Below are 1,137,392 nucleotides of genomic sequence, written 5' to 3'. Positions count from 1 at the left end.
CGGATTCATTCTCCCCTTAAAGAGTATTTATGGTGAACATACAGGTAACCCACATAGTAACTTTCCCTGGAAGAATCCTTCATAACAGGAGGTAGGCTTGGTTGATGAAAAATGTGTCAATTTCAGTATTAAATTTCATCTTGCACTGATCATGGGCATTGCCGTGGAGAGATCACTTACATGGAACGTACTGAGCAGGAGGTTAGTGCTTGTCTGCTTTAAGTGCTCTAAACAATTGATTATGTGGGTTTGGGGGGTTCGTTTGTTTTAGGCAGCTCACTTTATTAAGAACTTTACATATATGTGTTTAGAAGGAAGGAGCAGGGGTGAGAACCAACCTTGTAAAAATAACATGTATATTTACAATGGGTAACCTGTGCAGCAGGTGTTTACCAGGTGCTGTTCCCCAGTTCACGCTGCGTCTCCACGGGCTGTAATACACTCCTTCACACTGACAGCCCTCTAGCTGCTTGTAGATTTTAATAACTGTACAAGAAGCCACGCCGCCGTCCCCAGCAGGCTCCGTTTGGGCTCGGCGCTAAGTGTCGCCTCACGCCCGGCCGTGAGGGAGGAGACGAGGAAGCTCCCACGCGCCGTCAGGTGACCTGGCGTCGATGGGCGGGGGGGCAGCGCGCGGCTGGCGCAGGCGCCAGGCCCGCCAATCAGGCGCTCGAGCGCCCCCCGGTCGCAGCCAATGGGGTGGAGGCGCGGGCGGGGAGCGGCGGCGGGCTGCTGTTGAGCGCGTGGTCCGCGGAGCCGTTGTCGCTCGTCGGAGGCGGCGGGTGCGGGTAAGCGGGGCGGGGGGGGGCTCGGCTGTGGGACGGAGGCGTTACGGGACGGGGGGGGCTCGGCTGTGGGACGGAGGCGTTACGGGACGGGGGGGGGTCGGCTGTGGGACGGAGGCGTTACGGGACGGGGGGGGCTCGGCTGTGGGACGGAGGCGTTACGGGACGGGGGGGGCTCGGCTGTGGGACGGAGGCGTTACGGGACGGGGGGGGCTCGGCTGTGGGACGGAGGCGTTATGGGACGGGGGGGCTTTGGGCAGCGGGAAGGTTGCTCAGCCTTCCATGGAGCTGGGGTGAGCGCTGTGAGCGGCGGTTCCCTGCCTGGGGGTTCCTCCTGGGGCGAGGGGGGGCACCGACCTGCTCTGAGGGCTCCCCGCTGCCTCCCCGGGGGCTCAGCTGGGGCTCTCCGTGCTGCAGGGTTGGTTTCTAACCGACCTGGCTGATAAGCGTCTAGCTGCGTCATTAGTAGTAACAGCAAAGTTGTTATTTATCTAGGACGTACCTAGAGCTATTGTGGTTCTTGTTTCTTGTTCTTAAGGGAAAAGGGTGGGGGAAAAGTCGCATGTCTGTGATAATATGTTGTGACTTATGTATAGGCATCCGAGATGTGCTTTGGCAGCAATAGGAGATGAAGGTAAAGTTAGTGTAATAAGAAAGCTAACATGAAACAAAAGCAACCGTGGAAGCACATAATGAAATTATCGTAAGGTTTTTTTTGGAGGGTGACTGACTTCTGTTGATGACTTCTGTTAAATCACAGAATAATTGAATCATTTAGGTTGGAAAAGACTCTTAAGATCATCGAGTCCATCCATTAACCTAACACTACCAAGTCCACCAAATGATTTAAATTATTTTTATTAAGTGATTTTAAATGATGTAATTTTAATGCTGATCCTTAATGGAGGAGAATCAGTGGATGCAGATTTGAGAGACAAGCCATTTTTCCCTGTGAGGAAGGGCTACCATGAAGTTAGCTTTTAGGGGTCCACTCTGCAAACTGTGCAGATACGAGGCCTGGGTCACACTGTTTATATTGGGAGTGGACCCCTACACCCCCTACAAAAGCTCGCGTAACTTGTGTGTTAATCCAAGAGCAGTGGCCAAGAAACAGGTCTAAGTTTCCAGTCTCCCCTCATGCTCTACCAGCAGCCCACGTCTCGCTTCAGTACTTCACTCAGTTCCTCACGGACTGTGTTTCACCACACTGGAAACCTCCTCTGGAGGATGAACCCCTGACTTGTCTCTTTAGAAGCATGTGAAACCCATGGTTGATCCACATGCCCTCGCAGCGGTAAAAGTTACAGACAGGACTGTATTTTGCTGTGCTTTACATAAGAGTATAGTTGGGTTAGAGACCTATGACTGTGATATAAGATCATGATGTTTCATCTCAGAAGCTTGAAAAGCATACCTAACTGAGAAATGTCTAACATTTGCATGTATCCCTCTCTTCATTATAAGCTTTGGGGGGAAGGCGGAGACGACTTGACAACCATTTATAAGAAATAAGCTTCACAAAGAGCGTCTTCCATCCCTATAAGCTTTTTCTCTGCTTTTTGTTCATATTTGCTATAAAACTAGGTTTGTTGCATGTCCAGAGCAGGGAAAAGTTTTGATGTATTGTCCAGCTTGCTTCTGTCGCTAAAAGAAGCGCTCTGATCCAATAAACTATCTTCCTGTTTTCCCTGATGTCTTACACTTGGTTGTAAAGATTCCCAGGTTTTTTTCCAGTTCTGTGTTATTTTTGTTTCCCCAGAATTAAAAGGAATATGCTTCTGTTTCCCCCTTGTCCGACATCTGAAGGGTTTTTAGTTCTCAGAAGGCATAGAGCTCTTAAGTTCACCTTTTCACTCGTTTAAGTAGTTTTAAAAATTTTTATAGCTCCTGGACTGGAGGATGTTCTCTACAGTAAATACACTGGTCACGGATCAAGAAGCTGTAAGCTTTCTGTGGCAAGGAGTGCTTACGATGTGAGGTCAGTTTGTGGTCACTGAATCCAGGATAACGTCAGCATCCTGAGTCGGAGTCAGTACATGCATCGAAGCACCTTGTGCACTGTCATGAAGTTAGCGTACGATGTAAATAGCTCACTGTGTATCAACAGGGATTCTGATGATTCAGCCAAGAAATGATGCAGCGGTCAGACGATGGAAACTTTGCCCAAGAGTGTGACAAGAATAGGACTGATTGGTCTCTGAGGGTGCTTTTACTCAATTGAAATCACACAAGCAAGAACAGCAAATTCTTTTAACAGCCTTCCGTGATCTCTTAGGATTTCTTTGGGAACGTACCGTATAATTCCTGGCTTCTGTACTAGCATGCAGTAGGTAAAAATAAGGTGGTTACTTTAACATTTTTTTAAACAATAATGTCCTCTTGTATACCACGGAGTATCTCAAACTTCTCTTAATTTTTATTAAGGTGATAAACTGATAGGAAGAGACAAGCCGATGACTTTTGAGAGGTTGCAGTGTAAGGGAGTTGTGTGGATTACTTCTGAGGAGGAGGACCTAAGTGTTTGTACCATGGAATTTGAAAAGAACAGCGATGTTAAAAGCAAAAGGAGATGCTTCAACCAGACCTCCCATCCTTTTTCTTACGCTGAGGAAGCTGAGCACATGCTCATCAGAGACGTTGCCACAGGAGCTAACCACTCTGTTTTTGGCCAGGCATGTTCTGTCAATGTTTCAGAATTAAAGTTGTCAGAGGAAAGCTTATGTTGCTTAAGTTCATCTTTAGATGCAGATATTGACATGTATAATAAAAAGAGAATGGGAATTTGCTGTGCACAGGTAGATGAAAGCAAGAAAGAAGCTGATATGTCAGGAAGGGCATGTGACAATACACACTTCAGTTGCGGGGGGTGTGATGATTGCAGACAAAGCTGTTTAGGTGAAGATTCACAGCTGGAGTATCTCAGTGCTCACGAGCAAGATTTTGATGATAGTAATAGATCAAGTGAATTTTCTGAGCAAAGGGAAACTATAGGAATCGAAACCTTGAAGCTGATAGATCCAGTTCATGAAGTTCCAGGCAGTGGAGTCGGAAAGGGACGAAATCTCATTGACGTGTCAGAAGATTGTTCTTCTGCTTCTGAGTATGGTGTAGGTGACCAGACCTGCCCAGAAGCAGCTATGCCAGAGCTTCTCCACCTGCTTTGGGACTCTCTGTCTCTGCCAGATTGCAATAGCATGACTTGTGAACATCAGGAAGAGCAAACAGAGTGTTACAGTGGTGTTCATGAAAGTATACTTGAAAGTCGTTCTTGTGGGAGTAAAGAAAGGGTCTATCCAAATCTGCTTGTATGTGACACTTTAGAAAACGGAGAGGTGAAAGACATCCCACTGATGGACGGCACAAGTGAATGAGTGTCTGAAGAGAATGACAGACACATTCACAGCATCTCAGTGAAGCAAGAGAATCCTTCACTGTCGCCACGGGAGGGGGCCCCTGCAGCAGCCGTGCAATTTTGCGAACGCGTAGGGGCCTCCGATTTCTACAGTTGTGAAGAATCTGGTGTGTGCGTACATGGTGCCAGCTTCATTGACTACACTGCAAAGGATGCTGAAGCCCAATTTCCAGTCTCTGAGATTCTCACTGCTGAGAATCCCTGTTTTGAGGTGGAAGTTGCAGATAAATCCTCCCATGGAAATACCAGCTGTCTGACCTCGGAGTTAGAGTGTTGTGAAGGCTTAAAAAACGTTACCAGTGACTCTACGATTAACCAGGCTGTTGATGCGAGCTCTGATTTTAGAGCTTGCTTTACAACAAGCAGAAGTACCAGTGCTCAGGTTTGTCTCTCGACCAGGGCTATTAATACAGAGATAACAATGATGAACAAATCTCGACCTGTGGGATGGTGCTGTGAAACCCGTGCAGACATTGCTTGCAATACAGACTGGTCATGTGGAGCCGGTAATACAGAGGAGATTTGGTCACAGCTGACTGACATCCTGGAAGAACACTCAGATAGCAATACTGCAACAGCTGAAAGTAGTTCACAAATTCAGGTAATTTTAAAAAAAAACCCAAACAGTTTTGATATATAGAACTTTTTTTAACTTAAAGTTGCTCAGAACTTGTCTATACAAATGTTAATCTGTAACTTTTTTGAAATGTTTTTTGTTTAGGAACAGCAGGAATCAAAAAATGAGCTTGGTAGCAGCAATTTAAAGATAAGCACTGACAGGTGAGTCATGAATTATTCTTGGTTTGGATTTCTAGATGCTGCATAAGATTTTTTTCAGGATTGAAAGGTTGTCCATGGCTTAACAAAACTGATGGTATTAAAAGATTGCTGGGCAGCAGCTCCTATGCTGGAGGGTAGGGCTGCCTTTCAGAGGGACCTGGACAAGTGAGAAGAATGAGCTGAAGACCTCCTGAAGCTGAACAAAGACCAGAGCAGCCTTGGTCTGTGGTTGCAGACTGTCCAAGAACAAGTCGAGTGTAAGTCAGCAGTGCTCCCGTATGGTGAAGAAGGGAAATGACATCCTGGGGCTGCATTAGCAAGAGTGCAGCCAGGGGATGGAGGGAAGTGTTGGTTCTTCTCAGTTTGGTGCCTGTGAGATTGCATCTGGAAAGGTATCTCCAACTGTGGGCCTTGTAGTGCAAGAGAGAGACTGGCAGACTGGGGAAAGCCCACCAGAGGACCATGGAGGTGGTGATGGGAGCTGGTGGAGCACCTGATGTGTGGGGAGAGCTGAGGGAACTGGGTTTGGGCAGCCCAGAGAAGGGAAGGCTGGGGAGGTGGGGAACCTCCTTACAGTTCTTGGCAATCTGGTGCTGGGTTGCCGAGAAGATGGAGTTAAATTCTTCGCAGAGGTGTGTTTTGAAAGGGCAAGAGGCAGCAGTTACAGTGAGCGGAATTCTAAGTGGGTGTAAGTTTTTTACAGTGAGAGTAGTATTGGAACAGCATTGGAGAGGTGGTACTGTCTCCTTTCTTGGAGATTTAAAGCAAACAAACCAACCCCAAACCCAACAACAAAGCTGGACTAGATAAGACCCTGAGCTAATTTTGAAGTTAGCCCTGCTTTGAGCAGAGGTTTGTATTGTAGACCTCCAGAGACCCTTTCCAACCTAAATTATTCTGTGACTGTGGAAGCAAAGTAAGTGCATCTGTAGATCAACAGAGTTGCGAAGTTTTTTTGTTCTTACGACCACACTTTTGGACAGAAATTATGGTGCTTGTGCAGTTTCCGCCTCTCATTTAAAGCTGATTATAATGTGAAAGCTACTGGAAGACATCGTTTTTTTCAGTGCAGTAAATGGGAGGAACTGATTACATTTTTCTTTTTTTTTTTTTCCCCTTAAATCATATCAGAAATAGCTTCTGAAACCTACTTGTTTCAAAATCAAACGTAAAGAATGTAAATATTGATTCAAGGGCTTCAAATTTTTGATTATTATTATTTTAAAGGCCAGTGCACCTTGACAAACAAGCTGTGAGGAGTTCTGCATCAAGCTACCTTCAAAAAATAATGCAGAGAGCGACTGAAGCAGAATTGCAGATTCTAAACACTCATTATCAGATGTGTTATCAGCACTGCTTGAAGATTTACAAACTGGCTTTGGAGGAAAACATGTGTTTTAGCAGGCATGTACTTTAATGTCGTTTTAAATGAAATAGATAACCTGGTTAAAAGGCATTAATTGCTAAATATTACTGATGTAGTCTATGCATAGCTTGAAATAATGTTTATAGTTAGTAGTGTTGTCCAAAAGAGTTTACATTCTCATAACTGACAAGTCTTGTTTTCAGCCTAAAATTTTCTGTAGCACTCACAGACCCAGCAAAAACCAGTTTGTTTCCAGGAATTTCTTTCTGTACAGAAGAAAAAGTACAGAAGGAATAGTACAGAGAAGCTGTTCAGGAGTGGATGAGATTAATAGAGGGGAGGAAGTGGTAAAGGAGAAAGAGAGAGGAGGTGCAGGATTGTTAAGAGATGAGGCAGGAAGGGCATGGTGGTTGCAGAGCCTCTGGCTCATAAAGCATATGACCTGTAAGGAACCTGGAATTCACCACGGTCCTGCCTCACCACTGTGCCACGGACAGCTATAAAACCTCATTACTACAGCAGTAGTGTCTGCTCCATAGCGTAGGAGGGGGTTCAAGAGAGCTCCTAGTAAATGCTGTGAAACAGAGTACGGCGCCATAGAGCTACTGAGCTCCTGTTCTTGTGGGATGCGGAGGAGTCTTTAAACACTGTCAAATGTTGGGGCAGTTCTGGAAGCAGTAAAATAAATATGTCCGTCTAAGTTGATCTTATTTTTTTATACATATTTTAACAGATGTCATGGAAATACTGAATTAGGTTCATTTCTCATGTTGGTTTTGGAAGAGCTAAAAAAGAATTACAACAGTATGAGAAAGCAAATAGAAAAGGGCATACCTTTAGGTGCACTTCCACCGCTATCAGTTGAGGTGAAGTTGTTCCCAATCTCCTCTTCTTATGTCCCCTACAAGGTAATTTCTTAATGGCTTTTTTGTTTTTAATATAAATTGTTTTCTTCATAAAATTAAGACAAATATTTTCTTTTTTGACAGTTGCTCAGAGAGGATCTTTGCTATGAGTAAGTAGTCTTCATTTGTGGTATTTATTAAAGCTCAAAATAAATGCGAAGTGAGTTTAAAAGATGCTAAACTTAGAATTTATTTATTTCAGGATGTATCTTGTTGCTCCAGATTGTTTAGCTGAAAGACTAGCATAGCAGTTTGGGTACAGTGATTTTATTTTAAGGAAGTTTTTACTTTGTAGTGTTCTAATATGCAAACTATGGAGTTGTATTTTTACTATCTTTATAGCAAAAGTTTTCAATTTACAGGTAATTTTCCTGGTTCCCTACTTTCACTACTAAAATCTTTGTCTCTAATCTTAATGCTATCTGTCTTTAAAAAAGAATAAATGAACAAAACAAGAAAAACACCCAAAAAACCCAAACCAAAACAAAGAGACTTTTCTGCCAACGCAGATAATATTAGGCATATAAGCAGGTCTTCTGCTAAGATTATAATTCAGTTATGAAGAATGATAGAAAAATAACTTCATATTTTAGGCAGACATAGGGTACTGCATGTTCAAGAACCATGTCCAGTTACTTTCTGTAAGTGGAGATTAAAATAAATTTGGCAATAAGCTTGTACTGCATCAGGTAAACAACTAGAGATCTTTTTCAAATTTCTTGTTAAGCATTAATAAAATTAAGCAAAAATTGCATAGAGATTTCAAATGGTAAAGACATACATCAAAACATCACACAGAAAGCCATCTAGGTATAAAGGAAAAACAGCCTAACATAAACCTAGAACATAGCTTTATGTTTCAGGTTGCAAACAATGCTTTTATAAAATGCAGGTATCAAAAAATGTTGATTCTCATTTCTAAGATTTATTAAGCACATCTTACTTATTTTACTGTGAGCTTTTGGAAGTATTAATATTTCAGAGTACTCGGTATCATTGTAGAATTTTAAATTGTTGTGCTGTATTTTGTATGAAACTCTTGAATCTGTTTTAGTTCTGTTTCAGGTGCAAGAAAAGCTGACTTCGAAGCACCAAAACTGCAAGGAAGGAAAATTTCTGTCAAGATGGTAGGGATTTCTTCATTACTGAGTTTCATAGGCGTTAATGTTGTGAAGCATAGTCTCATTTTAGGTATATGCAAATACAGTCACTGTCTTCAGGGTTCAAGCTGGGATTCTCTGCCAGTAATCACAAATGCAGCTGATGTGACCAGAATTTTGATCATCCTTTCAAAATAAAATATGTTAGGGGTTCTTGAAGGTGATCAGTAGGTTAATTTTTTAAAGTTTACCTGTTTAATCGATTAAGATTCTGAAGCTCAGAAAAATAGCATATAATCAGGTGCAAGTGCTATAGCATAACTGAAACATGTTTGTAGGACAATCCACAGACTGCGTGTTTAACTGATGGCAGTCAGCCAAATGACTCTGCTTCCTCCGAGACACCTGAAGAACAACATGTGGATGTGGAACGTGGTAAGCAATCTGCTTCTAGTACAAATACTACATTATTTGTTAGTTAAGTTGTTGGGGAAAAAAACAAACCCTGTGTGAAACATATGGATACTCAGCTGTCCTTTCTGTGATGGAATGCTTAAAATTCTATCATCTCTTTATTATACTTCACATCTTGAGAAAAAATTTTGCTACTGAAGTGAAAAAAAAAAAGAATCTTGCTTTTAGAAGTGAAAACTAGTATATATCACCTCTTCTTAATGTGGTACCAAGTCATGTAGGTAGCTGGAATCCTCTTAAGCTCACAGAAATTTGGTACTCATTCATATGACACCACAGTCTGAATTTTAACACACTGAAATTTATTTCAACTGTCAAGGCTGTGTGAAAAAGGAAGAAGGGAATGAATGTTGGTTTGATGCTAAAGAGGTCTTGACAGGAGCAGATTTTTCAGCAATATCTGAAGAAACAAAAAAGCAACAGGAAAAACAAGACACAGCTGATTTAAGAGGTGAGGTCGTGCGCTTTAAGCTGCCGTACCTACTAATGGTGTTTAGTTATGATTTGAGTATTCTGTTCCTTCTACAAACATAAGTAAACATGGAAAAAATGCTATCTGGGTTTTAGGACATTTTTTCATTGACTTGCAGTGAATGCTTGTACAGATATTCAGCTCTTTTCATCCACATTTTTCCTTGAAAACTTTACCTACTGTGGTTAAACTCAATTTAGTAAATGTCCAGCCAGTCATGTAGCTGGAAATCTTTCTTTTTTTCTCTTCCTCCTCTTTCTGCTTCCTTCCCCATACTGGCTTCTTAAGAGTTAGCTGGGAATGGTCTGTGTTTGGAGACTTGGGTCCCATTGACAGGCATGGTTAGAAGTCCCAGTGTGTTGAAAGCAGGGAGCTTGTGTGCTCTGTGGTTGGGGACTCAGTACACTACCCATGCTTTAGCACTGGTACCAGTTACTTCAGACCATTTTTTTCGCTCATTGTACCTCTTCTGCCCCTTCAAACCTCAGAAAATACTCAGGGAAAAGAGATTTTACAAACTGAACTGTTCTGCTTCTCAGGACACTCACTTTCTGTTAGAAGATACTCTTCATTCTTTTAGGGTTTTTAAAGGTTTTCTAGCTATGCTTTCTGACATCTGCAGAGATGTCAGCTTGAAGTGAAACAGGAATAGTTAGTAACACTTTGCTTTCTTACGTTTATTATTAGAAGTGAAGATAATGGAGAGTGAAAATGAGTGTGCTTTTATTCGTGTCGGTGGCCTAAGCTCCTCAGTGTCAGAGGTATGCCTGTTCTTATTTACATAGTAGTAGTACTGTCTTGCCTCTTTTCTGAATTCTTTCGTACTATACATTTGCAACAAAATATGCTTCTATTTTGTAGGGTGATTTAAGATCACATTTCCAGAAGTATCAGATTTCTGACACACTTATCTCTGTGGATTCTAGCAACTACAGGTATATTAATATGTTTTACTTGTTGCAGATTTTTTTTCCTGTCAAAGTAAGCGAATCATGGGAGAGAGGAGGGATTTGTTCATTAATTTGTTTCAGTAATTAATGTAGATGCAGATAGGTTGACAAAAACTTGTCATTCTAGACAGCTCCTCATCTTATGAGAAGTTGAGGAGTCTGAAATTTTCTGTTGAGTTTAATGGAGATACAGTTAATATTCAAAAGATGAGAACCATCGTGTTCTTACTGATAGTAATTTAATATGTGTTTTACTTAGTTTCCTTTCTTTTTTTTTTTTAATTTTATGCCTTAGGTATGCATTTCTTTCCCTCAGAGACACTAATAAAGCAAAGTTAGCTGTAGAGGAAATGAACCAAAAAAAAATAAAAGGAAAACCAGTAAGTGTTGAACTTGTAGATGCTTCATCAGAGAGTAAGTATCTGGTTTCCCAAGTGCTTACAAATAAGCTTTGGCATGAAATCCAACCTGTTGATAACAGTCAAAGAAACAATCAAGATAAAACACTCACTTCACCCTCCAATTCTGTGAAAGCACCTGACACCACCTCTGCTTCTGAGAAAATGCATCTCCTTCCCCTAACTTCTTCAAAAATTTCTTGCTCAACACAAGTACCTTCAGAAACAAAGTGCCCTGATGTGAGATCATCTACTGAAGATTTGGTACATTGTTTGCTTGGAGTTAATCAAAAGGTAAATAATTATTACTAAGGCTCCTTTATATGGCAGATTAAGAGCCTTCAAATTTCTGTCCCATAACCTGTTACATTTAATATATATAGAATGATGGTAGGATAGGAAAACATGTTATGTGTCAGTAATAAATTCCTGGCATGCTGCATAAGAGTGAGAGCACCATTCATTTGCCTCTGCATTAAATTGTGATACTTCATCTTTTTTTTCTTAACCCTAAGCCAGTTAGGAATCTAGCCATTTGCACTAGGTTTTTCATCTTGCCTTTCTCCTCTTTTGAGTTTCCACTTGTAACGCTTTTTTTATGTGAATGTCTTGTGATTTTATACAGGAAAGATTTTGGGATACTGGAGGGGAAACTCTTGGATTTTTTTAATATAAATCAAAGAAACATCTGTGTATAAATACAGTATTTTGTATTTGCTCAGGCTGGTCCTTGGAGGATAAGGCAAAGTTAGTAATTACTGGTGTTGCTCTCATAAACTATATAGATATGCTGCCTTCAGGGATTTAACTTTAAACATACTAGTCCTCTGGGAAATACAGAATCATAGAATCATTTTGGTTGGAAAGGACCTTTAAGATAATCAAGTCCAACCATTAACCTAACACTGCCAAGTCCACCCCTAAGCCGTGTCCCTAAGCACCACATCTACACATCTTATAAATACCTCCAGGGTATTTAAAGGGTATATAAATTGGATCTAATTTAAAGTAGCAGGAATATCACACAAATGCATATAGTAGTTTTATTTCTGAATTACAGACTGAATAATATGACTGATTGTATTAGAATAACTTATTGATCTGAATCTGTATCTGTCATTTTCTTTTTCCATGAGAGGAATATTTATTAGTAGTAAAGGTATGTTGTATTACTTGTACAGACTTAACCCATTCACTTTTTGCTGATTTTGATGCAATTCTAGGATACTGGAGAAAATTTCCCGCGGAAAACATCTGCTCCTTTCTGCACTAATTCATATGATGCCTTTATTTCTCCTGATACGTTGAACTTGAGCACCTTTACCAAATTAATGAAGAAACTTGAAGAAATTCACCCAGAGGCTAGCAGGTGAGAGTATTTGGATTCATTTCTGCCCCGATGCGTAATAGATCCAATATCCGTGGTAACTAAGTGCTAAATGTATTGCATAAAATGTGATGTAAACAGTTATTTATTTTATTCATATAGAGACAAAATTGTGGATGCTCTGCTGGAGGTGAGGAAAAACAACAAAGGTATCCTAAGTGGCTTGCCCATCAGTTCTATTGTGGAAAGGACTTCTGTCATTCTAAGGAAATCAACCCCCAGCTGTGGGCAGGAAAAGCAATGGAAATAAGTGAGTATTCTAGCCTACATAAATATATTGAAATAAAACCACTTGAATTTGTGTAGCTGTACAGCCTGACCAGATTAGTAAGTAATTTAGCATAAAGCTCTGCAAGAAGTACCTGCATGAATCCACTGAAACAATGGTTTCTAAGGATTGTTAGCTGTTTTTCTGTAAACAGATTAGCTTACTAGCTCTATGCGCTCTATAAAACTTGGTATATTGGGGTTTTTATTATGCAAACTGTTTTATTGATTAACTTAGTGGAGAACATCATCATCCATATTCTGGACAAAGGTGACACCTAATGGCTAGTCCTTGTGTAGCAGTGCATAAAGACATTCCAGCATAGGCTCAACTTTGGTTTAAAAATTGATGATTTCTGTCTGATGTATGAGATTCAGTTCTGGACTAGAAATCTAACAGAGTAAGATTGTACATCTGTTAGTTTTTCCATGTTAAAGGACATCGTACATGATGACACAGCAGTGGATGCTGCAGGAAGCTGCAGCAAGTTGAACATGCTAAAACCGCAAGGGGGTATATGTGTGTATATATATATATATACAAGTTCCGTAGCAGACATCCTTGGGTTGGCGCTTGTTTCGCTCTCCTACTAAGCTTAGTGTTCTGCTTGCTTTAGGGCTGCTAGGAGTGCCACTACCAGGTTTCCCGCACTGTCCCATACATTCTTAGCAGTGCTTCAGCTTCACTTTTGCCCACAAACACCATCTGTCTAGTTGTATGATATTTATTCTTCCGTAGCATTTCTTCCTGTAACTGCACTGAATTCTTAAGGCTCTGAATTTGGTCTCAAAGCTACTGTTTCAAGGATGTCAAGGAGTTAGTTTGGTTTTAGTCAATACCACTTCTTCCAAGATGAGTAGTATCTGTGCTGATAGTTTTATGTACCCAGGTATACATAAATGTACCCATTGAATGTTGCTTATCAGACTGAATTCTCCTGGTCAGGTGCCTATGCACGTGTTACTGTAGTGCACCAGGAAACCCTAACACAGCCTTAACTTGAACAGAACTGCTGTGTGTTACATAGTGGTACTGTAATAGAAGTAGAGCGATTCTGCCCAGTAAGATGAAGCAGAAGCCTGGGCTAGAAAAGCTTCCCTAGATGCATTAAATATACAAATAAATGCTTATAGGTCATTCGTCTCAGTCCTTGTTCTGGGAAGTAGTGTCAGTGACCAGAAAAGTCCTTCAGGAAGACTGAATATAGATTGTGTTAAATACACAGAGACATAGGATAGGATTTTACATAGAGCATAATGTATTATCCCTCCCATAGTGATGAAGAGCATGAAAGAATCTCAACCAATATGTGTATTTGGCAGAGTTCCTTTTGAAAGGATTAGTGTAACATAAGTTTGTTTGTTAGTTTGGCATTTGACTGCCCTGTGAGCTTTTACTGATGCTTCTCTGAATCAAAATAAAATTAAAAAAAAAAAAGTCTTCATATTAATCTACTGACTGACTTCCACAGGACTGCAGATACAGACATGAACTCATAAAAAAAAAAATCTTACACTTAAAACCTTAGTAATTGAAAACACTTTTAACAGCCTCAAATGTGTTGTGCTTTCCTTGTCAGGTGATAAATGTTTTTAACTGGTGTGTGGGCTTTACATTCATATTTGTTCCTATGATAGTATTTTTTTCTGTTGCTTTGCTGAAGAGATGATGACCTATAACTATTTTTACTTTCATCATGAGGGAGCTGTGAAATAGCCAAGTCATTAGTAAGTAATGGGGAAAAAGAATTCTTTTTTTCCATAGTAAGAAACAAGTATGTAATGTGTTTAAGAAAAGATGATTCTGATCAAAGCTCATCTATGCTAATTATGGTATGTGTATAGCTTCAGACTTTCCTGAAGGGTTAAGTGTCCACTGAGAAATACAACCTCAGAGCCTTATGTTCTTGTAAGCTGTTGAAACGTCCAGAGTTGTACAGATACTACTTTTATGTCAAGCTGTATTACATAGTATTTAATGTGGAACAACTTAAATTCAGCTTTAAAGTAAAGCACCATATAATCTTGCTTTTTTCTTTGGCTGACTTAACCCAGAGTTGGACATCTGAATGTTTATAGATCTTGTATATTTGTTAATTTTGAAGGAGTAACTTCATTAGAAATGGGAAGTTAGGTTTTGGATTGGAGAGTCCTTTTATTCTCCTTAGTGAACAGCTGTCATATTTACCTGAACAGCATGCTTAACCTTTTTCTCTGATCTAAACCTAATGGTAGGTAGCAGTTAACAGGCATCGTGATGCTAGAAAACTTACTGAGTGCAGCATTAAAAATGGCTGTTTCCTTAAATTTTATCAGTACCAAATGTCCATGCTTGGAAGCTTCCTGTGAAATGAATAATCTGCACAGGAAAAATTTAAAAGCAGACCAATGGAGAGGGGTCTTGCTAAAGCATAACTGAAACAGTGCTTTGAGGAACATAAAGAAATGCCTAGAGTCTATGGACTCCTAAATGATGATTTGATAACTTCATTTTGAATTAATAAAAAATTGACCACCAGATACGATTTGTTGCACAAAGATGATATGTTTTATTTTGTTGTAGTCATTTCTTTCATGTAGTTTGAAGCTAGGAACCCTCACTCTTCTGTGTACTTCTGCAGTATGTAGCAAAATTATTATAGCTTCTAGTGGTTTGCTGGGGTATTGAAACTGCTGATGTTCCTTTTATTTCAGTTTGAGCGTGTACATGCAAAATTTACCTCCTGCTTTTCTTTTTCTCTGTTTAAGTAGATGGCTTTCCAGTTGAGAAGAACTGATCATCTCCCTTTGGAAGATTTTTGCAAGTTCTATATTCCAGCTTGTTCCAGGATCGAACTGTATTTCTTGTTTGATTTATTTCAGCAGATCTTAATGAAAACTCACGTAGCATCACTGTATGACGTGCACTCTTATCCAAGAGAATATAACCTGGCAGTCAGTTTGGGGTGTTTTTCTGTTTATGCAGATGTTAAATGATTCTTCCCAGTTTTGTTGTTCCCTGTAGTTGGTTCAAGTGTTTCAGCAGGTTTCTCTAAGGTAGAAAGATCACACTTCAGTGAAGCAGGACTTCTCTAATACCAGCAGAGCTTTTCTAGGCTGAAGTGCACAACCCCCAGTTCTTGCGTGCCACTTAATTTTAGGCGTGGTGGTAGCTGCTAAGATGTTAATAAATAGCCAACACGCTTGTGCTTTCCAGATAATCTGATTCTGAATAGTCTGTAGAAATTCCATGTATCCTTTGAATACCAGGGAGGCAGCAAGGGCTTTATTTTAGAAACCCAGGCTTCGGAGCTGGCAGCACTGGGGGACATGGTTACATCATCCCGGGCTGCAGCAGAGTTATCTCATCTCCTTTTTGACTCAAGCGTGTTGCAGACCGCAGAGCACTGATGTGGCCAAATGGTTCCTTCAGGATGAAGCCTAGATTTTAATTTTTTTTTTTTCAGAACATGGCATTTTGTTGTCTCATATTGTTCTTCTGTTGCTGCAAGCAGAGGATGGGCTTCTAAAGGTTGGGTGTTTTTTTTTTTGTGTCCTGTGGCCTCGTATAGTGGGAAGCACAAACTCCCTGAGACTTTTGTTTTGAGTTGATACAGGGGGGAGGAGGAAAGCTGGGAGTATCCAGGCTTTCATGTTTGCATGTTGTTACTGTACAGAGGAGGTCTAGATTTTAAATCCTCTTCTGGTAAACTAAGGAAAGGCAGCTTAGGTGTACGTGTCTGGCCGGGCTGAGGAGAATTATCCTTGATTGACATGGACAGGCTCATGCTGTGATATTGCACGACAAGACCATACGTTGCTGTTGTTCATCTCTGTCTCTTTGTTGTACTTTGTTCTAGATCCCAGCTGCATTTGCTGCTGAAAATAGCAGCCTTACTTACCTATGAATAAAGGTTGGAATTCCTTCTTCAAAAAGTTGTGCAGGTGTTCTGCTGTTTTCAGATCTCATCCATTCCCTCTCCTCTTGGCAGAACCACTGTAGGTAATGCTTTCAGAGCCCCAGCCTTGTCTTTGACAGCCAGTACTGTAAACTTGGTCCTGAAGCTGCAGGTGAGGCCTCCACTTCAGTTCCTTCCCTGTTCATATCAAGATGAAAGCAGCTGAAAGCTGAAAGCAGATGAAAGCTTTGCTCTGCCACATTATTAATAGCAAATGCTGCCCTTTGTGTTCCCCGGACTTGGTTCTGTAATTAGGCGGGTGTTATTAATAGTTAGGATAAAACAGCTTGCATGCCAGAAAGCCAGTTCTGTTTCTGTTGGGGAACGCAGAAAGGGGTATGATATGAAACACTAACGTTAGCACGCTGTGGTGTTCATACGACTTTTCCTGTTTCTTGTGCTTCTCCCATTAAAAGGGAGAGATAACTTAAAATGTGAGAGAGCCAGTTTGTGGGGTGATGACCTCCCTGCAGCTGGAGCCTTTGCCCACTGGGATGATAGGTTTATCCTAAGGGCATATCCTAATCCCAAATGTGCTCCTGAAGAGCCCAAGCAAGCGATCTCATGTTCGGGCAAGGCAAACATGCAGTTATCAGCTGTAGGTGGAGCTGTACTAGCTTAGTAATGATTTTACACTCGGTTAAAAAATAAAAAAAAAAAAAAAACAAACAAAAAAACCCCAACAAACCCAAAACATTTATTTTCCTCCTAAAATTGCATTCCATCCTCTCTGTTCCCATTCAGCACTGTAAAAAGAAAGAGAAGGTATGGGTTTGAGCGAAATGCCTTCGGTGGAGATGGAAGGGGAGGGCTAAAGAAGAGGCGTGAGAGAAGATGATTTCTGTGTCTCCCCTTTCCCGTGCCTGGGCTCCCACCTGCCTGCTCCCCGTTGAGGAGAGGGAGATGCCGCTGCCTTCCCTGGCCGGGACAGCCTCCGCTAACGCCTAACATCACCACACAGCTTTGCTGCCTTCCCTCCTGCCTTCTGCCGCGACGAAAGGCGGCGGCTGCCCACAGCCCAGCCCTGCGAGGGGCCGACAGCCCGGAGCCGGCTGCGGAGCGGATCCCGGGACCCCCCCAGCCCGCCCCGGAGCTGCGGCCGGGCGGGGGGAAGATCCTCCCCGGGGCCGGAGCGCTCCGCGGGCGGCCGCGATGGCCCTGCTCCCCCGGCGCTTCCTCTGCTTCGTCCTGGGTAAGTGCGGGACCCTCCCGGCCCCCGGGGCAAACCTCCCCGGCTGCAGCGGGTGCCTGGGGGCGCCGGTGGCCGGATGGGACTTGGGAGGCAGCGTTCGTGGCTACGGGAGAAGCTGCGCTGGAAGCCCCCGGGGGCGGCTGCGGGGTGGTTGCGGGGAGTCTCTCGGCTTTCTGAGCGGGGCTGGGAGCTGTGCGCTGCCTCTGCGCTGGGAACGGGTGCGCGGCACCGGCCGCCTCCTCCCTGACTTTCCCAGCGCCCGCTGGCCTCTTTATTCCTCAAATCTCTGAGATCTCCAGCTGGGCTTTGCTGGCAACACAGAAAGCAGGTGGAAATTAAAAGGAAAAATCATTCCGGAGCACTAGGACATCATAAAATGTCTAACTTGGCTTCTAAGCATGTCAGATAACGATGCTATCGGACACAGCCTGTTTTGTGGGGTATTTCCTCTTTGGTAGGTGAGATTTACTGAAGCATGCTCGTGCTGGAAGATGTCCTCTGCCATTTGTATCAAAAGTAGAAATTGATTCCTAAGAGACTGCTTTAGGAGTCTCTATTTTCCTATTTCTGAGCCACAAGGAGAGGACGCAGGCAGAAGTGGTCGTTCAAGCGTTTCTAAGCTGAGGTCGGATGTTCTGGGGTTTGCAGATGATCGGCTTACAACCGGGTTGGCAATTCTTGTATTGCCTGATTATTGTCCCCGGGTGCAGCCTGCCCTGGCTGCAGGAAACTCCAGGTTTCCTGGATGTCCCTAGCATTTCAGCTGCAACAGGTAGAGGCTTGTGCAGTGCTTGTAACCTGTGTATCCTCAGCAGAGAGCTCACAAGGGTCATGTATTGGGACTCTGTATAAGAAGTAGTGTGTTTATTTAAGGTTACTTAAAAGGGAAACCGCATATCCTCATCCTAACACTGATCTTCCATGAAATCAAAGCACTCTTTGAGGAAGATTGGATTTCTCCTTCTTCCCTTTTGTTCTCTGGTACAGGTTTTCTCCTCCGAACCCTGGTGAATAATGCATTGAGCTGTGCTGTGCGTAGTGGTCTTATCTGTACCATGTAATTAACTATTTACTACTCTTTAGCTGGCTGTTACTCCTGGGGAGGAGAAGGCCGTGCCGTTAGACAAAGCACATTCCCTGTGCTCGGTTGCAGGGAAAGGCTCCAAGTGCCTGGCTGAGGAGGCAGCAGTCCTACGCAGAAACCTGTGGCTGATATTGCTGCCAGGGAGCACTGATTCTGGCTTAGTTAGGATTTCTCTCTGTTGTGTTTTCCCAGTCCCTTTCCCCTTTTCCTGCCCCTTCCTTCTCTTGGTTTGGGCACTGTAACTTTTGCACGTGAGGAGAGCGGGAGCTGGTGATGCTCCAGGCTGCTCTTTTCCATCTCCAGTAGGCTCGGTCGCAGCAGGACGTCTGCCTCCGTGCAAGCCGCTTAACTGTGATAGATGACAGCTAATCGTGGTGTCGAGTGGTGGATGTCTTTCACTGCATCCTCCCGCAATATTTTGGTTTTGGAGTATGTTCTGCACTATTTAAAAAAAAAAAAAACAAACCAACAAAAAGCCCTATTCGCGTCTTTCTGCTTTACAGCCCCGCACACAGACAGGGCTGCACTAAACCTGCAGATCACAACTGAGAGAGCCTAGAAGTCAGGGTGGAGTCATGAATTTTGAGGTTGCTGATGCTTCTGAGGAAGCAGGTGTTTTAAAATGAACATTTTTTTTTTTTAAAAAGGAAAGATAAAAGGGGGGGAAAAAAGCTCTGCTAATAGATGTGCCAGGATCTTGCTAACGTGAGTGCCGAGATGGCAGACAAACCCCGAGTGCCTCTGCTCAGCACCAGGTCTCGTGTGGGGAGCATCGTCTCTGTTCCCGTCAGTCGTGCCACGCACCGTTGCAGAGTGTCTTTGGCCGGGCAGCAGGTAAGGAGGACGAGTTTTGAGGCTGTGTGTTGGCATTTTCACTGCTGGCTCGTGAGCCCTGCCACTGCCTTGGGACACGCTCTCGGGCAGCTGTCTTTGTCACTAAAGCACCTTCCCTTGAAAACTGTTGAGAGCTTTGTGAACGAGGGGTGTTGAGTGGTGGTTTATGATGATCTTCTCCCCAGAGCTGTATTTCTGGAGACATGTCCGCCTCTGTAGGCAGCTCAGGGGCCTTTGCCCCAAGCCTGGTCCTGCCCCAGCTCCTTCTCACTGCGTTTAGCTGCGATCTGCTGCTGCAGCCCACGACAGGATGCAGAAATGGTCTGGGGAGCCTGTCTTTCTGTTTCAAAAGAAACAGATACTCTTTGAGACACCTGGATGTCATCCAGAATAAAGCAAGGGGAGCAAGGTTAAGGCTGATACTGCTTCATAGTGCCTCTGAGTTGCTTATTTCTGCATCAAGTCAGAGTGCAGCAACTTCTGCTGCTGATTGGAAGCATCTTCCCTGCCTTGTGACCAGAGCCTCTGCAGGACTTCTTGGTGTGGGGACCGAGCCCCTGGCCTAAAGCTGAGAGCTGTACTGCCCAGCTGGAGAGCTTCCCCCTGGCACCTCAGGGCTGTTGACTCCCAAATTTGCATGTGGTCAGGGCCATGAGAGGATGACACAGACCCTCTCCCTTCCACAGTAACCCCCTCAACTGTACCAAAGCTGGGGTCCAGATCCTGGCAGGATCAGCTGAGCTTTCCTGCTGTACAAGAAAAGCCTTTCTCTTAAGGCTGAAGCCTTTCTCTTAAAGCTCAAGCTTTAAGCAACTTTGCAACCGGCCGCGGAGTTCTTAAAAAGCAGCGATGGTCAGGGTATAGACTGCCTAAAAAAGGCCCGGGTCTCATGCAGCAGGCCTGAGATCCAGCTTTATCCCAAGGTAACCACTTCCATAGAGGCAGAATTAGTTTTGTTCTGGTTTTGGCTGCAGTTCCCTGCAGAGGCTGCTCAGAGAGGAGGAGACGAGCCATGCTCTCGCTCATCGGTACCAGGAGCGGTGACGATTAGCACCACGCTCTGCTCTGCAGCCTTATTTTGGTGTTTAAGGTCTGGGTTTCACAAGGAGACTCGTTATTGCTGGTGACGATGGATGAAGCAGGATTAGGGCTCAGGAGTCAGGTCAAGGTCGTGCAGCTGAGAGTTAACAGGCAAACCCCGTTATTTCTGCTAAAACCCACGTGGATTTGCAGAGAGATGGGCCCACATCGGTGGCACCGCTGCTGCACCGCAGTGCGGGGATGTACCAGTAGCATCCGTGTGCGTGCCCGGGGGTGCTGGCTGGCGTGAGAGGGGCCGGGTGATGCTCAGTGCCTCTCCCAGCTGTGCTGGCGGGTGGCTGGAGATCCTGCGGGACGGACGTTCCCCACGCCAGCATTTGCTGTCGCTTCCTGTGCCTGTTTCTGGTTGCACGCAGCGCTGTGCTGCTTTGTTGTCTGTCTTTCGGGCTTAGATAGCTGCATTATAGAAAGAGTTAAGAGGAAGTTGCGAATAAGGCAAGTAAAACATTAATATCATATTGACTCCCTGCAGCTCTAGTATATACTGTACAGCGTTGTGTTGCATATTCTACAGAAAATGATGCTTTCCTAAAAAACAAAACAGTTTTTGGCACTATTTACGATCTCTCCTGGAAAATAGGAAATTACAAATGCCTTTATATACTCTGTTCAGCTGCTGGGACCCTTGGAGTCAGGAGAAAAGGTAGCAACTTAACACTTTTGCAGTTCTTCGGAGTGGCTTAAACTGTCTTAACTGTATGTATAAATGTCGTGACTTTGGTTCAAGATGCCTCTGGGAAAGGAGGTGGCACTGAGGAGATATTCTGGGTTTTCTGTATGTACCTGGGTGCCTGTATATTCTGTTTTCTCTGGAACCAGCCTTAAACCATTACACCTTATACCTTGATACCATCAATCAAGCTTTGCAAGCTGCACTCAGCTGATCACTCGAATTTCCTGGACTCAAAAATAATAGTACTAAGAAAAGATTAACGCTAAAAGTACCAAGAAAGGGAAACATCTGCCTGTCAGCGGGTGCAGCTTTGCGAGACAGGCAGCTGCACCACTCCTGCAAAATTTTGCGGTGGATTAGGGTTATTTGTGTCTTCCTTCACCCCAAAACACACTCAGTAATGTCTGTGTGTTACATGAGCTTGAGCATCTCTTTTAGAAAAATACTTAGTCTTGCTTTAAAGGCTAATTGAAGGCTACTGTGTCTCTGGGAAAATCCTCCTAAATATTTAGAGTGTCTGGTGTTATAAATCCCTAACAATAAAGTAAAACATTCCTCCTCCCTTTCAGAGCATCTGTGAGATGGAGAGGACTCAAGGCTTCCTATACATTAAAAGAAAAGCGTGTGAGTAGTGCAAAAGAAATTAGTCCCACCGTATAATTTCGCGTACCGCTCCCACATGTGCCAGCTCTGTTCCTGTAGGAAGCAGTGGCGTACGCGTTTGGCTGGGTGCAGGCTGTGTTATCCGGTCAAGGAGCCACTTGGCTTTGAGAAATTAAATTGCATTTACTAACTCTGAGATGCTGTTGAATTAAACAGCTGTTAAGCACCGACACTGTAATCTCGTATTTGTAATGACCCTGGAGCTTATGGGTAATGAAAAAATCAATGCCATGACCTGGAATGAAATTAGAGACCTTATAATTGCTAAAAATTGGTTTGACATCCTTCATGTTTTCGAAGGGCTGGAAATCAATATCGGGTCATTACAGAGTTGAGGGAGATCTCGGAAACCTGCGGGTGGAAATCTGGAGTTATTGCTCTGCGCTAGTGAGTTTCCTTCTGCCTCCTTAACGGGCTGCAAAGGCTGGCTCGGGCGGTGTTAGCGGACATGGTTGGTGGAGGTTTTGGCCCCAAAGCGATGGTTGTGGTCGCAGCCCTTGCCGGCACAGACCCCGCACCGAGCGAGGACTGAAGACACCACGGGGCAGCACTGGGTGTGAGGGAGAGGAGCATTATAGGGTTATGCAGCGTGTTTCGACTCGGTCAGATAGCTAAATGCCTTTTTTTCTTCTAAAAGAAAATTATGGCTAGGGTTTGCTGAGCAAATTCCCACTGTGGATAGGTGAGTACCAGGGAATCCCGAGCCTGGGGTGCCATTGCTCCACCGTGGTGCTGCTGAGGATGCTGCCTGCTAGCTCAATGCTTTTAATTGGCAAATCCAGTAATGAACCTGCTTAAGGGTTTCAATCCCTTGTCTCTGCACTTCTGCAACTTCAGGGTTTAAAACCACAGCCTGACACCCCAGGAAAGCATTCCAGTGGGGCTCTGTGCTAGGAAACAGGCAGCAGCCTGGGTGAAAACCTCCGGCAGCGCTGGATTTCAGCCAAGGGCAGGCGGGATGCGATCCATACGGGCTTCCCCGTATCTTTTAGTAACGTTTGTTGGGAAAACCACAGTGCTCTGGGTGGGTGAGTTGCAGGGAAGTGCCATCTCTGCCCATTATTTAGCTGGAAGGAAAGACAACTGCATCAAGAAACCTCTGTTTAAAAGGAAAATAAATTATTCCCAGGCTGCTCACGTGGCTCAGTGACAGATTTTAGTCTGGAAACTGTATATTGAAAGTATTCAGTCAAGCTGCTGTTCTTTGCAGCCTGTGATGAATGCACCAACAAGACAGTGCAGCTATTTATTTTGGTTTTGTCTCTAATGAATTTTTATATTTATTTATTTATTACGTGCTTCTTTATAGGCAATCTGTTTGAGTGAATAATATTTGCCCAGGAACTGATCTCAAAGGTAGTTCAGTAAAATGGTTCATAGTCCCACGTACCAGAATAATCCATGTTTAACACACACAAACCCGTTGAAACCTGAACCAAGGATTGAAGCGTGTTGTCTCCAAACTGATGCCGAGCACTTTTAGCCTTGGTGTTAGTTTCCCTGTTCTTATTATAGCCTCAATCAACTGAAATAGCTGAAGGAGAAAATACTCTGGGGGCAGGGGGAGGAGAACACTTTTGCCTTTAGCACATTCTTGAGATCTTGAGCGTGGTGGCCACTCATTTCTCCTTGGCTTTCTGCAACAAGACCAGCCTGGCTTTGAGACCAAGACATCTGGCCTCTTTTGGCATCCTATGCTTTGTTGATGTTTTTAAAAATAACTCTAAAGCACGGGTCTAACGCCAGGTTAAGGCATCGGGAGGACGATGCTGGAAACCACTGTCCCCCCCTGGTAGGCAGGAGAGATGTGGGTGGTTCCCGGGGGTGGCATCCCTTCAGCCCCTGGAAGCTGCTGCCAACCACGCAGGCTGTGTTGGATGTGCAGAATGAAATGAGGATCCCTGGTTCAGCTCATCTAGGGCAGCGAGTGGGTATTTGATGGTTGTCATGGCCAGACCCCATTTGTACTAGGAATGGGTGAAACCGGTGAAGTCAGGGCTGTACCATCCTGCGTCTCCAGCACGTGTCTAAAACCTGTGTTTTTCCTCCATTAATTTAATCAAGGAGAATTATTTTTAAAAAGTCCCCACTATTCATTAAGGATATAATTATCTTTATAACTAACTGCTGGTGGCATATTTTTCCCTCTCCTGATTTGCAGTCAGCCAGCCCTTGGTTTTCAGCACACTCAAGTTTTGATTCCCATTCTTCTTCCTCCCTTCTCAGCCGGTTTTGATTTTATTTTACTTACTGAATGAATTTTTTTGGGAGGAAATAAAAGTATTTGTCATTCTGCCTTCTGCAGAATCAAGTCTAGGGACATGTAAGGTAAGTCCTGGTCCTGGAGATGTGCTTGGCAGCTGCTAATGGGTAACGAGGACATCCTATAACTCGTGGTGATGCATCTGGGAGAAACTAAGGTGAGAAACTGGACCAGGGTCCCAGCTCTTTGAACAGCCTATTTCAGTGTATTTAGTAATTAATATTATTTAACAGCAATATTATATGGCAAAAAGTGAAGACCCTTGTGACCCAGCTAAGCAGGACTGTCCCGCACTGGGCGATGTGTTGCAGAGTACCAGTGTTGATTTTGCATTTTAATTTTAATTTTAATCAAATATTCTGCATTTTACAGGAGCTGTTATGTGGAAACCTGGATCAGAACATTATCCTTTGTTTGGGGAGGTCTCGGCTGTTACATTGTAGGTGCGGGAAAGCTGCTTTCTGAGATGCTCAGTAGGATATTGAACTTGGAAGAGGAATAACATGGACAGCAGCAGTACCTGTGCTACCTGAGCTTCGCCCGCGCATGGCAGGGATCCCGCCGGAGGGGCTGGGGAAACTGTTTTCCGTGGGCTCGTTGAGGCAATCACTTGGTACTTTTGTGAGTTGCTGTATCTTGCAGTAGTTTAGTGCTTTGGAAGCCTTGCACCATCCCAAAGCACTTCCATGTTTCTTAAATCCCTCAAATCCTCTGACAACTAATCACTTTCATATTTAGGAGAACTGGAGTTGTCCTCTCCACACAGAACTTAGATGCCTTTAATCTGATTTATTAACTCGGTGTAGAAAAGCGGGACTTCATCCAGTGGGACCCTGCTCCTGGAATGGTTATTCCCCTTTGTTTTATTACACAAAGCAAAATAAATAGCTTTTTTTTTTTTCCCAGCCAGCACTAATGAGATGTTTTGCATACAGCTGAACATAATCATGAAACCCAAAAGGATATCTGAGGTTTTAATTTGGGCATCCTGTGGTGCCTGTGAAGGAACATAGTGATGTACCTATCAAGCTGACACTTTGATGATTTGTAGTCATTTCAGTTTTGCTAGGATGGAGGTGTTTGAGTTTTTGCTATCATTTTGCAGTTATCTCGGTCATTACAAGAGGGCACAAAATAAACTGCGTAAAAGTAACTGCCGGTGAATTATTTGTTGAAGTTGAGGTAGGTGCCGGCTGCCTGAAAGCAATGCCTGTTTGGGGGCTTTTTTTCATTTTTTTCATTTTTTTTCATTTTTTTGAGCAAGTGCTTTATCAAGCTGATGAGGCAGGATGCTTTCAACCAGCGGATTTGATAGTATTTTTGTTAATCGGTGGTCGGGGTTCCTGCTCAGGCCGGGCTGTGAGTTGGGGGGAGCAGGGGCAGGGCAGCATGGGTCGCCCATGGGCAGGGGTGATGGCAAGGCAGGAGCTCTGCCATGGCGATGTCGGGCAGGAGGCAGGCAGCGTTATCGGCAGAGGCAGGCAGATGAAATCCCGCGTGGGCAAGCTGAAGGCCGTCGTGGTTTCCATTTCAGTCTCCCAAATGATTTTCTTCCCTGCAGAGCTGCCACCCTGTGTGGGGTGACCCCGTCTCCGGCAGCAGGACCCCCTGATGCCCAGGGAGAAGCGTGGGCATCTCCGAAAGGCGCTTCAGGCCGGGTCCCTTGTCTCATGGGAAAGCAGCGGTCGGCAGGCAGGGCAGGCACAGGTCCCCGCGGGATGGGCAGGGAAATCTCCGTTATTATGCGGTCCCTTTGGCAGGGGATGAGAGCCAGGATGTGGCAAGGAGGTGTCGTACTGGGAAGGGAGATGGGAGTGAAGGACTCCCAACCTGTGTACTGGCAGCTTCGTTAGCCCACCGCTGACAAAGCAGCCCTAATTAGGGACCTCACTACGGAGCTGATTGCTGGGCTCAGCGGAGTGTACTGCAGCCCCGTTCCTTGTGGGGTCACGGAGGTGGGACGGGGCGGCGGGGCCTGGGCGCTGGTTCCAGCGAGCGGGGACCGGAGCTGCTCCACTTGCCTCTCGCCGCGGCCGGGGGAAAGTGATCGCAGCGCTCGGGTGCAATGTGCTTTAGTAAAAATATGGTGCCCGGTATTGCTTCAGAGTGAGTCGTAGAGGCTGTGTTTATTGAATGAACATCAGGCTGCCAAAAAAGTAGGGAGGGATGTAGCCCTGGGCAGAAGTGGCTGGGCTTTGGTGCTGCGTGCCCCGTTTGCAGGTACGAGGAGGGGAATGGGAAAGGCAGCGTGCGGGTACGGGGCTGCTGTGGTTCCTGGGCCAGCATTTGTGCCGAGAGCCATGTTTGGCTGCCGGTGCGCAGCTGAGCTGGAGCTGATGCCTATTCATGATCCACTTGTTTCCGTTTGACCTTCTCCTGTTACTGCCTTTTACTGTAAATAAGCCTTCATGCCTGGTGGTGTTTATCCCCAGAAGTGTTTCTGGAGCATCACGTCGCTGCCTCCAGCCGGGCCTTTGCAAGGTGCAGCCCTCGCACTGGCCCCGCTCCTGCACTCATCCAGGCCACATCCCCCCAGAAACGGGGGGATGCTGCTCTGGAAGCAGCAGTGGGATGGCGCTGGCAGGACCGCAGCGGGCTCTTTGGACCCACCACGTGTTGTGCTTCGTTCCCGAAGGTGTGGAAGTTTTTGGCCTTTTTGGAGGGCATCTGCTGCCTGAGCCTTCCGTGTGGTCAGGTCCCTAACAGAGGACTGGCCCCAGCCTGGCCAAGCAAGGACTGGCTTTCTTTACCAATTCTGCATTCAGGTGCCTGATGTCTCCAGAGCCAGCAAGGTTTTACACGCACCCTGGCACAGCATTGATGCCATGGCACCTCCTGCCATGGTACATATTTGGCACAGAGGTCTTGTTTGCACGAACAAAGCCACAATCACATGTGTGTTTTTCAGGGAAATACCTGATTTCCTAAAGTTGAGCTTTCCTAGCCCTCTCTCTTTTCATTTAACATTTATTTCACTGCCATGAGGCTTTTTTTTCCCCCCAGCCTGAGCAACTTCTCCCCCTCCCAAGTTTCTTGAGCCCTCGAGTCCTTTGAAAGCTTCTGTGACTTTGCAGCAGTGAAGCTGTCGGACAGGTAAAATACAGGGTGAGCCCTCCATCCGCAGACCTTGCTGGGGAGCTACGGCCGTGCTTTGTAACCATGTCCGTGCGGTGCTATCAGACCGCTCCATTCAAGTTGGAGCTGGGTAGTTTCCTTCTGCTGCTCCATCTGCAGCCCCCCGGGGCGGAGGGGAGGCAGGGAGGGGGGGTTGCTCCTTCTCTTCTCGAAAGCAAGTAGTAGCAGTATGTCCTGGGTGCTGGAAGACAGGCAGATGTTTCCCCCACCTCCCGGCATCTGCTCTGCCTCTGAAATCCTCACTGCGCAGTGACTCAGTGGCGTGTTGAAAAATCCCTGCTCCCTTTCAGCACATGAAAACCCCTGAATCACATGAATTCCGTCTTAATTTACATCCCTAATGGCTATGCTGGGAAGGAAAATCCCATGGATTAAGGGATAGTGTCACAACACACCGAGTGAACAAGCATGCAGCAGGCAGGGGAGGGAGAGGCTGCCTGGTTTTGGGACCTGAGGATGCTCCAGAAGCAGCACAGAGCAGGATTAGGGCAGAGCAGCTCTCTGAATTAATGCTGCTGGTCTGAGAAATGCCCTTCTCACATTAAACAAGATGGTGGGTGACTGCTATGGAGGGCCAATGCGTCCCTCCTTGTCCTGACATCCCCCAGCGTGAATCTGGTTGTGTGTCTGTGGGTTGCCAGTGCAGGGGACAGGCTCTTTCCAGGGGCTCGCCCACCACCTGCCAAGCACCTGCATCCCTACAGAGATCGGGAAATAGGAGCATCTCCACAAGGACTTCGAACACCTCCCTGTGTTTTTGAGGTCCATAAACTGGCTGTGGGGATCCTGGTGCTTTGCTGTGATGAAAGCAGCAGCAGCTCATCCAGTCATGCATTGATAAAATAAGTTTCTGAGATGCTTGAAGTGCTGCATATCATCCATTTTTCTTGGCCAAATTTTACTTGGTCGGAGGTGGTGGCAGGGTAGCTCTGGCAGCTGCAGGCCTGGTGGGTAGGTGGCTGCAAGCTCCTTTTCTGCCTGTTCAATAACAATTATGGCTTTTCTGCATCTCCAAGTGCTTTACAGAAGAGGCCAAGATGATGGTCCTCACCTGCAGTTGAGGAAAGGGATGTGGGGACTGGAAGAGCTGCCGGGGGAGAAGCTGGGCTCAGCCTTCACAGGAAGGGGTGGGGATGGGATGATCCTGTGCTGGGAGTCTGATGGGGCTCGGGCAGGCTGCTTGAGAAGGGGACAGGTCTCTGTCTCCCCCACCATCGCCTGCAGAGTTTGGGTGCCTCCATCCATCTCACTGTTCCCAAGCCACTGCAGAGCCCCGACAGCCCCAGGAGCCACTGCTGGACCCCAGCAGCTTGGGGCCTGACCCAGCCGGGCAGGGAGGAGAGGCTTTAAAAATACATTCCCTGTACAAAACCGGGACAGAAATAGCAACCCCTGCCAGGGCTCGGAGGTTTCGTTTGACTGCGGGGGCACATCCCAGGCCGTCAGCAAGCAGAGGTGTTAGCATATGGCTCCTGATAGAGAAATAAATACTGTTGTGCCAGCCACCCTGACGTTCCCCGACACCAACATCTGCGTTTATCTGCCCAGCCGAAGAGTGTCACACATTTGCTTCATTTTTCCCTGGTGAAGCAGGGGAGTGTTTGCAAGCTCTGAAGCCTCTGCTGAGCTACCCAAAACAGCACCGACGGGAGATATATTTTTAAGCAGAGGGTGCTGGACCCTTCCCTTATAGGCTGCGGATGCTGGAAGGAGTGGTTGTGCCTTTCTTCCTCTTTCTCCCCAGCTGGTGTGGGTGACTTCCCCTCTCTCTCATGTTTGTTGGCATGAGGTTTCTTGCACAAGACCTAAGCTTCCTGCTAGGTTACGCAGTGGTTTGGTTTTTAAGCCCTATCTGGAGCTGTACCCCGGGGCGGGGGTCTTCAGGGCCTGGTGCAGAAGGTGCTCCTCAGATGGGTGAGGTGCAACGGAGGTTGGTCCCCAGTGCTGGGCTCGTATCTCTGTTGGGGCTCAGCCTGCTTTTTGGAGAAAACATCTGACTTTCTAGTACCACCATGGGGGCCAGAGGCTACGTACAAAGCGGCAGGCTGGAAATGCCCACCATTCCAACTCTGGCTCTGGCTGGGGAGCACAAAAGCAGGCTTAGGAGGAGGTGTGGGTAGGTACAGGGCAGAGAGGTCCCCAGGGCAGGTTTGCAGCCACGCTGCCAGTCCCCACGTCGGCAGCTTGGCGGCATCAGCCGGAGCCCCGCCCAGCCCTTTACGTGCGAGCGTGGCTGGGGGCAGTGGGTTTATTTTGAGTCCCGCGAGCACTTGCTCCGTCCCGCACGGAACCATCTGCTGCCTCCAGTGGGGCTGGTTTGTTGGCTTGGAATCAACAAACCCACCCCCCCACCCCTCAAAGTTTTCCATTTTTTGGCCACAAACCGGGATGTTTTTCACAGTCATCTTCTGCCTCCTGCCCCCATGTCCTCTCACAAGTGTTTTGGATGAGAAGTTTTGGGCTGGGTCTGATCCTTCCCTCAGCTTCGTGCTTCAATCTGGGCAGAGCATCAGGGTGCTGGGAGGTGAATCGCTCCAATGCGACCTGGGGATGCTCCCAACGGTACCCAAGCCCCTTTTGGGGGGGGTACGAGATGCTCACCAGGCTTAAGATGAAAACTGAAGCTTTGTTACATTGAGTTACTAATTAGCAGTGGACGTGGTGGCTCTGCTGAGTGAAAGTGAAGCTGCTGAGAAATGCACTTGGTGAGGACTGGCTCAGCTGGTCTGTAAGTGTGGGTCCCAACACAAAGGGAAGGGTTGAAGAGCAAAACATGGCAGCCTGAAAGTGATGAAGGTGTGCTCCCCAGGTATGGAGCAGCTTGCAAGGCTTCCCAGGGCTGTGCCTGCACAATCCCCTCGCTCAAAGCCTGCTCTCCCGGAGCCATGTGGTACCTCCAGTGGGGACACGGGGCTGTGGCCACTGCACGTCGTCTTTGTCACCAGGGCAAGTGGTGCATCCTGGCAGGGATGGTTTAGCCACAAGTGACTGTCTCCTTCCCAGCATTGGTCCCAGCTGGTGAGTACTCGGTCTGGAAGCATGTAGCATGTCTGTCCAGCTGGGCTTCACCTCGTTTAATCTCACAGGTTCATATGTGGCGGAGCAGGATTCGTCCTGCTGGATGGGGACGTGGCAAAGGCAGGGCTCAAAGCATGCTCAGCAAGTGAGTTCTGGATTTCCAGCTCTTGTTGGGTTTTGTTTTGCAACTGGGTCTGAACCACGAGGCTTGTTCTCAATGAAATGGAGCAAGCAACCACGCACCAAAAAGGAGGGGAAACCAGACTGCGTTCATCTCGGGCTTGTTGAGAGGGCTAATCATTTCATGGGGCAGGTCACAGCATTCGGGAGAAGCCCAGGAGAAGACACCGGGTTGTGTGTTCTTTGCGTTTAGAGCCTTGCTGGTGCTTGGGTTTAGCTACGTATTGCTTGTTCATTTCCAGTCCTGCTGTGAATGTCGCTTTGCGATTATCTGCGATCTTTTTGGGTTTAATCAGCCCTCTAAGCTTTTAGGTGAATAACTGGCTGTTTTCTGCTCTTTGCTATGAAGTCATGAATGGTTTCCACCAAAAAAACCTGCTGATCCAGCCATAGTCAGGATGATCTGGTGACTGCTCTGCACATGTAGTCACATAGTTTCATCCTTCATCCAGCACCATCAAGGGGTGTTGTGGGCTGGAGGGAGTCAAGCTCCCGCATTTGCGGAATAGCAGTGAGCTACAGCCGTGCTGGGTGGGTCTGGCACCCCCCCAACAGCACCCAGTGGGTGCCACTGAAAGGGTTCACAAATTAGGGTGTCTCCAGTTCCCATCCTATATAAGAGCCTCCATCAAGGGCTTCCTTCTTGGATGAGACTGCAAACGGGGCGCTGGGTGAGGCACTTTCATCTGCAGGAGCCACGTGGCTGCTGGCTCGGGGCTGTCCTGGCTGTGTCTGGAGAAACCCAGCAAGCCCAGAAGGACATGGTATATGAGGCCACTTTGGTGAGATCTCCCCAAAAATGAGACTGCTTCACTTGGGACTTGCTGCCTCAAACTCTCCATATATTCCCAGCATGCACGTGTCATGGGCAGCATCCAGAGGTCGAATGGCAGCGGGCCGGGTGGCGAGGCTTGTAAAAAATGCTGACAGGCTCCATCGTGACGCCTGGGAACTGAGTCCGTCAGCGCTGGCATCACTTTGACCTCCTGTGCCATGCCAGCCTGAAATGCTCATGTGTTCTCAGGCTCCCTGGTCCTCCCTGCCTCCGCCTCCCCCTGGGGTTGGCTGCACGTCCCAGCAAGACGAGCCCAAGAAGTCCCAGAAAACTGAGGAGAAAATGGCCGGAGACCAAAGAGTTATGCAGGCGGGACGGTGATGTGAAATGCAAAGCTTTTCTTGCAGAGAAAGCTCAGGGCTTTCTGCTGGGGAACTGTCACCGTGGCAAGTGTGCAGGCTCTGCAACGGTGGCAGGAGGAGAAGGGGGAGGTGGTGTCCGCCATGTTGTTGTCTGGAGCCGTGAGCCCAGAGCTCTTGGCCCAGACTCCAACTATAAGAAGTGCAATGGAAGAAAGCCCAGTTATTTTTCTGAAATTTTTGTAACAATTTAGGACCAATGCTTTTTCTGCTGAAAGGCATGAGCCACTTGGGTTTTTTTGCAGCTAACCCTTGGTAAGCTGAACCCTGGTAGACGTTTGCTGGGACTCTCCAGGACATCAATCCCAGGGCAATCACGAGGATCTGGGATGCCTAAAAAAGCACTTTCCTCCAATCACTTCCTCACCACCCATCTCCAGATGTTCCCTGTGGAAGGGAAAAATTTACCCTGAGGAGGTAAATTAAGGATCCTTAAAGTGACGTCATTTGACAGGCAATCGGTGCTGTTCGGCGTTTGTCCTCGCGCTAAGATAAACACTGCGTTGGGTGGTGCCTCTGTCCAGCAGAAAACATCTTTGCACGCAGAAGGCAGCATGCACACATGCTGCAGGGATGAATTTTGGACATCTTGCAGTGGTATCACCTATATGGATGCACAGGCTGGGGAGACATGGGAAGACGGAGATAACCCCCTGCTCTGTGTCCAGGTGGCACCTAAAGACCAAGCAGGGCTTTGGAGGTACCGCATGGCTGCGGTAGGATGTTCCCAGAGGACCACTGCGTTCCCGCAGCTCCCGATGCAAGAAGGGAGCTCTTGAAGGCAGTTTGACCTCGGTGTAGTTGAGTTTTGGAGCTCATTTATTCAGCAGCTACTTATAGCCTTCACAAATGGACACTGCTAAGTACAGAGATGTGACGGTGTCACAGCTCAGTTATTTACAGCTCACTGCAGCTGACTTATGCCGCCTCCATCAGCAGGGCTGAGGGGGAAGGAAAGCCTTCTGGAATGAGAGCCAGGAGATACAGAAATCCCTCCCTGTTTTTTTTCCCCTGTTGTTACAAACCCTGAGCTCGTCCCAGCCTGACGTGTCGATATATGTGGGTTTGGGGGCAATCTGGGAAGCAGCAGGGAAATATCCGTGGGTATAGGTGGGGACCACGTGGAAACATGGCAAGAGCTTCTCCTCAGTTTGACCTTAAAATGTCCATTTAAAGCTAAAGCAAATTCTCCCCAGCCAGCTGAAAACAAAAGAGCTTTTCGGCCTCACCGTGCCCAGCTCCGTCCTCGCAGCATTTACACAACAGGCTCTGTTGAGCCTTGCTCCTCGGATGTGTGAAACAAAAGAGCCTTTCACGATGTTAAAAAAGCAAATGTCCTCATGAAATGTCTCAGTCACTGGCTGATGGGTCTGGTTTCCCCAATCCCCCGGGGAAAAGGATTTGCCGACAGACCCCCACATGGAGGTATGGGAGATGCAGTGGGAGCAATGTCTTCCATGAGCACGCTCTCTGCACTGCTCTGTGGGGTTTCCAAGCCAAGCCTTGCCTGTTGGCATCTGCAGTGTTCACTGCTGCTGGAGGCAAGTCCTCATGGGGAAGGCAGAGCTCCTGGAGAACATTGTGAAGAGCTGCTGGGGGAAGAAAGAAAGCTGGTGCCATGCCTGCGAAGGACCTTCAGAGCTGAGACCAGAGGCAGGCTAAGTGCAAGCGTACAAGTCACACACTCAGGGATGACGAAGCCCATGCACTGGCTCTCCTGGCTGCCCACACGGACCCAGCCCACAGCCACTCAACCCAGCAGCATCTTTTGAGCTGTTTTGGTTGGCAAGTGCTTACAGCTCCCCGGGGTTTTGTTCTCACTTGGTTTGGTTTCTTTTTTTCTTTTACCAATAGGGCTTGTTTTCATGTTGACTACCAGATACGTGTGGCTTGTAGCTACTCAAGCAGGCATTGCGGCCAGTTGGCGGTTCTCAGCTGCTTCGTCCCCATGGTTTATTTAGCATTTCTCCTCCTCCCACCCAAGGTGGAGCTGCCTATTCAGGTGTTTTCCTAGGTCCATTCTGCAGGAGCAGATGCACGGTCATCAGAAGATCTTTGGGCATCTCTGAAGACTTGTTTTTACGGTACAAGTGATGACTTGTCTCTAGGCTCATCTGTGCTAATTGGGAGCAGGGAGGAGCGAAGCCAGGCAGGGGACAGCCTGGCCGTGCTTGGTTAACTTCTGCTTCTCATGCTGTATCGCTCTTGAATTTCTTAAAGCGGCTTTGTCTTCCTCAATTTCTCTCCACACTTTACGTGTCTCACTCATTTCCGCCTGGCTCTATTTCCTCCTTTGCTCCCCAATCCCCTCAGCCACTCATCTGGCTGCTTTTTAATCTGTTCGCCTCCCCTGCTCTCGTTTCTCCCCTTAGGCATCTCTCTTGTTCCGCACTCAATGCGTTCACCGGTGGCATTTTCTCTGCAAGCTGTTTGTCCGGTCATGTGATGGGTGTAATGTTTACAGGCCGCTTGTCCGGTGCACAGTCTTCACCAAGGGGTGACCCCTCGGGGTGGCACCTGAACCTCCCTTGGATGCTGTTGCTCGCTCAGCCGGGTCACTGGTTCACTTGCCTTCATCGAGATTTGAAGGGATGGGAAGGGGAGGAAAGCCTCCCAGCCATCAATCGTCCCTGAGCCTGCCCGGACTGAGCTTTGCACTCCAGCTCTCATATACAATTATTACACCTTCCCTCCTCCACCTCCTTGCTCAGCGTTTTGCTTCAGCATCCCAAACCTTCCCATTTCAGAGCAGGGCTCGACTCTGGCTGAGGTGGTGTTGTGTGGGTGCTGTAGGGTCAGCTCCTGGGTGGTATCAGCTGGGGAGAGCTTTAAATGACGATAAACTCTGTTTTATTACTGCAAGAGTGAGGATTTGATGCTCCTTAACTCCCTCCCTTTGGCTCAATAACTCACGTTGCCTCATCTCAAGTTGGACCGAAATGGCTGCCGTGGTGGGAGGCAGCGTGGGAGGGCTGCAGCCATCCAGAAACCTCTCCTGAGGGTCGGGGGGACCCCTCGCCACCCAAATAGCCCAGCGGGTCCCGAGTGCCCACCCATTGCAGTAGGATGCTGGTACCTAAGGGCTCCAAGGGGCTGCAGAGGGACCGCTCAAGGAGGGCATCCCCCCCGGGAAGGAGCTAGCAGTGACGTCCAGTGGCTTTCACATGCAGACTGCTAAATAAATAGCTAAATTCTGTTTTGTTAGAAAATAAGATGAAAATAAAAATAAAGCCCCACTCTTTTGCTCAGAGTTATTCACAGAGAGCAAAAAATAGCGCTGGTATGCGATGCCTGCCTGCAATGTGCTCCAGGAGCTGCAAAGGCACTAGCTGGCACTTTGGGACCAAGGGGAAGGTATTATTTATATCCAGGCACCGTAAATCATTCCTCCAAAGGTTTTTTTTCCTTCGAGCCTGCTCCCTCTTTCCTTCGTAGCGTTACTGTCCTTTTCCCTTCCCATTTGCTAGCAACATGGCACTAATCGTGCACAAACTTGTAGCAAAGTCAGCAGCATCTCCCTGTTCCTTCTCTGGTCCCCGTGCAGCAGGGACGGGTACCCAGAGGTGAATTAAATCAGCGCCACGCAGCCAGAGGTGACTTTCACCGTGCTTGTCCCTGCACTCCATCAGAGATGGATATTTCTTTCCAAGCGTGGCAGCGTGCAGGTGATTTTTAAGGAGGCCTTTGCTCAGCAGCAGCAGGGATCTGGCTGGGAGCCGTGGGGTTATTCGCCAGCTTCCCCCACGCCCTTACTCTTTGTGTAAACCAAAAAAACTGGGAATTTGAAGTCCAAAGATGTGTGCCAAGTGATCAGCAGCAAATAAATCTGTGTCCTTACTTATTTATGACTTACCTGGTGTATTTTGAATAATTGATTTATCTAGCATCAGGTGCCTGGGAGGGTAACGGAGGGTGATGCTGCAGGATCAGGGGGATGTGGAGAACTAAAACCTGAGAAGGAGGTTTTGAAGCAGCTGGTTGAGAGTGGGGTTGCTTTTACATCCAGCTTAGCTTTGGCAGATGCCCTCCATGTGAAAAGCCGCAGGGGGACCACGTGGAGGCTAATCCTGCTCGCCCCTCTCTTGTCTTCCAGCCCATCACTTCATCGCGGCGACGGCGTGCCAGGAGGCGGACTATGGCTGGATGATCCGGCACTACTGCCTGAAGCAGTTCCAGCTCAGCATGGAGGGCATTGGGCAGCAGCTCTGGTGCGACTGGGACGAGACCCTGGGGTAAGTGAGGTCCCTTTCCCTTCCTGGTGGCCTGGGACTGCCTGCACCCGTCTTTTTTGGGGTTTAAGGACATCAACTGTGGGTTTTATTTCGTGAGGGGGAACAAATGTGCCATTTCACTCCTCTTTGCAAGTGTTGATGATGCCCTGGCTCCGTCCCTGCTGGGCCCAGCTGAAGGGGCTTCCCCATCACAGTGCTTGTGGAGGGGCCACAGTGTGGGCTTGGAGGGTACAGCAGTGGACATCATTGTCTACCTGGATCTCAGTGAGGCTTTTGACACCGTCTCCCATAAGATCCTCACAGAGAAGCTGGCGAAGTCTGGGCTGGATGAGTAGACAGTGAGGTGGGTTGAAAACTGGCTGACCAGAGGGTGGTGATCATTGGACAAAGACTAGTTGGAGGCCAGCAACTAGTGGTATACCCCAGATGTCAGTGCTGGGTCCAGTCCTGCTTAACCTCTTCATTAATGGTCTGGGTGATGGGACAGAGCATACCCTTAGTAAGTTCACTGATGACCCCAGACTGGGAGGAGTGGGTGACACACCAGAGGGTCGTGCTGCCATCCAGAGTGACCTCAACAGGCTGGAGAAATGGGCTGACAGGAATGTCATGAAGTTCAACAAGGAGAAATGCAAAGTCCTGCACGTGGGAAGGAACAACCCCAGGCACCAGGACATGCTGAGGACCACCCAGCTGGAAAGCAGCTTCGCAGAAGGGGCCCTGGGTGTCCTGTTGAACACCAGGCTGACCATGAGCCAGAAACGTGCCATTGTGGCAAAGAAGGTGAATGGCATCTGGAGCTGTATTAGGAGGAGCATTTCCAGCAGGTCAAGGAAGATGGCCCTTCCGCTCTAGTCAGCACTGGTGTGGCCAGCCTGGAGCGCTGGGTCCAGTTCTGGGCTCCACAGTGTGAGAGACACATGGACATACTGGAGAGAGTCCAACAAAGGGCTATGAAGATGATGAAAGGGGATTGAGGCATCTCTCCTGTAAGGAAAAGCTGAGAAAGCTGGGACTGTTCAGCCTGGAGAAGAGAAGGCTCAAGGGGATCTTACTATGGTATACAAATATCTGAAGGGAGGGTGCAAAGACAGCACAGCCAGGCTCTTTTCAGCAGTGCCCAGTGACAGGACCAGAGGCCATGGACACTGAAGCACAGGAGGGTCCCCCTGAACATCAGAAAATGTTTTTTCACCATGAGGGTGACTGAGCACTGGCACAAGTTGCCCAGAGAGGCTGTAGAGTCTCTGTCCTTGGAGATACTCAAAAGCAGTCTGGACGTGGTCCTGGGCAACCAACTCTAGGAGGTTCTGCTTGAGCAGGGGGTTGCACAAGATGAGATGGACCTCCAGAGGTCCCTTCCAACCTTACCCATTCAGATTAAATGGGTTTTCAAGGAGCCCAACCTAAGCAGTGTTTGGAAATCAGGATGGTGGTCTTGCTCAGTACAGTTATGTACATGTGGAGAAACCACATGCCCCAGTGGGGGAGCTTCAACAGGAGAAGACCACTCTTCTCACTGTCTGCTATATGCTGGGTATTGATGTGTTAATAAGGCGGTAGTTTGGGATCCTTGTCACGGCTCCATTACTTCTTCTGGTTACTCACTTCTTGATGGACATACTTTCCATGAGATTTTTTTTTTTTTTTCATCCCAGCACTCAGGTTCTCCAGGCAGTGCAAAATGCCCCAACTCAGCTTGAAAAACCCCACAACCCACTGAGATGCTCTCAGACTCTATTGGAAAATCCCAGGCCATCCCACCACACCTGCTGGCTCACCCACTGCTTCCAAAAGTTGCGTGTTGATATTTCTTAGCAACTAGAGGGAGAGGCTGGCATGGGGCGGCATGGCAGCCTTCTGCTAAGCCTCCTGTTTGTGATCAGTGTCAGGGAATTAGCGGTGATTTATGACTTAGGACAAGCGGAGATGCAGTCTGCTTTCCTGGTGGAGCGCTCAGCTGCATCCTTGGGGGGATAATGAGAGTGATAAGGGAACCCTACTTAATGCAGCAGCATCAGGGAGAGCGGGGGTGTTGCATTTGGGGACCGTGCTGCTCTGTGGGTTTGGTTTTGGCTTTTTTGGCATTTCTTTTGGGTTCTTTTTATTGCAAACCACCTGAATGATGCTTTCTTTGGATTAGCTCTTTCCTATTTATAAACGGCAGAGCTGAATTTGTCGGTAACACCGTGGTGTAAATCATTCTCCTGGCCCGATGGTTTTGATTAAAGTTGCAAAGACTGGTCAGGGGTGTCCGTGTGTTGGCATGAGGGCCTGAAAAGTGAAAATAAAAACCCATTCTGCACTCTGAGCTGGCTTTCCGCATTGTACAGCGTTGCTGTGCCATCGCCTTTCTCCAGGAAGACAAAGCGGTGGACGAAAATGAGCTCTTATGACACAAGGCGGGGATTGAGGTCAGTTGGAAATGGCAAGCAGATGTTGCCATATGCCATGAGTGTTTTGCACAAAAATTAAGAGGTTTTTTTGTAAGATTCTGGTTGATTTCCTGTTTCATGTCCCTTTCTTCTGTGCCAAATTAAAAAATATATATATATATGTGTGTGTATGTAAACAGACACACACGCACACACACACACACATACATCTTTTGAAAAGGACAGCTTGGATTTTCCTCCCCCTGTATCAGTGACAAAATGGACGGGAAGAAAAGAGAGTGGGAAGACTGTGGGAGGTTTTCTGGTTCTGAGAAACCTCATCTGGTCCTCAAAAATGTCCAGGGCTGCCGCCGTCGCTCCAGTCCCCGACTGCCTTGGGGGTCTCCATGGGACCTGTCCTCCTCTGTCGACACCTTTGGAGGCAGCATCCAGATGTGGTCCAGATGTGGTGAGTGGCAGGAGAAGGGGATAACCACCTCCCTGGGTCTCCTGGCTGCACCGGTGTTTAGCTTCCACCCCTGGGGTCACCTCAGCAGAGCTGTCCCCAACCCAGTCTGTCCTCATGCAGGGGCTGACTTGGCTTTTGATCCTGGTTTGGTGCAAGCTTGATGAGATGCAATCCATCTCCTTCTCCAGACCTTCTGCGAAGCCATTGCACAGGAAGCAGAGGTGTATTAAAGAGCTTGTTCTTTATCTGCGACATCCTGTTTTTCTTCTAAATAGCTTCTACTAAACTTGTTATCCTTGAGGTGCTTGGAGGAAATGTTGATAAACTTGCAGTGTTTAATTTGATTGCGTGAGTCCATTTGCTCCGTGCAAACACAAGGCTCAGGTTATTTAAGAGATGACATTCCTCTGATCCTCCTGTGCCCACAGGACACTGGGAAAATCAGGTGGAAATAGCTCAGCTACTGCTGTAAATAAGCTACTCTGCAAGGGTATGGGTTTCATGTGGGTGCCTCACTTGACACCCCTGCTCCCTGGGTGTGCATGGGACTCACCATCCCCTTCTAGGAGAAAAAGTACTGTTAGGACATGTCCTAGCCACAGTGGGAGGCGTGGCATAGGCTGGCTGGTCACCCCTCCAACTTTAGGGGGAAGGACTTGACTTCCACCAGGCATGAGACAAAGAAATAGAAATAAAACACCTGCCTAGAGCCTTGTCTCCTCTCCACATCTTCCCCCAAACCAAGGAATTTTGGTGCTTGAAACCTGCCCAAAATGAGAATGAGAGAGAGAGTTTTGCCTCTGACAGGTCCTGACCCATCATCAGCATCAGGTTTGGAGCTGTGATTTCTTGTATGCGGCATTTAGCGAAGAAATGCCCGTTAGGCCCATCATTTACTGCTCAGTTGAGACTGACATGATGGGAACAGCTGGATAAATGAATTGTCTCAGCAGAGTTTGTAATGGTGGTTTATTGGTCCTATTTATGGGCTGTAGATTATTCTCCCATCTTACCCTCAGAAGCATTAACTGAGCTCTTGCATCGCTGGTACTGATGTGTTCAGATGTAACGGAGGGGGTCACTCTGGACTGGGGTGTTTGCTGAGGTTGTGCTTGAACCACATGAACAAGCACCGACGCTCTGAGAAGGGTTGTCCAACGCTGTTGAGCTCTGCTGGCTTTCTCAGCTGAGCTTATCTAGGGAAAGTTGATGTTTTTTGATATGCAAAATCACGTACCAGGGGAGCTTGTGTTACACACTTCAGGAATGGGATGCCAGGTGGTTTTTAATAAAATAATTACTTCCAGAAGTTGGCCACGAATGCTGTCTCCTGGGAAGGAAGAAGGACTGCTCTGAGAGGTGTTTTCCCTTGGGTCATCTGCTTTCCTTCCCTCTCTTCCTCCCCAAAGGCTGAGCGATACGGTGTGGCCACGGATGCTCCCACTAGAGCCATGCGTGCTGGTGCCTCCAGGTCAGCTGCCCACCCACCCACTCCTGTGCTGCGAGCTGGTCTCTCCAGCCCCTGCGTGGCCTTGCCCCATGGATCTCTGGCCCGCGAGCAATTTAGCCCAAGCACCCCGGTGTTTTGTTTTCCAGGGCTTGCAGCTGCCCTGTTATTTAAAGCTGGAGCTGCATCATGGTCTCCTCTGCTTCGTGGTGGTGGAGCTGCTTTGACCAGGAGCTCAGCTGTGCATGACTAATGATCCCGAATATCAACTTGGCCATTTTGATTCCAGGTCCAGATTCATCGGTGCAGCGATTGAGCCGGGGGATCAGCTGTGGTGTCCCTCGGGGCAGCTATTTTGGGGAGGTGGAGCACTGCGGGCAGGGCCGGAGCTGCTGGAGGGGCCGGGCTGTCGGCCGCTCACCCACGAATGCATCAGCAGGAGCTGATGACTTGGAGATGTTTTTCCTGCGGGGTTTTAGCTTGCCAGTGGGCCGTGGCTGGGGGACGGCTTGGCACGGTGTTATTTTCTGCATGGTGTTGGTGCATTGGGCAGCAGCGAGCAGGACGGGAGGGTGCTGGCCGTGCTGAGCGGTGCCGCAGCTGCGGGGGTCACTCCAGCCAAGCCAGGCGCCTTCAGCCGGAGTATATCTGCCCCGTGACACGCGTGAACATCCCTGGGGAACGCTGCCCCATGGCCGCAGGCATCCTGCGGGCAAGGAGCTCACCGGCGTGGTGTTTCGCCTGCCCGTCTGACGGCTGCGGCCGGCCCAGTGTGCCGATGCTGCCAGCTCCCGGCACTGGTACCTGCCCCGCTCCGGCCCCCGCTGCGGGGCTGCTCTCACCACTGTGCACACACTCACAGTGTGTCTTCTGGTTATTTGTCCATTATCTTACAGACAACAGGTTGATCCATTATCTTATTATCTCATTATCTACATATTTATCATCAGGTTGCCAGGTCCCTCCTGGCTACCCTTTTACCATGTCTCCAGGCTCACCCTGCAGCCTTGCAGAGGAAGAAATCAAATTTTTCTTTTAATTTACAAAGCAAAATGAAAGCCTCGTGGTATTTTTTTTTCCCTTCTGAAGCAAGGGATTTGGGGAGAATAGGAAAAAAATCCTGAACTCCTGGCAAAAGGGAGAGCTGGCGATCCTTTGCACCCTAATGGTATCCGTAGCGTAACACCGTCCGCACTAAGGCGTGGAGTAAATGGCAGATCGAATTCCAGGCTCGGTTGCAGTGGCAGAAAAAACAAAACAAAACAAAAACCAAACCAGAGGCATTGCTTAGGCTTTACAGCGGTGTAAGCATTTGGATCCTGTTAAACCGTAAATCAGTCCTCGATCGCTTCCCACCAGCAGCCCAGCCCTGTCCCCACTCTGCCCGCGGGCACCCATCCCCACGTGGTCCCCGCGCTGCTCGGCCTCCTCCTGCTGCAGCATCCTTTAAACCCAAACCATTTCCGTGGCAACAAGGAGAACAGGTGTAATCGCAGTTCACATCGGGTAGGGGAAAAAAAATATTTAGAACTAAGCAAAACCAGACTTCTCAGGGCAGGCTGCCCGTCTCCCTGCCTGCAGCCTGTGGTGATGGGATGGCTTGGGAGAACCGGCCCTCTTCCTGGTGCCATCCTACATCAGCTTAATAATTGCAGTTTTTAAATTTTTTTTTTTTTTTAGTAATTAAAGCTAATCTTTTAAGGCATTTTAAAGGATTTTAAATTAAGATGCTGGTAAGGCAAAACTGAGGGGGGGGCCAGGAGAAGGAGGTGAGGTGGGCGCAGACTGCTTCTCCTTCCCTCTCCCCAACACGTCTAGTGGTCTCTGGGGACACGCTGGCCATCACGGGGAGCTAAGGATGGCCTCCACCCTCAGCACTCCTCGGGCAGAGGCCACAGCCAGTTTCATCCCTCCATCTCACGGCGCAGGCGAGCTCCTGAGAGCTGCCGTTCCCAGGGGAGCCCTCGGTGGGCTGCAGGCGATTGTTGGCACTGGGGAAGATCCTGGGGATGCCCAAGCTCTGCTGGGAAAAGACAGCATGACTTGGGAATCCTTTTCCTCCAAGCTTTCCTTGAGGGTTTGCAAAGTGGGACCAGCCCAACTGCTCTGACTGGCTTGTTCCCGCAGACACACCTGGACGGTCCTTGTGAGAGACAAGGAGAGACATCAAATATCTTCCTGTGGGGGCAGAGGCACCTGGTGGAAAGGCTTTTGTTGCATCCTCTAATTCCAAATATCATTTTACTCATGTTGAAAGGAAAGGCTTTAACAACTCCTCCGTTGCCAGCCAGGTTTTGCAGCCTGGCTTTCTAACCCAGCCCCACGCCCGAAGCTCTGTGCCGGCTATTCATAGCCCCTGGCAAATGGCATTAAAAACACCCGCTGCCTTGGTCACCTCTTGCTCCCAGGCAGGTTGAGAAGTCGGGGACAACCGTCCTTAGGTGGCGCATCCTTAGATCCTCTGGCTGCTCTGCAGAGCCGTGGGGATGTGCCACGGTGCAGGTCCGTGGCCCTGTGGCTTCTCTACTCCTTATTTACCCTGACGGAACGGAGTCATTGCGGAGGTTGTTGGAAGCCCTGCCAGGTGGTTAATCTCCCTTAACCAGATGGTTAAGCCCAGTGGTTAATCTCCCTGCTTTCAGCAGTGGCCATAAGGCCCAGCTCAGGTGGTTTTTAGAGGGCAGCCAGCCCCTGATCTGTGGGGTGAGGGAGGAGAGGATGCAGGGTGCAGGTATTACTCTGCACACCCCTGCCTTGGATCTGATTTGGGGTCAGTGGCGTTCAGGTCTCTTAGGTCCTCCCCAAAAAAATTGCTGGGGTGTTTTGCCAGGCATTACACCTCTTTCTGGCCACCAGAAATAGTGTGATCATCCCTGCAGCTCCTGGAGATTGAGCTTGCTTTGCCTGGCTGAGTGTGGTGGGAGGACCTCACCCTCTCAGGCTGGGCTGTGGAGTTGGAGGGCAGAGCAGCCACGCTGGGCAGGAAAACAACCACCCCCTTGAGATGTTTCACCATCAGCACAGCTGAATTTCCCAGTGGGACCATGCTGGCGTGGTGCTAATGTAATAAGACAGCTCTGCTTGCAGAGAGAAAGCGAACCAGATGCCGCTTTGGAGATGGAACAGGATGAGTGCTCACCACGGCTGTGGCAGGGAAGAGCATGCTCAGCCCCAGGCGTCAACACTGCTGCTCTCCATTGGGAACGTGATCCCTTCTGACAATGCATTGCAGCAGCCTGTGTCTGCCCGCTCTGGTTTATCCCAGCAAATGGATCCCTTTGGTGTCCCTCTATGGTAGCTGTGGTGCACGTGCAGTAAGGTCCTCGATGCCACGTGTCTTGGTGCTCTGCATGTGAGGACAGAAGATGAATCTCCAAGGAGCCACTCTCCAAACACCATGAGACACAGCAGCTCAGGACCTGAGGAGCTGGGGGGGATGGACTTGGCTGGTGGTTGGTAGCTCGTGTCTACGGATGGCCAAGGGACTGTGAGATAAAGTGGAAGAAATCAAAAGCACTCGGCTACAGTTCAGAGTTTGGCTTTGCTATTAGCTGTCTGTTCATAAAACCATCATGGTCAAGTAGTGCTTTGTGTAAGCAAAGGGCAGAAAATTGTCTGTTGAAGAGCATCCAGACTTACTTTCCCTTGGCCAAGAGCTCAGCAGCCCTCGGTGTCACTTCTACACTCCTAGCTGTTGCTGAAAATGTTTTCTTTTCCCTCCAGGGCCCTCCTGCTCGCTCCCTGCTGGGCTCGGGGCGGGGGGGCTGGTGGGTGGCAGTGCCCGTGGTGCCACCCTGCTCCTGCTGAGGACGTGATCCCATCCAGAGCAGGGTAGCTTTAACGAAGGCAGGGGACATGAAAATAAAAGGGAAGAGAGAGACTTAGGGTATCTTAAGCCACAGGTGCAGACGTGTCCCCATCACGATGGAAGGACCTCCTCCCACGCCTGGACTGATGGTCGTAGCCCCATGGCCACCTCCTCGCCTCTCTACGCTACTCGGCTTCTCTCCTCGGCTCCATCCTCTCCCTCATCCGTCTGAGCGCTGAAATACAGATGCTGCCTCAGTACAATGTGTAATTACAATTTATCCTTTCATTTGCTGCCACCATTTTGCTTTGGTGCCTTGCACATCTTCACGTCTAATGATGGGAGCAGCTGTTTATCAGCACAAAAACACGGGGAAGGGCTAAGGCAGCTGCTGCACGGCCCTTCAGGTTTAAAAATAGTTTTTATTCGCTTCTCTGTTAACTCCCTCTGGTTCCTGAAGATGCTTCAGCTCCTGAGAGCTCCTAAGGATGCTGATCAACGGGAAACGGTAATTTCGCACATTGGGATGCTGAGCAGAAGCTGCTTTTAGTTCCTCCAGGCGCCCCATTAATTAAATCATGGCACTCCGCAGGGGCTCCCTCCGGCGCTGCCGTGTACCCACAGGCACGGCAAGGCAACCGCAGCCTGCCCCAAACCCCAGCTGATGAGATACAGAGAGGCTGCAGTGAGGAGCTGGGAAGCTGCTTATAAAATATTTCTTCCCCTGGGCAGGTTTTTAATTGAACGGTTGGGTTTTGATTAGCTCTGCTTCTCTAGGATTAGATGTGAGTAATTGGGGTCGGGTGGGAATTATCTATTTTTTTTATGCATAGCTAATTTTAAAGCAGGTAGGATTTGAAACCCATGGTAATGTCTGTCCTTTGGGTGGCTGGTTGGACCAGGACAGGGGCTGTCCTCTCACTCCCCACTGCTTCTCACTCAGGGCTGTGCCTCATTTTCCAAATATTTGGAAAAAACCCAACCCCAACCCTCAAAAAAAGGATTTGCTGGCTGTTGAGAGGTGGGATGGGGCGTGGTCCTGCAGACCTGGAGAGCAGGTTACTGTGAATTACAGAAAGACGAGCTTCAAAAGCATGCTGTTGGTTCCAAAAAGCCTTGGTTTTTAGGGAATTAAATGGAGAATTTTAAGTAGAGTCAAGTCCTGATTTCTGTTCCCTTTTGGCTGGACCTGCGGAAGCTAAAGGATGGTGCCCCAAAGGTCGGCAGCTGGGCGAGCTGCTCTGCGGCTTAGGATGGGGTCCCTGAAGGTCTTTGCCTAAAGGTGCCAGAGGTTTATGTGGATCCAACCGGTATTTTCTAATAGCACCGATCTGGTAATGAAATCCTGTAAAAATTAACACAAACCAAATGAAAAAAAACACCTTGCTTCTAGTTATTTCTGTAAATATTATTTCTGTTTTCATTTACTTCTGTAAATGAAAACTCCTTGTGCTTTTTGTCTGTGGGTAAGCACTTAAAAGTGTGATCAAAGTAGCAAAACCTGGGAATTAAAAAAAACAAAACAAAACACCCAAACATATTTTTATACACATCTACCTGCAATCTCAAAAAAGTACTTAAAAAATTCAAACAACAAACTCAAATACAATCTCAAATAGCAAACACACACATCTATAATAGAAAGTACATAATATTTTATATTATACGGGGTGGGGGGAGGAGAGTGATGTGCTGGTGTCTGGGTGCTGTTCCCCGGTGCCACCCTGGTGCCACCTCGGTGTCCTTGTCTGTGTTGCAGCACTTACGGGGAGCTGACGAACTGCACGGCACTGATCGCCGAGAGGCTCAACTGCTACTGGCCCAACCGGCTGGTGGACGAGTTCTTTGTGGCCGTCCACAAGCAGTACTTCAGGAACTGCTCCCTCTCTGGCCGGGCGCTGCACGACCCTCCCAACAGCGTCCTCTGCCCCTTCATCCTGCTGCCCGTCCTCGTCACCCTGCTGATGACCGCGCTGGTGGTGTGGAGGAGCAAACGCAGTGAGGGCATTGTGTAGGGATGCCCCGCTGCTGGGCAAGGGAGGGACAAGGGGACCCCCCACCCGAGTGTGCACGTTTTTTGGGAAGACCCTGGCAGAGGAGCATCACGGGGGGTACCAAGCCGCGGAGGCAGAGACAGCAACGCCACCACTCCTCCCTCGCCGGTACCCTCTGCACCACGCACGTGCCGCTTGCCCGGTGGTTTCGAAATAAATACATCATTTAAGACATGGTCGTTTGGCGATACGGGATGCTGGTGGCCAGCGAGGCGTCATGGGCTGCCCCGGCAGCAGGGAGCCCTCTCAGGGTACTGGGGAGCATGGCTCGCCCCAGGCATTGGTACTGCCGTGGCTCCGCTCAGCCTCTCCCAGCCGCTTCCCTCCCGGCCCCCCCAGCATCGCATGCCAGAAGAGGAAAATTTTTAAAGAAAAAAAAAAAATAAAAGGGGGTGGTGGGGGTTGAAATCCTGCCAGCCCCACAGTGCCGGGAGGTGCCGGCGGGTCTGGGTGCCACCACAGCTTCCTCTTTTTGTCCTTTTTTTTTCCCCACACCAGGAAAGGCATCTTCTCCCCCGGCCCCCAGCACAAGGAGGAGGCCTGCACCCTGCACTGGGTGGGTTTTGCTGGGGAACAATTGGTGAAAGTCGGCAGTAGGAGCTGGTGGCCTTGGCGGTGCCTTGGGGCTAACAAGCAATGTGAATAAGGTGCTTTTCCTACCTAAATAAATACCTACATAAACCAGCTCCTGTCTCTGGTACGAATCCTCAGCGCTCGCCCCCTCAGTGAAGGCTGGAGTCCAAGTGGATCAATGGGCCCCCCCGGACACCCCCCTCACTACCCCAAAGGAGCCTCTGTGATCCCAGAGGACACCCCCCCCAATAGTGTTGACCTCCACCTGATGGGCACCCTTTGGGGTGGCACTGGGGGTCCCTGGGTGTGGGTGGGCAGGTCAGGGGTCCTTCCCTTCAGCAGGGTCCAGGAGTGGGGTCGGCTCCCTTGGTGGGAGACTGGGCAGCATCAGGGATGGGGGGGGGGAACCCCCAACCCTGCCATCCCCGATGGCTCCAGACCACTCCAGACCCCCCTCAGTGCCTTGCTGGCTCAGGAAGGTCTGCCCTGCAGAGACCCAACCACTCTCCCCCCCGCCTGCCCTCACGTTTCAAAAAAAAAAAAGAAAAAAATCCAAAACCCAAAATTGCACGTGGCGGGCAGCGGGCTACCCAGCCATCTGCCTGGCCCACCCCAGCCTGCCCCGTCCCGACTCCTCTTCCAAGGTGCTGCAGCATTTTTTTTAATTTGCCATTTGATACCTGGGGCTCTTTTTCAGGGATGGTTGAACAATTAAGAAAAAAAATAAATCAACATTATTTGATGGGGAGCAGCCAGAGCTCTGGAGACTATAGTCCCTGCAGCCAGGAAGAGCTGCAGAGGCTTTCTGGAAGACGGCTGCCTGCCTAGGATAAAAATCAATCACTAAAACCCCCAAGAAAAAAGCAGGAGGCTGTTCCAAAAGCCACATGGGAGTTAGAGAAGCCAACTCCTGCACAAGCACTATTTTCTTACGAGCCCCCATCCACTGAGCAGCGACGAGGGAAGGTGACACTTTGGGGACAGACAGGGTAGTTTGCTTTCTGCCATCGCAGGGGCTCCACAGGGATGCAGGATAGCGGTGAGCTCCTGTGAAATTGCTGTTGGAGTATTTTGGCCATGTGCAGTGAATGATGCTGCCCAGAAATTGAGGGTGGCTGGATGGAGTAGTTGCATCTATACAAATATATATGTAAATATATACATAAATACATATAAAAATAAATATACATGTATAAAAACACCCAGCTCCTTGTGTTCATGAAAAAATGATTCAGTTTATTTTCCTGGACTGTGAGCTGATGGGCTCTTCTAGGATGAGGAGACACTGTAACATTTTCCCTCCCCCCTCTATTCTGGATGGGAAAAAACTGATGCTGAAGCCTTCTTGCACATATTTAATAGTATCCCAGCTTGAACATGCTGCTCATCTCCTGTAGGTAAGCAAAAACAGGGTGAAGGGATTATAGAACAGGACGGTGTGGGGAGGCAGGGAGGGGCTGTGATGACTGCAGCTCTAGCTCGGTGCTCACAGGGGCTGCTGGTACCCCAAGCCTGCCGTGCTCCGACACTACTCTTCCTGGCTCTCTGGAGCAGCACCCTGCATTTGTTCTGCCCTGGGTGCATCTGCAGTGGCTTCCAGGCAAGAGCAGGGAGCCAGGCATGGGTGGCAGCCGAGGAAACAGGGACTTTTACCCCTTTTGCTGAAGGATGGGAGGTGATAACAGTACCAGGGTGCCACTAGAGCAAGGAGCACTCAGCTTTCTGCCGGCAAACTGATTCAGCGTTTTCAGCTTGAAAACAACAGAATCGTTCTGATTCAATATGCAAAAACTGGACATATTTTGAAACTTTTCTGTTTCTTTGAGTGATTTATTCCTTACCTTCCCTGACATTACCATTTTGGCAGCAACAATCTCTGACTGCAGTTGCCTGCTTAAAATAATGTGATCCATGTTGCATTTTAAATGGACGCAGTGGCAATAGTATCCGAAGATGAAGCTCACGATAAGGCTCTCCTCCTGCACGCCGATCTCTGCATTTCATTTCCCTGCCTTCCTAGACCTCCAGTAACGCGTACGGGAGCCTTTGAAGCTGTAAGGGAAAAGGCACAGGGAAAACTTAACAAACAAGGCTGCACCATGCTTAAAAATTGCAACCCAGCTCTGCCACGTTAATGATGGAGACAATTTTGGTTTCTGTCAGTGTCTACAGAGGAAAGAAGGAAATATGATCATTTGGGGGGATAAAAACCCAACAGTCAATGCCCAAGCGTCACACACACACTTGCTCCGTATGAAACCACACAAACATTTATTTCTATGGTTTATCTATTTATAAAAGCTTGAATCTGTTCCATTGCACCTCCTCTGCATGATCCCACGAGCGAAATGCGTTTCAGTCTCTGAGGCCAGGCCAATTGCCCCCCGGCATCGCCTGGAGCAGCGGGGAGCTCCGGCAGCGCCAGGCAGCAGCCTTCTCACAGCATTTACTCTGAAGTGATTCCTGAGGCACACGCTACTCTCTTCTGAAGGATCTCTGCTTGCACGTACTACGTGTTTGATATACAGCTACTTACAGAAAAGGCAATTAGAGCATCATATCCTTTCAAATTACCCAAAAAGCCAGGCGCGCACGGGTGTTTAAAAGAGGGTGCAGTGCGTTATTATTCTCAGCTGCGTTATTAGTCCTTCACTTTCAGTGCAGAAGTTTGAAGAACACAATTAGGTGTTCTCCAGGTAACGATGCTTGAATTTACTTTCATCAGATCGAACAGTGTCTGATGCTCCCTCACCACATCCAGATCAGAGAGCCAAAGGCAGATTTCTTAAAAAAAATTCTCCCTTTCATTAATTTTTCACAGAAATATATAATATATATAATATATATAATTTTACTAATACTACACATTTACTTAAGTTACAGATTAGCCTGTATTTCTTTTAACGACTTCACACAACAAATAGAAACAAAAAAAAAACTGTAGCCCAAACAGGAGCTGAAAATAACAATGTAAAATTTCCAAATGTGTGACAAAAACATACTTACATTAAACATCATCAAGAATTTCAATACCAGAAGTAGCATTTCATTTAGCACTTGCATTCCGGCAAGCTCTAAGCCTTAGTTGAATGACTCTTGGAAAAAGCTTGTATTGTTTCTGCTCATCAAAGGCAACAGTATTGTGATTTGGTTCACAGGAGACCATTTTATTGCCAACTTGAAGCGTTCCAAAAAACATGCCCCCTTTTCTGTTTGTGTGGTTTTTTTTTTTCCTTCCCCCCTCCAAACTAGGCAAGAGTTAAAAAAAGTGTAATTACAATTTCAATAGTGATTTAACTTCTCAAGCATATCTCATCAACAGGATATACAGTACAGTTCCGAAGAGTAAACATTTTTAAAAGTAAGCAAACAACTTTTTTCAACCAACATACACAATTTCTTGCTGTATTTATGCTGAACTCTCCTTTTAACATGGACAAGTTATGAAGTTAGTTTTCTTCTTCAGTACAACATGGACACAGGACTAGTACAATCCGGGCTGGTTTTGTTGTTGTTGTTGAAGTTAAGGACAACTCTAGTGTGGAAGTCAGGGTCCTGCCATCCATCTCCCTTCATCATCTCGCATAGCGTTTAATGTAATCTTCAACTTTATTCCGAAAGTCCTCCTAGAGGAAAGCACAATCAGAATTACCCCGAGCACGTCAGAGAGGGACTCACGTAGGACTACAGTGGTGGTGGATTCCCACATAAGCACCCGCAGGATCAAGTTTGCATCAAGCAAAAGGCGCACCGCTCTCCCCGAGACCCAGCACCTGATCCTGACGTGCTGTATGAGAACTGAGGCGACCGCGCGAGCCCTTGCAATCATGTCCGTGCTCCGCCCGGGATCTCCTCTGGGGACTGAACTGAACAAAGAGTTTGCCATCGCCAGCTAGCACCGTAGGAACAAAGAGACTGCGTCTGACCGGTCGCCGGTGCCAGGAGGCCGGGTCCCAGCTAGCGGCACAGCCAAGATCTGGCCATGGTTTCAGAGAAGGAAGGGAAGCTGTCCTTACCGGATCGAAGAGGCGAGGCTATGGCAGGAGCTGTTACAAAAGCTGCGTGCCCTGTGGCAGCTCTGGCCAAATACTCATTCCTGCCTCCCCTGGGTAACTGCACAATATTGCAGCTAGCACATAATTAAGCACATAATCAATCACTGCTTTTTTTTTTTTTCCAGTCCTTTATTATAGCCTAGAGAATTAAAAATTCATCATCCAAGTCACTCATTTGTTAAAGTGGTTCAGAGGGAACACGCTTACACCTGTAGCCCTCTACAGAAAACCTATGGGACTATGTAACCTCTGCATCTACAGAAAAGTACACACTTCTGGTACTTTATAAGGCATGGAGATGCCAAGCGAAATTCTGACATACTTTCCTCACTTGATACTTGTCCAAGCCGGGATGTCAGACAGATGCTACATTCCTGTAATGTTATTCTGAGTCTGAACCTTGCCTCACACGCTTACAGCCTGTTATTAAATATGTTCAACACAATCACACCGAGTGGCCTGTGCTGCAGATTCAAGCGTGTAGGGGGGTTCACAGAAAAGTGCTTCTGGCTGGATTTCCAGCTCCCAGTTTCACGTGCTGGCTAGAATATAAAAAACCAATGCACACAACAGACAAAGAGGTTTTGAATGCAGTGTCCCAGTGCGTAGGAGCTGCCTGGAGAGCACTGGCCACAGAAGCACTGGCATCCTCTGCCCGCCAAGTCAAGCTCTGCTTTTACTCAAGAGGGTACAAAGCCTCACTGCCATGACCTGACGTACTGCAGCAAGGCACACTCCTGCTTTAAACAACACACCTTGTCAAAGAGAGCAGCTCCAGGTTTGCCAGTAAACAAAACAAGCGTGCCTTTGAAGGGCATGAGTGTGCTGGTACAGTCCACTCAGCAAAGAGCTACATAAAATGAAGTTTCCAGCAGAGCAGCAGTTCATGAATTTAATGCCCCATGTAAATAAAGGTCGTTCACTGTTCAAGGACTTTAATATTGAGTCTTTTTTAGTTTTTTGTTAACAGTAGGTGAAAGCTGAGCACCACAATATGCACCATGACTTTGCACTAATACTGCTAAGAAGGTCTGAAAAGTAGCGAGTAGTTTCTTTTAACTGTGAAGCTTGTTTTAAAAATGGGGAGAGAGCTGTTTTTCCTTGCAGGGGCATGTAGCAACCCATTCTGAAATTTGAAATACATGGTAAGATACTTAAAATGGAAACACAAATCATCAAAGCTTACATGTCCCCTCCTCAAGCTACCTGTGCCTGCTTCTAGCTTGACTATGTCAGCTGCATGTCTCCCTTTTTTAAGAAAATTTGGATTTTGTCCCATGTCTTGATCAACATTTAGCTATACCCTGCCACTAAAACTTTTGCTGGACATCACATCACACCAGAATAAAGCAGTAACACAGCCTTTGTGCTATAGCTAGCCTTGGAATGCATCGATATTTCCTTGGCCCCAGCACCATGCTTCCAACACTTCACAGAATCAGTCAGGTTGGAAGAGACCTCAGGGATCATCGAGTCCAACCGTTGCCCTTACACCACCCTGTCAACTAGACCATGGCACTAAGTGCCATGTCCAGTCTTTTCTTAAACACATCCAGAGACGGTGACTCCACCACCTCCCTGGGCAGCCCATTCCAATGTCTAATAACCCTTTCTGTAAAGAAATTCTTCCTGATGTCCAACCTGAACCTCCCCTGGCGAAGCTTGAGGCTGTGTCCTCTTGTCCTATCGCTAGTTGCCTGGGAGAAGAGGCCAACTCCCACTTCACTACAACCTCCCTTCAGGTAGTTGTAGACTTCCTGATTGGATGGCCTGGTTTTCTGCCAGTGAGTTTTTCTATCAGCAAAAGGATAAAGGTTATCTCATGGTTCAAGCCCCAAATCAAAGGATCAAAGCAGCACTATGACCCATCAGCAATATCATCCGTGTTTTTGTTTTCGAACTGATAAAGTGCATCACAGAGATGTTCATGAACTACATGCAAAGTGCTCTGAATCTCAAAGAAGTCTGAAACACAGTTTAAGGCCAAAAAAATCATAGCTGTGGAAACAAAAATATAAATGCACTTTGGGGAACAAATACCCACCACTAATGGCTCTTCTCAAGAGAGGTACAGATCTGTGCTTTGGAAGAAATAGAGAGCATAAATTACAAGCATCCATTACAAGAGATCCCTGTAAGATGCTTGACACCTTGGCATTGGGCAGTAGGAGCCAGGTGCGGAGAGGAACCCTGCAAGGACTGACTGCTAAAAGAAACCAGCTCTTTAGGGCTGCAGAAATCCCTTTCCTCCTTAGAGACAGGCTGCCTGCACTTCTTAGGGGAAAGGAGCAGCTATTTTGGTACAATACAGCACCTGCTAAAGGCAATATTCTGTGTAGTGACTTTTAACTCTGCTGCAAGCACACCCGTTTCCATGCTTGTACAACCATAGAATCGTTTTGGTTGGAAGAGAACTTTAAGATCATCAAGTCCAACCATTAACCTAACACTGACAAGTCCACCACTAAACCATGCACCTGATACATGAAGCCTCTCGGACTTTCCTACTCTTGTGATTCTCCAGGAGACAGGTCACTAAAAGAAATTGGGTGAAGAAATACCACTGGACATGCAATAGGGCCAACTGCATCTTCGCTCTATCTACAGTATCTAAGAACAGTACAGGCAGCTTAGAGCATCCTCCGCTTTTTCACCCGTACCTTTATGAAGTTTTTAAGTGGGAAGACAAGCTCTCAGAACTGACTTAACAGAAGCAGGACCTCAGCGGAAAAGGAACGGTCCAGAAATCCACGCCACCACTTAGGCTGACTTGCCAGATGACGGAACTGACAGTGTTGGCAAGAATATATTAACACAGTACTCACTCCATGTGAACCTGGTTGCTGAACAGGAGGTTCTCACACCCCATAGCTGTAATATTCCATCCTCACACGCCATATGGCTTAACAGTTCCTGACTAACAGGGGGCACTTCTCTACACGCACATCTGTTTATGCGCAGTACTGAATGATCAGAAGTAAAAAAATTAATCAGAGCAGCACATATTCTGCATTATAAAGAGGCGCATACAAAATCCTGCTAGGAATGCTAAGGGAAAGAAGAGGGACTCGTTTCACTGGAAGTGGAGCTGGAGATGCCTTGTTCACCTGGCACATGGATGCTGCATGTTCAAGTGCCCATCGCCATGCAGTACATACCTGCCCTGATACTCTCTACGATACAAAGTAGTGCATTTACCCTCTCTGAACTTCCCTTCAAGGACAGATCCTAAGTGTAGGAGTACTAGAAAGATGGGCTAAAAGGCAGGTTGTGCAAAACACCAACTCTTATGAAAAAAACAAAGCCTACCCACTTGAATGGAGCTTCTTTCTCTGACTCTTTCTGCAGGAGACTCCAGGAACTATACTCAACCACAAGTCTGCATTAGTGCCCTGAACCCCAAGCATCCTTTGATGCCAAGGCATCGACACTGATGAGAAAAAGCACACCACATCCCATGGTCTTGCTGCTGAGAGGGAGAAGAGACAAGAGATTTGCTGCTGGAAATCCCCCACCATCAAAGCAGTTCACGTCAATGATGGTTGATGTGCCTACCAGAACGCCCATCTAGCTAATGGTTGTGGTTGTTTTGCCTGGTGGGGCTCCTGCCACATCCCTCTGGACCTGGATCATGTCCCACTGCTAGCTTGGCCAGAGGCACAGCTGCCTGCCTCTATGCTGAAGTAGTGTCCCATGCCATCAGAGTTGTCAGGCCAAAGACTGATGAAGGGGGAGAGGGCTGACTGCTACTGTGACGTTTTACTACAGAAGCACTGATGCTATAGCACATGAAACATCATCAGAAACAACCCAGCCAGCCATTAAGCCCTGACAGGCCATCAGTGAGTGCTGGAAATACCACCCGGAAGAGCTATTCAAACGGGAAATCTAATTGGAAACTGCTGTCATTTGCCCTTCACCAATCTCACTGTACAGTATTACCTTCACAGATTTCAAGACAGAAGATACACAGAGTAAGAGGCGGCCAAAACTGCCCTTGGGTTCTCTGGAGGTGTGCTGCGTGGTAGGAAGGAAAGAGGCTTGGGTTTCTATCCTGGAGCAGTACCTGCCGCCTTGCCTTGTCTAGGGTGGAAGGACACACAGAGGCGACCGGATAGGTCCGTGCCTGGTGCTAAGCCAGGAGATAGACCTTCTCTGTGCAAAACGGAGTGACGTGATTCAGGGACCCAAATTGGGCACTGGCCTTGTAGGAAGTATGGGAAATTGAAGCTCAGACAATGCCAGTATCCCCTTGGCACAATGGCCATCCCATCACACAGCACAGTAACGGGATGGACAGTACAAGTATCAGAGTATATGATGCAACAAATGCCTTCCCCACACCTTTCAAAGGACAAAAAGGTATATGATGATCAGCTGGGAATAGGACACTAATAAAAATGTAAACAAAACAAACCATCGTAACTCTAAGCGTACTCCAAAAGAGCACAGCAGGTCCTCCCCCAGCTCCAGCTGGATGCTAAGAGGTACAGATGAGCCCAGACACAGATCCGCAGGGACCGAGGGCCTCACCGCCCTGCCCCACATGCCACCCCTACAGCTCCCAGGCACCGGGCTGCAGCGTGTCCCCCCTGCCCCACCTCCAGGTCCCTGTCCTCACCCTGGATAAGCAAGACTGTGGTGGAAGTCCAGCTCTGAAGGTGCTCAGTTCTCAAATCCATGTATGAGAAGAAACCATCTAAAACGGGAGACTTTATACAATTTTCGAGCAGACCCAAAGCAGCTTTGCCCTGAGCTGCAGGGAGGTGAGAGGGAGAAAAGAGTGATATGTGAGTAGCCCTGTGGGAAGTATTCGCTGCATCAGTAATGCTGGCCAAATCGCTGCTTCATTTGATGAAAATCATACGGGGACAATCAATCGAAGGGAAATTCAAAATCCATCAGTGGATGAAGAGTACGGGATATAAGCCACGACATACTTCATAGTATCACTACCTGAAAACTGGGTTACAGCACAGACCAGAAAGTTAAAACATACATCCCACTGAACTTCTCCTGGGTGTAGCTTTGTACTTAAACAAAGAAGTTTATACAAAGAAGTTTAACAAATAAAGCAGATAAAGATATATACATGTATTAGTACGAACTCTGGCCATAGACATAAATTTCAAACAACCTACCTGATTTCATGATTTTCATTTGCACTGTATGTTCTTACCAGACAGCATGATACATGCAATGATTTGCATTAAGAAAATATTAAAAAGCAAATCCTTATCTAATTAGCTTTAGATCTAAAAGAATACTGACTGATGTAACACTAAAACAATTCACTTAAGTCTCAACTGATGAGCTGCTTGTCTTAAAAACACAGCACACTGAAATGAGATTAAAAAAACATGGCAGACTATAAAATGTTGTTACTACAAGATATTTTACACTGAAGGCATAAACAACCCCAGTATCTGGCTAGAGTGGTAATTTATCACAAATTACGTGTCTTTGAGGAGCACTTGGGAGAGGATATATAGACAATTATGGAAACAAAAGGAAAACAGCCACCCCAAAACCCCAGAAGAGAATCACGGTCTACAATTTGTAAAAACATATTGAAGCACACACTCAAGAACTTGGTTCCCTTTCAAAAACTGGGGTTTGACCTCATTTGACACCTCTGAGAGAGGAGACTTTATTTTTTCAAGAATTTATACTGCAGTGAGTTGTACTGGTTAACTGCTTGTCTCTCATTAAGCTTTTAATTTGAAAAAGGAAGATCTGCTCAGTTACCCAAAGCAAACACAATACTTCTCTGGGACAGCTACCAGAGAAGTTGTAATCGAAACTTTATCTCAAGAATCTTTTTTATTATTATTATTATTTAAAACAATTGTATACAAAAGAATTACACAATTAAAAAACCCAAAACAAAGCAGATTTAGCTCATTAACCTTCATATACCCACTACTGATAGCACTTCACACACTGCAGTACTTGGCAAAATTTTTCTTCTTCCTACTCACAATATTGACCTCAGTTTCTGCCCTCAAGTGCGTTAGAGACTAGAGCCTATTCCCCCCTCCTTCAGCCTGCGTTCACAAGGTTGAAAGCCATACTGGCCAGTTCCTGCAGGAAAACACACAGCATACCGTATCCATCCCTCAATCGTGACTGCAACTACCCAGATACTGTGACAAACTCTTTCTGATCCACCTTCACATCGTTTAGATTTACAATTCTGTAAAATTCAACTGGCGACCAAAAAAGAACACAAAAATACTCACTCCTGTCACTCCCTCCTTTGTGTTAAAGGAAACAATAAAATAATAATTAAAAAAGCACTATTTTTACAGAACACTATTTTAATCCAAAGCTTATCACCAAGGTTAAATGCCAAACAATTTCTGCCAGGACCTTACTTGTAGTTTTACTTAAAAGTGTTTAGTAAAGGGGTCTTCTGAGCACCAGGCGCCAAGCAACAATCAGATGACATTACTTAGCTCCAGCCAAAGATTTAGGAGGAGGATATAATAACCAGGTAGATTTACCCATTAGCCCATGAATTATATTTAAAGCAACCTTTTCTGTCTTCTCCATCTTGCAGGAAATAATGAGTATTCACCCCCATCAACCCCCACACACCCACTCCCATTTAAACAGGAGCTGAATGAAACCTTTGAGTAATACAAAAATCTCAAGTATGAGGTGTTTTTGCAATTCACGTTCCTACCTTGCTATCATTTCCCTGTCATTGTTTTATTTAGCTCAGCCTCTACGCCATTTGAAGAATTTTCCAAGCTCTGTAATTAAATTTTAGTTCTATGAAGAAAGAGGCGGGTGGGGGGTGAAAAACCTATACATAGGTATCTCCCACAGGCTCCCGTGCCTAGCAGGTGCAGTTGAAACCACATTGACTTTCACAGCCCATGTTCTCTACTTCAGATTTCAAACACTGTTTCTAGACATCAAGCAATTCTGATTTTGCAAAATGATGAGAAAATGCTCTTTGGTAGCTAAGTCCTAAGGGGAAAAAATGGTGAAATTTTTACTGGGGGGAAAAAAACACTGAAAAACCACTGCTCTGTTCTTACTGCAACTATTTGGAAAAAAGCAGCATTGCAGGGAAGAGAAACACTAAGTTTTGGATCTTTTTTTCAGAAGTATCTGTACCTACAGGTAGGTTACAGAATTGATATGAAAAGTAGTGACCTGTGTGCCAGGACAGGGGAAGAGTCGGAGACATGTTGCAATAGAGTGAAGCATTAGCATGCTGAACGTGAAGCAGCACATGCATTTGTTTGAGATGCTCAGACCTTAAGGAGGAACCATTTCCCTCCTGCTTACACAAACTTTCTGTTGTTTGCCAGTAAAGCACAGATAAAGGAAAAAAAGGTACTCTCTGAAGTTATCAGAAGAGGAAAGGGCTATGGATCAGGAGGCCAGGTATGAAAGCTGCCAGGGATAACTACATCTAAATCCCATTTGTGCAAAGGCGAGGGAACTGAGCCAGCTGAAGAGGGCAAAGCAGCTTCCCAAAGAAAATCATTCCCTGGATCAAATGCGATGCGGGTCCTGACACTCTTGCCAAAGTTGCCCTTTGGCTTACGGAGCAGCTTGGCTGGAGGCAGACGGTGGAGACTTTTGTGAGTCCTCTGGTCCTACGGCCACAGTGCCAAATGACTCGAGTTTTGCCCTGCCCATGACCGATTTTCTTATTACCGTTTATGATTTGCCCAGGTTGCTGAAAACAAAGAAAACCTCCTGGTTTTTAAACCAGGGAGCACAGAGATTCCTCTGTCACTCAATGCCTGATGTCAGGCACTTGTCTCCTCGCTCCTCCAACGCTACTGGGGTCAGCCTGAGGCTGGCCATCTTGTCGATACAGTTGTTGGAAAGGGTTATAGAGAGAAGAAAATTACCTGAATCATCCCAATTACACTGATGTTAACCTCCCCTGTGCTGCAAACACACTTCCACCCATGAGGATGCCACTCATTTCCCCAAGAGAGGATATGTCCTCGGGATCTGAGCTCTTAATGGATAAATTACATGCACAGAGGAAATGGGAGCTGCCTGGGTCTGGTGAGAGGGTTTTTGCAAGTCATACGCTACTCAAGTCAAACCATGTTCAAACAAACCTGATGGGGCAGGTGAGGTACCTGGGGAACTCAGCTGAAAGAGGTCAGACTCCTTGTTTGCATTCAACAACCCTCCTGTATGTTTCCGTTTCAAAGCCATGCATTTTTCTAAAGAACGCAAAGCAAAAGCTTTCTTTTTAACCCACTTATTTGCCTAAAGCACGTAAACCAACAGCTTTAAAACATCTGCATTTCTTCCACATTTCTATCATTACCTCAGCAAGTCAAACCATCTGCAAGAGCTTATCAACTTTGCTGCACCTGAAAGAGGCTCCATCCATAATCAAAGTGTTATGAAAGATGGATAATGGTTTCTATAAATACTTTCAGCATTAGAAAGTAACATTTTTCCTATTTACATCTGTTAGCACAATTAGCAGCTGTGCTGTTGCTCATTTCCACGTGCCATTTAATGTACTTTATGCTCACTGGGAAAAAAGGCTTCTAAGCCTGTAACATGGACACGGAACATAAAATTGGGAGGCAATCCAAGAAAAACCCCAGCGCAGTTCTCTAAATGCAAGAATACTGCAAAAAAAACAAAATATGTATTATATTGCGTCTGCCACAACTTCAGTGGGAACAACAAACACCAAACAGGGTGGCTGGGTGTTCAGAGGAAGTGAAGGATTTACTGCAATAAATATGGAGATAAATAAATGCAATGACTCACAGGGCAAATTCTTATGAAAAGATGTTTTTGGACTGGGATGATACTGTTGTTCTTAATAAGACAGTTAAACTGTAATCAGAGAGCAATAAAAACCTCACAACAAAAATTAAACAGCTTCCAAAAAAACCACATTGAGTTTAAAATTCTTTTAGGGCTAAATTCTTTTCCAGTGTGGTAAAAGCTTGAAAAGCTAAGGTTAGCCTAGATCAAGTTCTTCCCTCAAGAAGCCCCTTCTGCTGCTTACCAACTCATAAACCATAAATGGGGCATCCACAGGCACTCGTACCGGCTGGAGACCCGTGGTCTGAAACAAACGGCTTAAAGAGAATTTCAGGACAATGAAGATGCTGGGGCTCTACCTCTGATTTCTTCCCTAGCCCTACACATCCAGAGATCTGGAGGGATAGGGAAGGCAACAGCAATGGCACACACACTGACTGTCAGCTGTTGCCCTGCTGAAGTCTTCAGGTGTCACAGCGATACGCGCACATCCCCATCATCGGCATAAAATCGAATCGGTGTGTGGAGCAGCTGACGTCTGAGCGGTGGCAGCGTACGTCAGGAAAGCGAGGCTGCAAGTTCTGTATCAGTTACAGGTACTGTGGGATCCATTACAAGTAAGGGAAAAAAAGAGTTTGCTTACACAGAGATGACAGGTTTGTCTGGCCAAAGGTGAATATATACTTCAATTCCTCAGATACACTTTGTGGGTGCATTTAATTAGAACAATTCTTCAATGTTTTGTAACCCCTTTTAGAAGGAATCAGGAAGTAGAGACTCGATTCAGTATCCAGGAATAAATGTGAGATTCTTATTTTACTTGAAGAAGGTTAAAAAACTCCTCACACTTTCATCACGTCAAAGTTTTGTACTGTTTGAAAGAAAAGCAATGTTCTTGAAGAAAATGTTCAGAACCAGCTACTTCCTATTAGGAAGAAAGACTTCAGAATGTCAAGGGCTGGTGCAGGGCTATCAATTTAAACAAGGGAATGAAGTTAAGTAGAAAACCTCATACTACACAATGGACAAAGACAGATCTCAGTCCATGAGAAATTCAAACATGAGTAAGTAAACCAGCACAGCATGGATGAGACTACACTAATTTAAGCTCAAATACTCCACAAAGCAAACAACCTAAAAAATGAGGGCCTGACAAAGCCAGCCTGAAGCAAAGATGAGAGCAAGATCTAGCCATGCCTCCCCTTGTCAGCTCTAACTATATCCCTGTCTTGACAAGTACTGAACAGTCTTTCTGTTGCCTACCCTTCCTTGACCTAAAAACCAACTCCACCAGCCGAGCTGTTGACAAAGTCCAGCACTGAACAAGTTGAAGATGAAAACAAATTTGCATCCTAAATTCTTGGACCCAGATCACAAATCAAAAGCCTGGGGAGCTCCTGGAGGCTCAGATCTATCCTGGTAGCTCTTTGAGTCTCTCTGGAAGGTCAGTCAGAGAAAACACACACAGATTAGGTCAAAGGAATAGAGATGGCTGTCCTGGCTGGAGAAATCTGCTGCATGTTTGATGTACAAAGGGTAGCACTGAAAAGAAAGGTGAGGTTGGCACTCCAGTCTGGAATGCTGCAAGTCTTACAGAGACCGTTTGTAACAATGACCTCACAAAGCAATTACTTGGACTTTTGAGTATGATGTATTAGTGTTACAAGCTCTGGGACAACAAGCTGAGATCCCTGGTAAAATAAACAGACACCAAGAAGAAACAAAACAGTAAAGAAGAGAGGAAGATAGTAAATAGGTCAAGTTATAGCTTAAGTATGTCTTTATGCATTTCTTTTGCAAAGATTAATTGGATCATCCCATAGAAAGAACTGTCGGGAGAGCTGTCCTGAAATCTCCTGACATACCACAACTGACCAAGGGATTCCTGAAGTACTGTAGCAATCACCACATTTGGCAAAACGTTTCTTATGCTAGTAAGTTTTAAAAACAATACCTTCTTACTGCTTCTGTGGGTACAGAAGTAGCTGTAGCGCCTCAAACTCTTTTCTGCCATAGCCCTGGATCCCACAGCAAACTCTTGGAAAATTTCTTCTTCACTATAATTTCTTGCCAAGACAGACTGCGACCTCACAAACTTCACATCAGAATAATGTCAAGATCATGTGGAAGAGTGAAAGTAAAGAAGGAGAAATCCTGTTTACAGAAGAACTGAACATAAGTAAAAATGGTAAGAGGTAAACCAATGAGATGTTCAGACATTACGAAAAGCAAGCAGAGCAGCAAGTATGATACGGTACACAATTTTAGTGGCATTGTAAAAGCCATTGTGTTTCTGTAAACCTTGAGAATTAATAATGCAAGATGAAGAAGCAGTAGCTTCAAAGCCTTAACCTCAATTTCTTCTTAAGCCATCTTAATAGCATATATATTTCTGTTGTTGGAGTAAGAGCCAGCAGTATTGAAAATGAAAAAATGCGAATTGTGCAAAAATCCCCTAAAAATTAATGCATACAGTAGTCTGATTACTAATTACTTCAAACGTGGCTAAATACAGAAGAGGAAAAAAGACAAACGCAAGTAAAAATACGCAGATCTCGTGATCAGTATGAAGTAATGGGACTCTCCGCAGTGTTGGAATAGCTTGCTGGTACTTTCTCCTTGCTTAGTGTGCAAGACTCTATTTGCAACCCACACAGTTTTACCCATACAGCTAGGGAATATCTAGCACAATTGAGAAAGGGCTTTAAAAGACACATTTGGCAAGCAAAGATAGCAAAATCTGACTGCCTACAGATTTGCAGACTATCATTACTACTCTCCTCCCCGCCAAAATACAGCTTTTCCTTGATACTCTTTACAACCTCCTGTTCCCCAGCAAGAACTGCAGTTCCCTCACCCTCCTGCAGCCCTCTTGGGTTGCATCCAGGTCTTCTTGCCACCAGTTGAGGGAAAGACAAAGTGCATGATCTGCTCTGAGCTGTACGTGCCCTCACGGCAGCCCACCAGGAGCAAGTCCTGGCTGAGCTTACATGGGAGACTTTCCTGGTGGCTCCCTCACAGACTGTCCTCTCTTGCTGCTGCTGACAGACTTTGTGACAGGTATGGGAACTGGATGTAAAGACTCTGCTGCTCCGGTAAACTTGACGGAAATTGAAGCGTGTGTTCAAAAGCTGCGGGGATTGAGGGGGAGACTGGGATGAGGGAAGGGGACAGATGGATGGCATCACTGCCTAAGCCTTATTCCTTTACAAAAGAAGACTAAAAATCAAAGTAATTGCTAAGGGTTCACTTCAGTGGAGCTCCAAGGCAAACAGATTAAGTATAGACTAGATAAATGGACAGTGAGGTGGACTGAACCAGCTGAACTGCTGGGCTCAGGGGCTTGTGATCAGTGGCACAAAGTCCTAGTGGAGTACTCAAGGGGTTGATGCTGGGGCCAATTCTGTTTAACCTCTTCATTAATGACCTGGATGAAGGGGCAGAGTTTGCTTATGATATAAAACTGCGAGGAGTGGCTAATACACCAAATAGGCATGCTGCCATTCAGAAGGACCTCAACAGGCTGGAGAATTGGACAGAGAGGAACCTCATGAAGTTCAGCAAGGGGAAATGCAAAGTCTTGCCCATGAATAACACCATCCATCAGTACATGCTGCGTGCTGGCTGGGTGGCAAGCAGCTTTGCAAAGAAAGACCTTGGGGTCCTGGTGGTCACCAAGCTGACCATGAACCACCAAAGACGATCACTAGCATCCTGGGCTGTCCTATGAAGAGCACTGGTAGCAGATCAAGGGAGGTGATCCTTTCACTCCACTAAGGCCTGATGAGACGATCACTAGCCAACCATGAGCACGGGGGCTGGACTAGAGGGTCTCCAGAGGTCCCTGCCAACCTCAGCAACTCTGATTCTGTGAAATACCTTCTGAAAACGTCTCAAGGATGAAGTGCTGGAAAACCCATGGTTACAAAACAAACAGCCTTTCTAATATAATTCAGAATCATTGTTTACTTGGTTACGTTGTGCATAAGCAAGAAAGAACAAATAAATGTTTCTCTTAAGACCTTTAACTTGCGGTTACATTAAAAACAGAAGCTTATTTTCATGTAATCTGTCAGCTGCCTAGCCAAGTTTTCCAGTGTCTCCTTACTCAATTTCATCATTATCCATCATTTTACATTTCTTCAAATTATTCTGCTGCTGTTACAAGAATATTAGACTGACAGACTCCAAAACAATATCCAACTTTTATCAGAGAAGTGAAAGGACAGAGAACAGAAATCCTTCAAAAACGATAGTGGCACTGAGGTTGACACATTTATCCATCCATACCAGAGTGACGCACCAAACATATGAACATTTTGTTAAAAGTATAATTTTTAGTCTTGAGGAATGGAGGAGGAAAGCGTTGGGCTTGTCAACTCAGTAATTCCTTTACTCTCAGCTCCACAGAAACTCTTTTGTTCTACACCTAATTACTGTTATCTCATATTCCAATACGTTCAAGACCAGATCGTTTAGCTTATAATATATGGATGGATTCCCCTCCTTCCCCTACCCAATTACAGTTTTACAGTCTAGGAAACTTTAATCATAAAATTACATTAAACCTGAAGTGCCCTGCAGTTCTGTATCTCTCTCCACGTACAATAATTTACATTAATCATGTTAAATTGATTGCTTCTAATGATCAAGGCAAAAACATTCTTTTCCTTTTCACCTATTTTAATAGCTATATGTATGGTACTGCCTTGATCAGAAAATTATCCTCCTGATGGCAGCTTTTATTTTTATTTTTAAAAAGATGGCCACCAACTTTAATCACACACAAGACAGAATTTCCTTCCAGCCAAGGAATTATAGCTGGGACTGCCTGTAGAATATAGTAGTTATATCATGGATGAGTAACCAGAATATAGTAGTTATATCATGGATGAGTAACCACTCATCACAAGGATGAGTGAATGGTGTGGAGCCACTGCCAAGCCATTAATAGCAACTCTCAGCAGCACAAGAATGGTTTCAAAAACCCAGGTGAAGCCTCGTTTTGTCAGTGTTATGCAGTGCCAAAGGGGGGCTCCTCAAGGGAGAATGGCTATCTGAACGAATTCAGACATGAGTTACTTACTGGGAGGGACTCAGTCTTAAGACTCACACTGATTTCCTTGCCAAATATCCTCTACTCTGTTTATCACAATCATGGGCTGATTACAGGGTTGAAGTTTCTAAGATGTAAGAAAGAAAACCCCTAGGACAAGAGTCTCAACTGTGACTGCAGCCAGTGCAGCGCAGTGCTGATTTAAACCACAGTCCATTCTCAGTTCTGAAACACACGAAAAGGATTTATTTTGCAGGCAGATAAAAAAAAGCAGAATGTCAAGCTTAGATTACAAAATTGGTTGCTTCTTCCTTTGTGCATTTTAGCTTTTGATAGAATGTGAACCTTTGGCACCTACAAGTAAGAGCAGCAGCACAGCAGAGAAAAGTGGTCTGTCTTTAATCCTTCAAAACTGAACTTGTCACAGCAGAAACAAAATAGGTGAGAAAGGTTGTCTGTGTAGGAACATTACAGCAAGACTGAGACACATTAAAGTCATAATTAAGGAAAGGATAAGAAACAATGCAATTTAAATGCCAGGTTATTAGTCCAGGACTAAGAGGATTCAAATAATGCCCACACCCCCCATTGCTTTATTGTCCTACCCAGGGTGAATAATCTCCCTCTCTACATCACTACATTCCCACCTGCAAAGCAGCAAAAATGCAATGAGCTCTCCATCAGCCTGCTTTGTTTCCACTGATGAAATGCTCTAAGTAAGATCTAGGCATTAGATCTCAAATTTAACAGTGACTTAGAGTGAACTGAGAATGCCTGAGCATCTATGGCCCCTTGCTACCTAGGCAGTGAGAGGATAGTAACTACGTCCTCATACATGAAAACGTGTCCTCATCTGCCTCAGGGCTGCAGCCATTTGTATAACTTTAAGTCCCATCTACAAGAAGCTAAGATCAAAACTGCCACGCTGGATGATCAAACTAAATTCGTACTATCATTCGTAAAATCAGATCCTACTCTATTCACACAAAAATAAGTATCAAACAGATCTACAAATTCTACTGTAAACCAAAATTAATCAGCTTCATCATACTGAAAGTAAAAAGCCCCCTATTTTTCTTTAAATCTATTTCTTCAGTTTATTATTAAAGATATCAAAATGAAATCACTTACAATTACAACTAATCATATAAGAAAAATTAAAAATCAAGACAAGGTGAAAAGCTTGGCTTGACTGCAGCCGGTGGAGCAAAAAAAAAAAAAAAACAAATTTGCAGTGGTGAAGCATTAATTTCCATTCCTGATGAAGCAAGTAAGAATCTTAAACCAAAGGATCATCTTTGCTGATGTCTGTTAAATCTTTTGGGGTTATCTACCTATTTAAGCTTTGCAGATGGACATCTGTGAATTTTCAGACAATATGAAATAACAGAATATTCAAAATATGTCCAAACCTGATTTACTGGCTCTTCCTCCTATTAAATGTAATTCCTATTTATTTTTCAAGAAGGATTTCAGCTCACGGGCTCATATGCTCAATGATACTAAAGAATCAAAAGCAGCTGTTGTTTTCTACAACAAGCACTGTAAGTACTTTGGAAGTTATAAAGGACTTATTTTTAGTTGAGTGATATGCTAATACCCCAGCAGTGTGAAATCAGCACTTCAATGCGGTAATGCAAGAAACCCAGCTACCTACAGCTACAGCAATTGTTAGGTATCCTGTCCCTATAGATTTCACTGCTGGTGAGTATGTACCTCATCAGGTTCTTTTGGCCAGCAACACCACTAAAAGCTGCTTCTGTTGTCACAGCAAAATAAAACACAGTAAAAGCAATTACCCAATCCTCCAGGATAAAAGTCTGTAATCTAAGCACAAAATTGCCTGGCCATAAGATGACATAGTGGAGAGCACTACCTAATCAGAGAAGTAGTCATGTAATAACCAGTGTCCTTACGATATCCTCAATGAGAAAATCCAGTGGGATCCTTGATTAACGGGCTCTGGACAGACATGGCTGTTGAACTGTTCCTATGACGCTCAAAGAAAGCCTGATTTTTTTCCCAGTGCTAAAAAAACAGTACAAAATCTGCTCAAATTGATGTCGATGTTAACAACTGTTGACTCCAACGGACAGGGCTGGCAACACGACCGCATATGTGTACAAATGGCAGCTATGGTCAATCCACACACTCAACAGAAGGCCATGGGCTCAAAAGTAATAACTTGCAGGTTCTGCTGAGTAATAAAATATATTACAGGGAAAGTAATTTGCAGATTACATGGTAAATGTTTTACTACTGAAATAAAGCTCTTTTTAGACACCAGAAAAAAATATTCTGGCTTTATAGATTTTGTTACTGAATATTCACACTACTGACAAGGTAGTCAGTACACGATGACAAGCTGAAGTTTTCAGATAGTTTCCTCCTAAGTTTGCCAGCACAGGGCTGGAATCCATAGAAAAGACCCACTCCCTGACAACACTTCATTTGGCAGCTGTAACCAACCCAATTCTCTCCAGTTACTTTGCCAAAAGGAACGCAAGGCTAAACAAGGTAATATTGTCAGGCATGGTGCTGGAAAGAGATTACAGAAAAATTTGTTTATTGCTGAACTATCACTTTCTTATGCCACGTTCAACAGGTCATCAACTGAAATTTCAGACTATTTTGACAAATATTCAGTGTGATATCTTCCCTTGACTGACATGTATGCAAACTTCATTTTGTAGCTAAGAAAACAACAAGCAAGATGCTGTCAGACATTATCCCTTCACGCTGTGTCGAATGAGCCATCAGGCACCATACCTTAAAGCGCTGGCAGAGGCTCATGTTCTGGATGCAGAAGAGGATTAGTAAGGAAACTCTGCCTTTAATCAGGAAACAGACAGCACCACCAGGTACTCTACACAAGGTGGAAGATGTTCCTTGACTCCATTTTTTGACAATTTCATAGCAAAATTCACAGAATCACAGAATGTTAGGGATTGGAAGGGACCTTGAAAGATCATCTAGTCCAATCCCCCTGCCGGAGCAGGATTACCTAGACCATATCACACAGGAACGCGTCCAGGCGGGTTTTGAATGTCTCCAGAGAAGGAGACTCCACAACCTCTCTGGGCAGCCTGTTCCAGTGTTCGGTCACCCTCACTGTAAAGAAGTTTTTCCTCATATTTATGTGGAACCTCCTGTGTTCCAGCTTGCACCCATTGCCCCTTGTCCTGTCAAGGGATGTCACTGAGAAGAGCCTGGCTCCATCCTCATGACACTTGCCCTTTACATATTTATAAACATTAATGAGGTCACCTCTCAGTCTCCTCTTCTCCAAGCTAAAGAGACCCAGCTCCCTCAGCCTCTCCTCATAAGGGAGATGTTCCACTCCCTTAATCATCTTCGTAGCTCTGCGCTGGAAAATTCTCTGGCGTTGCTTCTGCGTGACAGGTGTGCCTGCATCTGTCGCTCTTTGAGTTGTTTTTGAGCAGGAAGCTACTCTGTCTCAATAAATTACAAAATAAGTGGGATGAAAGCAGAAATTTAAGCAAGCAGCGCAGAGCTGTCAGTCATGAATTTGAGGTTACTGACAAGCACACAGCGGGAAACAGGCTGGTAACATGACATGTCAGATATCATAACTCTCTGTACAATTAACAAAATACCAGGCTACCTACATCACCTTGGAGCTGGATATTATATTACATCCTTCCAGTAACAGCAAAGTTACATTTTGTTTTTATCTCCATTCATTTATGCAAGATTATATTAGGGTATGTTAACCCAGCATGTCACTAACAGCTTGTGATGCCTCTCCATACTGCGATCAGCCTTTTTTCTTGCATACAGGAAGCAGGATTGAAAGGCAGGTAATCTGTATTCACACTTCATTGCACCCCTGGGTCTTGTAGGAATAGTTAATACACTTTCATGTGCCATGCTAAAATGGAGGAAGGACAGTTAGCTAACGGTATTTTGTGGCACAGCTGCTACAAGATCAATGCAAAACTAAAGACCCATCCTGAAAAACTCTGAATGTCCTCAATTCTTTTTTAATTGAAGGAGAAACCGAGGACATCCAGCACTTTGCACATTTAGATGCACAGTATGACTTGTGTTTTCCAAGCTACCACGAAGTGTCAAACTCCAATCTGATCCTTCTGCCCTGCCAACAATTGATAAAGATGCTTTCCCAATATTCCGAAGAGGCCATCAAATAATGCTTTGATCATCTACATTCTCCATTTGGTTGGCTTGACAGATGAAAGCAGGGGTTCATTATTACACTTCAAAGCATTTAACAGTTGGATGTTTTCAGTGAGGGACTACAGGACAGAGCCTGGCATTCAACTAAGAGAAAGACATGAAAGACGCCATCTGGAAAGATGGATTCCAATGTATTCTGACCCGCATAGGTAAGCCTGGAAAGCTGGGAGGAGGATCACAAAACCATACTGACCTTTTAAATCCCCACTTCTGTCCCACAAGTAGGAAAAAGCCTGCGCAGTACTAGATGAGGCAATAGTTGTGAACTCTGAACTCACAGAGCCCTCCACTTGCAAACATTCATGCCGTAGTGATGATTTGCAGATTGGACACAGGGTCATTGTACATGCTTTCTTCTAAACATCAGCACCTATAGCCAGATGTTTCCACAACACCTAGGGGGCTTCACATGGATTGTGTATGCAGGAAACGCTACTTAGTGAAAAAGCAGAGAGCGCAACACAGGAGAGCTACCAAGAAACATGACTGCCTCTTTAGCCAAGCTGCAGACTCAAAAATTTCCACTTTAATCAAAAGCATTTCCGTCCAATAGAACTGTCAAGCTTATTACAATGAAGTGTAAAAGACAGTTTAGTGAGAAGGCTATTCAGCAAAATCTGGTAGAAGGCACTGAAGGAGCCTCCCACATCAAACAGAAAGAACCACCATGATGTCTAGTTAGATCTACTGCTTCTCTGTGGCAACTCTTCCAGTTGCTGCAGCAGGGGAAGAGTACTGCCAGCTCTAGGAAAACCATGATTCAGAGGAGCATCTCTTCTCCCTGTCACTTGAAGCCTCAAGGAAGCGATGCAAAGAAAAACCAGTCAGTCAGACTCCAGTACGCTACCTTCAGGAACAGGCAAAACAAAAGTTTTCCCTCTATACTGTGTTACTATTGTGACAATGAAAGTCACTTTTGCATGCTCCATCACTTCTCCCCACTACATCCTGTGTTAACCAGGCAGGATGCAGCTGAGAAACTGCTCCTCATCACTTATGAGCATCTAGCACAACCAACCTCATGCATGGCTGCTCCTCTAGCACCAGCTCAAACACATTAATAATAATAATTTTTTTTAAAGACCACTTGAAACAAACTTCAAGTAAATGTTTTCAAAATAATTCCTCTGTTCTAAGGCTAATTATCCAGTTGTCTTGAGCCATCACTAAACTTTAGGCATCTGAGCTTAAAAAATGAAAACAGTAATAATCAGAATTCTTCAAATATCATTGTTTGTGTACAAAATTTCATAGGAATATGCTTGGGAAACTGGAAAAGTTTATCAAAGTGCATGGCCATGGTGGGAAATTGTTAGCAAGTGTGACAAGTTTGACACAAAGAATTTGGCTGAAAATAATGCACTAGTGAATTAAATTAGCATTTATTTTTTAAAAATTCCTTGGGGAAGGCATTAGAAAAAACAGCTTGCCAGTGAAAACCTTTGGAGTGCATTGCCCAGACCCAGTCCAATAAAGAAACTAGCATTCAGATAGAAACAGGACATAAACTTGGGTAATACAGAGCTGGTATTTGACTTTTGACCTACCTGTATGCTTTTGGTTACTCTACAAAATAAAACCATTTCAACTGTTTTCAGTTTCTTCAAGGAACACAACACCATCAAATGAACACAGCTACCTCACATAATTAATAATTATCTGGAAAATAAAATGCTTGTTTAGAGCTACTTCTAGTGCTTTTCACCACAAATAATCTCTCATCTGAAACGTACAGTGACAAGAGGCAGCATCCGTGGACCATGAAATTGTATTCACATTTTATACAGTCTAAATGTTTTATATTGAAATGTCTTTTACAGAATCTTGGGACAATTTTGGTGAGTACTATCCAAACAAACTCTTTTGCACCCAAATTTCCTAACAGTCACTATAGATCAGTGGATAATATTTCTAATTCTCAGACAGATTTACTTTAAGATATTTAACTAACTAACCATTAAATCTAGCAAGCGGAAAACCCAGTGAGGAACATCTGCAGGAAAGCTTTTGCTGCCAGCCACACAAACCCAACTAACTTAAAGCTACAAGAAATGTTCTTGCAGGTCATTCAGTCTCCCCTTTATGAAGGGATGAACCAACCCAAACGCTTCAAAGAACAAAAGTTAATGCCCTAAATGATGCGTTCCCTACAATGGTCACAGTACTCTGCTCTTGGGCTCTGCAGCCTAAGTCTCAAAGAATTAAGCCACCCTGTCCTTGTTTTACATAAAGCCAAAGGTAAAAACCAAAAAAGCAGAGTCTAAGCAGTTTGGAGGTAAGGAAAAAAAAATAAGTTAGTTATTAGAATCCTTCTGCAGATGCTTCAGTCATTTCCATCACGGATGTTAGCTCATGTCTCAACTGAAGGGCAACAGTTACATGACTCAGTTGTTTCAATAAGCAAAGGTGCTGATCTGCATTGAAGATGCCAATCTGTGAAGGAGCCTGTGCTAGCTGGCAGTCACTGCCGGCTGCTGTTTCTGTTTCTGTGAAGTTTGGGATGGTTCTGGAGACGTGGCAAGGGAAAAGACCTGGTCTCTTCTGGACAGGAAGAATCACTGCAGGAGCTAAGCGAGCTAAGTACTCAAATGTATACTCAAATGCCCTTGATATAAAAATGATAACAAAAAAAGAGGTGTGACAGAGAAACAGAGAAGTTGCTGTAAGAGGAGTTAAATGAAAAGACCTGAGGAAGAAATACAGATAATGAATAGTTTTTCCCGAAGTTTTAGTTTTATTTTGTGTTACTGTTTGTCTGCTTAGAAGATCCAACATGCCTGTGACATGCTAGCATTTATATCGTGCTTTTCATTCAGATGCATCAAATAACATTTCAAGCAGACTAATCTTCTGATATATGAAATTACATTAATAGAAGAAAACTAACTTCAAAGTGATCAATAGTAAGAGATCAAGAAGAATCCAAATTTGAAGACACTGTTTCATGTCTTCAAATGCATAAGAAATGCATTTCTTCAGCTACACAGAAAAATAGATTTTCAAGGTAGTCTTAAATCTAAATGTAATTATGCCCTTATTATGTGTAAGCACAGAAATAAAAAGCCAGGAGGATAAAAGTACAGCTGTCCATGACATTATTTTGGAAGAGTCTTTAGAAGGATCAAATCTGAAATGATACAGAGGCAGTGAGCTCTGGGACTTTTTAACTGTCTGAAGGCATTATCAGTCTGAAGACAAAATTACTCTATAAACTTCAGCAGAGATGAAAGGTCCTAAATCTGCCAGCTTTTATATTTAGCACCCCGCAGGATAGCTCAGAAAGGAAAGCACAGGGCTCCCAGTCTGCGTGGCAGATTGGTTTACAGTGTTTGATAAAACCTGAGGTGAGACAGAAGAACAGTAACCCCTTTCCCACTTTGAGAACATGCTTCACAAGCCAGACTTAGTGTACTGTTTCTGATGTGGAAAAAAAAACAAACTCACAAGCAAAAAAACCCAAACAAACAAACAAAAAACCCAAACCCACAAAACAAAACAGCAGGGATGAAATCACTCTTGGTGAAAAAGAAGTTTTACAATTTCAAGATGCTGATGGTTGTCGGTGGCTCCAGAACTAAGAGGCCATGCTGGGCAACAAGAGTTTCTGATGCAGAGTTTTTAAGCTTCTTACTTATGATTGTTATTTACAGGCAGACCTCTTGCTGACAACTTTCTCTTTCAATAACTTCCCTGTTTTCAAAAGATACATTAATGTCCTCTCCAGAATCTGGCCTGGCACTGGCATTTTGTCAGGTGATGCTGGTTCTTACCCAGTTGCCCGAGGAAGGGTTTGAGAAATTAAGATTGTTCTATAAAAATTCTAAACTGTTTGCTATTTAAGACCTCAAAAAAAATTCATACAATTATGAAAGGTTATAAAAGCTCTTCAGTGAAATACGTAGTCGGCAACTGTTCCTAATTATCAATGGAATTTCTAATGGAATTAGATTAGTGTTCTCACTTGTAAAGACAAGAAGACAGTCCTCAAGTAATTCAAAGAAAATGTTCATCCCAGAAGACTCATTAGAACCACCTCAAAAGACTGCAAGCAATTGAGAGATTGTTTTTTTTTAAGCCTAAGTTCCTAAGGAACTGCGGCTATGTAGGGCAACTAAAATCCTAAGAGGAAATCTTAAGAGGCAGCTTCAGACTCCATAACAACATGAACATTATAAATCCATCGCCACAGAAACAATCCTGAAATAAAAACTTTATTTTATTAGCAAGAGAAGCCCTTAATTAAAAAAAATGGCAAAAGCCAAGCAGTAATATATTTTCTTGTGTAAAAAAAAAAAAGAAAAAAGATTCACTAGCTGTCACAGCAGCATGCAAGTGACCCAAGGAAAAGTCTGCCCCAACACTCCTCTTCCACAATGACACAACAGGACGCATTTCCATGCACTGAATACTGACAGATGAGTTTCACGGAGAAGATGGATAGATAGTGCAGGAAAATAACACAGGGTGATAATGTGACTCAGCTTCTCCTCTTAAAACAACTCAAAAGCGCATGGATGAACAAGAAAATGAGTGTTTGCAAATCTGCAGGATGGCAGAAATTGCTTTAGCCTTTTAAATTGCATCGAATACAACAGGCGAATACAATTAAAATAGGACACAGCATTAGCATTCTCGATATGGCAAGCCTAGGTGAGCAAGAAAGCTAAGGAGCATTTGGAAAAACGTTTCTATGTTAAGCCACATGAACAGTGTAATGAATTTTCTTGTTGTGTATTGCACATACAGTTTGGAAATGTTTTTTTTTGGCAAAGGCAAACACTACAAGGAAATAGAAGGGCTTTTAAGGAACCCAGTGAATTGCAATGTCCTGAGGTAGTCTCTCAAAACAACCATGATGGATGTACGTATGGAAAGTATTTTCCAGGTTTTCAGCTAACAAAAAGCAGGACGCGTGCCCACAGCACTCTGGCTAAGGAATACACAAGTCCTGAAGTGTTAAGCTGATTTGGTTTTGTATTACCAAGGAAATATCCCTCTTCTTTCAGTATTCAGCCTACCTCGCTGCACAGAAAGCAAATCAATAGAGCTCTATTTCTTCACTGTACAAAACAGCAAATCCTACAATTTTTAACATATAATAATTTTAAGTGAGTAGACAGTAAAACTTAAAACACTTGCTCATTGCTTAGAAATCCGTGGAATTGATTCGATTGACAATTAATGGCTTTGGTCATCCACGTCATTACTGACAGCACGACTTCTCTGCTAAATCCAAAGCAGTCTCAGTAACTAACTAGTAAGTGGTTCTTTAAATTCAACAAGAAAACTCGTACCACCAAACTGATGGGATTGTATCAGTGTGCGAAGACTGAACGTTGGAAAACACCTTTCTTAGTTTACATAGCAACATTAATCATCTTTTTATTCTGATTTTTGAGCTCTAAACCAAGTGAGGAAGGTTGCTTACCTTCCAGTGGATCATAACCTAACTGCAGTGCAATGTGGGCACCAGGAATGTTCCAAAAAGTAACACTACAAAAATGACCAATGCAAACTTTACCTAAGCTGGAAACAATTATGAGTTAAATGAAGGCAGAGGGGAAAAAAAAGAAGAGTGAAGGGAAACTACAATTATATCTGAATGCTTTATTAAATGCTGAAAGTCAACAAGCTTGCAAGAAGGTTTGAATTTAAAACCCGAGTGTGGAAATTGGCAGCAGGACTACAGGAATAGTCACTAAAGAGGATGTAGCCAACATGCCAGAGGGCAAATCCACCCTCCAGAGGAACCTGCGTGGGCTGGAGGAAGGGCTGACAGCAACCTCGGGAGGCTCAGCAAGGCCAAATGCAAAGCCCTGTCCCTGGGACACACTCAGCCCCTGCATGGGGACGGCCCTAGACATCAGGCTGGGGACAGCTCTGCCGGAAGGGCCTCAGGGCAAGGAGAGCCTAAGGGCACAGGGCTTGTTGGTAGAGAAGAGAAGGCTTGGGGGGGGGATGTAAAAGCAGCCCCTCAATACTGCTGAGGAGATTACCGAGAGGACAGAGCCTTCACAGGAGTGTGCTGCAAGAGAACATGAGATTGTGCTCACAAGCTGAAAGGGGGAACTTCTGACTGTGTGTATGGAAAAAAAATGACCATGTGGGTAACTCAGCTTTGGAGGATCCAACATCACTTGATGATAACTGTAAGATAAAACCACGATTGGCGAAACTGAAGCCTTACAAAATTGATCGCAATGATGATGAAATCACTTAACAGTACCATTTAATGCAAATATGGGGTCCTGTCTCTGAAAAATTAAAGGTGGCAGACAGCATCCTCTGTCACTGAAAAGGTCTTTTGATGAAAACAACCAATTACAACAGAGGTCTCCAGATCAATTCTGTAGCTGATAAGAAGGTAGGTTTTGGATACATAAGGAGAGGGCTAGCAAGCCTGAATATTGAGATAACCTCTTTATCTAGCATTTGTGAAAATGGATGTTTGATGCCTCTACCCAAATTTATTGGACAACCTTCCAAGAAGTTACTCCCATCTTGCAACATGTGTGGGGAAGAACTGTAAAATTACTTAAGCTGCATAAAGTATTTTATGTACTTTAAAAAATAATTAATTTAAAAGTGACTTGATGATCACTGGCTGAAGGAAGCCACAAGGAAGGGGTTCAGTAGGTGACAGCTCCTTCCTGGAGCTGAAGGAGTCCCCAGAGGGCTGGAAGCTGAAGCTGCACTAACCCAGATCTCAGATAAGACACAGTTTTTTAAAGCAATTAATTGAACAACTTGAGCTCTGAATTTTGTATCATTTTCACATCCTAGAACTAGGCTGCTTTCCCAAAATCTACAACTACGTGCTCAGGTATAAGCCATAGATCTGATGCAAAAATTAAGAGGTTCCTTATGCAGGAAGAGATCATAACTGTCCCTCACAGCCTGATCTGTAACACAGTCACAGCACAACTGTTTTCCAAGAATCAATAATAAGGATCTGATATCTACAGTGTGACTTCCAGCATCTGCAAGGCAGCAGTCATTTTTGCTGACTTAATACCACAAACTCCAGTTTCACATTTTCAATAACCAGAGGCAGGCTTCAGATTAGCCATTAACCTCACAGGCAGCCACATTTAGCCTGGAATATCAGCAAAGGGATCCCAGGATTTGAAATCTGAAATGACATCAGTGAAATGACATCAGTGAACCCGCCTGGACACGTTCCTGTGTGATATGGTCTAGGTAATCCTGCTCCGGCAGGGGGATTGGACTAGATGATCTTTCAAGGTCCCTTCCAATCCTTAACATTCTGTGATTCTGTGAAATACTGAGTCATCTCCTAAAGGAGAACCACAGAAGACAGCTCAACATACATTTGGTTTGGCTGTTACAAGCCATATACTTCCACGCTGTCAAATGACCAAAGACATTCTCTCACAGTATCTGTTAGACACAGATGTTTGTATATAGATACATTTGCACATAGATACATTTGCACATCTGTTTGCACATAGGCTGAGCATGTGGGCATATACATTACACATACACTATTTGTATAATTGTATTACACACAGAAAAATGTCTCAGGGAAAATTCACGAGTATTCCCATATTAATAATATTGTGCATTGCAAGTATTTTCTTAAGAGACAGGGCAGGACCACAGCAGTTTCACTTCACAACAAAGTGCTTATACCTCTGTCCTGGTTTGCCTAAACCAGGCCGATTTTCCTTTCAGTGATTTTTCCTTTTAGCTAAGTCTCCTCTAAGTAACTGCACTTTCTGAAACTAACTGCATGTTTTTGCAGACAGTGTCTGCTTCCAGGACTGATAACGCTCGAAGTTTGTAGTTATCACTGAGGCACCGGTAGGGATGTTGTGCAGAAAGGCTCTTGCTGTACTTATTCTTGAGAGAAACCAAGGTCACTGCTGAATTCCTCACTGCTTACGAGTGAAGAGCCGAAGGGGGGTCGCAGCTGCAGGGGGAAGCGGACAGGGCAGGTGACCCAAAATTGACCAACGAGGGTATGGTATTCCATCCCATACACGTCATTCTCAGTATAAAGCGGGGGGATCACGAGGGTCTCGCTCTCTTTCTGCTATGGCCGGTGTCCAGGGAGGACTCCGTCTGTTTTCCTGCTGCCCCCGATCCCGATCCGTGCGTTCCTGAATCCAGCTCTCGACCGTCGCTAGGCCCAGCCTGGGCCTTCCCGGAGCCTGCCCTGCAGTGCCGGGGGTGACGTGGTTGACTTCAGGGGAGCTCAATCTTGGTTTTGTATATATATTTGTATATATTTGATTATTTCTATTATTATTATTATACTTTTTTTCATTATTATAGTTTATTAAAACTGTTTTAATTTTCCAACCCAGAAGTCTCTCTCCCTTTTCCCTTTCCCTTTCCCTCTGGGGGGAGGGGGGGGGGATAACAGAGGGCATCTGCCGCAGGTTTAATAGCCAGCCCAGCTTTAAACCGTGACAACCTCACATGACATCTATGCCTGAGAGAGACATAAACTAACTCATGCTGCAATTGCATACTTTGGGGCTAATTGTAAAAGCAGCCATTTCTCTCCCTTGCATAATTTTTCTCTCCAGACAAACATTATTGTTTTTGTCTTGATGTAAGACATACTATGGAAAATCTAGCACTACCTGGCGCTGTCACTACCAATGAAATACCTAAACGAAATTCAGATAAGCTCCAAAAAAAAGTTAACATGGCAGAACATGAATTTTACAGACACCTGTGGAGACTACTTAGTGTCTACTAAATAAAAAATGTTTGTTCCAAAAATGTTTTTAATTTAGAAGACTGTCAAAAAACCCACTCAATTCCCTTTCACTTCTTCACAGCTGCTTTTGTCTGGAAAAAAAAAAAAAAGAAACTAAACTTTCATGCTATTAGTGTAGCAGTAAGTATTTTGAGTGCTCACTTCTCAATTTTTGAGGGAGGTGTATTTCTGAAAGCAGGCAACATTCTTCCTTTCTGCGGATTCTCAAGATTTCCAATTTCTGAATGAGGCTGAGAGATGCAGGACAGTGATTTCTTAGCATTGCATCACTCTTTGGGAAGAGGACATTACTGTCTGGCTGGTCCAAGGTCTAATTCACTCACAGCACTGGTAAGGCTCACCTACCACAGCCTCAGCACATCTGACACAAGACTGTACTAGTACTATGGGAGCCTCACTCCTTACAAAAATCCACCCAGACACCAGACAAACCGCTTTTCCTCTGGCAGTTAGAAGAAATCAAGTGCCAAATTTGACACTCAGCAATAGGTGTGTAGCCTCACCATTCCCAAAGAGCTACAAATCTCCCTGGCATTGGAGAATAATTCAGTCTAACAACGCAAACAGAGAAAATTATTCAGCCTGCTACCTTCACCATGCTGGTTTTGTTTCTTGGGCTGTATCCCCTCCGTGACTACTTTCAATGTTTTATGGGTTGGAAGGCTTCCTGGCACTCTTTGCCAAAATGATACAACAAAACCATAAAAAAAAAACCCCTCTTCCAGAGTAGGTTTCTGCTAAATTTTTCCCAACTTAGGCTTACGGTCTCATCCCAGCCCTCCAAACACTGATAAATACCAGAATAGCTACAAGTTTTCATTAAACAAAAAACAGCTGGAAAGATGAACTTGTAATCCTTATACTTCCTCTTGAAAAAATGAGATAAAATTAGGTGCTCTGCCTGACTGCATTTTCAATGGAACTCTTCAAATCAACATTTACCTGTAAACTTTCTTCAATCTCTAAGGTTAACTTCAACAAAAGTATTGGAAGAGTTTAATTAAAACAAGAGATCTTGAACATGCCAAGAGTAACTTTGATATGCTTGAGGTATGCACCTATATAATGTAACGTGACACAACTTCAGAGATTCTTACAAGGGGGAAGTTAGTACTTTGTCCACCTCTACCTCCATGCTCAGCCTCAGTTGAGGGGTACATCTCAAAGATGTTCATCAGGCCACTAATCAATACCATGTTTTGCTTTGCCCAGTCTATAATATACACAGAACAAAGAGGATCAGTAAAATGAAAATAAAGTTTCCACTCCTGTCTTTCAAACACACACAGATTTCTCCTGGCTTAATAAAAGCATGCAATATGTAAGAGTTGTGAAGAAAAAGAGGATCAGTAAAATGAAAATAAAGTTTCCACTCCTGTCTTTCAAACACACACAGATTTCTCCTGGCTTAATAAAAGCATGCAATATGTAAGAGTTGTGAAGAAAAAGTTGCATTCTGAGAGACAGAGAAGGATGAGATCTTTTTGCAGGCCTTTTAAGATAAAGGCTACTGATGTAACTGCGCCAAACCAATTCACTATCGTTTGCTGCACAGAACATGTACAACTTCAGGGAAAATCTCAGAAACAAGAAGGAAAAGATCGTCTATTTTGGGGCTATGACTACATCATGGTCAACAATTCTAGCATATGGTGAATAATACTACTGGGTCGAGTTTACTTTCCCAGATAAAGTACATTTTGTTTGAATAACTGGGTGCTGATACAATGAGTCACTCAACTGCCTGAAGTACCACCTCGAATGCTTTGAAGGACTGACTGGGAATCGCCCAGTACAGTATGTGTATTTGTTTAGGAACAACATGCTTTAAATAAACCGCTGACTCACCTTGTCACGCAAATGATGCTCTGCAGCCTCAATATTCAAGGGATCGTCAAAATTCAAAAGATCCTGGAAAAGAAACAGAGAACGTTATAGGGTTCCCACTCACTGTGTCATACAAGGAATCCAAAGCCCTAATGAAAAAGATAATGGAACAAAGCAAACAAGACCAGCAAGGGTAGTGTCGTTTTCTCACTCCCTTGATAGGTATCCCTGCCAAAGGTAGACGCAAATGAGTTTGATGATTGCAAACCAAATCACAAGTCACAGGACAAGAGCAGCAAGGCATTTGACCCCATCTGGTGGCATGCCACACGCAGCGCCGTGACACTTCTGACAGTGACGCATTTCTATTTGAAAACTGAGGCAGTTTTAAATCAAATTTTGAAGGAACATTCAAAGTTTCAGAAGACACAATTCCTGTTGATTTTTGTTCGAGGATAAAGTAAACCCTAAAAATACCCCTGCAAACCACCTGGTGATAAAGCAGGAAGAGCTTCCTTAATACCATCTCCATACCAAAGCAATTTAATTCCCTCTGTGAAAAAACTACATAACCTGGAGCCTGACAGACAGGAAAGTTTTAGTGCAATGGGAAAAACAGGGCTGAGAGGAAAGGGAGTGCAAAGACTCCAAGAGCTAAGGGCATATGGGGCCAGGGAGCAGAAATAATCAAAATAAATCTCAGGTCTGTCAGTTTAATCTCAATAAATATTAACTTTGGAAGGAGAAAGGGTCTAGGGTTAAACCCAAAGGAAACCAAGATGCGGTAGAAGAGGAATTATCATTAAACAAATAACATTGAATCACAAAACCCCCTATTCTGCCTGCAGCCCAGATCACTTTCCCCTGTTTACGGTTAGCCTGTGACAGCAGTGAAATGACATCATTTCACAAGTGTGAAAGGCTTGTGTCACTCTCCGACTCATTTTCAAGCAGCAAGCCTCCCATTTCATCCAAACCAGGACACCAATCCACCTCACCTTCACTCACTTTCTTTAAGAAAACCCCAAAAGAATCTGCAAGGCCAGTACAATCCAATGCCAGCTTTTCAAAGTCTAATTATTTATGAGAAGCTGGGTGTGAGGGAAATACAAGAAGCAAACTGGGAAGCACAGCTCTTACCGGCCATGACAAATCCCTGTGGTCTCCAATGCGTGACCATCGCTCTTTGCAGCTGTTTGCCCAACAGATTATTTTTATGTGCAGTTCTGCCTCTGAAGGCACTTCTTTGTACCTCCAGTGGATTTCGCATTCTTCTAGTTACTTAGCATGCAGTGGGAGACTAACTGCAAAATGCAATTACTCTCTGTTGCAAAGGCAAATGCTCTCCAATCTTCTAAATCAATTTACCAAAGGAGTTGTTGAAACAAATCAAGCCTTTGGATGCCAGGAAAGCTTAGGAGATTGTAGCCAGTCACTGGCTTGGTCTATCCCAAAGGTTTTAGAAACACACCATGATCCTGGTGATAAGTGCTAGGAGCACAGTCACTGCTCTGCCCTTCCTCCTCCAGGTAGGAATTCCTCTCTCCAAAACCAGGCTGGGGCTAGCAAAGCCCACAGAGATGCTCCTCATCCAAAGCTTTTCACAGCCTCCTCTGTACACCCTGGAGTGGCTGCAGTAGCTTTCTACGCAGCCAACGACAAGCGTGGTGACCAAGTTAGTGCCTTTGTTTTCTCCTGACCTTCCTACCCAGCAGCAATGGCTCTGGAGGGGATCATAATCCTGGACTCCCTAAAAAACGCAGCCTTTGTACAGTGAAGACTTAGCCTCTCTCCTCTTTTAGGGCAAAAGTAGATGTTGCATCCTGCCTGCCTCTTGTAGCTTCCTGCCCTTTCCTCCATTTTCAAGTTGCTCCTGTAATTATGAGGCATAGGTTTCTTGCTCCCGTCAATCTAAGAAAAAGAGGGAAAATGGGATCCCTGAACAAAATAATATTATTTCTGTAACAAGTCAGGGTTTATGCAAATTCTGTAGGTGGGTACTGAGGCCCTCAGACAGGAATATAAGTGTTCAAAACAGGAATGAGACTGCAGGGCAGTCATTAATTCCTAAACATCATTTTTAAAAAACATAACACCAACACAATTCCTTCTCAGAGCAATATGAATTTCTACTTCCTGCAAACCAGCGGAAGGAATTTCACACTGCGTGGAAGATCCCAAGTAACCTGTTACCAAAATATCCCATAATAGATTTGTAACCAAAAGTAAAAACAATGTACGAAAAGGCTGGCATTTCAGACCGTCTGTATGACTCCTGCAGTTATACAAACAAAAGCACAAACTGATTTCATACTTGTACAACACCCACTGAAGCCAAAGGAAATAATGACCTTAAGTTTAAGAGGCAACAGATGGGGTTCACATTAGGTGATGCTGAAACCAAACCAGGCAGGAAAAAGGAAAGTGGATATGCAAAATATTCATTTACTTACAGTAAATAAAGAGTTTAACCCCCAGACAACATCCTGCAAAGGAAAAGCACAGTCAGTTAGGCATGCATTTCAGGTGTTTTAAACATGTTCACATACTTAGCTTTTCTATTACTCCATGAAATTACTGGAAATCAAATCTAGAATAAGGATAATGTTTTATTAATTTAAATCAAAATATTGAAAAAGCTTTCCCATTTCATGGATGCTTGACATTTAGAAGTCACCAAAAAACAAATATTGCGTATTCAAATACAAGTTCAGATCCTTCTGTGTGTATAGGAGCCTTATTCCTGTTGCTTCTCTGCTCAAGGAGAGGAATAATACCTTAGTGTACGCCACCAACTGACTGCACTGCTTAGTTCAAAGTGTGTGGTATGAGTACGGAGAAATACCATTCTTATATGAGTATATGCCTCAAATCATTTTACTGCCTTTAGGTATCTATTTAAACACAGCTGAACACAGAGCGTTTGCAATTCCCGCAAACAGGAAGCTTCAGGGGAATCTGCCTCCAAATGGTGTCACCAAACACAGCTTATTTTGGGGTGGGCATCTCCAAAAGGGTTCCACTAGCACTGACCTAAGAGTCCATGTCCTCAGTTACAACCTTCAGAGAATAAGAAAATGCACAAGATCCAAATATTACAGAAAGAGACTTAAAAGCATCACCTACCACCAACTCTCAGGCTAAGCTTTTCTACCTAGAGGAAAGACTATTTTCTTTAGTAGCAGCAAAACTAAGCTACCCTACTGCAAAATCCCACTGAGCACTGGAGCTCACACCTACCAGACAATTAAGATTAGCATTGCACCTCCTGCCCTTATAGCTTGCTAGCAATTGACTGCCTGCTCATGAAAACTACACTGCCTGATTTCTAGTAGCAGGAAAAACACTGCATGTTAGAAAAACACTGCATGTTAATCATTTCATGGCTAAAATGTACCTTTTCACCATAAAGATAAAGCCTCAAAGTAAAAACTTCCTATCCACAGCAAAGAACTTCAATAAACGAGCATATTTCAGTGTGTTTCCTGTTCCAGGCCCGCTGCTGAGAGTGCTGGACCACAGATATCCATATCCCTTAAGAACACTATCCAATTATGCCCAAATGAAAAAGACACGATGTCAGCATTATCCGGACAACAGCCTCTCACGATCCAATTTTCCTTTGATCTTGCGCAAACAACCTACTCAGTTTATCTGCTTTTAATAACACGAATGTGCTCAGCAAAGCCAATATTGTCAGACACAATTTTCAGTTTCAGCATCTTCTCCTAATGGAGCTTCTGAAATCATCAGGTACAGCAAAGACAGTAACTCTTTCAAATGTACTCATCATCTTCAGTGGCAGCACAGACACGTAAACTACAAAAAAGGGTGTCCTTTTTAGGGACAGCTAAGGATTAGTTATCCGTACATTTTAAGACTATCGTGCTGAGCAGTCATCCCCACTCCCAAACAACCATACTGTCAGTTCCTTGGCAAGTACGAGAAAATGGACTATTTCAAATAATGGATGAATGCCATCATTTTATCCTTTATTTCAGTTCTGTGCTGCTTGCTCAACTACAACTACCACCACAGAAACAGGGCACAGCAGAGCTTAGTAAAACGTGGTATTAAGGAAACCTGTGCTACACAATGCCAGGGATAAACTATTTGCACAGTGCAGTGGTGCTAGAGAAAAAATAAGCCAAAGTTCATTGATTAAAGGAGGATTTCCAGGGAGTGGAGAACATGGAGAGTAGGAATAGGCATGAAGGTCTCAGCCTCCACTTCGCTCTCCTGCGTTCAGGCATGAGAGGGTGTGCAGCATGGCACAGGCTGCCGCGGTGCCACCGCTCTTGGGGTCTGCTCTGCTCCCTGCCCCTACGTATGCTGCCCCGGGCATGGATGCAGCCCGAGGGCTGACGGGTGCAGGTTGTGTAACCAGGGATGGCTGAGAGTGCCTCTGTCTCCAGCTAGCCACTCTGACCCCTGAAGGTCAGGAGCCCCTTCCACTACTGCCCTCAAAGGCCGCGGTGTCCTTCAGGGAGGCAGAGTAAATGTCTTGGGGGTGTTAAGAATTTCTTGCATCCGATTTTAACCCACTGTGTGTTTCCCACAACCTTTGATAATGGGACCTTACTAAAGCATGGTAATTTGCTTTCTTCCACTTGAAGAAGCAGGAATAAATTAACTTTTTAAGGGTCATCTTTCATCTACACCATGCGACAGTAGATTGTGGCTGGAGAATGTGATGCTGAATTACAATACTGAGCATCAAAAAACATCATACAGAGGTATGAGGAACTCACACTAGCACGCTGGGGTCTGCCCATTTCCAAATCCTGCCTGAACACCAAAACGGCATTAACGGGGTTGCAACCTGTTCACAACTGTTCAATCACTTACCAGCATGGCTAAAAAGAAACAAACAGAAGAACAACTCGGTCATATTGATTCTGAAATCCTGACGAACAAACCTTCTCTTTATATTTAAGAGTGCTGAAGCCCCCGGTCTCCCAGAGCCTCCCCACCAGGACACGTGCAGAGCGTCTCTCCAGACAAAAGAGATTCTGCCGCAATACAAGCTGTGACGAGCCATACCTTATGCAAGTAAATGTTGCAACTCAAAACAGAAATGTAAATTATATCAGACTATTTTCCCACATAATTCTGTAAACACCTCCTTTTGAAGTTCACCTAAATTGCTCACAAATTCTCACTTGTTGAACCCCAGTTTTAAGACTTTGGGACACTTGACTCCTTGTTTAATTCAGGCTGGCTCTGCACAGAGTTCTAGCAAAATAACCCCACAAAAAAACCCGCAGCAAACACCTCCATAAGGCTGTGAGTTTTCAGAGTGCTGTACACTTTCATAGCCATTCTAGACACCAAAGAGCATGAAAGGATTATTATTATTACTGAATAACTTATGTGTGAAACTCTTAATACTGTTTCTGATCTGTTTCCACCTATTCAAGTTTTATGATTTGCTGGATTCATTTTATACCCTTGCATGGCTCCATAAAAAATAATGCGAAATTACTACCAGAGGGCAACACTTTTTGTAATGAGTTTGAGGCTAGCCTGGATTTAAATCTAGGATATTGAGAAAGGGAAGTGGGATGGAACAGATGAGCAAGAGTGAAGCAAGTATTTCATATTTGAAAAACCTGACACTGTTGCATTGCAAAAATAATCACTTTGCATTATTGACTTCAGCAGAGCTGCTTGCTGCATGCAGATAAGCACTTGCCTGAACACTTGCTTCACATTTTCCTGCCTAACTAAAAGGATTTGCAAGCCTTCGAAGAACAGATCCTGTCAGATTTAACAGTTCAAAAACTTCATTTTTCTTTTAATTTAACAAAGCATCATTCTTGGCTACAAACATTTACTGAACTTCTGGCTTACATACTCCGAAAGCAGAAAGTTAACCCTATGTCCAAGAATTTTAAAAGTTATCTTCACACGTAAGAGCAGGGCAGATGTCACTTTAAAATGCTCCTCCTCTTCAATGAGAGAATCTACTTGCAAAAGGAGAATCAGACATAGGGATGTGCCTGTTCACATGGCAAATACCTGACAAGGCTGCTTCTTTTAAAATGCTTCTTTTTGTCTGCTTTCTTCTACACGCTTAACATCAAAGTCACAGGGTACAACGTTGTGAGCCAAGTGCAGGTCTCAGGGATGCAAGTGTTTTTAATTCCATTCTACTATGTTAGTTCAGAGGATTCAAGTATGACACTTGAACTAAAGAGCCGGGGTTCCCAAGCAGAGCAGTACCCGGTTAAATCCACAGTGGGTAAGTGGAAGAGGGTATAATGAAGGGAACACACTCTGCCCCATGGCACTGTCACCATTTTGAGCTCAAGCATGGGGAAGTCAACGCAAGTCAGAAGATTCAGCAGACTGTTATAAATAACCCTTTATAATCGCCCCTTTTCATTCTTGAGTATTTTTGTGTTGCATTTGAGTGAAAAGTTACATTAAACCTCTGTCAACAGATTTATTTATGGCATGCCAAATAAGGAAAAAAAAATCTGCCACTGCAACAACATTTAAAGTTCAAGAGCAATGAATCAAAATCCTAAATACAGCTTTTGGAATAGCCTCTCCTGAGGCCAGAGAGTCTCAAAGCATTGCATTGGAGGAGGTCCTAATTCAGTTAGTCACCAGATCTTCCCAAGCGGCAGTTCTCACAACCACTTCACAAAAGCGATGACATTGAAAACACGTAACAGACAAGTGTTTAGCTATGCTTGCCAGTGTTTGGAAATACGACCACACAGCACTTCTGAAGAGAGAATAAACATGTAAATTGTAAATCAAGATTTTCCTTTAATAGGCAAAGTATATTTAATACGTTAATTTAAGTGGAGAACCAGCCAGACAAAAGCAGCTAATGAACTTCCAATCACAGAAACTTCTTTAGAGACCCAAGGAGCATTTCACATCTAATAGACTGATTAAAGCTTGTTGCTAAACCATTTTTTATACACAAACAATTGAACCCATTCAGATCAATGAAAGGAGCAGCAGTCATCTATACAAGCAGATGTCTGGTGCAAATTTTTTTTTTTTTTTTTTTTTTTTTTTAACAAACTGAAGCAGTAACTCCAACAAAACAAGTGCCAAGCTTTGTACATCACAGTTTGGAAAAGGGCTTGAAATTACACCCAAAACCTCAGCATGCTAAAAGTCAGGCCACTGCATGGCTGTCTGCTGGGGCAGCTCTCTGCTGTCCTGTCTGCCTGCGTACCAGCTCAAGATGGTTTTCCACTTCCATCTTCTTTCTCTCTTCATTGCAGCCTAGAAAACTAAGCATCTTCATCCCACCGAGCCCCACCTTCCCCAGGCTCTGTTGGACTTCTCTGTCTGCCTCCTCAACACGCCTCCACACACATCTCCGATTTCTCCCCATGGACTAACCACCTGTTTGCAACCACTACAACGTAACTGACTGCACAAAACTTATCACTGGTCCAAAGGGTTAAAAAAAAAAAAAGTATGTTTGCATGCCAGGCACTTTTTAGCTTAGGAAAAAACTCTCTCCCCCCTAAGCAGTCTTCTCCCAAATAAAATGTTCTCTTTTACATTTCCTCTCTGTGTCGTTCTCCGCTCTATTCTTGCATATAACACTGCTACAGTATCTTGCAAAATTCTTGTAGCAGGTAAGACACCATTTCCACCTGGAAAAAGGCGATGAAGAGAACATCAGCTTTCTTTCATCAGCCACAAAGGGCATCTCAATTCTCATGTGCCTGCAATCCCAGCTCGTGCTTCCCACCCAAACACAACAACAGTAGCTTACTTAGAGGGCTTTGCGTAACTTAAATGGCATGAACTGCTCCAGTTAGCAAACACAAAAAAAGGAGGAAGGCTGGAAAACGATTTCTTCTGTGCTAGTAAAGAGAAGAAAATGGGAACAATTATAGTCTGTTCCTCTCCCAGACCAAGACAGTTGTGAATTGCCAAGTATGCAGGAGCACTCATCTAAAATCCCTTACTTTTGTTACTGACTCCTTGACATTTATCCCTAAGGTTACTTAAGAGCAAGCCGATAATCTTTTATAAATTGTTCCCAGGGGAATTCTGTGAGAGCTTCTTAATGAACTACACTACAGTGATTACAAACACTAAAGCGATCGCCCTCTGGAGACAAGTCTACTCAACTGATTAAAGTTGACACAAATTGCATACTCAGAAATCAGCAATTTGGGGAAAACAAGCATGGTTTAATTAGACTTACTAATGTACTGCACTGTTCTACTGAATCATGCTTTAAAAATACACTTCTAAAATAAAAAATAAAAACGTAAAATGTAAATGTAAAAATACACAGCTACTGTATTTAAAACAAGTATTTGGCTTTGCCAGAAGCCATTCAAGAGAGAAAGAAATTTTCTGCAAATCTTTTATGAAGCAAAGGTTATTACAAGACATTGATTTGTGTATTTTCACTAGCCTGGGCATGTACAGAGGGGAAAAAAATAAATAGCTTCTTACAAAACTGATAAAGCTGATTTATAAAAATCAAAATACAACACAATACATCCCTGCAGAAAAATTTCCTGAAGCTTATTTTAAAAAAACAGAACGATGTCAGATCCACATAGAGCTCTATTCAGTGGCTTATAGCTTCTCTTTACCAAATACTGGGTGTGAAGTTTTTTTGTCTGCTGCTTATTCAATTTTTAGAGTTGGAAAAGTAAGGCAAAGAAATGAAAGAGGTAACAATAGACATTTTAAGCACTTCAGAGAGCAAAGGTATTGAAGAATGAGAAATCTTTTGCACTGCACTTTTCTTTAGATGACTTCCTCTACAGAGGGAGTCTTGAACTATTGAAAGGTACCTTGTGTTAAAGCTGTGCCTTTTGCAAAAGCTACAAATATCCATCTACGTTGTGATCAACAGGGACACTCGGAAACCCCATCAACTGCAACAACTGGTCTCCCTCGCACTTTGGTTTTCACCAAACACGCACAGGCCCTCCCCAGTCCTGATCAGAGCCACGAGGGACGGTCCAGCCCTTGTGAGAACCACCCTGGGACACCCGCTTGCACAGTGAGCAGGGCACCGATGACCAGGTCCATGTTGGGTTCAGAGTGGCAGGGCCATCTTGAAGCAGGGTCTCCACCTGTCCCCACTGTCCATGGGGTCAGAGCAGTTCTGGTGTGTGCATGAAGTTAACTTCTGGATAAAGTTAGGCCAGACATCCCGCTGCAGATGCATATCACATGGGCTCCAGCACCAGGCAGGCATGTACAGATCTGGACCAACAAAGAGGACACCACCCTCCAAATGACACCAAAAAGAAGGCTCTGAACCACTCGGAACTCCTAATACACCCTTAAGTACTTCTTACATTATGGAAAAAGAGAAATGGTGCACATCCTTTCACGTTTGCTGACAATCAACAGCTCTGAAATGGTTGTCATTCTTTTGTCCTTCTTCATCTACTGGTTCAAAACCTCTCTTCTGTAGCTGCCTCTACCTTCTGCTGCCACTCCCTGCCCTCTTGCAAAATGACTGTTTCTCCTGTATTTATCCCCTTGTGTTTCACTGCTTCCCTTGAGCTGTCTTCTGCAATGCTGATATCCCCTTCAGTATCCCAGAAGGCATGTAGCTTAGGCACTGCGAAAGGGGACACTAAATCTGAGCTGCAGGATGGTCCAAAGCTTCTTGAGCACCAGGACCCAGTGGCAGTAACAGGCAGCGGGTGATCTCATGACTGCCAAGAAGAATCAGAGGACATAATCACGGCAGATGAAAGAGGAAGCCCCTGCTCTCAAGCCTCAGGACAACTGCGGTTTGGGGAGGGTTACACAAACCACTTCATTATAGAGGATCTGAAACAGATCTTGGGAGTGCATGATAAAGCTTCTTGTTCATTAATTAGCCATGCCCTAAGATCACTACACAGGAGAATCTGGAGAAGAGGATACCTTAAGCATACTCCTTCTGTCCTGCAGAAAATCCCTTCAAGGACACATCCAGGGATACCCCATCAGCCTGCTCTTCATCCCAGCCAGCATCAGCAACCCCCTTGCACTTCTCACTTCAAAAGCATACCACTTTTCTGTATGTGTCTTTAGGGTGGCCAGGGAGTAAGGCTTTCAGCAGGAATAGGTTAGAAAGATTATATACATACATCTTGAAGGGATACACCATCCCCCAACTAATATATCTGGCCAATCAAGCCGATGTGAAAACTACATACCTTGAAAACCTCGACCTGACCATAAGATCAGCAGGCAAGGAATGGCTACATGTACCCTTGAGCACCTGCGACTCCATCATATGCTCCAGCACGAGAGATGGAGGCCTGGGGCTAGAGTGATGGGACTAATCCCCAGTATACAAGCATGAAGGTTGCACAGACTAGCACAATCTTCGGATGAAACGATCAGAACTATTGTAAAAGATGAGAACATTGAGAAAACTTTAAACGATTATGGGTAACAGCTGGTGGAGATAAGGAGAAAATACCATCTGTATGGGACCCCAGGACAAGTGTGGTGCTGCAAGCCGACATCAGCATGGAAGGAGATCTGTCGGAATGGGAACTATCTACACCTAAAACAGTATATCCGAGACCTTGTAACTGGCGCAAACAAGAATTCAGTAACTGGATCCAACTACAGTCCCAGGGCCGTGGTATTTCCAACTTTGAAAGGGACAAACCCAGTAATAACTGGATAGAAAATTACAGGGGCATTCCTCACAGAAAGCTGCTCATGGCACTACAACTAAGGGCTAACGTATATCCTACGAGAGAGTTTCTTGCAAGGGGCAGGCAAGATTCTCAAATCAAATCCTGCCAACATTGTCAGGTGGAAAATAAGTCTAGTGCACATGCAATTGACTACTGCCCGGCAGTACAAGATGCGAGAATAAAGAGACATAACTAAATATGCGACCTATTAATTGGAGAAGTGAAAAAGAAAGGTTAGCTAACCTTCCAAGAACCCTTAATAAGGGATGATAAAGGAGAATTATTTAAACCTGATATAATACTTGGCAAAGAGAAAGAGGCATATGTAGTCGATGTCACAATTCGGTATGAAAGTAAACTAACATCCCTGAAAGATGCCGTGGCAGAAAAAGTTAATAAGTACAAACATTTGACTGAACAAATACAAGAGTTAACTAATGCGAGCGTAATAAAGTATGTGGGTTTCCCACTGGGAACGCGTGGGAAATGGAACGAAGGCAATTATGAATTACTTTAAAACCTTGGGCTTTTGAAATCCCAACAGGACAAGGTCACGCGGCACCTGTCAAACCGGGCATTATTTACCTCGGTGGATATTGTCCATGTGTTTGCAGGAAAGGCACGTGTTTTAACTTAAGTTATCTAGCACTGTTATTTATATAGTTATTGCATGCTTGACTGTTGCACTTCTGTTGTATTTATGTTCTAAGTTAATAAATGGGACGAAATGGGACGAATGATTACAAATATCATGACGCTGTCACATTTAACCGATTATGGTGATAGGTGGATGGGCCACCTTTACTTAACCCGGAACAGGTGCATGTACCCTGTAGGTGCTCAGTAAATATACATATGTATGTATGTATTAGAGAGGGAGAATGGTCTTGCTCTCTCCAGCAGCAGCACTTGGTGCAGCAGCACTGCAGGTTCTGCTCCTGCTGTGCTGGCAAGAACAGAGTATAGCTTTGAAGGAGTTTTGAAGTTATTTGTGACATAAAGCAGTTTGCAGCAGATCAGCAACCATACCTTCAGGGACATCCAGAGGCCAACAGGCTTGCTTTTCTCTCCTTCACAGATTCCTTTGATCAAGACCTACAGCGCTCACTTCACACTCTTTGCCATTGCCACGAAGCCTTCAGCTTTCTTCTTTTGATGACCTCCTCCTTACTTTACCAGTATGGGGGACAAACACATTCCATCCAGGAAGGCAGCTTTTACAAGCACATGCTTTGACATTTCTACATACAGTACAAAGGCCCATTCCAAAACAGGATTTGAAGAAATCAATAGCAGAACAACATTACCATAATGCTGGCTGAGAAAAAGTAGTATCAACAGCAAGAATTAATGAGAACAACAGAGAACATACAGGTTTACTTTTTTCCTTTCATCTTGAAGACAGTGACAGTTACTGCCTGTTTAAAATACCCCTCTACCCTAATTACACATAACTTTGACAGCAAACCACTTGTTTTCATTAAGACAATGAATGTAAGTTTTGTGCTTTGTCCTGGTTTGGCTCAAACCAGGCCAAATAGCCTTAGAGAACCCAAGGTCACTGCTTACGAGTAAAGAGCCGAAGGGGGTTGTACCTGCAGGGAGGAGTGGACGGGGCAGGTGACCCAGGATTGACCAGCAAGGTATTCCATCCCATACATGTCATTCTCACTTTCCTGTTTATCACTAACCCACTGCCTCCTGGAGGTGGGGCCCAGGAGGGAGGGGCCCTCCTGTCTCCCACTGATTGGTACCAGCTTTGCCAAATCTCCAGTTAAAAGCCTGCAGGTGTGATGGCAGGAGCTTCTGCATTTTGCTCTCTGTCTGTGCTGGGGGGAGGTACTGCCTTTTCCCCTCTGCCTGTACTGGGGGGAGCAATTCTGCCTGAGGAGGATTTCCAAGCTCTTGATCTTGGTTTTGTACATATTTGTATATATTTGGTTATTTCTATTATTATTGTTATTATATTCTTTTTCATTATTATAGTTTATTAAAACTGTTTTAACTTTCCAACCCATAAGTCTCTCTCCCTTTTCCCTTTCCCTTTCCCTTGGGGGGGAGGGGGGAGAGGGTTAACAGAGAGCATCTGCCACCTGGTTAATAGCTGGCCCAGCTTTAAACCGTGACATGCTTATATTGAAGTTTTTTTAAAACCACTAAGGTTTATGCTTAAATGTTGAGGTAAAGATAACTGGAAAAATTAAGTCAAGATCCTCTGATTTATTTCTCCAAGAGATTACAGTTTGACATCTGCATGATTTCAAATAAAGTAATTTTACTGTCTGAAGACAACAGCAGAATCAAGGCAACAACTAAGTCATATTTTCCCATTTAGTATTAAATGCTAATTAAATAAGCAAGTCTCTTATGGATAAACTCCAAATAGCAACAGTTTATTGTAAACAAGTCTTAACTCCTTTTAGATTAGATTATCTAATAACAGATAATATCTAATATACAGATAATATCTAATAACTATTTCTTAACCTAGTATCTGAAGTTATGGAAAGGAATTCCTGAAAAAATATTGTTTTCCTACAGGTGGCTATAAAAAGCTGTCTGCATATCTGTAGTTTAAGACTATCTCAATGTTTTCCATCCCTGCTCCTGTCTCTCCTGACAGCAGTAACATGAAAACGACAAAAACCAGCTCTCTAAAGTATCTCAGTGAAGAATGGAAATGCATATATACCTTACCAGTAAACATGAATATCCTACAGAAAATAGGTCTCTAATCATCTGAAACCCAGTGTAGCTCCATCAGAACAGGGTTTAAAAAAAGGATCAAATATTCCTTGTGAACATTCATCATACATTTTAAAATACTGGTTTTAAGGTCACTATGCTCAGCCCTCCAGAGTCAGAGTTGCACAAGTGTGCTTTCATTATTTTTATGGTTCATAAATCAGTCACTGACCAATTTCCAGTTGTAGTTTGTTAGAGATAATTGCAGAAGGAATAGCTTGACTTTTAGAACCAATTAAGCAATCACAATACACAGATCCACTTCATTTATTTTTTAAAATCAATCACCGAAGATAATTCTATAACAAACTGAAAACAAGCATTTGAGAGAAAGCTGCTGAATACTAGGGAGGCCTATCGCAACTAGGCAGATGATACTCATGGTGAATAAGGTACAAGAAAGTGCATGTTGAGGACTAAGAGGAGCTACTGAAGCACTTTTGAGTTTGAAATTGGAATTATTGAGGGGGAAGCAGCAGAGTATCAGAGCAACAGCGTTATTTCATACTAGGTATTTAAAAGCTGGTATCTTCAGTGACATAAAAATCTGAGAACAGAATGGAATTAAAACCACCTATTTGCTTTCTGCCTGGAAAATTTCAGTTTTGATCATCAGACCTAAAAGCAGGAGAAAAGCAAGCTCAGACAGTCTGAGCAGAGGCCCAAAATAACTTCAGCAGTTCTTCGCTTTATGAATACTCTGTTTTAAGAGAGGAAAGAACTATGCAACAAAATGATGCAGAACATAATAGAATGGAGACAGAATGGTAAACAGGCTCCTGTTGCTAACTCATAGCTAACTACAAAGAACCAAAAGATTACACAAAGATCAGTTAGAAAGCATTGCATCAGATTTTACACAATCCATAAGCAAACTGCTACCAGAAATTACCTAAGAATTTAGGATTCAGATGTGTTTCTATGGATAAAGGAAACATTAACAACCACATCAACAGTGATTAAAAAAGTATATATAGATTGCTTTAAAACATTAATCTACCAATGATCTGTTTCAGGGTTAAAGCCCAACCTTCTTCATAACCTGATTTTAAGAGTATCTAATACAGGAAGTCAGAAATAGCACATTCTTTAGTGCCTTCAGTAGTACACAGGCTGCTGTTCACAGTGGTCTATGGAAATACATTCAGTAGCAGGAAGAAGTAAAGTGGAAAAAAAGGTAACACTCAACACTTAGTAACTTAAAGATAATTCAATCACGGATGAGGTGACATTGAGTGCAATAAAATGCTAGAAAATAAAATTGAGTTAGTTCTCCCCCCCAAGAATTCTCTACACCGTTAAAACACATTTTATCAGATACTTTTAAAAGACTATTTAGGAGATTTTATTATTTCAGAAAATTCAAAGGCATAATTTAAATGCCTCTTCAAGTTTCTACCCATTTGACACTAAAGAAAGTGTTAAAAAGGTCACAGCAGTTTGTTTTGAAGATTTTTCATTTAAGAGCTCTGCTGCCACCACAAGGATACAGAAGATGAAACAATCTAAAACTTCTAAAACTTAACCCTTCTAAAAGGCTAAGCACAACTTGAATGCATGCAGTAGCATACAGCAGAGCTGTTTTCTGCACATGGCTTTTCAGGTTTTGTGTTATCTATTTGACTGGTTTTACTAATGCACTCAGAATGGCTGCATTAATAATGCCTGTCAGTTTTTGTCACAGAAGTACATCCCTATTCTCAAATATTTTAGCAGTGTTTTGGAGTGCTTTATTAGACAAATTTTGGTACTATTCCTCCAGAAAACCAGGCTGCCTTCACATTACCGATGAGTGGTATATGAAATATTGACTTTCAAGTCTATCATTGGCCAAGACCAGACACTATCCATAGCGCTACTGTGCGAATTCACACAATATTCCACATGTGGAGATGAGCAGGTCTCCAAACCATGGTGCTCAAGTGTTGGAAACAAAGGATTCAGGAAGGTTGGATTAGTGGGTGCAGGCAGCATGTTAAGAGATAAAAGTAACCTGGGTCACATCTCATGGCTCTGATTTGCTATCAGTCACTCACTGTTTCATGTCATTTCTGTGGTCTATAGTTAACGCGTACCCACCACAACTATTAATACACACTGACAAATAACCTGACTGGGTGGCCATGCTGTCAATAAAGCAGCACAATTCCATATTTTCCATCTCAGAAGCCTTTGCAGCCTGCAATCTAAGCACTTGAACCCTAATCAAGCTTCAAAACACATAGGAAGGCACCTGTGAAGCTTCACAGGTGACAGTCAGCCAAAGATCTGAAAGAGCACCTGATAGAGCAACCATCAGGAACCCTGGCTCTGACCAACACCCACCTTTCCCATGTTTATTACTCCTTTCAAAGAGTGCACTTGGAGTGGATGAAGAACATCTTTGACAAAGAACAGACTCATTCCAGAAGCTAGTCACCATCTAATTACAACCCGTATCCCAAACAAAAACACTGTTTGGGGAATAGTGCTTGCAGCTTACCAACCTCCACAAGGCTATTTCTGCTCAATTTGTTTTAAGCTCCTTTTATACTACAGGCACAGTGTAACAATGGAATTTCTACAGAGGCACAACTTGGAGGTTAGGACCAACACGTGGTACTTATTTTTTGTGATGACACTTCAAATCGTGTGAAGTGACAACATGACAAGTGAGAGAACACTTACTGAAACTACACATTTATTTAAAGTGGAGACTCTGAAGACAAAAAGTAAGGAATGAAAACTTCGCAATTTGGGGTGTTTTTTTTAAAAACTATAAAATGGGAGCTTGCAATAGTGGTGCTTCAATGCTCATGGGGAAAAAAAAAATCCAAGGGGAATGCCGGATTTTATTTTTTTCTTTTTAAAGTTAATCTACTATCTCCTTTTCTCTTGCTGAATCTTTCATTTCAACACCCGTAGACAAAGTTCCTGGGTTTTTTTCTTTGGGGTTGTGCAAGTTTTTTCCTCTAGCTTATTGAAGGTAAAAACACCCTAAAATGCTTCATCATATTCAGTCATTTGAGTCTCCTGGTAGTTGAGATTCCAGGATGTTTAATCTAGGAAATTAATCACATGCAATTAGCAACCTGATGCAAGAATAAAATGGAAAAGAAGATTAACATACATATTCCATCATCACTGAGGATAAATTAAGGATGCATAATGTCAACAGTTATTCCCACCCATAATCTTAACATGCAGCAGTATTTTAATCTCTGTAAGAAAGATACCATGAACAAAGCTAGGAGAGTAGATAAAAATATATGTACATTCTTGTCCAGTTGCAATATTTGTGTACTAACTTTCTAATGGCTGAAGCTTAAAACTTGTAGTCCAAAAACTTTCTCTGGGAATGAAATACAGGGACAGGAATAAAACCAGTTTAAGTTAATTACCCAGTCAGTGCCTTGATTTAACCTAATATGAAAAGAGAAACACAAGGGCAAAACAAAATCATACTATTTGATGAAAAAAAATAGGGAAAGGGTGTTTAAGAAAACCCACAAAACAACACACACAGTGATTCTACTTCGCTTTCCAAAAAGTCATATGCTCATGAAGAGATTTCACAGATTAAGAAAGTCCCAGATCTCATTCATGGTGCCAAAAAGGAAATCAAGTATTAGATAAAACTCATTTTCAATTTGCCTTTTGAAAAGAAACAAACACCTGACACATGTACCCTTTATCTATCTAACGTAGCTAACGTTCTGTAAGAGGCAGTTCTGGCAGGGTTCCTAAAAGGGAGATTATTGCTCAGTGCTTGCAAGACTCTTCTGGCAGCAAGGCCATGTAACAGTAAACGGACAACCAACCGCTTCGCGTAGCAAGGCAAGAGCAGTCACTGCACTGGAGCATGTGTCCTTTGTGACAATCTGTCGAAGAGTATTTCATACACGAAGCATGACTGAATCTGTTAACGCTGCCCTCTGAAGTCATTCTGCAATCACAGTGGTACAACTACCAGCAATTTTACAGAGGCCAGATTTCATTTACATTTTAGTGACTCAGGGAAAATGACATTTGAGGCAAGGTTAAAGAGAAGCAGTTAGTTCTCTACTGGAGTGACTAAAACAGCCAACAGTGCCCTGCTTTATGCAATACCTACGCGCAGACGCGCTGCTCCCCCCTTTGAACATTGGGGATGAAACAGAATTCAAGACAGTGCAGTAACTACACCCTCATTCTGTTTCACATGGTGTTTCTCCCAAATGCAACTTGGCTTTCACTTTTCCAAGTTCCTCTACTCAGAGGAACCTGGGAGGGGAAAGACAGATTACTGATTTCTCAGGGATGTCAGTACAATGGAAATTACAAGGATTATGGATTACTGTTAGTCGTGCTCACCTTATGCTCTTGTATGTGTTGCCTGGGTTAAAAAAAAAAAAGAAAAAAGCAGACCAACCCTACCAAGCATGATTTCTCAGGGTCACCTACAGTCAGACCATCCTACAAAACCTTTTGTCAGTCAAAGCGGTATTTGTGCAGCTATGCTAAAACTAGCAAACATTTCTATAATCAGTTAGCACTGTAATTGTTGTTTCAGTATCGCCACTGACACTTGTTGAAAGGCAAAATTTAGCTGTTTCTAGAGAAAACTGCATTATCTAAGTCCATAAAAGTATTTTAAAAGATAGAACTAGTTTGACGTATGTATCTAAAAGGAAATGGTACCTTTAATGTTCTAGTTGGAGCCCAGCCAGTGCCATCAATTGAATGTTCTCTCAATAAACTGAAAAAAAAGACACACATATTATACAGTGCAACTTCTAGTTAAACAAACTTTTGTCAGTAATCCTCTCAGCAAACATTAAGAACTTGGGTAGTAATTGCAACATAGGAATTACAGACCTCTTGCACTATACCTGGTACTGGGATTTTAAAGCACACAAATTGGTATGCCTTCCTAGAATTACATTCTACACAGTGTCATTACAGGTTTCCCAATCTGAGCTTGACCTCTGTAAAAAAATTGAGTTATTTTCATCAAGCAAAATAAGCATGACAGAAATCCTTGTGACACAGTCTCAACATTGAACCTTTATTTTCCCCTGAGCACACAGACACATGTGTGTTCCAGTTTAGAACATGTTCATCTTCGGTGAAGAGACAGGCTTACAGAATGACCCATCTCACCAAATCTGGCACAATTCAATCCAAAAGAAGGGTATTTTTGGTGGGATATCTAAATAGCAAGAAAGATCCTCTCTTCTGTGAAAAGACTTCAGCTTCTTAGAGGCAGGGATAGGAAAGGGAAATAGTTTTGGTCTGCCTGCTCAGGAAGGTTCTGCAACAGCCATAACATCTCAAGCCATTGCAACAGACACATCTCAAGCCCCCAGGGGCACAGCGCAGAGAAGTCTAAAGGCAGGGTCTTACAGTTCTCTTCCAGCTGGTGAGCTATGTTGCACGCAGAACATTTTAAGGCTTTACAGGCAAACTCAACATCATACATTCCCAACTGGAAACCATGATCAAGACTACTCTGGGCAAGACAGATTGCTTAGAGGAGGAAAAAGTTCCTTATAGACTATAATACACGTTCCTGAACTTTAATATAAATAAATATTCATGTTAATATAAATAATTAAGATACAGACTTTCCTATATACACACATACTGTATAGAAATTTTATGTGACCTGCAAGTTGAAATCATTGAGGCATATTCAGTTGGTTAGGGATTCCTGGACCTTTCAGGTCAAAACATCAGCAGTAATGAGAAGTAAAAATATTGGAGACCAGAGTATAATTGAGAAATGAGCTGGAATCTCTCTCACATTCATGAAAGCAAAACTAATAAACTGAATTAGAAAGAAAGAGTCTGGAAAACTCCTTGAAGCATCATTTCACAATCACGACTTCCTCTGTTAAGAAATAATCCAAAACTGAAAACTCATAAAGCAAAGTAGCAAAGCATGAAAATTCATCACCATCAGCAGCTTCTACTACTGAAATGGTAAGGTGAAAGTGAAACAGTCTTAAAATATTATGATTTAGCAACTTTCAGAATGACATGTATTAAGTAATTTTTAAATTACAGTACATGACCAGACCATATAGGCTATCCATATATTTATTTATTGAATGCACAGAGTTTTTAATCCAAGGAAATACTCTACGACTAGCATTACTCCTTGTTCAGTATAGAGAGGCTAGGAATTGGATGATCATATGGACAAGACTATTCCATCTTAACTGTGCTGCTAATCTCATTTCTGTGCCTTTACAAAGATAAAATATGCCATTACCACTAGTGCAGCTCAAAACTAATTTCAAGAACATTAAAAATAGCATCTTGTGGCTGCGATTTTTGCTCATATTACAAAAGTAAAAGCAAAAATGCTGCTGAACAGGCAAGAGCCAGGATTTTCAGGTTTTGAGCAAATAATGGACTTTTCAGCTTTCTGTCTGTTCCTCGTAAAATTATGCTACAATACTCCCCTTTGCCTCTTCATATACCTCACTGTGAACTTGAGTGAGGAATAAGTTAATACACACCAAAAAAGCATAAAAATGTCCACTGATACAGCACAAAGTGCCTGAGCATATCAGCTAAGCCTCATTAACACCCTTTTCAGCTTCCCAAAGCCTCAGAGTTCTCTCGGCACATCTCCAGCTGGAGACATCAGCAGCCAGGACTTGAGATGCAACACTCAATCCTCCCATAGAGCTCTGGCAGAAAAGCAATGAAGATAAGTGTACCTTTGCCTCATATTTCTCATTTGCTGATGTAATTCATTTTTAGAGTTTTCTTCTTCCTACAGATTGAGAATGATCATTAGGCCCCTAATGAAAACCTTTTCCCAGCACAGGGTGTCTAGAGAAACTGCATCTCACGTCCTCCATGGGGATGACCTAGATATAGCTGCCAGACGTGTTGGAGATCTGAATGGTGATCTGCTCTCAGAGCATCATACGCACAGCAGAATGAACACCTAAGCGAGTAGAAATACACTAAATACATCAGGAACTAGTTCAGTGGATGAACAAGCATCTGCATGTAGCTTCTGTCAGAGACCTGCCATCCACAGGTCCTGCTGCCATAGAGGAGTTGGGCTACTAGGAAGTTCTCAAATGGCACAACCAGCAGAGTTTTTCTCACCCACTCAATGCTTCAAGAGGCTGCCTTTGACGAGCTGCCAGATATACCACAAAAAACACCCATTCTACAAGGGTTTCAGTACACCTGATGGACAGGAAAACCTGTTTACTTGAAGTCCTAAAATTGCCAGGACTTTGCTGTCTCATACAGACGTGCCAGAAAACTCATCATGTATTATTTAGATTGAATAAACATTCAGAAGCTTCCCTTGTTATGCTCCAGAATAAATCTGCAAAAGTGAAGAGAGGGATAAACCAACGGTACAATTTCTGCAGCATTTCAGATTACTAAAGCTGGTTAGTGAGTGCATGGAAGAAGCGGCAGGGCTGACAGAAGGGTGAGTGCTGTGGCACGAGCAGGAGTTTGTCAGGCAGGGAACTTCACCAGGAACGGAGAAGGACAGTAAAACACTATTTTTCCATTTGCTTTGTCTTCAGCTGTAGTAGGATCTGAGAAAAGCCAAGCATGTCGTCAGTCATGGGGGGACTAGAACTGATAACCACACCTTAACATCTGGTGTTTGTATCTAAGGAAAACCCCTAGTACATGATTTCATATCCTTATATCCAAGTTCCTATGGGAAGATTGCAAAATCACTATTTTTGAAGCTATAGTAACCAAAACAGCCACTTGATGTGACCAGCAGCTGCTCAGCTTTCATTTCCACAAATATCTTCTCATTCTGTGAGTAATTCCTGCAGGGAGAAAAGCTTTGAGGAATTTTCTCTTTTTAAATAAACAGCCTGCTAAAAAGACCTTGCAAAAACATCTACTGAACTGGGAACTGTGTGGATCTAGCAAGCTTAAAACTTTCTGAAACTGGAGCTGACATGATTTACAGCTTAAGTGATTAAAAATTACTGTACTGGGAAGACCAGTCCTGGAGAAAATCTGCTTTATGTAAAGATCTCTGATGAACACATTTATCATCATAAAATATCAGGCCAACAAAACTTTTGCCTTCCTTTTGCCAACAGAAAGTATCACTTAAAGTAAGTTTGAATTAAAAAGCTGTAAATCCACTTCAGAAACCCTCCACTGGCAGGGACACGTTATAGAGGTTATTCTCTTGCTCACCTCCTGCTGCCCACCTCCCTGCTCAACCCAGCACCGCCACTGCAACCATTCTGGAGGCCACGCTACAGACTGGATGAGTGGAGCAATTGGTGTAGAAAGTCTGTCTAAAGAGCTTTTTGTTTCCACATTGGCACAGCTGAGGAGACTGGGAAGAGCACTGGGGAACAGAAACAAGCAACTTTATCAGCTTTTATAACTGGAAAAATTGCAACACTGAGCTATACTAGACAATGTAATTAGTCAGTCTTCAAACACTTCTCCATTCAGCACCCTTTAATATATTGCACCATGAAGTGACCAAACCTGAACACTGCCTATTGCCGAAAAAGACACATTCAACAACACTGACCACCTCACCACATAGCAGAAAAGCAGTGAAATTTCTGAGTGATTAAACTAGCAAGCATATCCTCTCTAGGTATCCTGATGTTTTCTATCCACATGTGCAGTGGAGGCAATATCCACAAGCACGGTCCAGATCTAATTAATACTGTCCATTATGCAACCCATAAAGCACAGAGAAACAACACTTTTCCTGCCCAAACCTATTACACTTGACCACAAGTTTAATCATTTGATATGTTTTAATTCAGTGATGATTATCAAACCAACACATACCACAGCGTGAGGTATGTTCAGTAAAAGACAGTTCGAAGAATACTGATAAGGAATTTTTTTCTGCTTTCAAAAATAACTGAAGCTATTTTAATGTAAAGGCTCTTGTATAAGTTGATTGCAGGTTCTATAGATAGAGTGCATTCTCCATTATAACAGGCATAAGGCAATCTAAGTTATTTTAGTTTTTCCATCTAAATGGTAAAGCACTTCAAAGGTTTGATATGTTAAAAGTAACTGACAATCAAATAAAGCTGACGTTTCAGTGCAGATGCTGAAAAAAATGACTTCACTTCATTAAGCAGAATTATGATGTTTTAACACTATGTTCATCATTCATAATTAAAACCATTTAAAGACAAGAAACAGTGAAACATCCTCAGGAATGTGAGCAGACTTTATTTAACCTCAGAATATGTAGCACTGTAGTCAGAGCTTAAAATTTAGCTATCGTTTGGCATCTAGTATTTCTTGTTCCCCGGTTCCAAACAGCTCACCCATTCCTTTCTTGCACTATTTGACTCAAAGCATCTAAGCTTTCTCCACTGACTGAGCCACTAGGACTCTGATGGAATTTAAACAGTAAAAACATGATCCTTACATCAGTCTTCCCTACTGTCAAAAGACAAGTTCAGCTGTGTAAAATGCAACAGTCCTAGGAGGCACTGAGAAACACCACAGGTCTGGCAAATTTGCTAAAAGCAGCAATATGTATTTGCCTAAACAATCTTCCTGTATCGCCAGCACACAGCTCCAAAAAACTGCAGACAATCAGATTTTTAGGTAATCTCAGAAGACTGAGTACATTTTTCACCACTTTTAAATCCTCCAATCCCAGAGTAAGGTACAGTCTACAGACAGCCGCCGCTGTCTGGAATGCTGCTGCAGTCTAGCACTATCGAGCACCAGGAACATCCTACAGCCTCCCCAGGCTGGTTTCTATCAGCCTTCGATGATACGAGCTTCTCGGAAGCATGGAGCAGACCACTGTGGCTAAAAACACTGATATCAGCTCTTCAGCAGTTATCAGCTGATGAGCCTGACCTGCTTATGAAGTGTGACAGATTACCCTGTGAAAACTTCATTTTCACCAGGACCTTGAACATGGCATTAAAATGATTTTTAAATCTAAAGAAAAAATTTGCCTTTTTTTTAAGCACCGATTTGCTACACATGGTGGCAACTGTTTTGGATTTTCAGAACTTTTTTCTCACTTATATTCATTGCTTCTGCTTCATCTACTTTTTCTTTTATGCCCCATTAACTTGAAAAATGACAGTCATGCTTCTCACTTCTGTTTATGTTTGGTTTCTGGCCAATTTCACCATCAGGTAACTCATGATGAAATACTGAAATTGCAAACTTTCAGAAACTGATTCTGCAGAGGAAACATTTACTATTAAGCAAAATTACTCAGCGACATAAGCCCCTCACTTTGGTAAAGTAAAGCTTTTGGGCTTTGTATTTTGACTTACAACAAAAGAGTTGGGCGAGTGTAACTGGCACATGTGTCTTACAGTGACTATTAAATGTTAAAATGAACAAATGGCAAATATAGAATAGTTACTGTCAAAGTTTAAGGAACACTTTTTCCTTCCTTTTTGAAATATAAATGGTTTTCCAGCACTTAACACATTAAGGCATTAAACAGGTAAAGCCTTAAGCCCTCTCAGGGCCTAAGGACTATTCATTTATGAAGGGAGGAAAAAAACCTATTAAGTTTTGTTTAGGTTGGAGTTTACATTTTTATCCTAAGTAGAACAAAACCACTAAGTCTTAACCTGAATAGTCAGGCTCTACATGGTCTCTAACACACAGCAAGAACAATACTTCCAGTAGATTTCTAAGTTCCTAAGGGTTATGTGTCACTGATTTGTAGAATCTGTTGGAAAAAAAAATACTGATATGAAAATTACGTACAATGTTTTATCACACAGAAAAACCTCCAAGGTTAAATAAACAGAATGCCATTGCTACCTTAAACAGATTTCTCCCGTCTCTGTAATGTTCGGATGCCAGATTCTTGTCAAGCATTTTACCTTTGGAGGCTGCCAGGAGAGAAAATAAATTACAACGTTACCCTTTAAAATAAAATCGTACCACTGTTACAAGCCATAGAACTGGAAAAGTCAAATATATTTGATATTCACAGCCTAGGTTTGTATGTTAAAGACACTGATAATATTATCTACAGGAGTTAGCTTTCTCTGCCCTTTTAGCTTCTCTCAACTCTTTACAAAAGCTGGGCTGGTATTAGGCTTTTTCCTAGAAAAATATAACTTCAAAGAAAGCCAAGAAAATTTACTCTCTTCCCCTGTCTCCTTCATGGGAAAGAAAACATTCCATGTCATTCAGTTTCTTAACACTTAACTAGTAAGACAACAATTTAAACTGGAAAACTACTAAGTGTTTTCCCCCGAGGCTTATCCAAGTCAGGGCTTTGTTAAAAACCAGCAGAGGATGCAATGATAATAACTACGTCAAAAGAACAGCTTCTTTTAAATTCAGCCTTCCTGTTCACAATTGAATAGGAAGTATCACAAGAAGCATGAAGAAGGCACGTCATATCCAAACTTAAGACACTAACATAAAAAGCCAAACTTATTTTCAGGCAAGATCACTAGATTTCTGAATTCCACAGTGGGTTTCGAAATACAGATTCTTAAAATACATTCTTATTTACTCTAGTTTTGCAAAGTAAATAAAGAGTGGGTCATAAAAACTCTGGTAGCTTAGCAACAGCACATTGTTTCATCCGTGCTCTCCAAATTACAGTTTGCAGCTTTCAATCAAGCAGATGATTTCTTACAGTAAGTGTACTGGAATATATCAGCACAGATCAGTACTTTTCATAACTCCAATTAAATCACATATTATAGATGTGGAGCTATTTTCCTCCACTGCTTCCCATGAAGTCTTCAGTCAAGAGACAGAATAGCTCAAATAGCTGTATTTGCATAGCGGCATGATGCGTTTTGTCTCTTCGCTTTGCTTTCCACTTCCCAATTATCTTTCTAGTGAAATATTTTTTTAACTAAGACTCCTTGGAGAAGAGATAAGAAAATATGCATCATACTGAACTACCAATAACGTACCTGTCCGGCACTAGAAGAAGAAACACTTATCACCACAGCGAATCTGCAATTTATAGTGTAGACACTGACTCTTCTCCACTCTTATTTCATGTTTGTCCAATAACTCAAGGGACACTGACTGCCCCAGTGCTGGATCACGGCATTATTGAAAATTAAGTGGCATGCAGAAAACAGCCTCTAACCTTCTACCTTCAAAACAAATGTTCTTCTAAGAAGTTTTCTAACAGCATAGCTTTTCATTAGCTACACCTTCACGTTGTTTTGAAAGATTATTTCTAGTTCTCAAGAAAGGGAAAGCAGCAGTATTTATTCCATCATCGTAGATGAAGATAAAAAGAGTACATTTCTACCATATGCAACTTCAAGCGGGGAATGTACTGATAAGTAGGAAAAAAGTAAGCTTTATACAACTAAATCTTTAAAAAAAAATAATCCCCAAATCCTCACAGTCAGAGTGGCGTCTCATTTTTTGTATCGTGGAAACAAAAGAATCCCTTTACCCTGTCATCAAAGTGTTTTGCATTGCTAAAAATTAGAAAAACCCACTCCTGACAGTAAGACAAAGGTTTTCTCTTTCTCTCTCCTTCTTCCTCTGTTAAACAGACAACTGCAGCACTATCATAAAATTTATCTTGAGACAAAACTGCTTCTTCGAGCTTGTTCCAAGTCATCTTTGAGTCTTCCTTAGACCAACAAATCCACACAAGATTTCCGTGAGATGATGTTTCACTTGAGTATCTCCAACCATCTCCAAGTCATACCTGTGACACTTTGCACAACAAAGCTTACAAATTCCATTCATTTAATTGCTCATAAACTCATCCTTTGCCTTGAATACTGAAAGCTGCACAGGTAGATCCAACCCCAGTTGGGGGTCACAATAGCAAACAGACTGATTTTCTCCTCCATTTCTAAGCAGCCACTTATCTTTAAGGATCTCTCATTACTTTTGATAATGGAAACTGTCTGACTTTCACATCCACTCTCACTCTACTTCAACATATCGGTGACTATGTCCAGATGGTACAAGGAAGCATTGCAAGCATTTGAGAACTACACATACACTGACTTCAGTTTTAGTAGTCATTTTGCAGAACAAGCTTCAGATCAAGTTTGTCTCATTTCTTTAAAAAATGTAGCAAATAATCTCTCTCCTCCATTATTCTCATCAAATGAGAGACTGGATATAAAGTGATAATCAATAAATGAACTTAATTAACAGATTCCGATCTTGATCAATTTGGCAAGCCAGTCACTCTAATGTGACAGGTGTACTAATACAGATATGTTTAATCTGTTCTGTAACTGTAGGTTTTCACTTCACAACCTTTTCCTAGAGAAGGGATGGGGTTCCCAGCAGAAATTTGGAATCAATGTTAGGCGCAACGTTTTCTCTAGACCCTAGACAGTTCCAAAGCATTCCTGTGAACTGTCCTGCAATTATGACTTCAGTTTTTTTTCTTTATAGTTTCTACAAAACATATTTCTCCAGAAGAGGCATTAACAGGAATACAGATTCCAGAGGCTGAGCTACAAGCTAGCCCTAAGGTATTTCTTGTCACTCTTCCCTACCAGGTCCTGAAGAACTTCTTTATGTCGGCTGACACCAAACACCAAAGACCTGTATAAAGTAGGGTCACCAAAGAGGTAGATGAAAGCCCCTTAACTATGACATCTGATCCGTCAGGAACCAAACCCATTCCAATTGTTTGCTGTTTCCACAACTAACACACTGGCCAGAACAAGGGCCAAGATTAGCAGCTCTGCTGTTAAATTCCCAGCTTTTGACCACTGCCTCAGGCACCTCATGTCATAAAAACCTTGGTAAACTGAGGAGTCTCTCAGACTGTCTACTCCAATAACACAATACATCAGAACCATGGGAGCTGCAAACAAGGCCTGGCTTTCGGTGGCAGGCAGTTTAGTTTTAAATGAATGTTAAACTAGATCTGTACTATTAATCAGGTTCCATTCCTTCAAGCACCAGGTCCCTAGTCTTATAGAACCCATTATTTCATTAGCTGCACCTCGAGGTAGAGGAGTTTATTTGTTTTTTTAAAATCAATTAATCCCTCAGTCACTGGGGGTTTGGTGTTTTGTGGTTTTTTTGTTTGTTTGTTTTGGTTTTTTTGGTTAAACATTTGCTCCTGTCTCCCACTGACCTCTATTTCTGGGCAGCTGGTCAACCAAAAAGCAGGCCAAAGAGGTCAGGGAGCAGACTTGGTGCTAAAGGCATTTGCTGTGTACACCATTAAATGTTTTGCTTGCTTTTTCACAGCTTCCTCTGACATCTGTATGGACAGCAACATTGCCAGCAGGTTTTCTAAGCACAAACACTAACACACTTCTGTTTGTTTTACAGAAAAGCTCATGAATGTGCAGCCTGTTTCCCAACAAGAATAATACTTTAAAATGCCAAGTGTCAGGTTTACCAACAGATTTTAATATTTCTAATGGCATGGTAGTTTAAGGAGATACTACAGAATTAACTAACCCTGCTACAGTTTTCTTCTCATGATCCCTCTGCAACATCTGTATCAGTACCACTTGCTTTCTGTTCTGAAACAACATCCCATCACCATCAAAAAAAAAAAGAGTCCACAAGCTATCTGGTAAATAATATATTGCTTTGCTAAAGAAGTCTTTCCTTCACTCTGTACATCTGCTAAGGATATAAAGAACAGTACATTGGGAAAGCATGCAATGTACTGAGGGCAGTTTCATGCACATACGGATATGCAAGCAAGGATCAGCCATTTTTCTTCCCAAATATGATGATATATGAAGTGTTTAGAACTGTGGAGCAGGTACATCCCACAGTCCCTGCCTGGGGCAGGAAGGAGCCCTCATATACTAGTAGAGACTGACATTTCTTTTAGTACTTAGCAGTTATCTTTACAGAAGAATTGAGGAAAAAAAAATTGAAACTTAAAAGCAGTTCAGAACAGATGAAATTAAGTGTTGATCTTCCAAATACTTTTAATGCCCTAAAATAACTTTAAAGTTTAATATCAATACCCTTACTTTTCTTACTGTAGTATCTTTCCACATAGATTAGCTTCAACTTTAGAGGGAGAGAGGCCTCTCAAGATTAATTATTTTTTTTCTTTTTGTACTCAGAACATGGACAGTACTTATGGGAAGAACTACACTGAGTTCAGAAAACATCAAAAGCTCAAGCCTACTGGTTCCATGCCCCTAAAACAGGGCTATATAAAAAAAAAAACACCAAGAGAATTTTATCTGTGAAAGAGTCTGGAAGTGAGCAGAGGATTCTGCAGATGCAATGCCAGGTTTTCCCAAGGCTCCAAAAAGCAGCCAGCCCGAATCAGTTGCTTGCAGAAGGAACGGATCCAAGGTGCACAAATTCCTTTTGGAACACATTTTTGGGGCATGTATGGGATGAAGCCCTCCTTTCAGGATGTTTTTCACTCCAACTGTCCCTGGAAAGCAGAGGCCTTTCCATTCAGGAATATGGTTAATGCTTGTACCCTTGGGAGCATGACCAACTACTTCCTTCATTAGGGCTGCAGGAAGCATCACCTGACTGCTCGCTCAGAGGCCACAGAAAAAGCATGAACAGAATTCCTCATTCTGGCCCCATTTCCAATACAGGAGTTTAAATGGTGAGCAATAACTTTTAACATTAAGAATTCTTTGTAGTAGTTTCACACTAACACCGAAAAAGAAAAAAAAAGATAAAGATCCCAGGTCTGCCTTAATCAAGCAGAAAGAAATTTAAATGAGAACAATAAAGAGAGAGTAAATATTAAAACACTAAGCCAACAGTAGTCAAGTGCTCATTAGTTTACTAACTGAACCAACCCAAAAAGACTACTGAGGCATGTGACTTCTTGAGTGTTACCTTTGCAGAGCCACAGTGTAGGAGAAAGATCCCTTACAGACCACAGATAGCATCAGGTCCGTTCCATTTGATTATTGCTTGTTTCAGGACCAATCAACACCAATACTTGCTCGATTACAGGATTAAATCGGCAACAATGAAAACAATCACAGGGACTAGCCAACATGACAATGCACAACTGCAGCATTTGGAAGAGTTCCCCTCTTTGGGAAATGCACTGCTTTAGAAAAGGCCCGTGGTGAGCTCTCTTACCTCTCCTCAGCCTTCCTGTACAGCACAGTGAAACAGCCCATCGGTTTGTAGGTGTGGGGTGATGCAAATCACTACTAGCACTGTAGCACAAATCTATCTGAACCACCCTCGTGCCTTCAATAACTGATTAAAGATAAGAACCCTTTCCAGTTCTCAAGCTCAGGTGCTTCTAAAATGATCCACATCTCCAACAGGTTAAATAGATTCAGTTAATTATGGATACAGTGGAAGAACCCTTATAATATTTTATTGCCTTACAGAAAATCATAATAAACATTTCCAATAGTCAGTACACCAGTCCAATGGTACAGGAGCCTGATTAAACCCTAACCAGGTGTCTGCTGTAGTCACAAATAACAGGCAGCTCTTCATAGCAGCACTTGCTCCAAAGCATTCATGCTGCAAAGCATCCCTCCCACATTTCAGGCTCTCGAATCTTTGCACTAAGGGAGTTTAGCCCAGGTACCAAAAGTCAGTGTACATCCTAGTCAGCCACACCTAAAGCACAAGGATACCTTACTTCCCTGTATTCACAGACCCACTGCTTTCCAAATCAGCCTCCAGTGCTTTACTCCCTGGGCAGAGCAGTATGCCATGGCTGCAGTCCACCACACACAATCTTCCAAGTTTTTCCTCTTTAATGATATACTCTTATACTCTTCCACTACACCACCGTTCTACACATCCGCTTCCTTTCCCAGTGCGGAAGCTGAATACTTGCTTATGAGGAATGAAGGGAAAAAAAGAGGAATTCCCCAGAGAAGCAGCAAACACGCAAGATTTTGGCAACAGCGTGCTACGGAAATTTAAGGATGCCGTTACAGAAACTACACTATAAATTATGCGTTTTGTAGCTTTAAAAACAGATGTTATTTTTTTTCTGTAGGCTAAAAAGATTAGTTAGAAAATTGATTCAGGCTCTTCGGCAGGGCTATAATGGCTTGCCAGTCTTGTCCCGTATTTTTACTCTCAACACAAACATGTTCAGCGCTAGTGCAAGGAGCTTGATGCAGATGTGCAGTATCCCAGCCTTGTTTATGGCCTCAAAGAGCACTGGCTGGTCTGAAGAGCTCTATTAGAAACACTGCTGTCACTTGTTTCAGTCTTATTCCGCCTGGCAGAAAACAAACCGTGGCCTCAGCATAATTATCTCCGTATTTGTGAACATACACATTTTCATTAATAACCTGACCATAATCCAACATTCAACCAACTGCATTTTTTTCTAAATTACAAAAAGGCAAACTTTTTACTTTTGTATTGAACTAGAGTTGCTCAGAATTTAAAAATCTTTAATTAACATTTGATATAGATTTTCTGCTGGTGCTGAGCAGGGAACCATAACAAACCAGAAGATTCTTTTAATTATAGCAATTGAAAATAAAAAAAACCCAGATCAAAATTAACATTCCGCTCTCCTGTTAACACATAGCAAATATCTTCCCTGCAGCAGTGTTGTTTTGGCAAACACCTTAAGCACAAAATTTAAGAAATTAAAATAAGTATATATATTGTGCGTGTTCCCCTGTGCCCAGCATTGCCACAGTGGTTAAGCTGCTGTTACTGAAGATAACCAAAAAATTAGACAGCTGAGAACATGCGAGGGTTTCCCCCTTTATACTGAAGACCACATTTCTCAGGTATGTGATGGCACAAATTATTCAAGGATGTAGTCAACCTTAAATGACCACCTCTGTATTTATAGTGTGTGCGTAACCACACGCAAGCTAGTAAGGGTGGCCTGTGTGACAGTATGAAATTCTTCGCTGAGGTTAAAGGGAACTTAAAAAAAAAAAACACAACCAAAACCATACAACTGCAAACACTATTAGTACTTGCAAGTGTTTCAGATATCAATAGCATATCAACGAAGACAGCCAGGATCATAAACACTTTAAAAAAAAAAAAAATAGCTTGAGCAGATAATCCTTGACCAATATTACTATGAAAGGAGAGCACAGCGATCAAAAAAAAAGGAGGGAGAAGGAAAATTCAAATCTTTTAGAACTGCTATGGTCCTCTACAAGCATGAACTTTGTATAAGATATAGTGCATGTCCCCTGTACTTGTAGACTATAAAGGAATATGAGGAAACTTGCGAAGGCATCTTCTGCAGTGCAGACCCAACTCCTCTGATTTCAGAAACATGACCTTTCTACTCTACTAGCAGTGTTAATGCACTGTTCTGCAAGCTCAGTCTGGGAATTCAAGCTATTACATTCCTTCATATTTGTGTATAAACAACGCTGCGATTGCAACTATTACATACATATAATGCTGAATTTAGGCTTGGTGCATCTGAACACGAGCCAAAGGTCTTCCCAGAAACATTTCCCTAGTATCCTCCCCTATACATTCTTCAGCCTCTCTGAAAGAAGAGTGCTGAACTATCAACACCAAAAGTAAGAAAACAGAAAGCAGAAGGATGGGAAAAAGTTCCCAAAGCAAGCAAAATTATCAATACCATTCAAACTAAAAGAAAATGAGGCTTTCTTCTTCCTGCAACTCATGTACCTAAATGCAAATACTTCAACTCAAATGCTCAAATGATTCTAGTTTCCTTATATATCAAACTATCAGAACACAGAAAGGCAGGCGTAATTCCTGAGAACCAGACGTGTTCCCCAACTGTTTTCCATTTTTGGAATCAATCTTGTTCTTTTGACAGTTAAAACTCTGAAAACAATGTCTGAAGTTATTTTTATTGTAATTGCATCTCCCCTGCCTTGCAAGGTTCTGCAATTTTAGTACAGTAATGAAATACCAACATTTCTCATGTATGAAAAGGCCAAGTTGTCTGGAATTTTCTGTTTATCTACAATTAAGATACCACAATCATTTGTAGGTCCTCGAGAAAGCGGTTTGCTTAATAACCATTGGAATTGTTATTTTTTTAAACATACTTAAACAGCCTGGGAGACAACCAGTAGAATTGGTAGACTGCACTAAAGGAGGCCAGTTGTCACCATCTGTGCTTTCCATGTCCTCCACTGCATGCTCTCAAAAGGGATTAAGCACCTAAGTCCAGTATCAGAACTCTAAGCACCAGTTTGAAGGCCCCCGAGAAACAAAAAAGAAACCCACACCTTTTCTTTTCTGTTCACCTATTTCATTCTTTCTCTTACAGATAGACCATTTTTTGTGAGAATAATAATGAAGTGCAGGTCTCAAGAATAATTAACAGAAGAGAACAGAGAGTGGAACCTCAGCCAGAAGGGAGACTCTCAGGTTTGACTCATCTGCGCTTCTGAGCAGCCTCTGCCAGACAGTTGCAATTTCTTTTTTTTTTTTCTTTAAGGAATAATACTATTGAGGTAATAAAAGCCTCAAGGCTGGCTTGGTTGCAAACACTGGACTGCAAAAGCAAAGCCAGAGAAATGATTAATCCCACTCCCTGGGAATCATGACACTGCATCTAGATTCTGTGTCCCATTTTGAACTCCCCTGTACCAGATATATTATGAACTGGAGTGAGCCCAGCACACAGCCACGAAGATGGTGATGAGACTGGAGCACACACAGTACAAAGAGAGTTGAGGGACCTGGATTTGTTTAGCCTTCAGAAGAGAAGGCTGAAGGTGGGGACCCTGTTGCTGTCTACAGCTGCCTAATGGGAGGGTATAGAGGAGATGGAGTCAGGTTCTTCTTAGAGGTGCACAGTGATAAAGCAAGAGGCAACAGACAAGCTGCAAAAAGGGAAATTCTGACCTGATATAGGAAAAAAATTCACAAAGGTAATTAAACATTGGAACAGAGGCCCAGAGAGGCAGTGGAATCTCCATCATAAGAGATTTTGAAATGCCAACTGTCCCAGGCCTTGAGCAACCAAACCCACTTTAGCACTACCCCAGCTTTGAGCAGGAGTTAGGTGACCTCCAAAAATTCCAGGCAACCAAGATTTTTCTACAACGCATGATACTTTAGTAACAGCCAGAAGATCCTTTCTTAGACTCAATGCTAAGTTCCCTCTGAATTCCTATTACCTGGAAAGGAAATCTAAAGTGGCAACTACTAGATTAATGACAAATACTCACCACCATATTGTAGGCATCAGGAACTTCAATTTCAAACTGAAACTTTCCACCTTGGTAATAGCCCTCATCTAGCAAAGAAAAAAAAAAGTTAAATAAGATAAAATAATGGATGTCATATAATACTAAATATCTGTCTTACACAGATTAAAATAACAGCACATGGTTATCATCAAATACTTAACCTAGTTACACCATAACATAGCTGTGTCCTAGCCCAAAGAGTGTGAACAGTGTTTTCCCTCACTCCCAAAACCTCTACAGCAGAAAGTGATTTAAGTCAGAAGAGTCAACAGTCTCAGAGTGACCCTGGCAAAACTACCTTCCTGATAGAGTACCAGGCAATACCCAGCTAGAGGAACTTTGATTGAACTTTTCATGTCTGTATGAACAAAATTCTGTCACGCAACGGCCGTATGGCATGTGGTACCACAGCACTGACCCTTGGAATGAGCTGGATACATACTTCACTTGCTAATGCATGCTAAATCCTCCTCCAGGGTTTAGCACATTTTCCCAGATTTGCGCTAGCAATCACATATCATGAGTAGTATGAATAATGGTGTGCAAGAGTATGCTTCAGAGTGTACTACAATAAAAGAGCAAGTTAGCTCTTTTATTGTAATTATCTTAGCATGATATATCAGTTAGGAAAATCTGCCCGCCTCCGACAACCTCAGATTCAATACTGAATTATTAAAATGGATACATTTTCAAATATGAAATCTGAAAATATCTAGTTGCATTTAACCAGAGATAATATAATAGGAAAATAGTCAGCCTGCAACTCTTGAGATGGCTGCGCTTGGAAGGTGAAATGCTTCCAAGTGATGTGAGATGTGTCTGTCTGGCATTGCCATTATCGAGTTTTTCATTAGCAAAGGGAAACAGACATGTACCCAGCCCACACTGGGGTTTTGGGACTCCTGAGCAATACTCAAACTACCTTGAGCACTCTAGCTCTCTGTATCCCATGGTACAGCCATGAGGGTCAGGAAGGCTGGTTATTGTTGTATGACAGTATTTTTTTTTATATTATTTTTAAAACCAGCATTGCAAAGGTAAGTTCTGTAAAGCAATCCACAGTTTACAGAAAGATTTTAAAAGTTTTCTTATTACCTAGCTTGTTCTAAAACACAAAAAAAGTTCTAGCTCCTCTACCATGTCTCATTAAAATCTTCTTTCAGGATGGTGTCTTTTGGACCTGCCCCCTTCCCAGTCCCTACACAGACCCAGCAGGACCTTCTCTTTTCTCCTACCAACCAATGCACCACATCCACCTGCTCAGGTTTCACACTACAATCTCACCACTGTCAGCACACGCCTGTAGCTTCCACACTGTAATTCCCCCAATCACAAGAGAGCGATCAGCTCCTACCCTCCTCCTCTTCGCAATCTCTTTATCAGCCGACTTACTGAAGAGGAGAGGGCATCACCCTGTTAAATAACACAAACCCTCAGCTGTAGAAGAAAGTGAACCAGTAAAAGCTGATGCTGCCAAAGATGAGACTCAACTGTACACTACGCCCAGCACGCCACTCCAAAAGACCCATGCCTGCAGAACAGCGGAAGAGTTGCTGGGAAGTACATCATGGTCTGGCTTCTCCCAGGAGCCTCTATGTAGACCACTGACAGGTTCAGCACATGAACAGCATCAGAAATTTTGTACTGCAACAGCAGCACAGGCACAGAGCATGAAAACAGAACATGGCTGGTCTTCCCCACCCCACGCAGTAATGTTTACAGCTGCCTCCACACTGAATTGTGCAGCACACAGCCCAAGCCTTAGCCATTGCAAATCTCACTTTAATAACCTGTCCAGAACATAAGCTTTTCAAATACATTCTGAATTTCCACTCTAATTCAATTTTGAAGTGTGCTTGATTTATTAAGCAGTCTTCTCAGGCACGCTATGCTTTACCAGAAAGTAATTGCGCATGCACTAATTTTTATGCAAAACAAAAGCAAGATAAAAGCATTTATCTATTTTTTTTTCCCAAATACACTGAGATAAAAATCAGAAAAGCAAGCCATTTCTAAAGAACGAGATGTACAAGGTGAGTTATACCAATACCCATTTGATGAAACTGCTCCCTGTCAAATGTGCAAAACCCTCAAAGCAAGACACTGACTGTTCCAGGAAGGAATGATTAGGGAAATGGTCCAATATCCCCCTGGGAGTTCAAACAGCTCAAGCACTACCGAGGGACCCTACAGGACACAGCTAATTGCACTTTGTCCACCATCTAGCACATTGTAAGAGCTTTTTAAGCAAGTGTCAGGAATCCTCACTATTTCCAAGTATGATGCCGTTCCTTGTAAGAATCACAGTTGAAAATCTCAGGTCTTTTAGTGATCGTACTAAAACAAATAAGCGACACCACACAGGAATTCAGCGTTTGTTACAGTGCAAGCCATGTACCTCAAAGCCTTCCACAGGCCTCCCCACTGCCCTTTGGCTCATAAGCACCTACCAAGCTATCACTTCCCAATATAAGCAATCACATGAAACACCCACGTGTGTTTGTGCAGGGAGAAGTACAGCAAGGTAAAGGAGAAACACCACCACTATTAAGGTTGCTCAGGAAGTCCAGCAGCTGAAAGTTATTTTCCTTGGCTTAATTTCAATAGTTCCTTGATTTTGTGGACTTGGAGTGAAGTGCGCAGCAGGTCTTCATATTCTACCTCTGCTAATGTGAAATAGATGCCTGTTGATGGATGTATGTACATGTGCCTTATGTCAAAGAAAATCCTCAGATTTCATGAATACTCTCTGTAATACAATTGTCCAAAACAAACATTCAAGAATGGCTCCAAGGGAGGAGAGCTTGCTGAAAGACTGTCAGATTCCTGCGGGTCAAGCAGCAAGAGAAAAGACACACTCCACATCTCTCTGCACACTGAAAACACCAGGCCCACAGCCTCTGCAGCGTGCAGGAACATTAAGGTAGATCCTTGACTCCAAGTACCGACAGCAAGATCACTCTGACCTTGCTCAAGAGATGCATGGGGTGGGGAAAAAAAAAACTGAACAGTTAATTCTTAGTTTTCTCTGTTCTTCCCCACCACGTAGACCTAGCTCAGGCCAGCTCCACTTCCACCCAGCCACAGAAGAAACTCCCAGTGTCCACGTCCAGGATGAAATCAGACAAGGCAAGTTCAGCTGAAGGGGACAAGCTCAGCTGAGCCTCTCTCAATGTATAAAACCATCACTGCAAGAAGAGTGCTAAGTTTCCTACACGATTACTGAGATGAACTGGCGTGCAGAGGGGTTAAATTATCACCAGTGTCAGAAGAGAAGCAGCAGGACCAGATGGTGAAAGAACACCCCTTTTCCTTACCAAAACATGTTTTAGATTAGCTCAAACACTTTCTAACTGCCTATTAACACCTCCACAGGATGTAAGAGATACCTTATGCATTAATTCCATTTTCTCTTATTTTTCTGTGTTCTGCATAAGGCTGAGAAATCTCTGGAAGACTTAGAGCACTTTAGACATTGTACCTCACACTGCAGGTCACTTCCATGACTGAGTCTCCCTTACAGACAAACCAATACTCATCGCTGTCTTGCATTACAGCTTCTCATTTTATGTTTCAGGTTTACCTTGGCATCAGTCCATGCTAGCACTAATCAAAAAGTGCACTGAGTGTCCTACTGGTTCTGTTATAAAATAAACAAGGATACATTTACCAAATCAGAAGAGTAAAGTATCTCTCCTCCCTCTTTTTTCACAATTCTCCCTGTACTGGGAGACAATAAAGCAAGCTACTCATTATCAATCACTCAAGTGTATACTAAAAATTGCTCTCTCTGGAGGGTCTCAGTACCCAGCCAGAAATCTTGCAATGCATTAACAAGATAAGCCTTCACAATGAAGTCATCTTATGGCATTTCAAGTAAATAGGTTCTCCCACGTGATGATTTCCTTCCTTGTGTCCCACAACACCCACACAGACTGGGACAAAGACTCTCAATTTTTTAGGCATGTAACCGTGGTGGGAAAAACCGAAATTCTGGCAAAGTTAATAGTGAGGAAAGTGCTATAAATAAAACAGTCAAATAAAATAGCTTTAGCACGTCATTTAGGAAGTTGGCCACTGACAAGACTTTTGCAAAAAGGGAATATGTCTGAGCTCCAGTGTTTTCCCTACTGCTTAAATTTATGTCTTCAAGCTGTACTAACAAAGCAAGCATCCGTCCCACTTCAGTCTCGAGTTTATCAACAACCTGACTCTAATCTTAGTTTGCATTTGTAAGGTGTTTTGATGGCTAAAAGTGCTGTTAAAATACTACTCTAAATTGTTTTATTGCTCTAAAAAGAAAATGTGAGATAATCAGGACCGGCCACAAAGGATGCGCTTTTGATAGTAGCTCCTTGAATCAGCAGTGTTGAAATGCTCAGCCATGCTCACCGACATTTGTCATTTTATGGCATGCAAAACAGAAAACAGGCTCTTTATTAATTCCCTGGAGAATGGAACTCTAAAATAACCACACTAAACCCAAACTACCCCAAATGTCTTGGAACTGCAGGAAATTTGCATTAACTTTACATATTCCTCTACTTTTCTTCATGTGCAAGCGACCTAAACTCAACTTTTTTTTTTTCTAGGTCATTACCATGTTTCAGTCTCCGCTTCCAATATTGTGCTCCAAGTATCAGTGCAGCAGGCAGGACTCTGCCCGCGTTGTAAGCGCCTATCTCCTTATTTTTCCTAGCTTTTGATCCAAAAAGGTACTGGCACAAAAATAAGAACAGAGGCAAGTGGTGGCATAAGGGCATTTTTCAATGACAGAATGATTGTTTCAGATGACAAAAGGAAAAAGAAGCTTCAGACAGCAGAGAAAGCCAGCAGTATCTGCCTCAGGAACACAGTTTGTCCATTGTGGCAGTAAAATTTAAGTCTTACCCATTTTCTAGTGTGTGCTACTATATATCTACTCATGGTACACTGCAGAAAGCTATGACTTAAAGGAACTGGAATTTCTTGAAGACAAGTAACTTTTGATGTGAAATACGCAGTCACCCTCATCAAGATTTTCTACAAATTCATTTTAATTTAAAACTCACTGTCACTAGAATAATTTTGTCACATTAAATACTTACTAGGAAAGGTTATTGTGGGAAGTGCAGAGTAAGGGAGATGAAAGTACTTCTGCTTAGTGGTAAAGTTTATTTTCTTATTCAAATTAGCCTTTTTGTGAGAACCTAAAGAAGCTTCTTTCACTGTCCTTTCAAGACCAGCCACCTTCGAAATGACTGCATAAAACAAAGCACCCAAGAACAGGCTTTGTCAATAACATAAGGCTACAATGTTGAATGCAAAAGGTATTTCTAGCGTTAAAAAACACGTTCAGTCAGTATCTGGCATCTGCATGGTACCCTGACAGCCAGCTACTTTCAGGAACTGTCTTGGTGTAAGATTCCTTACAAAACGTGGTTACAAAATTCAAGCTCTATGTTAAACACAATAAGAGAATTTAAACACAAAATATGAATATAAAATAATCGGTACCCCTTTAACAGATCAGTCACAGAAGGGTGCCATCTCTGTAACTGCAGATAAGCAAATTGAGAACCCTAAGAAGTGAGCCAGCAAGAACCTCTTTGCTGTGCAGACTACCAGCCCTGGCTTACACACACTTATTACACAGATCCTAACAGTACCAACTGCAAAGCAGCATTAGACACTCCCTGGCACCCGCAGCTGCACTGAGCCCAGCTCTTGTTCCACAACTGGAAAGCTGCTGAGATATTTGCAAAGCACTCCCTTAAGAGCCAGATGTACGAGCAGGATTTCTAGAAGTAACTCAGCTCCTCAATGCAAGAGACAGTTCCAGGCAGGAGGAAGAAAACTGGCTCTTCCTCCTGACTGTCAAGATTCATGCAACATTGTTTATACACTACAAAAGTAGTTGCCTCAAGCAAAGCTTTTGTGGCATTTGAGCCAGTAAAATTGTGACAACCACTTCAGCTGCCTCTCTGCTATCCCAGAGAAAACTAAGATTTAGCACACTCTAAAGAAAAACCTCAATAATTAAGTGAATAAGAAAGCTACAAAGACTTTCTTGGTATGTGTTATGTTCTGCCTTTAGAGAGCTGCACTAAGCTGTAGCTGATCACAAGATTCTGTACCTGAATTACGCACAGCTGAAAATAGATGTTTACTTCGGTCAGACTGCAACTGCAGAGACTTCAGCTGTGCAGCTATATTTAGAGTAACAGAATGTTAATTAAGATCATCTCATTCCCAAGATCATTTCAGCAACTAAGCTAGCACAAAACCCATGCTCTGCGCTCAACAACTCTCTTCTGACTGCAACATCTCCCTGCACAGCAGTTAGCAGGCAAAAAAATGATTATGTATTTAGACACTTTAGAACTAGTATGAAGAAGCTATCATTGCTTTACATTCAAGACATCCCTAACTCGTATGGTGATGATCTTGTAAAGTCAATTCATTTGCAAAATATAATAAAGCAGCATCATATCAGCTGAAGGACATTTGGTGCACGCAGACTAATGCTCACCAAGAAAACGTGAATACATCTCCTACACAGTATGAGAGGTTAAGAGTTCTGTAACAGCACTTGCATTTATTTTTGATTACGCTGACTAGGGCAGTCTTACTCATTTTTCCATCACAAAAAGGAGTCACATGAATGGACATGTTAACAAGGACCACCCAAGATTTCTAGCGCCGAGGAAATGCCAGTCGATTTCGGCTAATCAGCAGCAACAGTGACATCTAGTGCCCGTGTGACTTCAAGGTACCGGATTATCAGACACATTCCTACCACCCTATTAAGTGTAAACCATTATTTCTCTAGGTGAGACACCAGGATGACTGCCACACCACATCTGAATTCTGTGGTCAATAAGCATCTACAGAAAATGTGCATCCACAAGAATGAGTTGGTAGGGAAATACTGATCCCAGCAAATCTAACTCAAACAATTCAGTGTACTGAACACATCAATGTTCTCATTTAAATACTTAAATACTCAAAGACAGACTCCTACTTGTTAAGCATCTTCAGACATGCATAGATTTGAAGTTTTCCATAGTCTTACGTTTTCATCTACCTTTTCAACTCCGCAGACTCAAGCAATCAGTAGAAAGAATAAATACGCAACAGGGCTGTAATAGAGTAGTTTCTCTAGACATAGTCCAAGATTTTTCTTAGCAAATAAAACAAGGTAGTTTGAAATTGACTGAGGAAAAAAAATGTTTTCAATCAAAGTAAGCAAACAAGACCTGAATGCTTCCTAAACCTGCTCAATTTTGATGGCCTTTTTATTGGAATTGAGTTCCCAAAATCCAGCCCAATTTCTCCATTGCCTCTATAAAATAATCACTGTATTACAGCCAGTCTTTGACTAGAAAGTTTACTGGATTCTTGAGCAAACTCATGGAATTATGTTTCCTAAACATCAACACACAGAAAAAGAAGTAACAGGTTTAAAAAAATTACCTGGGATTACAGTTAGCTGAAAGTAATGAAGCTTGTTTGGGTCAGGAAAATTCACTTTACATGTACCTGTGAAGCAAAAAAATAATTTACATCAGACAATTGGGTTTCCACTGTTGGGAAAGCAAGTATATCATCTTTCATACTCTCCCAATTCACTCCCTGATTAATCCCTACCTTCCAGTCAAGTGATTTCCTCCTATACTTTGTTTCTAAGCGCCTCTTCCCTATACAGTTACAGGTCACCTGCAGTAACGGAACTTCACTACTTCAAGCTGCGAGGAAGACGCTTATTTCCTTTCAGGAAACCACACTGTCTCAAAGACCTTAAAATGCCAAAGCAATTGGTCTTCCGCATAGATAGTAGCTACATGTTAAGATGACAGCATACAGAATAAGCATCTCTTCCTTGCAAGTTCTTTAACAGTAACGTGTGTCTTAACATTTGTTCATACACTGCACTCTGCAAGAAGTCACGCCACCAAGCCCTGTGCTAACAAAGGATTATTATACCTGTAAGGTATAGTGAGATACAAGCTTTACTGAAAGCCTCATCCAAAAGCCAGTGAAGTCTCTGTTCAGCTGTCACACTGAACAAGTTTCTTCTGCATAACCAACTACACGTGTTAACAAACAAAGGTTATGGAGCATTATTACAAACCAAACACTCAGACTAAATTCTCACACTAAATGAATTTAAGAATAGCAAGAATGAAGAACAAGTGTGGGGAAAAAAAGATAAAACATTAAACTGATGAAACTAGTCATTGGTTTCTGTTCAACAGATGCAAGTTCACAGGATAACAGCCCTTTGTTCGCACCTGATGACACAAACTAAGTTGACTTCCCATGCACAAAACTAGCCTTTCTTGCAGAGACAAGCTGTCAAGCTGGCACTAGAAGACGTGTATATCCATGGATACATTATTCTCCATATTATGCAGCCTTTAACTTCTTAACCCACCAAGCTGACTGTTCTTTTTCTGCAGTCAAGGAGCTAAACAGTATCAGAGAAACAGACCCTATTTGCCTGAAAAAATAACTAGAACTGTACACAAACTCTAGTAATGCATTTGCATCGTAGTAACTACAAACCCTGATATAGGTTTCTCAAGTGTTTGTTATCCTGTAGAACACTCCACACAAAAAAGTTTAACAACAGGCAAAATTACTCTGTGTAAAAATCTCTATAATTGCCTTAAAGAAGAGCATACAGAAAGGAAGAGTTAAATAATGCCTCTTCCTGCCCTCCCTTTTTGCTGCTTCTGCCTGTTTTTTCTCCCCCCGCCCCTTGAAATTCCTCCCATCAGGCAGTCTGTACACTGAAAAGCCTGATTTTTGAGATCTGAGCATTCATCTGGGTTTAGAATCATTAGCAAATAGAAGATGCTCATCAGAAGCAGGACTCAGAAGTTTAACCTGGAGAGAAAAAAATACAGCCAAAGCTTCCCTTAGATGCAGAAAGACGAGAAACATCAGGAGCTACCTGCCAGCATAATCAGAGAGAGTATTCACTGTTTTTCTTTGCAAGATAAGCATATGGGTAAGACAGTGTGAATGCACAGCACGGTAATAACCTGTATGTACACTCTGTCTGCTGCAAGCAGCTCATGCCTCTTTCCCTGCGGGAGATACATCTTAAATTACTCTGAAACAGGAATGTGCACCACAGGAAGTTATGTAGAGTGAGAGACGGGTTCTGAATGCGCCTCTGAGCTTACTAGGCAATAACTTGTTGTGATTCCCTGTATTCCAGGAACTCATGGCAGAACAATGCTGTTCTGGTCAACGCTTGAAGGAAAAGAGCTCAGCAACAACTCAGCCTCACCATCAACACCCAATCTTAGTAACAAATACAGAGCAGTAGGAACTTAACTTCCCTTTACAAAAGGGCTTTGTGTTTTGCTGTCCATTACAGAACTAGGCTTTCTAAAGCTAAGGAACAGAAAACATTTGATTTTTAACTATCCTCAGCTTTAGAGGCAATGAGTCATTTACCCTGTGCTCTTAAAAGCCTATTTTGAAGTGGCCAATAACAGTTTCAGCTTTTAGCATAACACACATTACAAATAAGATGCCAGGGCTAAAACCACAATATCTTGCCTTTTTTTTTTTTTTTTTGAGGAATATGGATCGCTTTTTTAAAAAACTAGTTTTCATGAGTATTTTCACTATTAACAAACAGATCAGGTTACAGCTTGCATGTGAAGTGAAAAAGCACTACGTTGACTTAATATTTTCCTGAGAACAGAGCTATCTGCTCTGCCCCTAAAACAGCATCTCCTGTTTTGAAAATGAGAGAATGGAGGAAAAACAGGAGTGAGGCAGTAAATGTTTTCTTCAGTTCCAGGTACCTTCTGGGTGTTCTATGAGAAGGAAGGTCCCACTCCAGCAATCAAATTCTGGAGCCAAATGATCAATACTGCTTCCAAAGGACACTAATAAGGGTCCATCTCTCTCCAATCCTTTAAGAGGGAGCAATAAACTCTGAATAGCAGAGTTTTGCACAGCTTTCCCTACAGTTAACAAATATCATTAGCATTCATGCTTCAGTCAAAACATTCAGTTCCATGGTCCTTTTCCCCTTAAAATGCATGCCATTAAATGCTATACTTACAAGGTAAATTAGCTTCAAGTTCTGCAACCTCTGTTGAAAGAAAAAAAAAACCTGTTATTTATGCAAGCATAAAGCCATTCTTGAAGTCCAAATTGGCAGATCTAATTTAAACCACGCTGTAAATCAAATTTCACTTAAAAATATAATTAAGCTGCACTGGAGGTTTACCTTGAAATTTCTCTTTAAGCCATGCAAAGTCATTACTAAAAACGCTCACCTGCCCTACAGACAATGCAAACGTATCCTGCTGTGATTACAAGGTTCAGCTCTGCCAAGACTGAAGTGTCAGGGCTTCTAATACACAGAGCACTGGCATTTCAAAAGGTGGCATTATCCAAACCTCCAAACTTGTCTACATAAGGCACTAAAATACAGAAGGCCAGACCTCCACAGCCTGCAAAACACAAGAGCAGAAAAACCTCGAAAATCAAGGTGCCAGTCCAACGATGAATCCAAGCACAGGAGGTTCACAGCCTGCATAAGCATCACCCCTCTCCAGCATCCAACTGCCAACGCTTTTCCACCACCAGATACAGACTGCTTCAGGTTAGGCGCTGCTTTTGTAGGGAAGCCTCCAAGCATGATACCACGTACTGTATGCTTGAAAACAGCTACTGAAACCCTGATTCGAGGGCACTGTCATACTAGATGTGGTCCCACCTCCAGAAACCAGCATTAAAAGCACCGGAAGAACAGAGAAAGACAACCCTTCACTTCAAGCACCTGGCACAGCAACATGCACTGGTCGGTGATAAAAACTGCATCCATCGCACAACTTCCCCCAAACCTCTGCAGTGTTGAATAAACTCAGGAGTGTTAAGATTTTTTTTCCTCCTGTCTGTTGGATATTTGCCCTGAGAGCAGTTTGCTATAGATATGCACTCCTGTTCGACTAAAAGTTCTTTTTATTTATTAAATATCCCATGCATAAAAGTTGGAAGTTCATAAAAGAAAGGAAGTAACCCAATTCAGTTGCATAGCTCCTAGGAAGGGAAGGTTATTCCTAAACCCTTTCTCTGCCATGCTACTTTCTCTGGAAGACCCCCCACTTTCTCCCTCTTTTGTGTATTTTATTGAAGTCTTACTTTCATCTACCTGTATTTCACAGAAGTATGAATGAGATGCAACAAGATACCTCCCACTTTTACTTCTAAAGTTCTAGGAAACCTAATCAAATATATTTTTGCATTTCCTGTAGTCTTTTTTTCCACTAGATTTCTAACTCACTTTCTGGTCTGCACAGACAAAACCAATTTATCTGGGCTAACAACAACATGTAAGAGATTTCAACAGCAACTCTCAAAAACATATATCTAAAGAAAACTGTAATCTAGTTAATGATACAGGGAGCAATTTCTTGGCACAGAATCCAACCTGATCTCATCACAATTAAGAGCTCACTGATTTCCCCAGGACTTTTCTTGCATCCATGCTTACCAAACCTGGCTGGTCTCTGCAACGAACACGATGCTTATTTGACTCCCACTTCCCATCTGCTTGGCACAGCCCTGGTATCCCTGCATCTGCAGCCTACTATACCAAGAGAGGAAACCCCACCAAAACAGAAGCACTATGTTTCACACTTACCTAAAAACTTCACAATGGCACTCTTTAAAATCCCACACTCTGCAGCACTCAAGCAGCCACAGCTGATTTAACCAAAGCTGTGCACTGAAAGACACACTACACTGGGGGCATACTTCTGCTAAAAGTTTTCAAAGAGTACTGTCATTACAACATGCCAAAAATTTAATTTCAGCTGTAATCAAGGACTTGATTTTTACCTTCCCTTTCTGGTTAAAAAAAAAAAAAAGATAAGACATAACCAACTACTGAAGGCTACAGCTATACAAATCCATCATAAGAGCATTCTCCCATCCCTTTCTGTTTGAACTCAACAGCCTTTCATAGTGGGAAGCACTATGAATCTTCACTAGACGGTCGAGTTTAGGTCCTGGCTCTTATTTTAAGGTGTTGACTGCTTCCCTTACTGCTTTCTGTGCTTGTGTGTTGTTCGGCTTAATGAATCCTGTCTGCCCTTTGCTTCAATTCTGAAAAAAGGGAGAAACCAGGACAGAGCATGTTCAAACCCAGCAATGGCCAGGCTGCAGCAGCTCTGCTGAGCTGGGGCCTCACTTCTGCCTCCTGCAAGGTTCAGTAGAGAGTTTACTGATCACCATAGCTCCTTTGAAGTGTGGAAAAATTCCTGTAACGCATTCACGCTTCTGCATTTCCCTTTGTCTTGGCACAAGAATGAGTGGGTTTTCTTGTGAAAACATGAAGATGAAGGTGCTCACACCCATGAGTACAGTGCAAACACATGGGAAGGCTATGGTAACTAATCCACACAACAGCTTTGTGAACAAAGGCAAGTTCCCCAAAATTAATGTTTCTAATCAACTCTGCAACAAACCACTGAAACTAAGAACGAAAGAACTTTATAAAGATAAAAAAGGAGGTAAAGATCTGCTTTAATAATCTAAGCTTTTAAAGTAACATCAAGTAAGGAAACATGTTACTATCAACTGTGCCATATAAAAACTGGTGATTAACAATAATCAGCACACTTAATGGGCCAAATCTACAGTGTTTAGAATTCAGAAAACTCCTATGACTCTTTGGTAGTGACAAGTCTTGCCATTGAAATAATTTTCGTATTTTGCTGCTCAGAAAGCAAACATTTTGACCACATCATTCAAGTTCCATAAGGATTCTGATGTTTTACATTATGTATTTTCTACATAAAGCAATACCACTGACAAGAATATTCTCCATAAGAGAATGCCCCTTGTGCAGTCTGCCAACTTACTGGCATGGTTTAACAGATTTGCAAATAAGCTAAACGTAGAAGCAACAATTAGAGCTCCAATGTGCTGAACTTCCAAGAGCTCCAAAAGCCTCACTAAAGAACAAATAATCTCACAATCTTTCTGACTTCACCTTTCAAAAAATGACTGTAACTACAGTTGAACACTGAAGAAAATAAATTTGACTGCTTTCCATAACGTTTTGTGAATAATCAGTATCTGTGTCTTAATTCACAGCCAGGCACCTCACCGTTCCTTAAGATGCCGAGACAAACAACTGGATAACCCAAGTCTTGGGAAATACTGTGTGAAAGCACTCCAGAACTTCCATGGGAAAACGCGCTCGTCAATGCCCACTCAGCGCTAGCTTAGCAGAGGTGCAGAAATGCTGCAGAGCATCTGAATTCCTCTTGCAGTCAAGAGGGTTTATTGCCAAGAAGCAGAAAACCTGGGAGCACCACAAGGGCCTGCACCCTCTCTGATAAGCCATCCTGGGTAGGTCTGAAAGGCTGCAAGTGCAGACACATGCCAGAACTTCTGCAGGCAAAAAACCCTCAGGTGCAGGCAGCCCAGACACAGACTAGCTCCTGACCAGCCAGCCTGGTGCTCCTGAAACCTTATGTGTTCTGGTGCAGGAGCACACCCAAGTGGCAGGTATACTTGCAGAGTCCTGCTTGTGACCCAGGACAGACACACTTGAACAGTTTCAAATGCTATTTTAAACCCTAAAAAGAATAAAAAGCCAAGGGTTAAACTTAAACCTACTACAGACTTTGGAAGAGTTGAATGCAAACTTATTATGTCTCAGAAGCAGCTTAGGAACTTTATAAAACAGGGGAAAGCAAAGCCTAACACAAGCAACCAGAGCTATTTATAAGTGATTTCACAAACAATAACTCTCCCTACCCATGACAATTCTCAGTACAGAAATAGGAACACACACTCCTGACGTGTGTACACGCATATGGTTTATGAGAGACCCACGTGAACGTTATATTCAGTAACGCACAGACCATAATCACATTGTTCTGCTCCCTCCCCTTCCCCCACCCCAATGCAACAAGTCAGAATATAGAAGTGCTTTGTTTACTACCCTTGCCACAAAGAGTCAGGCCATACGCTTCCCACTGGAGTTTGTTTTTAAGTACACAAAATGAAAGCATTATTTCCTCAACTGAAATGAATGTTCCCATCCACAGCAGTACTGACTTCTCTCTGGTTTTGTCCAAAAAGCCTCCCTCTCCTGTTTAGGTCCCCCATTTAACATGCATCATTAAGACTGCTAGAGATTAAGATAAATACCTTGACACTCTAACAAAAACTTCATTTTCTAAGTATTAATTCTAGCAGTATAATGCTGTTTGCCTCCTAATTCTATCCATCTGTCTTTATAGCTTTCCTACTTAGCTCCTCTGAGCTGTACAACCCTACATACCGGTATTAGAAATCAAACACGCTGCCTAATACTGCCAGTTTTTTGATATACATCTTATTCTATCTTCCTTCCATTTACAAATGTTTATTTTAAACAAGATACTACCAAATCCCATGCTTCAGCTTCTATGCAGAGTTACAAAACTTATTATCCTGACATCAAAAACTAGAAAAAGCCACTGTGGTTGGCAATCTAACACTCCAATGTATCAGTTCATACTTCAGGTATGCTGAAAATCAGAGACATAAGAAGCGAAGCAATCCATTGAACCAGGCCTCCCTTTGTCAGTGAAATCCTAGAAAAAGTCTCAGTAATAATTTTTCAAATTAGCTTCAATTCTTGTTGTGTCTTTTTGGCTTTACAGTATCTGTCACAGGCTGCAAGCATTTTAGCATAAACTACTCATTTCCTCTTTAATAAATATACTTACAATGCACATTTCCCTCATTTTTATGATCAGTTTCCCACTTGCTTCTACAAATGTAGACCTGAAACATTTTCCAGTTACATAAATCTGGTTGTAAAACCCAAAAATGTTGAAGACAACTGAGGAATAAACCATGCTAACTCATTTTCTTAGATATTAAGTTATTTCAAGCTGTCACTTAGAATCAAACTAAGCAGCACTGGTAATATAAAACCAAACTATGTTTAGGTGCACTATGGAAAAAAGCATTTCAAGGGATAACCCTTGCGATCAATAAGCATATACATCACTGCTACTACTGACAGCCTGGTATGTTCTTTATCTTTAATTCCATTTAGTAGTCAATGTTCATTATACAACATTAAACTTAATAGTACTTTGACAACTTGCCCTCAGCCCCTTTCAAGTTTTCAGAAAGAATCTGCCTTTCAAGTCCAGCACTGCATGGCTCAGAGCATCCTGCAGGACCAGTCATGCGGCCCCTATTCCCAACTTAATGAAGTTCCCCCTTAGAGATGAACTCGACATCAAAAATTGCCTCTGCAGCACAGAACAAATTGAAAGCTGCTACAGTAAGTATACTGCTGGCTCTATTTTAACTTGAATACTAGGTCTACAGAATTAGGGCCTTACTCTTCAACTGAGCCTACACTGAAAATCCAGTGAAAACAGAGATGCAAAAGTAAGTCATGCTGAACTTTTAACAAAGTTGTGCTTTATTAGAGCCTCTCTCCCTGCCAGAGATGCAGCAGAGCCCCTTCAAGCACCATTTCTGTCTGCTCCTCCTCCCCACATTAGAATTTGCTTTCTACCTTCTCCAGCTATTCGCATTTCCTCAATTTGTTTTTCTTGAAACACGTTAGTCACTGCTTGGTCTCTCTCCAGTCCACCCCTCCTTGGCCAGAAAGCCTCTCTCCAAGAATTGTCAGCCTGAATTACTAATCCTCACCCTACCACACCCTCAGACACTTCTGCCCTCAGTGATTTCAAAGTGTTGGATGTTTTCCTGCGACTTCCCAGGATTTCAGATCAGAACCACCACCATGCTCCTCACCCCAGATATATGTGCCCTGCTAAACCTCCCAAATGTGCTCCATTAGATGCCGAGATGATCACCAGGGACAGGCTGCTACCAAATTCTGTTTAGCAGCCATGACTACCACCCTAGCGGAAAAACAGCTGGAAGAGAATATCCAGCTGTCTCAGAATTATGTCCCTACATAAAACTTTAGAGATAAAGATTTTTCCTAATATGTCCATGAAATAACCCAACAAAACAGTGTCCTGAGCCATGACTGATGTTTGAATATGTTAACAATACTGGACATGTAAGCCATCAAAGGAACAACTTAGAAAAACTAACAGAGGGCACCAGTATTTTAAGCGTAGCTTTGTCAAAGAAATGGAAAAAAAAAGCCTGTTTAACTGCACCCATCACTAAAGCCAAGGACAGCACCTGACAACACTCTGCTGATAGCTCACATACTTTCAGTTTTAGTAAAATTATTTCAAATGCCGATTGTGAATTTTCTTCTCATCCATATTTTGCAAATATTTAACATCATACCTAAATTATCACTTATTTTTCCTACTTTAAGGCAGTATCAGTTAGCAGATGCATGTAGTTGGTCTATGCCAAATTTTTAAAAGTTTGTAAGCACCATCTACACTTATCAGTTGCTCGGGTCACAGCATCTAGCCCATAATCAAAATGGCACTGATCCACTTACCAGTCAGTGTACACAATACATTTGAGGACTGCAGGGTTATCAGTGTGACAACACATCCTTCAAAGAGATCCTGTAATGCCTTCCTGGACTGGACTCTCTACCAACACAAACAAGGCTGTCTTTAATTTACCTCCAGATAAAAACCAGACACACTCTGTGTATGGGTGATACCCCCAGTAAAACTGGCAGACATCTGTCTGCAGAATTTATTAGCCTATCACCGATTTACTGTGGATCAGGAATAGGAGAGTATCTCTCCAGCACATCATTACTCAGGCAGGCAAACAGCTATCTGACCTTGGTTCATACACTATCACCAGCTCCCAGGGCCAGGCGGGATTTAGGGTACCGTGCCAAAAATCACCCTCAGCTAAGCTTCCAGGACAGCCCACCGTGTGTTTATGCTGCTGTGGAGGACGCTGCACAAACCAGTTGTCTGCTGTTCTCCTATTGACTCAGAAGCTATAGACTTATTTGAGGCCAAAATGGATCAAAGTGTGCTACAGAAAGAGCATAGCTATCACTGAGCTTTCTAACATACATGACCACAGTCTCTTGTTCTTTCAACTTGGAGGCTTTATACAGTAGAATAAAACCACCAGTACTAACACCCGTTAAGAGGTACAAGTGAACCAGCACTAAACTCAGCACAACTGCTGGGGCAAACAAGGTCAGAGCATGCTGGGTCTTTTCTCATCTCCTTTTCCTCCCTCACTGAGGGCCAGCAGTCCTTTTCTTTTTTGTAGAACAGGTTATTTTTTAATTCGCAGTTGCCAGGAGATTGACCCTTTCACCCATTCTGCAAGTATCATCTGTTTGTTTGATAACTCCAGCCGAAACAAACATCAGTAAGAACTTCTACTTACAACTACTCTTACAGGCTCCCACCAACTTTTTTTTCAAGTATAATACAACAGCCTGTTAAAGTTTCATATAATCAAGCAGTAAAAGGCATCCTCACTGTATGCACACCTTTAGCAGGCAGCTCATCACTCCCTATCAAACTCATTCCTGCAGATCTAGACAAAGTGACCTACAAACACTATCAACATCAGAAATTCATCTTCACTCAGGCTCTCATCATTGTAGATGTCACTTCAGTTGATCTACCTTAAAGAGCTGGAGCAAGTTCTAGAAACTTTTGTAACTGAACAGCCTACATTTAGTTTAGAGTCTAGCTTAAAAGAAAATAGCCCCAACAAGTCTTTTTCACACAAGTTACTGGATTTTCCTCTCACTTTCAGTGTAGTGATCGATTTCTACTGTCAGTTCCCATTTTGGTCCAGAAACCATCCTAACCAGACTGACAGCCACTCCCACAGCTCTTTTTGGAGAGTCACATGATACAACTTTCACATACAATCAGATCATGATCCAGCACTCACACTTGTCAGAAGGATGCTGGCAGTGACCTGCTTTTAACATTTGTCAGTTTGGGATTCAACTCGTTCAATACTTTAGTCTGTGCTAGTTTGCTAATGGTAGCCATGGCAATTACAATGTCAATACTAATTTTCTATAGCTTACATTCGTTTCTTCCTCTGCAGAGATAGGCATGGTTTTAGTCATAAAAGTGAAAAACAATTGCTCTTACTAAGGGTACAGTAAAATTTCTTATGGCACTTCACACTCTACCAGACACTGTAGTTGAAGTGTATTTATATTACACTGCTATTTTCCCCTCAAGTCTACACTTGTAGGTTAATGAAAATCTCAGATTATATATATTTAGTAATTTGGCTTTATAGCTTAGCCTGGTTAAAGAGCTTATTCCTCCTGCCTGGTATCTTTCCCTCTCAGAATTGGAGTTAACTTAGGATTTCCAAACTGGAAGTCTAAAGCAAGCTCTTTGCAAGAGTTATCACATCAGGATTTAAAGTGTATTAAAACTCGCTGTCCTTGGAACAATGCAAAGAGAGAAAATTGTGAACATAATGTTCCTGCAGTCTAGTTAAGGCACTTCCCAGTGCACTGAGGCAGCAGCATTCGCGGTGGAACCTTGCTCCAGCATACAGCTATGTGGCAGAATCTACCCTAATCAGAAAAAAAGCCATATGTAACACTAAAGTTAGGCAGTATCATTCAGGCAAATATACCAGTGTCAGTCTCAAGTCATTCTGAAATAAGACCAGGAAATGAGTGCATTTCATTTGACTGGCATGAATCCTAACCGTGACAGCTTACACATCAACAGCAGTATACTCACTATTGATCACTTTTAGCAGAAACATCAACCTAAACAACATATTCCTTGCCACTAGATCAAGCTGCACAGCTCAAGCATCGAAACACTCAACTATCACCAGAGGGAGTAAAACAGAGTTTAAGTGTACAGTAACCGCAAAGTGCCAGCACCTATGGATTTTTAAATATAAGATTATCTGTGCTACAGAAAAACTGAAAAGCAAGTAAGAGCTGTCTCCAGTTTTACTATAAAACAGCTTAATTACTGTCTCACAAACTACCTCATTTACCCAGAACTGCCACAAAGTAAAAGTTGGGGTTTTTTTTCCCACCAATGGAGAACCAGCTAGTAACAACCTAGAGTAGCTTTTCTAGAACAGACCACATGGTGCTACAAAAACGAGTGTGTTTTATTCACTACTTTATACTCAACTTCCAGTGAGTCCAGGCCTAAGAAAAATATCTCTTCGCATTGCTTTTTTAAGCTTTTTAAAGTTTATTGCCTCTGATCTATACCATTAGAGACCATCAGGACACTGATACTACTTTTCGGACTTACTTTCTTGACACAGGCAGTTATGTTTTTGCTCAAAAAATACCTTTCTATCAAGTCAGATCTGATGCTGTTCTCCTATACATTTAGTGACACTTGTGACAATTTTTTATCATAACATTTTAATCGATGACAGTTCCCAACAATGGATTAATTTTTCAACAGAGTAAGGAGGAGGCTTTTTATATTTTGCATTATTCAATGAAAATAAGTGTCCTACATGCAAAGAGGTGTTGGAGATGCAATGTCCTCCAATATACATCCTACAGTATAAATCACAAGGTAGGTCACAAGCAATTTAAGAAACACTTCTGGAAATAATTTTATACACAATTTAATAGTGAGTACTGCCAACACACCTGCAAACTGTAAAACCCAAAATATTTAAATATAAGTTCATTTCACCTTTAACAAGTAACTTATCTCGCACAGACACCCTCCGAGTTGAATCAGAAGCTGGATTGGATGCACGGGGTCCTCTGACACCATCATCCCGCTTTAACTTGCTTGCCAGAGTTAGCATTACTGCTGTCTTCAATCTAGAAAACATATATTAGAACAAAGTAAATTACCAAAACTAAAGCACTGGCAGGGGGGAAGTACAAAAACAAGTTACAGTTAGTTCCTATTCTTAACAGTCAAACAAAGAATTATATAAATAGTTAATATGACTGCGATTAAAGATGAGGATGCCTAGAGTACTTGAAGAATGACAGTTTGTTTCGGTGTGAATACTGAGTTACAGTACGTTAGGCCAAGACAAGTTCAGTTTTGCTGGAGAAAGGTCAGACTTTCATCATTGTTTACAATCCAATTTCACTGCACCGTCTACCGCAGTATACCACTGCTTGACATCGCTCCTTCGAAAGAATTGCTGTGAAAACACCCCTGCCAGATCCCTGCCCAGACAACTTGCTACAACCACTCTCATCCACACTTCATGTGACAATATTCAGAGCTACTTTTTGGCTGGACAAAAAGAAAAAAAGAGAAAGGGGAGGGGTTACTGGAACAATTCTCTAACACTAGGACGTGAGCTTTTAATCAGCTACCAGGACACAGGAAAGGAAACTGATTTAAACTGCAAATAGTGCAATCATCTGTGCAGCTGCACAACAGTAACTCTTCACGGTGCAAAGCAACAGTGGAGAAAGTTACATACGGAGATTTGGTAACTGAAACAAAGAGATTTTTTGCTGTGTCAGTCCTCCACTATAGAAGATAACTGCACTGATAAATATATGACAATAAAAGGTGGACAGAATGCTAAAGTCGTAAAAACAAAACATTCAGTTTGTCATGGCTTAATACATTTTGACACTACTCCTAGTTGAAGGCAACTCATTCTTCTTAACAGTTTGGCCAAAACCAACATAATGCTGACAAGATCCATACTCTTTAGGCCCCACCACCATTACAATGGTAGGAGAAATGTTTATCCTTTAGTCATATGAGTTAATTCAAAAAAATAAAGGGAAAAAAACTCGTAAAAAGTCAGCCTATAGTCTTTACATGAACTAGTTTGCATACAAGACCAGGCAGGTATGATGCAGCAGTTAGCAAGACATGAAACTGATGCTCAGGTAACATCAGCTCTCAGAGTATAAAATGGAGAATCAGCAGAGATATTCATAAGGCAAATGATAAAGTCCAGCAAACCACTGAGATGAAGACAATCACGCTGTAAAATGACAAGACTCGATACAAGATTTATCTTTGTCAGCATCAGCTCTATGTGTCTAGATGTTCCTTTCCTTCTTGTAAGCAAGCCCTGAAGTCAAGTTTAACAGGTCCATTGCAACAGCAGTTACTTCGCTTGTTTGTTTCGTTTGTTCTTGCCCCAGAGAAAACAGGAGGTAAAGGCTCCGGCCTGCCAATCCAGTCACTACATCTGTAAAGGCAGTCCTATTGCTTTGCCAAGGTTTTGAGAAAGCTGACAGATTTATACCAAACATCAAGCCAACACCAAAATACCAGTGAAGGGACAAGAAGGAGAAATGGAACAACTGACATGACACTTGGATGTTGTGAAGAATGTAACAGATAAATGAGTAACAAGGTTTAAAAAAAAAAAAAAAAAAAAAAAAAAGGAAAGCATATATTTCACAATAGTACCTAACAGTATGAAACTCTGGTAAGGTCTACAGGAAGGTCAAGCTCTCTGAAGTTGACAAGTATGTGTGTTAGCTTCAAGATCCAGATTTAAAAAAAAAAAAAAAAAAGTAAAATTCATGGCAAACATAAATCCCACTTGCTCAACCAAAACATTCAGTAGGTTCTTTTCCTCCTACTACCCCTGAGAAAGAAAGAATAAGCAGAAAAAAACAGCCCTTTTTTCCTTGGAAAAGAAAAAGACAACAGCTGGTTTAAAAAAAAACTAAAAAAGGAGGAGGGGGACTAGGGGAATCTGGGAAGTAGTGACACAGGGTCCTAAGAGAAAAAAAAAAAAAAAACAGAAAATAAAAACCGTAAATCGCAGGCACGTGTCCCCTCCCCCCCCCCAGAAAAAAACTTCTAGGTGCCAAGTCCAAATGAAACCAACTTCAATGGGAATGAAATGCCTAAATACCTTTATAGGTCTGTTTCCTCGCTGCTTGTTCTAGAAAACTAGGAAACCGAAGAGAAGTGTGACCAGTGGGGAAAACAGATGACTGGCCCCAGCTACACCCCAAATCTCATCACTGGAGCACAGCGAGGAAGCACCCAAAACTTACGAACCGGACGGGGAAAGTGAGGCTTTACCACTGCACGGCACCGGAGGAGCAGGGGAGGGAGAGGGGCTGTGCTTATCTACAGGGAAGGGCAAGAGAGCCCCGGGATTTCTCCAGCTCCTTTAGGAGCGGAGGCAGCAGGGCCGGTAGCGGGGGGCCGCCCTGCCCCGCACCGCCGGTACCGGGAAGCCCCTCCGCAGGAGTCAGGAAGGATCCCTGGGCCGCTGCGGTAGGGGTACGACCCTGCCAGGCCGGGGACGGTCCCGGGGAACCAGGGGGATCCGCCCCGCGCCGGCGTCGCTAGGGCCTTGAGGCCTGGCGGGCCGGGGCCGCCCCGGGAGATGTGGGGGCACCGGGTGAGGAGAGGGAAGGGGCCGGGCCTGAGCCGAGGGGGCTAACCCCGGCCCAGGGAGAAACGGGGGCGGCCCGCACTTACCTGAGCGCGGCGTCAGGGCCCGGCTCCCGCGGCCAACACCATCCCCGGGGCTGGCCCGGGGCAGCGGGCGGCGCCGGCGCAGCTGCTGCTCCTCCTCCCCCCGGCCCGCCCTCACCTCAGCGCCGCCGCCGGAAGTGGGCAGCGCCGGGGGCGGGGCCACTGCCACCGCAGGGCGCGCGCGCGTCCTTCGACAGCAGCTTTACCGTCAGCGCGCGGGGATCTCGCGAGAGTTGGGGGCGTGGGAAATGGAAGGTGTCCATCGAGTTCTCGCGAGAGTAGGAGGCATCGGCAGCGGGAGGCGGGGAGGCCGTTCGCTCCCGGCAGGGCGGCGCCATATTGGGGCGCAGAGGGTCTGTAAGCCGGGGGGCCGGCCGTGCCTTCGGGGCGAGGGGTCTCCTCGCAGCGCCTGAGGAAAACCAGCCCCCTGCCAGCAGGGAGGGCCAAGCCCCGTCCCAGAGGGCGGCCTTCCCCCAGCGCCAGTGTCATCTTCTGCTGTCCTCTTCCCGGGCCACGAAAATGCGGATTGATTCGGCTACAGTGTCAATCACAGAGTCACCGGGGAGATGTGGTAAATGGCAGCATCACTAGCGGGGAAAAAACAACAGTCAGGGTGATTTCAGAAGGGGAGCTTAAACACCTGGCTTGCTATAGTGTTTGCATTAGTGCTTGCTTAAATGAACTCAATCTGTACATTCCAGCACCAGATCAGTGGAAGCAATGGTCAATCAGATTAAATGAGTGTAAAAAACTGATCGTAAGAGTGCAATTAATATTGGAGAGTAAATGACTTGGATATCATGACTAACTTGACCAGTTGAATCTTTAGAAACTGTTTCATGGTCAGATTAGATCGGACCCTCAACCTGTAAAACTTACATAGCTGCATAACTTTTTAGTCCTACCATTCTTTAGCTTCCAATGAATAAGGGAACCAAAATTAGCAATTAGAGAAGCATCCAGGTTAGAAGGTTTGATAGAGCAAAGCTAGAGACCAGACACAGAGACCAGACACAAGGAAGGTTTGGCAGACAGCTATTGAAATACTCGCTCCATCCTAAACAGAATCACAGAATCACAGAATCAACCAGGTTGGAAGAGACCTCAGGGATCATCGAGTCCAACCGTTGCCCTTATACCACCCTGTCAACTAGACCATGGCACTAAGTGCCATGTCCAGTCTTTTCTTAAACACATCCAGAGATGGTGACTCCACCACCTCCCTGGGCAGCCCATTCCAATGTCTAATAACCCTTTCTGAAAAGAAATTCTTCCTAATGTCCAACCTGAACCTCCCCTGGCGAAGCTTGAGGCTGTGTCCTCTTGTCCTATCGCTAGTTGCCCGGGAGAAGAGGCCAACTCCCACTTCACTACAACCTCCCTTCAGGTAGTTGTAGACTGCAATAAGGTCACCTCTGAGCCTCCTCTTCTCCAAGCTAAACAACCCCAGCTCCCTCAGCCATTCCTCGTAGGTCAGACCCTCTAGACCCTTCACCAGCTTGGTCGCCCTCCTCTGGACTCGCTCCAACACCTCAACATCTTTCTTGAAGTGCAGGGCCCAGAACTGTTCATTGCAACAATACTGCTTCCCCTTCACTAAAAATACTGGAATTTAGCTTAGCCAAATCCAGTTAAACCAGTGCAGAACCACAAGTCAGAGACCTTAAATTGTCTTAACCCTTTCAGAAGCTTAACTCAATAGGCAAACAGCCAGTTGAATTGGCTTTTCCACGGTTCTTTTTAGTAACAGCTTGTCCACTTCCAGTTGCTCACGCTTTGGTCTTCAGCTGGAAAAAAGGGTAACCGAAAGATGAAGAAAGAAAGTACATGTTTAGGAAAAACCTGCTCTCCACTTTCTGGCTTCAGCAGGATAGAGGGCAAGAGGGGTTAAAAAACAAACCCAATGTGTGTATATATGCCAGCAATGGGTGGAAACAGTGAACATGGCAGTCCTCCTTTTCCTACCCTTGCTCCCTGTCTGTGCCACACAGACACACCAGCTGGCATGTTTAAAAATTGCCAACATTAAGAGGGAAATAATCTCAAAAATTATCCGAAACACTAAACCTAGGGTCTTTTTTCTGATTACAGATAAATCCAAGTACAAATTGATCCAAAATGAGCCCATCAGCTAGCTGTAGACATGCAGGAGATGGCCAGGACCCTGCCGGAGCACCTTGCATCAGAGGTATGTCTGTTCATACCTCGCCACCTGCCTCCTTCCCGGCTGTGCCACGGCAGCAGGTCCATTCTCCTTTGCCAGGAAGCTGGGCGTTGCCAAGTGTCTTAGAAAAACCTCTGTCTGATTCTGCTTCCAGATTCCCATGCCAGTGCAGCTAGGAACCGAGAAGATGGCCTGTGGATAGCTGTACTTTCAACAGCAATAAACTGAAGCTGTTTCACACTCTGCAGCAACTATGGACCCTACAACACAATTTCATGATCTCATCATGAAGCCTGCTGGGGCATACAGGGGCAAACAAAGGTTGCAAAGTCAACCTCAGCACTGGTATTTCCCAGCTCATTTGCCTTTTAATGGCAACATCCTGGAAATACAAGTTTGAGTATTCAAGATACTGATGTATCTTCTGCTTTTGATGATATTTTTTCTCTCTCCTGAAGGGCACTGCCCACTACCAAAGTCTGAAATTCAATGAGCAGGCCAGAGTCACAACAGCATTATTATTAGTTAGGCTTAAAAGACCCTACCTTAACAACAGCTAAGCTGCGCTTTAGAAAAGCCAAGGAACCTGCTTCTACTTTATCTTGAGGTATCGCCAGTTGTCCTTCCTTTTTCTGCAGTACAGCAGTTCAGTTAATATCTGGTCACTCTGACCTGTGCTGGGATTAATAAAATGTTTTTATGAGCCAATTCATAAAGGTGCTGTCAACAAACTGCTGCCTTCTCTAAAGACGAATTAAAGCCGAGCCAATACTGTCCAGCGCAGGCTGTAACGATGTCAAGTCTGCCTGTACCCTCTGTGAGTTCCTCTTATTAGCGATGAGCGAAGTTCAGGATCTGGTGTTCGTGACCTTCTGGGACTACTTAACAATTTCAATTTACAACGGTGTGAAGAAAAGTCTTTGAAAATCAGATTAATCTAAGCCCGTGGCCCGGTTATTCTTTTTCTTCAGACAGCGTTGTTGTAAGTCTAGACAGAGAGACGTCAGTGCTGTTTACTGGAAGCAAGAGTCTCCTGTTTTTACTGTGATCCCTCTCTACCCACACAACACCTGGTCTGGGAAAAATGAAATGAACGTGTTGTGTATACACAAAATATGTATTGTAAGGGATATATGGCGCATGCGCACACATCCCACTGCCACGTTGTCTCAGTTCATGTTTATTCATTCTTTTGTTTCGTGTTTGACAAGATTTTTTCCTCGTTCTCACCTCCCTTTTTATCACTCACACTCGAGAGGTGTAGTGTAAGCTGCTCCTGAAGCTGATCACCCAAGAGTGAGGAGACCAGGATCTTGAGAAATACTATTCGCTTGCAGAGAGCCTTGGTTTTCACAAGCACCAGCTGATCTGGGGCAAATTGAGTCCAGCTGCTCTGGTGAAAACTTTCCTGGTGGATACCCCACATCAGGCACTGCTCTGCATATTTGAGGCATCAAACCAAGATATTTCCAGAGGTGCTGCTGAAGAGGTGCTGCAAGGATCTCAAAGGTTCAGCACCTAAGGAAGTAACCACTGGCGAGAGTCATTTATAAAGTGATTTGTAATGTTTTATCTATACCTCTATATCAGTTAGTACTTAAAAACACTAATGACTGGTTGAAAATGGTTCATAGTTAAAACCCACTTCCAGCTGATGCACACATGATGGAGTATTTTGGTTTCCCATCACTGTGTCTGCAAGTATTTTGTGTTTCATATAGCAAGAATTTGAGCAGTTGCAGACATCACCTGGTGCGGCAAACAAACCCAAGATTTCTCCTCTGTTGGGTTTCAGGCCATTACCCAGCGGTGACTGTTTTTAAAGCTAGAGAAGATGAAACAAGCATCTTTCATTTAAGCTATGACACAATTTAAAGAGTATTTATGTCTTCTTGTGCCCTTTTCTCATGCTTTTCTTTAACATGGACATCTCTGTGCTGGGGATGAAGCAGAGGAAGTCTGCTTATTGTTAAAGTATCAGCTCCTGCCTTAAGGAGCAATTGTGGAAGTTCTCATATTGTCAGGAACAAAAGAACTAACTGTTACCCTAACTCCCTTGTGGCTTTTCTAAACACAGCTTTTCTATGCTCTTGCTTTAAAAATGCTAGCTCTATATCCAGACTGTTCCAACTGCTGAAAAATAAAAGTGGAAGTCCCTGCTGCTCACGTTTCAGTCCCAGAGTTTGTGATCTCCAAAGAGGTGCTAGTTCTGCACTTGTACTCAAGTGCTCAGCAACCCAGGACAGCTGGGGTCACACATTTTTGTCTACAGAAAAGCAAGAGAGTAGACCTTAATGGAGAAGGCCACATGGTTTTAGGCCTTAAAACAAGGCAGGTTAAGGATGTATCTGGTTTTTAAGACTCTTTTTAGATAAGGGATCTGATTTTAACTACAAAGATAAAAGCAACGTGGTATGGCACAATTTGCAGTGTTTAAACAGTGAAGGAAGCCAGTGAGCAAGCAGGACAGATCTCTAGTGTGGCAGAAAACGTGCTCACTAATAGTCTTAGCTTTCCACCACCTTGTTTGCTTCTTTGGGTTTAACCCATGTTGGCTTTTTCCCCTCCCTCCCTTAAACAAGTGCATTCCACTTTTCAACTGAAATCATTACAGACTGACCTGTCACACCAGACCTGAAGCTGGCTTTGGCGTATGGGAAGGACGAGGATGTTGTGTGACAGTAACTATGGCAATGCCACTTGCAGTATTCCAGCTGCTAGTTCATATCCATGTAGCCAAGAAAAAATAAATATCGCTGATGTGAGGTACGTGAGATCATTGCCACGTGTAACACTTTGCCTCCCGCACATGTCGACTTGCGTCTGCTGCAAGCCGTTTGGAAGAAGAGCAGATCACTGTAATTTTGTTGTGGTCGTGAAGGCAATATTGGAGCGGTTTTCAACACATACGGCTTTATTAAAGTCATATGAAAAGAGGCTGTCAAGAGTTCTTGCAGTAATAACTGGCTTCACGTTAGTCGATAATTGTGCAGGACTCTGGAGAGTTTGTAAGCAGAGCACTGAAGGAGAAACATGCACAGAGAAGAGCAAAACAACCCCATGGGCTCAGCCCCATGATGATTACCAAGTGGCTGAGGTTTGATGTATACTTAAACAATCACACAACCCTCTGATTAAAATCAATGTACATGTGTGACTGCTAATACCTATCAGAGACTGCATTGACCTGGAATTCGGCTGCTGCTTCCCCTGGGCACTGCTAAAGCCAGAGAACACACCACCAGAGCAAGGTTCAAAATCAGATTAGAAAGCCAGGTTTTGCCTGCAGGTCTAGGAAAAAAAAAAAACAAAGCCAAAAGCTCCACAATGATTTTATTTGGTTTTTGAAGGTTTGAGTTTCTTGCCTAGACAGTCCTAATCTTGACCTTTTTTCTTGAACAGAGTAATCTTCTCTTTCCATCTCCTCAAGCATAATCTGCCTGCAGGACTTCACATCCATGGTGGTCACAGCCCCCAGTGACCCCCAGCTGGTCTTTGGAGCTGGGGTTAAACTATGGAGGAGCCAGCCCCAGCACCATGAGAGGGTGTTAACGTTTTTTAGCTTTTGTCTTTCCTAATGATTAACGCAGAACCTTTTTCCTCCTTTACAAAGGGATTCTGGTTTGTTTTTAGCAGGGCATGCCTGCTCCTAGTGCTGCCAGAGCCTGGGCACCCGCTCCTCCATGAAGCAGACCTTAAGGTTTTTAGTCCATCCTCTAATGTGTTAGCCCATAACCATCCTAATGGCTCATATCTACGTGCCAACATGGCACAACATATTGCCTACAGCTGTGATTCAGTTAAGATGGTCAAACAGGTGACTAGCATCACAGCCTATTGAGATGACAGTAACCAAGGCAAGTTTTAGGCAGCGTTTTGCAGGGATGGAAAGCCAAGCAGTTTGAGACTACAGGCATAGCTGGTAGCGCTAGTGTGCAAACAGGGTGATTGGGATTAACCCTGACTCTTTCTTGCACCTACAAAGCTACTCCACAACAGACAGTAATCTGGGAAGCCCACAGCTCACCTGCTTTTGGGGGCAAAACAGCCTTTAAAAATTTTAAGGAGCAATGGACAGCACAGGGACTGAGAACTCCTTTGCTCCAATGGGTTGTGGACCTCTCTTGCTATGTGAAATGATTCCTTGTGGAAGTAGCACTTGAAGCAACATCAAGAATGCACAGTCATGGTCTTCCACTTCAACCCAGACACGTCCTCTCAGACAAGAGACCATGGGGCAAATGAGGAACCAGGAATGACATGGAGAAATATTTATGAAGCATATCTGAACTTTTCTCCTTCATCTGTTTTGATTCCAGCATTTAGGGACGGGACTGTTATCTTGGACCTGTGAAGGCCAATGCCTTTTGTCAGAGCTTTCCCATAAACCAGCTGGAATTCCCTATTACTTTGGCGGCTCACAGTCATATTCTAGCAGATGCAAGAGGCTGTTTCTTAAAACCTGAGCCTTTAAATGCCTGCACCAGAGGTATTTCAGTTACTACATTTTCCCAACACACCCTCTCCCATTTCTGCCAGGTTTGGCATAAATCGCAGCCTTCCGTTTTGTAAATCTACATTTTTTTTTTCCTTCTCAAAGGCTATTACATTTATCTGTCAAGTCTATCAGTTCTGGGCCCAAAGATTTCTGGCTTTTATCTGAAGCTACTGGAAACAGAGGGGTTTGTGCAGTTGTGCACAGAGAATCGCGCTGTTGGGGCAGTAAGTCCTTTCTGAGGAGAACATAGAAAACAGATTTCTTTAATGAAAATGAAGCATACCCTAGGAGAGGGGCACCTTCCCTGGAGCCAGAAAGCCATCCTGACCCCATCCACGAGCACTTCTGTGGGAGCACAAGTGCAAGGGGAGAGTTGGGGGACGTGGCTTGCTGGAGGAAGTTCTCCTGAGACAGAGGAAACGGTTCAATCGTGGCTACAGAGGTGACAGACAAAAGGAGACTTCTGGAATGCAGAGGAGGCTGGGAAGCAAATCAATACTAATTCAGGCACCAGTCTGGAGTCCCAGGAGCCTTCAGTAGCTATCTTTCAGCCTGCTCCTGTAGTCCAAAGTGCTCATTTTTGCATGAAAATGAGTAACCCATCAACCACTCATACACTGCAGTTGAAGTCATCCACAGTTCAAAGCGAAGGTTAATTTTCAAATACCCTTTTGTGTTAAAGCCAATTAAAAGCAGTCAGATCTTACTGAACGCTGCCTTCCTGGAAGGCAACATGGGAACATCACAAAATGATTCCCAGTGTGATTGCTGATAGACAATAATTACTATTTTGAATTATGAACAGCAACCAACAGGAGGAGAAATGACAAGATCAAGAGCACCAGTACCTAGTGTATTAGAAAACTGTATGTTCCTGTAACACCAGCAGCAACTCGTTTTCTTGTTCCTCAGAGTGCTGAGCGTCCCCAAAAACTGCTCCCACTAACAGGTGAGAGCACATTTATTCCTTCCATATTATCAGCCTGGATTCTGGTCAGAGGGTTTGGAGCAGAAGTTTTTTACCACCCAGGAGCAGAGAACATGATCCATCAATAAGATGCAGCTGTCGGCTTTCTTGAGTTGCCTGCAGAAATGTCACCTGCAACACTCCCAGCAAAGCTGCAGAGCTTTTGCCACTCAGGACCAGTGCACAGAAGGCTGAACTGAAAAACTCCCAAGCTCCACTGCCTGTTCTGTAATTTGGTAGGCCTTTGTTCTGCTTATTCGATAAAAGCACAAAATTGTGTCTATACATGAAATAAAAACAACCCTACCAAAATAAAACTCCACTGCGTAAACAGTTCTTGGAGGGAGCAAACAAAATGGATCTAGACAGTACATCTTAGCCACATTGCTCATCACAGGACCAGGATATTTAGATGCTGTTGAAAGTGGCACAAAAACCTCAGCAGAAAAGAGCAGCAATCAGGTAGTTTGTTACTGCCTTACCTTAGCCCGACATCTGCCAAATCCCGGAGGACCTTATCCTGTTTTATTTACACCCTGAAGGATTCCAGGAGGGCTCCTAAGCCACTGTAGGTGCCCAGGCTGGAGGCCACAAGGGCAGAGTTTAACGCAAACAAGGTTTTGACAGCTTCTGCCCATCGATTGCTAGAGGGGAGCCACGATCACTGCTGCCACAAGGTGTTTTGTGCTCTTGGACCACAGAGCTGTCTTCTCACGATGGCCTTTGTGTTTCACCCTCCAACAGTTCAGTCCCTTCCACAACACCAGTATTTGCTCTATGATGCTACAAATCACAAGCAAGCAGCTGGCTCGGAGCGACCTTTCCAGGAGTCGAAGCCTTGCCCTCATCTTCCTTTTCCAACTACTTGGTTTACCTCGATGCTTTCCTGATTGTTTTCTGGCAGAATTTCATACAGAAAGCTCCCCTCCGCTGCAGGTTAAATGTGCATCCATCTACCCACCCCTTTGGGTTTCTTTCTGGTAAATTTTGCTTTTGGGGCCAGAGATTGGAGTCCATGTAGGAACTACAGTAAGTGCCTCTCAAATGCCGGGGCCATGCAGAGACACAGCAAAACCAAGGGCTTTCTGCCTGTCCTTCTGCCGGTCCTGTGTCTGAACTGAAACTAGCACAGGGAAGAGCGCACCTCTTGCCTTTTCCCTGGGGACTCTGGGAAACTGCCATTAACATCTCTCTGCGTTAACAAGCCAAGTGCTCAGCGACGCGCTCAGCGACGCTCTCAGCATCACCCGCCCAGCACCCTTCCCCTGAGCCTGCAGGGAAAGCTAAAGCACATCTTGCCCACCTGCAGGAACCCTCCAGGAGAAACAGAGGGGCTGGTCCTGAGCTACAAAAACCTGGCGGGGGCGTTAGGCTAACGCTGGCCAGCTGTGGCACTTGTAGTTCTGTCCACATCAGCCCTGCTCCCAGCAAACCAAGGAGTCTGGCCACCCCATTGCTGAAGCCTGGCCCATTTGGCAATGGAACAAAAACAGTCTCCCCACCCTTAATTTGCAGTGAAATTGCTTTGCATGGGAGATACCGGGAAGTTAACCTGCCAAAGGCAGCTGTGCCGGGGGAGCAGAGCAGGTATCAGCACATCATTTATTTCCTGCCCTTGCAGGACATGCGGAGTGAGGAGCACCACGATGAAATGATGCCTCATGAACCCGGCAGAGAGAGAAAGAAGGGCTGCTGTTCCCCAGGAGTGATTTCTGCCTCACCTTCTGCTCTGGAGAGCTGTGCTGTGACCCTGCTGCTGCTGAGGGGATAGAGCTGCTTTTCTTCCCCGCAGGTGAATACACGGGCAGCCCTGCGCCTTCCTCCTGGGCACCTGCAGTGGCATCACCTATCGTTTTGTGGCAGATACCTTAATGAGAGCAGGATAATCTAGATGCATCTATTTTGGGGGATGAATAAACACCTTCTGCCCTCGTTAGGCTTTCCTCGCCAGATCTGTATCTCGTTTGGATATGGCAGTGTATCGCTTTTGGCCAGAAATGTTTTAAAAACAACCTCCCCCCATAGATGTTGGCTATATGTCGGCCCCATAGAGAAGGATCTCTTGTAAGACTTCAAAACCGAAGGATGAAACTGTGAGTGGGACTGAGAGAGGGGACACTGGGGTGGACCTCTCCAAAGCAGGTACCAATGGCATCTGTCTTTTCCTGGGAGCATGTGGCCAGACAGGCAGAGTATTGCTACAGCCTGTTTTTTGAGAGATGAGCTGTGCCTCATTTTATCCAAGAACAGGGGCCAACGTGCAGGACCAGACACACTGCCGGGGCTCTCTGGCTTCTCCCTGTCCCGGCAAAGCTGCTCCACAGAGCATGGAAACACCTCTTGCTCGGGGTTTCTGGTTTTGGGGTCGTGTGTGTTCACGTGCTTGCAGCAGGACGGGCTTCCTTCTCCCATTGGGATGTGCTTTCCTCCCCGCTTGAAGTCGACACGGCCCAAGCGTGCTGGTGTCTGCTTGAAGGTGCCTGCTTGGGGGTGTCCCAACCGGCCAGGGTCCATCACTCCAGCAGAAGCAGGTTGAGGCCACCTGCGAAAGACAGAGGAGCATCAGCCTTTCACCACCTTTGTGGCCGGCTACCTTAGTAGGACGCACAATTTGGAAACAGAAGGGAAAATAAAGCTTTTTCCCCTTCCCATCAGCAACGAGGCTTTGTTTTGATAGCAAAGCCTGAGCAGAACGAGCAGGTGGTGCCTGGGACACGGTTCATGATGAGCGCTTCTGGCTCATGTCCCCAGCTGTCTCTGTGGGAAGCCGTGACCATGCTGCAGCTCGGCCACTGGCAGCTCAGTCCCCAACCCTGCAGCCTAAAAGCAGCAACCTTAAAATTACCCCAGCCTCAAGCGCCCAATGGCTCCTCTGCGCTCCTCTCCTTCCTGCCACCAAAACCTGCGCCTTTTGGGTCCCCAGACTGTGGATGGTCCCCAGGTTCAGGTGATCGCCCACCCCAGGTGTAGCCATCACACATACACATGGCCATTGTTGCCAGCATCCCGCCCATGGTGACCTATCTCCAACGAAACATCTCCCTGACCTGAAAAAATAGAGATTGAATGAGGTTTGGGTCTGCTCACCGCCCCTTTTCCTCCTCTCCCTGCTGGGTGCCTGCCTTCCCTGGCTTCTTGCTCATCCTGACCTCTGGTTTGGTGGTTAAATCATTCAGGGATCCTCTGAGAGCCCTCAGGATGGCCAACCCTAGAGGCTTGCCCAGCCTGTAGCAGGATGTAAGTGTCACCTTAGGCTGTGGGCTCCTCCAGGCTTCGTGCCCTGGTGTGCACCACCCAACACCAGCTTCCGTCCTACAAACGGGTGGCTGGCCAGCTCCTGTCCCCAAGCAGGCAGGGACAGCCCTGGCCACAACAGCATCCATCTGTCCCAAAAACAGACCCCGGATTGGACGGTCAGGGTGCACCCCCAGGCAGCTGGAGGTGAACATGAGTGCCAAAGGTTTGCTGATTTTCAAATGCTCAAAATTCACCTCGATGGCCTCCCTCAGCCTGCCCCAGTAACTCACTTTTCTGACAGGATGGCGTTATAACAAAACGTGGTAAAAACACATGATGGCAGCTTGTCTGTTTATGGTATCTATTTTATTTTTCATATTAAATAGCATTTAAAAAAATAATTTATTCAGGCAAATAACATAATATCCTCTGTAATAAATAGCAGGTAAACAAATAGATTTCCTTAAAAACAGTGTTTTGAAAACCAGCAAAACACAGATATCCGATAAATACATTCATCCCCATCAAACAGCATCTTTCAGGAATGGCATTTCTTTACCTCCTCCTGAGCCACTTATAAATACACAATAAACCCCAATAATTTAAAAAGACTGTGAAAAAAAAATTGCTCCCTGAGCTCACATAAATAAGAAAAATTCTTAAATAGGAAATACAGTCCAGTGATGCAATAAAAATAATTTTTCCCAGTCCTCGGGGCATCCTTCGGGGCCGGTGAGCGCCTTGCCGTGTCGTGCCGTGCCAGCCACGCTGCCGGCAAGGGCTACGTGCATTGCTCCTGCAGGGCCGCGCACCGCAGGTCGCTCAGCACTTGGAAGACGTGGAGGATGGCGGAGGCTTCCAGGCAGCCGGCGGGCTCCTGCGGCGGGGAGAAGGGGCGGTTAGCACTGAAGATGGGGTGCGGTGGGCCCCATGCAGCCGTGCGGCCGCTAACACCCCAAAACCCCCTCGTCCTGCTGGCCTGACTTACTGTTTCCTTGGCCATCTGCAGCTTCTGCAGCCAGTGCCTCAGTTTCCCTGAGGGCTGATGTGACGGAGCTGGCATCTGCAAGGACAGTGGCCAGGTAAGGACCGGCAATGCCCTGCAGCACTGCCACCAGCACCAGGGCAGCTGAGCCGGCGTAGGGCCAGGGGTTTTGGGTCTGGGGGCACTCACGCAGCGTCGCATGTCCTCCTGGGCTTGGGTGAGGAAGGCCAGGGGCCGCTGGTGCGTCTCAGCGAACCTGGAGTTGGCGGGGAGCCCCGGCATGGCGGTGGTGAGGTTCAGCTCAGCTTCCACCAGCATCACTCGGTCGGGCACCTGCGGGCAGGAGCATCCCAGTTAGGGACCCAAAGCGCCAGGGCTGGCCGTGGGCTGGAGGCCGGGGGTCTCGAAGACCTGCCAGGGGTGTGGGTGGAGGTGGGACCGGCTAATGGGAGGTCCTGGCTGGAGGGGGGGGTGTACCCTGTGACCTCATTCTTACCGACAGCTCCGCTGTGTTCCACTTACGATGGAAGAGCCTGCTGTTGCATCCGCGGTCCGACGGCAGCATGGTGTTCTGCAGGCAGGAACCAAGAGAGACACTGAAAAACTGTCCTCTTGACTTTTGGCGTTGTACAACCCCGGTCAGCTTTGAGGAGTTTGAAACCGTGACAAAATTTGGCCCAGCATCCTTCTTGTCCCCAAACTCCCTTGGAAAATATCCACCTCTTCCCCAAACTGCTGCCGAAAACATCCACCTTGTCACTCAGGGTCTCGAATTCGGCATCCCCTCTGCCTTGCCCCCCTGCCAGCCCACAGCCCCCTGTTGCCAGCGGTACTCACAAACTGCTCCTTCATCTTCAGCACAGCCTTCAGCTCGTGGGGCACAAGGAACTGGTACTTGGACAGGCTGCAGCTCTTCCTCAGGGCGTTGTGGGGGAAGGCGGCCCCGAGGCTGGCCCCCAGCACCAGCATGAGCAGCGGCGTGAAGCTGAGGCACAACATTCTGCCGAGAAGAGCCCGACGGTGAGTGGGTTACGATGGGGCGACGGGGCTGTGGTGGAAGAAGCCAGAAAGGACAAACCGGATCCGCTAAATCCCCGGTGCAGAGATGCCTGACGGTGCTGCCGTGGGTGGCTCGCTCGGCTGCGGGTCTGGCGGCTGCTCCCGGGGAGCTGCTTCACCTCCCTCGCCGTGGCTGCCTCGCTGCCACATCTCCCTGGCTTTTATGCCGCCTGCCCGGCGTTATCATGCTTTCTGGTCAGCGGGAAAATCCGTGGCCTGGCAGCCCTGGAAAGAGGAAAGAGGAAAGTGAAAGCGGCGCAGGAGGGAATCCCGCTGCCGCAGGTGTGGGCAGCACCCACCTCCCGCTGCTTGCCCCGCTGCCTGCTGTGCCGCCTGCTCCGCCGCTGGTCCTGCCACCACCTCGACGGGGCGAGCGCACTCAGAGCCCCAGGGATGCAGGGGGATGCTCGGGCTGCCTTCGGCTGCAGCTCTCCAAGGGAGCCAGATGGGGAGACGCTGCTGCCACGGTGAGCGGCACAGAAGTGCTGGCGAGTACAGAGGAGCCTGGGCATGACCCGGCTCAGCATCGCGCCGAAAGCTGCCGGAGACCCCCAGGCACGCGGCCCCACAGGGACAGTGGGCTCGGGATGGCTGGGAGGGTTTTGGTGCCTCCTGAGTGGCAGCAGTTCGTGCCTCAGTTTCCCTATGGGAAGCGCAGTGCAACGGCCACGGCAGGGAGGGGGTGAAAGCAGCAGCCGGGTGCAGGCACTGCTTAGCGCAGGCTGCGGGCATGATCGTTATGTACGTGTTACCCTCAGGGACCAGGCTCGCTACAAGAGCAGGGAAAAGGGTGAAAGCAGAGGCACTTCCACCTAGTGTTCTCCAGGTGGGATGTAGGGTTGTGCAGGGAGGCTGCTGGAGACAAGCGGGGCTGCCACCCCCACCAGCCGCTGGAGCTGGCTGGGCTGTCCTCCCTGTTTAGCATGGAGATGCAAATATTGTGCATTGATGTCTCTCTGCTGACAGCTGGAAGGGTGCCCCCGTTCAGCCAAACCCATCCTTCCCCCCAGGTAACCTCCTGCGATGTGAAGCCATCATTGCTGTGCTTGTAGTTTCATGCATTCGTCAAGCATTAAGTACAGAAAATTAGGGCAAAAACTGTATCTAAAAAACAAATACACAGTAATGCAGCAACAGGCATAAACGCACGTTGTGGTGCCTCATGTGGTGGCCATAGAAGAGCACTGCTCCAGAAGGACCCCATTTTTAACATTCATAATTGTAAATGACCTGTTGACTTTAAGGAGTCCAAGCAAACAAGAAAAGTTCTTGCACAGGGTTGTGGACCTATGGGTGGGCAGACCAGCATGGACATGCTGTGCCAAGTCGTGGAGGTGGGCTGGGACCTCCGGACATCATCCAGTCCAACCATTGCTCTAGCAGGGTCAGCTGGTACTGGTTGCCCAGGATGTTGTCCAGTTCTGACTGTCTCCAAGAATGGAGACTCCACAGCCTCTCTGGGCAACCTGTACCAGTGTTTGACCACCCTCATAGCAAAAAAATGTTTTCTGGTGGTCAGATGGACTTTCAGGTGTTTCAGGTTGTGCCCATTGTCTGCTGTCCTGTCAGTCCACCAAGAGCCATCTCTTCTCCAGGCTGAACAGCCCTGACTCTCTCAGCCTTTCCTCTTAGGAGAGATGCTTCATCATCTTCAGTATGTCCGTGTCTCTCTCACACTGGGGAGCCCAGCACTCCAGGGGTGGCCTCACCAGTGCTGAGTAGAGGGGAAAGGATCATCCTTGAGCCCTTCCCCTGCCCCAGCATCATCTCAGAGAGCTCAGGTCTTTCCTGGAAAACCACAGTCATTCCCTTCTCTCCCCTTCAAGAAACACACTGATTTAGAAAAACATGTTTTTATTCACTACAACTTGTTCACTCTTGACACAACTACAAAATAAAGCCCAAACCAGCATAACGAACTTCACCATGACACCAAGTGAGGCACAGCTCAGCTGAAACAGACAGCACAGTAGAAAAAGCACCCTGCAGGTGTAAAAATGAACATGGCCCCCATGAAGGAGGGGGGTCCTAGCACTGCCTTGAACTCTCCAGGTTACAGCGGAGTGGTTGGAGAGCAATGGTGGCTCAAGGTCCCATGTGGTGGAGCCCAGCTGGCTCGTGGGACAAGCATCGCAGAGTGTTTCCTCCTCCAGATCCAGGTACAAGCAAGGCTGGGGTGTTTTGGCACCTGGGTTGGGATCTCTAGTGTCTGCCAGCAGGGCTGGAGGAAGATCCCCAGCACCCAGACAGTGATGTCCAGCACCAAGCTGGTGATGTCCAGTGCCTGCTGTGCTGGGATGGCCTCGTCCGCAGCCCCATGGACCCAGAGCAGGGCTGGAAGATGACCCTGGCATGCGCACAGGTCCACCGTGAACAGCTGCCCCATGCCACAAGCCCCCACCGAGGACAGCGCTGGGGACACTCTCAGGTCACCTAGCAGGTCCTGAAGCAGCATCACATCCCTGCAGGACCCAGTTTCTTTGGTTCCTCCTCCCCGTCTGTGCTTATCTCCCAGTTGTCATTTCTGGTTGGAGAAGAAAAGTGAAACCTCGTCTCTTCGTGCAGGCAAAAGGAGATCCGGCAACACCAAAGGAAAAGTGAAAGCTGAGCAGGGAAGCCGGGGCTGTGAGCACAGCCCACCGGTGCTTAGGGTGGCTGTGATGAAGGGCTGAAGATCTCCTGGGCACCTCACCCTCAGCCATAGCTGAGCCCACCGGTGCCTGGCTGAGCAGCAGCAAGGGCTTTTCCCTGGTGGGATGTGGTCTTGCCCTCCTGGGCATCAGCACATCAGCAAAAGTCTCGCACAACGATGCCACGCTCCGCCATAGGCGGGTCCCCAGCCTGGCCAGCAAAGCCTGGCTGCATTTAGTATGACTCCTCCAAACCATGCTGGTGCTGGCTCCTGCCACAACAGAAGAGGGTCCCCCAAAGCTGGCATGAACTGGGACATCGTGCTGTGCCTCGCAGGGTCTACAGGGTGTTGGGGACCTGCAGCAGCCCCGGCAAGCCCCAGCCCCAACTGCAAACGGCACCATGCTGGGAACATGGCACAGATTATGATAATGGAGGCCCATCCTCAGGATTCATGCAGCCCAGCGGGCTGGAGCCCCTTAAACTTCCTCAGAGCAAGAAATCCCGGGTGCATGGGATGTCCCGGGTGCAAGAAGGAAAGCGAAAAGAGGCAGGGCTGGCACTGGGTGAGGCAACTGCCCCGTGACTCATCAGCCGCCGTGCAGTGCAAGCGTGGAAAAGCCTTGGCCACAAGCCACGCCGCTGGAGCGGGGCAGCAAGGATGCACCTGGATTGCTCCTTCCCAACCACTTTTGGAGCTGGGTGGCTCGTTTGGGAGGAACCAGTTCATGCTCAAGTCACTGGTCTTGGAAAAGAAACAGGAAAAAAAAAAACAACAAACCAAAAAAACCAAACAAAACCAAAGTGCCCCAAAAAGCCAGCTTTAAAAAAAGTCCCAAACCCACACACAACCAACCTGGGTGAGGTGCAGGACCCCTGCCCATGGCCCAGTGGCACCAGGGCAGGGGACATCAGGTGGCCTCTGCTTGGCAGCCATCGCTGGACCCACCCCCACCAGGCTGGGATGTCAGTGCCACCGAAGCACTGCCAGCCCTGCTATGCACCCCACAACCCTTCACTGCCTCTCAGGTGTGTGATCTGCAGCAGCCGCCGTGATGTCAGGCTGGTTTGGGCCAGCCCACGTGCCTCATGCTGCCGGCACCGTGCCAAGCACAGTGGTGATGCAATCCCTGGTGTTACATCATGCCCGGTCACCTGCTGCATCATCCCAGGGGACGCACTGCGTGTCCTGCTAACACTGGGGAGAGAAGGGCTGTTAATTGCAAAGTTAATTAGTGAGCAGATTTAAACAAAGAATTTTAAATTTAAAGTGAGGAAAAAAACTCAAACAAGCACTTTTCCCCCAGAGCCTTTGTGCCAGCACTGTAGGGACATGGGATGTCCCCTCCCTAAGGACATCTCCCTGCCCAGGGCACCACTGCAGGGATGCCCCTCACCAGGGCAAGCCCTGCCAGCCAAGCTGGGCCTTCACTGGCCAAGGCAGCTGTACATGCCACCCACCTCCCAGTAGCTGTGTCATCTGGTGCAGCCCCAGGCAAGGAGAGGCCTCTAGTGCTTCTTCAGAAGCGAACAAGCCACCAGCCCCATCCTCACCCAGCAATGGAGGTTCTTATGGGTGCTGCTCACCCAACCACAACCCATGCCCCATGCAGCCCCTTCACCAGTGACCTGCAGCAGGGTTTGATCCAGCATCACTCCTCGATGTTCTTGTCCAACACATGGACACAGAGACCAGCCTCACATCAGCACTGTGCTTTTCTCCTCATAGCTGTCCTCCTAGGAGCCACCAAGCAGGGTCAAAGCCTTTGCTCCCCACCCTGGGCAAGCTGAGCCAGCACTTAGTGACCCCAGTGGAGATACGCCCAGGGTCAAGCACCTTCACCAGGTCAAGGAGGCTCAGTCTCTGCACCCACAGCAGGGCCATACCCAAGAGTCCCAGGACCACAGCTGAAGCACCTCCAATCCCTGTAAGCCTCCCTCCAGGTGCCTCTGCTCCTGCATAGAGAGAGCATCACTTCCATCGTCCTTAATAATGCATCAAGGTGTAACAGCAAGGCCACAGCCTTCCCCATGGCATCAGGGCAGCCTTCTTGCCAGGGGCAGGAATTACAGGAAAGGGAAAGGTCCCTGCAGAGGCTGTGCCTGTACTTAAAATAGCCAGAAAGCAAACAGGAGGGGACCTGCGCTGTGCCCACCTTTGAGCCCCATTGCCTCCAACTGCCCCTCCCCAAAACACAGCCTCCAGTCTTCCCTTTGCAGCATGGGTGAGCAATAGCTGGCAAGGACCAAAGTGAACCCAAACCTGCTCCCTGGTGGCAGTGATCTCAGAGAGGCCCCTGAGCTGTGCTGAGGGCCAGTAACCTTCTCAGGGCCCAAGCAGCACTGCTGGCACAGCACTAGGCAAACCTAGGGTAGATAAGCTGCTGACACACCCACACCAGCAAGCAAAGCACCAGGGATGGGGTCCCACAGTAAGCGAGAACAGCCCCTTTCCAGCTTGGCCTTCAAAGATAGCCCACAGCTCCCAGCTTAGCCTGAGCATGGAAAGGGGCAAATGGCCCTTTCCACTGAGAAACCAGGTATCCCACAGAACGGAAGGCTCCTCAGGGCCTAGGTAAGCAACGTCCATGAAGTGTGGTTATTCCCACCCCAGCAGGTGCTCCACAGCTTCTCTTAAGAAGAGAAACCACATGCAACTTTTTCTCAGCTTTTATTAATTGTGTAATAAATACAGCACATTTCTCAGCTGTTACTGTGATTCTCATCCCCATCTGCAATCCAACCACCACCAGTCTGAAACTGGACCCTTCCAGTGCTGAGGGCACAGCACTGGGCAGACTGAGGGACCAACATGGACAGGAACCCAAGAGCAGGCATAAACCCATCTGCTTTCCACAGAAGATCAAAATTTTAATCATTGAAATCAGCATCAGTCTTCAAGGAGTAAGAGTGGTTACAAGTGGTGTGTTAGGAGACAACCCATTTTTTCCTTCCCTTCCAGCACCAGATCAGAAGGTTTTTCCTCTCACCATCACTTACACCCCAGCACACAGACATGCCTCACCCAGAACTCCACTGGGGTTTCAGGAGAAGAAATTCCCATGGTCTCCAGCATCCTGAAACAAGAAGCAGAGGAAGGGTCTCACTCTGTCCACCCAGCTCCCACCCAACATGGTGTGACATCCCCAACCAGACAGGTCTCTTCCACCCAAAGCACCAAGGTCTTGATGGTAGATGGAGTCAACGATGCATCCCACAACACACAGACAAGGGTTGTTCTGGTCAGTAAGTGAGGCACATGGATGCATGCCCTTCCCTTCCCCACATTGCAGCGGGCCCTTGCTGCAAGCCAAAATAGCACCACACATCATTAAGATGCAACTATCAATATTTTCACCCCTCCCCACCTCTGCTAATCAAGAGCAAGGCAGAGAAATCTCAAGAGACCTCTGACATAAGACTTCAAGGATACATCAGTGCAAGAACACCACACAGCTCCATGGATGTAAAGTTCAAGCCAACTGACTCAAACAGAGGTCAATTGTGCTGTGAGCAGCTGTGGATCTGCCGTTTAACCTCTCTGACAAGTATGAAGCCACACACTCCAGGGGAAGGAAGAAGCATATCGCTGCACAGCTCACTTCTAGCTTTGAAAGGGTCTCCTACAACCTCACTCTTCATTCACAGTATAGGAGGCATCTTCCATGTCCTGTTTGTTTCCCCAAGCATTTTTTCCTCACCTCTTCTCAGTCTCTTGGAGGACAGATTTTGCAGCTTTGGGGTCATTCTTCAAAAAGACTTGATATGGAGAGGCAGACTCCATGTAACCAACCACACCAGCAACTGTCATGGGAATTTTGTCAAAGATATCAGTGATTCTAGAAGGGAAAGAGGAAAGAAAGGAGCATTGGCAAACTAAATCTCAAAGGCAGTGGAACAAAGACAACAGCAGATGAGATGGTGGTGAATAAAATACCCAACAAAGGTCCAACAGATGGAAAAAAAAAAAATGCCAGAATCTGATGTTATGTCAGGAGCTATAGTTTATGAAATACTGGAGAAGCCGACATGGTCCCAGGGACCATCTAAAATAGCCTGTGAATTCAACAACCCTTTTGATACAGATCTACTCATAGAGCCTGTTGCCCTCCAGCAGCCAGAACACCAACACCTCCACAACACTGCTATCAACATGTCCTTTTTGCCTCTGGAGCCAGCCCCTGTCCCATGCCTCGGTGGGGAGGCAGGCACTGGCTCCCCAGAGGTCTGGGGCAGGTTCTTTCTCTCACTCCATTTTTTCCCCTTCATCCATTAAGTACATCTGCCCAAAAGCCTCAAATTATCATAAACCACCAACTAAAAAAATCTGACCTAATACTGTCTTGAGCAGGAAGCATCCCCTGCAGCCCTTGGAGCACACTTGCTGGCCCAGCACAGAGCCACATTAAATCCAACAGGACTGGAAATGCAGCCACATGGCTCTGCCACGATGCAAAGGCATTTGCTGAAACCCAGCAGCTACCTGCTCCAGCAAACCCAGCTCCCTGGTGTCCTCGCTGGGCCAGTGGCAGAACAGCCCTGTATACGAGCAGAGACACCACCTCTATCCATTCCCAGTGCTGCGCCAAGGAGTTTCTGCTCACCTCTTCTTGTCTGGAAATGGCAAGGCCTCAAAGATCTCTTTGTAGTCTTCCAAGACATGTTTTATTCTACTATGTGAGTATTTTAAAAGCATGTCCCAGGTCTGTAAAGACAGGAGATTAAAAAACAAACACAAAACCACTTGAAGCTCTCAGTTTCCATTTAACTCAGGCTTGCTTGGCCCTAGATCTGATGCATTCATACATTTACTGGTTTTTGTTTGGTTTTTTGTTTGTTTTTTTTTTTTAATTACTCCTAGCATTAAAATTCACCAAAATCTTGGTCAGTGTCAAGAATTCCAAGATCCTATTTTATTACAGAGATAAGGGTCCTATCCTCTCTCTACACTGCTGTTACTAAAAGGAGACTTTCTGCTCAGAGTTGTTAAAACACTCTTTGTCAAGAAACATCACTAAGAATCTCTTTTCAACAGCTTCTACTTCCCACTCTTTTCACTGTCATCAGGGCAACAGAAGTAGTCTCCACAACAACACCAGCCCCTAAATCTGCTCCACAGCCCTCCTCTCCACACCAGAAGTCTGCTCTTTTGCCATCAGTCCCGATCTCCCTCTTCTCCTCCTCGAGACAGCCCCAGCACTGCATGGGAGCCCCTAAACCCCATGTCAATGTTGCCCCTGTCTTCAACCATCCCTCTGCCCTGTCCTCCAACAGGAGTCCCTCTAGCTGTACCCCCAAGCCCATTGCTTTCCTCTCTGCACCCAAGTACTACCCATTTCCCCCCACTGCCCAGACCAGGAGGGGAAGCTCCCAGGTTTAGGTTTCATCACCTCACCTCCCTGAAGACTTTGGTCAGCTTTTCAGAGCAGTTGCCGTAGCGCAGACTCATGTCCACGGTGTAGGTGCTGAGGACCACACAACCACCTGGCTTCATCACCCGGTTTGCTTCTCTCATGAAGTTCTCGATGTCAAACCAGTGCGCGGCCGTAAATGAAGTCAAGACATCCACAGAGGCATCCTCAAATGGCAGCTCCTCCGCAGGGCACGCGCTGGAGGTGGGGAAGGAAAAAAGACTGTGTGTAATATGGGAATTGAAGAGTATGACATCAAGTCGTGGGTATTTTTTGGAGTCGATGATGACCGTTTAGGATGCAAGACCACGGCTACTGTAAGGCTCAGATAATGCCCGTTCACACCAGGAATCCCATCATATGGGACTTTCTTTTGTGCCAGCTGGCTCTTACAACAACCATAATCACAAAACACCACCTCTGTGTAAGGACTCGAATTTTGCCTTTAGCTGAGTTCAGTCCCCAACACTCACAGATAGGAGACATTGGGTGGGGGGTGGGAGTCCTTGGCCTCCTGGATCTGCGCTTCACTGATGTCCGTTCCCACCACCTTCTTGAAGTGCTCCGCAAGGAAGCGGGTGCCTTGTCCGGTCCCACAGCCAACATCCACCACCAGCTCAGCAGGGTTTGTCCTCTGCAGGGAGGAGCAGATGCATCTCAGCAGATGAACACCCACTTCCTGTGCTTCTACCCCATTCCTTCGCCTGGCATCCACACAGGAGCAGCCTCGGCATGGCACAATGCACAGAACCACTCTTCTGTGCCCACACCTTGCCCCAAACCCTATTGATTTATTCTTCCCTGTGGCACCAATGTGGCACACAGCAGCACAGCTACTACTGCCCACAGCTACTACTGCCCAGTTTTTCCCTCCAGCCTGGCCATACCCCACTCACCTTCTCTTGCAGGTAGGTGAGGATGGTTTGCTGCAGCTCTTTGCCCGGTTCAAACCTGTATTTCTGGTAGACAGCAGCATGCCCTTTCCCCTCGAACATCTGGGTGGCCATGCTTGGGTGACCTGGCACCTGGGAGAAGGCAGCAAGCCAGGTTTGTCACCATGGGATCAAACTCCTCCTCAGCCTCTGACCGCAGGCACTAAAGTCTCCAGCTCCTGGCAGGTGCCCAGGGAGGACTTTGCCCATGAGGCTCCAGCAAGGGAGCGTGAACCTGCTCTCCAAGCATCCCTCCTCCCAAAGGTATAAGCAAATCGCAGAAGCAAACCAGCAGCGTCTCGCAAGGAAAGTCTTTCTAGGTTTTTAAACCCTTCTTCTCCTTACTCCTTTGCTTACTCCTTACTCTCCACCCACCAGGGTGTCTTCTGAAATCACCTGGAGTAGCTGTGAACTGGGGGGGGACTGAGCAGAAAAACTAACAGCAGAAAAGTTTTAAAGGAAATCCACGTTTTAGTATTAGCAACACAATCACAGCAACTCCACCCTGCGCATCCCACACCGTGCAGTATTTTTTTTTTTTGTCTCTTCCTGCCCCAGAAGGGCCCAAAGTCTCCTGTAAACCCGGAGCCCCGTTAAACCCATCGCCCGAAGGAACCACAGGCGAGGCGGGCCCGGCCGGGCCGTGGGGCCCTCGGGCCTCCCCCAGCTCGGCCCCGTCCTCCCGGCCGCTCCACAGCACCCAGCGTCCCCCTGCCCGCCCATCCCTTTCACCCCCCAGCTGCCATCCACCAGCCGCTCCCCGGGCCCACCTCGCCGGGTGCCGTGAGCCGAGGCCCGGTGGCCGCCGGTTCGCCGCTCCCCGCCCACGGCGCCGCACCGGAAGGCTCCGGGCCGCGTCCTGTTTATCCGGGTGCCCGAGCAGGCGCTGGCCGAGGCAGCGGCGGCTCCGGGGACAGACCTCAAGAGCCTGCCCGAGGGACACCCCGTCTCCTTTGGCGAGCACCCGCACCCTCATGGCGAGCCGAAGAGGGCAGAAGGATGCAGCAGCAGCCGCCAGTTTCTCGAGCGACACACAGACGCCCGACCCCGGGCAATAAAGGGTTATCGCATCTCGCGATGCGCGCAGAGACGCTGAGCTGCACAGCGGCTGCGCCCGCTCCCAGCCCTGACAAAGCCCTTTGCGGAGCGGAGTCCCCCCAGGTGCACCCCCGTGTGCCCGGAAAAGCCCGCTCCCACCGCCGAGCCCCCCCCGGGCACCTTCCCCCCGCCGCTTACCGCCTGCGGCCACCGCCCGCAGCTGCTCCCAGCACCAGCAGCTCCCACTACCTCCCAGTTCGGAGCTGTGAGGCGCTCGGGAAGTCCAAGGCAAAGGGGAAGGGAGGCACCGCCCGCCCCCGCCTGCTCCCCCTGCTGCCCGGTGTGGGGCGGGGGGGAGGGCCGGGAGGCAAAAACGGGAAGGCAGTTTCCAGAATCTGCATCCCACCAAGATCCTGGAGCCCGAGGGCCTTCGCCTTTACCCCGTGTCTGTGGTTATTAATCAAAGACAGCTTTCAAAATGCCCACAAATGGTCGGGGGGCGCTCAGCAGCCCTACGCAGCTCACCCAGCCCACGCGAAGGCCAGCAGACGCTGCAAGGTAGCGGGAGGAGAGGATTCAAACACTACAGGCACCCAAAGCCATACTCACAGGGGTCTGGCAGCGCTGAAGTCCCCTCCTCTTGTCGAGCAGAAAGAGAAACAACATAAACAGAGCCCATATAACCCCAGTACCAGCTTTAAGAGCCCAGGGCGTTGATATTTAAGGACTAGCCAAAGCCCCTCCCCTGATTTGGGGCAGGGTTTTACCCCTTCGCACCCTGGAGCAATGCTTATTGCACCCAGCTGAAGCCAGCAGAGCCGTGGTTCACTTGAAGCACATTCACTTCAGTTTGTATTTTGCACAGCGCTTGTGAATCTCTGCTAATTAGCACGGCCTTTAAGCCCAGCCTAATTTCAAGAGAAATCAGTGGAATTGTACCCGTGTGTGTCTCTGCACCAAGAGAAGATACAACACAAACACCAAAGGCCCCTGTGTTTTCATAAGCCACAGTGACCTGCAGCAGCTAGCAAGAGTCTGGCCTATTTGGGGTTCAGATACCCTAATTTTGCCTGTACTTTGCTGTATCTGACTATCCTCTGGCTACAGCTGAGACCAAACGCCTACAGTAAAAGAAGATACGAGCCAGGCACAGGCTGCAAATGGCACCAGTCCTTTTCTACGCTCTCCCAGCCATTGGCACACTGGGTTCAGCTGCCTTTGACTCCCCGACCCCAGCTCTAGACCTATTTATATTCCCCAAGTGACAGCTAATCTCTGGTGGCCCTGCACCATACGGCAATAAATTGGTCTCCTCAACCTTTGGATTGCTGAGCCTTAGCCCAAACGTGAGTTATACCCCAGGCATAGAATATCAGATGCTGTCCATCATCCCTACCAGCCCACTTAAATCCATAGGCTTTCAGGGATACACAAGCACCCTGGCGTCTCCCTGACTTGTTCCCCAAACCTACAGGCCCTGCGAATTTAAATTATATAGTGGGGTCCCGAATGAATAGACCTCCAAACCCTAACCTTAATGCAGAAAAGGAGAACGTAAGATACCGGCATCCCTCCACACCTGCTCTCCTGAAGTCTTCTCTCCTCCCCACCTTTGTGCCTCTGCAGAACGCAGTGGCAAACCGGTTCCCAGAGATTTGCTTTTCCAAACAGCATCAGCAAGCTAAGCCCTAACCTCATCTATGGCCAGGAGATCAATTCTTGTCCTTGGAACACAGAGAGGGACTCACCTGAGTGCTTCTGACACCTCCCCATGCTCCTCCGTCACTGGCAGTCCCTGCACCGTGTCCTCACCTTCCTTCCCACAGTGTGCCAGGTACACAGCCATCCTCCCTGCTTGGCCATTCGGCTTTCGCTGCAGCCACTCACACCATTTCCAGAGAGGTGTTTGGGGGTTTTTTTTCCCACTGGGAATGCATCTCACTCTGAAATTTATTTAAAAAAAAAAATCAATCTATTTTGGGGAAAAAAGCCCAAATGAGACTCCTGTCAGTCTTCCCGCGTCACTTGTCGGTGTTTTTCACCAACAACGCTCTCATTTCTGCAGCGCTGAATTGTCTGATCCTGATATGGAAAAAGCCATTTTGTTTGTATCATTGTGGTTTATTTCATTGCACGTCAGTAAATATTAGACTTTTTCTCAGTGCAATGGCCTGACATCCAAGGGAAACAGTGCTGCCTCATGAAAACAAAACATCTGGCATCATCTCATCCACATGCTTCGATATTTCTGAAGATTTCCTTTCGCTTCCTCTCTTGTTTTGGTGCCGGTGGGGAAAAGCTGCTCCGTTTTATCCAGAATACCAATGTCACTCTTGGACCAAGCCTGGCTCTGTAATTGCATTCGCACTGTCCCCAGCAATAACTTTCTGGCAGAAAAATCTTCCGTAATTTCACTTAGAGAACTCTTAACCGTCTTCTTTTCCTGCAGCCACAAAACATGTGTTACAAAACTCATAAACACCTTCTAATTAATTACACCTATTTCTCAAATGGAAAATGAATTCTCTTTTATTTTCTTCATGACTGTATTTTAAGCCCAGCTACCGCAGCTCTGGGGCCTTTGGTTTTCTACCTGGGCCGCTTTAAAAATCATAATGAGTTTCTCTTTTCCCTAACGATGTCGTTTAACCCTCCTTCCACCCTCCTCTGCAATGAAGCCAGTGTCCCACCTGCCTCCAGTTGACACCACTCCTACGCCAGCCTCTGCCCATATGATCCCGCCCATGGAGCTCAAACGCTGCCAGATACACCGAGCTACATCTTTCAGAGGCTCTCCCAATTTTGGAGGCTCTGAGTACTAAAATAATTACAAAATGTCTTGCTCAGAGGGTTCAATTCTCCACCTTCCCCGTGGATAACCTGCTACCTGGGAAACACTCCAGGTCACCTTCCCACACCTGCCTAAAGGAACTTGAGGGAAAACCCCAGCTCTGGCCAGCTGCATCCTCATGAGTGGATTTTGCTGTAGTTGCTACTAGGTAGGGATAGAGAGGAACACCACTTAACCACATCTAGCTAAACTCAAGGTGCCCAGAAGACATGTGGCACCTGAAGGGGTCTGGGATACCCATTGTTTTCTTGTTCCCCTCCTTTCCTCAGGCTGAACGTCTCTGCCCACTACTGCTGGCAGCTGTGTAGAGGTGATGCTGCAGGACTCAGCCTCTCATAGACTGAGTTCTGAATCCTTTTTCCCTGGTAGTAGAGGTGCCTCTTTGGCCAGGTCATTAAACACAGACCTTAAAATCACAGCAATTCTGTAGCCCACGGCCAAGTCACGGGCTCGCTGCTTTTAATTCGGCACCAGCACTGCGTCCTGCCCCTGCCCGTGGGAGGAAGACTAAGGAGGGGACACACTGACCTTCAGATCTGGGCAAAGCAGCGCTGTGGCATGAAATAAGTGGCCTCATTGTTAGAGATTTTGAACACTGGGTGATTCCCCAAGAGCAACTGGGACAAGTAGGGTCCCAATGCACGTGCTGGCACCATCGTTACTGCTTGCAATGAGCTCCAAGATGTTATACTGGGAAAAGAAATCTGGACCCAGTGTGTGTATCGAGGAATGTGCTGTGCCTGCCTTGGTGATGTCCAGGGCTGAATTTCACCCGACTTTGCTGTGGCTCCTCAGCACGACCTGTGGAAGATGCCCAGCCCCACCCTACGCAGTGCTGGCCTGGTGGCACTGAACCCTGCAAATGGATCATGTGCAGCATGAAGCTAAAGGAAGAGAAGGCAAATCGCCCCATCATGGTGCTGCATTCATTTTACAAATTTAATTGTTTTAAATTTCATTTCAGCTTTGATTGACTCAGAAGCTCTTTGCTGGACCGCGCTGGAGGGAGGATACCCAGAGGGTGGGCAGAAAGGGTGAGGGGAAGGCTGGGACCAACCTCCCCATCAGCAGGATACTGATCTGGGGGGTCTGAGGCTGTCCTCCTTCCTACCTGACAGCCTTGGAGCTTGGGGGACATGTATTTAGGTGCTAACTGTGCCAAGGAGTCTGTAACCAGCAGGCTGTTGCTCACTAGGAACATCGTGTTTATACACGATGCCAATGTCTCCACCCCAGAGTCCCTCCTCACCAAGAAGGTAATGGTGATATGACAATTTCATGGGACCACAGCGCCCAAGGGGGAATGGGTGGAAAGCTCAGGGCACGCTACGCCCCGGAGCATCGCTTCTGGCTCCATTGCCCGAGTTACTGACAGCACTGTGGAGGAGCCAGCAATATTTATCCTACCTTGTGAAGAAAATTGATTTTCTTTTAACACCCCGGTAAGGCTTCAGCTCTCAGGAGACTTTTCACTGTTTATTTGTTCTCTGATGGAAAAGGAACAAGATTTATTATCACAACAGGGAATAAAGGGGTTGGAAAATACTTGGTATTTCTACACAGCTCTTTTAAACCTAGAGGGCTCAGACTTTAAATTAATGAAGAACATAATTCTCTTGGCTTACGAGCAGTGGGGCACGGGATAAAACCTCCTTGCAGGGAAGGGAGTTAGCTGCAAATCAAGGATGTCTCAGCTGATGGCGTGGTTGTGTGTGTTACAGCTGTGCCTCGAGGGCTCGGTTGGTATTGGGGCTGTCCCTGCCCGCTCCCTGGCATCTGCAACCCAGAAAAGAATCAGTGCTCGTGTGAAAGCGAGAGCAGAGATGAAAGGGAGACCCAGCAGATCAACCAGCAAGGGAGAGGGGAGGGAGAAGGGAATCCCTGCAGACATGACTGTTTTGGGGAACGTGCATCCACGCCCACACAAGTAACTGTCATGGCCAATTGCTGGATCCTTTTAATAGCCAGCACGTCGTCTGGTTATTCTTGTGCTCCAACACACAAAAGGTTGGAGATGAAATAAAGGCAGGCAGGGGCAAGCTGAAGGGCAGAGGAGGAAGCCTGCGGAGGCAGGTCTTGATTTTGAAATCCTGCCTCCCCCCTTGGCTCATCCTGCCGTAAATATTTCCATATGAATGACAGATTCACAGTGCGTGGCGGAGCTGAAAGCCCTGACTGGGAGCAAAGCCCCAGCACCCAGATCTTCTGGCAACAGTAAGAAACAAGCCCTTCTCCCATAATTTCACCTTTTAATTAAGGAAGATGGGAATACTGATTGTGGGGCTGATTAATGAAATTAAATTAAGAAGTCAGGTGAGAATCTGTGGCAGAGCACGCTGAGATCTCCTGTTCCCTGTGCAGGGACCAGAGGCTCCTCCGTGCTTCCTCACTCATCTTATGTCTTTACTTGCTGGCAAAAGTTTATCATTGTCTCCGATTCATTTGTAACTGTAGAGCTACTCATCTCTCGTTACCCAATGGCTGTAAACAGACCCAAATATCCTAACTCATCTTGGTGGCACCACAATCCAGCACTGCAGCCCTCTTGGCCCAGTGGATTGCCAAGGTGGCCGATGCAAAAGTACCAGCTGGTGGTTTTGGTGTTTGTGGGCACAGCCAGTTCCCGATGGGAACCCGTCAGTCCCATCAGATTTGCAGACCTGTTGGCTTTTGCTATCAAAATTCGTTGCCATCTGCCGTTCCCAATGTAGCAGCTGGGAGAGAGGGCTGGACCTGGGTGGGAGAAGCAGCCCACCCAGATATTGGCAGTGGCGTTTCTCCATGTACCTCTACCTTCAGCTTCAGCCCCTGCATTTCAGGTGCCCAGAGGTTTCCCAGTTCCTGTCTCCTGTGGTGGATACAGAGTTGGAGAGGGGAGGTGAGTCCACAGGGGAAGCCACCACTTTCCAGGGCTCTCAGTCACTCAAGGGACCATAAATTCACTGATGATGAATTAACAAGCCCTGGAATTAAAAAGAGGGGGAGAAACGTGAGTGCAAATTGATTTTATTTCAGCTTTCCTTGTGTACATGTGCTGGGCATGAGGATATAGTAGATTATGTTGTTATATCTGCTGAGATAAGCAGAAAATTCAGTGGTGTCAGGAAGCTGCTGTACTAAAATTAAATGACTCTTTGGGATGCACGCGGCCAACCACACTTAGAGCAATCGCTTCAGGGAATGGCTGATGCTTGATGGTCTGTTCTGCAATGTGATTAAACGAGATCCAGGACCATCTTAATTCAGTGTTTAAGCTTTTCTCTTCTTCCTAGGGGTCTGAGCTAGGCACGTGAAAGGAATATTCATTGTAAGAAAAGGAGAAATAAAGGGGAAGGGAGCGATCTTTTAGGCTTTTCTCTCCTTCCTCCAAAAACCCCTGTGCTGGCAGACAGCCGAGTCCATCACCCCCTGCCCAATTCCCATTGAAGTTCCCAGGATCACAGCCCTGTGTCCCGAAAGCCAAGCAGGAACAAGCCTGGAAGAGTAGTTGTGCAGGGGATTTCTGGTTTGTGGCCATGCTGTGATGGCCAGTGGTGGCCCGTTTCAGTGGGGGCGTGTTGCATTCGCGGCCTCCGGCCCTCGCACCCCCCGCTGAAACGGGCATTGAGGAGGATGCAGGATGGTGCGTGAGGGTGCAGCAGGATGCAAGAGGGTGAAGGAGGATGCAGGAAGATGTGGGAGGGTGCAAGAGGATGTGGGAGAGTGCATGAGGATGCAAGAGGGTGCAGCAGGATGTGGGAGAGTGCAGGGGGAGTGCAGGAGGGTGCAGAGGGTTGCAGGAGGATGCAAGAGGGTATGCGAGGGTGCATGAGGATGCAGCAGAGAGCAGGAGGGTGCAAGAGTGTACAGAAGGGTGCAGGACAATGCAGGAGAGTGCAGGGAGCTGCAGGAGGATGCAGGGGACTGCAGAGGGGTGCAGGAGAGTGTGGGAGGATGCAGCAGAGGGCAGGAGGGTGCAGGAGTGTACAGAAGGGTGCAGGAGAGTGCAGAGGGGTGCAGGAGGGCTGAGGAGGGCGCAGGGGGTCCGGCCTTGAGTTAACCCGCCCAGAGCAGCCGTGGGAGCGGCTGCTGCAGGCGGGGAAGAGCGGCGGGGGCGGTGCGGAGCCCGGCACTACCTCGCTCCTTCGGCGGCGGCGCTGCGGGGCCGGGGCAGCGCCGGGGGCGGGCCGGGGCCGGGGGCGGGCCGGGGGAGAGCCGGGGGCGGGCCGGGGCCGGGGGAGGGCCGTGGCCGGCCCGGCTCTCCGGCGGCGCCGATGGGGCTGGGGGCCTGGCTGCGCTCGCTGGGCGGCTGCTGCGGGTGCTGCGGCGGGGAGGCGGCGGCGCCCGAGAAGGAGCCGTTGCTCAGGTGAGAGACACCCCGGCCCCTTCCCTAGCCCCCAGCCCCGTGCGCGGGAGGAGGGATGCTCCGGGTCGGTCCCCGGCTCCACGGCCACGCGTGAGCCCCTCTTCGCCCCCACGCCGGCACCGTCCGGGCCCCTCAGCCCTTTCCCGCAGGGTGGCTGCCCCGGCACGTCAAGCCGAGCCCCATTTCCCAGTGGCTGTACAGCCGCTACTCCCCGTGGGGAGCGGGCCGTGCCCTGCGAGAGCCGGCCGAGGCTCCGAGGGGATTCTGTCCCAGCGGTACCGAGCTGCTTTCGGGTCCCTTCCCGGCCGGGTTGCCTCGCCGTGAGGCCGGTTGTTTCTGACACCCCGCAGCGCGATGCCGCCGCACCGGGGAAGTTTTAACAAAGCAAACCCAGAGCATCATCCCTTCGGTGTTTCCCCTGCACCCCTCGCCATTGGAACCCTTCGGCTTTTGGCTTGCCACGGTGGGGTTTCAACGGACAAGGCCGAGGTGCTGAACAAAAAGGGGGTTCCCACATCACCGCACAGGGGTCAGGTCCCACCATCGGAGAGCTCTGTGCTGCACAGAGCTGTTCCCGGGCCAGGGATGCTGGAAAGGAGGTGACGACACTTTATGTGACAGCTGCACGCCTGCCGATCTCTAAAAAGATTTTTCTCTCCCGCTGTTGGTCGCATCCATCTTGTGCACAGAGCCATGAGGTTGAGGGGTGCTGTATGAAAAGATGAAGCCCCGAGTCGAGGAGAAAAGCTGTGAGCTGGGCAAGCACGTAAGGGGGTTTTGCACGTTGCAAAACATCTGTGCGTGGGGTTTGCGGCACCTCTCCCTTCTTCCCCAGCTGCCGCCTGGGATCCTGGCTGCTGCCGAAGCCCGCAGTGGGTACCCCAGCCCTGGGATGGGGCAGGGCCTGTGCCCTCCCTGCAGCATTGGTGGGACAGGGACATTTCAAGAAGGAGGGTGGGTTGCTTCCAATGTGGCCTACATAGTTATCAGGTAATAGCAGAGCTGGCAACATGGCTTGAAACATCCTGATTTCATGCTGTTAAAGCAGTTACCTAAATAATAACCAGATAATCCTGAGCATGGGGCCTCCAGCATTAACCTAACAAGAGCCAAGCACACGAGCGGAGAGGCTCCTTCCTGCTGCCTTGCCGGCCGGGGCATCTCTCCCTCGCCAGGCACCTTTCTCTAGTGCCTGCGTTCTGTCGGCGATCCCATTACTGCTGGCTGTAAGTAGGAAAGCCTGTATAAATGCTGGGCGTTCGAAAGGCACCCGCTCTTGCACAAGTGTGCCAGCATAATTAATCTAGCAGCCTAATTGCTGGCTTGTCCCTCTTCAGGAGGCTTTGGGGTTTTCTTTCAAAGCAGGGATCTTGCAAGAGCACACTTTTTATTTTTCTTTTTATCGCAGCATTGTTTAAAATGAATGACTTGCCTGAGATTTCAGATCTTTGAGCTGAGTTTTACTTTTTGAGAGCTGGTGTTGCTACCGAAATGTTGCCTTTGTGACTTTTCACCTTGTTTTCTCCAAGCAGAGCGGCTGCGGCCTTGTATACCCAGCGTGTCAAAGAACGAAGCAGTGAGGAGGAGGTAATATATGTATCACGAGGTGCATATATTACCTGAGTGTATACAAGGCTAGCTGTAACCCGTGATGAGGCCAGTGAGAGCAGCCAGTGCTGTACGTGGAGGTGGGGATGGAGCACGGCTGTAGGTACAGCGCTTAGTGCGGCGCTGGGAAAAGAAACCCCGGCCAAAGCCAGCAAGCCAGGCTGATGCAGCAAAGCATCCAGGCTGCCTGGCTGTCTCTCGATGCGCGAAGGTGGGATTTGGCTCAGGTGGTGTCCTCAGGATGCAAAGAATTTGGGCTCTTAATCCCAAAACGAGTTTAATCTGAACTGAAAGCCCTCTGGAGCAGAAATTTGTTGATGAAGCATTAGCGCTCACCATTTTCTGGATAAAGCCCAGAGTGTGAAACAGTCTGAGTCCCCTCTGGTCCCACGGAGACTCCTGTCACCTGCAAAGCAGGCTGCCGTTCATGTGCTCCTTTTTTTCCTCCCGTTTCTTCATTTTAAATGTTGCTTGGAAGTCCAGCGTGCTCTGGGGGTGCTCGCTGTTGGCAGAGCTCTCCGTGCTTGTATGGATTTGCTGCTTCCTGGGTGCTGCCTGCATCCCTTACAGGCTGCTGGCTGCTCCGTGCCGCTGTTTGGAAAGAGGTGTGTTGGGAAGCGCAGTGCAAGCTGTGCGGGAGTGGCTCGTAAAAGCTAAGGCCTGTTAGTGTTATTGCCAAATATTGGTTTTTAAAGTAAGCCAGATGTTAAGGGTACTGGTAAGTCACTGAGTGGGAAGCAGCCTGTCGAAGGCAGGATGGGAGCGAACTCATGCTGATAGCACGGCTGGCTCTGGAGTGATCCCTTCCAGGCTGGGATCCTGGCTGCTCCACATTTGAAAAATGGTTTGAGCGAACCCATGCTGGCTGCGGTGTAGGAACAGCTGAGTTATGCCATCCACACCCTCCAAGTTACACTCGTTTGCTTGTCTTTAATGAGAGATTATGAGAGATTATCTTTTCCCTTATTACCTGTTGCTCAGGTTTTTGGTGTGTTGAAAGTCTAATTAACCTTCCTGCAGGAATGCTGATGTGAATGATTTTTTTTTCTGTTTTATCTGTGTGCTGGAGCTCCTCTTAGCATCTTTTTTATGGCTTGGCATCATGGCTAAAATGCCTGCAGTGTTATCTGAGGTTGCGCTGGATGGGTTCCTTGCGAAAGGAATGGGGTTTGGGTAGCAAATAGAATAAGCAGTGGGCTGTTCTAACAAGTGAGCAGGGATTGCTACAGGATGGCTGATGAGACTGTTGGGTAAGGCCGAATATATTTCTCCATTTGTTGTGTTCTGCTCAAGTGTCTGGACATCTTGATTAGAAACACTACAGAAATCCTTTGCTAAAAGTTCTCCTGTCAGAGTTAAATAACCCTATAAAAAAATGCACATCCCAGTAGCAACATAAAGCCATAAAACACAGAACTGCCGTGACTGCAGAGAAAAGCTGCTTGCCTCAGTGGCGAAAGCCTTCCCAGAAGATGATGCTCTGCTTTGCTGACTGTTGAGCAAATAAAGCCTGGAGTTCACAAGCAAGCTGAGGACATTTCCATCCCCAAAATAAAGATGGGGCTACATGCCCTTTCTGCGCCTTGGCACAGGTCCTTGAGCAGCTCAGTGCATCGCTGTACCTCTCAGGTAGGAGCTGCCAGGGTTTGCCTGCTTGATTTGCTGGGGTTTGGGCTGCTGGGGAGAAAACAGAGCTGTGGGGTGACACAGAAACGTGATTGTGGAGGTGGGACCTCTGGAGAGCACCCAGTCAACCCCTCCTCAAGCAGGGTCAGCTGGAACAGCTTGCCCAGGACCATGTCCCATTGGGTTTTGAGTGTCTCCAAGGGTGGAGAGTCCACAGCCACTCTGGGCAACCTGTGCCAGTGTTCACCCACCCTTGCAGTAGAACATTTTTTTCCTATGACTGAACAGATTTCCCTGTATTTCAATGTGTGTCCTATCATGGGCCACCACTGAGAAGAGTCTAGCTCTGTCTCCTTTGCTCCCTCCCATCAGGTACTTACACACATGGATAAGATCCCCTTGAGCCATCTCCTCTCCGGACTAACCAGTCCCAGCTCCCTCAGCAGAGGTGGCACGTGTTTTGTCCAAAATAAAACCATGCCCGACAGCACTGCCTTTGAGGAGAAGATGGCTAGAAGCTGGTTCTTTGGCCAAGAGGCAAGGGAGGGGCTTTGCACGCAGCCGTCCCCTTGCCCACTGCTCAAGGTGTACCCCTCTGCGCACAAAGTCTCCATGGGGACGGATCTTGGCACGGATGCAGGGTTAGCCGGGCAGAGAGAAAATACCCTCTGGAGCCGCTGGGTTTTTTGAGTCTAAGTTAATTAGAACTGTTCCCATGTTAAGCTCAGAGAGGCTGGGGGTGCTTGCACGGGGTTTGGGGTGGGAAGGCATGATGGGGAGCAGAGCAGGGGGAGCAATGGGGAGATGCCGCCTTTCATCCTTGCACACAGATGCTCACAGTTCCTCCATCCTAGCTGCTTGAATAATATCTGGTGTCTTTAGCAAATTCATGTGTCTGATGTCTTTGGTTTCACGGCAGTACTGCCTGGTTTGAACCATGGATTGCATGGTCAAGATGCTTGTTAAGGTAAAACACTCCGACTGCCTTCCCATTCCCCCCTCCTCCTCTTCCTCGCCTCTCCCGGGCAAGACACTGGGCCGTGACAGGAGGTGCTGCAGCAATGGGCACTTTACCCTGGGAAGATACGAGAGGCAGGGTGATGCTGCTGTAGCTAACGCCGCCTTGCCTCTCCCCCTCTCTGCAGTAACAACAACCCCTACGCCTCCTTCGGAGCCACACTGGCGCGGGACGAGGAGCAGAACCTGTGGAGCACCCCACACGACGTGACCCACACGGAGGCGGATGATGACCGGGTGCTGTACAACATGATCGTGGTCAGGAACCAGCTGGACAAGGACTCAGAGGTGAGGCAGTACCATTCCTCGCGCTCGGTTTCACCATGGACCAAGGCTCAGTGCTTTTACAGAATCACAGAATTACAGGATCATCTAGGTTGGAAGAGACCTCTGGGATCATTGAATCCAACCTTTGACCTAACACCACTGTGTCAACTAGACCATGTCACTAAGTGCCACATCCAGTCTTTTCTTAAACACCTCCAGGGATGGTAACTCCACCACCTCCCTGGGCAGCCCGTTCCAATGCCTAATAACCCTTTCTGTGAATAAATTTTTCCTAATGTCTAACCTGAACCTCCCCTGGCACAGCTTGAGGCTATGTCCTCTAGTCCTGTTGCTAGTTGCCTGGGAGAAGAGGCCGACCCCCACCCCGCTACAACCTCCTTTCAGGTAGTTGTAGAGAGCAATAAGGTCTCCCCTTCATTGGATGCTTTGGCAGTGCCTTTATTTAAGCACCCATTAAGCTGCTGTAAAGACCCCCAAGTCCCCCAGCGTGGCTCACATAGGCATCAGGTCCTCCCATCTGCTCCATCACCCTCCAGATATTCTCCTGTATCTGGTGTGGATGCATCTGTAGCCATCTCATCCCGGGGAAGCTGAGGGATGTCTCCAGCGGCTGAGCCACCCTGAGCTGGGGTGCACAATGCCCTGCAAGCACCTCTACCACCACCACCCACAAATGTGTACTGGTAGCACTGGGACCCCCAGCTCAATTTCTTAGCTACACAGGCTGCTTTTTTTGTCCCATATTCCCTTGGCTTGGCTGTCCTGTGATCAAACTTGGCGTTTGCCCTTCCTGCAGTGGCGCTCGCCCGGCAGTGGCAGTGCCTGGAGCTGAGCTGCCGCTCCAGTGACACGTCAAGTTAAATACTCCTCTAGTGGGTTACACAGCAATTATTGAGAAGCGGAGAACTGGCACAGCTCTTAGCGCAGAAGGGAAAAATCGTCGCTGTTACATAAAGGCTGTTTTGCAGCCCCGATTTCCTGCGCTAAAGCACTGCGACGCAAAGGAGATTTCAGTGGCCTGATTAGGAGCAGGCTGTAGCAAATAGTGACACGTTTCCCTCTCTCTGATTGCTTTTAAGACTTCAGAATGTTTGCAGGAAAGCCTGGAGGCTTCACGTTTAATTTCAACGTGATCCCACTTTATCCAAGAGACGGCAAGACTGTAGCTCTTCCTCCTGTGATAGTCCCCTTAAACCAAAAGCTAGCTCAGCTTTCATGAGAAGCCTTAAACTCCAGAGGTATAGCTGAGATCCAAATTACAATTTTTAAAACTTAAAATGAGATCATGCAATCCTTGTATACAGTTGGCCGGAATCCCCATTGGATGGTTTGGGGTTTTTTTTGGTGGGGATTGAATTAATCATGGTGTTTACAATAGATGGTTTTGTAACGATGTTTTCATGGCTGCACGTAACCTTTACAGATATAACTGAAGATATCCTCTACCCTCCCCACCGCTGTTTTCTCTACCTTGCGATTCCTTGTCTTGGAGAAGACAGGGAGCTTCATCCAGCCCAAACTGGCTGAAGGAAACAAGCACAAATCCATTTAGGGGGCTGCGCCAGCCCTGGTTGCTGCAGAGCTGGCTGTACTTCAGGGCAGCGCTGAAGCTCCTGATTTCAGCCCACACCCATTCGAGCGGCCTTTTAGCTTAATTTAGGGCTCATTATGAGGCAGGCCTCCTAAAAGCTGTTATTATTTACAAAACGGTATCATAAGTGAACAGGCTGCTAAAAAGACATCTCCCCTGGGCAAAGGAGAGCTGTGCATCAGCCTTGCTCAGGTTGCAGAGGAGAGCATTGGTTATGGGTGAGCAGGAGAGCGCTCCTGTGCCTGCGTGTCCTAAACCCGGTGCGCCTGCCTGTCCTAAACCCAGTGCACCTGCGTGTCCTAAACCCGGTGTGCCTGCGTGTCCTAAACCCAATGTGCCTGCCTGTCCTAAACCCAGCATGCTTGCCCGTCCTAAACCCAGCGTGCCTGCCTGTCCTAAACCCAGCGTGCCTGCCTGTCCTAAACCCAGCGTGCCTGCCTGTCCTAAACCCAGCGTGCCTGCCTGTCCTAAACCCAGCGTGCCTGCCTGTCCTAAATCCAACATTTTCTCCCTGCCTTCAGCATGTCTGTAGGGTTTTTAGCAGGTCTGAGCAGTCGCTGTGCCTGCCAGTGAAAAAGGAAAGTACAAAGAGCACGGGGCTTCCTCTCCACAAGAAATGTAAGATCACATACCATAAATTGCCGTGCAATTAACAAAAAGCCTGAGGAGTACAACGTCAGGCCAACTTTGAAGAAAGCCAACGCACGATACGCTTGACTGGGATTCTGGCTCAGTGCCCTTTGCAGCTAGTGATTGCCGACCTCTCTGCTGTCTCTTTTACAGCTAGGGAAACTGAGGCACAATATATAAGCTCGGCAGGCTGCTGCAGTTTCCAGCTGCAGCTTTTTCTGGGTGGCAGAGCAGGGAGGGACTTCGCCGGCAAAGCCAATATTCCTGCGTTCGGCCATGAGTGCCGAAATCTCTCCTTACTCAAGTGAGCATTTTAAAACTAGGGCAGATTGTGTTGCCCTCCCCTCTCAGCCCTGAGAGAGAGAAAAAAAGTCTCACTGCAGAACAACACTGGGCTGCAAAAGCCATAATCTGCTTTGGGAGCTGCTCAGCTTCCAGAGTCCCCGGGGAGAGCGTGTAGATGCTGCAGGACAGGGGATGGAGGAACTGGAGGAACGGTTTCTTGTTTGTGCAGTGCACAAGCATTACAAAACCACAGGTCCTTTTTTTCTCTTGGTTAAAATCAGACTGAAAGGAGAAGTAGGCCCTGTGTTTCTGCTCCTTCACTTAACACAGAAATTTCTGTATTTCTTACTGTACGCTTTGCCATTCCCCACCTTTATCTTAGTGATTTCCTAGCACAGGACTTTGGAAGGATCCCAAAGAGCAGGTTGCTCTGCTTCATGTGTGCTCCATCTGTGTGGCACCACTTTGGCCTCAAAACAGTATTGAATTTTTCTTAATCTAGCTAATCTACTTCTGCTTTCCTGGGTATTTCCTTTTGTTTAAAAATGGTTGTTCCCATAGTGACAAGGTGCTGTGAGGTAGGACAGGAGAAGCGGTGGGACAGGATGCAGTGGTGACATGGGCGCAGTGCTGGAGGTCAGTGGGCATGATCCAGGACAGCTCTTTCCTGGCTTGGGCACCTCTGCATTGTGGATCACTGGAAATAAATAAACCAAACTGTGTATGCAAAGGGCCAGGTGCTCCAACATTGAGTGCACCCTGTAGCTCAGTCAATTTTCTGCGTGTTAGATCATTCATGGTGGGGCTGCCAGCAACTCTCAGCGCTGGTGTCCTCCTTCGAGGTCAGTTCCTTGCTTCCACCATGGGGCTGGACCCACACCCCATCCATGCAGAGCCATTTCTTCTCCCTACCCCTCCTGATGGCCCTGCTCCAGGAAATTTGGCAGCTCCAGCCCAAACTCGGTGCGACCTTAGCTTGCGTAGGGATGGCAGGGCTGCTCCACCCTGCTCCTCGCTGAACCAGGGCAGCAAGCTCTTCAAAGCAAGCACCCTCATGTCCCAGGTGCACCCTGTTTCACACCCACTTGCTCATCCTGCTTGATGCTGTGTGCTGGGAGTGATGGCTCATGGGGCTGTTGGCCGTGGTGGAGCCAGCTGGAGCACCCAGCGGTTGCCAAACCCACCGTGCAATAGGTACATGAGGCCAGATTCGCTGGAGTTGCCTAAAATCATAAGGACTGGCAACTTGCAGCTTTGTCTTTCTCTCTGCTTGAGGCTGATGAGCACGATGTGCTTGGATGTGCTTTCGGAAGCAAAGTGTGGGTAAGGGAGGGTGTGCACGGAGAAAACCAGAAAAGCCGTAGCTGAAGGGCTGGCTTAAGGGGGCTGGTAAAGCTGACACAGCCTTTGGAGATCAAAGCTGTTGTCAAAGCTTTTGAAGGCTGGGGTCAACGTTTCAAATATGGAAAAAAATGGTTTTTTCCTCTTCCTGCCCTGCAGCATCGTCAAACCTGTTGTAGCATAATGTAAAACCCTGAATCTGGAGGTGAAATGAGGATCTCTAGGAGAAGAGGATGTTATTTAAGATGCTGCATAGATACAGGCCAAGTCACTGTTGCAGCACGTACCCTGCTAGTGAGGATAAAAGTGTTTTATGGGAGAGGGGGACTACTGTGGCTCTGGGAAGGCTCCAGCATTAACAGCAAGAGCTGCACTGGCCTCATTGCTGGGCTTATGTACCTGATGTGGCAGATAGCCCCCTCCACAAGGTCCAGTTTGTGGTGGCCCTGGTGCCTCAGTGTCCTCTGATGGGGTGCATGGAGTTACCCAGTTGTGGGCAGAAAGCCTGAGCTGTTGCACTAGCACTGGCTTCAGAGAAGGAGCCAGGTTTAGGGCAGCTGCACCGCGGGTCTGTGAACAGAAACTAAAGGTGGGTTTTTGCATAATGACCAAGGAAAAAACACTGTTCTTATGGCTTGTTGTAAATGCAGCATTTCTTTCTTCTTTTGGCTTATTCCCTTGGGGAAGGGGGGATCATAAACCCCACTAGCAAAGGCAGTTCCTCTACCTGCATCTCTGCTGGGGGCCTGGCTAGCAGAGTTGTGCTGGCACAATCCTCCTGGCAAGCCCGTTAACAAGCTGACAAGGCCTATTTTTCTCCTTCCTCCTGCTCTCCCACAGGATTATTCTTTTTTAAACAGGTTACAGAGAAGGTCAGTATTGAGACATGCTGATGCTGGGGCATACAGAGGTGATGGGATTTGCCCAGGATTGTGAATGTCAGTCAGGGAGCCCAGAACTGACCTTCTTACTGCCTGTGAAAAATTATTTATGAACTCTTGCATTCCTCTTAAAACTGAATCTAATTCAAGCTGCTTCTAAGCCGAGATGTCCGTCAATGGTTCAGTGTGCGAACTTGGATCTAGAGTTTGTATTTACTCAACTACTTCCAGTGGGGCCAGTTGCAGAGCCAGTGTAGGAGCATCCCGGGATGTGGCGTGGTACCTGCCTGGACTGGTATTTTGCAGGCTTTCCCTGATAATTCTGTTTTGACCTCATTTCTCAAACAGCTCTTGAACAGAACGGTGACACCAATTGCTTTTAAGGGAATAAAGGAGAAGGCTTTGGTAGAGGATTGCTTTGGCAACATGAGGAAAGCTACCTACTAATTAGGAAATTTCCATACGAGCAGGGGTGAAAAGTTGGACAGTGCTTGCCTGTTCTCTTGGCTCTCAGTTATGTACCAACCTGGCTTATATTTCATGCCCAGCATCTCCTCACTTCCCTTTTGCATTTTCAGATTTAGCATAGCACACTAGAGAGCCTGGGGAAGTTTTCCAGGTAAGTACTTGAAGGGCTGAGCGCTCAGAGGAGAGAGGTGGTGGGGTTTCCCTGCTGCTCCTGGGACATTCTTGACTCATGCACAAAGGGTTTTCCTCAAGCCCCTGCTGGTATATGTTGTGCCCTGGCATGTAGGTTTAAAAGGGCAAAACTGGTTGCAAAAAAACAGGGCCAGGAACTGCAACCTGCTTTGGCTTCCTGTGGTTAATTCAGATTTTGGCAAAAGGGTATTTTTCTTAAAGGATTGATTTTGAATGCATCGCTGGGATGTCCCAGACCGGTAGAAACATCAAGGGGGTTGGTGCAGACCAGTCTCCCGCTGTACTTTCCCAGTACTGTGTGCAAGAAGCCTCCTCACCACTCCAGAAGTGACATCTAACTTTGCAAGAGGCAATACAGGGAACGGAGGTGCACAGAAGATGCAAAAAGAAGCTAAGTTCTGGAGAGAGCTGCTTGTCCCCTGCCTGCATACAGGCTCGGACACCTCGCTGGAAGGGGCTCCGGCAGGGAGCCAGCCTGGGATGCGGCACGGAGGGCAGCCTGCTCCGGCCTCGCTCTGCCCAGGGCTGCCCCAAGGACTGGCGTGCCCTGTCCTGCATCTCGCAGTGCCCTGGCACACACAACCATCCTTGTCACAGAGGCAGCGAGCGCGGAGGGAGAGCGGGGGTTTGGCACGGAGCCCTGGCTGCCTGCCCTGGGGCTGCCCGGCAGCATGTGCTGAGCAGCCTCAGCCTTGTGATGCTGCCCGGCCCTGACCAAACGCCCCCTCCGCAGGTCACGTCTTCGTGACTCATGGGATGTGCACGGGGAACACCTTCCCCAAAGTCTCTGATGTTGCCCATTCCTGTGCGGAGACACGGGCAGGACAAGCTTTGCTCTTCCTCTATTGTGTCATTAAAGAGAGATGCTTTTTAGATTCATTGTGGGGATGGAAGTTTTTGGGAGAAGCTGTGGATGCCCCCTCCCTGGCAGTGTTCAAGGCTAGGCTGGATGGGGCTTTGAGCAACCTGGTCTAGTGGAAGGTGTCCCTGCCCATGGCAGGGGGGTTGGAACTAGATGATCTTTAAGGTCCCTTCCAACCCAAACTATGGGGCAGAATCTATGATTCTATGGAAAGATGCTCTTAACTTTACTTCCCTCATTAAAGCAACCCGGAGGACAACCCCCTGCCCGCAGCATTTAGGATGTCTCTGCTACGAGGAATTGCCTCAGAAAACTCGGTGGTTTCTGAGGCTGATAGAGAACAGGGCATGCGTCCCTTTGAGAGCTCAGCTCATCCTCACCCTGATAATCTCTAGTTTCTTTTCAATGACTGGCACCATGTGCACCCTCCTCCTCCCAGCTTTTTCTGGGGAAACATAAACACATTCAGCTCCACACTCAGGCAAAAGAAATACCACCAAAACAAGATGTCCCCCCCAAGGCACTACTGTTAAGCATCATTTTCTGTACTGAAACTGCTCCTTTGCACACTCACGAAATTCTTCATCGATAGGGCACTGTTAGAGGTCCCCTGAGAGGAAATTTGCACCGTATTCACTTCCATAGAGCAACTCAGTAACTACGATGTACAAAAAAGCTATAACCTAGATTCCCTTAAAACAAAAATAGTCAAGGGAAAACCACACTGCTGTTAATCCAGAGAAAATCAGGAGCAGCTTCTCCTCGTGCTAAGCACTGCTTGCATTTTAGCTTAGCGAGGAGTCTGGTTTGCTACCACGGAGGGTAAATCCCCGCAGCCTTGAAAGCTGCTGCCTGGTGCCAGCAAGCCACATTTCGGGGAGAGGAGCATCTTTCCCACCCACCCCCAGCTCACTAACTCAGCAGTGTGAAGCACTCCTGGAATCACAGCGGCTGTGTTGATCAATCGTGTGCATTAAAACACTTGTTTATCTCTGCGGGAGGGCAAAGACATGCAGTTTATTTCCCCCCCAGCATGCCCAGACTGGTTTGCTCTCCTTTCTGCTTATACCCTGGGGTCAGGAGCAGGCTGAGATGTTTCCAAGGATCCCTGCCAGTGGGGAGCAAGGCATCGTGCAGCCTTTATTCTTTTTTTTTTTTTTTAAACTTTCAAGTTTGCAATAAACTTCCCACAAAGCTTTAATACAATAAACCCTCTCTTTGCTTTTTCACTGAGAGGAGCTCAGTTCCCAGCTACGAGCTGGTGTCAAGGGGGAGAGGAGTCTTGTCCTTGCCTCCTTTCTCTAGCAAAGGGCCGAAGAGGCATTTCAATGCCTTGCACTGGCAGCCATATGCCCTCCTCTGCAAATACTAAAGCTGTTTTCAAGTACTGCTGCAGTCAAGAGAGAAATGGAGCTCTGATCAGCCAAGCTAGCTCGTTGCAATTAGCAACACAAAGCTAAAAATGAAGTGGATTTTGCTCTCTGGGAGGATAAGCAGTGCAGAGCAAGTGGCTGCAGGCAGAGCTGCTTTTCCCCTGCTCTCCTGACCTGAATTCACCACTATCTGAACGCCACCATCTGTATCTTCCCAAGTGTAATCTCCCAGGGGTTCCTGCAGCTATCACTGAACAACAAGAAAAAAAGGCTTATAATTTGATTCTCTGCAGTTGTGGCATGTCAGATGGGTTCGGGAAAAAACCACTAAGAAATCTCCAACTTTTTATCAAATCAAGTCAACTCTTTAAGGCACAGGTATCAGAAAACCAGTAGGATTTCAAAAGCACAGCCTACCTTCCTGAGTATTATTTAACCCCTTTAAACCCAGCGTGTCACAGAGGAAAATCCCAGGGAGACGGCACAGATTAACACCCTTTTATTCTACAAGAGTCCATCTATGTAATCTCTCCATATCTTGCTGAGAAATGAGATTAATTAAGGTTGTTAGTGGATGCTTCTGTAAATGCAGCTTTTGCAGTGTGTGCATTGATTGAACTCAGCTAGGAAAAGTACTCCGGGTTTTCTTGCAGAACACATGCATTTCCACAGGAATGCATACTTGTATAGATGTGTTTAATTACGCTGGTATAACTTTAATAAATAACCTCAAAACCTTCCCCTTTAGACGGTGTCCCATTATGCAGATGTAAAGCCTGAGGTCAAGTGCAAGGATTTAAGCTGTGTAGTTAAATGAGGCATGAACTGCAGCAACTGGCAGCCACTAACAGTTACTATGTCAAATGACTCCAGCTCAGCCCTCAGCCATCCATGTGCATCCCTCCTCTCTTCTATTTAAAAAAGGGTACCCCAGCCTTTAAAAAACCTCTATTTTTCTGGTTTTCCAGTACTTTTGCAAACCTGCCTTCTCCAGTTAAATGCCAAACAGAGGGCTGAGCAGTTTGGAGATGCCGCTGTATGCGTGACCATGTTGAGAGCAGTAACTTGTTTTCAAACTTTTATTTCCCATGAGCTATCATCAGCCATAAGAAAATGTGCCGTGCCAGTTTAACTGCAAGGGTAGGAAAACAAGGTGTTGCAATAGTTTATAGAAGGTAATTATTAATATGTGGTTGTGATTTCTCAAGCAGTAAAGGCTGAATAAGGTATTTTCACAACCTCAGGTTTTGATAGTAGCTGAGTTGTCAAGGTTTGGGGTAAAGGGCTTCGGACCAAAGAGCCTGAAGTCTCTCAGATGAGCTACATTTGGAAGTTCATGTTGCTCTCCAGCTTAGGACAGTGTTATAATTTCCAGCACAGAGCTGGAATTACATTCTCCCTGTCTGACTGAGGATACCACTTTGGTCATCAGTAACGCCTAAGCTAAATTCCATAATCCCGTTTCAAGGTAACTGGAAGCCTGTTTTGTACATGCAGAGAAGTTACAGAGATGCTGTACTGAATGTCAAGCTAAAATATTCTATGCTGGTCAGTTTAATTTCTTCCAGGGACAATGGCAGCCTGGCCATTGACCTTCATACCGATCCCTCAGTGCCAACATCAACAGTTCAACTCTGGCTCCGTTTCTAAAAGCTGAAATACCTAGAAAAGCAGCAGAGACCTCCCCACATGCAAATCACTGAGTGTCTCTTATACTTTTGCTTTGCAGGAATGGCAAAAGCTCAACTATGATATTTATACCTTACGGCAGACCCGAAAAGAAGTGAGAAGCAGGTGGAAACACATTTTGGAGGATTTAGGTAAGCTAGAGGACAAAACGATGTCATTTCTGTGGTACCAAATGAGAGGTCCCACGATGGTTGAGGATGGGAACGGCTCCACAAAATCAATCTGGTAGAGGAGAAAGGGAAGAAAATAAAACCAGGCTGGTGAGCAATGCCATCAGGTATCCCACACTCAGGCACGGCTGGGAGGAGATGGGGCCAGTGTGTCTGCAAGCATGTCAAAAAGCCCATGAACCATGATCCACGGGAGAACCTTTCAAGCCCACAATAGCATGCACAGTCATCCATTTCAAGCTTCCTTGTGGAAACTTGCAGGGATACCTGGGAGTTCACCCTGAGTTTTTCTAAACAAGATAAGCAAGGAGAAATGAATATTCCTTTCAGATTTGAACACAGATACGTCTATTTTTCTTCCTTAGCCCACGACAGCTGATCAGAGCCAAACCACCCACTTTGTTTACTCCTAAGTGAATTTGAAATATTCTTTCACCAAATGAAATTGCTCAACAGTGGCCCTCCTATTCCTGCTATTTCCTGGCCTGCAAACAGCGAACTGCACCCACCTGTCCTGTGTGCTCAGCTGCTGCTCCTCTGGAGAAGGCAGTGGCGGCTGTCACCCAGTTTTCCCAATCACATTGCACACAGCATGTGACGCTCGGGCCAAGGAGATGTGCCGTGCCAACACCTCAGCTTGGTGACTTGCATCATGCTCTGGAGGTGGTTGGCAGCTAACGAGAGGAGGATGTGCAAGTCGAGCGCACTTGTTGGGCCGTTCAAGGGGCTGGGAGCAAAAGAGACAGGTATCTCAGCCGCTCCTGCCCTACCTGCCGTTCTGGCATCTGGATGGGAGAAACATTATAAATTCATAACTAGGTATCAGCGTTCACCTTCATCAAGGTACTCACACAGCCTGTACAGACCAACCATGGGAGGGGTCACTGGACATCCTTACATCTGTTACTGCACATTGACAAAGGCTCTCCCACATCTCCCTTACATCCTCAATGGCTCCAGAGTTGTTTTGCAAAGGGTGGGGAAGCTCAACACCAGGGATCATTTGGCCTTAGCGAAGCTAGATGTGAAACCTGCTATCTTTTGTTATCTAGACCTGTGCTTTAATCATAAGACCACCACTCTTTCCCCTGTAAGTGTTTTCAGGTGAGATGCATCACCACCAGCTCCCTGGAGCTGAACAAAGAGTTAAGGGTAGCAATTACATTTAAAGATCCCTGCATTCATTCTCCTCCCCCTTTCCTTCCCTGGCTACCTTTCTTATAAGAGATGCTGACTGCTACAGGAACAATTACCCATGCATCCATTAATGTCACAGGTTTCTCATCACTGTTCCCTCCCAACTACATATAGGCGTAGTCACTGGGGTGCTCAGGAAGCCCCACCAGCCCCGAAAGCTCTGGCAGCATCAGGAATGTGCAAGAGCTGAATCAGCAGCCTGGGTGTGGGTGTTTGTACACTTTCTCTGGAAAGCTAGCAGCAAACTTGCTCTGAATGGATTTATGTTTTTTTTCCTCCCATCAGCAAGCTCATACCTGCCCCAAGTGCAGCCACAGAGCATGCCTCAGGGAAACACTAGTTTGTTTTACTAAGTAGGGAATGTGACAGCCCAAGGTGGAGGGGGAGTAAGGAACCTTGCAAGAGCCTGGAGGGCTCAGGGATGACCCTGCCTGCATGTTTGACTCCTTTCTGTAATGTGTCTCTTTCCCAGGTTTCCAGAAGGAAGCAGACTCCCTCTTGTCAGTGACGAAACTCAGCACCATCAGTGACTCCCAGAACATGGGCAAAGCCCGGGACATCCTGTTAAAGCTGTCTGAAGAGACAAACATCTTCCCGACCAGCTGGGAGCTTTCTGAGCGCTACCTCTTTGTGGTGGTGAGTAGCTCCGAGCATGCCTTCTGCCCCACGGCCCCCATCTCTGCAAGTGAGCTCGAATGAAGGGGAGCGGATAGGTGCACTGCACCAGAGGATGCTCAAATACATGGTGGCATCTGGGGTGTCCCCATCAGATGTTGCACTTGTAGCTTGGCTGTTCAGCTTCCTTAGAAATGTCAGTGCTGTAGCACCATAAATTTGCCCCCCCAAGTTCCTTTAAGCCTGTGCAACTGGGTGCTCTTGCAGCCTGTTGACAGAATGGGAGAAGATCAGACCTAATGCCTGGCTTAACCTGAGAGCAGCCGTGGAGGGATGACCCTGACCAGGGAGCTGCCCAAAGCAGCCCATAGCAACTAAAACTCTGTTGTTTTGGCAGGATCGGCTCATAGCTCTGGATGCTGCGGATGAGTTCTTCAAGATGGCCAGCATGGTATATCCGAAGAGACCCAGTGGGGAAAGAGTGGACGATAGCCAGAAGGCCCTGCAGCACATCTCTGTCGTGATGCCCTGAGGAATGTGCCTTGCTGGCATGAGATGGACAGCGGGTTTCTTTCCCTCTGGGACCAGACTCCTCTGCCAAAGGAGTGCCACTCCTTGTTGTCCTGCAGAGAAGCAAGTGGGCCACCGGAGCAGAGCGAGGAGGTCAGCAAGTCGTGCCCCTTCAGGAGGGCACAGGAAGGTGGATGCTGGCCCTGAGGTGTTCCCAAGCAGAAGGGAGCAAGAACTGCCATAGCATAGCCCCAGTGGGAGACCGCTAGCCTATTAGTGTATGCGATAGGCCGAGGGAAGCCTGCCGCACAAGGCATTGCTACCTGTAGCTGCGAAAGTTGAGAAGCCTCTAGTTACAATCGCTGCAAGGAGATCCATAATTCCACCTTCTGCTGGTACCTGCCACTGTCCCCTCCGTTGACCCTGCTAGCTGGGAGGACCAACGGGGAAGGAAAAATACCTCAGTTGCCTAGAACTCCGTGACATTTCTCTGTGCACTGGTCCTCTTCCTCATCCCCAGCCCACAGCAGCCCCACCGGGCAGGCCCCAGTGGGTTCAGCAAAGAGGCAGGAGCAGCGCGTAGCCAGGAGAGGAGTTAGCGCCGGGCGGCAAAGCCTTGGGGCGGTGTCGCAGTTGGGTGCTCTGTCCCCAGCCACTAGTGGTTTGGAGGTGTTCATGTCAGGGGTGCTCAGCCCAACATCTTAAGAGAAGGTAGATTTTAGGAAGGTGCCAAGGTCAGACCTGCTAAGAATTTGGCTCCTGTAATATCCTCAGATTGGTTTAACATCTTAATTAATTTCTGAAAGTTTTGGTCTTAATTGCATAAAAAAAAACCCCAACTATAAAGTTGCATGTACTGTCAATATATACCATCCCTGCTGTTAATGAAGTTTTTTAATGAACACCCTTGATATCTTGGGTTTTTATCTGGTAATGAGCAGTAATTTTAAAACACTGGATTTGATCTTTTAAAAACAATTGCAAGTTTTTCACTGGTTAACACATGTGCTGCTAATGGGCCAGTTGAAAATGCTGGCTACACAGGACCTCCCAAACCAGCAAAACAGAGCTTTTATTTGTTTATGTCTACAGTGTTTGAGATACATCTATATTTATGAATTGTTTCTGTTTGTCAGTCTTCCTGAGAAATATTTATGTCAACTCAGGACATCAGTGAAAACTGAGTTTAATAAACAAAACACATTACAAAACTAACATTTCTTACTCTCTCTGTAATCCTGTTCAGGCAACATTTATCTTTACTGTTGATAGCAAAAGGCTTGGGGTATTTGTAGAGCATACACCTCTGCAACCAGTTCTCCACACGCTTACGATTGCCTGTTGACTTGCAAGAGTAGGGTCATTTGCTGGCCTAAAATCAAAGTCTTCATAGGAGATGATGGGGATTAAATTTAATTTCAGTGGGATTTGGAGTTAGGTGCCCAGTTCCCATTGATTTTTTTTTTTTTTGGCAGAAGTTCAGCTGCACTTTGGAAAACCTCACGTGTTTTTAGAGAAAATAAACTTTAGTGCATGGCAGCTCCAGGGTTTGATTTGAACAAACTGTTGCAGAACAGAGATCCAGTGGTCCAAGGAACCCTGTGCCAAAGTACAGGACACCACCCAAAAGTCAGCCCTTGGGATGTTATCACTTTACAGTACTACATGTTATGTAAAACGACCTGATGAGTTTCTAAATCTCGTGGGCGAGAAGAAGAGATACCTTGTTAGCTGTGGTGCTGCTTGTTTGGGCAATGGAGGTTGCCGTTAAGCGGTGCCTTTGCAGAAACACCCCTTGCTGTCACTTGTAGCTGTGAAACAGGTTCTGATGTCAACAACATGCAATTTGTTGTAACTTAATAGGACAGAAACTATCTAAGAGATAATAATTAAGATCTCTGAATGAGTGTAGCTACGGAAGTAAGGCCCTGTGCAGGGGAAGCGCTGAGTTTCTGAGCACAGCCATGGGGAGGAGCAGGAATTAAGAGCAGCATCGGATCAGAGCGGAGCCAGTCACTCCTGCGCGGCACGGAGGAGTGACCAGCTTTGGGGACTTGTGCATCAAATTATGTACCCATCACAACATGAACAGAAAAAGGTCTACCAGGCCCAGCACTCAGGTAAAACTGGTCGAGGGGGAACCTGCAAATATTGCAAAACAGCCTTTGGTTAAGTGTAAGGCTGCAGAACTTCTAAAAATATGCCACTTGAAAAAGTACAGAAACCAGCAGAAATTGTTTCCATAGAGGTCCAAGCACAAGTTTATCATTCTGTTCATCTCAGTAGGAAATCCCCTGTCTTTCATACACTTGAGGTAGAAGACCGACAAACTGTATTTCAGTTAGTAAAATGCGGAAAGTAATTTGCCTTTTCTAATTTGCATAGAAATTACCAGGGAAATGCACAACTCTAACTTTTGTTTGCTTAGATTTGGGCTTCCTTTCCTGCCAGAAGAAGGAAACACAGCTTAGTTTGCCTCCAAGCAAGCCTTTGGCTGTGTCTCAGGGACCAGCAGTAGAGGACCCTCCACCTGGAACCCAGATATGGCACACACTCACCATAAGATGCAGATAGTGCCCAGTTGCCTATTGGCACTGGCCTGGCAGAGGTGTTTAAAACACATACTTAGGATCTATGTCAGGAAAAGTTACCGATGTAACAGTAGATATGATGGGACTATGTGTTTAAAGGCAAGAACCAAGACGGGGAAAGAAGCGCAAACAAACATCTCCCAGTGAAACTCATTCCAGATTTTGGGCAAATCAAAAATCCCTAGCAGGGGAAAGGCTCCTGGGCAGCACTTGCATTTTGGGTCTCAAATTGAAAATGTGAGATTAAACTGAGGAGATGTTCAGATGGTAGAAGCAAGTCAGACACACGCAGTTGAGCACCACCCCCTGGAGCTGTTGCAGCACAGCCTGAGCATCATAGGCATCTGGGTGGACAGGCTGCCTCACAAAATGGACCAGGGCACCTTGTTAGGCAGCAAATTCCTCTCCCTCAACAAAGATGGAATAAAGATCTCATAAAATACATAAACCTCAAACAGCATTCAAGTCAGAGGCTCCCTGGTGATGCTGCATCACGACCACAGTCCTGGGTGGGGGGAATTCACCCCCCAACAAGAACAATTACCTTCTTCACTGGAAGCAGGTTTGGATTTCTCTCATTTGACACACCATCCAGAGGTCTAGCTGCCATTCAGATGGGCTTGAGTCTCCCATATGGCCTGTATTGCGCCTGGACGCTTGTACAGATGTCTTTGACTTCCTACAGGTCTCAGGTGCCACTAGATACCTGCATATGGAGAGCCAAATCCTGCCCATGCCCAGCGAAGCCTGCCAGCACCCACCTGGGAAGCAGTGGCTGTAAGAGAGCTCAGCGAACACCAGATGCCACTGTTCCCTTAGCCATGCTGTGGGAAATCATGGTTACAACGCAGAGGAAATCTTTCCAGCCTTTTCTTGCATGCATCAAGTCTCTCAAGCTTGCAAGAACTGGCTTTCTGTTAAAGGCTGGGTTTTGGATAGTTAATAATTGCTCCAGCGCTTTCTGGGAGACAGTGGTGAGCCCATCTCTCTTTCAAAGGTTCACAGGGCTGGGGCCAGGGACTCTGCTCCTGCTTGGAAGTGCCACTCGTTGTGGTGCGGGCTGCTGCAGGAATTAGCATGTTCACAAACAACATTTATTTTCCTAAACAGAGGGTGCCTTTGGCATCCCTCCTTAGCCAGGAAAGGAAAAATACCAAGAATTCTTTTAAATGAGCAACGTGAGAGGGTTTAAAGTACATCTGTGTTCACTTAGCTTTCAGATACTTTTCTTTTTCTTAAATCGACTTTGTATTTAACTAATATTTCAACTGGAAAGAAAGAAAGAAAAAAAAAAAGGACATTTTTCATCCATCCATAAGCCATAGACATGCACCACTTGGGTTTCCTTTGCCACAGTAGAAGCAGACACAACTAGCACAGTTCATGGGTTAACTTGAAACAGATAACCACTGGATATGAATCAGGGTAGCTTCTCCAAAGTCAGGTAAGGAATCCTGATTTATACCAACTTATGGTCTAAGCTTTATCTTCTACCAGTGCCCATTTGGTTATTTCAGATGCTGCCTGTATCAACCAGACTGTCGAGCAAACTTGTCAAAATGCTTATGGCTGATCACTGGCCATTGTGTTGGCTTAACAGTGGCTGAATGAAGTATTTTGGGTCATGGGGAGCAATGCTGTAGGGTTCCCTTCCTCTAAATCCAAGCTGGAATTATGTATAGGGCAGTCGCCATCTGTAATAGAGACCAGCTAGAAACACAAATCAATTTACAGACCATCTCGACTGTGCATATGCACACATGGTTTCTTCTTTGTAGTCCAAGTTTTCCTAGGACATACAGCATGAATTAGGCAGGATGAGGGAAAAAAAAAATCATGGTGGAAATTCAGCTGTGATCTGAAAGACAGGCAGAAGGTGGCAGTGCAGGTGTTTGGTAAAGGCTGGAACAGCAGCAGGAGAAGGAGATGGGAGGCAGTGGCCTGAAAGGAGTCAGGCTTTCCATTTTACTTGCTATGGATGTAAATCTGATAAATAATGAGAATGGACATGGGAAAGAAAACTGTCATCTTTTAAATGTCGGCTATAGGAAAAATTACCATTTCAAACCACTCAATTTCAATCATTTCTAATGTTAGAAATCCCAACACTTACATACTCCTCCTGGAGGGAAAGCATGTACTTTTCTAATCTAATGAGGATCAGTAACACTGAGTGACTTACCACAAAATAGCTCTCCAAAAGCATTTCTTTGAAGACAAACAACCATTTTTTGCATGGGGAGTCCTTGTTAGGCAAGTGATGGATTATCAAAAGCATTTCTTTGGCTTACAAATTGCAGCCCTTGCGGACACATCCATAGGGGAGCTGCCCTTGCACAAGGGAGGCCATGGAGAAATCTGCTCACTGGCCGCTTCTAAATGCCCCAAGCAAAGACTTGCATGGGCAAAAGCTTGTCTGTTTTTTCTATCAGTTGGTCTAATTAAACATACCACCTCTCCCCATAAGCTTTATCCTTACCCTTTAAGTAGAACAGTCACTTTTCAAAGTGGTAATAAATTCAGGTGACTATTTTGTCTTACTTGGATTAGGAAAGGAAGACGCCAAAGAGGCTGTGGGCACCCTTGACATGATAGGATCCCAGCAGCATTAAAATAAACAGATTTAGGCAGCCAAATTAGCAAACAGCCAAAGAGGTAGAGCCATATCAAAGCAAAGACAAGGAAGCAGCAAATGGAAGCAAACAGGCACAGCCCAGCCACTGCCCAAGAAAAGGAAAGACTGTTTGGCAGGTGGAGAAGGTTGTGTGCAATGAGTACGGCGTCGATGCCAAAATGTGTTGTGATGGTGCGGCAGAGTGCGTCATCTGGGTAGCACCAGCAGGATGAAGCTGAAATGTGTTTGTGTATGCCTGAATAACCATCATTACAAACCCTGTTTGATGAAGGTCACCAGCAGATCAGAAAGAAGAAATATTTATGAAACTATTCGTTACCAAAAGTTTATCCTTTCAAGAGTGGCAGCTTTATATCTGTTAAGCTGCTGGGATTCTTTCCATTGGCTTGAACAAGGTTTGAGTCAGACTTTGGAGACACAAACACCAGGGCAAGTCCAGACACCACTGAAGTCAAAAACAAAACTTCTGCCAGCTGCCCATCTATTCCTCTTCTGCATCAAAGTCTCAGAAATAACTAGTATGGTTTCTGAAAAGATTTCTACAAGTGATGGAGGATCTACCTGTACTTGTCTGGAGGAAGAAAATAAAGCCCAAACCATTTCTCATGGCTAAGGGATCATGGGGGAAGTTCAGATTGGAAGGGACCTAGGGAGGCCATCTCAGCCAACCTCCTTCTTGCTTGAAATAATCTCTCCCCTTTTGAAAATGGCGCAAGTAATTTGTATGGAAAATATTATTGGCATACACAATATTTTATCTTCTTCAAAGATGTAGTGGTTGGTACAAAAGAAATATATTAAACTATTTTTCATTAAAAAAGTGAAATAGAAGATTTGTGAAACTCAACTGGAGGGCAAGTTTGGAATGAATGAATCCCTCTGTGAAATACTCCTTTGATACCTGTAACTCAGGTGACCAGGGTTAGCTTTAAACGTGCATTTCCATTCTTCCTTAGGTGAAGGAGCCAGATAGAGGAGTGATGGGAGCCCGGAGCCATGCGAGGTGATTCACCCTGCCTGAGACGTGCCCAGCGGGGTGATCTGGTTAGCGGGGAGCCAGCAGCACCTGCAGAGTCAGCAGTTTCCAGTGAGCCATTTGGGGATGAAAGGGGAGGGAGGGAAGGGAGCAGTGTTATCTTGGTGATAGGGAGTTGCTCTAGGATTTGGAAACTCAATTTCCATTCCCAGAGCCGCCCCATCTCTGCCCTTCAGGTCATCCAAGTGCAAGATGGGGAGGTTGTAGCTACTAGAGCTGATGGCAAAATGGTCTTCCTGCGCTGAAGGGATTGTCAAGGTCTTGACAGTTCTGCATCTGTCTTCAAGCAGAACTTTGTATCTCTAAAACATTCAAGCCTATTATCCAAAAGACTCTGCTATAATAATTTCAAGATGTTTTGCTTCAATTTAGACTTTTTTTTTTAAATGCTCTCCAGCTTTTTAGTATGGGCCGAATAAAGCATTGTTTCTATCCAGAATATAAAACTTCAAATTTAGATCACAGCAGTGTCTTTTAAAGCAATGCTAAAACACTTTTTTTTTTTTTTTAATTCAGGGGAATACCTATTCCCACAAAGAGTCTCAGTTCTGATAAATCAGTGTTTCCAGACAGAAAATCGGTTAGCTTAGTTTTGTTTTAAATCCTAACTCTGCCTGATACTTAACTCCTTGTTGTGAACTGCTTTGAGATCTACTAACAGAGTGTGCTGCATGGCAGTCAGTAGCATTGTGATGATTTTTCAAGTGAAAATTACTTTTCAAAACATAAGGGAAGGGCATCTTTTAATCATTTTGACTGTGTTTAAGTGAGATCACCAAGAAAGACTATAGTTCTGCAAAGGACATGTGCAGTCATGCCTAGGAATTTGGCTTCCTGCAGTTTATCTGTCCCAATTAAAGGCAGATGCAGCCTTTCACTTCCATGAACGTTTATGAACTGGCAGATCTGCTGAACAGGGACATAGTTAATATATAGCAACTGGTCCTGAACTAATCAGACACACACTTTTACAGTGTTGTTTGGCTTTAGCTTGCCCAATAATTGCATGAAGATTTTCAGTTTTCCTTTCTACCTCCTTGGACAAGATGCAGCACAGAAATTACCCAAGTTTGGGTAATCACGTAGTTCGCAGTTTGTGTCACTTCTCTGAAGTCTGTGACAAAAGAGGGGAATTACAGGACGCGCAAAGTATCAAAGTGCCTTATGCTCTAATTCTGCTTTACCGAAGAGAAGGAGCTTCCCCAAAGTACATGCAAACATACCAGGAATGGCAAATGGTTTGGAAAGCCGAACAGGTACTTCAGTCTGCCTCTTGCTTAGATACCTGAGGAGTCGCACCGGACCCGCACAACCCATTCCTGTGCTGAGACACTTAGTGCTATCCTACTGATGAACACATCAGATGCATGGCGAAGCTGCAGCCCAGTCTTCACCAGGGCAGCTCCAATGAAACAAGTGTACCTACGTACCGGGGTCATTGCACACCAGGAGAAAGCGAGACCTCAGTCAACTCCCCTGTAGCCCTGATGTGTCCCATAAGCTCAATTCAGCCCGGACACACTTCAGAGGTCAAATACGGCCAGACACGCAGCATCCTCTCACTATTATTTGGTCCTTGTATGGCAGCAGCACACAGAAAACTTGGTTTCAAAAGGCTGTGGGGGCAATCAGACCAGCTGCATGGATCTGGCCCCCCCGTCTGCAAGCCAACGCAAACCCTGCTAGACAGACAATGGAAAAGCAGGATGTTCAAAGGTAAGCTCCGTGCAGTTTTCACTCCTATGCTCATAAATATCACTCGCTAATACTGATTTCTCTTTAAATTACTTGTATGTGCTAGCTAAGGTCTTAAGAAGTTTAACAGTAACGCACATGCCTCATGCTACTGCAGAGCATCTGCAGACCGGAGCAGCAGTTTCTTTCCTCCCCAGCCTTTATTTTTCTTAACACTGACAATTTATATTACTAGTTATAAAGACCAGGGCTCATTTTTCAACCCATTGCCTCTTTTCAGATTCTTTCCTCACATTTTATTATTCTTATTTCATGTTAGGTTTGCCATTACATGCTTCCTACCTTTAAGCCTTACCTTTCACACCTCCCTATTTCCTAGTTTTTATTATTGTAAACCTGCACTTTTTGAAAGTTAATGAGGTGGTAGGGGGCTGACTGGCAACAGGACCACCTGACGTCAGCGATCACCAGGCTTTCCCTATATTTAGAGCAAGATGTAACCATGAAACTATGTGAACTGACAGTCGGCAAACCTACAGCTATACTGTGAAATATGCGGTGCAGACGTAACCACCAGCCTGGGACTGAGTCTCCCACCCACCGCACTAAGCAGAAAGACTTGCTAGAGATAACAAAACTCTTTCATTTTTTTAATGATTCATGCAAATATAGCCCTTGACTTCAGCGGCAAGAACTCAAGACTTAAATTTGGAAGGGCTGGTAGTCACCACGCAGTTTCTAGGTAAAAAAACCCCACGTTTCTCAGCACTGAAGAAGGATCATCCAGAAAAGGAGAGTGGTCCACAGCTCCCAGCTTTTCATTCCTGTATTTGCAGCTTCTTTTGGAGATGCTATTCTCCATTTTCCCTCTTTCTTTTACATTAAAGACTAGTTGCACTTGGTGAACTAGCATTGGATAAAAAGGTAGCCTTCAAGGAGGGGAAAAATGAAGATGAGCAAGCTGGAGAGAGATGGCAATGATCCTGATGTTGTGAACATTTTAACATTGGGTTTTCCCTTGCTAAGCTACAAATATGAGAACTAGCCCTGCAGGTCAGTCTCCTCCAAATACACAAAAGGACATAATACATCCATTTAATCTTACAATCTTGCATGGAAAGGGGGTTTTACATGCAGGGAACAGCAAATTGTGGGTAAAGAAGAGGTCAGCACAGACGTCTGTGACTAAATTTTAAACATGCCTGATTGAAACAGTTTATCTTCTTGCTTTAAGTGCACCAAATGCTATTTTTCACTTGGATTCCTTTCTCCAACCCCTCCCCAGTTCAGCGGGATGTCAGCCTGCATCCCCCAGGCCAACGGAGCACTGTCACTCACAGCAGGCAGCACCCTCATGATGTTTCTGTAGCTTCGAAGTTTGGTGAGCAGCAAAGGAGTGTGAGGTTACCCAAGCCTTCACGTAACAGGGTTCCCAGGTTGCCATCCCATCAGCCTCCTTCCTATCTTGCAGTGAAGATGGATGTTGCTCAGGACACAGCCCTCTCTCGATGGCTTTGGCAAGCTCTCCTGGGCAAGATCAACTCTCCAAATGATACATAAGTGGAGAGTTCCATGCCCTGGAATATGCTTACATAAATCACTGCAGCTCTGCTGATTCCAAGTGTCTCACGACCTGGCCCTAAACACTGTATTTGCACAATTTCTTCTGTCCCCAACTACCTTTGAATGATTTGTGTCTTTTGAAGATGCAGAACTGACTTTATCCTGAGGCAGGGCAGTGGCTCCCTCTGAGAGCTGGTGACCTGTTGCCTGGGTTGATACGTGATATATGACAGTGAGGAGCGAAGGGCATTTTCTCTGACTCTCGGATATGAGTCTTCAGTAAACAAGGGGGTGGAAGCAAACACATGCTTTCCTAGCTATTAACTTTTCAGTTTGAATTTACAGCACTTGTTACAGCTTTTTTGAATGATTTGCTACCCCAGGGAAAGGCAGATGTGATGTTTTCACAGGCTGCATGTACTTTTTGCTTGCTTTGCACTGTGCAGGTCAGCACCTTGCTCAACCAGAGCACATGTGGCTGGAGAACATCAGTGCGTACAACCAGTTTCTGCCATTGCAATCAAGGTTTTTATTTAGTTTTAGTCGTCTTTTGTCTCACACACCTGCTCTGAGAGGAAAGAAGGATTCCTTGCCAGGCAGAGGTGAGCATTTAGGCAACATAGTTTGATGGGAGAGCTGAAAAAAACCCCCAGGATCCTACATTTGCCCACCCTGGAGCACAGCAGTCTCTCCATAAAAGACTTTGGGAAGAGGAGGAGGTAGCAGGCAGCTGTCTCCTTCTACCCTTACAGGCACTGGACCCTCCTGAGCTGATATTATTCTCTGTGAAAGACCCTATAAAAGATTAAATTCAGGCTATCTATTCCTATTTGTATTCCTCCTGTGTACTCCTTTGAAGCATATTTTAATTCTCCCAGTTCCCCAACCTCATTTCAGCTGGTGGTGCTGGAAGGTATTTAAAGTTACAGCCATACTCCCATGGGTCACCATGAAAGAAACAGGAAAAAAAAAGAAAAAGGAAAAAACCCAGAAAGAAAGCCTGAGTCTGTCTGATGCACAGCAATGCTTATATTTCAATTACAGAGAGCAAGGGGCCAGACTCAACAGAGTCTGAGACAGGGAAAGGAAGAATTATGTTGGAAAACCAGACACCGAAGCCATAAAAGAGTGACTGCCTGTAACTGGCTAATCCAGTTAACAAAGCAGGCAGGTGGCAGCCATGCTTTCGATCTGAATCGAGCGCCAGCACGGCAGGGCATGCTTATTTACACCGCCCGAGGGCCTGACCTGCAGCTGTGCTGCTCCTGCAGCGCAGGAATTAGCCACAGGCCCATGTGTGATGGTATTAAAAAAAAATACACCAAAAAAACCCCTGCTCAGCCCTCCCTTCTCCATCTCACAGAGAGCTGATTCAGAGCAGGCAGCTTCCCAGCTCCCCGACACCATTTCCTTGCTCCTTCCTTCCTCGAGACTTTGGTAGCGGGGGATTTCGGTCCTACCTGCTGGCGGTCGGTGCTTGCCTCCTGCAAACGGCATTTATGGCAGGCCTGACCCCACTGCTGCCAGACCTTGCACACACACACACAGCAAGGGCAGAGGAAGGCACCCCCCAGCTGAGCCGGCCTGCATCCTCGCAGGAGGGATAAAGGAGCTCTCTGTGCTTTCACACCGGGCACAGCCCCGCGCTGATAAGGGCTCCCTTCACAAATATAAGGCTTTTGTGGGATTTTATGAATGAGGCTGGGCAGGGATTTGCGTGACGGAGGTGACACGGTGCAGCTGCCTCCCTAGGGGAGGCTGAAGGCAAGATAAACAGCCTAACTGACTCCCTGAGGCCACTTCTCCGATTACCCAATATTTTCCTCTGGGCTCTGGTCTCCATGTCTCATAAATCCCCTTGCTGTTTGGCCCCCAAGCAGCGATGGGGGCTGTGAACGTGCGTCCAAGCGATGCGCCCTGTTCCTGGGCTAACAAGGGACTGTTTGAAAGGAACTCTGAGCAGGATGATGTCAAGCCAGAAACCTCTCGGAGGATGTTGCAAGCCAGGCTTTGAAGGCAGGGTTTGTTTAGGGACATCAGGTTTCAGCTGGATCCACTGATACTGGACATGCCAATAAGAAATCCCAATTACCAGGCAAAATTGAGTAAGAGGCTTTCAGGCTGTGTGTACCTTTAGCTGAGCAGTACACAAACATCCTGCCCTCCTTGGCAGGGAGGGAAGGAGAAGCCACTCTGCCTTGTGTGCTCTGTCTGAATGAAATCAGAGCTCTCAGCCTTCCCCATGAGCACAGCCATCAGCACCTCTTCCTTTACCATGCACCCAGAAATAACAAACCAGGGGTAGCAGAAAGCTGGCAGAGGCTCAGAATAGATGGTATGTGTTAAGGAAGGCTTTGCCATACCCCCCATAAGCCCCTGCATACACAGATCCTCTTCAGCAACAGCATAAGCCTCATCCTTATCTGCTCCAATCCACATGCAGAAGCTTTTCTTGAAAAGGAATAACCCCTTGATATCTTACGCATCTTTCTTTAGAAATGCCGTGCAAATAGATGGTCTAAGTTTTGAGAGGGGACTAGAAGCTTTTGTTGGATTTGTGAAGGGCTACAAGGAGACAGGAGGGGAGAGACAGCTGTTTCACACTCCTAATCCTCAGGCACTACTGAGGTTTCTGGGGTTTGGGACCCAGCATATCTCTGTAGGACATTTAGGGGCAGGGTGTTATAGTGACACTGTGCTACACTGTTCCAAATCAGTGCAAAGGAGAATTACACCTGAGACTACAGCTGAGATATGTTAGATTGCCCTGTGATCCTACAGAGATGTCAGTCCAGGCCTATTGAAGTCACCAGGAGAGCTGTAACCATACAGTGCTTCATCTTTATAAATAAATAAAATAGTAAGAAATCCTGCTTGACATCAGGGACAACCAGAGAATGGGACATGGCTTTCTGAATTCCCAAATTGTGGCTTGGATACAATCCTATTAAAAATGGGGTTTCAATAGGAGTTTAATTCTTTCTGCTCCTGCCTGCCTTTGGCCAAGCTTTTCCAATAGGAGATGGGGCCACTTTGGTCATCAGAAGTCCCAAGTCCTGGAAGCCATATCAAATGGCTTGGTGCTTTTAGGAGATGCAACAGATGCAGTCAGGCTTTTATCTTCCAGGGCCTCCAAATTGCTGGATCTGTATTTTATTTCAATGATCTCTAAATTGCTAGTAGTTACATAGAGCAAGAGAATAGATCCATTTGGATAACTTTTTGCTTGGTCGAAGCCTATGTTTAACTACAATTCCTGGCTCCCTTTCCAACAGTCCACGATAGGGCTTATTTTCCAGCCTGCACCTGAACACCCAGAAAGCCTCAAGAAATCAACAAGTAAAGCTGGAAACGATCCATACCACCCTACCTGCCAAGAGCCGAGACAGTGCTTGTAATTGCTGTGAGCTTCCTTTACCCATCAGTGAATCACCAACCTGTGAAAGGGAAAACAGAGACTCCCGTGCCTGGCTCTCTACGAGAACGAATGGTGCCAGCTGCTGACAGCCTCTCCAAACAGTTTCATTTCATACCATAGCTATCCATCTGCAGCTGTATTCCACCAAGTCACTCTTTGGGAGCTTGCTGACCTTATAAAGCATGATTTGGTTTTGTTTAAAGAAACAAAACCAACCGCCTGCAGGATACTTTGATCCTAAACAGTATTTTTAAGTAATGGGGCTGGGTGAGGCTATGAAATGATCTGCTGGTGAGTCACGACACCGCTTTCCGCAGCGATCCACTTTGTCAAACAGCATACCTGATTTTCTTGCTTCGAGTCAAATATTTGCTGTCTGTCTGAGTAGAAAGGATATTTCACAGCACAACCAAGTGTCTGTCTTTGGTGCATCCTTTTACTGCTGGCTGTTCTCTCTCACACACGCATACACACACTCACTTGTGTAGAGGAGCCAGACATAAAGCCAAGGTAAAAAAGCAATAATCAAAGTTGCACACAAAGCAAAAGAGATGCCCCCAAAATGCCATTAGCTTCCAGGAAACAGCAAGCTTTCGGAGTCCAAGTCACCCTTGGGGAGAGCAAGGCCAGCTCCATTAAACTCAACAGACGCCGTTACACTTCACTGAAGTAGGTCTTTCAGAGTTTATTTGAGGTTAACTGCCCAAATCCCTGGCTTACAGACCTCTTTATGTCTAAGATAACAAATGCAAAGTCAAATAGGAGCTAAGAAAGAAGCAGTGCTAGCGGCTGGTTCCCTGCCCTCTGGCTCGCTGTGTTTGCTGACAGCACAACTATGCAAAGCATTTGGCTCCATGTACGTTGTGGCCGTCCTGCTTTCATTTCAGCGGTTCCTGATACAGCCCTGTTCTCCTCTGTTTTCTCTCTGGGGACTTTGCATAACAGCCAGGTAGGGATACCCACATAAATTAAACAAGTCCTACCTGCACTTTTCCTTGATTATTCACAGTGAGAGTCAATTATAAACAGGAACTGGCCACCCCAGAGCACAAAAGCTGGGCTTTGGCCGCACTTGGAAGATGTTGCAGTGAGAAAAGCCCAGCACTGGTCAAACTGGGACAAACCCCTCTGTATCCCATGGGCTGCAGGTGCTGTTTGCTGGTGCTCTGCCAAACCGAGATGCTGTCTGGGGCTGATGGAGGTGAGGGGTAGGACTCTGACACCCACCCTGAGTGCTCCCCTGTGTGCAGGGGTACCCTTGGGAGCAGCTTGGCCACTGCCCTGCCTAGAAAGCGGGTGGAGAGATGAACCAGGTCTTAAATAAGGAGCATGTGTTCGAGCGTAGCTGTCTGCGCTTGGATAACACAACCCTGGCCTCTGTCTCATCTCTAAATGGGGTTGACAGTGCTGAGGAACACTGTTATACCCAGCTCCCAAAGGCAGTGAGGTGTCCTACGCCAAGGGCATAAAATGGTGCCTTTTCTATCTCCACTGCACCAGCACTATGCACAAAAGAAAAAAAAACAAAGAGCCACCAAAACCAGACCCCCTCCCCCTTTGCTTTTTCACACTTATCTTTCAGTAAGTATGATGCTCCTAACAGAAATAAGAGAACATTTAAAAACGCACATTTCTAGAAGTGAAGCTATGGAGTAACCTAACCTATTAGCCCAGCAATGGGGAAAAGAGCTTACTCTTTATCTTGGTATTTTTTTCTCAAAGCACACACCTTAGCCGAGTCAGCCTTACACTGCAAGAGGCAAGAGCTGCTGGTGTCAGAGAGCTGCCATGTAGGACTCATACTCCCAGAGCAAGGACAGTGGGACAACTGGCCATGCCTCTGCTGCACCATGGTGGAGTTTTCCACCATTGCTCAGCTCCTTGCAAAGTAAATACAGATCAGCTTCAGGCAAGTGTCTCTGTATCATGCTGTTTTCTCATGCACGAGCAACTCTGTCCTCTATATGCAAGTCCAGCAATTAAGCTTATGTTAAATGTCTGTGTGATCCAGACTTTAGATCCGTTAACCATACAGTGAAACATCAAAACAGTCTTTCTTTAATGCATACCTATCTCACAGATCAATAATGAACAGATAAGGTTGGGGAGGAAGAAGGAAAATGCCATTAAGGACTAGGAGCTGGACAAAATGGTGCTATGATTTTATTAGTCATACTCTTGGAGCAGCAATAAAACATCTGATCTCAAAAGAATACACACATTGGGTACAAGCTGTTATGAAGCAGAAATCGTGTGTCAAGACGACAGGGATGTCAGCACACATGCAAACTAATCAAGAGGCACATGCAAACTAATTCAGACAGCACCTCCCTCCTGGGACTTCTGCTCTCCGTATCAACAACCAACATCCCCAGACCCAGCACTGGTCAACATACAAATAACGTGCGAGCAATTGCTCGCACACCCTTTCTTGATACTTTCTTTTTCCAAGAGGCGAATTTACATACCACTGTTCCCACACTCGCCTCAGGTAACCCCAGACCTTCACTTTTACCCAGCAGATTCACAAATGCAGGCTGTGATTTCACATCAAAGAGGAAGCCGGGAACACGGTGACAAGACCCAGGCACTGAGCTCTTGGAGATGTGAGTTAACTGTAGAAAGTCCAAAAGGGAACAGCAAGAAAGGCCAGAAGACACAATTTATGAGAAAAGAGTGAAAGAATGAGGGTTGTTTAGAAGACAGATGATTATAACCTTCAAATACATGCAGGACAAAGAGGAATGGATTAATCCTTTTGCAGCAGTTGTGGTGGACAGTAGAAGTAGTAATGGGCTTAAGTTGCATCAAGGATGGTTTTGGTTATATATTAAGCAATACTTTCATACTTTTCTATGCTTGCTCTCCAGGCTTGCCTGGGGAGTCTTCCTCCCTGTTTTTTTTTTTAAGAACAAGGTAAATTTTTTTTTTGGTTGATTTGCACCTAGTAGGGGTGAGGGTCCTTAGTCTCTCCTTTTCATGATTTTTTTTTTTTTAAATAGAACTAGTGCAACCCTCACTTACCAATCTGCTTGTTCTTATGGAAAGAGTCCCCATGTGGCAAGGAGCTGGGGGTCAGAACCTATTATTATCTTGAAGCAAAATAAGGTCCTTCATGAGATAAGAAAAAGCCCCACACTTCCAGACACCTCAGGAGAGATGCTGTGGTGCCTTTCCCAGAGACACAGCAAAGACGCAGCTGTGATAAGGGCTCAAGCACCATTTCTTTCACTATAAGGAACACTACTGTCTCCCCAGGCCTCTGCAGAGCTTCAGGAAGGATCTGAGCAGTGGTGCTTGTACCTGGGTATTCCCAGCATTTTTCTAATTTCTCTGTTTTGGGACCATCTGCCTTCATCATCCAGTTCCTCTCGTTGCCCTCAGAGCCTCTTGCAGCTATTTACACTTTCCAGAGAAGCAAAACTACCAACAGGTACTGGCAGCAGCTCAGTCTTTCCAGCATGAGGCACGGAACACCATCCAATTTACTCACTGCAAATACGTGCTCTTTCTCTGTAACACCCAGAAACGTGCAGGGGTGCAGAGCCAGACTTGCTGGTCTTGCTCACTGTGCCTGGGGATACCTGAGAGGTGGGTGGTGTGGGAGAAATGCGCGATTCCTTACAACCACTCGTGTCCGCAGCCTTGGGGAGCTGTGGTGTTGTGGCAATTAAAGACAACCACTTATTTCCTAGCTGCTGCTTCCTCTCCCACAGCCTCTGTGGCCACAGCCCACAGGTTGGGACATGCTCCACTGACTGTTTTATTCAGGACAGAAGGGCCTCAGTGAAGATGCCCCATCTCCACCTATCACACAGCTTGTAGAATGAAGCTTGTTAGCAATTGTAATTGGACTTGGCATTGGCACACGCTTGCAGCAAATTGCTCCAGTTGCTGCCTTGTGTCTTAGCTTTGCTGATGCATTTAATCAACCACCAATGCTCCATTGATGTCTTTGGTACCCAGTAATAACCAATGGGATCCGAGCGGCACTACAGCTAGTGTGAATTAGCAAAGCTTTGCTCTCACACCTCCACCAAGCAACACCCCCAAAGTTGCCTTGAGTGATTACAGTCAAAGTGCCCTATTGGATTTTTTTTTTTTGTTTAATTGCAACATGTCACCAGCTTTCATATCAATTTATGATCATCACATCTACACCCCCATATACCATACTAGCATTGCCTGGGACTCATGAGACCCTGTTACCTTTTCTTCCTCTCCTAGGGGCAAGGCTCAGTGATTTGGGGTCATTTTTTCTTTTGGCAAATAGATTTTCCCCCCTCCCTGCCACACCAGAGACACCCTCATTTTCTGCTCCTCCCATTTTAACCACTGGTCACAACAGTTCACAAATACAAATCCTGTCCAAGCCTCCGATGCCGAAGAAGATATCTGTTATACCAGGTACTATATAAAAATAGCTACTGATGTGAAATGCTGACAAGAGAAAGCTTTCACAGGGTGAGATCATGGGATCATATTTAAGTGTAAAACAGAGGAGTTCAGTGGCCATTATTTCCCAGTGGCATCCAAAGAGTTTGCTTGCCCCCGTGCAGCACACCAACAGCTGAACCCCATTATCCTGACAGCATCTGATCCCCAAATTAATATCATCTCACTCTCTCTGGCTCAGATACTGGCAACACTCAGAAACGGACCAATTCAAAGCATCAGCTCTACAAGTGACCTTGCGACCTCTGCAAGTTGCTTCAACCCAGGTGCCAGTACTGGTAACTGTAGTCCCTCTAACTCTAGGTTTTTAAAAAAAGTCCATAAACTCTCCTGAGAGTTGATAGAAAAATCATCCACCTGCACCAGAGTCTCACCTTTTCTAACCAGGCTGTTGTCACTCGCTTGCAACAGAGTTTAAAGCCAAGAAGTCTAATGCAGGCTGCAGTCCCATCTGGGACCACCATGTTGTTATCCATGGGCTGCAGCAGCCCTTGAAACCAAATCAGCATTTTGCTGATTTGGACTGGTTTCTAGAGCCCTGGACATGGAAGCAAGGATATAGCAAGTGCTGCCCTTGTGCCTCAGCAGGAGGAGATGGTGGGATGTGTTATCTCTGGACTGCCGGCACAGCTGGGAGGGAGGAGTTCCCAAGGGATGCTCTGGTCAAAGGAAGGCAGCTGGGAAGATGGTGGGAAGGGAAGGAGGCAGGGGGGAAGGCAGAACAATAGTTATTTATTTTTATTTTAAAACCCAAAATTTCTAGTTTGTTTATTCTGTGATCTAGAGAGAGAGCATAGATTCCCAGAAAAAGTTTCTGGGAAAAAGAGTCTCCCATGTTCTCCCGTCAAAGCATAGGGCCACAATGTTTATTTGAATAGAAAAAATAAAACAAAACCAAGCAACATCCCCACAACATCAATGCCCCCAATCATACATGTGCACAGGCACACATGGATGCTCATACATGCTTGCCCAGATTGCCACCTTGGTGTTCTCTAAGCCTCCTTTGGTCCCAGAGCAGGTCTGCTTAAGTGGGTTTTATGCTCTGAACAGGCATCTCCATCCCCCACTGCATTGGTCCCTTCGTCTTACATTCACCACCGTAAGATTTTGGAGGAAGGATGTACGAGAGAGCAGGGAAACAAATGAAGAAGTATCTTAACTGACAATCACAGTGGTTCAGTTCACATAAATCCGCAATTTAGGAGTTAAAGAGGACACCTCTCCTCAGCCACTCAATCACTTCTGTCACTTATATGAATTCTTTCCATTTTCAGGACAGCTCACTCTCACCCCAAGGCTGACAGCCTGTCTCAGGATATGATTACACACCTGAAGCACACACCAGGACTTGCTATTTTCCTACCCACCTTTTTGCCAGCTGCAAAGCACTACAAGTAATCCTGAAGCAAATCTTGAGAGATGAGGCAAGTGGCTTACCTAAGAGTAATACTTGCGTTCTTTTGATCTCAGTTAGTCAGACAGTAGGGTTGTACTTTCAGGCTTTGAATCTACAATTATGGTGGCTAGGGTTTTATTAACTTTTTTCACCTCTTCGTTTTTTCTCAAGGACCTCAAGCACAAAATAACACAAGAATTGCAAGAGCTGGTGACACTGCCAGAGAGCAAATTTTGCATCCCACTGGCCTCTGCTCTTAGAATTGCAAAGGGACATGCATTCAAAACAACCAGAGCATCTTGCAGTCTGAATCCCTGCTCCTTTTGCGAGAAAACTCTTGCCTCTGCCTGCTGCATGACATGAGATGAAGCTGCTCTGCAAGAGCAGACACAGTAGGCTGCAGTGGATCTTGATAGAGCAGAGAAAGGGCTTTGCAGTCCCCAAAAGCACAGCTGTGTCAGAAAGAGAAGAGCACCAGATTCCCAGGATGGTAAAGTGGGGAAGACCATTAAAAAAAAAAATCTCACAACTATTAGAATTAGATGTAAGAAAATGCACCACACATGTTTGTACTTACTGCAAATAATTCAAAATGTAAAGCAGACATCAGTCTGGATGAACACCGACTGGCTGCACAGCACAATACCTCATGCCGTTAGACCTATCATAGAGTCCAGATATAGCAGAATTAAATTTATTGTCTTTCTCCTGGATAGGTTTTAGCCAAAGCAACAGCTTAACTCTTTGGTGCCCTGTAGCAGGCATTATGAAATATTACACATCAGTCTGATGTGTGAGCTAAAAGACAAAGAGCTTTTTTTTTTGCTTAGACCTCAGACTGAAGAAGTCTGATCTGGCAGTGCTTCAGTAGGAGAAGAGAGCTCACATTCAGCAGAAAAACACACTTGAAAGGCTTATTACAAATGTTGGAGAAGGAACCTTGCCTGCAATTATTTGTGTGCAGATATCTGGCACATCAAGCTCATGGGTACGAAAAGTGGATCCGTAAGCTCACCTGGGGACAATAGTTCACATCTTGGTGGAGCAGAAGCTGAAATGCCTAGCTGCTGCCCAGGAGAGGTGTTTCCACAGAGAATGATGGCAGGGAGCCAAGGCAGCCACCGCACATGGTCCAGGTCCTCACTGGATTTGGGATAACCCAGGCAAACTAGTCAGGGTGAGATCAGAAAGTCCACAGCTTTGCACAGGGAATGGGAGAGATACAAGAGATGATGTCCCAGCTGCGGGAGAGGCATGCAGAAGAAAGTCTGGCACTGAAGAGACCTGGCATGGAAAATATGTCAGTGAAAAGACTTGGTGGAAAACCACCTCAAATATGTCTTGGGGACTGCATAGTTAAGTCCTGAAGCAGCAAGGGGGTTGAAAGCACATCTATATGCCTGGCTGGAATCAGCTCAGGAGCCATTTTCACTAAATTGTGAGAATTAGAGACAGACGGTGAGGCCTGAGTTTCTCTCATCCATCACAAGTACTGCAGGCATATTCCCCAGACATGTTTTGCAATATTCACTTGCTGCAATATTCCCTGGATGTGGTTTATCCCCACACTTCAGAGAGACTTCCTGGACTCCCACTTCACCTACACGGCAGGCAGATGACTGCAATTCCCTGTCACTTCTTCCACTCCTCTGCAAAACATACTTTGAATTTAACGCCCTTGGCGGACGTTGGAGATCTTGGTGATGCTTTGCCACGCACAGCTACTAACCAACTCTGTCATGACTTTGCTCTTCTCACTGTTTCTCTGACATATTTGCAGGCTTCAGAGTTACTGGAGCTCAAGGGGTGTCTGTTGACATTAGAACCTTGTTCCCAGTCCCCCTTTGTGGTAGGCAAGACAGTATTGTGACAAATTTTGGTTGTCACCAGAGGCTGAAGGAAAACATGGAATTGCACACCAAAAGGTACAAAAGGCTATTTTTATCCTGTCTGGGTTTACACCCACATATGTGGGTTTGTTGTATGAGCTGATTCTCAGCTGGTATGTTGTTGAGAAAAGCAAGGAACAACTCATAATTCTGAATGGAAACACCCTGATTGAAAACAATGAGTGATCTGGCCTCTAAGATCTACTGTAATAATCAAAGTATGCATTTCTTGCTAGTAAGTTGTGGAGAAAATAAACGGACAATGAACTCATTTCAGTGTTATTAATGTCTAAATATACTTAACCTCACAAAAGGAGGCTGTTGAAAGAATTTCTGGTATGTAAAATGCTGTTAAGTAGAAAAGGAACATTCTAAAATTTGGTATCTGGTACTCATCTCCAAATACACGAGAGAGTAAATCAGACCAAAGATGTAGACACAGCCTTTGGGCTCCAGAGGTTCCCAGGCTGGACTGGTGGATAGGGTTGGGTGGGTAAGTCCATGGACACTTCACTCTGTATTGTGTTATTCTTTCATTCTTCCCCTCTGCACCCAAGACTAGTCACTTGTGGAAGAAGGATGCTGGGAAAAAAGAACCTTTGCTCTGAACCACTAAAGATGTCCCTACATTTGGTAAACAACAAGGGTTAGGCTGAGCTTTTATTCCCTTCCTGTAAATTTCCATGTTTTCTTTCTAATAAAGTAACCATTACAGAAATGACTTTAGGAAATAAAGTGCAAGGAGCAGCCTTGTCTTGTTTTCTGGCAGCAAAAACATAGAACAAAGCATAAGGAAGTTCTCTTGCTTTGCAATTCTGTGTATCTTTTAAAATGCTTGTCCCACTGCAAGCAGTCCTTGAGATTGACCGTAAGTGCTTCCCAGCCCATGGAAGTGTTGCAGCAAGCAGGGTTTACCCTATGAACTTTCCCTTTCTTCTTCCTCACCCCAACACACCTACATGCTGATGCCTACCTACATCCAGATCTCTGTGGAAGCAGAAGCTAGCAGCTTCTCCTTTGGGGAAAGTGGGGATTGTTTTCTTTTTTAATGCTGAACTTCTTACCCCTTCTCTATCAGAGGCATTTCACATCCTGCTAACTAGACCCTTCGTACACCAGTTCAAGCCAAAGCAACATCCCTGACCACATCTGAACAATGACAGCACAAATTCAAGACTGTGTATATATTTTTCCCCCCACCCAAAGTTTCTATCCATTGCAATTAATCAAATATTTGCTTTTCTCAAAGCAGATAACATTTGTAAGCTTACAAACTTCAGCCACAAACCCTTATCCCCCTGTGCTATTTATCTCAAGAGTACAAAGGCCAATTGATTTCTTCCATGACAGCCAGACCCAGGCTCTCAGCTTTCATCCCTGCTGCAGTCCCTGGTTTTAGTCTTTGGTTTGGACTCATTTGATTTAGAGAACAAGGGTGAATAATAGGGAGAGGAGGGTCAGCAAGGAACAAAAGTAAACCTAAACCAGAGTTAACCAGCCATCTGAGTACAAAGGAACCATTCAGCTCCTCTCCACAGTGAAGGACTAATTTAACCCATAGTCCTTTAAGGCAATCACACCAATTTCTGGCATTCTGCATGAAGGCTGACACTTGCAAAAGGCAGCTCCAGCCTCCTAAATGAGTTGGAGAAACTACACAGCTAGCTTCCAGTGGCTAAAGTTACTCAAGTAGAGTCTTCAGGCAGGGAGTGAATGCCACCATGCCAGGTGCTCTACAGACCCGGAGATATCAAATATGGTTATGGTGTCTCAGGATTAACTTCTGAACCTTGAAACATGAGGTCAAATCTCCATCTTCAATTGAGAATCAGAAGAAACATGCTAGTCTGCAAGCCCCAAAGCACAGAAGGAGATAGCTGGAGATACTGGCAACAATAAGAAAAGCACAGCTTGGCACAGGGACAAGCTATCACTGCTTCTTAGTTTCCCTAACAATTTTCAGATGCAGGCCCACCGGGCTAGGGAGGCTGCTGGAAGAGCGATACCACGAGTGTCCACAGCCTTAGGATGACCTTGAGAAATGGAATTGCTTCAGGAAACAGAGCTATGAGAAAAAGATCCATTTTTAAAAAAAATAGGTTGGAAAAAAATGCATCACTTGGCTTAGTTTTGAAAGTAGGGGAAAAGCCTTAAATTTCTCACTCCTGCATTTTGTTTTTCTTAAGCCTTCGCTGCAGAGAAAAGATCAGTTCTGCCTGTGACTTGTGGCTGTTGTCTGAATGCATGGGGAGCTGCATCCACCATTAGTGGGGGTCTCCCTTATTACTCCAGAGGGCTTGAGAGCCAGTCCTTTAACTCCACATTACATCTGGCTTTAAAGTGGCAGGAAACTACTCCTCAGGTTTCCTTGCTGCCCTTGTAACAACCCTTTTTACTCTTCGGCTGAACTACCTAGCAGGACAGTTGGACACCTCAACTGTTCAGTTCAAAGAAGGCCTAATGGCAAGCTCCTCTCCCCTTTAGCCCATTTGAAAGTGTCCTTTCTTGGGCACTGATACTGTGAATGGAAAGAAGACAATAAGAATTAATCCTTTCCAGGAGTGCCATGAGCAGGAGTCAGAGCCAGGGCTGGACAAACTAGGGAGCATGCAGAGAGCTGATGTATAAAATCAGGTGGGCTGGAGAAGTTGGCAGAAAGAGTCAGAGGGCAGAGAAGCAGCCTCCATATTCATAAACAGGCAGGGAAACTCCTCTGGGGAAAGCAGACCTCTTGCCAGCAGCCTTTTGTGCTATTAAATTTGGTACCCTGAAGCTTTGGGTTTCCCCTTCAGGTTCAGCATACCCAGGACCTCCCTTTCCTCCCCCACATACCCCTCTGCCTTTCCATCATGCTTTGGAAAAGACTTCTTTAAACCAGTGGTCTAATTCAGGTTTCTCTTGTTTCAGAGAAAGATGCTGGGGAAGAGAATATACAACTGGGAAGATGTTTTTGCTTTTGGGCCACACTGATGAATCCTATATCCATAACATGAACGTTTGAGATGTTCTTGAGCAGCTCTTCAGCCAATTTTCCCCCACTACATCCATTCCTAGAATGAGTCATCGTTGGAATAACAGTAAGAGTGGGTATTGTTGGAAGCCAGTTTCAGCCTTGAGGACCATGAAATAACTTGATCCAAAAGCTCACTAAGACCTGCCTGGCATTGAGGGGGAGACACATGATTTCCTACTCAGCTGACTAAGTTGTTCCTTGTATTCTCATTTAATCGCAAATAACGTCATCTGCATAGCATAGATACAAGAGAAAAAAACACAAAGCAAGAGCTGCATGCTGGAAACAGAACATGAGAATCAGCCAAGAACAATAATTTATGATAAGACTTCTCACTTGAGACTTCTTACCCAATTGTTTGAAAAGCATGGTGGAAAAGAGACCTTATATTTTTTCCCTCCTACAACATCCCTTAGTTTTGCAAAGAGCACTGAGAATCCTGGGTGGAGGTAGATGTGTCCTGTAGAAAGCTTCCACTATCCTCAACAGGGAAACCTACTGTTTGCAGCTTGGTTTTCTGTCTTCCAAAAGACAGAAATAGAGCAAATACTGCCAGCCACTACTGTCCTGAGGGTTACCTAGGTATGCTGGCAAGGCATGAGTTGCTTCACCACTTCTTCCAGAAGCATAGCTGCTGTTCTAACTTCCCTCAGCCAGACATGCCCTTGAACATCTCACAAGATTGAATGAGAACATTAGATGCAAAGAACATAGTTCAAAGCCTGTCCTCCAGATTTTTTGCTTTTTGTTGTATATTCCACCCCCCACCCAATATGTCAAAGGATGCCATAACATGTTATTTCTTCACAAACCAGAGGTGTTCTTCATTGTTCTCCGCTAGATATACAGGACATTTACTTTCCTTAAGGAATCTGATAGAAAGAGGGGGTAACAAGATACTCTAGAAACAGACACAGCTCTGTTGAAATTCCCATAGTTAAATCGACATAAAGAAAGGCAAAGTCAGGAGCAATCCCATTAATTTCAGTTTACATCAGTTCAGAACTTGCCCCTCAAAGTTTTAGGGTCACTTAACCTAGCTTTAAGGAGCTATGTATTATGGAATCTCATTCACTTTATCACCACGAAATAACATATCTGGAATTTGGGTTGTTTGTACATGAACTCAATAGGAAAGATAAATGAAGTGGGAACTGCCCACATCTCTTGCATATGGAAATCTGTGTTTAAAAACAAGAACACCCCCACAGCTAATCATCATGAGATGAGTTTCTTGTTGTTTTGTGGTTGTGCTCACAATAGAAACACTGTTCTGTGATACAGTATTTTCAGCCTCAGTTCTTGTGATTCTCATGGCACTTTTATTTGCATGTCCACTCTCACTGAAGCCTGAAAAGTCAATATCAAATAAATATTAACAGATTACTGATTCACATTAGAGTTCTTGATGACTCCCTCATCTGAACTGAGAGTCATATATGGGGAAGGAGAAAGTACCTAGGCTTTAGAGGATGTAAGAAGAGCCCTGTGTCCGATCCACATTGAACCAGTGGCAGAACGGAGTGGTTGTTTTTAATCTAACCTCCCTCATCCAGAAAGGTTGCTTATCCCCATTTTACCTCCTCATTTTAAGAGCTTGCTAGAAGCTGCCTAGAAGCTAAGCCCATTCCTTGTGTGAATTTTGTCAGATGAACCTCACACTGAGTCTAAAGGCTCCACAAGCGTGGCAGCCAGTCATGCCCTGCTTCCCAGGTCAGTGCCATTTCTTGTTCCACTTGGGTCAGGCTGGAACAAGATTCTTTGATTAGGGACCTGTCACCACATGCAGCAGCTGATTGTCACAGCCCCTCATTACCAGTAGCATCTACTGGCACGGACTCTTACAGTCTCTGCAGGAGTTAAAGGTTTTATCATTCCTCACATTTTATAGAGGAAGCAAAATTGAGCAGGTTTACCCAGGAAATCTGTGATAAAGAAGGAAAAAAAAAAAAATCAGCATGATGCCCCCAGTTTCTGCTGTTCCTAAACCAAGAGTCAAGCCTAGGAATACTGCATGAGGCCAGGTTCCTAGAAAGGATTTCACATTAAAAGAAGGTTTCAAGAAGGATTTCATAAGCTATTTCTTCATTTGCTCTTACATACTGCAGTACCACATGAGGAAATATAAGGTCTCACCTATTAGTGGCTGTGGACTGTAATGCAAGTCTCCCATCTCCACTGCCTCTTTGATTACAAGTGCCTACAGGGAAGGCATCAGTGAACATGGTCAGTGTCTCCTAAATGGTTGTACCTTTAGCTTAGCGTGCATGCTTGGACCAGAGTCACTTAGAAGGGGGCTCTCCAAGACAACATTATTAGAAACAGATTCACCATCAGCCCGGCAGTCGCTCACGTGCGTTCAGCTGTGCTCAGCTAAGACCAGTGAGCTCCATGGAGCTCCAAGGAAGCAAGGCATTGCTCTTGAAGGCGGGCTGAGGCAATAACGTTTCACAACTGGGTTGGATAAAGGGGGAGCAACCACATTTCCTCCCCAGCCACACAGTTAGCCAGTTCAGCAGAACATGAGAATAAGGCCTATCCTCACGGTCTTCTTTGTCCAAACTCAAGCCCTGCCCACAGCCACACTTCTCCACAGGAGGAAAAGGGTGGTAATATCAGCATTCGTACTTGTCGACAGCTTTCCCTGGAGAGCAGCGAAATATTGCTTTCAGGAAGCAAAACATATTTTTTTCTGCAGTGATGAGCAGGAGAGGTTCTTCCCAGCCAACCATGAGAACAACCCCTCCAAGTCCCCATAGCATGCATATGCCCCTCACGCAGCTCGAGAGGATTGCAGCAGGTTGCAGCTGGCTGGATTAGTGCTGCCCACAACGGACAGCAGTCTTGGGTCAGCATGAAACCCTGAACATCACCTGGGACTCCCTATAGAACTCCTTATGTCCCAGATAAACTACTGGGAAGCTTGCATTAGACACAAGCAGATAGGTGAGGATATGTTTTTCATGCCCTCTTGATTGGGGAATAAGGGATCTGCTCTCACCAGACCAAACCACACAGTAGCAAGCATCAACCCCAATGATCACTGTTTCAGCTGATCCAAAGCATCACGTAGAGACCACTGTGGTGCCTGTGACTGGGACCAAAAGGCTCCTATCATCAGGGCCTTGGGAAGAGCAGGGAACACACATCATGCCACAGGGCTGGTTTCATTAATATTCACTGCTGGTTCATGGCCTCAGGCTGGTTTCTCCAGAGCAAAGAGAGGGTGTGAGTGGGAGGAGGAAAAAGCTGCAGCTGAGAAAGGGTGTTGGTAGCTGCTGCACAGCTCCCAGGACTTCTCCTGCATTCAAGGGCTCATAATCAGAGGTTGAGTCCATGTTGACTCCTGGCAACATGCACACCTCTTACAGAGGACAGCTAGGTCACAACCTCTGCTCGAGTGGCTGAGTACATCTGCCAAGAGACCAGCGAGACAGCAGCAGAAAAAACACCCCAAACACACAGCTCTTCAGTTCCCTCAAATACTCCTCCATCCCACACACAGAGGAGAGTCAGTGGCCTTTGGATCTCTGGGGCTGTAGAAGCTCTCCATAATGCTTTCAATGCCTTGACCCTTTTGGCTAGCATGATCCACACCCAGGTAGCGAAGCCAGCATTAACATTTCACAGGGTGGGTTTAAAGCCAGGAGGAAGACAGAGATGCTGACATAGCTTGCTAAGCCCACGGGGAGCTCTGAGTCAAATGAACTAGAAGGAGCTAAACAGAGCAGAGGCGTCTTTTTGTTTTGAGAATCGTGACAGTTGCCAGCTCTCCCTTACCTGCTAAACACATCTCAACCATATGGAAAAGCATTTGGGAATGAGATCATGACATCACTGATGCTGGTGTAATCTTCTTGCCTAAAGGGTCAAGCTGCAATCAGCTCCCTCCGGAGCAGAGCGTGCTTGGGGCCATGAGCAGGAAAGAGGACTCACGCCTGCAGGGAAGCTGACCTCGGGCAGGATGGCTTGATAGCCACCTATCAGCAAGATTTCCATAGCTCGTAGTTGGCAGAGACTCAAATTTGCTTGGATTGCTGCCCCACTCAGCCCCGCAGTCCCTCCTTGCTAACCAAAACTTCCTCTGGTCCCAGCCACCTCTTAGCGCTCCCCTGCCGCAGCCCTACTGGGCACTGTCCCAGGAGCAGCCTCCTCGCTGATCCCATCTAAACATCTCTGGAGGACTGTATGCCCTGGTGCGAGGGCTGGATCTTTCTGTGGGAGGTATGAGGGAGGGAGGACTTCACTCCTTGAGCTCCCTACAGTCCCACCAAGCACCACACAAATCATACATGGTGACAACCAGCCACGTCTCACTTCTTCCAGCCTGTCAGTTCTTGGACCATATATAAAAAAAGTTACCCCAAAACCCCTACAACAGAAAAGTCCCAGTGGAAATCTGTGCAACTAAGTGCTTGGTACGTCTCAGCTGGCTGCCAGTGTGGGGCATGCACCACATATTGCAAAGCATCCAAAGATCTGTGGGCCAGGGGAGACACACTAGAAGCAGGATGGAAGGAGGGTTTTTTCCTGTTTGCACTGGATGGATTTGTCTGACATGCAATACACCTGGGCCTAACACATCCTTCAGAGACTGGCAGCAAGTGAGAAGGGAGCTCTGTTTTAAGCCCCTCACCTTCAGCACTAGAATCAGATCACACTTAGTCATGTAGAAAGGAAAAAACCCAAATAAAACACACCCCACAAACACACATCACAAAACAAAACAACCCACCACATTTCTTCAGTATAACAACAAACAAAAAGGGGCCATGAAGGTCCAAGACAGACAAGAGGAGCCAGGCAGGGAGGTTTGGAGCAGGGCTCTGGAAGAAGCCATGGGTGGAAATCAGGATCCCCGCTTCCTCTCCATCTGATTTCCTCCCTTTCACTGCCCTCATGCTACCACCCCTTCATAACATGAGCAGCAGCCCAACACACCCCACATCCCCCATCCTTATGCAGGGAACCACACCAGTATGGACCAGATGTGCCCCTGGACCCAAAGCTTGTCATGGCCACAGGAACACTGTGTGATGCTCCGTGAAGAGCAAGCCACACTCATAGGACTAAAATACTCAAGCCCTGACCAATGCTGGTGACACAAGCGGGATTTTGACAAGTCTCTATGGCCTGCTGAATCTTGAAGTACCACAGCTTAAAACACAAAATCAAGTAGGTCTGAAAACAGAGCCTAAAGTCAGGAAAGAACCTCAAATACTTCCACTTCAGAGACAGCAGGAGAAAGGAGAGGTTAATCCAAAGGGGAAATTTAAAAAGTTTTTAATATCTATTTCTCAGCCTGGACTTATCTAAGGGAAATAGTTCTTGTGTTGTAGGAAAAAGTTGACAAGGGCTGAAACAAAACAAACACCACAAACAAAAACCAACACATTACCCTCGAATACCAGAAATCCTGTTGCTACAGGACATCACCTGCAGTCAAGCACTCACGAGATCTCCACTGCGCATTGCTATGAGACATGAGAGCACCCAGCGCTGTTACGCAGCATTTTAAGAGGTTGCAGATCTCCTACTTAAGAGCAGAAGCCAGGCTGAGGGGTTGGGAATTAGTCTCATCTATGAGCAGCTCATCATTTATAGTCTGTGTTTTACCATGCTACCCAGAGGCAGCCAAAGAAACCTGCCAAAGTCTCTCACTCATGTCCAGCTAAGATTAGTAGCACTGTGGGTTTTAATGTCACCCAGCAGAGATGCTGCCACCCCCACAGAGTGGTCACAGGGAAAAATATTGGATGTGCAATCCCTAGAACAGGCTGCTACTGCCTGTTCTCACTGGTACCCCTTTTGGGGATCGTCAGAGTACTTGGTGCTAAATCTATGGCTCCTCCTGCTGTTAGGGTATGGGGGATGCACATTTCCCCAGGAGACATAACATAACAAGGCAGTAGCTCCTTGTTTCTTGGCTGCATGACACCGTGGTGGTTAATGTCTCTGCCAGGACAGGGCCCTGCTTGGCCTGGATCCACCTGCCCATCTACCAAAGGTAGCTTTGGAAGACTTTGGTGGAAATTGAACCAGGCCCACATGGAAGGAAGAAGGACAGTGAAAGAACAACAGGGATCTGTTGAAAATCTGATAAAGTCACATTTTTTAAAATAGATGTCTGAACTTCCCTGAGCTGCCCAGCTACCCTGGTCAGGCTGAACACATTACACATGCTCACTATTGGCCCAGACTGGCCAAGAGTTTCACAAAAATGACAAGCAGTTGTCCCCAAAATACACAGAGCAATTTGCAATTACTGAGGCAGTTTTACCACTTCGACAAAGGAAGCCAACAGATTTTTTTTTTTCCCCCCTTTGAATTTGTCAGGTTTCCATTTGGGTGTGGGGGGAGGGGGTGCATTTTTAATGTGTTGTGATAAAGGCATAACGGGTGAGCTACTAAGAGATGCTATGAAGCATGGAATCGGTTTTTAGTTTCGCTCTGCTTCAGCACTGGTCTTCTCTATTACAAGTTTGGTGAAGGGATCTGGCAGAGGGATACGTTCCTGGAAGTTACTACGCTTGCCTGTGCGGCATGTCTCATTCATTGCTGCTACAGAGTTACTAAAAGTTTGTTCAAAGGACAAACCATGGCACCTGATTCAGGGCACGTGTGAACGTGACACCTGCTATTGAGGGGAACGGCAAGAGCCAAGCACAAGGATCCCAAGCTAAGCACTAAATTGGCTTCCCAAAAAGAGGACAGGCACTCCCAGGCATGCTTGGCTTTTGTTTCTTCCCTGCTTGTTTACCAGGAGTATCTCCATCAATGAATAAGGTCTATTTTATCTGAGGACATATGAAGGGTCCTCTTTTAGCAGCTTGAAATATGCACATAAACTTTTCACAATAAACTGTACACAGCCCCATCAGCAAGATCTTCTCAATAATAAATTGGACAAATGATTTATTTAGCCATGCCATATGATGAAGCAATTGTCAAAAGTTTCAGGCCATAAACTCAGCATTGACTTTCCCATCCCAAGATAATAGCGTGGCTCTCAGTGAGCAGGGCAGGCAGGGATTGAACCTTCAAGAAGAAACAAGGCACCCTTTTGTGAACCCTTCTCTTTGTTATACAAGAGTAATTATTTTACAGATGTCATCCCTGGGTAAGCTTGATGGTTGCATTTCATTACATCACAGGCCCAGGTGTTGTACCAGGCTTTAAGGAGAGCTGATCCTGAGGGGGAAAAGGGAGAAGTGAATATTGAGAGGCTATTAATACAAATGCACTACTAGAAAGGACATAATAGATAAAACAAATATGGCCTGTTTAATTATGCACAGGCAGTAATTAATTCATGTTATTAACTAATTAATGACTCACTCCAAGGACAAGGGAAAATAGTCTGTTTATAGCTTAAAATGATGTTATTGCTGCTTAGAAAACAAAAACAAAACATCAATTGAAGATCAAAGAGCTCTGTCAAGGCCTGAATTCGTTTCCAGGAAATCCTGTGTTCTTCTCACCAAGGAGCAGTGATTCATAGTTGTGTCTTGCTAAATAGACTCAAGCTGGGTGCTCTCATTTGCTCCGCATTGACAAGTTTTTACATTTTTTGTCCAAATTCGCAGATTTCCAGAGCCAAAATAAGCTGTGGGGTGTCAGACAATAAAAATTTTAGATTTATTACAGGGTTAGTATTATTTTAGCACTTCGGAGACCTGGTAGAGGGCCAAGATGCCCTTCTCTTTCCTCTTTGCCAAGTACTGTATGAAACGGAACAAACCAATATGGTGCTTGCCCTCAAACACTCTTGTCCCAGCACGAGTGGACAAACACAGGCAGATGGCAAATGCTCCAGGTCATATGTTTCTACTCTCTCTCAGTCCATTTCGGTGTCCCATAAAGCTGGCTTGCTTAAAATGGTTATAAGAAGCCACTTGTTTTGTACAGAGAGAGCCCAAGCTCATATGGCTGCTCCTTGTCTGAAAGAGTAGTACCATCTTAAACTAAACAAGTGTGTGGTTTCCCATGCAAGATGAATGCTGAAGGAGTTGGTTGGTTGTTGCTGCTCTAGAAATGAGAGATCTGGGGCCAGAATCTCAACTACCCAAACCTGCATGAACTGCAATAACTCTGCTGATTAGTTTACAGATGATGACGTTGTAAACTGCAGTTCTGGCCTACTTGGTTTTTCTTCCAAATTTCTCACAAGAAGCCTGTCTGAGACAAGGCAGAAGATACAGTGGCAGTCGATTGCTTCTTGCTGATTCTCCTTCTTTCTATTAGGATGTGAATTTAGTTACCAAGCTAAGCAGAAGCAGATGGGGAAAAAAGCCAAGCAGGCCTACAGCATTGCAAATCTCAACTACCACATGAAAAAAAAAAACTCAAAAAACTCCTAATCCCCCCCCCCCACCCCCTTAAACTCACCCCACCCTCATTACTGCAGTTGCACTAAGAGACAAATTTGTCTATACTGAGTATCCTACAAGAAATAAAACCACTCCCTGGATATCCTATAATTCCCAGGTCATAATGAAAGGACCATTTCAGGAAAAGAAGAGGGGCAAATTATAGCATCAAGGAGCACACGTGAACATTTGCAACAGGTTTGTCAGTAGATATGACAGTACTTGACTCCCCAGAATGCTATGGAGAGCGTCACTATCCTCTTTTCAGCTGAATTCATGGACTCATCACACTTCTAAGAGAAGAAACCCACAATAGTCAAGTGAGCAAGCAGAGGTCTGAGTTGAACAGACTGTTTACTGGATTTACACGGTCTCTAAACATTATTAGAAGAAAATATGTGAAGGATTTTTATTGGCAACACCAGGCTTTAAAGACATTGATTATTCAGCCTAATCACACAACCAAGTATATCTAATTTGCTTTTTGCATTTGTCATTACTTTCTCTGCAACATCAAGGACAAAGCTTTTCTTTTGTTAAAAGAAAAGAAAAAACCTTAGAATCTCAAGTAGTTACATGACTCTGAGCTAGCAAAGAGAAGGGGAAACTCAAAAGTATGGCTAGCTATACAACAGATACAGAAAAACTTAGTAACAGTATGAGAATGGCCAACACTTATTCACATTTGACCTGCTATTCCTGGGAAAAACATAGGATTATATCCTCCTCCAAATCCCAATACACATTATGCTTTTAACTCAGCTCTCTGAACTAGTCACTACAATCGCAAAAGCCAAAATTACTCAGATGGTCTGTCATTCTGATTATGAAAATAATAATTGCTGTTATTATAACAATACTCACAGTGCCAACAACAATGAACTGAAAAAGGGTTTTTAAAGGGGGTGGTGGGGGGAAATCAACTTAAAACTGTCTTAAGTATCAGATGCTAAGCAACAACAAGGTGAAGAGTAAGAATGACTCCTAAAAACGGCAAAGTAATCATGGTAAAATTATAAAGGTAAGTTAAGCATTATTTTGGCTCAGGTTTTTTTTTAGATTTTTTTTTTTAAAACAGTCCCTCAAACGTTACTAATGTTACATGTTTAAGGGTCCCCCACCACCACTTATCCACCCTGCTCCTTCTCAGCAGAGATGCTTGAGGCCACCAAGTCAGACGGGGACTTTCTGACTGCTGAGGTGTTTGCTATTTTGGAAACAGCAGTCAATAGCTAGAATAGATGTTGAAGGCCAGGCTGAAAAGAGATGACGGATATGAGGACTCTGGAAACACAACTTGGTTCTGAAACTCTTTTCTGCCCTGAGCAAACTATGTTCCAAGGATGCTCAAAGCACTTTCCACATTAGCTTGCACTGAGAAGAACAAAGGAAAAAAAATAATCTTTCAATGGGGAAAAATATCAGAGGTCTTGATTTGGTAACTGTTAGAATAGATTAGCCTTCATCTTACAAACACATCGCAAGTAAAAACATCAGTTCAACAGGAAAAAACCACTCCAAAAGAGTATTGTTTAGGAAAAACAGCAACTGAATATTTTAAATTGTATTGTTTTCCAGAAAGCTTTGAAATTAAATTAGTTTTGAAACATTCATAATTCTCACCCTAACTCTTTTCAGGTAGCTTTACAGGAGTAATTTGTGAAGAAACATTCGGGTCTGCCTTGCATGTGGCTAGATGTGTGCAAGACAACAGCACACAGGCAGCTAGAGATACCATAGCATTTTTTCCAGCCCCACTGGCATGCTTCTCTGTAACCTTCCATCTGTTCCCAATAGGATCAGGGGAGACAAAACACTGCCTTCAAGAAGCTATACTCTTTCGGATGTAGTTTGAGTATTTAAAAAAAAAAAAGAAAAAGAAAAAGAAAAAATAATCAGAAAATTGCTGTCAAGGAAAAAAAATGCCAGGGGTGGAGGGTGGAAAGGAAGGGGATTGTCAAGAGGGCTACAGTTTCCAGAGAGCAGAGCATGAGTCAGCAGAGAGAATGATTTTTTTTTTTTATATATATATATATTACAGAGCACAGTGATGCCCTGAACACCACAACAGATGAAACTACTTTACTCCAAGCCTGTGTGTGTTTTATCAATCAGGCAGCAAGATCTCATTACTTCCTGACAGAGAAACTCCCTGCAAAAACAGCTGTGATGGTTTGGTTTTTTTTTTAAAAAAAAGCTTATTTATTTTTTTAAAGAGAGCTTAGGCAATCTACGTGCCCTTGAAGGGCTTGCCAGTATGAGCAACTTCTTCCATCTCCTTATACCTGATTTGTCACCACAATGTATGTGAACTTGCTTTTCTCTCACTGAACTTACAGCTTTGTAGGACTTGGGAGTTCTCAACGGCTCCTTTTATGTGCTTTTACATCCTGCTGAAAACTTACCCTTTCAGAAAATATTCCCATCCCCTGGTGGTTGGCTATCATGAACATCTACCACAGCAGCCAGCCCCTTTTGCTAGTGTTTATTCCACTCCATTGGCACTTACATACCACCTTTGCACCTACATTTGACCAACACTGCACCTCTGCACAGAGGACACATGAAAGCTGCACCATACAAAGTCACATACCAACTTTCTCTTACTGCAGAGACCAAAAGAGGCACAAACTGAGACAAAACTCCAGAAGCAGTCCTACATGTCTGCACACCTCCATCTTACTACTCAAGCCTTCTTTGGTGTCAGATCCAGGTGCTTCAAGACCCTTTAGTGCCCCAAACACCTCTGAGCTCTCATGCAACCTACCAAAATATCTTCTTTTGCTTCCAGTAACGTTATAATTTCCAGTCCTCCATCACATAACTTCCTGAGCAGCCTCATTATACAACCCAAGTGCCCTCTTAGGACATGTGCCATTTGGTTACCAACAACTCGCTGTCAGACTAAAGTCTCTGGCTGGCAAACCCCTGAAAGAAGGATGGCAGAAAAAGAAGGTGCAATACCTACGTATCAACTGCTGAGCTCCAGCACACCAGAAGGAAAATCAACATCATAAAATAATAAATACTTGTTATAAATTGCAGCTCCTGGAGTGTCCCAGTGACAGCTGTGCAATTGCTAATGGTTGTGTCACTAGAGACTGTTATTTCCTCCCTCTAATCCTGGGAACAGGCAGGATCCAAGGGTGAAGACTGCAGATCACAGAATCACAGAATCAACCAGGTTGGAAGAGACCTCAGGGATCATCGAGTCCAAACGTTGCCCTGACACACCCTGTCGACTGGACCATGGCACTAAGTGCCATGTCCAGTCTTTTCTTAAACACATCCAGAGATGGTGACTCCACCACCTCCCTGGGCAGCCCAGGGAGATCGCCCTATAAGAAGAGCTGCATATTTGGGTGGTGGAGCAGGGGTGCTGGGGGCAGCTGGACCTGACACATCTGAATCAACTACACATTTAGCAGCCAGGGCAGGTGTCCTCAATCAGATTCCTGTTCTTCACAGCTTTGGCCCGAAGTGCAAAAGCACTTTTCCCAAGCTACCTCAGAAAGCATCTCAGGAGTGTTGTGTTTGTGCCATCTGCCTCTCCAGGACCATCCCAGGCCCTTACTTGCCTTCAGGGCTGGACCAGGGCAATCACAAACACATTGCCCACAGAGACGGACACTTTTTGGGCAGCTTGACTCAGAGCTTGGGTCAGGGTGACCCTGAACTTTCTACATGTTGCAGTCTGATGGTCCTTCCCATTGCTGGAAGGGATAATTAGAGCTCTTCAAATGCAACCAGGCTATCATCAAAATGACCCCAAACTGTGAACCTCCAGAAAATGTAAAAGTGGCCATGTCTTGTAGGCAATTTCCCTAGACCACCAACAGCAGCTGCCAGCACTACCCAGGCCGGGAGCACCTCTGAGTTGGTTATTCCTAGGTGTTAGGAGCAAGCTCATCACTTCTTAGCTTTGCAGGTCCCAGCTGCACAGGCCAAGGAAGAGCGTTATCACGCTTGAGACTTGATAACACAGGCAGGCTTTAGGAGAAGTGGCTTGTTTCCCTGTCCCTTCTGCATGAGCACATGGCTTTCTCAGGAGAGCTGGGCTTTTATTCTGAAGCGAGAGCTGTAACAGCTCATCCAGCCCGGGCTGCGCCTTTCGTCTCACGAAGCATTCCTCCCTGTGTCTGTGAAACATCAGACGCTTTCTGTTCAAGCACATGTGGGCCCTTGACCAGCTCATCCTCTCCTCTCCCTTGTCTCTGAGTAGGGCCAAATACTTTTCTGCTCTATTTCCCCTGACTGAAATGAGTTTTGACCTCAGTGCTTTCAGACCTGGGGGCCTGAACATGTGACCTCACCACTCATTTGTATGCAAGCAGGCTGTGATATCACAGATAGAAGAGCGAGGAGATCCAGCATTGACCCAAAACCTGTAGGGGTCAGTGGAAACGCACTCAGGGATGTCATCAGGCTTTGCATACAGCTGTGGATGCTAAGTCCAGGAGCTAAAGCACTGAGCTCAAAAGAAGGCACTTGGCTGCTGGGTCCCTCTGTATTTCACCGTACTGCTTCCATAAAACATCTCCATCATGATACAGGCCCCTGTAAAACATCCTCATCATGATACAGACCCCCTTAAACCTTTGGATGGAGAGAGTTGAGTCATTAGAAAAACAGCCCACTTTTCAGATATCAGAAGGCCGAAATGTCTTCAGCAAATTTGTGTCATCAGCTCTGGAGAGCAGCTCTGCAGAGAAGGACCTGGGTGTTCTGGTGGACAACAAGTTCACCATGAGCCAGCAGTGTGCCCTTGTGGCCAGGAAGGCCAATGGTATCCTGGGGTGCATTAGGAAGAGTGTGGCCAACAGGTCAAGGGAGGCTATCCTGCCCCTCTACACGGCCCTGGTGAGGCCACATCTGGAGTACTGTGTCCAGTTCTGGGCCCCCCCAGTTCAAGAAAGATAAGGAATTACTGGAGAGACTACAGCGAAGGGCTACAAAGATGATCAAAGGACTGGAGCACTTTTCTTATGAGGAGAGGCTGAGAGCTGGGTCTGTTCAGCTTGGAGAAGAGAAGACTGAGAGGGGATCTTATCAACACTTACAAATACCTTAGGGGTGGGTGTAAAGAGAAGGGGACCAGACTCTTCTCAGTGGTGCCCAGTGAGAGGACAAGGGGCAATGGGCACAAGCTGAAACAGGGAAGTTCCATCTGAATATGAAGAGGAACTTCTTTACTTTGAGGGTGGCAGAGCACTGGAACAGGAACAGGCTGCCCAGGGAGGTTGTGGAGTCTCCTTCTCTGGAGATATTCAAAACCCACCTGGACACAACCCTGTGCAACATGCTCTAGGTGCACCTGCTTTGGCAGGGGGTTGGACTAGATGATCTCCAGAGGTCCCTTCCAACCCTTAACCATTCTGTGATTCTGTGAAATGGAACCTTCTCAAATGAGCTGTGCCACTGAAATTAGTTACCAAGTAGTTCTGAATTATGAATGTATCAGGGAAAGTCAAGGTCAATTTGCAAACAGACTGAATGGGAGGAAATCCGATGCATAAATAATCTGTCATGAACTATTCACCCGTTGCTATTCCTATTACATCCTCAATAAGCTAATAAGCAGCACTGTTGCTCAATGAAAGATTGACAGTATATTTGCCTTCTGTGGTGTGATGTGATCACTCCTAATTGATTTTGGCCACTGACTCGTAGTGCGTGGTGGATATCTGGGAAGAGCAATAACTTTAACATGCAATCATCCTGGTCAGTGACCAAGACAAGCTATTCTCCAAACATCACTGGATACTGTCCTGCATGCAGCTTCAGTGTTCCAGCTTAGCTCATCATTTGGGTGTCTTTCCTTTGGAGCCCTGAAGCACTTGCTTTCTGGAAACTAGGCCCCTCACTCCTGGCCATTTAACCTTGTATTTCAGGACTTTGGTCATTTATGGTGAAATTTTATATGTTTTTCTTTGGAAAAGCTAAACTCCTCTGTTAAAAGGACTAGAAAATCTCTGTAAAATAGTACCTGTGTGACAGACTTTGAAAGTATGTAGGGACACATCCGAGCTGCTGTGAACATTGGTGTGGGTGACACAGCACAAAAATATCTCGAATCCTAGCAGAAAGATAGCCCTCTCCTCAGGTACTGTGTTTCATTAGTATTTCCACCCCCATTACAGCCCCAAACCTCTCCCTCATCATCAAATACTCTTTTGTCTGGCCAGCTCTCCTTTCAAGATCTACTGCCTGCCTTGTCAGACTTTCACAGTGAGATTGGTCACAAGAGATGTTTCATTTATTGCTCTGAAAACAAACACCCTCAGTTCATGGCATAGGTTCATCTGCCACCAGATTTTAGGACTTCCCAGGAAAAGTTTCCCACCAAGATCTCAGACCAGAGTTTAAACTGTTGCAGTTAAGAACAAGGGTAGATAACCTTGCCTAGCTTGAAGGGATTTTTGTTTTGTTAACCAAAAGTAAGTACTGACTGGGCACACATTTAAATAAACCCCAAACTTCTTTACCAGAATGGGAGCTGCCAGCCAAGCGGGGGATTTGCTTTATAAACCAGGGCAGGTTCATACACCTGCTCCTGGGAAGTCTCTTCCATCCTGTAGCTGTGCATAAAAAGGCATCAGTGCCCTTAGCTTCTCACCACCTTCCTTTTAGCAGAGGTTGCTTGCTGATTCCCAAAAGCATTTCAGGGCAAGCTTGGCCGTTTAGCTTAAGCATTTTAAATAAAGAGACTTCACTAACACATACGGCTTCGACTGAGAAGGATCAAGGGCAATCTGTGCTGCAGAAGCAGGGGACTATCTTTAGGAGGTGGTCATGGCAAGCTGCTGGAGCAGGCTAGCATTGTAAAGTCTTCAGCTAGAAAAGAGCGTATGAATAGACAATAGACCCGAATGGCAGCTAAAGATACGGCATAGGGTAGAAAGCATCATAGGAACAGCTCTTTTTGAGGTCAAATCAAAGGCCCATCAGACCTAGTATGCTGGCCATAGCTAGGAAGTGAGGGCAAGGAGAGAGGAGCCTGCAGGGATCCTTCCCTTCGCATGCCCTCCTCCTTGCAGCTGCCAGCAGGTCAGGGACCACCAGTGGCATGGATGGACAACTCCTCCTTGAACCTGACCTGTGCTGTGCTGAATCCTTTTACATTTTCAGTCCCTGACAAGGAGTTTCTATGTTGTATTCTCCATGCCATGTGTGATTGAAAGCCCTCTCTCATAACCCTTCAAGGCACTCTCATTCCTTTACTTGTTTTCCTCCTCTGTGTCTTTCCACTATATCCTTCATGAGACAAGATGAATAGGACTGCACACAGAATCCATACACCAGGGATTTATATAATCACAAAGAGTGTTTTCTGTGCTGTTTGCTATTTGTCTGTGGTAAGTCCTACCTTCTGGTCTCTAGTGAACACTAAGCTGATGTTTGGACAGGCCAATCCATAGTAAACTTTCTGGAGCAGTGATAACTGTGTGCGCTTGTCATTGGGGTCCCTTTCTCCTGTGTGCTTTACTTTGCATTTGGCAAAATCAGATCTCATCTGTCATTTTACTGAATATCCTCCCAGTACCGGAAGATCCTTCTGCATCTCTTTGCAGTCAGCTTTAGTTTCAAATCATTATGTATTATTAGCAAACATGATCCCTGCCACACTGCTGAGTGTTTGTAAAACACTTCGCTGAAAAATCTGAAGATTTTGTCCTGTCCTTTGTTTGTTATTATTACAGGTTTGTAATTGATGACAAGTCTTTCCCTCTCAGTGAGCGGTCTTGTTAAAAGCCTCTGACTCTGTCAGCCAGCTCAGCCTTAGCTAAAGGTTGCTTGACACTTCAAATAGTTGCAATGGATTTGCGAAGTGGGATTTCTTCCTACAAATGCCACACTAACTCCTCCCCAGTCTATCAGTTTTATCCAAGTACCTACTAATTCTAAAATTTCTGCCCGTTTGTCTGACACAGAAGTCAGGCTTCCTGGTATATGGGTCCCGGGAGATGTTTTAAGAACTGGTGACGTATTTACCATGCTCCAAACTTCAGGCAGAGAGATTGATTTCAGCAAGAGGCTTCACACTACAGCAAGTGGTGCTGTAGTTTCTGATCTAAGCAACACCAGAGCTTCTGGGAGAAATGCATCTCGCTCTAGCAATTTATTGCCATTCATTCTCTCAGCTTGGTCTGATCAAGTTATCAGGGGTTAATAAGCCATCAGCCACTGGGCAAGCTGACTGCATTCATGTTCCGTTACAAAGATGGGGGATTTTAAGCTATTGCATTTTACTTCACAACACAATTGGATGCAGAAGACACATTTATTCCAGCTTTTCCTATAGGCAGTAACTAATAAGGTAGGACAATTCCACTGCTTGTAATTGCAAAACACTGCCCTTGGCACACACGATGTTCATATTCAAACTAGCTGGAAACTGCCCCAAAATATCCAGCGGTTCTATAGGCCACCAAGGGATTTTCAGCCCAAGGACAGGACAGGCACAGGGTGCAGGTGTTTTCTGAGGACAGAGGAGCTCTGTGCAAACCCTTGTCTTTACTGTAGAGCCTGGATTCCAAGCTTACAACCCCAGTCACTCCAAGAAAATTGTGTCGTGGTAGGATAAGCTGGGAGTGAGGCCGCAGGGGTTAGAGGTTAAACAACTCTTGAGTTACACACTAGCTGAAAATACATGAAGAGAACTGTTGCCAGGTTAACTCCTAGAAAAATCAGCCTCAGCCCAAAGGGCAGATAATAAATCGGTGTATAAGCTAAACAAAGTGCTGACGCAGCGTTCGCTGCAGCAGCACTCCCAGCGCCGCTGTAATACTGGGCCAGGATGAAATTCCACTGTGATTGACACTCTGCCATCACATCATTTGTTACAGATCCCATTTTTCCTCCCTTCCTCTGCTTTTCACTTCAAGGGACAGGACCTGCAGCAGCACAGCCTGCAGAGCCCTCCTTCGATCTGTTTTCCATTTGAGCATCCTCCTCTGAGGATTGACTCATGCTTCTTGACATAAAGCACTGCCTCTTTGGCCTCTTGCAAAGAAACAGCATGAGAGAATTGTCTAATTCAGACTTTTTGGCAGACTTCATATACTGTTGCATTGTAGTGTACATTTCTGGCCAATGTCTTTGCCCTTTTGTGGTCATTTCAGAACAAACCGAGCTGTCCCCCTCAACATTTTGGGTACTTTTGCAAACTTGCGATGCCTTAGACCAAACAGAAATACTTCAGGGTTTGGAGTAACTCAAACTTTGGTGGAATTATTTTAACATATGAACCATAAACACTCCTCTTGTAGTTCTGCTTTGCTACTAATTCACGGCACCGTTACTCAAAGATTTTGCTACAGGGAAATATATTTCAGCATCAGATACGACAAATGAGATGCACAACTATTATCATGGCTATTGCCTGTGTTTACGGGAGCCCTGTATCTGTCCCACACTCAGGTCTTTAAAACTTGAGCTGTAAAAAAATGCCTGTAGTGAAACATGAAACCAAATGAGACTGACCTGGACTGGGATTTGGGTGTAGATGGGAAAGTCAGGCTAAGTTCACCTAGAGAGTTGTGAAGGTTCATGAACCTTGTGAGTGAGCAAAGGTCCCATTCTGAACAAGCCTAGCCAAACATTTTCCAGCAATTTTAAACAACTGTGTGTTTGGGAACAGAGAGATCCTGTAAAATAAATAGTTTTGATAGGAAATCCATTGGAGAGAGACCTGGTGGCTTCAACAATGTTTAGCATTAATGTGTGGAATTAATTGAAAGTTTAAGCTCACATAGAAGCTGAGAAGTGTTAAACGAGTAGGACTGAACCACAAACCCCTTGTTGCTGGGGCTCCAGTTATAAATGTGTCATTTGGAGCTCTAGACTTAAGGAGAGTTGTATTTTGCTTTACTGGATAGCTGAACTATGTCTGAAATACGGATGTCTCTAGCTGGCTGAGACCTTCGCATATTGAAAGCATCTCCTCATTTTCTCCTGAAAATCCTCTCAGGAAAAATTTTTTACTGTAAACTACCAATCTGCCATTTATGCCCCTCCTTCTGGCCATGCTCAGCAAAATACTTCACAAACAGGGATGCAAGCTAACTGAAGGTTCAGTAAGCACTATTGTTAACAGAGAAGGTATTCTGCCAAAAATCACAAATATTTCAGTGGAACAGATCCTTAGAGACAGGTCCTCTGATTATAAGTATTATGAGACCCTAAAATAACGTCTGGGAATTCACCAATGTAACAGAGTTTCCCTGAGGCAAAGAACTATGCCAGCAACTTGACAGCGGCTGGGGATTTTGCTTTGGGTCACAACTCCAGCTTTTCTTTTTCCAGATTTGGCCAGAGGAAATGGAAAAAGATTTACAGTACAGCTAACAACCAGCCACCACATCTCTTGACTTATAGTCTGGTATCTAATCTATAAATTAGAAAGGAACCAAAGCCATGGCTTCAGACTTTCATTACCACTACCAGGTTCCTAGAGCTGGGGGAAAAAATACGATAATGCTTTTAAATGCCAGATTGCTAATCCATAGCCTTATTAACGTGCTGCCATGTGGCAGACAAGCTGGTCTCAAAGTGACTCTTTTGTCCCTTACTCTGTGGGTCTGGGCAGCAGTGGTGATGCACAAAACCATTTTTATTCTGCCCTGAGCTCCAAACAGGGGGCACGTTAGTGGTATTAGCCTCATGACCATGCAGTACTGTCAGCCAAAGAGGAACGTGAGTGTCAGTGGATCGAGCTATTTTGGTGATGAACCTGCCCTTGATACATCTGGCTCAAGCCCCACCTGACATGCTCACTCCAGAAGTGAACAGCAACAGGCAGGGCAGCGCAGTCAGCTCATCTGGCAGCTCAAAAAAGGGAAGGAGGAAAACTTCACAGACAGACTTTTTTTTTTTCTGCACAGTAAACCTAGAAATTAACCTTGGTTTCCCCTAAGAGAACTCCCCAACCATACCGTGATGGGCAAAGGATTAAGAATTAAGAGACAGAACGGTGGTGCGAATGCCATAAACATTACTTCCGTGTGTGCTCTGTTGCCAGAGCACACATAATAAAGCTTAATTTCCTGGTGCTGTGCCCTGACTGTAATACGCTGCCCAGATCTTCCTCCTGCTCTCAGCTGAGAGCCAAGTCATTCTATAGGATTATTTTGTTAAGAGCAAAGCTATTTGATGTGAAGAGTTTTAGCACCAGATTATGGCCACAGCTTTTTCCAGATCAGCGGCTGCAGAGGAAGAGGGCAGGAGTTGTCTGGTGATTTGAGTCAGAGCCTGGAGTTTGGGAGACCCAGGTTCAGTCCTTAGAGCAAGTTCCCCATATGTCCGGAGATAAGATACCTTCCACTGCTGTTTCCACACTGAAATATAGGGTTTGAGGAAGGTGATTATGTTAAAGACAGCAAGACGCTCACCTATTACGACAGGGATGGACAAAAGGTTTGATGCCCAACATACTCAAACCTTCTGGAAGCCAGAAGCCACATGCCTTTACAACACTCTTGAACTCCCTTGCCCTGGCCCAGTGCCCCATCTCATGGCCTGGCACCTCCACCCTGAAATCAGCTCTAGTGCTGTATGGGCTAGCAGAGACAACCAGCTCCATGCCAAGCTTCAAAATGAACTGCGGTTTCTTTTCTGCCTGATTGGAGGTGCACATGCCACTGATAGGGCCTCACCTCCCACCTCTCCTCCCCCAGAAATGCCCTTCTGCCACACCAGCAGCTCTAGAGGGAAGAATGTCTGTCTCAGGGCTCTCAGTTGGGTTGACACCAACATAACCATCATTGATACCACCATGAAGTCTTTCAGTAGTAAGTACAAGTTATTTTATAGAGGGAAGATCTTTTCAGAATTTCAGATTAGCTCCACAGTGGGGGAAATTCAAGGTATCACACATCCCTTCCACCCCACAGGCTGAAATCACACCTGTAGTCCCCATCCCACCCACCGCCATTTCCCCAGCCTGTCTCTATTTCACACACCAAAACCAGGACTTTTCTAATTTTATGCACCTGGAACAAGCTGTGACTCAAAGAACAGCAACGGAAACCATAATCATAACTCCCATAACCCAAAGCAGCCATCACAGGATGCTCTGAATCTCTTCCAACTTCATAAAACAATGGCAAAACCTCCTTTGATTGCTATGGGAGCAGGTTTTAGCTCTTTCTGAACCAATTAAATACTACTTTCTCCAGGGCCATGCCTTAGGGTTAATTCTATGTAAAATACTGACAAAGCCATATCCCTTTGAGAGCAAGAATGTAGTAGGTTAGTGGTTCCCAAATCTGTTTTAATTTTTGTGTGTGTGGAACTACTAAGCAGCAACAGAGCCCACCACATACTGGGGTACACATCTAATATGCCAAGCTCTGTGGCAGTGGGACATAAAGCTTCATGTCAGCTAGCAGGGAGCCTCTTTGAATCTCCAGCTTGGTGCAACCCATGGACCAGCTCTGGGACAGTCAGCCTGCAGGATTCTGTGGGCCTTAGTTTAGAAACCACAGGACTACATCATAAAAATAACATAGCAACATCACTTAGACTGGAGAAGAAAAAAAGTTAATTTAAATAAAACATCATGGAATATAACTATAATTACAACATTACCAACTGTGTCTCTACTTACACAGCCCTACCAGTTACTGGAAATACTGATCAACATAAAAATCTGAAAAAAAATAGTCTTAGAATTGGATACACTAGTGAATCTTTCTTCCCAGCTCCATGATGAATCCCTGGATGGCTAAATGAGAAATGAGTATTGGACACTGCACATACTATAGGTACAAATTACTAACGGTCAGAAACAAAATGATGGTAAGTGATGGAGATGGTTTTAAGCCTTGGTTAAAGGCACCCTATTAATTCGATGACTTGCTAATAGCTTGTGCCAATTGATTCCATTTTTACTGTTAATTGGATTAGCTCTTTATATTCCACTTACACATTAACTTCATTGATGTAAGGATGACCCCAGGTCTTCAGCTTCCCTACTGCAAGAACAAAACTGAAGAGAAATGCAGGCTGGCCAATGCAATAGTTGCAAGGTTTGATAATTCGAGAAACATGGCGCAGAGAAACATGGTCACAGAGATATTGAAGAACAAGTTTCAAAATATTACTCCTGAGACATATAAGAAGGCATAGACTAGTGGTCCTGAGCCTCCACCAGCCCTTGGGAAGAGGTGGTACTGAAAAGACAGTGTGTAGGAGCCATCACAGCAGCCCTTCCCATCCACTCTGCTGCAGAAGTCGTGACCTCTTCAGACTACAAGCAATGCTACAGGGATTGTGGGCATCATGTTGCTTAAAAGCTTGATGCTGAAGACTCTAGCTGAGGCAATGTATTACCTTTCACAGAGGAAATGCGGACAAATTTGGCTAAGGACATAAATAAATATAGGATCATTTTTTTAGTGCTGACTTATGTGATGAATGATTCGTGTCTAACTGTTTCCACTGTATGTTGTTCAAAACCTGGAGGTAGGGTCCTCCTTCTGAAATCAACAGGAGCTGCAGATGCTCTTGACCTCAGAAAAACAGGTTTCCTGGAGCCAAAATAAGCACCAGGCACTTTTCAACTCTCTCTTCCAGGATTTTGTATTTGCAGCATCTGTTACCAAAAAATCAAACTAATCATTGTTAAAGCCATGAGACAAATCATGACTTGTATTTTTCACATTTCCATCTAGGCCATTTTTTACATTTACTCATTCTAAAACACTCACCAAGTCTCAGTGTTTTGCAGCAGATTTTGTTTCATGCATCTATATATTGAAAGAAACCTTTAAATGTAACACTTTGTAGAAGAGATGTCAGTGTGATTTCCAACTGTTTGAGATTCTGATTATTCAAAATTTTATCCCAATGCCCAGATCCCAATATTCAGCCTCATGTGTGGACTTCTGACTGAAAGGATCTGACTTTAGTGGCACAATTATGCACACATCATTAATAAAATGTAGAACATGGCTATATATACTGCTATAAAACAGAGTTTGTGCTGGTACGCAATTAAGCACTCCGAGTACAAAGTTTGGTTTCTACCATCAAAGCTTTGTGAGCAATAGGAGTTTGCACTGAAATAGCTACATGTTTGTATCGTCAGATGGAGGGAAGATGTGATCGCCTGCGGGGAGACTGAAAGGAGGAAAGCTCTGAGCTCCCACAGATTTGCTTTTGTCAGAGGAAACACAAAGTTTAGCATAAATCTGTGCAGCATCCTTCATGCAACTTAAGACACATTACAAACAACCTTTTGAGCTAGAGACAATGTCACAAGCCATGAAGGGAAAATTTTCCAGGTCAAAAAACTATAGGTTTGACTGCCCTGGGAATAGCTGCAGTAGCGTTATAAGCTAGAGGAAATGTGTGCTGTTTTAAAAGATGTGGGCTTCTATGTTCTCAAGGTGAGATATACCATGTAATCAACCCCGGCAACAGTATCTTGGTCATTTGAGTGTTTAACTTGAAGTTTCAGTTCATCAAGTCATGTACCAAAGACCTGCAGAAGGCAGAGAAGGGTTCAGTGGAGCATTTTAAAGGTCCTTCATGCTGCCAGACAGCTCCTGTGGCTCTGGCCAGGGATGCTCTCATGCGGATGCTACCTGCCTTGGGTCCTGTGCACCAGGAGGTTAAAAGAGAACAGCTTCCACTCTTGATCCAGCTCTTGGTCAAATCTGCTTCCCATACCAGTCTCTGAATTTCTAGGAATAATCTACATGTACTCTGACAGCAGCTAAGGGAATCACAGACTATTCCTGCATTCATCTGTGGTGCTTGTTCCACCAGCCTTTGAGAATTGATGTCCCCAGAGAAAACTCAGGTAAAACAGGCCAAGCAGAACATCATACCTGGTTATCCCATGGTGCTCTCCTGAGATGATCCTGTTCTGCTTCATGTCTCTTTAGCCCTGATTGCAGCCAACTTGACTAAACCATGAAGAGCTGTGAGCCGTCTCTGCTAGTACTGTAGGGCCATTGGACTCTGGAGCATAATGTGTTTCTTGCAAGTGGCTCTCTGTGCAGACAGTCCTGGGAAGAAAAACAGACCTAGCAATGGTTACCCCCCATCCTCCTAACGTCTGTCTAGACTCAGGTCTTTAAAAAAACGATGTTGTTGCTACAAGCACCTTGCTGACAATAAATCCTTTCTAATACACCCCTTCAATGCTAGCACCTTCAGGTAACGTTGAATAGAAAGAGTAAGGTTTCAGGCTCTGTACCAAGGAATTCCTGTTTTCAAAAGGCCAGACATAACAGCTGGGAAATTTTTGGTTATTGCTGCTTTGTGTCAGCTCTTACCCATTCCTGGAGGGGTGTATAATTTCTGAAGCCTAACAGCATTTGAACCAGGCCGAGAAATCTTTGAATTATTTTTTGGCTGACATTTCACAGAGGCGGGAGTGTGTGTACTAACACATAGCTATATGTGTATTTTATATCTGTATATATATACACATGCCTTAGAGGAAGGAAGGCGGGTAACTCAGCATGTCTAGCCTTCAAAATGCTGATTCAGGAGACTGAAAGCTGCTCCCAAGTTGCTGCTCGACCAGACCCTGCCCAGCTTTCAGCAACAATGAGGCCAGGGGTGCCTGAGATATCTGTTTAGGGTTAGAGTCTAGCCTGAAAAGCAGCGGCTGCTAGCAGCACTGCTGGGCTGTAATTATTAACAGATTTGGTTTTGTGGTATTCACGTTCCCAATGCTTCCCCTGCCTTACCCACTTTCAGGGAGCTGTCTCCTCCTCCTCCTCACACATATGCTGAGCCCCTGCAGGGACACACATTGCCGTGGGCTGCAGCAGTGGAGAAACCGTAGTGCCAGCCCAGTCGTCTCCTGGAAGTTGCCCCTTGCTTTCTTGGTCACCACATTTCCATTACAGCGTGAGGCGGCTGTCCTCTCACAGGTGCCTTTGCCCTTGGATCCTGCCAGGAGCAACAGAAAGGTGTCATTTTTGCTGGTGCCTACAGTGGTAGCGTGGCTGCCCCCACACATACACACATGCCCACAATCATTTCTTTCCCCAGACTCCTTTTTGAGACACACACGTGCACAGAAGATGAGGGAATCTCCTCATTTCCAGGAAAGGCAAACAAAGCTGTCTGAGATTTAGCCCCAGAAACTTCTGGACAGGAGGTGAGACCTTCAACACGCAGGACAGAGCAGTACTGGAGACTTGAGACTAATCAGACCGAGCTCTGAGTGTTTGATCAGTCCTTTGCTGCCCTCCTGTACATATATGCCATTGGGGGCTTTGTCCTGGGTTTGCCATCCCACGCATGCTCTGCCACGGGCAGGAAGTATCCATCTGCATCAGCAGCATCGAATAGGGGAACAGACCCTCTAACCCTTAAGACTCATCTCCTGATAAAAAGTCTGAGGCATTTCGAAGCTATGGCCACCTTTTCTAGCAAAGATTTTATGCCCTGAATATTTTGCTTTCACAAGTTCTTTGGGCCTGAGCCCAAGGAGGAATATCTCCTCCTCTTCCTCCCACAAATGCAGGCAGTGGGGGCATTTCTCAGTGCTTGCCTGCAGGATCTTGAACGGGCTCTGCAGCAAGTCACCATTGCTAGGTCTGCCGGTCTGCCTGTCTGTCTGCCTCTCTCATGTGGGGATCAGGACTCTGCTGAGAAAAAGCAGATAGGGTTTCACACAATCCAAAGCACATGTACAGTAACTAAAGCTGCGTAAGCACTTTTCTTTCCTAGGGAAATTTTCCAACCTATGTTTCAAAAGAATGTGAAAATATTCCCCTCCTTTCTTGCCTGCTTCTTAAAAATACAGCCTGATGTAGACAATTCCCTCGGATGCTCTTCTCCAAGAGGGATTTAAGGCTTGGGGAGGGGCAGGGATGACAATGCTGGGAATTCATGCCCTGAGCAGCCAGTGCAGAGCAGGCCCTTAGGAAAGGACTTATCAGTCATGGAAACCACCTGAGGTTAATCATACATTATTGCCATGAGAAAACACACTCAAGCCCAGTGAAAATGGACATGTTTGGGGTTATTTTCCTCTGTTTAAGCATCGTCAGGTGTTTGCATCCTCCACAGGCAATTCAGCATTTTGGGCATCCCCTCCTCCTCCAGGAACGTCCATGCAAAAGGAAATTTCTCCATGGGAAGTAGTTTGTCTAAAAGTAATTTTTCATGGGGGAGGAGAAAAGCCTTGACCAAAGATTTCTGCCCAGCTGCTTTGCACACATATAGGCTGCAGCGACCGGCTGCTGCAGACAGTTGCCAAAAACAGAGCTCAAGGGGGAGAAGGCAAAGATAACGTCTGATAGGCAATGCCTACTGCCTACAGTCAGCCTTCTCGTGGCCAGCAACTCCATTTGCAGGAGCCAAGCTGAGGAATGAGCCTTCGGGATGGTGCCCCATGGACATGGGGCCAATGTGCTCTGCTGATCCCATGATGGCTGACCCCAGGTCATATGTCCTTCACTTGCTATGTGAGAAAAACAGATCTGCCTGTGCTGAAGCGGGTACATCCATGTGTACTAACACGTGAGCATGTACACGGCTCCTACAGACTCCTGCTTCTCTCGAGGGCTAAGCATGGAGCCTCGCCCAGGGTGGAGGGATGCCAGCTGTGAGCAAGGACCCGCGGGGCTGTGTGGGAAGAAGCTATCCCTCGAGAAATGGCTGAGAAACACATTCATATCCTCGTTTCTGCACTGCAGTTCCCCAATGCAGAGCTGAGTCATTCCAGACAGACTTATGGGAGATGATTTCCCCTTTAACTCCAAAAGCATTTGCTGGGGTATAATTATTCTTCTTTAAAAAAAAAAAACAAACCCAGAAAAATCCTCCTCCTCCAAACACTGTATACATAAAGTCATGGAGAAGGAATGATAAACTTCCAGTGTTTCTGGTGGGTCACCACATTAATTTGTAGACTTTTTATTCTTGCAAATTGTCATGTAAAAATGCCATCAAAGGTCTGCCAACAGTTCCTGTTATGGCCATTTTATTTCAAATAAAGTTTTAACCAATAAACCTACAGATCAATTTATGCAGTAGAAGGAAAGCTATAGGTTTTGGAGGAGATTAAGTTCCAAAAACCTCTCCAGTGTCTCTGTCCATACAAGTGTGCGTGCGGGTATGTGTGTGTGTCTGCGTTTGAAAGACAGACAAGCAGAGGTGAAGAGAAGCAATAAATGTTTGGGCCTTATTCCCAGTTAATGTCACTCAGCATAACTGCATTGTGTATTTGTGTCTATTTATACCCGCCGAGGATCTAAAATTACAGCTTTAAGCAGGAAGCTAAACCTAGAGTTTTTAACAAGTCTAAGCATTGAATTTAATGCTCAGGAGCAGGGGGACAGTTCTGGTACTAACTGGGAGGAGGGCTAGACTTAAGAAATTGTAATAGGAGACAATTTTCACCTTATTATCCACCTTATGAAAACCAAGCCTTTTAAAATATGCCTCAGGATAGAAGCCACAAAATCTTATTAATGTTGGAAAAGCCTTTCTGGGACTCACAGCAGCTTTCAGTCATGGAAAGGCAAAAATACCCCCAGATCCTCTTTTCTTGGAGACAGCTCCAGACCAGAAACTCCTGACACCAAACCTGCCAAAATTGTCCAGACTTGCTCAAAATCGCAAACAGAAATGGACTGCAGTCCCAGAAATGGGGAAGGTCGGAAGCCACTAACGAGGAATCAAGTTTTGTAACTGGGACCTTTCTTTGATCTCTTTTACAGGTAACTTAGTCCCTGGATAGACTTTGTGCTCAGTATCCCTTAGAGACGGGTGAGAGAGAGGCACAAGATAACTAACCCTGAAAAATTCACTGCATGGGGGAAACTAAGGCAGGCAGCTGTGAAATGACTTCTTACAATCACACCGTGGGCCAGGAATGGGACTGAAAAGGAAATCTGTGTCTCCTGGATCCCAAGGGCACACAAATGCTGAAACTGAGGTTACACATGGCCTGCAGGAAAGACCGTGAGCTGGAGTGAGGTAAAAGGCCTGACCTGTCATCGGCTTTCCCTCCCACGCCCCATCACAGAGCAGCAAAAAGCAGATGATAGGACAGTTACCCAATCCTTCCCATCCCTCCTGACTGCGGCTGGGGCTGACGTCCCCTCTCATCAGCCTGCAAAGCCCATTGCCCAGCTGTGCTGGCCACCACTCTGAAGCTCAGGTGCAGGGTGGAGCAGGTGAAGACAGGACTTCTGCAACTCCAGACAATGAGGCAGCTTCCACTTTAAAGGGAAAACAGCATGGAGGGAGTTACATGGTCCCGTCCCCAGCAGCCACTGCATCAGCTGGAGCTGCTTCCCACTGTAGCATCATTTTTATAGTCATGTTTTTAGCTGGAAAAAGTCTTCCCTCTGTTCCAGCTCTGTCCCTCCAAGCTTGTTCCAGGGGACTCTGGTAAGGGTTTGTCTGAATCTGAATTCAGCATATGACCCGCTGGCACAGAGGAAAAAAAAGTTTCTTCGGTAGCTCACAACCAGATCTCAGTCTCAGTTTAGTTATTATTCACAACAGCTCTGCCTGGAAATGACCACAAACACAAGCAAGAAGTACCAGACTGTGGGGATGACCATGCAAGCAAACGTCCAAAGCAGAACGAAATTTCTGTCTGTCCTGCTGGTTTTGGGAGAGGCTGAAAAAGCACAGAAGTCCTTTTCTCACTGTGGTCCAACAGTGTGATCCTAAAGCACCCAGGACCTAGCGCAACTCTCAGGCATGAGATTTCCTTTAATATGTGGCCTCTTACATTTTCCTTTTCAGCAGTCTCTGCAGCAATGGAGTACACTTCACAGTGCAGTCTGATTTCTAAGTGATGCACAGAGTTCATAAATGGTCAATAGAGCTCCTTGAGCACATTACAGACAGGAAAATTATACGCTACCGACAGCAAGCTGCTGGGTGCTACCCGTTGATTACTCATTTATTAAAACACAAGCCCCTTTCCAACCACTTATAAATAAAAGACTTGCTATAAAATGCAACTCTTGAAAGCACAGAAGTGCACAGAGATGAAATTCCTTCCCAGACATGGAGGTGACCTGTGTTTACTGTAAACATTATCCCACATTTAAATTTGGAAATGAAACAAGGGTGAGGCAAGGAGTCCGGATTCCGGTCAGAACTTCCCTGCAGTCGGAGGTGAGCTCTGCTGCCAAGGCTTGCTGAAGTCCTCCTGCCTGCCTGCTTTCACAGAAAACCTCTACTTTCTTTGGATCACTTTGTATGTGTTTCAGACTGGGTGGGGGAAAGGTTCATTTGCACAAACGTCTGATGAGGCTTACTCACAAGTGTTACTCACCAGCCACTTGCTTGTGGGGAAGGAGAAGTTCAAGCCCCATTCTTCGCTCAGACCCAAGAAACAGCTGCAAATTACCTTAAAGCGAAAGGGCTGGGTTTGATTCAAGATCATGTACCCTGCGGTTTGTATAAAAATGCAACGGTAGTTGGAAGGGATTTCTCTCAGCTGAAAAATCAGGAAAAACATTTATGACTATTGAATGGTCTGGGTATTTCTTGAATGCCAGAGCACAAAGATAGAGTGAGGAGCAGGGGGAATCCTTCCTCGCTGTCAGTTGTTGTCTATATGGCCAGCAAGCCCTGTTCAGCAAACCACCTCGACGATGCACTCAACCCCAGACAACCGCGTAACCACTCTGTAGCAGCACAAGGCTAAGCAATGCCTCAGTGAATTAGGACCCTAGCCAGTAAATTCTCTGTGAAGGAGTTACTAAGGAGCTGCTACCTATGGTTTGCTATAGATGTTGTTCTGACTGGTTTTTCACCCGTGTAAATGGGGAAGGGAGGCATTTGGCATTTGCAATGGAGTTATGGAAACCCCTTTTTCAGGAATGGCCCTACCTTTCTGCCTGCCTTTTCTGATACTCAGCATAAGTGAGGAGTCAGAAGTCTGCCTTGTAGATTTAACCAGCATCGCATTCCCTTTATGCGTGCTTGAAATTCCCAGTCAGGCTTTTGCATCCTACACTCATATTCTAGACGAACAAAACCAGACACTGACAACTTGAAGTTTGAAGCTTGTCCCTATTCTGAGAGGGGCTCAACAGGAAACTCAGAGTGCTTCAACCTGAAGTTTAAGAGGTCCTGCTGACGTTGAAAAATGCCTGGACATAGATTCAGCTCAAAGTCCTATCTATACAAGAACATCCGCAAACACAAAGCTGAAGCCTGACAGCACTCATATGACAGCCTGTTCTCCTGGGCTTCCCAGCCCCGCTCTGCAACTTTGAGAGGACTGGAGTGAGGATCCAGTTAGGCTGTAGAGTAGAACAGGTTGTCCTTGTTGACTGTCATGCCTTACCACAGCTCTTTCTTGAATCCAGCAGTATAGAGAGATCAGTAAATTAAAAATTATGTAAAATCAGCTTGAATTTAAAAAAAAAGAGGGAAAGAATATTTTTAAATATTCCTCCACCGCTGCATAGACTCTGTTTCCTATTAAAGGCAACTGTGTGCAGCATTTCTATGAAGATTCTGCTTCCTGTTGTGTAATATGGAATGTTAAAAATCCCAATATCGCTTAAGACGTTATTACAAACTCCAGAGAGTTTTCTATTCCCAAGAAATCTCTCCCAGTGGGAAGCTGGAAAAGATCCTGTTGAATTTACAGTAAATGCCTCAGACTCTATGTAATATTTATGGTGTCCCTCTCATCTTATCCAGGCTGGTTTGCTGTTTTGCTGCTGTGAAAGAAAAGCCTGTTTCAATGGTTAAGGGCTGTGACATTCACTTTGAAGGATATTGAAGTGGATACGATAGCCACAGGAAATGTTCCAGTCTCGCTGAGATACCTCAGAGAGGTATTCAGTCAAATGAGAATTCACTAATCTGATTCCCAGGAAAAAATCACAGTAACTTAATGAAGAAAGAGAAAGAAATGTGACAGATCTGCATTCATGGCTTGCCAGATCTGGATTCCATGAAAGCCAGAGGAAAAATTCCCATTTGCTTTCATGGGAATAGGATTTTGACCCCAAAGAACTTCCATTCAAACGGAATTATGCTGCATTTTTAAACGTTGTGAGAATTTGGTGGTGTCCATTTGCATTAAAAGGAAGTCACTGTATGATACGATGTGGATGTATATTTACATGGCCACGGACTACAGATACTACAGCCCTTCTTATTAGCAGATCTCAGAAATGTCTAATAGGGGCAGCAAAACAACCTAGGTAGTGTCGTCCACCACTTCAGTTACTGAGTCAAGAGCGGAGATAGCACCTCCAAAGTGCCAGTCCAATATTGCTCCACATATAAAAGTGCCTGGACTGTAACAACTGCAGAATAAATGTCTTCACAAAAGCTGTTCTGACCTTGCTGCCTGCCGAAGAAATGAACACAGAGTGGAAATAGTTGTGTATTCAAACCTGTCGGAGAGAGTGGAGATAAAGGGAGGATGCCTCTTTTGGGTTGAGCTTGGTACAACATATGCATGATAAATAGATGATGTATGCATACTGACAACTTCAGTGAATCCTTTTGCAGTCCTACATTACAGCCTAAATTTTCAGAACTAGAGGTTAGGGCTTAAAGTCCATGTTTAAGCATCTAGAATCAACTATGATTCACATGTGCTAAGCCCTCAACAGCTTCCACTGGTCCTTAGGGAAGACACTGGGTGCACAATATTTTTTAAAATATGGGCATTTTCTGAGGAGACGTGAAGCTTGTAACCAGAGACAGCTTGTCCAAGAGGTGCTGGAGGCATCAGACAAGTTGAAGGGTGAGGAAACAGGATGTGGCACCTGGATGAAGGGGACAAAATGAGCAAAGAAGCAGCCAGGGGCTGAAAATGAATCCTGGCTGTGGGATCTGCTATATGGTAGCATCGGCTCTCAACGGGAACAGCCTGAGCTTGAGTCATTGCAAGGTGGTCTGAGCAAAGTCCTGGAAAACATTACCAAGATCAACCTGCCTTGTTCTCTATGAATGGGCGACACAACCCTTCAGGTCAGCCCATGTCTCCCACTGTCTCCATAAACAGAGAGATTATGTGGGAAGGAGGAACCTGCATTGGCTGTATCCTTGAGGGCAAGTTATAGTTCAGGAGACAAGCAGTACTATGAGCAAGAAACAGAAAGGGTGCTAAGCCTATATCTTCATTTTTAGTCTCCTTTGTGTATTCACCCATACACAGGAAGAGAACTCATCACACCAAATAAACCACAACCCTGGTTTAGACATGGACAAATACTCCCGAATGAATGGAAGGTGACGCTGCAGTGAAAGGAATAAAACTTTTAGTACAGTGTCTCAAGAGACATTTAGAGTGGAGAAGATGTGAAACCCTTCATCCAGAGAGCAAACTGATAGAAGAACCATAGAACAAGAAGAAATAGTAGCTGTTCCATACTGAAAAGCAGAGATACTGAGGGGAGCGGTAAAAAGATTAAAGTTGGTGTCTGGTTTTATTTAACAACCTCATTAATTCCTGAGAATAAAAAGGAATGAGTCCACTCACATCTGAAATGACTTTGAAACACGCAGCCAACATCCGTGTTGCAGCAAGAACTTAGAAATATGAGGAGGAAACAGTGAAACAAGACTCAGTTTAGGATAGTGAATGCCAGGGAGGAAGAGTGATCCAAAATGCAGATATTCAGTGGAAGAAATACAATTTGAAAGTGAGGATCAGGGTGGAGGTTATCATTGGAGACACAGATTTATAAAACAGTAAGGCAAGCTGGCTATAATCAATTTGTACGTAACTGCTGTGTGCATTAGAGATGGCGCATCTCTGGCAAAGGGATCGCTAGCGAGACTAAGTGGAAATTACTGGTGATTCCAACCCTAAATAGAAAAAAGAAGAAAACTCAGGCAAGAATAACAGGAATGATTAAGAAATAAATGAGTATAATTTTAAGACACATTGAAATAGTTAAATTTAGAAAACCCTTAAGAGAAGATAAAGTTACCCTTCAAGAGCTGTGATAGCACTACTCCAAAAACACCTACAAGACCCCAGTAGGTACTAGGTATTTGTTCAGAACAATGCTCAAAATATGTTCAAAATCTCAGACTTTCATAAACCTAGGAAGAGACCTAGGATGTGGGACAAGTCAACTAATCTGTCTGTGAAATGGCAGCAACCACAGTGCAGAGATACAGTTGTCTAGGTACTGAAGACATGTATCAGCTCTCTGGTATGCAAAACTAATCTCTAGGCAGGATATATGCCTGTTTACCTATTAACTAGATTTTAAGATTGCATCTGTGAATTTACTGTTTAGCAGATGTGGGGAGAAGCTGAGTTTAAGGAGACATATCTCTGCATATGAGATCTACTCCTACCCTGTTTATATTTTTCTTTCCTGGGGTGATTTCAAATGAGTTTTCCTCATGCCTGTCAGTTACAGTGGGAGCGTGCAATGAGGAGGAACTGATGAAAATGCCATTTGGGATATTCATGCTAAATATCAGAGCACTCCCCCTTCAGTCTAGCAGCCCTATTAGACTAGACGAGGCACTTGAAGAACAAAAGTTTAACGCAGAGAGAAAGTCTGTGTTGAAGAAGGCAAAGACAGGCCTGGTTCACATCACCGGCAAATCCTGCACCCCCAGGAATCCTGGATTTCTCCAAGCCTCTCTGCGGTAGCAGGAGCTGGGCTTGGGTCTGGGCTCAATCGGCAGCAGACACCACGTGGTTGAGGCCGTTTAGACAACATGGTGTAAGGGAGCCTATCTTTCATGCACAATGATTGGGAATTTCTTGTGGGGCTAATGGCTTGATAGTTAGCCAGAGAAGTGCTGAATTCAACATACATACCTCTCACCACCTCATTACCTCCCAGCCATTCCCCTGTCTGTGTCTGTTTAAATGGAGCTCCTTAAGACAGAGGTTGCTCGTTAGGAGCCTGGTATGATAAACATGGCACTTGTGCACTTGCCTAATTTGATACATCTGATGAGCCAGAACTTAATAAATGCAAACTGCTACCCAAATTACTTAGATTTGTTCAGTCGCTTTCTGTTTTCCTCAGCATATTCTGTGGGCTGATCTCATGACATTCTCCTTCATGCCAGGTTTTTTTGTCTATCCAAACTTTCTTTTTCCACTAGGAGCCTCCAAGCTGGGCTCCTCTCAGGCACTTTGTGCATATTATTTCACTGCTTCAGTAGAATGGTTCAAATTATAATTTTCCAGCTGAGATACAAAGACTAATTCATTCAATACCACTTTTTTGTGTGTGACAATGTGAGTTCTTCTGTGGCCCTTGAGGAGATAAAATGCACCCAAAGTGCTGTGGGAAAACCAGCATGCTAGGAGCAAGCATTTGGACAGAGGAACCAATTTGTGCTCTGTAGGTAGAGCGAAGTTGTATGCTTTCAAGTGTATCCCATCTACTCTTTGGGACAAGTTGATTGTCATCTTGGGATGATGGGAGAGAACACAAGATACTAGACACTGAGTAGGAACAACGAATGACAGATACAAATCTGAGATGAAATCCTCTGCTGATGCTAATCAAAAGAAGCCCACAGCAGTAGTCAACGCTGAGAGATTGGCTGCTAATTTTTGTGGCTAACCTGCATGGCTGTCCTCAAGGCTTCTCTGGCTATGACAATCAGTGCTACGACAGGAAGCCCAGGAAGTGATGTGCATCCTTTGCCTTGAAAACCAGCCACCTATGTCCCTTGCCATTGTTGATACCAGTGGCTCAGGACCTGGGTTAACATGGATCTCCTACCTTCAGCTGTCTGCCATGGAGGAAATGTGGAGTGGGTGGCTCTGCCTCCTGCTCAGGATGGGATGCACTTGGGAGAGGGGAGATTGAAACAGCAGCTTTCCTGGGCCAGCCAGCCCAAAACAGGGCTGGGAGCCTGTGGCTTTGAGAAAGGCAGGAGGTCTCTGCTCTGGTGTTTTTGCCAGGGATGATCTCACCTCCAGCTCATAGGAAAACAGGCTTAGGTGCTTCAGAGCTTTCCTGGGACAGTCAAGCTGGACAGAGGGGCTAGTGACATGCCAGGAGACTTCTGGATGCAGCACAGTGTGTCATCATCTGTGCGTCAGCATGCAGGGTTTACAGCTCCAGAGACTGTTTCATGGCCATAATCCTGGAGAAGGAGTTTGGGGCAACCGAGAGATGCACCAGGTAGATGCCTAAAATTAAATGCAGTGAATGCAGGCCCTAATGACAGCCTAGCAGTGCAAAAGCAAGGATCTGGGTCTCTGAGCAATGCACAACCCTTTCCTGCTGGCAAAGCATAGCCAATGCTCAGGGCTGCCTCCCAACGCTGACCTGCGTGTCTTAATGAATGCCCATGCATAATTCTCCTGGTATGCTGATGCAATGATCATCATGGCCCCACAATCGCAGTGAGGAAAACAGGCTGCCCAGGACCTGGCCCAGGAGGACACCAGAGAGATCATCCACAAAAGCGTTTTTGGCAAATAACAAATCAGTGTGGGCAGTGGGACGTCACGGCACAAGGGGAAATACATGGGAAAGGCTGAATCCAGGTTTATTTCCACCACTTGTGAAAGAAAAAAAGGACAGTTTCACGGCTGTAATCCTGATATTTGACAAGTAGCTTAAATTCACTTACAAAGTAATCTTAGAAGGTAAATAGCTTTTATTCAGTGTATTTAATTTAAAGCACTTGATGTTTAATTTATTCTTTTACTGTGAGGAACAGATTGCACTTTCTTTAATAACAACTAAGAAATACAAGTTTCCAGTCCCCACACGGAGGAAAATTCATACCAGCAATAGAACTGTGAAAACTGATTTCCTTGAACCTGTTCTCATGGAGAAGAAACAATTCCTGTGCCTTAGGAACTGATGCGACCATGTATCGAATTGCAGTGCGCCAAATACCTGGATGAATATTTTGAAAATTAACTCATGGGTGATTCAAGAAGTTGATAAGTGCTCAGTCGCAGCAAAGTACAGATGTGATAATAAAAATCATGGATCTGCCCTGGACAATTTATTAAGGGCCTCAAGAAAAAAGAAAAAAAAGACAAGAAGGAATCAGTTTGCAAAATATGATTGTTTTTGAAATGTTTGCCTAGCAACACACCAACAAATGCTCCAGCTATGGCTTCATTTAATATTCTCACAGCAATACCACATAGCATTTCGACACAAGCCAGCTCTCACTCTGAAATCCACCCTGGTGACCTCAGCTGCCCCACTCTGATGCTCGGGCATCTCACGGCTCCCACTGCACACCCTTCCCAAGCCGTGGCCGATAGCAGCACTGGCCGGCCGCGGCAGAGCAGAGTGCATCTGTTTCCGCTTTCCTACGTTGCAACAACCTATTCCCCCCAATTGCTCTCACTTGGCACGAAAGAAGAAAACAACTTGATGTGCCAATTTCCTTCTCTCTGCTTCTGGTGTCGTGCCGGTACTGCCCACCTCTGCACACTCAGTGCCACTTGACCTCACTTTCCCAATATGCTGTCTGAGCTTGCTCATGGAAAAGTCAAAGTTAGGTCAAGTTCCTATGTCCTTTCTTGTTGGACACAGAAAAGAAGTCAAAGCCCAGGTAAAATCTCTTCCTCTCAGAGCTCTGTTTACTTTTCCCATCATCTCACACATGCCAGTCCCCGGGCTTTGGGAATACAGCTTTGCTTTTCAGAGCAGACTCAAAAATTTGGGTCCAACAGCAGAAACAAATCAGGGAATTTAAACAAAGTCCACTGGAGCTGCTGGGAAAAGAAAGGTGTCCGTGTTTCAGAAATTTAGCCTGAAATAAGTTTCAGATCCATTTGTATCCCTGTTTTGCCATGAAGCTCAGATCTAAGAGGGGGCGGAGTTGGCAGCATAACTGGTGGCCACGCTGTGAGAAGCAGTCTCATGTGTGCATGGTGGAGAGGTATGGGATGGCACACCACTTCCCCAACTTCGCTGTTGAGATAGGTATGCCACCAGTTACAAAAACGGTAGATTCACACGTCCCTGCCTCTCACAGAAGCATTTTGTGGGTCATCTCCAAATGTGCCCCATCAGCAAAGAAGAGGCATGTGCCCAGGGAATGGCTGGTGCAACTGGAGCGAAAGCTCAGCAAGGTGGATGTGAGCACAAGCTTGTTGCATTAACTTACATACGCACACACCCTGCTGAAATCAGATCTCGGTGACATTGTGAATTGGGCTGTGCTGGCCAAAGACATCCTCATCCCCAGCACAACTTCACCATCCTGTAAATTAACATAAGCACATATTGTCTTCTGCTAACATTGCTCTGGATAGGCAACCTCTGGCAGAGTGATAAGGCAAAAAGCCAGGCAGGTATAGCTTTAACTGGGCCCAGTTTTGAGGCAAAATTCGTTCATTGCATCACTTTTCATTATAGGTTAATCAACATTGTGTCCCTTTGCAATCTGGGCAGGCTTCGAGCACACATGTAGGCAGTAAGTGCTAACCCTCATCAGCTCTGCTGCATTGAGTAGTGCACCTGAGCCCTTATTTCAGCTGGAGATCGTTTGCCAGTGTAAATTTTGTCCACAGCGGGAGGGTTGGCGAGTACAATTAGACCAGTTAACCTTTAAAACACAGACAAAGCCAAAGTCAAGGCCACCCAGGAGCAATTTTGAAGCAAGAGGCTCAGCAGCTGTCCTTGGGTGGCCCCAAACCTACTTTTATGAGTCAGGAGTCAGGACTGCAAATCATCACCTCTGTTCTCCAGGTCTGGGTCCTGCAGGCCTTGGTTCCACAGTAACTGGAACCAGATCTATGTACTTGCACAGTGGATGTAACCCTCATCACACCAGCTCACACAATCGCATTTTTGACAAATTATCCAGAGTATACGAGATGGAATTTAGCCTGGCTTCATGCTTTTATATTAGCTTTGGTCTGGCTGTCAGAAATCAGACAATTCCTAATTTAGTGTAGCGTAACACTTGCCAACGCAGAGTTCACCCAGCTGCATTTTTTAGAACCCCTTTGAGGTAGAAAAGTGACTTTACACTGGATCGTCTTGTTTTGCATCACTATGCCATCTTGTTTTGATCTAGTGCTAGGAACCAGAGAGCTGGATTTACTGTACCACTGAATCATGGTATTCATATCCCTATCACGAGTCAGAGGCAGAGGGGTCAATGGCTAATTAATTGCTGTCTGCAAAGCACTCTGAGGCCCACAGAGAAAGGCATGGCAGTAAGTGCAAGTGTTACTTACTATTCTCTGAGTTAATAGTCTTTTACTTCCTACCTCCCCACTCCAAACCACAGAGGGTTACAGTACAGAATACATCTGTTTCCTGTTTCATAAATTGCAATTGCACATTTCCAACAGCCACTCTCATCTGAGATTTAGAGGCAAGCAATTTTATTTGCAAGTAGTATGTGATCCTGAACCTGTCTGGCTCCTTTAATTGCACTGCCTGCTGAAGACGAAGAATAGCCAAATATAGTAGAAACTACTTTCTTGTTATTTGGAGAAGTTTGCATCATCCCCCTTTTCTCTTACTACTATTAAAGTAAATCGGTATCTCAGCTATTCTGATACATTTAACAGAAATGAATAATTTAAACAACACACACACAGAAAAGATGCAACAATTACTTAAACTTGTCATAAATATTCCTTAATAAGTTATTAATATTGTTCTTGTTTTGTCATGAGAACCTGTGGGCCAAGTAAGAGTATGTGCTGGCTTCACTACTTCACTGAAGTGAGGCCAATGGGTAAAATCCTGGCCAAAAGAAATTAGTGGTTAGAAGGACCCAGTGACTTGGCTACAGGCCACATCACACGTTTCTGCAGAAATCTCTTGTGAGCATCATCTTTCACCTATCTAGAAGCAAAATGAAACCTAAAAACCAAATACCCTTTACGTATTCTGTTGTGCATTATGCCTTCAGAGACTTCGGGATGAGACTTGGGGCTGGACTGTACCAGCGTAACAAGTCACCACTGTCGTCTGCTGAGCCACAGCAATTTACTGTCGAGTGGGGAAGCAGCATGGTCCCATTCCTGGAGATTTTGGCCCAGATCCTTTCCCTCCCAGGTAGGGAGGTTGCAAGCACACCCTGCCAGTATCTGGCACCTCAGCTGATGAGTGGTAACTTATTCAACTGCTGAAAATCAGTTGTGTACCTGGGCTCGTAAACTGTCATATGCTTGACGAGGTTACCCTGACTGAGAGAACCAGCCAACACAGCAGGATCCAGGCAACACCTCCAGGAAAGGGCACGCTTTGTAACACACTGCATACCGAGGCAGGGGCTGCTCTCAGCAGTGTTAGAAATGAAAGGGTTTGTGCAACACAGCTATTTGGGTCCATCCAAGATGCTTTGGCATAAAGCCTGGCCATCCCACAATTTAGGCTTTCTATCACCTTCTGCTGACAGTTTGGATGCAGACTGGAAGCTCTCTCTCCTGCCGTGATGGTATCCACTGAGGCTGAGAAATGCAGCCATTTGAGCACTCCTCTCCCTCTGCCTTTTCTATGCTCTGGTGCTGTTTACAGGAAGGCTCCCTCCAAACCAAGCATAGCTCCCTGATGTTTCAAGTTAAGCAGCTTGAAACTAATGGGCCCAGCCATGTGCTGAGGGATAAACATTTGTGCAAATATTTGCAGACGTAGGACCCTAATCTAGAGAACAATGTCGATTACAGATATCATTTTGTTTATGAGTGTCAATCCTGTGGCATTAGTGAGAGCCCAAGGGAAAAGTCTGTGTTTCAAGATGCTTACAGTACCAAGGTCTTATCCCATAGCCTCTCTCAAGCAAGCAGTCTTTACTTGCCGGAACAACCAGTATTTACTACACAACTAACATCACAGGCTGATGTAATGATGGATACATTTTGAAAACAGAGTTGGAAGTCAAAAACATGCGGACATGCAAAAGCATTGTCTCTTTGCAGGACAAGAATTTGCAAATGGATTGGCCAGCGTTAAGTCCATCCAAGGTAAAAGCTTGTGTGGACTGGCTCTGTATGGAGAGAGAAAACAAAAGAATGGCCATGCAGGCCTCCTGTTGCCTGAGAACGAAAAATATCAGTCTCATTAACTTCATGCTTGTTACTTGGCGTATTCCCTTGTCCTTGTTGATGCACGAAATGCAAACAGCTCGATCACTCAGAGGCTCCCTGTTGCATTGATCTGCAGGCTATCAGCTCTCTGCTCCAAGTTCTTGCTTCTCCAGTTCTTTTCTCTAGCTCCTGAGCTGCAATAAGGTCATCCAAAAGAGTTGCTGCTGCTCAAATGTGAAATAGGAACCAAACCTCTGAACCTCAGGTGCACACTGTATATAAACCCTCCTTTTTCCTCTCCAGTGAATCCACAGAGCAATTCCTCTTTGTGCACTAATTCTGCGCCAAACATAAGCTACGGCGCCTTAGTTTTTAGCTTGGAAAATAGCAGCCTGGGCTTTCAGTTTGACTTAAACCTCAGCATGCAGATCAATGCGATGGCCAGCACGCATAGCTTCATGCTATGGTCTTTCCCGGGACAGAAACCAGTGCTTGGGAGCTACAAAGCTGGCTTCACGTGTTTACAAGAAGACCTGCTGCACACACACTTTGCTGATGTTTCCCAGGCAGCTTCGCAGATGTGATGGGGATAAGGATAGGCCCCTCGAGACCCAACTCGCTTATAAACAACGCTCGTATTTGCAGTGGCTCTTTTCCTGTGAGATCTGAACCCAGCTTGTCTAAAAGGTTTTTTTTGCAGAGAGCAAATCAATTAATGCCCTTAAATCAGTGAACATCATCTAGCATATATCACTTTTCTGTAGTGAGAAGGTACACTGTGCTGACATTGCGATGCCCTCTTACAGTGATGTGCCAGCTTCTGAAGAAACTTTTGGACAAGATCTCTGCTAGATATGTAGCTGTAAATATGATTTTACAACAAGCAATGGGCTCTTTTTCTTGGACCATTGCTTGATGTGGTGGCAATGATTTTGCAAGAGAATAATATTTTTATTTAGCTCTTTTTTTTCCCTAAACATAACAGACTTTTGTTGTTGTTATTTCTTCTTTTTTTAGCCTAAATTTCCTCTCAAAGGAAGCTTTGATTCCCCTGTGTACGCAGCCCCCAGTCACTGGTAGATGATGGAGGCTGGAGCACTGTAAAGATCCTACTTTTATAGACTACTCAAATTCTAAGCTGTATTTCAAGAGGCCATACCAGATTTAGGGGGAAGGAAAGAGAAAATATTGTGTCAGATTAGCATTAATTTCAAGAGAAGAAAGGGGGGAATCCTTATGTGTGTTTTGTCTACCACAATCAGGAAATGCAGCAGACACATCTCTTCAGCATCATCTGCTGTCCTTATTCCTTCTTCTAGGTTGAGGCATGCTGGAAATAAAAGATTTTGCAGCCCCAGCAGAAATGTTTGTGAAATGTTTATCTGATCAGCTAAAGACTTTGAAGGCTTGCTTTGGGAAAGAGTTCTAACACTTCATAATTCAGATGCAACTGAGAGGCTTGGTGTCTCCTTTTTTGCAAGAGAGGCTTTTTTTTTTAGGGCAGCAAATTGGTGTTTTGTACCAACAGCAAGAGCTAGGATGAAGTCAGGGTGCCACAGTTCACTGAATATATATATATATATTTTTTTTTTCCTGGCCAAAGCTAGAGATGAGCTTACGTGCTGTTTCATGTTATCAGACACGCTGTACTGTTCACCACATAAGCCATCCCTAGAGGGAAGAAAACCCCCAAAACCCAGGTATTGCTGCTAACTGCAGAAACCATCTGCAAATGCAGTGAGATGTGTGTTTTCTCCCTCTGCTCTGCATGGAAAGAAAATCTGATACTAGCCCTGATTATTCCTTTCTATGTCAAGGAGACTGCACAGTAGGGAAAAAGCACTGTATGCATCTCTGTGCTAACAGTAAGAGTACTGGCTTTTGGACATGGAAAAAATGATACGACTGTCAGAGACACATAAGCAGCTTGGGAAGAGATAGTTCTTTACTGACCTGCTCCAAAGCTTATCACAATCCTGGGCAGCCAGGCTCTGCTTCCTGCTCCGTTGCATGTGATAAGGGTGAAGCTTAGAAAAAGCAGCCCCTGTTATCATCTTTTTACACTACCCAGCACATCCTAAATTGAAGGTCAGGTTACCAGAAAGATATATGGGAAGGTTTGGTGTGACTAGTCTCCAAGCTAGACAGTCATGGCTTACATCAAGCAGAACTGTGTGGGTCAACACAGTAATGTTCTGGGGTCAGGGTTACATTTACAACCATATTGTTCAGTCTTTTCTCTGCCTTGATTTCAGGTGTTTCTAGCAGCTTGACTGCTTGATGCATTTCAACAGACAAACACTTCCAGATGATGTCCAGCATGGACAATTCAAGACATCTTCAATGGTAGCTGTACCAAGATCATCTTTCTGACTACTGTTTCAGACGTTTTCAGCTTCCTCCTCAAGCTAAATCTTTGATTACAAGGTCTCTCTTTGCCTGCAGGTGCTATGTATTCATTCATGTCATCTCAAAAGACCATGAGCTCAGACACATGTCAGTCTGAATTTCCAGCTTCAAAGGAAAACCAGAAAAAATCCCATTGGAAAGACTGTAATGTGCCGATCCTACTTCTGACCACTTGGAGAAATACCATTTTGTCATAAGACATCAACTCACCATGCGATTCTTGAGCTGCATCAGATTCACTTGTAAAGTACATCTACCCTTCAGTCCATTTTTGTCCAGTAAACATAGCCTGTTTGGAGCTCGGCATTGCGCTGGTGGGGCCATGCCAATACTTCAGGTAGTAGTTTAAAGTTTCAGCTCCTTTTAAAGCTACGTATTGGAGTACTAGGACTGCAGCAGAGACTTAATCTAGGCTGAGTCCAACCTAGTAATGCCTGAGTTGTCAGCAAAGAAATGCATACCAAGCATACTCGAGACTCAGGGTGGGAAAGTCTCCCAAGAATGAGTGACAATCCCTGTAAGTTCCATTAGCAGTAACTTACTTAAATACAATTAATTCCTGCAAATCTCCTGATGATACCAGTTATCCCCTACAGACACTGCTGTAATCTTCTATAATCTTCCTCAACTGCAGAAAAAATTCTTTCTTTATAACTTTCCTTTTCTCTATGGATAATGTTATAATTTCTGCTTTCTTACTTTTCAGTGTCACAGAGCTGTTTTGGACAGTCTCCCAGTTCTCTTTCCCTTCACATTGCCTTTTAACATTTTTTTTTTCTTTTTTTTTCCTTTTTTTTCCCTCTTTTTTTTTTCCTTTTTTTTCCCTCCTTTTTTTTTTCTTCCTTCAGAAATGGCCTGTAATTTGATTGTATTGTTCCTGGTATTGCTTCATTTATGCAACTTTCATTGCTGAAGCAAATGGAACTGGAGCTTGAGCAATGTAAGTTAAGAGCAACAAATGAGATAACTGAGGCAGGAATGAGACAATATGATGCCTTGCTCTTGCGAAAGAGAAATATAAATTGCTGAGGTTGTAAACAAGCGCTTCCTGGTGGATCAAAAACACAGCATTACACGCAGCAGCAAAGGATGGTTTCAACATTTTCAGGGCTGTGGTATTTAGGATTAATTTAGCATATTTTGCTTTTGCCATGATTTTAAATCTTCCATATCTCCACAAGGCAATGAGCAACAAGCACTGTGTATTTTAATCTTTGCAGTTCCTCAAAAACTTTGAAATATCTGAAACTTGTTGCACTCCATGGGATGCTTGAAAATATTCCTTCAAAAGGAAATTATAGTTGAGATATCAGTTTTGTAAGTTCCACTAGCTACAAAGAAAACATTTACTTCGATGTTTCCCTTCCATGATTCTTTGAATGTACTGAGCACTATAAATGTTTCTAGCAAAAGTTACTGTTTATTTACAAGTCTTATTAGCACTATACTAGATGACTGGATGTTAATGAGTAGGTTGGTGTAAATATTATTGTGACTATCACATTCACACCCAAAGGGAAAAAGAATTATAAAGAGGCAAAAACATCCTGCTTTGAGAAGAATAATATATAAATGGATAAATCAAGAAAACTATAACTGGACGATGAGCTAAGACACAGAGAAATGGAGGGACCTGCCCAAGGTCACCTAAGAAAGTCACACAGACCCAGATGATCCTACATTTCCTCGTTCTTACTTTGACTTACATCTATTGCATATAAGGGTGAAGCTTAGAAAAAGGGTGAGAACCGTAGATATTTCACAAAGAATACTTTGGCCCCTATTAGCTGCTTCTAGAGCTGTATCATTATTCATGTCCCTTTTTTTCTTGTGAGCCCCAATCCCAGCTGGGGTTAATTCAGGACACTGCAGCTGGGCACTGCAGTGCCATGTCTACAGCAAGCTAACAACAATTAAATCCCACCCTAAATTTGACTCAATTAAAGTCAACAAAATATGTTGTAAGGTGTCCGACCCATCTGCACTGATTTTCTTCAGCAATGCTTCAGGCTTCCTCCTGCATTCATCTATTCCCAGTTTGTATTTGGGGAGATCGAGCTTGCAACTGAGGCAGAGGAATTCACTTGATCCTATATACTAGGAAGAAGTAGAAAATAAATAGCTTCCTGGGGCAATATCAGCAGAAGACTGACAGAGGTTTTGGAACTTAATATCAGAGAGTTTAGAAAATCTCAGGCTACAATAACTAATTAATTGCTTCTGTGGAATTACATCCAATACAGGACGTGCTGATAGGCTGTTGTTTCCCTAATGAAAAGCCATTAAAATTAACACAGTCTAGATGTCTGTTCTTTGGTTGTGTGCTTGCAGTGCCTCTCAGAAACAGTACAGAAGAGGAGTATCTCCTGCTTTCTAGTTTTGTGCTGGGCTGCATCTGTCTCTGCTCCAAGGTGTAACAAGAGAATGAAATCCATGCTGGCATTGCATTCCTTCACCATTGTTTTCCCTTGTGACCACAATGCAGGAATTAATATATGACTATGAACTTTCCACATTGACTTACAATCTGGATTTCTGCTAAGCAGATCCCTACAGATAATGGTTTCTTCTTAAAAACTAAGTTCCAAGTTTCCTAACAAAAAAGTTTCAAGGAAATCCACAACCAAAATAATAAAAAAATGTTTTTAACTTCTATCAAGTTTTATTTTGAATTTACACATTGAGTTTTAGACAGCTGAATAGCTTTGTTCTGTTCAGTACAATTTTCCATTTGATTTGAGTAAAAGGCCTTTCTGTCCTATACCCTGTGTCCTTGTGTCTTAATTTCCTTTACTTCAAAGGAAAATAAAAATAAATATAAATCATAGAATCATTTTGGTTGGAAAGTACCTTTAAGATCATCAAGTCCAACCGTCCAATATTTCTACCCCTTTTGCACTGGTATGGGTGAACATCCAAATGTGTAACACAGCTATGGAGAATGTGTTTGCCCTGTAAGGAGCTGCTTGGGAAGGAAATAGAGAACAACCAGCACTTGTACATGGGTGATCTGAACTCGAGTGAAATACAGCATCCTTTTCTTATCTATACCCTCTGCTATGTTCACTTGGGCTTCAACCACCCCCACTGAGGCTTCTCTGTGTGGAGAGGCTGAAGTCAGGGTTCAAGCTCAGGCTAAGAGTGCAGTGGAAACTCATCCTGTATCAAGGAAGAGTTCCAAAACTTTACAGTTTTGGTGTCCATGTTTCTCAGATGTCATAAGCTATCCCAGTCTTGCTGAAGGGAAAAAAAAAAAATTATATTGCCAGTACTGGAGACCAAGTAGAAAATAATTTTTTCTGATGGAAGAAAAACACTTGGTTGCATTGTTTTCAGAGAAAATACTATTTTCTGTTGTTGGGAGGGAAAGAGAGTGTATTTTGGTCCACCATACCACAGCCTGTTTCCTCTAGCCTCAAAGCAAGCTTTCCACAAAGTATCCTGACAGACCTACAGGTAGAAGGATGAGCCTCATCCTCCTACACAAGCATCTTTGCACTGAGAGTATCCCACACAGGATTAGTGAACGGCTCACAGCTTGCCTGCAAACAGAAAAGATACTCAAGACTTTCATTTCAAGCAGGTAATCACCACTGATCTGAGGAACCAACCCCTTGCCTCATTTTTTCCATGCAGTGCACAGCTAGTCCCTGCCACTGCAGAACATGAGCCTGACAGTTTAGCAGGGACATAAAGAAATTATGGATGACAACTATATCCAGAGTTACCTAAATCAGAGGCACTTGGAGAAGTTATAATATATATTTCAGGTCGAAGCTGACCTTTAACTACTGCAGGCTGAACCATTTTTCTGAAGCAGAAGATCTTGAGAACTGGTTCATAAAGGTCTTTCTACACATTCCTCTGAAGCACTGAGCAACAACCACTCTTGTAAACAAGAAACCAGCTATGTGAACTGTTGGTCTAATCTGGGCTTGCAATCCCTGGTTCTCAAAGGTTTCAGGTATGTATAAATACATGCATATGCACGTGTGTGTGTGTAGTTCAGCAGAGAAAATGAAGGACAGATGCTTCTAAAGACTTATAGGCAATCAGGGCATCATTACCAGAGTTGTACTCAAGCTAAACTGTTACTATTCTCATTTTTGTTTGGATTTTACTTTAATCCTGAAGAACCCCGTAAAATATACCTTCCTGGAAAATATAATACGAAAGGATCCTTTTGAAGCACCCACTGTCCTTGCCAATGAGCTGTAAAAGAGGGAAAGACATTTGGAAACTAATGTTCAGAGACTGGGCAGGAGGACTGGAAACTTTGCAGAGATGCTGTTCTGTTGTCCTGTCCTGTTTATCTTCTTTTCCTCTTCTTGCTCAGCTGGCCAGTGGTTAAGAAGAAGTATTTTGACTCTTGTGAATCATACTTACCAGAAACATTTTGCTTTGGTCATTTCCTTGTTGCCACGATCCTAGTCCCCCCATTCTTTCTGTCTTTCCCATTTAAATGGAAAGACATCAACTACTATGTGGAAATACTACATGTTCTTGTATGAAGAGCACTGCACTGGTCGTGTTCAAATCTTTCCATTACAGCAATCCAGGAACAACTGCAAATAACATTTGTGATCAGAGTAGGAGCCATACGATGAGCCACTGATGTCTGAGAGGTTCCTGTCTATGGCTTAAGCAGCTCCCAATTCATGGGAAGGGGTGGTTAAAAAGCAGGAGAAAACAAGGTTTGGCTCTGGTCCAGACTCATATCTGTACTGGAAGTGTGGAAGAATAAAAATTTTCCAAAAACACCACATGGAAAAACACCCATTGTTTCCTCCAATCATTTTTGTTATCCTATGGAGTAGTGCAGCTCATTCACAAGAGGAACTCTCACCATGTACAAGCAGCTTCTCTGGAGGTTTCTAAGAGGGTGCAAAGATTACGCTTCCAGTGAAATGTTGTGGAGAGGGAAGCAATGGTCACATTGCCCTGTCTCTGCACTGCAGCACCTTCTCGAGCAGGGTGTGCCCTGCCTCTTGCTTCGGGTGCTGAAATCAGCAGAAAGTCCCTCAGGACTTCAAGTAACAGTGAATCACAGTCCCTTTTCAATTTTGAATCACAAAGAAAACAACCTCAGTTTGAAGGAGTTAGCCACAGGCCTGCTCTGTACAGGAGGTTCAGAGAGCCCCGGTCCCATCTGATGAAAGCCATGGGCCTGCACCAATCATCAGAGAAGAGGCATCAGCTTTCAGCTAATGAAAGCCATGGCCAAAATAGCTAGCAGAGCTTTCACGCCTGTCTCTGTCCTCTCCTGGATGCATGGCAAAAAGTGTGGCATCCCTCCAGACAGGTCTTTCAGTTTCAGATTTTTGTTATAAACAAGGATTTCTCATTTTTGTTGTTAAATACCAAGAACTGCATTATAGTCAATGGAGAACCACTGAATAGCCATGGTGAGAACAGCCCCAAGTAACCTCTGATCCACCAATATAAACATTTTGTCAGTTACCCTGACTATCTGAAGTTCTGATATTCAGAGTGATTGCCTAGCTCAGAAATGGGTGAACCTTCAGCAGCCATCTCCTGAGTTTCTATGGTGTTCCTTATCCTTCAAGGTACCATGTCCTTTACCGAGGCAACCACATCCTTCTTGGTGTCTACTGTTTGACAGTGTTACAGCTGAGCGGATCTCAAACATCTCTGAGGAAAGAGCCCCTCCCTGTCCTCAACATTGCTCATTTTTTAAAAGATGTGTAAGTGAAGGACGGTGTCTCGAAGGTCACTCTATAGGGCCTAGCAGACAGCCAGCAATCTTCAAAGAATATCTGGAACCACTGTGCAAGTGGAAAGTACTAATAGGTATGTCACAAATCCACATGACTCCACCCAAAAACTCAGTGGGGTTATCCTTCCTTTCTCCAACAGCCTACCTCAACCTCTGAGCTATGGTAAGTATTGGAAAGAGCTGGAGATCTGGATCATAACTGCTGCTTTTTGCAGGGCACATTATAAGTTATAATAATATGGTAGAAAATCAACCCTTTCCCTGGCTTCTGATTCCTGTAATAACTTCTCTCACCCTGACACACAATCATGTATTGTCTGTTGTGCTGCCAATGCTCTGGCTGCTCAGATGGCCTAGCTGCTCCAGTAAGATCCTAAAGCTTTCTGGCCCTCAGAGGCTTATCTTGGTCCATGGAGTCCAGCAGAGGATCTCTGCACCAGAAATTTTCCTGTTTTTGCTCATCTTGTGCTGAATATCCATCCTCCTACCTCCTGAAATTAATAAAGAAGTCATTCCTGCATTATTCCTTTCTAGCAGCAATCAATCTAAGACATGCAGACCTGTTCTCATCCTCATTTTAATTTGTCTGGACCAGGATGTGAAGTTCAGACCTCTATTCAGACTTGACTCTGCTATATTTAACTTCACATCTGATTTAACCCTCTGATTATTTTCCAGAAGGAACCCAGATGAGATTTTTCAACTACACACCATTCACAACCGAGGTCAGTGGACCAACTCACACTCCTTTAAACACCGAGATATGCAACAATATTTCCAAGACAACTCAGCATCCTGTACTTTGACACCCAGCTGAAGCCAGACTTGGTTTAAGAGACAATAATTCTCACCCAGGAGAGCTGGGTGTGTTTCCCTGTTAGAATAGGAAACAAGTTTTTGTAACGCTCAGTGGACTCACACCTGGCTTGAGTGTATGAGTCTGGTCTAAGTCCTGGAGCCAGTCCCTGGCCATCTTTGGTACAAATTTAAACCAAACCTCAGGCTGCTTTTATTTATGCTAAGAGCCAGGATAGATCCAAGCCAACTCATGATGCAGAGATTCAAAAAGTGACTTAGTCATATTCTCTCCTTTATTCTTGTAAGGATGAATCCACTGCTGCAGGTCTGAGCTACAGAATGAATACTACAGGAAGCCAGCAGAAAGTGAAATCATCTTGTGACACGCCTTAATAACTCACCTGCCATTTCAGCAACATGCTTAGTGACAATTTAAATGTTGGGGCAGAAATCTGTCAACTTGACTAATTCAGCTACAACTAAAATCATTGCACTCAGGGAAACTTTTGCAGTGCAGAACCTCTGGTTTGGCTGATGACCATCATTTGCCATTATCTTCTGTAAGCAAAGTGCCTCCCATGGTACAGCAGTGCCCTACCACAAGAAAAGACATGATGGGAAGGCATCCTGGGAAACGCTGCACAGCTGAGGAAGCCCAGTGCTATAAGGCATCTGTGCTAGAGCTTCCATGAATTAGCACAGCATCATTTCCAGAACAAAAAGAAATGCGGTTTGGGGTGTAAATCAGAAGCATCTCTGGATTTCTTGAGTGCTCATCTTAAAGATAAAAGTTTTCCATGGATATTTTTCCATAGTTCACAATCTTTTAATTAAAAAAAGCAACATTTACTTTTTAAAAAGTCTGATTCCTTGACAAAATCTAATTGGCCAGAGCATTTCTGAACAACTACACATGCTACAAAGTTATCCAAGTTATCACTGATGGGTCCTTAGCAGCAGATGAAAACTGATGTTCCACCTCAGCTAAGCAAATGGTGCTTTGGGGAGGTGCAGGCATAAGGTACAGCAAAAGGGAAGTGGAGGGAATGAATGTTTAGCAGCTCTACTCTCACTTTTCTCATGCAGCTCTGTGGGAGGCATTTCTGTGGGACATGTGGGATGTTTTTCCACCCATTTTTTTTTAGTACTTTCTTTGCTTTTGCTGTAGATCCCAGAGACCAGATGTCTCATATTAAAGAAAGACTAACTTACTTAACTTCTCCTTAGGGACATATTTGGGGAAGGAAGGGAGAAAAAGTTTGTTCTTTTCGAAATGAGAGTTAAATTGACACACAATGGATAAATGGCAGGCAGAGGCCAGGCACGTTGTTGATGGAAAAGAGGAGAACCCTGAACAGCAAGGCTGATCACCACAGGAGCTGAAGGTATTTTCTGAAAATAACTTTCATCAGGACAAACTTCTCTGTAATGCCTACAACAAAGTACTTACGCTCAGAAATTCCCTTCAAACAGCTCCCACTTGACATCTACTATTAAAATATGCTCTCAGCTTACCTAGCCAATTCAGGAGATTTTTATATATCTTTCAAGTTTCCTCTTAGTATATTGAATTAAAACCCATCCCATGTACTGCAGTCAACTGGTGAGGAGAGCTGGAGAGCCAGAAGGGCAACGCTACCTTGACCTCACCCTGAGAGCAGCTAGGCACCATGCAGCTGAAAAATCACACTTCCACTCATTGCCCTGTGGCTCCTACCTACCCTGGCCTTCAGGCTGCTTCTGTATCACCCAGCTCTGGTATGCATGAACCAAAACAGCCAGCCTGACGAAGCCCCATGAAATTCCTTTGGCCATCCTATACCTAAGAGTGACCTGAGCACTTGGTCATTGTGAGGACCTTGTCTCACAGGGGATCTTTCCCACCTCCTCCATTTAGGCAGATCCTGCTCCAGCAAAGCCTTGCATCAAGCAGGGCAAGGCTGTGAGGGATGACATAACTTCTTCATTTATGCAGCTGCCTCAGCTCCAACAGCTATGAACGATGGCAGTGTGCTGCGGTGCCTGCTGATTACAGACATGTTAGTCATCCTCCCACTGTTATTTGGGCTTCTGTGTCTGGCTGGGTTCATCTGCTAGTCCTTGTAACACACTGACAGCATAAGCTATCTCCTTGCACAATGAATCCCTATGCTTAGCAAATTGGGACCCCTATCCCCCGTTTTGAGCTTCTCACCGATACTTTATGCAAATGTCATCATTAATGAAAGAAGTTGCACTCAGTAAATCATTCCCTTGACAGTGCTTTGAGAATGCGATATGGACATCACTTATCTCCACTGGACTGGAGACCAGCTGGGGCACTGAGATCACTCCCCACAAATCCCAGAGAAGCACAGCAGAGATGTTTAGTCCACAGCACACCCATTCCACACTTGCCACAACCATAAGACTATAATATGTTACTGGAAGGGAGTGAGAGTTCACAGGCATTTTGGTGTCCTGAGGTCTTGCAGTGCCAGAGCACTAGCACATCCTTAAGAAACAGACTACAGCTCATTTCTGCCAAGGCAAATGCAAGGGCATTTCAATGTCAGGTGGCACAAACGCATGGTAAAGCAGATAGAGATTGCTTCAGTGTCTCCAGATACAGATGTGTAGCACAGCTGAAGGACCACCACGTGCTCCTCAACACTTCCAAGCGTCTTTCGGTCTTCTGACTTGTGTCCTCTGTCAACCAAGAGTCTCAAAGGAGCTCATTTCCTCCATCCTTCCTAGAGCTATAAAGTGGCAGCTACTCTGTTAGGATTTGTTAGCTCCCACTGGGAGAGAGGAACAGAGATTCACATGAGTCATTAAGTTTAAGTCCTGCCGGCAGGATGACTATGAAAAATGATATTTTAGAAGGGTTTTCATTGGCACTGCCTACCCAGTTAAATGCTTATAGCATAATTACTAAGGGAAAAAGGATGTTTTCAGAAAAAAAACACAACCCAAACACAAAAATACTCCACAGAACCCAAACAAGCTACACACATTTCTGCAAATTATTTAGGGTGGAATTGGCTGTCTGCTCAAACAAGTTACAGGGATCAGGTTGTCTGTGTCCATAGAAGCAAGATCCTGCCCAGGAGCTTGATTTTAATTTGATGGTGAACGACAGAAAGAACTACTATCTGCTACAGAGGTCATTAGCATAAAAATAGACCAAATTAGAAATTATTCTAGGAATATCTTTTTTTTTGTGTGTGGTGTAAAAGGACAAACGCAAAAGGATGCTTGAGCTCAAGCTTGCTTTTTCCTTTCAGTTGATGCTAGGAAACCTGAAACTTTTAGCCAAAAAGCATTCATGCCATCCATGCAAGTATCTGAACGATTTTTTTTCTTTCTGGTGTTTTGACTAGATTTAATGAAAATATATCCTAACTATATATAATTATTAGCAAAAATCTCTATCAGCAAGCTCTTTAAATCTTTCATTCTCTCCCCTCAACAGAATTTTCTCCTCCTACAACTTTGGTATTACCCCCATAACTAGCCCAGCTTCCCAAAATACTGTAAATTGGATTATCTGGCTGCCTCTGCACTGACTCACAGAGAAGCTGTGGACAGCATCTTACAGGCAATACTTTCCATCTGTCCATAACATCTCTGTCACTGAACATGACACAACCCTGGTGCAACACGATGACACCTACATGTTATACCTGCAAGGTGAGCTGGTCAGATCAAGACATGGCTGCTTTCTCACTCTGCTCTCCTTGTGTTTGACAGTGCACTTCTTTCTCTGCCTAGTCCTCTAGCAAGGCTCCTTTCTCCCTCTCTTGCACTCTTCAGTCCTTTCTTACCAGCTTAGCAAAGGCTACTGACACAGCGGTGGGGAGCACCTGAGCCCACTGCTACCGTACAGCATGCAGCTAAAAACCACTCTGCCATACAAGCACTGCTTTGTAACATATTGAGAAATACAGGTTCCTTGGAATTTAGCTCAGCCAGAACCACCAGCTCCTGATGACCGTCTAAGTGATCCCACCAGGGCAACAGGAGGGATTGATTGTATTGAGAAAACATGCTATAATTAGAAGTGGGTTAAAACAGATGGACAAACCTCATCACTTGTTTTTTGTTTGCTTTTGCAAAACCAATACCAAGAATGGTTTGGCTGCAGGCCTTATTTCTGAGCTCATAATATTCATGGGTGGATCTGGGGATCAGAGAAATGGTTTCTGTCAAAAGCTGTTGGCAGAAAAAGAGAAAACTATTATCCATTTCAGCATGCTCCCACATTTGTATAGCTGAACCCACTCTGACCATCACCACATCTGTCACCATGGGTTTGGAAATTAAATGATTGAATGAATCTGTGAAGCTGCTTCTCTGCACTTCAGTGCTGGTGTATCCCCTCTGTATTCAGACCAGGACTCCGCAGAAGATGCACCCGTTCCTCAGCCAAGGATCATCAGCTCTGTAAGGTGTTCATATAGTGGCCCAGTGCAAACTAATATGGTAGGCTGTAGACTCTGCTCGGGCATGAACAGGGGGCTTTGGTTATGCAGGAGAGAGTCCCCTCCCTATTCAGGTAGCTCCCGAAGTCCCAGAGCTTGGGACTTACAGATACTGTAATATCTCTAGAGGGATACTGCCAGAAACATCTAACTTCCCAGAAGCGAGACAGGACAACAGGAAAAAAAAAAAGCTAGGGGCACTGCTAATTCCCCTTCTGACTCCCTCTCTCCTTCCTGCCACTCACATCTACACAAGCCCACATACACAATGGTATCTAACCAATGTCTTGTGAGGTGTTACCCAAAGGTAATACTATCAAGTTCAACAGTATTGTTTGAGCCCTAGCTACATGACCTGACAATTGCATAAGCCCCTGCCTTTTAGGAGCCTAATAAGTCTCTAGTTAATGTGGAATAAGACAGGTTTAAGTGCTATTACAGCTCCAGAATTTCTTATGGGTCCTACAATCTCAACCTAATCCAGAAAAACACTTAAACAAAATTTATCTTCCCCACCATTCACATCCATTGGATACATCTGCAACAACACACTGCTTTGTAAAGCATTAATCAGTAGAAACCCCCTTATTTTTGGTGTATTAACTTTTATGGAAAAAAACTTCTCAGCTGTTTGCCATTTTACCATTCCAGTATCAAGTGATAGAATATAATTATAAAATGTGTTTCCCTAGGCCTTATCACTCTCACATTCCCACATCAGCTGCCTTTTTTGAATAGTTTGTTGGTTTTTTTTTTTTTGTAAGGAAACATTAAAGACTTACTGCACAAAAGGTCTCCTTCTTAGTCATTTGTTGTTCTTCCCAAGCATTAAAGTTCTCCAGCTAAAGGATCTTCTGCTCCCTACAATGCACTACATGGGCTGATCTACAGACAGAAATACTCTATCAGAACAGCTACTGCTGCAGAGGAGTATCAGCACAAACCTCTGTACATATTTCAGTCATCAAGACTGAATCTAGTTCTGCAAGGACTGTGCCTGGGTATGAGAAGGTATTCAAGCCTCCAAGCTAATCATTCTTATGTGGTACTTCCAGCCAGGGTGTGAATTTGTGCCAAATGAAGTGACTTGCCATCCGACGTCCTGTCCACAGCATTGCAGCAAACCAACTTACTTTGCACAGATGTCTGAACAGGCTGCTGTAGGATCACTGGCTTCGGTAAAGATGGGAGATCCACGGCCAGTCAACTACTCTTTGCATGAAACAAAACATTTCAACCTTGGCAGGAAAGAGAGAGCTGAAACTCATTCAAGCAGTGACTGTTATCAATATTCTGCTCATTTTTGCCTCACTGTTCACAACACATTTTACTTGGATTTTAGAAGTAATAGTGATCTTTTTGTAACTATAGCAAGCAAGCAGGTCTTCAGCTCTCCTTCTCTCCTCCCATTTAATCAGCAGACATGTGCTATTAATGCTGTTAGACCAATCGTTTGCAGTTGCAATTCAGCCAGAGTTATACTGATTTTTACTAACCAAGGATCTGATCTAATATCTCTGAATTCCTCTGCTTGCTCAAGCAAAGCTACAAAGCCTTTGCTGTGATTCTGCCAGCTTTCGTCAGCTAAGCTGGTCAAGCCTGAACTCTTCCTGGATGTGAGTTTTCCAAGAAAAATGCAGTGAAAAGCCAGCCCTCCAGCCCCATGTTTATGGGCACTGTGCTGTCAGAGGAGCCATATTTCAGATGTGGTCATACTCAGGCATGGATTCAGGACTGACTCAAAGGGAAGAATACCACCCCCTGAATCACCAGCACAGCTTCCTGCAAACCTTGAGGTTTCCTGGCCATACATCAGAAGAGGTTTCTGTTCCTTTTGACATTTTTGTTTACCCTCAGTAATTTTCCACTATGCCAGACTTCTGTGGATTTTTCTCATTGGAGCAAGACATACAGTGACCCAATCGGTTGACTTGGTTTATGATATGCCAAAGACCTAGCATCCCACCACCACACCCTCATGAGAGGAGCTGGGGCTTTGCAGCAGCTCTGTTCAGCCATGCCAAGGCAGGCATTCTCACCAAGAGTCTCACGTGGGAGCTTGGTCCCCCTGACTGATCTTCTCTAGAGCTTCTCCAAGGCTACTGAGAAGAAAATGAAGGAAAAAAGGGAAAATGCAGAGGGAAAAGGAACAAAACTACCACTCCCAACTATTTCTTATCTCCTCCAGAGACTGTGCCTGGCCCAGTATCATTCACCAGGAGGTTCTTGTGCAGCAAAACCTCTGCATCCAGCCTGCCATCTTGCCAGAAACACTCTACAAGACCAAAAGCAAAGCTTCCTCCTCCTAGACCCTCACAGGGAGCTCAGATACAGATCTATGCTTTCTCTCGGACTACTCCCCAGTTCAATGCTGGGCTTTGCAGTTCTATGCTTGTGGGTGGCATGAAATTACTTCAATTGATAATAGCTCACTTCTCCCTGTGATATAGAAACAACTTCGACAAATTGCTGAGACTGAGGGTTTCAAATGTACCTGCTGAGGCTGAGCACAGGCCCAACAGCAAGAAGCTGTGCTCTCTGGCTCTTTGCAAAGGTCTTCTCTGCAGTTTCTTTCCACTACAGTTTAATAAAATATCTTCCCACATCAAAAAACCCAATGAAGATACTCAAAACCTGACTGGACATGGTCATGGATGACCTGCTCTAGCCAATCCTGCTTAGACAGGGGGTTTGGACTAGATGATCTCCAGAGGATCCTTCTAACACGATGATTCTGAGTTTCTTAAGCTCACAAACCAATTGACACTTGATGACAGAGAGAGATGTATGAGATCTTCCACTTACCATATTTCATCCTAGAAATAAACATACATGGGTAAACATTGCTTTTCTCCTGCCCTGGGAAAACAGTTGATACCTCTTTTGAGGTTGTGGGCTTTTTGGTGGGTTGTCAGGGGACTCAGGAGAAGAGGAGGTACTTATAATTAAGGAAAAATATGTAGGCTTCCATAAATTCAGAGTGTGAGAGAATCTGCATTCATTCATTGCACTCCCTGTTGTTCTTTTCCATTCAAAGTGAGGCTGGAACAGCCCCAGAGTCCCAGAAGCCTAACAGCATTCAGAGAAGGTCCTGAAGAGACATAAAATCCCTCTAGAAGCCTGAAGCTGAGATCAAAAAGCCCCCACATCTTTCTACACATGCCCTCAACTTAATAATTATGTTCAAGGGAATAAACTAAGCTCCTTTATTAATCTCCTTTACATGAAACTGATGCTTCCCCTAACCATACAGTTGAAATACAGGTTCTAACCTTTATTCCAGGACATAGTTTTGAGCTCAGATTTGGTGGGCTCCTAGGAGTCTGGATATTTACTCAAGGCTGTGCAAATTCCTTCCACCCAGAGGCCAGTAACAGAGGCCTCTTTAGCCAGTTCTAGCACTGGATGTTTATGACTCAAGGCTGACTTGTCAAGTCTCTTGCCAATGCTGATGCTGCAAGACAATTTATGTGTGACCTGACTATGCTGTGCTGTTTGTCCTCTTCTTGCAGGAAGAGCGAGGATGGAGGGAGACGCCTCTTCTGCATATAGCTAGAGAAGGACTGGCCTTTAGAGAAACCCAAAGGAAGCAATTTCTAGGTGTCCTAACTTCAGGCAGAAAGCGTAAAAGGATCAAAATCAGAAACTGTGTCTGATCTGCACAGTGCCCAAGAACACAAACCAGCTAGCCAGCCCTATGAAAAGGGCAGTGCCAAACACTCACGGTATAGCTGATAAAGCAGGGAAGAGTTTAGCAGGGGGGGGAAAGTGGAAATTAGATGGGAAGGCACCTTAATAGAAAAGTTCCCAGCCTTGATAACACTCAAAGGAAAAGCAGATGCAATGTTTTTGAACCTGTTTGCCTGTTCTGGGTGCTTAGTATTGGAAAATACCAAATAAAGAAAAAAGTGCCAGTGCCAGCAAAGGCAAAGGAATGGCAAAAGACAATTGTCCTAAATCTAGTAAAGGAGGAGAGTTTCTTCTTGTAGAAATTAAGACTTCTCAAGAGAATTCCTCTGCTGATTTTAGAAGTAGATCCTTTCACTAAATATTTTGTTAAGGAAGGCATGCCTTCACATATGCCTTTAGTTAGCTTAAAAGAACACACACTGGCAAACCTATTGTGTTTCTCTGCCTAAAAATACTACTTTAAAGGGAGTAGAAGCACACTGACATGGCTTTAATTAAAGAGATCACCTGGCAAGGTAGCAAATCTGGTCTGCTGGCCAGCTGAACTGTTCCCATGCTGGAGAGCTTTATAAGCCTAGGCCATATTTAATCATTTTCCTTTCATGCTATTTCTTACTGCATCTACTTACTACAAAAGATACTGCAGCCAACTTTTGCATGCTTCAGCTCTTCCTCAGTTCAGCAAGAGCTTTGCTCAAGTCAGAGGAAATTTGTGGATTCATACATTTTGCTAAGGTCAGAAGGGACCCCTTTGCTCATACATCTTCACCTCTTCCATCACCCAGGCCAGGGATCCTCTGTTATAACTTCTCTGTGGGTGGGAAGTACCTTTCTTTTCTACCTAAGCCACCGCTAACAAGCCCAATAGCTTGTGACTGACTTGGGACATATTTTTCAAGAACACATTCTTGAGGTAAAGGAGGAACATAAACCCTGATGTAGATTGTTGTACTTGAACATGCATGTTTCTTCTGCAGCCTTTCTGCTCCATCTCTTTGTTTTAACAGCAAAATAATGTGATGTCACCATGATTTCTGTCGAGGTTTAAAGCTGGGCTGGCTAGTAAACAAATGGCAGGTGCTCTCTATTAATGCTTTCCTCCCCTCAGAAGGAGAAAGAAAAGAGAAAAGGGAGAGATACTTAGGGGCTGGGAAGTTAAAACAGTTTTAATAAACAATAACAATGAAAAAGAGTATAAAATAATAATGGAAATAATTAAATATATACAAATATATACAAAACCAAGACAGAGCTCCTCCGATGATGATCACATCACCACTGGCACTACAGGGGAGGCTATGGGAAGTCCAAGACTGGACTCAGCAGCAGATGGCAACTGGATTCAGGAACACACAGACTGGGACCAAAGGCAGGAGGAAAATGGACAGAGTCCTTTTTGGACGTTGGCCACAGAAAAAGAGAGCCTGACCCTTGTGATCCCTCAGCTTTAAACTGGAATGACGTGTATGGGATGGAATACCTCTTTGGTCAATTTTGGGTCACATGTCCTGTCCGCTTCTCCCCAGAGGTGTGACCCTTCTATGGCTTTTCACTTGTGGACCAGGAGGAATTTAGCAGTAACCCCATGTATGAGTACAAGTTGGGGACAGACCTGTTGGAGAGCAGCGTAGGGGAAAGGGACCTGGGGGTCCTAGTGGACAGCAGGATGACCATGAGCCAGCAGTGTGCCCTTGTGGCCAAGAAGGCCAATGGCATCCTGGGGTGTATTAGAAGGGGTGTGGTCAGCAGGTCGAGAGAGGTTCTCCTCCCCCTCTACTCTGCCCTGGTGAGGCCACATCTGGAATATTGTGTCCAGTTCTGGGCCCCTCAGTTCAAGAAGGACAGGGAACTGCTAGAGAGAGTCCAGCGCAGAGCCACAAAGATGATTAAGGGGGTGGAACATCTCCCTTATGAGGAGAGGCTGAGGGAGCTGGGTCTCTTTAGCTTAGAGAAGAGGAGACTGAGGGATGACCTCATTAATGTTTATAAATATGTAAAGGGCAAGTGTCATGAGGATGGAGCCAGGCTCTTCTCAGTGACATCCCTTGACAGGACAAGGGGCAATGGGTGCAAGCTGAAACACAGGAAGTTCCACATAAATATGAGGAAAAACTTCTTTACGGTGAGGGTGACTGAACACTGGAACAGGCTGCCCAGAGAGGTTGTGGAGTCTCCTTCTCTGGAGACATTCAAAACCCGCCTGGACGGGTTCCTGTGTGATATGGTCTAGGCAATCCTGCTCCAGCAGGGGGATTGGACTAGATGATCTTTCGAGGTCCCTTCCAATCCGTAACATTCTGTGATTCTGTGATTCTGTAACCTTGGTTTCTATAAGTACAAGCAAGAGCCTTCCTGCATACCATTCCTACCTTTACTTCAGTAACAACTATAAACTTCAAGTGTTATCAATCCTAGAAGCAGACACTGCCTTAAAAGCATGCAGTTAGTTTCAGAAAGTGCAGTTACTTAGAAGAAACTTAGCTGAAAGGTAAAATCTCTGAAAGGAAAATTGGTTCTGTTCTAGTCCAAACCAGGACAATTTCCAACAAAATGGTATTTGATGTCATCAGTGCAGAAGGAATGCGACAACATGATTCCTCCCCTGTGTTCTCACCATGCAAAATTCACAGATCATTCAGATAAAGAGGCAGACTCAGATTCCTGTTCAAACGGTTAGGTCTACTGTACCTGGATTTTCTGAAGAAGAGACTTCTGCATACAAGTATCAGCTTGGCTGGTTTATGATTTTTTCCTTACATTTAATGCCTGCTCAGCTAGCATCGACCTGAGGCACTTCTGATGAAAAGAAAAATGCCCTCCATTTGCTCCATCCAGTGGAAAGTGAGCCAAGACATTTATTAGATTCAGGTGCTTGTTTGGTTTTCCCTGATCATAAACTCCCGAGAACAGTCAGAAGTGTTTCCTATTACTTCACCAACCTCCACACGGGTCTCCACATTTGCACAGAAATCCTGTATGGAGAGAAGCACAGGCGAAAAGCCCAGCTCCTGAGCATCAGGGTGGATGCTCAGACACAAGTACACTCAAGACACAAAGCAGAGCTTTGTGCTTGAGGAAGCCTCGCTACTTTGTGCTTCTGGCAGCAACATAGCACACGGCTTCTGCAGCTTACCCAGCTCTGCCATCAAAGCTAAACCTTTTCAGAGAGCAGGCAGGGTAGGGAGGCATTCAGCAGCTGCTGGGGAGATTGGCCTCCACAGCAAAGGTGCCCTCCTCTCCCTGACCACAGTTTAATCATGACACCCAAAGAGACTTCTCCCTATCCGCTCACGCCTGCTATGCTTCCAGACATTACTATATTTAAAAGGAAAATTAATAGAGTCTCCTACTTTTTATTCCTTGCATAAAACACAAATATGTAGAAGCTAAGTAGGTATAAAGTTACTCATGGGAAAACAAAATCACTGCTGGAAAACAGGAACACAGATATGGGGACCCTCAGACAACCACAGCTGTACCCACAGATCCTCACAGTGTTGTGCAAGAGAAATGCGCCCAAATAACGGAGGCGGCTGCCCTTAATCCCTGTGTGTTTCTGGCTAAGCCAGGGTCTTCCTGGGACTGGTGCCGACCCTGTACCAGGCACAGCAGAGCCATGTCTCATGAAGGGGACTCCTGGGCTGGCCAGCAGCTCCAACTAAAAACACTTGCCCGGGCAGTGGTGTCTGGGCATCTCTCAAACTGTGTTGATTTATTTGCCTCACAGCATTGCGAGGTGAGAAAACACTGCTGTCTGCACTTTCCACACAGGAAAATTCAAGCATCGAAAGGTCACTGGGTAGCTTTGTACATCCCAGACAAGCCACTTACGCGGGAGGACTTCCTTGCTCTTTCACTAGGGGCATTTTGCCCTGGTTATAGCTGACCTGGGAAAAAAGGTTACTGCCCCAGCCCTTCCCCACCAGTCCGGCGGCACTCCAGCATCAGAGCTTACTGGCTCTTTAGTCTTGCTAGCGACAGTGCTGTTTCCCAACAGCTCCAGGCAACATGATCCTGCTTAGCTTTACTCAATTCTTCTCTTCCCTCCCCACCCCAGGTCATCATTCTGAGGAGGGACTATATGAGAAAAAGGAACTGAAGCACTCAAATGTGGCTCTAGCTTCTGAAAGCAGTTTGGGGGATTTTTTTAAAAATGCCAAAAGAATTAAGGGCACACTGAAGCCAAGAGATCTACTCCAGTCATCCTCAGGAGGCATTAGGTCAGGCAGCCAAGTCCTGCTTCTACATCATTTGTGCTTACAAATGTTGCATCAAAAATCTCAAAGACAGCACAACGAGGACGTAAATGCACTTTTCTCCCTTCTCCGACTCCCCTTTTAGGGCCTCCTGTTTCTTTTGCAAAGCCTTGAATGGCTGATGTGATTTTGACTGGAGGCTTTGCGGAGCCTGACAGGTCTGGTGCAGACATTAGTAATCCTAGACCCTCTGCATCCTACAGCAGGCAGGAGCTGGTAGGTACTGAAAAGATGTAAAGAAACTTTGCTAAACATCAGAGTGCTGTTTTTTCACAGAGCTCTAGCTTTTCAGACTTCCCCTCCTCTTCTCTTGGCTGACATTTGTCTCTGCAGAGTGATGCGTGTCACTATTTGGGGGAGCTGGGTGAACAAGGAGGAGGTTTGGGGGAACAGACATGTATGGACAGGGAGACACAACCAACAACTTCTACAAAGTCACCAAATGAGAGCCAGCCTTAAGTGCAAGTGCTTATTTAATGTAACTGTATGTATATAGTCAAGCATATGCACATGCATTTGTATATACTACATTTTCCAGCATCTATATCCAACAAAGGCATATAAAGCTGCCTTTTCACACACCTCTGCTATATCCTTTCATGTACTTAGAGCATTGCCAAATTTTATATGCTAAAGAACAGGGCAAGTCTCAATGCTGGAGACTGCTTTAAAAAACATAGCCTACAAACACAACTAATTTTGTATTTCTAGTGCTTTAGAGGTGCCAGAACATGAAAATGAGCTCACAGACTCGTACCCAACTGAGCATTCAGACATGTCCAGCTGATTCTGGTAATTCTGCACTGCTCCAGCATATAATCAGCCTTGTCCATAGGCCATAAAGAAAGAAATTCTGCATTTGTTTCCCCCCTAAGAGTATGACACTGAAATTGCCTTTTTTTTCCCAGCAGCTTCTGCATCTGTTAAACAAAATATTTTATAAGGATGCAGAAACAAAATGAAATTAATCAGTGCCCTCCCAGTTTAGCATAACTAGTTACTGCTTGCAGAACTGCATAATAATAAGCACTAAAAGAAACCCTCACTAAAAATGGTAGTTTTTCATAAAGCCCCTTTACTTTTCTTCTGTGGAAACTCATTTAAACTTGATTTATTGCACCTTGGAATTTAAAGATTCAGATGAGATTAATGGGCTGTTTTCTGGTTACATCATCTTCATGGATTGTCAAGACAAGCCTACACTGAAATCACAAAGGAAAGTTTGGTTATAGTCCCCTGTTAAACCACTGGAGTGACCGCTGTTTCTAAGTAACTCAGTCGGATAACATAGCAGATAGACTTCATGAGAAATAAATATGGACTTTCCACTGTATTAGAACAATGTTTTACATTACAGGAACAGGCCATATATTTTTAAATACATCAGACGTGACTCATTCTTTAATCCATGCTCTGATTGGCCGAGAGAACATTTTTTTTTTCTCCTTTGGACTGTATTTTTTGTGAGTTTGAGCACTATACTTACAACCTAACTGTACTAGAAAGGGTAAGTCAATAGCAATAGTGGACAGGCTGGAGGAAGTGGCAGAATGGCAGAAAGTGGCAGAAAAAATTGTTACATATCCTGCTGCTGTGATCTAAAGCCAAAGTGTAGGGACAAGCAGCACTTGCTAACGCGTTTATTTATATTGCAGTGGCACCTACAGACACCTTGGAGTTTGGATCACAAAGGTTCAAAGCCAGCATACAAACCCGTGTTCCTACCCTGCAAGTGAAACAGAGTTCTCAATTGCTGTTGTGAAAAAAAGTGAAGGTTTAGTCCATAACTATGTTCCTAGAAGAAAGGTGAAAGTTGTCCAGCACTCCAACTTTGACACATTCTGTTGTCGTTCTGAGATGTCTTTAAGGCTAGACAAAGATTTCCATTAGACTTCCATATTGGCACGTAAAGAACAGTGAAAACCAACTGCAAGTCCCACCGTCACCCAGCAAAGCCTTAGGACCAGATCACAAGCAGCACATGAGGGCTCAAGGGCCCACCCAGAATGGCTGGGAGGAGGAAGGACAGCAGATGGGATTCGCCCCTGCACCAGCCTGCAAAGAGAAATTCCCTAGGGGGTATGAGACATGTCCTTGCAAAAAGCCACGTCTGCTCCTCAACTGGTAACACAGCTGCCTGTTTTAAGGTGGGAACCTCTCCCATAGCTCTCTGACAGGCTCCATGCGTTTTAGCAGCTTGACAGGCTTCCAGGAATGCAGCCTGAGGCCAAAAAATAAAGAGCTTAGTAAATAAAAGATGCAAAGAATGATACTGTTTGTTAACATACATCCAACCAATACAGATAGCCAAGCAATTGGATTTGGCTTAGTTTCCATACAATTTCAATCCCTAGAGGTATCTAGTTTAGAAAGCAAATTTCTTTACAATGAAATGGATTTGGCAGCCCTACTGCAAGTGAAGTTCATCTTCAGGGCAAAGAAAAAAACCAACCCCATCACCCTCCAAACCCTGCTAAACAGTTGCTGTGCAATTTATGTCAAATTATTGGTTGCTAGGAGCCATAGATTCAGATTTGCCCACATTTACTACTGAAAAGGGATTATAGATCTTTCATTCAGCCCATCAGAAGCATTATCAGAGCTGCTACTTATTCTGCTAAACGACCTTGGGGGGTTTTGTCCTTAGAGGTTTCATTTCTTTAACAGCCGTGTTTGAACCATGGAGAAGAACATCAGCCGACTCTAAGGTTGAGCCATACATGGAGTTCTTGAAGGACCAATAAAATCAGACTATTTGAAGCTATAAACATCTCAGATTTTTAGATCTCCAGAGGGGAAGGTGTGAGAAAGTGCAATAAAACCAGAAAAGTAGGTATTTCTCAAAGACACAAACCAAACAGGAAAAAAAAAAAAAGGAAATGAAAACGGACTTTAAAATACACACTTCCCTAAAAAAAAAATATTACTTTTTCAGACTTCTTTTGGGGTTTATGGTGAACCAGCTTTACTTCCTATCCTGCTATAAAGACCTCACATTCACGCAGGAGTCAGGATCAATCAGAAATTAGCAGCACTGCAATTTTCTTCACAAATTCACATCTACAGAAGTGCTCGCACTTTGCTTGGTCTCAGATTTGATCTCAAGGAATTATAGGGTCCTACCAAATAAATGAAAGCCAGCTATCAACACAAGCCTGTCTGTTCAGAACTACTAAATACATATATTTTTCCAAAAGGATGAATCTTTGTAACACATGAGCAGCTGTTACGTCTAGCGCTAATGTATTTTCTTTGCACAGGTTAGAAGTACATAGTAAAGCAGCACGCAGAGTAATTAAGACTGAGACTAAAAGCCAGAACATTTATGGGCCCTTGTATTGGAGAGCAGGTGACCTTTTATGCTTGGGTGGTGGAGGCAGCTGCCCAGGCCCCTGTACTGATAAATGCAGATGCAAATCCCAATAGTAGACATTTCTCAGTAGTTCAGGGGACTTACCATAAATTTATGTGTCTGTTTAACTGAGACTATTTGCTGGATGGTTTTTTTTTTCTGCTTTTATAGATAATTTTTCTAATGTAAGAAAATATAATTCATGCAAAACCAACATGCCACAGCATAGGATTCTGCAGCTCTGCTCTCGCAGAAGTGCTGCGATGGGCAGAAATTAAATTTAGCTACCTAGTGCTGTTGACCAAAGATTTCTAGATTGTTGCCCATGACTTGACCCATGGTTTGCAAAAGAGTAGCCTGTGGTCTGGGCACAGGTGAGCAGCAACAGGGTCCTCATTCTTCTCCTTTCTGTTCACCTGTTCACTTCCATTAAACTGAGGTTCAAATTGTGCTCAGTCCAAAGGTGCTTATTGGCCCTTACAATGGGAAGACCAAAGGCCATTGCTCCAGTTGTTGAAAAGTGGCTACCTAATCACCAGCAGGAGCAGAGGTGGTCCTTACCTTGTGAATTTACCTTGGAGTCATCTATGATTGTGGATGAGACTTGTCATGGACTGAAGATACGCCTGTTCAGGATGAAAGCTGAAGTTCTGCAACATCAACTGGCATAATTGTGTGATTCACCTCACACTGGCTGTCTCCCTTCCTCTCTAGAGCAAGATGCCCTTGCAAGTTCAACCTGCTGACATGCCTGCTTTGTGATCGCCCACCAGGCTCAAGCTGGGCTCTCGGTCATTGCAAGCACTGAAGCTACCAGAGTAGAAGCATGGCAGAGCTCTCAGGGTGCAAGACAGCTCTGATCCAGATGCAGCAACACCACCTTTGCAAGACTTAATTTGTGCACTGTATGGTACAAAACACAGTAGCATGGCTTCTGAGTTAAAGCAAGTGCATCCACATATGCTGCAGGTATGGGGTTCTCTGCAATCAGGGGGAATCAGTGTTACAGTATGGAAATTTTCTTAGTCTTAGGGCCTCCTAGAAAATCTAATCAGCTTGGTAGGTGCTGAGAAATGCCAAGGGGATTTGCATCTGCATTTATCAGTACAGGGGCCTGGGCAGCTGCCTCCACCACCCAAGCATAAAAGGTCACCTGCTCTACAATACAAGTGGACAACAGGACAATGTCCCATTGAGCAGGTGTAAGTTTGCTTTTGGGTAACCATTAACAGGAGCTCAATGTACAGACAAACAACTCCTCTTTTACCCACTCCTCTAAACCCCATACAGGGGCAAGCCCCAGCAGTGAGTGTAGTTACAGTGGGGTGTGTGCCTGGTGAGCCTTTCAGTCTTCCCTTTGACCTTTGTTTTACCCAGGGTACAGCCTTGTTCAGTAGCGTTACTTAATACTCCTGACACCACCCCTCTTCTCGTGGGGAGACACAGCCCTGTGAGAATAAGCATGAAGCTGGCTTTTGCTTTGCCATAATTCCTCAGTAGATTTTCCTTTGACTTGGGAAATCACATGTATTTGATTACAAGACTATGGAGGCTGTATAGACTAAGGATGTATTTGGGACCAACATATCTGATGAAAACACTGAGTGAACTTGAGAGCCCTATTCTGGACTCTGATCATTTCTCTATTGACTTTGTTTCATCAATAGATGTATTTGCAAAGAAATGTAGATGTATTTGCAAAGAAACCAGGAGATTTCATTGTACCTGTTAACTGCACCTGAGCGAGATGCATTTTAAAAGTACCATGGAGAAATAATCCCTTTTCTGTTCTATATATTCAGAGACCTTGTTTACAGGGGCTTTTCTTCAACAAAACACCATCATGAATCACAGGCACTGGCTTTTTTCTGTTAATCATAAGATTTTATCTTAGTGATCACTGCAAATTCGCTAATATGAATGAAAACACAATCAAGAAAACTTCATACTAGCCCACTACCAACTCCTTGATAACCGTTTCAGCACACATACATGTGACTAGTTATGTCACTTGCTGTTCGCAGTGTTCCATAGTAACCAAGAGAATTTTGGGGGATGAATCACCTCAATACAAGTTCTGTTACAAGTCAGCAAAGGAAGGGGAGGGAAAAGCCAACCTAAACAGCACAGGTAATTGATCTCAAATTCTTCTGTTTATACACCCAGTGCCCTGAAGGCATATTGTGAGTCCCTCCAGATTGCAAGAAACGTCATCTCTTCCCCACATTTCCTTAGAGACAGGGGTGAATCAGCCTGGAGAAAAGCAGCTGGAGCCAATAAAAATTCCAGAGGGATAATCTGGCCCCTCCACCTCTTTGCCTAAGACTTCCAGAGCAGGATTCTGCTTTCTCCTGTTACTTCAACCTCAGGGACTTCTGTTTTGAGGGAGGAATGCAACACCATCACACTAAAACTGCAAGGATCTCAGGGGGGTTCCTCTTTCTCACTGACATTTCAGCTGTTCCCTGTTTTCCCATGCTCTGTTTATCCTCCAGTATCTGTTGTTAAGCAAGTGGTTCAGGCAGTCCTGTCTGTCTGTTCCTGCAGCTTCATTAATGTACAATTTGAGCTCCTCAATTAATTAATTCATTTCCTCTGTCCCTATGACATACAGAATTATTAATATCCTGGCAAGGCGCTTAGGGACCAAAGATTACAGGCATCATTTGCAGCCCACTGGATCAGAGGCAAGCCCTCATTGTGCTGGATCAGGACCAGGAACTGTGCAGCAGAGCTGAAATTTTATTCCCCAGCACAGCCTCTTCGCCTTCAGCACATCTCCCCTCTAGCTGTAACTTTGGGGTTACTTAGGTGATAAAAGATAGTCCTGTCCAGATCTTCTTCCTTCCAAGCTCATAATTTCTGAGGAGATGCTCTGCTTGGTGTAAAATGCTCTGAATCAGCAATGAGGGACACAAGACGTGGCCTCTAAGCTACTACTACATAGCTCCAGATGTTGCAGCTGTATATTTAACATGCTAATGTGTAACAGCTTTCATTCATAGGCCTCTATATATTCTGTAGTGTAACGGGGCCAGAGTCAGATCTGGGGTAATTAACTGAGAGGCTGCATTCAGGCAGAATGAAACTCAGCCTTCTTGCGAGTGTCTCTTTCTGGGGAAAGCCTTTGAAATCCACAGCAGACCAGAAAAAAACCCCTAGAAGTTCCCTCCTACCCCTTCCAATTTCAACAAGTTGCTTTTTTTTTTTTTTCATTCATGAGCATAGAAGCTATTAACAAAATTGCTGAATGAGAATGGTTAACCCCAAAAAGTGACACATACCTTATGCTTTGCAAGCCAACATGACAACAGTCAAAATAGAAATCAGCCTTTCAATACCTCAGCACATAACGCTGTCTGCAGTTTAAAAAAAAAAAATATATCAGACATCATATCAGTTGCAGACAGATGAGTCACTAGAAAGCTCGAGACAAGCAGACCTAGAGTCACCTCCAGCCTGCAAAACACTTCCCATCTTTAATAAAAAGCGCTGGAGGATTCCGTGAATGAAGCGAAATGCCTGGCAGACAGATGCGTGGGGCGAGAGCCCTGCGATTCCTGTCCCCTCCCAGGGAAGGGGGGACTGCAGGCAGAGGACCAGTAAGGGAGAATGAGTTTCCCCCTGGCAGGCCCGCAGTTGGTAGAGTAACAAGATTTGCCCCTGAGCAAAGGAATGTGAAAACAGCCCTCAAAGGAAAAATGTGGGATAAGGCACAGACATTTTGGGCTGGAAGGTAACAAAAGCTTTGTCTGGTTGGATTCTTACTCCTGTTTCCTCAAGCAAACCTGACATTTTGCTTTTCTCCCTCCTAAAAGCACTCCTCCATTGCAAGGTTTTGTGCCAGCAAGCACTAGTATCTATCAATTGACCAGGTGTGTTACAGCAACCAGTGCTAGAGGGCTCGCAGCAAGATTTGGGCATCTGTTTAGAGGTCTCTCTGCCCTTAGCAGGGTCCATCTATGAAAGCAAACACCTTCTCTCTCCCTCAGCCTCTCTGTTAATAAACCAGCAAAAGACCCAATTACCAGGTCCCATTGTGTCTCTCATTGAGAGCAGTGCAAAGAAGGAATGTTGGTCTCCTCAGCTAAAGGGATCCCCCTTTCCTGGTGCTGGAGACCTCCCACGTTGGATCCACATCACAGCCTTCCTAAGGCAGCATGGGTCTGCCTACAGCACAAATGGCTTGGGTTAAAACCTACTCCTCTCTTGACTCATCAGCTTTATTTACATGGTTCCCCTGTTGACAAAATCTTTACCAGTCCTCCCCTTCCAGATTTTCAGCAAAGAAGAAATACAGAGAAAAATTCTGCAACCGAACTTCTCTTAGTTCTCAAAAATATCAGAAAAACGACTCCCATCACTAACTCCTCTTGTACTTCTCAGACCTCTCTTATAGCTTGTAAAGAAAAAGGGGTTGCACAACCTCAGACATGTCCTTTGCTATCAAGGCTGTTAGGCCCCAGGCCCTCTTTGTGTCCTGCCCTTTGCTACCACCTTCCCTCAGCCGCTCTGCCCCACAGCAGCCAGCCTGCCACAAGATGCTTTCAGGGTGGAGCAGGTAGGACACAGCTCCCAACCCCTGGAAAAACATCTCCAAAGGTTTGGCTTGCTAGTTTTCCAATAGATCCACACCCATCACAAAGCAGCACTTGAGGGCAACCAAGTGCTCAGGACCAGGAGGGAGGGGGAAAGGGGTGGCTGGGCTTAAACTGGGGCAGTTTACTGGGTAAGAAGAGAAATGAAGCACCTGCACTGCAGCCTGGTGAGCCCCTCAGAGAATCATCTGTGCAATTCTCATACACAGCCATGCAGCTGGGGTCTAAGCTTGAATTTCTGTTGGGCATTCGACATGAAAGTTATTTCTTTTGGACAGCTTGCTGCGGTCAGAAACAGCATTTACTGCCTTCGCTACCAGGGCAGCTGCAGAAGGAAGATGGTCAGTCTAAGAGTGCCTCTGTCTTCAGAGGCCAGTTGAGGTGCTGGACACAGGCTACAGCATGTCTGGGTGGGGGAAAAAACACCCAGGCAGGTGAGGAGCAATACGCTGAGCCAGAGTGGCCTTGCCAGCCACATTAGGTGGGTGAGAGGGAGAGCAGAGGTGAGTAGCCTGAGCAAGCAACTTTTCAGCCTGGGGAAGGAGGAGAGGGAGAAGTTACATACAGAAAGAGGACTGTGTGTTACCTTTCATTTAAAGCTAGAGACACAGGGAGGCATTTTTCTTACCCAGGGATGATTCCGAGTTCAAAAAAAGCAAGATGCAACCACTGGATTAAAAAAAAAAAAATAAAACTCTGAGCCCAAGCACAGGACGTCTTCCGATAAATAATGCATCAAAGGTGGTTCAGCCCTAGCTCAGGCAGGGCCCCTTATCTGACCCTGAGCAAGTCTCTAATTGCCTTATGTTTCTCCTATATGAAAAATAAAGAAAGCTTCTTTATCACGCAGAGGTGAGGGGACAAGAGGAACAAAATGCAAATAAGTGACAGTGAAGGATGGAGAAGAGGGTCAGATACTTCGGAAGAATAATACACTATCCATTTGCTCTCAATGGGACAAATAAAATCACAGAATCACAGAATGTTAGGGATTGGAAGGGACCTCGAAAGATCATCTAGTCCAATCCCCCTGCCGGGGCAGGATTACCTAGACCATATCACACAGGAACGTGTCCAGGCGGGTTTTGAATGTCTCCAGAGAAGGAGACTCCACAACCTCTCTGGGCAGCGTGTTCCAGTGTTCAGTCACCCTTACAGTAAAGAAGTTTTTCCTCAAATTTAAGTGGAACCTCCTGTGCTCCAGCTTGCACCCATTGCCCCTTGTCCTGTCAAGGGATGTCACTGAGAAGAGCCTGGCTCCATCCTCATGACACTTGCCCTTAACATATTTATAAACATTAATGAGGTCACCCCTCAGTCTCCTCTTCTCTAAGCTAAAGAGACCCAGCTCCCTCAGCCTCTCCTCATAAGGGAGATGTTCCACTCCCTTAATCATCTTCGTGGCTCTGCGCTGGACTCTCTCTAGCAGTTCCCTGTCCTTCTTGAACTGAGGGGCCCAGAACTGGACACAATACTCCAGATGCGGCCTCACCAGGGCAGAGTAGAGGGGGAGGAGAACCTCTCTCGACCTGCTAACCACACCCCTTCTAATATACCCCAGGATGCCATTGGCCTTCTTGGCCACAAGGGCACACTGCTGGCTCATGGTCATCCTGCTGTCCACTAGGACCCCCAGGTCCCTTTCCCCTACGCTGGTCTCCAACAGCTCTGTCCCCAACTTGTACTGGTACATGGGGTTGTTCTTGCCCAGATGCAGGACTCTACACCTGCCCTTGTTATATTTCATTAAATTTCTCCACGCCCAACTCTCCAGCCTGTCCAGGTCTCTCTGAATGGCTGCGCAGCCTTCCGGCACATCAGCCACTCCTCCCAGTTTTGTGTCACCAGCGAACTTGCTGACAGCGCACTCTAATCCCTCATCCAAGTCATTAATGAATATATTGAATAGAACTGGTCCCTGAACCGACCCTTGCGGAACTCCGCTAGACACAGACCTCCAACTGGACTCTGTCCCGCTGACCACCACTCTCTGGCTTCTTTCCTTCACCCAGTTCACAATCCACCTCACTACCCGATCATCCAGACCACACTTCCCCAATTTAGCTGCGAGGATGCTGTGGGAGACCGTGTCAAACGCTTTACTGAAATCGAGATAGACCACATCCACAGCTTTACCATCATCTATCCACCGGGTAACATCCTCATAAAAGGCTATCAAGTTGGTTGAGCAAGACTTCCCGTTGGTGAAGCCATGCTGAGTGCCCCTAATGATCCCCCTATCCTTGATGTGCCTAGAGACAGCACCAAGAACAAGTTGCTCCATCACCTTTCCAGGGATGGAGGTGAGGCTGACCGGTCTATAGTTACCCGGGTCCTCCTTCCTGCCCTTTTTGAAGACTGGAGTGACATTCGCTTTCCTCCAGTCCTCAGGCACCTCTCCCATTGCCCACGACTTAGCAAAGATGATGGAGAGTGGCCTAGCAATGACTTCCGCCAACTCCCTCAGCACCCGCGGGTGCATCCCATCAGGGCCCATGGATTTATGGACGTCCAGGTTGCTTAATTGGTCCCTGACCCAGCCCTCATCAACCAAGACAGATTTCTCCTCTATCCTGACTTCTTCTGAGGCCTCAGGGGTCCGGGGCTCCTCAGGACAGCCTCCAACAGTATAGACAGAGGCAAAGAAGGCATTCAGTAACTCCGCCTTCTTTTTATCCTCTGTCTCCAGGACCCCCACCTCATTCATCAGTGGGCCTACATTGCCTCTAGTGTTGTCTTTACCTGCAATGTATTTGAAGAAGCCCTTTCTGTTGTCCTTGACCTCTCTTGCAAGGTTTAATTCCATGGAGGCCTTAGCTTTCCTAGTTGCCTCCCTACATCCTCTGACAACAGACTTATATTCCTCCCAAGTGGCCAGCCCCTCCTTCCATGATCTGTACACCCTCTTCTTCCACTTGAGTTTGCCCAGCAGTTCCCTGTTCAACCTTGCAGGTCTCCTGGTACCCTTCCTTGACTTCCTACCTGTTGGGATGCTCTGATCTTGAGCTCGGAAGAAGCAGTCCTTGAATGCTAACCAACTATCTTGGGCCCCCTTACCTTCTAGTACCCTGTCCCATGGGATTTCCCCTAGCAATTGCCTGAAAAGGCCAAAGTTGGCCCTCCTGAAGTTCAGGGTTGTGATTCTGCTAGCTATTCTGTTCCTGCCACATGAGATCCTGAACTCTACCATCTCATGGTCACTACAACCAAGGCTGCCCTCAACCTTCACCTCTTCAACCAGACCCTCCTTGTTAGTGAGGATCAGATCCAGCAGCGCTCCTCTCCTAGTTGGCTCATCCACCATTTGCATCAGAAAGTTATCATCAACGCACTGGAGGAACCTCCTGGACTGGGGATGGCTGGCTGAGTAGGCCTCCCAGCAAATATCAGGGTAGTTGAAATCCCCCACAACAACCAGGCCCTGTAATTGCGAGACTGCTCTCAGCTGCCTGTAGAAGGCCTCATCACCCTCCTCATCCTGATCCGGTGGCCTGTAATAGACACCCACAACAGTATCACCCCTGCCAGCCTGCCCCTTAATTCGCACCCAAATAGCTCAGCTCTGGGCAACCGTAATGCTTTAAACCCAAATATTTATGAGCCCTACTTTGTTATTTGTTGCCCCCCCCTCCTTATATGCACCAATATACTACAGAAAGCCTACGAGTTTTCCAACGCCATGTAACTGGAAAGCATTCGTCCGGGAAAATACCTGCCTCAGACACTGTATGGTCAATGTGTCCTTTTTTCAAGTCCTATGAACAGGAGTGAATGTCTAATGGCTGTATCAATGTAGCGAAGGAATTCGCATCTATCTGTTGCTAATTGTAGAAACAGCATTCAAATTCAGGTGACCAGGCTTGAGAACTTGCATCCTTTAAAGTTTTTCATGTTTTAAAACATCTGTTGAAATTTTACTGTCACTGCCAGTTTTGTATGTTAGCTGAGCAGCTATCCAGGCTCCTGTTATTCAGCACATCACCCTATCTTCAAGCCAGCCCAGTGCAGGCACTTTCTTTCAGTCCAAGGAAAACAGGACTCTCTGACCCTCACAGTTATCGCTGATTAGCCTGACAGCCTGCTCTCAACTGACTTTCCCACAGAGGACTTGTGCTTCACCACCCCCTGACCTGTCAAGTGTTCCCATCTCAGGGGTGAGAAATTCTCATTAAACCTGGAAACAGCCTCCTAAGCTACATCACAATTAGTTATTTTTTGGTCACCAAACTATACCCTGGCTAAAAGTTTCTAATAAGAAAACACAGCTTCCTAACCCTTTTCAGCTACATGGGATAAAGCAGCCCAAATCAATTTCCTTTATGGACATCTGTAAAATATTTCCTTTTTTTTAGGACAGGGTAGGTGGCTTTTTGCCATTGTTTGAGTGGAACTGGGGAGGCTTTCCATCCCCAGCGAGGCTTCCTGACCACTGGCTAACCATTTCCCTGCCATCTTCCAGCAGTTTGGGCTCTCACTGGAGCTAGAAACAAAATTTAACATGCATTCAAAGCACTTTGTAGATACTAGTTTCAGCATGTAAAGTGGAGTTATTATTGTTCTGCTCTTGGCTGAAGGGATTTCCCCACAAAGCTCAGGTCCCAAATTAATGAGTAAGGAGTGGAGTACCCAGTGCAGTTCCCCTGGGGACGCCTGGCCATGCAGCACCACAGGGAATAGCTCTGGCTACACTCTACTCTGCAGCAGAAGATGGAGCAAAAAATTACCGTGTTATCTCCTATATGCACCACTGACCCCCCTCACAAGTTCAAGCATCCCCCTTTCCAACTGTTAAGTTCAAAAGAAAAAAAAAAAAAATCCTTTTTTTCCTGTGAAAAGCATCACCTCCTAAAACATGGTGTTTAGTCATAATCTCCTAGTTTCTAGAAAAAAAAAAGCAAATGCTGATTTTTTTTTTTTATCCCTAGGTGAAAAGGGAAAAAGATTCTTCATCTTAACTGAGTCCTTTGCTTTCCTTTGCAAAGGACTGAGTTAAGACAGGGAATCTTCTTTGCACAGCAAAGGATCAGCCCCTCCAAAATATTAGCAGTGGTGATACATGCACTACCCAACACCTCTACTGTCTAATAACAAAAATGCCTTGAGAGCTCTAATGGTCATCTCTGTTTAATTTCAATAGCATCTGAAGAAAAACGATACAGAGAAGGAGAAGTGGGGAATGCTAATGGTGTGAAGTTTTAAGTGTGGATGCAAATGCTTTATTAAATATTGTCCACCAGATGCTCTAATGCTGAAGGAACTTTGCCAAGCAGGAATTTGTCTCTGTGCACTCCTTTGTCCATTTATCGGGGTTCTTTAAGCCTTGTTCCAGCCCTTGTTTCAAGGTATTCTGGATGCATAAGTAGGTCTAAGATAATGATACCTCTATTAAATACTTCTAAAGTAAGGCCATTAGGGTTTGAAGAAATTCACACGCTGGGCCCGGTCCAGCAAAGCACTCCAGCAGAATTTAACTTTTCAGTAAACAGGTAGTCCCAGCTACTCTACGCAATGGTTACACTTATGCCTGTGCTAAAGATTTTACAGGGTTGTTGCAGAGATACTCTGCAAGTCCCAATTTCATTTTCTGACAATCATGAATATAAAAATCATTACTTCTTCCTTCATCCATTGAGTGCTATTTACATTAGCTGATTCCTTCCTTTCTATAACTCAAAACCATTAAATCTCCTCGTTTGACTAGATAATGAGCTACCAGCAAGTGATGTTTATTTAAAGCATCTTCAAGAACCCTCTCAGTCAACAGGACCCAAAGCTACTCTATACAATCTGCTTGCCTGTTTATGAAACTGCAAAGCAAGCCAGTGTTTTTATGTGCCTATTCAAGATAAAACTCATGTTGAAAAAGACCAATCTGATAGCTCAGGTATTTTGAATGCCATATATAACGATAACAGTAACAGATATCTTGATTAAAATGAAAAGACAGTTCAGAGTTGTCCCTGCTGGGACTGGCTGGCAGAGATGCTGCCTGCATACAGAGACTGACACAAGCAGACCATGGGTAACTATAGCCAAAGAAAAAGAAGGGGGGGATTAGAGAATGAACGGCTCAGCCATGAAAAGGCCTCCTATCTGTTAAAAGCAAAATAGCTGTGTTAGATGAAATCCAGCCGTTTGGCTAGAAGGTCAGATCCAACAAGATAGTTAGGGCAGTTTAGCCCTGAGAGGGGTCTTAGACACACACATGGCCATGCTCAGTGGGGAGAAGGTACCAATTAGCTGCATCTACAGGCTTCTCACTTGCCAATTCACTCACTAGCAAAGATGTCACACAGAAGTTGGAACGAGCTTTGAGTCTTTTCACACATGGGCTGCTCCTGTTTGCCACTGGAGTTAAGGACTGATGCTAAATGTATGAAGTCATTAGTATCCTTTATAGGCCTTTCATGCCAAAGCCCTTGGATCCCCTCTTGTTTTTCCTCCCAGGCAATAAGTAAGGCCATCACTGACTGTTTGCTACAAGCCAGGCATGATTCTCAAAGTGGTTTTCAACAGTAAATTTCAAGAAGTTGTAGAAATGCTTCAGGATCAAAAAGACCTTTCTGGAGCAGGAGGATCAATCACACACAGGCCAGTTGCTCTGAGCATAATTGAAGGCTGGCATTTCTTATAATTAATAGCATATATTTAAGACTTTAATCACCCCTCACTAACCTGAGGTACAGAGCTGGAGTGCTGTTTCACCTACCGAAACTCAAGTATCCAAGTTAGATGCACTGTGAAGTGTATGGGCAGATTTACTGCCTCAGAACAGGAATTGCCCTGCACTGGGAACTGTGCCATAGTAGTTCCTAAATCCCATCTTCTTCTCACAACTTTGGCACCTGACCTTAAATTGCAAGTAGTTCCTTCCACTTGTTATTCCCAGCCCAAAAGCTTTCCTGGGAGCTTATCTTTTAAAGGCTGAAGGAGCAGTTGTATAGTCCCCTGCTTCATTTGGCAGCTCAGTGCTTGGTGGCAATCGCAAAGGGGTTCAGCTCATTGCTAGAGGGACTTAAACCTGCAGATCCTGCTTTGCTCAGCATAGCTCATCCTTTGAGTGTGCTGTAACCATAATTTCTTGGGTAGGGGCTAATGCCACTGTTACCCTGAGCTGTGCTAGGCATCCAGCCTGCCTCCGCATGGTCCGAGAAGGTGCACTAGTTTGAACCCTGTGCATAAGACAAACCAGACCATAGCTAATTTATAGACAAAGGATTAAGAAAGTACTGACATGCCTGGCTCTGTCCAGACCACAGGCATACCTAACTACAAGCAGGATTTTAGGTGGTTGGTGAAGTCAGCCCGTGTTAGTCTCAGCAGTTATGCCAGCTCAAAGAGCTCCCACCTTTGCCTGTCTCCCATCAATCATCCCCTCTGCTTTGACAGCCCAGTTGATCTCAGGGCTGCCCAGGACACAGCATTAGTGAATAGATCCAGGTTAGGCTTTTCTTCTAGGATTATTTTGGAGCCATTCACTGATCCAATTTACCATGCTGATTTACCAAACTTGCATGCCAGGCACTGGGTCAGAAACAAGCATGTAAGGGGAGGGGACATAAGGGATGCTTTAGGCTACTATTGCTACTGAGGCAAGGACCGGTGTATCCACCTCTGCGATCAGGCAGCAGCTGACTGAGGATGTTGGGATCCCTTTCTGGATTCAGGTGCTTTCAGCTTCTTCCAGGACAATTCCCTCATTTTGAACTAGGGACTCACTGGCAGACAGACTCTTTAGTGTTGCTCAGTTAAGTTACTCGTAATCAATGTTTAAACCTTTCCCGTGACAATACCTCTGTGCCAGCCTTCTAGATGCACTATTCCCTAAAATCCCACTAATTTGCCAGTATCACACTGTTGACGAGTTGCTCAAAACTGAACACATGTTGCTAAGGGCCATAAACACAGACCCTGTTACCTCCTTGTTTCAGAAACCAGTGCTTCAGGGCACTGAGCCTACCATTTAATTAACAGTTATCAGTGATGGGAATTGTATACATTGCAGAAGCAGCCAGTGTAGAAACACCATCTGGGCAGATGTGTCAGAAAAGAGGCTCTCTCTCATCCCTGCAGCCTGTGTAGCATACAGGTCTCTGGGACAGATCTCTGTTGCTGTTTTAACCAGCACAATTGTAAATTCAAGGCTAATTCCCGGACGCAAAATATTTGTGGTTTAAGGCTACGACACAGCTCCAGGTAAGCCACAAATGTTTGTGTCCCAGAGCAAGCATTTCCAGGGTGTCCAGACAATCCAGGAGAATGAATTTGATTGAGCTGTCAGGCAGATGCACAGATTCCTGTCTAGACGTACAATGGTATGATGGTAATAGATGATGGTAAAGCTGTGGATGTGGTCTATCTCGATTTCAGGAAAGCGTTTGACACAGTCTCCCACAGCATCCTCGCAGCTAAACTGGGGAAGTGTGGTCTGGATGATCGGGTAGTGAGGTGGATTGTGAACTGGGTGAAGGAAAGAAGCCAGAGAGTGGTGGTCAGCGGGACAGAGTCCAGTTGGAGGTCTGTGTCTAGCGGAGTCCCGCAAGGGTCGGTTCTGGGACCAGTTCTATTCAATATATTCATTAATGACTTGGATGAGGGATTAGAGTGCGCTGTCAGCAGGTTCGCTGGTGACACAAAACTGGGAGGAGTGGCTGAGATGCCGGAAGGCTGTGCAGCCATTCAGAGAGACCTGGACAGGCTGGAGAGTTGGGCGGGGAGAAATTTAATGAAATATAACAAGGGCAAGTGTAGAGTCCTGCATCTGGGCAAGAACAACCCCATGTACCAGTACAAGTTGGGGACAGACCTGTTGGAGAGCAGCGTAGGGGAAAGGGACCTGGGGGTCCTAGTGGACAACAGGATGACCATGAGCCAGCAGTGTGCCCTTGTGGCCAAGAAGGCCAATGGCATCCTGGGGTGTATTAGAAGGGGTGTGGTCAGCAGGTCGAGAGAGGTTCTCCTCCCCCTCTACTCTGCCCTGGTGAGGCCGCATCTGGAGTATTGTGTCCAGTTCTGGGCCCCTCAGTTCAAGAAGGACAGGGAACTGCTAGAGAGAGTCCAGCGCAGAGCCACGAAGATGATTAAGGGAGTGGAACATCTCCCTTATGAGGAGAGGCTGAGGGAGCTCGGTCTCTTTAGCTTAGAGAAGAGGAGACTGAGGGGTGACCTCATTAATGTTTATAAATATGTAAAGGGCAAGTGTCAAGAGGATGGAGCCAGGCTCTTCTCAGTGACATCCCTTGACAGGACAAGGGGCAATGGGTGCAAGCTGGAGCACAGGAGGTTCCACTTAAATTTGAGGAAAAACTTCTTTACTGTAAGGGTGACTGAACACTGGAACAGGCTGCCCAGAGAGGTTGTGGAGTCTCCTTCTCTGGAGACATTCAAAACCCGCCTGGACGCGTTCCTGTGTGATATGGTCTAGGCAATCCTGCCCTGGCAGGGGGATTGGACTAGATGATCTTTCGAGGTCCCTTCCAATCCCTAACATTCTGTGATTCTGTGATACAAAGCACACGTCAGGACAGGGCAGGTGGACAGGACACATATGAGGAGAACGTGGGTGGCAGCAGGAGATAGCGAAGGGAGCAGTGTTCGACAGCATAGCAGATGTCTCGGCTTTCCGTTTGTCTAAGCAATGCCAGACAGCCTTGCAGGGATTTTATTTGGCAGGCAGACCTCCTCCTTGGTCTTCCTTAAGGCCACTTCCTGTCACAAGCCTGCGTGCGATTTGGTTATTTGCTATCGTGCTTAAGAATGCAGCAATACAAATATGGGCACATAAAACCAAACGGACTCTAGCAGAGAAGATAGTTTGGGCATAAATGCAGCCTTTAAACATTTGCCCCCAAACTTTAACTTGTTTCCTTGAAGGAAAACCTATGGACACTTAACTCTTCTAAAAACTGGAGACTCAGCCCCTTGTTGAGGATTCGTCTTTGTCTCTTTGGGAACTAAAGTGGAAAGAGGCTACAGACACAGGGAGCCAGGTCATGGCAGGTTGGTTGCTCATCTACCTCTATCTCCCAGTGGATGTGGCACTATTGGATTTCTCAAAGGAATTAACACCAACTCGGGTCTTTCATCACAGATAGAGAAAGAAGATAGCACTTAGGCTGCAACACAAGAGCACCTTTCACTCACGCCCCAGATTTAAGTAGGACAAAACCAGTCCCAAGCAATGCTAAAAGCTCAGGCTAGGTAGATCCCAAACCACTGCTGGGCAGGATTTGCCAGTCAGGATAGAACTTAGCAAGAAAACTTGCCTGGATCATTCCAGCAAAGTATCGATACATCCAGCTGGACATCTTCCCAGACCACAGAGTTGTTCAAACAGCTTTGCTGGAGAAGTAAGTGTCCCAGAAATCTCATCTTCTTTAACAAACTTTTGCAAAAGCTGGAGTCTCCCAAAAGCTTTAATAAAAAAGTATCTCTTCACCCAATCATTAAAAAGAGGCAATACCAAAGGAAATGGCAGGTCCTTCACTAGTTAAAAGAGTAATTACATACCTTGTTTGTAAAAATGTTCCCCTGCCAATGGAAACATAATTTTTAATAATTTTTAAGAGGCTGTTTTTTTAATAACTGCTCTATAAAGCAAGCTAGGAATAAATACCCATTAAAATCAGATATAGAACTCAATATTAAAGAAAAAAAAAAAAACCAAACACAATGGGTTTAACTTGGTAAACTTTCTCTTCATGTTCCCAGACCCCGCAAGAGCTGCCTCGCTGCGCTGCACTCTTTACAATCCTTTCAATAATTCTCCCATCTCCACTAAAACCCAGTTGCAGGCATAAACTGGACAGGCCAAGCTCTCCAGTGATATTGAACCATGTGGCTTTTTGCCAGATTATCTGGACCTTTGGCCTCCATCCTCTTTTCCTTATTTTTCCCAGTCCCCTCCTTTCTTATTTTCATCTGAAAGGAACATAACAAAACAGGCCTTATATACAAACTCCAGAGGAAACAGGTACCATCCATCACAGCACTTTGGGCAGAACAGACTATGACAGAACTGCAAAGAGGAAAAATGTCTAAAAAAAAAAAAAGTGTATTTTTGCACTCTGTCAAGCAATTCTCTAAGCATTAGCACTAAAACACAGCCTGCACTTGAGAGTTCTTTTAAATAAAGATGATTAGGTCCAGACAGAATAGAAGAAAATTCCACCTTGCCACATGAGCAGTGCTCTCCCAAGACTGCCCACATCCCTTGGGACACTGGCTCAAACTGGAGCTACGAGGAAGCTAAAGGGACAAACTGGTTAAATTATATAAACTTATTTTGCTGGTATAAAAATAAATAGAATTTTAAATTTTTTGTTCTGAAAGCACTTAAAGCAGATGTCGTTTTTTCAAACCATCCCAAGGTTTTTAAGAAGGTTCCCAAAGTTTTTAATGCATATATCAAGAGTACATTCTGACTACCAGCAAACAAAAATGTTTTGATAAACAATTTTGCTGGAAGTTTTATAACTTTTAAAAAAATGTTGTCATAAAAAAATACTTTGAGGTACCTTTCTGTGGAAAATTTTGTTTTAAAAAGCCCATTGATTTTCACACAATTTTTTGGACTGCTGCTAACAGGATGAAAGCTGCTCCTTTTTATTTATAAACAGGAATGTGTAGGCAGAAGTTTTGGGGCCCATGCAGGTGTGCACGCGTAAGTGCGGCCTCACTCTTGTCTTCAGCCTCACACAGCCTTGTCTGGCTGCACGCTGATGTCAGATTTTTTTTTAACAGGGAAGAGGATTATGTTGACAGAGTTGTAAGGACAAGGTCAGCATCACATTAACACAGCACAGCAGCCCATAGCAAAGGAGGAATTACATTTGCTGATGAAATAGTGCAGACATACCTTCAGTTTCCTACTGTAAAATGCAACCCGTTAGCTGGGATGCTACAGTGGTCAATGAAATACTAGAACAGTGGTCCTGCATTTCCATGGATGCAGAGAGGGACGCAAGAGCTCATGGCAGGGCTGGAGTGCCCCCTCCGTGCACCTGGGGCTCCAGGAGGAATCATGTCTCCTTTAAAGTATGATTACAGCTGTGCAAATAATTACATTTTGGTTCCCTGGCTGAACTTGAAAACATGGTATTTTGTTTCAGATCCATCCAAAGTGATTTAAAAATTTTGAGTGTACTGAAAAATAGAAATCATCCATCCCCCACCTGGGGTCAAATGAAACATTGCATTCAGACCAGAAGAAAAAGCATAAAATATTATTTTAAATGTGCATATTTAGTCAGCGAAACTACCCTCAGCACACTACAAGTCTATGCAACAGAAATGAAACAGCTTCATGTGAAGGGCTTGCAAATTAGCACTGCAAATCATAGCATCTTTCAGAAGGCACAAAGGGTTGACACAGGGCCACCTCAGCACAGACAAGACAGGCAGCAGGGTAAAACAAAATGGCTGTAGGTCTCAAGCCTACTTTGCCCAGGTGCCACCCTGATGCTCTACTGTACCTTCCTTCCCTTTCCCCATGCCCCTTCCTATAGCAGCCCCAGCCCCTGACAATTAGAGGTCAAGACTACTTGAGGTGCCCATCTGAGAAGCCCTGAGCCAGCTTAGGAAAGGCACATTTCCTAACCCAAACACTTGAGCTCATACCTTGCTGGTGTGCTTGCCAGCTCCACAGCTCGAGCACCCCAGGGCAGACCCCCCCATTCCAGCCTAATTCAGCCATGACCTGTGTTCAGTAAATGGGTTCCACATTTACACATAGGATAAAGCATATGAAAAATATATGGTCCTTGAAGAAGTCAGTCCTGCTGGAACTGGAGTACATATCCCCTTTTGGAGAAGGGCATGGGCAAACACAGAGCTAGTGATCTCTTTCCAGAAAGGCAATGCATTTATGCACTAACAGGAAGGTGTGAAAACCTCTCAAACACACTTTATTCCCAGCTGTAAGATCCATAGCTACCTCCACATTTCCCCTATAGTAGGAGAGGATCTGGACCAGTCAAACACATGCCCATTCCCCCATCCCAGCTGAGGGCGGAGGACAACTGCAGCTTGTTCACCCACTGGGAGGGTTCAGCATATGTAGAAGCTGCTCCAGGGCCAAGGAGGATCCTGGCTGCACATAAGCTTGCTTTCCCTTGGGAGCCCAAAAACTGCTGATTTCAGTGTCTCCTGCCCTTTTTTTTTTTTTCCCTAGAACATAAGAGCTGGGATGAGTGGTGCAGAGGAACATGCCTATCACCCTCCCCTCATCTGGGATTACTCTCAGACTACTAAAACCGCTCCATCCACATGCTGACTCCGTCACCACAGGCAATAGCTATGAAGTCTTTTTTCACCTAGCGTTGCCCTGTGGTTCCTCCTCTCCTTCACAGAAAGGATTTGCAAAGGAGTCTATATCAAGCCCCTGAAGTTTGTGGAGATGGAAAGGCACACATAAGCCACGTGAATGCTAAACAGCAAAATATTAGACCCTAGAAGGCCAAATTCAGCAAGTCTGACAGTACTATGCAAAGGGGAGTACTGATCTCAACCATACAGTATTTCCAAACATGTTTGGAAAACAAAGTTTGCTACTTATGTATTTGCTACCAGTATCATCTTAAAATTGCCTGGAAAGTGATTCTGGCTTATTAAAATGAACTAAGAAGTTAGCATTTATCCCTCCCATAAAGGTAGAAGAAGCCATCAACAGCATTGCCATCACTTGCTCTATCAACCACACATGAAACACCAGATAGGACTCCCACAGAACAGGGCAGCCAGTGCACTGAAAGCTCTGTTTGGAGAAGCCCCTCCATGCCAGAAAAGCCCCACAGAAGTCAGCGGGAGCCCATAGGACAGATTTTGTGGCCAGATCTGGGCTTACATAGATGGGGTGGATGAAAGATGACAGAAATAAGAAGCACTTGTGTTTACATTGCCTGACACAGCAAATGCCAGTTCTCATCCACTGGGGACCATTATCCTGGCCTGACTGTGGCAATGCAGCTTCTGCTATTATCATGAATATAAGTCTGCACACAATTCTCCTTAAAATAGTTTGCATATAAAGTGAAACTGGCATACTTTGGCATATAAAACTGTATTTAATGAAGGACTGGTTTAAAAATGCTTGGTAGTTGCCAAGAATATTTCACCAAATAAGAACAGGCACTTGGCCAGGCTCTTGCTGTTCCAGATGCATTAACATTAGGCTCCTATGCTGAGAGGCTGGATGACTCAACTGCAAAAATGCACTCCAGCCCCATGCTCAGAGTGGAGGAAACAGTCTGGTTCAGTAAGAAGACACAGAGTCAGTGAGAGCTTGTGCATTGCCTTTAGTGGCCTTGGATCTGGACCTGGGTGTGTGCATATTCCCAGCACGCGTTTCTTTTTCCTACCAATATCCCAGCTCTGCATGAGCAGCCTGGAACACCTTCCCCAAATCGTCCTCTGCCATCTCCTCAAATTTTAGTTTGGTGATCAGAAGTCAAACGCCTCCTGTGTTTTTTCCGCATTCATTTTCTCTTTCATAGCCCAGAATAACCCCAAAAGGCACATCCAATGTTCTTCAGTCCCTGCAGACTTAATTCCAACTGTAAAAAAGAAACAGTTTAATAACTTGTCTTTTATTTAAGTCAAAGCTGCAATATTATATTGGGAAGCACTTTTCCTCTATTGTTAAATCAGACTTATAACAGGCTTCAGCTAATTGATATTTACCTACATTGCATATACAACAGAATGAAAAAGTGACATCATAAAAGTCCATAATAAAAGTCTTAGGGGAAAAATTGACTGGAAATTTGTGATTTAAGGTCTAGATCTGACATCCAACTCCTGACTGCATCTGAGGATTGAACAGAAATGGTCTCATATTCAACAGCTTTAACAAGATAGCAGAAAAGAGCCCAAGGCAAAGATGACAGATTGGAGAAGTAGTACAAGGCACAAGATGGAGGTTCAGTCACAGCGGAAAGGGGTCCTCTGTGTTTGAAGACTGCTTGCACCCAATCTAATTCAAACTCAAATAGATTCCCTGTCCTCAGCTACCAGATTGAAGGTAAATAACAATGAAGACACAGCATGAACTGCTTAGTTCAGGTCCTCAGTTAACACATGTAAGTTCATTCCTGGTCTGACACAATAGTGTAGCAGTAAATTATTTCAGACAGGAGTTCAGTCATTCTTTGGGCTGGAGTTGTCCTGGTTTACAATGCCAGCAGACCCCTGGCCAGCAGCCACTCTGAGGCTGAACCCTGCACTGCTGAAGCGGTGCAAGTAGGTACATTCAGTAGGTTTCCAGCCTTACAGACCATGTATTACAGATTGATCGTGCCACAATCACAATATGCTACTGGATACTTCACTCCTTCTACTGATACTCCAGTCAAAGTTTCACTGCAATGCACACACCCCAAAAAAGTAAGTGTGCCTGCAGCTCTTGGAAGCCTAAAGTTAAACTTCTTAATAGCATAACAAAAACAACTGAGAGATTATTCAAGTGCATCATCCATGGCATTTATTAATATTAGATCATCCATGCTCATTGGCTGCTTTTCTCTTCTGAGTAGCCATCAGTAGAGATTTCTTTCCTTCCTAATGATTTCTCCCTTCTTGAGTCAGAAGGGACCTATGTGAAAAAGTCATCTTTTGGAAAAATACAGTAAAAGAAAAAAATCTATCCCTAAATTGCCCCTTTTCAACACAGTCTGAATTACAGTAGCTTTTAACAGACTAGCAGAATAGCTCAACACACAAGGCTTCCTTTCTGTCGCAGAAGAGGCTAAGACAGAAAGTTAAGCTTAATGTTTACAACCTTTTCTAGACAGACGGTTGTTTTTCTTCTCTAACCAAATATGTATATCTGGCCTGACTCCAGTGCCCCCGGTGGTGATGCTGTCATACTTTACCCTGTCTCCTGAAAAAAAAAAATCCATCCTTTTCCTAACATACCAAGCTAGACATGGTATTTTCCAAGCCCACCACTTGAGCAGTCCTTGCTTACCCTTTCAAAATCCTGAAAATGCAAATGACAGCATCTGAGCACTCATTACTAGCACTATTGCATCTTCTCATGGTTCAAATGTCTTCAGAAGTGAAACTGCTGCAGATTAATCTTCTGCAGCTCCTTCTGCTAGACAGGGCGAAAGGTGTAAACTGCCCATTTACAGCTTTCTCCATAAATCTTGTTTCTCTCAGGGCTCAGAACCTTGCTGATGAAGAACTCAAGCAAAGGGCTTTCCATTGACACCAGCAAGAGTTGGATCAGGCCTGAAACAGCTATAAACATAAGCTTTCTTTGCCTCTAACAAAACTTGTGAGCTTCTGTGCTTGGAATTTTGCACTTTTCAATCCAAGCTCATCAGATTCTCACTCTATTTCTGGAAGCTTTCAAAAACATTCCAGGGAGCGACTTTCTTGGGCTTGCAATCATATAATGTATCTTTACATCCAGCCACTAAAGAAGTGAAAGTAATAAATAAATAAACCTGCAAATTCTACCTTTCTTCAGCATGTCATTCATTTTTAAGTGACTCAGATAGCAGAAGGCTATAATCACAATTAAGCTGTACTTTCCTGAACTGAGAGATTGAAGTTCTGATTTTCATTAAGTTGACTGGCCATTTGAAAGCGATTTCATCTTAAGTCAGAAAATCTGCCAGCACAGATCTAGGTTCACATTCAGCCAAAGCAGCATGCCCGTGTGAGCATGTCCTAAGGTTGATAAAGTACAAAAAGGAGCCTTTCCAAAGACTTCATGGATTTTGAGTTAGGCAAAAAATACTAACATTAATGTTGCTCTTGGAACATGTCTTTTCCTTCATATCAGTCACAGAGAAACAGTTATTTGGCCCATGCCATCTGCAGTTCTCTAGTTGAGGTTCATCACTGCCTTCCTGACAGCTTCGTTCTAAACTACTGGCAATTACATGAACATAATTAAGACATAATCCTCTAAAGTTTAATTAACACCTCTCAAAGCAACAGTTCCACCACAAATCCCAAATCGGTTCCACCACAAATCCCAAATCAGTTCCACCACAAATCCCAAATCAAGGGGAACTTCATTTCAAGCACCTAAGTGAGTTTGGGCTGGTGTCCAAAGAGATGATCCATGCACAGCATAATCTATTTCCATTAGGCAAGAATAAACTGAAGTTATGGCTAATTCAATGTTTTTCTAGGGAATCCCCTATGTCCTTTCCGCACCACCACAAAAGATGAATCACTTTGTAAAATGAGATAATATAGACAGGAAGCTTTTTTTGAAGATGAATGGAAGGGTCATATATACATTGCACAGATAAAATTAGTGTGTACTATTCAGAGAGATATTTACTTTTCACAGGCAGCCAATTTCACCTTGCTGTAATATAAAAGCCTGGTAAACTTCATGTGAAGAGTGGGCATGTCTCTTGAGGTAAATATTGGTAGAACATGATCCTACATTTAGTATTTACATTAATTAGGGCTATTTCAAAGTGTGATTTTTCTCCATTTGAAATTATCATTAATAAATCCCACCACAAGTTCAAAAATCAGAACTCCCCAAATACTGAAATTGTGACTCTCACCTTCATTTAAACAGTAATCATGCAAGTCTAAGCAAGCAGAAGGATAAATAGAGCTGTCACCCCTCCTTCCTCTTTTCTTTATAGCTCAAAGCGTGGAAAAAGCAGCAGAACTGGGAAACCATCTACAGGGATTAAGTCCAGCCACCTCTAGATTCAAAAACACAGTTGTTCTGCTATGTTGAAGCACAGGTCCTGATCAGCTTTGGATGGGGACATGGTCATGAACGTAGAGGGCAACAAGAGGCCACAGACTCACTCACAGTTGGCTTTATAGGCAAGTTGTCTACAGGTTTCTGTATTAAACACTGTGAGGGCTGCTACAACAAGCAAAGCTGAAGCAAGATTTCAGATGCCTCCACTAAATCTTAAAGTGTGAGAGCTAAGAATAAGCAGATCATACCCTTTATGCTATGCCATGGGAAGGACTCAGCATGGAGTTGCATCAACCCCTCTGCGACGGGAATGTCAAGACAGTCCTTTGTACTGATGTACATTGGGAAACCAATGTCAGCTCATTTTCAAGCATTTACACAGCTGTCCCCATGTCGCTTGGTAGGTTCATGAAGACACTATCAAACTATCTGTAAAACAGCAGAAGCTCCCAATCCTTTTGGATCAGCAAGCCATGGTTTCATGCTGTGTCTCAGGAACCTCTGTGTATTTTTACCATTAAGCTTTAAATAGAAAATGCCAGAAAGTTGATGTAGTTCCATGGAGGTGAAGATAAACTTTTCCCATCGACCAGATATTGTTATTTTCCCCTCATCAAGACCTCTGGGGCCAACCCTTCCCCAGTTCTCATAACAGCAGTGGTCTGGATTCACAGTTAATAATTTTCATTGATCCCTGAAGCAGATTATAGAACTCGGGATTATGCAGGATCTTAGTGCACATATTTATGTTAAAAGACTGTTAATTCACAAGCAGCAGCTGATTCAAACATCTTTAGGCAGCTACTAGATAGGGACAAAGCATGCGGTAATGTACACATGCTCTGTTAATCAGGACAACCCAAATGATATATTGCCTTGATGATTGACTATGAGGGTCTCAAGAGCTCTTTTTAATCTACAGATTCACAGACCTGCAGAAACAGTGTGTCCCCACTTCCATAAGAGACATATCTTGAAAGTGTTGCATGTCAGGATATCTTGATAGGCAGGAGGGAATATTTTTGGGCAGGAATCATAATTCTTTCCTGACTGCTAACATCTGTTTGCTAAAGCCTACAGAACTTCCCTGGAGTTTTGAGGTTTAAAAACATTGCTTGAAGATGACATACTAAATATTATGAAAGTGTGCCTCATGATCCACACCCAAAACCCCCCAAAGAACATTTCATACTTTCAGACTTTGGTCAACAAAACCTTTTTGGACTGTTTTTAGTTCCTTAAATGATGGGTGTTTAATTAAAAATGAGCCCATGTACCAGAATTGAGAGGGAACTAGACAACCATAAACCCACAAGGCCAGCTTTGAACTAGACTATGATGGGGAAATAGTGGTTATATACAACATCATCTTATTGGGAACTGGGATCATTTGCAAACACACTCACTGAGCCACAATGTATAGGTAAACAAATGGTAGACAGATATTTCCCATCTTGGACACCCTTGAAAGTCTGCAATGGTGTAGCATACTCCAGTAAACTGTTACCATTCAGAAGGATGCCTAATTCATCTTTCAGCATGGCTGTGATTTGATAGCACATTGCTGACCGTCTGAAGCCATCTCTCCTCTTCCTAGGGTGATATTCATTGACACTGTTCTCCCACAGTCTGCTTTTTCTGCACCAAATTTATTAAGCTTTTCGTCATTCTTCCCCTTCTGCTAAAAACCAATCCTGTCCACATTTGTGACTTAGGAAGCTTCTCCCCTCATCCTTCATTTGCTTTGTGTCACTGAATGACTTGCTCAGTTGGATGGGCCAACTATTTTTAAGTTCATTAGTAGAAACCGACACATCTACAAATCCAGTAAAGGGCAAAGCCTGGTAAAGAAAGGGGCCTTTGCTCATGCAAATAGCTAGAGAAAGGTACTCCGTTCTGCTAATAAAATAGAGCATAAGATATCTAAATAGGCTTGTATGCCAAGTGACTTTTTTTTTTTGAAAGATCCATAAGGTTATTTATTTCTCCTTAAATACACAGCAGTAAGATGCTCAAGCATCTTTCAAGATGTACTCCTCACTGCCTTTGGGGGGGGGGGGGGGGCGCAGGGGGAGGGTGTGGGGAGAAAAAAAAAAAAATATCAAGCCCAGAACATTAGCTTCTCAAAGGAAAGAGGATAGAAATCCATATGGTGGCTCAGGGGATATAACATCTCTTAGGTGAGTTCTGCAACACTGCAGCCAGCCTTCCAGCTTCAGCCTATTGAATCAGGAAATTTTTACCTGTCTTGGAGGACTTGCATACCATGGATTAGACTACAAGACCATCAAATCCAACGACCCTCTAACTGTTGCAGCCAGCTACATAAGAAAGCATATGAGGACAGGCATTTAGCAACACCTCCCATTATTCTCTCAGTTTTTGGCAATGCTGCTTCTTGAGACAGAGTCTGTATGCTTAAACAGACTTTGTGTTTAATAACCCCCAAGAAGTCTTCTTTCCGGTAATTTCTCCAAAGCCTTTTTTTGGATTCAGTAGTTGCTCAGCAACTTTTGGCCATGACTTCCACACCTGATTCATATGTTGTATGACAGAGTACCTCTTCTCATTCGTTTTGAAGAATCTAGCTAGTAATTTAATTTGATGCCTCCAATTCTTAAACCATGAGTGACTAAGGCTTCCTTGCTGGCCTTCATCATAACCTGGTCGTGAAGATAAAGAGAGGTTTCTCATTCATCTCTTCCATGCTGAAACAAGTCACCTCTTGTACAAAAGCCATTCCATACCCTTTTGTCCTTCTCTGTATACTTTATCCTTTTATTTTCGAGTATCAAATACCGCATGCAGTTCTTAAGGGAAGGATGTGCTGAGGATCTATACATTGCCACAAATTTGGTTTATTCTTTTTCCTGTCCTGGTAGTTCTTAGCATCATTCAATACCCCACAGTGAGTTGCTATTTTCATATAATCACCTATTACATCTTTTACTGAAGAATGTGGGTTTCAAACATTCCTGCTCACTAGAAGTTAGATTTGCATATGCATGATGAAATGCCAGCCTGGTCACAGAGGGAATAGGAGCCATATTAACCAAGGCAATATGGTACTCTAAAGTGACAGTCCCTCTTCAAGCTCAGGAACTAGCAGAGCATCTTAACACTGCTGTCAGGCAAACCTAACTTGTCACCTCAAGACCTGGATGTGAGCATAGTTCCTGCAATCAGACACTGTCCACCGGCAAAGGACAGAGCAGGACTTCAACCTTTAAGCAGGCAATGAGCAAACATCAGCTTGGCTGTAATTTGTGTTTATATATGTATAAATATATATGTTTATATAAGTATACGTATAGAGAGATTTTTAATAAAGTCACTTTGAACTTTATTTCAGGCCAGCAGAAAGCCACAGATGAGGAGGCCTGCTCTTTGGCAGTGATCCAGTTGTGTGCATTTTCAGCATCTGGAATGTTAATGAGTCCAGCTCTATTAAAATGAGCTCCTTACCACTTTGCTTGTGCCAGCTCCCTGAAACAGCAGCCAAAGAGCACTTAGCGTAACACTCTTCATAAAAGATGAAAGGACAGCTCTAATACCTGTTAAAGCTTCTCTCTAAGGTCACTTTCAGGATCAGATACACTTGGAGCTAAAGTATCTGAAACTGGCAGTAGGGAGTTACTAAAATTTCTAGCCAGTGAAGAGAGATCAGAACCAGACCGTTAACAAAGTCAGCTCACACTCCGGTATGGCTCAGCATCGTCTCTAGTACTCTGCTGGGTTTCTCTTACAATGATGTCTCGGTGATCTTCATACTAGACTTAAGTACAGGCTACCTAGAAAGAGCATCCAATTAAGTATTGGACTGAGATTCTCGTTTAGCTCTCAACTCTGCTGCAGCCATGCATGCCCCTTCAGCATTGATCTCTGCAGGTATTTTGCACCCCTTGTTCTCTTCCAATTTAAGAGTTGGAGACTACGAATCTGGATCTTAGATTTGCCTGGGGTTTTCCTTCTGCTAAAAGGATCTAATTTCTCCTATTCTCAACCTTACCTGTTAAAAGCAAAAACATTTGAAGTGGGAAGTGTACGCAGGTGTCCCTAACTCAGACATCAATACTGGCTGGGTTGCAAAAGGTAAATGACTGTCTAATATGTTCAGAAGTTAATTAATACAGCAAGAGATAGCACTAAGCACTAAGTTAATACCATGTTTTATATTACGAGCTGTGCTAGTTCATGAGTAAATAGCCACAACCATTCTCTTACTCCTTTCTTTTGAAAGCCCTGAAATTCACCCTATTAAGTGCAACATCAGGAGATAAGTTTCTTATTGCCATATCATTTTTCCTAAAAATATTCATTTAGTAAATGCCACCATAAGCCATCATGCTTCTTTATTCACCTGTAAAGTCTGAGCACAAAGCCTGAGTATCTTCAGTCTGTTTGGGTTCTTCACATTTTGCCCAGCAGTATAATAGATATTACAAGAAGTTAAAAAATGAGAACAAAAGCTGAAAACAGAAACTGAACAGCTTGTCAACAGTTTGACTTGTTCTGGAATGTGAAATTTCAAGGAAAAATTCTTACCATTTTGGCCAAATAATTCAAGGGAAAAATAGGAAAAGCCGTAAAAGTGAACTCCCTTTCTTCAACATGAGTCAAAGTTTTGACAATATCAAACTTATCTATTTCTCATGCTCTTTTCCCTTGAATCTGTTAGAGTCTATCAAAACACATCGGACTGGTTCAAATCAGGGTCTTCAGCTCTGATGACCCATGTGTAAGGGATGGGACCAATCATCGGCCCCCTTTAAAAATTGCTTAGCACACAGCCAGCTCTGTGGTTCCTCATCAATAATGAGAAATCACTTTGCAACCACAGTAACAGATGGAAGGGGAAAAAGAAATCATTTGCCTTGCCTAGGCATGCACTGAGTAAGTGAACAGCTTCACCATCATCATACAATGTAAAGCCTGGGGCCCAGGTTACATGGGTCACCTTCTGCCTTTATAGTTTTAAACAAGCTATGCTATCCCCAAGTTATAAAAGTCTTCCAGGTACAAATTGATGTGTTTTCCTTTCTCCATACATCTGTTACCTTTGACAGCCTTGCTTTTGTTCAGGTTTGTGTCATGACCTCATGTGATGCAATATTTCTTGCTTATAGGCAAATGGAACAAGATTTTCCCAAATATGCCAGCCTAGAATACGCCAAGTGCATTCACTGTAATCGAACTCTGAAAAGAAGGCAGAGGGATGTTCCTTCTCTTTTATATCCCCATGAAGAAGAGCATGTTTCTTCCACTAAGCTACAGCAAAAGGTAAGACCATCTTACTAATACTTTCCCAACCTTCATTTCCAATCCTATTGACAGTAATTTGTGAAACCCCACCCCAGCACTAAGACAGCCATCAAACATGATAAGTATTAACTTCTTAAATGAAATCTAAAAACTAGGTCTGTCTAGACAGGAAAGGATGAATAATAAAGCTCTCCAATCAATCCAGCTGCACAGGTTTGTAAGGATGTCTGGTTTAGCCAGCATTTCACTTCTTACCAGCAAGTTCTACCTTATGCTAATACTCCTATTATGCTACAGCTTAATTTTCTAACCCCAGGCTTATGAGGCCTCAGATGAGAGGGCCCCCTTAACTTCCAACTGGCAATGCCTTCCAGCTTTGCACAGCTCCTGTTTCACCTGGACTAGAGAACAGAGAAAACTCTTTTATACATAGTTAAACTCTAATCTTGTGAGTTACTTAAACGTATGCCTAACACACAAGTAACCTCAGTGAAGTCAATAGGGCAGTCACATGCATAAGGCTAAGTATGTATTTAAATAATTTAGCTGCAAGTCTAAGATATAACTATGAAGGACACTTAAAAATAGTGATCTTTAACTGCCATCTACACAAGTGAAAAGATCAGTGTCAGGGAGTTGTGGTGGTAGAAGTCACTAGTAAGTTCACAAGATCAGTAAATTGGTGAGGCTGGTCTGAAGTGGCAAATTCAGCTGTTTTGGATAAATGGTGATCAAAGGTCCCCGTCTGCTGACTGAATGGCAAAGGCTTGTCAGCTAACACCAGCTCATTATCAAGGTGATCCCAATTTAAGAGAGTCTATTGACTTTTGTTGAACACTAATTAGTATCTTCATTATGTTATAACCTAAAAGCCATACTTTAAATAGACAAAGCAAAAAAAAAAAAAGTGTCTTTTGTCAGAGGTAGCCATATTATATTAGGATTGTACAACACAGCTGTGCTCTCCCTTCCCCACTAGTTCAAATTCTTTAGGGCTTTCACTACAACCATTAAAATATAACAGAGAAACAGACTGAGTAAAAACCGGGAGCCAAGTGAATATAGAAGATACAATGGCTTGCTCTTTGTAATGAAAACAAGAATTTTAGTTACTGAATGCCTCGAACTACATTTACTGCTGCAGTCAGGAACTCTCTCCAGGGGGAATCCCATGGGAGTCAATTCTGCAGATAGGACTCCACATCTGACATCAGCCAGTTCACCCAGCATTATTAGCTGCTCTTCTTTTTGGATGTGGTGTGCTCTGATTTTTTAAATTGCAGCAAAACGTAATAATATTCTCTGGAGGAGAGGGGAACCTCAGCCTGCAAAATGCTTAAACTCCAGATATTCTCATAGTCATGAGATTTTGATCCTTCCTTTGCTTTCCAATGTAACAGAACATCAGGCAAAGGTTTTCAGAGGCTGTTCAAACCTTGAGATAATTGGTGGCTTCAGGAATTTTAAGAGAGCTTAGCACTAACTACTGCTCTCAAGGCATACAATGCACTAGAGGTTTCAATCTGCTGCGCACTGTTTCATCTTCAGCTACTTACAGATTGACCCATCTCTACTGTCCTCATTCACAACCCTGGATTTCAGAGGTGACCCCATTTGTGGCCAATCTTTGTTGGCTCCCTCCAGATACAGACAGAAGCCATTGGTCTGAAAGAAGTAGGTCATGTTTCCAAGACTGCTACAATTGCTCCCAAGAACAAAAGACACAGCTTTCAAGAGCTTTGGTTCCCAGAAATGGACTGGCTCAGAGTGGGTAGCCACTTGGTAGAACTACTCAAAATGTAAAACCACCATGATTTTTTCCATATAAGTATGTGCATGTATGTGTATTCTAGAAGAGTACCTGTATTATAGAAGAGTTCCAGAATTTTTCTTGTATTATTTGTAGAACCAGAGTATTCAGTATCTTCAGATATTGGACAACAGCCCAATTCTCTAAAGTTTCACTACAACAGACCTTTTGTCTGAGAACTCATTACAAAGTTTATTATTAATTGTTCAATGCTCTTGCTCAGAGGTCTCAGTCATTTAGCTGAGGTGTAGACACAATTCCCAATGGCAGAGGTTGCTAATTACAGCTCCCTCCCCTCTCTCACCTCCAAACTGTCTGAAGAGAAGCAAGAACAGCCCACAAGCAAACTCACATTTGCCCACCTATCTGCCCGGTGGGTGGGCTTCAGCACACTATGTGATATTTTACTTGCCCATGCCAATGGCAAAAACCTACACGTTTGTGCAGAACCAGCCAAGAATCCATATTCTCCTTTTAGTTCCTTTGGATCAGTTCAACTTGTTCGAAAAGGTCTTTTGGCTCTGATAAGCAGAGGAAATGGAAAAGCCCAGCTCTGCCTTTATCCAAGACTCACTTGTCTCAATCTGTGGTAGGTTTGAAACTAGTGAGTTGTTTTGGATAGCAGAGTGGTTGGCTTTTTCAGCTATGGCAGGTTTAGCCTCAACTTGAGTGGGATTCAAGATGAGAACAGCTAGTAGAAATGAATGGTCAGATAAAAAGCTTTCTCTGGAGAGCCTTGAATATTGCCACCTATGCAAACTGAACTCTGGCACAAAATCTGGAAAAGCAGTTGGCTTGGATTTGTCGTATGTTTCCTTAGTACTGTAGGAAGCCTATAACTATAGCAAGTACTATTATCATCTCTGCTTTAAATATAGCATCTAGCCCAGCTTAGTTTTGTCTACAGTTATAAATGACAGCTCAAAATGTATGTTCATACACCAACTTTGGCAAGGACATCTGTGTTCGATGTAAAGGATCCTATGTCATATCATACACATGCTCATGAGCAATACTAGCACCAACACTCAGCTGGCATCCCTATCACAGTCAGCAGCTCCCAAAGCTAACGAAGTCATGACATACATTAGCCAAAGCTAACAAAGTCATGACATATATTAGCCTATAGACCTCTCCACTTCTGATGTCTTCCCAGACAAATCAAGTCATTTTGCCCATTGATCCTGACACTCAGTTGCATTTTCTTAAGAACCATTGCTACATCTAATACTGTTTCTCCTCATTTTTCCCCATATATACATCCTTGTGCAGCCTCCTTTCAGGAGATCCTCTTCAAAAAAACAGTTGGCAATATGGGAAGCAGCTTATTCCTTCCCTGGTCACAGGAGGGGGCTTGCTCGATAAACACTGTACCAGCTAGTCTCTGGTTTGATTTTTTTTTTGGCAGTTCCAGTGGTTTCTCAGGCAGAGGCTGCCTCATGCAATGTATCCATGTAACACTGACATTAAAGTATGACTGACACCCTGCCTACTATAAGAAATAGATAGAGATTGTCCCCTTTGCTGCTTTGAGCATCTTATTCATGGTCTCCTGTGAGCATAAGCTTTGTTACTTTAACATAAGAGCTACAGTAATACAAAAGAAATTTTCAAGGTAAAAGAACTAAAAGGGCCCACGTTGGGAATGGGACATGGGGCTCTTCTGGGCTCTGTTGAGCGCACCAAGCTTTAAGTAGCAGAAAACACTTATCTGCTTTTCCCAGGGAAACAGCAACAGAACAGGTAGTTATATGAACAAGTAAATTAATGAGTGCTGTGTGCATGACAGTATGGATAAATGTGAAATAATATTTAAAAGCGGTGCTGAAGTGTTCGAACACAGCATTAGAGAGCAATACCACTGTGCTGCCCCTGCTGGACCACCACTGTGGCCTGAAGATGAGCTGGAGAAAGGAGAATACAAAGCCATCCTCCCCTTAACACTCTGAATATAAGCACCATCAATATTATTTTATTAAGAGACTAGCCTGGGAACTATGGAAAATGTCTAGAACAGGCACAATTTCCATCCCTTAAACCACACATTTCAAAATGCATTTAAAATAGGCAGTTTGTACCCACACAAATCTAGCTCCAGTGTTAGATGAGTTGGACACAGGGGAAGTTGGAGCTAGGTTTTCAGTTCAGTCAGTCCCCTGTAACTTAGGGTATGTATGTATCTAGGTGGATTTTGAGGCTATTGAGAAAGCAAGATACTATTTACACAAAGAGGTTTGGTGCAAACACTCCCACCTCAAGTTTAAATGTGAAGAACTAAATGCCACCTTAGACTAACAGCTCTTTGCATGGCACTGGTAGCATAAAATGGATCTGTTCAATAATCTTCCCCAGAATCATGCAGAAAGACTTTATATATAATTAAACCTCAAAAGGTTCCTGGTTTCAACATGTGCATGATAGTAACATATTGATAAATTAAGACTTTTACCAAGTATTTCAGTTTTCCCCAAAAATACACCACGAAAGTGATTACACACTACAAAATGCTCCCATCACCTTTTCAACAGCACAGTCATAGCCAATATTTTTATCCATCCTGTGTCTGAATACACAGAGCAAAGCTCACTAGCAGATTCTGGTGACTTAGTGCTGCTCTGGCACTGCAGGGCTGTTAATAGCACTGTTATAGCACCTCTTTATTACTGGAGAAGAGAAAACAGCCAAAGTACACTAGTAAACTCCTTGCTGAGATTATATTGAAAATACCAAACCTTGCTGAATAATGAAAAAATATTCATGATTAACAAAAAAGCAATCAAGAATGAATGATTAGACAGGCAATTGAATCAACTACAGAACAGTTCTGGTTCTAGATAAATCAATAATTATTTATCCACAATAGAAAAAAATAACAATAGCATAAACTTCTGGAGATTATCAGTTGGGCAACTATCATTTCTACTATGGCATCTGGCTAAAAGATTATGTTTTAGTAAGCACCATTTGATTTAGGACCCTAAGTCTCATTTTTCTAGACTGCATTAGGCACCTGAAGGCAAGGTTAGACACCTAAACACCTTAAAGATCTGGGGCACAGGACAAAGTTAAGAGCTACTCTAGGCACTTAAAAATGCAGGCTGACACCAATTTTAAAAGGCATTTTTTTGTTTTGTTTTTAAGTTCTTACTGAAAGTAAATGCAATTTTTAAAGGATCTCAGTGACTTGGAGGACTAAGTGATTCTTAGCACATCCAATGTATTTTAGCTTATGTATTGCATGCATAAAGAGAAAAATGCTTAATTCATTCAGCTCATCAGTATTTTGTGGTTTTCCTCCAAAGAAAATGAACAGTTTTGAATTCCCTGTCTGTTCTAGTTTAAACTTCAGGGAATGTTAGGTGTAACTGTAGCTAAAAACTTATTCTAAACATTGTCTGCAGCTTGTAAAATTTAACAGCCCCACTTACAAATTCAATTCCTACCAGAATTTATCAATACCTCAAAAAACTCCAGACAGAAGGCAGGAGAGAGAACAAGCCCTACATGCACAGCACTAGCTACATGCAGAGACAGGGCATGATGCTACAAAGGTGGAAAGCTAGAGAGTCTGCAGCTTGTCTTCTTTCCCACCACCAATGCAGACAGAGCTGCCTACTTCCACACACCCATCTGCATCCTTTCCTAAGTAAGGACAAACACAAGATAACAAAAATTGATCGATTCTTAGCTAACAAGACCTTGCAGCTGCTCACAACCAGTATCTTGCAGCACCCCATGTGCATTACAGCAGACGCAGACCACGAGTGGAGATAATGTCTGTTACACCTACAGCAAAAGAAACCAAGGCCATTTCCATTTACTGGCTCCTGCTTCACTCTCCAGTATGAACTGGCTATTCATCTCATATGTTACTGGTCATCAGGATTCACAGAGATTTTACAAATCTTTAAGTTTTAAAAAGCTCGGTGAGATGTGAAATGAGTCAACGATGTATCAACTACTTATATGGTAACCTTTCATCAGCCTCTCAACTTCACAGCTATTTTTATATATGTACATGTACTTGGCTTGCAGCAAAACAGGTCATGTTCAGTAAAAGGCATGTTCTGAAATATTTTTGCCAAGTCAGCCATTATATAGATTTCCACCCAAGATCTAGTTCCCATACTACTGTTCACTTTGAATAGGATCTCAGCGAGGAGACAATCCTGTTGATTACATATGGTGACCTCTATGCTTCACTACCCGAGGCATTTAGAAAGAGTGCTCAGCTAGACAGGAAAGAGGAGCACCACCACACCACCAGGCTGCTCTGGGCAGAGAAACCAGAGGATACAACAGGCCACACTGAAATGCCTTAAATTCCATTAGAGTTATTGTCTGACAAAAAGGCCAGCGTCAACATTGATGGATGACACTGACCCCAGCCCTACACACTACCAGAGGTGTTAAAAACTCCCAGTTCCCCTTGACATCTTCTGCAGGTTTTTGCACTGTTACTTATCTTTCAAGACCCCATTCCCCATCTGAGCCCAGGCAGGTACATGGGGCACAGGAAAGGGCAAGGTCCAAGATGCTGGCTGTGTCCTACACCAGTCAGTCAGACAGGGAGTGGTGGCAGAGTTTGTCCCCTTGGGCATCCACACAAATGCAGCCACATCACCGTCTGCAGCAGAGGGAGGAAGTGGCTGGAGCCTCTGGACTGAGACATGGGGCATTTCTGCCTGGTCTACAGTGGCAGCGCTTTCACAGGAGTCAGTTATTCAGCCTGTGTATTTAAAGACTCAGTAAATAACTACTTAGGGGATGGTTTTTTCAAACTAATGATATTTTCATCAAAAGACCCTTTTTACAGAAATAGACGAAGGAGAAAAAATATTTATTCAGAGTGTTTTATGGAAGCTCCATTGGCTGGTGTTTTATGGTAAATGATTACAGTGTTCTGGGGACAAACAGACCTGGTGGGCCAAACTTATTCCTGTTCTTGAACTAGCACAGGTGCAAGAGAAATAGCTTGTACCTTGTCTACTCAGACTCTGCTAAAGAAGGGATTTTTCCCCTCCAGTCTGCTTTAGAATAGCCCTTTAGTGCACAGATCCACTGGAGCATAACATTGAACCCATCATCATGCCTCTTCCTTCTCCATCTCTTACTGAAGCTTGTCGAAGAGACAGATGGGGAAGTGGTGGCTTCACCCCCGCACCCTCCAGGCTTTCTGAGCTGCTCAATCACACAAGTATTCAGCCCCCCTTTTGGAAGAATAGTTTGGAGAAGATCCTGCAGACACATCTGCCTCCAGTCTTTTGCATACATATTCTAGTACCTCTTACCAGCACGACCAAGAAAAAAAGTTTCCAAAAAAAGGATGAGAATAAGGTTGTTTTAAGCAGCAGTAAGACATAACCTTTCTTCTCATCTACAGAAGGGTTCATCCCTAATTGCCTTTCCTATCTTTGGGCAGGAATTTTGGGTGGTCTCTCTTTTAGGAGCACTTTGGAAATTTCCCTCTAGCTCTGCAGTCAGCTGCTCTTAAGTCTGTCTGCAACAGCAGACAAAAGGAAACAGCATGAAAAGATGGATCCAGTCGGGCTAGTGCTCAGAAAATTCTTCATACTGGGATCTTTCTCACAGTCTCTCAGACAGCTTGGAATATTACTATTCTTCAGTGACTCATATGGTGGTGTATTGACAGTAAGGCAGTGGCCTTTTGTACAGAGCCACAACTCCATGTTGTGTCTCTGTCCAAAGCGGGGAGAGATGCCACAACTGTTCCACATCTAACAAGCAAGCAGAGACATGCTGCCAATTGTGCAAAAAGGGACATTTGAACTGGCCAGAAATTCAGTCTGTTCTGAGAAAGATATGCAGTCAAACAGCCTGATACTTGCAACAAGTTCTGAAAGCTGCAGAATGGAAGGAATTCCTCCCCAACTCAACATTTTTTGTGGATCCAAACACCTGAATTTTGAGCTGTGCTTTAGGATTGGAGACAAGACTCCTGCACTGTAATCCCCTATAAAATAGGGGCTCCAAGGAAGTCATATACCTATAGAAGTTTGTATGCACTGGAGCTCACATGCTGCTTGCAACCCATTCATTTTGGAATGGGGATGCAGGTTTAACCTCCTGCAATTCCCCTTGTTACTCCAAGGACAGATGTGCTCTTCCTTCACTGCGACTCAGTCCAAGTGGGTCACCTTATTCAGTGACTAGCACTCCATCCTGTAATGAGCCACAGGAGTCCCACCAAGGAGAAATACTGGCTTGAGGAAAGTACAATAACACAGGCTTGGCTTCATGGTTTGGCTGATCACACATGGCTGACTGCTCAGAGCTGGCGAAGTTGCATGACTTTACAATGAAGGACTGAAAATGTTTATACCATGCAGATATCCCAGCACTTGTGGATTAAAGTTGCCAGCATAGCAAGACTTCTCTGCTTTGCAAGTGTCCAACAAAAGCAATACCTCATGCAAGTCCCTCCCAGCTGACCTTTTTATGTTGATTTAGACACAAAGATGCCTCCAAAGTGTCCATAACAAATTGATACTTTTCCCATAAGATGCATCAGTGTCCTGAAATCACTGATACCAGCAACAGATACCAGCCACAAAAAACACAGAAGCCGGTGGGCCTTGTAGTTCACCCTACTTATTACATGACATGATCTTTATAATAGATTTATAAGTATATCATAGCTGAGCTGAAGTCAGATGCTGTACAATGAGCACCTGCTTTTTTCTTCAGCTCATTCATTATGGGCCAGATTCAGCCTCACTACATCCAAGTGGGAAATCCTTTGACTACTTGATTTGGTCTGGTCCTGTGATATGCATGAAGTTGTTTTATGTACTTAAAAGTTGCAGAGGGAAAAGAGACACACATTCATGTGACAGATAAATGACTAACAGATCCTTATAACTAGATGAAGATGGAAGAGTTACTATTGACTGTTTCATGCACTATAAACCTGTTAAAGGAATTGAACATGAGGTAGTCTTCACTCCCATATATACACTTTGCCATGTGGTTCTTGCATTTACAAACTTGCCTGGATGAATACGTTAAGCGGAGTTAGTATTCCTCTGGGAAACAATGCAAATCTGTTCAGAAAAGCATTTCTGAGAAACATAGACAAACAGCGGACCAAGGTCTCTGCTGGCCCAACTCCACTGAAATCAGTGCAAGAGCAGATAATTCAGCCATACATTCTTAGAGCATTACTGCTTAAAAAAAAAATCTCTCCCAGAGGGGAACAAAAAACAAATAGAAACATTCTCATTAACAAGACATTAGAGAAATTTATTTAATCAGAGGTAGAAACAGTCCACTCCTACCTCTCTATACAAAGTTTCCCAAATGACCGTCTCTTCAGACTATGAAACCTCTGAACTTCAGAGGAACTAGGAAAGAGAAACAAACAGCAATGGAAGGAAGGTGCTGTTAAGGGGAAAGTAATTTATTATTTTCCTCAAAGCTAATGTTTCTGTTTAGGAGACCAAAGTGATCATTGCTTCATTCAGCTTAAGCAAACAAAGCACCAGATCTAAACAAAGGATTTTAGCAGTAAGTAAAGTTCCATTAAGAAATTGCTTAACACACTCAAATTGGCACAACTAGATAACTGAAAGAAACAAAATGCTTTAAAATCAGTGCTGCCAATTAGAACACAACACCCTCTTAGTCAAACTACAACAAATGACCGTGTCAGTCCCACTAGTCTCTTTTGATACAAATCAATGGGGGCATGAATTCATCTCCCCTGCTCCAGCAGAGAAAATGGTGTCATTCCCAGACAGGAAAGCAGGACATTCCCAGCACTACCATAAGCATTTCCAATGGTTGGCTCATACCTCGAATGATACCACAATATTGTAGCTAATCTACTCTTCTGTATTTAAGTCACGATATATCTCCTAGAGGAGAAAGTGCATAGTATTCAACCAGGTAAGATTCCCCCAAGACCTGTAAACTACTCATGTCCCTTTCAAATCCACTGGAGTAAATGTTCACAGCATCTAGTAGAAGCCAACCTGCCATTTCTCTAACAAAAAAGTAGGGGTGAGAAATAGGAAGTATTCCAGTACCATTTCCTTCCTCTGTCCACACAGAGGCTGTCCACTGCCACCCCAGTATCCACAAAACATCCAGCACCCTCTGAAAACATTCTTTACATTAAAGAAAATTAATACCATTAGTATACTTCTAAGATGCTAGTAGCAACGAGAAGAATTAGGATGCTTTAGTATGCCCAAGAGGGCTAAAAGATACACTGAAGTTTGGTTAATTCTTATGTTTGCTGTCTCACCAGTACCCAGAATATTCTCTCCCCTGGTGCAATCCACCAGATGTGCACAAACTGTGCATTGCTTCCACTTAAATAGCATCACACCCACACTTTGTGAGATATTTAACAGAGCAGAGAACATATCTGAGGCTTTAGGTGTCCTGAGGCATCTCACTTTCCAAGCTGCACAACGGCTGCTGGCTGTAGCCATCTACAATGTTGTAGCCTCAAGGTTTTGCTGGAAGACCCATGGATTATGACACCTCGTTCTTCAAATCTGTGATATCTTTCAAAGGAAAGAGCTCCAGACACAGATGCAACTGGAAACAGAATGTCATCACAGGGAAGATATGTAGACTGAGAGTATCCAAGCCAAAAGATTTGAGCTAATTTCAGTCTAAATTAATTCTGAATCCTTAGGTGCCTTTCAAAGCTTTTGCAACAGTGACCTAAGTTTTTGGTACTGATGGATTTGGGTTTTTTTCTACCAGTTTTTTCAGTGCCCAAATGCAGTTCCAGTTAGGATATTACACCTCTGAAAATCCCTCTTCCTTCAAGGTGATGCAAATTAATTACTCAAAAAAACCCACAGACATCTAAAAAACTATGGGAGGTCTCATCAGCTTTAGTCGTAGCTCAGCACTGCAAGAGATAGTGGAACTTGCCTTTCTGTGGCTTCAAACAAGCACCTGACACTCACACCAGAGATTTTTGCCTCCCCCTCCATATTTGATGGGAAAGATTTCCCTTTTTTTTTTTTTTCCCCCCACAGAATCCCTGCCATAGAAAATAAATCAGTCTCACAGTGGTTATCAAGTTTATATATAAAGAGATGACGGAACTCAAACAGTTCCCAACACCTACTATTCATTTTATTATCCTCCTTCTGATTTAATGAGCATTTGTAATGACTCAGTCAGCTCGTACTGAGACACATGCATTGTTTCTCATTTTATTCAACAGCTCTTGTGAGGCAGGAAAGAAGTTTGACATGGAAAAATATCCACTCATCAATCCTTGCATTTTTCAAGTGCTGTGTAGGTTTTCATTATACACCTTGGAGGTAATTAGAAGTAGAGATTTGGCAAATTAATTAAATGTGTTCTACATAAGCAGTTCACTCTCTCTTGAAAATTGTTCCTAAGCTCATATATTTTTCCATCGAGATACCTGTGGAGGGCAAGTAGGGCAATCTATTCTGCTGGAATTATGAAGAAAAATAGTTCCATTTGTACCTAAGATGAGGGAGGGAAGAGGTATCAAAATAAACCAAATGTTCTTATGGGTTAAGACTTTTATTGCTAAGTATGTTTGTTCTCATCCCAGTTGTGGGAAACAACAATTTGCCTCTTCTAGCATGCAGTAAATTTCCAGCCACAGAAGCGAAAAGTAGTAGATGATTTCAAGCTAAGCCATCACTCCCCAAAGCTATTTTTGCTCCACATCTGTCCAGATTTCTTGAGGAAGTCTCTCACTCCACAATACCCACCTCTGCAATGTATCCAATACAATCCAATAGCTTTCCTCTCCATTTCAAAATTGGGCACACTTGTATTGGAACAGAGGCTAAGCAGGATAAGATTGATTCCTTGATGCAGAGTTAAGCTCTTCTGATGAAACTATCATGTATTTTTTTCAGATTCAAAATACTCCCTATATCCTCTACCAGATGGGCAAATCACTTTCATCTGCTACAGCATCTTTTACTCCTGAGGAGCAACATTCTGTGTAAAATAAAGGCAGAACTGAGCAATAAAATTGATTCACTGACTGTTCTCCTGGCCAGCTGGGATTTATTTTTTTTAAATTTTTTTGTGTTGTTTTACACAAAGTAAAGCTTTCCTGGAGAGGTGTTTCCCAAAGTTTCACCCACTTGAATTCTTCTGTTCTGGCATGCAAACTGGAGACACCAAGATCTCCCAAGTAAAATTTTATTCCAAGCCCATCCTATCTAGCAATGCAAGGTTTTAGGTTTTAGCAGTTCTGCTTTCTCCACAGAAGTGGAATTCAGCTCAAAACCTGAAAAATAAGGAAAGTTAAAATCCCAAGCCTTACCTTTAATCTGGTACTGCAGTCAGCGGGTATGGCATTTGACATTACTAAGAACTGTCAAGCTAAACTCTGACCTCTTGGCCACATTGTATTACAGCTGAAATTAAAGCTGAAACTGAGAGCTGATGCCAGTCTGGAAATTTTTCCCAATAAAGTTGATGTGGTTTCAGAGGCTCTAGCAATGGCTCTTCAAATTTTTTTTTTTATTATTTCCTATTGATCGCTTTGTTTCTCACATATGAAGCCAGATCATAGCCTGGGGCACCCTGCAGTTTGGTATTTTTTAATAATCCTTACCCAAGAGTTTTGCAAGCAGATGGGCTAGAGAGACACGGGTTCCTGACAGCCAGATGAGATCATCCTATATCATGTGTGAGCTCTCACCCTCCCAGATTCAGACCAACTGGAAGGCAGCTATCAGATAATACCCTATAGACTTTGAATGTACCCATGTTATGCAAGTGTACTATCACAACAGTTCTCAGAAATGTGGGAATCTGGAACGTTTACTCTTTTCTTGCACTCAGACTGTTGATATCTTGTTGAAAAAGGACATGGTGAGAAGAGACACACTGCTCTGAGAAGAGGGGGTATAACAGCTGGATGGTATCCCTGCAAATCCAAACATTTAGGAACAGCTTAATCCAAAGCCAGAAAAAGTCATGATCACCAGTGCATTTAGAAACCCCCAAGGCAGAGCTGTCTGGATGGTACAGAAATCTCTGCCCCATCTCTGTTTCATCAAGATCTGATGCAACTTGATTTCAACTGTTAAGCTGCCTGTGCCGTGATGGTATAGAAAACTACTCTGTGGCACTACTGGTACCTTTTAGTGTTCCAGGCAGCAGAGCAACTTGAAAGACAGAAGAGCAAAACAGAGCTATTTAGCCCACCCACCCACTGTCAAAGCTTTCTTTGCATGAAGTATAGCTAGGCAGCCACTCTGACAGCATTTACTGAAAAAGAATGCTATTTTCCTTCTTCATTAAGAGTTAAGCATCAACCAGGGATTTATTGGTACAGAGCTGCTGTAAATAAAGACTACAGGCTTCAAATATGGCAAGAGAGCACAATTTGTCTACCACAAGTGCTACAAAAAAAAGGACGCCTGGCTGTAACATACTGGTTAAATACAACACAAATATTAATACAAAAAGCGTAGTGCAGAAGAGGTGGACTCAAGGAGCCAGCACAGCTACCAGTAGCAGTGAGAGTGCAGAAGCACAGACTTTAGCGCAGGGAAATAACCCACTAGGTGCCCCAGGGGTTTTGCATCATCCTTCTTGAAGTATGATCTATAGTCCTTCCCTGATTATTTCTATATTAGCTAGGTGGACACTAGTTTGGACATACCCATATTAGTGACCACAGTATGGAACTGACCTTCTTAATATTTAGAAGAGCAAACCAAGTGTTTCGAAGAGCATTCAAAAGATAGTGAAGCCAGATTGTCATGTAGCACGAACAACAACTTCACCAGCTCTCCCCAGGTGTGTTCAGGAGCATCCTCACACCTGATTAGCTTTGAAATCTAAAAATCAAAAGAGCAAGTTTCAGCTTCAACTGCAGCTTTTCCTCAGCTTGGACCATTTACAAAAAGCTCTCCCTGGTGGGGATTCCCAAATATCCTCTGAGTAGGAGGTTACAGTTCATAGCTCAGTTGCTCCACATATGTTGAGTAATACTCAAAACTCAAATTTAGAGTAAGAACACTCAGATATCAGTGACTTGATTATTTGATAATTATACAAAGTTTTAGAACTGAGATTTCTTTAATGATTTAAGCACCCATTAAAAGAGACAGTGTACTTAACATCTAGGTTAAAGAGAAAAAACATTTGGAGACTGGGGAAGAAAACCAAGAAGCTTAGAAATAGGACAAGGAGGGCTTTCTACAGAAAATGAAAGTATTCAAGGGAAACACTGGCTGGCGGAAAGCAAAGAGAAATGCCTAAAAGAGATGAAACTACATGTGGATTTACCAGTCTCTTAAGACCATCCCTACTGGAAATTCACTGCTCATCTGCAAGAACAAGGGGTTATTTGACCATAGCTGGACAGAAATCAAAATCCTCAGGAAGACATTCTAAAAAGCAAGACAACCTAGTTCTTGGTATTTTTCTATTTTGCTCCTTACATAATGATAACAGAATGACTGGATCCACTGTGTCTCTGGACTACCTATTGAAAACAGACTATTCTGTAATTGCTTGGAGCCACGGAAATGCTTGAAACAACAGCTGGAATCATATTTAATGATAAATTAGGGAATGAACACCCTGATATATAAAATAAAGAGGAGAGCAGCATCCATGCGACATGCAGCAACAGCACAAGATCTCAGGCAAGGTCACTTAAAGGCTTGTAAGATAGGACAAAAGGGAAGATCTCATGACAGATGCACAGGTCAAAGTATAACCCTGGAAGCACAGGGGGAAGCAGGAGCTGGCTGTATTTGAAGAGACAGGGCTAGGAGAGGCTGGAAGCGGTGTGAGGCTTGCCTTACTTCAGCAAGTTGCTCGCTGCTGCAGGGGAAACAGGAGAAACCCAGAATTAAGTGTGTCTCACTGGTCGTTTTGTGAGGACCGTATGCTTTGTTAGAAAAAGACAATCAGAATTTGTGGACTTTTCTTTGTACCACAGCAATAGTAAAAGCCTTTATACAGAAATGTTTAGATAAAAGTTTGTTAGTCTTACAGTCGTAAGCGATGACTAAACCCAGATGAGAAGTTTTGGCAGAAAGAAGCAGCAAGGACCTAAGGAAGGTTTTTACCAAAAAGACAATAAGTGTTCTTGTTTGCTTTAGTTAAGTGGATAAGGCATTCAGGGATACTTGAAATCTTTATTCACATCCTCCTCTACTTTGCTGTGCCCCATATGCCAGTCTCAACTACAGGATTGTTGATTCTGATATAGATCTTGCTATAAACTTTTAAAGCAGAACCTTAATTGAGGTGGTTTAGGATAAAGTTTTCATCAAAATAGGTATGTTCACAGGGAAGTTTTCTGTAGGGCAGACTTCCTCCCAATAATACAGATTATCCTACTGAAACAATTAGTCTCTGCAATGATGGTCACCCAGGAGGAAAAAAAATAATTCTGTGCAAAGTGTGAATCATCTCATCTGAGAAATCCTAGGAGATGATCTTCCCGGTCATACAAATCCAGATAACTCACTTTTCTCTATTTTAAACCATTGCTTCAAAGTAGAAAATAATGATTATCTGAAACACAGCAGAAGCAGCAAGAATGGCTGTGAACTGTGTGGTTATGTTTGCTGTGTCTTAGAGTGCATCATGTCTGCAACTCAGGACAGTTATGTTTCCGTTTACTACTTTCAGATAGTATTTCCAAAGTGTTCTTTTCTGGCAGAAAATTCGTGATTTTCAACTAGAGCTTGAGAAATGTTTTCCTGAGAAGCTGAAGAAAAGTTCTCCTAATTCTTTTAGTTATAAAACTGTATTATGCCTGATCTGAACAAAACCCTGGCAAAGAAAATTCTTAATTTGGAATGCATATAGATATAAATCTGTAGTGTCCATCGTGGCCTATTTGGGGGAAGAATATGCTGCTGTTATACATGATTTTTGCACGTGCATATTTGTTAGTTACATTTAGAAGACATTCCATCGTATTATCCACTCATTTGAAGTCACTGTACAATTACAACCTCCTCAGTGATGCTGCAGGGCCAGGCTCTGACAATGCTCTTTTAGAGACTAACACCTTGCACTGTTTACCATAGTCGCCAAATTAAGCATAATCCCCAATAATAAGCATACAGTTCTCCATGCTAAAGAAACATCCCTGCATAGATGGTCTTCCCTCCATTTCCTTACATGCATGGTTTACAGTTGTTCTGACAACCCCCATTCACAGCTGAATATATTAATATTCTTACACTATCAACAATTTTACCTATTTCTCTACACCTTTGATAAGCCACTAAAATAATTCACATTTGTTGGTTTTTGGACATGTTGAGGATATAAGAGCAATCATATTAGATCTAACAGTGTATCTACCCTCTAACCACAGCTAACAGCAGATTTGGGGGCACAGGGGAAGGCTGGGGAGAAGAGAAGGGCCACAGAACTATCTCCCACTATACCCTCCCTGCTTTTGGAGATCAGCGGTTTACAAACCCTTTATCACACTTGCATCTGTGTTTAATGCACCTTGGTAAATTGAATTACACAGGTAACATACCTTAAAATATTGCATACATTTTGTAACCAGAAATACCCAGCATTAACTCCATGGCTTTTCACAGGCCACATAAGCCAATTCTTACTTGTACTTGTGGATGGGGTGGGACAAAGGGGACCATTCTCTCTAACTTCAATCATCCCATTAATCAAATTCAGCATATGGGCTCTCTGCTTCCCAAGGAAGCCTCCCTCTTCCTCCAGAGGACATTTGTACGTTGCACAGTTTAATGCTTACATGCTCCTTCCAGACTTAACCAGATCAAGTGTGCATGCAGAAATGCAGAGCCACCCCATTCGTGGGCACACCTTTGCCCACAGAAGGACATACACGTGGGCACACAGCACACATCGCTCTCATCCACACTCACTTTGTTATACTAACATTTGTCCTTTTACCTTCAGTTTTCACATCATTTTCTTGAGAGCTCCTCTTCCACCCCCCAAGTTTTCAAGGTTTTGTGTTTTTAATGCTTTTATTTTTTAAAAAAAGTATAGGGATTTCAAAGCACCAAGTATTTCCACATGAAAAGCCCTCACTGTTGAGTACCAAGATCTAACACTGAAGCACACAAAACCCAGATAAAAGCCATGTTACAGATAACACAACATCCCCACCCAGCCCTTAGGACTGTATTACTTGAAAAACTACAGCCTACAATGCATCTAAAGACATTGAGGCAGGTGGCTTTTTATTGTGCATTTGAGACTTAAAATAACTTCTGCTTATGTTTATTTCTAGTGACATTCATAAGAACAGCATTGTGGATGTGAATAAATACAACACTGTCATAGCTGAAATAGTATCCAAGATCAGATAATAAAATCTGAGATATGGTTTTGAACATACAGAGTTGATTTACAGTTGCACAGCTCTGCAGTCGCACCATTTTCTGAGGCATGTATTAAGTGTGCAGCTCTACAAACCCAATTTGTCATTGCCTTAAGTGCAGAGTCTTAATTATGCTCCTGTCCAAAAATCTTACTTACTATTGTTCTGTGAAATATGTGTACTGCAAATGAAAAAAAAAAAGAGTTCATTTGGTTTTTCATTTAATGTAGCTTTCTTATGAATAGTTAAATGGACTGTATTTACTTTGCTTTGCTGTTTGTGTTTTTCTCTTAGCAACAAGGAGAAAACACTCTAACTATAGGAAGCCATAACAGTAAGATCATAAAAATTGGCATAGAAAATAGGATATTTGAAACTACCTATAACAAATCATTTGCACTGTTTAAGCTACAAATTGGAGGCATTCCTTTAACTTTGTAGGAATGTAGTTTGTAGGAATGTAGTTTTGTGCAAATACAAACAAACATTTAGAATTGTGTTTTATGCAGAAGCTTTCTTCCCAAAGAGCTGTACATGTGGAACTGATTCAAATCCTAGGAAACCCCTGAGGTCTTTTGTTCACAGGAATATTCCCAACTCACTGAGATTATTCATTTATTTAAAATTAGTCACCAGTTTATGTATTTGCAGAAGTGAGCCCGCATGAAAGATTTCTTATATACCACCAAAATACATACACTTCTAAATCAAGATAAAGTTGTTCAGCAGCTCTATACCACAGAAAGTACCAAGAAATAAAGCCACCACATTTGAATAAGGGTTCAAGGAAGAGACAGAAAGGCAGAATGTAATAGACTAAGTTAAAACTTGACCAGGACTGGACTTTACAAAATTTCTCCACACAAAAAGCATACCACAATGTATTTAGCAATATGTTCACAAGTCAAAACCTTGCCTCTGCATCTTGTGAAAAATCTACCTTCTGCCAGAAATGGTTTATCCTAATTTAGCAGACCCTAGAGGAGAGTGCCACTGGTTTGAGCTCTATTAGCATCACCTGCAAGAGATGAGCTATTGCACAGCAAAGCTCAAAGAGAGATAAAGAGGAACATACTCCAAAATTTCACAGCCTGGAGGTTGTAGAATTTCTGCTGAGTAACTGGAGGGGATAAGTTTTACTAAAGGAAAAGTATTAGCATACAGCTGACAAAAAAACCCCTCAGAATCTGTTATCATCCTGTAAATCTTAGGCTGAGAATGACTGCCACGGCCTGTGAGGCATGTCCCATGCAGCCTTCAGGTCCTCACCGCAGCTTGGTGTGATGAGCAGCTCCAAGCCAGTGAGCAGCCCTGCTCTCTGCTTTTCACAAAAATATTCCAAACACAAATATTTGTTGTCAGTAAAATACTAAGAAAAACATGCTCAACTTTGCACCTTTCAGCATGGTTTGGAAATTAACGACCTATGAGTTGGCAGCACACCTCCTTCCTTGGTTTTGGAATAACCCAAGTAAACTACGATAGCAAAGTGCAAAACAGGGTTTAAACAAGAGAATTCCCAGAGTGTTGAGGTCTTCAGCAAATTCCTTTTTCTTAATCTCCATTACTGTATAACTAGCTGCTGTTTGTGAGTTTTCTGTGGGAGAAGGAAGCTAGCTCTTATCAGGTGGGGGAAATCAAGGGTCAGAAAAAGAGCTGGGCACTGCTTAAGCCTCCCTCAGGTTCTCTTTCCTCCATCATCATGCTAATCTCAGCCTGAATATTGCCCACAGGTAAAAACCAAGCCTCCCTGCAGTTAGGAGAACAAAAAAGCAAGAGAGATTATGATCTTAAAACAAGATGGGGGAAGCAGGTGTTATTTGCTGCTATGCTTTTGAGGGTCAGCACAGCTCTAGCAGGACTAGTCACATGCTAAGTGATTTAGCTGACAGCAGGGACGGTGTCATCCCTCTCCCTTTCTCTGTACAATACGAGGTATAGTGGGCAGTGTCAACCTTCAACAGGCTCTTTGAACCTATATGATCAGTACTTGTGTTGCTCTTAAGTACCTACATTGATCAAGACCTAAGGCTGCAAGCTAGTTCTGTACACTCAGCATTAAACTGCCCAAGGCAAGTCCTCCAGCATTTAAAGGTATACCTGCAGTAGCTATTTGTAGAGCCAGAAAGGCTGAGACAAGCAGGTGCACCTGTACTGGCCCAGGCTTGGTAGTCAGATGTGTCTAACTACTTGTGCACAGTGTAACACACTGGCTGTGTCCACCAAGTGTTATTCACACTGACAACTGCTTACTCTGGGAGCTAAGCTCAAGCTAATTGCCTTGCAGATTTTGATCCACTCAATAAGCTAAAACTGCATCTGATATACCACAGATTTTCCCCAGGACTCCCTGCAAACCCACAGCACACCCTCCGAAGGCACAGTTGTGGCTCACCACATTGCATTCCCACCTGAGCTGCCACACAATGATCTGGCGACACACAAAGATGCAAACACTGCTCCTGGGTAGCATCTTATCAAAAAGACACCTTTTTGGTGGTAATTGTTGAACAATAACTTCCTCCCACAGCATATGGCATCTTTATGTAAGCAGTTCTGCAGACTGAACTATACCAGCAGTCTTGGTGGAGAGACATTACTGTAGAAATATGTTTCCTTTTAGCAAACTCAATGTCTCTTGTCCAATTTCAAAGTGGAATCCGTTGCTTTCATTCTGGATTTTCATTTTAACTCGAGCCCACAATTAAAGTATATGTAAATTTGAGCTGTACACAGTTATTGGAAGTGGCAGGCTCTGAATGACTGGCATGCCTCCAAGCTTGTGAAATAATTATGCTCACTGCAGTTCTGCTACATCCAGGGGAGCTTGAAACCAAGTCTCACCAGTTCCTATGACCTAAAGTACACTCACACTGTGTTTGGGCAAGACCAAAGCAGTCAGTGGTACCTGTGAAGATCAAGGGGACATCAGTAGACAGGATCAGCTGATCCAGAATGCTGGAGTTTACACCATTTACTGGAGGGGTTTTGAACAACAACCTGACTGCATCTTTTGTTTATACAAAATAAAGACTAGATCCTTGTTAATATACTGCTGCCCATGGTACACTCCCACCAAGCAGCTGCAGCAGCTGGGTATAGTCACTTTGGAAATCAGATCTACCTCATCCCCTCTAATGCATCCTGGAAATGATCCCATCAAGGAAGAATTCAAGACAGGGAGGCAAAGAGGTGGCTGCATGAGAACAGGCTCTGCAGGCTTCAGCCACAATCTCTTTGGGGTCAGTTTTGTGACCTACAGAATAGGAAGAATGTGGTGGAAATCCTGAATGCCCTATGAAAGCATCACCACTTGCTATAATGGAAAATGATACAAGACAGCCTCACGGGTGCTGGGGCTCCCACCATTCAAAGCTTTGCCTGCAGTACGACTGTATGTACAAACCTTTGTGTCAACAGGAATATAGTTAAATTAGTCTTTAAATCAGTTAAATAGTCTGAGGTCCTTACATAGTAAAGCCAAAAGCAGTTTAAGGATAAGTTCTGAGCAGAAAGCATTATGTTTAGACAGACTGACAAAGCACCAATATAAACACACTGGTGCCAATTAAACCTCTTCATTACAAAAATTGAGGCTGTACGTACATGCAGGAGCACCCTTTTTAGCATGAAAAATGAAACTTTAAAAATAAACTGTTCACATATACATATTAGATATCTGAAAGAAAACTGGCAGGATGAATCAGAGAGGTGGTTTGAAAAATGCTTCCAGGACTTGCTCTTAACAAGGCTGACAGCATTTAGCTTCTTAAATGATTGCACGGAGAGCTTTGAAGAAATAAAGAACACTATAAAAACACTTCACAGAGCAAAGTAAACACTCCACCCTAATAAGAAGTCTCTCTCCCCCACTTTGGATCAGACATTTTGTTATGTTTTCAAGCCTGAATTTCAGATCCAGCCTCAGAAGAAGTCCCAGTCTGACAGCTATTGGACAAAACCCCTGTACCATGCAGTGAGGCACCTTATTCCAGGCAGTGTCCTCACAAAAAAAAAATCTGCACAAGAAAAAAAAACACAACCCAGTACTCTGGACTTCCTGCGCTACATATCTTGGTGTAAGGTACACAGGAAAATTCAGACTCTTAAGCTAATTACAAACAGCAACCTAAAAGCCATTAAGAACTCCAAACCAAAAACAAAGCTTCAAAAGTCAGCACCAGACTTCAAGTGATTTTAATCCTTTGGGTTTTGTGACAAACTCAAGCCAATACCATACATGATCAGCTGCTTTTAGTGTCTGATGCAGAACACATCAATTCTAATTGACAAAGTCCCATCAACTTACTCCAGCCCCTTTGGATTACTCTTTATTTTGTTTTAAAAGGAATTTATGCTTGATGTGACATATTTCTTTTCCCTGAGTGCCTGCTGAAATGCCACTGAAGCTTTTTGCATCCATCCCATTGATCATTTTCCAGTGCTGTTTAACCCCTTTTGCACACTTATGCCTAGCATTCTACCTACCATTTACTTTCACTGTAAGGCTTGCATCAGGTCTCATGGCTCACTGTGTGTTGGAACCCAGAATTAACTGCACTAAAGTGAGAGGTGAGGACCCAGGTACAAGTACAATAGCATAGATATTTTTCCCCCAGAAGTGGTCAAGAGAAATCACTTGAGGATAAATACTGAGGTGAAAAGGAACAACACACTTGCAATAGTCAGATAGCTTCTGCACCTCATATATTAGCCATGTCTAGAGCAGAACAGGAGCCAAACCATTTGGAGGTTCAAAAAGCACTGAATTTGAATGTTTTTCCATTTGAAATAGGCAAGATTACTTTTGGCTTGTAGACCGCGAGAAAGTTTCTTCTCAAAGCTCTCCCAAAAAAGAATAGGAGCAAAAAGTACTTTCACTCAAAAGATACATTTCCAGAATGTTACAGCAATAGTTTGTAGAGGCTGTGAAATGCTGGATGAGCATTAGCTCTCCTACAAGCAGGATCACACTCTGGGTTTTCTGAACTGAGTCCATCCTCAATCATTAGCAAAATTGGGTTTTGCCCAATGGGTTATTTTACACTTTCAGTAACCAGCTCCATACATGCTTGAAAATACAATCCTGAAAGTTTCAGAAACTTAAAAAGAAAGTAGGAAGAAGTGGCTTTCCACTATTTTAGCTAGTAGAGCAGTACGAGTTGCCTGAATGTTAGGATAACAAACCACCGTTACACCACTTAGAAATAATATTTATCTACTGAAGTTGTGTCTGCTGCAACAAAGTCATCAATTTGAAGCAGTTTAAAAAAGGCACTTAAATTATAGAGTGGAAGTGCTTAAACACACAGCTTTATCTGCAAGGAATTTGCATGACAGTTTTGCTCTTTTATCAAGAGCTGGCAAATGAGGATTTAGCATGGTTTTATGATCCTGGCATAGAGTGGATCGTGGCTGATGTGACCATTTAAGGCCTGATCCAAACGCTTACAAACTTTTGCCATTTACTGACTCCATTCAGTACACTCAGACATTTACATCCAGTCTTGCAATAGTGGCCCCATCAGCCCTGGTCCCAGTAGGACTGATTTGTTTTGGTGACCTAAACTCCACCCAGAGGCAGCCAAGTACCAATACTTTGGATGTGGGGAAACATTTCCTTGCAGGACTGGCATCAGTACCTACTCCACCCTCTTTGGAGCACACAGAGTACAGGGCATAGCCAGGGCAAAATGAGGTAGAAAATGCTGCTTCTAGGAGAGTATCACTAGGAGTATTGGAGGGCAACCAGGTCTTACTTTCTTAGCCCAAAACCAACACAAACTTCTATGGCAGATAGAGAGGACGCTGACTCATAAAGCAAGATTTCCGAGGTCTGTTCCTGGTCTGTCACCTACCTTGTGATCCAGGATAATTATATTTTTTCCCTCTGCCTCGAGAGGTTTCTTATATATTTCAGGCTCCTTTGGAGAAGCCAAGGACAGGGAAGGGAGGATACAGCTCATAGTTTATTCATATGATCCAGAGGTATAAGATTCCTCCCAAATGTGACTGATAAAACATCAGTAACATGTATTAGTGTTGCTATCCAGTTATGTTTGAAAAGTCCAACAACATCAAGAAAGCAATACTCATCTCCTGCTTTAGGTGATAAACACCTCAGGTAACATATATTCCTCTCAACATGTGCCATTCCCTGTGCATCGCAGAGCTCTGATATTAACTTGGCTTTCTGGGAACTACAGTGGAGAGCAAGAACATTCCCAGAAGTCCTCTAATTTGCGCTAGCAACCGAGCTGCCTCATCTACTACTGCATCTTCTGTGATGTCTGACATAAGGACATCATAACTCAGAGGGCTGAGACCTTTTTATTCAACACAGAAAATCTCTTCTGCCTTTACTTTTCCAATCTGTTCATTTTTCTGTCACTACTATTAAGCAACTGTTTCTTGTCTGGGGGGAGTTGAAAGATCCAGCCTGCTGCAAAAGCATCCTGCCTATATAGGCTTTATTCCCTCAAAGAAAATAGTCGTTATTTGGGAACCAGCAAAGGCCCTTGCTCCCCTAACTATCAAACCCTACAGCTGACCCCTTGGAGAAAGCTGTCCAAAGGGGAAGTCTTTTCACTCGAGACAAGCCAAGACCAGGGCAGACAGCTGGCCGAGGAGACAGATATATATTACAGAATATTTTAAGTAAGGGAATTATCTCCTTAGCACTGACTCATAATACATAGATGGCAGCAGGAGGCTGGTTTGCAATGCCAGGCTCCCACTTCTCCTTCGACACTGTGGTGATGAGTCAGCAGTCTGACTTTTAGTCAACACAGCTGAAGTGTTTCTTCTTTGCTGCCCCCCATGATGCTCTGGAACAGAGTCAGAGTCAGCTGCTCTGGGATGAGGCAAGAGCCAGCACCTTCATCCTGCAGCTGGAGAAGGAAGAAGCCACACAGCATCAGCTTCAGTTAGTGACATTCTTAACAGGCAGGTTTGGCCATGCCTCAGGGAGGACTACTGGTTTGATAGCACAGCTCCTGGGGCAACAGGCTACAGACACAAGTGGTAGATAAGGAAAGGGCCACAGGGAGCTATGCTCAACCATCCTTGAGAGCAGTGGAGGTTTCCGGCCTGGAGGTTTCTCACTTCAGGTGTCTGCCCTTTTTGTTCACCTTTGTGGCCTCCCTCATAGCTTCCACAGAGGTAGACTTGGCTAAAAAAGGTCAGCCGCATGGGACTTCCTACCTTCATAACCACGTGCCAGCAGTATCTTAAATTGTTTCTTTCTATAGCTGTTTTCTTCACAGTCTCCTTTCAACAATTAAATAAGCAACCAGCTTCAGCCATGCAGGAGCTCAACTGTAGGACTAACTCATGTCCATAGCATTGACACTCAGTAATTTGAGGAGTGCTTGAACTAGTCTCCACACTGACTTCCCTAGCACAGTGGGTCCTCAGCCCACTCCTATGGTAAGCAAACCACTTTCTCTGTACTCCACTCTCCCCCCCATCATTTTCACAGCCACTTAATTCTCCACTTCAGTTTGCAAATGCAGCCTGAAGGCAGTTAATAAGTTAGAATAAGCTTTAAAGATTCAAATCAATATGTCACCTTATCAGGTATGGACCTGAGGATCTCCAAAAGGAGCAGACTGCAGATCCTCTTCCAGTACCAACTTCTAATGAGGTTCTGAGAACTCCTCCCAACATTATGGTACAGTCATTGAATACTCAGGAATTAGTTCATGAAAGTCACATTCTTGGAGGTATACATTTAAACCAGAGTTTGCAATTTCCCCTACCCTGCTATTCAAAGTTTCCTTTTGGACATACTCAGAACTCCCAATTAGAGACACAGGAACTGACATTTCAATTTTACTGAAAACCTCCAAGTCAGTTTTCATCCCAAATTAGAGAAGTTTCATGTTTCAACAATTAAATTACCATCTCAGGAAAGTGCCTGCTGGAGTCCAAAAAAAAAAAAATCATTCTATTTCAATAAAATTGAAAAGTCTTGTTCAAACAATGGTGTTTTGAAGTTTGATAATACTATAACTCAACATATTTTCAGTGAAAACGTTGTTCTGAAATGAAATCCTTCTTCTTCATTTGCTTATGACAGAGCTACACTGATGCCAGCATTTTACCATAAAAGTTTTGAATTTGTTAAAACCAATTTTCTTTGTGTGGAAACTTGCTGTCAGAAGGCTTCCTACCACATCTGCTCTCAAGAGTCTGCCTCCCTAGCCATCATCACAAGCCTCTGTTGAGCAATGCACCCTCTGAAGAGGAGTCAGTCAATTACAGACATGACTCCTAGTGATCAGCATCTCCATACTGCTAAGAGAGCACTGTTTACATGTCAACAAACATTCAGCAATACATGTTTCATATTCCTTAAAACTGACCCTAGATTCTCTTCCTTGCCTATTGCTTCAGCCCTATTTTTGCATGGTTTCCCCATCTCATAATAATTTTAGATGAACAAATGAATGTAAAAAAAACCTTAAGACTGTAAATCATTTATAAAGCTTCCAATCTCACTTTCTACTGGCCATACTTCAGGGTGGTAATTGTCCAGGCAACACTTCCACTAAAGCCACCAATTGCTGCCCTGGGGGTTTCAGCCAGGTGAGGAATACTCTCTCCATGTATCCATGAATCATATTTCCACCAGCCTTTTGAGAGAGATACTTAACATTTATTAAATGGTTGACTTTTTGTAATTTAGGACTAGGACCTGCAAAAGGTTCACTCATATAAGTAGTTCCCACTTAGTAAACCATTGTTACTATTCACATGAATAATAACAGCTCCTGTAACCAATGCTCTTCCACACAGAGCCAGGGAATCCGTGGTAAAATGTATTTGCATGAGCGCAGGCACAAACCCCACACCCTGTGACGAGTCCTTAAAATAACTATGTTCAGAGAAGTTATGGCAGATACCACTATTCTACTCTCCTGTATTTATAGGGAATGAAATGCTTCCAAGAGGTAGATTTCAGAAACATGGACCAAAGAAATTAATTGCACTGGTAACTTTCCAGGGAGTGGAATTTGTTATGTTTGTTCAAAAGTAGCAATCCAGTGGAGAAAATGTAGCCTTGATATTTTACTTGCATAATCAGCAAATGAGCCAGAAAGAATGTCAATGCAAAAACACAAAGGGCTGGCCAGGAGCAAAGAAATACAAAGATTTAGTGACAGTAATGTTAAAATTGGGATAATCTGAAAAGTGGAAGGAAAACGAGGAATATTGGGCCACAGTCTCCAGTCCTTTCTCCCTGTGCTGTTGATGTGGTGCAAGGATGATGGATTTCAGCCACTGCTTGGCAAATGAGATATCCACTGTATGGGTGTAAAGCCAGAGGCAGGAGTACGGAGATGGGATAATATGGTGGATCACGAAGGCCAAATCTCCCAATTACCTACTGGTAGGAAGATTTTACAGTTTGCCATCACTGCAGAAATAGTGCAAGCTCTAGTTTGGCCTGTTATTCTAGCCAACTACTGTCTGCACTCAAGATACTCTAAACTGACTCTCAGCGCAGACTGGGCTCTCAGCTAGTTAAAAAAAAAAAACAACTTAATTATGTCAAGCTTGTAACATCCCCAAGCTGCAAGCTGAATGCTGCTTTAGATAGCATAAACCTGATAGATAACCCACCACCACCATCCTTAGCAGCAGGTCAAAGGATTCATTTTATGACAGGAGAGAACTGCAGAGTGAAGCCCAAAGTCATTGATAGTTGCAGTTGACTAAAGTGCAAGAATGTGGATTTGCACATGCTCTAATAAAAGTGCCAGTTTCATATTTCAGTTTAAATAGATGGAAACTCAACATGACAATGGTTCACACTTCGCTGCTTGAGCCCTCAACAGCCAGCCTTGCCAGAGTTGTAGAATCCAGGAGCAAGGCAGGGGCACGCCAGAAGTCTCCAGGAGGGATCCTACACCTTTGTGGTAGACAGCAGGCATCTGAGCTGATGGTTTTAGGTTGGACTATAGCACTTCCCCAAAAATCTATTAATTCTGGGGTAAAATTCCCATCAGCTTATATGACCACAAACATAGGCAAATATAGCACCAGAAAACAGTCATTAACTTGGACAAAACTTTGCACCAGAGCTCCTTGTTCACAGATACTCCAGACGGAGATTAGCCAGTTCATCCCATACTCAAAACACGCCTTGTAGGCTGACAACATACCTTAGAGGACCCATGCTCCTCTTTCACCAGGAAAAGTGGGATGGACAAGGGGTGGGAGTACCAGATGCATGGGGAAAGGATACATTGCCTTTACACTCTTCTCTCACACTTAAAGGAGAATGGCTGTTTCTGACAATTGGCCAAGCACCATTTGTTTCAAAGGCTAAGGAACAGGCTTGCCTCAAACGAACATCTGTTTCTAACAAAAGCTGAAAGAAGTTCACTGACAGAAATCCAAGCACCCTCAAGACTAAAGTAGTACCTGGCTTTTAGAAGCTGGCACGCAGAAGAGAACACATTTTGTAAGGAACACCGAGAGCACCAGAAAGCCTTCATTCTTTCCTTGGTTGTAAAACTATTCAAAAAAGGAGAGGAACTTTTAAGGGCTTTGGGGGAATTAGTACCACCAGCATTATCCACATTTTTAAGAGTCTATTCTCAAGTATTGCCTTCCCAGAACATTATCTATTTAAGTTTAACATATACTGTTCCCAAAATAGATTGTTAACAACAGGAATAAGAAGAAGTAGTGTTTTACAGCATTACCTTACTCTGCCAGTTCCCCAGGGACTAGGAGTGTAAGAAAAGGGTGGGTCTGTGTGGGGAAGACAGCAGCTATGAAAGGATTCCTCTAATCCTTAATTGCTTGCAGCTGCTATCTGTGCTATATTCCATAAACAAGCCAGGCTTTATCTTAGGCTGTGTTTCTGTGCATTGCTCAGCAAAGAGGGAAATATCACTCTGTCTAGACCTCCTTACAAAACACTTCCAATATTTTCTGCAGAAATATTTGCACTTCCCCAAATAAGAAAACATGACTTCCACCATTTTCATGTAACAACAAAGAAGTGGTTTTAAAATGAAAAAAACACTAGAATTGGGAAATTTGACAAAATACAGTAAACTCCTATTTACACCCTACACATTTTCTTCTTAAAAGAAATTTATATCCTTGTCAAAGGCCACAAAATTGAAGCAACATTTATTTTTCAGAACAAAAAGTAGGGTTTTTTTCTTCTGTTTGCCAATAGAAAGTTTTCAAACACTGTCTGAAGTGTGCAGAGAGAAAACTACTCCATTACCTTGGCCAGGGAAAAGGCAAGAAAAAAACCCAGTATTCGTGATGCTATTTCTCACAAAATTTCATATTTCGTGAGAAATATTTCATGGGCAACATCTCAGGTAAATGAGTATCTCTTCATCATGGTCAACCATTCACTGTCCATTTGCTCATTTCCCACACACATGAAGAGATGCTATCTTTAAGCTTCTGTACTATGAATGGCCTCAATCTTCTCCACATGGCAGTCTGGAGAGCTATTTCAGAATACCTGTATTTCTACTGCTACATCTTCTTTTTCACTCATTTTCACATCAGCACCAAGAATAGTTGTCTTACTTGTAAAACTCAGTGAACCAGACTGAAAAAAAAACCCACAAGGAATACCCACAACTTGGTAAATGAAAGGCATTACCTGCTGCAGACATTGAAGCTGTTCTCTCCGCTCAGTCACAGAGCTGCAGCAGACAACTCACTGGCATTAAAGGTAAGTTCATTCACAGGAAAGCACAATGCTGAAAGAGAGCACACAAAACACTTTGTCATCTTTATGCTTGGTCTTTCATGGGTTTTCTAGCCAGTCTCACACTTTAGAGCTACTCAAAGCACACAGTAGAAAAAGGAATACAAGGGTTTATTCCAGTCACCATTGCTTAGTAGGAGCAGAAAGCACAAGCAGCACAGCACTGACTATTCCTCATTTTAACCATCTTCCTGTGCAAAGGGGAGGTTTAAGATAGCTCAACTGTCCATAAGGCTTTTTAACTTTTAAGGCTAGTGGGGTATAATTAGAGTGGAACAAAGCTGTCAGCATCTAGAAACCCCCCTTCCCTCACAAACACAGCACGCTTCTAACAGAAGATTTCTTCTACAGAAGAGGACAGTCCAATATAACAAATCTTCACCCTTTTAAGCTTGGTGGAAGCTTCATTCAAAGGTGGGTCAAACAATAGAAAACTAAGTAGAAACAACAACATAGCATAACCCAGACATACCTCTTCCAAGCAGCAAAGAGCTAATACCCCCTGCAAACTTCACACCTTCGGAGATACCTAGTAGAGAGTCTCCCTTGTAAAGCACCACCCAAAGAGCTTCTACTCCAGTTAAAGGGTTACAAGCATCAACCACTTGGTGCATACCATGGAACCCCCCTACAGTCCTTCCCCTCCCTCTCCTCTAGTTACTACCCCAGTAACGAGCTTGCTTTGCTAATGAGCATCAGCTTTCTGCTACAGCTGGTCACAAATGCTGGGCTGATGGTAACTCTGAGGTTACTTTGTTTTTCCCCTTCCTTCTCAAACAACTAAAAAGATCCTGTAAATTCAAAGCTTAATTTGGTTCAAATTTTGCTAAGTACATGCTAAAATGATGTATTCCAGAGGAAAGGAGTCAGTCCCTCTTGCACTGCCCCCGCTTCGGCTCTGCTCCCTAAGCCCCTTGCCATGCACAGAGCGCCCTGCCTCACTGCTGCACAGGGGTTTGTCCACCTAAATCGTACAATGTGAGCTTGAGAAAAATCAGCATTTTCCATCAAAACTCTGCTTTGACCAGAAATTTCCAGCCAGTTTTCCTTTACCTTGAATATATTAGAGGCAAACGATCATAACAGGAAGGGGCTTTCAGTTTCAAATCACACTCCTCATCCAATTCAACAATTATGTTTACCAAACCATCCTATTTATTTTTAATCCAAATTATTTATTTATTTCTAATCCAACCCTTTAGAAACACCAGTGTTTCTCTTATTTCTATGACAATCCATTTTAAATCTGATTTTAATTATTACTCTGTTACAGGAAGGGTGTAGCCAAATGAAATTGTAATTTGTGAACAGACATCCCTCATTTAAGAAACAAAACAGTCATACAGCCAGATTTTTCACTATACCCCTACTAAGAAAAGCTGGACGAGAGAAATCCACAAGGAAAATGTACAACAAACAGCTTTATTAGTTCTCCTGCACACTTCTAACCATCACTCTTTAAGCAGCATGTCCTGCTCCCAGGGAGGTGAATGGCAAAACTCTCCCTGGTTCAGTGGAGTGAAGGGTGATTACAAAGCTGGAAGGGAACCATGGACAATATTTCCAGGTTACTAGTCCAGGAGCATCCCACATCATCTGCTACACAGATGTGTCCAGATGTGGCAGTGGCAGGTTTCTGTTTGAGGGCAGTCACATCTCACACAAAGACAGCTCCCAGGCAGGGCAGGGTATGGCAGCAAACCCTAGCTCCTGATCCTGGGAACACCAAACAAGGACCACTCTCTCCTCCGTTAGCAGCTATATTACGAGCTTTTTTTGCACAGCCTCAGAGGGAAGTATTAGCAATTCAACCAAAGCAGCTACCTTTGAAGAGCAATAGCTCAAGAGAACCCACACAATCCATGACTGTGGCCTCGGTGGCAGCAAAGGTATCGACGCCTCACCTCTTTCTTGTGTAACCCCCAAAGTATCCCGTTGCCATAAGGAAAGGGTCAGATGGTGGGGCACAGAGGAGGTAAAGCCTAAGTATCTGGAGATTTTCCAGGGTCAATGGATCATGGAAACTGTAGAGGGGTTTTTTTTGTTTGTTTTCAATCTACAGGCAAAAATAATGCTTTACCAGAATGTGCTATAAGAATGGCCAAACGAAGGTTGCGCACAGCACCCATCCTGTGCCCGCATATACAAAAGGGCTTTGAAAGAAAAATGTATCCGCAGATCTGCAGTAATGATTATTCCCAGAAGAACGTAGGAAATCCTCACCAGAGGGAGGGCTGAGGCCAGTGACTCATTTGGTGCAAGGCAAAATGACTATTTCACCATCAATTAAATTGTGCTGATTTACAGAAGGTGATGCTTTGTGTCTAATGAAGTTGCACAGACAAGTTTTCTTAGTCAGCATTTTTCCTCACAGTCACCAAGAGCTTGCATGTGTCCTCTCCACCCTGTCCCCCCTCGTTTTGGTTGGAGGGTATATTATTTTAGTAACATCCCCCACCATCCCATGTAAGAGAATTGAAGTTTATCTTGGAAATAGGCATTTAGTCTCAGTTATAATTAAAACATCAGAGGCCCTGGTCAGGCAAAAGGAAACTCTGGAGCCCAATTTGTCACATTTCTCACAGACGGTCATGATCAGCAAAATAGAGAATCAAATGCCTACAAAAAACCCCGTGTTACCATTTCGTGCCATTTTTAATGGGTCTTTCAACATTTGGTTACTTTTCTTAACGCCCCAGCTTCTGCATAACATTTCCAGACTCACTGACAATACTTGGGAAGTTCCTACCTGTGTTGGTAAAATACTGGTCTTGTTGTTAAATTCCTGTTCCTGTTGTGAAGACACACAATAAAACTTGAGTCTGATGTGACATCTTTAAAGACATCACCTAAAAACACCTGGTAGGGGGAAAGAACAGGAGTTGTTGTGTTCAAAAATCTCATGACAGCTAAGCCAGCTTCATGGTTTGAGAGTGCCTGATTCATGAGTCAGTTGGCCAAGAAGCACAACTCCTTGAACTCTCTGACTTCTTCTAGGACCTATCTCTTTTCTAATTTTCTCTTTATGGGCCTTGTTTAAATTTTCAGGATAAAAAAAAGAGGGATTTGTGTAAGAAACACTTGTGGGAAGCTTCCAGGTCTCGTTTTTTCCCTGGGAAACTTGAAAAGCTTGGTTTCATATCCATGTAGAACAAGGGAATAAAACATGGTCGGAGAGGAAAAGGCCTGCTGTTACTACAGACTCTTGCCTCCTGCAAAAGCCAAACCCTGAGTATCCCCATCTCCCCTTCAGCAGAAATAACAGACTGAGCTGTTCACTTTTCAGGATACTGAAAAGAGGTGAGTAGCAGGACCGTGATCTTTTTTTGGCACCTCCAGCAGCCTTCTGCCTGCAGCAACTTTGCCTGCACCCAGACTGAGATCTGGAGGAACTTGTTGGCCTCAGTTTCCCTCAAGCTCTCTAAGTCTTCTAGATACAGGGCATCAGGTGCCTGCAAGTCAGATTGCATACATCAGCTCAATTCTTCAGCCTTATTTCTGCTTGTCTTTCAACAGATTGACACGGAGCAGAAAAAAAGAGGATCCTCAATACTGGACTGCTTTGCCAGTAGTAGTTGACTTTAGATTCGATGACTGGATATCTTACAAACATCTTCAAAGGGTGTTCCACAATGAGCCAGCAATGTCGCAAGAGTCGTACCATCAGACTCACAGGCCGTTATGGGTTGGAAGGGTCTTCTGGAGGTCATCTGGTGCAACCTGCCCCCTCTTCAGAGGAGGGACAACTTTGATTAGGCTGTTCAAGGCCTTGTCTAGGCAAGATTTTAATATCTCTAAGCCCCTTGAGCTATTTCAGGAAGCACAAAGGGACCGCAGAGCTAATCCAGGGAGTCAGCGGAATAAGTCAGTTGATGGAAATGGAGTGAAGTGTATATATGGAAGCATTTTTTTTCTATCAGTCCTACCCAGCATAATGGCCACGAAATTGTTTCCTGAGAGTTCATAGATCCATGGAGTTTCTGTGGCACATCATCTCTGGGCCTCTATACCGTTATAATCCAGGATTCTCCAAAGACCTCTGCTGTGCCATCAACACTGTTCATTTTACCATTAATCTCAATTTATTCAGTATTTTTCTTAACAGCTCAGCTTCTAGTGATGTAGAGTGGTAGAACAATATCGACTTCCATGGTAAAAAAAAACTCTGCTAGATTGTAGACGAAAGCAGAACAGAGAACCTTACAAATTCAAAGGCCACAAGTCAAAAGCACCCCCAATTAATTTTACTAGTTCAACACGCAGTGAAAGCTGGTTTGCTACTGAGCCACATCGGATGCGTGGATTCTCAATCATTTCCCCATTAGCAGACCTTTCATAACGTCTCTCCTGGGCACATTCAGACCTACTCACGCCTGAACTCACACTTTAATCTTTCCTTTTAGTCACAAGGTCTCTCTCCTACTCAACAATTTATTGCCGACACTTACAGAAACAAAATTATCTTTGACATTTCTACCCTTCTGGTGAAGTTGGTTGACATTAGTCAGTCGGTTCAGAAGTTGAGGGCAGAGGAGTATGATCATGTAAGGAAACAAAGTGCTGGCAACACAGCTAAAACGATCTCACAGTTTGTAAACCAACTTCAGCTTTCTCAGGGATATGACTCCCTCTTTAAATGCCTGTCCTTGCAATGTAGAAAGACTCAAAGCAAGGCTAAAGCTGAGAGCAGAATTTATCACAAGGAGGCTGAAATGTGAAATGTGTTATGTTTTACTATTATGGTATGGGTATATAGACAGATAATATCATGTTTTATTCTAGGAAGTGGAAGGCATGGAAAACAGCTGCTGCTTGACCACTTATTTAATACATTAAATACAGACATACTATAAAAGCAGATCACCCCATGTATTACTGAATTAAAAAATAAATATTGCAGTGATTTATATACTGGTTTCCTGTTGCTGAAGAGACACTTGTGACTAGCTTTCCAAGGAAGCAGTGTTTCACAAGCAGCTGTCTAATTCTAGCTGGTGTGTCATGTTTTAAAACAATACTTTTTTCAGAGCATTGGGCTCACCCCCCATTTGTCTCAACAGAATTCCCTACAAATCTCTCCCTTCTTTTTTTCTCTCTGCTGCCAATACTGCCCTTTGTGTCTGAATGATGTTTCTTTATGCAGTCCTTTCTCTGATCACCTCACTCTTTCTCTAATAAAACCCTACTTGCTTCTATTGATCACAATTACCTAATTAAGCACTCTGTTTAATGTCCTGTGGTTGAAAAGCAAGACATTATTGCCTGGGGTTTTTTTCCTTCCAGCAATTTTGCCCATCTTCACCTATGGAAAGTGTTTAGCATTTGTCCATATCTTTCCCCTGCCTTTTGAAATAATTTCTACCTTGTAAAAGACAAATTCCCAAATCCTTGCTCTCAGAAACTTGTAAGGATCCCAAATCCACAAACAGAACAATCTCTTGTTGCAAGAAGTGGGAGTAAATCTCCCCCATTTTCAGACACATTGACTGGTTTTATACTTCTAACCATTCATCCAGCATTTAATCCTATTAAGAATCACTCCCTGGATTTTAAAGATCTGCAATGTACTCATCTCATCCTACCACTCTGATCTCATGTTAACTTGGTCCCCCTGAGACACATCTTATCACTTTCATTTGTACATCTGCTCTGCCTAATTCACCCCAGTGGAGGATTGTTGTTTCATTTGTGTGGGTCCATATCTCCAGCATTCTTTCCCCTGTTATTAAATCACTTCCTCTACAACAAACACTTTTTTAAAAATTAGGCTATGTAAGAACTGATGGTGAAGTATTATACAACATGCTCTTAAAAAGACCCACAGGGGAAAAAAAGGTTTTATGTCAGTGTTTCTGCATGTGAGTTGCTTGTGAGCTTTTCAGCAAGGGCTTCATTTAGAAATCATGTTAATGAAACCACCCTACTTCATAAAGCTGTTTTTTGAGGAATTAAGTAGATCTTTGGTGGTCAAGACCAGCTGAATGGTTTCCAGCCTTAGAACAGTGAGTAGGCTGTGTTAATGGCCTCTGAGCTGCTAAATTATATGGCATTGTTTTTACTGAATGATTAAAACACTCCAACACCCACAAAGAACTTCCAAAACAGCTGAGCAAATGCTTTCAGAGGGTGTCACACTTTTTCCTTTCCATATTTGAGACATGCTCTTTTCCATGAATATACTGTTGTAAATAAAAATGGTTTGACAGATGTTTGCAGAAAACAAAGAAAAGGGATCACAAAACCCATCAAAGCAAAATCAGCCCTGTTTTGAGCTGGAGAAATGGCTCACAGTTTCTCTTAAAAAACAAACAATTCATCCGTCTTTATCAGCGAGTCACAACCTGTGTTCTTTGTACACTGTCTTCTGAGCAGAGTGAAGACCGACGTAATAACCATGCAACATCGAGCCATCGCCCAGAGAAGGAAGAGTACAGAGAAAAGAATAACACCAGAATAGAAAGGCCAGAAATCCTTCTAAAAACAAAGCACATCATTAAAGGAGAAAAAAAGTTCCATTAAACATACATTCTCTAATATCTGAGACAGCAATGTTTGCTTTTATCTTATGTTAGCACCACAAGACCCAAAATGATGATCAAGAATTCTAACGCGTGATGTTTTGTAAAACAAACTAGGACAGAGCCCTTGCCTTGAAGTATTTACTGTTTCAGCATGGAAGGCAAGAGACAGAGAAAAGAAAATCAAGGCACCAAAGATTTGTAGCAGAGGGAATGGGAACAGCACACTGATTCCTCTGATACCAGTTAAATGTTCAGTGAAACGACTCCCTAGTCTATTATTTTCCTGGGGGAAGGAAAATATCTGTCACTTAAGAACTGTTCATAATTTAAAACTGGTTTTACTGTGAAGTCTGAAGTGCTGTTTTGTAAAACAGCCCAGTCTCTCACCAGTGATTTCTTTGTATCAACAAGGACAGTAAGAATGGTAGCAGGAAAGGAGAGGCTTTCGCAGTGCACAGGAGTGGCCTGATAAAGCTGCATTCCTGTGGTCACAGGGACTTAAGGTCTTCTAAAATGATCAGGCCCACGGATCAGGACAAGATTGCCACCTGAGCTATCCTGAGATGGGAATCAGTGCCAAGATGAAATGACCTTGGTCATGCCCAACACAGCTGCAGTTCTCAGCTATCTTTAATCACCGTTTACAACTTGACATCAGGGCAGGGCTTTCCATACTGCATGTTACTGGAAACACTTTGCATTCATGCAGGACTCAAAATAGGGCTACGGAGGAGAGTGAGGACATTTCAGAAAAAAAAAATCAAGTTTCAAGTCACTCCAGGACATGATATATTCCTCAACATAGGATACCCAAACAGTCTTCTTCCCTACCTCAACCAGAGGATATAAATAATCATCTGTCACAGCACTGCATCACATTGTTGTGATACTTGTTGGGCAATAAGACACCCATGTAAAAGGAACCTTTCAAAGTTACGATGCCAGCTTTCAGCAGGGTCAGTCTAGGGGGTGAACAAAGATCATTTCAGAGAAGGCAGGTCCAGGCTGAAAACAGGAAAATTTAATTCATAGTGTCAGTCATCTCCATCAACTCCAGCTGGTGTCCACCAGAATAGCTCTGTGAAAGAGAACTTGCACCAGTTGAATATCTTGACACTAAATATGTGACTTCAAAGAAATAGAAGTGAAGGGAATTTTGGTATTCACATGCCAAGCATGAAAATAACCCCGCTTTGTACCTATACACAGCAACAATGCTCCACTCTAACAACCAGGGCCAACACTGTGTTGTGTCAACATATGACTAAGAAGAGGAGGAGGAGAAGATGGAAAAACAGGGCAAAGAAAGGCAAGACTGCTGGAAGAAAAGCAAACAAAAACCAGCAGTCAAAGCAGCTGTGTTCTGGGGGGAGAGTGCCCAACTCGGAAATATGTTAAATTAATGGGAAATTCACCATTCATACTTCCTAATATTTATAACAAGCCCGTCTCACATTCTCAGATGGGGCAGGGGGATGAAAGACATACTTTGGGATAACTAAGCAAACATGGGATGATTAAGAAGGTAAAGTTGCTCTCCCTTCGATCCAAACCACCATTACCACCACCCCAGCTCAGAGCACATTCCATCCTTATTTTTCAAATCAGCCCACTCCTGAACTGCCAGCTGCTCCCCTACACAGGGAATATAGCAGGTTTTGAAAGCGAGTGGGACAGAAGTCCAACCATGTACAAATACATCAGGAGCTGATAAACCCCATATAGGTATTTACAACAAAAATATTTCAAGGGAAGCAGTCCTATCCTACATGTTGTAACTCCTATTTAATAGAGCAGGGCATGAAATCTCAGAGGACCTCATGTTTGTGCCACTCTGAAGATCCTGAAAAAACAGAGGGAAGAGGCTTTGATCTGGCGGCCTCGCCAAGACTGTAACACAGAAGCAGCGTTTAGCAGACATTAGGGACATACCTGTGCAGAAAGGCGAAGATAGCCCTAACTCATAGGAGTTTCTTGCGTATCAGTGAGGCTTAGTACAGACCTGTGTTTGAGCTAATAAACCAGCCATCTGAATTCCCAATTAGAGCAGACTTGCATCCAAGGCATTTCAGCAGTCCTGCGATTTCAGCATTTATTTTCATACCAGATTAAACAGGAATATTACTTTTCAAGATTCTGAGCAAAATAGAAGTAATCTGACCCATGTTTCACTTTTATACCAGCTTTTAAAGAAAATGTTCTTTAAAATTTTGAAATCAGTGTAAAATTTAAAAAATCGAATTTTCTGCAATGTTGGGGGTACTTGATATTACCATAAATGCTGGATCTGATTGTTTATCAATTTTGTGGACATTTTGTTTTGCATTTCCAAAGTTTTGACTTTGAGGATATAGTACTTTCCAACAGAAAAATGTTCCATCAGGGCATTTGAGTCCCACAGATTCTCATCCAGGAGTGCACTCAAAACCCAAATGCACTTGGATCATGAAATAATTCAAAGTAATAGATATTAAGTTAAAGAAAAACAAAGATACAGATTCCTAAGCAACATACAAGACATTGCACAGCACTTTCGATGACCATCACCTAATGACAAGGACATAGGATAAAGTCCACTGAGGAGGTAGCAAGTGTCAGTGGAAGGGGATCCTCCTGCTTTTCACAGGAGGCATCACTCTACATCATTGACTGTATCTCATCATTAAAAACCCGATTGCACTTGCCACAAGAGTAGGAGTGATAGCCCACAGCTCTGGCTCAGTTTCAAATGGGGTTTTGCCTGCTTATAATTACATTTGTGGTTTCAACCAGGAAAGTTGCTGTTTCCCTCTTGTTCTTGTAAATGCTGTTATGCACGGATGGTGTGTGGATATGCTGCTTCATTCCTCCCGATCATGACTTCTTTCTCCTGAGCAATTACTTCCCTTGAATAAGTATTTCCACTGAATAATTATTCTAGTGAATAATTAAAAGTACTTTAGGATCTTATAGGAAGGAGCTGTCTCTGATCAAAATATATTGCAGAGGACATCTCCCATCCCAACTGTGGGACAGCTGAAATAGCTGTACCCTGGCCTCTCTCCTGAACCCTTCATTTCGAGCCTGTTTCAGAGCTGTCTATGGTAAAAATAAAGCTCTGTAACAGACAGCTTATGAACAGCTAGGTCCTTGGCGCAAGACTTTCTGAGGATTTCCACCCACACTGTGTCAGGGAGAGCGGCTCCTCTGGAATCAATTAAATTACACCAAACTGTACCAGCTCAAGATCTACTCGGGTTATTGTCGTTCCCCCCTCTCGCCCCAGCTCTGCAGCAAGAGGAGTTCATGCCTCCACAAATGCCCTTTATCACACTCTCTGCAAAGTACGTCTTTTTGACTGTTTTGCCCTGCTTTGTCTACACAACATGCTGGCTGCTGTAATATCGAGGTATTTGTATTACCAGGAAAAGTCTTGGGTGTGAAAGGAAATTTTAATTTCCTCTTTAGCTGAGCACTTTACAATATGTGTTTTAATAAAACAGAGAGAGTCAAATTATTTGCTTGTAAATGCCAATGCGCAAGAGAATTAATTAGGGCAGCAGCAGCATGGCTGTAGAGCCTCTCTTGAGGGGTTTCACGTGCTTAGGACAGCCAAAGCATGGATTCCCTGAATAAATGTCTTCTGAAATTGCAAGCTTACACATTTAATCTCTGCGTAAAAATTGCTGCTTTTGAAATCAGACTCATAACACACTGAAGAGCAAGTTTATCTCTGTTCCTACAGTATCATCCATCAGCCCTGAAGTCAATGAAGGTCCTGATATCAGGGAGGTGTGACTGCCGATGTGTCCAACACATTCTGTAACCTGAAGGAGATTACACTATATATTTTATAACTCGCAGCGGGAGTAAATCTTGAGGGATATTAGGCAAAATGGCATAATAGTCCTGCTAATCTGCTCCTCCAGAGCCTGGGTTTAGGCCAGTAAGTAATGGTTTATTAAAAAAAAAAATAAAAAAAGGACAATCAGCTGCTATAAACTTAGACCCAATAAATACCCTGGGTGTTTAATCGTGCATCATTTTACATGCTGTAATTCCTCCACCGACACTTCTATGCAGCTCAAAATGCTGTCAGTCACCTTAAGCTTTCACAAATCCTTCAGCCAACTGTAGGAGTGAGACATACTTTCTTTGTCTCTCAGAACTCAGTATAACCTCTGGCACAGCCTCCGAAATGGAAACTGAGGATACAAATTTAGGAGAGAGTGTGGGACGTTGTGATAGGCAGGATGAGCGTGGCTCCAGAGAAGGGAACAGGAGCAAGCAGGACCTCATGTTCAAAGGTGGCTGGAGTGGGTCAGAGGATGGAGGATGTATCCCTGGAGGCAGCCTGGGTGCATGAGAAGAACCCACAGGGTTCCTAGAGCCTGAGCGTGCTCATCAGAAAAAGCACCATCACTACAAAACCTGCAATTTCCATCGCACCAGGGTAGCAAAAAACTGAGCAAATGAGGCAGTAGTTTCACCCCATGAAAACCCTCTCTGAGTCACCTTTTCTACCAAAGGCAGGCCTGAGTGTTTCTCTTGCAGCAGTCTCCTGTCCCATGAGTGCAACAGTCTTGGCAATATCTTGCTTTTTGCCGATATTAATTCCCTGCAAAGTCATTAGAAGAAATCGCATACTCGGTGTTATCGGTGGCTGTGGTTACTGGGGCAGTCTAGTTTCTATACTGGAGAAGACCGGTACAAATACTCACAAGTGAATGTAGTTACCCCACTGAATACCTACCAAATAATCCTTCATTTTTCATGGGCTGCAATCTGGAGAGTGCAGTTAAACCAGCAACGCGGCTGGATCTATGTTTAAAAGCCTGTTGACGAAAGAACAGCATCAGTCCTCAGTATGCTGATAGGAATGCACAAACAGACACAACTGGTTAGGAATACAAAGCAAAGGGGAAAAAAAACCTCCTTCTGATTCATGCAAGCGAGAAAACAATTGCCGTCCCTACCTGCCTGCTGGCCACGGATTTTTCTGTGAGACTGCTATTCTAGGCTCTGCCAACAACACGAGTCTGTGAAGCTCTTCCAATATGATTCACCCCAGTTTGTTTTCAAAAGACGCACATATACACAAACACATGTACATGAGGCACGTAAACTGCAGCTTGTGTTAGGAGCAGAATTGCTGTTTTTATACAGCTCAGCCAGAAAGAAAGGAATTTTTGTTGAAAGTTGTTCCATCTGTTACTCTGTATGTAAACTTTACGTATTTATTTGGATTTTACATCCACAGCAAGTAATCAGAATGCATGGAAAAAGAAACTTTTGCCACTTAATCCAGTTTCCATTTCTTTTTTGCTGTTGCACATTATTAGCACATTGAACGTAACTGCTAGTGCTCACTTATAAAGACTACGAATAAATCACTTCTTTGATCTCTTTCAAAAATCAAAAGAAAGAAGAGATAAGGTAGGATAAGGACTGCATTAAATATGATTATGTTTAGATTTTCTTCAGTTCTGAATGCTCTTTTTTCAGGGACTGACTTTAAGCTAAAAATTCAAATTATTCCAAGTAAAACATGGTTCCCTATTCCAGCTGTCAAGAATAAATAGAATGTAACTAGGACATTTGTGTGTGGCCAAAAGCCACCAAAACTTCCAAGAATTTCAAGGACAGTGTCAGAATATAAAATGACCTTGACATCACCTCTAAACTCAACATGAAATCTGATAGACACAAGTGGAGATTGCCCAGCGATAATAGGAGTTTATGTGGTTCAGCAGCAGAACTCTAGAAAAGAATGAAGGGATAAGAAAAACTTCAGATTATTAAAAAATCAGTGAGATGCTGTTGCCAAAAATTACAATTCTCATTTGGGGCTGTAGAAATGTAGAAAAGCAGTAGAATAGTATAGGCAAGACTCTGAGGATGATTCCTATGCTCTGCCTGATCAGCTGTGATGCCACTCCTGTTATTTTGGTGCTCCAACCTCTCAACAAGTTGGCTAGGGACAAATTGGAAATAGTCTAGAAGGGAGCATTAGGAAAGCTGTAAAAGGTGATCAGACATGAACTATGAACTGGGTTTTACCTGGGGAAAAAAAAGAAAGAGAGAAAGAGAGAGAGAGAGAAAGGAAGGAAGGAAGGAAGGAAGGAAGGAAGGAAGGAAGGAAGGAAGGAAGGAAAGAAGGAAGGAAGGAAGGAAGGAAGGAAGGAAGGAAGGAAGGAAGGAAGGAAGGAAGGAAGGAAAAAAGGAAGGAAAGAAAGAAAGAAGGAAAGAAGAAAAGAAAAAGAAAGAAAGAAAGAAAGAGAAAGAAAGAAGGAAGGAAAGAGAATCACCAAGCCAGTGCCCTAAAGCATGTACACAGACATGTTTAAGAAAAGGCTGCTGAGGAACATCAACAAGGAGAAGAATTTAATGCAGTTTTCATCTGCAGTCGTTTAAGAAAAACTTTCTGACCTAGGAAGGTGCAGCCCTGAGAAGGGTTATTGAAGCAATCTCCTTTACAGAAGGGGCTAGAGTCAAGGTCTGCTGGAATAGTCTACACCTACACCTCTGCCATATTCAAGCCCAGGACTGGAGCATGCCATCTTTTGAGTCCTGTAACCTTACTTTCCAACAACTATAAGTGCCCACAGCAAACAAGTCTACATCCAATTCCTCTCTGCAGTCAAAATGATTAATAGATGAAGTCTTGATCTTCTTAGAACTGATGGGGTTCTGCCACAGACTTGAAAGTAGCCCAGATCTCAAACTTCGAATCCTAACATCTTCAATGTGAAGTTGAAGGACAATAACCACTGAAATTCATGGGCTTAAGTTTTCTCTGCTACAGCCGTGCAAAGTACTTAGGTCCATCACACCGCAGGTCAGTTGTACTTTTCAGATATGGTTCGCCAATATACAGGGCTGGTACGAAATAACAAGCTGTGACTCTTGTCTGCCTATGCATGCCTGCATTTCACCAGCAAAGCCCAGTGCATGTTTAACTGGAGACAGAAATGACAATTCTTGAAAAATAGTATATTTTTTTTTGGAAATGCAGTGAATTATTTTGAAGACTCAATTCACCTTCTGTGTTTGTTCTCAGGGTAATTTGTTTATAACTCTAAATACACTAGAGACACTGAATGTTCTTTATCTTCTGTACAGTAATACCTTCAAAACAAACTAGCATGCATTTGCATACACACAGACACATTATCAGTCTAAGTGGTTGATATTAGGATCCGCAGAGCAGAGATCTCCATCTTTTCTTTTGTTTATCGTACCTTATGTCTTTTCCACTTACAACATCCAAAATAGACAGCTGGTTTTATGGCCCTTTAATATACTTTGCAGGAAACAATCCTTGCATTAACATCTTTCCTTCTTGAATTCCCTCACTATTGCTTTTCAAGTCAGTATCAGGATGACTAGAAAGATTAACGGACATCAAACTGGTTTATTTTTTAATTTATTATTAGAATTTGCCATGACATTTAAGTTGAAACATTTCTCTGACTTCTTTCTTTACATAAATGATACATTTAGTTTGTTCAAAATAAAGACATTTTTCCCTACAAAGATGAACTTGAAAACTGATTTTCTCCCTGTAAACTTTTGTTTTTTCAAAGGGGAGGACTCACAAAGTTTTCTGACTTGAAAAGAATTTGAGAATAAAAAAAGAGCAGAGTTCACATCATGCTATTCCACGTAGCACCTGACCTTAGGAAACCCTAGGGAAAAGCAGTCAGTGATTATTTGAGATACATTTGTTTCAGAAAGGGAAACAGGTTTTCAGAAGCCTCTGGCCGCATGTGAATTCCTTTTGCACACAGGGGAACCAGTTCTTGCAATCAGAATATTTCAGTCTTTTAAAAAAAAGAAACATATTTCTTAGTATTGCAGTTAGGTTGGGGATAGTATGCGCGTACCAGAGATGTGGTTAAGGGAGGATTCCTGGAAGAGGTATTTGTGCACAGGGATGACTGACAATACAAAATACACAAGAAGTCAAGGTATTTTACCATAGTGGTAGTGGAGATGATTTAAGACAGATTTGTGCAAGCCAAGGTTTGCACATAAAGGCCTTTGGTCTTTTAAACAAAATGAAAACAGGCTGTGATACCAGCATAAAAGATGGTTATTACTGTAGTCATAATAGACCCACTATAAATTCACTTTTGTCTAGCTTGGTTCTCTGCCATAATGTGTCCCAAACCATCACAATGATGCCCCATAGCATTCCTTGACATAGCACCCAAAAATGTTTTCATTTGGAAGTATGCTTCCAAATTTCCATGTGTATACTGTTATTTTAATTCCTCAGGTCATCTTGACACCCTATAGTATCTTTCAGATGTCATGTAGCTGCATATAGGTAAGTATACCCTATATCAGGAGAAATCAGACTTGTTCTCACAAAATAGTTTTTCCAAGATCTAGTTGTCTACAAATATTAGATACAAGCCCTGTTAGAAACTGTCCACCAGAGCACCACAAAGCAATAATACCACTGTTAGAAGATAAGAATAAACACCTTCTGTCTGTGTTTCACCATCATAAAATCTACTGCTTCCTGCTCTGAGTCCACTGCAGTGAAAGGGAACATTTGCTAAAAATGTCACAACCTTCATTTTAAAAGAAGTTTTGCAATCCAGTATAGCAGCAATTTTATTTCAAGAAGCATCTGGATTTTATTAGATGCAAACACAGTTGGTAGAATTCTGGAAGAGGAGAGAGATAAAAAATGTTCTCTCTGGAATATTTTAAACCAGAAGCATTCATCATGCTCAGCATACCCTTATAAAACACGGGGGTTTAGGGTGACTGTGCAGTTCACTGCAAAGCTATTGCTCACACAGTGAGTTATTGTATTTATACTTTCATTGCCTCTTGCAACTTGCAAATAGTGACAGGTGAAAACTTTCCTTCCTTCTTTGCAGGATTCGGCAGTTTCTTGCAGCCTCACTCAGATTCTCTTGCAGCAGGAAAGACTGAAGACTGATTTCTAGTCATTTGCAGGCAGTTACGGGCATTTGCTGATTCTTTTCCCTACAAAAAACTTTTACTTTTGGGAAGTCATTGCCCACATGTGATGCTTGAGATGCTGCCCCTGTTGTTGGCTTTTCCAGCACCAGTTTAACAAGGTCAGGTCTTCTAGTTCCCACCCAATGATCATTACATAATTTGTTCATTTACACAGAACTTATACAACATAAATATCTGGTAGCCATGTGAATGTAAATTTGAATGTGAATCTAAATTTAAAAGTCCCAGATCAAAGCACCCTGAAGCCATGCTTGGATTTAAAATCAACATCAAGACTTCAGTTTTATAAACGAAGTCTCTTCTTTCAATGAGGCAAAACAAATCAGTGACTGATATCTAGTGTGGCATTTGAATGTCAGAAAGTGTTCCCTTCCCTGGAGATGAATCTCCTATTTAAACACATAACTCACCGGAATTATATATGCAAACAAGAACATGCTTGTTTAAGAACTACATAATAGCAGCCCATAGTCACATACATCATGACATAATTTGCACTGGCAATGACATCAGCTGCATGGCAGGAGGGTTAGGTGCTGATCAGCTGGTACGGCTGGCTGTGTTCACACGCAGGTGCTAAAAAGGCACCTCAGAGATCTAGCGGATAATTTTTATGGGGCAGGAGGTGCACAGGGCCACTTTCTCAGCCCTACTCTGTGATCCAGGAAGCATGTCAGATCAAATGGGCAAGAAAGCAACATGGGGAAAGTCACGTTCATTACAGCAGCCTACAGCAGGTCTAAAGCTCTCCTTCTTATACTTGGAAAATTTTCTCATCAGGGAGGCGTGTAGATTGACAGTTTACAAAGCTTCTCCTTGCCTTAAACTCTGTAGTAGAAGAATGGATAAAAGGACACTAATCAATTATGAGCATCAAATCAACTAGCTTGTTTGAGATGTACCAGTTTCTTTTCCACTTTCTAAACCTCGCATAGCAAGCAATGCAAACTTCAGTGTATTGCAGCACCCATGAAGGAAACCCTGAGCACCCACTCCAGCCCTGGGGACCTTATTCTGACAGCCAGCTTTCTACCCTGGGGCTCCCATTCATCTAACACACCCCCACCACCTCCAAACGTGAACTCAACATTCTCACCCCATCCTGTCCCCAGTATGGATAATTTATCTAGGGAATAAGGTGAGCGTAGCTCACCATTTTATTTATGTTCTGTCTACCATTTAGGAGAGAATTTGACATAATAGGACTTAGAGATGTAAGCAGTCACCCTTAGCTGAGGCATGTTTGCAGTGCCTCTGTGCATTCATAAAAAGAAATTGTGTGCGTAGCACTGGACACACTATGGCGCATGTTTTTTAAATTAATTTTATCTGCGTACGATTTCTAATTTAAAATGCTATGATTTGGGAACTTTTTCAAGTGTGTGCCCCACTAGTGAGGCAGTGAAGTGTGCCCTGAATGCACTGGCATATTCTTCCATCCCTAAAAAAATGCAACAACGTATGTAGCAGAAATAAATGAGCAGATTTCTGTAAAAACTCAGTAGCAGTGAAAGCTGCTGTGTGGCATTCGAGGACAACCGCAAATTAATCATTTTAAGATTGTCGTGAGGATGTATTAAGCTCAGGCCATTTCCTATTGCCTTCAGCAACTTGGATATAAGCAGCATTGTCAGAAAGCACATTTTGTGTATCTGAGGACCAGACCTAAAAAGCCATTTAGTATCACTCATAAAAGCCAGCTAAGAGCAGAAGCACACAAATATTAACTCATGAAGTCTCACTGATTCATGGTATAAGCCTACGCAGACAACAGCAGCTCTCCAGGGAGGGGACTTTGGCCAGTATGCTTAAATGATGGGAGTGATTTTTACAGATGCCAAAAGGATTAGGACGCTCCATTTTCATTATTAATCAGGCGTCACGCAAGGACCCACAATGTCTTTGAAAACTGCTCTCCACGTGTTCGGTTCAATATGAAATCATCCGATGGGCTGCATCCTCCAGTGGGTGCGTATCTGTTTCTTTCTTTTGGAAAACTTCACTGCCTCCAGGAATAAGCTCTTACTAATGGGGTAAGACTAAATCAGTATATTCAGATCATAACCACTACAGCATTATGTTTTTTTACTTCCTGTTTTGTGTTGATTTTTAATTAACGTTGACATTTATATATAAGACTTGGTTTTCAAAAGGCCAACTGGAAACCCTCTTGTGGATTACCTCATCTAAGCACAGATATTTTTGTGTGCATATTTGTAATTGTTTGAAGTTCTTCCAAACGTGTCTTAAAGTCACATTACAGTTTTCAAACATTTCTAAGAATGTTATAAGGTTATGAAACTTCAAAGGAAAAAAATTAATTTTACACAGTAATGGTGTTTAGACTTAGCGATAGACATTAGACGTGGAAAGAATATTTAGGCCTGTATCCCACGAAGGCTGACACACAAATTTAAGGATATATCTGCAGTTCATGGATTTAGAGATAGGCATGCACAGTATATATGCTTTTGTGTGATTGCTCCAGCCTGCTTAAAAATCGGTTGCACTTTATGGGTTTGATTTTGGCTTTTCTATAAAGAAGACAGAATTTCAAACGGTCTTAAAGCATCAATTCTTCTCTGAGAGGTTAGACAAAAAGAAAAACATTAAACAGAAATTAGGACACCAAGCCTGCTCCCAAAGAAACCAAGGTCAGAAATGGTTTCCTTTCAATGGAACAGTCTAGTAGTAAAATTTCTGCCTTCCTCTTAAATATTAGTCTTCCTTTACTTTTCTACTCATGTGTCTGCCATTGCTCTCATCTCTTCAGCAGCTATGATCTGCTGCCAAGATTTGTTCTACTCTCCATGTAATTTATGACCCTGTCATGCAGCTTATTCATACATGCTTTCCCAGTGGCGAGGCTGATGATACTGATGTATTTAAACGCTGCTCTCAGGAGTGCAGGGAGCAGGCTCCGGAGAGACAAAGCACATGCTTAGCGCTATTCAGGTGACAGGCAAGGTTAATCAAATAGTGGAATTACTGCAATAGGTAAAGCTAGATGCTTTAATTAATCTTTGCAGGGTGAGGATCTGAGCCTCACCTTAGAGATCTCGCAGATCTCTAAGCTGTGAGCCAAAACCAGCAATGAATTCAGTGCACTGGCTTGCCTCTAGCCTAATGCTGGTTCCCCCAGCTGACCAACCTTCCCCTTGGCAATGTTTCTACCAGACATTACGTGCCTACAAGAGCCAGGGGCCTAAATGACATGTCTGTAGACTTAGGTAGTAAGAAACCTAAATCGTACTGTCTTTCAGTGAGACTTAGGCTCACAAGTCTCATGAACCTGGCCTGTCAAACAATCTTAGGTCTCAAACACGTGGGAGGTAGATGTCCATATGCCAACCTGAGCCCCAGCCATTTCAGAGTTGCTTAAACACCAGTGCTCCAGAGCACAAAGCTCTGCCACATATAGTCATCTTACAACAGTGGTAAAATACTACTGATTTTCCTGTGATGCTTAGAATTTTGCTGTCTTTCTTAGATATTTCTTTCCCATGCACAGATGCTCCATCTTCTATTAAAAAATCCTATTAAAGGTATGTTTCTCTCTTCCCCTTTTTGTTTTCTCCTTCAAGACTCTCCATATAAGAAATGTTTCAGGCTGTTCTATTTGCCAGAGGAAAAAAGAGTGATTTTTAGAAGGTACGTTTCCGAAGAGATTGCGCAAAATATTCTCTAAAGACAGGAGAATTATACAGGCCCTGGACACTTATACAGGCCCTTTACAGCCTCCTGTTTCCATATCCCTGGACACCTCTGAAACAGAACCTGAAAACAGGGAGAAGGAAGTGTCAGGCAGGAGATAAATGCCACGCGTAGCACTTATTTTCAATATTACACACAACATTTCTGATTATAAATTAATTGAAGAGACATACTGTCAAAAACTTTCCCTTCATTTAATAGGCATATGATCTGCATTTTATACTAATGCACTCTATGGAAAATATGAATGCTGTTCCTGGGAAGTAAGCTATGGCCTCTTTCCACATTGTGTATAAATCTGGAGAGTATAATCAAATGCAGAAGCAATGTATATCTCCAGACTCTGAAGCTTCTACCTGCCCCTGTAAATTTTTCAGCTATGGATTGGACAGCAAGCAGGTTTATACTAATCTAGCCAGATTAATATCCCAAGTTGATGATACGTATTTAAGTAATGTTTGCTTTAGTTTCTGCATGACCTGGCTAAGCAAAAATGTGCCTCCAACAAACATGGCTGGCTTGGGACATAGTCAATGAGTACAAACACCAGATGCATCATCAAGAGCTTCGGGATATTTGTTTTTAGCATATGACCACAAGGTATGATACATCTTTGCAGAACTTCCTACTTCACTTAAGAATTATGCTCAGCTTTTTTGGTGTTGCCAGAAGCTACCCTGGACAACATAATGAGAAGCTTTCCTCTGCTGACTGTGTCCAACTGTTTAGGGTTTTCTTTCCTTTGAAACCCCCTTTTTTCCTCTGTTTCCTTATCTATGAAAGGGAAATGCTGATAGCTACCCAGCCCAAATCCTGCTCCTTTTATGAAAAACATGAATTTCATTGCTCAGTTCGATAGGCTGGACTGCAAACACCTCACTGTAATCAGGTAAAGGATTTAGTTTTCCATCCATTTAATGCCTGCATATCTGCCTGGCAACTGCTCCTATGCCTTTACAGCAGAGGAGTAGACAAGAAAGTGTAGGTTAAATTATGATGCCGTCCCTTCCCCACACACCAGTCAAAGGTGCTTGCTGGTCTTCAGAGGAGAATTCTGCAAGAGAAGAGATGTGTCTGAATCACCAGCATTCCTGCAAAACACTTTGAAGCTTTAAATTGGTGTGTAAGCGCTTGGAAGTAGTGAAATGGATTCCTGGAACATGGGCACGGCTCCCTGTTCTGGGCAAACTGACTAGATTTCACTTGTGATGTCCCAGCAGAAAGCCTCTCGGAGCGCATCTAGCTAAGCCAACCACACATAAGTCAATGTCTAAACACTATCAGTGGTAAAACTTTAATTTGCATATAGAAACTCCTTTGGTGTGACTGTATCAATATATATGGCAGTAAGAATTATGCAAAATGGCCCATGAAAACCATGTATATTTATTGTTACTACAATAATTCATCATCTCGAGAATAAGGAACACTGCAAACTCTGTAAATACTATCAAAAAGGTAAAAGAAGCAAGTGATGACTGTTGGAAAGCATCAGCTCCAAATCTGTATGATTTCATGGATAGGTAGTTCAGTACAGACTGAAAAGTCGAACTCCAAGCCAGTCCAAGCTGCAAAGCAACCCCAAAACCAGAACAAGGACTATAATCAAAAAACATAGGCAGACTACTATCAGTTTTGAGTGCCACAAAAAGAAAAGGTCTAGATCACTATAATCAACATTTGAAAGTAAGGAATTAACTCAAAGGATTAATGACAGAGCAGAAATTTTCTGAGTCAGTTTAGAAAGTCTTTTGCCATGAGGTCCAGCTTTCAACCAAAAATTAATCAAAGCACATCTAGATTTTAACATAAAGCCATACCAGTAACAGTTAAGCAGTGAGACATAGGACTGAGGTAGCTCCATTTGTCAGCCTGACTCTACAGTTAGAGGTTTCCAGTGAAAGGGACTTGTGAGGAAAAAAATCTTACCAATACCTATGCCTACATAGGACCAAAACTCCCCCACAAGCAAAGCTCCCTAGGTAAGAATCATACCTATAAGAGGCCCTGACTTCAGATTAATTATGAGTTGACTGACACAGAATGAAACTCCATCCTGCTTTACTAAAATTTCTTTCTAGAAGCTCATTTTCCACAAAGGGTTTAAATAAGTCAGAAACAGCCCTTATGCCTTATTCTGGGCCTCTCTCTGGGCTGGATTCCCACCTACAGAAGAGAAATAGTTGGGAAAGTCCCACAGGAGAAGTGACACTATTGCTGGGCCACAGAAACAACCAAGTTAAAATAAATACACCAGAAACCAAGGAACATCTTGCTGTTCAGGAGACCTGGACTACCAGGAAGGAGAGGATGGAGAGCAAGGAAAAGAAAGAGAGAACAAAGGCAGGGAGAAGACTCAAGCTCTTCCCCAGAAGCTGGAAAGTATAAAAGGCAGCCAACAAGAACTTCTGGGCAGGGCTGAAAAACAAGTGAAAGTGAGAGCTTCTCTCATCTCTGAAAGTGTGGCCAAAAAATCAGGTTACCAACAGTAAAAGAAAGAGGGGGGAAAAAAGCAAACCCTTCAAAATTGGCAGCAAAGAACTATCCACACTCCTTGGCTCCATGTAAGGCTGGGTGGAAGGGGTAAGAAGGAAACAGGACAAATTGCAGCTTGGAGCCAAAATATTTTCTTTCTGGGTGCTCCTGGCTCAGTTCAGCCCTTTGTGACTCTCAATTTCAACCCGTTACCCACTCCCCCATAATCATCATCATAAATAGCTGTTTGCTTGCTCAGTGTATTCAACTTCCTCGCAGCAAGCCAAGCTCAACCCAGCACTAGCATTTATTTCTGGATTTTGACCAGGCCTGCCTAAAACCAAACAAGACTCGGTGTGATTTGCCATATTCACTGGGATAGAATAAAAGCAATTGCACTCAAACACCAGGGTTTGTGGCCAAGTTCACCTCATGTTGCTGGTGGTTATATCACTGTTATTTAACTTTGCTTTAGTACTTTTAAGATGGCTGCGGAAAAAGCGAGGGTTTCAATTCTGTTTCTGGCCTTTGAGGGGGATGCAAGTTATGCTAACAACATGGGCATAACTAACTGTTGTCCTTCCATCAAAAGAAAAAAACCTCCTATTACTCAAAAGTCAAATTGTTGTTAGAAACTCGTAATGACTAAATAAAAACAGCCACTGGAATTAGGAGACTTCCCCCATCACCACCACTGGGTGGGATTTTGATCAAAACACAAAAATTAAAAAGAAAATAACCGTCATAAGAAACTGTGCTTTTCCAGCTGTCATAACTTTTTTCCTGCCTTTGTCCATACTTAATGTGTACAGGTTTGCACATGCTTTCAGGCATTGCGAATACTCCCCTGTTAATTGTGGAGGGGGGTCCTGGCTCCTGATGGGTGATCTGCCACCCCTGTGCTCAGCAATGTAAACCCCCATGCTACCCAGGCTCCTCGCAGCAATCCTCTCTAGCGCATTTTGTCCTTGTAGCCCCGTTTCAGGGCGCCATTTCAGGACCTTTTGGAGCTCTCTCATCTTTGCTTCAGGGAGAAGCTGCAGGAGTACTGGGCCATGAGCTGGAGGAAAAGCAGGCTTGCCCATTCCCTGCAGTGGTCCTTGGGGGCTGCTTAACCTCTGAAAGGAGGAAAATAAGTGGCACAAGCAGCCAGTTAGAGGAGGATTTCCTCTGAGCAGGGCAGGCATCTACTGGGGAGATGCAACATGCCTCGTTAAGACAAAATAGTTCCAACTCTGCCTAAGTTAACAACTTTCAAGAGCTGGCAACACCATGCTTGGTGTCCCAAGCGAGGTTCTACAGCCCCGTTCAATGGTGCTCATGACACATCCCGAAATGCTGATTCAGACTTCCAGAGCTGCCCTGACAAGTTCCCAGAAGCGCTGCAGAACTTCCTCGGCAGGGCATCAGGCTGGGATTTCCAAAGGATTTAGGGCAACATGAACAGGATTCGAGCACCTGTGAAAATTTCTGCCAAACATCTCCAAATGTGATGAAGAACATGTTTTAAGCTCTTTCAAGCTAGTATTGCCCTTCCAAAAGCTTCTCCTGTGAACAAGGGTCTGTCCCATGCTACTTGTCTGCCAATTCACATTGCCATGGGTCTCATGAGAGTTCTTATTTTTCTTGAAGTTTTGGCATCAGGAAGCATATCAGAATCTCAGTTTCCATTCTTAAATCACTTTGCACATGATGTGAACACCTCCTTAAAGAATCAGGAAAATAAACAAACAAACAAACAAACAAACAACCTGTAACCCCCAAAAGAACCCCTCTACCTGGAAAAGAATGAAAATCTATCCCCCACTGCCCTCCAAAGCTGTTCCCCTGATTTTGCAGGGTGTGACTGATGACTGTTTAATGCCTGGGGCTGATAATACTGCAGAGACAACTGCAAAACAAGACCTATGGCTATGAACTTCTCATCACTGGCAAACTACAACAGTTTGGGTAGACCAAACTAAATAACATAATCCCCGGACTGCTAGAGAAAGGAAATGCGCTTTTCTGCGTTGATGACATTGAACATTTCGTTAGGAAAGACTGGGAGGAGTGAGAAGAGAAAGGAATTTCCATTGAGAGTGCCAAAGATCTAATTAATGCCCTGTTAGGGAGCATCTATACATGATGAGATTCATTCCTACACTGAGAGCCAGCATAAAGTTACGTACTGCTGAAGTTGCAGTTAACCGGCAGAAGGAATGAATTTCATTTAAAGAGTGATGTTCCAGATTCCTGGACAAGACAGTTAGGAGTGAATGAAGCACTGTGCAGTAGAGCCTCAGCAGCCTTGAAATGAATTTTGCTGTGACCTAACAGAAACCACAGACTTGAAATTGTGATGATTCAGAAACTTTCAGCTCGCAACAGGAGTTCTTGCAAAATATTTGGGAACTGCAGGAAGCATTTAATGGTCTCCCTATGTCAAGGAGAGGAATCCTGACCTCTTGTCTCTATGGTTCTTGTTCCTATGAGTGACAATTTTAGAAGGAGATGATTAAGCCCATGTAGCCTTTCTTCTAAGGTTGCTAAAAGAATAACAAGTGACCTGGCTTGGTCCTTTCTGTACTGATTCATCTTCCCTCTTTACTACTGGAATTTGCAGGAGAATGGTTACAGGGACAGATCGTGTTCCCAGTCATATGTGTAGTCCCCCACAAGTGTGGGCAGTAAAGGAAATCAAGTCAACCCAGTGGAGAGGTTTATCTGCAGAGAAATACAATGGAGCAACAAAAGTCAGAAGAACCTTATAAGGGCATGTGCCTTTTCTACCCAAGAGCTGAAAAGTTAGGATTTCAGTAGGAAAAAATTTTAAGAAGACCAAGAACATGAATCAGAATATCCATGGCTAAAGCAGAGGTTTAGGACATTCTTAATCCTTATTCAGATGTAAAAACCATGGAAGGGTGGTTATAAATTCAAACTGATCTCATCCTAAGAAAGACTTCAGGTGAATCTTCATTTCCTGTTAGCTCGAGGGACGAACCGACAGCAGGACAGACAAAGGAGTTACATCCATTTCCCAAAATAAGTAAGAGACATCTCAGAAACTCTAACGGCATGCAATATAATAATTGCAACATGTTTGTGTCATAATTACTGTCAGAGATTCCTTTAGAAGTGAAACAAGGCTGTTTCAATTGTGTTGAAATATGACTCGTAAGATTATTTTTGGCTGCTAATAAATGATGGCTATGCAAGAAACTAATTTGAGCATCGTTGGAAATTATCGTTTTGGTTTGTGTGCTTACAGTAATGTTTTCTTAAACAAGAGCCTTACATTTGTCCCTGTATTTGTGTAACTAATGCTGTGGAAAGCACTAGACACAGCCATTCACTTGCTAACACTGTATTTCTCATTAAATTTTCAGACTAAATTCAGTTTTCAGTTTTGTATAAATACTCATACTGCCCTTGAAGACCTAAGTGCAATGCAAAATTACATGAACTGGACTTAAAGCAGACATAAATGAGGTCAATGTTGATTATTTAACCTTCATGGGGAGTATATCCAGTATATGAACCTTTCAAATGACATTTTAAAACAGTCACTAAAAGCAGCATTCTGGAAATCAGGCTCACTAAAAGCAGTGGCATGGAAATGGATCTAAAAGTCTTATTTCTTGGGAGCAGGGACTCTTCTCCTCTAATGCCTGCAGAGAGCTGGTAGGTACTATGTACCTAGACCTACAGAGGTTATAAACTCCCTGGAGCACTCTTTGGCTATGTTTGCAGAACATCTAGGACCCACGGGCTCTTGCTCGACAGTGAAGGCTGCTGGTTGCTTCCTCATGTTTGCTTATTCCACCACAGCCTGTTCCTCATGGATTACCTGTACTTAGCTCTTACATTTTAAGCAGGTTTCCCCTAGCAATTTTTATTTATCATAATCCTCGTGCACTTGAAGACTCCTCATTACCCTTTCCTTTTCCACATCAATTGAGATAACTGAGCAGCTTGTAGCAGCAGCAGGACCTGTTCACACACTCACTGGAAGGGTATGCAGAAGCAGTGTTACACTGCATACTGTGCAAAAGAAATTGAAAATTTGACCAAGACCTATACACAGTAACTGGGAAAATGACCTAAAATTGCCTCCTCATTGCACATATGTTTTTCCTAGAAGGAAAACTCTTTATTCCACTGATTTCCACTCAGTAATGCTTCCTTTGGAGCAGGCTAGCTGAAGTACGTCCCAGTTATAAACAGCCATACAGCATCATTTTCTGACTATGTGCTTTTCACCTTGCTTTTATCAGAGAATTCCAGACATGTTGTAAGCTGGAATTTGAGGATGACACTTCGTATCTCAGGTCTCAGAAACGCGAGAACACTTTCTGAAAGCAGGTTCTCGTTTTAAGAAACCAGATATTTGCTAGTTTATGATGATGTGTCCTGCTTCAAAAGCTAATGCTCTCCTTTGCTATGGCCACCTTAGTTCTGTGATTATTTTAAGGGCCAACATGTGTGTTCAGTGACTCAAAAAAAATGCAGTGCAGTAGATCTAAAAATAAAAATTAGGAAAGATGGGAATTGGCTCACCACAGCTCACCTCAACTGCTAGGTCAGGTTTCAATTTCCAGTAAGTTTTCAGCAGGGAAGCTTGTGTTAATGTATCCGTGGGCATTGCTCATACAGAGGAATAAAAGTATATTTGAAAACAGGTACCTGACATCACAGCTACGTGCTTTCCTGGAACAAAGCATGTGCTGGATCTGTGCACTGCCTACTGAGTGAGTCTTCATCCCAAGTGAGATATTACTGTTTGCATTTCAGTAAAGATAATACAATTGGTTTGCAGTAAGCGGAACTAGAGCTTGGTGCTCAACTTCCTGAAGAACTCTTATGGAGACCTGTGGATGTTCAGGTTAAGATGTCTGGAAACACTGTAGACTACTTCACACTCACGTTTGTCTGAAGAGTTGCTTTAATAGATCAGGAACCACAGCAGACGTTTAGATTAATAATCCCTTTGCCAAGACAGAGTACGCATGAGAGGCATGAAAATGGTTAGCGACTTGACATTCCCATACAATCTGAACTTGAGTGCTGGTCCAGGCACTGTACCAGAATGGGGCACGCTATGCTTTGCTCACTAGCAGCTTCCTGCTTGAGAGGCACAATTACAGTGCATGCTTTCTGCTTTGCAGTATTCCTCAAACTAGGGAAAAGAGACCCGCCCCAAAGCAGCAGAGATGGCTATGGGAAGAAGACAGGGCAAAGAGGATGACAAAATTTGTATATGGCCTGGTTACGTTAGATCATCATGCTGAAAATCCTGTGTACTTAAAAGGAGTTCAAAGCCTAGCATTTCTTTTTTTCACTTTTCTTTTGTTCTCAGAATTGATTTTGGACAGCAAGAAATAAAGTCAGAGAAAGAGGCTATTAAATTTACTTTGAATGGAATGTAACCGCATCATTTTTTCCAAGTGAGGTGTGAAAAATTTTAACTTTGAGTCATCACCAGTAGATAAAACATCACTTCGGGTTTCCTATTTCTAACCTGTACACATATGTTACGCCTCACCTTCTCCACCACACAGAACATTATTTCTCCTGAATGGAGCGGGATCAGCTTACAGGCAGCATTGCTCAAAGGAAAAAAGTTTTTCTCTCCCCCAAAAAAGCCATTTTGTTAAGCCAAATGTTCCACAAAATGGCACGGCCGCCTTCCAGCCCACTCTCCTTGCGGGGACGGCCCTCTCACCCCGGCCGGGCTCCCCGCGCTGCCCACCGCGGGCAGCCCCCGCCCCGCTCGCCTCGGCCCTTTGTGGCTCGGCGGGGCGGTGGCGGCCCCCGCCCGGCCCCCGGCGGCACCGAGGCCAATGGGCGCCGGGGCGGCGGCGGCCGCCCCCTCCCCGCGCCGCCCGCCCTATATAGCGTCCGGGCAGCACCGGTGTCCCGTCCGTCGGGCTGCCTGCGAGCGGCCGTGCCGTGCCGTGCCGTGCCGTGCCGTGCCGTGCCGTGCCGTGCCGTGCCGTGCCGTGCCGTGCCGTGCCGTGCCGTGCCGTGCCGTGCCGTGCCGTGCCAGGATGGGGGGCCGTACCGTGTGGCGGCTGGCGCTTCTCGCCCTCTGCCTGGGGGCTGCAGCGGCGGGGGGTGGCGGCGGTGGCGGACAGCGCCGCGGAGGCGGCAAGAGCCGGCGGCAGGCGCAGACCACCTCGGTCCCCCAGGGCACCCCCGCGCAAGGCAAGCGTGAGTACCGCGCCGGGATGGGGTCCCGCGGGCAGGGCAAGGGCATGGGGGGGGGCTCGGCCCGGCCCCTCCGCAGTGCTGACGGGACGCGAGCATCGCCCCGAGCCCCCGGAGCGCCCGCCCCCGCTGGGTGACCCCGGGGTGGGGGGGACCACGGGGACCCCCGGGCTCCGCAGCTGGGCCCTTTGCTGTCCCTGGGGCTCGGCGGCACCCGCACACGTGCGAGGCTGCGGGCCGGCGGCCGGTGCCCGCTGCAGGGGCAGTTCGCCTGCGCCGTGCCCGTCTCTCCCTGCCTCTGCCGTCGGTAACTCCGAACTTTTCTTTCTTTTCCCCCTCTGCTTCCTCCCTCCTCCTCCTCTCCCGCCCCAGAAACCTGTTTTGACAATGGAAGATACTATCAGATAAACCAGCAGTGGGAGCGCATTTACCTGGGGAACACGCTGGTCTGTACCTGCTACGGTGGAAGCAGAGGGTTTAACTGCGAAAGCAAGCCCGAACGTAAGTCGGTGGTCTTTTTTTTTTTTTTTTTTTTTTTTTTTTTTTGTCTGCATCAGGACCACAGCATGGCTTTTGATGCCGAGTAAGCTAAGCCTTGTACTGAGTTGTAACTGGCAGACTGGGTTTTCAGCTGAAGTTTGGTTCTTAGGGTCAATAATGGACCTACACTCAATTACATTGAAGATCTGGCTTGGGATTTTAAGAAATGGTTTTCATTAGCGGTGGGCCTGCCACCAGAACCCTGAGCCAAACATCGCTCATCTCTCTGGAGGATTGGATCTAAACATTAATTTTGGAGCCAACCTCTTCTTTATAATGAACTGACTGACTCCTGGACTCGCCCGGGGAAGTTCAAATCTGGAGTCACTTCGCAGCTCTGGCTCTTGTGCTGTTTGATTGCTTCATCCCAAACTTTTCATAGCTGTGCAGTGTCGTCAGCTTGTTTAAAAATATTTCAACTTACAGCTTTCCACAGCCCCCCAGCCGTGCTGTGAGCTTTCTATAATTGAGTGTAAAATGAGATTGTTTAGTCTTCTGCAGAAAAAGTTTAGGTAACAGAACTTTAAATGCAATGTCTGCTGGAAGATGCATTTTTCTGGGATACAAAGTAGTTTAGGTAATCAGATGTGATCTATCTGTGTTTATTGGTCTGAAGCCTCTGGTTTGCCATAACTCCTTTATGTTGCTCTGGAGATATAAGAGAGAAAAACTGGTTCCTGGCTGATAGTGTTCATGTGAGACAAATGGGAGCGTCCCAGCAATCTGTTTTGCAAGGCTTGTGTGCTGCCTGCCTCACAACTAGAGTACTTTAAGGAGTACTTAGTCCCCTTACTCCTCTATAAAAGGGGGTTTAATCTAGCTTTCCTTCCCCTGCAACGATTCCCAAGTTTTACAGTTCTGAAGTCCAGTAGCAAGTTTCCCTTCCAGCACAGTTAACTTTTATCTGTCCAGTAGTGAAATGAAGAAGGTTGTTCTGTTACTGATCTCAAGTCCAGTGACAGCACTGACAGAACCATTCTGTAATCACTTACTCATGCACCAGTGTGAACAATTTACAAGTAGTGCTGTTGACTTCGGTGGGACTGCTGCAGAATTTGGGATTAATATACTCAATTTTTTTTGCCAGGTCAGAATAAGGAGGATTAGCATGACAAAGCACACAGCTTCTAGGGGATGTTTGCTCCCTCCTGTCTTCTATACTGTTGCACTTCAAACAGCTGGGATTGATCCTCTCAGGGCATACCTGCCCACATGCCATGCTGAACTTTTGGCTCCCTGGGGGGAAAGCTGAGATTACTCAGCATTATGGGGACCTTGAGGGGGTGAATTTCACCCAACTTCTCTGCTGTTCCATCCCAGGAAGAAAGAGGAGACTGATAGTTTTTTTTATTCCCCAGATAAAAAAGAGCATCTGTGTGAGGAGGCAAGGAATGTGTGTTTTTGTTGACTGTACGTGTTACTGGCATGGTTACATGAAGTTGTTTTTTTTTCTCCCCTCATAGCTGAAGAGACTTGCTTTGACAAATACACTGGGTCCACTTATCGAGTAGGGGAGACTTATGAGCGCCCCAAGGACTCCATGATCTGGGACTGTACTTGCATTGGAGCTGGACGTGGGAGAATCAGCTGCACCATTGCCAGTATGTAACTAAGAGCCTATTACTAGAGCTATTGTTCCTTAGTGTCATATTTTCCAGAACAACTTACACAATATTCCCAATGCCCATTAGCTAGAGTTTGGGGGGGGTTAATCCAAAGCCTTTTAAAATCTTGGAATTGAAAGTCCTTGCCCCATGTACATACATTTGCACAACCAAATTAATCTTATTTAAGAGGTAAAGTGCTATGTGTAAACACACAGGCCAAAAATTACTGTTAGTGTCCAGCCATACAGGTTAGTACATTTACTATATACAAGAGTGTGTTACATCTTCACAGGCACATTTATGGAAGTAGTTTTCTGACTGGAAAAAAGAGTGAGGGTCTGCTCTGCAGCTGGTGAGACTGAATAACACCATCAGCATTAATGGGACTACTCTGAAAAAATAAATACCACCTGAGAGCTAGTCCCTCTGTCCTCCAAAAATGTCATGCCAATGTTTGTCCGTGAGGGAGCTGGGATTTGATTTCCAGACACTAGCTGAATGTGTTTTTGCGACTCCTTTTTCACCAGCCTGACCCATACTTTCCTCTTGTTCCTCCCTCTCTTCCCTTGGTCCTTTCTCCCCAGCTCTCCCTTTCATGTCTCTGTCTGGAAATCCTTTCCTTATTGAGTCACTGAATTGTTCACAGTTTCCCTTCAGTTCATAATGAGACTTTCTGTGAGCGCAGATGAAGATCACTGTGTGTCAAGACTTTTAGACTGGGATTTCAAAGTCCCTGAGGCACCTTTTGAGAAAAGTCTTGTTCTTAAAAGTATCCAGTTTCTTGTTTAAGACATGTGCTGATTCTAGTAGCATTACCACACAGGGCTCAGAAGCCAGCCATCATTATAGCATGAAAAAAAAATGCATTGAATCTAACAAGTAGTGCTGAAGCCCTTCTGAATTTAATGGCATTTTGTTGAGCAGGGATGATAAGTGTTCTAAGAAAAGAAAGAGTCAGTAAGGAAATTGCAAACATAAGAGCAGTCTCATTTCATCATCATCAGCCTGGTTTAGAGCTCACTGGAGAGTCTCGTTGACTGCAACTGGCTTTGAATCAATCTTTGTAACTCTTAGATTCCCTGCTTTCATAAATGAGCCAAGGAAACATTTTAGTGGCTCCTAATAAATGATCGGATGCACATTTCTCCTTTTTTCCTTGGAAGAAGACCCTGTGTTTGCAAACTGCCCTTCACCATGTTTCCCTTCCTGAGCGTGGGCCAAGTGGTGGGTCTGGACTGCCTCAGGGCTGTGGGGCACCAGCGGGCTGGGAATCTGCCTTTCCAGGGCACAGTTTCCAAACCCAAGAGGACCCATGTGCTACCAGGGTGTCACACCAAGCACCTCCTTATTCTCCACATGCTGGCTGGGCCACCAAGTCCCTCATGCTGTGTAGGGACAGCCACAGAGAAGCCCACGCAGCACCACCTCAGAACAAAATGGAGGGAAACTCTCCCTCACCAGACCTCAGGCTGCGAGTGGGGCCTGAGGAAGAAACAGCACCTCCTCAGGTCCCAGCAGTCCCCTTTCACCAGCCAGGTCTCAGCTGCAGTTTGAAACATGGAGGGGTTTAGGTGAGAAGAGAGGACAGGGCCTGGGAGGCTCAGAAAATGGCAGGTAGCAATGGAAAATGGTGGGCGCCATTTTGCAGGCTGGAGGAGGAGGCAGCCATGGCCTGCCCCTCTCCAACTCACCACCCCCCACCTCAGCCCCAGCTTGACCCCCTTTGCCCCTGGCCAGCTGGCCCTTACCTTGTCCGCACGATGCTGTCCCTGGTGTGGTCCCTCACCTCTGCTCCCCTCTCTCATGCTGCAGATCGCTGCCATGAAGGTGGGCAGTCCTACAAGATTGGTGATACCTGGCGCCGGCCCCACGAGACTGGCGGCTACATGCTGGAGTGTGTGTGCCTGGGCAATGGGAAGGGCGAGTGGACCTGCAAGCCTGTGGGTAGGTGACAGCTCCTTTCTTCTTCCCCAGCTCAGTCAGGGTGTATGGCCTCTTCCTCCCTATCTTCCCTGAGGCGTCCCCATGTGGGATAGCCCTGGGTGGACTCTTATCCCTTTCCCTCTCACAGCCGAGCGATGCTACGACAACACGGCCGGGACGTCCTACGTGGTCGGTGAGACCTGGGAGAAGCCTTACCAGGGCTGGATGATGGTGGACTGTACCTGCCTGGGGGAGGGCAGCGGCCGCATCACCTGCACCTCCAGAAGTAAGTGCTGGCCTGGCTTCCGCTGGCTGCTCCGTTTTATTTATCTTACTTATTTTTCAAAACTGTCCTGTGTCAAAAAGAAAAGGTATTCCTTTTTCTGCCCTGTTGCAAGCTACAATAGTTTGAGAGGGATGGCTGTCTCCTGAGAAGGAGCGGGAAACAGACCCCTGTGAGGTGAGAGGGGGGCGTTTGCAAATCCTGGTTGCCATTTGCAATCTGGGGACACACCACAGAGCTGGTGATCTGTGCTGGTGACAGAGTGGCTGGATTATTTGGGGTTTTAACCTGATTTAGAGAGAAAGGTTTAAGAAATCCGCAGGCCAGCTGAGTCACAGTCGCATGTCTCCCAGGAAGTCAGGCAAATTGGTTGGTCCACAAAATGGCGGAGAGTTTGGCCTAATATCTCCATTTCTGTTTTTTTAAGTAGCCTCCTGAGGGAGAGTTAGGTGCTTTTAAAGAGAAATAGTTACCTTCTCCAACAGCAGGATCTGCTAGATTAAAACATTGTCCTGGTTTTGCAGGGGTAAAATTTATAGAATCAATTTTCTGTTACCTGTTGTTTCAGTTTGTAGCCAGCTGTGGGATGGTGATCAAGGCCCTTAGCAGTGAAAGCCAGGGCAGCTGCCCCAGGCTGGCACACAGGTGTATGCTATGACATTAACGTCAAGTTCACTATAAATGGGAGAGCTTGCTGTAGTCAGGGCTCTACTGCTGTGCTCTACTCTCCCTTTTTCTCCTCTCTTCTCAACCCTTGTGATCCATGACAGGACTTGCCACCACTCTATGGGCTGAATATAACTTTGTGTCTTTTGTATTAGTATTGATAGTGGTTTTCTTATTTCATTAAATCTGTTTAAATTTCAACCCCCAAGTCTCTGCTTTTTCCAGTTTCCTTTCTCAGCTGGGGAGGGGAGATTGGGTGATAGAACAACTGGTTATTGTTTAGCCCTGGGTGCCGGCTAAAGGGAGACAAATGTCTTCTTATTTTTTCTCTTTATTACTGTTTAATATATATGTTCGCTAAAATAGGGTTTGTTTTGTCTGCTCTGCCATCTTGCTTGTTAGTTTTTCCCACCATTTTGTCTTCAGTGTAAACATGCTTCAGCAGCGCAGATGACTTTTTTTGTTTTTACCTCATTGAAGGACATTACTGTAAATATTCCATTTTATTTCTATTTGCAGAGCAAACAGGGCTTTTAAAATCCAAAATCTCGCTTGTTTATCTACCTTCTGTTCCGATTTTCTTAGGAGCAGGCTCTATGGTGGAGCTATCACAGTTTACACCAGTTGCCTCAAGAAAATTTAACTTTGTACCTTATACCTTTGTTATGCAAGGTTTGATAAACTCTTCTGTAGCCTTTTAAGTTGCCTCGGGGCACACAGGTAATGGCTTTCTGCTGATATAAACAGCAGACCTGTAAAGAACTAAAACACTAAGGAGGGTTGGGATTAAAACTGAAGATCTGGGCAGACTTGGTCAAGAAAAAAGCTATAAAAATCAAACCAGCCTTGACAATATTAAATCTGTTAAAAACACATGGGGAAAAATCATTAACTGTCAAATAGGAATGAATAAACCAGAATGTGCTGTTTGTGAATTTTGGAGGAGTTATTATTACTAATAAAAATGATTTGGCAGTATCTTTCCTCCCATAACTCAGGTCTGCACTGTTGTATCGTAAGGGAAATTGCAATATAATGACCTGTTCATTTTTCATTTTGTTTTCCAAATATAATCAAATAGCAAAATTCAAATTTATATATGTAAAATGATAGCTGTAGCCCACGAAGTGGCATTACACTTCAGTATGTGCTGTTGTTACATATCTTTTATGGCCAGCATTTTCCAGAATCACAGCTGACTTCTTGGGGGACATTTCAGCTTTTCATTGTCTAACTTGAGGATCTGAGCATCCATAAGACAGGGTTTTTTCACATTTGCCAAATTACGTTATGAATACTTCACCAATTTACCATTCTTCTGGCAAATACTCTGTTTTTGGTCATTTTAACTACTGTGAATTAGTAATGTGTTTTCCACATTGTTATCCCATGTGCTCTTTCAGTGGCAATCTGGCATGATGCATACATCCTTCCACAGTTTTTCATAAATCCATGTTCATTGATCCGTGATTATATTTGAGCCACTGTATCAAGTTGCCCTTGAATGAGAAGGTGAAATATTGTAATGGGAGAAGAACTAGTTAATCTGTGTGGATCTGGCATCCAGACAAAAGTAGTTTGTTATGCTGTCCTTTGAACCCATTTACTCAATTCATCAGGGGCTGTGGGTTATTAAAGACAACACGGAGATTTAGAAAGTCTAATATTCCTGGTATGACATGAGCAGCTTATATTAACTTTGCTGGAGCTTCATGCACACTTCTTTTGGAAGAAATGGAATTTATCATTTTGCTCTGAAACAGGTTTTAGTTTCTTCTAGCTGAAGGAGAGACCTGAACTTGAACTGTGCACTGTGTATAGTATGAAATGACCCAGCTACAAAGACTTCCACTTTAAAAAAAAAAAGGGCATTAAAACAAGTTTAAGCTTTAGAGGTGTATGCTGGACAGAATGGTCTTAAAACAGCTGTAAAAGTAACTAGCAGAACTGTTTTCAATTCAGAATGTGCTTTTGCACATCGATTTTGAACATAGCTTACTATGTTCACACTGGGAATGTTGTGAAGCTACTTTTAACAATGGCTACAAAGTGAAATCGCAGTTTTGGAAATAAATGGGAGTTTTCCCTTAGACTAAAGCATCAGGATTTTTGGATGCTCTCAGCCTATGCAGGCTTTAGTGCATATAGGACTTGTAATTGTGGGCTGCAGAAAATGAAGTGGGCTCTCAATGAAGGCTTTAAGCTATCAGATCATTTGATAGTGTTGGTGGTTCAGTACTATAAATTGCACGGTGAAGCCATCCAATGCAGAAATAGCTAACAGTCATGTTCCTTATGCAGATAGGTGCAATGACCATGACACCAAGACTTCCTACAGAATTGGAGACACCTGGAGCAAGAAGGATAACCGTGGAAACTTGCTTCAGTGCATCTGCACCGGGAATGGCAGAGGTGAATGGAAATGCGAAAGACACACGTCCCTGCATACCACTAGCACTGGTAAGTGGGGCATTATAGTGTGTAAGGTAGGGGAAGGGACAAGGAATGGCACATTTTGAATGGTTAGGACTTGGTGCCGAATTGTGCCATCCTAATTTAGACATCTAAGAGTCTTGTCAGGGAAAGATTGTCAACAGAGGGTCAGAGTTCAGGAGATGCTCCTTGTCTGTGCACGTGTAGATAAGATTTAATTTATAACTTATTCCCGTGCACAAATGAGTCTTGCACATACAGATGTGATTGCCTGCATAGTCGCAGTGCAGTAAATCACATCTAGGGCCATGCATCCACAGGAACTATCTACTAGCTTTGTCTTGGAAGCATGGCACTTCAAGTTAATAGTTGAACTTTATGCATTCGCCTCAGGGTTACTTTGTTGAAATGCCCTTCATTTAAACTCCACTAAGACCATCTGGTTTCTTTGACAAGATAAATACACCTACTAATGGCTGAGCTTTAAAAAACAGAATGTCAAGGAATGTGTACAATGCTATTTAATACATGCACATTAGATAGTTTGTAATTTTAGTATGAAATATTATCTAGTTTATAGGTAGCATATATTTTTTGCCCAAGGTTTGTTGAAGTCTTCAGCTTCTAATTTCTTTTTTGCCATTTTAAGGATCTAGGTTTCCTTTTGGTGAACGCAATGTAAAACTTCTCTGTTTTCCTGCAGTACCTACACTAAATTTTTCTTGGTAAATGACCTTTAATTGTTTGGTACCAGCACATTAACTTCAAACTCTCAGAAGGTCTAAACTTCAAAATGCACAAAGCGTCAAGGGTGCTGGTATTTTGTTTCCATTATTATTTCCCCCATTGCAGCAGAGCTGAATTTGTGGAGATTCCTGGGGATTAGCAGAAATTTCCATAATGTAGACAATAAGCCTCTTTGTCTCTCAGTATTATTCCAAATTATAATGGACCAAAACCTTTGATTTAAAGTTTAAGAATTCCAGACTAAATGAATACATTTATGTTTTATTTTTCTTTTTCAATGAAAAATTCAAAATGAATCCTTTTTCCCTTATCTCCCTACTTCCTTGGTAATTTTTTATTGTCTTGTCGGTGATCTTGATTTTGCTTTTCTACATTTCCTTCAACTAAAAAATTTTTTTTCCAAAAAAATTGTTTTTAAACAATTCCTGTGAAAAGCAGTTGATGATCTTAATCCTTTCTAAAGCCACTCTACGGTGGTAGAAACCAGAGGCTATCCTTAGCAGAAGTGGGAGTTGTTCTTTCAATTTTGATGTTTGCTAAGTGGAATAATTAAAATGTGTCTAGGGAAGCTGAGAGCTGTGCCTTTGATCTGATGGAGTGCCTAAGGTTTTACTATCTCAGCATTTAATTGAAACATTCTGTTCTTTAGCTTTGGATGTAACGTCTCACTTCTCTCCCGTGTTCTGCTGCAGGATCTGGCTCTCCTAGCTTCACGAATGTACAGACTGCGTTGTACCAGCCCCAGCCTCAGCAGCCCCAGCCTCAGCCATATGGCCAGTGCATAACTGATAATGGAGTGGTGTACTCCGTGGGTATGCAGTGGCTCAAGACACAAGGCAGCCAGCAAATGCTTTGTACCTGCCTGGGCAATGGAGTCAGCTGCCGGGAAATAGGTATGAGTTTGTGTTTAGTGCCTGTTCAGTCCAGTGAGATCTTTGGGACTGTTAGCAATCGGGAAGAAAACTCATCCACACGAAGCAGATAAGCAGGCACTTCTTTATCGCAGCGCTGGGGACACGGGGGATAGCTCCACCATACGTGTCCAACCAAACATTAAAATACATCAGTTTTTGTACACTTTTTCTGTCGAGTCGTTATTACATAAGTTCTTTTACATAAAAATGCATAGTATGCTCGCTCTTAAATTTAACCTTTACAACAGTTGGTTCCGTTAATTATAACCTTATCAATATTCTAAAACAATCATTGGTTAGTTCTACTCTACTGATTGGAAACTATCCCTGATATTCAGGATGGGAAGGGTGAGGGGGGTTTCCAAGCAGCATAACTGGTGTCCATGACGGTCTCCTTAGTTTTTTTAAACAAAACATAGAAAACGCCAGTAACTTCCTGGTGAGGTTTCTCTGGTTACGTATTTCAAACCTAACAGTGCCTATGGTTACCTGTTTCAAACTTAACAGTGCCTATGGTTACTGATTTCGTAGGCACTGACTCTTCTATATGATCAAATCTTGATTATTTTATCGGAGTATTTGCAACAGGACTGCCCTGTGCTTTAATTTCGAAGTAGAATCCTTCTGTATGTGTATCAGAAATGCCTTCTGAAGAAGACATACTGGAGAAAGGTGCAAGGGGTGAAGAAGTAGTTGTTTTAGTTATTTGAAGCCTGGTTCTGTAGGGCAGAAGCATTTCCCAGTGAGTTATATATAACTGCTGAGGGAAAACAAAGCCCTTGGGGAGCAGCATTAATAACTTTATTCAAATCGAGCTGCAATAATATATGTTTGGAAAAGAATGTAAAAGAATGACACAGCTGCGGAGCTAAGTCATCTGTTGGTGTGTATTGGCCCAGGTCCGTGGCAGTCAGCGTGGGTTCGCAACAGCCGGTGACCTGGCCCAGAAGGGCTATTGCTATTTTAGAGCCCTAAGATTTGGGGATTGCTTTAAGCCAGAGTCTAATGCTGTGATTTTTTTTTTTAAAGCTGTGACCCAAACATATGGTGGCAATTCTGATGGAGAAGCCTGCGTTCTGCCTTTCACTTATGACGGAAGGACTTTCTATTCCTGCACCACTGAAGGCCGCACAGATGGGCACCTCTGGTGCAGCACCACTTCCAACTTTGAGCAGGACAGGAGATACTCCTTCTGTACTGAGCAGAATGGTAAGTTCTTCTCAGGGGATCTTCACATGCATGTGACCCTCGTGCAGATGGAGGAAGGAGCAGAGAACATAGGGACAGGCTGCCTGAACTATTCTGGTAGTCTGAAGGGACTCTAGCCATTCCTCAGCAGCCAGGCAGTCCTGTGAATGGAGGGCTGCCTAGTGTCAGGGCACTTCTGTCCCCTTGGCATCTTTGGAGGGTGCTCAGGATTATACAGGTGTAGCCTTTGAGTCCTGTTCTCTCTCCTCTGAGCTGACCTTAGAACTGAAGTACCTTGTCAGGATAGAGCTTTGGCCCAAAGGATACTTAGGCTTTGCCTTTGCTTGGCTGAATTGCTCGAGCAATGCCCATATTAGGTTGTGAAGGAGAGGATATCCATGGAGTACAGTTTGTGCAGTCCTCTGTCACTCCCTCCATCCTGACTATCTAGCCAGGTTGCCATATATAGCAGTAATTTAATGTGATTTGTGATCACTGATCAAGAGTTGGTGCATGACTAATGCAACAGCATTCCCTCTTGTCTGTGGATGGTCAGTGTTCCCTTCACAGCACAGACCTACCTGTGTGGTTGCGCTTCCTGGAAAGCCCATTAGACATCCATGGAACAGTATCCAGGCAGCTTCTCTGGGATCTGACCTTGGAGAGAATTTTTCACATTCCCCCATGAAAACAGTGCTTTTTACTCTGCATATATTTTTGTTTTTATTTATGTACTCTGTTCTACTTCAGTTGTGTTTTCTGATAGAAGTCAAACCTTTTTCTGCAGCGCATACAATATTCTTTCTTTTTTTTAAAAAAAAAAAACAACAACCCATACAAAAAAAACCCCACTGTCCCTGTCCATGCACACATTCTTGTTTTAGTGAGGCTTCTTGTGATACACGGTAGGGAATGAGAGATATCAGTATAGAAAAACCTCAACAAATGCCTCCTTGTTCTCCTTTATTTGTAAAGCGGAGTTGCTCAAGAGGTGAGTAGTTCAGGTAGATTACAGCCCTCTTTCCACTGCTGCTTGCAAAACACGAAGCTTCCAACCTACAGAGAGGTTTTGACTTGTCCTGTTGTACATAACTGAACTGTAACCCTTTCGTGAGGGCTAGGGCTTTACTTCAAGCCAAAGGGCAGAACTGGGTAATAGCTTCAGCGAGATAATACAGATATGCTGAGAACTGGGGGTTTATTTGTTTCCCTGGGCTTTGGCACAAAGGGTCTGCAAAGCTATTTCCTAAACACAGTAAGCTTTGGTTTTCCCTGTTCCCTAGGAATTCCCATGGCTGGCTCCACAACTCCTTCCAAAGCAATGTTGGAACTGAATTGACCTTGTGCAAGGCTTATGTTTCCAGATCTGAATTAATTAAAGCCAAGAAAAGAGGCTTGTGGATAATATACAGGGTGCACATGGGAAAAAATAGTGCTAGTGGTTTGTTTTCCAAGCTCTTCCATGCCTGCTAAGGGAGAGTGCAGGCTTCATTTGCATCTGTTTTCTTTTCACTTTTGTACAGTTTTGGTCCAGACACGTGGTGGCAATTCCAATGGTGCTCTATGCCACTTCCCCTTCCTGTACAACAACCGCAACTACACTGACTGTACTTCTGAGGGACGGAGAGACAACATGAAGTGGTGTGGAACCACTGAGAACTACGACGCTGACCAGAAATTTGGTTTCTGCCCTATGGCTGGTAAGGCTGAGAACCATAAAGGGATTATGGAATTCCTATAAGTGGTTCTTTGAGCTGGAAAGTAAAGAGCTGTCTGTCGTTGGTCAGTTGTTGATGACTTCCAGTGAGCTGCATCGCAGCCCAAAACCCTTTAAGGCATTTCTGAAGTCTTGTTTTGTCCTTTTTTTCCCCACTGATCACCTCTAGCAGAGACTTAGGCAATGCCAGGAGAAGGCAATTTTCATTACTACTTTGCTATAAGCCAGTGGTAGGCACGCTTCTCAGCTGGTGCAAACTGGTGTAGACCCGTTAGAGAGCATTTGACTGTAGTGCTTTGTAGTAAGTGAGGTTTTTATCTTGCATCTACCAAAGCTTCTCCCTTATGGCTTCTCCCTTCCTTTTGCCCAATCTGTGGTTAGGAATAAGTCTGTACTTGTAAATTCAGCGTGTTTCCCTGAAAATGGCAGTAATGTCAAAATCAATAATGTGGTCCATTCCTACAATCCATGCCTATCTCCATGATGTCAGGAGGAGACGTGTGGGAGGGAATGTGACTGCTAATTCTTAAATGAAAGGCCTTTGGTAACTAATGGTAGTGCAGCATCTGAGTCCTTAAATAGCTTGTGGAACACGCGGGTCTTCAAATGGCTGCGTTCGTATAAAGATGTGTGTAACAAGAACTGATTCCTTCACACAGCACCCCTTGGGCATTGCAGAGAAGCTATTTCTAGTAGTTTTCAAATGAAAATTAAAATGAATGAGCCCCTACAAGGGATCTGCACTTAGAGAATGTCATCACCCAGCAAAAATGCTGTTCGAAATTGAGTGGGTGCCTAAAGCTTCCTTGTTAAGATGCAGAAACCGCTACACATTATGAAGGGGCATTGCAAATGCTCTAAGCCCTCAAGATCTTGTTAATTCTAGCCACATAAAGTATCCTCTTGCTTTCTTCTCAACCAGCCCATGAAGAAATCTGCACAACCAATGATGGTGTCATGTACCGTGTTGGGGACCAGTGGGATAAACAGCATGACATGGGCCACATGATGAGATGTACTTGTGTAGGAAATGGCCGTGGAGAATGGACTTGCATTGCCTACTCCCAGCTCAGAGGTACTGATTTTCATTTTGATGTCACCACTTTAGTCTAAGTGTTTGGCGAGTGGGAGAAATTGGTTTTCTTTTCTATCATTGTGAGGTCGAGTCCAGGCTCAAGAACTGTGCGTTACCATGCTTTGCTTTGGAGTAGAAAGGGAATCAGAGGGACTACGTGAAGTTCCTGTCTTGTTTGCATGCTGGAAAAGTACTATTTCAGCCTTTGCAGGCTAGCAAGCAGGAGCAAAACTTGATGAGCTTAATCAGGAGGTATCCCTACCTCCTTTTATCTACGTTTAGGATCAGCACCACTGTGACTTTACAGTGAGCTCAGCAGAGGCACCTTCCCTCTCTCAAGAAGAGACAAAACTCCAGGCTAGTCTGAAGTTTGAATGCAGAGCCATTCTGTTTTATTGTTCTGCAGTGAAATTTTCAATTCCTTTGTGCTGGATTAGCCCTTTGCTGGCTAATCTATATGAAAAGTTGGCAGGACAGCACTGAGATCACTTTTATTTATTTACTTATTTATATGAGTAGTCCAAGTGGAGAAGTGCTTAAGCAATACCGAAAAAAGAAGACTTAAAAGCACAGACATTCGATCATCCTACAGCTAGCTCACAGCATTGGCTTCATGTCTGGAAAAGGCAGGGGGGTTGCTGTCAAGCAGCCAAGAAAGGACTCTTAACACCACTGCTGAAATGAGATATAATTTATAGGGAAAGGCTCACTCAAGGGCTTTGGGAGGGTTTGTTTTTTTTTAATACGTTTACTTCAGAACAGTGAGAAACGCACTGCTAAAAGTTCTGGTCTGTGAAACTCCGTTTCCACATACATAGCTAGTTCTCTGCAGTTTCATTCTGGAGTTAAAGTGGTCTTTCTTGATGAGGTGGGGTAGAGATACTTTGCCTTTTCAAAAGGCAAAGGTTGTCACAGTAGAGCTGTTTAAACACAGCAGCCAGAGAAGGTCCTTAGTGCCCATAGGAGGGTCTGAGCACTTCTTGGTTTATCCTGATGCTGTGCCCGTGGTGTGGGAAAGTATGATGGGGAATGAAGGCTTGGGATTAACTGAGTCACTTCCCCAAGGACAGATGGTCTATGATTGACTGCGGAACTGAACTTGGGTCTCTTGGGTCCCAGTTAACAAAACAATATGCTCTGGGGTGGTTTTCTTGTTTGTTTTGTCTTTCTGCTCCTTGCTGTGATTAGGCTGGCGATAGGAATTCTGGGCCAGATCACAGATTGACATGTCGCCGTTGAACCTAATAGACTGATACCATTGTACTTAAGATGGAGGCTGGTGACTGGTGTTTTGAGGGAATAGTAGGTTGGTATGCATCAATGGCATCCTGCATGTGTAAGGAATCTGCTCCTGTCTTCAGATTACTACAAAGTGTAGCAGAGATACCCAGCAGAATAACATCATGAGGATGTTTTTACCTCTTCATGGTATCTTTATGAATTTGGAGTAGCCCTTTGCTGCTTGTGTAGTTCTAATGATTTCAGCCAGTGCTCACTGAAGTATTTCAGTCTAGACTTTCCTCAGAGGAGGTAGTGAGAGAGTTAGCATGCTGTTTCAGCTTTTCTTTCACACGTAGAATCTGTCAAAAGGAACAACCAGGCAGTTCTGTAGTTTGACTAACATATAGTACTTTGGACTGCATCCTACAGACCTCTTTTCTGCAAGCATTGCTTATTTGCACATTGCTGATAAATGAACTCGGGAGCACTGGTGTGTACGCAGCACTTCTGTGATGATTACAGATATTGGGAGGGCTCCCTTTTGCATGAATGGAGCTTATCGTGGAAGCTGATCAAGAGGAGGGAACGATGTGCCAAGCAGAAGGATTTTGTCTTAATGCTTAGAGCTATTGCTGACAAAAGCGTCTCTGCTCTTTCTCAAACAGACCAGTGCATTGTGGACGGTATCACCTATGATGTGAACCAGACCTTCCACAAGCGTCATGATGAGGGGCACATGCTGAACTGCACATGCTTTGGTCAGGGCCGGGGGAGATGGAAATGCGATCCTGTTGGTAAGTCACCAGCTGTTCCCGCTTGCTAAACACAGACTGTGGCTGTGTAGGAACTGGTTATGGTATGGTGAAACTGGTGTGTGAATTTGGACCCAGTCTTTGCCCACTTTCTGCCCTGAATTGCACAACTGCAAAAGTAGAAGTAACACTGGATTTGCTGGAGGGTAAGTGAAAGGGGATTCCTAGTTTTAAGGAGATAAGCTGGGGTTATCAGACATGCCACAGAAGTTGATGATGATGCAGAAGTAATGGATTGTGGCAACATACCTCTTAAAGTGTAGCAGGTTGTGGTAACAAGGCATATTAGCCCCAGGCTGGGGTGATTTGGCTGAATTCTGGTACCTGAGCTGTCAGCCTAACAGGCAGGGCTCTCGGGCAGAATGCTGATAATATGCAGCTAAGTACTGATGGTAGGATCAGCTTTCTTTCCTTTCTCTGTCCTAAAATCTTTAGGTCTCCTCATTGAACTGAGAAAGGAGCACCAGTATATATTAACTTACCTTGGACTGAATTGATTTTTTTGGCTTCCCTTTGTTCTGGCAAAGAGAAAGCTCAGGATGAGAACATGTGTTAATAGTACTCTGGAGGTTAGCTAAAACCATCATGCTTCTCTGTAGGAATGAGGAGATTACATCTCTTCTGCCTCCCCCCCTTTCCTAGTGAACCTTGATTGGAAGATAAGAACTGGCTGTTTGGTTTGCAATTACTAAATCCAAGAGAACTTCGAACTATTGCCAAGAAAATCTATTAGAAAGTACTAGTCGTTAAGTTCTGCTTTATTTACAGTAATATCCATACAGGTTTACTGGAGGAACTTGGATTGCAAAGCTCCTGAAAATTACTACTTTGAAAGAAGGGGAGGGGAGTGATTTCAGCTATCTGTAAAGGTGCAATTGGTTTAATTTTGTTGGCTCTCTCTAAACAAGGCTCCTGTTTATCCAAGCAAGCATAATGCTAGTTCTCACTGAAAATTTCTGTTGAGCCAGAAACACAGGCATAGGTTAGACTAGAAAGTGTACTGGAGCGCTGGTACTGTGTTGTATTTACACTAGCTAAGCTGATTTCAGGATTTGATCTGTCCTCCTTTGGTTTATACAATGGTAAATCTGGAAAGACTCTGCTGAAAATTAATGGGTCACTTCGGACTTATAAAGTATAACTGAATTCTGCTGAAGCCAGTAGGAATTTTGTCATTGATTTCCTTGAGAGCAGCATGGTTTAGCTTTGGATGAGAGATGAACTTAGTTGATGGGAGCAGAATTGGGATCCACAATAGACAGTTCAAAATAAATCCTTTTTTGAAGGAACACCCCATTGACTTCAGTGGGAAGCTTGCCAGGTGGACAGCCTGTACTTAACAGTATCTTAAGAAATGCATCACAGCTGAAGCAGCCCACAGTAGCTAACTTAACACATGCAGTGATATATCAAGAACTTTGATTTGAGATTCAATTTCTGTTGCCACTTTCTTTTTATGTAACTATATTTGCAAATAAACATTGGTGTTACATTTCTGTGTGTAAAAGTCTCTTGTGATTTACTTTTCTGTGTTTGGCATAGATTTTTTCACTATAGTTTCAGTAACATGCAGTGGTTAACTGTCTCTTTTGTGTCTTTAGATCAGTGCCAGGATTCAGAAACCCGTACCTTTTACCAAATTGGAGATTCGTGGGAGAAGTACGTCCATGGTGTCAGATACCAGTGCTATTGCTATGGTCGTGGTATTGGAGAATGGCATTGCCAGCCTCTGCAGACCTATCCTGGTAAGAAACCCAACAGATAACTAACTCATCTGCTGAGTAAGACATGAGGAAAGCAATCTTTCCACCCTTCACCTGCTCAGGTTTCTGTATATTATTCCTTTTGTTTTCCTTTTTTAAACAGAACCATTTCTACCACTCCCTTGGCAGACACAAACAGGTGTCATGATTATAAAGAGGGGGCCAGGCTGTTAACAGCTGTTCCTGAGGCCAGGGTTAGTTTAGAGAATGACTATCAGTTCACACAACAACTTGGGTTTACATTGCCTCTTGGTATTTAGCAATATCACACCTGCAACCTTCAGTTTCTGTTGCTTAAAACCCTTACATGTGTAGTCTTTCCTTTTCCACTCACTACAGAAGCAAAATCCACCACGGAATGAAGCATTTTTCCTGATCAGTGCCCTAAAGAAATTAAATATTTGAATTTTTGTTTGCTCAGTCAGTTCCAGGAACTCTTTATAGAGACAGGCAATGCCTGTTTGTTGGCTTGTTCTGTTTCAGTTCCCTTAACAGAACATGATGAGGGGAACAACTCTGCTTTCCTGTTTAAGGTTGCAACTACCACTGGCTTAATCTGAATAAGATGAAATATTAAGGCTGTGTTGTGGCTTCGCTGTTGGGAGGAGAAGGCATTGGTTCCTCAACCCATCTCTGAGCATAAATGTGAAGGAACTGCGTAAAGATGGCATGTAGCAGCTTCAGTGCTGAGTTGATTCTCTGCTTTTTTATCAAGATAGGTTAAGAAGCATCTGTCCACTTAGTAGCTGCAATGTACTTATCCCCTAAGTGCCCTGCAAGGTAAGAAAAGGAATGTGAAGCTCATTCAGAAAGAGGGTTTTAATCTAGGTGCCCCTGCTGTAGAAGGGGACTAGCCTCTTTGAAGTCTGTTGCAACTAAATGCTTCACATAAATAAGGTAGGGAAGGTCTTTGTGAAGCACCCTGTTGAACCTGACTTATACTCAGCAGTGTTGTCGATGAACTGACTGCATTTCTATCCATGGCCATACAGCTAGTGAGCCAGAAACAAGGGAATAGGACACTTGGCAAACAGGACTATGGACTTGCCTTTCTTTGGGAAGGCGAACTAAGGAGGGCAAGAATAGGAAGCAGGCTTTCTTTGGACTTTTTTTTTCTCTCCTGAGTTTCTTACTGGGACTTGCTGAGCTTCATTGACTCCTGTCAGCCTGCTTAAATAAACATGTCCCTGAGCTCTCTGATATATGCATACCTCCAGACTGGAGATCAGGACTTTGGGATTCTTTTAGACACAAGAGTGACTGAAAATGTGTAAATAAACCAAATCTAATGTTTCTGAATGTAGGTTTGGGGTTAGGTGAGCTTTGAAATTCTCTGCCTGTGGGCACAGGTTGGTTGTCTGTAAGTCCCGTTAAATATGGAGCAGGTATATATGTTACACAGTTGTCCAAATAAATTATAATTAGAAACGTTGGGAGTGAAGAGAGGGTGTAAAGGTATTTAATGGCTAAAACAAAACACTTTCCTGCAGATTCCAGGCTGCTCTTTGCTGGGATTTTCTGAGAACTAACACAAGCACAGTGCTGCTGACTGTTCAGTGAAACGTCCCCAGCAGGGCTGGGAGGGACTGAATGGAGGACCATGGGATCATAAAACCTTTCCTTCTCCATTAGAGAGCTTTGTGGAGAAAATACACCTGAGCCTGGTCTAGCCAGATGCAATCGTTAGTCTTATGCATTAGAGCACTGCTGAACTTGTATTTTCGTGAGTTTATGAGCCTGATTTTTCTCAAAAATTCCATCAACACTTCTGGTGTGGTTTGTGTGCAAAAGACATGCCTCACTACCTGTGGACTGCTCCACAGAGTCCTGAAAATTCAGTGTTTCAGGTCACCTCATTAAGAAATTTAGTAAAATAGTAAAAGCCTAGTGTCTCTTTGCAGGGTCTATTCAATGTCAGATCAGGAATTTGCCCTCACCATGCCACAAGATCAGACCTGGATTTGGCAGACAGTTCTAATCCGTTTCTCTGCTCCCAGTGCAGAAGATATTAATTGATGAAAGCGGTTAGTTGCTGAGAAGCTCCATCTCTTTGAACAATCTGACTTTGCTTTGCAGACTTTTTCTGTACTAGATCGCCCCAGTTTTCTATTTCATTGATAACTCACAGGAAATAAACCCAAAGAGCACATGTTAACTCCCCCACAGAGTATATTCTAATTCACCAGTTTTCTAAGTAGCGATGAAGTGTTCAGGATAGAAAGACAATATAACTTACTTCCCATGTATAGCAATAGTGTGTGAACTGTGCAACTTTCTTGCTTCTTGATGACTCTACAATGAAGGCAGAAGAAAAGCATCCTCAGTATGTTAAAAATGGTAAATCTTTTTTCAGGGTCAGCTGGGCCTGTTCAGGTGATCATCACAGAGAGTACAAATCAGCCAAACTCCCACCCCATCCAGTGGAACGCTCCTGAACGATCTCACATCACCAAGTACATTTTGCGCTGGAGACCGGTGAGCACCATGTTCATCATCATTCATTCATCAAAAATACTTTATTTGGCTTTTTCTGTGTCTGAAAGAAGCGGCCGACACAATTTCAGCAAAATTTAGTTGCTAATTCAGTGTCCTTGTCCTGTTGAGGTCAACAGTTACTGTGAGGGTTTTCCTGCCCAAACTTTGCTGGTCACTGTCTTCATGAAGTATCTTATTAAGCAAAGCACTAGTACAGAAAGCAGACAAGTTTATATCCTCCTTGACTTTATGTAATGTAAATCCTTGTGGAAGCTTCTTCTTCCTAAGATTGTTTTAGTACCATGTGCATATCCAGAGACAACTGGGATAGATTTTATCCTATTAATGAGGAGGTAAAAATGAGTAGGAGATGAATATATAAACAGCTAGCATAGGATTAAATAAATAGTCATCTCCCATCTTCTGTAAAGTCTAAACAAAGCTGGCTTAACCACTGCTTGTTGGCTCACTCATATTTGAGGAATGATGCGTTTTAACCAGCATAGATGAGTTGTGTTACAGTTCCCCTGAGTACAGCTTCACAAAAGACCACTTAATGATTAAGAACATTAGTACGTTGATGCTGCCTGTTATTAAGAGAACAATAAAGGCCCTGATCCAAAGCCATTAAAGGCACTCAAGTCTTTTTACTGACTTCAGTGTATCTTGGATCAAGGCCTGAATGAAATGGACTTTAAAGCACTGGAGTACAAACCTGAGGAGGATGGAGCATTATTTTAGAGCTTCCCATAGAGTTCAAACGCAGGGTAGAAGGGAAGAACTTTTCTCTATATTGTTTTCAGATGATGGCTTAGAGTGTTATTGTGAACAGCCTACAACTATGCATTTTCCAGCCATTCCTTCATGCCTTAATGCATTTTTGATAAAGGAATGAGTTCAGTGTATATATTACAAATAATACTTCTTTTAAAGGAAAAAGTTCAAAGCTAGATTGTTTATCAGTTTATCCCAGTAAAACTTAATCACCCAAAATGTCATTAGCCCTGCTTCCTGGCGTACCTTTCTCATCTCCTTTGACTTGACTCTGTCTGTGCATTAGCCATTCGAGTCACACCTCTGTGTGAATATCACCGTACTTTGTAACCATGTAGCAGGTTAGGCCACTAGATACGTCTGCTTGCAGGCTAGGCAGTTTCTTGCTATTTGGGTGTCTTTATTCTTGCAGAAAAACTCTGGAAGGCAGTGGAAGGAAGCCACCATCCCTGGCTACCAGAACTCCTACACCATCTCTGGCCTGAAGCCTGGTGTGATATATGAAGGACAGCTCATCAGTGTTCAGCGGTATGGCCACAAAGAAGTCACCCGCTTTGATTTTACCACAACCAGCACCACAGCAGTGACAAGTAAGTTGAACAGCTGGGCATCCCAAAAAACCTAATCTCCTTCACCTGAGTCTGTTTCGTGCATCCCAGTTAACACAAAAGTAGCGATGGTTAATTAAACCTCTCTTTCATCTGTCTTGTAGGCAACACTGTTTCAGGAGAGACAACTCTTCTTCCTCCTGTGGTTGCTACTTCAGAGTCAGTCACTGAAATCACAGCGAACAGCTTTGTTGTCTCCTGGGTTTCTGCTTCTGACACAGTTTCTGGATTCCGTGTTGAGTATGAGCTGAGCGAGGAGGGCGATGAGCCACAGTATCTTGGTGAGACAATATTTAAGTCTACTAGGCCAAAGCATTGCTAACAGTACAGTGCTGTTTTCTGTGACAATCAGTATAGCTAGTGTAATAGTGAGGAGCTCGCTATCTTTCAGTATGATTCAATTAGGATATGAGAGTGGCAGGACTAGCTCAGATTAAAAGCTCACTTAGTTCCTTGTCCTTTCTTCACCAATGACCATAAGTTCACGTCCAAGGAAGAGTATGAGAACAGGGCAAGTATCTAGCAATATCCCCTCAGAATACTGTCCCAGGACCCTGCAGAGGAAAACTCCCTGAGCCAGGGGTGGTGGATTTGTAGTAACTGTGGGTAGATATATTTATTATTTTCAGGTCCATAAATTTGTCCAGTCTTTTCTTCCTTTTGAAATCACATAAATTTACTAGCTTCCACAGCATCCTGAAGTCAGCAGCAGTGCAGATGAGAAGAGAACCAAATCTATTTTTCGAACGTGCCGCCTGGCTAATTTTCTTTGCTATACCTCTGACCTTCCATCAGAATGGACAGAAGAAATCCTTCCCAAATGCCCTCTCTTGGCTACTTGTCATCTCATGGATGTCTGTTCCAGTCTGCTCTGTCAGTTGTTTTGTGTGGATTGAATCTTATTCATCTTTGATAATGTGGCAACTTAGCTAAGCCAGGAAGCTGGTTAAAGGCACTGGACTCAGACCTAGGAATTGAATCCACTTTTCCAACATCTACTGTAGAGCCTGTGTCACCCCACATAATTTCATCTTAACTTCTTTTTCCTAATTGCCTGTCTTAACAATGGTAATAGCAATATCTCACAAGGATTTGAAGTTATAATAGCTATTTGGACATGAGTATGATAGAAGAACAACATGAGAAAAAGAACAGTTATCCTCCCTGAACTCACAGGCTTGGACTCATGAGCAGAAATGGCTTAACACTGGGACTGCCAGCACCGTCACCACCTTTCTTGTCTGCACACTGGCTGCCCAGACAGCTGAGCTGTGTTGTGAAGCAGCTCCTGAGCTCATCTGTCTACAGACTGAGGTTTACAGGCAAATTGAAAGGCAATTCCCAGTTTCCCTTAAGGTGCTTGGCTTCAGTTTGGCCAATAAGGAGCTGCTCCATGGGGAATTTCCTACATCTGGCATGTAGGTGGACATCTGGGGGAAGGGATGGGGGAGAGAAGTTTGTCAGCCCTCATAATGTCATTCTTCTCCACTCATGAGTCAGTCTTGCCACATAACCTATTAATGTGAAAAATTTTCCATATATTTCTGTATTGAAAATACAACAGTCAGGGTATGAAATGAATGCTGGGTCCACTGAGATGGCTAAATGCCAGTGGTGTGCAGGGGGCTGCTGCTCAGTTGCCGTGCTGTATCACACATCAAGCCTTGCTGTCCTAGGTGTTGCCTGCTTGCTGAGTCTGGAGAACTCTCTCAATTCTCCACCCAACTTTTCTGATGTGCACTAAAGACACAGTGCAGAACAATTGTGGTTTTATTGCAGGAAGGCTGTGATTCAGCCCAGGTTAGAACAGAGGTCTCAATTATTTCATTTGGAGAGAAAGCAAGAAGATAGAATTCCTAAGGCAATTTTTTCTTTCCTGCCTTCTTTAGATCTTCCAAGCACAGCCACTTCTGTCAACATCCCTGACTTGCTTCCTGGTCGCAAGTATATTGTTAATGTCTATCAGATCTCTGAAGAAGGAGAGCAGAATCTGATCCTGTCTACTTCACAGACTACAGGTATGTGTGCTGACTGTTGCTGCGCTTTGAAAGCTGTTTTTATTGTCTGCTCAATAAATTTTTGTTACCTCTTATCCTCACGCTTGCTGTCCTCCTCTGTTTGTTGTCTTAAACAGCTCCTGATGCACCTCCTGATCACACCGTGGAAAGTGTAGATGACACATCAATTGTCATTAGCTGGAGCAGACCACAGGCTCCAATCACAGGTTTGTCTAATTGGAGTGCACCTATTTCACACTATTGGTAGAATCTGAAATCTAGGTAAAAAAGCAAATGAAGTATAACTCTGGGACAGAGGGCTAGTGCATAATTCTGCCCAGTCTGAGAGACCAGCTGGAAAGCACATGGGCAGTTTAGCATTTGCTTGGTTTCACTGTGAACCAAGCAATTCAGGAGGCTGGATGCAAAACAATTTGTTCTGTATTTAGTTAAATAAAAACAAGCCCCATGACCACCTCTTTGTATCTGTCATCCAGACCATCCCCTAACAAGCACGAGGACTGTATAGACCCTAAATCCACATGTCAAAACTCAGAAATATTCTAATCCAGGTCAGATCATGCTTTGTAAAGCATTATGAGTGTGCAGTCTGTAGACGGGACATGAGCAAAGGCAAACCATGGGTCCTACTGAAGTCCAGGACTATTTTTATGAAACCTCAGTAGGGAGATCAGTTTAGTTCTCATTTCTAGCATTCCTTGTGCTGGCTTACTGATTGTGGCTGAGGACTATATATATCTCTCTTGCTTTAGGCTACAGAATTATCTACACACCCTCCGTGGAAGGCAGCAGCACAGAGCTCAACCTGCCTGACACTGCTACCTCTGTAACACTCAGTGACTTGATGCCAGGTGTTCAGTACAACATCAGCATCTATGCAGTGGAAGAAAATCAGGAGAGTACTCCTGTCTTCATCCAACAGGAAACCACAGGTGTCCCACGCACAGGTAATGGTCAGCACGTTCTGGATATCAGTCACCGAGTTTTCTGTTAGTACATAGAGCCAAATGACAATGCAGGCTCACATTACTCTAGCTAAATGAATCCTAAAGGGACTCAGTTCTGTTTTTTGTCATCGTTGTGTTTTTTAATTGTAAATGTCACTGGTATTGGAGTTATATAGTAAAGTCATACTCACTCACGAATTGACACAGTCAAGCCACTGCTCAGCATTAATAGGGTTGTAATTCCTAGGGATCAGACTGCAGGCAGGTCAAAAGGTTGGTCTTGCATTGTGTCTGCAGAAAAGAGAGATCAGTTTCCTAAGTTGTCCTAAGGGGATTCTGCTAAGAGATCTTCTTAAGAGCCTGGTAAATCATTTTGCCTCAGTACTTGGCCTGCAGATGTTTAAGGTTATGTACTCAGACACCACAACAGAAATCTAAATTGTTCACCTGACTTCTCCCTCTCCCTCCCAGTCCTAACCATTATCTTCCATTGCAGTCAGTGGGGATGGGAGATTGCTCAGCACGGACTGACGTGCCAAAATAACACCATATGATCTAAACTTGAGGCACCCACAATTTATAAAACTACTGATTTCAGGGTTCTTAAAGTATCCAATTGGGCTGAATAGCCAAACCATAAGAAAGGATAGTGAAAGAATTGGGATCTGATGTGGTAGCAGTGGAATTTGATGGTCCTGCAACTTGCAGGCATGTGTTTGCAAATGGGAATTTACCAGGAATGAACTCAGCAAAATGATTTTATGGTTTGGCATCTGTATCTTCCAAAAATGTGCATTGGTTAACCTTAGGGCAGTTATCAGTCCTAATTTGGAGAAGCTTAATTTGAACAGAGGAATTCAAGGGCGCAATACTGTGGACCAGCACAGAGGGAACTCGATTTTGTCTTTGACTACAGTAAGGCCAGATCAGCCCCTGTACTTGTTTAATTATAAAAGATGGATTTTAAGTTAATTATAGACATTCAGAACATGCCGTGGGTTTTGAAAACGCTCTCTTTTAATTTTAAAAGGAGGTTCCTGTTTCCAGCCCCTGGAGTATTTTGGTTCCCCCCCCCCGCCAAGCTTTTGATTCTGTGTATATTTGAAGTTCTGTAGCGTATTACATCTGGTCTTTCAGTTCTTTCTGTGACAGCAAGATACCTTCTATGACTGAAGGCATAAAATACTTACAACTGTGTAGTGACATTTTGAATTGGAGTCTGCTTGAATATTGTCTGGGAATGTGTGTATACATGTTTACAGTAAGGTTACCATGACGTTCTTAATTTGGTAAATATTCTTGGGCCAGCCATTGTTCAATCAAAAGTAACTTTTTTTCTTCCATGTAAACCTATAGCTTCTCCTGCCAATTGCTAAGGACTCCCTCTGTTCTGTTGCTCTGCTTTCAGATGAAGTTCCTTCACCCAAAGATCTGCAGTTTGTGGAGATTTCTGACATCAAGATCACCATCATGTGGACCCCACCGCAGAGCCAAGTGTCTGGCTATCGAGTGGAAGTGATCCCTGTCAATCGCCCTGGCCAACATGGCCAGAGGCTGCCTATCACCAGGAGCTCTTTTGCTGAAGTTGTTGACCTGCTCCCAGGAACAACCTATCTCTTTAAGATCTTTGCCGTGAGCCATGGCAGGGAGAGCAAACCTTTGACTGGACAGCAAACCACCAGTAAGTGTCTTTTCTTCACGCTTTTTTCAACCTTTTGAAGTGCATATTTTTCTGTCACTTAGAGAAATATATAAACAGAGCACTTAAAAGTGCAACAGTTATAGCCCAGGAGGTATCCCATAACTAGGATGACAGGGCTGGGAATTCATTCAGTCAAACAATGATCTCTTCAGCAGATTTATCCTCCTCCAGGGCTTTCCAATGGGAGTTTAACTCTCATGGCACTTTAAAACAATTTCGTATGGCTAGAATTCAACTTTTTTTATTACTGACTGAGAATTGATGGGCCCTGCAGTTCTTTTACAGCACAGATCACAGCCTGTGATATTTTTTTTTTCTTGAGGATACCTTAGGGCAGATTTCAGCATGACTTAGGAGCCTTGCTGAGCTCTGAAAATCCCTCTCTCTTTTCTGACAGCTACATACCTATTTGGCTCCACTGTCGGCAGTAGGAGTTCTGCATGCGCATGTAAGGACAGGCTTTGTCGTTCAAAGGACTGCATTTCAGCTTTGCCAGGTCAGGCCTGGCTTTCCACAGGTTGTCTCACTACCCCACAAATTTCACTGTCATGCCAGTGGAACCTGGGAAACTGGTTTGCAGCGATCTCAATGGACTGTTGACAAGAGCCATGGGGAGCATATATTTTTCAGGAAGGGTCATGCAGGATCTCTCAGAACCTGATTGCTAATGATCTAGTGGCAGTGCAACATGTCACCAGTGTGAGACAATTTGACAAGCAAAGTACACAGCCTGTCAGGCATTGCTTTTTGCTTTGCAGAAGTGCAGAGAAGAGAGGAGCAGTGGCTGGGCAAGATGTAGGCTTTCAGGTGGAGGAGGAGGAGTTTAGCATGGGTTCGGGTGGTTATCTCCCATTTTTAATCCAAGAGAAGCAGGTCGGACAGAACCTGGGACGTGGTTCCTTTGAACAGATCCTGTTTATTGGGCAATAGAAGGGTGACTCGGTGTTTGTGGTGATCTGTTAAGTTTTTGTGGTTGTTTTCGGGAGCCTTGGCTAGGTATAGAGCCCCTCTGAAAGTCCACACACAGGTGTACATCGGAGTATAGACATTTGGTTCAGACAGCACAGGGCTAGTTACAAATGGCTGGAATCATTTTCCATAGGCTATGGTCATCCGCGTAACTGCTTTGCCTAAACCACATTTCAGAAAGTATTCACATAAATTGCATCCTGTAATCGAAAGTCCTGGGAAACAGAAATCATTCAGAGTTCCCAAGGAAAACCCTGCAGCAAAAGTCTCTTCCCACGGCGTAAATGTGGTTCTCTTTTTGGCCTTCCGTTAAAAAGCAGTCTAGAAATAAACTCTTAGTGTGTGTGTGTGGCTTTTTAATCTTCCCCTTTTTCCTTCAGTATGGGGAGAGGAAGTGATAAAAGCCTAATAGAGCTGGCAAATTAAATTCTGCAGAAAGGAACTGACTGTAGGCTACAGAGCAGAGGAAGACACAATCCTTGTCAGATGGGACTTAGCACAGATTTAAGTACCAAGAAGAGATAAAGCTGTCTTTTAGCCCGTGGGTTGGAGATGGGCCTAAGGAGCGTCCCACTCATCCTTTGTCTTTTGGAACTCTCTCTCTCATCTTTGGAAGTGGTAGAAGAAGGAAGTCCTTGCTTCCTTTTCCCTTCCTCAAAAAGGGAGAAAACAACTGGGGAGAAAACAAAAAGGACAAAAACTGCTTCCTGCTGAATCACTGGAAGAGTGATGAAAACATTAATTTTTATTATGACAAAAATGTTACTTATTCAGGGGCAAAAAAAAGCATTTGCCATCAAAAAAGAGCACTGATGGAACCTCCTCGCTGCTCTTAATTTCAACATGTAATTGGGACCTTGAAAAGGTGGAGAAACCTGCCATGTAGATGCTATATAAACTCTTCACTGCAGCCAGTGCTACCTCGCCTGCTGTGGGGGCAAATTGCTTCAGTGTCTTTCCCCCTCTGAGCCTCATCTTGTCTCAGCCAAAGGTAGTGACACCTCCACCATTCGCTGCACTCCAGTGTAGTGCTGAAGAAGCTGTGTTGCTTCAGCCTCTTGTTTCTGTAGTTTTCTGGGTTATCAGTTTCAGCAGCTTCCCAGGGGCAGTGATAAAAAGGGGAGGAAGCCTGATAAGAGCTGTTGCATGAGTCTCATGGGAGAGAGGAGCATGCTTGGAATTGTATAGTCAGTTCCACGGTGTGATTATTTTTAAGTAGGTCTAGGAACTGGTTTTCTGCAGAAAGTCGCTGACTGCTATTTATTTTCACATTCAAATGACAAAGTGGGGGTGTTTTGTTTTGGGAAGGGATTTTGAGAGGGCAGGGAGTAGGACTGGGCAAAGATTTAAAAGAATAAATCTTTTTAATGAAAAAGGGCTAAAGTTAGGTTTCTGTGCTTATGCTGACAAGTCTAAACTGAGCTGATTTTTAAAAAATGCTCAGCATTCATGAGAAACTACTGAAATTCCTGAGTGTGGTTGGGTTCATCTGTCTCGCCTCAGCCGTTAGCCTGACTTCCCCATGGGATGGGCACGCATGGCAGCGACCCAAATCGGCGCAGCCCAGAACACGCAGGTCTGCGTGGACCAGCATATTGCCAGATGGCACTGAGGCATGGATATAGTTATTTCACTTCTGTTTCCAGCTCTCTCATGGTGCACACCTTCTCTCTTCCCTACTGTCGCACTCGTGCCCTAAGTGAGAAATACAGGCTCAACAACCTCATTGTACACCCATGTTTTTTGCATGGTAATGGATGTGCTTTGGAAGTAGGGGTGAAGTTGAGATTCAGCTGGAAAATTGATGCATGTTATGCTTTTTGCTTCCTCAGAGCTCGATGCCCCCACCAAGCTGAGATTTCTCAATACCACGGAGCATTCAGTGTTAGTGTTGTGGACGCGGCCCCGTGCTGTGATCACAGGATACCGGCTGACTGCAGGTCCCACAAGAGGAGGTCAACCAAGGACCTACAACGTGGGACCTTCTGCCACCAAGTACCTTCTCAGGAACTTGCAGCCTGGCACTGAGTACACTGTGTACCTTGTGGCAGTTAAAGATGACTTGCAAAGCGCCAGAGAGACTGGAGTCTTCACAACTTGTAAGTGTAATAGGCAGATATTCCTCTTCCCTAATGCCCTGGCCTTTCTTCAGAACTTGTGCTGAGAGTGGCTATTGTGAATTGGTTTACAGAAGAAGCCTTTTGAAGTAGCGTTCCAGCAGAACTGCTGGGGAAATATTCCTTGTTCTTCTTTCTGAACTGTTTGGCAGGGAAAAGAGAGTTATTTGTATCAAAAAGCTTTTAGTAAAATATATTTCAGCTTTTTGGTGATTAAAAACAAAAGGGAAAACTTACTAGTGGTACCTCAGTTTTTGTTTAACTGAATGAAAAATAAATTTAATTTCACTTGATCTTTCCAGTTGTTTGGTTTTGGCATGTCAAATCAAGGAAAGCAAACAGCTCCCTTAAAATGGGCAAGGAATAATTAGTCTGTCATTTGTATAAAGGTGAAGGCAGTCATTTCTCAAGCCCAACCATACCATCTAAGGCAGCTCAACTGCAGTTACAGAAACTAACACAAACATTGCATTCTATCATTCTTTTATGGGTGGGGTGTTTTTTTTGTTGTGTTGTTTTTTTTTTTTTTTACATTTCACTCATATGTACTTGGGCTGCTGCCTTGGAAGAAATATTAAGTAAATTTTGGGAGGAAAGGGAGTTCTGTAAGAACCCATGCATACTTCTAGAAAGAACAAATAGATTCACTGTATAATGATGAATCAGTCGTATAAACTAACAAAATTCAAAGCCATCCAAGCCCAGAACCACTTCCTCTTTTCTAAAGAGAATGTGGTTTCTTTTAGAACAACGTGAAATTAAAATATGTGTTCAGACTTCTAGTCAGAGTAACACTGTTGACATTGGCAAGGTGCTTTTTGCTGACAGACAGCCTTATCTATAAATATTTCTCAATTAGGATATGATTTGATATTTTAGATGAATATTGCCTTCAAATTCTGGTTTATCTGAATGAAGCCAGTCCAGACTATAGATTAATAAAGCAACTCTCTTCATTAATAACAAGGTCAGTTCAGACTCAACTCAGTGGAGTTATTTAGACTGATTCTGGGGTACACAAAGGCTTTGGCTTCTGTATGAAGCTCCTGACAGATATCAATGGGACCACAAATTCCTCAGATTGCCTTTGAGCTCCCTTTAACCCTGCTGACTTCAAAAGAGTTGAAGATGTTGGTGAGGGATGAGATGGTCTTAGCTGGGACAGCAGGATGACAGACAAGGGTGTAGTGTTCTGCCGATCGAATGGCATATGGTGGGCGAAGGAAAAAAAGCTGTTTTTTGAGGAACACTTTAACAAACAATATTCCCCAGATTCTTGGGGTTGGATGCACGGAGGACTTATGAGGCCCACTTGAATATTTTAGTTTTCCTCAGGATCAACAAAACCACTGGCTATTCTATGATTTGACCACTTGAATACTGTGTTTATCAAGCCCAGCAGCAGACAGAAGCCATATGTCAGATCCCTCCCAAATGACTGGATTTTCAAAAGCAATATAGTTCAGTGTCTCACTATGTACCTCTTGCTATTTGGACTGCTATAGGTCACGTTCTATAACTGTTTGGCACCATCACAGCAGCTAGACTTCAACTCTCTCAACTCTCTTCACAGATCAGCCTGTTGGCTCTGTTCCTCCTTTTACCACAGAAGTGACTGAGACTTCTATTGTCATCACCTGGACACCTGCCCCAAGGATTGGTTTCAAGGTATGAGAAACTGAAGTCCCGTGTTTCTTTTTCCTCTTGCTTTATTGTGATAGGGAGGACAGATTAAAGCTGGTTACTATGGACTGCAGTGAAGATAGTAGCAGAAAGGAAAGGGGTGCAAAAGGCATGCTGCTTACAGGGGGCAGGTCTAGGTCACAGAGGTCAGTGCACGCATGTCCTCTGGGCTTCAGGTCAAGTTCATCAGTGGGACATCTAAAACACAAGTTGCAGGATTAACAGTTGGCGTGAAGCATACAGGCCCATGATACTCATGTTGGATGATAAGTCTGGATGCTGATAAGTTACCTGGGACAGGAGTATTGGAGACTGAAAAGCAAACTTTGCTGCTTCTCTGCAGCTGGGTGTGCGCCCAAGCCAAGGTGGAGAGGCTCCCCGGGAGGTCATCTCTGATTCTGGCAGCATCGTGATATCTGGCCTGACCCCTGGAGTGGAGTACACCTACAGCCTCACAGTCCTGATGGATGGCCAGGAGAGAGAGACTCCAATCGTCAGGAGAGTGACTACACGTACGACACATTTGCTTTTCCATAATTATTCCTTCTTCCTCTTGCTTCCCCTGTGTTCCCCAGATCAATGGCTCTGTACTGGGAGTCAGTTCTAGTCTTTTCCTCCTGTCATGGTCTAGAAGGTGTTTTTCTTCTTGATGCATAGGTGACAGCAGCACTAGCTTATGAAATGCAGGGTCACAACTTAAGGAGAATATTTTTAGTTAATTCTGAAGGGTGAGGATATAACGTGGGGCGAAGGGATGCTGAGGGAGCTAGCATGATTCTCAGTGCCGTAAATGACCCATTTGCCTGAATGCTTGCAGCATTGTCTCCACCAACCAACCTGCGCCTGGAGCCCAATCCTGATACTGGGATCCTGGTAGTCTCTTGGGATAGAAGCACAACTCCAGGTAACTATGTGAACTCACACTGTGCTCGAACCTCCTGTTGTATCAGAATGCTAATGTTGGTTCTGCGGTGCCTTGCAGTTCATTAAGGAGACTTTGATAGGAAGCTTGCTGTTGAGTCATTGAAGGAAAAACGTACATATTTCTAGATATATTCAAGGATATAATTCACAGTTAAGTATAGGTTGCCATAGGACTCTTCATGATTTACATTCCATGTAAAACGCTATTTTGGAGTATGAATGTGTGTAAATATTTCAGCTGATTTAGGTATTTGAAGGATTTCTTCAAATATCCCCAGTGGTTTAATAACAGTCCAAGGGAAGGAAAGCAAAATGGACCAAAAAAGATCTCTGGCAGTGAAGAGTGAGTTCATGTCATTGAGAGTAAGCATGGCAGTTCTGAAAGTGTTCAAGACGAGCTCTTCTCCAACAGTAGCTGATGGGAGCTGTGCAATTGGCTTCTGTAAAACAAGGACTGAAAGCTTTTGAAAACCCCGCTCTGTCAGTAGATCTATCTTTTCTTGACGTGTCATGAGATTTTTCAGTTTGATAAGGTCTCAAAGGGAACTGAAACTATGCTGTGAGAGGTGCATGGCTACCTCTGGGAAGGTCATTCTGGGTGCTTGACAAAGCAACCTCTTGCTTGCTGGGCTCAGGGTGGCAAAATCGCTTGTAAAATGTAATGTGTTTGCTTCAGTTGTTTATACTGAGGCCTGATGTAAAACAATACAGCATGAAATTACTGCATACTGGTATATCTGTATTTCAGGCATCAGTGGGTACCGAGTGACCACTGCTCCTACCAATGGGCAGCAGGGCTCTACCTTGGAGGAAGTAGTAGGTGCAGATCAGACCACTTGCACCTTTGAAAACCTAAACCCTGGTGTGGAGTACAACGTCAGCGTTTACTCAGTCAAGGACGACCAGGAGAGTATCCCCATCTCTGAAACCATCACACAAGGTAATGAAAGGATGAGCAGCAGTTTTAGCGTCTTAAAGTCAAATTGCTGAGCCTGAGAGCTCTACATTACAGAACTCCAATTGGTCTGATGACAGAGGGCTTAGACTTAGAAGCAGAATAGCCATGTGACAGAGCAGTTTCTATACCCATGTACTTCTCTGCATGGGCAGCCTACATTGTCTGTCAACAGGGTGGCAGTAAAGAGATGGATCTGTTGTATCAATACACTGAGCTGAAGAGCAACGGAGATTTAACTTGGCCCTACAGCGCCCCAGCATCTGGAGCACAGCTGTTGGGAATGGGAAGTAGGTGAAGAGAGGTATGAGTGGGAAGCGAGCACAGGAGAAATTTTGGCAGCAATAGTGGCAGAAGATCACTTCAGCACAATGGAGAGGAAAGCCAAGATTGAAAGGTCCTTCACTGTAGCACTTCTGGGACACAAAGTGGTGTGTGCCACTTCACATGACATGCTGAGATGACTGCAGAAACTACCTTTGTAGCCACAGTAGCAAAATTAGTATATATCTCCCCAAATGGTTTCATTTAATTTTCCTTTGTGAGGGCTTTGTTTGTTTTTGTTTCTGCTCAGCCCTGAAATGATGCCAGCTACTGTGTTTGCTTGCTCTTATAACACTGCTTTAAAATTTCCATGCTTCACTGAAGTGCTGCATACTCCCTGGGGGTGAACTAATACTGTGATACTGCATAATTAAAGCAGTAATAGCTCTAGCCCTTTACCATCTTCTGGTGGGGGAAAGCTAAGAATGTATGTCTGTGGCTTTTAGCACTCTTTAAAGGTGATATGGTACATGCATTCCATGTGGATATACAATGATTTTACAGAAAACTGGCATTTTTTTGCATCTGTTCTGTAAAATAAGTCTTTTCCTAGAAAGACATTAAAGTAGAACATAACCACTGTTATTAAAGCCAGTCTTTTGCAATATTACTGTCCCATAATTCCTTTTCAAGCTAACTTGTAATGATCCGACAGAATGGATACAGAGTCCTGCATCTTTGACTCACCTACCAGTGTCTGATCCTGAGGGAAGAAGAGCATCCGTTAGCTCCCACTGATTTCAGGATCACCCTGCTAAAGTTATATAGCCAAATCTTGTGGCTTAAATCAATACCAGTCTATTGACTTGAGCAGCTGAAGGTTTGGCCATTGTCAATTAAAGACGCATCTAACATTCCCCATCCCTTGCCCAATTCTGTTGGTCCTAACGTACAAGAAAAGAACAACTTTGCTATAGGAATAATAGGCATAGGGAAAACAGTCACAGCTGTGCTTGTTTGCCATACAGAAGCTCAGGACAGTATCTAAATCATCTTCATTCTGTATATAGTTCTGAGATTTTTGAACAATTTAGCCAACAAAACAAGTCAGCCTCTTGGCCGCATCATGTGCTGGGCATAACCTCTGAATATGGGGACGTTGTCGCTCTTACAGATTACTTATCTAAAGGTCATTTTTAACCATTTGCCATCTTTCCAAGAAAGTGTTTTATTACTCACTGTTCTGTATCGTCTGTTTTAGCACATCTATTGTGGCAGTTAGTGGTAAGTAGAACTTGAGGAATTCTGAGCCAGATCCTCAAGCCATTACAAGGATTTGAGTCTTTTTTTCCAAGTCCAGTGTAATTAGTTTGGATAATGGATGATCCACCCTGAAGCTTTGTGATGGTTCTCACCAGCTGAGGGTGTAGGCTGATTTAGCCCCTTCAAACGGGTTGATATTTTAATGATCCCGATCATAAAAGTTAGATTTACCATTCGAACAAGACAAAAATTCTAGAGGGTCAATCAACTATTATTTCAGAGGAGTTGTTTTAGTTATACGTTAATAGACTTTGATCTCTCGTTTTCTACCTGCAAAAAAAAAAATTTGGTCTGTTGTTTCTGTTTTCATCAGAGAATGAGTCTTTATGGCTTATCATTGCTCAAAGTAAATTTGTTGCCAGTTAAGTGCCTCTTGCAAGTCTTTTTGAAAATTGTACGTCTAAAGTGGAAGTGCATTGTCTCAGGGGACCAGGGTTGCAGCTTCTCTCTGCCCAAGGAGGCAGCTGGAGACTGTATTGAAGGGTACAATATAAAAAGAAAAAAACATCCAAAAAATAAACCACCAAAAAACCTCCTTTTCCCCCAAACCCCAAGAGAAATTCTGCATATCACCGCAATTGCTTCTAAAGTTCTGTCAATGTTAATAGTGATGAAACACTGCTTTTTTCTCCCTTGTCTTTCTTTTGCCTCTGTATGTCTTTGCCTTTCCTGTTTGCTCTTTAACTCATTAGAGGTGCCCCAACTCACTGACCTAAGCTTTGTTGACATAACTGACTCAAGCATCGGCCTGAGGTGGACCCCGTTAAATGCCTCCACCATTATTGGTTACCGCATCACAGTAGTTGCGGCAGGAGAAAGTGTCCCTATTTTTGAAGATTTTGTGGACTCCTCAGTAGGATACTACACAGTCACAGGCTTGGAGCCGGGCATTGATTACGACATCAGTGTAATCACACTCATTAATGGCGGAGAGAGCGCCCCTACCACTCTGACACAGCAAACGGGTGAATTTTGAAAACTTCTGTGTTTTGTGACATGGACGGTGTTTCATGCTGTCACTGGCTGTCGGGATGACAGGGCTTTGTCCAAAGAGGAATCGAGCCACTCACTGGGGGGAAGCGAGACAGACCCAGCTCTCTCCTTTTTCTAAGTGGCAACTGGGGAAGGATATGTGCTGCTCAGTTTCCTAATTTGAGGCATTTTAATATTGTGAATGGCTCCAGACTTGCCAGGCTCATTCACCTTCTGGTATTCAGATTTCCATGATCTAGCTGGAATCAAGAGCCTGAAACACAAGCTGTATATTCACCAGACTTTTAAACTGTGATCCCCCAAAATAAGAGTGCCAAAGGGTGGAGCAGTTCAGCAGACACCCTCCATCCTTGATAACTATTTGAGCTTCCAGCAGTCTGTTTCAGTGGTGGCCCCACTCTTTCCACAATGCCCCAAAGGATGCAGCTGAAACATTATTCCCCGAGTACATGCCATTGACAGCCATGCCATGCCGTCAAGGGTCTCTCTAGTGCATGAGCAGAAGGCGAGCTGAAAACTGGTTCTTGCATGAAATCCTGTTGTGTTTGAAAATCCTGAGGCTGTAAATCCTTCGACATGAGTAGAAGTAGAGTCATAGGAAATTAGTGATATACCCTCTCCTCTCCTGTGTGTGCATGTATGAATTCTAGATGAGATTACTTTTCCATCTGTAAGCTGCTGTATGGCAACTTTAAACCTCTCTTGGCTCTGCATCTGTAATACGAAATCCAGCTGCAAGAAGCGCGTTACTGAAACTTGCTACCTTGTTTTCAAATTAGCCCCACGGGGTATATTTAAGGTATCAGGAATTGCCAAGAGGTTAAAGGAGCCTGACAGTAGTACAGACATATTTTTCTCTTAACTGTAGTAGAACCGAATGTAGTTTAGAAGTCTGTTTGCATGGGTCTGACACAGTAGTCTGTTGTGCATGAGATGATAGATACTTTCTCTGGTGATTCCCTGAACATACCTCTGGATCAGCTTTTATGAATCGGAGAACTAAGATATATTTGTTCTTTGCTATGTAGCTGTGCCTCCTCCCACCGATCTCCGCTTCACTAACGTGGGGCCTGATACTATGAGAGTGACTTGGACCGCACCAACTTCCATCGTGCTGAGCAGTTTCTTGGTGCGCTACTCACCTGTGAAGAAGGAGGAAGACGTTGCAGAGCTGACAATTTCACCCTCGGACAACATGGTGATCTTAACAAGTAAGGGGGTTACCCACAGAAGTCAAACAAATACCAGAGGCCCCTTACGCATACATATAAGATGAAGTGAAAGAAAATTGCTTACTGTAAGTGTAACTGGCCAGATTCTCAGCTGACGTCGAAGTAGCCTCAAACAAACTCACACTAAATGAGGTTTGGCAATTTGCTTTACACAAGTTAAAGCCAAACTACAGGAAAGTTTTTTCCCATCAGTCCAAGGACAGTGACGAATCAGACTGTGGGGCAATTGCATTGATTTGCAGCCTGGTTAGGTATTAAGAGTAAATAAGTATTATTCACCTGGTTTGCCAAAGATGTCAAGGACTTGCAGTGCAGAGGTTCAGGGAGAGGATCAGAATGTGCAAAAGGTCATTGCTCCTTTGGCTTTGTATGCTCGGGACCAGAAAATAAATACTGTTTGGAACCTTACAGGACATGGCAACAAAACATGGGCATTATCAAAAAGCTGACATTAATTTTTGCTGGTGCAAAAGCTGTGTTATATTTGAAGTTTTCTTCTCTGTCCTAGAATCAGGTTGGTTGAGTGAGAGACAATACCCACTTTCAGAGTAAGAGACCAGATCTGCAGCTCATCTGAGTTAGAATAGCTGTGTTGGAAATCCTCAGCCTGTTCCAGCTTATATCAGCTAAAGCTTTGGCCTGGTGCATAACTAAACTACTAGATAACTAAAAGGGACCTCGTAGAAAACTAATTGCTTCTAGCCCGTCTCCACAACCTAATGAAGCAACGATACAGGATACCATATTCCTTCAGGCTAAAACATTGCAAGCAACCATAATGCCACAGAAAGAACTGGTTTAAACTTTTGACTGTTCTGGAGGCTCAGATCTTCCATCAAGCAAAACCTGGTTACCTCCCTTAAGAAACACAGTTAAAATTGTGTAACTTGAGTGACTTATAGCTATTAGTAAAGAAATAGGTCTAAATTCCTGTACTTAAACTCCACAGATCTGCTCCCTGGTACTGAATATCTGGTGAGAGTCTACAGTGTTTCTGATCAACACGAGAGTGCACCTTTGTCTGGAATCCAGAAGACAGGTACTTAGATGCACCCTGAGACACATGTGTGATTATTGCCATCCATTAAGCATTCATTGACGGGACTTTGTTACTCTTTCTTGTGTATTGCTACCTTGTTGATGGGTCATCAGCTAGATATCAAAGAGCAATGCAGATGTGTATCTTGGGAAACACTAGAGCATTGTAGACACTGGTGTGAATGTACCAACAGTGTCTGCCTGAGGACAAGCCTAGGCAGAGCCTGTCGTATCTATCGCTGAGTCTTTCTTGTTTCATAACTGTGTAACAGTTTGCTGGTCATGTGCATTGTTTTATGCTGTCATGTCTGCGTGTGCCATACACTCTTTTCCTGCAGTTGCATTCCAGTGCTTGTTTATCTCTCTCTGATCCTGAACACGTATTTGCTTAGTTCCATGGCTGAACAGCGTTGGTTTAGGATCTGGCAGTATCATGGTACTGAGCTTAATGAAACATGGCAGTGGTGATGACGACCAGTAGTTCGGTTGAGCTCAGTCTCTTGTCTCTTTGGCATACCTAGGTCTTGATTCCCCCACTGGCCTTGACTTCTCGGATATCACTGCTAACTCTTTCACTGTCCACTGGATCATTCCTCGTGCCACCATTATGGGCTACAAAATCCGGCATCACCCAGAGCATGGTGCTGGCAGGCCCAAGGAGGACCGCGTGCCCCCCTCGCGGAACTCCATCACCCTTACCAACCTGCTTCCAGGGACTGAGTACGTGGTCAGCATCATCGCTGTCAATGGCAGGGAGGAGAGCGTGCCCTTGGTCGGCCAACAAACAACGGGTAAGCTTTGAGAGAACACTGGCTAAAAGTTACTGTGAGGATTTTGGGCATCCTCTAGAAAAGTAGTTGCTGTTAAACCAGATCTTCCCTACCAGCTGGTGAAACTGCTCATAAGGAAGTGCTTGTGATACTGAGGTAAGGCCTGGTTTAGAAAAAGGTGGGAAGACCCATGCTGCTTTCAGATAAGTCAGATGCCTTTAGGGCCAACAGAACTTTTTTCATTCAATCTAGTCCAATGCAGGATGGTTTTTAACCAGATACATCACTTGTAGAGGTGTGCGTACTGGGCTAAAACTAAGGCAGATGAGTAGCAGAGGAGCATGGTATGATAGGTGGAATATATAGCTGATGTACATTAACTGTGTTTAAACTCTCTCTCAATTCTCTGTTTGTCTAGTGTCTGATGTTCCAAGGGACCTGGAAGTCACCCCCACCAGCCCAACCAGCCTTGTGATTTCCTGGGATGCTCCTGCAGTGACAGTCAGATACTACCGGATCACTTATGGTGAAACAGGTGAGGGCAGGCTGCTATGGCCAGTCACAGTCCAGAAACTCTGTTCTGAAGCCATTAGAAAGCCACAGCAAATAGCAAAGGCAAGTTTGACTGAAGAAGACAAAAAACTCTTGTATCTCTGAGATTCTTGCAGCATGTTTAGAGAAGACTGTCAAATATAGGTGTCTATTTCTTTTTTTAAAGAAGAGCAAATTGTTTTTTGTCTACCAAAGAGCATCTGGACCACTCCAGTCACTTTAGAGGTGGCTCCGTGTACATATTTTATTCTTTTCCTTGGGTTGGTCTGAAAAAGACTTTGACCCAACAACCATTGAAATCAACAGGGTCCTGTCTTCAGCTTGATGCATATGATTGTCCTGGTTTTTGTAATGATTTTAAGTGTATAATGTAGAGATCCATTACATATCTTTTTCCACCCTACCCTGCTTAGGTGGAAGCAGCCCTGTGCAGGAGTTTACAGTGCCTGGCACCATGTCTACTGCTACCATCACTGGCCTCAAACCTGGTGTAGACTACACCATCACTGTGTATGCTGTAACTGGCCGTGGAGACAGCCCTGCCAGCAGCAAGCCAGTCACTGTCACCTACAAAACAGGTGAGAGCTGTTTAAACAAAACACAAAACCCCTACAGCTTTGTGTTGGCTTATCCTCATAAATTTGTATCACTAATCCCTGGTTTCTTTTAGAAGTCATGGGCTATGTTGTAAGCCCGTCCTTTTCAGTAGAGCTGTGTATCGTGGTGGCCCAGGATGATAATGACATGACACAGAAGGGGATCATGGACTTGGACTTTTGGAAGAGGGAGACCTTGTGGAGTCCAGATGGGGATACAAGCGATATTTGACTGCTTATTGCAGAGTGGAGATCCTGTTGGGCTCTCATATCATGCAGTCACTGTTGGCTTAACTCTGGTGCTTCTGGTGCACTGTCACGTTATATGATCCTTATGAGACCTGACTTTCTAAGTCCAGGACTGGTGTCTCACTCCTGATCTCAATATAGCCTAGTCCTGCTCCTACTGTAGCTGCAAATAAAGGCATTTAGTAGCCTTTAAAACAAGAAAAATCCTCAACTAATATTTGATACGAGGTCAGTCACCCACACATCATGGTTAAAGCTTTTTTGCTCTGGGCTAGCATGAATGACAAATAAATAGCAACATGTGTTTTCTGTTCTAAGAAGCACAGCCTAGAAAAGGAAGAGCAGAGTAAAATTCAGCTAGGAGGCAACAGTGGAGGGAGGGTTTCCTGTACCAACATACTCAGGAAAAACTATTTTTTGTTGCCCAGAAATAGATACACCATCCCAGATGCAAGTTACCGACGTCCAAGACAACAGTATCAGCATCAGATGGCTCCCTTCGACATCCCCAGTCACAGGGTATCGGGTGACAGCTGTCCCCAAGAAAGGACATGGGCCCACAAAAACTAAAAATGTCCCTGCAGGTAAGAGTACATGACATCCTGACCTCATTACCATAGAGCCTGCCAAGTCAGCTCTCAGGTTGCTCTTGGGAACACAGTGCGTTTTGTGGGATCGGCAGAGATGAGCACTCAGGGATGCCTGTGATGCAGTTGGGTTAATGGTCAGTCTTATCCCAGAACAGATGAAAGCTGGTCTTCTCTTGCTTTATTTTTTGTGCTCTGCTAACCTGCCCTTTTAGCTGTGGGGCCTTTGAGCAGGTACAAATTGCAGATGCTTTGTCGTGCACTGCCAGAGGAGCATAGTGCAAGCAAAAGGCAAACTTGGTAGTCAGTCCTGTCTCATGTTAATGATGTTTATTCATGGTATGGCTTATACAGGCCCTTCATTCAAGGCTACGTAGAGGCCAGTTCTTTGCAGCTTTGTGCAGCTGCAGATGGACTAATGTTGTTCTTTCCTGCCAGATCAAACGCAAGTCACTATTGAAGGTCTGCAGCCCACAGTTGAGTATATTGTCAGTGTCTACGCTCAGAATCAGAACGGAGAGAGCCTCCCCTTGGTTGAGACAGCTGTCACCAGTACGTATTTCACTTCACAGTAACAAAACAAATGTTATCTATTGATGTCTGAATCTACCACACAGTATCATGTTCCCAGTGAAAGCAAGTGGCAGGTGTCTCCAGGAGAATGCAAGGTGGTCTGCCCTGCGACGAGTACCATGCACCTAAATTGCAGATGCTGGCAAAAATGCAGTCCCTCTCCCTCAAACACTGGCAAAATGCAGTTCCCCACCCCCTCAAAATGCTGCGCTTCTGATTTTCTTTCACTAAAGCCACAAAGTCTTCTGGGGTTTTGTTTGCCATTAGCCAATCAGTGGAAAAAATGTACAAAGATCTCCTTTCTGGAGCTAGGTGGCAAAGGTGATTACTGTAAACTTGGGATGAAGCACTTCCAAAGAAAGGACAGCTCAGCCCTCGAATTCTTGTATCAGCATGTACAAAACAGCAGTACTGCTCTGGACACGAAGGAGGCAAGAGGGAAGGTGTAACTCAGAGGGTTATCTCTGATGTAAAGTGCCTTTTTCAGGGACATCTCTGGAGTAGGGATTTCACGTATGTTGTTCTCTTGCTCAGGCTTGTATTCAAAACCACAGCTCAGCCCCAAATACTTCCAGAATTGTCCTAAAGACAACAGGAGCTTCTCTGAAGCTTTGCAGAGATGGGAAAAGAGTCCACATCAATTTCAAGCCAACAAATTGCTGGACAAAAATCACCTTTGCCAACTAGAAAATGTAGAAAATTCAGGGATAATATAACATGGCAAATAAAAATTGAAATCTTATAGAAAAGCATAATTTGGATCTGATATAAAAATGATATGCTACATCCTCCTGTTTTGTGTAGCAAATGGGTATAGCTCTGTGGTCGCCACACTAGACTTCTGTGGAGCAAGGCTCACCTTGCTAGGAGAAGCTGAGGAATTGGTCTAATTAGGAAGTGTGTGTATCACACAGTTGCACCTGTGGACATTCCCTGTGCGCTCAATACAAAGCTGAAAAGTTTGCTTCTAATTGATTTTAAAATATAATATACTGAGTAATTTGCTTTCTTGATAAGTGTGTTAATTGGATATTAATTTATGAAAGAAAACAGTGGGACTGATTCTCCTTGGGCTGGCACTTTGCACAGCAGCTTACGATAGTGAAAAGCAAACGCAGTGTGAATCCAGACTTAGCAAGTCAGGTGGGTTGTCTGGCTGCCTTTAGCACTAGGAACCAGTTACTGGCTCTGATGGTAGAAACAGGTCTTAAAATTCCCGTTTCTTTTTTTTTCTCTTGATCAGTTTAAGGTAGCTTAATGGTGCTAGAGTTGCGTAAAAGGGGCTTCAGTGCCAAGGGGACTCAAATATAGGTAAAGATTGGTGTCTGGCTGCTTTGAAGATGGTAATGCCAGTTCTTTTGGTTTCAACAAGGCCAAGATTGCCTTCCTGCTGTCTGGCCCCCACAAACTCTCAGCCTTACTCTGCATGGGTGTAAGCACGTGTGCAAGGTGCAGCACAGAGGAGAATCAAGTACCCCCTCTGCCGCGCAAAACCGAAAACTGCTTTGCATGTAATAGAAATGCTTTTTATTTTCCTCACCCACAACCTGCTTTTTATCACATAACCTCTTACCGTTAATTTGCCTAACAGACATTGACCGCCCTAAAGGACTAACATTCACTGAGGTGGATGTTGATTCCATCAAAATTGCTTGGGAAAGCCCTCAGGGGCAAGTCACCAGGTACAGGGTGACCTACTCAAGCCCTGAGGATGGAATCCATGAGCTATTGCCGGCCCCAGGTGGCGAAGAAGACACTGCTGAGCTGCATGGCCTCAGGCCAGGTTCTGAGTACACTATCAATATCGTTGCCATATACGATGACATGGAGAGCCTGCCCCTCACTGGGACCCAGTCCACAGGTACACGTTTAACTACAGCACCCAGCAGGCCATGGCAGCAGTGGCTTCTGCCCTGTTGGGTAAAGTGTTCTTCCATGTGCAAGTGGTGCTCCGTGCCGGGGAAGCCCCAGGGGCAGCCAAGGGGATGTGATTGCTCTTGAGAGATGGTTTAGTTGGTGCTGGAGAGCTGGCTGCCAGCGGAGTCAGCCTACATACACATTAGGGAAGGCAGGGCATGCAGGAATGATCAGCAGGATTGAAGGAGCAGATCCTAGAGAAAGGAGGGATGTTGCCTTATAGCTTTCTGTCAGTCCTCAAGTGGATCAGTAATGTTCGGTCCCAGTCAAGGAGCCTAATTCATGGTGAACCGCCCTCTCATAACGCTCTTGTCTTGTCTTCAGGGTATGGGGCACCTGTAAGCAGAGGCAGTTACCAACAACAGAGAGATTAGGGCAGCTTTCATCCCTCAGGTTCCTCGCTGTTGGATGGAGCAAAAGATCAGCATGAAGGGCTAGGAGATTGCTTAACCCTCAGGTCTCACAGAGCCTCTAGATCCTCCACGGGCGCTGCCCTAAGGACTACAGCCCATGTACATGCCCACACCGTGTGCCCACATCACCTCCACAAGAAGAGGACATGCTCCATTCAGGAGAGTCCCTTATGTGCCAGTCTGATCTAACTCCATGTAGAATACATTTAAAATTCCTTCGTGAAAAAGGAAAAGGAAGCTAACTGCTTGAGATAAAATTACTTCCAGCAATATGGAATCCATTGCAAAGCTTCCAGCATTACCAGACGTGTCTTTATGACAAAGGGAGCACCTTTGTGATAAAGGTCTCATGTTCATTTGTGGATGAAAAGTTGGCACTGGAATTCCAGGAGTGTAATGAAGACAGTGGTTCCTAGTGTACAGATTGCTATACTAAACTGAAGAAAAGTTCTGTAATGATTGAAACAGCTGTCTGACTATCTGCCAGAAATGCAAATACAGTAATTTTTAAAACGCACTCTCTGTGGTTTACCTTTTGTGGGCTGTTCGAAAGCGTATTTGAAGTCATTCAAGACTTTCCATTGACTCTCATGGGCTTTAGGTTGAGCTCTGAGCAAAGCAACAAGGGAGAATTTCCACTCTATAAAAACTTCACAGCAATATGCTAACAGTGGGCACTACGGTAAGGTGTATTTTTTCCCTGTTTACAGACCCAGGATTACCAACAGTAAGGCAAGAAAATGTTTCAATGGATGCTCCTTTTTTTATGCAAACATTTGTGTTTTGAAGATATCAGATGTGTTAGCTCATGAACAGACTCTTACGTGATGAGCCTTACGGCCACCACAGCTCTGCTTTTCCATTGCCTTGCTCTCTGTGTCGTAATTTACACTTGTGTAAGTGGCTGTAAAATGCTTCCCCTCTGCATTTGCAGTATTTTTGTATCCTCTTTGCAATTCCTGAGCCTGCTTCCTACTTACTTTTGTAAATCATCCATCGTATTTGAGAAATGAACAGAGATAGGCAAGTGAAGCAGGACTAAACTATTAGCTATGTGAAGAAAAGCAGAGACAGGCAGAAGAATTAAAACAGACTGGCCTACTACAGATTTAAGCACCTCCTAAAGCCTTCACCTTATATCACAGCAAGTGTTGTTACTCAGGGTTTGAAGCATTGAGATCTCTTTATTTCTGCTGAAGAGTGTTACTGTAGATTCAAGAATCTCCTCCTCAATACCTTGTCCCCTTCCACGGTGCTTTATGCCTGTGTTTGCAGAAGACACACCACTTTCCTGCCCATGTATTTCAGGCCTAAACCTGTCTCGTATTCAGGAGAGAATATTGTTTTATCCAAGGCTGTTGTCTTTATACTAATCATGTGCCAATCTCGGTTTTTGCAGCAATTCCACCTCCAACAAACCTGAAGTTTAATCAGGTAACTCCCACCAGTCTTACTGTCAACTGGCATGCACCGAACGTTCGCCTCACTGGCTACAGAGTCAGAGTGAACCCCAAAGAAAAGACTGGTCCTATGAAAGAAATCAACCTTTCTCCAGACAGTACATCTGCTGTCGTGTCTGGATTAATGGTAACTCTTTTTCTTTGTGTAATGCAGACTGTGTTGTGGGAAGATGATAGGAGAACTTGAAACAATTTCAAATTCCTGGGTCAGGAACCTCAGCTGGAGTAGATCATTACAGCTCCTCAGGGTCTGACTCTGTTTGAAGTCTGACTAGCCATCAGCTGTAACTACTCGTTACTATAGTTTTTAAAAGGCAAGGAATTGGCCTGCTGAATCTGCATTCTTTCCTCTTCCTCATTTAACACAGAGACTGGATACCTTAATCAAATGCAAATTATCAGGTTCACAATCAACAGTAACCCAGAAAAATGCTTTTACTCATCTTTCACAAAAGAGGTCGGATAAAGTGACCTAATGCAGAGGTTTTCAAGCTGTGATATGAGAGCTCTGGCAGTCTATTGCCTATTTTTAAGACATCTGCAAAAAGTAAGTAAAAATGCAAGTCTTTTGTGAGTAGGCTTAAATTTGCTAGATAGCCATCTTCTCCACTGGAAACATTTCAGGAGTTCCTGAACTGGAAAAGGCTGAAAATCACTGCTTTTAATGGTTCCTGCTATCTTAAAAAGCTACTGATCTGTTTTTAAGGAGTTTAATGAATCATTTTCAAAAATGAGCCTTAAAAAACATTCTAATCTAAGTGGACTCCTGATCTGATGCAGTCAAGGATGAAAGACCATGCTGTAACTTCCACCATTTTCTTCACAGCAAGAGCACCTTATCATAGCAAATGGCATCCATTAACCCCAGGAAAAACAGGATGTAAATTAGTTTTTTCTGAAGAATCAGCTTTGAAGCACAGATTCCAAAATGAGGGATGACAAATAAGCTTCTTCCAGGATTTCCTCTGCTCCTGGGTGTGCGCATGTGCGCTACTAAGTATTATCAACAGCACTGTTTATCAGGGTTCATGTCTACTCTTCTATTACAGCTGGAAATAATGAGAATTATCACAGAATCACAGAGTGTTAGGGATTGGAAGGGACCTCGAAAGATCATCTAGTCCAATCCCCCTGCCGGAGCAGGATTGCCTAGACCATATCACACAGGAACGCGTCCAGGCGGGTTTTGAATGTCTCCAGAGAAGGAGACTCCACAACCTCTCTGGGCAGCCTGTTCCAGTGTTCAGTTACCCTCACCGTAATGAAGTTTTTCCTCAAATTTATGTGGAACCTCCTGTGTTCCAGCTTGCACCCATTGCCCCTTGTCCTGTCAAGGGATGTCACTGAGAAGAGCCTGGCTCCATCCTCATGACACTTGCCCTTTACATATTTATAAACATTAATGAGGTCACCCCTCAGTCTCCTCTTCTCCAAGCTAAAGAGACCCAGCTCCCTCAGCCTCTCCTCATAAGGGAGATGTTCCACTCCCTTAATCATCTTCGTGGCTCTGCGCTGGACTCTCTCTAGCAGTTCCCTGTCCTTCTTGAACTGAGGGGCCCAGAACTGGACACAATACTCCAGATGCGGCCTCACCAGGGCAGAGTAGAGGGGGAGGAGAACCTCTCTTGACCTGCTAACCACACCCCTTCTAATACACCCCAGGATGCCATTGGCCTTCTTGGCCACAAGGGCACACTGCTGGCTCATGGTCATCCTGCTGTCCACTAGGACCCCCAGGTCCCTTTCCCCTACGCTGGTCTCCAACAGGTCTGTCCCCAACTTGTACTCATACATGGGGTTGTTCTTGCCCAGATGCAGGACTCTACACTTGCCCTTGTTATATTTCATTAAATTTCTCCCCGCCCAACTCTCCAGCCTGTCCAGGTCTCTCTGAATGGCTGCGCAGCCTTCTGGTGTGTCAGCCACTCCTCCCAGTTTTGTGTCATCAGCGAACTTGCTGACAGTGCACTCTATTCCCTCATCCAAGTCATTAATGAATATATTGAATAGAACTGGTCCCAGTACCGACCCTTGAGGGACTCCGCTAGACACAGGCCTCCAGCTGGACTCAGTCCCATTGACCACCACTCTCTGGCTTCTTTCCTTCAGCCAGTTCACAATCCACCTCACTACCCGATCATCCAGACCACACTTCCTCAGTATAGCTGCGAGGATGCTGTGGGAGACTGTGTCAAACGCTTTACTGAAATCGAGATAGACCCATCAGTCCTTCATTATCCCATCAGTCCTTCACTGATTTATTTTAAGGTTTCATACTTCAGTAACTGGTGACCAAGAAATGCAGGAAATGTGGCTCCACCAAACACTGAGTGAGGGCAGGAGCATTTCCCACTGTGCTAGATCCTTCTCATGACATGGTATAACTTTGTCGATTCTAGGTAGCAACCAAGTATGAAGTGAGCGTGTATGCCCTGAAGGACTCTCTGACCAGCCGACCAGCCCAAGGGGTGGTCACCACTCTTGAAAGTAAGTAGTGACCCTCCACAAGTGACCAATTAGTACTGTGCTGGGTGCAGAGGCTGAGATCCTACTCTGTGTCAGAAGTAGGGCTCTATACATAGCTCCAGCAAAGGCCTTCACAAACACTTAGCTGGTAAGATTCACCATCCGCACAGTACTGACAAGAGACCTTTTCCTTCTGGTGCAGATGTTAGTCCTCCTCGCAGGGCCCGTGTGACAGATGCCACTGAGACAACCATCACCATTACCTGGAGAACCAAGACTGAGACCATCACTGGCTTCCAAGTTGATGCTGTCCCAGCGAGTGGCCAGAGCCCCATTCAAAGGACCATCAGCCCTGATGTTAGGTCTTACACTATCACTGGTAAGTGAGGGGCTGCTGCAGGTGCAGGAGCTTCCAGGGTCTTATTGGAAGGTACCCTGGCCTCTTGTTTAGTAGTTGAATTTCCTTGATGAGAAATAATATAGGAACAAAAAGTAAGAAAAATATCTGAGTCATAAAGAGCAGTCTCCAAGAAGTTGTTGAAAGACATTCTGATGTCCCTTTTCGATGGCTTCCTCAGATTAGCTAACATTTATGTTTTAACTTCGTTTTAGGCTTGCAACCTGGCAATGACTACAAGATCTACCTTTACACTCTGAATGAGAATGCACGCAGTTCCCCAGTAGTGATTGATGCCTCCACTGGTAATGATCTTGTCTGACTTTTCTGCTCGTGCTAACACATAGTAATCACATATGGTCAGGCAGAAGTTGTCTGTATCTGATCACATATAATAATTACTGTGACTTACAGCAGTACGTTTTACTCCTGAGTTTGAGAAGGGTGTCAGAAGCTGCAGTTCAGGTGAATATGCTTGCCTTTACTGCATTTGACTTGTTCCCTTTTGTTTTCACCTAGCTATTGATGCTCCTTCTAACCTGCGCTTCCTCACAACCACAAGCAACTCCCTCCTGATTACCTGGCAGCCTCCGCGAGCCAAGATCACGGGCTACATCATCAGATATGAGAAACCTGGCTCACCAGCCAAGGAGGTTCTGCCTCGCCCTCGGCCCGGCAGCACTGAGGCTACTATTACTGGTACCTGTCTCTATTTTGTTTGGGAGCGTTTCACCTGAAACACTTAAATTTGGCGGGGGGAGAGAGAGAGTGCGCCTCATTATAAAATGTGTTGATGGTCGGCTAAGACAAAGACAAAGCTTTGCTCCTTTATTGTGGTTTCTAATGACGGACAGCGGTCTTATAAGCACATCTGTCCTACAAACTCAATACACTGCTCTGATCAAATCAACCATCAGATTTGAACAATCCACAGATGTTTGTTTCCGCTGCCACCACAACTGTCGTCCACTCAAGGAAAAAAAAACATGACTCTGGCACCCCATCAGTCACACATTCTGAAGACTCAGACTGAAGACACTATGTTTTGTGTCTCCCAGCTGACATGGTCAGATTTCAGACTTGCTCTGAGGAGCAGGAGGCTGGAGTCTTCATACAGTCCTGAAAGCCTCAGAACCAAAACACAGATACCCAACACTGTAGCCATAGCCACCTCTCATTCTGCCTTAGATCCCACACAAAGACATAAAAGAAAAGCAACTCTTGAGTTTAAGATTGCTTTATGTCCTTCCTCCCTACCTAGGTTTGGAACCAGGAACTGAATATATCATCTACATCATTGCTGTGAAGAACAATCAGAAGAGTGAACCACTGGTTGGCAGGAAAAGAACAGGTAAAACAAAGCTCTGGATTGTTGAGTGCCAACAGGAGATCAGGTCTTCCACTGGGGGAATACAATCTCAGGACTGAAATAATAGTGTTATTTAAAATATATGCTGTTCACACCATTCAGCCACACCTTTTTTATGAGTCAAATAGGCTTTGTGAAGAGGTTTTCCTTTCTAGGACGCAGGAGGTAAGATTCTGAAGTTACATGAATCGCATTTAGCTGTGTTTGAATACTAAGAACAGAACAACATACTTGGTGCTTGATTCTTGCCTGGGTACCTAATTGATAATTAAATTAGGGCTAACACTCACATTTCCATCTAGCACATGATGGCATCAAAGACAGAATCCCTTTATTTGTTGCCCATTGCATTTCTCTTACTTTACACCCTCCACAGTATGAGATTGAGATACCCATAGCAAGCAAAATACCAGCTGTATCTCCGAATGTGATGAAGGGGCTGGTTTCTTACTGCACACCAGTGATTTTTCTTAAACTGATAACCTGTGAATATCTCTTGTAATCATTTCTTCTTCTCAGTTTGAGCAATGGTGGCTTCTTTGGGTTGCAGTGTTCAAAACTGTTGCTCAGCTGTATGAAAATTTCATACCAACACACTTCTTATGCCTATATATGAAAGATATATTTATATAAATATATAAATATATATAGAGAGAAATGACCTTCACAATCACAATGAGGTCATAAAAAGTGTGTTGCATCTTGGGATCATTGCTAATCTTTAATGCTTGGAGCGGTGACAGCATCCACTCTAGCTGTTTAATTTACCATTGTTAATTTGCCATGCTTTGCTTTATGGCTTCTAACCTTTCTTTGGCTAGATGAGCTTCCCACGTTGATTACCAGACCGCACCCCAACCAACCAGACATTCTCGACGTACCTTCCATTGACGAGGGGACCCCTTACCTCACAAACAATAGGTATGACAATGGAAACGGTATCCAACTTCCAGGCACCTCGGGGCACCCGCAGACAATAGGACACCAAGGTCAACAAATCTTCTTTGAGGAGCATGGCTACAGACGGCCTGTACCCACTACAGCAACTCCCCTTAGGCCAGGGTCAAGACGGCAACCACCAAATGTAGATGAAGCGATTGAAATCCCTGGGTACCAAGTGCCTATCATAGTCGAACCTTCATACCCTCACTCCCGTGGGCCCAGGCGCAATGACACCACAGGTCAAGAAGCTCTTTCTCAGACAACCATCTCTTGGAGGCCATTGCTGGAGAGCTCGGAATACATCATCTCGTGTCAGCCAATCAGTCAGGATGAAGATACTCTGCAGGTAACTGAACTGTCTTAGCACAGGAATGGTGTTAGCCTACTCTGTGGCAGCATGTCTCCTGGGAGGCCAGTCCCTTTGCTGTGTCCAGTCCCATCTCGTGGGGGTTCAGAGGGGGCAGTCAGAGTTGGCTTAAAGAGTCTTTTTAACATGTAGTTGAGAGCAGGATAAATGCCTCCCTCCTCTCCTTCATGGAGAAGGCTACCGGATAAAACTGCTAAAACAGAAAGCCCTTGAAATGCTCTCAGTATCAACATTTCACCAGGGAAGGGGGCAGTCAGGGAGATGATTGGGAGTTTTGAAGACTGAGGTGCTGCTTCTCCAAGCCAAAGACTCCCTTAGCCCTTCTCCTTTGTCTCCCTTGGTTTCTTTTTCCCTGAAATGGCAGTAATAACATACCCCTCGTGAACCATAGTCCAGAGTAGTCAAGGTTAACTTGGTATTGTTTGAAGTTCTCAGAATGTCTAAGGGGAATGGGTTTGTTCCATCATGGTGTAGAGCTTAGAAGTCAACCTAAACACCCTGTCTTTCCTATGGGTGGGGTGACACCTAAGGAATAATCACTCTTCCCTTTCCGGTGACTTGGCATTGCCTCTTGTTGCAGTTCAGGGTTCCTGGCACTTCCTCCAGTGCTACGCTCACTGGCCTTACAAGAGGGGCCACCTACAACATCATAGTGGAAGCCCTGAAAGATCACCGGAGACAAAAGGTGCTGGAGGAGGTGGTCACAGTTGGCAATACTGGTAAGTAAAAGCTTTATGGAGTCTAGGTGAACCTTTGCTGTCCCTGCCTCATTTCCCTTACTCAAGACAACCTCCCTGGTGCTCAGGCTTGAGAATAGTTCAGAAAGGAAACTTCTCCTGACAAGGAGAGTTCACAGGACACTAGGATAAGTGATTTGTGAAGTCCCCTGATCTTGGGTAACTAACTGCCACACTGATGGTGTGACTAGAGCTGTTCTGAGCTGTTTAATCATGAAGAATGTGCTTTGAGGCTCCATACGCTCCTGTAGGGTCAGCGCCTCACCAAGAGATCTGATATTTGCTATTCTTAGAGGAAGTCTGGGATCCATGGTGGTGTTGCAGATTCCTGCCCAGCAGTGAAGATCTGCTGTCACAGTAACACACCGTGCTTATGGGAAGGAGCCAGTGGCCAGCTTAACTGCTCTGTCAGTCATTTGCCACTGCTTCTGTGCTGGTTATCCAGCAGCACCGCTAGACCATCCTGAAGGTCCGGCAGCAGGCCAGGCTGCCTGCAGGGATGCTGGTTCAGCACAAACAGGCAGCACTTAGAAGCCATGTGACCAACCACAAGCACTTGTGGTCTGAGACAGTACTTGCCACAGCTGGAAAGCCCAGAGCCCACACACACCCTGTGGGACCTGGGCTTTGCTTTTCCCAGCACAGCGTTCTGGTCAACAACTCTTTCTCCCTCCATTTCCTCCTGTGTGTATTTTGAGGCCAAAAAGAAGAAGAGGGCAGGATGGGAGAAGAGGAAATGAAGAGCTAAGGATTTACGTTGTCCACCCAGTAGGCTTTTCCATGCAAGCCCCCATCTCCCTGGGAAAATAAGGCTGTTTCTCCCCTTCCAGCACCCCTTATGTCTGTCACAGACTGAACCGAGAGCATTAACTCTTGACACTGCTTGTCACACACTGAACTGGTGGTTGTAAAACACCCACCTTCCAATCAAGGCACACATTGAAGGTGGAAATCAATCTGTCCAACAGCATGGGCTGGTCTCCTTCTCCCATCCCCCTGCCATGAGCTAGAATCTGAAGTGTCCCAAAAAACTGCACTTGCAGCTACCGACCTCCTGCTGTTCCCCAGCACATTTCTCTTAAAAACAGGCTCAGTTGGGCTGTTGGTCTCCAGCAGCAAACTCACAGTTGCTTGAAACTTGGCAAATCAAAATGAAAATAGCCTTCCTGTCAGTTTTTTTTATCATTCAACTGCTCTGACACATGCAAATGGAAAATAAATCACAGGGAGTCTGGACTGCTGACAGAGCCATCACGTATACGCCCATGGGGTAGCTCCATTACTGCCAGGATATTGTGAAGGAAAAAAAAAGCACATATTCAGTGAAAATCATTCTGTCTTTCAGGAGTTCCTATTGCTGTGTGTGATGCCTGTTTCTTTTTTTTCTTTCATTGCAGTGTCTGAAGGACTAAACCAGCCAGCTGATGATACCTGCTTTGATACTTACACTGGCTCCTTCTATTCCATCGGCGAGGAATGGGAGCGGTTATCTGAAACTGGCTTTAAACTCTGGTGCCAGTGTTTAGGCTTTGGCAGCGGCCATTTCAGATGCGATTCTTCTAGTGAGTAGCTTGCTTTTGACCATCCCTGTCCCTAACTCCCTGAGCACTAAAAGCATGTTTGACAGAACCAACCTGATCCAAACATGATGCAGAGGAGTGCAGCAGGCTGTGAAGTTTTTAAACCAAATCAGTGTTTTGCATCATGAGAAGTGATGGAAAACTTGGCTTACTTCTGAGCTATGCAGCTTAGCTAGTATTGCCATTCACTGCATCAGCAACAATCGATGTTGTATTGATCCGTAATTACTTTCTCACCAAAGTTAAATGTTTGTTTTATTTTCCCTACCCTTGCCAGGCATGTCCAGGTAATGTGTAAAAGTGAGATAGGCAAGATGCCTAAGTGACAGTATCTGAGTAGCTGTTTAAGAAGACAGCTTTGAGTATTAAATTACAGTGGAATTTTCATCTCCTAATTATATACATCGTTGCATTGGGCCAGACAGAGCTTGTGTGGATTTCAGTCAGTATTACAGCAAGAGTCTGTGACAGCCTTTGTAAAGCAGTTTGTGGAACCAGTTTTCTCATTTTCTCAGCTGCTCTTTGAAGCTCTGTCGAGCAGGCAACACCTCTGCCGGGGCACTAAGGTTTATTCTTTGCAGGACTGTGGTTTACATGGAAGAGTATCAAACTTCATGTAAGGGAATGGAACAAAAGTCCATGATTGAGTGGTTTAACACAACATGTATCCAATGACTTCAAGTTGTGTTTTTAAATTGTGGAATAAGCTGAGCAAAGAGGGTATTTCTGGAATTTGCATAGCCTAAGAGGAATGACTGCAGGGAAGACACTTGTTTTACAGAATTAATATTTATGTGTCATTGTTTGATACACGTGGCTTACTCATTGTGTTTTGCAGTCTCTGTGATACAGTTTTACTGGGTATTTGCTCAAAAAAAAGAGCATTTGAAATACTTTTCTCTCCCTTCCTGCTCCATATCTATTAAATTACCATTCATTTCTCTTTGTCTCCTATTAGCCAACCTTCCTCTCCCCCTCCCTACTCTTGTTACATCCTACTTACTCTTTTCCCAAGAGCCTCTAGCTATTTCCTAAAGCTGTAGCAGTTAAAAGCTGCAGGAGCTAAACCCATTTCCACCAGGAACCCATTTCTTCCTTGGGACTTACATGAGCTGAAAAGATTCTTTCTCCTGCCCCTCTCTTGGTTCCTGAGACAACACCAAGCTGTTCTCCTGCTGCATCACTGCAGCGTGGGGGATAACTCCTGCTTCTCTTGTTCCTCTGCCTTCTCCAGAGTGGTGCCACGACAATGGTGTGAACTACAAGATTGGGGAGAAGTGGGACCGGCAGGGTGAGAATGGCCAGATGATGAGCTGCACCTGCCTTGGAAATGGAAAAGGAGAGTTCAAGTGTGAACCTCGTAAGTCTCATTCTGATGTTAATTTAATTGAGCTCCCATTCAGAAAATTTCAGCATCTCAGGGCTGTGCCCATTAAGGTCCTGCCATGGGGGCAAGCAGAGTTATCGGTATGTCTGATTTAGGTTTTAAAACTCACATTCCCAAGCTTGAAAAGAAGAAACGCCTCTTTTGTTAGCTGAGGTCACAGCCCACTCAGCATCTGTCTGCCTTTGGCCCTGGAGCCACACAGGAGGGACGTGTCACTGCACTAAGTGGTGTAGGTTACCCTAATCAATAACACAGGACTTTTCTGCAGGGCCTGTCCCCTGAAAATCCTCTAGATCTTCACACTGTGAATTAAACTGCCTTGCTCTTGTCAGGCAGATACCCTCACGGTCTAGTTTAAAGTGTCTGGAGAGCTATAAAAATGACTGATGTTCTCCCTGCCAGTCAGCAAGCCTCCAGTGAAACGGAGGAGTGCACTGGCCAGAGGCCCCTGTGCTCATCACCAAGCTGCTCTGAGAATGCCTAAAGCCAAGCACAGGCCATGCAACTGAGCTCTGCCTGTTCTTCCACAGATGAGACCATGTGCTACGATGATGGGAAAATGTACCAGGTTGGAGAGCAGTGGCAGAAGGAGTACTTTGGAGCCATCTGCTCCTGCACTTGTTACGGAGGACAGCAGGTAAGCAGGAGGGACCTGCCATGGTGAACACAGGGAATGAAGAGAGGAGGCTGTGCTGGAGTGCAGTGTTAAGGCTGCTGGGTTTCAGATCAGATGGCGTCTAATGCCTGCCCAAAACAGGCCCATTAAGAAGAAAAATAATTAGTAGTAGAGCTTAAGTACTTGCAGGGACTTGGAGTCGGGGCCTGCATGGCATAAAATGGGAGCAGCCTCACTGGTGTTGGTGGAGCTGTACCCACACGTACAAACACAGGCAGCTCCTTGGCCACCCGCATCAGCGTGATCTGTTTCTCTAGGGCTGGCGTTGTGACAACTGCCGCAGACCCAGCGTGGAGGTGGCCCCTGAAGGCTCTGCCGGCCATACCTACACACAGTTTACTCAGAGATACCACCAGGCCACAAACACCGTGAGTACACTTCCCTTCTCTGCCCTCCCTTCCTGCAAGTCTGGTCTATGGCACGGATACATGGTGTCTGTACAGGGATAGGAGCAGTGTGTAGCTTTCTGCTCGGTCAGAAGTGCACGATAGCCACCGATCCAGCAAACGGCCACTCTGCGCAGCACAGACTGTACGCTCGAGCTCACGCTTCCACACACAGCGTTCAGTGCCACGCTCACAGCAGTGGGACTTCTCTGTTAGCGGTGCTGGGGTGCGCCTGCATGCTCTGGCTGAGGCGGGAGCGCATGTAGTCATTTCCTAGTCTTCGCTTGCTGCTGTAAACCAGCTGTGTGCTTTGTGCTGAGAAAGGTGAAGGGCTACACAGGCTGGCAACAATTCTCAGCCCAAACCACGCCGCAGAAGTGTCCGTCCTTACAGGACAGAGCGCTAACTGCTTTCCTTCCCTCCTGACAGAACGTCAACTGCCCAATTGAGTGTTTCATGCCCCTAGATGTACAGGCAGACACACAACATCCACGGGGAAAGTAACATCCAGCAAGACTTCTTGCGGCAATGGCAACAGACAAACCAAAGTATAAATAACCTATCTGCCAGGATTACCACCCAAACTGGAGTGATGCTAGCAAAACTGCATCTTTGGAGAATGGCCCTCTGCTCTGGAGCCATTTTCTCAGCTTAAGCTCAACTCACAGCTTCTCCAAGCGCCACTCTTGGAGTGTTTCAGACTTTTCTCCTGATTGATAGCGAGTGTCTTGGTTTTGCTCAAAGTGTTGAACTACCAGCCAGTATTTTCAAATTTAAAGAAAAAAAGGAGGGAGAGATGCTAAATCACAAATTGGTGGGGGATCAAAATATTAAGGGGGAGGGAGGGTGTAGAAATTCAAGGTTCCCGTGCTATGCAAAGAACACTTGAGTACAACATTACTGAAGTTTAGCGCTAGGAAAGTCCACCAAACACTTCTGCTTTCACATAAGCGTGCAGCCAGCAATAAGATAGGAACAGCCAATCCAATCACTGTGATATTTAAAATATGCACAGTCCTAATTCTTTCTCCATGATCCTAGTATTTTTCTAGCTGTATCTTTATATCTCATACTGTTATTTATCAGTTTTGTTCCCCTGACCTTCAAGTGTTTTTATATGGGAATAAAATGTATTGAAGACACTTAGTATGCAGTTGACAAAGAGGAATTTGGTGTAATTATGATCAGTGATTATTTTTATACTGTAAGTAAGTGCCAAAGCTTTACTACTGTGGAAAAGAAAAAAACAACTCTTTTAATAAAAAGATTTACAAACCAGACACATAGTTTAAGTGATTCTCTTTGCTGCCATGGAATCTAGGATGAAGATTATTATTCCGAGCTGGAGTAACATTGCCTTGAAACAAGACGGAACAAACATCTCAATGAAGCGTGAAGTAAAACCTCAAGAGAATGTTTCTAGAGCAGTTTGTTAATTAAAGACTTCCAGCTGCAGCCCCTGCCCCAGTAGAGCGCAAAGCCACTCTGAGTATGTATGCCACGCTGCAGGAGGCACAGGCTTGCTTTGTGGGAAGAGGTGGAGGAGAGAAAAGGGGGAGGGAAAGGAAAATATTCCCTGCTTTGGACAGGAACTGAGGTAGAGGTGGTCCTCAATCCAGCCAGACGCTTAAATACCTAGAATCAAGTATGGTTGAGTTGCCAAAATTAGTGAGGCCATCCACACCTTTGAAGTTGGATGTGGTCAAAGCTTACCTGGACTTGGACCCAGTAACTCCCTACAAGTCCAAATGGACACTGGCTCTCTGAGGCCCCGCTCCATGCCCTGCCCCTGGGGCAGGCCACAGTCCACCCCTCTCTGCAATGGAGGGTAACTTATCTGTCACCATCTAAAGGGTTTATAGAGGGGCTATGATCCCTTCTTTCAACTCTCAGCTATTCCATCTCCCTTTGCAGCGTGGTAAATTCAAATAACAAAATCCAGAACTGAGGTTCTTTATGTCCTCGTGAGCGTGCCCTCGGGCACTGCTGCAGCAGCATCATGGAAACCCTTCCCTTACCTCTGCAGAAAGCCTCACAAAACAGAGGGGGACAGACAGCACCTGGGTCTACATCCACGTGTTACAGGGAAAAACCGTGCTCAAGTCTACTGTGCTTCTGCCTCGTGGGGTGAGGAGGGAGGGAAATAAAATTCTCCCCAAAACTTTTTTAAAAACAAAGCCAGTCTTGATTACAATTAACAAAATTAACAGCAAGTCCCTTCAGCTTGCGCTGCCAACGCTGCAAAAAACCTGTACAGCATTTGCAAGTACAGAACAGGAAAGGTTCTGTCATGGTTCCTCAAGGCTGCATTCCGCTCCTGGCTCCAAAAGCGCTGGATTACTCGAGTCAATGGATTGCTCTGGATTGAATAAAGCATAGCATGAAAATAGAATTTGGCTTCTTGACATGAGAAACACACATGGCAGTTGCTTTCACAGATTGCTATCTATAGAGCAACGAAAACATTTGCAAATAGTAAAATGATGGCAGCAGCAATCGGTTCTATCCCACCAACATTCAACAGCCAAATGAGTATCTAAAATACATGACAACTAAGAAGGGCATAGGCAGAGGCACAGAAGAACACTTTCCTGATAAACTAGATTTCTGTTAATTTGTCCTTCCCAAGTGAGGGTTACAGATTGGTTTCCACCAATCGCAAAGATCCCTACTTAGTCACTTTGCCACTAATTCACTTCACAGACACACAGGCATTGCCCAGCTGAACAGGAGCCACGGTCCAGCTCATCTCCTCACTCTGATGTCACATCCCTTGTAACAGCAACACCGCTCCCTCCCCGCAGTAAGCGTTATGGGATAAAATTATTTAAACAGTGTATTTGCATAGGCTCTCTGCAGAGGTTTCTCCACGCCTTAAAGCATGAGGGTTTACATTGCTGACAAGTTCTGTTCAACATTTACTAGTATAATGCTGGGCATTTTGTCATTCAGCTAAAGCTTTTCATTTTCAGTTACATTTGAAAACCACTACTGGAGCGCAGCACAGAGGCAGTAGAAACTTGTGAGATCCAAAGTATCAGCCACACATCTTTCTTTTTAGAAACAATCAATTAGCAACAAAAGGAACCAAGGCTGTTGAAGGTTCCCATGCTTCACCCAGGTGGTGGTGCATAAAGTGGCAACAGAACAGCAGCTGCACCTTAAAACACAGCCTCGATTTCTATCCATGGTCCACTTGAGCACAAAGATCAACTGGTGTTGTCCAACCCAAGTTACCTTCACAGCAGGGGCAGATGAAGGGAGCCTCTGCCCCTGTTAGCGGGGAGCTTTCAGGCTCCCAAACAAGGCACTCACAGCTACGCCAGTGGCATTTAAGCCCTTGGCTGTTTTTTTCCAGAAGTGGAGGCACATCTGCACATGGTTTGTCTTCTCAGATAATGCAGAGCTTTGGTTAGAGCACAGGAAGAACCAGAGTCAGAGTTCTCTACTCCAGGGAAGAGCCTCTTGGTGACTGAAGGAATAAAAAAGAAAAAAAAAGTCTCTGCTACTGACAGCAAAGGCTGAGTGTGATTCCTCGCTGCTCGCTGTTTACTTCCACACTTTTGGGAGCTGTTGTTCTGCCAGCACGGGACCTGCCAGGGGCAAGGCGCCATACGGTGATGGTGCAAAACAGAGCCTGTCAGCAGCCCGCTCTTCAAAAAACATCAACTGAAGGGAGCAGACCTATCCCCCCGTGAGAAGAGACATGCCCTTTCCTATGGGAACCAGACACAAAGCAGAGCTACGCTGTTTGCTTTTAATGATTGCAAGTGTCAAAGGGAGGAGTCATTCATTCAACTAGCAGGAGATCAGCGTACCTCGTATGGACTAACACAGCCCTTGCTTACAAAGAACCACTCCTCGGGCCTGCTCTGGGGGAAGGCTCACAGCTCTTAAGCCCCATTGTCAGCAGGAACTTGCTGGATGCCCCTCTTTAGGGCATCTCTCAGCAGCTTAAGACCAGCGGCTCCTGGCCTGGCAGAGCAGCTGCTGCAGACCTCACTTCCAGGCCTGCATACTCCTTCCAGAAGGACACCCGTGGCTCCATGCCCAAAAACAGGAGCCTGTCAAGTGCCAGGCTTCACGCACTGCCAGTTTCCTTCAAGGGGAAGGCTTCAGCCTAGTTGAAATTGTCACCGCAGTCTGGGTGACAAGCTACCCCGCAGGGCATTCCTGTGAGGTAACCTCACACCTGGAACTAGAGCTTTTTATCATCAGCCATTAGTCAGACAAATGAGGCAGGGTAGCCAAGGACACTTACTTAGGTGCCTTTCCCCAATTCTGTATGACTCCTGTATGTATGTCCCTTAACCTTACCGCAGGCACAGCAGGAGGCAAAAGAAACCTTCTATGGATGCTGTGAGACCTTGTGTACATAGAGAATTGCAAGTTGCTCAGCACAAGTAACACAGCAGATGATAGGCCCTAGATAGGTATCACCTTAGTTAGACATTTACCAGCATCTCATGCAGAGATCTCACCTGGAAGATCAGCACCTATTAACTTCCGTCAGTAGATTGAACAGTGCCCCAAAGACAGCGAACAAAGGGTAAACGATAAGCAGGAACACGGGAGAATAGGAGCTGCCAGATGCTTATTACCAGTCTCTGGTTTAGCCAACACTTTAGAAGATGCAGGTGAAGAATGGGCTAACAGATTCTCAAGAGAACCTCACAGCATGGTATGTACCAGCTACGCTCATAACAGCATGACAGAAAAGACATGTAAGGAGAACAACACAGTAAGAAAAGAGTCTGAAACACGATTTTTAAAGCATAAGCTAATAAAACCAGGGAAGACTCCAAACACCAATATCCATGGGAAGCAACAGCTCAGAAAGCAGTCAGGGGCCAGGGCTGGGGGTTAGCACAGCCAACAGGCAAGCCATTAAGCAATGCACCATTTTTATTTTGGACTATTGTCTTAATCTGGGCCCAAAAAACAGAATCTTCTCTACCCTGTCCTGCCTAATCCCTCCACTTGGAAATAATCCGCTGTAGAGATCAAAAAAGAAAAAATAATCAGCTGTAGAGATCAAAAAGGGAGGCGAGTGCTCCCTTGCAGGCAGAGCAAGGGCAGCGCTGGGGACACAGAATTCCTGGGCACACGAGGAGGGCAAGGGGAGCACACGTACATAGCGCAGATGGAATGGTTAAAGGAAAACCAGCGCGTGGATTATGAGATCTTAAACAACTTGCAAGCCCCCAGCAGTATCTTTGCCTTGCTCGGTTCGAACCAGTCTGGATCAAACAGGCAGTCAGGTAAAATAAACTATATGCCCTCAGTCACAGCAAGTCAGCAGCAGAGCCAGGAACACAACCTGAACTGCACCTCTTCCAGGTCCATCTCCCACCTATGCGCCCCTGCTACCACTTTAGCAAAGGGAACACGTGCAGACTTTCCGCTCTGCGCCAGCTGAGATCAGAGCAGCGACAGCAGTGTTTATTGCAAAACTGTGGACTGTTCCTTGCCAAAACTGAACAGATTTTATAAAATGGAACCAAAAAAAAAAACCCCTTTGAAATGGTGACAGTGATTGCCAGCAAGAACGTGTCTGGGCTGTTATTTCATTCATCTCGCTGTGCTCCAGATTTTCACTTTGTTTTTCTAATCAGAGTTCAAATCTGCTTCACGCAAACTGCGCACAACTGAGAAGGGAAGTGGCTTCAGGCAAGATGCTTCCCAGATGCCTGCCTACGAACTCTGGCTTGAACTCCCTGATATGAGAACAAGCACGTCAAACTCGCAGGAATGAGTCTTTTACCTTGGAGAAAGCAATCAGACCCTGCCTCTCGGCCCAAAGCACGTGTCTAGGGCAGGATTCGGAGCAGCAAACCCGAGATTACCTTGCACAAAGGACCCGCTCTCCCCTCTCCTCACAGGGGAAGAGAATAGTGGATTAGAAGTGCCTGAAGAAAATTACCTCCAAAAAAAAAAAAAAAAAAAAAAAAAAGCAGCTCAGTTCAGTTTAAACCGCAGATTTTTATCAGTTCATTAAGGAGTTGAGCATAAGCCAGGCTTTCATACCATTCCATAGGCCTTCTAATCAATTAGTAAAGTCTGGACCATAAAATTTACCTCACAAAAAAGAAACCTTTTTCCTGAGGATACAGTATTTGGATGACACAAGACTGCAGACTCCGTGTAGCTAAGAACCATATGTTTATTTGCAAAAGAGACTGATTTTCTACGTTGGAGGCCAACATCCGCTGTTAACACAGGGAAAGATCTCGTACAGCTCTTACACTTGCTCAGCACAGACTACAGGTGCCTCCCAATTAAGCTGGTGATATTCCAGTCTCTGCTGCTGCTGAGGGACCAAAGAGGGACCACAAACAGCCCTCAGCAAACTCAGTGATGGAACAGCCGCAGATTGGTGTGAATGAGAGTTATCCCCAGCTCATTGCAAGCTTCAATCACAACCTCGTCAGCAGCCGAGCCAGATGGGGCAGCAATGAACTGTACTCCGCTCTGAACAAAGACAGAGAGAAGCGGAAGGATTAGAGGATGGAAAACCAAAATCCCCCTGAAAAGGAGCTGGCAGCCCCAGTCCTTCATCCACATCCCACAATATCAAGCATTGAACAGACAAAGGCTTCCATTGCCCAAAGCCATTCACAAGGGAGTTCCTCATGTGAGCCGTCAGCTCTCTCCACAGCTCAGAAATAAGAGTCAAATGGTTCCTCTGGACGCAATAGGCCTTGTCATGATATTCTTAAACAGTTTAATAAACTTTAATCCTCTATTCATCCCAAATCAACAAACTGAGCAACGGCTGGATAATTACTATCCATGTGAGACGAGTAACCATGAGAAACACCCTTCCCAGGATGCGCTGTTCTAGCCAGCAGTGCAGAGCAGAGACATTCCTCAGCAGTCCACACAAAATTCAAACGAAAGGCCCGGGCTGCGCAGACGTCTCCTTGGAGTTCCCCTGACACCTCACCATGCCCTTACCCGTTTAGCTCTGTCGACGTTATCCCTAAAAGGGAAGAATGCATCAGAGCTGAGGGAGACAGCAGTCAGCTTGGCAATCCACTGCTTCTTCTCTGCCTCCGTTAACTGTGCAGGCACCTCTTCAAACATTGCCTGCCATTTCACCAGGTCTTCACCCTGCAAGAACAAAAAGAGACAGCTCAGCCCCAAAGCACGGGCTCCTGGCAATCCCCTGCCTGGAGCACGTAAGGGTGAGTGTGATGATGGCACCCCTCTGACACCCAGCTCAGCTGTGCTTTCTGCTCCCACAGCTCTGCTCCTGGGAACTTCATACCAGGGATTTTAAAATCCCAAGTGGTGGTGGGAACACATGACCACCAACAGCTCTTTTTGCATCCTTTTAACAACTTTCCTTCCCCGAGGGCTTGAGGGATTCCCTCTCCCCCTGCTTTAATTCCAAGATGCTCTACTTGGCCAGCCTGCCTGCAGTATGCTGCTCTGTGTAAATGCCAGCACACACAAACAGGATCTGGTAGATGACTTAACACATGACAAACAGCAGCTTGGTTTATGATTCACCTTCTGAAACAGCAATTGCTCTGGTTCTTACCCCCTTAAACAAGCAACCACTCACAGAGATGATTCACGAGGTCCCCAATGCAGCTCTCGGCTTTCGATACTTAAAAAGGACATACTATTTTCTTGTAACAGGGAGGTCAGAGAGATTCTGAGAAGCCAAAATGCCACACAAGCAAACAGCACCATGTGAGAAGGGAAGGAAGGACAGCTGCCCTGACAGGGCAGTGAGAGTTGAAACATTAACTGTAGCTTTAACCCTTCCTTATTGTTTGGGGAACTACCAGCTGAAACCAAGCTGCACACGAAAGCACAGGGCAGGTTCCAGGAACTGGGGCGGTGGGTGCAGTATCAGGGGGGCAAATCAGAACACTTTGCCACTGGGCCATGAAATGACCTTGGGGAAGTCACCATCCTGGGCCTTGGACACTTGATCCCCCAGCCTTTTGGGATCATCTGTTACTGACACCCAGGCACGAAGCTCAAGCCAGGCTTTTAAGTACTACCTAAAGACCAAATCCTGCAAGTGCACCCATCACCTCTGGCTCTGACAGTCAGTATGGAGGCTTCTTGTAGGTACTATCTGTGGCCATTTCACACCATAGTCAAAACACCCAAATCCTGGTATCTATAGCTCTCTGTTGGCTGGCTACAGACTTTCAGAGGCACCAAGGGAACTCGGTGACTCAGATGGAGTTAAAGGTGGCTGGCATCCATTGTCCTAACAGGGATCACCACCGCTATAAGGGCTGACCAGTTCCAAAAGTGGTAACCAACCAAGCCCCCTCTTGCCTGAAGTCTTTACAAATTTAAGACTTTGTCCTTTGTAAGGACTTGCCCAAGTCCTTACAACTGTCTCCTCAGCATGGAGCCAGCACAGAAACAGCTCAGTATAGGCAGAAGGTGGAAATGGTACAGGTATCATTTTATGCCACAGGAAACAGTCTGACCAACTCCAAAGTGAGCTACGAAAGGACATGGTCTTTCTGGGGCTGGAGGAAAGACTGAGGTAGAGGAGAAAAGGCCCAGGTATCAGGAAGTCTTGCCAGGTCCTAGCACCCACAGCTGATATTTCAAGCAGTAGTTTCAGTTTTGTTTTGCAGAAGCTGGACTATCCAGGGAAACCTCTCAGCCAGCCCTTACCTCACCAATGGTCCCAGTGACATACTGATCAATGGCATTGGAGATCTCTGCTCTCTTCACACCCGCTTTGAACTTCATGGAGAGCACGCGTGGGTGGTGCCGGAGCCACCAGTTGTTTGCCTTGTCCCCAGCCAGACGTGTGCAGTGGATCCGGGACTGCTGGCCGGCTCCAATACCTATGACCTGAAGCATATAGATACAAAGCACAATCACACCTTGCTGCACAGAGATCACAATCAGAGCTGCATTCCAGCCAAGCAATTAGGAAAGACCTCCCACAAATTAGCTGCTCCTCACCAAAGCGGAGAAAGAATGTAGGTAATTAGCAAGGAAAACCTTGAAAACACCTGCATCCCCAATCCTGTAAATGGGTTACAGGGACAGCTCTCTGCACTGCTAACTTCCATGGCTCCGCTGAGCTGACAGTCACTCTGAGGATGCTTCTAAATAACGCGGCCCCAAAATCCGAGTCAAACCATTAACCTCAGAAGAGTGATACAATTATGGCTTTTAAGGCAAAACAAAATCCTGTTGGTTGTAGAAACAAATGTGACTGCTAAGAGATGGTAGGCTGCCTACCTGTTCTTGGAAAGGGCACTTTGGTTAGAGGATTAAAGTCTGAGCCCGGGTCACCCAAACACCATCGTCTTTCCTGGTGGGCCAGACATACACGGCTTAAAACAGATCAACTGTGGTATGTGGTGGATTACAGGGCAGTTCGTCTGTCAAGGCTGATAAGAAAGTAAATGCACTGCTCAATGAGGAAGGCTGGCCAGTAGGACCATTACAGCACATGAATTACCGAGGTCCTGGAGCTACCAACACACTTCCTACTCTGCCATCTGCCAGAGAGTCCAGGATTTTAAAAATAGCTGCTGCTAACCTTATTTAATAGCACTTGTGCTTGACATCAAACAGACCTAATGCTTCCAGACGCAAAATCCAAAAGGTGATTTTTTTTTTTTCCTCAAGGAAGCTTCTGTGAAAATATGGTATTTGCTCAGTTTCCAATTGCTTTTTTCAGACCCCTGTCTTTGGAGTTCTTGGACACATTCAAACTCTGCAATTTTTTCAGGTACACTACAGACTAAAATATGCAGAGACTCTTTGGAGTCTGGTGGTCAGGTAACTCAGCAAGCCATTTGTCACAGTTCAATGCACAATGCAAACAAGCTCTTGCATCCCATCTGGGCTGGTGCAAACTCACACTGGAGACAAAGGCAGCTCTTAGGTGCTGACACCACTGAAAATTAAACATGGCTGGAGAAATCTTGGTTACTGGACGCTGGCAGAACAACCCCTGCCGATAAGGTCTGCCTGCAGTCACAACTGGTGAGTGCAAGTGACTGAGCTGAGGTCTCTTGGGCTCCAGACTGTCTGCTGTCCCTCAGCTTTGCCTCTGCCATGACACTATGCCAGACACACAAAGGCCAGACCTAGCCACCGTGGCTGTCAAATTCAGGCTGGTAACTTTTCTCCATGGCTTTCAGAGCTGTGGGTCCTGCTTTCCAAAGAGAGCTCCTGCCATTTCAAACCAGAGATCTGACAGAAAACAAGTCTCTCCCGTAATTTCCTCATCCTATGAAGCCACAGCTGAGCTGTTCACCAGACTGTTCGTATGAGGGACTGCTCCAGGGACACTCTGTTGAGGCTAGCGGTTCTGGCCAATGCCTCAGAGTTTCCAGCTCAGACTGAAACAGATGGTAAAGCTATAAGTGAAAGGCTGCCCTCAAAGGAATGAATCATTTGTCTTCTCATTCTTTAAGACACAGTGACTTCACCTCTTACCAGAACCATAAAACATGCTGCTGGGTACTATATCCCCAAGGAGCAAATGAAAGACTTGGGCTGCTATCTAATATCTGCTCAGCTACAACTGAAGTCATCAGTGCTTAATAAACCCACAAGGATATTAGTATTATCATAAATACTAAATAGATGCAAAGTTTCTCGTGGCTTAGTGACACCTCCCCCCCCCCCCCCCAAACACTTCTGATGTCCAGCCTCTGCTCTCACGTCCACCCTGTTTAACCTTCAAACTTGCAGGGATCCCTGAATCTCAAGGGAGCTCAAGGCCAGCTGTGCGTGGGTATATCATCTCTTCCAAGGAGGTTTATCCTTTCTCCCTGGACAAAGGAGAGGGCTTAAAATTGTCATACACTGCACACCATTAACTGTCACCCAGCCCTTAAGAGTGGGCCTAGCAAGCCAGGCTAGGCTAAGGCAGAAGTTCTTAGCTGGGGATGCAGACGGTAGAGAGTACTGGGCAGACTGCTGGAAGCAGGGGCCAAAATACCATGGAACATTCCCAAGTTTCTAAAAAATGTGATGTCATGTGCCAGAAGTACAGCATCCTCTGCCCTTTCCCAGCCAGAACGGTGCCTCATCTTCATCACGTACATGTGAGCTGTGGCTTTGCACTCCTGTGGTGGAACTGGCTGGTCTGCTGCAAGCCCTGGCCTTCAGCCAGCAAGGGCAACGGTACTGGAGAATGTGTTCCCAGGCCACTGCAGCCACAAACACACACAGCTCCTTCATGGGCACACATTAGAAATCAAGCTCCACCTGTCAGCACCCAATCACCCTTCTCAAAAAGAGTATTTTCCTCTTCTCTATGAGCTACTCAAAATACTTTACATTTTTTCTAACCTAATTTTTGTCAGAAGATGCGTAACTGAACTTTGGCTCATATTCAACAACTCTGAAACGGCAGGACCTTTGTACTTCAGTTAAACAAAGTGATGTATCCTGTAAACTCTTCATAGGCATCCCCAAATCTACAGAGATTATTTGCAACACATTGAATATTTTATAATGGCTTAATGGGCAAGAGAATATAAAAGCTGCTTCACTGTGCCCCCTTCTGATGAGCCCACATTGTTCTAGAAGGAAGTTCACAGTTACAGCCTGGAAAGAGCATGCTGGTAAGATGTACTTCAGTGGAAAATACTGATCCAGGGAAAGCTAAATCCTTTTTTGTAGAAAAATATGTTTTGATGCAACACTGCTGGGGAAGAGTTCTTCAGTCTAGCCTGGAACTTCTGGTCTAAAGAGGAGAAATCAGAAGGTTGAGCTTCTGCTTAATGTAAACTATAGACTTGTACCTGAATCTGTCTTCATGCTGGCCTGTCTGAATGTACCTATTTTCCACCTTTCTCATTTCATGTTTCTCTCACTTTTCCTTCTCCATCTCTCCCTTCCTCAAATGTTGGCTTTCTCCCACACGAAAACACAGCTGAAACCTCAAAATCCTCCACAAAGGAATCATTCCTCTTCTATTTTCTACACTAAAATTAATTGTGTTTCTTTCAGAGTTTAATCTCCTGAGAATCAAAAGTGCTTAAGCAGAGCCTATTCAGTGTGAGGAGTGAAAGGAGACAGTAATACAGGGTGAGCAGAAAAATCACTTAATAAAAAAGAGCAGCTTGGGTGGAAATTGAGAACTTCTGGACCAAAACACTTTGGCTCGCAGGAGAGCCAAACATGCCCCATAGCTGGAATACTGTGCAAAAGCACAGAGTGGGTGAGATGGATAGTGCCCAAAGGATCCTTGCAAAGTGATCCAGATTGGCCTGGATTTACTCAGATTTACCCTGAATAACGAGTGAAAACAAACCCAGAAACCTGAAATACATTTGAAATTATTAAAATCAAATAAAAGACTTCACAATTGGGAAGAAAAACAATGAAGTTACTGACAAATATCTGCACCGTTGGTGGAAAAAAGTAAGGTAAATTAACAGGTTTGTTTTGTCCTACTGTGCAGAGAATAATTTCAAATTGCTAATTTAAAACATGATGGTATCATTAAATAATGTGTAAATCAACATGTTACAGACTGGCTTCACCACATTTAAAGCCAGACAAGACAACTGAAAGTGTTTATTGCAATTAGTGGCAGCTGCCTTCCTGCAAATTAAGTGACACTCAAGTCCATAAATGCTTCCTCCCACTCCATGTTTTCCTAGAACTTATTAACACAAGCACCAGCCCTTGCTGGAGTGGCCCATCCACTCACGAACACAACAAAGCCAAGCTGTCAAATACATTCTGGATGTCTGCTATGCACGAGTTTTGCTACAGGGACGCTGTGAGGCTGAAATAACTGCTGGAAAACCAAAAGCAATGGAACTGAAAGCAAGCTGGACTTCCCAGGCTTGGCTCATATAACCCAAACACAGTCGCATCCTGGAAAAGCATTTTAAGCGTAACAATCTGGAAGTTACTTTCCACTCCTGGTTCTTGATTTGTGCTATATTTCTGTTTTGCACCCAAATATCACTGTACACATCTGATGTTATGTCTTCATAGGTGATATGACCAGTAGTTAGTTCTGCACAGCATCACCAAGAAGAATCTGAGCTAATGACTACCTTATTAAGATTGGTTTTCAGTGGACCTTCTTTCCTTCCCCATCTGTACCTTAAGAACAATGGTCTCAACACTTCACAGTCTCAGGAAGCCTTCAGAGATTATTAAAACCAGAAGGGAGCTTCTCTCTGAGCTCCTCCATCACACCACACTGCTGTTTCTGCACTTGGACTGTAATGAGCCTCCTAAGGAAGACATTAAGCTTTGATCTGAAGAACCCAGCACAGATTCACCACCTCCTTGAGTAAGTGATTGTAATGCCTGCTGACCTTTACTGTTAAAAAAAGTCACTTGTTTCTTAGTGCAGTATACAGACCTCGGATCTTGGCCTCCCCTGTCACATATACCACAAACCAAGACAACATACATTTGTATTTGATTAAAATATATGCCTGCAAGTAAGCAAAATATCACTGAAGCCCAGCTAGCTAAATCCCTGCCTACCCACACTGCTTTTCACTCCTCCCTCATCCCTTCTCCTTTCCATATGGTACACGCATTACCTCACACACTTCAGAAACATCTGCAGCACCACGTTAAGTCCAGACTTGCAAAAGCACTGGGGAAATTGCTGCTGTAATAAGGGAAAAGGAGCAAAGATAGTGACACCTTTGTTCTGGGGCTGAGACACTCTTGAGTACAGAGAACCATTTAAAAGCAAGAAAAAAAAACCCTAAAGCTGAATAAAAGAAAAATGCCAGATCTCCAGAGACATGTTTTCAAGAACCATGACCCCAGAAAGTACTGTAAGACAGCGCTGCAATGGTTTCAGGCTGTAACAACAATCTGATAAATGCAGGTGAGTACCAATGCAAAAAGGACAGCACTGCAGTTCATTCAGAGGCTGTACCTGTAGGGTACACTGTTTGATCCATTTTGGTGATTTATGGTGGACCAAAGCTCAAGATCAAAAACATTTTTTGTCTTTTTCTTCTGTATTTTTTTAAAGTAATCCAGGCCTAATGAAAAGTTACCATGGAGACCAGCTAAACAACAGCATTATGAGAATGAGCCGCTGGGCAAAAATACAATTTTTAAAACATTTGCAACAACTTTTGGATAACTGATTTAAGCTGAACATCAAGCAATAACTTGGAAATAAGGGGTTTTTTTTTTCAATTCAAGAATTGTATCTCAACTACACAGTTGATAAATACTCCTGTAAATCCCAGCATCCATCATAAGCTTTTAAAAAAAATCAGGGACAACAGAAGATTTCTACTGCCCCAAAGGGGAAAAAAAAGAAAGCACATCCCATCTTTCTTATGTAAAAAATGAAAATAAAATGAACAACCATTTGGACAGTCAGAATCCAGCTGTGAAAACTACTGTCATTTCCTAAGGCTCTATACAGACTACAACATATGTACATGACCTCAAAAAATGATACAAAAGGACAGAGTAGTTAGAAAGAAATGACTCAAGGCCAAACTTGCAGAAGCACCTAAGGGCTTGTCCAACCCTGTCATTGAAGGAGCCAGCCCTGTCATTATCATGACAAAATCACATCGCAGTTCTGAAGCAGCCCCTTGAGAAACACAGGTTTAGCTACTGTTCTGCATGGCACTGTCTAGGGCAGTTTGTCTGTACCTGTTTAGTAGCTTCTTGTACGCTAAACAATTTTAAAACTCAAGCCTGACAAAAGCACTCTCTGACCAGCCTGGCTGTGAAAGCACACTCCACAGAGCTGTCTGGTTTGGTTACCTGCCCATCCTTGGCGTAGCAAACCGAATTGGACTGGGTGTATTTGACAGCGATGCTGGCAACAATCAGGTCTTGAACAGCAGACTCAGGCAGCTGAAACAAAACGCCATTGTCAATGGCCCATCCTAACAACCATGGCTAGCCAACTGGCTAGTGATCTGCAAACCCTCAAAGCCACTAAAAGTACTGTATCATAGAGAGGGAAAAAAGGTAACTAAAATATCCTGGTTTGTTCAATCACCAGCAAATTTTGTTTACATTAAGAACTGTAAATGATTGGTTTGGTAGCTAATCCCATAGCTCATAGGGATAAGACTCAATTTTATCAGGTCAAGTGGGCTCTATCACTGGCCTGAGCCTGCAAATTTTTCTGTATTTGCTTACTGTCATCAGATGTGCTCATAGGCAAAAAGCTAAGCACATGCTTAAGTGCACACAGGACCACAACAATAATACTAATAGCTCTCAATATCTGCACTAAGTATTATTTTTAAGTCCGTTCCATTACTAATTTATTCAAATTATTTTTATTACCTCAATGTCTGAACTTGTTTCTGAGCCCATGACTAACCACATGCTCATTAACATCTGTTTTTTAATGAGAACAAGATCAGAGACAAAGAAATAACTGGTAACTTTCTGATGATGTGAACTCTAAATTATGAGCAATATCAGCAAGGCCAGAGTTTATACAGTACACTGTACACAAAAAGGAGAAGTAAACAGTGAGTCAGAACGAGATCACAATGGATCCTTAGCACACAGCTGTCTCACCATAAGAAATTACACACAGTAGCTTCTTATTTATAAGAAATACAAATATTTTTGTAGTCAGAGATAAAGATTCCTCTTATTTATGCAAGGAATCAAAACAAAGGCAAACTACCCTGATTTACCCAAGTACATTTGGTCCAGAAAGTTTGCTGCATTGTTTTGTTGAAAGCCAGTTAAATCTCATTAAAATATTTTAAGTGCTCTTAAAATAGAACAGTGATGACTTCCTTGATGAAAGCACACCAGTTCATTCTGTCAGCCTTTAAGCTCATATATCTTATGTACTTATGTACTTACGTTTTTATTCTTTGTAACAATGTTCTTGAACAATGACCGGTCGATGACTGCGTTGTTCCTCTTCTGCATGAGATGCAATCCATAGAGGGTTCGAACCTCATTGTCATCTGGCTCATAATGGGGATCCATCTAAAAGCCGATAAAACACTCAGAGCAATTCAAAGCCAACGTCCAGCAATAGCTTAGGTTAAAGCACATGCTCTAAAGAATCTAAAAGAAATTAACTGTTTATAGAAAGCAATGCCAAATCATCAGAAGTAATTAGAATTAACCAAAGCAGCAAGGTCTTAACAGCACGAAGTCACATTTAAAGGGTAAAGAGAGACAATGCCATATAGGTGTTTATATACAAATGTCCACATTGTGAGCCACAAAAATCTACAAAGTCTTTTAGTCTTTCACAGAAACTGAAAAACATCCACACAGAGAGTCTTCCGGTCTTCCACAGGAAGGCAGAAATACTTTGAGTTGCTTCAAACATGCCTCAAGGTACAACTCCCAACCCTCTTCAACATTAAAGAGAACAGTGAATGCAGTTATTTCCAGAGATGCACCCTCTTGGGGCACATCTCCGAACAAGCATGCAGCACAGTTAATTTACATCAGTGTAAGGGGTAAAGTTAAACGGAACTGTTAAACTGCATTCAGGTCTACCCATGCCTAGGCTTATTTTGTATTTTGGTAGCCCCAGTTCAGGTTATTGAGACATGAAGTAAACCAGATTAAGGCTACCAGCTCTAAATAGGAGCGTGCACACGCTTTATGTGGTTTCCCTAATTCATTTAAATTTGTCCAGATCAACTTTCCTTAGCATCGCCCTGCAGACAGGTCCTGAAGATACAGACTTAACCAACATGACCTCATCCTTGCAAAGCTAATTGAATTCAGGAGGTAATCAGCTGCCAAGATTGTCTGCAATTTCATTCCTTCTTGCCTGAAGCTCCTGAGCCATCTTTTACAGCTCCCCTGGTAGTAACACTACGATTGCAACTTCAGCTAAGCCTTGGATTTTCTTTTTGTAATGTTAAAAGTTCTCTGCTCATTTGTCTTTCCAAGGCAGTCAGAACTAGGACCTGTTTGGCTGCTCTGACAGCATTATGTAATCCGTTAGTGATGTTCACCAAAACTGGATGATTTTGAAGTCCCAAAAATCACTGCAGGAACTAGGAAGGCAACCTGACACAGATTTGACCACACTGTATTAATATTCCTTGACAAGCATCCTGGTTGCAGTATGTAAAGGTGCATCATCCCAGGCCCAAAGTCTGCCTGTGCTACTATCTTCATCACTGGCTGTACTAAAGACTGCTCTACAAATACCACATGCCCAGACAAGGCTTCCCCCAGCGATACACTACACATACTTCTCACTGCCAAGACTCACAACATCACTGAGGCACAGTATCTTAGATATAAAGAACTCAGGTAGGAAAAATTCAGCAAAAGCAAGAAGAAAGCTGGCAAAGAGTGGAAAGAAAGCACAAAAATTCTTTCTTTCAAGTACTCTTGCTGGTTCATAGATTTAATTACTTTAAATCCACATCACTTTGAAAGCCAAGGAAGGCATTATAAAAATACTCCCCTCTAGGACTTTAGGCTAAACGTGACCACAATACTGCTGGTATGAGCTGGAATTCCACAGGAATCCCCAAAGACCAAGAAGAAACACTTCCATGTGCTGTAGGAGAGCCTGGATCCACCCCCCAGCTATTTGGACACTAAAATAGTGAAAAGCAGGTACAGGAAAAGCAGCAGAGGGTTATAATGGAGCAGGAGTACAAACCTGGAGGACACAGTAACCACCATTCTTCTTTTTGGCAAGGATTTTGAGAGCTTCTTCCTCATAGCCAGGAGCTACCACACCATCAGATACCTGCAACACACACAGATTTCAGCTTCCAAGTGAAAAAAAAAGGAGGGGCTAATACTGAAAGCTCCACCTGCCATTTCCAGACAGGCATTGAAGGCACATCTCTCGGGGTCCATAGGTACCATACAATACCAAAGGCACTAGTACAATATCGATTTCAGTCCTGGAAACAGGGAACAGCAGAGCGCTATAAGCTCTTGGCAGGAGTTTGTAAAAAATAACCCACCATCACTTTAAGCAGAACGGAACTAATAACTAATATCCCCTCCAAGGGGAAACAGCTCGTGCATGACATCCCCACTTCTCAGCCCTAACAATAAACATGGCTTAAAAAATTAAATCCTTATTTCAACAGTGACGCTCCTGATGAGACAAAAATATTCGCAAAAGAGCTGTTAACAGCATTGAAACTGAGAAGAGTTTACATTCATCAGTGCCATGAAGTGATACACACCTTTCACATTCTTATCCTACAACGTGGGTAGTTTGTTGGGTTTTGGTTGAGTGGGTTTTGTTTGTTTTTTTTTTTTTTTTAAGTAATACTATACCAAATGTTATCCTCACAAACCAGTCAAATGTGCTCTTTCATTTATTTGAAAAGAAGCCTCCAACATACAAGACAGCCCTTTGCATCATGCCTTCCCCCTCTCAAAAAATCATAAGCAATATGTAACAGGATGAATGTGTTTGGTGAAGCATTAACTCCCGTTGGTTAACTCGGTATTTAAACCAGTGATTTGTGCAATGCAGTCAGCTATGGAGTTAACGTTGAATTCAGCAAAGTTAAAAGAGCAGCAAGGAAAGCAGCTGAGCCTACACATAACTTGTATCAACTGGCAAGTAGCAATCTACATCCACATTCCTGCCTTGGGCAAGAGGCTGGCCATCAGCTCTCCGCTCCTCTATTGTTCCCATCACAGCCTTTCAATCAGATCAGGGCTCATTTCCAGAGGCCTACTGGGAGGCAGAGGTTCGCAATCATCTCTTGGAAAGCAGCATTTCAAGCACTGCTATTTCACAGGCTCTCCCACACAGGCAGGTTTTAACTGGTAGGAGGAAAAACGCATCAGAAGATAGGTGTAAATTCTGCACTCCAGATACCAAATTACACAAATGGACCAATAGATAGTCTTCAGTAAAATGGGTCAAATCCGAACAGAATGGCTCTTACAAACCAATGACTCCATCTAGTGTGATTCTCCTTTTTACACTGAAGTGATTTGCTGCCGTTTAACTAACCTCTCTTGAAATAATCTTGGCAGTAGCCACATCGCAGATATCAGACAGGGCAATAAAGTCACCAAAAGAAGACATCCGATCAGCACCTGCAAAATCATATTTTTAGTAACTTATCAAACTATAGCATAATACAAAGAATAGTCTTTGCTCCTACAATCCAGTCAATTTTTGTGAGAGCTAATAATTTAATCCCACAGAAAAAAAAAAAAGGCCATATAAGAGCAATGAGAATGAAAAGATTCCTGCAAGAAACTATATCCAGAAATGTAGCTAAAAGCAATTTTTTAAATTTTTTTTTAATAAATATTCTCTATATTTAATGGCATACCTAAGGTGCACAATTAATGGCACTCAGCTCCCATCATGGATGCTCTACTACTCAGCAAGGTCAATTCTTCTGTCCCCGCCATTCTAAAGGTTTGTTTTTCTACCAATCATGCAATGTTTTTCCAAGGAAAATGTTCAAAGGTGGTCCCTAAAGTGGTGAAAAATGAATGCAAGCCAATGTGACCCTTATCAAGTTTGCTTTGTTTTCTATAGTCTGTGCAGATTTTCTAGGAATGCCATGGAAAATGAGAGAAATAGCAAAATATCTCAGCTAAGCAGAGGAAGCTATTTTTATTTACTTATTTTTATCTTTTTTTGTGAGCTCTGAAGTACAAAAGCATTAAAAAAAATCACCCACTGAACACCGGGCAGAAAAATTTCTACTCAAGTGTTGCTGAGCACCCCATGTGCAGTGGAAGGCCGAGCATGCTACCAGCACGCTATTTCTTTATCCATCCTTTAGCCAAAACACCATAGATTTATGCGTGTGTATATATATACACATTTAAACTAAAAAAAAATCTCTACAGGTCTTCTATATACATCAAGAAGCAGAATGCAACATGGTTTTAGCCTCTTTGAAACAATATACAAGGTCTGCTCACTTGGAGAGCAATTTTTGATAGCCAGTCAGTTCATTTAGTCAGTCAGTCAGATCCTTATGGAGAAAAACCCTACAGAGGAGGAGCACACCACAAAGGGAAGAGCCTGCAAAGTGCTAAGCATGCCGCTCAGGTGCTGAGAATTAAGCTCAGCTCTTTGGACATGCTAGTTTATTCCTGGGCTTCTCACCTCTGCTTCGTGCATAGGCAGCCGCTAAGGGCGTTAAGGTCTTGTGGAAGTCATGCACCATGCAGACTTGCGCCTCCTCTTCGCTGAGAGGTATTCCAACAGCAGCACCTAGTGGGAAATACAAGCCAGGGCACTCAAACGAGGTCCCTCTCGTTGGTCCCTGCCCCTGGGACCTCCCTAGACTGCCAGGGTAAGGGACACAGATACACCACTGACAGGGCCTGCCAAAAGTCATAGGCTATTCCAAGAGAAAAGCATGGCAACCAGGAGCCACCCTACCTGCAGGACTGACATGTTTGAAGGAGGCTGCAGCAGGAATGCTTAATGCCTGCTTGAGTTCTTTCACCAGCTGCCAGGCATTGAGAGCATCACACAGGTTGATGAATCCTGGAGAGCCATTCACCACTGCAAACACAGCACACAAATAGACATATTAAAGCAGGCAGAGTCTGCTCCCCAGAGTCTGAAGAGCAAGCAGAAGAGATTTCTCCCACCAAGAACTGAAATCACTACAAACTGTTCTTGTTAAATGACCCTGGCTCCTCAGCAACCAGTTAAGCGTCCTGAAAAGCTTTCAGTGACTCGTGAGGGATGTACAGGCTTGAAACTCAGGAGATGCAAATACAATTCTCTTCCCTACCAGAAGCTGCTGATATAACCTTGGAGCAAGAAACACACTGTCCCCATGCACCTCCCCTCTTGTGAAAGGGGAACTGAAAAAGAACATTCTCCCTCATGTTCTTTGAGTTCAACTGGCAGCCATTTGGAACAAGAGCCATCTCTTTCTGAGGGAGCCTAACAGAGCTTAATTTTGACCAATGTGCATAGGCAGTGCTGTCAGGGAAGAACACAAAAAGCACAACCCCTGCTCCCTAGCAGGTAAATAAGGAAATTCTGCAACACAAAGCTTCATTGTCTGTTCAACAGGACAATGCCTGCACACAAGGCAGAGCTGTTTTTCACCACTAAAAGCAATCTCAAGAACAAGAGTAGCCAGACTTTCTTTCTCTCCAAAACAGGGGGTTCCCTCACTGCAGCAATGCTGTGATGAGTGGCACACTCTGTAAAATGGCAGAGATACACACCAGACCTGTCCCAAACTCTTGTGAGTGAGACTAGTATCCTGTCCCCCTGCCACCATTAGCAGAAGCAGCATTCTAGGAAACTAAGGTAATAAACCTCTGCTCAACACCATCAAAGAAAGAAAAAAAGAACAAAATCCATTCAAATGTAGAGAAGACCAGCGTGGCTTCTAGACAGAGTAAATGGTGACACAAAAAGACTGGGCAGATACTAAATAAGGAAAATGGAAAGGAGCAAAGCATCTTAGAAGTGTAACAAGGTTTTCCTTTGCAAAATCTGGATCTGACATCAAGCAGAAGGTGCACCATGTAAATCTGCCCTAAGTGTCTTCAGTGTGGACACACAAATTTTACACCAACAGAGAACATGGAGCTACAGTAAGTCTTGTGGGGGTCAACAGACAAGCTTTCCTGTCTCACACAATTCAACCTTTTCATTGCAAAGCCACTGTCACTCAGTAATAAAGCAGTTGTTAAGGCCTCCTGGCCATCGCTTGGACTAAGGTACAAGACGGTATTTCAGTTTCAGATACGACTGGCAGCCATGCCCAACCACCTCCTTTCCTAGTTATCCCACAGCTCCCTCTTGGCCAGCATGGCCTAGGCCTCACCTGTCAGGGGAAGTCTGGATCTCATTGTGTAGAGCTGCGCAGGACTCTGGTGAGGATTCATGCCGTACCTCAGGGGCAGCTGGGACACCCCCTTGCTGTACTCCTTCCTGAAGTAGTCAGAGATGGCTGCATCATACTGAGCAGTGTGGGTGAAAGCCTGGGGACAGAATGGGGGACACCTACCAACTTACAAACATCAAGTTACAAAGGATTTGCTGTTGAAAGAAGTGAATGAACAAAAGGCAAACGAGTCTGGCCTAGCCCTTTGCTGCAAGCAAACATGACCAACCTTCAGCGCAAGGTGACGCCTGGTTTCCATGGAGGTGTCTTTGTCCCTTGATGTCGCCATCTCTTTAGCTACTGCAGAGTAGTCTGCAGGGTCACACACAACTGTCACGCGAGCATGGTTCTTGGCAGCTGCCCGCAGCAAGGCAACTCCTCCTGCAAGAGAAGGATGGTGGCATGAAGCTCTTCTCTTCTGGACATGGCATAATAAAGAGTCACATGTGAGGCCAAGAAGGTACATGCACCAATCTATCATTTATGCCAGACGAATGTGCCCTGCTCTCTCCAGCAAGGAGAAGGGACTGTAAGAGTGCTCTTCAAAACGCACAAGGCTGGTGAGTTTGACTCAATCCACTGGTGAAGGTGCACACTGACTGGCCTTTGCAGACACAGGCAGAGCTGCAGGGGCAAGGAAACAGGTCATGGGCTGCGATGAGCAACTGGGGCAAGAATGCCTTCAAGCAGCACAGCCACATCCTGAAGAGGATGGCTGCCTCCACATATTGCTTAAGCACCATCTTCTGCAACACTGGGCTGGGGAGGGGTCTATTGGAAGATTTACTTCTACGCTGCCAAGCGACTGAGGTTCCCAAATCTCTCTGCAAATATTAATGAATCCTGCCCAGATCCTCTGTGTAAGATAAAATGCCATGCTTCTCCCATAAATCTGACTCTGCATGGCTATTACAACACTTTAAATCATACAAGATGCTAGGCTGTTGCAAAGGAAAAGTAGAGGCTGGCACTGCTACATGCAGAGAGAGTATTACTCCATAAAACATTTAATAGAGAGCTCTGCTGGGCATCATTTGGACTAAACTACTGCAAGAAAATTCAATCCCAATCCAATCTCATGGCGCAAATCTGTGCCGGTACTGTTCACAAGCTGCCGAGCAGAGATGCTGCAGTGCAGGAACGGCAAGCCTTTTGGGGTTAATAACTGGCAGGAAGAGCAAAACTGCTGATGATACAGGCATCCACGCTTCCAAACTCAGGTCCTAACTCCTCTCCCACGTATGCAGACCAACCCCTTTCCTTGTAATGGCTTCCTGCAGTGCAGTTTTCAGCACTCCCCAGGGTACTTGCAGTGGTTCAGCTTCTTCTCTCCAAAGCTCATGTTTTTTATTTTTATTACACTGCCAGAGGCTGCAAAAGAGGTTTAATCTGCTCTCCGTGTTTCTGTAGGAAACACGCTCCACCTGCCCTTCCCTAGCACAGCCTTCTATAGTACATCAGGCTTCTTCCTTTGGGCACTGCATGACTTGCCCACCTATGCAGCATTGCTTGCCAGCCTGTTACAACAACCACTTGCCATTTTAATTGTAGGTTGGCTTAAAAGCAATGAGGTTTACCCAACTATGCTTTCAGTCTGCTCCTTGCAACTCTTGCACTCTTTAGTAGACTGTCTTTACTTTACTGTGCAAGGCCATCAAACAAAATTAGAAGACCTGAGACCACTTCAAAACGAGAACCACCAAGTCTGCCTGAAGAGTAGATTTGCTCTCCCTTTAACTTACCAATATCAATCTTTTCCACTGCCTCTTGCACAGTTACGTCCGGTGAAGATACGGTCTTCACAAAGGGGTAGAGGTTACACACTACGACTCTGAGAATCGAGGGGGAAAGCAGGGTTACTCAATGAGAAATCAAAAGGCCAAACTGGGCTTGGAATGCACAAGGTACTACCAGTGTTTTTATGGTCTTGTCTCTCAGATCAGGGACCAACATAAAATCCTGTAGCCAAGGCTTCTTCCTCCAAAACACTTAAGAGTCAGTGGTGTTCAGCCAGAGGCCAAGTGATGTTACAATGGTGAAACAGCATACGCATTATACAATTTAACTGAAATCTGTGGATTAAACAATGTTACAGGGGATAGAAACACAGTTTACAGACATTAGTTAAAAGGAAGAGTTTCTTTAAATACATGGGCCTGTGTTTAAATGTTTAGTGATTTCGGTGTGCAACTTGAGCCATTTCAAAGGACTTCAAAGTGGGCTCTCAGCAGTACTGAAAATAGGCATCCACCAACTTTTGTAGGAGAGGAAGCACCCCAAGCAAGGTCCATTGCAAACAAAGCATAAACAGTCTAATCTTCCACAACTTTTCTAAGAGCAGAAAAACACCTACATATCACCTTCTGGACTTTTAAAATACTAACAGCATAGGAAACTTGAGTGCACAGCCTGGATCCTATAAAGCCTCTGTGGCACATGAAAGCAGGTGGGAGAACTGACTTCCCCTTTCAAGGTAAGACTGGACCTTACTGGAATTAGTTTCTTCATCTGATCTGGAAGAAGCTGCAGTCTGTATTCCAGAAGGCATGAAGTAACAACTTGCCCTGTTGCATCCTCTCAGTGCCACATGAACTGTAGTGAAAGGAGGTACCTGTTTTGACATTCACAAACAATGTTTTTAATCCAAGAGAATTAATTCACTCTTGATCTGAATATCTGAAGGCATTGAACGCCAGTGCATGCCCAGTATTGGCAGTGAATTGCTGTGATGCTTACACTTGTGTCCAATTTTTAATATTCCTTTGTTTCCACACCGGGTGACTAATACAAGTGGAAGGGATGATCAGCTTCCAGTATGGTTTTCAGAACCCCCTCTGTCTCTAATCTTCCTATGACACCTTTTACTGTCTGTTCTATTTCTAATACACCCTCTCCCCCAATCCAGTCATGCTCCTAACCTGTTGCAAACCATCAGGAATCTGTGGACTTTAACACTGCTAATGCTTTTATCTGTGGAAATCCAGCTAATCAATATCAAGGTTTCCTACCTTGACTTGGGCATGTAAATTTTATGCAACTATGCAAAGACCCTCCTGCTGAGGATCAGCTCCTTCTGTTTTATGTAAGATAACCCAAATCCAAATTATTACTCCAGATGCAAGTGCACTACAAGTCACTGATGTAAGGGCATGTTACTCCCCCTGCAATTCAGCAGAGCCTGCTTTAATATGCAGCCTACTCTGAAGAGCCACCACTGCTGAGCCATCTATGAGGATTCCTGTGGTTTTAAATTTCAGGTTTTCAAATTCAGCCTAGAAATCCATCCATCCTAGGCACATCAGTTTTTAAAAGTAATTTTAAAAGCTAAGATGCATTCTGGCCCAATCACCACAGGCAAACTGTACCTCCCATCCTGGCTGTACCTACAATTTACTACGTTCAATTCAGTCATTCATTTCTAAACCAGGAGCTACCCACTGACATAGAATTGGTTACTCGCATTCACTAGTTAGATGTTAAAACCAATTAGTTAAACATAGCCCCAGACTGCCCTGTGCGAGCATACTGAGTAAATACATTCTAACAAACAAAATCTTTGGTACATGTTAGTGCACAAACTGTGTTACTGCGGTTTCTGGCTGCAGCTCACTTGCTGTCATGATGGCTCACAGAAAACAAGCTTTCTGTCTCTTATCTGTGTGCTTTCCGTCTGTACAAACACTGCGTGTTCCTGACCCGCTTTTCACATCTACTCTTTATTTGTGTTGAAACTCAGTAAACATTATGCAAATATCAAAGGGTATATTTACTAAGCAAGTATTTCAAAATCAGGAATTGTCATCTGATCAGATACCCAGAGCCAAGTTGAGGGGAGATGCACCAGCTCCAAAAGCACTGAATTCAACTTTGCAGGAAGTGTAAATGTGGCCCAACATTGACGAAATGTAAAGTGCCAAAATTCCCAGATAACCAGAAGAAATTAAAACCTCTGTTCCCTGTAGAAACCACAATGTAACTTTCTTGGTTTAGTTTTGTCTTAATATAAGTGATGAAGATGTATCTGTAGAAAACTGTATTTTTAAAAACATAGTATCTCCTGACAGGGAAAAGGAAGGAGATTGCAGATCTTCTGGTGTGCAAATGTTACAATCCCTACTGCCCCCATTCACTGGTGTTGACCGGTCTCCAATGGTCATTTTTGATTACTGATGAATTACATCATGTCCCCCAACATTTACCTTACAAGGCTGAAATCCTGTTTGTTCATATCAGCATTATCTTCTGGAATATTGCGAGCCAAGATGCCTAGTTACAAACAACAGTACATCTTTATTAAAAAAAGAACTAAATAATCAACATTTTTTTAATTAAACATCTTCCTTCAGACTGTGCTTTTCCTCAGAGACTTTCTGCCATAAACCTTCTGATTCTAGTTCAGACAGCAGCCCTCAGCCACTACTCCTCTAACCTATTACTTTTTACTGACTCTTGAGCTGTTCAAATTCCACACTAACAGGTTTGGGTTTTTTTCCCCAATGCTAAATCTTAGAGCATTCCAAGTGCTGAACAGCAACCTCAAAAATGTGCTTTATAAGCATTCAGTTGCTACCCTTAAAACACTAAAACTGTCATTAAAGAGTTCATGGAGAGGAAAAGGGCACCTGCCACTCATCAGCCAACAACACAAAAGCCTATGAAACAACAGAAGAGAGACTGTGCCTCTAGCTGAGCAGTGTAGGTGGCTGGCTTGGGTCTAGGAACTTGGAGGAACACACAGGTGACTGGCTGGCACACAGTAAGCAACAGCACAATCCTGGGTTCAAGGTTGTCAGAGGAGATTGTCTCCAGCCCTCAAGTATGATGGGCAACAGGTTCAATTTGAGGGATCTCAAGCACAGTAACAGGAGATGAAAAAGCAGATGGATTAATGTGCACATTGACAAATTATCAGACATATTCCTTGCTGAAGAGGAGCCATGGAATATTAGAGCATGCAGAAACCACCCATTAAAGACTATGCTGTCATGTTCCTTATGCTGCGCACCAGATTCATCCACAGGTTAAATTCAGTGGAAGTCTCTGCCTGAACAGGTCTGAAATAGACTGTGCAAAGAATGTGCAAAGGCATTTACAGAGAAGCCCTGTTACTTGTAGCCCTGGGCAGGAAAAGCTCTGCTAACTGCATAGATGCCAGCATGGCAACAGAGGAATAATTCAGCCACCGTGCACTTCTCCACCCCATGCTTTTCACATCTCCTGCTCCTGCTAGAGCAAATCTGTTTTCATTACCCAGATCTTCCACACAACCCTTAAAAAAAGACATCTGTCAGTCCCTTCTTCCCACCCTCACTGCCCATGCATTTCTCTTTTGGACTGAAAATACATTAGCAGAAACATACCAGCATGGACTGCAGGATGAAGGGTTTTCACACGTCCACCTAACATCTCGGGGAACCCTGTCAGGTCCGAAACATCTCTGCTCAATGAGAAAACACAGCATGATAACAGATGTGCCATACTGACTTAATCTCTAGGCTGAATGTTTATTATCTCCATGAGGGCAGCAATTTAGATCTACTGGCAATGCTGGTTTTACTGGAAAGAGATTTAAAAACTAGGAGTTTTGAAGGCAGCAAGGAAGGGAAATAAACTTAGCTTTCTTTTGGTGCATCTGTTAAAAAAAATCACCACCCTTCCACCAATGACAGGAAGAGTTCAGAGATAAATGCATGATTCCTCTAAACTTCAGTATCTTGTATCTCAGTAAGAACACAAACATATGGGAGGTGTATTACTAAACTGCTAGGAAAAACCTACGCTGAGTGACAGACTAGGATGCATCCTTCTTAAGGAGGGCTGGAAAGCAGTTCTGAGATGCGGCATTCTACGTTAAGCTAGGTCTGACTGTTCTTATTATGGTTGGCATCTGTCAACTAGTTAGCAAAATGCTGCTAGGTACAGAGCGATTAGCAGAAACAGCCAAAATGTTGGTTTAATGCTCTCTCACTCTTCACAAGATGTTGATCTGTATCTTACGCAAAAGGTACATCTGACAGAAGACAGCAAGGATACTGCTTTCTAGTAAGTGACTCAAAACAAATAATTGTATAAATTTCACTACAAACCCCCCCCTATGCCAAAGAGGCAACAACTGCTTTTCCCATGAATGGAAACGAAGTTCATGGGTCCCACTCAACTAAACAGTACGATTAGTTCTCAAATAGACTGAAATAATGAAGATAAGCAAATCCCAAGTCAAGACGGTTTATAGAGAGAATGGAAGACCATCCTCAAAAGAAGCAATCCCTCAGTACTCTTCTTCCCAGCTTAACCAAAACATTAATTAAAGCTTCACTACTCCCTGTGACTGTTTATGATGGTAAAGGAACATTAAATTGGAGAGGGAAGGGGAAATGTGACCATCCTTTGCTTCAGGCTTCACTGATAGCACAGCCAAGCAAAGAAGTCAAAGAGACATGACTGAGTGCCAGATAAAAGCGAGGACAGGGAGCTCTGGGGGCAGTGTATATTCACGCTGATGTGTCCCAGGGGCCTATCACTGCATTCACTGGAAGCAAAAAAGGAGTCACAGTCACCTGTCCTGCCAAATAATTGTCAGATTTTTCATCAATGTAATGGAAACGATTTTTAATTGGCCAGACTTGCTTTTTTAATCATAGCACAGAAGAAACTAAAACAAATTTCCCCAGAATCATGGGCCAAAACCAGCCAGTGACCGTACATGCCCCTTCTCAAGCAGTGGATGCACAACACTTAAATGCTCTGAAAAAGCTGACCATCACGCTGGGAAAATTGTGACAAATGATCTCCAGTGAGCTTCAACATATTCCTGACACAAGTCAGTCCTGTCACAGGACCAGGCAAAGATCAGCTTTCACCTGGCTGTGACTAGGGTCAGATAATGAATTTCAAGACAACTGATTGTCTCACAGGAAACAAGCTGGCTCAAGGCAGACAAGGCATCATCTCCTGACATCATTCTGTCTGCTGACCTGCACAGTAACACTCTTTGGCCTCAGTCAACCAATTTCGGGCCAAGAAGATTCTGAAGTTTACTCTGGGGCTTTTGGGGTGGGTTTTTTTTTTTTTTTTTGGAAGGGAAGACTTGCTTTCAGACCAGTTTTCAATCATTTTTGCTCACAGATGGACAAAACAATTTAAGCAACCTCAGGACCCAAATGAGCATTTTTGGTGGAACGTACAGGAAAGCATCTGTACCTGACAGGCAAGCCAGCATCTCTCAGGGATTTGGCTGTTCCTCCAGAGGCAATTAAACCCAGGCCAAGAGCATTCAGGCTCCTTGCAAATTCCACCAGGCTGGTCTTGTCAGAGACGCTGAGCAAAGCTAACAGGTGAGGAGAGCACAAACATTTTGGTTTCAAAGTGGAACAGAGAAAGAAAACAACAGGATGAAGCGAGTGACTTGTAAGATCTGTAACTTATGAATCTGCTCTGAGGTGAGGTGACCGGGTGGGGAGGGAGGAGCTGACACCAGCGCCCCACGCTCCCCCACAGCGAACCCCCCTCAGGCAAGACAGCGGCGGGAGGGCGGGAAGGGGCAGCGCTGCCGCGCCCGCCTCAGGGCGCAAAACGCGGGACGCCCCTCACCGCCCTCCCGCTTCTCTTCCCGCCCCGGCAGTTTAAACTCACAGAGCTGCCGACCAGCTCGGACCGCGGCCAAGGTATAACCGGCCCGGAGGGAAGGAAGCACCCCCACACATACACACACCCCCTCAGGGCACGGGAACTACGGGTTGGAAGCGGCGGCCCCGCTCTGACACGAGCGGCCCCCGGCCGCCCCTCGCCTTCCGGGGCCGCCCTGTTTAGCTGAACCCGGCAGCCGGGAAACACGCCTCGGCCCGACGGCCATTTCGGGGCCCGGCGGGAGGGCAGCCTCCCCCTCAGCCCCCCCCTCCCCCAGCGGCTCCAGCTGCCGCCGGCACCACAGCGGGCAGGCGGTCGCAGCCCACCCCGGGCTGATGGGGCCCCGCCGCCCTCTCTCGCCCCTCCGGGAGCCGGCCCCGCGTTACCGAGCTGCTGCCGGGCGGCCATGGCGCCGTCGGTGGGTGCGGGCTGGCGTGCGGGGAGGCAGGAGGGAGGGGAGCAAAGGAGCGAGCAGCGGCGGCCCAGCGGGATTTGGGCGCCCGCTGCACGGGGGGCGGGAGCCTGAGGGGCCGGCCCGGCCCGGGCGGGGCGGGGAAGGGAGGGGAGGGGAGGGGAGGGGAGGTGGCGGGGGTGTGCAAGGTACGTGTTGGGTGTAAGGCGTTGTGCAGGCTGCGGGGGCGGGGGGGTTGCGTGCTCGCTGTGCGGGGCACAGCGTGTGTGTTCAGTGTTGCTGCGTGTGCAACACTGTGTGTGCAGTGCCCGGAGAAAAGTTGTGGACGCCCCAGTATTGGAAGTGTTCTCTGTGCAACGCGTGTGGTGCTGGAGAGAGTCCAAAGAAAGGCAACGAAGCTGATGAAGGGTTTGGAGAACAAGTCTGATGAGGAGCGGCTGAGGGAACTGGGGGTGTTTAGTCTGGAGAAAAGGAGGCTCAGGGGAGACCTTCTTGCTCTCTACAGCTACCTGAAAGGAGGTTGTAGCGAGGTGGGGGTCGGTCTCTTCTCCCAGGTAACAAGCGATAGGACAAGAGAAAATGGCCTCGAGTTGTGCCAGGGGAGGTTTAGACTGGATATCAGGAAAAATTTCTGCACTGAAAGGGTTGTCAAGCACTGAAGCAGGCTGCCCAGGGAAGTGGTGGAGTCACCATCCCTGGAGGGATTCAAAAGACAAGTAGATGTGGTGCTTAGGGACATGGTTTAGTGGTGGCCTTGGCAGTGCTGGGTTAATGGTTGGACCTGATGACCTTAAAGGTCCTTTCCAACCAAAACAATTCTATGATTCTGTGAGTCTATGTGGAATGCACGTGGATGTTCTGTGTGAATCTGCAGTGCTGCAGGTATGCACCGCACATGTGGACATGCAGTGCATGTATGTATGTGCACATACGTGTATGCACTGTGCATGCAGTGCGCGTACAGCACGCGTGTGGATGTACGCTGCGTGCTGGCACAGGGGAAAGGCATGCAAACAGGCAGCGGTGCTGGGGTGAGGAGGGGAGTGCCATGCATGAGGGGAGATAACAGGAGGGCAGCCCTCCTTTCACCCCATCTGGGCTGCAGGTGGTGGCATCCCTGCCCAACAGGTCCCTGTGGGGACAGGGTGGGTGGCCACAAGTGTGGTGCATGCAGGCCAAGCACCTTCAGACCAGGATGCAGAGTTTTTTTGGGCTTCTTTAGTGCCAGGAAACCCAAATACTAGGCAGGTGAAAAACAAGGTGTAGGTGAGGCAATACATCATTGCAGTGAAAGATAGTGTAATAAGGACAATTAATTTTTTTCAGAAATACTCACTGGAAGTTCATCTGTAGAAAATCCTCTCGCGGAGCTTACAACCTGCCGATGAGTGGGGGCAAAGACAAAACACGTGTTTACCAAGTCTGAGGTAAAAAATTAAGCTTGCAAATAGTAAAATTACGCATTTCTTCCCTTTATTTTTTTATTTTTCTCTGTAAGGGGAATTAACAGGGAGAGCTTTTGTCCCCTACAGGCCTCCAAATTTCCTGGAACTCCTTGCAAAAGAGATTTTTGTTCGAGCTTGTGGTTGACAGATAGCACTGGCAGAACATGTTGGTTTTAACATCACGGGTTAAAATTTCCACTGTGCCTCTGTACACCTCAGCAGGGTTAAAGTGCAGCAGTGGGACAGCAGCAACCCGTGCTGCTTTGCAGGTAGAGAGCGCTGCAGTTAATTAGCAGCACAACCCATGGCCATTGTTTGCACGAGGCCTTTCCATGCTGTCCTGTCACTTCAGCAGCACGCAGTCCCTGCTGCCATTCCCAGCGGGTAGCATTGCCCAGCAAAAATGGCAAACATATCGCAGGTATCGGGTCCAGCCAGCCGTGAGCTGGTTGCCTCCGTGTAACACACACATCCCTGATAAGTTACCTGTGAGGTGGTGAGGGCCTGGTGTATGGGTTTTGAATCAGGTCCTTAAACAATACAGCCAGCATGGGCAGGCCCCTGAGGCATCCCCGCATACTTCTCTCATGTTTTCATCATCCACGTAGGTGTTCAGTGTACACTTGCAGCTCCCGAAGCAGGCAGGCTGCGTTAGGCTCTCAGCTTTCATAAAAAAAAAAAAAACAAACCACAAAATAAATGAAAATTTCTAGATCTTGCAGACAAAAAGCTGGGAAGTGCAAAACAAGTGCAACTGGAAGGCCCAGAAACTTGGCTGTTTTGATTTGTGAATCTCTGGGCTTGGGTGGTATTGGCCATGTAAGAGAGAGTCAAGCAAGAAATACTAAACACACTAAATAAACCCAGTATATGTATTACTCTTAGTAGCAGCTAGTGACAAGCAGTAATAAATTACTGTTCAGAAGTGTGGCTGGGGCCAAATGAAAATATACTGTTAAGTGGTACATGAGCACAATCATTATGAAAATACACACCTTTGAGAGAATAAAAGTGGCACAAAGAGTGTAGATCTGTACAGCTGAGGTGGGCTTTGGGGATGATTAATGTATGTGAAAATGAAAAATTCAACAAGAGCCCTGCATATTTATCCAGTGTTGGAGAGCAATTGTGTATTCTGGTGCAGTGCCTGAGAAGCTAAGGAACAGCACGCATGCTGTTTGTGAGGCAGGGTGTTCGGTGATATCGCAGAAGCTGCAGGCGAGCAGGTGGTCATGTCAGCCTATGCACAAGAGGACAGGGCTGCTCCTGCTTTCAGACAAACAGTTGGAGGGACATTATCAGTGTAAATAGTGGCATTTGCTTTTTTAGCTTGTCCGGCAGTTTGTTGTCCCTTGGCTCATGAGATGAGGTTTCTGTTTGCGCAGGGGCTTGCGTGGCAGGAGGGTGGTTTGGGTTTACCCTGTGTCCTCTCTTGGATTGATGTCTGAGAAGGGGCGTTCTGGCTGTGTGCTAGAGGGGTGTACAGATTTGGATGTGACAGATAATGTCCTGGTTTGGGGATGGCCATGCAGGGAAAACAAAACAGTCTGCCTCCCCAAAGGTTTAGTTTTGTTTTATAGAGCTTAACTAATTAACTGGTTTTTGTGATGTTTAGAGGATTATTCAAATATCCTGTGCTCTGCTCACGTCTCATCATTTATTCAATAGGAAGGAGGTCTCACTGAAGTTTTTCCTTGTGTTTTAAACCATTGCAGAAGCTTTTCTTGAGCCAAGAATTCAGTACCATCATATTGGAAATCATGGGAAAAGATAAATACTAGAATTACAAATACCAGATAAAGGTTATTTCTAAATCATACCAGGGCCTACATCCAAGAAAGAAAAATCAGGCTTAATTAGCAATGTACTCTGCTGCGTTAATAAAGAGGAGTGAAAAGAGGATGAAGCTGAATAGAGACATACAAGTGTTGCTGGTTTTGCTGTTATAAGGACAGTACCCTGGTTTCCCTTCTCTTGAGACTGTAGGGAGTAATAGCAATGCTTTTTAGCTTGGCTGTAAGTCCCTATTGTAAGCCTGTTCTCTGTTGGGTTTTTTTTCCATGTAGCACACAAAGAGGAGTGTAGAGAAAACAGGTTAATTTGTCTGTGTATTAATTTGTTAGGGTAAGAAACCAATAAGCTAGGATTTTCCAGCTAATACTGCAGCTGCCTGGGAGGGCTAGCAGAGGAGTAGGCTGGGCCTGGCAGTGGACCAAGGAAGACACAGCCAAAATGTAGGAAAGCAAAGTGGAAGTCCCTGGTTGGTCTGGTTTGAGGCAACCCTGGCTTCAGAAATGAAGTGTCATCGGGTGGTGTTAACAGAAGGGGTCTGATCTGGATCTGCCCTACACCAGTAAATGCATCTCATTGCCATGAGGCTGCTTTCGAAAAGCATGATAGTGTGGGTATTTCTGCCTGTATAAAAAAAATCTTCAACTTTGAAATTCTTCATCATATCAAGTTTGTTATCCTTAACCAGGCCCTGCTTTCATTCATATACCTCCCTGTGCCCTATTCACCTACAAACAACCCTTTGCCTCTTTTATGCTCTTTCTGAGCTACCTTCAAGCAGAGGTTGCGCTATTTCAGCACGGTGGTATTAGTGTGATGTGAGACAAATACATACATCTCCGTCCTACTCAAACTCCTGTTTCTTTACTGACAGTTATTTAAATGGGAAGCAAGGAAGTATAAGTGAGGAAGATGTTACATTCACAAGGGGCGCTGCTATCATCTGCATTGTTCTGGTATCTTCCTTCAGGATGCTGTTTGCTGGACACTGAGCCTCAATTTCTCCAGTCTTACAGAGACCACAAGTCTTGCAAGCACTTGTATATATCCCTACGCTACGTATTATGGGATTACTTACTGCAAAGTTGAGTACTCGTGGAAGTGCATGCTCAAGCAGGCTTCAAATGCCCTGTCTCAAATGTTACACAACAGTAGAGATGGGAGTGGAATTTAATACAGGCTATTTCTCAACTGATAGTGCTATATCCTGTCTTTTGGTTTATCTGCCTTTTGCTTTAAGCATTCATGAGAACTGTAGGGTGAAGTCTTTTTTGGTGTATTCCAGGAGAAAAAGAGCTGCTAAGTATTGCTCTGTTGAAGGTTGTTCGGAAGCTGTGTCACACTGCCCATGCCTCCTGCCGCCAGTTACCAAATCTCTGGGATAACTCCAGCAGCTAAGCTGATGAACAGGCTAGCCGAGAGTACTCCACAATAACTGAGAGACTGAAGAGCTCTGATGCATCTGGAGTTTCTTTTTCAACCCTTATCAGCTTGGAGCAGCTTTTGTTTTCCTGTGTTCCTTGGAGGTCCCATTTAAATCAGTTACGTGAGGCTGGCATACTGTCTGTCAACTGTCCTCATAAATCCGTGATCAGGGTCCCACGTAGGTGCAGAGATGATGACTAGCCTATTAGCTAAGGTTCAGAGACACCAAAGAGCTTTGCGTTTACAGTTTGACCTGGGGTTTGAAGGTTACATCCCCTGTTCAAGCACCAACGTAAGTGGTTGGTTTTCCCAAACCGTTCATATCAGTGTCTAATGCTTTTCCTGTGAAAGAAACAATTTCCTTGTGATAGAATAAGTATTGCAGATTTCAACCTGAGTTATTCTCGTAATGCTCTGGATTATGAATGAGACCCAAAGGTGCATAAACCAAACAACAATTTATTTTCTGAATGTTTCCATTCCTTTCCTCACAGAGCCTTGTTCCTGTCCAAGCATAGGAAGAACAATAATAATAAAAAGGTAAGAAATAGTTTCTCCTGTTGGCGAATTGGTGCTTACTTTATTGTCTGAAACCGCCATGCAGTGAAACAATGAATCCTGGAGCATGAAACCCTGTATCGGTGGGTGAGGAAGCAGCCTGTGATGTGTAAGCAAAGGGGCAAAGTGGTGTCCCGTGGAAAGGTTGTGTGCCCTCAGAGCAGCCTCAGCTGAGCAAGATGGAGGAAGTGGTGGGTTTATGTTACTGACTTACAGGGTGCAGGTATGGGAGGAAGATGATGCTTGAGGGGTGTGACTGAACAGGTCCGTTTGTAATTGCAAATGTGGGTTTTGCACTAAAAAAAGTCTCATCCACTTTGAGTGTCTTTACATGCTTCCTTGAGCTATTCGCATGAAAGGAAGAATTCCCATTGAAAGGAAGAGGGGAAAATATTTTGGATTTTTTTTGTTGCAGTTGCAAAGAAATGACATTATCCTCAAATCATACCAGACTGTTTTACCTTTTCTCTAATTTGACAGTTGAAGTCACTGACCCTTTCCCAGTGGAGCTGGTTTGATAGTCGTCTCCCTTTGCCCCCAGCTCTTTGGACACCTTCATGAGATGATAACTTTTTGTCCTTGGGTGAGGAGGCTGCTTGCTGCTGGGTGAGCAGCCTTGCTGGGATGCTTCCAAGCTGTGCAGGGAACGGACTCCCACTAGAGCGCGCTAGGACAGTTAAAATGGGGATGGTTTTCTTCTGCCATCAGAGTGGAACCATCTAAATGGCTATGTAAGACATGGCACCTTTGTTTTTAAAACAGGGAATCTGGCTAGTTTCTCCATCTTTGGCTACAGTTTCCCCAGACGAGGCTGAAGCGTGCTGCGAAGCCAGCTAGCTGCCTGAGTGCACTGAGGTTTGGGCTGAGCCATGTGCTGTGAAAGACCTTGTGGAAGACTCCAGCCTGTCTGGTGGGCTGGGAGAAGCTTTTAACTTGTCTCATCTCACAGTCCCCTTGTTTCAGCTTATTGCTCTGTATGACAGGGGAAGTGGAAATCTGTAGAGCCCTGTGTTGGACTTCAGCAAGGACAGGAGTCCATCTCAAGGTCCTGTTAACGGCCTTCTACTATCCTTTGTGCATTTCAAAACGACCCCTAACAAACTTGTCCATCATCACAGAAGAATTTTCCACCTCAGCCAGTACTTGAACCCAGGCTCCCAGGCCCTAACCCTTGTCTGCTACACTTCTTTACTTCATGTTTACTTAATTAGCCAGCTGGAGCGTAATTTGTTTCATGATCTACAGTCTAATACATAGAGATGACAGTGACATGAATCTTGGCTTAGGATTCAATTTGCATGTTAATTCCTTGTGGTTCCCCAGATATTTGGAATTAGCTCCAACAGGATCTGGGATATGATGAAATGCTCCCTGGGTGGGGTGTTGTGTTTCCCAGGGAGAGCCTGGTGACATAGTTTTACTGTCCACCAGGCATCATCTGTTGTAGAGCACAGGGGATCTACAGCAAAAAAGCAAAGGAAAAGCAAAAAGCAAAGCAAAAATCGTCATTGAGGCGTTCTTAGTACACAATGCAAATAGAGTCAAAGCTGTTTGTAAAGAGTCGAGAAGCATCTGGAAATCAGTGAAGCCTGGTGAGAGAGCCTGCAACAGATTAAGAAGGAATGCTGGCATTTTGTATAGCAATCGAGCCTCAGCCATCTTTGGTTCACAGAGTCCCCGAGACACTTGTCTAGGGAAGACAGAGACTTGAGACAGGAAGGAAAAAGTAATTTCCCTGAGTGGAAGACTAGCCTATTTTGGCTTTGAAGGGTTTAGGCACAAACCCCATCACTCAGTTCCATCAAACTTTCTGCTCACCTTTCTGTGTAATATCCAGGATCTGGCTCACAGGGAAGGGCAAATGCTGTGAGCCTGTATTAATTTCCAGCTCACTGGGGGACCCAAGAAACCCTGTCGGATTGCGAACAGGCTCATAGGAAACCTTCCAGCAAATGCAGACAGAGCTGCCATTTTGTGTCATGCCTGAAAAACCAGCAGCCTGTCAAAGATAGCACAAGGAGACTGTCCTGGAAAGACAGTCATAGGTGGTTATTTATGTGTGTTGCATTAGAGCTAGCTGTGATCTGGACCCCAGAGAGCTAGGATATAGGATAAAAACAGGTCTTGCTGCAGGACCTTGTGATCTGAATAGAAATCATGGCTGAATAGGAGGATGGCAAAAGGCAGAGTTGTATGAAGAGCCAAGTCCAGCATCATACAGCAGTCTGTGCCACAGCCAATGAAGGCTTGGATCAGTCTCTAACTGGCAGATGTTTTTATTCTAATAGAAGATGTTCTTAGTTGCAGCAAATCATCCATTTTCAGATTTTGCTGATTTTACGTATGGTCTAAGTTTAACAACAAAAAAAAACAGAAGGAAAGAGAGTGAAACGTTTTTTCATGAGTCGCTTACTCTTTTTTTTTTCCCTCCTCCCAAGAAACTGGACCAGGTCACTGTATATTGGCCTTAGAAACATGAATAACATTTTAATGAAGAATTGTGGAGGAAAAAAAAAAGAAAATAATTGTCGTTTCTTTTCTGTGTTCAAAACTCAATGGCTTTGGATTCCCCAGGAGTTTCCTGTGCTTTCTCAAAGGCTCTTATCCTGTATGCCCTGCATTCATAATCAGTTGTGGCTCCTCCTTTCTGTTCTAACCTTTCTTGCTCGGAGTCTCCAGTCGCAACAGGACAAATTCTGGACTTAGTCATGTAGCTACTATTCCATTAACCAGGGTCCCCAGGAAAATTGAGCAGGCTTTGCACAGCTCCAGACTTGGGAAATGCAAGTTCTGCTTCCTGCATGATAATCCTGTGCAAATTAAGTGGGGTGTTTGTGTTTCCCTGCATGCAAACAGGGGCAACAACTTGTCCACATTGGCAGTGCAGTTGCAATCCATTGATGAAAACCCCCATGCAGGACTGAGTTACATTAATCAGAGGTACAGACTCTGCCTGTGTGGATGTGGCAAATCCACCTGTAAGAGGCAGGGAGCCTTCAGGATGGGGCTGACAAATACCACCCCTCATTAGGCAGAGCTGAGGCAGGTACTAATTACCCAGGAGCTGCAGAGTCACGATGCTCCTGGTTCCTGCCAGCGTGCAAGCTGTGTTCTGACTTGCTTGTTGATTCCTGCAGATCAGCAGCGAAGAAGGTGGCTGGGTCTGACCCCTCTGGGGTGAGAGTAGGATTAGCATTGGCTTTGCAGTAGTGGAGTGGAGGCTTTCCTGCTCCACACTAGAGGAGGCAATGTATGGTTGTCTCTGTACATTTCAGGTATTGAAACCGTGACTCTGTGGCCATCTCCGCTCAGTGGCTCTTGTTCTGGAATCACTGGAGCTGTCAGTCATGCTTTAATTGTGTGGAGAGTTGGTGGGGGGGAAGCATTATGATGTCCTTTTAAAGAATATTTGTTACTGTGTTTTTCTAGCACCTGATTTCCTTTGGGATTTTAACCCTCTGTGTATCCACAGGCTGTTGTAGATTGAATTTTGTGAGCGTAGGCACTTGAAATTCCAGTGGCAAGGAGGAACAAGAGGGGGACAAAGTGGAAAGCAGGACTCTTGGAAAACAGCCATTATCATCAAGTTTTATTTTGACATGGATCAGATCACGGCAAGTGTACACGTCACGTCAGTCCTCAGTCACGCTTGGAGAGCAGCAGTAGTCCTTTGACAGAGTGCAGGTTAGTCATCATACGGCTTCCGATGCATTCTGTCTCTGGGCGGGCAGGAGGTACTGCTGGCTTTATGCATCGGCTGGTTGGGAGAGGGAGTCCCCTGAGCACCCACCACTGCGCCTTAGGAGTGGTGACACCCACCAGGTGTGGTGGGTGCACTCAAATGACACCCACCAGGCAGAGCTGTTTTCCTGGGATAAATTAACAGATGCATGGGGGTGACAATTTTGGCCCCGTATGAGTTCAGTGGTAGAAACTGAGCCTGGGATTCAGGGCCAAGGCAGCAGGGCCAGAGGGAACTTAATGGACTTCCTGCAAAACACAACCTACAGACTTTCAACTGTGTTCTTCAATTTGCCTAACTAATGTTTTCTCCAGCCCCAGTTTTAATTAATGATAAGATCATCAATCACATAATTATGGCCCTCATCCCATTGTCGTATAAGACTTGGGTGACTAAGAAGGATATTGTAACACTTCAGTTTATTTTGCTGTGTTTTATTGACTCATTTAATGGAGTTGAAAAGAAGCAAACATGCTGGGGACAGAATTCCCAAAACATAAAATTTTGCTGACAATATGCAACATTTAGCTATTTCTGGAGAGCTGGAGAGTAGGATTTTTTTTTTTTATTTGCAGTGTTTTTCACATAAATATGCACCTTGTCAGAACCTGGAAAAAGACTTTGTTGGGTCTGGTCACGTCCATTTAACTCATCTCACAAGCACACATCATTATAACAAACACATGGGGGAAGGACAGTTTCTCCAGGCAAGAGGCAGTTTAATCATGATGGGTCAGATAAAAATCCTTTAAATAGAACAAGGGGTTTAAATCCCTGTGTTAGGCAGCATCAAATCCCACTGATGCCATAAACCATAGCAAGAAGCACACTGAGACTAGGAGTTAAGAATACCTGTGATTGAATCCTGTGAAATGTTTTTTACTCCTGGGTTAGTGTTAGAGACTTGGGTCTAATGTTATAGTTTGAGGAAAGGATGGTTAATTCTTCACATCCTATCTTTTTGTTCAGTTTTGATGTTTCTCTGCCAAAGTCCTCCTTTACTGATCCACTATTTCTAATTTTACTGGGTCATCAGCATTATTCTGTCTGGAAAGAGGGCAGCTCTTTTCTTCAGAGACATTTTAGGCTGAAGAGATCCTCTTCTAACATCTGGGTGTAGGGAAGACCCCGTATGCTGAATTTCTTGGGGTTCCTTGTGTTCCCAAAGAAGCAGGGTTAAAGGACAAGGCTGCGGGAAGTCCAGCGTTTGAATCCCATCTCCAGCTCTGTTGCAGACCTCCAGTGTGACAGCTGGAGCAGATTCTACCCTTGCACAACAGAAATAAGCCGGGCTTATACAGGGAGTAGATTATCCTTCCCAGTTTAATCCATAAAGAAGTTTCCACATTATTAACAGAAGCACATGCCTTGCTTCCTGCAGCTAGAGCTGACATTGCCAGCTATGCCAGGCTTGGATGAACACAGGGCTGTGGCTGGTTCTTCCTGGCTGGTGCTGGTCCAAGGATGTGCCTGGGTCTGCTGGTGTTCACCCCTGGTAGCCTCTCTGTGTTCAGGCGTGGCGTGAGCAGGACTGAATTATGGTGGGATCTCTCTAACTTTGATGCCTTACTGTCACCAGGAGCATCAGCCACCATTCTGCCTGCTGTCACGCTGCTATCTGTGCACGTGCCTGGCTCTTGCTGGATTCACCCCATCCCTAGTAGCTATATATACATTTCCCTCTGAAATCAGTCCATCTTGAAAGATGCTCAACAAGATACGCTCTACTGGTTTTCTTCCCTGCAGGCCAATCTACCATTCTGAGTTGTTGTGACTGGGCAGAAAGGACCCTGCTTAACAAGGTGTCTCAAAGCTGCTGATCTGTGCTCATCTGAATCAGCCACTGATAGATTAGTTCCTTCCAGTCTTTTCCCATTGTCTGATTTCACCTTTTCACTGCCAGCAGTATTTATGTTTTTCTCTGTCTGAAGGCTCATTGTTGGTTTGCAGCTGGCTTTTGCTGATCGTACAATTTCACTGCAGATCTTGCAATAATTAGTGGTTTGGATTTTTTTCTGAGGATGATGAAACTCTTGGTGGTTTGTTTTTTTGTTTTGTTGGGTTTTTTTGTTGTTGTTGTTGTGGTTTTTTTTCCCAAAAAATCAAGCTCTAGATCAGTTACTGCAGAACACTGAAAGCTGCAACTGAAAGTTGTGTGAAGGTTGAAAACTAGAAGGCAAACATTCAGAGTGTTTTTATAAACTTGTCAATTTTCAAGCCAGTTTCACAGTTTCCAAACCTAACTTGAAAGTTTTGAGTGTTTGGGGTAGGCAATACTACACAAACCAATATCCATTTCAAGCACATGTGCATCCACCAAGCCTCTCATTGTTGGCACTGTGAAAACATTTGCTGTTTCTCCTACAATAATGCCATGTAATATTATTCATACTAGTTTGATGTCCCGGTTTGAGCTGTGTCATGCAATGCACCAGTTTTGGTTTTGTCTTGCTACTCTTTTCTTTTACTTCCACCTGGTAGCCGAAATACTGCAGTCCTCTGAGCTTCCTTGACTGTTTTTCCCCCGATTTTTGGTTGTGTTCAGATTAACGCTTAGTTGTCTTTGCAATCCTTGCCTTTCCCCCTTCTCTTCTCTATGACATGATCAAAATTCGTTTGCACAGGACTTTTATGAACTTCTGCACTCACTAACAATGGGCCAACTCGTCTTGTGGAATTTCCCCCATCAGTTTGCCGCTTTGACATCTCCTGCAGTCTGCCATTCCTTAGCATTAGCTTCTATCACTTCCTTCGATTTTCTAGGAGGAAATTCTGATTAGGCAATAAATGCTGGGCTATTCATCATTTTGTGCCAGTCACAAATTACATGGTGCTTCTCAGCCTATAAGGCACAGATTGTTCTTAATCAGCTGAAGTGAGAGCCACGGGTAAAAGAGCTAAAGACCTGATTTCCATTGCCATCCCCTTTCGCTCCTGTCTAACACTACCCAAGTAAGGCAGAGCCACTGTAAGTGCCATGTAACAGTGCAGCACAGCTGATTTAAAAACCCGCAAAGCTCAGATGGTTTCACAAAAGTCCTGTCAGTCAGCTTTCGTTTGATTTCAGGTCTTATTTTCATTTATTTACAGTATCGCCCATTATGTGTAGAGTGTTTGCTAAACACTGAAGCATGATGGTCCTGTCCCACCTAGCTGACAGCAGAAGGGCTGACAAAGGGAAGGAATGCAGTAAAAGTGGTAGTTTATGTATGAGTCATGCTTCCCAGCCAGCTGTGCTGATAAAAAATGGCCATTTTTATGGGAAGGCTGGAAAACAACAACAAAATTACCTTTGTGGGAAAAAAAACCCCAAAATATTTGGACCAGCACTTTGATTAAAGATGACTTATTGCCGACAACACAGGGAAGGGAGTCCTGGAGAGGCATTTAGATTTATATCAGGTGCAGGCCTGTGTAGGGGAAGATGCTTCTGGCATAGACACCTGCACCTAAGACAACATGGAGACAGCAGCAGCAGATCTTGCCTGTGGCACAGAAAAAGCTGATAAGGAAGCAGGAAAACAGAAGATCCTAAGTGTGAGAGATGGAAATTGATAAGGCAGGGGTGGAGTTATGAGCTGAGGGCAGTTGGTGAGGCAGGGGAGGTAGTGATTGGAGGTAGTTTTTTGGCAAATTGGCAAGTAGTCTCATATCCACCTAATGCAGAGAATTCTGCAGGAGGGTTTGTGTTTTCATCCACCAGCATGACTTGGAGTCTGACTTTACTCCACTTAGAGGCAATGACAGACTCCTATTGATTCATGGGAGCCTTAGAAATCACAGAAAACTTGCTGTGGCAACTGGCTAATTCAATAAAAACATTGATTTCTCCAGATGGACAATTAAAGAGCATAAATGCAGTGTAGCTGATTTCTGTCTCTGAATTAATGTAACAAATGGTCATTCATTGATTCGAGTGAGAGGAAACTGTACCCTGAAGGAAAGGACCTTCCATATTAAAAAATCCCCTAGCCTATGTGAGTTGGTCTTTAATGTGCCACAGACAGGGATAGTTACCATTCATTGGGAGCCCTTTGCCTGCATTTCCCTACCTAACCTGTCACTCTGTTGTAGAGCACGCTTGGGTTCTGCATCTACAGGCATGGAACAGGCTGGGGTTTGTCTGAAATACTGACTTTATCAGCTGTCATTCCTATGGGGAGTTTGAGAGTCACTCTTTTGGACTGAGACTCTTAGGTACCCGCAGAGCGAAAGGCAGCTTAGAGCCATGCTTGTCTATACTTGGCACAGTTGAGCTCTCTGTGCCTGATGTTTATTGTAAAACAAAACCAGTCTTCATGTTCATACTGTCCTTCCTTTAATTCTCCAGCAACTGAATAAGGGTTTCCCTCAGCCACAGCACAGCGGCACCAGTCTGTAGGTCGTTTCATCCAGTTCAGAAAATGGGAGAAGAGAAATGACTGCATCTTCTCTGTCTTTCCTTCTTACACAGTTCCTTATTTCTCATGGACATAAAAGCAAATACTGTACCTGCATCCCCATTACAGCTAATGGGAGCAGGCACCTGGACACGTTTGTACCAGGGCTAATCTGAAGGTGACTCATCTCTGCTCTTTGCGGTATGCATCTGTGTTGGTTAGCAGGACTTAGGAGTTAGCTGACTGGGTCCTCCTCACCTCGCAGAGCTGCCGAGGTAAAGGCGGACACACAGGGGCAGGGAAGACCGCAGAAAGGGGATGCAGGAGCCCATGGGGTTCAAAACAGTTATTGGGAATGCCTCATAGCATCACTCCAGATGAACAGCACTAGTTTTGCTCTGAGTTTGAGACAGCTGCCTTTTCCCCCACAGTAGGGAAAGTGCTTTGAGCCCCACATCAAAGCCATAAGAAAGGAACTTCTCAAGGCGCTCATGGTAGCTGAGAATGGGCCCTGATATTTTCAGGGCTGCTGGGTAGTTGCAAACTTAGGTTATAGCTTCACGCTGTGCTGCACTGACTCAGGAGTCAGTGTCTAATGCAGTATGACCCTTCTCACAGGCAACTGGTTTGCCACTATCCATTTGTAAACCCCTTTTGCCTGTTGAGATTAGCTTTAATGGTCTAGAGGCATATGACTAAAACTTGAAGTAACCACACCTAACTGCACCACAGAAGCCCTGGCAGATCAGACTGCAGGGGTCCCAGCTGCTGATAAGACCAGCCACCGAAGGTGACTAGCCTTGCAGCAGGGAACACTTCCCGGTGTCCCTGACTCCTAATTTGCAGGCTTGGCTACTGTATATGGGCTGCCAGCGGAGGTGGGTGCTGTGGGTATGCTGCAGCGCTGGCACAGGGGCACAGTTGCTTCTGCTGTTCCCTGCTAGGGATGGTAACTTGGAGTGCAGGGGCAGGACAGGCAGTGACATTTTAACAGCTACAGTTGTTTGCATCAGTGTACGAGAGTCAGGGCACTGACCTGGGGAATGTCACATTTTCAGACTGATCCACGGGCTTTGACATAGAGCAGATTCGCCTCAATAATGGATGGGGCATCCCAACACACGCTGACCTGCCAGAGGTAACCATCTCCTATCATCACCTTGCAAGAGTAGGCCACTGCTTCTGTGCTTGCTGTCTTTTTTTGTTTGTTTGTTTTTTTTATTTTCCTTTTCTGGTGGCCTGCACCTGCAATAGAGATCTTCGGAGAGGCCCCAAAAGACACAATGCTTGTTCTGCTCTTCATGACAGGAACAAGACTTAAGAGGTGTGATAAGAGTTGTGGAGCATTAATGGAGCAGGGTGCTCAGTGCTAGAGGGGAGGAGGAATATTTTGATCAGCCACCAGGATAAAAGTTAAGCTGCTTTACAACATAGCCTGATAGAAAGTGGCTGTTAGAAAAATGTGTCTGTTAAAAGGTCAGGTGTGGTCTTGCGTTCTGGACTGACACTTGTACAAGCTGGTAAATGATATATAATGAATACCTTATTAGGTTAATTTTGTCTATTAGGGGTCGCGATGAACAGCCCATTAGAAAATAACAGTTTTCTCAGAGGATGCCAAATTGCTGGTTGTTATTATTTCTGCAAATAATACTGAATCTGTAACTTGTTTGAGAGCAGCTTATTGCAGTATTCAGTGGTCAAATTTGGAGCATAAACCGGATATATAGCTACATAGTATGCTTCTCTTCACTGATCATGGGAGCATAACTCTTAGAATCATGTCCAACGGGCAGAGGGACAACGATGAGTTCAGGTTCAGTACCCCAAACCATTAAAAAATAGTGACATTTTTGCATTATGTGGTCTTTCTGATGTCTGTGTCTTTTTAGAGTTTATGTTTTTCAGCATTTCTTGCAGTTGTGAGGGCTAAAAATGGATCTTTTGCTTTAAGGAAAGACAATATTCTCACTTATACCCCAGATCTGGTAACATTGGGGAAAAAATGAAATACCTGAGAGCACCAAACCACAAACGTTCTTTCAGAATAAAACACAGGATTGGCTCCCAGAAAACTGTCAGTGCTCCTGCTGGAAGTGTAGAGTGCTTGCTGAAAAGCTCCATGAAAAGCGCCAAACAGACTTGTTTAAAAATTCAGATACACATTTACAGGCTTAGAACTTTTTCCCCAGTAGTAACATAGCTCCACTCTTGTAACTGCTGGTAGCTGTTACAGAAGCTTTTTGTTTCCTAGCAAAAAGTACCAGAGGCAACAGTGGTACGTTCACGAGAGCTTTGATGCAGAATGTTCAAAAGCACGATTTTTATTCCCTCTCCAAAGCCTGCCCCCCAGAAACCTTCCTTGACCTCTTCCAGGTATGAAACAGTCCCACATGGGCTTTGGTGCTCTTCTTCATAAGATTTTTCCATGTCCTCCCCACATGCATCTTGCCAAACAAGACAGCTGAAATGTTACCCACAACGCTTTGTTCTGTGGATGGATTTTGATTATTAATAAGATGGTCTGGAAGAATGGGACTATTTCATGTCTTGTCAAAGCAGCACAAGTAGGATGCTGCTTTTATGGGACGTGCTGCTGCTCCTTCCTCCTCTAGATCATCTCTTTCATGTGTCAGAGCAGGACTGAGGTGAGAGTCTGCTTCATGAACAGCTGTGAGAGCATGGGAAACAGCTCAGGAAGTAGTTTATGAACAGCAAAGAGAAAACTAAGAGACAGAATGAAAAAGAGCAAAAAAAAGAGCTGATTGCAGTTTTAAGTTGAATTTCGACTACCTTCCAAGTGGGCATTCCAGTGTAAGTACATTAAGTTCACATATTACTCAACAGCCAGGGCTATTTAGCAATAAAGTCCTCTAGCACTGAAAGAGACTCAAAACAAATCTTTCCAGCCAGCAATAAAACGCAAGGAGTGTCATGCTGAAGATCACTGGGTTGCATAGCTTGTTAAGGCAAGAGGCTCGAGGCTGATTTGTGCAATCGCTGCAAGTGATGTCCTGTGACATACTCACTATCATAGATAACTGCCTTGGAGATTAAAAAAGAAAAAATTAAATGTAGTCCCACAAATGCAGTTCTGTACCCAAAGTAAATTAAATTGTGTGCACACGCGCATGCGCACACACACAGAGAACAAGAGGGCTCTTTGAAACTTGATCCAGGCTGTGTTTGGAATTGGTTTTACAGCTGTTGATTGTTGTCTGTGGAGAAAAAGAACTGCAAGCGAAGTTTCTTGTGTGTCCCAGAAAATGAGAAAAAAAAGGCTCAAAGCCAATGTATGCAACAGAGTCCTGTCTGGAAGCCCCCAACTTCCAGTCCAGGGCAAAGGAAGAAGGCAGTGCAGGGTTTCAATGTTTTTTCGTGTAAAGGAGAAGATGCCTGACTCCACAGCTTTCCTGAGATTTGAATAATGAAATAGTTCTAACTAATGTTTATACTAAGGTTTGACTTCTGTGGTGCCTTGCATTGCATCCACAGCATGCAAAGTGCCTTCCTGCCATCAAGGAGAGGCCTCTGGCTCCCACAATCTGGAGCCCGAGTCCTGCAAGGGTGCCATCACAGGCTTTTCTTCCCATATATGGGTAGCTTTTCCACATTAAAGTTGTCTGTGGAGTTAAGCATGTCTATAAATGATTGTAGAAGTGGGGCCTTGAGATATTTAAGGGCTATAAATTTTAAGATCACTTCTTCTGGGGATTTTGCAGGCAGGTGTGAGTTTGCCCTGCCCATACTCCAAGGAAAACCTCAGCTGTGAAAACATGTCTGTAGTTAGCTGATACACCATGCCTCTCACCATGGCTGCATTTGCATTGTTCCTGCTCAGCTCAGAGCCGAAGGAGAGGTCCCATCTTCGTTATGGATCATGGCTGAACTACCCACACCCTGGTGGGAGTCCCAGCTTGGGTCACTCTTCAGCAGCAGGGAAGAGAGTGATAGGAGAGTGACTCAGTGCACCTAAGTTGGCTGCATGCATGGAAACGGTCCATGAAGCCCTCTGTCACGAGAAAGCACCTGAATGTAGTGCTACTAAGCTACTTTACTACCAAGTGAAGGCGCAGGCCCCCAAATTACCTAATTTTCAGGGTACTGAACATACTTAACTCTAAGCATTGAAGCCACAGCTATGCGTGCCTCTAAAAATCAAGGGATTACAAGGACTCTTCAATATTTAAGGAAAGGTGCTGCTGAAACTACCTGTGCTTTCACCCCAGAGTGTATGTGTGTGTGAGTTATTCCACCTTCTTACATGCATGACAGTTTGTTGTCAAAATCTATCTCTCTTCCCAAAAAAACTGTTTAACCAATGTTCGAGAAGGAGTTTTAAAATTAAGATTTTCATCAACTTTTCCATGAAATTTAAGATACTTCACTGTCAAAAACCATCCATTTGGACCACTTGTAAGAAATTGCATCAAAGTGGCATTAATATATGGGACTGGGTGAGTCTTTGTAGATAGCAGTGGTGTAGGAACGCAGTGTTTTACATTAATGGAGCCCCAAGGCTCTTGCCTGTCTCCAAATGATGCGTTCTTGGGCAACCTTTGTGCCCAAAGCAATGTGAAAATAGTCACACAGCTCAGAATTGCTTGCAATATTTTATTCCATTGCTAGCCTAGCCTTTTTCCAAGTTAATCTGTGACTAAGTCACTTCATGTAAAATGCAGGAAACAAAATGTTGGTTCTGCAATAGCTGGAGTAGTCATGCAAGCCAGTGTCTAGATATCACAGACTCCTCAATATTGCTGTTGTTCTGAGAGGAGAAATTTTTCCTACAGGAGACGGTTGATCTGTTGGTTGGTGATTTCTGTTATTACATGTTATGTTATTTGCGCGCTGTAGGTTTCTTCATACAAGTTAAACGGCATGCACTGGTGAGAAGGTTAGTGCCTTGCTATGTCATCTGACTGACACTGGATATTATCTCCACATTTATCCTCTGTTTTAACTTCTAGGAAGAAGTTATATCCCAGATAAATTTCACAATCCCATTTCCACTCAGAAGTCCTTCCTGCTGTCTTTGAATTATCAGAATGTCACAAATGGAGGCTTGTTCACCCACTGCTAGTGAGATACATGTATATATGTATGTGTATTGTAGTCTGTCTTGAAACTAGTTTTGGAAAAGAACGCATCAGCTAGCTCCTTTCAGGGGGTTACATAGATCAGTGTCTACGGAGAGTGTACTCTTTCATGGCATTTTTTTCTCAAGCAGACATCTGGTGTTACTTCTGTTTTCTTGGAGGCAATGAATGTTGTTTCCAGTGCATCATAAAATGTCTCATTATTATGTAATTAGAGAATGGTTTTTATAAGCATTTTGACTGTGAGGAGCCGCAATTACTATTATTACTACTACCTTCTGGCAAGGGAGAGGAAGACACTGATGAATCCTCCTTTGATGTCTGTTGAAACAAGCTGAAGAAAAAGGGCAGACCTTTAGACTCTAAATAATGATACTATCCATAAATAATAAAGCTCTTCAGGGGTCTTTGTAGACAGACTGTAACTTCCTGCCGGAAGGTATTCATCTTAATGGACAGGCACAGTGTCTGTCCTGTGCTCCTCTCTTACCACTGATCCAGCTGTGTTTCGTGACTCTAAATTTCTTACAGAACATATTTCTTATTGTGGTAATTGTAATGGCATCCAAAAGGACACACATCTGGGGTTTGGGGTTTTTTTTCATAATTTAGAAGTTTTTCCAGGCAGAAATTTTGTTTGGGCAAAGAAAAAAAAAAACCAAGCAGCAACAAACAAGGTCATTTGCTTGAGATTTCCAGACATCCAGACTACAGAGGTGACTACAATTCTGGCCCAGTTCTGCAACTTTGTAGCTGCAAAAACCAGCAAGTCATTCAGGATGTCTTGGACTTCGGATCAAGGAGCCCAGAATATAGTCACCAAACTACCTTGCTTGCAGTGCACATATAGTAGGACCAGTATAACCAGGACCTGTCTGACCTGCTGAGGAGGTCCTGCATGGTGGATCGCTATATGCCCACCAATCATGGCTTGTTTTGGGTGTGATTGACCATCTGTGGCTATCCAGAAAGTGCTGGACTTGCTGTGCCCTTAGTGCAAGTCCATCCAACAGTACTTGAGTTTAACTTCTCCTCTTTTTCTGTTCCATACCCAAGAAAGCTTCCATGTGACGGCAAAGTCACAATATCAGCTCTAGACTTTGTCTTGCTGTCATTTCGGTTTGAAAAATAAAACCGCAGCATGCTGTGAGATAAGTCCATCAGTGACAACTCTCTGAGGTATACATCTAGAGTGGGATCTTGCCCGTTTTGTCATCCAGGGATGGGCATATCGTAGCTAAAGAGCTCTGTGTCTATCAAGGGCAACTCCCAAGATAAGGGCACGTCATGCAACCACTAGTGAGGGCGTACTGGTGGCAGGCAGCTGGGTAATTGCAAACTCTAGGTCTGCAGTTGAGGCGCAGGTACACGGCAGAACATCTTACAGCAACTCCCAGGGAGCTGCTGTCCTCCCCAGCACGTGTACCACACCTGCTCCCCAGCTCTCCAAGGTACACGCTCAGGCACTTACAGATTTTGAAACACGGGCCATAAACTCAGGGCATGCCTTATAATAAGCCCTTCTCATGTGCACTGCGCTGTCTTCAGCTCAGTGAATCAGATCAGAAGCCTTCACGAAGGACCAGAGTGTTTTCTCTCAGGAAGGGTGCTGGGGTGCTAGTCATTAGGGAAAGGAGGGGTGAGCACTCTGTCCCAGGCTGGTTACTGAGCCTCAGGTTGAGCCACCCTCCCTCGCCCGTTCAGTGAAGATTGCCCGTCTCCATTGTGTGAGTCAGAGAATCAAACCCTCTTTTGGGACATCTGCTATAAATTAAGGAGCTTTCAAAAACAATCTGTAGGTGAGCAAGCCCTTCTCTGCTTCTGTCTGTGCTCCTCCATCACCATAGCCCTTGTAGGAGATTATTACAACACATATTTTTCTTCTACAGCAAGCAAGTTCCCAGCTATAGGAGCCTGACGGGCCTTGTGTAACTTGTCATTACTCATCAGCACTCCCTATACTCGTTTAGATCTCAGGGTGTGGTTTTAATTAGCTGATTTTGTAATAACACCCAGGTGTCTTGGTGATGGATAGACACCCTAGAAACCTATTAAAGAGGAGTGTAGTGACTCCAGGTCCTTAGAGTACTATCTCAGATTGTTTTTTGCTTCTAGAAATTGGGTATATGGGGTTGTTTGTCTACCCTTCCCCATAGCTTCCAAACCTGCTGGTTGAATTCAACCAGGTTATGCTGGTGGATAAATCCCACAGAAATGATCAGACCTGTAGGTATTTCATAGAAATGCACAACCAGGTAAAAGAGAAAGAATAGGTTAAGTGCCTGGACTGAGAATCCTGTGCTTGTTTAGGTAACAGAAAATCCATGTGGGAAGGAACATGTATGAATGCCCCAGCTATGGGGGGAAAAAACATTGCTTGCAACTCAGTTACTAAATCTAGCAAACAAGACTATAAGTAGGTGGTTTATTATCCTATAATAACCTTAGTTTATGTTTTTTTCTGTTGCTACTTTTTAGTTCTCTTATCTCAGCAGCTTAGTGATGTCTTCTAGTTTTCTGGGCTTCTGTGGTCTTCAGCATGTGTCAGCCAAATCTCATGGGCTTTTGCTGAAGCTGCATGAGGCTTTGAAGTGGTCTGCCATCAAGGTATGTGCTTGGCCAAGGACTTTTTAGTGTTTGATATAGGATACAGCCAGCCTCGTATATCCAAAGACTCTATATTTTTTGGAGCTAAACACAGCTTTCCTTTGTTTGTCTTTACAACGCTGAGCAGGTTTTTGGTCTAGTTGGTTGCCTTTTGAATAGCTCAATAAAATCAAGTGGTACCCTCTGTATAAGTTGAACTTCTGCTTTACTTCTGTTTGGTGGGATTTCATTGGACTTATTTTTCAGTGGTGTCCTTGGATCCAAAATAACAAGCTCTTTTCTAACTTTATGCAGCCAAGGCCATCAAATAGTTTCCTAAGAATGCCTTGCCCCATGTTCTGCAATTTAGAGAGCTGTTTCGTCATCTTCACTCATCTATACTCGACCCAGACATGTATTTGGGTCTTTCAGCACACTATTTCAGGCTCTGTGGAAGAATGTCTGTCTCTACATAAGCATACTTGCTAGTTGTTCCCATTTTTATATGGGAGAAGGAAGATGAGCTTTCTTTTTCAGTACTGGTGATCCCTGCTCTGTTGATACTGGCTTCATGTTCTGTGTTGCAGTATCTATCAGGATATACGCTCTTGGTGTTATTTCTTTCTGCTGTTTCAAGTCAACCAGCTGTGAAACCAATCTTGCATTTATTATGGAACAAAGGAAAAACTTCATGTCTAAATCCACATGACTGAGGGTTTATCTTCCCATCGTGTGCAGGTGACTAGAATTAATTTTTAATACAATTTTAATCTTTCAGAAAATGTGTGTTTCCATTGCATACAGAACAGCATACTCATGATACAGCTCTTGTCACAAGCGCATCTTGCCTCTGCTGTTCCCTTATCCTTGCAGTCTGTCTTCAGGCCTTTTAATTTGGAAACTGCTTTGTTGGAGGTTTTTGGCAGCTTTGCCGAAGCTTTCATTTGGAAAGCATGGTTGTCCCCAGCCTTGGAAATACCCACTGTTCTTTGCAAAGTCAAATCCATTTTTCACAGTGACCTTGCTTTGACCTTGTTATCAGTCTTCCCATAAATAGTGTGATCTCTAATTAGTCCATCTGTCAGCTGTCCAGGTTCACGCGACAGGACATGAGTGTTGCCACGCAGATTCAAAACTAGCTGAATGCACAAAGAATGCTAAATGAGAAATGTCAGAGGATTTGGATGCTGGTAGCTCTCTAATGTCTTGTTGCAAGCCTTGGCATTAGATCTGGTCTTAACGTTATTAATCAGGAGGAAGGGTTAAAGGACATACTAATGAAACTGGCAGTGATATCATCTGCTTGCTCTTACAAGCAAGGCTCTTGAGCAAAGTTTGCTTTGAAACAGGCATGCCAGTTGTCGCATCAGGTAATGCCCACTTGCCCAGTGGGTTTGTGTAGACTGAAAGTTAGACCCTTGTTCCGAGAATAAGGATTTTGAGAAAGGGATTTAATTAAGGAGGCACCACACATAACTGAGCACGATGGACCCCAATTTAGCAAGCTTGAGTACACACTCTGAAGAGTGACGGATTGCTGGGCTTATTTGATGAGCAAGAGGGAGGAATAGAAGGGGTGCGTGGCTCTGCTGGTGAACTTCTGCTGTACCAGGGAGAGACTAAAGTGGGGTTATTGGTGACTGCCAGGATCTGTCAGGAATAGCGCCTTTCACTGTCCATTACTTGTGCCCACAACACTTTTTCTGACTAACTGTGAATCTGATTCAACGTTGTGTGTGAGTGGTATCACAGGAGTTTGTAAGTGATGGAAAAGGGGCAGCATGAAGCCTGCAAGCAGCCTGTAGCAAGGTAGGTGGGCATGTGGGAGCCCCGCAAATAAAGCCCTCAGCTGCTGGGCGTGGTGGGAAATGATTCACGGACCTGTAGGTTTGCTAGAACCAGATCTAGATGAAGGTGACCTTAGGAGCAAATGAGCAGGGTAAAGAGCTGGCTGATAACACTGCACTTCTAAACAGAGGCACCATGGCTTTAAAGCCAAAAGTTGCATTTCCCTACCCTTCCCTAAATCTGCTTCTGCAGATTGTTGTTGACATAAGAGGAAAAAAATCCAGTTATGACCTCTTCTGAAAATCCTGCCCCAAATGTTTTCAGCCTATAGTGCCTCTAATTCACTTGAAGGAAGATCAGGCATTTTGATTTTGGTGCTTAACTGCTCTGATATCAGAGTATCCCAAAACTCCCACTTGGTTTGAGGGCTTGTTCCTAGAAACAAGGCTGCTCTGTAGAAATAAGTAGTTAATATCCAAGGGCTTTGAGCCAAAAATCAGCAGCACAGTTCTCCTTGAACTCTTTGGAGTGGGTCCTGTGTGACAACATCCTTGTATTTCCAAGCTAATTGATGGCACTGGACCACTGGAGGGAAAACTGCTTCCAGGAGGGGCTGTTTTGCACGTGCATTTTAATGAGGGGGAAAAAAATCACCAATAAATTGTGGAAATGTCTTTGCCGGTGGCAAAGTGGTACTGTGGTGATGCCACATCACCCGCAGTTTCCATAGTGGCTAAAAATATTGCTGCCCATTTTAGTTTTTCTGATGGCTCTGATTTTTTTAAAAAATGCTGAGTGAGCATCTCTCTAAAAACCATGCCTTGTTCAGGTGCCTGAAATTAGGCATCTAGGAAATGTGGAGGAATTTACATTTCTGGGCTCCTGCTATGAGTTTAGAAGGAATTTGGAGCGACCTAGAGAGCATGTGCAGTCTCTCACTGGGGAATGCTGTGGGCTGCTCAACAAAAGCCTTTTTTATCATTTAGCAAATGGTGTTCCAGTTCGGACGAGTGTCTTAGGCCATTTCAGCATCATCCAGCACTGTGCACCGTGTTTCCTCATGCTGTCAAATCCTCAGACAACTGCTTCTCTACCTGTGAGGGAGGCAGTGTTTTAAGTTGGCCGTAGACTTTTAGCTTTTACCTTCCCTGGTGCTGCAAGGGCATGTGATGTTCTTTGATTCCTACTTATTCTGATTTCAGAGCATCCTAAAATCTGGGCTTGGTTTGAAGGCCTGCCCTTTGATAGAGGGCTACTCCATGAAAATGAGCAGCCAAGGGCTTTGAACTGAAAATTAATTGTACCCATTGCATGAAGGCTTTTCTTGCTCTGGTCTGTACTTGTGTCTGTTCTGGTAGAAATGGTGACACTTGTATTTCGTAGAGCCTTGCTAGCGCATGTGACCTTAGCAAAGTGACGTCCAACAGGACATGTGAGCGTGCACTTACCTTTAAGCAGCTCGGTCTGCTCAGCGCTGGTCTGCGAGTGCCCTGCAGCTTGCAGATAGGAGTGTGGGGCTGCAGGCTGCTCATTCAGCAGTCCTTGGCCTGGCTGGGGTTGTGGATAAGAGATCACAGCTCAAGTCTATGCATAGCATCTCTGAGATCTCGAAGGAGAGTGTGTCAAACGTTTGGCCGATATTAGCTTACACAAGCCATGAGGAAAGGCCATCTGTTGCACAGTCTGGACTTGCCCCTGAGCTGAGTTCAGTAACTAAAGACACTGCAGATTCTGTAAGAGGAAAGTACTGAATTCAGAGGCCTGCCTCTTCATGAGTCACGGCATTACCCCATCACTCCCCTTGCAGATCTCCTTCGGTTCATTCTGCTTTGCATGTATTTCTCTGGCATGGTAGTTAATCTGGTTATGCTTCTCCACTCACTGCTGGTGTGATCTCTCCTCCTCGGGGCCCCTCAGGGCACCTAACCACTGTTCGCCTGTGTGCCTCTGGAAGTCTCTGCTGCGGGTTAGTTGTAGCATGCAGTCACTGCAAGATTAGTGTTTTGTTTGGGTTTTTTTCCTGGTAGCCAGCAGAATTAGTTTTTTCTTTCTTGTCTGGCACTGACTTCAAGGTGGTGAATATTCTGCCCTGTCAGATTTGCTCCAGGTACCTCTGTGCCAAGGCCAAGGGCGTTCATGAGCAGACAGCTGTTGGCATTTTATGGTGCTGTTAGCTTTCTGGTGCTTGGACTTGTTGTTTTGACTAAGCAAGTAGTAGAACATTAACTATAAGGCTGGCCATTTCTTCTCATCCTCCCAGTGCATTAGATCTGGAGAGAGCCCCCCGCACCCCCAGTGTGGCCCTGTGCAGGAGTTGTTCCACAGGACAGTTTTGTCTGTTCATGGATCCCTCCCTTGCATTGCCTGTGGCACACACATCTGCTGGCCCTGGTACAGCAGGACCCATAATGGCATGTCCTCCTGCAAACATGTTTCCAGCACTCTTGCAGATCGTTCATTCATGGACTTTATCCTCTTCTCTTACCAATTCTGACTTGTATCACTTCCCTAAGCTTTCATTTCTCATAGAGGTAACTCGGCACACCTGGGAAGCATGAGCGCATTCGTTTTTACTGAAGTAAAAACTCCTCTAACTGAAAGAATGTCCCAAGGGAAGGTCTCAGTTTGTCAGTTCTTGGTCTATGAGGAGAGTCTTTTTGCCTTGGAGGCTACAGCCCCTGCATGGCATTGTGAGCCGTAGCCACCACTGCAGTATGTGTGAGAAGTCATGTCTCTAAAGACCTGCACTGGATGAAATTGCAGTTCAGAGCTCTTCAGTCAGCTTCACGGTCATAGAAGCAGATTCTGCTTTCCTTCCCTGTGATCTGAACCAATGATTTGCCTCTCAGCCTAGAAGAGCCCTAGTTCTTCAACCAGAGGAATAAACCAACTGAGGATTTATCGGGAGAAGGAAAAATTTGGCCTTTCCCTCCTTTCCCCCTCTGCCTATATGCACATTTGCATTGTCACTGGGACATCTGCTCTGGTCACTTTGTCCAGGAGTGGCCATGTAGTTGCATAGCCTCCTGTGCCATCTGCAGGAATTGTTAAGTAAAGGAATTAAAAGGCAAAAAGGTATAATGGCTTAATAAAATTCTCATCTTGTGTTCTTGAACTGGAACAGAATGGTGTTTGGGGAGTTGAGTGCAGGTGGTCTGAGAGCCAATTGACATTGAGTTATTCTGGTTTTCCAGTGGTGAACTTGAACAAATTACCCTTTGGGTACTTCCCAAGGGTAATGTTTGTTGATTCAGTTACAAAGGAAGTAAGGATGTGCATTTGCTTGGGAAAATTATTATCCAAATCACAGTATTCTTTTGAAACTGTTGTTTGACTGAATACCAAAAAGAAGCAATCAGACGCTTGCCTTAAAAGACCTTGGCAAAGCAGTGAATGGTGAAATTATAAATTTCTTCTCTCTTTACCCCCTCAGAGCAGAATTATCTATATTTGGATTTCTTTTTTCAGCCCCAGAGAGGAAGTGAATCAAGTTTGCAAATGGTGTTTGGACCAAATGCAATGAATTGGGCTGTGCCTCTTACATGTAGCTGAACAGTGTCCTGGGGAGCAGTGCTTGTTCTCAACTCACCGGCCCAAACGAGATCTCTCTCTCTCCTAAGGACATTTGATAGGAAAAAATGTGAATGTAGAGCTGGGAGGTTAGATGTTTGGGTTTCTTCCCATCACTATCAAAACTCTACCAGGGAAGCCTTTTAGGCTCATTTTAGCTCGAGCTCCACTCCCACCATTGGAATGTCCAATATATTTAGACTGAAGGTATGTGGGGCAGGGACTGCTCCATCTCTGTTGCTATTCCCACATTTGAAGTATTTCCTAACCAGTCCAGAGAAGCTGTTTCTCTTCACTGAGTACCACATCTCTCTCTCACTCTCACTCAGTGCTTTTTGCAACCCTTAGATCAAAGCTCCTCTGCTTCAAGATCATTCTGGATGGCAGGGCTGCTGCCTTCACTTTTGTCCCTGGGTGAAGTTTGGCAAGGACTCGTTCAAGATGTTTTTCGTTTTTGAGGCACAGAGTTAGTTTGTGGCTGGAAGAAATGCCAGGTAGGAGAATCTTTTTTGACACCTCATGAAATATGCTGAGAGCAGTGAAGTCTTCCGTGGCTTACCTAGGTACTTTGAGGATGATCTCAGTGTTAGCAGATGGGATACTTGAGAGAATACATGCTACTCTCCTGAAGAGGACCAGAGCTCTGCTAGATGACCAGAGCTCATCAAACAAGTCCATATCTGTTTCAAAACTCAGATTTGTTATAGTCCTTGGTGCAATGAGCAGTCCCCTCTGCTGTCATTGCTTTCCCCTGTACCTGCAGTTTACTCTTTCCTTTCATCTCTAGCTTTTTTTTTAGATATCTTACCACTAGCTTGAAAAATGTAATGATCGGTTGAATAATAAGAGTGTTCAAGCTACGCTAGTGCTCTGAAATCTTTGTGGTTTTTTATCCTGCAATCCCATTCCCAGTGGATTTGATGTGATATATTGAATCAGTGAGAACCACAGGACTGATCTCCCAAAGGAAAGGGAAGACGCAGGAAGCTGAGCAGTTAGATCAGGCCCTGGGATTTTCATTTATATATTTTTTAATACATTCATTTAATTTCCCTGAATGGGTAGGTTTAATTGAGACATTCAAAAGTATTTAAAAAACACTAATTCCAAATCAGCAATCCCAGGAAGACGCATGCTGTAGATACTTTCTTCTTCCCAGCCGTTCCCTGTGAACTCAGGGAAGTTGGACTGGCCTGGCAAGTGGCCTAACTCTTTGCTGTTGATGACACCTCTCCAGTAGAAGCGGTGTGTGGGCAGACAGGCAGTTTCATCATGGGGAGGAGAGGAGGCATGCATCACCTTTTGTTTAAGCAGAAGCATCTTTTTGGAATGCTATCCATTTTATCGGTTAGGGCTTGAACAACGAGCAGCCAAGAGAGGCTGGATATTGTAATTAGCACAAGTGGAGGCAGGCTGCTGCGTCTGTCTGCCTGCCTGGAGAAGAATAACCTGTTGAATTTGCTAGGAGCTATTGCTGTGAGGACAAGAGCCACAGTTACTGGGAGTACAGCAGCCACAAGTGGATGAAGTAGCTGCTTCAGAGCTATGCTGTGGGGAAGAGGCAGGGGCTTGGATATTGGACACTGGATGCCCATTTGGGTTAAAGCCTCCGCTCTTTCCTCCTAAGCCTGGGGAGGAAGAATACGCAGCCCGTTCGCTTTTGGTTGGGTCAGCCAAGGATGGCTGCGCTCTCTCAGCACTTGAGGATCCTGCTGTGGAAGAACTGGCTGAGTGTCAAGAGGCAGCCGGTGAGTGTGAAAACAAAGTAGTAGAGGAGAGGGACGTGGAAATCACAGGAGCTGAGGAGTAAGGGAGGCACTTCAGGAGAGGAAGGTCACAGCATTAAAATAGAAGTATTTTGAAGGCTGGTGATAGAGGCAGAGGGAAGGAAGGGAATGGCATGGAAGTGAAGGTGAGTCTTGCATTGGAGCTCATGCATGAGGGCTCAGGAGTCTAGACCGAGTACCACGGATGCCACTGTTGTTTTCTCAGGGCAGTGGTCTGTGCAAACAAAATCATGCACAAACTCATGGGCAGACCTGAATTAATTAAGGCTGCAGTTCTGTACCTGCTCCCACGTGAGCAGACCCCACAGTCTGTGTACAGCCTCCAAGGAGTCTTTGAGATTTAGGGGAGGTGGGCTTGCTCTTATATAGAGCTATTCCTAAAGGATGGACAGAGAAAAAAGTAGCTCTGAGAGATGCAGGTAGGACAGACTTCCAGTGCAGCACAGTGTGTTGCAAATCAGACACCCCAAATAGTCTTTTTTTTCTTTCTAAAAGATAAACCATTGCTAGCAATGTCCAGAGAGCAATCAACTGCAGCAGCATCAGGGAGGCTGATGTTCCTTTGGGTGGCATTGCATGTCCCGGCAGAGTCTGCTCAGGAATTTTGTCCCAGGCTGGTTTCAATACAGCTGCACTGTGATTTCAGCAGAAGGATGCTGCAGTTCATGGACTTGTATTGCAACCTGTGCTCTTGCTAGTAATCCAAATGTGATGTTTTTTAACTTTTTGGTTGAATGGAAGCCTTGGCAGGTGCAGAAAATGGTGACAGAAGAGAAAGGGCTATGGAGGGTGTGATATAAGGATGGAGCGAAAGGCCTCATATCACCACAGGCTTCTGCAGGGTCCGTTCTTGCCTGCCTTGTCCTGCCTCTCAGTTTTGGAGCCTGATTCAGAGAGGTGCTGAGTTCATTTGACTCCTTGTGATCCTCCATAGGAGATGTGGACATGCTGTGTACCTTACAGTAGCTTATCCTTTGCTAATGCTAAGGATACAGGAGACTTTTTCTGAGATGCAAAGGAATCCCAATAAATTACCTATAATTTCTCAAGAGAAATTGTAAGAGACTTGTTAGAAGCAGAAGGCTTGGGTCTCTCAGCTCTTGTGTACCCAGAGTAAATGCTAACCTAAGCCCTAGCTGTACTTCTGACCATACAGTCTCACTTGCTTTAATTCTGGTTTCTTGTGGAGTTGAAATATCAATTCTGTAGAATTGAAATGTCAATTAAAATAAAAATCTGTCCGCTACTGATTATTATATGGCAGGCATTCCCTCCAATCCTCCATCTTTTCCCGAGCTTGCTCCAAATCAGGGAGCTTGCTCAGACTGGAGAGGGTGTGAGGAGGTAAACCCTGATCTCTGCTCCCAAACACATCCTGTTTTCTTTGTCATCCTGCTTGTGTTTTTTAACCTGTGTAATCTGACTTCACTTACAGACCAGGCTTTTAGAAAGCTTTTTTTTTTTTAGCGTGCTTGTTTTGCAAGGAAAGCATTCTGTTGTGCTTCTCAGTTTCTAATAACCTATGAAGGTGGTTCCTGCCGCTGCAGTGGTGTTGGCTGCCCTCACTGGGGCTGACTGGTAAGTCACGGAATGGTCTGGCACCAGGCAGCCCCCATTCTCCCCCCGCAGACTCGAGTGCTTTCCTGCTCTGTTTATCAGCCTCTGCAGGGCTGGCAAACATATTTGCTTCTGCCTTTTGCTTTACACTTTTATTTCCTCTGTGAGCTCTCTGCAGAACCCCTGGAGAGACGGCCTCTACCTGTGCAGCATGGGGAGGGCTATAGCTTGCTGCAGTGTCAGTTTGTTGAAACCAGCTGAAGCTCTGCATCCATGGCCAGGGAGTGCCTCAATACATCTTACTCCTGCTGAGAAAGGAATGGTCATGAGTTTAGGAGGTGGCCTTCTCGGGAGCAAGGTTTGGCCTGTATTCCAAAAGGAACTGGAGAAATTGGTGCCTCTTGCACTTCGGTTGCTTTCCATCTGTCACTTCTAGGCAGCTTGGTTATTGAAACAGAGGCAGGAGGGAGAAAAAAATGTGCCTGCGTCCACAGATACTAAGTAAGGTCTGAGCAATTAAATCTACTTTTAGCAGTGAAATAATCCAGCAACCAAAGGATTATGCAACCTACGTCACAGCACAGTACTTAATATCCCAAGAGCCAAATTGAGGTTGATGATGGCTCCTTCAAGTCAATGTGTTCCACCTGCAATCAGTTTGGCCAGGGTGGTTGTCTTGTTTTTGTTAACTAGAAATGCCTGGGACAGTGGGAATGCTGTTATGTTGCACCTGATGTACCCAGCGACTATTAAATCCAACTAAGTCAAAGGACTGAATACCAAGGGAAGAGCTGTCTGGAAAGTGGGGATTAAAAGCACCATTTTAGCTCCAAACAGGGAGCTACAAAGATTTCCGTGTCAAGACAATCAGTATTCATTTCTTCCCCCAAGAATATGACAGATCTCTTGCCCTTCCTTTAGGCAACCTCTGACTAATACCAGTTTCTGTGCTGTTACCCCATCATTTTACTTTAGCCTACGTGGTACTAAACAAGGAGGATACGTTAATAATACTGTTTGCATGTTAATTAATCAGAGTTAAACAGTGTGTTTGGGGACTGATTATAGGGAAAGCATGTGATATAAAAAATTATAAAAATATGGTAATTTCAGTGATGAATCTTGTTATAAACAGCAGTGTATATATAAAAGGCAGGAAGACTCCTGTCTGTAAAAGCTAAAATGTTGCTGAATGCTGAAATTGCAGGAGTACCCTCTCTGAAGGGATGTGTGAGGAGGTGCCTTGTGGTTTTCTGTATGTCGGTTGCCTGTTTTGGGGCATGAATCTTGCTCCTCCTTTCATGGCTGTGTCATCTCATCAGGAATGATAGGGATGGAGTTGCTGTAAAACAACTATCTTTAAACTGAATTGCTCTCCAGGATTTGTTTGTCCGTCTGTTTGTTTTTATGTTCCAGTAAGTGTTACAGGAAATGAAAATACTGTTATGGGCTTGGAATTACTTTGGAAAAACAGTTTTGGATAATATGTGCTGATCTGAAAAAAATAGCAACACAACAATGAAAAACGGGATGGTTTTGAAGAAAGACATCTTTGCAGTTTCAAAAATTGGCATGAAGATAGCACAGCAATTTTGCAGCACAGAGTAGTTTGAGCTTAAGTACTGATGGATGGAAAACTCTGATCTAGTAAGAACAGTAGCAAGCTAGCCAGCTAGTGCAAAAGCAGTTGAGTTTGAATAATTGTATTTACCTAAATTAAAAAACTCCAAGGTTTGTAGTTTTAAGACTGACTTTGGACCTCCTACCTAGATTGGTTTACTACACTAGATGATTAGCAGACTATTTTCTTTATTCTTATCCATTGAAATGGTCAACCCTCATGTCAGAGGCAAGAGCTCTATAAGTATTCATGGCTTTTCTACTGTACTAGGCCAGTTTTAAATCACCCCTCTTCCGTCTCAGCTCACCTGTATGGTCTGCTATAGTCTGGAAATGGAAAGGTGCCAGGGAGTTAGGTTGCTGGGGTCAGAAGCTCATATGAGGGATCCTGGTGATTGCTGTTTGAATGTGGCTGCTCCAGCTGGCTTACTACACAACTCCATATATGCCTCCTACACCATGCTTGAGCTCCACGTCTTGTAAATGACTACTATGAAAATCCTTTCTTTCAGCTCTACTGTGAAGCTGAACTACTGGTTGTGAAGAACAGTGAAACTTTTGGGGAAAAAAAAACCATTGTGGACTTGTCAATTCACTTTAATTTTGAGGTATAATCAAATCAAAGTCATCTTTACCCATCGTTTGAGCAGTGCCATTCACTGAAAGTGAAACCAACCTTTCGCACTTCAGCTCTTTTATCTTGCGATCAGCACATCCAAAAGTCTTGTGCTTCTCAGTGTGCTTTTACGATTACATAGCAGTGTCTCAGAGCTGTGTAACACTGTCCCCATAATTATCAGCCAAACTGAAACACAGGAAGGCTTGTGTTATTTTCAGGCTTGTTATTTGCTCTTGAAATCTTATGTAGTTTTTCTTTCTGCATAGATAATACTTGGGTTTTAATAATATGCATACCACGACAGGTGTGATTTACAACGCATCCTATAACTCATTTAGGGCAGTACTTGTACATTCCAGACAAGCTCTGAGACACATCAATACGACAAATGTAACCGATATATTTTCGTTGCTGTTTTATAGGTATGGTCCTTCATTTTAATTTCCTGGCCTGTGGTTGTTTTCATAATCTTGGCCATTATCCGTCTCAAATTCCCTCCAGAACCGCAGCCAAACTGTAAGTAACTGGTTTGTTTTTTACGTCTTTGGGATTTAGTTCTCATTTCAGTGACTGATGTGTTAATTTGATGTGTTTTGTTGCTTTTACAAATTGGGTTCTTTGTAGTTTCCAGTGGAGATTTCCTGGGATGCAGCATGCTGTAAATAAAATGTCTGTGTTCCTCTGAGGTTGTTTCTCTTTATGTTTTTTTCAAATTAGTTTTACAATTAGAAAACGGCTTTAAAGAACTTTCTCATCTAGATGCACTCAGATAACTGCTGTTGTAGACAGCAATATAAATTTACATGATAAATTGAGGGACAAGAGGGCAGCTGGGGGAGATCTTACTCAGTAAAATGAGTAAGGGCATAGACTTCAAGTGGGATTATGAAGGTGAGGTAACAAACATGAGGCTGGTCAACATGGAAGATTTTACCTTGTGTGTGCGACAGGCAAAAAGCGCCTATTTAGGTAGCTTGCTACTATGGCTCAGATGAAGAGTGGTAACTCATTTGGCTCCTGTGACCTGATGGTGTATGTGAGCCCTTTCTAGCAAGTCAAAGAGCAGCAATTTGGGTGGATGAAGAGTTTACCCAAGGTCATTTTCGCTTGCAAGCCTTGCTTCCTGGGTCAGAACGTGTCTACATCTCAGAGCATGGGTGTGCTTGGATCTGCTCTGAAAAACTTACACTGATTTAGTGAGTCCTTATCACCATCAGAAGCATGCCCCCAACCGTGGCCATGTTTGTTCATGAAGTTATACGTTAAAACAGAGCAAGGAGGTTATCCAGTTGGAAGTCTTTTTCCCTTCTAAAGTGTTAATTCTGAGTTGGATCAAATTCCTGATTCTGCTCTCTGTGGCCTCACAAGTACAGTCCCAAGGGAGGGGAGAGGAGTGGGTGAAAGGGATGGGCCCCTCTTTTCAGTGGTGGCCTACCTTTGTGTTGGGAGAAATCAAGCATGGAGCTGCATTCTTTGTTATCTGCTCATTGGAGGGGTTCCTTGCCCTTATCATTGTAGTGACCCTGAAAGTGTATGCAAGATTCTTGCTTCACGTTGCACATCTAGTCTGCTGAATCACATCCATGTGCTGCAGCCCAAAGCTATACAGAAAGCTATTAGTGAGAGCCATAGTTTCTCAGCACAGGGTAGGAACAGGCCCTCAAAAATTACCCTTACTAAAAGATTTGCAACATCTGACTCATAGAAGAGACACCACCACAGATGACCTGCATCAGGCTGTCATCGACTTGACAAGAACAAAGCTCTGGCACGGGCAATGCTGGATTTTTATATTTGAGGCAAGGAGACTGATGCAGCGGGAGAGGAGACAGACTGGCAGCAGTGAAGACAAGCAGTTGGCTTCCAGAGTTTGTAGCTATCAGATGTGTAAAATGTGGTTGTGAGGGATTTATACTTGATGATGTGTGTGTGCACTGGAAATGTTCGACCTAGTGACGTGTGTGATTCTCTGATTAAAGCATCTTTGTTTCTGTATGATGTGTGAGAAAGCGCCACGTTGTGACAAATAACTGGCTATATGATTATGTTAGCCCTTGTCCCAGAGAGCTTGCAGCCTAATCTCACTAAAGGTTTGTGTGCTTCATTTTGTAGACAGGGATGGAAAGCCAGAGTAAGTGACTTTCTGAAAGTATCATAGGAAGTCTTTAATGGAGAAGGACACTCTTGGTGTAGTAGGGTGGTCTTTTAAACCCAAGCCCATCTGCTGTCAGCAAAAGGCCTCTTAAGGCATGTTATATATTTGAAGTTCTCCCAAATCCCCTTGAACCAGTTGGAGCAGGCAAGACAGGACACGTTGTACTTTGTGAAAACCCCAGATTTTGCCAAGTGTGGAAATGGCAGTCCTCCCACGCCTGCTCCATCGGTTGTACTTCCTGTCCCTGATAAATCGGATAAGATGAATGTCAGGAGAGCCAGCTGGATGGTAAAATATTTATTCTTTTACTCTACATGGCTGTTAGTTTGAATGTATATTTATTTGGAGCGTGTTCGCTCTGGGTGTTTGCATCTCTGAATTAATGGATTGGAAGGAATGTTCTGAGGAACAGCAAGTAGCTCCATCAGTTGTTCTTTGCAAGAAAGGGGAAGACTGAGCAGTATCTTCGGACTAGTTCCCTTTTCTTCCATAGATGAATTCTATTTTGGGACAAGTCTCAGTAAGTATGCAAGTAGGTGTCTGTCTCTCTTAGAAGTGGATTAAACCACCCCTCTGTCTATTGCAAGAGGGGTTTTATGCTGGAAAATAATGGCTGTGGAGTATTCTTGTGATCCAGATGTTCAGAGACCATCTAAGAATCCCAAGAGGATGGAGAGGAACGTTAACCAGAGCATCAAATAGCCAGTTTCTGCTGCTTTTCTAGTTAAACAAGAATAGACACTTGACAATTACCCTCTTATTTTTTGACAACTGGAAAAATGTATCAACTTTTTACTTGAAAAGCAAGAGAGAAATCATTTGGGAACTTTCTTTTCTGATAGGAAAAAAAAAAGGTGGGTGGACACATCTAGGAAAACTGTTACAGGAGGGGGTTTTTTGTTCATTTTGAACAGGAATAAAATCCACTGTATGCTGAGTTCCAGTGCCTGCTTTAGAAGACACAATCATTAAGTAGTGACAAGAAGCTGTTTCCAGTTCTGCTGTCAAGAGATTATTGCAGGTAGACATGTCAGGAAGCACAGAATCAATGGCACAGAGATAGAATAAGCTACTCAGATGTGGAGTTTTGAAGCATTAGAGATAACCCTACAGAAGATCTCAGTCTGTAATCTTATCTCATGTATTCAGGGCCACAGAAATGTAATGAAATTATTATTTGCTCAATTAAAACAGCTCAAACTTGAGACAGTTCTTCTGAAGGACATCTAATACACATTCAATAGATTGAGGATTATGTAGAAAAATTACCTAGCAAATATCAGTCAAGAATGAACAAGTGGCAAGAGCTTCGAATTATGTTATGTAGCACCTAATGCAATGGAAGCGTGTGACAGGCTGAACTCCGAAGGGAAATGACATGCCGAATAAATGTCACCAGTCAAGAAGATGCTCACAGGAAAACTAAGAACTGAGGAAAACAAGGAGCTGAAATTTGTCTGAGATATAATTTTCTTCACAACTAAAGCATCTAGTATCTAAGAGGAAAAAAAAACCACCTCTCTTCTTTCTTCCAGGCATCTCTTTGATGATGTATTTCCAGGTCAGCAGAGATTATTGTCAGGAGGAGTGAAAAAAAGATTTCTCTTTCTCTGCATACCCAGTTCCTGTGATGATCTGACAGTCTAACCACACAAAATCCCCATCCAACGTACTATGCACATCGCAGCTGTAGCTTTTGACCTTTTTATTAGAGCCCTTGTATTTGCTAGAAGGTATTGGATGTGTTTTGTGGCATACATGTGGAATAAGAAGCTCTGGATTGGAAGACTACAGTGTGGAAGCCAGTGAACTGAGTTTGATGGTATCTTCCAGTTTTTTGTGCCTATATCACCTGTTTTCTATAGTGAGTAGGGACAAAAGTCCCTTTCCATCACTGCAGGTTTTTGCAAGGTATGGGAATTATGTATGAGATACAATCTGTCCCTCAGGGCTCAACCCACTCAGTCTCCAGAGAAGCCCAATTACACTCCTTGCTTTAACTAGCACTGTCACACCCTATCACGCCCTCCCCACCCACTTTCTTCCTTTTCTGTTCTCCTTCTGTCCCCTCCTGTCAGCTTGACCTCATCATTATTCTTGGGTAGAAGCTCTCTTGGGTGTCGTTAGTTGTCCACTCATTCAAAAACCCTGCTCTTAAGTGCTACGGAGAAGAGGTGGTGGAAACCTTGCACTCCTGTTAGACCCAGGGCTCTGCTCCCCCCTGGCTTTCCAAGGGACAGCCAGTGGGCTGCAAAAGCCATGCATCATTCACAGATGTTCATTCTTCTTCATGGAAAGAAGCTGTGCTCTTGGATCTTGATTTTAAAATCCTCCAAATTCTTTCTGCTAGGGAATTCATTGCTTGAACTCTTCTCAGTGAAGCACATCTTACCCTTCACCTCTGCCCAGAATTTCCACCCAGATTTCAGCACTGTCATGAAGATGCCTGCAGGGTGTATTGCATTCACTCAGAGATGTTCGCGATTGACTCAGTAGCAGAATGCTCTGCAAGGCTGCTCTTTGCAGCCAATATTCTGGAGGAATATCGTAATAGTTGAGCACTAGTCTGCCAGTACCAGAATAGCTGTTTAGGTCTAGTTTAGAGACAGAGCTGTGTGGCACAACACTACATAGGAGCAGATACTTATACTCTGCTCTCAGAATCACAGAACCACAGAATCACAGAATCAACCAGGTTGGAAGAGACCTCAGGGATCATCGAGTCCAACCGTTGCCCTGACACCACCCTGTCAACTAGACCATGGAACTAAGTGCCATGTCCAGTCTTTTCTTAAACACATCCAGAGATGGTGACTCCACCACTTCCCTGGGCAGCCCATTCCAATGTCTAATAACCCTTTCTGTAAAGAAATTCTTCCTAATGTCCAACCTGAACCTCCCCTGGCGAAGCTTGAGGCTGTGCCCTCTTGTCCTATCGCTAGTTGCCCGGGAGAAGAGGCCGACTCCCACTTCACTACAACCTCCCTTCAGGTAGTTGTAGACTGCAATAAGGTCACCTCTGAGCCTCCTCTTCTCCAGGCTAAACAACCCCAGCTCCCTCAGCCGTTCCTCGTAGGACAGACCCTCCAGACCCTTCACCAGCTTGGTCGCCCTCCTCTGGACTCGCTCCAACACCTCAACATCTTTCTTGAAGTGCGGGGCCCAGAACTGAACACAGTACTCAAGGTGCGGCCTCACCAGTGCCGAGTACAGAGGACCTGCCTTTCATGAATCCATGTTGGCTGGCCCCGATGCCCCGACTGTCCTGCATGTGCCGTGTAATGGCACTCATGATGATCTGTTCCATCACCTTGCCTGGCACCGAGGTCAGGCTGACAGGCCTATAGTTCCCTGGGTCGTCCTTCCGACCCTTCTTGTAGATGGGCGTTACATTTGCTAATTTCCAGTCAGCTGGAACTTCTCCAGTTAACCAGGACTGCCGGTAGATAATAGAGAGTGGTTTGGCAAGTTCGTTTGCCAGTTCCTTCATTACTCTGGGGTGAATCCCATCCGGGCCCATAGCCTTGTGGGTGTCCAACTGGCACAGCAGGTCACTAACCATCTCCTCCTGGATTACGGGAGGTTCACACAGCGCCCCCCGTCCCTAACTTTAGGCTCTGGGGGCCGAGTCTCCTGAGGACAACCGGTCCTGACATTAAAGACCGAGGCAAAGAAGGCATTGAGCACCTCTGCCTTTTCCTCATCCCCTGACACTACACTACCCTCCTCATTCAGCAAGTGTGGAGGCTCTCCTTGACCCTCCTTTTGCTGTTGATGTATTTGTAAAAGCTTTTTTTGTTGTCTTTGACTGTAGCAGCCAAATCGAGCTCTAATTGAGCTTTGGCCCTTCTAATCTTCTCCCTACACGACCTGGCCACATCCCTATAGACCTCCCAAGTTACCCGACCCTTCTTCCAGAGCAAGTAGGCTCTCTTTTTTTCCTTAAGTTCTAGCCTAAGTTCTCTGTTTAACCAGGCCGGTCTTTTTCCCCAACGGCTTGTCTTCCGACACACCGGGACAGCCTGCTCCTGAATATTTAGCAATTCCCTTTTGAAGCATGTCCAGCCTTCCTGGACTCCTTTGCCCTCCAGGACCGATTCCCAAGGGACTCGGTCCACCAGCCTCTTAAACAGGCTAAAGTCAGCCCGCCGGAAATCTAAGGCAGAAGTTGTGCTCTTGCCCCTCCTTACTTCCCCCACTATCGAAAACTCTAACATTTCGTGGTCGCTACTCCCAAGACAGCCACCGACCCTCACATCTCCCACTAGTCCTTCTCTGTTCACAAACAACAGGTGAAGCAGGGCCCCTCCTCTAGTGGGCTCATTTACCACTTGCATGAGGAAGTTGTCCTCCACACATTTGAGGAATCTCCTAGATTGCTTCCTCTCTGCCATGTTGTATTTCCAGCAGACATCCGGGTCCAGATCTCCTGGGACAGGGCTCGGGATAGGAGGGTCTCTCAGCTACACTCCATTCAGTCTTACTGGGATCAGTAGCTAGGATTTGAACAGGTCTAGAACTGGCTGGAAAAATCAGTATGAATCACAGAGCAGAGATCTGAGATGCCTTAGGAGAGAGGCTGTTGCTTGTTGTACATGTAGACACACCTTTCCTGTGGCTTCTGTGCTGAGCACTATTACCATGTTAGAGGCAACTGAGGTATGAGTTACCCTGATCAGGGCAGTGTCAGAAAAAGGAGGATGCTCTATATTGCTTAAAAGAAAAGGATCAATGCAGATAGTATCCCCTTTCCAATAGCACTGGGAAAGGGTCTAAGGCAGCTGGTTGTGACAGGTGCGAGGTGTCTGTTCTGCCAAGCGCAGGGCAGGCAGTGCCTATTACCCTTCATCCTTCTCACCTATGTGTGTCTCTTCCCCTCTGGCTGTTGCAGCAATGTGCTGGTAGATGAGTTCAGGGGGCTTCTGCCCTGTGGGTCTGTGTAACTAAGGACCTCAAACCACTTTTAGCTCTGACAGTTCCCTGCCTCAATCCCAGCATGTTGCTCTGATGCAGAAACCCTTAAACTAACTTTGTCCCACAGTTAACAAAGACCTCGAGCTGGGTTAATTCTCAATGTGAGTGATGGCTGTGGCTGCCAGGACATGTGTGAGGGCAGATGGCATGGCGCAAGGTGGGCCACGGCACTATCCTTCCTCTGAGATACAATCCTGGAGATGAAAAAGCTCAGAAAAGATGCTTGCACTTTAAAGGAATTTGCTTCATAGTTGGAAGGACCTGAACTAATCTCTTTTCCCAGTAGTGTGGAAAAATTAATAGGTTCCCATGCTAATTACAGGGAGTTGAGATGGTGGCTCAGCTACACGGGCCACTTCATTCATTTGGATGAGTCATAGGTATTTATGCAAGGCGTAATCCACCCCAAGGGTTCAATCTACTCCGTATACAGACAAGCACACATCGGACTCCCAGCTCTACTTCACCATTTGCCTCTGGTGGAGCAGCCTCACTCCTCGTTTTCCTTTACACTGCTTCATTTTCCTCCCCTTCTTTTCTGTCTGTTTTCTCCCCTTTTCTAGACAATCCAACACCAGATTTTTGTCTATGCTCAACTGCAGTGTGATTAGCAAAACAGCCTCATCAGATCCTTCCTTGCTTTGGTATGAACTTTGTTTTGTTTCATTTTGTTGTGCTGCTGTTGTGCTAGGGAGCAGACTGCCATACAACGCTCTGTTTCATTGAAACAACGCTGAAGGGGGGTATGGGTGATGTTAATTATCCCCACATTTGCTGGAATAGACATATACATCGATCTCCTTACATACATAAGCAGTGCCCAGCCATACAGTTCCCTGCGACTTGGCCAAGCTTCCACTTAGCTCAGAGACCCATATCCTGAACAGAGTGCTGTGATGTTTATAATGCCTCCCTTTTCATAAATCTCCACGCCTCCATTTCTTTCTACAGACTGTTCCGCCTTGTGAGGTGTGACTGAAGGATGTTTAGAGTTGGAGATGGGAACTCCTGAGTTACCAGTATTTTTTTCCTCCCCACTGAATTACAATAGGGCCTTGGGGCAGTCATTTAGTTCTAATTGACTTCCTGAAGTATCTGAATCCAGATGCTGGGATACAGAAGTGCAGAAGTTTTTTTCCAAAGGTGCTGAGCAGTTTGGCTTGGACTGAAGTTAGCAGTTGTTGATGACTGTGTTTCTGGAAAGGAGGTCACTTTTGTTTAAAGAATCTAAACCTGGACTCTGGAGAGTACCTGGAGGAACTCAGCATTGAAAGACATTGGTTTTGTAAACACAGCTTTCGTGTAGGTTTTTTTCAAGAGTTTAGATATGGATTTAAGCTTTTAGGTTCCAGCTTCTTGCTGGGAAATGTTCTGACTCTCTTCTTAGGTCCTGTTTGTGCAGCGCCCTGCTGCTCTTACAGACGAGAGCAAGTTGGCTATATTACAAGACCAAGTTAGCCTTGTGGGCATTAAATATTGCTTTAAAAAGCCCTGTAGGAAAAGGGCTAGTGTACAATTCCCACTCTCTCTTGGTGTGTTTGTGCTTCAGGCAGCAGAGCATCCCTCCACAAAGCAGCCAACCTCCAGTGCGATCCCTCCCCATCAGCTCTGCCCCACGGTGCAGACATCAGCTCTGTCGTTTCCCCATCTTGACCTGAATTTGCAATACCTCTTAGAAGGTTTCCATCTCTCCTCCTTTGTTCTTTGTGTTTGGTTTGGGTGTTCTTTCTCCTCCCTTTAAACCTGCCTTTTCTCCCACTTCTTTGCAATTTTTATGCTCTCTGGTCTTTATGATCTATCTCCCTGATCAATACATGAGCCCAATGCATTCAAATTCAAGAGCTGATTTTTGATCTATTAAATAAGGGGGTGGAAGGTGAAGGTCTGTGGGCGAGCAAAACTAGCTTGCCTAGTCTTAATAAGCATGGAAGTAGATGTTGTCTGCTCTGGGCTGGTCGTCTTATTAGCAGAGCCTGGAATGCTCTGGGAAAGAATTAGGCAATGAAATGCTTCCTGCATTGAGGCCACCAACACAGGGAGGAGTCTTGTAGGGAGTTGTTTCCTGCTTCAGTCTCACTGTCGTAAGCAGACAACTGAGGACATTGTGTTATTGGGACACACGAGAAAACAAGGATGCTATTTTTGTACAGATGAAAAATGCAAGCTCTCGAATCTCACCCAGCCACACTGGCCATCTGAGGAGGTTGAATGGAGTTACCTGGGGTCCTGCTAAGCTTTCATTCTGAAAAGTAGTGATTGAAGTAATGGCTGTATGACTTGCAAATCAGGGCGGTTGGTGTGGTATACAGGTGAACTGATGTATGTGTAATACCCGCTCACAACATCTTTTTATTACCTAATGATTTGTGTGGGGGAAATAAAAAGAAAATCAAATTAGAGCTGAGGGAAAGAGGACCAAGGATGACACTGCTTAAAGCAAAATAGGGAGGCAGTGGGGGAATGTGTGTGCTCCAGGGACAGCAAGACTTGGACTTACACCAGATCGTTGTAATTACCGTGCATGGTGCAGGGCCCAGCTGGCAGGCTTCCCCGCGCTGCGTGCCGTCCGGACCTGTGCTGGTGTGTGCAGGCAGCCGTACGTTGCACCATGTGTATTGAGCTTACTGTGTGCCACCTTGCAGCATGAACCTGTCCTAACATACAGCAGTGAAAGAGGCTCACAGAGGAACAAAAATGACTATGATATGGTAGATACTGAGGCTGTTCGGTGTCTTGCAACTTCAGGGTGAGCTCAGGGGATCTCTTCTTTCAGCACTGTCTACTCAACAGGTGAAATCGCAGAGGTACATGGCAGTTCTGCTGGCTGGTCAAAAATAGGTTGAAAGAAACTGCCTGCTACCTCCGGAGTGGTTTTAAAAATCGGCTTTGTGATATGGAGGGCAACAACGTAGGGACAGTGCAATAGGGAGTGCAATACCAAACTATTAGCTCTGATCCAGCACAGCTCTTAAGTATGTGTTTAACCTGAAGTCTGAGTAATTCCATTACAATCAGTAAGGCTAATCACTACTGTGCTATGCGCTTTGGACACACTGAACAAGATTTGGTTGTACTGCCAGGAGCTGTAACACTTGCTGTCCTCACACTTTTTTTTTTGGCAACAAGTTTGGGACTGGCGTGGGCATTGGTCTTGCAGGTCTGAAAAAGGTAAAGGAAAGTCTTAGCTGACATTTGCCTCCTGGTCCTGCTCCCACTAAAGATTTCATTCCCAGGTAACTAGGACACAGGTCCCTTTCTCGAGCTTCAAGGTCCAATATGAGTTTCAGAGTCCATGAATGTCACAATGTCACAGCAATACCAGTGCCATGGCAATTAAATATTCTCTTTTCATAGATAAGGGATAGGTCAGCCAGCTATTTGGACCATTCTCCACGTGTGTAAAAAGCACGCTGCTTCAAAATTATTCTTATCCCATAGATCTGATGATTGGGTTTGGTTTTTGGAGAGGGATTAAAAGTCCTAGCATTATCATAAAACTTTCTACAAAAACTAGGCAGCTTAAGTTGTTATTGATGAATAGATGTGAACAAAGCTGGAAATGGGCAGTTTCATGTGGTTGAAGAGAAACAGTATCGTCATCATGTCATGAAGCAGGTGTGTTTGTCTTTTTGACTGTTTAACAAAGCAAAGGAATAAAGTTTGAAGCAGTGTGTGACTGTAGGAAAGACTAGAAAGGAAGCGAGAAGGTTGTGTGTACACAATAGAGTTAAACATTTTGCTTAGAAAGTTGGGAGGAGATCACCATAGCAGTAAATATTTTCATTATATGTTTTGTGAATTCTTAGATAAATATAAATCACAGATGATAAACAGTCAGAATTGCCACTCTGGGTTAAACCTCCTGCTGCTGCTCCCTCCACTACAAAAATCTTCAAAGGTTTAAGGTTTCTTCAGCCAGAAGCTGAAGGCATTGAATCCAAGTGATCTTATTTAGTAGCTACTGACAAATCTATTTTTGTGAATTTGTCTAATTCTTTTTTAAATGAATGTTTACTTTCCAGCATCCACCAGCCTGTGGCAGTGAGTTCCACCACATTTTGCTATTTGTTAAAAAAGATACTTTCTGTCCCTATTGCCTGCTACCTCATGATCTCATTTGTTTCTTTGTCCCTGTGTTGCAAGGGATGATCATTCACTCACCCTTTTCATTGCTGTTCATGATTTTATTTATCAAACCACTTTTTGGCCATCTTTTTCTTTCCTAAAGAGTCTCAGTTATTAAGTCTCTTTGAATGATTTAGCAGTGATTGAATGCATTTTCAATTAAACACAATACTTCCTAATGAAGTCATTTGCTCATTAACGCCTCTAATTCACCGGGGGGGGAACTGAGATTTGTATGGATTTTTTATGAACTATGGAAGGAATATAGAAGGACTTAATGCATTAAGGTATATGCAGTATCAGTGTGTGTGATATCTGAAGCCAAGAGAATTTTTTCATGCCCAAGGAGTGTTAGTGATACGACACTAAACTATGGGTGGATAAAAAACCAGAAAAACTCAGTGTGCCTTTTTAAATTCATGGTAAAGGAGGAGAAAATATACTTAATGTACCAAAATTTATTTAAGAAGTAGCCATTCATAATGGAAATCCCTTATCTTTGATATGAATAAAATGGAATACAGATTTTTGCCTGGTTTTGCAGGATGGATGACAGAGCTAGGTAGGAAGCCCTGGAACCAGAAGTGCAGAGAAGGGAGAAGGAACGCATGGGTGATACTTTGAAAGCAAAAGACACGGTTTGCATAGCTCCATTATATTTAAGGGGATTTGCATGTTTAAGTGATGGGGCTTCAATACAGTTAGCATCTCTCAGAGTAGCAGAGCTGAGACTGGGGAATTGAGGGGGAGGAAGGTACTTAGCAGCACGCTGAGTGAGCTGATTGCTGGTTTACACCAGAGATCACTGGCTGATGTAAACCAGAGTGTAACCTGTACCGAATGTGAACATGGGCCTGTCTTCATACCCTTGTTTCATGCACAGCAGTAACAATAAAGACAAGAAGTGATAACCTGAAAATGCTACATATTTATTTTCCTTTGCTCTGGTGTGGATAATAGTGGCTGCTATCACAGAATCACAGAATCAGCCAGGTTGGAAGAGACCTCAGGGATCATCAAGTCCAACCGTTGCCCTGACACCACCCTGTCAACTAGACCATGGCTGCTGGTATCCTCCCAGCTCTTGCCTTCTTTGAGGCAGGCCGCCTCACTGCCTCAGGCTGAAGAGGGTGACATCAGGAGCTGCGTTGATGGTGCTGTGCCTGCGGTCTGCTGAAATGCCCAGTTCTCTGAAGTGAATGGTTGGACTCGGGAAATGCAAATGCCTGAAACCTCTGTGCGATGGAAGCAGCAAAATCAATGTGGCGATAGTAAACGTGGTCCATTTAGATTTAAACATTTCAGTCAATTTCAAATAATCTTATAGATTGTAGTGAAATAGTAATTTTCATCTTTCCTGTATGACATTTGTTATTACCCTGGCATTTTTCATCATTATTATACCAAGCACCTTTACCTGAAGAAAACAAAATGTTTTGCTCGTGTTGAAGGGAAGTATGTTGGAATTTACAACATTCAGAGAAGTAAGAGAAATTAATTGTCTTCATTTTATTCTGAATGAAAGCAGATGTGGAAATGCCAGAATTTCCAGTGGCATGCATGTATTTATTATATGAATCTTGTATTTATTATTACTGCTGTGCATGCCTTATTTCTTTTCAGCTCTTGGAGATGTGGCTGGCCTAGCTAGATGCTACTGTGCAGGGAAAACCAGCCAGCCCATGCTGTGCAGAGCCCTTGGCCTCTTCTGCCCTTTGGGATGCCTGTCTTGTTTTCTTCAGATTTGGTGCCCTTCTTTCAATGGTGACAGAAAATCAAAGCTCTCAGTGAGAGGGGACAGCAAAAGCCTCTGCGCTTGGGATTCTGCTGCTGGCAAACCCAGAAGTCAGTCTTTATTAACAGGATATAGATATGGGCTCAGATTTTGGTTGCAGTCGACAAGAAATATGCTAGGGTGACCTCTCAGCTCAGACATGGGGCAGGAGTGGGTACAGTGATCTCTCCCTCTTGGCTCATAGGCAGTGTAGTGAGACCCTCCAAAGGTAATTGTAGTTTTAGGAAATTAAGAGGTTTAAAGCGAACGGCAGTGGGGAGAATGAAAAATGATGTAATGTGTTGTGGATCTGCTGTATTGTGTGACATGGCATCATAAAGTTGGGGACTACAGGGCTAGAGACATCCATATTCCTTGGATATGGCGTTGCCATAGACTTCAGTGGGAGGAGCCACCTTCTGCAGAGTATGGAAGACTGAAGGGATTCCCAGCAATAGAAATACTGCAAAAGTCACTAACGGTGATAAGTGTTATGTTTCAGATTGCAAAACTATCCCCATCAAAGCACGATCCTTTACAATTTGCAGAGTGTTTACAACTTTCCTTCAGTAATGTTTCATAGCTAGTGCTTTTGTTGTGCACTAAAGTAGTTGATATGCTGGATAAATTTCAGCCAAGGGAGGGACAGGTAGTTATGAACATCTCCTGAAGCATCAAGGGGAGTCAGGAGCCAGCTTCCTTTCCTGCTGTCCTTGCAGTGGCATATGGGCTGACACAGGTAATGAATTTGTACGTGTCAGCAGAGCAGCCCATGTGGCTCCGTGGAGTGACGTCTCCTTACCACGAGCAAGTGGATGGAGGGCAGGAGGATGAAGCAAGGAGCACAATTATCTCTTGACTCACCTTCTCATCAGTAAATTCCTTCCTTTGCAGGATGAGAGGGAGTTACAAGAAAGAACTCTGAGGCTACGCTATGTTGTCTGGAGCTTGGACTCCCAAATCAGCCATGCTTCCTGCACAGTGCCTTACGCTCTGGCTCTTCTCTGATCTCAGGCACACTGGCCAGAGGCAGCATAGTCAGAGGCTGAGCTTCCTGTGGCTGCGCTGCTCACCTTCTATTAAATTAAGCTGTTGGCCTCTGTGGCCCCTGAAGGACAGACCTGTCGCACCAGCCTGGCCACCCTGTTCTTGGCTTGGTGGGGACGGTGCACAAAGAAGGCAGTGTGCACAGCGTGGCTTCTTCAGCACCGTCAGCTTGCCAGGCGAGAAAGCAAGGGTGGGATTAATTTCCCGGAAGGTGTCTGTGGAAGGGGTGACTGCTGCTGAACCAGGTCTTTAAACTTTCTTTGGAGTGGGTGGAGATCTCATCAATACAGGCAGCAGAGCCAACATAACAATTCATTTCATCCTGGTATATAAGCCTGTGTGTAATTTGTGTGCTTGACCCAGAGCATCGTTGTGCTAGATACTCAGGGTTAAGAACCAGCATAGGTCTAACTTACACCAAATGGGAATTTGGCCCAAACGTTTCAGATTTTTCTGTGTCATGGTCTTTCTTGAAAAACTTCCTGAATTCTCTAACTGCTGTCAGAGTCCAGGCCTCTTGCAGAAAAGTCCTCTCTGGCATCTCCACTGCTTTTGTGCCAAGACCATTGTGGGGTTACACCAGTTCACGCCTGCAGTGACTCAGTGAGGGATCAGGCCCCATGGTTGTAACCAGGTGGCAGCAAACTGCTCAACATCTGATGCGAGTTGGCAGAGCCTCACTGAGTGCCTCAATCGCATTGGGTCAGTGATGTCTTCACAGGCACCATGCCACCACCATGAGCAGCAGCACCTGCAAACTTCAGGACATGAATTCCTGTCTCTCCATTTTCAGGCTGCTGTTTCAAAAGAAAAGAAAGAGCTGATATCATGATTTTGTTCTTACACCATACACCTCACTTGTGATACAGCAACTGATTGTTCGATTGTCCACTTAGTTCAAAGTGTACCACCTTTGAGTCCAATTTTAAAATTTGTTATTGCTACTTATGTCTCAAGGAATTGTCTTCCCCTGCCCTGGATTCAGCAGGATCTCTTGCATAATTGTCTCTGTAAATATCTTGCATCTCTCCAGAGAACAGTGCTCCCCAAGCTCACAGCCCCACCCTTGTGTTCCCCATTCTGCTGTCCAGTTAGGAGTTACACAGCTTTAGCTGCTCCAGGTCTCCTAAGAGACATGAGCTTAGTTCCTGGCCCTGGTTGTTGTTGGTAGATGTGGATGGCTGTGGAGGGTGTAGCTTTTTCCCTCCTAGCTCCTACCTGTCTCACTTCATTGTGGTTATGCTCTCCATCCTGAACCTCATGGCCTCCCAGGTCTTTGAAGCTGCATTTTGGTAGAGACACTGATAAAGTGAGGTCTGTGGTGTGCATTTTTGGACTGGGTTGTGAGTCAATTTCCTGCCTAGGAATGAGGGTGTGGGAGATCAGAAGGAAGATTAGAGAAAAATGTGCGAAATGCCATTTTGCAGGGTTGTAGCTGGTGATCTCAAAGGGCAAATTTCCCAGACATGGTGGGGGATATTCACACAAAGATGCTTCCAGATTAAAGTGCCCTACTCTAAAGTTTCCCTCATGGGCAGCAGACTTAATTACACTTCAAAACCTTTAGAGTGGCATATGTTTGGTCCTTTGGCCCCAACACCAGAAGGACTGCCTGTAGGGACAAGAAAGATCTTTTACTCTCCTTGGTGCTCTGTGATTACCGGGAGCTGGCTCAGCCTGCTGTGTAACTCCCAATGGCCTGAGGGATGCAGTGGGGAGCTTCCCACAGCAGGTAGAGCTCTGGCAGGGTATCTCCTTTAATTTTCTAGGGCAGTTCTTTGCTGAGGTATACAAGAGAATCACAACAACACTCAAAATGGGTGCCTTTGACTCTGCAGGTCTCAGCAGTCCTCTGTGCCAGTTGCTATCTGGCCCGAAGCAGCGGGAACTCCCATGCTAAACCATGAGTTTTTGCATTTTGACCCAAAAATGCAGTGCACACTCATGGGCTGAGACCAACTGTGCTGAGGAAAGCTCAGGGAAGTCCAGTCTCCTCCAAGGAGACCCACAGCCATGTACTTCACCTAACACTGCCATCCCCTTTGGAAACATCTGGTTTTTGACCACCACTATGATTAATAAGTGTAGTACAAAAGTAGTACAGTGTCCTTGTTGGAGGGGTTAGAGATAAAGCTGTGCCTGGGCAAGAGTCACAGGTTGTCTTTAGAGACTAAAGAGCAAGGTAATCAATTACCACAAGCCTGCCTGCGGGCCTTTTGTAAATCTGGCTCCTTTCCATAGTAGAAATAATGGCAGTGTCCTTTGCCAGGTAATTTTCCAAATGATTATTTTAAATAATGTATTGCTGTGATACTGCAAAAGACTTTTGAGATTTATTAGAGTGATTGTCAGCGAGAGGAAAAGCAGCCGGTGAACTCTGCGGGCTGGCAGTAAGCAGCACGGGGCAAGTGGCACATAAAATACTAAAGTCTCCAATTGCTCAGGTCCACTTTGTGTTTGCAGAATTGGGAGACAGGGACATACATCTCATCCCTCAGCGCTGGCTGCCAACATCACAGGTCACCAAGCAGATGGTACAGGAGCTTCTCTGAGATGGCAGGAGACATGGAGGGGGTGGTGGTGATAGATTGCTCCTCTGCCTTCCCTGGGTAGGTTTGCACAAACAGCAAAGGAGGTTGTCTGGTCCTGGATCTGTTGCCTCTTCCTGTGGTAAAAGCTGAGCCAGAGCCCTGTTTTAACAGCCTGGCTTGAAACTGAAGCTTGTGGCTTGACGTAGAAACTGATCCAACCAAGCCTTGGAGAACATGCTCTTATGGGTGCTTCAGGTTACTCTGGCCATATGCTTGCTTTTTTAAATTTTATTTCTTAAAGGCAGAATTAGGATATCATAAACCCTAGGGTGCTTTTGTCATTTTTTGCCTGTTTCTTGCATTTTGGAGTGGAGGGGGGGAAATCTGCAGTTGCTTTGGGACTGACAGGTAACTTATAAACAAATAGCCTGACTCTTTTTCCTTTTAAATAGCCTTTCATGGTTTTGTCAGTGTTGAGGAGGAGCTTCTAGTGGGATTTGGCAGATAGTGCTGCCAGGGCTGAGTAAAAGAGCCTCAGTGAAACTGAGAAGCCCATGGTTTGGGAAGAGAAAATAGCACATATTGATAGAAACACATGGCAAAAAAGTGCATGTCCGCATCATAATGATGACATTTTCTTTCTCTTTCTTCCTCCAGGTTATCTTGCACCCCGAAACCTTCCTAGTGCAGGCTTCTTCCCGTTCCTGCAAACTGTGCTATGTGATACAGATGCCAGATGTAAAGGCACACCATACACCCCAGAAGATCTGCTGCCAAGACTTAATGACATCTCATCTCTCAGACTGTAAGGGAATCTGAATATATCTGGGTGTTACAAGCTGTAAAGCGAAACTTACTTTGAGGTGGAGGGAACAGCCATGCATGTGTGTATGTGTAAGTGTGTCCACAACAGATATATCTCAGATACCTGTTATAACAGATACAGTCTCAAATATCTGAACATTTAGGAATGAGAATACGGGCTGCAACATGGAACACTTTAAAAATGTTTATACTAGGGACAGCTATTGGTAATGTATCAGTGGATTCAGGCTTGATAGAAGAGAATTTTACTCCCTGAGAAAAATGCTTCTGCTCACCCAGATCAGACCAAAGAAACTTTTTTTTGCATGATTCTGGATAAGGTCCTGCAGGGTGTCAGTGGATAAGAGCTGCATCAAGATCAGCCCAGCATGCTGATCTGCCACTGTGGCAATCGGTTCAGGACACTTTGGGTGGAAGTGGCAAATGTTCTCCAACAGCTCTAGTTCGAGGTACATTTGTTCTGCAGTGACTGCTCTTTCAGTAGATCCTCCAGGTGCCAACTAGAGTAGGTGTCCTCTCTGCAAGCCATCAAACATATCAGGAAACAGATGAAAATTAAGAAACAATTTTTGCCCACAAAAGCGTATGTAGATTTGCAGCATGGAGCTGACTGGACATGTTTTGTTGAAATCGAAATGTTCAGTAGAGGTATTTCAATTTCACCGATGTTCCAGTTGAAGCCAAGTAGCATTTGCTTTGAGACAAGCCAGCCAGGGCTGCTTCTCCATCTTGGCTGCCCAGCTCTGGCATGCCCCTGGCGAACATGGCACTCTGAGGCCTGGCTGGTTCATGGAGGGCTGAAAATCTGGGCATCTTGCATACAAGATCCGTGATTGCTCATCTTTGCTTTCAGGTGAGAGGCTACTCCATAGTGGCTGTGTCAGAGCCTCTAAATCCCCCTTGGCCACAGCTTGGGAGTCTGAAGAGCTAAGATGGGTCCCATGCCTTCTACCAGAGAGCCCATCAGGCAGTATGGGGTACCCTGGGGTTGGTGGCTCCTTAAGGATCCTCCTTAGTGCAGAGGGACTGGCATTTCCTGGGCCAAGTCAATGGTCAGGATCTCTCCATTGGTTAGAAGGAGTCTGGATGACTAAATATGTGGATGACTGAAGTTACGCAAGGTGAATCCTAATCAAATTCAACGTCACACAGCAGAAGAGGGCAGAGCTGCACAGAGACTGGATGCCTGGATTCACAGCTCTTCACTCGTTTCCTCAGTGTCATTGTTTTTCCTTGGGGATGTTAAACAATGGTTAATTTGGGGTATTGAAATGAAGAAATGGGAACTTCTAGCACCAAAGCTGGAGGTGTTCCATGGGTATCAATAGCTACAAATCCTCCTTGCTTTCTGTTTTTGGTTTCTGTACAGCTGTTTAGGAAATAACTGTTTTTTCCTGCCAACTGAAAATCAAAGGATTTGGCCAAACTATAGCTCAAGTCACATGAGTCATTAATAAGCATCTTGACCACTATTGATGCTAAAAGTTGATTGTGTGAAGTATCACACAACTATGTGGGTATACCTACCCTTGTGTGGTCAATGTCAGCCTTAGAAATATATTGTATTCTACAAGAAAAAACACCAACTATTAAGTAGCCACAGCAGAATTAGCAGAATACAGCAGAATATAAAACTTCAGCAGAAGATCGGCTGGGTAGGGGAAAACTCCAGAAGCCAACATGAATGATTTTATGCAGCTCTGCCTCAGGAGCTGAATCACCAGGCATGATTTTGTCATAAAGGCAAAGTATTTGAGCCGTGACCCTTCACTGTCTGGATATATTATTGTGTAATGTTCTAGAGTTTGTAATACTCAACTAATCGAGACTGATTTTTTCCCTCCCATTGTGCAACTCACTGAAGCTCTTATTAAACTGTTTTATAACTTGCCCTAAAACTGTGTTTTACCAGTGGCCAGCAGAGAAAATGGGTAAGGTTCTCATCTTTGATCCTGTTCCTTAGAAGCTTTTACCAAGGCATGCAAGACATGGTCACTTGAGATTTCCCTTAATAAAAGGGAACTAAGTGCAAAAACTGAGCTCAACACCATCATCTCCAACCCTTTCTTTCCCCCTGTAGTGAAATGTTTGGGAAGGATGAAGTAAAGTCCTGATGTCTTCAAGGATTTCTTGGTAGGGGCATGCAACCTGCTGTTACAGCTTAGAGCTGTTCCAGCTTACATCAAGGCCTCTCTGCTCAGTCTGAGTGTCATTAACAGGGCCATGAAGTTCTGCACTGTTTCTTGTGCTGAGCATATGTTGGTGGAGGCCAGAATAGGACTTGATACAATGAGCCCTTTTTTCCAGAAGCGTACATTTGTTTAAGATTAGACCAAATATATATGTCAAGCCTTCCCGTCCTTGGTGTCCCTGCAGAGCAGGCATGAATGCAGTCCCCTCCATCTGTTTCATGTGTGAGAGCGCTGCAGTGTGCTTTCCCAAAATACATGCCAGGCCTCTAGAAGGAACCAGACTTTTGCACAACCCAGATTTCAACACACTTGCCATGAAATTCAGCTATAGACCCATTCTGAGTCACGCAGTAGTTAAGTGTAAGCTTAACCATAAGAAACTCTGCAAGTCAGTGGTGTTTTTCTTTTTTTTCCTTCCTTTTTTTTTTTCCTTCCTTCCCCCAGTAAGCAGAGGAGCTCATCCAGTGTGGCCAAGGACAACCATCCATCACCATGGAGCGCGGAGGTTCCTAAAAGCAGGAACGCTTCACTGGGTAGGTTATTCACTGCTGTGCAAAGTTCTGGTCTTTAAAGGCTGATCTTTTGAAGCTCTCTGGGCAGCGATGCAATTCTTAGAGCACTGCTAAAATGATGTATGTGTTCTATACAGGCACGTGACAGTGGCCATGACATTAGTGTAAATTCTTGGGTATAATTACAAGTAACTGTAGAAAAGACTTCTGGAATTTGGCCAAGAAACCAGGGTTAAATTGTTGCACTTCACAAGAGCAAGGCAAGATTGCAGACTGTTTGGACATTAATTAAAGAGCTGGCTATTTATGGAATATTGCCCTTTTACTGCCCACAAATTGTCCATAAACAGCTTATGATTTTTTCAAATGTATTTCTTATTCACGGTTATTCAGAAAGAAGTCATCTTCTGTGCTGCAGTGGATATTTATTGTTGGTGATGTTGTCCTCTGATGTGATTCTCTTTCCTGAAAGAACTTTCAGCCTTAAATTTTCCATAAAATCATTGCAATTATTATTTATTGATAGTAATGGCTAGTACTATCTGCAAGCCAACAAGATGGATAGTCCTTTTTCCAGGGAGCTCACGATCAAATGACTGATTACAGGTTTGCATTCTGTGACTGTTCTGCCCCAGCCATTCACTGTTGCAATTAGCATTCCTGCCAACGCACTCACTCTTTGGTGCATAGACAGAAAAGGCAGAATGCAAAAGGGACTGAACGCAGAGGCGTGGGGGGAAAAAAAAATCAGTGAACAGTTGTGGGACCTATCAACTCATGCTGATAGCCATCGTCAGGAAGGAACTCAGTTCTACATCTGATTTAAAAGCTAAAAAAAAAATCATAGGTCATAGCTTCTGCTGGTGTAAACTGATGTAGCTGCTTTGGTTTCAGTGAGTTGTGTTGTTTTGAGAGTGCAGCTCAGTGCAAGTGTTGGCTTTGGTGTGCGTCAGCAGGGGACCTGGCAGCGTGCCACCGTGTATAGCGGGCAGCAGTGCTCCAAATCTGGGAGCTGTTTCTGAATGACGAGTACCACCCACTGGTGCCAACGACACCTGGAGAGTTCTCCCTTACAGGGCTATTGGCTTGAGCTGATGTGGGTTTCCTTGTAAGGCTACCCATGTCTCTTCCTACACGGGGGAGCTGCAGGGCTGGAGAAGAGAGATGGAAATTTATGTTGAACTGCAAGCAGATCGTTAAATGCATTTAATTTTTAAAAGTTACAGGAAGAAATAGTGTAATTCAGGATTTAATTACATCAGAAAAAAACTTAAATAATTACAGGATGCCATTGGCTGTACCTTTGGAAACAGATTAATAATGATGGCATGCCCAAAGCTGTAGTTGGCTACCCTATGTCATGGTTTGATGTAGCAAAGAGGTTAAAAGACATTAAGTAAAATACAGTGTTTTAAACTGTTGTTGCAGCATTTGGGGATTTGGTATCTCATGGAGAAAAAACCCTTTGGAATATTTCATCACCATCCAACTTGACTTCCAGCATCAACATGTTCAACAAAATCCTCACTTTTGGGAAGGTAAGTCTGTATTTGCGTAATACCCGAGTGTGAGTATTTATGTATAGTGATATTTAACGAGTTAGAAGCACAACGTACCAGCATACAGCTTTTATTGCTTTTGGGTCTCCCCTATTAAGTGAATGTGCTTTATTTTGGGAAGAGGAAGACAGTTATTGTGGGTGGACTTTTAAGCTCTGTGGTGAGTTTATTATCCTCTAAGCGGAAACCAGATAAACCAGGCACCTTGGGACATAATGCCATGAATTACCAAATATGGCCACACACAATACCCTGAGATATTTTACTCAAAACTTGTATGAGTTAAGGTGTTGAGAGTGTGTTTTCTTTCATGTGAAATTAAAGACCTGATGTCACAGGCTTTGCCATTGAATTCATTATTTGCCCACAATACTCCTGCAGTGGCATCGGAGGCACTTTGTGTTTATTGTGTAGGTAATTGACTACATATAGAAACAACTTTGTAACGGAAACTTGGTACCATGCAAAGGACACCAGTATGCTTATGGTTTTGTATTAAGGCCTACAAACACTTTGCACACGTTTCTCTACCTACATGAGGAGCCTGAGGGATTTCAGTGACACTGTTCACCTGTTAGAATTCTGTATGTGTGTAAGTGCTTGTAATGGCAATGCTTTTCAGATGTCACTACTAGCTCTTAAAAAAGTCTCATCACCTCTTTTTAAAATCATCCCATGTAGAGTATTGCTTTAAAGCGACCTGTAACATTATGTTTCACTTTTAGAGTCAGACCCAATATTCAACTGCAGCAAATCTCAAAGTCATTCTGTGTGAGGTCTTGTCGCGGTACATAGCACGTTCCGGTCTCAGTGAAGAGAAGATGGCAGCCAATATCCACCGGACATTCTGCTTTACTGACTCATCACTTTTAGAGTCATTTACCCAAGAGTTCAGAAGTCAACTCTCTCAGGTGAGTGCCTGGGGTCTTTCCTAATATCTGCAGCTAGTAGCTGTGTTAGTTATTGCAATGTTTGGGAGATAGAACGTGACTCCGCCTGGCTAGGAGTTGCTCATCTCTGTACCAAAGTGCACACAGGGCATGGTGAGGCTGACCTAATTCTTGTGAATGGGATTAGCCCAAAGATCTTAGAGTTGAGTATGCAGCTCGGAAAGGCAAGGACATTCAGCTGTCAGCTAGTGGCCACTAAGGTTTCTCGCCATGCCTAGGTCTTGTTTCTCTGCTGTATTTGCCCTGCTGCAGCAACAGGTAGATAGAACAGTGTGAAGATGTGGTGTAAATAAGAGTATTTAAAGCTAGGGGAGGCAATAAATTTAATCGTGTATTAGCTCAGCCGTATAACTTCATCCAATAACTCCTGCATCTGATCCAACAATTCATGGTTGAAGCGGTACTTGTCTTTGGGAAAGCTATATAATTAAAGCAAATGAATCTTTTAAAGGTAATGCCTTCTTTTTTGCCAGGGTGAGGATTAATATTAATTTTTCTTGTATTCCTAGTCTTTGGACTATTTGGGACATTGCGAATCATTGAGCTTGTCTAAACAAATAATTTATTGTACAATCTGGGGTGTGAAGGTAAAGCACAGTCACTCTCTCAGTTATGGCCTGTCACTAGAGTCCTTTGAATGTATTGTCTGTAGAGTTGTGTACAAGTGCAGTGCAAGCTGAAAAACATAAAAAGACCCACTGGTAACAAGGATTCTCGTTCTTTAATAATTTCTTGCATTGTTACTTGTTAAGGCGCAACACAACGCACAGTACCAGGCAGCATTCGTCAATGAAATGGTCTCGTTTCTAATGCTCATCTCCCAAGTGCAGGATGATACCTCCCTGTGGCATCTCCTTTTGCTGGCCCCAGATGTCTTTCAGGGCAGCGTGCAACTGCAAGACGTAATTGCTTTCCTTCAGAACACAAGCAGGTAAAAATACAGAAAATGCCAGGAGAGGCGTTGAAAGTTGGTGGATTTGTGTATTGAACTCTAAGAACATGTCACTTCTCATCTTGAAGAAAGGACATTAGCTTAAAAGCATAATTTATTTGGGGGGTGATATGGCTCCATACTAATGCATCTCTAAAGGTCTCTATGGACAATGAGGAGTGTTTTGATTTTCAATTACTCTTGTGTTACTTTTTAAATGGGAACTTGATATGAACTCTTAGTTTTCTTCCAGCCTGCTTAGAGGCACTGTCAAGCGCATCTGCAGATAGAAAGGGTGGTGAGTAACAGCCACTGCCTTTGTTTGAAGAAGGGCTCTCCTGGATGGATAGTTGTTCTGCTGAAGACAGCAGCTGGCTGTTTCTTTCCAGAAAACCGTAGAGCCAAATTCAAGTTAATTTGGAAGACCTCAAGCATTTGTAGGAGAGCCAGAAATTCTTTTTCTTTTTTAAAAAAAATTGGTTACCTGATTTACTGCTGGTTTATCTTTCAAGATTGGTCCCAAGAAAACAGAGAAGAGAGGGAGCCTGGTTCTTAGCATATGGGGCTTTGAATGTGTGTGACTTTAAGATGAAAGTACCAGTTATGTTCTTGCTCAATGGTTATATGAAAAACAGAGCTGGCTTAACTGCATTAATTAACTGTGCTGAAATATTTGATGCTGTATGCATCTAGCACAATAAAAACTCTTCTAAAATGGGCTATCCTTGAAATCCCTTTTCTGGTCCATAGTTGGGCTAAACTCTCAGTGATATCTAGAAGACTTGAGTTACTCAAGGGATTAGGGGACTCTGTTCCAAATCATCTGCTGGATATATGACGGACACGGCTATAAATTATTCTGAATAGTCACTTGTTACAGCACATGGAGGACAGCAAGCAACTCAGTGTCTTCCATCTTTTTTTTTCCCTTGGATACGTGAGCAGTTGGGTAAAGATACCAAAAGAGGTTGTAGAAACTTTGCCACTTTGATTACACCCAGGCTTGAAGGGACTCGCTTTTCATCGCTGGCATATTGCCAAGGCACTTAAAAACCTGTGCATTTAATATCTAGGTAATTTGCCATACTGCATTGTGAGAACTAACTAACTTTATCCTTAAAGGAGTCAGTAGCAGTGTGGCAAGAATTTTAATTTTATTCAGAGATGTTTTGTCTGTGCTGCTGTTTCAGTCACAGGATTATTTCATTTGTTTCATTTACTGGCTTGCAGAATCAAGCCTGAGAACCAGCACAGTTTGAATGCCTGGGAAGAATTAATATTTACTGTGCTGCTCTGCTTTGCTCTACAGCTGCAGAGCTGGGCAAAGTTATCATAGGTGCAACAAAGAGGCGCAGAGAATTTCATCACCAGAACTGTGCAGTGCTTTTATGCCTAGCGTCTGGCAGTGTGAGTGCATGAGTAAAGAGTTATTGCAAAGAGATTGCACAAATAGTGTTTTTAATGATGCTTACAAAAGCACATCTTAGCTAGCCTGGCCATGTCTTTTACTCAGGCAGTACTGACCTCCTAAACAAATGCTGTACAGGGAAATTTTTTTTATAAATATGAAGATACAGAAGAAAAGAACTTTTGTTCATTGTGGTGTCTGTATTAACCATGTGATAAACACCACCACTGTGAAACACTAACTTCAAAATCATGAATTCTATAGAAAGTTTAGGAGTAAATTTTATTACCCACACAAACCTGGTTTACAGACTGAATTCACAAATGTTCCTGTTTGTTGCTTTAAGATAGTTTTTTCAGATAAGTACGTAAGTTGAACTTTTTCTCTAAAGGCAATGTCTGCAAAAGCCCTGCAAGACTGAAATAAAAGGGCAACAATACCACTTGTTTCCACATTTGCTACCTTCTGATCTGTATGATATGCATCCACTTTTGGCAAGCCTATGCCTCCCTTCTCCTTGGCTCTGCCATTGCTCAACTAAATATGTCATTTATAACTGCAGATTCTTCCCCTTCTAAGACTCTTGCTAACAAGCACCTCTGCAGAATGGAAATGGTGAGCACCAAGTCCATGAAACCCACATGGAGACATTATGTTAAATGAGGAGCAAAGAGATCTCTGGTGCTCTGTTCTCACTAGCAGTCTGTCCCACAGATCAGTATGTATTTATTCATGCCACTGAAATCAGCTCAGCTAGGTTCTTTGCATATCATCTGCAGAACTTCAGGCAGGCAAGAGATTGTGCATTTCACGGTGACCCTGTGCCTACAGTGAAGAGCTACTCTTTGTACAGGAGAAGCAAAAAGGGACTAATAAACACTGTGAAGTTTTCAGTAACCTGCACACATTGAACAGTGTCTTTTAAATGACTTCCTCTGTGATACAATATGCCTGATTATCAGCTTGTTCTTTCCTAAGACTGAAAAACATTTCTTGCTTCCCTGTCAGCCTGGTTATTACAGTATAAAAGAGGAGAGAAGGAGAATTGGAAATGGTAACTGTTATTTATGATTGCTTCTTCCATCCACAGATGTTGTCTCTTAGGGATCCCTACTCTCCCTGGTGCCTTGTCTGCTCGCTTCTTGGTTTCTTTTAGGAGGAGGTTCACCCACAGCAGTGAATCACTGGGCTGGCATATCACCTGAGTGTTTTCTAAGCCCTATTGTGAGGATTTAAGTGGTCTATAGATTTTGCATAACCCTTTGAATAATTACATCTAATGAGTGCAACACATATGTTTGTGCTAATATATTGCCATTGCTTTCTCATCAAAGCCCTTTGGATTTCTATTTTGCACATGATCAAACAAATAATTAAAAGTAGGGGCAATGTCTTGTCTGTCAGATGTTTTAAGAATGATAGGCTGTAGTCCAGCTGTTTCCTATTTGAACACTTGTTTTATTTCTTTTCATAAACCTGTAACCACAATTTATTTTTCCTGTTGGCTTCCCCCCCGCTTTAGTGTTGTGCTGGCAGCTCAGAATGTCTCTGCATCACCTGTGACTGATGATAGATTCAAAACTGTTCAGAATGGGGTTACAGATCCTCCATATTCCCTGAACTGCTTGGAGCAAGGTAAGACGCCTCCATATAGTCGTATCTCTGCTGAAAACCTGTGGTGCTGAGGAGAAGCAAACTGCAGGCTAATAAGTAACCATACAGATTGCATACTGTTCAGGGCTCAGCATAATGAGTTCTTTCAACTTTTTACAAATGTGAATAAAATACCTCATTTCAAATGGGAAAGTAAAAAAGCTTGGTTTTGTCAGTAGATGATGAATTAACATGAGTTTTCAGTCTAAGTGGAAATGGGGAGCGATAATATTTTACCTTGATTTCTTTTCTTTTGTCAAAATCTGCCTCTCGTTGTGGGCTCTGTCAAACTCACCTTGGAACCCTTGGTAACCTCGGTATATCAGGGTAGGGGCTGGGGCTGGGCTGCACATAAGCTGTATACGTCAAGATTAGCTGTTCCTCTAAACCCTTGTCGGCTTACAGCAGAGTGCTCGATATCTACCTCTAGCTGAGGTTATGTGAACAGGCAAGGGAAAGGTACAGCACCTAAATACTACAAGGGACAGGTTGGTAAATGCCATCCATTCTCTACTTCTTGTTTGATGGAGATTGTGGAAGTTGGGGTGGATAAGAAGAAAGCAGATTAATGCAGTGCAAGTAGGGAAAACGTGGAGATGTGGCTAGTGAGAGGACTGGACGCATGGGGATATCAAGATGAATGTAAGTGGTTAAGGGAAACAAATGATGCTGCAGAAAAAGCCTACTTGTGGGTAGTAAAAAAGCATTCCCAAATGAAGGGAAAGAAACAATAGATATTAGACCAGCTTGTGCTGCATCACTAATGACAAAGTGCTCCTAAAGCAGGAGGAGAGCTCCTTTAGCACCCAGATCACAGGGGCATTGAGCTGTTCCTGAGATGAAAAATCATTTCTACAGTGGCAGGTAGCATCCTGACTTCCTTTGGAAGGCTGGGAAGTGTTACATCCCAAAAGAACAGTGAAATTTCTAACCAGGATCTTGTGTCTTGTTGTAGGAGCCTAACTTCATATATGCATGTTATCCTTGACAGATTTGCCATACAGCTCTTCTCAGTTCCCAAGCTAATGTAATCTTTACTAATATACTCTTTACATGTTTGTTGCAGATAAAGAAAAAAGCTTGGTGACCAGATATATTTGTAATCACTTTATTAACTGGAAAGACAGTCAAACTTTAGTATCTGAATTGGAGGAAGTTCTGAGGTAAGACATTAGCCAAAGGGATATTACTAACAGTATAATTCAAATCCATGATCTTTGCTCTAAATCACTTTACATTTCCATTTTTTTCCCCTCCAGAAAAATAAAGTCACTAGAGATCGGTGGAAAAGTCTTCAAGAGGTCCATTAATTCAGCCGATATAGAAGCCATACAGAAGTCTCTACATCGTTTAAAAGGTTTTGAGAAAAAAATGAATAGAAGAGAATTAAAAAGCTTAAATCTATACAGAAATTTGAAGAATGAAACATTACAGAAATTGTATGCAATTCTTGAACTGGGAATGAATCCACATCATGATTATAAATTAAAGGAACCATATAATAAGGAAATAATTGATGAAATCTATAACTTCACATCACTGCAGTTACAGAGTGACTTTAATGGGACTTCCATTTTTGATATAATGACCCAGTGGAAAGAAATTCAGAGCCCTTTAAAATCAGCTACAATGATTTGGAATCTAGTTCTGTTAAATAATTCTAATTTTAGCACAGCGCAAACTAAGGATGCTCTCAAAATGTTGCTCTCCACTAGCATGCCATCATTTCTGGAAGACTTAAGAGACCATTTAAATGGAATGCGAGAAATACCATCTTTGTTTTCTGAATATCTTCTTAAGCCTGTATCCTACAGAAACTTTCCAGACCAGCTCCTAGCTCTCCAGAACATGTTTTTTATAATGACAGGCACCAACTTAGGTTATCAGTACCTACTGATGCCTGTGTTTGAACTAATGCGGAGAGTAGAAAGCTCCATGGGTGAAGCCTGGTGGGATGAGCTGAATGCGTATTGGCGCATTGGGGAAAAACTGAGATCGATGAAGTGGAATAACACAGGCATCATAGCCTATGGGCAGTTTTTAGAGGTATTAAACAGCCATTTACACAAGGTGAATAATAATTCCAATGGGTTCTTCAGTGAACAATTCAGAATTTATATGTCAGAATTTATAACAGCTGCGTTTAAAGAGTTTGGAGAAAACTCTGAAGTAGCCAGTATCTCACTAGTCACTCAAGCCATACAAAAGACCTTGTACATATTAAAAGACTTACAGCTGAATTATAATGTCAGTAAATTAAAATCTATAGATCTTTTCCTTAATTTTGACAATAAAACCTTTGAGAGCTTGTCTGAACTTGTGAGGACAGGAATGAAAATCCTATATTATACAAGTGCCAGTGAAGCTTCCAGTGAAGAAATAATTAACCCTGTCTATAACTTAACACATCTTCTACTGCAGGAGTTCAGCCAGTCTTCCTCACAGAACAATACTTCGCTAGAGGCAAAAATTTGGGAGTTCTTGCATTTAGCCTTGAGTCCTTTCCTTGAGAACAGCAACAATGGTTATGGGACATCCCAGAACTGCTCTGCTCAGGACTTGCTCCATATAACACTTGAGATGCTGTTTGAAAATGCTACTCTAAACGAGTCCTTAGCCAGGAGTCCCTGCAAACCCCTCTTTGATGCCATGGGCATGGAGCATGGAACAACACACAATGACACCTTTACAAAAATGTTCCAACTTGCCATAACAGACCTGAAACAGTCTCCAGAGTTTGCTGCTGTCTACAAGAACAGCAGTGAACGCTTTTCCAGGGAGCTGTCGTGCATCATCCAGTCTCTGCAGTTTTCTCTGAGTTTCCTTTCCAAATTAAACATTGTCTCCAAGCTGGAAAACTCTTGGTTACAGGAGAAGGCGAGAGCTCTGACTGCTGTCATGGAGGGGCTGCTGCAGAGTAATGCCTCCTGCCCCGCCCCAGTCCAAGATGTGGGTGGTGTGCTCCCATCTCAGCTTTTGAACATGCTCATTCCTTTCATGCTGAATGAAACAATACTGAACTCCCTGAATTTTTCTGATAGCTCAACAGACTGGCATAGGCTGCCTGCATTTTCCCATCTGTTACAGACTGTTTCCATGAGGAACAGCAGTATATATGAACTGCTACAGGTGGGCAGAAATGCTTCCAACCAGTCTGAGTGGGGACATTTCTCACGGCTGTGGCATGCCACTGGCAATGTGTTGACCACCAAATGGAACCTAACGGAAGTGGATGAATATGTGAAACTCCTGGAAATTATGAAGAAAGCTCTAATTCTTGTGGACTTCGGGTTAGCTCCTGGAAAAACATTAGTACATCAGATCTTTTGTAATTCTAGTGAAGGAATGAAATCCTCAGATCTGAATGATTCGTGCAGGTCATTAAAACTCTCTTTCAATTCAACTTCTGCCACAAACAGCATGCTGGACTTGGAAAAAATACTTCAAGAAATACTCCCACTGCATGAGGTTGGTGGTGAACGATCATTCTACTCTAATCCCTACAGAGAAGAAAATCAAAGTATTCTAACTATGGCTGCAGTGATTTGGAATCAGATCATTTTAAACAGGACTCATTTTAATACAGAGAAAGCATGGGAGGTTATCAAAATGATTGCACTTCATGCAATCTCACTTGAAGACATTGAAAATTATCTCAGCACAAATGAAAAAGTGTCATCATTATTTTCTGACTTCTTGTTGACCCCTGTAACTTCTGAAAATTTTGCAGAACAGCTCTTGTCCCTTGAGCAGCTTCTTCCTGCCATGACAAAGGTGAATAACAGTGATCATTATCTGCTCATCTCTTCTTTGTCAAAGCTAATGCAGAAGCTCCAGCCTTCCCCTCATGGAAGGCAGGGAAATGAACTTCGTGCTTTCTGGCAGATTGCAGAAGTACTCCAGTCCATGAACTGGAATAGTACAGACAGTCTCCCTTCCCAGTCACTTCTAGACATACTGCAAAATCAGTTCAGTACCATGAAAAATGACTCCAGTCTTCCTTTCAGTAAGGAACTGAAGCAGCTGGTAAACTTTGTATCCTCCATATTTGAGCTGTATGGTGAAGAAGACTCCAGAGGAACCAACATCTCCATATACTTGCAAGCCATGCAAAGGAGTATCTTAATTTTAAAAGATTTGCAGAAAAGTTATAATATCAGTGAGCTTGAAACTATCAACCTATTATTTGATTCGTACAGTAACTATACCCAGAGACTGATTGAAATGTGGAGAGCGGGAATGAAAGTCCTTCATGACACCAACTTAAACAAAACATTGGAAGAAAAAATGGATGTTGTCTATTATTTCTCGCATTTGCTGCTGCAGAAGGAGTTCAGTGAGTCTTCCTTACGGCACAGGACTTCACTAGAGGGAAAAATTTGGGAGTTCTTGCATTTAGCCTTGAGTCCTTTCCTTGAGAACAGCAACAATGGTTATGGGACATCCCAGAACTGCTCTGCTCAGGACCTGCTCCGCATAACTCTTGAGACACTGTTTGAAAATGCCACTCTAAGCGAGTCCTTAGCCAGGAGTCCCTGCAAACCCCTCTTTGATGCCATGGGCATGGAGCGTGGAACAACACACAATGACACCTTTACAAAAATGTTCCATCTTGCCATAACAGACCTGAAACAGTCTCCAGAGTTTGCTGCTGTCTACAAGAACAGCAGTGAACGCTTTTCCAGGGAGCTGTCATGCATCATCCAGTCTCTGCAGTTTTCTCTGAGTTTCCTTTCCAAATTGAACGTTGTCTCCAAGCTGGAAAACTCTTGGTTACAGGAGAAGGCGAGAGCTCTGACTGCTGTCATGGAGGGGCTGCTGCAGAGTAATGCCTCCTGCCCCGCCCCAGTCCAAGATGTGGGTGGTGTGCTCCCATCTCAGCTTTTGAACATGCTCATTCCTTTCATGCTGAATGAAACAATACTGAACTCCCTAAATCTCTCTGACAGCTTAGCAGTCTGGAATAACCTGTCCATGCTCTTTAGTGTGGCACAGGATGAGCTCCACATGAATGACCTGCTGCAGAGACTCCAAGGCACCTTCAACCTCACCAAATTGAGTTATTACTCAAGCGTCTGGGATGTGGTTGACAGTTTGCTAAAAACCAGAAGCAATCTAACCGAAGTGGCTGCCTTTGCGACGTTGTTGGAAGCAGTGGCAAACAACTCTGCCAACAATGTGTCAGCTCTAGAAATCGTAGAAGCCAGTGGCTACATTCTCAGGAGGCTGAACTTCTCTGATCTGCTAAATGAATTCAATATAAGTTCCAGTTTGGTTTTTCTCTCCAACAAAACTAGTTTTGACAGTGTGATTGATATTGTTGCTCATCATTTCATTGTCATGGCAGAAACCGTGTACAACAAGACCCTACCTTGGACTCAGAGTGATCAAACTCTATCACCAACCAGTTTGATCACACGGTGAGTTTGCTTTTTGGGTATTGTAATTGCATTTATGGGTAGTGACCACCATTCTCATTCCAGCATGAGAGGTATGTAATTTTCTTCCAGTGGAGCAACTTAAGCCTGAAATTGCCATAATTTAGGACACTAGGTATAACTGGGGTTAAATTGAAGAAGAGGAAATTTCTCCTTGAACTGAACATACAGCTAAAAGTGAGACACTCAAAAATTTTCTGTGTTAGCGTGTATCAGTTCATAGTAGAATCAGGATCCAGTGGGAGGCTTGCCACCAGCAGTAAACTCTTTGGAAACCCCTTCTTTGTGGTATGACTCTCCTAATTTTTGGTTCTCAGTCTCCCCCAGGCATGCCTTTCCATCTATATCTTGCATCTACAGTGAACCTTCCAAGTGTGTTTTCTTGTACATATGGTTTGAGAGTGAATGACAGCTTTGGGAGATATCAGCAAAAAGAATTGATGAAATAAATAAAACTGGGAGGGTACCCACTTGGGAGATGTCATGGGAGACACATGGCTTCATCTGGAATTCTTATTTACACTGCCAAGGAACAGCATCTACACAGCTGACAGGTTACTCGCTAATATACCTTGTTCCTGAAAGAGAAGCTAATTTAAAAATTCTATCTTATTTTCAGATTTCTATTTTTAGAATTTGAAAAAACCATCTTACAGGTGACAGTGAATAACAGCTATAACCCTTACCTGATGTGTTTAATAAATGCCACTGAAGTTGAAGACAGCAAATTGACAGGTAATCATGATTTCATTGGTGTTGTGGGACCTCATCTGGAATATGTAGTGCTTGTCTTTTCAAAGCATTTTCTGTAATGGTGGGAAGGAATGGTGTTACGTGTTTTCATCTGCTGGCAATTAACTGGAGCTGTGAGACTTTGGGAAGCCAGACACCTTTTTGTTTGAGTTAGGTCACATTGTGGATATAAGTTTTCCATCCAGCTCTATCCAAAAGGCATGCGTACTCTTTGCTATGTGATGACAGGTTGCTGACACTCAGATAAAGGAATCTTACAAGTAGAAAACTATATTGCTTTCACAGCTTTATGTACCCCTAAGATGACAGCAGTTATTTTTGAGAGTTAACATGGTGTTTCACATAGATAGTCATCATATGAGGTTATTGTAAGACCTGAGAGGTTTATCTGTTCATAGAACAGAGATATTGCATGTGCTCTGAAGGGCTCTGTCAGAAGTCCTGTTTCCAGTGTGAGGTGGATTTCTTTAGGAGAAAAGCACCTACTTGGACTGGATGCATTAAAATCCAGTGTGGTGGGCTGACCCTGGCTGGATGCCAGGTGCCCACCAAAGCCATTCTGTCAATGTCCTCCTCAGCTGGAGGGGGGAGAGAAAATATAACAAAAGGCTGGTGGGTCAGGATAAGGACAGGGAGAGATCGCTCAGCTGTTACTGTCACAGGCAAAACAGATTTGACTTGGGGAAATTAGTTTAATTTATTACCAATCAAATCAGAGTAGGATAATGAGAAACAAAAGCTAAATCTTAAAAGACCTTCCCCCCCCACCCCTCCCTTCTTCTCTGGCTAACCTTCACTCCCGATTTTCTCTACCTCCTCCCCGTGAGCAGTGCAGGGGGACTGGGAATGGGGGTTGCGATCAGTTCGTCACATGCTGTCTCTGCCTCTCCTTCCTCCTCAGGGGGAGGACTCCTCACACTCTTCTGCTCCAGCATGGGGTCCCTCCCACAGGCTGCAGTTGTTCATGAACTGCTCCAGCGTGGGTCCCTTCCACGGGGTGCGGTCCTTCAGGAACAGACTGCTCCAGCCTGGGTTCCCAACAGGGTCACAAGTCCTGCCAGCAAACCTGGTGGCAGGTTTTCCCCACCAAAATGGGGGAAGCTTCAAGCAGCTTCTCACAGAAGCCACCCCTGTAGCCCTGCCGCTACCAAAACCTTGCTGTGCAAACCCAATACATCCAGATTACAACCCAGGCCCTGGTCTGTGATTTCAGAGGTTCTGAGCCATGTGAATTTGGTGGAAATGAGCAACATTCTGTAGGCCTCGGAATAAAAGTGCCGATATTCCCATCTGTGAAGTTTCTGCAAGTCTAGCGTTTTTGTCTCAAATAACTTTTGTTTTCTCCCTTGCACAGAAAACATCACACTGCTTTTGAAGCAAACTCATCTGAAAAAGAACCCTTTTATGCAAAATAATACCTCTGAGAAACATTCATCCATACCAGAGCTCCTGAAGCTAAAAGTGAGTCTGCTTAAAATGCTGACTTCAAGGACACCCCGCAGTGATACATGAATGTGCAATAGAGGTTTTGAAAAACAGCATATGGAAAAAAGTTTCTTAAAAGAACAGCTGATAAAAAATAGGACTGAGACTCTTGTTTTCTGCCTGCTGCCTATATTTGAAGTTCACCATTAAACTGAGCTGAGGACCTTGTTGTATGAGTCCCTACCCATTTGACATCCATTTTTCTGAGAAGGTAGAGGTGTTCCTGTCCTCCCAGTCTCTTGGATAGAATGGCTTCTGTTTTCCACCAGCCATCCCAAAAGGATGAGCACTGCATAGGTTGCCAGTGGCAGCACATTCTTCATAAATCAGTGCACCAGTAGTTTTAAAGTTCAGTACATTGACACTTAGCAAAGCACCTTGCAGAGCTGAGATTGGTAGTCCCTGTTCCTGGCTGCCTCAGTTTCATTTGAGAAGTATGTATGGAGAGTTTTCAAAGGCACAAATAGCAGTTAGATACCTTTGCCCTGCTGAAAATCAGTGGAATTGTGCATACCCAATTGGCAGTTATAAGCACCACTGATTTAGTTACCACTATGTGTAAGGAGCTATACCAACACCAGCATGGCTGGAGTCCAAGTCCCCACATGTTCCCTTAGCCCTAGACGTGTCACAACACCATAATGGTTTCTGCGATTAAGCACCTAAGCAATAGTAATTAATGGATTTCTCTCACTGGCTTTGTATTTGGCAATGCCTCATTTGGATAAAATGCTTCTTACGCCATACAGACATGATTGCACTAATAGCATGCATGCACTTTATTCTGTTTCACTGTATGAGAAATAAAGTCTTTTTTAAAAAAGATAACAGTATGCAATACTGTTGCTGCTTAGTATATCTGTAACAATAATACGATGAGCCTCAGTGTGACAGGTACTTGTAGGCACAAAACAGTTCTTGCCATAAGAGGCTGATTGATAGTGTAAATAGTGATGTCAGACAAGAGGGAACCCCATGATAGCAGAGTAGGCAAAGGACCATAATATTACACTGGTTGGCAGATGCAGAAGTCCTGACTTCTAGCCAACTCTGTTTCATATGCTGTAGTAGAGATGACCAGGTGGTGTCTGAAAGGCTAAACCTGTTGGTCTCTGGGAAGATTAATTGGTCAACAGGTAAGCCCAAATGGAGTATTGCTGTGTATGTGCGTTGGACAGGGGAAATAATATGCTAAGGCTTGCAAGGTTTATTAGATCCTGTGCAATGTTGTGTAGCCAGGTCTGCTAAGAACTCATGTAGGAATGATTGTTGTGAGCTGTTCTATTGGAGACCTTTTGAATGAACTAAAAATACATTTTAAAATTTTAATCCTAAAGAGAAACGGAAAGGGACAGCTAGACTCTTTAAACTTGCCTTTTATAATTCTGTCATCTAACTGGTGTTTGTGCATTTGTCTTCTTTTTCAAAATTTCCTTTGAAGGTATCTCGCCTCCAGGATCTGACAACACTTCTCTGTGACTATGAGAGCTTTAAGTCAATACAGCATATTTGCCATCTCCCTAATGTTAGCTTTGGAGACCTGTGTGAACAAAGTCAATCTCACGAGGAGCTCCTCCGTGCTATTGAACTGAGCAATCAAGTTGTGACTAATGTACTGAATCACAGAAGAATCTCCCAAGAGCTTCAGAATATACTGATTGGGGATGCCACAAACATCCAGACACAAATGAAGTGGTGAGACTTTCCCTCTGAGTTAGACTGCTTTAGTATTCTATGTATGAAATGGTGAAATGGCTTCTTGCTTTCTTTTCATATTCCCAGTTTTGTTGGTTGTTTTGTTTTTCTAATTTAGGTTTCAAGAACATGTACCAGAAATTGCTTTCTTTCAAGAGATTCCTCAGTATATGATTACTTTGAATTCCATGTTGAACATCACTGAGAATTTGACAGATTCTAGCAAGCAAGGTAGTTTTTTGTATTTACTTTACAATGTTGGTAAACATTATCACTGGTATCATAATTTCTACTGGAAATCCCAAGACTTGTTTACCTGCCAGGAAGAAGTGGGATTAATGAAATAACCATACACCATGTCCTTAGGATCCATTATCTAGAGCCTGTTCTAGACCACCCTTCGTTTTCTGTACTGCCCAAAAAGTCCTACGTGCTGAAAGTCCCAAGTCTTTGTATTTGAGCAACTTTTGCTATCACTAGTCTTGTCAACTTCAGCCCACAAATCAGACTGTAAAGCCTAGGAAATATGACTGTATTTGCAAGATGTTTATCGGCAGTGATGTACCGCACTTCCGTACTTTACTTGAAGTCCTTTCTGTGCTTGGGATTGCCATATTCCTGGAGAAGACTGTTACATCAGTTGTTCTTTGATTGTTCTTTACAGAAAAGTTGAGAGATGTGTTTAAAAATGTGGACCAGCTCAAAGAGGATCTCAAAAACACAACAGGAATGTCCACAGCCAGTATTGATGCTCTTCTGGAAGCATCTCTCATGGAAAACAGCAGTCAGGTAAGTTTGCTGTCATCTTTGTGGGAGATGTTGTCGCTTTCTGTCTCTCAGACCATTAAAGCCAGAATTTGCTAGTGAATGCAGCTAAGCAGATCAGTGCATGTGTAACAGCACAGAGAGAGGTAGATGATCCCAAAGGTCCAGACAGCATACCATGTTATGGATCAAAATAGCCATCAGAAATGCAGTAAGAGCAGTCATTGACGTCAGTTCAGCCATTGGAGACCAAGAGCCATATGGTCTCTTTGGCTGCCACCCATAGCTGGTAAGCAGCCATGCACTGCCTGGTGAGTGATTGCTCCGATCCGTAGCGAGGGCATGGTTCACTGTAACAGGCTAATGAGGAGTGAGTGGGGTCCTTGGTGGGGTCCTCAGCACTGAGAAGTTGTTGCAGTCCAAATGGAAAAGCACATTTCTAACTACAATTTGTGAGAGCCCTCGAGGTCCAAAAATAGCCTCGCATAAGGAGAGATGAGCCTGCCTTCCTCAGCCTCCTGCGCAAGCAGAGCTCCAGATGCTTTTCGCCTTCCCAACCATCTTGTCTGGACTGAGCCCCAAAGAGCGCGCTCTTTTCCAAACTTCACATGCATCAGTCAATGGGAAATTGAAGCCACAAAAGCTTTTACTGCTGTGCAAGCTGGGCAGTAAAACACAGTCCTTAGGATTTGTCCCTTGGAGCAGGAGTAATAGGTAGGCATTTTCTGGTTCTCAGAGTTGAAATATGGCATTGTGGAAAGAATAACAGCAAGGCAAGATTAATCCGTGCATGCTGGAGCGAGCAGTTTACCTCATAACAAATCTTTTCTTCCTTTGTGCAAACACAGCTCATTTCTCAGATCCTCCAACTGGAGTCTTGTAGTGTCCGTCCTGCTGACCCACAGCTGCAAACAGTAGCGGAGGAGTTCTGCAATCTCTCTCTTTCAGAGAGGACTCGTGAGACGTACATCCTGGGGGTCACTCTGTTACGACACTTGGACATTTACAATTTCTTATACAAGGTTCGTGCTGGATTTGTAGAGTGCTTTCTATAGTCTTTGCTGCATGTAGTGGCTGTAAGGTCATAAAGTATCATTGCAGTGGCCAGAAGCTATGCTGATTTACACAAGCCAAAGATCAGGCTTTGCTCATGCAATAATTTTTATTGCAAATCCATGCTGTGACAGTGTGGATATAAACGAGGATCCCAGCTGGTGTAAACCAGCAAACTTCATTTAAAGGCACTGGACCTACTCTAAATGCCTCCCTAGATGCTAGTATCATTTATATGCTGTCACAGCCTCTTGAACATTCCCAGCTGAGTTCAGGCTTCCCAAAAATAAGGCACTGGGCTAATTTTTTTTATTCCTTGAAAAGGGAAGCCCTGGAAAAAGTCCTGTAAAATATATTTTCCCAATCTAGTTGGCACTGACAAGTTATTAAATGATTCAAATATCCCACGCACACAGCTATGTAAACAGCATGTTAAAAGTACCATTCACAAAGAAGTGCATATTGAATACGTATTCAAAAATGCTACGGAAGTGAAGCTGGGGAAAAAAAGCTATTAAATGAGAATGCCAATGAATTTGGCTCAGGTCAGAAGTCACTCATAGTGTTTGACATCTATGTTGTGCAAAATGCTACCTCTTAGAGACTCGGATTGTATCCCAGCCAATATCTGATACACATTTCCTAACTGTAGGTGTTTGGAAACGTGCACTGTCCAGAATATGTAATATTCAGGGGAGTGGTTTGCAAAAGCGCTTGGGGATTTAGGAACACAAATCCCATTCATTTCCCATGGGACATCCGCTCCCTAAGCCTCCTAACAGTTTTGAAAATCCCACAGTCTTTGTCTTGGAATTAACACAATATGGGCGTGTGCATGCGCATCTGCACAGATTCCTGCTAATCATAATTGATTTTCTTCCTGCCTCTTGTAGATGTTCTTCCCTAAGGAACTTCAGAAACCCATGGACAAGATGTTAGGCCTTCTGACAAAAATGAAATATTTCAGACACCAGGTTGAATCTGGCGTTGATCCATTGCTACAAGCTATTCATTCACTGAAAAAACTCCGGCAGTCTAGAAATGTGCCACTGACTAAGGTACGTGTAGTCTGCATGTGCTTTGGAGGCAAAACACCACCGGAACAGTTTCCACAGGAATTTCTTACCCTAGAAGCCAAAGGTGCATTAAATCGTAGATTACTGATTCTCTTTTAAAGCAGTGGTGTCCTAAGAAGAATCTCTATCAAACTTATGTGTTGCCTTTCTGGGAGAGCTTTGATTTGGAGCAGTGGGACCATCATGTGTTCATGGGAGTACACTAGGAACATGTTCTGTGGGAGGGACGCTAGGAAGAAAAATGCAGGGGATAAACAACTGTCTTGAAGGAGGGTAGACTTCCAACAAAGTATACTGGTGTACTGGAAGGGGTTAGCCTGTGAAAGCAACTGGAGAGCTGCCCACTAAAGGCTATCCAAAACCACGTAAGTCAACAGCAAAAATTTGCTCTAGCTTTAGTGTGCATTAGAACACACCCAAAGTCTTAGGACTGCCCAGAACACTCAGTACAAACCCAGTCCTGCTCTGACAGCTGCAATAACTTCAGGTTGCACTAACTTCATCCAGCACTGGATCCAATCCCTTTCTGATCCATAGTCACTGACAGCATAGATCACAGGAATCGTTTCTGGTAACCTCATTGCCTCCTCATTGCAGAACCACATGCAGTCATGGACTAGATGGGGATGGGGGATGTGCACATCTGTGTAACAAATTCTGTCTTGTAACCTAGGGTGTGTATGTGTCACCAGGCACACATCATAGGCAATCCCTATACACACATTATAGGAAACTCTCACATTGGATCCCGTACCTGGAAATGAATTTCCCACCTCTGTCATAGCAGATGTTAGCCATAAAAGCATGTCTTTCATGGAAAGTCATATTTTTTTTTTTGTAGAGACAAACTTCTCATAAGAAAGCAGTGTAAAAATGTTCAGTCCTTGCCTTCTAATTCTGTTATTTCTTTTTCCTGTTGGAATGGGATGCTTTTAGCATGCAGGATTTATTTGCATTTTGTCTTTTCTGCAGGCATTATTTAAACCAAACAACTTTAGGATAACACGTGGCACATTTAAGTCCATGTCCAAAGTTCTCTGCAACCAGGAGATCACACCCCTGTTTTTTGAGTCCTTGCTTCCAGATTTTGGAGACCCTGTAAGCAACAGTTCTTCTGTGGAGGATGTCTATGTCCAAAAGATGATGAGGAAATATGGGATTCCTCATGACTCCAGTAAGTCTGGCTTTTCCTTAAGGCAAAAACATTTCAGAGCCAAACTCTACTGTTTCCAGAGAGATCCAGTGCTGAGCTGTTCCCCCGTATGTCTCTGAAGGGCTGTAAGTGCTCATGATTTATGCTAGCTGAAGATCTGCACTGCCCTAATTATTGGTGGTTTATTTCCATAAATGTTAAAAGGAAAACAGTCTTTGTAGCAGAGCAGTGCTTGATACTACACTGTTTCCCATTTGTTGATGATCTGGTCTTAGGGCTTGACAGGTCAGTGCTTTTTCTTGATGTGTAGTTTTTCCGACTGTACTGACATTATTAGCTCCTCTGAGTTCACGAAACTCCATTTAACCTTCAAGCAGAGAGTCTTGGCTCGAACACTGAGACTTTTGTTGTCTTGAGTTCAGCAACAGGAGATCTTGGGGGTGGATTGCTTTTGTCAAGACACATTCTCTCAGTGAAGAGGGCCCTGAAGTCATTCACCGGACACAGCAACAAACTGGGCAGATGGGAAGAAAATACACTGGTAGCTTTCTCATGTCTGGTCTATTTGTGCTCTGTGTAATTTGTTTGCTTTTCTCCCCTTGCAGCACCATTTTGCTTGTCCTTTTACCTGGACTTGGTCAAGACCCCAACTGGAGCTTTAATTTGGTCTTTTTTAAAACCAATGGTGCTTGGGAAGATCCTTTTTACACCAGATACCGTGGAAACTCGAGCAATCATGAGAAAGGTATGGCTCTGTTTACAGTACATCAGGAGACACCCACTCAAAAGGATTGTAATTCATCTAGCATTGGCTTGTTTCTTTGAGAAGCAGAAGTCTGTTTTCTGACTGTTTGGAGTATTAGTCAAATTATCTTTTCCTAGTTGCATTGCTGGTCATATGAGTCATCTTTTGTCTTTGAATGAATCTTACCTCCAAAAAATTGCTGTTGATCTAATATTTGTAATACAATTTTTTTAAGGCCTTCAATTTATGAAGTTTCATCTCCATATTTTCAACCAGTAATAGAGAGATGTCTCCAAGGACAAATGCTGTAACCAGTACTTGTTCACAAGCAGACCAGTGGTAGAAGGAAAGCTGATATCCAGATGCAATGTCACATACAAGGCTATATTTTTAAGTACTTGCATCCAAATTCAATGTGTTAAGGGGCATTTTGCCAAGCAGTGACAGGGTGCTAAGAAAAATCCTAAGGAAACTAAATTTGGTCTTAGCTGTTTTATTGACTTATTTATTTTTACAAAGCTTTAAGGTAATGAATAATTGAATCCTTATATGTTGTGGGGTTTTTTTTATAGTCTAATGCAACCCTGAACCAGATGGCTGATCTAGCCCTGAAGTCCCAGGAGTGGTTGGACAAGTCTCCTGTCATCATGAATTCACTGACTAAGTTAAACCAGACAGTTCCGATGATCAAGGTATGAGATCCTACATCCCCTTTCTCGTGGGAGGGAATTGGGAGGATGGATTTCTTCACTGAAGTAAACTGGAGTTCCAGGGACTTCAGGGACGTCTTAGGTCAGCTGGGGAAACCCTTCTCAGGCTTTTGTCCTGGGCTTCAGAGTTTCTGTGCCAGCCTGCCTGCCTGCCTCTTCCTGTAACAGAAATACCTCTGACCCACCTTTCCATGCAAATCCTCTTTCTGAAATGATCTGTTTGTAATGTGCTCCCTGACACTGGCCGTGCTGAGGCCTGCTGGAGGGCTAAGATGAGCAGGGAATGCTCTTCAGTTTGTAAATTAACTTTCTGCTTGATGGAGTGATCCAGCCATCCACGACCAAGCAAGAAATTACTTTTTCAGAAAATGAAACAGTGTCTATAATAAGTATGTAGCTCTGGGTACACACGTAAGAGCTAGAAGATGTCTTTGTATCTCAGTGAATGTAAATAAAATTTCTTTTTCCCCTCCTAAGGGGCCTAGCCTTGCTTGGATACAGAAAGCAGGAGGCTGTAATGTTTCACATACTTGCTTCCCATTCTCTGCAGTAAAATTTGTCTCTTTTTAATACAAAACTATGAAAACGAGATCTCTGGAACCCTAAAGCATTGGAAGTTAATTTCAGTGGCTGGAATTCATTGTAATTTCCATGGCACTGAGAAAAAATCCAGAGTAGAATATGCAAATGTGAAATTAAATAGTCTCTGCTGACTACACTCATTGGTGGAATAATAAACTATTCAGCCAAACAAAAACCTGTCTGCCAGTCTCCAAGCTAAATTTTGGTCACCTGCCCTTTGTGCTTGGCTGCGTTCACAGGACTTAAAACAGACACAAGTGAAATTTACTGCACTTTTAGAATAACAAAGATTATCCATGGTTTTTCCATGGGACTCTAGTGCCTGGTGGAGACTCGATAGGCATCCTCTCTTGACTCCAAGAAACACTAGCCTGGACTCACAGGGCTCTCTCTGTATGATGTTTTCATTGCTAACATTTCCCCATCCTGATGCACAGAGTGAAATATGGAAGGTCAGGAAAGGAGTAGGTGGGGGTTGTACAAATGCGCAGTGAAGGCAGCTGGTCTGTTGTATTTTAGACATACGCTGAATAAGTTCAAGGGGCTTCTGGTCAAACTGATGCTTTTTTTTTTGCTTGTTGATAGAACACCCTGCAGAATCCCTTTGTGCAGGTTTTTATCAAGCTGATGGTGGATTTGGATGCCACTGAACTGCTGAGTCAAATAAACGAACTGGGTAAGTTGGTCCACATGTGCTGCCCTCTTATTTGTACTTCAGGTCTGGGAGCTCCAGAGTCACCAAACTGTAGCCATCCTCTGGTACTGCTCTCCTCTGGCTAGTATTGGATGCTTTAGTGTAAGGCAATCTCAGCTGTGATTCAAAAATCTTGTGGTCTACGGGAAAAGACTCTTAGAAAGTAAAGGGCTTGTATGAAGAGATGTTTCTCCTAAGTGTTGAAGGGATAGTAGGATGGGAATCTCTGCAGCTGAGTGTGGCCACTGGAGGACACTGTTTAGCCATAATTATCAGTTCAAATGAGCTACCTGGGATTCTGCTGGGAAATGTGGAGAGCTCACTTGCATCACATCAGGGTTCAACTTAAAAGTTTTCCGGAGCAGAAAAGCAAGGGATCAGTACCCAGGCTGATGAAGCCAGAGGCATCATTACATTGATGTTCTCTGGTGGTCTTGCATGATCCTTCAAGGTGAGAGCTGCTGATCTGCATTGTGGGAATCATCAGCTAACAGCAGTGGTGGATACATCCCCTGTTACTGCACAGCACAGTGATCACAGTCCCTTCCTAGCTGGTCCTATTGTCCCTGCCTGCTTTTTCAATGAGTGGCCATACATGTCAACATAAATCTGGGTTATGCCAGCAAAACCCAGCATAAACCAAGAGTGGTTGTAGTCTGTTGCAGTCAGAAGGATATTTACATACAGTTTGTGATGACCTCTGTGTTATTTCATGAGTAGCGTCTCCTGTCTTAACTCCCCATAAAAACATTGTGCCTGCAGCAGCTGTTCCATATTAGTTACACTGCATTATGCAGTCACCTTTTAAAACAGCCGGGAAACAGCAGCGTCTTTATTAAACTGCATTATCAGGTTTAGTACACACATCAGCACAACAGACATAACTTCTCCTTGATGCGCTTGGATAAAGCGCATTCTCCCCTGAGACAGAGCAGCTCAACAGACACGTTGATTACATCAAAACCCATAAGATGTGGAATGAATGGCGAGCATCATATGTGAGTCTAAAACCTCATCAGGTTAGTAGCAACTTCTGATTTGAGATGGCTGTCACATCTCATTGCTGGCATCTCCCAAAGGCAAACTCACGAGCATATTACAAATGATTAACATAAAAATTGGGTCAACAACATGCCTTCATTGCTCCGCTAAGTGCAGAAATGTATTTTACACTTAATGTTTAGTATGATGGGTTTTTTCCTTCCTTTCTAGTGTCATTGTTAGTGTAAAGAGCAGAATGATGTGATGGATTTTTTGCTATGTGTAGTGATGCTACTTGTTTTGTGTGTGGTTCTTTTTCAGATGATATTCGGCTGGAATTACAGAACAACGCTGACATTGTCGATCAGCTGAATACACTAGCTACCCTTGCTGTAAATGTGTCCTCCTGCGTCTCATTTAATCGCATTCAGGGAGTCAGAAACTTAGAGGAAATGGAAATGGTGGCTAAAGAGCTCTTTCTGAAGAACGAGCTTTTTGCAAGTATGTGACAGTCTCGAGTCCCCCTGTAAATTAAAGTTGGCCTGGTACAGGGTGGGAGTCCAGCATAAGAAGTTTGGCTTTCCACCAGCAACTGTTGCGGTCACAGCTCCCACCACACAGTGACTGATTTTCACCTGGTGTGTGTGGGACCTGCATGCTCAGACCTCTTTATGGCAGTGTTTTACATTCTCCTTTTTATACCTCCTCTTGTCTTGCACCTCTGCTCTCTGTATAGAAAGCCTTTAGTCAACTGGTGTTTTCTCTTGGTTAATTCTCAGTTTGAAGAAAATTTCACTGCATTTAGGAGATATTTGTGACAGCTGCCCTCTTTCGGGCTCCCCTGAGAAAAGATGCTTTAATCGAGAAAGATATCATAAAATCATTTAGGTTGGAAAAGATCTTTAAGATCATTGAGTCCAAATATGAGACAGTTCAATTTATGAGAAGGTCATAAACCTCTTGAGATGTTCCAGCCAAGCTCTGCAATATTATATTGTGTCTTCTCAGTCACACTTTCCACATTTGTGGGATCGGATTGCAGCTTCAGATCAGACCGCAGACAGGGGCAGGGGGGAGTAGAGAATAGGAACTTGTATTAATTTGAATGATACAAATGTGTCTTAATTTTTAAAGAATGTCCAGTATCTCCTCAATTAGGATTTACTTATAAGTCCTTTGACCTGTTTCATTTTATACCTCATAATTGAGGGGTAGATAGAAACTATTTCTTTTCTTGGAACTTCAGACCCTGATAATATTTGTCTGTTCCCATAAAAGCAGTTTTCTTCCATGTTTGTCCTCCATTTGATCATATGCTTTATATATGGAATAATCAGGAAAAATATTCTGGAGAGAAAAACTTCTGTGGTATTGCCTCTACTCAGGCATTTTAAAGGAAAAAAAGTCCTGTCTGTCAAACTATATCTACAGCATGCCATTTCCTAACAGGAACTTGCAAAGCTGTTATATTCTTAGACGTCTCAGCTTTGCAGGAATTTGTGTGGGCACAAAAGTATGTGTATAGGTCATGAACAATTTTCAACACTGCATCCCTGAGATTTTTATGTTACAGCATCACTATGTGAGCTCTATTGATAGAGTACCTTTATGCATGTTCATGAGAGGTTCATGTGAGTGCTGAGTGACATACCTAACAGATATGTGACAGTCCATGTTAACAGCAAGATTTTTCCAAATACAGCTGGTTATTTTGAGAGCCTTTGTTTTGCTCAGTGGGAAAAGATTTAAAGGCTCTGGAGGTGTATTTCACACCCAGAATCATTGGTCACGTTTGAAAATACGAGTAGCTGCAGTGATTTATAGTTTCCACTTCCAGACCCTCGATAAGCAGCCTACCCATCTGAGCATTGTTTGTGCAGCAAAGAAACGAAATGATGGATTGTAATGTAGAAAAGGCTTATAAAAACTAGGAGTTAGTTCCTACGTATCTGCGTATACCACTCCTGTGATATCGAGTCTGAAGGAAAGCCTTTTTCCTTTCTTTTACAAGGTATCATTTTCAAGCTGCCTTCAAGCCATAGCAGCCCTGGACGCTCAGTTCCTGGGGACTTGGCCCTCCCTCCTGTGCTCAACTACACCATCCGAATGAGCAGCAGGATCACGCAAACCACCAACAGAATAAGGGAGCGCATCTGGACTGTGGGCCCGCACAACTCCACCTCGCAGAGCCAGATTTACAGCCGTGCGTTTATTTATATCCAGGACAGCATTGAAAGAGCCATTATTGAATTGCAGACTGGCAAGAATCCAGAGGAAGTAGCTGTTCAAGTCCAGGCCATGCCTTACCCCTGCTACAATAAGGATATGTAAGTTTGTGTGGCCTTTGTCTTCAAGCTCTGTGTAACCTCATATTGTCTGACTGGTGGAGTTCACCAGCTGCACTGGTCTCCTTAATACCATGTTCACATGGCATTGAAATCATTTCATTTTGTGGTTTGGTTTGTTTTTTTTCCCAAGGGTCTGAACAAAAGAGGGAATTTTGGACTCTAATATAAATAGTCTGTGTTTAGATTGCCTAATCTTTCATTTTCAGTGCTCTATACGTACCTGAATTGTCATGATAACTATAGGTTTTACAACAGGTAAAATTCGCTGTCCCTGTTTTACTACATATGGTGGAACTGAGACTGGGGTTGGCAGAACTTTGGTTAAATACAAGTTTTGGCTTGTTCTGCAAGTGTTCACATGCAGACAATGCAGCAGAACTTAGAAAATTTATTTATTGGGCAAAAAAAAGAGTCCCTAGGTTTATGAGCTTTATTCCTAGAGATTGCTATCCAGATGTGGTATTTGTTATTCATTCCAGTGATTCTAGCTAATGTTCAGTGTATAGTGCATAGTTCTCAGTACAGGTGCCTCTCAGATGCTTTAAGAAGGATAGGGGGGAAGATGAAATTGTACCATTCACCTCTGCAATAATGAGGGAGAACAGAGAAGCTTTTGATGGGCTGTGTTGCCAGGGTTAACAGCCTGTTATACAGAGCAGTGCAGCGTGAACTGTGTGTGGACCAGAATAAGTTTTGAATACTGAAGCAGACCAAAAGGTTTTGGATCATCTTCCTTTCCACTCTTCTTGAGCCAGATCTGCAGCTAGTATAAACTGCATCTCTGCCAAATGCAACAGAGAGAAGCAAATCTCTCACAGCTGAGGACCTGCCCTTCTGGCAAGGCAATTTTGGTCTGCGTTGGAAAGCTGGCAACATGGTACTTCCTCAGAGTTATTACCCTGTCCACAGCTGGTGGCCAAACTGAGTGGAAAACACACAGGGAAGGGATTTCAATGTCCATCAGAAAGCACTGAAGGATGTTCAGCAAATAGTGTTCATAGGTTGGATGGTCACTCTGCTCTGACGGAGGGTCTCCCTTAGACCAAAAGTACAGACTAGACCTAGGAGCTCTTTCTATTGCAAAGTCTATATGTCTACTGCATGAGCTAAAAGATTGTCCAGGAGCTACAGCTATAGGAGCTATAGCAGACCCATTAATTTCCTGTGTCAGCCTGTCACTTAAGAGAGCTGGGGACCTATAATCTCTTCTCAAGGTAACAGCATGCAAAGTGCCTGCAGGTACGCAGGCAGTAAGCATTCAAACCAAGTGTCAACTTCTTGCAGCAAATACATGGATTATTGCTGTGAGATAGTTTTGTACAATGATTAACTGGCTGCTGGAGGCATTTACTACAGTGTTATCTGCTCCTTTTCTTGTTCCTGGGCTGCTGAGAAAATCACTTGCCTTCGGGTTTTCCTCCCCACCCCAGGTTCAGAGGAACATGAGTTTGCTCAATTACTAAAATACCTAAAGGCTTTGGATTTGCATGCAGTAGAAGTCATAAAATGGCTTGTTTATCTATTGTTATCCCATAGTTACCATCCTGTAGGGAAATGGAGGGTATATATATACCATTACACAGAAGGTGTTGGGAAATGCTGAATTTTTAATAGGATTATGCGCAAGGTGATAGCCAAAAAAAACCCAAACAACAGAGAACTAGTAGAGCTACTGAAATGCTTTTTCATTGTTATTTATAAATATGGCTTAATTTGCATGGAAGCATTTCCTGAAAGCACTGGTGTATGGGAAATTTTCAACGTTACAAGTAAAAAAAATTTAAAACCAAATGTAATCGTATTAATTTCTTACTGTTATTGTACTTTAAACTTTTCCCAGGAAGAACACTTGGTTTTTTTTAAGCCAGGTTTAGAAACGAGGGAGGAAAGCATAAACCCTGTAGATACAATGAAGTGAATCTCCTGCTATAAAAACTTGTTTTCCATCACAAAAAGAGAAGTTTACTGTTGGCCATTTTTGTCTTTTCTCTGTGCACATTTGGTGCAGGGAGAAGGTTTTAACTAAAGTGAGGAGCCAAGAATTGTGAAGCCCACGTTGTAGACCTGGATCTGCAATACCTGTCGCGTGGGGTAATAGGACAGACACTCTGAGGGGAAGCACCTATATCCAAACTCTGGCACCACAAAATTTGGCCATTATATCTATTAGCAGAACTGGGGATTATGGCTGGCTGCTGTGATGTTTCAAAATTGGATGCACCCCATCACAGCCAGGAGATGCCACTGCCCATGGCGCTTCCTGCTCCTGCCAGTGGTGCTGCTGAGCAAAACTTCCAGAATGCACCTAGAAATTCCTCTGTGATTTAAAAAAATAAAAAGATTTTGAAAAGTCAGGAGTTTCATGAATAGAAAATCCAATGCAATGGCAAAATAGCCTTTTTTGTCATTATTAATTAAACTCCACATTTTGAAATATAAGCATGTCTTTTCCTGTGCCAAAGTGTAATTCTGAAAAATATATTCTATATAAAGCCTTAATCCCCAGAACATTTTGTATTCAGCTATAGCCTTCGTTTGCCTTTTACAGGTTCTTAACCAGCGTGACCTACTCTCTTCCATTTGCTCTGATGGCTGCCTGGGTGCTGTTTATAGCTGATTTTGTTAAAACACTTGTTCAAGAGAAAGATCTGAGGCTTTATGAGGTACGGTGAAACTTTCTGGGGCGTGCAAAATTATAAACCGATTTTCCTTATTAGTGGGTAGTATGTCTCATGTGCAATATTAAATGGAGCAAAACAAGCATTTGGGAAAATAATATTCCAAGTACCTATTGTTTCCCCTGCGGTGTTTGAATTCTGACATTGTAACCAAGCTCAAAACCAGAGAAATGCAGGGCATTTGCCCTTCAAGCGGTGAGAATATTGCTTTGCAGTTTTGAACACTGGAAACATGGGGACTTCACAAAATTACAAGTTTTCTGAAGGTTTAAAGCACTCTAAAAACTGACTTTGAGTCATACCTATTGGGGACAAAGACATGAAAAGTGACTTATTTCCTATCCTTGAAGTTATTATACTTAATATTTCAGAAGGTGCTACATATTACATCAGCTCCTCTGAAATAAAAGTTCTTCATTCAGGTTGCCTGTTGGAAAAGAAATTACATTGAGACATAGGGAATTTATTAAATTAACTCAGATTTTCAGTGTGAACAGAGTCAACAGAGATGAGCAGCAAAGAACTGTTGTAAAACTAAGCTTCAGCGAGCAACAAAAGCTCAAGTAGATTTGTTTTTTATCCAGTTCCATGGAAACAAATACTGATTCACCAAAAACATTTCCAAGAAAGGGCACTCTATGAACTGTGATGAGATTGAAAATGAGTGAACCCCAGTGGCTAGCTGACAGCCCTATGCTCTAGCTTAGGAAACCCAGTTTCACTGTCTCTAAGAACAGGGTGTGGTAATCTACAAGACACTAGCACCTGTAGTTTCTTTTGGATTTGTCAGTACAATCTTAAAGATTTATACAAGTCTTGTGGACTTGATCATCAGCTAATATAAATTAATATTGCTTCCTTGTAACCGTGGTCATTTATCTATTTGTTGTCTTGGGGGTGTATGAGAAGTTTTAGTTAGGTTTAGTTTCAAAGATACTTAAGAGTTTTTACACTTAAGCCACTAGGTCAATTAGCATTATTTAAAAAAATAACCAAAATGCTTTAGAAAAGTTACAAATCTAAGGCCAGAAGTTGCTTTGGAGCTTGTGGGCTGTGACACTTCACACTTGCAAATCCTGTCTGTGCTGTTCTTTTGCAATAGACTTCTTTGCACACCTAAGGCATTTCAGAAATGTGAGTGCATGGTTTCTCCCTGCTTATCAACATGCAGTATGCCAAGTATGAAAGAGCATGTTTTGGTTGTATGTCCTGTCCAGAAACTGAAAAAGGAAACAGTTCGATATCAGCAGAAAGATCTCTTAATAAACAGTTGTCATTTGTGATTCTTTTTTACACCTTTCTCTCTGTAGTACATGAAAATGATGGGTGTTAATGCCAGCAGTCATTTCATCGCCTGGTTCATAGAGTGTGCCATCTTCCTTCTAATTACTGTCACCTTCCTCATCATTGTTCTAAAAGTGGGTGACATCCTTCCTAAAACAAACACAGCACTCCTGTTCCTGTACCTTATGGACTACAGTCTGTCCATCATAGCCATGAGCTACTTCATCAGTGTTTTCTTCAATAACACGAACATAGCAGCCTTGGTGGGCAGTCTCGTGTACATCCTCACCTTCTTCCCCTTCATTGTGTTGCTCGTCATCGAGAATCATTTGAGCTTCTCTGTGAAGAGCCTACTGGTAAGTTCTGCTTTTCAATAACAGGGACCATGTGTGTGGGAGCAGACACTCACCTTCAATAACCTTCAGGTCTAATTATAGCTTGTGTCACAAATATACATGAGTTGGGTGCCTTTCTAGATTCCATCAGTGGGTGTTGACAAGTACAACAATACAACAGGAGAGTCAGACATGGCCTGTTTGAGGGAAACCTGGAATTAGTTGTGTCCCATCACTGAAAACAATACTTGGGGAATTTTAGTGAGTTCCTGCCTGCCAGCTGAATCAGAGTAGTTTGAGCTACGTACTTTGCTCTTTCAAATTGCAAAGCAAAATGGGTTACTTTCAACCACCATGAAAAACAAGGCTGTCTCAGTAAGGAGTTTAGGTAGTGGGGCTGCGAAGGAGGGCTGGCTCTGCTTATTGCTGGGTCTGCACATCCTTTAGTTTCATGTATCTCAAATTTCTAGCCATGGAAATAGATGGAAAGCCTTTTTTCTTTTCAAGGGTAGAAATAGGTAGGTATTAGGTTTCAGAAGCCAGACTTTTCTTCGAGTCACCAAATTCAGGAATTGATATCTATTAATGCAAGTGGTAAAATTATTAACCACATGGAAGGTAATTCTCAAGCACTGCTGTATTTCAAAAGCCTAAAATAAAGCTCTGTATGAGGGAGGAATTTGGGTCCTGGGGGTGGAAGCAAAAGGAAGGCAGGCTCTAAGGAGACATTACAGCCCATCACCAGAGCCACTGCCCAGTCATAAGCCCGGTCCAGTGCTCTTTGTGACTGTGGGCAAAAAAAAAAAAAACAACACTCATTTTTCTGGCTTGTGGACCAAGCCAGTGAGGTACCTGATTGGTTGACTGACTTGATTTCTCTTTGAGACTAATTTGTAAGTTCTTTGTTTTCAATTTTGTTTATTCCACAGAGTCTGTTGTCTCCAACTGCGTTCAGTTATGCAAGTCAGTACATTGCTCGATATGAGGCACAGGGCATAGGTATGTTTATTGTAGACAAAACTAGGCTTTGAGCTCCCATGGTTGTGACATTTCACAAACTAATATGGATTCTGTTTGTATTTCTAAATTCCTTTCTGCAGGTCTGCAGTGGGACAACATGTATAAGTCCCCGATGATTGGAGACAACACATCCTTTGGCTGGATGTGCTGGCTTATTCTGGTAGACTCTTTCATTTACTTCATCCTGGGATGGTATATAAGGAATGTTTTCCCAGGTAAGGATACGAAGCATCGAGGCTGGTGCTGTACTATCTTTTTTGGAAAACAATGAATTCAACACTAGCTGATTCCATGCTTCAGGCAGTAAGACAGTCTGCACACACAGGATACCTCTGTTTCTAGATCAGAGGGAGCATGGCTTTGTGGATGTCTGAGAGTATTAATGAAACTGAGACAGAGCAGAGCGAGGGAGAATTAGGGTTCCTCTGCTTATCACATGGGTAGGTGGGTCTCCTGAAGAAGCTGAAGCCAAGGACATGGGAGGATGTGTTTGCGGTTTGGTGGGTGAAAATGAGTACAGAGCATGTTAGCCTGCATTTGTCAGTTGAATGATTTTGTGTTGCATTACTTTTATCATTTGATTTCAAGAAGTAATTCCTGCCTTGGGCAAGAGCCAGTACGTTTGTCTTTCGCTTTTCTTCCCCACCTAATGAAGCGGTCCACTGGAATATGGAAATCTACCCAGTGGAAAATGTAAAGTACTCCTGCCCTCCAGCTATGAAGTTACTCAGAATAACAAATTAGTGAATGCTTCCTATTTTGTCAATCAGGCAAATTCTCTACCAAGTACCAGCACTACATGAACACATCAAGAGGGGAGAGATCTCTGTGGAATCAATTTCTGCCATTTTGAGTGCACCCCCATAGTGATACTTCCTCAGAAACAGATACCTGAATGAGATTCCTCTTCTCCTTGCAGGTAGATATGGCATGGCTGCTCCCTGGTATTTCCCGTTGCTTCCATCGTATTGGATCGAATACAACAGTTACTTCCCCCTCTGGAATGAGAAACGAAAAGGCTTTCTCTTCACCAAGCTGATGTTAAGGAAAGAAGCTGCCCTCAACAACAAGATATGTATGTGAATGCTAGATGGGGTAGTGGTACTAACTTACATTTTAGGTAAACGAAGCCAAATTTGTAAAGGGGCACCGTACTCAGAAAGCACATTTCTGTATTGATCCTTATTTTGTAGTATAGGAAAAATTGAAAGCTGTTACATGAATGGAGATTTGCCTTTTAAATTATACTTGTTCTTCCTGTTTGGTGTGGAAATCCAGCACTGATATTCACGTACATTATTTGTGTGTGTTGTAGTTGGGCGGTTACCTTAGATACGTATATCTCACTCTACAATGCTCTATGTAGAAAAACATCTTCGTTTGTGCAAGCAAATAGAGGTCTCCACTTGGAGAAGGGATGTGTGTTTCGTTGTTCATCTCTTTAAATATTTAGCCTGTAAAATACTGTGAGTTCACACAAAAAAGCTTGCTGATTCTACCTAACTGAAAATAACTCAGCAGTTTTGCTGTATGTCCTCTAATTTTCTGTGCTTGCTTAGTATAAATTAAGTTAGGTGCTCTGAAACATCTAAATGTGAGACCTTTTCAAAAGCGATTAATGCTTATTGTCAGGAGTTATTAGAAGCTGCAGAAGTAAAAAGGCGAAATCCCAGAGAGCTCAAAATGATACAGATCCTGTGAAATGTTCTCTACATTCCTAGCTGAAAGGCATCTACTTCTGCTGTATTTTGTTTTTAAAAGCCCTGCTTATCTCTAAGGTGAAAAAAGTAGCACAAACACCTGCTGCAGTGTAGTAACTGTCCTCTGACCCTTCCCCTTGCTGTCAAAGGTGCCCCCCCTCCTCACCTGGAACCGGAGCCCACTGATCTCACCTTGGGAGTCTCCCTCCGTGGCATAACAAAGGTTTATGGATCCAAAGCTGCAGTGAACAACCTCAGCCTCAACTTCTATGAAGGGAATATCACTTCCCTGCTGGGACACAATGGAGCTGGGAAAACTACGACCATGTGTGTACCCTTTAAAGCTGCTTTTTTTATATACTGTGGGGCACAATCGGGTGAACAAGAGAGCAAGTGGGGGTGTGCCGTGTTGGAAGACTGAATAAGATGCTTTATTAGGCCAAATCTCTCTTGTGATTTTATCTTGCTCATGGATGACCTCAGCAGTCCCTTCATCTGTTAGAATTAAAGGTTCTTTTCTGCTTAGGAACATGCTTTTTAATCTGGTAGGATGCCTGTAATATACAGCACAGCAGCTGTTCTAGCATTTTGTTCCATGACACTTAGGTGCCTGGAGTCAGGTTGTTCTGAAAGCTGTGGGTAGCTTATGCACACATCAAAGCTGAAGTGATATTAGCAAGAAAGCTTAACAAAGGTATATTTCAGCTGTACAAACTCATGTGTTGGCTGGGCTGGAACGGCAGCAGGTTAATACATCGGCCTTTCAGCCCTTCCAACCTTGCCATTTATAAATTATTATTTGAGTTGTTAGATAACAGCACTAGAACAGACCTGTAGAACTTGATTTCTCCACTGATATATATGTGCATCACTCTGAAAGCAACATTAAGCTGATAAATAGAAGCCTCAGAAGAGCCAAAAACAATAAGACAGATGTGTGCTTCATCTCAGCTTATTATCAATTCATCTCATATCCTCTTTGCAAAGTATAGACAAAGGTGATGATATACAGAAAAGTATAATGGCTTCTTGAAACTTAGTGCAGACTTCAAATCCTGAGTAAGGTCACAAGTTACTGCTTTCCTTTTTAATGATAGTTAAAAGTCCCAGGAGAGACAGAAGCTCTGGGAAGGTGAAGGGCAGTCTGAGATGCATCTTCTCCCTTTAGTCCCTGTAGAACAGCACCAAAAATTACCTCTGTTGTGCAAGTAGTTATTCTGAGCACAGGGTGTTTTACTCAGGCCTGTTAGGTATTGCTAGGTAGGTAATTATTTGCTTGAACTAGATGAAAGTGCTGCCCACTGTGAGGTGTCTTGTCTGGAAGTCCTGCCCCATTTCTTGTTAATAATGGCAGTGAAATCAGGTTTCCATGCTCTGATGTGGTTAGTAAGATAAAGATGTGGTTTTCAATCTCTGTTGTGGTTAGCAATATGAGGCTGTCTGGGTACTGCAGACAAACCTCAAAGAATGAAGAGTAACTGCATTATATGAATTCCCAGTGATTAAATTGAAAGCCAAGGGCATTCATGAGTATTGATGTATGGGATATGCAATGACTTAGGGAGGGGAAGGCTGAAGGAGATAAAAGAACATGTGAAAAGTAGCCAGAGTTCAGTGTGTGAGCTTGGTACCTGCCCTCACGTTCCCACAGCGGGGTAAGAGGATGTCCTTTGATGTTAATTGGCTACTGCTCTGCCAAAGCATGGACAGACAGCAGAAGCAGCAGTGGTCAGTGGTCTCTGGCTGGAAGAGGTGTGGTAGTGATGTAAGAAAACTTTGAAAGTGATGATATGTACAGGACCATGTAAAAAATTACTTATGGCTTTCTCCTTTTTCTAACTTCCTTTTCCATTTATTTTTCCCTTTCAGATCTATTTTGACTGGGTTGTTCCCTACGTCATCAGGTACTATCTTTGTGTATGGCAAAGACATCAGGACTGACCAGGAAGTTATCAGGAAGAACATGGGTGTGTGTATGCAGCACAACGTGCTCTTTAACTACCTCACCACAAAGGAACACCTGCTGCTCTACGGGTACATCAAAGTCCTTCACTGGAGTAAACAGAAGCTCTACCAAGAAGTGAAGAGGTATAAAAATAGCAGGGTTGGAGAAGGGAGAGAGGGCTGTCAAAATTATTGTGTGGTAGTGCTATTGCCACTGCAAAGCTCAAATGAATGGTTTTGGGGACTGTTGCAGACTCTGCAGAGTTCAAATAACGCCTTGGTGTGGCTAGAGGAATATACTGAGTGTTGATGTATGTGGCTGTAAGAAAACAACTTCTCTTCTCCAGGGGGTTTACAAGCTTCTGTGGCAATTCTTTGGAGATTAATTTGTAGGCCTAAGGGTCTAGTCCTTCCTGCTTTACAATTTTCCCCAGAAAGAGGTTTAATCAACCAGTCAGAAAGATGATGTTGGCTTTATTGGTTCTGCAGAGAAGTGAAGCAGCCAGAACATCCCAGAAAGCCTGGATCTTGGTGTTCTTAGTTGATGAAGTTGAGCCTTTGACCTTGACTTGTCAGATGGAAACTTTGAAAACATCCAAAAAAATGTTTTAAATTAAAATCCCGGTAACTGAGCTACAGGGTGAATCATTTCCCTGCACTGTGACCATTCAGTAGAGCAGTCCATACTTGAGCAGTTTTTCATTTGCAGTTATGTTTTTTTGGGTATTTTCAGATTCCCTGCTTTTAAAAGGTGCTTGAAGGACAACCTTTGGGGGTTGTTTTTTCTTTGTTTTCAAGGACTTTGAAGGAGACTGGACTGTACAGCCATCGTCACAAGCTAGCTGGCTCCCTGTCTGGGGGGATGAAGAGGAAGTTATCTATAGCTATTGCTCTTCTGGGTGGATCAAGGGTGGTGATACTAGATGAACCAACCACAGGGGTGGATCCATGCTCTCGGAGAAGTATTTGGGAAATTATCTCCAAGAATAAAAAAGGTACTGTGATAAGACAAGATGCTGCTCAGTGGCAAAGGTGATTCGTGTCATATTTGAAAATGTGGCTTTGAACTGTGAGTTTTGGAGACCACAGAGAACGAATTGTGGGAGACTGGGATTTTGCAGGCCCTCTGGGTGCATCCCAGTTGTTTTTTGTAAATTCACAGTGTCATTTGAAAAGTAACTTTACCATAATACACAATTGACAGTACAGTAACTTTCAGCTTCTCTCTAATGTTGCCTTTCATCCAATTTCACTAATAATTTAAAAAAAATGCAGACAATTTTCACCTGATACTCTGTCCCCTCATTCAGCATAGCTTTCACCTGTCTCATGTAATCATGTGTGTTTATTCTGTGGTAGCTGACATCAGCTTTGTGTTTTCCAGGCAGAACTATCATTCTCTCAACACATCACTTGGATGAAGCAGAAGTTCTGAGTGATCGAATCGCCTTCCTAGAGCACGGAGGGCTCAAATGTTGTGGTTCACCATTCTACCTCAAGGAAACATTTGGTGATGGATACAACCTGACACTCACAAAAAAGAAGGTTTGTGTCTGAGTTCATCCTAAGTTTTCAGCATCTTGGGTGGGAAACTTAGTCAGTCGTATGACAGGAAGGAATGAAGCAAGTCATAGTGTCCCACAGAAATGAAGCATGCTGCACAAGATTCATCTCAGTCTTAGATGTATGCAGTGGAGTAACTTCTTTATGTGACCACTTTATGCTCAGGTGAAAGTGGAATAAGTTTTGGGTTGAAACCCTTGGGTTTGGCCACACGGGTTCAAGAATATGCTGGACTATTTCCTTGGGCTGCCAGTAAGGTCATTTTTTCATATGCCTCAACCACTAAGAAACCCAGGTTACAGTGCACTTTGCTCTCCGGCTCGATCTGCCTGTCCCATGCTGGAATTCACATGCATTTTTTATAAATAAGTTTCCTTCAGAAAGACAACTTCTATGGAGAGTTCCCCAAAATACAGGAGGCTTAGCTTCATCCCCTCTACACAAAGCCTTGAAGCTCTAATAGACAAGACAGAGGTCTGAGCTTGAGCCTCTTGTATCCCAGGTGCATGATGCAGTCCTGTTTATTGTCCCTGCCCTGCTGGGCCTTAGCTCCCTTTCGTGTCCCATGAACATGGTCACTGCAGCAGGCACTGCTGGGGGCAGACGCAGAGATTCGCCTGTTTGCAAGCCTGCATGGAGCTGAGCTAGAGCTCTCAGCAGCTTTGTGTCTGAGAGGGGCCATCAAGGCTTGTTCAGGGGTGCAGGCGCTTACAGCTGTTTGGGCAGGAGCTGAGTGACAGATCCCAGGACAGTGGTGGTACCAAAGATCTATTGAGGATCTGGATGTGAGGACGCTGCTTCTTGGTGAGAGATACTAAGAGACCGTGTGGCCCCTGCTTCCCTCGAAGTAGAGGGAGGCTTTCCAGCGGGGCCACCAGACCAGCCTCCATGACCCTCAGAAAACAGGAATGTCAGTGCTCTGCTTTGTTGAAAAAGAACAGGGTCTCCTTGAGGGTTAAAGGCAAGGCTGGGTGCAGGAGTGTGAATTCAGGAGTTCAGAGAAATAAAGCAGATGGGAAGAGTCCATTGATGGGCAAAATGTTCTGCTTGCAAGGAGGGGAAACTCTGCTCTTGATAGCATTTATTACAGTGCTGCTGGTAGCCCCAGCACACAGAATAATGTGCAGATACCATAAGAGATCAGCCCCTCTTCCGAATTGCTGGCAGTATAGATAGAGAAAGTGAACAAAGACCCATGTGCAAGCCCTGTTTTTCATGGGAAAAGAGTGTATGTGTGCTGGCAGCCAAGTTCAGGTGTCAGCTGTCTTGTGGCTAGGCTTTTTCTCTGTTGTACTGCAAACCCTCTAGCTAGTGCAAAGTGGTCAATTCAGCCCAATCCCAGTACGCCTGTAGGCAGAGGGAGCCCAGCGACATCTTGGATGGACCAAGATGGGCACAGTGTCACACCTCCTCTTCAAGGGCCAGAAACCCACTTTTATCTCCTTTTGATATTTGAACTGAAATGTTGCATCCCTGGGCTGAGATCACCTACTCATTCTTCTATGGGACAGGATTTGGGCTAAATCCTGTGGTAGGAAGTTTGACCTTGCAGCCCTCTCAGTGAACACAGAATGTTTTCCTCCTTTTTCAGAACATGATAGAAGAGTGTGACACTGCAGCAGTGACCTCCTTGATCCAGTCCCACCTCCCGGAGGCTTATCTCAAGGAGGATATTGGTGGAGAGCTCGTGTACGTTCTTCCCCCCTTCAAGTCCACAGTCTCAGGGGCCTACCAGGCACTTCTCAAAGCCCTCGATACCAGATTGAGTGATCTCCACCTTGGTTGCTACGGGATTTCAAACACAACCGTGGAAGAGGTAGGAGCTCAGGATCCACTCAATTTAATTAAATGTTATGGAGATTAACTTCACAGCACTGCGTAGCTCTGCTTTCTGGGCTAGATGGTGGCATGTTTTGGATGTGGGAGTTGCAGGCAGGGGAAGAAGTGGTTTGGTTGTTCACTGCGTTACACTTACAAACATAAGAGTGTGTGGATGTATTCGTAAATCTATACATATACTAATGCACAGAGTATACCACTGTCTCACCTTGCTAACAGCTTTTTGGCATTTTACCCAGAAAATGAGATACTGGAGTTAGACTAAGGAGAGAGGGCAATGCTGTGTTTCTCTTTGAACTGTTCTTCTGGTCTCCACGAATCTGGGTTTGTCTACAGATGCGGTCAGCAGGGAGGGAGTTAGCAAACCATCTAAATGATGAACTTTAGTGTGGGTGCTCTATTGTACAAGTGGATCACGTGGTGCATCTTGGAGTAACACAGGCACCTTTCTGCCCATGGGAAACCTCTGGTCAAATAAACACAAACATTTAGTTGCATCAGAAACAAAAAGTAATTTTAAATGATAAGCAGTGATGACTCTTGTCTTGCAAAAAGGAGGGAGGGAGATTGTTACCTTTCTGCTCAGAAATTCTTGCTGACTTTGAAGGTGTTTCCCTAAGGCAGCAAGAATGAGTTATACAGCATGTACCACATGCAGCTGGGGTGCCATGACTGTGCACACTCCCAGCATGGAGGCAGCTGGGATTGTCAGAGGTTAGAGGGGAAAATATCCCAGGGAAAGAGCCCTCCTTGTTTCTTCATTGGTGCTGTGCAGGGAGAGCTGCCTGTGCACTGCTCACTGTGTGGGTGTAGAGGGAGTAGAGTTATGCAGAACTGAGCTGAAATGCAGCTTCATTTACACCTACTCATTAGTCATGTAGCAGGTGGTATTAGGATAAGGTAAACCCAGGGGGCAGCTGCAAAGGTTTTTTTCCACTGCTCAAGTGGGAGAGAGACAGGCGGTGACAAGGAGCTGGACGAGAACAATTTTATACTGAAAAAAAAAGTGAATTTCTCTCACAGAGCACAAAGGGAACAGAAAGAGGATTGTAATTCACAATGCTGCACCAACTACAGCTACACAGTAGGAGAGTGGATTCTGATTACTGTTTTGGTAAATGGAGTCATTTGGACCAATTGTCCTTCGTACTTTCTTGCTCCATAGGTGTTCCTCAATCTGACAAAAGAGCTAGGGAAAGACCAGCAAGATGTTGAACTGCCCCAACAGCTGCCTGGAGCCAGTGGTCAAATTGGCAGCGACGAAATGTCTATGAGCACGGATACCTTCACAGACAGAGACGGTACGAAAATACCTCCAGGTTTTATTCCAGATTTGTCGCAGATACAAACAGTGACAGATGGACTGACTTGAGCTCCCTGTCCTCTTTCTTTGTTGAAAACCACATTTCACCCAACCAGGAATCACAAAACCAATAAATCACTAGAAGTACAACACTCAACGGTTGTTTAGATCCACTGGTTTGTAATAGTCTGAATCACAGAATAAGTTACAGAGGGGTTTTGTTTGCATCCGCCTTCCTTTAAATTGATCCAGGTTTTAATCTAATCAAATACAATGTGTGGGTGAAAGAGCAAACGTATACCTCTGAAAGTAATTGCTGTAATTGATGTAGAGGATTATTTCTACGTAACTAGTAGAATTGGAGAGAAACTTTGTGGAAACCCCTTAGCCTGTTACAAAAGCAGGACAGCTCTGAACTGGGTGCTCCGTGCTGCTTTTTGCTGTGTCCCAGCTGTTGCAGTATGGTAAAACAGCTCAAAGGGCCAGACAGTGGGATAAATTCACGTTTGGAACAGTATCAAGCTGCATTAGTATCTCTGAGGGTTTGGGAGCTGCAAAAGGTGGCACAGCCCAAAAATGAGCAAATACCTGGTTGAAATGCTTTCTCAGAGTAGAAACATATTTTGTACTTATAAATATACCATTTATAGTTAGGGAGGCATGCAAGGGACAACGCAGAGGTATTTTCAGACTCACTTCTCAAAGCTGACCTGCACTGTAAATGTTACTGTAAACAGTAACTCCAATGTAGAGAAGTGTTTTGCATCACCCCTAATGAGAGCACTGGAAAGATTTTGCTTCATGTTGTGTTATATAGGTTAATATTTCATAAAGAGGAATAGGTTGTACAGGATTTGGCTCTGCTTTTAGTATACCACAGCCCTGTCTATGCAAAAGGTCAACTGGTTTATGTGCCTTGTTTTCTTATTTCAGGATTAATTCTCTTATTGATTTGTCTGAGGACCTACTTTCTAAATTATGAAAACTTTCAGTTTGCAAATATAAAAGAATAATACATTTCTTCTTTAAGTTGCAAGTGGGTAGGGAGGATGTAGATAACTTGTTGCATCTGGAAGCCCATGTTCCTCTTACAAGATCTCAAAATGAGTTCACTACATATACGCATTTGAAATTAAACAAAAAAAAATGGTGTTACATGAGCTTATGACTCCAGAGGCAAAATCTGAGTCCTGTCCCAAGCCTGACCCTTGCATCTGTTCCAACTTAGTAGTTTTGATTTGCCACCTGTAGAGGAGTGCAGGAAGCTAAATATACTCTCAGGGTACTATAACCATCAATTCTCCCTGCATTTCACAACTACTGATCCATGACAAAATGCATTCTTCTTTTGTACCCAGATCAGCTCCTGATTAGATCAAAAAGCCTGCAGGGTTTGCCGTTGCTGCTTAAGAAGACATCAGCTTTGTTCGTTAAGAGATTCCACCATACTCGGCGGGATGTGAGAGGCTTCATTGCTCAGGTCGTCCTCCCCGTCCTCTTTGTGACGGCTGCAATGGGACTTGGGACGCTGAGAACTAAGGAGACTGAATATCCAGAACTGATTCTTTCCCCCTCTCTGTATGGCACATCTGACCAGGCAGACTTCTTTGGGTGAGTGGTGTTCTTTGCGATTCTTAAACTCATTTGTTTATAAAGAGCCAGTTTTACCATCAGGGTTATTTCTAAGAAGACCCAGTGGAAAAGCGTTATGCAGATTAACGTGTAGTTACATTATCTGTAGTTATGTTACACAAATAACACATAGAAATCCTCTTCCTAAGAGATCTCTGGAGAGATGGCTTGGCTCAGACCAGCAATCAGAAAGCTTTTCAAAAACAACCTCTCATTGGAATTAACTGTGAAATGTGTGAAGAATATTCTTTGTGTTTGCCATTGAAGTCCTCTGGCCCTGTGAAAGCCATACTATCCAACAGGGATTTTCTTAACATATATATACTTTTCCCCGGATGTGAAATGAAGGTCCCTACATCAGTTGTCTCCAATGTTACAACTCTGGGATCAAATTCTATCCATTTTGTGAATTGTCTGCATTGCCCTCGTCTCTGTTGGTACCGGACATGCTCTCCTGCCCAGGCCCCACCAGTCCAAGGCGCACAGTCATTTGAAGGGCATGCACTTTTTCAGTGTGATTAAGATGTCACCACTGAATGATTTAATTGTGCTTAAAAATCTAGTTACCAAAATGATTATAATTTGCATCATTTTGATTTCATGATGTGAACTGTTGTCTTTCTCCAGTGCTTCTCAGCTTTAAGTCAGAAATATAAAATTCAGCCCTGAAGCAAGTGTGTCTGCTCTTATGTGTTCTTTCCCAGGACTGCTTGTGCCTTTCCGCTTCAGTACTGCTAGATGGGGCAATGAGCCAGAACAGCATGTCTGAGTCCTCTGTTCCTAATGTTCTCTGCTTCTCCTGATGGATCATTGCTAGAAAGCTGGGTCAGAAGCGAGAAGCTTCTTGAATGACCGAAACCAAATGGACTTCACAGATGAGAGAGTTGATTGAGACAAGACTGGAAGTAGTGCCTGAAAATTTCAGTAGATGCTTTTTCCCTGGAAACAGAATCTTGATTGTCCAAAAGTTCATCATTATCTTGCTTAGATCTAGAGGCAGCAAATCACTGCAGTACGTGTGCAGCTCTAAGCAATGAGCCGTCCTTTTAAACCCGCTCATATACTGCGTGTGCTTAAGTGTTTTGCAGGGTTAACACTACAAATAACCATTTATTTAGCATCTTAAATAAATCCTGTTTCATTCAGACATAGTTTTCCTCTGCTCAGTGGTAACTGGAGATACCTTGAACATTTTTCTGTTTTAGTTTTTCTTTTTTTTCTTCGTTACATCTTAGGAATTTTAATGAAACCACAGATGCTTTAGTTGCTTCGATGCTTGCTTTCCCTGGAACAGATAACACATGCATGAATGAGAGCAATTCGTAAGTAGTGCTTGGTTTTCTTCCATTTAAATTCCGAATCTGCAAGAGAATTGACATAACACTATTAGCCATTAGACCTTAATAACCATCTTTGATCATCTGCAGAATTTGCATACATTGGTGCGACATGCAGAGAAAAAAAATATCTCCTGCCTTTCTTCAGATTGACTTGCAGACTCTTTCAGCTCATTAGGAGATGTCTAACTGGCCTTTTGCAGGCAGGCACAAGCTTGCACTGCCCACAGACTTGAGCTGGAAGGATGCAAGTCAGTTCTGAGTGGGGAGCCGTGTAGTGGTGATTGGTGTGAAGCAGACCTCAGCCCTGCTGAGAGTCTACATGGCTCCTACGCGGCTTGGAGCGAAGGCTTGCATCTGCCAGCGCAGAACTGTAGATATTCTTGAAGACAGGAAACTATACTGTGCTTTAAGGCTGAGACTGGGACTTCCACACAGTCCTAGGACCTTGACACTGGTGTTCTTTCCCTCAAGAAGTATTCACCACCACAAGTGGACTCTGTTATTGCTATGAGTAGTAGGGGAGCAGCTTTGGTGGTGGCAGGATGCCAGGATGAGAGCAAGCTATTCTCATATCTGGGAACTACTCCTTGCATCCCCGATAATCCCAATTATAATGCTGAGCCCGCCCAGAAAGTTATAGAATCATAGAATGGTTTGGGTTGGAAGGGACCTTAAAGATCATCTAGTTCCAACCCCCCTGCCACGGGCAGGGACACCTTCCACTAGACCGGGTTGCTCAAAGCCTCATCCAATCTGGCCTTAAGTTCTCATCATAGCTTTTGTTATCTGTATCTAAAAGCTGTGCCATGAGGGCTGGTTTGTTTTGGGCTCTGCAGATAAATTTCCAGGAATTGGTAGTAAAATCCTGGGCAGACTTGCATGCTCATGCGTGCCACGTATCTGCAGGCAAATATTTATCCTGAGTGTTTACAGCGACTGCCTAGTCAATACATCCATCGCAGGACTCCCCAGTTATTGCAATGACAGTAGCCCTTATTTCTGCACTGTAAGATGATTTTGGCCTTTGCATGCTAACTCCTTACACTGTCTACTGTGGAAGTGAAGTGGTGCCTGGGTTCCTTCTAATCAGCTGAACGAATCCAGGCACAGAGAGCAGTAATGAGGGCTCTCTGCCGAGAGGCACTGAAGGCAGCGGGAGAATGGGTATTCCCTGAAGCACCCAGGGCTGACAAGAAGGTCTGCATTTTTGCTGAAGCTACTCACTGCCATCCTTGCTGTCATTAAACATGGCAGCAATTAGCATCTTTTGCATACCTGAGCACAGAGAACCTCAGAGGAAAATGTGTTCATTTTCAGGCAGTGTTTAAAGGAAGACATGCTTGGCCAGTGGATTATCAGTGGAAACCAGAGAACTAAGTATTCTGCCTGCAACTGCACCGATGGCATCCAGGTAATTTGAATAAACCCAAAAGAGAGGGAGTTTAGGGGGATATTTGGGGGACCTTGTAGGCTGGGAGTGGTTTTGTGGGCAGGCATGGTACCAAGGGGAACTCAGTGTTCAGATTCCTCCTGTCTGTTTTTGGCCTTGTTGATGTTGTAAACTGGATAACCACTGTCTGCACCAGTTTGGGGACAGGAAAAGAAACAGCATCCTCAGAATATTCACATGCTAATATATCTGCCTTCCTCCCTGTGGTGGGAAAAGGTTTAACAGTGTTTTTGAATGTTATATGATTGTCCCATTTAGCAGAGGTGAACATGGATTCAAGAGGAAAATTTCATTTTATACAAGCTCTGTCATTATATGAAAGCACAGCTATTATTGCTGTTTGCTCTTCAGAATTTTAACTTTATGCAAAGTCTAGATCCAACTGCTTTTACTCTGCTCCGTATTATAAATAGCGATGATTAATAATATTAGTTATTTGCATTAGGGTGGTACATACAGAACCAGATATGGGCACTGCTGGGCTTAGTGTCTTTATATGCACATGGGGAAAAGGCAGATTCTGCCCCAAGGATGTTACAATTTTACAGTCCAGTTTGAAGTTGAGCTCTCCTCACTCTAGTGCTGTTCACCTGTCTTCAGTTTTTTTTCCAGTAGGAAATCAGACACAATGCGCAGTGTGATGCCATTTGTAAGATAAAACATGTACTTAGTTAAATATTCCTAGTCATTCCTTAAAATGAAGCTATTTTATGTGATTTTCTGGACATACACTTAATTTCACATGATTAAAAGTATTGGCATCTTTTCTCCGGTAAGTCAGGATAAAGATCAAAGCTGATTCTCACCTCTAGCAGGCACAGGCAGGTGTTCCTCAGCGTGAAGGAAGCTATTTTGTGTATTCTGATGCAAAGTCATGAACAGATACACAATGGGGGAGGCTAGGGCTTTTGTTGTGGATGAGCTGAAAGAAGCAGCCAGCATGCTGTCTGGTAGGACACTTCAACCTTATGAAACAGTCAATGTGACTTTGACCCTCAGCATGTTAAATTATATATTCAGGACTAATTTAAGGTTTCTCTGAAGCTCAGGACAATATTCCCAATGACTGACAGTAAAACAAAAATACAGAGTGTAGCTGCTGTGAAATGCAAGATGAGAGTTTGAGGCCACCATGGAGTTTTCTGCTCCATGAGTTGTTTTGCCCTCTGTTGTTGTCTGTGCTGTCACTGTGATGCTCTGCTAAGTAGCATCAGCCTTAATTCAGCAGAAATCTTTCGACATAGCATGAAGCACATTTCAAGGTCTCACTGAGTTCAGTAGAACTGAAATGTAGATTTAAGCAAAGGTTGTTTTTAAGCACCTCACTAAGCATGTTCAGGACAGCACGCAGGGATGTATGCTGTCTGTCTTTGCACCCTGATTTGCGAATCATCAACTTCTGTAGGAATCAGTCCCAGGACCAGAATATTGCCATTGCCTGCTCTCAATCTCATCCTGATATGCGTGTTTTTAGTTAAAACACAGACACTAACATTTTTGTTCATTTGTCTCCACTCAGACGTGTCCACAGACAAACTACACTCCCCCTCACAGAAGGACCTTCTCCACGCGGACACTTTATAACCTTACAGGGCATGATGTGGAGACCTACATTCTAGCAACTGCCAAAGACTTCCTGCAAAAACGGTACAGCATAAATCTCCAGTCCTTCTCCTCTGAACTGTACTGGGAACAGCCTCTTACACGTATCATATCCACTCTGCTTGAAGAGGTGACAGTGCAGTAGGGGTTTAGAAAGGCTGATGGTCTCTGTGTATCTGGTGAAAGGAGGTAAAATGTCCTGCAATCATGGCGTTAAAGATAAAGGTTCATACAAGTGCTCTGCTTGATCGTAGCAGAGATAGCCTGGGGATAACATGTCAATCCCCTGATAGGTTGATGGCTGGATCTGCAGACAAGCTTTTGTCTGACTCAGAGATGCTTTAAAAGAGGAAAATCTGACACAGCCTGTCATGAATTAGACCCTGGGGAGAGACTTGCCTCCAAGTTTGATCCTCTGAAGAGTCTCAGTGCTTAAACAAGTGCATCCGTTCCAGTGAAATTAGAGGCTGAACGTTTTCTTGCACCATGGGGCTTAGAGCTATTAGTGTGTCTGGACTCTGCAACACAGCAACGCAGCATGTCGTGGGGCAAAAATAGCCTGCTGTTAAGGTTATCAAGGAGTATGTTCATCTGCCATTGATTTAAACTGAGCTGTTCATCTTCTGGGTAAGAAGCAGTCATCTTATTCCAATGTGGTAGGCATGCGGGTTAGGAGTCACAGAATCACAGAATCACAGAATCACAGAATCAACCAGGTTGGAAGAGACCTCAGGGATCATCGAGGCCAACCGCTGCCCCTACACCACCCTGTCAACTAGACCATGGCACTAAGTGCCATGTCCAGTCTTTTCTTAAACACATCCAGAGATGGTGACTCCACCAGCTCCCTGGGCAGCCCATTCCAATGTCTAATAACCCTTTCTGTAAAGAAATGCTTCCTGATGTCCAACCTGAACCTCCCCTGGCGAAGCTTGAGGCTGTGCCCTCTTGTCCTATCGCTAGTTGCCCGGGAGAAGAGGCCAACTCCCACTTCACTACAACCTCCCTTCAGGTAGTTGTAGACTGCAATAAGGTCACCTCTGAGCCTCCTCTTCTCCAGGCTAAACAACCCCAGCTCCCTCAGCCGTTCCTCATAGGTCAGACCCTCCAGACCCTTCACCAGCTTGGTCATGTCCACAAGCAAGAGTCCACGCAGCTCCAAAATGTTTCTCAAACGGAGGCTTTCAGCACAGTTTTGTGATAGTGCTGCCAAGTTTCTGTTTCCCCTTTTTCCCCCCAGATAAGGATTCCTGCAGCAGTGTTGGCTTGGCCACACACTACGTACTGGGATAAGTTATTTTAAGTCAAGCTAGAATTAAGTGGGGTGGCAGTGGCATGCTAACATGCACCAACTGAAGGTATTAAAGCTTTTCAATGAGGGTAGCAATGCATTTCCCTCTGGTTTTCACTCAGGTATGGTGGCTGGAGCTTCGGGCTGCCTTTGACAACAGATCTCCAGTTCGATATCAGGCCAGTGCCCCCCAACAGAACACTGACTAAGGTAACTAACCTCCATCTGCTTGTCCTAGCATTGGAAGTGTAGGACCCAGAAGAAGTGATGTTGAGTTCAGGGATATTTCAGAAAATAAAGCGAAACCCTCTGAAATCGTCAGTTTAGCATGGGAGAGATCGCTTGCAGTTCATTTCCTTTTCTCTCCTCATTCTTCTATATTGGTCTGACTTCTCTTGCTAGCAGGAGACAATTTTTCTGCTGTCATAATTTTATTATACAGAGGTGAAAAGATCAATTAGTAGCACCTTTATCTCATGAGAGAATGTATGTACCTTAACTAGGGCTGGCTGGTGCATTCTGACATACCCATTTCTCTGTTTCTGCTCAGTGAAAATGTTGTAACACATCAGTGTTGAAAGCACCAAGGCTGAAATTTGAGGTAGCAGGGAAACACAAGAAAGTTGACAAGATCCTGTGGTCTCATTGCAAAACCTAGAGCTACCAGATGAGTGTTCCTGCAAGAGCAGTGCTGTTTTCAGAGGTGGCTCTGATTAAGGGGAATCACAGGGTTTATTTCACTAACACTCAGAGCTCATGTAATGAATCTGCAGATGTTTTCATCCTCCAATCTTGCAGCTTCATCTTAGATCTGAAAGCTGTAGGTATTTGCTTATCACATGTCAGATTTAATACCTGGAAACCTTGATGGTACTGGAAGCAGGGCAGACTCCACTACTTGCTCTGCAAGGGCAAGGAGAATGAAATCACTGAGCATGTAGGACTTGGGGATATGTAAAGGTGGATGCCGTGGGCTGTGTTTAGGCCTCTAACCTTAATAGTCTAAGCTCTCCATCCTTTGGTAGGTAACTTACACCTCCAACTTACCCTCCAGCTGTGGGTTGTGTCTAAAGTAGGTGATGGTAAATCCCCCCAAAGTGCATGTCCTGTAATTTTTGCCCTCAGTCTCAGGGTTTATCGTGGTATAGGTAAGAGAAGTGATCGTGGGGAGGGAAAGGCTGTTGCTGAATGAGAAGGTGACAACTGGCTCTTTTCTGCCCTAAAGCAACCTTTCCTCCCCCCAGCTTTCAAGGGGTGTTAGAAGACATTTGCCTGCTTAGCCTTCTTTGGGAAGTCTCCACTGCTGGTGTTCATCAGATCTGAACAACTTATTACAGAAAAGAAAACAAGTGTCTGTATGCTTTACGTCACATACCCAGCTAGTGCTTCTTTCTTCTCTGCCAGAAGTCAAATGAAGCTGATGGGACTGCTTGTGCTGAAAGTGAAATGTGCTTTTATACCCATTTGGTACTTGATGTGGTTTTAATCATTGGGCTTTAACTGGTAGAGCTTATGACTTTAGGTAACAACCATGGAATGATTTATTTGTGCAAGCAGGACAAACCAAAATGTTATCAGTAACAATTTCTCTCCCAAATTGTTTCAATTTCTCAATTGTGTGCAGGTGTGGTATAATCCTGAAGGTTATCACAGCCTTCCAGCCTATCTCAACAGCTTGAACAACTTCATTCTTCGAGCTAACTTGCCAGAAAATGAGACTTCCAGATATGGTAAGTGTCCCTTTACATGAGCAGATAATTTCTCCCCTTTGGGGGGAATTATCCCTGTTCTGTTCAAATTGATGACAACACTTACCTTGACTTCAAAGAGACCATTTCTTTATTTCCAGTTATGCAATTCCTTTAAAAACAGAATTGAAAAACATGAATAAATCACATATTTCATTTGTCTTAGTCAAAGACTTGGGGGACCTGGACAGGGAGGACCCCAGCTCCTACGTAAAACACTTCCTTCATCCAAAAAATGCCTAAGGTTGCTATTTGATTTATTGCCTCTCATCATGGTACTGAAATAGCTGTCTCTTGATAGGTGCTCATTAGTTATGCATAGAAAGGCTACTTTAGGTCATCTCTGGGGGTGGTTTACATTAGTAAATTTTAATATGTCACCCTTCTGCTGACAGCAGCTCAGGATGTGTGGGTATGTGTATGTTTGTGTTTGAATGAGAATAAGAGTGAGTGAGATTAAGTGAGAAACATAATTTTCAGCTATATTTTTCATCTGACACACAATATACACAGATTCCAAGGAGTGTTAGTAACCCATTTGGGGTTATCGGTTCTCATAGCTTCTCCTTGGTAATGTAATAAATGTAATGCAGCAACCTAAATTCCTGCTGATCAACCAGGGCATCCTATCTTACCATTTGTGGTTTAGCCTACATTAAGGGTGCAGAATGAGCACAAATGTGCATGTGTATGTATGCCTGTCTCTGGAGATGGAGTGGGTGCAGGGAGAAGAGAAAGATTTATGTTGATGCCATTTTGAGAAATCTTATACAGAGATTTATGGGATCTGACAAGAGTAGCGATTGTGTGCAGAAATGCCCTACCGATTGATTTTTTTTGACAAATGGTGCCCTTCCAGCCATGTCCTGGTCATGCCCAGCCCCCCTCACCTCAGCAGCCTCCTGTTCCAGGTGACGGTGAAATAGGTGACAGTGTCTCTTTGTTCATAAGACTGTTTCTCACTGATGTGTCTGAACTGAACTATAATGGAAAAGGCATCTGGTCTGAAGCTTTGAATGTCATGCCATGAATTAAAGAAACAGCAGAATGCTGATTAGAAGTCAAAGCAGCATGTCTCTCTTCCCACCTCCACATACCGATGCACTGCAACTCCCCTCTCAACAAGCTCGGCTCACAACAAGCAAAACCAGTGCCTCATCCCCACCACCATCCTAAAATACCCACTGTCTGGTGCCTTTGAGGTTTGAAGCACGCCCTCCAGGTCAGAAGGTTCAAGCTCTTCAGTGTGCGCTGCTAGAGTGTATCACAAAGCTGCAGCCCCTGCCCGGGTGTGGAGAGAGGAGACCTGAGCCAGGCACTTCCAACGGCAGGAACATCCCAGAGCAGCTGAATTATTAAGCAGTGAAGCTTCTTGCCCTGTCTCTGTATTCCCAACACATGCTGTAGCGAGAACAAAGGCAGGAAGCTCGTGTGAACAGTCAGAAAGTTTTCACAGGGAAAGTTTTATACCAGCAAAATAACAGTTTTCAGTGGGAAAGAATAGCAGCAGTTTTTATTCCATCTGTCCTGCTGCTTATGCATTTCTGGAAGGAAATGCTTAGTAGTAAATGACCAGACAGATAATTCTCTGCTTCCCACTAATGATCCAAGCCATAGAATGGGGGAAATAAAATGAATGGATGCAGATAGCTCCCCCGGGGTAGTGTAAATCCAGTTTGAAATACAATTGAACAGACATTCTGCCTGGTATGTTCCTGGCAGCTAAATCTATTTGTTGTTGTGACAAATAAATGACAGTTTAAAAGCCATTGAAATGGCCAGATAAAAGTGTGTTGTCATTTCAGCAGTTTGAAAGAGGTGCCAGTCCTGCTTTAGAGGTTTGACTTAGGCTGCGTATGTTTTTAAAAAATACATAAAAAGTTTTTTACCCTGTCACTAAGCAAGTCATAATAGCTTTTGACTTATGTACATTGTGCTTTCTCTTCTCTCAATCCCAACCAACAAAAAAGAGAAAGCATTGAAATGGAAATCTTGACTTCTAGCCTAAGCTTCAGTAAAGGAAAATGGCTTTATAGTGAAGTATTAACAGATTAGACAGACTGTATCTTTCTTTCTCTCTCTGTCTTTTAGAGAAGAGAAACATTTCCTGGCTGTTTGTGTAGCTTTATCAGAAGCCCAAGATTTTAATTCCTTTTCTCTCACTGAGTTTGTTTTTCCCCCCTCCAAAATGAATTTCTTATGAAATCTTCCCTTTCAGATTTATTTGCTCAGTATGGCATTTGGTCAGCTAAAGTCACAGTCTCCTCCTTTCTGGCCCCCATGTCGGAGTGCTCGTTCTTAGGGAGAATAGCCCAGAATAGTTCTTCCTCATATAACTGCTGAAAGTCAGGCACCTGCCTATAAGCAGCTTAAATTTCAGAGGTGGCACATTTTAGCAAATCTCTCTGGATTTAATAGCAGCTACAGGTCCTCCAGCACTCCCCGAGAACTGAGGCATTTACTTAGGTGCCTAAATATGGATTGAGAACCTTGGGTTTAGGCACATAAATATCTTAGCCTAAACCCTTTCTCAGGTGCTAGAGTCTTAGAAACTTGACTGTTGTCTTGGTGGGACCAAGGCAGAGACCTTCACTGGAGGTTGGAACTGGCGCACCAGAGCCCCCCAGGTTCCTTCTTTTGTTAGAAAACTCTGGTTTTATGGGCACAAATTGCCCCCAAACAGCAAATGCACGGTGATGAGCAATAGTATATTTTGGGCTAGGTGTTCTCCTTGGTAAAGAAGTACTTAAACTCAATCTTATGAAGATATCTGCACATGAGCAGAAAATCTCTCTTTTGCAGCTTGTGCCTGATACAAACCCATTTTTAAGGGATCTTTTTGGAAAAAATCACACTGGGCTTACAAACGCAGTAACTAGATTTTTGCTAGTTCCTTTGGACAAAACGCTCTTTTTTTTTTTTTTTTTTTTTTTTTTTTTTTTCCCCTCTAGCTGCATAAGATGGGATAGTTCAAAATTAACTCACTGCCAAACTGGGAACACAAGTGTCTATAGCTTACTTGAGTTTATGCTAGCATCTCAACAGATGCCCGTATTGAGAAAGACTGATGTCACAGGAAGATAATAGTCGTGGAGAAAGGCAGTAGGGAATGATTTGTTTCTGATGATAAAAGAACAAAGGAAACGCAGTGAGATCATCAAGCAGCAACTTCAAAATGAAACACATTCACCAGTTTTGAATGCGTCAGCGAGGGGAATCCAACCTAAAATACATGCACCCACAAGCATATGCCTAATTTTAAGTGTGGGAGTGCTCTCACTGAAGTGAATGATACTATCACCCAGATAGATTCAGAAACAGGGCCTAGGGTTTGAAGGTCAGATCTGCTGTGCATCAAAGTGAAGTCATAGGAAAAATGGGGACACTGAAAATTCTGCCCAAGACCACACCAAGAGGACAAGGCAAAACCCAACTTTTGATCTACTTTTCTTCTCTACTCCCAGTTTTTTGTATTCTGTTGATCTCAGGGACTGGTGAAGGAAGCTTTAAGTTAACCACATTCTCAATTTCTTTTGCTTTTGTTTTTTGTAGGTATTTTTTTATCAGCTCACCCATATCCTGGAGGACAGAGTCAAGAACAAGTAATGTAAGAAGATTCATTTGGCTGATGCCTGAATTGTTTAGCTTCAAGAGAAGCAAACCAGCTTCTCAGAAACCATAAAGCAGCTTAAATTGCTGAATATCTTTCTCTAAATGATGGAACTGCTCTCTTCCTTGTCTTCATTCCCTCTATGCATGAATAGAATCCTGCATGCCACAGAGCTGCAGGTTCCTGTTGGGGTTTCTTCGCAGGATCCCATATAGATCTGGAGGTCACAGTTATAGCATCACATATTTTTGTGCTTTGGCACAATGATAATAATTACATAATTTTTCCCTTTGGCCTTTCCATTCAATGCTGTGGTACAGTGTTACGACTCAGTGCTGAGAGTCCTTTTTGCTAGGCGTAATTACCATCAGCAAAAGACTCTGGCACAGAATTGGGACCTCTTTGCTTCCGATCTCTGAACAATGCCTCTGCAATGAGGGAAATCTGCCACTTTGACTCACCGTATACACCTTTCTCCCCTTTCTCCTCAGGCTCAACAGCTTACTCGACATCATAGTTTCAATGTCTGTTTTGGTTGGCTACTCTATCACAACGGCAAGCTTTGTGCTCTATGTGGTGAAAGAACATCAAACCAAAGCCAAACAACTGCAGCATATTTCAGGCATTGGGATGACAAGCTATTGGGTGACTAACTTCGTTTATGATCTGGTAAATAATTCACATTCATAAATGCACCAAGAGTAGCATTACGCAGCAGGGGGAAAAAAAGTTCTTTATTTAAAGTTGGTTGCCTAGACTTCTTAATATTATTACTACCAATAGTGTTATGCAGTAATTGTTCTCCAAGGCATTGAAGACTATTAAATGTGAACCGCAACACTGGATTTTGCTAAGCGAAGGCATTCTTTCTCTCTCGAGTGTATGCAAAACACTCTGCATATTTATATGAGAGCAACACAGAACAGGCCAGAGCTTGATTTCAATTTTAACATGCAAGCAGCAAGCTGCTTTTCTGTTAGCTTGCAGGGCTAGATTAGTTGTCATGCGGGCTTTATGCATCTGGGGTAAGGCTTTGGGGCTTGAGGCTACAGCCATTTTGGAAACCCTGGGAGTACAGGGCATGACGTTAGCAGACATCTCACAGCTGACCCTTCTCTGTTGGGCAAAAATCCATTGCTGGGTTGAATGCTCTTTTTAAGATTATATATTGTAAAGATTTTTAAGCCACGGAAAACTACTAATGCAGCTGTATGCTTTACAGGACCTGAGCAAGTTCACTTCTAGAGTACTGCACTGCACTTCATTAGGTTTACCACCTTGTTCCTAAGGATAGTTGAGCTCCACAGCCCTGTGCTGCATTATGTGACATAGGTACACCCTTGCTCTCCCTGAAGCTAAGTTTCCTCATGGTAAAGAGGGTTAATAGCACTGCTGGAAAGCATCACTGGGCTAAGAGGATAAATATGTGCAGTGTCTGTAGACTGAAGTGCTTTGTGTCTTATGAATTACCTTCAGTGCACAATGTCAAACCCTCACATAGTTAGAGATCTGCAAGTGCAGACTGTCTCTGCTTGTGAGCTTTGGCATTGCCAGCTATGCTGTAATGGTGATCAGCTCTATGTACCCGACAAATTTCTGTTGATGCAGGTCTGCTAGTGCCTAAAATCCCAGGGATGTTGTCAGTTCCTGAAAATATGAAATCTTCAAGGGCATTTGAGTGGCCAGCCCCCTTTGGTGCAGTGAGGCCTAAGGGCTGAAATCCCTTGGGGAACGTGAGCCTCGACTCTTTCTGCAGAGCACAGCCTGAGCTTCTAGGTGTTTTGTCAACACCAATGCACACTAACAAAGCAGTCTTAATACTGTTACCACTAATTAGCCTGTTTATAGGGGCTAGTGTGATTAGGCAACAGCATGAGTATCTCCTGCCTTGCATGAGGGGCTTGGAAGGGGTCTGAAGGCAGCGTGGCTGAAGTCTGGCTTGGCAGAGCAGCCCTGAGTCGCAGCACAGGGGCGAGAATGGGGCAGGCCTGTGTTTGCTTCCCTGATCCGGGCCCTCACTCCAGCACTGCATGTTTGTAAATCAGCCCAGGGAAAAAATCCCCAGAGTCTTTGCCACAATCAGTATTCAGCGGGCTGAAACTAATCGAGCGCTCTTGGCAACTTGATATTTCTCAGTGAATCCCTGCCAGTAAATTCTGTTAAATCCCAAAGCTGAGGAAGAGAGGAATCTCTCGAGGCAGATGTTTGGTAGGTCCTTGGCTTGACTCAACGTTATAAAGACCAGATTTACAGGGCACAATGAAGTGGTCCGACTGCAAGGCTAACAGAAAACCCAAAGGGGTATTTTTCATTCACAACCTTTTTTTGAGGCACTTTCTGCCCACAGTCCTGCATGTTGAAGCTTAGCCTATTCAAAGTGGCTTTGTGGGAATTCATTTGCGAGACTCATGAAAGTCTCAGGAGGACCGAGACCCCTCCTGTGTTTGGTTTCCCTTTTTTTCTGAGGGAAAAGCTGCACTTGTGGGACCAGATTCAGACCTGGCGTTGTTGCTTCTGCATAGTTCTAGAAAAATGTTTAAGAATTATCATCCTTATAACACCTTTTCGTATCATTTTGCAGGTATTTTTTATGGTCCCTATTGGACTCTCAATAGGAGTTATTTCATCCTTCCAGATACCAGCTCTCTGCAACAACAATAACTTACTAGCAGTATTTCTTCTGCTATTACTGTTTGGGTAAGTGTGGAGCTTAGTTATTTAAATATCATTGCACAGAGCGAGGAACTGGATATCGCAGACTGCTGCGATTTGGGATCCAAGGGAGGAATACATGGGCTTTTTTCTTCAACGTTCACTTTACAAATGGTGACTAGTTGCTCCTGCCAGGAGCAGTGAGCGAAACTACTGTTGTCATGCCTGCTTTATTCAAAGCAAACTCTACGTGAGGGTATGAAATATTCAAGGTCACAGTGACAGCTCAAGCTGTAAGCAGATGCTTACTGAACTATTGCAAAGTTCAAGATATAGAAGCATATCAAAATCAGAGAGGAGAAAAAAAAAAGCCAGCAGCAAAATTCAGGAAAACTTTAAAAAAAAGTCTCCCTGGCTTTGAATACTCCAGGCCCAGTCTGTCTGCTTTCAGTCAGGGCTCCATGTTCAAAGTATGTATTGTAAACTTTTTCTCCAAATTCTAACAGATACAAAGCCATTTTTCCTTCTTTAAGCTCCTGTAATATGAAAATGTAGTCACATGCTAAAACAGAACTGTTATGTTGTCTGAGGTCTTTAGTTGTTTGTTTTCAGTCGCTCTTTGAGTTACTGTTGGATTCTCTGCACTGTTGGCAATTTACAGATATGCAACGTTTTCATGGATGTACCTGCTGGCTGGGTTTTTCAAAGAAACAGGAATGGCCTTCATCGTTTATGTCTGTGTCAACTTGTTCTTTGGCATCAATACCATCATTACGCACTCAGTTGTATTCCTGCTCTCCCAGGAAAAGGCCACAGATCAGGTAGGAATCCTACTAATACTAAACCTGGGTGGAACAACAGGAGGCTTCTTGTTGAGTTTGGTGGCTTTGATCGGGTCCTTAGCAGCTGGCTGGTTTCAAGCTATTTATTTGAGGTAGACCAAGCAGAGGACAGTAGTCACAGGACTTGATGGGGTTCCCTATAGACAGGATGTGAGTCAAATATGCATCTTGCTTGTCTGTCAGTCTGCACCCCCAGCAAAGAAGGAAATGATGGTGAAAGGGGGGAGAATACAAAAAGAGAGGTAGGGAAGGGCAGGAGGTGGGTGTAGATGATTGATTGATAAAAACTTGATAGGGACTTCGAACCATTGCTAAGTTCTTGCAGCACAAGCTGTGAAGAGTGACAACTAGATGTCATTGCCCTGAGTCTGACAGGTGCTACATTAAGCCCGGCACTGGCTGTCTGTCATCTAGATCTGTAATGCAATCATCTTCTCCCTGCAATGATTAAAAATGACTCGGAGACAGTGATGATTCCCTAAAGTAAAGCCGTTTCTAAACTGAGATATCCCTGGGAATCACTGGGTAAAATGTACACCTTACATTTAGTTCTCATTTTTTTATAAAGGGCAATTGCTTTGTAAAACAATAGCAGTGTTGGATTTTTCTCTCTAGCTGGACAATGCTTGTTTAGCAACCCCCTGGATTTTAGAGAGGTGCAGTTATGATCATCTGCTATCCCTCTGTGCCCCAGTGGCAGGGAGTCACTTTCCATGCTAATTTACTGCCTCTCCACTTTGCGGTGTGCACTAATCCTTTCTTCTGCTAGAAATGTACCAAATCTCTATGTACGTCCCTAAGTGTGAGACTGCCCTTCTGGGTCTATTAAAGCCAAATCTGGTGTTTTATGGAGATGTTTGTCCAAGGAAAACAGATAGGACAGTGCTCCAGAGGAGCAGGACTGGGGAGTGGACTGTGCCGTGCAGCAGCTCTGTAGTTTTGGGAGGCACAGTGCAGCTCAGTGGCAGGATCCAGCCCTGGCTCACAGGTGGGTTTTGGGCTGCTGCGTGCACAGGGTGAGGCAGCTGGAGCAGCAATGAGGACTGCACCAGGAGCTGGCTGCTGTTTACTATGGGTGATCACAACCTCGGAGCTGCCTGTTGACTTTTCTGACCTTGTGCCTGTGAAACGAGCTGTCTCCAGAGCTCTTTGCTCTCAATTTATCTCTGCTCTGAGACACAAGCAAATCCCAATGTAATTGTTACACTTCAGTCCCACAGTAAAAGCTATGAATTTATTCCATGAATAAAAACAGTGGCTGACTAGGCTGCTTTTTGTTTTTTTTTCAGGGCTTGCGTGATCTCGCTGAAAACTTAAGGCACGTGTTCCTTCTGTTCCCACAATTTTGCTTTGGCTATGGCTTGATTGAACTGTCACAGGATCAGGCGCTGCTGGGCTTCTTAAAAGCCTATGGAGTGGACTACCCCGACAAAACCTTTGAGCTGGACAAGACCACATCCAAGCTGTTTGCCATGTTTATCCAGGGCACCGTGTTTTTTGCCATTCGTCTTACAGTTCACGACAGGATGATTCAGAGAGTCTGGAACAACATACTAGAGTAAGTAACATCTGGAGTCTCGCAATGAAAACAGACCAAGCCAGCGCTCAGTGGCTTAATTCTGGGCTCTCGCACCATCATTGTCAATTATGAAGCCCATAAATTTCCAAGACACTTTGCAAACATGGAGTAAGTGTTTTCTGGCAGCAGTCCCAGTACCTATCAGTAATTAGAGTATTAACTAATAGAGGTGTAGGTTAGCAGAGTCCCTTGGTAGTTCTTGCTACCTGTGACTGTGGCCCTTGTTTCAGGGCTCTGGGTTTGGTAGGCTGATGTTCAGCTGGTTGGTAAGAGGAGTCAGTCCATTGACAGTGTCCTCTGTTTGAATCTCCCCATCTCCTCTGGCTTCGGTGCACACAGGGAGGAGCAAGAACAGTCCTGTCACCTGTATTATGAGTGTGTCTACAAGGCAGGACCTCCTCCAGCTCAGAATATTTGCTGAAAAAGAGAAAAAAATTAGGCGGAAAGAGAATGTTGGGTTTTTAAATTCCCTAAATGGTGCAAATATCAGGAGAGAATAGAAACTGTCTGTATATCTGTGTATGTTTGCACACCCTGGGATCTCACAGAAAGGCCTCTTGGTACCCCAAGCACGCAGGCCCACTTCTGTCTGCTTGCCAGAGGGTCAGGTCCCCTCTCTGCCCTCCCCATAGGTTCCTGTTTGACAGAGTGCACGGCAAAGCATCGCTTCTGCCACTCACGGCCGAAGAGGACGGGGACGTCCAGGCAGAGAGGACCCGGGTGGAGTCTGGCAAAGCTGACTTTGACGTGGTACAGCTCCAGAACCTCACAAAGATCTACCACCTTCCTCACAAACGCATTGTGGCTGTGAAAAACATCAGCCTTGGGATTCCTGCTGGAGAGGTGAGGGGAAAAGGCTGCAGGCACCTTCCACCCTGGGCAGGGAAACTGGAACAGATCCACAGTCCCACTGTCATCTTCTCTCCCAGTCCTTGCCGCTGTCCCAGCACGACTGTAATGGTTTGTTCTGCTCTGACCCTCTCTTTCATTCCTTTGCCTTATATATTGATTCTTGGGGTTATGGTAGTGACGAAAGACTCTCGGTGGATTTGGGATGCCAAGTGACAGTTTGGAGGCCCTAGACGGGACAGCGATGGAGCTGTATTGAAAGCAAAATGTCTGCATGCTGTGTTTGTACAGCACCTAGCACAGCACCGTCTTGGGGGGTCACTGTGGATTACCATATGGTAAATGAAGACAGCAGAATTTGTCCAGTTGCAATTATTCACCTAAACTGCATGGGAGACAGTGAGTCAGGCTTATCTGCTCGTATTTTCCTATAGGGAAAGACAAATCACTTCAGCTGAACACACATTTTCATTAATCAGGACTTAAAACTAACTCTAAACAAAAAAACATTCTTTGGTCATGTCAGTGCAGTTACCTGCAAAAACTCTGACTCATGAGAAAAGGAGCACATGGAGCTCCTCTGAGACCCAGAGGAAAGTTCATGGGGCCTCTGGAGACCAGATCCTACCTCAGGCTGTGCACCTGACTTGTGGGGAAGCTTGGAAGTAATCCTTGGTACCTGATTTTTTTAGTTGCCTGGGTCCCACTGAGATACTGGGCGTATGAAAGGATGTAGGGTGCTGGGCAGGAGGACAGCAGCCTCACGTCGGGGCTGTGGCGCTGATCTTTCCAGCAGAGGATTTTTTCCAAGCCACAACTGGCATAAAGGTTTCTAACTTCTGGCAAAAGTCAGCCCAATGCTGGTGTCAGCAGAGGCCATGGCCCTGCACCGCAAACTCTGCACAGATACTGTCCCTGCATGGACCTCAGGGTGGGGAAGAGCCTTGGATCGATGCTGTTGCATCTGCACAGGGCCCAACACGTGAAGATTTTCACATCAGCTGGTCTGTACTAACCTTATCAAAATAATAGTAATTATCAGCACAATGGTAATTGCTTATGCCACACACAACTGTGTATCTCCAACCTTAGCAATAAAACATAGATTTTTAGCATGAGATACTGAACTGCACTACAGGGAGACAGTTCTTAATCTTATTAATGTAGTGCATTAGTGAGATTATTTGACAAAAATCTTGTGTCGCATTAAGCTTTTACAATGACAGCACAAACCTCGCTCACCTCATTCCTATGAATAGCTCTGTTCCTGTCAATGGGAGGCTTTGCACAAATTAGATGATCAGGATTTGGCCTGTCAGATGAGCTCGCTGCAAAAATGCACCTTGCAGTAAAAGGAACGCCTCTATTAGAGACACATCCTTGATTCTTCACCATATTAAACAAATGGTCCTAATATAAGCTGCAGTATATTGCACCATAAACAACCTCCATTATACTGTTCATATGCTCTGAGTACCTCTGCCGGTCTTGCAATTCATCTTGCTCAAGGGTCCAGGGAAAATAAGAGACAAGATGCACTGAGCACTCATCTCAGAGCAGGATTTCTGCATTATAAATACAGCGTGGTTACATTTCTACTTTTCTTTCCCACAACCCAGTGCTTTGGCTTGCTTGGTGTGAACGGAGCTGGAAAGACGACCATCTTCAAGATGTTGACAGGCGATATTGGAGCATCCAGTGGAAGGTTGCGGGTCCAGGATCATTCTGGGTATGAAGGATGTGATTTCTGGGGAAAGCGCGTGGGCAAATCAGCCTGGGAGCAGTTTTTAAGGCTAGATGCCAAAGGAAAAGAAGTGTAAAAGTCTGAGACAAAATTAAACATTCAAAACAGAGCAAAAATAACTAAGGCAGGGAATGTCATCCTTTGAAGATGGTATGGTTGCTTCCCTAGGGGTCTGCATTTTGCTGTCATACCTCTGTTCTCAGTGGTGTTTCTTCCACTTCATTCCATTGCAAATGGGTTCAGACTCAGACCTTCAGCTGAGTGTGATCCCACTTCTGAGCTAGTGTCTGGACACCAATAGGACTCATCTCAAAGCACTCTTTAACAGGAGTAGGCTTGGTGGCAGCTGTGCCATCTGGCTGTAATTGGAGAGCTGTATACTAGACATCGTGGCTAGCAGCCGTTGCAAATACAAGTCTTCCTTTGCAGAACTGAGGGCCTAAAAGCTGAAGGTCTGCAAATTTGTAGCATTTTCCTTCCAGGGCTGGGAGTAGGAAGCAGGAGAAAGGGTTTTTCTCTCTCCTGTCTAATTCCAGAGTGCATTGATAATTCAGTGTGTTTAAAATGACTTGCCAACTTCCTTACGTAGGTCCTTGAATGACATCAGTGAGGCACACTGGTCACTCTTTGGCTACTGTCCTCAAGAAGATGCCTTGGATGACTTGCTGACGGTGGAAGAGCACATGTATTACTATGCTAGGCTCCATGGCATCCCAGAGAGAGAGATCAAAGGAGTGAGTAACACTGGGGCTTGACCTAAAGTGTTTTCCAGTTATTGAAAACCTTTACATTAATTTAATTAGGCTTTCAATAAATCGGTATGTGTGTGGTAATTTATGCCTGGACATTGTTGTGGAAGCAGTACTCTTGCTCCCACAGGTTGTACTCCAGCTTCTCCACCGGCTGAATCTGATGGCCTACAAAGACAGAGTCACCTCTATGTGCAGTTATGGCACGAACAGAAAATTGTCGACTGCTCTGGCTCTCATTGGAAATCCATCAATTCTGCTGCTGGTGAGAAATGGGGGCCTTGCGGGGGGAAAGATGAGCAGATCTTCGGGCTGGCAGGGCTACTTTGACAGCTTAGCAAAACCTCCTCGGGCACAGCTTACAGGACAACTCCCCAGATGCCTGTACTTAGCCTGAAAACATATGCATCAGAGGAAAGTTTAGATTCCAGCAAGCCCCCAAATTTTCTTTGAGGGCATAAGAGCATGATGAGTCTGCCAGTTTCTCTGTTAGCCTCTTTCAGAGGTGAAAAATAGATCCTATATTTGCCAATTAAATTCTCCTTGTTCCCAGTGCTTTCTTTTTTTTTTTTGTATCAACTACCCTGCACAGTGTTGCAAGAAAAGCAGCATACGAGGCTCCAAATCTGTAGGAGAGCAAAGGAGCAACTTCCCTCAGGATTAGAACATAAAACTATTTTTCTAGGTTTGGCTTCCCCTTTTGTCTTTCACTTTGAACTTTCCAGTTCTTCCATGAGATATGCCCTTGTTAAAATATACCTGTTTGTGCAGTTTTTCCTATTGCTGTGTTTTGAACGTGTGCAGTGCTCTGTGAGCAGTTTTCCCAATATTAAAATTGATACCTAGTGGACATAAATCTCCCTTGCTCCAACTTGTATCAAGCCCAGGAGTACTGCCTTGAGTTCTGACCACATACACCAGCCCTCTAGCTGCTTTTGTGACATAAAAAAAACCTCAATAAAAATAGAAGGTGGGGAAATTTCCTCCGTACTGACTGCTGCCTAAACCCAAGCTGTTCTATTTCAGCCCTACCTAAGGCGTTATCCTCAACAATAACAATTTGTCAATTCGAAATTGGCTGACAATTTTATCAGCAATGCATGAGATAGGAGATGGTATACCATCTTTCATCTCTGGCTTACTGTCTCTCTAAATCATAGAACCACAGAATGGTTTGGGTTGGAAGGGACCTTTAAAGGTCGTCTAGTCCAACCCCCCTGCAATGAGCAGGGACATCTTCAACTAGATCAGGTTGCTCAGAGCCCCATCCAACCTGAGCTTGAATGTTTCCAGGCATGTGGCATCTGCAACCTCTCTGGCCAACCTGTGCCAGTGTTTCTCCACCCTCATTGTAAAAAATGTCTTCCTTATATCTAGTCTGAATCTACGTGACTTTATCGTTCTCCCAACAAGTAGCATTACTGATGTGCAATCTCTCAGTGAGTGGGTGGTAGCTTGCCTCAGTCCTGTGACGTATTAACTTGGCATGTTCTGCCATCCTGGAAGGACGTTTGGTCTTGGTGCTGTCTGAAAAATCTCCATTCACACACACTTTATGTTTTTTAAAGCTTATCGTAACTCATCTGTCATATACTTTGTAATGTGATTAGATTTAGGCTGGATTTCCCTAAACCCTTGTCCAATATCTAGAGAGCATCACTGAGAAAGAGCCCCAGGCTGGAGCGTGGAAGCTGGGAGATGTGGAGCATTAAGGAGAAGCTTTTTTTTAGGAGTCTAATTTCCATCTCAGCCATTGCGTGCCCAGATGCACAGTTATATTGTCTAATAACGCCATGAGAGATCTTGTTGCAAGCGTGAGCTTGACCACAAGGCAGGGGTGGGAAGATGCCATCTTGCTTGGGTTTGGGAAAAGTTGGCTGAGTCATCACCTGCTGTATAAAGTTAAATACGTGTGTTGCTTGTCTGAAGTTCAGCCCTGGTGAAATCAAGACTGACTAGTTCTGCGCTGAAGAAATGCAACACTTGCTTTGTCAGCATATTGAGAGGGAGGCAAAACGCAGGTGCACGTGGGAACCAAGTGCCTGTTGATAACTTCTTGTCTGAGGTTATGCCCGTGGTGTTGACGGATATTTAAAATGCACAGTAGGGTTGATCTTCGATGGTGCTGTCACAGCCAGTCAGTTCCTCTAGAGTCCAACGGAGGTTGAGAGTTCCCACCAGTCACCATGGGAGCTGTGCAGTTCCAAAGGGAGGATGGAGGTCTTAGTCAAGCTGACTTGCTTCTGCTTGAAGCAGTTCTCGGTCAAATCCATAATGCAATTGAAAATAATTATTCTTCCGGATCTGTACTAGTGTAAGCTCTCCTGTGGGTCCTGACTAGCAAAAACAATGCTGATGACGGACCTAAAAAGAGCACAAGTGTTAGCAAGGTCAGATTTTGAGTGCAAATTTTCATTCAGTGCTGTCTTTCCCAACAGGACGAACCGAGCTCCGGAATGGATCCAAATGCTAAACGCCACCTTTGGAAAATCATCAGTGAGGAAGTGCAGAACAAATGCTCGGTGATACTCACATCCCACAGGTAAGGCTGGTTTGGCTCTGACTCCAGTTTCAGGCTCTGCAGGAGGTACGGAGAGGCCCATCCTTCACACTCCCCATTGGTCCTCACAGAATTTCAGGGCACTGAGCTATGACGGGTTTGGGGGTTTGTGGAGGCTGAATGTAGGTGCCTACACAGACCCACAACACTTTAGTACTCTGGGGAAGATCAGTAATGTTCTCCGATCACTAAAATAACTATTTTTTTACACCTTCTCAATGACTTATTAGAGTTTCTTGCTTGCTTTTTCAGCATGGAAGAATGTGAAGCCCTCTGCACCAGGCTGGCTATTATGGTGAATGGGAGTTTTCAGTGCATTGGCTCTTTGCAGCATATCAAGAGCAGGTCAGTCACGTGTACCTATGTCACTTGTACTGAACGGCATATGGAGTTACCTACAGCTTGGAGGGCTCAGAACATGAGACCTTTGTTAACAGGGCATCAAAATAACGTCATTTTCTGATTTATGTTTCTTAATACCCCGTTGAAATTCTGTGTTAACTAATGCACATTCTACTCTCTCAGAGCCTTTTTCCCTGAGATGTGTTCCCCAAAGTAATCTGTTTACTTCTGAAAATGTGAAATGCATGTTAGGGTTGAGCTTCAATTTTATTAGTTGTCACAATAGCTCGGCTTCTTGTTAAGATTCACTCCAGGTTAACAACCCTGACCCCATTCAAGCTGCACTCTGTCTGGATTAGATTTCCCCATAGAGGCTGTGCAGCACTCTCAAAGGATTTTCTTTATCTCTTTCTCTTTCCTACTGTGTTAATTGTGATTTTCTTTTTCCCCTAGGTTTGGAAGAGGATTCACTGTGAAGATGCACTTAAATAGCAACACATTTAGCACTGAGATGCTGACAGAGTTCATGAAGTCACACTTTCCAAATACATGCCTGAAGGTAAGCAGGACAAATGCTTTCAGGAGAGGCCCTCTCAATCCCTTCAAATTAACCATGAGGATTTTGCAAGACAGACATCTTGTAACACCCTGCGCACATAGATCCATGCTCTGGGAGTGCAAGGGATTCATACACACGCACTTGTCAGTGCTATCAGCAACACTGTCCGAGGGTTGGAGCACCCAGCTTCCTTGGTGGCTTAAATAACCTCAGCCAAACAGCTGCAATGATCCTATAAGGTGGCTGATCCTATAAGGTCATCCCTATAAGGGATGACCCTCTGCCCCTGTGAATGGTCTCACTGAAGCCTGGCCTGCATGGAGACACACTTCATATTCAGGGGGTAATGAGATGGTTGGGTGCTTCCAGTAACTGAGTAACTGTAAAAGCAGAGTAACTGAGTCATGAATGCCATCCATCGTCTGTAATCCAATCTCTGCATTAATCAAAATGGCAGCCTTGGAGCTGGAAAATGCTACGGCTACCCTCAAGCTTCCAGCTCTGGGGCTTAGTTATCATCTCCCAGTCACAAAACCCACAAAAACTCTCAATGGAGAAATGCTGGTCAATAATGGACAATAATATTCTTCACCTTTGGGAGCCAGAAGGAGAGAACACACCCTCTGCCCCTTCATTCTCCCGTGGTTCGGCTCCTCTTTGCTTTTGTTCTCAGCCAAACACCTGTCAGATCTGTTGGCTCTTCATAGGCAGCAACCTCTTAACTTCACCCCATCATTCCTGTTCCCACAGGATCGGCATTTCAATATGGTGGAGTATCATGTTCCAGTCTCTGCAGGAGGGGTAGCAAATATATTTGATCTCCTGGAAACCAGCAAAGCAGCCTTTGATATCAGGCACTTCTCAGTGAGTCAGACAACATTAGAGGAGGTAAGGAATTAAAGATGTGTGGCCATCCATTTGAAACTGTTAACAGGGGAGCAGACTGATGGTTACACATAATGGACTGCTGCACACAATAGACTACATTTTGAAAGGGATTTCCATCTATATTCCTCCTGGGGCTACTTGATCAGTAGCTACTGCCTCCAGATACCTGTGCTGGCATGAGGAAAACACACGTAGAAAGCTGCCTGTAGCATAAAGGATGTGTTCTTCCCTCTGCCACTGCTGATTTCAGCAGTCTTGTGGTGTGGATAAAGGGCAGGATTATGAATCACCCCTGAGTCCAGTGCCAGGCTTCCTGGGGGTGGACTTTTCCCACCAATCCTGGAAAGTTGCTTGATTTTGCTCTTTCTTGTCCTGTATGGTTGTAAGTAAGTTCATTTAGCATTTCTCCAAACTTAGCTTCATGGTTAAGTTCTTTCAATTTTCCCTTGGAAAAACATTCCCATTGGCATCAAAATCTTGTAGGAAACACATCAGCTGAAGGGATGTCACAAGGACTATCCAGAAGAAATCATCCTGTTGAGCATCAGCATCTGATATATTAGGTCTGTCCTAGAGACAGGAGCAAAAACTGCAGCCCTGGAATCCTACAAATAGTTTGAGAGATCTGGGGGAGGAGGTCCTCAATATTCCTTTAATAAGGTGGTGAGAGAAACAGGCAGAGAAACAGCAGGAAGCCCCAGGTCGTGTTTTGTGGGAGGACAGCTTGGATTTGTGTATATGCAAATGTGATTGCAGATAGTGTTCCTGTAAGAATATTTTGTGTATTCCTTAGATACTGTTCAAATGAAGACTGTTACCTGTGATTATATATATCTATCTATATAATACGCAGTTGTGTGAGCACGGATGTCAATTACATAGAGACAGATGGGTTTATAAAGTAATAATATAGCTGCGTTACACTGTGATCAAAACGAGCTACCACATGGGTATTACCTTGTTAGTACTTGTGAAACATGAGCTGCAGGACAAATAGGTTTTGTACAGGAATACCTGCCTTTGCATCCCAGGTGTCGGTTGATTCAGCGGTACAGGAGTGCGCATCCATTTATTTACATGAGCCCATAGAAGCCCAACATTTCAATTTCTCAAATCCAGCGTGAATCTGTTCCCGGGCACTCTCTCCAGGCTCACAGTCAAATGACCAGCCATTCCTTTTCTATATTCATATTATAAATTCTTTATGCTGTCACATACTGAATGTTTGCCTTTAAACTTCTAGGTTTTCATCAACTTTGCTAAAGACCAAGCAGATCCTGATGGCCTGGATGCAGGTCCTGATGTGACACTGGACAGCTCTGACACAAGTAGCCAAGATAGCACCATAAGCTCCATCTATTGAAGGGACCCAACCACAGGGTCATAGAACCTGGGGAAAAGATCTGATGACCCCTTGGGGTTCTTCCAGCCCTGTTTTCTATGGTTCTGGGATGGTGGGGAGAAAAAGTCACATTTTCTTAAAGTACTTTTTTTCGTATGCACTTATTTTGTTACTAGGATCATGGTAGGCATTTAAGACTGGCATTTGGCTACAAATCAGATTGGTCTTTCCACAGGTTCTTTTTTTTCCCCCCTCAGTTCTTGTTTTATGATCACTTTAATGCCTGTGAGGACTTAATTTGACACCACCTGCTGCTTGTGGCCATTTGCTTACAGCAGAAATGGCCGTGACGGTGCAGAGGAGCTGTCAGCAGTGCAGGGTGTTTGACAAAAAAGCAGGTCTGAAAGCCCACACTCCAATCCTGCTCAGCAACAGACTTTCTGGGTGACCAGGAGAAAGTCGTTCGGTTTTGACAGGTTCCCCGCCGGTGAAACGGGGTTCATGGCCTTGCCCTACCTCACAGGGGTGTTGTGAGGACGTAGGTGTTATGTACTGAGAGTCACATATGCCGTTGGTGGGGGCCATCTTTGGTAATGACATAAAACTTAGCTGTATGTGTGGGTTATGTCAGTACAAATACAATTATTTTAAAAAGTCAGCACTTCCCGTGGTTTCGGTTTGATCCTGGAGTTTATTCCAGCTCTGTGTAACTCCTGGAGTAAGTCAAGTCCTCCAGTCCCAGGCAGTTCCTGGCTCTTGGTACCCAACGGAAGATCATTTCAACAACCAGCCCCTTTCTTCTTCAGGGCTTCTCCATTACGGCAGAAGAACAGTATGAGGCAGGTGTGTTGGTTGAATCCTCTGATACGAGGTTGTGTTTCCCTGAGCAGAGTAAAAGCGACAAGCTTCTCCCTTGCTCAGAAGTCCTTACATCTGCCTCTGCCAGCCTCCCTCTCGCAGGCGGCTCTGCCTCTCTGCTTCCTTTCAGTGACCTCCCTCCTCAGCAGCTGTGTGCTGCCTGCCCCTGTAACTCCAGAGCTGTTTTCCCACCCAGTAAGGCATCATTAGCTTCTCCTTCAAAGGCTTTTGCCCACTGGCTTTAAACAAGACTTCTGCCTCCCTTTGAGCAGCAGCCCCCCAGTAGCTGAGTTCAGCACAGCAGCACACACATCCTGCTTTTTCCCCCCAGAATCATTAATAGGTAGAAGAGTTTAATATTACTCTTTATTTCTTTTTTTTTTTTTCCTAATTTGAGCCAAAGGACACTTCAGATGAAAGCTGCAATGCCACATCTTTCTCACCCTTATCATCAGAGGAGTTTTACTAGTTCAGTTCCCATTTGATGCCAAGGCTTGCTGAGGTAATCACACGAGGAAGGTACTTTAAATATCAAGGGTGTTCGCGATTTTACAGTGGGATACTGAAGTTCAGAGTTTAGCTACTGCAAGGAGGTCACGTTTTCTCCTTGATCTTAGTGTAAACTTCTGACTGATAGCACGAGGAGCTTTGTTACGGATTGAAGGTATTATCCAGCCCTGAATGATGCCTCAACCTGCTGACTGTAATTAAAATTGGAATTCAGCTTCTTTCCAGAATGCATTTGACACCTGCAGTTTATAAGGAACTGAAAAAGCTGCCCAGACATTCATTGTAGCTTCTATTATTACGTCTCCAGCTCCGCAAAAGCTCTTTTTTGCTCATTTTCATTGCATATCTTACACAGATCACAGTATAAAATTAAGCTTTTCTCTAATGGAGGGCTTGTGCTCCCTCCAAAGGACTGGAAACATGAATGCCAATGATTTAAATGCAGCCTTGTAATACCAATCAGAGTATTATTTTATTATGTCAATGGCTTTGCAACTGCCAGTGAAAGATGGATCTTCAGACTCTGTCCAGATGTACTTTACATTTAATTGAGGGAGACTGATACAAAGCTATTCTTTTGTCCCTTTAAAGCCTACTAATCAAAAAAAAAAAAAAGGAAGTGATTCATTGAAATACTTCAGCAAGTTGCAGTTTAATTGGGTAAAAGAGAGTTTTCAAAAAAAAAAAGCAAAAAGCAGCCTTTGAATTTCCACCCAATTGTGGCATTAATAGAAACATCTGCTTCATGCAAAATGTGTCACGGCCATGATATACGCTCCCTGTTTTCACTCACAGGTAAGAATAAAACATCTGCTATCGCCATCAAGTCTGTAGGTATTGGTCCCAACAAGCCAAAGCTTACATACTTCAGGGAATTTAATTGAAACCTGTGGAGAAGCAGTTACAACTGTTTAGGGGGTTGAAGCATCTGGCAAGGAGGTTGGATGTAACATCACCAGGGGCTGAATGACCTTTTGTGTCGCATGACAAATGTCCCTACTCCCTGCAGAGCCTCCCAGATCCAACCTGTCCCTCTCAGAGGCAGGACACGCCCCAGGCTTGATTCCAGCATGACAAATGCGATAGCTAATGCTGTCCTGCCTCGGAACACCAGCTCCGGGTTTCTCTTCACCCCTTTGACTCCCCGAGGAGGGTTGATTCTGCTTCCGGGGGTGACCAGAAACACAGAGCCCTGCCTAAGAAAACAACTGATAAAATCTGTCTTAAAGATGATGAGCAGGCTGTACGTGTCAGGGGAAGGATGGGGGACTCTCCCTGTCTTTGGTGCTTGAGGTAATCTTCACCCCGCCTATGTGTGGGTGCAATAGCAGGTGCCCCCCGTTGTCAGCCCTCTCTGAATCCCTTCAGAAATGTTTGCGTTACATTACTCTGCTTTCAAAAAAAAAAAAGCCAGGCAGCCAACAACCATAGTCCTTTCTTTGGCCTGAGCAGGGAGGTAAGATCATTGAAAACCCTGACCCTGGTGTCCCTGGAAGGGACAGAGGAGCGCTCTGTGTAGCACTGCACATCACCTCTCCCGGAGCAAGAGATGAATGCTGCAGTCCAGGGGGAAAACAAGCTTTTCATCTCATTTCTTTAATGCAATCTCACTTCAGCCACCCTAGTAACCCTTGTTCGAGGCAACAGGGAGCAACAGGGCCGGGCAAGCCCTGCCGGAGCGATCGCACAGTCCGTATGTGTTAATCGGAACTGCACGGGCCTCAACTCAGCTTAATTTAAAAATACTCTAAAATATTACAGACACAAGGTATAGGCAGCGCAATCGCTATGCAAGGCCGGGGCCAGGAAGCCAAGGAGGAATTTCGTAATTGGTTATGTGGATTGTGAGACTGATTCAAATCAGGTTTGTAATTGGAGCTGTGGACTCGGAGACGACGATGATTCAAATCTCCACCCTGGCCCTCCTTCATTTCTCACTTGGCGCTGCTGCTGAGAGCACGGCGCGGCTCCAGCCTGATCCTTGCTTAGCTTCTGTCTCGATTCAAGTGGCCACTGAAGGCTGACTGCGCAGGGTCAGAAAAGGCCTGGCAGGGGCTGAGGAAAGCTGTCCAGAAGGGCCGACGTTAAGCAATGGTTCTCTCAGCCCTGACCACTACAGGAAATAGAAATTCAGAGACTAACTGGATTTTTTCTTGTCCTTTCATGAGAACCGCAGGAGTGGTTTTGTTACTGCATCGGATCAGAAAACATGTTTACAGGTCAAATGAACACGTCCAGGTAAACATAACTCATGAGCGGGTGATCCCCACAGACCTGCTGCCTGTACAGACTCAACTCCTGGGGTCCAGGATTTGCAGGATCCGACCTCCTGACAGGCTCAGGATGGGGCCCCAGCCTGTCGCAGGACCTTCCACTTCCTCACATTGCTGCAGCTTCACTGAAGCTGCTCTGAGGGTTTTTGGCTTTTTACAAGCCAAGAAAAATGTACGCTCCTGCACTTCATAGGCGAAGGGATTTTTTGTGAGCTGATGGAGGAAGAAAACTGGTTGTTGGATGGCAACAGCACATAGCACAATTTCATTCTCTTTTTTTTTTTTTTTCAGACAACAGCTGTGATCTCGCATAGCTATAACAAAATATCAACAGTGTATTAAAAGAGAGGGCAGCAGAGAAAAGAAGCAGTGGGGAATGACAAAAAAAATGAATTCACCAGAATTACTATTCCACGACAGTATTTAAATCAAAAAAATCACTCTAATTAATGTAGTTGTTCAGGGAGAGGGTGGAAATAAGGAAGATGGCACTGAAATAGTAAGAACAACATTAGTATGGGACACAGCCAGCACTGAGTGTTGACTCTGCTCCTCACGCTACTTGCATACGCAGCACTGGTAATGAAGGAGGGCGGTTGGCCCCACGGCGCTGGGATGCAGCCTGTGCTCAGAGCAGCATAGACAGCACAGCCTGTTTTGGGCCAGACCAGGCCCCCCCAAAATACCTGTAGCATGGGGAGAGTTGCATAAGGTCACCCCAAGGGGTATCGATATTTTGGGGCTGGGGCCTGACCCACAGCATGGCACCTGAAAGCCGGCACATGCCAAAACAGGGAACAGTCACAGTGGCCTCATTCAGCCAAGCATGAAGAAAAGATCTAACGTGTGCTTGCAACCCACAGAGCAAAGCTTGAAACCAGGCACCTCTCCACAGTGCTCGGGTCCTGGGGGGTGCAGCCCCCCACTTCGTTGCTAATTACCGCTAGAAGAGACTTTTGGAAAGAGGCCATCGCCAGGGAGAGCAATTCTGTGGGCCCCATGCTGGGAGATAAGAGAAATAAATGGTGGTGCTCCCGCAAGCTTTGAGGCTCAAAGCAACAATCTGATCATCTGCCCCGACCTCCTTCAGTGGAGGCTCTGGAGTTTTAAACAGTGGGTGTTTCACTACACACAGGCACGGTGGATAGAAATGAAGCAGCTCTTAGAAAGAGCTCAGGTCTTCACTGACTCCAAAGAAAGAAACAACGCATCTTCAGGGCATGACAGAATTTATGATAACACATACAAGAGAAAATCCAAGTGAAGACAGGGTAGTAATTGAGGTTTTTACCTCCATTAGCAGGTCAAGGTGAACTCTCAGCCCTCTACTGTTGATGTCCTAGTTAGCAGCCAAAGGGGTTTTACGCAGCTCTCTGCTTTAATGTGCACAGCCGGAGACTAACAAATTGAAGCGCATCCAGAGTGTGATGAGGAGGAGGAAGCAGGATGCTACGCCTCTCCATAACCAGACCCAATTGGGTTATTCCTGCACAAGACAGCCACGAATTTAAGTTAAAATGATACCAACCACATTGAAATGCAATTAAAGGAGTTTCCTCAGGGTTGCACATCCAGTTAGTAGAGTACCTTTAATTACACCAGTACAGTTTCAAATAGACATATGCTGAGAGGACCATCAGCCCAGAACTGAAGTCTGCCTGGTGACCCATATCTCTGAGAGCTCCAGAGGAGTTCTGCATGGTTTTCCATCACCAAGTTGTGGTCCACTCCTGTGCTGGGGGAAGAGCTCCTGGGGTGGCCCAGCCTGGCCTAGGAGCAGGGTGACTGCTGACACAGGCCACCCAGTGCTCCTTGGGGTGTCAGTCCCAGCTGTGAGCACCTCCGTGTGAGGGCTTTTTCCCTTGCTCCTGCAGCCTCAGAGTATGGGGGCTGGCAGTGGAAAGTCTTTGTGGACAGATCTGCTTTGGGATGGATCAGAAGGGATGGAGCTTGATAGAAAGAGCCCTGAATCACCTTCTCGAGGATCCTCTCTTTGCTGGGTGGCTGCAGCGGGAGCTTGGAGAAGCTCACAGGCTGAGTCAGGGCCCTTACCTGAGCTGGGTAACCTTACCCCAAAGGGCTGCCTCTGATTTGTCTTCAGCCAGCCCTAGGATCAAGGCAGAGGAGAAACACAGAGACCCTTTTCAGCTTTTTAACAGCAATTTTCTCTAATAAATGATTGCTGGAGAGCAATTAAGATGCAGGTGCTTCTGAAAGGTAAGAGATTTTTTTTTTACCTTTTTTGGTGCATAGGGCTTTCCCTCTTGCAGTGACTGAACATACTCTGCTTCCAGGAGATGTGGAAGCTAAAGCATTTCAGTTGACTTTGATAAGAAAAGTCATAAAAAAATTAACAATGCAAACATTAAGAAATGCTAGAAACACCAGAGTACTTCTAGGCATTCCTCAGTCATCTCTGGGGAGTTATGTGATGTCTAGGAACTCAGAATATTTTTCTATCTCTAATCTTGAGCATAACCAGACGCAGCGGGTGCAAGTCAGGAGGTGCGGTCCTCGGCTGGTAGCCTTAGTTGAAGTCCCTGTCGCAGCCTATAGCCAGGTGGCTCCGGACTGCAGCAGGCTGGGGGACCACGTCTTGCTCCCCGAAAATTCCTCTTTAAAATCCTGTCAAAGAGAGAAAGCAAAGCTGAAGGAGACTCTGTGCCTGTTGTACCACCAGCCTGAGGGCTGGCATGTGTCGATAACCCAGGGACCCAATTTTAATGCAAAACCACATCACCTCACACTAGATCGTGCCCTAAGATCAATAGCAGTACGTGCACAAAAGCACGTGCTTCATACATCTTCAGGTGCTCCTCCTCAAGTGTTTCTTTAAGTACCTTCAATGTCAGTAAAACGAGCAAAATTTGAGACCATAGGCTTAATCAGATTAACAATTATAATCACTTCCATCCATCACCGCAAAGCAGGCTGCAAGGCTGCTGAATCCGTTCTGCTTCAGGAACCCGGGAAATCAGAGCCACACCTGATCAGCCAGACAAGGGCAGCTCGAGACTTGCCGTGAAAGAGGAAGAGAGCGATTGCTTGGGCTGACTTCTTTATTCATTTTTTTTTATCAGCCTTCAGAGCCTCCCTATAAATTATTAAAGCTTCTCGGGGGAGTGCAGCACTGCAAAGGGAACGTTTACTCTGGGCTGGTGCTTCAGGCTGCGATAACCCTCTGCATGAACACGGCTGTACAGGTTTCCTCCCTCGCATGGGCAGCGAGGTCTCTCCTTTAACCTGCGTTCTGCATCTTCAGCATTTGACCATCCTCATTACAGACTCAGCGAGCAGCTTTTTTTACCCGTAAGCAGCTCTTTGCCACGCATCGGCGGATGGCAGCGAAGGCACAGCTTGTGCGTTTGTTATAAATCGCCCTGGTTGTCTGTCTGAGGTTCGCTGGGTTAAATGGAGCCTCTTGTTCCTCGGGGTTGGGTTATAAACTCAGATTTGTGAAATTGGGCAGGATTAGGGGATACTATGGAGTTGCAGCAACGGGGACCTTCACTGGGAGGTTTGGGCTGAAAACTAGGCAGTGTATGTGCACCTAAGGTACAAGCCTGTGCTTGGGGAGGCTGCTTGGGACCTGGTTTAAACAGTTTTGGCTTTAAACTGGGAAATGGTGTTTTCCCAAAAAAAAAAAAAATTGCAAACCTCCAAAGGTCCTTAATGTGCCAGATCTGGGGGCCCCGGATGCCTGCAAGGATGGAGACACTGAAAATGGCTCAGCCACGGCCATGCGGAGGAGGGACGTGATGGTTTGCTCCATGCCTGTCGCCCTGCCTTTGCTGACAGCGAAGGCAGCAGAGCCGAGGGATGCCGTTTCAGACCAAGTTCATATTGCAACCATTACAGAAATCCCCTGTGCCAGAATGACATAACTCTGCCAGTGTACAGAAAAATCTAACTACTGGGTGAGTGTTTGTGGGGCTTCAGCCGTGACCCATGAGAGCAAGAAACCTCCAAAGTTCCCTTGGAGAGTCTTGATGCTATAGGGGTTGTTTTTCAGCTGTGAATACCCTACATGGGGTGATTTCAGTGCTTGAAATCAGCTGTATATGACACTAGTGTAGTGCCCTTTGCACAATATACTGCCACTTCTCAAGTTGCTAAGTTAAATGGGGGAGAGAGAGGTGTCATCCCAGGACTGCTGAGTTGCTGTGTTACTCACCAGCCTCACCCTGATAAATCAAAGCTGCTGTGTTGTATTTCCCTTCCACCCCCCTTGGCGTTTTTGAGCTCTGGCTCAAGCAGAAATTGCTGGGTGAGATCGTTTGGCCTGTGTAATGGAGCACGTCAGCCTACGTGCTTATAGAAGTCCTTGAAATCATCTTAAAAAATGGGAAGCTGTTTTTCCCTCCACCCAGGCTGTGACATGCAGAGGTGCTCGGCACTGAGCTAATGAAAACGGGAGGGTCTGTGCCACCAGGCTTTCCTGTCCCCAAGGGCCTGTTTGCAGGGGGGTCCCGGCAGCGGGATGGAGCAACGTGGGCGCAGGGCTGGGGCTGTGCACAGGCTCTGGGAGGGGAAGTTTTCTGCGGAGGAGCTCACAAACCATCTCACTTGCCTTAGAGGTGAACCGAGAGGAGGGATTGTAGGAAAATCAGAGCACAAAAATAGGGGTTGGTGCTTGGTATGTTCAAGTGACAGACCCTGGTAACTCAGAGGGGAGGGTGCGACACGGTTTCGGCACTCTTCCCCTCAGAGGCTGGTGAAGCCGGCTGTGCCCCCGGGGCCAAAGGGGAACAGCCCCCGCAGCTCTTGGGTCAGACTGGCGTTTCTTCTGGCAGTGCATAGCAATCCTCTTTGTGGATTAAAATGCAGCTGTCAAGGCTGCTCCTACAGGATTTACGACGTGGCCTCAAAATACAGGAGAAAAGGAAAGCTGAACTCTCCTTTGATGTTTGCAAGTATAAACTGCAGACCTGAGCTGAACACACTGTAAATAAGGATCATTAATCATCAGCTAAGCGGCACGCGGTTGCTGTTATTTATTATAACAACATAAATCATCAGGAACAGCTATCGTGTTAATTTGGATTTAGTATGGATTAGTATAGAAAAAAGAATATCCTTACCTATTTAAAAACTATAAACCCTTACTTGTAAACACATACAGATGTGCTGGGGCTTTTGTTCCTTAGTTTCCTCCTGCTAGGAAGCGAGTCGGAAAAACGCTCTGTGATCTCCACGTGTGAGGGTGTGCAAAGGTTCGGGCAGAGTGGCAGCTGAGCAAAATCTGTCTTGCAATGACGCGCTAACTCGGCACCTAGGGAAAGAGCAACCCCGGGAGGTCCTCGACACTTTTCGGAGGGGCAGCTGTCTCGCCGCCCCCCAGCCCTTCCTGCAGCCCCAGTGCAGGGCACGGGCCAGTGTTCCCTGGGCACTGAGTTGCAGCCGTGTATCGCTGCAGTAACCCCTTGGTTCTCCTGGTTGTTTCATTTGCAGCTCAGCTCTGGCTTTTCTATTTAAAAAGCGTGAGGCACGGGTTCTGTGGCATGCTAGAGCCCTCTGCTCCTGCCTGTAGAAGGAAAGCTTAGCAGGGAAGGAGCGTTTTAATTTCAATTAGGGGAGTATTACCCACGCATTTCATATCCTCCAGAAATGCCAACTCTACTCCTTGCTGCTATATTATTTTTTTTCCCTCTTTTGACTTTATTCAAGCTAAAAGGTGGGGCTGAGCTGCTCATGCACCAGAGCAAGGCCGGCAGAGGCACCAGTATGACTGTACCCGGTGTTTTGGATGCAGAGCTCATGCCAGGGTTGGAGAGGTGGCCTCATCCCTCCCCACAAAGCATTTCTGAATTCAGTGGGGATGGAGCTTCACCCCACAGGGATCCCCATCTTGGTGCTTGGACACAGCATCTGTCCCTGCCCTTGAGCACTCAGGTATAGCCGTGGGGGTCTAATCAACCCCCCCCCAAATAATGTGAATTCTTCAATTGTTAACAAGTCACGGCAAATTTCTATCTGAAAAAAGCCCAGTGCCCACAATCCCAGTAATTTGTTTTATTCTGATGAAACTGGAGGTGCTGAGCCCTGACTGACAGCGTGGAGATCCCTGACCAACCTCATGGAGCACACGGCAACCAAAAGGTAAATTTAAAAGTGAGAACTTCAAAGGGACACTTGGCTGTACATCTTCAAAAGGAGATTTGGGGGGAGGAAAGGGAATTAAATCCTGACAAAGGCACCCCGATGGAAAGGAAATGTTCTTGCTTTCTCCGTTTAAAAAAACCCAAACAAGCAAATAAGCAACCCACAGCACCCAAAAATCGATGTTTACAGCGCAGCAGGCACTGCCATCAGCATTCTCCCTTTGCATCGGATGGACATGGAGGGTCCCATCGTGGTGCGTGTGTGGATTTTTAAAATTTAACTAAAAGGGAAATAAAAAGGATTTTATGTTTTGGGGTGGCCCAAAAGATTTCCCACAGGCTCACTGCTGCAATGCTACATTTCACAGCAGGTGCATAAGTCACAGGTAAAAAGAGCGAAAGTGATGCTGCACGCACACCTTGACTCCAATGTGTCCGAATGTGCAAGCAATTGCCTTTCCTTGCCTGCATCACTTTTAGCCTGCGTTTTGTGTGTGCCAGATGAACAGACATAGAACCAGGGAGAACTTCTCCAAGTGTTGAGCCAGAGCTGAGGCTCACATTAATTAAAATGGGGTTAATTATTATAACTCTAGGACAACAGGGATAGTGTAATAGGATGTCCTGGTTTGGCCGTGACATAGGACTAATTAGAGTGGGGCTAATAATCACAGAATCACAGAATCACAGAATGTTAGGGATTGGAAGGGACCTCGAAAGATCATCTAGTCCAATCCCCCTGCCGGGGCAGGATTGCCTAGACCATATCACACAGGAACGCGTCCAGGCGGGTTTTGAATGTCTCCAGAGAAGGAGACTCCACAACCTCTCTGGGCAGCCTGTTCCAGTGTTCAGTCACCCTTACTGTAAAGAAGTTTTTCCTCAAATTTAAGTGGAACCTCCTGTGCTCCAGCTTGCACCCATTGCCCCTTGTCCTGTCAAGGGATGTCACTGAGAAGAGCCTGGCTCCATCCTCTTGACACTTGCCCTTTACATATTTATAAACATTAATGAGGTCACCCCTCAGTCTCCTCTTCTCTAAGCTAAAGAGACCCAGCTCCCTCAGCCTCTCCTCATAAGGGAGATGTTCCACTCCCTTAATCATCTTTGTGGCTCTGCGCTGGACTCTCTCTAGCAGTTCCCTGTCCTTCTTGAACTGAGGGGCCCAGAACTGGACACAATACTCCAGATGCGGCCTCACCAGGGCAGAGTAGAGGGGGAGGAGAACCTCTCTCGACCTGCTGACCACACCCCTTCTAATACACCCCAGGATGCCATTGGCCTTCTTGGCCACAAGGGCACACTGCTGGCTCATGGTCATCCTGTTGTCCACTAGGACCCCCAGGTCCCTTTCCCCTACGCTGCTCTCCAACAGCTCTGCCCCCAACTTGTACTGGTACATGGGGTTGTTCTTGCCCAGATGCAGGACTCTACACTTGCCCTTGTTATATTTCATTAAATTTCTCCCCGCCCAACTCTCCAGCCTGTCCAGGTCTCTCTGAATGGCTGCGCAGCCTTCCGGCATCTCAGCCACTCCTCCCAGTTTTGTGTCACCAGCGAACTTGCTGACAGCGCACTCTAATCCCTCATCCAAGTCATTAATGAATATATTGAATAGAACTGGTCCCAGTACCGACCCTTGCGGAACTCCGCTAGACACAGACCTCCAACTGGACTCTGTCCCATTGACCACTACTCTCTGGCTTCTTTCCTTCAGCCAGTTTACAATCCACCTCACTACCCGATCATCCAGACCATAATAAGAGGGTTCAAGGCACAGCAGCCACTGTACAAAACCTGCACCCAAGTTCTTCAAAGGTGGACTTGTATCCGGCTCAAGTCCAGGGCAATCCGACATCTAACAGCCGCTGCAAAGCTTTGACGGCGTTTTCCCAAGCATCCAAACTCGCGTTGCACCGACCATATGTCTGCCTCTGCCTGCTAGCAGATTGCACCAAATATTTTCCTTTTTTATCGTGGCTGAGCAAACAAACACCATCTGCGGGGCTCGTCGAGGGAAATCCTGGCCCGCTCCACGCCAACGGGAAGGCAGCCGCGCGCATCCGTGGGGCCTGGCATTGCTGCCATCCGTACCCTGAGATGAGAGCTTTTCCCTATTCCTCATCTCTGCCCATCCGCTGAGATGAGTTAGGACCTGGCCTTTTGCAAACAAATTTTAAATTTAGATTTTATTATAGAAATGCTGGGTCCTTTCAAAGGAGACTGCCAAGCGTTGACCCAGGCTTGTGGGACTGCCTTGGGGTGGTAGTAGGTGGAAGAGGACAAGAAGGGGTTTTTTTGGTTGGCTCTATCCACACAGGTATTTCCTGGATGTATCCACGCTGCTGAAGATTTGGGCATTTTCCAGCTGCACTGAAATCCCTGGCCCAGGTCTGATGGTGATTTTTGGTCCAGCTCAACCAGCTTAGAGCCAGGGGTCTGGCTGGGCAGCTGACGGGGAGTGCAAATTATTCCCTGTTCAAACCTCTGTTCCTTTGAAAGGTAAAACTCCCGGGGGCACCGTTTGATATGGAGGATCTGTGCCACCCATTCGTGCACCCCAGCACTGGTGGGGAGCCCGGGAGCAGGGGAGCATCAGCAGTCGTTGAAGTGAAGGTTTGCATGTGTCGGAAACCCCTCATCTCCCTCTTCTGGAAAACACAGAACGGTCATCTCAGTTTCGTAAAATCCCCCACGGTTTTGACCCAGCCGGGGATCCACAGAGAGCTCTCACCCAGTGAAGGGCCTGGTAGAGGCAGGTGTAAATTGCCTGTCACCTCCATTGCTTTTCCGCTCGCGCTTCTGCAGCGCCAGGTCCAGAGCATGTGCTCTGAGCGAATCTTCTGTGCAAGTGCCCTTTGGATTTAGCAATTCGCACGGCGAAAGCAGAACCAATGAACCACAGGCTTCTCTGCTGCTGCCTTTAATTAAAAATGCCATGTCTAACATCCACCGATGTTCCTGCTATAATCGACTAATAATGTAATGCCGTGAAATGCAATGCTGACTCTGCTGCTTAGTCTGAAAGCGTAATAGACTTTTTATTATTATTATTATTATTATTATTATTATTATTATTATTATTATTATTATTATTTCCTTTTGGGGATCAAATCCCTCAATATTTGAAATCTTAAAACTTGCTGGTCTAATCACAGAATCACAGAATCAACTAGGTTGGAAGAGACCTCTGGGATCATCGAGTCCAACCTTTGACCTAACACCACTGTGTCAACTAGTCCATGGCACTAAGTGCCACATCCAGTCTTTTCTTAAACACCTCCAGGGATGATGACTCCACCACCTCCCTGGGCAGCCCATTCCAATGCCTAATAACCCTTTCTGTGAAGAAATTTTTCCTAACGTCTAACCTGAACCTCCCCTGGCACAGCTTGAGGCTATGTCCTCTAGTCCTGTTGCTAGTTGCCTGGGAGAAGAGGCCGACCCCCACCCCGCTACAACCTCCTTTCAGGTAGTTCTAGAGAGCAATAAGGTCTCCCCTGAGCCTTCTTTTCTCTGGGCTAAACAATCCCAGTTCCCCCAGCCGCTCCTCATAGTACATACCCTCTAGACCCTTCACCAGCTTTGTTGCCCTCCTCTGGACTTGCTCCAGCACCTCAATGTCTTTCTTGCAGTGAGGGGCCCAGAAATGGACACAGTACTCAAGGTGTGGCCTCACCAGTGCCAAGTACACGGGGACTATTACTTCCCTAGTCCTGCAGGCCACACTATTCCTCATACTAGCCAGGATGCTGTTAGCCTTCTTGGCCACCTGGGCACACTGCTGGCTCAATGGCCCTAACCAATTACTGTGCAGAATGATCTTAGCAGTCCCAAGTTGACGCCACAGCCCATGATGCCTCTGAGACCATGGTGAGTTCATGGGGCTTTGGTGCGAAGCAAAATTGGCCCCAGAGAGGTGGCCCCAGGAGCAAACTAAGCCTGTCAAAGGCTTTGATTCAAATGTTTGGAGAAAGAGGGAATTCAAAACATGAGGCTGCTCCTCCTCCTGTTTTTTTTCAGCCTTCTGCTGAGGTGGATCCATCCTGTTGCTTGCTGTGGGCACTCGGCATGTTGAAGCTGAGCACCCTTTCGTGGCAGGGCACAGTGCTTTTGGGGTGTGCTTGGTATTCGGGCGGATGAGAGGAGAGGGACCCCTCCCTTCGCAGACGCTTTGGCTCTTTTAACCTCCAGGAAAACAACTGACTTGTGAGACTTGAGGGAACTGCCTCCCCCTGCACGCTCCTTCCCGTTACATGATGAATCACGTAATAATTGTATATTTATTGAAAAACAGCTGCGGAACTTCACTAATAAATAAAATATCAGGTACTGGTGTATTTACATAAAAGGGTCTTTACCAGATGGGCAATGCTTTGAAATGAAGGACGAGGTAGACAAGGATTTTTTACCTTCCTCATCAGCTGGGAAGCTGGGCGCCATCCTTCAGCGCAGGTTTTGCTCCGAAGCCCTGCATTGTTTGAAAATGGCATTATCAGTTTAGCACAGCAAGGTACGGAGCGGCTGACTCATGCACGTACGGAACGCGACTGTTGCACTATATCACACCACTGCTGAAACCGTTTTACTGGCTTTCTGTCATGCAACAAATTTATTTTAAAGTGTGTGGGCCTTACACTGCCTGGAATGGCTTTACTTGTACTTTAAATACTGCATAAACCAAATTTAGAGATATATTTCTCTATTCCCCCTGTTCTCTGCATCATTTTTTTTTTTTGCTCCTGACTGTCCAATGGGTTGTAGTAATTCAATGCAGAGGAAGAAGTTTCTCAAATTTCCAAGAGCGCCAACTCCTTAACCTTTATAAAATTAGGGACAATGAATCACTCCTGACTTTTACATCTTTCTCGAACACATGTATTTGTTAGATGCTGGCTGCCCAGGGCAGTGCTTTGCTTCAGTTTAACTTAGTTGTAAATGTTTGTAAATTCGCACATAATGTCTCTGCACAATGGAGACTATGTGCGCACACATGGATTTATTGAGAGGGACACTAAACATATTTCAGGTGGAGGAAAGAAAGACGAGGTACTTATCTGGTTTATTGTCCTATACAGTATATATTGGCATCTCATATTTTGTGAACATAAATGCCAAGTTGGCTCAAGAGATCTATGGATCAAGTGTTGTTTGTAACCTGTGCTGAAAGTTTCAAATTGCGTTAAAGTTTCATCTTGGCAGCAAGGCCTTTTTTTACCGTCTTCCAGTCACCCTGTGGCACCGGGAGATGCCGGGTGCTGTGTTTTTGGAGCACAGGATGAGCACACAACAGCCAAGTAAGAGTGAGTAGGACATTAAGGTTGCATCTGGCAACCGTTCATTTTTAAGGGACAAATGATCATTTTAGCTTATTTTGTGAGTTTATCCTGGTTTCGGCAGTGTGAGGGAGCAGGTCCCTGTCCCAGCTCCACCCCCTGCAGCCTGGGGAAGGGAGCCAGGGTGCCCTGCCCAGCTGTGTCCCTTGCTCTCATCCCTCCCCTGTGTCCAGATGTTTTGGCATGTGCACACAGCATGGGAAAAGGCAGCAGGGGCATGGGACGGGATAGCCCCCAACCTTGCTGGGCTTGGAGACAAGCCCCGTGTTGGGCAGTACAGGGCCCAAGGCACCTCTCCCTGCCCCTTTCCTCCCCCAAGATCGGCAAGGAGGATGCTGAGCTCTGAAGCAACTCACCACAGTCAGCTGCTGCCAGAAACATGCCCGAGCCCATCTGCCGCCCAGGAGCATCTGACACCTAGGCATGTCTCTTAACAAGGTGCGGTTTGCGTTTGGTTTTGTTTCACTTCCACACTCACCTCCAAGGCTATTGTTTCTTTCCCCAGAGATGCTTCCCTCCGCGGCAGAGGGCCTGCCAATCCCCACTGCCGGGGATGACAGGCCGCTAGCGAAGGGGACACTGCTCACTGTTATTAATGCAGCGGGGGGTTTCCTGAGCACCAGAAAAGAACAGGTTATTACAGAGATAAAACCGCACTTTTCACAGCTGGATCCAAGTGCACAGATGCAGCTCCTGCACTGTCGATGACAACAAACAACCCTCCTCTCTGCTCCGGCAAAACCAAGACGTGTGTGGATGGAGACGCCTCCATCCATCCCTCTCCCTCAGGGCTCAGGCCCTGATTCGGCAGGGACAGAGTCACCTGCAAAGGACAGGCTGTTGTTTGACCCTTTGGACCCTCCATGTACCTCCACAGTTTCTCATGGATAAGGATCAGGATTTATCATGAACACAGCGAAAGCCAAGAGGGTGTTTGCTGGGGTCAAGCAGGTTAGGAGGTACAACGGCATTGATTTAATAAAGGCCAAATATGCCACCATTAAGATGAGCGTGATGATGTGTCACCCTGTGACACACCAGCTTGCCTCGGACGACAGCAGCAAGTTTTCCCGGATCAGTGGAGCTGAGAGATTTCATGATTCCCCATCCTGTGTGGTGCTGACCTTGCACCTCTGGCTAATGTTAGTAGCAAAGATAAATATTTAACCTCCCATAAATAAAGCAACAACAACAACAAAAATTCCCAATTTGAAATGTCCGCAGTGTTCAGGAGCTACAGAGGGAATGAACTACTGAAACAGAGGAGTGTGAAACTGGAAAACTGAAGAACCTCCTTCTTGGAAGACAAGGATAACTTACTAAGAAATATTTTCAGCCCTGATTTAACACTCATCTAAGTAGAAGTCCTTTTCTTTAGATGTGGTAAGAGCTGTGGAAAATGCCCCTGTTGCCACCAGTGGTCAAATTAGTCCCTATCCCAGGCTGCCATCTCTCAGCTGAGCAGCGGTACCAGACATCTTGCTGCTTTTACTTCGCCCAGCAAGTGGGGATGAGAGGAAACCATCCACCCACAGGAAGCAAACAGAGGGAGACGCGGGATGAGAAATGCTGCTGAAATTTCAGACGGGCTGCTGGGACCCCATACTGATGGCTGTTTCCTACGACTGTCGCCAACCAAATTTTGCAGCTCCGCACCGCTGCGTCCTTTTATGATGAAGTTCCCTCAAAGAATAACTCGCTTGCTTTAATCATGTTTGCTCCGAGATTTATGGCTTGATGCTTATTCACCAGTGGAGCTTCTTGATGCGAAATGTCAGTAAGCCTGTTATAAATCGCTCCTGGCATTCCTGCTCTATCTTTTATTTGGCCAGGAGTATTTCTACCTGAAAATGATAAATTCCTGTTGTAACTGCTTTATGTGCTTCAGTAATTACAGTGTACAGGGAAGGCGGGGGCTGTGTCTATGGAAGTAGCACCTCAGAAACAGCAGCCTGTAAAAAGTGGGAGATTGGGCTGAACCCTGAGGTGCTACTGGACGCGCAGACTGAGGAAAAAAACACTCTTGAAACCCAAAGCAACGGTGACTGGTGAAGCATCTCTGTCAGCCTGAAGCTGGTGAATGGGTGGAGGAGAGGGAAGAAAATTAAATTTTTAAATTCAGGGCAGAAAGGCATTGGCATGGGGCAGGTGCTCTGCCTGGGCTGGGCGCCAGGCATGAGGGGAAAAAGCCCTCAGCACCATGACGCAGTGCCCGCCTGCCTGTTTCAGGCCTCATTTGGGTAGGAGATATTTGTGCTGTGTTAGACATGTTTGTTATAGATAAACAGATACTGGAAAGATGTACATGGACGCACTGGGTTTGGGTATTTGATCGATTTGGGTGCTGTTGAGGTGTATCAACCCCGCATTTCAGCCTGGCTGCCAGCCAGCCCGCCATTTCCCTCAGCCCTCCCCTCACGGTGGCCCCGCCCCTTCCCGCGCGGCCCCTCCCCTCCTCCGGCCCCGCCCCGCTCCCGAAGCGCGGGAAGCGCGGCGGCCCTGCGGGTGGTGAGCGCGGCTGCTCCGGGGGCGCATGCGCGCTGGCGGGCGGGCAGCCCCCGGCGCCTGCGCAGTGGCGGCGGGCGGGGAATTTGGAGGAGCAGCGGCGGCGGGAAGACATGCGGGAGGTGCTGCACGGCCGCTCGGGCAACCGGCCGGCCCCGGGCGGCCAGCCCCTCACCGCTACTGCCATGGCGCCTCCCGGCCCGCCCTGGGCCCGCACCCGCGCCGCGCTGGAGCGGCTGGAGAGGGCGCTGAGCTGCTCCCGCTGGTAACGGCTGCCCCCCTTCCCCTTCCCACCCCGGCCCCGCGGCCGTTACGTCCCGGCTGCCGGCGGGCCGCGGAGTCGCCGCTGCAGCTGTGCCCTTCAGGCCGCATGTGTTAATACCGCCGCGTTTCTCCTTCCTCTGTCCACAGCGCCGGCGTCCTGCAGCAGCCCGTGTCCCTGGGGCACTGCGAGCACGTCTTCTGCCTGTAAGTACCGTGGTGTGCCGGGGCCCGTCCGCCCTGCATCTCTCCCCAGCGCGGCCCGAGCCCTCCGCCTTCCGTCCTGCCGTGCTTTGGAGAAAGGGCTACTGCCGTAGGGAGCACCGTAGGGTGGGCACCGGTGGTGCTTTCTGGCCGGGGAGAGGAAAGCGAGAGCTGCTGTCCCCCGGTAGGTCCAGCTTATTGCTCTGGGGTGGGTGTCTGGCTTGCTAGAGCGAAGGCCTGGCTTTGTGAGTGCTGGTTTAGGCTTCAGGGTGTGGGCCAGGTGTAAAGGGAACCCTCAGTCTGGTGGAGGGGTGTCCACTTGTAGTGGGGTAGGAGAAAACAGTTTCCAGTTCTTACTGTCATCTCCAACTTCTTCCTCTTCCTCCCTTCAAAACAAAGAAAAATGGTCAGCCTGGAAGGATGCTTCCTGTTTCCAAGGGGGCTTTGCTCTGCGTGAGAGCATCAGGTGCTGCTTGTCATTCCTTCCAACTTCTGCTATGCTAATGGCTTTGCTCCTTCAGACCTGCCACTGTAACTGTTCCTGTATTCATGGCCATCCGAACATGTTGGGATAGCATAAGTACCTCTGCTTACAGTTTGTCAAATGATCTGAGTGTTCAAAAAAACCTGAGTTGAGTTAAAAACATCCTGCTAATGAGGCAGGTTTGAGGAGGTGGTAGTCACTTGGCCTGTCTTAGGACAACTCTCTGCATCATCGGTACAGGCAGAGTCTAAAATGTTCCTGCCCCAGAACTTCATTTGGGGAAGGTGGTGGAGCCTTCTGGCTGTCCTGTATGTCGCTGCAAACACGAGGAGTTAAAAGGTCAGTCATATATCTTAAACAGTTTCTCTGCACAGCACAGATCTGAGCTGTCTATTAAAATCCTATGCTTGTTACAGTGGAGAGGATAGACACTTTTTCACCTCTGCTTATAAATCAGTCTAGATATTCAGCTTTGCCTCTTGTTAATACTCTAGTCACTGTGTCAATAAAAGCAGAGGAAAACGCTCCCTCCCTCCGTGGTGCCTGTGTATTTACTTCCTGTCTTCAGCTGCAGCCTTCTAATGGGAGCTTGAAGTGTTGAAGGTCTGAAGAGTAAAGTACTAGCAAAAGATTGTCTTGCATTTTACAGAGTAACTGATTATGGGACAGATGCTCTCAGCATCTCTTCCCCCCCACTATGGATGTATTAAAAGATGTACAAATTATTTCTTTCTATCCAGACATGCGAGGTCTTTCCCATCTTTGGCCACTAATTGCAGTAGAAGATTCTGCCATCTGAAGCCAATTTTTTGTTACTTGTTCCATTTGTATTACCTGTCCACAGACTCCTTGGTAAAATAACCCCGGAAGCTTGTACAAGTTATTTATAAATATGCTCTTATCCATCTTACAAAATGTTTTTTTCTCAGGTGTGATGTGGATTGCTTAATAAATATAATTGTTTTGTTGTTGGGCATCTAAGGCCTTGTGGTTTTATTTTGGATAAGCCCAGTGTATTCTAGATGATAGATTTCAAACACCCACTGTTCGTTGAAGTATCTTTTTTAAAGAAAAATTTTCAAGACTTTGGAAGATTATGCAGTTTGCATTGATGAGGCTGGAAAGAATAGCCAATAGGAGTCTTAAGCATTCATTAGCAGCTATTTCTTACTCCAGAAAAAGAGTTTATTTGCTATTACCCATGTTATTCTTATACCTGATCTTTTCTCCTTTGTATGCCTGACCTTTTAGTCATCAATTTAATGTGTCCTTTGATGACTGAGTCTTGGATAGCAGCTATTTTTTTAAATAAACCTAAGGAAATTTAGATTCATTTGTTTACAAGCAAATTTAGTAGGGCATGGGTTGAATCTGCAGTATTCTAACATGAACTGATTCTGATCCATTGCGAAAGCCAGACATTTATTAATATACCCAGGAAGGAGTGGGGTGAATGGCCAGAGCTGGCTTCTGATATATGAAGTGAAATATGGGAAACTAATGAACTGCAGTAATCAGGTCACACATAATGTAGCTGGTTCTCCCTCAGCGTGGGTTTTATTATGGGCAGAGATATTTATTAAGATCAGTTTCTGCAGTTTTGTCTGAGTAGCTCTACTAAGTTAGTTATAGTTAATGGATAATGACTGTAAAATCCCAACAGCTAGAAGTAATTAGGAAATGTTGTGGTTTAAAAGTCATTCTGCATTTCCTTTGTGCTACCTTTTAAAGATGTGGGAGACCTGAGGCCAACTTTCCTAGAGAATGACACCTGGTTGGTTCTTATCTTTGCTCCAAGTGATTTGTCAATGTCATACAGAATATGTCAGAGCCAAGAATTGTACTTCAGTCTCCCAATCATAGCAGTGTCTCAACCACGAGGTCCTTTACCTGCTCAGAGCAGGCTTTTTAAAGCACAAAACTCACCTAGCAGCAATTTTTTTGTACCAAATTTCCTGTCTTGAAATGAACTGAAGGCATGATTCTTGTGTGGTGTTTGAGGGAGAGATGCCAGTGCAGAGAACAGATCTGAAAATAACTCTTCTCTTCAGGAAAGTGGTGGTAGTTATACTTCTGGTATTGTTAACTGATATGCTACTGGTTTTGGTGTGTATGACTGTCACCTTCCAAGCTGACTGTATGTTTAGAGTCTAGATGCATAGACTTTGATCTCCAGGCAGCAGTGCCTTGATATTACTTGCATTCTGTTCTTCTGAATGTTTAACATGATTTGCTCACATTTAATTTTATACCTTTGGCTAGAATTGCGTGTGCTATGTGGTGGTAAGGTAAAGGAGACTTCTGAATTTAATTCAGTCTTGAGTATGTGAAATTATGATGTATATTTAATAGGATAGATTGGAACTGAGAAGTTACTGTGGCCCTTGAATGTCGCCGTTCAGATGGCAAATCATAAGGTCCTCTCACTGGACAAATCAAATGAATAAAAGATTTTAGGCTTATATAGGGAGAGTAGTGTTACTAAGCAGCTCCCAAGTGCTAAATTGACCTTTACTAAGTAAATGCGTTCCCCCACCCTACCTTGATAATCTCCTGACATAAATGCTCTGAAAGAGAAAAGTGATGGGATACTCTGAACACCTGCAGATCCTCATGGGAACTCTTAGAGAAAAATATTCAACAGGTGAAACTTCAGAATATCAAGAAAATTTTAGGTAGGAATAAGCAGAAGTGATATTGTACTGTGGGTTGGCTTTCTGTCACTTTTTTAAAAATAAAGGCTGCAGAAGAATAGCCCTATCTCTAGCTGAGGTGTAAAAGAATGTGAAGTTTTAACTGTTAGAGTCTATTTGTTATCTGGAGACAAACAGCAACGGAGCTTTAGCATGCCTTGAAAAGTTGGATCAGCTTGTGAGTCTGTGGGAGTCACAAGATACCATGTCTTTCATGATAGTGTGCTGACAAGGCTCTGGACTTGGCTTGCTTAATTATGGCTTGTCACTTGCCATGATAAATATGTCCTCTCCTGCATTTGTGACTAACTCATATGGGCTTTACAACAGTGGTTTGAGAATGCTAAAATAAGACGTTCTTGCTGCGCATTTGGCTGTGAAAAGGTTGATAGCGCGTACAGTAGATAACTTATGCTGGATAATGGATTTTTACGTTTGACTTTCAGATCTTGTGTGGGTGACTGCGTTGGCACAGAATGCCCAGTGTGCCATGTGCCAGCCTGGGTGCAAGATGCACAGATAAACCGGCAACTAGATAACATGATTCAGCTTTGCAGCAAACTGCGGTATCTACTGGGGGCGGACACCTCAGGTAAGAGCAAACCTGGGTCTCTGGCAGCCGTTGAATCCAGACCGCTCCGTTTCATTTCATGGGCTTTATACAGAAGGAGCAGTGCAGCCCTGTTTAAGATTCTGACAGGCTGTTCCCAGTCATGTTTGGAAAACTTGATTTGAAGAGAACTGTCTATATGGATTGTGCGTTCTTTGAGTCTGTTTTACTAAGAAATCTGCATGAGTGGTTTAGTCCATAATTCGTTAGAATCTGTCTTCCAAAATTAGATGAAAGTGGGATAGATTCCCAAGTCATGTGGCAGTTAGTTGCACAAACTCGGGGCACAAGTTGTTATATCTTGTGCTCCTAGGGGAGCATAAATGTGTAATGTTGTGCAGTGTACACTTCTTTAGGGGGGCCCTGTTAAAGGGTTAATGCATATATTCTCTTGCCTCTTGTGTATTTGTGCACCAAGGCACGCATGCTGTCCCAGTAACTTTCAGTTCAGGGTTTTTGCACATGGAAAAATATAATCTGTGTTCCTTGCCTAAAAGGGAAAGGAGGCAAGTCGTAACTCATTTATTTTCTGGTCCCTAACAATCAGCTAGTCTGCTACAATAGAATTTTGTCATTGCTGACTGTGCTAGAAGATTGCAGAGATCATACTCTGGGAATTCATCTCTTTATCAAATTTTAGGCTTATTGTCAAAGTAGAAAAAATGAAGTGAAATAAGCGTAGGTGAATGTATGTCTCTTCTGCAAGCTCAGAGAGGAGCATTTTATGTAATATCAAGTTTTAGAAAACATTCATTTAGCTGTCAGATACAGAAAAGGTAATTCTTCCTTCATTGTTGCTTCCTAATATGTTTGTCTAAATTAAATACTCTTTTTCTAAGTCTAATCCCATCAGCACCTTCATGTTCATTTATGGGGTAGCTCTTTATTGACATCAAAATGCATTTAAGTGAGGAGGCTGGTAGCCTATGTCCAACTGTAAAGGAATACATTTTATATAGATATAAAATCCTATGGTGATTAAATCTTCTGGAGCATAGAAAATATAGATGATTGTTTAAATAGGATTTCAGGAAAACATTTTAAGCGGTGAAAGCTTTTAAAAACATAGCTGGAAGAGAATATCTTGAGAGGAGCTGTTTGTGATGCTATAAATAAAGCATTTAAAATACAACGTGGTAGTATTATTGGTACTGTTTAGACATTTTGGAGAACTCTTACAAATGGATTAACTCTCAAAAATTGGTCTGATGTCTAACTGTACTAGAAGTTGAATAATACATTTAATCCCATAGTTGTTTTAAAACAAAGTTTACATGATGTGACTAAACCACAGAACAAAATGAGGTTCTTTTTATCATTCCTTGTTCTGACTTAAAAGCAGACACAAAATTGAAGTTTACAAGAATGTTTTATTTGGAGCTAAAGTCATGAACTGATGTGGGAGGTTACTTTCCATCAGTTGTGGTCTTTGCAGTGTACTAAGGATTAAGGGCCTTTTGGATGTTTCATACTGAAGTTAAGGGAAAAACCTACTGAGCTGGTGATAGTTCATTGTCAGGAATGGTTTGGATACATGAGTAAATGAGCACACCTCTAACAACAGCCAGTTATGTGTTGTACTAGGGCAAATCACAGGATGCTGTACCTTTTGAGATTTTACGAGCAAATCCTTTAGGATGTTTTGTCACTCATCTATGGCAAATCTGTCACCTCCCATAGATGTATGTCTTGAACTTAATGTATACAAAGTGAAAATGTGAGTTTGGACAATCAGGGCCTCTCTCGTTAAGGGGTTGCTTTCATGTTCTTACGGCACTGTACTTGTGCCATGTTCCTGTAAAGATACTTTCTTTTCTTTTTTCCTAGAAGGTCAGATACTGTATATTACGTTCCAGTAAAGGAAACAGACTGAAGAATCAGTCTTTCTGTGGAGAAAAGGAAGAGAAGCAGTTGAAAAAAGGAAATTTTCCATATATTTGTTTTATATGTCTTTTGCATATGTTTTATATGCCTTGTTTTGAGACAATTGTGGCTTGTCTTAAGGCTTCTGTTTGAGATCCTTGTTGCTGCTGAAGTTTCTAATGCAAATGCATCATACTACCCATTTTTTAATCTAAGACATACCTAGTGAACGCAGTAAGTTGTGTGTGTTACTGAAAAGGATAGGGTTAAGCTCACATGTTGAAAGTTCAAGTATAAAAATCCCTTTACCCCCAGGTTCCACAGTGGATATAAGAGCAATCTCACTTTGTACTCCGCTGGGATAAGGATAGCTTTTTGCCAAACTATGTTTGTGTTCTAAGAAGCAACAGCAATTCAGGAAAGACTGGACAAAACAGCTAATGCTTCCATTTTAATTTCACAGAATCACAGAATCAACCAGGTTGGAAGAGACCTCAGGGATCATCGAGTCCAACCGCTGCCCCTACACCACCCTGTCAACTAGACCATGGCACTAAGTGCCATGTCCAGTCTTTTCTTAAACACATCCAGAGATGGTGACTCCACCACCTCCCTGGGCAGCCCATTCCAATGTCTAATAACCGTTTCTGTAAAGAAATTCTTCCTGATGTCCAACCTCCCCTGGCGAAGCTTGAGGCTGTGTCCTCTTGTCCTATCGCTAGTTGCCCGGGAGAAGAGGCCAACTCCCACTTCACTACAACCTCCCTTCAGGTAGTTGTAGGCTGCAATAAGGTCACCTCTGAGCCTCCTCTTCTCCAGGCTAAACAACCCCAGCCCCCTCTCAGCCGTTCCTCGTAGGTCAGACCCTCCAGACCCTTCACCAGCTTGGTCGCCCTCCTCTGGACTCGCTCCAACACCTCAACATCTTTCTTGAAGTGCGGGGCCCAGAACTGAACACAGTATTCAAGGTGCGGCCTCACCAGTGCCGAGTAGAGAGGGACAATCACTTCCCTAGACCGGCTGGCTACACTATTCCTAATAGAGGCCAGGATGCCATTGGCCTTCTTGGCCACCTGGGCACACTGCTGGCTCATGTTTAGCTGGCTGTCGATCAGCACCCCCAGGTCTCTTTCCACTGGGCCGCTTTCTGACCACTCTTCCCCCAGCCTGTAGAGCTGCATGGGGTTGTTGTGGCTGAAGTGTAAGACCTGGCACTTGTTCTTGTTGAACCTCATGCCGTTGGTCTCGGCCCATCTATCTAACCTGTCCAAATCCCTCTGTAGGGCCTTCCTACCCTCCAGCGGATTGACACTGCCACCCAGCTTGGTGTCATTTGCAAATTTGCTGAGGGTGCACTCAATCCCTACGTCTAGATCATCTATAAAGATATTGAACAGCACCGGCCCCAGAACTGAGCCCTGGGGAACACCGCTAGTGACTGGCCGCCAGCTGGACTTTGCCCCATTCACCACCACTCTCTGGGCTCGGCCATCCAGCCAGTTTTTAACCCATTGCAGAGTCCACCCATCCAAGCCCCAGGCAGCCAGTTTGTCTAGAAGGATGCTGTGGGAGACAGTGTCGAATGCCTTACTGAAGTCTAGATAGACTACATCCACAGCCCTGCCCTCATCTACTAAGCGGGTCACTTTGTCATAGAAGGAGACCAGGTTGGTCGAGCAGGACCTGCCTTTCATGAATCCATGTTGGCTGGCCCCAATGCCCCGATTCTCCTGCATGTGCCGTGTAATGGCACTCAGGATGATCTGTTCCATCACCTTGCCTGGCACCGAGGTCAGGCTGACAGGCCTATAGTTCCCTGGATCGTCCCTTTTAAAAGGAAAGCACAGCAAATGACACTGCAGAATAGTACTGGGGTAACTGAAGGGGAACTGGCAAACAACAAACCCGAAAACAGCTAGAAAATGCAAGCTATAGGTAGCAAATGCTGAGTCTCAAAATTAATTCACTTGTTAGAGATGTTATATCCTTAGTCTGTGGCAAGGTGAGGAGAGCTGTCTGACCTTTTCACTGCTTAGTGTTGTGCCTTTACGAGGGTAATGGGAAGCTATCTGGCTGGCAGACTTCATCAATGGGATGTTTGCACCTCAAAATCTTTAGCTATAATGTTGCAGAGTCCCAGACATCTTGATAATTTGAGTTGATGGGATGATAGGCTTCATAGGTGGGTAATTAGTAAGAACTTGTTGAATCATGGACATAGTGTCTATAGTATACCAAAGATGAAGAAGATTGATTTACAGTAATAATTTTGAAAGTGAATTTCTAAATACTTAAGCAAATTTTTCTGTGTGATGCTCTTTAAAAAGAAGAGATTGTCGTAAATTTTCACAACCACCACTTCTAGATGATTTTACCTTATTCTTTGTAACATAATCTTCTTTGCTCTAACACGGTCAAACAGAAAGCCTTCCTCCCCCCTTCTTATACAGAGCTAGACTTTGCAGGTGTTGGTCAAAGCTTCCTAAGCTTATGTTGATGCTGGTGGACAGTAGGAGAGATTAACTTTTGATTAGCCTTTCTAGTATCATAATTTAGTTTTACATTTACTGATGTGGAGGGGAAGATGTTGAAGTCCTCTTGTAACAGATTACATTGCATTTCATATATGCTATGACATTTTTCATAATAGCTAAAGATGAGGTTTTGAATAGCTGGAATTTCTCCCTTTCCCCCCCGCCGTGTTGAATACTTAACTTGCAAAATAATTATTCTTCAGTGAAGGCACTAATGTTGCACAGATGGTATGAAAGCACTTCCCTTTGATTTTTAATAAGGGACTAGTTTGTCAAAGAGATTTCCAACTTCTGTTCTGAAACCCATAATAGAGAATAATTTGAAAGGCACACAATGTGCATCGTTATATTCCTTTGATGCAGATTAATGATAGCTAAACTACATTGTCTAATTGCTCTTTTTTTTCCTGCTCTAGCCTGTTATTGCGCTACAGCAGAACTTGGAGATGGAGCTCTCCAGTTGCAAGGCACTGTGTATCTCCTAATATTTTTGTCTACTCTCAACCCTTTTAACACTTAAGAAATTCAACTCTATTAAATGTCAGTATTAAGAAACTTGTGCTTATTATGTGCAAATAAGTCTAATTTAGAAAGAATTCAGTTAATGTATTGTGTATATGAATGTTACGTTTAGTAGGTAATGGAGACTAAATTTAATGCATTTACTATAGGCTGATTTTAATACTGTTATTGTGGCTAGTCTTTACGCTATTGCAAATGCTTAAAATCTAGAATTAGTAAGGCGTGCTTTACTGATTTACCTTGTCTCAATGCATCTCTAAAAATTTTGGGAGGATACTTCTTATGTATTAAAAAGAAAATTAAATCTTAATCATATATAGTAATTTTTTCATTCCTGTTGTGACACAAGCTCTGGCTTTCAACTTGGAGACAGCAAAGAATTCCTTTGGATCCATGTTTCTATGAGCAATTTTCTCTGAAGGTAGTTTGACTGAATGCACTGAGCTACCAGATAATACCCTCTTTATATAAATTAACATTTACAACCATAAGAACTTTCTTTCAGTTCCTTAGCGCTGTATCTCCTCTCTCTCTCTCTCTCACAGCTCTGGGCGCATCAGAGGATTAGATTTTCAGGCAGGGTAGATTGGCCATTTGTCCGTATTACTTCTACTCCCTACGTTGTATGCTTTAGAAATGGAAGAAAGGGGCAGCAGAGTCTAAGAATATAATTTCTTTGCAGATGCTATGCAGAACTGTTCAGGTAAAGTTGATGTTAGCTACAGAATGTTCCAAACGATGGAGTTACTGAAGAACAGCTGATACACACAACAAACACGCTGGCAGCAATTGCAGTATCTTCCCCAGTAGGCTTTGGGGGCTCCCTGTGTGTGCATGCCTGGCCTCTTGATGCGACTGATCTCTTTAACACTATGCGTGGCCTTTTAAACATGTTCTGTGAGTGCCTCCCCGTTCTAAAACATGCAGCATATTCTTTTACACCTAAAGTAGTTGCATGTGAGGAAAAATAATCCTGGGAAAGTAAGTATTTGGTGTATTTTCAGCAGGTTTTTAATAACCTGACTAGCAAGTCCCTGCTGAGCAACCAGTAATGAAAGGCCAGTTTAAGAACCTTTGTGGTTTATTTTTTCACAAACTTTCTTGCTGCCAAAAGTGGTATATACATAGCTTCCAGTGTAAATACTTAATTGTGTTATGTTGCTTTAGATCCTACTTCTGAAAGACAGTGCCTTTGATTGAATTTGTCACTTGGACTTTAAAAGTCTTACTGTGCTGTACACATCAAAAAGAATTCTGGCCATCACAAAATTGTCGCACAAATTACTTTTGCAAGCTGATTTTATTCTTGCTCTTTACTTGGAGATGACTGATAGTTCTAGCAAGGTAAATATTTTAGAAGGAAATCTGCTAGTTGTGTAAACAGTGAAGGCAAGACAAGTAAATAGTAACTGTTTTGTATTTTGCATCTGTTTGCAATCAAGCTCTTCCTTTTTTTAGCTGTTATTGTCAGAATGCAATTGGGTACGATATCTTTGTGAGGGCTAGCTAGTTATGAGATTTCAGTCTCAATTTCAGTGCTTTTTTTCCTGTTTGCACCAAGCCCAGCCCTACAGGAAAACCAAATAGCTTCAGTTCTGTACTTGATTATCTTTAAATACCTAAATGATTGATTAGCTAGCCTCAAGCTGTATTCTTAAAGACACTTTTGGTCTGATGCCTTACATATTACCCTAGCTAAATCTAGTATCTAGCATAGTTTAATTCAAGGGGTAAGTAGGGGGAATTTAAATCCAGATTGAAGAAACACTTAACCTTGAAATAATGCTTTAAAAGAAAACCCTAAATGTCTATTTTGGTGTTGAATTACTAGCTATACAGCTCTGTTTTAAGTGAAATTTCAGACTTATTTTTTTGTGGCTAAGGGGTTGGGACTAGTTTGTCTGCTATCTCTGAGTTTATCACAGCTTGCTGTGGAAAACAGGCTGTAGTTACTAACTCCAAAACCAGAAGAGAAGGTATGGAAAAGGCAGATTATCTGTAGAAAGTTAATACACTGAGGTTAAATTAATACATTGTTGCAAGGAGTGTCTGTCTTTCACTTGTAATAATCAAGACTTTGAATAGTTTATTTCAAAAATGTTTAAAAAAGCCCCACTAATCTTGGTCTTAGTTCTGTTTAAAAATAATAATAATACCCTACTTGCCTCACTAGGCAAAATTAATATTGGTTTTGTGATTGATTGCTATAAATCACCAAAACTTTTGTGAATGGTAGTTTAGTCCCTGAGGTTGAAGGCAACAGAAAGAATGAGTTGTGCGTTTTCTTTGCAGGACTTCTCCAAGTAACCTAAAATAACTTTGGTTTTCAAGAAGGAATCTGTAAAAAATCTGTGATAGTTCTTTTGCACTGAAAGAGTAGTTGTCAAATTAAATTAGTGTCTAACTTAGAGGTCACTTTATGCTCCTTAATTTGTTCTTAAGGCATTGAGGACACCATTTATAGCCCTTGTTCTCAACTGTTATTTCATGCACTGGGAGTACAGGATATTCATCTGGTTATTGATTTGTAATATGCTGTGACTTATAAAATTGCTCTACCACATATTTTTAAAGAAATGTTTGAGATCATCAAAATGTGTAGCTTCCTTGGAATTATTTACTACCAAGGGGTAAAGGATCAAATGACAGGACACAATTACTTACAGATTTTCTATATATTCCTCTGATTCATGTGCTGTATCTGCAGAATCATTCAAAATTTGTGAGGAACGTTCAGCATTCTTATAAGGATGTCATTTTTGCTTCCTTGCAGTTATTCTTTGTGTTCATCTTTAGACAAACTGTAATATCTTTTTAGAAAATTGTTTCTGTGCTCTTTTGTGTATGCAGACTACATTGTTAAACCTATTTCCAAGCAAAACTCAGTGAGAGAACCAGCTTCTTTCCTCTCTATAACCTGGTCAGAAATCATCTGTGCACGTGCTGTGTTGTGAACCCAAACTATTGAGGAAATTTCTCTACCGGCTGTTCACTTGCCTGGTGGATAGCTTTACCTGCAGTGGGATCTCTGAACTCCAGAGTGGCCTGTGACCTTGCCCGTTGTTTTAAAGCCATTACATGTGTCTCTTCAGAAGAAATCAAGGCAGTCATAGATTGTATTTAGTAACACTTCATCAGTTGTTACAGTTGTTATTATTCTGATCTTTTTTCTTTGCGATTTCTACTTAAAGAGTACTCTATAAATTATTTTTCCTCTTCCCTGATGCACTTAGGTTCAACAGAAGATATGTCCACACCAAGAGACTCAGACTTGGGGAAAAAGAATAAGAAGGAACAGATAAAAATGTGGTTCAGCCCAAGAAGTAGGAAGATTCGATGTGTCCTGAACAAGAGTAAACCTGAGACTAAAAGCGATAACCTTTGTCAAGATACGTCTTCAATTTATGATTTCTTCCCCTCCCCTCCTCATGAAAAGCCCTCCAAGCCAACAAAAAAGCCAACACAGAGACAGAGTAAGACGATGAAGAAGAAACGTCTAGCAGACATTAACAAAGTGTGGAGCTTAGAGAAGCCTGAGCAGAAAGGAGTTGAGGAGAAGACTCCCAAGGAAAAGTGTGTGACCATCTGCAGTCAACCAGTAGTCCTGTGCACTCCAGAACCAAATAGCCCTGAAGAGACACTTCAGCAGGGATCTATAAAGGAAGCTGACTCCAGCAAAAATACGGAAAATGTGAAAATATCACCACAGGTAAAATCCTCAGAGAGGAAAGGTAACAGTGAGGTTGTGTGCCCTACACAAGTCAGCAGGGAAAAAGATTGTGCTACAGAGACATCAATGTCAATAGAAGATGAAACTACACCTTTAAAACGTGTAAGGGAGCAATCCAGACTTCCAGTTACTTCTCAGTCTAAAAGACCAAGAACTGAGAGGAGCATTAATGGGAAGTCAGTCAGTCAGGCAGATTGCTTAGAGGAGTTACCTCAGGGTTGTCCCATCTCGCCCGTGACTGAACAGAAGACACCAGTTCAGATTTCCTCCTCTGTATCGAACCTCACTGACACTCTAATGAAGACGAGAAGCTCTGCAGTCTTTCAAGCAATAAATAGTCCTTCACTTTCAAAATCTCCCTCTACCCCATCTGCTTCTAAGACTTGTAATCAAGTAGGAATACCACACAGTCCTTCTGTGTTGAAGTCCCCTGGTAGTAACATGATTGCCAGAAGAAATTATAAAGGAGAGACTTTGCTCCATGTTGCTTCCATCAAGGTAGGACTGTCATCTTCTAATTCAACTTTAAACAGAGGTTTAAAAGGACAATGTTGTATTAAAAATATCCTGGAAGCCAGTTACTTCAGTGCAGCCTATTTCTGGGAGGGAAATCTCACCTTGTGGTCTTTCTCTTCTAGGTTTACTGGGGAGTTTCCAACCTGATTCTCTGATTTCTTAAAGAAATGACTATTGGAATGATCAGAGATGGTTATACTTGAGAAACGCAATGTACTATAGTGTCAGTTATACCTATGAGTTCTAGGAAGTGATAAACATTCAAATGCTTTAGCCTTATGTCCCAGAAAGCTGTCTCTCTGATTTGTCATAAGGAGTTTAGCTAAGTATTTCAGATCTCACTGAGTGATCTTGCTCAGTTTAACTTGTCCTGGTAACTTAGCCATGACAAGATATGAATTATCTACATAAAGATAATTCAATGCAACTTTAATTGCGGTGAACTAGTTCATAATCTTTGAGAGCCTCCATCTGATGCAAGTCTTGACTCAAGAGGAACAAAATGCTGCACCCTGTGATACCCATGCTGAGCCCTATGCTCTGAGTGTGCTGTTCTCGGAGGTAGTGGAGAAGGGAGAGTTAGGACAGAGCTGGGATGTTTTCAGTAGGCTTCAGTTTCATGTAGGATCAATGTTATTCTTTGTTGTCAATCAGCTGTCACTGATTTTGCTGTTAAGTTATTATCTTAGCCAGTTCTTGCTGTGGTAGAACTTCATGGCTTTGCTCTTTGCAAGGGCTGTCCTTCCCTATCGCTATGGAAAAGCTGCCTGCAGGTAGGGTGAGTTGAATGAATGCTTCCAGTCCAACTCATCAGATGCACTAATGTGGAAACTCTTCTGAGAGGTCACTTCAAAGATTTTGTAGTCTGGCAATTTAAATGTACTTTGCGCTAAATCATAATATAGAAATACGATGTGGTTAATAAACTGCCTATATTGGTAGAATTGATTCACCTATAAGCATCCTGACATTTATACAGCACTTCTATTTGTTGAGACAAAGGCTGTTCTCAATAAATAACTGTGTCCTCTTTCAAAGGCATTCTAATAAGCCACTCCTGCTGCATGAGACCTTTTTAAATGGAAGTGGCAGCTGAGCTGAGTTTAAATACCCTACTTGATGCGTTAGTATGGAATTAGGGAGGAGAAAATGAAACATTGTACTCACAGGACTTGGGCTTTGAAGGATAGATCTCTTGTTACCTCTTGTCATAAGTCCTGTATATTCCTCTTTAATAAAGTACTGTTTACAAATTATCCTTCCATGATTTTCTGGGAATTTGTAAGGAATAGTATTTTGACTGACTGGTTCTAAAAAAAGATCAATCTACCTTGACAAGTTTTCACACAGGTATGGTTTCCAGCAATGTGTCTGATACTTCTTTGGAATAGAATTATTTCATCTAAGAAAACAGCTTATTGTGAGACTGGGAATAAACAGTGATATGCTAATAAGGTGGTTTTTCATTTCAAAGCATTTTGAAGATAAATGAGTAAAAATTAAACAGTTCACGCTATAGACAAAAAGAATAAACAAATTTTGATCATCCAAGTTTGGTGGCATAGCTGGCACTGCTTGTTGGCCTTGGTACAGCCCTCTCTGAGCAAGGGTTAGGGCTATTCCAGTGGGCTGAAAAGCTGACCTCCCGCTGTGGTGTAGGCAGTGGGGTGGGCAGACACATGAATGCTTTTTTCAGTCCTGTGTCTGAATGAATTTTGATGTTGTCTTTTAATGTTTATAATTATTGAGCTAAAATGGGAAGTTGCTTCTGTTCCTCATTAGTTCTGCTGTGGTTTTAATCCATCAATTCCTTTTGCGTTAAGGTGCTCATTGGTAAAGGCTTGTTTAACTAGGTAGGGCTTCAGGGTGATCTCAAAGTTACCACTCTATTTTAAAGGTAATTAAAATAAGACAAGGGGAGCAGTCTTTTGGTTATGGTCTTAGTTTACTTGCATGTATCTTTGTTTCCAGCTACTGAACTTCCAATGCAACTCTGAGAAAGTTGTTTTACTGTCTCTGAACCTCAGCTCCTCATCTGTAGAAGAAGGCTATACAGATTATCTCTTTTTATTTGTGGTGTTCTTTGTTGTTGTTATGTAGCTTAATCATGAGTATATTACGGCATTCCTAAGAAGATGCTGCATCCCCTGGTAGCCAGTAAATGTAGGCACAGTTACTAGTCCACGTCAAAGTGGATTAAGACAGAGTTACTCAAGCCAGCATGATGTGAGGACTTGGTCTTTCTAGAGAGCTATTGGTCATGGGTTTTGGTAACATTTTACTTTGTGAAGCAGTGAACAAGGAATAGTAGTGATTAATTGCCATGAATCTGCTGGGGATGTGTGGCAACTGCAAGAAAACATTTTTTGCATGCAAGTATCTTTCATATAACCTGTGTCTTTCTAGATTACTCTTCTAAGTTGTAGGAACACTGCTATGGAACTGATAAATATGTTTTCTCAAAGAAGCTAGTCTTGAAAGTACTAGGCTTTATACTGTGTGTATGTTCTCATTGTGTTTTTTTCAAAATAGCACTGTCTTTTTTTTCTGCTTCTGGAAGAAGTATTTCTCTTCCAGTTTTGTTTTATAGGTAACTTTTTTCTTGTTCTTTCCACAGGCAGTAATTTTTTCCATGTGTGTAATGGCAAACGGACTTGTAGCTGCCACCGTCTCCCAAAAGTGAAATAAAGTCTAATTCTCTGGGACTTCATTAATTACAAAAATAAATCTGTATTATTTTCATTAGCTGTTAGGGTCTAATACCCTGAATTTAATTTAAGCTAATTGAGTTCTCCCTTTTTTCTTATTTAAAAGAGATAATAAAAAACATTATCAGCCGTTAAAATTAAGTGTATTGTGCTGTTTCAAATGATTCTGAGGGATTGTCCCTGTTTACTACTACTAGTTATAAACTTACTGAAATCAAAATGGTTTTCAAGAATGGTTCTAGTGTGGATGAACTTAATGCTGAGTTACACTAATAAATTAAAATAAATGCAGCCCTCCCATAGCAAACAGGAGTAATGTTTATCTTCCTCCATAGTCATTAAAGGTAAAACTTCCAATTAGTTGAAATACAAAACGTGACCTATTCACTCCTAATATTCTAAACTGGTGGGAAGTTGCCCAATCAACAGCCCTTCCACATACGATTTTTTTTACAGTAAAATAACGAGTTGTTCACAGGACTAGCTCTGATGTGGCAATTGAAAATGCAACATAATACTACTTAACTAGTTAGTACAGAGTCTTAAATCTACTACAGAGAGAAAAATTGTAGTTTCTTGATATAGTATTTCAGGCCTTGGTTGTGCCTATGTTTCTTCTGCATTGACAAGGGAGATGGCGGGGCAGTTCACAGTGTGCAGTCGCTGCCACTATGGATTCCAGGAAGAGGAATAGTGAACTGCAATGCAACAGGATAACAGAGGACCATGGCAACAGCCGCACTGTTACAAAGGAGCGGATGGGAGGTATCTGGGAGAAGGTTTTGATTTTTATGGTTCAAGTTAGAAGCAATTAGAGAGTTGTCCCTGCTCTGCAGAAAGAGGAAGTTACATCTGTGCAGAGCATCTACTTAGTCTAAAGAAAGAGAGGAGGAGCACTGGGACCAGTTTTGGTTGTGTCCTGTTCCAGGGACCCTTCGGTTTTGATAGTTGACTGGGAGGGGCTTCATAAAGGCTTTACCTGTCGTTAGCCTGCTGTGCTAAGCTCTCCATATTCATTATACTTAACACTGTAATAACCATTAGATAATTCCTTCCGAGCCTGTGAGGCTCTTCTTCCTTTTTATTGCTTTGTTACCAGTTAATGACACATTAGAAAGGGTAAAGTAAGATTTTGTGGTTTTGTGAGCATGTGATGGCCAACATCAGAATACCTTATAGATCCTTTTTCAGGTGTCTCTGACGTAGTTAGCTGTGCAGTTTCTCGCTTTTGGTACCAGCTGGATATGTATTATGGTTGAGTGTCGGGTCATGCATGTACATGGGAGGAATCAGGTCAGCAGGTCAAGGGAGGTGATTCTCCCCCTCTATTCTGCTCTCGTGAGACCCGGCCTGTAGTACTATGTCCAGCTGGACACAGTCCAGTGTCCCTGGAGCTGTAGGCTTTGTGGTTCTATTAACCCTAACCCCAAGAGTGATGGGATGTTGGGGCTGAGGCTGACGTCAGAATCTCCGTGGAAGTCCCTGAGAAGAAATGTGTGGAGAGAGCAATGTTGGCGCAGTGCCGTGTTCCCCTTGGCATGCCTTTTCCAGCCCCAGTGTCCCTGGAGCTGTAGGATTTGTGGTTCTCTGAACCCTAACCCTAATCCTAAGAGCAATGGGATGTTGGGACTGAGGCTGACATCACAAGAACCGTGGGTGTCCGAGATTAGAAAATTTTGAAGGAAGCAATGTTGGTGCAGTGCCATGGTCAATCTGGTATGTCTTTTCCAGCCCCAGTGTCCCTGGAGCTGTAGGCTTTGTGGTTCTCTGAACCCTAACCCTAAACCTTAACCTAAGAGTAATGGGATGTTAGGGCTGAGGCTGAGATCCCATGCACAGTGTTTCGCCTAGATTAGAAACGTGTGGAGGGAGCAATGTTGGTGCAGTGCCGTGCTCAACTTGGCATGTCTTTTCCACCCCTAGTGTCCCTGGAGCTGTAGGCTTTGTGGTTTCCTGAACCGTAACCCTAAGAGCAATGGGATGTTGGGGCTGAGGCTGATGTCACAATCTCCATGGATTGCCTTGATAAGAAATGTGTGGAGGGAGGAATCTTGGTGCAGTGCTGCGCTCAACTTGGCATGCCTTTTCCAGCGGCATTGTCATTGTCCCTGGAGCTGTAGGCTTTGTGGTTCTCTGAACCCTAACCCTAAGAGCAATGGGATGTTGGGGCTGAGGCTGACATCACAAGAACCATTGGTGTCTCAGGTTAGAAAAGTTTGAAGGAAGCAATGTTGGTGCAGTGCCGTGGTCAACCTGGCATGTCTTTTCCAGTCCCAGTGTCCCTGGAGCTTTCGGCTTTGTGGTTCTCTGAACCCTAACCCTAAGAGTAATAAAAGACTCTACATGGCACGTAGTGCCATGGTCTAGTTGACATGGTGGTGTCAGGGCAATGGTTGGACTCGATGATCCCAGAGGTCTCTTCCAACCTGGTTGATTCTGTGAACAGAAATTCTGTGAACAACTCTGGGGCCTCCAACATAAGAAGGGCATGGAGCTGTTGGAGTGAGTCCAGAGGAGGCCACGAAGATGATCAGAAGGCTGGAGCACCTCTGCTATGAAGACAGGCTGAGAGAGTTGGGGCTGTTTAGCCTGGAGAAGTGAAGGCTCTGCGGAGACCTCATAGCAGCCTTCCAGTACCTGAAGGGGCTACAGGAAAGCGGGAGAGGGACTTTTTACAAGGGCATGGAGTGATAGGACGAGGGGGAACAGTTTTAAACTGAAAGAGGGGAGACTTAAATTAGATTTAGGAAGAAATTCTTTACTGTGAGGGTGGTGAGACGCTGGCACAGGTTGCCCAGAGAAGCTGTGGGTGCCCACTCAGTGGCAGTGTTCAAGGTCAGACTGGATGGTGCTTTGAGCAACCTGGTCTAGTGGAAGGTGTCCCTGCCCGTGGCAGGGGAGGTTGGAACTAGATGATCTTTAAGGTCCCTTCCAACCCAAATCATTCTATCATTCTGTGATTCTATGAATGTTTCCCCTGCTGCCTTTCCTCTCTCACCTTTAGGTCCAAGAGGGGAGTTGTGCTGCTGTGCAGTCAGACACTCCCAGCCTTTCCTGAGCAAAGAGCAGTGGGTGGACAGCATTGTTCCTGCCAGCTGCTTCACAGTGAATGAATGCGTCCATTGGTCCAAGGTCTTCTTGTCCAGACCTCGGGATTTTGTGTGGCAGGTGACTTAGCTGTGTGTATAATACCCATTTCTCTGGAGAAATGAGGTCTGCTGGCAGAAGCTAGTAGGATGACTCACATGCAAGTGTAGCACCTGAGACTGCTTTGAAGTTGTAGTTTGACATTGACTCTCTAATGTTAAAGCCAAGCGGTATAGGAATGGTAAGCAGCCTCTGATTACGGGTAGTATCCAGCAGGTAGCTTAAGAAAAATATGAACCAGTATAATGGTTTCAAATGCAGAACTTAAGAATATGAAAATTGGCCATGAGTCAAAGCGATCCATCTTCCCAAGTGCTGGTTTGAAAGCTTAGAGACAAATTGCTATTTCTTTGTTGATAATGCTTCGTTGTTACTTCTCTTGTTTCTGAGGTGGGTTAAACTTCTTGCATGTTTTCTTCTTGTTAAAGGTTAAGCATAGCTACTTGTATGCTTGTTAGTTAATAAATGGTCTGCTGGGTAGGGAATTAATTTAGAGAAATTTGAGGTCAGAAACTTGCCGGTTCCTAGAAAGAGTTGACTGGAGCATTCACAATCACTGTAAGCACTCTGTAATTCATATTTGCCCTTTTTGACCACTTACGAGTTGTACATAACCTAGTTTTCCTCCCCCCCGCCCCTCCCCCGCCATAACTTAAGGAAATGTATTTGGGTTTGAGAGGCAGTTTTTGTTCATTTGTTTGACCTGAAGATTGAAGTCACTTGGTTACCTTTGCAAATAAAGGGAGAAGTGTTTAGTTGAAGTGGTACAAATTTTTAGCTTCGTTTTCACGTACTGCCCTAATTCTTTTTGTCTCTCTCTTATGAACTGGTAGAATACATTTTCATTAACTTACTCATTTAAATTTGATTTTTGGGTGGAAAATATCTATGGTTAATGGAAATAAAGGGTAAAATGGAAAAAAAAAAACCACAAAATTGGGCTCAAAGGGCACTTGCAGTTCTTCTTAACCATCTGTCTGCATTAACATTGTGACACAATTGACTTGGAAAAAAAAAAAAAAGAAAAATTTTGTCTAAGCCAAGTGAGGATGGTTTTCTGGGCTTATGCCATCTGTGTCTGCAGGAACTAAATTCTCATGGGGAGAGAAGTGTTTGTCAAGCTGTGTAAATACCCTTCTCTGTGTAAGCTAATGCTGTCTTTTAGATCTGCCAACAGATGGCCCCAATGCCTTTCTTGCTTCTCGGGTTGTCAGAGCTCACTTAAGCTGTAGCAGAGGAAGAGCAAACCCATTGCGTTATCGTGTTGTCACTATACATAAGCTTTGTTATGAGCTTAAAATGTCCTTTGCTTTGTTTCTTCCAAATGGATAATTTTACATTCTGCAGTAGTTTCTGCCTCTTCAGAAGCTGGTTGTAATCCTTCATTGATAATGAGATTTAAAAATAAACACTTGCCTGTGAATTGTTAATGCTAGCATTTTTCTACCTGATACTAGTCCTGTTCTCTACTTCTGAACAAGTATCTCCAATTATGTTTCCACTATGCTGTTGCTACGGACTGCTAAGACAAGCTGTGAGGGCCCTTCCTCGTATCATCTGGTAGGGTTATGACTCCATCTTTCGGACTGGTGATTTTATGCTGGCATTGCTAGATCAAGTAAACTCAAGGGGCTAAATGTACAAAGTCTATTTCAATACTAGTCAAAGCACAACTTTATGAAGCATGTTTGCATTAGTAATCTCAAAGCAATAAGTGGGTATAGGTGTAGTCTCTTCTGCTTTCTTGTGGAGGAAAGACACATGGTATATAGATATTTGTGGCTAGGACTTGCCCCTCCCAAGTGCTTAGCATTTCTTGTTTAGACTTGAGCAATAGGTTTATTAACTGTTAAATGTGAAGAATTCCATCAACTCTGATAGAACTGCTCGATGTGTTAACTGCACTTTTTAAACTTTTGGATGGCTCTCAGATGATGGTGGTCCTCTTTGCAGGAGGGACCCTAACACATGTCTGCTAAGGATCTGGTTCTTGAAATTTTGTCTTCCTCTTTTTTACTAAATATTCACAATAAAGTAACTGACTGAAGAGCCTTTGAGGGGACAAAAGGCATGTTCTCCTAGCTATGAACAATTTTGTTAACATAACTTTTGTAATCCTGATTGACAGCACCCATCCAGTCATTGCACAGTACGGCTGGCATGACAGCTTCCCCTCCATTTCTGTCACTCATTGCTAGGTGCTGGTTGCAGGGAGCAGGTTCTGCTTACAGCTGAGGTGATGACAATATCTTTCTTCTGTAAAGAGCAAAACACCAATTTTCTAATTTTAATTTAGACCTGGATTTCATTCGGTGGATGTTGTCAGTACTGGTGTCCACACCGGCAGCATTTCCTTTGACAAAACTGCTGTAATGTTTTACAAATCAATGTTCACGTAACTGTACTGAAAAGCTGTGATACTACCTAATGCCCACACAAATTATTAGCTATGCTTGCTGCTCTAAAGGAGTACTCTTGAAATGTCAAAGCCTTACTGTACATGTTTGCAAACTTAACTTTAAATGATAAGCTCAGATCTCAGTCATTATAGATAATTGTATCTTCTCTCTGTAGAAAAAGATCTAGCGCTGAGCACTGTCTTAGCTGCCTCTCAATAACTCTTCAGATGTCATGCCTGTCTATTACCTTGCACCTATAAAGTATTCTAACAGCAGCGTATTCTTTAATTGCGTTGAAAGGTAACATTTTACTGGGACATCTAGGTTGTGAATATAATACATGAGATTTATCTCTGATGTGTTAATTTGCTTCACTGTTGTAAAGCCAGTGATTCTCAGCATTTTCTTGGTGAATTTTGAGTTTCCAGTTGTTGCTTGCTGGATTTGTTTCTGCTGAGCCGAGTCTGTCTTAATATTTTCTCTAACTAAAGAGTAAAGATTAAAGCTATTTTGTTTTTCCAAAGTGTTCCTTGATAACAAAAAAATGGAATTAAGTTTATTTTTGTTGTATTTAAATCTTAATTTAATATTCTCTCACTTTTTCTAAGGTACACTGTGGTGTAAGCGTTAGGAATTCCTTGACTTGCCACTACTTAAGGGCATGGAACTTTCTGTGTATCACAGATTAAACTTCTCTTTCCGCCCTCCAGGTCCTAATATTTTATATATTGCAAGCTTGGCCAAGGGCAAGAGCTAGATACCAGTTTGTATATTAGTCTCTTCATTGGGGATCACGATACCCTGGTCTAGGGAAAGTGTTAGTGATCATCTTGAAATGCTTGGTTGGTGTGGACCTAAAAAAAAAACCAAAACAAAACACCCAACTCAAAAAACACCCCAAAACCTAAAATAAAAAGAATGGGGGCATTGGTGGCAAGCCATGCAGAAACTTGAGGCCTACTATGCTAGCCTTTGAGAAGCTTGCATTGTTTTGGGTAGTTTTGGTCTTTAGATGACACTTGACAATCTCCTCCTTCCCTGTTACTCCATCAGCTGAGAAATGGTGTGTAACTGCTCCTAATCTGTAATACTGCAGGTAAATCATTGCTTTGGCCTGAGAGGTGGTACCTGATGCTGAGAGGTGTGGGACAGCCTGGCTCCATTAGCTGTGTACCTGCAGCTGTGGAGGGTTCCTGGCATTGCAGGAACAATTTTGGAACAGAATTTATAGCGCCTTTTCGAGTAGGGCAGGCCTTTGCAATTGCTGCTCTGTAGTAACAAACGCCAGAAGCAGGAGTGGGCTGACAGGGCACAAAGTGAGTTTAAAGTACCAACATGCTGGAGTGTGGTGAAAGGAGAAGGGGGTCTGAGTTTGGTTTTGGTCTCTTTGGATTACCTCTCCTGTCTGCTTTTAAGACCTGCACTGCAGAGATTTCCTTGTCTCAGCTTCTGCAGGAGGCTTCTCCTTGTGTATATATAGCTGCATCTGTGTATGCTCCAATCTTACCAACTTTCTCATACCTGCCTCAAAACCTCTGATTCACAAATTCTGCCCAGTTGTTTTCTTTGCCTTGTTTCTACTCAGTCTCCTTCCTCTTCCCATAATCTCTGCATCAGTTTCCACCCTTTTCCACATCCATTTCCTTGTTCATAGTAAAAACCGAATATAGCATTCTTCCAAAAAGCAAATGAAAACTATTTTGCTAGAATAACTGTCAGAGAAAGTGTCAGCGAGATTCAACATGAGTAGTAATTGCAGTGTTAAATAAAACTCTTCCCCTTTTCCTTTTGACTTGTGGGAAAGCAATTTATAGAAGCTTGTCAGGCTTATTAATCGATTTCACCTCTGAATGTTTCTAGCCAGTTATTTAGATTAGTTTGAAAAAAAATCCAGTCTGAAGGACAAGAAAATTCTGAATAAATGTTCCTGATTTTAATCCTTTCAGTTGACTGTAGTGGACAAATTGCAATCGGCACAAACTTGTCCATTTTTTCTGAGTTAAGTCTGTTATGTGTGTTGTTTTTACTGAAAAATGTGTATTTGTGTAAAAAGTGTAAGTGCTTCTAAATGAACAGTAATGATAAACCATGGTCTCCAAACCAGTTGAGTTTTTGTTATCCTGACAATATCTAAATGGAAGACTTGTATCATTATATTTTTATTGCAGCTAAAATTATAATTCTGCATCTCTTAAATTTTTGTTGTCTTCTTTGGGTATCTTCTTCATTACTTTTTAATAACTATGTTTTTTTCCTGTGTAGGGTGACTTAGCAGCTGTTGAACAGCTGCTGAAAAATGGAGCAGATCCCAATGTCAAAGATAATGCTGGCTGGACACCACTGGTAAGTGTTCAAGGCTTTTTTTCTGTCTACTAATCAGATTTCATTTCATCACTCCTTTCCTCTGCCATATTTTAGTTCCCTTTACGTGCATGTAGGTGACAAAAAATTATGCAAAGTGAAGAAGTGATGATAAACAAGTTTAAAAGAATTTATTAGGATCTACTGACCTGCCTAAATCCAACTCTTCTTTGGGGCAGGGCATGCCAAGAAATCTATCAGCCTGCATTTGGCAAACGCAGAAAATATAACTGTGGTAACTAGAAAATGATCAGTTGCAGACAATGTGTATATTTTATGGGTTCTTAATATCCTCAGTGTTTTTTACTGTTTTGGAAATATATCAAGTAGTTGAATGAAAAAATTGCTCACTTGAATTACAGAAAATAAACAAAAGGTTATTTTCAACCATGACTAATTCATTTCCTGAAGAATACTCTTGACAGGTCTGTAATCTGAGAGGCTTTGTTCCCTGTAGTCTAATTTGCACACAACTGGCCTTTGTTCAGTTCTTCTCTGTGTTTTTTATTAGTGCCAGGTTCCAAGGTTAATTCATATCAGGAATGTAATGCTGTATCCCTGCATCGTCTTCCCCAGCCATCTACTGAGAGGTGTTTGAAAATGTATGTGTTAACTGGTGTGACAGAAGTCCTTCCTCTGAATTCTGTTTCACTTGAGTTTCCTCTCTTATGGATTTACCCAACTAGCACGAGGCGTGTAATCATGGGCACAGAGAAGTGGTGGAGCTGTTGCTACAATACAAGGCATTAGTGAATACTACGGGGTATCAGAACGACTCGCCGCTTCATGATGCTGCCAAGAATGGGCATGTGAGCATTGTTGAGCTGCTGCTTTTGCATGGTGCCTCCCGTGATGCGGTGTAAGTAGACGTGGAACGTTATTTTAACTGTGGCATTAGCTACAGCTGTAACTTCCAGGGAGTATGTTAAGTAAATATGAAGCAAAGCTAGCAATAAATGTGGTTTATTTGAAGTGAGGGGGCAGGTGTTAAACATATGCTTTGCTATACTTAATATCCTCCTTACCCAGGTAGGTGTTTCCTTTCCACTTTGCTTTGTCCTAAGCATTTCTGAGGATGTCTGAGCCATAGATAGCTGGAGTATTGGAGACTGTACTAGGAAAATAACAAAATATGCTTACCCTATTCTTGACACTTTCCTGTTGGCATCTTGTTATAGCTACTGTCAGATCTGAAATGCTGAGCTAGATGAGTTTTGAACTGCTACAGCTGTTTTTTGTCTCTTTACTTTACTACACTATTCGCTAGCAGAAGGTGTGTTGGTCCAGTCTGTTCTACCTTCACAAATGATACAGACACAAGCTAAGATGTGGGGAGTGTGTTTTATTTTTTCCCATTCTGCATCAAAGCACTAATCCTTGGTACACTTTTAATTAAAAAAAAAAAAAAAGCTTAGAAATGTTTTCAGTTGAATCTTCTACACAGTTATGCCTCCTGAAGATTTTGGCATTTGTGTATAGGAAGTGCTAAAGAATCCATTAGTCTCTGAATAACCCTGCAAGCTATTAGTATTTCAGACACTAAATGTGGTTTTAGGTGTTGTAGTATTGCTGTTGTGCCAGGGGCCATGTGTATAAAATTTGAGTCAAATGCATGTTGTCAATAGGTATGTGTATATAGTGATGCGATAGGATGAAGTCTTGCATGACATGGATTTCCTTGCCAGCTGCATGAAGAAGCATAAACAAGTTCAGCTTAATCACTTCAACTCTCAATATTCGCTCTTGAAGCTCACAGAATTAAGGTACTCTGTGGAAAAGCATAGGGTTTTCAAAAACACTCCTAATCTTGAATATACTGGAGTTTAAAAAAAACCAAACAAACCACCCCAAAACAAACCCACAAAACTTTAGCATGGAAAAGTAAAACGAGGATCAATTGTTCATCTTCACTTTGTTCTTGAACAACAAAGATCAGCACTTTACCCCTTGAAAAGCTGACAGCTTCAGAAACTAATTTTCAAGCCACTTGAATATCGGGAACTGGTTGTGTGACACTTATCACTTGTCTGTCTGGTATTTGAAAGCGTAGCACAGCCAACAGCTTTGATGCAAGGTTTTGACAGGATTTATGCACTGCTAGTTTTGTACAGCCGAGATGTCAAATGCCAACAGTGAGTCGACTCTTCTGGTCTGTTATTAGCCTTTGTCTCTGCCACATGTGTTCACGCAAACTGAGATGAAGCTGAACCTCTTTCAGCTCACTCTACATGAGCAAACATGCCTTTCTATTGAAACAGAAGCTTTTTAGCCTTGGAAGGAGAGATTATGTAAACCTTAAACTCTGTCTTAGCTTTTCACTGAATACAGGTAATGTTTAGTTGTATATTAAAACAATGTGACATGGGATATGTAGCAACTCTGCAACTAGCTCCCTCTTGCAGTACCTCTAAGTATCAAAAATGGATTCTAACCCACTTCTAAGTGTGCACTGTTCTTCCAGGGTACCTGGAATCTTTAGTGTGTGTTGTTAATAAATAGATATACTTTTTCTTTTAACTGAAAATATTTTTGGAAACAAATTTAGTCACCTTTAATCTTTGTTTCCTTTGTCTGGCAAAAGGAACCACAGATGCTTTGGCAAAAAATCCAGTCCTGTACGCCCCCCCTGGAAAAACTGAGGCTTCCAAATTTTCTGTAGGCTCTCTGTCTCTGGCTGAAATGCTACTGTGCATGTTACTATTGCATTGATGATGGAAAGGGGTGGTGGGTTTTTTTTTTCCCCTATTTTTACAGAGAGCATTAGAGATACAGAGAAGGGGATGTACAAGCAAAGTGTTCAGGCTTGAATAGTAAGACTTTAGTGACCTCTTCCAAACACTACCAAGAAACAAAAGAATTATGAACAGTATGTCTGAGACTTCTGAGAATGTCTTGTGTGCCCTGCTAGCTTCCAGCAGTGAATCGTGCCATGATCTTTCTCTGGATCATGACTTTGCAAATATTACAGGGTTTTTTCCTGCCACTGCCTCTGGTAGTTGTAGTCCTAATTAAACAGTGGTTGGATTTGTCTAGGTAAATGGATTTGAACCTTCTTTAACGTAAAGGTTTAAATAGTTTTTTCTCGTGGATGCAGTTACCCTTATACTGAAGTCACATCTGACAAAAAGGTTGCTTTTCTTCAGTGACTTTTTTCCTAGATCCCTGAGACCTGCAGACCACAGTTTTAAAAACAGGAGGTGGGAACAGGGTGATTGCTTAAGATGGTGCAATTATAGTTCTTTTCAGTTTATGACTAGTTATAAATAGCCTCTTTGTAATTATACTCTAGGATCTTTAAAATAGAAATTGGGCAGTGATGAGGAGTACTTGCATCTCTTCTCAAAGATTTATTTCCTTTAGGAATATACCCGAGGAATGCCTAAACTTTAGAGGTATGCAGTGTGTGAGCAAAGACTATACCAAACCAATTTTGCCAAACTGATAAATTTGTCTCATTTTAGTTTGCGCTTTTTTTTTTTTTTGGTATATGAAATTCTTTCTAGCTCTCTTGTGGGCTTTTCAGGCTCTCAGTGAACTCACTTCCAGCCCAGGAAAGGACCTTCTTTATCCTAGCATATTAAAGTAATTCCTCATTGCCTCACGGGGATGGGGAGGAAAGTTTGATTAGTTCACTGTGGTTACTTAAAGTCTTTTCCTTTAGCTAAGCTAAGTAAAATGTGAACATGATAAATGTATTCAAATGTTACTTGGAACACTATGAAATATATAGCATGAAACGTCACAAAAGTGACTGATGTCTTGTTGCTGTTTTGACTGTAGAATTAACTCACTTTTGCGTCTTAATGTTCCTGTGTGTTGGAGAGTCAATCTACTGGAATAAAAACAGAGCTTGTGTTGAATAGCCTGCTTAGAGCAGTAGTTTTGAAATTTAGTATGTTACTCCATTGTGCAAGATGAAATGCTTCAAAGATGCGCAATATTTACTGACTCCAGGCCCAAAGGCAGGGAAAATCCACTGGTGTAGAGGGATGCAAGACATATATCTGGGAGCAAATACAGCTGCTTTCTAAGGGACCTCAATTCATGAGGCGCACAGATACCAGCATAACCCTGGTCATCAGAGAGCTGCGGCTTCACAGTTTTCCGATTTAGATTGTCAGGTTCACAGACCCATCAAGTACATCTCTTTCCAAGTGTCTTTCAGGCTAGTTTTTTCTTCTTGCATGTTAATACATTATGAAGTAACTATGTAGTATGAAGCAGCTACGTATCTTTTGGACAAGCAAATACAGATGAGAACTACCTCTTTTGCCAGAAAGCAATCCTGGGACTTCACTATTCCTTGGCAAATTTTTTTTTTTTTTAATCTGTAAGATTTAATAGTTGTGGCACTTCATTTACCACTCAAAGTTTTCACTGACTGGGAAAGATACGAACTACAAATGAAAAATATTATATGGACCAGTGGACCTATTAATTGTCCCTCTGGTCTAGTTAATTTTTTTAAGTTAATCTCCTACACATAGCTAATTTATATTTTTATAGCTTTTTTCATGTGCTCACTCTCTTGAATTCTGTCTTTTTTCCTTGCTTCACAGCAAGCCAAGTGATTTGAAAAATTAGATCTGTGCATTTGCAATTTCACAGTATTTCCTAAATGCTTTCACTCAAATGGGCTATCTTGCCAGTTCTTCATGCACAATAAGTTTAGCATTAGTAAAAAATGTTGTGTTGCCCTGTTTTTTTAGGTATTAGCTGTCTTTGGGTAGTTGTGAGTCTGATTCTGAACAAGCCTGTGGGAATGCTTAGGGATAGACCGTGGTCCCAAATTATGAATGGCATAGGGGCAAAAACTATTATAACCTGCAGTTAATTCCAGGAGGCATTAGACCCATGACACTGACATAATTTTATCTGCTTTTTCTAAGTCAAGATAGTGCAGGGCTTCACTGTCTAAGTGCAAGACAGTATGCTTAACTTCCTGCTGACAGCAGGTTAATTAAAACACTAGCCCTGTTTGGATATCCAAGACTGTCTTTCTGGCTACACAGATTAAATTTTCTTCCTTCTGTCAGGTTCAGAAAAGATTTCTGCTTACCATATTCTCAAAATACAGGTGCTGACTGGAGAGCCCCTAACTGGTCAGATTTCCACATGGGAATTAGTGGTTACAGGACTGTGCTGGGACCTGGTTGCGGGACTTCCATTCAATACTGAACTCTTTTGTGGGGCTGGGGTAAAACTTGGTTTATGCTCAGCTGTGGAACAACAAATAAATTCAGGTATCAAAATGGAGCAGATTAAAACTCCTGATTACAAAGTATTATATAGTCATTGTTTGCTTGTATCAGAAGCTGTGCAAGTTTGGGGCTTCTAAAGAATTGACAAAGGTGTCTCCCTGTTTATCTTCTCTCCTCTGGTTGCTTATTTCCTGAAAGTTTAATGAAACATTTAGAAGGTGGCTGTAAAGTTTCTTTTTGAGTATAGCAGTAATAACCTCTATTGTCTTCATACTTAAGACTTCGCAGTGTTGCACCATAAACTGAATCCCAGTTCTAAAGCTTTTCATAAGAAGTTCTTTGATCTGTCAGTCCTTAAGATATCATCTATTATGAACAAGGTGGATGATTTCTCTTGTTCAGCGTGGCTGAATAAAGACAGATTTGAGCACACACTTTTGCCAAAAGCTTCTGTTTCCAGTTCCTGTGCCTTACTGGTGTTCTTATGGCTGCATAGATCTGGTCCTTGATTCTGATCGTAGGGATAAAAATAATATACATTCCTAATATATTAAGAGCAATTCCTCAAATAACTGCACTGATAATTGTACCAGCCCAACACAGACTGGGCAAGGTCTCTTTCTGATCATGATTATTTGCTTTTTGGATGGTTAGTGGGTGCCTAACTAAAAAGAACAAGTCTGGTTTTCATCCTTTTTCTTTGAAAAGGATAGGTAAATTAAAACAATGCCATACTTGAAATCTGTTGTCTGGATGTGTTCCTTGTCTTAGTTGTTATTTTGTAAACCTTCTTTTCTCCTCATGCAGATACTTTTTCTCACTTTTCTTAAGCTCAACAAGCTGCTTTGTTGCAAATATTCAGCACTCTTAAACCCATCCTTTGGGCTGGTGTTCCTTTTTTTCAGACCTGAACTCCCAAGTTTGTCACATGTTACTTTAACCTTGCCAACTTAACGTCCTATGAATAGCCATTAATTCTTCAATGCTGCATAATGATGGGATAGCATTTTGCAACACACTGGTAAGAAGCGACTGAAATGATCTTAAAAATGGAGGAAAAAAAAATTTAAGTGAACACATTAGGGGGTAGCTGGAGCTCTTATTTGTACAGCTTCATTGGCAAAAAATGTTCTGTATTTAACTATGGTGGCCTATATATTTATCTATGGTAAACATTCATGAGGTTTTTTCTAACAGTCAAGGATCTTAATGTGACTTGCCGGGGGAGACACTCCCAAACCTCTGTTACTGACAAGCAGTGATTTCCTCCCCCTGCTTAGCTCACAGGAAAAGGTCAGCCATCTAGTCAAAAGGTGATTTTAGTCTATGTGCTAATAGATTTTTTTTTTTTTTCCCCTCTCCTCTCTGGATGCATTGTTCAAAGGAACTGCCCTGCAGCAGTTTGAGTCGAATATGGCCCTTATTTAAAGAAAGGGCAAGAGCTACCCTGATGATGCATGACAAAGCAGGAACAGCATGACAATATTTAATGGGCTGCAACTCTCAGGACTGGGCTGAGATTTAACCAATTATCTTTTAGTCTGCAGAATTTGTATTATGCTAGCTCTTTGCTCATTAGTAACACAGAAGAGCTTGGGTTTAGTCATGTTGTAAAACTAGCAATTGTAAAATACCATCCCAGAACCTTCTGTGTGGGATTTTTGTGGATTGTTGTTTTCCCAAGAGGCTATGTTAGTGAGCACTGCTCAGTCAGGAGCATAGAAAGGTGCTAAGGTCAGATGCATCTTTCAGCTTTGCACTGGCCAAAGCCCTCCCAGTTAAGTCAGAATGAAGACTTAATGATTTGAGCCTCTCTTTGGGCTGGATTGGGTTATGGCCTTATGTGGAATTCCCTATAAAGTTTCCTAGATTCCTACTGTGGACAGGAGTGTGTGGCTAACTAAGAGACAGCGCTGTGAAGATGCAGTGGTTTTTTGACCTCTTTAAATGTTGTACTGTTTGATGACTAAGCTTGCTGGATTTCAGATACTGAGTCAAGGCTTTGTTCTTGGTGACAAGCTTCCCCTTCATAACGAGCTCATTATACCTTTTGAGAGACAGAGCTACATGAGGTGGGGAGAAGAGGATCAGCTGGAATAGCCCTTATTCTCACAAAGGGCGAAGCAAGCCGAATATTTTCAGAGTATTGCCAGAGGATCATGTTTGTTAATGACAATTATACCTGTTCCATGGTTTCAAGCTTTCCTCCGCTCACTACTGTCCTGCAGCTGCAAAGTTGTGTGAAGAAGAGACAGAAGCCATGGCTGTGCTTGATGTTGTGTTTATAACAAATCATATCTGAGTAATGCTAAAAGAATGGGGGAGGAAATGGGTCTTGAAGCATATCTAATAACTATGAGGTGCCACATAGGATGAATAGTGCTCAACAAAATTGGCAAACCAACTAAAATCTGAATGAAGTGAGTGTAATGTGTTCTGTGGAACAGCACACTGAGGGAAAATGAGATGCATACTCAAATTTTGGAAGTGTGAGGGAGCCACTGTTCCCAAGTAGGAAGCAGATAGCTTTTCCCATAAAAGCAAAACCACATCAAGCTCCAGTGTTTAACACAGAATGTAGAATCTTCTGACATCTTTTATGGCAAATGGGTGAGCCAAAAATACATTTCTTGGTTATACGATCACAATGAAAAATTAAATCTGAAATTTCTGGGTCTTGTGAATGATATCAAAGTGCATCTTGAAACAGTTTAACAAGGACTGTGGTTTATTTAACTGAACATACTGCTCTGAACATCCCTTACTCCTCAGCTGAATGCAGCAGCTTGTAATTCAGTATCCATCTGTCTTGGATTCAATTCTTACTTGAAGCTTTGTGTTTTTTAGCTGAAATTACATATTAATAAGAAAGTGGGAGGGAAAGCTACCCAGCTAATGTGCCCAGTTACTTAAGAATCAAGTCACATTTTATTTACTTAAACCCATCTGTGCTTGTTTTGCCAGTAATATATTTGGTCTGCGGCCTGTGGACTATGCGGAAAGTGAAAAGATGAAGTCTGTGCTAATGTTACCAGTGAAAAATGAATCACTTTCACTTACCCAACCCTCTGAGGTAAGTGTGTGTGGTTTTTAGTTTTGTTTAGCTTCTAAAAAAAAAAAAAAAATTCATCCTACAAGTATTAAAGGCTTGGACCTAAGTACAGTACATCATCTGCCTTTACAGGGAAATTTAAAATAAGCTGGGAAACTAAGCTGAACAGTATTTCTAGAATGTGTGTGGGACACTTACAAACTATGATATTCTGTGTTATAGTTTTATCTGGGAAAACAAAGGATGTTTCATGTAATGTGGCTTTATTATAGGAGAATGAATGCTGTTATTCTTGAAGTATCGTTGATTGAACTTTGCTATTGCTGTTGTTTTTCTGCATATTTAAATTTGTTCTACTTATCAAACTGGCTGAAAGTGGCCGCAGTCTTTGCTCCAGGTGCTATTTATGTGCCTTTGAAAGGCTGTTCGAGTATTGTCCTTTGCCTGACAATGAAGATATCAGCTCAGCAGCTGAAAACAGCTTTTGGAAGATTGTTTTGTGGTTTTTGTTTTTCCTCTCTTTTTGCCAAAGATTTCTCAGGACTTGTGCCCAAAATCAGGTTGTTCAGACTTAACAAGTTATTGCATTTTATGAAATGCTTTGTGCTTTTTAATGAACGATGATTAAACTGACCTGGCTGATACAAGGCAGCCCTAGTCTACTCCAGGGTATACAGCCTGTTATGATCCTTCCTCATTGAGGTAATAAGATACCCATTGGCCAAAAGTAAACTGTTGCAGCTAAATTGAGAAGGATATGACTGTTCCTCCCACGTGTAGCAAATGTAAAATGCAGCTCTTCTGTTACAAACAAAACACTCAGTATTTGCATTTGCTTTGGGATGAGTGTGTGCCAATGGATGGTTACCAGCTCATATGAATGGCTTGATCCAAAGCCTGAGGCTTTAGGGTAACTGGGTCTCAAAGGTACGTCTGTACTGTGGATCTGGGAGTACTTAGGAAGACCCGTGAGCTGAAGTATCACATCCTTGTCAGTATAAAACTTGAGCAAGCAGCTCCTCTTACTTTGCATTAGTAGTATCCGCATAAAAAAACTTAAGCATTCATTACTTACAGGGCAATGTGTTAGAGACTTTTTAGTAAAAGGAAATGCAGATGTTAATTATATAGATTACTCAACATATTGGTAGTATATCTGTTGCAAATACTTCACTAAAAGTTGGAGGCTTTCCTACTTCATTGCGAAATTCTTTTGTACTTCAACACTGCAGTCAGTAAGGCTGTTTACACAGTGTTCGACCAACTATTTGTGTGCACACCACTGTCTTTAAAAAAAAAAAAAAAGCAAGGAAAAAAACCTGATGCACAAGCTGTTTTGGTACCTTGCATAAGCTAAATGAAGTTCCTCTAATGTCAAGCTGCTTTTTCTCTAGAGCTGGTTTGTTATATAGAGACTTATTTATGGACCCTGTCAACTAAGCTTGCCATGAATTGTTTTTCAAAATGCTTATTCTTATTAAACAAAGCTGTCAGACAAGTTAGTTGCTTTCTTTATGTTCCCAAACATTCAGCTTATTGTAGGATTTTCTGTTCATGTAGTCACTGAGCCCCAGCCAGCCAAGAGATGGACCTCTTGGTATACTGGGCAGCAATCTTAGTCCAGAGCAACAGAAATTGCTGAACAAACTAGCAACAGTTCTGAAGGCTCGAAGGTGTACTGAATTTAACAGCAGAGGTATGTAGTTGTTGAAATGTCTCTGTCCAAATATAAATAACTACAGTTCTGCGCTTTATCCTTTAAGATACTAGGTGCAACAGGTTTTTTTTATTGTTCCTAATGAGTGCAGTTTCTGAAATCCCTGAATTATGCTGTAGTAGAATGATGGTGTGTTGTTGCATGTAAATGCATATAAAGCCTGCCTGGTTATTGAGGCAGGAGACTTCTAGGGGAGCCACAGTTTGACAGGATATTGTCTGTTATTTAAAATTCCTAAATCCTCCTCAAAGACCTCTTCTCTTTACACCTCTTTTACCAACTTCAAGGTATCTGCTCATATGAGACATCCTGTAAGGTTTTTATCTTCCAGAAGTGAGTCTTAGGCAGATAGTGCCTTTAGAAAGAGCATGTCAATGACTAAAAGTTTACAGATTTCTTCTCAGGTGCTACCTTCCTTCAAATTTTCTTCTTAATAAAGATAATGGAGCCAAATTATGGGGCTTGGGGTTTGTTTTGGTTTGGTTTTTTTTTCGTTCCCTTTGCAGGGTGGGGGAGCATTGTCTTAATCCCTTCTGTTAGTTTTTCTTTGGAGTGCTGCTTCTCCTGCTTGTGAAAGAAAGGCTAAGTTAATTTTCTCCTACCATCTTTCACACCCTGATTACTACTCCAGAATTGTGAGTTGAGTTCTGTTAACTTTGTGTTAAAGCAGTGAGATTCCATAATAAGATTCCTGTCAGAGTTAAATATAACTTTAAAAGGACTGAAAAAAAAAGACTGTCCTATAAGCTGGAGCCTGCTTTGAAGATTTAAGTGTTAGCTTAGAACTAGAAAAATGTGAATCTTTTTTTCACAGCAAGTATTTGTTGAAACCCACAGAATTTCTAATGGTGCTTCTACTTACTATTATCTTAATCTCAAAAATCACATACTTGTGCTGGAAAGAGTGGTAGATAAATTATTATAGGCTGTTTATTCTTTAAATGGTGATTCATTGCTTTTCAGCCAAGTTCTGATTTGTATGTGCTTTTAGTTCTACTAATGTAATCTTTCTCCTAGTAACTCATCTTGTTATCCCTGATGTTCCAATGCCAAGTACTGTCAAATGTATGATGGCTGTTCTGACTGGATGTTGGGTCCTCAAGTTTGAATGTAAGTATTAAATATATGGGATTCTTTGGATTTTTAACCAGAAATTGTAGATGGGATTCCAGAGAAAATTTTCTTATTTCAACAACTGCCCTAATATTGATACTAGCTTAACATAAAGTGTGAGGGTGTTTTTTTTTTTTTTTTTAATATCCTGAATGACAAGAAATTTAATTAAATACAACTACTTCTTCCTTGGCAAATGTGTGCATTTCATTATTAGATGTATTGGGTAGGTCATAGCCGAAGTATCAGTGAGGAGTGAATTTGTTCATTGCTACATTGAGTGATTTGGAAGACTATGGAAAATATCCTGGGAGAGGAGGAAGGAATGTGTTAAATTCTTGGATTTCTTATAAGCAGCTTCCATTGAAATTGATAGGAAACTTTTGCTTGCTTGGCGTATGTGATTAAGGCCTGTAGGAAGGTAAGATGTTGCCTATTTACATATAAGCTGAGATCTGTTGAAAGTTATAAGTTCTAACCAAAGTTATGCTGTCAGCTGATCATAACCCCTGTTTGTACTTCTTATTAAAAGTTCTCTATTTGTTGAAAACTCGCCAGGCTCTATGCAATCACAGGCTCAGGCAGGTCAACTGTATACGTAAATTTTGATACCTGTTTCTGTACATGCGAGCCCTGCAGACTGGAATGCTCTTCCATTAAAATAGTAACCTCCAAGATGACTTGCATAGTGTCCCCTTAGCATGCAAGTAGTTGTTTTGATGTCATCGTTCATACACTCTGTAATTAGTTTTTATACGGTGCGTGATTTGCCGTACAACTGTTCTGTGGACTTACACCCCAAATTCTGGTTTTTATTTATTCTTTCTAATGTATTTCTTAGTATCTGCTTTCACAGTAGTTATAAAAGCCGCCTTCTTCCCGTTGACCTTTATGGCTAAGTCCTTTTAGCTAATAAGTACACTACAAATGAGTTAATCATCCATGGAAAACTCACAGAAAGAATTTCATTCCAGTTTTCTACTGTGTGACTCAACATCAGAATATAAGAATTCTTTAATGGTTTAAATTTTCCAGTCGCTAATGTTTACGAAGGCACTGCTTAAAGCTTCAAAAGCTGTATACTAGTTTTTTAAATAAAGCACATCATCAGATTCTTTGAACATTGGACTCTCTTTTCAGAGTGTTCATTTGGCTTCCAGATAGTCAGTGGATTTGTTCCATGCTTTTTTTTAAAGGGTCTGTTGAATTTGTGTCCCCTCAGAAATGTTTTCTGCACCACCTACAGTGCCTTCTGTTTGTGGCCTTATAAGTGTTTGCAAAAGGAAAACATTGTGTTGTCTTTGTACTGTGATTCTTACAAATAGGAGTAACTTCTTGTTGAATATGTAACATGGAGAAATACTGTTTATGTGTAAGCAAGCAGATGGATTGAATAACCTCCAGCCACTTTGCTGATAAGCAGAAGGGAGATGGTTTCCTGTTTGGAGGTGGGGATGCAGCAGGAAACTCAGAAGGCCTAGAAGCAATGTTTGGGTTGTGTAATTGGAAGGGGTGTGTTTGGGTGCTCTGGAACAATAATCCTGTTTAGGTAAGACTGAATAATCTGTTTCAGCGGTGAATCGCTTTGCAGGTTCTTGGCTTCACTCACTTCAGGAGGTCTGCATACCTTCTATCATACGTGCTAGGGTGGTTTCCCTTTATTTCGTTTTATCTTCTTGCTAATCAGATGCTTGGAAAACTTCAGCTGAGTGGTAGGGAGAGTTAATTAGTGAGACCTGAGTTTAAATCTTTGTGGAAGAACTTCTATATTTAGAAGTGACTGGACGAGAGAAAAAAAAAAAAAGTAGTGTGGGGGTTATTTAGGGAATATTTTCATATTTTTTGTTTGCAGCTGAGTTTTATTTTATGTTGTTAGTACTGATTAGTACAATCCTGACTGCTAATGCTCTCAGCTTAGTAAGCAACATACTACTTAAAAGCGAGTGATTCTCCTCCCTAGTGGGAAATGTTAGTAATAACTCATGGGGTCTGATGCAGCTAAGTGCCTATAATTAACAGCACCACTCCATCTGTTCGCACCAGTCTGTTATTAGTCTTCTTCAGAGTCATTACAAGCTAAAGATTGTGATAACAAATAATGGGACTCCTGCTGATGGAACATTGGTCTAGAAAAAGAGATCTTTGATTTTCTTTTCCATAATTTGTCTCCATTTATTGTGGCTTTTTGACTTCTATTTAGACGAGTTTCCTTAAATGTAATGCAAATAAACTTCCAAAAGTGTGTGCATATTCTGGCTTACTTCTGTCAAAGCCACTACAAATAAATTGAAGGAATTGCTTGTAGTTCAGTGTTCTAAACAGTTCACTTAAAGTACATTCATGTTTAAAAACTTCACTGAAATATATGAAAAAACAAAGCTTAATGCAGCACTTAATGAAATGCTGACTATGCATAAGTGAGTATTTGATTTTTTTTTTTTTTACTACAAGGTAAGCTGCATTTGACTGATATTTCTGAAGTTACATTTATAGCCTACCCATAATTATACCACTTTTTAAAAAAACATCGCATACTTGCAAAAAACAGTTTCATTTAAGAGTGTATTTCTTATGTTAACTCTTCTGTTATAGCAGGCTTTCAAGCTGTGTTTCTCTAATAAAATGCTATTTCCTTCTCTTGTCTAATTCTACGGTGCTTCTGTTTATGTGTGTCTATACACATAGATATAGCATTCATTAGTATCAGTAGAGAGGTAATGCGGAATTTTCCAGCAGAGTTTGAGCTAAATTTGAGGCCACTTAAGTATTAGAGAGCCAAGATTTAAATATGTATCTTCAGTTTTAGGGTTTCCTTTTGTCTTCAGGTAGAAAATGAGGATGAAAGGATGTCACCACTGAGAAATATTAGATCTTCACAGAAGAAAAACTTCACCTTACCAGTTGCAGTTCCGTATTTTCCATATAGAATACACTGTCAGCAATATATACACTTGCAAAGCAGCATAGAATTCAATTGAGACACTGTCACTGTGCTCCTTGCCCTTGGCCATATCTTTCGTTGGTTTCATTATTTTATTGCCCTCATTATTTCTGGGATGGTAATAGGGCACAAAGTAGCATATCATTATTCTTCTGCAAGTAGACTGAGACAAAGATTCAAATATCACTATTTCCTCTGTGCTTTTTGTAGAGCATAGAATAGTGTAATTAAAACCAGCAGAAGCCTTTAATAGCTTTTTCAGCTTTTTTTTTCTTAAACTGATTGTCATCTGTTAAAGCAGGGAATGAAAAATGATCTCAGTAACAATATGCATTGAAACAAGCTTGTGTCAGTCTTTGCAGCAAAGTATCTGGCAGAATTCTAAGCATCTGATTGCTTATTCCTTCATTTGTTTTGTCTACCTGGAGCAGCAGCAAGGATTCAGCTCTGATCGTTTAAAAGAATGCAAAAAAACCCTGCTTTTCCTGTAAGGCCTCAGAACAACTGGGAGTTGACTGGAAGAGCTAGGGGATTGCATGACTGACATTTCAAGGCAAAAACATCTTTCTGAATTTTCTTGCCTGTCCTTGTTTAGGCTATTAGACGAGGGAAGTGCAAAGCTGTTTGAGCTGACTGCTTCTTAGGCTGGACTGTCTCTCTTCCACGCATAAACATCTCTTAGATGACAGGCTGATACTCAGCAAAGCCTTCTCTCCTTAAAACAGCTCAAAACTTGATTACTGGAGTTTCATGCTTGTTTTGCAGTTGGAGACTTACTTCAACTACCTCCTCCTGTAAAAGGACTCACAGCTCTGCGGGAGGTGGTAGAAATATCTAACGTGCATAGGCATCTTCTAGTTGTATTGGGTGTACAGCTGGGGGGAATGTTTCACATCAACAGGGTCTGAGCATCTGCACGCCCAGAGTGTCTGCACCTTTTGGAAGGGAGGAGTGAAATAGTTTTACTTCAAAGTCAGCACAAATTTAGGCTGTGAAGCTGCTGGGGTTTGCAGAGGAGAAGATGGCAGCAAGAATGTCTTAAATGTGGTGTTTGCCTTTGCAGAGCTAGGAAGTGGGCTGGTTTGAAATAAGGTCTAGAAGAAAAGGAAAGCATGTTTCCACTGCTCCCTCTGTTCTGTGTCATCCAGGTACTCAGTTTTTCATATTATGGAGTCGTTTTGCTCTAATTCACTTTGGTTTGAAGGAAACATTGCATTAAAGAAGCCCACTGTAAGGAAAAGGATGGGAAATACTACCTCATTCATTTAAAAGTGTGTGACGAGATCCAGAGGATGAGCACTCCAGCCTGACCTCTGTGCCTTCAGAATGGCTACCTCCAGTCACTTCAGTCAGTCTAGAAAACAGTGTGGCAAATTGTGGTTTCTTAAAGAAGACAGGACACTTGGGGGTTTAAGTGAAGTAATAATTTTCATATTACATGCTTCTAGCTCCTGGGAATTGATGTTTAAGGACTTCATAAGCATCTGCTCCATCATATTTAATAAATTTGTTAACTACCATTCTGAAGCAGATTCATTTTAGTCTCCGCAGCATCTTGTGGCATCTCCATGTGTTGGAAAAATGGACTGCTCTTGTTTCAACAAATGAGATCTCTGCCTCACTCTGTGAAAATCTAAAGTTGCTTTATAAACATATGAGACAGTATAAAAATTATTTTCTGTGCTGTAGCAGAGACCAGTAATGCTGTTGGTGAAAGCAAATTGAAGCTAGCCATGCCAAATTCCCCTAAGGCTTTCTCTCAGTCCAGATTTTTTCCTTTTCTAGGAAAATAATCTCACCAAACTTTACTCAGTTTGCATCTAAGTCTTAAAACCCGGTGCAGGGGGGGAGGAACTTTCAGTTGCAATCTATACTAGATCTTGGATGTGTAGTATTTTATCTTCTTTGTTGCTATTGTGTGTTTGTAAATTACTTTCAGCTGTTCTGTGAGATTTTGGGGACTAACCCCTGCTCTTTGCTTTATTAATGCAAGTCCAACAAAACTCCATTAAGGCTAATTGAATTACTGAGAGCTACCCCTGGGTATCTGTGGGTGATTACAACTTGTTCTGGGCAACCAGTTCTTTTAGTACTTCATCCTGTTTAAATTGTTTTTGCTGATGCAGTTAATTTCATTATAAATCAGTACAACTTACACGAATAAGGATTATAGGGCTCTGATCTTAAATTTTGCAAATAATGTCTTTATTTCCAGTACTAGTAGCTGCAGTTGTATCAAAGGTCAATTAACGATACTGTTAGAGTGGGCACCCTTTTAACCTGCTTGCTGCTTATATTCTGGAAGGTGAGAAGGTAGGGACAGCTGGTCAGTGAAGTAATAAGGATCAGTGTAAGTAGTGATGCTTTACTGATCTTTCTAATGAGGGGAAAAAAAAATGAGCAGTATTCTTGCCAAATGTGGTGGCATCAAGCTAAAATGCGGTTGTATTAAGCTAAAACCTTTTTCTGCATTATTTTCTAGGCACTTTAATACAGGCTTGGTTTTTGCTAGAATTTGGTGCAAATGATCTTGTTTATATCTACAAATTGCAAGTGTGAAATCAGCTATTTGAGAGGCTTTTAAACTTCTAATGTTCTGTATTTCTAGGGAAGAACCTTGCATGACCCCTCTGCACATGTGATCTTGCCCCAGTATGGTCTTCTCTCAGGCCAGCTTTATTAATGAGTGCTTGCACACTTGAACTGGGCGTTGCAAAACAGCTCCGGTCCATGTGAAATGGAAAAATGCCACTTGCATTGGTACAAGTTTTACCCTTTTGTGGGTAATTGATCCAACTACTGTGATTAAACTAGAGGGCCATTAAAGCGTAGTTGCAATAATCACCCTCTTCTCTTTAGGGAAGAGAACATATTAAATTAATAAACCTGATCAACCTCAAACCTAGAAGGTCCACAGCTCTTATTGGCAATAGTATCAAGGAATAAATCAAGATTGGCTGAGATCCTGAGTAAGCTGAATGGTCTTACTCTTTTTTATAACAGAACAGACTAGAGTTTTAGTCAGGCTTGCCTGTAAAGAATGCACAGACTGCGAATGTGGGAAGGAGAACAAAGTAGTCCTGATCTATACCCCCTCCTAAAATTACAGGTGTCCTCTCAAAAATGTTTACTTTCCCCTCCATTTTCAGAGAGCTGCTCATCCTTCTGAGATTCAGTCCTATTCTGAAATTTTTTTTGCATAAGTACTTAAGATGTCCATCTCAATTTCAGAAGGGAGGTGGCATAGTATTGGTGGTGTCCTGATCACTTTTTAATTAGGATAATAGCAATTCTTTTTTTTCTGTCCATTCATTTGACCAGTGTCTTGGCATCAAGTTCTCAGTGGTGGCTTTTCAGTACAGTGCTGAACAAATGAGAGTCTGTAATCTCAGGAGTTCTGGGAATCAATTTAATGTGGCTTCTGTTTGAAGTCAAAGGGCACTATAGCTCTGACTTAAATAGGAGTGCGGTAAGGTCAACAGAGCTTCTGGAAATGTCCCTGTAAAAGTAGCGGAGTGATATGCCTTTGAGTACACTGTGGAATTTTATTTCCTTTTATATGTCCTCTTAATCAGGATGACCCTCAGTTGGATGGTGAGACTATTAAAAGGGTACTGTCATGTTATCCAGCCACTTATACACGTTAGGAGCTTTAAAATTAATAATGCCTAGTCAAGAAAAAGACCTGGGCTTTACTGAGTGAACTGAGCTTAGCACTCAGTTGTCAAATGGTCCTTTCCAACCAAAACGATTCTGTGATTCTGTGAAAGTTTGCATTTAAAGGACATACTGGTCTCTATCACTTAAATTATTTTAGCTTCGTTTTTCTAGTTAGGAAGCCTTCCTCCATGGATAGATGTCCTTTGACTGTTCATCTTAGAGTTGTAAGCACCTTCCTCAATCATCAGTTGCTGACTGCATTAGCTTTCTGAATATATAGCTAGACCGTGATTCTGATGACACATGACATGCCATTTGCCTTTTATATCCTTGTGCCTAAGGCTCTCCTTTTGCTGTTACCCTGTCTGTGTTGCCTTGTCTCTTTGCAAGTGATACTCTTACTACAGATTAGTTGTGCTGTTGATGGTAAGATTGCCATGAAGTATGTTGAAGCCTGAAGCTCCACCTCTTCTGAGCCTGAGGATTCCAATGACTTTATTTCCTCTCTTGCTACCTGCACGTAGACAAAGTGTTAGATGAGACTGCTTGAAATGTCCCTGAGCACAATGGTTCCAAAAAGCATTTGTTCTTATGTATCAAATATGACAAGATCCATGAGTCAGAGCAAGTTCTGCTTCTACATCTTGCATGAGAAACACCTGGGCACTGAAAACTTATGTTCAGGGCTTTTTATCCTGTCTGGAATACATAGCTGTTGTGCCACAAATCTGTTAAGACACAGATCTGTTCTGATTCTAGCTAATTAAGAAAAGTTAAAATTAATGAGAATGCTGATCATGCAGACACTGGCTAGAGAAATGGTCTGTTTGCGTATTTCCAGTTTTTCAGGAAAAGTGTTTAGCTTGTGGTTCTTATACAATGAAAACAGGGCACATGTAGATGAATCTCTCTTCTTGCTCCCATGGAGGATTGTCATTACGTGTGACGAGGAACTTTGAGGCATATGGATTCCTCAGAGGACTTGGCAGTCTAAAATGGACAGACATATGTATGCAAAACAGACATAACCTATTTTGCATTTTCTGCTAAAATAGACATCCCACTAACATTAGTCATTTTCATGACTTAATTTTTTTTTCAGGGAAGCAACAGTACAAAAAGACAATCAAAGTCTTTTGTATTCATTCAATCTTTTATTACTTTTGTATCAAATTTCCTTCACTTACTGATGCTGGCACTGGATGCTCAATTTGTGATGTACTCATTGTATAAAAACCTCAGCTCTGTGGTGAAAGTCCTTGAAATTGAGCTTTTGATGGTAGATTAAAATAAAACATGCTCTTAATGAATGGATGGTCTGTTCTTAAGACTAGATGAGACAGTTTTTCTTTTATTGTAAGTGGCAGCCATTAACATCTGTATTTTCTTGGAAGGAAAGAATAGCCGTGTAAGTTAGAGGCAAATTGACACAGGAAGTCTTGTTCAGTTGTGGTGATTTTAAAAAAATTATTGAAGTAACCTTTAGATTTATTTTTGTTATGAGTACTTTGAAAATAAGTTATCGATATTCATTGCTGTTATCAATAATGAATATGTAGGTTGCTTTTCTGGAAAATACATGACCAGGTTGCCCTTCTAGTTTTGTACAAGTTCATGTTAATTTTACTTGAAGGAATGAACAAGTGCAAATAATCAACCTGATACTTGTACATGCAGGGAGATAGATATTGTCATAGTATTCAGCCAGTTGTGGTTTTCTGTATAGGTTTGTCTTTTTTGATGTAAGTACGCTGGAGGACTTCTAGTAACTAAAATATGAATTCTATTTGCATTTTGTGAGTTTATATGAACTCCTGGTAAATTGCTAAGAGTTGGCTTTCAAGGTCTCTCTAGATTAGATATTCTTATCTGTTGGCTGCTGTGGTATCCAAGTACCTTTGTCAGGGATACTTCTCTTCCTAGTCCTGTGCTTTCTTCCTTTTTAGGATCAAACCCCCACATTTTACTTCTAATTTTGTTTTGTTGGGTTTTTTAATACCATGTGTTTCGTATTTGCACAGTAGAAATAAGTTGCCTGAGTAAGAAACGCTGTGCAAGGAGTGAGGTACTGCTTCAAAAGTTACAACCTTAACAACATTGTAAATCCTCATGGAACAGTTTTCAAAATCAGCTTTGCAAACTTTTTCTTGGGTAATTTTTATTAATGAGTGCAATGCATGTGCAGGGAAAATGTTCCATCCTTCAGTGAGTGACCACAGCAATTTCTCTTTCCAAAGGGAGGTCAGGTGGTACGTTTAACTGATGTTAGCAATACATTAGCATCAGCGCATTCTGGATTGGAAAAAATAACTAGCCTTAAACCAAGGTAAAACCACGTTGACTTTAAAAGACAATCTCATTATGCAGCAGTTGTAACAAAAATGAATGCCACTGTTAAACCCTAGCATAAATCTACGGTTTGTGCTGATCTCGGAGACCTTGAAATCCCATCTGATTTGTTATTTGAGGCCATAGCTGTTTGAAAACAGCTTTGTGCTTGCTTTGTAATTGCTCTTTATCAGGCAATTGCTTCCGTTTCATAACTGCGGAGCTGGTTCTATATGCTGGCTTTAAGCTTCCAAATGATCAGCAATTTGATGTTTGACATTAAGTGGTTGACCTTTAGTGGGTAAGAGGAAAAGCTAATAATTCCTAGTGTTTACAGCACTGATTTTAGTGTGATACTGCTTCTCTCCATCTAACTTGCATCTTCAACCACCGTTGTAAATTTTTTTTCAAGTTCAAAATCAAACTACTGAAGCACACAAGCTTTGCTATCTTTTGCATTGTGGGTAATACTTTTATTTTAGTGCAACTCTTTAGTCCCTAAAATGACATGCAAGCCTCTGTTAAAACATGGGATCTCTAATCTTTGCCTTCCTTATTGCGGTTTTTGTAGGGGTACGAGCCTGTCTGCAAACCACAGTACGAGAACAAGAAGAGAAGTATGAAATCCAAGGTGGCCCACAAAGAGGCCGGCTCAACAGAGAACAGCTGGTGAGTTTTATTGCTTGAGACAGATTATCTGAATGACCTTTGGTTCATGCATTTTTGCCCTTTGCCACGTGTGCCAGTGCAGTAGATGTAAAATTTTAATGTGGTCTTGTACCGAAATTTGATTATGTGCAAGGTGATCGAAAGAACTGCGAACACCCATAAAGCTGTCATTTTTCTCTATTAGTGGATATGTTGCTATAACCTTGTCAGAGGGAATGCTGTATTACATTTGTGGAAGAAGCTATATGGGACAGGAAGTGATGCTGCGTTGGCCTTCTCTGTTCAGCTTTAGAACCTAGTTGAAATTATCTGAAAGTTGGAAGAAAAATGTTTTTCTTACTCTTTGTTTCCATGTAGGGCCACTTTTATATTTAACTGGGTTAATTTCTGGTTACTTTCTGGATTACACTGGAGAAGTTCATTAAATGTATTGTAACAGTAGCTGTAAATATTCCTAGCTCATAGTTAAACCTTGTTGTGCTGGAAAATATCTAAACAAGCAAGAATTTACCATGTAAGCAAGCTTTTCTTGATTGCATACTGAGGACCTTACATGTCAAGTTACTGTTCTAGCTTCCAGTGTTGGTTATTTTAAATTGTATTTTTTGGTAGGCACTGATTGTTCCTTTTCACTTTTTTCCTGTGTGCTCAGTTGTGAAGTCCTATATTTATACTTTTTTTTTTTTTCTTCTTCCACTTAGCTGCCTAAGTTGTTTGATGGATGCTACTTCTATTTTTTGGGATCTTTCAGGCGTCACCAGAAGAGTGATCTTGTGGAGCTGGTCAAAGCAGCAGGAGGACAAATTCTGGTTAGGCAGCCAAAACCAGACAGCGATGTGACGCAGACGATCAACACAGTGGCTTACCATGCAGAATCTACTTCTGACCAGCGATTTTGCACTCAGTATGTAATCTATGATGTGTCTTCTAAATTCAAGCCGGAGAAAATTCGTCAGGGCAAAGTCTGGATGGCCCCCTCCAGCTGGCTTCTAGACTGTGTGATGTCATTCCAGCTCCTGCCTGTAAAATGAATATCAATGTCTCATGAGCAAGGTTTTTAAAATGTGTTGAATCCTGAGCAGTTGGAACATTCTGGTGAACGCTGGTCTGAAGCTATGATTTCTGTTTTGCACTTAGGAATACAGGAGAGCTTTGACCATGTAAATGAGTTGCTAAGACCACTGATATGCTGGAATAAATAAATGAATTTACAATGGAGGAGACAGATAAATATACTGCATTGAAAAATATGCCTTGGGTTATTTAGTTTGCTTTACTTTTGCATCTAACTTAAGTGTAATAATCACTGGCATTTTGTAACTAACATTTGGCAAAATGAAACCTTTTGCATTCTTGATTTAAACCAGCCCTTCTTAGGTGAATCAGCATGGCTCTGTTTCTTTTCTGCTTAATATCCATTCACAAGTATCTACTGTTTGTGTCAAGATTTCCCAGCCAGGCCAGAATTTGTATTTTTTTTAAAGAAAGGACTCTATGCATTTGAACATAGTCACTTGCCTATATAGACATCTCTTCTGTCAGATGATGTGTGATGTTTCTTATAACTTCTTAAAATTGCATTTTGCAGGAGATTCTTGGCATGGGATAAGCCTTGTAGAAATAAGAGTAGAGCTAATGGCCTGAATTCATTTGAAAGCAGACAATTTTGAAAACACTATCTTCAAAAATCTTGGTCTAAAATTCCCTATTTGTAGCAAGAGTAATGCTTTATTCACTTCTGTCCTCTTTCACGCTTGTAAATGGGTAACTTGAATTCAGCTGTATTTTCTGAAGGTTTCTAAGTGTCAGGATCCTTATTAAATTATTAAAATTAAAAAAAATTCTGTAAGTATGGATGGTTGCTATCATGGTTATTTTAATGAAAAAAATTTAATGATCGCAAAAGAATTATGCCTCACTTTGCACAATTGTACTTAAACTTAGCTGGCTACATTGGAGCAATATTTGATTCTTTCATATTTCTTACAATAAATTTTTAATTTGTTTCTCATAATTGATCATAAGTTATTGTCAGAATCTTACTTCCTCACTCTGTGCTCTTATGTAATGTCTTGCATCTTGTATGTTGCCTTAGTTTGTGAATTCGTAATTTAAAAATGGTGTCTCATAATAATATACAATGGGAATGATGGCTGTGGGATAAAACAAAGGGTTTTTTGTTTGCTTTTGTATTGCTTGTAATAATAAAACTTCTGGTGCCAGGAAGTTTGGAGTATCTTATTGCATGAGTTTAGCTGCTCAATATAGTCCATATGCATCTCAACAGGTAAATGGAAATGTAAGTACTTTTCTGTGAACTTGATACAGCTGTGAAGATAGTGTATCCACCTGCAAGAGCATCTCTTCTATGTAAGAGTTGTTTTCTGTACCCATTGCCATTGGAGAACCTATGCCAATTTTCAATATGCTCTTAGAACTTCAGGTATAACAGGTATGGTTTTCAACAGCATCTACTAGACTTCAGTAGCTGGAGCATCTTGATCTATCCCTTAAGCTAGACTGAATCATTGCTCTTCACTAAATGCAGTTCTCAAGTACATGCACGTCTGTGAGTGAGCAAAAATGCAAAGCTCATTAATAAACGGAACAACCCATGGAATGAATGCGTTCTGGGTTTTTGTGCAGATAAACACTGGCAGCAAATAGGGTACTGAGTCAATACTGTGTGGACTTGGTCGTTTATTTTAACAATTGTAGCAGTTTTAACTTGGCATTTCCTAGCACATCAGTATACCTAATGCGATATGCTTTGCAAAAGTAGCAGTGAATCTCGGCAAAATTCTTAGGAGTGGAGCTTTTCTGCTGTGTACCAGGAAGAAGTTTGGCCCCTTGGTAATCACGTTCTATGTCCTAAAGTAGAGGCAGCAGATTTACAGATTTTAAGAGCCATTGTTCCTTGGCAGCTGAAAAGAAACTGTTAGAAAATTGCCATCAATTTATTTTTTATTTTTTTCTTAAGCCACACTATGAACTCTTCCTAAGGTCTTGTTCCTTTGAATCAAGTTGTGTTTTCAAGCAGAGTTACGATCAAATCGCATTAAGAATCCCTCCATGTCATACTGAGGAGCGATCCTTACCCTTCTCATTGAAGTGTACTCAAGATTAACTCTGGCTCATCTCCTTTAGGTCTCCAGGAATTCAGCGTTTGAGTGTGATCACCTTACGTAGACTCATGCGCTTAAAGAGCCTCACAGAACTGCAGTAAAGGAGACTTCGATGCCAGAATTGCAGCAAGTGTCAAACACAACTAAAGCAATAGGTAAGTACACAAAAGCTAGAGGTCAGTGACACGGACCCTGCTTAATTCACTCTTGGTAACTATTAAAAGCATAGGGATAGGACTTGATAAAATATATCTTAAAAAAAAAAAAAGTCTTGTAGTAAGGCTAAACCAAATCCCTTAATCCATTGGATGGATTTTGGCACATGAAAGTGAGGTTATAAAATCCTGAGACATGTGGTAGAGGCTGTGTAGGGATCATTTCTCACTGTCTCTTCAAGAAGGAGGGTGTGTTAAAGGATGTTAGTAGGAGGCAGGCTCAAAATAAGAGATTTCATGCATTGTGAGTAGGCTTGTGGCACTGACAACTGGTTTGGGTACTGTGTGTTTTGGCATGGTCTGAAGCAGGGAGTAGATGAGTTCAAAGAAAAGCTGTTAGCAGAATCTTAGCTATAACATGAATTTATATGAGTATTCCCTGCTAAAGTGCATACACTTAATGTGCATTGATTGGGGAATTTGAAGAGGTGAAAGTCCAAGACTTGCCATCTGGATTATAGATGCTTTTATTAATCCTGTATTTATACCTCAAAAATGCTGTGAATCTCAGAAAGGCTAGTGATTTTCAGTCAGCTTCCCTTGAAATTTATCTGTTTATCTCATTATGAATTAGTTCATCTGGGACACCTGATAACACCTTCAGTAGCAATGTCCGGAGTTCAGTGACATCAGTGTAACATCACTAACAGATAAGAGAAGAAAAGAATTTTAATAAATACTGTATAATATTTTCGAATGCCTGTGGTCTAAGGGAGAATGTGTGAAGCATGGCCAGTTTGTTTGCTTTGCTTTTTTGTTTGTTTTGTTTTGTGTGGGGTTTGGGGTTTGGTTTTTGTGTGTGTATTGAAGTGAAAGATACTTGAGAGTATGGAGGTTGCTTCCTTGCGTTGCTGTCCCGGGTAGATCCCCGGGAATAGAGTCATAGAATAGCTCATACTTTTAGCTGTTCCTACCTCTACTTAGTTACTCGTTTTTGAAGATCTCATAGGTTTTTCTTATCCCTAAAATAGCAGTAGTTCTCTTTGGACTTTGTTCCTCCAGCTGTAATATAAAATCTGTTTTCTGTTGCTGAGGATTGATTTGGTTTTTGAAATACTCAGAAGTGACTTTCCTGAGGTAGAAGCAAGTGGCCCAAAAAAAGAACTTACCAGAGCAACTCAGGAATGATAGATGTTGCAATATTTCTGCAAGTGTTTTAAGGAAACAACAGGTAAAAGAGTAATACTGAACAGTGGTAGCTGCTTTTGGTCTCGAAGTAGAACTGGCATGCCTGGGACATGCTCAGGGTCTGTCGTCTCACAGTCCTCTTCCTCAAGCATGGGAGGGTCTGAAGACTTGCATCTCTCTAATAACAAAGATGTCAACAAGTGGCTTCACCCAGCTGGCTTCTATGCAGCCTTCATTAGGCTTGAAGTAAAGCCCCTCTCTTCTGCTTGATCACAAGCTTCTGAGCTGAGGTTTGGGCCTGACTAGCTGTGTGGGACCCATCACAAAGTTAATCGTGAACAGCCTGGGTAAGGCTCACAGAAGGAGCAAGAGCAATTGAAGAGAAATAATTCAAGGAAGGGAACAATTCTAGGTGGGGAATTGAAGCTGGTTGCGTTCCCTGCCTAGGTCCAGTGTCTTTAATTAAGACCAAACTTAATCTGGAGCAGTTATTTTATGCTGCAGTCTTCCAGCACATCAGCCCTTTGGCTAATGAAACTCTTGCAAATATCCTGCTCAGGACAAAGATGTCTGGAAGGCACAGAGCGTTGTAAAACTACACATTGGTGTGTATTATCTGGGGAAAAAGTGTAAATGTAGGGATCATCTGGTCCCCCATGCCATGCTCTCTGTGCTGCTTCCGATTCATGTGGGCTAGCTTTGCTGTCACGGTGGGAGAGGGAAGGGGAAAAATCAGTGTAGAGCTGCCAGCGCCACAGTGCCAACAGAGCTGCTGGGCAGGAGCGTCTGTTCTGGCCCGTCCTGTAGATCAGCTGAACCACCAGCAAAGTCTGGATAGCAGCAGCTCTGGATCTTTTGGAGGACAGGTCAGTGAAACATGGAAGGGCAAAGCTTTTCTTTTTTCCCCTTTAAGCTATTTTGTACTTCAGTGCTGGGGGATCTGCTGTGTTTGCTCTTGGAAATGGGGTGAATTTGATGTCAGATTAATTGGCATTAATCAGTTTGGCCCCTGTGTCCTTTTTCTGATTTTCTCCCATACTTTGCAAGAAAAAAGTGTGATGGAAAAGTTTGAATCTTTCTCCCTGATGGACCTCACTATGTAGATGCGGTGCTTAGGGATATAGTTTAGTGGTGGACTTGGCAGTGTTAAGTTAACAGCTGGACTCAATGATCTTAAAGGTCCTTTCCAACCAAAATGATTCTATCTGTGATTCTATGTTACAAAAGCCAACAAAGTAGGCTTAAATATCAATTTAAAAACTGCAGACAGCTAGATAGTATTGGCTAGGAAATGGGCAGTAGTGTCTCAGATGGAACAAATGAAGATTCAGCTGTTTTTAATAGCAGTGCAGCATGTTCTGTCTTTTCAGACTTGTTTGATTTAAATTAACAGTAGTTTAACTAGTGTTAAATTGCCCTTAAAAGCAGAAGAACACTTTGTACGTAATCAGATGGGGGAAGGGCAGGAAGGTTCCCACCTTTCCTTTTTTTTCCCCCCCCCCCCCCCCCCCCCGTGAAGACGATACATTTTCTGTGCTTCAATTAAATTCCTGGCAGGAGATCTGGTCTGATGAAGCAGCAGAGAGCCATCAGCTCCCGCTGCGTGTTTGAGACACTGGTGTCGTTCACCGAGTGGAGATGCCGAGGCAGCGACAGGTAAGGGGATGGCTGGTACCCGCGGTGCTGTCATGCAGCAGCGGTTGCGATGTCTTGCCCCGGTGGATGTTGGAAGCGTCGTGCACCACAGCTGGGAGAAGTTAACCGTGCTGTGCCACGGTGAGCTGCCTTCCAATACCTGCCTGACATCCAAGCGTGTTTAAGCAGCAGAGAGGTTTCTTCCCCGATGGGCACAGCTGTAAACCACAGCAGCCCTTTCTCAGGTCTGAGTTTGCTTTGGAGCTGTGTCTGTTCGGTTGCAGCAAGCGTGCTGGAGAGCAGTGCTGTGCTGTGCAAGCACGCGCAGCGCTTACCTTCATAAACCCATCAGCTAGACAGACACAAGGCGAGATGCGTTAAAAATATATATAAAAAATGGGGTGTGAAGTGAGAGCTAAGCAGGCTGTCTTGCTCAACTTGCTGAACTGATAAAAATTTACTTATTTCATCAGCTAGTGTGGGGCTGGGTTAGTTTCCTGCTAGTTCAGCAAACTGTATTAATTCTCAGAGGAGTCAAAAAAGTATTTAGTGGGGGGAGCAGATGTGAGACTGCCTCTTTTGGCAGCGATCAGCTGGGGCTCAGTTGTGATGTGAAGGCCTTGGAGGGTTTTCTGACTGCCCTACACGCTCGTGCACTCTGCGTTCCCCTGAGGAGGTCCCAGTCTCTCTGCGGGGTTTGTACTGGGTGCTAGTGGGAGCCTGACCAGGAAAATGGTTCTCCCCTGCTCTGCTGGAAGGGTCAGCTTTGAACGGCTGGTGCCAGGAGAAACCCGGATCAGCTATAGTTTGGGTCCAGCTGGAATTCATGGTCTGTAGCAAAATTTAACACTTTTTCTGGAGCATAAAAGATCTGGAAGAACATTATTAAAAAAAAGAAATTGGGGGCCTTTAATTGAATTAAATATTAATATGGGTAATGCAATCAATGCCGTATTGATTGTGTTAGCCACAATAATGTTTAATTCAATAAGTCTGCAGTGCTGGATCTTTTTCTTCCCCTGTATTTATTTATGCTCTGCAGCAATGTAATGCCCATACGCTCTGCCCTGCTGTGTCCCCTCGGCTTGTTCTAGGAGAGCAGGGCATGATAGCAGGGGGAGAGGGCAAAGGAGCCTGGTTGCATGCTGGGCTGGACTCCTTCACGTGCCCTCAGGTTGACTGTATAAAGTCAGGGTCACCCGCGTGGCTGATGTAACCTGGATTCAAAACAGCTACTCATAGTGGCGTGCACAGCTTTTAAAGCCCCCACACAAACAATATTGCTATTAATATAAACTTTGCCCATGACCTCCATGTGCTTTGCTTCTGGAGCCTGGCCCTGATGCAATGCTTCATTCCTGCTCTCAGCAGTTGAGTCCCAGCAGCTGCAGGTGTCAAAATGGGAAGGTTTGCTACCCTGAGCTCTCTAACACGCTTCTGAAGAGGTGCCAGGTTCTAGTTTTAAACTCAGCCAAGCTTGAACGATTTTATCTGTGGTTGTAGGCAGAAGGTTTTAATTAAATTAAAAGTCACAGTTTTGTTTAACTGAAAAATTGGAGGCAGATGTTGTCCCCAGCTCAGTCCACTCACAGTACAGGTTTTCTGAGCTCTGGTTCTTTGCTTGCTCTGTACCTGTTGAACAAGGCATGGTAAAAACATCCGGGAAGAGCCTGGAATAAGCATTTGTTTTTTTTCCAGTGATGTCTTTTTGTGGACTCTTTCAAGAATTTGCATGGGCTGTTGGCTTGTGTTTTAAGAAAAACTACTTGATGAAATCGACAGTGACTCAATAATGAGAGATGGAGAAACTGCTTACACCCAGTTAGCAGTTCCTGTGGTCTGCGCAGCAGCATACGTCTGTGGCCCAGAGTGGGGTGTCCCTAGCTAGCTCAGGTCTTGTGAGCTACAGACTTGTTCTCTCACCCATTGCAGGACACCAGACTTGCCCAAGGAGCTGGGTGGATGCTTGGGCACACAGCCTACCCTGGGCTAGTGTACGACACAACTGGTCCCCAATCTCTGTGGATGCTGAGGATGCTCTCATCAACAGGCAGAGAAAGCAGGGGGAGAAAAGGAGCCAGGATTTGATTGTTCTTGTTGCATTCCACCTACATTTGTCAGATCCAAGGAAAATCCCATAACCTTGCTTTTATTTCCTCCTTACAGGGCCCATGTGTTTCAGCATGAAGCCTTATCAGCATGCAGGGAAGCAGGTAGGTCCTAACAGTATCTGGGTGCAGAAGGAACAGGCACAGCAGGCTCAGCTGTAGTCAGCTATGAGTAGGGACCAGGTTTGGAGATAGCCACATATTTTTACTTGTTTTTGAGCACCTGCAGTCAGGTACTTTAAACTGAATTTGGACTGTAAAGACAGATTGTGAATGCAAAATAGAGCTCCGGGCTTTGAAATTGAAGCCCCCAAATTCACGCATAAAGGAGTAAGTGATCAGATGCAGCAGCTCCTGCGTTAAGATGCTGTGGTTGTGGCAAATGCCATTCAAAGGGCAAGTTCTGTAAGATCCACAAGTCAGAAGGAATCACAGTCCCTACTGAAGGCCAGGCAAGGTAGTACCAGCTGTGGATCCATCTCTGGATGGCACCGTAGTGATCTGTTGAATTGGAGATGGCCCTTGCACTGCAGGCAGGAAAAAAGGACTGTCAGAGCATGAGCAGAAAAGGAGAGAAAAGTCTTCATAAATACACAAAGGTGCAAAGTCTTCACTCCTCCCTGCAAACAGCATGCTGTAATACTAGAAAGACAAAAAAATGTGCACCCTGGTGAGGCAGGACGAGAACTGGCCCTGTGTTTAAGCAGACAACACTCAAGATAGCAGAAGAGGGGCATAGATGGAAGATAACTCTGCTTAGATCATGCTCACCCCAGGCACTGTGGTGTTTGGCACCCTAGAGAAAGCCCCAAGTCCAGGAGATTGCAAAGGTATAAAGAATCCCATTCTGATCCCATCTGAGGCGCAAGCTGCCTTTGAGGTGTTGCTGTATGCCCAGTCATACCTACGCTTAGTCCTTCAAGGGATTCACAGTTGACTGGAGGAAAGGACAAAGATGACAACCAGAGACCTGAAGATGTTTCATGGGGAGCTGTGAGGTGAACAAAGTACTGGGAGCTCCAGCACCCAGAGAGGTGGTTTTTGTCCAGGTCCAAGCTCCTGTCCTGGCAGACACAGGGAGTCCCAGATCAGCGCTGATGGCTTCTGACTGGCTCCAGATGGTCAGTGAAACTGGACTGTGGCCCCTTCTGTTTTAGGAAGATGGCTGTTAGCTGTGACTGCCAAGGAGGCTAAATCACAATCCTTTTCTTTATCAGGTGATAAATCTTTTGTACGTTTTATAATATTCAGTCATGGTAGTGAAACACGCCTGAGTGCAGCAGGGAGAGAGGCTGTGACCAGCCCTTGGGATGTGCTGCGTATTCCCACACCTAATCAGTGCACATTAAGGTAACTATCAAAACTGTCTTTGCGTATTAAATGATAATATTCACTTCTTCTGGTCTCATTCGTTCCCCTTTCTCGTCACATCCCTGAAAGAAAAGCACTTAAATGTCACAATTTCAAAGCAGAGCACCCAGCAAGTGAAGAAATCCTCAAATGAAGGCATTTGAGGCTGTTTTGTGTCTTCAATGCCATGGTCACCCCCACCTCTTCTGTTCCTGCTTCGCACCATACCCAGGCTGCTCCTGGTATTTCTTTCATCTTCAAAAAGATTATCTTAAAAAAAGATCATTTTGTACCTGCTTGGAGGACTAAACAGTTGATTTCTCTGGGCAGCTATTTCTGGGGTGATGCCCCACAGAAGGATGCCTGCGTTTCACTAGGAAAAACACCTTCTTCTGGTATTTCTGCAAGCGATGAGGGGTCACTTTGCCTGTGACAGGCAGGAGCTCAGGCACCCAGAAGAAGGAAGTCATCATTTTGGTGCTGCCCAAGCCAGCACAGGAACTTGGGAAGGAGCTTGTGTCCGTATGGAGTGGTGTTGTGCTGCCCATCAGCCAGGCATCTGTGGGGAAAGGCTGTGTTGGAGCGAGCAAAGTCATTTCATCTCCCTTACCACAGGCTCCACCAGCGCACTGGGCAATGCTTGCGTAGGCAGGCAAGTAAAGGAAGAAAGCTGCAAGAAAAAGCATATGTGTGGCAACGGAAGAGGTTTATGCAGGTGCTTCAAAGCTCTGCCCTTGGGGTGAGCAACAAAATTCTCCTGCAAAAGCAGCAGCTGCAAAGCTCAGGTTCCAAATCTTCACCTCTCCAGACCCTTTTCGGGAGGGTTTCTTTGCCCAAAGCCAATCAGAGAGCTCTCTTTAATTGTCTTGCACTTGCAACCACCTTTGCATGGGTCTCTGTCCCTGCCATGCCCACTTCAGGCTTTTACAGAGTTATTCACTGCGTTACAACGTTTACGCACCATGGTTCCCAGACATTTCCTTCTGATGGATTCTGCATTAGTAGCTAGTATCGGGAAATCTAGTACCAAAAGGTTAATGTACATCCATTAGTCCTTTTTTTTCCCCCCCTTCTTCTTTATGTGCTAGTAGAAGACAACCAATTTCAGTAAATACATTAGGTCTGGAAAGGGTCTGGAAGCACTTGAAATTCTGTACGTGCAAAGCTGTGGGGCTATTAATATTGTCCTGTCTAAGCACTGCAAGTGAAGTGTGATTTGCAGATGTTGAATGATACCTTTCAGGTGTTCTCCAGCCTCCACAACCTTTCTTTTCCTCATAAAAAGAGCTGGGGTTTTTGAGACCTGCTCTTTTCATCGAGTGGATTACTTGCTCTGCATCTCCTACATCATGAAGGAAGCTGTGCTTTCATCCATGTGCTCTCTCAGCTATAGGTAAGCTAAGGAGGAACAATGTCGGGGTAGTTCAGACTGTTGTGTGGGCAGCTGAGCGAGGTTTAACAGCTAGACTATTCCTTGACCTGCATGAAATGATTTTCTCCCTCCTCCGTCCCCTAAAGCCAGCATGACAATTTCTGTCCTGCTAATTGGAGCGAAGCTGAACCCTAAGTGTATCTCATTGCGTTCTCTGACCTGCACTTTAGACAATGTCAAGCGCTTTCATTGAAAGAACCCTATTACTCTAATGACCACAAGTGGCAAGTGGGAGGGGTAGGGAGGGCTAGCTATTCATTTTGCCTCCTGGTATATTTATGATTTGCAGAACTTGCCATGTTCTTTAATTGAAACCTTATGTTTTAGCACCGCAGACCTTTGAAAGTTAAGAATTTGGGTCATGATACTCTCACACTGGCTGTCTTTGTGTTTAGCATGCAGTCAGCATGGGCTGAACCTCCTTGCCCTTGGAGCCATCTACCAAGATCCTAATGGAGAGCCATGCCATTGCCCTCAGTCTTCCCACGCTCTCTTGCCCACCACAAACCAGGACGCACCCCTCAGGTCTCCAGTTTCCCCAGGATCGTTTCACGCATCTAACCTGGTTCTCCATGCTCCATGGTATCCAGCTTTCCACCCCTGGCAGAGCTGAGGGGCTGGACAGCAGAGCAGACATGGTACTTGCAAGATGAGGCATGGCTAACTCAACTGCTCTGTGAACCAGCAGCTCCTGATTCCTGAATCTTGTTGCTGTTATTTCCCAGTGCCATGTTGTTGTTCAGACTGAGGATTCATGTCTGGCACAAATCTGTGGCTCATGGAGAACACCTGCACTTGAGCCCCAGCATGGGCACCCCTGTGATGACCATTGCAGGCTGAGCTGCTGCAGGATGGTCTACCACCATGCATGGGGCTCAGTTCTGCAAGGTGCAACATCCCATGAACCTGACTTTAACTGACTGTTCTCCAGGTAAGCTCTCCTCTGCGGCAGGCTCACTGACTTGAAGATATTTAGGTAAAACGTGGGTGCGCAAAGCTGGATGCATGAGCAGCTCTGGGTATGCGAGTTCAAAATGTGGCAGAATCAAGGCCAAAAGAAAGGGAAAAAATCCCATGTGCCTTAATTTCACTTAATGAGAAACCATTCACAGCTTTCCATTTCTGATCCGTATCTTTCCATTTCTATTCTAATGGTAATTACTGTAGCAGTTTATTAACAAAGAAATCATTTGATAGCTTTCAAATATCCCCATACTTCAAGTATCTAACAACCTATTGATTCAATAGCTTGGCAACGTTCCTGATTGAGGAGCTGGAGTTTGATTTTTTTTTTTTTTAAGCACTTTGATCATTTCACATGCAAAGGATAATTATTTTTCTGTTTGAAACAAGGGATGGATTGCAGATCGATGGAGTCTGCAGTATGTTCTTGTGTGTGATCCCTGCAGCATCCACAGTCGGAGCAAGCAGTGTCTGCATTTTCTTATAGAAGGACCTTGAAAAACTGTCATTGGGTTGGATAGCTGATCCCTGAGTTACTACGGTCAGCAATGAAAAGGTATGCAACACCTGCAGAGAGGTAATGTCAATATTTGATGCTACTGAGTGTATATTTACAAAGGGTTTTTGTGTTTGCAACTGTATGCCCTGCTTTCCATGGAGCCCCAGCAAGGTGCTGTGTGGAACAGCTTTTCCAATGGCAATGCCTTTTCATAGCCCTCCCTCATGCTGCAGACTCATGACACTGCTGGTTGCTTCACCACCCCTGCTCTCACTTTCTGGGTGGTTCCTCACTGTTTCAAGGTGGTTGGAAAAAGTTTCTCTGACAGCGGTTCACACTGGTACAGAAGACCAGGACACTGCAAGAGCTCCCAGAGGGCTATGCAACATGTGATGGGTGAGTTTGCAACAGCATGCAAGTGCAGCCATGGTCCAGCCCCTCAGAGACAACCAGCAGCTGGTCTGCCACTGCACTGGGATGGCTGGTGTGCATGAGATGTGGCGGAGGCTCACAGGAGTGAAAAACAAGGTGGTGTTTCTGGAAGCAGTAGGCTGTTTGTGCACATTACTGTCGTGCTTTTTCAGGATTTCTGGCAAATTGTTCCCACTTATATTGGAGGCCTACATGGGAATTGTATCTGTGCTATTAAATAGCAGGGAAATCTGCCTAGAAAGAGGTCCCAGCTGCTTCAGTAAGTAGACTTTGACCAAACGCCTTTGGTTGCACCATGAGCCCTTCTAGAAGGAGTGAGGGGAGCAGAATGGGTGGAGGCGATTTGCTGCAAGTTTTCTCAGGCAGGTTTGGAAAGAACAGAAACATTTGACCTCTATGAGGAAGATGCTACCTGTGCCCTTGCAGGGCTTTTTATGCACATGACCCTAATGGGCTTCCTACCTGGTTTGTTAATAATTCATACGCTGCTGAAATGGCTCGGTTTGATCACACAATGCCTAGGTGACCCTACAACCTATTGGGAATAAGACACCAGGAGAACTTGAATTACAGGTTAGTCATTTTCCCATCTAATGTATCACAGACTGAAAGCTTTATGACTTCAGAGCTTACTGTATTAATTTTATGCATGAGTGCTTTATTTTTGCCATATGAGATATATCACTGGCTTACTAGAGCAAAATATCATTAGACCTAGAAAGGGATTTGGTCACTTACACTTTGTCACCAAGGATCATTGCACATAGATTATGTAGGGCTGTACTGTGCCATTCCTCGTGTGTTTATTAAGCGATTATAAATATCGAACAGCGTGCCTTCAGGGGACACTTGAGAGCTGTTATTGTAGCAACATTTCATTTAGAAAGATGGCACACACGCAGGGATTTGTGCCTTGGGAGAGTCTGTCGAAGGGTTTGTCGGATGAGAAGACAGAGGTAGCCTGTGCTGCCTCGAAGCAGCTCTCCTTCGTTGTTTTTAGTCTTAGCCGTTATCATTGTGTGTCTTCTCTCATCCTGGTGGCACATCCTGGTGGCTGGCATCGAGGACGGGATCCTGAGACACCCAGAGTCCAGCCCTGGCTATACCAGAGCCCTTGACATCAAACTGCTTTGGGTCCTTTGGTTTTCTCTATCTCAGTTCAGGATGTCAATCTTGAAAACACCATGAACTTGACTTTTCAGAAGTGCTAAGCCCTCAGACTCTTTATGGTTTCAACAGTAATGAATGGGTTTTCTATATGAATCCATAAAATACATCTGTTTATCCCAAATCTTTAACCTGCTTCTGCACAAGCCAGAGGAAAAGAGCCTATGAACATATCGATGGCTGAGGGACACGTGTATCCCACCTGCTCGAGGCCTTGGTGGCATTTTCAACAGCCTGATTCTGTGCAGGAGTCCACCTCGGGGCTCTTCCACTCCTTAACCTCTGAGACTAAAGAGCAGCCCCCACCTCTAGACTTTGCTTTCCATTTGCTGTTAAGACTGCTGGTGAGCTGACGTCTCGAGTCAAGTTTTCAGAAGAGCTCTGTTCCTCTTTGGTCACTGCAGTAAGTTTGATTTTTCCACAAAAAAATAACGTGTAAAGCATCTGCATGAGAGTTGGTGAAGGCTGAGCCTCTTCTGGATGCTTCTTTAGGTCCCTTCTTTCATTTAAAATTTTATATTAAAATGTTTCCTGCTGGGTACATGAAGCACAACCTGAAAATGTAGCTTCTCCACTTCTGGATTTCTACTTATAACTGAACAACACAGGCCTATTTTTGATTAAGTGATCCACAGAAGGAAAACCCTGCTATCTGCCTCTTAAACATTAATTAATGCTTCTGTGATTAATGAAAAAGACCGAGATGAGAAGAAGTAGGTGAGCAGTAAAGAGCTGCATAAATTAACCGACAAAACTGATAGAAGCCTGTAATTGTGTTCTGAGACTGAGAACATGGGGAAATGGGGGAAAAGGGAGTTGTGACCAGGAGAAGGAAGAATTTCTTCGTGTTACATGACTGCATGCTTTTATTAGTTTGATGATGTACAGTGGGACTATTTCTCTGGGAAAGGGCTTTTTGGTCAACATTTCATTTCCCTTCCCAAAGTTAGCTCTTGCTAGCAGTGCTATGAAACACAGCTCCCTGCAATTGGCTATCCCTGAACTTTATTAATACCACTACGTGTTGGTGTAAATTATCTATTTCAGAACAAGTAATAAAGCTCTTGTTCTGCAGGTAAGTAAGCTCTCGCCCTTTATTGCATGGCATTGCCACAGCAGGGGAAGAATGAAAAATTTGTTCATAAATAAAAAATAGTGAGAATAAAACTCATAATACGTTGCATTGATAGTTATATCAGTTTTATACCAGCCGCTCCTCTTTAGGAATTTGAGGCTGTGCACTAATGTAATATAATAACTAAATTGACCTGGGTTTTGGTGTGATCTATCCTACTGATATTGCATTTCCAGCCGTTGCCACTTTGATATTACACGGTGCCTCTGAATAACAGCACCTGGAAAAGTGCCAAGTTTACTTTCACCTGCAAAATGCACAAGTTTCCAGGGTCAGAGAGGTGCTGCAGATTAGCCGGCACTGGATTAACATACATTTATCACCAAATAGATACGAGAAAATTGGATTGAGGGCCCTGTTGCTCATACCCATGGGAATAATTTCCTGTGGTGAATGGAGCTATTAATATCGGGGCTGGGGAATGACGAGAGACTCCTGGTGTTGCTGGTGCTGGATGTAGCATCTTCGCATGAGGCTAAGTTTTTCCCCTGCATCTTCTCCAGGAGCAAGTCCTGGTCCAAATTTGTGCTTGTTTGAAGGGAATGTGGCTCCGCTGGTTTCATGTCTCTTTCTTTTCATGTTTTCTAACCTGCTCCATTTCTCTTTCTTGGTAACAGAAAGGCTGTGACACCTCAAGGTTTTCCTAGGACAAGGCTCCAGCACTGTTGCCCACCAGTTGCCCCTGTACATGGAGGTAGAAAAACCTTTGCTATGCGTTGTGTTCCTACAGGTGTTTTTATTCTGTCTCGAAAACTAAGGCCAAATGCCACTTGTTGGGTAATAGTAGTTGAAAAGTGTATCTGACAAAATGACAGAACAAGTCTGTGGTACACGTGGATGTCTCTAAATCTCCTCTCCACCCTGCTCAAGGTTGGAGGCTGCAATGGGCCAAGCCTGGCCAGTGAAACTTTTCTTGCTGGGAACTCCTTCAAAGGATGTGTGTCTGCTTCACTGGTCAGCAATTGAGAAATGCATCCACCTAAATTTCTGTTTCTACACTGACCTACTCCTCAGGATCTCATCTCCCATTCAGCAACTTCTTATTTCTGCTCTCAATATGGTTTTGCAGAAGAAAATCCCTGTATTTCCTCTACAAAGCATCACAGTCACTGGTAGCATACAAACATTGGGTGAGTTTGGCCTAGGAAGTGATGCTGTTAGTTTATGATCCAGGAGGATGGAGCCCAGGTTGCCGCTAACAATTTTGGAGAGAGGTGGGACTGCAAATGATGCATCGGTCCCCAAGCTCCAGCTGGATGGAGACCAGCCTTGTATCTTCTCAGAAGCACCCAAGCGGAGCAGGCAGGGAAACCCCATCGTCTCATGGGATTTGTGGTATCTCCACCTCATGGGATTTGTGGTATCTTCACTTTTCCCGTGCTGTCCACTACCCTAGGGAGACTCTTTCACCACCAGGGAAAATTTAAGGGTTGCAAAGGATTGTCTTTCCCTACGTGCCTCCTGCTCCCTTGCCTGAGGCACCTGCACTTCCTTCCATTTGTTCTTTTTCACACTGCTGACAAAACCAGTGGGATTTAGGATGTAAAGTTAAAACCACAGGGGCTAAAACATCCCATGAGGCTTCACAGCATGATAACAAACATGCTTTATTTTCCAGGCACGTCCCCATTTGCTTTCTTTTCATGCTGGCAAAGCGAGGAGGAGCAAAGCTACTATTTGTTTAAAAACGCAATTAGCCCAAGTACACAGGCCTGCAGCAAGCCAAGAGGATAACCTTGAATCCAGAGAAAGTTAGGGGAAATTTAAAGCCATCTGCAGCTCCAATGGGTCCCTGCGCTCCCCTTTCGCTCGCAGTTTCTATTCATGCCGATGAAGTGCCAGAAGATATGCAATACAATGGGAAATTGCTTCTTTGGGTATTGTAGCATCTTGACTTAGAAGTGCTTTAACCTTGGCCTCATGCTTCCTGTGGGGCCGGTTGTCTTTGCTGCAGAAGTACCGACACCAGCCAGGAACGTGTAGGATTTTTCACCCGAGTAAAATTAAAACCTGAACCCTTTACCATCCTCTTGATGCCAGACATGCTCTACCTGCATTAACTTGAGCTTAATGGACTGCAAAATGAGCGTTTCAGCACGTATGGGAGTGGATTATTTGCGGGAGAGCAAGTTCCTCACATTTTTATCTCCTCCCTTTCCCACTCCGCCCCCGCTTGCCCTGGAAGCGCAGACATCCATCCAGGATCAGGATGAAGACAGTCTGTTCACACAGCATGACTCCAGGACAGCTATGTTTCAGAACATTAAGGATGAGTTTTTCCTGGGAAGCTATTTGCTGTCCCCTTGAAAAATAAATTAATAAATAAAAATTAACAAAGCTTTTGTCCTTTAAAAAAAAAAAGGAATGGCAAATACAGCTAAATTATAGGAACACAGCTGGGCAGTAGGAAATCCAGAAAATTGAGCAAGGCAGAGGTTGCATCCATCAAGCCAGCTAACTAATGAAAAGAGCAAAGCTCACCGGTCCCTATCTATTAAACTGAAATGATTTTTATTAACCAAGTACTTGATGGCAGTGCTGAGGATGGTGTAAACACTTCAGGTGACGCTTTTCAGCAGGCCAGCTGAATGCCTCACCCTGGCTTTATTGCAGCCTCTTCTGAAGTCCTTCAAGGTAGGACCCAAGGCTTCGAAAGCTGGAGCCCGCCGGCCCCAGCCACCCCAGCGCCTGCACACTGGCTGCACAGTTGATGGTAGGATGCTCTGCCTTTGCAGCCCGCTCCAAGGCATGCTGTGCAGTCTCTACTCTCATCATCACTCATCATTTAGAGGGAGAACGTAAAGCCTGGCAAGCCCCATTTTTCACCTGCTTCCTTGGAGTTTTGCCTTCCAGATTCATATGGTTTTTCCAAAACTCCCTAGACTGGGATTTGGCTGTTTCTCCAAACACAGAGCCAAGCCACCGCTGAAATACCTGAAGGGATAATCCGTGTGGGTAACAGGGTAATCCCTATGGGTAACCAGGTGGGACAGTGGCCGGATCGTTTCTCTTCAAGCTTTCATGGGTTATCACTATAAAGAGAACAGCAGTGTGAAACATCATAGAGTGTGTGTGTTGTAATGACCAAAAATACCTTGTCTCCATCCTTTCCAGCGCCAGATGCCTTACAATCTAAATGTGTGTCTTTAATAGTGGTGTTAATTATTATTGAAATCCTGCTCTGTCCCACTGAAACAAGTCTAATAGCTCAGGCTCGCTCTTTCTCTCTCTCTCCCCAGATCACCATCTCCTGTATCTGAAGCAAACATCAGAAAGTCACACGGCAAAGCGTCCTTTCGCTTGGCTGGTTGGGCCACCGAAGTGGAGAGACCACGGGACTCTGCTGAGCCCCGTGCCGGCCGGGTGAGCACAAAGCACTCTGCATTGCATGGAGGGCACAGCTCTGAGCATGCAGATGGGGTCAGGCACGGGTATCGGCACCAGGGACGCTGCACAAGCCGAGGGTTGGAAAGGTTGTGTTGGGAAGGATGCCCTGAAATTGTCAGATAATGTCTCTTGATGCTACTCTACCCACCCTCTTGCCTTCTTCTATGGAAAGCCCAGGGCCAAGAAAATATCAACTGGCAGCTCCCAGGGCTGCGGATAATTGATTAATTAGTGACCCCAAGGGAACCAGCATGGTCAGAGGACACGAACTCCCTGAGAAAGGAGAGGCTTTGTCCGTCTCTTGCTGAATGGCCACCGATAATGCCTAACTGGCTGCCTGCCCAAAAGATGAGGCTGTCCGTGTGGATGGATGCAACCATCGCCCGTCCCCTGGCCCTGGCAGGGAGGACGCTAGCCAGCGCTGGTGGGGAGCACTGCCTAGCTCTGTGCCATCCCAAAGGAGCCGGACTTAGCTTTCTTGTTGGGTTTTGTCTTTTCTTCCACTTTCCTAGTGCATAATTATCCCTTCGTCTGGGCTTGCCCTATGTCCAGAAGCATGCCACATCTTGGCAATGGCTTATTCTTCCCTGCCTCGCGCTGGTTATGTACACAAAGCACAGTAAGGCCCCAAATAACATTTTATATGGCTTAATGTGGGTCCCTTGGCTACATCAGGGCCTCTGATTGCTGTTTACCTATGGGATACTGGTGCTGGCCTGCCTGCACCCCATTCCTGGACTGTTGGCACACATCTCCATGGGTACAGGGAAGGGAATTGCCAAAAGGAGCAATCCAGTGACTGAGGGCAGTTGCCTCGGTTAAGATGATATGTTGTAGGTGTTTCTGTGGATCTCAAGTGTTTTTTTCTGTGTGGAGCTGCTAGGAAAAAAATACCAGCCATCTACTCCTCTGTGCTCCTCTGCTATTTATTTGGATGCCAACCTGTAGCCATGGCGGCTAAAGGGTTTCCAGGGTCAGCTTCTGTCTAGGTGGTTTGGAGGGTGGACCAATTTCATGGTCGTCCTACAAAATCCTGTGCATTGAGAAGCCCCTTAAAGAGAATCTGGAGGATCTCCATCACCTTAGTATGCGAACCAAAATAGTCATGTTCTCAGAGCTCCTATGTCGACAGGGAAGTACGTGTCACCATGTCGTGTTGGACGTTGTCCCCTTTTTGGCATATTTGGATGGAAAACTCACTGCAGCCTCTGGCACTGGGGTGCTGCTGGCTCTCCTGGGAGCACGCAGGAAGAGTGGGGGCATGAACTGGCATCTTCTGAGAGCAGAGCCCTTTTAGATGCTGAAGTTAGTCATGGTAAAAAGACAGCTTCCCTAAAAAAAAAAAAAAGCACCACGCTGAAAATGTAGGAAGTATACCTGCAAATATAAATATATACATATGGTATATTAAATACATAAATACAGGCACTTACTTCCTTTCCATGTGCTCTGTTCCCTGTGTTTTAAAAGCTAAGCTTCCACACTACAAAGGAAGGTGGATTTTTGACAAATTTTTCACTTTCTGTATTGACTTGCTGTTGCAAAACCCTGTAATTTTCCTACAGAAAAGGCATCCATTTGCTATACATTCACACGGGCCACCATAGCGGAACACATTATTGCTCGTGCTGTGCTGTAAGCTGAGGATTCGCTCTTTACCTTTACGTTTAGCAGAACTGTGGGTGAACTGGGGATGCTGCAGCGGATCTGGCATCTGTGCCAGCCGGGCCAGCGAACGGTCACATCGGATGAGACTTGACGCATTAGGTGTCACTGAAGCCATTATACGCTGCTGACTCGGGAGCGCTGATGCTCAGCATCCCGGTACTGCGTGGAGCCGTCTGGCTGGGATGGTGGGATGGAGAGTACCCAAAGTCCGGATTTTTCCCAGCCTCAGCCTGGTTTTGAGTGTGCCTTGCAGGCTCCTGGGGGAGAACATTGCCTTCGCAGGTGATCCGGAGCTGAGACAGCTGCCCCCCGGGGTGTGTGGGAAATAATCCCGTAATTATAAAATAATCTTGGGTGACGGCATGTTAATGAGGATGGGGAAAAGGTGATGCTCTTGGGGTGGGCTTTCCCACTGGTGGGAGGAGGGGGAGGGAGGCTGTACACAGCTGCTGTGCTTGGGTGGGCAAAAAATGGCATTGCATCAAAGTGAGACTTGGACGTAAAGCACCCCAGGAGGAAGGACAGGATCGTCCTGCTGGCTCTGGGTGCGTTTCTTCCGCAAGGTTCACTGTTACTCATGCTGAGGGTTGTTGCCTCTAAGCTATCTGCTCCCTGACCCGCTCTTTTGCTCCAATTTGAGACCTTTTGGCTCCCTTTTCTGTCCCATTTCTATACCTCCCCTCATGCTGTCCTATTTATCCCTCATCTTTCCAACCCATCAACTCCACCTTCCCCTACTTTCTGCCCTCCCAAGCCCACTGCTCTTCTCTCTAACCCTCAGCATCTTCCCTCACCTTTGTCCACCTTCTCCTCTTCTTCTCCACAATCACCTCTTGTAATTTCAAGAGTGTCAGCCTCGGGGGCGGGGGAGTGGGATGGGAAGGATGGCACCCGTGGAGGAGGTTGTGCTCCCCCATCTAATAACATATGTCTCAAACACCTTTCTGTTGAGATGGCAGCCTCTGGAAGCCCAAGATGAACCTTTCAACAAGATTAAAGAGATGGTATTAATTGCTATCGATCATGGGTCAACAAATTAAATTGCATCTGCAACTGCATCTCTGAAAGGTCTAAATGAGAAGAGTAGTTAATGGGTCTGGCTGGCCCAGAGCTGTGATTAATTAAAGGGAGAAATGAACTAAAACATTAAAAAAAAAAATTTTAAAAAGGCAGAAAGGAAGGAGATTGAGATGAGGCTGAAACTCTTTGGTTCAGAAAAAAAAAATAGGGTAGCTGGAGAGCACTGGATGGGATTTCAATTCTGGATCCACCCTGTCTGGCCTGAGACGGGCTGCTACGAAGCAGAGCCGGTGGCAATGATTTTCGGGGCTATTGCTCCAAGCGTCCCAGGTGCTGTGGGAACACTGCCCACCCATGACCGATGACTCTTTGGTCACTGAATCAGTCTGTGCCCATCGCTCCTCCCTGCGATCCCACACCTTGCCCCGCTGCCGCCTTGGTGTTCGGGGAGAGCTACAGGATCCCTCAGCGGGACCACATGCCTAACACCGCTGGATTTGGGGGAATCGGATCCCTTCTACAGCCTGAGCCAGCATCTCCTGGAGACCTTGCAGAAACACCTGCGATGGGATCTGCCGGGCTTCCCCCTCATTTCACCCAAATGCATGCTCCAGCTCACCATGCCTGCTCCTTGGGGCATCCCCCTGCCATCAGCTTTTTTTTTAATTCCATTTGTTTTTTAGCCTGCATGCCCTAAAAGGATGTAAAGAAAGAGACCAAGTATCCCCACGTTGCTTAGTAATCCCACTCGCCATCGGTACTGCTCTTCCCGCTCCCGTGCTGCGCGGCAGCCAGACCCACAGCATCCCGGTGGGAGCTGGGAGTAAAGTACTCCTGGGTGGGAATAAGGGCGCTACCGCGACTCCTTGGGAAATAATGAAGTAGCACAGCATAGAATGGAGATGGTGCTTAATTAATAATGAAGAAAATAATAATATGTGGCACGTATAGTGCTGTGCTTGTTCCAAGCACTGTACAAACATTAACTACAGTAATTAAGCTGTAATTAATTAGAGTAACTACTAATCACTGTAAATAATGATGCATCTGGAGGTACCAAATGGAGTTTGTGAACTGAAAGCAAATTTCCATGTTCAGGAAATGGCATTGAATACAAAATGGCACCAGAAAAAGGCAAAAACATATGGAGGTTAAAGCGAGAGCCAGGGAGTTGTGTTGGTCCACAACGGCTCCCCAAAAGGGAATCCTGGCTTGGCAGGTACCTTGTGCCCCAGCAAAGCTGATTTACTGCCGAGGAGCTCCCTGTGCAACCCATCCCATCTGCAGGATTTCCACAGCTCTTTCCAGGCTCCGAGCCCGCGCCTCCCACCCCGGCTGCACTCACCAACACTGCAGAGAGATGGGGGCTGGAGCAAGGGATGTGATGGGAAGTTGGGAGTTTGAGAAGGGCGCGGAGATCAGTAGAGTAAAATACGCCACGAATATATAATTTTTGGGGTTTTTTTTTGCTGGTTCACACACTTTATATTTAACAAAATAATTTTTTTAATAATATAGTCTTTTACACATCAAATATTGTTTCTAGGCCCCCCCCCCCATTTTTTACAGAATAGTTGTTGTGGTTTTTTTTTTTCTCACTAGTTTCAGGCACACTATTGTTTGTTTGAAAATTTTGAAACCAGATAGTCATTGACAGGCAACAGCTTACAAAGAGATGTGGCGATGACGTCTTCAACGGTACCAGTTCAAATCGCAGGAAGCCAACGCTCAGCCAAAACACAGCGATCGCTGCAGTAGGGCTCATCCTACCCCCTGCCCTCTGGTAAAACACAAAAACGGGGAAGAAATAAAAATGTAAAGGCAACAGCGTGCAGAAACCGAGACTGACTGCGCTGACCCGCTTCGGTGGAGGATGCTGTGAGGAGGATTTACTGCTGCCGCTGTTAAGAGCAGGTGCTGGACTGAAGTCAGAATGAAATGGTCCTAATGGTCATGACCAAAAAGCAGCAAACCAAGCACGGACAGTGACAGGAAAGGCTCCTGCGCTCACCTGGGCAGGGCAGAGCAGGGACATGACATCGGTGGCTTTTCTCTCACAGTATCGCTCAGAAGCTGCAGCCTGAGAAAGTAACAGGTGCCAAAACCCCTGACAGGGACCCTTCCTCGGAGCCACAGAGGCTGCTGGCAGGGCCGGGACCATGGGGAACTCTCCTTCTGGCAGCTGCTTTCTGGAGAGACCCTTCCCCAGGAGCTGCATCCCGTGGATGCAGCCAGCCCGTCCCCAGCCCCCCGTGCACCCCTCTTGCTTTATCCCCAGCAGTGCAGGTGCTCCTGGGACTGGGGCAGAGCCAGGGCAGCTCCCTCGTGCTGCAGCAAATGGTCTCACCTGCCAGCTGAGCCGGTTTAAAAGTGGCACAGTGATGGGACGGTGCTGGAAACCTCCCGAAGGGCGAGGGGCAGAGGGCAGGGGGTTCAGATATTTTAATTTTGACTCGCAGCAGCCGGTGCCGGACATCACACCGAGACAACCCAGGGAAGATGTTGCTTTCGTGGTGCCTTTTCAACGCTTTCTGGCTCTCCTGCCCGTGCAGCAGGTGCTGGCTCTTGCTCTGATCGAGGTCATGGTGACTGTGTAGGTGTCTGATATTATTGTCCCCACTCAGTGGAGAAAGTGTAACACAGATAAAGCTTGTGTCTTGGTTACTGGTCCATCTACCTCGATCCTTCCGCAGTTTACATTCCAGTTAGGTTTTTTTTTTTTATCCCCTTCCTCCCCTTTTAATTTCTACCTCCATCCTGTCCTTACCAGCCCCCCCCTTACAGACATGATAAAAATGATCCATCCCTTCACTCACAGCTATATTTACCCAATGATCCCAGCTTAGGAAGAGGCTTTAAAAAAAAAACCAAACCAAACCCCAAAAAACCCACAATAGCAAAAACTCTTAAATAAATAAATGTGAAAACCCTGCAATCCACACTGTAGAACATGAGAGCGGTGAATCGATCAGCATCTCGGCAGTATCATGAGTCCAAGAACTTGCACGGGCCATTTTTTTTTTTCCCCTCCCCAAATCTGACCACCGCATCCCGCTCAAGCACTGACAATTACAAAAGCAGAGTAGATACCTAGATCCAGATACATAGTGTGTAAAGCAAGAGCAGAGCAGGAGAGGGGGAGAGGGAGACCCTTCCCCACGAGTAAAACCTCTGCTTGTGTGAAACCCTCGCAGGCTTTGCTGGTGACCCTGTTGCAGCTGGCGGGAGGTCGGATGCGTGAGCAGCATTGAAGCCATTCCTTCGTCATCATTGTCATCATCATTGGCGGGTTGTTTGCCCGGTGGTGCCGCTGGCGGGGGGGGGGGGGGGGGGGGCGCGGGTTTGCTGCTACAGCGCCTGTTTGCCCTGGCACTCGCGCTTGGAGCACTGTGCCGGCTTCCACCAGTCCCCGTTGTGGCAGTGGCAGATGTTGCAGTCGTCCACCTTCACCTCGATGCCAGCGGGAATTATTGTGGTTCCTGCAAAGCAGTTTGGACCTGCAAAAGCAAATGGGAGTAAGAGAAATATATATATATATATATATATATATATATATTTTTTTTTTTTTTAAAATTGGCTGTGGCAAATCTGCTATAAGCACCCGTGAGCAGGTAGGTGCTCGGCCCCAGCCCCTCACTGTGCTCCAGCCGCAACGTCGCTGCTGCTGAAATCAGCAGCAACTCTCCCAGCTTTGCCCCCCACCCATTACTTGTCTCAGGTTTTTTTTTTTAATGCTCTCAGGCTCTAAAATAAAAAAAAAAAGGCCTTGAAACATTTCTTCTCCTCTTTCTGCACCCAACCACTAGTACAAATGGCATCGTATGCCCTGTCTATGCACCCAGCTGTTTCTCCTCCATTGCCCACTAACTAACTCTGTATCGCTTTCTGCTAAGATTTGGCTGAGATGGACAAGACCACGAGGACAAGCATCAGGACACTGAGCTGCCTTCGCTGCTCTCTCCCTGGGAGCCTGCACTGAGCTGCAGAGACCAGAGCTGATCCACCCCCCAGGACCGCGGCAGCTGTGCCCGAACGCCCGGTAAGCCCAGGGACACCCCCCAGCTCGGGGCTGTTAAATGTAAATGACAAATGGCATCACATTAACAAAAAATCATTCAGCTCCCAAATAATCTTTCTGATAAAATCTGGGTTTTCTTAAGGGCAATTCCTTAATCTGCTCATTATTGGTAATTTTTTGGGCTGCTTTATTACACAATGTGAAAGCTGAGCAGCCAGTCAGCAAGGGTCTTATTTTTCTCCTTCTCATAAAAGCCCCGGCGAATACCCCCTGCCCAGCTGTCCCACTGCAAACCCTCTCCTCCTCCCCTCTTGCTCCCGCATTACTTAGCACTGGGAATTAATGTTAGAGCCAGCAGGATATGGGGGAAAAAAAAAATCGAGGTGGTCACATCAGGGAAGCATGAAGACATCTGAAAAGTGTCTCTTGGCTCGAGTGCTGCTCCCAAATGTCACCCCTTGGCTGGCCAGAGGTTTTAATCTACGCCGCTGGTGCACGAGGCGCATTCGAAAGATGAGAGCGTGTACAGATGTGGAATTACAGGCAAGTCCTTAGTGCTTAAAATAAAGCTTAAGGCTGTTTGAAAGGGAAAAGAGGGTCCCTCCGTGGCTGGAAACAGGCTGAGCTGTAGCCAACCTTATGCCGAGGTCTCATGTTTTATGGTCTCAGAGAACTATTCATTTCATCTCACTGATTTATTAGCGCCCTGGCTTTATTAAGGTACTCCTCAGGGCCCTACGTTTAAGCTCAACACACCATGAGTTTGACAGGGCTGGGCTTAACCAGCCGTAGGCAATTCAGATCGCTGTGAAGCCAAACGGTGCCTGAATGTTGTTTGTGATTAAGCGACTCCCCCCCGCTTTATTAAAGGCCTCTTCAAACACGGATCAGCTCTACAGCAACTTTTCACATCCCTCTTAATGAAGCCACAGCAGAAGGGCCTGAGAAAGAGTCCTCTGATGTCTCCTGTGCCGGAATTTGGGGTGACTGTGGGTACTCTGGTTCCTTCCACGGGCAAGACATGGGAAGGCAGGCCATGGCGCTGGGATGGTCTGTGTCTTTCCTTGAAAGGGAGGTGATGCCTCCTCCTTTGCCTGGCCAGCATGTGAGGCCATCAGGACTCCAGGAAGAGGCTGGCTTTTGTTTCAAGCAAGGAAATTCAGCATCACTTGTTGAGCTAGAGTTGAGGCTCTGCTGGTCTGCTGGCAGTTGAGGACCACTGCACTGGGCATGGGGATGTTTTAAGTCTGCTTTGAGCTGGGCTTTGGGCTGGACAACCTCCAAAGGTCCCCTCCAACCTCAGTCATTCCACGGTACAAAGAACTTCAAAGCCAGGACTTACCAGCCAAGGACACGCAGCGATACAGAAAAGCCAAACGCTATGTAAGCACACCTATGCACACTCTATGTGTGCTTCTTTACATGTGTATAACTGAAAAAGTCATGACCCATTTTGGTCACAAGCTGAAGATGGCCGAAGTTGGCATCTCTCCAGAAGACACGGTCCCAGTTGGAAAAGCTGTGAGCCCAACTGCCGTATTTCTCTGGCAACTCACTGAAGTTATCACTTCTTCCCACGGCTCTTGGGTCCCTGCGCTGGCTGCCCCGCACCACTGCCTGGGCTCTTCATCACAGATTTTCATCTTCTGCTTCATCTTTTGGCTGCACCCCTGCGCTGAAATGCCATAGGGGCAGAGCACAGCTCTGAGTCACGGGCAGCCGAGGGCGAGTGAGACGGGACTGGCTGATGGGGAACTGCAAACTGGGGAAAAGCTTATTTTTCCTTGCATCCTGCTTATCTCTCCATCCCATGGCTGCACCATCATGGCCACAGCTGTTCTTCTGCCCTTCCTCCTCCTCCTCGCAGCCCCAGGTCCCTTCTCCCTCTTGAGCTTCCCCAGGGGGGGGTCATTTGGAAAGAAAATAATCATTAAACACCCCTCCTTAATGTCGCTAAGCCAGAGCTGAGAAGCAGAAAGCAGACACCAAGATGAAAAGAAGAGATGGATGAGGGGGATGTACTAAAAGCATTGCCTGTGCCTTTGAGGTCCCCGGCAGAGAGGGGATGGCCCATTTTGGGGACAGCACCGCAGAAGCAACATCTCTGTCCCAGCCAAGGACATAGGGCAGCTCTGCAAAATAGTAATTAAACACTAATAATCTGCCCCTCTGATCTCTGGCATCTATCAAGCCGGGAAGGCTCTGGCAAGTGCCTTCACATCTAATGGAAAAACCTTGGGGTTCTGCCAGCCCCCCCAAAGGGGCTGGGCGAGCGGAAGAGGGAAAATTACAGCTATTTTGGATAACTCATAGGGACTGTGGGTTTGTTTTCTTTTTTCTTGGCCTTTAGCAAAATGGAAGAAAACCTGGCTTTGGGCTCTACTGGCATCTTCCCTCCTATGAGATGGTTTGCTGCCATTTTGGGACATCCACCTCTTCCGTCAGACCTTACTACTTTTAATTTAGGCCACCACTACCACTACTCTGCACTTTTTTTTTTTTTTCCCCAGAGCTCTCTCAAAATAGCCACCTCTGCATTGCCAAGGTGAAATGTTTCCTTTTGAACATCACAGCAAGCTGGATGGAGCGTTTTTGCATCCTCTCGCCCCTGCTGCTATCCTCACCCCTATAAAAACGTGGATTTCTAACGGAAGGCAAAATTTCCACACTCCATTTCTGGTAATTCAACTTAAATTCCCACTGACTGGAATCACTGAGATCCAATTTTCCAGCACAATCGCTGTCAGCCAGCCCGCTCCCCCCTTTTTTTTTTTTATCTAAACTTCTTCCACCTTTATACTGGAAAAGTGGATCCTGTTGGTCCAAAATGGGATGCAGTGAGCAACACACCCATGGCTGAGGCATGAGAAAGATGCACTCGGGTGAGGGACACTCCTGAAATTTAGTTCAAAATACGCCCCAGACAAGTGACCACAAGAAACCGAGCCCTTTTGTTGATTTGCGGCAGAACTAACCAGACTGCTTTAAGTTCTCTACTTCTTTTTCCCTCCCTTAGATCAGCCTCCCAGTATTTCAAAAGCCGAGTGCCCCAACCCCATGCTGCTGGGGACTGTCCTGAGCTTTTCCCACTGTGGCTTTGTCCTGCTCGGAGGAGCAGGCTGAGACCAGGATCTGCCAAACTGATGTAAAAAATCACAAGGAATGGGACAGAACATCCCAGTAATGGGGCTTTAAAAATTATTACTCAAAGGAAGACGCTGCTCAGAAACATTTGATGACATGTCAAGCACATCAAGACAGTTACTTATGCTAATAGCAGTAGGAACAAGAAGCTGCTTTGGGCAAGGGCTGTCGTCCTGGTCTTTGTGAAAACACCTTAAACCACAACTGCGATGAAAACAGGACAGTAATCACCCTCTTCTGCTTGCTCAGGGAGACTGACGGGAGAAGTTTGCTGCTCCCACAGACAACATAATTGTGAGATTTGCTTTGCTTAACGTAATTAATACTCATAAACGACCACAGCACTCCGGGCTGTTTGCTAGAACAACTGTGAAGATTTTTATGGAGATATAATAGGGACATTCAGATGCTGTTTTGATGGGAGATGTAGAAAAAAATCATATATTGTTTGTTGTTTGGGAAGAGCGATGGCAGATTTTGCAACCGTACGTGTAAGACCAGATACCTGGGTGACGACCCCTGTTGTGCTGCTGAACTGCACCCCTGGTACGGTGGGAATACATCTAATCCTATGCATGGCCGTTGCTGCACACCTGCTACGTCATGCAATGCTACCCAAGGGTGTGAGATTAACTCCTCTCAGGACTCAGTGGCACGGTGGTGCTTTAAAGAAATCAAAAGCCTCCCGATCTGACGCTCCCTATTACGCTGGAAAAACCTCACAGCCCAAAGGCAAGAGGAGCAGCCAGCCCAGCTCATGAGCAAATGGCATCTTCTGCACTGTCCCCACCACAGCACTACGGGGATGCGGCGGAAAACACGTGAATTCAAGAGCACCCCACACAGACGCTGAGTTAAAGCTGGAAATGGCAGGAGTGTGGGGTTTGATGCTCTCCATCACCACGAGCACACAGTGTCACGCTGATGCTTTGGAGTCGCTCAGTGCCAAGCACCAGCCCGGCTCCTGGGGGCTGCAGGCTGCTTCCAGGCGCTTCTCAGGTGGGTTTTACTGAACTCAACGGCTTTGCCCGTGGCTTACAGCAGCTCTGAACTTAGCTTCATGTGTGCAAAGAAGCAATAAAATGAAATCAAATGTTAAGCATCGCAGCAAGCACGAATCACTTCAGGCCAACTGTGATATTCAGATTTGCCCTGAATAGCATCTTGCACCAGCTAAAGCTCATCACCTTCACTAGAACATCTCATGGGACAACATCCGGTTTCAGTGAGGAGAGGTATTTTCCTCTGAGTTAAGTATTGTCCAACAATAATATTATGTCTCCCGTCACTCCTTTAAGAGCCTCCCCATCCCTTTGGAAATATTAAGGCTGACTCCAAGAGACTTTAGCTTATCCAGTCAATGGAAAACATTGTCAAGAAGAGAGGTGCTAATGGCTGCGCTTATCTACCTTGCACCAGTGGTTTAGATGATAACTGCTAAACAGCAGCTCAATTTAGCCAGCCATCCCTCAGGCTCCCGCGTGACATGCCCCACAATTAAAGTGGCAAGGGATAAGCAGAAGACGGTTGTGTTTCCTGACAGTGTTTAGGGATGGATACAGCCTGAAAACATTCCCATGGACGCTCATTCAGATGAATGAGTCTTGACGACTTCTTGCTTTTGGAGCTTGACCACGAACACAATAGGGTGTGGAAATTTACTGCTGGCAAGCTGCACCAAACTGGGGGAGCCATTTCTAGCGAACGTGGCCAACTGTCCTCTCAGTGGGAAGGCGAATTTTCCTTTGCATGTCTCCACGGAACATGGTCTGCAGCATGACCATCCATGCCATAGCCATGCGGTCTCCAGTGACGGCGTCTGGCACTCCCAGCATGGCTTGGCTGAAAAAAACACTCACAAAGCAATGACCAGGTGAGGATTACACCCTGAGCCCTGCACAAGAATGCTCGTGGACAACCCTCCAACAGAGAAAGAGGCAAAATGCAGCAGAAATACAAGTGACTACAATGGCGCAGACGGCAGAAATTGCCAGCTGCCTGCGCCTTGCCGCTTCTTCCACGTCCAGGCTGAACTCTGCACTCAGGGGGAATTAAAAAAAACAGCATCTTATTTCTAATGATGGCCCTCGTTTCTGGAGGTTAACACGGCTCCTCTCTGCTGATCCTGCAGGAGCTTTTCAAATGGTCCTTTAGCTCTGTCAACACTATTTATGCAATCACTTCAGATTGCAAGAAAAGACCCCAATTTGTGGCTTTAATTAACGAGTTGAGGAGGGGAGAAGTCTTGTTTTCACTGCCTGGACGGCGATTGCTGGTCTCCCTCTCCCCGGGGAGGAGGAGAAGGCAGTGGGTGAAGCTGGAGGTGAGACATAAAGAAGTCAGCTGCCGATGCTGAGCTTTGCCTTATTGAAAATTAAATTTGGTGATGCTCTGCGGGGGGGTGGGGCTGCAAACCCTACTAAAAGATAACGGCCCTGGAGCTCTTTTGTGTTAGAAAGAGGCTGAAGGCAAAGGTCCCAGCTTGAAGCACTGCTGAAACCTGAGGGCGCATTGGAAACGGGGCTGCTGTGACTGTGGCAGGGGTTGAGTTTACACCCCAGTAACGCCCAGGTCTAACCCCTGATCTGTAGCTAGTTGCTTCTTGGCAGTGACAGGAGGGAGGGGAGTGCTGTGGCTCTGCCTCCTCCCTGCTCCTGGAGATGATGTCCATGTCCCCCCCGGGCTATGGAGGACACAGCTCGCTCTTGGCAGATTAGAGGACATCTATTCATCCACATGGTTCCAATATATACTAGAGGACATCTATTCATCCACATGGTTCCAATATATACAGCAAGTGAAAATACCTCCCCCCCTCCCCCCCGGCATCCCGTACAGCCCAAGTCCATCCCTACCCAACCTGCACAAAGGCTCCTGCATGGCTGGAAACCTTTCAGGTCAGTGTCCCCATCCAGATCACCAGCAAGACTTTGAAAGCCCCTTTCCAGCCCACTCACCCTCTCTGGCACAGATGAGCTCTCCTAAGCTGCCTGCACCCAAACGTGGAGGCTGCATCAACACCTCAGCCACCGCCCCAATAAAATCTGGATGCTGCTCTGTCTTCACGAGGGACTAAGAGTCGAGCCTACAAACCGCGCCAGCCTCAGCGCCGCAATTAAAAACCCCTCCAGTGGGCAGGCGGGGGATGCTGGAGGTGTCAGTCCTCGCCGCCGTAAGCAAAACACTTTGCAGAGCCATCTGCCACCCCAAACGCTGATCGGCTGCATATCCCAGCTTGGAAGTGCCACGCGCTGGAGCACGTCAATATTTTCAGTGTGGGTAGGTGAAAATTGGTCACCAGCACAAACAAGCTGTCATCTAAGGGTTTGAGGAAACCCTACCCAGCACAGCGGCTGCCAGAAAGGCGGCATCTCCATCTGGCAGGCGGGGGGGCTTTGTCTGGTGGTGGGGTGGGCGGTGAACTGTGGGGAGGAAGGCAAAAGCAGCACTGGATTTTTTGGCAACGGGCCCACGAGCAAGTGGATGTTGGGATGAAAGCGCCATGCGTTTTTGTCTCATCCTCCCCCATGAGTCGAGGGATGAAAACCAAGGCAGGCATGGAAAGGTCTGGGGAGATGTGAGAGAGCATGGGGCTAGCGGCAGCCCCCTCTGCCACTCAAAAGCCCAGGAATTCCTCTTTGCCCCTTTTTATTTGGTTGCTGTTGTTTTAAAATCCCAAAAGAAAGCCTTGCAGAGACCTGAAGTACGTGGGGTTAGGGGAGTGGGGGGTGCGTTTACATACAGAATCACAGAATCACAGAATCACAGAATGTTAGGGATTGGAAGGGACCTCGAAAGATCATCTAGTCCAATCCCCCTGCCGGGGCAGGATTGCCTAGACCATATCACACAGGAACGCGTCCAGGCGGGTTTTGAATGTCTCCAGAGAAGGAGACTCCACAACCTCTCTGGGCAGCCTGTTCCAGTGTTCAGTCACCCTTACAGTAAAGAAGTTTTTCCTCAAATTTAAGTGGAACCTCCTGTGCTCCAGCTTGCACCCATTGCCCCTTGTCCTGTCAAGGGATGTCACTGAGAAGAGCCTGGCTCCATCCTCTTGACACTTGCCCTTTACATATTTATAAACATTAATGAGGTCACCCCTCAGTCTCCTCTTCTCTAAGCTAAAGAGACCCAGCTCCCTCAGCCTCTCCTCATAAGGGAGATGTTCCACTCCCTTAATCATCTTCGTGGCTCTGCGCTGGACTCTCTCTAGCAGTTCCCTGTCCTTCTTGAACTGAGGGGCCCAGAACTGGACACAATACTCCAGATGCGGCCTCACCAGGGCAGAGTAGAGGGGGAGGAGAACCTCTCTCGACCTGCTGACCACACCCCTTCTAATACACCCCAGGATGCCATTGGCCTTCTTGGCCACAAGGGCACACTGCTGGCTCATGGTCATCCTGTTGTCCACTAGGACCCCCAGGTCCCTTTCCCCTACGCTGCTCTCCAACAGCTCTGCCCCCAACTTGTACTGGTACATGGGGTTGTTCTTGCCCAGATGCAGGACTCTACACTTGCCCTTGTTATATTTCATTAGATTTCTCCCCGCCCAACTCTCCAGCCTGTCCAGGTCTCTCTGAATGGCTGCGCAGCCTTCCGGCATCTCAGCCACTCCTCCCAGTTTTGTGTCACCAGCGAACTTGCTGACAGTGCACTCTGTTCCCTCATCCAAGTCATTAATGAATATATTGAATAGAACTGGTCCCAGAACCGACCCTTGCGGAACTCCGCTAGACACAGACCTCCAACTGGACTCTGTCCCGCTGACCACCACTCTCTGGCTTCTTTCCTTCAGCCAGTTCACAATCCACCTCACTACCCGATCATCCAGACCACACTTCCCCAGTTTAGCTGCGAGGATGCTGTGGGAGACTGTGTCAAACGCTTTACTGAAATCGAGATAGACCACATCCACAGCTTTACCATCATCTATCCACCGGGTAACATCCTCATAAAAGGCTATCAAGTTGGTTGAGCAAGACTTCCCGTTGGTGAAGCCATGCTGAGTGCCCCTAATGATCCCCCTATCCTTGATGTGCCTAGAGACAGCACCAAGAACAAGTTGCTCCATCACCTTTCCAGGGATGGAGGTGAGGCTGACTGGTCTATAGTTACCAGGGTCCTCCTTCCTGCCCTTTTTGAAGACTGGAGTGACATTCGCTTTCCTCCAGTCCTCAGGCACCTCTCCCGTTGCCCATGACTTAGCAAAGATGATGGAGAGTGGCCTAGCAATGACTTCCGCCAGCTCCCTCAGCACCCGCGGGTGCATCCCATCAGGGCCCATGGATTTATGGACGTCCAGGTTGCTTAATTGGTCCCTGACCCAGCCCTCATCAACCAAGACAGATTTCTCCTCTATCCTGACGACTTCTGAGGCCGCAGGGGTCCAGGGCTCCTCAGGACAGCCTCCAACAGTATAGACAGAGGCAAAGAAGGCATTCAGTAACTCCGCCTTCTTTTTATCCTCTGTCTCCAGGACCCCCACCTCATTCATCAGTGGGCCTACATTGCCTTTAGTGTTGGCTTTACCTGCAATGTATTTGAAGAAGCCCTTTCTGTTGTCCTTGACCTCTCTTGCAAGGTTTAATTCCAAGGAGGCCTTAGCTTTCCTAGTTGCCTCCCTACATCCTCTGACAACAGTCTTATATTCCTCCCAAGTGGCCAGCCCCTCCTTCCACGATCTGTACACCCTCTTCTTCCACTTGAGTTTGCCCAGCAGTTCCCTGTTCAACCATGCAGGTCTCCTGGTACCCTTCCTTGACTTCCTACCTGTTGGGATGCTCTGATCTTGAGCTCGGAAGAAGCAGTCCTTGAACGCTAACCAACTATCTTGGGCCCCCTTACCTTCTAGTACCCTGTCCCATGGGATTTCCCCTAGCAATTGCTTGAAAACAATTGCAAATTGCTTGAAAACAAGCAAAGCCAAGGAAGTTTGAAAGACACATTTCCCACAGCCTTTTTCTGTTGTTCGTTTCCTTTCAGCCAGTGTTCTCTTGGAAGGACAGGAGGCTCGTGCAAGCTTTCCCACCAAATCTCAGCCTGCTCCAGTCTTCATTACCAGCACAGACAGTGCAAAGAGCTCCTGGACAGGTGGGTATGTCACTTCTGCCCTCTCTGCTGAGAGGAACCAAACTATGGATACATGCAATGATGGACCAAGTGACGTTTCTGTGACAAGGCCACCTTCTGCCCGGGATGGTTCTACTTCTAGGCAGAATATCGCATGATGACGGCTCTTAGCCATGGTAACAAGAAGTGTCACCTCCTCGAGGTGACCCCCAAGGTGGGAGGTTCGCTCTTCCTTTGCTGCCTTGTCCAGCCACCCATGGAGAGATGGCACCTCCAATAAATGCCCCAAATTTCACTCTCTTTCAAAAATGTTGCAAAATGAGAGCCTTTTCTTTTTTTCTCTGTGGACAAACCCCACTGGCTCTGGCTAAAAGCTCCCTGGAGTCAACTGGGAGTATCTCACAGCCATCCATGAGCTTTCAATCATCTTGCACACCATTGCCCCAAAGAATTAATCTCCTCTGAAGCCGATCTGCAGCTCTTCTCCATCGTTCCTGCATATTTCACTCCTCACAAGATGATGCTAACAGCCCTTCTCAAGCACTGCCTATTTACATGAGAGGTTTTTCCAGCCATAATTCACATTGCTGTGTGCCTGAAGATGCCTAAAAGTTATTTAATCTCTGCATTTAAAAATATATATACACATCTCTGCAGTATCCTTCTCCAATCTAAATTCAAGCTGCTTACTCTAAGCAAGCCCTACATCATTAAAAGGAGTGCATTAAAAAGGCGAGATCGAGCTGAAACGCTCCGTTCAGGACAACGGGAGCCTTTCCATTGACTTTCACCAGCGATGAAGCCAGCACAATAAATAAAACACACCTGCAGCTCTCAGCCAGCCCCGCGGGACAGGGATCTCCTGGTGGCCTCATGTCACCTTCTGGGTCTCCCCGTGCAGAGATGTTCATATCAACTGGGCTTTGCTCAGACAACCCTGAGCAACTGCTGCCTTGGAGTCTAATGAACGCAGGGGACCCACCCGAGTTCCCTGAATTATGGCCTGGCTCCCAGTGACACAGGCTGATTTAATCCTTGCTGCTTTGCACCGTGGTTAGAAAATTACTGAGAGCTCGTTATCCATCTTAATCAGGAGCAGCAAACAAATGAGGGACAGGGAGACATCCAGAAGGGAGTACACCACATCTCTCCTCCTTATTGATAGCACAGTTACTTAATTTGATGTGGAGCCGTAACTTCAGGCATCACTAAATACTGGAGCAGAAATGTTTTGGTGCAAGGAAGATCTATGGGTGCAATTTAAAAGCAGTCTGTTTAGGAGTGGTGACGTCTACCAGCGCCAATACAGGTCTGAGCTGCATGGACAGACTTGAGATTATCACTCAGCAAGTTAAATAAAAGCGGCTCTCCGACAGTTAAAAAAGCACCCGCCGAAAATTGCAGTCCCCGCCTTCCTCTTCATCTGCTGCACGTGTGGGATGAGCACGATGATGGAGCACCAAGCCCAAGGCTGATGGTCACTTCCAACTTGCCCAAAGCAGCCAGTTGCCCTGGGCAGTTCCCAGGGTTAAAGCCCAGAAGGAGCAGAACTTTTCCTCCAGAAGCAATACTGTGGATTGAGATACGATAATAAACTACCAGGAGTCTCAGCCATGAGAATTTAATCTTTTTAATCAGTTTTTTAATAACCCAAGACTAGCACAGATAATCTAATAAAGTGCTACAGGCTGGGGGAAGAGTGGCTAGAAAGTGGCCCAGCGGAAAGAGACCTGGGGGTGCTGATTGACAGTCGGCTAAACATGAGCCAGCAGTGTGCCCAGGTGGCCAGGGTGGCCAACGGCACCCTGGCCTCCATTGGGAATAGTGTAACCAGCCGGTCTAGGGTAGTGATCGTCCCTCTGTACTCGGCACTGGTGAGGCCGCATCTTGAGTACTGTGTCCAGTTCTGGGCCCCGCACTTCAAGAAAGATATTGAGGTGTTGGAGCGAGTCCAGAGGAGGGCAACCAAGCTGGTGAAGGGTCTGGAGGGTCTGACCTACAAGGAATGGCTGAGAGGGGGCTGGGGTTGTTTAGCCTGGAGAAGAGGAGGCTCAGAGGTGACCTTATTGCAGTCTACAACTACCTGAAGGGAGGTTGCAGTGAAGTGGGAGTTGGCCTCTTCTCCCAGGCAACTAGTGATAGGACAAGAGGACATAGCCTCAAGCTTTGCCAGGGGAGGTTCAGGTTGGACATCAGGAAGCATTTCTTTTCAGAAAGGGTCATTAGACATTGGAACGGGCTGCCCAGGGAGGTGGTGGAGTCACCATCTCTGGATGTGTTTAAGAAAAGACTGGACATGGCACTTAGTGCCATGGTCTAGTTGACAGGGTGGTGTAAGGGCAGCGGTTGGACTCGATGATCCCTGAGGTCTCTTCCAACCTGATTGATTCTGTGATTTTGTGATTCTGTGAATCTGGGCACGTGAAAGAAAATAGGGCAAGTGGTACATTTCCCACTGCTTTAGATTAAGGGTATTTGCCTCATCGCATGGGCATCTCCCCCACACCTGCGCACCCAGCCTCTCTGTTTCTGATCCCAAGCGCACTGAAACCAAAGCTGGGAGCACATCTGAGTGTGCTTCGAACTCCCTGCAAAACCTTCACCCCCCCTGAGTTTCCCCATTTTACTGGGTTTCTAACCCAGTGGTGGGTTACGGACTGCTGACCAGCAGCGTTAGGCATTGCTGCAGTGCAAATTAATAGCTAATATCAAATTCATAACCATTTACCCACTCTGCTTACTGAATAATACACCGAATCGAGGGCAGCATTGAAGCCGAAGCACTGCCACCAAAGCCGGGAGGAGCCGACACACAGCGTGTCTCAGCATCAGCTCTCAGCCAGCAGACGAGCAAATCACAGGGCTACAGACCTTGCCTTAAGTATGGTTTTTTTTTTTTTCCCCCCCTTTCTTTTAATATAAGATGCAGGCTGGCGTTTTCAAAGTCACCTATGGGATGTGCACACCAAATTCCTCTTCATTTTAAAAGGATCTATGTGTGCAAATACCTTAATCAGCATGGAAAAGTTTAGCTTATGGTAAAAAAAATGCTCAGGCAAGGTGCTCAGCACTGCACAGTCAAATACTGTGCATATAAAACAGCTGTTCTGAATCAGCTTTTTACTGTGCACATTTAAGGTTGAAGAATTAAAACAGTAACACCTCAAAGAAAGACGGCAATAACAATCTATTAAGGGAGAAATGCATGTTTCAACATTTACCTGACCAAACAAAAAGGATTATCTCTTAAAAATCTCTTTGCAGACAGCAAAAAGCTTTGGGAGAATACCATAGATTTAAAAAAAATATATAGGTAGATTTTAATTGTGGGCAATGAAAGCTGCTCCTAGGTCATTGTAACCTCTGAGGTAAGTAATAGACTTCTAAATAGGTATTTCCCAAAACGAACTCCAACAGCCCTGAAGGTACATTAATTCTTTTAATGGTTCAAACATGGCAAATAAGGTGAGGTGGTTATATTTTGGAGCTGGTATCAAATAGGTTAATTTAAAAGAAATCAAATAATAAAACTACCATTAAAACACCACATCAGCTAACAACGTTACCGGTAAAATCAACAGCCAAAGGGAGAAGCTGGACCTTCCAGAAACTAAACCTTTACGTGAAGAAATGTATATCTGTGTGTGTGTGTGTTTATATATATATGTGTGTGTGTGCGCATATATATATATATATATATATATATATATATATAAGCACATGTCATTGTGTTTCTGCTGCCTTCACTTCACCAGCTTGGGTCCCGAGAGCAGCCATGGGACGATGCATGCTGTGGGACAGGCTCGTTCCAGGTGACCGTGTCCTTACAGCCGGTATTTCCCAGGTCACCCAAGAAAGGAATAAGGATGCAGAGCGGCAAACTCGGCCAGGGCTTTGGCTGGATGTTCATCCTGCCCACTGCAATGGTGCTGGGCACATCCCAAGGCACCGTCCTCAGTCACCGGTGGGGAGCAGCAGCTTCAGCAGGCAGCAACAGCTCTTTGTCCACGTAGACGTGAGGGGAAACCCTTATCTAGGGAAGTGAGTGGTAAAATAGCCCTTGATTGCCAAAGTCCCAGGTCTTTGCTCTCTGCCTGTGTACCTCCATTCAAAGGCGAAGGTTAACAACAAAAGAATAACAACCGGGACTTTTTCTCTAGGTCTTTTGAGCTTTTAGCCAACTTATTCACCTCTTGGTTGTGCTCGGTGTGAAAATTTAATGATTTTTATGGCCCATTTTAACATTTTATGTCTTTTTTCTTCGGAAAAAAATCCCACATTTGGTGGAAGAATTAAAACAGTATTTCATCCTTAACTGCAATCACAGATGATGTATGGAAGAGAGCTGGCTGCACGTCAACTCAATATAAAGACAGAATTGAATCTAACTTGGTCACTACAGCTGTGCACGTTGTTTTATGGGGCGATTTTTTTTTTCACATCAGTCATAAATGAAGTGGAAACTGTGACTGTGCTAATTTTGTATAAAACACGAGGAAAAAAATGCAAAAAGGGAGGGGGTTGGAGGGGGGAAGAACCAGGATTACTATACATCTAAGTAAGTTGTGCGTTTAGATGTGCAGTCTACTGAAAACCCAACCCACCGCTGGATAACGAAACTGCAGCGGTTAATGCACGATCACAGTCGCACCACTACACACATCAGTCGTGGCAACAGTTGCCCGTTGGTATAAGCAAACCTCTGCGCAAACCCCTTGCCAAGGGGCAAAAAGGTTTCCTTAGCTGCAGGAAATCTCTCGCTCAGGAGAAACCTTAATTTCCCATCTGAAAAACAGAGCTTCGTTGCAATCCAGATGACTGTGGGAACGTGTCAACTGGTAGAAAAATGCCTTTATGCCCTTCTGCTGGTGTGAGATGAAATGTGACGCTTTCAGAGCATCAGCACGGTCCCATTTTTTTTTCCCCACCTGGCAACAGCTTTTTTCCAACAAAGGTTTTGAACGTGGGATCGTGTTAGAAATGGAACTTCAAAGCAAAGCAAAAACTTTTCATGTATGGAAGAGAGCTGTTGCTGAAACCATTTCTTTCTACTGCCGGCTCATGTCTGAGTTGTTGGGTTTGCTGCTGCCGGTTTTGAGCAGAACCCAATTTTCACCCTTTGTGTGACACAGCAAGCCCATCTCCTGCCATCTTCACCACCATTCCCATCCTCCTGGCCCCCACAGTCTTCACCACCACTCCTCAGCATCCTGGCCTCCGTAACGGCGGACACAGAAGTGGTTGGCCATGGGTGGGCAAAACCCAAGTGAAAGGTGAATTCAATGAACGTGTACGTGTATACAAGTTAAAACTCTCAGTCACCCTTCCAGACGAAGGATGGACCCTTCTGAAGGGTGTTTCACAGAGCTATTCAGCATCAGCCTTTGGATTTGCCTTTTCTTCATCCTTGTAAGTTTGCTGAACATAATCCCACCCCGACCTTCGGGTTGGGCTGCAGCGGCAGAGCTCCCACTTCTATGCAAATCTGTACAAATGATCGATTACCTGGAGAAATGGAATAACCACAATGGCAGAAACAGAATTTCTTAGTTTCTTTGGGGAATTTAATTTCCTGCCTGGGACACAGAAAAAGAAACTTGAGGAAACACCTCCCCTCCCACCGCACCCCGAGCAACCCATAAGGTTGCTGTTAGAGAGCCAAGCCACAGCGCAGCTGTGCTGAAATCCGCAGCTCCTGATGAAACAGGAGGAGGAGGAAGGGGCCGGGCAGGATGGACGGACCCCGAGGGCACGCACGGGGAGAGCAAACCACGGCAAGGACGGACACTCCTTGTTCTGACGGACAGACGAGACACGCCGAGGTTAGTGCTTCTGGAACAAACAGGCACCTAAACCTTCTGCTGGCACCTGCCCTGATTTCTCCAACAGCTGCAGAAGCAGCTTTAATCCATGTTTTGTCCCCAGATTTTGCTCTTCCGAGGGCCCATTATGCTACCTGAATTTAACGGTATCCATGGTGTTTGCACAATGCTTTCTGACGGTGCCATGCAAAGAGTCAGGTTGCTAATAAAAATAAAATGAGTGGTGCTGGTTTTGCATGTGAATAGTTGCACTTAACGAAATCATCAAATGGAAAAGGATTCGTCCTTTCCTTTGCTAATAATTCTGGGTGCCACTACAAAATGCATTGCCACAATCTATGTGGGCTTTTATACTCGAGCAGATGCCGTGTGACATTATGCTGATGTGCCGGGACAGGATAGTTATTTTGCACTGTGAGGTAGCAACTAGGAATGATGAAAGTCTGGGGAAAATTTCTGGTGGATATATGTGGTTCTGCATCCTCCCCACCCCAGCTTTTCAGAATGCTTCATTACCCCTCATTCTGTCGGCCTGTTTTTATTACTTAATTATGGGATAAGACTATTACTCGTGCTCTGGTCTTGGTGGCACCACAGGATCCAAATGGTTCACAACTGAGAGCCTGTTATCATCACAGCATTCCCATGGGGCAGGGACGTGCACAGGGGAAACTGAGGCACAGAGGCAGTGCCCTGCTTGAGGGGACACGGGTTATTAAAACTAAACCCAGCAGACAACTATTTTTAACAAAATTTGTATGAACGAGACAGGTTTGAGGCTGGAAACCACGTTCTCAAACGTGGTGGAAATGGGTTCAGTCCTTATCGGCAGGGGGAAGGAACTGCGGGACAGAGCAGTGAAGTGACGGACAATAACTTCCAAATGAAATTCCCCATTTCTGAGCGTTTTCACACTATTTAGCAAGTATTCCCTGCCTTGTTCCTCCTGCTTTCATTTTGTCTCCTAGAAATTTTTTTAAAGCCAGAAGGGGGATTTAGACATTAGAACAGCTACTGACCTGATACAAGTTAATGATTTCATAAAATGCCTAAAAAATGCTTTACTTTAAAAGATTGATGTTTCCTATTGTATTTTTTCGATGCCAATTAATTACTTAATTCATTACCAATGTAACACAAGAACAGTCTTTGAAAATCCGGTGCTTTGTGTAGAGGCCTTTAATTACGGATAATTAAATACTGTGGAAGGACCTGATTATACCTCTGAGCATTTTCTAATCTGGAAAATGAAACATGCTCTTGTACTCTTGAACGCCTGTAACAAAAGCTGAGCTCAACAACTGCACGCAGGAAAAAAAAAGGATGGGGGGGGGGGAAAAAAAGCACCCCAAAATCCAGCCCAGCCCAAACCCCCCCCCATAAAGGAGAGCAGAAAGTCCTGTGCTCGAGGGCTTTGTGCACACCCTGCCTGGCTGAACTCTCCGCACAGGGTTGTATATGGTCCCTGCCTTGTTGGGGGTACGAGCAAAAGCCCAAGCAAGCTCAGCACGGAGCCGCTGCTGCAGCCAGTGAGCAAACGCGGGCTCAGGGCAACTCGACGTTAACGCTTGTTCAAGTTGGGGACAGATTTCCAGATGGTCCTTTGTACGTATGGCTGCAATAGCCAAAACCGCTATAATGAGCAAAGCACTCTCCGAAGGAAACCCGGGCTGCCTTGGAAGATGAAAACTTGCCAGCACCAGAAGTTACGCTGTTAGTCTGGCTTTGCATTCCTTCCCCTTCCTTTTTTTTTTTTCTTTTTCTCCTCTTTATTCCTCCACAGCAATGGCAGTGAGAAATTCAGCACCCAGAGGGCTATAATAATCAGCCTCGCTGTCTCAGAAGGGTTTTAATCTGAGAAGCAAGCCAGGGAAATGTCTTTTTTTTGAAGACGGCATCGCCCCAGCGCTTTCAAGACAGATCCCCTCCCCACTGAGGGGCAGCCGAGATCCCGCAGCAGGGCCCAAGGAGGTTTATTTTTGGCTCTTTTTGTACTCGCTGGAAAAAAGCAGGGGGAAAGGAGTGGCACTGATGTCTAAATAAAGCCAATCTGTGCTGTCATGCCAGGCACCTTCTCTGTGTACGCCTTCCCTTCCTCCTCCCCCCAGCATCTTAGTTATACCCTAGCCAATTCCTCCCTGCATCCCTGCCCCTCCTGTACCCTACACAACCAATTGCCTTCTGCTTTAATTGAAAGCCATCGATTACGGTGCTGAGTGATAAAACGAGGCCGGGGGCTTATTTCATTGCCAGCGGCCAGTCCCGCTCGGCTGGCTGGGAGCCGCCTTTAGCCGCTGGGCAGCCCGACCCAGCTCCCCAACGAACCGCAGGTTACCGCTGTGCTGAGCACATATGCTGCAGAATGGGGCCGTTAAGCACCACATCGCATCAGCCAGCGAGACTAAATACTGACAGAGAGCACAGGCCAGGGCTAGGTAAACCTCCAGCGGACGCTGTCGAGAGCAAACAGCATCTATTTATACCCCCAGACTCTTATTTTGCATCCTTCTTCCCTGGGCCATGAAGTGATTGCCAAACCCAGTGAATAAACTCTGTCGTCTTTATTGAAGGTATTTCTCAGCTGGAAAATTTTGGAAGAAAAATCAGGACAGGTCCTGTGAAACCTCAGGGGCAGGATGACATGAGGATGACACATACATGGGCTTCACACCAGCTCTGTTTGATCAGGAGCACCAAAAAGAGGGAAAATGTCACCCTCAACACCCAGGCTGCCTGTCTGTGTTAAGGAGTCAAGGTACCAACCATGACTTTGTGGGCACCAATGGTGGGGTGTTGCTCTGCCCCAGGGATCCCCTCCTGGGGTGCACAGCCAAAATCCTCAGCAAGGGCGGCTGATTTCAGCTGAGAAATGCCGAAATCCAGCGACCGCGGGGTGAAATGCACAACTGGACACTACAGCCTATCGGACATGTCATCGGTACCGCCCAGGGACGTGGTGCCTACGGTCATTCGTTGGGATTACCCACCCGATGCTGACAGAAGGGCTCCCTCCTACAGACAAGGGGTCAGAGACCCACCACTAGCCCTGCGCCAAGAGGTTACCTCCTCCCAACGTGACGGCAGTGGGGGTAACGCTGAAAGCCAGGGGTGCAGCACACCCCCCAGACAGCAGTAACGCCTTATGGAAAGGTGCCATTACTAACAGGACACTGAAAGGTGCCATGCCCGCAAGCACCCCCAGACTCACTGCCACTTTGACCTTACCAGTTGGGAAAGTTTTGGACATAATGAGCTTACGGGGGGGGGGATTTTATTTAATTTTTTTTTCCTGACAGATTAGAGGAAAACAGAAAGCCAGTGATATGTAGCCCCTTTGCTGACCCCCCCACCCCCAGCAGTGACCTGCCTATTAATGCATACAGCAATGGAGAACCACTGGGTTGGCCCCGCTGAAGAGCCTATACTCAACCAGCACATGCCATACCTGGTTTACTGCAGACTTCCCTGGCCAATGGTTCATGTACCAGAGCAGGCAGTACCTAGAAAGCCCGATCCTCAGTCGGGAGGACAAGATGCAGCCATTTCCTTGATGCACCTTCAGCATCACCTTCACATCTGGCAAATCCTGTTCCAACAAGGAAACGCTTTCACACATCACTCTGAAACCCCAGCGCATCCACGGGGCTGGGAGAGCCCAGCCTGTTTGCTGGGCGCAGGCTGTCCCAGCCCGTCTGACAGTCCCTGTCAGCATCCCACGTCAACCTGCCAAGCGCAGTCACTGCTGCTGCTCCCAATCAGCCGGCGGTCTCATCTAATCTCAACTCTGGCTACAGGACAGCCGTGGCACTTTGTTTAACCCACAGTTAGGAGGGGAGCTTTCTGTTTGATCACACATGAACCCAAGGAGGGAGAGCGCAGGCAGCGCTTCTCTGAGACAGAGAAAACAAGCAGGGGAGAAGGGGCACTACAAACTGCAGAAAACACTGCTGCATGCAACGGAGGAGTAAGGAAAGCCCTGGTTTTGAAGCTGGGGGCTTATCAGCCCTTGCTTCGAGGCCATTCCCCTTCCATTACCGCTCCTCAAGCCTCTAGATCCATAGATACAAGTTAGGCTAAATCTGTAAAGAAAAGTAATCACCTTTATTTCACGGGTTGACCCACTTGGGAAAACCAAGTGACCATTTGGGCAGGGAAGTCCCCCAAGTATGGGTGAAACTGTTCAAGAAGAGGCTGTGGGAGGTTCACACTGAGCACCAGGAGAGCTGAACCAGGTATAGCCCCTCTGCATTTCTCAGTCCCTTACTCAGATTTTGGCACGATCTTTTTGGCAAAAAATGGCAGCAAACCAAAGGAGGCAGAGCAGCAACGCAGGGGGGTGGGCAGACCAGACAAACAAGCTCCCTTCACTGATAAATGCACCCCGGGAGGACGGCTGGCTCTAACTTCGCCGTTCGTCCCAAGGGGCAGCACCACCTCGCAGGGGCAATGGCAGCAGCATCCCCTGACTTGGAGGGCATGAGGCTGGCTTACCCAGGTGAGGGAACTGGCCCTGGCTATTTTTTGCCTATAACAACTTCCTGGTCAAGCTGTTACGGCAAATAAGAGAGGGGGGCAAATCCTCAGCTGCTGAAAAAGCACGGGTGTTTCCCTTGGAGCAAGGCAGCCGGGCCAATTTACACCGGTCTTAGGAACCAGACCACAGTGTATTTACTCTCTGGAGGGTGGTATGAATGTAGCCAAGAAAAAACATGGTTTCTGTGCAAAACATACCAAATATATCTAATCGTTATTATTGTGGATAGGTTTCCATTTTTGATCACAGTTTTCCAAGTTCTTAATAATCACCGTTGGACATTTCCTGTAATACATTTCTTTTTGGTTTGACACAGCTCGAAAAGTAACCAAAAATTCTCTCCCTGCCTTCTGGCAAGGGGAGGGCATCAGAGTCTCACGTGCATCAACCCCAGTGTATTGAACAAAAGCAAGCTAAATTCAGTCATTAATAGCTGGCAGCCACTGCCCTGATCTGTAACCCGGCGGCAGGTCTGTGACTGCCGTGCCGTCGGGAAGGGGCCGGTGCCCACATCGCCCACGCGACTGCCGGCCGCTGCTCGCTGGGAGATAAGGGATGACGCATCGGATGCTGCTGCCGGCCCGGTTCAGACGAATAATCCTCATGCAGAAGGAGTCCCTGGGACATCAGCGGTGGCTGCATGAGTGAGAGATCAGAGAGCAAGGCTTTTCTGGAAGGAACACCCAACGCTGGCTCAGCCCTCATGAAATCAGAGCCTTTGACTTGCAAACTGAGCTGGCTCAGCACCGAGACGCTGCGTGCTGCTGCAGCGCAGTCCTCAGCCTCAGACGCAGCCCGAGGAGCTGATGGAGGATTATTTACTCCCGGGTTTTTGTAGTGCTTTCTGTATGCGGTGAGAGCTGGGAGGGGGTGGCATGAAAACACACTGGTATTTCGGTTTACAAGCCAGAAACCAGGCAAATGCGCTGACCTGAGCTAATGAGCCTCAGGAGTACCGAAGCAGTATCGACCGAGGGCTCTTCCACCCGCGCCTCCTGACATTTCCCGTGCATTTCAATCAGAGAGAAAGTGCAATTCAAGGTGCTATTTTGCAAACAGCAAAGCCTGCAGGCCCGATCCTGCAGAGGGTTTCCAGAGAGGTGCTGGGTGCCGGCAGCCCTCTCCAGCCAGGCGTGGAAGGTGGTGGCCCCAAAGGCATCTAACCCCAGAGGAGTATTTTAATCCCATCCTGGACCTGACTACTTACCCAGGCGAGGGCGAGGGCCAAGCGGGAAGGACGTTTCCCATCGCAGCCGGAGCTATTTCTGCTGTTCCTCTCTCACTCAAATGGGGAGGAAAAGGCAAAGCCACAAGCGGTTTTTGGTTTTAACAGAAATTGAAGCAGGTTGTCTGAAATAATTCATCGGGCAAAAAGCCCCTTCATTTCTGTCTTCCCTAATTGCAATGTTCCAAATTATAAAATAAAGATCTATGTGCAAACCCATGTCACCCTCTCCACCCTCCCAGATTTGAGTCAGTCCATCCTGAAACCATTAAAACGGGGCATCTGATCATTTCAAGGTTTTTTCCCAAACCTTTTTAAACATACGAACAGCGAGTTTGCTATAATTGGCCTTTTTCCCGGGGACGTTTCAGTGAGTCAGCATTTTCCAACCAACATATTCCTGTCTTCTTCAAATACTCTCAACCAGCTGCAGTGAAAAACGTCTGAGCTTTGAAAGGCTGGGGAGAACTTTGTGCGCTCATCTTCACACAGACCCATTCTCTCAACAGATCCCTGTGCAGGACACTAGTACTTTTCTTTTAAGTACATCAGCTCCCACTCCATTTATTCTCACAAACATGAGCTTCCCTGCCAGCACTACCTGGCACAAAACATTTTTAACCGGGACAAAAATGTGGCTTAGTTGATGTAAAATGAGTTATATCAGTTTATATCCATTGTGAGACTGGTCCATATTGGTTTTTTTTTTCTTAAAACTACTTACTGAATTCCTTGTGGCAATTATGATTTCAGAAATGGGTACAAGTGGAATATGTACGTCCTAGAGTTTACCTGAAAAGAATAAACCTGGGGAGCCTCCATGCACAAGAAATATTGCTCACATGGTGTAGAATACGTGTGATGAGGATGTCGGAGTTTGGGGATCCCTAAGGGGAGCTTTGATTGCCTTTCTACCTTCCTAGGAGATGAAATCTGACTTGCAGTTGACATCTTTTGTGCAAGAATAAGGTTAAATCATACATACTATTAGATCACATACATTCTGAGTGCACTGCGGACAGGGCGGATTTCAAACCCTGTTTGTTAGGCAGGGCTGCCAGTCTGTGGTGTTTTCCGTACTGTTTTGAAGGGGTTTTAGTTTGATTTTTTGAGTTTCTACCATGAGCAAATTCTGATTTTTATGGTTTAAGTTTCAAGAACTTGTGTACGAAAAGACATGATAAGGAATACAGGCATGCCTACACAGGGTGGCTAAGAGTGACTATGTTTTGCAATGAGACCCACCTAGTACACACCTACACGCCAAAGGATGGGTTCCTTCAGTCCAGCAGAAAAGGAGTATGACCTCAAGAGACAGAGAGAAGTTAGGAGGACCATGGGGATGTCACTGTCTTTGATAATGACCTACTGTGTCACCTGAGGTGCATCACTGCCCTCCTCCCTGCCTCCTCTCCTCCCCAGTCCCTATATCAGGTGTAAGCTCTGCACCTCAGGTCTCTACACATGAAGTCTCCTGGTGGCTTAGTGCTTCTGGAGACAAAAATGGTAAGGGGTACCAATGCAGTGGCAGCTTTTCTTGTGGAGGGACTCAGAGAACGCACCCACACTGCTAAATAAAACAGGGCATGAGACTCTCCCCTGCCTCTAATGTCATGTGGCAAAGACTGGCCACATCCACACCACCCAGCGCTTCTCCTTGGACCTCCTCCAGATCCCAGGAGGTGCCCTCTTCATCCTAGGATATAATTATTTTGTGTGCATTTCTTTGGACTGCCTGAGCTAGCAGGAGGGTGGCCCTGCAGCCCAGCAGGGTGACGGTCCCTTAGCATCAAGGGTGCTGTACGTGTCTCGTGGTTGAGGTGAAGACATGGCTGGGTGGTGGAGCACACAAAGCTTGCTAAAACAGTGCTGGCTGACTGCTGCGACTTAGGTGTGCCACCTATTACAAAGTGCTGACAACCTGGGTTCCATGGGCCACTGCTCTGCCCAGCCCTCCTTTATTTAGCTGTACAAACACGGCCAGAGGTGCGAGGAACCAAACCACACCAACCCAACCAGCCAAAGCAAAGAAAGCAACATCCTCTCCTCTTTTCCACTGGGCTTTTATTTGCTGATGACCAAGCCTAAGCTCTTCAGTCTTAGGTATGAAATCAGATCAACACTGCAGAAGGGTTTTCTAAACACAAACACAGAAAGCAAGAAATTACCCCCCAACCAGCCAACCTCTTTGCAGCCTGTGCTGCAGGAATTGAGGCGAGAAAAGCCTCATGCTGCAGGAGCAAAGCCCTGGCGCTGAGCTCGTAGACCTGCACTGAGAGCTGAAAGCACCCATGGAAAGCCAGAGCACGAAGACAGCTAACTGAGAGGGAGAGGGGTGGCCCAAGGGGGTGGAAGGAAATGGATGCTGATGTTTATGGGCAGGAGAGCATCTCTGGACAACAGGGACTGCCAATATCTGATGGCAGTCTTGGCACTGTACCAGCCTCGAGCCTGTCCTACAGGAACCTTCTCCAGGCAGCATAGCTCAACCACTGTCACACAGCAATATCACCACCACGTATAAATAACGCTCTTTCACCCTCAGCCCGGATGTGCTGTAACAAACTGTGGGTCCCTCTGGCAAACGGTTGCACAGAACTTGCACTTATTTTCATTCTGCCCAGGAGATGCGCTCCATCAGCAAATCAGGGATAGAGATGAAGAAAAACACACCTTAAAAATACCTTTTAATCTCTCCAGCCAAACTTCCTGGTGAGCTGGCAAGCATAACAGGCTAGGATGATGCGCAGGTGTAGAAGAGACAGAAGGCTGCGGCTGAAATGCAGGACCCTACCAAAGAAGCAGAGAGGATGGAGATGTAGAAAAGGCAGAGGGAAGGAAAGGAAGCGGGAGGAGAAAACTAAGTGCCTTCTTTAATTCTAAGTTTCTCAGACTTGCTTAGCTCTAATCTTTAACTCATATTTTCATTAGTGTCTTTGCTCTGTAAAGTCTGCATTTCATGTAAAAGGAGCAGCTCAAACATCAATTATTTGACATAAGTCAACCCCTTGTTAAAGTCCTCTACTCTACATATATGTAGGCTCCAATAAAAGAAGCATTAAACATTCATTAAATTAGAAATACATGAAGACAGTGTCTGCCACTCTTCTCATACAGATACGCTTAATAATCCCAACCTTCCCAAGCAGCAAAAGTAAACCCATCTCTAATCCTTTTAGAAAGCCTGGCCATGCAAAACACCCCAGACTCCTGCAATTTGCCTGTGAGTCACCCAGAGATATGAGCTCTTGCAGGGCAGATCCTCAGCGCGAGTAAATCAGAGTAAAACAACGCTGCCAGCGTTACACCAAGTGACACCAACGCAGGATTTGGCTTTAGGCTTCTCTTGCAGCAAAAATTGTTTACAGCAATGTAATTGGATAATAATGTCACTTTTGGTTTTCTAAGTTAGACCAAGAATCTGATCAGGTAGGAAACAGCAACACCACTCCTGCTTTAATTTCCGTACTGCCCGGGCTGCTTGTGTTCTGCAAAAGGAACCTGGTTTCTCAACCTGAATCTATGAACTTCTTCCCCCCAGAAATCCCAAACCCAGCCTCTCCTCTACAATATACTATCATGATGATAGTGGATCTTGAACTAACCCTGCCATAGGCTTGTGCACACAAATTTCAGCAACATTTTCCCAAGGGGAAGCAATCACCGGTGAGCAGACGCTTCTTCATAAATATTTCTGAGTTTAAAGAGCAATGCAGACCATGTAACATGTTTCCCACATCTCTGTGAGCTGTGTCCGCTTAGCAAGAGCTTTGGAGCAAGTCCCATCCAACAAATGACCTCTCACAATCCTCCCCAACCCTTCAGGGTGCCTCTAGACATTCATTTTGAACTCTGCTGGGGTGGACACATGGAAACACAGTTAGGATCTGGGGTACAAATTCAGGATAGCGGCTTTCAGCTCCTGCCTGGCCTTACACTGTCTGGCAGTCTTCTCCTGCCTGTTTAACATGTGAATTATCCTTTTCTTGCTTCCTGGGCAGAGGAAGAGACCACAAATGCTTGGAAAGCATTAGCTGACCTGTAAGCGTGCGGATGAGCACGTCGGGTCGGAAGGGGCTGCTGTCCCGCTGGCTCCCTACTGCAGCACTCTCTGAATCGGGCTTTTCCCAGCAGCGTCCCTGTCACTCTGACACTACACAGTCCAGCAGCTACCGCTTTGCCTGAGCACTGAGCTGTGTGATAGAGTTAATCACATTAAGTGCTGTTCAGTTCATGTCTTTTTTGTTCTCTAAAGGCTTTTCCTCTCCCTTGCCTCTTTTAGTCTCTCCTTCTTCTAAATTTCAGGAGGTGGCAGATTCAGCTCAGCCCCCCTTGATGCTATCCAGCACCAGGATGGCTAATTTTGGAAGGTTTAACCTCTATATACCTTTCCAAAGCTTTTCATCTTTATTAGATGGCTCTTCCACCAGCTGTGTCCGCAGGGAGCAGGTCACAGTTGAGTCAGCAGGGCATTTAGGCATCTGGGTAATCCAATTGTGTGAGATTCCAAAAGCAATGGAGGGGCTAGCTCTTGACAAGGCGCTTACGTACCTAACTTTCATCAGCAAGTTCAGCATCTATGTGTCTTTAACCACTTGGCCTGAAGTGATGGAGGTGAACGAGCTCTACTGAAAATCAATTTCAGTGAAATGACTTCTTTTTCAAGGAACAGTAAAGCAAGTACTGAAGTATTTTCTCAGGTCGGTGACTGCCTGGCCCAAATATACCGCCTTGCTTTCAGTCTTGATCTTCTACCAGCTTTTAAATCAATCCTTTTTTCCCCTCTGTTGGTAATTAAATCACTCCTTTAATTGAGCTAATAGGGCACCATAGTTTACATTCCTGCTGGTAAACACAAAGAACATTAGCTGACAAACAATCAAAAACACATCCTTTGTAGTCTCAGGAATTTTCTTTTGCATTCAACCTTCCAAAACCATTGATTTTCATAGCTGGCCATGAAGCCTTGGTACAGTTGGTTCTGTCATCGTACTGTTAAGGCATCTTCTACAGTTTCTGCAAAAATGGAAGATGACTGCTGATTTGGGGGAGGCATCTCTGCATCAGCACAGCAGCGCTAAGGAGTCAGCTGTGAAACAACCACCAGCCTCCACGCACTGGGCAAGTGCTGCCCGAAGAGGAGCAGGTCCTTCCCATGACACCTCAGCCTGCCATCTGAATGGGGAGGTGGTGGTGGGGCCAATTGAGTACCCAAAAAGCTGCCTGGCTGCCATGAATACTTCATCCACCAAGAACGACGGGTGATGTGGCTACCCTACGCTACCAGCTTCGGTCGCCGGGACCTATGGAGAGGATCGTGGAGTCCAGCAAAGTCCAGCGTGGGGGATACATCTTCTTGGGCGGTCACGTTCAACTTGCATCTGCACAATCAATCAGCATATTGCATAGACTTTGAAGGGGTTTTAACTGCAATCTTAAAATCTGGCCATTTCAGGAATTCCTGAAATAAATTAGAAGAGGAATTTTATTTAGTTGTTTTTTCTAAAGGAATTTCCCCATGGCTCCAAACCACTGTTTTCCATAAAGTAAATGAATATGAAGTCTTCTCTCATCCTCTTGCCACATTTTCTGTATCATCTTTATCCTGCAACAGTTGTATATAACCAAATGGTAGACAAAACATCCTCTCCCCAAAACCTTCCTTTATTTCCTCAAACTTTTAGTAATTTTTTTCCACACTTCCATTGATTTTTTTTGTCACCGTTCATGTTAGAAGCAGATGCTTTCCAAAACAATGACCTGGAGATTCGGTGATCCACATCTCACAGATAAATAGCAAGCTATATTTATGCAATAAAGCACAGGTAACTTAATATGCAGGCACTGGATTATTCGATATTAAAATCTTGGCACTTTTCAAGATAGCCAATAATTTGGAACAATAGAGACCACTTGGGAAAGTACTTTTTGTCAATATTGGTTAACAACTTGCCCTGTTAATCCATTATCTTCACCTAAAATACAATAAATAATTTACATTTATATGGAGCCTTTTGTCCCCCCAAATCCCAAAGGGTTTTGCAAAATAAATACATCGCATTGCCCCCCCTAAGACAACACCCGGGCATTGATTCGGTTGTCTCCTTGATTCAGAAGGAAGAGCCCTGTTCATTGACTACATCGCCAACACCTCTTTCTGTGGCATACAGATTTTCCTGGGAGGTCTGCTCATCCCAAGGGTAATCACTATTAACCCTGATTAATTTATGAATGTAAATGAAGTTCCTGAACCAACTTTTACCTGGCGTGTGGGACTTCAAAAAATCTCCCACTAAGAAAAAAGGCATTTCTACATACCACTTGCTAGGAAAAAGCAGCCTCGGAGGTCAGCCCCCGGGTGTTGTTGTACACAATGGTGTGCAAAATTCCCTTAGGGACACACATTTGTTTGCTAAAGGAAAGGCTGCCCTTGGCTTTGAGGGGCTGGGAAAATCCCCAGGGGTCTTCTGCGCAAAACATGCTGTGTTACAGAAGGAACAGGCTGGGGTGCAGAATTCTTATTTCAAATTAACTCCAACAGAGAAATAATGAGCAGCAAGTTCATATTGTCAGTAAACTAAGAGAGAAGCTTAGGTTAAATTTGGCTTTATATGCATGGAAAGAAATTATTATTTACTTGCTTTTGTGCTCATGCCCTCAAAGATGATGACATTTGTATGAAATTATTAATATTCATAGCATATTACAATAAATACCCATCAGAGCTTTGCCTGAATACATGGTATTTTAACAAGGTAAAATCTGTTGAAGGTCAAAGGGATCTTTCACTTGTGTGTGGAGGGCAGGATCAGACTCTTTACTTTGAAATCTGTATCAACTGTGATAATTTAAAACTTTAATTAAAGATTCAGTGACAGATTATCTACAAAATGTCTTCCTGCTGCCCAGTATTTCATCACGAATGCCTCCAGAAGCCCACGCTAATGTGAGTAAGCACACTTGCCAGGAAATATTTCATTGTGGACATGTTAGCTTTTATCTGTCTTGTTGGGTAACAAATTCTTTTGTTGAGGATTGGTGGCAACAAAAATTAAATTAAAAGCAAAACCAGACCCCGAAACAGAAATTTATAATGCTTATTCTGTTCATCCCTCAAGAAAATGGAAGTGCCAAGGCAAAGTCTATTTTAGCAATTGCATTAATGTATGTGTAAATGGGTGAAGGCGCCTTTGAAATGCTCTGAGAAGAATTTCACACTTTAGAGAGGAGAAGAAGTTAACAATTCTATTGTGGCATTTATTGGAATTTTAAAATTAATTTCCCCGACACAGATGTGCCATAAAATCCCGCCGCTGATGAATTTTTGCTACTGTTGCGATTATTTTTGGATACAATTCTGAAGGAGCACTTGGTAAAATCAGGAGAACGCGGGTCGCTGGGAACCCTGCGCTGCCCTTTCCTTGCCTCCGCTCACCCCCAGCCTTTCCCTGGGCAGCTGCGAGGCTGCGAATTGGAAATTGCATCTGGTTTTTCTTCCACGGAGCAGCAAACAGGGGGCAGATGCACAAGTGGTGTGTGCTGAGCCCCCTTAGAGCAGTGGGCAAAGATCAGCTCGTCGCTAACTCGGCACGGTGTTAGAGAAAGGACCTGCAAGGCCACCCGGGGATGCCCTGCACATCCACTCACCCCCCCTCAGAAAGGGCACGTTGGGAGGGGGTGGTTTTGGCTCTGAACAAACAGCGCTGAGGAAGGTGAAGCGCAATGAATTTCTTCCTTTGTGTGCAGCAGTAGGTGAGAGTTGTTCCGAGCTGGCAAAGAAGAAGAACTCATTTAATCTGGATCACAGATTAAACCAGATTAAGAGATGTGAGTGATTATACACTGGGGATCGCCCCCCATCCCCACATCCTTGACAGACCATGTCCAAAGGATTGAAGGAAACATAAAGAGCAACCTCGCAGCGATGCGTAAGGAAGGGCTTTAGAAACCACACATCCCTCCAATAACAAGGCTCAGCCTGCAGCAGTGGATGGATTAATGAGGAGAGACAAGCAGATGTTTTGTAATGAAGAGTTCATGGTCAGGTGAGAAGAGCCAGGGGAGGTAAAAGTAACACTACACAGGCACATCTACAGCCCTGGACACAGGAGGATGGGGGGCCTCAGGGGGGCTTTTTGCTCGGAAAGGCTTTGGCATAAGCAGAGAGGATGGATGTTCTTGCTGAACTGCAAGAGAACCTGGGGGGAGGAGGGATAGCACAGATGGTGGCAGCCATGAGCTTGATTTTAACAGTGATAGGCAAGTTTTAGATCCCGCAGAGGGGAGAGTTAACAATAGCTGACACACTTTTGTCTGGAGAAGTCACAACGACCAGAAATAACAACCATAATTCTGCGGTCTGTCACTACCAGGAAATGTGAAATCCAGTGACCTTCTATCTCCATGACAGAAAGGCTGTGCAGCACCTGGAGCCATCGCCCTTAAAATCCACTCTGACAAATCGGACGATGGGACACGAAGGAGCAAACACCCTCTCCCTCCCTCACCCTCAAATTTTATCCTCCCAGTGACCTCCACCTGCTCCGTGTGTAATGCGGGGTGCCTTGCCGAGCAGAGCCAGCTTTGCACGAGCTACACCGCGTTTAGCGAAGCACAAAGTAACAATTCTATTTTTTTTTTGACAATAAGGAATAAATCTCCAAAGCCACTTGTTCAGACTGCTCTTAAATGACGGTAGAGGGAGGGAAACTGATATTGTTTTTTTATGAATCTTCAGATGAGGTATGTTAGAATCAACAGATTTTTGCATTAATCTCACTGCTTCACAACACTTTCGCCCTTGGCAAGGCATAATTAAGAAAGGCATGAAAATCTACCTGAATGTATCAAGAGGAAATTATTCTCCCGTTAATGGCAGCAACAGCTAAACAAGCAGACAAACCTCCTTGCTAGCAGAGTGCAGAAAAGGCTGTGTTTTAACCCAAAATAAGGATTTTCCTTACCAAAATTTGAAGTAGCAGCTTTTGAAATAAGGATTTGCACTACATGTTGTTCTGGGGATTAACTTCCCCCCCCACCCCGACAGCTGTATTCCTTGAGCTCTTCCACTTGCCAGTCTGAAATGATGACCACAGGGACTGAGACTAAGCTAAAATCTTTTCATCACACTGAGACACGGCACTGTAACTGTCTTCACCACTTTGGCAGAAAGCAAAAGCTACTGGATGGAAGTAAAAAAACCAAATAAATTAAAAAAAAAGGGGGTTTCAGACATTTAAGTGGGTCTGTCAGTTTGTGTTACCTTCATGCATTTGTGCAACTGAGCTTTAATTGACTGGCTGCAGTGGAGAGCTGAAACAGAAAATCTTGGTCTCAGGATGAACAGACAGCTTAAAGCGTTGCGATCCTCATTCATTAGGATGTGTCAGAGGGATTCGGAGAGGGAAGAGGCACAGCAAGGTCTGTTACTCTTTCACATGAAGTTTCCAAAACATAAGAGGGAGGCGAAGGGTGTGCGCCACACTCGGAGCCACGTCCAAGAGCAATAACAAAATTTGCTCATCAGATGCCCTGTGACAACAGAGACTATGTTGGCACCCGCTACTTTCTATCACTTTGAGAATTATTTCATTTCATTTGTGAAGGATGAAGTAAAAATTACAAGCACTGGCCAACTACTAGCCAGTCAGGGCTGGCTGCAGCAGGAGAAGCAGAAAGCCCTGCTAGCTGGGGGGTCTCACTTCTCATCCCTACAGCCAGGCTGGGACACAAGCAGGGGTTCAGCTCCCCTCCACAGTGCCCCCTTACGCAGATATGCTCCTCAATCCCGAGGAACAGCCATGCCACCGCACCGTCTCTCCCCTTCATCTGCCGCTGGCTCAGAGCTGTGCTGCAAGCCCCGGTCTCCCTAGCCCCAGCGACCAGGATCCCCAAGGCACATGGCTGCTCTTAAGAGGATGGCAAGAAATACTTCCCTGCCTAAACCAGGTTTCAGAGAACTTTGTATCTGCACCTCCAACAGATGAGTGAAGTGAGGAGTGGAGAAATTTGGCAAAACCATGGTTGAAACCTCCTGGCTTCTAGTTGAGGGTCCCAATCACTACACTGTGCCCTGGAAGCCCTTCAGTGGGTGGCTGATTTTCCTTTTGTCCTCCTGTCCTCGCTCCCATCAGTAGGAGCTGCTTCTTTCCCTTTCCTCCTGCTTATCTGGGCACCCTGTCTGTTTTTGAAAGAAAGATGCTGCCCACTCCTGGCCATCAGGGATGGTGGGGACTGCAACACAGAAAGCCAACAACCCCCAGAGTGAGGGACTCTGGTTACTGGGCTAAATGATCATGGTGGTGAAATTCAGCAGCTCCTGGAGCTGTGTGAAGCCACCTTTGAGTCTGCACTACTGGGAAGCCTGAGCAATGCTCACAGTTTGGATTAATGTGACGTGAACCAGATGGGAAGGAATCGGCAAGTGCTGCCACCGTAACTGAGGGGGATTCAGCACGGTACCCTGTACGCAGTGGGAACACAAAGGCCAAACACACACGAGCAGCATTCGTTCAGCTGTAAATGAGTCAGAGCCACGGTGACAGGCACGGCACTGGCCAGTGTCACCCCTCCCAGTCACCAACCCAAGACATCAATCTTGTTGAGTGTGATGGGAAACCTCATACCCAAGCACAGCGGGCCATATGCAAAGGTGGTGGATAGAGCTGGTTAACATACCTTTTCGCTTAAGATCATCAACAACAACGACAAACCAATGAAATTTCCTATGAACATTTTCTGCTTTTCAACAGAAACGTATAACTCTAAATGAAAACCTTTCAAAAGATTTTTGAGTAAAAATCATGGTTTAACATAAATCTCAGGATTTCAAGTAGTATTTTTGATATATTTTTTCCAGATGGGTCGTAATTTTGCCAATTCCTTTAGTAAAAATATTTTGCATTTCCAACTGTTTGCTTTTTCTCTGTCTTAAAGAGCAGAAAATGTGTTGAAAATGTTATTTCTTTGTAAACATTTTCATTTATATACAAAAGCAACCATTACTCTTATCCAGCAGCGGTGATGTATGTAAGAGGAAATATATATGGGTAGTGAATTCTAAACACAAGGAGATGAGTTTAAGCAGCCATTTCTTACATGTTAAGAAAGCCATGAAGAGGTTTATGTGAAGCTAGCTCACCTCTTCATCTGTCTTCATACCTACATTAGGAGAAAGGTGCTTTTTTCAGAGACATATGTGCATATGGGCTGCGGTACAAGACCAGGGAGACCTTCTTGGAAACAGATTTATTTTCCACAGAGGTACTTTCAGTCATCCAAAACCTTTCTTGAAAGTATGCTGGATCCAACTCCAATTCATGAAATTGCTTCAGCAGGACAACGAGGGCAAATTCTACACACACAGACTCCAGCACACAACCTACGACGTTATAGGCTTGGTGAATGTCTTACTGGCACCAGTGGGAGTTTTGCCATTGGTTTCAGTGACTTTTCCCCTGGCCTTAAGTAATAACCATCGGTTTCTTAATTTGGGGACAAAGATTCTCTCTTTTTTTATAGACTTGATTTCATGTTAGACTAATTCTGCGAAAAAGCAAAGACATGAAATGACTCCCACCGATATCAGGACTCAATCCTATAAGGCTTTGCTCAAGTCAGCAATCCCATCACCATCAATGAGAAGACAGAGGCCAGGAAGGGCAGCCTTAATTTTCACAGTTGCCACCTCATAACTGAAGCCCATGCACACGGAGAAGCAACAGCCCCAACATCAGCCTGTGCTGATGGAAGTAAACCTCCTGGTAGTGCATCAGTAACAACATTTTAATGTTTCCTTTATATCTCTTTGTTAAAGCCAATACAGTACTTTCTTACCATTTTTGCAGACAGGACAACACTGTTCTGGTTCATAGACTGGGTTGACACATTCAGGAACTGCGCAGTCTGCTACAACACAGTGAACTTCATTGCTGGGCTCGCAGCGACACCATTCGCATGGCGAGGGCTAGGAACAAATCTAAAATTAGCCCATTTCCTCCCGTAGCTCACAAGTTTGCAACATTTCTATCTTGCCATAAGATAAACACATCAGCATTTAATACCTCTTGACTGCATTCATTCATCATGGGTAATACAAATTAACCTCTAGGACAAAACAGCAACATCTGAAATAGGCAACCAGAACATTAGAAAAACCAATGAGCATGATATTTGTTTTCCCAGAGAGGGTGTGGGGATTTTTTAGCTTTCATGAGACTTCAGGTCCCTTCATGAAAAAGACTGAGCTGAAGCCACCACTCGTACCTCTGCTCTACCCTTCTGTTGTTATCTTACGCATTTGGCCGGGAGCAGAGCAGGATTTTTAGAAGATCACGAGTGGTGGTTCATCCCAGGAAGGGAGGACAGGGTGATTTTCCAGGTCATACTCTTATCTCATGTAGACCACCACTGCCAGCAAAACCCCAAGCTGTCGGAAAGGTGCTGCTGGGGCGGCCTGTCCATCCGCCAGCCTCTCTATGTGCTTTCATTCTCACTTTTCAGAGCAGAGGAGAATAGTGTTGTTCTTGGAGGGGCAAAACCATCTTATTCTGTGTTTGTGCAGCACCTGCATCAGGGCTCTGTAAGCACTCCCAGAACATAAACATTAGATCTGGCCCTGGCCCCACTCCTGCCTATTTCAACAAGGTTTGTGAGCAACTGCCTCACACAGAATATGTGAATAATTAAGAGCCTGAATAATTCTGCTGAAGTTAGGGAGTTGTGGATTAAAGCACCCAGCTAAATGGTTTCATTTCAGCTCCATCAATTCAAATAGGAATCTCTAGCTACCTCCAAATAGTAGAGCCTCCTTCCTCCAAATTGTCACTGTCTCACCCTTTGAAAAGCTGTGGAAATCTGTTGAAAAATAGAAAGATCAGTGCTTTAAGGTTCTCAGTGTCCTTATGTGTGTGCAAGTGTGATGAAAGGATGACAATAGAGCTGAGGAAGGAGAATAAGAGCAGAATTCACCAAGGGGAAGTCATGCTTAACCAACTTTTATGAGGACGTAACCCAGTGGACAGATGATGGTAAAGCAATGGATGTGGTCTACCTTGATTTCAGTAAAGCGTTTGACACAGTCTCCCACAGCATCCTCGCAGCTAAACTGAGGAAGTGTGGTCTGGATGATCGGGTAGTGAGGTGGATTGTGAACTGGTGTCCTGGTTTGGCCTAAACGAGGCCAATTTTCCTTACAGTGATTTTTACTTTCAGCTAGGTCTCCTCTAGGTAACTGCACTTTCTGAAACTAACTGCATGTTTTGCAGACAGTGTCTGCTTCCAGGACTGATAACGCTCGAAGCTTGTAGTTATCGCTGAGGCACCGGTAGGGATGTTATGCAGAAAGGCTCTTGCTGTACTTAGTCTTAGAGAAACCAAGGTCACTGCTAAATTCCTCACTGCTTACGAGTGAAGAGCCGAAGGGAGGTCGCAGCTGCAGGGGGGAGCGGACAGGGCAGGTGACCCAAAATTGACCAACGAAGGTACTGCATCCCATACACGTCATTCTCAGTATAAAGCGGGGGGATCACAAGGGTCTCGCTCTCTTTCTGCTATGGCCGGTGTCCGAAGAGGACTCTGTCCATTTTCCTGCCGCCCCCGATCCCGATCCGTGCATTCCTGAATCCAGTTCCCGTCTGTCACTGGGCCCAGCCTGGGCCTTCCCGGAGCCTGCCCTGCAGTGCCGGGGGTGACGTGGCTGACTTCAGGGGAGCTCGATCTTGGTTTTGTATATATATTTGTATATATTTGTATATATTTCATTATTTCTATTATTATTATTATTATACTATTTTTCATTATTATAGTTTATTAAAACTGTTTTAACTTTCCAACCCGGAAGTCTCTCTCCCTTTTCCCTTTCCTTTTCCCTTTGGGGGGGGGCGGGGGGAGGGTTAACAGAGAGCGTCTGCCACAGGTTTAATAGCCGGCCCAGCTTTAAACCGTGACAACTGGCTGAAGGAAAGAAGCCAGAGAGTGGTGGTCAATGGGACAGAGTCCAGTTGGAGGCCTGTATCTATTGGAGTCCCTCAAGGGTCGGTACTGGGACCAGTTCTATTCAATATATTCATTAATGACTTGGATGAGGGAACAGAGTGCACTGTCAGCAAGTTCGCTGGTGACACAAAACTGGGAGGAGTGGCTGACACACCAGAAGGCTGCGCAGCCATTCAGAGAGACCTGGACAGGCTGGAGAGTTGGGCAGGGAGAAATTTAATGAAATATAACAAGGGCAAGTGTAGAGTCCTGCATCTGGGCAAGAACAACCCCATGTACCAGTACAAGTTGGGGGCAGAGCTGTTGGAGAGCAGCGTAGGGGAAAGGGACCTGGGGGTCCTAGTGGACAACAGGATGACCATGAGCCAGCAGTGTGCCCTTGTGGCCAAGAAGGCCAATGGCATCCTGGGGTGTATTAGAAGGGGTGTGGTCAGCAGGTCGAGAGAGGTTCTCCTCCCCCTCTACTCTGCCCTGGTGAGGCCGCATCTGGAGTATTGTGTCCAGTTCTGGGCCCCTCAGTTCAAGAAGGACAGGGAACTGCTAGAGAGAGTCCAGCGCAGAGCCACGAAGATGATTAAGGGAGTGGAACATCTCCCTTATGAGGAGAGGCTGAGGGAGCTGGGTCTCTTTAGCTTGGAGAAGAGGAGACTGAGGGGTGACCTCATTAATGTTTATAAATATGTAAAGGGCAAGTGTCATGAGGATGGAGCCAGGCTCTTCTCAGTGACATCCCTTGACAGGACAAGGGGCAACGGGTGCAAGCTGGAACACAGGAGGTTCCACATAAATATGAGGAAAAACTTCTTTATGGTGAGGGTAACTGAACACTGGAACAGGCTGCCCAGAGAGGTTGTGGAGTCTCCTTCTCTGGAGACACTCAAAACCCGCCTAGACACGTTCCTGTGTGATATGGTCTAGGTAATCCTGCTCCTGCAGGGGGATTTGACTAGATGATCTTTCGAGGTCCCTTCCAATCCCTAACATTCTGTGATTCTGTGATTCTGTAATTTGAAAGGAAAGTAACTTCCTTTCAGTACCTGTAGGTTCGATACGTACCTCCCAATTCCTCAGCAACAGCAGATCCATCACTAACACTTGAATGAGTAAATGTGGGTACTGGAAAAAATTCTGCTATCTGTTGCATTGGTGGGAATCTGCAGCAATGGGAATTCCTCCATATTAAGAAAAAAAAGTGAGATGCAAAGGAAGGGAGGATTCATCCTCGTCTGTTTCGGACCCCAGTGATGTGTCACTCATTTCTACAAGACAGATACAACCTGTGAGCCCTAGTTCTGGCAGGTAAAAAGCTTTTCAGTTCACCTCTAAGAAGCACCATATGTCTTGAGTCAAATAATTTATTCTCAGGAAATTCATTTCTACCTTAAAATGCACTAATTAAAGCTTCCCTTGCTTTGTCTCAGCATCTGCAGTCTATAATTCCCATCACCTCTCATTTGCTCACGGCTTTTGCAATTTAGATAAAATCAGCACTCCTTGAGCAAGGGAAGCAGTCTGTGGAGGTGGAATTCCTCTCTCTAATTATCTTTTCTCATTCAATCCTGCTTTGATTTCTGTCTGAAGCACCAGGAGCCTAAATTCATTTGACTGACATTTCTTATTCAAGGCTATTTAATAAGAAGAAACAATACGAAGAAAATAGACAGAACTATTTGCTGAGGGATCAATAAGAAAATTGCTGCTTTGTTTTTACTCATTTTAATCGCTAATTATATGGAGCAGTAGAACTAGATCTTGTGATTTGTGGAGGCTGTCATGGACGTATCCTTCAGGACTTGTCCCTGTCTTCCCTACTATGGTGGCTGCAATGCTAAGAGATATGTGACGCATTTCTAGGACTGCAGCCCAATCTACAGCTTAAAAGATGATCAGCACAAGCAGAAGATGCCCCTGAACAACTCTGCAATTGAGTAAATGAGACATGTCATACACATCTTTTGCTTTTGTGTTGTTGGTGTAACCTGAAAATGACACCGTAATAAACCACGATGTTGCCTGACACTGAAAGCAGCTTTTCAGGAGGGAAGAACCGCACACAATTAAAGAAGGAAAGCACACCTCGGCGGTACAAGGAACAAGCAGCCAACAAATGAAAAGGCTGCTTTGGCATGAACAAGACTTTTCTCAGCCACCTCCTCTTCCTCATCTTACCAAGTTCAAGCTACTTGGTCTTTCCTCTAGGATCTTCCTCTATCTGACTGCTTTGTTCACTTGCCAGTGCCCCTTACCGTGGCTCTTACCCAGATGCTCACCTCCATGGGTGACTCCAGTCGCCCTGTTCACTTGCTTTATGAATGCCTAGGTACCTTCTCCCATGGATTGTGCTTTGCGACCTGATTTGCAAACCCCTGCCTTTTCAGAAAGGACTTTGCCCCAAGCACACTGATTGAGCATCTTTTTACTACTGTCTGTGTGCTCTGTATCCCTGATATGAATTTCCCTGGAGCTACCCTTTTTGTGAAATAACTACGGGACACTGGCCAAAAAAGTCTTCTTATTTATTTATCAGGATTATGTAGACCAAGTGGCAAAATGACAAACTGTGAACCACCGAAGAACCGGGAAACAGTGAAAGATGTCCCAAAGTTTTGTTTCCTGATTCTTCCAGCTACCTCATTTCCTCTTATTTTTCTCCAGATCACAGCAGTTACTCTTTTGTGGTCAGCGGTTCCCACCCACACCCTGCTGGTTCGCTTGCTCTCTGTCCCAGTGCAAGTACCGCTCACGATTAGGAGTGTTTCACAGGATTCACTAGCTAGCTCTGTCAATCTCTGCAAGTCCTAGCAGCTAGATTTAAAGATTTATTCCCCATGGAAGAGGGGTGGTTTACGTGTAGCCACTGAAGTTCAAACACCAGCTAACACCAGTGTCTGAAAAGAAATACTCATGCCTACTGAAAAACAAGGTTGAAAAAATACAGAGGGTTTCTGAAGTATGAAGAAGAGAGGACACAAATTAGAGGCTACGCCATTCCCACATGGACAGTGCAAATGCTTTATTGTGCCCCTTAAACTGATATTCTGGAAAAAGTGTTCAGATTAAAGGATCATAAAAGGCTTGGGCCAGAAGATGATTTATTCACTCTACTTGTCCAAGGCAGAATAATCTTAGAAGACTCTCTAGGGAGGGTTTTCTTAGGAAGGATTTCAAGAGATGTTCGTGCAGAAACATTCTTCTCACCATTATCAGAAAGGAAAGGACGTTCATGGTGCCCAGCCACAACATGGATACATGTCCACACAACTGCATGGTCCCTTAATGTTCAAGGTATGTTTTAAGAAACGGACCTATCACTAAAACCAGAGGAGCAAACTGGGTCCTTCTGTAGAAGGCATCAGTACAGCACTTTGACTTAGGAAAACTGGTGCAAAGCACCTGAAATTCTTGTTACCCAGTTTTCACTTACAACAGGGTGAGCACACTAACCCTCAGAACTAACGAGGAAATACATTCTTTGATACTGTTGTCAGCGCAGGGGCCAAGTCAAGCCAAGTTGGTGGCAAGCAGACATGGCCAACATCCAACCAGAATTCAAGGGCTTTTGAGAACAGATGAAGTGGGACACAGAGCACAAAGGACCTCCTCAGTCTCAGCACTGACCCTGATTCACCTCTCCTTTGGCCATTCGCTTCAAAGAGACCAAGGAAGCACAAGGATGTGAACCCTATACACCCCCTTTTATAACCACACCTACGATCATGCCCCAACTTCTATTTCTATTCTGGACTATTGATCTCAAGGAGGACTGTGACCCCAGGTTTGCCTGGGAGGGCAGGTTCATTCCCTGCTTCTACTAGGGGATGGTCCCATCCTGCACAGCGAGGCGGCCGGAGGAAGGAGCGTTGAGTGGCTGGAAAACCTTAGTCTCAGGTGCTGTCAAATGGGAAACATCTGCAATCAGCAGACTTTGTTAACAAAGAAAGAAGGAAAATTAAAACAGAGAATAGAGAATTCGCATGGCTAATAAAGATTTTATGTGCTTGAGCACATAATGATAAACTTGATAGATGATATAAACAAACGAACAAAAAAGGCAGTAAAGGAAACAGAAGGAGAAACAAGATACACCCTGAGCAGGGGAAATGAGGAAGCCAAACAAGATGTGGATACTCTATCTCCTAATCTTCACTCTTGCTCCCATACACACCCCAGCTCCCCACCATTTTCTCCTCTTTGGAAGCAAATGCCAGCACACGTAGGAATTACACTGCTAACGTCATTCAGCTACTCCTCACAGCGATAAGGGGCTCCCTCTCTTAAGGGGTTGGGCACCATGCGGGTCCTTCTTCAGGTTTCATAAAACCACAGCAGTTTCATACCTCTACACTTGAGGTTTCATTTGTCTACACTTGAGGGCTCCAGCAGGCCCTCAAGTCATCCAGAAGGACTGGTGGACAGAGAGGTCGCATGATCAAACAATTATTCAGGAAACTATCCTAAAATATGAATTCTTCCTAAACTTAAGGGAGAGGAGGAGAAAAGAAAATGGAAAATTAAATTCAAAATGCAGTGTCTAAATCTGCTCTTTTATGCTTTTCTACAGCTGAGATCTGAATCGTTTTTTTAGACCAAGGCAGCTGGTACAATCACGCAAATAACTGATACACAAAACCTCAAGCTTTTAGGCAAGATCTTGCAAGAAGCTTCTGCAAGGCCTAAGATTTACTGCACGACACATCTCATTTAGTCATAGAAATTCTCTTGTCCCAAATACTTACTGAACCTCACCTGTATTTCACCCTTAGCTCATGCCTTGTCCACAACTACAACACTCTAAGCCACATCTCTGTTGCCCCAAATATGTGAAAGACTTTTCTATAACATGTAGATTGCCCTGCAAGAGCTTATCACTGAGTAGCAAGCATTCTTCTCGAGTGAATGGAGGAAGCATATGTATATATATGAAACACTGTACTGCAGCCCTCCTCTTCCCTGCCTCCAACAAGGATTTCTCTGTCTACACGTCTGCTTGTCAATCACTCTTAGTTGCTTCTACGCAAGCATCTCTAGAGAGGTGGAAAGGGAGTGATTTACCCAAGACAAACGAAAAACTTTGAAGATGACATCTGATTGATACTTTTTCTTTACCTGTTTGTTCTGTCAATCAGAAGCAATTTTCCTCAAGAGTTTTTGCTCTGCTGTCACATTCACCAGGCTGACTGTGGTTGCCAAGCACACTCATTTCAGTCCTATATGTGGGCTGTCACCCAGCTCAGAAGAGGTCTCAGACCAAATTTTAAGGCTGCAGTCTCCTGTGATCAGCTGTGATTAATCCAGCTGGCTTCTCTCAGACTTGGGGTTTGTGGCTCATACCCCTCCGGGAGCTGGGAAAATGGTGTCCATTTTCCAAGCTGACTTCTGAGAGCAAAGTGTTATTTGGCACCTCAGCACCTCAAGAGCCAATGGATCGTATATCATTAAAACAGACTATATACAGAGCTGTTACTCCTTGAGACTTCCCACTCTATGAATTTAGGTTCTGGGTTCTGATTTCCTCCAGGCATATTTAGCACAGCCACTTCCTGAGACTTTGGACCTCTCCTCACCTTTTCAAGAAAAGACTTTGAATTGCGTGGTACTTCCTTCATACCTGAGTTTTCAGCCGCATGGAAGAAGTTTTACATCTTTGCTGGAGCTAGTGCACAGGTTGCTCAAAGCTACTGCAAATTCTTGCAATTGCCCTCTAGTCATCTGTTATCAGATCCAGTTATCAGGATTTATTGGGCTGCTCTCTTCCCCCTCCCTCCTACACTCTCCAGCTAAGCTTGAAGAGGGTATTTGTAGAAGAATGTCCCATAATCCCATACTTGAAGACTTCATCTCATTGGCTAGGTCCCATGAAGTGGTCATATAAGGACCATGTCCTCGTGCTGTCTACTGCACAACAGCCCTTCATCAACTACACACAGCTACTAGCAAACAACTACAGAGCAATACAAACTTTACAACTATTATATCACAAATACTTGACATTTCTTTTGAGGAAGGAAATAGAAAGGCTTCATGTAAGTGTTTACAACCATCCAATCATGTTACAATAGACACATACTGATCATCATGCAGGGGCTATTCATGTTAGTAGAAGACAATCTAAGTATTTCCACTGAATTGAACAGACTTGCTATTGGGGCCTGTGATGCTTTTCACAGTCAAGTAGGTATATTTACAAAATGGGCAGAATGACTGGAGAAATCTGCTTGGTTGACTGGAATCTCAAGTGGTGTATAACCAAGAAACGAAGCCAGTGGGCTTTCTTTCTGAGCCCCATGGAAACCCAAGGATCCATCACACCAGAGCAAACGCAGAGCAGATGCCAGCACTCTTGATAACACCGCAAACCTTAATCAGGCACATTAGCTCCTGTCTCCTTTAAACACCAAAAAGGAAATGGCGCGTAATATACGCCTTTTCTAGATCGTTCTGCAAAGGGAAAAAATGTTTTTCATGGTAGTTTTACTGAATACGGAGTTGCAATGCTTCCTCCCCCTTTGCGAACATGTTAGAAAAAGAAGTGCAAACCCCTTAAAAAGCAGGAGATGCCATCATGTCGATTTGTATTGATGTCAAGGTGGTTTTGGATGCAACGGATCTAACCTGGCACTTCTGCACACATTTGTCAGTACTTTGCCTTAGATTCAGATCCACTAGCTGTATCCACACGCACCTCCTGCCTACATGTCCCCGGGAAGGACTGGATGCATTCCATCCCCTGCGAGTGCTGGACTCCAAGGGAAGGAAAGTTGAAAACCACTGCTGCTGCCGATCTCTCCATCTTTTAGTTTTCAAGAGCCTGTGTGCCAGCGCTCATCCAGATAACCACATTCAGCCTCCCTCCTCAGACAGGCTCAACTGATGGCATCCTGCTCTATGCAGATACAACAGCAGGAAAAGCGGAGCAATGTAAAGCGAAGTCTGTCAAATTGGGCACTTACATCTAAAGAGTAGCTGTAACTTTTAATGACACAAAGGACAATGGCAATTCTGATGGAAATGATTTTTGTAGCTACAGTTTCAGGTGGTGAATTTACAGGCAGGAAGCAAGAAAGGGAAGAAAGTTAAAAAGGACCTGATGAATAAAATCGGAGGCAAAATCGGTTTCTGCATTACGGCTGAGGTGGGAAGTCATAAACCGGGGGAGATGAATAAAAAAGAAACCAGGATAGCATTCATTGAAGATACTCTTGGAGTCGAAATTAGAATCATTTCATTGTTATTGAAATTGCCTCTGATCTCAGGCAGATTAGCAGGAGATGGCAGGAAAGTTCAGAGAAAGCTTTCAACTGAGAAATTTTGCAGGTGCCAAACTGCAGAGAACAGGCTAGCTAGCGAGTCCCACCTGAAGGCGAGACTGAGATCAGCCCATTTCTCCTCTGGGCCGCTCACGTTGCCTTTGCTACTATCAGTGCATAAATAACTGCCTAAATGGTGCAAAAAGTTTGGTAAGTGGCTTTTTTTTGTGTGTGTGTGTGAGTGTGCTAATACCAGCACTTACACAGGGCAAAATATTACTCAATTTTGTCACTTACTTAAAAAAGAAATCATCGATCCAGCTAGTGCAGACCCAGTATCAAGTATGCTACGGAAATCGTAATGACTTGGGTTTTCCATAGGTGGAAAGTTGCTCAAATAAACAACCCGGTGAGTGATTATTAGACAAGTACAATCACTGAAAATGTCATCAGGTTGCAAATGATTTTGCAACAGGAGAAAAGTACTAAGTCATTAGATAATTTATTTGCGTGAAAAACTGGAGCTGTATCCTACTTGTACGGAGCACTAGCAATACAAATGAACTGTGCCATCCAAAAACTGAAAAATGCTTGCACCATACTGCAGACTGGCTAAAACAAGGAGCTGGCTTCCAAGCAGAAGCGGATGCTGAGATCCGGTATTTCTAAGGGAGCCTCCAGCACACACACAAGCATTACTAATGTAAGACTGGAATGAAATGATAAATTTCTCACTCAACTGGAAGGACAAGAGAGACACAAATACATTACTGAAAGCATTTTCTATAAAGGGTGACTCCATCCAATACCCAAAGCAGCCCCATCACAAGGAGGCTAGAGACAACTTGCCTATTTTCTTAGCCTACAGATGCTGCAGCAATCCAACCAAAGCTCGATCTTAGTTACCCCTAACTGCCGCTCGTCTGTTCACAGCTACAAGAGTCTTTCCAGCAGGATGGCAACCAGGCTTGGACTCTGGAGATGGGAAGGCATAAAGATGCTATAATCCCCCCAGGTCTTGTATCCCTCTCCTCCCCTCAGCCCCCGACCATGCCTGGAAACAACAATATCTTTGCCATCCTTCTGTAAAAATTCCTGGGAAGCTACCACAGATCAGTAAGATGAGGGAGAGAAGCACAGATGATGTGCTGCACCAAGGGTACCCTGGGCCCACATCTGATGATTCAGGTTTGTGATGGCATTAGGAACTTTGTACTCATATATTTGCTATGTGCCACTCAACGTGATGGGTTTAAAAGGCTCCTGGAACCACGTCTGGCTCTGGAGAGTGACAACTCCATTAGCTGATGAGAGAGAGACAACTTTGAGCCCAGCCCTGGCCCTTTTTCCACAGGAGCTGCATATCTGCAGTCTCATGGTTCTTTTTCCCCCCAAGAGCAGCAGTGGAGCTTTCCATACCAACACGACTCTGCACTTTTCTTGGTAAGAACGCTGTCTTTGTTTTGATATATGTCTCATTTTATTCCTTACAATAGTTGCACCTCACCTACCCTGGGGCTGAGGGGAGTGGAGGTCTCTATTACTTTGGTGATAATTTTTATGACTCTATTACAATAGTTTTTCAGTTCAGACATGCCCAGTGCCCAGGGAACGGGAGTCCTTTTGAAAGGTTACAGATATGACAGATGACACTGTGGCTTGAATGTGTGATGCGCAGCCCCGTTAGGACACAGACAAAATGTTTGTGTGTGCTTCACATTTGTTCAGCTCCTTTTAAATATCAACAAGCAAAGCGAGCCCAGCTGGCTGCTTCCTGCTCTCCATTCTCTCCCTGCTGGCTCCTGCAATGGAGCCTCAATGAAATGAAAGCCTCCTGTGGCAGGGAGAAAGAAACCAAGGACCTGGTCAGAAAGGTGATCCCTTCTACAAGTGTTTTCCCTGTACATGAATCTGCTGTTTCCTTCTTCATTTGCACTGAAAGATGGGACAAGGTGGCGAGATCAGCTCTATGTACTGACGAAATACTGAATTTGTGTTAAGGATGTAGGTATAACAAAACCAGCCATCATTGGGGAGGAGATTTGGATCTCGGTGCCATTCCTTCTCCTGCAGTTTTCTGTCTGGATGGTCAGATACCCTTTCCACAGCCACAGTACAGGGCAGGTAGATTTACATCAGTGATGGATTTGGCCCTGTGACTCTTTTACTCCCAAGATAGCCAGATGATGGCTGTTTGGCTGAGCTGCTTGCAACCTTTGGAGTCAGTCTGCTTTGTCTGAAGGCAAGCTCCGTGTCCCCACGCAGCTCAGGCAGCTGGAAAGAATCAGCCTGGCAGGTGATTCCTGGCTGGGTGGTGGCAGTCGAGGGAAGGTGTGAGCTCTTCTCGCCATAGGCCCCATACCGCAGATTTCAGTGCTGTATCACTCAGCCTCAGTGTTTCGCATAGCTTTGCTATTCTTGCGCCCTAAGGGATGCCGCTCCCACCACCCTGGTACTGCAGTGGGAGCTCCTGCGTCCCACCGGCACTCCAAAACGTCCCCTCCTTCCGCCCCAAGGAGCAGCTCGTTCCTGAATGCTTTGCTCTTGCTCACCTCTGCTGAGCTCAGGATTCCCTCCAGCATCAGAGCTGGAGACAAGAGCTCATTACTGATTTCCAGTAACACACTCTATTGCTTCATCACCTTTTTCTCCTCCCAAGGAACGACAAGTTGGCTGAACCCAAGTCTATGTCCAAGAAGTGATTAGGACCTGACTTGCTTTTTTCCTTTACATTACTGAGGGTACAGGAGCTCAAGGGTGCTCAGTGCCCACATTTACATCTACACACCCATCCCTTTCTCCTTCACTGTCTCCAGGCCCCGCTTCAAAGCCCCGTCCTGCCAAGCAGCAACTCATAGTTGTACCAGTGGGTTAACGCCAGCCCCGCACACGTCTGCTTGGATTTGCTGTAGTTTTGGTTTCCCTTGCTTCTGGGCTTTGACACTGTCCCTGTGTTCACTTCATGTTGAGAGGGAGGAGAGAGGAAAACACATCACATGTTCCTAGTTGCTTTTTCTCTCTCATTCTCCATTACCTGCCCTTTTTGTGATAGCCGAGCCTAACTTTTTACTTTCTGGCAGCTGGCAAGGTGGATTAGGCTTCATGGGAGCTCCCTCAGGCAAATCTTTATCTCAGGTCAGCGTCATGCAAACTCCACAGAGGAGTATCTAACCGGCACCAAACTTTACACTAGCATAACATCGCAATGGGCCAGCCATGATCCATGCAGCTGCAGCAGTTCACAGCAGCAGAGAACCTGCCCCCCAGAATAAAGCAGCTCTTTACTAGCTGGTGCTATGGAGAAGGTGTTTTCCAAATTCTCCTGTCTGCCCCATTGTCCAGTTGCCATTGCTTAAACTATCAGGAGAAAAGCCAGCAGGCTCCAGGAGGCTTCTGTCCCTCAGGGGATGTTACCACATTTGGTTATGAGCACAAGCTGGGAAGGATGTGAAATGAAACGGGTTTGAGTAGGTTATGCGTGATGAGAGGATACATCGGGGTCTGCTAATACAGGGAGCACACTGGGTTAACCCTCAGTCAGAAAGATTTTCCTGCCCAGGACGACCACAGTTAACAGACTGAAATATTCCCTGCTTTGAGGAGCTGCTTCAAACCCTAATGCTCCTCCAAGCTACCAGTTTTATTGTAATTCCCAAAGAATTACCTCTGAGCTGTACCACAGAACAAAGAGTAAGGAAGCCTAACGCTACACGTATTTTTATTTTGCAACTAGACCAAGCATTGTCACTACATGACTTATCTAATTATAGTCTCAAAAACAATAACTAGGATAATTAGCTAATTGAGCATTATTTTTAATGAACATAATTCTGCATAAAGCACATTCCAGTAGCAACAAACACACACCTGCACTCCCTCTTGCTCTGGTAGGAAACAGTTATCTAAAAAACTTCTTGCCAACGATCTGTCAACATTTCTATGGATGACATCCTTCCTCACAAGCTGACGACCTGAGGACCTCATGGTCACCACCCCTACAGAAACATCTTGGGTGACAGAGACGGACATACCCTGGGCGAACCAAGAGACGAGCGCTTCTCTCCTTGGCCCCACTGAGCATTGCCTGGCACAATAATAAAGCCTCAGACTTGATTTTACCACTCTTGGAAGGAGCTGGTAACAGCTGCATATACTAAACACCCCGTTTTCTTAACAGCACAGCTCCAGCAGCAATGGTGGGGAGAGGGAGTGCCAGAGCCTCTTCTCCGGATGTGCAGAGATATCTCCTCTCTTTCAGTAGCTCTCTGGACAGCCCCCAAAGCTGGAAGCACGCAGAGCCGATAGGCTATCTCCTGCAGCGAATATCTGAAAGCCCAGCCACAGCTTTGGCGGTACAAATGTTGGGCACACGTTCACTCCTGTGTCATATTTACTGGAAAAATACCAATCCCTTGGGCTTGCACATACAGCCAAATTTTGCACTGCTTTCCCACACTGGTGCACTGGGATTAAAACATGGGGGCTTGTGCTTAATTCCTGGTGATTCTGAACCATGCTGACGCTTGAGGTTTGGGTCTCATCTATTTCAGTGGGGAGCTTTGAGAGAGTATGTGTGCTGTGCGACTGCTGCCACTGAGCTCTGAGCTTTTGGGGCCTCCACGTGTTACTGTGATCTGGGGAAAACAACAGCATGGACTTTTTGTAGCCGAATTCTGAATACAGCCTATCTTCTTTCCCCTATTGTAATAATATACTTGTGCATAATGTAATCTATATGTTATAGAATCAGCAGCTAAGTTCATAACATAATTAAAAAAATAGGTCTCCCTACAGATCAATACATGACATGCCCCTCTATTTTAGTATGTTTTCTTGGTACAAATTATGACAGAAATACAGTAAGTCAGTAATTTCAGATTCCTTTGCATAGACATTGTCACTGTAATTTTGCCAGGAGGGAGATAATAAATCATACTTTTCCATCTGACTGATGTTCTGTTTCCCCTGTCTGATTTCAATGGCTGTATGCTATCTTCAGAGCTGGCATTGTTCATGGCTCCTTTTATTAAAGCACAGGCACGTTATTGAAATTTCTTTTGTATTATGATTTTCTAGCCGTACGTGAAATTGCAGAACACACAAGGAAAAAAAAAAACCCTGTTTGTTCGAGTCATAGTAGGAAAAAAACATGCTGCACATATCTTGGAGGGAAAAATGCCAGTATTAAAATCGAGGCCCCATGCTGGCTTGGGTTAGTAATCGGTCTCTTGCAATTTAAGAGCGAAGATCTAAAACCTACTAGTGATTTGGAAGACTGGTTAGTATACTACCAAAAGCTTTTAATAATGCTAGTTCTTGCGATGATTAGCTGGCCATGATTTGAGCGCCTTCCAAGAGTCACCAGGAAGCTGAACACACATATTATAGAGGAGAAAACTCAGTGAAGAACCTTCCTTTTCTCCCCACTTTGTTTTTCTACCGGCCTAACGAAGCTTATAAACCGTAGCATCCACACTCCAAACCTGCAGCTGGACAGTTCAATACACCTGGGCAGGGCTGAGGGACTCTCCGAGCAGCCCACTGCACCAGCCCAGGCACCGGATGGTTGCACACTTCTCCCCCTCACCTTCCCTCCCAACCCGGGCCTGTAACAAACTCTTTGTTTTTCACCTAACTGCATCATCCCATCAGCAATGCTCCACGAATGTCCCAAGTGTTTCATTCACATTTGATAAGATTGCACTCCCAGGCTGGGTAAGAAGTGGTCAGAGCAAGGCTGTAGTTTGCACCACTTCATTTCTATTTCTGGCATGGTTCTGGGAGTGGGGAACCACTTTTTGGTTTCGTTGCCTCCTTTTCTCCAGTGGCAGAATGGGCACACTGCATTTCCGGGACTGAGAGACGCTGGGATAGCAGCTGAATACACTGTTGCACGTGCCTTTTGATGAGAGAGGTCTTATTTTGCTAAGTTATACTGAGATAATTGCATTAATAAAACATTTTTAAAGATCATTAACAAAGGAGAAGGAGGTGCCACTATTCCGAACTAAAGGTTTCCATAATGAGCTGACAATCAGTATATGATAATGCTATGCTTATATAGTCCCTCATTTGCTTTGGATTCTGATTATACCCCAAAGATCCCTGTTAGAGCTGTGATCCCTACTGTGCAAAGTGCTGCTCAAGATGACATAAAGTCAGCGAGATACAGAAGCCCTAGCTGAAGGATTACAGATGATTTGTGGACAAAACAAAGCAATGAACTTAAGATATAGTAGCAGGAAACACAGGAAAGAAAAATAAAGTAGAACTCCAGCAGTGAAATTCTTTCTCTTTTCAAGTCAGCGGAGGTTGTGCCCTAGAATGAAGCTAAAATTTCCCCTTTCCTGTATTTTTTTTTCACAGTGCAGAGGCCTGCCCAGGGGCAAGGGTTGTTCTCCCATCCCTCTACACTTGTGTTTGATGCAAGGGACAAATATTTGGGCATCATCTAGGGAACTTTTTGAGCAAGGATGAGCTTGGGATCAGTGAAGGTGGAAGGGGAGAGGACAAGGAGGTGGAGAAGTCATTGGGAAGGGCAGGAAGATGAAAGGTCAAGCGTTGGCAGAGCCAACAGCTAAAAGAAATTGCAGCTCTGTGCTTGGCAGAAAGCAGAGCGGCCACCAAAAAGCACCCAAAAAAGATCCTTGAATTTCAGAGCTGTTCCCAAGCTCAAGTTCACAACTGCAGGTTGAAGCTGCTCTTCTGACACGAATGTTACCAGGAAGGCCAAGTTGTGATGCCAAAACCTCTCATGTTCCCACCCAAAGGATAACTCACCCAAAGTCCTTCCAGGCAAATGGAGATATTTTAATGTCTGTGGCTAGTAAATTTCTGCCATTGACTTTGAGAAGGATGGCACCACGCCACCAAAAACCATGTCACCGGGACTCACTCTCCTGCAGGGACAGGGAGCAGTTCCTGCCTGTAGGGTCTGAAATGAAGAGAATGTTTCAAGATGTCAGCCTGACAATCTCTTGTGAACCCATCATTCATTTCCCACCAATAGTATTTTGCTACAAATTCATACACGTCCACAGAAAGAAGGTTATTCTGGATATGCCTGTGTTGGGTGATGAGAGATCTAGGAAGTTCAGCCGTGATTATGGACTTTTCAAACTGACAACCTAATCCTTTTCAAATGGCTCCTAACTGCAGCTACAAATGTACCTTAAGCCACGCCATAAATTGCATTTCTCAAATCCGAGTAAGCATGTGCTTTTCTGTCAGTAAGTTATGCAGGAGAGTAAAAACTAATCAGCACTTAGGCAAACTGTTGTCTCACTGACATTTGCACGATTTCTCCGTAAGCTGCCAATGAACATCCATCACGCTGGCGGTACACTGTCTCCTGAAGTTTACATAAGCTGCTGCCTGGGAACATTCATTTAAAACACAATCATGTGTACTTACGATAACTGAGACCGCTCTCTTGAGTTGTTATTTGTTTGTTTTCTCTCTCTGGGAAGAAAGGGGAGGGTTAGCAACCTCCCTGAAAGATCTCTGCTAGTACAGGTGAGCTCAGAGCACTTGGGACTTGGACCTTAACCTCCAGGACTGTGGATGTATGGGAGAAAAAGCAAGCTGCTGAGTGATCCCGAGAGTCCCTGCCAGATCTCTCTGGAGAAAACAGAGAGACTGCCTGAGACCTGCAGCATCTTTCACACCTTCCCTGCAACCACCGCAGCTGCCCGTCACCCCGCACTTGCCTCTGAGAGAGACTGGAGGAGACACAAGAGCCAGATTCGAGGCTGACAAGGAGAGAAGTGGACAGTGAGGTTGGGAAAGAGATAGAGGGATCACAGTAAAAGCCACGAGATCTCCCCTTTCTCCTGCGTACTGCTCCACAGGAGTCAAAATCCTGACAGATAGGCAGCAACCTACATATTAAACACGTTGGAGTCGGATCTTGATTCACATTAGGGAGACTGCGCTGACCTTTTCTGCGAGGGTTTCCGGGTGGAACCGCAGCCGAAGCTGGGGATAAGTCCCAGGCAAACCAAGGGGACAAGGCAGGCTCCATATGGGCAGCCAGGGCTCGAAACCCACAAAGACCTCCCAGGGCCCATAACAGAGCTATGAAGATGCTACATGGGGTTACTAAACCATCTGTCAGGGACACAAGGTTTTACAAAAGGATACAAGAAAAACCACTAATGGGTTTAGATTTACAATTGAACTTCAGCTCAGCATTTCATTTGTACATGTTAACAATTTAGGGGCACAAGCATAAACATTTGGACAGCTGTCTAAGCTACATGGCTTGTTGTCATGTTTATATTTTGCACTTAACAATTGTTATGAGTCAAAAAAATCAGAGGCACAAGATCAGTTCGCTAGAAGAAAACAAAATATTCAAGAAATGGACCTTTAAAACTACTCCTTTACCCTGAGATAGTCACAGTTACTGTCAGTGGTAAGAAAAAAAAAAGATTAAATCGCATTTGGATTTCTCACCCCAAACCTAAACAGAAACCTAGAAATAAGACAGGAAAATTCTCCCAAATAGAAACCTCTTACAGATTTTGATACCCCAGAGAAAAAAAATAAATCCTAATTTGTGAAAGATCAGGCAGTTGAAATTTCTACAAGATGAGTCAGTCCTGGTAACACTACTAAAGCAAATATGAATGTTGGTGTGCACACACGCACAGACATACACTTGCAAAAGATTTTTAAATGGAGCCTAATTTCAGCCATAACTGAGCAGTGATGAGCACTTCTATGGATGATGATTTGGAACCTACATACTAGTAAAAGTAAATCAAGCGGGTAAAAGGGTTATGAGCCAACGTAAAACAGCGCCTCCGTTTCCATTGAAAGCAGTCTGGTTTGAGTCAGAACGATGGAGAAAGCCTCTCCTCTTTGGCAAAGACAGACTTCAATGTGCGTGGAACGGACTTGAGAAAGTTTGTAAACCTTATAAATTCAACAGGACGAGCTGAGCTCAGAGCCTGTAGAACTGCTCAGAATTTCTTCTGTGGAGATAGCAGATAAAATCTTTGCTCTGTTGAAGTAAAGAGCAAAATGCTTGGATGCTTCAATGAAGTCAAGATTTCGCTTCACAGCAGCAGTTTCCCGAATCTTGAAGTTCTGTCTTCCCTATAGCGTTTATAAACTCATAGTTCACAGGTGCTCCTTTTTTTCTCCCCAAACACCCTTGGAAGTGCACAGTAATCTTCCATTGCCTGAATCTCTTCCACTACTTAGAGGAAAAAAGAAAGAGTTTAACTATTTATTCTAGGTAAACACATAGATTTAAAAAAAATCATTTTCTGCCCTACTCCACAAGGTATCTTGCTCTCAGCAACACACAGGTCCAGGTCAAAAGCTTGACTGTCAACTAAATTAAGTCTGAAGGATCCCACATTAGTCCTGACTGAAGGTTATCGTGTGCGAGAGTGGCGTGCCACCATCTCCTTGGTGTTTCTCAGAGGATACTGGAACTTCGCTTTCCACACAACACCCCACAGTTTTTTGAACACAGCAAACAATGAACCAGATTGCTCTACCTCCCTCTAATAGCCTTTCTCTCCTAAATTCTGTTTCTCTATCCTTTAATCCATTATCAGGGTGCAATTATTTCTTTCAGAGAAAGTGATTAATACTTTTTTTACTTCATTCACATGCAAAAGATAGTTTAATGAGAAGATCCATCTCGTTATTCTCCCACTGAAATCTTTCCAAAAAGAGTCCTTACAACTTTCACCTTCCTAAAATCTCCCCAAAAAGAGTCCTTGCAACTCTCACATCAGAACCTGACCACGTGTCAGAATTACACTTCACCACCTGACAACACAGCAGTCAAAATGAAGCATGACTGTGGGATGAAGTTGGGCTAGGCCTTCCTAGGGCAAGAAGAAACTGTTATTTCAGCAGTTCAGCACCTTCACATTCCTCAGCAAAGCAGAGAACAGGTTGATCAGGATGGCCCTCAAGAAGATGTTCTTCATATATTTGTTTTGCCTTGTGTCTATGACATTAAACTGTCTTGACCGTACTGAGTGACTGCAGTTACAGATGGACAGAAAAAGATGAACATAAACCATACATGACAGAAGAGAGGAACTACATACTACCTTCACTGAAAATGACAATATCTGGGAAAAAGGAAATTGCGATCTATGTTACCGAGAACTTGTGAAGTACACAGACCTATATGGAAGTATTTTCAGTGTCAGGAAAGAAAATAAATTGGCAAGTGTATAATGATATCAGGCGTACAGCCACGAAGAGTTATAGCCTATTGTTAATTATGGAGGTACAAATCTTAAAGCCACGTGACCTGGGAGAACAAACACGGACCCTGTTCTTCATGGTGAAGTGCTACTTTCCTTAGCAGAATTGAAAACATGCAATCAAACTCATTAGAATGAGAGATGCAGGTTGTGTAGAGTAAGGGTTTTTGAAAATCTGACCTTACTTTTAAGATATATTCCAGAAAGATTTCTCTACAACATTCCTAATAGGAACTCAACCACTACAATTAAACCCCATACTTCTCATTACTTGAGATGGTCATCTACCAAGGAATTAATCTTCTGCCATTCTAGACAGCCTTATCACAGTTGAAATGAAAATATCAAACATAGCTTGCAATCTACTTACTTGCATTCTCATGTAGTTACGAGTAACAACTCTCGGTACCATGCCATCAGCTTGCTATCCAAATTGGGAAAAGGGTTTTTAAAAAGCCCTCAGTATTGGTTTAGCACCATTTTTACAGACACCATTGGTAGTCCAACCTGATTCATGCTATGAGCAAGGAAGAAGGTTGTCGGGAGTAGCAGATTCAGAGGGCTGGCATTTCAGGTGGGGTCTTTTGACTGACCACTGGCCCTCAGGGGGTGCACATAAGGGAGGAGGTGGCAGCTTTTACATTAGCCAGACCTGCATCACAGCTAAAAAGGACTTGAGCTTTAGCATCAATTAATAGCAGTAAGCAAATACTGAGTGCCTTTGAGAGTCCCCAAGAGAAATACAATTCCTACAGCATACTAACATTAAATACTGAAGAAAGGGTTTCATACCTTAAATTCCTCCAAGATTTTGTAATTTTTCCCATGATATTCACAAAAGTTTTTTACTTCTTTGCATTCTGGACAGCATCCATTGTGTTCCACTTTTGTACACTTTGGGTGGATTTTAGGGCATTCTGGCTGATCACAAACAGGTCCATCCTCAGTACAGACACAGGGACAGTTGGAATGTCCCGGGAAAAAACGTTCTCCCAGTTTGTACACAAAGCCACTGTCATCCACACAGCCCTTCCCTCGGTAGTCATCAAAGATCAGATTGTCATTACTGGAGGTCTGGTCCCCTTCATCGGCGGGGTAGTCTTCATGATTGATGGCAGCTGGAGTGACCAAAGCAGGGATTATAAACAGAAGTATCCAGGCTTCATGGATATGAAGAGCCATCCCCCTCCTCAGCTTCTCCATGGGATCTCAATGCCAGATAGAAACAGCGGCTTCCATAGGGAGACCAGTGTTGTGGTCTGAAAACAAGTAATTTTAAGTGAGAACAAACTCAAAATTGTAAGGAATATTGACTAACAAAGGCCATAGTTTCAACCAGCACCCAAAAATACACCAGAATTTCCAAACTGCACAGATAACTATCACCGTTTCATTTGATTTAAGCCTCTTCTCAATTATTGTTAAAGAGAATAAAGCATATGAAACACATAAATTAGACACACATGCCTGTAAGCCCATGCCCACAAAATATCTCTATAGAAATGGTGGCTCACAGAATCATCTAATTTTTACTTCCCTCATTCATGCAGTTGAGTCTTCTGGTACACTAGAAATTAAACTAGCTGCCTGAAATTGGATGGTGATGGGAAGCTCAGAGGATTTGAGCCCAAGTTTAAGCATGGTCTTAACCCCTGCTGTGGCCCCTGTCCCTCTGTGCTACATGCGATGCACAGCCCACTTCATTAAACTGAGGTGGAAAACCTGAGTTGAAAAATGAGATAATCATACTCTGTAGGTAGATCTGCATCTAACACAGAAGATGGTGCTGGGTTATACTCGGTCTGCGAGGGGTGAGATAGTACAGAATTTTATATACAGCATTTCTGAAGAGGGACTACCTGGGCTACCAACACAGCCCAGCCTGTGGCAGGTCCGTATAATCCTGATAGAAGCAAAGATGTAATTCACCTTCTCCATTATTCAGCATTTCAGTAAATCCCAGAGAGAAACGCAGAGAGCAGGACGTTAAGTGACTGTGTAACGCACAGAGCTGCTGAAATGCGTTTGTCCGATTACGCTGGAGCCTTTCTAAAACTTTGGGAGTGATGCAGCATGGCCCGACCTTTGGAGACCTCTCTTTAAGTGTCTGAGCCCAGGACTGACCCAGAGAGGGAGAGGAGCTTTGCAGTGCCCCCAGGAGAGTCAGCTCCAGGAGAAGGCTCCGTGCGTGCGTCTTGGGTGCGCTGGTGGCTGCCGGCAGTGCCACATCACTGCCACCAGCACACTGTCCTGCCTGCACACCAGCCAGCAGCCAGTGCAACCCCAGCAGCCAAACGGTTTCTAACCTCTCTTAAGAGGAGTGGGCAAAGTATTACAGGAAACTTTTAAATGAGATGAAATATTAGCATTACATGGATGGAGAACGACGGAGATAGTTGCTGGCACACACCAAAAATGGACTGTTTGGATGTGTGTGTCATTCCTTCTCTTCCTCTGTTCCCATAGTGTGCACACACAGATACACACAGTCTATACAAACATGCATTAACCTACACACACAGGCAAACATACTCTCCCCCCTCCACTCCTCTGGGAGGTATTTTTTATGCATCGGGATTTTTGGTGGACTGCAGATGCTCAGCAATTAATTCTCCCTTAATTGAAGCAAAAAAGCAGCGGCAGGAGGAGAAAGCTTTAATCCTAGAGAAGCAGCTAAGGGATCCTGTTGACAAAGCAGTTTTTCCAAAGCCACAACAGAGGGAGACACCGGATATTACACAAGCTTTATCAAATTCAAAGATATCTTCTTAATTGAAGTACCAGCTACGTTCCCATCACAAGGACTATGCACCCTGTTACTACTATCAGCAATATCTATTGTTAACACATTGTTTGGGAATCGGGTGATTCATGCAGATAGGATCTACAGAGCAGAGAATCTTGCCCACCTAAACGCTACAGGTAGGTTGCAATATTGCAGATTGGTGGGCATTTAGGGGGGAAAAAAGCAGAAGCAAATGAAGTAATTCACATCTGAGGAAATGGGAAACAATCGAGAGAATTTGTTGAAGTTTGATAAGGAAGCTCTCCAAATTATATTTAAAAAAAAGTTCTCTAAAGATCATAAATAAGACCACTATATTTTGCTACAGCATCTGAGATGTCCCACAGCAACTCACGAGCACTCGGCTCAGCGGCGATGCTGGAGATCAGGCTGCGGACGCCTTGCACTGACACATTTCAACAAGTAAACAAATGCTGCTCAGCTCAGAATTAGTTTACAGCTGAACTTTCTCATCATTTCTCATCACGAGAGAGGCCAGGATCGTAGGTAAGTCTCCGAGTAAAACGTTTCCATCGCCTTCCCTCACCCCAAGTGAATAATTTACACTTACCTAATCAGGCTCGATCTGAAAGCTGAAAGGGGTCACAGGCCAACATGGACTAGAAGGTTAGAAACAGATTAGTGAAAGCAGCTCCTCCTAATCACATTTTCAGCGCTGACTCACGGACAGTCCCTTTTCCTCCACCTCCCATCGCAAAACAGGGGAAAGCGGCAGCCCAGCGACCACACCATGAGAATTAAGCTTTAAGGCAGCGTTCGGGATTCAAAGCGCGGAGCGGCGAGGCGGTCCGGAGGCAGGGATGCCGCGGAGAAACCCCGCTGCCAGCAGCGCAGTCATCGCGGGCAACTTGGGCTGATTTCCTCAGGTCTTGGGGGTGGCGGAGAAGAGGAAAAAAACCCGCATCTATATCCCCTCCCTATGCCCAGCGGATCGCTTGCGAGTCAGGATTTGCCACGGCGGGGGAAGGAGGGGGAGAGGGGGCTGGTGAGGCTGGAGGCAGGCAGGCGGGAGAGGGCGGGCGGTCCCCCCCGCTCCCCTGCGCAGGGGGACTCCCGGGCCCGGGGGCCGGGCATACCCGCGCTCTCTGCCTATTATTATTATAAATAATCTTTTAGAAAAAAAAATAAAGAAGAAAAAGCGGGGAGGCGGGGTGGGGACCCAGCGGCGGAGCGCTGACGCGGCCTCCGCGCGGGCGGGCGCTGGCGGCGCTGTTTGCGCGGGGCGCCGCCCCCCCTCCGCCGCCTCAGGCCGCCGCCGCGCGTCCCGGCCCGCGCCGTTCCCGCCGCTCCCCTCAGCGCTCCCGCTCCCCTCAGCGCTCCCGCTCCCCTCAGCGCTCCCGCTCCCCTCAGCACTCCCGCTCCCCGGCTCCTGCTCCGTCCTGCGGCCCCGGAGCGTTTGCTGCAGGGGGGAAAAAAAATAATCCCCCATTGCTGCATTATTAAAACTTAACATCTTCCCCCCGTGGGGAAGGGGCGCACAGCTCTCGGGTTGTGTTACATTAAAAATCAAAGCTCCTTGCAATTCGGCTGCTCTGTCATTAGGCGTCATTGTAAAGCTACTTCTCCCGAAACGACCAAAAGAGAGATTGTTGATGTTGAGAAAAACACAGTGCCAACAGAACGAGGGAGAAATTGCGGGGTTTATTTGGATAAAATGCAGAATACTACTCCTTTTGGGCAATTATTCCCACTGCAGACATTAACTACTAAAACACTTCACTAAGCCCTCGCTGCTATGTTGTCCAACCATTTTTTTTCCGTAACGCGTTGAGATTAAGGTGACGTTAAAGCAGCGTGCTGCTCCTCAGGTCCAGAGACAAACCGTACCATCGGCATCCCCGGAAAGCAGCTGCTCTGCCCCACCATGGAAGAGAACGCTGTGCACTTCGCTGCCCTGGGCCCGCAGGCTGCAGAGCTGCCCAAACTCCAGTTGCAGAACCTTAACGGATCCGTCGCTGCTCGCCAGAGCCACGATACGACCTGAAATTCAAAGGAAAGTTATCGAGGTTTTACAAAAGGCAAAGCAATAGAGCGGCGTGGGAAGTTTGGAGCTCATCATTTTGAAGACACCCACATTTTGCATGCTCCTGTTTTCTGAGGTAAATTAACAAGAAGTTGGACAGATCGATAATAATGAGGTTGGATTTTGGAGTGAGTAAGTGAATCTGGAGACCCCAGCATGCTACTCATTAGGAGCACAGCTATTCTGCTTCTACTTGGATACAATTATTCAGGGCCAGATTCTGACACACAGACCGAGCACCAGAGAAGATGCTGTTCTGATACCTGGAGGTATCAGCATTACACCATGCTCTTAACACTGCTTTTCTTGTCCAGCTCTGTAAGAAATGAAGATGTGGATTTTCAACTGCATTTCAAGGAGGTCAGGCATCTAACTGAACTGAGTGCCTTGCTCCCTTATATCCTTATGGAAAAAAACAACCATCATGAAATAGTATAGAATTGGGTCTCACAGTAGGAAACAAATAAAAGAAAACTTAAAAAAGGTTCTAAGGAGTTCCCAGTTTCCATGTGTGTGTTTACAAACCAAACAGACTCCATTTTCATCACTCTGAAGGAGGCAGAATGTATTTATAAGTTTATTATCTTCCTGCTTAAATAAAAGCAAAGGTAACAGCTGGTAAGTGGTATGTTTGAAGCACCTTTTACTCATCCAGGTACCAGATAAAGACTCTCTCCTTTTAGAAACTAACTATAATAATAATGAGTTTCACTTACAGAAAAAAAAAAAAAAAAAGAGGCTCAGTACATTCATTTCACAGCCGATGTTGTCCTCCCAACAACAGGGTTGTTGTACAGCCAGTCATGACCTTGGTCAAACACCTTTTTCTATTAGGAGTAAGTTCAATATACCCTTCAAATGATTACTCTTTTTTATGTACCAGGATTTTCTCTCTGAAAGCAAAGACATCACCAGCAGAGGAATAATTAATATCGACACTGACAAAGTCAATCTGGCACTGAGGTCTTCATTTTTGGGAAGATAAGAAAAACAGGAGATATTTTGCTATTTTTAGTCATTCAGGTTATTTGCCAAGTAGCCAATGGGAACACATTGCCCAACTAAGAGTTAGTATGCCCCAGTTTTAATAATATGCAAACCATAGGGCCTTGGGTGGGCCTATGTGATGTATAGTTTATCCAGGGAATATATTGTCCCTCCATTCAAACTAATTCATAGCAATGATGTTCTCTGCTCTGCTCATGAAGATCCGATGGCTTCATTTGACAGCCCAGGAAGTAAGCAACTACCATTTTCTCTATTTATCACAGGAAACAGTCTAAACCATCTGACAAATGCATTGAGAATATTTAATCACAAGTTATGCTTAGCGTGGTCATGGATATTTGTGCAAGAAAGGGAACTAGAAAGTAGCGCTAACCATGATAAATATGCCCTATTTGCAAACCTTTATAACTACCCAGCTTCTTCATCTAGAACAAAGCCTGACACAGCAAAGATCTGTAGGATGGATTAGAGTGTCCAAAGCAGCAGATGTGAATATTTATTATAAACTCTCTTCCAGCAAGTCTTTGCTGACAGCAGCATTGCATATGGATTTCACTTGCAGCCAGACTCTCCAGGCAATCGCTGGGATGACTTCTCCAGGAGCCAAACAAATGCCATTTCGCCTGGAGCCCTGACACTGCAACAGCTGGGCAGGGGGTTAATGTCACTTTCAGCTTCTCAAAACCAGTAACAAACTCGCTTGTTACAAAGAGAGAGGGACAGGAAGGAGAAAAGCTTTGGACAACATTCGGGAAATGACAAAACCAATAGGAAAATAGAGAGGGACAATAAAAAACACCTAGCTAGGAAGTGCATAGTAAACTGCGCGTGCCTTCATCGCTAGTACTCGCCGGGGAAAGGGTTTAGGCGCATGAGGTAGCCCTGGTGAAGAATGATTCATTTCATACGAATATTTGTTAGCTGAGTTCTGATGTGCTACTATTGTTGACTACAGTACAGCAACTTCCTTGCTCGGTAGCAGCAGGATGCACAGGCAAATGCGTGTGCGAGGGAATGAGAGCGGAGGGGAAAGCACAAAATGAGAACATCTCCTTTCAGTCACCCCGACACTGATCTATGCGCTCATAACAATTTGCTCATTAAAATGTAAATTTACTCCCTCCTTCCTTCCAAAAGGAGATGTTTTGTTTTGGAAAGAGGGAACAAATTGTGTTTTATTGCTCTTTCAAAATGTTCTCCAATTAGGAAAGCAAAAAAACCCTACTACATAATTGTCATGCAAACCTCTGTTTTTATGAAGAATACTTACTTGTGCACTAACAAAGGCACTTTGATACAACACTCAGAAAGATAAAAGCCTGGAGATAAATTTTTCTTCATACCTTTGGCCAAACTGTCAGGTGGGGCTGGTCTCTGCAAACTCACTGAACTCAGCAATTATGCTGATTTGCATTGAAATGAACAGTTTCTGCTTAGAAGATGCAAATCCTCGAAGACTCAGACCTCTAGAACTCAGAGCCTCTAGATCTCCAGCTCACAAGGCTTCCAAAGAACATGCTCCAGATCTGCTGGTGCACCTCCTGGACATGCAACACGGGGAGCTAAAATGAAGCTTTGCTCTGCCTGGCCCCATGCCAGTTCTGAGCTCATCCTTCTTCCTCAAACTGGCAGACAGCAGTGATGACAAAGCACCTTGCCATGACAGAGACCCTACAGTAGCAGCCTTTGTACTAATTACAGCTAATTTGCTGTTGCCCATTGCTAGAACATAGGTACTAATTTTTCTGATATACCCCTATTATGTCCTTAGAATAACATAAGCTCTGACCGTCTGGTCACTTGCTTCAAAAAAGATGCAGTGAGTTAGAACAGGTAGAGGGAGAAAGGCAGCAAGGGCAATGAAAGGTATAAATAACTTCTGAGCAAGGAATCATTAAGAGGGATGACAACTTACCCCAGAAAAACCTGTTTGTACATTAAAATGTACTTGGCCAATCATGCTTTCTCCATATGCAAACCTCAAGCTTCAGTCAACCCGTGATATCGCCGCTGTTTCCCTCCCTGGGGACCCACAGAGAAATCCAGAGCTGAGCCAGACCCTAAGCTATCACTCAGGTGGTGTGGGTGAAACATGGAGCTTCCACCAAAATGGAAGCAGCATGGGACACGGTATTTCTGAACAGTCGCCTTCCTTTTTGGACATAACTGAATTTCCTCTGAGCGATCAGCACAACTTCAGCTCCCTTTTCTTCCCCAGCATTTGGATAAGCTACTGCTGCAGGTTTCCAGTCCTGGCGTCCTACAGAGAAAAAACTCTGTGTCTGAGCTCATCCGCGCTACCTGGCCAGGCTGCCATTTCCGGAGTGGCAATGCTCTTGGTTTTAGGCACTGATTAATTACAAATGCAGTGCTGTTGTTTGGGCTGGAAATGCATTTGTACTTAAGAAAACAATAAAAATCACTCATGCCCTTCTAGAAAAACTATTCCTGATACTAAAACCATATCCCTACATTGTTTTGAGACCAGAACCAAACCCTAAAATCAATTAGTACCTCAAAAGATGTCATCACTTTTAAGACATGTACCCCACTTTGGAGAATGGGGTAATTAAAATGAATTATCTTGTATGGAAATCTGGCCCTGTAAATTTTCCAAATGTACATAAAGTTATGGACCTAAGAAAGGCCATAGCCATAAAGTGTCAAAAGCAAGAATCTGGAAAAAAAAAAGCGGTAATTTTACTGGAGTCTCCACACTGACCTAAACATGTGAGCTTAAAATCAAAGTTATTGCATTCACTGAAGCTCAGTTATCTTACGTATAAGTAAGCAATGTGCTTTTTCTCATCTGCAAGGAACTTTGCATACCTATGCTGCTATGTAAATACTAACAAACCCAAAGCCACACATGTGAATACAATATGAAATCCATCTCCTAATTTGAACTGGTGGATAAATTTAAAATAGTGCTGGTATGTTGAAGCAATTTAATTTAATTTGTTACTGCATTTCTTCAGAAGATAACAAGATTTATTTGCTGTGTTGATAGAACCAAATTACTTGGGGTAGAAAGAACAAAACCTGTACTTGTCAAAAGACAGTTTGACAAGAGCCTAACAGAAATCACAGCCATGATTACCGTCTTCTTTGTAAAATGAATTTTGAGTGAAACCTTGCCAAGACAACATTAAGTACTGCTTTACTGGTTTATGTGTTCAGACAGCTGGAAACAGGGACATCTTTGGACTGGGAAAGCCTAAAAAGCAGACCAGTTTACTGGTATTAGGCTCTGACAGTCAATAAATGCTGTTGGCCAAAGCCTTAAGATTTAATCTTTAAACAAGTCACAACTGTAAAGGCTGTGAAGCAGCTGATTTCTTAAATGGTAGGAACCAGAGCCCTCTGCAGAGAGAACGCTCCAACAGACCTAACCTCCCCACTTCATCCCAGTGTACCCCGCTCGCGTTGCAGACTGCTGCATACACACTCTGCTGTGTCTGAACAAACCACCTCATGGGCGAGCCCTTTATAGACGTGTTGAAGCATTAAACTTTTCTTCAGGTAAATTAATTTACGAATTATGTAACATTCAATTAGCGAATACTCTGAAAATTCCTGGTTTAGCAGGCAATTATTTAATGTTTCTACAGTACTCTAGAAGCTTAAATGTTAAATAAATAGTATTGTAACCAAAGTTACAAACTCCGCAACTTACTGCAGCGTACGAGGCTGAGGCATTCATACTGGTAGCTAGCACTCTTTGCACTCAGAATATTTTTTTTCCATAGACTCACAGCAGCTAGCATTAACTCTTTTGCTCAGATAAAGAGCAGACCAAGGACAGTGAAAGATCAAAAACTCTCCTCTCTGTTCCAGCAGCTCTTACTCCCAGAGCGAACGGACTAGTCGAGGTGCTAAATTTGGACAATTGCTTCTAATAAAAGTACGGCAGTTACTTTAATCTTTCTTGTAGATAATTCAGATGTAGTAACTTTCTCAATTTAAAAATACTTGCAGTGCCTAACTGTAAGCAAAGCATTCATCTTTAAAGACACAAACCCAGTTATTTGTTTCATTAAAATTATAATCTTGCACAGATGTAAGAAATTCTGTTTATCATAACTGCATCAAGAAGCCTGAGAACATTACCGATGGTAGAGTTGAAATAACATATCAAAGAAAAGGAAAGAAAATCTTCGATCAATAGGGAAATGATTTTTATACACATCAGAACCAATTTAAAGAATTTTCTAGGATCAATTTAGATAGACAGCAATGCTTCTCAGCATTTATTACCTGTGGAGGGAATATTGATCCCATCCATTGATTTCTCCTATGCACGTAGAGCAGCATCTGGTTTTGTTGTGTGTTTTTAGTAAAGAAAGATGCCCCAAAGTGGAAAGTATCAAGAGACAACTTATATTTTAAGGACTTATGTTAATGGTTCAACCAATGCCATTACTCAGAACTTTTAAACTCTATTCAAGAATAGGCAAAATGTAATTTAGCTTAATTTTGGCACATGATTGTTAGTCAATAGAATATATTCTGAGAGAAGGGTTTTTTTGAAACCTTACCAAAGGCTACTAATTCCTTACATAACACATTGTTACAAACATATTTGCTTTCCTGTTCCCTTTTTAAAAGGAATCTCTCTTCATGATAACATTAAAATCACACAACCCTAATGGATTACGTGCCCTCTGAATTAAGATCTTTTGCTGTTATTGGAGCCACAACCATTTGTGTCATCATGACACTCACTCAACCTAGAGAGTTTCCTAGGAACCAGGCACCTCTCGGGTTAGATGTAAAAGGCAAAAATACTCAGTCCCTGCTTTGAATAATCTGCAGGCTTAGTATAATTAAAAAACAACCAACCACAACAAGGAATACAGCAAACAGATCACGGATGACAATGCTACAGATTATTATAAACTTAATTATCACACTGCCCTCCCATAGGTAAATGTTTTATGGGCATCCTGGCAGCAGCAGAGGACTTGGGTCTGAAGTCTTGTCTATGCACTGCACCATGTAGAGGTACCGCTCCCTATACAAAGCTAGTTCAGGTATATCGAGCACATCTAGAGCAGCGTAGGTGTTTCGGTGCACAACTTGCTTCTCAGCCTGGACACAGCATGGCATGACAGAGGCCATATGACCTCCAGCTTCTGAGCTGGCATCACCTGTGCTGCAGAGAAATAGGAACTGGATGGGCTCGGATCCTTACCTGGGAAATAGCAGGAAAGCACTGAGTTGCTTTACACCAGCTCAGTATCTGGCCCACAGTTGTTACTTGCTATGAAATTAGACAAAACTAATTTTGAGGAACCTTTCTGAGGGGAGCAGAAAGGCAGGTGGAAAGGTTGCCAAACACTACAAAGATTCTTCATGCGAATGTTCGTGTGCTTATCTAAATAAGAGTAAACAAAATGCTTAACAGATGCTGCAAACTATGATTGCAGTGGCTGTAGCTAAAATTCTTCATTGCTGTCACACCAAGCAGAATGTTACTTACCAAGCAACTGATTTCACCATACGATAGATGTTGTACATTTTTTTTTCTATAAACAGCGTTCCACAAATATAGCAATTATTTCCCGTCTTCCAAATGTACACTATGTTTTGCTTAGGAATGCACTTTTTGACGTTTTCGACTCCATTCTCAAATGTGAATAAAACCTCCTAAATATTATTGTCTTGGAAATAATGGCAACTCCCTCCTCCCTTTGGCTTCCCACTGTGTTTGTTTAGATCTTTAATGGGAGAGGATATAGAATAATTATCTTGAGCAGGTTGTAACTCACTTGCAACAATTTACTGAATATTCTCAGTAATGGAGACCAAAAGGCAAGCTGGGAATGAGAGGAGAGGTCCAACAATCTGCTGATATAGGTTTTTAATATATCGGTACCAAAATAAAATCCTTTTGTCATTCTCTAATGTAATGACTTTTTTTTTTTTTTCCTTTCTCAGAAGTATTTAAATAGAGATTTGGCAAAGTATATTAGGGAAAATTAGCTCATCTCAGTATGCACTTAAACTCGTGACTCACCTTATGCATGTGAAGTCATTCAATTCAGTGTAATCATGTGCTTAAATGATGGCAGGATCAGGGCATCACAAACAGATTCATTATTGCAACAATGAGTTACAACAAAAGGTCTTATAATGACCAAATTGACTTTTATTTGGCTTTTAGCAGTACACGAGCAGTTAGACCTTTTAAAGAGAAAAGCAGCTTTATAGACTGAGTAGGGGCATATAATGCAGGTTTCCTAGACCCAAGTATTAGAAGAAGATAATAACAGAAAAGTAAGTGCAGAGAAGTTTCTTGGACAATTTGTTCCAATAGACATTTACAAAGGTGGAAAGCGATTCCCCCAGAACACAGAAAAACTCAAGTTACCCAGGCAGTGTGTTGATAGAAATTCAGTTATTATCTTTAAAAATCTGCACATAAAGATTTGCCCTGGATGAGAAGTGAGTGTGCGGCAGGATATGGCATTATACATTTCCCTCAAAAGAGTAAGGGTGTGAAGTAATGTTTGGCCAACAGAAAAGGGGACTTCTCTTAACTTCTCTCTGTGTGGAAAATGTGACCTAGATGAAGGGGCATTATTTCCAGAGCTTAAGCAGATCTCAGAACTCAACAAATACTTTCTAAATCAAAAAATCACCAGAAAGTTACCCAGAGTGAAGAAAGCATTTATCTGATAGAAGAAAATCCTTTATATAAAAGAACTTAAAGCCTTTTTATAAGGATTTCTAGACCCAGACCATCGGTGTAAAGCTACTTTTCAGCTGGACTTGAGCTTGTTTATATTAGATTTTAGTTGGCCTTTTGGTAGCATTTCGGATTTTCAAAATAGTTTCAAAACAACACAGAAAGTATTAAAGCAGAAACTTTTGGAGCAGTCTTCAAGATGTCAAAACCTTTCTGGATGTGTTAATGAGGCACGCTTGAATATATTCAGAATATATTAAAAAAATAATATATTGAGAATAAAAGGACTACAGTCTCCATCTGCTGTCCAGGAGGTTTTTTTCATGAAAATTTCTACCAAAGAAGAATATTTTTGTGCATATAATAGGAACACATTTGTCTAGCTTTCAGTGTTACCTAGAATATCTACATGCAGACCCACACGTAGGTCTACGTTTCCAAGTGAAATTACCTTGAGGAAAAAAAAAAAAACAGATGAGGAACAAGGCAGATGGCATTCTGGTAAAAAACCTTGGACTGCTGCTGAGTGTGGGACCTCAGTCCCACTGAGCTCTTCTGAAATCAAAAATTCCAAAAGGCAGCATTTGGTTTTTATAACGCCATTAAAGGGGAATGTGTTCAGTGACACTGCATCAACGGGGAGCTGCCTGGAGCCTTGGCAGAGCAATCACCTCCTCAACACTTGTTGGCTGAGAAGCTTCAGAGAAGATGACATCAGTAATGTTGTTGTTGTTGTGGTTGTGCTTGTGCTGCCCAGGGCAGCAACATAACAAAAATGTAAAATTTTAAAATGCTGCATAAAGACAAAGCAGTGAAGGAAAAGAGTAAAGACCAGTATCATCTGATGATCTTCAAAAAGGAATAAATCACCATAAAATTACCTGCAGAAGTTGCCAAGCTGAAGCTTTGATTACAAAGAAACTTTCTGAAGGACTTTTTATGTGATGGCAAATGCTCCGAGCATGGTTAAAGTTCACACTACTATCTTATTCTGAAGAACAAGCTTTTCTCTTCTGTTAAACTTATATATTGGAAGCAGCATATCAAGTACTGTACTGTGTGTAATATTATCTCCATAATACATTAGCTGTTTTCCTGGTGTTTCAAGAGTCTGAGAGGGGAAAAAAGTCACACGTTAAATAAAAAATTTCATTAAGAAAATAAAACTTACTGATGGGTTAACTTAGAAAAATTAAGTCACAGCAAAACTGCTGTCACCACAAATTGAAATTTATTCTAGTTTCTGCTACAAGCGAGGTCCCTGAATATAGATTTGTGTGCAAAAACATGCTTTCCTCTGAACTTCCTACTTGACTGTAGCTGTCTGTATTTCAGGCATCAGTATGTCTCATTTTTAAGAATTCAGTGAAGTTGAGCGATGTATGAAGACAAGACAAATTCCAGGTATGCAGGAACACAGCTCTCACTAATGGAAACACCGTTTTAAAAGCATTCAGAGAACAGAAGATAACCTTTTTATTAATATTCTATTCTTTCTCCTTTCCCCACTATTTCCAGATGCCTGCAGTCATTCAGTTAAAGCCTCTTTGATCCTCCTTCCTCTCTCAAACGAGAAGATGGATAGGCTGGTGTTACAGAAGATGAGACCAGGATGTGAACAATGATTTATTTTTCCCTTGGACAGCATATGCATCATCCTTTCCATTAACTCTAAAGGAATGACCAGATGCATAATCGTTTTTTGACACAGAGTGGGATTCATCTCATCTAACCTTGCCATCCCGAGATGAGCAGTTAGTTCATCTGGGCTCCTTCTGCAGCTACCAGTGAGCCAAACTTCCTTTTCAAAAGAACTCACCCTGCCTCTTTTAGATAGCTATCGCAGGTGATCGTCTCTGTGCACTGACTACAGAGGGACTCTACACAGCTCATTTTCAGACAGCTGAGGCAAGGTGAGATTAAATCCCACCCAAAAACGTGCAAACAGGCACCTCAAAGAAATTTTCAGAAGAAATTCCCTAATTTGCTCTTCTGGCAGACTTGCGTACACCAGAGCTTCTGAAAATGTAACTAGGCACCTGTATCCATCTCCAGGCACTTAAATACCATTGAAAGTAGACTTCCATAGGCAATGACCTCTATTCTTAACCATTTGGTGCAACTCTCATGCTGTGACAACAATCCGTAATTTAAGTAGCATTTGGTAACAAAGCAGATCATGTGCATCATCAGTATCTTGTAAGCCTAGTAACTCTGAGATAATGGACTTGTCTCCGCTATATTCCTAAGCTTATTGAAATGGACTGTAATTAGCACTTCCTTTTTTATACAAATTTCTTGACCCCAAGAGCCAGCTCTTATACCACAGCTAATAACCACTGCAGGTGATCAAAGCCTGAGATGAAGGTAGACTCGGACAAAAGGGTTTGCTCATGGTTCTGCAGAGACCTGGAAACCAAACTTTAGTTTACTTCTAGAGTTCAAGCAGGAGTCATGAAAACGACTACTTCAGAGAAAATACACTTTTGAGGAAAAATAATATTTATCTTGCTTTACTTCACAATGTTCTGCCTAAATGTTTTATCTCTGAACATGCTCCTTAAAGAGAAGTTTGGTGTCCTTATGAACCCAGATTAGAGCAGAAGCTCTGGGTAACCACTGTTGATTCCTAATGCTTCTTGCACTCATCAGTCTTTTCTAGCAAATAAGATCAGGAAACAGTTCTGTTCTGTCCTTAAAGCTAGTTTGTGGTTATCATTATTATTTCAAGCTTAGAGGATGATCTAATGTATATGGATTCTGTTTTTTTTGTCAAGCAAAATCCTTCCCTACACAATGCTCCCTGGAGAGGAAGGCTGATGCAGAGCTGGTTAAAGCACTGCTGATGTGGCTGGGAAAGCTGAGCCTGGCTTGTGCTGTGTGTGCCTCCAGCTTAGCCTGAGGTTACCCTTACGATTTTTCCGTGCCCAGTCTGTTGTAGCTGTCTGGGCATTTTCTATGGTGAGATGAGTGGAATAAAATGTGCTCCGCAGGTCCCCACTGTTCATTCACTCCAGAGGTAGCCCCATGACTAGCTTGAACAAATTACCTGATTTTTAGGTAGGCAAATAGATGGGTTCGATGCCATCCTTAATCGTCTCAAACTTCAGGTCTCCCAGCTCTTAAGTTGGTTTCTTTTGTCTGTTTATAAACTTTTCAACATAGAAAAATGGTGATTTTTAATCCTAATCAATGCAGCCTTCAGATGTTGCCTACATTATCATGATAATTTAAGTGAAACAGAGTGTTACAGAATGACTTCTACCTTTCTTCCACATTACAACTAAATAGTATTTTACTATGGTAGTAAAAACAGACAGACACACTGGAAGACTAAAACAAAACAAAACAAAAAAATCAGTAGAAGAAAAACAGCCTTAATAAAATCTTCTCCAAGTAAAAAACTCAAACAAAGAGTCTACTTTAAACATAAGCATGTTATTGTCAACAGCGGCATCTCTATTAGGCTTGTTCCCTTACCTAAACATTCCTATTACTGTCATTTCTCAGGGTTGTCATATTCACTGCCTTGACAGCACAAACACTATGCTGTAAAATCTGTCAAAGAGGCCAGTTGATTTCCTACATCTTCTGACACTTGCGGGTCTTTAATATCAGGCTGTCAGAACACCTAAGAGAAAGGCGGGTGCTTCCCTGTTCAGTGCTGTTACTGTGACTGCCAGCACACACACTTTAATCATTAGCCTTATACTACTATGAAATCCTGACTTTTATGCCCTTGGAGCCCCATGCTAGAAAATGCTGCTGGCATAAATCTATTGTAGAGGTTAGCTGGCTCACTTATCCATGGAGTTATATTTGTAAAATGAAGCCTTATACAGTTTTTTCTTAAACTTTCTTCTGTGACTTTTTTTTTTCTTGAGAGGAGAGCTGTAGTAGGTGTAACGATTATTCAGTGACAGGCGTAGGTGAAACTCAACTGCTTAAAATAAACCTTCTACACCTGGACCATTTTGTCTGTAGGTATACTAATGTAGCAGATGAGCTTGGTGGGCAGCAAGTTTTCCGTAATGCAAAACTCCTTTGATTCAATATTGAAATGAAACCAAGAGAAGAAGAACCAGAGTAAATCAGACCAGAAGAGACAACAGCCTTCAGTGTTTATGGCACTTACTTCACAGGCAGGAGGGTATCCATATTCCTGCTCCTGCTCTGCTGTTGTACCCCAGTGACACTGAACAAACTATTTCCTGAGATAATAATTATCCTGGAATAGGCCTTTTTGAATCTCTCCTGTTTTAGCATTCCACTTTGTATTAAAAAAAAAAAAATGAAAAGCTGGTAAAAAGGATTTTATAGCCCCCAGATCAGGGCACTGCCCTGAGACATAGCAGTCTGCTATTACTAACACTCAAATTAATCACACAATGTGCCTGGCTCCACAGAAGCTACACAGATGACAGATTTAGGAAGCCCCACCTGCAAGAACTAAGAGTGTGATGAGCAAAGCACAAACTTTCAGGTGGTATGAGTTAGGTAAGCCATCAGAACCCACAGGTGGATGTTTATGTAGCTTTAAGCCTCTGTATTGGTTCTTCAGAGTTTCTATTCACAGAGAAGAAGGAAACAAAATTCTAGGTCTTTAGGACTTTAATTGCCAAAGAACATTTGCTGCAGGAACCTAATAACTTTTATATGCACAAACCCATGAACACCCCACAAGAGCATTAGTAGAAAATCAACAGACTTGTGGCTGAGGCAGAGGTAGGACAAGTTTGGAGATCAGTTCCAAGAACTGCCTTACTCCCTGACAGTATGTGTCATTTAATTTCCCTGTGACTCAGCTCCCCACCTGCAATAGAAAGCGACAATACTTTGTTCAGCTTATCTCCTTAGCCTGACTGGGGCAGGAACTCTTACAGCTTGCCCAGTGGAGCCTCTAGGCATTATGAAAAAAATCATAAATAATAACAGAAGTGTTTACTGCTGTAAGTCAACAGCAGATCTCCTGGCTACATGTGCACACAAGGCATCAATCGAACCATGGGAGATAACGCACAGTGTCACTTCCTTGGGCTGCTCTGCTCCCACCGGCTGCCAAATTACTCTCACCTCTCATCAAGTAATGGCTAAATACTGTAAGGAAATGCAGTCTGGCTGCTATTGCTTACAGTAATGAATGCCGCTGTCGAGTATAACAAATGTCGTATGTCATAACGGCATTTATGACACTAATACTGAATCACTGGATAGCATCCAATAAAAATCTATGGTGAGGTAATGGGACGTAGCCAGAGAGTGTTAAAAAGGAATCCTGAGTTAATATAGTTCTCATAGTTTCAGGTATACACAAAATATCTTGTAATACTACAGCTAAGTGATAGTTAAAAACAAAAAAGCTCATTGCAGGACACATTAGACATGTTGCAGATTTATGGTACTTCAAATGCAGCTCCTTGCAGTGCTCCCTGCCAAGGCTTTAAGCGAGGTTAACACTTCTGACTGTTTTGTGGCATCTCCTATGCTTTAAGTGTCTGAAAGATATGAATTGGTTTTCTCTCGTTGTCCTGGACTGACTGGTACATTACTGCTTTTATTCACAGCCAAAAAATATTTTTAATTCTCTATGGATTATTCATCCCTTGCCTGAGAAGCCAGCACAGGTCAAGTCTGAATCAGTTTGTCTCAGACCCTGCAAACTGATTCTTCTTTCAAGCCTAAGTCCATGACGTGTAACAGTTTCCAAAATGAACATGTCCTACTAGACCCAAGTAGTCTCTTGCATATCAGGTTAAGATACAAAATGTGCCTTGAACTGTGTTCCTTTTTCTTGAACTTGCCATTTGCAATACTACTGATTGCTTAGAGATGTTAGCTGCTCTTCCCTATGCTCGCAGAGCCAGTTACACACACTAAAATTATGGAGGCAGGGCTTTGTAAGTCCAATCCATCCCTTTCCTAGGACTGCATAAGCACTGGTAGTTTAAATTATTTTCATTTACATCCAGGTTTCCAAAGCAACCCTGTCAAATAGAGGCATCCACCTTTCATTTGCTGGATGGTTTCAGCTAGTATTTAGGCTGTCACGGTCTCCAAAAGAGGGAAGATTGCAGTCGTCTCCACCACTGTATTATCTTTTCTCACTGCTTTTTCTGCTTTTATATTCTGGCAAACCCGCAGTGGTAGGAGGTAATTCTAGCTTGTAAGATCTTAGAAGAATTGAATGCAAGTCCCAGTATATATCTGTCATATCTAAATATGTAATTTTCTGCAACCTTCCTGTCTCCTTCCAGTTTACCCCAAAAAGCTCCTGGTGAATACCTCACCATTCTCCCTTTCTTTGAAAATGTACTCGGTACTCTAATAGCTCCCTTCCTTCTCCATAAAAAATTTTCCTTCTTCTTGTACTGAAACTCTACATCTGCCTGCAGGTGTTGTTCTCAGTGTATCTTTGTTCTAAGTCCTCTTTTTTTTTTTGCGAGTTACACGTTCATTTGGTGATTTCTAAAAAAACCTTTTTCATTTAGCTTTGTAACCAGCATATTAATGCAACAAGGCTTCTATAACCTCGTGGATTACTAAATCACCTAAATCACTATTCTGATAGGACAAAAAATGATTGTATGGAAAATCACTTATAAATTCCATTGCTCCATGCAAATTTTAAATGCTGTTGTAAATGCCTTCTATATTATTCTTAATTAGGAAGTTGCTTATTCATATGGTACTGACATAGTCCTCTGTGGAACCAGAGCTATTATGATGACCAATGTTCACTGTCAAAGCACAAGTCTTATTCTTGCAGTGCCGTGTGTTTTGGGACAGCACACAGACCCAGGTACCGTTCCAAGAAAAGCTTAGGTTATATGGTAGGACAGAGTTTTCAGCCACGCCTAGCCAAAGAAACTGCCAGCCTTTGAATTTTTTCTTCATTTATACACAGGCCTCTACACATTTTCCTCTGGCAAACAAGAAAGAATTATCTCAGGGCAGAATGCCAGGAATTTATTTTCTGTAGAAGGAAGCTCTGGGTTAGGTTATGTTCCTCCACATTGGGAGATCTTTGTTTTAAATACACCATTGTACTCCCGTGATTCCATTCCCAGGAATGCAGATCTCTTTCATTTGGATTCTCCAGGTGAATGGATGATTCCATAATGCAGTTAATGTTTGTTATTAACTTTTAATAACCTCTATGATTCAATTAATCTGACATTTCCATTAGATGATATTTTTATTGTGTCTATTCTTTCTTCCCACTGTAAGCGAGCCTTTAGATCTGCCACCTTTGAGTTAAAGCTGCAAATTCATGTAGCTTCATTAAATTACCTTTGTTTTAGAACAGGGTTCAAATCTGGTTCTAGATTTTCTCTAAAGCTTGAGATGCTCAGGATTGAAGTTTTGATCGCAGAAACTACTGAAGTGAAAAACAAGCCTCCACTTTCATATCCAAACTCTCAGAGTCCCATATATATATCTCCAAAGGTCTGATTCAGATTCAGCTCCTATTGTCCTTATGCAGTACTAATATGTTTGCCAGGGAGTTCGTTTGGTTTCACAAAAGCTTTAGCAACATAACCAAAGCAACCATGCCAGGCTCTGCATAAATGGAATTTCAACAAGTACTTTTGAACAGAACCTCTTCCCAAAATTGTTTTCCTGTGATTGAAAAATGTCTTTCAAATGGAACCATTTAGCATAGCTCTGAACTGTTTCCAGAATGGTCATAAACTGCTGCTCACAGGCTAAGGGCCAAGATTTTAACTTCAGATATAAATGAAGTAGCAGATGCCAATACTGCTAACACTGAAATCTGGCCTGATAAGCTTGATTTTAAAGGGTTTGTTTCTTTGTTCTCATTTCTGCTTGTAAAATCAAGGAGCCTGTTTAAAGCAGAGCTCAGATGAAATATCTTTGGGAAAACTCACCATGAAAACTCTATCTAACCCAGGCTTCTGGTCTGCCTCAATCCTATCATAACCCAGAGAGCTTGTAAGTGAGCTTTCTCCAGACTCCCTTATTCTTTATGAGCAATAAACAGGTCAAGAGCCCGAACACTAGCTTCAATTCCTTCCATGAAAACCTCCCAGCTGTATACAGTTCCATCACTTCTTCCATGACATCTCCAGTGAATCACCTTCAGCTCTTTCTCATGATGTCCCCCTAAGACATACCACTCTCTCGTTCTGCCTGCCCATAGCAAAATACTGCTACTGAGATCACCGTTGTTAACTCTTCTCATCGTAACCCTCTCAATGGCCTCCACTCCTCAGCTGCACCAATTCAAACTTATTTCTCCAAATACGTCTCATTTATTTAGGCTTTTTTCAACTCCCTCCACTCCACCTGTTTAGCTTTCAATGTCTTATTTGCTTAATTCACCCAGAAGTCTTTATGCCGAGAAGTTCAACGACTCAACTAACTTATCGACACTTTCTTCAAAAAACACAGAACACTTGAATAAGATCAGTTGCAGCCAGTGATGTCACATTTCCTCAATCAGAAAGCTGTTCAGCAGAGTTCCTTCTGCTTCAGCAAAGGCATCTGTTCTTTAACATTCTTCATGCTTTTGGTAACGGCTGTTGAGAAAACAGCCTTCCACGGGACTTACTGCAAATTCAGAAGTCTGAACAGGGGAAGACATTGTAGATGGCTTAACAGGTAGAAATGTGTCAGCAAGAAATCAAGAAAGCAGGACAAAGGGGAAAAAATGCCTCTTATATTGTATCAACCTGTTTGTTCTTGTTTTACCCCAACATCAGAGACACATCTCTACAGGCAGCAACTATGCCACCTCTTTTACCTTCACTCCATCCTAATTACCCGGATACAACTTAGGTTTTCAGAATGACTTAGGGCACCAAAGATTCAGCTTGTGCTGAAAGTTATTTTGACTTGGCATCTGACCCTCAATTATATTTCTGGTTAATACCCCTGGTGCACTAAGAAAGAACTGCCCCAATTCCACTGCACAAACAATGCTTTCTCTGAAGGATGTCCCACTGGCCTGCCCGTAGACAGCAAACAAAATAAGGACTTCAGTGCTTTGCAGCTCGTAATCATTTAGCAAAGAAAGAGAAGTTTCAAAAAGGGATCCAGCCTAAGGAAAAATCTAGTTTTTGTATTTACTGCAGCTGTTAGTGAGCTAATATGTCTGGGATAACAAGGATGAGAATTCCAGCAGACAGATGATAATGACTAGAAAGGATTTGATATTATCTGTTTCTCTATCCCTACTGGTGGCATATTTTGTTCCTTACAATTTTGGTTTTTGCACCACAATAAATCACGGGTAAATTACTGATTAAATCTGAGGTCCTAAAGACATCAAGTAATTGTAATAACTAGTATTAGAAAATCATTTAACTCTTAGAATCTACTGATTAACATATAATTCATGTGATTCTTTTTGTTGTTATAAATACAGTTTAATTTAAAGATAATCTTTTAATCTACTGTATTAAAAAGCAATTACGGCAAGAGTGCATTAACTAAGAATCAGTGGCACATCCCAGAGACATGACAGATCCAGGACTTTATTAGAAAACATTCACGTAGAGGTGACTAACAACTGGGGAGGGCATCAGTTAATCCATTTAATTATTTAATGCAATAGGATTTAATTTGCTAATGAAATTCACAGGGTTGTTGGATACTGAGAATGCATTGTCTTGTGAACACCAACCACAACGCTCAGTATCACACAGATCCTCTTCCCCTCATTTGAAGATATGGTATTGAGGTGTTGAATTGGTTATGTGCAGCAGCAATATTGAGAAAGGCTTTCCAGAAGCCCTTTTAGTGGAATTTAGAAACTGAGATGCAGGAAGAAGAAACAGCATCTGTAATCAAGCCAACCTGTGCATGGCACAACAAAGCTTCTGCAGGTGCCGCCTGGCCTCTGTGAGATGCGCTGATACTTTTCAGGAAATCTGGAATCATTAAGTCTAAAGTTTTAGACAGCAGTGTAGAATCCTTTCTAAATTAAAGAAATCAGGAAAAAAAGAGAAACCTACACAGACAGAACTTCATTGTTTTGGATGCTAAGGAGAGAGTCTGCTTAAAAATGAAAATATTTTCCCTTAGTACCTGAATATCCATAATTCAAATACTTAAGTCAGTGAAAACGGTTGAATATTGGATCTGAATGAACAGAAGTCAATGGCAAATTCAGGATTAGAACCTAAATCTGTTTTCAGAACATTAAATCACATCAGAAAACCTTTTGAAATTCTCTTAGTGCTACACGGATCAGTTCTCATCACATCGGCTGCCTCGATAGGACGCATTGAGTAAGACACTAATTCCTCTGAAAGGCACGGGCATATTACAAATGGTTAGCATCCTCCATTGCCTCTATATGCAATTTGTATACCCGTTTGTCTTCGGCACAACTATATTTCAGTCTTAGTTTCATTAGTAACTTGTACTGTATTTGGATTCATTATTAAATGAAAAAGAATAGCATTATGGATGGCAAAGATGAAAAGGTTACAAAAGGAGAAGCAGAATTCCCTCATTGAGAGTATTATACTCCCTGCCTTTCAGAGTGTATTATAAATCCACACATGCTCAAGCACTGAAGTTCTTCACCTGTATCTCAGTCAGGTAAAACAATGTCTCCTTTTTGATATCTTCAATCTGCAAGCTTTAGGTGGTCTGAAAACAGAAAGTGGCCCCAGTAGCTTTATACTATATGGAAAGAGAGAAGTTTCCTTGTTTCAAAGTCAGATTTATCTGGAGAGCTGACTTTTCATTGTTTAAAAGCCTGGCCTAAGTTTGAAGTATGACAATAATTAAAAGAAATAAGTCTAAGTAGAGAGTTGTTGATGTACACTAATGATTGTTTCTTAAACTTCAGCTCACTGTGATTTTATAGTAAAGGCAAGCATAGAAACCTGAAACTATTTCAAATTAATCTGGTTTTATCTGGACTGGTAAATTATTTTTAAGTGTGTATTTTTAAGAGGAATAAGATGCTCAAATTGATTCTGGCAGAAGAGGGAAGTTCGGTTTGGAGGCCACAGGCATGAAAGAGAAAGAAGCGTATCAAACTAAGCAAGAGGTCACTTGTGAAAGATCAAAGTACAGGCAATGCTGAAAAAACAAACTACGGTTAAGTGAGTTGAGGCTACACAGGAGCTAGGCTCTGAACAACAGTGCAACAACAGCACCAGGGATGGGACAGGAGAAATCCCATACTGGAAGAAATCAGAAGTTATTTTTTTCCTGATGAATGCCCTGCAACATTGCGGCTACGAACACTGTTGACATCAAAGGATGTAAAAAAAAAATTAAGGAAATAAGCAATGAAAGAGTAGTTCAGAATTAGCATTTTTATATAGGTTAAAACAAAATGGGATGGCAATTAGAGATAGCTGTGAGTCACAGAGTACTGCAGAGGGGTGTGCAGCTAACAGGGGTTACCTTCTAATCGCCGCTCCTGGCTGGATGTAGGAGAAAGGCAACGTGAGGAAAAAATATCCAAGAAGACATCTACGTACAAGTGTGTTCTGAGACCGCTGGTACTGCCAGAATTCAAAGCTATTACCTGGTTAATATAGAGGTTTTGGAAAGCATATAATTTGGTTCAGGGAGCACAGACCAACTAGAGAGAGCTCTATTTATAGCTGGAATGTGTCACAGAGAAAGAGAGAAGAAAGATCCAAAATGGCAGTCAGCTGGGATCGCCCACAGGGGACAGCGCGATGAGCTGCATTTCCTCCAGAGACGATGGATAATTCCCACTGCATTCGATTTCTAGAGTGGAATGAGAAACTGCATTTTTGCCGATTGATACCAGTCATAGAAAAGCAGCTAAGCAGAATGAGAAGTGAGTTAGGAAAAACAGCTTCCCAAGAAAGCACAATGCTATGCCGAGATGAACCATGGATTGGTTGGCCCGTATGTTCTTGCCGTCGCTTCACAATTCAGCATTCCCATTTCCCTCCCATCTATTCTGCAATTCAAGACAACACAAAACTAAGACAATGTTGTGAATACATCCTATTTGCTTAAAAAACAAATATTTTTTTTTTCTCATGTTGTTTGTATGAGGCTGAACTTTATGAGCTGCATTTATATTGCCTACTTTGCACAGTCTGGGGCCAACCTGGATGTTTTAAGTAAGAGTTACGCATTTAGCAGGAACAGGTAATTCACTGACTATCTGAATTGTTTAGGCAAATTCCCTGCACTCTCAAAGCTTTTGCTTCTTATATGCTTACGCATCTTATCTATTACTCTTTGAAATGCACGCCTAGCATCTTTTACTGCATGCTCACAGCTGGTAGTCTATGTCTGGATTCAAAAATTATGACATCAGAAGCAAAATACCAGCAACACAGAGTCCTGAAAGTCATCTCTCTCTGTTCCCACTATCATTAAGCTCCATGTTTCTGATCTTAGGGACCTGATGGAGAATAAATACATGTTTTGTATTTGATTTATTTCTATGTTATTAAATCTTGTTTGTGCTTCACCCAGATACATGTAACAATGTGAACTTATTTCATGCCACAATGGATCATGTCATCAAAAGTCATTATTCCCATCGGAAATACTGCAGTTGCTTGCAGGCTTAGGAGCGTATGAAGTTCCCAGCTCAAGATCCTGTGATGGGAATGAAATTCATAGCAAATTGGTAATTACATCTGGTCCTCTACTGTGAAGATACAAGCACTCAGAGACAAGCGTGTCAATATTCTGTGTTTATATTTTTGCAAGATAGGAGAAACTCAGTTTTATTCAGCTATGTCCCAGTGACTTTCTGTAACTATGTATCAGCAGAACTTTTTTCACTTTTTATTTTAAAGATAAATTGCTTGGTGCACTATCAAGGTTACTTAGAATTTAAGAATAGAACCGATTAGTCTGTCACTCTTCCAGAGACACAGACCTTGAAGAGCCTGAAGAAGTCGTCTTTACGTGACAGCATAATAAGGATGTCAGGCCCCCTCCCTCCTCCCCCAGTCTTCTTGAACAACATTTTCCCCAGCAGGGAAAATTAATACACTTCAAAAGTTATAACGTGCAAGAAAACATACATCAGCCATCAGCATGGTTTTCTAAAATGAAGCAGTGCGGAAACCACATTCTTAATCAACTTTTGTAAACCAGCTCTCTTCCTTTTCCTAAAATAAATAAATAAATAAATAAATAAAATGCTTCATAATGCTTTTACTGTGTAGCATTTGATTTGCTAGTGAAGTGTGGAATATTTTTCTTCTTATGTTACTAAATTTCAAAGACATACTCCTTAGGGCTTGTCTTAAGTCTGTCATCTGTGCTGCTAGTAAAGACTCTTAATACTTGGACAGTTCCATCCCTCCCCTTGGATCCCACGAGCAAATCAATCAAAACGGCACCACCTCTCTTCAACGCAGGCTTTCAGCAGTGTGCCAGAAAATGTTTGTATTTCATCACTGCTTAGCTGGCTTTTGTCATCACTTGAGAGTTGTCTGAACCACTTAGCAAGAAAGGGACGCGCACAAAGGGGTTATCTCCTTAGTGTCAGAGGGAGCGCGAGTCTGTTATTTGATCACAGTGAAGAGAGTGACTGGTATCTTGATGGAAAACAGAAAAAGTTAGGGAATTTAACTAAGGCAAAATAATAAGAGGAGGAAAGAAAGGAGAACAAATAAAGCGAAAATGGAGATGAATATAAGGAAGAGGAAAACGATAAAGGATTAAGGAATATGAATCAAGAAAATATTACGTCAACAGGAAAAGTAAACATGCTAGAAAAAAAATAAATTGAGATAAAAGGAAACAATATGAAACAAACCCAGCAGATTCAACTTTAAAATAAGAAGCAAGGTATCATTATTGATGTTCTCCTCCCCTCCAGGACCTTCTATACTGTTTTTGGCTGTTTTTTACTGCAGAGAGTTATACATAAATTATTGGCCATCAGTGGAAAACAAAAGACAAACATCAGTTCAGGGAGAAAAGTGTACCATTTTCTGGCTTGCTGAAGATGGGAGACTTCACTTTCCAGTATTTCTAAGGACCTCAGGAGAAGCTCAAGCTACAGAGGAAGGTGAAAACAGATGTCCTTGACAATGATTCATGTCAACAAAAAGGGAAAATATTCAAAGCACTTTGATGTTTGTGTCACTAACCTGCCTGTGTTCAGGGAAATATTAAGACTCTACATAGCAAACCAGTTCCCCCATTAGCATCAGGCATGCAATGGAGAATCAGAAACTAGTTAAGAGATCCGTGCGCAATCCAAGAGCCCAGAATTCTATCAGAGACTTGCCATGAAAGCACTGAGCCCAAGTCAGGAGTCTTGCAAGTGAAATGGGAAGGTCTGAAATGGTATTAAAACAAATAGATCAAACCTGAGCTTACAATGTCTCAGGGCCAATGCAGCAGAACCAGACAACTGCAGCATCAACTAAGGACTTTAAAATCCCTCAGAACACAGCTGAATTAGACCGAGTAGATCTGGAAGCATCTTTGGGTAAAAATTAAGAATATCAAATGCTGGATCCCACAGACTGAATGCAGAGATGTAGCTTGTATGTATTTCAGAAGAACTGATCGGTCACAGGAAAAACAAATGCTGGCTTTGCATCGTGTTTGAAGTTGAGAAGGCGACTGGTAGTTGGTAGTAGTTTAAAGCACTGCCAGTTTCCTGATTAGCTCCCTTAGAAATAAAACAAACAGACATGACAGATGATGATGTCCCTATCACTGAGCAATAGTTTTTGCTACACAAATCATGTTATTTTTCTGTTTAGAGGAGGCAGCATGGTTATATCATTAAAAGCATTGCTGACAGCTTCTGTTATTAATGGTCCCAAATGTGCCTCCTGCCATCTGTGATGGGCGAAAGATAGTAGCAGGCAATGATCTGCGTTGAAGTTAGCTTCCCTGATTACTACTTAATGAAAAGGCAGAATTTTTTGAAGAACAGATCTGTTTCTTAGTGGCCCTTAAGAATACTCTTGATATGAGTCATCTGCTTTGTAAAATATGGTAATTTCACAGGGAAGAGCCACTCTTTTACGGAGTAAAGATACAGTTTGCACTTATGAGTGTATTTTCATTACAAGCAAGTTTGGTGGGAATTGACTTTGATATCAGTACAGCAAACCAGAACTAGGGGGGTTGGCAACCTTCAGAGAAATTGCCCGACTTTGAGGTAATGCTGTGTCAGTTTGCGATGGGGTGCAGTCTCTGTTTATTTCAGTGAAGTGTTTGTCCAGGCATCTGTGTAGCCCAAACAGATGTGCCGGGAGATTGCAGGGCCACTCTCCCCCTCAGCCTTCACTCAGAGGGCTTGTCAACATCCAGCTTTTGCTATAACTGCAGTTTGGGCAGTGCTGGGGTTAAACGTTTTCATTAATTTTCTTTTCTTTTGCAATTTCAGTATGCTTTTTTTTTTTTCTTTCTAGAAGGACATGATAGTCAATCAAGTTGGTGCTAAGACGGCAGTCCCAGACTTCTTGCATCAGCTGTCCAAAAATTTCATAGAATCAACTTGAAAAATGATCAAAAGAAAGAGAGCAAGTTGCAAAATGGGTTGGTTTTTTTTTTTTTTTATAAAATAACAGAATCCAACTGACTTGGTGCTTGATGATTGCTCTGAGCATTTCTGCAAGCACAATGGGAGAGAAAAGTATGTACAGCACTGAATTTCAGTGACAGGTCAAGTGCTGGCAAAGGTGGCTTAGATCTCCAGTTTATCCAACATAATGAACACATTCTCTTTCCATTCTAAGATGAAATGATAATCTATCTCTGAAAAGTTTATCAATCCTCTAATTTACAGTCCGCTAAATACACAAAATGTATTAAGCTTTATAATGTTTGTAATGAGGTTCTAATCATGCTAAAAATTGTGTCTTTATAGAAATTCAGGTGCAGCACTGCAAGCTGACAACTGGATTTGCATCCGCTTTGGCTGTTCTCAGAACTAGCATTAAAGAAACTTGCTTTGGAATAGAAATAGATGAATGCCAAACTTTTCTTCAATAAAAGAAAGGTAGTGTTTGAAAGTGAAGAAAGTTGGCCAATTTTGTTTTCCCTTCTCAGGTAAACAATGCAAATAACAATATTTTCCACTGTTTGTTTACGTTGGAAGGACAAAAACAGCACTTCAGGGTCAAGTACAGTACACAAAAGTGAATTACTGACATTGCAGGAAATCCTGCCATCGATTGCAGCAGGCTTCACTCAAAAGGTGGACCTTTTCTTGCATTACGTGATACTATTAATTTAAAAAAAAAATAGGGTGGTAACACTTACTATGAAAAAAACCCCCTCTAAGCTGTAAACAAGTGTCTATACTGAGATAGGCTTGATCCTGGAAAGGGCACAAAATGAACAAGGTGGGTGTGGGGGGGAAGGGCAGCACAGCTGTAAACGTTGCCTTAAACAAGCTCGATCTATGACTCTACTACAGCATTTGCATACCACGTTATTTTAATTATGAGTAATTACTGAGAAACAAAAGCAACTCATGGCAGGATAAGAACTGTTATAAAGAAATCATTAAAAACATCAGGGGATTTCTATTAAGACCAGATTTAAGAGGGTCATTCTTTTAATTTTAATATTGCCAGCATAAAACATAATTTAATGCAACAGAGCTCAGCTCTTATTTAGGCAGTTATCCTACTGGATTAATATAATGGTAAAAAAAAAGGTCAATATTTGTATTTAATCTATTCTAGTGCCACATTAATTTAACAGTGCTTATGCTGAGTCCATCTTAGGGGGTGGATCTTTGGTTTCAGCATCTAATCCCATGTCAGTGTGACAAGAGGTCTCATACCAGAAGGATCCCTGAGCTTAGAACCTCGTCTCAGGGTTTCAGTGACGAAAAGATGTCAGCCCATCCCATGTCTATATGCAGATAGGTTCAGTTCTTATGTCAGTATACTTCTGCTGATTTTCAGCAGTGTGAAGCCAGCGTAGTGCCAGTGTAATAAAGAGGAGAATGAAGCCCTGATCCCTCTCTCTTATGTGCATCTCCGCTCTCATCTGGAACCTCACAGACATGAAACAGAAAGCCAAGGGTTTCCTCCCGAGAGAATAAAGGTGAACTACTGCTGCACAGCTAGCGCTTTGCCATTAGATACTCCTTACAACCACCAGAAGTAGAGGAGCAGATAGGAAAAGGAAGAGATCAAACCAGTGCATATTCTCATTCATTTGCATCAAGTAACTTTGTATCTGAGCATAAAGCCGGCTGCAGAATACTTGGGAAAAAATCACTGGAAGGCAGATTTGTTCACAGTTCCCATCTCATGGTCCTTTTGCATGAAAAATTCCTATTAACTTGTGCATTTGAAACACAGGCAGGATTCTACACAAATTTGCCCAGGCATCCTCAATGTATATTCATTTAGGTACCAGAATAAAAACCAGTCAGGCACTACATACTTCTCTGTGAGGACACTTCAAAAACACAATCCAAATTCTGTTTTAAAGATGGTATTTGAAATTTCGTGTCCACACTGGGAGAGAAGGAGGTTTTCCAGGCCATTTCGAACTACTACTACTTCCAGGTAGATCGGAATCAATGCATCCAGCCAGCCATCCAAATATTAAATGAAAGAACAGCTGTTGTCCAAAGCTGGGTTTCTGATAGCCGCAGATTGGAGAGGCCGTGGAAGAGCTGTCGGTAATGACAGATTTATGTTCTGTAGTATCCTGGCAGCAGATGCTGCTGTTGCTGACAGGATCTACAGCACCGGGGATGGATGAGAGAGCCTTTCTGCTGTGGCACCGGAGAGACTCGTTCAGTGCTCAAAAGCATCAGCAGGAAGCTGCAAGACAGAAGATTGTTTCTTATTCAAATAGGCATAAACTCTCCACATGGAGACAGCAAGAAAAACATGGGCTGGGAAGAGGTGTACAGGGTAAATAATTAAGAAAGTATAATGCTGGGAAAATGAAGCTTCAGAGAAAGCAACAGAAATCTGCATGCTCATTGAAATGAGAAATATGACATTTAAATGACCCAGTAAGTTTCTACGAGCAGTCACGGTAGGTGTGTTGTTATAGTGTTTAAAGGATTTCAGCCCTCATGCTTCAGTACATAAGGCAGTTGCTACCTGCTTGAGGTTGGGCAGAACCTGCCACCCCTCCCCGGCATTTTATTGCTGAATTATTCATTACAGTGGTTTTAAACCATTTTCTGAAGCATCTGGTCTTGGCTCCTGTGAAAGGCAAGACACCTTAGCAACTCCAGATGAACCATTGCTCTGATGTGTTCTGACAATTTCTGTGTTCCTACAAATGTCTAGTTTAAAACTCAATTTTTATTTCAGCTAAATGGTTCACTTTACAAAAACAGCTCATAGAAATACTCAGTGGAAAAAAGAGAGGACAGTAAATTGCCCAGAATATTTTGCGACTATGATAATTAAAATATACTATCAAGGGCTTTGCCTAGAAATTATTTCAATAAGAATTGTATTATACAGTACAATGTAATGTCAGGCAATAGGTATTCCCAGCCAATTGACAACCCATCACACCGGACTGAGGAGATTAGTCTGATGCCTGTTTAGTTGCTCTGATGGTACATTGTGACAAACCCTCTAAAAGGCTAGCCTGGATAGCAAGAGTTCTTGATAGTAAAGAAAACATTAACTAGAAAGCCTGGATGAATGCTAACTTAGCGAGGCTGACAGTGCCAAAAGAATTCCTATCAAAAACAATGAAAAACTATCCCTGGGGTTGAAGCTAAAAAAGGGCACTGAATGATGTCCGAAAAAGTGAAAACTCTTTTGATTTTAAATCCTTGCAAAGCAAAGTCAAGTTGAAGCTGTCACTATAATCTGAATGGAAGTTTCATTTCAAATCCCTCACAGCCTATAATGTTCTGATTTTAAAGGTTAAACAAGCAGTAGAAACATAAGTTGATTAACCCTTGTCTTCCCTCTCCCAAACTGCAGCTGACAGCGGCGGCAGCAGCGAAAGCGGCGGCAGCGGCTTGAGGTTAGTGCGGGGGCGAGGGCGACATCGGGCTTAACCGGGCGGTTTTTGTATTCTGGGCCCCCCCTGAGCCCCCCGCGAGCATCAGCCCTGAGCTGCTTCCCCCCCACCCCGGACCCGGACCCGGACCCGGAGGTTCCCGGCAACGAATCAGGAGAGGAGGGGGCGTAGCCGGAGGCACCGCGGAGGCACCGCGGGCGATTTAAGCGATTTAAACGCACCACCCCCTGTGATCGGGTGATAAAAAGTCTCCTGGAGGGCAGGGACTAGTCCCTGGCCAGAAGGGAGAGGGAGACTTAGCTGTGACTGGGTGTGTCCCAGGGCAGGAGAGGCTGCAGTTGTTTGCAGCTCGTTGGGGAGGGCACTGACTCCCTCCCAGTGCACAAGGTGAGGAAGGCGCCAAGGAGCTGTGAACCAGGGGGGTCACCAACAGGTATTTCCCAGTTCAGTGGAAGAACAATGGTATCTACCCGGTGGAAGAAGACCAAAATGGATGTGGGAACCCAGACAGAGCTCCCACGGAAGGAGGTGATGGTGCAGGTTGCCGGCTGCAGGGAATGCTACAGCGTCTCTGTGGTGTCAGGGGGCTGTGTGCGCTGTGAGCAAGTAGATGATCTGCTCGGCCGAGCGGCACAGCTGCAAAGCCAGGTTGAAAGGCTTCAAGCTGAAGTAGAAAGGCTTAGGAGCATTCGGGAGGCTGAAATGGAGATAGACTGGTGGAGCCAGGCTCTGCCCTCCCTGCAACAAAAATGGGAGCACCTGCCGGAGAGCTCCCAGGATCGAGGGACCCCTGTACTCTGCCCCTCTCAGGTGGAAAACAATAACCTAGAGGAGAGGAGTGAGTGGAGGCAAGTCTATGGCCGTGGCAAAAGGCGAGTGCCTTCCTTGCCTACCTTGCCTCCACAGGTGCCTCTGAGCAATAGATATGAAGCCCTAGTGGAATACAGCCGGTCCAATGGGGATGTGGTGGAGAGGCAACCTATATCAGAGGTCCCACCACAGTCAGAAAAACCTGACAGGCGTATAGCTACCTCCTCCACAAGGAAGAAGAGAAGAGTTTTAGTGGTTGGAGACTCCTTCCTAAAGGGATCTGAGGGCCCAATATGCAGAGCTGACCCCCATCACAGGGAGGTCTGCAGCCTGCCTGGAGCCCGAATCAGGGATATCACCAGGCAACTCCCCAACCTGGTGAAGGCCACAGACTACTACCCCCTGCTGATCTTCCAGACAGGTGGGGAAGAAGCTGCATCCCGTAGTCTGAGGGGGATGAAGAAAGACTACAAGGCCCGAGGACGGTTGGTGAAAGAGTCTGGAGCACAAGTTGTTTTCTCCTCCCTCCTTCCATTTTCAGGTGATGACGTGGGATGGAATAGTAGGATTCTCTCTATTAATGCATGGCTACGAGACTGGTGCTACAGGCAGGGCTTTGGGTTCTTTGATAATGGCTGGTTTTATAAAACACCAGGCGTGACTGTAATACATGGGAAAGGTTTATGTCGTAGGGGCAAAAGGGTTCTGGGACAGGAATTAGCAGGGCTCATTCGGAGAGCTTTAAACTAGATTCGAAGGGGGATGGGGTAGTAGCTGGGCTTGCACCACTGGGGCAACGCTCTAGTGTTGAGGTAGACCAGGAGGCCTCCCATCCCCCTAGGGTGAAATCGGTATGCTCCGCTCGCTCCCTGAAATGCCTGTACACCAATGCACGCAGCATGGGGAATAAACAGGAGGAGTTGGAAATCCATGTTCGGTCGGGGGGCTATGATCTAGTGGCAATTACAGAGACTTGGTGGGACGCCTCGCATGACTGGAATGTGGTCATGGATGGCTATGTCTTGTTCAGGAAAGACAGGCCGCTAAGGAGAGGTGGTGGAGTTGCTCTTTATGTGAGTGGGCAGCTAGAATGTATTGAGTTCTGTCCAGGGGCAGATCAGGAGCGAGTTGAGAGTTTGTGGGTGCGAATTAAGGGGCAGGCTGGCAGGGGTGATACTGTTGTGGGTGTCTATTACAGGCCACCAGATCAGGATGAGGAGGGTGATGAGGCCTTCTACAGGCAGCTGAGAGCAGTCTTGCAATTACAGGGTCTGGTTGTTGTGGGGGATTTCAACTACCCTGATATTTGCTGGGAGGCCTACTCAGCCAGCCATCCTCAGTCCAGGAGGTTCCTCCAGTGCATTGATGATAACTTTCTGATGCAAATGGTGGATGAGCCAACTAGGAGAGGAGCGCTGCTGGATCTTATCCTTACTAACAAGGAGGGTCTGGTTGAAGAGGTGAAGGTTGAGGGCAGCCTTGGTTGTAGTGACCATGAGATGGTAGAGTTCAGGATCTCATGTGGCAGGAACAGAATAGCTAGCAGAATCGCAACCCTGAACTTCAGGAGGGCCAACTTTGGCCTTTTCAAGCAATTGCTAGGGGAAATCCCATGGGACAGGGTACTAGAAGGTAAGGGGGCCCAAGATAGTTGGTTAGCATTCAAGGACTGCTTCTTCTGAGCTCAAGATCAGAGCATCCCAACAGGTAGGAAGTCAAGGAAGGGTACCAGGAGACCTGCATGGTTGAACAGGGAACTGCTGGGCAAACTCAAGTGGAAGAAGAGGGTGTACAGATCATGGAAGGAGGGGCTGGCCACTTGGGAGGAATATAAATCTGTTGTCAGAGGATGTAGGGAGGCAACTAGGAAAGCTAAGGCCTCCTTGGAATTAAACCTTGCAAGAGAGGTCAAGGACAACAGAAAGGGCTTCTTCAAATACATTGCAGGTAAAGCCAACACTAGAGGCAATGTAGGCCCACTGATGAATGAGGTGGGGGCCCTGGAGACAGAGGATAAAAAGAAGGCGGAGTTACTGAATGCCTTCTTTGCCTCTGTCTATACTGTTGGAGGCTGTCCTGAGGAGCCCCAGACCCCTGAGGCCCCACAAGAAGTCAGGATAGAGGAGGAATCTGTCTTGGTTGATGAGGGCTGGGTCAGGGACCAATTAAGCAATCTGGACATCCATAAATCCATGGGCCCTGATGGGATGCACCCGCGGGTGCTGAGGGAGCTGGCGGAAGACATTGCTAGGCCACTCTCCATCATCTTTGCTAAGTTGTGGGCAACGGGAGAGGTGCCTGAGGACTGGAGGAAAGCGAATGTCACTCCAGTCTTCAAAAAGGGCAAGAAGGAGGACCCGGGTAACTATAGACCGGTCAGCCTCACCTCCATCCCCGGAAAGGTGATGGAACAACTTGTTCTTGATGCTGTTTCTAGGCACATCAAGGATAGGGGGATCATTAGGGGCACTCAGCATAGCTTCACCAAGGGGAAGTCATGCTTAACCAACTTGATAGCCTTTTATGAGGACGTAACCCGGTGGATAGATGATGGTAAAACTGTGGATGTGGTCTATCTCGATTTCAGTAAAGCGTTTGACACAGTCTCCCACAGCATCCTTGCAGCTAAACTGAGGAAGCGTGGTCTGGATGATCGGGTAGTGAGGTGGATTGTGAACTGGCTGAAGGAAAGAAGCCAGAGAGTGGTGGTCAATGGGACAGAGTCCAGTTGGAGGCCTGTGTCTAGCGGAGTCCCTCAAGGGTCGGTACTGGGACCAGTACTATTCAATATATTCATTAATGACTTGGATGAGGGATTAGAGTGCGCTGTCAACAAGTTCGCTGATGACACAAAACTGGGAGGAGTGGCTGACACACCAGAAGGCTGCGCAGCCATTCAGAGGGACCTGGACAGGCTGGAGAGTTGGGCGGGGAGAAATTTAATGAAATATAACAAGGGCAAGTGTAGAGTCCTGCATCTGGGCAAGAACAACCCCATGTACCAGTACAAGTTGGGGACAGAGCTGTTGGAGAGCAGCGTAGGGGAAAGGGACCTGGGGGTCCTAGTGGACAACAGGATGACCATGAGCCAGCTATGTGCCCTTGTGGCCAAGAAGGCTAATGGCATCCTGGGGTGTATTAGAAGGGGTGTGGTCTTCAGGTCGAGAGAGGTTCTCCTCCCCCTCTACTCTACCCTGGTGAGGCCGCACCTGGAGTATTGTGTCCAGTTCTGGGCCCCTCAGTTCAAGAAGGACAGGGAACTGCTAGAGAGAGTCCAGCGCAGAGCTACGAAGATGATTAAGGGGGTGGAACATCTCCCTATGAGGAGAGGCTGAGGGAGCTGGGTCTCTTTAGCTTGGAGAAGAGGAGACTGAGGGGTGACCTCATTAATGTTTATAAATATGTAAAGGGCAAGTGTCATGAGGATGGAGCCAGGCTCTTCTCAGTGACATCCCTTGACAGGACAAGGGGCAATGGGTGCAAGCTGGAACACAGGAGGCTCCTCATAAATATGAGGAAAAACTTCTTTACGGTGAGGGTGACCGAACACTGGAACAGGCTTGCCCAGAGAGGTTGTGGAGTCTCCTTCTCTGGAGACATTCAAAACCCGCCTGGACGCGTTCCTGTGTGATATGGTCTAGGCAATCCTGCTCCGGCAGGGGGATTGGACTAGATGATCTTTCGAGGTCCCTTCCAATCCCTAACATTCTGTGATTCTGTGATTCTGTGAAACCAACTAAACCTAAACCAGCTAAACCAGTTGGAAGCCAAATTTAACATTGTAGCTGACAGCTGGTGGAAACACTGATGGAGGAGGAAGACCAAGAAAACAGGAACTCTACCAGACCTGTAAATGATGTCTTAGAAGATTTCACTCATCTTAAACTCCTGGCATCAGCCACTTCATAAAAGAGAGAGAGAGAGGGAAGAGTTCTTGTTAGAGAACTCTTTATCATACACGAACCCATGAGGAAAATGTCTTGTTCCCCTTTGCCAGTCTGGTCTGTCAGAATGAACAATTCCTAATCCAAAGCAATTTCGTCCTCCTACTTTATCTAAATACTTTTTTTTACAACATGCTGGATAAGATAATTTACAGATCTCCCAAGTCCTTTTTTTTCCCCTGGTAAAAAAAACTGGGAGTTATATCTGTCTTCCCTCCAGAAGAGGGAGGACTTATGCTAATTAAATTCACTTCTCTTTGGGAATGGGGAACGTTCTTCTGTACTGCTGTTCTCATTTCAGCACTACAAGCTCTCCTCTTCTTCATAAAGCAAGAAACACAGATGACCTTTTCCACGTATGTGTGAATTGCCAGACAGCAGGGATAACGATCCACAGGGTCAGAAAGACACACAGGACATATACAGAGGGAGGAGGAAATATTTCGCTATGACATAAGTAAAGGTATATACATTTTCAGTATGTGAATATTTTCATCAGCTTCCAGTGAAGGAATGGCTTCCAAGAAGCTATCCATATGTGAAAAGTTAAGCATGTGCCTCACCATACTGAAGCAGATCAGAAGGACAGATTACTTATTATTGCTCTGGTTCTCTTATTAATTACTTCCCTGACAGGTTGTGCCAGTCACTCTCTCTCCTCGCCTCCCCCCGCCCCCTCTTATCCATGCAGCCACTCACTGGCATGCAACCTATCTCTTGATTTAAATCACCTCTACATTTTCATCACATGAAGCTGAATGACTAAGTGACAAAGTTCTGGAGATCTGATGACTTCACATCTGTCATCGACTTAACCCATTTTCCTCTTCTGCAGTGGCAAGGCCATACAATAAGAGGAATGACACAAAATTACTGTCTTTCAGCCCTAAGAAAGGAATGAAGCTTTACTCAGAGAGCTTAGGTTCAAACACGGCATCAATCCAAGGGAGATCTCCAGCTCAAGGAGATTCATGGTTTTGCCATCAATAAAGGAAGACGAACTGACTTGCTCTTGTCTGAATTTTTTCCCCCGGGTGCTCTCCCTAATGAATGCAACAAGATTCACAACCCCCTACTGCATAAAAATGAATGACCTCTGTAATATATATCTAAATTTGAGCAAGAAAGTGCTGGGTGGTTATGCATGGCCCAGTTTGATGAAGTTGCTTATCTAAAGCTCTAGGCACCTTCAGCGTCACAGTCTAACAGAATAAATAACCAGAAACCACAGCCACAACAGAAGAGCCGACAGCATAGGAATGCTTCTGGGAAGACTTCAATACCCACCATTCCAGCTGAGAACTGTAAAAAGTATTTTGTTTTAAGCTGGCTAACATTGGAAGATCAAATCCTAAGGGATGAAAGTGTCAATACATGATGTCTCAGTAAGGTTTCAGGTTCATAACTAAACTTCTGAGTAGATTTCCATGGGGATGGGAAACACCAGGACATATTGGATAGTTAAGCACTCCACCCTTGTTGCGGACATCCAGCAAGAGGCAAAAGACATAATTATTAACACCATCTTGGTAATTCATGAAAAACACTCTAAAAGAATCCCAGTCTTTTAAGCTCCACTAAGAATATGTTGGAAATCTCATCACATCAAGCCTTCAAGATCCTGCAATATGGGCATAGTTAAGTCTCATGGTTGTCATTGGGGAAACACAGCTACAGCACTAAAGGTTTCTGGGTCTGTAACAATTTGTAATTAGGGATTTTTCATATAGAAGAAACAGAGATTTGCTGGATTTTGTAGCAAAGCTGACTAGAACAGCAATGTGGATAAGAGAAGGGAGTACAATTTCCACAAACTGACAAGGAAGAAAAACGATGTCAACAACCATAATCTGAACAAAAGGAGAAATCCGTCGAGGCAAGAAAGAAGTTTGAGCATGCATCAGGAAGCCTAGCCACCTGCCCTGTGAGCACAGTGCCTTTGCATCTATCCAACACACTCCTCTCACATGAATCTCCTCTCAAAAATGTCCTTCTGCCAAAGTAACTTATCCATCACAGAGGACATCCCTTCACTTTTACTGCTGAAAAAACGTTTCCATTAGAAATGCAAAACCAACAGGGAAATGTTAAAAAAGGGTTATTTACATCACAAGAAGCAATTCCACATAATTTTAAACTTTCTGTCTGCATTATGTCTTATATCCTGGTATTAAAGCGATTAAATTAGGTTAGAATCCTGTCCATTTACTGTAGAACTACTCATAATTTAATCTTCCTAATAACATTAAGAGTGCAGTAGGATCTTTCCAAACTAAGGGTAGGATGATCTATTAGCATTTTAAGTGTGTTTTCATGCAGGGTTACTGATAACAATATAAACAAATTCTATAAAGTATGAGTACTTTCAATATGTTATTTACTGAAACCTGAAGATAGAACCACTGCCTCATCAAAGGTATAGTTTAGGCTTTTTAGGAGACTTCTGCAGAACTTATTAGAGATGAAATTAAAAGTGTTCTGTAAAAGTGTAATGGTGTTCTGTAGAAATGATTCAGAAATCCTGCTGTGGTGAGCAGAGAATACTTTTTACTCTGTGTAATTGTAAAAACAGTGAAATAAATAGAGAATTAAGGTTCAGATACTTGGCACTGGCTCAGTGAAACTAGGATTAGTCTACCTGCTGTGGATCAGGAGCTGCAGGTTTCTGTGCACGCATTTACAGACTCCACAGAAAAATGAACACGTTTACCCTCCTTGCATTCATTCTGGGGTGATCTATTGAATGAAAACTGAATGAAGTATACAGAGAAGTGCTTACAGTCCAATAAAGACTACCCATTGAATACATCCAACTATCTCCTACTCTATGTTCAATTACTTTCCCTTTCACGTATTTAACCCTACTACACACAAACACTTTAAAAAATATATATAAGCAAACATAAGCTCTTGTAAACACACTTTTCTGAAACAGAATGATACAACTCTTCCAAAGTAAATGTGAAGTGCCTTTTTTCAGTACCTTGCTTATAGAATCATAGAATGGTTTGGGTTGGAAGGGACCTTAAGGATCGTCTAGTTCCAACCCCCCTGCCATGGGCAGGGACACCTTCCACTAGACCAAGTTGCTCAAAGCCTCATCCAGCCTGGTCTTAAACACTGCCAGGGAGCTTGTACAGATCTTGCATAAGTAATAAAAATAGAACTATTTTTTCTGCCTTTTAAGAGTTTTCTATGCCAGACTAACTCCAAGGGTGAAGCCAGGTGCATTTAAAAGGCTACTCTATGTTGGAATCACTATGTATAAGCAAATATTAAAAAATAGTGAAAATAAGCCAGGAGTTAGGATGAGATATAGGTAGAAATTTCTAAATTAGTTGGTTCTAATAGTTATGTCACATCAAGAAAAAACAGGCAGAAGAGCACCGTATAGTTAGATTTGGGATGAGGACTAAAGCGCAGGTCTTACTTTTCATGTGGTGTGAAACACTGATATTTAAAGTACACTAAAAAGTATTAGTCACTGTTTCTACAGGCTGCATCCATTTCTTATCACTTGCAATAGAAAACAAAATAACAAAATCCACTGCATCACTTCCGGATAGAAATTATGTAAGTGTAAATGTGTTTTTCCATAAATGACTCCCAGCATGTTTTGAAACAATGAATCATCTCCTTTTTTTTCATCTATTTCTATCTCCTTTTAATGTCTTATTTAGTTATCTTAGCAATACTTTTTTTTTTAACCCAGGCTAAGAAAGAGCCTAGGATTCATGAATTTAAAAAGAGTTTTTGGCTTCTCTGACAGCCCTGAGGGACCCCACTGTGGATAGCAGGAGATGAGTATGCAGTCAGGAATGATATCCCTTCTCTTATGACCTCCAGTTTTCTTGACAGGCAAAACACCTCACAGACTTGTAAGATAAAGGTCTGGGATGATTTTTGAGGCCACAAAGATTCTGAAAGTCATTTTTATATTCTTTTTAATGGTATAAAAAAGGGACAGCAGCAATACTAGTGCTATAAATGACTTTGTGAAGAATCTCTCCTGATCTTCACACCCCAGACTCTCTGTCACAGGCACAAGTCTAATGTTTTCATTCATCATCTCAGCGTAGATAAAAATGATCCATTTTTTGCGAGTTTATTGTCTTTGGATTACTTCTTCTAAACACATAACCTTATCTATTCAAGGTGGATGCCTGGCTCAACCATGACCTTGTCAATCTCATTAAGTCTTGAATGAATTTTCTCAAATTTTCTTATCAATCAAGGTAATTGCTTCTTGCAGGAAATCCAATCTTCTGTTAACCACATCATTACCTTGTGATCGAAGTCCTCAAACTCTGTGTAAGCTGGAATCACTCAGATCACCCAAGAGAACACAGAAGTCTAAATTTATAAACAAATCTCCTCATGTGATTTCCATTTCAGTAGCTGTTCCCTAGTTTGTCAGATACCTTGAACTATTTTTAAGAATTAAAAATACTTTTACATCATAGTTTTACATCAGGCTTTAGAGTCATAAAAGATGACACTATCCTTGCAAAGGTCATGTAAGATGAGAAGAACATGAAAATGAGGAAGAAAAAAAATCTCTGGAAGAAGTGGATTTTAAGCAGGGATCTGAATAGTATAGTAGATAAAAAGCTAAGAAGATAAGAAAATCCATAGAGATGGGACCAAAGGTCAATTTGATCTAAATCCTCCCTATCTGGGAAAGAGTATAAGAACAGGGCAGGAAGGTAGTGATGCTTCCTTAGAGTAGTTCCCTGGTCGTCAGCAACCTGCGGCTTTCCTGAGCTGGGGCAGTCTGGTTATATTTAACAGCCCACACTGGATTTTTCTTTTGTCATTCCATCCAGCTGATTTGAACCTACACAAGCTTTTAGCACATACACTATCTCCGTCTCTATTTTACCCACGCGTGGCTTGGATGCCATGTTAATTCAGGCCAGAGATAAAATACTTAACTTTGAAATATAGGAATGTAATTAAGATGATTGTGAAGAAAGCTTTGGGGAAGGCTGGGAGCAAGTAAGGAAACTTGCCATTCTGTTGATACAGATCATAGTCAGAAAGATTTACCAAGAGGTGCCCTACTTTCAAAGAGACGACATGTTCTTCTACCAACACAACAGCTCTCATGCTGTGGAGACTGGTGTTATATGTTAATAATTCTGAGCTTTTATGAATCAAAAATAATTATTTCATGCACAAAAATAAATTAGTATTTCCAGTATCAGTTAATATTTTTTACCAAATATATCTCTGGTCTTCAATATTTGAAAAAAAGAAAAGTATTAATATAGAAAACTGACTTATCCTCTCTCCTAAGGATCTAGGCAGAAGTCCTTGTCCTGTTAAGTTGATGGGAATGCCATCATTAACTTCAGTGCAGCCAGATTTTTGCTATTGGTGTGTTGTAGTGAAGCTGATGGGAAATCTTACCAGGTCCCTGAACAAAACCAGCAAATTCCTACTTACAAATCTGAGGTGACTATGCACACAAAGAATGTACACATTAAGTAAATCCTTCATCTATTTGGCTTTATGTATATATGGACTTTCTACAAACTTTAATGTAAGAAAATACACAATCCAGCCAGACACATATCTATATGCCTTCCAATTCACCCCAGTTAACACTTGCACAACTGTTGGGGCTCTTGGTGTTCTCTGCGAAGGAGAGACACTGGATAATGGTATCAAATACACTCAAGTCAAACTCTGCTCTCTCAGGAAAACTATGTTTAAACTTTCTTTCATGTCATGTCCTGTTCCACACAACATGAGTAATTCATCATATTGTAAACCTTTATTTTGCACTACAGTAAGTATTTCTCAGTCTGTTAAGCCACAGATTAATTTTCCTCCCATTTCAAGTCCGTTATGTTATCGGAATGGTTACTTTCCTTCTGTTTCCAAACTTATTAGCTTAATGGAATTACTCAAATGAGATGGAAAGGTGCTTCCCAGTGGTTACAGTATCTTTGGCTAGTATTTGATTAACACTAGCCCTTCTCCTGATCACAACTAATTCATACTCATTCATAAAACTTACTGGGCAATACTAAGTTACCATGCACAGCTGCAACAGAGAGAACCTTCCAGAAGACGTGTGAACCCACTGCCTCGAGCAATCTCTGATGTGGCACAGTGAGCCAAAAGGACCAGGCGTTTACATGCTGAGCAAAGATATCCACAGCTTGAAGATAGAATGGGTTTTCGCTTGTTTGGAAGAATTAAAACTTCAGGTCTTCTGGAAAAGACCTGAAGCAGATCTAGGACCTAAGACAGACTCTGCTTGGTGTGAAGCAGGAAAGTGTTTTACCTCGTGCAAGGACTATCTGGCACTACACTTTTCAAGTGATCATGGCCACTTGGCATCACCAGTAGACTTTGGCATGTCCAGATACAGACTCCATCTCCACTCTGGAAATTGTCACATATTGCAAACCTAACGCTTTATAATTTCTACTATTTCGTTCCCCTTCCCCCACAAGAAACCTAACACTATGACTGAAACAGAATAATTACTTTTATGGAGGCTTTTGTAAAAAGATCACTAAGAAGAATGGAAAATATGTTACCACCAGAGAATTGAGGCTGTCTGCCAGAGGACTGAAGAACAAGAAAATAACTGTGATTGTACTTTACAGTTCACCTCTTAGACAAATACAAGGAACACAAGGAACCCAAGGACAAGGGCAGCACAGAAAAGGAGACGCACGAGTGAGCTACCCAAAGTCACCAGCCACTTTATTTTCCCTTTTACGTGACCTAAATCTTTCCCTTTTATCTCTTGCTCTGGTCTCATAAGGAAAATAAATGCTGGATTTCTGGATAGCCTGCACTTGCACAATGACTATATTTAAGCCTGAAAAAGATTTTTGGCTGACTGCAAAATTTCCAAAGACATGTTTTGCATTAAAAATAAGACAAAGGCAACCACAAGGTTTAATCTTTTCAGAAGTGGAATTCTCCAGAGTTGGTGCCCGTCCAAAGCAAGAAATGACACCTTTCCCCTTGCAAACTCCTAGGTAGTACTGGAGAACCTGGGGAGTCCTTACAGAATGCATTTCAATAGTGCTAACTAGGAGGAGTCAGTCATTAGCAATAAACTTAGCCTGAGATAAACAGCAGATGGAAAAATCAGAATAAAGTAAGATCCTAAAATGCAATAAAGCAGCAGCTTTTGTTAAATGGAAGGAAAAGATGTTGTGGATGCATTAGTGCCATGAAGAAGATTGCAGAAGACGAGTATGTCCAGACTTAAAACTATCTAGTCAGAAAAATATTCACAAATTACTATTACTTACATAGAAGACATTCACAATATGAGCTTCAGTCTTCTCTCGCTCTTCTTTCTATTGCTGAAGGTAAAAGATGGGCCTCTCCAGAGAACATGCCAGAGAAGACTAACCTCAGGGCTCTGAATGGCCTCCAGCAAAACCGATCTCTCTCCACTAGTCTAAAAAGGATCGAAGGGAGTTTGGCCTTCCCAACCCAAGCTTAGCTTATGCAACCTCACCTAGTGAAAGCCTAAAAAAGCTCCTTCTGGGGATGTTTAACGCATTCTGATAGGCATCTCACATGCCTACAGTAATGACAGGATCTCAAGAAATGACATTATTATACAGTGAGAGCTTTATTTTATAATTTTTATTAGCCTAGTCTATGCGCTGGTATCCCCCCAGGGACCTCAATCAATGATCAGGGCTCTATTCAGCACCAAAATGTATTCTTATACAATCAGAGTAGGATCCCAATAAACTGTCACACCATTACTATATGCTAAGAACATACTGCTGACATTTAAGATTAGTAAATTAATACCTTAATTTTTTAAAATTACTATAGCAGTGTACAGATGCAGAATTAAGCCTTTGCTCTATTATTCATGAACACCATTGCTACTGATGTGAATGTCTCATATACTAATTGAGTTTAAAGGTTACAGTGCACCCTTCCAGATGAAGTGGCCCTTTTAATCAGCAAAACAAATAATGCAGCACATTCATTAACAAGAATTAAAAAAAAATTTGGATGATAGACAGAAGTCAAGCATTAAAAATATTCACTTGAAATTTCCTTTTTCTAATGCTTAATGTTCCTTGCCTATAGGTATGGAATTATCTGTAAAGCTAATTCCAAGGTAAAAATAAATATAAAATTATCGCTAAATAAATGATTGCTTCTTTGTTGCTCATGCGTCATATAATTAATACCATGATGTGATCTAACGTGTTAAGGAAATAAGAATTTGCCATCAGGAGGCTGAAAGAAATTTGTTTATTAGTTTACTGTGATTCAATTTATGAGAATGTGCTTCATTGATATTTGCAAAAGAACTTTAATTGGAAATGAATATCACAATCTATTTACCACACCACTAAACCCAGGCTGCTACAGTTCATTAAAACTACACCTGCTACTTAATTTTCCAATAAGAGAAAAACTTTAAATTAATACAATAAGAAGCAGTTAGAAAGTAGGCTCAGTAGACCACTGTTTTAATCAAGGTGTTCCTTGCATGCCCTTGTGAAATTCTGCTAGGAGCTGACTGGGATTTTGTGTAGCATTTACATCAGACCTTGAATTCAGACACTGTGCATTTTGATTACTACTTTCAACATGCAAAGTTCCTTTGCCTGAAAGATCTGAAATCTATATCCAGCATGCAGATTCAGAAGAAATATTTGAACACTTTGGACCATTGATGCTCCTGCCCTAAAGCAAGGGCAAAAAGACCAAAATGAGCCTTTTCCATCTCTTGTGTGATCTCTGGAGATTTAACCTGGGGGCAGTGTCACGTGTACCTAAAGAAGTGAATTGAGGAAGAAGAGAACAGGATATAATACCCTCAAGAGTCAGAGCAATCCTAAAGGTCTTGGAGTTTCTAGAAACTATTATTTGTGGGCTTTTTCCAAGGACATATGCCACATCCACCACCTTTATTACCAGGTGGGGCAAGGGGTCCCTTTTAGCTGGCTGACTAGGGATGAAGCATTACCTGGGTCCATGTTTTGTGATAACACTGTCACAGAATCTGGGATAGAGGCCCCTCTGCCAAAAAAACAGAGCAAAAGTAAAGCAAAACCATTACCAGGTTCAGCTGGCTTAATGCAGGTCTTCACACACACTCCTCTGAGCCTCAGCACATCCTCACGGCTCAGTTCAGATTTATAAGCACTTACAGTTTGTCACAAAGGCTAAATTCCTCGCAACATTGCACGGCGGCCCATGACTAAGTGCAAACTCAGGGTTGTTATCCTTAGCGTTTAATACAACAGGACAGCAGGAAGCATGCAGGATGAGCTGAAGGAAGAGAAAGGCTGAGCCACAGTGACTATGAACGTGCCATGAGCAGCTACCACTATGACCTGCTGCAATGAGCATCCCACCTCCCCAAAAAATCAGCAGGAGTCGCCGGCATGGCTTGTCAGCGTAATGCAAAGCATCCCGCCACGCAGCAGCGCTACCCAGTTACTCAGGTGAGCAGCTGGCCATGGGAAGTTATACACACTGAACATATTTTACATTAGAGATGAACGAAAAATTCATTGGGGATAAGAAAAGACTGATTTTAGTATCTCTGACAATTTTTCATGACTGCTTCACTGGAGTATCTTCTATTCAACATACCTGTGAAAACAGCAATAAACCCCCAACTGGGCTAGGACTGGGAGATTTTTTCCTGAAATAATCATCACACGCACACGTAGCCCCCCACCCTCTTCTTCCCAAGGGTCAGTCATTTCTGTGCTTAACTGTGAGGCCAAGATTTAGTCTTGCTTTAGTAAAGTTCCTCAACAGTGAGCTTACTAAAAATATGTAGCTCTTCCTAATGTAATATGTTTATCCTGATTAAAAAACAAGACTGCAGTGAAATACTGTAGTCTCTTTCATAAAGCTTTTTTCATTTTAACACAGTGTCTAATTAATAGGATTCTTTTAACATGATTACCGTCCCTGTAATATTTTAAGAGATTCTGAAAAATTAATTCTTTTACAGGTTATACTCAGATCGTTATAATTTTTCATTAAAGATGTTTTGCGGGGTCAACTTCTGACCCTGCATTTTGCAAAAATGGAAGGCACTAACTACTGCAGTTATCGTAGATTTATCACGTCAAGAAAACATGGTATTGTAAAGCCTCAGTGGGAAGTTCGCCCTCTGGCTAGTCAGACTGTCTCTGATAGAATTATTTTTTTCCTCTAGAAACACCCATATGTCAAAATTGAAACTGCTCCTCTGAATGAAGAGGTTTCAGGTGATTCTCCAGACCTAGAAAAATGTTGGAAAAAATTTAGGAATGACTAAATGTTCATTCTGACATCTTTGGGATAAGCAATCTCAAAAGGAGGTTTGCTTAAAACTGCTTTTCATTTTTATATTTAATTTCATGTCTATTTCCAAAAAGGTGAAACATGAAATGAAAAAGAATGAAGCTTATAATGAAATATTTTGAAGATTAAAAAAAAAATATTTTGAAAGTCATAGAATGATAGACTGGTTTGGCTTGAAAGGGACCTTAAAGATCATCTAGTTCCAATCCCCCTGCCATGGGCAGGGACACCTTCCACTAGACCAGGTTGCTCAAAGCCACATCCAACCTGGCCTTGAACACTGCCAGGGAGGGGGCAGCCACAGCTTCTCTGGGCAACCTGTGCCAGTGTCTCACCACCCTCACAGGAAAGAATTTCTTCCTAATATCTAATCTAAATCTCCCCTCTTTTAGTTTAAAACTGTTCCCCCTCATCCTATCACTCCATGCCCTCGTAAAAAGTCCCTCTTCTGCTTTCCTGTAGGCCCCCTTCAGGTACTGGAAGGCTGCTAGAAGGTCTCCCCAGAGCCTTCTCTTCTCCAGGCTGAAGAGCCCCAACTCTCTCAGCCTGTCTTCATAGGAGAGGTGCTCCAGCCCTCCGATCATCTTCATGGCCCTCCTCTGGACTTGCTCCAACAGCTCTGTGTCCTTTTTATGTTGGGGGTCCCAGAGCTGGACATAGTACTCTAGGTGGAGTCTCACGAGAGTGGAGTAGAGGGGCAGAATCACCTCCCTTGACCTGCTGGCCACGCTTCTTTTGATGCAGCCCAGGATACGGTTGGCTTTCTGGGCTGCACGCTCACATTGCCAGCTCATGGTGAGCATCTCATAAACCATCACCTCCAAGTCCTTCTCCTCAGGGCTGCTCTCAATTCATTCTCTGCCCAGTCTGTATTTGTGCTTGGGATTGCCCCGACCCACGTGCAGGACCTTGCACTTGGCCTTGCTGAACTTCATGCGGTTTGCACAGGCCCACCTCTCAAGCCTGTCAAGGTCTCTCTGGACAGCATCCCTTCCCTCCAGTGTGTCGACCACACCGCACAGCTTGGTGTCGTCGGCAAACTTGCTGAGGGCACACTCAATCCCACTGTCATGTTGCCGACAAAGATGTTAAACGGTGCTGGTTGCAATACTGACCCCTGAGGAACGCCACTTGTCAAAATATCAAAAGTAAATATTTTCACTGGCCACGTGATTTTTTTCCCCTATATACTAATGTATGAAGATTGTCAGATCACCTTGTATCTCAACTGGGAATATTCTTACAGGAAGGGATGAATGTTTTCCATTTAGGTCTATTCTCCATCCTGTGAAGAGAGGGCTTTTCAGTGAGTACCTATGCATAAAACACAGGAGGAGTGCTGACAACATGGCCAGACACTTTGGGAGGCCAAGGTCTGCTGAGGATGGAGGCAGCTCAGTGGTCTGTGCGACAAGTTGCGCTACTGCTTCACCACATCAGAGATGAAGGAAAGCCCTTTAGCAAGGACCATTTTTTCTGACTTTCTGCATGGGCCTATGAGTTGGACCGTTACATTAATTTTCCTGCACTTAAATTGTTCCCTACTGGCTTGTGAAAGTATGATTAATATTCTTCAGGAACCTGTTATTAATTCTTCATTACAGTGTAGTCGCACAAAAGGCAAGGGGAATATTATGTCTGGCTTGTTGCACCTCACCAACCATTTCAATAAATATCTTAAAGAACAGAGGGTGTGCAGAGAATGAAGAGTACCAGGGACTGCTTACATTCCATGCACTGCAAAACAGATCACCAATCTGTCTGATTTAATAAAAAAATAGTACAGAGTTAAATCATAGAGTTGGATTTTGAAAAGTACAGTATTGCGAATGTGCCTTAATATATTCAGCACTGAGATAGGTATGTATTATATATGTTATTTATTTTAGCTGCACAAAGGCAAAAAGGTGGCTTTTATATGCTATTCTGTTCTAATAAATATTGTGGTTCCAAAAGAAAATTATGAATGGTATTAAAAATGAAGTACACCTAAAACATGCGACCTGTAAATAGAGAATATCCTATGGGAGGAAAAAGAACTAAAAGAATCCACCAGTGAATAAATACAACACAGCATAATTACAGGTTCTTGTGTTTTTCAGCCAGGGTACAATCATACAGTTTACTCAAAAGTCTTTTAATATCCTCTGGGTACATACTGCATTTACTAGAAAGCTTTCTATTGTGAGTTCTCTCTCTACCCTGCCTGGCCCTCCACACTCTTTAAATGTACGTTTGGGAAAAAGTCTGCACTTGAAAGGGGATGGAGCAGATTCTTGGAGAAATAATTGGCTTTTTGAAGTTCTAAGTTTGTTGACCACTCTCTCTTTCTCAGACCCTCCAAAGTCCAAATTCTACTGATCTTCATAGCTATTTTTCACAGTTGACTCTGATTGGCCTTGGACCACATCTTTTTTTGCTAGGTCCCAAATTTATTTATTTATTATCTTTTTCTGGCTATTCAAGAGAAAAAAAATATTAATAATTCATTTATGCTAAGTTATCACCTTACTATTTTTAGTTAAGACAATTTAGCAAATCAATCATTTTAAAGATACTGTACTACCATGGCAATTCAAGTATCTATGATCACATATATTTAGTGCCACCTGTGCCCACTTCCCCCCATTACATATCTCCTGGCAACATGAAAAGAGTAAAAATAGAAAGAGCCAATTTTGCAAAATCCTAATCATTATGCCTAACTTTAAGGGAGCAATAATTCTGAAGTAACATGACATTACAAGCGGACTGCAGCACTATGTGTTAATGCCAACTAATTAGGGTTTCAGCTATTCCACCATCAAGGCAGATGAGATCTGGTGCTGTCATTTTTTTCCCTGCAGGTCATAGATATTCAACAAAAAACACTGTGAGTTTTGGGGGATATGTGATTATTTATATATAGTACTTTGACTCTTTCTTTATTCTGAGACTTCTACAACACAGTGAAAATTCACATTGGAAATCCAGTTAAAACCAAAGTCAGAGAGATCTTTCACAGAGATTATTTACTTTAAAAGGACACAAATATAGTATCTTGGATCCATTTGTCATTGATACAAATGGATTTGCCTCTTTCTTGTTTTGATCAATGGGAATTTGGTAGTTTGTGACGGAGTTAAGCTTTCCAAGGCTTTCCAAAGGCAAAAAAAAAAAAAAAAGCCTGCTACAAGTTGTGTTTGTGGAAGCACCAACTAGTGACAATGATAAAATTTGACTGATTTGCTAAACCATGAAATCAAAGCTTGCTTTGTTCAGAGCATCAGCACATTTTCTTCTGACTGTGTATTTATTATAGAAGGCGCACTTAAAAAAAAAGATAGAATAAAGCTATTGGGATTGAGATCATGGGGATATTGAATTAAAACCAGGTTCACCTCAGTTAACCAGTAACAGAAGTTTGTATTAAGATATATTTTAAGACTGCTGTCTTGGGATCTGAAAATAAACTGTGTAGATATGAATCTGAATTGGCTCAATAATACTGTTGTTATTACAGAGAAAGCTGAAGCTTTACGAATGAAGGTACACTGGCTGATTCAAGATATGGGACTGGATACAGCACCACTCTCAGAGTGAGAAGGATAAAACCAGCTTGCTCCCCCAACACAAATTACATGTGTTGAAGTGGATTACAGAAGTCACACATTCTAATAAAAAGCACTGCAGACTGAACACTCCTGAGATGACAATGAGTTGAGAACTTGTTCTCCAAACCCCACTCTCCAAACCTCTCTTCCTCCTAGTGCCTTGGCACTCCTAAGAGCTCTCAATCACTCCTTTCTGTTAAGTACTTGCTGTCTCATTTCCCTCCTGCTCATCATTTACCTGCTTCAGCTTCTCTTTGTTCCTTTAACAGCAGATTAAACTTCCCTCTCTCTCAATAACTAACCTCATCTTCAAACACGACCTCCAGCCTTTCCCATCCTTGCAATGGGAACCTTGCAAGTACAAGTACTACGTTAAGAAGAGGAGTTTCATTGATGCTTTTATTGATGCACACAACGCAGTGCCCAGGGAAGCAGCAAGGCCAGGTTGGACTAGGACAAGGTGAAAGGTTCTTCTAAGAATTGACAAGACACCCTGCCTTTTCCTTCCAGTCTCTTGCCATCATACAAATTAGCTGTGGAAGGTAAAAGTTCAGGGTTAAACTGTGTAAACGTGAATGTCCTGAAAGATGGACATTGATCACTTCAGAACATGCAAGAAATAGAATGTGGTCTTGATCTTTATTATTTATCATTTTAAACAAATCTTTAATCTTCATAAATACATATGAAAACTCCTACAGTTTCACACATCAAAGGTGAGGTACATCTCACCCCACTTGAGCTACCTACAGGTTATATGTCTAGATTATACTTGTGATTTATTTAAACTATTTTTGGATGAGATGAATCATCACTCTGAAAATAGCTCTTTATCTCTCCAGAGACCACAGAGGGAGCAACTTCTAGATGATTAGAGTCAGTTGAGATGGAGTCTTTCACACGGAGATGAACAAACCGTACAAACTGTACAAATTAGGAAGATGTAATGGAATATTTTGCCTGATTCTCAATGGAAACATGTTAATTCGCTATTATTTGCAAACTACTGACTTTGTTTAAACATATTTAAACAATGGAATGTAGTTAGAAAAGCAACTTCTATTGTTTCTTTGAAGCACTGATGTTAATTTGGTACATTTTGGAGAAGCAGTTAGATATAAGTTGAAATTGTCTGTAAACATAAAGACACACCTTTAGAACTATTCTTTCTCACAAGATGCACAGTTCACAGAAAAAACTTTTGTAATCAGTAACTGGTTCAGTCTTAAATGACTGATCTTCTTCATACCACAAAATAATCTGTTCACATTCAATGTAACAGCCAAACCGGGCAGGGAAAAAATTTGAGGAAATGTACTTACAGCTGACGTGAAAATATAAAAGCGATCCAACAATATAAAATAAGCAATAGAGCTTTGATAAGAGCACGGTGAACACAATTCAGAAATATTCATTCATCAGATCGATCTGTAGAAGTCTGAATTTGGATAAACTGCATGAGTTTTGATCTGTCTCTGGAAAGACCGAGGAATTGCTACTTCATCCAGGATATATACGAGGGAAGGCTTTTCATATAAATTAAATGAGCACATAGTATAGAGAAAGAATAAGAAAATTCTGATTCAAAATCAAATCCGAACAGATACAGGGACTGTGAAAATTGAGATTCATATTGCATAGTCTGGGTCTGAAAAGATGTAACTTAAAGATTCAAAGCAACTCCAGTTACAGCGAATCAACAGGAATATATTCAATTTGTAAGGGCCAGATTCCTCATATTGAATTAACAGTCTTCCTTTGCAAAAAGCCCCTCCTAAATCAATGAGTCTACTCTTGAAGTAACCATATCACATCCAGTGTTCCTTATGCATTGATATAAACACATCACAGATGTCTGGCAAAGATAATCCCTGCTATCTGCAGCTGGACAGTATTGAGTGGTTGTCATCCTAATATTGATTATTGGTTAGATTACAGATGCAGATTACAGATGAGTGTGAATGAGAGATTCTTACAACATGTCAAAGTGGAATTAGCTTTCTCATGAAATCAAAACAACTTTAAAAAAAATTTTTTGCTTGGGTTAAACAATAAGATGCCTCGACGGCTTTTAAGACAAAGATTTCCTGCATATTTCTTCCAATCAAACTTCTAACACAGAGATGAATTCTAAATGAGTTACAGTCTCTTAAGAAAAGATCTAGGAGCAATTGCAGACAACTCAGTAACTCACACAGTAACATTCACACCAGCAAACCAGACTGCAGGCTCCATGATACAGGAGTTCCTATATGAAATATGCATTAAATGTTGGCATTTCATAGTCTTAAAAGACACACACTGAGGTGTGGTCACTCTTGCTTTGAAAAGGCCATATTGGAAGCAAAGGTGCTTCAAAGAAAGGGAAAGCAACAGGCACAGACATGAGAGAGGGTGTTCCCAATGAAAAACAACATTTGGATGAGGTGAACACGGCGTGAACACACTCAGCTCCACTCCCAGGTGAAGGACTGCAGCGTGCTCCTCTTTCACCAACAGTGCATTCAGCCAACGGGCAGAGGCACAGACAGAAGACTACTACAGATAACCATGGCAGTGTAAGAAACAACTGCTTCATGCTGTCCAGACTGCCTTTTTGCCAGAAGCAGCCACTCCTCTAGCAGTTTGTGCAATATATATCTACACGAGTGCAAAATCCAGAGGCTTAGCTTACACTGCCCATGGGAGAAAAAATGGCAAACAGCACAAGGCGGTAGCATTTTAACTTGCCACAGATGTCTGGGAAGTAAACGAGAGGCAAAGACCTTCCAGAGAGCAAAGACTGGCCAATGCCAAGAGCCAGAGCTGAGGAGCATGGCTGTCCGTAGGCAAACTGGAAGTAGTTTTGCATGGAGAAAAGCAGGATATAGAAAAACAGCACAGGATAAGAGGTTTCCTTTCCCACATTTAGCTTGTTAGGAAATCAGACTACTGCAAAATAGTGCAGTTATCTTGCAGTGCCCAATGACACTTCACCTTTCTGAGCATCAGAACCTTATATATCAACTTCGAAGTATTTCCCAAGACTCTCAACTCATTTGTTTTGCACTGACCATTACAATTCCCTACTAAGGGATATGTTTGAAAGGAATTGCTACTCTCCTCGCTTTTGGGAACACAACCTTAAATACAGAAGAAAATCAACCTTAAATACAGAAGAAATTCTCTGTAGAAACTAGGGAAGGTCTACAGACTGGCATATGGGTCATCAACGATTTCACAGCAACCCAACCACTGACCACAGAGAGAGTTCACTGATCATGCCTGCCACCTCTCCTGCTTCCAACACATCAGGCCTGAGAAAGATGCATTTGATCACAGGATAAACAGGGACATACAGTGCAAGTGAAGGAGTATTAATACCCTTTTCCAAGTTCCTCCTGCAACTTCATCTGGAATACTGTGTAGACTGTAGTTTAACAGCTTAATCTAAAGTGGAACAGCTGGCAAGCCCAAGGAGAAGATCAAGGAAACGAGGAGCCTAAAAGATGTAATGTAGCAGATCAAAAATGGGGTCTGAGTGGCGACAAGTCTGATGTGATAATGTAAGCTACAAGAGTAAGCATGATGTTTTAAGTGGAAGAAAAACATACAGGAAGATAATTCAGTATGAATTGACCAATTATGAATAAATGTAACCTGAAAATGAAAACTATTAGAAATGTGAGGACTTCAAACAGAATTAGTGAGGAAGGAAAAAAAAACCTGCTTAAATAATTTTTAAAAAGAGCTTGAAACTTTATGTATGAGAAAGAAAACCACCCCACCTGTGATTACTACACAAAGAATAACACTACAACATCTGTGGTTTAGGACATAAATTGATCTTCAGTGGGAGTCGAGGTGAAACCTGTACACTATACATACCTCTGAGGAGTACAGAATAATGAACTGCAGGAGAAGTCAGTCTGTTTCAGCCAGGTAAGATGTATACTTGCCTCTTTCACAAGCTAGCTGATACCAGTGGTCTTCCAGTACTTTCAGTGGCATATGAAACATACCATATATATGCATCCTCAGCATTTCATTTTTTCACTTACACATATGTTTAGTTAGTTTTCAATGACCGAAAATTACTAGGCATACCAAGATTCACTTGTCATCCAACGTTTTTAAAGGTCGGTAAGTTAATGGATCTAACATTTAGAGACATATTTTACGCTTTGTACATTACTAGTAACTTCCATTGAGTAGCAATGGGAAAGATTGCTGCAAAGTTCCCTCATGTGGTTAATTTATCTGTAGAAAGACTTAGAAAAACATGCAATACGAAAAGCATTTCAGCTTGAGAGGGAGAGGGAATGGACACAGACATTAGATGCACCGAAGACAGAAAGGCAAATAGGAAAGGAAAGATTTGAAATAGTAATGTCTTCGCAATAAATGCCAGCCTACTTGAATTTGAAGGCAATGAAAAGAAAAAGCAGATTAAAAAAAGGTGCAAATAACAATATTTTGAATTGCTAAAGATATTGTTTTCTCTTTGGAATAACTGTTTTATCATACGCATTAAAATGTATGATTTGCTTCATTAATCACATTCATTTCCCTTCCAGAGGCACAGATACGATCACAACTTATTTCACAGGACCAATATAAAAAGGTTGAGCTTTTATTTTCTTTCATTTGAGTGTTCAGTCTGATTACTGTGAAAAATATTTCCACACGGAAAAGTTTAAATGCTTCGTATCTGAATGTACAGGCTGCAATAGCCAGCAGCATCTTTTGCCTACCTGTACTTTCAATTCCAAATTCCCTTTCCTGACTCAGAAAAGAGAGATCAGTGATTTATTTCTAAATAGATTACCAAGAATAAAAGATCTGGTTCCAGATTTTTGGACCTGGAGAACAAAACCAGCTGCAGCATGAGTTAAAAGGGGAAGAAGACGAGAAAAACATATGCAAGTACACAGGACTGCTTTTGGAGTTCCATGGTACTCAGTTAAAACAACACATATTAACAGAGGGATTAATAAGGACTGAAAAGAAAACATTCTGGAGAACCTGAATGGAGCCAAACATTAAAGGTTAGAAATACATGGGGAAATTACTTACTGAATCATGAAAAGAAAGGAATGTCAGGTCATTCTAACAAAGAAATTCAGAAAGGCAAAGTTCAGCAATACCACGGTTTAAATGCTTCCCCCTAAGATGTATTAAATGAAATTCATTTAATATGAAGAAAGCTTCTCCTGAATTTATGGGCAGAATTTGTCTTTGTGCAGCTACCAAGGAGAAAAGGTGAGCAAGATTGCATTGAGTAGCAATCAAGAGAAGAAGGGAAAAATTTTCAAAGACAAAATATGTTGCTGGAGGGCTGCCTGGAAAAGGGGGTTATTCTCTCCACAAAAAAGAACTCTGGATGATCAACAGGCATGTCTTTAAAATATTTTTTCAGTTAATTTGTTAGTCAATCTGGCCAGGACTGCTTTTCCAAAGGGAAACTAGTCCATAGATATTTATCATTGAAAGTATTGCTTTGGTATGAAATTACAGAGGATTCATTCTGTGCTCTTGAGCAGGTGTTTTTCCTGGAAACTAAAAGAAAATAAGAAAAAATCTTTAATAAAGAAAGAAAAAAATTTCAGGAAAGTAACAAATAGAAGTCAGATTCACAGCTGGTATAAACTGGCAGGAATTCTTTGTCTTCCCATTGAGGACACACTTGTTTGAAGTAGCTGCCCGATGACAGCAGTGCCCTTCTTTATTTCCACCCATTCATCATTTCTACTCTTTCCCTCAGTCCTTATTTTATTCCACTACAAAAATGAGCAGAAGAGAAAGGGAGTAAAAGGTATTTGTCCCTACCAGGTTTTCCCACTGTTCCCTTCCCATCATCCCCAAAGTCAATATGACTGGACTTTCTTTGGATTTTACTTTTTCCACAAATTATATCCCGATAGGAAAATCCACATGTAAAATGTTTGTTAAGAGCATATACCAGAGCTGCAGCTGGGACATAACTCCCTTCTCAGCACAGGAATTAATTTGACTTACAGCAGCTGCAGGACATGTCCTGTGTCTGCATAGAGTAGTACTGATATGTTGAATAAAGGTTTGTTTCTCAGTATGCTCAAAAAACCATGAACTGGATCTTCAGCCATTATACAACAGTAGACATGCTTTAGAGTTACCCAAATATCAACTCTCCAGCAAAGAAAATGGCACAGAAAAACAGGGCCCAACTTTTCAGTGTGATAAAATTAAAATTAACATCTCAAAGTCAAGGGACCTCAGCTAAGGTTCTGGTTTATTGGTTTAAATGTCTTTTTCACCTTGAAAGATCAAGTCTGTATGTACATGATTTCTTCGGTATCAGCTACAGCATCCCTTGAGTTATATGTCTTTAATCCTGCAAAGCGAAGGTGACAGCATGTTTGCCACTTGTTTCTAGAAGTTAGATGAGCTCCCTGGTTAACTGGTGAACTCTAGAGCTCCTAAATCAAGACGAAATGTTATTATTAACAATTGGTTTTAATGAATCTGCACCTTAGTAAATTCCAGCTAAGCTTAATATTAATTTTATTTTACTGAATTAATTTTCTTCTCTCTGATAATTTGTGTGTGCGTCTACTTCAATAAAAGCTCTAGATATTACATTTTTATTTGTATGTTAATTTAAATTGCTGCTTAAACAAAAAGGACAGGATTGGAATGATCACAAATGTGAAGAGTCTGCTCAAGTATCTTCATCCTCTGTGCCACAAAGGCATGTGTGCACTTAAAGTATTTTCCTCATTAAACACAAGGTGTTGGAGCAATATAAAATGCTGCCAGCATTCTTCTAATGCATCACTGGATTGGAATAAAGCTTTTTATTCCATTCAAGATCCAGTGGCTAGGTTGCATGTGAATAATTAAAAAAATACCAAAAAAACCAAATTTACCTATGTTTGCAGGTAAAAAAAAAAAATCCTGCAATTTAGTAGGCAAAGGGTAAAGAGAAACATCACCATCCAAACTCAAGGAAATTCCGAGGTAGTAAGTGGATCACAACAATATCAAATCATGTCTGATAACATACTATCCTGTTTGGAATAGTTCCCATCTACATCTACGAACACGTAGTGACACTGACTGTCAGTACCTTTACCCAGCGTCCCAAGGCTGCTGCAGGCTCACCTCATCACCTTTTATGAATTTTCATCCATTCAGCAAACACGTGATCCCATCAGCTGAAGTCAAACTTGCTCCCTCCATTAGAAAGAGTGTTTCTCTGTCCAATTGGTGTTACACAATATATCAAGATGAAAGGCAGAAAACCAGCCTCAGTCCTTCATCTCTCTCAAAAGCTGGTATGTCATATGAACAATATCCAGTAATCCAGAGGTAGAGCAAATAACCTGAGACTTTTACTGTAAGAATCTGAAGAGCTTTTCAGAATTCCTTTTGGTGAAAAAAAAGTTGTTTGTCACCTAGGAATGGCCACATTATTTGAGTTCTTATGGTCAGCATATATGAAAAGCAGTGCAAAGTCCACAGAAACCATCAGTTCAGGAGTATTCCTGCCAGAAATACACACAAGTGTGGGCATCCCTGAGCCCCGAGCACCGTGACCAGTCACATTCAGTTCAAACCCACACCTTTCACAGGTTTCTCTTTACTGAGAAAAACATTGGGCTAAAAGAGTGTTTCTCTGATAGGAAAGAAATGAAGATGTAAACTCAGAATGATAACATGGAGAAATAATCAATATTCTCTGTACCAGGCAGTCACACTAAATGCAGATGATATGCACTATATGATCCCATTTACTGACTGTGAACTGCTTGAAGGCACAGTGGATTCACTCCTCGGAATGGTCAGACATAGGTTATTGTTACTGCTGCTTATTTTATGGCACACAAATAGTGAGCTAAGCACTTCAGAGAATTGGAAAGATACAGTCCCCCTATCCCAGTAGCCGTGTTAATTCATGGACTGAAACCCAGGGCTTAGGAACTCTCCTTACTCTCCTGCACATTGACCGAGTCCAGCTTTCACAATTTCTAAGGCACTCAAACTAGAGAACTGAAGGGGAATATGAAAGAATAATTCAGGTTGTTACAGCGTGAAGGCCTAAGGCAATTAATGATTCAATCAACAGACAAAGTACTGCATGCATTTCCCTAACAACCTGAGATATGCTAATTTAGGAAAGAAAAAAAAACCCAAACACAACGACATCTAAAACCCGAGAAGTTCAGGCACAAAAAGATGAGAACTTTTGAAATGCACATTTATATGCAGGCATGGTGAGCTGTTTGTGTCCTTTGTTTGCATACACACATCTAATAGAGATGGACACAGCCTACTGACTTAGATCTGGTTCCAAGACGCACCTCACCTTTCCTAAATCGTATTTCTCCACACAGAAGCAGAGGTGCACAACAATTCCTGTTGCACTTCAGAGGCCAAATCATAGCTCTGACAAGAGTGGCTCCTTAATTGTAGCAAGAGTTGCATGTAGCTACAGATGAGACCTTTTTTCCCTTTCCACAGAGGATTTAACTTCATGTTCAGGACATCTTCCTGGAGAACAGCAGGAAGTAATCTGGGATAACTCACATTCACCTGCCACTTTTACTAGCTTTAATTAACTACCCAAACATCTCTTAGGTCAGCAAGTATGTATGGGTAAACACACTCCTCTTTTTTTTTTTTTTTTTTTTTTTTCAGAAGTAAATCTAGTTATTGTGTATCTGATTCTGGAAGGACTTCCCACATCCGCAACTGGCTGACAGTCAAACAATAGCTATACATTTAACATCTCCTCTAGGAAAGAATATACTGGTAGACTATTAAGCTAATGGAAGTTATGTCTGTAGTTATCTGTGAATGCTCGATACCAGCATCTGCTCCCACTAGCCCCAAAGCTGCACGTAGCATCAGGCTCACTTGCATGGTGTTTGCCCAAAGCACAGGTTGTTAGTGCTGGTAGAGCAACATCACAACAACTAGTCCAGATACCCATATGTCCTGGTTTGGCCTAAACCAGGCCGATTTTCCTTTCAGTGATTTTTACTTTCAGCTAAGTCTCCTCTAAGTAACTGCACTTTCTGAAACTAACTACATGTTTTGCAGACAGTGTCTGCTTCCAGGACTGATAACGCTCGAAGTTTGTAGTTATCGCTGAGGCACCGGTAGGGATGTTATGCAGAAAGGCTCTTGCTGTACTTAGTCTTAGAGAAACCAAGGTCACTGCTAAATTCCTCACTGCTTATGAGTGAAGAGCCGAAGGGGGGGTCACAGCTGCAGGGGGGAGCAGACAGGGCAGGTGACCCAAAATTGACCAACGAGGGTATTCCATCCCATACACGTCATTCTCGGTATAAAGCGGGGGGATCACGAGGGTCTCGCTCTTGCTCTCTTTTCTGCTATGGCCGGTGTCCAAGGAGGACTCCGTCTGTTTTCCTGCTGCCCCCGATCCCGATCTGTGCATCCCTGAATCCAGCTCTCGACCGTTGCTAGGCCCAGCCTGGGCCTTCCCGGAGCCTGCCCTGCAGTGCCGGTGGTGACGTTGCCGACATCGGGGGAGCTCGATCTTGGTTTTGTATATATATTTGTATATATTTGATTATTCCAATATTATTATTATACTCTTTTTCATTATTATAGGTTTATTAAAACTGTTTTAACTTTCCAACCCGTAAGTCTCTCTCCCTTTTCCCTTTCCCTTTCCCTTCGGGTTGGGGGGGAGGGTTAACAGAGAGCGTCTGCTGCAGGTTTAATAGCCAGCCCAGCTTTAAACCGTGACACCATATTTCCAGATTTATTGTGCATCACATAACGTACCTGCAAGGCTGCTACATGGGAATAGCATTCAGAGTCACAACGCTGAGAGTACTACCTTTAAAGAGAGTAATTTTTCATTTGTTCTGCGGACGCACCCGTCATAGTGCCAAGGGGGAACTTATAAGGGACTTTACAATGCTACTCCAGTAAATGATGTATGATCCAGACCCAGTAAGTTCTCTGCTCAGTGCCAGTGATGGGGCAACTGTCCAACTAAACAGAGAAAAAAGCAAAACATGACATGCACGTTCAATGCATGTCAGCGAAATGAAGAAAATGTGACACTTCTGATGGGGTTTTGATCTTGCAGACAGCTTGTACTATGCCACGATTTAGCTGTGAGAGAGCAGACAAAGGGTTGGCTTGACTAGCCTGATTTTGCACGTGTCCTCTGTAAAAACACAGGAGCTTATCAGCTTCTCACACAAACATCTTTGTTCCTCCTTCCTTGCAGTCTGTAGACGCAGCACAACCTTCCTCAATTACTTTCTTAACTACCACATTGCCTTTTTCATACTTCTTTTAGACCTACCTATTTCAAAATGACTATAAGAAAACAATTAATAATAACATTTACAGTATCTGGAAAAAACCTAATATATTTGCAGGATGTTTCTTCCATACAGACAGAAGTTAAACAGCTGCTTTTCTGAAAAAGTAGCAGCAACACAGCAAGATTTAATTTACTTGGAGTATAGACCTACCTACAATACCCACAAAATAAAGACCCACCAACAGAGAAATCATTTAAGGCATCTTGAAGAAGCATAAAACATAACACACTAACAACAATATCCTGAACATATGGTTTTCTTGAGTTTCATTCCTGTGAACAGGTTATAGATGACTTTTCAAAATTAAAAGCAATAACAGAGCTTCTCAATAAATCACAATACAGAAGTCGCTGATAAACACATTACAGCAAAGATCTATCTTCATTCCAGCAAAATAACTTCTAGTAATTCTTGCACTGAGCCTCTCTCTTATGGATATATATATTACCTCTTACTATACTACATCCCAGTGGTATATATTAGATTGCACTTCTTCCACTCCCATACTTCATATGTCACTTGTATATGCTTATATAAAATCGTGGGGCTTACATAAGTTATTTCTTGGGAGAAAAAACCATCTCTACCTGTATGAAGGTAACACCAGCACAATGCCATGCCAATTCCGATTACAGGCTTTGCTGCCCCTTGGAAGATGTCTTCAGCTCTTATGTCGCACTCTGGCGGCTCTCCTGCTCTAACCTCTGCTGCACCTGGATCAGCACACAGTTAGGCTGGACATTAACACTTCAGCTCTCTTGTCGGATCCCCTCTGAGTTAATGAATTCAAGATTTGGATTTCTTAAACTGGGCCATTCTTCCTGAAAAATTGCTTGACAGTGGCCTTAAGAAGAAAAATGTATTTTCCACCATGCAGTGCCACATTTCTCTTTATATTAATCACTTCTTGGCGTTAATAATACAAAAGTTGGAACATCCCTAGAAAACCATAAAGACGAGCACTGCACTGTCAGAACACCTGACAACTTCCACACCTTTGGCACTGATGTTACTCAGATGATGAAAGGCATGTCCAGTGGCAATGCCTGAAAGGTTCAATATATTGTATTTCCCCAAATTCTGCAGACTTTGTGAAAAGCCTGCTGTCCACAGCATAACCAGAACTCATGTTAAATCTCACAGATTCTTCTGGTTCCTCCCTTTCAGGAACTGCAATTTGCAGAAGCTGTCACAAGTGTTTCAATGTTTAGCAGAGAATAAACTAGCCTGAATGCTTCTTTTGCTATTTTAATTAAGCCCAAGCTTCCACCTACTTATATTTTCTTCAAAAACTACAAATTAAATATATGCACCATTACTCATCAATTTGTTTATCTCTGTACTAATTTTATATATATACACAGATTAAATATCCATGTGCTCCTTTTCCCTTTCATAGCGTAATAACTCCTAGTTCCTTATTCTCCCACATCGGTGTTTCCAGTTGCATTGTGCAAGTTGAAGATCATTTAGGTAAAAGCATCCTTAGGGACTTCTGCCTAAAAATTGCAAATTAAGTGTTGTTTTTTTTTTTTTCTGTATTAGTAGTGGAGAGCTGTCCATATGCTTACGTCAAGCCTGACAGATCTTCGATTATCCCTTAGCTTGTAGTTAGGCAGCTATAATGCAGTTTAGATACATCCCATAGTTGTTAATGGCTCAACACACTGAGACCTTGAAGAATAACAACCAAGGTTATTTAGTAACGTAACACAATAAAATAAAATAGACTTCACCATGTATGCAAAAGTAATAAATGCTTTGCTGATTTTAAGGCATATGTTTCTTTAAAGTTCTCAGAACATAAATGATTTAACCACTACACATATGAACACAAAATCACAAGCCAAATTTACTGCAAACTTTGCAAGCTGCAATAAATAGGTAAAGACATAAATTGCTGGCAATTAGGAATTTACTGAAGAGGGTAGTTAGGGGAATTGCGCTGATTCAGAGAGATGAAATGCAAATATATTGTGCTTACATGTACGGGGCCACTGCACCTGTGCCCTAGCTAAAGCACTAAATCAGCAAGCCCAATCCAACACGCAGACCCCGAGGATGCAGATCACAGCACAGCAGTGAAATCCAAGAGATATGGTGTTTCCACTGATGTTAACCGGAGCTGTGTTTGTTTGGCACCTAAGACCACATCAACAGCAGTACGCTGTATTTATAAAACAAAAACATGCAAGCAAGCACTGATTGCCACCGACCCTGCTTCCAGTTACAGACTTGAGACATTTTGGAAGGGGTAATGGCAGCAAGAGGCTGCAAGTCCTTCTCTCCGAGAGTATCTCGCTGCCTCCACGTGTCCTGCTTTTCCATCACACTGACGGGTGACGGTTGTTACCGTAAGAAATCACTAGCCCTGTAAGAAGTGCCTGGCTATAGCCGAATTATGATTAGCAGAAGCACCATTTCAGTTCCTGGAGATTACACGGCTGAGTGAGGCCATTCACAGATGAGCGTGGATCAAAATGTCCCCACTGCCTGTGTGTTAGCAAACCTCTACGTACCAAGTTACTTCTCTACCAAGGTATTCAGCTTGCAACAAGTCATTGCGGAGCAGCCTAAGCTGCGGAAAAAGGGTTGGGGGTTAGGTGAAAGACATCTCCTGGGAACACAGCATGGCAATGCCACTTCTATAGGGGCTCCAACAGCAGGCTGAAAAAGAAGGGTGATGACTTATAAGCCAAAGGAAACAGACATGGGATGGAGCATATTTGAACTTCCATAGTGCGCAACACACAGCGATCATGCTCAGACTCAGTGAAGCCAACACACAAAAGGAACAGACCACTGTAGCAGTCACAGAGCCTCAGCGGGCAGGAATGTACCCCCCTTTTCCCTACCAGTCCATTTAGCAGTCCTGGCCCCAGGACAGGCATAACCCAAATCCCCAAACTGCTACGCAGGTGGCAGATGAACTTCCTTGCAGAAGTTGATCTTAAGTAAAATCTATGTCATGAAAAATCTTTTTCTTTCCGTCCCAAGTACACGGTTCGATAACTCAGCACTGCACTTAGCATCCAGTTGTTGGTGTTCATGATTGCTAGAGTCTCTGCGCTGGTGCATGCAAGGTCCTCTGCTCTCAGGTCAAGTGGGTATGGCAGCTGGTGGAGGCAGCTGTTGGCAGGAGCAATAACTATTGTTCGGATTCAGTCTATAGCTAAAATAAGCTGTAACACAAGCCAGGCACAAGGGAAATCCATTCAATGAGCAGCTTGAACAAATCTATGTTCAATTAATGTAGCTTTTCAAACACTGTGACAGTGTTTGTGCTCTAAGAAGATGGTTAAGACATTGCTGCCACCAATCATTACAGCAGTTCTCCTTCCTCTCGGGAAGCAGTGTCAGTCCAGGAAGGGAGCACAATTAGCAGTAACAAGAGAGTATGTGGGGGAGTGCAGGATGAAAAGCAAGACTGAAATTACTATTGAGGCATTCCTTAGGAGAAAAGGAATTTACGAAGAGAGGATGAGGACATGGAGGTGAAAGACAAGAAAAAGAGGAAAGAGGAAATCTTCAGAGACAAACAGGTGGAGACGGGCAAAGAAAGGGGAGAAAATCTGGAGGAAAATCAAAACAGAAGAAGGAGCTTGAAGAAGAAAAAACATTATTCTGTCATCCATGGTATTAATGTTGTCTAATTTGGGGTAGATTTGTACCTTCTGTTGCCTAGCCCTGCCCTCCTTGCCATAATTGCCCAGTTCACCCCACCTATGCCATTTGGTCAGCACAGACAAGAAATAGCACCGAGCTGCAGAATGGATATTACGGGCAGCCATTGTCTGCAAGATGTAATGTATAAGGGCTAAACTCTGCTACATATTCCTCCATCCACCACTCACACTCTCTGTCTTCTCCCCAATCACTCATTGTCATGAAACCTTAGGGAGTTTGCCATCTCGTACCCTGCTGCCCCTCCTTCTGGTTTAGCTGCAATTAGCAAACAGGTTCCAAGTTATTAAAGGAGGATTGACAAACACACAGAGGGCCTGACAGATGGACCAATTATATAAGCCTTATTTCCTTAGGCACCCAGGCTGAAAAGAGGACAAACCATGAGGCACACGAATCATGCTGAGAGTAAAGAGAAAGTGTGTAGGTAGGTGGCTGAAGGGGTGGGGGAGCACGGGAATACAAGACAAAAGAGATTACTGCAAGGGAGTTGAAAGGGAAGAAAATGAGCAGCAGAAGGTGGTGATGTTACTGGAAGGGGTCTGGAGTGACGTGTGAGAAAAGGCAGCTGGTTTTGAAAGGAGAGAGTGTTACCTGGAGCTGTAAGATGCTCTGTAATGACAGGAGCGCCCTGGGAGAAAGAGTTTCCTGGGAATATGATCCAGGAAGTAATAAAGGGAGCGCAAAAAGTTAGGGGATAAGGTAAAGGACAGAGAAGCTATGAATAACTGTTGAAGTCCTCCAGGGTTGGAGAAAAAACGAAGAATAGAATAGATCTCTCGTTTGTGCAAAGTGAGACTCACTGAATTTGATGTTGCTATGGTGATTTACACCACCTGAGCACCCTGGTTCAACTGTTTAAGGCAACACATATAATTATTCTTTTTATTTTCCCAAATAAGTACTTGCAGCCTCTTGCTTATATATAGTGTGTTTCATAATTCAGAATTCTGCCACAGTTTAACAGATGATTGATGTACTCGCATTACCAAAGCTAGTAGCAGTCTTAACTGGAAAGGTGCAATTAAGAAGTATGTTATGAAATAAATGCCCTTTACAACTTAAATGGTATCTGAAGAAATGTGTTTTATTTAACAGATACGTACAAAAGAGAAAAGAAGTGAAGTTCAGTCTTTAGAAGATTGGTTTCATTTAAAAAGTAAAGAAACAACAATAACAGAGGTTAGTGCTTCAAGGGTGATATAGAGAAAGCCATGTTACCCTGTGTAAACAGCAAGGATCCAAGAATCCAGTTCAGCATTACTACCAACTTCTCTTACAACTTTTGGCAAGTTATTTAAACCCCTATGCTTCTGTTTCTCAACCTGAATAACTGCTGGAACTAAACTTACCCTAAGGATGTATTTTGAGACTTCAGTAATAATTCCTAAGTGCTTTGAAAAGTGCTACATCATGTAAGTGAAGAATGTCATTATTAAAATTGTGCTTCAGAAATCATCACTAACCAGGATTTGTTCTATAGCTAAAGCTGCACTCAAACCATTACTAGCTTGCAGATCACAAAGCTCCCACTGACACACAGGAGAGGCACAGAAGTGAGCGGCGCCTGTACCGTGCAAGGGTAGGATACGTACAACCTGGCCTCACTGCATGTTGTAACGCTCAGCTGCTACTACCAGTTAGCCTACAGCAGTGCAAAGCTCACTGCAGACCCACGCGCACAGTCCCTTTTCATCTGCAGACATCTGACCAGCAGTACCTCAGCTAAGTAGTAAAAATGTTCAGATTATGTCTGCTAAGTAGTAAAAATGTTCAGATTATGTCTGCTGGCAGATGCTGCAGTCTCAGGAGCAGGGTAGGGGCAGCCTAGCAAACACAAGTCATCGCTGGGGTCAGCTGGAAGAGGGATACATCACCGGAAAGGGGTAGTATGGCCATGTTGAGATGTCATAGGCTCGATTCCTGTTCTGGGATCTGACAGTCACAGCGATTTTGTTCCTTGGTGGTGTTTTTAGAAGATGAACCTGTATCTGTTTAGAGTTGTAGGATGCCTTTCTTTGCACAGATGTTGGTTTGGTACAGATGCTGGCTTCACACTGAAAAATCATATTTCAAGATGCATTTTAGAAAGAAGCCTAACTGACTGAATACAACATAGGGAGGGAGTTTTATTTAGGAACAACGAGGAGTGTACGTAAGCTTTAACAAAACATTAATTATGTGAAGAGCAGGCCCGTCTCCATCTCACTTTGCACAAAAGGTTATTAAGCTAAGGCGATTAGAAAAGGTGCTAAACATTTTCTTAGAGAACACACTTTTTTCCTGTAAACTCTTTAATACTCTGAAATTTTAGGAAAGCTGCTTGTGATTTGGAACCGCTCTACAATAAGTTGTTATTTCTAACGTGCTTGTCTCCCACGCGGGACAAATGTTCATAGAACCTGATATCATTTTTATGTAAACACTGAGATGACTGATTGTGTAATACAACAAGGTTACTTGATGCTATGACTGCCTGCTAATGTGAAAAGCTTGTTAGCTGTCTAGTTGTCTGGTAATGCTTAACCAGCTTTGTCTACGAATTCAGACAGAAAAATTACCACTTTTCTAAAAAAAATTTCAGAAGAGGAGGCAATGTCTTCTGCAATAGATACGTAATTATCCTATTTCAAGATTTGATTCAAAAAACCAGTATTTTGATGCATCCAAGGTATGTTATACAAAGGTAAGCCTTTGAACTTATTTCAACCTTTTTAAAACTTCTTTTAAATTTAAATTTAGTATTTTGGAAAATACAAATTAAAAAAAAGACTCAAAATCCTGCCTCTGGTCTGCAAGTTTCATGCAACAAGAACAGATGCAAATAAGACTGTTATATTTGTAGTGCACAAATTATGTATGCATGAACTGAAAAGCTTACCAAAACACATGACAATGCTGAGCCAACTGAAGGGTAAATGCTAATTTTGAATCCAGCCGTATTTGAAAAATATCAGTTTTTCCATCTTCTATGAAATGGTGAGGAAAAAGGTGTTATGAACATTCTTCAAATTGAATGTTGAAATTGTTCGTTCAGCACTTTTTCTGCAATACAGTATGTGCCTAACCTTTATAGCCAGGATGCCTCCCGAGGGAGATGCATCTCTCTCGCTGAGAACCAATAGTTTACACCACATATTCCTGCAGACTGAAAATGGTTATATCTGTGATTTACCTGCTCCAGGACAGCACCTTACACAGCTTTTTGGAGCAAAAGACAAATAACTTGCCCTGTGTTCATAAATCTTATGCAAGTTTACTCCAATTGGCCACAACAGAAGTACATAAACTGCTTCATTTAACTGTGATGCATCAACCACAAAGCCAGGACTCGAAGCCAGTTTTGTGTTGATTTGCAAACTACTTGTTTATCTGTGGTACATATGTAGATAGGACACTGTACTGGAACTCATTGCTAGTGTTGGGGTACGCTGCTCCCCTTCAAGAGCAAACCTACTGACTAGGGTGAAACATGGACTGAAGAGGAGATACAGAAGGGGATGTAAACAAAGTGACAGCAATGAGATTACAGTTTTACTTTGAATGCTTCCTGTCTTAAATAAACCAGCAGCCATTCCTCATCACTGCTTGAAGTCGCAAAGAAGACCAACTACTTCTGCACCAACAGAAAGAATCCGAATCCTCTATTTGCTCGTTTAGAGACAAGTCTTGAGGCTTAGTCTGAAGAAACAGAAGCAATACTTCCTGCTGTTTTCAGGGTGTATTTTAGATAACATATGTCAATATTCAACAACACAGAATTGCTCCTCTTGCCTCACCCCAAGCCAAAAGAGTCAGTGATGAGACTCTGCCCCAGCCCTAATGCTGGCAGGGCTCTGTGCCCAGTGCGTCGCTCCGGGCACTTGCTCTATGCCTCCTTTCACGCCGCTTCAACTGTGCCTCATCTCCATTTACACTGTGCTTCCCTGCCTGCCTCAGCTGCTCCTCACTAGCCTTGTCATGCAATCACATACCATATTGGGACATCAGCATTGGTTGGGGCTCTTAATTGCTGCTCTAGCATTTAATAACAACCAGAATATTACTAATTAAGGCGCACAAATATTTAGCAAGTTTACACAAATGCTCTCTCACAGTACCCCCTTCCTGGCGTCTCTCAGGATTTGATAGCACACCTTTAAAGCTGGAAAGTTAAGTTAAAAAAAAGCATTCGTTGTGTTCTGAAAAAATAAGGCATACGAAAGTCACTGCAATCAATCTGAATTTCTTCCTGTTAAAATCTAACCCCAGCTTACAGCTTTGTTTTGTTATTTTTGTCAGATCCCCAGTTTCATCTTGTAATAATGTGCTCTCTCCCCAGAGACCTAGCCGGTGCCTTTCATCAGCAACAGCCTTCCAGAAGTTCCACTTAGCTCACAAAGCAAACACATTTGGCATAATATTTCAAAAAGGTCATACTGTGCTTCCTAACTTAATGGCCATTTATATTGCTTTACAACATTTAAATTCACACTCTGCTATCAAGTGGAGCCATGCCATCTAAAAATAAATGCTTAAAAGCTAAATAAAAAAAAAAATGCCCTAGATACCTGGGTTTGGAAATGTTTTCTGCTTATCTGAAGACAAATTCTGATGCCCTTCTTCATAAGTCCTTCAACTCAAGAGCAGGTCCACTGAAAATAGCAGGATAGATGCTGAGGCTGTTACTCCCAAGTATTAGATAGTACCATGGGTTCCCAAAATACCCACAATCAACATATACAACATATATACACAACATATACAACATATACCCAATCAACAAATACAATGGCAATCAGCACAGCATCCACGTAGTTGGAATTTAGTATTTTTTTTTTCACAGCTCACCTTTGAAAGAAAGAAATGATATTAATCCCATAGGACAATGATGCACAGAGAAATTCAAAGCATGCGTATGCCATGTGCCACGGTCACAGACCTGCTCTACGCATACATGAACTAGCGCCAATCCAGAAGTCCCAAAACCACACCAGCCTGATGCTGAGCCAAACCTGGCGTCCCACTCATAGGCATGGCCTATGAATTTTATCTCAGCACTCCACTCCCCTTCTTACCTGGCCCCTGGCTCACATCTGATTTCTTATTAGCAAAAAGGAATTTCACTACAGCTGACAGTGCCATTTCAGAATGCAGCTGCTGAAAAGTCAAAAAAGCAGCATTTGCCCATAGGTAACCACTTAAACTAGAAAGCTGATAGCAACTCTTCTTTTGCTGAAATGGAAAAGTTCAAACCTAAACTATTGTTTCTTTGAGGCAGTACAATCTGATTAACCAGCACAACAAAGCTTCACCAGAATTTAAAGCAAGCACAGCTTGAAAATACAGCCACTATCACTGAAGTAAGTTATCCTTTACCACTCTTACACACATCCATAGATAAAGATGTATTCTATCCATTCATTCATTTAGATGTGAAAGCAGCTGAAGGGCACAGGACATTTCTTTGTAACTTGAATTATTACCTATTTCTACTTGAACCACTGCATCCATACTCTTTCTACCCACATAAGTGCAGTAGCTCCACACGGAGCCCACTTATGTACACGCTCTAAAGCCACAAGATTGAAACAGCTGGCATCCTGCTGGTACAGGTACACAGGGCACAAACAGTTAAAAACGTTGTCATTTCCCACATCACAGTGTTTACCTTACCTGTAGTATTTGCAGTGATTCCCTGTGCTTTCAGGGGGAATCACTGCAAATGCCGCTGACCCAATTTTTGCTTCCTAATTTGTACTTGCTCGTACGTATTTCATTTTATTGTCTTCCAAGCTACATGAAATCTTTGCAAATTGCAGTGTGCCAAAATTGTAGGCAATCCACACTGATAATGTCACAGGTCTGGGAATCCTCCCTCATTCATTTGTTCCCACTTATTCAAACCACAGGTTTTCACTCACTTGCATATGAAGATACAGCAATCCAAGTATTTCATATATGCACATTCAATGTTATGTTTTCCAGAGTATATTAATTAAAAAAACCCCTATTCTACGAAGAAGTACTATATCAAGCTATGAATTGGGACATCTATGTCATAGCAGATCTGAAAAAGGTACCCAAAATAAATTGCTCTTTTTACATCGCTTTTCAAGTAGCTATGCTATGTAATTCTCTGTTATTTAAAAAATCTCCATTTCCTACCAAAAGATGATAAAGGCTAGATTAATCCAAAAAAGTTATTGTGAGTCCATATTGTAATTAGTAATGTCCAAATTTACTATGCCATGTGGTTACTTCTGTATTTCTTATCTCCTGTGAAGCCTGAATTTTGCTTATGCTGATATCAGGATGGATTATGTACATCGTGTCTTAAATTTAACATGTTTTACAGTAATTGCAAGTCTCCACAATTTTTCCTTTAGGATCATTATGGAATGGTGATTAAGGCATGTATACAACAGGCTACAAGAACACTTATCCTAAATCCAGATGCCACAAAAGCCATGTCTAATTTCTGAAACGGAGGTGGACTCATCAACATTAGACAGATCTCAGGCAGCTCTATTCAGCATTTTCCCCTTAGCGTCACTATTCAGGCTTCCTTAATTTCTGTCTGTTCCATTTCTCCTCAAAATATAGGCTGAATTTAACGATAGCCAAATATGCTGGGGGCTTGTCATTGACTTCCAAGGACTTTAGATGAAAAAATCAGTATGTACTTCCGTAGCTCTCACAGGCAGTGGCTCTTTCCTCACACTACATCAAGAGCCATTCCATTAACTTGATTCACATAGCACTGGTGTGGAAAACAATACTGGAACTATTTTTAATTCCCCTAGACAACAGCAGCAGAAAAAAACCCTCAAAATTCTCCAATAGTTGCTACATCTAGACAGAAAAGTGACAGCACTGGTCTACAACATCGCATCCCACAGATGTAATAGTCCATAGACCTGCTGTCCCGTTCTGAGTAGGATGGGAGGTGGCCAAGGATGAAAGGAACATTTTCCTTCCCATTTGTAAGGATTCTGGAAACGATATAGCTAGTGTCCTGTCTGCCCTAAACTGAAGAAAAGCCATGCAATCGTGAGATGAGCGAATGGAGTAACAAGCAGAAAGTCTGCGCAAAAGAGGATCTCTGCGCCTGGGCTTCACCAAGGCCACACCAAACTGCAGAGAATGTCTGACTGACAGGATCCCTGAAGAACTGCCTCGGCCCCACGCAGCAGCTGCCACAGCTTGACATCAGGATGCACTTCGGTATCAAAACTCTAACAGGGACTTTTAATGCTAAAGATGTTATTTTGTAACAGCTCTTTATATCCCCATACAGCCTCACCACTGGCTGTGCAGCGACTTGGTGATATTCCACCAGTGTGTAAAACATGAACTGTCTGCCATGAGACAGAACAAACAAATATTTTCAAATAAAATAATCTTTTTCCTGCTACAAATAGAGACAAATACTGCAATATTCTTAAGTTAGTTGCACAAGTCAGGAAACTAACAGTTGTGATAAATTATTTCATCTTATAAACTTCCTTCCTTTGGGCACAAACTACTTTCAATATTTACAATTTAAATAACTAAATTATATTCTTCCATGAACAGAGAGAATAAACTAGAAATCAGATGCATGGTCATCCCCCACTGCATTTTTTTGGATCTATAATGAATCGTTTGAGAAACCGTATATGCTGCCTCTGATCATGATTGTTCAGTTCATTAGTAACACTTTCGCAAGTAAACTTTCAGCCACAGTGCCAATTAAAGCTACTTAGTGGTGTTTGGTAGTCAATTAATAGTATATCAAAGTTCTGACTTTCATGCAAATTTTTCATCCATACATTAAATTTATCTCATGTCTGGCATTTCAGAAGAATTTTTTGTCAAATTATTTTAATCTAACAAAGCAAGCTACTAAAATGGCATTTGTGCTTCATTTCTTGGTGTCATTGAAAGGCATCCTTCAGGGTATTTTACCAAATATTTTCAAGGAATCCTTTCTCCCTCTTCATATTTGTAGTAGCTGTCTATATTGCACTAGCATTAATAGAAATTCCATCAAAAACTGGAAAAAGAAATCCTTCAGGCTCCTAATCGACTTCACCCTTGTCTACTCACACTCACGGGACAGTGTTACTCCTTTCCAGCTAGCAGGTTACCAGATGTGTTAAAAGGAAGCGAACTGAAATAATCTGCTCATCAGATAAGTAGGTATATCTAAGACAGATTTTTTTCTTTTGTCACATTAAAATATTTAGATGGTAAAAATTAATTACAACTGACATGCAAGAGAAGAAAAATGTTGAAGAACAGCTCAGGAAAAAAAAAAAGGGTCATAATTATTTGTCAGGCTTTCATGCTAATTAACTGATGGACCATTTGTTCCATAAGCTTTCTGTCACCATATTTTTCACAGAGAATTAGCTAGTTCTTTTATCAGTTTGCTTCTATATATGCTATGGGTTATGTAACATTTCCAGGTCCAGACTGGGGGTCAAGATTCCAGCCCAGCCATGGGTCACTGAGACATCTCAGAAGGGGCATGTGGTGAATCCCCTTTGCAAGAGGAGATACTGCAGCAGGCCCAAGCTTATTGTGCAGCTTCCAGAGACAGCTTTCCTTTGCCCAAGAAAAGCAAGGATTACACAGGAACTGTTTGCTGGAAATGGGGAGAATCCAAAGTCGGGGGTCTCGTGAAACTATAGTGAATGTGAAAGGTACTTTCTTGACTTCATGCTGTGTGGCACACTAGGACAGTGACTGGGCTACAGACCCAAATCATAACAGTGACAGAACAGCCTAATTAGCTTGCTTAGCCCTGGGACTTCCTCAAGGTCAGGGCCAAATTCTATTTTGTTAATTTTTCTGTGCCAACAACACACAAGGAAGGAGGACTGCAATCCTCCAGATTAAACCGGTATAGCTGTAATGACTATAGTTGCATTAGTCTTCATATGCATCTTGACTGTATCGAGAGTCAACAGCACAAATCTACCTCACTGAATCTCTGGGGCCACTGACTTCAGTACAGCTGAAACCTCCAATGACCACAACATCCAATTCAAGATTGCAAATTGCTTGTTCAGGAGCCCGTCATGATTTCAGAAGTCAGTGGGAAGAACAAGAAGCCACTAGAAATAGAACATAATCAATTCATTTTGATAACAGCTATTTTAAAGAACAGTTGAGGTCAGCTGTAAAATACAATTGTAATTGTACAGCTTAGCCTGTAAAATTACTCTTCGCTAATGCAGTTATGGCAGCTTACATTAAGCAATCTGTGCTACGGAGTTTATGGAAACATTAAATTTGCTTAAAACTCCACTCTCTTTCAACAGGATGACACTCAGAAGGATGTCTGGAGGGAGTGTTAGTTTATACGTAACGCACAGTTCTGAGTCACCAGGCAGCTATGTGATATAATTTGTGAACAGAGGAGGACTAGTGGGAGATGTGAGGGTCGGTGGCCGTCTTGGGAGTAGCGACCACGAAATGTTAGAGTTTTCGATAGTGGGGGAAGTAAGGAGGGGCAAGAGCAGAACTTCTGCCTTAGATTTCCGGCGGGCTGACTTCAGCCTGTTTAAGAGGCTGGTGGACCGAGTCCCTTGGGAATAGGTCCTGGAGGGCAAAGGAGTCCAGGAAGGCTGGACATGCTTCAAAAGGGAATTGCTAAATATTCAGGAGCAGGCTGTCCCAGTCTGTAGGAAGACAAGCCGTCAGGGAAAAAGACCGGCCTGGTTAAACAGGGAACTTAGGCTAGAACTTAAGGAAAAAAAGAGAACCTACTTGCTCTGGAAGAAGGGTCGGGTAACTTGGGAGGTCTATAGGGATGTGGCCAGGTCGTGTAGGGAGAAGATTAGAAGGGCCAAAGCTCAATTAGAGCTCGATTTGGCTGCTACATTCAAAGATAACAAAAAAAGCTTTTACAAATACATCAACAGCAAAAGGAGGGTCAAGGAGAGCCTCCACCACTTGCTGAATGAGGAGGGTAGTGTAGTGTCAGGGGATGAGGAAAAGGCAGAGGTGCTCAATGCCTTCTTTGCCTCGGTCTTTAATGTCAAGACCGGTTGTCCTCAGGAGACTCAGCACCCAGAGCCTGAAATTAGGGACGGGGGGCTGTGTGAACCTCCCGTAATCCAGGAGGAGACGGTTAGTGACCTGCTGTGCCAGTTGGACACCCACAAGGCTATGGGCCCGGATGGGATTCACCCCAGAGTAATGAAGGAACTGGCAAACGAACTTGCCAAACCACTCTCTATTATCTACCGGCAGTCCTGGTTAACTGGAGAAGTTCCAGCTGACTGAAAATTAGCAAATGTAAAGCCCATCTACAAGAAGGGTCGGAAGGACGATCCAGGGAACTATAGGCCTGTCAGCCTGACCTCGGTGCCAGGCAAGGTGATGGAACAGATCATCCTGAGTGCCATTACACGGCACATGCAGGACAATCGGGGCATTGGGGCCAGCCAACATGGATTCATGAAAGGCAGGTCCTGCTCGACCAACCTGGTCTCCTTCTATGACAAAGTGACCCGCTTAGTAGATGAGGGCAGGGCTGTGGATGTAGTCTATCTAGACTTCAGTAAGGCATTCGACACTGTCTCCCACAGCATCCTCCTAGACAAACTGGCTGCCCGGGGCTTGGATGGGTGGACTCTGCAATGGGTTAAAAACTGGCTGGATGGCCGAGCCCAGAGAGTGGTGGTGAATGGGGCAAAGTCCAGCTGGCAGCCGGTCACTAGCGGTGTTCCCCAGGGCTCAGTTCTGGGGCCGGTGCTGTTCAATATCTTTATAGATGATCTAGATGTAGGGATTGAGTGCACCCTCAGCAAATTTGCAGATGACACCAAGCTGGGTGGGAGTGTCGATCTGCTGGAGGGTAGGAAGGCCCTACAGAGGGATTTGGACAGGTTAGATAGATGGGCCGAGACCAACGGCATGAGGTTCAACAAGAACAAGTGCCGGGTCTTACACTTCGGCCACAACAACCCCATGCAGCTCTACAGGCTGGGGGAAGAGTGGTTAGAAAGCGGCCCAGCGGAAAGAGACCTGGGGGTGCTGATTGACAGCCGGCTAAACATGAGCCAGCAGTGTGCCCAGGTGGCCAAGAAGGCCAACAGCACCCTGGCCTCTATTAGGAATAGTGTAGCCAGCCGGTCTAGGGAAGTGATCGTCCCTCTCTACTCAGCACTGGTGAGGCCGCATCTTGAGTACTGTGTTCAGTTCTGGGCCCCGCACTTCAAGAAAGATGTTGAGGTGTTGGAGCGAGTCCAGAGGAGGGCGACCAAGCTGGTGAAGGGTCTGGAGGGTCTGACCTATGAGGAACGGCTGAGGGAGCTGGGGTTGTTTAGCCTGGAGAAGAGGAGGCTCAGAGGTGACCTTATTGCAGTCTACAACTACCTGAAGGGAGGTTGTAGTGAAGTGGGAGTTGGCCTCTTCTCCCGGGCAACTAGCGATAGAACAAGAGGACACAGCCTCAAGCTTCGCCAGGGGAGGTTCAGGTTGGACATTAGGAAGAATTTCTTTACAGAAAGGGTTATTAGACATTGGAATGGGCTGCCCAGGGAGGTGGTGGAGTCACCATCTCTGGATGTGTTTAAGAAAAGACTGGACATGGCACTTAGTGCCATGGTCTAGTTGACAGGGTGGTGTCAGGGCAACGGTTGGCCTCGATGATCCCTGAGGTCTCTTCCAACCTGGTTGATTCTGTGATTCTGTAATTGTCTATGTAATTCTAATGGTAACCTACTGAATAGAAGCTAAAACCAGACAAGAACCATTAAATTACTAGTTATTCTGAAATGTGTTTGAAATGCGTTTGTGATGACCAGATCCTTTCTGTATGCTCCACTGCATGTTAGCATGTCAGAAGATATAACAGATAGAGATTACAAATCTTTGTAGTTTCTTCTGGTATAATTTTAAAATAATGCTTCATCTGATCTTCTAACTATATTTAAATTAATTAAAACCCATTTATCACTACAAATTCTCTGAAGTACTTGAGGATTCTAAGTTCGTTTTTCTTGCTCTATCAAACATCCTAGTTTTCTGAGTGGGTAGGATGTGACCTATAAATTACCATGATGAATAACTTCATGAGTAAGAACGTGGGTCAGTTTTTCATTAAAATTAAAAGGTCCTGATTCTCTGTTGTCAGATTATCAAGTGCTGCTGCAAAGGGAAACAAAGTGCTGTCAAAGCAGAGTGATGATATTTTACATCCAGTTTGCCCTGGTGTAAGGAACACGTCATGTTATAGGACACTGCGTAGGCAGAACCATTACGCTCTTTTTCAAGGACAGCAAGTAAATTCTGATTTATTCATGGAGAAGAAATTTCTTGCTGGTTGAAACTCGTTTCCATGAACACAGAGGGTCAATGTACCACTTAATTCCTATATAAATCTTCTGAAGATGGACAAATTTCAAGTGGCACAATGGTGTATCATTTCTGCCAATCTGAGGGAAAGATGGCGTTACTGATAATTCCTTCTTCTGATCCAAGGGCTTTGAAAGTCAGAGAAATGTGAACAGGCTGTCAAGTTATGGAGACTGCTGGTGAAAGACAGATTTTAGGGTATCTTTTAAAATGCAGCAATGAAGCCTCCTGGTATTATTGGGCATTTTATGCAGACAGAAACTACCAACAGTACAAGATGCAGCTGAGAATCCTTAAAGAAACAGTCGAAGGTAAACTAAAAGCAAGTTCAAAAGCAGCTTGAATACTCACAGGACATGACATTGCAATTTCAAATTACAACTTTTCATGATGGGGACAGCTGCTCCCAAGCAAAAACCTGACAGATGCCATGTAGAAACAGTGAAACTGCTTACAAAGTTTTGAGTGTACTAAGGAACTTGCACAGAGAACTGAAATACATTTCTCTAAATTATCATCGTGGCCATTTGTAATAATTATAAAGGAGAAAAACTCGGCTAGAAACATGATGTTTTTCCATCAATGTGCCACCTCTCTGGTTTGCACATGACCTCAGTCTTCGCCAGTGGAAGGCACTGGATGAAATTCTACATCATACCAAGGGGTCACATTAATGCCCAAAGTTTGAAAGCTGCTTTTAGGCACAGCGAGGTTCCTCCCTTACCATTCTTGTCAAAGACAGAAGGCACCTTTTACACCTCCATCCAACCTGCCACTTCTCCAAACCACTCAATTCCCAGATGAAAAGGGAACACATCTGACAGGGCTGACATTTTCCATCTGAGACAGTTTTCTGGTGAGAAAGGAAGGGGATGATTGGCAGAGAAATGGCAACCTCTTGCCCTAAAAGGATAGTTGTCACCTACAAAATGCCTCCCCGAACTCTGTAAGATAAGGAGGGAACCACAGGTGAGCCTCTCCGGCTCAGCTCTGCAGTCTGTTGTGCTGGTACTTTGCAAATTTGGGGGTTATTTACTGATTTATAACAATGTCCTTCACAGAGATTTACAAGATTGTATAAAGCAGAACAAAGAAATGCTCCAAGCATCTCAAGTGAACACATAGAGGGAATTTTTAATGTTTGACCTTAAACATATTGAAAGTATAATATGGTTTCATCTGTTTTCTCAAACAAGAGAAACATCTATACCAAGAAAATGCAGAGGACATAAACAGTACATGAAGTGAATTACCTGACCTGAAAAATAAGGCTTTGGGCAAAGTTGTGAACATTAATCAGCATACAAAGATAAGGAAGAGCTAAGGACTGAGGATTTTTCAATAGAAATAATGAAGATTTACTTTTTAATCATGATTTTGTGCTAAAAGGGAGCTAAGGAAGCTGCCTGAATAAAGATGTGAGAAAAATGGATGGCAGAGAAGTATATTAGATATGTTACTGAACTCTGACTAGATCAAAAAGGTAACGAACAAGACAAAAACGTGTAATACAGAAATACTGCAAATAATGAAAAGTATCACAGATAAGATCATATAGAACAAAATCCTATGTAATGCTCGCTATGACAAAAATCATAATTAGATATGTGAAGGCAAAAATGTGAATCAATTTCTTAATGGTTTAACTCATGCAGCTCTGAACACTGAATTACTTAGAAGGACCTTATAATGATTTTCTGATGTTCTTCCTGAAAACACCAGTTGATTCAGTCTAACACCAGACTTAAGAGTGAAACAAAATGTTCAAAACAATATTGTCAATCGCATCCAAGCTTTAGCATGCAATATGATTTACAAAGGTGTACTCCACATGCTAATGCATGAGATACAGATTGACTATCTGCCCAATCTACACCCAGGTTGTCTCTGCATACCCAGATTGACTGTCTAAGGCTATACAGCATCACTGTTTCCCCACAGCATGGGAAAGAATTTGGACAAAGACAGCTCCCACAAGGAAAGGAAATGCTGTGCGTTACTGGTGGGAACCACTGAGCTTTAGAGAGGCTGTTGAGAAGGGGAGATGTGTTCAGACTCTGATTTATTGAAGATGGCTAGAGGTGTCCCTGAGGATCCTGGTTTAAGGTATTTCCCTAAGCCAGCACAGGGGATGCAAGCTAACCAGTATGAAGTACACAGCTTGGCATTTCCAGGAGCTCAGCATACAAACAAAGACAAATGAACAAGTAGCTGCCTTTTTTCTCTCTTAAAGAAAAAGGGAACATCCTAGCTCATCGAGGACAGATGTCAGCCTTCTAAGCGCACTAATATCAGCTAGTTCTGCGGATTTCATTGACCTGAAATACAAGTTCTCAGAGTCACAATGTGAATCCTTTGAACCTACATGCTCAATCTTACTACAAAGATATGTTTTTAAAGAGAGAATTTTATAGTGAGCAGCAAAGCATAGTAATGATTAATACCCTGATTGCCAGCAAGTGCTCTGAACAGCTCTTACTCTGCAGATACTGACATTCTCTCGCCAAAGAAAAAACACAGTGGCATTTCACGTTAAAAAAACAATGTTCACTGAAATAGAAAAAGCAGTAGCTGGCACTGAGAGTAACGAATGAGAAGGTCAGCTGAACAGACACAAAGAGTACAGAACATATATGCAAGATGTTCTATAAAACCGGTATTTAATTTACTCTATGCAGTATTCACTTTAGCAGTATTAATAAAGCTTACATTAGTTTAACAAAAAGAAAAAGGTATTACATTACATTTTCTGATTAAATGCAATTATAACTCTTAATCAGCACCTTTTAGCAGGGTTACTAATGGAAATGCATTAATTAATGCTGGACACTTATAATTTTATTCTGGTTTTAAGAATCACTGCTATTTGCCATTCTGTTATCCAGAAGAACACCCATAATGTTCAGAAAACCCAATCAAACCTTCTCAATAGAGTTTTAGACTATGATTCAGCAAAGGCTGGTAGGCTCATATGCTTAAAGTCCTATCAAAATAAAATCTGAGGTAAGCATCTATCAAATCTTTTTACAGGGATAGTGGAAGAGGAAAAAAGTACTCCTAACTTTTCCTTTATCTGATGCATCTAGCTATATGAAAGCAAGGAGAGCCACTGCTCCCTCTGTGCACTCCCAGAGGGCTTCGCGTACTCCAAGAAGGTAAGTCAAGCTCAGACTAGGATATAAGGTAGCTCTATAGCTTTGCTTAGCTTGCATGTATTCCTGTGTGCCAGGATGCTCATAGAAAAGGCAACAGCAACCTGGCCCTAAAGGCCAAAATCCAAATCAAAATATATAATCAACATCTGGAGCAAAAGAAGACTGTGGAGGAGCAAAAACTACACATGTGCAAAATCTGTGTACACAGAGGGGCATGTATGCAGGAGTTTTAAGTAACCAAAAGAAGAAAATTAATGAACAAATGACGTATTTCCTCTAGAGTGGGGTACTAACCCTTAGCTACATTTTTTTTGATGATAGATAGAAAGACAAGTTAAATTTGTCTCAAAACAGTATCTGCTTAAACAATGCTTTAGACTAGTTAAAGTCAAGCTGTATTACTTTGTAAAGAGAATATGTAAATCATGAGAAATATGGTAGCTCAATCAAACTTCTGTCCTCCACCACAAGCTCACTGTGTGTAGATATAAAACAGTATCATAAAACCTGGTAAAGAAAATGGGAAATGCTTTGGATTCCTGTGAAATAAATGAAACTTTCAAACATTTCTTGATGGTTTGGTTTTTAAAAAGGAAAAGCAATACGGGAGAGAGAGCAGAGAGAACAATGATGGTATTTATGCAGTAGGAATCAAAGAAAGGAATTAGTAAGATCTACAGATTTTAAAATGAATCTCAAGAGAGAAACTAAGAACGGCGAAACACAACGCTGACTAGGAAGCAAACCCTGATACAAACAGTGTTTTTTGATTAATTGAGCTTGAAACGCTATTGGGAAAAGACGTCTGATCATCGCCACTTTTTAAAGAGATGGAAGAAGTAAATACAATTTGGACATTTAATTATTTTCTCTCACTGAAATAAGATTAGATAATTGTAATATTTAAACAGATCCCATACTAACTCTTCCATCAGGATGCATTAACTGGATGCATCAAAGTGAAAGAATCTTGCATACTACGTAAACTTACCAGCTGGAGTCTCATGTGCATGATAACATTGACATGATCTGGAAAGAGCAAGTGGATCCTGAACAGCAAGTGGACACTGAAGGGGTTCCTCTGATTTGTTTCTCAGGTTCACAAATTGGGGTGCCAGAGTTTATGCACATTGCAGAGATGGTATGAAAAAATCACTGTCAGGATTTTACTAGGCATAAGCAAACATTCAATTGGAAAACGGGTAGAATAAATAGAAGAGGCCACTCTGTGATGGAAATGGCTTTTTTAACCCTCTCCAAAGAAAGACTTTAGATACAGCCACCCACCTATACAACACCTACCACATCGAGGAACTCTGTTATAATACAGTGGACATTGCCACTTCTTCCTAGATGGTTTTAGAGAGTCTTATGAATTGCATGGATTTTGGGAGGCTTGTGCCTTTGTAAAACCAAGCGAAGAGATCTTGTCTGCTCTAAGCAACAGTAATTTATAGCCTACTTGCAACAGGAACGGGCTTTAGCATAGAGTATGGAAACTGGATTTCCTAACCTCTGCCCCAAGGATGCCAGCAGCCTCTGAGTCCTTAGCACACCAGCACATCTCCCAGTAAAAAGGGAGCGGGAGTATAGCAGGTTGTAGCGTACATGTGTGTTTTGTTAACCTAGGCAGCACGGGCAGCAGTGGCAGCAAAAAAAAATAGCTTGGGCTTCAGCTCATCTACAGGTGAAGATCATGTCTGTTGGAGTGTGTGTATGCAGGACACTAGCCCCCGTCACTGCTTCTTCACCAGTAGTTATTACCATAATCACACCCTCGTTCTCCTCTGCAGATGTATTCTCAGAAATAATTCCTGGTAGCTTATATGTAAAGGATATATTAACAATTAAAGGTTTATCATAAAGAGCTTTGATACATCTTAAGGAAATCAGAATTTATCTGTATTAAACAGGCGACATAGCTGGTTAACACTTTTGAAAGTGTATTTCGAAGAGGAACAGTTTGTCATAAGATCAGTGCTATCATGTAATGAGGGGCTCTGCCGTACTGCTGTAGGAACAACAGTGAACAAAATATTTTAAATAAGAGATCTGTGGTGTTTTTTTTTTTAAAAAAACCCCACAGACCTTAGAAATAATATTTTCACCCACATACTTGACATTACCTAAAATTAAAAAGGAAGACCAGTGAATCAGCCTCTCATCACACATTATATCAGTACAAAAAAGCCCTGAAAACATGGGGTACATGGAAAACTGAACACTGTATGGAGTGGGTTTACCACCACAGCAAGACAGACTCAATCCTTTTGTGAAAAGACAATTGAGTTTTTTTGACCAAAAGAAAAGTAAATAAACTTTATCTGGATTCCTGTAAAGTGTCAAATCAACTGCTACATGGGAAAATCATTAAGCTCAAAAATATTGGAATTAGCAGCAAAACATGCTTTAAAAAACGTAGCTGAAGGGGATGAAATTCAGATGTGGTAAAAGAGAGACTATCAAATGGGGAGAAGCCTATTAACACAAAACCCCCAGGACTGGCCCTGAGACTCATTTTATTTAGCATTTTCATCAGTTATCTTGGCACAAAGTAGAAGAATCAAACTAATTAAACATTAATGGCACAAAGTTAGATGGCAGTGACCATACTGATGAGGGTCACAATCACATACAAGAAGAGCTGGATGACATTAAGGACTGGAGTAACAAGAATGAAATAAATTATGATAGTAAGAAGTACAAGGTCTTGCCCTGGAGCTTAATACGAATTTCTGCTATAAACTGAGGGCACAGGAGAAATATTGGCTGGTCATAGGAAGATGATGCTCCTGCAGGGTGATACAGCCATACACATCAGTGTGATGCAACCTGAGGAGATATCGCATTGAGGTAGAAGAGGGGTATATCAGCGTGAGGGTCATCAGGAAACTGGAGAGATGATCTTATGAGAGGGCATTATAAGGCTCGCAAAACAAAAGGCTGACGGAGGGTACGATTGCTCACTGAAATTCTACTGACGATTAAATACCAACAAGGAGAGAACGGCCAGTATTCACAGGAGAAGAAAAGGGGGCTGGAACTTAGAATAAAGTTTTTAACTCTCCAGAGAGTAAGGTTCTGAAACAGTCTTTTAAAAGCTAATAATGTTTAAGGTCAATTTTATTAAAAAGAATTATCTGACACGTCTGCCTGCAATTACAGAGAAGTAAACACGCTCACCCAGGAGAGCTACCTTTTACTTCTACATTCTCTGCTCCTAACAGCCAAAACCAGCTCAGTAAGACAGATGGAGCTTCATTTCTTCTGCCAAGCCTTGATCTGAACTTACAGATCTCAGAGACTAAGACAGTCAGAGATAAGAAATGCAGTCCATATCCCATCCTACTGTGCTCTACTATTTCATCTCCAATAGCACTGTGGATATAACTCTCTTTGGAGATGTCTGCAACCTCTCAGCAAACCAGCTAAGGCAAAATTTTTCTATTTGATTCTGAGTTTGGTAGTTGTTTTGATGTGATCTCCCATATTATTTGAGAGAAGGTTTTCTAAAACCTTCATAAAATCCAAGCATGCATTACAAGAAATGACTATGTTTATGACCTGATATTATGTCAAGTAATTACATATTAATTTAATTTTTTAAATGACTGTTTTTCTTCTGATTGCAGCAGAAATGCTGCACATTCTACCACACACCTAAATCCAGCAATATTGTGTCTTGCTTTGGAACATATTAGTGTACAAGAGTGGCTTTTTCGTCTGACTTCGAAAAGTGGGCATTCACTTGGTATGTGCTGTTCTCACAGAGGCTTTTCTACATTCTGGGCAGCGGAGAGAGTTATCCCATGTCACCATAAAATGTTACACGACAGCCTCTGAGACATTTCCAGCTCTACAGATTCACCGATAGTTTAGTGACTGGAATCCAACAGTAGTTTTACTGGATAACTTCGAAACAAATTTACTCGAGGGCAGAGTTTTTCAACAAAGATTTCAGACGCACAGTGTTTCAAATACATATTTTGGTGACATAACCATGAATTTTAAGGGGTTTAGTTTTAGCCTCTATTAGAAACTCTTAAGGAATGCTTAGTTTTCATCTTTCAGTCTTGTTGGTGTTCATAATCAAAATGAAAGATGTGAAATAGTGTTTAATAATAACTAAATATTATAACTTTAGTTTTTCTCTTCTCTCAATTTATTAGGAAGAATTTTTGCTCTATTCACTGTTGGGTAAAGAGCAATCACTGATTTGTTACGGAGACAGAATTCTTAAAATTGTCCTGACCTATTTTATTTTCCCACTTATGAGAGGATATTCCCTAAAATTACACTAAAATACTCCAAACTCTGCTGTCATAAATCAGAAGCCTTAGGGAGCAAGGCAGCATTGAGACAAGGCAAATCTTCAAAAAGCTGAGTAATGCCTTTACTCCATCGATCTTTTACTCTGTCAAAATATTAGCTTTTTACTATACCACATTTTCCGTGCCACGTACAGCAATTACGACGTGACTGAAAAGAAAGGAAGCCTGACAGGTTATGCTCTTGTACGGTCTCCAGATTTTAATGGGGCTGACAAGTCTCAAGGACTCTCCGACTGCAACAGAGGTGCTGTTCTGCACAGTATTTCCCACAGCCGTGACACAATGCAATAATCAAGTTCACATATTGCTTAAAAAAAATAAAGCAACAGTAGCAAGGAGAAAAGGTAGAAAGCTGTATATAGGTTAAGAGCGAGCCATGGTGTAGATCTCACTGGATATTTGCCAGTAAGTATTCATGTATTTGAACTGGCACATGCAGAATCGTGTAAGTCCTTCCTTATCTATGTAAGGAAACAAAATCAAAACTCTCTTACAGGTGAAAGAAGGGGATTGCAATTATACTGGGCCCAGCATTACGTCGCTGAACTCAAGCACAGTTTCAGCCCTGACCTCCGTGTGATGGGAAATGGGCCTAATGCACTGCTGGACTGTGTTCGCTTGTTGCTGGAGTTCATGCAGTAATTCTGTTATCACCCCAAGGAAAATCGACTGCAAAAGCCTTGGACAAAAAGCACTGTTGCAGCTGCTCGCTAATGTGAACACAGCAGGCAAGCCTCTGCTTTTGTCAGCTACTACTTTAGAATTTTTCTATTTCTGTTCCTCCCCACAAGCAGCGTTGCAAGTGCAGAACCCACAGAAACCTGTGTGTATCTAGTGTAAGACACAATTGTGTTGGCAGCTTCGCCCTGAAAGCCGCAGCTCTAGGAGCTCTGAAGCCATCTGCAGTACCTCCTTTAATTCTCAGCTTTCACGAAGTGCTGGCCTGGGAGCACTGGACTAATGGGCTGGCCTTCCCCATCCACTCCTGAGAAAACAGCATCACCCTGCAGTGAAGTCATGCTTCCACCCCAAGCGAGCGCATTTTGCTTTTTTCATAATTTTGGGGAAGATGACATGAACAAGAACTCTTCATTTCAGTGGCCTCATTTGCCATTTCTTCAACAGCAAGAGAACTAACACAGCACACTCCATCTATTGTAATGAATCATGTGCTTCCATTAGATGGAAAAGTAGTTTGGGGCCAGTCAGCATTAATAAAACACAGCAGCCCTCCAGCCAGAGGTCTGGGAGCTGCTGTGGTTTAGCTGCTTGAGATATTTTTTCTCTAGCTCCCAGAAACCCAGCAGGCACTTCAGAATCTCAGAAACCAGGGCTAGAGGGATGCTTAAGAGGTCATTACTCCTTCTGGCATCTCAAGGCAAGATCAACTTTACTGCAACTCTTTGGGACAGATCTTTGTTCTTAGTGCTGTAAAATGCTGGAGCTCCCACAACTCTTCTCAGCACTCTGTTTTTCACAGAATCACAGAATCACAGAATGTTAGGGATTGGAAGGGACCTCGAAAGATCATCTAGTCCAATCCCCCTGCCGGAGCAGGATTACCTAGACCATATCACACAGGAACGCGTCCAGGCGGGTTTTGAATGTCTCCAGAGAAGGAGACTCCACAACCTCTCTGGGCAGCCTGTTCCAGTGTTCGGTCACCCTCACCGTAAAGAAGTTTTTCCTCATATTTATGTGGAACCTCCTGTGTTCCAGCTTGCACCCGTTGCCCCTTGTCCTGTCAAGGGATGTCACTGAGAAGAGCCTGGCTCCATCCTCATGACACTTGCCCTTTACATATTTATAAACATTCATGAGGTCACCCCTCAGTCTCCTCTTCTCTAAGCTAAAGAGACCCAGCTCCCTCAGCCTCTCCTCATAAGGGAGATGTTCTACTCCCTTAATCATCTTCGTGGCTCTGCGCTGGACTCTCTCTAGCAGTTCCCTGTCCTTCTTGAACTGAGGGGCCCAGAACTGGACACAATATTCCAGATGCGGCCTCACCAGGGCAGAGTAGACGGGGAGGAGAACCTCTCTCGACCTGCTAACCACACCCCTTCTAATACACCCCAGGATGCCATTGGCCTTCTTGGCCACAAGGGCACACTGCTGGCTCATGGTCATCCTGCTGTCCACTAGGACCCCCAGGTCCCTTTCCCCTACGCTGCTCTCCAACAGCTCTGCCCCCAACTTGTACTGGTACATGGGGTTGTTCTTGCCCAGATGCAGGACTCTACACTTGCCCTTGTTCTATTTCATTAAATTTCTCCCCGCCCAACTCTCCAGCCTGTCCAGGTCTCTCTGAATGGCTGCGCAGCCTTCCGGCACGTCAGCCACTCCTCCCAGTTTTGTGTCATCAGCGAACTTGTTGACAGCGCACTCTAATCCCTCATCCAAGTCATTAATGAATATATTGAATAGTACTGGTCCCAGTACCAACCCTTGAGGGACTCCGCTAGACACACACCTCCAACTGGACTCAGTCCCATTGACCACCACTCTCTGGCTTCTTTCCTTCAGCCAGTTCACAATCCACCTCACTACCTGATCATCCAGACCACGCTTCCTCAGTTTAGCTGCGAGGATGCTGTGGGAGACCGTGTCAAACGCTTTACTGAAATCGAGATAGACCACATCCACAGCTTTACCATCATCTATCCACCGGGTAACATCCTCATAAAAGGCTATCAAGTTGGTTGAGCATGACTTCCCCTTGGTGAAGCCATGCTGAGTGCCCCTAATGATCCCCCTATCCTTGATGTGTCTAGAGACAGCACCAAGGACAAGTTGTTCCATCACCTTTCCGGGGATGGAGGTGAGGCTGACCGGTCTATAGTTACCCGGGTCCTCCTTCTTGCCCTTTTTGAAGACTGGAGTGACATTCGCTTTCCTCCAGTCCTCAGGCACCTCTCCCGTTGCCCACGACTTAGTAAAGATGATGGAGAGTGGCCTAGCAATGACTTCCGCCAGCTCCCTCAGCACCCGCGGGTGCATCCCATCAGGGCCCATGGATTTATGGACGTCCAGATTGCTTAATTGGTCCCTGACCCAGTCCTCATCAAACAAGACAGATTCCTCCTCTATCCTGACTTCTTGTGGGGCCTCAGGGGTCTGGGGCTCCTCAGGACAGCCTCCAGCAGTATAGACAGAGGCAAAGAAGGCATTCAGTAACTCCGCCTTCTTTTTATCCTCTGTCTCCAGGACCCCCACCTCATTCATCAGTGGGCCTACATTGCCTCTAGTGTTGGCTTTACCTGCAATGTATTTGAAGAAGCCCTTTCTGTTGTCCTTGACCTCTCTTGCAAGGTTTAATTCCAAGGAGGCCTTAGCTTTCCTAGTTGCCTCCCTACATCCTCTGACAACAGACTTATATTCCTCCCAAGTGGCCAGCCCCTCCTTCCATGATCTGTACACCCTCTTCTTCCACTTCAGTTTGCCCAGCAGTTCCCTGTTTAACCATGCAGGTCTCCTGGTACCCTTCCTTGACTTCCTACCTGTTGGGATGCTCTGATCTTGAGCTTGGAAGAAGCAGTCCTTGAATGCTAACCAACTATCTTGGGCCCCCTTACCTTCTAGTACCCTGTCCCATGGGATTTCCCCTAGCAATTGCTTGAAAAGGCCAAAGTTGGCCCTCCTGAAGTTCAGGGTTGCGATTCTGCTAGCTATTCTGTTCCTGCCACATGAGATCCTGAACTCTACCATCTCATGGTCACTACAACCAAGGCTGCCCTCAACCTTCACCTCTTCAACCAGACCCTCCTTGTTAGTGAGGATAAGATCCAGCAACGCTCCTCTCCTAGTTGGCTCATCCACCATTTGCATCAGAAAGTTATCATCAATGCACTGGAGGAACCTCCTGGACTGAGGATGGCTGGCTGAGTAGGCCTCCCAGCAAATATCAGGGTAGTTGAAATCCCTCATGACAACCAGGCCCTGTAATTGCGAGACTGCTCTCAGCTGCCTGTAGAAGGCCTCATCACCGTCCTCATCCTGATCCGGTGGCCTGTAATAGACACCCACAACAGTATCACCCCTGCCAGCCTGCCCCTTAATTCGCACCCACAAACTCTCAACTCGCTCCTGATCCGCCCCTGGACAGAACTCAATACATTCTAGCTGCCCACTCACATAAAGAGCAACTCCACCACCTCTCCTTAGTGGCCTGTCTTTCCTGAACAAGACATAGCCATCCATGACCACATTCCAGTCATGCGAGGCGTCCCACCAAGTCTCTGTAATTGCCACTAAATCATAGCCACTAATTGCCACTAAATCATAACTATTTTCAGCAATAGTTAAGCAACTTTCCTTAGAAATTCACTTACATGAAGAAGGTTGCACCTCAAAGACTTAAGAAAATCATAGGCATTTCATTCAGGGCAACACAATTATGGCAGTGAATGTTGATGAGGGGAACTTGAGCTTGAGATGTCTGGGGGCCATGACTATCCTGATCCTTAAAGCTATAATTCCCAGGCTTTCTGATGGTAAAAAGCCTCAAGTGAATCTTTCATTCATGGCCTTCCTGCTTCTTAAACTCTTAGAAAGCGAGAAGATCTTTCTCTGATCAAGTCAAATCAATATCTAACATGAGAATCGCTGCAAACATTTTTCTCTATTGCAGAGGGTTACGATGCAGACTGGAATAATTTACATTACAATTACCTGTCCTATTGTTGTAGAAAAGATCTGCAGACAGCATAATGCAGGGAAACATTTCACTCTGCTTACTGAGTTTGAGCAACCTATAAAGAGTTATTCCGTAAAGACTCGGAGAGCCCAGCTGCTTTAATGTGCGCAGGCACTATGCAATTCCTTCTAAAAATAGGGCACTGTGGAATAGGGTGGAAAAAAGGAGAAAATCAGCAACAAAAATTCATCCCCAAATTTTCCATTTTTCTGTCTTACCTGAAAAGGTATCTTGCACAGAAAAAAAGGGAAGATGTGATCTCAAACCCTCAGACCCCTGACAGCAGGGGGACTGACACCCAGCTTGTTTGTTAGCTCTGTTATGGGTGTTGCCATATAACCTTGGACAAGTCACTACCTGTTTCTCTGCCCATCTTCCTTTGTATTGTCTGCGTAGATTATGCATCTTAGATCCCTAAAGGTCTTTAGGCACCTAATGCCTCTGCGGACACATTTCTAAGTCCTCTAGGTCAGGCACTGTCTCTTACACTATGTATACACCAGCTTTGATCTTACCTGCCATACTTCATTGCTGCTGATACAAAAATTATCATCACAGCTCAGCTCTGAGCTCTTCTGTTCTACAATATGAACAACAACCACAGGGTCCCGTGGGAGTTAACAAGTGAATTCACTTTTATATATTCACAAAAGTCAGGATAAGAATTCAAACAGAAGGAAAGGCATATTGAGAATCCATGTCTGTATAAAATCATATCCACAATTATTACAGCTTGCTTTTAACTGTAAAATTTATACAGAAGTATGGAAACATCAGTTATTTTGAGAACAGAAACCTCCCCCAGTATTTGCTTCTCAGCAGACAGTGGGCTCAGGATGACTTGTCTTTCCTAAGCTTCAGCAGCCTCACATGACCATGTCCAGAGCAAGGGGACCAAGGGGAAGTCAGGACAGTTTAAAATACGTTCCAACTTGGACCAGGAGGTGGGCAGATGCAAAACCACACAGATTCCCAATATGTAATTCTTGCTTATGAAAACTAAGGCTGAAAGGTGTCCTTACTGCATGTGTAAGCTTACACACAGCAGCCTAAGGGACTGATTGCAGGGAACTTCTCAGTCTTATTAGATAAAGGCATACTAAAATACATTCTCTGGAAGTTAGAAAGACTCGGTCCTAAAAAAGATGCAATCTCATGGCAGTGTGTACTTAAATGCTGAGATGGTTACTGAAAGTGGTGGTGCACCACTTGAATTTTTTAGACGCTTTGCAGAAGAACTACTGGGAAAAAGTCTAGTGTCTGTATATACTAATCTGGTCAGATGTTCGTAGGCTGGGTACAGGATGATATGTCTCCTGATACCTCAAGATCTCTTTCAAAATGTTAATATTTCTTATTATTTCTGTATTTCTATAGTGGCTCCTTCTGGCCTCAGAAGATGGATTTTGCCCTTGCTGAGCACTACTGCGGTGTCCTTATCCAATCCCTGAATAGAGGCCAATGAGTAACACGCCCCATTTGGCAAGTGCTTTCTCAAGTGTAAACAAGCGCATTTTTAAAATGCCACCCCCCTTCTTTCTACAAAAATAAACCAAATTCACCTTATTAACTGATAAACTGTGTACTGAAGTACTGGCAAAAGCCAGCAATAAATAATAAAAGCCCAATTCTGCATTTTAAAAGAAGCCTTAGAACAGAAAGAGAGGTTATGACTTTAGCTCCCAGTAAGAACAAGGAGTAAAAACTGCAGTAAAATTGTGAACCATGTTTTAAAAAAGATGAGGAGGAAAGCCACTGTAAGATTTCAAATGATTACATGGTATAGTCTATGTTCTATAGGGATTGAAATGCTCATGTCTTTTTAAACATTTAGAGGCTTCAGGTAATATTTCTATTACATGCAATAAAGTAAAAAGTACCCAGAAGTATGTTTTCATTGTTCCTGTGGTTCCTGTTTTGCATTCATACTGTACATAGAGGAAAAAAAAATCATAACAAGCAATAAATGTAGGAATTAAAAGCAGATATTTGAAATAAAAAATCTGAATGCTTAACTAGTAAAATTTAATGTGCCTTTTTGGTCGATAATGTTTTAATATTTTCTATATTTTGACTGTTTAGTATTTGGCTTTTTGCTATTTTAATACCTATTTTGATACTGTTGAAAACTGTTTTCTTTTAAAAATTGAGGCATATCACATGCAGAGCCTTCTTTTCAACAGTAAGCTTCAAGCATTGAGTAGGTGAAGGAAAGGTTACCAGGTTACTGGTCACTGATTTTTTGAAAAATCTTACAGACCCACATAATCAGAATGATTCCAGTTGGAAGGGACCTCAGGAAGTTATCAGTCAAGCTTCTGCTTGAAATACTCTCGGAGCACTTTGAGAACCTCTTAGAAAATTAAAATCCTCCCTAGGAATCAAAGTCCAGAACTGAAACAGTCACCCAAATTCTTCCTACTGGCAGCAAAGACGTCTTATATTGTCCAGGGCTGTACTAACAGAAGCACAACCAGTTGATCCATCTTTAACTAAGCATTCGTTAGATCATATCCAGACATTGCATCCAGTTTTGAGCCCCCAATAAGAAAGATGTTGGTAAACTGAAGTGAGTTCAGGCGACGGTTACCAAGATGGTCAAGGGCTGCAGCACTTCACAGAATCACACAGAATCACAGAATGTTAGGGATTGGAAGGGACCTCGAAAGATCATCTAGTCCAATCCCCCTGCCGGAGCAGGATTGCCTAGACCATATCACACAGGAACGCGTCCAGGCGGGTTTTGAATGTCTCCAGAGAAGGAGACTCCACAACCTCTCTGGGCAGCCTGTTCCAGTGTTCGGTCACCCTCACCGTAAAGAAGTTTTTCCTCATATTTATGTGGAACCTCCTGTGTTCCAGCTTGCACCCATTGCCCCTTGTCCTGTCAAGGGATGTCACTGAGAAGAGCCTGGCTCCATCCTCATGACACTTGCCCTTTACATATTTATAAACATTCATGAGGTCACCCCTCAGTCTCCTCTTCTCTAAGCTAAAGAGACCCAGCTCCCTCAGCCTCTCCTCATAAGGGAGATGTTCTACTCCCTTAATCATCTTCGTGGCTCTGCGCTGGACTCTCTCTAGCAGTTCCCTGTCCCTCTTGAACTGAGGGGCCCAGAACTGGACACAATACTCCAGATGCGGCCTCACCAGGGCAGAGTAGACGGGGAGGAGAACCTCTCTCGACCTGCTAACCACACCCCTTCTAATACACCCCAGGATGCCATTGGCCTTCTTGGCCACAAGGGCACACTGCTGGCTCATGGTCATCCTGAGTCATCCTGGTCATCACTTGCTCTGTAAGGTGGTGGATGGTGAGAGATTGAGAGATTATGGCATAAATTGAAACAAAAGAGGTTCAGGTTGGATAAAAGGAAACTTCTCCACAATGAGGACAGTCGAGCAGTGAAAGTGGCTGCCCAGAGATGTTGTGCACTCTCCATCCTTGGAGGTTTTCAAGAACAGATTGGATAAAGCCCTCAAGCAGCCTGGTCTGATGTCATATCTGACCCTCCTTTGGGCAGAAGACTGGACTAGAGACCTCCTGCAGTTCCTTCCAGCCTGAGTTATCTTATGATCCTACTTTCCCCACAACACTTAAGGCAAGTGAATTTTGAGAAAAACAGGAAAGCAGTCAGGTATATGAGCTAGTAGAGAAACAAAGAGTGATAAGAAATCTTTCTCTGTCCTTCTTCACGGTGACCCTTGTACACTTTCATGTGTAAAATTCTGGACGTGGCCTGCTGAAAAAGCAGAACAACTCACAGTGTAAATGGAGAAAAAGGATGGCAAAATTGCTTTCACAAAGCAAACACCTCATATGAATATAAACAGATGCTATCATTGAAAGGGACATAGAAAGAGATGGATATGAAACTTTAGATCTCTAAGCATCAGGTAAAAGAGCAGACATTCTATGATGTTGGTCTTCTAGTGTTATCTCTGAGAAGAGCTAAACAGAAAACAAGATGGTCCAAAACCTCAGGCACTGTAACCCAAGACCTGTTCCAGTGAAAGTCTAATACCTTCCTGAGCAGGACGAAATGAAAAAAGAAATTCAAGGATTTTAAAGTGAGTTTATAGTCAATCCCTGCACAAACAGACGTGTACCATTCTGATGGTGAAGGTATTGTCCCAATACTTTATTTGAGAGAAGAACTTATACTGTCCCTAAAGAGCTCAATTTTAGGAGGAGGTAATCCATGTTTAATTCAGAGAATTAAACAGCACAGAGAAACTGGTCCAATACACAGAGGTTTTTTTCATTCTCCGTAACTCTGACAGATTGCCTGACGTAGAGACAATTTATGATTCTCTTAAGCTTGTCTTTGAGAGCACGGAAAACATTAGATCGAAATGGGGCTTCGGATTCAAGAAAAGAAATTATCACTTGAAGAATTCCCTTCAAATGGAGGCATCTCCAGTATCAAGGCAGATTCCCATCTTGTTCAAAACCACACCAATAACACAAAATATTAGAGACACTCACATCAAACAGGCAGAGCAACTGAATCGATGGAACTTCTCCTACGACCACTGAAATGATGCTGTGGCTGGATTTTCTAATTACTGCAAGCTGATCAGTGAAATCCTCACATCAAAACTTCCTTTTCTCCCTCACTTCAGAAGCTTTCAAAATCCACCTGATTTTGCTTTGCCCTACATATAGCAAGGGCCTTCACCAGGAGGAAATCTCAGGTTCAGGCATAGAGATTTCAAAATAAATGGAAGCTTAAGAGTTCAGCGTGCCCGTCCCTCCGGGCCCAAGGCAGAGAGACAAGCCATTTGGAGAAATAGCCTTTTGTGAGATATATCAAGCCACAGAAAGAGTACTCCGCTCTGGGAATACGCAGTGCTGTGAAGAACTGTGATTAAGTCAGGTCTTAGGGAGAATGAATGTAGAATTTATACAGTGGAAAGACACAGAAACTGCACAGTCACCTACACAGTATGAATCTCTGCTAGTTGGGGATTTCCATCCCTGACACTTCTCGTAATCTGCATCTGAACAATGTCTCTAAGAAGTCTAATGTATAAAAGTGCTAGCAAAGAAGAAAAAATTCTTAACGTATGAAAAAACCCCAGTTCTCTGTACTTGGTACAAAGATCTCTAACACCAGCTGAGTGTGGAAAGGGGAATCCAGCTTACAGAACAAGATCTATCTGTATTAATAAATACCGAATGAAAATATACCTTCAGGCCTGTTATATAAACCTGAGAATGCAAAGTCTTATTCACAGTTCTTGAGATGATATTCCACTTTTCTTTCTATTAAGGTACACATTTGCAGTGTACAAAATTTTAGTTATGAAAGAATATTGTGGGAATTCAAAATATATTCCAGTTTAAATACAGAAAAATGGTTAACAGAGCATTTAAGAACCATGCTTTTATCATATTCCACAGATTAAGATTCACCCGATATCTCTAGACAAATTACATGAAGAGCCAGCATTCCTGTCAGAAATGAGAAGTCACAGAAATTATTTGCCTTTGGAGACTGATTCTGGTGTTTTTCTTATATTAAAGTCAGGTTCCTATTAAGTCTTTGGATTTACTGTGACTGTGTCCTAAATCTTAGGAAATGCCAATATTTTCCTCACTTTCTTTCCCATTTATTGCAGCACACTTCTTCTTCTTCTTTCTGTCAGCCTCCATAATTGGTGGAAAGTAAGAGAAAAGCCCAGCATGGTGCTGAATCAATCTAATAGTGAGTTACAATGATTGCTGGTGGATCTGAACTCCTGGAGGGGATGGGCTGTATTTTCACAAAAGGTAGTAATCTTTTTATTTTGCTTTCAGGGGCTTGGGAGGAACAAGTAGGCCAAGCAAATGGCATATCACTGAGCACAGCTCAGTGCAGAACACAAGGGTGTTCAGTGTCAGATCCAGGGTCTATCACGACACACAAGGTAAGTGGTTTTTTTTCGGGGATTTTTCCTCCTTACTCCTTTTTATATATACCAGACCTTTTAATCCTTTGCTTTTAGCCAGCTAACTGCCATCTTACCTTCCCGAAAAAGGAACTACAGGGAGGTAACCTGCTCAGAATAAGCTTCTGCTACATCCTATTAATAGAGCACAGGAATAACTTTGAGCTGTAAAGAGTTCCTGGAGTTCAGACCCCGAATCCACTCTGACACTAGATCAGATTAGAGAATATTTAAACTTTGCTGGGTGCAGACATACATTAAACACCAAGGCAAAGATAAAAGAAACCATCTGAAAGGTTTCCCTTTGCAGTTACTTTTCAGCTACCGATAAGGGTGGGTTCCTTTTTTTTTTACTGTTGGTGCTCTTTTTCACGCTTTTCTTACTAGCATTTCTCTGTTTTGCTACCTGTTTTTTATCCATTCATATTGCAGAGGAGGGAAACTAAGCAAATTATACAGTGAACCAAAAGAAAAGGATAACAGCTTGAGGTTTTTAGCAGGAAAGGACATAATTTCATCCAGTAAGATGCACTTAAAATTTAAAAGTGAATCAAACTGAATTTATAGCTATATAGATATACATTAGCTAAATAAAACACAACAGTTCAGATATTCTTGCTGAATTTCAATTACCATAAGATCCCACACATTTTAGGAGTAACATTAAACAATGCTTATTAAGCCATCTGATATTCTGAAATATATCTTCGGATGTGTATTTAAACTTTTAAAGTGATTTATATAAAATTCAGATTTTGGCTCCCTTAGGAAAATACATTAATGATTTTTATGCTCATTTAAGACAGACATTTTCTTCCTGATAGATTCAAGTGCTAAACAGAAAATTGTTTAGACGATTTCAAGCATTATTGCCCTCTGATATTAATGCAGCAGCATACAAATAAAGTAAGTGAAGCAAATTCTTCCTTTGGAACTCACACAGCAATACTCTAAAGTCATCCTGAATTCTACTTAAAAAGCGGGGTGGGTTTGTTGGGTTTTTTTTAGAAGCAAAGCAAAAAGTTACATAGCAAAATGATGCAATCAATCAGGAGCCTCTGCCTGCGCCTGTATTTGCTTTCATGAGATGCTGCATTAGTATATAACAGAAAAGTTTTTCCTTGCACTCACTTGTCAGCTGTTGTTCGGATTACATGCCCTCTCCTTGTTTGTCAAAGCCAAGAGAGACTGGGCCCCCACTCCATCAGTGAATTAATAGAAGCCACCACCACAGGAGGTAGAGAAGCCAGCAGCTCCCTGTGCACCCCATTCACTGAGCCTGTAATGATCTAACTTGACCCCCCTTGACTGAATAAAACTAAGCTTTCCTTATTTCTAAGCATAATCATGTATTTTGCTCCAGTCGCTTCTACTCCCCAAACTTTGACAGCCTAAGAACAGTGTATTGTATTTGATGACCATTTGTCAGATCGTCTACAACTCTCCCTTTCAGCAAACAGGTCTGTGAATATAAACAGCCATTTGATGTAAAAGCTTCCCATTCAACCAAACACACAAACACATACAAGCTTGTTATTTTCAGCATAGTTCCCGCCACCTGGAACTGGAGACCATCCCACTCATGCTTTAAGAACAGAATATGACAGGGAAGGAAAAAAAGAGCTGATGTATTATTCTTTGCTCAGTCCAAATTGGAACCCTGCATACCCTAATGGCATTCTGGTTTCCAAATGAGTTCTTTGAATAATATTCCCTTCCCCTCTTTCCATTAGAATCTCCAGAAATTAATAATTTAGTCTAGTCATCCTGCAGGCCACATGAGTGGTAACTTTTGAATAAAACAATAACCATTCATACCCACATTTAAATTGCTGGAAGGCTTTTGAGGTTCGGTGCCAAGTAACTAACCCATCTCAAGCATCTGTAGTAACTGGGACTTATGAAAAGAGGCTGCAGCTCAGTCAGCATTAACTTCAGTGTAGCAGTTTGGTTTTAATCTATCTTGATTTGCGTGGGACTTTATATCTGAAGGGAAAGGGACGCACAGAGAGTTTCATTTGCAGTAACAACACACCCGTGCCTTCTACAGCTAAATACAGCTCCCAGGGTTGCCATTCGCCCCTGTGACTTTTTGTATTGCCAGGTTACAGAAACAGTTTCTAGACTGCGACCCTTCTGTCCGCCTTTTATGAAGATCTACGATCACGATGCTAATGTCAGGCAACACAGTGAGCACGTACACAAATTGAACCGATCTCAATATCACTATGTTTGGAAATTTTGCGTTTCAGGAGATTCAACCAAGTCTGTGACAGGATTCAGCATTTATGGGATCACAGGGTTCACAACTGTGTCTTTTAAGTGCAGCCAGGGTATGCAGTAGGTGAAAGGAAAAAAAAATTAAAGGAAAATAAAGAAAAATCATTTCTGTACACCACATCACTGTAGAAAACTCGATCCATTTATTGCCAGGTAGATCCCCTAAAAGCTGAGGTTGAAAGGTTGAAAACCGCTGCATTTTATTACAAGGGAGCACACTGACAATTGTGGAGGCTCAACCCGCACGACCCTGGAGAGTTTAATCCTCAGCGGTGAAGGAGCGATGTCCCGCGAGCCAGGGAAATCTGCTTAGCACTGATTGCACTCACCTCTGCCTGCAGACTTTCCTCTGCTGCTGCCTCCATTTCTCAACATTTATATGAATTAAATTCTCCACTTTAGCACGCTGGCTTGAAATACAGGCAGGGCTTAGCGAATGTAATTCCAGACTCCAACTGTGATATTAACACTGAAACACGCACAGAGCATGTTCAGAATTAAAAAGCCTCCTTCCCCCTCTTTTAAATGATGAGACAAAAAGGATTCATATGTCTCAGACACAAGTGTATCAGAAGCAGGGGCTTATGTAAGTGAGAGAGTCTGTTACATGCCTGTTATATGCTTCCAGATTCTCAAAAGCATTACTTTAATTTTGCCACTTATTTCCATTATTCTCTTCCTGCTTATTCCCAAAGCCAATTAAAATGCAAACAGGAGATTTTAAAGGCTTCAGTTTGATAACAAGCAGCAAGACAAGCGAGGCATGGGACAGCACTGAAATATGGCTCTTTAATGCAAGCATATTAATAGAAATAATTGGATTTCTAAAGTCTCACAATTGCAAGCGTTACCTCTTATCGTCCATTAAATCAATTGACATCCTGCACTTGTTATTTCAAAAGTGTTATTTCGTCAGAGTGCTAAACATACTCGGTTTGCTCTAATGAAAGTTGTGGAGTTTTCTTCTGAAGTACATACTAGCCTCACAGCATGTACTATATCCAATGGATTCGTTAAAGCCAGTATAGCAAATGCTGACCTCGGAGAAGTTAAACCCTCTGTTTTGTTTTTTAGCGGGGCCAGAGTTTCATCCAAAACACATAACGTTTTATTAAGCTTGTAGTAATTATAATAAAAGAGTTAAAGAATTTAATCTCAACTTTTCAAAAGAGCCTATGGGAAGTAGATGCTGGAACTCGTCTGAATTTCAATGGGAGGTTTAGCATCTAACATCCTCGGGAAATCCCTGCCTTATCCTACTGTTGATTTCTGAATTTAACATCATCCTCATTTTCCATTTTATACGTTCAATTCAAATTATTCCCCCTGGCTGTGACTGCTGTCAGGTGATACAGCTAAAGCAATCTCTAATGCCATCCAACAAGGCAGTGCCTAGTCCACCTTACACCCCCCTGTTCCCGCCCCTTCTCTTACACCACACTCATGCTAAGGAGCCAAAAGCAAAGGAATACAAACACCCCACACATACCTTTTTGTTCGTAGAGTTTGTTTTCTGCAGGTTTAACTCCCTGAACTGGCTCATTGAGATGTCGGGTAAGACCAGAGACAGCTCAAGGAGTGGGAACATGGCAAGGGACAAGGAGAGAAGAGGAAACAGAAGGGCAGAATTGCCTCTTATAGTTACAATTAGCCATTGAACTGGTTTCACGTTCTTGTCTGACCACGTGCTGCCTATGGCTAGGCTGTACTGGATTAAGATTTCCCCCGGCCTCTGGTGGCATAATTCATTTATCCCAGCAGCCAGCAGTTTCTGCTCCTCTCCTTTATGCCAGCACAAACATCCTTGAGACTGTGCTGTGAGCTGAAGTGGGAAACAAATACAGCTGAAAAGTAACTTCCATTTTTCAGAGTAGATTTTATCTGAAGTGGGTTCCTGGGCTGGCTCCCAAAGCAGCTACACACCACCAATGCCAGGAAAAGGGAAGGCGAGAGAGGAAGTGTCCATCCCTCCAAGTGGCACTGTGAACTTATGCCAGAACTGTTCATGGAGCTACAGCTTTGATCCAAGAGCTGAAAGCCAACCCTTCAAAACTGGGAAATGAAAGCCAGCCTTCTAACTTTGTTTACAGCACATACTGCAATACGTATATAGGCTCTTGAATAGCTTAGGAATGAAGTTCCACTGATGAAGAATTAGAATGATGCCCCTGTTAGGTATGGTTATATATCCAACTCCAGATTTTAAGCACCCATTTAAAACATAAATTAATAAGATACATCTAATTTTTTATACTTATTAATTTTCTATTACTTATTCCAACATGAATATTTCCCTATTTATAGCATGATGAATGATCTTCTATTTTTAAGTCTTCCTACAAGCAAGATTTCAGTTTTCTTTTCAGCTCCTTCAGATATTACCTTGTACAGAAATGTTGAAGTGCCATGTTTTTATTACCGCTAATGCAGAATAAGTCATTTTGCCAGCTGCAATTATGACAACTGTGTCACAAAGAGAGAAGTAAGAGCAAAAATGTGTCTATGTTTCTTTTTTTTAATGGTTACAAAGAAAAATAAGGACCATTTTTGTTGTATTTCCTGGAAGAACTGTTAGCGGAAGTTGAAGAGCACCTAACATACACCTTGTGGCCTTGAACACTAATAACTTCAACATAGGGCTGATTGGGAAATTGCTTTTCACTTCAAGGTAAAAATGCTAAAATCTATGTAGGGGATTAAGGGTTTCCCCAACAGAAAACTAAGTATTTCAATTGAAAAGCTGTATTTTTTTTTTAAGCAAATGAAGGGAGAAAATAGTCATACAGTTCAGTTCTAACAGTTCTGTCCTCAGTTCTGGATCTCTTTATTCATGTACCTAAACATATTGCATTGATTATTTTGCACTTAAACATGGATAAAATAATGAAATACAAAAAGGTTAAGAAAAATAAACAGCACCAAAAATGATTGGCCCTCAAATCATGAGTAAAATAATCCATTAAGACAAATGCAGAGACTAAGTTCACCAACACAATCCTTCTGCCTGACGCCTCTCCTGTAAAGTTATAAATGCAGACTGAACACCTTGCTTCCTTCACTGAAGTGGCATCACGCAGGGAAAAGGCATCTTTAAAAAATTAAACTAATTTGGGGCTACAAACAGGAAAATGTCTTAATCATAATTTTATAGCAGAATTTTATGTCAGTACATAGTTTTTTAGATGCCTTAAACTGCTAATTTCCATAAATTAACATGCCTGGGCCTCTTTTAATAGTAATCATAACTTTGCATTTCCTGCTTGTAATGCTTGGTTTTAACATAATTACAGTATGCTCCTTGTTTTCAGTCCCATTGAGATCCCCCTCACCACTTTCTCCCCAGTTAAGCTCTGCTCAACATAGTTTTGTATTAACAGAGACACAAAATGAACCTGCAAAATTTACTGCGATTTACTGCATACATAACACTTGCCCATGTATATACAAACTCACATTTGCATATTCAAAATGTCTGTCTGCTGTTGCCAGCGAACATGTTTTATTTTTGCATCCTATGGCTGTACATGCAAATTTCCTTCTTCCAGCATCAATTATGTACTCTCCCACAATCAATGTTTCCTTTCCTAAACCAACCCGTTTCAGACCCTATATTACGTTGCTTTCCCAGAAGTCAATAAATACCGCCATATCCCCCTACACAAATGTCTTTGCCCAATTCTTTTTACTGATTCTGCCCATTATGTGCTTGTCCCTGTTTTCCTTCCAAAATCTTCAGCTTCGTCCCTCTTCTTTTGCCCAGACCCTGCTTTTGCTCACTCCATGCAGGAGGAAAAGCAGCAGCTCCACCTCTTCTGCTGCCCTGTCTCTCCTTGTCACCTGTCTGACACAGAGGCACCTCCTGCTCCCTTTGCTAAAGAAGCAGCATCCCCAAAAGGCAGCGTTCAATAGAATACATGTAAGGGACTGTGACCAGAAACACCTGCCAAGGACAGGAATGAGCAAAATACTGCAGAGGAAAGGGGATGAAAATACTGCCTGGATATATCTCCTTAATACGAGCAACAACATGCCATTTTTTAGTTTTATTTTTTTACGGGAAGTACTGGTCTTGGGAGCTAAACGTTGCAGTCTCCGTAGCCATGTCGACAAGGGCCAGGACAAGGTTGCTAAATGCTCTGCCCAAGAGTACTGTAAAAGGACATTCTGCATTGGGGTTCTTCTGCATCAGGGCTGACTGCATTAACCAGTTCATCACCAGAACACACATAACCCCCTGTACCAGTTAGGGGCTAGCAGGTCCCGGCCCACCTCATTTGAATGCTTTTGCCTGGCGATATTTCAAGTAGTGGCAATTTTGCACAAACACATGGCCCACTCGATACCTCTCTCCTGCAGAAATGCATCATACTCTTACCTTAAAATTAACCGTGCTGCCCTAATCACCAGTGTGAGTGGACACACAAACAAAACCTCTACGTGAAACAATGGTGCTATGGTGAACTGCTTCCTAAAGGTTTTTTACTAACCCTTAACCAGCAAGTTGGGCCAGCCTGTATACTGGAGTCAAGACCATGGGGAAAAGCAGTCAGCTGGAGTCTTTATAATGAAGAAGCTTCTCTCAGCTTTACCCCCATGGGGTGGCTCAGAGTCCTCAGCTTTGTCCGGCTTAAAGTACATTTCACACCTGAATGAAGGAAAGTGTTGTTCTCTGAAAGAATCAAGTTCATGCTAGTTTTAAGAACTGAGCTAGATAAACTAGAAAAATTTAACTATTGATCATGACCATTAAACGACTTAAAAATATGAAAATAAATTCAAATTGGACTTGGTAGGCTAAATTTACTTTCAGTTTTTTTCCCATGTATGAGGCTTATTTGCCCAATTTAACATTTTACAGCTATCTTTAATGCGCAAATACTTTCCATGGTGAATATGCAATATAAAAAAAAAATAATCAGAAACTCTTTTTCTGAAGTTATGCTGTTTATTTCCTTCCTGAAAACTCGGCTGAGTGAAGTCAGGTTAATTGCCTCTAAGTCTCTATGAATAATGTTGCAAAGCCTTGCACTGACAGTTACACCATTCTTCTGCTAGTGGTGTACAGCAGAGCTATTTCAATGTATAACTGTAATTCATTTTGGCTGCTAGATCTGCATGTAAAGATAAAAGAGGCCAATAGCAAACTTCCTTAGCCTGCCTCCGGTTTTCATCAACTTTCTATCCAGTGGGTGTAATTTTGGAGATGTTACTTGATCTAACATGCTCTGAAATAATGGAAGTCTTTGCTCCCTTTAATATATTCTCTGCACATTGTCATCATTCATGGTGGTAGCAGCAGTACATTGGCTCATTATGTTCTACTAATCTTGCTACCCGATAGTCTTTTCACCAATCAATCTGTTGATTACAGCCAGTTTAAATCTTAGCAATAAACAGGATCCTGAGATTTTTCAAAGGACAATGGAATCTGAATTAATTAGCATCCATCAGAGGAAAAACAAAATCCTCCTACAAATAGAAATGAGAAACTTAATAGCCCAGAAGGACAAAGTTTATGGAGCAGAGGATGGGCTTCTACACGCTTGCAGTGCAGGAGAGCATTGCATCCTCAGCTCTCAGCTTAGCAATCAGTGTACAGAGAAGTTAATTCTCACACAGAAATTTATTAATTACACCTTGAAAGTCTACCAAGCTAGTCTGTTACTGATGCCAGATCTCAAACTGTTCTGATTCATAACTCATCTTTAAAACCCGCAAGCATGAAGATTTGAAGCTTCTGTCAAAGTATTTCCAGGTTAGACTTACTGTTCCATCAACCACACACCTCACAGAGGCAAAAAATACCCTAGTCTAACATTTAGATGGAAAAACAGGGGAAATGCATATAAAAAGGGAGAAAAATCATACCTGTTTTCTTCAAACTATCTTTATAGTATGTTCCATAGTTGGCAACTTAATCATGTTACTAACATTAAGAAATTCTCACAATCTAAGTGCTTTTCAAAGAACACTAAAATACTTGAAAACGTGGCCTTTGAAAAAGAGGTAAAAAAAAGAGACATTATTTACATGGCTGGCATTTAAGGAAATAACAAAAATAATTTTCGCTTTTATGGACAACAGTAACATTTGCAGTCCAAAAAAATCATAAATGTCCTGTAACAGATGATGATAGCTTCACTGACATGATGAATAAGAGGCATTTAGTTTTTAATGGCTTTTGTAATTTTTTTTTCTTATGAGAGCAGCACACTGTGTAAAATGTATTTGAGTCTTCAGTACTCGGAAGCAACTTCACACATTATTATTCTACATTAGCTCCATTTGTTGATTTGATGACTAAAGACCTATTGGTCAGATGCAAAGAAGAATTCTTTGAGAAGAATTTCTTCTCATAAATGGTTATTAGACATTGGAATGGACTGCCCAGGGAGGTGGTGGAGTCACCATCTCTGGATGTGTTTAAAAAAAGACTGGACATGGCACTTAGTGCCATGGTCTAGTTGACATGGTGGTGTCAGGGCAACGGTTGGACTCGATGATCCCAGAGGTCTCTTCCAACCTCGTTGATTCTGTGAAACGCTGCTTTCTAATCTTGATCTATAACGCAGAACAGCCGTGGGTACGTCATTCCCCACTCAGGAGAAGGAATCAGAAGAATTACTCTGTAAGGTATGGGGTAAAGATAAACTAGATGCATTAATTACCTGAAGGAAGTTCTTGCTTACTTGTGAGAATATTTAGTTGCATGAAGAAAAGAAAACGAGCCCAGGCATAAAGATAAGCCCTGTCAAAAGTGTAGTCCTTCCCAGACAAAAGATGCTGGCACTGACTTGACTCCGTATGTTGCGGAGCTCTTTGCCCTTGATCAGCCACATGGGAATAGCCTAGAGAAGTCAAGAGGAATGTTGATGCTTTACTGGATCCAGGCCAGGAAATCTAATATACTTTATTTCTCATTTCCATCATATGTGCATAAGATGATATCCTCAGACATACATAAAATAATTATCTTTTTTTTCTTCAAGTAAAGCATCAGGTGAAAATAGTGAGATGTGTTAAGGCTTTGCTAATTGATGATATATTGCCTTAAATTAATTTTCTACTATTAATGTTACTTAATGAAATTTCATATTTCTTATTTGAAAAATGAGGGTCAAAAGAAGCAATGATGAGAGACAATTACAATTACCACTTAGGACCATTAATATGTAAATATATGGGTAAGTTAAGATTGCTAATTTAAGTTGCATAATTGCTGGATATTTTTGAAGGTAGAGCCTAATAGGTTCTGCCTTTATTCGCATCTATTTTATGCATACAATGTCAATGATTTTTATTCTTAAAATACCATGAATAATAGCATCGCATTTATTTTATTAACTGATACGGCATTAATGTCGCATTATGCCATTCAATCACTTTCTTCCTAAAAATACAACAGGTTAAAAAATTGTATCACTTAACTTCACGCATCAGCTCATGAGTCAATCACAAGTAGCTGGGGTTGAGAAGCAGCTTACATACTGGGTAGATTTCTCCATAACTACCCAGTGGTTTTTTTTTTTTTCAACCTTCCAACACTGATATTACAAACTTTAAAGAACAGATATTTTTAAAAGGTCAAGATAGAGAATGGATTTGATCCAAGGATCCCCAGCTTAGCAATCCAAAAGTCAAGAGAACTCTATCAAATGTCAAGAGAAACTGGAAAAGACTTCAACATATTATTTCTGCAATACTTCTCATTTACACAATGTGTGCGCAAGAGAACTATTTTAACCAGCTCTAATTCAATGATATTTTACAAATTTCATCTTGAACTATTTTAACCAGCTCTAATTCAATGATATTTTACAAATTTCATCTTGAACTATTTTAACCAACTCTAATTCAATGATATTTTACAAATTTCATCTTATTTCAAACTTGTAAAGTATGGACGATGAGAATTTTCTCAGTTATGATTTTTTGTTGATTTTTTCACTATTACCTAAAACTTTGAAATCAAGACTGTCCTTTGAAAAATACGATCCTAAACTATGGTTTGTATTACATGGACCATAAAAATAAAATCAGAAATAAAACACTGCAGCCCACTTATAATCCCAGTACATTCTTCATTTTAATTTAAATTAGAGTATATGTTCTCAGAAGAATTCTGCACAGACTGCCATGCGTTCTCCTCACAGAAGTATGAAAAAATGATGATGGCTGTAGGAACTTTTTTATATATTATTTTAAGACATTTTTGCAAATACGGGTTTTTTTCCTTGAGATATATATTTAATGCAAATATTCAGTTGCCTCACAGTAAAAGAAAGGCTATCAGTTTCCAAAAGTGCAAGGATTTTTCAGTTCTAAGCAAATTTGATAAGATAGAACCAAACTAAAATAATTAAGATCTTCCTTCTCTTTGCCTTGCATTTTTTTAAATTAAAGCCTGATAGTTTTAGATACTATTATCAGGTGAAACAACTTTCTTTGGTATGTATAAAACATACATAAAAAATATATTTATATAAACTACCTTGAAACACATCCTAAGTATAAACAAATGTGTTGTTAACTTGTTGCAACAACCTAAAAGGAATCTCATTTTATTTCTGCATTCTCTGTTCTGCTGCAAATGGAAGAAGTGATTTGGGCCCATGAAGAAGCAACTACCTTTGCTATTTGCCCTTTATTCTGTAATAAGTATGATGTGGCCTTTCTGTAGACAATTCACTAATGTCACTACAGGAGATATAAAGCATAAATCAAGCCCAGTATCTCAGCCATCTGTAATAAAGTTTTAACTACTGATTCAAGAGATATTTTTCCCATAAATTGACTCACCATGCAATTGGGATTGCTCCAAGCCTTTAAGACTTCATCTGCTCTTTGGAAATAGTAGATGATAACTCCCCCACAGCTGATAGAGCCAAGTAGTTAAAAAGTGTTTTAGACCGTATCTTCAAAGGCCTTGACAGAGAAGCCCATAATACTCTAAATTTCTTTAGCTGTGATCTATTCTTAAATGTAAACCTCTCCTTTAATCTGTGCTTTGGACTGGTGGAATCACTGTATGGGCTGGGGAAAGTATTTGGTTACAGCTAAACAGTCGAAGAATACTATATCCAGATTCCTAAAAAGATACAGAAACATCTCTTTAAAATCTGTCTAGAAAAGACATTGTTACAATAAACAAAGCAAAAGACAGGTTAATGCTGTTTATGAGAAATAACTACTAAAGGAAAAGTTAACACAGTAAAAAAAAAAATTTTTTTTGAGGTGCTCAAACAGAACCTCCTAACACTATGATAACTCCAATGCAGTCAGATGGGAATTCAGTTCTTGTGGGTTACTGAGGAAAAAAGCCCAGGGTAGTCTGTGCACTGTTCATTTTTCCAAATACGCTTCTGCCCATGATTCAGATGTCATCTGCACACACTCAGGTACCACTTATATATGAAACAGCAACACATAGCCCACGTTATGTCTAACCAAGAAGATCCCCATGTAACAGTGCACCAGTGCAGTCAGGGGAATCAAGGCCAGCCACTTCAAGCACCACCAAAACCCCTTCAGCGTGCTGCTGTTAGCATGAAGAAATCAAGCATTAATCCACATTGGCTAAGGTTTGCTGTCTCCACTGCAGGGAAAAGCCCCTAGATACAGCCCCTAGGTATAGAGATAAACATCTAGAACCTCACTGGTCTTAAATATCTGATCTACTTCTTCCTAATATTTTTTTTTGCCCTTCATGGAAAAAGGTGTATTAACACTCCCAATCCTAAGGTTTTCAATTCGAGAATCATTCAGTCCACCAGTCCACTTGATCTTCCACACAAATATCACACCCCACAAAAATGTTGGATGATGGGTCCTTTGTACACTACGTCCTACCCCAGCACTTACAAAGAGATGGCACCATGAACGTATTCCATAACCTGCCTTTAGCCATTCCCTGTCAAGATGGCACTGCCCTTCCTATTTCCTTCTATCTCTAAGGCATCCAAGGCCACAAACAGGTTATCGTGGAATGATTTACTTACCTAAAACACAGCTAGCAACTGTTTACAACAGAGAGAACAAATACCAGGTAAAAAAATGATTCCTCACCAGTGATGCAGAAACCCTAGAATCACCTCAGCAATGAAGGATGGAAGTTCATGGAAAATCTCTGCTAGGAAAGGCTGGGGAGTATAAATGTGCGTATGCTGGGAAAGGACACCGGAGCCCCCTTTCTCTGCATGAAGTATATATCATGCACCCAGACCCACAAACAAGTAGCCGCAGCCTCTGAGCAAGCAGAAAGCATGGGACAGAAGAAAGACGTTTCAAGTGAAAGCTAATGTTGAGAGAACGCTAATAAAACTGAATAGCAATAATGGATACTCTAGAGCTACAACTTACTACTAATATGACCTTCATTTATGTGGTTCATTCACTTCCCACCAAAGCAAAAGGAATTTCGCTAGGAACTGCATCTGGTTCTAGATAACTTCAACTGTGCAAAAGCATTAATTAATCAGTGCAAAACATTGCTCTGTCCGACCTAAGTTGACCCAGCCACACTGGTGCAGGCAGGCTGCTGGACTGCTGCGGAGGTGTGCTAAGGCAGATGGGGCGTGATTCAAAGCGCTGCAGCTGGTAAAGAATAATCAAGTTTTCCCGAAATATAACCCTCTGAATAAAACATGGGCAGAGAACAGCGCTGCGCCTCCTGCCTTCAGCAGCTGAGAAGCCCAAAATATAAGGAATATTTTAGTGGTCAGAATGGAATTACCTACCTGGGAAGAGAGCAGCACGTCTGAGTTAACAGCCTTCCAAGCACCTGAACCACTAAAATCAGTGGGAACTTGCTGCTAGAAGTGAGATGAATTAACGTATTTCAGTTCCACAGAAGCTGGCAAGATAAAAACCCATCCTTATTCTAAATCTGTAATTCAAAACTCAAAAACAAGTCAAGATTTCTTTGAAGGGGTTAATTGAATTTGCTCCTTTTTTTTTTGACTTGACCTCATTTTATTTTGTATTTGCTGTGTCACCAAAGTTTATGTAAAGAATTTACACTTTGATAATTAAATCAGAAGTTAGGACTCCTAGAGTTTGTTGGGTTTTTTTTGTTCTAAGAATCCTAAAACGATTTACAGTTCAATAGAGTAAGAAGAAGATTAGGCCACGAAATGAAAGAAATTCAAATGATCTTCAAAAGCTGGCCTCCCCCCACCTTATCTTTGAGAGTGGATAAATCCACTTTGATATTAGAATTTAATAAAAAGATCAAAAAAGTCCACATGCTTATATCTGATGTTATTCAGGTAATTTTGTTGAAGTAGTTCTGAGGATGGAACATAAGCCAAGGAATGTGCATCTGCTGCTTCTCAGCAGTAAAACATTAGCTCTAAATTTGCAGAACTCCTTGGACTGGGGGATACATGGAAACACAAAGTTTGGAGCTTGTGAATAACTTTTTCTTTTTATAAAAGAAGCTTTATATTCTGTCACTGACCAGATACCACGTAAACAGCAAACAGCCTTTCCGCATGATCAATTAGATATAAGATAACCTATATCTTAGGTTTAACAAGAGATGGTCTGAGGGATTCAAGATGAGAATAAAGAAGTGGGAGGGGAGAGATAAATAGAAGACAGGACTATAAGCCACTGTGAGTCAAAGGTATATGTAAATGGTTTGCAACCATTTTTATTCATTACAGAATCAGAAGGGAACAAACTAATTTTATATGCTAAATCCAGTATTTGTCTTGTAAACGTTCTAAAAGACAGCACCAAAATATTAATTCTATAGTTTCTTATAAAGGAAAGAGAGAGAACAAACAGGAAGAACATTCATGAATGACAAAACATCTGAGGGAGCTGGTGGGAATTCTTCACAGAAGATGTATTCTTCTTTAGGGAACAGGTGTAGATGTAAACAGATGGGCTTATATAAGGAGAACTGGCAGCTCCACAGATAGCTGCTTTCTTTTATATATGATTTTTCAGACTCACCAGGGTATTCAGAACTATTCTGCTTAATTATTCTTAACATTTTGCCCATTTCATATGCTCGCAATATAATGGCCAAATGTAAAAATAATTTAAGCAAATTGTAGTTTAAATCTCAATGGAAACAAAACATTTTATTCAAACAAACCACTTACAATGGGAACTGTCTGTTTTATGAATGATAGTCCATCTGTTCACAATAGCTCCTTTGGAAGTATTTATTTTGCTTAGAAATACCAAACCTGATTATGTATGTGGTGGTAGATGGGCTGAGGTGTGTTTGCTGCTTTTAAATCACTGAGCATATACAGGTGATTTTACTTCTCTTGGTCTAGTACAACCAAAGAAAGGAAATGCTTGAACCCATTTTCACTGGGCTACACTGCACGTATGTTCTGTACAATAACTATTGGAGGTGTTCCTCTTCTGGAGAGGACGTACTGACGAGCGTTGTGTTTCCATGATGATGGCCAGCCGGTACTGGGGTATGGTTCTCACCTCTCCTCCACGAATTGTATGAAAAGAATGATTCAGGTAACACTAGAGAGAAGTCCAGTGCAGCACACTTCAAATACATGCATACATGGTACAACAGAGCTTATAGCGCAGCTGATAGAGCCACGCTAGTAATTTGACTGGGAGCATGGTATCTACCATTTTACAATGGCAGGATCCTAATGGTCACTCTGCCACATCTTTACACAAAAAACACCTTCACACACCTAACAGGGTAATTTCTGATAATAAAACCTCCTTGTCCAGCCCTTGGTACATAATTCTAAAAAGCCCAAACAGACTGTGAATATGTACGTTAGGAGCAAAACTGTACAGAGCCAAAGGACTGTAATCTGCATGTACTTGTACATAAGGTGAATGTCAGCTCTATGTTAACGGATGCGATTGCGCACTCATCTATTGAGCAGCCCAGTTTGTGTCATTTTGGATCCATTTCACTGACTTCTTTAGACATTCAGCTCAGTACTACTAAAACATATAATCACAGAGAACATGAGGACAAATCACAGAAGTGAACAAATATAAGAACAGAAGAGCTTTCATAGCAGTAAAAGGAAAATAATAACAGAAAACAAATTAGCAATGAAAGAAAAGGAATTATTATAAAATATGTAACAGAGTCCCTGGTTAGTGTAAGAGTTTGAAGCAGGTAGCCCCAAGAGCCCTCAGGCCAGCAGCATGCATGTAGAAGAAATTTAAACTAGGACTCCCAGTGAAGCTGTGTTTGAAAAACATCACAGAGCTGAGATGTCCGACCTAATGAACCACTAACAGAGTAGCCTGCTGCAGCATTCAGACAGTATCTCCTTAGTTGGGTCCCCTAGAATGTTCCTAAAAAATGTCCTGGACAGACAGTATGGTGCCTGCTAGACAGAAGCTGCCTGAAGCTGGCTAGGTTGGACTATAGCAACAGCAACCCAGAGCATGTTGTATCAGTATGACAGAAGTCAAGAAGAAATCCTCCATGGAGGTCTGAGGCTCAGACTTCTCTTCGCTTGAAAGGACCAACACTGAGACTCAAGATGCCCTCTACCTTGGTCCACTAAGTCCCAGCTTGCCACAAGGTACACGATGCCACGGGGATGCTCAGCACTTCCCAGCAAACAATGTCAATCTTCTCTCCAAACTTCAGATCTATCTACCAGCTAAGACTTCGAGTGATATTTCAGGAGAGCCTTTTTTTCTTTTGCTGGGGGGTTCTGAGTGAGGTCATGTTTAATAATTTCTGTGGGGTTGGTTCTCTGTATTGATTTCCTTTCCTGTTTCCTTTCCCTATGTTTTGCTCTGATGCCAGGGAAGAAGAGTTCATTGTACTAAATAACCTTTTTTTCCTTGATTTTGTGTTACCATTCCTGCAATGTCCTATCAAGCATCAGAGTTGTCTACTAATTTACACAAATACGTTAAGAAAAATCTATAATAAATGTGTTAATTCATAATTAAAAACTACAAGAACATTACATCAATCACAATACCTGTATCATAAGGCTCAGCAGTCCCAGATTCAAATACTTCACAACAAGTACAGAAGCTGTAAAGGGAAGGCTGTGTGCTTCTAAAGGCAGGGAGTTCACTCAGTCCTGGCATTTGGAGCTGCTCAGGGAAGAAGGTGGAGGAGCCCTCTCAGCCACAGTGCTGAGCAAGGCCAGCACTGGCACAGATCTGCCCTCCCTATGGGGTCACTTAGAGGGTTCATCTGCTTAAATGAAGCCCATTATTTTACTGGTCCATCAGCCAATGACTCTAGGCAACTCTTTATTTTGCCAGTGCCTAAACTTAGCTTGCAAGCACAGCTAAAATATTAATCATTAATTACAGTCACTGCTATAAATGTCCATCATACTATCATCAGAGACATTCCCAATGTCATTCAGGCTGACTGGGTAGTGTATGAAATTGAAGGAAAAAGAATACACAATAAAAATAAAAAAACCCAAACCCTGGACACAAAATGGAAAGGGCTAATTCCATTGATGTAAGGAAAGACCTGTTTAGCCAAATACACATAATTGTATATTAGAGTTTTAAGCAGACAGCTGTGACTGCAGTCTCGAACACAGAGAGGGATGATCCTGAACAAAAGGCTGTTACCAACTACTACTACAGTTCTGGCAAGGAAGCCAGGGAATGCAATGAATTTAACAGACTATGGTTTAAGTTCTGCTTTTTTATGGAATGCCCAATGAAATTCTCAAATACAATGAATCTTGCACTCCAAGGACAGTGTTAATAATTTAACTCTTGATCTTAACATCCAATGTTAATGTTACTATCCAACTTCAGATGCACATCCAGCTGAGAAACCAAAACACCTTATATTATAGAGATAGATGTCTTTGGTTGAAGGAATTGCTGACACATTCCTTTACTGGGAATAGTCATCCATTCCATCAAAGATGAGGTCATGCAAAGAAAACTAGGTGCCCCATGTAGCAATAGCCTAAATCTCTCTCCTCTATGATGGATTTCAAAGCCACCTTATGTGTTATTTCAACCATATCCAACCAGCTTCAATCACACCAGCAAGCAGAACTATGCAGAGAGCTGACTGCTTTTGTGACTCCTGCGACATACCCTGGTCAGGCTGTTTTCACTTTTTGACAGACAACAGAAGTCCAAAATCTTAGAATAAAGTGATTAAATATATGCCAGAATCAGAGAGTATTCAAACAGGAGTTTTATAAAACCTTAAATATGAAATTAACTGAAATTGTTACTGAGTTACAAGACCTATTGCTTAACCTGGTCCAGGAGCAGAGGAATGGACGGTGGCAAACATAGCAACTTCTGGAAAGAGCTTGAGAAACTGTCAACTGGTACATGTGATTTCTTTACAGGTCCAGTAAACTCAATTGTATAATAAGGAATGGATTTAGTTGATGCATGGAGAAATGTAATACCATAGTGAAGAGCTACCGTAGCTTTTACAGCAGGAAACAACAGATCAGGAATCTCTTCCAGCTCTTTGATGGTGCTGAGAAGCACAGGAGAGTAAGGGTGACCGGACTGACATACTTGAATTGCCAAAAGATGGAAGGGGGAAAAGTAAAAAAAAAAAATAAAAAAAAAAAGACCTCTGCTAGTCAAAACATTAATAAGTATTTTTCTAAAGGGTGGGAAGGTGAATATTGAGATGACATTCACTGACAGTATAAAATTATTCATGTTTTTCAAGACAACAACAGATTTCATAGACTCATTGAAGAATCTCAAGATGCTACCAGATTAAGTAACAAAGTGGCAGATGAAACTGAATTCTGAGAAACACAAAATGATTCAAATGAACAAAAATATCCTTAATTATACAAATCCAGCAATGGACTGTAAACTATCCTTTGTCATTCAGGAGAGAGATCTCACAGCCACCATGGATACTTCTTTGAAAACATCAGTTTGATATGAAGTCAAGATTTATTGTGAGGGAAAAAAAAAGCTAGAGAACAAAAGCAGGAAACTTCATTGGGCCTCTATTTAAAACCATGGTTTAAGCACACCTTAAACAAATCATACAGGCCTCGTCCCTCTCCTCTGTTTCTAAAAGAATGTACTCAAAATAAGATTTACAGAAGGGCAACGAATGAAGAAAGATGAGGGGAATGGCTTATGTATCTGGGAGATTAAACAGACACGGGCTCTTCAGCTCTGCAAAGAAAGTAGGGGAAGGTATGTCAGCATGAAGAGGTTGAACAAGGAACAATTATTCAATAATTCCCACAGTATGAGAATCAGAATGTATCATTAAGAGATTTAAAGCAAAGGCAGGGAAGTACTTTGTCATTGCTACGGGATCTGTTGGAAGCTAAATTATAAAGGAGTTCCAAAACAAAAGATCAGACAAGTTTAACAGAGGAGAGATCCGTGAACACCAGACAAAGTGCATGAGGTCCCCAGCTCTGGGAGGTCCTAATCCACAGGGCACTGGAAAAAAGTAGTAGAGAAACCTCCACATTCACTCACTCTGGTTTTATCTATTTTCCCTACACATCACCTCCTGCCCACTGCCAGAGATGGGATACTGCCAAAACAGCCCTTTGCTATGACCCAGAAACACTCCATTTTTGCTCTTCTGTGTTTCCAGGCAGGATCACTGAGGTATTCCACACATGTTCATTTACAATATAAAATGTGAAAAGGGGAATGATGTTTGACATGAACCTAACATTAAAGAACTTTAGGTCATCACCACCAGACCCTCTTTTGCTTTATTTTAGAAAGGGAAAAAATTTTAAAAAAGGATTAATTAAGATATTTCCTTTTTTTCACTCCATTTAATTTAGAGAGGAAAGACTACAGGTAAGTAGACTTCACCCTACTCCCCAAGAGCATGCGATACTCAGAGAGATAACAGCTCTACATAAAAGATATTTTCACAAGTTGAAAGCCAGGCAAAGAAATAAAGTAAGTTAATTCCAGAGGAAAAAACCAAAACAAACAGTTCAAATGTCCAGTTCAAGCTTTGGAGGCTGTTTATAGAATTTCTTTCTTCCTTATTTTCCCATTCACCATCATGTATAGTATTTTGCCACAGAAAAAGAAAGGGAATTAAAATACTTTATTTTGTTGCCCAAAAGTCTCAGTACAAAAAATGTCTGTCTCAGGAAATGACCATGTGCTCGCTGGTGTGAGCCTCTACAAAAGGACAGGAAATATTTATGAGCAGTTTGAAGGCTTCCCAGTGAATAGCCATCTGGAAAAAGTGCCTATGCAAGTTTTGCACTTTCTCTCTCCTAGGTCAGTTATCTAATCCTAAAATTGCATCCAGTTTTCTCTGAGGAACAGTTCTGCATAAGCATAAGTTAAATGCCTCAAAGGCACCTCAGTCATGATTTTCTTAGTAGTGGAATAGCATTAAAAAAAAAAGAAATGAAAATAATGCTTTCATGACAAAGGGGATTTTGTCTCAGGCCTCAAATTCATTTCAAGCCAATGGGTTTGTTTTGTTGGCTTACAGGCTTGACAAAAAGAGGCTGGCAGATACTGCGGTAGGAGCAAATTTCTAGCATTTTTTCCTTTTCAGCAAACATGATCCCTTTCCATGTGCATTAAACCACCATTTCAGCCAGTTCTGCCTGCTAGCAGAAATGGAATAACTGCAGAGATGCCCTGAACTTTGTCTTACTCATCTTTTTCCACCTGGCCAGTGAAACGCAAGCAAGACTCCCAGACTGGTTCATAAAAAATAACAGGCACTCCTAGGACATCTGCATGGAGATTATATTGTTAATCAATTTATTTTGCATAGCCCCATGGATCACTTGCTATTGATGATTACGCATTTTAGCTCCTGTGACAAGTTGTCAATAAAATAAAAAGAAAAAAAGGCTAAGGACAGCATACTTTTAATTTAAAGATGATCCCTTTCTTGAAAAGAGATGCTACTTTCCAAGCTCTGAAAAGAACTAGCTTATGAATATATTTCATTTACCAAGTGGAAGAGCTGTTCAAGGAATCACAACTTTCTTGGTCATCACAATATAGGTATCCAGAGGTGAATAATTTTCTTTTAGAGTTCAGTTACTTCTAAAAATGAATACTGGAAAAATAGCAAGTTTGATAAAAATGCAGCTTTTGAGTTACTGAAAGCGTGTTACTCAAACTCAACATAGATCAGCATAGTTTTTACCCCCCAAGAAGTGGAAAGTTAAATACTGTTTCCAGATTGTTTTAAAGATTGTTTTTACATGAAAGTGTCTGACATTTCATTTCAAAGTTTTCATTCAAAATATGAACTTTGCTTCTTGAAAGGGAAAAGAATGGTGGGTAAACAACCAAATTACCTAAAGTTCCTTACGTTTGAAACAACATACCCAAGTTACTTATGTTGTCACAAGAATTATTTTTTTCTCCAAAGCATCCAATCCCAATGGACTCTGTCTCCTTCTCTCCAAGTATTTGCTTCCCTTAACCAAAACTGCCCAATTTCTTCTTTTCATAAGCATATGTTCTATGCTCTCAGCACAATTCTGGATCAGTCCACAAAACTACCAGCTAACTAATGACGCTTGGTTAGTGATGAAAATATATTTAATTTCAACAGTGATGAAGATGCAAATTGCTGTCCCCTTACAGATTCCCTGACCTATCCAGTCCTTGGCAGACAATGCCATGGCTGTCCTATTTTGCATGTTTAACACATAGAAAGTACACAAAAATACTAGGTCAATATAATACCTTATTTCAAAAATCCCTTTCTTTTATTACAGGATATGAATGATTAATGCAGCATTGATTCATATCTTTACATACAGATGCTTTACTCAAAACACAAGACCTGTCAATATTTAAGAGGAGCTTTCATGGGAGAAAGGCTGTGATGACCTTCAGAGGTCCTTACTCTCTGACTGTCTGCAGGAATAAGTTAATCAGGAGATGAAGCTCTTGTATCTAAGCCAGGCTTTAGATGGAGCTGTACAGTTTGAGTGAAAGAAAGTTCTCATTCAATCACTATAAATACATTCAAAGTGGGAATTTCTAATTGCAGCACTCTGTAAGCTGGAATTAATATAAACAATGAATACAAAATAGGACGCATGGACCTAGTAAAGTTACAAAAACAGTAAACGCTAGAGAAATGAGATGTTGAACATATTATTAAGACTTGTGCCTAGTTTAAATGGGATTAGGAAAAAAACAACCTGTTGCAAACCATTTTAATTCAGTTTGTGGATGGCTGCTGGAGAATCAAAATTTTGATCAGTTATGCCCCACTTGGGATGCATAAAGCTCCAATTTTCAGTTTCTGTTAGTTTAACACAAAGATGGCAAAAATCATGTGGACGTTCCCTTCATTTACTTTTGGAACAAACAATTTTCTCATCACCATGTTTTGGCTGACTGCCTGAACAGCTGAAACTGTTGCTTCTCCTTGAAGAATAACATTTAACCAGTCAGATAATAATCCATTCAATCTGAGGTCCTCAAAAAAACCCTAACAGGTCAATATATTGCTTTAATGAGGCACAACCCTGGCTTCCAGAACATTGTTTTTGTGCTGGGTATACGCAGGCAAGCGAGATGGGAATATTTAGTACTACAGTATCTACTTGAAAAAGGCTGGCTCTATTAAATAGCTGTCCATCTTCTTGCACTCCAGGGAAGGAAGCATTCCTCTCTAACAAAGATGAAGGGAATATCAATGGGGCTAATCTCTTCAAAGTGCTCAGCGCTCAAAGCAATTGCCTGCAGTAGTACACAGTCCCCACCCTCATTAGCTCAGTAAAGGAAACACAGCCAGAGACAAAATACTATCCTGCAACCAGGGCAAAAAATGTAAAATAAGGGGTTTCCAAGCCATCTCCCTTTCCTTTCCAAAGGACAAATATTTCATACATTTTAAATTATGTGTGTACTGAAAATAAAGTCATATATTTTAAGAATCCCTTTTCTTTTCTTTCTAGCATATTTAAATATTGTGGAGTTTGCTCATATTGAAAAATGGTCATGACACAACAGAAATACTGTGTGGCACAACTCTTCTCCTGATCAACAAAGGGGAAAAATTCATTGCCAGCTTTTTCCCTTTTGAAAAACTGCAACGGTCAGAAACAAGGAGAGCGATAGTTTCATACCCCCATGAAGCAAGGAGACAAAATGATCTGTCCATCAGCTCATATTTGTGCAAGTTCCAGTCTACACACTGCCTCCAAATTAGAGAATTTTATGGTCAGGAAAACAAATGTTGAGAACGAGAGAAATGAAATACAGCAGCACTGAGGGGAGAAGTGAGAATTAAGAGACAAGGAATTACTGTTGAATAATGTAGTCTTTCAGCACATCCTTTTACTCCCATGCTGACCATAGGAATAATTAAGGATGGTCAACAGATGTTGTGAGCACTCCTCAGACAAAGAGGGCTGACACGGATGTGTTGCCAATCTGACTTCCAAGGCTAAGCAGCATGATCAGAACTAGAAAACAGGTTATGGGTTGTGTAAACCAACTCAGACCACACAGGAACCTCTCCAGAGACTACACTAATGGATTCATCAGTTCAAACATGCAGGCTGGGCAGGCTACCTAGGGACAAAACATCAATATTGGTGCCTTGTCTAAGAGCACACAGTTGGGGCAACAGCATTTGCTTATTGCAAGATTCTGCCACAGCAGGGATTTCAGCTTGAAGGACAAAGCATAAAACCTTTCTACTAGTGTGGGTGAGGTGAACCAGCCCACCACCATTCCCTCTACCCGAGGTATAATACTTGAAAATCTTTTGCTTGTGTGAAAACAGCTTGGTCAACAAATGGTGGACCTGAAAGTTTATTTCCCACAGATCAATTTAAAGTAGCGATGCACATTCAGACATAGACCAAACACATATCCCAGACTTTAAAAGTGTCTTTCATTCTCCCTGTAATCCTTGTCTGATTGTTGATTGATGGTTCCTTTGTTATGAAAAGTTTTATAAAGGGATACTCAAGTTTGAAGTAATGAGAAAAAGAGACGAGAGAGATGGACAAAAGATAGGAGAAATGGAGACCCACCACTGCTTGCAACTTGCCAGTGTAAAGTAAAAGGCCTGACTTTGGCATTTAGCCTTTTCCCATTTTTTAAGGAAGGAAGAAGAGTTTTTTGTGACTGATTGCTACTTGGCCCAGTTTCTGCAGAAGTGTCCCCTGTGCTGGCCTGGCAGAGGAGGCACGCACAAGAACAGCACTCAGATGCAGAGTACTGACACAGCACTTGGAGATGAGCTGAAGCCAAGAAAGTGAAGACAAACTAAAAATGCTGATCACCAAAAAAAGAACGGAGAACTAAGAGATGCAGGTGGCTGCATTTGTGCTCATCAAGCAAAACTTATAAGAACGTGGGTCAATTATATTTAAAAGAAACAGAATATGTGAATCCTTAGTTTGTATAGAAAAGGCTGTGTAAGGATACAGTGAAAACACACCAATCTTGCAGCGCTGAACCCATAGTGAAGAAAAGGGTTCTGATGGGACAGACATTAAACAATTCATGATAGGAGAAAGGAGAGGAATGGGTGATATACAAGATTGTAGTTTACACTTTACAAATACACTTCAGAAAAGCCTGAATGAGAAGCAAAGCAGGCAGCAAAATAAGGAAGAACTGGTCCCAATTTTCTAAGTGAAGTGCAAATGTTTCAAAGGAATTGGAAAGATGTGTTCTAAAAACACGGCTTGGGTCACTTTGCCACCCGGTTAGGTGGAGCTATAGCACTGTAGCAAGTCCAAACTGATTAATAACCAGAACTGGGAGTTGTCTGAGCTCTGTGTAAAAAAGCAAGTGCCAGGACAAATCCAAAGAATTATACCTACATCTTTTCCAATCTATCTATATATCAGGCTCTCTTTGCATATTGGGCATCAATTTGCAGAGTTTACTACATTCATGCATGAGTGCCCAATTAATGCATGCACAAGCACCCAATTAGTTCATGCATGAGCGCCCAATTATCTATGCATGAATGCCCCATCAGTTCATGCATGTGTGCCCCATCAGTTTATGCATTGACACCCAATTAATTTACATGAGTGCCCCTTCGGTCCATGCATGTGTGCCCCATCAGTTTATGCATTGACACCCAATTAATTTACATGAGTGCCCCTTCGGTCCATGCATGGATATACACCCACAATGGGGCAGGATACCTGTGGCCCATGGGTGACCTGCAGTGAAGCAGCGACAGCCTGGAGCACACAACCCCAACCTCCCACATCACCAGTTGCTGCACCAAAGGAATTGGGATGATGGAGTGTGGCCTGTAGCAAAACCAAGTCAAGCAGAGACTAGGAAGGGGGGAGGAGAGATGTTTGGCTTAAGCTGAGACTGGGAAAGGGGGAGGAAAAGCATTTACTTAAGAGCTTGTTTAATTCTTCATGCTTTCTTTTTTCTCAATACCCGGCACCAGTGATCAGGAGTTTGCGCTAATTGGCAATAACTTAAATTAAGTAAAAATTTCCCAAGTTGAGACTGTATTGCCTGTGACAGGACATACATAGTCAGAATTGAGGTAGGGACTCAGCCACTGAACCACAAGGGGAAAAGCACCCTAAGGAATCAATAGATGTTATCAAGTGATCTGCCTTGGAGATTAAAGAACACAGAGCAATAAAGTGTTGTAAAGAAAAAAGCTTTTTAGTTAGAAATGGGGGTCATAGCGAAAAACACACATTAATGTCAGGACATAATTGCACTATATGGACAAAATCAGATGCTGCTAAAAAGATTAGTGTGGTAAATTCTGAACTAGAGGATTTTTCTCCCATCAAGCATGACTTCAACTGTAAGCAAGAGGGAGACAAATACAAAAAGCAAGCTTCAGAAACTGCAAAAAAAGTGAAATAAAGAGTCAAGATCTTTTTCTGCCCCCGTTGTCTTGATACCTGGACACAGTCCCCTCCCGAGATCCACGAGGTGCAGGTGCATCCGCTGCTCTCTGCACAGACAGCCACCAATTGCAAAACCCACCGTACAGCTTCCCAGCACAGGAGAGCTTCTTCCATCCTAGAAAAATCCCCCACCCTGCCAAGACGAAGCTTTATCTACTCAGTGCCACTTAAGCAGTATCAATTAACCAAAAAATGTGAAGGAAAGAAGAAGAAAAGACAGACACCTGGCACCTCAATACCAGCTTGTCTTTGCAGCCAATATACCAACTGGAACTGAGGAAATCAAAGAGAAAATTGAGTGGGCACCTCATGGCAAGATCAAACCTCTAAATAAATGAGACTGCCACATAACAAATCAATATTACTTATGTTTCCTTTAAAAAACAGAACATACACTCCACTAGGCACATATGAATTTAAAAATATAATTTATACTTCTGAACTTTTTCCCTCAATTTACAAGGACTGTTTCTGCCAGTTCTGTTCTGAGCACAGAAATTGTTACCAGATAAGGAATCTGAAAACTCTAATTCTGGAACTTTACCTGAAGATGCAATATCAGCAGAAATTCTAACAATCTGAGGTTTAATCTCCATGCCTCCATCCCTCATAAGGCCTGTGTGGATCGCCTGTGGCTTTAATATTAGCAGTAAAGGCCCAAATAATGCCAAGTGCAAATATTGAAAATGCTTCAGCAATGGCATCCCAGAAAATCCTGTCATTAATTCTGCATTCAGTAAAGGGTGGGTAATATAGAGAAATAAATGCTTTACACCACTGTTTAACACCAAAAACAACTCCACACCGAACAACAAATGATTGTCACCCATTGGACTAATGGCTGTCTCATGGAAACCATCCTGTGTAATGTTATGTGATGTGTAATTAAGCAAATTAAGCTTGTTTTTAGATAGCAACACTGAGCAGTTACCCTGACCCCACCATGGTTGACAGTGGTACCATTTGTTTGACAGTCACTTCCTAAAACAATGGGTCTCCTGCACCCTCAGAATTCCCGTCTCCTAAAATAAATCTCTTCTATCACAAGGTAATCTTGATCCTGGCATTTCTCAACTTTCACATTAATTTAGAACCTTTACATTCTTTTAATATACTCTCCCTCTAAATAAAATAGGTACCTATTGCCCTTTGAGATGTTCAGAGGCATTGTCAGGCTATTTATTCGTGCTCTGGCAGAAAAATCGCATACCCTTCACACCTTGTCAACGCTGAGAGCAACACTGCCCAGCTTGGATGGAAGCAGGTTAAACGATAACACCTCATTGTATCTTCAGATCTCAAATATAGCAGTCTATTTTTCCAAATATTGTTTGCTTTCCCTTGGCCTTACTGTAACTGCTATTGATTTTGGACTGTTGCTATTGTAGTGGGGTTTGTTTGGTTTGTTTGTTTTAATACATTATGATAATAAATAAATACGTCGTAGCATACGAACTAGAATCCTCTACAGCTTCTCTAACTCTTACACACGCAATGGTGTGTTGTGATTAATTGTATTAAGTACATTTTCTAAGAAAGCAACTGGGAACACAAAAGGTGATGACAAGAAGGTGTTTAAGGGATTCATGAATGCTACACAAGAATATAAGCACGTGGAGATGCTGGTTAACTTGCATATGAAAAAATAAAAGTGAATTTAGTTAAAAAAATCAGTTACATTGTGATTCGTCTTCCACAGTAACCACGATTGGTCCCCTCTCTGAGACTATTCACAGCACGCAGAGTTCAAAGAACACGTTCCTTTGTATTCCTGATATTGAGCATAATATTGAAGATCAATATGAGCCCCGCACTGCAAGAAAGATGTTGAGGTGTTGGAGCGAGTCCAGAGGAGGGCGACCAAGCTGATGAAGGGTCTGGAGGGTCTGACCTATGAGGAATGGCTGAGGGAGCTGGGGTTGTTTAGCCTGGAGAAGAGGAGGCTCAGAGGTGACCTTATTGCAGTCTACAACTACCTGAAGGGAGGTTGTAGTGAAGTGGGAGTCGGCCTCTTCTCCCGGGCAACTAGTGATAGGACAAGAGGACACAGCCTCAAGCTTCGCCAGGGGAGGTTCAGGTTGGACATTAGGAAGAATTTCTTTTCAGAAAGGGTTATTAGACATTGGAATGGACTGCCCAGGGAGGTGGTGGAGTCACCATCTCTGGATGTGTTTAAGAGAAGACTGGACATGGCACTTAGTGCCATGGTCTAGTTGACAGGGTGGTGTCAGGGCAACGGTTGGACTTGATGATCCCTGAGGTCTCTTCCAACCTGGTTGATTCTGTGATCCTTGCCCCCAGTGGGATCGAGCCCCGGCCAGCTCCATCACCAGCTCTCATTGGAAGACCATGAGCTAGTTTCAGAAAGACTAGGGGAAAGAAGAAAATCCTCATAAAGTGCAACGGTAATTAATCATGTAATTAATTTCTCCTCACTCACAAGTATGCCATATTGAAAAGCTGACCTTTAAGCTGAGCTAAAGAAGAGCTAAGGCAGAGTGCAGCTTAAGCAGAGAGATTTATACACAACTTTTTTCATTAACTTCTTTAAGATCTGAGTGTGGCTCTGATAAAGCAGAAAATGGCTTTATGGTCAAGTATTTATGCCATGAATAGCATTTGGATCACTAGAGTCATCAAGGAGCATCCCCAATAATGCCCTCAGGAGAATCCCAGTAACTTACAAACTCATTCTTGGTACCAGCTCTTTCTTAAGCAACTCCCATCCAGTGCACATCATACCAACAATAGACAGTACCACTTAAAAACAAAAGGTAAGATGTGTTTGTCTACATTGCATTTGCAATGATAATTACTTGAAAACAATACAAAGGGAAAGCAAACAAAAATCTTGCATTAGTTGGGGCCTATCTCTGACCTCAGTCGTGTTTGCTGATACCCCTGAACTTTTCATAAACCCCTTCTATCATGATTAGCTATAATTTAAATAATTACTGGGCAGAAGAAAAAAAACTGCTCAACTATGGCGCTCTAATCTAGTAATTAAATCCACCTGTAAGATGCTCAACAATTTGTTTCCAGTGTCTATGACTATTAATGCAGTCAAGTATTCTACACTAGGTGGTATAACACCACCAGGAGAGACTGAGGGATACAGTTGGAAATTAAGCCACGCTTTGATAAGGTCAGAAAAATCCACCCAAGCTTCTCCACAGACAGACGTCCCAAATGAGACAAATGTCCCATGCCCAACAGGCTGTTAGTTAAACACAGGATATATTCTCCCATCACCATTTATTTTTGGAGTATTCTGGCTGTTTGGCTTATTTCAACATAGTTATTATTGTTAGTTCACTCCACTCAAAAGACTGACTGAATAGTTTAGACTGACCAAATCCATGAATTACTCTTTAGACAAACAATGCAGAAACTTGCTGGATGATTTTATCTAGCCCTAGTCTGCTGTTGCAGACAAGCACATCATTCAGCCTCTCTCATTGATGTATCAAGGGCCATTTTAGGATTACTCAGGCTAACTCTGGTTTAGGTAACTTGGCAACTCTGGTATTAGCAAAAAAAAAGCTACAAAAACATGGTGTCAGCATGAGTTAAACACCCACAAACCCAGGGTCCCAGAGACATTCACCTCGGCCTGGGTCCCACACTGCATTGCTAGCAGTAACCAAACAAGCTGCACCCAAGCAAGGGCAGGTGCACTAAACAACACCGCATCATTCCCCCCGGATGCAGCGCAGAAAATGCATTCCTTCCAGCCACTCATCAAGTAAATTCAATATTGCTCCATAACAAATAGATATTAGTATGCTTGTATTTCTACAAGGTACCTATTCAGAACAGGCATTGCCTTTTCAGTCTGTGTGTGTGGATAGCGCCCGGTATGCCTCGCCCTCGGTCCCTACTTAGGTGACGTAGGCACTCACTCTCTGCCAACCACAGGAATTGCAAAAGTCTCTTTTTGCTATGTATTTTCCTATCTTTAGCTAGGTGTGATTGCATCCTGTTGCATTATGCTGATCATCCATCCCAATTTGATATCTCTGTTGTGTGGTTACTCCTGCAGAGAAAATTTTGGATTTTATCCAAATGATGGAAAAATTTGCCCATTTAGATTACCCAAAGCTGATAACCTTTCTACTGGAAAGTTCCCATCTGGCTAGAAATATTGCTACTGCATTTTTCAGGGATGCGATTCCTTTGCAAATGACCCAACATTATACTCCAGAAACAAAAATGCACAACTTCTTCAAATCCTCCTGAACAAAAAATGAGCTCTTACTCCAAATTATACACATAAATAGAACAGTGGTTAAATTTGTCTTTGGGAAGCTGTCAAAAATGGACAGTGTCAATGCATTTTTTTTCCCTTGGAAATGAAAATACCTTATTTAATGGTACAGCAGAGAGATCTGTGAAATCACTACACAAATAATACAGAATTTGATGGCAAAGTTTTCTGCCAAGTGACTCGATATATTGCTATTATGCATTCCACAGTATGTAGGTCATTATGACAAAATACCGTACTATTATTTTTGTTTAATGATTCCTTAATTATCTCTCATATTCTATTGAAGCATTAATATTTTATGCCCATTACATATAATGCAAATGTGTACATATTTTTCAACATACCTATATTACATTATATATTATTGCATTATATCATATCATATTGTACTACCTTTGAGTAAGAACAATTTCCTAAGCTAGGATCTAATTCCGTGCTGCAACATGAATGCTTGCCCGTGCTTTGGAATTGAAGATTAATCTTGGTTTTAAAATAAAAAAAATGTTTTACAACAGTCCCTCTTCAAAGGAAAATGCACTCACAATGTTGCTGACATGGTAATACATGGTTGATGATGAAAAATAACTGGTTACTTCAATTCTTTGTGCATAGTAAAGCAGTCCTGTCAACACAATGAAGTTCTGAGGCAATTACAAGAGGACTTAGTAAGATTGGTTATGAAATGCAACTACAGAATTAGCAAATAAAAGAACAAACAGTAATGGAGAATAAACATCACTAGAACACAGGTAATCTCGCTAAGTTTTTTACCCCCAGTGATCAGTTCTATATTTTATGCAATATTTTTGTAATTAATTGCCCTTTTTGTTATTGTACATTTTTCATTTTATATAAATGGGCTATAGTCCAATTTGCCAATCTAGTCCATGGAAAACAAGCGTAGTGATCATTGGCACAACCAGACACCTCTTCTTTAAAATTAACACATTTATGCTGTTTCACACATGCTATCTCGCTTCAGAACCAGAGAGAGATTAGAGAGATTTCAAAATAAACCACATCTTAGGTAGAAAAAGTTGTTTTAGAATCCTACCTGAGCGATCAAAAACGACCTGGTTGGCAGGGTGTGGGCCTGCATCTATGGATAAAATAGGGACCAACTTCCGAATGTCCCAGAGCTTCATCATGCCGGAGGAGTCACAGGAAGCAATTGTATCACCCTGTCAATGTTGGAAACAGAATAAAGGCATCACTTTTGTACTTCTGCAAAGAAGAAAGCATATGACACAGGGCTGGATACCCACTGATGCCAGACATAGTAACTGTATGTATTTAAATAAATGTGAGGTTATCAGAGCCTCTTAACAACTATGTTGACTTGAATAGCAACAATACAATATGACTTTTAAAGAGAACAGTTCAGGAGAAACTGTAAGTAAAAAAAGAGAAAAGAGGTTCTTTTGAATTCTGATACCAGTGTCTCCTAAGAACATGGCTTGTGATTATACCTGTTCTTCTCACAGAGACACAGGAATGGCCCTTTAGCCCTGATTTTTAATTTGTCTACTCATGTTTTCAATGCAAAATGTAAGATTAGAGAGGAACAGACACTCCTTCATTGCTGTACATCCATTAACAGCCGTGCTAAGGACAATCTCCCTCATTTCAGTGAGTCAGAAGCATGCAAGGACAATCTACGCAAGGAAAGACAGCAGGACCATGTCCCCCATGCCTCTCTTCAATATTAATTTAAAAAAAAAAAAGGCAATTAAAGAAGTGGCAGAAGTATTTTGAATATGCAGCATATGAATAAATGCAAAAATCAAAGAAGACAGAGTAAACAATGCCCAAATATAACTTTGTTTAGCTAATTACTGCCACCATAACAGAAAGAAGCCCCTAGCTACCAATGTAGAAACATTTACTTTTCATTTTAACCTCCTAAATAAAGATTCAAAATCCCCAAACCAGTTCAGCTGGTGTGCACTCAGAGTTATCAAAGTAAATGTCTTTTCCAATTTATGCAAGATTAGATTAAAGGGTATTGTTTCGAAGGAGAATCACAATGGTATGGAACTGGAAATCAGGTAAAACATGGGTCAGATGCTGCAGACTTTTTATATTCGGTTAATTTTTATGTCTTTCACGTAAATAATACCTGCAAGAAAATGTGTGGAGTTATCTAGCAAATAGAGGAATTAAGATCTGAAAATATCCATTGCCTTCTCAAGTAGAAAGTAATGGCCTGCGAAACACTATCTTGGTATAAGTATAATGAAATCTTTAGGTTCATTTGGAGGAGATCTAAAATGTCAAAACTCCATTCTGACTTGTTACAGGGACCAACTCAGAGTAACACTGAGAAACAAAGGAATCATTGCGTGGAGAATTCAGCCAGCAACGCGTAAGCTCTCAGCACTCGCTGTTTTGCAAAAAAAGCTCAGTAACCATAACTGCATCCCCCCTCAACACAGTGGTGCTGAGCACTACGGAAAAGCTATTTCTTTAACTCTCGCCAGCTGTACCCTAATCCTCTTTCATTTCATCTGGCTCCTTTCATGAAGTTCAGCCTATACAAACAATGAGGTCAAGCAGGCTGCTTGGGAAACAAACAACAAAAACCCCTCCAAATACAACAGCTACACTCTAAATTGCTGCATGGCTTGAATTGGATCTTAATAAAATAAATTTTTAATGGAAAAAAGCTCATCACCATGGATATGAGACTGGAAGAGTCATCAAATCCAGTCCCTTACTCTTACAAGCAACGCTTTCATACACTTGCCGTGATAAAAGTACTGAATTCCAGTATTAGCAACAGATTAATTCCAGATTAGCAGCAGTTCCCCTATCCACCCTTCACTGCTGATCTAGAACCTGCCTGTCCTTGCATTTATAACTCTTTCAGCCCATAAGTATAAAATGAGAGTTTAAAAGTTCTTGTTCACATGCAATATACTTCCTTTAGGTTAAATACAAAGATTTTTTTTGCAGAAATACTCCTCCCTTCTTCCCTGTCCCTGATGCATTTCATTTACAGTATCATTTATATCCCCCCTTGGACACTATTTTCTGGGCTAAACAGCTGAAGCTCTTCTTTCTCTCCTCCCCACCCTTTTCAGACAGCATGGAGTCTGGATCAACCATGACTGTACCCATTGCTGATTCTTATAAAGCAACTCTTGCAAAATTGATCACCAGTTTTGGAAGCCCATTCTGAGACCCCTGTAACCTGACTTTCAGAGAGGTTAAAGATGGTATCTCAGCTGAGCAGAGGTTTCTGTGAAGGTGGCACACAGCAGCAACTACGAAGTGGGAGAGTGGGACACGCATGATCAAGTGGGACGTCTCCTTTCCTTAGGTCATTATCTATCACGCCAGTAAAGGGAAGAGGAACTAAGCATGTGCATGCAGAAAGATCCCTCCATTCCTCAGTGTAAGTACTCAGCTACTGGACCAGCTTTCTACACCTCACCATCCTCTCTCTTTTCACTTTCTTCTGCAAAAATTATGTCCATCACTATTAATAGTCCACTTAGGAAACCACTAGTATCCCTTATAGCCATTATTTCATAACCTGTAAGATGACTTTGACATATTCTTGCATATTTTTCAATCCATAGAGGCATTTTAGTAAATAATAGCTTGGGGGTGGGGGGGTGGTTTTGTTTTTTTTTTGTTTTACCATATGCCTGTCTTCAAACTTGGTTTGTATGTGACCAATATACTTCAATTCAATAAATGGTCCTTAATTACAGCTTTGGTAACTCGGCAATTTTGAACTAGATCAATGCCAGCCCATCTGGGTATGACTGCGCATAACCCACTCAGTGTAGTTACAGAAGACACTCCAGTGGGTGCTCTGTGACTCCTCCTCATGTCATCAACAGTTGCGTCCATGGATTTTCAATATGACATTTCACTCTTAAGTAACAGCGTGGTCCAGCTAATAGATCATAATAGCATCAAGAATGCTTCACTGAAATAGATATTATGCAAACATTGATCAGAGACAGTCCCTGCCACAAAGTGACTGCAACTGTAGTCACTGGAGAAGATGGTCCTGCTCCAAAGGGTAGCAAGATCAACCAGTTCTTGCTGTCAAAAGTCTGCAGACTTTTTATCAATTTCCTCCCAGATGCCTGGTATAAACATACTGTGCATAAAATGCAACACCCAGTAGCATATTTCACCTGATTTCCATGAAAAGGCAGTAGTCTTCATCGGCAAACAGAGGTAACACAGAGTTCTGATGGGAACATGTCAACACATGCAAACAGGTATTTTATCAGCCTCAGCATACACTGTCCACAGATTTATTATTAAATGCATTAATTATTACTGATATGTAGAAAGCTTCTACACTAAAACCATATGAAAAAGAATTTTGTTAATGAGCCAGCTATTACATTTCACCACTTTGTTGCCTGATGTCATCTCTATTACGTACCTTTTCTAAATCGAGTGAGCTGGAGATGTGGGATAACAACTTTTCAATAGGAAGAAATAAACCAGGAATGTAATCAAGCTTAAGGATAATTTGAAGCTACTTGCCATTCAAAGAAAAAGAAAGAGGTAAGTCATATGTTCAATGAACTCATTGGCATCTGGCAACGGGTCATTTTCAAAAGCTTTAAAGCAGAATCACTTTGAATTCTCCTATGAGCTTTTGGCTTTTTTATTCCTTTTACAGTTACTATCTTAGTTATTCACTGAAGAGCCCTCTGCCTTGCACTTCATTTTCTTCTTTTTGTTTCTTGCCACACTAAAGTCTTTTATGATGTCTTTTTGATGACACGTTTTACTGAACAGCAAGCTGGACCACCAGGGCTTGACTGATTTTCCTACATGTAAAAGGAGGAGACAATGAGATCCAAGGAGAAAAAGTGCAAAAGCAGATTCCCGTTGTACTGACTTTCATTTACACTACATTTCATGCTGCAGCGGCCACAGCTCAGTTCTATTACTTCCTCTAATCAAAGAGCATGTAGAATGATTCATTACACTGGTGAGACTTGCTTCCTATTCTATATAACCAAGTTGGTGCTTTTTTGTGTGTGCATGCTAAAGTAATTAAAGAATTTATACAAGGATTCAATTAGTCTGGATTCAAAGACTGTTTCTGTTCCAGGCTCCACTTAAAGGACTTTGCAAGTCCTTTAATTGCCTTTACAGTTCCACCCTCCCCTCTTTACCTTCCTTGTCGACTTAATGAACATCTTTATGTTACAGAAGAGCTCCCATTAAAACGGGTATGCTCAGCTCCCTATACATCACAATCCCAATCTCAATTGGCACTTGCAAACCATTGTAAAACAAATAATTATAACAGCAGTAATTAACAAATTTATATAATTTCCAAAAAGTTTTAAAAATCTGTTTCCTTCTTTCCTTTTTTTTAAATATACATTTTTTGTTGTGACTATTAATAATGATTAAAAATGGGACTAATCACCACGTACATTTTAAGCAAATATTACCTGAAAATTGCTGTTTCACATCAGCAATAAGGATAAAAATCTGAATAATTATGTCTCTTGCTTATGAACATACCTCTGGATTTACTGCTGAAAGATCAAGAATATATGAACTGCAACAAGTGGCTTTTATCTAATTTAGACTGCAATAAACTCCTCCCAGGAGTACCCTCTTCAAAGTTTAATTCTGAAGGCAGGTCAGTAATTGTTTCATGACCTTTTGGAAGCATTTTTAAAAAGGCAAAATAGTGAGTGAACAGGCAACTCATTTTCACTATAACAAGCTCATATCAAATCAGCCAAGTTTACTGATTTGGAAGTCCTTTGTTTTCAAAACAGATGTAGCTGTGTGAAGTGTATTTTAAGGGACTCTTATGATGGTTAGATGAAGATTTTCATCAACCTCAATGGAAACAGATTCAAGCTCTAGGCCCCTTGCTAACTAGAAAGAAGCTTGATAATTATTTTCCCTTTCCATTACTATTGGGAACGTGGTTGACCTCTGGCATAACAAAGGGCTGATGAGCTTTTTACCCGTCTTAACAGTCTTGTTACCAGCCTCTGAATTAAGGAAAAGGAGTTTGTTCTGTGTACATGAAGCGTGGTGGACACTCCTTGCCATTGAGTGCCAGTAGACAAAGTGGCCACGTGAGTAATAGCTTCAGCAACCTCAAACTGAGACAGACTCTAATAATCTGCGTTTCTAAGATGCACCCTGTGGGACACATCCTAAGTCACTTAACTCTACCACCATTTTATATGCATTAAAGTGAATATTTTTAAGAGAAGGAATCATTACCTCCCACATTTACAGCATGAAGCACATCAGAAACCTGGTGAGAGTTATTACCTCAGGCCTTGTTGTAATGCAAAAACTAACTACACTCAGAAAAAATAACAGGGGGCATGCAGGCACAGCAGACAGAGTCCCATCCCTGTGCCACCCCATCCCGCGGGGTGGAATTAGGCTTTCTGAGCAGCAGCAAGCAAGGGCAGAGGGATCTCAAGAGAATCCAAAGCAGAGGCGGGTGAATCTGCTGTAGTCATTACAGGGAAAAAGATTTTAATGTCCAATTAAGCCAAATGAATTATGTAAAATATAATAAAGATGAAGGAAAAAATGCAGATGTAGTCCATTATTAGACTGATGACTAATCAATCACCACCCATTTTTTAAATACCAGACTTAAATCATCCCAGTTTCAAACGAAAATAGCATCTTCTTAGAAAGACATGAAATTACTTAGCCTGGCAAAAATACAGAGCTACACTGATTACCACTTTGAAAGTGTAGTGGTCTATTTTTAATAATTATTTTCATCAAGAGAGGGGGAAAAGGCTTGATTAAGGGTTATTTACAGGCAGCGCCAGTGTTTTCCCATCTGCTTTTTTACTGACTTTTTCCTTTTATAGTTTTGACTTCGATCAAAGTGACAAAGGACCATTTATGTTTCAAAGCAACTTAACATCCAGAGCTCAAGCGACTGGGGTCTGGTCCTCACTCCTTGTGACATTTTTCACAGCTTTGAATAGACATGAACTGGCAAGACACCAGCTGTTCTGGAGGTGAGGTGAATCCACGATATTGATGCAGAAACAATCATCTCTCAGATCTTCACTGTTGGTTCCTACAGAAGAACCCTCCAACTTTATTAGCAGTTGTCAATGAACAACTCCTAATTTTGCCCTATGTAGAACTGGTACAACTTGCTGTAAGAATTGGCTATTTTTGCCGTACCTATTATGATTACTGATCTATTGTAATCCCTTGATATTACGAGGTTCAACGTGCAGGTTTTGAGAGCTTACTGACTGCATGGGGCAAAAGCATCCTCCTCCTCTAATCCAGCTCTATGTGCACTGTGAGCATGTGAACAAACAGTCAACACAATATCTATTATTAAAAAAAATTAGGGATTCAAAACTACAAGAATCTATTCCAAGCTCGCTCTTAATCCCACTTAGAGGGCAATATCAGCACCTACCCCACCAGCCCTAAGGAGATGCCTCAGGATAACTGATGCTTTATGCCTAGGGGAAGCAGGGATCATTTCTGTCCCAGCTCCAGTTCTTTTGCTGTCTTTTTTCCTTCAGGCACCCCAGCAGCTGAGGTTCATAATAAATGTGGTAAGTCAAAACACGCTTTACAAACATAATAGGGGAACTCTGTGTCAACACCTTCCCCTTTCACGTGATGGTGCAGTCCAGAACACAAACATACTGATCACTTACTGTAACGAAGGTGAAAGAATGTTAGCTCATCAGAAGTGCTGTAAAAATGTAGGGTTCTTCAAATTAGCCACTCTAAATTATGGTCCAAGATTTAATATTTTGCAATAACTGCTGGTACATGCTGGGACCTGACCAGCATGAGCTGTAACATGTAACAGACTGTCTGCAGGTACTCAGAAGCATGCAGTTGGAGACGGCAAGTCCTGATAGGAAACAGAAAGGAGAGAGATGCAGGCGGAGAAGCGCTGACTGAGGGGTGAGTGCTGCTAATGCAAACAACCAAACAGAGGAAAGGGAACAACCAGACAGTCCTCAGGAAAGGTTTCTGAGGAGAAGGGAAATTTATTATAGAAGGGTAAAGGCACACAGATGCCTCTTTAATGTGATCAGTGACCAAAAGTCTATTGCTATTAGAAAGTGGAGGAGAAACAAATATATCAGGAAGTGGAGAAAATGTTTGGATGAGATGTCTGTGCTGATAAATGAACAGTTATGTGGGCCATCGCATACTCAGAAACTGAAAGATACCAAGATAGGATTTTTTTACTTCTTATCCTCATTTTTTCAGTAATGATTTTGATCAAGATGAAGAGTATCCTGAAATAATATTACTTCAAGGTTATTAATTTTATCCTTTAAGAGCATAGGGAGACTCAAAGAAAGAACAGCCCTTGTGTGCTCCAAAGGAGGAGCTCCATTAAAAGTAATCAATGGAGATGGCAGAACTTTGCTCCAGCCCTCTGATCATCTTCATGGCCCTCCTCTGGACTTACTCCAACAGCTCCATGTCCTTCTTATGTAGGGGCCCCCAGAGCTGAACGCAGTACTCCAGGTGGGGTCTCACAAGAGCAGAGAGGGAGAATCACCTCCCTCGACCTGCTGGCCACGCTTCTTTTGATGCAGCCCAGGATACGGTTGGCCTTCTGGGCTGCAAGCGCACATTGCCAGCTCATGTTGAGCTTCTCGTCAACCACCACCTCCAAGACCTTCTCCTCAGGGCTGCTCTCAATCCGTTCTCTGCCCAGCCTGTATTTGTGCTTGGGATTGCCCCGACCCACGTGCAGGACCTTGCACTTGGCCTTGCTGAACTTCATGCGGTTTGCACAGGCCCACCTCTCAAGCCTGTCAAGGTCTCTCTGGATGACATCTCTTCCCTCCAGCATGTCGACCGCACCACACAGCTTGGTGTCGTCGGCAAACTTGCTGAGGGTGCACTTAATCCCACTGTCACGTTGCTGACAAAGATGTTAAACAGCGCTGGTGCCAATACCGACCCCTGAGGAACGCCACTCATTACTGGTCTCCACTTGGACATCCGAGCCATTGACCGCAAATCTTTGAGTGCGACCATCCAGCCAATTCCTTCACTACTGAGTGGTCCATCTGTCAAGACCACACCTCTCCAATTTAGAGACCAGGATGTTGTGTGGGACAGTGTCCAATGCTTTGCACAAATCCAGGCAGATGACGTCAGTTGCTCTTCCCGTATCCACCAACGCTGTAACCCCATCGTAGAAGACCTCCAAATTTTTCAGGCATGATTTGCCCTTAGTGAAGCCACGTTGGCTGTCACCAATCACCTCCTTGTGTCCCATGTGCCTTAGCGTAGTTTCCAGGAGGGTCTGCTCCACCATCTTGCCGGGCACAGAGGTGAGACTGCCTGGCCTGTAGTTCCCCGGGTCTTCCTTTTTTCCCTTTTTAAAACTGGGGGTTATGTTTCCCCTTTTTAAAATGATGGATCATGGGTCTCTTGCTTGTTTACATGCACTCTGCAGGCTTTTCTCTTGCTGGGTGAAACAGAGGGAAACTCTCTTCCCTTTGCCACATTAAGTAGCGTGAAGTGCCTTCTGGTGTTTAGAGGAGAACAACACATGCTAGGTTTGCAGAAGCCCTTTGCATAAATTTACATATGAAACCCAAGATCACTGGGCTCCCTACAGAGTTACTGCTAGCCATAGTTGACATTGCACTTGAAACAGTACTGCAAAGAGCAATATCTTCCACAGAGAGGTTTAAAATAATCAGTTTTGGTTTTCCTTTCTAACCATCAGAGAAGCACCTTTGAATTCTGGGAGCTGTGCAGTGAGAGAAGGAGATGAATGATAATTGCCATGACTGGCTTTTCTCCATATTTTGAGAGATACCACGACTAAAGTGAAGTTAGGTGCCATCATTACCTGATTAGACACTCCTGAGAGCAATATGCGTAACAAATTCCTAGGGTACACCACGTTCATGTACAGGGATTTTATTGTCATTCAGTTCCTTGAAGTCTAAATAAGAACATTTTTAAAAACTAGGTAGCATCCACTGCAATAATGTTAAAATATAGATGTACTACATACCTTCATAAATTCATAAATTAGTATTAGTGGCAATAGATCTACTGCTGAAACGTGAAATTGTCCATTTTTAAATGCAGAACATCTAAGTCACTGAAAGAAAATAAGTGTCAGTAAACTACATGTGCTTTTTTTAAACAGAAACTACCCAAGGAACATGTAAAATGAAAAAGTTCGACTTAATATTTGGCTCTTTATCTTGCCTTTGGGCATTTTTTAAGGGAAACTAAATGCATAAAGAAGAAATATCAACAATATATAAAATGTATTCACAGAAGCTTGTCCAATTCTGAACTCTGGTAAATGTATGAATGTTTCTCCCAGTTTCAAAGTATTTCAGGCAAAAGAATGATCAGCTCAACAAATCTCATCCCATTATTTCAAGAACTACCTCACAAAAAAAACAGCTAAATATCAAAATAATCTGTATTCCTATCCCTGATGGACTTCAGCTGTGCATTCTCAATTATTTTCACATTAAATCAATCTGATATTATAGTACCTTCTAACAGTGATATTTATTCAACCACAGATTAATTGCATTTTCATAACAGAGAGGCCTTTCCAAATTTGGCCCTCCTCCACTCTTGCATAAATTCATTTTCAATCCAACTTTGTATTGTATAAAGCCACACACTACGCAACCACGCATACAGCACTGTTTCAAGCACCCTGCTTCCCTTTGGCCATAATTTGATAAGTGGTAAACAGTTCAAGAGCCCTCTTAACAAACACAAATAATTAGTCTAAACTAAAGCCACTTCTCTAACCCAAATTTAGTTTAAGCCCTTCTGAAGAGTCAACTTTGCACAAACATGCTTTTTGTTGGAAGAGCTGTTACCTGTCTGCTTGTAACCGACGCAAACCCATACCGATAGCATCCATTTTAACAGGTAACCTGGCTAATGTACCATGAGCCCCCATCCACACCTGACCACAGCAGACTGGGAGTGCTGCGTTAGCTGGAGGTGAGCAGATTCAGTGCGAGCAGCCATGTCTGGAGCACTGGCCTCACAACTCAGTGCCAAGCAAGTCAGTGATAACAATGGCATTGTGGGTAAAAGTCTCACAATTTATCGAGAGAATGACTGTCACATGAGAGAGTTACAGGATAGATGGTAGGGATGGTACACTGCTTTCTCATGTGTTTTAAAACATAATTTCCTGTGAAATATCACATAGAGAAGCAGGCTTGACTGTACTGCAGGTGGGAAATTGAATTTAAAAGAATCTAGATGGATCTTTGTGTTCTGATTTTGTTTGTTTTGCAAAGTAACAAGTTTAAAAAACAGCTGTTAAAATAAAAAAATTAATTATGCTGGGGCCTGGACCACAGTGTGCATCTGCCACAGGGAAGTCTGACATGTTGGGCCAGGAGATGCAATTTTAAAAAATCTTTATTCCTTAGGAAACGCAAATTATTTTTTCTCCTCTAAGAAAGAAGGGCAAAGTTTTCCACACTGCTAGCAATTTTGCATGCTAAACAGTGCTTGCTTCATGTATTGTATACATAGAAGGTCACATTCACTGCAGAACACAGAATTAAGCAAACAAAATCACATTAAAGGAGATAATATAATTTTCTCTTAGTTATGAGCAAATGGACATAACAATATGTTTACATTTGTAAATATAAAGTCTGAAAACATAAAAGAAAATACTGTATGGTCAGTTTCTGCTGAGCTTTCCAAGGGCAATCTGATCTAAAACATACAGGTTTTTTAAAGTTACTCAAAACCAAATTATGTCAAAGCTAGTTAAAAATGATGCCACATTTTCTCTTCTTGGGCTTTACAGAGTTGTCCAAAATCCGAATGTCTATGCATTAACCCAAACTTTTATCATGAAGAGTTGAGACAAAGCTTCATCATATGTGAATATTTAAACATGAGCAAAATCTGATTAAAAGCTTCAATTAGAAAAGTTAAATATTTCATTTACTGCTGGTTCAAAACAAATGAATGAGACGGTATGATGGTAGACACCTGCCCTGCTTCCTACCCCATGTTTCTCATCTACACCATCTCCATGTGGTCCACTTCTGGAGCACAGAAGTGTCAGTGATCACGACTAGAGACTTTCAGGTATCATGGTGTATGCAGCTTGCTCCCAAGGAAGAGCAGCTGCCCCACAGCTATTTCACTTTCACAGACCCCAGGCGCTAGCAGACACCACATTAACGTAGGAATGCTATGCCTCTTAGGGAACACGAGGCCTTAAGGTAATACCTGCAGAGAGGCAGATACCCATCTTGTAACGCCTGGTGGCTGAAAGTGATGTCTCTACAAATACCATTATTGGGAGAAACTACGTTCCTTTTTTTCCATGGCAAAGCACGAAAAGAGAACGTGAGGCAGCAGCTTTTTCAGAAATGATCAATGTTACAGTAAGATTCTATGCTTTCCATTTCTTGATGGGTTTGAAGTACTTTCCTAGAACCTACCATCAAGAAAAAAACCCAAAAGGCGGCCTTCTCAAATCTAAGCTTTTTCATGTTTGTTTGGGTGAAAACATTCACAAGACACTTCGTGATTTACTGAGAGTACCTGCATGGTGAAAACAAAGAGCACCAGAAGGGATTCCCGAGTTTAAAAAACATTAAAAAGTCAACTCTGTGGTAAATGAAAGAAAGATATAATCCCTGAGGCTGGAGGAGAGAGGTCCTGTGGCAGAATGAGCTTTTACCTCACCTCTCATAATACAAAGTGTCAAATGCTTAAAACAAAAGAAGGTGAATTTTCTTGACCTGTGATTATTTTCAGAGTTAGTAACCTTGACAGGACTGGGTTTAAAATCTCAAACAAATGAATTACACTGAGGAGAACAGAAAGGCTGGTTAATTCCAAGTTCCCGAAGGCAACTTCTGCCTTGATTAAGCAAGCTTCAAGACTAACAGAAAATAGTTTTTTTTCAGAAGGAATTATAACTGGGAAATTGATCAAAAAATAATGCAGGAAGACAAGTTTCTTCCAAACTAAGACAGCAAAGGAACTGCATTTTGCGTGATTTAGAAGTGCAGGGGCAGTGGGTGCATTTAAACACTGACACTGAAGGTTTCTTGATCACCATCATCTGCTATGTGAAAGAAAAAAGGATTTTTCTGTCATTGACTTATTGAGGTGTATGAGGATTTTTCTGTCATTGACTTATTGAGGTGTATGACACCTATTACAAAGTTTTTCTTCACAAACCATCTTTGATAAGAAACTAAAAATGGTGATGGGAAACCGAATGACACAAACAAGGTGTGACATTTCAAAATCAGGCTTGGATTTTTTTCAGTCCCATTGAAGCACCTTTGCTAAAAAACTGTCTCTTTTCTCAGGGACAGAGAAATACAGCACCTTGGGAGAGCCACCCCCATACAAACCAACGTATCATGAATTTCCTTGGCCTTCTGAACACGGTCAGGTAAGTCCGTACATATTGGAACTTCCTCACAGAAAGAGCTGGAGGAATATTTTTACTTCTAGGATATCTGGTAGACATATTCTTACTTGTTTATCCAGCCTTCTATATTAAGACTCTGATATCAGAGTTGGATAGCAAGAATATTTAAACTGATAAAAATAAAGATGGATCTACCTGATTATTCTAGAGTGGTTTCAGAACATCTGATCTGGTCTACATGTAACGCGTAAAACAGGCACATACTTGCTAACTGTAGGGGTCTGTGAATACCAGTGGCATCAGAGATGATGGGAAGTGATTGAACAGTATGCCTGGCCAAGGGAAGAGAGCACTCCAAGAAAATTACTTCCAAAACCAGGGAATAACATGAATATTTCAGAGAATGGATGTGGAAGTGGATTCTAGCACAGTTTTCTAAGAATTTCACTATTTTCAGAAAGAGCTTTCTCTCAACAAGTGAAATTAGAGTATTTTGATGCAGATTTTGTTCTTTGCCATGACACAGAGACAGAATAGATTTATTTTTTTACTTCTAACAATGTTTGATGGCCTGAAAATGGTTAACTAATGATACGAAAATCTGGATTTAAAATGTAATTCAGTTCTGTAATTATATTTCTTATGCATGGAGACAGAAATAAACTAGAGGAAGAACCTATTAGCCCTTTTGCATGTATAATTGAACACATTTGATATTACTAGGTAACCTTTGTAAGTAACTGGCTTTGAGTTTATGCAAAGAGGTGAACACTTGGAATACATAAATAACAATAAGAGCAGATAGGTTTTTGATTTTGTATTCTGTTCTTTTCTTGTTTGTGTCTGTTAGATGCAGTCAGGCATCCTTGGCTTTATTTGGCCATCATAGAAACATCTGAAAGATCTGACTTTTGCATCATTTAGGTGCAGTAATGAATAAGAACTGACATCAAATATCAATATTATTGGCCCAGCTAAATGGTAGCTGACATCCAACTGGACTGCTGAGAAGGTAAACAAAATTGAAATTTTGTTTTTGTTTAAAAACTGTCTGACATTATTTGTCCTTTAGTAAATCAATGCAAGAATGACCTAAATGCTGTTTGCATTTTGGCTTGGGGAGGTAAAATTGGGCAGTTGCTATCAAGCATATTCTTTACAGTCTTTTAGGTTTTTCTAACATAAACTGTAGTTCCCAAAACACTTTTTTGTTTTCAGGAAACTTGGTAACTTCTGTAATGATTTCTTTAACCTGCAGACATCATACAAACACAGCATGGCAGATACAGACAAACACAGGTGAATGATAATCATACTCTTGTCTGAACACAAACACGTATATACATACGCATAAGGGAGCATATTTTGTCCTACTTTAAATTCATAACGATTCAACCAAGCATCTATAGTTTTTATACTTCATTAGCATAGGTGATTTGCCAAGCTGGGAAAAATGCTGTGCAAAGTATGTGCAAAACTTATTTCAAATGTTATTTAGGCCATACTTGGATTTTATATTACATGCCAGTGTTCAAGAACAGATCACCATTCCTTGTATGAATTCTACTGTATGAAATGGCACTGTTTTCCCCTAGTTGCTGATGAAAAACATGTACTAATGTAAAAATGTTAGTGGTTTGATTTTTCATCTTTGCATGAATTATGCAGATGCATAGATATCCACTCCATAATTATCCACAAGACAGCAGGAGGGCCAGGGCTGACTTGGTCATCTCTGCCTTGATGTCCAGATGTAGGCACTTTGGTAGCAAGGGGGCTCCCTCCCCACCTTTTGCCCACCACGAGCCTATATTTGTACAGTCATATAGAATCTACCAATTAAGTGGGGTCACCTCAAATCCTGGTAACATCAAAAACTGGGGAAATTACTTGGCCTCTTAGGTGCAGTCTCACTTGGGTTTCCCTAGAGTGGGTATCTGCTTTCTCAGGTAAGGCATGTTCACATGTATCTTTTACTGCACTCGGAGCCTTTGCAGAGAATTGGAACACACACAGTAGCCTCTAAAAAACCATCCTCACAAGTACACACACACATTTCTACTCCAAGGCTTAACCCTCAGTGGAAAAGAAACATCTGAAACATTTTTCTGTACAAAGTTAGTTGTGTTATGGGGACACGGGAGTAAAAGAGATGGTAACATTAAATTTTAGGAGGAAAGATACGTTTTTCTACATCTTCAATTCAAATGCAGCTATATGGATTTTGCTCAAATTTTCTCAAGCTTTCCACAGGGAGGGAACTAACTTGGAAAACCGCAGAATTTATACACTGCTGAAAGTGTTATCTTTTTAGTCCTAACATAACCACAACTACAGAAGTGAGAGCAGAGTATTTATCAGGGCAATGGGACTACCTGCCAGATTCTCCAGAGAGCTCGTATCCCAGCAAGGCAGCCTCCAAAAAATGGCCATGTTTCAGGTGCCAAACTGGCAGTTATGTTCCGTAGGAAAATTGCTAATTGTGGACTCCGAACACTATTAAGAGTTCTGGCTTTAAACGTTGCCCACTTAACAAAAAACTATTAACTAAGGTTTCAGAAGCATGGTATAGTAAATAACTCAGATTTAATCAGTTTCACAGTTTAATGAGGATTTATTCAATTTATATAAATGTATTATTCTTTTTTTTCCTTCTTCCTCATACAATACTCTTCCCCTAAAATATTCGTTAATTTTTGGACACACTGCCCAGATGGCTCTCTGATCTAACCAGAAAATGTGTTCTTTTTTCTTGTATTTTCTCTACAGGACATTGAGTAATTAGAATTTCATGTTCATTCAAAACTCTTTTGGGCACCAAGCAGCCTGAGACACGACTATCACAAGCCCACTGAAATGACTTAGGAGCCTACTTAAACTGACCTATACCCTAAACAGAAAAAGGAGTGAATCTCTTGGGATCCTTCACCATTACAGCACTGCACCCACGGAGTCCGACCCTATAGACAAGACTTCTGACAAAGATGGGATCTGCAGACCTGTGACATTAGGATATATTAAAAAAAAAAAATCCAGGTAGGATTCTGTCAGCAATCAGCCTTCAGTTTTGCCATTTCAGACTTAAGAAACCAGACTTTTCCAACAAATCTTTGCCTGGCTGCAAAGCTTCTTTGGCCAGGTCTAATCATTAGGCTTTCTGTTGGCCACTCTGGAAGTGATGTTGCACCTTTGTCCAAACACTCCACAGTCAATCTCCAAAATCTTTCCAATGAAAGTATTGTTGAGAATACTTATGTTTCTATAAAAACCTTTTTTCCTCATAAAACATGCACCTTTTAGCAAAGAGATTTAACAAAAAAAATTATCACTCAAAACATCTTAATTAGCTGGCTTAGGGTGGAATATTTTAATTTCTTAGTGGGCAAACACTAGAGAGTAAGAAAACAGTTCTTTGTTGATATATTTGGTTGAAATATAGCACTTGCTTTGCTAGCCAACCAGTGTGGCAACTGTAACTTGCACAACTCAGGACCAACGACTTGCAGAAGTTTTCCAGTACATACAGAGTTAATTTACATAACTGCAATTAAAGCTTCTGAAAGTATATTCCTCAACTCAGTTTAATCAATGCTGCACTGGATGTTTCCATTTTTACTAATTCAATCATTGAGAATGTCAACCAATGATTTTAGTCTAAAGTTTAATGCCAACTATAATATTCTTTACCAAAATAACATGCTTATCTGGAAGATTATCAGCACACAGTCTTTCAGCTTCCTGTTAATCATTACAGGTCACACTAGAGCATGAGGCTCTTTGTAAATACTCATGTTAAAGACAGTGCTATAGTATTGCTTTAGTATTTCCCTTGCGATTCCTGCTACTGTTAAATATTCTTTCCTCTACACCATGGTGTTTCAAAATAATGACAGGCAGGTTGTGCCTGTCAAATATACAGATATACGCATGTGACCAAGAAAGAATCAGGATGCCTTGGGAATTCCTAGTCCCCTCCTTGACACAAGCTTATCAGCAGTAGCTGATACTGAACAAGAGGAGAATATTCAGGATTTACAATGGTAAAAATTGGGACCTTGCTCTGCAGTAAGAGCACAGGGAGCAGGACCACTGTTAAGATATTTTTTTCAGGAAAGACAGAAGAAAGCTGGTCCCTGAGAGAAAAGAGTGCAAGTGGTAGCAGAAATCAGCACGTGCCTCACCACCAGCACATGCATCACCACTTCCAAACCAGTTTTAATGAGCAGTGTGGCCAGGAGAGCTAGAGGAACCATACATCACAAATGTTTTGGTCATTTCAAAATATTTCCTATCACCTCAAAGAAACATTTTGGAAAAATTACTTCCCTTCCGAAATTAACAGGCATTCAGATGGTTGGACTGAATGATCTTAAAGGTCCTTTCCAACCAAGATGATTCTGTGATTCTCTGGGACTCTGCTCTGGCTGGCAGGTGTGTGCCACACTGAACCGCTCAAGAAGTGATTACTAATACTGAATTCAGCTGCAGAGGTATCTATTTCACCAAAGTACATGACAGTATTCACCAGAGCAAGGAACATGATGATTGAAAAAAAAAAATTTGTACACAGAGCTTACCTTCATGTTGAATGTAGCATGATTACAGGAATGCAGGTGACCAGAGAATGTGTAAACACAGAGACCCTAGGAATTAAACATAAAAAGAAAGCAATTAAATAAATTATAGTGATAAATTATTCTATACCCTTGTAAATAGAAAGACCTTGATTTTATGTCAGTGTGCAAACCAAGGCATTTTGTGTGCTAAAAACCAGCTCCTGGTTGCTAGAAGAGGAACACATTTCTCGCAATCTCTAAGGATATATCTCCTTACCTCACATAATAGCTAGCAGAAAAGGTGCATTCAAATGTCACAAAAAAAAGCCATCTCCCTCACCGGATGGTTTGAACTAGAAGGTGTAATCACTGCTTCCAAAAGACTGAGCTCCTGCTCTTAGGCAGTGATTCTGTACATGTCTCCTGATATTCCATGCACACCATTAAAGTCTTCCGTAAGGAATCACAAACATGAAATCAAAATTAATTATCTTTTGTCATCTTCCATATTAGTGACCTACATAGTGCAGTAACATATGTCTGATATCATCACTGATATCTGACTTGTTCTCCCAGTATGGGGGGCATCCAACCACAGTATCTCCTGCTAAAAAACCCAAAGTCTTCAAGAGGGGAAGACAGAGGTATTAAAAATTAATGCACTTCTCTGTTTTCATATAAATCACTGGCTTCATGGGTATCAGGAACAAAAATTCTTTCTATGGAAAGTGAAACCCAGCTTTGAGCAGTGCAATCATATCATGAAGAACAAGTTTTCACTATAGGAAAACATTTTATTGACACTGGAATTGAAAGACAATTTGTTGCATTTTTCTGGAGAGACTAAAAAACCCAAACCCAAGATCTGAAGTTCTTCCATCCATCCTAGTAGGCCTCCTTTGTACTTATTCCAGCTTGAATCAGTCTCTCGGGAGCAGGGGTAACATAAGTTAATCATACTTCCCTCATGCTTTTAGAGTTTATACCATCAGCTTAATTACATTTTTGTTTTCCCAATCCGCAAAAAAAAAAAAAAAAAAATATCCTACTCTGATGTAAGATATTTGAATTCTCTTTTTCACTGACAAAATCTCCTATATTTTTATCATCAGCATGCTTTATCAGTATATTCTCACTGTTTGCAACAAGTCCTTTCAGGAAAGTAGTTAATGAGGTTTGACCACAAGGTAATTCTGGAGGGATGCTACTCAATCATACTCTGTAGTTCATATTACATCTCTGAACCATTTAGGAGAACTCAGTCCAACAAAACAGCAGTTAAAGGAGATTAGATTGCTGTTGTAAATATCTCAGGGGCTAAGAGCAAAGAAAGAAAAGAGCTATTGAAGCTGAAGAGCAGTGTTGACGCAGGAACATATGGGTGTTCATTATCTCCAGATAAATTTTAGTTGGAAATTAGAAGACAGTTCTCAAAAAGTGAGATACAAAAACTACCCTCCACTCCAAGTATTTGGGATAAAACCTTCTCATTAATAGTAACAAGCTGCTTGAAAAGTCTGGAAATAAATTACTTTCTCCTGCATGTGATCTTTTGCCTGAACTTGGAGACCAAGGAGACTCCAGTCTTGTTCATATGGCATTAGAACACAAATTTCTGATAAAGTCCAGCATTTAAGGCTTCAACGAATTCTCTTTGTTTAAAAAAAGGCAGCAGGCTGCTTTGGCAAGCGCCATTTTGTATCTTATTGTATTTTTCATTTACCTTTCTGTCTTGAAGTACTCACTGCTTCAAGGCTGCATACACTATTGAGATCAAACTAGGAAATCAGTATTATTCCCATGGAAGGACTGCAAGACAAACATAACAAAAAAAGGCTCTGGACTATTAAAAGCAATCCACTGTCTTTAAAGAGCAAGCACACCACCCACTTCAAGCATAAAAAGGTTGCCAGAGTGCAGTTCTTGAGCCCTGCACGGTTTTCAACAGACTTACAGGTGAAAAAAGTGCTAAAAAAACACGATCCAAAAAACTTGTATCTTTACATGACTTCTAAATAATAAAATCTGAACCAATAAATCCTGATAAAAAGAAAATTTAAATGACTATTATCCAATTATAAATTCACATTTGGAATAGAAATGTGATTACACAAAATTCCCAAGAAACTGACAGACAAATTAAATTTGATAAAGATAACATAATAGGAGACAAAGATAACCAAACACATAGGTGCAGTCTAGCAAGAAAAAATTTTATAGACATAAAATCTACCTCGTGGCCCAGCAGCAATATCAATTGTACCCAATCCACGGTAACAACCCAAATGTTGGTGCATGTTTTGCATGTAAAGAATAGCCCTTATAGAATAACTGCTGTTGCTCAGCAGGGCATAGTATTTACCCTCAGAGACTCTCAAATACCAATATATACACAATAACCTTTCCACAAATAGCACACTGTTGCAAACCAAAAAAAAAAAAAAAGAACACATGGATGCCATGCCACAAAATGAATATGAACTTTCTGACTTCACTTCCATAAGTCAATTCAGTATAAACAACCTGAAAGGGATTTTAATAATAGTAATAATAATAATAAAAGCTCGACAAAGGCAATGGTTCTGTAAAGTGTTTCTCAATACTATCACTGTAACTTAATTTCCAAAGTGCCACTTTATTTTTATTCAATGCACAGCCAGTGTTTACCGACACCAGGAAATCAGAGTTTTGCAGACATAGATGCCTTAAAAATAAAACTGGAAAGCTTACTATTTAGCTGTAATGTCCCAGCACAATCAAACAGTAACAAATTTTCTCTGGATCAGAGTGCATGTTAAGGCAGCACTGAACTTTCAGCACCAAGAGCTCAGCAGGAAGGTAATGATACCCTGTTTGCACTGCATTCTGCTTTTCAGTCTTTAATTACAAAATAATCTACTATAACACCACCAGGACCACTGCTTTATTCACTGTGGAACTGAACCAGGTGTGAACAGGGTGTCCAAGTCTCAGGCTTAATCTCCCTTGGAGCAAAGTCTGGAGCATCTCTTCTTCAGGGGAGTCTCACTGGAGTGCTTTGCAAATTGGTCCTTGGCTTACCTACAGCTTCTTGTCATCCAGGAGCCAGCTGTACAACCCCATGTACCAGTACAAGTTGGGGACAGAGCTGTTGGAGACCAGCGTAGGGGAAAGGGACCTGGGAGTCCTAGTGGACAACAGGATGACCATGAGCCAGCAGTGTGCCCTTGTGGCCAAGAAGGCCAATGGCATCCTGGGGTGTATTAGAAGGGGTGTGGTCAGCAGGTCGAGAGAGGTTCTCCTCCCCCTCTACTCTGCCCTGGTGAGGCCGCATCTGGAGTATTGTGTCCAGTTCTGGGCCCCTCAGTTCAAGAAGGACAGGGAACTGCTAGAGAGAGTCCAGCGCAGAGCCACGAAGATGATTAAAGGGGTGGAACATCTCCCTTATGAGGAGAGGCTGAGGGAGCTGGGTCTCTTTAGCTTAGAGAAGAGGAGACTGAGGGGTGACCTCATTAATGTTTATAAATATGTAAAGGGCAAGTGTCAAGAGGATGGAGCCAGGCTCTTCTCAGTGACATCCCTTGACAGGACAAGGGGCAATGGGTGCAAGCTGGAGCACAGGAGGTTCCACTTAAATTTGAGGAAAAACTTCTTTACTGTAAGGGTGACTGAACACTGGAACAGGCTGCCCAGAGAGGTTGTGGAGTCTCCTTCTCTGGAGACATTCAAAACCCGCCTGGACGCGTTCCTGTGTGATATGGTCTAGGCAATCCTGCCCCGGCAGGGGGATTGGACTAGATGATCTTTCGAGGTCCCTTCCAATCCCTAACATTCTGTGATTCTGTGATTCTGTGATTCTGTATGCATCTCCCTTTTCACTGAATTCTTTAAGGTTCAAGACAAGCAGGGGCAAACATCTGGGACTTGTATCACAAGAAAAAGAGCAGAGGAAAAAGGAGGAGCTTGTCTTTAACATTAATGTTAGGGGGAGTTGTCAGTTAGGGAAAATTACGTTCCTTTGCTGGTACCTTCAAGGTCTCACTGACCATTACCCAACTGACAGTGATAACATTACCACAAATCGAGAGTGGGAGAAACAAGAAAACATCAGAGCAGAACTCTGCAGCTGAAAAAAGACCCATTTTTTCCACATTTAACCCACGGGGTCTATCCAGTCTCCTTGCATATAACACCCTAGCAGTATAAAGGGCAGTAAATTATGGAGAATACATTATTATTGTTAACTGAGTCATCAGGTCTTGATTGAAATATTAATGGAGGAAATCTCAGTTCTGTTCTCTCCTTGAGCTACTGCCCAATTACATTAATAACAATACATTCTTCCTCTGTGGAAAACACACAGATAATAGCAACATTCAAATAAAACCAAAATATGAAGTGTTCTACAATGTTGGTTTTTTTTTAAAAAAAATGATTATTCACACATGCACACACACATATAATTTTCCAGTTTGAAACACAGAAATTAACATTAGAATCAGTGGTTAGAAACACCATGGCATTATGTTACGGAGCCTATCAACCTCTCAGCTTCCACTGAACTCAGACATTAATTGCCTGCCTTGGGGTGGAGCTATCTAAAAGACTTCAAATAGAGAAAACATTTCTTTTTAAAAAATGCAATCCAGTATTGGAGAAAAGCAGCCTGACCTTTGGAACTATGGATCTGCGAACAGTAATCCTGCTGCGAAAGTAGTTAAACAAGGAACCTAAATTCAAATTATTCTTTGTTCTTACTTTCACAGGATAAAAGCCCAAGATTTTGGAATCAATAGTGAAATTCTGCTGTAAATCCTCCCTATTGTGTCCATACAGATTTACAAATACCAGGGCAAGACAAGACAGGCTGCAGACAATCATAATTAATATACTACAGCCTCTTTGCATCTGTAGAATTAAGTTCAACCATTAACTGTGTAACACAGCAGTTGAAACTTCCTACACTTACTTTAATTACCAGTTTAGCAGCAACAACAAAAAACTCCCAAACCTAACAAGTCATAATTCAAGCACCTCTGGAGAAAACACACAGCCAAAAACTGTTGAGCATCATTTGAAAACCTACTCATTTTTTTTTAAACTCTGCTGTTTTGATTGTTTTTTCTGGAGTTTCAATGCCTTGCTATACATGAAAGTCTGATATGAACAAACTTACTTTGCCAAGTTCAAAAATGAAGATATCAAATGCATTAGATCAAGCTGAGTATAATATACTAGGTGCAATATGTAATTATCTTTATTAGTTTGGTATGATATGAGCTTTCAGATAACAATATCCAAGTATGAGATTTTCCTAAGCAGTGTTCAGATAGAAGATTTATTTGCAATTTCTTGGTTCATTTAGAAATTAACTCAAAGAAATAAGTTCATTCAGAAGGACTGAACCAATAAAAGTGTTCAAACCATGAAGCACTCAACAGTGGAACTGTTCACCTCATTCTCTTTATTAAAAACAAACAAAACCACCCAATGGTTTTTCATAGAAGTCACAGAAGTCATAGAATCATTTTGGCTGGAAAATACCTTTAAGATTTTATTTGGGGGAAAAAGATAGTATCTTGGATGAAACTTCTGATCTTACCTAGGTAAATTTTTTCCAGAAAGTCAAATAACCTAAGGGTTAGGAAGCTCACTTCGCTAGACTTGAACTTTTCCTAAAACAAGTGTCATGTTAAGTGTACCGTGATTGATGGCTACTGACTCATTGGGGAAGGTCTAACCTTTCTCTCAGTCTCCCTAGCTGAATACGGCCAAGGGGTTCCCTTTTTACAAAGTGTAAAGAACTTTTGCAAAGTGCAAAAATGAAAGCGTGACTCCTACTCAGATCCTGGCCTTATTCATGACATGGTCTGTCTGCTTGGTCTACCTGCGCTTTGCATCAGCAAGACTCTACTAGCAAGCTCTGAAGGAAACGTGTGATGCGTCCAGCAAAATTGTGGGCTCTGAAGCCACTCCACACTGCAGGGGAATTGGCTGCACTCTTGCCTTGAAGTAGGCGCACTGGAAACATCATAAGGGATTTAGATCGCTTTATTAGAGCGCGTATCATAACAAGGCAACTTTTAAAAGAGAGAAAACTCATTTTCATGGGATATGACAGCTAAACACAGAAACTGGAGGAAAGAGTCTAAAACCACCTACCCCTATACCTTTCACAAGACAGTTCCTTTGTTTTAGTCTCTCCTTTCAGCCCAGCCTGTAATAACTCACTTCAGCAATTTCCTGCATCACACGAAGTCTGTGTGCATCCCCGGTAAGGCCAGCCCAGCTGCTCGCAGCGAGAGCCGCTTTCTTCTCCATCTGCCCCGTCCTGTCTCATCCAGAGGGCACCACTCAAAGCAAGGCAAAAACGCATCCATCTCCCAGCTACTCTCCGAGAGACTTTTACGAGCACATGATGTACAGTATCTGTACAGTAAGCAGTGAACAAATTTGGAAAACAATTTTACCATCTGTCACCACAGGTTTTACTTGATAAGCTCAAGCACAGAACCTTCAGCATAGAGTTTGCTTCTGTTCCCCTCGCTTGGAATAGACCCTGCAGAAAAAAATCATGTGGAGAAGACTGTTTCTTGATGTTAAACCAGGGGTAAGGCCAGGGCATTACTCAGATGGTTTGTAATCCTGTATTTGGGGAATAAAATTAACTTGCAACAGTCATTTGTGTGCCTTAGTACACAAGGATTCACAGAAGCAGGTATGTACACCAAAGCTGAAGTACATCAGCTGTTGGGCTCTTTGCTATTCTTATGGTGATCTCCCTTTCTCACGAACAGCTTTTTTTTTAACCTTTATTCACTACATTTTCCTAAAGAAACAAAAGAGAATTTTGAATCTCTTTAAAATGCATGAACTTATTGAAAAACTTTCATACTGTGAAACATTAAAAACTTGAGAAACAGCATTTTCGTAAAGCTGGTAGGTAATAGAAACTAGAAATAGAGCTCTGCCTGCCAGCTAAGCCTAATGCCACGCTTTTCATCACAGACCAGCCTTCCTTTCCCTTTGGAGTTAGTAACACCTGCTATTAAAAATATGGAAAAAAACTAAAGTATCCTTGCTCTGGGACTCTCCTGAATTATCTGGACTTCAGTAGGGCCAACTTTGGCCTTTTCAAGCAATTGCTAGGGGAAATCCCATGGGACAGGGTACTAGAAGGTAAGGGGGCCCAAGATAGTTGGTTAGCATATTCAAGGACTGCTTCTTCCGAGCTCAAGATCAGAGCATCCCAACAAGTAGGAAGTCAAGGAAGGGTACCAGGAGACCTGCATGGTTAAACAGGGAACTGCTGGGCAAACTCAAGTGGAAGAAGAGAGTGTACAGATCGTGGAAGGAGGGGCTGGCCACTTGGGAGGAATATAAGTCTGTTGTCAGAGGATGTAGGGAGGCAACTAGGAAAGCTAAGGCCTCCTTGGAATTAAACCTTGCAAGAGAGGTCAAGGACAACAGAAAGGGCTTCTTCAAATACATTGCAGGTAAAGCCAACACTAGAGGCAATGTAGGCCCACTGAAGAATGAGGTGGGGGCCCTGGAGACAGAGGATAAAAAGAAGGCGGAGTTACTGAATGCCTTCTTTGCCTCTGTCTATACTGTTGGAGGCTGTCCTGAGGAGCCCCAGACCCCTGAGGCCCCACAAGAAGTCAGGATAGAGGAGGAATCTGTCTTGGTTGATGAGGGCTGGGTCAGGGACCAATTAAGCAACCTGGATGTCCATAAATCCATGGGCCCTGATGGGATGCACCCGCGGGTGCTGAGGGAGCTGGCGGAAGTCATTGCTAGGCCACTCTCCATCATCTTTGCTAAGTCGTGGGCAATGGGAGAGGTGCCTGAGGACTGGAGGAAAGCGAATGTCACTCCAGTCTTCAAAAAGGGCAAGAAGAAGGACCCGGGTAACTATAGACCGGTCAGCCTCACCTCCATCCCCGGAAAGGTGATGGAACAACTTGTTCTTGGTGCTGTCTCTAGGCACATCAAGGATAGGGGGATCATTAGGGGCACTCAGCATGGCTTCACCAAGGGGAAGTCATGCTTAACCAACTTGATAGCCTTTTATGAGGACGTAACCCGGTGGATAGATGATGGTAAAGCTGTGGATGTGGTCTATCTCGATTTCAGTAAAGCGTTTGACACAGTCTCCCACAGCATCCTTGCAGCTAAACTGAGGAAGCGTGGTCTGGATGATCGGGTAGTGAGGTGGATTGTGAACTGGCTGAAGGAAAGAAGCCAGAGAGTGGTGGTCAATGGGACTGAGTCCAGTTGGAGGCCTGTGTCTAGTGGAGTCCCTCAAGGGTCGGTACTGGGACCAGTTCTATTCACTATATTCATTAATGACTTGGATGAGGGAATAGAGTGCACTGTCAGCAAGTTCGCTGATGACACCAAACTGGGAGGAGTGGCTGACACGCCGGAAGGCTGCGCAGCCATTCAGAGAGACCTGGACAGGCTGGAGAGTTGGGCGGGGAGAAATTTAATGAAATAGAACAAGGGCAGGTGTAGAGTCCTGCATCTGGGCAAGAACAACCCCAGGTACCAGTACAAGTTGGGGACAGACCTGTTGGAGACCAGCGTAGGGGAAAGGGACCTGGGGGTCCTAGTGGACAACAGGATGACCATGAGCCAGCAGTGTGCCCTTGTGGCCAAGAAGGCCAATGGCATCCTGGGGTGTATTAGAAGGGGTGTGGTTAGCAGGTCGAGAGAGGTTCTCCTCCCCCTCTACTCTGCCCTGGTGAGGCCGCATCTGGAATATTGTGTCCAGTTCTGGGCCCCTCAGTTCAAGAGGGACAGGGAACTGCTAGAGAGAGTCCAGCGCAGAGCCACAAAGATGATTAAGGGAGTGGAACATCTCCCTTATGAGAAGAGGCTGAGGGAGCTGGGTCTCTTTAGCTTGGAGGAGACTGAGGGGTAACCTCATGAATGTTTATAAATATGTAAAGGGCAAGTGTCATGAGGATGGAGCCAGGCTCTTCTCAGTGACATCCCTTGACAGGACAAGGGGCAATGGGTGCAAGCTGGAACACGGGAGGTTCCACATAAATATGAGGAAAAACTTCTTTACGGTGAGGGTGACCGAACACTGGAACAGGCTGCCCAGAGAGGTTGTGGAGTCTCCTTCTCTGGAGACATTCAAAATCCGCCTCGACGCGTTCCTGTGTGATATGGTCTAGGTAATCCTGCTCCAGCAGGGGGATTGGACTAGATGATCTTTCGAGGTTCCTTCCAATCCCTAACATTCTGTGATTCTGTGATCTCATTTTTCTGCATCTGAACTTTCACCTGAACGTAGCATTGATATGTCTTTTGCACTGAACATGCAATCATATTCATTCTTCTTAATTGGGAGAAGTATGTTTCTAGGCCAAGACCTTGTATGCTAAATTTGTTCAAAGTGAACGTCTAAGGCTCTCCTAAAAAACCCTAAAAACAGGAGTTTATAGTAGAAATGCTGACAGATGATATTCTTGCCAGCATAATATAACCTTACTCTAAGATAAATGTTTCATGAATTAAAAAAGTTGAAAAAAAGCTCCTCTGTTCAGCTTTGTTCTTGAGATGAAAGTGAATTATCTTTTTGTCTTTTACTGACACTTGTTTTTTTGTACTGCAGTCTGCGGAAACCTGTAACTATCGGCAGTGTTTAAACAGACATGACCATGTCGGATTCTCTCCTCACTAAACTCCTGTAAGAGACATCAAACTTCTAACTATATAAGGAGGAAAAAAGGTTTTATAGCAAGCAGACACCTTCCTGTACCTGCTTCTGTGAAGAGAGAGAAAAGTCATCTCTACTTAGAGAGATCACACATGAGCACAGTTCCACCTGCATGGCCATGACAGACAATCCAGGGAGGGGAAGGGAGAAATTTCTTTGCTGGACCCTTCATTCCTTTAAAAGAAAATAAATAGAAAAAAAAAATCCCTCAAAGATATTGGAATTCTTTCACTAAAAGCACACCTGTATCTTATTCCCCTGGATGCTATTGGCAGATGGCTTCAGTAACAGAAGCTACTGCATCTTAATAAGGATTTGTAAGGCAGGTGAATATACATCACCCTGTCGGCACCAAAGAGCCAAATTCAGTAATTGCATTCCTCCAATGCAAAATAACTCCTGGAGTTTAAATGTTCCAGCAAGGGAAGGATCAGCAGTGCAAGAGCAGGGGTGGCCAGGGAAATCCCGTACGCTGAAGTTCATTAACTGCAGACTTCTCAGCGCAGGACACGGCCTTTTCCCCCACAGAATTAGGCGGCTCATTTTTACTATACCTAGAGTTTACTTTAAATTAACTTGCTATTCCAATACTTTGCAACAGTTTTCAGGAGAGTAATGCATGAATGACAGAAACCTAGTAAGACTGTCTAACATTAAACATTATGAGCTCTGTTGCTTTAATGTAAAAAAAGATCAAAAAAAATGAATTATAAATGAGCAGAAGTTGCCGGTGTAATACAACTGGAAAAGTTATGAGTGCAGTGAAAGCACCGGAAAGAAATACAAATGAATTTCTGTTGGCTTTGAAAATGAAATTACATGAAAGCAGAATAAAACAATGAACACATAATTTAATTATAATTATGAGAGAAAGTGAGAGGGCTACTCTCTTTCTTCCTTCCCACTTTTAAAGGTAGAGGGTCAGAAATTTAAGTTTCATGCTTGGAAAGTTTTTACTTTTCCTCCGTTCTGAAGTGAACACCACCTGGCCTGCAAGAAAACCACAAAAGGCATGAGAAGCTATTCAGCTGTACATAGTTCAGCTTCTATACACGTACGGCTTTTACCTCCGCATCTACCACTCCTGTGCATTGTCTTTAGTGTCTGCACTCCTCAAGAACTGTGTTTCTTCACCTGCTAATCCAATTCTGCTCCTGTAACAAAAGTCTTAAGAAATCAGCAACTGCAAAGCAACATGATGCACTATCACAGAATCACAGAATGTTAGGGATTGGAAGGGACCTCGAAAGATCATCTAGTCCAATCCCCCTGCCGGACTATCTTCCAACCTTATCTGAAGATGAGAAGTTGAGTATCAGTCTAAAGGAGTTGATTGCTCTTAAAACTAGAAGCTCAGTTTTGGCTCAAATGCCAAACTGTGAATTGCCTTATGTGAATTCATACCAGAATACTGGTTATTTTTCCTAACAAGAGACAGGACAAACTAAGTGTTTTTAACTGAAAAAGACAGGATAGAGGCAAAAGCAGGTACGTACACAGCTGTGATTATTAAATAAGACAAATGAGGTGGCCGAAAAGTTTTAAAAAAAAAAAAAAAAAGCGCTGAAGAATTTCTTCCCTTCAAAGAGTCAGTTCAAATCAAGAGTAAGCCAATAAGACCAAAGTTAGTACTTGACTGACAGCCATTTGGAGAGTGTTTACTTCTATTGGTATAAACGAATTTGCAAGCCTCCTGCATTTACACTGTGAATTTTGCTCTGGCAGTCATTATGCATCAAATGAATCTCATCCAAATTTAAAATGGCAGATGCACAGAACAAAATGCCAAAATGAGAAAAAAAGAAAAGGGCAAACTTAACAGAACATGTCTGCAGTTCTCTTTTGTTAACCTGCAATTGCTGAATAGCACTCTTGAAGTCAGGTTCTTCTTTCATCTCCATTTTGTTCATTAACCAACAGGAAGGGATTGACTAGTTCCCAAAGTAGGGGTCTTGGCAAAGAAACCAGGATCTGAACGGAAATGGAAAGCACATCATTTGCTCACCATGATCCGGTTTTCCCAGCTACTGCTACTTTGGGAATAACAGTATTGCTGACCTGAGGAACTGAGATCAGAGACGAGAATCCAGACTATTGAGCTAGAAACACCGAAGAAGAACATTAGAAAAAGAAGTCACTGAAATAAAAAAAAAAAAAAGAAGAGTTTCATTTTAAAAAGTCTCTAGATTTCAAAATCTGAAAAAAAATTATCACCAGTGGAAGATAAGAAAATGCTGAAATCAGCTCTTACAAATACACTGTCCATAGATTCTATATACCAGATCCCGCATACACGGTCTACATATTCTGAGTGAAAGGAGAAAAAAAGATTGTAAATGCCTATCAAAAATATTCCTAAACTTCTGCAATTTCAAATTCAGAATTTTGTAAGTCTTCAAAATCAAATCCATGTCTATATTTTCAAAAGTGAGATTTTCTAGAGAGAAGAGAAAGTAAAGCGGGAAGGTCTGGATAGCAATGGAAATAGTTATATGTTTTAGTAAGTTTCCTGGCCGTCTAAGTTTTATTTAGCATTCAAAGCACAAATACTTAATTACTATCTCAATATCTCAATAATATGATGGTTAACTTCTATTACATTTAGGAACACGTAAACTTTGTCTCATAAACTTGCATTTTTTATATTTTATGGGCCTTACATATTTTTGGCCTCTTGTTTAGCTGAAATACAGATACCAAGTGGAAAGGCATCATTTTTGTCGTTGCCTTACACTACCAGAAGGATGTATCACAAAATGAAACCGATCTGGGGCCTGCTGAAGCTAACGACAAAACTATTTCCAGTTTCACTCACAGAATGAGGACACTTGGTCATGCCTTTGCTATAAAAAAACTTCCACCTGATGTCAAGTTTCATTGCATATGAAATTATCTATGCCAATAAATATGCTGCTGCTCAGACTGAAAGACGTGTAAATACATCGGTTTTGACTGTTGTCAAGAAAGCATTCCCATTGGAAGTACCTTGCTGAATCTGTCTAAGGATTACCAATATTGCTCTTTTCACCATAGCACTGCTCCCAGTAGAAACTTGTATTCAGTCTTGGTGAGAAAGGAATTAGGCAAAATTTTTAAAGTCCCACCTGCTTTATAGTGCTTATTGATCATTTCACAGAAAAATTATTTTAATCATTAAAAATGCACTGGAGTGGTTTAGCTTTGTTACGCTTATAAATATTTCCCAATAAACTTAATGACTTGAATGAAACAGGAATAAATGTATTTTTTAATCCATCAATACTGGCACTGTATCTGGTGACTGGACTTACAGGACTACAGAGTATGCAACAATTTATGTCACCTTCAAAGAAACACATATAGAGGGCTGAAGCCAGAAAATCTTTACTGGAAAAATCTCCACAACAGAATAAATGTCATAATAAGGTATAAATACATGCATACATATATATATAAAAATACATAGTCCTTCACATACAAGAAGATCAGTCAAATAATAAAAACATTTTTATGAAATGAATACAAAAATGAAATGAATAATGAAAAAATTATTCTGAAGCAATATGAACACTTTCCCCAAAATGTTTTTATCTGGTGCTATCAAGGATATTGGGGACAGGGGGATAAAAACGTTTAGCATCTGAGAAGCAAGAGCTCTTCATCTGTTTTAGCACCGTTTTCCCAAGATGCTCATATCATGACACAAGACCATAGAGATACTGAAGAGAAGTAAAACTCCTGGAAGCCTTTTCAGAGACCTCTTGTAAAATTACAGCATGATTACATTACCTCTTAAATTAAAAAAAAAAGTGTCTTACAAAGTTCAGCCTCACTGTCAAGAGTTGCCAGGATTAGATCTGGGACCAAATGTATTATGACTAAGCTCAATGCTGTATAAATATTAGATCCATTATTCAAACAGCTCACAGGACACCGCGAGCTTGATTTTACATTGACAAAAACTCCCCAAGAAATATCTTTCCTGGGATTTTTCCCTAGTAAGGGTTGTGGAATGGGCCCCTATCTGAGCAGGAAGAAAATGTAAACAGCAGGTTGTCATTAAAGGAGTTACTTCATGTATGTAGCCTCAGACAAAAGAATTCCAGCATTTGGGTTTTGTGAGTTATTAACGGCAGTTTGCTCTGTAATTGTTGGTGAAATAATCTCATTGACACATACAAGTTAGGAAATAGAGGTCTCATTAACAAAGCCTCTAGCCTTTATTAGATCATATAAATAACCAAGAGAGCCTGGAAAAGATCGATTACAGCCTTTAAATGTTTACAGAACCAGTGTTTAATTAAGACAATTTTAATATGCAAATGAAGCCTAATTATCATCATTTGTTAATGTTAGTCTGCCTGGGCTCTAAACAGCCTTAGCTGCTAATATGGTAACAGTATCACATTTTTGCTGCTTTTTTTTCCCTAGGAAGAACTGCAGAGGAAACAATCAAGTTGTGCTACCAGTATGTACAAAGGCTTTCAAAATCGCATTTCCGTTTACCATTTGGAGATGAAGGTCAAAAAAGTGTTCAGCGTAGCATAAAATCTAGCTGAAATGTTATGCATTTCTTCACCCACTATTTTGTAGAGTGCTTTAATTAATGTATTGCCTTCAAAATACATAACCCCTCCGGGAGCTGCTTTTGATGAAAATCTGCCCTTGTTCAATGCAGTGATTGAATAGATGGGTTTCTAACACAGACCATTGTCACTCAGAAGCAGATATTGTGACTTTTTTGCTTCCTACCTCTTCTGCCCCAGGAATGGTAGGCAACCCTCCTGTGCTGAGAAACCACAGCATTACGGCAAAGCCCCTGGAAATTAAAGTATGAAGAAAACAAGAGAAGAATACAGCCTTCAGCAATATGATGGGAGGAATACAAAGCAGCAGGGCAGAAAAATGTTCGTGTTCTGACTCTCGAAGAAGCAAAATTAAAGACTCAAAGCCCCCGTTAATTTGCTTTGGGAAAGAGGGTGGGGCAGTTGCAACACAATCCTGGTAAAAATCATTCCCTTCTCCCGACGCTGCTGCGCTCCTGTCGCCACGATGAGCTGCACAGATTAAAATGAAGAAAGAGAACCACTCATCATTGGGAGGTATTGATTTTTTATTGAATGCTTACACACTGATAGCGGGGCAAATATGAAATGTTTCTGTTTGCAACATTTTACAGTATAGAAAGTCACTTGTTCACTTTTCTTTGTCACTATGTTTTCTTTCCTCACATTCCTGATGCTTTGGGCCCTGTAGCTGCCAAGCCCTTAACTGGTTGAGGGTAAAAGAAAAGCTTCCTAGTTTTACTTATTCTGTAATATATTCCATATTTGTAAGTAAATGAAGTCTTCATAGAAGAAAAAAAAAATAAGGACATGCAGTTACAATAGGCAATGAATCTTTCAAGACAGAATGAGTAAACATGTAATAATCACAGTAGAAATAAAATACAAGAGACTTGAAAAGCCCCCAATTCAAATGGGAGCAGAGTGGCCTTCACCCAGCATCTTGACTGACTAGTGGATGAAAGGACTTCATACAGAAACCGCATTTGGGTACAGCGCAGAGCCGTGGTTGGGTAGAGATCTGCCAGGCCATGACTTCCCAGCTCCTTTTTGAAAGGTCTCTGGAGACAGTCTTGGAGAATGGGGCATGTTCCATAAAACCTGTGCACGCTATTGCTGACACAGCAAGTCCACATAGAGGTTGAGCTAGGCTAGGGCCCAAATTTGGGCTAGGGGACAAACCCTTACACAGCAAGAGCCCCTAACACTTGTGAACCTGCAGGCAATGAAGAATTGAGCCACAGAATACAAAGCTGTTGAAGGGGCTGCCGAGACAGCTGGTAGGTGCTGAAGCTGGATTTATAGCGCGTTTCCTCTGAGAGCTGTGTGAGAAGGCACAGGGTTTCTGCACAGACTAATAATGACTGTGGGAGCTGCTATCATTTCTGGGTGAATATCTGAATCTGAGAAAACCACAAGAATTTGAGCTAACCATACACGGAAGGGAGCACCTACAAAGTTTAGTTTTCTAAAGCTCCCTATTGACACTTTCTTACTTATTCTTCATTAGATAAAATGGCTGGGATTTTCACAGAGCCTATGGAAGCTTGAATTCCAGTGGAACTCTGTGTAATGAGTTAAAGTAGTACATTTTCAGGAAATATCTGCAAACCCAAGAGCCTGGATGAAAGACTGGAAAATAAATGCAAACTAGGGCATGTCTAGTAGGCTTAATGGAGAAGTTTTGTGTTCAGACACAGTATACATACAGTTACACCACTGAGCTCGGAGCTACATCACCAGGACTAGGACAGGGAAGGAAAGAACGGAGGAGTACTTCAGAAGTTTAGTTCAGTTAGTCATTTACTATGGTGCTGCCATGCTGCGTTGGCTGGTTTGGCCCCCTGGATGTTTTCCTAAAAGGGGAAGTCAACAGTGCTGATACACTTCATACAGACAGTAAACCGACAGCAAAGGAAAGTGAGATGACCAAGACAATACCTGAGCCACTAATTTGCAGGCAAGGGTTCACAGTCATTTTCCAGGTCACCACCACACTACTTACTAACAGTGGGTAAGAGACAGCCCTTTCTATCCCAGCTGAAACTTCCCAGAGCACGGGAAGCGCTGTGCCCCAGTATACCTGCTCCTGTTTTCCAAACCAGATGCACACAAAACCAGCTACTTCTGAGGAAGGTTCAAGGTTCTCTTATGGAGCAGGTGGTTATGCTGTCTGTAAATATTATGTCATGTTCTCAAGTCTAAACTTACAATCCATATTAAAAATCTATGAAATACATTTTATGTTTGACACATTGTATAGTCTCATTATGCACACAAATGTCCATTCACTTTTGTATCCTGCTAAAGTCTTGGCCTTAGTGTCTCAAACCTGCCTGCAGCTCCAGTGATGGAAAGTTAAAAACATTCCAAAATTCCCTTCTATCTCTCGAGTGTTGTCATGTGCACTCAGCAAGATGAAAGAGTACCTGAGTCAGACACAGATCTGATAACTTCCTAAGATATATAGACATATCTCAGAAAGCAGATATTACTGTCAAAAAACACAGTTTTAAAAATTAATTCCAAAAAAAATGATCTGCATTAGATATGCACATCAACAATCCTGCTCCATAACAATGTTCAGGCATCTACCAAATTAAATGCTACTTCTTATGTAGTGATCTTCTCAGTGTTCAATCATTTGAACATCCAAGTTTCAAGAACATTGTTATAAGAACTGTCATAAATAAAAAGTACTACTTACACAGCATTTTACACCCTGGAACAGATTGAGCCTCTGTTTAAGTCTTACTCTCCAATGAGAATGGAATGAGTGCCCATTTTACAAATATTGTTTTTTACAAAAATCCTGATACTATGTTTAAGCAGAGCAGGGCAAAACAAAATTCCGTTTCTCAGAAACAGTGAGCATTCAGCGTGACTCTTGGCCTATTATACATATTTCGCAGGTCAAAATTTTGAACCACATGATTTTGATTAGTAAAGAATGAAATACAACTAAAAGTTTGTCTTTTCAGAAGACACCATTATATTCTTTTTGGAATGAGAAATACAATTTATTTTTTTTTTTTGAAAAAATGCTTTCAGTGTGATTTGATTATAAATTCCCAAATATACAACACTGTCTTCTTTTTTGCTCATTCTGCTTTCTTGTCTCCTTCATCACTAGGGACAGTATAAGTAGGTATTCCTAGATCTGAGAAGCAGAGCTCTTTTATTAGATTCGTTGGTTTTGTAATTTTTCAATTTAAGCCAGATCTTTCCCGATTATTGAAAGAATGTCAAGTAAGGATACTTTTTTTTAAAAAATTAGAAAAAGTATGCATTTAACAAAAAGAAGCTCAAAAGGAAAACACATGAAGAACTTTAAAAGCAAGTGACCTATAAATTGCATTCTATTTCTGCAAATTTTCAAACAAAAGTTTAAAATCTCAACCAGAGCACTTTGGCTTTGCTTGCAGCTAGCTCTGCTGGGCTTGTGTCCTTCTCACCCTGATTCCCTGCAGGGAATTAGCAGGAAGCAGGATGCCCTGGGCTCCCCCTCCAGCCAGCAAACGCTCCACAGTGGCACAGGCTGGCCCAGGTTTATCATCCCCGATGTCGCCCTTTGTGCGAGCCATGCTGCTGTACAGCAGGGTCACTGCAATGACATAGCAGAGCTAGTGCCTGAGCTCAAAAATAAATTCATGCCCTTGCTTGTCTTCAAGCCACACGCAGAGCACCTCTTATCCACGGTAAGAATATATGGCCAGAATAGCCTCTCAAGTCTCATCAGGATGTGTATGTACCCACTGTGCCAGACAAGATGGCACAAGTAGCATTGCACTATGAGCTACCATGGTATGTTCATTTTCTCTTCAGTGAACTGAACTGCAAATGAATGACTCAGAAACCAGCATGAAATGAGGACGTATCACCAACGGGGTGTTATAAACATTATTTGTTAGAAGCAGCAACTCTTAACAATATATGACCCATGACTAATTTCAGGGGGTCAAGGTGATCTTTGCCCTCTTCTGTGTAGAGTATTATTCTTCTCTAAGGAAGTTCAGAGGTTAATGAATAAAGTGTCAGCAAAGAAGAAATGAGACTAAGCAAGAAAAGGCTTGTTCTTGGGCTCTGCTATAAATAATGCTCTCATTAAAATTCTGCCTTGGAAGAAAGGCAAGTCCATTAGTCTAGGAGCTAATTTTTACTGGCTCCTTAGATGTATGCATATTAAAAATTCAGCTTTTATAATTGCCAGCCATCAACCACCTAGTCAGTGCTGTTCTTGGAGTTTTTAATTATTTACTTCATTTGCATAGACACTCCAATTTATGATCAACCATTTAGTTATCAAGGGACAGTTTTAGTAATTCCTCTTTTACATTTTTATTTATTCCTTTTGTATCCCTAGCAGGAGCGCTGAAAGGGCCTTGCCTGAGCTGCACGGCCATGGTACAGGCCCACCCCGGCACCTGCAGCCTGCTGCCATGATGTGTGGCCACGCTTCCCTGCACCCTCTCTGCCTGGGCCAGGACATGTACGGTGCAGCTACATGGCACCTGCTAAACGCCCATATCCCACCTCAGAGCATCACATCAGGGTGCAAGGACAGCCCTCCTACCCGATACCTTAACTCCCTTCTCCTCAGCGGCTGCTGAAGGCCCTTGCTTGGCACCTTGGCCTCAAAAGAGGATGGAAGAGCTCACACCCGGAACGTGCTGCCTCTTTGCAATGAGTGCTCTGTCGCTTTGCTCCAAAGCTGTTCTCCTTTGGCTTTTCAGTTTGGGGCTGTTTCCTCCTCCTCCCACAACCCTGCTCTGTTGTCTGAGGATACTACTGATGCAAAACCTCCTCCAGTACCGCCCTTCCTCATTGTGAACAAGTCCCAGCCTTTCCTGTTCATACTTCTAAGCAGACAGTACATATTTCTCCTCAAAATGCTGCCTGCCCAGCTCCTTGGGCACACAAAAAGGAGAGAAAATATAGGAATACACAGGCTTTGAAAAGAATGAGTTCTGCAGTTGCACAGAAGCACGCCTGTCCCACCACTCATCACAAACACACATGCCATGGGCAGTCAAGGCTGCACCACTGCCAATGCACCCTTCAGCTGGACATCATCCCCCCTGGGTACCACCAGCCCAGAGACAGCAGTAAATCTTGAAAATCCACACAATTTTTTTGTTCATCCTTAAAAACAACTAAATTATTGAACTAAAGACATGTTGTCTGTCTTCAGTGTTCAACAGCAGGCTCCAGCAACAATGGGAATGATTGATTTCTAATCCCTGATATCATTGTGCTCCTCCCTGGGTACCATCTCTGGCGGCTTTTTGCAGACAGGATACCAGACAGCAAATGTGAAGGGAGCAAAGCAGCCTTGCCTGGCAGGAAAGGAATTGATTATCAATCCCTCTTTCTGCTAGGCAGGATTTCTTTGCTGCAATTCATACTTTTCAATGGGCTGTCTACAGACAGCCTCCAGATGGCTTTGGGGGGAAGTAAGGGCAACGACACTAGAGATTACAAATCAGTCACTATTATATAGCCTTTTATTTGGTAGAAGCTTCCGAGCAGAAAACATATACCAAAAATACATAATACATCCTGATTTTTTGTTTGCTGTTTCCTTTCCTTAGGCTCTTTTATGCCTTCTTTTCCTCCTGACACCACTGCTTTCTCTTCTTTCACTGCTTTTACTTCCATCTTTCTTAGTACATACTTTTCATTTATACTTGATTTTAGCCTTCTATCACCTTTCTCACTGCTAACCTACACCATGATATGGAAGTAAAACATCATCTTTCTACTGTATGCTGTCATCTTCCCTTTCTTTCACACTCAGATCCCTCTTCTGAAAAAATGGGACAGTAACACTTACAGAGAACAGAGCAAAGTCTACCTAATTTTTATTGTCTTGAAGCCATCTCATATATCATTCTGACCACTTTTGCTCATAGAAGTATGTCAGGTTTAGTACAATAGGATCCATGCAATAAGGAGAGAAGGTAACAGAGAGTCTGGCAAAAGATGATTGTAGCCTTTCAGCTGCAATATAAAACATCCAGAGAAAGCTCCCCACACTCCAGGGTACACCCACACTGCTGGGCACTGAAGCCACAGCTGCCTTATGTGACACTTCTCATCAGGGCATTAATTTTATAAGGGAGATCATGGGTGGAGCCCAATCTGGCCAGAAGAAATCAAAATGTACTGTTATTCTAGAGCTTTCATGTGAGAACAGTCCTGACTACTCAGCACATAGGTCTGATTTTACTCACTTTTATTCTTTCTTTCATGTTTTAATTAATGTCCTCTTATTAACAAAAGTGTTGTCAACTGGAACAAGTCAGGTAGGTATTGACAGTATGTTTGTTGGGGGGAATAAAGACTTTTTTAACAATAAACTTGATCAAAATACAGGTCAGTTTAAATAAATCAACTGACATGCATTTGGTAAAATAAATACCAGAGGTGTTGAAAATCACCTTTTAAAAAGCTTTGGCTTACTGAACCAAAACGACTTTCTATTCTAAAATGTTAACAAGTTTAGATTTAAGTATATTTTTAGAAACTGAAAAATAGATCAAAATTGTTGAGAATATTTCAAAATTCTGGCGACACTACAGAGTTTGGTTGTTCAGAACAGAGATTTTTATCCATGTATTGATACACAGAAAGTTTTCAAACTAATGACTTTTTATACTAATCCAAGTAGGAAGTTTTTTTTCAAAATCTCAGAGTTGCGTTTGATTATTAAAAACCCCTTCCACCCAAGAAGGATGTCACTTTATTGCTGTTCAGAGATCCAAAATTAGGGTAGAAAACTTGGATACACCTCGGAAGCAGCATTTCCCCTGCGTGAAACATCCGCTATAAATTTTCGAGTGCACCAGCTATCGCAAGCGACACTTCTGAGTTATGACACCACTACTGTAAGGTAGACTACACGACTAAGTTCAAGTCAGCCCTGTTCTACAATCAGATGAATTACTACAGCCAAAGAGTGGCACTTTTGTAATAACACAAGAGCACAAAGCAGTGGGCTGAAGACAGCAGAGGAAAGACTTTGCAGCAGGGTATGAGAGTGCCATGAAAACAGCAAGGCTTATACAGCAAAGAGTGAAGCTGAGATTTGATGTGTCTTGCTAAAGAAATCAACACCATGTCCCTTGACACCTCATTCAAACTTCTGAGAAACACAGTGAGATGCTGGAGGATGTGTTTTTTTACTTAAGTTTGTTTCATTTTGGTATATCTCCAGTTGCATGGTATTCTGCTGAAATCAAGAAGTGAAAAGAAAAAAAAATAAATTAAAAAAGCCTGCATGACTCATTTTACGCATCTAATACAAGATACGGGGATCCAAATTTCAATTTATGATGAATTTTTTTACAGTATCAATTCTGGTCAGACATACTTGGGCTCCCCAGGTCTTCAGCTGCAGAGCAGCTCTATTGCACAGCCCATGCCAGGCACTGTGGACTTGAAGGTCTGTGCTCTGCCCACCTCAGAAGCCCTTTTGAGGGGGCTGGCACTGAGCCCCCCCTGCTCCCCACCAGCAGCAGAAGAAAATTTTCACTGGGATGCTGTCTAGCATATAAGAGAAGTTTGTAAAATAAAGATGTTTCCACAGAGATATTTAGGACAATCAGCTTTTTATGATGAAATTCTCTTTCATCAGATAATTTTAAAGCACTGTTAAGAGAGATTTCGTGTTTAACTTTATAACACATTGTCTGTGCTTAGCCCACACCTGGGGCCAAACAATAACAGTTGCTCTCTCACCCAATGTCCTTTCCCTGACCGAGGAAGGGAATTGGGAAAAGGAGAAAGACTTGTGGGTTAAAATTAAACAGATTTAATAAAATAAAGAAACCAAAATAAATGATAATACAAAACACACAAAATTATACTTAGCTACAAAGCTGCAGCAAGTTGCTCCAGGAATACCAATCATTGGGAATGAGAAAGAGGTAGGTCAGTAGAGAGGAGAGCAAAAAGAGCTCCACCTCTTCCCAGCAAGCCCTCCCTTTTATAGTGAACTTGATGTCAATGATATAGGATACACCTGTGGGCCAGCCTGGGTCAGCTGCCCTGGATTTAACTGCTAATGGCCCTGATCACCATGGCTGGCCACTAACTGAAACAAAATCCCAATGAAACCAGGACACACATCCTTAATTTCTATCATTATTTGGAAAACTATCTACAACAATAATTGTGTTAACTCTATTGATTCAACTATTGGAAATCTTGAGATTTTGCCAAAATATTTCTTTTTGTTATGCCATTTCTGACAGTCGAATATTGCTGAAAATAAATAGCAGGCAATCATTTCAATACATTCTTACTGCACATTACTTTAGAAGATAGTTCTAAATTGCTAAAGACAGAACCAATTTATCTAAACAGAATTATTTAATACCAGTATGGATTAACATTATATAGTCAGGTAGGCAGAAACTATGGATAGAAACCGCAACTCTTTTTCCATTCCTTGTCTTAAATTAAGAAAAAGAGGGTTGCTCTAGAACAAGTCAAAACATCGAATTTTATACCAGAAAGAACACATCCTCCTTCAAAATCTCTGGTAATTTGGTGATGCTCATAGAGCAATTTGGTGATATTCAGAAAGCTTATATTATTAGACACTATTTGCAATCCATGTTACGTGCACCTGCAGGCTTGATCATTTCCTCTAAGCTCACACACATAAGGGAAGAAGATTTATAGAAAAGGAAAACAATTTTTTGTAGCTTTTTTGTCTGTGAATGCTGGCAGTAAGCCACTTTTTTTCTGAATCTGTAATTTTATGCCTCTATGTTAGGCAGATGTTTATCTAAATCATTTAAATCTCTGTCTTTTCTGTTTTAGACATATTTGGTATTAAGGGATGCTCCCTGAGTAACAGCATATATTAAAAGTTAATTAAGAGGAAGTTAAAGGAGAAGGAAAGTAATTACTTTTTTCATACCCCCAACACATTTATTTCATTTTGGCAGGTTAAAAATGAGGAAAATTTTGAATAAAGATGTGAAAATTGGCAATACACATTTTTGGGGAAAAGCTTTATTATCCATTTCCTTACATACTAATTAGGAATTGCAATCCACTTGCTGATGTTGAGTGAAACTAGTAAGTAATATAAGTTGCTTCATTAATTTGTTTAATAACCAAACTTTTCAAAAGTGGCATGTCTAAGTCAAATAGCAGGCAGTTATGGGCTGTCATCACAAAACCAACCCATTTTTGAACATTATACTGGTACACACTATTTACTGTTTTTTTAGTTATTATGAAGTGTTGAATAATGATGCCTTTATCATTTTCGGTTTAATGCAACTATTTACTCTTGACTACTAAATAATGTTTCTGAGAGAGCAAAATATATCTGGAAAAATGTGTGCACACATACTCCCCCCACACTCATAGACACACACCTTTTAACTTAGAATCATAGAACTATTTGGGTTGGAAGGGACCTTAAAGATCATCAGTTCCAACCCCCTGCCATGGGCAGGGACACCTTCCCCTAGACCAGGTTGCTCAAAGCCCCATACAATCTGGCCTTGAACACTACCAGGGAGGGGGCACCCACAGCTTCTTTGGGCAACCTGTGCCAATGTCTCACCACCCTCACAGAAAAGAATTTCTTCCTAATATCTAATCTAAATCTATCCTCTTTCAGTTTAAAACCATTCCCCCTCGTCCTGTCACTCCATGCCCTTGTAAAAAGTTCCTCTCCAGCTTTCCTGTAGGCCCCTTCAGGTACTGGAAGGCTGCTAGAAGGTGTCCCCAGAGCCTTCTCTTCTCCAGGCTGAAGAGCCCCAACTCTCTCAGCCTGTCTTCTTAAGAGAGGTGCTCCAGCCCTCTGATATCTTCATGGCCCTCCTCTGGACTTGCTCCAACAGCTCCATGTCCTTCTTATGTAGGGGCCCCCAGAGCTGAACGCAGTACTCCAGGTGGGGTCTCACAAGAGCGGAGCAGAGGGGCAGAATCCCCTCCCTTGACCTGCTGGCCACGCTGCTGGGGATGCAGCCCAGGACACGGCTGGCTTTCTGGGCTGCAAGCGCACATTGCCGGCTCATGTTGAGCTTCTCATCAACCACCACCCCCAAGTCCTTCTCCTCAGGGCTGCTCTCAATCCATTCTCTGCCCAGCCTGTATTTGTGCTTGGGATTGCCCCGACCCACGTGCAGGACCTTGCACTTGGCCTTGTTGAACTTCATGCGGTTTGCACGGGTCCACCTCTCAGGCCTGTCAAGGGTCATACTTGCAGGTATGTGTTCAACAGTTGTTTAATTGTCATTTATAGCAAGTTACACTCTACTGGAAACACTAGGGTCTAAATTAAAAATAAAACCTTGATAACAATATGCACATCTTTCCTCTGGAGAAATTGTAGTTTCTGGATTAAAAAAAAGTAATAACAAAAGAATGTAATGAAGTAAAAAAAAAAAAAAAAAAAATCAGTCTTAGCCACAGCAAAACTGCTCTATTTAAAGTAGGATAATTATTTTTAAATGAAGCCCTCAAGCTCCAAAGATGTTATGTGCCCTAATGTCAGGTCTCAAAGACTGTACTGGAGAGGAGTGGATATGTGTCCTTAAGCTTGATCAGCTGCGGGCGTGTCCTCAGCCAGCAGCGGAAAGGCATTCCCCCATGGGGGAATGTCAGCCCTTTCCCTGTCTATGTTCAATTGAATCCAGCTGAACTTCATCATCATGGGTCATGTCTGCTGCTGTCGGTGGCAGGGGGAACAAGACATGAGGCTCTGCATTATTCAGAGTGGAACTGACACAGGGCTAATTTTTAATAACATGATTAAAAGAGAAACAAAAATGCAAATACTCAGCAAATCCATAGAAGGTCTTGCAAAATCCCTTTTTCAGATTTGTAAAGGAAAGATTTTAGAAGGAAACAAATTCACAAAAAAAAACCCCACCCCTAAACCGAAATTATTAAAATATATTACACAGTTTTTCCCAGGATAAAACCGTGAGGCCTTTTTCTTTTTTTTTTCCTCAAAGCATCTTGTGTTTCCTATCCTATTTCCTATGAACTTGACATTTTTTGAAATTCAAATTATACTCATAACAAATATGACTGAAGCCTATTAACACTTTAACTGTGGAAAAGAAAATACTTAGGCCCTAAATTTCTTATGTGAAAAGGTCTGACTTTAAGTTATCCCATAGCCCTTCTCTGTGATGGTGGCACTGCAGGAGAGCCACAGAGACAATGTGGGGGTTGGTGAGAGAACATGCCTGATACGGCATATTCCTGTGGTCTCCCAAATGCTTCAGAGCCAGTGAGGGCAGGTATCTCCATTTCTTAATCAAAGGAGAGAGCAGTATGGCCATTTAGGATCATGGTTAAAATATAAACTGTGTGACAGTATGCAAAGTTTCACTAAACACAGAAGGAAAACAAAAGAAAAATTACAGAAGTCTGTAATTGTCACAATTATAAAGACAAACTTCAAAATAAATGGCAAGTAGAGCAAACAGAAGGGCATTTGTCAAGAGGTTGCATACTTCCCGAGGCACAGGCTCCCAGACAGGTGGACACGCTACCTGCATTTCCAAAAAGCATCGAGTCCCAGACTCATCTTTTTAGGGTTCCATCTCTAAAACCAGTTGCATGCCATTACTAAATGGGGCTGGAAAGAGAAGCTGTTTTGGCAGCAGAACTGGGGTACATCTTGGAGTGCAATGGGCAGAGGGTCCCACCTGGCCTTACTCTAGTCCTGACCACTCCTGCTCTTCTGTGGCTTCTTCTGTGGCTAATGAAGCTTTTGCACAAATCTAGTATGAAACAGGAGAGATTGAAACAAAAAGTAGGACTGCGGCACAGCCATATCAGCATACATCACTGAGTACCCTCCTTTCCTGTGAGCTTGTTCACAGTGGAAAACTGAACTATTGGTATTTATTCTAGTCACCAACAGGGGAAGATTACCTACAAAGGCTTTGCTAAATTTTGCTTCTTGCCTATCAGTTTTGTCCCAGTATTTCTAAACTGCATGTGATAAATGTCTTCTTTTTGAAAGATCATTGCTTCTTTATAAAACATTTTTGAGGAGAGAGAGAGATGGAGAAAAGAAACAATCAGCTGAGTAAGGGACTGGCAATGTAAAATACTATCATTTGCAAAACACTGGCCTGAAATCGACTTGGAGGCAAAGAAGCTGGGCTTGAGCCACGAAAGAGGAAAAACAGGAATGCAATAATCACATATTTATTTTTAGAGAAAATGAAAAGCTAAATAAACTGTAAAAAACAGTGTTTACCGGTAAATCTTTTCTGTCCTGAAAACCACGCTGAGTGATGCAGGAACAGTCAGTTCTCAGTATACCAGAACAGGCTATTCTCCACAAAGTGAGTCACTACTAGTTTTGACAATTTCACAATTACAACACCATCACATTACCTTGTCTGCAAGACAACAAAAGAACACGCCCTCCTATTTATACAGGCAATATGAAATCCCATCAGGGTAGTCCACTGGAGCAATTTTAAATAGAACTGTACAACACAAATTGGGTGCTGCCTCATTGCTTCTCCTTTCCAGTAGCCCATGCTAATGTCTCCCAATGTCCACATCAATACTGTTACAACACCTGAAGCTCCTTCTCAGGACAACTGTCACATTTTTCATTCCATCTCCATCATTTTAGCAATCAGGCCTATCTCTCATTTGCATCAATTTAATCCTTTCTACAGAATAACCCAGAAGACATGAGTGGAGAAAAAGATTCCAGAAAGAGAGAATTGAATATGTTCATATTTCAGGACCTCCGCTGAATCATCTTTAGATTATTAGTACAGTACACTGTGAGATGGCAAGACTCTTACTTTCTAATGTGCTTTTTTCACGTTCTATGCTGCAGTCCACATCAACAAGAAAGGGTGAAAGAGGAGATGGAAAAGAGGTGCAGTGATATGCCTGCTACTCATAAGCAAATTTCTGGCTGTGTGAGGAAGAGAACCATAATCTCCCAAATTTCATTTCAGTTTCACATTAGACCAACCACGCTGTCTCTTAACATAAACTGTCCTCAACTATTTATCATGCTTATAAATGTGGAAGCTGAATTCAATTATAATCAGAGTTGCATTTTAGCTTTGGACCATAAAATGTGAACAGCACCTCTCCGTGCTGTTGCCTTGGGGGTATCAGAGCGTAAAGCTGTTTTAAACCTGTGTCTGCCTGGCAGTTCTCTGTACCTTAAATATGTAATACAAAAATTCTATCATATGGGAAATGTTTGAAGTATGAATTACCACTGCAAACTTTCACTGTTCATCGACACTGCATGGGGCATCCTACTCAAAACCAATTTGACAGCCTACAGCTTTTCCTTCAAAACTAGAACCCTCAACTGTTTTGCAGATGACACTTAAAACTGACTACGTAAGCCTCCTTCAAGCAGCAAGAAAATATTTTTTTAAGAAAATATCTTGCAAGCTCTGAAATGCCAGTTTTTTTTGAAGACACAGCTGAAGTCATCCCAAAGGTCTGCTTACTTTTCAGTTCAAGCTGTTTCCCAGACAGTATTTCTTTTGCTATTATGAAAAGAACATGTGAGCAGGAGCTCTAAAGAAGCCACCCACTGAGGCTGTGGGGAACCAGCATGGGAATAAATCTATACACAAGCAGTAGTGGTTAGAAGGGGGTAATCTATACAAAGAAACAGATTGATTCACCGCCAACATTTTGATTCAGTATTTACCAAACTGGAAAGCTGTTTATTGTAAATATATTACTTACCTCACAACGTTATTCTTAGTAGAAAGGAAATTGATTTGTAAGATTTGGGGTTTATTTGGTTTTTAATAGAACTTTTCAAGAATGTGTAGCCACAGTCACCATGTCATCAGACTTCTGAAACTTAAGTTCTTACAGGTATATCTGAGAAGGGACAGTAGAATACATGGTTTGATATATAACAGCTAATGCTTGGGCTAGTAAAAGTGTAATCTTTGAATTTAAAAAGTAAAAACCCATCATAGCATATTCTGTGTAGACAAGTGTGTTCAGACGCCTTACTGCAACCTGACAGAACAGCAGCTCTGTACCTAGTAGCACATAAAAACAGCTCACGAGGAAACCAGATAGTAGGAAAGATAACAAACCACCCACTCCTTTTCTTCAGCATAACACGGTAGAGCATTGTAGGCTTGCAGGTGGAGAGGTGAACATGCTGATCCACTAAGAGGACCTTTCATAAGAAGTTCACATCTACAATCCGCTTTCCTCAATTAATATGTGAGGAAAGAAGATTCCACAATTAATTGTGGAAAGGAGAAATAGCATTTAAGATACAGTGCCTTTGACTTAACAGACTAACACATTTATCGTTCTCATACAACCTGAATGGTGTAGTAATTTTTCCCCCCACTGCCACATCAAGAACAGGATTTGGTTCTGAGCAAATTTGTTGAAGTAGAATCTAACTGTAGCAAGCATGACAATTACGATCTAGAGGAAGCGTTTACAGTTGCTGTGCACAGTAATTATTCGTGGGAGCTCAGTTCCCCAAATGTCTATAAAGCTCACAACAGACGACTCCTAGATACCCCTGATGTATATTTCTTTGATGTACATGCTTATCTGAATTCTGTCTCCCATGGTTTAATGAATTTCCCTGTGCACAGGAATACACATATTCTACAGGCACAGGAGGTGCTGACTACAGCAGGTGTTTGCTTAGCAAATTTCCACATCCGTGCTTCAAAGTTTGGCTTAATTTCCAATTAGCTTGCATGTGCAAGCAGTATGGTGATACTGAACTACATTTATAACGGGCTCCAGAACAGGCTGTCTTCATACCTATGAACTACTGCACCAATTAGCTACTTTTGCAGTGATATGTATGCTAGGCATTTTATATTGAAAGATCTGTGGCAGAGGGTAAAGTATTTGCAATAGCGCTTTCATCTCAAATGTGTTTCCTTCCCTGGCTTGTCAGGACATGATAGTTAAATTTCAGAGATGATGCAAAAGCTGTGACTGATTTTACTTCATATAACATGACGAGCACTCTGTGAAAAGCCCGCAGTACAGAATATAATCAGAACAAAACTCAGTAGTTCTCCAATCAGAGGAAGGCAAACAGTGCCTGGCTGGGTACCTTGCTTATGAGTATTTTTGCTTGTAGATTCCAAATGTTCTATCAGTTCTTAAATCCCCCAGGGTCACCTCTCACTTCTGCTCTAAGGCAACGCTGTTAAGTGGTCTTTTGAAAATTTTCTGGCAAACAGCTTTGTGCTTTCCTCCCTGCTACCTTTCACACCTATAAACATCCATGGACAAACTTGACTGACCTCTAAAAATTTCCCCTTACTTCTCATGCCTATAAAAAGCTGCTAATAAATGGTCTGTGTAGTACAAAGCATTGTTTATGATGTTAAATAATAACACAATACTTTCACTGAAATTTTGGGCTCTCTTTGGCTGAAGCTTCTGGCTTCTGCCTTGCTTATCAGTTGTCTGTAGTAGAAGCATGCTACGGCCACGTACCATCTACTGCTCTTCACACAATGGAGGCCTGGTCTGGGAAGAGAGGTGCTAATATAACATCAACTAAGTAAATTTAGCTGTTATTTTTAATTAATTTAGGTATTGTGTGGCCAGTGGTAATCTGGAAGGAACATTATTACACACATACATACACTAAATTGCTTTTTTACTAATGACTCATTTGTTTTATTCTTGCCTCTTTCAAAAAAGCGATTAGGTTGAAAATGACCTTTTGAAGATTGTACTTGTGGACAGATCTTTTCATTTTTAATTACTTACTTTGCTTTAATTGTTACATTAGGAACTATTAAAAGCAGCCAGCTTCATAATCAATAATTTAATTAGAGTTTTAGGACCAAGAAGTCGATGCAAATGTTATTCTGCAGTCAGGCCTTTCTCAAAGCCTTTGAAAGAACTTTACTCCTATTTTGTTTCAAAGTGACATTGGCGACATAAAAATTAAATTCATACTTACTGCAATATATCATGCACACACATTATAGATATACACATGCAACTGGTAAGAAGTTCATATTCGGGTCAATCTATTTGCTGTCCAGACAGGAACAGAGCCTGCTTCTCTCACTTCATTTCTAAATAATCAGTGACACAGCCAAGTGCCGTTACACTGCACACTCCAACAGAACCCACTCCCTGTACGGCACGCCAGGAGCCACACTATCTAAGCGTTTACTGAAATCTACAGCCACACTTTTCCCCTGGCTAGAACTTCAAATATTTTAAATTTATCTATTTATAGCTCTTTAATTACTGCTAATATTCTAAGATAACCAGCAGCAACTGAAAACTGATCCACTCTAATTTTACAACTGCTGAAATCTGATTCAATCAGTAGTGAATTAATACCCTCCTCCATTCCACTGTTGCCTCTCTGCCTGCCCTTGCACATTTACAACACATCGGCGTCAGTTATACATCACAGGGAGCTGCCAGTGGAGCTGTGGATTGCATGGCCTGCTGCCTGGAATATGGATGTTCCTCATCTGTAATTATAGGCATGTGTTTCACGTGACTACATCACTCCAAAATGCCTTGCCCAGCAGCAACTCCCTAGCTGGTAAGGCATGAATAAATAGAAACTAGTGTGCTGAGACACACAGGGCCAAAACAGCTCCCCATCACCTATCATGAGATTAGGGGGGACCACCCTGGGGAACACAGGGAAAGAGCCAGCACATGGATGAAAGAGGGCCTTAAACCAGAAGAGAAGCTTTGGTGAGAGGCACAAAACCTTGCAGAAGGGTGGCTGCAGTGACCTGCTAGGAGGGAGGGAGGCGGGCAATCAGGTGTGCTGGGAGGTTTGTGAGCTTGGCAGCAAACGGGAATTCAAAGGCAGGTACACCTATAGCTTGCTAGGGAAGAATCAGAGGACTGCTCTTGACCATGGGAAAGGCACTGATATGAGAAAGGAGCTAAGACACACAGTACGTTAAAACCAGGATGGGCTGCACTGCAAGAAAACTTTTGTGAAGGGTGCAAACTTCTAGCTACAGTAGGAAACTCAGGCAGAGCCCCTGGGGAAACCACGACTGTACAGGAACGCAAGCATCAAGCTGCAGAGGACCCTGGTGCTCTCTTCTCTAGTAGCAGCTTAAATGACTGTGAACATCATGATGAAGAGGTGTTACTTTAATCTAACTAAATAACTACATCACTGCCAAGATAAAGCCATTTATACATTTCACATGAATCAGGAGTCAAGCTGGATATTACGCTTTAACATACAGAACTGTCTTGTCTTCTCAAAGACTTCTCCTTGAAATGAAGTAAGAATGTAGCTTTCTATGTTGTGGAGACAAGGCAGAGGAAGACAACGTGTTAAAAGGGGCTGCCTTCCCGCTGGCAAAAGGACTTTGACATCCAGTGGACAAGCCCAGGCCTGTCAATGAACAGAAACAGCTTAATAAAACAATAATTATAACCTCTTAAGAGCCACTAACTCACCTAGAGCTTTGCAGAACAAGGTAACTTGTCTGATCTAAAATGTTTAGAGTCTAATTTAAACCTAGTTTAACAGGGGAAAAAATCCCACTATATCAACTGATTATACAGTTTGTTCAACTTCAGATTTAATGGTTTGATTTGGCAGCAAAGTCAGGAAGGCAAGAAAAAGGAGGGACAAGTCAGTAATGGCAGGCCAAATGAAAGACAAGAGTCACAGTTCCAGTCTGAGGGTTATTCTGGGGACAGCAGCCAAATACAGTTTGAAGGGCAATGGTTTTCCAGTCTCTCAGGAAGAAAAAAAAACCCACAGCAAAACAAGAATATAGGATACTTTCTTGCTTGCATCTGGGTCAACTGCTCCAAATTGCAGAGTTGTATGCTCATTATTTGAAATATTTTATTTTAATCAAGCTTTTTTCCCCAATTATTTTTCAAGATTAGAAAGAAATCAAGACTTTTTTCCTCAGCTATATTTTTGATTTTGAAAAAAAATGGCACCAAGTCCCTAGGAAAGCATCCCAAACAGATTTAACATAAACCTCTTCAAGTTTTACTTTTGTCTTTCATGATATTACTTCTCAGAGAAAACATAATCTGTATTCATAGCTATTTCCTCTTGATTTCATATTTTACTGTGACTCAAATTCCTTTTCATATTAAGACACGCAGTTTTAACATATGAACCCATTATTTACAAATACGTAGAACAAAATCAGGAACACAAAATTTGTTACAATTTATGCCAGGAGCTGGACTTACCCTTGCATGTCCTTATTTACAGCAAAATAATTCAATTACACTAAGAAATGCGAAGTTTGCATGGAAGAGCTCTTCATCTCCAATACTGACAACTTCAATCTTTGACCTACTTTTGAAGAGGATTGACTTGAACCATAAACTGCCTGTCAAAGATTTTTTTAAACGACCCATCCTGTCTATCCACTCAGCTCTTGAATTCATTCCTCAGGAGTTCAAAAGGGTTCAAATAAAACTGACAAATCCCATACCCTGAGGATATTCTGACTGATAATTTTGTGTCTAAGGTGTTTATTCGGGGATAAATCAACTGGACTAAGCCAAAAAATGTAAAGCCCATCGACCAGATCAGCTTTCAAAATAACTCCCTTTGGCTGCTCTGTGCCTGTCTCATATGCCTGATCCTTAAATACTCTGACATTTTTCCTGAATTTGCCTTGTGAATGCCCACTCCAAATGAACACAAGCCTAAAAGCCCCCATCACAGATAGGCAGCATCCCTACAAAGATCTGTGTGTTCCCACATACTTTAAAGCTGCTGACAAAAAAGTTCTGACAAAATTCATGTTGGAAAACAAGTAGTCTAAAAGATAATTTATATTTCACTGGAAGAAACAAAAATGGAACAGGTTATTTTAGGGAATTACTCATTTGAAAATTACTGAAGTCTGACAAAATCAAAATAAGTGGTGCAAAAGATAATTTCAGCAGAAGAAAGAAAAAAGGTTATCTAAGGAAATTACTAGTTTGGAACAATTCCACTGAATTTAATCAAGTAAGAGTTAACTAGCTTTCAGGCACAATCCAGCTGCAACAGGAACCACAGCAGGGATGTCCCATGCCATAGACATCACACACAGTGGGGGAAGATGGGCTGTATTGTGAAGGAAACAATTGCGAGACTGGAGCTTAGATCAGCATCGCTGTAATTATTCTACATCCATATGAAACACATAAGCAGCTAAGCCCTCATCATGAAAATGCTGAGCCACAGCTGGCAACCTTAGCAGAAAGCTCAAAACTGGTATATGTATTTATTCTCTCACAGGACACTGTGAAAAGCCCACTTAAATAGCTACTGTCCTTAAATGCTCTGTATGCCTTAAATCAGATGCCTGTTACAAGACCCCAAAAATGCAAACTACACAACCCCAAATTCTTGGGGATTTACTCTGCTATTTCTTTTAACTCACAGACAGATCATTTCAGGATCTCGGAGTCTGTGGAGCAGATCATGAAAAGCCAAGAAAGAAAAGTCCCAGGCAGTATCTTACCACCACCACCACCTGTAACCACTCTGTAGAACAAGAGTGGTGGGGTTGCTGTGGACCACAGGACAGGTGGTGCCTGACAGCAGGGCTGAGCACCCACTGCCACTTCTCCTACCAGAACAGGCATTCATTTGAGTTTCTCTGCTGTTGCCCAGTGACCTATTTGCACGGAAACTTAAATTCTATCAAACCTTGGCTAACATTCAAAAGCCCTTAGCAGAAAATGATAAGCACACATCATGAGTACAGAAGCCTCAATTTATTAAGAAACAACACTTTAAAAAGGGCTGTACGTAAGACCCTTTTTCATTCAATGCCATATTTAAAGAAAAAAACCCTGCCCTAAAAGAACACCCAGCTGCCTCTCACTCTTTTCACTGGCTACTTCTTCCTAATATCTTTCTCTCCGTGTAATGTGGCCCTAGAAGTTCAGCCTGCCCTACCATATGAAGCGTGTCTGTACCACACTCATGAACCATTTCCAAGGGCTAAGAGAGGAATTTCTTCACGTCCATGAAGAGATACCCCTGCATGAGCATGAAAGGAAGCTCTGCCTGGATTCCCACTCCCCTCCCTCGCTTTGGGGCAAGGGGAAAATTTACAGCAGTCTTTGAGGAGTATGATGGCCACAGCCAGGTTCTGGCTCGATGAGAATGAGTTATCATTACTAGGAGTTATTTGCTGCTGTTAAGGCAGGATTTTGGACAATCTCATTCTGTTTTTGACTTTTTCCTCCGAGACTGGTGCCTGCATTATTCATCAAAGACCACACTACCTCAGAGCTTCTAACTTTTGATTGTGCTGTTCAGCACACAAATTACTGTCAAGGATAAAATTTGACGCACAGAGGTAGAACTTGCATCTGGTTACTGTTCCGCTGCGCTGTCTTACCCCTATTTAAGTCATCTTTGACACAAACAGTAAAAACATGACATGCTTGATGCCTTCCTGTCTGGATGTCAGGGATAGTGGGGTGGGAATGGGATCCTTTCGTTTGTGTTATATGCCAAGAGTCTTCTGCAAAAGGAATGCAGAAAAATAGGGCTCATCTTAAATCACCAGGCAACGTTGCATAAAGTCGGGAATAAATCCTGGATAATTAAGAAATTAAACTACAAGCACTTGAATATAAGTGACCAGTAGAGACCAAAATGGACACCAATTACCAAACAATATCTCAAATGCTTAGTATTTCACAAAATCAAACAGAAAAATAGAGCATTGTATGAATCTAACTTTTTACAGAGCTGTGCATGTGCTAAACTTTATTCACAAGAATAGTATCACTGATGTAAATGGAACTGTCCAGTTAAGTACACACACATCTTCCCAAATCCTTGTTGGACACATTCCTTAGGGCATTACTACTGAGTGCTGACTTATAAATGACAGTGACTGCACAACTTTTTCAAAAATGAAATAACCAGTTACAGAACCTGACATTTCAAAAAGCAGAAGGTAGATGAGTTAGTTACTAAATCAATAAGTTTCAAACATGCAGAATGAAAAATGTGAGTACTTTTTCCCCCTCTATTTAATTATTTAAGTGTATAAATATTTGGCATTTTATCTGACTGAAAAAGAGCAAAGATTCGGCTTGGCTCAAATGTTATCCAGACAAATCTGATTACCCCCAAGAAGCTACTCATCAGAACGTGGGAGATGCAGATGAGTGGCAGACCGCTTATCATGAGAAGAATTAACCCAGGCAGGTGAACTTGTACTCTTGGGTTCTCATGTTCTTTTGCACCTCTCACATTTATCATCGGACACATTTTGCAATTCATGAGTAGGGATGCTCACTCTGATGTGTCAGCGAGAAAATATCCTGGTGAAAAGCCAGAATATGCTTGTCTTTCTATGAAACTGGCATAAAGAGAAATAAATTCTGCAGCTTATCTTGGCACGAGAGCCACCAGCTTTACTGGCAAGAAATTTCTACCAATGAATTGCAGCCCCAGTCTCATAGATCTAATCTACCGGTAGTCTGGCACAGCAGGAGGATGGTTTCTATCCAAATCCAACACCAACTCCATATTTTCTCCCAGAATGTTTGGAAAGAGCCATAATCATCTAAATGCTATTCATCTTTCTGTGTTCTCATTTCCCTATAGGCAACACATATCTTAAGTCTAAAATTACAGTCAATGTGCTGTAGATTTTTTTGAATCACTAGATATGACCCTATGTTACCCAGGGAAAAAAAAAAAAAAGAAAAAATAGACAAGTAATGTCATGTGTATCCAAAGTCTGAAGGCTGCATTATAGCTTCAGCTTAGTAATTACAAAGATCTATGTTCCATTCTGCCTCAAATCCAGAGCTCATTGTCCATTCATCTTAGACTGCTTTGACTTACAGTTCTCTGCATCCATTATCTTTAATAATAAAGAGCTGACTAAAGTTAATGATTGAAGAGCAAGATGTGATTAATAATATGAATCTAATTTATGAGAAAACAAACCGGAGTATGATTTTCATGTTTCATTAAAATTATCTTAAATGTACTCCTTAATGCTAATTGATCTCACAGAGGTGAGAAGATATCCTGTTCCAAATTAATGGGAGAAAATCATTCATCTTTCTGGAGGGAACATTTAATATCATTCAGTATTTAGAGGGAGATAGCATCTTCACAGTGATTTCACCACTTAAAGTGATGCTTCAATGTGGGCACGTATCTGAAATCTGCAAGATTTTCCACTGAATAGGGAAACAATTCAACAAAATAAATACACAACAAAATGACACATACAATGTTTTCTTTTTGCAAAAGGTCTTTCCTATCTTAGGAAAATTACCCAAAGCTGAAAAATCATGCTGGTGAATGAAAACTGAGCAGGCTTTTCCCATAAGTTCATCAAAGAAAAGCTCTTTTATAATTCTGTTAATTTGCTATGAACAGGAGATTACTGAGACATTTGCAAGATAAAGTTCCTTGCAGGATTTATTGAAAACAAAACAAAGCAGAAATCTATTTTTCCACTGAGTTTTTCATTTTGTATTTCAATATTTTTTTCTCTTTTTGAATTATTCATATTTGAATATAAGATATTATTACAAACCAATGCATTTAAGAATAATGAGTCTTGACTGGCTTCATTTTAACTTGTTGTGCTTTATGCTCAGGATTATTATTAAATGACCTTCTATTCAGCCTGTTTCTCTGATCCATAAATAGAAATTGCCTAATGAGCATCTCCAATATTCCACTGTCATTTTCATGTCAGTATTTCTTATCCTATGTTTGTATAGCTCTGATGACAATATCTATTAATGCAAAACAATAGCTCTTTGCCTCCTTCCTCATAAATCCATTCCATGAATACAACCTTCTCTATTCTGGGCTGGAATCTTGTATTTTTACACTGTTTGAGAAATGAAAGGTGACCATAACAGCAACTGAAGTAGCAACTTGAGAATTTCAAGAGTTGTTCTATGAGAAATACCACAACAGGAGCAATAATTACTGAATTTTCTGATGAAAGAGGAAAAAAATTCCTCTTGCCTTGTTCGTGTATTCTGCTTGAACAGGATTTACATATTTGGTCTGCAAAGCAGCAAGCACAAGTACACTCTCCAACGTACTAAATCCATTTATATCTATACCAAAGAATGAAGGCAGAGAAGAATAAAGGAAGAGATGCAGAGTTTCTGACACTACCTACAGTGATGTATTTTGGATAAAATAATACATATTCCATGAGAAATCAGCAGTGAGTTCTGGTGGGGGGAAATCCTTTCTAGAGGAAGAATAAATATATTAGACTTCCATGCATCTCGTGTTTCTCCTATGGCATTTTCCCCCATTTCCTTTGTACTTAACTTAAAGCATGTGCCAGCACTTACAAAAGAAGCCCGACAGAACTGACCTTCAGCTGCTCTATCTATGGAGCTGACAGAGCACAGTGTGCAGCAATGCAGTCTTCCAGACACAGACCATCAGCTTCTAAAACCAGCACCACCTAATTAAGTCTACCTGTTTATTCAGTGATCTTGGCACATGTCCATTTGTTGTGCTGTGAGGGCTCAGTCATTTCAGCTATTGAGGAAATGTTATATGGGGATATTTTAGGTCAGTAGATAATAGCTGTGTTAGTGAATATTCTATTGCCACATCACCCTTAATTTCTATTTTGCTTTTACACTGGCTTTCATTTTTCTTGCACCATACATGCCATCGTTTTGCTTAAATTCAAGACCAAGAAAAAGACTGCTTACCGTTCTGGCATCCCAGAGAGATAAAGTCTTGTCAGCAGAGCTAGTGAGAACAGTGTTGGAGAATGGAAGAAACTCAACGCTATTGACTGAATCTTTATGGCCACGCATCGTATATCTGCATCTCTCACTGCAAAAGAAAATAACAGAAATACAGCACTTGCCATTCAGGATAATAAGAACAAGAGACACATTTAGGTAAATTAGTAATACATTTAATGTATCTTTCCCAACTACTCTTCAGAAAAAATGAACACTGACAGCTATTCATCACCCAAGCACTACACCACAAAGCAAAAAAAAAAAACCAAACGAGTTAGCATTGGCTTCCCAGTAATGAAGTCTGTACTGGGATGGTAAAAAGAAATGGAGAAGCGGGTTTTTAAATGATGGAATTGTAAGGAGTCACAATGAAAGCATGACTTTATGTTTCCTGAGTACATCCTCAAAAACCTTGTTTGATGTGGAATTTAAAAGGAACATGGATGAAAAGGTAGCATAGCGACAGCACCATTTCCTTTTTAAAGATATCCTTATTCCTTCTTGCTTACAAAGGGACTAAGAAATCTATAGTAACATGCACCTTGAAGAAAGCCAGAGAGTGCTGGCAGCCTGACTTTCTTCTCAAGGTCTGCAGCAAGACTTATAGAAACTAAGTGATGTCTGGGAGTTCTTCACTGAGGGTAAAGTCTTGGCACTGTGGACACCCAAGAGGCCTTTTCACTGAAGAAGAGGTCTCCTACTATGGATGAGACCCACCAGGAGCCATTATTAACTGTAAGCTCTTAAAACAGATGTGAGGAAACAGAGATGAACCCCAAGCATAGAGGTCTTTACCATGAACTGACCACAGCTCAGATGGAATTACTCTGTGACATGGTTCTGGAAGTTCTTTCAAGACTGAAGACTTCCAACGATCCTGCCTTCTCCCAGCTGATCAGCTATGAAGTAATACCCTGGAGGTTTTTGTTTTGCTTTCTTATATTTTTGGTTTGTTTTCTTATCTTTTAATGAGTTAATTTCTGAGACAACACTGTTGATCCTTCTCAGTTCAGGGTATGAACCTGATAGAAATAGAACACAAGAGTGGAAGCTTTTGCCATTGTAAAGAATAGAGACACAACCGCTAAGACACTGCTGCAGAGAATCAGTTCTCCCATGAAACAGCCTGAAGTTGGCTATATAGCTATGATCTTATAAAAGCTTTTTGGCTTCTGTTTTGTTTTCTGTGTGCACACCAGAGAAGAATGTTCCTTAAACTGGAGTCCAGGAGAAGAGAAGGAAGAGCCCAAGGATGCCTCACTAGCACAACACAGAAGGTAACAAACAAATCAACAAACAAATCTGGGATTGTTCAAACTGAACAAACAGCAAAGGCTTAACTCCTACATAAGCATGTCACGATGGGAGACAATTGAAATGCACTGGCATTCACCACCCATTATTGCTATATACAAAAGTCACCCATACTGATACGGGTTCCAGTCTATGATTTCTTTAGATATACATGAAACTATGTATATATTCATGAATTTGCAGTGTTTAGTTATATCCTGTGTAAACATACAGGTAGGTGAGCATACTACGGAAAAAACTAATCAATGTAAAGTCAGTAGTAGTTCTTCTATCCTCTTTGTTCAGTTGAGTCAAAAATAGTATGAAAAAATAAAAGCCAACAACTCATAATAAATTATTACAGCTTTCAGTGAGAGCTCAGAATTTTATTCCCTGTTCATGTGATTCTGACAGTAGAAACACACCTCTCCTGAGCTGGCTGCTGAATATATCATTGGGGCTTGCAAATTAGATTACTGGGTGGCTCTTAACTGAGAAATTTCTTATATTTATTAAGGAAGCTGACAGCAGGGGGAATTAAAGATGTGATTTTTTTTTTTTTCCTTCCTGCCTGTATGCCACCAGAAGACTCTTGGAGCTCTTGCAGGTTTTGTATCAACAGCACAGGAGATCAGTATCTGGAGATCAGATACAGGCCAGTAGAGCTAAAGGGTTTTGACGGACACTATCCCTGACCACTGACCTCACAAAGTGACTTCTCAGATCTATTTTAATGCCTTTCCATTTCCCAGACTGAAATGCATATGCTGCGCTGAGTTGAACACCAAGCCTGTCCCCACAGAAGGGATAGTATAAGGAGATAAGTTGTTTCTGAGTAGAAATATTATCCAGGAAATATATTTTAAAGGAATATTAGATTCCACTGGTATCATTTTACAGAATCCATGTTTTTCTACTGTAGCTAATACATTATTCTATTCAGTATTATCTGTTATATAGACTACATGTGTTATTTTATCTCAAGGACTGATTTTAAACTAGTCATAAAGTATTGTGGCTGTTAGAGCTCGGTGCACAAGATACCTGATATTCATGATCACTTGATATACAACAATAACTTCAATAAAATAATTTTGTGTTTCACAGTCCCATGGTAATGTTTTATACCACAGAATATGCCTTTTTCATCTCAGATCATATACTTCTAGTTGTGTATAGGTATACCATTTTTTAAAAGTGACCAATGATTTCCTGCTTGCCTGTTACACTGTAAGGACTTGGACTTGCTGAACAGTTTCTGACAATCAAAATCCTGCTGTGTAATTTTTTGTGGACACTTACCAGTTTTGAAGACATAGACAGCTTCACATATCACAGTGTGACAGTGTTCCACTAGAAGAAAACAGGCTATTTTCCTGTAATAGCAGGATGTATGTATGTCCTTTTCTAAGGCAGGGGGAGAACAACATCTTCAATCTGCTTGAGGGGGCTTGGAGTGAAAGAACACAGGAAAAGCTAAGAAAGTAAAGGAAGAAAGGAATATTTTGTTTGGGAGTCACTGACATAAGATATGGACCATCCCAGGCAGACAGACTGCAAAACCAGGCTTGTGAGAGATTAATTAAGTGCCGAAGGAGGAAAGCCCATTCAGAATCCCTTAGCAAGCTGAAAATGGACTAAAGTGATGGACCATGACAGCAGCAGAAGGCAAGGAAATGATTTGTACTTTTCCATCAAGAACATAAACACTCAGACCTGATGCAGTTGTCTGTCTCTCTCCTTGCCACTTCCGTATCATTGTGTATTGATGAGCATACTCTGGCTCTCAAGATTTAATTTACCACTCTGGTAACTGACTGACTGATATTTCTAAGAACCTCCAACTGCTACATAAAATAAACTCATCTTTCCTTCCAGCTGAGATATAATTTCAGTAAGACTGTCTTGTATACAAGCTATCTTTTGGTCAGAAAGGGGAACATTTTATTTAGATGTTCTTTTTTCCACAAAAAAAGAAATTGATACAATGGGTAGGGCATCACCCTGTTTTTCATGGGAGCTCGTATTTCTATCCAATGGTCCAAGTTCCTCTACATTAGAATAAGTCTGTAGCAACATTCATTATCTAGTGTTTTTTTCTCATTATGAACACATAGCCTTGTGGATATAAACTTCATTATCTCTGAACATTTTAGTCCAGAAGAGAGAGGGAATCATCTATGAATAGTAGGTTAAGCATTTGCAGTACTTTTGTTGCTTGTATCCAGAAACAGAGAAAGAGGTCCCGAATAAACAATGCCATGGTAGAGATACTGCTCAGCAGTTCAGTATTTTGCAGATTGCATTCTGAATCTCATCTCAGACACCGATTCCAACCTTCATCCTTTACCTGTGTTATTACTGCTTTTTCAACGTAAAACATCAGTTAACACATTTTCTTGACTCATAACTAATTATCCTCAGTGTTCTCTTTTTCTCTACAAAGTCAATTTCCCTTCTCTTAAATGCAGGTAAGGTAATGATGTCCATCAATAAACCAGCCTTTATTCTACCTCACCAGGTTTCGATTTTTTTTAACAGGTTCAAACAAACATGGACAGCCTGTTATTGGTACAAGAAGCACAGCTATACTATGAATGTTGGCATTTGAATTAATCATACCATTATCAATATCAATAGTAATGGGAAAATTTTACTTGCTCAATTTTTACAGACTTCTCCTTTGAGAATCGCATTCCAGAATGGTTCATTCAAATTCAAAACAGCTTTCAGTAAAATCACATTGAAAACAGAAGATATGAAACATTTCCTCTTACATAGGAGTTTGCTGAATATTAACAGCCTGCCGTCTCTACGCTAATGTACAATAGCAGCCAAATAATGCACTAAGATCTTTCATCAACTGTACAATAATTGAAAAGAAATACAGACAGTGGGTAGATTTCTCTTACCCTGTATACTTTCGTATCTGCACAGGCGGAGCTAAAACTCAGTAAGGACAAGCCAGCACACCCTCATGGGAACATTTTACAATTGCCTGGTACATATTAATTGCTAAAGGCTACACAGGGCACAAAGCCTTGGAGAACCTGCAGTGCTCCACACCAGCTTAGTAGTCATTACCAAAGACACACAGCAAACCAGAGAGACAAGTGAGATTACATGTTGCCAATCCTTTTGTTATTTAAAAGTGTTTAAAAAAAACCAACCCAACACACAACACATGCTTACTAGCAATTCTATGAAAACAGGACAAGCTCTGCCTCCTTTACTGATTTTCTGTTAGAAGCATGTGTTTTCTCTGTTCAGCACTAGTTGGAAAAATTGGGGGGGTGGGGGTGATACTGTTTCAATTAGTTATGTAGTCACAGTTAATTATTTTATTGCCATGCCATATTACATCTCATTTCAAGCACAGTAACTAAAAGCACCTATACAGCCAATAGAAATTAATGAAATTTTAAGCATGCACTTTTGCGTCAGTGCCTCTAATGACCATCTTTTTACACGCCTTCCAAAAGAATACATTAAACGCACAAACACTCTCAAACTGTACCATCTTTCCCAACAACTACTCTCTCAAATCACCCCACGGAACGAACACTAAACCCTTTCCCCTGTCTATTGAATAACAATCCTCTATGGGACTTGCAATCACTAGCAGGTAAAATGTCAAGGTAAATTATACCAGAAAGTCACCTGCTATGAACGTGGACACACTTCTGAGGAAGTTTTGTAAGGTCACACAACAACCAAACTCTGATTGTGTTATAGTGATAGAATTGTAACAGTTGAAAGGAGAATACTTTTAACAAAAACAAATCCTATCACTTTCCCATTATATGGCTTTATCTCTAAAATGTGTTTAATTTAGCCATAGAACTTTTCCAGCCAAGATCAATGGGCAAGTATAGCAAATGGGCTGGCTTAAGACATTAAAATGCCAGTTTGTTTTATGCTGTTATAAATGCATCCTATCATGTCTTTACATTTTATGACCTCTATTTTATTTCTAGGTAGCTTCACATATGACACATCCTATTATTCATGTCAAGAATGTAAAACTACCCGTATTTCAGTAAAAAGTGCCTACCATCATTTATGACAAAGGATTTTTTTCTTGACCCATTATCTCACTAAATGTAACACATTTTATAAGACATTGACATGTGGGGACACTTCCTTTATAGTGTACATTTGTCTCTGAAAAGATATATGCCAGTATGATGCTGTCAATATGAGCCACTTTGGCCATATATTACTTATATGAGCCACTTATTACTTATCTTCAATAAAAGGAAGCTCTCTTCAAATTGTGAACATTCATTTGTGCCCTCCTTCAAACTAGTGTTTGACACTTCGAAGATGAAGTGGTAAAGTATAAGCTACTACTGTGTTTCTGAAAATGTGAACATTTCTTCTCAAATATTTATAAGTATTTAGAAAGAAAATATAAGTTAAATCTTTCTCCATGTAATTTACCATAATACTTAGCAGTCATGGAACATTTTAATCTTTTCAATCCGAGTGCTCTGCAAAATGAAGAGCAACCCCCCAATATAAAAGAAGTTGTAAGTCAGGGTTTCTCTAGCAAGAGTCAGTTTGCAGTTACTCCTGAGGTATCAAATCATGTGAAATCACTTTATATTGTTGGTTTCAGATAATTTTAATTGTTACACTTTTTAAATTCACAGTGAGCAGAAGCAAGATTAAGTGTTAAACCTTCCTGCCATCACTCACCGCAGAGGTTGCTTTGAGCTCGGCCAGGTAAGGCTGGCTGTATCACACAAGCATGGTGTGTAAGTCCTGCTCCCACTGAAAGCAACACAAGGTTTGCCACTGATGTCAGTAGGAGCAGGATTAGATCCAGGTTTATCACCACAGGAGCCTGACAGCTCACACTTTTGGTCTAGTGCACAGCAAATGGAGCATGTAAAAGGAAACTGATCTCTGAAGTGGTATAGACTTAACTAGTAAGTTCAAGGGGGCAATCCTTCCCCTCCTCTGTCCTTTTCTCCTCCTCCTTCTGCCAAAAGCAAAGCAAATGCTTAGAAACTATGAAGGCTTAGCCAAAGCAGAAAGAACCCCAAACATGACATACATGTTTTATTAATGTTTTCTAGGTATATAAACAATCATTATTCATCTGACTCAGCAAGTTTACAAGTCTGCAGTAAAATACTGTTGCATCCTTTTCTTAGACTTCCTTGAGAAACATGAGAACTTAGAAGCCATCCTCTTAAAACATGGAGGTTCTGAAACAGATCAGATTGCATCTTTTAATTAAAAGGACATACGTCAAAATAATAGTTACTTTTTCATCTTGCTTGGTAAGTTTTGAAAGGCTGCAACAGTTTATTTTTTAGGGCGTGGACTGAGCATGGCAGCTTTCCTTTAACACCAATTTATAAAGACTCAACAAAACCGTCACCAGACTTGCTTCAGTTCCTGCTGAAATCAGTAATAAAAGCTACAGTAATTTACTAGGTGAACACCTTGCTGCAAGCGGGAACTGGAGTCACAATCCTTTTCTGGCCCTGGTTGCACAAGGAACACCTTGCACACACAGGGTAGGCTTTTGTGCTCACACAGGATGCAAATACACCTTCAGGTAAGGCCCCAGTCTGGACCGAATTTGTCTAACACATAGTGCAAGTCCTCCCTTTTAGCAAAACTCTAAGAGAAAACTGAAAGGCAACGTCTGAGCATGACTGGCCCTTAACTTTGGGCCTCATTTTATGAGGTCTGAGCACACTGAGTGCTCCCTAGCCCAATCTAGCCCCAGATATTTTGGGGTTCAACCTCACAAGCACCACGTAAGTGTTAAAATCTACCTACAGGAGGAAGGTTGGCCAAAAGCAAGTCCATTATAGTGTGTCCATAAGCTTTTCTGGAAACCTTTCCTCCAACTCAAAACACAAATATGGGCTTCTCTTATTCTCTGGTGCCATCTCCACCAGCGGTGTAGAGCCTTGCTACCATATACGCATTTGTGTGCTGTTAACAAGCTACTCAGTCAGCAGCAACATCCAAACAGAACAGGAAAGCTATTTTGTTGTGTTGTGTTGGAAATTTATTTCATCTCCAGGGACCTTGCCTCCTTACATATTTTGCTGTTCTAAAAATTACTGTCCTATTTCTACAACTTGAAAGAGCCTCTTTGGCAAACAATGCCCAGCAAGGGAAAATTGAACATACCTGAGAACACAAAAAATATAAAAAAGCGCACACAGAACAGAAAAAGAGGGCAATTCGTTAACTTAAATGAAGCCTAATAGCTTGAACTTCATACTCAGCAAGGTCTAATAGTGAGGGACATCTGGTCAAAATTCCCCTAATAAATTTATAATTAACCAGCAGAAAGCAATGCTCCAGTCAGATTTCTATTCTGCAGTGAAATTAGCTAACAGCCAAATAATCACAGTCCTTGAAATAGTGTTCTATAAATGCAGGAGAAAGAGGCTGCAAAACTTCATGCCTTACCTTTGGGATTAAAATGCTTATTTGTCTCAATTCCTTGTAATTTATGTAACAGAACATGTATTACTGGAAAAGTAGCCAATTATAACACCGTAGTTATTTTTCTGGAAGAGCTCTACTGTACATATTTTAGTAGAAGCTGTGTATTTATTGAGTGTGTGGAAACTTCCACTACCAGTGAGATACTGATCAGCTTACTAAGACATACCACTGAAAAAAAAAATACTCTCAGACAAAAAAGCACTATGGCAAAGTTTTAAGGACACACTGGTTGCTATGGTGTTGAACAGAGACTTGACTGCCTGACGCTAGCCTGAGAAATAATAAGAACGCTTATTTTCTACCATTGATTATTGATTGTGTTTCTGCAGAGAGCACACACAGATAGTGGTTGGCTGGGTTTTACAGAACACGGGACTTTCACAGGTACCATATTTGGTTAGAGCTACCTAGCAAAAACAGACAAAAAAAAAATATAAACAATTACATTAGGTTCTTTGAGTGATTCAAATACTACTCCTTTTTTATTGGCTTGAAACATGAATAACGAATCCGCTCATTATTATACTGAAGATTTAGCCTCAATGTCTTACATTTCTTTGAACAACTGTTGTGTAAGAAGTATTATTTGTATTATTTTCTGCTTCCAGATAAAGGGGTTTCAGCATGAAGCTTAAATTTTTTAAAAGAAAAGATAAAACAATAAGGTATAAGATCTCTGATTAAGAATAGTTTACTGTGTTTTTATTCTAACTTTCCCTGTTAACAGTATGATTTTATATCAATATAATTAAACTTACATAATCACAGTGCACTCCCAAAATAAGTGCAATTGTATGAGAAGAACAGGGCGACCAAGCTGGTGAAGGGGCTGACCTATGAGGAACGGCTGAGGGAGCTGGGATTGTTTAGCCTGGAGAAGAGGAGGCTCAGAGGTGACCTTATTGCAGTCTACAACTACCTGAAGGGAGGTTGTAGTGAAGTGGGAGTCAGCCTCTTCTCCCAGGCAACTAGCGACAGAACAAGAGGACACAGCCTCAAGCTTCGCCAGGGGAGGTTCAGGTTGGACATTAGGAAGCATTTCTTTTCAGAAAGGGTTATTAGACATTGGAATGGGCTGCCCAGGGAGGTGGAGTCACCATCTCTGGATGTGTTTAAAAAAAGACTGGACATGGCACTTAGTGCCATGGTCTAGTTGATATAGTGGTGTCAGGGCAATGGTTGGACTCAATGATCCCAGAGGTCTCTTCCAACCTGATTGATTCTGTGATTCTGTATCCACAATTAGAAGATCAGGCTGATTTCTAAAGCAATATAGTGACGCTGTAGAATCCGTTATAGATGTGTTGTGGAACTAAGCACATCTTTAAATATAAGTATTTTCTTAAATGTTTAGGTGAACCAGAACCAGAAGATGCATCACTTTGCCAAACTTAGCCTAAAAACAGCAACAGAAATTAGTCCTTCCATAGCTATCTCAACCATTTTTCCACATGTAGCTGTTCTGGACTGAGTTACAGCAGCAAGGGAGGCCAGCGAAGCCTGAACGCCTCGGCAGCACACTGTGTCCACCCTAGCAGCAGGAAAAGGGTTGCAGTTGCCAGCTGTGTCTTCAGGAGGGTGAGGAATACTTTTATAACATTGCAGTAGGTTCCAAGAAGACAACTGACGAGGTTAAAAGTTTTGCAATATAGCACGTACATTTTCATACCAGGTTGAAATATATTCTTCATTGCCTTTTACTGCATAGGCTCAGTTGAACTCTGTACCTTGTCAAGGTATCTTTAAAATCTCACTAGTCAACACCTAATCGTTGGCAGCACTAGCCATGTTTCAGCTCATGGCAACAGCTGTTGAAACTGGGCTCCAAATCAACTTTGATAATTTATTTCAGCTACTTTAGTTTGAAGAGAAGCATGTTACTTATAACCCAAATTTCTCAGAAGTGAGATGCGTTTTTTATATGCTTCAACTTTAGATTATTTTGCATTTGAAAATGGCCATATTTTCCCAAGGTTAGAATCAGGTCAGTAAAAATGACTTCAAAAGTCATGGGACACAAACAAGACTTAGGCATTTATATCCAAAATCTAGATCTTAATAAGCGCTCTTTTCAAGGACCATATTAGTCACATACAGAACCTTGGTCTTGCTTGTAAATATCAGTAAAAGACCAATGTCTGGGAATGGTCCAAAGTGTTTTTTTCCTGGCAATACTTAGCAATTTGTAAGCTCTCTCACCCCTGAACTCAGTCAGAAACAATAAATTTATTAAGAATACTCTAAGGAACTCAACTTAGTAGGCATTCCCAGAACATCTGTACCATATATCTATGGGATTTGGACCCCACATAAACTGCATTGGTACCCACTCCGAACATGATGCAGGAGTGCACATCCTAGATTCCTCGATCAAATTTCAAAATCTAGGTTTAGTTCTTCCCTCTGCCTTAGGGAAGTCAACACCCATGTATTAAACCATCTGTTCATGGCTATAACTTTCTAACTTTTTCATTGAGTCTGACTATGTGAGGAAACTAAATTCAGTCAGCTAAAGAAAAAGATCTCTGCAGACCAATGGTCACAGCACTCAGAGTGACAAGATCTGAAGTGGTCCCCCTCCAAGGTCAGCTCTTGTATTTCATGGTTATTGAATAAAATGTCATTTCAGTCCTTAGGACAGGAACTAGAACACAATCTTCTCTTCCTCTGAGATGCCTGAGTCTCCCTTGCACTATACAGAAAGCATAATCATCTATTGCAGAATTATCGACATCAATCCAGGGGCAAGGTGCACTCAGGTTCAGAAAAGTACATAGTGATGCTTATATTATTTTTTGACTCTAACTCTAAGTGCTCAGCATTTTTTGCAAATCAAGCTTCCTTAAGGGATTTTTTTGTTGGACAGAAAGACAGGAGCATCAGAAATCACTTATTGAAAACCATAGCCTTATTTTATTAAACAATTATCTCCTACTCCCTCAAGGCATATGGGTACTAGATAATCAGATAAGCGCAATCTCAGTAATAATAAAATAGATCTAAACCATTTAAGCAGACATTAAACACTGCAGAACTAGTAGGAGCATGTTTTCTGCTCAGCAGTTCTGCAGCCGAATAAGCAAAGTCTCGTTCCCTGGTGACAATGGGTTATCCTCAATTATCATATCAGCTGACATCAGCATTGAACCAATGTCCTGTTTTCGCATTCAATATGGAAGCTGCCATAATTTTATTATTTTTGCCTTTTTTTTTTTTAATACAAAAACTTCACAGGTAAAACTTTTGTCTTTTCTGGCTAACCCTGAAGAACTAAACCCAGATGTCTTTTAATTCATCCAAGATCTTACTGCTGTTCATTTTGAAAGATAACAGATGGACCATTGCCAAGTAATTTAATTTTTTGTGTGTATATTAATGCTTATGTTAGAACGTATCGTACAGTTTTAGGCTCCTGCTGTTCAAATAAAATATTGGGGAAACTGTGAGCCATCTGAGCTCAATATTCAGATCTCCTTTACGGTGCATTTCAAGCACCCTGAAAAATTTCTTTGTCATTTCTTTCATTCTCTTCCTTTTCATCACTTATTTCACTCTTCCACTTGATTATGTTAGTCGATAAGGAATATGGCATTATATACACAGGTACTGACTGGTCACACAAAATACAGAGAAACATGAAAATGAAAAATAAAATTTGAAGTATCTTTACAACAGAAGACCAGATAAACTTACTATGCTATACTGGAATTCACCTTTTCTGTTGAATCCTGGTAATCTTACTGTGAGGCTGATCTGATCTATTTCTTCTGAAAAGTCACTGACAAATGTAATAAATAATTGCTTTTTATAGGATCTTAACTCTGTAACAGTATATAACATTTTTTTAAAAATGCTACTCCTGTAACACCAAAGTCTAAAATACCTTGCCAAAGCCTACTCTGAGTTCATGCCGTAGAGATCTATCATACCGTATTCTCTGTAACTTTGTACATTTACAATGAGATTTCCAAACTTCCCTGACAAGGCAGAGTCTCAGATTCATATAGCTTATGGGTTCCTAAATAATCAATTAGATCCTTAATGGGATTTTCAAAAGTGACCATGTGCCTGCTCCAACAGACTTTCAATCAACCCTTCAGGCACTTTTAAAGATCCAACTCTTTGTGCGTATTAAATGATGGGAGCCCACCCTCTAACATCTGCTTAGGTGAGAACTTTCTTACATGACTTTACCAGAATTAGGCTGAAGCTGACAAGAAAACTTGCCTCACTGAAGAAAAGAAGCAACCCTTTCAGGGCTTCTGTTTGCTAAGAGTCGACATTAAACTGCATGAAGGATGACCTAGGTTTTCACTGTTTCCAAAACAAAATTCTTGCCTTCCTTCCAAAAAAATCAATTGTAAAACTACTTACAAAAGGGAAAAACTGAAATAAGAACTCTATAGGAGAACAGCAGAATAAACCTAGAGAACTCAACTACATCCACACAGTTCTTATAAAACTGACTTAATTCAGCTCTCGGCCCTCTAATAAAAGCCCCAACAACCCCCCATCCCCCCCCAAAAAAAACCAAACAAACAAAGACTCCACCATTAATTTACCTCAGAATCCATTTGCTGGTCTAGATTTATAGTGATGAAATTCCATATAGGATAAAGAAAGCAGTATCAGCCTTCATAATTTAATTTCACTAGCTTTTTTTTCTTCTTTTTTTTTTTTTTTTTTTTTGAGATTAGACTGACATCTCTCTAGCTTAATCCCAACCTATAGTCATGAAGACTCATGTAAGCACCATGGGCAACTTAGAGCGTTCAATGCACACGTAAAGGGACTTCTGCAAGCTGTGCTCACTGAACATCGCATACAAATGCATGAGGCACCAAAACTATACGCACACCAGGAATGATTCCACCAAAAGCTGTCTTACTGTTTTCTGATATACAAAAGAAAACGTCTTCATCAAAAAAGTCAGATAAAGAAAAACCTACAGTCCCAAATTCAAAAATGCAACGGCAAGCAAATGTTAGAGGCCCCTATTTAATTATTACTATATTGCAAACCAGGAACTTTAGTCCTTCTTATTTTTCAAATAAAAACCTATTTTATAAAAAAAAACAAACAAACAAACAAACAGCAAAACAGGCAGTTGCAACAGCGCAGAGAACCACGAGAGCCTGGGCCAGTGCTGTGGTATTATAAATTAGTATGCAGTTACACAGAATATTAATGGATGGGTTTAATCTACAGAGTGCAGATTCACTGCATGAAAAGCACTGTTACTCTTTTCATATGTTAGTTTATTTTCTTCCATATCTTAAATTTACCAAAATTCCTTTAGACCTACTAAATGAGCAAATCCTTTTTGAAAACAGTACAACATGGCTGAAACACAATAAATATAAGCACTTTAATATTAAAGCGAGGTAAATGAATGTCAGTGTGTTTTCATATTGGTTTTCTTCAGTGCAGAGTTTCTTTATTTGTCCAAATAAAATGGATTTGAGTGGGTGGCAGCTTTAAGGAGATATGCAGCACTATTTAATGGCTTTGTGAACTTGGGAAGATATTATGAATAATGGATTTGCTATGCTCTTAGACATGGAGCCACAACAAATACAATATCATTCTAGGTTCCCTAATAAGCAGCTGCTATAGTAAGGAGTAAACAGCCTGGCCTTCTGATTTAAGGTACAGGTGCTAGCATTTTTGTTCACATCATCGTAGCAAACTATGGGACTGGCTCTGTGTTTTCAGCAGGAAAACTACTCAAACAGCGAGTGTGAAGGGCTAAATTCCCAAGGCCACCTCCCACCATTCTGCTGCTTTCTTCTTACAAGCCCATTTTGATATTATATCCCCCTCCTCCAAAATAGAGATGGAAAGACCTGTATTTCCCTCTGCCAACAGCTAGAGGAAAAGGTTAGCTTGAAACACATGCACAAAATATAGAAGTCCTGGTTTAGGTTCCTTCTTTTATAGATCAGAACATATATCCCACTTCTCAAGGGGAGAGTGTCTTTTGCTTTATTAGGTAATTAATTTTAAAATACTTTCATTTCGTTAGCAAATTACTCACTCTTAAGCATGAATGGAAACAACATCCAACAATTTTCAATATAGACAGATTTGATCAAAATAAATTTGAGAAATGTACCTCCGAGTCCTTCCGAAAAGAATCTGGTCTCAGTCTGATAGAAAATCAGATAACTTTAGGACATCTAATCCATTCCTAACAGAGTGCAAGATTTCAATGCTCGACGCCACAGGACTGGAAAATAGAGCAACTTCTCTGACAACTCAACACTTCACAGTAGGAGAAGGCAGGATATCTGCCCATTAAGGTGGGACGATCTTACCCTCCTTTTCTTCCCAAACTTACAAATGCAAAAACGGTTCACTTTACACACTTAGGCACATAAAGTAGTTCCTCATATTAGTACGTCTAAAAGCATATTGAAGACAAGCTCAGTAATCAGGATCTCAAATTCTGGTCCCAAAAACCCAACTGGTGTATTTGATAACCAACAGACCAGTACTTGCCAAGATTTTAATACTGGCATTGTAATTCTAGAAGTTGTGACATCTTCTTATCTTGTTGATAAATATATCTCCAGCAAGTCACTACTAAAATTTTCAGCTGCACATAGCAAAGCTTAGTTTATACTATGGTTGTAGGTGCTGAATATGTCATCAAAGTATTGTCAAGCCATGAGTGATAACCTGATAAGGATTACTTAAAAGGTTGAGACACTTAGAATTACATTTTCATCAACCCGCAGTGCTAGCTGCTAACTTCACACCTAGTATTGCAGACTGCATCCTCAAATATTTATTTTCATCTTAACCTTCCAAACACAGTTAGCTCAGATCTATATTCCTATGAAACAAACTCTCTGATATGAAAAAAAAATCTATGAAAAGGGCTTTTTAATCGGCAGAACATAACTGCAGAAGATCACGTATAGTATTTTTATTTTTTTCTTAGAACTTCAGAGAAGAGATAAAGTATAACTTCAACTATGTTCACACTGTGCAGCTAACTGGCATGTCCTTTATGCAACAGGAACAGTCCATGACTATCTGCTCTGTATTAAATAATTCAAAATTTTGTTGAGATTTTACTGCAGTCTCAATATTAAGACTCTATTATCTAGAATTTGTGTTTTGGTGACAGAAATATGTTTGAAAGAGAATCATTGGTTTTGCATCAACTGGATAATTCTAATACATATTTAATAGGTTTCCCACAGACACACATGCCTTTGCAGGCTCCGAGTTCAGTAAATAGATGCATAAAAATTGTCTTTCAGATGGTGAATGCATTCCTAGCTGAGAAAGATATTGGCCAGTCTAGAAGAAGATTTTTGCATGATGTTGTGTCTCAGTTCACATCAGAAAACATACTCTGAATATTGGAAGTGCGGAAGGGAAATTGCCAACATTTTTGTTTTCTTCATCCTGATCTTCAACTCCATTAAGGCAAAACCCCGCCTTATTTTCATGAGAAGCATCAGTCTGGCTATGTAAACAGTTCAAAGACTTAAGCACTTGCATCGTGTGGATATAAGCTTTATAGCTTTCAAAGTCTACTCTGAAGATTCTGAGATCTGGCTCAAAGAAAAATCTGCACAGAGTACTAAAGAAATTGTATTGTATGTATGTGGTCCTACCACTTAGGGAAATTTAAGATTTAGGACAGAAATGGGCCCCAAGTTTTTGAAAACTCTAAGAAACCACTGTTGGGCTGAAAATGACATTCATTCACATTTCAAGAAGGTACGAACACAATTCAGTGTCTTCCAACTTCAATAAAAGACCCAGGAGACCCTTTTTGTACATAAGAAGTCATTGTTTAAGGATTAAGATGTAACTTGTGTTCATATTCCAGCTAAGGCTAATCAAAGATTAATGTAGTTTGCTTTAACAGTATACACATGGTAGACAGCTAGAGTTCCAGCATTTGGGAGAGAAAATAATCTGGCAATGCAATATTTTATGTAAAGTCTGAAGTCTTTTAAAAAAAAAAAAAAAACGGAAGAAAAAATAATAAAAAAAAAAACACAACAAAAAAACCCAAACAAACAACAACAACAAAGCAAAAACAAAACAAAAAAAAACCAACCAAACAAACAAAAAAACCAAAAAAACAAACCCTAAAGCATCACACACACACACATCTCTGCAGACTGCCTGGAGCCAGAGGACAAGAATTCAAATAACAGGAATTTAAATGTATAAAGGCATCCATTACAGCAGACTTGCATTTTGAAACCAAACGACCAACTCATCTAATTTCAAACTAGAAGATATTAGCAGCTAAAAGCAGTTCAACATTCAGGTGGGTATGCCTGTCAGAGTACTGCTGCTTATGAATAGTAAGATGTATTCCTGTTCTTGTTAATTCACTGGAGATACAAGCCGGGAAACAATCCACAATTACTTGTGTTGCAGCACACTGTGATTTCAGGTAACAGGAGTCCACTTGAACATGTATCACAGCCTATAGATGTAATATTTGCACTAACTGGTACTGACAGGATATGGTTGTGATGATTGAAATACATCATTTTAATGAACTGTTGTCTTCACTGAATTCTGTAATAATATCTGACAGCTTTCACTGCTGTATGAATTACTCCCTGTTGGTACAATTCATTTTTGTTTCGGTTGAGATACTGTAAGACAGTATTTCTAGGAAAACAGGTTAGGTAAAGAAAAGACTGCCAGTAGTGAGTGAATGTAACATGAAGGAGAGAGAAAACAACTAGAATGAGCCTGGATACGTAGTGAAAAACTATACTATGACTTAAAATGTTCTGAATGTCTGCAGTGCTGATCCTTTGCATTTGAATACTGAATGTAGGACAGTGGAAACACCCTGTCAAGAGCTGAACAGTATTTTGCAGAAGCCATAGTTATAATACCTGCACACTTGCAAATAAGACAAGAAATTCAACTTGCACATTGTCAAAGAGAGAAAAAAAAAAAAACCAAACCTGAGCCTACTACGGTATACATGATCAAAGTGGACTAAGTTTTCTGGACCTGCTAGCTGGTTTGGCTAGGATTTGATGGAAGGAAGCCTAAGCATTACCTTCATAATTCATCCTGCTCTTGAACTAGCTGTCAGGGAATCTAGGAGGCATTTTAACACATAAGGTAAACTAAGTAGAAAGGTGTCCAGCTTACAGAAGATCACATTACCTTAGCAGTTCAAAAGCATTCTGCTGTCTAACCCGACTAGCTTGGCCAACTATATATAGTTTAGGAAATTTGTGCATCCCTGGGCTGACAGAGGGCAACTGGAACATGAAAAAACCCCGACCACATATAATAAGTTTTTCCAAGCCATAGTGGATGCTGAAATAATGGAAGCAAGGAAACTGTTGAGATAAAAAAAGGATACATCCTATTATGCAAATCAAGTGCCACTTTTTCTGCTATCTTTCCATAAAAGAAGATGGAAATCTTACGTAGGTAACTGACTGTAGAGTTCAGATAAACCTACTAGAAATATTTGCAGAGACGAGAACTCAGACATTTTAGAAAGCAGCTTCACTCACCACATCCTAGTTCAAAAAAAAATAAAGTAGTACCTTGATTTTTTTCCCCCTCCCTTAATGAATAAGGGCTGTACATTTCAAGACCAGTAGCACAAACCAGAAAGCAAAGCTCTTACCTTTCTGTCTTTTCAATGCTTTAGAAAAAAGCTCAAAATATTTTTGATATTTAAAAAAATATTGTCATTTTAACTACTAAGAAATTCAAATATGCTTCTTATGTACAAGCTAAATTGCCACAGACAGTTCCAGTAAAAACCACAGAGAACATTGATTTACTTATACCCGTAGCCAAAAACCAGCAACATAAACATTTCAGCAGAAGCTACACAATTCCTGTCATGTTTAACAGTGTAATTCCACAGAGACATGTTTCTACTGTGTCCCAAATGGTGATTAGTTTGTGTCACAAAGCATGATGGCTGACAAGTCTTTGCAATATCACTAACAGCACATGCTTTTAATTTATCAAAGTATATGTGTGCTTTGAACATTGCTATGCAATCGCAAACAAGTCCAGCATTGCTTTATCACTGCATCCTTTAAGTGACAGAGAAATAAATCATATAAACATGTTTCTCCTGAATCTATATTATTACTGAAAATTCAGTTCTGACTTTCTTTCTTCTCACCCTGTAGGAACGTTTGAAGACAATTCATTTTGACCTTTTTTTAATGTTACTAAGGAATGGAAAGTTAGTTTTAATGATGGCTTCAGTAGAAACTCACTATATGGCCTTGAGTAAAGCACTTCACCCCTCAGCTTAGTTTCACCAAATGTAAATAATTGTATTACTTGCCCAGTTTAGGCATTCCATGGGAATTAGGTAAGACTCGTCTGTTTTTTGGACTTGAAAATATGTGGCCATATTAAACATTTCTCATTATTAATGCCTGTTGTCTTGTACTAACTCTGTAAACTTATTTAAATCACATTACAATATGGAATTCAAACTACACGTTTGATTAAGTTTTGTACTCCAAGATTCATCCGTTTCAGTATTATGAAGATTAAACCATATTTTCCCCTTAACCGAACAGCTATGCTTTGGATACCATTTTTTCCTTGATAATTCACGTCTTCAAATTGATTTTTACAATTGGCTCTCGGGGAATTATAACAGCTAAGTTTTCGACTTTCTTTGGTCATGAAAAATGTGTTATGGAGCTCTAGCACAATTATAAATTTGGAGACTTGGGCATAGGCCTCGTTTTGATTTGAGGGATTAATAGCAGGTTGTCTCTCCAGTACTCCTCAGAGGATTCCAAAGGGAATTCTCCTTTATCAAAATGGCAAGCATTTCCTGATGTGCTGTCAGGACCGACATTACAAACTACACAAAGATGGTCCTTCCACATTTCCTTTGAGTTCTTCTACCTGCCTTCTAATTTCCTAGAGGACATTTGTCTTTTCTGAAAATAGATTAGCTTCACTTTTACTGGAATCAATTAAACATGGTATCTGGCCAGAAGAGCTTGTGGCTTCTGTCCCACTGAAAAGTAAATCAGGTTAAGCGTCATCTGAAAAGAGGTATTTTGACAAGGACTGGTTACATGCCCTCATTCTGATTCAAAATGTGAAAGTATGGCTCCGTTTTGAAACTAGACAATCTTTATGAGTTTCTTCAAATGAGATTTTATAGAGTCCTGATACGGATACATTTGGTGTGGTGAAAAATAACTACAAATCTGACAGTATTTCATTTAAAAGCTATCCATTGCCTAAGGGAAAAGGAAGAAAAAGGAACAGAGTATGAATGTAAAAGATGCCAGGAGAAGTTAGGCTAAACTCTGCGCCTTTTTACATTGCTCTGATGGTACAACACAACTAGTTTGACTAGCCAACTCAGCCATTTAAACAACATTAACTAACTTCTTTATTGAGACTAAAGCAAAAAAAAAAGCCCCAAACAAAACTCTAACAGCAGTTTAAAATCAACTCAATCATGTCTTGCACTGCACACTGTCAAAATGTGTTAATAATAAAAAATGTGCAGTGTCATAATTTCTTGGTATCATTCCAAGAAAAGCTACAGTTGATTAGGGGTTTCTAATTAAACAAAATGCATCCCTGCTTAATTTCTTTAAAATGTACACTAACCCTACATTTCCTAAAATTAAAATGCTTCTTATGAGAAGAAATAAATCTATAATCAGCAGCAACCGAGTGGAGAAGTTATAAAAGAATCTAAGAATCTTAATGTAGGCTTAAGAACAAAAGGAAATATTTAAATAAACTAGGAATTAATTTATGTCAGATACATCTGACACTAGGTAAAGAAGTGAAAATTCCCAGTCTTCTTGTAGAAAAAGCAAAAGGTGTCAACAATTATTTTTGTATATATTTGGAAATAAGTAAAAGAATATATAAATACTTTAGTAACAATATACTATTATACAGGTTGTACAGGATAATTAACAGTGATCATAATAGATCACTTTTTAAATTTGCACCTGAATAAAGGCACCAAAGGATACTAGTAATGACTGAGGACTCATGTAAACAATTACATCTTTTAGAATTTTAACATGAAATTTTGATTATGGGAGAAATTTCAGGGAGCTAGACAAAAGTTAGTGTGTTAAATGAAAAGGAAAACAAATAAGTGATGGACTAAAAAACAGCAAACAGAAATCAGCAATGGCTCCAATTCGCAGACAGTTATTCACCCTGAGGTCTGCGGCAGGACAGTCCAGAACCGCATTTCCCTGTGGTCTCATTCCATCATATTTTGCACTACTGAAAGAAACCAGAGAAAAATGGAGAACTGGTCCAATGACTACATAATGGATAAACTGAAGAAAAAAAATTCTGAATGTTCTGACTTTGGTGAAAATAATTTCTCAAGCTTAAAACATTGATAACAATGTTCGCATTTAACACACAGTCTACAGCATATGTTTGCAAAACCAAATAACTGCCTGTGTTTACATGAGATATATGATGTTCAGTTTGATTTGCATATCAGAGATCAAGCTGTAAATTTCTGACGACATTTACAGTTGGATAATTGAAATTAATCCTGCCAAAATGACTTTGACAGTCCTGAATTGATGGTCTGAGAAAACAATCCTGGAACTCTTTGCTGAGCTATTAACATGGCTGGCTATCTGAGCTATCTGAGCTATCCACTGAATAAAAACCTGTTCACAAATTATAAGCCTCTTCCTTTCTTCCCCCACTTAGTGTTCAAGGTGCTTCCTACAATCATTAAGAAGATGGAATAACCTTGAAGACAGCAGATATGCATGTGTTTTGCTGCTTTTGGTTTTGATTTTTCTAACCATGGCAAGTACATTAGTTATCTTTCTCCACGCCCCGGCCCCGGTGTTATGCCATTTGCTTTTTAATTTCCTTTAATAGCAGCCAATTCTCCAGCAGAAAGCATCAAGAAGTTCCAACACCAGAACTCAGACTCCTTCAAACTCTTCAGTAACCTGGATCACGGTTGCATCTCAGCACGTGTCTGTGTCTTCAGAGAAGAAGGTGCTTGGATTTTTGTTTGTTTGTTTTCTATTTTGATTTTTAAACTCAGATCGTATCTTTAAATAGAGGACATAAAAGTTGTCAAGGAGAACATTGTTAACTACAAAGCTACCTCACATTATCCTCCTGGAAGGAATACCATTTGTGGCTAGATATATGACAGAAATTTCCAACATACACAAAAGAAAACAGCTTGTGAATAATATCCAATGAAAAAAAAAATCAGCAGTAATTTCACCTTCCAGTAAAACAAAATTCAACTAATTAGCAGGCTGAATTTTCCTATCACTCCAATAATGGATTTGATGATTGTGAAAGTTGCACTTTGGGTTTTGGTGATAAAAGATAGCAAACAGCCTCCCCACTTTGTCAATACCAAGTTTTTAACCACAGAGAACTCTGTTGTAGCTATTTCAAAAGCTATATTTACAGATTAAAAAAATATATAAAAGCATCTTTTTGAAATCTGGAAATAAAAAGATGACTGCCACCCATTACAGGAATGTATGTATTTATATTTGTAGCATTTATATACAACATATCTCTTTTAGAAAAGTGGTAGTGATAGCTTTGATATTCATCTTCCTTTCTTTTCCCCTTCTACAATACGCTGCTTTCCAGGACCATTCAATTTTAAAGCAGTCATCCATCCAAATATGTAATACTAAGGAAGAAAGACAGCTCTCATTTATAAAATGTTAATTTCTTCTTAGTGGAAAGAATAAATCACTAGATTAAGCAGCATAACTGTGATCACGAATTATTATTCTACCACAAGTATGTTATCTTGTGCTCTGTCCCCTGTTCAGAGCTTGTGTCAACTGGCAGGCACCTGGAGAGGGAGAAGTCTAAAGATGACAACTAGATAAGCACATATTCTGTGAGGATGGGAAGAAAAAATTTTCTAAGCATTGAAATCCCTTGTGGTAAGCCTACTCCACCTTCCCTACCCCACAGTCTGTATTGCACACACCCAGACTGTAAAGGAGTCTGAAGGAGGCTACATATAAATATGGTACCTAGCACAGCTGGCTTCATTCGTATCAGATAACTCCAGGCACCTAACAAATTTACAGGTGACACTCTGGGAAACATCTAGGATTAGTGTTGCCAAACTCAGCCAATTAGCTTGACAATTAGTACTGTCACACCAAAATACACTGCAGGTTCTTTTGTATAGCATTTCTGTATATAATTATCAGCAAATTAACAATCCAGACTGGAAACTACCAGCCTGATTAATTTGTCAATAGCTTTCCCTTATTTCCACATTTTACCGTATATTCTGCATGGGTTAATTTTTCACTTGAATTAGTCAACATGGGCATAAGGATCAAGCATACTATGCCACGTTTTTGTGCCACCTGAGATTTTTGCATGACTTAAGGTTTCAGTAATTATATGCTGATAAGTAGCCTTTCACATCATGGCTGTGCTCCTTACTCTCTTATTTTCAAATGCAAAATGCACATCAGATACACTGAAGGAAGAAATGAGAGCTGGTAATGAGTGTGAGTGGGAGGCATGGGTTGGTGATGAAGATTTGCTTTGATTCCTCTGACTACAAAAGCTTCCTCAGTAGAGAAGATACTTCAAAATGTCTAAACAAAACCTTTGCCTATGCAAATTGAAAACTATTCTGACATAAAGTTAAAGCTATTCTTAGTATTATTTCTTAAAGGTTATGAATATGCCATAAATTAAAATCCTACAACAGGTTAAGAAAAGAGGCAACAATAAAATAGATTTCCAGTGTTTTCATTTCTAAGCAAAACACTGACCATTAATTCTTATTACTGATACTAATGGTGAAAGCATCATCTGTTAGCAGAACTGTCTGACAATTTCTGTTATAAAACCCGCTTCTCAGTTGTCTTGAACTTTGCCAAACTTTTAACTGTTTTCTCTATGATTTTATAAAAATTGAATATTTGTTTCAAGCTTTTGTTTTAAGTATCTGCCCTTAACTTAGCCAAAATAATTTGGAGTAATTCATGAAAGGATGTTTTTATTATTATTTAATGCTTCCTCAATTCACAATTTGAAAAAATATTAGATACTGACAATTTGAAAATCAGATACTGATGGAGTTTTAATTAGCTCTCAAAAAATCTGGCTGAATTACAACATTTTGAAAAATCTCAACTCATACATGCTTATCAGAGAGGTACTTCACTTTTACAAACAAGTTTTCCCTGCTGCTTCACCCAGCACACTCCTAAAATAGGTCTCTAGGTCTCAGTTCCAGGGCTCACTGCAATTGCAGTGGGCTGGGAGTGATCTAAGCAAAAGGAAGGAAAGAAAAAAGTCTCCCTTGCTTTTTCAGTGAAGCTTCTTTCCCTACTTGAAGAGTATTTCACCTCATTCACATGCAAAGGAAGACAACGACTGAGAGGAAATGGAAATATCCATTAGGACTGGGTAATAAAGAACTAGGGAAAACACCTATGAGACTGTAGACTTGTCTGTGGACTGATGACATTTAGTTGTTAAAAATCAGACCTAGTACAGTACAGCGGTGTCAGTAACACTCCTAAGTCATTCAGGAGTCTAGAAGGAACAGTTTTGAAAAAAAATAAATCCATTCCATTCCTTTAAGGTGTAAATTAATCAAAATATGTCACCTCAAATATAACTGAAGAAAGTTGAGGAACTAATAATTACTTGGTAAGCAGGAATATACTAATATTCTAGAAGCACATTCATAAAATATACATTTGCCTGGATAATAAGGAAAATTAAGAGGTATAGGTTGATTTATTTATCAGGAGTCACCTTGCCAAAACATATATAATGAATAAAATACATTTCCACTTGTCCAACTTTAAATTAAAGTGTGTTGCATACTCATGAGCTAGAAATACTATATAGAAAATGTACTTAAATTTTTGTTCAGTTACTTATTTAAATTACATATTGAAGTTCCACAAAGCTCTGACTTTAAAAAAAAAAACACCACCACAGAATAAGAGATGCCAAATAAAAGCAAATACTTTTTTTTGGCACTATCTTAAATTAAGTCCTTCCCAGCTCCCTATTTAGTAAAGCCTTTATCTAGTAAATCACATCAAAGCCTGTTTTTTGCACCACTCACTTTAATTTATCTATGTTCTTAAAGTGAAGTCCACAAATTGATGCTAGACATCTCTCACTGGGCTAAAACATAAACCGGTGGTTATTAAGTAAAGCTATCAATCAGTTAATAAAGAATCTCCAGTAATTCCATACCTGTTAATATCCCATATTTTACTTGTCTTGTCCATGGAGGCAGAAGCCACGAAATCACCACATGAATGCCATGAGCAGTCCCATACAGCGCGAGCATGTCCTTCTAAAGTCAGAATGCATCCACGTTTTGAAAAGTCCCATATCCGCACTGTAGTATCCCCACTTGAAGTGACCAGTTGTGTGCCACTGTTATGGGGAATAAAAATAAAGAGCAGTTTTTAGAAAGGGTATAGGTGAAGATTTTTCACAATAAACAGCAAAATAATTTAACTATGTTTAGAAAGAAAGGTTAAGTAGCAATTGTTGATTTTACATTAAAATACATATGAAGAAAAAAAATTACGCTTAAAAACGTTAATATTTTTACTTTACACAGTTTTCTGACACATCATAGATGAAGTGGGTCATGTATTAAATGCGCTATCAAAAGAAAAGGAGATATGAAGTAGCTATCTTCCCTGGGAAAGTAAATATGGGTTCCAAAAATTACATTCTTACTTTTTGTAGTCTATTTATGAGTTTATCAGTAAAACAACTTAAGCCCAGAGAATTGCTTTCAAAATAGACTAAAATAGCTTCAGGGAAGAATATTCACTTCTTTCGCAAATCCATACCATTCTCTACATGTAAATTATTATTTAAGCATGACAATTTTGTCGCTTCTGATTCAGTATAAACACTTTAACACATTCACTATCTCTTGGGGTCATTATGTTATATAAATGAAAAATGCATAGTTCAACTCAGATTTTTTGGCCAAATCTTCCGATATAAACTAGTACAGTTCTATTTCACTTAAGCATCGACATATGGCTTCAGACTAAAAGCCCATCTGGATTCAGTAACATGTTATACAACAACTACTAGGGGATTCTTAATAAAAATAAAATAATAAGAACAAGTATGTAGAGTGATTCTCCCATTAAACTCTCCCAGACCTAGTCCCTGGCTCAGGATTTCTTTGAGACAGAAGCTTTGTGCTTTAACAAACATCCATGGAGATTTTTTTCCATGACTAATTAATTTTTGAACATATGCAAACTCTTGGCACCCACAATCTCTTGTGCCAATGAATGCCAAAATTTAATTGTTGTGTGAAAAACAATTTTGGGGTCTTAAATACCTTACTTAATTTCATTTGGTGTTTCTAATTCTAATACTGTGATTAAAAGTAAACACTCACTACACATTCACCATCTCTAAACCAATTGTGACATCATAGGTCCCCTCTCATATTTTATCCGCAAAACTGAAGACTCCTGCTCTATTGACTCACTCATACGTCATTCCATCTCTTTGATCACATTTACCATCTTTCTCAGCACCTTTTGAGCTGAAACTGAAGAAACAGGCACCCAAGGAAGGTATACAATGGCACAGTAGTGTTTTCTGGTTTATTCTGTATTCTCTTGATTAGCATTTCTGGCACTACTACGCAGAAATTTTCAGAAAACTGACCACAGTGGCTGCAAGATTTCTTTCCTGAGTACTAATAACTAGTTTAGACCCATTCTTATCTATGAAAAATTAGGACCATTTTTTCTTATGTGCATTACTTCACATTCATCTGCATTGACTTTCATCTGCCACTTCACTGTCAAGTCAACTGTTGCGACTGGAGTTCTTCACATGCAACCTTCATTTTTACTACCCTGACTAACTAGCAAACTCATCTACCTCATTCTCTTCCCCAGTTTCCAAGATCTTAATAACTTAGGTCCCAGCACAGATCCCTGTGGGACTCAAATAATAACTTCTCCATTCTGAAAGTGACATTTTATTCCTATCCTTTCACCAGTTTGTAAAATCACAAGATAAATTTCCTCTTTATTCAGGACAGTTTTGCTTCTTTGAGAGTTTTTTGTCATATGACCTTAAGAAGAATTTACTGAAAATCCAAGTATACTGAATTTACAAATCTCCTTTGTTAACATGCTCAGCAAGCCCTTCAGAGAACTCTACCAGATTTCTGAGACTTGATTTCCAAAGCCATGCTGACACCTCCCAATGCTTCACTATAACAAATGTATCCATGTATCCTGTAATTTTGCTTCTTTCCATCATTTCTACCAGCCTTCAGTTAGATCAACTGATCTACAGCCCCTTCATCCCAAACTCTTTTAAAATATTGAAAAAAAGTTAATGCAGCTTTCCCAAATTATACCAGGAATAATGGAGGGTTTCTGTTGTGTTTACTAAAAAAAACAGGAAAAATGTTTGGGGATAATACACACAAATACAGGCCAAAAATATTTTAACCTTGGGTGTTCAGACCAATTTCTGCTGTTATCTCACCAACATCGGTAAGAAGATCTTGCCTTTAGTATCCAATACACTCTGCTTTTATTTGAATAATGGAAAATATGCTGTCACAAGTGGTAGAAATCCTTCTTCCAAATCTCTGGAGAGAAAACTGCAGGAACTGAAAACAGCTCAAGGGTTGATCCTACTGTAAAACTTTATCCAAAGAATATACTCAGAGATATTTAGTTCACTGTTGTAGTGTAAAGAAAAAGAAAAAAAAAAAAAAGGTCTGGGAGGAGTGATGTCAAACTTTTTTTTTTTATTCTTCCTTTCCTCCTTTTCCAATAGATGTCCACCAGATTGTTCTGTAAAAGTACCTACTAAGACAGCTTGAAATATGTGCATCATTTACCTGATAGATCTTAAGGGGGAACTTGCCATTATGAAATATCACCTACCTAAATTTTTGACTATTTTTAACACTTACAGTTTAGATTGCTATTTTTTGTGAAAATATCATTATAATCCTCATTAAGGCAGTTACACCCCCATGCCTAGGACAAAGCTTTGAGAGATTAATCTCTCAAAAAGTTTAACATTGCACAGGAATAATTCGGAAGCTTTTTTCACATATACCAAAGCATAAAGGCTTGAAGCCTGACTAAGGGTTCGGAGGAGACCCTAATTTTGTCAAGCTGCTAGGAATAAATCTGCTTTTATTAATGAAACACTTGTACTTTTAATAACTCAAGCTAGATCTCACTTCTGGCGACAGATAAAATTAGTGAAATGACAAATTATCATACCCCTTATACGTTTATGAAATAAGAGCTATTTTAAAACAAATTCAGAAGCAGGTATAAAGTGGGACTGATGAAATCTATAATTGATTCAGAGGGTAGTATGCATTGCCACTGTTGTGAATCACAAAAAGAGATTTATTGCTTATGCATTTTTTAATATATAATCCCCAAAATGCTACATGAAGAATCGGTTCCTTGGCCTGAATTTTAAGAATACACCATCCAGGCAGTGATGAAAATCTTTCCGAAAACAGATATGAGCAGGAAGGTAGTTCAAATGCATTCAATTTGGCAATCTGTGGCAGGGGAAAGAGTTACAAATGAGGTTTAGTACTCCTTACAGATCAAAGGAGAAAAAAAGCAGAGACTGGAAACAAAAGCGTAGCCTGTAGAGGACGAGTTTTGAGGTACAGACTGACAGTGGAAGTAAGGGCAAAAATACTCAGGAACAGAGGGACCAAATGCCCCCACCCCCTGCAACACAAGCTCCCTAATATTCCCTGGGCACAAAAAAAAGCATCACTCACTGAAGAAAGGGGAGTTGGATCAGTTGAGGATCTTCAATTATGCATGTATCAACTTCATATCAGCATTTCTGGGAAGCACAAACTGCTGCTCATAGGAATGACGGCTGCCAGAGCTGTTTCAGCACTGGGCCTGTACTTTGCGGTCATGAAATCTTTGCCGCACACTAGTATTCAAACCAGATACACACATAATGAAAAAAAAAGTGCTATGTCAAGCCAAGTCAGGCATCTAAACCAAAATGCTGCTCTTAGAAAAAAATCATATCTACTTAATAGCTGATCAATAACGACACGCTTTTTCTGATTTGCAGCATTTTTTGGTCCAGGGAGATAAAAGAAACACCGCAAATTCTGAGGTAATGTTTTGTTATTCACAGCTGCAACATTTTTTTTACTGCACTATTGCTCTATACGTATGATATCAGATTATCTGGGGAAAAAAAAGTATCAGGCAAAGTAGATGTTTTTAATGATTTTGGCTGCCAGTTTAACAGTCTATGATGCCCACACAGTCCTCTACCATATGACTGATTTTCAAACAAAATGTATGCTGATTTTTATATTAAAAACATACAGAGATATGATATTAGCTGCGCAGCTTTAATTATCAGCAGCTATACACATAATCTCCATTTGAATTTAAGATCGATCACTAACAGAGAAAGCTCCAAGTAATCCTGTGCAGTGTGTATATCTTTAATTCAGAGGATAATAAAACACTTTAATTCTTTTTTACCAAACAAATCAAAGAACCAGACAACATATCAAGAGACAAGAACAACATAAATCCTGTCTTTTTCTGTCACTTGAAACACATTCACATATAGGCAGGAAACTTTGCCAACTTTCAGAAATTTGGTGCTAATAACTTTTTTTAAAGAAAGTAGTAGTGCATTTGTGTACAGTGCTGTATGGACCCCGTTGGCTGGGTTTGCACAGTCTTGCTTGGTTTGTTTTGGGGGTTTTCTGTTTAGACTTTCTAGCAGACTAAAGCACTAAAGGGACGAAATATGCGTGTATAGTTTAGAACAAAGTATTTGTGTAGAAAAAACTTTCGAAAGTTCTAGGCAATGGAAAGTCTATGACACCTGTAACCCCTGCATTGTCTCTATGGATAGATCTTTTTCCTTAATACTAAATACACATACAGTTCTACCTTTCAACTGATTTCAGGGATTCCTAATCGATGCTATACACCTGCCCTTCCAGAAACAGAGTGGAAAAAAACTTTGGAAATGTTAATTCCGTGTTCCACAAATGCAGATGAAGCATTAGCTTTTCAAGCCTTAACAAATCTTTCCTCCCTCATATTCTAAACACACACATCTCCTTTCATTATATATTCCTCCTTCTTCCAGCTTCACTGTTCTCTGGAACATTCAAGGTCAGGTTGGACAGGGCTCTGAGAAATCCGATCTAGTTGAAGATGTCTGTGCCCACTGCAGGGAAGTTGGGCTAGACGACCTTTAAAGGTCCCTTCCAACCCAAACTAGTCTATGATTCTCACTACAAGATGCCTCTCCATTAATACTTCCTGAGTTGTAGACATAGAATTAAGGTTCATATTCAGCAACAACACAGCCTTTGGCACAGAGTTACTCTACAACATTTCAGGTGACTGATTACCTTTCTGGAATAGCAGTCAAATGGAGGCAGTAGCTACACTGATAGTGTTGCCCTGTAAAGATATCAAATGACTATCAGCAGTCAAAGCAGCTTCAAATATTGCATCTCGATCGAGTTACTTCTGGACAATGGACTTAGATCTGAACCTCGAGCTACTCCAGAATGATTAGTCAGGTTACCTCTGAAGAGGCTGTGCAATGTAAAGCTAGCAAGCTATTCTGCTTCACAACATCAGCTGCCAAGCAGGACCACAGATCCCATCCTTCAAACTTTACAAGGATTGTCATTTTGCATCAGCCAAAATAAATTATAAAGCCATTTGTATCATTAGCTCTAGCTGCCTAGGACATCCCTCTTTCAACCCCTTGTATCATTGACTGGAACAATACCTCTTCACAACCACCGAGCATTCTTGGTCAGCTTTATTGTGAATACTGGTAGAGAGAGAGTACATCTTGCTCTACGGTTTATTTGGTAAATAATAGTAAGGTAGACTTCTCTGTCCAACATATCTCGTCTTAAGAGTTAATCGAAGGAATATTATTTTTAGCAGTTCCCAGGGACAGTACTGTGCACCAGACAACAATTCTGTTACTGCATTCTACATGGCATTAAGTGAATGTAGCAACATCTGTGCTACTAGCATTTGTATGTATTATTTAGGCAGCGCTGTGGACATGCCTGGTATTCTACAAACTGAGATATGGCTCCTTTCTTGAGACAGTTACAGTCTAAATCAAAAGGTGGTGAAGCAAAGCCTTACACACAGTGCTGTGAAATAACGGTTCTCAAAGCAAAACACTAAAAAAAAAACTTGTGTTAAAGTTTCATGTCCTAAAAGAGCTGCAGCAACAGGTAGCATCTGACTGGAACTTAACTGTACAACATAAGCATCAGCAACTCAACAACAAATTTTAAACATACAGTCTAAAATGTTACAGGATTAACAGTCTTTTACCATAGCAACTGAAAAACTTTAAAATCAATATTCCAACTCCTTAATTGGAAAAATGATGTCTCATTTACCTCTATTCATGCAACTATTCTAAAGCAAAATTCTAAAAGCTACTATACCATTTGCAATATTAGCACAGGTAGACCCTAAGCACAGCAAAGCCCAAGGGAAGAAATGCAAATACTGGTAAAGATTAATTTTGCTGACATTTTATGCTAAGCCAAAGAGAAAAGATAAAGAAAGGAAATGTCTAGAAAAAATGAGTGATTCCATGAAAAACAGAACTAATGAAGCCTGAATGCCTATGGAAGTACCTTTGGCCTCTTCGCCCTATCATCTTAGCTATCGATTAAACAAATATATCAGGGATTGATCCCTTAGACTTCTGTCTTGGTTTTGTCAGAATCAGCCTGCAGGTTAGAAGTTACTAGAGAGCATGGGAGAGGGTGTAAGGAACATGTGCAGAAGCAGCATAGAGGGGGGGAGAGGTGATACATCCTTGTAAGCTCCATTTCATTGGAAACAAGGTTAAAAACAGCGATCCAGAGAGTTACACTTAGGAAAGTATATACCTACCAATGTGGTCCCACCTTTGGTTATGAGAGCTGTATTTAAACATTCTCTTTTCCATTTGATACTAAAAACAATGTAAGGGATGGAAATATCAAACATCTGCTCAGCTGTGCAGTCATCGTAATTCTTCTTTATTGCCCTACTTTTCTGTGGTGTGTTTTTGTCATAGCCCCTCATTTTCTTCTCACCAGACAAGGTGAAAATAGGGCTGAATTTTAAAAAGGTTGGGGACAACATATTATTTAAAACGTTCCCATAAAAATATTGAAGAGACAGCAGGTGATTTTCTTTCCACACCAGGCAGCAGACTTGCATAGTTCCTTGACAAAAGATGATGTGGATCCAACTCTTTGTGGGTACAAAGGAAGATGGGACAAAGTTCTGGAAGAGCAATACATCAAGGATTACATGGAAACTGCATTTGGCTCAAGAACCTTTGAAATAAGTAGTAGAGTCCAGGAGGGTACTAAGACAAAACCTCACAAATACCTTTCCTATTCTCATCCGTTCCTAGGCATCCCCTGGTGCTCACTGCTGGGGACAGGATGATGGTCCAGAAGAATCTGGCATGTGCAGCCATCCTTATGTTCTTAGTCTGCGTTTGAACAAAACGCTCAGGAGCAAAGATTTTGTTTCCAATAGATTTTGTAACCTTGAGACAGACTTGAGATATAGTTCACTTTTTTTTTGTTACTGGAACTCTGAGTCACATTAATTATTTACAGTGGCATTTCTTATTAAAACCCCTAGTTTTTTTGATATCTATGGGTCGTTTTGGGTGTTGCTTTCATTATCCTCATGGACTATGTATCTAAGACACATCCTATGTAGTAATTGTAATGTTTCATCCTTCAGAATACTCCTAAGCCCAATTTTACTCCTGTTTTATTAATAGACAAAAAATGTCATTCATACAGAAGGTGAATGCCAGAATACTCAGCAATAGAAATACGAAAATACCTTTTCTTTTCTTCATTTATCATCAAAGTCGAGGGAAAAAAAATAATTAAATTTCAAAAAAGCAAAATCAATCATAAACTGACATTCTACAAAGCAATGAAGACGTTTCAAAGCCAGGAAGCACGGCAGTAACCAACAGATGGTAGATGGTATGTAGGTACATGGCTGAGAAGAAAAATGCAACCATCCTGTAAAAACCTATGACGCAGGATATCGGCTGGAAATCTTCAGAAAACTGTCAATGCATAGCATGCCAAGTGCAAAACTCAAAGTAATTTTTCATTCTACATTACCTAATTGCTAGATCTTTTTATCATATTTCATGCTTATATATTGACCCAAGACAGGATAACTGTTTCCCCCTGCCATTCTACCTGGCTGACAGCTGAGTGTGACATCAAGGGAAAAAAAAAAAAATAAAGTAGACTTTTGGTATAGCACCACTTGTCACTGCTTCTAGATAAGACAGACACTGGAACTAGGCATCATAAAAGTAGTAATCTTTTGTTATAATGAAGTTCACCTTCTTTATTAAAACTTCCTTGAGGCTACACTACACAAAAGTGACAGTTTCACATCTGCGATAATTTAAACACAACATGCTCCTACTACCAAAAGGAGCCCCAGTATGGCATATATGAATTTTCAGACAACGAATTCAAGTCATTTATAAACAAGTTTCAACCTAACAAGTCCTCCGTATTTTAAAGCAGTTTCCCTTTCTGAACCGAGTACTGATGATAGAAGCCAGCATATCTAACCCTGCACACACAGAGAAATCCTGTTTCACCCGGTGCCTTTCCCACTGCTCCTACCAGCTTCTCTCTGTCTTAGTGCACAATTATTCCTTTATTTCAAGGTTTTGGCCCCCTTTAAACACAGCCTATAGTTCTGCATTCAGGATCATTATGCTGATGTTTTTGTTATGCCCACAAGGTAGCAGATTGCTCCAATTCAGGTTACAATCTATACAGACCAGTCAGGCCTGCTACATTCAAATCCATTATCTTGCTAAGATTAGTTTGGTACCCCCACAAAAATATTGAGTGTGTTACCATTCACTGCAGGCTAGTCTTTTTAACGTATAAAAAAATCAGTTAGCTGCCTTTCAATGTCATGTAATTAAAAGTGGTTAAATGAGATTTTAAAATCATTTAGGCACCTGGTAGAAGGCAGCTTTTAGTACATACAAAATTGCCTTTTAGGAGGCTTTGGAAGCACACCAGGTAAGGAATAAAAATTAAAAGACAAAATAGAAACTAGTTACAATACTTGTAGTAAAATGCATGTCAGCAGGACAGCAGGCACTAGACAATGCAGATGCAAGATTGTAAGACCAATGAATAAATACCTTTTTAACAATTTTTTTTTCCATCAAAAAAAGGATTTATCTTGTACAAGCTTTCTGCCAGTGCATGTCCAGCATCCCACACCAAAATTCTACACCTATTTACTAAGGGGTAGGAGCATTAGGGCATCCTATTTGAAGCAGGGAGCTCATAGGAGCCTAGCCAGTGATAAATCCAAGAATTATGAAGACTGCTTATGCTGAACGCAAACAGTGTTTCTGGGTCCAGTTGGGTCACCTTGCTTTAGGATATCGCCATGTAAATTTTCCTCCATTAACTTAATGAGAAATAATTATTTTACCTGAAATTAATTATAAAGAGTAAACACTGCAAAACTACCATATTTTCCAGAAATGGTATCTATTCCGTATCGTTCCGATACTTTCCCTCAAACAATGCCAATGTAAGTTAAAGTCTTCCTATACACTATTACATTTTAAAAATAAATTACTGTATTTAGCCCACATAAAATCATGCATAGTACCAATCAATATCCATAACATACATTAAACAGCGTGCTATTACTCTGTGATACCTAATCTCAACACCCATCCCATCCAGCATGGGTCATTTTTCCTCCATTGGAATGACTCCAAAACCTCAAATTTTAATGAAGGGCTGTTGAAGCAGGGAAAAAAATGTAGTTTGGAAGGAGTTCAGATACATGAATTCCATATACAGAACAGATTTATGACCTATATTAACAATGATAATCCTGCGTCACAGTTCCTCTGAAACGCAAAGATGTGGTTCAGTCATTTCAAATCCATTCTCATCCCCAAATGGCTGTCCAGTGATGTCTAATCTCAATCAATAGCCAGTAATGAACCACAGCCATTAATCCTATTTGCATGTTTGTACAAAGCATAATTTTTAAGCTGCATATTCATATGCATAGAGAGTTCAGTGAGAGCATAGAGATTTCGCAGCCTGTAGAAAGTTCTGCACTGGGATGTGAAGTTTTCCCAGGCACCTGGAAGAATATTTGACTCACTCTGCATAACGATCTCGACAGTGAAGCCCAAACAAACACACAGGACAGTACACTAGCCAAGTGCTTGTATTTTGGGCAACTGCTGATCTTACTGAGCCATACCCTGGGGATACGAACATAACCATAGTCAGGGAATTAGTTAATGGAGACAGTGATCGATAACAATTTAAAGTCTGAGAGCGGAGGAGGAATGGAAACGCTGAACATGAACAGAATCCTGGGCTGGTAAAAGAGAAAGCAGCATACCACAATTAATATAATCTTCCACCCTTTCATATAAAGGCTTTGTATGAAAACTAAGCTTTCATTCACGAGGTCATGAAGTCTAACACCTGATTGCTCAAGAAAGGGGGAAAACCAAAAGACTCAAACCCAACAACTCTCAAAGCTGATCTAAAGTGTGGACACATATACTGTGGCCTTCTTTCTTTCTGTTCCCCATTTATTTTATACATACACCACTCAAAATACAAAGAACACAATTAAAACAAGCTCAGAACATGGTTTCACATCCACATCCTTCAATTGCCAAACAGGTCCCAATGCTCATTCACAGTTAGTCTCCTCCCCCTGCTACCTGTGCTACTGCAACTGATTTGTACCTGAAGCTGTCCAAATTACTGCAACAATACACCTTGAGGGAAGATACATAAATACAATAAATAAATAACAGTACAATTCATATCTGGAGTTTGTACTCAAGACAAGTTTTCCTTACTTCAACCACTAAACCTTATCGCATGCTAACGATGATTTTTGAAGTAATACCCAACTGAACGCAGTAACGTAAGGTCTAGTCCTTGAAACAAGATTCATGCCAGGAAATCCAAAATCTCCATGGATCAATCCCAAAACATACTGCCCAAGGGTTAGGGCATAAATTCCACATGGTTTACTAAAAAAACATATTAAATACAAAAGAAACACATTAGGAAATGCTACAGATATATAATGAAATTAAATAGTATCCAGGACTAAAACAACCATATTTAAATCCTTGCAAGGATGATTCTTGTATATTTGAGCTAAAGTATCTAATTAAAGGTAATGCATCACCAGCCAGTGAGTAGTCATCATTCCAACACCTACTGAACTGTACTGGTTGGATCATTTTTGGCAAGACAAAATAAATGAAGGACACTGATGCTATTGTATGAAAGGGAAGGTCCTGACTTCAAATGTGACAAACCGGTAATCAAGTTGTCCCTCTGTCTGATTCAGAACGCTATTTTTCGTCCTGGATAGATCATCGTGACTAGGATGAGGTTTCACATTGCATTCCTCAGCCACACATTCCCCTCATTAGCATTATATTAGCAGAAAATTAATCCTGCAGAAAAAATGGAAATGAAGTTTCCTGGCAGTCGAGTTCTCCAAACACGCTCACTGTGCACCAGAGCTGTCAAAGTTCAGGGACTGGAAGGGAGTGGCTGGATACAGACCGAGGAGGACAGGCTCAGCAGCTAGCCATAGCACTGGCACGGGCATGGCAAAAACCTGCAGCAACAGGCAACACAGGGATTTGAACCTCTGCCTAAATACTTCAAGCCAGAAATGAAACCAAGTAAGTCAGTCATACTGATAAAAAAGGCCCCTCACCTTCTAAAATCTTTTTTACAAAGTTCAAAGTGATATTTATATAAAACCTAAGCCTCCTACCTTGAAAAGAGACATTTCAGTGCAATTCAATTTTTGTAAACACTCTAAATATTTGGGGTTTATTTCCAATTCAAATATCTTAAACATTGCCTCAATTGAATTGCCATTCTCTAGTCAACTCTAACACTAATGTTCGTTATTTTAACAGCTACACTTTAGGAAACGCACATTTTAACAATAAAACAAACATCGATATCTCCTTAGCTACTCCACTAGAACCCTTGTAGCAGACTTTAGGGAAAAAACAGTTGCCTTTATTGCACAGAAGAAAACAATAATGAACCAAGAATGTTAAAGGCATCAAGATTATAATTGCACACAAAGAAATATAACACCAGAGATTCTATTAAGAGAGATGTTCTGACATGCACAACAGCTCTGAATAGAGAGTAACAGGTTCAGCAGAAACACAGGATCACACCAGCAAAACTGAAACCAACCCAAGTGAGGAGGCAGCTAGCTCTCTGTAATTCCAACTCCCCATCCTCAAATAGGGATGCCGATGAAGTTAGAAGAAAACCTAAATTACTGAAAATCTGAAGACACCACAGTGAAAAACATCTTTTTCTCACAACCTAAATAAATGAACTGAAGATCCGCAAAACTGAATTGCTTCTGGTGACTGCCAGGCAGCAGCTGTACCAGGACCAGCAGAAACTGAAAATCAAGGTGACGCGTAGGAAAAGAAACCGAAGAACTCCTTGAAGAGCAGGCAGATTGCTGCAAAACTTTCAGAGAACATATTCATGGCTTCACTGAAGCTGAACTAATAGGTTTAGAAGTATACCATTTTATTGGTTCTCTATAAAGAAATTTCAACTGCATATTCCTCCTCCCTTTCTCTATCAAAGTGATTATCATATAGAAATTATTTTATTTCTTTCAAGTAAACACCAGATCTAATTACCCACACAGCCGATCAGAAAGTTTCCTCTTAATTTCTAAGAATCAAAATATTCATATCAAAATATTATTGAATTGACGCCTGTTTTGTGAAATCGATAATCACAATGCCTTTTCAACCAATATGATTAGATTGGTTTAATGCTCCCAATATTAAATACGGCTGTTTTCAGGTCTAAAATTCAGATAATGAGAGAATGTAGCACACAAGACAATCATTTAAGAATAATGAGATCATTTCTATGTAAGCAAAGCATTCAGTACATTTGAAAACTACTTATCTTATAGACTAGCATAATATTTAAACAACAAATTATGAAGATAAGATAGATAAATAATAATTTAAATAATACTATCCAAGGACTAGCTATCTTTTTATTCCCATTAGGAGTTCGAATGTATCCAAGGTCACACACTGTGGGTATGAAGATTGAGGTGTTCTGAAAGAGGCTTTAAAGAGCTGTTTCATATCTGTGATGGAGGGGCAACAAATTAATCAGTAAAAACGGCAGTAGTTCATCTGAAAAGAAAAAAAGAAGAAAAAAGATAGCAAATGAACAAGGCAAAGATTAGACCAAAGAAACCACAGAAGCCCTATAAGAACTCCCTAAGAAATTCCAAGTTTAAATTAAATTGTTTGATTTGACCAAAATGGAATTCACTATTATCATATCTAAACGGTTTCAAAAACAAAACTAGAGTAGTGACATACCAATCCTTTGGCATCCCTTCTCACATTCTCAGGGATTCCATTTTATTTGAGAAAGAGAGAGAGAGTGTGGAAAAAAACCCCACCTTGGTAATTATATACGTGCTAAAAAAAAAAGTATAGAAATATCATCCAATATAATATATTACATAATTAAAAATAATGAGTAAAATCAAAGGGTATTGCTTTGTGAGGTAAACGCAATCCTTCCTCAAACATATAGCTGTACGAATTAACAGCTTGTTTCAGTAGAAAGTTACAGAAACGAGGGTTTCGTGTTATCACAGTTTCCGTTTTTCAAGCTTCTGACATTCCTGGCCAGTGACCCGTGGGCTGAGTCCTTCCCTCTGGCCCCTTGTCTCCTCCTTAGGAGTAAACCAGTGATGGGGCTTCACTTGGCACCAGCAGCTGAGTGACCACCAGCTGCTCTGAGCAGAGCGAGCCAGAGGGATGTGCATGCATCTGGTGTTACATCTGGCTAAGAGGGCAGTGGGGACCGAGCATCCTCCAGCAAGCACAGAGAGCTGGGCAGGGGTTGATGTCACTGATGTTTCTATGGGTATTTCTCTAGGTGTTTTTGTAAGTCTGAGTAACATCCCTTTGAAGCAGATTGCCTCCAACTCTTTTCTTTGCCCTCTTACATACACTTTAACTGTCTTTCCTAGCACAGTCTTTGCTTTCACTGAAAGCAAACTGCCACTCAGATAGCCTTAACTCTGGGTAACTCAGGAAAAAACATGTAATTTGGTAGCTTGCTTGGAAGCAGAGGTACGCTCATGTGAACGCCCTGCGAAACAGGATTTACATTTCAGAAGTCACTTTCCTTTCTCCCTCCACCAAGACAAAGAGAAGCAAAGTTTCTCACTATATATCCACATAAAAGAAAACTAGCATGCAGGAAACAGAAAACATACAAACAAATGAAGAAACCAACTACACTTTTCACTATTTACAACTGCAACTCCTTACCAATACACAAGAAAAGAGAAAAAACAATCTGTATAAGCATCCTATCATAAATTACTAAAACGCAAGAGACCTTACTTCGTTTCAGTTACCATAGTGCCTTAAAGGCTTCAGGAAAGCACTTAAAACACCACAACCAACCTCCAGACAACTTTTAACCAGCTCCCACTGTACAAGAGCTTTGTAAAAATCCGAGCTGTGTTGCTAACCAGCAGAAAATACCAAACAAGACAATCAACAAAATGGCTGTGATATAAAATCTTTGGTCTTCAAAATAATATGTCATGGTTTATCTTAAATATTGGAAAGGTTTCCTACTACTTACTAGTGTTACACAAAACTTCAATAGGTTTTCAATCACTGGTTTTGAAATTCAGTAAGTGTGTAAAGCCACCTGTGAAACTAACTACAGAGTGCTTTCAACGGGCACCATTTTATTACAATATATTTTCTTCCTGTAATTATTTCAAATATACATTTGAATTGCTCAATAGGAGGACTGCTTCTCCTGTCAGCCAGCTTCCTCCCCTTCCTCTCTTCAACTGTCATCAGCATTTCTCTCTCCTGCTGTTTGCTGAATTACTGTAATGGAGATATTATTAGTGAATCACTCGAACTTTGAGCAGTCAATATTTCCACTGACCAAGAAATAGAAGCCAAAGGTAGTTTTTCATTAAAGCATGGTCATTCGGGATGAAAAGTGACGCCTATTCAGTAACCACACTATGGAACTGCAGACTGTTTGCTTTTTAAAATCAATATAATGATAGACTCTTAAGGTTCCTGATATAAAAGAAAGAAGTTGCATTTTGTCCTGCAAAGTATTTCTAGTTTAGAATAGCTTTCAAGGACAGTTATGGTAACTGAAGGATATATTTAAAAACAGAAAAAGTGATGCAAAGTCCAAACAAATTTCTACAATTAAAGCAGTTGTGACTCAACTTCAAAATGCATGCAATAGTAACTTTTTTTTTTGTCTTCCTATTGATGTGGAAAACTACTTCTTTAAAGCAGAGGTAACATCCTTGTGGAACACTAATGGTCTAATTATTAATGTTTCTAAATTCAAACGTTCCAGATGGCCCGTGGTCTGTCGATACAACCAGCTCAAAGACAGAAGATCAGAAGGACTGGGGTAAAGGAGACACCTGGTGATTTGGCAACAAAGAAAATCTCCAGAAGTTTGGACATCTGCTGGGTACGCTGGTCTGTGTGAGAAAACGCTCCTCAGCATGGCAGGAATAGCAGAAAAACAGGCAACTTCTGCACAGCAAACCAGGAGCTAAATGTGTAGCAAAGTTACAATTACTATCATCCTCTATTTTCCAAAAGCACATTGCAGAACTGATCTCTCTAAAGAAAAATAAAATGAGATACAAACATTCCTTTTTCTTAAAATAGATACTCAGCAATAGTTAACACAGCCCTCTGAAACAATATAAAACATATTTTTTATATATATATATAAATCCCCCAAACCCACAAAGAATAACCAACAGTTACACGTGCCAGAAGAGATTAGTATGGGTAGAAACATTTGGCTTGTGGGAGTGGGTGGAAGGGGAAAAATTTTAATCAAATCCATTACCTGGTTATTGATTTATCTTTGCCAGACTGATCCTGTAGAATACTTATAAAGCCTTTGACATTGAGACGTTTGGCCAAAGATATTGGATTAGACTAAGCAAAAGCTGAGCTTCTCATGTAATCTCTCATATTTCATTTATATGTGATTTATTCCTTTGTCCAGCAGAGGCTTTTTATTGATAAAAATAATGAGATTGAGAATCCCAAAGGAAATCTAATGCCCACCCACTCAAACATGTTTGTGAAGTAAAAATAGTAGGCTTTGTAGGCCTGAGAGAGAATGATGTTATGTGAAGACTGTTTCCTTGTATAAAAAGTATGAAGCTCGCCAAAGATTTTGAAATAAACAAAGCTACTTTTGAAATTAAAATTTTGCTATACTTGAAAACACCAAGTACACAGTTAATACGGTACGCTGGGGAACTGACTGAAAGACTTCTAAAAGAGTTTTTTCTTCGCAGAATAAATGAATGCAACATTTTTTTCTTTTGACTTCCTGTATTAGCTCAGTTTGATAAAACATCTTAACAAATATCTAGTCTGCTAAATAAGATGTGTTACATAAAGCCAGTTAGATGACTGAAAATTAATCGTGCCAGTCAAAAGAAGTTTCTAACCATTGTCAAATTTAATATGTAATCTGGTAACTAAAGGCTTTGTGGAACTATATGAGAATCCAAGATTCTCTAAGAAATCAAATCATTATGCCTTTTCAATACAAATGCTGTTCAAAAGTCCTAAGTAAAATGTAGCAGACTGTCTTGCATTTCTTTAATAGTTATCAATAGTAATAAAAGGATAAACAAAACCCATCTGTTTCTGCAGTGAACCCTGAATTAGGTTTTAAAGTCTCTATTTCAAGGCACAAATCAGAATAATTCTATTCCACTGACAGCCAACAGAGACCTTTGTGATTAACACTGAGTCTCAACTCTTTCTTATGATAATGCTTAAAGCACAGTTAGTGGCTTCTAAGTCTCAGCCTTGCTTAATGTATAACGTGGAACTCGGCATTTATGACTCAAAAACTAGCAGAAAAAGTCTTCTGAAGCTCACTGTTCATGGACCACTTATTAACAGTAATCTCCAAGATCCTATCATTGAGAAGACCATAAGTCTGGTTGGCTCTGTGGCCAGACAGAAAGGCTGAATGCTGACATTTTAATTCCTCCTCCTCCTTGGCTTTCTTAGATTTACACAGCAGATTGCCTGACCAGTCTTACTCTTCATTTGAACACAAGAGCTTTTCTTATCAATGACCCTTGTGAAACCTCCTGGGGCAGTGATGTCATTTCCTCCCCTACGTGTATCTACAGGCCACAGACCGTAAGTACTGTTACCTACAAAGGCTAGTTTTGCCTTGTTTCAGCTCCTTACTCTCAGGCTGAAAGATGCAATTAATGGTACTCCATAATTTAAAGAGTGATTGATCATGAAACCATCTCAGCTGTTTTCACAGATTTCTGTATACTGAAACCTCTGTTGTCCACAATGAATCCAGCAGCTCCCTGAACAGGCAGAACGCATCTCTGGGATGTGTTGAACTTGCTGCACGTCTGCAGGCTACCTGGGCAGCGTGTGCTCAGTACTCCTGACTCATCTGGAAGTAGCTGACAAACTGGAAGCGTATTGCAGAGCAATACAGTGCCTACACAGTGAATTATCTGGGAGGCTCAGGGCCTGTGTAGACAAGTTTGGGATTGGGCAGTAATCCCATGAAAATGCACACAATTCTTTAACGCCACCGTAAAAACAATGTGGAGCACAACAGAAGGGTATCTGAGCACATCACAGCTGAAACTTTTCCATAACGGAACTTGAAAGAGTCCCTGACAGAGCTGAATTCTTGGCCTGTTCCTTCCTCGACATCTCAAAGAACTTCCTTTGGTCCTGAGTGGGTTAACACGTATGGTGCTACCTTAGCAAGATTGTTGACCCAGCCTGGACAGTGGCTTTAAGAGATGGGTGGTAACACAACCCAACATTTTAAAATCAATGACTCCAAACCTCTCTTCCTTTCTTCCTGTTGGCAGATTTTTGAAGAGCCCCAACAGTGTATGTGAAGGTCTCTAATTAGAAAGAGCATCCAGTAGCATAGTCAAATCACACAACTTAATGTTAAATTACAGCTTACAGACAAATGCTGCTGTATTTAACTAAAACTAACAAACATTAGCTTGTAGCAACAATGTGTAGATCCTAGAATTGTAATTTAAGCAGTAACTGTTTGATCTGGAAGTCTCCCGAGTTTCACCAAATAACTATAGCATCAATACTTGAAAGTCAGCACATTAAACAAAATGGCAAAATAGATACTTCCTGTTTCTTCTCATAGAAATAAAAATAAATCTAAGAACAGGAATTATTAAAGTATGAGGAGGAATATATTTGATGTCAGTAGAATTTTTTATATTATCCTGTTATTGTGACTAAAGAACCTAGTTACTCAATATGTCATCAAATGCTTTTCATTTGCTGAGGCTTCATGGGCCATGTACAGTTTTAGTTATTAAAAAAATATTATATGCAATATGTAACCAAAAAGAAAGCAGACATTTCTTTTTAGTGTCAGACTGCCTGTTTGACTCTCTTCATACCTTGCACATGTTTCTCACCACACACTGATACATGAGAATATTATAATTGGCGAGAAGATTGGTGTGGATCAACACATCGGCATCTACCAGTAACGGGACCCTCCTCACCAGTTCAGTCTGTAGGCAGCTAAGAGCTGTAGAGGTGGGGGACAAAAAAAGAAGCATGTTCCCTGCTTGTAATTCACCCTGGTAATCAAAGCACTACAGGCTCTCAAACTACAAAAGCATGCCCACTGTGAAATTCTGAAATTGTACATGTACCTGCCAGGCTGTCAAGTCTTGATTTTTGCTCCTCAACGTTTCCCTCCTTCTCCAAGGACAAACCCTCTGAGACACAGTAAGCAATGAGCAGTGTCAGATTCTGGCTGTTACCTCTGAACAACTCATCACAGCTGGCTTGAAATCCAGCCTGCCTCTCCCTGCTGTGAATGCCTTCCCTCCTGAATTTTGCCCCTCTCTCCCATCACTCCTCAAAGGTTTCTCCACACCCTCCCTCCATTCCTCGACGACAGTTCCTCTGGGCTTTGCCATCTATCCTTTTTTCACACTGAAATTAATCTCTGGATAGTTTTTCTTCACAAGCCCAAATGATGACATGATAAAAAACTTCAAATGATGTAAAAAATAAAAGCAGGGACTTACTGGAGCAAGAATTCACTTCATTTTCTCAGTTTATGCTGGCTTAAATTCTGGTCAGGAAATTACTTTTTTAAACCTTAAAAGTTTTTGTACGATGAGGAAATCACTTCCACTCTGACAGTCTTAATTCCACAAGTTCATATTTATCAGTCACTGCTCTTTAAAACTTTGAGAAGATATCACTATCCTGGCCTCTTTCTCTCATTCAGGATTGTCAGCAACATTTTGGACTTAAATTCGAGAGGCCACCACAGTGCTCAGTCACCCACAGCACCACAGATTTTACAGCTGGAAGAGGTTCTGAGCATCCAACTGGATTTTCCAAACTGTATCCTGTGTTTCCCATCTCGACCCTTAAATTTCCACTAAAGTCACATAGCTAAAGTCGAGAGCAGACTTCACAGCTTTTGGCTGCTGATGTGTTGGTCAACATAAGATCAGCAGTGATTTTGTGCTGCTCGGCTTTATGCAGCTGGGAGACATCTTGGTTTTAGAGACAGGTGCTTAGAGCTTTCTGCAAATCAAGCATTCATAAACATTTAATTGCTGACTACCCATAACTCCCCAGTCACTCACGGAGATACAAAATCACAGCCCCTCCACAGCCTGCCCTGATGTGCTACAGAACTCCCCTAAAAGCTTCTTGTGTGAATGTAAGCCCACCTGGAGTCGCTGTTCCCTCCTCATCCCATTCAACCACTCTCTGAGTCCTCACATCCATCCTCAATGTATTTTGCTAATTCCTTCTGCACCCTCTCTCTACAAGGCTTTTTTTTCATCTATCCATCCACAGATTTTCATCGGAATAACATAATCTCCTTCAGCTTCCAGAGATACAGTCTAGAGCTGCTTCTGTTCTTTAAGAACATGGATTTGTTCTTTTAGCCCAACACCTCATCTTTCTCTTGCATCCCCTCACTGGCACCTTTTTCTAGGATGTCAAACATTAACTACCCTTATTTTCAAGATGCTTGATGCATGAATGTACTTACCCTATCATTTTTTTTTACCTAATTACTGAGAAGCCAATACCCACCTCTAGTTTTCCAATAGCAACAGAACTTAAAGAAAATCCACACAGTTCAAGATAACTGCTGTGGTAGTTTTTGGTATAATAAACAAATTGATAACAGTTTTCATTTCTTTCCTCAGTAACTCTAAGGGTTGAAACAGCAACAAAAAGAACACAAGCAATTCTGCTTCTGTCTCAGGTGAACAGGACATTACAAAGGAGTTGACAATTTTCAGTGAAAGTTTTAAATAGCTTTAAGAACCTACAGTTTGTACTTCTTTCCAAATCAGAAATTCAGTGTATTCCACAGACTCAAACAACGCTTGCATGAAAAGGACTACAAACATTTTTAGAAGAGTTGACTTGATTAATATTTATTAATATTTTAAGGGCCTTATGTATTATACCAGCACACATGCAGAGCAAGTGTACAATATTTTACTGTTCACCAGGATTTTACTGGACATTAACAAACACCTCTGCTATGCTGCAGAGCTTGATTCTTTAGCCACCCAGGAAGGTTAGTAATAAAGATAAATAAATCTAGTATGTGCCATGAAATATCTTAGTGTAATTAGAGTATGATTCTTAAAGGTGCAGCATTAACATCCTCAGCTTATTCTGGAAACTGGCAGAAAATGCAGATTTTTGTCTGCTATTCCAAACATTCGGGCCACCTGGTATCCACAGGTACACTACACAGCTCTTCTCCAGCTATCCAGATTTTTAACGGGAAGCCCGTGAGGATGACTGTGGCAGGAGTCATTCTGACTCCTCACTCCTTCATGCACGTAAAAGATAAGTTGGAAAATATTCCTAAATTTTTCAACAGTGACAGGAGCTTGCAACAGCTAATTCATCTGCAAAGGACTATTTAGCCAGACCGGAGTAAAAATAATGTTTGCTTTTGAAGTTTGACCAGTTGTCACCCGAGCTTCAAAAAGGAAGCACTGTTCTCTTCCCTCCTTCCAGCTGCCGCACTCTGTAGATGCTGGGACTTGTTTGAAGTTTTACTTTTATTTAAAAAGCTTAAGGCAAAATTCTACTCTCAGATCTGCAGAACGCATCACAACAGAGTTGTTCTGCTCTCCTCATAGGCACAGAGCTAGTCTGCTCCCCTTCATCTATTGTCCTGGGAGCCACTGCCATGTCAGGAGAACACCTGGGGGACTAAGATCCATTGTACAGACCAAAGAGCACTGGGCACAATGTAAAAAAAAATATACACCACCAGACTCCAGAGCTTCAGCAAACCACACACTCTCACTTCACTCTACTTTGCTCCAATGTGAAGGAGATGTGGCTTTAAGCAAAAATAATAATGGAATAAAGCACATTATCAGTGAGGGGAAAAATGAGACTCCTCCATCCAACAACTCTTCAGAAACTCAGTGGCCTTTGCCCTTAAGACTCAATGGCATTTTGATACTTAAGGATATTATTGTACATCAGCACTGGGAAAGATTCAAATGACAATCCTCATCACTACTATATATTAATTAGCAGGCAAGGTCCAGAGCCTAAAACATACCTTTACCCTTTTATTGTATATGGGTAAGTTCTTACTACCAACCCACATTCTCTCATTGTTCTTGGAGAAGCTGAAGACCTATAAACCCAACAGCACCTTTAGCTTACAGATTATATAACAGATTACAGATCTTCACAGCTACCGACTTTACCGCTACTTACACAGTGGTGGCACAAAGACAACCATGAGAAAGATCCTTGTTCAAATAATAACACACTGTGAACATGTGAAAATGGATTTCTGGGATTTTAAGTCATTTGTGTGGGCAGAAGCACCAGTTAAATTCACATCATAGCTCTAGCTTTGTTTCTCTTCAAATTATTAGTACACTCAATGTCAGTGTGTGGATTATTCTAATGCTGTCCACAGATGACATGAAAGCGAACTTGTGTGTGTGACTGTGCATGCCCATGCATCCTGTGGTTACACATAGGATATTTCTCAGACCAGAGGTGGAGATTGTTCTAAAACTGATTTTACAGATGGAGAGAAGAAACACAGACGAGAAATGATCTAACAGAGGACATAAAGGAAAGAATGTAGAAGTATGGGAGTTCTACCCCGTTTTGTGGATCACAATTTAATAGCCTATTGCCACAAAAATATTTTTCTTCTCAACTTTCGGATTAATATAATTTCAAATCTTTCAAACAGGAACAAAACTAGAGGTTATCTACATTTCATTACAGAAAAATTCTATGAGAACTTTCCATTTTTATTTAACTGGTTTTACTTCCATAACACCTGACATATAGAAGTCCCCTAATTAAAAAAAAAAAAAAAGAAAAAAGTATGATTAAATGTATTCTGTCACTCTATATATATTTTATCCAGTAACAGAACACAATATTTTAACAGCATTTCTTTTGAATCACTCCAGAGCATTCAGCAGGAGTCAATTTATATTGCACGAGAATAATGATGTACCTCAACTCATTTTAATTTCAATAATTGAACGAGAAATAGGTAAGGCTATTGAAAGGACTGTATTCTGGTCAGAGACTAATGAGAAAATAGTTTTGAGTCTCTGAATCAGTGGGTGTCATGGTAACAATGCATTATCGAAATCTGATTAGCATGCCCAGCGGCTTTATAAATGATAACATGCTCTTCTAATTGTATCTCCCTTTCTTTCCCTGTGATGAGTTTCATATTCACAACAGGTAAGAGGTAAGACAGCATTCTGTTTACCTGCAAGTTAGACTTAGGATGTCCAGCATGCTCACAAACTCTGCAACCTGTCATTCAGTCACAGAAAAATTTTCCTACCATCTTAAAATAAGAAGCTGAGCTTTTCATTTCTCTCCTCCTGTATTATATGTAATTATTTAAGTCAAATATTAGTCTCTTCTTTTAAACAGATAAAATTATTTCTCAGGATATACACATGAAAAAAGAGAACATTGTGAAACACAAGGTTCTTATAAAAAGCCTATGTTTCACAGGAGAAAGATGTGCAAGAAAAGAGTAAGTGCATGTTTAATTCATCTCAAAGCATGACTCCATGTTCTTGAGGTTTTGAAACACGGAGGGGATTTTCTTGTGTTTAGAGGATTGTGTGTGTGTTTGCTAACTCATTACAAAATCAGAAATCAGGAGGAACCACGAAATTAAGTAGGATACTTTTCCTTCTCATTAAGGAAAGAGCTAATAATGTTTCATAAAATAAATACAATGAAAATACAAGGTTGGAGGTTTAATAATGCTCTTTTTATAAGTGAACCTCAGGTGAGTAGCCTGACAGACTTCTTATATTCACAGCAAAGAACTCTATTACAACTGCAGCCTCACAAATTTGATGCAAAATCATTTTAACATATAGAAGCTTAGTCTTAACAAATGAAATTTTTTTTCTTTGAGAGTAAAATGGCATTCTATTTTTCAACAGAATGACCAAGAAAACTACTTCATGTTTGGCCTATTTCTATGACCCTTGCAACCTAAATATTTATTTCTTATTTTCAATGTTCAATTTCCTTTATTAATTCGGCTTCAAATCTGTATAAAGAGAAAGGAGGAAAGCTGATATTCTCTAGGTAAACTCGAATACTCTTAATCATATCACAAATAATGCCTAATACAAGAAAACAACTTTTCTGTAGTATTAATAATGGAATGGTGTTTGTTATAGTGCATGAACACAGAGAAAATGAATACAGCAAGACATAAAAAGCTTATTATCCCTTGTTACGTGCACTGGCACATGGACAAAGTTTAAGATGTACAAAATACTAAAAGCAATCAATCTTAAGTCAACACACTGAAAGCCAGAGGAACATTTATCTGCATGTTTGGAAATTCAGCGGAGAGCACAGGGTTACACTGAGAATAGAAAGTCATCAAAGCAGGCCAGTGAACAAAGAAAGAGCAAACAAGTACTCCCCAGAAGGGATTAGTGCTAGTTCAGGGGACTGTTTGCACTAACCTTGGATGGAAGCAGCAGCCCGAAACCAAATCAGTGTGACCTTCACCTGTCATGATGATGTCCCCATCAGGTAAAGCCCACATTTTCCAGAGGTGGTCATCACTGCCAGTGACTACAACACCTTTTTGGGGATGTAAAGCCAAGCTACAACAGAAAAGAAAGGCACATTATATTCTGTATCAATTCCATTTAATGTGAAATACACAGCAGTGAGATTCATTTAACTGAGGGCAACAGCTACAGAGGACTCTGATTCTGGAGGGACTGAACAAGCCGTGATGCTTTCTATGCTCGTAAGAATTTAAAATATATGCTATGTAGATGAGTTTCTGCTGCTACTGAAGAAAACAACAAAACAAGACTGACTTCTGTGAAACTAGAATTGTTTTCACACTCTCTTGAAGTTCCAGTTTATGAAAACACTCAAATATGTTTTAAAATACCTTGTAAGATTATGTTCTTACAAACATGTAACAGGATAACATAAAAACAAGCAGAACCAATGTGAATCACTTTTTCCCACACCCAAAGTAACTCCAAAAGCATTGGCTTGTCAGCCTGCTGCTGCTGGCCAAAGGGAAAAAGGACAAAAGGACTCTCTGCTTTATTTTCTTTTCATTGTGTCCACAGCTCTAAAGTCTCCTACCACTGAGAAGTAACTCAAATGATAATTACAGTCCAGGAGCTACAGTCTTTGCCATCACTTTAGCACCTATTCACTGCGACTAGGTCTGAAAATCCATTTCAATTACATACTCAAAATGTGTTACATGTTTTCATTTTTTATTATGCAGCACACTGGGACGTAATGGAAATCATACACTTATCACACCCCTATACTGAAAACGGTTTACTTTTTATTTGGCAACTGCAGTGCAGCTTAAAATGGATCCAGGGAAGAAAATAAGTCTGTCAGAAAGATAACAAGTAGTGTATTTCATATGGATGTGGTTATTTGACTTAAATTATTGTAATGCTTTACTATTTGTTGAACATCAAAAAGTATCTGGGAGTCGACTTAAGTCCCAGAAGTAGATTATTTAAATAGATTAAATCTGGAGTTCAGAATCAAAATGCAATGATGGGGAGAAGAATCACACCCTGTGTGTGCGCACCTATTTCAGTTGTGCACCAGAGCCGACAGTTTGCAGAGAAAAACGCTTACTAAAACAGAATCAGAGTAGAGAGAGACGATGCTAAGCAGCCAAATGGGAAGAAAAGAGAGGTCTTAGAAGGCACACTATTATAAAAATCTCCTTTTTTCAATAGTGCCTTTTTCCTGCACTCAAATTATTTCATAAAATTCCTAAATCAGAACCACAGCTTCTACTATACTGGGAAAAATAATTCCCTCTGTCAAATCCATGCTAAAACCATATTTATGTCAACTAGATTTTCATCAGAAAACACATCTATTCTTGCAGTTTAAGGCACAGTCTAGGAAGATTCCTATAGATTCATCAGCTGAACTCATCTGCTCGAATAAGGAGCCTGGGTTTTACTCATTCTCTAGTTTCTTACAGAGAATTTCTATCTTTGCCTAAAGAAGAGAAACTTCCTTTGCATCTATAGGGAGAAGAGAGAAGGAGAGAATGATGCTATTTAAATTCTCCAGAGATGCACAGAGAGCAATTTTATCACTTGGATTGGCCGCAACAAATACCTAGAAGAACAAGGAGGGAATAGAGATAAAAGAAGAGAATTAAAGGCTGAAAGAAGTCATGGCAGTGGCCTGCAAATTGCAGGATGAGAACTCTCTCAGAATCCCTCTGCTATCGGATACCTCTGACATACCAGAAATCCCAGCATAACATTGCTGGTTTCTGCAACATGCATAGGCACATAGCATTGTTATTCTGGTGACTGCTAAAAAGGAGACAAGCTTCACAGAGTGGGTTAATAACTATGAAGATTAATCCATCAGGGCTGCTACACACACTCTTCTCTCAGCCTCTAAAACATAGAGGCCCTTCCTCACTGGCATGCACCCGGCCGTGCATTGCATAGAAATGAAACCAGCGCAGGAGTATCTTTTACTCGCTAGCAACAAGGTCCTAAGCTCCTCTGGATGTAGGGAGGGAACGGCAAGGAAAGAAGTGGATTCAGGGAGACTAGAGAGGGAGGAGAGGATGCCCGCTGCAAAACCACGGACAGCACGTGCTACTGCAGGAAGCTTAATCCCCAGTCCAGGCCTGCCTATGACGCAGGTAAAAGACTGGATGCTTCTGTTTTGGGAACAAATGTATCTTTGTGTTATTTGGAGAAAACAAACAAGCAAGCAGTGTCATACAAACACAGCTTACGTTTTCTCTTTATCTATTTCAGATACCCTCCAGGTTTCCCCTCCAGATATTTCTGCTATTAGTTGAGCGCATGCCTGCTGTGAAGACTTTCCATTAGTTCTCTCTCTTACATTCTTCCTACATATCTGCTCAGTTCCCAAGACGTGTTACGCAGTCTTACTAAATCGCCTTCAGTCCACCTTTCACTCAAAGAAAAGTTAATCTACTGGCTTCCTCCAGATTCTGACTCGCCTTCTGAACAGCCCTTACCCAGCTGCCTATGGATGCGAGCTGTGCTGTTGCTCATCAGCTCCTAAGCCTCAGCTCCTAAGATAATTGTTCCTGTCCTTAACCCTCCCAACACACTTCCAGTCCAACTTTCGAAATGCCCAAACTTCTTCACTGACTAGAGGTTCCTAAAGAGCTTTGAGACAATCCATGAAGTGAATTTCATATGGAAGAAAGGATCTTGCCATCAGTGGGAAGTCCACAAGTTTATTTTTCACAGGCTTTTCTTTTATAATTGCAGAGATCTTGCAAGATGCTGCTGCTGTCCAGTTTCTTTTTCCTCCATGCCATTTTTACAGGCACACAGTGAACACTATTTAATTAACAGCATATTTGTGACATAACCACTGTTGAGCTGCTTCTGTGAAAGGGAAGCCCATTCATCCAAAAGGCATTCTATATGCAACATTAATTAGGCACCCTTGTCTTCATTTCTGGCAATCCAGCACTGTATAGATTTTTGCTTCATCTCTGTTCACAGGGTCTAATTATTTCCAGCACAGAAGACTTTGGGTAGATTGGAATGAAAATCAATAATGGAACATGTGTGATAGGAACATTAGTTTTCTCCTCCTCCTCTGGGATAGAAGTGGGATCAGGGGAGACTCAGCTAAGAGGGGAAAAAAAAACCTCTCAGAGATTTGCTGCTGGTGAGTATATAAATACCCATGTTTACACAACTCATTCTGGCATCATAAGACATCCTTATCTCTTCAGCACTTGCCATGGTAGATATATAGCACTCCCAGTAATTTGCTTTCAAAACAATCATCAATTATTTTACTTTATTTTGACTAAATCATAAATAAAACTATGATATCTTCAGAAGCAAAATACTTTCAGTCTCAGCATGTACTACATTTGATACTTTCACACATATAAAATCAACCTTCAGGTTAAAAAGTGTCGTATCCAAAGCTGTCTGCATAACTTTACCTGTGTGTGTGTTTTAATACACTACACTGCACTGAGGCAGGGGATATTTCAGGCAGATGCGAAGGAAAACTTTCTGGCAATAAGGTTTCTGAAACACTGGAACCGATAGCTGTCTGCATCATTAGCCTGTTCTTAAAGCTCTCAGCACACCTATCACTTATTACCTAGGTAGATTACTTCTATCATGGTTAGGAGAATGGAATGGTTGGTGTCTTGAGGTTCCTTCGAGTCCTAAGGTAGCAATGTTCCTACTGAGCCCCGGTTCATCTGATGCCCAAAACAGACAATGCTTGTATGTGAAGGGCAATTATAAAACAAATCATCACCTCAAACCTTTTCTGAGACTTAACAGCCTTAGAAACGTTAAACCCAATTGCACAGGTGCAGGACAGTAAGACATACAAAAACCCTTATAATTTTAAAATAATTTTAGTGGCTAAAAATATTTCATAAAATCACTAAATATTTCACAAAATCACCAAATATTCAGCCTTTTTACTAGCTTCCTGCAGACCTCAGGAGACTGCAGGAACAGGAGAAGTCCAGAACTAATAACCTAACCTAAATAGTCTCAAAATTAGGCACTCAGAATGAATAATGCAAAACTAATGACCAGATTACAACTCTAAGTGACTTATCTAGCCTCACTCAATTGCTCTGTGGCGGAAATAAGGACAAAATCTAGTTTTCTATTGTTTCACATATAGAAGTTCTACAGAAAAGTATGTTCTTAATATAGAGAGCATTTAGCTGCCAAATTCTAACACGGCAGTGTACTGAATATCACTTGCAACATGTAATTTTTAGAACCTAATGATTTGATCAAATTTATTTGCAATCTCGGATACTGGCAAAGAGGATTGGTTTTAATGCCAGTAGCTGCTTTCAGACCAAAAAGCTCTTCTGCTGCGTTTCCTGCTCCGAAATAGTAGAGCAGCAGAGCTCCTCCAAGATTAGAAAAAGCAACAAATGCATTTTTCTTGGTCACAGAAACATTTTAGTTAACATTTTCTTACACAAAAATTCAGCCTTACTCGGATACCTAGCATAGGAAAATTTGGTTACATTTCGGTGAAGTCATAAACGACTGAAAACCTCATTTTTGTAACAGAAACTGTAGGGAAATTGCAGGTATTTCTTCCTCCACCATCAGGCTCTCTAGGGCTGTTGGAATGGAAAAGCAGAGTGGGTTTTGAAGGCAAGGACACAACATGCACTGAATTCTAGAGGATGGCTACTGATTACAGACTCAAACAAGAACATGTGCCTAAATATGAGGACATCAACAGCCCTACTGAAATCAGTGATATTGTTAACACACATACACTTAATTATATTGCTGGACTCTGTCCTAAAAAAATCTAAAAAATTTGTAAAAACTGAAACACTATTCCGGTCCCAATTCTGATGGTCACTAACCAGTCGTGCTGAGAGCCGAGACAAGTTAACCAAGCCATTAGGAACTGTTTCTGTAGCAATGGATGGGCAGATCACACGTCCCAACCACATTTTTCTACCTCCTGTTTGTAACAGCTTTTGAGGCAAAACGCCCACCACCCCGCAGTGAGGTCCCAGGTGCGGCTGCTCTGTGTGAAGAATTGGCTCCACTTCCTCACCTCCACAACTGCACTCCAAATTATAATCAAGGTCAATCTCTAAAATTATGATAAGAGGTGGAATACCACATAAAAAAAATTCAGATCAAGAGAAAAGCCGATTATTACCTCACAATGGACTGAAAGGCAATAGCTGGCAGTCACGAAAATCCCTTCACTTTCTCTTTATGAGCAGGAAGGGAGCGACAGGAAAACATGCCGTTAATCCCTTTGTTTGCAACACCTTTTGGCATAGCTGCTCTTTTCCTCCTTATCTACAAAATGGCGGCATGGTGGGGGTGAAAGTGAGAAAAAACAGAAGCAAACAGAAGCATTTTATACAGGCTGTAAAGAGGGAGGCAGTGGCAGCAGGGGGCTGTGAGGAGAGGTGGGGGCTGCCCCGTGCCGGACACAGCCTGCTCCAGCCGGTTCAAATCGGCTCTGCAGGCAGGGGATGGCAGAGCCCACCAGCAACACTCATGGGTGCCTCTGGGAAAACATATTAAAGACAGGGCAGAAAATGCTGGACAGAGGGAGTAGAAGGGAATAAAAAGAGTGGGAAGCACCAAGGTCAGAGAAGCAGAAGGAGGAGCGCCAGGGTGCTGAGGCAGGTTACTGCCTGCAGCCTGCGGAGAGCCTCTGCTGGAGATGATTTTTCTGACAGGAATTGTGGCCCATGGAGAGCCCACGCTGGTGCAGAGGTTTCCTGAAGGTCTGCAGCCATGGGAGAACCCATGTCGGAGCAAGAAAAAACACGAGGAGGAAGGAGCAGCAGAGAGAAACTGCTGCGCGCTGGACGTGCCCCGCCACCCCTCATGGAAGGGCCAAGGGGTCCGCAGCGAGGGAGTGAAACGGAGCTGTGCAGGGTGGGGGGGAGGAAAGGTGCTGCTTTCACATTTATCTTTGTTTCTCACTACCCACATCTATTTTAATTGCCAATAAATTAAATCAATTTTCCCCAAGTCAAGTCTGTTTTGCTCAGGACAGTAATTGGTCTTTATCTCGAGCCATGTGCTTTCTCAGCCTATTTTCTCTTGCCCTGTTGAAGAAGGGGAGTGAGCGAGTGGTTGGGTGGGCATTTGGCCCTCAGCCAAGATTAACCCACCAATAAATTAAAACCAAACACAACACAAAAGCCTAATCAATCATTTTGCCCACTACAACTTATCCTAATATGTCTTCTTTGAACAACATCTCTGTAATATAGTTATTTCTACCACCTTTTTATCTTGGCTTGAGTTACCCAGTCTCACCTGCCAGCCTACTTCAGCAATAATTATAACCCTGACATTTAATTCAGGGTTTTATTATGCAAAGGTAGCATAACTAAAAAGCTCTACATTCCTGTTTGAGGCCTTAAAATTAATCTTTTCATGATAAAATGGAAGAGGGAAAAATGCTTTCAAAAGACAAAATAAGAGCTAAAACAAATTAAAAAAGGATAAAGCAAAAAAATCACAAAAAGAACATACGTAGGGGAAAATACTCATAGCACAAAACTCACACCTTTTGTTTCATTTATGTAAATGCTGGTCTGGAAGTCAGTGATAGATCTCACTCACAGCAATGCTTAAAAATCTCTATCCTGTCTAGTGAAATTCCTGGCTGCTTCCCACACTCCTAGGTCTCAGGATTTGGGATGGAGAAAACTTGCTACGATCTCAACATACCTAAAGTTAACGTTCTAGACTGCCCATCAGATCTTTGTACACCTCAAAAAATAATTAGAAAATAGTCTTCCAGAAACTTAAACAAAAAACAACTTCAGAAAGTGAGCACTCCAGACAACATACAATACCTCCACAAATAATTGTACTAAACACGTCATTATAACTCACAGATATAGACACAGTTGTTATGACAAATTAATAAAGTCCATTTTGTGATGCTCTGTCTTTGATCACTTTCCGTTTATCCATTTTGTATGCAATTATCAAAATGCATTAATTTGTATTAGCTGAGTGTTGTAACCTACTTAGGTTTTACCTCATTAGATCTAATTATGTACATGCTGGGCCAGTCTAAAATAATTTTCTTCTTAACAAAGTTTGGCCCTACATCAAATCTTAGAAAAATTCAAAACTATCCTGTTGATCTGCATGTGTTTTAATTAGGTCTCAGTCCTTTGAAGATATATACACATTCCTGAATTACACACTGCTGGGAGTCCTGATGATTTCACAGCATATTAACTTAAAAACATACATAATCCTTTTCAAGATAGAGTCCTTAATCAGATGAGAGAAAGAGGATTTCTCTGGAACCTATATAATAACATGCAAATTGTTTATGTCTTTATAGTCTCGTGTACTGTGAACCTCTGCAGCCTAACGTTAAGCCTTTTATCTAGAATTCTTGTCAATAACAACCGGCATGAATCTAAATCACTTCTTAGAGAATCTTTACTTATTCATTCCTTCCTTTTGCTTACAAAGTTGTTGATAATTACTGCTGGCCAAAAAAAATCACTCAGTCTACAATGTCAGCTGTTACCCATGACAGAAACAGTGCATTTCTAACCTGCCTTAAGCCAAAGCAGCACGCAACTAACAGATCTCCACCTTACTCCATAGAGAAAGTCACTGTTTATTTTCAGTCTTCAGAATCTGTGTGGGTTTTTTGGGGTTTTTTGTTTGTTTGTTTGTTTTTTGTTTTGTTTTGTTTTTTTAATTTATATTGTCATACAGTTTAGATTATGACAAAGCTGTGAATAAAACAATAGACAGATCAAATAGTTCTGGGCATTTTTTGTAAGACTAAGGGTGCTTTTAAAAAAACCAGCTAACTCAGGAGTCATTCCCTGTGATTCCAGTAGCTCAAAAGCTCTTACTTAATATGTATCTGAATCAATTTTTCAAGTGTAGTCAACTTACTAGATACTCAGCATACTTTTCGGAGAAGTAATTGAGCGAAAAAAAGAGAGAATAAAAGTAGCAATAAACAAGCAGATGCAATTAAAATGTTAGAACATTGACGGCCCTTCCTAGTATCTTCTCTCTGGAGTGAAAGCTCTACTTCCTCGCCTGAAATGATTTATACCATGAGTCATACTGCCCATCACCATGTAACTAATCACTTCCTCTAAGAAATATGCTACACCGCTTTTAGCGAAAGGCAGTCCCATATGAGTATTAAATTACAGCATTCAAAATAGTATTAAAATAGGATTAGCTTAGATCTGCACAGTCTTGAAACTAATTCTGAAACAGATCACAGCTCACAGGACAACTCTCTAGAGCAGCAGGGAAAAGGCTATAGATAACCAGGGCTAGACCACACGCAAACCTTGGCAAAAGAAAGGCCCATATATTTTTACACTGCACCTGCAGGTTGTGAACCACTTCACAGGCATAGAAGGCAAAGGGAACCTCCCTTTGCAACACAGGTAAACTTGCATAAAACTTTCCCTATTCAATATCTAGTTGTTGCCTATTTTTTTGACCTGTGCATTAAGTATTTGTTGGGTACTGAGATAACAGCTTGTCTTCCTTTGTAGTGAAAGACAAACTGCTTTTTTAAAGGGCAATTTTAGCTTGATCAACTTGAAAAGATGCAGATTGCTTTTGCAAAAGCTTCTACCTGTGGCCTGGTTTGAGTTCGTTTTCATCATTGCTGTTAGCAATTCCAAGTCTTCTGTTGCATGGCAGCTTTTTCACAGATGATTTGGAGCACTGTTGTGGTACATGAGAGTTTGGAACAAAAACTACTTGAAAATTGCCAGTTGGTAAATTCTGTTAAATTATTAAGGTTGATAAAAGAAAATATTTAAAAATATAATTTGCAATTAGAGCATCAAACTGTCAACTCACACTTCTAAATTAACAAGAAACCAAAGCATTAACTTTTCAAGGTCAGTCTCCCTCCTGTGTTTCCTTCTCACTTTTGAAGGCAGGGAAGGGTATTATGCTCTGTGCTCTACTTCAGTACTGTAATGCTGAAGAATGCTTCCATCAACAGAATTAATGGAAACTCTTGTGGGAAGAATGGTACATGAATAAATAGTTTCTTCCCGGTCAGGACTGAGGCAAAGTTGGTTACTATATATCATGCTCTTCCTCTGGATCTTCATAACTGGACATGTATGTATGAGAGAGAAATGGATTTCAGATTCAGAAAGGACCACGGTAATTCTCCAGTCCATGGTCCCCTGCGTTGCAGGCTGCAGACCCCGGGTGGCCTGTAAAGCTCTACTGACATTTCAAGAAAAAGTTTTTCATGCTATTTTATCCACTTGGACCTCCTGCACAGAATTACAGAAACACATGCTGAAAGGCATCATCTAGTCCACCTTGGGCTAAGGAAGGGTTGTGTAGACACCCAACATAGGTTTGTATAACTTTTCCTTGAGAATGAAGTTCTATAACACCTCCAGGTAGCTTTGGGCCCTGATGGGATGCACCCGTGGGTGCTGAGGGAGCTGGCGGAAGTCATTGCTAGGCCACTCTCCATCATCTTTACTAAGTCGTGGGCAACGGGAGAGGTGCCTGAGGACTGGAGAAAAGCGAATGTCACTCCAGTCTTCAAAAAGGGCAAGAAGGAGGACCCGGGTAACTATAGACCGGTCAGCCTCACCTCCATCCCCGGAAAGGTGATGGAACAACTTGTCCTTGGTGCTGTCTCTAGGCACATCAAGGATAGGGGGATCATTAGGGGCACTCAGCATGGCTTCACCAAGGGGAAGTCATGCTTAACCAACTTGATAGCCTTTTATGAGGACGTAACCCGGTGGATAGATGATGGTAAAGCTGTGGATGTGGTCTATCTTGATTTCAGTAAAGCGTTTGACACTGTCTCCCACAGCATCCTCGCAGCTAAACTGAGGAAGTGTGGTCTGGATGATCGGGTAGTGAGGTGGATTGTGAACTGGCTGAAGGAAAGAAGCCAGAGAGTGGTGGTCAATGGGACTGAGTTCAGTTGGAGGCCTGTGTCTAGCGGAGTCCCTCAAGGGTCGGTACTGGGACCAGTACTATTCAATATATTCATTAATGACTTGGATGAGGGAATAGAGTGCACTGTCAGCAAGTTCGCTGATGACACAAAACTGGGAGGAGTGGCTGACACACCAGAAGGCTGCGCAGCCATTCAGAGAGACCTGGACAGGCTGGAGAGTTGGGCGGGGAGAAATTTAATGAAATATAACAAGGGCAAGTGTAGAGTCCTGCATCTGGGCAAGAACCCCATGTACCAGTACAAGCTGGGGGCAGACCTGTTGGAGAGCAGCGTAGGGGAAAGGGACCTGGGAGTCCTAGTGGACAACAGGATGACCATGAGCCAGCAGTGTGCCCTTGTGGCCAAGAAGGCCAATGGCATCCTGGGGTGTATTAGAAGGGGTGTGGTTAGCAGGTCGAGAGAGGTTCTCCTCCCCGTCTACTCTGCCCTGGTGAGGCCGCATCTGGAATATTGTGTCCAGTTCTGGGCCCCTCAGTTCAAGAAGGACAGGGAACTGCTAGAGAGAGTCCAGCGCAGAGCCATGAAGATGATTAAGGGAGTGGAACATCTCCCTTATGAGGAGAGGCTGAGGGAGCTGGGTCTCTTTAGCTTGGAGAAGAGGAGACTGAGGGGTGACCTCATTAATGTTTATAAATATGTAAAGGGCAAGTGTCATGAGGATGGAGCCAGGCTCTTCTCAGTGACATCCCTTGACAGGACAAGGGACAATGGGTGCAAGCTGGAACACAGGAGGTTCCACATAAATATGAGGAAAAACTTCTTTATGGTGAGGGTGACCGAACACTGGAACAGGCTGCCCAGACAGGTTGTGGAGTCTCCTTCTCTGGAGACATTCAAAACCCGCCTGGACGCGTTCCTGTGTGATATGGTGTAGGCAATCCTGCTCCAGCAGGGGGATTGGACTAGATGATCTTTCGAGGTCCCTTCCAATCCCTAACATTCTGTGATTCTGGGGTTCATACTTCAAAAAGTATTTTCTAAATCTAAAGATTTCCCTTAACTCTTCTCTCAGGAATACAGAGAACAATTTCTCTCTACCTTTTGTCTTAAAATCTTCCTGTATCAGATGGTTGTTACTAACATTGTCTTAAATTAGGCAAATTCAATTCTCTAACTGATCCAGTATTCTGAACTTCTTTAAAAGTCATGACCAAACATGGATACAGTATGTCACCTCAGACCTCACTAACCCTAATTTGGAATAATTACCCAGCATTTTAGACACCAGATCCCTCTTCACACATTCCAGAATTACATTTCCCTAGTTTACAACAGCAATGAATTGTGGACTTTGTTACCCATTTTCTCTCTTGACAGGTATTCTCTATCTTGTACTTGTGTATCTGAATCCTTTTTTCCTAAATATATCATATGGCACTTCACTTTATTGAATTTCACCTTGCTGATTTTAGAACATCTCTCCAATTTGCCAAGTTTACTTTGAATACTGATCTGATACAGAAAGGTATTTGCAAGTCCTTACTGCTTGGTGTCATCTGCATAATTTATAAGCTATTCTGCATTCTACCACCCTCACTGCTAATGAAAACACTGAATGGAACCGATTTCCTAAACAAAATCTCAGACTGAAACGCAGGCTGCAGGGTTCAACCAAGAGGTTCCTGTGCCCAATCCATTACACTGGTTTGTACTAAAACTTATCCATTAGAATGGCACGCAATACATATTTTAAAACCTTATGTGCAAGTAAAGCCACCATTTGCTCTGCTAAATTGTTACAACAGTTAATTATCCTCTTTTTATTTTTGCTGAACTTTACTTTAAAATCAGGCCAGCTTCACCTTCCTGCTGCATATTATGCTCTGTTTACTATATAAGAGAGAGAATACCCTCAGAAAAGATTGATTTACAGAATTACAGACTTACTGATAGATTCTACCATATCATTCCTTAAAAATTCTATGGATTAATCTTTACAGACAGTATTAACTAAAGTTAAAAATTCCTGAAATGTTTTATGAGACTTGAACAAAGTAATGTTGTTTTAGGAGAATCAAGTCATATTTTTTGTTTGCAGTTCCTGGCTCTGCTATGGAATTATGTGTAATCACCCAGAGAAAAATATTACCCTACTGGGCACAGCTAAGCCCTTTGTGTAATTTCCAGAATATTTGCTATGCAATATTTCACATATTTGGCAAATTCTCTCCCCTCCTTCCTCCTCCCACCCCAGTTCACTGTTCATAGGCATTACGGGGAGCAAAGCAAAACGCAAAGCTCTTCGGTACTAGAAAACAACCTTAGAGACACCTAGATCCGCATTTCTTTAGGAAAAGCAGAAATAGGTCTCAGGATTCCCTTCTACTTCCAGCATGTGCAGTGAAAAAGAACTTGGGATAGAAGAAATATGAGACTTCATTCTGCTTTCCCACCCTTCTCTCAGACAAATTCCATTTATACTATTATCACCTTAATATTATATCAATGAATGCAACATTTAGTTTCTAAATAAACCTGAAAATATTTCATGTAATGCACATTGACCGCACAGCGAATAATAATCTTCATGGTCAAATCTCTGGATTGCCACATATTTCTCTACATCCTCCTAGACCCAAAAACTATAACATACCAGACCCTGTATATTTTTCAGTAAAGTGTTTCTAGCCTTTGTTAAGTATAAAGAGTTTGAAATAATGTAAACAGTTATATATTAAAAATTACTGCTGGTAGGGGTAGGCATGAGTCTCTCTGATATATATGGGAGCCTTATAGACAAGTTGCAGGAGCTACCTGAAAGGAATTATCTGAAAGTTGTCTTCATGCTGTTAAAAATGTGACACTTTTCAAGACTTACAGATATCTACAGAACAAACCTGCAAAGACTCAAGAGTCATGCAAGATAAAAATTTTCAATTCAAAGCATATTCAACAGAGTACCTTTTCCCAAGTCAGATCCAAATGAAAATGATGGGATTCCAGATCTCAGTTTTTCACCTTTCTTATCATTCTCACCATCTGCTACCGTTTACAGAACCCAGCTGTATGTTCAGAAGCGTTTCTAAATCTTATGATGGTCCCAACAACCTAAATCTACTGCCGTGCCATGGAGTTAGCCTATTAACTAGCTTGCCACCATTAACCTCCTTGAACACAGCATCATACGGTATCAAGAAGACTTTCTATCCCTCCACACAACCATTTTGTTAGCTGCTGTTGTCTGTGGGAAACATCCAAAAGCAAGACTCCTGCAAAGACAGCGCTTACGTAAACTGTGCTGGAAGGGTAAAAACATACACACAACTAAAACCATGGCTTATTTTCAACAACCGCAAATTCATAGCAATACTAACCTGAAGAGCTGGCGTTTACCCTTCTTCCAAATGACTTTTGATTCACTTCAAACTGGGCAATCATGAAGGATAAAGCTCAGTCTCAAAAGACAACTGCTGCTTTCTTCAGTGCTCATTAATGAGGAGTAACAAGTATGTACTTTTAAAGTACACTACACAGTCCTGCTTCTGAAGCAGGAAAAAGAGGGAGAAAGCTGCCTGTCATAGAACTGTGAGACTCTCATCACTCCAATGGAAAGAAACATAGAGCTCATATCTATAGAAAGACTTATCGTTTTCTAAGTGGTTGGTATCCTATGGCTGAGTCTTAAAAGAGCCAAAACCATCTCTGTTTCATTTTGCTGCCACCATTTTGTGTCCCGCAGCATGTGCATCACATACCTGTTTATGAAAAAGACCCAGACTCCTAAACTTTGATTTGCAGACCAACACTAGCCTGCAGAGAGCTAAGGACCTCTGAGAATCCGTCAAAATGCTACCAAAAAAAACAACAGCAATTTTTCTAAAGTCATTTGTTTGCACATGTAAATGTTAGTGTACCATTAAGGTGCCAGAGGACTATGAATGAGGAGAGAGGTTTCTGCTTAATTTTGACATAAGAGAGATTAGACTTATAGGAAATGCTATTATTATGCCATCTATTCTGTAAAAAACTAATGATGTCTTTAAGAAACAAATAGATGAACGAGGGCACCGCATCTTGCACAAGTCATTCAGAAAATCTCATGTATATAGTTGCAAGATTTGCTTCTGATGAAGCAAAGGTATGAAGCACAACCTCAAAGAATAGTTTCCTTTTGAGGGTAAGCATATCTGCATTGCTGCATACTTTTACCAAGACATTGGCTATTTAGTGAACAGAATCTGGCATGCTACATGTGAAAGGCTGCCAACAGCTGCTTTAGAGAATCCTTCTGGACAATACGTTAGGATACTTATAGATTGCCCATTCAGTCATTGATGAGTCTGGACATTTTTCATCAGTACCTATATGTGTGACATCTCTATAATATCTCCAGAAAGACCATGCAAGTTTGTTTTTTTTTTTTTAAAGTACAAACCCCAGTTCCTCTAAACTCAAAGTATTGAAATATTTTGTACCACTAAAAAGAATCCCTTTGTATTAACTGAAAACCAACAATCTAAAAGCCAATTCTTGATCATCTTTACAAAAATAGCCAACCAAGTATAATATGTATTACCTCTATCACACATTCTAATTTTAATATCTGTATAATACCATTTACATTTGACCAATATATACATCAGACTGACCCCCCATCACATCTATTGCAAGCTCAGTGTTATTGTAAATTGAAGAACGGCTAGTAAGTAGAGAGTGCAACAGAACTATTTGTCATAGAAAAAAATCATCAATATGGTAATTGTAGAAGTGCAAAATGGAGTTTAAAGACCAATGTTGGCAATTTTTTTATTTCATGTAGTAGGAGAACTAATGAGGCACATCTTAGATTAGTTTAGTGTAATCCTAAAAGCACTAACATTTCCTAAGTACTTTAAAGTAGATTGCTTAAAGTAAAAACAACACAAAAGATGCCACTCTACTGTTACAAATGCAGAAACATAAGAGTTTAAATCACCATTAAATCAGAAATTACATGGACTATTTTTATTACCATTAATTACTCCAATTTGGCAGAATACTTCACATCATATTAACTTCAATTTTAGTATGACTATTGTTTCATTTCCTAATTAAAAACCATCTAACTTAAAAAAAACCCACCACAAACAGATAATAATATCCAGTAGACAGAAACATCAAAAAAATCAAAGCAAACAATAGATTTTAGGGGAGCCACTGTATATAAAGCTATACGCATCTAAAAGAAGCCTCATCAGTTCCCCTACCATGTGGAGTAAAAAAGGAAGCAATCTGAGCACGAATAGCTTAAACTCTCTATCTTAAAATGGTAAGTGTACAGACAAAAATCTCTTACAATAGCTACAGAGAACTGGAAGTAGTCTCTCAGTAAATGAGCTATAGCAGCAGGCAAGTTCAGGTTAGGAAGTAAAGGTGACAGGCACACTGCTCTCTCCCACGTGGCCATTCGGGACAGCATTATGCAGCACAGAGCAGTTTGTCATGTGCAGTGGAAGTTTGTAATGGCAGCAACAGAGACTTTCAACTCCTTTTTCCCCAGTCCACACCAAAATCATCCAAAGGAACATCCATAGCAAGTCCAGGGCCCAGTTTTGCAAAATTCCGTACATGGCTTGAAAAAAGCAGCGATTATAGTGCTGTGTACCAAAGCCACACCTTTAATACGCAATTTGCCCTCAAATGGACTCTTCTCCAGGTCTGTTCCAACAACTTCATTTTAATCCCCGAGACTCATTACAGCTTGTAAGTGGTCAGCAAAAGGCACGCTTTCAAAGCGGTGTTTGGGGCTATAGCCACGGGAATGTCTTTAACATCAAGAAATTTCTTTACATACCAAAAGATTCTTTTCCTTTGCATGTAACAGGGATAGAGTTTTGCAGTGTTCACACCTTGAAACCCTGCAGCCAGATGCTAAAACTAACGTCATCAACAGAAATCCTTTGTTCATTTAATGGGACTTGTACAGAGAATTGCTTAGAAGAAAAAAATACCATTAAAGTTCATGGGAATTTGGATGGACTTAGTATTTCAGCATAGAGCACTGTGCAAACAGTTGCTTAATGTGCTTGATTCTCCCTCTGTAAATGCCACTGATCAGCTGTGTGTACCTTGTAGCAGTGGAAAAGGAAACAATACCCTATGTCCTATTCCATGAAATAACTGCACTTACAGTAATAAAATAGGGATTTATAGAAACATCTACTTTAGGCTGTTTTTAAAGCTTCTGAAATATATCTGGTCTAGTTTATTTTACCCCTGCAAATCCATACAAACAAATGTACTCAGGCCATTAAAGCTTTACAAGTCAGAAAATGCAGAAGGCAGTGGTACCAAAATATTTCAGTCTGTTAAACCACACCTAAAATCTCTCATAAAAATAATAAATAAATCAGATTTTATGCATGTACATGGCTATATAATAGCCAAGCTTTATAATGCTCTATTTAAGAGCTACTCCTGCACATATAACAAGCTGAATGAATAAAGGAATTTGGGCTCTTTGTACAAATTCAAGTGTTCCAAATGAGCAAACTTGGAAGAACGAGGCTAACTGAGGGGGATACAGAAATGGAGTGCCACTATGATATTTTAAAATGATTCTGTATTGTGTTTCAAGTTCCAATTGTAATGAAGTCAAACACTTAAGTTACATGCATAACTTTATGCACACAATTAGCTCCACACAGCAGAGCTGAACAACAAACTACAGCAATTTACTTTGGTGTCAGTAGGATTAATTACATCCTTAAACTTAACTACTGCCCTGTGTACTGCTATCATTTGCGCAGAAGAGCAGTTGATATCAACAAAGCACTACGCACTTACGAGACCCTGTTCCCAGCTCCCTCATACCCAGTGAGAAGATATTCCAGTTCTTGTCTGAGTTGTACACATTGGAAAAAAAAATATTTTATGAACCTGAAAAATAATACATCTTGCCCTTGTTATTGTGTAGTATATATATTACCAGAGCTTGCTATCGCAGCTGGCCTTCATATTTGTACATAATAAAGTAGAATATTGAGAACAAGTATCTGTGTAACTAGCACATCAATTACGGTGTTTGTTAATAGAAGTGTTAATTCACTTCTCCATAAACTCCCTCACCATAACTAATGCAAATTATTAATTAGCTAACCACAAGCAAAAGAAATGCAGAAAGCCACTGGCAGTACACAAATTTTAGCAATCATAGCTCAGGCAACATCCACAGTAGTGACCCACCATCCCACCAGCCATGGTTGTGTACAGAGGCACAGAGCACTCTGCAGACAGAAGTTTGCTTCAGCATCAAGTTGGGCATCTTTGTTACCTGCTGGGCACAGGTTACTGTGAGCTGTGGTCCTCTCTGCTGAACTACTGCTAGAGCTCCCATCTTTCTGATCACTATGTCTTGTTACTGAGAGCCAAATATTCCTTTTTCAAGGGAAGCGAGAAAGGTTTGTGACATGTCTAACATTTTTTTATGAGGGCCTTGTGATAGTTTCCTGCAGGAATACCGCACAACCACCTTCCTAAAAGGCTTTCTGAAACTCTTCCAAAGCCACCGCTTCGGAGTGTTGGGCTTCTCCCCAGATAACCCCATGGCTGCACAAGGCAAGGCAAGACTGGTAGTAAGTTAGGGTGAAACCGCACTGGGAAGAGCAAGACTGGCACAGACACACAGCACCAATGACATGTGCTGCAATGTTCCACTGATCCCGTGCTTAAATACAGACAGTTCACACCACTTAATGACTTGTAAAGTCATTATTTGTGTAGCTGCAGGTACTATCCCCTTCCTTCCTTTCTTCTTATTCAAACTCAAAAAATTATTCTAAGAACTAAGCTAAGGCCCTCCCTGTAAACACACACCCACTCATGAAGCAAGCCTCTCCAAAATCAAAAAGGAATAAAATGCAGAAAGGTGTTATTCACAAGGGCAAGTAGTGACAGGACGAGGGGGAATGGTTTTAAACTGAAAGAGGATAGATTTAGATTAGATACTAGGAAGAAATTCTTTACTGTGAGGGTGGCGAGACACTGGAACAGGTTACCCAGAGAAGCTGTGGGTGCCCCCTCCCTGACAGTGTTTAAGGCCAGGTTGGATGAGGCTTTGAGCAACCTGGTCTAGTGGAATGTGTCCCTGCCCGTGGCAGGGGGGTTGGAACTAGATGATCTTTAAGGTCCCATCCAACCCAAACCATTCTATGATTCTATGTTATGGTGTTAGCGTCTGTCACTGTTGTGTAGCTACTCATTGCTCTCCCAGATGACAGCCTTCTTGCTCTGCTTTTACAGATATCAGTACATATTTCTAAAAACATCAACTTACTGAACCCCATTTCTACGTTTCTTCTGGTGCATGTTTCTCCCCACACATATGTTTTTTCACACTGCCTGTGACAGGGAATTTGGCCAGCATTTTTCAATGCCACAATACCTGCAAATTCAAATCTCCTTTCATATCTATGCTGTGCACACATATTTCATACATATTCATATTGTGTATTTTTCACAACAGAGACAGCAATAGAAGACCATCCTTCCACTTTTTTTCCCCAAACTATGCAGTGACCTTGTTTAGAGGCCACGAGAACCTTGAGAGAGTTATTATAAAACTGGGAACTAGACACCATGGTGAGACATATCCCTCTATACAATATAGCACAGGTGTCCTTTCCCTTAGGGACATTACAATTTTAAATGTCATTTTCTTACTTTTGTTTCCAAGAAGGACTATTTTCCTCTTTCTGTACGTGTTAGCAGCAAATAAAAAATTTAATTTCAAGAGAGGTTTTGAAAAGGTAGCTCATGAGAAACAGTGCAGCTTTCCCCACTGGATCAGAGTATCATCAACCCATCAAACTTGACTGGCATGCGGTGGTGTGGCTACACTTCACGTCCTACGGGTTTCAAACAACATGTGGGCAAGTTTGTTTCCTTCCCCTCTCCCATATTTTTAAACCAGCTTTCTTTTAAATTACACTTTTAATTCTTAAGAAATTACTTCTTTTATTTTGCCAAGGTTTTTAGCTCTTACAGAATTTTATGCCTACATCTGTCTCAGAAGACATACTGGAAGCCTCTTTCCTTTTCTTTTATACCTGCATCCTTACTGGCCACCATCCACAGAAGAACGGCAGTGCACTGGTCATTACGCATTTATTATTTTTTTTTAATTTTTAAACCAAAAGGGCTTTGAAGAAGAGCACTGTTAATCACTACTGTAGGTTATCGCAAACAGAGTTAAAGTGTTCTTTTTGGAAACCATGATGTTTATCCCAAGAAATAAATGTTGATCACCCTAGCACCCCCAGATACCTGTAACTAAAGTCACTGGACACGAATAACTGCTGAAGAGCTCCAGTGCCATTCAGTCAGCTGTACAGGGTCACCTTTTACAGAAAAAATAGAAACCTACTGTTTACTAAGAAAGGCAAAGGCATAAACACTCCACTGAGGGAAGAAAGGCGAAATTGCTTCTATTGATTTGGCCATCTGTCCTTTCAACATGATTTAGCCAAATATTCTTCTAAAACTTATTTACACTAGGAAGATGACAAGCTATAAAACTCTTCTCCTCAAGAAACATTCCTCTAAAATAGGTACTAAAATCCCTGTGGCTTTGCGCGTACAGATACAGGATTATTTGAGCACCTTGCCTGAAACCCCTTCCTTCACCTACTATCTGCCACAGCAGAGCCCTGGAGTTGGCAGTGGCCCATGACACGTGTAGGTAGATTTGGGACTGGAGGCCTTTTCTAAACACAGACACCTGATTCAGTACAACCCACATGGGAAAGACAAGATCATTTTTGCCATTTTGTCCCACTGTCCTTGATGCTTAATTAAACAACAGTTTCTCTGCCTGAGAGATGAGAAAGTTGTCCTGAGGTTAGATGAATGCTATTTCAACTTGCCTGAGCTTCCTCCTCCTTGCATCTTTCCCAAAAAGCAAACAAAACCAAGGAGCGCAGCTGAGTACACCGAGCACATCCAGGGCCACAGGAGAAATCAGCCAGCACTGTGCTATCGCTCTGTGCTCAACTCTGACCTTCACAGCTTCTACGTGGCACGCAGATACCTACTGCGGGGAGGTCAGGACTACACAAGAAGGACAAGGAATACTGTTGCAGAAGCAGTCGTAAAAGGCTGGTTGGCTTAAGAGATCCTTACCCACCATCGTAAAGGAAAAATTAATACTGTCTTCGATGCTGTGCATTCATCAGGAATCCTGTGCTGTATCAAATATTCCCACCTATTAGAAGCAAGATGCAGTGTAGATCCCACACCAGCCCAGTCCAACGAAGCTAGCTGAGGGGATGAGAAGACAACAGCAGCAGCATGGCAGGAGGGACGTTGGGAGCACAAAGGCATCAGGAGTGGTCTGTGTCCAAAACTGGCTCATTAAATGCAGTATAACACACAAAGAAGGTCCTATCACTGGAAAAAAAGGAGGACAAGTATAAAGGCAGTAGGAAATTATCTTTCAAAGGGCCAAATTCCACCAAAGCAATAACCCCACACGTACATCAGCAATCACCAGATGGCAGAATTTACTTAGGAAACTGAAAACTCTTCCCACACCTTTCAAAAGCAGTGAGGAAGTGCATAAGCACACAAGTAGCTCACCTACTTCAGTTACTAGCTAGGGACAGAAAAGAGGCTAGAAAGTAACAAATTAGAGATGCAGCAGTGCTATCCAGATCTAAATACCTTCTGTGCTACAAATTCCTGTTAATACACCTATAGTTCACTAAGGTTTTTCTATTGACAATATTTTTTTTCCTCCGTGAAGGATTCTAGATCACGCTTCCATGGAAAGAATGAAGCAGAAATATACAACAAAAACCAACTTCCAAACTTTTTTTTTTTTTTCCTTCTCAGATGTGCAAAGAAAGAAATCAGTAGTGAGAGACTTTACATTTTTACCTTGGATTGGTTGCAAAAGATTCTGAAAAAGCTCCTCATCAGTTTTTCAAGTCAGGTCTCTTCTGCTGTCTGACTTTAAATTATCAAATAATAAATGATCAAATGATGGGGGGATTGTTTGTTTGTCTTACAATTCCCTTTGAAGTAAAAAGGCTCAGCATAAAGAATTCTATGAATAAACAAATACTGCCATTTCCTTCTGCCATTTTACTTTATGGATCACAGGTTTTTCACATTTTCCCATGTCCTAATGGTTAAGTATGGAAGAAATGCTGGATACACATTTAGAGAATTTTTTGTACCGTATCGCAAAGGGTAAGAACAAAATTTGTAAAACATCCTTCTCCCAGTAACTCTCTGAGGCAGCAGAAGTAGCTACAACATATATATAGGGGAAGAGGGAGAAGACAAAGTACATTTCAAATACAGAATGAAATCTCTGTGCAATCAATGCATAAAGGACACACTGACAGTTACTTGAGCAGAAAGTCTCTGTAAGATAAGGAATGTGAAAAGGGCATTTTTTCAAATAAACAAAACTGAGAGAGCTTCTTTTTTTTTGTGAAAAAGAATTGAGGAAAAGGTAGGCCTGACAGAACAAAAATGGAAAGATGGAATCATGTTTCACAGCAATTGACACGGCTGATAAATGATCACAGGAGGGGAAAAAACCTCAGAATGAGAGATACAGCAGGGTTCTCTTCCCTGTACTCTGACATTGCCCTTATAGCTAATTACTCAGATAAAATGTTATTTATATATACATATACACATACACACACAAGAAGTGATCTATTTTCTAGCAGCCTCACATGCATTCAAGCAAACCACTACCAAAGTGCAGCAACACAGTTCAGTTTGATCCACCAGCACCAGATTAAGTAACCCCAAAGACCAGTCCTCCTTTCGTGGTAGTTCTGTACTTGATTTCACATGTCCTGCGGAGGGGGGTTGGGGGCAGGGGGGAAGAGTAGTTTTGCAATATAATCCATAGGGCAGGCCATTAGAGTTGCACCCTTCTGAACTAAGAAATATTCTTAAATTTTAAGTGTTTGTGTCAGTAAGAAAGAGAGAGAAAGAAATGCAAAATTTTGGATTCTACAAGGAATTTTTTTTCAGCCAGGTGCATATACATATCCGGGTTGTTTCCAGCCCTTAGAAGGTCTGTTTGGCATTTTATCCCCACCATGTATTGAAACCCGATACATGATCACTGATGTATTTATGCCAGTGCTTGAAAAGGTGCCACAGAGAGATCCTGACACACAAACTCACTTATACTACTTGAAGGAAACAGTTTGACTATACGTGACATGCTGGGAGAGTATTCCCCGCAGGCTGAAGATGAGGAAGATGATGGCCTTACTCTTGTGGGATGCAGAAGGCTTTGGAACCACGCAGCACAGAGGCAGCAGAACTCTACAGGGCAAGAAAACTGATATGTCACACTAGATCTTGTAAACTAGAGAGGTATGAATAGAGAGCATCTTCTTATTTCACACGAATTGGTTTCTTCTGGCCAGTGCTCAGGGGTTTCTAGTGTCAGGCTTCTTGCAATTGTCTATTGCTGGAGAGAACAGATAGACAGTATTATCAATTGCTTGTTAATCTGTAAACTTTAAAAAAAAAATCCAATTGCAAGTTGAACAGGAGACATTTAACATACAGAAATTTGTGTTTTCCAACTTCTCCACAGTGCCTAGAGCTGTGGGCGGGCATCCTAAATATTCAATAAATATATAAAAAATTCAAATGCTTCATTTCCAGAAAACTTATTTCTGAGGTTAACACAGTAAATTTTCATTAATTTATTCCCCTAGGTTAATAGGAAACAAATTACATTTCAGAAAACGTTAATGGAATTTCCCTACAGTTTCTCTCTTATGTACTTGCACCTGTAAATGTCTAAATATTATAAAAATATATAAGTAGGGCGAGACAACGGACAATTTATTCTACTGTAAGCACAGTACTGCATAGGATGGATTGAAAACATGAATGCAAATCACATCTCTTAAGCTATCTGAATGGTCTAGCGGGCTTGCTGCAACAGTTTGTTCTGTCCTTAAAAGAATCACTAGAGTAATGAAAGCATTAGATGGTGTCTTGCAGCGTTAGACCAGAAATGGGTGGGGACGCAAGGCTTAGTAGAGAAGAACAAATGGTAACAGGTACAGAAAATAAGGTCAGGAAGACAAGAAAAATAAGGTTTGGGGTGGTTCATCCGTAGCAGAACAGGCAGAGAATATCACTGACAGCAAGTCAAGAAGCCCAGATGGTACTCGCTCCTATAGAGGCGTAACAGTACATGATTTCATGTTACATTTAAACAGGATACAGTTCTGTTCTTCCAAACCTTAGGATAAACTCACTATTGAGTCAATACATCACCTTTCAAAATGAGTTATATATGTTGTGATAATACTGTTTTGTATTTTTTACTTTTTCTGTTTTGACATATCCACCCACAGTGAGACTAACTTCTAATAGATAGCTAAAATTAAGTAGTAAAGCCAGTTATTTTCAAATGTACTTTGTGTTCTTTTCTGACACTCTCTCTAAAATTGTAATGCTCCTCATTTCCATTTCTTGTGCACAAATGACAGGCAGAAGCAGAGCTATTTCAACCAATTCACCCAATTCACTTTTCAAGTGCAAAACTGCAAGATGAAATTCTGCCAGCCCACGCACCAGTGTTAGGCTTACAGAAGAATGTTTTTCTGCAGCAGATCAATGGCAGAGGTTCCAGCAGCACTTCACGTGGCCAGTATGATGAGTCTCCTGCTAACCAGTCAAGTTCCCAATGAACAAAGGGAATTTTGTTTTAAATGGCAACTATTTGTGGCAGCCCCTACTTTTTCCCTGGTACTCCAAGAGGTACAATTTCCCATAAGGATCCCTAAGGGGCAGCACAGCTCCACAAAAGTTCAACCCTGTATTCCAGTGACAATTGCAACCCACATTTTACAGGGATCACATACCTATCACTCCAATTCTTCAAGTACCAGGCAATTCCTAGAAAGATGCTGTTACAGTTCCCACAGACATGGCACAAAACCCTCGCTGTACACACAAACACAGCCTGCCATTCCCAGCCCACACTCCACACAATAATTTGTTACAATGCACTTTGCAGGCAGCTTTGTGCATATCCCCATGGCTCACAGGAGCAGAAACCTCCCTTTATGCCAAGCAAGGCCTGGGGGTTTCTGCATGTTGTAACAACTCTTAAAGATGAAGTTACTTTAAATTCAGCGTCAACCCAGCCTTTTGCAGTAAGGGAAGATCAGTTATTCTGTCTGAGCCTCTGTAGGTCAGGGGCAAACCTCCAGTGTTATTTGTACAGCCAGAAGTGTGAGATATGGTCTAAAAAGAAGGGTGGAAAATTACCTCGTCTGCTGAGCTCAAGGGGTGTGATGAGTAGTATAAAGTACAGTTGGCATCGAGTGAGAAGTGACATTCCCCTGGGGTTAGTAAAGGGGCTGATACTATTTACCACCTCTATGCATGACCAGGAGGATGGACCTGAACACATCCTCAGACCCTCTGCAGCCACACTGGGGTGAGCACTCAATATGCTGGTGGGTAGGGCTGCTGCTCAGAGGGAGCTTGGCAGACTGGAAAGCTGTGCTGACAGAAATCTCACAAAATTTAATCAAAGAACAAGTAAATTCTTGCATTTATGGTACAAAGTCTCTATAAAGCACTGCAGGGTAGGTGTTGGACTGGCTAGTGAGCAGCTTTGTAGAAAACGACTGGGATGAAGTCAGGGGCAGGGGAGGTTGTGGTGGACACAGTTGAACATGAGATAAAAGCTTTTCCTTGTAGTAGAGAAGCTAAGCATACTGTGCTGTATTAGCAGCAGGGCTGTAGCCAACAGGTTGAGGCAGTGATAATTCCCCTCTGCCCAGCCCTGGTGAGAACATAGCTGGGGTACTGTGTCCAGTTTTGGACAGTGAGAGATGTCCCCAGATGGACACTGATAAACTGAAGTGAACCCAGTGGAGGGCTGCCAAGATGACTGGAGGTTTGATGGAGGCACATGCCATACTTGAGGGGCTGCAATCTACTCAGGCCCATGAAAGTCCTATTACCACTCTTCATTCTTCCCTTATGTCAGCAATTCCACTTTCTTTGCATGCAATCTAAAAACAGTAACCAACTTACTACCATTTAGTAAAGATAATCAAGTAAGGTGAATATTTTATGTTCAAAAATAGTACTAACAGAGTAAAACAACATTTTTCTAAGTTTTCCACTAATTACAAGGAGAATTCCAAGAGTTCAATTCTCATTTCATTGCAAACTAAAAGCAACTTCAATGAATTTAGAAATATTCTGATACCAGATTAGTACTCATGAGATTAAAGAAAAGCTTAATCAATTCAAGAATTACTACTTTCCAGAAACACAAAGTTCCTAAGTTTCTCAGGTTGTATACAATAATTTTCACTCAGGTGCTTTCTTGATGCCAAACTATAGTCTCCCTTGTAAGACAATTCAGAGCGTTTCCTTGTACCGACTTAGAGCAACATACAGGACAGGACACGCACAGTACAGCTCTTCATTCTCATCTGACATTCTGCGTGCCTCCATGTTGGTCAGTGTATCGTTAATGACTCAGGCAAAGGAACTACACCTTATTCCCTGTGTTCAAATGGCTTTTTATCTCACTTCGAAACCAGCCTGTTATTCTAAAACATGGATTTCATCTTGGTTCAATGGTTGCTTGACAGACTTTAAGTTTGTCTTAAAGCAGAAGAAATTGAAAAAATTATGTCCCTCCTGCTTCCATTTGACTTAGAGTAGACCTTTATTGGTGTCCCAGACTTCACAGAGGGAGGGTCTCAAGCTGTCAAGTGATGCACAAGATGCAAAACTTCTCAAGGGGGCAGGAGGATGTGTCTATTCATCAATGTTTGCACACACAGACACACACTGTTTTTATTAAAAAAAAAAAAACAACAGGATCAGTCCAGTAATCAGAATCAGAAAGCAGAATTCTCCCTGGAGATTCATTTTCAGGCCATTTCAGTTCCGATATTCTGGTTTCCCCTACAAGCACCCACATTTCAATAGCAAATTTAACGAAGGTAGAACATATTATACATTTCAAAGAGATGGGTCTGGAACCTTGTTTCAATTTCAAAGAAAAAAGTCACAATTAAATTGTTTGTAACAGCAAATCATTTTTACTGACATAGAAAACAAAACTGCTTTAATTTGCATTTCCTCTCTGTATGGTCCATAAAGAGAATCCATAGAAAAGAAAGGTATTTTAAGACAGAATGAATGAATGTAGTTCACAAAAGCCAATGAAACTATTGAAAAAACATTCAGCATGCCACATTTTAAAGAAACTGTGACTATTCAGCAAGAGAAAACTACTGGCTTATTTATAGGTAAATTCACTTCCTTTTATGGTAGGGTATTTTCTGTCTTTCATAATACCGACACGTAAATGACAGGCTATTTTCTTTTCCGATCTAAAATAACAAGTATTGCAAAAAAAGGTATAGTAAAACACTGAACTTTCGTATGGCTGAAAAGAAAACCACACATTCGGAAGCTTCACATCTACAAATGTTAACATTTCTTACACCAACTTCTTGAAATAAAATTATGGATTACGACTGCTAAACTCTGTTTTATTCATATTAAAGTTCAGCTAAATTATTCAGGCTTTCTGAGGTATGTCAAAATTGCAAATAAAAATTATTAAAAGGTCATCATACCCCATCATAATGAAGATAACTTGCCAGATATAAGGTACAAATTCCAGGAAAAGAAGAATGGATGGAGTACGGAAACGTACCTGTCACGTATAATGCAAAACAGTTCTTGGCAAAGAAGGAACTAACAGGCTTCTATTAAAACTTGCACACCAGTGCTTAGGTTTAAAAAGCCATTCCATTGCTTTCAACCACCACACTTACAATAGGGTAGCTGAGCCTTGCTAAATCTAAATAAAAATCTTTGGACAGAAAGTGAGTCTTCTGAAATCACTAAAAAGCAATGCAGGGTGTGAAATTCTGCCCCAGCTGACAACCACAGCAACACCTCCCACTGACTGCACTGGAATCGGAATTTCACTCTACTTGCATCTGCTTAGGGACTGGATACTTCTGATTTTTTACAACTTTGAATTAAAACCTAATCCTTTAAGAACCTGATCCATATAGGTGATTTTGTTCTTACAAATATTTATTACCACAAATCTTCCTGCTCACACCCATAATCCCATGACTTTCAAAACGAGAAGCAAATATTATTCTGTACTAAGGTTTTCACAGAGGAAAAGAAAGGTGGTCACAAATACCATCAGATGGAATGAAAACAGAGCAGACCTTGGCAAAAACAAGAGAGCAGAAGGCTAGAGTGCTGAAGAAAAGAGATGAAAGCCCGAAATCACTGAAGAATGGGTGACATAGCCCCGAGAGCGGGAGAAAAGGGCACCTCTGTCAGAAATGTTTTCTTTAGACAACAAATTGGGAGGGTATGAAAGAGATGAAGGTAAGCCAGGATGGCGGTGTTTTTAATCTGCGCAAGTCTGAGTCCTGAAGACCCCTAAATGCTGAAAAACATCAGCAGACCTTTGTAAATAAAGAGGAAAGAGGATAGTCTTAATGGAAAAGAATAAGGAATACAAGAGACCAGAGTTGTGAATAAAGGTGGAAGAGTAATACAAGACTTATTAAAAAAAAAAGCCAAATACAAGTTTATATCTAATATAATGAAAAAATCTGATCATTTTCTGATAGCTACAGACTCTTCATCTGGGTCTGTGAAAACAAAAACAATGCACTTCAAAATGCCAGTACTGCAAGGTGAAATCCTGAACTGGTGTGAGCAAAGGCATATACTGTAATTTCTACCTCTAATACTCTGTTTTCTAACATGGTTATTAAACCCCCTGAAATACTAGTGTGGTTCTGGCGATGTGTACAACAAAGCACAAGAGAAAAATGTATATGAATCCCGTTTCAAGGTCCTGCATTTCCACGAGGCAGGTAGCAAAAAGATGTACATGACGCACATGAAAGAATATAGATGTTTTAAATTGATTAAGGTATGTCCTAGGAATAATATTTCAGAAGGAATCTCAGTAACATAAAATTAAATCAATAAAAAGGGACAGGGCTCAATGAGATTCAGAATATTTGATGACCAAGAGAAATGCTAGGTTATATGTTGCAGTTCAATACACTTCAAGGAAAAGGCGAAAATTACCAAAAGGCAACTAAACACTACAGCAGAGACTAACTATATTTAAATCCTAGTTTAATATATCTTAAAGATAACAAGGAAAGTAAGAATTTTCAGTGACTGTTTAAGCATTGCAGTCAATCAGGATAAAATTGGAGTCTTGTTTTTCTCCCCTGTGTCTCCTAAGTATCTTGTTAGATGCAATTATCATCTAGTTAATGACAGCAGTTTAAGTGGATGACAGAGTGTTTTTTTTTAAAAAACTGTCAAATAGAACAAAAATGCAAGCATTTTCATTATACTGTGTACAAGCACCGTCACACACAAGTATCACAAGAGAGAGAAGTGAAGTAAGATCCTGACCCCTCTGGATGATCAGGATGGTCAGATCTTGATCTGCCTCTGGATGATCAGATCAAGTCTACATCTACTCCCTGCCAGCAGCGTGATACACCTGGGACAAATGGGTGCCTGCAGGCACACACAAATTAGCAGTCACTGAACCCCCTATTGTATAACAAAACGAGTTGATAGCTGTGCTGTGTGTTCAGTCACATAAAGGTGAGTGTTGCAAAAGAACAATAATATTGGCAGTTTCAGCAAAGTGAAATACCGTCTTCAAAATGCTATTGCCAGAACCAAATTCCAAGCAAACTGGAAGAGTGGGGTAAGAGGTGTTCATGGTCTGTGCCCGTCCTGCCCTGTTCTATACCATTTCAATGTTCTCAGTCAAGTATCTTCCCAGGAGCACCACATGCAGAAATATGAGAAATGCACACTTACTTTGCTGAGTGTGCCAAGAATTAAAAAGGGCAAATGTGTCTTCTAGAAGTAGTGCCAAGGCAAGGAGAGATCCACCGAAATACAGCCACCGTGGAATGTACCCGACTGTGGTGAGCATTGGCTGTCTGTACAGCTGTTCTGGTGAGAAGCAAACGATTGGCAGGAGAGGTGTCCACAGTCCTGCAGCAATAACCTTGGAAAACCACGTCATGGATGAAAAGCCATTAAGTCTCTGCATCAGAAGCATTCCTCTTGAAGTGACTTGGGACTAGGCTGGCCACTCCTTTGTAAGGCACAATGCTCTTTACCTGTCACGGCAGCACTGTTGCAGTCACAGAGCTCGTAAGTGGCAAAGGGTGAGTATGAGGAGCAGCAGGATGGGAAGGAGAGATGGGAACTGGTTGCTTAAAAAGCACAAAGTCAATCTCTCAGCAGGAGCTGCCCATTTTCCCTGTTATACCTGAGGTTATTCAATAAAGGGTTGCAGAGTTAGTGCTGGGCATGCAGCTTCTACAGTGCGACTGCTAATCAGATCCTGTGAGCTCCAGTTTCTCCACCTGTAAAACGGTAATCATAACTGTCTCTAGTTTTTTAAAGTTGCTTGAGCTCAGTGCTGGGGGCTAAGAAAGTTCAGTGAGATCTGGGTCTCAACTATGTTGTCCTGATATATATACATATATTAAATCCTACAGTGTTTGTACCTCCTCCCTTAGAGTGTAAACTTATTGTTGAAACCTTGTTATTCCAAATTGACTTCGCAAGTACACAATTTAACAGACAATTCTTCCTTGTATATCCACAGGGCACAAGAGATAATCTCAAAGCAAAATCTTTGAAGGAGGTTTATTAAGATTTTACGTATTCTGACTACTAATAAGCTAATGAGAAAAAAAAAGGATTATTTAAAGAAATTCTTTCTATAGTAGAAATTAGCAATAAAAACGCCCGAAGAAATTAACATTACATTCATCATGATGCAACTACAGCCATACACGAGGATGAATATGGCTTGGAGGCTCAAGCATTTATAAGGTGGTGTGTCGATTCAGAAAGGACTTCTGAATGTAATCTCCTTCCCACAATATAGGCAGAGTTATAGCTTTGCTTAGAGCCAAACTGTCATAAAATAGTTCATCCTAACACATAACTATTTGGCAACAGAATTATGGTATGTTACATACCACAGAATAACAAAAGAGTATAATCTTCTCACTGGGAGACTGCTGAATCAATTTTAAATTTTACACCTGAACTGTCTGGATTTAATTGGAGTGTTGCAGTATCTCAATGTTGCTGCTAATAACAATATCACCAGTAAACAGATATTGATATTAGAGGGTCCGGAAAAACCCTACTATTTATTGCTTCTAACTCATCACAATGCAGAGACGTGTACATGCTGTTTAATCAGCACAAAAGAGGTAACAATTTTCACTAACTTATAGGCAGCAATCAGTTACTGCTCATTCATTCACAGAATATCACAGGCCTGAGTTTGTTGCCAATTTTTATTGTTCTTCTCTGAAGAGCTGAAATAAATTTATGCTTTTCATAGAATTATCATCACCTCCTCATAAAATAATTACCTTCTTCCATATCTCTTTGTTGCTTTCAGCAATATTTACTTTCTGAAATGCACATTTTTAAAGGTGACTGGTACCAAGGGGTGACATTTCCAAAGCAGCCATCCTGAAATACCTTCAACAGCTTGATTTGCAAAATCTCAACTCTGAAATCCTCTCCCAGCTGTCCCTACCTCAAACTTAATACTAATCGTCAGCTTTAAAAAGAAAACATTACATTCATCTAAACAAAGCAGTATTTTGTAAATAATTAATAAAGAAATTAATAGTAGAGGGCAAATACTAGCAGGAGCAAAACCTTCCTTGTTTATTTTCCTCAAAACCCATCCACCTTTCAAGCAAAATGTAAGTATGAAAGTCATGCTATTAGCTTAATAATATTGAAGTTAATATTTGTACTAAGCCTCTGAATTTGCCACTGTAAACATGGCTTTTCCTAAATCTGCAACAATCTGAATATGCTTTGTGCTTACACAGTTAATAAGTCTCCTCTTGATAAACTTGACTCCAGAGTTCTTATTAGGTCTCTATAACACAGTGTGAAGTGTTTCTTTTATTCAGGATTTAGATTAATTGAATCACCAAGAAGCCAATTGTGCCTACCTCAAAAAATCCAGATTCAACCTCCCCTTTCTCCAATTGTTTATGTCTAAGTGATTAACACAAAAGGAATCCTTTAAAATCAGCATAATTTATTGATATTTTTTAACACTGGCCTGTTTCACTTTACCATAGCTGACCCTATTCATCTGTCAATAATATAATATTAACAACACTGAAAGCCGTGTAATTAAAAAGGAAAGAAATACCTGCTGTAACGTCAGAGTATTGCTGGCTACGCATTAGAACTTCAACGTACCCATCACACAAAGTCTGTAAGGTCAATTTTACATAAGATGGGCTTCAAGTTCCTTAGCCAGTCATGACAACTGCAATTGAATAAAACAGTCCTGAAGTTTCTCTAGGTTTTTGACTGAAGCAGCACAAACACATCCTTGTTTTGTAGATAAGTTCTTATCCTGACTAACCATTAATTTTTGAATACTAAAAATAGAGATTTTCATGGGTTTTGGTTTTGTGTTTTTTTTTTTTAATCTAGACTGTCATAACACAGCCAAAGCCCCACCATACACCTGGGTGCCATTCTGCCTTTTTTATATGAAAAACACTATTGTAACAATCCCACCGCTGCTGGCTTCAGGCTGAAACAGGACAAGGCCTTTTCTGTCTGGAGAAGCTGCTTCTTGTCTGGTTTCACACAGAGATGATACCACCAGAAAACAGAGAGGAATAGCACAAGGAAGTCTCATGTCAAACAGAAAAGATGATACAACCGAAAGGAAAAGTCTTCTGGCTTAACGTAAAAACCTGGGGAGACGGTTGAGGAAAGTTCCTTGGGCTTTTATATAGATGTAAAGAAAAATACATTTTTCTGTGGAAACTGTGAGTGCTTCCAAATCTGAACATGATCTACTCACCTTAAAACCTCATTCCAGCCAACATTTATACATTAACAGGTTGGAGGAAGCAAGCAAACACAAAAATGCAAATTAAAACTAATGTGATCTGAATAAATGGGTAAAGTCAAAGTTGCGAAATAATGTCATCCTTCTCTAGCATAAAAAAAATATGCTATATCCCCAAAGAATCAAATCATGCACTCCTGCAGAAAACAGATACATAAATAGTGAGACAATATAGAACTTTTCTGAATTAATATTCCACTTAGCTCTCACTCTTACCTAGGAGAGTCAAGGTGCCCTGTTTCCAAAGGATGTCAAACAACAAACTCTCACAGGAAATAATCAATTTTTCACTTGCATTTCAATACACAGGGAGAGAACCAGGCTTTTTTTTTGTTGAGAGAACATTCTAGATTCCTCAGTGATAATGGCTGACAAATTTTAGTTAGACAAACTGTAATAAAGTTTCAGGAAGAACTGCAATTTCCTATCTATTTGCACAGTAAAAAATATCTTAATTTTGTTCCTTTTGGTTTTAAATAATAACAATTACAATACTTTATTGCTGAATATAAAACCTTTGTACCACCTGTACTGCAACACATACTGAAATTAATATGAAACCTACCTTCATCTTTCCCTTCACTGGCCCTTCTCATTTAAAAAGTAAAGATAGTGTTGGCAATCCATCCTAATAATGACACATTAATTATTGTATCAAGAATCCCACCTTGCCCCCAGTATCACCGACTTTGTACAGATCACAAGATAAATTAACACTCCCAGTTTGCAATTTCTTATCTACCATCCTGTTCTTGTACGTATATAATTTTAATTCTCAAGACCAACTTCTGCTGCACTACTTCTGCCACAAAGGAGTATAAATTGAAGGAGCTGGAAAGGGCAACAATTTGACTGTTACTTAGCTGCCACCAATTCACCAGCTTGCTAGCACAGTTTACAAATGAGCATAAACTGGCAGACAAAACTTAGGGTAAGCTTTTGGAGATGAGAGACATCTGTTTTCTTCCTTTCTGATAAAATGAAGGGATTAAAAGATATCTACAGGATCTGCCAAAATCAGTCCTCAATCAAGTCAACTAATAATTTGCTTATATACTATAAGCAATACTTACCACTATAGCTAGTATAGTAGTAACATAGCAAGAGTAATACTATTGTCATGTTTCTCCTTAATTGCTAGTTGCAGGTAGTAACAAAATTATTCTAGGTGGAGCAACCCCATTCTTGGAATAAGTCCTTGGCTTGTGTACAGACAAAAGCTGGATCTCCTTGATTGAATTATAAAAACACCAATACCACTCTACAGCTTTGAAAGGCGTTTTTTTCTGTTTTCATGCTGCTGAAGGAATCCTTCATCAGATGCTCTGAGGCATGCAAATTGCTACACGTTGCAGCAAATGGACCTTGTTCAAAACCTGCAACTGAAAGAAACACTCTAGAACAGAAGGGAAAAATTTAGCTTTGATCAAAGGCTTTAACAGACAGCATCTTTAATGCAGTCATTCAGGTGAGCAGAGCTTTACGTGGTCCTCATCCTAAAATTTATATATGCATACCCAGCCCACACCTATGATCCTTGTATAATTCTGTGACACCTTCCCCCCACACTTTCAGTTTTAAATTTCCTCTTTTTTTGTTTAGTGTTTTTTGTTTTGTTTTGTTTAAGAAAACACATTCTGCTTCTCAATTGTTTTTCCTTTTATAGAGAGGTATTATTACAATTCTCTCTCTCCAGAAAGAGATCATACGCATTACCTAGCGTGGATCTTTCCCCAATGTATAGGCTACAACAGCACTAACCAGAGTCAGTAGCAGTAGCCCACCTGAAGCATTTGACCTCATCTCACACCAAGATGAGCCAGTTAAGTCTTCTATTTTGTCCACTGCTTTACTTGAAAAAAAAAAAAATTACTGCTTAAAAGCCTGGTCCCTTATTGCTTACCATAATTGTTCTCAGTTTCTATCAACTCCTTTGGGTCCCAGCATTCGTGCCAAGGAACATTCATGGGTGCAGATTTCTTTTACACATTTTCTATTCTTCTTTTCTAACTACATATAGCATTTTGACTTTTTCAGTAAGTTTCAGAAAATGCTGTTTCTGTTCTGAGATTTTTAGGGGAACAATAGGAATGTAAACTACATAGATTCTTAATGATACAAAAAGTAATCCAAAATCCTCAGTGAAAAAAGTCTGTAGCTAAGACTCAAGGAAGCCTGTTATGCGCTGACCTTGACTGATATCCTTTTAAATCTCCAAGTGGTTGCAGCTGCCATGGTTTCTCTTGCAGGTCAACAACCTTTTTTGATTAAGTGCTAAAAGAACCCTTCTCATTACTTTTGGAAGACAGTATTTCTCCAAGGTTTGTTAATTAAAATGAACATTTGAGTTTCTGTCTTTTAAAGGCTGTTATTCCCTACATCCATTTTCTGAACTTATAAGAGCAGATCTCTTTAACTCTTTTAATCTCCTTGTTAGCCATACCCATCTGTCCTTGCAAGAATCTTGTAGAGTAGCAAGTAACAGCTGGCACTTTGACACCAACATGTAATAATTCATTTCAAAGTCACATTTTACAATCTTCAGCTTTAGAGAAAAAATAGCTTTTCTCCCTTGACTTTTGAAACTTATGTTAATTCTGACAACATTGGAAACTGTGATTATATTAAAAGCATTTAAAAAGTGGAAAATTACATTACTGATATGCATTAAGAGAGATGCTAGCCCAAACAGAATCCTCAAATAGAAGAGTCTGGCTGAAGGGAAAACACACCCCTGGAGAACACAATGAATTAATACATTACAGCAGCAAACTCAAAAAAAACCAAGCAAACAAAGCAGAGAGTTTTCCTGTTATTTGTCTTATTGCAAACAAGAAAAAAGAAAGTGTCCTGGTACAACAACCACTACTTAATTTACTGACATGAACAGTTCCAGATTCATTCCTACTGACCCACAAAACTTGTTAATACAGACACATGCAGTGAAAACTGAACTGGCAGTACGACCGGATCCACTGGCTTTGCTTTTCTGCAGTTAACAGTATCCTCTTCTGCACTACAGCTTATCTTTTAAAAATGAAAAATGGCACATCTCATCAGGTCACATAATTCACTAAGAGTAAGCAAGCTCCAGGCTAGTAAAGAGAAGGCGGAACGGACAGAGCAACACAGAACCTATTTGCATTTGAGACATTGGCTGTTTAAAACAGTGGTTAAGCCACCAAGGGGCTGTCATTTACCAGGCAGCAGAGAAGTTAACAAACATCAAGGAAAGATTTTTTTTTTTTTCCTAAGAGGTCTGTGATTGAGGAGGCTGAACTGAGTGAAGGACTCTGTGTATAATCCAGGCAACAAGACAGAAGGACATAAAATGGAATTTACTAATTAAACAGCAGTTGATGCAGTTTAACCCTATGACAGGCGGCCTCCGGCATGAGGAGAGCCCCTGTCCTGGAACAAATTACAGGCGGGCTAACGAGCGCGGTGGGGGCTGGTGGAAGGGTGCAGCACAGCAGTACTTGTTTGCAACACGAGGTGACACATGGTTCTGCTTTCCTCTTAGAGGACAAATACAGGCAACTAAGTATGTGAGAAAACAGCAATAAAATGCAAACATGTTTAGCGCATATAGCCCAAGTATATAGAGCTCCTGTTTTGGTATAAAAACCTTCACCCTACTGATTACTATACTACAAAAAAAAAAAAAAAAAGAGCTAGTGATGCTTTTGTCTTGATGTTTTCTTAACAAACTTACAACTAGGTGAAGTGCTCTACCGAGTTGAACCTGAGTTTAGATTGTCTAACACAGCACCAACTTGCTTGTCAGTTGACGAGTTACCAGTAATGAGCGAAGCTTTGCCTTTCACTTATTTCTCTACTGCCTCAAAAGAACCAAGCTACCAAAGAAAGACCAAACCTCCTAAGGATGTACAAGTTCCAAGTGAATCAGGCAGCCAGTTGCATTGTGGCTTACGACAAGCCAGCACAAACAATGCACAACTATGTAAACACGCTTGAAAAAACTATTTAACATCACTGTGATGCTTATCTAGCAACTACTTGTCTTTCAGCCTTAGAATGAAAGCAATAGTAAAACTGAAATGTCTTCAATGTTTCTTTTCCTTCCCCAGGATTACTCAAAAGCTGTTGAGTACGTTGTATGAATTTAACAGAAAATAAGCACAAATAGCATCTTCAGTTACTTTAACTAGGCATTAAAATAAAGCAACATGTTAAGTAAAAAATAGGCACAGAAACACAAAATTGTAATAACAAGTAATACACACAGTTCAAGAAATTACACCAGAAAATACTAGCTGCTTGCTAGTGGGACTCTTGGCTTTGACTACTACATCACAAATCCAATGGTGCAAACACTGAGAAATTAGGATGATGATGGTGAGACATCAGACATACATACAGAAAAGTAATAATATAAGTAGAATCACAGAATCACAGAATCAACCATGTTGGAAGAGACCTCTGGAATCATCGAGTCCAACCATTGCCCTGACACCACCATGTCAACTAGATCATGGCACTAAGTGCCATGTCCAGTCTTTTCTTAAAACACATCCAGAGATGGTGACTCCACCACCTCTCTGGGCAGCCCATTCCAATGTCTAATGACCCTTTCTGAAAAGAAATTCTTCCTAATGTCCAACCTGAACCTCCCCTGGCGAAGCTTGAGGCTATGTCCTCTTGTCCTATCGCTAGTTGCCCGGGAGAAGAGGCCAACTCCCACTTCACTACAACCTCCCTTCAAGTAGTTGTAGACTGCAATAAGGTCACCTCCGAGCCTCCTCTTATCCAGGCCAAAAAACCCCAGCTCCCTCTCAGCCGTTCCTCATAGGTCAGACCCTCCAGACCCTTCACCAGATTGGTCGCCCTCCTCTGGACTCGCTCCAACATACTACTGATAGCACTCATATTTGGAGAAACTTATTGGAAGCCCAAATAGCTGTCCCTTAAAAAAGATTTCTCCCTTCATAGAGATACACTGAAATATTCAGAACTGCACAAATTAAATTACAAAATTAATTGAAGTACAAATGCAAATGAAGGAGTCGTATGCTGATACAGTTATTAGCAATTCGCAAAGCTTCCTTTGTGAGCTACACACACTGAAGAGATGTTCTTTGCCTTGTTTTTCTGCTGATTCTGACTAAGATCTTTCTTCTATATACCCTTTGTTAAATTTAATCAGTTGCTAAGTAATAAAACAGATTGCTCTGGGCTTTTTTCTTAGAATCACAGAGAGGTAAAAACAGAGGTCTCTAGTCCAGGCTCCTGCTTGAGGCAGGACTATCACCAATACTAGATCAAATCATCTGTGGCTTTCTGTAGCCAGCTCTTGGAAACCTCCAAGAATGGGTTTTCACTACCTCTCTGGGTACCCGTTTCTGGGCTGCAGTACCATCCTGGTGACACAGGGTTTTCTAATGTCCAGGCTGCACCTTCTAAGCTACATCTTGTGGCCACAGCCCCATTTTATCACCTGCCATCAGAAAGAGTTTGGCTCCATCATCTCTGTAACCCCCCTAGGGTAGTTGTAGGTCAACTGAAGCCCCCCTTCAGCCTCCTTTTTGCATACAACTAAGACCAGCTCCGCTCCCTCAACCTCTCTTCCCATGTTGTATGCCCATGACCCTACTCATTTTGGTAGCCATCTGCTAGACCCTCTCTGGTTTCTCAAAACCCATTTGGACATAGTAGGCCCAAAACTGGATATAGTTTTTCCAAGTGTGGCCTCACCACCACCAAGCAAAGGGAGGACAACTGCTTCCCTTGTATCTGCTGGCCATGGTCCTCCCAGTATAGCCCAGTATGCTGTTTTTCTTCTCTGTGATGACCCCATGTGGCTGGCTCATACTCAGCTATGTCTTTTTCAGCAGGGCTGTGACTAAGCTGGCTTCCAGCCTGTATTGATGAGTGGGGTTATTTACCCCAGGGCAGAATTTCAATCTCAACATATGCTTCTCCAGGTTTTGCTGTTCTTCCCCCTGCTCATATCAGATTTTTCTCTAGCTCCTCTGCCCCATGTCATTCCCTCATGCTTTATTTTTAAGAGCAAATTCATGGCTGAATAACTTTGCACATCCAGAAAGATGATGAAAATGCATCAAGCCAGGCAAGGAATTAGTTTGTATCTTTAAGTGTCTCTGAACATTGGGTTACATGACTACATAAAAGTGAGAGTTAGCATATATTCATCATATAAGTTACCTGGAAACTGTCACTGATCACTTCAGTAACTTGTTTTACCTTCCTAAGGCAGCACTGAAACACTGACTGATGGGAGTCAGTGAATGCTTTTTATTGACTGCTACTTCTGTATATTCTTCTCATGACCCCTAGCTCCACAGTAACTATATGAATATAAAAATATAATATTAAAACAGAGGGTTTTGCCACTATTTTAACTGATTAAAAGATTCAGTAAGCATGCCTTCCTGAAAACTCAAAAAAGATAGCTAGATGGGTATTTAGGATAACAAGGCAGAAATCTAAAGATGGGATATTAAAAAAAAAGTTCTGGATTTCTTACTTCACTGGTTTTTGGACTTTCCATTTCAGCATCCAAAATGAATAGTGCAATGAACACCACAAAGCCTAGGAGACTGAAGCCATCATTCTGGGGCCTGAGCGTAGATTTTATTTTGTAATTTCATACACGCTTTACAACTTCCTGCAGAGGTTCCACACTATTATCAGTTCATGTTCTTGGCATAAAAGAAATAAATTCTGCCAGTTAGCTGAATTTCCATCACAGTATCTGGATGAAGTAGCATTAAGACTGAGCTCAAGAGAAAAGTAATGAATTTTTGTAAGGCACTAGATCAGTGATCATCTTCACTAAGCCAAGCAGATAGGTCAGAAATATGTCCTGAAATAACAGTGGGGGGAAGTAGATCTGGCATTCAAGCTTCAATTCATCTTTGTTAGCATTGTATGTATGTTGTCAGTTGGCACCAGTGTTAGGATTGCTCATCATAATATTTAAATTCAAAAGCAGAGCATTTACTCATTACTAAAGAAAAAATACTGGGGAGGAGTTCTTTTTTTAAGCTCTTCAATTATTTTCTTTAACATTTTAGATCTTTGGCAAATAAATTCAACTCTTCTTTGAAAGACAGAGCTGTCAATGCTGGCAGGAGATGGAAGGAGCCCATAAATCAAATGTTACCTCTGCATTTGTGCGCTTCACAGCAGGTCACACCAAGAACTACACCAGTTCAGCCAAACTTTCCAAGACACACAAATGAGTAGAATCATTTTAGCATCCAGCTATGGGTAATTAAACAATTAAATAAGCCCTTGGAACATGACTAATCACTCTGAGACAAGGAACTTGAGCCATTTGATGTTGTGTAGGTTTCAGTATACAAGTGCAATGTATTAATGGCCTTTACAGCTATACATCAAGAGGAGCTGGCTGGAACAGTAGAGCTGTGACCCACCTTGGTGCTTGTCAGTTTCCATGTTCTCCAGGGGACCTGCATTAAGCTTTTCTGACATTCAAGAATTTTAAGATTTCAAAAAGATACTGATGCCCACATAAGCGCCTGCAAGAAGGGCATGATTTATATGGAGAACAGCTGAAAAGTATGAAACATTTTGGCGATTCTCACAGCCCCAGTTTTTCTGACCTTCCCTTCATCAGGAAGGTTTCCCTGTCAGCTCTCTGATTACCAGGTTATGGAAACTAGCTGCAGGCAGTTATGGTAGGTTGAACTGGGTTTCATTGCTTAGCAATAGTATCTTTACATATGTACTGACTCTGGGAGTCAGGATCTGAGGTCAGTATGGCTCTGGCTCGTGCCCATGTTATTACTGTAGTACTATTGTACTGTATGAAGATATATAGACAATATTTGTGATTGCAGTATTGACTACAGAGTTCATTTATCAGTCTCTGTGGAAAAGTGGGATAGGTTTTGATGTTTTTGCTGACACTTGAAAGCCAAGTGATCTTACTACCCATGTAAATATTCTCTGGTTCATTGAAAATTTCCTTAGCTAAAAGCGCTTTCTGCTCAGCTGATCTGCTGTTATGTCCGTGTTCCCCCACTACGGATGGATAAAAGAGACTCATTGTTGAACCTGCAGAGTCCTCCATTGATGATACTTCACTTTTCACATAACTAATTATTCCCTCACTGATATTACATGTTGGAGGTTTTGTTTGTTTTTCTCAGTTTCTTTAGTACTTCTGCTTTCTGCAGTTTTAGGAAATGTATAATCCCTTCTCTCTCTACCTCTCTCCAGACTGTGTAGATAATGCTGCTCCTGTAACAGCCGCATCTTGGACACGGGCAATGACACCTGCAGCGTCAAGAAAGCTGCTTCCAGATACAATTCCCTGTCTCAAGGCAAGAGGGTTCTAAAGGAAAAGGATCAAAGGTTCCTATAGTTCCTCCTCCTCTTTGGATGTAAAGATTCATTGGGATATATTTTATACGTCATTTTATAGCAAAGAGTAGAATTGTGGAGGCTCATCCATTTCTGACAAAGAAAAAGCTTACAGTGCAGTTACTGCAACCATCTGTACTGCAGAAATGGACTACTGGGCTAACAAATGAGGCCATCCTTTACAGCATTTGGGAGCCATTCCAGCTCGCTTGCTCTACTCACCCCATCAAGCCACCCATCATTCAGAGACAAGTAACACTGCTTTCCAAGAAGTCAAGCCTTGCCTTGCATTTTCAGAATACCTGATAAGGGGAATATCCTATGCATGTATGATGCTATAATCTAGTCATTGCAACAACCAAAAGTAGCAGAACATGTACTATTCTTTGCCTTTCACCAAGCCATGCTAAGCAGCAGACTTCCATACCAACAGTCATAGTACTAAAACCATATCGCAGCAAGAAAACACGATCAACATGTACCTGATGCAACACAGAAATCAGGAAAACTAACTAAAATGCCAAAAGAGCCTATAAATACAATTTAACTAAGACACTGCAATTTATTGTACAACTATTTTAAGCATCACTGGAAAAATATAACAATATCTTACAGAAAAACAATAGAAAACCTGACATTTTGAACATTAAACTGTCTGCAACATTCATTCTGTGATCTTGGTATTATGATAAAGTAGAAAAATACTCAAGTTTTCATTTAGTACTTTTCGGGGTGATAACATCAACACCATAAAAGGAAGATCCAGTGAGAAATCAATTTCCATATGCAATTTGCTGCAGTGAGATCACCAAAGTACACCACTTCCATTAAAAACTGAAAGCTATTTCTGTATTACCAATGACAAAACATTCACCATCCAAATCAGCTGGGACATCTGCAAGGTTTTGAAGCAGGGCTTCACGCAATCAAGAGCTGTAATTTGCATTTACAAGAAATAAAGTCATCCTTTCCTTACTTTGATGTGCTAAGTGAGAAGTTAACAAGATAGTCACTTCAAAGATACCTTATTTCACTGAAGGACCTTCAATTACACTATCAACTGGACAAGGATTCCTCTTCCCAGTAGTCTCCAGTTGTTGGGTGGCACACTTTTTAAGCCATCTGTGCTCATAAAAACCACAGAGCCCTTCATGTAAAAAAGAAAAAAAAAGAAAAAAAAAGAAAAAAAAAAAAAAAAAACAAAAAAAACAAAAAACCAAAAAACAAAAAAAAAAAAAACAAAAAACAAAAAAAGAAAAAAAGAAAAAAAGAAAAAAAGAAAAAAAAGAAAAAAAAGAAAAAAAAGAAAAAAAAGAAAAAAAAGAAAAAAAAAAAAAAAACAAAAAAAGAAAAAAAAGAAAAAAAAGAAAAAAAAGAAAAAAAAGAAAAAAAAGAAAAAAAAGAAAAAAAAGAAAAAAAGAAAAAAAGAAAAAAAGAAAAAAAGAAAAAAAGAAAAAAAGAAAAAAAGAAAAAAAGAAAAAAGAAAAAAAGAAAAAAAGAAAAAAAGAAAAAAAGAAAAAAAGAAAAAAGAAAAAAAGAAAAAAAGAAAAAAAGAAAAAAAGAAAAAAGAAAAAAAGAAAAAAGAAAAAAAGAAAAAAAAGAAAAAAGGAAAAAGGAAAAAAGAAAAAAGAGAGAAGAAAGAGAAGAAAGAGAAGAAAGAGAAAAAAAGAAAAAAGAAAAAAAGAAAAAAAAGAAAAAAGAAAAAAAGAAAAAAAGAAAAAAAAGAAAAAAAAGAAAAAAGAAAAAAAAGAAAAAAAGAAAAAAAAGAAAAAAAGAAAAAAAAAAAAAAAAATAAAAAAGAAAAAAAAAAAAAAAAAAAAAAAAGAAAAAAAAGAAAAAAAGAAAAAAAAGAAAAAAAAGAAAAAATAGAAAAAAAGAAAAAATAGAAAAAAGAAAAAAAGAAAAAAAGAAAAAAAGAAAAAAAAGAAAAAAAAGAAAAAATAGAAAAAAAGAAAAAATAGAAAAAAGAAAAAAAGAAAAAAGAAAAAAGAAAAAAACAAAAAAATAAAAAAACAAAAAAGAAAAAAAGAAAAAAAGAAAAAATAAAAAAGAAAAAAAAGAAAAAAAGAAAAAAAGAAAAAAAGAAAAAAAAGAAAAAAAGAAAAAAAGAAAAAAAAGAAAAAAAAGAAAAAAAAGAAAAAAGAAAAAAGTAAAAAACAAAAAAGAAAAAAGAAAAAAAAGAAAAAAAAAATAAAAAAAAAGAAAAAAAAGAAAAAAAAGAAAAAAAAGAAAAAAAAGAAAAAAAAGAAAAAAAAGAAAAAAAAGAAAAACATGTTGCCCATGGAATTTATCCTGTAATACATTTTTGTGCCTCCTCTATTTAATGCAGTCTTTTTGATCTCTATGTTTTTGTAGAGAATAAAACATTTTTTTTTTTACCACCACTGTCGCAGTTTATTTCATATGTGCACATTCTAGTTAAAGCTCAGAAGATACAGTAATTGTAGCCTTACAGGCTAAGAGAAGAGCATAAAAGTCATGTGCTGCTACATCTTTTAGACAAGTTTCTTTTTCCCGTGGTCAGTGAAGCCACAGGAACCAACGGACTAGTTCTAAGGAGCCTTTATATATAAAGTCACAAGAAAAAGCAATTTCGTGTGTGCTATTCAGCAATCCAGACAGACATAAATCCTATAGGAACTGCCATGTGGATTGAAAGTTTTAAGGAGTCTTTACAACAAAGGAGGATTAAAATTCATTGGTTTAAATTCTATAATCTGCATTATTGTAATTCGTTTTTGATGTTAAAAGTCTTGAAATCTAAAAATTATATTTCATAACACTTAAAATAATAAATGTTGTACTGTGAGATCAAAGAAGTTTTATGGATTAGTGCTATTCACAATACTCTATTACTGCCCTTCTGGTTTCAAAGTTCTGACTCTTCATAATCATTTCCCAATCCACTATTTCTCATACGTGCATGCAGCCAGACCTCAAGATGCTGTGTCATCTGAATTAACTACACTAGCAACTTCAGATTCTTCCATCCCACACCAATCTAGTACCTGGAGAGACCATTTTAGACTGCAAAAATTCAAAATATCCTATGGCCATGAGCACATTACATACTCACAACATGTGTCAGCATCCTCAGGGAGCAGGACCGCTAGCCAAACACTGAGACACAGTATCGGTTTACATAGTTTATCCAACACAGCTTCATAAAAAGAAAATTTATTTTTCACTCCCTGGAAACTCAAGAACAGTACATTTATAACAACTGTAATCTGATGAAATTAAAGAAGAAAAAACACAAAAAAAGAGAGGGAGAATGAAGTCACCCCAAACCAAATGAACACTCAATACACAAAAAAAACCCCGGAAGTTCTTGAAAACTACAGCCACCGATACCTAAACACCAGAATATCCTTTATGATCATTCACCCATGCTTTTGAGCCTGCAACACTTTCTGTGAAGATGTCCCAATGAGTTTGACTCTCTTACAACAGCCTCGAGAAGTGAAGAGAAGCCCGGTCATTTTAATGACCTAACGCACAGCCATGGTTGCCCAGCTTGTAATTTTATGAGGTGTTTTATGATAAGACAGTTTCGTAAAAGTAAAAGCAGAGTTATACAACTGCACCCTAAGGGATAAACACAAAGAGGTGACATTAATCTCATTTTTTAATTTGTAAAGAACACATATTAAAAGCAGCCTCTGAAGGGTCTTTTGTTTTCAAAACCCAGATGCCTAGTTGGGCTTGGTGAGCTCTGTTTAACACTATTTGCATAATTCAAATATCTCACTACCAAACATGCAGGGTATACACCTCAAAAAACTATTTTTCACCCAAACAGAAGCTCTGAAATTATTCATTCAGACTGAAAAGTGTGTTTTCACATGGAATTTTCCTGAGGAAACAATAAGAAAACAAACACCTTTTCTTTAGTTCTAAATATGACTACATTTAAGATCCAGCCAAGCCTCACATTTGCTCTCCATTCTTCTACCTGAAATAGCTGAGACTCACATACATTCCACCTTGATCACTGAAAGGGATACGTTTCACACCTTGCAGGAGAAGTTTCGTTAAATGAATGCTGATTCTTCATACTTAGCAATTTAGCTTATAGCTCATTTAATAATTATTCACAAAGTTAACAATAAAAAAGGTTCAAGTAAATCTTAAAATAAAATTACTTCATTTTGATGGAAAAAAAGGCTGTATTATTCATTACTCCACTAGCCTTTACTCACACAAGTAATTGCAAGAACATGAAATAGTTTCTTTTCTTATATAACAAAAAGAAATTTGTTCTCCTTTTTCAGAATTCTTGCACATTCCAGGCTTCCTTAAAAACAAAACAAAAACCAAGAAACCATGCCTGATATTTACAGCAATACATTTTTTCCTGAAAGTAATTTCTATATTCTTAGCTACTATAATGGGAAAGGTAAAAATGTTCTCTGTTTCTTTATTTAAAAACCTCTCATTTTTCACACAGTATGTATTTCTTTTTTTCCAAAGAGTGAAGAAAACGTCTAACAAAGTTTGTAAGAAAACCGGCTGTAAAAATAAAACAAATTTCACCTCCTCTGCAATGGGTTATTTTTCATTTCCAACGCTTTATACTAATGCAAATCTACATGCTATAATTTAACTAGCAAGAAGTTTTACATCAATCTGACAGTCTTAGCCTCAGTAGAACAGGAAAACAAAGAGGAGGTAGCTAATATGATGCATGCAACTTTCTGCATCTCTCCCCTATCTTTTCAAACTTCGCCTTGGTATTGGAAGGACCTTAGCACTTCTAAGTAAACCTAGTGAACTCTTTAAAGCTTGTTACTTGTGTCCATTCTAAGCCCATCTTTAAATCAGTCAAGTTCTTACCCAAATGTTTAACCCCTCTCTGTTTTTAAAAAAGCTAACAGAATAACCAGGATAATAGGTTCTTCTCCTTGTGTGATCTCATGTTTCTCTGTTCCGTTAGTAACAAAACAAGTACAAACCTAATACAAGAAAATGGACAAGGGAACTTTTTGATCATTAGTTTCTTCATTCTTTTATAGTAAAAAAGAGAGAACAGCTGCTTTGCTGACTTTTACCGGCAAACTCAGATTTAATACTACAGGTTGTTTTCCACTAGTAGCTAAATAACTGATAAAAAGCATTTTTATTGTTAGCAAAAAGAACCTCACCATGGGGTCACTGGTAAGTGCAAGCCTAAAAGCAAAAACCTGTATAAATTCACACTCTTGGGATTACTTACCAGGAAAAAAACGTTAGTTGATTTACCACTTCCAGCCAATAGTCTTTAAGCGGTAACAGTTTCCCCAGAATTACTAAATGATAAGTAATTTTTAATATGAAAAATTACCAAAAAAATCATAATTTCTGGTATTCTCAGACTGTTTCTCTACTCTTCTATCTCAATTCAATCAACCTGGCAACTCTCTTGGATATATTACGTCTTTACGGGATCCTATGCCATAGACTGGTATACCACAGACCAGTCAAGCCATACAATTTATATTCCCACACCCACCTACGGAATGATGAGGATCTCCATAGCAGTTCATCATCATACACATTTTCATCACCTCAATTCATTCAGGATTTACTACATTTATTTTTATTTTACTTCCTAAAGAAACAAACAGTATTACTTACGCATACAAGAGGCGGCGAACTAGGCCTAAAATATAACAATCCCAGAAATTAAAATAAAAAGCTATTTTTAGGCTAATATTAATAGATTCTATGAAATCACGTTCACAAAATTCAAGTAGAAGTGCTATCCAGCTGAAGAGGAGAATCAAAATACAACCTTAATTCCTTTAACTGAGTGATGCAGGAAAACAAACTATAAACACAAATATACGAGCTGCCGTGAATTGTCACAGCTCCATTAATTTCCACTTTCCACCTGGAAATGTTCTTACCCTGATGCTTAGATATTAATATCTGCTTTGTCTCTCTTCTTCTGAATTTAAAGTAGTTATGCTACTAGTTCAGGCATTATACTTAATGCAATTTTACTTCATCTCATTTGAGCTGTGAAAAATGAGTGTAAGCTTCTATACTACAATGCCAATCTGTTTTGGGTTGGTTTGTTTTTTTTTAAATATAACTAATGCAACACTCTGCAAATTCCTGAGCTCTCCTTTCTTCTTACAAATAGAAAAGGCACCACCTGAATTAAAGGCTGCTAGAAAACCCCAAGGTCTATTATAACACACGAAACATGAATCTTTCAGTCAGTGGGTTATGGAGATAATTAAGCAGAAGTGGTGACCCTTCAGCACAAGTCCATCATTAAGAAGGACTCAGATCACTTACTATGATAGGCAGATTATGTCAGACAAAGAAAGTAAGATGATCTGCACTAATTTTGTTAAGACAACCTTGTTATTTAAAAGAAATGTGAAAGAGCCACACAGCCTGTAATGGATTGATGAAAAATATAGCAGGCTGACTGTTACTGCAGTCTCCAAAGAACAGAATGTTAACTTTTAAAAACTGAAATTCATTACTGATGATAACCAAGTGTATTCTTCAAATGTAGTCTTATTAAAATACTACTGCTCATAACACCTGAACATACTAGCAAACCAGTACTACTGCTCTGATCAAAGATCCTCATAACCCTCTCTCCTATTTCTGATACTTGCCAAAATGGATGTCTAAGGAAGACAGAATAGGAAACTCTTACCTCCCAGCTGTGGGCCACGTGCAGCTCAGAGACTTCTTAAGCCAGGTACATGTTTTGTGAACTCCAGAAATTTCTGTTCCATGAGCTTTGTCTAATCTCCTGTTGAGCCTCTGCAAATATCCACAATGGATGGATGCAAGAACAACCATTCTTTTATGCTTGTTTTCAACATGCCTCTCGTTGGTTTAATTTCCTATCTTCTAGTTCTTGTGTTAGAAAAGACAGCAAAAAAAAAAAACCCAAAGCAAAACACCACCAAAAAGCCACCAACCCCTTTTCACTCTTCCCAAGCCATTCATGACTCTATAGCCACCCATGTTCCAGGCTGAAGAACCCTGGCTTCTTTTGTTGTTCCTTATAAAGCAGCATTTGAACAGCCCCCGTTGCTCTTCTCTGGACAGCTTATTAACCCACTATATTGTTCTTGAGATGTGGGCACCAGAAGTATACAAACTATTTTCAGTTGTTGGCAAACTACAGATTTATTCAGTGATATCCCCTGCTTTATTCTCTATTCCTTTCTCAAGAATTCTTAATATTTACTTTTTTGACCACTACCAAGTGCTGAGCTGATGTTCCCACACAGCCACCTATCACAATCTCAAACACATTACTATGAGCAGTAACAGTCAGGCTCAGAGCTCATATTTAGTACTTTAAGTTCTCAAGTACTAAGGAAGTATTAAGGAAGACACTATGCATCACAATCAGTAGTTAGCTGTTTTGGCTCCAGTTCTTGAGTCAATAGGATCTGATCTTGGGGACTCATTACTATTCCTTTTGTCCATTTATTCCATACTACATAATCCCATAATCTCCTAGGAGACATTTAGATTTGAGACAGATATTCTGCTAAATCCCCCACAAGGAAGGATTCCCACGTGTGAACCACATGAACATAAGTAAAAATAATTAGATTCTTTGCTATGGCCTTATGTTTCTTGTCTGCTTACCTATATACCATATACAATATCAGCTACAAGCATCTACTGGCTTTCTTCTTCTTAAGTGATCTTGCCAGTTGACTAAAGGAATGGGCACTGTCTGTCGACCAAGGGGCATGTGCGGAGGTTTGGCATTGCTTTCCATTCACAGATCTCTGTGTAATTTAATTTCAGCAAGTGTATTTTGTATATAGTATATTATCCTCTTCATCTTAACAATTACGCCTAAACGCATTAAAGTGTATTTGTGGAGAAAAGAAAACCTATGAAGTATTACTGATAATGGTTTAAATAACTACAGTGTCTTAATAGCATAAAAACCCACAATAAAGGAGAACAGAGTAAAAACTAAGTTCTTGGCCTTATCTTATTAAGATCAGACAAATGCTGCACAGATGGCAAATAAAAGAGACATTTATGCAAGGATATGCAAAAAAATCTCAAAGCCACAAGATTAAGAAATTAATTTTGAAGCGAAAGAGCAGGGGTATTTGAGAAAGCATGAAAGTACAAAGAAAGAAATACTGAGAACAGAATAGTTAGTAAAACATTCTATAGAATTAAAGAAAATTACAGCAGACTCCTAGCTACGTAAGAGATGTCTCAACAGCTTTCTAGATGAAAAGAGCATGAAACCACTCACTGGTATCTTGGAACAAATGCAGAAATTGTACTCCGATGAGCTGAACTGTCTCAGATAAAGATGATCCTGGCAGGAGCAGCTAAAATGGGCTAGGCTAAAACCACCGATGGTAAGGAAGGCAATTAAAATAATAAAAGTATTAACTTATGAAAATACAGGATGTCTTTTTGTCCACAGCTAAAGACAGCAAGAGCTAGAAAGAATCTAAACGGAAGATTGAAGAGGGGAAAAAAATTACTCCAGGGACACACATTCTAGGTGATGGAAGAGATAATAGTGAAGTTAAAGCTAGAGCGCAAGAATTCATAACTGAATGTGTCTAGATAACAACATCAACTGACTGCAGATGGTAATATGATGAGGGTGGGACAAAAAGCGAGGGACACAAAAGAGTTTTGTAGGGGGAGATACAGAGCTCTCTGCTTTACCTTTGTTATCAGCAAGCTGTCAAGCCAGAAATGCTGAAGATGCTAGACGAAATGCATGCCTGAACAGAGGCAAACAAACCGTGGGCTGACAAACAGATTTGCAAATCATCTGCATAAAAATAGCACCTGACCATGTATGAGAAGAGGTCATCTGGTGATAAGATTCACAGAGACAAGACAGTCAACAGCAACACAGCATTCCTACAAACTAAAGGAAGGAGCAAGGAAAATGTCTACAAAATGATGATGTGAGAAGCTGTAGCAGTAACTGCGGAGACAGAGAACTGCACAATAACGGAAGGAGTAGAAATTATGATAGAAGAGTGAATGAGTGATCAGCTTTATCTATGAGAAAGCATGAGGCAAAGGCTGTGATCTTTGATCAAGAAATCATTATTTTAGGCTTGCTGAAACAGTTTCTGTTGTTAAAAACACATGGAAACTAGACTACAGTGTACTTTGGAGTACATTTGAGGAACACAACGCTTTTTAGAACATATTAATATCGGGGGGAAGACAAAAAGGAGGAGAAATGTAGACTAAGAGAAAGTGATAGTGAGAAAATAAGGTTGCTGTATAGGATGATGAGATGGATCTGAGTAGTGAGTGGCTAAACCCTAAAGAAAAGTAGTAGCAGTAGTTGCTCCTGAAAACAGACAGGACAAAGGTATCTCCTCCAGTGAGCTGTAAAAGAAAATTGACACAGAAGCAGTGAGAGACACTAGCACTCAGCTGGGTTTGGCAGTCTGATGGAAATACATAAACGATAAATGAATTACTTGAGCGTGAAGGAAGAATAGCAAAATTGAAATGAAGGGATTACGGAGTCTGTATGTTAAGAATACAAACTTACCTATATCAGAAAAACATAGTGACACTGGGACAACAGCACTGAAAGCAGCTGTATAGTACGAGTTAGGAGCCTAGCTGAGAAGGATTATGCAGTAGTAGGAAACTTGAAGAAACCAGAGTTAACAGTATTGACTACAAAAATATTAATTGTACCAGGCAAGGTGAGGAAGAAGGAACTAAGAGATGCCCTGAAATGTAAAAAGTTTAGTGCGTCATTAAAAGCTACTCTGTTCATTATAAATTAGGGAGAGGAATAATTATGAAAAAATTTGAATCATGAAGAGGGGAAAAAAAAAAAATCTATTTGTGCAGACAGGTGAAACTAAGAGAGAATTTGGTGCATATAAGAAATCCAAATTACAACATCAAACATTGAAGGCTGGAGCAAAGGGCTAAACTACCAAGTAAATGAAGATGAGGGATTAAGGACTCATTGTGAAGCCAAAAATTGGGTGGGCCCTCAGAAGACATCCCAGATGCCCTCTGGAGATTTACATCAAGATCTGTACCAGTGGCCCCTGGTGACGCCATGTGCTACATCAGGAAAGGGAAGAGCCCAAGAACAGCCAAAAGTCAGTGTGGCTCTCACTTTATCAGACTACAAGAGGAAAGATGAGATGATCAATGTAACTCATTAAAGAGTTTTATTTGTCTTTAAGAATATGCAAGAACTCATGCATGTTAATTGTGGTAGATCTGCTGAAATTAGGAACGCTAAGCAGTTTGCATGAGGCAATATCCAGTTCTTTGTCTCCTAACTCACTGTCCTGTGATTCAGTCATTTACATTCCCATGCACAAATCACGTTTCCTCTCCTGGACTGCAAAACCAGACTTCTTCCTCTTTCAGCATGCAATCTACTGTTTGTCACAAAAACATTCTGCTAATAATAATGCCTATAATATACAGGTGTTTTCCAATCCCTACAGTCAATGTATTTTCTCATTACCTAAGCAAGATTTATTACAACAGCATTTCATTAACGAGTCTTAGAAAGGAAACGTAGCATTGCAAATGAGAAAGACCTAAGCTTAAGATCATTCAGGTATTCTCTTGAATGTCTTTTGCGACTTGTTAGTCAAAACTCCTAAACCACATTGGGCCAGACTGCATCCTTACCAAGTTACCTACAAACTTTCTTAAAGAACAGCCCCATAAAAATCAATAATCCTGCTTATGAAGTAAGGTGTTAAAAGAGCATGAAAAAGAGCCAAACAGTATTGCAATATTTGTATTAGTTCACTACTGCAATTCCCTCCCACCAATGGGACGTTCAATAAGGTTTAAGAACAACCAAGTTTTCAAAAAACTGATTGCATGTAACTACAAACTGAAACCCATAAAGTTAGTGATAGTTGTACTGGAGCAATTCAGTGAAAACTTTCTATTACTGATTCTAAAATTAATCAAAGTTCACATTGGTATTGAAAGATATAACATTTCTATCTCACTTTGCTTACTTGCTAGTAGGCAATCTCTCTTGCCATTATCTTTTCAAAGATATATTAAATTAGCATCTTGGAAGCTTTGCTGTAAACTGATACACAGGTTTTATATGCTACAAGAATAAACATCCAAAGAACCTCAGATTTTTCTCCCATTTCACTAAATACATAGCGATCATCTCTATTATGAGTTATACAAACAGCAACGTTTAAAAGGAGTGATGAACAGCTTGATACATAAAACTTTAATCAAAAACCAGAAGCTGTAGATTTACACTGGTGTAAATGAACCCCATCAGTCCTTCTCAGAACTGCTGTTTAATTCACTTGGCTATAGAGTAAGATTATGCTAATCTGCATGAACAAGTAGGAGAATAATTGAGGTCTTTGTGGCTGTTTACACTGTATTTACAGTTGTTTTGCATGACTAGAGCAGTAGAAAACAACTGGTGCATGCTAGTTAATGTGGCTCATTTATTTGTTCATTTATTTTGACCACTGTAATTTGTCTCACAACATTTGTGCTGTAACATAATTCTATAGTAAATGTAATATAGAACACTTCATCTAGTCAATAAAGTCAACTGGAATATGAGCCCTCAGTACAACATCCTGGTGTTAAACCTTTGTTAACAGCAGGAAAAGAAAGGCACATTTTCTACGTGGTAATTATAATGTGAGAGGATTAGCGAGGTGTTGTGCCAACTTAGCAGCTCGCAAGTATTTGTTTCCAACTTGAAAAGGTTTCATTGACTTCAAGTCAAGTCTGTTTTCTCTCCAGCATCTTGTTTTTCTCTGCTGTCTGTGGACTCCTCACCTTAAAAACTGCTGAGAATCTACAAGACATTCTGTTGTGTTTGTTTTCTTTTTTTTTTTATTATGGCAGTAGTACTTTATGTTTAAAATCAGTTAAGTGCTGCCTGCTTCAGTTCACCTGCAGGATTTTCCTCCAAGACTACTATTAAGTTCACTCAGTAAGGCAGCTGGCTCCAAGAAGGTATGGGAATAGGGCATTTGAGCACTACCTCTCTCCTGCTCTCTCTTTAAAGTCCATTTGAGCAATCAGCAGTATTTACTCATGTTTAAAACCTCCACAATACCTCCCCAGCCCAGTTATGCAGCGGGTGGAGATGTGCGAAGAGCCCTAGAGTGGTGGTGTTCAGAAAGACCACACCAGTAATCAAGTGAAAATGTAGCTCAACATTATTTTGCTGAAAAATCATTATTAGGCTGACAGAAGCAAAAAATCATTTATATGTATGACTGTATCACTGTTTTGCTGGTTAGTACAGACTACCAGGCAAAGACCTACTGATTTACCAGAGTAAAGAAGGACGTGCACTGTGTTACATGTAAATATGCAAAGGTTTTTTTCTTATTCATATAAGAACAGAAGTCATAAGACTTATCTGAATATTGTATGGTTACAAACTCAGTTTTCCTTTTTATAAATGGCAAAGACATTTCCTCCACATTTAAACTATATGAGAGGAAAATGATAATGTATCACTATGAAAAAGGGATAATTCCATAATACTTTGGCTACTAAGTGATCAAGCACGTTCAGATCAAATTATTTCCATCTCTTACTAAAAATCAGATAGACAATTGATCCTGCCCCTCACCTGCCCAAACACACACTATAGCTTTGCAAAGAAACACAGTGAAACCAGATGGAAGCTACAAAATTAATAAATCAAATTACATACTACAATTATCCTAGTTGAAAGCTATCACACACTTCATAAAAAACTTTCTGGCTTGCTTAATTTCAATGGTTTGGGAATGGTTTTGTTAAAATAACAATGCTCCATTTAACAATAAATTACTAACATATTTGGGAAAAACCTAGACCCTGCCAGGGTTTTTATAAAGCAGATTTTATTATTGATAATGGACAGTTCTGCTCAAAATTGATGCTATAATAAAGTCCTGAAACCCGGTTACTGGCAAACTGGTCGGTAAAGACAAACATTGCACCGATGTGAAGTCATAATGGCTTCAAAGGAAGGAGTGTTCTCATAAAAATTATTACAGAATTAGGGCCTACAACGTTACCAGTCATTTTCAGCAAAATAGTCCAACATTTCTCACGGTTGCATGATGTATAACAGCACTGCATATTTATATTTTATTAAGTTTATATATTAATCTTTCATTTTACACTTTTTTCCCTCCTTTTTCCCCTTCACCACTCTTTTTTTAAAATTCACAGTTTTATTCTTCATATATTCCCAGCAGCTTTGCAGTTAAAGTTTTACAATCATTACCAAACAGTTACTACAGATGTCTTCTGGTTTAAGTACAGCATAAAGCCAGACAATTTCAGACGCTATCTTATGGTAAACAGTAGAAAAAAAAATACTTTTAAATACACACTACAATATAAATGGAAATTCTGAGAAGTCTGAAGCGCTGTGCGCTTCTTGGCTTAGTGACCTGTACAAGCAGCGCTCTCCGGGACTAGCTGTGTATCAGATATGCAAATCCTGTGCAACAGGTGTGCTACATTTGAAGGTTTTCAATAGCAACCCTACAGAGAAAAAAAAATATTTAGAGGCACCTATGGACACCCTTGGCAGATAGCCAATGGCCGTATCCATTTGGTTCCCCACAGGTCTGTCACTATCAGCTTTTTCCACACTACTATCTTCTGTACTGAGTTCTCCTGGAGTTCTGCACTAAACAACGATTACAAAAAACTCTCTACAGGGAACTTGACTTACAGTCATCCAGAAGTTTGTGGGATATGTTAAATATTCTTCTTCCACTGCCACTAAGCAGTATAAGCAGGAGAATGAGCCCAGCCTGGCTGCAACCCAGTTTATCCCTTACCACTTGAAACACAAAGTGCAATTTATTTAGATGCCTGCTGGAAAATAAGCAATTTCTCATTTTCTTTTGTTCCAAAGACCTTTGCAGCAGGCCAGTAATTTCTTCCAAGTTTAGTCTAATTGAAGCTGGAACTCAAGGTAATTGAGAGCCTAATCCAGAGGCTTTAATAAAACTGGTGTCTTTGAGGTTGTGCTTCTGGTACAGCACTACCTACCAATTTAAAAGCCACAGTACCACATGGAGGTGATCAATCAGAATTTTGTGGGCTAGACTATCACTTGACAGCTGCAAAGATTTCACTTTCAAAGTAAAATCATTTAGGTATTACACCAGTACATGTTGCCCAGTAACTAAATGAGAATTATGAGGACATGAGTCAAAAATGCTGCACAATTAAACAATTCACCTCCCTAAAAGAAGAGACAGGAAAGTGGAAAAGAGAAATGCCCATTATTAATAGTTGTTGTAAGTATACTGGAATAGCAAGCAGAAATTGTTGAGCAATTTTAAGTCCGCAAGTAGAAAAAAAAAAATAAAAATCACCATTACTGTCAGGTTATGATTTTGCCCACCCTACTGCAAGTTGCAATAAACCACTGAAAAAGATCAGCAATAAACCACTGAAAAACCATTTCAGCAAAGTAAAATCTAAACTGTAGTACCCACGCCAAACAGTAAAGTGGACATATTAAACACTACTCTAAAGAACCTTTTGGCCCCTCTTCACTTTTAGCCCATTGAGATTTCACAGGTTCTGGCAGACATTACAAATATGTCCCTCTAATTGTACAGATCGTGACATATTGGAATAATGTGGCTCTCCTCCCCCCCAACTTCTCTTCAGTAATTTCAGTGAGCTACGTACTCTTGACAAAAAAATTCTTATGAAGCAAACACTGTTGTGCTGTGGGTTTTTCTTCCTCTTTTCCAATTGCTTTAAAAAATTTGAAGTGGTTTAATTTTAACAATACACACAATATGAATTATCATCTAGATGTCAAGGTGTAACTGCAGCTTTCCAGCACAGAATAATGGAGAGAGATCAGAAAAGACTGGAACTGACAAGTCCATTCTCACTGGTATCTCGTGCTCTATTTAACCTGTTGCTTCCCGATGCATATTAGCAATCTTATTACAAAGAAACTGCACAGTAAACTGACACTTTTGAAATTTCTTGTATATTTTCTCCAGTCTGCAATTACTGACCACTGTGCATATGGAGAGCCTCAGTGATGACTCTGTGGGGTTGGGGAGATCAATATGGAGTCAGGAACACGACTTTTATTGCCTTATATAAATGAAAAAGGAAAAAAAAAAAAAAAAATCGCAGCAAGTTATAATGCCTTTGACCTCTGACATTACTACATCTGCACTCTAATTACTCAAAACTTAATCCAGTTGGGTCTTGGAAACTTCCAAGGATAGAGACTGACAGCTTCTCTAGACAACCTGTCCCAGTGCTTGGCTGTCTTAATGGTGAAAAAAGTTTCTCCTTATATCCAGTCAGACTTTGACCTCCAACAACAGAGATGTCCTTCCTGACCTATATTATGGAATCCTTTCATAGACAAAGGTAAGGGCAATGCATGAATATTCTTTTTCCCAGTTCACAGTCCAAAATATATTTTCTTGGCTGGGATCTCAAGACCCAGGTTGCAGTTATTTGCATGCATGCAGATCTTATAGGTTTCAGATGGAAAAGTACTCCATACTCAAGAGCGGAATATAACTGGAAATGACTAACTCTATTTGACATTAATATCACAATTACAGTTCATGCACTGTAGCTAGTCAATTCTCAGCTAAATTACTTCATCTTATTTACTAATCATCTGGAGTAGGATTCAGGATTTTATGATGATGGCAAAATGGAGATACAATGGTGTCATTAACTTTACCTCTATTTTCACATTATTTTGATGAAGCATGATCAAATTTGGAGAAAAAAAATAGCTTGGCAACATATTTGATAAAAAAAATCCTATGCACTAAATTACTAAAACATTCTTTTTTTTTCTTAAGGAAAGAAAAAAAGATTGATTTTAACTAAACAATTTCAAGGTTGATAATGTTTCCATACTGTAGCTATATTATTTCCTATACTTCACAGAAAAGTTTGAACAACTTTTACATTAAGTACAGTGCAGACGACAGTGCACTAGACAATACACACAGAGTTAAAAACGTTATTTTCTTATTAACCTAAGTCTTTCTAAACACTGATGATGATACAACGGCATATGTATTTTCTGTTCAACTCCACTACTGGTGCTGGGTATCTGAAGGCACTTCATAAACCACATAGGAAATCTCAAAATTCATGGGACAATGAGATGGCCAAACCAGTCTTCTGCAGCCTTACAATGAGCATTCATCTACAGAGCTACACACACCATGATCATCATGTAGCCACAATGCACTGAGCAGCAGAGTGGATGTACTGAAGGGCATATACCCCCCATAGTAAATATTGCCATAAAAATAGCAATGATACCTTTTGTGCACACATGCGAAACATGCAACACACCGTTGCTTTCTGTCTTATCTGAAGAGCAGATAGGCTGTCTTAATAGACAACCACTAAGAAACCCAAAAGAGGAAAGGACAGTATTGTCTGCCTGTTCAGCTATCACATGCTGAAACCTGGGTATTGATGTGAAGCTCAAAGTCAATAATGATATCCAGGGGAAACGGTTGCTCCCATAACAGCAATCATGCAGTGCTAAGACAATGAGTACGTGATGCTGAATGGTGAGAGTATATGAGAAGACAGCATGTTCCATGGCACGACTATCCAAATTTCATTTAGAGACTTTGCAAAGATGCTGAAAAAGTTAAGGCTACACTGACAACATGTCAGTAGAATATATTTACTTCTCAAAGATGGACCCCTACCAGAATGTCATGTTGCTCCCTGCAAGCACCATCCATACATCTCGCACACCTGGTTTCTCCCCACTGAGCACCATCTCTCTGCCCTTTTCATTCGTCTGTGATACATCTCCACAATTTTGCTTTTATATTGCTCCCAATTCTAACTGTGTCAGGCTTCCATTCACTTTGAAAAATACCAAGAAAATGAGTTAAGAACGTCAATACAAATTTATGAAGGTGGCATTGCAATGTCAAATCAAGAATACGGTATCAAGATGAAATACAATAGTGTCAGGATAAATGTACCAATCTGACAGCAAAGTCAAAATGAAGCAATGTCACTGCAGATCTACAGAAACAATATTCATCTGTCAAAACAAAATCATGTCATTACACGTTAAAGAATAGCTTAAATAAACTGGAACGCATAACTATTCCTTCAGAGTAGCAAATCCCAGCCACACTCTCTTCCCAGCAGGGAAAAACCACAAATGTCTGGCAGAAGTAGGCAAGTAAACATTACAATGGTACTTAATACCACAAAACCAGTTAGACTCAGAGCAGGAGAGCACGCTAGTGTAAGGAAACTTCCAAGTAAGGACCAACAACCAGTGGTCAATTACATTCCAAGTAATGACCAAAGTAATTGCCAAAGAATGACCCCAGAATGAGTTGTGACTATTCACGCAAGAGTGAGTTCACCCATCAACTCATTTTCAGCTTTTCACTTTCAGACAACTGAGGTATGCTTCTTCATGTGTTACAATTCAGTCCCAAACACTACATTTCTTTCCTTCTTTTCCTGAAATAAAACAGCATAACCCCTTGTCCTCACTCACTATTAAGTGGACAGTGTGTAGCCCCAAGCAAAAGTTCTCTAGAAAGCCCTTGTAGCTGTAGACCTGCTCTAATCCTATTTCTGGGGCTAAGGTCCTCATTAAATAAAGCACTTGTTGAAAAATTGTTGATTGAACTCAGGACTGCTAATTTCAAACTCCATAGGGCTAAACACATAGTTGTTCCTGAGAATTAACAGATTATTTGATGTCATATATGCAAATACAAAAGAACATTTTTATAAATGTTTGAAAGTTGCCACAGTAGAAGCAAGGTCAGACACAAGTGAGAGGTAAACAGACGGAAGAATGCTCCTGTAAGTCACTGAGCAGCTACTGCTTTCAGCAATGTCTGCTGTAACCTTAAACTATGAGCTATGCATTTACTCTCTACACCGTTAAGCCCTTCAGTCCTGTTCAGCACAGCAATCACCACACATGCAACAAACATATCAGCTATAGTAACCCCATTTTTCAAATCAGGAATGGAAACAATACTGCTTTCTTTCAGCCTTTGCATACAAAGTCACTTGAGATTACAAATCTTTCTCTGTACAAAATCTAGTATTAAATCAAAGAGAACTATCCCTTTCTTCCTTGACGATCATAATCTTCATTTTGGTAAGTCTGATCCTACAAGCTCTCGGTTACACCAGCTCTAAATTTGACCTGAAACTAAAAAAAAAGTCATTTTCTCAATGCTAGTAGCTGTATCCATCAACACACCATTCACACTGTTCAAAACTGGAGATTAAATTATCGACATCAGGAGCGTATGTACAGAAATACAGTGCATTAATCAAATTCTTTGAATGGTACAATTTGATGTCATTGTGTGTCTAGGTTTCTAATGAATTAGAAAAGAAAAAAAATGCAAACATGAAAAATGCATTCTCTCTGTCCTATCATACTTTTAGTACAGAAAAGAACTATGGATCAGTGGAAAACTGTAAATAAAGTTATCATACTTAAGGAAGAGATTTCTTATTCCTAAGGGAAGAAAAAAAAAAAGGAAATGACAGTTTGTACATCATTTAAGAATGTCCAACATTGGTGTTTAGTCTTCTTCAGAGTACTCAGTGAAAATATCCATGCTTTTGATGTTTCTAGCCAGGAAGATCTTTTATTGCTATGTATTTTCTTTTATATATCACCCTCCTGAAATAAGTTTTTGGCAAATTAGGTTTTTATCCTCTATTTTTTTATTAAAAAAAACCCCCAACAACCAAACAAACAAACAAATCTAGAAAGTAAAAAGGCAAGCCACTTCTTTTCATTGAGAAAGCATCACGCACATTAGTTATTGACTGCCACTATCCACAAGACATTGATGTGTTAAGTGTAGAGATACCTCTCTGAAGGCCACATGCCCAAAAATTAAGAGATAACTGTGTGTTACTTAGTATTGCTGCAGAACACATCAGTTAACCAAGCATAACCCTTACACCCTTCCATATGCTTCTATTTTCGGCAGTTTCCAATTAAATGAAAAGTGCAGATGTTGAGGATTCACTAAGAAACATCTGTGCTAGTCAGCCATCTACAGTGGAAGGTTATACTAATTTTGCTATGATCAATATTTTAACTAGATCCTCAAGCTGTGGCCATGAACATACAGTAGAAAATTAGAAATTGCATTTATACCCTCATACGACACTTCAAAGTACTTGAATGGTAAGTTAACATAATTGTACGTATAAAGAGCCAGAGAAAAAACTGACCTTCGACAGAGGCACCAAACTATGCTGTGCCATTCCTGAGGCAGGACAAACTAAGGTTCTCCGCAGGGATGGTTAGAGCACTCAAGATTAAGACACAATCTTAATCTCAAAGCTTCAGAGACTGGAAGTGGAACTAAAGTTTAATTTGGATACTCTCTTTGGAGGAGTTGTTTTCTCAAGCAACATTGATATGAAACCAGGTACACTCCAACAACAGTGTTATTCTTCCCTCCCTCTGACCAAAAGGATTAATTGAAGCTAACAGAAAAATCATTAGGGTATTCTAACAGTGAAGAGTTAAAACCTCATGGTCAGGTAAGAAAAGGTGTACAAATGAAATATTTTGCATGCACAAATCCATACAACTTATGTTGATTGAATCATGATCACAGAAGCAAATGAGGCTGACCATTCCTTTAATTACTTACCCCCTTTTGTGATAAAACATCACAAACCAGGAAGGCGATCAGCTTCTAAATGATTTATGATGTGAATTCTTTCAGATAGTACTCGACCACCTGCTACATATAACCAAAGGCAATATAATTTATTTTTTACAATATGGAGAATTCTCTTGTTCCTGTACAACCTTTTCTTTTTAAGTAACAATATTCAGTTTTTCACCCAACTTGCTGTCTGATTTCAGGACCAACAGGAATCAGCAGGGGAGCTTGTTAAATAAAGATGAGACTTTCACCACAAAAGCACAGAAAACATTATCCTGATATGTTACAGAAATAGGTGCAATGCACATACACAAACACATGCCGTGGAAAGTCTCAGAAATCATGTTTTCATATGGCTTTTATAATAGAGAGGACAGCAAAGCAACAAGCTATGCTACAGATATGTTCCTTTACCTTGCCTGAAATTAGGGTAATTATCCAGCCCATTCCTCCCACAAATCCAGAAATAACCTCCCAGGGCATGCCATATCCTAGGCCTGCTTTGACTATTCATTGTGCCGAATGTCCAGGTACCAGGGAAGCTGTCCTTACAGCCACCATTTGGAGCAGAACAGCAATATAGTTCAGTGACTCCTTAAGTCACATTACAAGAACCTCCCCCCCAAGCTGGTACCAATTCTCAAACACCGAAATCTTTCATGAAACTTAACTGCGGTTTTCCCCGATGTAAGGCCTGCATCTCTTAGGACAGCATTTTTGAATACAGCATTAGCGACAGCTGTTATGAAGCACAATAATAATGTTTCCAGAACCACTAGTTCCCAAAGCTAAAACTGCGTATAAATTTTAGTGCTGCAACAGATGCTGATACATACATTCACGTTATCTAAACCGTTACTTATCAAATAATCTGGTCAGGAAGATTTCTTTGTATTTGCCAGTTCAAAGATACAGTATTTCAGACTAACCAAGCAGCTTAGACTCATGCTGCGCGTTTGCCTTGATGTTACATTGCGAGGTGGCTACTTAATACTTTAAAGTTACGTATTACTTAAAACGTTTCCCATGTGGAACAAGCACAAAATGAAAGTGGCTGTTAGCCAGGCTAAAGAAGGTATTTGTAATCAAGTTCTGCTTAAACAGGAAGAAAAACTAGTTCAAGTTGCTATGTCTGCTTTTCTGTTTCTGTATGGCAGGCTGTGGATGGCCCCATTAGTACCAGAGAGTCCAGTTTGCAAGGTGCTGTGTAAACAGATCAGAAATTGTCTGCCCCAAAAGCTCCCAGCTTAAGATTATGAAGACACAAAAGACAAAGCAGAGAGAAGGAAGAGGCAGCAGCAAGATGAACATCATGCACATAATAAGCAATTCCCCTAGCGCTACCAACACAGCTACTGAGATGAATTATGATGAGCTCTTCTACATAGGCCAGAAGCTAAGCATTGAAAGAAAAGAAAAAGCCTCTCCTTCAAAAAGGAATTCTCACATCTGCTGAGAAAACTGTATTTTAGATTTTTCTCCCAGCTTCTCTAAATCTAAACATCCCATGGCAGCAATTGCAACTTAGCAGAGTTCTGATGAAAGCCAGGAAAATTCTTAATGGATTTTTAGTTGGTTCTTCCTACCTTGCCCACCAAGTTCCTTGGTGCCCTGTGTACTGATGAAACACTCTGGAGTCAGCCTGCGAGACCGCGCTTCCAGACTTTTTTCTTTCACAGTTAATTCCATAATCTTGTATTTCTTCTCAGAGAGAGTTCAATCTAAAATCCAGAAATATTTATATACTTCACAGATCGTAACTTCATTTTTCTCCTTAACTCCAAAATGCATGTTAATGGTGCCACCACACAAATCATAACTTCTGAAATAGGGAGAAGTGTTGAATTTCAAGTCCTGCATTGCAAATCATCCAAACTGTTTAATTAATGAAGATCCAAACAGTGGCTGTCTCTCTTTTCCAGCACACACATGCATAAAAAAAGGCATGTTTACGGAATTTAAATAAAACTTTACTAAGAACATAACAGCCATTCTAAGATTTATAGTGGTTTGTACAATAAATACTTGTTCATATGAATATCTCCATTAACCCGAGTCAAACTTGCTTTCCAAAATCATTTATCAATGTGTCCAGCTCAAATTTGTAACATTTAGCTGACTTTGAACATAGATCTTAGTATGTCGAATAGTCTCCCTCTTGAGGCAGCTCCATTCTTGAAACAAACCTGAACTTCTATATTATCAGGTGCTCCCTATGAGAATGTACTGGCAAGGAAGGAGGAAAGGCATCTACAGAGAACTCTGCCTAGAAATGTCCCAGCAGTGATAAGCATTGTAAGGACTCCCAAGCCATGCAGATGGGCAGTGGAACAGCACCAAGAGGAGAGGAAAAAGGCTTGCGTGCTGTTGCCAATTCAAAATCAATTGTAAATCCAGTACTTCCAAATGAAGCTGATAACTGAAGAGAATACTACCAAAGCTACTGTGAAAAGAAAAAGTATTCATCTTGTGTACTGAAAAAATACTGCCACGCACTCCCAAGGTGTCCCTGTGCTCCATTTTCCTCACTGGACCTCTGTATCTGGATTCATCCAGGCTCCGTGCTTGCAACAACATCGTTTGCCTGTCAGGTTTTTGGAAATACCAAATGGCAGCCTGAGTTTCTGGGTTAGGGAGGTATATACCACAATAAGCCATCCACTAAACAGCCCACACAGCAAAATAACTGACTTTAGCTATTGATAATAGGGTATTAAAAAGGCTTAAACTACAGCATTTTTTTTTCATCATACTTGATACAAGAAAAACAATTTCATTACTCTGCTCTTAATAAAGAACATCTGTATATTTTCTTGTCATGACTATATGAGCCCTTCATGTAAAGTGTTACTGCTTCTTCTCTCATTAAGATCAAGTTCAGACCCTACAGAACTGCCAGCTCTGTAAGATGCTTTACACAAGGGAAGAAACAAAACATGAGAGGCCAACTGTTCATAGGATAACATCTTCACATTGCAGTTTATTGTCTACAATAATTAGAAGAGCTTTGATAAGCATCTCACATTTGCTCACTTCTGCAGTAGTGCAAACAACTAAATAGATATGAAAAGTGCAAGTTAGTTATGATCATTTAAAAATGCATTAACTTCTGTAAAAAAGTAGCCTGTGGCTTATTTCTCACATGAAGCATTGAAGTGTTGATGTTAAAAATTACAGCCTACAGATATTAGAGCTCCAGTTAAAAACATTTTCTTGACTAGGAGATTTATCCTGGGCTAAGTAATAGCAACTCTGGACGAACACACAGTTCAAAAACTGCAAAGTAATACATTGAAGTACCATCACTTCAACCACATCATCCTCTACTTCAACGCCTTCTTCAGCAAACAACAGAAAGTTTCCTGAGAAATGCTTCAACTATCTGCAAATAGACTGTGGTTACTTTCTGTTGCGTATGCAAGAAGAAAAGAGTGGAAGTTGGCATCATTACCGCTTGTGTTCCAATGCTCACCTGAGCTCAGGCACTAGTTACTAGATGTCAGTTTTCCAGGACCACTGGTAGAAGGCCATACGTACACTCCTGGCACATCAGCTCCTACATTCGGTTATTACAGAGCAGCTCTGTCCAAAATCTGACACAGTACAAGACAAAACAGACAATCTGACATCAACTATATCCTAAAATTTCAGCTGCACAGTCTTTAGCCCGCACCCAGGGCTAAACAATAACCAGTTGTTCTATCACCCAATGTCCCTTCCCTGACCAAGAAAAGGAACTGGAAAAAGGAGGGAGGCTCATGGGGTAAAATTTAAACAGATATAACAAAATAAGGAAACCAATATCAATGCTAATACAAAACACACAAAATTATACTTAGCCCACAGAGTTGTGGCAAGTCACTCCAGGGATAGCAACCGTTGTGAAGAAGGAGAAAGAGGGAGTGGAAAAGAAAGCAGAGCAATAAGAGTCCCACCCCTCCCCAGCAAGCCTTCCCTTTTATAGCAAACCTGACATTAATGTTATAGAATACACCTGTGGGCCAGCCTGGGGCAGCTGCCCTGGCTTTCACTGCTAATGGCCCTGATCACCATCCCACAGCTGGCCACAAACTGAAACAACATGTAACAGAAAAGTGATTCTATAAATTTTATCCCCATGCAACCAGGACACACACTCAAGACAGAACAGCACACCAAGAGCATACATACTCAGGGTGGTTATCAGACGCTCAGCAATTCAGCTGAAATACCTGTATTTGATAGTCAGAATTAAGACAATGTAAATACACAATGAAAGTATGTACGGTTTTGAAAGAAATAGTGACAAATACATTTTAAAGCCAACATTCTAACATTAAAATAGGTTTTCTTATCTTATTGCTTGCTTTTCAGAAATGGGAGCCAAGTAAATAAATCACAGTGCATCTGGGAGATGCTGCTCCAAGCAGCTTGGCACTTTAGTCACTGAAATCTCTGTGCCTACTAAAAACCCTGACCAGCATTAAATTACATTTACATATTCTACTGGAAGATCACTGTAAGGTAATGTCAATATGGGACCGAGACACCTTTCAATGATCATGCAAATAATCATGAAACTCATTAATAATCTTTTAAAGTCTAAGCAAAGTCTGTATATTTTAAGTGATTACAAAAATGAGCAAGAACTTGGTTTTGCAATGCCTCTGAAATCAATTAGGTTGCAAGGAGATTATGTCAATGATGAATATCGTTCATGTATTTACTCAGCATACAGATTATCGGTGTATGTCTTTAAGTAAAAATGACGATGAAATGGAACCCAAACACTGTGAGAAATGTACCTGTGTGTACCATACATTATTCTGGATACTGAAACCTACAAAGAAACAGATCTGAAAAAGTATGGTGGCAGCGGCACAGTTATGTCAAAGTAAATTATGACCCTGGAGTCAAGGTACAGAGAGGTTACATGACTTGCCAACTGCCAAACAGTAAGCTGACATCAGGCTCAGGAGCAGCAGTCACATCCATGAATCCTTATTCTGCACATCAACTTCTGGAACATCATCATTTCACAACACTGAAAAGAATGTAACAACTTTACACTGAATTATCAGAGGAATTAGAAGGAAAATCTATGAAAATTTAACATTTTGAATTTATGTTCTTGTTAATTGTCTCTTACGCACACACTACTGTTGCCACTGCCTAGTCTCCTTAGCTATCCTTTACAGCCCCTTTTTGGCTTAAGCAACAAGTAAAACAGGCAGAGACTGAAGAAGTAAACAAAGACAATAACACTCTAAAAACAGCCTGGTAAGCTTAAAAATAAAGAGGCAGAGCTAGAAATAAACAACAGCATAAAATCATAAACCACTTTCATTGAAAGTACAACAGTGCTCAGACAGAGCTGCTGCAAATATTTGTGGGTGTCAGCATCACTCATATCTACCACGCCTCTCTCAGTTCGAAAGACTTCATTTATTAATTCCCCTGTAAGTTAAGTATATGTCTGCATTCAGATACATTCACACTGGCATAATGACCTCCACAAGCTTGGCTTATACGCAAGGTCCAGGCTAGCAAATTTTGTAAACTAATTTTGAGTTCTGACTGTAAGGTTTTCAAAGGAGAAATGCTTTCCTGCTCGTGTAGAGTACCTGCTTTAATGGGGCAATAGTACCACTCCGGGTCTTATCAGGCCTCGTAACACAAAGATTATTATATTACTAAATCAATGTTGTCATGGACTGCCATCTTGATTAAGCCACTAGAAAATGTGCACATCCTGTCAAATCAAAGAAACACAACCCTTCAACATACCAATAACATACTGTATACAGCTTAAATACTAACAGGCACAGTTTCATGAGCTGCTAAATAATAGGAAATAAAATGGAAGTAAAAGAATAAAAGGATCTGCCATCAGTTTTATAAAAGAAATAGACTATGGCATGTAGCAACACAGATCCTTACTGTTATTTTACATCTTTAAGCCCACATGGGCCTGTGTCCTTGCTTTTGCAAAGATGTTACTGCTGCAACCCCAGTGAACCCCTATTCTCCCACCCTGCTTCCTGCCCAAGAACAATCACCAAGCTCACTCTGTTCCTCAAAAGGCTTCTTTCTCCTCAGCTGGTCATTATAAACAAGCTGCAAATCTACTTTGTGCAGTCTCCTTGCCCTAACAGACACACATCTGCTGCATCTGTATTTCATTAGAAATCAAGCATGTAAAACAATGTAACCTGACCGGCCAAGAATCCCAGGCATGGCTGTAATCATCATGACGAACAGCTCCAACTGCAGAGCCCTAAATCCTACAGTCACAATTCAGGTTTCATATTATCTACTTTGAAGCCTTGTATTAACACAGTATGACTCCAGCGTGAGAACTGCCATGTTAATTTGCTCCTACTTATGGTGACAGCCCTCTGTGGCCCCACGCCAAATAACAGGCACAGATTAATATATTTTATACCTGTCATGTTTTCCTGCCTAAGAAAGGATATGAAAACCTTCCACTGACTACATCCTGAGGTCCTTAGTTTTTATTCATACCCAGCCTAAGAAATTTCAACTAAGTCTAATAGAATTTTGACTAAGAAACTTTTTAAAGGGAGAGAGAGCTCCTGCATTGTATGCATAGTTAATTTTCACACGTGTCCTGAGTACTGAAAGGTAAAATTATTTTAAAAAGCACCTCTAATTCCTAATTCCTACAATCACATTGAATAAACTCTGCTCATGTATAGTATGTATTCTGAGTTCCACAAAGCAACACAAAACAGCTGGTGGCAAATAAATGTATATTTGACAAAAAGGAATTCCCCTTGCCATATTAAAATATTAAGAACAACAACAAACCCACCAGATCTAATACAGATATACAGCTGACAAATCCACGGGTTAGCTCGAGCATAACTCTTGGCTCTTAGGATGTTCTCAAACTGTGTTTCTAAACACACCTTATGCCAGAATCCGACAGCACTTGGAGAAAACACTGCAGCCCCATACTTTGCTTTTCCCTCCCCTCATCTCCTTCTTTGTGTATAAGACCTTGTTAGTACGAGACCCGGACAATGAACCAGGGTCAGTGAACTCATCTGTGTTAAAAATAACTGCACTTCATTTTACTGGGCTAATTTTAATCTGCACAAGCCTTCTGATCCAGTTCACAGCACAGCCATATGAAACTGTCACTACAAGCATGAGGGCAGTGAGGAGGCTGGAAAAAGGGGCTGAGAAACAAATCAGAGGAGGTTTGCTCCTTTTGGCAGCAACACCAGGTTATGCCTCCCCATGTGCCCACTGAACTGCAGCGCTGGTTTCAGCAAAGACAGCCCCATGCTGCCATCTCAGCAGCTACCCCGAGAACAGCCCATCAACCTCAGCTCACTGGGTTCCAAATCCAAACAACTACACGTAAGAAAGTCTTTCTGCCAGGCGTTAAGGAATGTTTTTGATGTCCTGACCTAAAGACAAACTTATTCAACCATGCACTGGCATTTCTGTATTATGCCCAAGGTTTTTGCTTGTTTGTATTTTATATTTTTAACTCAATTTGCCTATCTTGGATTTTTCAAAGATCAGTATCTTATTTTTCTCCAAAGCTTTTACTTCTATTTACGTCATTCTTCCTTTAAACAATGAAATGAGGTATACAAGAAGAGTGAACAAGACAAACCGCTTTTCAAAAAAGAAAATATTCACAGACCAACATCATAACACTGAGGCTGAGGCCATTTAACTCGCCCTACCTGCTTTCTTTCAGATGCTCATTTTTGCAGGGAGGAGAATTTGGACAGAAAACAGGCTTTCAGAAGATTTTTTTGCTACATTAATAATTCTAATATTTCCTCAAATAGCAAATTTGATGTATATGTTCCATGGAACATAACAGAGATACTCTTTAGACATTGATTTCCAAAAAGAAAAGTGAATAAAAGCACTGAGAAAATAGTTTACTTCTGTGGGACATGAGAGTGAGGGGCAAAAAAAAACCCCAGACAGCAAAGACTCAATCCAATAGCGAACCACTTTATCTGATCTTGTCCCATCACAACGCCACAGAAGGGTAAACAGATTGTTGATGCACAATCTGTTCTCTGAAAGTCACTTCCCTCCAGAGCTTTGCATTATCTTTTAGCAACACAGTTTTTAGGGGTCTGGTGCCACAACGCAACTTGGTCTCTTAAGGTTTCTAATTTGTTTGTAGCAGGGAAATTCAGAAACCAGCCTGAAAGCTGGAAAGGGGCACATTGACCTGCAGACGTCCCAGCATTACCGACTGCCACAAAAGGGACTGTCATGGTTTAAAGCTGGGCCGGCTATTAAACCTGTGGCAGATGCTCTCTGTTAACCCTCCCCCCGCACCCCAAAGGGAAAGGGAAAAGGGAGAGAGACTTACGGGTTGGAAAGTTAAAACAGTTTTAATAAACTATAATAATGAAAAAGAGTATAATAATAATATTGGAATAATCAAATATATACAAATATATACAAAACCAAGATCGAGCTTCCCCGATGTCGGCCACGTCGCCACCGGCACTGCAGGGCAGGCTCCGGGAAGGCCCAGGCTGGGCCCAGCGATGGTCGGTAACTGGATTCAGGGATGCACAGATCGGGGGCAGCAGGAAAACGGACAGAGTCCTCCTTGGACACTGGCCAAAGGCTCAAGCCGCAGAAGCAGCCCAAGCAGGCAGAGGCCCCCAAAAACAGAAGGGCCAAGACCCCCGTGATTCCCCCACTTTATACCGAGAATGACGTGTATGGGATGGAATACCTTCGTTGGTCAATTTTGGGTCACCTGCCCTGTCCGCTCCTCCCTGCAGGTGCAAACTCCCCTTCAGCTCTTCACTCATAAGCAGTGAGGAATTTAGCAGTGACCTTGCTTTCTCTAAGAATAAGTACAGCAAGAGCCTTTCTGCATAACATCCCTACCGGTGCCTCAGTGATAACTACAAACTTTGAGTGTTATCAGTCCTAGAAGCAGACACTGTCTGCAAAACATGCAGTTAGTTTCAGAAAGTACAGTTACTTAGAAGAGACTTATCTGAAAGTAAAAATCACTGAAAGGAAAATTGGCCTGGTTTACGCCAAACCAGGACAGGGACCATCGTTGGGACAGTAATCCCTAATTTTCCCTAAGAGGTGGGCGCAAAGTCTTCCTGCTACAAAGCAGATTCTCTACAAGCATTACTACACTGCCACATTATCAGAAGTAAATAAACTGTAAATAAGCGTCTTCACAATCCTAGCCTTCCACAGTTGAGAGTATTAAGCCATATTAAAATGTAGCTTAAATTCATCAGTACAGAGAAAGAAATAAAACACTTTATATTTTCAAGTGTGATCCTGCAGAAAACTGCTGCTTGGAAAGTGGCTTTCCAGTAAGTCCACCTGTCAAAATTCAGAACTAAAATTTTTTTTCAGAGAATAGTTCTGCACCAGGACACCAATAATTCCCTTCCAGTATAAAGATATTTTCTGTAATATTCCACGCATGGAAGATGCCCTTGAATCAAAAAGGAAGAGATCAGGTACAATGTTTGAGGCTCACTTCACATGCTAGGTAAGGTGAATCAGGGAAATAATTTTGAAAAGAAAAATACACCATCCATGCAAAAGGAAAGAACAGTCTACCATGCCAGGAATTATGGAGCACAGTAAAGCTGCCTGATAAACTCTCACCGTAAGCATGGGTTGGACTTGAATAGCTAAAAGCAAAGCCATTAGACAAACAAACAAACAACCCAGGACATAGGCATCTATTCCTGTCATTGTAACATGATTTCTAATGCAAGAAGCTTTTAGCATATACAGATTGAACTCACCAAAGTAGACCAGACCAGAAGAGTCTGCAGACCAGAAAAATAACAAGGTATCCAGAAACACCTACACCAGCTTATAGTGAAGAATGACCTGACCGCTGCAGGGTATCTTACCCGCATCTTTGAGAGGTCTGGTGACCTTCAGGTAGTCTCTTCCTGCTGTATACATAAAGCCCTGGTCTACATGACACAGACCTATATCAAGATCTACAGGCATGATTTAACTGGGCTGCAACTTTTCAATGCAATACTAACTTGCAAGGCTTTTTTTCCTACATTGTTCCAGGAAAGCTGTTTCGTTCTGACCTCAGTACATCAGTAGGATGCCCATGTCTTCTTTCCCTGTGTGTAAAGGCAAAGAGCATAAAGCTGAAAAACAAGCATCCCTCTAGTGCAGCAGGCTTACTCCCAATTTAGAGGTCTTCTCTCAAGCACACTTTTCCTTCACTGTAGTAGGATATGAAACCCCTCTGACTTTAGCAGTAGTGCTGGGTAATTGCTGTCTACCTAACAACTTAACAAAACCACTCTTTTTTCCCCATTCTTCATCAATATAGAAAAATACTCACTTCCAGCACAAAGGAAACATGACTACTGGAATATCCATAGCAGACCAGGCAACATGCACCCACTGGTGGCACTAATGAGGATGCAAACTCTTGTCCTGTGTAGGACAAGAAGGCTCTGAGAGCCTGGATTACAAGTCTCCCTCCCATGCCTTTCTTACCTCAGCCTAACCAAGTGAGTTGCTCACTGGATACTTCTGATCAATCTCTGTTTGGAGACGCTTCCCTCTATCCTAGACCTGGCAGTAGTGGTGGTTTAATGAAACCTATGCCTACTGCCAGGATAAGGCCTTCCACACACTTTCTGAGATTAGCTTTTTTACTCCTACTAAAGCCCTATTGTATTTATCTAGAATATACCTCCTGGCAACCAACACCATCACAGGAAATTTACTTGTGCACCTTTTGGAGCTATCACGAATTTCTGTTTCACAGAGAACACTAAAGTAAGCATGGCCTTTTCTTTCAGTTAAACAACTGCCCTCACACATCTTTCCTGTATGGCTACTTAATGAGTATAAAAGATAATATGCCAGATAACAAAAACTCTGAATGTGTGATGTCTCATCATCACATAGCTACAGCTCCTGATATATATCTCCTTTCCTCCTATGAGACTTTAAGTAATAGTAATACTTGGCACTTATATACGACTTCACATCTTGAAAGCACTGTACAAACATGTACCTAATTAATCTTCCCAATTTCTCTATAAAAAAAAGCCAAAAGGCACTGGGATTATTAATAATTATTATTCTATATATTTGTTAAGTTCTGATGGCCTACTTGGCCCTGAGCATGAAGATAAATATATCTGCCCCGAGGACTTCACAATCTAAATTGTGAAGAATTTGTTGAAGAATTGCCAAAGGCGCACATTATGCTGACACCAAAATTCAGCTCAAAAAAAGGTTCAGATCAAATCAAAAGCCAAATTCAAGTTTACGATGGAAAAATCAAATCATTTCAACAGTAAACCAAGAAGTTTAAACCCAAAACCTTCACCTGAAAATCTGTATTGGAAACAAGCACAACAGGACCACTGGGTCCTTTATTTCACATGACCTAAGAATACCATTCAAGGAAGAGTGTAAATGCATAAATTCTTTAAAAAAAAGACCAAATCTGACTAACAGAGGAAAAAAACCCCCACAGGTAGCTTATTCATGGTCGTGAACAATCAGTCATTAAAATAATCAAACTTTTCTGATAGTTTCGTTTACATATTTGGTGGCTTTTTTTATTTTTTTCTACCAAATCCTGATGCAACACATAGGGTATTTTGTTAGTACTAAAATATGACCTTCTCCTGGGTCTGGTCAAGAAGCAAATACCGCATCTCTCAGCAATCTTTAATGCAGTGTTGATACATGCACACTAAATCAGACACCACAGCTTCAGGAATCTTTTTAAAACTAGGATAAAGAGTTACCAAACTTCCAGGCATCATATGAGACATCTACATGTCAGAGTTAAAATTGATACTCCACGTTGCTTGCTGAACTTCATAAAAAAACAGATCTGTATTGCTCACATAATCATCCTGAACTATCAAACCTCCTCTCTGTATGATGATTCTAACACCATAGAAAAAAGAGCCTGATATCCTTCCTGTAAAAGTCAACACTTCAGACTCAGGTGGGGAACAGGACTGGATGAGAGAGAATTTACACATAGATGAGAGTGTGCACTGCGTATCAGCTCCCTGTTACTGCACTCTTATGAAGTCAATGATCCCTTTGAGCCACATCCTGTGGCTGTTCAGGGCAACATTTCAGAACAGATTCCCAGAGTTCAGAACCCAGCATAAACAAAATTTGGAGCTAACTACCAAGAAAAAAAAAAATCCAGCTTTATTACTATCTGTTATCTTCTCAGTTTGGCTCACATTTGAATCTTACATGATTTCAATTGCTAACAAAACAGAAGACAGTCATTTAAATGGCATGTAGCTGTGTATCACACATCTTTCCTGGGAGGACTCACCATCCACCAACAAGCTGGGGTATTAATTTATGCACTGCAGTTTGTTCTGCTCTAATACATATCACTGCGACAAATGTACTCCAACGTATGTCACCTTAGGCATGTAGTGTGAATATGGCCTTAGTAAATTAAGAAAATAGAGAAAAGATTATGTGTAGTTAGGAGGTAAAACAAGACAACAGTAAAAACCAAAAGAGTATATTTTGAGTCACCATCCCTGGAGGTATTTAAAAGACGAATAGATGTAGCACTTAGGGACATGGTTTAGTGGTGGACTTGGTAGTGTTAGGTTAACAGTTGGACTCGATGATCTTAAGGGTCTTTTCCAACCTAAATGATTCTACAACTCTATGATTCTGTATTTCTTGGAAAAAAAAAAAAAAAAGGCAAGCCATCAGACACAATTACAAAATACATGAAAACTTCCAAATGAGATGCAGTAGCCTCCTTGTATAGAGAGATCTAAGGCACACTGGCATGTTGTATCTGAAAGCAGGATTTCCTAGCAACTGCCACAATTTACCACCTCTTGCAAAACACTATATACATTTCTTTGATATATTAAAAATGCTGAGATATGTAACAGATTGAAAGATCTTAAATTAATATTTTTAAAATGATTATTGAATAATTCTTAATGAAATTGCTGAGATTTTAAAATTACTCTGCTACTTCCTCTTCCAAAACACATACTGAAAACAAGACAGTACCATCTTAAACACCAATTTACCTTAAAAAAAGCAATTGGTACTTTCCTTTATATCACTAATTCACTTATGTAAAAACCAACTGATAGGTTCTCAGAGTAAAATAGTACTTAAGAAAATAGCATGACAGCTCTTTTACACAGAAACTAATTTGAGCTAAGCATGGGTAACTATTGAGAAGAAAATGGTAACTGTCTAATAAATATTCCATTTAGATGAATGGTTTTCTATTTCTTTCCGTTTTGTAGCTTGAATATGATGATTCGCTACTAAAAAATTTAATTTAAACATTAGTACTGGATTAATTTAAAAGAATCAACCCTAGGATTACTTGTGAATAGAGTTAATACAAAAGTTCAAGGGATACCAATTCCTTTGTTGTGTATGATTCCTCATATAAAATGAACTAAACTGAAAATACTACTTCAAGTAGTTTGACTTGGATCTCCATTAAACCAGCTTTGGCCTCTTCAGTTGGGAAGAAACCTCCCTCTTACAATGGCAAGTTCAATGGACCTGTGGCATTCAGGGAGCTGATGCCATTATGTTCTTAAGTGATCCACTGGCAGGGTTGTGGTGGCACCATTTTAATTACTAGAACTTAGAAGTCATAGAGGATTTCCTCTGGAAGCTGATGAAGGGGAAAAAATTGCCCTCTTCCCATAGCCTAAGAACGGGAAAGTAGGAGACAAAGAGGCCTCCTTGCCACAGGAGAAATTTAAGAAAAAATTGAACCTACTGTTGGTGAATTGATTTATCTTCAGGTGTATCATTTGGTTTGATCAGTGACTTCCCAGAGGACACAATAGGTGGGGTGGGTTGACAGTACTCTTTCTCGCTACTGCAACTGCATTTCCCACATTGCTCAGCCACAGCTCCGTAATGCTAGCGTAACATCTTGGCAACCATAAGGAGCTTCAGTAGCTTACCAGCTTTCCTAAGAAGACAGATAATCTTCCTCTCTTAACCCACTGGGGTGGTTAAATTGGAGACTAAGATGACATCATGGGTTTAACTGCATAGAAAGTGTAAAACAAAACAATTCTGTCTATTCTAGACTGCAGAGAAAGGCCAACATTTTCCATATCCGTAGAGCTTATCAGCCTTACAATTTCGGTTACATGGAGACCTGCCTACTTCTCAGCAACAAAAGGACTATTCTACTACCACAGCAAGGCCGCAGCAGCCTACTAGCAGTGAATTCACATCATCCTTATACTACCAAGGTATACGTCTTATCACAGCACATCTTACCACAGCACTAAATACCTAGCGTCTGGAATTCTTTCTTGCCTTCTCAATCCAGGCCAACACAACAGACCTTGATTTAAGAGCACAAAGCCTTCAGAAGTCCCAGAATACCCTGCATCATAACTGAACTGGAAACCTCAGCCAGCACAACGTAACTCATCACTGAAAACGAATGTCTGGCAGTAAAGTGGGCCACAGGCCTTCTCATCTACTTAGTAACTCCCCCCTCTAACTACAACAGGGTAGAGTAGTAATTGATACTTCAAACTTAAGCATTTTCTGCACTATAGCTTTTACCATCACTAATGTATCCTCCCTCTCAACATGGCGGAGGGCAAACGACAGAAGGACTGAGAGGCTTGGTTTTTGAGCAGGAAAAAAGTGAAGGTGGGCATTACAAAGCCTTTGGAGGTCTTCATGACCCTTGTAAGGTCGTGTCACCAGTGATACCCAGCTCCACAGGAAAATCAAACAAAAACCATTCATGCTGAATAAAAACACCTCTTCAAAAGGATCCATTTCCCTAGAGACTCATGATAGGACTCAGTCAGGTCCACAGAGGTGTGAGAACCAGACTCTCCACTAGAATGGTTACCAGTGGCTTCAACAGATGTTGATTGACATCAACTTGGAACCTGCAATCTCAGTTAAGTCCTGGTTTTCCCCTTGTTACACAAAATACATTCTCAAATCCTCAAAAAAAGAAAAAAAAAGAGAAAAATCAGACTTCTGCTTCTTAAAATTTAGTATGCAATACATCTACTTTGACGTAGAGTCAGGCTTTTATTTCCCCAAACAATAATAGTTCAAAACATCCCAGCTACACCAAGAAGATACATAGGCGCATACTATTCATAACTTATTTGAAGTTCTTCCCTACTCTATTCTCTTGATATTGTTTGTTTCTCCTAACTCATTATTTCAGATCTAAAATAATGTTGGAAACCCTTCTGAATGTGGCAAGCATTCTTTGCTCAATCTGCAAAGCACAAGACATGTGAAATACTGTATTAATAACACACACTTTTTCTAAACACAAAGAAATACTCAGGTTCCAAAGAGGATGCATGTATTGATTGATCTGGGAGGCAGCTTAGTAAGCAAAGTCAAATCAGATTTAATTAACAGTTACTCAAACATATGTATTGATGGAAAAGATTTACTCTAAGTCTGTGCCTTGTGGTTTGGCACCTGACACAGAGACAGCACTGACAGAACTCTATTTTCAGCTGTCACTTAAATATCATCAAGGGACAGCAAGGGAATGCCCTGGCAGTCAGGCTGCAGACTCTAAAGCCCCGCTGCAACAGATGTTTGACATTCGCATTATTTATACCTATGTCAAATGTTATTCCCTTGACAGTTCAAAACAGGTAACACACAATACCACGGATGAGAATAAGCAGAGAGTATATACTTCAGTGTTTTCTAAAGTGTAACCCAAATCAGATTGCAGCTAATGTTCTGTTCTTATACCTCAGCTAGGAACTTGCATTACCACTGCTCCTCATTGTCGTAGAGTCAGCTACACAGAAGTAATCCCTGATGCAGAAACAGTCACAGGTAAGTGTACACAAACTATCTTTGAGACCAGTAAGCCTGGGGTCAGCATTTCTCCATAATATAGATGAAGCAGCTGCAGAATGGTTCTAAATTAACCAACCAGAACAGCTTCATAAGGACTACTTGCCTGACTTGACATCAGCAGAGGGTATTCGAGCCATACCATTATCTACTTTCATTCCCAGCCCAGGCCCCACCACTTACTTGCTGTGTTGCCAGAAAATGGGTGACTTGGACCTAGCCTTAAAACTCTGGGTATGTATCTTTGTCACAGGAGTCCTTTAGGAGCAATGTAAGGGAACCTAACCCAGACCAAGAGCTTTGATCATAAAATGCAGTTTGCAGACTTAAGAGTCAAAAGCAACGTAGAAAAACTAGCAATGGTACACTATGACAGAATGAAACGCATGCATTTCATTGAAAAGTAGTAAAAATATTAATTTTAAAATACAATGCAAAAGAGAAAAGAAATAAAACCAAAACGTGGTTTTCACAGAGGGGGAAATAAATCATGAATACTTCTTTTAAAAATTCTTATTTCATCTCTAAGACCTTCATCTTGATCTAAAAGGCATTTAATCTGATTTCTTAAGTCCTACTATTTTTCTGTGTAGAGACTACATGTAGACTACACAGAAACATTTAGACTTAAGGCCAGTGTAGACATATGATTATAGGAATCTAAAATGTAGGCTCCCACCACAGCTTTATCACAGAAATGCAGTTCTGCACAGAGTACAGGAACTGTTTTTTCAAGGCAGTTCTGGGAGGACAAGCCAAGGATATTTCTGCTGCTGCTGTTATTGGAATCACTATCACATTCAAAGAAATAACAAAGGACATGGCATTCCCATTTTCTGTGCAGCAGCCCACCTCTCCTAGACATTTTCCAAGTATTAATACATACCCATGGGAGTGTGGATACAGGCACATAAAACATAACTCCTATGACATTAAGAAATAAAAAAAGAAATGTTTCCAGCTTTTATTTAATGCATAAGACAACATAACTTGAGGGTATATATGTGAGACAGCTAAGAAAATAGCTCGTTCATTATTTAAATTGAGGAATGGACTCAGAAAGGTTTTATTAATGTTCAAAGAAATAAAAAGCCAGAATCTCCTTACGCAGACTATATCTATCTAAATGTTGTTTACAGCACAGACATTTGACAAGACTATTGAAGTTCTAAATTATTTCTATAGCGTAGCAGTACTTTGAGTAATTTTTTCTGCTTTTTTTTTTCCCCTTACGTATTAAAAACAATCATGAAAATATCCTTCCAAGGTCATTTTACCCAATTCCTCATATAAGATAAAACGACAAGTCCATAAATCATTGAAACAGTGAAGTATTGTAAAGTATATCTAGAGTTCAGTACCACAACCTGCAGTGAATCATCTTCAATCAATTAACAGATTACGTTAATTCAGCAAAATCCAATACCTGCATTTTCCTGATTAATACTTTTTATACACCTAGAGTTCTGGTAATTATGGCAAGAAGTACCCACTGAAATTAAAGATGGATTATACATTTGTGGACACAGAATGTGAGAGCCTGTGAGACTGGCAGAAATCTCCGTTAAATAGATAACTGCGATAGCTAGAGCTGTGCATGTTATTTACAAAATTAGGATTCCCATACAGCTTGATTTATTGGGGCCTAAATGCCATCAGCTTAGACTCACTTAGAAGGCTTGGTATCAAAATTTCTAAAATACTTACATGCTGGGGTACATACATTGGCATGTACTCACAGTCATCATGGTTTGTGTCTGGGACAGGGCATTCCAGTGCAAAGGTCCCTACATCTCTGCTAACCTGCCCAGAAGTCTGCTGGGATTAGTCTGGAGGCACCCTGACACAGATACTTCTTACAAAATCCTCAAATTCAATCCACAGTGCAGCTGCCTCCTCTAACTCAAGACTGTTAGATGATGGATTCTGCAAAACAAACTGATCTCTTGCACACAACTTGGGATGACAAATTGCTGGGGGCTCCAGTCAGAGTAACTGTAGCCTTTCTACAGCCATTTCTATGCCAAACCGTTCTAACACTTTCCATGTGAAAAATGCTAAAAAAGGACCTGACTACTGTCCTGTAAGGGAAACAACGGCTGTAAATTCCCCAAGGAAATGCTGATTAGCCCAGGCTGAAGATGGCATGACAGGAGCTGAAAGCATTGCAAGTGTTTAAGGCATATTAGGAAAGCCAGAAGCAAGATGAACACATCAAGGTGGAAACTCAAGGTAGCGGGAGAGAAAGGCAGCTGGCAGACAGCAGGAGGGGAGCATTTGGTAGTGACAGTGTTAAAGGATGGAGGCAGCATGCAGAGATGAGCCTGCCTTTGTCCTAACAACAACAGAGCGCTTGACTTGTGCTCTTCTAAAACTCATGAGAGGATTTTCTTCTGTGGACTATGATTAAGTCCCATTCTGCTGAAATTCAGGAAAATACCAACAGCATCTAGATAATCACTCAGCAGAGTAGAAACAATAGTTCTGCCCAATAAAGTGAGCCTGATACCGTACCTTTCAATACTGGGTAGCAGTGAGGAGCCAGGATCCTGTAAAAAGATTGCTACGATGGCAGTGCTACATGAAAACACTGGGGCTAGTTTTAAACTGTTTGCCCCAGTAATTTTGCTTTGGCAGTTTAGAGATTAGTATAGCTCCAGTGTAAAGAGATTCACGTTATGTTACCCAAGAAAATGGGTAACAATCAAACACTTATCCCGAGCTAAACTTCATGCTGCTGGTATTCAAGCTAACTACTTTCACACAGGCTTCCTTAAGTGTACACAAGATAGGAATCACTAGTGGCCGTGTTGACATTTTTAGTTATCTGTGATTTCTAGCCATACATTTAATTGGCCAAAGTGTAGTTATTCTAAACTATATATCAAAATACTTGAAAATTGCTACTGATTTCTACAGAGTGACCACACAGACTTCTAAACAGAACTGGGAAAACTCCAGCCTGTGCAACTCAGTTGTTTTACTGCAAAAACTGCTGAGCGACATTAAGATTCAGAACACAGGTCGGCTCCAAGATAACATTAACATGTACACTAGCTCAAATTTACCATTAGAAAAACAAACTAGAGATTCAGACAACCACCTTCAGTATACCACTGATGTTAATGAGAAAGATGAAACCAAGGCTATACAGTGTACTGCAGAAACTATTTTCTTCACTCTCATACATGAAAATTTTTTCTTGGGCAAGTAACTAAGTGACTTTCAAGTAAATACAGCCTACCAAAATAAACAGAATTTTTCTAATTGATTAGACTTTCAGATTTTGTACATTTTCCTGCCTCAGCAAAACTCACATTAACAAGGCAATGTACTATCAAAATAGCTATACTAATATTAATTACATGAAAAGAAAAAGGAAATTTAACATTCTAAAGCCTTAAGATTATCTAATCTGTAATTAAAATTGTATTACCCTGCTTTAATTAAGATATTATACACTCATTTTCCTTGGATGCTCACAATCATAATTATTGCATGCATGGGTGAGCCCTGGAATTATTTTTAATAGAATTTAGCATGTGTATTGGTTCCCCACAGGCAACAGCATATTAATAAAGCAGCTACTTCCCGTCAGCGGTAAAAGAAAAGTGGAGATAGAAGCTACTTCTACAAGAAAAGCAACTCTGAAGAGAGAAGTTTAATAGAACTTAAATTTAAGTCTTTTTTCTAAGCCCCTCGGGAATATCACCATCACAGACCTTTTCTTATTTAGTTACTAAAATGTCTAAACTCCAGTCTTTCCATATGCTACTGATATGACAGGCTCAAGTCTTTTAAGCCACTCCTTATGGTTTGAAATGCATAATTTTTTCCAGTTCCTGAAGAGTTTTACATACATTCTAGCAGAGACAGCTGTGTGCCAGTTGGTGCTGTTGGTAAAAACACATCAGTTTATTTAACACCTGCAAAGCAAGTAGGACAGGATCTTACAGAAATACATTATGCTGTTAAGTCTTCTATCGAAACAGCTGCCAAGAGTAGGTGATTAAACAGCCATTATTCACATTATCACTCTTTTAAAGGAAAGCTAGCAAGAATTACAATACTAAAGCCCTCAGTATTATATATAATAGACTGTTATCATTATATACATATGTATATAGCAGTAAGTCTATTATATATAAAGTAGTATATATATTTTCATACACATATGGAAAAACAAAGATGCAAACAGTGTGAGTGAAAGTCTCCCACTCAGCACCAGACAATGAATTCTGCTGTCTTCAAAGGCACGGAAGCAGCAGATATGACCGCCCTCTTCCACAAGTCAGCTGCAAGAGGATACAAGAAAAAAGAAAAAAAAAAAACCAAATCAAGTGCAAGGTTGTCTTTCCTTCCTGCATCTACTCTAGCTTACAAAATAATACTCCATACAAACATGAAAGTATTAGCTACAAAGATGACGTTTTTTGAAAAGACTGTCAGGAATGTGGACTGTAAGATATAAAGAAAGGCTTACACATCTCGCAGACTATCTAAGCCATGAAAGACTTCAAATGCATTGACATTTGAATAGTTCTTCCAGCTCTTCTACTCTTAGTTATGTGAACTCAGTATGTGCTGAGCTGTGTACTCCATTGCCTTGCTGTATATCAGACTTTTCCTGCTTACTGCTGGTCTCTCGAAGCACATCTTGTTCCCTGGGTCTGCCTAATAACAGAGCTAAGACTTATCCATCACACTTTTTGTGTCCTTAAGAAGTTCTTTAGGGAACTTGGATATTTAACCCTCTGGATCCCAGTTTTAAAAAAATCAAGTACACAGCTTACTCCCAGTTTTATTCCCACATTAAAGACAAGAAGAAAACCCCTTTATTTAAAAACCTAGCTGTTAAACTTAAAGACTTAAATAATATTAAACAACATTGACTTTACATATCACAGTTGTAAAATGTCTCACACATGGGATACAGGAACTTTGTAATACGTTCAATGTCTTCATCTGTAGGGCCACAAATATTTCCAGGGCAGTTAAGCTGAAAATGAGTTAGCATCTTCAGCAAAAGTTATGATTGTGTGAATATGGCCAATTACTTGGGAAGAATAACTTTTGGGCCATAGCATTCAATGATAATCCTAGAATCCTGGATCATCTCAAACTGCATGTACTTTCATTTAGCTAAGTAAGTGGATTTGTTGTTTTCAAACTTAAAGGTGCATCACATACTTCTGCAAAAAGTTTTGAAGACCCAGGCAACTAGCAAGAAGGATGGTCCAGAATCCTTCTGGCAAGGGCATTTAAGGGAAAAAACTGTATTTTTCCAAGCATATGTAATATTTCTGCCAAGAAGCTTCCCCTAAGACAAAGGAATAAACCTCTTAAAAGAGCAGCATAAGAACTGTTTCCCTAAAACAAATACATGCCATTGTCTAAAGAGCACAATTACGAGCCCTTTTCACTGCCTGTCTCTCTCCCCACCCCCTGTATCATTCTGTCTACCAGATAAGAATCATCTTTACTTGTTTATCCAGTATTCTTTCTTTTGTAGTTGAACAGTAGATTAAAAAAAAAATACCATTACGATTCCTAGACTGGAAATAGATCTGTAAATTCAACTTCTGATTCCTCCACATTTTTAGTTGTAGAATCATTACTCAGTTGCTTTCTTTCCTCAAATGCCCTTGCCTGAAAGAAGAAATAAAAGGGGCAGGGGGGATGGAGTGCTCTACTTCTCAATTTCTTCTGCTAATGTAGCTATTTTGTAAGATATTACCTTAATTTAACACAACACAACGTGAGCAGCCGTCTAGCTCTTTACCCGACAATGCCCAATGGAGCATGTCACTGCTGGATTGATGATGGGTGGTGTGCCCCTCAAAAAATTCTGTGCTGGTTGCACTGTCTACACTTGGTATTACCTTACCTCTGATTCATGAAGTTGACTTGCTTCAGAATCATTATTACTGATATAACAAAGAGCTTTACTACTTTAAAAATAAATATCTACTTATTGAAGCTGATGAAACAAGGCTAATATTGCCAAAAAGAGAACTGCAAGAGCAGACAGAACCTCGACATGACTGCAATGCCTGAACAGAAGCTAGATCAGTAATCCAACACTCGCCATACCCTGCATAGAAAGTACGCTCACAGGCTCCAATTCCTTGAGGGTTTACATTCAAACTTAATCATACATACTTAGCAATATTATTGGTATTGAAAAATAAAAATTCTCCTCCCAATGTTCATAGTCACCTACCTAACAAAAATATCCAGTACTGTTTCTGTAAACCACAGGTAAAACAAATGAAGCACATAAAAACAATTTACAAAGGCACTTCCAGGCATAAAGATCAAAGAAGAATGTACAATATCCCTAAAAGGCTACGGACTGCTAACTTTCAGTAATTTCTCTTCAATCCTAATCCCTGTGATTTCAAAATGCATTTATATACCATCTTTGAGGAAAATGAGTATCTGCTCATGAAAACAGTAAGTAGGATATGTACATTGTCACAGACCTACCCAGTGAAGGAAGGTCCATTTTGTAGCCCACCAACTGCTAGAACAGCATTCCCTGCCAGGAGCACGGAGCCAACCAGCCCTTCCAATGCTAGAAGGAATCACTAGCGGCTGAGGAAGACTGAAAAAGGTTTCTCTGAAGCTATTGCCATCTGTGGAATACTGAGCCTCCTCAACACTTTGATTAGCTTTTAAATTTCACAAGTTTTATGCATCTCCATTTACTAGCTGCAAAGATTGATTATAGACTAATTCTTGCAAGTGATGCCTCTAATTACCATAGTAAGTCTGCTTTACTAAGTGATTTTTAATGTAATAAGGGCTTTCCATAGGTAGTAATCATCTCATTATGTGACAGCAATAGCAATACTGTGCCTGACTCCTATACTAACATAAAAAGAAAGGAACTGGATTTTTCACTGTACTTAATTTCATACCTCTAAAACCTAGCCTGAAAAGGTATCATTTCTTTAAACGCGAAAAAAAGCATTTGAGTACCAACATTCCCCTGAAAAAATTTCATATTTATCATAGCAACAAAAGTGCTGTTTTTCTGAAGTTTGTTTTCTTCCCAAACTTGTGTTTTCCCATTTGAAAGACAGCTCAATAACATTTCCATTCTTTCTGCTAACATGGAAAGTGAAAGGCTTTCTGATGTTTTACATTTTCATGATTTTAGAAAATACAAGTGAACAACAGTTGAAGAAAAATTGAAGTGCTAAAGCAAGTTCTAAGAACACACCACTAAATTCTCAGGTTGTTTTCAGCACTTAAAAATGGGAAAAATTAAGAACTATTGCAATCCTTCTGAGTACTAGGAATCCTCAGCAGAAAATGCAGTTTTACAAAAAAGTCTCGTTGTGAGCCTCAGATTTGAAGCCTATTACATATTAAAAACACAGTAGTGTTCTTGGTGTTTCCATTATTTTCGAGTTGTTACAGAATGATCATTAGAAAGAGCAAACTGTAGGAGAGATGTCATGCTACAATGTGGTTCAATTTTTATACCTACTTTAATTGTTGAATAAATAACATTTTTTATAGGAAACTAAACCCACATACAGCAAGAACTGATTGTTAAATCCTGATATTTGAAAGATGCTTTATTAAAACTATAAATGATAACATTTCCAAGGTATTATGGATGCATATAATTTTAGCAAGGATTTTGTTGTGTAGCCTTCAACTGGACTTTGACTCACAGTAGGAAATGGGCTGAAAAGACTGAAATCAGGCAGTTCTTCCCTTTCTCAACAAAATGCCTTCCAGGAAAAAAAAAAAAAAAAGAAAAAAGAAGAAAAAGGGACAGAAAAATGTTTCTTATTATCTACATTTTTTATTCCTTCAAGTTAACTCCAAGGCAAATTCTTAACAACGCTGCTAGTCCTTTGAAGAGATGGTAATGGCTGATAATTTCAAATGAGCTTCTAGATACAGGGGCAACTAAATTGCTCATTGCAATTGATGAAGCACACTACGGGGAAAAATCCAATAACTTCCCCACGAAAAGGAGACTCAAGTTCTGGGTTGCACAAAACCCATTAAGTCAGCAAAAGAGTTTGCTCATTTGGAGGAGGTGTCTGCCCCCCCCCGCCAAGTGCAGTTCTAGTTCAACTTGAAATACTGTTTGTGCTGAATTTTTATGCACAGCTTAGGCTGGATTTTTTCCCCACCAAGTCAGAAAGGTCAACTTTGACACACTCTGTAGGAAATGTTTAAATGTTCGACATAGAAATACTTCTACATGTAATAATAAAAAGTTCAAAAGCATCAAACCAAGATGAACTATGTAGTCTCCTTTGAAACAAAACATGTTTATTTACTTAAAGCCATTTTTTCCCAATTTTCTTCCTTCTCTGAAGAATACAACCATATTATTTGTGGACAACCCAAACAAGTTTTTCCAGACTTCGTTTCAACTGCCAAACTGAAAAGAAAATTTGCAAAACTCTATTTAGAGTACTATCAGCCAGTAATACCAGCCCAGGATCTACATGTGTAAATAAAGATAGTTACAGGGGAAACTGGATGCTAGCTAAACAGAAGAATTAGAATTGAACTAAACTCAGCTCCGGTTTTGTGTTGAATACACTGCTAATCTGCACAGTCTCTTCACATGTGATTTTTCAAAAAAATTCCAAATTCAGTTTAAGTGTTTCTCTTATTTGTAGAAGACCAAAAGATATTTTTTTTTTCCCTAAACTGTGATCCATTCAAGGAGAATGTTGTTCTTTGTTTTGCTGAAATAAAGGAGACAGGCTCAAAGCATTGCTTGTAGGAATGTAACAATCCCCTAATCTAGAATAATATTATGTTCTTAGAGAAACAGATGTCCTTATAGTTATATAACAAGTAGCTAATAAAATGAAAGTTATTAATAAAAGCCTTTAATTCAAATGCAATTTTTCACAGGAACTGCAAATCTAGTTGAGAATTATAAAGAGCAGAAATAAATCTCTAAGTCTCCCTGCTCCTCACTTTTCCAGTAGACTATATACCCCACAGTTTTCACTATAATTGTGAGTTAGAATTCTTAAACTCTAGCCTGCACTTAACTTCTATGGTACCACATTAAAAGAGCCTTGCAATCTTAGGTACTGTTTTGTTATATACAGATTAGTTTACAAGTGCGTAATTTATCATTTAATTACTCAGTAATAATTGGAAAAAGATCAAATGATTTCTCCCTTTGTAGATCAGTTAATTGTTATTTCTATGGTAATTTGTCAAGGCACAGCTGGAAGAGTTAGGTAACTATTCAGTTAAAGTACACATAATCATTTTAGCATTAACAATCTCAGCAATACAAGTATTTCTGCAATTATACGTAGCTCTAAGAGTCCTTACCCCATCCATTTACAAGACTCTAAGTGGGTACGTATTTTTTAAGATGTCCCAGTGGACACCTGGAGGGAGAGGGGGGTTAATCGGTTTAGCAAAATACAAAATAATTAAAACTAATCCTGTGATCATATATACCATTACATATGAAAATTTAAACTGTAGTTCTGCAAGTGCCAGAAAGGGAAAGACAGACTGCAAAACTGGTGAGCTACGCTGGCTTAAAGTATACCTTAGACTGCAATCTGGGATCAGCAGATCCTGTCCTGTAGGAAGGCTTTTCTTCTACCACATATAAATCTTTATAAGAAAGCTTTATGACTATTCATGTTTGTAACATATGTATTTGGCAGAAAGATAAACTCCATGAGTTCCTCCCTTGGTTCCTTTTCTCTCTGATTTTTTTTTTTTTTTAACTGTATTGTCTACTTAGCAGAATAGATTTAAAAAGAGATGTACATTAATTTTCTCTTCTATGACTAAGACAAATGTATTCAGATGCCAAAAAGTTACCTTCAGGTTAAAACTAAACTTCAACGACCTGCATATTGCATTAATTTTTTCCAATTTGATTCTCATATAAGTAAACCAAATCTTTCCTTTATTTCAAAAACTCCCTTCAACAACTTTGCTAAGAGAGAGGGAAAAAAAAAAAAAGAGAATATCAGAATAATGACAAATATAAACACAAACTGAACGCGTGGTTCCAACCTAGTCATGTAGCCGCAGTAAATTGAGCTAAGTTCTGCCCAGGTCACAACCACACAGGATAAAATCATGCTTCCAAGTCTACTGTTGCACTTCTCTGTACATGTCCATTGAATATATGGCTTTTCTATAGAGAGGTTCAATTAATTTTGAAACTACTTTCTAGAAAGCTGAAGAATATTATTGATTTTTCTCATGTTAGAAGATTGATAGTATTCCATTATGACCAGAGGAAAAAGGCAGCATATTCAAATTATGTTTTACGGTATTGAATTTACAGCCCTGAACCTGGGAGCTTGCACTTGCAGAAGTTCCAGTAAAGTCCTGCAAAAGATGAGCCTTGGGACTATAAGTTTGCCCTGAAACAACAGACCAGGTATGAGCACCACACGAATTCAAGCTCCATCTAAATATACTGTTTATGACCTTTTACTACTATAAGCAGTGAGATGCAGGATTCACCAAGAATTTCCTCCTCTTTTAATTGCATTTCAGTAATAAACTTTTCTTCTACCTTTCTTTGTTGTTTATTTTCAGTCAGCTCTATTTACTAAAAAGCATGCAACAAATATGAAGAGGTGGTATGTGTGAGCTAGACAGTGCACAAGAAAAATCTTGGTAAAACAATATACTGCTTTTTCACTTTCACAGAGACCCAGATAAATGGTTGTAATTTGATCTTCAAAATGAATATCCTATTTTTAAAAAGGGAAGAGTTCTAATAATGCAATTTCTTCTGGGTTGAAGGCACTGCATACTGGCACAATATTAATACAAATCTGGCATCAATATCTTAAATCCATATATGCTCCCATACTTGTGTCTTTTTATAATACTACCAATTTACAATACAACAAGCCAGTTATGCTTCTAAAGTGTGTAAAAAAAAAACCCAGCTGTGAAGCAAAAAATAGCGAGCTAAAAACCGAAACCACTCACACTATGGAATTCCTTTGGCCCTTACCATTGAAAACATTTAATTAAAACGACAGTTATGACAATACTGCTTTTTCACACACATTTGCTGGGTAACTACGCATGAAAGATGGCCCGAGTGTGGAATGCCAGCTGCTGTATTCATGGGAATCCAGTGGCCAGTTGGGACACCAGTTCCATCAGGAACAGCCACAGCCACCACAGGCAGCAACACCCCCATCCAATTTTCATTTAAACAGGATTACAGGTATTCAGACCCATTCTGACTGACTCTTATCTAAGTGAGTACAATTAAAAACACACTTAAAGATTTTATTAAACAACCGCAGTATGTGCTTGAATGCCATGCTATATAAGAAACTTAAACCCGTATCTGCTACTCAGAGAAATTTCAAAGAAACCGGATGAGAGAAGACAGACACTGGGTGGTACAAGTCATTCATCTTGTAAATGAAAAAGATCATCATAAGAATAATTTTTTCTTTCCTCCTTGAGCCCCAGCTATATAAATTCTCAGAGTGGAGTGTGGCTCATTAAAAGAAACAAGGCTGAGGAAAAAACTGTTTAACAGATTCACATTCACTCTAGAATAATAAAAAAGATGGAAAAGAAAAGGCAAATCCATTAACGAGGATTTTAAATAACACTAACCTTGGTCCTGTCTGACTGGAAAACAGCAACTTGGAACAGCAGTACAAATAATGCCTGCAGCTGTAGTTAAGGCAGAGAAAGCAGCTGGGCCATTTTAAAACTTGATGTGATCTTGAAAGCATGCAAAGCTTTAAAATATTTTTTTGCAGAAAATAATAATCAAAATACAGAAGTGCTTGAACAAACCCCACCAATTTTGCTAAACATACTGAACTAATTCAGCAAGGTAGCCAGTGTTCAGGGCAAAGCTGGTCAAAAATCAACTAAGAAGAGAAGTAGTGTTTAGTATTTCCATAAGCAACTCTTCTACAAATACTGGGTGTTCTAATGACGGTCATAAGAAGATGAGACTAGACTGCACTGCCAGTACCCCAGGCAAACTGGAGCACTAAAACTGGGTGTCACTATGGATCAAAGCAAGAGAAATAGTAGTTCAATACCACATATCAAGAGATTACACAACTGCCCACAATAATTTCTGCTAAATTCTGCAGACTAACAGCTGGAAGTAAGCAACATATTTTATATGGAGAAGACTGTTTAATGTGGCCATGGAAAAGGCTGCCACAGTCTTTGGCCACAGTTTCATGAACAGATGAATCAAAATAACAGTTTCTCTTAACCGAGTTTCTCCTTTCCATGATCCCCATTCTTCCCTTGCCAGCTCCAGGCCATACAGTCCTGCCTCCTCTCTCACAGGTGTCTCACGTCCATCTGTGACTTGATTCAACACACTAGTGCAACTCCTTTTTTTTTTTTTTTTTTTTTTTTTTTAGTAAAATACCACAGAACCACAGACTGCTTAAGGCTGGACAGGAACTTCTGGAGGTCATCGGGTCCAAGTCCTCTGCTCAAGCAGGGCCACCTGGCCAGGACCATGTCCAGACAGCTTTTGAGTATATCTAAGGATGGAGACTATACAACCTCTGTGGGCAACCTGTGCCAGTGCTTGTCACACTCACAACAAAAAAGCATTTCCTTAAGTTTTTACCCCTTATCCTGGGTTAACACATTAAACAGTCTCACACAAACAGGATCAATAGAAGGTAAGCAGAGGGAGAGAAGCAGTACCTTCCTCTTGCAGCAGCAGTGAGCTACTAGATTGGCTCATCCCATCTGTGAAAATAAAGCCTGGAAATGTATCAGATGAGAAAGTATCACTTACTAAGCACCAAAACCTCTTTTAAAATGTATGTAAAATTCTGGTTACTTAACTTCAAGAAGGATGAACCCAAATTGGAAAGAGTACAAAGGAAAAATGCTAAAATGCATAGGCAAATGGATAGCTGAAGTTACAAGAGGAGACTGAGTTACTTAGCTTGATAAACCAAAGGCTGAAGGAGACATGAATGCTCAGTGTTACTTATTTGAATTAAATTATAAAAGACGACAACATTGTAAAAACAATAATGGGTATCTCTCATGATTAAACCTGAAAACTGAAAGATTAGTGACTAATGGACATGAAAGGTTTTCAAAATTCATTTGATTAAAAAAAATAAAAACCTGTTTTAAACAAGAAATGAATTGTTAAGATGAAACTTAGAAGTATTAAACTCTCTGTGGTTGCCTGTACCGATACTAGAAAGCAACATGAACGCTTCTGATTTGTGAACTTGCAGTATACTGTGCTAATAAAACAAGAAGTGTAAGGCAGTATAAAATTACAAACAGAACGCCAGCTACCTCACATATCTTTGCAACAGACAACCCCAGACATTAGCTACTCTACAGGAGATACATTTGCATTCTGAAAGTTGGAGATACCTCAGGGATTTTTTTGTTTATGGCGCACAAGCTATTGGAAATCGGGTGTCCAACTAAAGTCACAAGCAGCAGACAGTCCAGAGAGCAGCTGGATGGAACAGGCTAGTTGTCTAACGTAATGACAACAGAATGGGGTCAGGGGTGGTGGTGAGTGTTTGGTGTTTCTAAATACATTTTCTAACTTTTTTAATAGGTCAGTAGCTCTTCTGGACACATATCTTGTTAACTCTACTTTCATGCACAATGAACTGTAGCCAGAGATTTGAGGTGGTACTGCTTCCCGATACTGTTTCAAGCAGTAGCCTTCACACAGATTTTTTCTTTTTTAAAATCCAATCAGCTTAAGAATACAACTATTTGTACGAACACAGAAATATTGAAGATTCACCACCATCATGTCCTAAAAAAGCTTAACTAGTACACATGGAAGTAACTCCATAGCATCCCCTAAAATTTTCAAAAGGAAGAGATTTACACAACTGACATTGAATCCAAGTTCATTTTATCTACTATTACTGAATACAAAGAAATTTATTCCTTTTGTAAGCCAAGCCTTCAGCAATTGCTGAGAAATACTAGACAGCTGACTCTCACAAGTGTATATCTAAGTAATTCTTCAGAAGACATTTAATCATTATACAATACACAGGTAATGAGGTAAGTTTTCCAAGGGAAACTTCTCAAATTTCATTTCGCTTGCAAATATTTTTTTTTTAAAGCAGGAACTAACAAATCGAGAAATTCAGCACTCACTTGCAAACATTCTTTTGTGGTTCCTTTTATCATAAAAGGAGACTGAAACCCTAGTGTTTAAATAACACCAACACAGTAATATTTGTGTTGGTTAGAGACTTGCACCAGCAAACTTCTGCAATGCCTTGAGACATTTTTATCAACACATTGAAGGCATTCAGAAGAACACTCTCATCAAGCACACCAGCCAGAAAATGGACTTCCAAAGGCTGGTCAAGCAGAACAGATGCATCATGTAAGCCCTATTTAATCCTAACTCTACCAGGAGCTTAGTTCAACAGCTAAAATTGTGACTGGCTGATGTTGCAGTTTTGCATTGCTAGTTTTCATCTTCTTGTTTCATTCTTACCACTGCACATGAAATAAGAAGTCCTGACACACAACAACTCCTTCAAGAAAACCTGACTCCAACCTTTTGGCAACATCCTGACAGAAGTTAGGTTCAACACACTAGTGGATTTAAGTATGTGGATTTGGCTGCTGAAACAGAACTGGCATCCTTTTGGAAGGTAAAAGCACATCTATCACAGAATTTATGGATGATGTGAGAATCTGATCAACACAAAATTTTGATCTCTGACATCTCCCAAGCCTAAAAAAAAAAAATAAAAAATAATTACACATTTTTCAAGTGAAACGTTTCTGAAACTGTGGTAGCTTGACAAGAAATGAGCATTTCCCATTCAATAAAGAATGGCTTGATACCTCATTCCCAGTTACTGAAAACACACCTTGACGGAAACATTAAATAATTCTTCAGATCCACTTAAATTCCTAATTGATTTTTCTTGTATCATTTTTTGGTAAGCTGTAAAAGCTTATCTGTTCGTCCATGACTGAACTTGTGGAAAGTGTCATGGAACAGAATAGTTCTTGCTTTTACAGTAAGCCCTCCATATTTCATTACTCTTCTTCAAAAACCTGTCTTAGTCAGTAGTGACTAATTCTGTGAGACACAATACTGAATTGCAGAATACCTAATTTCTCTGAATCTGAAGCAAAACTATCACCTGGAAACACCATCTGTGTAGCCAGTTAGCTGACAAATTTCTTTTTCATTATAATAACCCATCACTAAAACAGAGATAGAATATTTCATATAGTACTTGGTATCCAAAATACATTTGCAGAGCTAACCAGATGCCTCCTCATTCTGCCTAAGTTAAATACCCATTTTTCTCCTTAATAAATCATAGCAACACACTAAAAGATTGTCAAAGGTCTACCCTTTTCATACTAACTGAAGGGAAAGAATCAGAGGCTTAATCCTAATAAAGTATTTGTTCATTCATTTCCACTTGCAGAATAACTTCAATTTAACTTAAAATAAAGCTGTTATTGCAGATACCTTAATGACTTCAACTGCACAGTACTTGCAAAGCAAAAAAATAAAATTAATGTCCCTCATCTTCTGCTCGTCCAAAAGAGAATTGCAGTTTGGGTAGTTTAGGGCGAATGCTTTCCCTTAAAGTATTTTGTGAACCCTGCTTCTAGAGACTGAAAGATTTCTAAGTTTTATTTATTTCATAACTGTGAGAAATCAGGAAAATTACCAAGTTAGTTAATCTTGCGTACTTTCCATGTATTAATTAGTTTTTCTGCTTGGTTTGAGGATTTAAAACGTGAGCATGTTCCACAGCAAAAACATAGTGTCAAATTAGTATGTTTAAGACTTGCAGTCAGTATCAATTATAGTATAGGAGAATTAACAACATCTTCATTAATGTATTAATGTACTCTGATGCATTAATGCATTTTGATGGAAAACTATCAAAGGCCTGAACTGAACTCATGTAGTTTTCAAATACAGCCTCAAGCTCACTTTCAAATTTGAATAAAGATCCTGCAGAAGTGTTTCTGGACTGATGAATAATACATTTTTATGGTCAAGTTCAGGTGGATCTTCAGTTTACAGAATGACATAATAACTGAGGCTGGAAGGGGACTCTCAAGATCAGCCAGCCCAAGCTTCTGCTCAAAGCAGGGTCATCTAGACCAGGCTGCTCAGGACTATTTCCAGTCAGATTTTGAATATCTCCACAGCCTCTATGGGCAACCTGTTCCAGTGCTTGACCACCCTCAACATAAAAGGTTTGTTCTGATGTTTAAATTCAATGTCTTGTATTTCCATTTGCAGCCAGGTTCCCAGTCTGACTGTAATTCAATTCAGCTGCCTTTTTTAAAAACATCCACACAACTTGTTTCATAGCCTATAGGTGATTTTCAATGCAGTAAGATAATTTTTGGTCAAAGTTTCTTGTGCAGTACTTTTGAAATTAGAGCATTTTGGGATCATATTGATAAACCTCATGTATGCACTCAGCCTAAGACTGATGGTATTTATCACCATTGATGGCCTTGAAACTTCCCTATATTGGAAACACCAGTTAATTAGCAAAAAGATTTCAAGCTGTAATCATGAACACTGTCAGAGCCCGTACTTCAATGTAGCTGACAACTAAACAGAAAGGTTTTTAAATGTCTGCTGACCTTACGAGTTCTCATTTTACCCTCCTCAGTCTGAAAAACCCTAACGATAGAGTTTTTTCTTCTGGACCTTCACAGAGCAAATGAAGCAAAGAATACATGAACTTACATACACAAAACAAAAACAGTATCCACCCCATTAATGCAATCTCTATCTAAACCTTAGTCAATTAAAATGGCTACTCAAAGTACGTAAAAATTTTCTGCATGTTCTCCAGCTCAGTGGGTTAGAGACCCATCCAAAAACTTCAGAGAACTTATTTAGGAATCTTCTTTAAAAAATAAATCATCAAGATTTTGCCATGCCCATTCTTACCATCTGGATCAAACATAAGTCCTCTTTCAGCTTCTGAACTGCAAAGTATTCAATGAAATCTGTTGGTTCACTATTAAATGTTTTTATAAGTTTCCCTGCCGATATGGAAGTTTTGTAGTTCACATGTAATATATTGATAGTCACTGCAAAGCATAAGGAATTAGACAAGTAACTCTAATTTTCCTGAGAAGTTAGATGGTAACTTGGTGAATACAGCTTCCAATTCAGTAACTAATAAAGAAGCTGGAAGCCTAATTCCTAATATGCTTTCACTGCATATTAAAAAAGCCAATCAGTCAAACAAAACACTTTTTCTTATAAATCATACTTTCAAGTATTCAGAATGTTTTATATAGCAGTGTAAAGATCCCATGATAATACTGTATTCCTGTACCAACCTAAGAATTTCATCAATAAAATTCACAGAACTCTATCTCAAATTTCATTACACTTAAACTTCTCAACATATTGAATTTGTCTACAGAAATACTGTTCCAGTCTCCACTACTTGCAGTCAACCAGAAGCACTGTCCTTCAAGTGCTGACTTTCCTGCAATAAAAAGAAATTTTATTTCTCTTTTACTTTGTTTGCTTGCAGTACATCAGGATGTGAGACAATGGTTACGCTGCTATAATTTGATTTTCATTTGATTCACAGCATACTTAGGTCAGATGTTGAAAGCTCGAAAGTAAGGACGCATTAGAAGGCTGACAATACTATTTTTAAACCTCTCCTGCTAGCTATGTACTTCTCCCTAGACATATTGCAGTTGACATTAAAAATAAATGTATTTCGATTGCAAAGGCAACAGTCCCAGCTCTGTCGAAAATTCCTCTGTATGAGTCTCTTTTCCTAACAGGTAAATGCCTTCAAACTTTCATAAGCAAATGAAGCAAGGGCCCTGCAAAGTATCCCTTATTGCCCATTTATGCAGAGAGCAATTCAGCCTATACATTTTGTTTGCTCACATGTTCTGTAAAGAGATCTATATTATAGCTTAATAATAAACAGAATTTGTAACTCCTTCTGGAGAGAACTGATATTATTATATAGATGAATGCTAAAGGAAAGCAAAAGGTATTGTATTCCAGTTGCAATTAAGAATGCTCTGGGCAAATATCATCATGATAATATTCTTTCACTAAAAAAATAAAAAGAAATCCCAGTACCAAAAAAAACCCAAACCAAAACACCCAAACCGCAGCCACCAAACTACCACCACTGACAGGAAAAATAAAAATATGACAGCCAGTTAGAAGGCAGGATGATTATTTTTATCTGTAAGCAACTAAACAGCTTAAAATCAAAACAATTGTTATGCAACCATATTGTGAGGTTTCCAAATGGCCATGCACCAACTCCTCTGACTTAAAGAATATTCAGTAGTTGATACCGAAGTTTGGATCATAATACATAGTTATTGTAACCACAGTACAACATAGGACTCGATCTCACCAAAGGGAGAGATGCAGAGATTTACAAACCACATTTTGACTTCAAGAAAAAGATAAACTAATCTTTCTTACAATAGTACATTAGCGGGTTGTGGTGCTTTTTTTGAAAGGTTTTAAATACAGACTTAAGCATAAACATTCATACTTTAAGAAACTCATTACATTTAGATTAAGTTAACTTTATTAAACAGTATGTCTCAATTAACAAAGCAGAAACAGCAGACCTTTATGCATAATAAAGAAAACCTATTACAGAGACATGCGACAATTAACCAAGCAGCTCACAGAATACCTCCTCCAAACTCCAAAAGGAAAAGGAGACATGTTTCAGAGACCCTGACAATTGCTTTGTAACAAATACTTTGCATTAAAGCAAAGCAGTCCAAGCATTTTGTTAACTCTTACCTTCTAACTCTCAACCAAATGTGCTGTTTTAAAATTACAAATGAAGAAAGGTAAAATATTAAGACATTAAGAAAGGAAAGAAGTTTCCCATTCTTCATTCTTTCCTACCTAGTAGATGTTAGGCACTATATGAAGGAGAAGAGGAGGAAATGAAGCAAGTAATGCAATAAAAAGTGCAAAGTCCTGTGGCAATTCTTCTGGTTCTGCCATCTAAACGTTATTTTATTGACTCCTTCAGCATTCTGTGTTAAAAGTAAAGGAAATCTCAAATCACTAAATATCATTCAGGCTTTAAAAAAAGAACCCAACAAACAACTTAAAAGTGATCAAGGTAGCTGCCTGAGACCTTGTACATACCATAGATGAATACAGACAACAATGACAATTTCTCCTTGCTCGGAGGCTTTCTGGGCTAATACCTCACTTATTTCATAAGTTGTACTGGGAAATAAGGCCCCTTTGTGACAATTAATCCCTGCAGAGAGTTACTGAAACAGAACAGTGTTTGAGAGGCTTAGTTATGAAGTAACAACAGTTATATTTATATTGCATATTGATAACTTTGCAAAACCGATGAACTTCAACTGGTGAGAAGCACTACTACTGAAGCCATACAAAACGACCCAAAGCCTAAAATACTATATATTCTTCATCCTTACTACACAGAAGACCAAAGAACAGATAGAAAATGAAATAAAATGTACAATACTGCAGGAAGTGATCATATTTTTAAATCATTGACACAATCACTAACATCAGACATACATGAACAACTGTATTCCCATTAGCAAAGACACTCAGAGCTGAGGAAATAATATCCAATTATTCAAATAACCTGTGTACTTAAGGGAGTTAAGATTTAATCAGGTGAACTACACAGTATCACTATAAATCATCAATAAAGAAGTTGAACCTCACTGCTCAGATGTACTTCATGAAAACATCTATTACCCTGTCTTCCCCTAACTGGATTACGTGAAAGGTGACAGCACTGCTCTTATTCTATCCTGCATGTGCCTAAACATACACTGGAAAAAAGGTCTGACGGTTAAAGAGCTTCTGAATGCTACTGAGAAAGTATGTTCAGTTCTCAAGTCATAGTTATGTAATTAAAGCTGAAAGAACATTGTCCTCATCACTGAGGATTTTTTTTCCCCTTTTTTTTTTTTCCTACCCAAAGAGAGATCTGTATTTTGTAGCAAATTAAAACAGCATTAACATTTATGATCTTGGGCAGACAGAGGAGACTAAAAAACGGGGAGAGGGATTTTCCTTATGCTAACATTTTCAAGAGATCCTACTCCTGCTGTAAGCACAGTGGCATTTTCTGTCTTATTTAAAGAACAGAATTGACTGTATGGGAAAAAAAAAAAATCAGCAATCTCATAAAGCAATAAAAACATCCTGTGGAAAAAGCAAGCTGTAAATGTACTACGGTTCACACAGTTGACTAGAATACAGCTAATAATTCATGTAAGTAGTATCAAGAATAACCGAAACTATATCGGGATATATGTAGGTAAGGGTACATACCCACATTTCAGAGCTGCAATCCTACTTTCTTCTAAAAGAGCATCTGCCCAGCTAGGAGTTCTCTGTTCATTAGGGAGTCTGATTTCACATCAGAAAATAAGCACCTCTTCATCAATGAAAACAGTTACTTTCAATTTGATTAAATTAGTAACTTGCTGGGGTTTTTTCCGTTATTAAACATATGCAAAAACTTAGAACATCCAACATAAACTACACTCCAATTTCTCAACTTTCTTTCATCAGAATAACCATTGCCAATTTAGAAGTCAATGCCCAAACTTCCTCATTTCAGAACTTCCCAATTAAAATAATGCAAGCTTATTACTTTAAGTTCACATTACAGTAAGCAGTTGTATGCACTTGTAGTTCTTATACATAGTACACGCAGGTATTAATACCAAAACTTTTAACTAAGTTAACTTTATACCACTAACCATGCAGAGAATTACTAAATGCACTAGGAAATTCATAATAATTTTTATTTTGCAGACATAAGTTGCAAAACGAATGGACATTTTATCTTGAACTGCCTTAAGAGATAGGACTCAGTGGAAAGTTCAATTCAGTCAGAAGTACTGACTGATAAGTAAATTCTGAAAGTACTAAGAAAACTAATTTTGTACTTTAAATGCCATTCCAGCAATGTAGTATGACTGGAATATTTGTTACGGAACAGTTACAGCACTACAGCTATTCAGGTTTGCACTATCTGTTCCAAAAATTACGAGATACTCAAAATCCCTTCGGTATTTCATAATACTGTTTAAGTGCTCTATTTCGAATTTACCCCACTATTAAAATCTGCAGTTAAAAAGTGACCAATGCATTAACTACAGAGAGCTGAATTTTAGACAAGGGGTTGACAAAACTACTAGCTGATCAGAATACATTCTTCAAATTAAAAAAGTAAAAAAACAAAACCAAATTAAGGTTGTTAAAAGTAAATGACTAAGCACAGTCACTAAATACACATTTCAAGTAGAAAGCATTTTATTTCTTAAAGTTTCAAAGCATTGATCCCTGCTGATATTTAAATCTTATTAATTATTAATGCATCTTTAATAAAGATTTTAAAAGCTTTAGAAAAGGAAAAGCTATTTGGCAGCCTTTTGTGGTCTAGGAAACCAAAAGTACTTTCCCTTGGCGGAGGGGAGTCAAACAAAATCAGCTTAAGTCTTATTCCCAATTTACACACAAGCTTTAGAACAGATCTTTTTCTAATTGGGAAAATAATTTATTTTTTTTTTTGTAAGTCAGAAACAATTGTTCTGAAGATCTATCAAGGAAAACACGATCAAGTTACAAGATGTCTGCAAAAATATACATAGATATACATACGTACATTATGTTGAATTCCTCTATGCCTCCAATCTAAACAATCACTCTATATCCTGAAAATAAAACGTTAGCACCTTATCTTGTTAAAGGCAAAAAAGCTGTTGTATTCATTATACTTCTGGCAGCAAAGCCTGTCACATTTCATTAAACAATATAATACTGTGATGTGCTTAGTAATAAAAAAGCAATAAAATTTCATATTTTAATTTCTTCTGGGGAAGACACTCATGATTTATGTAGCATTTCCTACGAAAAGTGTTGTCTAATGGAGCACACGATTGATGTACATCAAGAAGGCCAAATTGGTTTTAAGAGAGAAGAAGAACAGCTTATTTGTTTAAGGATATATCTTAAAATCAACAGTTTAACACAAAGAGTTACAAAAGGTTAAACAGCATCTTTTTTCTGCAAATAAAATGTATCATGTATCTTAAATATAAATCTTGACATTCTTTCAAAGATTTGCTCTTAAATTTTTTTCATTAATGCTCCATTTAACAACTTAAGACACATGAAAAAATTGAATACACAAATATGTTTTGACTCATTTACATATAGCACAAAATATAAATGCACTAGATCCACAATAATCCCTACTGACAAGCAACACCTGAATTACTTGTGTCTTTCATATTGTTGGCATAATAATTAGTATGTTACTATTATTTTTGAAAAGCATTCTTGAAGTACTGGATTCCTAAACTATAATCCCAAATACGGAGCTAAGTCTGACTCAACACCTTGCTTAAGAAAAACCACTTAAAAACGTCAAAGTGGACTTAAAATCTAACCTATTAAAAAAAGAAAGTTGAGTAATTTCAGACAGCAAATATTTTACTAGTTTTCTTTTGTTATTACAAACATTCCTTCTTTGTTGAAAAAAGATATAGTAAAATGGGAGAACCTGACAGAAAGGAAAAAACATAAAATTAATCCCTTTTGTCCTTGTCCACTTAGCATCTCTGCTCCCATCAAGATCTTAACTTCCCTTTATGTCCTGTCCTGTATGGGAGACATGTGGGGCTGGTTAAAAGCAGCCTGTGTAGTTTCTGAACTCTACAGCCTGTGTCCTCAGGAGAGAAACAATTCAGCGTATTATTCTTCTAGTCAACCACTTATTAGGAATGAAACTACAGTCTGCCTTTCCAATTCAGCTGGAACTGACCTGTGAATTCAGTGGTTATGGGAAGAGAAGCAGGACAGACAGTACTGACCAAGTGTAAGGGCACCTAAGCCTTATCTCCAAAGGCTAAAGGTCTGTAATCTCACCCACACTTTTTCCTAATGATCTGACGAAGTAGAAAACCACTGTGAGTGCAAATTTACACTGAAGGTCTTATTCTGCGTTCTTAAGGGGAAAAACAATAGATGATAGAGCCTTACCATGCAACCTTATAAAAGAAAGATCTGCTATAATTCTATAAATAAAAGTCTAAATTAGCACTTAGTGCTCTCTCCCCACATTTTTTAAAAAGCCTACACACCCCTCAAGCCTTTTTGCTCTCCAATAGGATTAAAATATTTTTGAGGATTTCACAAAAAAAAAAAAAAAAGGAAAATATTAGATTAAAAGCATCTATAAGTTTCAGTTAAGTAACTTGCATGTATTTTAGCCATTATTGCTGTTATGGTCTCACCACCCCAGCTTTCCGGATAGTTCTTTGAATTGAACACATTAAACACCTGTTTATATGAGATACAGATGCCTTCTATTTAAAAGGCATTGCAGGGAAGGACAGGAACAACCCTTTAGAAATCTTTCTGAAAGAGAAATATTTTTTCCAGTTCCTCCCTCAATTTGAGAAGAGCAAACTGTTAAAGGTACTGGTGAAAGAATTGTACTGGTGTGATAAACTTGCTTTATTATTAAGACTGATTTGGTATCTCAGTCTGTATTGATTTTACTGAAATTCTCAGCCTTTACTTTAAGGTGTCAGAAACATTAAAATGTGAAACACCGATGAGTTCAGATTATAGAGTATCCACAGAAGTACAATAATCATCTCCTTTAAACATTTGTTAATATGGCTAGGAAAATACCAGTAGTATTTTCACTTCTTTGTAAAAAGGGTTGCATAAACATGTAGCTAAAAAGTACGTAAGCAAAAAGCTGATAAAATGCTTCATCAGAAGAGAAACAGAGCATAAGCTCTTTCTACTTTTGCCATAGAAATTACTTTTGCCAAACCCCCCAAAAAAACCAACCATTTTTAGTGGGCAGCTGTGAATTCAGATAGTTGATGCATCACCCAGAATCGCTGATATGAGGAAAAAAACCCCAGCAACCGAAGTACATCAATAAATGTCATGGATCAGTAGCAAAATAACAGCAATTACTTTGAGCAGTTCAGTGCACCTCTGAACCTTCCCTGTATCCTTTAAATAATTTGGAAGTGTGCTATGCAGGAACACTTAGAACTAAACCAGTTTGGTCACACATGCCATGCACAGGTATTTTTGCTTAAAAGGGTATTCTAGTATCACTACACATTTACCTTCATACCCACAATGCTTGTCCAGCAACCACCTGGAACACTGCTGTCTGGATACTACATTTCACAAGTGAATTTTAGAAACATATACATTAGGCACAGTGAGTGTCAAAACATGAATGCATAGCTACAGCAATACAGGGGCTGTCACCAGTGTATTTTTATATGGTGCAGAGAATTAAATGTCAATGGATAGTTTGTATGGAGTCTAGTCATCACTAAGTGTAGGAACACTTTGATTTTAAACACATACTATCTTGATACTATATCAAAAAGTCATCAAGGTCTAAGAAAAAAAACAAAAGAACAATCCTTAGTAGAGAATCCTATTAGGTAGCTGTTGAGGCAACATACACCTGTGAAATAATACATAACTGCTTTCTGCTAGTTTTTTTTTTTAACTCCCATTTTCTAATACCTTGTCATTGTGCTGTGAAATCTAGAAGTAGAATGAGATTCATATTCCAAAGAGTATCCCAGTCCATATTAATACAAGACAGCCAGCATTTTATACTCCTGTGAAGTTAACATCTCGCAGTCCCTATTGCTTCCTAGTCAGTGCCATTTCACTTGACATACTATTAATAAACGTTTTGTTATTACAACATGTTTAAAACTATTCAGTGAGCAAGAAAAAAAATGTTGTCAGTTGCCAGCGTGCCCTTTTGGAAAGTGCTATTTGATAGTGATCATTTGCATATTTTGAACTGAGAATTACCTCTACTTAGAGATAATATAGTGACAACTGTCAGAGCTCCACAGAGACAAGATCTGTGGGGTTTTTACCCTCTTTATCAATTCCACATGCTATACACTCAAACCCAAGTAAATTATGGGACAAAGAAAAGCTACTGCAGACTGACCTTATAGCAGTGGAAGCACAATGGCACTCATGAGAGAGGAGTCACACCAATTTCAAGTTGATTTCTTGCCTATGTATGAATGCAACAAGCAAGGCATTAATTCTGTTCAGGCACTGCAAAACTATCCAATGTTGAAAAGGAAGCTCGACCCCTTCCTTAAGTGCACAAAATATCTGCCCAGTAGGCAAGAGACAAACAAGCCTTCACAGTTCCTGGCCCTGTATACTATGCAACTCAAAAATGCCTTGAGATCATCCTAATTAATGCCAAATTGTATACTACTCAGCCCAGCTTTGCTTCACATTTCCTCCATCAGCATGCATCAGACTTCCAGTACTGATAGAGTAATACCAGTAATTTATCAGTAATGCCTACTACTGGAACAAGAGAGTTTCAGGAACAATCAGGATGCCAAATATCTCCTCCAACTTCTCACTTCTCCCCCTAGAAATACGTATCTTAACAGAATTAACCACCTAAGAATTCTTGGTGTAATGCTTTTCCAAAACAAAACACGAACAATTTCTTTAAACTAATAATAAACCCACCATTTTCCTAATAATGCAGGCATATATCCAAATGCAAACAATTAAATGTGTCAGGACCACCTCCTTGGCGTCAAGGAGTTAAAATTCGCCATTCACAGGATTGCGCCATTCTGGATACTACCGACAAGACCCCACCCTGAGCTATTTTAGTTAATGGTTCCCCTGATACACATTCCACTGCTTTACCTGGAAATACTTTGGGTCCATCGGCGAGTCTACCTGCAGATCTCCGGCACTGTTAAATTCGTATTAACTCTCAAAGACACCATTACGATTATTCAGATCACTGCTATCCGCCTCTCCTGCGTGCCCAAAACTGCTACTGAGAAGCTGTGCCATACAAGCTTATGCTTAACAGATTAAATCCTCTTACATAAGGCACGCTTCTTTCAAGAGTCTTCTCTCCTTTTGAAGAGTTGAAATTGCTCACCACTACAACCATCAATATGAGAAGAGCATGGTATGTGTTCTCCCAGCCCATATATAAACATCACTTACATAAGATGTTAAGCATAAAAAACCAAACCATATTTGTATGCTGCCATCAGCACCGCTATGCTAGCCACCACACTGTAGCCATCAATAAAGCAATCACTCCCTTGTTACTTTCCAGATTATAACTAAACACTGCTATTAAATGGCTATCATTTAACTTAATCAGTCTGCTATAAGCCAAAAGAATGAAGAAATGATGAAAATAATTTCCATTCACTTTCTAATCTGGCAGTGGATAGCAAACCAGTGCATCTCGTGGAGATTGACACCTGATGATCATTTACTTCCAGCCAATTACTATTTAATGAAGCACAAAACCACAATGATGAAACACACAAGGGTGACTGCAGAGTGCATTTGCAGTATCATAATATTGAATAATTAATGTTAAGATAACTTAACAGTATGATTTCAGCATTAGGAAATAAAGGTAACTAAGCAATAACACAGTGCCTGCTTGCAGCATAATGACAGATTGTTTTTGCTCCAGTGATCAGTGCTTAACCAGCACTCCTCATCCACCAGTAACTCATAAACACGCCTCACTGGGAAGTTTTGATTGTCAAGGGGTACGTTGACATGTATGCTGACATTATTTAGCACTTCTCGGCTATGAAATTAAAACCACACTAACACATCAATTAACAGTATGTAGTTCAAAGTCCTGTTGGAGAGACACGTTTTACAGAATGGTTAACTCAAAAAAATACAATGCTTGCTTAAACCTTTCACCAAATATTAATGGTGATTCTGATTTCCCTTCAATCTCTAGCTCTTTTGGGTTGCCAAAGATATTTATCTTTACAGCGAGAAACAAGCAGTAGCTCCCATTAAGTCACAACCATTGTCCTCCACAACTACCTCTTTATTCCGTTAGTCAAACTTCTGACAGCATCCACATACAAAGTTCTTAAAGTGAGCCCAAAAAGTGAATAAAACGTCAGGTTTGATGTATTTAAAAAGCAAAGCTGCATTTCTTTTTAAGTCAATTGACAGTAAACAGACTCGCCTGTCTATCTGTCTTTGTCTAACTTTTTCCAGATGGATAAACCCAATTGCTATTAAATTTGACAAAAGACAATGATATTATTAATGAAAGCAGCTACACGATGTTAGACTTTACATTACAGCCTCCTAGTGAGCTCCAATTAATTGCATGGCTGCTATGCCTAAATAGGCTGCAGATGAAAAGAGGGTCGGGGGGTGGGGGGAAGTAGGTATTTTTAACTTTTTTCTTTAAGTAAGGTGATCAATCCATCATTTTCCTCCTCAATTGTAAATAAAATATTGCCTCAGAAAACCCCTCTTCAGACTAACCATATGTTTTCTTCTTCTAAGCACAATCGATATTAAATTACACATCCATATTTGCCAACTATTTAGATCCCTTCTGATAGAACAAAGGTTTATATCCTGTCTTCAATGATGCTGTATTTGATTGACATATTTAATTTTATACAAAGCACTTCAGCATAGAATACAGAAACAACAATGCTGTCACAACCCCTCATGTGCTTAGGGAACCTTTCTCCTGCCCTGCTGTTTCCAGGATGCTCTCCCTGATCACCCAAAGGCTCCACACAAACCTTCAGCTTGGTGCCTTGGAGAACCCGCCCATGCAGCTTAGGTAACATACCTCCTAGTACTCTCGAGGAATGTACTCCCTCCTGCTGGCTTTCTGACCACCTTCTCTTAATCTGAAACTGCAAATATCTTGTTAGCAGTAGAGATGCAAATGAGAACTCTGCTTGACTGAGCTGTTTGTAAATTATTAATAATTCACATTTTAAGTCCTCTTTCTCACCTAGAAAGGCACCACAGATATCTCCCTATGACTGCTTCCTGTACACTGAGCTTTGTGCTTCCTAAAACATCTACATCCACAATTCATATAGACATATAAATGAAATTAATCATTGCACTTCATTAGAGACTCCTCATTACTGACACATCCAAACTCAAGTACATTTTCAAAATGGCTGGCCTTCTACCCTAGCTTTAAGACTTACCAACAGATAACTAAGAGAAAGCACAGATTTGCCCAACACAAGAGTGCTAGTCCTTTATAAGCAGTTCCTGACATCTAATATCTTGCTCTCTTTCAGCACAAATTTAGGTAAAGGCTGAAGAAATTAAAGTCATTTTTTGGGTCATGGACTCCATCCTTTGTAACAAGTGCTTCAGTTACCCCATCCCATTCCTACAAACGTTAAATCCAATTGTCTCTTAACTAACATAAAGCAGTGAAGCTTCAATAGCTTCTAAGAGCGCTATTCCTTCCTTCACTTAACCTTACTTGTAGGCTTTTCTAATTCAGAAAACTTCACTTAGATTTTACTTTTTCTGCTAGTATGATCTCATCCCTTTTGATCTTGCAGTGACCTCACATCTTCTATTTTGCATGACTAGATGATTTTTACATCGCTATTACCTCTTACTGAGTGTTCCAGACCCCGAACAATTTATTGATAGAGACACAGCTTCTGTCCCAAACAACTCGTGTGAGCAAGTCATTAAGTCTCACGTTCTTTCTCTATGCCTTTTAAAATCCATCCCACTTTGAGAAGGCCTTTTATCCTTTGTACTGATTTTCATTAAGGTCTTGCTGAAAAGACGGTATTACAAGCATCTTCAAACGTAAAATTCTGTTCTGTCTTGAGTTTCCTACTTAACTCATTTGCTGTTCTCTCCTTTCCACCCTTCATTGTTATTGATCATATCTATATTTATCAACAGGTAAAAAGCAGTAGTTCAGAGTTCTTTCCCCATCATATGCATTTGTATTAATTACTGTGCCTTGGGTAGTACATGGCTAAGTTCAACCAGTTTTAGCTAACCTTGCAAAAAGCAACCATCAATTAAATGTTTCAGTGGCTAATACTCAAACTGGCAACTCTATCACCACTAGCAGTCAGCAGTTGGTTGATCCTGTGTTAAGGAAAAAGAGATCCCAGACTGAAGCCTTCAAGAGTTCTTAAGCAAATATTCCAAGAATGCCTTAAAATAGTGCATGTGTTAAAACATTTAAACTATGTGTGGAATCTAGAAAAAGAAAGGTCTCTGTGCATGCTTGACAGTCAACAGTTTTCAAAATTTGATTTCACTCTCTACTTTTAGAGACTCATAGGAACACTCACATACACACAGAGGTTACATGAACAGCTCTTAGCAAAGTAATGGACTGCACATTCGACCAGTAAACGCCAAGAGCTGCGTATTGCTGCTGTATGTGAACCACAGCTTTCACACATGAATTCAGGAAAGTCATCTAATGGGGTCTCAGCTTCACATCTCTAAAAGTAACGCTTTCATTCTCAGTTAATGCTTGTGAAATCCTGCACAAAGACACTAGTGAGTATCTTCGTAATCTTACTGAAGTTAGCAGGATTGCTTATGAGTTACATGTACCAGAATCTCATTTTGACAAAATTATATAAAACTGGAGAGAACTGATTTTTCTTTTCTTTTTTTTTTTTTTTTTCATTTTACTATAACATCTTCCTAATTGGCTTTTGAATAAATCATTTATGCCAGAAATACTACACTGATCAGACAGGAAGCACAAAAACCAAGGCTAAGAGGAACCTAAAGGGACAGCTATCTTCTCTTACTGATTTCATTACTGACTGCAAACAGAGCTGGAAATAACAGAGTTAACGACATGTTCCAGAAGGCAGTTTCCACACATACTACCCACCAGTTCTCCTACAGTCAGGATTCCCAGAGTTTCTGCTTTTAGTTAAACAAACTTCTCATAAAGAACTAGTGAATTGCAATGTACGCACAGCAAGCAAGTAATGTTTAAGAAAAATGCCAAGACAAAAAAAATATTATTTTTCAGGTTTTTAAAACAATCTTTTGAACCTGTGGTCCCACGACAATTTCAAAATTCCTCATTTAATTTTGATATCTTGGGACTTCCCACAGAATGGCAGTTCTAATTTTGGACAGTTTTAGCCCACATACTTGTTTCACTAAATATCCACTAAGCAATATAATATAAAACTTCCAATAATCTGTAGACAGTACAATTTCCAGTCCCCTCACTGCAAGCGACTTTGATATGTCAGAGCTCATTTTTAAGACCTTTTATATGCATGTTGTAAAGAAGGAGACTGAGCAATCTGATTTAACTTTAAATCTAGATCTTCTAGAACAGGTTGGACTGGACAAGCTCTTATGGTCCTTTCTAGCCTAAATTACTCTGTGATTCAATAACATCATCCTGGAAACAGCAGAGGGCCTTTTGATCGCAATAAATGAGTCTACTACATAAACCGGATGAAATGAAAGATTACAAACATTGTTATTTTCTTACACAGGTAAGCATTATTAATTTTATTGCATGCACATCTGCTCTTCTATTATTTCTCCGTGCTTTCTTAAAACAGGCTATTTACTTAATGGACTAAAAACAACATTAAAAGCACCCTGAAATAAAATATTACATTCTAGTAATCAAGAAAAACAAAAGCTTTCCAAATGACAATTCCACAGTTGTTACACCTTAAAATTCAGACACACATTCAATGATAAACTTTACTCTCTTTTTCACAAAGCTGTAATACATGGAATGCTTAAAGAGGGTATTGCATATAACGCTCATATTTTATTAGTTTTAAGAAATACAAATTTTAAATACTTGTATGAAGAAGCGCTAGACACTAGATAAGGGATATATATTATCTCCTTACAGAATCACTAGAGCGCTTCCAAAAAAGTAATGTCCTGCACTGAATCTACACGCAGAGCAAAGCAAACCCATCTTGCTGCCTTGGCCATGTTACTATGCTTCAGTGAATGCAGAGCTCAGACTCAGGTCTCCCCATCCACTCTTTCAGAGACCAAGATCTGACAGTTACATACAGGCTCCTCACACTTGCAGGAACTGGTTTCTTAAAGGGTAACATGAATAGCCAGTACAGGAACATAAAAGACACATCTTGTACCCACTGTAATTAAGTACTGCTGTATTAGTGAGACCACCACCTGTCTGTAAGTGAAACAAGGACCATAACACACATACCACTTGTTTGTTACTGTGTCCACCTCCTTACCAACCCCCAAAATTCAGTCATTCGAATTTACTGGGTTTTCCCACTCGAATGGGAATCCGTGAGGCTCTCGTACACATACTGTTCAGCCATGTAACTTATATTCCTACTACTCCTCGCATAATAAAAGTACTTTCGATAATAAGCTTTGTGACAAGTGATTCTGTATGCTTAACTGTTCAAATGGAATACAGGAAAAATGGGAAAGCATTACCTCAGTGTCATCTTTTTGCACTTCTGAATTTTATTATATAAAGTCTTCACAAATGTTGGATGAGGACAGCACATCTCAGCAAAAATAACATTAAAAGCTTTCAAACTGTCCAAATAGCACAGTTAATAAATGTTAGCATAGGTCTACATTTTGATAGGTTACATTCAATTTCCTGTTAAACAAGCATTATATTACTATGAGGACGCCATCCTTTTGATAATAAGTAGTGGAAGACGCATAAATGGTCTATTAAAGGATAAAAAGAGGAAATGAAATAACTGAAGGTCTTTTAAATCACTTGTGTGCCATTTTGATGCATTCATTGTGGTACTTATTTTAAACTCTTTATTTCATAAAGTACACTAAATTCATGATTTAAAACAAATTTCCTAAGAGACTGATTTGCTCCTCTTATTCTGACCCATTTCATGATTAAAGGCAGCAAAGCTGTGGGATCATAAAAGGACATGTTTTCTGAAACTTGCTACCTTTGCATATCCTTTACATTAAATGACTTCGTTAGTGAAATTCCTATTCACAATCACAGATATACTTTGCTTAACAGTTTTAATGATTGCAAGACTGAATGAATGGATTTCAAAAGTTGGCAATTAATAAAAATACTAAGTGATCCCTAAGGTCTATAACATGACCAAACACGAATTCATTAAAAAAGTACTCATTAAGAGATACAATATATTCTATGGATGACTTGTTAATTTGCTTACAATTGCATGCATATGTAGTTTTAAGTTAGCCAAAAATCAGTCTTTTAATCTTGCTTCGTGGAGTTCCGTTTTCAGAAAAGAAGCAATAAGCATCTCTTTCCTGCCAATATGGCACTTCAGCTGATGATTAGTGGAAATCAAACATGCAAAAATACTTAAACTAATTTATTGAGTTGTAAAAGAACATTTCACGTATCTCAGACTGTGATTTCATTATTTCAGATTTAATGACATTATAATCAGAACACCATCCTTTTTCAAAAGTGGCCGTAGTGCTCTCTAACAATAAAACTTCTCCAATTAACCCTCCATAAAACTTTGAAATGTACTTTTAAAGAAAATGCAATTATTTGACCCAGTTACTAAACTAGTTACTTAAGAGAGACTCTAAAAAGGTGCTGAGACTCATAAAAGCCCATTCAGATGCAGTTCTAAGGGGAACTTAGAGAAATAGCCTTTAAGCTTACTTCCCATGCTTCAGTCACACATCTTGAAACGTGCTCGTGTTTAGAGTACAACATAGCTCCACACTGGTATCCTGTCATGGAACTTTTATATTCCATTCATGAGAAAACCCCCACAAAAATAAGAAACAGAATATCATAAATACCTACTGAGATGGACAAATGCAAAAACAGCTCCAGGAAGTATAGTGGGGAAAAACCTCAGCCTTTGACTCAGCAAAGAATTATGATTATTCAATTCCTCAATAATGTTCTCCAGGTTTTTTTTATTATCCTCAAACTCATATAAGCAGTATGAATTATTATTGCCAGTATGTCACTCTAACATTCCTCTGTTTCCATTAGGTTTTCCTTAATTGTTTTTGGAGCCCAAAATATCACTTGTAAAAAGAACAACTTTTTTTTTAAATGTATACTTTTATGTTCTCAGAATTTTCTGTACGTCTTAGATTACTACATCTTACTTTCTATAGAAAATCTGGGTTTTTAAAGAAATATTGAAGTTAAAGGTTACAAAACAGGAGAAATACTGAATCCTGAAGCGTAAAGTAAATTGACTCTCAGACTAAGAGATTCAAGACTGATGGCAATCAGCACCAATGATGAAAACAGAATTCCGACTCCAGCTTGCACTTGCTCTCTTAAGGCTAAAACATGCATGAGTGTTTACTGCCCTTTTATTGTCTACCCTTCACTACAGTATTATAATATGATGCTTACAAAATATCCAATGCTGACTTGTTGCTAATAACTACAGGTTACTAATAGCTACTCATTAGTTACATAAAGGTAAGTGGACCTCATCTTCATGATTTTTTTTTTTAAATTTGAAACTCTGAAAGTGTTCATTTAATTGAAATAAAATATCTTCTGTCACACTAGAAAGATTTATAAGAGGTGTGACTAATATACGCCAAATGCACAACCCTAGCATTCATTTAATGTTAAAATTATTTCAACATTGTGTAATTGTTTATACCTATTTTTACATATATATATAAAAAAATCTTGAGCTTCTGCATACACCAAATTCTTAGTACTTAGCTGAAAATGACAGACGTGGATTTAAACAAAATTTAAACAACAAAATACAGATCAAAGCAAAGACTGATTATCTTCTCAGTATTGATTGAAGTGACATTTTTCAGCTCGTTAATTCATAGTCTGCTAAATTAAACCTGTAAGTAATGGTCACTATAAACACTTGTTATTCAACTACAGCGTTTCTCAGCCTTTATAGCACTTGTTATTCTTAACTCGGACACTTGTGCCAGGGCTAATAGGAAATAATTTCATTTTACAATTTAAAAGTAAAAATAGCAAATATTTTACAAGTTACTCAGCTCTACTGATACCAAACTGTACATGCACTGAAAACTATCAAGCTTCTAAACTGAAAGAATTGATACTGGCAACTGGGTAAAAGTAACAGCATAATAAAAATGCTTGCTTCTGGACATGACAGCAAATTCAGAAGTTCCCCTAAAATATGGCAAAAAATGCATCTTGTAACAACCAAATTATTTCTCCTGCTACCCTCAGACTTGGACTCCAGATTTTGAAGGTGAAAAAATAAAGTCTTGAAACCTGGGTTATGAACATGAGAATTTTGCCAGCACTAAGGGCATGAAAGTATTATAAATTCACCTGCTACTCTGTCAGGATTTAAAGTTGATCAATAAACAATTCAGATTTTGCAAGCCAACCTGTGAGCAGGCTCTACATCTCCTGCACTTCTACAGGTGCAGACTTTGCTGGGCCATGTACATCAGTTATAGCACTGTACCTTGAAACCTGCTATAATTTGCTTATCAGATGGAATGGCAATGAAAAGAAAAAAGGAATTGGCCTGATTGAATAAAGCACAAGAAGAAAATTGAAAATGTGATAATCCCATTCCAGAATTCAAGAGAATTCAATTCATATGTGGTCATTCCACCCAGAAAAGATGAGCTACAGACGAGAGGATACAGTAGATACAGATGACACTTAAAGCAGGACAAAGATACAATTTTTAAACCATAACTGTTTGTAGGGTAGTCTATCACCAACAACAGACCAAAGAAACATACCTAGATTTGAAATGAGCTTTGCCATATTAGAAACTTAGCTCCCTGGCCCCATTTTTAAGGTCAGAAAAGCACTGGCAATGGAGAAACAGAAAAAGACGGTGCAGCTACACTACTGTAGAGGGAAAAAAAAAAAATCTTTGAGCCTAGTTTCTAAGGAGAAACTCTCCTCTATGCTATCATTTTTCTTCTGTGAGAAAGCAACAAAATCCCCATGGAGAATAATACTGTTAAAAATAATTTTCATCGGTTAAAGTTTTACAACACGATTTACATAAAACAGCTGTTGAAACTGCAGAAATAGATTTGTCCAATGATAACACAGTTAGAAGCACTGCTATTGATACAGCAATTGTTACTCCAACAAAAGAAAAAGCCATCTCAGCCCAGCCAAACTATAGTTTTACTCTTCAAGGCCAGAAAGAGCACGAGCAGTTATAGTTACCTACTGCTGTCCATGTCTGCATGCACATCCTTACTGCTCCTCATGAATGACTGGTCAGGACCACAAATGTCCTTGACCACAAGCAGCACCCCAAGGGCTGTACTGGTACCCAGGCATTGCTTGGGGCTGTCTCGCCGTCAGTCCACTTGGTTTTGCACCAGACAGGAGATGGAGACGCTGCTTTAAATCGTTGTCTATCACCCCAGAAATCCCCATATTTCTGGATTTTGGTTACAATTGCTATTCACAGGTCAAACTCTTCCAAGATACATGCACGAGTTGGTCCAACTATAACGTTTACCATTGCCACAAAGGCATCATTGTGCTACATGATCCAGTACACCACCTAGTTTTGTTGTGCACATCATCATTCAGAAGCCGCGCAAAAATAATTAAAGATTCTAATTGATTTTCTGTCATAGAGAATAGCCTAAATGTTCTGTACTGAGTTAAGGTCATTATCCTTTTGTCAAAAGTTACTCTGAAGAATGGTAATTTGCTCATAATTATCACACACAGAGTTATGAACTTTAATTTAGTGTACTGGCATGCTCAACACAGGGTTGAACACTCATCATACATTTTTTTTTTTTTCCTTTAAACAAGTGTTCTCTAATCAAACAAGCCTTAAAATCAGTTTATCAGGTCATACTGTTATCCCCACCACAGCAGACATAGCCAATGCATTTCCCTCAGTCTGCAGCAGGCCTATTTCACAGAACTGATCAACAATACTGGCTAAAATCCTGCCAGGTATTGAAAACACTGATTATATCAACTTACCTTTCTTCCTACAAGAAGTCAGTGCTGACCTCAACCACACTGCTGAAAATCTCAGTTCACACATTTAAATAAGAAGAGAGACTTGACTTATAGCAGTTATATAAACTAATAATTCTGGCGTGATTAACACAGGCTAAATTTGTTATTGATACAGCACTGTGCTCTGCAAAAATACATATCTTGGATACTCTGCAGAGATACTACAGAAGATGACTTCCAACTACAAAACAATTGGTTTTTCTTCAGCATACGCTGGAGCATCGCCAGACTTCACTCATCGCGGGACAGAACTGTGTCCAGAAATTGCAGAGGGCCTTTCTGGACAGAAGCGCATGCGCACATGCACACACGTTTGCGCTTCACGCAAGAAACTGCACATCAATCCTGTCACAAGAAGTAACAGAGGAGATGCTGTGGGTGGAGATGCAGGCATTGGGCTAAGTGCCACACATAAAGCTCATCTCAATAGACAGGATGGCTCATTTTTCCATTTAACACGATTCTTCTCCTGTGTGGACTATCAATTTAAAGACATTGAAAAGACATCAAAGACAATGTCATTTCATTTATTCATAAATAAAATACATACCTGTCCCCTACAGCCGTTAGCAGCAGCACCATTATGAGCAAACTAACAGGCTTGGATAGACTAGTCCCAGGGCTTTGTAGCAACAGTAAAAATTAAAGCAAGAAGGGCAGTTAGTTGTTATGCAGAATTTGTCACTGGCAATCTGTGCTGCATTTTTACCGGGAAGAAGCTGTCCACAAACTGCTCCAGTGTTGCTGGAGCAACACAACTAGACTTGCACTTCACATACTCCCTAAATGCAGTATCGAGGACAACATTTAGCAGATGTAGAAGGTCTAGCATTGTAGAACTGATTTCCACCTAAGCATGTCCCTAATTTTCTCAGACTGAAGTGATATAAACACGTTAACAGTTACCTATAGTATCTCTTAAAAATAAACATTCACTTCAGTAAAACTAAAGAACACATAAGATCTATCACTGCCTGAGTCACGCAATATGACAAAAATCCAATGACACAATGACTCAGGGCTTCTGCAAACCAGGTCTCACTCTAAAATATCAATAGTCCAAAGACATATTATCAAAATGCTCCATGTTGCACCTAATTCTTGCAATATTTGACCCATTTTGCCAACAAGGACAAAAATACTACTATAACAAAAACGTACTTAAAGAAAACTACACAATGCTACTTTAGGACTCCAGGAGTGACTCTACAAGTCTATACACAAAACTTGCAGACAATGTTTTAACTTACACACATAAACATGAAAGAAACAAAATACTAAGACTTAAAACTAAACATTTCAGCAATGTTGTTTACAGTAACTATTGAATTGCAATTCAATAGAAAAAAACTTGTCTCGACAGAAAGCTGCTGCTACCTTTGGCTTTCACACTGGGCCAGAAAGCTACATTCCTCAAGCTATGTTCTTCACGCTTACTGAAGAAAGCCACTGTTTCAAGATGACACTCTACTCCTTGGAGTAATTTTGCAGGTACACAGGCTTTTTAACTATAAAGTTAGACAAGTGTAACATCAGCTTAGCAAAACCACCATTCACTTTCACTACAAAACAAATTCCCTAGCTGGTGTTCAGAACTTGGGCTCATCATCACCAGTGACTCCCAAGTTATCTTAGGCCACGTTGGAGGTGCGTAGACATCTTGCCTCACTGGTTCTCGTCTCTAAAGGAGCAACAGAAAAAAGGGTTCTATTTGAAATAAAACTGTTGAAACCTTGTGCGTAAGGATGTCCAATGGTTTGCTTTGTCCTGATGAGCAGAATTTCTGAAGTGATATTTGAAAAACTACTTGAAGTCAACCATCTAAGTAACACCAAAGCACAAATACCTATTTTAACACATCTAGTAAGTATCACTTTTGAAAAAGTTGGCCTTTAGTCTTGAAGGAGTATTTGTATACAGTGCCAGATTCGTAAGTGCCTTTGTGTCTGTAGATTTTATCACCTGACCTATATAACTGTAACAGCAGCCCTAACATTTAGATCTAATTCATCTGAATCTTACAGATACAAAAACAGTGACACTGAAAATTTCAGTATCTGACAGATTAGATAGTCTGAACAGCACATTATTGTAAATGAAAAAGAAAGGCTGCCTTAAAAATCCATAGAAATCAACCATAAATGTAGATACACCAAAAAAAAACCCTGAAAACCCCACCCCAAAAAGTTCACAGCCTTCTGAACATCAGCAGTCATACAAAAAGTGAACAGTCAGAGGAAAGATGAAAGCTTATTCCTCCACCTCCTTGGAAAAGCAAGTTTCAATCTGAGAACAAAATCAACTTAAAGATGTTTTGTTAACCAGACATCTCCCAGCTTCTTACTATCCTAAAACATACACCTGATTTTGCCACCTTTATCCCCTAGAATCTTGAGATGCTTCAGATACAGAACTGGGTCTGGAGCGAGAGCACTGACTTTTGTAGAGTATTACCAATTAATATGCCTATTTCTAAGGAATGTTCACGTTCCTTCCTTAACTGGTGTCTTTTTGGTCAGAAGATGAAATCTCTGGCACTTCAGAGCTGTCGTATATGGCTTTATCATCCACTGTTAAGTAATTACATTCCATGCGCTTTCCACAGTTTGGGCTGTTCAAAACCAGAAATTTCATCTCTTATGTGACCTTAGCAGATGTGGTTTGATCATTATTCCCTTAAGCCTTTGAATGTAAAGCACACTTAGACTCATTTTCATCATTCATCTTTTGCAGCAGCTGAAGTCGCAGTCAGCTCTTCTAATCCCACAAAAGGCCTTTTTAATGGCTTTTATGTACTAAGTCCATGTCACTGAACATATAACACAATATTCATGGAAGAAATGAGCCTACAGTGCCCACAATATGCTCCTCCTGTCACACGTAAGGTTGTTAGCCTACTGCTCTGGTTGTCAATGTCCATGACAGAATCACAGGGACAGGAAACAAATACCCGATTTTTAAAAAAATAATCCTGAATGGGTCATCTTGGCATGTTCTGCCAAAAATCTAAAAAGCCAACATGACATGCTTTTCACCAAAATACATCAACAGAAGCATACACGGGTACAGGCCAGAAAAGTTCTTCAAGGTACGTCACAATTACTTGCTGAATTTTAGTAAATTGTTTCCTTTCTTTTACTTTAAACTTCTACATCAAAAATAAAGCTTGTAAGATTCCAGTATTTGAAAAATAAAGATAATTTATTGAAATACTTCAATAAGGATATGGTACATATGAAAGTAAAAGCATTTTCAGGAGCAAAGGAATTTACAAAGCCCCATTCCCTACAACTATCCATTTCATCACTGACTGAAAACTGACTCTAGTTCATTCAAACTTTTCTGACATTAATAAAAATCTCTTAATCACATGGATTCTCTAGCACCAATAAATGTGGGATTACAGAGCAATCTCTCCCTATTTGTGTACTTCACATGATCTCTTTTCTCCCTGGTCTCATTTTTATGTGGCCATTGATTTCTAAAGTGAGTGCAGCAACAGACATACTCTCACACACCTCAAATAATTTCATAAATCTCCTTTTCTTCAGGAAATAAAAGTAGTAAATATAATACTGTCAACAGAAGACTATTAGTCATCATACACAGGTTTATTTCACCTTCCCTCCCAATTTCTTTCCTCCTCTGCTTGCTTACTCTTGCTAAGAAAAGAAATGAAACCGTAATTCAATTGTAAAAAAAAAAATCTTCTAATGACAGCTCATTAATCCCAGAAACTTAACATCTGACCAAATAAATTTCATCATGCAGGTACGCTGCTAGATTGGTAGGAAGGATGCAGGATGCTGCCCTCTATTGAACAGTGGTGTTAAACCAAATGGGAGGGGGGAGATGGTCCATCCAACAGTCTGTCCATAGTCCTGATGCTGGTGCAGCAGAAGACACCATCAGAGGCTCATTTTCGCTTTTGAGCAGCTGTAAGCTGCATTGCTTCTGCCCTTTGGTGCCTCTAAGCTACCTACCTTTGCAGAGAACTACAGCTCAGAGGTGCATGGTAGAGCATTCACCACATCTCATTTCAGAGCAGCAAATGTCTTCAGAGACTACTTCATCCTGTCCTGTGCTGGTCCAGAAAGCTGGCTTGGACCTGTCACCTCACTGAAGTGAGGAAAGATAATCCCACTTACTGAGTATCCAATATTGAAATATTCTTGTCCAAAATAAGATTTTGCCCCAGGTATAGTTTTGGCATTAAAATATTACTTTGCTGTCAGCATTACAATTACAGATGGTAACGAACTGAAAGTAAGGTCACACTGCGGAGTAGCAGAAGATCGTCTAAATCAAGCTCCATTCCCCAAGAATAAGAGAAACACAGGAGCCCACACTTCAATAAGTATTGTGAATTGAGTCAGGACTGTGACTTTATTTTAATGCAATTACTTCTTAATTTAATAACCCCGAATCATTATTGTTCTAGGGCTTTTGCCTGTAACTCCATTAATTCTTCTCATTTTATTCAGCTTGTAGTGTACTGAACTATACTATGCTAATGGAGATGTTGCAATTATTTATTTTGTGCATTTCCTGCTGACTGAGGTTATTGCACCATGCAAGAAATGTCAGTGTGTTAGAATAAAATACTGATAATGGCACTACATAAAGTAAGAAGAGACTGCAGTTCCATCATTTGTCATGGACTTTTTGCCTTTTGGGTAAGCAGAAAGGCATTAAGTTGTTAAGTGAAAGCGTGGCATTACTGAAAGCCCATCTTCAATTTTCAACAAGAATTAGATGATTTTTCTTTTAGTGAAGTATTCCAAATACCATTTAATTTACTTAACTATGAAATGCATGTAGTCAAGTTCTTACTGTTTAATACAGCTGTTTAAAGCACTTATTATAAAGATGTTAAAAAACTTGAATCCACAGAGGTTTATAATAGAGACGAAAAATTAAGTGACTTTTCTGTAAAAACCTAAATTAGTTTACCCCATGCAGCGCTACAGGCTGGGGGAAGAGTGGTTAGAAAGTGGCCCAGCGGAAAGAGACCTGAAGGTGCTGATCGACAGCCGGCTAAACATGAGCCAGCAGTGTGCCCAGGTGGCCAAGAAGGCCAATGGCATCCTGGCCTCTATTAGGAATAGTGTAGCCAGCCGGTCTAGGGAAGTGATCGTCCCTCTGTACTCGGCACTGGTGAGGCCGCACCTTGAATACTGTGTCTGGTTCTGGGCCCCGCACTTCAAGAAAGATGTTGAGGTGTTGGAGCGAGTCCAGAGGAGGGCGACCAAGCTGGTGAAGGGTCTGGAGGGTCTGACCTATGAGGAATGGCTGAGGGAGCTGGGGTTGTTTAGCCTGGAGAAGAGGAGGCTCAGAAGTGACCTGATTGCAGTCTACAACTACCTGAAGGGAGGTTGTAGTGAAGTGGGAGTCGGCCTCTTCTCCCGGGCAACTAGCGATAGGACAAGAGGACACAGCCTCAAGCTTCACCAGGGGAGGTTCAGGTTGGACATTAGGAAGAATTTCTTTTCAGAAAGGGTTATTAGACATTGGAATGGGCTGCCCAGGGAGGTGGTGGAGTCACCATCTCTGGATGTGTTTAAGAAAAGACTGGACATGGCACTTAGTGCCATGGTCTAGTTGACAGGGTGGTGTCAGGGCAACGCTTGGACTCTATGATCCCAGAGGTCTCTTCCAACCTGGTTGATTCTGTGATTCTGTAAATTGTATTATTTTGTCCTACTAAGTTATTTAAACATCAATAACAAAGAATAATGAATGAAGGAAAAGGTCACACCGCCAAGTTCTACAGAACCTTTACCCAAGCTCTGCAAAAGCAGGGCCTTTTCAATGAAAAAAGATTTTAAAATAATAATTAAAAGAAGAGTTAAAAGTGAAATAAGTTTTCATGTATCCACTTATTAGCATGTATTTCATGTATCCACTTATTAGACAATTCATCATACTATATGACATTTTATTCAAGCCAAATGAAGCCTGGGGTAACACTGCTATGATATAGTCACGGGACTGGATTGCTTTCCGAGAAGTCACGGGGTTAACAATGTACCCATGTTCTGGCAATCTACTCCAAACTGTAATTAAACTGACTTCTGTAGTGCTAAGGAAGACTGCTGTATTTTATATTCAGTGGCTTTTATGAAACATATCAATACACCAACATAACCTTACAAAACTCAAAAGTCTCCAACCTATAAAAGGTAAAAAGAAAAAACAAACAAAAAAAAAAACAAAACAAACAAAAAAAAAAAACAACACCAACACAAACCCCAAAACCTCACATAGATTAATATATGACATGAATCCATAAGAAAGCAAAAAAATGTTAACTCATGTGGGGGGAAAAGAATACATAAAATTCTTAAAGTAATCTAGAGAACAAAAAAAAGCAAAAGCCAAAAGATATGTCATCAAAACATGAGAGACTTCTAAACTGGAAAACACAGGTTTCAATTTCAGACACGGTGAAGAGTCCTTAGCTAAAGTGAATTGCTGTCAGAAATACTGTCTGGTTCTACAATCATAAAGTCACAACTAAAATAATAGATTTTAAAAGCAAATAGGAAAAAAACCCATTCCCCTGGTTTTGAATTGCCCTCCACAGCAGCTTTCTTTTATTTGTTATGGGTTTTGTTGATTTTTTTTTTTTTTTACTAGAGGAAAGTATTCTCATGTATTCGGTCACATATTCAGTCACACAAAATAAGACTTGAATCAACAAAAAAAAAGGCAAAACCCAAGCCAATTCCATGAAACTTGTCATATAATTGTAAGGATCACCAACACCAGAATTGTCTTACTACAAATAACCTCTGGTATTTAAAGAGTTTATAGATTATAAGTAGAACAACTGACTTAGGACTGCATATTCCCTACTCATGCTACTGAATGACAGAACAAACTATTCTGCTTCATAAAGCCACTGTCACCATTTCAAAAGCAACAGGCATCTTTCATCTGCAAGAGCAAGTCTCCAGATATGACTTTGGAGGACTTTCATTTTAATGAAATTAAATTAAGCAGAACTTACACATTAACAAGCATTATAATGCCTTTATCAAACATTTTTCCCCTCCAAACTAAACATCCCTATTACACAGGCAAGATACTCCTTACAGAAAATTTGTATAGATCTTCAGAAAGCAAAAACTAAAGTCTATATAGCCTAAACTATTTTGTTAACAGATACTTCACCACCCGAATTTTGTAAGCTTTTCCATTTTCACAGGATAAGAAGCTGAGATTTCTCAACTCGTATACCTTTTGTGCTATTTAATTCACAGAAGTTCCTAAATGCCTTGAACATCCAATTTTTATAGTGAAAGAGCTTTCATTTATCATTCAATCACCTTCCACTAACACTATTCTATTACTTTCAAATGCAGTAAGAAATATAAAACACTCTGTGGGGCTTATAACAGCATGGAATGAGAACTGTATTAAAGCTGGTGCCTCTTGACTCAGAAAGAAGTACACCCTGATTGTACCTTTCACTCAGGGTAAGAACTGTCAGTCAGTCTGCTCAGCAAAAGAGCGGATCACTCATGAAGCAGTAGGTATTTAGGATTTGCAAAAGGTTTGGAAACATGAATTTCACAGCAAATTAACATCTGAAATCAAGTTTAAAACTGGGCTCATTATTTTGAAATCCTTCACTCACCTGAAAGGTTCTGCTGATGGTACAGGTGGCTCACAAAATCAAAGTTAACACAAAAATGAAATTCTAAATTTGGTGATAGAAGTTAAACCATAGTTCTAAATTAAAAGAGTATGAAGCTTACTGAGAAAAGAGCCTTATGACTTGATTTCAGCAGATATAGCACAGATCAGCAAAGGGCTATCTTTCATCTAGAAAAGCTGCCTTTCAAACTAAGCATCCATCAATGTGTGCTCCAAAGCATACAAAAAAAAAGTTTCAAAGGCAGAAAGGACAGCAAGAGCAGCTCCCAGTGCAAAATTAATGCTGAGGTGCTCAGAAAGACCACAAACCTGATTCTGTTCTTAATAAGGTGCCTATACTTGTTATAGCCATATGTATCGGTGCTTCTTGTTCTTCTCTGCAAAACAGCATGATACTGTCTCAGAACCAGCCTGACCTCAACAAGAGAGAGGAAAGCAAATAGTCATAAAGGAAGGACATGGAAATGAAACTATTCAAGTTTCTTCAGTTTATCTGTTTAACTGTAGCTTCCCCCAAACAGAGCAAAACCAATAAAAAACCCCAAAACAAACAAAAAGAGGCCATAGGAAGAGTCACAAAGAGGTTTTATGCAACAGAAAAATCATCAGCAGGTAGAAAGGCAAAAAGAAGGGGGATTAGTTCTTCATCAAACCTCATTCTAAATTAGACTAGAATAAAGTGCTTGACACACATTCCACAGGAAAACTTGAGTTATCAAAAATGAAAAACAAACCACCTTTGCAGACTACCACACAGCAAAATTCAGCTAAAAACTTCAAAATGGTACACAAGGTAGAAGACCAGAAGAATTAATATATAAGACTTTGACAATAAACAGCAAAGAATATAAAGCTGTTGCAAGACATGCCTCTAAGCATTGTTCAGGTACTCCGTGTATGTCAAAAAAACTGACATTACGCTATGCTACACCGTTGTTCCAAAGACAACAGTGATGACCGATTGGAAGTGATGGGGGTACAGATCAAGGCATGATTCCAGTAATGCGGATGAATTTAAAGATCACATCAACAATTCACAGTCTATTTAATAGTAAATTAAGGATTGGAAGACTGCTTAGTTTACGACTCATAAAGAACATTAATTTGTGCTATGGTTCAAAGTGATAATCTTCCTGCAAAGATGCTGATTCCATGTGGAGGTCAAAGAAGTCTAAACCACTACATTTCCTAAAAACAAGAAAAAAAAAAAGGTTTTCCCAAGTTAGCATAGGTTCAGTTTCTTGCTCAAACTGCCTCCAGTATCACTCAGTCTTCCAGCCTGCTCAGGACTAGTGCAGATTCAATCCTCATATCTACGTTACAAACACTCCCAGATGTACAGATGGCAGGGAGGATAACCCTCCAAGTGATGTATGAAGGGCTCCTCTTCTTGGGTGAGCTGTTCCTCTTAGGCTTTATTTTGAAACATTTCCCTCCCACTTCATTATTTCTAAATCGCAATGTTATCTAAAAATTCTTTAATTTATATATTTTGTGTAGATAGGGAAAATAAAATGAGTATAAATGTGTGGTTTATCTTTACCATGCCTCTTGTGAATATCTGTCCTTCTTCCATCAACAGATAATGTTTAATCTAGTAAACTTTGGCATAATTTAAAATAGCACTAGTCTCAAAAGTCTTGCAGATCTTTTGCATTTGCAATGTTATTCTTCAGGGAACTCATTAATCTTCACAAAAAGGTCTCCAAGGGCTGTATTAATTAACAGATCCAAGTAATCTACAAAAACTGAAATCCTGCCAAACCACTCTGTACATACTCTCAGCTCATTAAAAACACCGAAATCCTCAGTTTAACATTAAATAATTCCCACAAGACTTTCAAAAAAGCTTACACAAGATATTTTAAAATTGTTTTAAATGCTAGGAGAATTTACTATGACTTATTATCACAATTACACGCAATAAGCCTTTCTAGCTATGGTTCTAACATAAGTTATAATTGCTACTACATGATAACATGCTTCATTGGTATGTCCTTTCCATATGGATTTTGTGCTCCCACTCCCCTCTGCTTTTTATAGAGCATTTTGTTCAGCCTGACCCAAAGAAAGGGACTGGCAAAGAAATGGCAAAAATGTAGAACAAAGGTTGTTTCTCCCTACCTTGAATTTCAGCAGCTACCAGAGCCACTTCTACAAAGCTTTCCTTTCAAGATTCACAATACTGAGGAAAGTCACAGTATATGTTATTAAACAGTTACAGTTCCAGTTACTAGAAAATGACAATACAGAAAAAACTCAAAGTCCTTTTCTGCTGTTGAACCTTCTCTCAACACAACCTTTACTAATCAACGGCCACAGTTATTTGTTTAGCTATGGCAAATCCCACAAATATACTTGAAAAGGTCCCAGTTATCTTACTGGAGATTTTATCTTCATCTGACTATATTTTTATTCATCACCAAAAATGAAGGTATATAGTAGGTAGTTATACTTTCCAGGGTAAAAAAGATAAAAGTTCAGTTTTCCCTTATCAATCCAATCACAAAAAACATTCATAAAATTACTACAGAAACAGACTCAACCTTACACCATGATTGATATGAAGTCTACAGAGGATCAAGAGTTCAAGAAGTGATACTAAAATACGACAGGAATCAATCCTAAAGAGATGAGGAAGCAAACAAGGACAAGTGGGGTTGCATTTAAACATAAAAACAGGTTGAGAAGGATGCCCATGGAAATTATTTTTAAATAGTTAACTACCTGCTGTTTATTTCAGATGGCTCTTGAGAACTCTAATCAAAAGAATGCACTCAAAATTTCAGTGACTATCCCGGTTATGCCACCATAGTCTCAACCTTATTCTATTCAAACAATACCAACCGCCATACTTTCCTTTGTCTTCTCCTTCCTCCTCCTTCCCCCCCCACCCCCAAGCATGCCTGTACCACCCAGTTTCACCTGTGACCCAAGTTCCCAGCTGCAAGGTCACACAACTCTATCCTTATTATAAAAGTCAGGCATTAAACTAAGCAGTTTTTCTTAACAATCTGTCAAAGATAAAGCACATCTTCTTTTATAAAAAAAAAAAAAAAAAAAAGACCAACCCAGAAGACTTAAGTCTTGACTATCCCCATCATCTCTTGATTTCAAGTTTTCTACTTCTTGAACTCTATCTTGACTTTATTCTCTTAAGAGAAGGTATTTACAGTACCTTTTTGTCTATTTTTTTAATAAAAGGTCTTTGGGTCAGTCCTTTCTGCAAACACACACTCAAACTTGTATAACAGAACTACAGATAACTGCATTAGTGCAGACTTTCTCACAGATATTGACATTAAAAGCACATTCAAGTACTCTGCCGTACAGTAAGTTTCAAATGCACAGAATATCACATATGTTGAAGTGCACCATTACATCAGGATATGACATGCGTTGCACTATAACATACAGAATACTTTACCTGAAACACACACTGCAGTGTTTTGCTTTACACTATAACAATATGCAACACAAAATGGGGCTGAAGGACATTTCCATATTAAAGGTAACAATTATCATACAAGCAGTGTAAACCCAGATGACATTATATGGCTAGTGAGTTACAATCAGTCCCCAAAAGCTATCAAATCAAGCATTATTGCTTCATTTTCTGAGGCACATTGAGTTCCAGCATGTTTAACTGCTTACCAGTACATCAGGACGCAGTGTTCAAACAGCATATTTTTTCTATTTTTTCCCAACTATTCAGAAACCCAGGGAAGTTATTTTTAGACAAAAAACTCCCACTGATCTCAGTGGCCATCAATCTTCCTTCATTTACTGTTGTCTTATTTGTCCTTTCCCTGCCACTATCTGTCTTCCAATAGGTAACTGATCCATTTAAACACTGTTCAAAGCACAGAAAAAGCTCCCTTGCTTCCCTAACTCCCTCTGAAGCCAGCTAGTAACATTGCAGTTAATATTGTACTTGGAAGTAATTAAAGGATCCTACATAATGCAATTTCAAAAACCACACAGAACAGCACCAGAAATATTTCTGATTGGGTGAAACAAGTGCTACTCATTTTTTGGTTGATGGTACCTTTGCTTTTGAAAGCAGCTATATGAATATGCACATATTTTACTATGAAAGACTTTTCCATAAGGACAGGTACATTACAATAACAGTGCCTGGGAAAACACTATAGTATTTGACAGCCATTGATACCTGTAAAATTTTACCAACCACCTTAAAGATGTCTTAAAAGTTGATTTACAGTTGTTTAGACAGCAGAATTATGAGGTTTGGTTTCCTGGTACTTTTAATCCGTAACACTGAAACGCATGGAAAAACCAAACAAATACCAAACAGAAGCAGGGGGACATTATTGATTTTAAGTTTAAAAAAACAAACATATTTTAATTCAAAGAAACTCAAAAAGAAACTGTAACTACTCTACAAATGAGACCAATAAATTAATCTGAATGAGTTGATTGGAGGGTACCAAGGATACCACACAGCTACATCAGAGGAGCAGCAGCCACTCACCTCAGACCCCTACGGCCTTTAGATACTACACAAACTCCTTCTGTTACCTCACATGGTCTTGAGGCTTGGTTTGCTTACCAAGCACTTGGGTGTCAGAGTACTTCTCAAAAACATTAGGCAAAACAGGTGAAAGTGTTCTGTTAAGTAACTAATACAGCAAACCACAAAGCATACAAGAGCTTATCAACAATAAGGCACCACTGAACTGCAATTTAATGATAAAGATGACTCAATGAGCACAAAAACAACAAAAGCAACATGCAGACCCTAAACCACATTACCCAAACCCCAAGGCCAAAGGAGAAAAGTTCAACTAGTAGCAAAAGATCAGTTATTAACCAGAGGTTGGTGTTCTTTAGCATTCATCTGCTGAAGAAAACAATTTATCAACTAGAAACTAAAATATTCTTACCCAGTTAATGACACTTGAATTTAATAAACCAGCATTTTGGGTTTGTAGAGAGTTTTGCATGGTTTTTCCAGGTCAGCCTTAAGACATTTTCCGTGGCCATCTCTGCACTGGAGTGTTACCACCATCTACACCTACCTCCTACTGCTCCACCAGGTCCCTCCTGCCCTGGGGTGCAGAGCAGGCATGGCAGGAGGGCAGAGCCATTGAAGGGAAGTGGTCAGTTAATTAGTTAATTGATCTTGCATGAAAAGTGGTGGGAAAGCTTGGGAAAAGTCAGATAAGTAAACTAATACCCTCCTCCTACCTCCTTTTAAAGTCCATTCTGGAATAACTGGGGCAATTTTGGCAGGATTCTTGGCCAGCAGCAAAGAAACAGCCAACAAAACCCCACCCTAGTAAGGCTTATATGTCTGTTTCAGAAAATCATTTTAGGTGTATGGGTGTGTAACTTTCCAGCTGATACTAAAGTTTAAGGAAAAATCTCCTTGAGCTGTGCATGGGAACGAAACAAGCTGTTCAAAGCCAGCCCTTTCTAGGGGAGGTGAGGCACCCCGGCTGCAGGCTCCATCCACGGCCAGGCAAAGAGGTCTGTTGGTCACACTGACATTGAAAAGATTTTTGACCAGTATTTGTGTGCAGGGCTGTCTCTCCCTTAATTGCTATTCTAGGATGTGGAATAACTTGTTATGCAGTCCTAGGTAATAGGATGGTGGGTTTGTTTTTTCTTTATTTTGTTGTTCTCATAGCTCTGCCATTTCAAAGATTATTTTAAAAGGAAGATAGTTTTGAATATCAGCTAGGATATTTTACTTCATAGCAAAGCACAAGCTTGCTCTTTTCAGTACAAGAAATTAATGGAAAAGGTTTAAAATAACCTCAGTTTCTGAACTGGTTTTTGAATCAAAATATAAAAATAAAGCAAGCTAAAAAAACCTGTCTGCAGATACATGGATAACTGTAAGCTATAAATTTTAATAAAGCAAACTTGTTTTGTTTTGGACAGCCTCTGCTTAAAAGATGCCATTTCACATACAGATGATTTTATTTTCAAGGAAAAAAAACCAACCAACCAACCTAATAAAAATCAACAGTACAGAAGCTCAGTCTGGAAATAGCCCTGATAAATGTAGAAACTTTGGTTTCCAGTGTTGCAGTTCATTAACTTTTACAACTATGAACACTCACAAGGAAACAAGGACAATCATAGCCTTAGACAACCACCTGGTTGACATTTTTATTTTCAAATGCAAATGTCTATGTCCCAGGGACTGGAAACTGAAATCTCCATCAATTTTATTTTGATTATAACTTAGAGTTACAAGCCTAATTTGTTTTGAAACAAGAAAAGACATACAAGAAAATTTGGCAAGTACTATTCTAGCATTTAGTATCAATTAGTGTAAAATGAAAATCAAGATGTTCTTTTGTCTGGCTTGACAGAAGGAGTTTGTTACTTGCTTACCTCAGTAGACACTCTGTCCTACACTGATGACAAAAATCTTAACATGAATTGCATGATGTAGTTTAAGACTGAACTAAAAACTCCATAGATTTTCCAATTTTAGCAACATCTACATTTGGGATGAGAATTTCAGAATATGCTGAGATCCTCAAGGAAATCTAGTAATTTTGTTCAAGTCTCTGCATGGGAATTGGCCTCTTCTGAAATATGGATGCTTGTTTATACACTTGCATACTAGCTGCTGAAAGCTAGATCAGAATTAGAATTTGAGCACTGAAGTGATATAGGAAGTTTGTCCCTCAAGCTGAGCACCACCCCTGAAAATTTCCACATTAGTGAAAATGTTAAAGTAAGATTATTATTGCCATACATCTGCTCTGTTAGGGATCCTTTACTCCTTAGCTGATCTACACAGAACCTAGTGTAGGTAAGAAACATAAACCAATGTGATCTGATTATGATGCTCAAGAAATGTTCTAGTTTTATGCCAGTCCTAATTAATTATAACAGCAGCAATTAAAGTCTATTAGGTAAAAAAAAAAACATAGCCATAACTCATCACTGTCATGCATCTTTCACCTGCTTGTAATTGTTTCAATACAAGGACATATCAGCATTCTCACAGCTGGGAGAAGCACAACAAAAGTACCCATTATGGACAACACACAGCCTCTTATGTTTATGGCACCTCCTTCAAAACCAAGTCTTAAAAATCTATCACTGAATTCCTGGCAGTGGTATGTTATTCAAAGCTCTGTTAATTACAGTAAGGAATATGTAAATTCTTGGCCTAAAGTACTGCTATAAAAACTGGCAATGGGTACAGAGGTGAAACTAATGAAAAGTTCTTTTTTAAAAAGGCAAACTTTGGTAAAGCCCTCCAAATATAAAGGATTCACTATCACTTCATTTTCTGACCAGCCGTATTTGGACATTCTATAATACAATGCTGGAAATTCTCCAGGGAGATAGTTCTGAAAGATTAAGAATGGAAATCAAAAGCAGAGAAACAAGAAAGGAGTTGTGTTGAGAACAGACCAACATGTGAAACCAGCTTTTAAAGGTCAGTTTCAGCATTTCAAGTCATAAACCCAGGGGAATTTACTCTCCTCCCATGGGACTTGAACGTGTTTTCCAACATTTTTAAAATTTCACCTTTCAAACTGAGTTCAGCTCTAACTTTTTCTATTAATCTTATCAACAGTTGCATAGCTCGAAGTGTGTCAATACTGATATTTTCAGAATTTACCGTGAAGAAAATATTGAAATTAAAATGGAATAAAAAGAAAGCCATCATCATGAGTGGCAAAAAAAAAGCCCAAACTATATATATTTTGTGAGCAGAGTCAATACATACACTTTTGTATATGAAAAAGATGAAATGTGAAAATACAGAGGCACACCTGCAGATGGGACAGCAGTGGAAGTATAGAGTAATTCCCATAATCTGATTTATAAGGAAATGAAAAGGTCAGCATTTAGCAATCATACCAGACATTTCCAAAACAGGGTATCTTAAAAATTTCATTCGATTATAATTCTGTTGTGAATGTACAGCTCTGTAATACAGCGTATTTTCAAGTGCAAGAGAACTGGAACTTGTTCAAGAATGCAGAGCCCAAGATACTGAAGTTGTAACATTAGAGATGCTTTTTCTGGGCAGTTCAGCTTGCCCTGTAGTGGGGAAGCCACAAGAGAGTGCAGTTTTACCTTACCTTCTTGGCAGGCACACCTGGTAAGTGTAAAGAAAATGCCATCCTCCATTATTTTAAGCAAAGAACTTTGTCCCTGTCTTAGTCCTTGCCTAAGACCATTTTTTACATTTTCTCTTTTCTACTGTCCTGGGCAAAAATCTGGAATTGTGTGTCTTTGTCGAATAATCCCAACCATTTTGTGATAGTTTAAAGGTTATTCCATGACATACAAAAGTTAGTATCTGAAAAAACGCTATAATGGATATTAAAAGTTCAGCTTCATCTTAAACCATATTGAAGCTCAAATTAAATTAATGTCCTGAGGGAACACTTCGTATCATTCTTGGAGTGACTCCATCAGTTCACTTTTCACAGACATTTCTCCTTATTGCTCTTTTGTACTTACGAACTTTCATTCAACAATGCAGCAAGTTTCCCACGATCCAATAACTCTTTTTTTTTTGGCCTCCTAGATATTTACTCTCTCAAACACAAGGGTAAGTACACCCATTTTCTTCTTTAAACTTCTTATATTTGTCTTGCTTTTCTTCAGACACTGCAGCTACTATAGTTCAAGTACCATGTTCATTTTAATAAAAAAAAATTTAAAGGAAGTTTCCAGTTAAAACCTTCAGATATTAACATCCCACAAGATAAGAAACCAATATGAGATTTTTCCAAGCCAAAAGGATTAGGAGATAGAGTTATACAAATAGAAACTGCTATCTTTATGTACCTAAGTGTTAGTGTTGTATCTCTAAATCATTGCAACCATAAATACCCAAAATCTTTAGTGATTTTCATTCAGGTTATGAAACTGGCCTACAAATGAATGGTAGGTAATTTCAGTTTCTATTGCCTCAGCTAATAAAAAAGGAATCATTAGTACAGTAGGTTTCTAATACATATACAATGTCTTTTCATAGGTCAGACTAAGAATAAGGAAAGATCAGAAGCATTACTTGACCAATTTACAATTTCTAGAAGATAGTATCCAAGAGAGTTAAAAGTGCTTTATGGTTTTAATTGCAATGCATTAAATGTTTTGGCAAATAGAAATCCTCAATAAAACACAGCATGTGCAACCTCACACACTATTTCAGAGTAGCAACAGCTTTTTGTACATTATGCATTATTCTTGTATTCTATAAGTCGCTTCTATCTATTTAGAATATATAAATTTTAATTTGGCATTATATTTTTATTATGTTCCACTTTGTTTTTCTCTATCACAATACACTGATTCTCAGAAACACCAGTCAGCGATGCTCCTTACTTTCCCAGAAAACAAACTGTTTATCTATAGGCTAATTGCATATAATGTTGCTGACTCAGATATTTATCTTGGACTTAGAATCATAGAATCAATCAGGTTGGTCAAGCAGGACCTGCCTTTCCTGAATCCATGTTGGCTGGCCCCAATGCCCCGATTCTCCTGCATGTGCCGTGTAATGGCACTCAGGATGATCTGTTCCATCACCTTGCCTGGCACCGAGGTCAGGCTGACAGGCCTATAGTTCCCTGGATCGTCCTTCCGACCCTTCTTGTAGATGGGCGTTACATTTGCTAATTTCCAGTCAGCTGGAACTTCTCCAGTTAACCAGGACTGCCGGTAGATAATAGAGAGTGGTTTGGCAAGTTCATTTGCCAGTTCCTTCATTACTCTGGGGTGAATCCCATCTGGGCCCATAGCCTTGTGGGTGTCCAATTGGCACAGCAGGTCACTAACCATCTCCTCCTGGATTACGGGAGGTTCACACAGTCCCCCATCCCTAACTTCAGGCTCTGGGTGCCGAGTCTCCTGAGGACAACCAGTCTTGACATTAAAGACCGAGGCAAAGGAGGCATTGAGCACCTCTGCGTTCTCCTCATCCCTGACACTACACTACCGTCCTCATTCAGCAAGTGGAGGAGGCTCTCCTTGACCCTCCTTTTGCTGTTGATGTATTTGTAGAAACTTTTTTTGTTGTCTTTGACTGTAGCAGCCAAATCAAGCTCTAATTGAGCTTTGGCCCTTCTAATCTTCTCCCTACATGACCTGGCAACATCCAGACTTGATGTTACTGCCTAAAAACCCTACTTTTTAAAAAAATTTACTTTTTCCAAAGATATATACTTCTTCATATGGAGAAATTAAATGCCAAATACAAGAAAACTTAAAACTGACATATGGAATCAAAAGAAAGTTCTTACGTAAATACTTTCTTCCACATTTCTTGACAAAGTACTTCTGAATGGGTGCTAAAAATATAATAAAATAGTAAATGGATTTTTCAATTTACAAGAAAATTTCAGTCTTGTACATTAATTGAGCATCTTTTTACAGATAGCTATTAGAACTGTATCAAAGTCAACAAAGTGTCAAGACAGATATTAGTCATCTTTTAGAAATTGTGGAGTAGAATTTCCTCAAATTAATATCTTTAAGCTCACCAAAACATTTCATTTTAATAAAATCTCAACATCTTGTTTGCACTTTGTAAGAGACATTCATAAATAAATTTATTTTCAAAATACAATTAAGTTATCACTTCATCCCATATGACAAGTGTAAAAACAATTTCAATTTTTTTTTATCTTTTCTAAATGATATTTGTTCAAAATAAGCACACTTCAATTTAATATTTAGTTATTCATGCAGTTGGTGTTCAGAACATTTGGATCACCACAGGCTGTTTTCAGTTAAACACTTATCAGAAATTTACTAACCCAATCTACCCAACCCCTTTCTTGTCCACAGACTATTTGGAATAAAAAGAAAAACAAACCAAATTTAGTAGAGCTGACAGTTATCAGGCATCATACCTTTCGGTCTATGGAGAACATGCAAGAGCCTTAATAAAGTTAAGGCAATATCTTTTTACAATCATGTTTTTGTAAACAAGTACTTCCAGGTTTTTCTGCAAACTCTGCTTCAAAAACTATGAAGGTAACTAGTAAAAAAAAAAATTACTATATGCTTCCCCTCTGTTGACCTTACCTGAAAATTTTCTGGTTTTCTGATAAAGATGCTTGTTCACTAAGAAAATGACTGAGATACTCAGCTCATTTCATGTGTGTACCATAAAAGAACACAATATGAGTTCAAATTATTACTGCTATGGTTTCAAGCTGCCCATTAAAAGTGATGGCCAATGCCTTCCCACAGGGGTAAGCACTTATGGCCAACGTTGCAGACAAAGCTAATGAGAAATAAAAAGACTTCTTAAGACTATGATAGCCAAAAGCTTATAGAGAGTAACGGGAAGGAACATTTACCAGCGAAAAAGTGAGTTGGGAGAAGAGGCAAATGTGGAGCTAAGGGAACCATTTACTTCTCTCATTATTACTGTGTTAGGTAGAAAAAGCTACAAATGAAGTTGAAAGGGTCGTAGCCAGAAGCTGTGCATTCATACCGTCACTGCAGCAAGTCCTCACAGAGCTTATCAAAGTGTGATCCACACAGTTCTCACTGAATATTCACAGAGCGCTCACTTTTTCTCCTTATTAAACTGCATTACAGGGAGCTAAACTACATTTGACATTTTCCTATAAGTACTTCTTCCACACAAACCGCATTAAAGCTGTTACAGAGACTATGATAATGAGCAGACTGAAGTCCATTAAATAATCTCTCCATTACAATGTGGGCCTTAATGCAGAAAGAAATTAAGAACTTAATTTCTATAGGAAACAGCGATACTCTGAAATCGAAGGTTAAAGCACTGAACTGTGACTCAGAAGACACGGATTTAATTTCTGAATCTTCCACTTAGGTAATCTTGCAGGAATTATTTCACATGAGGATAATACCACTTTGTAGGACCGTTGGGCAGACAAGTACATGCGTGAGGTCTCAGCTAGCAAGATAGTCAGAGCCGTGTGAGCACGTACACACATATATATGCCAACTCTGTCTTTACGGCGCATTAGATCTAAATTAAATCTGCGCTGCCCACTGCAGCCTGGCACTCTTCACTCCCTGACTGATCTTTCAAGTTTCCAGGCGGGCGCTCGCAGTTTAAGCTGCAGGCATCCACGTTTCTGAGAGCTGCTCAAGCCCAGGCTGCCTTGCAAATCTCTTCCAGCTGTGCCTGAAATGGCACCAGGGCCTCTGGGGAAAGGACCTTGGTGCCAGTCTGTGAGCCTGACATCAGCCACACATGCTTCCATGAGGACAGAGCGGCAGCTGGCTTCCCATCCCACTGAAGGTGGTGTTAGGTGTACCCCACCACACTTGGAAAGCTTTAGGGTTATTTGTTACTTGTTACTTGGCAGAAGGATAAGAACTTCATTTATTTGCAGTGTAAACACACCTTTATACTTCTCATCAAGGCCAGCGAAATGACTTTTCAGTCATGGGGAAAAAAAAGGCATTAGGGCAAGCACTTATGAAAGGAAATTACTTAAATTTCCTACATTGTAAAGACAGATATAGTAAATTTATTATTAACATTAATTTAATCCTAAAATACATCCTGTCAAATATCAAAGCTAACAGTTTAAAACACCACAAAAAGAACTTGCTGCAAGTATGCAGACTGCTCTGTCCAGAGCGACCCAGGCAGTTGTTCTTGTCTCTCCCTGTGTCAGGAAGATGAACTGAGGGACTCTTGTTAACTCTACTTTTAACCGTCTCTTGCATTAGCTCCTTCAAACATATTCAAAGGTTACTAAAATGCAGAGAGGGGAAACAAAATAGGAGAAATAGGAATTTCTTTGCATATATACAAGGAGATAAGGATCAACCCAAGCTTCCACTCATATTTCTTCTACTTTTGAGAAAAGGTAGAATTTGAATATTTCAAAAGAGGCAGAATTGAGTATTTGAATATTTCAGCACACACTAAAATCCAATCCTGCAACTACACTGCCTACGCTTCTGCAGCAGACACTAAAAACACAGAATCACAGAATGTTAGGGATTGGAAGGGACCTCGAAAGATCATCTAGTCCAATCCCCCTGCCGGAGCAGGATTACCTAGACCATATCACACAGGAACGCGTCCAGGCGGGTTTTGAATGTCTCCAGAGAAGAAGACTCCACAACCTCTCTGGGCAGCCTGTTCCCGTGTTCAGTTACCCTCATTGTAAAGAAGTTTTTCCTCATATTTATGTGGAACCTCCTGTGTTCCAGTTTGCACCCATTGCCCCTTGTCCTGTCAAGGGATGTCACTGAGAAGAGCCTGGCTCCATCCTCATGACACTTGCCCTTTACATATTTATAAACATTAATGAGGTCACCCCTCAGTCTCCTCTTCTCTAAGCTAAAGAGACCCAGCTCCTTCAGCCTCTCCTTGTAAGGGAGATGTTCCACCCCCTTAATCATCTTCATGGCTCTGCGCTGGACTCTCTCTAGCAGTTCCCTGTCCTTCTTGAACTGAGGGGCCCAGAACTGGACACAATATTCCAGATGCGGCCTCACCAGGGCAGAGTAGAGGGGGAGGAGAACCTCTCTTGACCTGCTAACCACACCCCTTCTAATACACCCCAGGATGCCATTGGCCTTCTTGGCCACAAGGGCACACTGCTGGCTCATGGTCATCCTGTTGTCCACTAGGACCCCCAGGTCCCTTTCCCCTACGCTGCTCTCCAACAGCTCTGTCCCCAACTTGTACTCATACATGGGGTTGTTCTTGCCCAGATGCAGGACTCTACACTTGCCCTTGTTATATTTCATTAAATTTCTCCCCGCCCAACTCTCCAGCCTGTCCAGGTCTCTCTGAATGGCTGCACAGCCTTCTGGTGTGTCAGCCACTCCTCCCAGTTTTGTGTCATCAGCGAACTTGCTGACAGTGCACTCTATTCCCTCATCCAAGTCATTAATGAATATATTGAATAGAACTGGTCCCAGCACCAACCCTTGGGGGACTCCGCTAGACACAGGGCTCCAACTGGACTCTGTCCCATTGACCACCACTCTCTGGCTTCTTTCCTTCAGCCAGTTCACAATCCACCTCACTACCCGATCATCCAGACCACACTTCCTCAGTTTAGCTGAGAGGATGCTGTGGGAGACCGTGTCAAACGCTTTACTGAAATCGAGATAGACCACATCCACAGCTTTACCATCATCTATCCACCGGGTTACGTCCTCATAAAAGGCTATCAAGTTGGTTGAGCAAGACTTCCCGTTGGTGAAGCCATGCTGAGTGCCCCTAATGATCCCCCTATCCTTGATGTGCCTAGAGACAGCACCAAGAACAAGTTGTTCCATCACCTTTCCGGGGATGGAGGTGAGGCTGACCGGTCTATAGTTACCCGGGTCCTCCTTCTTGCCCTTTTTGAAGACTGGAGTGACATTCGCTTTCCTCCAGTCCTCAGGCACCTCTCCCGTTGCCCACGACTTAGCAAAGATGATGGAGAGTGGCCTAGCAATGACTTCCGCCAGCTCCCTCAGCACCCACGGGTGCATCCCATCAGGGTCCATGGATTTATGGACGTCCAGATTGCTTAATTGGTCCCTGACCCAGCCCTCATCAACCAAGACAGGCTCCTCCTCTATCCTGACTTCCTCTGGGGCCTCAGGGATCCAGGGCTCCTCAGGGCAGCCTCCAGCAGTATAGACAGAGGCAAAGAAGGCATTCAGTAACTCCGCCTTCTTTTTATCCTCTGTCTCCAGGGCCCCCACCTCATTCATCAGTGGGCCTACATTGCCTCTAGTGTTGGCTTTACCTGCAATGTATTTGAAGAAGCCCTTTCTGTTGTCCATGACCTCTCTTGCAAGGTTTAATTCCAAGGAGGCCTTAGCTTTCCTAGTTGCCTCCCTACATCCTCTGACAACAGACTTATATTCCTCCCAAGTGGCCCGCCCCTCCTTCCATGATCTGTACACTCTCTTCTTCCACTTGAGTTTGCCCAGCAGTTCCCTGTTCAACCATGCAGGTCTCCTGGTACCCTTCCTTGACTTCCCACCTGTTGGGATGCTCTGATCTTGAGCTCGGAAGAAGCAGCCCTTGAATGCTAACCAACTATCTTGGGCCCCCTTACCTTCTAGTACCCTGTCCCATGGGATTTCCCCTAGCAATTGCTTGAAAAGGCCAAAGTTGGCCCTCCTGAAGTCCAGGGTTGTGATTTTGCTAGATATTCTGTTCCTGCCACATGAGATCCTGAACTCCACCATCTCATGGTCACTACAACCAAGGCTGCCCTCAACCTTCACCTCTTCAACCAGACCCTCCTTGTTAGTGAGGATAAGATCCAGCAACGCTCCTCTCCTAGTTGGCTCATCCACCATTTGCATCAGAAAGTTATCATCAATGCACTGGAGGAACCTCCTGGACTGGGGATGGCTGGCTGAGTAGGCCTCCCAGCAAATATCAGGGTAGTTGAAATCCCCCATGACAACCAGGCCCTGTAATTGCAAGACTGCTCTCAGCTGCCTGTAGAAGGCCTCACCAACCTCCTCATCCTGATCTGGTGGCCTGTAATAAACACCCACAACAGTATCACCCATGCTAGCCTGCCCCTTAGTTTGTACCCACAAACTCTCAACTCGCTCCTGATCTGCCCCTGGATAGAACTCAATACATTCTAGCTGCTCACTCACATAAAGAGCAACTCCACCACCTCTCCTTAGTGGCCTGTTTTTCCTGAACAGGACATAGCCATCCATGACCACATTCCAGTCATGCGAGTTGTCCCACCCAGTCTCTGTAATTGCCACTAGATCATTACCCCCCAAACGAACATGGATTTCTAACTCATCCTGTTTATTATAATCTCCTCCTGTTAAAATAGCACATACATCTGAAAGTATTAGGTATATATAATTTATACATGTTTATATATGTGTTTATGTGCATTTCTCTATATAATTAAATCACAGAATGCTTGAGGTTGGACATGACCTCTGGAGGTCATCTGGTCCAACCCCCCTGCTCAGGCAGGGCTACATAGAGCCAGTTGCCCAGGACCGTGTCCAGATGGCTTTTGAGTATCTCCAAGGATGAAGACTCCGCAACCTCTCTGGGCAACCTGTGCCAGTGCTTGGTCACTTTCATAGTGAATAAGCATTTCCTGATGTTCAGAGGGACCCCTCCTGTGCTTCAGTTTGTGCCCATGGCCTCTGGTCCTGTCACTGGGCACCGCTGAAAAGAGCCTGGCTCTGTTCTCTTTGCACCCTCCCTTCAGATATTTGCACACACTAATTGATGAGATCTGCCCCTGTGCCTTCTCCAGGCTGAACAGCCCCAGCTCTCTCAGCCTTTCCTCTTAGGAGAGATGCTCCAGTCCCCTTTCATAATTTTCATAGCCCTTGGCTGGACTCTTCAGTATGTTCATGTCTCTTTCGCACTGAGGAGCCCAGAACTGGACCCAGCACTCCAGGGGTGGCCTCACCAGTGCTGAGGGGCAGGATCACCTCCTTGATCTGCTGGAAATGCTCCTCCTAATGCAGCCGCAGATACCATTCACCTTCTTTGCCACAAGGGCCTCCCGGGGCCTTTTCTGACAAGTCACTTTCCAGCTGGACAGTCCCCAGCATATACTGGTGCCCGGGGTTGTTCCTCCCCAGGTGCAGGACTTTACAATTCTCCTTGTTGAACTTCATGAAGTTCCTGTAGGCCCATTTCTCCAGCCTGCTGAGATACCTTTGGATGGCAGCACAACCCTTTGGTGTGTCACCCACTCCTCCCAGTCTGATATCATTTGCAAACTTGCTGAGGGTACACTCTGCCCCACTGTCTAGATCATTAATGAAGAGGTTAAGCAGGACTGGACCCAGTACTGACCCCTGGGATACACTGCTAGTTAGTACCATCCAACTGCACTTTGTGCCACTGCTCACCACCCTCTGCATCTGGCCATTCAGCCAGTTTTCAATCCACCCCACAGTCTCTAAATAAAAGTCATACCTAGATAGTAGGAGACTGAGTAATTTTATATGCAGGTGAGACTCACTCCATCTTTGACCTCAGTGTTATATGTTGAAGAAAATTAAAGCTTTGGCTTTTGAAGAGCAGTAACAGAAAAGTGATATCCGCAGTTCTAACAAAAAAAGTTAATTCCTTATGTAATAAGTCTTTGAAAGGTTCAATATAAATTATTTGCTTACAGAATTACAAGGACATAAATTAGCTTTAATGGAATGTCTAAGATGTGAATACAAGGGCCTTCTCTCCTAAAGATATTTTTAGAAAGGTGCTCTTTTGTCTCAGCCAAATTATATAAAAGTTTTGAAAGTGCTAACATGAAAGACCACATGCTGGGATGGTTAGTCCCAGGGAAATACACATGCCTCAGGGTTCCAGAGCAGTTTGAAAAGGAAAACAAATTCCATTCTGGAGCTAAAATCTTAGCTGTCAGAGACATGGCTTTGAAATCCACACTTAAACTCCCAAATTTCCTTTTAACAGTTACGGGCTTGAGTCTGAAGCACGCAATGGAAGTGAGAATGAGTAAGATACAACCCAAAGTGAACAGAAAAGAAACCAGGTGGCTTCTGAATCACAGCAGTTGGAATGCACCAGCAATCCATGGAAGACATGCTCCAAAAAGCTTCAAAATCTGCAATGCTGGAGCTAAATTGTTCAAAATGGCTACATCATGAGAGGTTAGGATATACAGTAGCTACTTTGCGTGTCATATTCCTTTAAAAGTAGGTGTAATTTCCCTAGGAAAATTAAGCAGCAGTTAATGTTGCTAATGCAAATGTCCAATTCACTGTGGCTACTCATGCAAGAAATCAGCACATGATGGCACAATTTAAAAGTTTTACTGTCAATGGAAAAATGTAGTTTCATAAAACAGTATCTATTCTAATGTCCTAGGGAGGCAAGAAGGGAGTTTAAATAATTAATAAGGATTTCTCTACCTGCCTAAGTTTTTCTTCTTCAACAGGAAATTTCACCACATGAATTCTGGACTTTGAACCCTCTGTTTTCTAGCTTCTATTATACGAGGACACAGTATGATTCATATGACTGATCACCTCTTGCTAGATGGACCCTATTTTGCTTGGCATCGTTCAGACATGGAACAAAATGACATTACTTCACCATCTCTAAGACAACAGAGATATGGAAACAAATGGGCAGACCACAGGAAAAAGAGAGACAACATTCATCAGTATGACAGGCAGCAGTCTCAGCAAACCATCAGGGTAACTGTTGTCAGAACTCTACAGGCATCACAATAAAGAAGAATATCAAGGAGTGACAAGAAAGACTATGAGAAAGTTGCTTTGAGATGTTAATACAGAGCTTTTTCCAAATGGGAGGGGGCAACAGAAAAAAACTACCAAGATGTTTGCTTAAAAGGGATCCACACTACTTCTGTTACTTCATTTATACAAAACACAACCTGAATGGCCTGCTCTTCCCATAAGCAACTATGAAAACAAAACTTTGGGAATGAAATAGAGAACTGGGAGGTATCTGTAAAAGGGACTAAAACAGGGTACAGCCCAGATATCAAAGTTTGACCAACACAACAAAACGCATGGCTCTTCACACTACTGCCAGGTTCTTCTCTCTGCCTCAACACCTTACTATATAAATGGTAAACCTGAAATTCTAAAGAGACAATGCAGATGAGTATCATCTCATTTTACAGCAAACTTAAGACTATAATCTATTTCAAAAGAAGTTCCTCATGTCACTCACAAAGAATTCTCATTCCTGCAAAGATTATTACTCTGTGTATGTGCGTCTGTGTGTACTTATAGGTTAAGAAGGAGAAAAAGTAGCAGAGGGGAAAGAGTACAGGGTTTTGCAATACCTTCTGTGCAGTCTTGCCTCCATAACTTTGCCCAAGGCACTACAAGACTGTAACTTTAATTTCAATTTGTGAATAAGTCTCATATAATCACCTACACAACTTTATGCTGCAAGTCAATTTGCATTGTTCCCAGGGAGATAAGTTTTTAAAAATCTTCTCTGGAATACACTGATAAAAAATGGGGAAAACTAGTATAAGAAGATATAAAGATGAATTAGTCCCTATAGAAAAGTTATCTTTTACTGAGCCTGCCAGGAAAGCCTAGATAATCACTAAACATTTATTTGCTTTTCTTTATTATTATCTCCAGCTTCATATTTTTTACTGTGCCTAGGCAGAGCATTTGCAATTCTCTATCTTTTTCTTTTAAAAAGTATCGAACAAGGATAAAGGATTTGGGAACATCAGGTTATATGTAAACAAGAATAATATATGATATATTTTCTATTTATGCAGGTATAATTACTAGGTAAAGGATCCATTTAAAATATTAGGCCACATACTTTACAAATTCTACCCACAATCAAAAGTGGCATTTTTACAGCAATTACTATACATGATAAACATCAAATAAGCTTTGAATGGAGAACTGTGACCTCTGTGTGTGAGGCATGGGAGGCAAAGAGAAGGACAAGACGACAGCATCTTAAAAAATTCAGAAAAAAGGCAAGGTGGTGGAGCCTCCACTTGTCATTCTGCTCAAGTTACGAGGTATTAAAAAAAGGTCATAATTAAACTGCAAACAGCCAGTATTTTCACAACACATTTTCTGATCTAAGATTTAAACAAGAAAAATAGAACTATTTTCTATCTACAAAACACATAAAATTATATGCTAAATATAGTACTGTACTAATCTGAAAATCTCATGCCATTAGTGATAATTTTTCAGCTGCATCTTAGATAAACATCTCTCCAAAATAATACATGACATTTTCCTATTTCCCAACATTGTACTAACCCTTAAAAAGCCAATGAATAATGTTTGTATGGGCATCTTTCTTTTCCCAAGTGAAGATAATGCAAACAATGACAGATATAGTATTGCATATGGTGATTGAAGTAGTACCTTCCACGGAAAGCCATGCAAACCCCTTGGGGTTACAAGAAAGATACAGAGAGCCAGTGAGAAGAAAGTGAACAGTAAGCGAGTAAGACTGGGGAGATCATTTAGGCATTATAGATCTTATAGTGATTCTGGTAGGCAGAGTAAGATTTACCACGATACTTTCAAGGACACTGGAGAAATGTGAGCTTAATGCAGAAGAGGAATGCCTATGTGATGATTTGAAAAGTGGGAAACATTCAGCTTAGCAGAAAACACACACCATTTCCCAAGGTATTTTCCCCCCCTTCGCAAATACAAGTTTCAATGAATACTGATGAAGATCTAAAGAACTAATCTACATCAGCTCTAAGGCATATAAAAACTGTGAATTTGGATTTGCAGGTGCTCCAATTACTAGACAAATGTAAAGGAACCTAGTAATATATATACATGAACCAGATTCTGTTCTTTTTGATATACTAGTTTTGGTGCAAAAAAAAAAAAACAAACCTAGACCATAAAAAAAGCAAATCTGGTCTCCTAGTCAATAGAATGTTTTCCATCTACCTTATGAACTACAAGTAAGAATTCTCATCTAGTGGATACTGATTTCCACTTTCTGTCTGTAAAATCAAATAGACAATCATAATTACTATAAATACATTTAGTGAAAATTCAGAATTTCTTTAAATAGGCCATTTTTATTTAATTCCCGATATAAAGAATTTAATCTAAGTCATTCTTTGAAAAATCTCGATTTATGCATTTAATAACCTCTTGGACTTCCAAGGAAAGCCAGATTCAGGACCGAGTAGCTGCTGCGTCAAACTAAAAACAACAACCCAATCTCTGTGTGCATTAGCTGTGTGCCTTAGAGATTGGATTCTATAGCATCTAATACGGTATGAGCTCCATTTGAAACTCTTCTCAAAAAACAGAGTATTTGCAGCTTCTCTCCCCTCTTTGAATTCTTAGCCACCTGCAGGTTTAGTACCAACAGGGTACTAAAAAGGGACCCTTTCTTCAAGAGATCTGTGTGCATGAAACACATGGGAACCTCAGTACTTCTGAGTCTGTTATTCCTCTGTCAAATTTGTTTGAAATTGGGCAGGGTGTTAAAAAAAAAAACAAACAACTGTAGGACATGCTGTCAAAAAAAAAGGCTACCTTTAGCAAACCAGCCTACAATATAGCCTTCAGCATTAACAAGAGAAACAAAAGACAGTCTTTCTTTTCAATCACTTAAAAAGTGGTATTCAGATAGGACAAACTCTTTGTTAATTGAAATTACTATAAATTTTAAATGCTTTTTTTCAGACACGGTTAAACATGTAGAAATTACTACCCACCATGTACACGAAGAGGTTTTTAAGCAAATTAAAAGTTCAATTAGATTGTCTACATTTTTTCAAGAACACTTTAAAATTATTCTTTTGTTCTTTACATGCTTTTATGTTTTTAAATTTTTTAAATAAGCATTTCAGTTTATTTTAGAGCACTATCCCAGGCTCTCACTTTCTTTAAAGCATTATCTTTACATGAAAGTTGGTATCATATTGCCAGTATATGAAATACACATCCTCACTGTTTTTTTTTTTAGTTTAGTTGCTGTTTCTCCAAGCAAGTTCTAAAGTGTTTCCAAATAAGTTTAAAGACATCCAATTTATTTTTATTCCAGTAAATTGCTTTCTCAAGTGGCATTGTATCCTTAAGGTGTGATATCCAGTTATTAACTGTAGAAAAAACTTAGAATTCCCCAGCATATAAAAGTATCTCTTCGAGCAATAACTAGAAGCACTGGATATAAGGATCTAGAATAATGCTTTCAGTAATATATAAAAATATAATTCAAGAAAGATAAGGAAAAAAGGAATAGTCTTACATGAACATGTACGATATTTATCTGGTATTGTTCCACTATAAGAAAATGGAAAAATTTAGGCAGAGATGTCCTTTCTTGACTAGCCTATGAGCTGTTACTATTTTCAATTACATATTATACATTTTAACATTCACAACTAGTTTGCAACAACATTCAAAAGTAATTTGCAACTCAAACCTGGCTTCCTACTACAGGTAAAGGCAAACTTAACAAGGCAAACAGGGACATGAAAATTATTACTTTAGAATTGCCCCTCTGTAGCCTGTCACGCATGTAAATCTTGTGATGATGTAGCCTGTAAAGGTTAGATTTTGATCATTATTCCACCTGATTCACTGAAAATCTTGCCAAGTGTGGAAGTGTCTTCCCTCTCCTCCAGACTGATATTTTTACTTTTTTTTTTTTTTTTTTAAAAAAAAAAAAAAAAACCACACCATTCTTGCACCTAGTGTTCTGTAGATAAGCCCAACAGCCCACTAATATTTTGAGTGGATTTACTACAGCATCCTCAGAGTAGCAGCAGAGAGACACCAGTTGCAAGCTTCCTTTCCTCACTGGATCAGTATGACTATACAATACAGGAGAAAATTATTCAAAATATTACCTTATGAACACAGGCTAGGGATTAGCCAGACAGAAAACAAGAACTGGGCACCTGAGAGACTAAGCAGAAGCCTGCCCAGCTAGGCCAAAACTCAAAGCAGTAACAGTAGATATTTATTACAAAATACAGGCAGCCACCTAAAAAAAGTATCTGTGACCTCTGCATTATAATTATTAAATGTGTAAGTATTGTTTCCATTTTCACAGACAAGATTTACCTTACACCCACATCATCATGTTCTCGTTTGTGCCACTGCTTTCCTTGGCTCTGATTTTGTGTACTGTTTACATGGTATACTACTCTATTTCTTCACAACACTGTTTTTTTTAACAAGTCAGTCAATTGTCAAACTCTTAATCTGCATGAGAATTGCATTTCCCAAGTTTTTGGACTTTTAAAACAGAACTACACTGGATTATGTTTCTTGGAAGCAACAAGAAATTAAGCTTCTAAAATTAAGTGTAGAAATATGATTTTTCTTTAGGGAGATACTTTCAGAAGTAATCTACTAGTACTCTGTGTGCAGTAAGAACAGCATTAAACTACATAAAGTTTATTTGCATGACAAAAGTATTATTTTTAAAATTAATTTTAAAATATATTCATACCTAGACAGTGTGTCAGAATTGTCTGAACTTTGATACTAGCTCTAACATTTTTTTTTTTTAAATATTTTTATGTTTATTCTTCCTCAGCTGCAGCTAGCAAACCCTGAAGTGTCATTGCTTACAGGCTATTTGCACGCGCAAGCTAATCTAAATCTAAACTCTTCTGATTTTTGACCCAAGGGAATAAACTGCAATCAAATGCAAATTGCAAAAATATTCAGCATCATAATTCAGTTTCCTGGAACCTGAGTTTATAGTCATCTCTGGTTGCCATTTTTATACCTACTAACCAAATCCCATCCTTCTTACATAAAAGATGAACCTCAATCTGTAAACAGTTCTGCCCGGGTGTTTTACTGTATTTATGCTCCCACTAAATTTCATGGTCTTCTTTTTTTTTCCACTTTCACATCCTTCAGAGAGAACGTCCCCTTGACAGCTGCCAGTAGTTTTTCAGAAATTTACTTAAAGCGAATGCTTCTCAATAACCTGTTGAAAAATAAAGCTCAACATGTATATAACAATAAAATTAATGTACTGTTAATGGTTCCTACCAGTTCACTGCTAAGTCGTGCACTTTTAAAACATTGCTCAGTTTATACTCTCCAGACTTCAGGGGTTGAGTATATTCTGTAGCATGCTTAAGGTATGGGTTCACTTGAGTATCAACAGGGAACTCTGAATCCTGGAGAAAAAAAGTAAAATTATTAATTCTCAGAAATGCTGCATAAGGTCATACTTACTATGTTACCATTTTGAAAACACAATTTTGCCTTATTTTTCCACTCTATTTTTCTCCTCTGTTCAATTTTAATCAATTTTTTAAATCACTGTTGTCCTGATTTTATTAATTTTGGTACATTTTGTTAAATCTGAGTGCAGGCATACCTGGAAGACTGGGGTCTGTAGTGAACAACTGAATACTATGAGATTTATTGTTCTTTTAAAATTATATTCCTACAAGTTAACTTCTGGACAGTTATATCACTAGAGCATTGCTCTAGAAAGAGATCAGCCATCAGTACTAATCATTATCTGCAACCAAATATAAATTCACCATTTATACCAGCAAAACCCTTTCTTCCCTCAAAACAAAAACAACACACTTATGTAGTTCAACGTAACAGCAATGGGTAAGAAGCAACTCTACACTGTGGATACAGTGAGATATAGTAAAAAATGGCAAATAAACAGTTTGTGTAACGAAGTAGTGTGTAAGTGACAAAAACTTGGCCTGATACTTTTATTGTTAATGCCATTTATGTACCTGCTACTGGAAGAAGATGCAAAGTTTAAAAAGGAAAGCTGTTAAATTGTTATTATAAAATCCCCTACAACATTAAATTCAGGACAATCTCTGGTTTTAATAAGTATTTTGTGGAAGAGAGTCAAAAGTTAAAGTCAATGTTCAGGTAAATTAATTAAACAGAAAAGAAAATGTTTTAAAATTTTTTAACAGTAAGATTAAAACTACCAATTTAAGATCATAGAATCATAGAATGGTTTGGGTTGGAAGGGACCTAAAAGATCATCTAGTTCCGATGCAGTGATCTACCCTGCACTGGATTAAAAGAAGTTAACTTCTAGAAACCTTTCCATTTCATCAACTGGCAGCCAGAAATATCCTTCATTTTGGAATGGAAGAACTGCTCTCATTGTCCAAATCACTCCACTTATGTTTTATTTCCTTCTCTTTATTTTTCTTATGCATACCTCCCATACTGGAGATGAAAAGAATAAAGTTTAGTCATACTACCAAGCTCAGCACAGCATGGTCTGTGGTGTAATTACTGATTTATCAGCTAAATGAAAGTGTTTCCACTGGGATTATAAATAGAAACATCATACAAAGAGAGGAGGGCTGCACATGCACGTTTAAACAATGCAATGCAAAGGACAGCAGCTACAGGTAAATAACTCTTTTTTTCTCCTTTAACTTCAAAAAAAAAATATATATATATATATAAATATCTATCTAGACTGCAGTCCTGGAAGTCTGTGGCTTCAAGAACAAACAGAAAAGTTAATTTTGTAATTCAGATGAAACTAATTATACATTACACATGAATTTAGAATGAACTCTGAAGATAAGATGTCCTATTCCACAGAGATAAAGTTAAGAGTACGCTATACAGACTTCTCTCGTTTGGTAGAAGTGACAATCATAAAGAAAAACATCCTCATCATCAGATAATGGAAGGCAAAATCAGATGTTGATTGAAGTGGATCGCTCAGCAAAGATTCACAGATAACATGCTTAAGATCCACTGCAGGATGGGATTCCAAAAAAGGTCCAAATCCTTCAGACATATATACAGAGCAGACAGGAAAATACAAATACTGAACACCGACAGCATACTAAGATACCCTGAGGTGTTAGCCCAGTTTTCTTCAGCTTCAGCAGTTAACGTAGAGGGATAAGAACCACAGAATTACTGCTGGACTGTACCAGCTTAGGAGCAGAAAATCCAGTCCCCCGGACACAGCAGAGACATTCTTGCTATTAATCAAGAACCTTACTGTAGACTTGATACTCAGCATGCTTGCTATGAGATAGAGGGGGTTGAGGTTTCCACAATAAAACTCAAACAGACCTTGAGTCAGACATGAGCAGACCCGAGTTTTCAGGCTCTTCACCAAAAAGAATACAGATTTCCTAGAGCCAGGACTGGCTTTGCCAGGTAAGGCGCAGAAGGGATTGCAGCATGAGAAGGATTCTGGATAGAAGGAAATATCAGCATCAGCTTTCCCAAACAGGGAACTAGGAAATTATTCATTACAATAAAAACTGGCCCTGAATTAGAGAGAACAGCCCTTCATACTCACATTCAAGTCAAAGAAAAAGACTTCAGAGTACTTTCAAATAGCTATTTGGACATGATCATCTGCAATTAACATTTACAATGAGCTCAAAATAACTGTCTGGGGTTTTAGACAGGTAAATGGCATACAATGGTATTCAAAACTCATAACAGGACTTCAAAAATATCAGCTCCACTAAAGAAGTTGATATTACTTCTTGATACAGAATATAGAGTATTTTTTTTGTCAGTATGTGCATGTGAGGGTATTAACTACATTTGAGAACCAAGTTATTATTAATGGTTAACCATGTGTTTTAAAATAACGCATGAATTCACCAGACCGAAAGAAAAACCTGTTACTATGGAACTGGGTGATAGAGTTGAGCTATATTTTTAGTATTGGACACAGAGTAAGTCTCTGATCTATTGCAGGTCACTGTAGAGTCTGATCAGAAACAGATCATAGTCTGATATCACACCTATACAGTCCACTTGGTCTCACCTATGCACAGCTGACATGTCCCAAAAAGGGGATTATACAAGTATGATCAAGTAGTACTAAGATGAGAATATCTGTGAGTCTGTACTGGCTTTACAGCCTGACCTACTTTGTCCTGAGGCTTCAGAAGCTGCAAACAAGGACAAGAAAGCTTCCAGGTACACCAGGCTGTGAAGAGAAGCTGCATCACAACAGGGCCTGAATTGTAGAGAAAGAAGCTTCAACAGTTGCAAGAAGCCTAAAGGAAAAAACTGGATAAGAGAAATGGCATACTACTGACATAAAACACTGGACTAGAACTGGGAATGAAGGTTTATATCAGCCTCCCTCTGTGAGATTACTGGCATTGGCTATTTTCCATTGCCTATTTTTTTTTCTACCACTATTTTCCATGAAGGTGAGCTCTATGACTTGCATCGAGCAGCAGATCTGTATTCTTCAAAAGACTTTTCTTGGAAGTATAATGCTGATAAAAAGCCAAAATACCTATATACATATAGTTAATCTTGCAAACTCGTTTTCAATCAGTGTGGTCTAAAATATTTTCTAAGATTAGTCAGCAGACTAGGAGATTTATTACTAACTCTAATTAACCAAGCTAAATGGCTTTATTCAAAATAGATTGTCATTAAAGAATGTAAGGAGAGTAACTGTGCACAATATATTTTAAGGACTACACTAGTCATTAGTCATCAGGTGCCTGAGGACTGGAGGAAAGCGAATGTCACTCCAGTCTTCAAAAAGGGCAAGAAGGAGGACCCGGGGAACTATAGACCGGTCAGCCTCACCTCCATCCCCAGAAAGGTGATGGAACAACTTGTTCTTGGTGCTGTCTCTAGGCACATCAAGGACAGGGGGATCATTAGGGGCACTCAGCATGGCTTCACCAACGGGAAGTCTTGCTCAACCAACTTGATAGCCTTTTATGAGGACGTAACCCGGTGGATAGATGATGGTAAAGCTGTGGATGTGGTCTATCTCGATTTCAGTAAAGCGTTTGACACGGTCTCCCACAGCATCCTCGCAGCTAAACTGGGGAAGTGTGGTCTGGATGATCGGGTAGTGAGGTGGATTGTGAACTGGCTGAAGGAAAGAAGCCAGAGAGTAGTGGTCAGCGGGACAGAGTCCAGTTGGAGGTCTGTGTCTAGCGGAGTTCCGCAAGGGTCGGTTCTGGGACCAGTTCTATTCAATATATTCATTAATGACTTGGATGAGGGATTAGAGTGCGCTGTCAGCAAGTTCGCTGAGGACGCAAAACTGGGAGGAGTGGCTGACGCGCCGGAAGGCTGCGCAGCCATTCAGAGAGGCCTGGACAGGCTGGAGAGTTGGGCAGGGAGAAATTTAATGAAATATAACAAGGGCAAGTGTAGAGTCCTGCATCTGGGCAAGAACAACCCCATGTACCAGTACAAGTTGGGGACAGAGCTGTTGGAGACCAGCGTAGGTGAAAGGGACCTGGGGGTCCTAGTGGACAACAGGATGACCATGAGCCAGCAGTGTGCCCTTGTGGCCAAGAAGGCCAATGGCATCCTGGGGTGTATTAGAAGGGGTGTGGTCAGCAGGTCGAGAGAGGTTCTCCTCCCCCTCTACTCTGCTCTGGTGAGGCCGCATCTGGAGTATTGTGTCCAGTTCTGGGCCCCTCAGTTCAAGAAGGACAGGGAACTGCTAGAGAGAGTCCAGCGCAGAGCCACGAAGATGATTAAGGGAGTGGAACATCTCCCTTATGAGGAGAGGCTGAGGGAGCTGGGTCTCTTTAGCTTAGAGAAGAGGAGACTGAGGGGTGACCTCATTAATGTTTATAAATATGTAAAGGGCAAGTGTCAAGAGGATGGAGCCAGGCTCTTCTCAGTGACATCCCTTGACAGGACAAGGGGCAATGGGTGCAAGCTGGAACACAGGAGGTTCCACTTAAATATGAGGAAAAACTTCTTTACAGTGAGGGTGACTGAACACTGGAACAGGCTGCCCAGAGAGGTTGTGGAGTCTCCTTCTCTGGAGACATTCAAAAACCGCCTGGACGCGTTCCTGTGTGATATGGTCTAGGCAATCCTGCCCCGGCAGGGGGATTGGACTAGATGATCTTTCGAGGTCCCTTCCAATCCCTAACATTCTGTGATTCTGTGATTCTGTGATTACAAAACCACTTACAAAGACCATACAGTTTTCTGAAGACTTAGCTGATCATTTGTGTTTGCAAAATTTTCAGGATATCCTGCTGTGAGAAGCTTTAAAGGAAAGACTGAAATTACCGTATTCTTTAAAATGCCCATCAACCACTAAGATTAAGAATGGAATAAAGTCAGTGTATTTTAATCTGCAAATGTACACACACAGCAGAGACAACCACTAACTTTTTTTTAGAATTTGTTTGCACTTAACTTGGTGGTGGCCATTCTGTTAATTTGTAGGAATAAGCATACAGCAAATTTCAGAACTACAGACTATCAAAAGAACATCATTTTGTCTACCATTTCAAAAGCCCTTTATACCACATGTTCTATAAGGATGCTATTAACCTGAGTCAAACTTTTGAAATTATTATGAAAAAAAAATTAAGCTAATGACTTAATGATCAGTGCAAGTGCATCTATTACAGACCCAACCTAGAAGATATTTTTCAGTGGACTGGCTTCAATCACATACATAGCCTAACAAAACCACCCCAAAATCTAGTTTTTCATTTGGGTTTTTTTGTACTTGATTATAAAAAGTAAGACTGGATCTGACGGAAGCTGTAGATGTTCACCAGGAAGTTTTGTTCCATCTAAACCATATTTATGTTTCCTCTTTGAAGCTAAAAGTCTACATATAGAGTTCTGTTTGCAGAAAAAAGTTCCCAATATTATTAACCTATGCAATTATTTTGTAAGCTTTTATAGATATATAAAACTTTAGCTTCAAACTGCCTTAATGATGCTCAGAAATCACAGTCCCAGAACCCTGGACTCAACTTCCATGGAATGGTGGGGACTTAGAATGGTGACTGGTGATCCTCTGTTGTCTTAACTCGGGTATTAGCAAGATACCTACCTTGTAGTAAGGTGCTAACTATGTGAAATGGCTAGTCTTAAACTAGCCATTTCACATAGATTAGCCATCTGTTTAAACACAGTTTTCTGTATTTCCACTTACTTATGTGTACTTAGGGGTGTAGTAAGAAGCAATGAGGAGCCTAGAAAGAAAATCAACCTTAAATGAACACTTAAATTCTTAAAATTCTATTCGAAACATGTGGAAGATAATTGTTAACAGAATTAAAATTCTTTTTACCTCACAGATAAGAACAGTTTTGGAGAGAAAGGTTAGCTATGTGGAGAAAAAAACTAAACAAAATCAGAAACATTCAGAATTAGGTAATAAATATGTAAAGTACAAATAAGTAAAGATTAAAGATTACTTTAATCTTGGACTGTTATTCCAGGAAATAATCATAATATGTTTGTGGCTAAAGTTACACATTTTTATAGAAATACATGTCAAGTTGTGATTGTGTTTCAGCCATAATATTCCTGCAGATCTCCAAAGCCAGTTTCAAGAAAAAGTCATACATTTTCCAAATTTGGGAGTGATTACAGTGAGTCTGCAGTACTTATTGCACACAGCCTAAAGAGCAGACAGGTTAACCAAAAGAGAGTATAACCCCAAATATGCCACTGCCTCCATGCAAATCTTAGAAGCTTTAAGTGTTCCTTATCTTAGAATGTTTTACCTTTCAAGAATTACAAATTTGAACAACTAGAATTATAACAAAAAAGCATTCAATCAACATGATTTTTGTAAACTGTCTCTAATTCACTTTCTGGAACAAAAACAATTACTAAATGTAACCAGATTTACTCATTTCACAGTGAAACAATTCTAGGAAAGCCTAAGCGCTCTGAATAGAAGTGACTGGAAGTCTTGCATTTTTCAGTAGAAAAAAAAAAGATGCTACTTCAGGAGATTCTGCTGTAAATTATTGCTGTAAAATTCATAAATATAGTAAAAAGAAGAGGATAATATAAAAATACTAGTATTTCTGTCATTCCTTATTGAATTTCTGAAGTATTTGTGCAATTGTAGTTTCTACCTCCTTTGCTGTGATAATCTTTTATTTTACGAGAACATGAGATTCAGCCTCAGTTGAGACGATTCATATCTATGGTTCATACTTCAGGGTCTGAATGGCATGAACAGTGGTATTGCTTGTCATGCCCAGGTGAAATGCTGATTTCAGTGGCTCCCCAGTATACACCAGGTGGAAGCCACAGTTTAAACACATCAAGTCTGTTGCTGAGTTGATTTCCTGCTTGAGAAAGCTACCAGCGAGTTTAAAAGCAATACCAGCTTAAGGTGTTCTTTCACACCATTTCCAAAATATATTATTACTGTATTGATTTGTCAAAGCTTCATCGGAACTTCAATTTATGTGACGCATGTAGGTTCTGAGCACCTCCAAAGGAACACAAACAAGCTACCTCTGAAATAGGTCAATATCGATTTTTTTTTCCCCCCCCCAGATAAAAATATTTGTCACTGTGAAGTAAATGTGGTACCTTTATTCTAAAAACTTTCTACAATAAAAATGCTCAAGAATGCTCATATGAGGATGTTCCCCTCCCCAAAAAAGTTTTTGGCAACGAAGTATCATTATTTAATCCTTATTCTACTACCTTCAATTGCTAAATCCTAAAGGTAACAGAATTCATGACACAAGTTGAGATCTTGCATAACAAGACTTTGTGAAATGTATTTATTACAAACGTTGATTGCAAAGCCTGATGCTATTTCAGCATCGGCAGAGGTCATATGCATGCCAAAATCCAAGAAATGCACATACTGTGTGCTAAGGAGCCAAAGCAATATATTATGTTTTTGTTCACTCTTGTATCTGCAATGGACTAGACATTTGTCCTACAACAAACATGAAAAGCTATTAAGCTTTTCCCTTACATTAGAGCAAAAGAGAAAGCACTGCATGTCCTGCCTGCGAAATCAAACATCCCATTACTTCACCATCAAAGGCAAAGAACATTACATTCAACACAGTGTCCTAGAAAGAATCGCTGTGAACCATAACCACTCTGAATGCATGTCCTCAGCCACTGACAATGGTAAAAGCAAATGGTGCATTGTATCTGTCATTTAGAAACTACACTACCATTATTACCTAAAGTTACAGGTGTAACAGACTGTCAGTCACTCATAAAAAGTTAGCCGTGACTCTTAAGTCAATTTACATGTAATATTTCCACAGCTCTCAAAAATACAAGCACAGAAGAGTAAGCATCGTTATCTCCATTTCTTCTACAGGCACAGGGAAGACATCCCAATGCTAGATCCTTGGCAAAGGTAATAATGCAAACCCATCTACACCCCCAAGGAGTAAAAGGATCTATTACTGATTCTTATGATTTAGCTAGAGAGCCCTACAGAAATCAGGATTGCATGAACTCATAAAAGCATTCCCTGCCCTAAGACCTCACAGGTTCATATACAAAAACAAACCCGAAGAGAAGAACAGCTTGCCTTTTTTTTTTTTTTTCTTTCCTTAAGTTAAGAGCCTGAACCATCTGAGGATTTAGTGATTTACCTACCCCAGATCAAGCTGAAATTCTCTAGGAGAGCTTGTAAACCAAACTCATATCTTCAGAGTCTCAAACTGCTACTTAATTCTCCCTAATAAGATACAAATCTTGTTTTGATGGAAATTGTTATGCAATTAAGACAATTTATCCTTAAAGCTCTTAGAAATCTTTCTTTTCTTTCCCCTGAATTTGTACAAGACTGCCTTTTCACTTCTGACAGCACGGCTCTTCAGAGCAAGTCTACAGCTTTTATTTTCCTTGAGGAAGATGCGAGAGACTCATTTGTCAAAACATACAGAAGGCAATTAATAGATAAGTGGAACTGATCTAAATCACCCCACAGCAAAGAAAAATGTAGTATAGTTTAATACAAAACAGAAAACATCCAAATCAGTTTATCTAAATCACAGCTCAGCCTTGTCTATGTCATTACACTTAGTTCAAGTTTCTCCTTACTCAGATGTTAAAAACTGAAGCAAAAAAAGAAGTAATTTCACCATGCAATTGCAAGATAAAGCCTTGTTACTTGGTTTCTTAAAAAAAAAAAAAAAGCAAGCTTAACTGACACAAAGATCATCAGACAGTAATTTGGTGATTCAAAGTCCTTTGGTGAGGGAGCAACCTTTGTGGTGTGTTTTTTTTTTCTTTTGCAAAAATTGACAACTAGCATCATCAGTAGTTTCAATTTGAAAATTATCAAGGTCATTCTAAGACTGCAGTCAAGACATGCACAAGGGGCACAACCATAGTCACATATGCTGGTGTATCTATACATTCAAATTTAAAAAGCAAATACTAGATATTTTGTGCAGAAATGAGAACAAAGCCATGAAAATGAAATTCTTCTTAGGGCATAGCTACCGTCTATGTCCAAGATTCAGCAAGATATCCTAACTTGCATCACTAAATATTTTCAAGGAAATATACTATTCTCAATTCTCACTCAATAATCAGAATTCTCTCTGCTTTTCTGTACTTGGAAAAGTACTGCACTAATCACTGATAGCTACACTTACATGCCATTGAAATTATCTTTTTACTCACTGTTAAAGAGATAAGGGAAAATGAATTTTAATAATTGCTTGCTTAATTTTCCTGAAAAATCTGATATGCTTATATTATGGAGGGTATATTTTGTATTTTTTCTTTTAGATTAAACAAATTCCAATATATTGAAATTTCCATATTTTAGTTCTTCAGTATCAAAGCAGTCCCACAGAAATCAACAGTCCTACTCAAACTCCTTATTAAATATACAGTTTTCACAACAGGACTTTAGCTTTACACTGTATCTCAGTTTTTGTCCAAACTATCACAGCTTTCAAAACAACCTAAGGATTACTAAGAACTCATACATTCAAATAGTGGAAATAAACAAAAGACATTTTTAAAAAACAAATATATAAATAAGAATGAAAATAGTCTTGGCTGTAATTGCTCACAATGAATGAATCTTAGTCATCAGACTATGAAAACTAAAGTATGTCAAATAAGCTAAAACATTTAAAAAGCAAAATATAGCATGAGATTTTCAAACCCCATTTGACTTTTCCTTAACTTTTCATTTTTACAAGAATCATGCAGTTCCTGAGGAAAGATGTGAATAACAACCACTATTAAGATTACATAAGACACTACGTATTTTAAGGTTCAAAGCAAGTTAAGAGAGATTCAAATCTGTTCCTGTTTCCCTCTTTCCCATGATGAAAATCCTGATACTCTTACTCTGTTCTCTAAGCTCCTTAGTTTTGGTGCAATGGAGCTAGGTGGCTTCAAAAGGAACCAAATACTGAGCAGGAAACTACTGAATTAGTATTAAGTGCTTTGGTGCAAGAGTGGAGGAAAATGAATATAAAATATAGTAGCTGAGCATTATTTTATCTTTTTTTCATGTTTTCTGTAAGTGAAAGAATAAGGCATCCTTTTCTAGCAGAGTACAAAAGAAATTAAGATATTTAGTGCACCCACTGAACAGAATGCCATCAGCAAAATATTCAGTAGCCAGTGTTGTACAATTCTTAATACTGAAAAAATTCAATTTCAAAATGTTCCAGTGTCCACAGTAACTGTACTACAACACATTTGCACTTTATTTTACTATTTTAATCATGACCACAATTATTTTATAAACATCTGAACTGTAAGGAAAGGAAGTTGAAAGCAATAGCAGGAGAGGATAGTAAAACCTTTATTGCATACTACATCTTGCTTGGCTTGCTAATAAAAAACATAAAAATCACCTACAAAGGTTGTAGCCACATAAATCCTCCTTATTCAGTTTATAACACTGACAATTTTCCCTTTTTTTAATAAAATAAACATGAAGATCATATGAAATAGGTAGTAAAAGTCAGATTAATTAAAAAAGCAATGATAAAACTGTTCTGTCTTCATGTTCAGGGCTAGTGTAATCAGGCAGCTCTTCTGACAGTTTGTGAACTGGTGCTAACAGTAAATTTAAACTTGAAACTGCTCCTGACAATGTCAGTTTTAAGGGGCTGCCAAATCAAGTCTTCCTACAGCCCTTGCCTATGCAATAAAGAAACTAGAAAGCACTCCTACAATAAATTTCTAACTATACCACAGACACTTCATACCTTTTTGACTAGAGCTCTTATTAGCACTCATTGATAAATTTACAGAAATTGTTTTCTACTATAAAAAGGATAAATTTGAAGATTGAAAGCTGCTGCACTTCACTAGTGTTTTGTTTCTTTTATTGCTGCTATTAAAACCATATTTTTCAATGATTAATAATCTGAGAGATTTAAAGAATAAGAGGAAGCTAACAATTAAAAAGATCCATCACTGAAATGCAATAACTTTCTTCCAATTTTTAGTACTACAGCTTGTTTAAATTTTATTACCACTATTTCAGATAATAACAGTATACAAAAAGAAAAACTTATCCTATGCAAAACATATTGCCCAACCCTACAGAAATAAAACCGTAACATTTCAGCTTCTGCAAAAATTTTAAAACTTCTTAGCAAATACCCGAGTAAATCACATTTCTCAGTTTAAAGCAACATGATTGAGGATGATGCTGATAAGGATAAACACGCCACTCAAATGTGGGGACTGTAACATAATCTGTACACTAGAGACAAAGTAAGCAAGCTGTTTTCTTCTTAAGGTACAGCACTAACAAGTAGCCATCACATCCAGAGACCATCCTCAGGAGAGAAACATTTGGTCTAAACACTGCCTTAATGATTTTTAATTAAACTACGTGCTTTTAAACAGTTTTAAGAGTTGAGCTCACATCTACTTCTATCAGAAGTACCAAGCAACAAAGCAATTTTAAACTTTTAACACAATTTAAAGAATTTTTTTTTTAAACATAGTGCAATACAAAAGTCAGTATTACATTTCTGTGGAATTATTAGGTTATTTCTTCCATATTGTCTTTCCAGTCAAATATTTCATTTTGAAAAGTTCACCCTGAGTGTCACCAGTTCTGTTTTTTTGGGGTTTGGGGCATTTTTTTGTTTGTTTTGCATTTGTTTGGGTTTTTTTGTTTGGTTGGTTGGGGTTTTTTTCCCCTCCTTTTTTCTCCATGGAGAAAAAGGTTCCCCCCCGCCCTTTTTTTCCATGCAGGCCCTCTGAATATTTGAGAATATAAAATCTACCTCCATGTCTACAGAGTCCCAATGCCCATTAGAAATACTGTAATTGCACAGTAGGCTGGGAAAATGAGAGATTTACATTGGCAAACATTGGTTCCTTACATATAGCAAGGCCACACTAACATATCTCTGAATGCAGTTTATAGAAATAGGCTTATTTGTCATAACAGTAGGACTAATGCATTGCTCTATAATAAATATAAAATGTTTTAATTATATAATGGCTATCATATATAAAGACTATATGCATTGCATATGTACAGAATATATATATAAAAATTTTATACACGCATGTACTACATGTCTATATATAAAACCAGTGTGCAAGACCTGAAGCAAGAGGAAAAATCTGAATTTACAGATTTTAAGTATTACTGCATATAGTGGGTGTTGTTTTTCTTCAAAACAGAAAGCCAAAAATAATTATTCTTTGGAAAAAAAAAGTTGTTATTGACATAACACTGATAAAAAGAAACAGAAAATGACAAGACTCCTACCCATACATGCCCTGTCATGCTTAAGAGAGGTATGTCAAATACTGATTTATATTAAAATTAATTTATAATATTTTCCCAACGTAGGCTTATTAAAACATTATGAAGTTTAGTCCAAAAGATCATAATTAAAACCCAACATCAGTTTTGTCAACTATCAAAATGTTATGATGCTACAAAATACTGCCAAATGTTTCTTCACTAGTTCCTTCCTCCAGCACACGTGGCATGTCTTTTGTATGAAGTCTCTTCCCACTGATCAAGACAGAAAAATCACAAGCCTAAGAGTTCTGAAATAACAGTAAGGTCTTCATCAGAACAATTTTCTTGGCACACAAGTTATTGGACAGATCTGTCATGAAACTCAAACCCCATCCAAAAAAAAATTGCTACATTCTTCTACTTTACATGCCGTTTTCCCAGGGTTACCAGCAATTTTAGAAAGACTTTTTACACAGATTGTCTATTTAAGCTAAGCAGCAGCAATTACACATGGTTAGAGCCCTAGAACTGTAAGCACCATCCCTACAAATTCTGTGCAAAATAAGAGGCGATGCAAAAGTGCCAGCAAAATCCCACCCCAAAACACGAGTCCAAGTGGAAAACTTCATGGAAACAGCAGTGCCAAAACAGAGGACAAAATTTCTTAGACGCTAATACAAGATCATACATTCATTTACAGATGTTCCAAAGTACAGTTCGTCTGAATTCATTTTGACTTTATTTCTAACGCATGCACTGTAAAAAAGCATGGAAAACCTCTATCTTTTTTTGGATGATTTAGTTTGACATGATCCTGTCTTGCACTTTTAAGAGAAAAATCTGTCTTCTCCTGAAAATTTTCCTACCACTAGTAATGTTCAAATATTGATGCTAGAGGTTCAAATAAGTTTTAAATTTTGTCATTCTTTTATTAACTTTCAAAATATTAACAAACAAGTTTCATTCTTCCTCAAATACATACTCCACTTCTAAGGCATTGTCAGGAACCTCAAAACTTGCATTTATATTCTCAGTAGCTAGTATACACTAATTTTTCACATGGTTACAGTACACACTGTAATCATCTCAATAACTGTTATAAGGCACACAGGGTTTACAAAAGGTCCATATGTCACTACAATGAACTAGTAAACACATTCAGGGACCATTAGTTATTGATTTATTTGTAATTATCCTTTACAGATGCTGTCCGTATTACTCCCTTTTGCATTTAATCATACTGATTCAGCTTCAAGACAAGTAGTAACCATTATTGCATGCTCCACATAACGATAAAGAATGAAAACAAAGCTGTAAGAGTACTTTGACATGCAGGTACAAAGCACTCGCCAATACTGGAGAGTAATGACTTCTTTACAATAAAAAGCTAATTAATTGATTACTCTAGTTGTTAGCAATAAGTACTATATCAAATAGTGATAATGCTGATTATTTATCACTGTAACTCAGCATAAATATTTTCAGCACTGCAGGAAGTGGATACTACAGAACATGTAAGCGAGGCACTGCCAGACTGACTTCACAAACATGCCAACAAACCGCTAAAAACTGCCTTAAGGTGCAACGAAGTCAGTCTGTTCTAAATTCAAGACACAGATTATGAAGCCAGGCCAGACAACGTCTGTAATTGATTTTGGACCATATAAAACCCAGATCATTGCACTTTCTTGAATTAATTTCTACTTGAGATAGGCATAGATTTTAAAAAGCCATTATTTAGAAATTGTCAGGTTTTTCCAAGACTGAAGAATTTACTGTAATTGCCAGTAAATTTGTGAAATGCCTAACTGCATTCTCTGTTAAAAAGCAACACTTTATTTCTAACCATGTCCTTAGATTCAATTTTCATCTACTAAATCCTATTCTACTTTTGTCTGCTAAGTAAACTCCTATTCAGAAAGTATTTTGTTCTCTTTGTCACAGTCAATGACTAAGAACTCCTTAATTAAACCTGATGTAGTTGAAGATGACTCGCTCATTGCACGGTGGGGTTGGACTAGATGATCTTTAAAGGTCCCTTCCAACCCAAACTGTTCTGTTATTCTATGAACTTTACCAGACACTGTAGTAAAAAAGCAGATCTCTATTTTTCTTTAGTTTATCAAGTGACCCAGACTTCCCCTCCTCATTTATCTGGTCTCTTCATGGAATAAGATCTCACCAGTGTGTCATCTGTTAACTTTATCAGTAGCTCTGAATCAAATCCAAATCAGATTTTTGAGATTCTTTTCTTCCATGCCACATACAAAAATGCTAAATATCTTATGAGAAAAAAAAAAAATCTCCAAAACATTTCATGATTCTCCATTTAAGGCTTCATGTCAGACTTTACCATATTAGTAACATTATTTATGTTGATTTTGTACAATTGGTTAATGTGGATAAATCCATCTTCTACAATCACAGGTTAATATGTATTAATATTAGTACTAATCATACACACTTTTTAGTTCTATTATTCTAGTTCTCCATTTCATAAGTCACTTTTTACATCTGAAAGAGAGTTTTGGAAGTATCCACAGATTTCTGGCACAATCTCACTGAGACAATTTCTTAGTACAGGAGATGAAAGAATGGAATTAGTTTATTACCACCTGACTCCTAAGTTACAAAATTGAAAGACTGAGCTTTTGTGTGGAATATCAAAAACTGCAAGACTGTATTCAATTCTTGAAACCTAGTCCATTCAGTCTCAATAGAAAAGTAATTTGTTTATGTGGGTTAGGACAGATGGCACGGGGACCTAAAATGAGTTTTACTCTAAAGAACAGCAATGGTTTACCCAATATATCTGTTCTTTTTTTGTATTCAAAATCATATATCCTTAGTAAGAACACAAGTAACAGTTTGTATTGCTTTTTATTACCACTAGCCCCTCAAAATCAACTCAATTTTGAAATGGACCTAGATTCTATTTGTCTTTTTTGGTGTCCTTCTTCAAAGTGTACAATACCCTTTCATACACAGCAGCTTTCTCTTCCGTCCACTTTGACAAAGTCAGAGAGAATATCTGAAACCAATTCTCCACAACTTCTCATCCACAGACAGATTCAAGACAACTTGCAATTTCATTCTAAATCTAGGCGCTCGGGCACTGCCTTAACAGTTTCAAAGCTTTTATTGGAGATGTCAAATTTCATTCATCAGTAGCTACAGCACAGGATGACTACAAAGAACACAGGCATTAGCTTTATTAATTTTTTTAAGAGTGCTATATATCAATATACCTCTGTGGGCTCAGAGTAATAGTACAGTCAGTTATGAGACACAACTGGATAAAACCCCACAGAATTCACTGACCACAGTTTTGAGCCTAATGCTTGAAGAGGCAACACCAGAAATCTACAATGAAGAGAGAATAAAACCCAACACTACCCAGAAAAATTAAAAATTTAACTGATCACACGTTGCACCAGCCTGTTCTAATTCACAGGACATTTCCAGAGATAATCCCTGGATAAAAAGTTTTAGAAAAACTAAAAATACAGTCTGGATGTAAGGGGAGCAAGAAACTACTGGGAAAAAACAGGCTGAGAAGTGGACACTCCAAAGAACTCTGCCTTAAAGCATACAGTACCTAGAAGCATACAAAATTAGTTCAGAGAAAAATAAAACAATTAAATTGTGCAAACAGGGCATATCGCCCTGCTTTTGAAGGAAGTACTCTCCTTTCAATTGTTATTTTGACTATCCTTATATCTTAAACTACTGCCTTTGTTTCCTTCATCTACTCCCCTAGAAAAGGCTTTTTCTAGTAACTTTCCCAATTCTCAAGAATCTGCAGTGGTTCAAACTCTCCCTTGAGCCCTGACTCACTGGTCATAAAATTATGTCTAACTGCCCTTTGAATATGCCTGAGCATATTATCCACAGTAATAACCCATACAAAAATGTAATTAATCAATTCTAAATCTGAATTTGGCTCCCACTTGTATTATGAAATAACTTTTTTTAGTAAATGTCCATCTTCTGCCTCATCTTCTTGGCATCTTTCTCCATGACTTTAGCAAAAGCTTTACAGCAAACCTAAGTGGACAGGAGTAGTCAAATGACATTTCCTTTGCCAATATTCTAACTGTATCAGAAGTCCTCTCATTTGCTGTTGTTCTCACAGCATAAAAATTCCACTATGCCTTTCCACACACAAATTTAACTGTTGCTTTTTTGCTCTACTTTTGTCCTCTGAAATTCTAAATCATAATAATCTTCTATCTCCTTATTTTTTATCACCTATAATCTGTATCATTGCCTCATTCTTTGTTTACTTGCAGTTTACAGTCATATGCCATGTTCTTACCAGCTTTTCACTCCACTATTCTTTTCTAGTTCCCATGTATTCCTAGGTACCTATACAGTATGTGAAAAACTCTGTGGAACATAATTACTTCATTTATGCAGAGAGACCTTCATTGCCACCTTTCCCATTTTAAGTCCTACTCCAATTGGCACGTATAGCAAAGTGCTCTTACGGTGAAAACAACATAACAACAGGAGTAGTTTCAGAAACAATAGCATTTCTGGAAAATGCCTTTTGGATCTGAGTATAAAATCTATTTCTGCTGGCAGGTCATCTTCAGTTTCTCATTTCTGATCTGGAGTGCATGATTGCAAACCTCCACTTGTTGGTATGCAAGCAAACACAGAATTGTTACAGCTCACTTTTCATCTGTGACACAAGATTCACAATCACCTGTTCTCCTCTATGCTTCCCCAAGCTTACATTAATTCCTGCATTACATTGCAGATTGCCTTTTTATGTCAAACTCCCCAAAGATCCACTCATCTTACTCATACAGCTGCCTTGTCTGCCTCATCTGTCATTTCATTCTCTTTCATTTCTACCCTCAGCTGTCACACCAACACCTTAAAAAATTTCATCTTTTTGTTGTGCTTCTGCCTTCAATCTGCAGGCACTGAAGGCAACATTTGGCAAGAGCTTTCACATGGTAAATCCGGAAAAAAAACAACACAGATTTACTCAAAGGAACTGCAGTTACTAAAGGCATTTAATATGGTTTTCAAGATCTTTTCTATGTGATCACATCCATTTCTGCACACCAGATAAAAGGCCTGTAATGTTTCAGCCATAAACTGTACCTCTGGACCCCCTTTGTATTTGTCCTGAAGGAAATCCTAATAAAGTCTCCAACTTTCAGCCCCTAACTGACAAACAATTCTGTAATACTCTGCCTCCAGATTAGACTCAGAAATTTACTGGAATCACACTGGCACTTTTTTAGCTATTAGAGAGATTTTTTATTTTTTTTTTTTTGTGCTATGGAGAAAAGCAAAGGACACATTCAGGATTGCAGTTCAACTACATAAGTAATGCTCATTAAAACATATCAAACATCATTCCTCTCAATTTCTATCATTCCCACAATTAAACGCATACTTATCCTTTTTATAGAGTTGAAAAAACCTTACATGAAATATATACAGGTGATGAATTTCAATAAAAAGGCTACAGCATCTCTGTTTCTGTTCTCTCAGTATTATCTTCAGACCAACAGCTTCTTAAAACAGCATCTTATTTATTCAGAACAAAAACATTTAAAAGAAAATACATGTTAAAATTAAGAAACATCTTATACAAACACGTAGCTCTACATTCAATTATCAATACACCATCCAGAAAGATGGGCACGTCTAAAATACTTCTAGTCCTTTCATTGGTGCCAAGGTGCCAAGCCTCCTACTTAAAGTCAGACACTTTACTGCACTGAGGGGACCCTATAGAGAAATTCAAGTTTTTTGACTTTTGAGTCAAGTCATAGTACTCACTTTTCTTTCTTGCCAGTGAAGTGAAAGTTAACTTGATTCCTAAAGTATTTCAGTATTGTCATCACTGTCTAGTATACACAGTGATGACAACTTCTATGGGAAAAACCTTCTATGGCATACAATCACATTTTCATGAAAAGAGGAAGAAAAAATATGCTGCAAGAGCATAATTAAAACGGGTTACATAACCATGTTTGAGAAGCAAGATCCTAACTCCACATTTCCATGTCTAAATTAAGCTATGTGGGATTTTTTTCATCCAAGGTTTTACTGCTAATACAAACTCACACTATTTGTGTGTGCCTGTGACCTTAATAGTGCCTTAATCACATTTTTTGGAGGCTTCCATCAAATTGATGAGTACATTCGCTCCAAAAATTTCATTTTCTGACTCAGAATCTAAAGAGAATGTAAAGGAAAAAGCAGAAGATTGGAACCTTGTCAGTGGCAACAAGCCATTACTAAGTCATTACACTTGGCACTGCTGGGTTAACGGTTAGATTTGATGATCTTAATGGTCCTTTCCAACCAAACGATTCTTTGATTAGATCTGTTTAACCGATTATTAAGATACTATATTATCAGAAAATTAACCTTTGCTGTACATTATATAATGATAGCTAACTTTAAACAGAAGCTGGATATTTAACTCCCTTTAGCATGCTTAGAAAATGTATTAGACAGTAATCTCAGCATGTAAGCCTCCTACTAACGTCTATGACAGGGAACCTAAACACCTTTGTAGAGCTTTAGATACTAATTGATGTTAAATGTACAGATACTATTTTGAGAAGAAAAACTGAAAAACTTAAAACCCATTAGTAAATGGCTTACATATATTGGGTGTGCAGCTGAAGTATATTAAAAGGATATAAACTACAAGCAGACCAACTTCTCATTCCTAAAACACAGGCATGTACTTGTGTAGTTAAAAATAGTCAAATTAGAGCTGATGCAGACTCACCAAAAAGACAGCACTAATAAAATCAAATCTCAGCTATGTCATTAATAAATTAACTAGAACGATCCAATGACATACTAAAATGATATTTGAATACATTTGGCTGGGAAGAGAAACAAAGGTTACCCTTTCCTTGTTTCCTCTCATTACTTTTATTACAGTAACTTACTTCTGACATGAAATTCATGATGAATGAATTCAGTTAGTAAAAAGATTTTTAAAAGTAATAAAAACAGGATTTGCAATATTAGGAACAGTATTTATAGCTCCAAAGTCTCCAATTTAAAAGCTTTCCTGACATTCATAATTTAAGAAAACAAAATTTTTATTCCAAAGAAACAGAAAAGGATTGTTTCAAAAGGTATAAAATTTAACACAATCTAAAGCATCACTGAGTATCTGATCTAGCTGAATAAGAATAGTCTCCTACACAGGTGCTGGCATGTTCTGACTAAGCTCCTAACCACAGCTTTGGCAAGTACAGCCTGTTTTACTGCTACTGAGGCTGCCTACTCATACAGGTTACCAAATGGTGGCTAGAAGCTTACTGGGTGTGTACCCTGACAAAACCAGAAATGAACTACGCACAGATTTTAAAGATCCCCTTGCTATGATTCTCAGACCAAAAATTAGTTAAATTAGCACCAAGGTTAAGAATATATGCAAGTATATTAGTTTGGTTGTGTTTGTAGAAAGAATACAGGAGTTATGGAATACAACACAGCATGTATCCAACTAACTTTAAACATGTTCCATATATTGTTAGCCTTCCCCTCTCATTCTTTTCCAAAATACTTAATTAGTACATAAGAGGCTGCCTTCCATTAAAATAAACCAAAACTCTATAAATAAACAATAGTGCCACCAAAGTCCTTTCAGCTTTTCTTCATTGTTATTTCCAAAACTATTTTAGCCTGGGTGGATTTCTGAGATCAAAGCAAGTCTACACACACTGGTTGTTCAAAGCTTTTGTGGGAAGCAAAAATTGTCCATGAACTATTAGTTTGCAAAACAGAAGAGAAGCTGGAGAGGCAAGATCTGAACACGGGCAGTTTAGTCAACAACAGAGAACAGCAGAAGAAAAAGCTGCCAAAGCCTTATATCCTGGAACTCAAGAGAACACCTCTTTCAAATCACTATTATGTTTGGATGAAAACAATCACTTAACAACTGACTGTCAAAAATACCAAGTACAATGAAAAATGTATATATAAGCAGCTGAGACAGATGTCACAGCTATATGCATCATTCCTAAATTAGCTACAACAGCTAAGTATTCTAACCAAAACTGAAAAAAATAATCAGTATAAATCAGAAGTATGGAAATATAGTGTACACAAAGAATTCATACATTAACAAATACCACTGGTACACATGACAAGTTTTAAAAACACTATCGTGATTTTTTTCTTGTTTATTTTTTCTTCTACTTTTTAGCCTATAAAAATTTGTGGAAATTGCTCTTAACAGATTTAAATCACAGCAAACCATCTCAGTCTTTGCTGTATTTCATTAAGAGAACAATTTCTTTACAGGTGCTACAGAAATACTGGGTAGGCTTGTTTTCTACCATGAGTGAAGCATTCCTGCAAAAATAAAAGCAGCTTCAGGTGTGTAGTAATTAAACAGTTGATTTGCTGATCTGCTTTGGATGATTTACAATATATAGCACATTATCTCAAATGTATATTCACAAAACTTGTAAACATAAATACGGAAAAATGTTACAAAGTATACAAGAGATGTAAACTGAAACAGACAGCTAAGTAACATGGCAATATTGCAATCGCTTCAGCATGGTTTGGCCTGTGTCTTGAGTAACAGAATTCTATACTAACTTTCAAACTTGTGTAAATATCTTTTTAATTCAGCATCTTAGTTGAAAGAACTTAGAGTATTTGCAAAGTGAGCAGAAGTAGGAAAGAGAAGGGTAGCTGTTAAGGAGAAGAAAGGAGGACTGAAAGGAAAGAGGGGAAAAAAGCATTATTATAGATGAGATGTGAAATCACTTGAGTACAAAAAATACATTGTGCTTTTTCCCCCCAAAGACAAAGCTCTGAGAGATCACAGCCAAACTCCACAGTAAGACATTAGACTGCACTTACATAAAAACAAATACTTATGCAATATAATATTAAAACATTCTTAATGTGTCCATAAAATTCTCATCTGTTGTAGAGTGTATGCTGCATAGTAGTTGCGCTTTACAAGTGGTTGCATTTAGCAGTAGCAGATTTGATCCACCTTTATTGTCTAAGCATCACTCTCAAACTATTTCTGTTCAACTGGCATAAAAAAATCCCACCTGTACATACATCGTTACAGGCTCATTTCCAGCAGAACTCCTTTACCAAGGAACCTTTTCTCAGGAAAGGAAAACCCTTACTTGTGAGGAGTGAAGGTGTTATCATTTGACAATTTTTCAGTGATCTGCATAAAATGAGCTAATGTTAAGAATAAAGAAATTGTGAATAGAGTGGAAGGCAGCAACCTCAAAGGATCTCAGACAACACAGAAAGGCCAACATAGCTCCCCTCTGTCCCAGTCATGTTTCTCCTTAAGACTGAGATTATAAATTTTCAGTACTCTCTCAGACCTCAGTCTCCCTGCTGACAGAGATTCCACTTTGGTTATTCCATGTAAGAGAAGGTAAGATCAACAAATCCATGATTATACAACAACTAGTTTTAATCACAATCAACCCTGTCAGGCCTAGATTTGAACTGCAAATCCAATTATGAGAAGTCCTGTGACCCATTAACATTATCTTCATATTATGTGACACTCCAATGAAAAATAATTAAATTTTCTGGAGGGAATTGTCTGATTATTAATTCATAAACTGTTTGGAATACAGCCTTAGCATTTTATTTCATTTCATTGTAGTCAAACAAAAACAATTAAGATTTTACTTTCTACTCCCAGAAGTACTGTTTGAATACACAAGACAAACAACCCTGAATGTGATGAGCAGCGCATGTTTCTGCCAGAGCACTAATGGTGTGTTAGAAAGATTCGTTACCATGAAAACTAAATGCTAAAATTGAATTTAATTTTCCTTACAGTGATGTTTACATATGCAAAGGCTTTGTTTAAATATTGGAAAAAAGATTGAAACACCAAAATCCATAACCTAGTATAGAATAGTTAATTTAAAATATAAATACCACAGCTAGCACCTGAGCCCTTCCTTTCAGATTTTAGGGGTCTGAGAGCTTATTTCATAGTTCAATCACATTTCAGTAATTTGAAAAGGATCTAGTTATATGCATGAATAATTTAAGCTGAACTATGTTAAAATGGAAAAACAAAAAACAAATGGTATTGTTAACTTCGGCCTCATTTAGTCTACTTTTTTGTGTAAGTAGATCATGCAGTAGTTCACATATTGCCCTTCCTTTTAACCACACCCCTGAACACCAATGTGAGTTAACTGCTGAATTTTATATTGCAAATGTTTCTTCCGGAAAAATATTTCTTTAAAAATATAGTGGTGATTAATCCCCCAGTTCAAATACATTTACCATTCTGAACTTTTTGACTTGCAATTGTATACCAATTACAATTAACTAATTAACATTTTAATATGTATTTTATCAATACCCAAAAAAAACAAACCAGATCATTGCTTTGTTGCATTGGAAACTAAAACTATGTATATAGGGTTCCAAAGTTATTACATAACTCTTCCCACCTCTTGCATTATAAAATTTGTATTATGAAACTGACCTTAACTAACAGAAGAATTATAATTGAAAATAGACTTCTGTGGAATTGAGATTTTTCCCCTCACACACAAAAAAATCCCTTCTTAAAAACAATTGACATTTTTCAAGTGTGATGAACTCTGCATCAATAACATAGTAACCAAGGTACCCAAGCAAGGGTGCACTGCTGTGTCTTGTGCAGTGCATTCTAATGCTACTTAGCGATTTCTCTTTCCTTTCAAAGACGACATTTTGGCAAAAGCTAAACAGTCACAAGAGCATTACAACTGCACAGTTACAGAGAGAAGTTGTACTGGCAGAATCCCCTTTGGTGGTATTTCACCCAAGCATGTTTCAAAAAGTGTGCTGTAAGCACTGTATACATCTGTTAGTGAAGGAACAAGCACAACTGAACCATCCTCCTCCTTGACTCCTCTAAAATTCCTAAACAATTTCCAAGAGAAATTTTAAGGTCTTGACACTTTAATTAAAGGGAAAAGAAAGCATTACTCCAGAATTAATGGAATTACTCAATTGTGGTCTTAAATGCCAATCAATGTTGCCATTACTGATAGCTGTCCAAGCATCATTCCACCACCTGCTGCATGCGCTTTGTATGGAGGCTCTTGCTCTGTTGTCAAGCTCCCTTTTAAATCACGCAAAGTCAAATCCTATCATAAAGCCCAAAGTGAATGAGGAAAAGCATTGCAGGAACTCCTCTGGGATAAAGGAAACCTTTACACACAACACAATTCCCAACTCTCCCCATTTGACAGGGCTGTCTGTCCTGAGGAAGACAGCAACAGCTATCAATAAAAATAAAGAAAACCAAACATTTTAAAGTCTTTATATTTTTTACAGCTATATAAATTTTTTTATATTTTTTACATTTTCTCAGCAACATTCAAAGGTTTTTTTCTTAAGTTAAATACAATTTCAGTAGGTCCCTTTTGCAGGAAATCAAAGCATTTGCATATAAAAAATTAGCAATTTGATTATCAGCTGTTTTTGCAAATGATTATAGCAAGAGTGATATTCACAGTCTCACAGAAGATAGGCTATTATTCTAAAACCTGTCACTATTTACACTCATCTACAGAAACAAATATATGACTATGCAAAGCATATCTACAATTAGAATTAGGATCAAATGCATCTTACTTTCCGACATTCTTCCGTATTTGTTTTCAGTCTCAGGGGCCTGTTATTTTGTTACTCTTAGCAGCACATAATGACTCAGAATAAGCAATGTTCTTTAGTACACAGAAACCCTTTGGATGCTCTGCAAGGTAATTTTATCAAGGACTAATGGCTTCAAACAATCTATTTCTAGAAACACACAGCTTTGCGTGTCTTGATTTAACAAAGCTGAATGATGGATGGAAAACTATATCTACATTGTCTTTTATAAATATTTCTTACACATATATGAATATATTTTTATATACAGCTTTATTTGTAGCTAACATTCTTAAACATTTTCTTATTTTTTCCATGTAGGTCTGTCGTTTAAAAACACACATTAAGGCAAAGCATAAAACTAAAGCCATCACCACATCATCTATTACATACAGAATATCATACACAAATTAAAACAAAACCATAGATTTTGTCTAAAAATAAGTTTTTTCTTTTTACCATTTTCAAGTCTATAGTAGTTTTTACAAAAATAAAGTATTGCCTAACAAAATATGTAATTCTTTTAAATTAAATTCCATCAAAATCAACTAAAGAACACTTGTTAGCTTACATCCAGTTAATCTTTGATTATATTTTTAGCATTTGAGTCACAGAACATTAACTCCATAAGTAGAAGAGGCATCATATTCTAAATACACATATTCTTTGCTGCTTAATACACACTACCACCACAATAATGCCAGCTCCCACTGTGTATCTGATGGCAGTGCCACTGGATAAGAAGCTGCACATTCTGTACTTGTTCTAGAGCTACAGTCATGCTCATCAGCTCACAAATACGCATTTGCTGGCTAGCATAGCTTCTGAATGCTTTCCCACCTGCAGGCACTAACGTAAGTCTTTCCCCTTTTCACAGTCATCAAGTCTAACGGGAATTATAAAAACCTATTTTGACATTGCCATTCTTTAAGAGAGTTAGACATGGCCTGCTATCTTAGGTCAAGGCAGAAAGTTTCTTCCCTTAAGTACAACTTTTTCGGGGAAATCAAACTAATGATGACAGCTAGACAGCTAAACAGATCCTCTGCAGGTCAATCAGTACATCCCCTTTCCCAAGGGGACACTGCACCTATGTTATTCCTCAGAAAAATCTGTCTACCCTATTCCAGTAACACAGACTCCCTAGGCAATCTATTCCAGTGCTTTACTATATTTACTACCATAAATTTTGTTTAATATGTAATCTGAATCTCTCTTATTGGATTTCTACTTTACTACTTCTTGTCCTGACAGGTTGCTTTGTTGGTTTTTTTTAAATAGAATTCTTTAGATTTTAAGGATGTATCCTGTCTTCCCTTAGTGTTCTTTTCTGCAGGCCACACAATTTCCCTTTCACCTTTTCTGACAGTTACATTTCATGGCCTTCTAACCATTGTTATTGCTCTATTGCACTTGTCTCCTGAAAAGCTGTGATCAAACTGAACACTGCAGCCAAAGCTACACACCAACTGAACAAAGCAAGAAGAATATTCTACATCCTCCATACAACACTCCTGGTTTACACTGCAGTATGGTGTTCAGCTATTCTGCAATATCATATAATTGTTGACTCATGCTAAGCTCATTTTATATGAGAAACCCTAGAGCCTATTCTAAATAAAGGCTATTTGATCAATTGTTTCTTATCTTGTTCTGTATTTGTACACTTGATTTTTTTAAATGTAGAGTTTTGTACCTTTTATGACACTGCATGTTATTTCTTTAGATCATTCTCTAATAGGTCAAGTTTTGAACTGTATTCCTGTCCTCAATTGAGCTTGCAGTTCCACACCCACCAAACCCAGTTCGTTTGGTCTGCAAGTTTAGTCAGCATATTTCCTGTTCCATTGTCCAGATCATTAATGACAACATATCCCAGCAAATGCCTATTCAATATATCTGCAAATTTCCAATCCGTTTTCCATTAATTTAGGAAAGTTTCCTTCAGGCCAGATTTCCACAGCTGCTAATAGGAATGATCTGTGAGACAGTATTTAAAGTCTTATTAAGAACATAATAGCTCTTAAGATAACGTTACAACATTTACTGCTCCTTTTCTATCCATGAAACCTCTTATCCTGTTATAGATGCAATTTAGACTGGATTAAAACATTTTTTTCCTTGCAAATCCATTTTCACTTCTTTTCCTGGTTTCTTCCAGATGTTCAGTAAAATTTCATTTATGCATTACAAATTACTTTGGGAATTTAAGTTACAATGTCTAGTCTATAATTTCTTAGCTTTTTCTTTTTATCTCATTTGAAATACAGGCATGGTATTTTCTTTTCCCTTCTCTAGACTGTGGTCTTTGTAACTGGTATTACTATACCAGTGAAGGACTGTAGAAATAAGTATTCACAGTATTATCTGCCAGTCATCATCTCTCTACTGAATATCTAATCAGTGCTTTCTTAGTAACCTTACTACAAACACAGAACGATTGCTTATTTCATTTACGACCCTTCCTATCTATCTATTTTGGGAGCTCATCTTTCCAATTCTGTCCCAATATGCCTGTGCTCATTTATATTCAAGCTCAATAATCTGATTAAGTAATCATTTAGTTTTAGCTTCCCTTCTATTTGAGAGCACAGAACCAGTAGCTCTTCTAAATTTTGTACACTTTCTTCCATTGAACTGAGGAGAAACTTGGGTTTTACACATGTATACATGTGATATTTCAACCCAAAGTCTTATTAATTACAAAAGCCATTATGTTCGTATGATCAGTAGATTTTACTTTTTTAATATACCATTCGCCATAATTTCAAAATCTGTTCCACAGAAACAGGTAACTCATCAACTCTAGAAATGTCCAATGCACCTTTTGATGAAGTTTTACACCAAACAAAACTTCAGAAAATGAAACTGCATTGTAATACATTATATGTGGAAACAGAACTTATTGAACATAGAGAAGTTGCAATCGCCCTACTAATAACTAATAAAAGCAATCAAACTTAGAATGTATTCTGTTAGGAATCCAAGAGAGTAAAAATATAAAAATAGGAAAAGGATATTTCAACAGGATAATGAAAATCACATTATCAAAGGTTCTCTACAATTTTAATGACCTGTGAGTGCATTTTAATTAATTTAAATGTTTAAAGCAGTACTCTATGCACATTCTTAATCTAAGAACATTTATGGTATTGATACTGGCTTATTAAGGGCTAGATATGTGAACAGTTTAGCCTAATTGCCTGTTACTGTATAATTTAATTGAGTCTTATAACAAAGATCTTAAATCAGGAAAATACGTTCTCTCAGAAGAACTCCAGTTGTTTTTTCACTGTTTCAGTGATAAACTTCACATCAAAGGAACCTTAGGTTTTAACTTGTATGTCAACTTTTACAGGATATTACAATAACACAATGTATGTCTGTCCTTGAAGTAAATGTCCTAGCTCAGCTATGAGTAATATTTGTATCTACTTAAAATAAGCACAGGCATTTGTTAGATCACTATTTAAGTACAAGACACAGAAAAGATTTTGAATCATTTTCATCACCATAGTTCACTCCTGTGTAACAGTACAGTTAATACAAACATTTATAATTTTTTCTCAAGGATACAATTTCATGATAATATACTCGCTTTTTACTGATGCCTAAATTTTAAAACTGGATAAACTGTTCACTCTGAACTTTTGTAAGCTTTACATGTTCACTGATATTTACCAAAAAGAGCTAAACAATACTTGACAGTGAATTTTACCTAGATTTCCCATATTTTCTGGTTTCTTTATGTCCATTTTGTCATGAATGCACTGTTCGAATACAGGATTTTTAATTGCATTTATTTCTTCTACATATACCTCACCCAAACTCCATGGAACTGACCAATTTATGCTCTGACTCTTACATCCTTTGTGGTATAAAGAGAATTTAAATGAAGCATAACCTTAATCTGAATACATGTAAGTGAATTTTACCCTCCCAAAATACCATTTAAGTGTTATTTTAATTATTGTAAATGAGAACAAGAGTATTATTTATGGTACACTCTTCAATAAAGACATTGCTGTGTTGAATCATTGTAGGAAAGAATACAAGTCACATAAGACATGGCAGAATTTAAAAGATCTTTTGATATAGGTCAAAGGAGATGAGGCCCATACAGAAGTTTGATTCCAAATATCACAAAGCTATCTAAGGAAGGCAATGCACTCATCTATACCTAATCTTTCTGACTGGAACAAATACTCAGACAACTAAACTGTTGAGTAGGAATGCGCTATTTTAAAGAAATAACTTAGATTAGAACTGTAGTTCAAGAAATTTGCACTACAGGACAGAGTTCTGTCAGTATCTTTGTTTTAAACAAAATTGTAACTCACCCCTTTGCCCTCTACAGGTTCATCATTCCCTCTGCCACTTATTTCTAACAGCCTAAGAAATAAGACAATTCACATGCATTATCTAAGGTAGTATCCTTTGTTATGGGAAAGGAAATACTTAGAAATAACAGATCCAGGAAATGTGAAGTGAAAAAAGGTATCGTTCCATTGTTGGAAAAGATGTTAGTCTCACACCTGAAGTTTTAGATTATTGCTTAGCCATGGTAAAATCTAGTACATTCAAACATGCCCATATTTTCTGATGTCTTATTTCTGGAGCTACTCCAGTTTTCTAATCCATTGATTAAATAAAGACATCGGGGCCTCTGGTAGGACTCATTTGGGAAACATAAGATCTGCAGAAACACAGATGCTTGCCAGAACCAGTCAACTAACAGTTCTCATGAATTTCAAAGAACAAGAAAGAGCCATACAGGCATACTAGCTGTGTAGAGTTTATATGTTCTGGGGGTGAAATAAAACTCCACTGGGGTTTACTATGAAAATCCTGATGACTTCAGTAGAAACAGGAACAAAAAATAAGATTTCATAAGCCAAGAAATACTCATCTGTTCACAAGTCAAAATGAGAATAAGAGATACCTATTAGAGTCTAATATGGAAGTTTCTAACCACTGAGTGAAGAACAGGGAAAGTGGAGATGGGACTGGCTGGCAGATGCCTCGGTAATAGTCAGACACTAAATAGGTGGGGAGACAGTACAGAGAATTATTTCCAATATGTGGTGAGAAGTGTTTCAGAAAGCAACAGAATATGTATTATTTTTTTATTTGGAGGTTCAGGAGAATGAAAAGGGATGAAAACATAAATAAAATGGTTTGTTAGAGAAGAGGTGCACTGCCAGCATCAGACAGAAGAAATGCCCTTGCAAAAACAGATAGAAACATACAAAAAATAAATCACCATGGACATTCTTGGGGAGACAGGGAAAGGAAAGACTGAAGCTGATTCAGACTACATCAATGTAAACAAAAGCTTTTTTTTTTTCTTCTCAAAAACACAGTTTAAACTCTAACTGTGGTTCTCAAACAAAAATAGGCCAGTTTAACAGTTTTAAGAGCTTAAGAAGTTTTAGATATTCATGTTTACCTTGATTTGGAAAAATAAAAAGAATTGTTATATAGTCCCAAAAATGCAACCTCAATAAAACAAGTAGACTAAGTAAAGAAAACAAATTCCATTCAGCAATAAAAAAATCAACCAGGAATTAATTTTGATTTTGCACAAATTCCAAACTTAAACAGCACCTTTGGTATATTCAAGTTTAGAAACTTTCATTGACTATTAAGACATCACCTATTTTTTGCCCTTAGTCTCCCAGATGTTACACCTTTTAGACCCAGCTGAAACAGGTTGAAATGCTTGAGAAGTTTGCAAGCACTATAGAACAGGTCAGGATTTCTCCAATTACAAAAGAAACATAAAAGAGCAACAAGCATTTCTAGCCAGTGCTCTTCCTCTGCAGGGTGATCACACTAGACTCAAAAAGTAGCTTGCTAGCTTCAACTAATCAAAGTCCCTATTATTCCCTGAAAATCAGTTGCAATAGAAACTCACATTAAAAATAAAAAACTTGTTACCTACCTGTAGTGTTTACTTTTACTAAGCATTTGTCACTAAATGACAGATTTCTTTCAGTCATGTTGGACAAGTGTTTTTCACCACAGCTTAGTAAAAGTTTAAGGTGTACTTTGGATTAGATACTGAGCAATTGAAAAGAATGCTGCATACCTTTGGATATCTCTTGCCTGTCATCCTCTCTGCCTCTTCAACTGGATCGTGTGAAGTGTTTTCAGCATCAAGTATTTTTTGCTGCCTGGCTTCCTGAAGAGCTTTCTGGGTGGGACCTTCCAATTCTTTCTTCCTTTGATATTTGTGGCCTACTATAAAATAAAACCAACAAAAATATCATCAGAATGCATTTTTTACTTACTCTTCTAGAAGGTATCCCTTTACTTAATATTAGCTAGACACGTGAAATTCTAAAAGAAACACCACTTTAAATAAGAAGATATTCAGGTTACTGTGCCATCCATAGAAAGTATTCCAAGACTACATGCAACTCTGCTCCACAAATTATTTTGGTGTGGTCTATTGCAGTTTACTTAATGGTACCCTGGATTTTGCCCCCAAAATGCAGCAATGATTTTGAATCTTGCATTACAGGAGAGAGTCACAGTAAAATAGATGCAATTCTTCATTTCCCATCATCTCACTGCATCCTATCCAGTATCTACCACCAATGCATTATTCTGACTAACAGCCTGCATTCCCTTTTGCTTCCCTGCACTTGCTCCCAACCCACCTTTCAAACAAGGAACTACTTATGAATACAAAGAAATCCTCAACAGATAGCATAGCTGTAAATCATCAGAATAAGGCTGAAAGGAACACAAGGAATAGTATAGCATGTGTAGACTATTGGATAATGCATCTGCCATGACCTGGCAGAAAGGATACTATTCTCTGACAGTCTTTGTATTGGCAGCTCACATACAGCCAAACACAATCCCTTGTGAACCCTGTATCCTGTTGCAATGCTCTGTAGTACGTACCCGGGTCTACAGGACAAACGGAAATCTGAATTCCAACAGGATTTGGGCACTTACATCCCTCCAGATCTTTGAGAAAATCTCAGATTGAAAAAACACACTATACAGATAAAATCCAGACTGAAACAAATATGCTTCATACTACACATTTCTAAATGCTTGCTCTTGTAAAATAGTTTAAGATCTTGACACCAAAATGCAAAATTTCTGCCTTAAAGGGAAAAAAAGCCACCCTCTCCACTCTTGAGGCAAAAAAAAGCCTTAAGCAGATCAAGCAAACATAAAACCTTCCGGTATGCCCAACCTGTGTAAAACTAACTGATAAACAGAACTGTGCCTGGTCTAACAAAATGTCTGTATTCGCACTGCTTTAGAAGTTAAAGCTACCGTCACAGATACCCTGAATAACAACTCTCTCTGAGGAAGGGTATATGGCAAAATTGGTTTATATGTCAAACACTTTCTACTCTCTCAGTAACTGCTACCCACTAGCATGTTGCTCACGGACTATTTGGTTTGTTGTTGCTTTTGAAATACACATACTTATAAACAGAGTTATGACAGCTGAAGGGCTTAAAAAGTCAGTAACCATTAAAAAAAGAACAAACAAATTCTAAAGAACTGTTGCAATTGCACTAAAATGTCAACAGCTTGTGTTTACAGATTTTTTACTCTGATTGCATTGTAGATGGAATGGGATAACCAGGTTTAAGTACTTTAACTGGCGTATTGTAAATTTCTTTTTGCATGACCTTCTAACAGCAATTACATCAGATCAAGGAAAGGAAAAGCACAGTTAACAGTAGAGTTAATTCAACCATGAGTAAAGAAACTCATTGAGTTCAACTTTTGAATATAATTGGGTAATAAATAAGCAGCTGTTGTTTTTATAAAGTACAAGAAGTGTACTGAGCAAGTAACAGTTTTCTAACATGTTTTTAGAACCTGCTGTTATAGCAACATTCACTTAGGTTTATAAGCAAGCCACAATCAACATTGCTTAATTCCTTCACACAAAAGTGGTCTGTTTTCAGAGCACCACTTAACACTGTGTCTTGATCCGTAAGTAAGGGTGCAAGTGCCCTGTTAATACACACCAATAACCTAAATAAAAAAAACAGTTATTTCTCTTTGATAATTAGATCCCTGTATGTATGATCTTGCTACCACATCAGGGAGGACCAGATTTAAAACAAAAAAAAACCCCAAGTTTTTAATGCAACTCATCTTACACAAAATATCCAATCCTTTTAAAAATAATCTGAACTCAAAATATAACTTTTTTTTCAGAGCTGTCTGCTGAGTGAGCATTGCAAGGACACAGAAACAGTCTACAAGATGACTGAGTCCTAATGCTAACTGTTAACTAGTTCCTCTCCAACTATTACATGTCCTTCATATCAACTTTAAACAAGGTAAGTAAACAGGAAACAAAAAACTTCTAATAATTTTTAAGACACCTAAAGAAAACTCTCTTGAAAGACTTGTGTACAAAGTACTGTTTGCAAAGCTAAACAGCAGTCTGGCAGTTGGACAGCAAAAAACCCAGTAAATAAATTACACACTCTATATTGTGGATGCTATCCTCTTCAATCATTTGAAATGCATCAGGCTGAAAGCTGCTATATGCCTAAATAGTAAGTCCAGAATAGTTGTCCTAAAATTAACATTAACTACTGTTAATTTTTTTTCTACCTAACTGCCAGGTACAAATTTGCAATCAAACTCATTGTAAATACTAGGAAGTTTCCCTTTGTTCTTCATTACGCACTGTATGACACTCAAAAAGAAACAAACAAAAAACAAACCCACAATGGGCTGGATGTGCAGGACCTCATTGCCACTATTCAAAACCCCAAACACTTCAGCAAAAACAAAACTAATGAAAAGCCCCTCTCAGTGCCCTCTAGCCAAAGCCAGCATTCCACGTGTTCTGCAATCAAGTCAGGTTGTGGGACAGAAGCAGCACCAGGAGCAGTGACAGGCAATCTCCTGCTGCCAGGAAGAGCCAATGTCATTCCTTCATGCTCCGCACTGCAGTGGAAGCAGACAGGTGGCCAGAAAACACATCTTACCTTGGCAAATGGTAACTTGCCAGTCTGAATGTTCAATATCTTAGACTACAATCTACCAATGTATTATTGCATAAAAGTCAGCCCTGAAGAGACAGCAACTGAAAAAACGCAGCTGTAGGTCTCCTTACAGCAGATTTGCAAGTCCAGCAGCACTGGTTCCTTCTAAAATAAAAACTTAAATTTGAAGAAAAATGCTGCAAACATTTCTCCAGTATCTAAGCATTGCTTGTTTCTCAAGGTTTCGATTATACTGTCTCATAAATAAGAATTCAAAAGGCAACAGAACACGACCATCTTTCAAGAAGCAGCAGAAAGTATCTGAAAAAGAGACAATATCACCCACTGAGACATGAGTATGACCTACAGAGGGCAATAAAATTATGTAGGATTAGAGTGCAAAGCACTGGAAAGAAATGAACTGAAATATCGCTAAATATACAATACACAGGATATGAAGCAAATTAAGGTTTGTACAAGCACATGGGTGGCCTATGAGCTTAATTTGTGGTGGACAGTAAGTGATTTTTTTTAATATTATCATTTATAAAGTGCTTCCCTGCTTGTCACTTCTTGGTATTATAAATGGCTCTCAAGATTTCTGGAGAACAAACAAGTACTGCGAACAGCTGGAGAGTGTTTTTTAGAATTGTGCAAACAATAAATGAATGTGAAATACAAAAGAGACAGATGGGGCATCTATACTGTAAAACACTGGCATGGAAGAAGAACCCACACTATATATCCTCAAGTCTGAGTATAATGAAAAGTTGAATGCTATGTGCCCTGAACTAACATAAAATAAAAAATCTGTTCACTACCTCCCTATCTGAAGTGGGACGAAAATGGGCCCTGTGCTCTTTAGTGGGGCATAAGTTTATACTTTTAGTTGCAACAAGATTTAAAGACGACAGCAGAGCATATCCAGTACGTACAGCCACAGAAAGGTATTTTGGGAGCCTGAAATTTGCCTTGCTGAGGAGTAGGATACTAATTCATACAAAAAAAAAAAGCATCAGAATCCAAAAATAAGAAAGATACTGTGAACACTGAAGAGCCTTGCTGGCAGTACTTCAGTATTCCACCATATTAACACATCAGAAATCTGTGTTTACAGAAAGTTATTGGTTTAGTAGCTATTTGCTTGTATACAGAATTAAAATTATAGCTTAGTTTATATTGGGTGAGACTACAGAACCCTTCCAGGTTCTCCCAGGAACAAAAGCAGCTATGGTCTTAACTATACAGTAGTTTAGAAAAGTAGTAGCGTGTGCTCCAAGGGACTCCTCAGCTATGGAATCCTCCCACTGCTGCATGGAAACGAAGATCTGAGCTAGAATTAGGGGCATCTTTCAGATACTTAGATCTCAGTCCAGTGCTCGTAGCAATTCACGACAATGTAGGAGATCAGCTGCTTCAACCTACTTTAGACAGAATTTGGAAGAAAAAATTAAACTGAATGTTCTATGCTTATAATAGGCAGGCCATCGCAAAGATCTGCATGGTAGCTGTAATGTCTGCATTAATAGGAAATAAGCCATTACCAGTGCAAAAGGAAGTTTAGGCCTTTAACACACTGGAAAAAAAACACAAAAGAAACATATTTTAACATGTCCTAATTATAAAAAATGCTTCACCTGGAAGTTGTATAATATCTGATACCTGGTCACCTATGTGACTGAGAAATTTGGGGTTCTCTAATGTCAAATAAACTGCAATCTCTGACTAGAATTCCGCTATTTTCTAAAGCAGGTGGCAACATCCCCTTCTCATGTGAATACTCTGTTGTCAAAGAGGGTGGAGCTCACTGTTTCCCTTTTTCATTATCTCATCTATTTTCAGAAGTCTTTTACAAACCTGATTTATTTGAGACTTATCTCACTGTCAAATGTAGCTGAAATTGGAAAATAGGTTCAAAATTATTAGTGGAAAGGATGTTCACAAAGAACGTGATGGCATGGGCTTCATTTACTTAGGAAACCAGAGGTGACAGGTTTTTCTCTGATGGAGTTCAAAAAATAATTTAATAATTATGCACTTATTCAAAACACCAGGGAAGTAGTGAGTACCATACAGATAAAGATATTATTCCAGCCGGTATTACATAACCTTAGCAACCTCCTGTAAAAATGAGACATGCTAAAATAAGACGCTGGATTTCATAACTCTGATACCAGACGGTTTAGCAACAGTTTAGCAAGAGTAGGCCTCAGAGTAGGCTCTAAAAGGCCTGCTCTGTGTTACCTTTACACAGAATCAACTTTCCTGTCAGTAATTTTCCTTTCAGCTAGAATAACAGAATAATAGTATGTTCTGAAGCAAACTGCATGTTTTGTAGATAGAGTCTGCTTATGGGACTGATAACAGTGTTATAGTCGTCAATGATTCTTGCTTGCGCTTAGTCTTAGAAAACCCAAGGTCTCTGTTAAATTCCTTGCTAATTATAAAGAAGGGACAAAGACAAACAGGACTGTGAAAAACAACTTTGTGATGTCTAAATCAACTTGATCGACAAACTCTGGCACCAGAGGAGAGATAAGTCCAGTGAGAACCAGAACAATATCTTCTCCTTGAGGCCACCTGCACTTGTAAACAAGAAGGCCTCGACCACGCTTGCGCAGAAGCACAATTAGGGGGGATTGCGACCACCAGAGACCACCCAAGACCTCTTGCCCAATTTAGTACGCAAGCGCAAAGACAAATACATAATGTATTAGCATATGCATACGTTTCTTGGAATAGGTGGGCTTTTCTTGGAATTATATGAATATCCATTTTTCTGTAATGTATATAATGAGTATGCTTTTATTCCTAGGTGTGCATGTTAGGAGGAGAGATCCCCCATGCACCCAGCGCTGCAATAAACCAATGTCGGCTTTCTAAACTATCATTTGGTTTAGAGAGTTTTCTTGGTTACTATTTTCCGGTAACAACACCAGTATTTTCAAAATGTTTCCAGACCACCATATATAGCTTCTTACATTGAGCTGAAAAAGAATGCTTGCATGAAAAAAAGAATATTAGTGGATAAAATAACAAAATCAGACACAAAATAGATTTCTAGGATGAAGTCCTTCCAGAGTTACTCACATATTCCATATTGCTGTCAGCAGTCTCGGTGTCCTTAGTGGATACATTTTAGAATAAATATTCAAATGGTAAAATTGTTGCTCTGTCACCAGGACAGTTGATTAAAATGTTTATAGTGCAAGTATTTTTGATTTACTGTTACACCAGATTTTGAAATGCTTCACAACAACAAAAAATCCATAACCAGTCTGAGCTTGGTCATGGGAATATTTTACCTTTTGTCGCAGGAATCCGAATACCACATCCAGACTCTAAACTTTGTAATGTGGCTTGCAAATCTGTAACCTAATTTTAGAAAGAGGAGAAAATAAGAAGAGGTAATATGAAAACGTTGCTTTTGAACTGTCTGTTCACAACACACAGCATTTATGTTTGCATATTTAAGTAATAAATTCCATCTATAATTTTTGAATTTTGATATTGTCACTAAGTTATAAGCATTACTCATAATTCAAGATTTTGGAAAGGCCCAGTGAAACAATGTGATAAAGTACAAAACATCCAGAATCTCTCAAAATACTTACAGCTCTATTAAAACAACGCAGACATAGAATACTAGGGTTCTTACAGCACCATCAACTTTTAACCATTGCTATCACTGCACTATCTTTAACTTAATGGCACAACATGACATACAACTTTGTCATAAGAAAATGCCACAAAATATGGTGTTATGTGTTACAAAAAAAGCCATTACTCCAGAATGCGTACAGTTCATAACTGGATAGGTCTTACATATGTTCCTGAAATTTCATAGCATTGGAACTGTTCTATGTTTTGTACTCCCGATTCAGCATAACTGTATACGGACAGTAACCTTTCCTGTTCTATAGGACATTTTCTTTTACTGATTGAAATTTCAAACATACAATCCTCAGTCTTTTAAAAATAAGCTCTCAGTTGACCTGAGAAAAATTGGAGGCAGAGGAAAGGAAGAAACAAGAGATGAGGACTATTAGAAGAAAGTGCAAGCATCGTAAATTCCTTTCATGTTACCCACATATAACTGATGCTACTGCTGAAATGCATTGCATTTCAGGAGGGTTTTTTTCTTTTTTCCCCTCTTTTTTTGAACAAAGAACTTACTGGTTAAACACATGCAAGACAATTTTCTGTTCTTCATCCCCCCTATCTGTGCTTAAAGTACTTCCTACTAAAGGGGCAGAATATCATGTATACCAACCTATACATCAGATTATAGGAGTAAAATACTACTCTATTATTCCACCCACAAGACAGAAAAACTGCCTCTGATATCTTAATATATTTTTTCCTAAACTAATAGGTCATTCCTGGATATATTTAGAAAAAAAAATAAAATAATCAATAGTAATAAAGTTAAAATAAGACATTTCTAAAGGCATAGACAGAAGCATATGAATTTGTGGCAATATCACACCTTTCCTCAAGCTGTCGACACTGAAAATATAACAGGGCCTGCATATCGCTGACTCATGTAGAGCAGCACTGAGCAAGTACAGACTGAGAACTAATATTCTGCAGCACTAAGTTTCACATAATTTCAATATTAACATTTCACCAACATGAAACTCACTAAAATATTCTTCTTCAAACTACTGCATAAGTGAGTTGCTTTAACAGAAATATCCTGTGTATTTACCACAGGAAAAACCAAAAGCATTCCTTACAGCTTTGCAAGTGGTGTTCACCATAGTTTTACCTGCCCAACTGCTCTGTCTCTCTCCAAACGAGTTAACATTTTCTGTCTCAGTAGAGTCTGGTATTTTTCAGTCAACTGCTTCAGCACTGGTTCATACGATGCATAATGTGCCTTCAGCCTGTGAACAAGAGGACAAATGATTCCTCAAAGATAAGTTAAAACAGAAGTTTATGTCTGTGTAACTTTCTTCCTCCCCAAATAAAAGAATAACAGTGCCAAAAAGTAAACACAAAGGAGACAAAGGTATTTAGTATGTAGCTACCCAACTGGAACGCCACAAGAAAAAAAAAAAAACCCAAAACAAAAATAAGAAGTCAGATCAATAAGATGTTTCATAGTTTGTTTAGCCATATCTTTTAAAACAATCCACCCAGTCTTGTCCTGTTCTTAATCCTTCATACACATACTGCACATAAATTTTTGTTCATTTCTGTTTTCTTGCAGATGGATAATATTTCATTGGAAAAAAGGAGAATTACAGCTATTATCAGGCTATCAAGTAAGATCCTAATCTAAACAGAAGTCATAATATGATACTATTTCTTTCTTCACTGAACATTACATTTAGAAAACTTAACCACTTTAATTCTTTAGATAAGTAAAAGTCAGATATATAATCTTTCAAGAGAAACACAGGACACTAAGCTTCTAAAATATTGCATTTTGCTAAAAGCTGACACAAAGAATAAATCAGTGAATAGTGCTCTCTTGCATTAGTATGTATGCATTTCAAGGTTAAAGATGTAAAACATGTAGTTGCTATTACATGCATTTATTGATAATAATATATATATATAATATATAATAAATTCTGTGACTTGTTTGAAGCTGCAGACGTAAGCCACTCCCCAATGTTATTTTAAAACAACTGCAGGCATAAACACGTGCAAAGAAGAGATTCTAATCTCAACTCTTTCACCTGGCCCAGTGATCTTCAGATGGACAATATGAAAGTTCTACTCATCGAGGGAAAAAAGCACAACAGTTAATATAAAACTTACAGAATTCCAGAATGACAAAATTACAGAATTAAATATTATAAAAGAAACTATTATAACTCAGTACTAATGGACTAGTTTGGGCTTATTTGCAACATAAAAAATTTCATATAGGAAGCTCACAATGTAAAAGGATGGGAAATGTCAGCTATTGGAATCATGAATGCAAAGGTTCTGAACTCAGTGTGATGCTAGTTACCCTTAACATGGACAAAGGATCTAAACACAGAAATCTCTAAGTATTTATAGAAAAAGATCTCTGTAAAAGAAAATCTCATTTATAGTTTTTTCAACTATTAGAAACACCACGTATTTATTAATGCCACATCACACCATGGAAAATATTTTAAAAAAATCATTAGGAATTGTTTGATAGACACAGCAGAATGGTCAGATGGAACTGCTATATACCACGACACTAACTACATACAGCTAGCTTTACTTTAGCACTTTAAATTCCACAATGTTATCTCATTACCACACAACAATTGAAGAAGTTATCTGTCATGTTACTTGTATGGTAATTAAAATAATTTTCTACCTTTTAATGTCACAAACAAGCCTGTTTTTCTCCTGGACCACTCGCTTATGGTGCATTTGATGGAAGTCACGTTCTTTCTGCATTTTTAGGAAAGCCTCTTTTGCTTTGCTATATGTAAACAGAAAATGTAAGAGAAGTATTAGTCTCTTCCTATTAACTGCTCATCAGGGTATGTTGAATACACATAGAATTAATTTTTAGATATGCACATGCCTACTGTATCCAATGGAAACTTTTGGTAGTACGCCCTGTGGTGGAGAACACGTACTTTTGAGGTCTTTTTTCTGGCAGCTGATGTACAAAAGCATGGGTACTCTTCACCATTACCTTTCCTCAGTTCCTTTAGATAGAATCCATAAAGATTCTGGCATTATAAATCTCAGACATCAACCTCACTTTAAGAACAGGGGGTCTTGTGGAGGTACACATTCAAATTACAGCTAATTAGAATCACAGAATGTTAGGGATTGGAAGGGACCTCGAAAGATCATCTAGTCCAATCCCCCTGCCGGAGCAGGATAACAGTGCTGCTTTTGTGGGTTTAAAATTCTACACGAAAATGTATTGCAATACTGATTTTCTGATATCTACTTCATGTCTGGAGCCCAACATAACAGTACATGATAGGACACACACAGAAGGATAACTATCATTGCCTTGCAAATATATGCATTTAGACAGCTTCCGAAAAAATTGTGCTAGAAAAGTTCTAGGCTCTATTCAACCATGTTTGTAGCATGTTCCCAAGTGTCCCCTGCATGTGACAGCAGGAAGCAAAAGGAATCGATTTCAAATTTAATTGCAAGCATACTGAAAACCTCTTATTCTCCAAGGACATTCTACATACAGCCACAAGACACCCTGAGATACTCTGCTCCATAAAGAAAATATTCTGTATATATTCCGCACATTTTTTTCCTTGCCTTTACTGATATGGGTTTGACAGGAAAGATTAGTAGGATTAACTGTTTAATTGCAAAGGAAGCTTGAAATTACCTTGCAGAGAAATTAGTTATTTGCTCTTCACAAAAATAAAGCTCATTTCCTCTCCAACAGGAGCTGAAGAGTTAGGAAAACCAATATGACAGTAGAGTATGCCAAAATCACAAGTCCAGGAAGAAGCCCATAACTGCCAGTGCATTATATTTAATTTTACAAATAATTTATATTTACTATATATGCATTTGCTATATTTATTACCTATACAATCATATTTATACGTGTACATTTGTGTGTGGACTGTTGCTTGTAGCAGGAACAGTTAGAAAGACCTGCAGAAGAGCACAGTGAATTAATGCCACTATGTATCAGCCAAAGCTGAGAAAAAGCTGAGAGGGAAATGAAAACAGGCAGGGCTGCCCCTGCAGTAACACTGTGAAAAGCTCAAAAGAGCTGTGGGCATGCACATAGCTTTGTGTATGCATGTGCACAAATACCAGTTGTGAAACAGAGTAACCCTAGGGTACTGGTATTGGGACACCAAGTACAGATTATGATTCTGCTCAAGCTCTTAAGAACAGCAAAAGATTTTAGAGGTAAATGAATCAGTAGTCTCAGGATAGTTCTGTGAAACAACTCCATCATGACACCACCCACAAAAATCTGACTTGCCATAAGATCTTGAATACAAAATCTGCCCCCTTCAGAGTTGAGCAGATGGCTTGTTCTAAGAGTAAAAGATGTTGCTACAGCCATAGCAAAGCCAATACCCATTCCTTTTGTTAATATATATGTGAAAGACTGCAGGTCTCTCCATTTACACTTTTTCCAAGCAAGCAGTTTGATAAAAATAGCAGAAGAGGGCAAGGTCCATTAAAACCAAGCAGGGATTTTCAAAGGCAAGATACGTGGCCTGTTCCCAGTGAATTTAGGTGGGACTTTGTTCCCCAACATGCTGCAAGTTGTAGCCCTAAAATTTTAATTGAAATAAGGATAGTTTTAGAAAATATACTCTCATGCTTTTACTATCTAGTTTTACAGCATTTAGTGGCAAGGACACTAGATGTACCATGTAATTAAGTAGATGCATTTAAATATAGTGCACAATACAAAAAGTGTGCACTTTATTTTTTTCCTTGTGTAAGTGGTGGAATATGTGCAGGAATGGTTAGATTTTGGCACAGAAATAGGAGATCAGCTGAGGATTTTATTGCTGGTGATAGCACTAACAGTAATAATAAATATGATTTCCAGGATTGCTTTATATTTTGACTGTTATTGGGGCTGTAAACTGGGTGTATATTTCATAGAATCATAGAATGGTTTGGGTTGGAAGGGACCTTAAAGATCATCTAGTTCCAACCCCCCTGCCACGGGCAGGGACACCTTCCACTAGACCAGGTTGCTCAAAGCCTCATCCAGCCTGGCCTTGAACACTGCCAGGGAGGGGGCACCCACAGCTTCTCTGGGCAACCTGTGCCAGTGTCTCACCACTCTCACAGGAAAGAATTTCTTCCTAAGATCTAATCTAAGTCTTCCCTCTTTTGGTTTGTGAGCATGCTTCCAAAAATCAGGACAGAAAGATACCTGCAAGTATTTAAACCTCCTAACTGATGGTTGTGAACACAGTTACAAACCTCAGACAAACGCTGTACACAACTTTCATTCCATCTACCCAATAGATTCCTAAATGTTTAAAGAACTTACAAATATCACAGTTAGCAGTCCCTGAGATTAATACAATCTTAAACCTGATATACCATTAGGTTGCCTACCCACATGTTCAAATACAAAGGGTCTGGCCATAGGAAACCACCAAAATATATAAGATTCAAGCTATTTTAAATCATCAGATAGGCAGAGTTTAATATTGCTATGAAATTACAATCTATTATTCAACTCAGGCAAATATTACTAGAATATGAAATGCTCTAATGACACAAATCATCACTGAAGACAAACAAATTAAACTAGTCTCCTGTAAGAGTTAATTTTCAGAGATATCATTTTCAAATTTTTCTTGCATATTTGAAAGAATATCTATGCTTCCATTCGAGAAATATTGCAGCAGATCACAACACCCCTTACCTATCAATCAGGGCTCAACTGTAGCCTTCAAGATAAGAGCAAGAAAAAGCGAATACACTTAAGGTATACTTTAACTACTGTCACATGGCAAAAAAATATAAAACTAGTTTTGATTTCTATCACAACACAATGTGTGTTTTTAGAAATAATTTAAATAGATCAGTAGTGTATTTAAACTTTAAGGTAATAAATATCACTAGCTTTGGGTAAAATAATTATGCTGATATTTCTTTTAATATATGCATTTAGGGATTTTGTTTCATCTCAAGATGCCTTCAGATATCAGGCAACCTATTAAAAATACATACTCATTGTGTACAGGAAGTGAAGCTGATCATGATTTTTCTCTTTAAATAATGAAACACCACAGTGAAATGTAACCAACAGCCTGCAGTCTTCTCTACTTGACCACCTGCTTGCCTTGTAACCATGTAAATACTATATTAAAATATCCAAAATACAATTACAGTTAGTTTCCAGACACTGAATCTCTTCCACCAGTTGCTAAACAACATTAAAGCAGGAGGTAAATGGTTTACAGTCATTTATCCTGGGCCCCCATACTGCCTAAGTCCCAAATAACATCTCTTTTCTGCAAGATGGCTGTCAAGAGTACCAAGCCCAGAAATACCAGATATAATTAAAAGCTTTCTTCAAACACACTTCACAGCACTATCTCACAATGAAAGTTTTCTTACTAATCCACACAGCAAAATATGAGACTTTCTTTGCTCACATTTCTTCAGTGCTCTTAGGCATTCTGTTTTCTGTGTAAGCTGGTGAATTCTCTCTCACAATACTTGAAAACTCAAATTGTCCTCCAGGTGATTTTGGCTCCTGCTGGAATATTTGCTTTATCATAGCAAGGGTACTGACTACAGTTATAGAATGTTTGAACAAGAGAAAATGCTGTTAGCAGTCACTACAGTAAATGGATTTAGTATAGAGTATTGTGATCAGGGTTTATCCAAAAGACAAAGGAACACTGTCACTCATGGCACATACAGCAGAAACGCTCAATTTCACCCATTATTCCAGAAACAGTACTGTTTTAATTCATAAATTATTCAAAACAAAATAAGCTAAATGAATTTCACAGAAGTGCTGAACTTTTAACATTTGTATCAGTGAAAACTTTGACATTCGAAATAAAAAGGTTGAAAAATTAAGTAGTGACCGTTAGCACAAACCAAGTTTCCCATCTACATATACTCCATTCTAATACTAGCAGAAAGACTATGAAAATAAAGCTCCCCCTACAAGTGGAGAAAGGACAAGTTATTGTAATAGTGTTTTAACAAGGTACAATCAGAATAAGTGCAGTATTTAACAGTAAACGCCAATGAACAGAATTTATCCACTTCTAATTTGTGTCATATAGAACTCCCTATATCTCACTGTCCTCTCTGGAATACTGAAGAGGTGACATAACTCATTTGTTTACCACCAGAGCATTGCTATTTTAGGTTTCATCAAACACTAGAATGTGAAAAAGCAGGGCACGGTTTCAGTTCATGGATTTATTTTTTTAGCATAGTTCACTTAAGTGAGTGCTGAGAGTTTTATTTAACAGAGAGCCTGTAGGAACTCAGCGTATTGGCAATGTCTTTTCTCTCTCCTGCTTTCTTCCTGTTGCATATTATCACATTGACTTTCAGTCTTTTAACTAGACATCTGCTATAAAAAGTTTTCTGGCATCCCACAGAGTATACAGACATTGTTATGGGAAAAACCCAACTCATTTATGACTATTGTGAAATGGTTTTGAGCTTTATGTTTGCAACAAGCCCAGGACAACTCCAGTGGCATGGCATGGACTTAGAACAATCATCCACTCCAATTGCCTGACCAATTCAGGGCTCACCAAAAGTGAAAGCATGTTATTAAGGGCATTGTCCAAATGCCTCTTAAACACTGACAGGCTTGGGGCATCAACCACCTCTCTAGGAAGCCTGTTTCAGTGTTTGACCACCCTCTCGGTAAAAAAATGCTTCCTAATGTCCAGCCTGAACCTCCCTTGGTGCAGCTTTGAACCATTCCCACACCTCCTAGCACTGGATACCAGGGAGAAGAGCTCAGCACCTCCTTCTCCACTCCTCAGGAAGCTGTAGAGAGCAATGAGGTTGCCCTCAGCCTCCTTTTCTCCCAATGAGACAAACCCAAAGCCCTTAGCTGCTCCTCTCAGTTCATTCCTTCCAGCCCTTCCACCAGCTTTGTTGTCCTCCTCTGGACACATTCAAGGACCATCACATCCTTCTTAAATGGTGGGGCCCAGAACTGTGCACAGTATTTAAGGAGAGGCCACACCAACAGTGAATACAGCAGGATGTCAAGTCAAGTCAATTTGCTCAGATTATGTTGTTATAGCATGTTCTGCTTCATACAGGGCAAAAAATTAAAGAAAAAAGGTGGGGGGAAAAAAGAAGAGAAAGCATGTTAAAATTACTACTGACAATAATAAGTTTCAGAAGGACCAGATTTTGTCTTGCCTTCTTTTCCTACGTATTACTGCTTCTTACTCTCCCACTCAAGGGAGACACAATCCCTAACTATTCATTGTCCACATAAGCTGTAGATAAAAAGCAATGTTTTCTATATGGCCCATTTCCCAGTGCAACAATATATATAGAGTGTACATTGTTTGACTTGATTATTAAAGCTGTTTACATAACTGTTACATTATGGCCAACTAATTTATTAATTTAAAATGTAGTAAATCATTATTATTGGAAAATAATGTGATTAGAGTTATTATCAGCAGCAATTATTACTTAAGATCTGAGTAGCTATTTTTCATGTAAAGGATCAACATAATTAGTAGCTTGAGCAATCTTGAGGAAAATCAAAGAGATGGCATCAGCATTTTTTTTACAGCTCCATATTTTAAAACTGGCACTGGCAAAATCGAAGTGAGCGCATTATTAGGTTTCAGAGTGAATTCTCAATGAACACATACATGTGCAGACATACTATAACATAGCCTTTTCTGCAGAATATGTAGTTGATTATTGCATCTCTCCATTGTATAGGCTAAATATTTTAACTCTCTTATGACAAAAGTACAACTGACTTGTAAAATCAGCTACTACAATGTACCCACTAGTATAATCAATGATGGTAATTTACAATGACATACCATTTACCACTAGGGCCAGAGTGATAGATTTTTTGCAATTAAAAAAATGAAGGATAAATGCATAGTGATTTTTTTCCTATGTTGATGTTTTGTGGTAGCTGTAATTTATAGTACTGTATTTTAATACAAAATGCACATAACCATTTATTTTCTAGTTCTACATATTATACTCCCATGATTCTTTGCAGTAATTTGTTGTGATTACTGAATATTGAAAATTATTTTCTATAGCCCAATAAATACAAATTAAAAAAATTAAGATTTAGGTTTCCGATAGAGCTCAGAGAAAATTGAGCTTTAAATTATAAATGTCACCTAGAAGTAAAAATATGCACAGCCAGCATAACAAACAAATTTATTATTTCCATTAAGTACTTGGGTTTACTTTATCTGGCCATTTACTACTGCATATCAAAGTTTCATTAAGACCAAATAACATACTTTGCAGCAAGTTTATAGTTTTCCAGATCTTTCCTCAAACGCATATTCTCAGCCTCAAGTTGCTGGTTGCGGGTATACACGGTTGGAACCAATCCAATATCTTTGGCTGTGAACACGCCTCTCTGTATGAGTTCATACCTAGTAGAAAATAAATGGAGAGATATTTTATTCCATGTTTCCTTTTTCTCTCTTCACCAATGTCCCCCTTCTCATGCCAGCATTTACCTAAACTAGAATCACAAAGATATTTATCATCTCAAGGCATTTACCTTTTATGATCATTAACAATTAGCAACAGTATTATCCCACCACACTGTTCTATTTTACTGCTTTTCATTCTGAAATGTATTCTTGTTCATAATAGTCAGGAGACATGTCCTGTATAACACAGTACTTCAATTTAAAAGTTGTTCTTTTCCTTCCTTTCTTCCAAATAGCTTAAATGAAAGGCAGAAAAAATATTCTTGTTCAATAACATTTGTACATACTCCAGTCCTTTTGATCTCATATGCTCAAATACATGCAAGATTTTTTTTTTCTGAGGACTCAAATAAGATGACAAAGCTGTGGATAACCTAGATGAATGATTCTATGAGGTATCTTCAACATGGAATGTAGAGCTCACCTAGGGAAACTTCTTCATTCCTTCCTTTTTACTTATGTTGCCCTCTCCTTATTTAGTTGTACTTACCATTATTTACCTATTTTACCAGCCCCCAAGAAAACATGATCCTGTGATATAGAAGCCTAAATGCTGCTTTAGTTCAATAAGCATACAGATTAACTTACATTTTGAGAAGTAAAAGGGAAGCTGGAGCAGCATGTAATGCTGCACAGCAACCCAGGAATCTCAAGAGCCCCAGCAATAAAGTCTAGTCAGTCTCACATCTTTTAGGACTATCCATCTTTTGGTAGGATGTCAATGAAAGCTAAGAATACTCCAAGAGGCAGTAAAAAGGACATAGGCATTGACACTATTAATTTTAAGTTTAAAGGCATTTAAATACAGAGCAAGTTAAAATACCTAAGTATCGTCTATACAAAAAAAAGAAAGTGGTGATATTAGAAAAGATTCAGAAAAGCTAAGTTTCAAAACCTGTGACTGTCACCACACAAAATAAATGCTTCTGCAGAATCATGCTTGTTCAAGGAATGATTATAAGCTATCAGTATTTGTCAAACTGTTTCAAGATTCAAGTCTATGTACATGAGCATAAGATGCTTCTGTGCAAGCAGACACTGCAGAGGTGATTCCAGAATCCAGTACATGTATGTACAAAACATCTATTTCTTCATTTACTTCTATCCCAGAAGACAGAAGAACAAGACCTTCAGTTGGTACGAACTTTTATAGACCCACTGAAGACATTGTGCACTATTGTAGCCATGGTATCAGTTCAGCATAGGTTCAATGGAGCTATAAATAATTTATATCAGATAAAGGCTACAGGCCTATAATCATCTTCCCTGCTGATCTTGTCTGCAGTTGGAAGATGTTCTGGGTGGGAACTCACCAGAAGGAATAATACGAACATCATTTGCCTTTTCAAGGGAAAAAATATCTTGAATCTGTGCATTTTTTTTCCAAGTAATATGGAAATATGAAAAAGAACGGCAGTAATTAGAGATAAAATTATACTAAAAGCTATCTCCTGCACTTGGACATGAGCAGCAGATTTGAAACTTGAAGACAGTTCACACAGCATTCCTAGATCAATAAAACATGTTGCAGAAACAAAAGGTGTTTGTAGAATACGGGATTCTTATTTGACAAGCAACTCCTACTTAACATCCTCCAAAAAAATTAAGGGGAATGTTAGAAACTCTTGTGTCCAAATGACTTCCTACGGTCAGCTACTTATCTGCATTCTGTCGCTACTTCTAGGAATGCTCATCCCTATGAATTAAGCTGTCACTCACATTCACCACCAGTAGATGAAAGGTTTTTGAAAAGTTAAACAGAACACACACAAAGCAAAATTCATTCTATTATCACTTTGTTTTCTTAAGCAAATTACAGTAGCAACAGGCTTTAATACTAAGAAAGAAGCTTAGTATTCTTTTTTCCCCCCTCAAACACTGACAGATGAGCAGGTACAATTCCTATTGGAAATGTTAAAAATAAGGGCACTTCTCACTGCAAATGATCACAACTCTACATACTCCTTTATTTGCCAAAAAAATTTCTTCACTGAATGCCTTAACTGCACCTTGTGAAAACCATCAAATTTCTGCACAAAGACACATCAGACATGGAAAATTAATGAACTTAGCCTCCAGCACACCTAAGAACTCTGAAAGACAATTTTAATGAAATACAATTAATACCAATAAATTCACTATGCCCTTGTCTAAGAACACTACTAAAAATGGAGGCTTTTGTGCATATAGTAGAAATGGAATAGAAAACCCCACAACAAAATTGCATTGTGAAGTCTCATTATCTTTCATCAACCTAGTCCTGTAAAACTTGTAGAACTCCTACATACCTAGCCGACTGCCAAATAGCTATTGTTCTCACTTCTTTCCATTACAGAAGGGAACCCAGATGCAAACTAGTTAGTTCCATGCAAACACAAGCATTTTGCTAAGCTTTTCAGAACAACCGAGTTATTATTCTTGAATTGCTATTTAAAATTAACCAAGAATCTGGAACCCTAAGGAACAGATGGTCAACTCTGATTTTATGATGAAAGCCCAGTGCAGACTGACTAAAAATTATACATTATTACTACATGCATTACACTGAATTCAAGTTTCTAAGAGTTCTAAAGGAATCAGGTTGCAGAGAGGCCCTGCAATAAACTGATAGGCAGCTCAAGATAATCCTTTACCAAGGGATAACTCACCTAGAGATACATTCAGGGATTAAAATTTCAAGTTTTAGCTTTTACAAGAACTTCTTACTGAAAGTTATCATTCCAATTGATAACCTCTTAAACAGTTTCTACAGAAGGCTAAGAAAGAAACAAGCATAGAAAAACAAAGCACCTTTTTGTCCTAGTGTACTCCTCCAATCTGTTATGGCATATAAGCAGAAAATGTATATTATCACTTGATGCTTGTTATGTAGGCAAGAAAGTAGGTATATCTGTTTCTGCAAATCAAACCTGAGGTTACTTCGCTTGTGTTCTGAGCCAGTTCTAATCCAAAAACTGAATCTGTTTTAGTGTGATGCTGTCCTGGAACTGATAATCCTTGTTTCTCTCAGGATTAATGTATGTTGTGCTCTGAGTTCACAGATGTGGCCATATGATTTCCAGGCCAAAGAGGACACAGAGCAGAGGAAACTCAGGTCTGTCTGAAATAAGCAGATTGTTTCCACTGTCTTCAGGGAGTTGCGACACAGAGGATTACAACCTATATCCATTTTCTTCATTCTGCAAAAAGGAATTGTCTACCTTTATGCTCAGAGAAGACACAGTAGTTTTGTTGCATGTGCTCTGTTATGCACAACACAGGCAATCTTTGCAAGGTATACATAAGACAGACATGGCTTTTAACCTTGCTTGGTCATGTAAGTTTATTTATAATTTTAACCACATCAAAAGATTTTTCAAATCACGTTTCCATAATTAGTATGGAGCTCTTCTTTTACTCACAAGCTGAAACACTGCCAGGTCTCTAGGAACACTAGAGATTATCGGTCGAATGAGTACACTAACTAATCACAGGATAGCTTCATGCACATGTGTGAAAAGCAAATGATTCATCTGCTCAGAGTGGCAACATGTTGCCAGCAGCAGTGAGCTCTTTGGGATTAGGAGGAAGAGACTGTCTGATGCATGAATTTACAGTTGACCAGCCCTTGCACTTCATACTCCAAAACTGTCAATCCAATATCTTTAATAACCAACAAAAGTGCTATAGAGTCTTGTATATCAAAGGAATAGAAAATCTAATGGTAAATTAGTTATTCTAAAAATAATTTAAGTCTAATTTTAAGTTCCTTAAAGTATAACTGGAAGAAAAAGTGTATGTGAAAAAAACTACACAAGTAAAAAAAAAAAATCACTACAAGTGTGATAAAGTTATTCATTACATCACAGAAGAGTGGGTTTGGCTTAAAATAAAATGTAATAAAATCATGACATTTTGTACAGCTGGACAGAATAACAGAACATTTTCTCAAACTCTGAAATAAACACAGATAATTTGGCCCAATTGAAGTGACCTTTAGATCTCAGACAGTTATTTCAAAGCAAGCCTTTTGATAAATTTTCTCTACATTAATTAATTTCTCATTTTAAATTCCATTAGTACTTGATCACCACAGCATGACAGCGAGAGTGTCATCACAATACATAATGAGGAACCTGAGTGCACTAATCCGCTCTCACTTTCATTAATATTGTAAATTATCTATTTCAAACCAACACGTAACATTTTGAAATAATGTATTAATGCAGAAAAAGTCACAATAGAGTAAGATTAGATCCTGACACGCTGAGTTCATTTGTAATGCTACCGAAATGAAAAATATTACTTATAGAGGAAAATACACGTATAGTTAAGGATTTCCAAGATAGGGCCTGCTCAGACCTGCTCTTGCTGTTAAAAAGCAATTCAATTTTGCCGTTGATATAAATTCAGACTCTAAGTGCTTCAAGAAAGCTGTAGTTTCATAAAAAGGTCACTATTTATATCTGTCTAGTATTAATCATCTTTTTCCATAAAAAACTTCTGATTCTGTAGAACTTCTTCAAACTTAATACTATTCATATCAGTTCTTTTGTTGAAAAAGAATACAGAACTATAGTGCTCCTTCTCTAAGGAATCATTTAAGTCACACTGTTTCACTATCAAAAATGAGATCATTATTAATTCCAAAGGCAACCCCTGATTGGTGAGCTCTACACTAATAAGACCAGAGCCTTGCAAATGACAGCAGTGATTCCCCATTGGAGAATATTTCTAAGAAAATGTAAAAGCTTCAAGGCTTTTGTAGGAAAAAATAAGATGTTTCTAACTTTTCAAATTTACTAATTTTCAAATTAAATAATTCCAAAAGACCTTATTAATAAATCTCTGAACCTCTCATGTTTAAAGACTGACTACTAGTTAATTCAAAGAGAGGTGTTTCCACTTCTCAGAATCTTTCCATGTAATTTGCAGATTCAAGGCAAGCTTGTAACTGAACGTATTTCAACAGAACTTTATGACAAGTGTCATCTTCTGCTCCAAAAGAATTCAGCTCTCCTCTCAGGCTGTGCAGCACTCCTAGCACATCATTCTTAATCAGTATTTAGAAAGCCTATGTCCCATGGGATTCTATATATGAAGACTGTGGTGGAGGACGTGGAGCATTTAGACAAAGCTGTATGTTTAAACTTCTGCACAAAGTATGGACAAAATCCCTGCAATCTATAAAAGCTGGGAAAAAAAAGACAGCAACTGCTCGCTAGTTTACTCTTCTGATTACTATATGAACTAATTTTTAAAAAGAAAAAAAAACAAACTAATCAACCATATTACTTTGACTGATATACCAAAAAATTACCAAGTATCAAAAATTGTGATTATTCTACTTCAAAATACAAGGTATCTATGATGAACGTTCAAAAATACCCAAAGTAGTAACGTGAAAACACTATACTGTACTACAAAACAGTTTTTAAGCAGGCATACAGGTTCTGGAAAGCAAGAAAGTAACAAAACCATACGATTTCTCAAGCACTGCTAAAATGAAATGCTGGTCATTTTGCATTGGACTCATTTGATCCAAGGATGATTTCTGCACTGCAGCTGGTTTCTAATTTTCATTGGTAGTCAGTAGAGAGCAGAATATACTTGAAAAAATAGAACTGAATTCATTTCATCTTAAAGGAGATGGCTTAAACAACTCAAACGAGTTGCATCCTGGCAATGATTATTTCTCTTCACTGACCAAGCAAGGGGCCTCAGGTGACCACTTCAAGATTGTAAATGTCTAAAGTTAGGTGAAATGCATACAGTCCTTCAAAGGCACGTGTTTAGGAGATCCCTGGAGTCAGCTTTCTTGAAAGTTTGTCTTTAAAACAATATTTTGCATCCTCATTCTCAACATGAATATATTTATTTGGTAAAACACTACATATTTAAGAATTACTTATACTCAGAAGGGTTTTCTGGAAATATATCCTGAAATACCGGAAATATTTGAATCCTGAGCATCTACTTCCTAATTCTCAAAGTAACATGGTCACTTAAAATATTTTACCATTCGGTTTGGAAGCAGTCAAGGGTTCTGGACATTCCCAGTCTGACCAGGAAATTGCAAAAGAAGTCATCCATCGCTTCAGGTATTTCAGACACTGATTGCTCAAAAGTCAGAACCGATTCCAAAGCCTGAAATTAAAATTTTATAGTTATTAAACCTACAAGAGAAATGTAATTACACCTTCCATTTCTGAAGTCATCTAAAATCACAGGTCTACTGGAGTTCAGCTGAATGTTCCCCTTGTCTTTATTGATCAGATCTGTAATCACTGATACTTCTAATGTCAAGGTCTGTGAAAAGTTAAGAAATAACTCAAAAATCACCTGATTTAAGCAAGTATTCTAAACCTAACATAATCTGATACAGACTTGAAACTATTTAAACTGATGATCTTCTGTCGCTGACTGCAGAGAAAATGTTAGGTCTCATACTCCTACACTCTTCAGCAACTTTCAAAACTATGGATGAGCAAAATCAGTACTTCAGCTAATAAAAAAATGCAAAAGTCCAAGGTAGTAGTAAAATGGCTTATATTCTTTTTGTAATGATGCATGCAACGGAGAGACTGAAAGAACTGCATCTCCATCATTAGACCTCTTAGGAAGAGATCTCACAAAGATCAATTCTCCCTTTTCTTCTCAATATCCATATGCAGACACTGAACGAAGCTGCCAGACAACATTGCTACAAGTGTTAGCAGAATGCAGATGGTGCAGCAAGGCTTCATATGCAGCTCCTCCAGTGCCATCAAGATACACAGCTATTCGGATAAAATCAGTTCATGGGTCAAGCACAGTTGCCAAAAGCAGAATCAAAACAAAAGAGAGCAATCCTACCACAGAGGAAAAAAAAAAAAAAAAAAAAATCACTTTCACAGCTTTCTGTTCCATTGCAAATTTCCTTCCTTCACACAACCCCCTTCAGCTCACTCAGTGCATAGCTTGATATTAAGCTCTCCTAGAAAGATTCTGAGACACAACGAGGTATGAAAAAAGTAAACTATGACACAATCTGAGACTACCCCCCCATAAAATGCATTTAAAGATAACCAGATGAGAGAGACTGTCAACTTGGCAGCCAAAGAGAGGGGTTTAATTCATTCAGACTTCAAATGGATTACAGCAACTTGGCATACCTAGATGTGAAGCTCTCAGCAACTGGCAACTCCACACAGGGTGCAATGCTACAATGGAATTGCTCAACAATATAGGCTACTAAGATAAGATACTGCACTGCACATACCTGTCCTTCTGGTGAGAGGAATACAGAACAAATCTGGACTTGACAACTATCACTTAGTGTGCTCTTGAAAGGTTCTACAATAATGTGAGCCACGTATTATTAAAAAAGTTACCACTGTGGAGAAAAGCAGCAGAAACAGCTTCCATACATGCCCACCTTCTTTTCTTCAATACTAGCAAAACTGAAAAATTCCAGTGAGATATTCCTCAAGACATGCTAAAGGCTGTGACTGCAAATTATTTCCTCCATCCATTCAAAAAAGAATCTGTAGGCCAGGGATTTTTGATAACTCCTTCCATTTATGGCTTATTCATGTCCTTTGTGGGAGCTCTATCAACATGACTGCATAAATTACCTGGAGATAAACACATACCCCTTGATAAAATAAAAACACACAGCTTTCCCTACACTGGAAAATCTCATAGCTGTTTTGCATAATACAGAAAATGTTGTGTTTAATCCAAGTAACCTACCTAATACAAAGAAAGAATTGTACATGTACGATCAAGGCCATGTAACATTGTATTATGAATAATACAATATGCCAAGTGCAATGTAGTATTTAGCATTTTTTCATTACTAGAGATAGACCTGTCTGATGTAGTGGATTTTCTAATTGTGGTAATACAAGAACCAAAGAGAGTACATCTGCAGACACGCAGTTGCATCCCTTTTCTTGCTTCTTTCTTCATTCTAAGTGAGGCAAATGTCTAATATAGTTGCTTGTAGTTTCGCAAACACATCTATAAAGGCCGTCTTCAGAAGAAATGACACAGCTTGATTACCTCAATAAACGGAAATATAATAGGAATTCATTTCATCTGTGCAGAAGAGAATTTATTAGCTAGAAATCATTTCAGAAACTGAAGCTTGAGCAGGGAACAATATAGGTAAAAATTAATGCAGTTGGAAAAGTCCTCAGCAGCCAAACTCCCTAGTCCAGGCATGCTGCAAAGCACCTCACTGGGTGTTGCAGCTGGAAAAGAGCCTTTTGAGGAAAAGCCGGGGAGCCCAAACGCATTTCTCCTCCTTCCCCTGGGGGGAAAAGATCCCACTCCACGGCAGGGTGCTGCACCCCACGGGAAGGAGGTCACTCGTGGTGGGCTTGTCACAGCACCCTCGGTTGGGAATGGGGGACTGGGGGTGAGAAAGAGGGGGCTCCGTGGGATCCAGCCTCTCCAAGTGGTTGCTGCAGTGGAGGCGGGGGACTCTGCTTCTTTGCCCACCATTCTGTTGTAAAGTGGCTGCTGGAAGGTGGCAAGCGGTTTTGGGGCGGCAAGGGAGGGGTACCGCCCCCCCCGCCGCCTCAAAACCACTCACCTGGCTCCCAGGTGCCATGCTGTGGCACAGGAGAGGGTGCCCTGCTGCACATTTGCGAGCAGCAGCATGGCGGCGGAGGCGGGGGCAGGGGGCTGTTTCCCTGCATCCTTGAATCCCTGCTCCATGGAGGGCAAGGTGGTTTGCGGCCTGCATTTCTGCATCCCTCCATCCTTGCACCCCTGCATCCCTGTCCCACAGAGGGCGAGGTGGTTTGAGATCAGATCATCCCTAGAGCCATTACACAGCACATGCAGGACAATCAGGGCATCAGGGCCAGCCAACATGGATTCATGAAAGGCAGGTCCTGCTTGACCAACCTGATCTCCTTCTATGACAAAGTGACCTGCTTAGTAGATGAGGGCAGGGCTGTGGATGTAGTCTATCTAGACTTCAGTAAGGCATTCGACACTGTCTCCCACAGCATCCTCCTAGACAAACTGGCTGCCCGGGGCTTGGATGGGTGGACTCTTCAATGGGTTAAAAACTGGCTGGATGGCCGAGCCCAGAGAGTGGTGGGGAATGGGGCAAAGTCCAAGTGGTGGCCGGTCACTAGTGGTGTTCCCCAGGGCTCAGTTCTGGGGCCGGTGCTGTTCAATATCTTTATAGATGATCTAGACATAGGGATTGAGTGTACCCTCAGTAAATCTGCAGATGACACCAAGCCGGGTGGGAGTGTCGATCTGCTAGAAGGTAGGAAGGCCCTACAGAGGGATCTGGACAGGTTAGATAGATGGGCCAAGACCAACGGCATGAGGTTCAACAAGAACAAGTGCCAGGTCTTACACTTCAGCCACAACAACCCCATGCAGCTCTACAGGCTGGGGGAAGAGTGGTCAGAAAGCGGCCCGGTGGAAAGAGACCTGGGGGTGCTGATCGACAGCCGGCTAAACATGAGCCAGCAGTGTGCCCAGGTGGCCAAGAAGGCCAACAGCACCCTGGCCTCTATTAGGAATAGTGTAGCCAGCCAGTCTAGGGAAGTGATCGTCCCTCTGTACTCAGCACTGGTGAGGCCGCATCTTGAGTACTGTGTCCAGTTCTGGGTCCCGCACTTCAAGAAAGATGTTGAGGTGTTGGAGCGAGTCCAGAGGAGGGCGACCAAGCTGGTGAAGGCTCTGGAGGGTCTGACCTACGAGGAACGGCTGAGGGAGCTGGGTTTGTTTAGCCTGGAGAAGAGGAGGCTCCGAGGTGACCTTATTGCACTCTACAACTACCTGAAGGGAGGTTGTAGTGGAGTGGGAGTCGGCCTCTTCTCCCAGGCAACTAGTGATAGGACAAGAGGGCATAGCCTCAAGCTTCGCCAGGGGAGGTTCAGGTTGGACATTAGGAAGAATTTCTTCTCAGAAAGGGTCATCACGCATTGGAATGGACTGCCCAGGGAGGTGGTGGAGTCACCATCTCTGGATGTGTTTAAGACAAGACTGGACATGGCACTTAGTGCCATGGTCTAGTTGACAGGGTGGTGTCAGGGTAATGGTTGGACTCGATGATCCCTGAGGTCTCTTTCAACCTGATTGATTCCGTGAATTAAATTCCTATCTCTTCTGCAGACTTTGTGAGTGATATTAGGCTAACCACTTTCTTTATCTTAACCTTGGATGACTACCCATAGAATGCTGTAACAGTAATTTTTTGTATACATTTACATATTTAGAAATGAGGAAAATACAATCTATTAATTAGCATGGTGCAAACAGACACCCTATAGTAGCTATATAGACAAGAACATCTTATTAAAGGATTCTGACCATTAAGTCAAAACAATCAAACTAAATATTTGCTTTGTTAAATATTTCTTGGTTAAATTTTTTTGAATTAAAATCTTCAAAACATTTTGAGTGTAAGAATTACAAATATGGCCAGTAAAATAATTGCTAAGAGCTTAACCTTAAGGACTTCCACAATACTTGCAAGAATTTGTCCAATGAAGAGTAACACCAAATTAATAATTTCTCTGGAAAACAAAATGAGATGCTCTTGCAAAACTTAAACTAAAGAAAGAATAAAAAAGGAAACTTAAAGATTTTTAACATCAAACAAATTATAAATTAGAAGTATGTAAGACATAAGGCTAATGAAGGGCAATGTGACTTCAGATTATCATTATTTTCTTAATATCCCAAAAGATCCTGGTATTGAAGTGTAATAGCTGTAACTACTGAAGAAAGTAATTCAGTCTGCTTTCTTTGTGTGTGTGGTTTTTCAGAAGCTCTGTATCCTTTTTCTAGGGCCCGTATCAGCTGAAGATTTTCTTTCATATGCAAAATATTCTATTGCTTGTGTTTAAAAATAATTTATATTACTTTACAATGTCTCAAAACAAGGACAACAGAAAAAAAAAAATCACAAGTTGTGACTGAAAAGGACAAATGATGACTAGAACAGGAACAGCAGGCAGAATCACTGCTATCCAAAGCATCTGTTGCCCAGCACAGTTGTATTTTGAATCAGCTGCCATTTCACCTCCAGACTAGGGGAAAATGATACTTCAAGTTCCATCACCCTCATTTCCCTGTTGGGATCCACACAAAAACGTGAACTGTAACTGGTGAGGGAGACTCAAACTCCTTAAAGACCAGCAGTTTCACAGCACCTAAGCAGAGATCCAGAAGGAAAGAAAGCATGTCTCAATATCCCCTGTAGAAACATAGGTTTAATTCCTACACACCAATTTTATTAAAAAAAGTGAATAGCATCATCTCTCATTTGCTTGTTTGCTCTTCTTCATTTATTGATTAGTGCTAATTACTTCGAAAGGAAGTTTGAAAGTAAGCATTTTTCTTAGATTTTCCTGGTTATACTTGACATTTTTACAGAGTGTAAAAGAAATAGTTACTACAAATATCCACAGTTTACAAATTGAATATCTACATTTGGCAAATCACTTAAACATTTTTGGATGCTCACTTGATCTGCAGCTTCTCCACATAATGTCTTTTCTTAACCAAAAGATTTGCATCTAGTATTGAAATGCAATCTTTAATATGGATTAGGTATACAAGTTACTATGAACAGCAAATATACATAATCACTTAATGTTTATCACAGAGCATCTATTCCAGGATACGGTTATTATCTAATTTAACCTATTTTAGCCAAGATTAGAAGCTAATTGAAAAAGTGTATCAGTTATTTATCATGTGAAGAAGACATGCTTCTACTGTGCTTCTTAGCTCAGAGTCTGGATATTGATTCAATATGAATTCCCCAGAAACAGTGCTTCTAACTTGGGTTACCAAAAGCATTTGTTGCAGCACTTGGTTTTTTCCAGTGAATTAGCATCAAACAATCTATTCACTGAGCCTCACAAAATATACAGTAAGTCGTTATGAAAGCTGTCAAGGAACTAGCAAATGTATTGAAATAGTTTTCTAGTCATGCCTTTCTGTCTAAAGGTTGAAATATTACTTTAGTTTCAAATTATGGAAAAAATTAAGCCTCCAAATAATGAGTCAAGAAGCAGAAAGAGACATCTATTAGCACAAGCACAAAATCGAACAGAATTTGAGTTTAAGCACACATGTTCTTATGTTTCAAGGAAAGGTTACGCTTTCTTCAGTTTGATTAAATGGGATAGATATTAGCATATTGCTTCCCCGAAGTTCAACAAATCAACTAAGAGGTAAAAGATTAATTATAGCACTGTCAAAAGATCAATAGATTAAAAATATTCTTCCTTGTTTCACTTTTTATTTGAATGTCAACTCACACAGTAAAACAGACATAACTTCAGCTATCCCTAAAGAACATAAAGCATTTCCACTACTTGGTTAACATTAAGCATGTTCAGTCTTAAACTTCTGCCATCTTTCCCTTAATTTTCAGGCATATTCAGTTTCAAAACACATAAGACTCCACTACTGTCAGTTTTCATTCAAAATTTGATCTAAAATACAAAACTGATCTGTTGATATGCACTAGTACAGAAGAAAATGCCTATTTTTCCTCCATTTTGATGTTAAGAATCCTTCACATAATTTTATCTTTTCATTATTAACCATTTGCTTTTGCAAAACAAAGACCATGACAATAGCTTACTGATGAGGCTATAAGATATGGTCATATTAGAAACACAGCAGGGAAAAGCACTTTTCCATTAGATTGTTATAAGCAAGTAAATTCAGGTAAATATTTTGGAAAATGCAATATAACAACCCCATTGTGTAACTCTGAACTGTTACATTTACAGTTTGATTTCAAAACAGTCTTGTAAAAAGTAACAAAAACTAATGGTGCGAAGTGATTGATAATTTCATTAATATTCTGACTTAACATAATGTAACAGCCCATTCTTTATTTTCAATATATGAATAATCTTTTTTAGCAAAGTATTCAAGTACAAGCTTCTGTGGGTCTTAAGCATATGCAGTTTTGTTTCCTGTGTCATGGATCACACTCTCATTCAATCTACTCAGATCAAGAAACAAACTAAAATACTGACATGCTTTAATAATATCAATATATTTTAAATAATGTATCTATATATGTTACACATATTTGAAATACCAGGTTGTTTACACAACACAAAATGAACAGAAGTTAAAGGAAGATGAAATCCAGGAAATATAAGTTGCCTTTTCCACTGTGGCATAGAAACGTCTAAAAAATAAGAAATATTTTCCACACAAATATTCCATAATTAAAATAAATTATGATGCATAAATTTTAAACCACTAATGCCAACTGAATTACAGACAGAGTGTTATAACGTTTAAGAAGCTCTTACCAAAATTTGGGCATCTTCAGCCTGCTCTTGAATAGTCTGCAAAGCCTTTGACAGATCCTCATCATCTTCCTGAAGACTAAATTCATTATCTGCTGGAACCTAAATGAAATTATTTAAAGTAAGCATATCAGCATATTTTATAGGTCTTTCTTTCAGAACACAATTGTTTCCACTCCCAGTACAACTACTGAAAAGAATCTCTTTTTAATATTTTGCCATATTGAAATAGAATTTATATTACTGAAATATTCATTATAAAGAAGCTGAAACATCTAAATGGAAGTACTTGTACCTTTAAAAATGTATTTAATGTTCAAATAAAAGACATAAATCAACTGACACTAAATCTTCTCTTGACATAAAGATATACCCAGCATCATCACACTTTATAAAGAGAGATTCGTGTCATTCCTCCTAGGATGTTTTTGTGACTGATGAAATAAAACAAAAGAATGAAACATGAATACTCTACCACATATATCAGAAGACTATCAGTTTAGTGAATTACCTCTTCATACTGATAATCATCTTTAGAGTCATCTGTTAGAGTAACTTCTGCAGGTTTTGTTAAGGCTGAAACAGCTGATGCACATGATGAGTTCCAACTTCAAAAAAAAAAATGTATCATAAAACCACCATCTATAAATCTGTTATCACCACCTTCACCCTTGTTCTTTATGACACAAGACTTTACACCTTTAAAGCTTTCTTCAGCCTTTAGGTGAACATGTCCAGCTCCAGCAAAAACTATGTTTCTACACATACTCAGTTTTCACAGCAGGTTTAAACACAAGTAAAATTTGCCTCAGATCTGTCAAAGTTAGAAGTCAAGCACTGTTCGAAGTTCAACAGTAGCTAAATTCTGCTCTCACTTACACAATCATCAGTTTTCACAGGGGTCTTACTGCACTGAGACTTCCACAGACTTTATGCTTCTAAGCATAAGTAACTTCATGCTCTTAGAGAATGGCTTTTTTTATCAAATTCAGGTGTATGAGTTCAAATACAAACATCTGCGATCAAACACTAAATACCAGAGGACCATTTACTGAAAGTGATAGAAGTGCATTAGTAATTACAACACATCTACAATAAAAAGGTAAGAAACATTCAAAATGTACAAATTCATGTGGAAATTATCTACAGTTCCTCCAAATGCTTTAGAGTCACACTTTTCATTAAAAATAACTACAAATGGTGTAAAACAAAACCCAAATAAACATTGCTCATCCACTAGCCTCACAGCCCATGAAAGTATTACAAAAGTATTTTCACCATGATGCTCGGTTGACACTTTCCCTAGGAAATCACTTAGCCTACAAATGAACCATGTAAATAAACCAGAAATTAACTTCCGAAGAAAAGAAAAGCTGGCAATTCAGTACTTCACGCACATCAAATTTAAATGGTAACTTCTATATAAAAAGACATAAAAAGATACATTATTCTCCTAAAAAAAGCAGGCCTTTTGGTGTAGTTCTGACAGTACAATATATATATATATATATGTAAAAGTATTATTTGCATTCAAGACCCCAGCATCACAGCATCAACAAAACTATCAGTTAAACTGTGACCATTAGAAGGCTAACAGCTGAAGATCATGGCCCAAAAAAGGATAACCACCATTTGAGAGAGATGTGAGGTTTGAGATAAAAGTTGGGGAAATGTCATTTTCTACTGTAAACCAAAAAAAACACAAACAGTGAAGTCATTGAGTGAATAAAGGCATAATTTTCAGTAATCAAATTAAAGCACATCTGTGTCCCTCTGACTGTCCAATTAAACTACATGCTTACTACAACGATTGTATATATAAATGGGAAACTGGCATGAACACTTCTTAAGAACCTCCTGTCTAGGCTTAGTACATGAAAGCAATTGCCTGTAATACACATAACCTCAAATTTACTTCCCGAATTATGGCATTACAGACTGCAGATGTGGAACACAGGACTTTAGTTCAAGTCACCACCTCTCTGCATCTCAAATTCACTCTCTGCAAAAGCTTCATTTTCTAACTTGACTGATTCTTGAAACCTGAACTATGCAGAAACTCATCTCCAAAATAAAAACATTTACTATGTTTTCTTTCACAAGGGGAAAAAAAACGGAAGGACCCCCCCCAAACTATTAGATTTAACAGGCCTAAGTCTGCTCTCTATCACACCAGAAGAAACCTGGATTAACTCTTCCGATTTTAACAGGAAGGCAAAGAAATTGTGTGGTTCAATGAATGCAACTCTCCTCAGCACAGTACTCCATGCCCATATGTGCGTCCACCAAGGTGAGCAAAAAGAATAGGTGAAAACAGCTCATGTTGAGACATGACTTTCAAAGCTGTCCCAAACAGATGAGATAATGATCAGGGACTTGGGTATCAAGCTAGCTTTCAATTGTCTCCCTGCTCCCCAGTACAACAGGAATGTTTTGGTCCTCACATCAGTGTCTGACCACATCCTGATGAAACAACTAACTCCTGGACTTTGTTCCTTCAACTCAAGAGGGAGAAAAGTTTACCTGAACTTCTGATTACTAAGAAAAAGGGAACAACAGCAACGTGGAAGGGCAAAGCAGGAGGAACAAGTTTCCTTTATTGTTTGAAGAAGCAAGAAGGATGTTTGCAGCAGGTAAGTCAGGATAAAAGACACAGTAATACTGACTGACTAATTAGGGTAATATTCTAAAAAGGCCCTTTTAATTAAGACATCCTAGCACTAGCTAGCTGACTACACATTCGCTCTTTAAAGAATGAGACTATAAAAAGTGTGGTCATGTTTGTACAGCATGAATACTTGGGTACAACATTTTTTGAATGAAGCAGGGAACAAGTTCCATATATATGTAGTAATTGTGTGTACGAACTAAATATCTGCATAGTTCTCTGGAACCGCTAAGCTTCTTCATGACTTCATAGCACAATTTTATCAACTTAAAATTAATTTAAATAAAATACATTTAAATAAAACTCTACCTTGTGATATTTCACACCATGTTTAGTGATTTCATCACAGACTATTTTTTCTAAAGCTATCTTTTGTACAGGCTACAAAAGATACTTGACTATTTCTTTCTACTTTTATCAAATCTTTCAATTTAGATAGAAACATCACAGCAGCATACCAAAAGTAAAACACTTTCAAATAACATGTTTTTTTTCCTGAATTTTCTACTGACCTGACTGTCTTTCCAATCCATTATGGTCTCAACTAATGTATCTTTGCAAACACTGTGCACCAACTAAAACATTACATTAAAAATTCTGGGGTTTTTTCCCTTTTTTTTTTTTTCCCCCTCTCAAAAAATCATAGGCTGGTTCACAATAAAACAGAGGAATTCAGTTTTAAAGCTATCGTATTTTCCCAAACACTGTTGTTTTTTTAAACACATACAGCTGCAGTGCTTTTTTCAGCACACCACACAGTGTGCAAACAGCTGTGCAGTTTCAAGGAGGTAGAAACTGAGGCACAAGCTCACTAAGGCCAACCTTCTATTTTTTTTTTTTTATATTGCTTTTATATTGGCTTACATCTTAATTATAGCAAGGCAGGAAAAACTGGTAGGGCCTAACACTTAAGCTCTGATTATTTAGCCTCTAAAACAAAGCTCACAAGAGCTTCTTGATTTGGCAGCTTAAAGCTACAAAAGAGAACAGACAAGAGCTAGTCTGACCTAGTGACAAAACTAGAATTTGGGTGATCTGACCAAAAATTACACATTTAAAAGCCATAAACTCCTGACATAATTTGCTACAACTCAATTGTGAAAAGAATTCAAACTTCTTCCTTGAAAAGCCAGCAAATGTGGAGACAGCAAATAAAATGTCTAGGTTTTGTATCATAATATTTATAACTTGGTCATACACACTACTAAACAAAAGCACGACTATCTAGCCAGTTCCTCTGTGTGGCAGGCACTGGGAAATTAAAGGAGCACCTTTTACAGTAGCACATGCAGACTGTGAGCCTTAGCAACAAGTCTTGTCACCCCTCTGTAGATATTCCGCATTTACTGACCAATGCCTAAAACAAAAGTGGCCGTAACAGACTTTCAGTTCAGAATTTTAACCTTGCTTCGACTGTCCCTATCAGCAAGGGGGGGGGGGATAAAGTTACCACAGTTTTCCTGAGGGTCACTCATGGACTCTTGCTCTTCATCAGCATGAAAACAAGCATCACACTCCAGTGAGCAAGACACTACGGTCTCTGCAGGAAAACCACCCCCCATATTGGCCCTTTTTAGCCTCCAGGGACAATAACCCACAAAAAACAGCACCAAGGTGGTGGCTTTTTGGGCTCCCCCCTACTCTGTGAAGTAACTTGGCAGCCCGCGGGTCTCCTGCTGGGACGGTCCTGCCCCGGCTCCCAAGGAGCATCCGGCGGCACAGGCAGGGCTGCAGGCTGCCCTCGCCCTGCCCGATCCCCTCAGGCTGCCGCCCAGGCTGCCCCGGGGGTCCCCCCGCCTGGGGAGGCCGAGCACACGCGGAGGAGGGCAGGAGCGCTGAGGAGACGGACCCGCCCGCGCCGCTCGCCCCCTGAGGAGCGGACCGGCGGGACCCCGAGGCGCCCCGCACCCCATAGCCGCCCGCCTCAGACGAGGAGGATGAGCAGGAGAATACTCCGGAGGAGGAAGGATACTCTGCAGGCAGGCGGACGCCTCAAAGCCCTCCGCCGCCCCCTCCATGGCCGCTGCCTCCCCGCCGTCGCGTCTCACCGTTGCCGTGGCGACCTCTCGCGAGAAGAGGCGCCCGCGCCCGGCCCATGGCGAGCTGCCGCCGCGGGGCGGAGGCGGGAACAGCCGCTCGGCGGCGATTTAATTTAATTCAATTGAGTTTAATTTGGCCTCACACACGCTTCAGTTTCTTGCCCCCGGAGGTCCCAATGGGTGCTGTCTTCAAGGCGAGGCGAAGCTTCTCACGCCTTTTACTTAGCGAGGGAGCGGTCCTGGCGCCGGCGGGACCGGGAGGAGATTTCTGGGGGTTTCCAGGGTGGTCGCTGGCGAAGCCGGGGCGGGCCTCGGCGTCTCCTCAGCATCCTCCCCGCTGTCTTCTGCGACCTTTCTCTGACTAGGAAACACTGCGTTTTCTTAAATGGGAGGAAAAGAAAGAAGAGAAAAATGCTGCTTCAGTCTCATAAGGGACTATTTTCTTCTTTAGAGGAAACATTTCTGTAGCTGAAACAAGTGTTTGCTGTTCACCAGGGCTCAGTCAGTCAGTTGCTTAAATTAACTTCCTGCAGTACATTCTAGTTTAATTAAGAGCAGGAGTTTTCCCAGGCAAAAGTTGGGAAAAGAAGCATACCAAATCCTATACATTTGTAGAGAATACATGTTACAGCTCTTGAAATAAGGTTACAGGACTCAACAGAAAATTTTCTGTTATTTTTTATTTTAAAATAAGATTAGAGGTCCCAGTCCTACATTTCCGTAGAGTTAATGGGCTTTGCATCAGTAGGAATTCAGAATCAGTGCTTGAATTCATGTAAAGTAACTGAAAATAAACACCCAAAGTAATCTTTGATTTTCTTTTTTTTCCAGAGAAGTGCTAATAGCTGGTCTGAGAGGTACCAGCTTCACTTGCAAGCTTTAAAAGAAAAATAAATCTAACAATTGAAATACAGTCTGAAGATCACAGAAGATGGAAGTGAGTGAAATTGAATTATATAATTCCATTCAGTCTTTAGCCTGAAAAAAAGATGCAAGATGCAGTCCTGCAAGAGGTCCTGTTACCTGTGAAACTATTATTTTAGCATTTTCTTTCTAGAGATCATCACACAGGATTTCCATTCCTCTCCCATTGTGAACACATCCTTGAGAACCGATGAGTACTTTGGCACTGTCGAAGTCTCCAGGCTGTAGTAAAACAACAAAGTTTTGGCACACGATCATCAACACTGCTAAGGCAACAAGAACTGTTGTATTCCTTCATAAATTCTCTATTGTCAGCTTCCCTACTTGGCTGAGTTTGGTACATGTCAGGGCTTGAACTCATCTCTGTTCAAGCGATGGAGGGCAAATGCTGACATACCTACCTTTTTGTTCTGCAGGTTTGTTTTGTTTTCTCTTCAGAGGAAAGTGATATGACCAGAGCAAGGTTCTTTCATCCTTTCATCCAACCCAAAAGAGCAGTCCTGAACTCCAGCAGAGCATCTCAAAAAATAACAAAGAATAAGCAGAAGTGACATCATAAAGCACAACACTCATGAGTCAGTACTTGTAAAACTGTGGAATTAAAAGTCATAATGCAGTTGGGATGACTTCAAATGGAGGCCTCATTCTCTTAGGGAAATTCCTGTTTCCACCATAAATCACAGAGGAAGTGTAGCTGTACTTATGTCATACAGGCAAGCATAGCTGATTAATATCATAAGTTAATACCACTCGCTTCTCTCAGCAACACTTTTGCTGTTAGTCTTTACACAAAGGGTTGAACTAACAAAATAAGCAGTACCCTTCTCTCCCTTCTCCGCTTCTGAGAGTTTTATCTGCCTCTACAGGTCTCTCTACAAATTTTTTCACAGGACTTCTCTATCTCACTAAAATATGGAAATATATGGTATCCACAATTCAAAAAGGCTGATGAAAGCTTAAATAGAGCTCAGAGAAGTGCTTCAGGCAACACTAAGATTGGAAAAAAATAATAGTGAAGGACAAAAGGATCTCAGGCTTCTTGGTTTATTAAAGGAATAGTTAAACAGCTTGATCAAAGTGCACAGGTAATAGATTTGATAAGAAAGGCTAAGCAAAGATGCAAACATATCCAACCATATCAAGAATTAAATCAGAATAAATTACAACTAAAAACAAAGAGAAATTTTGTAACAAATAACTCTGATTTTCAAGTTTAACGGAAACTATTCCTGGAGTATTTTAGCAATGACAGAGTTCTTCATAGAAGTTATGTTCTACATTCAGACACCAGATAGTTCAGGACAGCCTATGGCTTGCATTTTCAAAGAAGTCAGATATGTCCATTGCAGTGGTACTTTCTATGAAAAGAAATTGCAGTGGGAAGATAACCGGTTCTACCATATGTGGAGATTTGCCAATATCCTAAAGGACCCATAGAGTTTGTTTGCTTTAAAAGAATCAGTTGGTCACTGATTGTTATTTCCCAAAGGTTCAAAGCTTTGTCTGGAAACAGTGTTTGGCTGGCAACTTCTAAACTATTTAAGTCATCCCTTTGTGCCTATATAAGTGAACTGATAGTACAATAATTTTCCTTCAAAAGGCATAACAAGCCAACTTGTTTTTCTCTACTATGTTGAGAGCCACCTGCCATAAATACATTATATTTGGTTATTGCTAAGCTGAATTCCAAACACCCAGTTCACCCTGCTTTATGGCCTCATAACAGTCTAAGTTATAAATGATTATCGTCTTCCAAATGGCAATAACCAATGTTGTTACCATATCCCATAACTTCTCATGAGAAAGACGCAGAAGCAGCATCTGCTGTAGTTTGAGCATTTCATTAGACAGACTGTTTACTCTTCTCACACAGCAAAGACTAAGCCACGCACCTTAGCCGGATACATCAGCCAGACAAGTTATAGTATTTGAAAAACATCATTCACAAAAATGGGCTAAACTGGAATGCTCCCAAAGTGTGGCCCGTGCTCCCAAGCCCTAAGAGCCAGATAGTTTTCCAGCTTTATACCACTGACTGAAAGGTTGAGAGACTATCCCCTCATTCAGAGCAAAATATCCCCTTCTACTGAATTCAACAAGCCAACTGTCTACAATTCTGACAAGTTGAATTAAAAAAACCAGAACATTCATGCAAGCTACTTCCAGTGACTTTCCCTCCCCTGCAGGAAGACATCCAAAAGGTCCAGTTTATGCACTTCATCACAATAGACAAGCAGCCAGCAAAGAATTATCTGCCCCACTGACTTTTACACACCCATTTCTGATTGTTCTTCAGTGCAGCTCTTGAGGAGAAGGGACAAGGGAATGTCCTCAATTCAGCTTTTTGAATGAGCACATAGTGTGGCCTGGAACACTATGAAGGCAGTATCACAATGACAGTCAAGAGGCCATTGTCCACACAGTCATGGTGGAGCACAGGACCACAGCTGTAAGCCAGAATGAGTTGGCAAACATCTTATTCCAACTTCTGCTGTGCCATCTGCCTTCCAGTTAGGTGACTGACATTAAATGTCATTTCTCCATATTACCATCTGGCAGCTGCTTGTACAACAAGCAAGTAACATGCAGAATTTGGCTAAAGTTATCCTTAGAATCATATCAAGGATACTTGCAACACAGACTCTGAAATGAAAGAGGGCTTACAAGAAAAGTTTCTTTAATTGATGGCATTACAGGCACAGAGTATTGCAGGTGGGGAACAGGGAGTGGGAAGTTATACATCCTTATATTTTGGATGTATTTATTTTACAGAGGTCCCATAAAAGTTTTAAGACAGGGGGCCATACAGGTTTCCAAAAGATGTGAATATTGCATCCAATGAAATATTTGTTCTTGAACAGTACCAACACTTTGCCATGCTATGAAAATACATTCATTTTGCCAAAATTAGAGGAGCAAGGCTTTTCTTTTTTTCCCCTATAATGGTGTATGCCAAAGGTAGCTTTGATAAAGGAAACAAATTTAGGGAATTGATTAGTACAAACAACAAAGTCTCAAAAACATGGTACTTTAACAAAAATTTCATCTAAAAATGTAAACATTGCCAAATACTGTCTAACTGCCATATGAAGTACACTGTAATAGCTGTTATGCCAGGTCTTCATATTTATAAAGGTCACATTTGCAAAGCTTAGGGGCCATAGTAACCTTCCTGGGCTTTAAATGTAACAGAATGTGGTGCTTTAAAAAATGTAGTAGGAGTTCCAATAAATATGATCCCACGACAGCTTAAATCAATAAATCTTCTACTCTGCCTCCTGCTGTGCATTCCTGCCTCTTTCCTTGCTCCTGTGGTGGTGCTCATATGATTCTCAAATAATGTAAACCTAAGAACAGCTAATCCAGAAGACAAAAAGAGGGGTTTTTTTTTGAATGCTAGGAAAAGCAATACTAAAATGCTAAGGGTTTGGCATTCAAAGTTAAGCTGAAGTTATTAAATGTAGTACTATTTTGTCTCTACTGTGCAGGAGAACATTCAAAGTAAAAGCTTCTGCTACATTTCTGGATATTTTTATAGATGAGATCTAAGCTATACAAGTCTCTGAAAAGAAGGGTTTGAGTTGAGATTGTATGGAAACAAGAATGACAGTTTCCCACTTCATCAGCACTTTTGCTGATGTTCCTTCTCCTAAGCATTTTCTTAGAAGCATAACTAGCATTGGCTGTAATACTAGTTATACTGTTTAATCACCTCATCTAAAAGCTGTTTTTCTTTGATAAATTTCTAAAATTTAGTCTGGCTTCAATTTCACGCAGTTTTCTCACAGGAAAGAAAGTGTAAAACCACGCTCTGCTCAAAACCCAACAATACAAGTGCAAACAGAAGTATGAAGAGGTTTGACTCCACTTACAGAAAAATTTGGGACTGAACAGGTGAGCATTTCATCAATAATAGAGTGATACCAGTACAATGTGATCACACAGCACAGGTTTTACGGGGCACAGCACTGAAGTGCAGGTTTCCTACTGAAGACACTGGAACTGTAAGGTATATATATTACAGCATACAGACTAGACTATAATAAGAGAGTTATTCTATCCACACTGATGCTGCTGTTTCCAAGAACTACAGCCTCTACATCTTCTGCTCTTGTTGCCTTTGAAAATTCTCAGGAGCATTGGACAGATGGTACATTTTGTCTCTCCATATACTAAGTTCAAGAGTATTTCTGCATCACAAACAAGAATAAATTGTGCTAAGAGAGAGGAGAGGTGGCATATAGTAATTTTTTATTTTGGAAGTGTCAGTGACCCATGTTTTCTCTAAACTCCACTTTTATGAATACAAAGTTGTTTATGCAGCTTATAGGAACTAATGATCATCTGTTCCTGATAATTAGAGGCTTTTCATTTCATATGTTCTTCTCTTTGAAGTTAAATTTAGTTAATATGCTACTCAAGTTTAGGTACCTTTGACCACAGAGCAGCTAATACACTCCTACTACAAGCTAAAAAAAATTTATAACTATATGTGACAGTTGTAAAAAGGAAAGCCACCATCCTTAACACAAAAGACCAGAGAAAAAGTGCTGTATTGTCCTAATTTGTGCTTAGTAATAGAGGCAAGAATTGAGATGCCATCATGTCAGACAACACACAAACTAAAGGACAAGCAACAGAAAAACTTGCAGAAAGTATTACTTTTGTTTATTTTACCATGCTTCCAAGTAATCCACTACTTGTTACCCAGGTAATGCATCTTCCCATTGGAAGTCTGAGTCTCATGTTAATTAGCACATGCCAGAATAATTTTAGCTGGCTTCCTGCATCAATTTTCTCTGTCAAAATCACATTAAAAATATACATAAAGGAATATATCTAGCAAAACCAGATTATTCAAAACTGTTGGGTCCTTCAACAAAATTGTTTAGGTTTTCTCCTTGCACTCAATCCTCCCTCTGTTATCCATATCCTAATCAGCTCAGCACAGAGGACTTCACTTCTTTTCACCCTTGTTGTCCTCAATCACACATTTGCTTACTCTCTGCTGCTTTCCTTGCTTGAACTCATTGCTTCCTTTTTGCTTGGGTTTTCCCTATTCTGACCAACCTCCTTTGAAATATGACCATTTCCATTTGTGTTTTTAGCAAGCTTGACAATCCTTGGTTATTTCTTCAACACGTATCTTTTCAGAGATACACCTAGAAGATACTATGTATTGCTGTTCCAAGAAAACAACCAGGAAATTATAAAAAATTGGTCTGAGAGAATTTGATGCAAGGTGGGCAAGGAGCAGCAGGGAATTTGTCACCAAAAGCAGCAGTTGCTACCAGAGTATTTAGCCAAGCCTTCGCTAACTGCTTAAAGCCAGTTGCACTGATCGAGACCGAGCATGGAATTTTAACTTACTCACTACTATTTTGTTCTTAGTGCAGCATCATTTTCTCACGTACAGGA

General features: G+C 42.1%; 13 protein-coding genes and 1 long non-coding RNA gene across 19 annotated transcripts; 8 read left to right on the top strand and 6 right to left on the bottom strand.

The window, feature by feature from the left end:
• Window positions 1-3,238: 3,238 nt before the first annotated feature.
• Window positions 3,239-7,362, top strand: LOC137667375 (RNA-binding protein 44-like). The gene is made up of 6 exons (XM_068408097.1): window positions 3,239-4,061; window positions 4,158-4,798; window positions 4,919-4,977; window positions 6,205-6,381; window positions 7,077-7,251; window positions 7,333-7,362. The coding sequence occupies exons 1-6, from the start codon at window positions 3,239-3,241 to the stop codon at window positions 7,360-7,362; spliced, it is 1,905 nt and encodes a 634-aa protein (XP_068264198.1).
• Window positions 7,363-7,872: 510 nt separating this feature from the next.
• Window positions 7,873-12,279, top strand: RBM44 (RNA binding motif protein 44). Its single transcript, XM_068408096.1, has 9 exons — window positions 7,873-7,889; window positions 8,303-8,375; window positions 8,687-8,783; window positions 9,142-9,273; window positions 9,982-10,055; window positions 10,156-10,229; window positions 10,540-10,936; window positions 11,866-12,011; window positions 12,132-12,279. Exons 1-9 carry the CDS (start codon window positions 7,873-7,875, stop codon window positions 12,277-12,279), a joined length of 1,158 nt encoding a protein of 385 aa, XP_068264197.1.
• Window positions 12,280-16,969: 4,690 nt separating this feature from the next.
• Window positions 16,970-46,640, top strand: RAMP1 (receptor activity modifying protein 1). Of its 2 annotated transcripts, XM_068407705.1 has the most exons (4): window positions 16,970-17,426; window positions 35,665-35,803; window positions 38,451-38,647; window positions 38,768-38,875. In XM_068407705.1, the coding sequence occupies exons 1-4, from the start codon at window positions 17,387-17,389 to the stop codon at window positions 38,806-38,808; spliced, it is 417 nt and encodes a 138-aa protein (XP_068263806.1). In that variant the 5' UTR covers window positions 16,970-17,386; the 3' UTR covers window positions 38,809-38,875. The 2 variants fall into 2 exon arrangements, with proteins under 2 accessions (XP_068263806.1, XP_068263805.1); XM_068407704.1 differs by lacking the exons at window positions 38,451-38,647; window positions 38,768-38,875 and adding an exon at window positions 45,662-46,640 and having other exon boundaries at window positions 17,028-17,426.
• Window positions 46,641-48,777: 2,137 nt separating this feature from the next.
• On the bottom strand, window positions 48,778-135,143 carry UBE2F (ubiquitin conjugating enzyme E2 F (putative)). Its single transcript, XM_068407597.1, has 10 exons — window positions 135,010-135,143; window positions 132,268-132,401; window positions 122,727-122,756; window positions 120,113-120,178; window positions 112,637-112,704; window positions 103,368-103,438; window positions 97,269-97,326; window positions 81,660-81,692; window positions 79,228-79,290; window positions 48,778-50,155 (listed from the first exon to the last, which is right to left on the bottom strand). Exons 2-10 carry the CDS (start codon window positions 132,383-132,385, stop codon window positions 50,105-50,107), a joined length of 558 nt encoding a protein of 185 aa, XP_068263698.1. The 5' UTR covers window positions 132,386-132,401; window positions 135,010-135,143; the 3' UTR covers window positions 48,778-50,104.
• Window positions 135,144-135,298: 155 nt separating this feature from the next.
• Window positions 135,299-139,451, top strand: LOC137667301 (uncharacterized). The gene is made up of 3 exons (XR_011048778.1): window positions 135,299-135,577; window positions 137,098-137,194; window positions 137,325-139,451. It is a non-coding gene; the product is annotated as an uncharacterized lncRNA (long non-coding RNA).
• Window positions 139,452-146,653: 7,202 nt separating this feature from the next.
• Window positions 146,654-147,856, bottom strand: LOC137667459 (interferon lambda-3-like). The gene is made up of 5 exons (XM_068408220.1): window positions 147,695-147,856; window positions 147,354-147,428; window positions 147,041-147,190; window positions 146,861-146,935; window positions 146,654-146,749 (listed from the first exon to the last, which is right to left on the bottom strand). Exons 1-5 carry the CDS (start codon window positions 147,854-147,856, stop codon window positions 146,654-146,656), a joined length of 558 nt encoding a protein of 185 aa, XP_068264321.1.
• Window positions 147,857-153,201: 5,345 nt separating this feature from the next.
• LOC137667290 (putative methyltransferase DDB_G0268948) lies at window positions 153,202-158,612 on the bottom strand. 3 transcript variants are annotated; one of them, XM_068407962.1, is made up of 7 exons: window positions 158,538-158,612; window positions 156,855-156,983; window positions 156,432-156,592; window positions 155,943-156,156; window positions 155,152-155,252; window positions 154,249-154,386; window positions 153,202-153,624 (listed from the first exon to the last, which is right to left on the bottom strand). In XM_068407962.1, exons 1-7 carry the CDS (start codon window positions 158,592-158,594, stop codon window positions 153,540-153,542), a joined length of 885 nt encoding a protein of 294 aa, XP_068264063.1. In that variant the 5' UTR covers window positions 158,595-158,612; the 3' UTR covers window positions 153,202-153,539. The 3 variants fall into 3 exon arrangements, with proteins under 3 accessions (XP_068264063.1, XP_068264065.1, XP_068264064.1); XM_068407964.1 differs by lacking the exon at window positions 158,538-158,612 and adding an exon at window positions 158,127-158,211; XM_068407963.1 differs by lacking the exon at window positions 158,538-158,612 and adding an exon at window positions 157,661-157,802.
• Window positions 158,613-165,032: 6,420 nt separating this feature from the next.
• Window positions 165,033-181,493, top strand: MREG (melanoregulin). The gene is made up of 5 exons (XM_068408170.1): window positions 165,033-165,124; window positions 169,504-169,663; window positions 179,016-179,106; window positions 180,815-180,978; window positions 181,355-181,493. The coding sequence occupies exons 1-5, from the start codon at window positions 165,033-165,035 to the stop codon at window positions 181,487-181,489; spliced, it is 642 nt and encodes a 213-aa protein (XP_068264271.1). The 3' UTR covers window positions 181,490-181,493.
• Window positions 181,494-353,259: 171,766 nt separating this feature from the next.
• Window positions 353,260-409,094, top strand: FN1 (fibronectin 1). 3 transcript variants are annotated; one of them, XM_068407277.1, is made up of 46 exons: window positions 353,260-353,489; window positions 353,859-353,987; window positions 355,490-355,627; window positions 357,446-357,577; window positions 357,705-357,842; window positions 360,807-360,965; window positions 362,378-362,578; window positions 363,629-363,808; window positions 365,311-365,487; window positions 366,427-366,579; window positions 368,466-368,594; window positions 370,214-370,357; window positions 372,729-372,850; window positions 374,037-374,214; window positions 374,337-374,513; window positions 376,122-376,250; window positions 376,367-376,456; window positions 377,003-377,197; window positions 378,606-378,878; window positions 381,701-381,967; window positions 383,559-383,653; window positions 384,012-384,180; window positions 384,486-384,572; window positions 385,341-385,532; window positions 387,827-388,099; window positions 389,156-389,338; window positions 390,309-390,398; window positions 390,919-391,188; window positions 391,586-391,702; window positions 392,133-392,297; window positions 392,993-393,148; window positions 393,590-393,703; window positions 395,316-395,585; window positions 397,454-397,641; window positions 399,914-400,001; window positions 400,183-400,359; window positions 400,593-400,682; window positions 400,897-401,076; window positions 401,639-401,728; window positions 402,568-403,034; window positions 403,636-403,774; window positions 405,190-405,354; window positions 406,607-406,732; window positions 407,290-407,396; window positions 407,693-407,803; window positions 408,251-409,094. In XM_068407277.1, the coding sequence occupies exons 1-46, from the start codon at window positions 353,327-353,329 to the stop codon at window positions 408,323-408,325; spliced, it is 7,458 nt and encodes a 2,485-aa protein (XP_068263378.1). In that variant the 5' UTR covers window positions 353,260-353,326; the 3' UTR covers window positions 408,326-409,094. The 3 variants fall into 3 exon arrangements, with proteins under 3 accessions (XP_068263378.1, XP_068263376.1, XP_068263377.1); XM_068407275.1 differs by lacking the exon at window positions 387,827-388,099; XM_068407276.1 differs by lacking the exons at window positions 387,827-388,099; window positions 395,316-395,585.
• Window positions 409,095-413,982: 4,888 nt separating this feature from the next.
• On the bottom strand, window positions 413,983-437,717 carry ATIC (5-aminoimidazole-4-carboxamide ribonucleotide formyltransferase/IMP cyclohydrolase). Its single transcript, XM_068407720.1, has 16 exons — window positions 437,616-437,717; window positions 436,804-436,930; window positions 434,964-435,040; window positions 433,803-433,869; window positions 431,346-431,434; window positions 429,833-429,984; window positions 429,544-429,700; window positions 428,130-428,255; window positions 427,851-427,958; window positions 426,732-426,817; window positions 425,406-425,495; window positions 423,623-423,751; window positions 422,552-422,644; window positions 416,477-416,659; window positions 414,779-414,934; window positions 413,983-414,292 (listed from the first exon to the last, which is right to left on the bottom strand). The coding sequence occupies exons 1-16, from the start codon at window positions 437,635-437,637 to the stop codon at window positions 414,173-414,175; spliced, it is 1,782 nt and encodes a 593-aa protein (XP_068263821.1). The 5' UTR covers window positions 437,638-437,717; the 3' UTR covers window positions 413,983-414,172.
• Window positions 437,718-465,703: 27,986 nt separating this feature from the next.
• ABCA12 (ATP binding cassette subfamily A member 12) lies at window positions 465,704-556,711 on the top strand. The gene is made up of 54 exons (XM_068407315.1): window positions 465,704-465,772; window positions 470,030-470,123; window positions 486,871-487,018; window positions 489,675-489,763; window positions 491,171-491,280; window positions 492,027-492,212; window positions 493,004-493,182; window positions 496,113-496,225; window positions 497,310-497,406; window positions 497,503-501,663; window positions 502,301-502,416; window positions 503,789-503,895; window positions 505,361-505,614; window positions 505,733-505,845; window positions 506,279-506,403; window positions 507,228-507,401; window positions 508,326-508,490; window positions 509,481-509,682; window positions 510,267-510,406; window positions 510,979-511,098; window positions 512,284-512,374; window positions 513,695-513,874; window positions 515,385-515,700; window positions 518,270-518,384; window positions 519,710-520,039; window positions 520,948-521,017; window positions 521,119-521,253; window positions 521,958-522,113; window positions 522,888-523,065; window positions 524,608-524,826; window positions 525,481-525,677; window positions 526,067-526,227; window positions 527,837-528,061; window positions 529,250-529,385; window positions 530,746-530,998; window positions 532,255-532,341; window positions 533,677-533,770; window positions 535,329-535,456; window positions 536,825-536,912; window positions 538,327-538,432; window positions 542,003-542,057; window positions 542,552-542,729; window positions 544,642-544,757; window positions 545,374-545,533; window positions 546,844-547,112; window positions 547,766-547,976; window positions 549,602-549,711; window positions 550,316-550,460; window positions 550,606-550,740; window positions 552,914-553,017; window positions 553,288-553,380; window positions 553,831-553,936; window positions 554,687-554,824; window positions 556,068-556,711. Exons 1-54 carry the CDS (start codon window positions 465,704-465,706, stop codon window positions 556,185-556,187), a joined length of 11,967 nt encoding a protein of 3,988 aa, XP_068263416.1. The 3' UTR covers window positions 556,188-556,711.
• Window positions 556,712-573,862: 17,151 nt separating this feature from the next.
• BARD1 (BRCA1 associated RING domain 1) lies at window positions 573,863-619,493 on the top strand. Its single transcript, XM_068408128.1, has 11 exons — window positions 573,863-574,014; window positions 574,161-574,217; window positions 577,838-577,983; window positions 586,154-587,148; window positions 597,683-597,763; window positions 598,468-598,640; window positions 605,947-606,055; window positions 607,595-607,730; window positions 608,769-608,861; window positions 618,365-618,462; window positions 619,164-619,493. The coding sequence occupies exons 1-11, from the start codon at window positions 573,863-573,865 to the stop codon at window positions 619,491-619,493; spliced, it is 2,370 nt and encodes a 789-aa protein (XP_068264229.1).
• A 23,581-nt stretch (window positions 619,494-643,074) lies between these two features.
• VWC2L (von Willebrand factor C domain containing 2 like) lies at window positions 643,075-697,221 on the bottom strand. Its single transcript, XM_068408219.1, has 3 exons — window positions 696,811-697,221; window positions 676,374-676,503; window positions 643,075-643,223 (listed from the first exon to the last, which is right to left on the bottom strand). The coding sequence occupies exons 1-3, from the start codon at window positions 697,219-697,221 to the stop codon at window positions 643,075-643,077; spliced, it is 690 nt and encodes a 229-aa protein (XP_068264320.1).
• A 3,302-nt stretch (window positions 697,222-700,523) lies between these two features.
• On the bottom strand, window positions 700,524-1,131,029 carry SPAG16 (sperm associated antigen 16). The gene is given in 16 exon segments (XM_068408093.1): window positions 700,524-700,804; window positions 821,017-821,143; window positions 837,942-838,007; window positions 875,865-875,991; window positions 899,916-900,101; window positions 923,975-924,118; window positions 1,066,892-1,067,022; window positions 1,097,056-1,097,207; window positions 1,103,254-1,103,323; window positions 1,104,720-1,104,837; window positions 1,106,259-1,106,366; window positions 1,112,863-1,113,000; window positions 1,119,062-1,119,189; window positions 1,126,347-1,126,445; window positions 1,126,855-1,126,951; window positions 1,130,920-1,131,029. Coding segments are annotated over 16 exon segments (2,082 nt in total).
• Between the last annotated feature and the right edge of the window lie 6,363 nt (window positions 1,131,030-1,137,392).

The sequence above is a fragment of the Nyctibius grandis genome, chromosome 9, assembly GCF_013368605.1.
Source record: "Nyctibius grandis isolate bNycGra1 chromosome 9, bNycGra1.pri, whole genome shotgun sequence".
Lineage (NCBI taxonomy): Eukaryota > Metazoa > Chordata > Aves > Nyctibiiformes > Nyctibiidae > Nyctibius > Nyctibius grandis.
Note: the sequence above shows the minus strand (reverse complement) of the source record. Positions and strands in the feature narration are given on the sequence as shown.

What these genes read in the sequence shown, in the direction of transcription:
- LOC137667375 (XM_068408097.1), top strand. Translation starts at nt 3,239, where the DNA reads ATGACTTTTGAGAGGTTGCAGTGTAAGGGAGTTGTGTGGATTACTTCT. An exon ending in TGAAAGTCGTTCTTGTGGGA is followed by an intron (nt 4,062 to 4,157) that starts GTAAAGAAAGGG and finishes CAAGTGAATGAG; the next exon opens with TGTCTGAAGAGAATGACAGA. An exon ending in AAAGTAGTTCACAAATTCAG is followed by an intron (nt 4,799 to 4,918) that starts GTAATTTTAAAA and finishes TTTTTTGTTTAG; the next exon opens with GAACAGCAGGAATCAAAAAA.
- RBM44 (XM_068408096.1), top strand. An exon ending in AGACACAGCTGATTTAAGAG is followed by an intron (nt 9,274 to 9,981) that starts GTGAGGTCGTGC and finishes GTTTATTATTAG; the next exon opens with AAGTGAAGATAATGGAGAGT. An exon ending in ATTCACCCAGAGGCTAGCAG is followed by an intron (nt 12,012 to 12,131) that starts GTGAGAGTATTT and finishes TTATTCATATAG; the next exon opens with AGACAAAATTGTGGATGCTC.
- RAMP1 (XM_068407704.1), top strand. Translation starts at nt 17,387, where the DNA reads ATGGCCCTGCTCCCCCGGCGCTTCCTCTGCTTCGTCCTGG. An exon ending in CTTCCTCTGCTTCGTCCTGG is followed by an intron (nt 17,427 to 35,664) that starts GTAAGTGCGGGA and finishes CTTGTCTTCCAG; the next exon opens with CCCATCACTTCATCGCGGCG. An exon ending in GACTGGGACGAGACCCTGGG is followed by an intron (nt 35,804 to 45,661) that starts GTAAGTGAGGTC and finishes TCTGTGTTGCAG; the next exon opens with CACTTACGGGGAGCTGACGA.
- UBE2F (XM_068407597.1), bottom strand. Translation starts at nt 132,385, where the DNA reads ATGCTAACTCTGGCAAGCAAGTTAAAGCGGGATGATGGTGTCAGAGGA. An exon ending in AGATAAGTTACTTGTTAAAG is followed by an intron (nt 122,757 to 132,267) that starts GTGAAATGAACT and finishes TTCTTTCAACAG; the next exon opens with AGGTTGCAGAACTTGAAGCT. An exon ending in ACTTGAAGCTAATTTACCTT is followed by an intron (nt 120,179 to 122,726) that starts GTAAGTATAGCA and finishes TTTGCTTCACAG; the next exon opens with GTACATGTAAAGTGAATTTT.
- LOC137667459 (XM_068408220.1), bottom strand. Translation starts at nt 147,856, where the DNA reads ATGTTGTGCCTCAGCTTCACGCCGCTGCTCATGCTGGTGCTGGGGGCC. An exon ending in TGAAGATGAAGGAGCAGTTT is followed by an intron (nt 147,429 to 147,694) that starts GTGAGTACCGCT and finishes TCCTGCCTGCAG; the next exon opens with AACACCATGCTGCCGTCGGA. An exon ending in ACATGCGACGCTGCGTGAGT is followed by an intron (nt 146,936 to 147,040) that starts GCCCCCAGACCC and finishes CTGTCCTTGCAG; the next exon opens with ATGCCAGCTCCGTCACATCA.
- LOC137667290 (XM_068407962.1), bottom strand. Translation starts at nt 158,594, where the DNA reads ATGTTGTTTCTCTTTCTGCTCGACAAGAGGAGGGGACTTCAGCGCTGC. An exon ending in TGACCAAAGTCTTCAGGGAG is followed by an intron (nt 155,253 to 155,942) that starts GTGAGGTGATGA and finishes CTGTCTTTACAG; the next exon opens with ACCTGGGACATGCTTTTAAA. An exon ending in CCATTTCCAGACAAGAAGAG is followed by an intron (nt 154,387 to 155,151) that starts GTGAGCAGAAAC and finishes TTTCCCTTCTAG; the next exon opens with AATCACTGATATCTTTGACA.
- MREG (XM_068408170.1), top strand. Translation starts at nt 165,033, where the DNA reads ATGGGGCTGGGGGCCTGGCTGCGCTCGCTGGGCGGCTGCTGCGGGTGC. An exon ending in GAGAAGGAGCCGTTGCTCAG is followed by an intron (nt 165,125 to 169,503) that starts GTGAGAGACACC and finishes CCCTCTCTGCAG; the next exon opens with TAACAACAACCCCTACGCCT. An exon ending in AGCGCTACCTCTTTGTGGTG is followed by an intron (nt 180,979 to 181,354) that starts GTGAGTAGCTCC and finishes TTGTTTTGGCAG; the next exon opens with GATCGGCTCATAGCTCTGGA.
- FN1 (XM_068407277.1), top strand. Translation starts at nt 353,327, where the DNA reads ATGGGGGGCCGTACCGTGTGGCGGCTGGCGCTTCTCGCCCTCTGCCTG. An exon ending in GATCACTTATGGTGAAACAG is followed by an intron (nt 391,703 to 392,132) that starts GTGAGGGCAGGC and finishes TACCCTGCTTAG; the next exon opens with GTGGAAGCAGCCCTGTGCAG. An exon ending in AACTAAAAATGTCCCTGCAG is followed by an intron (nt 393,149 to 393,589) that starts GTAAGAGTACAT and finishes CTTTCCTGCCAG; the next exon opens with ATCAAACGCAAGTCACTATT.
- ATIC (XM_068407720.1), bottom strand. Translation starts at nt 437,637, where the DNA reads ATGGCCGCCCGGCAGCAGCTCG. An exon ending in TCATCCTGCAGTCCATGCTG is followed by an intron (nt 433,870 to 434,963) that starts GTATGTTTCTGC and finishes GTTTGTAACTAG; the next exon opens with GCATCTTGGCTCGCAATATT. An exon ending in TGCCTATGCACGAAGCAGAG is followed by an intron (nt 426,818 to 427,850) that starts GTGAGAAGCCCA and finishes ATGATTTTGCAG; the next exon opens with GTGCTGATCGGATGTCTTCT.
- ABCA12 (XM_068407315.1), top strand. Translation starts at nt 465,704, where the DNA reads ATGGCTGCGCTCTCTCAGCACTTGAGGATCCTGCTGTGGAAGAACTGG. An exon ending in AGACAGTTCCGATGATCAAG is followed by an intron (nt 511,099 to 512,283) that starts GTATGAGATCCT and finishes GCTTGTTGATAG; the next exon opens with AACACCCTGCAGAATCCCTT. An exon ending in CCCTGCTACAATAAGGATAT is followed by an intron (nt 515,701 to 518,269) that starts GTAAGTTTGTGT and finishes TGCCTTTTACAG; the next exon opens with GTTCTTAACCAGCGTGACCT.
- BARD1 (XM_068408128.1), top strand. Translation starts at nt 573,863, where the DNA reads ATGCGGGAGGTGCTGCACGGCCGCTCGGGCAACCGGCCGGCCCCGGGC. An exon ending in ACTGGGGGCGGACACCTCAG is followed by an intron (nt 577,984 to 586,153) that starts GTAAGAGCAAAC and finishes TGATGCACTTAG; the next exon opens with GTTCAACAGAAGATATGTCC. An exon ending in ATGCTGGCTGGACACCACTG is followed by an intron (nt 597,764 to 598,467) that starts GTAAGTGTTCAA and finishes TTACCCAACTAG; the next exon opens with CACGAGGCGTGTAATCATGG.
- VWC2L (XM_068408219.1), bottom strand. Translation starts at nt 697,221, where the DNA reads ATGGAGAAGCTGAGGAGGGGGATGGCTCTTCATATCCATGAAGCCTGG. An exon ending in AAATCTTGGAGGAATTTAAG is followed by an intron (nt 676,504 to 696,810) that starts GTATGAAACCCT and finishes ATTTGTTCCTAG; the next exon opens with CCCTCGCCATGCGAATGGTG. An exon ending in TTGTCCTGTCTGCAAAAATG is followed by an intron (nt 643,224 to 676,373) that starts GTAAGAAAGTAC and finishes TTGCTTTTGCAG; the next exon opens with GTCCAAACTGCTTTGCAGGA.